The sequence below is a fragment of the Acromyrmex echinatior genome, chromosome 12 (assembly GCF_024713525.1).
Source record: "Acromyrmex echinatior isolate Ae372 chromosome 12, ASM2471352v2, whole genome shotgun sequence".
Taxonomy (NCBI): Eukaryota; Metazoa; Arthropoda; class Insecta; order Hymenoptera; family Formicidae; genus Acromyrmex; species Acromyrmex echinatior.
This window is the reverse complement of record NC_141863.1, coordinates 5,253,248-6,169,027: the sequence shown is the minus strand read 5'-3', so window position 1 is coordinate 6,169,027 and position 915,780 is coordinate 5,253,248. Positions and strand designations below refer to the sequence as shown.

Below are 915,780 nucleotides of genomic sequence, written 5' to 3'. Positions count from 1 at the left end.
GTTTGATACGATGATACTATTATTTAAGTTTAAATTACATCAGGCATATTATCGAGTAAAATGTTTAGCAACAATGTGTATTGTTAAAGTTATCTTTAGCTACATTTAGTGTTCAGATCTTTTATATTAAGAAATCATTTTTGTGCACGTTTTTTATGTTTTTCCTTTGTCGAAATTTACAGTCAATTGGAAATAATTATTACTTAATTAATATAAAAATAATAAAAGCTTAACCTACGGCTTATTGCCTAACGTAATATTTAATTCGCGATTAAAGATTCAATCGAGAGGGTTGTAATTTAATTTATTTAGAGTCGACGTTCTCTTAACATGCTATTGCAGCAAAGAATTTAGGAGTGCTACGCTGAAGACTTTTTTGATGGGAGTATTTCCATGTTCTCGATGGCGATCGCGGTGAATGATTAAATGAATTCTGTTCGTTATGATAGCTCGATTATCTTGCAGGCGGTTATTGAGATAAATCGTGTCCAAAATGGTTTATTATTGTCCGCTTATATATCTTTTTTTTCGTTTTAGGTCATAAATGTTACCACATCTGTGAAAATACTCCCCTCGTACTAACTACTCGCATTGCTAAAACTTTTGTTTCATCCGGATTTTATCACGCGTGTCTCGCGACAGTTCAATCGTTTCGATTATCGATTTAGATATTCAGATAAAATATCTAATATTTGAAAGATTTTATCGAAGAGTGGAATCGAATTATCTGTTTCGAAAAAATCTGGCGATGCGTAAACCAACTTCTCGTCTAAAATCTCATAAGATGTGACGTAAAGTAGAATAATTAACTTTAAAATTACCATATGTGATCACATAGTCAAAATAGTTTGTATTATTAATCGTCCAACGAAGGTAATGAAATACTCGTGTATTTCTTGACATGAATTGTAGAGATACAACGTGTAAAACCGGCTTTTACAAACCTCTAGATCTCTTCTTTACCAAGTGGCGCAATTGACAGAGACCGTTTTTATCCTCATTTTACATGCGTGTATTTCTGCATCTGTTATTTAACAAATGTGTATCGAACATTGTTTGCTCTAATTTCGATTAATAAGAATAACAATTTAATCAAATATAAATAAACTTTATAAATAACTTCTATTACTTTTTTTATAAATTATTTTAGAAATTATTTAACATATAATATCAAATTTGCAAATATCTGTTAGTCACATACTTCACTCATTATTTTTTATCATTAGAACATTCTATGTTTCTTTCAAATACGCGTACATATATTATGATCCAGTAGCTTATCTTATTAAAATGATAGAAATAATTAGTACTATGAAAACATTAATTAAAGAGAGTATAATGCATCGCCTGATTCTGTAGAGGAATTCTTATCCTGTTTCTTGTTATCTTATCTCGTATTATCACTATTATTATCGCTAATTTCTAAGGGCACAATCACACCATACACTCAATATAAGTTCGTTCGTTAACTCTTCTGTCTTTCCAACATCTGTCTATATTGTATAGATTTATCTAAGTTTTTTCTAAATTTTCAAGAAATACAAGCGCGTTGCAACATTCTATTCCCATTTAATGAATTTTTAATAAATCTTTGCGCTATAACAAGCTTGAAAATCTAGTAAAAACGAAAAATTATCGGGCAATATCGGGGAATATATGCCATAAAATTTATTTAATATAAAGAAATTTTAATGCGGAATTTTCACAAGTCTTTAGTTAAAAATTATGATTAGAAACAAAGTAAAGTATTTTTAATTATTCATGATATGCAGTGTATTATAAATAAAAAAAAACAATCGGTATCTGCATCTGCATTATAATTATAGGCTCTTTCACCCTGCACTAGTAGAAATGTGTATATTTATTAAAGATCTATACCTTCTCGTGGAATGTTTTACGGAATATCGCACGACGTTATGCAACAAGTTACATATATTATTATAATCATTTTATCCTATACATTCTTTACGCGAAATTTCACTACTAGATTTCTCTCGTATTTTCTAAATCATTAGAAGACGAGTATTCTGGACATTCTCAAAATTGTTCCACTTTTAGCTTATTTCTTTAGTCTTTGCCTTTATATCAGGTATACGTACATTGATTTTGAAAGTACACACGGTATAAATGCGCTTCTCTCTCTCTCTCTCTCTCTCTCTCTCTCTCTCTCTCTCTCTCTCTCTCTCTTTCTCTCAACAGATCGGCTACGCCGAATCAGAGCTTTACCAATTCATCGAGTCATGTGGATTGTTCTAAAAATTAGTTGTTTAATTATGATTAATAAAATTAAAGAATTTATGTATCAATTATTGTGATATGCAGAATGCGATATGATATTTCAATTTGATATGCATATAAATATAAAATTATTTGCCTTTTACACAATTGACATTTATCATCGTGGCTTGATCATTTTAAACTAAAATACATTCTGAAATTTTTTCTGATAATCCCAGAACAGTTATTTTTTTAATTGAGATGCTTATTCCAAGAAATATTAGACAAGAAATAAAAAGATAAGTTCACTGGGCAGAGATTTTAAATATTTTGATTATTTGACAATAGTGTTAGATTCAGTTATTCTTTTTATTTCTTGCATATATTTCTATCGAACATTTCTATCGAATGCTTTCAATGCAGCATTGAAAATATATTACATTAATCGGCGCATGTATATTTGCTGGACGAGACACTTTGACGCCAATCTTTTCCGTTGCATCGAATTTGATAACTTGATAACGTGCATTTACGATTTCTCCGTGAAGAAATATATCATTCATATTAAATTCTTACTAACATACGTGTTAAAAATTCTTGTTATTTCTTTTTCATTGTAAAACACTCTTCCATTGATCTCGCGTGCATTGTAATTAAAATGACTAATGGAAGAGATTAAAAAATGTCAATAAAATTCTCCGGCTATTTTATAAATATATTAAAAAAATTAAAATATACCTCCGAAAATTTCCTAAAATCTTTTAAATAGATATGCTACAGGTTAATTGTCGCTAATCATTCACGAGTATCTAACAGTTCACTGTGAGCTGTCCCAAATTAAGACTCTAATTGTATAAGATACTCTTTCTCAGACTTAAATTTCCACTAATATCTCGTACATTTCCTCGTTCACTGTCCCGATCATGGCAGTTTAGCTAGCTTACGTGTGTCCGAATCCGACAATCGGAATATCTTACCTACTCGCTTATCCTAATCGTGATCTTCGAATCACAAAGGACAGCGAAATCTGTCTATTCGCATCTGTCTATTTATGGAGCTCACACGATTTCAAAAAATTAATCTTTGAAATTCAATTATTATTACCATCAGTATTTTAATATAGACGTTATTAATTATAGCTATTGTTGATTGTAACTGTAAAAAAAAATAATATGCTCAATGTGAGTATACGTCTTTAATAATATTAATCGTGTGCGAACCCTTTGCTTTTTGCATTTTCTCTCTCTCTCTCTCTCTCTCTCTCTCTCTCTCTCTCTCTCTTTCCTCTCCTCTCCGTATTTTTCCTTTCGCACGTATACTATCACCATTCGCTCATTTTCTCTAGTTTATATCATTTAAATCAACTCCGCATAATCCAGGCACACTTTTCTACTTTTCATCTTCAAACAAATTACGTTTTCGTGAATCCATTTCAGCTCAGTTACTACAGAAGTATTATCAAGCTTTATTAAAAAATTTTACATCTGAGATTAATTTGTCATTTACTTGCTAACGTTATTTATAAACATCATTTTGTTGGTTTTATTTTATTATCCGATAAATTAATTTTTAAATTGTATAATAATGAACTAATTATGAATGGTAATAGCACTTGGTCTGAGCTGAAGAGGACAAACATGTCGAAAAAATAAGTATTGTAATCTAAGAAATGATGGTAACAAAGAACGTTGACCAATCGCACTCTTCTGATTTATAGTCTGTCGGCTCGATTCATAAATGTCTCAATCGTGGCGGCATTGATATGCATACCGATCAAATATTATGTCACGCGAGATTCGCAAAAGCTATACGAAGGTTACTTGACGATTCAGTAAAAATGAAGATATTTTCGATATTTCGCTGTGCACATAAAATCGGCGACGTGTTCTGAATATGTTCGTCAAAGTATGAAATAGTACTGGCGAGTTACCTAATTTCTTCCTTGCAAAGATCGTACGCAGATCGTTATTACTGGTCACAGAGAGAGATCGATATAGTATAATCAAACTCGAATGGAGAAATGATAAACATGCAATAGATATAATAAATTTGTACCTTATTTTGCAAAGTAAAGCTTTTTGAGATATTCTACAAATAATTTTTAATTGGAGTATACAATTATCATATTACTTTAATTACTCAGTTTTTAATAATTATAACTAAAAATAGTTTTTTGCTTCAACGTGAAAGTTCAAGATCTTATTATCATTTGTCGATCAAAGTTTCATTCAATTTATGTATATTCGAGCGTGATAAACGTAAGTTATCAACCGATAATTTCGTCGTTCACTGTGACGTGAGTTATGCGCTAAAGTCGCGAAACTAAAATTCTCATATGTTAATGATAAATTCTCTTATTTCTCTTTTTACCTCTTCACTTCGTTCTCATCATTATAACTTCTACATATGTATATGCTTTTCCTTTTTCGCATTCGTAATCTATGGAAACGGCACAAAGCTGAACGGCTAATGGTAGATACAAGTATATTACAAGTACACGTTCGCGAAGTATCCGCCCGCTTTGTGCTCCCGCTTCGCCGACTGAGAAGCGGAGGAGGAAAGTGATTGTCCCCGTAGAAAGCTACACGAGGTACTAGTATATAGTCGCTGAAGAAAGAATCTCTTGATTTATGATATCCAAAGAAATTGCAAGCACCAGTTTCGAAGTGCTTTTTAGCACAATCTTTTATTAGAGCGAATAAAATAAAGGTCGAAAAAAAGTTGTCCGAACTCATTTGTAGATTTATTCATTGAAATGTATGGTATACCTATTTGCTCTTTAATTAAAAAGTTTCTTTTTATTATTTGAGAGAACGCAAGAAGTTATATATATATATATATGTAACATGCATATCCAATATAAAGCTAATTAGTAGATTTGGCTGCAAAGTTGGCTGGAAAAATCCAGTGGATAGAAAAATCATGGTAAATTCCGGATTTTACTAATATCGGACTTTATCCAATGGAATAAATTAACAAAAATCATAAAAATGATTAATATGTAATTTTAAAGTAATATTTATGTACTTTATGCAAAAAGATATTTTTAATATGTAAAATACATTTTTAAAACAAGAAAACTTTGAAGATAATATAAATGTTATTAAATTTAATAATTTTTAGTTTCAGAGAAATATAAAATTTGTATCAATATAGATCTGATTCGCCCATCTAGTTTTATCATTCAATATGTTGTGACAAAAAACTAGTTCCATTTGTTACGCCGATTCTTAATCTATTACGGATTTTATTTTTAATAAAGCTTAAATTGGAAAACATTCTCTCAATTGGCGTTAAACTAGAATAGTGATACTAAAATACTGAATTAGAATACCGATAACAAAATTTTCCATTTATTTTTTGCTTTTAGTAAAAAAAAAGGCCAGTTTTTGCCTGTTTTTTCCGGAAAATATCGGTTTTACTAGCATGGATTTTATAAAAAAAAAATGTGAAATTTTGCCAATCCTGTTTGGCTGTGAATTGTCAGATAAAAAAAACAGACGATGAAAGCAAATTTTATTCATGAACAAGTTTTTTCTTAAGGATGAAATAAATTGCAATTTCTTATTATAGCTTTGTCGGCCAATATTCATGCACTAATATGCATTTCAAGCACGCTTTTGCGTCAGATACACGCGTGCGTGTACATAATGATTTCACGGTAATGATTTTCCATGTAATAATTTTGGGAAAAATCCTTTTTTTCGACGTTTCTCTTTTTGAATCGCGCTTGTACGTATTTCAATTTAGAAGAAAATTACAATGTTTTGTATAATCGCTACAAAGTTCATGCAAATATTATAAATTGTAGATGCTGTAATTTAATAGAATTTTTCTTTAAAAAATCCTATAAATCTGTTCGTATATTCGCCATCATAGTCGGCTTGGCAGTTTAATACTCGATGTATGTTTTGTTATACTTTTTTTATGTTTATTGATACATTTATAGAGATGTGCTATGAATACTGTGAATACGATATATGTCAAGGATGACCAACCCATTAATGGCACGCGAAGATATTTTTAGTAGGTGCTCGCTTAAAAAAGCACATGCTGTTAGAAAAAATTTAAAGAATCAAAAATATCAGTAAAATAGCAACCATACTCCATTAAAATCTATTTTTGATATTTGCACTCTCTGATTGCATTCGTTTCATTCGTTTTCAAAACTAACTATTTACTTCAAAATGAATATAAAACAGAACGCAGGAGAAGAGATAAACGGAAAAAAATCTTTTTGCTTGCAATACTAAAGAAGAACGTATAAGTAAGATTACGGTCTTTTTTTGTTTAACTTTAGAGAGATTTATTTTTAAAATCTTACATTTCTCTTTTTCTTGAATAAAATTTATGATTCATTATTTCATTGTATATTCTTTGTCTCAAAATATAATACTATTTCAGTATTCAAGATTAATTCTGTAGCAGAATGACATATCAAAGATTTTGAATCCACAAAATAGCACACTAGACAAAAAGATTAGCCACCTCTGATATATATTGCCTCTGATAATTTATATTGATAACTAATGAATCACGCGATGCAATTATCAATTGCAATAAAATACAAGTTACCGAGTTCGTAAAGACTTCCGCGAAAATCGTTACCGTGAACGGCGGATGCGATCCGTACGACTAAAACGGCGTTCTTCTCTCTCTACTGCTTCACAGAATACACACCGAGAAACACCTTGACTTACGTGACTAGGCTATGTAACGAAAACTCATTGCGCACACGTGCACCACGAGATCGAAGCTCTCGTCTTTCCTCCCTTTTACTATGTGCGTGTATTTATTACTCCCATTCTATTCACACTCGCACACGCTCACACATACGCACGCGTTACGTACGCACACTCACACTGTTTGTAATTAATTTTTTGTCCAATAATCTCTCGGACCGCGTGTTCGCGCCTCGCATTACGTCGACGATATCCCGTTTCTCCCTCCCCCTTGCAAACAATTTGTATACTTATATCCACCCGAGCGAATTTCGAAAAATCAGCATTCGTTCGATCATCTGTTCGAAAAATCTGTTTACTTCATTAATAGCTTGATTAGCGATGCAAACAAATCCGCGAATGTCGACTCGGAATATCGATCCTGCTCTTTCTCTCTCTCTCTCTCTCTCTCTCTCTCTCTCTCTCTCTTGCCTATCTTATTTATTTTCATTCGTATTTTTTTTTATCTACGTGTAATGCCTAACCAACCTTCATCGTTCAACAATATTCCGCGTCTATTTTATGACGATGAAATTTCTTCTGGGAAAACATATAGACTTTCGTAAAACGAGATAAAAAGGATTTACACAATTGTTCTTCGTGTCGAAATTGAATTTTTCCGTTCCTCTCGACCGTATCGGTCGTACTTCCGGTGCGGTTCCATGGTACTTAAGGGAGGTCAGAAGGTGGTTGGGAATTGCGTCTGCGTTACTTGTGGCTCGATGTTCGCCGATAACACGCGACCGATATCAGCAGAAGACGATTCGACGTCTGGCGTCGCCCCGTCCCCCAGGGGCGGTGAGGGCACCACCGCTCCGATTCACCCTGCGGGCTCTGGTCCAGGCCTGCCTCTGTCGACACAAAAGCGAATCGATTATGCATGTTGTTTGATTTATAGCCGCTTTCGCCGATATCATTAATAGTTAATATTGATTTAATTTATTCTGAAGTTTTTTGTGCAATTGAAACTACAAAGGCGCAAAGAATTAAACGGTTAAATGCAATTAATAGTGAAATGGAAATTTAATGTATCATACTGTGATACATCAAGTTTCTTCGTAATATTTATTCTATTTTATTCTATTGAAATTGTAGCAGGATTGTGTTATATTTACACTGAGCGCGTATAGAAACTTAAAATCCAATTTAGAGATACACACGTGATAGCAGACTACAATGTATTTTATAAACCATCCATAGCAGACTACAATGTATTTTATAATTCAATATTATCCATTTTTCAAAGGAAATATTGAAACTGATAATGTTTAAACGTGTATTTGAATATATTTATTTTGCACGGATTTTTTCATAAAGATTGATAAAAATTAAACACGCATAAAATGAGAATTATTTTCTTATATAAATACGAGTTATTTTATCCCCTCAGAACTTTAACTTTCTATAGAAGTTACTTATAATTCTGCGTGCGCGTTAAAACTTATATATTTAATTAATGTACAGAAGCAAGTCGCGGTAACTTTATGCTTTCAAAGGTAATTTATAATATACACAATATTTTACGCTCTGACACATACTTTCTGAACAATCTCTAAAATTCTGTAACCTTTATATCATAATTTGCCTGTTGAAACTTGTTTAAGTTTTAATAAAATTTAGTTCTTGCAAGTATCGCATATACGATGAAATTTCACTATTAAGTACCGCGCTCAGCGCTTTTCATAATACAAAAGCTATCATTGTGCCATAACAATAATACGTAATTATTCGAAATAACTGTGAAAAGCGTAATCATGTAATCACGTTGAATAATTAGCAGTCGATATATCGAAGTTACAGCGAGGCGTCTGTGAATATGATTTTTTTTTAACATTGACATTCAGCGGCCTGATTGCCTCGTAATTGCGCTTTGAAAAGCGACAAGTCTTTGATATACGAGTATAACAGAACGTCCACCCCGAGGCGGACCATGTAATTGCAACAATGGTAATGGTCATACTCTTTGTAATTGAAAATTTCATAGTTCTACCGAGCACAAGTTACGCTTATATTTCAAAGAGAATGAAGCGAACGACAGAATCATGGCGTGATTGTCGGATGCACCACAATTTTTAACTCACCTACACAAACCACTCGTCTTTCTGGCTGGAGGAGATGTCGCTGAAAAATAAAATGAAAGATATATATCAATTAATTGCATGTAAATATTATAGATGCGAACAAGGATTAAATAACGCTTTTTCGTTATGTAATTTATTTATTTGTAATATCTATCTTTATCTTATGACTATCTTATCAAGCTATCTTATCAAGAAATATCGAGATTTTTATTAAAATATTGCAATACAGAGTTATATTTATAGTCGTTGTGTATTGATACATTTTATAATAACTGAACACATAATAATTGTTTTGTTAGAAGTTTTGTTAAGAGAATTTTTTTAGTTTTAAGGATGTATTACATGTATTTTTTGACAATATGAAAAAATTATAGATTCTTTTTCTATATTAAAAAGTAATATACAAAGTTTTGCAACGATTTAGAATAATTGGATAAATTTAAATAAAAAAATTGTTTCAATAAGAATAAATATGTTCTTCAAAAATATTTAAGATAAAATATATTTAAAATAAAAAAAATGTTTTATTTAAATTATAAAATTGTTTTGATAAATATTGTATTGTATAAATATTGATTTTATTTTGTGTGTGTGTGTGTGTGTGTGAGAATTGCTGCTATATATTATTTATTTTTATACGAAAAATATCGATTTCAAATTCAAGCGCTTTTTGTAGAGACTTGATACATTTTTAAGTCAAAGTAATCGAATATAATTTTCTTTAAATTTTTTCTCGATAATTGCAAAATGAAAGAATATTATGTGTACATCATTTTATACAAGCATCCGTCTTATGCAAACATTCATTTCAAATACAATGAATTTTTTTATTACACTGTATAAAGTAAAAATATTTTACTGATACGAGTAATATTAATTATATTAAATTCGATATTATTATTCATCGATTAATTCATTTATAGTGTATTTATAATTCGCAAATCTCTACGTCTTATATTGATCACTCTTTCGTCTCTCACACGATCTTTTCGAGATTTGAATTTATGACAAAAGAATAAGACAGGCTTTCGAGAATCCGATCAATAACGATGGTGTATAATGCGATTGAAAGAAGATCAACCCTTTTTCGATTGGCTGATGTATTGTTTTTGCAACAAAAAGTACGCACCTTTTCCAATTTTTCTCGATTCTAATCTAAAAGTTATAAAAACGGTCTACGATCCTGATCGAGTTTCTCGAGGCGTTTGCCATTTTTACTGGCATTTAACATAAAACTCCAACGATGATTTTTTTCACTGCTGTATAAAAAAAAGTTATGTTCTATCTTCACACGATAATACGATAGAATCATTTTGTTGCAATTTAATTGCAAGTCTTCGTTGGATATTTTGCAAAAAAAAAAAATGTTTGACAATATATACTTGGAAAACTTTGTTTTAATATATAATGCATAAGAATTTTCATTTTCTTCAGTAAAAGAGTATTTTAAACATTAATAGAAATTCAACTATAATGTCTTTTTGAAGTTTTTAAATTTTTAATAATTTTATAATTTTTTTCTTCCTTTTGATAACGTGATACTTGTGATTCTTTTCTTTACAATGGAGATAGAAAAGTGAAAGAGAATACTGCAGTTATTTCACACAAATGTCCGAGGAGTCCGAGTACTACAGAGTTAAAAAAATTATAAAAGGAAATGTAACAACGCATTTTCTGTTTGAAAACACAATACAGAATATCTGGAAAAGTGAAAAATGTCTCACCTGTCGGAACCATGGCTCCTCACTTTGCCTGGCAGTAGAGGCGGACCCGGGCCGCGCTGTGCCCGAGCCTGAGGCCCGCAGGGCGCAGCCAGTTTCCCGGCCGTGGCAGGGTCGTGGCCCCCGTTATTCCCATCCCCGAGCCGTAGTTCCCCAGGGGCCCCAGAGTACCGGTTGTGCCCTTCAGCGTGGTCATGCCCATTGGTAGACCGACGCTTGCTCCGTTCGATCCGTACATCTGTTGCACTAAAATGCCGTAAGACACATCAGTCCCGCCACACCACCTGCATCCCTCTTGACGATAAAGTCAATCGTCGAATTTGCAAAATCTTTTTTATATACTTCGTAGAATTAAAGGAAAAATTTTATAATTATTATGCAAAATAACTCTATGTAACTCTATCTAATTTCCTGCTTCCATAGATTTTTTAAAAAATAGAATCATGAAAAATTTTCTAAAGGAATTGAATCTTAATTATAAATTTATAGAAATTATAATATTATTTGAACTTATATGTCATTGCGAAGTATTAATTTTCTATATATCGTCATGTAGGATAAGATGATAAAATTTTATATAACACGGTACAATTCTGAACGAAATAAGATTCGAATCCAATTTTCGAGACTCAACTTTAATTTTTTTATTTGGCGACATCCTTTAGTATCCTTTACACAATGAGATGTGGATTATCAAATTTGAACTTCAAAATTGAATTGAAATCTTATTTCCTTCGGAGAGAATTGCATCATGTTCGAAATTGTATCATCTTATTTTAAGTATCTTTTTATTAATTAATATTATTATTGCTTTACTGTTCTTCGTTTCTATTTAAGTACACATGTCAGAAAATATTATCTTCATTGAAAATAATATATAAAATAATATTATTTTCAATGAAGATAAAGAGCTATTTCGAGTACAATAACAAACAAGCACCCAAATATTACCTCTTATATCATAGAAAGGAATTTGAAATTCGTTTCTACGAGAGCAACATATAACAGTTAGAGAACAAGATTAAAAATTCTCTCAAGTTTTGAAATTTACATCCATTGATATATTCAATCTATTTCTCGAAAGTGACAGCGATACGCATTGCGCTTTTCCGCATGCGATTACGCGGTGAATTTTCTGCGCGCTCTTTCAGCCGTCATTTATCTCGACGAAACGGAACACAGTTTGCTTGCTTTATGGGCGAGCGGAATTCGGGTCAAACGGATTTCATAAGTTTCGGTCGAGGAAATGCGGTTAACGTTCCTGGCGATTTTTCGGCCCGTGAGACGTGGTGTCGCGAAAGCGTGAAATCTACGCGCGGAACGTGACAGGGATAAGGTGACCGGCGATCTTTGATAGACTCTCCGGCGAAGTTGCACATATTTACGATAACTATGCAAAAGTTTGGGCGATTTCGGGTGCCCGTACATCATGGCGTGGTTCTGACATCTCGCACGATTATACTGGAGTGAAAGCCGACGACGTGAATAGCGTAAAGTCCGTCCTTCTTGCCACACAAGATTTGTCACAATTGCAACTCGCGGTGACAATTTACTCCGACAATTCGTTGCGTATATAACTTTTTAAATTGTTAGATACATGTCAAGATTTTTTAAAATATTCTCGTTTGAAATCATATTTATCAATATTGAGAAATTTTCTCTCTTTAAATAATAAACAATAAAATATATATATTTCAAATTTAATAATTCTAACGTGGCTTTATAAATATAAATAATAAAAAAAAAGGAATAAATATTCACACGCAGAATCTATGTAGCGAAAGTCATTTATTTAAACTTATTTTGTTAACAAAATAAAAAAATCATAGGTGTTTCGATCAAAATTTGGCCATCTTCAGTATGTATAATTCAATTTAACGTCAATTAAAAAATTCGATATCAATATAAACACAAAATAACATAAAAACGCTTAGAGATTGTTAAATTCGTAATTGTCAATATAAAAATAAGTCATAAATTTTAACGTCTAATTTAAAATTTGATAATTACAAATAAATAAATTAAATCAAAGATAAGTTAAAATTTAACAATCTTTCAGCGTTTTTATGTTGTTTTGCATTTGTCTTGACATCGAATTTTATAATTGACCTCGAATTAAATTTTTACATACTAAAGATGATCAAATCTCTCTTTGACGGCGGAACCGTCTATGATCTTTTTATTTTGTTAACGTCATAAATTTAAATAAATGATTTTCGCTACGTAGATCTTGCGTGTGGCTATTTACTCCTTCTTTTCATTGTTTAAAAATATATTTCAAATCATTTTCGAAAATTTTGAAATCTCTTTTATGAATTAAAAACATACGCGGGTCCAGAAGAAATTAATAGAATTAACTGATGTATCGAAAAAGTATCTATGTCACAGAGAAATGCAAGTAATAAATGCTATCAAAAATGTGAAAATGTTTCAGACGTCCACCTCGCTGAATGGCGAAGAAGTGTGCAGCTTTGTGACATTCCTGCGCTTTTACTGGCTTACGCGATTTTTCAGTGCAAATAAGCGTTGCAGCGTTAAATATATGCTCGGGACGTGAGGGATAAACCCGTGCACGACTTTAGAAACTCGAGGCAACTGCGTATTAGCTTCATAAAAGTTCCGACTTTCGTGCTTTCGTATATATTACGTCTACGTGTAAACGGCAAGCATCACATTGTTAATTTAAAGAGAATCGTTGAGTATATTTTAATCAAGTATTATTATTCTCTACGATATAATCGCGTTTAGTTATTCGCTATTTTACAGTGTGATGTGAAAGCAACTTTCCGTTCATACGAGTGATTTAAATCAATGGCTCTTAACACATCTTGTTGAAAAACGATCGCTTGCACAATAAAACGATTAATTGCTCTCTCTATATTGTATTACAAATTTGATATTACACCATTCGATTCGTATGACAAAATACAGTAATAGCGTTATGTTACATTATGCAGAAGGATACATCGTAGCATGCGTTTCTCATATTTTTGTGAAAATGTTGTACCGCTTATGATATATTACTCTATTATACGTTTTCGCTGCATAGCTTGAATTTTAAACGACTGTAATGACGATCAATACGACGAGATATAAAGAGGAGGATTTATTACACCATACCGTATTTAAAGAGATGTATTTTTTATTTTCGCCATTTTACGTTTACGTAACTTTAAGTTAATATTGCGAACAGAACAACAAAAAAGAATTTAACTGTAAGCAAAAAAGAATGATTTAACTGTAAGTCGTATTATTGCATTAAAAGCAATACCCTCTCAATTATTTTGCGTAAAAAAGTGCTGATTTATAGTCACTGTCAAAATTGATATTTTATCTATCGAATAACTGCGCGAGTATGCATTTTCGCGTGATCTCTCTTAATTCAAAATGTCTCTCACAGGAGAATGGTGTGCATTCCACGGTGAAATTTCCATCTCGTTCATAAAGGGAGAGAGCCATTTTTTGATCTTCTCAACGACGTCGGCGTTTTCCGCAAATTCGCTGTTCGCGAACGACATTTTTCAGGGCATCGAAAAAAAGGGCCGACATAGCCTTAAAGAATGCCATCCGGTCGAAAATTTACGATCAACGCCGAAACTGTAGAAGGGCCGCGAAAATGGCTTCGAGAAAAGCAGAAAAAGATTTTTATCGTCAGCAGATTTATGTTCTTGTTGTTCAAACATTATTCTACGATATTGTATTCTTAAACAGATATTTATGATATTCTAAAGTAAATGTATCACGATTTTAGTAAAATATAAAAAAAATTAAACAAATAAATGAAACATTAAAAACTATATACTTACATATTTTAAAGTTTATGATTAGTGTTCTTGATAAAATTAGAATTGGTTGAACACTTGTTCTCCTATCGATGCGGTACGTCGAATAAATAATATAATTTAGTCCTTCAAGAGTTGTAGACAAGAAAGAAAATTTCTACATGAAATAATTTTAACGATATAATCATTTTGAATGTAGCAACAATTATTATATTTACATTACTAAGTTGTATTCGCACTAGCAATATTGTATTATTAAAGTTTAATGAACGGTAATTTTAGTTTTCCGGGTAGCATCCTATTCTCTAAAGTAACCATCCTAAAGCAACCATCATCGTATATATACAGAGGCAATCACGTGATGCAAGTTATGTGGCAGTCGGAATACAACAGTGCCAAAAGTGGGCTCTCCAAGCTGACGGACGAATGCAGTTTGGAATATGCATGAGGCTGTAGTCGTTGAATGATCACGCTTTCTGGGATCTGATCTCCTTGCAATCTCCATATGCTTCATAAAAGGCTTTTAGCAAAATCGCCAACAAAACTGATGACATCTATATAAAATGAGGCTCGAAAGAATCCATCAGATTTTTTTATATTTATTACTGATAGATTCTTTGATTGTCAATCTGATGAGCGATGTGATTCTACTTATTGACACAGTGTATATGATTTCGATTTTACTTTTTATATCGTTATTGTATAAGTTAATATTTTTGATAATCATTTAGCTATTCATTATATAGCTAATTTGGCATTTGGATAAAGAAGAACGAGCTAAATTGTCGGGAATCACCTTGGAATTTGCGTACTTATGTAATTTCGATTTATATTTTATATTGATAAGAATCCGAATTAAAGGGTCGAAACGTTTATTTTATTCGTTTTGTTACACGAAAATAAAGAGTTTTCTGTGCATCCGAATAACTGATGTAGGTTCTGATGGGCTTTTTTATATTTTTAACTGATGATGACATCTAGTAATAACAGCAAGCAATGGTTCATATCTCAAAATCGACGAAAATGTTACGTTTATTTCGGAATAACCAGTATTGATTTCTTGGCAATTGAGGTCGCGTATATAATGGCAATAACGCTCATAACTTCGTATTTGAAAATAATTTTCACAATAGGGACAGGAAAGAAATAGTAACAGTTATTTTAACTCTACAATTGACACATTTTTCAATATATATATACTACATATGTGAAAAAATATCACATTTGAAAAGAAAAAAATATCAATTATAGTAACGATCTATTTCAAGCAGCAACGCATGACAATAAGAGAAGAATGAAAAGAGAAAGAGAAGGTCTATTTTAATGTACTTAATTATTATTTATTGATCGTGTATAATAATAGATCATTATGTATGACCGCAATATGACGATAATTAACTATTTGAAAGTAATAAAAATTGCACAATATTTACTTATGCCTTGACTGATATACTTTTAGATATCAAAGGAGCAATAATATATTATACACACAGAGAAATACGGAAGTAATAATTACTCTATGCAAGTAATAATTACTTATTCCAAGTAATTCAAAAGTTCATATATCCGCAAATCTATTATAAGTTCATCAGAAGCATTAAATTTAGTTAAAATATATTCTGAATCCTAGTAAGTTTAATACTTCAATCGAGTTTATTAAAACAAATTCGATTTGCTTATTATGAGAAGTTCGTTTCTTCAATCAATTTTACAATATTCTTCAAAAGAAAATGAATTCTTGTTTTGAGTACATAATAATGAGTTTTTCTAAAATTTTGTAATAAGTATATTTTAAGATTTTTATCAAGAAAATATTCTTTATTAAAGATAAAAGAGAATTAAAAAAGAGAAAATAAATTGAGTAATCACTTTCTCTAGTAGATTGATATTTTTTTGTGTGCCGACAAACTATATTCCCGAATCCCGATGCTTTGAGAATAACATTGTGTGTTATTGTTAATTTCTATAACAAAATGTAAATCAATCTATTTCTATAATTAGTTTCCAAATAAACGTCCATATTAACGTGTGTATTTAGTAAATAATAAACTAAATTCGAGTCAAGTTTAATACGTTTTCTTGAATAGATTGTTTAATTCCAATGTTTAATTAAATTAGACATATTGAATAGGAACAATGACATGATGAAATGATTAAAAATAATTCAAATTGGCTATAATTTGTCTTTATAAATTTAATAGTGTAGTTTATTTAGTTTTGTCGTTTTGATACACTTAATAAAAGAAAATATATTTATTTGACATGGCAATTTCTATACGATTTACAAAATTATTATTGAGATGTGACGTAATTGATATAAATTGTTGGGACGATTTCGAGCGATTTTGCATGGATATTATATTGAATCACGTCTTTGTAATACGTTATCGACGTATTATATATCCAATTCCATTGCACTGGAATTAATAGAGAACTGAATTTCGTGTTGGATTTCATATGGAAAATTGAATATTCCATGTGCTTGAGTAGTATTATAAATTTTTCGACGCAGTTTCGTAATTATCTTAAATATTTCCCGATTATTGAAAAATCATTACTTGATTTTGAATAAAAAAACATAGAATAAAATAATTTTGATGACTTCAAGTACGGGTAGCACGTATCATTGGCGTTTTGGGATTGCGCGAACTTATCCCATAATTTCGAAATATTCAATGCTAATCGCGTGAATCAGCAGTTATTTAGAAACTACCAGTCACGTACATACAGGCATGGTCGATAATACCAAGAGGAAATTATCCAAGTTTCCAAAATACTGACGTATAGTATCGTGAATCGTGACTGTCGTAAATCTTACGAAAGAAATTTGCTTGCTTACGAAAACAATCCCAGGATAAAGTAAGCAGCCTAGGAGGCAGAGGAGAACTAAGGTAACGCATAGTTAATGCGAATTCCGCGCGGTAAAGTTTTATTAAATTATATTCCACTCGGCGAATTCAAATTATCTCGAATACTGCGCCTGCGAGGGCATGCGTATATATATCATCTAGCCGAGAGAGACATGTTTGTGTGCGCATATGCCGGGGTAAATCATGGAAAGTGGACTACGCAGAATTTTCCTCCCACATTTTTATTTCGCGTGCAACGTCGAGTATCGCTGGACGTACAATATCGTGATATACCTCCATATAAACGTGGATCGAGGAACAAAATTCGTTACAAGTAAAGCTATTAACCCCGTAAAAAAGCTTCTGAGAAACAAATTTTTTTCGAAAAATTATACGACGTTTTTAGAGATTGATAAATTTTTAAACATACATCTTAAATCTTTATATTTTTTATTGATTAGAAAATTGTATAACTTGATGAGAAACTGTTTAAGTTAAGTTAATTAGTTTGCCTTTTATTTCCATTGCATCGCATGTGTGATAACAGAGTACTATTTGCTTGTTGCACGATTTATTCTTTATGAATTACTTATACATTCGGAGTATTTTTGGAAAAGCCAGATTTATTTTTCGCTCCTTTTCCTTTCTATTTTCTTTCTATTTCTTCAGTCCTATTTTCTCGAAGATTTCTATTCCCGAGATTGGCATTCTTGCGCACTTCACGTGAGAGACTAGTGCGAATCAGCCCTTTCCATCAACCCTTCCCTCAACGGTCCATTGCGATGGCGAGAATGCGGAATTGCGGCCGGTAAGGATGTGCATTTCCCCGCTTAAGTTTAAATTGTATATTCGAGGAAATGCTTCGCCCAACTATTCGAGCAACTTTTAATACGACTGCCGCAAAGTATGATAATCAGTCGAGTTTTCCGTTTGTAAATGGAAATATAGAGGCAGGACAGACAATTCCTCGTTTGATATTAACTTTTTTTTCAAAAGATATGCTTTGTGGATTCGATAAGAATAGAAATTACAGTTGCGAGCGACAAAAATACTTTCTGTAATAGTCTAACATTAAGAAGATGCTTATAAATGCGCTGCATTTATAATTTTATTATAAGAGAGATTTTTATTATAAGAGAGATTTTTATTATAAGATATCAGAGACTCTGGAGCTAATTTGGTTGGAGCTATTCTATTTCTAAAGAGTTTAAATTTCTTAAAAGTTTAATTATTTAAAGCAATATTAATATAACAATTTGTATCTATCTTCAAAATGCTTAATGACAGCGATTTGTCGCCTGTTACCAGTCACGTCGATCTTGCATTCGAAAGAAACTAGTCCGAAGTTGATTTAAGAGTCTTAATTGGGCGGACGCGAGACGACGATCTCGCAAATTAGTGTCGAGTGCAACCTGTTGCTGGGACAGGACAGGATTTGTCGTTCGGTTTTAAGCTATGACAATTGAGTTTACTCCGAAGAGAGAGATCACTCACCGTCTCGCGCTTTTTACTCCAATCATTCTTGCCGTCACGTAGCTGGTAACGAGGATCTCGTTAGTTGCTAACGAATTGTTTGGATACAATCGCGCGAAACCCCCAGGAACGTGCTTCTCGCATTCATTAACATTCGAATCAGGCCGCTTGGATTCCAAATGCTTTGATACCGCGGATTAAGTTGATTGAATCGCATTATATGTGCGGCTCTCTGAAAATGAGATTAACGGATGGTCGCGTGGATAGAGAGAGAATAAGAGAGAGAGAGAGAGAGAGAGAGATTGCAATAATATTAGGTATTTCATAACTTAGAATGAACAGTTACAAGAATAGATTTTTATAAAAAACTTAAACACTGTCTCGGATTATTCGATCTGTTATTAAAATCGTAAAAAATTTATTAGCACCGTAGAAAATTGAAGAAAAAAATTTTTTATCACGAGGAGATATTATAAATCCTATAAAATTACAAATTATGATATTTAATTTCGCTTGATATATAATCAATGATATAGAATATGGATATATGATCTCTTACTCCGTGGAGAATAAAAGTTTAAATGCGCAAATGGTATACATAAAATACATAATTATTAGTAATTTTTTAAATGAGATATAAAACGAGATAAATTAATAAAAAGGATAATAAACATTAAAATAATATATAAAATTAAATTTGCCAAATTTTATTTGGTTCCTATTTTTAAATACAAGTCTATTCGTATCTTACTTTTACCGATAAGTATATACGTTTAGAACATGTAATAATAATTACATGTTCTATTACAATTTACATTATATATAGAATCTCTTATATATAGAAATTAATGCGCACATTTATCGATAAAAGTGAAGTAAATCAATATACATTTTGAATATATATTTGTATGCTTATTATAATAAATCTATTTTGTTGTAACATAACATGTGGTTGTATAACGAGTATATACGGTTAAGCGAAAATTTGTACTTACAAAGAACATCTGTCACAGTTAAGCAAAATATAGAATATTATAATCGCAGAACATTTAATCAAATTTTCATTTATATTTAATATCAATATTGAATATTTTATTTGATGTTAATTGATAATAAAATATCTAAAAGTAATTATTTGGAACATTTTCAGATTTAAATAAGATAGATGAATTTGCAATTTCTAAAATTTCATTTATTTTATTTTTATCAAAGTATTAATAATACCGACATTAATTTTGGCATCATCAGGATTATTATAAGTATCAAATAAATATATTTTACATTATAATTAACACGTACTTCGACTTAACTAATAATGGTAAATAATTGTATGTATATTATTATCACAATAATTATAAAATTTTTAATATAACAAAAATATTTTTGCAACAGCTCAGTTAAATTGAAAATAATCGGCTATTTGTGCGATGTTATTTTCGAAAAATGTTTATGTCATATACTGGTAATAACTCTTATTCTCTTGAGGTCAATTCTTGAGAACCTAATAGCATTAATTCATAAGACTTCCGGATTTTCAATAAGAGCTACTATTTCCTTGATATCGAGCATTTCAGTATATTTTCTCGATAATGGAGATAAATAAAAAGATAAAATGATAAATGGTGCTCACAGAAAATTTTTTTACAATATATATACAATATATATACAATATATATTCTCAGCCAATTCCTATTTTATTTTAACTCTATTATGTGACGTATATAGTACGATATGTCACATATATTAATATATATTTTTTAACATAAAAATCAGCTACATATTTGTTATACGTACGAAGAATACTTGTAGAATAATAAATAGCGTGAGACGAGATTGATGCTTAACAATATCGTCATCGTGACAATGTATCAAAAGAGAAACAATTAAAACAAATGAATAACTTGATAGATAGACAAGTAAAAGATGGACAGATAGATGGACAGATCCGGTTAAAAACTTCATTCGAACGTTGTACAATACATTGGATCGATAAGAAACTGTATGAGCACATCTCGATCATATTCTCTCAATTTCTCTGATTTTACCAAATATCAATTAACTGATCTCAACATTGCAGTTGTCTGACTTTGACATAATTATTGCTAAATCTTCTCTCAGCATTACATTCACGAGCTCGTAATCTGTACGAGTCAGCTTCTGTACTTGAAATGTTTCACGAAACTCCAGTTCAATACTAGTCATTTTATTCAATTGAAACAATCAACCCGATTGATAAAATCAGTTAATATCCATGTGTCTTTGTTTTATTACTTTTAATTATTGCATTTTCTTTTTTTCTGTTATGTTTGATGCAGATGTTATATTTTTGCTGAATAGCAAAATAATTTTTTTAGAAATTTTATACCTCTGCTTTTATAATATTCCATAAACTTTAATGAACATCAGTACTGGACGTCAAGTACTGATATATAACAAAAGTTTTCATAATAGTATTTTTCGGAATACGCACAATTTTTTCATATTATGCCAGTATTACTATACGGAAAGAACGATTTTGCTAAAGTATCTAAAAATTTAGCTAGATACACATTTGAAAATAAATTTATTGGATTATCAAAATAATTACGCAGGAATCTTAAGCATGATGAATAATACTATAAAAAAATTCTTGCAATTAATTTGAGCATCCTACATAATTCATGGTTAAAATAAAATTATTTTCTCAGATCTGTATCTTATTAAATTTTTATTAGATAGGTACTCTTCAGCAAAATCTTTGCGTGTATTATTATACATATATACGACGTTATTTTATAAGAACTTCTACACAAATTTGTTTATGATTATCTCGAGTAATAACTTGTAAATATTATTTATATATAGTATTAGTATATAAATATGAATTATAAATTTGTTGATTGTAAAGTGAGTTCTATACATTTAGATATCATACACATTTAAAAATAACATTTGTAAATCATCACTTGAGGCGATTATAAATAAATTTGTGTAAAAATTTTTATAACATAATATTTTATATATGTATAATAGTAATAATACCTATACTTTTTATGCCCTTGAAATATATCAAAATAACTTTGGTCTTATTTACATTTTGCATTCATAGTAATAATGTGTAACAATTCATTATGAACTATAATATATAACAACAAATACTTTTATTTGTTCCAGCAACTAAATAAATTTCTACGTAGGATCTTACAAAGCTTAATTAATTGTATTACACTATCTTTAAAAAAAAAAACTATTTACATATAGATTACATAATACTTTTTTAAAGTTCTAAGATATGGTGCGTCAATTAATTTACGCACTATATATGTCTTTCTTTCAAAGACTCATGTATCTTTGAATGTATTTCTATTTAGAGTTTATTATGACTGAATAACTTACAATATGTCCTCCTATGATAAAATACTTGGCACCGTCGAGATATTTCGAATTTCCTGACACGCGAGGAGGAGTTAACAGAAAGAATCTTTTTCGTTTTTGCGGTAAGATATCCATATTTTCACGTTTCATCAAAATATAGTCTTCGTAATGTAATCTTTCTCTATCTAGAGAAAAAAATGTTCAAGTGAGTTACTGTCGCAATCACTGATAAAGATTCTGCTGATAAAAATCCTCCACCGTGAACATTCCTTCCGCGTATGGACTATGCGCCTTCGTCTTCACCAGATGAAAACCCCGATACTTCCTATTGACATCCTCACCCATCAGCACCGCGGGAAATTTGGGCGGACAGAGACCCAGAAGATAAGCTACAAAACCGGGACAGGGCCAGCCCCAAAAACCGACTTTCGAGTTGATCGATTCGCAAAAGTACTCTGTCGCCCTGTGGTGGTTGCATCCGAAGGGATTTCCATGTTCCCAGCAACCAGGTTGATTGACACCACCATTCATGTAAAAGTCAATATGACCGCTCGGTTCGATTTTGCCCTGAATGAAGGCATTCGTGTGTAACACGTCGACGAATTCGGCATCGCTCGAGTCAAGCTTCTCGTCCTTATTGACGGTAATGAAAAGCGGCATTGCCGGATCGAGACCGGTGATTCTCGTAAGTTTGTACGGTCGTAGTACGTTGGCCGCGAAAGCTGGAACATGGGCGCCTAAACTGAAGCCGATCACGTGAATGTCCTTGGCACCGTAGTCTCTCAGACGGTCAACCAGCTGTGCCAGACAGTCGCCCACGTGAGGCACGTTGTGGACAGCTATGGGGTAACAAGGTCCTATCGCCAAACGGTGCCAATCGATCGCTATGACATTGTAACTGGCCCTCTTTAAGTACTCGTTCTTAACATCCACCAAGTAACTTAGCTGCATATCCGAATTGTAACCATGAACGATAATCTTCGTAGGCAACGCCGCTATGAAATTGGTATCGGCAAGATTTGAGCTGGTGTCGTTCACAAGTAATTGTTGTCCCTCTTCTGGATTGTGTTTTGTAAAGAGAAAGAACGTCACTTCTTCGTCGGGACAGGTCTGATTAATATTAACTAGACAGGGTCCCACGAAGAAATCTTTACCGATCTGATCATCTACGGTATTGCTCACGACGAAGGTCTGTGTATTCGCGGCCGCGAACTTGCAGACTAACAGAAGAATTGTGCAAATCTTCCAGGTTGGTGAACAACCAGCCTGGTTGATGGTTGTCATCTTAGATCCGTCGAAAGCTCCACCTTGACCGTGATATCGTGCGAAGGTACGTCTGCGAATGATTCCAAGCGACTGTCTAGCGGGAACTGGTTGTTGCAACGACTGGTCGATCGATACGGGCGAAACTCCGTGATAAAAGAGCGGCACGTACTGGACGAGCCTCGACGAGCTTGGAATCCCTAAAGAGCACCGCCACACGCGGCGACGTTTTAACAAGAATGTTCGGTCAGTTGTGAATCGATGCGCGCACGAGGTGAGTCACGAAAAGTTAATGCTGTTATCTTTAGTGATATGATTCAAACATTGAAAATCTTTCCGAAAAATTATAGTTCTACTTTCGATAAGAATTCTTCAGAAGATAAAGCAATGAAAAATTCAGATCGTTTCGATAAAAATTACAAAGAAAATTTGACCTTTGAATTTTTGTTCTGATAAAAAAAATTCTAGTCTTTATTGACTCAAAAGATTATGAATATTTCACGTACACTTAGCTTTTTGATTTCAATAATATAATAGAGTAAAAGGTAACGCATCCCCGTTTTTTATGTAATTTTTATTGTTTCAATTATATTTATGTAATCCAAATTTTATATAATATACATCTGATTAAAATAGCAAATCAAATCATTTAATTGAAAAGACATATATTACGAACTAAATGTGATAGTAAAGCTCTTTCTCTATATTCCTACAAAATGTTGTTTTTTCAGATTTATTTGGACTTTCCATAAAGTCTAAATAGCTTGAATTTATAAAAAATTCTGATTGTATTGAGATATTATCAGATTCAGAAGTTTCTTTTCATGAACACGGCTAACAATATTCTCCAAACAATATTCTTACGTTGATCCTGTCGTCGTAAATATTTGTCATCTTTTCTCTACTTCGCGAATAGAGACTTTTTAAAATCATTTTAAAATGATAAACACAAAGGTAAAATATTTTTAACAAAAAATACCGCTTTACAATGTATTTTTGTTAAAAACCTGAAGCCCACATCACTCGCTTTTGAGGAAACCCTATACTATACAGAAACCTTAACAGTTTACATTTAATTATATTCTAGTGAAAATACAGTTAATCAAGCATTCTTATTTATTTAAAATAGAATAAAACTTTAACAATTAATTTAAGATATAAACTTGCTATACTTAAATTTTAAATCACACACACGTCAACCTTCATACTGAAAATCATGTGGAAAAATTTGAATATATCTCCTTTAATATACCGTAATAAATAAACATCAATTGTCAATAAAAAGGTCGCACCAATGACGCCAATTGTTTCACAACTTTGATCTAAAACCGGAATCAGACTATGCATTGAAGATTGAGATTGAAGATTGAAAGATTGAAATATGATCAATCAAAATAATAGGAGTTAAAATTCCTTTGTTCTCATTGGTTTCAATCTTCAATCTTCAATCTCAATTTTCAATGCGTAGTCTGATTCCGGCCTAAGAATAGATTAAAAATCTTTTGGAAGATATCAATTATAACAAAAATTTTAAGTGGAGTTCACATTACTTTTTTCTCTATATAATGATAAATTGATATGGGACGACGCACATTAAGATATACTAACTTTATGATAAAATATCAAAAGATATTAGGAATTATTGTTTATATAAGAAAAGAAATTTTGATATTTATATAATAATGTTTGACATCGCGAGAAAAGATTATTTATGACGAATACACCGATCAATCTATAAAATTGAATTATTATTTTCTTATAAAAATTACGGTATTCTTTTTACCGCTCACCACTTTATACGCAAAACAATACAACTCCGCGTAGGTCGAACCGATGACGAACTAGAGCACATTGCACAATGTTTCACTGTGCACTTGTACGTTATACAAGCATTCAATAGTCGTGATACATTTCACGGAAGAGATTGGTTGATTAAATGTTTGATACTGTTCGTTTGTTACAATAGTATGATAAAAATTCCAACGGTGATATCATCAATAGAGTGATAGTGCAAACGTGACTGACGAACAAACAATTCGAGAATGATTACGACAATGGCGATGGATCGATAAAAACTTAGGTGCACGATTGGCAGATTAGAATACAGGAGATGCAATGGCACGTGAATTGTAATGGTACTCACCTCTTGTAGGACAAATTGGGTATTTCCGAGGTACGCGTGTTTCCTTAATCGCTACTTGTCGAAATTGCGCGCGTCAATATATCGGCAGCGAAATTTGCTTGTGCTAAATAAAAATTTTCTCACCATAGTAGATACTTAAAATTCTAACTTGTATGTATTAGTAGAGAGAGAATTCAAAGTAATAAAAACGGCGATAACTTTAACGATTAAGCGATCAAATTCACTGTAGTTTTACCTGCATAAAACTTTCTTTCATTTCTTTGTTTTATAACCAACGTTTCTAATCTTTACTTCATAAACTTAACGTAACTTTGAAGCAGCCAATCCGATTTTGGGAAAAGTGATTTGAAAGAAAAATATTTTATAGATTTTTATGCTAATTGAAAATGATATATTTTATTCTTATGATATTTTAACGATGAGAAAAAAGTTTTGAGCTTTTTATTACTGCTGGACAAAGCAATTAGAAGTTGATATCTTACAGTACGGATACGATAACATGTATCTGCATCGCGTGACTAACATCAATGACATTGAAAGCTGCTTTGAATAATGCGCTAACTTCCTGTTACAGCTCGAGTCTCATTTGCAATAATTATTCGAGATTGTACTACTAAATATCATCGAAACTCGAAATAAGTATCATCGATCGTTTCAACACGAGTTCTTTATATAGGATCCGCGCATTTCGGAAGAGCTCGTGAAAGTGTTCGTTTGTTACTTCCGTTTCGATAAAACGCGCGAGAAGGTGAAATTTCGTTCGAATTGGCACGCAGCCTACAAACATATCAATAAACTTTCGCGACCGGCGAGATGACCTATGAATATTAATTGTGACCAAAAACACTTTTACATTCGTTGCTGTTACGTTCGTTATGATTGACTAAAAACTGTCCCAGTTATGTGTGCTTTTTAATGTCTAAATTATCAATATTATTCTCATAAGGAACCTGTCATAACTATTCAGAATCGACTTGATTCTCTTTGAAATAAATGTTGTTAAACACAAAAATTTAAGACATTTTTTTATATGTACTTTCTTATATCGGCCTAATCTGAAATTTAAGGGGTAAAACAACCCTTTTCAGGTAGAAATCAAATTTAACCCTTAATACACATCTTTGGATCATTCGTGTCTTGCGCATTTCTTTTCGTTGATTTATATACTACAATATTATATACAACAATTAAATTGGAATTAAAGTTTTTTAGAATAAAAGATAAGTTCATGGCGTGTTTAATTTGATAGACTTTCAGGATTTAGATATTCTGCTTAAATATAAAATTTTACTTTTCGATAATTTTTTTAAGTCAAGATCCGGAACGAACTTGTTTATATAATATACAAATTGAAAGAGAAAAGGAAAGAGATGGACGAATGCTCTCATTCGTTTCACCTACGTAATCCCCCTATGCCCAACCTCTCGTAAAAATTCTCCAAATGTAGATTGGTAGTCTCATTTCATACTGGAAAGTGCATCTGTATATGGATGGAAGTATGCATTTTATGTCTTGAAAATATAAATGTCCCAATGATAAGAGATATTCTATATTTGAATTTGCACTAGTTAGAAGGAATTATTAATTATATGATTAATTATCAAATATTTCGTATATCGAATATAATCGTATAGCATTTGCATATAAAAAAAAAATAAAGCACGAATAATAAATTTTGAAATAATTATAATTATAGATTATTACGTTAAAAAATTTATATAAAAGCAATTAATAATTAAAATTATCACATTGTACGATTGCATTATAAAATACTAATAAATAATAATAATGCAACGTAAAAATTGAATAAAACATTGCAATTTGGTTAAAATAAGAATTTTAATTTTGTCAGCAATATTTATTTTTGTATACTGGCTCGTTTTAATTTCCATCCTGCATTGCTTAATTACGGTTAAAATTGCAATTACCGTAGATCCTCCGTTAATCGTGTTACATATGAATTTTCAAAGAAAATCGATACCGAGTACAGGCTACCCCCAATTTGTGGTATGCAGCCTATCAGGCAATCATACTGCAATCTCCATTTTAAAAGTGGAATCCGTGTTACATGGACGAACGATAAAATCAATAGCATAAGCGGAAATACCTAAATTAGCTTATATGGCTTATACATATATTAGCGATCGAATTTGGTCCGTTTCAAAGTACACATACTCGAAATAGATGTTATCATATTGCATATAGCTGTATTAATTGCACGAGTGCATTAATTCATCAGTGAATGAATTAATTTCACTATAGTTTGTAAGCAAGTACAAATATCATTTTGCACATGCGAATCATTGTATTTCGACGTATTATTTTATTAATCTGCAGTTAAAAACTTAATGATACTTCGTGATATTTTTGTGATTGCTCATTCTCTTCGCGTTTTATCGTTCCGAATTTTAAGTATCATTTATTAATTATCGCGTAATTCAGTTACGAATGTCAATGTTCAGTTCTGTTACAGTTATTTGTTATTTATTAAAACATACATAAACGAGTCGCAGAACAGCGAACGAGGAAGCGTATTTTTCTATTTTCGCAGTCGGTCGGAACACCATCGACGAAGTTGTCGAGTCTTTTTTGGACCAAAGCCAAAGCCCCAATGATGTATCTTTTGCTTCCATTTATTCTATATTTTCCTCTGTATTCCCGAGATAGTAGAATATCGTAACAAGAGTGCACACGCAAAACTTTTAGTTAAGGTATGAGATATCGACATTTATTCTGTAAGAGACAGACACGATATATTGGAACATCTGTAAATAGATATTCTCTCCTTTTGCTGTTATACTTTCTCCAATTTTCAGAATACAATATATTATTTCTTATTATTTTACGACAGCAAGTTATTTTAAACTTTCTTGACGATACCTTACTGTTTTCTTGATGCGTTTGACAAATGCGAAATAAATTTCTCATTGATATAATTTTGTTTTAAGAATTTTTTTTTGTTATAAGAATTATTCAGACCATAAATAATGATTATAGTAAAAAATTTGTGTTATTTCCAAAGAAAATTTGCGAAATATCAAGTAAAATTTAAAGGTTGAATATTTCTCGTTTACTCGCAAATTTTATCTGAATGTGTACAATTTTCTCTATAAAAGGCGTACACCCGTAGAGATGTTATGAAAAATATTTCACGAATTTCAGTACATTTACTAGTATTTATGGTACATTTATTTTGAACATTTACTCCAAATTGTAATACAATACTCACTATATTGTTTCAATTTATTATTATTTTTACCGAACTTAGATGTGTCGATCTCAAATGTATTTTTAATTCGTGTTGCATCTGGATTGATTGCAATGTAGAATCGTATTATAATACGATTTTGAACACCTTCGATATGCACAGGATGTGTCGCGAGTTTTAATCGGACCGTGATAAATTTTGATTTCGAGTTAAATTCACGTCTATGTTGAAAATTTCCATCTAGCTATTACGACTTACGAAATTATTCGATTTTTATTCTCGAATGATTTTGGACGGAAACGTGATTGGGAGTGGCTCGAGTAAATATCGAATGAAATTCAACGAGAAGGCAGTAGGTGAGACGAAATTGCTGCATCGATGTACAAATATCTGCATGGGCGGTGCAGGTGCAACGCGCATGATATTGTACTGACTGACGCTAAATGCGTATTTCACAGAGTGAGAGTATTTATCAGAAATCTCGTAAAAATTTATCGTGAAGAGAACATCGTTTGCCGCTTTTAGGATGGACTTCATATTTGATAAGGAAATAATTGGTATAATTATGCTATCCATTATCAATATCTAGAACATTAACAATATCTAGAACATTATATAAAATGAACAGTAAAAAGATAATAGAAAAATATTTTATAAGTATTACTTCGGTAATATCATGAACATTAAAAATCATTGATTTTTTTCTATTTTATGTGTTTTATAATTTTAATTTCAATGAAAACAGTATTGAGTTACGAGAGAAAATTCCGATTGATAATATATTTCAAAGGAATTGAAAAAGGTAGCGTGGAAAGAGAGAGCTCGATCGAAGATTAAAAGATGTCTTAATTTCTGTGTCGCGAATAATTCAAACGTAACTGAAAGTGAGAGAGAGAGAGAGAGAAAGCAGAAATTAGAGAATGTTTACAGTACTTTTTTAATGCGGCAAACATTGAAATACATAACTATGAATTTGCAGTTTTTTCATTAGACTTATCGTACTTCCGGTTTTGTTGCGACGTTAGCGTTTGCCATATTCGAAACACGCTGTTACAAAAAATCTCTCTCTGTTACGCGCGTCGCTAATAAATCTTGGAATACGCAAGCGATGGTCGTGTTATCAGGCCGACGCGCTCCATTAAATCGGGATGACGACGTAGCAGCAGTCTTCTTTGCTTACATAGTTTCGCTTTCATCTGTGTGAAGGTAGCACTCTATTTTTAGAATTTCGATATAATTAATAGAATTTTAACCCTTTTCCAAAAATTTCAGAATTTTTATACAACTCGAAAAGAGTTCTGACAATTAAATACACAAAATGATTTGAAAATATTATTACTTATTAGTTTTCGTTAGAAAAATTATTTATATAGTCTTGTATATACATATAATCTTATATAAATTTATTATGTATAGTCTATATATAATTAATTTATATAAGACTATAGATATATTGTAATTCTACATACAGTTAATTGTATATAATCTTATATAAAAATTATTAATATTTTTTGTTATAAATCATGACTGGAATCATACTTTTTTCAATAGAATTCTTAAAGTTGTAAAAAATTTGTAAGGAAATTTGAAACTCTGAAAACATTTTTTAATTATTCGTATAACGTGAAGTATTTCTATTTCTGATACGATAATTATCAGGGAAATCTTTTAATTTTATTTTATTATCAACTAAAACTAAAATCAAATTATCGATTCGCAAAAAGGCAAGTAAAAGTACTGATCAAATAAATTTTATTATGCATGTAAAAGACAAATTATTTATACACAGAGAAAATTTTTTCTTAGAGTTTACCATGAAAATACGATAGTTCTGGGGCAACATTGTATTTTGAAGAATTTTATATAAATTTCTCTTATTCATTAATAAAACTACAATAAAATATAAAATAAATTTGATTAATTTTACTGAAATGCATGATAAAAATCTTTAAAATATTGTATTGTACTACAACTACGAATATTATATTTTCAGAGTAAATTTTAAAAGATAATTCTCTCTGTGTACAAAAAATATAGATCGAGCAATTAAACGCGAACAAATGCGAGTGAATTTGCTTCGATGCGAATAACGCCGCCACTCATTGTCAGTGAAACAAGCTGTTCATTCGCGTTCAGGTACTTGTTCTGGATTTTATTTAACACACGTTATGGTACCATCGTCGATAGTCTGCGCGTCAATAATCCGCCGAAAATGTATCACTTAAGGTACCGGTTCGTACTACCTGTGTGCAAAACTACACTTGTGGAGATAGACGTTGTTCCATTAATCAGCCGAAAACGCGTATTTCTCCAGAAATTAATTATCTGTCGTGCTCGTCTACCGTTTGTTTCGGATAATCGAATTTCCAACGCGACGCAGTTAGAGAGAGGCAGAGATGTATAGACTCTCGACTCGTATATTAAACTAATTTAAACGCGAGAGCGAGTTCCACTCTCGTTCTCATTCTCTCCCTTCCATTTTCTCTCTCTCTCTCTCTCTCTCTCTCTCTCTCTCTCTTCATCCTGTTTCTCGATTCTCGCAGTTAGTAATAGCAATAAACAAACGGGACGAACAAGCCGCGAGGCACGCGCTATTTGCTATCGATTACCGTGGGGCCAAAAAATAACAGCGATACACCGAATGGAATTGCGGCAAACATCGCGATACCGCGCGCTGGAAATGCTAGCCGATTGAAATCGCAGAAAGCCAAACGATATTATAAAACGAGCGCGAGTGGACCAAACGGCGGTATGGCGTTCGATCGCTTAATGAAAACACCAATGCTCGTTTTGTTCAGGTTTTTCCTTTTTTTTTTTACATCTGCCTCTATACTCTCTAATTTCGTTGCGCCGTCGCAGCCGCCGATATGCAATAGCAGTTACGCGTAAATAAATAACGGACGCCGTTGTAAGCGATGGAATATATCGCAATGGTCTATCGATCATCTCACTGCTTAATTATAGTAGCGAGTGGGATTCAATCGCGTCGATGGTTCCTGATTAATTCAGCGCTGACCGCAGATATTTAGGCCGGCTTTGTTCTGTATCGAAAGGTCGCAAGATCACGTAACAATGCCATGAATTCGTGTCATGAGATGTTTGTCCTCATTACATGTCTTAGTTATATTATATACTTAAAGACATGCTGCTTGTGTGAAGATGAAGATGGAACAGTCTTTACACTGAAAGAGTTTTATGTAAAAAAATCTAAAACATCAAGCGAGGCTAGAAAGACAAGATGTCGATAATAATGATGCGATTCGCTGCACGATTAATTTATATTGTGAAAACAATGTTATTTAAATATATAAATCGCAAACAGAGAACACAAATCTGATTATATTTTATGTAGCATAAAGATTATTATTCTCCGCATTTGTATAATCTTGTGAATAATCGTTAGTATTTAGTACTAATTCCGTAATAAATTTTCGTGAGAAAGAAAAATTTGAAGATTATATAGTAAAAGTAAAAGATTTTCAAAGAGAAGCCGCATATATTTTAACAAACTATAATACGATGTGTATATATAGTTATTTGGAGACTGGTCGAAAATAAAGACAATTATTTTAAGTCAAGAAACTATTATTTGATATAACAAGAATTTAACGTAATTAAATTACGTAGATAATGTAGTCGAGAAACATTTTGAATAATCGCGAGTATTATTTAACTTTCTGTCCGCAAATGAATTTAATGGTCAACCGCGAATATTTGATTGACAGATGCGGATTCAAATGCATCTGTCAAATCTAATTAAATTAATTAATTAGAATCGTTGTCATGGAATGAGATGACGTGCAGAAGTACGAGGTAAACCGCTACGCAATCAAATGAAAAGTAAACACTACATACGGGGTGTTCGAATGAGATCAGCATAATCGAGTATCAGCACGCAACACAAAATGACAGTGCATGATAATGGAACATTTCGTAAATTGTAATTATATCGTCATAATTCCAAATTCGGCATAATCCTTCGTTATTATATGTAATTCGTTGTTGATCCGCAATAATGCTGATAGATAATGTATATTAATTAACATACAATACACAAGAATTTAGATACAACACACATTATATGTGTTGTTTATAGTTAATTATACAATAATAAAATTATTATAATATATCAAATAAAAACAAATCTTATTTTTGGCCAAAATCTATCTTGATCTTAATAATATTTATAGAGAGTATATTGTAGATTTGCAAACATAATTTTCAGTTCTATATAAACGCGCACCGATTCGATTTGAAATGCAATTATAAATTGAAACTGGAAGTGTGGAACATTGCAAATTACATTGACTTTTAGTTTAATAATGGTTAATAAGTATCTTCAAGAATTGATTATAAAAAAATATTACTTCAACCAGAATTTGAATTTTGAAGTTTCTCAATTATTCGGAACAAGCGTTTCACCAATTTGATTTTCGGAGTAAAGATATTTGTTATAATAATTAATAATTAATTTAAGAACGTCTCATTTTTTAATAAGACGTGTATAAATAATTATTAGTAGCAATTAAATCGATATCAATAAAGAATCAAATAAAAGAAACATCAAGATCAGCTTTAACTGAAAATAGAATTCTTTCTCTTACTTGATTTATTCTTGTCGATCTAATTTTCACTTATAATCGATAGAATAAATATTTTTAAAACATTTATTTGCAAAGTAAAAGGCATTTATTAAATATAAAAAACACTGCCTATTTATACAACAAACAATATACTTTTTACAATAAAATATTCAAAGTTTGGTATATATAATTCTTGGTTGAAACGAAGAATTAGTAAAACGCCCTAGATTTTGTGCTAAATATAATACTATTACACTCTCGATTACCAATGAAATGCCATTGATAAGTTGTTAATTCATGAAAAATGATATCGACTTCTGATAAAATGATGTTTTAAAAGGTTTGTTTAGAAGAACATGCTGACACACAGATACGTAATGTTTTATATCGAACTGGTCAGAAATAACGTACTGACGTTTATGACCTCTTTTCTACATAATATAATGATGGTGAGACATAATGGTGTTCTGATGTACATGTGTGATAGTGTAAATAAATGAATATTTTATGCCCGTAATCGCGAACGCGTGCGTCCTTTGATCATTGGCTCGACCCGTGCAGGGTGCAACTTTGTAGCAAATCGGCTAAATGCGCTTGCTAACATTCTCAGAGGAAAATTAATTAATTTTATAATTATTAATGTAGTCTGCGTTATATGGAAACAGAATTACCATAAATACATATTTGATGTAAAGAAAAAGAATGTAATAGAGATTGAAAAATATGATTTAAACATAATTTATAGAATGATTTATGAACGTTTCAATTTTGTTTTTTGCAGTTGTTTTAACTTTCCATTTTTTAAATAATTAATTTTTCGTGATAAAAAGGAAGTTGCTTCTTCTTAAGTATATTATGTATATTTAAAAATATCCACAAATAAGTCATTTTCTTAATGAAATTAGCCTTCTCATGCAATTGACGATTATGTTTCCCAAGAATTAATATCATGTGGGTATATCTAAATTAAAATATTCTGAATTAAAATATTCTAGAAAACTTAGGGCTTTGCAGTTAATAAAAGCAATTAACATTGATCATTCAACTTACAAAAATTATTTTTACATATTTACGTGCGTATCACTATAGAATATATCGCTGTTTAGAGTAACGACATTACACAACCAGAGAATAAAAAAATTCTTTTCTCGTATTTTGAAGTAACATTACGCAAAGTAAAATCACACACAAAGAAAACGAGTAGCTAACAGTAGGAAGCAACCGACGAGTGGTTGCAGCGACAGCGACAACGAAGCGAATCGATCGTGTACGTGTAAGGGTGGTTTTTTGTGACTCACATGGGAAGCTGACTGGGGGATGAGACTGAGCATTGTGCGCGTTATGGGGATGCCTCGGGGTAGGAACACGCTGCCTGCAAAAGCAGAGAACCGCCGCCGTTACCAAGCCGCCCATGCTGAGTATCAGAAAAACAAGGGCGATGGCGAACCAAGTAGTCTGCATGCCTAGGATCGTCGACGCCTCGGAATCTGTAATTACAATGAAAAAATGGAATTAATCAGAAAAGTTAAACTTTTAAACGATAGATGCGTTTTAAATCGATCAAAATATAATAAAAATAACATACATGAAAGAGAAAAAACGCAGGATGGTAATTCTGTAAAGTTTAAATTAATTAATTTATAGATTAAACCTATGATTATAAAAAATGCAGAAAAAGTATTTAAACGAGTGAGAGACTTTCATGATAAAAGTTATATAACATAATATATAATCATCCCATAATTTTAATTAACTTTATAAAACGGGATATCTGCACAGTTTTAATTTTTATTAATTCTTATTAAAACAGAGATTCTTTGTTTATAATAAACAGCGTCTTACACTTTAAAGACGATAAAGAAAAGAGTAAAAGACAATAGAGCCAACTTCTTATTAAAGCTCAAAACACTTGATAATTAAGCGCGTTCATCAAAGTATCTAACCTGACGCGTGCACTTTCGTCGGAATCAGGAAATCGATATAACAATATGTACTTCATGTTTTACCTTTGTAGGGCACGATATCCATAAATAACGCGAATAATAAAATCTTTATGGACAATGTTAATTTTGGAATAAATTAATAATCGTTGCGATAATGATAAAGTAAATGGTATATGGTTGCTTTATTATTTATAAAGCACAAAGTGCGGTGCATAAAATGATAGAGAAAACTGCATAAAATAATATATAAATAATAAATTCCGAAAATTTCTGAAAATTTTTAAAATTGTTACAGAATTATGGTAAAGTTATTCTATTATGTCACTCGTATTTAAAAATTATTTGAAATCAAGGTACATGATATTGCTCGTTATATAATTATTACGAATTGTACGAATGGTTGCTAATTGCAGTCGAAAATTGTGACAGGAATATGGCGAATTAACAAAATATTAGTAGATACACTAAATTCCAGCAAGCGCGAGTATTATGTGACAAGTTTGTAATTTACTCCGTCGCTATTGCGAGTTACTCTTGGATATGTAATGAATACATGGTAATTAACCTCTTCAGATGTTGACGCATGCGTGCTGTCAACCATTAACGTAAATGTTATGTAAATTTGGTTCTCGCGCATTTGCAACCATTTCTCTTCCACAATTTTAATGTACATATAAAAATAAGGGAAATCTTTACATTTTGCCATTATGAACGCGTTTGATAAATCATTGGATGTATAAGTTCAATTATCCACAAAATGAGAAAAAAATGAAAACTCTGAGTTTTTATTTATCCAGAAGAATTAAATCTGACTCTCTATAAATGACGTGAAATTTATTTTATTTATTTAATAAATAAAATTATTATTACCGACACACAACACGTACATCCGCACACTATGTTTTATAAAACCATTTCTGCAAATGTGATTTACGAATTGTACGAATTTATCTCATTTTATCTCGAATTAAAATTATGTACGACTAACTTTTGGTTGTATAAAATATTTGTGAAACGTTTTAACGTTTTCGTTATTTAAAACTACCGCATGACTAACCATACTAAATCATATGAGATTATATCTTTATGATCTAAATCGCTTTACTCGTTAAATATAGCGTGTCTCAAAAGATATGTACACATACTTCCTTGATATATGATATGACTTGATGACGAACATATTGATTTCATGTTAACTATGTACGTTATTATCATTTATAGTGCTAATTATTATTTTATTTTAGTATTTGAAGCAATAATGAAACGTCGCGAACGATGTCTAACGATGAATTTTTTAGCAAAATAGGAAGATTGTAAAATATAAATTATCTTTTTAATATTTTGATAATATCTGTGAGATTAATTTTTAAGACTTGAATACAACCTTCTGTGTACTTAAAATTGCTAAGGATTATGTTGAAAAAATAAATTTGTAGTAATTAGAACTTACTGGCACAAAGGGTGGAAGTGGCCTCATCAGATTCGTCGCCGCAGTGATTTACGCCATCACAAAGAAGATCCGTCTCGATGCAAAATTCATTCTGAGTGCATCGAAAATCTTTGCAGGTGTGCTCTAAAAAAATGATAGAATATTTATTAATGTACGGAAAAAAATATTTTCATAACTTAATTTTTTTAAATAAACATTCGTGTTGTTTTCGCGTGAATTTATTCTGTCATATTCTGTTTTGGAAAAATATTACATTCTGTTTGCATCTCTTATCCAAGTTTATCTAATAAATATGCATGACAGTTTAATTGCTGTTACACATTGAAAGCTATTTACAGTGATAACAAGATATAATATATTTTCTTTATCCATTGTATACGGAAAATGATCTCATCGAAAGGTTGTGCACCTCTCGAGGCAAGTTCTCTTCTATGCATGACGGAACTTCAATGACAGGCTATTTTGAGAATGTGCAACCTTTTCACGTATAATGTTTCACGTAATTTTTCATAAGGCAGATATTTGTGATGTTATACACGTGATTATTTTAAAAAAAATAAGTTTTTTACAACAGCAAATTTCAAAGGATGGAAATAATTTTATGAGTAATTGTAAGAGAAACTATACTATATGTACTATATGTACAATGATATAATTGAATTATTTATGAGGAAAATTAATTTTTTTATACTGAAAATTTTAAGAATGGAAAATAAATTTTATATATATATAAAACGCATTTATATGAAAAATTAAAAAAGTGAAAGAAGTAAAAGATTTTATTTTTAATAATTTACATTTTTTTTTGTAATCTTTGAAAAAAAGCTTGACTAACATTTCCAATGTTAGAGATCAATTGGACAAAAATTGATTCCTGATTTTCTTCTCAAAGTACATTTGATTTTATTCTATCTTTATTTTATTCAAGAGAAAAAGCACATTAGCTAAAAGGAGGATAATTTAAAATTTAAACTGCACTTGATATATATTTAAATGGAACGAAACAAATCCAGATTGCTTCGAGTCGTAAGTACGTTATTGATAGTTTAATGAACAAAATGTCCGTGCAATGGCGGTTACAAAGAACAAATTTAATGAGATGTCTGATGAGATTGCCAGCTGATACGATTAATTAGCTGGCATGCAATTTGAATATCGGTCATTTGCCGAGTTACAGTCCATCGTGCTATTTAATATGAAATTACTAGCAATCGTAATTTGACTATCACTTTGCGGGGAAATTAGCCTCGATCCCGTGTGAATATAAAAGCAACTATTGATATAATTATAACGATGAATTCAAAGATATATTTGATATGAAGAAAAATTCGCATGCATGCGATTTAATTACGAGAATCCCTCAAAATTTAAATTGAGACATTGAGCTAATGACTTCGATAAATTTACTCTTTTGTTAATGAAATTTTGTGTTTCTATAAACATTATAGTATGCATGCATGTTGCAAATTAAATTGTTTTATATCAGATTTTAATTCAGAAAGGATCAATATACTTATTAATATTTACTTCCTCAGCTGATTATATAATAAAATATTATTTCTTCTAAACTGCGATTTGTGCCTCATAAATTTAGCCTTTCATTATATTAATTATACAATTTCTGTATATTACAAAATTAGTAGCACATGTATTTTGCTTTAATCTTGCGATAATATAGAATTAATAATTAAATTTGAAACTGTTTCATGCTTTACAATAACGGTATTTCAAATATTTGGTATTTACGCTTTAAAGCGATTTTCGATCGAGCGAAAAGAGCATTTCTGACATCGAGAGCATTCTTGGACGTCGAACCGTCGTAATTCTTGAAGGATCTGGTCTAATTACGGACCAACTCGTGGAATGTGAGTAATAACGAGTGATAAGTTTCACCGATCGTGAAAAAGCTCACGTTGGGCGGCAAAGACAGCGATTTTCCGCGTTCTCTCTCCCGCTGGCAATTATAACTCTTCGAGGATTTCTGAAATCGTAGAGAAGGTAATAAAAGAATCGACGACGGTTCGAAAGGATAGGGCGTACGACAAAAAGGCACACAGACGGTCATATGTAATTTTATGTAATTTAACAGTTGAGATTCCTTCCCTTCTATCCGAACTTTCATGATTTGCTGCCATTTGTGAAGTTTTTATTAACGTTCTGGCAAAAAGGTGATCCGAGAATAATAACGTTTAACAGCGGGAACTATTATATATCACGCTGAATTACATATAGAATTTTCATATGACATTCGAAAGTGAAATAATCCCGTTCTTTACGGATTTATCGAGAATATCATTTAATATTAATGATAATTGTTGTAAATGCATAATAACTACTATGTGACAATCACTTTCGGACGTAACGTCAACGTGAGAGAGAAAGTGAGAGGAAGGTGACACAAGAACAACTGTATGTATGGATATCCGCGACAGAGTCAATGTTTAACCTCTCGGATTGGCCAATCATTTAACGTTGGACGGTAGACACCGTATACATGCTCAAATATGCTCAATATGCCGACGAAATTAACAGTCGTGGCTAAGCAAACGGATGCGCAGTCACGCTGCACTGCTGATGTGCAGTAATACCAAGTGTTATGCACATTGACACGTGCGTGTATTCACATTTGCACAAGCTTATAGGCTCGATAGATTCGTATATGTACTGAGAATGGAAATGCACGTGGTACCTGTAAAGTTTGCTCGCTTCCATTCTCACAAAGAACAGAGGGATAGTAGACTTTTTATGCGTGCATTTTTAAATGCATTCTCGAAACAGTTTGACATAATTAGTAATCTCTTACGTAAGTAGTTACAATATATTTAATTATTAATGTACATTCTGAAATTTAAAGTTCAGAATATACACTGTTAAATTTATAATGTCAAATTATACACAATTTGAGTTATTTTTTATCATTTTTACAGCTCACTGCTCCTATTTAATATATCATTAATTTAACTACGACAATGGAATTAAATAATTAACGCAAAAGAATGTATTAAATTTCTAAAAGAATGTACTAAATTTAATTTAATTTATTCGCTAAATTTAATTTATTATTTACTAAATGCATACGTTCTTTACTTTGAAACTAATCGCAGAAATAGACTGATTTATATTTTACATATGAAAGTTAAAAATAACAAAATATTATTTAACTTATGTTGGATTATTATTGCTTCTTTGATATCTAATAATGTAATCAAGAAAGAGATATCTAAATACAATTAATGTATGAATTTTTTTCTATAAATTTTTCTATATTTTTTATTATTTCTGAACTTATTTGTTTGAAAATCATTCTGAATTAAAAATTTATAACAAAGTTTAAAAATTTATAACAAAGTTTAAAAATTTATAAAATATGTGTATTTTATAACTACATCTGCATTTAAATATCTAGTATGCTGATGGAAGAAGAGCGTGAGTTTGACGTTTAAAAATAAAAATATTAAATTAATTATGTTATTAAATAAAGAGATAAAATATCGAAGAGATAATTTCCATCGGGCTGTTAAAACTAAAGCGGAATTTACCTCTCGCCTGCAGGGAGGACTTCATTAAATTCTGTCGTGAAATATAACACTTGCATGCGAAAGCACGTGGAGGTGCCATGTCAACTTATATCGAAAAAGATTTCTATAATCTTTTGAGAGACATGCAATTCCGCAATCTGTGACGTATTTTGCGACTTTGTTACACTATAATAAAAGATACAGTATAACTTTTAATCGAATACGACACTTCAGACGTTTTATAAATATTATAGTTTTACAGAGAATTCTATTTTAATTTAAAGTACAGTGTTTCAGTTCTTAAATTAAAAGTAGACGTTTAAATATTATTGTAGATTGAAATTCTCGTAGTTATATTTTTGTGAAAAAATAAAAGATATTCCAGATTTATAATATAAATGATAAATTTAAGTGATATCCTATTATCCAACATTAAATTTAATTTTCTTTCTCCGGGTGATTATGTCTCATAATTTTTTACGAGTCTGGCTGTGCATTACGAACGTTTTCGTGTTTTGCCAGTGCCATTAGTAAGGGTGACGCTATGGACGGGTCCGTTTACGCATACTGAAACATGCAGGCCGATCTTTTTTGCACTTTACTCGCAAACTTGTCGTCAAGCTTGAAACAGAATGTTGCATTACCCGACATTGACGACACGACCGAGTTAAAAATGCGGAACTAATGGACTATAATTACGTTTTTCTCAATTGAAAAATAAACTAATTACATTTAAGTTACCAAAAATTTAACAAATATAAAATATTAAATGTTTTTTTAACGCACTAAGCTTGGCCTTGAAATTCATTTGTATTGTTCTATATGTAAAGCTATAACACTATCACTACAGTTGTCACTTCTTTGATTTTCAGTCGGAAAGTCTGGCTTTGGAATGAAGCTCTCTGGTGGAAAAATTTTTGGTAGGAGGGTCACAAGTGTTGCCATTTTTCCAGCAACTACGGCACCTTTCAGTACATATTCGACATGTGCGATGTTTTTCACTGGGTAGGTTTTGTTAGATATTTTCCCTTGTAAAAATTTTCGTAATGGAACAGCGGGGCTGTTGTCAGATGTTTCAAACCAGGGAGTTAGCTAACCCCGATTCGCATTTTGAAATATTTTGGTTTTAAACCTGAAGTTGATCTCAAGGGAATTTTTGTTTTAAACCTGGGTTCTCTCAGGGGAAGCAAAAACCAAAATGAAGGCGAAAATCCAAAATCAATACAATATTAATCGCATTCTTTGACACAAATAATTATTTTAATAGTATTTTGGATATTCAGGTAAATTGACTTCAAAATAACCTTCAAGACGAGCGTATTAAAGACTATTTTGAAAGATGATTACTGATGAAAGCTTCCAACTGTTGAAACATTCTGAGTAGTCCATTAAGGTTGGAAGGAAAACTATGTTGAAAGTTTTCATTAATAAAATTTATGTATCTTCATTTCTTGATTTTTCCTGAATTTAGTCTCCGAACTTTTTAGAGAGATCGTGCGTACTACCAGCCGTCCAATTCACTTATTTAAATTTTCAGAGAAAACGTAATATTTGATTTATAAGTTAATTTTTTATTTCAACACAAATGAATTTGTATTGAAAAATATTCCAGATTCCAGATCAATTTAGATTGTGTGAGAAATGAGAGAAGGAGACAGCTTTGATTTTTTATGTTGCGTCTACCGATTTGCTTCATATTTATTGTTATTGTTAATCTTATCCGCGTGACAATCTGTTCGTAAGACCAGAGATCGCGTGAGGAGGATTGCATGTTACTGTTAAGCCGTAAGCGACACACGCTTATGTTGATAACGCCGGTGATGACGTTAATGATGATAATGACGATAATCCCAAGATCCTGTTACTACAATGGTGATGCTTTCCATTGAGATCAACGAGCCCGATGTTACATACACTATATATTTGTCTTTTACCCCAAATAACAAAAATGTTTGCAAATTTTCCAAAGGAAATGTTTAGATACGTTATAACTTTTATCATACACGGAAATGACAGTTTTGTTCAAGTATCTAAAAATTTAACTTGATACAAATCTAAAAAATAATTTGTTGGGCCATTAATAAAATAATTATATAGGTCATGCTGGTAGAATTTCAAAGAAAAAAATTTTATAATATCATCGTGCTTGAGATTCCTATGTAATTATTTTGATGGATATTTGCACGTTTGTATCTATTAGCTAAATCTTTAGACACTTTAGCGAAATTGTTCTTTCATATGTGTAGTTGGTTGATTAAAAATTCACTAGAAAGTAGTGTGTTCCATCGCACAATAGTAGAGGTACATCTATACACCATTGTGATACGATGACATTATCTTTCAATCATTGCCCCATTTACATTTGATTAATGCATGATGCTTTAAAAACTATTATAGCATTTTGTAAGCCCGATGACTTTGCGACACCACATTTTATCCGTATACATAATGTATTAACTGCTTTAACACGGAAATTTTTTATTGGCAAAAAAATTGTTTAATAAATCACTTTCCACTATAATCAACAAGAAAATAAATTGTTAGAAATTTAAAAATTCAAATAACGGGCGGACGCAATAAAAATCAAGCGTCCATGTGGAAATTCAGTATCGCCTGCAGCAATAACAACAGATTACCTAATAATACGCTTCAATAAACAAATTATATATACATTCAATTAATTTTATACATTGTTTGTAATACATTTAACACATTATATCACGCTTTTTATCTGTTAAGTCTGTTTGTATTTTATCGCTTATTTTTTTTTCAACTGAAGATTTTTGTGCTTTATCGAAAGTAAGTTGGAGACGAGATTATGAAATATACTGACAATGGACGAAAGCATGTTCGCGTTCGAATGCATGCCTATTAATTTCGCAACGACGTGTAATCGCGCGTTCCATGGACGTAAAATCTATTCCGACGGTGGGTGCCGACCGGGAGTCGGCGGTTTCGGATTACAAATACGCCTCGTCTCGTACCTCGCCGTTCTACACAACGAGCTTCGCTGAGGTGGTTCGCATTACGGAAGCATCATGCAAATGCATAAACACATTATTTGCTTGTACCGCTAGGGCGAAATTCTGGCTTGCGAAGTTACGTGGGGCAAAGGACGAGGAACAATAAGGCAGAAATCTGCTGTATAGAGCAGAAAGGAGATCATAATAGTGACGTAATATTGGCAGGAAGAAGCTTAGATAATTAAAATACTTAAATTAAACTCCTTCAATCAAAGGGAGATTCTCTAAAATATTTAACAATTAATATATTATTTATTGATTTAAAAAATGTTTATTAATTAACATATATTTATTAAATGTCTATATTAAAATTGTCGTTTTTCGCAAATAGTTCGCACATTTATATTACATAATATTAAATCATTTTTATTTAAGTGAAAGTTACAATAATAAAATCTGCTTTAGATACAAATATTTTATTATCTGCATTGTCTTAAAGATTAATTAACGGAAAGTCAATCATATTCAATAATGGCTTCAATGGCTGTAGTAATTTGTACTTTCGAAACTAAGTTACGTTCCTGAATCACTAACAAGAAACCACGACAAAGAAGGAGGCAAGAGGGTGGCACAGAACGTGAACGTGTGCAGGGCGTGTGTGGGAACCATCCGTATGGAAATCGGCTTCCTCTCACCCTTCACATCCTAATTCCTCGTTCAATCTCGTGCACGATCACCTCAAGCAACGTGCGCATGCTCACGTGAGCGTGAACATAAGGGATGAGCACCCTTGGTGCACGCGCGGTTGCACCACATATACGTGCCCGCGGTGTTTATTTTGCCCTCGTATGTGTTTCCTCCTCAAAGTCCCTAATTTTCTTCCTTCACTCTATTACCACCGTAAGAAGCGTGCTATCGTAAACTTAGCGTTGTCAAACGGTCTCCTCCTTTTACGAGAATTCACGATCCGTTAAAACGCATCGTGAATTCTCAATCGAATGATCCCGGGACATCCCTCGTAATAGCATTACAAGACGCGAACCTGAACAAGGTTGGATGGGATCGAACCTCTTAAGGTTCGAGAAACTCGCGTGAAGAGCATTAAAGGCATGAGTGTGCTAATGAATTTCCTTTTCGCACTGGTTGCCTCGAAATTGCTCGTTGCGTCGCCTATTACAGGCCGCTTCGTTAAAGTTCGCCACTATTATCAATTTCAAGACAGTAATTAAATTTCAACAAAATTGATGCATCAAAATCTAAAATTTTTACTTGGCAACGATTTCACAATTCTGCTTTTATATGAAATAAAAACTGACGAGAAAGTCAACTTGTATTCTATAAAATTTTGTAATGATTTTTGTTTTTTTTTTTTTATTCTATTCGATTCTATCTTTTCATTACCTTTTTACAACGATTTAAATTTAATTTGATTCAGTATTTGGTTTTATGCAGTTCTTGCGTAAATTCTCTCTTGTCAGGTGGTATCTGTATGTCGTTATGTTTGGTAAATCTTACTATAAAACAATCGAATTTAAGAGAGAGAGAGAGAGAGGCAGCTCTTGCAAGGTAAAATGCTTCTTCAAATCGACTCATTTCTCGCTCGTTACCTCGAGGATGACGCTTAAAACTGTCACTTGCGAACCAAGGGTGTCGTTGCGAGGCAACGTAAATATTACAAGAATCGCCCTCGTGGAAACCCTTGGAGAAACAATGCGGAATGGCTCTCAGAAGGGTAGGCAAAAGTCAATATCACAGTTTGGTGCAGTCGTAAAAGGGAGAAAGAAAGAGAATTGCTGTTTCAAGTGAATCGCGTACTTTTCTCTACGAAAGCCATAGCTTTAGCCGGGGCCCCGCATAAACCTACGAGCTAGTTTCATTCATAAAATGCATCGCGTGTCTGTAACGTTACATGTGATAGGGCGCTCCCGGTGGAACGAATTGCGAGGTGCAACAACCGTGAACCGGCAGTCCGGGGGTTAATGTCCGCGGATGATTGAACGTGTCTGACATCTTGCGCTTCCACGCTTGCGTCTAAAATAAAGGGCGTGTCAAACGCAGGCCTTATCACTCCAAGAGCATTTGCATTTAACCAGCATTGGGCATCTACGCATAAATAATAATCTAGAATAAATCTACAGCGGTGAAGGATCGAGTCTCGATGTATGACTGTCGATGTGGATTTATATTTACCTTTATCGTTATAGAAAATATTTAAAATATTAAATAAACACGTGATTTATTTGATTATATTTACTTCTTTGAAATTATATGAATAACAGGTGTACATTAATACTTTAATAATTATTTATTTGTACTATTAAAAGAAACTAATTTAATTGCATATATTTATTCATATTTTAATAATTAAATACTTTAAAATTAAAAATTCTTTCTGATCATTCTTTCTATTCTTTCTTTCGCTGTTAATTTATTAAAGCCTAATTTTTTCAATAATATAAATCTTTTTCGTGAACATGATTTTAAGTGGTGATAGTTTCTTCCGAAAAAAAAAACCATAAATCTTTAAACTAGATTCTGTTTAAACTTTTAGCATCTTTTCGAAAATTTACAATCAAAGTAGAAGATAGTAAATTAATAGTAAGGAGCACTTTCATTAATTATAGGATAGTTCCAAATAGAAGGGTTAAGCTACGAGATCTAGTGGTATAATGATTGCCTTTGTATCATCGATCCATTCTAGCCGTAATGGAAATGTCTACAAGCTGCAGCTCCGTGTACATTTTATGTCAATGTCGGGCATGGACCTAGATTGACTTTAATGTGCGGATTAAAGCGGGCGAACCGAAATCCTGCAAATAATCCTACCAGGACACAGTCAATTAAATCGAAGTGAGGACCGGTAAAGCTAAGGATCTTCAGAATCCTTGGAATCGCTCTTCCAAGTTTGACGTTACGCGCTCGACTAGCGCAGTAGCGTGATTTCACGTTCTCTTGTTCGCATTCTGATATTTATTGTTGGAACAAAGAGAAATTACTTTTTTTTCTATCGGATTGATTCGTTCTATACGAATCCTGAGCACACAAACTTTTTCAAACCCGTCGAATCGAGAGCCTTTGCTTCACCGGCAAAAATAAACGCGAATGGTTTTCTGAAGAGATTACATGGATTTTAAAGGTATTAACGGTTTCAGGCGCAATTTATACAGACCGCACGTCCAATTTAGTCGATACATTTTCACATTCAAATAAAATCCTTGGCGTATAGTACGTATATATTATATTTTTTCCTATCATCGAATTCAATTCTAGAAACAACAATACGCATTGCTATGTATTGTCACATCATGATTAACTTAAATTTTTTCATACCAAAAAATATGCTATAAATAGTTCTTTTTTTATAAAATCACAAATAGTAATAATTTTATATAGTTTATATTTTGCGCTGAAGTAATAATTTGATATCTCAAATAATGAAAATAATAAGATTACAAAATTAGAGAGAATAATTAGAATATCGTATCGCGTAAAATTTAAATTTAAATGCCTTTGTTTCAAAATAATAGTTTCTATTTGTTTTCCCGTCCTACTTTCCTTTCTTTATGAATTTGCTAGTTTTATTTTAATCTATCCTACATGCACGTACATTTATAAAAAAGTTGGATAGAATAAACTAAAGCTTTTATTCCAAATAATTTTTATTAAAATTATTAAAAACTATAAAGAAAAACAATAAGGCAACAGTATCACTATTTAATTCCGATAAAAATATCTATATTTATATTTTATATTGAAAAAACAAATAAAACGAGAAATTCATTGATTCAAAAATATAATTAAAAAAATGATTTAAAAAAATATAATTATCGTATTTTATTTGACTATGAATTTAAAATGCAAATTCTATAGTGTACGTTTAATAATCGTTTATGTTCTAATGCTTTATTCTATTAACATAAACGACGATATAAACGTATTATCTTTGATATCAGTGCACTTGTAAACCGCGAGCGCGGAATGGTGGAGTGTATCGTTGATTAAATTTCATCGGTGGTTTGCCCTACATCGTCCATTTCGACGAAGTTTCGCCGAATGACAAAACTTTTCGTACACATACACTAAACGCGACATATTACTGCGCATTCATCTCTTGTACCGTGTTGGGGAAACCAGTAAACGCTAGGGTCTCATCCGTTATTACACGAAGCTAGTTACTGCGCAATTTGCTAAAATCAAGTCTGGGAAATCATCGTCTCATTTGCAAACGGGTACATACCATAAATAATACGCTTTCCGATTGAGATGAGAAATATGATTGCGATTGGCTCTCTCCAAATTTTAGTAATATTCAACTTTGAGAAAAGATAATTATTATAATTAAATATTTTCAGAGAAATATATAATTATGACTCTAATAATAAAACTTATAATTAAAAACAAGAAAAATATATACATAAAAATTATAATAATATTTTTATTTAATTATTTGAAAACTTTTTTGCTGTAATATTTTGATTCGCGAATTTTGCGACACTCTGTATATATTTATACATATTTTTATTATAATCTTTACAACATTGATTATAATAATATTTATCAATTAAAAATAATATTTATATAAATTTAAAAAATGAAATGTTTAAAGATGTTAATGAATAAAGCGAAAGGAGATGTGAAGATTTTTGTTTCGTAATGGCTAATTTTAAAAATAATTTTTCTTTTACTTTAAAACGAAATTTCCGCATGTTCCTTTTACAACTCTCTTGAGAAAAATGCTTAGACGTCTTGTCGAAAGTGCGTGCTTACAAAAGCTCTTCGAAATTGATATTTGTTCGAGCTCGTCACGTTTACCAGCTACTACAAAAAATTAATTGAAATACTGAACTTAAAGATATACTGACACTACACAAATGTATAATTTACATTTATTCTTATTTTATTAATAAAAATTATTAAATATAAAAACATATTTTTAAAAATATATCTCTTTCATGATTTGTAAGCATACGGCGAATGCAATTTTTACGTGATGTTTGCATAAAAAGAATAACTAATGTGTAAATAAAAAATATGAGTTCAGTTTTATTGATGAAGCTTTTATTCAAATATAACTCAGCTGTACGTGCTTCTGAATATCCGTCAAATTCTGTGCCGAAGGCAAAACGTAGAAGCTGAGGATATCGACACGTCCATTCCGTGAAACGAGAAGATTGCCGGGTAAAGTGAAACTGCCAGTGATTGTAGGGAATTATCGTACGAGAGCGTGCGTGAATAAAATTGTAGAAAATAAGGCACCATTGGCACAAAAGGGTCAGATAGATAATAATGTCTTTATTCTAGCCTCGATTGTCTGTCGATACATTGATAAGAAAATACTTCAATCTCAAAAATATGTTCCTCTTTTATAAAACTACTCTGTTATTACTACATCAAACAGATTTATTACTACATCAAACAAATACATTTTTAATTTTATATTAGTTTTTATTGTATAAACTCAATAATATATTGTCAATTCTCTAAACTTAAATTTAAAAATATGAATAGTAATAAAAATAAAGGAAATGTATAAATATAATTGATAATCAATTGAATAATATAAAAAAAGCCAAAAACGAGCAAAACAAAAAATTAAATAAAATTTAATATGTCCAATACATTTTTTATAATTAACGAAACTAATTTTGACTTTATAAAGTTTTTTTTAATCGTATATATATAAATATATATATTTTACAATAATTTTTTACAATAATTAAACTCATATTAAATTTATTAGGTGTTGGAATTAATTCGTAGCGTTTTTAATGAAAGAATGTTATTTATTTCACATGAGCATTAAAAAATACATTAATGAAAGTACTTCCCATCACTTGTAAAACGCTACGAATTAATTCCAACACCTAATAATTAACTATGTTCTAAGAATTTAAAAATTAAAATGTCACAAGGTAAAAATAAAAAAAATCATAATAGTCGTAAAAGAATTGGCCAGAAGGAAACACTAAATTTGCTGATAATCCAACTTCTACCGTCGCGTTCATATATGTCAGCCTTTTCTTCATTTCAATTAATATAATATTATTGATAATTTTTTCAATTTATTGATTCTTATTTATATTATTTAATGACAATTTATGACGATCAATATTTATATTCTGAACAAAACAATTTTCATTTTATTATTATGATATCAAGAAGAATTAAATGGGAGATGAATCGATTTTAGACTACCGTGTTGTCTCCGTGTTGTCTTCCGACGATAATTTTCGACTTCCGGTCGCGGCACGTACAGTCGGGCGGAAGAGATTGATACGACAACGCGTTCTTCATCCGTGGTTCGAATCACATGCAGGGACTCATCCGATCGCGACGGACAAAAACGACGTGGGAGGCGCGTGATATTGAAAGGAGAAGAACGAATGCTTTCGGGGGGTGTCTATGCATCGAAATCGATATGCGAATGCTACCCGATGTCGGCAAAAGTCGGGGAAGATTGAAAGTGCGTCCGCGCACACTATGGCGGTAAGAATTGAATTCGTCGAGCAAAAAAAAAAGAAAGAAGGACGGCGGAAAGCGAGAGCAGCATAAGATCCCCGACGGGAATGAGAGACCGGGGTGAAGAGGTAAGAGAGGCACGCGGACGAGAAGAAAATGGAGGCACTCGGAGGAAGTCGTGCGCGATGGTGCATGAATCATCCTTCCGATCGAGATCACGAAGAAAAAGAGACCTCCTCTCCTTCTGACTGCTGTAATGCCGCGCGCCAGAGATGAAGTTATTAATTCGCGTGCTATTGCACTCTTCGCCCCCCCCGTCTTTCATCCCCGCGTTGCACAGAATATGTGAACGATAAAACAAAAATTTATTGAATTTCCCGATATCGCGAGATCCCAAGAATAAAAGGTGCATTCACATGCAAGCAGCGGAAGCAGCAACTAATCAGCGAGGCGATAAATGCAGTAGCGTAAAAAATATTTTTTTGCACCTTAAAAAGTCGGGCACTTTTTCGACTCTCTAGATGCGAAATTTGTTTTGCCACCCTTTCCGGTATGTAACTTGGGTGTAACAGTTAACATCGCGTCATTTCGCCATATATATTATATCAAGAAAGTGACATGCTGTTCGCACCGACAGACACATGTAGCTGCCGCCCTGAATCCCCTGTGATGAAAGTTAAGGGAGAAATCGCTGAGGACGCGACGGCTAACTATTCGAGCTGAGGTTGAGAGACTTGGCGACAAGGTACTTAAGTGTCTCGCCGGATTACACGCTCGGTACTGACAGCAATGCCTCGCACGCGCGAAGACGCGTCCCGAAGTGTTCGAGAGCAAGATATTCTCACGTGCGATTTCAGACGTTTTGCCATTTCTCGCGTTGTACCTACGTACATGTTATTTCAGCGTCGCATTTAAGTATTTGCGATCGTCGATGCATCGCTGATGGATGTTTATCGTGCAGATACATGTCTCTTTTTAAGAGACACAAGTCGTTTTCTTGCTTTGCTTCTAAATATTTTACCTTCACCGGTGTCTCGATTTCCGATATTTATTTAACGACAATTTTATAAGAATTCTGCTTGGCGAAGCGCAATTCTTACGTCGCAATTTATATAAGCTTTCCGTAGAAACGACTAGTATAAACATTTAATAATACGTTTTTATTGTACGCAGTTGTGTGTATTCGCAATCGATTACAGATAGAACCCCCGAAGGTGTCAATTTGATAATTTCCTATTCTTGCACTGCATTGAGAATGGTTGAATTGAAAATAAACCAGGAGATTCACATCATGTCAGAATTCTGGTTATTTCAACTACAATAGAATTATAATAGATTCAACCAGAGAATTCTAATTAATGTAACCAGCAGGGATCGATAAAATAACTCATACGACCTATTTAAAATAAAAATGATATAAATAGATTTCAGAAACTTATTTAAAATATAAAATAAGAAATATGTATTTTAAATAAAAATTTCAGTTTTATGACGAAACAGTTTCTTATGATTTCGTTTATTTGAATGTACATTAAATACTTTCACATATTTAACTATATTATACGTATATAAATATAATATAAAAAATAAAGAAAATAAAGATAACTTACACATACACAACAGAAACGAGAAGTAGTTGGTTTGAATTTAGAGGTCAGAAATAAACTAAGAACTAAGAACGGCAAAGTACAAAACAAAACACTTGTGTAGATACTCTAAGTCCGCTAATTCGGATATTCTAATTCTGCTAATTTGCGAATCTTCGCGAAAATAGAAAGTTAGAGGCATCGCTCATCGCCACTTATACGACACTGGTTCTTTTTATTTCAATAAAGAAAACAAGTTAAATCGAAATTAATCAGCAGTAAAAACTTATTTAAAATATTAATTTAGAATTAAATAATTCCCTTTTTTTAATACTTAAAAACAAATTATATCATAAGAAGTTATTTAAGTAATAAATATTGAATAACTATTTTATTTTATTTTAAATACATTTTTAACGTTAAATAAAATGTTATTTTAAATGCGTTCGATTCCTGATAAACAAACTACTTTTTCAGTATGTTTTCGGTAAAGGTTTCGATTTAAAAAGGTTCGATAAAAAGTTATTTTGCTATTATTTGTATGTGTTAGAAGTATTATATTCACATGTTTTCAATATTCTGTATTGTATATCTAACATAACAAGGGAAAAAAAATTGAAATAATCTATCAAAACCGAAAATGGACCATCAGCAGTTCTAGTATTAAAACAATTAATCTTTAAAAACGTCAACATTTCGCTCTGTCCTATATTTCGAGAATTGGACGTGAAAATATGCGCGCGAGATGTCAAATAATCTAAAATCCGCTGGATAAACGCGATAATTAATAGTTCTTTTACCGAGTGAACAATAATTCATCGCGCTAAACAGGAGGCGGACGGGCAGGATTCGGAAGGACGGAATGTGAGGAAACACGACGGACATGAAAATCTGTCGCCCAGACAATGCCCGTGAGGACTTCCTCGATTGCGGTTGACACTTTTCGACCGCATTGAACGGAATCCGTGGTGGGTGCCGGTCCGCGCGCGATCGTCCGCGTTCCAATTTATCAGCGCGCGTGATAACCCTTGCAGGGATTCCGCCGCTCGATCGGAAGAAATTCTCGGGCCGACGCGTGAGCCAATTAATTACTCGGTGATCATGAAATTCCGGGTGTTGTGAGATCCGAGTCATCGGTAACTGTAATTGACTTGTCAGCTATTTTGATTGCATCCCTTTATTCGTTTATCAAACGTGTTTGTCGATCTGCACTTTCTTCCGTTTCTCAAAGTGAGACGATCATTCGATTAGGAAATTCTCTACAGTATTTTGAAGATGTTCGTTTGCATCTGTAATATTAAATTGCTCGTCAATTTAGTATTTGTAGTATTACTCCTGCTTTTAATAAATAAATTGATTTAAAACTGTGTCTCTATATCAATAAACAATTGGTGTGCAGTTTGCTTGAACTGGAATTTGTAAAATTTACACAAAAATAGTAGGTATCAAGATCTGTTTTGATCAAATATGGTTTTCATCGCTTATTTGTGTTAAACAATTATTGTTTTACACAGAATTACTCCAAAAAAATTTTTTTTATATTTTTAAGAATTTAATATTTTTAAACACTAATCCAGCCCGACCGTTTAAACTCGACCTTTATTTCCTATTTGTTGTGTATTACATATTACAATTTTAAAAGATACCTTGTTTAACATTCTTAATATTTTTCTTGAGAGTATAATTATTAATGTGAGAGATAATTTTACAAAAAAAAAATGGAGATAAAGGAGATACACTATGCGTTTGAACGATATAAATCTGCAAGAGTAAAAGGACTATATGTAACGTCACGTCGAAATGTCACGTTTTTTGTAACGAAGCGAGGAAACAGATCGCGTATAAAATGTATTTCCTGTCAATCTGTGTCGTACATTGCGAGTCTTTTCTCTCACGGTAAGCGACAGGATTCGTAACTATGTATCTTCGTTTCATTCACGACACATGTAAGCTGCCAGCCTTCCTGTGGTCGTCCATCAATTAATCACGCAAGGTAATTAGCGTCACACAAAAAGGAAAGAGCACATCGCGACCATGCGATAATTATCGTAACTAGCTTCGAACGTTTGCATTTGCCAGATCGCTTCGAATAGGAATACGAGAGGGATGCAGTGGTGCATTAAAAGGGATGAACTGACGTGAAGAGACAACCGAGGGATGAACGCACGTCGGCGGGGAAAGAGGACGTAAACGTAGTCGCTCTCGCGGTTCACATTCTGTATAATTACGGCAAATTAGTGCGACGTTACTGTGATGTCACTGAACCGTGACTTACGCTCGATAACGAGCGCGTGTTTAGTTATGCGATATTCCTGCGACAACGGCTGCTAGATCGTTGATTTTGATGTGTCCGCTAGCGATTTTAATTCAATCTAATCACGAAGTACGAACGTATTGGAGAGAATAATAGCATTCGATATTCTTACTCGACTATTAGAGAATAATGGATTTCATTTTGCGATACAATTGAAGGTTACCGCAACAATAAGCATATGTTGTAAAAACGTTTGTAAAAACACAGAAAATAAATACTAAAATTAAAGAGGTGGGAAAAATATATATGTTTATTTGCACATGCTGCAAAAATTCTGTCATGTTTTGGCATATGTTCGAAAAATTTATTACGCAGATCGTGAATAAAGAATATGAGAGGAATAAAACATTTTTCTACATAAAATGGTTACATTGCTCAGTGGAAAAAAAAATATGAATCACTGTGTAAACATAACAGTAGATTAGACCAATCTTTGGGACAAATAGAAGACTCTGTTCATCCATTTTTATCTATAAGAGCTCTGGGTTTATCTGTAGAATAGCACAAATCTTTTATATAAGCCAAATATATATATATCGTACCTATTTCTCTGAAGCATTTTATATAACCAGATTTACAATAAGAACAAAAAAGATGTCTCGCCTCAAGAGATAATTTGTTCAGCATAACTACTTTCCCAAAGCATTGACTGTAATAAATAACTCATGTTGTAAAATTACGAAACTGCTCGCGTTGCGAATATTGCGAAAGTTTCATTTGTGAACGGTAAAGTTAACAAACAATCTTTTCGGGATAGATACATGTTTCTTAATCAGCGGTACCGATGAAATAGAAGCCGAAGAACAACAGCGTATACGCGACCGAGATTTCGCATTCTGTGTTTAGTTCTAAACTAACTTATATTAACTCTCTCGGATTATCTTTGAAGTGCCCCTTATAACCGCCGGAAGATTACAACTTGAGGAAATTGTTCGGCAGACGAGAGCTAAAGTTCGACACCTGTCGAGTCCCGAGACTGGATAGCTACTTTGCTGAGACTCTCAAGTCATCTTGGATGTGGATCTCAAGTGTGAAATGTCAAAGTGTCGTAGTACTTAAGATTAACGCTTCCTCTATATTACTGCCATTAGTATTGTTTTATGACGTTAAAATATTGTGAGACATCTTCATTTTTCTTGAAAAAATCGATTAAAAAAATATGCAGCTCTTATCTAATATATATCTTATTCAATTAAAATAATGATAATTGAATAGTAGTAATTGAATAAGCTGTTCTGTACAAATTATTATATAAAAATATAAAAATTTATAGAGAATACGCGAGACTAAACATTTATTATATTAAAATAGCTAATGAAGAAGAACAAATAAAAGTCAAGCGCAATAATAGCGCATTATTAATATATCAAATATAAATACTATATACGACAAAAGTTACGCTGATAAAATAATACAGAAATAAAATACATTGCAGTGTAAAAAACAAAGTTGAAAGCGTAGCACTTGTTAAAATATTTTTTAAAACGTGTGGAAAACAGTAATGTCCACACGTATTTTGCTTGCATTTATTTGAACGTGACGTTTCATTATGATATTTTATTTCATTATATTGGATTATGAGATATTATAGAATAATCAAGTATAATAAATAGAATAAACTTGTGATAGTTGCACATATCATTGTGTGTACAACACGCAACACATTATCAGTATATTAAACTCGTATTTTAGCGATGCAGCGTTTCATAATTAAGAGTGCGCAAAATGGCGTCGAGCGTCTATGCATTTTATCAGGTTTCCGGCATGAAGATATGAAGATATAAAAATATAGCGGCTGCATTTGTCCCCGGTGCTCGTTTCTCAGGGACCTTATTACATGGAAATATTACGCCGGGCTCACGAACAGGGACGAGATAACGATTCGCGAGGAGCGATGTGGTACACTTTTTCTTCGGTATTAGACAGCCAAGGTGGGAGCACTTCATTTCAATATTCCTCGTATTATTAACGGTCTTTTGTCGACTTCGGGAAGTCCTCTCGACAAAATCGTCGACGAAGCGACGAGAGCAGCATTTATCGTCGTCACGATTCGCATCTTGTGTATCCGTAACGAAAAATTGTCGCGAACGAGTGAACAGGATCATTCTTCATTAATATCCGATGTCATGTGACTCGTGACGTTATGTTACTTACATGTCACGCTGATATATGAAATACGAACTTGCATGGAGTAAAAGTGAATGAATTGAAATTCGCGGATTAACGCACCGTCGCGCTTTTGTTGTCGTCACGAAAAATCTTGCAGCTACGATCGGTCAATCGTGAATCGAATAGTCGAATTAAAATTTCGAAACCAACGTCGACAGCGCTGTGCGTCAATAACGACGTCACTTATACCGTGTCACTACCTATTTCAATTACAAATTTTATTCAATATTTATCCGCAAACTTTTCACTATGATGCGAATCCACATTGTTAAATGTAAAACGGTCTCCGGACGCGTGTTTCGCTGAACTCGCGTAAAACTTGGAAAATGGCTCGTTAAATTGCGTCAATTATGCGCATTGTTTGCCTTGCGTGAGTTTTACGAAACTGACTCTGTGTGATAAAGATGTACTTTTTGAAATTATGATAAACGCTCAATTAAATCAAACTATCGAGTTTGAGAAAATCAAGATACGTTATTGATAAATTTTGTACTATTTTTGAAGAATTTGTATTATTTTTATACGAGAAAACTTCGCATGCAGCCTTAATGTAAAATAATCTTTTTTTATCATTTTTTGAATGCACTAAAAGTTTTTTAAATTGACTGTTTTAATATTACATATTTATAGCGTAACAATATATAATTTAATCCCTTCTATTGAAAGTCAATGGATCAATTGGAACTATTATTGGAACTATTATTCTTAAACTCCAAAACACAATAGGTGCAGTAAACTTTAGGTCTTAAGAAATTGACAAATCATAGTCGATTATTCGACTATGATTGCTCAATTTCTTGCTTACTACATCTATTGTGTTTTGGGATTAATGCTTGAAGTAAATACTCTGTGCTTTGCTGAAGTTCGCTTTTAGATACGTCAGTTAAGCGGTTTCATAGATGACTGATTTAATTGTGATATTTATTGATCGAAACTGTATCGCATGAATAGAGTATTCCAATGTTAATTGAGGTTCATTGCATAGTTGAACGGCTGTATTCTGAAATCATGCACTAAATGTGAACGCTGGAGAAACTACGATCTCGGAGATAAAAAAGAATTGACACGGCGCTTTAAAGAAATTGGATTTGAAAGGCAAATTTAATAACTCGAGAGCTAATGAATAAAAGCGATTGAATGATAAACTTGGAGTCGAGTCGGTCAGGACGACCGCGAAGAATTTGAAAGAATTAAAGAACCAGTGAAGCATAAAAACGATTGGCGGAAGAAAAGAATGGGAATTGTACATTTTCATTTTCGGAGCAATATACTCGGAAATATATTTTTCCAATATACCAGGATGCTTCATTGAGTAAATCTCAAAATGATTAGTCTAACAAGAAGTACAACAATGTATAGCGTAAATATAAGAATTATTTTGTCTAGACAGTACAGAGAGAGATTTTCGCGTACTACGAAATATCTTTACTGCAAAAATCTGTTTGCAAACTTATGGATTGATATTTATGACATATCAGTCTCTGCAAAAAGTGACTGAAATTGATAATTTATACTTTCTGTATAGATCTGAATGTTATACATATACATAAAACATTTTAATATTTATATGTATTTAACAATACATTGTTATAGTTTAAATTAAATTAAATTTTTTTTTCGTTTTATATTATTTTTCGAAAATTTTCGTGTCTATTTCTTAATAATTTTTGATCCACATTCTAAATCACTTTGCACTACCTACTTTCTTAAATTTTTCAAAACATTTACTTACTTGAATTTGTATTACCTTCAAATATAATCTAGATAAATCTGTAATTTTTGAATAATTTTTTTATTGATGATAAAAATTTACATTCTTCGCACGCAATGTATATCACGTAACTTAGAGCATTGATTTCAGAGAAATGCATGATATGTATGAAATAATACGTTCTCTTATATTATAATACATACATTGAGAAATTGCAATTTGTTTCGAGCTTTAGCATTCAGGACATGCATTTCTGCATGTCAGCGAGTCGATTGGCCCGCGAATAAGTTGGAAACGGTTCGCATCGACAAATACTCACTCGGATCCTTGACGGCTGTGATGACGAGGCGGAAGCCATTCGAGCTGGTGCCCCAGCCGTCGGTGACGTATTTCAACGTCACGAAGTTTGTACGCGTGTAAATCGCACCCACGGTCTGCTTCGTGTTTCTGCAGGATAGGTCTGCCTGGAAACAAAAGAAAATTGCGTTCGTTGAGTACATGCCACTTGAAGGAGGGAGGCAAAGGGATGGGAAGGGTGCCTTTTTTGCAGACGCTCGTGCTAACGATGCAAATGTCGCGAGCGTGATATCGAACGAACATGGGGCGGACGACGTGCGCTTGATTTACGCGCGGATAGTTTTATATTGCAATGGACTAAAAGTCCCAATCGATTCTGTTCATGGAACGTCACGTGAAATGTGATTTATGTTGCTGCACATCTGCGAGATTTGCGAGAGAAAAGTAAATTTGACATGAAAACTTTGCGTACTTGAAACCTTAAGGATGTTATATTGATATTTATTTTAATCCTCGATTTGTAGAAAGTGCACTTTTCATTTCTTCCTTTACATACGTCTCTTTGTCTGTTCCCTTCCGATGAATTCTTTTATTACTACATCTAACATTTTTATTCGCTGTGCGAATATTACTGAGAAAAGAGAAAACATTTTTAAATTTCTTGTACGGTTTTAAAAGCGTGTAAGAAAAATGAGGAATGTAGATCCATATTGCTCGTGATATTACGCGTATTACCAAGAATAATAAAAATGTTCTCTTTTACATGTCATTAACTGTTCCCTCGCACTTTATGAATCAGCCGGCAATGATAAAGGGACCGTAATTTCACCGTGGCGAAAGTCAGAATGGCAGCTTATAAAGGACCACGTAAACGTCAAATAATGTTGTTTTCCGAGATGGCGGGTACTTTTAATAAAGCGGCTATCCGCACATGGTGCGCGTATCTATCTCTTTTTTTTTTTTTTAGGAGTTTATGTCGGGGCATTTGTAAGCCAGCTTAAAGCGCAGCTTGACGCAAAACAAAAATAACATATCCCCGCAGTAGATAATCCTGAAATACGAGCCGTAGATATCAATTCAAGCAGCAGCAACGAAACTGTGGTCGGCGAGCAAGAAATTTATTCGTAGATTTGCAACGCGGTATCTCGCCTGTTTGCCTCGAGACACGAGCAACGTAACACTTGTTGCACCCCCACGACAGTTGCGAAAGAAACCGGAAACAAACGGCTGTATGAAAATAAAAAAAAAAAGATGTAGGCGATAGCATGTATCGATTATTTTGTGCAGCGCTCTTTTTTAAGCTTTTAATGGCTTAAAAGTATTGTTGTATTGACTTCGCTTATACATGACGCACGAAAATGTCGCCGAAGTGGCTTTCGACAAAATTGACTTTATTACATTTATCGATCATAACACAAACAATTTTTGTAAAGTAAGTCTGCATTGCTAAAGCGACTAAAATCTTTTTGATCACATTGATGAAATATTTATCAAAAATCAAGTGTACGCGAGAAAATAACCGAATCGCAGCGATAACTAAATGCAAACGTTGTGTTGCTTTTTCGAGAAAGCAATTTGCGAGAATTATATTTTTCAATGTTTGTGTGATATTTAGAAATCAAATCTGCGCGGCGAGTAAGTTTTATTTGTTAACAAGCATTGCGATCGCGTAAAACATATAATTTATCGCGCAGTCCTTATCTGGTATCGCGAAAATTGTAATTTCGTGCAGTGGAAAATTCAGAGAGAAAGAGAAAGAAGGAGTTTCACGATGATAACAGTTTAAATTACATTCCGCACATGCGCTTCCGCATAAACAACTTTTATTGAGATTTTAACTTTGTTGTACTGTGCACAAACGTTAGTCATACACCTGCATTTCTAGCTCGGACTGCATTCGAAATGCATTCCTTTCTCCCTTTTTTGTCTTTTGATCAGTGGCTTTGTTATCGCAAAATATTATTGAATCTATCCGCAGGCTGTTTAATAACTGTCTTCTTCTCGTTCCAATTAGCGTGAACAAGAGATTGAATTTTACCAGAGATAATCCGCATTTAATTATCTCTTCTCGCTTCGATCATTAGCTTCTATCTTTCTACCCTTTTTCTCCTTTTCTCTCTCTTTCTCGTTGTCTCTCTTTCCCATCTCCCATATTGCAAAAACGCCAACGCCAATCTCTGCGTATCAGATGAACGGAAATAATTAGCACGCTGAGTGAAACTCCCGAGTGCTCGTATTAAGAACGCAAGCAGAATATGTGCAAAAATTTAAAAATACCAACTTTTCATCCTCATTTAATTTCACCTGTGATTTTTATTAAAATTAATTCTTATTAATTGTATTAGTATTGGAATGTATAATAATCTTTGTAAAATCTATAAGAGAGTAATAATGTAATTTTTATTATCGTACTTTGTTATATTATAGAAAATTATAATTCCCATTGAAATTAATTTTCTGTCGACATATAATAATTGCAATTTATCATTATTTCAGGACTGTACGATGAAACCGATTAGACAAGAATAGTTGTATTGGTATGAATTGCTACATAATTATAAATACACTAAAAATCATCATGTATTCTCAAAATAGCTAGATCGCAAAATTAAATCTCATGCAGTTTTTAAAAATATATTTGCTGCTAAAATATATTATATAGCAATATCAATATTTGTTAGCTTTCTGTTTTTAGAATTTTTAAGATACACAACACTTCTTTTTTTCAAATTAAAATAATCTTTTTTAAGTCTGAAACTTATTCTTAGTTCTTTAATTGCGAATTTTTTAAATTCTAATTTTATAATTCAATGTAATATGATATTATTATATTGAATAAATATATATATTATTGTATTATATATTCAATAATATTGATTGTGACAACATAATTGTCTCACATATATTAGCGCAATGTGTATTCACGCAAACAAATGGAATACTATGCAATTTTAAAACGCAAATGTATAAATATTGCCGGCTCATAAACCTTTTTTACAATTTAAATCGCAAACTGTAACAATGCATTTTTCGTGAGATATACAAAGTAATTTAGGATAAGCTGATCGTTAAATATTATTCGTCGTTTAAGCCACGAAGAGCAACATGCTTGCGCAATGTATTAGAAGATAACACAAAATGAGGAAAAAGGAATAAAATAACGTTCTCAAAAAAGAAAAAGGTAAATGCTCGAGAAACTGGGTCGCTGAGAATAAAGTTACGGAATAAAGTCCTCAGTTATATAAGAACGCAAACTTTGCTGGTCGCTAATAATTGTAGAAGGAATTGATAAAGCCAAGAAAAAACTGCGCAACCTACATAAATTTCGTATCGTTGCCAATCGCGAATGTGAGTTATTTCTCTTGTATTTTGCATTTGAAAATACTTATATATATTATAGTACATCAAAATATTCTGCATGAGCAGTTATTCGCGCACATTCGACTAATGTATACGAAATTCATTTCACTCAAATTGTTATTGTCATTAGTCGCACGTTGCAATTATTCAGACAATCTATTAAATCCTATCAATCAAACCGTTTATTTTTATTAAAATAACGTAACTACAATTTTGCACATTTGAATGATATGCTAATGCATTGTATATTACATCGATTGTAAATGAACGAATTTTCGATCAACAAAAATAACTTATTGAGTAAATTGCTTAATTATCCATAATATTATTTCGCAATATATTGATTATTACGTATCGCGAAAAACTCTACAGTCCAGAGTTGTTTTTCCGATCAAGATTTTCAGATCGAGCTGAACATTCTCAAAAGAAGGAATCTTGTTGTTTGCACACAGAAAAAAAAACTATTCTTAGATCAACCATAATATAACTCATATATAAGCAAAAATATTGTAAATATTAAAGATGCTTGCTTTAAAGATATTAGTCTCAATTTGATTAAATTTATTTTGATGCAAGTATTACTTTGCACTCAATTCAAGACTTGCTCAATCAAAAATCTTACATCAATACAAATTCAGTCAAGTCAAGACTAAAATTTTAAAACAATATAGAACAGTCTTTTTTTTCTGCATGTATGACAAAGACATAAGAGATTACGTGAATGTCGTTATAAACACGGAATTTGCAGTTTGCTATGTTGTTCCACATTCGATATTCATTGCGACATGACATCGATGATTGGCGATAAATTTTATCAGCGAGAATTTTTCACGCTAGCTCGTAAACAATTACGATAATCAAACATTACAGTTGAATTTAATTGCCAATATCTCGCCGTTGGATGGAGGTCAGTCTAATTTGCGATCGCATTATTATCGGCAATACAGTAGGCGTACGGTGATTCACTCTCGGACTGATCTATAGGGTCTATTTGCGAGCGGCAAATTGTGTACTCTGTCTGGTATTAGGATTGCGTCCGTACGGCGGTTTAATAACGTGCTCGCCGATCGACCGCATGTCAACTGGACGAGCACTTGTCAATTCCGACGACGAGAGTCATCGATCATGCACGAAACGTAGGGTTAAGTAATCTGCATCGTCAAGCAGACAGCCAAGCTGTAGACGTAATGCCGGCGGCAGGAAGGGTTGTTCTTGTAGTTGCACAGGGTGCTGGTTCACCCTTTGATATGCCGCTGACGTACGCTTAGAGAAAATGAACTGACATGTATATAGATTTGAAGAGCTAAGTGCCTAAATCTGGATATCTCCAGGTTTGTTCGCGTTGCTTACACTCCTTGCACTCGATATCACGATATCTTCACTTTCTCTCTTTTCAATATAGGAGAATTGTTTATTTCACCTTAAGTGCAAAAAATTTTGAGAAATTTTAAATAACGCGAATAGGCATAATCTTGATATTAATTCTGGAATTCTAAATGTCGCGGTTTTAATTAAAGAGCATTTTTTAAAATAAATCTACGTCCTTTCATTCACACTGTAAGAAATAATAATTTCTGTTGGAAGTTTTTATCCAACAAAAATGTGCTATAAATTTAATTATATTGCAAAATTACAATAACATTTTGTGGTAAAGTATATGCAAATCTCTAATACGCATCAGTTTTGTAAATTCACAACTATCTATTATAAATTTACAAATATTGTGAAATCACAGTAAACTGTTACATGGTTTGTACATTTACTGAACATTTTTATTGTAAGGATATTATTGTAAATTCACAAAAAACCGTTTCTAGTAGTGTTTGAATAAGACGTTAGAAATTTTACATTGAGCATTTATAATTAAATAAATATTGATTCACGAAGATATTCTCTATTCTTTCCTACAAATTTCCATAATGAAATTACGATTATTATTAGGGATCTAGAAGGTAAAAATGTGAAAAACCGAAGAAAGGATGTCTTTTTGTGTGACTCACATCCGTATAAAAGTCAGGAATTTGAAATAGATTGGGCATAGAGGGAGCAGAGGAGAGATCCGAGGACAAGTTCAGAGATCGTGCGAGATTAGATACATCTTCGGGGAAAACGTCGACTGAATGGCAATGTCACGATGCAAACGCGAATGGAGGCCACCTCTGTAAGAGGACCACCTAATCTACATTTACATGACTTTCGACGTATCACGTGAGAATGGAACGAATCTCCCAACGAAGCCTCGAAGGTGCAATTTCTCTTTTGTCGGCGAGAAAGCCAACGAAAGAAGGCCTCGAGCGAGCTTACGACAATGCCGTCCTAAGTCGATTCCGAAGAGGTTCGAAAGGAGCGCCGAGTGGCGACCGAAAAGCCATTGTCGTGCGTGCAAACAACGAAATCCTTCCTTCGAGGATATGCAGCTCAGTCTGAAAGCTCGACCAGGAAGATACTCCCGAAATGTGAAATCGTTCGCCGCTGTCGTTTATATAAAAAAAAAATACGAAGCTCTATATTAAGTAATAACGTAATAAACAGAAAATATTTAGGAAAAAGTTTATCGCACATCGAATAATTTAAGGAAAAAAAAATTCTGTATGCAGTGAAAAAAATTTATAATTATTTATGCTTCAATTTTTTCGAATTCAATAATATAGATAAGAAAAAGAATCTCATTTTCGGTAAGTGAGAGAATTTTCAAGGAGATGTGTATAAACAATTATAAGTAGAAATTAAACACATATTAGAATACATATTAGAATAAATTAAATAAAAGAAAAAAGTTTCTATTTTCGGTAGAAGCGGATTTTTGTTTTCGCGAATACGTTTGTCAATTCTATTAAATGCGCGTCTATTTATCGAATTTGAAACGCAAACTGAAGCTGAAATATATTAATATCTCAATTACATTAATTTAGTAATAAAACTAATAAGTTCCTTAATATCATCTCGAATCTGCTTTAAATGAAAATAGGATTCTTTCTTTTACTTGATTTATTCTTATTAATTTAATTCTAATCTACTTTTAATTGTCAATAACGTGCTGAAAAACTTTTTTTTTTCTAAACAACAAGCACCTCGTAATTTTACGTTAATGAGAATAAGTGTGAATAATAGTTAGATATAAATTAGATATTTCTACATATAGTTCGCGAAATCATGCAAAAGCTCGAATGTACGTGAGATGATAGGCAATACACATTACATCGATAGCTGGAAGAGGTGCTCGTATTTTCGTATTATATTTTCCATAAAATTTGTCTCGACTACGTATATATTCCCGACGTAAAATTGCACTCCCGTCGTTATAAATTGCATACAACGCGTGTAAGGCTTTTATATCTCGGATGCGGTTGCCGAATGTACGCATTTTATGACATATAGAAAACTCGTGTAAAGTCCTTTCCGACAGAAATACCATCGCGTTATTTACTTCCTTTAATATGAAGAAAATTTTTATTAAAAAAAAAAGAACGTCTTAGCAAAAATGTACAAAACATTTAATAAAATATTATTTAAATGCAATACCACAATTTTGCAGTATTTGCGGAAAACCAATTAACATATTTGAGAATTGAAAGAAATTACATTTTATCTGTTTCAATAAATCATTTTTCGCTTCTAATCTAATTCGGTAATAAAAATTCATTATGCCTTTTCATTTGCAAATAGAAACAAATTTAACTTAAGATTTTTTATAAAAATATTTTATATTTTACACAATTTTATTTTTATCATGTGTTTTAATTCTGTCGAAAAATATTATTTCCAGTCGAATTTCTTTTATGTAAACTCGAAAACTAACAAGGCTACGTTTCATCGATCCGTGAAACGCAATAAAAATAGCCTCATATTTTTCTCGTGGTTTTATCGTGATTTTTAAAAATGCAGAAACGACGGTAAACAAGACGATCACTCGTATTTCTTTTGTAGTTTCATGATATATGTGAAATCCTTTCAAATCTTGTTCTGTATTTGAATCTTAAATCTCTTTTCAATTTGTTGAAGCACTTTGTACAACAGAAGTCGATAGAAAAAGGAATTATCTTCAAGGAATTATCATTGCAGGAATACAAGGAATATTACAATATTTTTATTAATATTAAATATATTCAAGATAACTTAAAAATATCAATTAAAGAAATCACGTGTGCATCGAGTTATTAAATTGAACGCAAAACGTGGACGCAACTTCGAATCTCTCACAGGTAAAAGTTATTACCGACTCGAAGCTTTTCTTCGTGGGATCACAAATTCCGTCTCTTACCACGACTGTTCGGCGAACTTCGAAAGCGATGAGAGATCCAGATGGCTGGTAGTTTCGCAAACTTCGCTGACCAATTTCTCGCGACCGAGAAGGGCGAGAAGCGACGCAGAAACAGGTTCGGGACATTACGCAATACTATGGTGATGATGCTTTTATAATTAATGATCCCGGAATATTCCGTAAGCCGGAATTATCGCAACGATGCACCGAGTTGATATCGATCTTCGAAGTCTAGAGAACCGTGAAATACTTCTCTTCGCCGAGTCATAATTAATAGATAGTAATCAAATATTATAGTCCACCGCACGGAGGATTGCCCTTCCGCTAAATTATTATGGCGGATGACGCAAACGCGTTATGATTTACAGCTGGACGAGCGTGCTTTATAGATAGCACGATTATGGATAAAATTTCGCACGATCATTATTTAATATTCTTTGTATGCGCGATTTATCGATCGTGTATTTACACCACGCTACCATCTTCGGTCGTTTTGCCTGCGTCGACTATAATTCCTTCGCGTAATGTATTCATAGGATAGAGAACTCATTTAGGATTTTAATAATTGATATACCTATTATTTATTTCAATGAGAATTTTGTTTCAATTTTATATTACTATAAATATTGCCCAAGGTATTTTCACGGATGAGCTCGGGTTATGAATAACACATACGTTGAAAAATCTTTTATATGCAAATGTTGCATTGCATATTATTCGCTAATCGAATATTAATTTCCCTCTTCTATTATTCTATTATTAATCAATTTTAGTCAAATAAAGTTTTTAAATTTATTTTCACATTATTTTATAAGATTCTTTACAGAATTTCAGTCAACTTGACTAGTCGATGCAACAAAGAGAATCCTTCATTGAAATTATAATTAAATTAAGCAAGAAATAAATTAAGCAAGATATTTTTCTTAAATGTCGGAACTTGAGACGTTAAAAAATTTTACATGGAAATTAAGATTTTGTGACATTTGAAAATTTGGATGTCACGAAAATTTCAATTTTTCATATATATTTTATAAGAAATGCAAATTTTATTTGTGCTAAAAGTAAAAAAAATGACCGAAAAATTCACACGCATAAGAAAACAGTCGAAAATGTGTGTTCCATAACTTATTTTTACGTTGCTCTTTCGTACGTGAAAAAGATCAGACGAGGCCACGCCGAAACGTAAAAGTAATTTGTCGGATGAAAGCGCCAAAGTACCAAGCAGGGAACGGGACCTGGAACTTTTATTTCAACTTTTAATCCGTCAAAGCGTTCATCAGGGAAAATTTGCGCGAGGAAAAAAATTAATCTGATAAAATAGCTCGCGAGTGGACACGGTGGACGGCGCGAGGGAGATAGTGCAGCTTAATAACGGAATGAAATACTGCCACTTAAAAGGCCGCCGGGCGAAAATAAATACGGGGAGATAGAACGTACGGGTAATGCGTTTATTATTCCCGGAATGGCGTTTCGCAAAGTTTCCATTACAGTGTAGCATTGTGACGAGACGAGAAACGATGTCGTAATGCGACTACAGTCCTCCCCTCGATCGTCGCGAGTGCAATTTTCTTTAGCACGACAATAAGGAGAGACGTTTTTTAGCGTGATAATTAACCGAAGGGGCTCGTAAATTACGACAAAACAGGCACTCGATAAAAATGTGTAAAGAAGGTCGCGCTCTCATTAAAGCGATGCAAATCGTCATTTGCGAATTTATTAGATCGACGTGGAACGTTGAGGCAAGAAAAATGTTTACAATCACAATATTGCCGCAACCTCCTCAAGTTCTTAGCTATATACGCCGGGCTGCACGAAAAAGTTTGGCTACAACGGCAAGCAAAACAGTTATTAAAGTTACGTTATAATCACTTTGCTAAGCTCTTCGTCTGTTAACTTTGTAGATTTTATGAGCGCTCCCGACTATGTCTGTCGTAAATTTTCAAGTAAAAAGTCTTGCAGTATAAACTTTGAATTTTTACACTTAATCTCTGCAAGACAGCTTTTTTAGTACAATGTGGATAAATTTATATATATATATTAATATACGCAAGAGGCAAAATAATATGAAACACCTGAAAAATACATTATTTATTTTACCATTTGTTTTATTAATAAGAGGTTGATATTCATTATTTGCTTTTAATACACGTTCTATCTTTATTGAAATATAAAATCATCTATAATATATGTGTATTATGTATATATGTATGTATATCGTGTATTGATAATACATTAAATGATGAAAATTTCAATTATAATCATCATCGTGCAATCATGAATTCAGCCTTTACTCAACTGCGATTGTTCATTGCGTATCAATTCATTAACCACGAAACACCGCTCTCCACTTATCGCTATTAACATCAGCCATAAATATGCCTGTTGTGACATAAGTAGCCTTCGAGATCTTAATCAAATGAATCGGGAATTACGGTAGAGTAAATTAATAACACAGCAACACCAACATCGTCTCATGCCGTGCCCGATTGGCCCAACAAGCTTAACAGCCCGCCATTCATCTCGCGAGATCGATCGCAAACCCTTGCACGAACCCGAAGCTTATCGGAGAGCAGCGGGATGTCGGAGTCCCCGTTGCCAGAGATCCCTCACATTGGGCTCCACACAACGCACACAATACAGGTAACCGGAAGCGGGATAGATGAACGCGCGAGTCCGCGCCAGCTACGCTTTCTGGCTTTCTCGCAGACCGTGCCATGCCCTGGAAAGCTTTCGAAAGAGGCTTTCCTGGTTTATCATAATTGCATCTCGCGGCATCCAAGCCCGCGCTTTCCTAACGAGCACGCAGACAGCGTAGCTCGTGAAATTAGTATCCGGGTTAGTTTATGCTAGACACCGTCAACGTCATGAATTATGGATGCATCGGCCAGCCTGCGTTTTGCTGTGTGCATGTTTTTTCGCGCTTTTTCGTGCGAAAGCGCGTCGTCGCTTTCCAGATTTTTTTCACTCGACGTTGCATTTACGGACGCGGAAATAAGAAGTTATTTCAAGCGCGAAAGGCATTAGCGTGGTATAATATCTATGATCACAGGCGATAAAAAGTAGGAATATCTTTATTGAGAAAAAAAGTATATTCTTAATCTACATCGCTTTCAATTAACAAATGCATATATTTGTAATTATACTTATAATCATAATATGTCGCGTAATTACGCGACATTTCAGATAATTACAAGATATTCCATTTAACTTTAATGATATGGCGTCTTTCGTTAAATCAACATAGAAATTGGGGCAAGATTGCGCTTCTTTGAGTCTTATTCACTGTCAATTCTTATGTTTAAAACTGTTTTAGTACAATTTTAATTTTACAATCTTAAAATGTTATAAGCCAATCGTAAAACCGTACCATTTTAAGATATTACTTGAAATGGTCTTGAAATAAGAATGAACTGTGAATACCGGCCTTTGTCTGACCTATACGTATGTTTGCTTCCCTAGCTGTCTCTTTATTACGCTACGCTGCGCCAAACAGTCTGTTTTCCTTCATTATCGGTGCTAAAAATCTGCACCAGCAGCGTCATAGAATTCGAAACTCCGGAAACTCATTCCTTATGCAGTCACTAATTAAATTTCGGCCATCGGGTTAATCTCAGATCGTGTACTTTGAAACACATTTGCATTTTCATTTTTTTCAATAACCTCGCACGCGATTAATTTCATTCGGAAAAGTCTGATAGAAACGAATAGAATAGACAAATGTAAGTTAAATCGTATGAATATAATTATCTTTTTTCTGCCATGTTCTTTTGAGAATTATTCTAAGATATTTGGACCACAGAGAGATTCTAAGAAATTAAAATAAAGAAATTTGGAAAAGAATGATTTTATTAAAGTATCTAAAAATTTAAATAGACGGATTTGAAAATAATTTTATTGGACTAACAAAATAATTATGTAAGACGCTCAAATTGGTTGCTGAAATATTCAAAATTTTTTTGCAGTAAGTATTACTCATTATATTTGAGTTTTTCTTACATAATTATTTCGATGATTGAATAAAATTATTTTCAGATTTATATCTACCTAAATTTTTAGGTAATTTTTTTTTTCTACGCATGTTTGACTCAAACAGCGAATTTATATAAAAAAATCCAGCCAATAGTTTCCGATCGTGTGCAAACTTTTATCGATTGTTAGACTGTAGGTTTCGCAGATTCTTCATAAATTAAATTGAACAACAATATTGTGACAAGCCATACGATATATATAGCAATCAGTTAACTATAGTTCCACTACGTGGAACTGCATCTCGTACAGAAATTTAGCACGACAATGGCGGGATTAGTTCCAGCAGATCGTAGGACTTCCATTGTTCAGATTCAGTCGAACCCATCTCCGTCAGTACATTCCGGATTGTCCTGACAGTCAGACGATCCATCAGCTAATCAGTTCGCTTGGTGTGTTTCTTGGAGTGTACCGTTTTACATGCGGGTCGGTGTCTATGCGGGTGAGGTCACCTTTATTCGTAAGTGCTAGTTTGTCATTACGTTAACTTTTCAGAAAGTTATCTAATGAGAAATTCATTTGGATAATTAATCTTATTTAATATTAATTTCTCTCAAGTATTCCAAGATTATACTCGCATACTATATACAATATCAGGCATTAAAAACAAGAAGAGAATAAGATTGAATTTTCTGTAAACGTTTACAAATTAATGATTGCTTCTGCAGCAGTGAAACATTCGACGTAAAGAACTCTTTTGTGATTTTCATTATTAAACTTTCTTGTAATTAAGTTTGAAATATTTCTGTTAGGATAAGTTCGTTACGAAAATTAATTAAAGAGTTTTATTATATTCATTTATATACATTTGAAATTTGATTCTTTTCAATTTACTCAGTTCTAACTTTATTAGTATCGATATTGATTTTAAGTTTTAAATAATTGGCATCAATCAAATTTTTATTGAGAAAGTTTGCATTGAAGAGAACATAAAAATACCGACTTTTTTAAAGACATTCTATTATTAGTTTGTTCGATATAGGCGACGTGACGTAAAGCTTGACTGTACAGAAAATAAAAATACTTTTTGAAATTGATTCCCGAAAAGACGTACGTCTCCCTAATATTCTTAATAAAATTGTTTACATAAATTTAATTTATAATTTGGGCCTCAAGCCGAGAAACAGAATTTAGGCAGACGCTGCAAAAGTTAGGCGAGCATTTTCATATCTCTGCGTAATGCGGAATGTGTCACGAAAATATGGAGATTTATATACATAGCATAAAGTACACGTATTTCTCGAGAATTTGTCCTGAATGTGATTGCTGTGGATCTAATTTTTCTCTCGTGGAACATGATTTTCTTATAAATGATAAGAAAAGTTTGATATTTTCTGTAGAAAAACTGCAGAACAAAGTCTTATATATTATATATAAGCAAATTATTTTTATTAAAAATTAATGTATTTATTAGCAACAATAAAAATGTTTAATATAAAATTTAGTAAAATTAAAATATTGAAATGTAAGTTAATGATACATTCGTGTTTGAAATAAAAAAAATAATCAAAGGCCTTACGGCGTTTGGGAAACTTTGCATTTCATGAATTTACTTCTCAAGGGAGGTTTTAAATCGAGTTTAAATTTTATGTCTTCTAATTGTACGTTCTGCAGAGATTCTTCTTCCTTAATTATATCACGGAATTGTTCCAGCGCGCTCGTTAGTACATCGAAGTTCTCAGCGACAGAGTTGTCTGTCGCCGTGACTTTCGCTATCGAGCAGCTTGACGGTACAACTTCCGGAAACGACGCTTCTTTCATACCCTCATATTTCATTGGCGCTCTCCAGACCAACATCGTCGCCTACTTCCGGTAACTACGGCCGACCGTACCGGGCCATATTTTAAGCAAAACTTAATATAGTCGATTTATTGTCATCTCGAAAGATCGTTTATGCGAATTTGCAGCTCGTGCTCAGCGTACGATTTGCATTCTATCTCTGGACCAATAAAAATCACGTTCGCGTTGAATTATGAAGCAGAGATAGATATTTATGTGAATTAGAATTTTTAGTCTTCTGATAGGATGGAGCACACAAATCGTAAAATTAATTTTAAAATATTATTCATTTATTTACATATTTGATAATAAGTATAATGCAATTAATATTACAATAGAGAATGAAGATCAATTAAAATTGAAAACCATTTATTATTGATTTTTACTTATGTTACTGACTATTTCTCAGCTAATTTTCATCTCGATTCAATTAACTCCTCATTTTTTCTTAGTTTTAGAAGAATAGAAAAGGTTGAAGAGTAAATTAAATTAAGATTATAGTTAATCTACATTGATAGAAACGGGCATAAATGAAGTTTAAAACGTCTCGTTTATTTTTATGGCTTTTATAAGTGAATAAAATAAGTTAAATTAGTCATCCAATTTGGCTCGTTTTTATAGATTGATTTTATTTTATTTCTTAAGTAAGCAATTGTAGTTCATGTTGCAAAATAAGCGTGCCTTATTTGTCGAAATACATTTTGAAAATTTTGATAACGAATTTAAGTAACAGAATTTCGCACATGATATTTTATTTTACAACGCATTGTTATATTTCTCGGAAGCTTTTGTTTGAAATGTCCCGTTTATTTTGATGGCTTTTATAAGTGAATAAAATATATTTTATTAGTCATATTTAATTTATCTCGTTTATAGATTGACTTTATTTTATTTCTTAAGTAAGCAATTGTAGTTTATGTTGCAATATGCAAAACAGGCGTGCATTATTTCAATTTGTCGAAATACATTTGTCGAAATACATTTTGAAAATTTCGATAAAGAATTTAAGTAACAGAATCTTGATTGTACGTGATATTTCAACGCATTGTTATATTTCTCGGAAGCTTTTGTTTAAATGGTGTTGACTCACGCGCTCGACAATTATGGTTCCTACACACAGAATGTGGCAACGCGGCGAAAGTTGTCTTGCTCGGAAATAATAGATATATAATTTCCAACAAAAGTTGGATTAAGTTCAACGGCGGAAGTAGTATTATATCATTTTTAGAAGTTTTGTAAGGTGAAGGCGACTTAATTAAGAACATAAAATTATTGGCTAGTGTGATTTCCACCGCGCGGCAAATGTTGTCGCGTTCTGTGTGCAGGAACCATTACGTTCTCGCCATAACAATACAAGGTCAACGCGTCTCGAGCCATTTCCGTAACAGCGCTCGAATGGGCATGACGTAGTACGTCGATCACTCTGTGTTTGTGCTACGATTTCGCTGCGTTATTTCTCAAAACGCAATCGTTCCTTTCGAACAATTAATGAAGCCCTAGACAAAATGTAAGGTAACGGCGACAAGAACAGCGATAGGAATAGCATAGAAATAAGCGGTATATAATTCGTCGCCTCCCATTGCACAATGCCGTGAAAGAAATAAAAATGCCAACCAATCTGATTTCGTATATAGATCGTAATATTCTTCCATTTGTTTCAAGATTATAGCACATATAAACAGAATGAAAAATCTGATTGGTAGGTTATAAGACGATAGACACAAAATTGGAAATTTATCGCTATTGCCTTATTCTATGTTCCTGTGCATTTCCGTATTTTATTTCTTTTTTTATCATGTTCCTATCGTTAACATTAATCGCTATTTCTATCACTATCGCTGTTGCCTCGCATTGTGTTTAGAGCCTATTCTGTGCGATTAATAATGTGAGATAAAATGTGCTGTTCACTAAAATAGATACTAAAATTTATCTACTCGAAGTACGAGCTGGAAAACAAAGACAGAATAACTTAAAATATAATAAATTTAAGATTTACTAATTATCATTTCACATATTTGCAAGCGACGATTATTTTCCGCATAATGCTCATATTCGAATATCGTGATTTGAGATTTGCATCAATTAGAATGTAATTCGGTTATATTGTTTCCAGATTGAGAACATGAAACAAAGTACAAATCATCGAACAGTGAGAATCGCTTAAGCAATGAGAAATACATCGACCGATGCGAATCGGCTTCAAGTCGAGTGGCATCACGAACCATCGAATATGGTCGTGATTAATCGCGTAGGGTAAATTCAGTATCCACTCGTAGACGATTATAACCCTCTGCAATTTATGGTTTATCTGTTCCATTAATTTACGAGACGTTGCGGATATCAAACGAGTTCTAATTTCGCGATTGTATTAAGCCTGATCATAAGACACAGAACGCGAGTCACAAGCTTGTTGCATTACTGGATCTGCAATAGATTTTTAAATCTTAAGCTATAAGAAATGGACGAATCATAATTAATTATTCTTCTCGTATTTGACCGTGGTTGGTCAATTTCTTATAGCTTAAGGCTTAAAACAATTATTGTAGATCCAGATTTAGTCGATCCGATGCGTCAATTTTAACCCTCACCGTAAACGGGCGTCATTTGTGTGTGTGTGTGTGTGTGTGTGTGTGTGTGTGTGTGTGTGTAATATAATATAATTACGAATAATACAAATAAGGAAAGGAAACAAATTGATAAGTAGAAATTTTTATTATTTTAAATGTACATACATAACTATTGTACTATGGCATGAGTCGCCATAGTTTTACTATTATAAACTTTTTTCGGCAATTTGACTTTGGAATTATTCGAACTCGAAAATTAATGAAACGCATCATTATTTTACATTTGATGTTGTGGCAATTTTTCAATGTATCGCATTTAATGCACTGCACTTTTTCTTTTCTTCAAACAATTGATTAAATCATATTTTTCTCTCTGAAAATTTGTTTTCAGATATGAAAAACATTGCCTGATAACAATTTCCATCTTATAAAAATATTCAAATACTTCGTTGTTAAGAAAAAAAAGTGTATCATGTCTAAAATGTATTGCTTTACATGACAGATATAACGAAATCGACAACTATCGATAGAATCGATTTATCGATTTATCGCCGCCATTTTGAGCAGATGGCCAGTCTCTAGTGAAGGTCTCTAAGAAAACTGCGCAGAGACGACGCGGAAACAAAAGTAGGCGTGGTTTGATCAAACTGAACACATTATGTAATCCTTCCACTATGATCGGAAGTGTCGCAATGTGTAAAGTATCGCGCGATTATAGTTAATCTGTTATCGCGAGTGTTGTGTGAGTGTGGATCCTGACAACCTGCGAGAAGGAGGAGGCCTAGGAGCAATGGCGGAGCAATGGCGGGGTGAGTAAATTATTTTTCATTAATAATTGTTGAGTTTAGCCTCCTCACTTCCAATGTTGATAGAATTAGGCTCATTCAATGCATTTTTGCACAAAATGAACGAGTTTGGCAATGAAAAGTATCGCTCTGCTCAGCGGATCAAAGTATTAATTGTTAAAATTGACTATTCAGATTAGAAAATTTTTCATAGCGATGACATAAAGAGACACGTACGTGTGATTAAAATAAATATTTTCTGTTCCAAAATTACAAATTCTCTGCTTTAAAAGCAAATTCTCTACTTTAAAGATATAAATTATATTTAAAAAAAATAATTTAATTTGTGTTTTTAAAGCAGAAAATTTGTATTTTTAAAGAGAATTTATGGTTTTAAAGCAGAGATTTTGTTTTTAAAATAGAGAATTTGTATAACCCTCTATATGTCTCATCGTTGTGACAGATTTCCTTACCTGAACATCCGTAACTTTAATAATTAATATCTCGGTTCGCAAGGCAGAGCGATAATTTATTTTGCCAGATTCGTTCATTTCGTGCAAAAACGCGTCAAATGAACCTAATTTTATCAACATCGAAGGTGAGGAGATTAGACTGAACAATTGCCATAATTAATTATTTATGGAATCATAACTTTTTGATAATTGTATTATTACTTTATTAATATTTAACCTTTATGTAGATAAGTGTTCAGAGCACCCTAAATAAATTTAATTTTTATAGTTACATTTTTAATATATTTTTTAACAATATATATAAAGTTAAATTTACATTATTTATGTTTTTTATAAGACAGAGAAGTGTAAAAATAATTAATTTTAAGACTTCTGGACAATTCTTTTTATTTTTCTTTCTCAGAACAAGGTTTTTAAGATAACTATGCGAAGAGTGCTGTATACCTACCTATTTAAAGGTTAAATAGTCTCATTTGAAACGAAATACGAATAAGAAATTAAAGCACTTTTTGATATATTTGTTATTTCAAAAATAAAAATGTCTGGTTGAAAATGGACGAAACAGAAGATTTTGAATATATCATTCAGAATTCTGAGTATCTTAACTAGAATCAGTGGATTTAACCACATTTCAACTAGAATTCCAATTAATTCAACCAGACATTTTTTTTAGTAGACACTTTTAAATACTTTTGTGGCTAAGTACATTTTAGATATTTTTGTATTTTTTATCCTACAAATCTCTCTCTACGTTATAACTCCGCTATGCATTGCATCTGTGAGTGACAAATAATATTTTATTTTAATTGAAATCATAAATCTATGAGAAATGTAGATATCAGATATATATAAAATATAGAGATGTAGGTATCAGTATGTTAAAAACATATATATAAATCAATCTCATAGATCCATTTCCAGAGAGATGGGCTAAAATAGATTATTTATAATATTTAACTCTGGACTATGCATATTTTTCATAACATCTGTGCAAAGTTATTAACAATAAAATAGAGATCAGTAAATATATTATTTAACACACTATCTTATTATGCGAAATTGTACTTATTATTTTAATTACGGAATGCATAAATTGCTTGTAATATATAGGCAAATATATATAAACCCAAATATAAAAATAGAATAAACGTGATAGAAAGTAAAGATGATAATAGAAAGCTTTTTATAAAAAAGACGTAAAGCTAGTAAAGATACTATCTTCTCTTATATTTTTTGACAATCATTCTATGCAAAAGACAAAAAAGTAAGCTATGTACAATTAAAAATCTTTTGAATATAAACTTTCATGTTTTTCTCATAGAATATAGATAACGGAAATTTAATAATTTAATAAGATATTTATTGAATTTATATACAACAAAAAATAATTTCTTATAAATATAAAGAATAAAGAAAAATTTTTTTAAATATTCAATTAGTTAATTAAACACGGTATTTATTCCTCTTTTCCATTTTGAAATATTTTTTTAAATATAAAACTAAGTCTGCTTTTAATCCCTCTATATTTCAGAATTAATATTATAAACTAACATAATATCAAAGATATTTTTTATATGCATATATCACACATGCGAATGAAAAGAGGATATTTTACAGTCTCATAGAGACTGCATATCTTGATTAATTTAATAAATGTGTTAATGATTATGAATCCTACTTTTTTTAAGGTCAATATTTTTATTTTAACTTTTTATATTCTTTATTTATGTTTATTAATAATTTAAACTTATATAAAATGAAATGAGAACCAATAAATGATTTGTCGCGGAAAAAAATAATTTTTTACGTATATTATTTCTACATCGATAAATATTAATTGATCAAATTTTCAACATTAATTAATTTTTAGGTCATTAAAATATCGTATTATATCACTGTGGGAAATTCTGTGTGTCAGTATTTCATAGAATGCGCGAATACGAATATATTTGAATACGAATATATTTCTATATATGTATAATAACAACACTTAAGATTTATTACAACTAAAAGTTGTATTTTTATGTTTATATTGAATTGCATAACAATATTTATTACATTGTCAAAAATTCTATAATAATTAATAACAACAACAAAATTAATAACTAATATGGCATTTATTGTTTATATGATAAATATTGATATAACTCACACGGCATTTTGCACAAAAGACTATCGATTTTCGATTCAATTTGTTGCGAAATGTCCAATTAGTAATGATTACATTAGTTTATAAAATAATGTTTTTTTTTTAATTACTTGAATCTGCAGGCAAAATATTTCTTATAGATTTTTGAATACTAAAAACGATACCATAAAGTCAAATTTCATATTAGATTTTTATAACAATTTAAGTTACAAGTGTAACATATCAAGAATTTTTTTGCAATATTCAACTTTTTAATTAAAAAAAGTTTAACCAAATCATTTTGAAATTTGTCTCGAAATTCTGATTAGAAGTCGCGAATTTATTGTTCATTTCCTATAAAATGCATTTTTAATTTCAATACGTTATTATTTAATAACATTATTGTGTAGGATTTAAATAGAGTTTTTCTAAGGTATCCAATTTTCCATCTATGACGATGAAGTTATATTTATAATTTTTAGTTTGTAGCTATCGATATACATACACAATCATGCAATTACTTATTTTGTCTAAAAGTCTAAAATATTTTTTTAATGCGTTTTTCAAATATTCGAGATATTCGGTGTTTAAAATGGAGCACTGTATGTATATATGTACATATTTAGTACAATCTATCATAGTTTCTCTTTGTTTCCTATATAACATGATCACAAGGTAATAAAATTAAAAAAATGTATTTTATAGAGGCTGAACGTTCATAACTTTTCAGATAACGTCTTTTTGTAAAAAAAATGTCAAATATTTTAAGGAAGCAATTTTTTTGCAACATTAATTATTGCAGAAACCTGATATTAGAGAAGTTTGCAGCATCGTATTTTCAGCATTTAAAAATCTGTAAGAAACATCTAGTCTAGTAATTTCTTGCTCGATATTTAAAAAACATTTCATGTATAATTTTTATTATGCAGAAATATTTTTTTTACTTTATTTAGCTTTTCGGTTTCTTCACTTTTCCTAGCACTTGGATTTTGCATCGACAGTCTATAATTTACAAGTTAACAAGTCAAGTTAGTAACTATGAAGTTTGCATATGTAATTCGTATTCATTAGTAATTCGTATTCAATTGACTCAAACGAAGGCTAAAGGCCACGAGTTCAGAATATTAAAACTAATTCGTTTCTTCGTATTCACAAATTGTAAAACGGGGATTTTCCAATTGCGAATGCGATAAAACGTGAACTAACACGAAACATACATAGGCAAGTCCGTAATGCCGGCAATAATTTGCAAAGTGTCAACGGTAAAATCACTTAGGAGTTTAAATGAGAAACAGGTAACGTTTGGCGAAGCGTGTAAACGACTTTGTTGCCAGTTTGCGCGTTACTAAGCAGGCGATGTCCAGAACAGGAATTGGTTTGCCCAACATGTAGATTATTATAGCATCAGTGCGCACTGTAAGCGGAAGCATCCATATTAGCGGTAATCGTAATATTACGATCACGAAAATCATCGGTTGAATAATTCCAACCAACGTAACGGTGCATTAGTATCGAAAGAGATAGCGCAATATCACGCTATAACGAAGTAGCAGTATCTTTGCAGACGAGAATTTGTTATAAATAAATATGTAATTACAAATTTACATCAATCAAATATATAATTATTAGGTAGATTATATTATATTAATAGTATATTAGTATTAATATATATTATAATCAAATGTGTACTTATTCTATTACACAATATCATTTAGTAATAACAGTTAATTTTCATAAAAACAGTTATTAATTTCGATAAATATGTTGTTTAATGAAACTGATAACCTTAAGAACATCAATATAAAAGAGATTAAAGATAAGACTTTTTTTGCAGACGCGCAAAATACTTGTTACGTTATAGTTTATTAGATAAAATTGAATGATCAACAAATAATTCAAAACAAAAAAATTAAAAACTTTTATTTATTAATGATAAAGTTTATTTAAAAAATATTTATCATCTGATTTTATTTCATGTTTTGTTTTAGCTCTTTAATATTATTTATATTTATCATAATTTTTTATTGTATTTATTAAAATTTGCATGGAATAGCTAAAGATTAAAATCCAAATTTTTTAAATATGTAGTACATAAAAACATATTTTTATTATTGAATATTTTTATCGCATAAATTTATACGCAATAAGTAGAAGAACGCAAATTAGATTAGAATATACATATGTAAAAAGATTTTTATATTTACGCACTAATTTACTATGAAATCTTAAGTCGAATAATAGAAGTAATTACATTATCACAGATTGTGAAATGTTTAAGATTAATGGTCGCATACATCAAACGGTAAACGTTGACAAGTAGGCACAGGAGGCACCTCGCAAACGCATCTAACGCATATAGAATTATAATCTGAATCTTGATTCAATTCGTCGCCAAGTCGCATAACCATATTGCCAAAATGACAAACATCTTCGTCTGAAAAGAACAAGTCTCGATGAAATATCTGTTTTATGAGATAAAATTAATTCTAAAATATTAAACTCTTGAATGTTGTTATCGTATAAATTTGTAGCTAGCGGTAATATAATTTTCAATTCTCCTAATTTTTATTTTTTTTTACATTTCAATTTTAAAATGTAAAAAAATTCAAGATATATTATATATAAATAAATAAAATTGTTTTTTATTGACGAACATCAAACGCGGGTGTTAGTGATGTGTTAACTGACATGCCTATAACATAATTTCCTATGCTGGATAACGATGACCAAATTAATTATCATTTTATAGGATTGCGACAGAAATTGATTTGCGCGTTGCTTCTCGTGTGCAACATTTCTCGCAATTAACTCTCATTTCATGCTATTCATAGCACAGTTGTAATTAGCATCGCTTGAATCAAATGCGTAACGATATATCGTTTATGTTTCAATTCAATAAGCGAATTAAATATAAATCTTTGCGTTTTTCATTGAATCAATAATTAATAAAATTAATAAAAGATTAAGAGTAAAAAATCTTTAAGAGTATTAATTATTTTTGATTGTTGAAAGAATCATCATATCTCTATACAATAACTCATAACAATATTCAATATGAGACATACCATTTGGACTTGAGTGAGTCTTCGGATTCTCCTCGGTGTGAATAACAGTGTCGTTATCGTTTTCTAAAAAGCCATAATCATTAGTAAATAAATATGTTAATTGCAATGCCGTTATCGTTACCGTTTTCTTAAAAACCACCATAATTACTTAGATAACGCCTATATAGACATGATGTGCAAAATTGTAACTTGTAAACTTACGACATCTCGAAAATGCGTTGCAACTAGTAAGCGGCGATTGATTTGAGTAATAAACCGGAGCGCATTTATTAATAATGTCATATGAGTGACTGAACTCGGGATGACAATATGGACGCTTAGGCTTTACACAGAAAGGTTCAACATTTTCTCCTAAAATCATAATTTTTTATCGATGACGCAAACTTATGGTTATACTATATAGGTTTAAACTTGAAGTTTCTATTGTGGAATTGTTACTGCATACATTATTGAAATATAGATAAATGCAAATTTAGTTTAATTATTGTTATGACAAATACGTACATTTTATGATATAGGTACAACTGTTTAATTATTTAATTTAGTAGCTATTTGTTGATAAATAAACTAGTAAATTATTCATTAATATATTGCATCAATATAAGTTTACATAATACATTTATTTTATTGAAAATTGTTTATATTTGACATATTTATTATAAAGATTTCGTGCATTGCATGAAAAAATAAATTCCATGTATATTGAAAAATATTGAAAAATATTGAAAAATAACTCATTTTTTATATTGTGTCTTATCTTATGCTATAAATTAGTAATAGATGTATTTTATATATTATATGTTATGTCAACGTATTTGTCATTGAACAATTGAAATGACGAGCCTGAGATTATCTTTACCTTTGTAGCCCGGTTGGCATGTACAAATTAAATCCGGATCACTTTCGATACTGAAGAATTCTCCTTCCTTATATTCCTTTTCATTTACCTTACACGTAGCTCTAGCTTCGGGATTTTCAGCTAAAAGATGTAAATGACTTCATTTAAATATTATGCGTATTTTACGAGATAGAAATATCCTTTGACACGTGGATTGTTTTTGTGAGTCAAAGTAAAAACTTAATTATATACTAAAGCAACGTTATCATGACTATTTGACTTTCTAAAAAAAATCTATTAAACATATTAGCTAAAAAGCATATTCGAATGTAAAATCACGATTATTTAAAATTATCATAAGTTTTTAATCATAATTATTTTAATTGACAACACATAATGCAAATTTTATCCAATATTTAAATATATATATTACATGTAAAAATCGGAGTTCGCGGTTTATATAATAGTGTAGAATTTATGTCATATTGTAGAAAATGTCTAACTTTTAATTGGATTACATATGCTTACGACAAACTTCATCTCCGGGACAACACTTTAATGGGTAATTCGTTATGTAGCAACCTGGTTTTGGTTCTCCATGGAAACAGTCAACTATCGCGCAACTAAATGTGGCGCTATATTGTAACAAATTACGTAATTTTAATAAATGACACTTATTGATTTAGACATTAAATTGATTTAAACGGAGCCATTACAAAATTATTGATGTTGAGGTATTTACTTACATTCCTCCAGGTCCAATGATGCAGGTGCAACCAATGTCACAAGGATTCTTATCTTCATCTCTAAGTTCCTCTCCGATTTTGTACTGTTTACCATTGACGTAACACTTGTTAGGGTCTTTCTCTTTCAGATGATCACAGTTGTATTTTGTCGCGCAACAGTCACCTTCTTTTTCATACACTGGGCTACAACCGAGACCCTTGTAATACGCCAATGGACCCGGACACTTTGTTTTATCACATTTCTCTTTACAAAAAGATAAGACGAGAAGAATTTAGTACGATATATTATTGACCATGATAAACATGGATGTAAAACCATTGTTTTAAATGCTCACAATTAGAGTTCTGTCGTTATTCGCGTAACAGAATTTTAAGTGAGACAAGGAACAAATAGAATTATTCATGAAATCAAAGTTCGTATAATTACCGAAATTTGAAAAGCTTTTGAAAAAATATGTTATAAATACATTATCTCTTAAACTTTATTAAAATTAGTAAAAATAAAATTTTAATTAATGGGTAATAAAATGATTATTATATTAAGTACAATCAATTAATGAAATCACATTGTTATGTTAAAACATGTACTGTTAAATAATATTTTTTTGTTATTATAATAAATGTGTGTATCTTATAAACGCAATACAATCGTGAAGAACTTGCCGGTTACTTAATCTGAATTAAAACTTCACATTCACAACAGTTCTGACACTTGCGTGCTCTTCGCAATTTTGCCACGAAATCATTAACTCGTTGCATTTCGGAGGCACATTAAAATTTAAATCGAAAATAATTATTACCTCACGGTAGGATTAGGCAGATAAAATTAATATTCAAATAATTCTTTTTTTATCGTAATTTATTGTACGTATTTGCATCGTTTTTCTCCATTGTTTGCGACTCACCTTGATCAACCGCGACTGCGACAGCAACGAACGCCAGATAGGCGCATATCAAATTGAGTGAACGAGAACCACGACGTGTCATGTTCGAGCAACTCATGAAAACTTACGCGACTCGCGTCCGCGCTGCGTCATTTATACCTCGACCAGTCGCCAATCCACAGTCTGGAAGGGACTGAAAGTGGACACGCAAGAAAGACGGTGGATATATGAATGACGCAGACGCAGGGACACGATACAGGAAAAGGGGAAATACCTACGTACATTATGGATGAATGAATCAAAACATAGGCGAGAAAGAGAGAGAGAGAGAGAATATCTAGAAGGAAGAATATATAGAGGAATATATAGAGAAAATGCAAGTTAGAGGAGAATGAAAATGTGTATGAAAGAGAGTCATAAGCTCGCGTAAAGAAAAATCTGATAAACAATATAAGAAGGGAGGAAATACAAAGAACAGGACAAGAGGAAACGCAAACTGGAGAGCATAATTTGTTTTATCAGTCATCGCGCGTTGCGTGCTCATTTAAATTACGTAACTATTATTGTGTTGAAACAAATTATGCCTCTCGCCTTGAATCATTGCCTTGAATTTCTGTTAGAATGTCCCGCAATTTATTAAATTTTTCCAAAATTATTGATGTTTTTTTATTGACAGATATTTATCTACACACTTGGAGTAATCTCGTATGTTTGCAATGATACGAATAAAAAACAGAAGATATAACTTAGAATTTGTAATACCGTCATATAACTTCTTTCATTCAAAAAACATTTTTATTTTATGTGTAATATCTTTTATTAAAAAAAACGTTTTATATTATGTTGGATGATGGATATTAATAATTAATAAGTAATACATTTCTATTCTTGCAAATATAAATTTTTATTGTAATTTAATATTTTTAAAATATTCAAATAAGATAACAAGATTTTGCATCGTATAATGTACTAACTTCAATATTCTACAATTCATAACATTTCAGAAGGGAATAGAAATTTGCATTCATGTTTTTGCAGTGACACACGTTTGCAACTTAGTACGGGTAATATATTTCGCATATGCAATCAATACATTTGAGGGAAGTATCAAAAAATGGCGTCAGTTTCTCACCAACCCGTATCATCAAATTATCAAATAGACACATGTCTGAAAAAAGGAATATCAAATTATTATTTTAACAGAGTAGTTTTAACAGAGTAAATGTAGGTAACTTGGAACAAGTGTAAGTGACTTGGGGCAGCAAGTTTTATTTGTTAAATTCAATCATGGAATCCATCCATGAGTTCCTAAGGCCCAGTTCCACAACTCACGGTTAATTTTTAACTGAGGTTCAACTTATTCATTGTCTCTTTCCAATTCTAGAACCGGAAAGAAATGAGAAACAAGTTGAACCTCGGTTAAGAGTTAATCGTAAGTTTTTTTTACCATATAACCTTTAAAATAATAATTCATTGTGATAATTATTTAGAATACAGCCCCTCCTCTTACTTAAAATTTTAATGGGTCTTCCCATAAAAAGCAATCCTGTTTTGTAGATAGTATGGCAGGACATACAAAACTACGATTGCATTCACGCAGCACTATATGGAACAATTGTACTGTTTCAAACAAAAGAATTTAATGATGCTCGTATTATTTATGAATTATCTATAATCCATAAACATTTGATATTTTTATGAGGTATCTAATAGTTCATATTCATCGAAATGCATTTTATGATTTACAGATTTTGCGAAATGATTGTTTATGAATGAGAAATTTAAGTAATCTTCAAAGTAAATAAGTGACGTGTAACTAAGTATACAATAACTAGAAATCCGTCAAGTAACTATTAGAAAAAAAATCACGTTAAACATTTTACATTGACGTCAACAACTTCTTTATAATATGTGAATTATGTTCACATGTCTGTTCACACATGTTATGTTCACACATATTACCATGACAGAATAATCCCGAACTGTCGACGCGTATGAGAAAACGTGATGTAATTTGAATAATGTGACGCCGTACATGAATCTTTCATAATATCAAAAGAACATGCACACCCATACATACTGAACGACTGTATTAAATATTCATGATTGTTTCTCACAGAAAAAAGGAAGATCCTTCGGGTAAAATCATATATTAAGTTAAATTTATAAGATATTTGTTTTGTAAATGTCATTAATTGACATTTATATCTTGTGTCGTATGTAATTATATAAAAAATACATTTTTAAAATTATAGTGATTTAAACGTTTAGCTAATTTGTAAATATTTAACATTTTATAATTTTCGAAAAATTCTGTTTTTCTGTTTATCTCCTTTGCCATTTCCGGCTGGCTTTCATTCTCTTCTTTCGCGACTATTATTTATTTTTCTGAAAAGCAGAATGATGTTAAATATCTTGCATAATTCATATATATACATATTAGAACATCAGAAAACGAGTATTTATTCGTTTACGGTGCTTACAATATGTATAGATATTAATACTTTTACGTATAAAATAATAAAATGAATGAATCTATATAAAGAAAATACTTGGTTGTAGTTGGTTTTATAAAATTACGTAAAATGTAAAAAAAATTGTAAATTGCAAAATGTAAATTTTTTTCTAATTGCAAATTAAACTTTTTTTATAACACATATGTGAATTAAATAACAAAATTAAAATCATATCATGGATGGACCCAGGAATACTTCAGGATAATCTTCACACAAAAAAAAATCAAGAAGTTTAAACGAGTGGTAATAACAAGTATAAAAAATTTTTAACGAATGAAATTAATTTCATCAATCACATAAATTATGAAGTTTTAAGTCACGTCAATCACGTAAATTATAAAGTTTTAAGTAATCAATGTAATATTCTAATTTAATAATTTTAAATAGAATTGTTAGATTCCAAACACTGTTAAATGATTCAAACAACAAAAATGAGATATTGATTTTCCACAAATTACCGTAATCAACTGCGACAACGACGACGTTGAACGCCACGTAGCTTGAACAGAAATACTTTCTCACATAATTGAACACACGCAAATACGTTATAGACTTTGTAGTGTTTGTATTATATTTCTTAGATTATTATGACAATCGATAGAACGGCACGCGAGGGCAAGGAGGAACATATGTAAGAAGTATAAAAATAAATATAATATAGGAATTAATATAAATAGAAAAAGTAATACAGAAGACGTTATATATTAGGTGTTGGAATTAATTCGTAGCGTTTTTAATGAAAGAATGTTATTTATTTCACATGAGCATTAAAAAATACATTAATGAAAGTACTTCCCATCACTTGTAAAACGCTACGAATTAATTCCAACACCTAATACAATTTATATAAATATTTATATAAATATTTGTATTAATACTCTTTTGACCAATAATGAAAATTGAAAAGATATTTCTCAATCTTCAAAATTTGTACTTTTTAAATCTTTCTTTATTTATTCTTTTTTCTTATATTATAATAGATAGTTCAGGTTATATTAGGACGTTCAAAGGTTCGCGCCATTTTCGACGCTATGAGTTAGGGATTCGCCGAGGGCATTAGATATTTTTGCGATTTAGCGAGACGTTTTAGATTGGTGCGCGTGTTGTTTGACACTCTCTCTTTTTCGGCGCGAGAAATGTACTACGAACTATCTCACGGAAAATATATCGTTTATCCAAGTATCAGAGTATGTGGCTCTTTCATATATAACACTTTATATGTGCAATTATATTGAATAGGTAGTCGTAACAAAATTCTTGCATTAGTCATGGTATGATGCATCATTCATGAAAAATTAATTAACTTCGATGCTTCTATTAATAACATTAATGTTTTATAGGCATTTTGTAAGCAAAATGAAACTTGTTCAGAGTAATTCATTTAAGAGTGATGCCTATCGTTTTTCCCTTCCGGAAAAAGATACACACTTTATTTAAATGAAATGAGAAATGTTATGTATATTATAAACTACTTTTTCTGTATATATATTTAAAAATTTATTTTTATTTTAAAAATAATTTTATATACAGAATAGGCCATTTTAATCAATATACGAATATCTCGAAAAGGCGAAATTTTTTCAAAAAATGTTTTAAACAAAAGTTTTATGGTTTTAAGAAGGAAAAATGATGATGATCTTGATTTATCTTAACAAGAAAGCTTTAAGATTAGGTCCATAAAATTTTTTCAATGGAACCCTTTTAATGGAAATTTTTTTTAATGGATTTGCGTAATGCAAACGCTGGCACTGTAACTTTCATAACTCGAAATGTACCTAATGAAAAAATATTGTACTTTATTATAGTTTTGGAAAGCTCTTGAAATAAACTACAATTCACAATAAAAAAATAGAGGGTTCCATTAAAAAAATTTTATAATTATTTTTAAAAATTTTATGTAAAACGGACTTGATTTTAAGGACTTCTTATCAAGGTGAACCAAGGCCACCGACTTTTTTCCTCCCTTGAAATCATAAAACTTTTGTCTGAAACATTTTTTGAAAAAATTTCTCTTTTTCATATTCATGTGTATTGATTAAAATGACTTATTCTGTATAACTACAATACTATTATTATATTAGAATCAGTTTTAAATTTCAGTTATCATTATAAGTTAAAAAACATTATTTGTTTTCTATGTTAATAGAAAACGCGCAAATTTTTTCGCGGACTTGCAATATAAATTAATATTTTGTAAAAGTTTATCAATTGATTAGTTTTTTAAAGAAATTAGTAGATATATATTATATATATATATATATAATATATATATATATATATATATATATATATATATATATATGATGCATTTACATCTTTACGTGGGATGATTACATACGATAATAATTACATACAAGATATAACTGTAGGAGATAGTTATTATTATGGTTAACCGCACAATTGATATTATCTTCATGCGTAAAACGCATATACATCGGTCATGTGGAATAATCTTCGTATGAGACATACATTCGGATGAGCTATACTTAATGATAATATATCGCGATTACTAGGAACAGTTATGCGATCTTGAATTGTTGCAAATTGAAGATTATTTCTCGGTAAAGCAATATACATTCTTATTATATAAGGAATATATTTACCTATATTTCAATGATATGAAGATTCTGAAGATACAACTTAAATTTGTAATGTCGCCGTACAGTTTCTTTTGATAAATAGATATTTTATTATATTAATTGGGCAATGTATATTAATAATTAATAAATAATATGTCTATCCTTGCAAATATAAATTTTTATTATAATTTTATTAAATTTTTACACAAATCTTTAAGTTTTATAACAAGACTTTGCATTTTACAGCAAAAATAATAATCTAATACATTATAAAATTTTTCATAACGCTTAGAAATAAAAAATCTTACTCTCTTACCAGAACTACAAGTATTTTTTAATATACATATACACAAGTTAGTACAGGTGGTACTTCGCAAATGCAATCGATTTTGTCAATTGAAGATGATTGTAATCTGTCTCCAATGTGCAATAGCAAATTACCAAATATGCACATATCTGAAAAAAGGAATATCAAATGAATCATAATATATTTTCTTAAAATATGATAAATATTAATAGTACGTCAATTATTTTATATAACACACTTTTCTGCATTCAGTAAATTGGATGCGCAATGAAGTGAGTTGTATTTTGTAATTAGTTATCATTTTATAGGATCATAATATTAACGTGCTACAGAAATTGATTTTGCGCAGTACTCATTATCCATATGCAATGTTTGTCGCAATTACCTCCTATTTGACGCGATTCATAATACGGTTGTGTAATTAGTATCGCTTGACCATTCAAATACGTGTCAATACCTCATTTTATATATCTTACATATTCATATGATTACCGAATGGTAATTTGTCGTGAAGTAATAAATTTTTTTCTTAATATTGCGATCCATAAAATTAAAGAAAATATTAATAAAGAACGAATTTAAACAAATAAACATGAAAAAAATTAATTTCTTTAGCTTTGCTAAAGTACGCTAGCATTCATTTTATTTTTCATACAACATAGATAATGCCAATTTTCCAAGTTATTAACGTACTTTAGAATTTGAATTAAATAATGATTCGAATGATTGTTTGTAGAAATAAATATAATATAAATTGATAAAGAAAATATTGCTTACGTTTTAAAAGAAAAATTAAAATGTATGGATAACAAATTGTTCATATCATTTCAATGCCATGCGAATGTTATGTATATACTCTAAATTTCTTAACAAATATAAATGAAATAATTTTTTTTATCAAACCGACATAATATTCCACGAATGCATATAAGATATTACAAAATAAATTTACATTTAAAAATAAATATAAAACTTACTACTCCAATCGTCATCCATTATAAAAGGTAATTGTTTAGGAATGACAATGTCGTTAGAAACTTCTGAAAAATTCAACAAAAGTTATGGGAACACGGCGATGAAATGTATATTGCATTCAAATTACAAACTTACGACATAACATCTTCACATGACACGTGTCCTTTTCTGTGTAATTACTAAAAACTGGAGCACAATTTCGATGAAAATAATCTTTGTGACTGAATGCAGGGTGACACGGAGAATGGTTAGGCTTGATACAGTAAGGTGGAACATTTTTACCTAAAATTAGAAAATTCCCAGTTCTAATAGGTATTACGTATATTGATACTTTGGAAATTATATAAATTAACTGTTCGGTGTCACTTTCTATCATTTTGTTACTTGTTTATCACATGGTATTGTATGAAAACATCATATAAAAATAAATATATAACAAAACATATATATTTTTTCAATCGAAACGTCAAATACTAAGGAACAGTAACAAGCAAATATATGTATCTTTATTAATTAAAAAGTTTCAGCATATAAAGTGAAACAAATCTCTATAGAGATAATGGCCGAAAGGTTAAAAGCAATGTAAATTTATTTTATGATAACAATTAACTTATTATTACCTTTGTACCCTGGTTGGCAGATACAAATCAAATCGGGTTCTTCATCCACTTTGAAATATTCACCATCACGATATATATGACCATTTACATTACAAACAGGTATATCTTCCGGTCTTTCAGCTAAAACATTTAAGAAGCATTACTTATACTTTACGATTATACTTTCTATTATAGTTTTATTTAATTATACGTGTGTATGTATTGATATGATGACTAACCGGTTAACTAACTTAAATAATCAAATTTTTATATTATATTTTATAATAATAAAATATAATTGTGTTGTAAGTTAATTTTATATATATATATATATATATATATATATATTAGGTGTTGGAATTAATTCGTAGCGTTTTACAAGTGATGGGAAGTACTTTCATTAATGTATTTTTTAATGCTCATGTGAAATAAATAACATTCTTTCATTAAAAACGCTACGAATTAATTCCAACACCTAATATATATATATATAAAATATATTAGGTGTTGGAATTAATTCGTAGCGTTTTTAATGAAAGAATGTTATTTATTTCACATGAGTATTAAAAAATACATTAATGAAAGTACTTCCCATCACTTGTAAAACGCTACGAATTAATTCCAACACCTAATATTTTCTTGAATTTTAATGAAAATAATTTTTACATAATAATTAACTATTAAGTATTATGAATATACAGAGTATATAATATAGTATATAAGTATATATATGTATGTTTTTCAATTAAGAATGTACTTACGACAAATTTCTATCGGATTTTGACAACATATTGTTGGGTCTTGCCGTAAATAGCAACCTTTTTTTATTTTTATCTTGATACATTGAAAATAGTTTGTGCACTGAAATGCAGCACTATGTGCAAAAAATTGCAGTTTAATAAAAAAATTTTAATGATCTTTACATTTTCTATAAATTAGCTGTAATTGATTAAACATTTCATATTTGTACGTAAGATTAAATACATTTTTTAAATCAAATACGTTTTTTTATAAACTTTGCATTGTAAAATGATTGTTTACAGAAAAATTTCGATACAAAGTAAATAAATGACGTGTAACTGTTCGATAATCAGAAGTCTATCAAGTAGCTATTACAAATAAAAATAAATCGCTTCAAATATGAAATGCATAATATGATAATATGTAATTTAAATTAAATAACATCATCTCGTCTGAAATATGAAATGGATAGTAATATTTTTTTGAAAAATTATTATTAATAAGTAATTGATATAAAGAAAATATTCAGCTATTTTTACAAAAATATATAAAATTGCATATTGCAGAATGTTCTCTAAATATAAAATTTAGTTTTTTTATGGCATATATAACAATAAGTTTAAAATCGTGATATATGTGCATGTGTGTATGTTATTATTTTCTTTAGCTATTTTATCTTTATATAATTTATTCATAATATATGGTCTAACAATAAATCTCATAAATCTTGCTCGATAGGTTTTATATATATATATATATATATATATATATACACACACACACACACACACACACACACACACACACACACACACACACACACACACACACACTATTAATTATTAAAAATAATGCAGCTGCTTTACGGGGTGAAATAATTTAATTTATTTATTTAGATGTCATACTTACATTTGATTCTGGTTAGATGAGTTTGTGCAAATGCATGAGGTATCGCAAACGTTTGAATCTTTAGGGTAAAGTAATTGTTTAGGTTTATATGCACGACCGTTGATGTAACACTTTTCCTTAGATCTTAGTTTGATATGGCTACAGTTATACTTTTTCGGGCAATTGTTCTCGTCGTCGTATATTGGCGTGCACCTGAGATTCTTGTAATATGTCAATGGACCCGAGCATTTAGATGTATCTTTACGGAAAAGAAAATATTTAAAAAGTTGTTAACAATTTTATAAACGAGTGAAATTAATTCAAATCACATAGATTTTCTATTTTTTCTAATACTAATTATATTATCAGTTTATCGACGTAATATTTGACTAATCTTATATGGAAGTATTATGTTCTAAAAATAGTTAAAACATAATGACTCAAGCGATAGAAAATGAGATATTGATTTTTCTTTACGATTTACCTTGGTCATCTGCGACAACGGTGGCGAACGCCACGTAGATGCACAATTGAACACAAATACGTGTGATTCCCATGATCGAACACGCGTAAATACGTTATAAACTGCGCATTACATTACTTATACTGTTGCGACTACTAGTTCGAAAAAGGATGGAGGGTGTGAAGGGACATACATGAGAAGTTTAAAAATAAATATAAGAAAGGAGTCTAAATAGAAAACATAGTATAAAAGGATGTAAATGTTGTATACAATCCACATAAATATTTAATATTATTAGTATTATCATATATGTTTTGAAAACAAAGAATAGTGCAAAATCTTTGTTTTTAAAATCTGTAATTTTAAAACTTCAATAACCGTAAATGCGTGTTAAATATTTAATTGCAATAAAATTCTCATATTACTGTAATATAATGCATCATTTATAAAGAATTAATTAACTTCGGTGTCTTAATTAGTTGATGATTTTATAGGCAAACCAAATCCCATTTAATGTTATTCATCTAAGACTAAAACTTACATACTGGAAATTGTTTGCTCTCCTAAACAAGAATATTGTTTAAATTAAAAGGCGATTTTTATATACGTTAATAATGATGTATAGTTTTCGTGCATATATTCATTATTTTAAAAATTAAAAATTCAATTTTATATTTACACATATTGGAATTAACTTTCAAATTTCAGTTGCAGTTGGAACGCTTATTTTTTTACGTTAATAAAAAACGCGCGAATTTTTCCGCGAATTTGCAATAACAAGTCAATATTTTAAATTTAATCGTATAATTATAATAGATTATTCTTTTGCATATCCTTGATTGTGAATCTCCTCTGCAAATGTCGTTGTCGTTATTAATTAATTCATGATGAAGAATCAACAAATCGATATTGGTTAAACAATTTATATGTGTATGTACAAAAAAGTTGTCATGTATGATACATTTAGATCTAATTATAGTTGCAATAATATACTACAAGAGAGATAACTACAAGAGATAGGTGGCAAGGCTAACCACAAAATTATCTTCATGTATAAAACGCATGTACGTTGGTACGAAATAATCTTTCTACGAGGTACGGATGAGCTATATTTAATGAAAACTATTTCTCGGCAAAACATTGTATATTTTTATCACACGGAAAATATTCACCAGGATTCTTGCAAAAGTTTTTGCAAATTTTATTGTACCTCTATATAATTGTGCATCATTTGCATTAATTTATTGATTTCATTATGCTTTATTGATTTTATTTATTGTGCTTATATATATATATATTCATTTATTTCAATTATTTAAAGTATTAAAACTAACATTGAATCGTAAATCTAACATAATTATTTCCAAAATAAGTCATTGTGTTTAATAATATTTTTTTATTTGATAAATGTAGCATTCTTTTTTTGCATATAAAATAAATTGAAAACTTCATCTTGATATATACGATAGAAAAACACATTTTTTTTATTTCATTTTTAACAAAGTTGTCTGCAGACATTCTGAAAGTGTAAATGATTTCGCGCAATTCGTAGATAATTACATTAATCATTCAGAAAAAAATCTTAGAAAATAAATAATCTTTAGCAACGGTTTAAAATAAAGATTATATATGCCATTACATAAGTTAAATAATTAAGAAAATAATAGTAACGCTTTCGTCGAAAAATATACATATACTTTAGATGAATCATGTATTATCTGGACCGAATATCATAATATCTTTAATGTATTATCATTTTGTCGGAAAGCACTTACTGAGACAAGAATTAATGGCGCAAACGTGATCTCGCATACGCTAAGATAATAATTAATCGCGAAGAAACGTGCGAAATCGAATGAACGTGTCAAATGAATTATAGGTAAAATAATTTTACGATAAAATGTTGCTAGTCCCCTCTCAGATATTTCATCTCAGCAAAATATTTATTGTGATGCAGCACAATAGCATTTAAATAAGTCTTGAGTACAAATTAGGAAAGGCAAGACGGACGGACGAAGTTTCCTGAGATTTTGAGGGAATGATCCACGGAGGATCACGGTATTAATTCTCCATTCGAAGTGACACTCGAGACGTAACGCCGTTAAACGCGTTACTGTGTCAGTCGTATGGTATCACGTAAATCACTGGCGAGAGTACTCCCAGAACCAGCTCATAACTGCGAATTTACTACACGCTGCCCGCCAGTACGTTACTCGTACCTCGGGCTGAATGTTCGCCATTACACTCGGTTACAGCGGGTTGGCCGATGTAAGCCGAATAAGTTCACCCGCTTGGGAAACTGATTTATCGCGTTCGAAGGATTGGGTCATTAGTCTTATCCCCGTAACTAATGACTCAATCTCGGTCAGCCCCCTCGACTGCGGATTTATCGACCTACAGATCGTACGATTGAACTGAATATTTCCATGGCGGCAGTCGACTCGAGCGAATATAAATCCGTGTGAGGAGCTCGAATCAGCAAGAATCTTATCGCGAATGCGTAGTTCTCTCATTTCGAATAGCTCGTTGATGTAGTAAAAATTAGTCCGTATAAATATCGGATTAATTACTATAATTCTTCTAATTATGAAATGAGAGATATAACTGTCGAATCTCATTTTTTAAATTATAATTTTTTTAATTATAACTTTTAAATGATAACTTAAATTATGTTTTCAATAGGTGCCATTAATTAATTAAGTACACAGAAAGAATTATGTTAAAATATCTAAAATTTTATTGAATACAGAAAATAATTTTATTGGACCATCAAAATAATTTTATTCATACTGATTGTTAGAATGTTAAAATTTTTTGCAACTTTGTCCATTATTTTTTAGTTGACATCATACCTAAGTGTTTCGATGGTTTAATAAAATTATTTTCAGATCTGTAGATCTGTGTTTTATCCGTGTAAGACCAATAAAGCAACAATCATTTTCCGGTAGGAATTAGATAAAATTTAGATGAAATAAATTTAATCAAAATATATTTATATGTCAGCTAATTTACAGTATTTAATTAATTAATTTAATTTATGCTAGTTAAAAAAATAATGGAGTTGATACGTCTTGAAATAAAAAATTATTAAATTAAAATCAATTGTTTACGTTCGCTATCTCAGGCAAGATAAGATAATTTTTATGTATTTTCGCTGATATTTTTAATATTTCATACACAAAGTTAATGTTTAAGCGAACTTTGAACGAAATTTAATATCACACGATGCATCACGTATACTTGCGCACTGAAAAGATAAAGCGAGAGGACTTAATATTCTTCATTACTTTAGTTTACTTTGCGAACGTAAAACAGCTGTAATTCAGTCTTTATTAACACGACATGGCTCCTGAGTTTGTATTAGGTGTTGGAATTAATTCGTAGCGTTTTACAAGTGATGGGAAGTACTTTCATTAATGTATTTTTTAATGCTCATGTGAAATAAATAACATTCTTTCATTAAAAAACGCTACGAATTAATTCCAACACCTAATACATTTATTAGTAATTCGATACATCTTGTTCTCGGTGTCGGCGAGATAATTAATTACCAGTTAAAGAATGACATAATTTTCATCTAATAATGCTATATTCCAAGAAAAGATAAATGATAATTAACGAAACATTAATTAGAACTTTGCGCGTACGAGAGACGTCTGATAAATTATATACACATTCAGTATACTTAGTTACAATAAAATAAGATCCTAGTATAAATAAAATCCTGTAATATATTTGATTAAATCCATATCAATTTTTAATAGATAAAATAAAATAAAATAGATATTTAAATTGTATATAAATAAGTGTATGTTTCTTTCTTAAATCAATTATATCATAAATATTATAGAAAAAGAAAAAGTATAATCTGTTGAAAATTAAGAAATATGTCGTAAAGTTTGAAAGATAAGAAATCAAAGATAGAGAATAGAGTAGAAAGATTTACTGATATTTGATGTCAAAAGTAATATCACATTTAACATAAGTGGAGAGGAAGCAAAACAGATATACTAGCAAATGTACGCTGTTCCGATAAAAAGATAAAAATAAAGCAAAAGCGGAAGCGAACTGAAATATGCACGAGATGATGAAACTTGAAAATGTCTGTCGGCATCTCGAAGCTTTCAATGTTGAGAATTTCACGAATGGTACGCTCTCATTTTCGCGTGAATACTTTCAAATCATCATCTATTGAAGTTTCTATCAGTTGTAAGTGCTTGTAACGATTTATTGCACATGCAGAAAAAGAAGTGCGCGCATTTAAACTTGTTTCAACTATTCAGAGGAGAGTTCGTAATGTTTCTCACTTGGAGCGTTCGTAAATAAATGCAAAAGGAACTGCATTAAATTGTAAATTAAACAATTTAATTATGATATAATTAACAATTTAATTATGATATAATTAATATTACAATTAAATACATTAAATATATTCTGTTGTGATTTATAAAAAATAAATAAATAAATGAAACTTGTATAATGCAGATGTAAATAATATGTTCGAATTATAAAGTAGAAATCGAAATTTTTTATTTCCAACATTTACTGATGTGGAAAAAATTCGATAACGATTATATGACAGATAAAACATGAATGAAGACGAAATTATTTATCGGTTCAGTCACGTAGAATTTTCACAGATTACATGATTTGGCTAAACCATATAATCCTGTAGCGATAAGCACGAGAGATAAAGCCAACATCGCTTTTATTAAACTAACCAGTTGGAATCATATATCGTACGTGAGTTTCATTTTTGTTTCATAGTATCTGTCGTTGCGTATTCATGTATAATATAAATATCTACAAAACAGAGAGAAACAAGAAATTATGTTATTTTTCTTTGACATATATATATAAAACATCTATTATCGCAAATCTAGACGGAAATTCGGAGTATACCGTCCCATGTTATCCCGCGCTTTTCGAAAAGCCATGATACTTTAGAATATTGTACGCCATAACTGGTCGTGGTTACGGCCAGAACGAGGGTAACTAACATAAATTCGGTCAACTTAACGCTGCAACACTTTACGGTAACTCTCTTAGTTAGTACCGCGTTCCCCCTCCTCAGCCTTTCTCTTCCCTGGCACCTCGAGGCTGCACAGCTTCCGGAAACTTGCGAAATTCTATGGTAAGCATTGCACAAATTCTCGGGGACGATATCATGCTGTAAAGAAGTTCAAATCGACGTTATCATTACTTGCTCACAGACCTAATCGCGAACATGTGAGAGTTGGAATGATAGGGAAACAATCCTTCAACTGTCGTTCGCCGAATGGAAAAGCTTTATTCCTGTTCCAATGAATCTTTGCTCGTTTTATCTCACAGTCTGCTTTTACGTAATCACGTCGGATTGCAATTTGTAATTCAACACAGTTGGATATTTATTATGTAGATAGATAATGAGACGTGTTTTACATAACGTATCAAAATACAGTAAAGAATGAGTAATTATATTATATATAAACGTTTTATTATAATTACAAGCTCATGACTACAAGAGTTAATTGACAATTAATATAATTTGCATATTTTAAGAGTAATAAAATTTACATATTTTAAAAGTATTATTATAGTTTTTCCAAAGAATGCATATTTGATGTTACTAAAATTGTAGGTTTGATGCATTATCTTTTAAAAAATAAGTCCATTAAAATCTGTAATTTTAATATTATGTAAACATTTAAAATTCTGTAAAATCTATGTTTTATAATACGCTCGTAGATCTCTGCTTGAGCGAATGAAATCTTTAAATAAAAACTATACATTTTTCAATTTATCAACTTTAATTTTAATTATTAATTATTAATATTATTAATAGTTAATAAATGGTTAATAACGTTAAATTTAGCAACTTAAAAAACGTACAATTTTGATTTAAAGATTTGACTCGTCCAAGCAGAATCAAGCACAAGCGTGTAAAAATAAGTAGATTTTTCAGCTACAATGTTTGCGCCTGACAACTAAATGGAAAATAGCATGTATGCTGTTGAAGACACTCTAAAAGTTAGCATGGAGCCGACGTGACTACAAGCTTAAGCCTTTGTCTGGGCCAACAGCCGTCAGGTTAGACCGAAAAGAAGAGCAGTGGCTTACCGGCGTTGCCGACGAAAGCAAACGCGAAAACTAAAAGCTCCGCAAAATCCGCGTGCACGAAGTAGAACAAATTTGCCTTCGGCTTCGAATGAAGTAAAACGATTTTTTCCGCCGGAAACACACGCGTATGGTGCAACGTTGATGCTATGTCGCGATTATGTTCGTAAAAAATACAATGATATATTTTCGAGAATTGGTGGGAAAAATTTATACTGATACTCATCGTTTAACAATTATCTTTAAACGATAACGCGAAAGCGCATTCAACACTGTTGCATACTTACGTAAGAAGTAAAACGCGGTTATACTACTGTAATATAATGTGCTGATCATTCAGAATTCTTTGCACAGGTAATTATTACTTTAATAAAAGTTGCGCATATCAAAGTTGTATCAGCAATTTACCTGAAGTAACCTGATTCTTGTTTTTCCATTTCGCTCAACGAGAGAGCAACACAGATATTACGATTGCATTATGAAAAATTTAGTAGCTCAGTTATTTCCATCTCAGATATTTTCATCTCCCTGCGTATCTATATATACAATTCTTTCTTCAAAAAATTCGTAGAGTATTATTATCATAAGAAAATAGCATCGTTATTAGGCTAACATAATGTTTTTAAACAAGCTACATTTCTTCTCGATATTACAAAATTTATTGCATAGTTTATTCATTGTTTAGCCATTTCCTATTTATTTTAGAAGATATTCATTATTGTGATATCATGTAATTGGCTGATATCAATAACGGGGGATTTCTGTTTTATTAAGTTAACATTCAACCTCGTAGGTGCCTATGGATTAATTGAAAGCTGTATATGGAGAGGAGAGAGAAACATTCCGTAATACCCCGCATATCTAGTGGGAGGTATTTAGTGGCGCGTCGATGCTGAAACATAGAAGATGCTGCGGATCATCTCCCACCTCCATTATCAATATCTCGAGATATTTGCAAGAGCTGTGTACTAAGGGGTCTGCGGCGGCAGAGGCTTTGGCGGATTTACGGGACCGCCTTTCGAAGTTCATCCGTTAATGACCAGGCCTTACTCTGTCAGTCGGCAGGGGTGTAACTTCGCTCGCGAATAGATATATTCCAAACCCTACTATTCGGCTGGCTCAATTAATGACATCGTTGAAGCGATATTGTCACAACTTCCGGTTCCACGAAACCTCTCTCGCGACCACGCCCCGCTATCATCATCGACCGACGTCTCAACAAGTTTGACGAAAGGTGAAACGACGATAACTGAAGCCGTCTATTTTCGGAAAGCTATTATAGTAATGAATAATCTTATTGAAGACAAGCATTCATAATATTTTTTATTTATAACAACATGATCTTCCGCTTTCAGCATCTCTACACTGAGAAAAAAATTTTAGTATTTGTGACTACTGACTATTATAATAATGGTTATTATTACTACGATGTCAGTAGAGTAAGAATAACATGTACAATTTTATCAACAAATATATATATATATATATATATATATATATATATACCTAAAGTAATTATAAATTATAATTATTATTATCATCGTAAAAATATGATTTTGATTATTATAATTTATCGATAATTTATAGTCATTTTTGGAACAATCATATAAAATATTATTAACCCACAAAATAAAAATATAGTTAAATTTTATAGTAATTGGATCAGTCATTTATGAAAATAATATTTATAATTTATAATCACTTTCCAGTGCCAACTACTATATATATTTCTTGATAGATCAATATAATTGATATTATTAACATTATAGCAGTAATAACTGTAATAACATGTAATTATAATCACAAATATAAAAAAAACAAATTATTTTTCTCTCAGTAAAATAGATATACATATTCCTAAAGAAGAAGATTTTGTCCACCGTTAATGATCTGTACAATTTATTTATTACTTTAATTGCAAAATAAGTTACGAAACAATTTGTTTTGCAATTACGCATGTTTTGCGAAATTTTCTCTAACAGTATCCCAATATTTGATTTTTCTTCCAATTATATAAACTCTCTCGTCTTGATTCTTATCGAAGATAAAGCGAAAATTTTACAATAAGTACGCTTGTCGATAATGAATTAATTACGTTATTTGAATTAGCAATTAAAAAACAGATTTTTCCGCCAACTCCGCAGCTACCACATCTCTTTTTTCGCGAACGAAGTTAGCTTCGCGGGCCAAGTTAATTACAAGTTACGAAATTAGAACTTTACCGCCTGTTCCCGGGTCCCAGGACGCAAATTAATCCAGCAGGATGGGAATACAAGAAAAAGAATATAAGCGGATCCTGTTAAAAATGTCGTCCTTTTAATAATGGTTGCATTTGGAACAACGCAAAATTTGAAAATTAAAACTCCAGATACTTTCTCATACAACAAGGGTTTTTACTTCTTTTTTTATATTCGTTTCACATATATGCACTGTTCTACTCATAGGATAAATATAGAATGCAAAGATTGAATATTCAAAGCATTAGGAATTAATTGGTAGATTTTTCCCAATTGAAACTGCCGTAATATCTTTTTTACGCGAAAAATTTCCATCTCGCTGTCAGGATTAAAGGAAGTATTACCATATATCCACACAAGAATAGAATTTTGAAATTAAAAGTAAGTTTTTCTATGTGGTGCAAAAAGTAGAAAAAGTAGAAAATAATAAACTTAGCTGGGTACTCTTTTGAAGTTCACTCTTCATTCACACTTATTCGTATTCAACTTGCTACATTTATGACTTCCGCTAAAAGTTTCAGTCTAAAGGATGAATAATGCATTTCGTATTCTCTGAACGGCAATACATACTGTATTTTATTTTCCAAAACAATACTTTGCTGAAGAAACAAGTACATCGGGATAAAGATGCGCTTTGCAAAGAGATACATCAAAGAGCAAAAGAGATCTTTCTCATGAAAAGACGGATATCATATTTGAAAAAGAATTGAGAGAAAGAGAGAGAGAGAGAGAGAGAGAGAGAGAGAGAGAGAGAGCGCAAAAATAAAAAGGTATGCTTAATGGCCCATTAGGAAAGCCATAAAAAAGATTAAAGTTAAAGTGCCATTATGCAAAATTGTATTGCTCTCTGACTTTCTGTTCTCCATCACACGTGTATCTGTGCGCATCTCGCGCGCATCAGCGACATGCACATGCAAATGTAACGTAGCAAACTTTGCGTTTGCGTATCGTTGGTAATATGCGGCGAAAAGTACCTGAAGGTAATTTAAATTAGGAAGATATTCCGCTGACTATAACACAGCTGCCGTGTCGTTTGTTTTTCGTAAATTATGCCCCTAAATTATTCCAGAGATCGTACTTCTCTGCGCTTCGAAAACCGTGAATATCGCGGTAGCAAATATACACACAGGGTGACTAAATAAGATGCAACTAATATTTAAGTAACGTACAATGCATTTCTTATCGATAACGTGGTTTCTCACGCGCGAGAGGATATTTCTTGAAATTATATATGAAGAATGACATTTAATACAGCAAAATATTTTTATTTCTAAATAATACTTGATAATGTTGTCATTTAACAATAACGTATATTAATTTAAAACATTAATTTTCCACAGTGGCTATATTCATATAATAAATAAATGATGTTTGAATCAATCAAGAGTAAAAAAATGTAAACACTTTCGAATCAATTTCACCAGCATCTCAAAATAATATTTTTATTACTGAGAAAAATTTTTTATTAAAAATAAACTAGTAGATTCTGATCGTGTCAAACAGAATTCTGGTCATCACGATTGGATGGACATCTGATTATCTCACCCGGAATTCTGATTGACATAATTAAAATCTACTTGATTTGTTCATTTTCAACCAGCAATTTTTTTCAATAAGAGCTGTACAAAAAGAGCTGTGTCATAAATAGTCATGTAAATTTTTGTTATGTTTAAATAATTTTTACACACAGATCGAATTGTATATGATTTTAGCCACCCTATATTGCAGCTGGGCTGCAAACGAGGGCGTTGTTTACGGCCAATGTGGAAGCGTAATTGAGTGCGCTTAATAAATAAACAAGCTCGTGCTCGAATACGCATCCACGGGATGCATAGGGAGGTGAGCTGTAAAAAATGAATTCATTTTTCAGGGAATGTTGGCCGGCTCGGGAAATGTACTGTCGCGACATTCCACTCGAATCGCGAAAGTACGCGTGAAAAAGCTGCAATAATCGGCATTGCATTTAATTGTTTTTTTTTTCTAATCGGCACAGAAAGAAATTATTATTTGCGATAGACACGGAATTAGAGACAGAACGAAGCATCATATTATATTTTTCTAAGTATTTTATAATCTAAAAAGGAACAATAGAAAGTTTAATGAAGAACCGTGAAGGTACAACTCGGTACGATTGCAAAAAAATCAAAGGAGGAAACTTGGGACAATGGAGGAACTGAATCCGTTCGCGTCCCTCCCTCAAGAAACGAATCTTGATTAATAGCGCAAGTTTGCGTCACCATGTCCCGCGTCGGCCATGTTCGGAATGCATAATGGGTGGAATACATTAAAATTCAACCTCGCGGGCGAACCCAAGAGAAGGATCTTTCTCTCTCTTCCTCTGTCTCTCTCTCTCTCTTCCTCTCTCTTTCTCTTCCTCTCTCTTTCTCTTCCTCCCTCCCTCCTTCTCTCTCTCTCTCTCTCTCTCTCTCTCTCTTCTTTTCTCTTCGTAACAGCGTCATTCTAAATGTGGAAAACATCGTTCTTCTCGCAATTAGTGCGGCGTCTTTGATCGATGATGGCAATTAGGTCGGTCCACGTCGAATGCACACGAGAAGTGCATCGGCTGCACACACCGATCATTAGGGAAACCCAAGAAAAATCTTCATGGTAAACCGTAAACGGTACGCGAATACAAACATCAGTCACGATCTTTTGTTAATGGCCGATTTTTTAAATAAAGCCATTTGCTGCCAGATCTTTTTTCAGTCACTGAAATATTCAGTATCTTCGTCCTTATACTATCACATTAATTGAAAATGAAGGATAATTCTTAAATTCTCTATCTTCCTTCATATCCTATCCAATAGAAAAAAACTACAGTAGAATTCATCTTGCATTGAATGTAATTTTGAATTATATAATACATATATCTATTCTTAACCTTTTCTTAAGCAATAATAATATAATTAAATAATGTAAATATTTTACACTAATATAGATAACAAGATATTAGTGTATGAAATATAAATATTAATCGATTAAAAATGTAATGTCGATTACAAAGGAAATATTCATTTTGTTTGAAGTATTAATTATTCATATCTTTGATATCTTTAATAATAATAAAAATTATGATTCTGACAGCTTTATATTCTCAGTACCTAGAAACCACTTTATTCTTTTAAAACACGATAAAACCTTTTCTGCATATTCAGTCGATTTAGTTTACTGCAAGGAAGGAATTTTTTACAAACGTAAAAAGTGGTCTCGCGTGTAGTTAACCATCACTCTTTATATTTTCATATATGTTTCGTCGAGAATGAGTATATTACGTAAAACACAAGCGCCTCGCCAGTGGAAAAGTGTCTAAAAATAATTACTATCTAAAAATATCATAATACATACATACGCGCTTGAAAATAGCAAATAGCAATGGAAATAAAAGTTAATATTAACTCTGAATGATATAGTTTTTTATTTATGAATTTTTGTTTTCGCTTTGATGACGAGACAAATTCGTATGACACCGTGTATTAGCACGTTTAATACCGTCTGCAATTTCTAGTTGAAACACGAGCTACGCAGCAATTTTAGCACAAATTGCCGCGTTTTAATGGTTCCCAGTTGATCCTTTAAACACTTTCGTGCTATATAGCATTAAGTAGCTTAATAATTAACTCTTGTATAGAACTTGCTTTGCAGGCAAATTCATCGTGAATTAATTGAAAAATAATATCCTTGTGTACTTGCATCGTTTGTCTGTGTCGTTCGAATATTTAATGTATCCATTATGAAACAATTCGCTCATTAACGTATTAAATCCATTAGGCAAAGCAGCTGCGTAATAGAATTAATCTTTAACTAATAGAATTAATCTTTATTTTTATTAACATTTGGCACACTTTGCAATAATTTTATTTATCTGAGACAATATTTTTTACAATAAATTCGTAGAATTTTAAATTAACATAAGATTATTAATAATTTTGTAAAGATGCTTATTAGTAAATTACTTTTGAATTTAATAAGTGATATTACTGGTTCTGCTTATAACACAGTTCAAGATCGAAAAAGATTTTGACGTGCATGATTTGTAAAATCAGATATGTATATAGATTCACAGAAATGTTTGAGCACCAAGATTCGCTTTGACCAAATATAGGATTTCTCTTATTTAATTAGTTTTATTTATTTTATTTTTCTAGGAACTGTAAGTATTGACTAACTAAGAGAATAATAAAAAGATTTTAATCAGTACTAACAGTTCGCTTACGTCAATTTGCGTTGAGAAACCTCAAGGTGAGTAATCTAAAAACCGGATCGACAGGACGATTGTCACGGCCGCGCATTAATGATTTTCGTCTATTTTACATAAGAATATACTTTGTACGATATCGCGAATATCATCTCGACCTCGCCTTGACCTGATTTCTGCATCTCGAGGCGATCTCATGTCAACCAGTTACTCGTTCGTTTACTCTAGTTACTCAAATTAACTTTTCGCACTTTGTTAAGTGAAACTACATCGTTCAAATCCAGCCCCGCGACCAGAAATATTTATTCGCGCATTAACGGGCTATACCCGATGGGAGAAGTTGCGCAAATTGCGATATCGGCGCGTTTTGCACCCCTCGAATAATCAGCAATGTATATCTCTGCGATAATCATAATATAATAATGTAAATTAAATCTCTCCATGTAATATTACGTGGCAATAGAATTTCAAAATCGGATAATCTTCGCGCGTTCAATTTTCGATATCGCCGGTGAAGGGAAAATGTATGTACAAGTCAGTTTTTCGATCTTCATCGCTGCGAATGAATATGTATGGAGACTATTTTTGTACGGTGACACCGAAATCTCGATTCACCGAAACTATATAAATCCCAATCCCTTTTGAATTTCATCTCCTTTCTCTCCATTAATTTTTTCTGAATTTATTCCTTTTGTATGTGTCCGTTATCCTCTCGATCGAAATCATTAAGGGAACGTGAGATGGGCCTCTTATCGAAACGGCCTCCGCGATAATTCGCCACGAAGGCCGTAGAACCGAGCACTCTGTGCTCTCGATAATACCCTTCGGCACACACACACGTGGTGGATTTCATAGTGGCGACTTACCTTGTAACTGCCGACCGCGTGCGCACCATCGTAGATGTAGAGATGGTCGTTGCAGTCTAACTGCAGCTGATCGAATCGGAGCATAAACCGCTGGAGGATGCTGTGAGTCTGGAAAGTAATGGCGCAATCGAGATCCCTCTCATTTTGTGAGGTAAGAACGGCGCCGTCTATCTTCCTGTAGAGATCCCGCAGGAAGTATTTCTTGCAGATGTCGCTCATCTGGTCTGTAAGAAAACGGAAACAGATGGAAGAGAGTTAATCGATCTAATTTATTCGCAATACTAGAAAAAATTCGATACATTATATACATAAATATCTTTACGATCAATGTTCTCCACATTATTGTCATACATCAAATCATGTAAACGTGAACACGAAATATAATGTATTGTAGAAAGTTCAGCATAAATTTTTAATATATGCAAGACTTTTTAGGGCCTGCATGGAAAGAACGGTTATAGTATCTAAAAATTTGGCTAGATACAGATCTGAAAATAATTCTGTTGAAATGTCAAAATAATTGAGTTAGACATTTAAGCACGATTAGCAATATTCATGCAAAATATTGACACTCGTTTTATGTCATTCTACATAATTGTATTGATGATCTAACAGAATTATTTTTAGATCTATATTTAATTAAATTTATAGATCCTTCAGCAAAAATGATTTTTCCATGTATACAGATTGTTAAATTAATAATGTCAAATTATACTCAATTTGAGTTATTTTTAATCATTTCTATAGGTCACTGCTCCTACTCGATATGTTATTAATTTATCTAAAATAATGAAATTATAAATAATCTAACTCAAGAAATGTATTAACTTAATTTATTTTATTATTTACCGTTTATTTGCGTACATTTAGCTGTTTACTTTGCGATTTAATCACAAAAATGGATCGATTTACATTTTGACATCTATAAAAGTTAAAGATAACGAAATTATTTACCTCAAAGATTTAGGTTCCCTATTATTCTCTTGATTATAGTATTATCTAACAGTATACATGATTTCCGAAATATTGTATATCATAATCGTAATTTTTTGTAGAAATAGAAATAGTTTTGCATTTATTATTATTTCTGTTTCTATTAAGTAAGTTTGAACTGCTTGAAAATAAAATGTAGAAAAATAATAACATTAAATTAACACAATTTGGTGTTTTCAAAAATTAAAAAAAACAATATGAAAGTTAACGTTTTGGTGGGCTGCAATTTCGCGCTTTAATCTCGATGGAATGAAACAAACATGCAATCGCACTTTTGCTCCATTACGCTCGCTTTAAAAACCGCGCTTACGAAGATGAAAATCATGTTTTTCTAGGTCAGTGCTCAAAAATTCCACTTTTGCATGCGGATGACACGCCTCGTACAAATAGCTCACAATGCTAGCGCGATTTCAGCTGGCAGAGTTGCGGATTTGCATTTAAAACGAATGATAACGAATGCACGACAGTCGGCAGTCAACGCAGTCGCGAAATAAGTTACAGACGCACTTTGTCCCAGGCTAAGACGATATTGCGATCGCTGCAGTTTCCCGACATTATGCCGTAACATATTTCGGGACAGGCAACAGAGGTTGCAGGTTCTGGAACTTTGCGCTCGCGTCTTCGTCTCGCAGTCTTCCGCTTTCCCCTTGTTTCCCCAACCCATTACCATCCCTTTGCAGCTGGGCTCTGTGCAACATTGAAATTACTTACTCCCAAGACCCGCGGTCCCGTGACGCATGCGTTTACTCGCACCCGGCTAAAATGCAGCTTGCAAAACGGTCGTTGCGTCAGCCCGCCGCATTTTCGGTCGTGTAGAGAGAATGTGAATGTGCGGCAAATAAACAACCGCGGGAAATTCAGCATTGCAACGCGCGTGATCAATTGCAATACATAATAATAATTTACCAGCCATCCCATCGGCAAGATGCGACTACGAGATAAACGAAAAGCGATGAATGCTATCGAGCACCGTGTTAATATGGCCGCGATTGTGTTATTAATAATTAATCATAGGTGTACGTAAGGAAGGCAGGAAATTCTCTAAATTTTGACAAGAAGAAACAATTAAATTATAAAAATCATTTTACGACAAAAAATTTAATGCTAATTGGCCAATGCGCGGATCACATTTTTATTCGTACACGAAAAGAACAGTTTTACTAAAGTATCTAAAAATGTAACTAATATTAATAATGCTAACTGTTGACTAGATACAGATATAAAAATAATTTTGTTTGCACCATTAAAATAATTATGTAGATCGCGTAAACTGAATGCTAGAATGTTAAAATTTTTTGCAGTATTATCATCAATGTTTAAGCGTTTGCATAATTATTTCATTGAATAGTCCAACAAAATTATTTTCAGATCTATAGGTTAGCTTTTTAGATACTTCAGCAAAACCTTTCTTTCTAAAAAAGATCGCTAAAAATCCTCCAAGACAACTGAGACTTTAACATAGATAATACTTTAGTAAAATTAAATACATGGTTTTGCGGTTTCATGAATAAATCAAATATAACTAAATAAGTCCGTAAGAACCTCCGCGATTGTTAAAGCGCAAATAACATATTTATAAGGTGATAAGATAAAATTTGCAAACAATTGGAATGTATTTATATCAATATTTATATCAATGAAGTTAACTTTGCAAACGTTTCAACTCTGGATTTGAGTCTTCTTTAATACAGAAGTGAAGAGGACTCAAATCCAAAGTTGTAAAGTCGATAAATACATTCGTATCGAATTATATTTTATAAAAATATTATTTATGCACTAATAATCGCAGAGGCTCTTCTAGGTGGTTTACTTATATTTCATATAAATTTTTGCTGTCTCTCAAAATTCTGAATACTCCTACGAATGCTATTATTCGGTCATTACGAGTTCAGTTATTAGGAATTGTGAACATATACATATAAATTGCTTTAGACTATTTGAAAAATTTATCTTAAGAGTATGTGTTAACGCATCTCTCGAGATTTCGCCAAGTTGAGTCCTCATTTTTTACGACACATTTGCGACGGCGTAATATTGTATATTATACATAACATGGCTTATACTATATAAATGTATTGTATAAATGTGTTTTACTGAGCTGCTACTTGGTGTAATAACAACTCCGTCAAGCAGTTAAGTTTTATGGCTATTGGTATGAAATTTTACGAGTCTTCCTCACGCCTTCGCGCCGCCACCCGTTTGTCGAACACGTACATTGCGTTGCACATCTGAGCAAGGCGGGTGAACAGGAAAAACGTGACTCGATGTTAAGTAATGTATTATGGCACGCGCAGGTGGCATTCCGAATCGACGATATAGAGGCCACCGTCGATATGCCTCTTGAGCCTGTATCCCCGATCACACATGAATCGAGAACCGATGTGCAATACTTCTTCCGTATCGACAAACATCGCTATTTTTGTAACTACGCGATGAATTGAAGATTCGTCCGATAATTGCAACATGCATATTCCATTCTGCTGAGTCGAGCATTTCGAGGGGGCACAAAAGCGCCATTACCTTAATATTGGAGTAAGCTGAAACTTTCTGTCGTCTAGATATATTTGAACGTTTGAAACTCGGAAGATTCACAAAAGGCCTTTTGTGCAATAGAGCAAAACTGACGTCTTAAAGAGACAAAATTCGATATCCGGGGGAGGGGGCTTAGAGATCAGAAAAACAAGTACGAAAGACACAAATCTTCGTCGAGTTCAGGATCAGTTTTAGAGAACATAAATTTTGTAGGAACAGTGAGAATATCCGAGGAAGAACTATTTTCTCAGACAACCATGATTTAGCGAATTTAGTGAATAAGTAACTTTATATTGTAGCAAGAAGTTCCAACTCTCAAACTTCTCTTATACGAAAGATGATTCACTATAGACGAAATATCTATAAATTGTTCCTTGAAGATTTTCGACAAGATTTCAATGTCTCTAAAGATGAAAATAACATAGATGGAATTTTCTTAAGCTTATTAGAATTAGCATTTTATGAAAAGAGAGAGAATTAAATATAAATATTATATTCAGGACAATTAATAGATTATATTCTTTGAGATTTTTCTTATCTTTTTAATATTTTCTTAAAATTTTTAATTTCAAAGTATATATCCTTGAGATATACGTTCAATCGGATTTGTATTGAAACATTCTATTCTCGGTGGATCCATGGAAAACACTCATATTAGAACGCTTGACCAACGCTCGGTCAGCTCTAAAGCGATTACGTTCCTCAATAGGAAGCGTCTATTCAGATGGGCAACGATCAAGAACGCGCGTCCTGCTGCACTTAATCATTTACAGTTTCTCGTCGAAGAACCGATTCACCGACTCGTGTAGCCGTTTAAATGCTCGAGAGCTTAATGCACATTCTGATCAGTAAACGGAGCGAGTCGAATTATTCGACCGATTGGTAACCGATTGATTCGCACTGTCGAGATAATGGCTCGATTCGATCTCAATGCAGCCACGATTAACTTTAGTCTATTATGCTCGATGAGGTAAGAATTTTGCCAAATTGTCTACATTTAGATATTAGACTACAATTCTAGAATGCGGTCTCAACTCCGCAATTCGCGATGTTTTATATAAGAAATTTTATATTATTAGCTGATTATTAGCGTCAAAGAATTAAGGATGATTATGTTAATTAACAATTTTCTATATTGTATTTAAGAGTAGGTAATACACAAAAAGCTCGGCGAGAATTTAGAATCTGAATGAAAAAATCGTTTATTCAATAAAAAGTAGATATATTTTTTTTTAATCTAATTCCGTAATTTGCAATATTTTATATGCGCTGATTTATTGGTGTCAAAGAATTAAAGATTATACGGTTTTTTTTAACAAAATATAGGTATGAAAAATTACTCATTTTCTTTACTATATTTGAAAGTATGATAAAAAGTGGATTCAGAATCTAGATCAAAAATCATTTATAATTTCAATAAAAAGTAACTATATTTTAAAAATCTAATTAAGATAAAATAAAAAATTTTTTTACAGTATAAAATTATATTATGAAATATTAAATATTGATCGTATTTTGGATCGTATATTGATCGTTTATAATTGGAACAGTATAATATTTATTTTGATATGGAAATTATAAATTTCCAATTCTAATCATTTTTTACAGAGAATATACACGTGTAATACATCCATAATTAGTCATTTCAATTGAATTGTTTTACATTTTGAATTTCTTAGGATCATAAAATCGCGATTTTCTTGGTGACGACAACTTCGTTCTATTATTATTTTTCAGGTATATTGAATATTGGATTTGAATGTCAGAGTCTGCGAAATAATACTGTCTCGCTGCACTGTTTTATTTATTATTCATCAAGCGGTGAACATAGAATATGCGTTTAATTGCCAATTTTTACTACTATAGAATACTTGATTATTGCTATACACATATCGCAAGAGAAAAGTTACATTTAGAGATATAATAAATTAACCGTAATTATCCGATATTGTATTTCAATTCAAGAACAATCAGTTTTGATTACTCCAGTGAGTAATTCGATAAAGCGTGTCACGATGTCCCACGAATAATTCCGAGGTTGTATCTTCGTATCTTCTACCTTATATTACGATTCCATTTAAAATGAAAATTTGCTTTATCATAGAAATTTCCGAAATGAATGCTCATATTAAATTTTAAATTATCCTTTTCATCAAAATAAAATTTTTAGATGTATAATTTGTAATTTTCATTGAAAATAAATAATTATTTTGAGCCTTCAAAAATCCAAAAATGAACAGTGCATTAATTTTGCACTTCAGAATTCATGTGTATCTTTTAGATAACATATCGTTCTCAAAAGTGATACAACTCAAAAAACGTGATTTTCTAATTATTATCATAAGTTAAAATAAACATTCATCAAAAATAAACTAATTTAACATTATTAAAAAACTAAAAATCGTCAAAATTTAAAAAAAGTTCTTTAAAAAAAAATCATCAAAATCAATAAACTTAAAAATAATGATTTCTTAAGGATTGTAAAATGAAAATAATAAAAAATGACATTTAATGACATTAAGAATATATTCTTTTTACCAATATTTTGAAAAATAGTCTTCCTCTTTTCTCTCTCCATGAAACTTAATTTTTTGAGTTGTGTTACTTTTGAAGTAAGGAAGCGAATTATGTCCTGTGTATTGGATGTTATGGAATTTTGATCGAATTTTAACGATTTGTATTAGACGGAACAATTTGTGCAAGGCATTCCGCGCTCAGAAAAGCATGAGGAGATCTGTTCGACTCGGTTGAGCTTCACCGCGATCGAGATTTCTTCGCCGATTCGTTCCGGCTGGACGAGCCACGGGAACGAAGGGACGAAAATAAAAAGCTCGTAACGAGGTCGCTCTACGCGGGGATAAGAGAAGACGCGGCATCGTCACCGCCCCGAACAAGAAACTCGATTGAAAAGTTTCCGCTCGTTTCGCAACGAAAGATAGTTTTCCGCACGGCGCGCCCTTCGCAGCTGCCGATGGACTGTTCGCATCCGAAGCGAGAACATTTTCGGAGCGAGTCTCTCGCAAAGATTCTCGTGAAGATAAAGGTGTGCCATTTCCGCCGGCGGTCACACGACGCTGGTGTAAATAAGGTAGTGGCAAAGTGACGATACGTCGTCGAAATGCCACGTGCGTGTTACATCTCGCAATCATCAAACGGAACAGTCTTCTTTCCGCTAGTTTAACCTAAAGTAACTGTCCCCATTAGTGTTTTTTAAACTTGCTCGTTACTGAATTAGTTATTAAAAATTGTAGCTTCAATTGTGTCTGCTTGAAATTAATATCGATTTTTCAATTATTCCTTTTTCTTATAATCTTTTTTCAATCTGAAAAATGTTAATGTTTTATAATGTTTTTAATAAAAATAAAGAGAATGTTTTTGTCCCTATTAGTGTGTCCCTTTAAGGGGCGATGGATTTATTAATGTATTCCCAATTTATGTGTCTCCACATTTTAACGTATAATTACTAAAACAGATAATAGATGTGAATTAATCGTTTAAATTAATGTTATAATAAATTATTATTTTAATTATACTTACAATTTTAATACATTTATAACACAACGTTCTTAGCTTCAATAGGACATGCTAATGAGAACAAACTTAAAATCTTGCGATATTATTGGATCTATAAATTTCTTTAAATTGATGTCTCTTTTAGAAAATATTACTTTAATAGTTGAAAAGTACATTACTATTTTTAATATTGTATACATTAATAATTTAAATTTACAAAAATATCTTTTCTCTTATTTATTTATGCTAGTTTTTAAATGGCTTATTTAAATAGAAAAACACTAATAAGGACAGTTACTTTACCTGTATCATATACACTTATTACTATCACGTCCGCTTCACAAATAGCTCGCTAGGATAATTCAGAATTAACTCTCGACTATAACATTTGAATCCAATGCGAAAATTTAGGAAATTACGGTTGTATATATGAAATATCAATAGTATTCAATTCATAATGTCAAATTATATGTCCAATTGGAATTGTTTTTAATCATTTCTATGTAGGTCATCATTGCTTCCTACTCAACATATCGTAATAATTATGTTGTATAATTATAGCATTAATAATAATGTCGTACAGAATTAATTTAACTAAAACAATGATGTTAAATAATTTAATTCAAGAAAATGTATTAAATTTCATTTAAATTTAGTTCATGACTTACTAAGTGCATACGTTAATATGAATATTATTTAGTTTGAAACTACAGAAAGGGATTAATTTACATTTTGACACACATAAAAGTTAAAAATAACGAAATGTTATTTAACCAAAGGGATTTGGTTACCATTGCTGCTTTGATGTCTAACAGTGTACAATCTGTACGATCGCTACGAGGTTCTAAACTGTAAGTAAAAAAACTGCAAGTAAAAACTTTGAATCTTCTCCTCTATCAACGGTAAAGTGGAGGTTCATTTGCATTTTGTACTTTAAATAGGACACTTTAGAACTTAGATGTAGCTTTTTCATAGCTACAGTTGGAGGTTAAAGTTGTCTCTGTAAAAAGTGACCGGAATTAGAAATTTATACTTTCCGTATAGAAAAGAACGTTATATGCATTTGAAATAGTTCAATAATTAGATCATTATATTTAATACAGTTTTATAGTTTAAATAAAAAATTTCTTATTTTATTGGTTTTTTTTAAACGTGTCCACTTTATATTGAATTTTTGATCTATTTTAAATTGTCGCTAGATTTTTTATATTATTTTTAAAAATACAAATAGAAAAATCTGTAACTTTTTTCATAATTTTGTTAAAGAATATATGTAATACATCTTTAACCCTTAGATTCATGTAAATAAACGAGATAAATTAAAAGATAGGAACAGGATAATAAAACAAAATTAATTATACGCTATTTATAATTACTTCTTTGACGATTTGAGGAAACTTTCGAGACAGATCGTTTATTGAAACATCCAAGAATCAGCCTGCATAATAAATATAATTACTATTTGCTCTCTCTGTTCTCTGAAAAGGAATAAGAAGTGCACACGCAGAAATTCAATTTCGACTTGAAATTGACAAAGAAAGGAAGTTCCGTTATCTATGTGCACCCTTGAAACTTAATTCGTTGAGATGAGTTTAATCTCCGATGTTAAATATCTTCGCTATTACATCCCCTTCAAATATTTGTTAAGAAAAGGTCGGCTCAAAAGATCGAAGAACCTGTCATTAAAAAGATATTGACATTGAGATTGAATCACAAGTGGACATTTATATCAAATTAAAAAACTGTTTTAAAAATAATTAATAACGCGCAAAAAAAATTAATCGACAAGTAGCAGAAATTTTTCAGAACAGAACAAAATTGAAACTAGCAATCAACTTTTCTCGATATTAAACGATATCGTAATTTTTGTTCAACTTCGCAGTTAAAGTTACCCCCCACAATCTAACTTTGTCCTGCGGTAGTTTGATGTACAGTAAAAACTTTAATATAGAATGTTCCTGTTCCTAATAATTTTTTCTTGTATAATCGTTCGTTATTGGATTTATACATCGCTTCAACTCGTTAAATTTGTCGTGCACGCGAAATTAATCTTGCGTGGCTAGTTTGCTCGCGTAAACTTCAGAATTTTTTTTTTTTTTTTTTTTTAATACCGCCGTATTTCCCGATAAACGCCAATAAATGCTCATCATAGAATCGACAAAGTGGTCATTTGGAAGCGCGTCTGTTTGCGTTGCAAATATCGATCCGCAATTTTCGATCTGTTGTCCGATGGATCGCGCCGTGTAATGTCACCACGAAGTTTCAAATTTCACGTGAAGTCGCGTGCGAAACGAGCCAGGACGCGGGACGAGAAGAGTGAGCGGATTTCGCGAGCGACAGGGAAGTGAAACGAGAGGTGTGGGAGAGGAAGAGAAAGCGAGTAAAAGAGAATGAGATGGAGAGAGATAGAGAATGAGAGAGAGAGAGGGGTGAGAAGGGAGAAGCAGAGAGAGACAGAGAGAGAGAGAGAGAGAGAGAGAGAGAGAGAGAGAGAGACGAATGACGTCAAGAGAGAAGGAGACCCTTTGGTCACGATGGTGCGCGTCGGCCCTACGACCCTCTGGCAACCACCCCTTCTCGTATGCCACCATCCAACGCGACCCTCCCTCTTGTACCCAGTGTGCACCCTCCACCCCTTCAGCCCGGTTTCCTTTCTCTCTCGCCTCCTCTCTCTTTCTGTCTTTCTCTCTCTCCCTTCTGGCACGATGTAAGCCCGCTCCGTCGATCAATATTACTCTCTTCGAGCGCACCACGGCTCGTCTGAGCGCCAACCGAGCGCTATCATATTAAGTTCCAAGCACTTTGCTCCGAGCACTTGGAGAAGCTCCGGCGCATCGCAAAAGTTTTCTCGCACGAATACGCGCGCGATATTATCTGTATCTTTCCCCCGTGATGGAGGTCGCGTCGCCATTTTTACAGTCGTGCCCGGCCTCCATTTATTTTCTTCTTCGTGCGAAGCAAATGCAAATTTTTACTTATGCTCGATAAATTTCACGTCACCGGCTGCTGTGTCTCTCGTCGTTAGAAATTGCCGTAATCTTTCCTTTCTTGACACTCTTGATAAAAATTAACGTGAGCTTTCCTCTCGAATGGGAACGATGTCAATTTACGCGAAATCTGAGAAAAATGAACGATTGATATATATATTAGACGTGGATCTTAATTTTTTAGCCTTATATCAGAAAGTAAAAAATTATTTTTAAATGACTTTTGACTGACGGGAATCTAGAAATTTTATATTCAACTTTTTCCATTATTACTTACGTGTAATATCGAATTTTAATCAGTAAATTTTTTTGTGTGAATTTCGTTATGACAGCTCAAAGCCCCATCTTTTAAATAACAAAGAATAATTTTGTACAAAGATTTTATTTTGCGTAAGATTTTATCTCGTTTTCGCATTTATATTTTTAATAGAAATCTTGTTGGGGAAACACGATAGTAAAAAATTATGCATTAATTGAAGAATACTGTCATTGAAATTATTTCACCGAACGAGTAATTTACAGCCCGCATGTATTACAGCGTAAAGTTACTCCCTTTTTTTTCTAGAATAAATCTAAACTTATCTTATGATAAGTGTTTTCTTTCGCATTGACACGAAAAAAGCATTACGTTCCATAGGCGTTTCATCGCAAAAGCTCGCTAGCACTCCGCTAAGTTTTCTTTGCAATTTTATCCACCGAGATATAAGAGGTTATTCGGAAACAATGCTATCGACACATATATAAATAACGCAGACACTCTTAAAAGTTTATCTACGGACCGCGACTGTTCTCTGTCCTTGCCGCGCCTTTTCCATAGAGATGACTGATCCACAATCATTTGAGCTTCACGGACCCAAACTCAACACACTGCAGACATTTACATGTATACATAACATATAACATAATTTAAATTAATAAGAAAAAGAATAAAAGGTAGATTGTTTTTTATAAGTTTAACTAAAAGCGTAAATTTATTTTTATCTTTATTTTAAAAAATTCAAAATTTAAGGACATAAACATTTTAAAACCGTTAACCTGATTTATCATACGAATTGGAGAAAATTCAGTAGTATATATATATATATATATATAGTTTCTTTTTCTTTTCCTTCGTTTGAACTTTTACAGAAAATTATTATAAAGGGGATTATAAAAATATTATAAAAACGTGAAAGTCATTATAAAATAAAAAATAGTGTTATATATTGAGGCAAGAAATACGCTAAAATTGAATTATAACAAATCTTACTCAAAGAAAAGCCATAAATTTGAAAAATAAACCCCCGTCTTCTCTGAAGATTAGTGCTATGATTTCATAAATCATTTCATTAAATGGTACCATAACTGAACAATAATATATTCTATTAATATTTTAAGAGATACTTTAATGAGCTGCAATTGCTTTGACTCTGTGTTTTAAAGATTAAATGTTTTCTATTATTAACATGTATCATCGAAAATAATAATTATAATTATAATAACAGAATAAGAAAATAGAATTTCGAATATGGTGCAATTTGGAACGAAGTAACATTTGAATCCTATTTTCTAAGTTTAGGATTGATTTTTTTCTATGTGGTACGTTTCAGCATTCTCTACATATAATGAGAAAATTACCAAACCTCAAAAATTGGATTCAAATTTTATTCTTTTCAGAATTGTATCACCATGTCCTAAATTGTATCACGTTATCATATATTTTTTGTCTACAAAATATACCTCAATTAAAATCTATAGAAAGGTACTGTCATTTCAAATTTTGCCATAATGAGAGATTCTTCCGCCGGTATGGATTCTGCAATGTTCGCGATTAGTCCATATCAAAATAATTAGGCATTCCATATTTTACAAATATTTCAGTATTTATGACATGTCCGTAAATACGTGCGTACATATCTCGATTTCCGCATTGGTTCGATCAAATATTTTGTGGACTATGAAATGCTAAAATCTCGACGCCGGAATTCGCATCTAATGAAATCGCGGGGCGAATGAGAGAGATTCGAACATGCGACCGTAAAAATTCTTCGTCGCGGCGGTTGCTCCAAAATTATATGCCAGACCACTAAAAAGGCAAATGATATTCGTGTTTTGAGTACGCGAAACCGGGGTCGCGACCAGGTCGTAAAAATTCGCTACACGGCGACTCACCGTTGCGTAGAAATGGCACTTAATCCGCGTCGCCGCGCCCGGAGTATCGACGTTTCGGAAAGAGCTCTCGACCCCAGACTTTTCGCAAAGTACAAACTTATGAACAGGAAATGGCGACGTTTAATTCAAGCTGCATCTCCATTTCTCACGAATCCTGCTTGAGTGGTAAAAATTGAAGTCATACTTTCTATTTTTGATTTCTATCATCTTTCTTATTAAAACAAAGCCTTAAATTCTTCTGTAAGGCATTTGTTATATTATATTTATTATAATTATTACACTAATATAAAATTCAAATTATAACATCTAGCTTTAAGTGACTCAATAATAGATTAATACGTCATTATTTTATCTAATGCGTTCCATTAAATATTCTATGGTATTACGCATATATATGTTAATATAATAGCTTGTTAATCTCAAATTGAATTTAGTTATTAAATTAACAGAGAAAGATTGTTCATGTATCTACGCGAATTATCACATTTCATAACACGCTTATTGTATTTTATATCCTCTATTATTAGTTATAATATACAATTAATTAACGTAAAAACTCTAGGAGTTTGTCAAATCCTTCAAAGTTCATTTGGATATGAAATGAAATTTAAGATATAAGTATACTGAATAATTTTGCATCATGCAGTTTGATTGACGTAAAGAGAATTATCCATACTAGAGTTGCCACAAATTCCTCATCTTAGATTTTCTGACTTCCAATAACATTTTGAAACTTTATGCATTTTCGTATTGATTTGGAAACCATTAAACATTTGGTTGACAAAACAATTTAATAGTAATGTAAATTACTGTTAATGTTACTGACACCACTTGCATTTAACCATTAAACTGCACGGAAAAAAAGGATAGGAGCTGTGGTAGCTAAAATGTGTCTTTAAAATTGGGACTGCTGTTGCTGCTCAAGCTAAATTTATTAGCTATTTGCACTTATGTACGTACTGTAGCAACAAATTTTTGCTGCTAGAGACATTTAGCTGAATGCTACTTTATCTTTTACTGTAGAACTTTTAGGTGCACCGAAAAAATGAATATCCCACTTACGTGTAATATGTTTTCCTCTGAAATAAGCGCCAAAACGATCCTCTTAATTTAAGAGAAAAATCATCTAAATTTTTATCATCCTGTATATTCTTAATATAATGTACAGGATGTCCTATTTTAAACGGTGATCTCAAATATCTCTTGAACAATACACTTTAGAGAAAAATGTTTCAGACAAAAGTTGTATGATTTTAAGGAGAACATCGTCAAAAACCGCGTGAAGCGATGATCGCCTTCGCAAATCAATAATATATCATTAATTTAAGAGGAAATATTCTTATATCTATTCAGAGGAAATATTAAATACATTTTTCAAGAATACAATTTTTCGGTGTCTTTTTAACTGCCTGTACTAATGTATGCTTTTAATTTCAACTAATAAAGTTTCATGCCACAGTGACTGTTTTTTATCTGTAATAGTCAGAGCTTAGTAATGACACTAAGGCGGTAGATCTTACAGCTAAATTTGATTCAGCTGTTAAAATTTAGCTGTTATTGCCAAGTCATTTTTTTGACATGTAGTATTCTAAAACTGTGTAGGTGTGATATACTCGTATCAAATTTCCATAAAACCAAGAATTTATATTTTCTAGAAAACTCCGCAAAATTCTCCGATGTTTCCCCGACCGTTTTTTCCTTGACCGTTTTCAACTTCCCTGACATTTCCCTGATTTCCTGAGTTTTGTGGCAATCCTGCATACGCGGACAAATATATGGTGGACGTTCGTGCTAGCTGGTGTATTCGTCGTGATAGGATCGATTCTCGCCACGGTGTCGTAAACTTTACCAATCCCAAGTAGAAACCGAGGTGCGCCCAGCGCAAGTAACGCAAGACACATATGTCCCTAATGCATTAAGACAACTTTTCCTTCTTTGCAGCGAATACGAGTGCAGCCCACTTTCCGCACGAAGTCGCGGATGAGGTTTCGGGCGTGAAGACGGTGAGAATGTTACAGACATAAGCCGTAAAGAGTAAATTTTACAGAAGAACGAAAGGAGAGAAAAAGATGATATTTTATACGGCCAATTCACCGTTTCCAAAAGGGATTCCGCGAAATCCTTTCTTCCTTTCAGAAACGGGAAATAATACTCGGTTGTACCTGTCTACCCGATTACGGAAGAAACAACTTTGTAAAAAATTGATTTAACGAAACTTTTCTATTTGAATAATTTATTCGCAAGTTATTTGCTCATTGAGTGAAACAAGTATAAAGAAAGCTCCTCTCGATAGAAAATGTGAAAACTCGATTTTATTATAACTTATGCGAATTAAATTCGATATTGCTCTTAGTGTTCTAAATATAGGTAGATAAACGGCGATGGAATTCGAGGATTCGAAAGAGAGACATGATTTATGTGGTGCACACCGATAACGTTAGGCAATCTGATGCGATGTGTCGTACGACGTGCGTAAATCGTGTTTTTTAGCATACGTTGATGCTGAAAAGCGAGCGAATCAGCGGCAGAAATATCTCTTGACCCGTCGTCTCTCTCTTTCCCTCTCGTAAAACCGCGACGCGCCACGCCGATAATCCGTGACACGAATTCTCGTTTCGATTTTATAGCACGAGACGATTTTATTGTGCGACGCACGTTATCCGCGGTTATCGAGAGCAATGATAAATTTTCAGATACCATCTCGAATTCTTGCCTCGATATCGAGAAGCGAATGACACCGATGGATGGGGATGTACCATGCGATGTCCCGCAGGGGATATCCTGCTTTTGTGTCGCGGCCATTTTAAAGGAGCTGATGAAAGCGGCTTATGGTCTATAATATTCTCAAATCGGCTTAAATTCACAAGATACTATGGTATCTGTAACTTTAATCTTACAAGATAAAAATAGAAAGTTTAGATCGCAAGAGTAATCCGTAATCGCATTTTCCGGCATTTTGGGATAATGTCGACAAGTGCATGAGGCTAGTTAAATTAAAGTGTGTGACTGTAGACTTAACTTAAACATTTTAAATATTTTCTGCGGATAGTTTATACATATATATATATATATATACAGGGTGTCCGGAAATTCGCGAATCAAAATATCATAGCAAGAAAGTTCTCGAAAAAATAAGTTAAAAGTGGTTGCCATTTTTCATTCCGAGCAATAATTTTTGAAATATAGGAGGCCAATTATATTTTTTCAAAACAGGTCAATTATAGATTAGATGGAAATCCATCCATGAATCACGCATTAACGCAATAATGTTAGAAGTCGCGCATTTTACGCGCTCAATGACATTAGACAAATAATCGTTTGTGTAACGTCAGTATAATAAAAAACACTGCGTGTTGCGTAATATTATAATATACTTGTTCCGCATTAATTGTATTGTATAATATTTGCAATATCACACTCGTATATCTAAAGACAGTTATAAACCACATGGCTAATGATACGCCAACTTTATGCACATTCGCTAAATATGCATGATAATTATGCACATCATATGCGTGTGTATGTGTATAATGTTTGCTACACACAATGTTGACATATATTAGCCCACGTCATCTGAAGCCACCTTACTGATAACCTTATATTTTTCTGTTTGTCATATTTATCTTATTATTTAATATGATGTGACGTTCGTAATTGTATCATTTTATTATAAATTGTTTGTAATTAATTAATTTCTACTATTTTAATACATTTAAGCGAAAGTAATTAATGTCACGCACAATTAGTAAAGAAACTTTAAGGTAACTAAGAGATGCGCAAGTTGGTAATAGATGCTTGGAACATTCCCTAAAATAATTTCATTCTATAGTCATTTTTTACTGATAATATACATTAATATATCAATAACATATTAAATATAGTCAAAGTTACATTAATTATCCTTATGAGATAAAAAAATGTAAAAATAATGAATCTTGTGGGCAATACTTTTTATTTTTCTTTTTCAACACAAAGTTTTAAAGATAACTATACCTGTTGTGGCCACCCTCACTTACCCACTTAAAGATAAAATGAATCAGAACTGTGTGTTATAACTTTTATTTAAATTTTAAACTTAAACTTAAATTTAAACTTTCATTTAAATTTTATACTCCAGTATAAAATTAATTCGATACATTCGATCAAAGATCCCCACAATTACAGTCGCGTACGGTATCCGAGATCAACGTCAGATCAACGAACATCTGTGAAGATTAAAGAAGACGCGCTTTATCGTACAATTATAAAAGCATTCGAGCCACATCGCGCTCGAGTATCCCATCCCTCGTCCAACATTACGATCCTCCTTGAAGTTATATCGATAAGAGACACGAGACGCGTACTCACAGTTGTCATTCTTGCCATCGACGCAGCCAGCACGCTGGCACAGCACGAGCGCCAAGAGCAGGAGGGCTCGAGTGCCCCCCGCTAGGCACATCCCTGCGGCGGCCTTATCGTTATCGGCACGCGCACATCGTCCACACCACCCCCGCGCGAAAGGCACAGATAGGGTCGTCGTCTTTTTCCCCTCTTTGCACGCACGCACGCACGTACCACCCGGTGTGACGAACCACCACGACGAAGCAACCGCACCCCGCGACGTGTCCCGCGCGACTGAGCGCCTCCGCTCGGTGCGATTTTACGCGCGAACCACCCCCACACACATCGTTCCCCGTCGTCGACGTAATCGTCGTAGTCGTCGTTGTCGACGTTGAAGCGAAGAAGAGAAACAGAGGGTGAGAGAGGGAGAGGGGAAGAGAGAAAGAAGGAGAAGCGGGGACGGAGTTCGCGCGTGCGCCCTATGAACCTCGAGAAGGGTGTGGATGTCGACGGGGGTTGAAAGGACGTACTACGCCGACACTCACGCTCATTGTTGAGGCGAGTTAATGAGGACGAGCGTAACCGGCTTTTCGACCGGATTACGCTACGTCGTAACGCGGACGCGCGAAAACGTACCGCGGAACACGCTGCCCGGAAAATGCGGACGGAAGTGATGATGACGATTGGCTTGGGGATACAAGAGAGAATCCCAAATGAGATTGTTTGATTCGACATTGTTCACCCAGAGAAACGTGATATAATCAGATATGCAATTGCAGATTAAGGTATTAAGCTTGCGTATCTCTCTTTTTTTTTGTTGGACATTTTTATCGGAGACATTATTAAGCTACTTTAAATGCTCCGTGATATAATTACATAATTATTAATGTCTACTTTGGTGGAGAAATATATTTTTAATCTTTATATGTATTGACAAATTCTGATAAGTTAAATATTATAATAATATTGAAAATAATATCAAAATTAAAAATCTCGTGTTTAAATTTTGTAGCTATTTTATGTAACATTTCCAAATATAAGAATTTTATTGTACGGAGAATTGATAATTAATTGATCGAAACAAAAGCAAGTGAAAATATATTATATAAATATATAAACATAAATATATTTATGTGCACACATCTAAATCAAACTGACAGAATTGGAAAAGTTATTTAAAAATGTAAAGTTTCGTTGAAATATTCTATTAGTCATATCTGAAAAAAAAAAATCTGAAATGAGAGGATTAATTTCAGAGGATTAACATCGTTTGTACGATGCATTCGCGAGCGTTGCAAAAGATGAAAGCATACGGTTTTATGAATTTAGTGTAGTTACTAGTTACATAAATTATAATCTCATTCCGAGACGTGAATTCATGAGTTCACGTAGGAAAACGGATACCTACGAGTGTCAGCGAGTAACTTCAACTTAAACTTCGACGCGTGTTATCCCGACGTTCTAAATATCGTCGCGCAACCATAACCGAGCGCAATGTGCTCCTCCGGTGGAACCAGATGCTGCATACGGAAGTTACAATGCCGGTTACACGTTCCCGCGCTGCGGTCGCGAAAGCTGCGAAATCGCGACGAACTTCCTCGTCGCATTCAATTTCGAGGAAATTTAGAATTCGTCGTGGACCCTCGGGTGGGTCGGATGGCAGAAAAGTGGAAGAATTGCAAATCTTGACCGCGTAACTCGCGAGTCTCACCGCTCGGCACGCGGAGAAGTTTGCGTAGATTTGGAAGCGAATGCGGATTGTTGGCGCATACGAAGTTATAATACCTCGGCGTCGAACCGTGAAGTTGACTAAAGAAGGGAACCGTCAAAGTGCCAGGTGCACTTTCGCAGCGTTCTCGTCGATATCTACGGGAAAAATCTTGACTGCGCGTTATAAATATAAGAAAATTGAAATAGCCGATATTACATTGTGGATAGTATAATAGAATGTGGGACATGTGTAAGAAAAATCGATTATCGAAGAAAGAAAATATGTGAATTTTTTTTTTATATACACGGAAAGAACGATTTTGCTGAAAGATTTAAAATTTTTTGGATACACACACATGTGAAAATAATTTTGTTGTACCATCAAAATAATTTGGTTAGAAACTAAAAAATGTTGAGCAACGCTAGAAAAAAATTTTGATATTCTAACAAGTGTCCAGATCAGTTTCCAATAAAATTTTTTTGATGGTCTAACAGAATTATTTTCAGATGTTCAGCAAACTTTTAAATTTTTCGTCAAAATCATTCTTTTGTATATTTTTGTGTGCATTTTGTTTCGTGGATTGTAATACTTAAAAAGTTCTATAGATAAAAATATTGTTCACAGAAGCTAAATTTTTATCAAAACGACTGCTGTTCCAGAGATATGAAGTATAATTTAGTTATTGTCACACTTATTATTAATTACGAAAAATATATATTATGGATTTATTTAATACTTTTTGAAAACATGATAAAATTTATGTGTATTTACTGTACATATAATAATTAATCAAAAGATTACATTCACTGTAAGAAATTTCTGTTGTAAACTTCCAAAAGTGTTGGAAGTTTTTTATTCAACAAAATGTGCTGTGAATTTAAATAGTTATATTGTGAAATTACAATAATATTTTGTGGTAAAGTATATGCAAATCTCTAATACGCATACGTGGCACGTTAATTTTGTAAATTTACAACAAATTTCTATTGTAAAGTTACAAATATTGTAAAATTACAGCAAAACGTTACATTTGTTTGTAAATTTACTGCACATTTTTATTGTAAGGGTATTGTCAATTCATAAACATTTCTAACAGTGTATAGAGATAATTAAACTTACATAAGTAACAACTTATAGTCGATGAAAAAAATAATTTAAATATCTTTCAGTTAACCATCAAGCGACGAGCGATTAAAACCCTTTCCTTTTGGGCGGAAAAAATTAGATCACCCTCCGTCGGTAGACGGAGTAACGGGCAAGGTGACGAGATTAAGAAGTCGTCTGCGGAAAACTAAGGAGGTGCGAAAAGTCGTCGTAATAAATCTCATTTTATAAGAATGAGTTATTGTCTAGCGACCAGTCGATTCTCACCATTCCGAAAGTGCTCTCGGAAAAAAACTCCGCGAAAAATATTCCGCGATGATTGTTGCTATGAAGTTCGATCGTGTAATTTTCCTTCGGAATTGGTAGGGTGAATTTTTCACACAAATTTTTGGAGTTTGCGATCAGATATAGAGAGCAATGAGAAAATCCCATTCGCGCGCTCGCACAAATGGGATTTAATCTAATGTGAAAAGTGTGGAAGTTCATAGATAATTCCATGATCGATTTCCTCTCGGTGAGGTACTATTTTTATAAAAGACTTCAGAATAATATAGAAACCATTTCAAGTGATGAAAATGTTAATATTTTATATCATTATTGACAATCGCTGAAGAAAAAGTGGTGCTATTTTATCATACATAGTTTTGACATACATATATATTTTTTCATGTAGTTGACATAAAACTAGAAAGCTTTGGTTATATTTTTAAAATGTTTATCCTGTATAAAGTTGATAAAAAAGTTCACGTTGAATAATTTATTTAGCTCTTAATTACATTGTGGAACAAAATTTAATCTTTTTTGCGACACGAATATGAATAGTCATTTCTATTTAAAATGCATTTTAAAGTTAAAACTCGATTCTTTCATGTGGCATTAATGAAATTAGGTAAAAAATTTAATTGCCGCTACTGTAACGTCTTGCAAACTCTCAAAATCGTCATTTTTTGATTTTTCGATATTTTTTATAAAAATTGACAGCCAACTTTTGCCAACGGATTTGTGTTCAGCGTGTAAAAGTATTGTACATCGGAAATAACTTCACTCTTGTATTGAAAAACTGTGTTTCACAGTGTTATTGACAGATTTATATTAAAAGACATTGGAAGAATTTATAGTTTCTCTCACGTAAATTATATTTATTGCATATCAAAATTTACAATGTTTTATAAAGCTTTCAATGCGTATTTATTGCTTTAACATAATTTTCAATTACGAGATAATTGTTTGATACATTAAAGGAATCATTATGTAAAGATGATTAGCAAACGGAATAGCATTATTGTGACAATCTCGATGATTACACCATCGCATAAATCAACGAATGATGAAGGCACATTCCAGTCAATAAAATCCCGCCAACTATTACAATGCCACAACTTCCAGTTCCGCAGGTCGTCATACCGCAGCGTCATACGAGCGAGAAAAATCGATAACATACGACGTGTCCATCATATATCCATCGCGATGTCGTGAAGCGATGACACGACGGTATATCGTAGGTAGTCAAAGGGTTAAATCGATACTACGATTTCAGACTACATCGGGAAACCCTCAACAGCCAAAATAATAAAATACATAAAATATTGCCCGTTTAATCTAACATTTTATAAATATGGGATTTGTAGCAATAGTTACATTAGTAATATTTTTTCCAATATAGATTTAATTATTATATATTAACACAAAATTAACTATTTTTTCTAATAATATCATTTATATATTTTTTAATAATTTTTTAATAATATACAAATTTTCTTAACAATAAAGATTTTGTTGTTTATTGATAATGTAAATTTTAAGAAGCATTGTAATAATTAATTGATATCACGACTGCGGAAATTGTCTTGACACTTCTACAAAATTTTATATTTCTTCGTCATTCATTCCACATCATTTTGTTTCTCTCACTCTGCGTTCATTTCATACCGCTATACATATCAGCGACCGTAAAAATCTCTTTTACATAATCCGCAAACGTTTTATTACGCTTTTGAAGCGCCACTTATTAACAGGTCTTTTCTCTCTTTTATCATATTTCTCAATCTAGTTTTCATCGCGCGACGGCTTTTCGCGTACGTTGAAAAAAAGCTTACAGCGTTACGTATTTTAATAGCAACGCTTTAAATTAGTATCTCAGTATTAAAGCGAACTCTCTCTCTATCGCCTCGGGTAGTTTTGCAACGAGGCATTAAATCGGACGTTGCAACGCGAAATTTCGTTTTGCTGAATTATACGGTGGATGTGCACTCGGAAGAATGCAGCCACGCGACGCTCGCACTCTCTGTTCGAATTAGCTCCAATTTATTGATTAATTAATCTCAGTCTCAATTAACTGGACACAGAAGCAATAGCGAATAACGTACGATTTTCTCATATCTTCTTTTGGTAACCAGATTGCGACGTAAATTATGACCTGGTGAAATGGCAAAGCGGCGAGATCAGGATTGTAATCAGAAAAAATGTTCATCCTGAAATACTTTTTTGATAAATTTATCTCGAGATTTAGGCTATCCTAAGAAATACTGCCTTGAAGACAAAATAATGCTCGAAAGCTGTACTTTCGTCACGAAGAAAAATTATTAAATATTTACAAAATTTATACAATTCTTATCTTATTATTATTAACCTGAATAATTAGCTAAATAATTTAATTAATAAACAATAGCAAGTAAAAGCTCGACTGAGAAATTTAGTACAAATAAGCGAAGGATATTTGGCCATATTTGTTTAAAGCTTTATTTTGATGCTTAATAATATTTTTATGTGATTTTATAATTTTTAGTTTAGCTTGAACAATTAATTGCGTGCTAATTATTTGTCTTGAAACACAGTTTTAAATTAAAGCTGGAGAACGTAATATCATAAATCAATTTAACAAGCAGTTTATAGCATTATTGATGGTAAAAAATCAATAAATAATCAAATAATCGACGCAATTCGCTTGAACTGGGAAATTGTAAACATTCATATTAATATATTGTAAAAATATTATTAGACACCAAATCAGCTTTGACCGAATATATTGTTTTCTTCGCTTATTTGAATTAAATTAATATTTGAAATTAATTAATTTTGTGAATTAAATTAAATTATTTATTATTAATATTATTATAATCGTGATTATCTATAATAATTTTTTAAGTTGTTGAATCAATTTTACATTTAATCGCACAGTTTTGGTTCTGCCACAATTTATATAATTGACTATGAACATAGAGAAAAGCTGCATACCAAGCCCACCTTCTGCGCGACCGGAACGAAAATTAATTAAAATGGAAATCGCAAGAAGAAAGCTGCGGCGACGTGGATAACACATATCCGACACGTATGATCTCGGGATCTTCGTCTCTTCTAAAGACTGCACGGACGCGTTTCTAATGGCACACCATTTAAACAATTGCGCGTTCGCGAAATAGCCGGACATTTACTTCGTGCTTCTTTACGTTTCCTCTTCTTCTTTTACTCCTTCCTTGTTCTTCTTTAGATCTCTCAGGAACGGTTAAACTTATCGTGTACCAGGGGTGGGAAAAATCGCGACATTAGAGCGATTTACTAAAGATTGCTCTTCTCTCGTAGTTCGTGGAAATGGAGGAAATTTTGTCGTTTTTATTTCAGTTTAGAAAAAAAATCGAAGATAATAATGAAATTTTAAATGATTAATTACAAACAGTAATGATTAGAAGTATTTTTTTTCCGAATCGAAATACCATATAACAATGTATTTTATGCACTATTATTTAAATATGAAATATCGTGAAAAATGTAGAATTTAACCGTAGATATATCTATATGAGTCGAAATTTTATGAGATAAAACTCAAACTGAAAGTTTTAAAGACATTAGTTCCTTATGTATTAACTAAACCCACGTGAGTTTCTCCGTTTAGCACCAAAATAAGCATTATTCAAATCGCGCAATTATAAACCGTCTGTGCCTGCTTCCGTTAAATCTGCGAACGGGTGCACCGACGGTAGTAGAAACCACGATAATTTCGCGCTATACCGCTAAGGTATTCCATATCTTTGAATAAATTTCGCGGATGTAATCCGCGTAAACGTAGACGACCGGTTTTAAGTGCTCCGGGCGGGCTCGTAGCCCGCGGAAATCGTTACGCGGTATTGTTAACGCGATGCATTCACACGCAGATCGTGAAACAAATTTGCACCCCAACGAGATTTGCCTCGATGCAATCGTTATCGATGCAACTGCATCGCATCGTAGAACGCCGTCAGACTGTTTTCCAAAATCGATTATGCGTTACATAGTTATAATGAGTTCCGGGAGACAGAATTTTGAACACGTTTAGAATAGAACTAAAGACAGATAGCATTATCTGACAAAAATGGAAGATGCTTAATTTTTAAAATGTGATCAATTTTATAGGACATCATAATCCTGTCCTGGTTAAACGCATGGAACATTTTGATGTTAAAATAATTTATAGAAACTTAATTGCGAGACACTCGACTGTTTTAATGTCCAGAAAAGAATATTGGAAAGGTGCTGAAAGTTCTTAAAAAGTTCGTGGCGTTTGAGAACCTCACAAGGAACAGGAATATTGAAATTTGAATAAGTACACAAGTATTCGTGCTTAATTTTCAAAGTGTTCCTAAAATGCTACGAACTTTTTAATAACTTTATCGCAGGAGATCAAAATCTACGAAAAACACTATTTTTACTTACAAAATCTACAAGAATTATTCCTTTTTACTTACATCTTTTTGGGCAAAAATCGGCCTTTTTTTGACATCTCTATTTAATGTTAAAATCGTATAATAAAGAATATAGGACTCTGAATTTTAAGAAACAATACAAAGATTATAAAGGGCATATGAAGGTCAATATTAACAACTCTGAAAAAGTCAAGACATAGAATACATTATATTTTTACATTTATTTTAGTTATTACATTTATTTTATCTTATTTAATATTGTCGCTCTAAAGTGTGAAAAGAACGATTTGTTAAAATATCTAAAAATTTAGATAATAAAATAGATATTAAAATAATTACGTAGGAATCTCAAATATGATGAGTAATGTTGCAAAAAGATTTGCCATTCTAACAAAACCAACATTCTACATAATTATTTTGATGGTCCAATTACTTTCAAAATCAATCTGTATCTAACTAAATTTTTAGGCTTAACAAAATCATTTTTTCTATCTGCTTTTCGTAAGAAATCGTATAAATTATACGTGCTTCAGACAGTTGGACTAAAACGTCGATGACGTAGATTGATTTCACAGAGAATTTTTCTAATTTTATTTTGATACGTCGCGTCGACCGTCACCCGACAAAAAGGCAAACTCTTGACACTTCGTTTGCCAATTCTCGCGGAAAATAGCGCAGGGCACACACGTCGCGCGACGTTTTTCTCGCCCTTTTCAGCATGCGCGGGGGTTACCGCAGAATTGGATCACGCGTTCGTTTTTTTACTTTTTATTTCTGTATCCGCGACGCGGCTTTCGCGATGCTAGGCACGCGTCACCGCTGAAAATCTCGTTTCGGAATCGATTAGAGTCCGCTGTGGAGGGACCCGCCTACAGTTTTTGCTGCACTGCTCCTAAAAATGTCAGCGAAAATTAATCGTCCGTAAGGCAGTGGCAATAATCGTAAGCATCGTCGTTACTTTCCGAACTCTCGACCGTTATTGGCCCTTCGTCGTCCTGATCTTGCTGTGAGACCGTGGAAAAAGTCGATGAAACGTCGGGTGGTAACCTATGGTGTTAATCAAGCCTCTAAAAGTCTAAAGTTGCTCTCCGTGAACGTGTTGAAGCAGCGTGAAATCGAGGATCGATCGAGTTGACAAATATGAGCGTCGCAACGGAATGTCAAGGAAAATATAATTTCGTAATTGACTGAGAGATGCAGATGCATTATCCGATAAGTCTTTAAGTTCATCGATTACTTTATAGAATTAACTTTCACTCAAACTTCACGCGACTGCTATCGTTCCGACCCACTTTTAAGTTTAAATTGGTTTCTAACTTTATACGTGCAAGATATCGTATATTTACGTCAAACTTTAATCTCTTTATTAAAAACTGCACTATGTTATAATAAGACAGTATTTAAAAATAAATGTATTTTGGTAAGAATAAAAATTCGACCGATTTATATGAAATAACACATTACAAAAATATATGAGGACTCAAATACGGTCAAAGAGAGATATTGGGATAATAATAATTATACATATAAATTCTTAAGGGATTTAAGTTACCCATTTGAAAAATAGGAAAGTTCTAGATTCGACTCCTGAGTGAGATAATATTCTTCGCAATTCTTTACAGGATTTTAAGTGTGCTATATAATAGCGTCAAATCGACGATCAAAAATTAATTTGTGAAAATTATTATTTTAGTTAAATGATTGCTTTGTAAGGCCAACAGTATGCAGCACACAGTTTGAGATAAATGTATTATATACATATATAAATTCCTAAATATTATATATAATAATTCCAACATCTAGTTTTGATTGCATTTGGCGGTTCTTCATGTATCTCCATATAAACTTGAGTATAAACTACTCAAAGTGGACTCAAGAAATGTCTTCGCTGTAAGGTCCTAAGGTCAATAACGCATGGACGTGATCTTATCACATCGAGAATTTTTTCGTCTAGGCGGAATTTCATTTAATTAAAAGGATTCTTCATGCCCGCGTAATTCGGATAATACCGGCAAACATTCTGCCGATGGACGGCAGTAATCGAGGCTCGTCGTAATGCGAGCCTTAATCCCGGGGATAATCTCACGGACGGACTATACGTTCTATCTTCGAGATAACTGTCGCTTAATTCTGGTGAGTCCCGACGGAAAGATTAAAAACTTTCTCTTGGGCGAGTAGAGGAATCTCGCGTCGTCTGCATTTCGTCAGACGCGATTAACCGAGAGGAAGCAAATAGTCGAAAACGCTCAATCGAGAAAAGATGAGTCGTTGAACCGCGAATTGATCGAATAACGTGAACAAGATAGAATATCGTCGGTAGCTAAGAAAAAGTTAAAAATGATCCTTCCTTTGAAGGAAGAAAAATTATTCGCTGTGCTTGCTTATTTATTAAAACGAATTTATAGAGTATTCAAACCGCACGTGATAAGATAGTATTTGAGCAAATTTTAATTCGAAATTCTGTAGAGATAAATCCGTGATGAGAACATTTTACAAGAATTTTAATTTTCTGATAAAACAAATATGTTGAAACATGCTTCAAATTATATTTTAAAACTTTTTTAATTATATCGAAATTTACAGATTTATATTTATATTACAGAAAAATATTTTAAATCATATATATCATTTTTAGAAATTAATTTTTAATATTAGGTGTTGGAATTAATTCGTAGCGTTTTTTAATGAAAGAATGTTATTTATTTCACATGAGCATTAAAAAATACATTAATGAAAGTACTTCCCATCACTTGTAAAACGCTACGAATTAATTCCAACACCTAATAACACAGGTTTTAATTAATTAATTAACTTTGGCGGTAGGTTTTTGACAGTAAAAGAAAATTATAAGTTTGAAATTTATTGTAAAAAATTATATTATACGTGATATTATTAATATATTATAAATATATGCAGAATTATATATATTAATTCTATTGCTCTTAGATTACAATAAAAATAACAGTTACATTTTATTTCATTTGCTTACAAATTTATATTACTTCCTACATCGTAAAAGCTGTCTTTAATCATATCTGTCTGTATACCCACTTTAATCCTTGTTCTCATCGTATCGATCCGCTGAAGTCGCTGGAAAAGAATTTGCGCTGGAATTTATTAAAAAAAAAAAAAAAAAAATAACTAGGTCTCGCATGAACTCCGACATTTGGTCGGTAAAATATGAAAATCTGGAGCACGCTTTTTTATGCGAAATATCGATTTGACGAATACGGGATGCGGATTGGACGTAATTATTCGTGTTGCAATCTGCAGCACGGGTTTACTTTGAGAACGGAAATCGTTCATTTTGTTTTTACTGTCGATACCGAGAAAAAAAGCTAAATGAGACCGGAACGAGAGCATCTTTCGAACGCGATGGCTATTTAAATCTTCGCGAACAGCGAATTAATTAAACTTTATTGAAAATGTATTCGCGACCTTGAGGGCATAAAGTTGCTTCCTCTTTCCTCACCTTTCCTGACTTGCGACCCTTAACAAAGTGCAGTGAAAGAATGTCTCAGAATCAGAGTGCAAACAACAAATTAACCGGCTGACTCGAAGTTGTAACGAGTTTCAAGAACATCGTCGCCATTTGTTCTGGATACCTTACGGTGACTATACTCAGCTCACAATCAGTTCAACTTTCCTCGTCCTACTCTCGCTCCTGCTGCCTTTCTTGCTTCAGAGTAATGTAGAGAATAATTAAACGACCTGCAGACAAGTGCATTAACTAGCGACTGGATAGTCTGCGACACGAGGAAAAAAAGATTCCTTCCCCCCCCCCCCGTAAATATAGTCGACATAATCCCTGAATAAAAATCCTCAACGCGCGAGTAAGTAAACGTTTTACGAAGCAAATTTATTTTTGTGCTATAAAAAAGACTATTGTATTAGCAAGTGCGAGTAAAGCATGAGTGTATGAATCGGAAGCTATTAATTAATTATTGTTACTCCAGATTGCGCCAAGTTTCTCTATAATTGTCACAATAATCTATTCATCGAGATCAATTCAAAGTTTAAAAAAAAAATTATTAGGTGTTGGAATTAATTCGTAGCGTTTTACAAGTGATGGGAAGTACTTTCATTAATGTATTTTTTAATGCTCATGTGAAATAAATAACATTCTTTCATTAAAAATGCTACGAATTAATTCCAACACCTAATAAATATTTGAGATGATAGTTGGAAAATTAGTATCATATTTAATACAGTTAATACGCACAATTTGTGAGCAAATTGTAAAAGCACATATTTCTTCAGTAAAGTCAATATTATAATATGTTAAATTAAAATATTATTCATTTATCTTAGAATGTCTTTTAAAATACACATTATTTTTATGTTATTTATTCAGTTACTCATAAATTATTTTAAGAAATATTAAATATCAATCCAACATAAAATATTTAAATGCCACAATCACATTATGTTAAATTGACACTCGAAAATATGTTAAAAACACAAAAATTTTAATAAGATCCAGTAACTCAAATACAAAATATTTTTTATCGTATAAATTTACTTATATTTTACATTGCATTAGATACTTCGTGAAATGACGATGAGTCGATGCAGCGATATCAAGAGATACAGAAGTTCAGAGTACAGTTTACAGGATTCGCTTACCGATAAATATCGCTTCGTACTCTCGATGCGAGATAATAAATTGCGGACATGCTTGACTTGCGGTGCAAAACCCTCAATTAATACTCAGGTTCGGCATAACCGCGATCGTTAACAGCAATTTCATTCACGTAACGGCAATTTCGTAGTGAAATTCGTGCGCGGCGTAGCGAGAATAGCCTTCCCTATTTTCTTCGCGCGGTCGAAGCTGCGAAATAGCCTCACCTATCAAACGAAACAGCCATAAATCTTGCAAAATCGAGCGCATACCACGGTAATGCAAACACGATCGATCACGAGTACGACATGAAAAGTCGCGTAATGTCTCCCCCGACGGAGTGCCCTTTTTTTGTTTCATCGTCAAATCGACGGCTTTCAGGATACCTGAATTTTATATGGATTCTCTCCGCGACACGGTCGAGTTCTCATTTCGCCAATGGCGCAGCAAAGTGCAGCAAAATTAGACCTCTCTACCACCGAATTTATATATCGTGAATTCATATTTATAATATTTTTCAGATTAACAGATCATACATTTTAAATAGATACGCGATTAAATTTTATACTCACGAATTATCCAAATTTTTTTAAATAAATTGGAAAGTATATTCACATTTTTTTTTCTTTTTATCTTCGATATTTCTCCAAGAGAAAAATTCATGATACTTCTTCGCCCATCCCGTATAGTCCGTCGCTACGCCTCTGTCTCTCATCGAATCTGCTCGCGCTTTGGCGAGAAAATATTCGACAATGATATATCGCGTTAAAACAGACTATGAGGAGGCGACGAAAATGGAAGCGGAGCAGAGGTGGAAAGAGGAAGCCGACGAAATTCGTATTAGTACTTGTCAAAGGCAAGCAGCGAGGTAGAAACGCGAGAGATCAGGAAGCATTTCTCCAGTTATGTCAAGCGGACGATTCGCATTTTCTTTCGCGTTTTTCTTCCGCGACTTCTCGAGAGTTTTTCCATCCTTTCCGTCTCTCCCTCGTCTCTCTTGCTTCCTCCCCTTCGCGGTCCACCTGTGCATAAAGAGATGAAAGACGTGTATAAGCTAAGAGAAATGTTTCTGCGCAGATGCACCGACCGCTTTTTCCGCGTAACTGCCGTTACACGGTCGTTCTCATCGTCCTCAAGTTGGAGTCGCGAAAGACGCCTTTTTGCGCCTCTCAGGTTCTTCGTATAACGCCCGAAGTATACGTATGTATACGTTATCTCGATGTGCAAGATGAGTGGTAGATGCAGAGAATGACGAAGCTGATTGTCGCAAATATTTCTCTTAGCCAATATTGATAATGCGATTAAGGTACTTAAAAATAAAAATATATGACGCATATTGGTCTTTTCTCATTTCCTTACAACTTGCGATATTATATTAATACATTTTTCGAGATTAATTTGAAATAGAAAACGAAGTATTTGAAAAAATGTAATTTTACACTGCTTTAGATTTATTGTGGAATGGTAAATCGATTAACAAGAAGTTTCTGTTTGAGAAATTCTATTGCAGATCCATAATTGCGGTTGTTATAATTTTCCATTAACCATAATTGCTTTCTTCTCGATAATATCGATTGATATACCTACATGGAAAGAACGAATTTTGCTGAAGTATCCAAAAATTTAGTCAAATAATTTCGTTGGATTATTAAAATAATTATTATAATAATTAAAATAATTACGTAGAACGCTCGAGCTGGTTGTTAAAATATCAAAATTGTTTGCAGCATTGCTCATCATGCTTGAATTTCCTATATAATTATTTTGATGGTCCAACAAAATTTTATTATTTTCAGATCCGCGTCTAGCTGAATTTTTAGATATTTTAGTAAAATTGTTCTGAAATATACGAAGAGCCGCCAAATACTGTCAAAGCTTGATATTAGGATAATAATAATTATATATATAAATTTCTCTAAATACATTTATCTCATTGTCAATCAAACTGTATGCCACATACTATTAACCTTACAACACAATCATTTAACTGAAATAATAATCTTCGCAAATTAATTTTTGATCGTTAATTTTGATGCTACTAGCACACTTAAAATCTTTTAAAGAATGTATTGCGAAAAATGATTCTTTTCGTATACGCATTTGTTCAATGCGAAGCAATTCACGCAGCAAATCCACGACGTTATCGTTAGTCAGAATAATTTTAGCAGAGATTTTCGCGCAAGATTTTCGAGGTGCCGAGAAGTTGACGTTTTCTTAAGGGATGCGAAAGTTTATCGGCGCGAAAGGATTGATTTAGAGTTAATGGCAGGTGACTGGCAGAATGGAAAGTGGGGTGTACGTTGTAGGTGGAAGAGAATCTTCAGCTCCTCCGATACTCCATCAGCTTTCTGTTCCAGTATCTTAGGAAGGAATCCAATTACCCATTTATTTTCGGGGATATCATCGAACTAAAAGGAGAAGTGGCTGCGCGAGAGAACCTATTCTCTCGGAAGAACGCGCTGCGACGAAACTGCAGGATATCCTGTCGTGATCCTGTCCAGACAGTTAGAAGAAATAAACTGTAGTTTCTTGTTTCTTCGCGAAGCACTCGATCTAATTGTCTTCGCCACATTAAATCCCTTCGCGCGATCCACGGGTCATAATGTAGAACACTGTCATTGTGCGCATTGCAATTATGTGGCGGACGTTTCAATTGTGTCGCACATAATATATATTTTTGCGCGATGCTGTAAATATCACCCGTAAAACATTAGTCTGAGTTGAATTGAATGGCCGAGCTTTTATTAGCTTCATTATTTATGTTACATTTTATTCTGTACAGTCATATCACTTGCCGATTTCTCTGATTTATGTTCAATGAACTTTTAAGAATTTTTGTAACTTCAAGCTTATTAGTTTTCTATGATTCTTAACAGTCGATTCGACATCAATAAATGAAATTAATATTTTGTGCTGCCTTAGAAATAAAATTAATTATTGTTTCTCAGCAGTTTCTTAAACAGAAAAAGATGTGCATAGAATAATTTTTTACTAGCTTGAAGAAGCGATTTATATATATATATATACATTATACAGATTTAAAAAAAGTATTCATGACAACGAAATATCTTAATCTCAAGATTTTTTTGTGATTATCTCGATTAATTTAGTCTTTGATTCAAACTATGACGGTTAAATAATTTGTCGGTCTTGAAACACAATCCTAAACCGGAATAGTATTACAATTAATTGACAATTAAATTGACAAGCAATTTAATATTATTGATGCAAATACGCATCTTAGAAAGCTGTTAATAATCGGCGCACAATTTGCTTAAACTGAAAATTATAGATATCAATTTACAAGAAATATTATTAGGCACACGAATCATCTTGATGGAATATGATTTTTCACACTCATGTGTGTTTAATTAAATCATAAAACATATGAAATTCAAGAAGACTATCTATTATTGCTTCTTCTTTTTTTATTTTCCTCTGACATTTATAATAATATTTGATTACTTTATCAACGAGAAAAGGGAGGAAGGACGTTATTTAATATTAATTAACTTTATTAAAATACATATATTTGTATTCTGTTTCTCGTTACATTTCATTACAATGATGTAGTAATTGCTCTTGTTGCCCGCGTGTAGCATCCCTCTTATTATTTTAACGTTATTAAAATGAACCGGTAGAAATGTTTAATTATGAATTTGAGGTAAATACGTACATGATATACGTAATACTGCAACTCGTGTGTGTGTGCGTATACGCGTATGGTAAAAGCAACCGCATTATTAGATAGAACAGAAGGCCAACGAAACGTATATAATGAATACAGATAACGGACAAATGCCAACTCTGTGAGAAATGCGGTTCTCTCACTTATTATTGCCCTATTTATATAGAGTTTCGCTGACTATTAATAGATAGAATTCCCATATACACACTTTACGAGATATCTGGAAAGCATGTAGCCATTTATGTACGACTACTAGTGGTTGCTAAGACGACGCCTTTTCCGGCAAAACTTTGGGAAACTCTCCCGCCTTGCAATTCCAGTCAGCTCACGTTCTTCAATAGCTTCAACAGCAATAACTTTTTCGCGGATACCGCAAAACGACGAGGCAGTCGTAGATCGATGACTCCTCGCTTCTCCGAAATCGGTTCTTCGAAATTCTCTCTCGTCCTGATTGCAATTAAATTTTCATTATTCATGATTCGATTACACGTTATGCGTTTCGTAAACACAGAATTGACAGAAGTCGAATTTCAATTTTGCGTTTTAAATCTATCACAATAAGTGATGTGAATATCTGAATTTTTATGAATTCGCAATTTTCGCAAATTTCAATCGTTACAGCTGAAATAGGTCAAAATGGTAAGCCGAAGATTAAATTTGTTATTTAAAAAGATTTAATTAGTTGAAATCAATGCTTAATAGAATGAAGAGATTTTTAATTTTTTTAGTATTATATTATTTTATTTTCATCGTTTGCTATTTTTGTTCATTATTATAATTCGATTTAAATATAGGATTTCTCGAAATAATTCTCTTTAATAACGGAATTCTTTTTAATAACGTGAACGAATCATGTTTCGAGTAAATATAGTAAGAATGTAAAGGAAATAAAAATATTTTTGACCCAAAAAAGAGCAACTTACTCCATTGAATTATTTGAGCTTCACGTGCGGTCTGAGTAAACAACTTTAACGATATTATGGTTTCAGGTTTGGGTTAACGAACTATCGAGCAAGGAGCTCATCGGTCCTTCATAGAACTTGTAACATCCGCATCGGGGAGGTTTCCCTTAATCTTTCGCTCTTAATCCCGATTAACGAGAACGCAATCTTTTACCGGACCGGGATATACGATAAAGAAGTTCTAAAGATAACTATAATTCTTTCTTTTTATTATCTTTTAATAATTACTTTTAATAATTCAGTCTGGAATTTGTTGGATAAATCAAAATTGCCGACTGGTAATTAGATATTAAAAAGTCATCTCATTCTAGTTTCCACATTTTAATCCTTTATGTCAATAATACAATATTTTAAATAATACAAAAATTGTTAGTTTATATATTTATTTCTTATAAATAAAATATCAGACACATCAATAGTACCACAAATTGAAATCATTATGTAACTTGAATTTTTATTGATTTTTAAACGTTCGAACTTATTATTTTCTTGTGACAAAATATCGTTACATTATGCTACTAACTCTTATTATTCCTTCACGAGCGTTCTTTTTTATTGTACTTGCAAAATTATCCTATGAACCGCGCTACGTGAACAAACAGAGCGAAATCCGCATCAGATTTTTCAATTCGATTCGCACGAGCAAGTAAAACGCGCCCCGTTTCTACAACCATATTTTTCCAATTACAGCCGGTTGCATAAAGCACATATTGTTTGTTATGCGTTTGCGTCGCGCATTGTACGTATATACGTATGCACGTTGCGATAACCGTGTAACGATGCGATCGCAAGCTGCCGATAACTCAGACTCCCTATGTAATCGCGCCACTTTCAATCGATACACACACACACACACACACACACACACACACACACACACACACACACACACACACACACACACACACACACACACACACACACATATTGGATCCTGCCGTTATCCTGCCATTTTAATCCCAAACTTGCCAGCGCATAATATATGTCTTTATCTTTTATTATCTGGATCTGAAACTTTACTATTGTTACCAAAAATTTCAAAAATTATTAATTCCTATATAAAAATATATTACGTCGTACGTTGTAAGGAAGAAAGAGATATCGATTTTTTTTTACTATTTCTTATATTTTTTTATATTATTATAGTATACCTAGAAAAATTAAATTAAATGGAAACTAAAGAACCTATTGAAAAATTTTTATTGCTATTCCGAATTCGAATATAATTTTATATTTTTCCTGATGACGTAATTTTACATATCCATTTCCTCCATTTAAAATCTCGAAAATTTCGAAAAGGATCGTATGAATGCACGGTAGATTTATTATCACATCGAGGAATTTTATTCTCTTTCGCAAATAAAGCTTTTAACATTAAAAATCGCATGGTCGTTGAATATTTTCGCCATAATACTGTCTGAATTTACGGCTCACACTGCGTTTTTTTTTTTTTCAAATCAAATACATAAAATATCGCCAATTCAGTTTACGAAGAGTTAAAGCAAAAGAAACGTGCAATTCAATCAAAATTCTTTATTAGGGATAATTAAAGATTAATGATATAATTTGTTAAGATAATTTGAAAATATTGATTTGGAAGAAAATTTTAAAATGTTTCTAATTTAAATTGATAAGTTCAATCCTGAAGAGAAGCAAACATATGTGAACAAACAAACTTTTTACTTTTTTGCTTTAAACACACTTTTTACTTATTTTATCTTTTACACATGTTAACATCTTTTTTGCTTATTTATGAAAAACGATCGCTAAATAATAATGAACAAAGATTATAAGAACAAAGATTAATAATAAGAGAAGATATCTTCAACTACACTTGCACATATGTAGATAATATGCTAATGCAGCTACCGAGCCAAGTTACTATCCGCCGTGTTAATTTTAGTTTCCCTAAGTCGCATATTCCACGTATTCTACCAATTACTCACGGCATTCATTACAATCTGCGACCTTTCTTCTCATCTCGTCTCGTTTTCTGTCTCGTACTATTATCCTTTTCCATCTTGATATTACTGCGTTAATTAACTAACGCAATCTAATTTAAATTTTCTTTTACTAAATTACTTCACGTAATTATATTTAATGTTAAAATATATTTAGTATGAGACAGGAAGTGTTATATAATTTATCAACCAAGATTAATGATCGATAAATGACTTGCAACCCTTAACTTCTTACAATATAATATACTATATTTTGTAAATATTAATCTTATGCGGAGTTCGGAAGCGCATAATACGGACATTTTTAAATTATTGTTTCTTAAACTTGTTTTTTCAATTTATTTATAAATTAAATGCGCAAAAGCAATGAATGTCAGGAAATACAATAGAATAATGTAATAATAATTTGTTATAACGAAATAAATGTGAAATAATAAATGTGTGTCTGAAAAGTTATAAATTTAGACTTAATTAATGAAAAATGTGATTCAAAGTTACATTATTATTGATGATATTTATTTTTTATGAGAGGAAAATTGTAGCTTTGTACTTTTATCATGTCGTATAATATTTAAATTAATATTTCATTATATTTTTATTAAAATATAATTTATACAGAGATGGAAAGGTTAAAACACAGTAATTAGAGCAAAATGCATATTTTTTTACGTCACCCGCGCAAAGCCAGTTCATCACGGTATTACACGCCGTATTTACAGGCCGCGATGTATACCGGTTGCCGGATACACAAGCTCGTTTCTATCGCGGGATTAAAGTACCCTTCGCGTTGGCCTTAAAACCAACGAGAGTAAGGGACCAATTTGTTACAACCCTCCGGCAGGATGTGTACCACCCTCGACGACGGCACATCACCGGTTATAATTCAATCAAGTACCATATAAATCCAGTAGATCGAACGGATAGAACCCGCATCAAAATTGCAATTGCCAGGCAAAGTTGGGTTATTGAGTGCGCACGTGTGCCCGATAATATAATTGAAAAATTCGAAGAGGGTGCAAGATTTCTGGGATCAGTAAAAGAGATTATTGTAATCTCTATACACACGTAAATAGATTAATTACAATATTTAATAATGCAATTTTTTGTTTATATTTAATTGATTATAGTTGTTTTATTTTTTTCATAATAAATAAGTTATTACTTCTTGCTACAAATGTCGGTGATGAGAAGAATTGTATGAATTTTCAAAATACACTCACTTGATTGGACTGTTACGAGTGTATCAGATTCGCTTTTAAATCGATCTTCGACTTTTATCTTCTCTTACGATTCTCTCTCTCTCTCTCTCTCTCTCTCTCTCTCTCTCTCTCTCTCTCTCTCTCTCTCTCTCTCTCTTTCTCTAGAATAGATATTTGCAATTTAACTTTCTGTGTTGCAAACCCCCGGAATATTCTCTCGATACACACAATCCTCGACCATTCAGTGCGGCCAGATTTCTGACGAAATGATTCGCCTTACCTGGCGAAACCAATTACCACGTAACCCAATTAAACTCTCGGTGTATATAGAAGAATGTAATCGATACTTTTTTGTGCGATACAGAAACTGCAATAAAGAGAAACTGTTTATCATGATTTTCGAATTAACTTTTTAAGAGCTACGTGGAGACATAAAATCGCGTTAGTACGATTCGCTTTCTTTGTATCTTTCTCTGTATCTTCTTTACACAGTTTTACTGTACTTAAAAATGTAATTAGTCACAGATCTGAAATTAATTTTGGACCATCAAAATAATTATGATATGTAGGACGCTCAAATTGATTACTGGAATATCAGGACTTTTTGCTGCATTGCTCTCAACATTTTTTAGATTCCAACATAATTATTTTGATGATTAAACAAAATTATTTTTACAAGCAGTGTAAGCAGTGTACAAAGTTTTATTGCGAAGGCAATAAAAATATCTAATTTCCTAATCTATAAAATGAATTGTATTAAATAAAAATTTGAATCTTACTTTGCTGAATTTTTAATTTATTTTGAGAATTTTTGTAATATTTTTCTCTTATTGTTTAAAATTATTTTCAGATCTTTAACGAACAAAATTTTAGATCTTTATGTATAGATATGAATACATCGAGAAAAACTTCATTTTCAGCGATAAGCATTAATTTTATTGTTTTACAATGTTTATACATCACGCATGCAACTAATGAAGAATTCCGCCACGCGATAAAATATTGTACTGATTTCTATCAATAGAAATGCAGTGTTTGTTTGAAAATAATTCGATTAATCGCTTATTGGCATGCTACGTCGATGCGTGAAATGTATTTTCACGTCGAGCGATAAATTTCACTTTGACATTTTTTTGTATTTCGCGCGAACCAATTTTTTTTATCGATACGAACATAAAGAACGTTTAACTCTCGAAATAATGACGGCGAATTTGTAATTATTTTGGAGGAAACGTAATCTCAAGCGTAACCTACGTACGATATCTTCCGCCATTTCGGCAAGCGTGACGTTTTAATTAAAATCACGACACGTATTACCCCTCGGAACGTTTAATTGCGTTTGTGATTAAATCTGGACGCCAAAACACTTCGTGAGAATGATAATTTTTAATTATAGCCGCCGACATGTCCGTGACACGACGGTCGCAAATAGAATGCATTTTTAACATGTAAAATTAAAGCTAGAATATTGAGATAATTCAGGAATTATTATTTAGAGCGTTATAAATTATGAATAATTTTGTTGCATTTTAATTGGAATTATTTGGAAAGAGTATAACGCGTAAAGTTTCGCATATCGCTTTAAGCATTGAAATATTGGAAGATCCGAACAGTTGGATTTATCTACACACTAATTTCGCGCTGTATAAATTCGAACGAACACGGTCGCTTCTCATATTTTCTGCCCAGCTATCTCCATATTTCAGTGAAGTGCACTTAACGTCAAGTGTAGTCGCAGATTCGACAGAACGAAAGTGATGCATCGGCTGGTGACATATTTTCGATTGCATTGTAGATATCGCGCCTTTATTGCACACATCGTATGATGTATATTTAAACATTGATCAGATAAATTATCAACATAACATTTTCGATTTAATTTTTTATTTAACGTCTTAGTATAAAAAATATTTCAAATATTTTATTATTTTAGAATTTAAAAGAAGAGAAATTCTAAATTTTTAGGAAAAAAAACATATTTTAAATATTCACGAATAGAATCTAAGTATTATATTATATGAATTCTATTTAATTAATGAAATCTTAATTTATGTCTCTTTATGACTTTTAATAAGCATTAATATTTAATGTAAAATAATGATTCGTTATGTGTAAATGTCATATTCATTTAATAATACACTGCCAATCAAGTGCCAATATAATTTAATCGTAAATTACGTTTATTGCGGCATTTATATATATATATATATATATATATATATATATATATAATAGTGCAATATTTCATATTAATTTTATGAGTCGCGATCATAAATTCTAAATCTCAAGGTAATTTAGATAATGATCAATATATTCTCGTTACGCGTCTTGGAAAAGTAACAGAACACGGTGTATCCTTTCTGGAAGATAAGAGATAACGCAGAGGTAGGGTAAGGTAGTAAAATATCGCTACTTACGAAACTGTACAGAGAATCGAAAACGCTTCTACCGGGCAGAAACCAATAAGACAGAAAGCTTTCCAGACACCTTCATTGGTTACGACGGCGGAACCTATCGGTCCTCGGAGAGCCGCCGAAAAATGCGAAAGGACGAAATTTCCTCAACATCTCTGGCAGACGACGCATTCGATTAACCCCCCGCAAACTCGAGTGCGCCATCATTAAATATATGTTAATCCAGCCGCTTCTTCCTTTCTTGAATTCAACAACTGAAATAGAGTCGTATATGTTTTCTGTAGAATTCTGACGGAATTATGATGGAATTTTCCTCATTAGGAGATTTCCTTGCAAGAGAGATATCAGATAATTAGATGAATAATGAATAATATTTTGGGGATCTGCAGATATCACGAATGATTAACGATACATTTTCACTTTACAATTCTAGAATTTATGCTTACTAAAGTATATTAATATTTTATTATAAATTTACAAAAAGACGGGATAATGTGTATTTCATAATAATATTTGTAGCACAATTATATTATATTATCTTTTTAAGCAGTAAAGAAATCAACATGTCGGATTAAACATTTTTCTGTATGCCATACAAATAGTTTTTATATCATAAATAAAAATATGACATATTATTTCTATATTCCAAATTATTTTGCTTAAAAGCGGTATTACCTTAAAATTATCCAGAATAAAACAACATTTAAATAATTTTATCTTTTATTTAGATAAATTTAAGATCGTTATCTGATTTTCGTCTAGATAATTTTTATTATCTAAGTGGAACGTTGATCTTGTCGTTATACAATTTCAGAATTCATTCACTACGTCAATTGTCAGTCATGCGGTTGTGTAATTGTTAAGCCAGCGTATCCCATGTGCAATCTACCTGCGATTTTACAAAGGGTTACAGGGGTTTACAAAGTGGTCGCAAGGGACTTTTAATTTAACCGTTCTGCGAATATAAACTACAAACATCCCTGTGTACAATATGCGCGCTTATCCGCAAGAAGCGTAATATTCTTTATTAATTCTCCGGAACTCGGTATCTGCGTCCTTTTAGGATGGGCGCAACGGCGCGATTATCGCGGAAATTCCGCACTTGCTGTACGCGAGATGATGCGCTCTTTTACGTGCGTAAAAGTGCGAAAATCACGAAACGGGGACTACACCGCGGATCGGGATCTGACTCGTGGGATATGAATGCGCGATGGAATGAATGCGCGCACGTGGACGCGAATGGCAAGGAAAATTAAAAGTAGGGAATTATCGTGCATATATTCGCTTGTCGGCGGTTTTAAGAGATACGTGCAATTTTCGACGCTTAAATCCACGTGACGCCCGGCGTCGGTTGCCGCCGGTTGCCGCCGGTCGCCGCGTGACGCGACCAGCCCACAGAAGTCGACGCTGCATACTTCGCCGGCCACTTTTGGTGAAAATTCAGCATATTTTTGCATAACACCGTCCCTATTCCCATCTCCTTTTATCCCGTCAGCGCGGCTGCGACGCGGCTTTATTATACGATAAAACCGCGCCAGTTGCCACCGCCCATCGTTGGAACTCAACGCGAAAACGATGCGCGCTTTCGCTCTTTCATCCGCTCCTCTCGACCGGCGCCTCGTCGTTCCTGTCGCTTTTTGCAGTAATTAAAAACAGACGCGCGCCCTGAAAACATCGTGGAGAGGAAGGGACGATAAAAACTGTCGTTGGTCAGTTTTTGTAAATGGTATCTGCGCCGCGCCGCGATGCACGCCAATTGAGAGACATCAAAGTCGAAATAGAAATAAATCGATTTATCATCGTTAGTGTGTCCAATTTAATTACTGATATTTTTTTACCCAAGCGCGTACATGGAAAGAACAGTTTTGCGCGCTGAAGTTTTTAAAAATTTAGCTAAATACCTACAGATCTGAAAAAATAGTTTGTCGGAATTATCAAAATAATTATGTAGGACGCTTAAACGGGTTACTACTGGAAGAAATGTTTTGTTCATGTCTACGTTAAAATTTTGCTGTAACAATTCAAATTTGGTTGAAATATACCAAACGAAAATTTTTCATTAAAATGTACCTCAAGCAAAACTGTAATTTTAAGTAAACTGTAATTGCGAAATTAAATTGTTTAATTGATGTTAACAAATTTTCTTGTTATTTACAAAGGAAAGAAATTATTTTTATTTATTATTTTTATTTATTATGGCTATTGTTAAAAATGCTTCAACACTAAAGAGTTTTGCTGAAGACACTAAATTTTTTTTTGGTGTAGAATGTTAAAATATTTTGTAGCATTGCTCATCATGCTCGAGTTTTCTCATCGAGTTTTCACACCGAAAAAAAATCTGATATAATATAATTGCCAAATGTTGAGTGAAATAATTTCAATCAAATATTTGGTTTAATACAATCAAAAATAATTTTATTTTTTTAAATATTTAAATAAATTTACTGAGTATAATAACTATTTTAAATAGTAAGTTAATTACTAAATATATAATAATATGATCAACCGTTTGTTGATAAATATTTATAGAAAAGTAAAATTATTTTTGGTTACGTTAATCGAATATTTGATTGGAATTATTTCATTCAACATTTGATAGCTATTATCAGACTTTTATCAATGTATATAATTATTTTGACGATTTAAAAAATTATTTTCAGATTTGTTTCGATCTATTTAAAATTTTATATAAATAATTTTATATTTTAGATACTTCAGTAGAATCGCTCTTTTTCTGAATGAAATATTGAAAAGATACGGGAAATGTTTTATTTTAAAATATCGTCTTATGCGAAATTTCAAATCCATGTCTTAATGATCGCTAGTTAAGTCGAAACTAAGCAGGCGGGGAACGAGATCTCGCAGTCGAGAGGACTTATTACATCGGGATCTCTGGACGTACGAAATGTCGATTCCGAGAGTCGAGCTTTTCGCAGAGTTCCGATTAGGGCGCCGTTTACATCGGGTTCCTACAAAGCGCTTGCGATTCGAACCCGATTCGACAATCCTGGATACTAAGCGGTAGTATAGAACCGAAAGGGATTTAACCGCGGATTTGCTCGGAATTTCTACGAGACCTGCCGTTCTGGTAACTAGCAAATCGGTTACACATACACGCGCGTACACGCTCGAGCGCACAAGATGATCTTGACCAAAATTCGCTAGAACCATTAGATTTTACGATCGTATCACCTGCATATATAAAAAATCGGTTTCACGCTTGTCGGAAAATTTTAAAAATCAATCGATTTATTTATAAAAGTACTTTTATTTAATGTATCTATTTTTGATATCTAAATTTTCACAATTCTTTAAAATCAAATTAAAGACAATATAAATATAATGATATAATAAGGAAATGTGAGCCGACACTAGTTATTCGTATGTAACAATATATGTATTAAAATTTTTTCAAATTAAAGAGTTTATTTGCGTTTCATAAAAAAAGTCTTTATTAAAATATATAAACTCAAGTTAAGCCCGAAACGTGTCCAATATTTTTGCGTGTAATAATTATTTTTTAAATTAAATTTTGACTCTTTAATTTTATTAAGGTTTTATTAAATAATAAGGAAAGAAATGAAAAGAAATCTTCTCAAAGATTTTTTCTCATTTTTTTCCTTGATATCAAAATTTAATAAAAAAAATAATTATATATATGAAACACAAAGTATTTCGAGCTTAACTTGAATGGCTTCAAATATTTTTACAAAAAATTCATATCACAAATAATAAAATATAAAATAAATATCTCCAATTGTTATTGTCAGTCGCCATTCAATAAAGCGGCAATGGATACGAAAATATAGCGACGCCAAACGAATAACGGGAACGTAAATTATCTCGCTTTACGGAAACGTGCTCCTCGTGAAAACGAACGGACGGAAAAAGCGTTGAAAAAAATCGGAAAAGACAGGATGAATCTGCGTCCCGACGAGGAAAGCGCTGGGGAATTAATTTGTAATCCGTCTACGATTATCTTGCCGTTGCAGCATCTCCGCTCCTCGACGGAAATCACTTTGGTGGAGATTTCGCGCAACGGAGAAAAGCAGTACGCTATTTGCGTCTCGCGGAATTTCGCGTTAACGCAGCACGAACATAACGGAACGCTTTGCTGCGCGGAGATCGATTGAGAAGAACGGCGAGAAGACGTGGATAACTCTGCTGTCAGGGAATAATTTGCGGTTGTGGAATTTGCATTGATATGCAACACAAGGCGAGCAGACTTCTTGAGCAAGCATACCGTCGTACCGCGGAAAAGCTGCTGTTGTTAGAATATAACGCCGTAAAGAAGCCGTCGTCGTACAGCGTATCTTGGGGGGTACTCGCGTGAAGAAAATCTATTTCACGCGTATCTTTCACGTCGCTCCTTTAACGTGAATCTAATCGAAAAACCTGGCACGAGGTAACGATCGCGAAATATTCTCGGCCACGTTGAACTCACCCGGTTTCACACGTTTAGAAATATACACAGCGGATAACGGTTATGAAAAGACGCGACCTCAAATCCTCTCGGGAATGAAATTTCCGCCCTGATGCGTCGTTTTTAGGGCGCTCTGTGTCTACGGATGTAAGTATAACAGAGAAATAGCGCAGCGCGAGCTGACGGCGTCGCCTCCGGGCGTCATACTTCCATTTTCGCGACTACATCGAATTAGCTCGCTCCAATAACGCGAACGTAAGGAAAATACAGTGCGTACTCGTGTGTGTGTATGTGTGTGTATGTGTGTATAGATAAATGTGTGCGCATGTGCATGCAATATGCACGTATTGCACGTACATTCGCGCACAACCTCAACGTTCTCGTGACTTATCGTAGCACGTCACGTGTTATCCGATATCAGAGGAGTTACGAGGATTATCAACGCCAGTTCCCACCGTGCGGCTGTATTTTGCGGTAACGCGATCATTCCGTTTTTTATCTCGGCGTTTCTTAAGACTTAATCCCTTCGATAGGAGCTTAACGCTATTTTATTGCGAAACGTGAGAGAGATTTAGAGAAACGCGGAAAAGAATATGTCTGAAAAACGCATGTAGAAACTTTTTTTAATTTAGATACATTGACAGAATGATTTTGGAAGCATCTAAAAGTTTAGTTAGATAGAGACTTGAAAATAATTTTATTGTATTAAAATAGTTACGTAGAAATTTCCATGCATGGAGCAAAAAGGAGCAAAAAGTTTCGATATTTTAGCAACTAGTTTGAGTATTCTAGATAATTATTTTGATGACTTAATAGAAATAAACAATAAAAATCTTACTGGACCGTACATTTGAAAATTCAACAAGAAATAGTGGACATAACACAAAACAACAGTCAAAGTTAGATTTTTAATATGTTTAATATTTTAATCTTAATTATTATATATACTATATATATAAATATGTATCATCATCATCATTTCTCTCACAATCAGTCCTATTGCTCGTGGCCAAGCGTGATAACTTCTCTTATATGCATTGTGGTCCACACGTTGATTGTACATAGTCATATGGGACCTACTGTTTGATGTCGATTTCGAACGACTATTTTTGTTAGAAAAGTTCTCTTGGCAAAGATACTCTCGGTGGTTTGCCATTGCCTGCCGAGAGGAGCTACGAGCGTTCGACAAATTTTTAATTTTTCGATTCTGCCTGGGATCAAACCCGGGATCTCTTGGCATAGCAGTCTCGTGCGCTGCTGTTATGCCACGCTCGCACTCGTATACATTCATATATATTATACTATATTTATAGTCATTCGAACTACGCACCGCAGTTAAATTACTGTAGTAATATCACGAATTAAATTGACAAACGATTTTAATTTGATGCTCATTCGGGCATCCTATTAGAAAGATATTAATATGCTGAAAAACTGTAAATAAATTTATTGCGAAAAATATTAACTTCCTCGCTCGGAAGTTGAACTCGGATTTCTTTATTCTGTACCAGCATCTTAAGGCTTTAAATTACCGAAGTCTTAGTAATATTCTTTACAATAAAGTGTATGTACAAAAACGTCTTTTTTTCAGACGATAATATAAACAAGAAATAACTAACAGAACAAACAACTAACAGAAATATCTAAAAATTTAGTTAGATATAAATCTAAAAATAATTTTATTGAACCATTAAAATAATTTTGCTTTATGCTTGAGAGTCCTACAAAATTATTTTGATGCTTCAAATAAAATTATTTTCAGATTTGTGTTTAGCTAAAATTTGAAATTTTTAGGACACGATTTTTTAGATAGTTCTCGCTTTTTTTCCACGCACATCGCGTTTGCTCCCGAAAGTCGCGCGAAAAAGTCACATGAAATTATATCTCATACAACCAAGAAACTCCATCATTTTGCAGCAAATCTGAAACTTGTTTTTTTTTTTGTAGAAATCAAGATTTCATAGCGAAATACAGTCTATATGAAATTTCGAGTTCGTAGAATTTTCAAAGTTTAAGTGAAGAAGATTAGGAGAATTCTAATTGCAAGTTCAACATTTGACTTTGTCAAACACCGAGGTATTAACTTTTGCGGCTTAAAAAGCACCGTTTTATAAATTATGCAGTGAGACATCTGAACTTCTTAAACAGTGGAAATCTCAATTGAAAGACCAAAAATTGAAAGGGACTTTCTTACATTTTCATTTCAAGCGCACCGACGAGCAAAACCGAGATGGAGAGAGGAAGAGATACCGAAAATCTAGAACGAAGCTACAACTACCAGCAAACACCGTTTGAAGCTAAAACTTGTGTAGTACTAACGCGAACAAAAGCCGCATCCCGAACTCGGGAGGATGGAGAATCTCGACGCTGACAGAATCTTGAGGGAACAATCTTCAATGCTTAACGGGGAGGAACAGTCGGAAGATTGCGGAAAAAGGAAATGCTCGACGCCGCGATAGCACCTTAGTGCGTATTTTCACGCGAATTGACGTACAGCAGTGGAGGAAAAGAAATCACGCTTTACGTATTTTCGGCGTGAACGCGGCTTTATCGGAAATATACGATAGTGTACGAAAACGAGAACGAACTTGACCGTTCGCACGAGTCCTGATGTCCAATATGTCTGAAGATTCGCACCTGCTGGCGAAGCGAATATATAGGTCACCGCGTGTCGGTGACATTTCCTTCCGCAAGTCGGAAGCAGTCTTGGCGAGACACAGACGATGGCATATACGCGTATACGTGAAGGAGATGTCCCAGATTTCTCGCTCGATTTTTCCTCGAGGCAGGATTTTCCGTAATAAACCTGTCGTCAGTGTATCAAAATTATCGGAGTCACGAGCGACTGAAATTTTATGGACGCGTTTCGGAGATAAAGTTTTCAGCGACGCGCGAGTACAGTTCTCTGTTTAATGCCACAATTAAAGGGCTTGCTGCAACAGTAAACTCCACAATAACGGGAAACGTTATTAGTGCTTCCATTTATCATTCTATCTTTATTGTTTCTAAAACATGGATGGAATGACATTAATAGTGTTAATAACGTCTCCCCAAACGCACTCTTTGTGTAACTTATCTTACACACTTAAATGCAATTATCACACTTGATAATTGCACTTGGTTTTGAACTTTGTTTTGAAAATGGCAGTAAATAAGAATGACAGAATCCTCCATTTATAATTACTCTATTTATATATTATAGTTACCCCTACCTCTATTTGTATTACATTTGTCATAAAGATTGAATCCACTTATATTTAAGATTCGTATTTTCTATCATTCAGAAATCAGCCAATGCAGAGAAATTTTATTATTTTTATATTCGTATGTTTTCTTTTTCTACATTCTTTACTCACGATCTGTAACTTATAATAAACTTTTTGAACAGGTACCAATAGAGCGAGTTTTGGTAGCGATGTGCAAACAAGTTTATTTTTCTCATAATTTTCCAATTTCAGCACATTTGAGCAAGAAAGTACCTATTTGTTCACTTTGTGAACAATTACGAATTTACAAAGAAAAAAAAGAAACAAATGAAAGCTCTTCCTTTTACGTAGAGAAATATCCTCTCTTGAGTTCATATTCCGATTCCCATAGCACCATTATTCCGGGCATTAAATTTCCCGAATGAATCTTCTGTCAGAATGCAATGAATATACCAGGAACATGTAATAAATCTGCGTGTATCGGAGCCAACGGTCGTTGTAGCGTCCCTGCTGCAGCCTCGTCGGCAGAATAAAACAAAGCGAGAGCGATCGGCGCCGGCATTGTCGGAGACGCATCGCGGGCGCAGCCGCCGATTTCGTGCTGCGTTTCAGTTTTAGTTTCTGAATCGATGACAAATGGAAAAGTGCACGAACGCGCGTACGTAAACGCGGACTCTTAAATCGCAGCCTGTACTCGCGGCAACATTAATCGATACAGTTCGATGCGAACTGCAGTTCACGCACGACACGGTGAACGTCGTAAATATTCACAACAATTGTCCAATAGGAAGAGAAAAAGAAATCACTATAAATTCGATTTTTAAAGTCCTCAACTTGCCGATGGTCGCATTACCGCCATTCGTCATCAATCGCGTTATCATTTTGGGTTGCCACAAAACTGGAAATTAGAAAATTATTAGGAAAATTGAAAACAGTTAGGGAAAAGTCAAAGAAATGCGCAAAATTAAAGAAAAATTAAAACTTTTGAAAAGTTCAACATACATCACCTACGCAGTTTTGAAATATTCTTAACAATTAAATGCAAGTAATAGTAATTTACAACAAATTATAATTGTCAACAAAATATAATATTTAACGATTTCCAAATCAGGACGAAAATATAAAAAAATTTCCGTTCCGAAAACTACAATATAGAACCATAAATAACTATATTCTTCAAATAACTACATCTTTAATTTAAAAGTTATGATAATAATGTAACCACAAGTATCGCGATTACATCCCTGTCGACACGCAAAGAGGAGTCAGACGAAAGAAAATGGCAAAATCGCGCGGTATACAATACCGTGAAATTATGTGATGTCCTCTTAACAAAACACTGTTGATTTACCGTTAATGAGAGTTACTGAACTTTTGGAAAATAAAAAAATCTTAATAGGAAAAATAAATTTTTACTTTTATTTTCATGTAGTAATCTGAAATAATTACAAAGATTCTGGTATTTCCTTTAAGTTATGAAAATCATGTTAGGAACTAAAGGAATCGTCTTTTCATTTCTGGAAAATATCGCCCTTCGCGTGAGAAATTTTTTCCCTCTCAGACCGGAAAAGAGGAAATCGAAGTCGCTTTCCGTCTCACGAAAAACAACGCTCTGCCATCCGAACTTAATAGGAGTATGGTGTTCATTTTCCTCAATTCTGTGGAATCCCAGGAAGATCTCGCTCCCGGTAATTGCACAATAAATATATTAGAAGAGACGTTATCAAATTTCGTTACATTCTCCGGAATGTCACCGTTTCGCCTCGCACGAGCTCTTTAAGATTATGAGTACTTTAATAACCACTGCGATTATTTTTTGAACATCCATGGCAAATATAATGGTTCAAAACAATCATTTATAAATACACCAATCAAATATATCAACTTACTATATTTTTTATAGCTAAGAAAAAATAAGGTTACATTCACAGATAAATTATATTTATAAAATAAAAGCTATTTCTATCATTTAACACAGCTAAATGATAGAAGAAAAAGTTATGTCTATAATAATCTTACTTGAGTACTTGCGTACTTGAGATAATTGCCGAGATAGTTATTACAAAGTTATAATAAAAGTAACAAAATTTTATTTAATTGATATTCTGTAGAAAAAATTCTAGATTTACAAAGAAATATTACGAGGAAATGTATGGCAATTACGAGGAAGTGTAATATGGAGTTATAAAAATTTTCAGTACATATCAATATAACTCTTCTGTCATCTGCAGCGTCGCGGGACTAATTAGTTTTTCGGTGTCCGCTTCGCATGTTGCTCGTGCTTTACTTCATGATTTCGACCTGCTAATATTTTTTTCTTTCATTTTTTGATTCTTTCACTTTTCTTATATTATATTTCATTTTTTATTATTTTTTATTTTCTTATATATTTTCTTATATATTAATAATTTTTCTCTCTTTATACTTTCGTAATCATCACTGCTTTTACTTATTTTTTTTCTATTCTTTGTATCTATTACTCCTTTTCTTCTTTATATTTATTATTGCTTTTTTAATCTCGTTTCCTTTATATATTCTTAAAGGATTCACTCTAGAATATTAATAACGCTTTATCGACCGATCTATTTATAATGAAAACGCATGTCGCGCGCAACATCGAGTGATAATTTGCACATATAAAGAATTCGAGAATACGTCGCGGGCTATCATTACTTCTTTTTTTTTTCACCCGGTGTCTGGAATCGATCGCATTCTTGTAAATAATGTTTTACGCGCGTGTTGCCAAAAAACAAAGAGAACGACCAACAAGGAAGTTGGTACACGTAAAGTATCATATGTTCATCATTCACGTACACGCGTGCACACGCGGAAATGGCGTGGTGAACGGAGCTCTAGGGAGCTGAGATTTTCCGAAGAGATTTCCCCGGATCGCATTTTCCAGGCGGGCAGCTCGCTCGGATAGCAGCCTCGTGTTTCGCCGGGATTTTATCGTGGAGAAATCCGCCTTCAAGAGGAGCAGACTGCAACTTGCAACTGCAAGTCGAACTCGTTCCCCGGATGGTATACGCGTGCATGTGTACGTGTGCATGCGTGTATACGCAAGTGCCACGAGACACTTCACTGTTATTTTTATTTATTTTTTTTTTCTTTTATCCGGTTGAAGAGAGAAAACCGAATTCGCGTTGGAGTACCATCTCATCGCGACGATTCACGAAAAGAAATCCCATACAGCCGAGAAATCGAAATCCGCAATAACGCGATACTTTCGCGTCGAAAGCATCGCGTTGAAATGGTGGTCAAAGGAGAGTAAAAGAAGGAAACTGATACGAAATTCTTCTACCACGGATTTTCCACGGTCTGTCGTTATGGAGAAAATTGCGGAACGAAGCATGAATAGATGCAATCAATCGGAATCGGATATGTAACATTCTGATGTGCGACTTTTGTAAATGAACTTTAATGTGTTAATCAATACAATGTAAGTGCTAATAAAAAAATCTAGGTTTTAGGGTGTGCATGTGTGTTTATCGATTTCATTATACATATGTATTAAATAAACATTTTGATCTACAATTTCTAGTCATTTTTAATAATTTAACTATCCATCTGAATTAAAATCGTATACTATCATTATATTATCATTATGTAACGTTGTGATTATCAAGTGATGATGTTTACGTGTACGATTTTAATTAAGATAAATAGTTAGATTACTGAAGATGCCAACATTATAAGTCGAAACGATTATTTTTTAATGCAATTTCGTCTTTAATGCATATGTAATAAAATTAATAATAAAAACACATAAACACCTTGTATAGGTTCTTATTAGCATTTACATATTGATTTATATTCTTTAGAATTTTGCATATTATATAGAATTTAATTTTTTATGTATACTAATTTATAATAATAATAATATTAATAATAATATTAATCTAATAATAAATAAGCCTTTGAGAATCATAAAACAAAAAATGGAGGGAAAACTTGTATGAGTTAACGTAGTTAACAGTGCGTGAATTATTTAATCAATTATTGTCTGTATTCAATAATTACATACGAAGTTGCATACCGAAGGATTTTTATCACAATTCTCTTCAATGCTCATTGATAATGTAAGATCGAATTCAAGTTTAAATTGTATCTTCCATTCATTCCAAATATCAGTCAAGTGTTTAAAATAATTAAGGTCATCATGATAAAGTACAATCTTATAAAATCCATAAAATGTTTAAATTCTTAGACAATAACTGTAAAATTATATAAAAAACTATTAGTAAATTAAGTTAAAATTAATTAATTAATTGACTATACAGGCTTTCTTTCTTATCTTCTACTTTAATATTAATTATTATCATTATTCTCTCCTGATATTCTTTTATAAATTAAGTCTCATGTTATGAATAAACGGAATCAGCATCACGAAATCGTGCAGGGTACTTTTTTGTAACTTCGGGTGAATTTTTTGTTTTGCAATTATCAGAATGAAGGAAATTGTAAGAATGTAACGAGCATTCACGCGCGCGGGCCATTTCAGTAATCGCGTTGGCACTTTTAGACTGCGCACTGAAAAAGCTTTAAAGTATTCATATATTGCATGGAGCTTCGACGCAATTACGATTAAGGCAATTATCGTATATGCTGAAAATATCGTTATCGTTGCGCATCGGGAATGCATTTCGTGAATTCGCAAATATCTCTTTAAGGTTACTATTATTTGGCGCAATTTAGTTATGGTATCGCGCATCGAGCAACGATTGCCATCCTCTTGAACGCTATTTTGTTCCGCTGTGATGCTGGTACCTCTTAATTGTGTTAATATCGATTTTGCATGAAGTACATAGTTATGGTACAGTGTAAAAATATTTAAATATTCACTTGCCATATTTTTTTACCTGTCAATAATATTGTATATAGTTGTTGACAAATATTGATTAAATAATTTTCTGTAGTATCTCTGATGATTTGGCAACTTTCGTAACTATTTTCGTATGCTTGATTCCTTATGTAAATTGAGGGAGAGGGGATTTTCATTTAGAAGCTGAAAAAATATGATATTTTTAGGAATCTTTAAAAAAGAAAACTTTTCAAACGTTTTGGACTTTTTTTACGCATAAAAAATATATATGTTTTATGAATATCTCTGAATGTGTATGCATATCTGACTCGTTTTTCTGCCACTATTAAGGTTCAACTAATGACAGTTCGCGATGATTTGTGCAGAGCTTCCATTTCTGTCCTATGAATCTGAAATAAAAAAATCAAAGTTTATTTTACTCATTGAACGTTGTTTTTGATACTGAACCATTAAAACGCCTCAAGTGAATATGAAAATAACAAAATGGCAGCTTGTCAAAGTAAAAGTATCGATGTTCATTCAGTTTTACTTTGACAGGCCATTTTGTTGTTTTCGCACTTTGAGATATTTTAGTAGTTTTATATCAAAAATAACGTTCGCCGAGTAAAACGATTTTGATTTTTTTATTTTAGAGCTATAAAACGGAAATGAGAGCTGCCATAAATCGCCACGGATCATCATTGGTTGAACTATGATAGAAGAGAGCCCAATATGGACGCCAAAATTCAGAGATATTCATGAAACACATATATCTTTTATATGTAAAAAGTTCAAAACGTTTAAATAAAATTTTCTTTAAAAAAATTCTTAAAAATATGTATTTTTTCCAGCTTCTAAACAAAAATTTCTTCCTTAAAAATAAACTTTCAAGCTGTTTTTCCATATAAAATCTACCAATGCAAAGCGATATACCATATCATATCCATCTAACGCGATGCAAACGGTAGTAAAGCTAGAAAATTGTGAGTTTCCATAAAAACGTCACGTTGGAACGCGAAAGAACGACGATAACGTCAAGGATATGAAAGAGGAGCAGACTCGGATGTTTCTGTAATTTCATGGAATCGCGAAAAGTACGTTTGCGTTATCATAAACTCGGTGTTTAAATTTAACGAGAAGGAGAGAATATCGGAGCCAACTATTTTCACACTTTCTTCCTGCGCGACGTTGTAAAATTATAAATTTCAGTCAGACGTGACAGTCGTAAAAAAGATTAAGATGTGAATTAAGGCTCGAAAGTATAGGAGAGAAAAGGGAAAAAGTTAAAATCCTGCAGCAAAAAGTAATTTAAGCGGGACTTTGATCTAGATGTAAAACCTCATATTCTCATCCGATATAATAAATAAATGCCGTCGGGGAAGGGAATTTTCTTCCCGATATTTTTATTTTCCACTCTTTTGCGGCATTTCTTTACGCAAAGCGTAAAGATTCAATTATCAGCGCCGTCACATCCCGCGAGGAGAATGGATAAGGCGAAGTATGTATCGGCAAACGTGCGAGAGCCTCGTGTCGCTTTAATCCCACTTTGAATAGGAGAAGAGCCGTAGATATCTCTACAAAATATTTTCACGACCGACGTGCCAACATCGCGAACGCGTGGAAAAAGGCGACGGGAAAGCTTCTCCGTGGTATTCATCAGCGTCTCGGCGTACCCGGCGCTGCGCCGAGTGGATGATGGAGCGATAATGACATTCGATCGGGCGGGGCGACCGGAATATTTGCACGAGCCCGCCGGCGTTTCCACCGCCTTCTCGTCGTCGCCGAAGCGACGCGACGCGATGCTGCACAATCGTGCCTTCGCATAACTTCGACACGATCGGTCCCGCATGCACCCGCATGCGCATTCAGCCCCGCAATACGATTTATCGCCGTCCAATGAATTAACACATCGAATTGTAAGCCTATCCGAATTCCTAGCTGCAATTGAAGTCCTGGCAAAATTTTAGTAAGTAATTCTACACTGAAAAAAAATTTGCTAAATTTGAATAAATGTTTCTTTGAATAGCTATATAGTTCCAAGCAAATGTTTATTTAGAGTAAAGAAATATTTGTTCAATGAAAGAAAATATATGATATTTAAATCAAATTAATGATTCTTGTATCAGATAAATATATGTTTATTTAGTAAATATTTACTTGGAACTATTAAAAAAAAATATTTACTGAAATTTAGTTTTTTTTTCTGTGTACAAAAGAAATTTTTATAATCGTAATTCTTTAGTATGATGTAAATACTTTTGTATGAGTTGAAATAGACAATAGATTCGATTTGCTCCAAATAGCGACTTCAATCGTCACTTTACAAATAATTAATTGCAGCGTCTTTAGAAGTGTACGTTTCCACGGAATTCTATCAACTAATTTGCTTAAAAGGTACTTTATTTGTACTTTATTTAGACGATCTTCCACTTGGTCGAACACTACACAGAAAATAAGACTCTTAAATCAACCTAATATGTTCATATATAAGCAGAAATATTGCGAAAATATTTTACTTCAAAGATTTTAAAAATTCTTGAATTGAGTGCAAAGTAATACTTGTATCAACACAAATTCAATCAAATCAAGATTGAAATCTTTGAAGCAAGATTATAATATTTTTGCTTATATATGAGCATATTATGGTTGGTTTAAGAATTGATTTTTTTTCTATATATATTCACTATCTTGCTTCTTTCCGTATATGAATATATTTTCAGGACTTAGTTATCGACAACTTTATAAAGCATTATAAAGCTGTAGTCTCTACAATGAAATTGTGGTTTATGAGAATTTTTTTTTTTGCTTCCGAAACAGCTGAACATAAAGAAAGTTTTTATATGAGATCTAATATACATATTCATATATCAAAACTTTTTTGAAATATGACATATTTTTATTGTGATGAATAGAAAATGTATCACGTAAAAGTTTTTAACGATTTAAATAAAATTATTATGCAAACTTTTGCAAAATGCAAATTATTATAAACTTTTTCTAAGAATTATCAAATATGTCATGCAATTACTGTGAAAGTAATGAATATCTTATTCAAAGAACAATCTCACGTATAATTATTGAATTTTTTATATCGGATAATTATTAAAATATTTAAATTAGATCATTTCTTATATAACTTGAAGTGGAATAAAATATATGTTACTTTTCTTTATCACTAAATAAAATAAATAGAAAAGGAATATAAACCCTTTCTCTAATAACACTACAAAAGATAGTATAAAGATCAGTGGATAACAAGTTTTCGAGGGTACAACCATTTACGAGCGCACCCCAGTTTCTGAGTATTGGGGTCGGGGTTAGAGAAACTATGTTCTCTCTCGTACTCTCTAGGATTTCACAGCCAGAAATTGGAAATGACGCAAGGTCATGGTTGAAGTAGAGATGAGCGGCATAACACTTGAGGAAATATACATCCTCAAACATATCTACCAAATATATCTACCAACATATCTGTTTCTCCTCCTTTGCGTTCCTTTACTATTTGTAAATCGAAGTAAATATTTCCTTTTTATTAAATAATTTGATGTCACGTATCATTAATTATTCCTAATTATTCATTGCATTTTTAATGTTATTACTGTGTTATGAAAGCAGTTAAATCGCTGTGTTACATAATTTATCGTTAGTAAATAATATATCTCACGGTGAAAAATAATTTCATAAAAATGAAAAATCTGACAATTTTTCATTACTTTCTACGGAGTTATTAAAGTCGACACTTTGGCTGCGTCCAGATGCACCCAGATGTCGTTTTATCTTTGTTGTTAAAAATAAAAGAACATCTTGGTGTACCCAGATGATGATTCTGAACGCAGCCTTTCAAATGATATTTGCCTAACACAGATCTAACTTAAATTTAAAAAATTCTAATCTAAGAATTCATGAAACATAATTTATGTCTACTCCTACCAATGTAGATTAACTTGATTCTTACTTTAATTTACTCCTTTTTAATTCTTAGAACTAGAAAAAGATAAAAATAAGTTAAACGAAGATTAAAATTAATCTACATTGGTACACTAAAAAAAAGGTATTACATTTTTAAATATTTGTTTGAATAGTTCTAACAAAGTAAATATTTATACTAAATACAAACATATATTTATTTGACACAAAAATCATTAATTTGTGATTTAACTATTTTTTTTATTGAACAAATATTTACTGTAAGTGAATTACTTACTTACTATTCAACTATTACTAGTATTATTAAAAAAAATAATATATTAGGTGTTGGAATTAATTCGTAGCGTTTTTAATGAAAGAATGTTATTTATTTCACATGAGCATTAAAAAATACATTAATGAAAGTACTTCCCATCACTTGTAAAACGCTACGAATTAATTCCAACACCTAATATATTAAGATTTAGTAAATTTTTTCGATATAAAAATAGGCATTGTGTACTTATTAAATTTTAAGAATTCGACTTAAAGTCTGTAAGACTTAAAGATACGTAAGATAATGTTACAATTTCTCGACGCCTGTAAAAATACCTATGATATAGAAATATATTCTTTATAATAATTGATTTAAACTTTATCAATCTTTAAGCTTGGATATATAAATCTCATTAATTATCTAACTACTACAAAAATTATTATGCCATTGGTCAGGATCACATTTCTACAATATAATCCCAAGTATACGATCCTTGGCAATGAATGCATTTCGTGCATTCATTCCGCGTTGTTGACGGAACGGCTGAAATTAGTCAAACGCCGGATATCATTGTGTGGTAGCCATCTTCCGCGTACCTGCAGGATACCAAGGGCCGTTGTTAGAGACCTTAATTAAGGAGCCTCGAGCACCAATCCTCCCCACGTAACTCCTCTACTAAAGCCGTCTGATCCTGCGGAGACGAGATTGTCGGGCCTGCCACGGTCAAGAGTGGCTCCCTTGACACCGACGAGCGGAAACGAGACACGTACAATGTACATCGTTACACAATGTGTACATCCTATAGTGCCGCGGTATTGGAAACGTCGGTTCGGACAAAAAGCACCTTTCACGAGGGCTCCCTGTCATGTTGTTAATTGCACGTTTGGAAAGATACGCGTTGAATCTAACGTTATTTATAAATCATCTAATTATTCGCGACCTGCAACTCAAATGAAATCTATTTTTGTTCATCTGGCATTAAATTTAATTTAATATGTTGCGTAAAATTTAAAAGTATAACAATAGCAAGCAAAAAAAAGAAACAAACAAATATATATATATATATAATAAAATTTTTCCGAAGTTTACGTTTTTTTTTTTGTGGAAAATTAATCTTGATTTGCGAGTTTTTACATAATAAAAAAAATATATATAAAAAAATCAGAAATTAAAAACCCAACAAATTTCCATCATGATGGATACTGTTTCATATACAATCAGAAAAATTTTAATACAATGGTGATTTAAATAAATAAAAATTCAGAGTTATAACTGAAAGGAACCACTTTATTTTTTAATCCCACAAAACTCGAGGCTTATCGTATATGCGACCCACCCAGTTGTGACCTAATCAGCTGGATGCTGTAAATGTTAGTATCGCACTGGGTCGTCCAGGACTCCTTTTCGAAATTTCCGTGGAACTTCAAGGTCGAGTGTTGTCCACGCGAAAAGAATTCCTGAGTGCGTCGTCAGATAGAAACATCCTAACTATTGTAGAGGAAAATGTGGTATCTCGAGAAGCTGAGGTGTTTACAGAGTCAAGACGTTATATCTAGCCACGAAAAGTTTTTATTATCGTCATCGTCATATATGAGTGATACGTATTTTTATAAACGCAATAACACGGGTCAATACCGAAAACATGAATTGATTATCTTCTTTTTCTGTAATTAATGGCTTCTACCTCCCTATTACATATTTTTGAAGATCAATACTGTCAGACCACATCAGAATTTATAGTATACAAAAGTCTGAATCTTTCTCAAATTAGTTGATGCAAAAATAGTTGTTGTCTCTTCGTTCGTAGGTGCTTTTCATCTATGATATTTCCAAATAGACGTGCATCCAGGTGAATAAAAGGATCCTTGTAAACTTCAATATCTAATGTCTTTTTGTAATACAATGCGCAGTGGATGCTTTCCATTTGATGACACAAGTCATTTTATCTTTGTTACTCTGAATGTTAAGAAAGATGAAATGATGTTCGTGACTTGAGTCATTAAATAGAAAGCACCCATTCTAAGTCGGCCACACTTATACATAAAAAATATCAATCAGAAATGATCTATCCCGATCGATCCCTCAAGACTTGCCAGCTGATTACCAGCTCTTTACCTTGTCGGATCATAATAAGCGCGCTCTGCCATTGCGATGCCGAATGCACGAAGAGGAAGGTCCACGCGCGCATGAAACGCCATTCATACGAGCGAACATTGCGTCATAACCGGCTCAGCTGAATACACGATGCGACGCGGGAATAGCGCATGATTCTCCATAGTTTGTAGCATGGAGTGATACAATAGTCGAGCTCCCCTCCACGAAGATACTCATCCGTCAACAGTCTGCAAGCATTACGAGGTCGGAAAGTGCCTCTCTCATGAATTAATCTTTGTAAGTTAGTGATAAAATATCGTTTGTTTCTTTAAACATCTTCATTTGAAATTTTATTGTAGAGTATTTAATGTATATATAAATTATTTTCTTTTATAATATTACTTTTAATTATATACTCTTTAAAACTATCTCATGTTCAGTTTTCAAAATTCAAATAGGTACTGTAATTCTAGTATAAAGTTCTAGTATAAAGTAGTGTAAGTTTTATCTTTTATCGTTGAAAGAAAAGATTGGCTGAATATGGCAAGGCATTTTTTTAATTGGTTGCAACAGCCAATTAAAAATGCTATGTTATATTTTACCATCTAATTTGCTGCAACAACCAAGCTTTTCTTTCAATGCAGAGTTGACACTTCTTCGAACAGGTAATTGACAAATGTATCGTTCTTTTCACAAAAAACATATTAATCTTTGCGTTGATTTCATTTCACTATCGCAAGAATTTTTTACTTGTCACTTTTGTTGACACGCTGTTACGCTGAACATTATGGCATTTTACTTAGTAATTTTCGTGTGCAATAAACTTGAATTTAGGTCGTTTTGAAGTAATCATTTCCGGTACATTGACGCAAAGCAGATGGCGAATGTAGCTGCATAAATCATGTAATCTACGTTCGCATGTAACGAGGTCATAAAGCCACCTTGTATTATATGCCGATATGTACACCGAAAGAAAAGATTGGCTGAATATGGCGTAGCATTTTAAATTGTTTACAGCAGCGAATTTTTGATTGCGTTAGCCTATTGAAATTCTGTACTGACATTGCAGATAGGCTAACGCAACTAAAAATTGGCTGTTATAGCCAATTAAAAATGCTGTGCCGTATTTTACCATCTAATTTGCTGCAGCAACAAAGCTTTTCTTTCAGTGTATTGTCATACTATTGTCAGTTTTGCATGACGTATCCCAGAGCTCAGATTTTTATAAAGACGTATCATATGTATATCCGTACGTGCGATAGCTGACGTCTCGTGTGAACTGTAGCGATTATCTTTAGATAATACATTTCCGGTTCACATTAAGCCATCTTTAGTTCTCTCGAGAAAATCTATTAAAACACAACCTCTGGTTAAATTACCGGAAAAATTCATCATCTTAATTGTATTAGGTGTTGGAATTAATTCGTAGCGTTTTACAAGTGATGGGAAGTACTTTCATTAATGTATTTTTTAATGCTCATGTGAAATAAATAACATTCTTTCATTAAAAACGCTACGAATTAATTCCAACACCTAATATATTGGAAATTACAATAATATTATTACAATAATATATGAAGAAAATTAACTGTTTTTGAAGTGATGCACTGTATTTCTATAAAATTAGATATTCGTAATATTAACTTCTCAGATCCATTATAACATTATATCGTTGACTGTTAGTTTCCAATGTACAGTGCAAAGTTTTTTATATCGCTGATATATCGCGGCATAACGATAAAGAGTTCCCAAATGTGAAAATTTTAGAGAAGGTAAAAAGAAGCGAAAAAATTCAGAAATAATTAAAAAATAAATAAAGAGTAAAATACAAAATATTAAAAAAATTATAAACATTACCTAAATTATATTACTCTTATTTTAATCAAAGAGATATCGACATTACAATAAAATCATGCTGAAGTGAATAAATTCTGTGTCTTATTGTAGTATGATCATTTTTAGAATTAAATAGAATTTTTGCTTATTTCTGAAAACCTATATCGAAGCGTGTGCACTTAATGATGTACCTCGACAAATTTGTTATTTTAATGTGTCACGAATTGAAAAAAAAATTGAAAAATACTGACATAATGCAGTTATAAAAATCACATTTAATTTCTCTGACGATGATTAAATAAAATATAACATGACATTTCTCTCCTAATCCCATGAAATTACGGGGAAAAAATGTGCCTCTGGGTTTCAATATCCAAAATACGGAAGAAAATTATTTCAACGCCAACGAAAAAGGAAGATATGAAAGAAGAAAGCGGAGACGGTGAAGCGATTTAGAAGATATGGACGAGTAAGATGTTAAGCGTGGAACAATGAGCTACTGATATCGCCTCTATTACAATCAACCGCATTATTGTTCCAGCCGGTCGAGTCGAACTGAGAAAAGGCGGTGGAAATTAACGAAGAGACATGGCACCGTCGGGGGAATTAGCAAACACACAGATCAACGTCATCGTTATTGCCGCCGTTATCTTCTTTGTCGTCGTCATCGTCTTACGACGGACGCGAACAAAACGTCGGAAGTTAGAATTCGCGACTTATTGTTAGTCCTAGAACTTGTGAGAAATCGAGACGGACGACTGTTCGAGTTGACTGAGAGACATGACTGTCGCTTGTTCCTAAGACAAAGATTTCCGAAATCTTCCAGGTAGGAAGATCCTCACAAGTCTCGACTTAGAACACTGTGTTCCCAGATCGCTTAACGTACAACCAACTATTCGCAACTGCCGTCAGTGGTTTGCGGTTCGGGCAAATTCTGCAGTTATTAATATTCAAGTTTCAGGACACATGAAGACGAAAGCGAAACCGAATACTTAGAGAAAAGTGTGTGGTATTTGTGATCAGGATTAGGAAAACTATTTTGTAACATTAATTGTAATTATACAGTTACTGTTTTCTTCTCTCAAAAAATAACTAATTACCATTACAATTAAGTAATTGATTTTGAAAGTAACACGGTGTAGTAGTGGAAAAAGAATGGATTGTTTTACTTTTCAATTACTTTTCTATTTCAATTAATTTTCTATAATTATTTACATTGCTATTGTAAACACAAATCTTGCATTTCTAAATTATTTTACTTTATATTAACATTCGGTTAATCGCTAATTATTTATAATAAATTAATATATACACTCGGTATCAAAATAATGAGATCATTATTAAGATACTAAATATTCAAGATACTAAAATATGATTTCTAGCTTAATTCATAATAAAAATTTTAACATGATGATTATCAAGAATAAAAATAGGTATTCCAATCACAAGACACAATCACTAAACACTTAATTTTGGTCAGCCCATATGTTAACTAATAATTAATATAAATTATTAGGTGTTGGAATTAATTCGTAGCGTTTTACAAGAGATGGGAAGTGATGGGAAGTACTTTCATTAATGTATTTTTTAATGCTCATGTGAAATAAATAACATTCTTTCATTTAAAAAACGCTACGAATTAATTCCAACACCTAATAGAAAAATAATTATTAAATTAATTATTAGTTACAAAAAAATTGCAACAAAGTTAAGTTACAGTGTAGATGGAAAAAAAGAATGAAATTAAGTTACAATTCTCCAAAAAATAACTCGTAACTTTATTACAAGCAATGAATTATTTCTCAATTTTGTTTGTGACTATAACTGTGTGATAAATAATTAATGATAAATGGTTTTATCAATTATGGTTCATTTTATAATTATTATTATTATAATGTTAATAATAATAATATAAAATAGTTATATAAAATAGTTATATTTGTTCTGTATACAAAAAATATATACATGGTTTGTGTGAAAAGTTCCGAAACTGATTTTTTTCCTGAATGTACAAGTAATGCCATTTTTTTCAACAATTATGACACCTTTTAGTAGCAACATTTGTCGATTTTTCCATGGTACTGCAAGCAATATGTTTCGAGAACTGACTATATAGGTCTCGTTAAACTTTTTTCTCGTAAAAATTTTAATGGAACAGCGGGCTATTATTAAATTTTGTTTCAAAATTCAATCCTGAGAGTTGGTCAACCACAGATTTACATTTTAAAATTTTGTTTCAAAATGTGCATTAATATCAGAGAACAAGGGTTATGTTGAAAGTTTTAATAAATTCATTAACAAAATTTATGTGGCGTTTCTTAATTTTTTTTGAATTTAATCTTGGAACTTCTTTGAAACAGACCGTGTAATTGGCACCAAAAACTTAGTCGTAATTATTATTACTAACATTATTACAGTAATAACTGTAAAAATATAACTCTTAACCATAATTACTTTATCATGTAATTATGGTCATAAATACAAAATTTTTCTCTAGGGAATAAGGATTTATTTAAAAAAAGTTAATGAAAAGGAAGTCAGGAAGGTTTATTAAAAACGTCACTTTAATCCATTCTTTTCTGTATCCATTAATTAATAGTTTAATTATGCAGCTTCATATCTAGCGTATAATTTTTTTTGCATTTACTGCATTCTCGCTTATAAATCGCTCTTTCATAGAACACGTCTCAATCATCGATAATTAAATTCGCCGTTAGAGAGTTTCGATTTTTTACTGGCTGCTTGAAGTTTTTTTTTTTTTAAAACTAAGATATATATATATATATATATATATATTAAAGCAAAAAGGACCAAATCCCACGGTCTGAGACAGGACACGGTCGGGGATATGCTTTGAGTCCATACAAGTGCCGTGTAAAGCCGGGCCGCGGCTCCTCTGCTAAGTGCACCTTCACAGCAATTACCATCCATTAAGCAGATAATTCGATCCTGTAAGGCCGAAGAGCAGGGAGGTGGTTCTTAAAGATCGTGACTCCCGCACGGCCCAACCAATCATATCAACTCAGTAATTACCGTTAAGGTCGGAAAAAGCAGGACGCACTTTTGCGGTTATAAAATCACGATAAAATTTCAAGAACTCGGAAAGCCACGACCGTTTTTAACTGAACGCAGTTTTCGTCGAACACGTCTATTCGTGTGTTAAGGAAAGAACTGAGAGCTAAACATATGTATGTCAAAATGGAATAAATAATGGCACATTTTCATTGGAACTCAGGTCAATTAGGATAGAAGTTAAAATCACATAATTGGAATAAATAATAAATACTAATACGCTTACTGAATGATTAATCTAGTTTAAGAAATGCCGCAAGGAGCTTCTCATTAAGATTTATAACGTGTAACAAGAAATTATTAAGTTCTGACTATATAAAAGACGTCGTTGAAGAGAAATAATTGATCACGGTTAATGGGATCTTATAACTAAGATTCATCAAATAATACAATAAGTATCGCGAATATAGTTCTCTTATATCTATTATAACTCTCTGTGAAACAATAAAACACACACACATAATTAATCCTTGAATATCATATTCGAAACTAAATTTATACAACATAATTTTGTAATTGAAACAACAAAATTTTGAGGTAATTCACAAATCAATCAAATTATAGTTGTTTATAGCAAATATTTCTCTCAGTGTATTACGTACAATAACAGAATAGATGTATTTCTTAAATTAACGGGTGCTATAGAAGTTCGTTATACCATCTCGTGATTGAAGCTATCGTATTGATTCGTTTAATCAACTTTTATACTCCCACCGACACCGTTGAGGTTCCATTTTGTCTTAAGCGGGTTTACGAGCGTGAAACAAACCTGGTAACTACAGCGAGAAATCCAATATAACGTGGAAGACGGAACAATACTGGGCGTGTACATGTGTGAGTTCGTGCTACGTGTGTAGGTGCGGTTATAAACTTTTCCGCCAGGGGAAGAGATAGTTGTATCAGTCGCCGGAGTAATTCCTGTCCCGCCGCTGTTGACTGCGAGACGGTAATTCCGCATGATAAGTAAAATCCCATCGTGGAATTTTCACGGCCATTCGCATCCCCGATTTCCATTCGCCCCCGATGTATCGATCGGCATCGAGGCGGATTTCCGACGTCGATATACCGCTGCAAACGCGATAAATCGTTTCACGATCCCGGCGCGAATTTAGCAAGTCACGAATGTAGTCGATCTGAGGCTATAAATGCTAGTTGAAAAAATTCGCAGTGCAAATCCGCGAGACTTCAATTTAATACCGAGGCAATTAAAGAATATCTCATTTGTAGAGATCACCTATTGAAGGTTTTGTGTGTGTGTGTGTGTGTGAGTGAGTGTGTGTGTATGTGTATGATTATTTCCCTCCACAGAAAAAAGAGAGACAAAATATTTTGTACGATACAATGGATGTATATAGAGGATGGTTTTGGTGAAGCTTGAAAAATTTAGTTACGTATTGATTTGAAAATAATTTTGTTGGACCATCAAAAAATATAATTATGTAGAGTTCAAATTGATTGCTAAAATATCAAAACTTTTTATAGTATATTTGAGATTCCTACTGTTTCAGGGTTGCCACAAAACTAAAAATCAGAAAAAATCGGAAAATTGATAACGATCAAAGAAATCAGGGAAAAATCAAGGAATTCTGCAAAATTTTCCGAAAAATTAAAATTCTTGGATTTAAAGAAGTTTAATATACACTTTAAATTTCTTGCAGTGAAATTCCGAGAGAGTGAAAATACAACCACCTTGAAAAAAAGTAAAAATATTTCATTTCTTGAAAAAGAGCGACAATTTTGACTTTTTTTTAGAATGAATTTTTATTTCGAAGGAATGAATTTAAGTCTTATTCCAAAAAAAAGTGAGATTTTATTTCTTTAAAGTGAAAATTTATTCTAAAAGAAGTCAAAATTGTCACTCTTTTTCAAGAGGTAAAGGGTAGTTATATTTTCATTTTCTTGGAGTGAGATTTTACTACAAGAAATTTAGAGTGTACGTACATCACACTTACGCTTTGAAATGCCATCAACTTAACAATTAAAAATGCAAACAGTGTCAGCAATATTAATAGCAATGTATGTACATTGCTATGTTAAATTCATTTCTCAACAAAATTTTTAAACATTGAAATCAGGGAAAAATCATGAAATTTTGTCTGGAAATCAGGGAAAAATTATAGAATTTTAGGATCAGGAATTTATGACAATCTGTATTTTGATGGTCCATCATGGTAATTATTTTCGGATCTGTATCTAACTATATTTTTAGATATTTCAGCAAAATCGTTTTTTCCGTATAGCAGGGATAGGTTTGCAGAAGGGCTAAAACGGACGATCGTAAAAAACGGTGAATCGTTCGTGCGAGTGGAGGCGCGTTTAGCAGCGCTTTCGACGGCGAACCAACGCGGGAGCGTTGGTTGTAAAATACAGTTTTAATTCGCGCCGCTCCCAGCTTTAATATGCACCAGTGCACGTCGCGAACTCCATGCGTTCTCCAGGACGCGGATGCGACGCGGCGCAGCGCGGCGATGGAGGTCGCGGCGGGACCAGACGAGTTAGTTAAATTACAGAAATAAATCACGGGAGCATTGTCGCTCCCGGCGCCATTTTACGATTTGACGGGAAATACTGCCGCGCGCGCGGATGCATTGGATGCGTTTTAGTACAATTAACATGGCGAAGATTGCGTTTACGTATAGTTATTAGTTTGTGCGTATATTTGGCAGTCTTCATGGCGAATTAAGGTAAAGACGAGAAAGACTCGCAACGGAAGTATATAAAAAAAAAAACTGTGACGAAAACTGTGGCAATATAAAGTTATTTAAATATAAAGTAAGTGGATGTAATCATGAAATAATTTGTAATATAATTATTGATATTTGGTTTTGGGAAACAGGAGGGGTTGTCTTGAAAAAAAAAAATTGATGTTTATATTTCTAAGCAAATATCGTCAAAACAATAAAAAATATAAAAAACATAAAAATTTCGATTAAAAGTTTTATTGTTTTATGGTTTCGAAATCACTTTATAACGGCATGATTAGATTGTTTCGGCAATATTCGTTTAGAAACATAAACACCAATATTTTTCAAGAGAGGATGTTTCCACCCCTATCAGCAACTACAAAAAATTGTTTTATATATTTACTCCATAGATTTACCTACTTTATATTTATGCAAAGTTTCAGATTTTTTAAATTTTACATCTATCGAATTTGCTTGTCAGAAAAATTTAAAAGACAAAATCTGGAGATATTTAAAAAGTGATATGTATTTTACACATAGAAAAACAGTTCTTGTTAAGAAAAGTGATTTTTTCTCTATTTTTTTCCTTTTAACTAACTTATCTTTAACGAAGAATATTGTCTTGATAATAATTTTAAAATATACTTATTACAAATTTTAGAGAAACTCATCATTATCTATGTAACTCAAAATAATTTATTCTCTTTTGAAGAATATTATGATATTGAAGAAGCGACTTTACATAATGAGCAAATCAAATTTGTTTTAATCTAATAATCTTTATTGAAGTATTAAACCCCCTCATTAGATTTCAGAATATTTTAAATAAATTTGATATTTGAGATAAACTTACGATCGATTTGTGGATACATGAATTTTTAAAATATTTAAAAAAATAACTATTATTTACGACAGTATGTGTTCTTTTGTCTAATATTTCTTCATTGCGTGATTCAGAATTACTTTCATTCAGAATTACTTTTACCTGAAAATTACCATTTGATTTTACGAGCTTCTGGACGATTTCCGCGCATAGGAGCGTGAACAGAGCATTTTGCACCTTTTGCGTATTCACTGATTGATTTAAAATGTACATAGGACGACACTAATCACGCTATTTGCCGATGGTTTTCCGACGCACGTGTTCACGTTTTCGTGCTTAAACGGGGAGTACGCGTACGTGTACGAGGCCGCGGTCGATCGCCACTGGAGATCGTCGCGTTTGCCAACAGTTTGCTTGCTACGTGCATGCCGATTGCGTCCGTGTAAACGTGTAACACGCTCGATTAATCCACTCGGTGCCGCGCGCGCTGTTAACAACGTTGCAGTTACTGTGGTCTGCCTTCGATTCGTCGGTACCGGAGTGACTTGTATCCAATTTGGTCAAACGGCAAAAAGCGAATTATCGCTCTAAATTTTTCTGAGATTTGCAATCAGTGATGACCAACGTTTTTCCTCTAACGTTTTAACTGCACGAAAAGAACGGTTTTACTGAAATATCTAAAATTTTTTCTAGCTTGAAATTGTAACGCAATTCAATGCATTATAAAATTGTAGTAAAGTCAAAGAAACGAGCAATGAGTTAGGTTAATTGAAGCTACATAGTTTATTAAAATGTCAAAGTCTTCTTCAGTCAAATTACAATAGAAAATAAATTAATAGTATGGAAATAAATTGAATACATGAAATTCTTAATCATTAAAACTCTTTGGGAAGAGTATTAAATATTAATCAATATTAAAATACGAATGGAGATAAAAATCGATCGTGATCTAAAACTTTAGCTAGATATAAAAATTAAAAAATAATTTTTTAAGTTTTTGTTGATATTGATTTTGAACTTTATTTATTTCTCTTGATTTATATTTACTGTAAGTAAATATACATGTTTACTTGGTACTATTCAACAAATATTTATTAAAATTTAATAATTTTTTTCCAATGTGTGTGGATGATTAAAATCTATTAGTCTGCTTATTTATTTTCACATGAGAAGCAGACGTTCCATTATTAAAAAATATTCCGGCCATATTTTTAATTAGCTTCATTTTCCCCGTTTCATTTATTATTGTTAATTCTTCTGCCTTTGTAAGGCGATCTGTTTAAATCTGTTTAAATCTGTTTAAACGGAGCTTACTAACAATTCGAAATCATCCCTTTGAATGTTTAGATTTTGCATTTCGCCCCAGATAAACATCGAGACTGTTCGATCGAGTCAAGAGATCGCGTGTTTCGAAAAACAACCCTATTCGAGGAGAGATCGATTCGCTGACTCGACGAGACTCTACTCTGTCCTCGCCGTATCGCGGCGATTCAATTTTAGATTGCGTCCTTACGACAGGAATAAAACTGACCGGAAGTCACTATTCATGGCGTGTAGTCCGTAACATGTAGATCGTCTTTACGTGAGAAAATAATGAAGACAAATGTACCGCGAGAGTGCTAAAAGATAGATACGTGAAACAGTACCACAGTAATAAAGTTGTCTACATTCGTCGACTGTGTGTCTCTCTTAACGTTGTTATTTCTCGTTTGATATATGTATATATAGGCGGAATTAAGCAAGAGTGATGCAGATCTCGACATCATTTTACGGCGAGCTTTGCGTATCATTAATTTGTGACCAGGTAATTCGCAGTAACATGTCTCTCTCTTATTTCAACAGTGACACAAAGTCAAAAATTAAATCTCCTAAAAAAGAAAAATAATTTTTTTTAATTTGACAAGAAAATTATTAACTAATCAAATAATATCGGCAAGTATAAAATATATTCTTAACGTAAATTAAATATCATTTTCGTTATTTTTATTTCACAACTCTTAAAAATTCACTCTTTTAAATTGTAACAATTTTAATGATTTTATCTAAAAATCCTCTTTTTATAAGTTGTGACGATTTTTATAACTTTTTATGAAATTAATTCATTTTCGATTATTAATAAGTTAATATTTATTTAACTCATTCATGATTATAACTCGGAAACCATTAAAAAAAGAATTTGGTAATAACTATCAAATATTTAATCAAATACTGTCAATTAAATGTTTGGTTAATACAACCAAAAATAATTAAATTAACTTTACTAAATATTTAGCATGTATTACCAAACGGTAACCATTTAGGGTACATTTTTTCTTTTAATTGTATCAGTTTTAAAGTAAAGGAACGATATATTATAGGTACATATAAGTTACTGTATTTAATAAATTTGAAACAAAGTTTATTGCCGCGTAAATAATAAAGAATAGTTAGATTCACAAGATTAACTACTACATCATTACGATAACGTGCGAATTATTACGTGCTCTTTCGATTCGCACGAGCGATTACGCAAATAGCGCTCTCTTTCTGGATATTTTATAGCGACTTCGTGTGCAATTAATTCTACTTGGGTTTCCAAGTTGAATAAATCTCGGAGAATGAGATCTTCATTACGTAAATTAATAAAATAACGCTGTCGCACTTGGCAAACGGAGTACGGATTATGCGGTCGGCGCGAAATTGCGGGTAATATAAACTCAAGAGTATTGAAGTAACGTTCACGCAATGGGATACGAATGAAATAACACCGGTGCCCGCGCGTATCTTCGGCGGTGTCAGCTTGTACCGAACCCGGGTCAGCAGGCACATTGTGCAGAAAACTTCCATCTTTCGGTTTTCAATTTACTCGGAGTGTTGTGGAAATGCATTCCGCGGATCGAGAGAAGAAGAGTGCAGTTGTGCGTCTTCCATTAAAGAGAAAAATATAACATTCGGCCTGCCTATTTATATAAGAAGGATACATTCCGACGGTTAACTTCGATATTATTCCGTACTCTGAGGAAGAGAAATACGACTCGTGCGGATCCATCGATTTTTCATTAAATAGACAATAATTAATAAAAATGAAAGCAGATAGCAGCTCGAGGAATTTTTCCAATCGATCATTTTGCAAGAGAGAGAGAGAGAGAGAGATGCAGCTTCACACATATTTCATTTGCGTGAAAAATACCGTTTCGTTAGACTATTCCTCATAACTTGTAAAGCAATAAATAAATAACATATAGAAATTTATTTAATATAATTATTTTATAGTGAATTTTTATTTATCGTGGATGACTAAAATATTTCTCTCTCATTTCCCGAAAGAAAACAGCATTTTATTGCGTTACATTTGAAAATTTTGTAAAACGATGCATTGAGTAAGGAGAAATTAATTCAAGCTGCCTGCTGTTTCCAGAATTTTTGCCTGTATTCATATTTATGCGCATATTTAGAATGCCGGCCCTTCTCGCATGCAGTTCTCATATAAAGAAATGTATCGCGCGTTCCATTTTTAAAACCGACCGGCATGACGGAACCAATGTGCCAATGCGTCGCCTGTATATTCGGCATTCTAAAAAGAGCTCGTGTTCTAAATTCTGGGGATCGCTGAACTGACGAAGGGACGAACTATCGTGCATCCGGCACATTTTATCTGCGAGCAAACAACTGCGGATCGTCATTCTTTTTATCTTCGTCGCTGAAAGCAGCTGTAGCTAAAATCGCATCACGTGATTGCGTTTTAATACCCGATTGTCGAGCGCGGAAATATCAATGGATGGAACCATGGAAAAAAGTATGTATCGAAAAATGCTGCGTGGGTACGATTCAGACATAAAAGAGTTATAATACTTGCGGAAATAATATTAGGTGTTGGAATTAATTCGTAGCGTTTTACAAGTGATGGGAAGTACTTTCATTAATGTATTTTTTAATGCTCATGTGAAATAAATAACATTCTTTCATTAAAAAACGCTACGAATTAATTCCAACACCTAATAAAAACCTCTAATTTCTTTTAATGTTTTTTAAAAGAATTTTTCCTCTAAAGACTTATTAGTTATTAATCAAACTTTTCATTCCGTTTTGAAAACGAATTGAACTTATAATAGAAGTCGAAATTTAAAAACACGATGAAAACACGTCAGGAAACAATCCGTTCAATATAAATGAGACGTCTCATTGATAAAATTCTATCGATGTCAGTAAATAACACCATCGTTTGATTCGATCCGAGATGACGGAAGAAAAGTGAAAGACGTCAAGAACAGAGACCACACCATTTTCAAGTTTGAAGAAGCTTCTTCAGACCACTTGCACGTTGCGGGCCTTTCTTCCAGTAGTTCTGAAACAATTTAAGTACCGTCTCGGGTCCGTCCGAGTTTCTTGACTGTCGAACCTGAGTGCAAATAGACATCTCGAAAAGTTCGTGAATACCTTCTCTTGACTTATAAGCGATCTCGAGAGGTGAAATTCCGAAAAATAAGATTTTACTTTGCGCGTCTCGATATTTAATAAGTTCCACTGCGGATTAATATACTTCAGAGCAGCGAACATAAAGGCCATAGTTATATTATACTTTAAAAAGCGGCCAACTAAACCGTAAATCTGAACGAAATGGAAGTCCCGAGCGTCCGTCTATCGTCAATGATGTAATTACTGTTGAGTTCTTGATTCGATATCAGATTTAGGAATACGTTAGCAGCGCAGTTGCCTGGAGAAATGTCTTAGCGAATAGTCATTGATAATTACGCGCCATCTTCGCTTCGCCGGGAAATCGATATCGAAGCAAATTGGTAGAATAATTAAGTGCGCGATAGAACGAGAGAGGTCGATTCTGAGAATGCTACGAATTAATATCTCTTTCTCGGTTTCATATCAGTTCTATCGATCCATCAGGGATTTGGAATCAAGCAGGATTGGACCTCATTCAGAATCACAATATGACTTTACAGAGACGCGCGAGACGCTGTTTACATCCAAAATAGAGTGCGCCCTTTCTCTCTCTTCTCTTTCTCTGTCTCTTCTAGAACGTTATAATTTCGAGTGAGAGTCATTATTACTCGATTCAGTTTCACAGAATATCGAATGTCGTAATATCTAGGACAATGACAAAGCAAGAGATACATTAATGGAAATCGTTTATTGCTCAGATTATTCTTTCTTAAATTATCTTCAAATAAACTCTCTCTCTTTCTCTCTTTTTTTTTAAAAGGTTCAGTTTAACATCGAATTGTTACCTTTTTTTCTTTTCTAATTAGTCAATTTGTTGCAACTAAATAATAATAATATAACTAAAAAAACGTTATTTTTTAATTGCTTGCGAAAAAGAACTGGAATACAAAAGAAAAACATTATTTTAAAAATGTATACTTTTATTCCTCTATTATCAGTTATTATATCAAGATTGTGCACACACATTTCAAGATTAATATTAAAATTTTTATGATTCAAACAATTCAAATCTACATAGAAAGAATGGTTTTGTTGATCTGAAAATTTAACTAGATACAGATTTGAAAATAATTTTGTTTGGAGCATCAAAATAATTAGGACACTTAAACAAGCTGCTAGAATATTAAATACTTTTGCAACATTGCTATCAACGCTTAGAGCGTTCTACACAATTATCTTGATGTGGATCCAATAAAATTATTTTCCGAACTCAGGATTGCCTGAAAATTAAGGAATTGTCAGGAAAATTGAAAACGGTCAGAAATATAAAAAAAAAATCAAGGAATTTTACAAAATTTTCTGGAAAATTAAAATTCTTAAAGTTTAATATGTATATCATTACCTACGCAGTTTTAAAATACTATACGGAGAGAATTTTTAGAGTTTACCTCGAAAATATGATAGTCATGGGACAATATTATGTTTCAAAGAATTTTAATGTAAATCTTTCTCATTTATTAATAAAACTACAATAAAAAATAATATACATAAAAAAATAATATAAAAAATAATATAATATAAAATAAGTTTAATTAATTTTACTGAAATGTATGGTAAAAATCTTTAAAATATTGTATTGTACCACAACTACTATATTTTCAAGATAAATTTTAAAAGAAAATTCTCTCCATGTATCAACTTAATAATTAAATGCAACTGTCAGCAAGAGTAATTTATATTGCTATGTTAAATTGATTTCTCAACAAAATATTTAACAATTCTCACATCAAGATAAAAATACAAAACAATTCAAAACATTATTGAAATCAAGGAAAATCATGAAATTTTGGAAATTAGGGAAAAGTTATGCAATTTTAGGATGAGAAATTTGTGGCAATTCTGAATCTATATCTAGCTAAATTTTTAGATACTTTAGCAAAATTGTTCTTTCCATGCATTTTCTGAAAAGTTTCATTTTTTGAATTATATCGTGATAGAAAACAAAGGACATTACGATTAGTGATAACTGCAATATCAAAATAGTATTAATTTAAAACGATAGGTGGATTATATCCACTTTGGGGTTTGATTAATATAGCCATGTAGTTGCAATTTAATTACAATATGTTCCATGAATCTCGATAATGACTGGAACGAGATTGTTCGATGCGGCTGTCGAAGAAGGAACATTCCGACCGTTACTTTGTTTTTAATGCTTACACAAAAGGGGCTGGTCAACGGTATCCGCCCCTTCGTGATGCAAGTCTTTTTCTTCGAATCCTTTAAATCCATCTCGTCGAATGATTCCATTTGCGTAGCGATAACTTCGGACGGTACCATGAATTCTGAGCACACGGCATCATTCGTCTGGATTCGTTTGCATAATTATGGCTCGAGTACGCTCGATCGTCGACTCGAAGCTTTGCAATATTAACGCAAGTACATGATGCGAACTGTATTATTAATTAATCAACACAAGTCTCTTTCAAGCTCTTGAGAGCTTTAAACGTAATTCAGAAAATAGTAAATTACTTTTTATAATCACGTTCTCTTTATTTTTATAGATTAGTTGGTGAATATAAATAGAAAACTTTTGACATAGATAAGAATAAAAATATAATGAGAGCAATAAAAAGGTGAGGTTCTTTTACTTTAAAGGTGATTATTAAAAAAATATAATTTTTGAGTTATTACCATGTATGAGTAAAATAAAGATTACCCTGGATCATCAAAAGTAAACTAACTTAACTTCACAGTTTGTTCACCAAATAACACTTGTGTCGTTCTTAAGAGATCGTAATAACTTTTACAGGAGTGATATTGTACATTTTGAGTGGTATCGTTTTTGTAAATAAAAAGAAAAGTCTTCTACAGAAAAGATTTTAGATATTTAGAGTTAAGATTGTTTTGATGAAGTTTGAAGAAGAAATTATTTTATTTTAAATTTAGTCATTTGACTGATCAAAATAAATATAAACTGTTGATGATATTTCGAGTTATGTCACTTTTAATGAATTATCCGGATTTGTTATAATTTGAAGGATATTAAAATTGTCATAATTTAAAAGAGAACTTTTGAGGATTGTAAAAATAAAAATGACATTTGATTATATTTTTAAGAATACCTATGTTCTTTTTACGGATATTATTCGATCTGTCAGTAATTTTCTGTTGAGTTGAAAAATAATTTTTCTCCCCTATTGAAAAACTTAAACGTTTAAGTTGTGTCACTTTTAAAATAAAGGAACCATTCTAACATAACATTTATACAATCAAAAATATAGAAAGAAAATAGATATCATCGTTATAATAGCAACTATGACAGTTATCGAATGCCAGTAAATATTCCATAATATTACTTTAGCTCAATATTCCAAGCCAAGCTAATTTTAATTAAGAAATTGACACGCGTATATATATTTGATTATTCTTTCCTAATCAACGATATCTGGCATGACATAATTTGAAATATAGTTTAATATAGATCTATCGATATTTAATATAGACAATTTATCGATAATTCATAACTATGCCGGATGAATATACAGAACGGAATTTCCCATGGGAAAGAATTACCGTAATATACGGGACAATATCGCTCTCGCAAGAGCCAATATCCGCTATGATCCTGGCGAAACCATTTTCTCGCTAGCGCAACGGGCCCTAGCAAATCTTATTTGCTGGGAGCTCGAGAAGGAGAATGAATAAATGGTAGGCAACGGCAGTAGCAGCAGTGCAGTGCAGCGGCGCGTCGACACCGAGGTGCGTGCGATCGATGCCACCCTGTAGACGACAGTGAAACATCGAGGGGAAGGAGCTCCTAACGACCGAGTTCCGCTGTTTTACTAATTATCCAAGACTCACCCAGTCTTATTGCTCGAGCACGGAGCCCATCCCCTGTCTATCCTCTCTCCCACCCTTTATCCGTTTCCTCTTTCTCTCTTATCCTTCTTTGTCGCGAAGCCCTGCAAGAGCCTGTCGTCCCAACGTTATCCTACCTCGAACCAGACCGTCGTGTCGCAGCTCTTCCTCGTCCACTTCCCTCACCCGCATCATTGTATCGCGCCCCGTCACGAGAAGCGATCATTAGTCAAGGACCTCTCGCGAACATCCACCCCATTCTCAGGACATTATTGATCAGTGCGCCGAACAGGTGTGACTCGCGTCGCCCAATCGAGCGTCGCGTCGCCGGGCGTCCGATCTGCCTCGACGAAGAACGAGACCGGTGATTAACGAACCTCGCAAGTCTGGAACGACTGACGCTTTAATTTTAACATGTTGTGTTTCTTATCGTTCTCCGCGCGGCAAATTTAATTGTGTTAAGTGGAAGAGGCGTGTTCGTATAGTGTTGCGAATCCTAGTAATTTTTTCTTATGGAAAACACAGCGCTTTCGTGACGAGTCGCAGGATTGTAAGAAAACCGAACGAGTCTCATTCTACAATTGCGTGACCGTAAGTGATTGTAGTTGTAAGAATTGACCAATCGTAGTAAAGTATGAGGAGAACATTCAACTGTGATAGGTCAATTCTTACAACTGCAATCACTTGTGTAGAGTAGGCTTAATAAGTCCGTATTACATTAGGCACTGAAAACTGAGGATTGCGAATCAGAGATTAGAATTCGATCAGTCAGATTATTTTAATTTTAATCCGTTTCGTTCTGCTTGGCTGAATTATCTTTAATTTGCAATCTTTAATCTTCATCGTGATGTACAATTGGAAAATTTGTGTTAATTAACACAAATGAATATGTTGTAAAGTAACATAAATATCATGTAAAAAAAATGAACACAAGAAAGTAATACTGAAATAATTTGTAAGCAATGTGGAAGTATGTTTTATCGGTAAAATTAACATTTATGATATGTTGATTTAATACATTACGTATTTAATTCATTTATCTTAGAATTTACGTTTTAAAACACATTATTTTCACGTACTGCACATAAATCGTGTTATTTTGATACTAAAAAGTGTTAAATTTAACACCAAATAGTTAATCCTAGTAAATCATTGTTATTTTTGGTCATACCAGAGTCTGTGAAACCCTACAACTCTGTCACGCTATATCTCTGGACGGAATACGTACTTTTTAGCTCAAAAACGTGTGAAATTTATATTTCGAAGTCAGACAAAGACAGATAAATATGAATCAAATAAATAATATTTTATTTTCAATTAATTACAATGCTTCAAAGAAATGTAAAACAGCAATGTAAAAAATCTCAAGGATCCATTGGATGAGTGGTTTGCTAGATTTAAACATGTTAACATAAATTCAAGACAAAATTTCAACAAGGATCTGAGTAGACCGTTTCCAATATAAATACAAAATGTTTTTTACTGTGTAATACAACACATGTTTAAGCAGTTCGAGCAGTTGAATAAAACGTAAAACGCGCGAGGAGAATGAAACTGAAGATAAGAATAAATTCCTCAAATTCATTGCGTTTTCCATAAACCACGTGTCATAGTGATTCAACAGTCAACTGGTTATTTGCAGATTACACGCGTCGAAGACGATATTTCTGTGTAGCACAAATCGCTGAGGCGAAACCAACGGAAATTATTCACAAGCCCGGTCGCGCCGGAAATTCAACCGGGGACATGTCGAGGCAAGGGTCGGACGGAATTTTCGAGTATCGTTCTTCCCCCCCGTTCTCTCCGTCTGAGGGACACCCTCCTCGTCCTTTTTGTTTCTCCCATCGCGAGTTTCTCCCCGGTTCTCGGGCCGCCGCGAGTTTCGCCGGCGGCGGGTCGCAAACTTTATCGGGGTCCAATGATGCATCGTGTCCGGAAATGGCGAGGGTAGTTCCCGGCCGGAAGTGCGGTACATACGTGTGTGGGTGCACATGTACATGCCGAGCTGTAGATGCGACCGACGGGATTCCGCGTATCTCTTGTGCGCAACACCAACCCCGTCGCGCATAAATAGTCCGGCCACGACATTAGGGATCACCCCCGAAACTATTTTATATCGCGTGTTATCTCTGCGAAACTGAAACCGCTTTTATTTCGACAGAATTTCAGCAATTTATCTGTCTATGACATTTTCAGCTTATCTAGAAGTTTCATTGAACGATACAATTAAATTTCTTCTTCGAAGAGGTAATAAGATAGATCGAAGCGAATCAGATCAATTTTTGTTTTAAAAAATTAATAAGAAAGAAATATTGTTATTACATTATATTATAAATTTTCTTAATTTTTACAATATCTTATAGTAATTAATTAAGAATGTACAGATTTTAAACGGATATATTATATATATCATTTGTTTAAATTTGACGTTTATATGCCCTTCTATTTTTTTGATATTATTATTAATTAATAAGAGTCCTTTATTTTAATTTTATTTTTTAATTTTTACAACTTTGGCTTCAATTCTATACAATAAATAATACATAAACAAAAAATAATACATAAACATGAAATTTTTTTATTACATAACGCAAAAATTAAGATAAGGGAATTATCTGATTCATGGAATTGAAGCAGATTATCAGTTTACTATTAGACTAATTTAGCAAACTGTATATTGTAAAAATCATTATGATTTGCATAAGTTTCAACATATCTTTTCATTACAAAGTTACAAAATTTGTGATTTTTTTTTTATCGTGATTTTATATGAGAGACCAAATTTTTTTCATGCATGGCACTCACGATCTCTGCGTTTGTATCAACTGAGACTGGATTACATGCAATACAGAATTGTTGTTTATTATTTCTGGCGCAGAGGAGGCGCGCGGAAATAACTAGCACGAAAACAGCTCGTTCGAAATAAAAAAAAAAAATAAAATTGTCAACTAACTGTTTCAAAATTTATATTGATCCAATTCGCCTCGGTCTATATATTTAAAAAACTATTCTTCCTCCAATATTAAATTGTATATGTTATATTGAATATATATTTAAAACATTGAGGTCTCTGGAACTGCTATTCGAGAATTGCTATTTTTTTAATTCACCTTTTATAAAATTATGCACGTCTTATTGTAATCAATGCTATCTGTGCATTATCATTTCATCACTTTACATAGAATTATTTTCTCTCAATTTTGATCAAACTTTGCGCGTATTGATTTTGTTTAAAAGATGCACTAAAATTGCCTTCGAATTCTGTCGAATTTATTGGATTGGCAGCTGCCGATTTACCCAATATTCACATGTTAAGTAAACATGCCACGAATACCGTTCGCGTAAACTGCGTGCGTTCAACTGGCCAGTTACACATTTTATTTTATCAGGCGATTCTCGATTTAATTATTCGGGATGAATGTAACAATTATAACCGAAAAAGAGAAGAGAAAGAGAGAGAGAGAGAGAGAGAGAGAGAACGATAGAAAAAGATATCATAATACGTGTTATAACAGAATGTGCAATCTTATTATCAATAGCTTTATAATTTAATCAAATCCTGTCGGTTCTACTCCTGCGGATAAAATTGTGACATACCGAATTATGGAATCGACATGTTTCAATAATGAGAAAATTAGTGAGAGTTATGGGTAATGATGATTTCTCTGACATTTTCCATCTCGTAAATCAACCTGAAATCTGTCAGAAAAACCGTTATTAAATGAAGAACGATTTGTACAGGTTGAGAGGCAACTGTAAAATTTCGATTCGTCGAATTCTCTTACGCGTCTCGCTCAGACGAGTTAAACTCTTGATACCCGATTAAATTCTCCGCCATCTCTCTCTCTCTCTCTCTCTGTTAGGTATTTCTACCGATAAATTGCCAACGTTGATATCTCTCAACGATGTGTGCTCGGGTACGTCGTTGATTTTTCCGTAAATGATCCTCCTCTCGTCTCGAAGGGCATCTTGGATAGGGTGAGAAGAAAAGAGCCGGAAGACGGTGTCGAGGATTGCGGGGCGAGGCCGATGCATCGCGTGAGCCGCGTAAAACGTATACGGGCGATCGTCTCCCTCCGCGCGGGATTTAATGGCGTAGCCCCCGTAAACGTGTTCCGGAAACGTAGCCACTCACTCGTGGAAACGAGCCGCCCCGGCTAGGGAGAAAAGTAAGGCACCGTCCGCCTGTCTGACTTTCTTCCCCTAATCGATCGTGCCTTCGACGATCTCTCGAGCTAATTGAAAACCGGGAGTGCACGGAAACCGGGATTGTTGCAATGAAACGGCCCGTTCAATTTGCTCGATCATTGCCGTCGCCACCGCCATTGTCGTGCAATCCTTCTTGAATCACCCTGCAGTAGTTGAGTATGTTTCGTATTACAGAAATTAAATACTCTCGAAATACACTATCATTTGCGATAAATATAGGTCGATGTGTCTGAAGAATCCATTTTTGTTATATCCACAATTAGGTACTCATTGCTTGCTGACTTTTTATAAACGCTAAAAAAATTCTTCGACGTTATCACAGACTTCTGTATATACTATACTAGATGATTAAATCGCTAAATTTAAGGACATGCCACCTTAAATTATTTAGCATAGAATAGAAATCATATTTAAGGTGTAAAATTTCAATGTAAAAAGCACACAACACGTCATAGACATTTTTCAATATATTGTTTTAATCAACAATAGCTGCATTCTAATTTACATCAATTAGGCTATGGCTACTTTGTCTTGATCAGTTAAAATGACTAAGTTCAGAATAAAATAATTTCCCCTTCAAATTTCGATCGCCAAAACTTAACTCTAAATATTCTCTATAAAAAATATTATTCTTTATATTTACAAAAATGATCCGACATAACTCAAAATGTATCACTCTTATAGAAGTATTATGATTTCTTTGAAAACCTTGAAAGAACAACATAAGTGCCACTTGGCGGACGGCCTTAATTTACTTTTGATGATAGAGTAATAATCTTTATCTAACTCATTCATGATAATTCCAAAATTACATTCTCTTCAAGCTCAGACGAATGAAGCTTTAAATATCAAAGAATGTCAATTCAACTTCGAGGAAGAATACAACTGATTCGTTTCAAAGACTCCATACTTTCTGCGCGATTAATTATTCAGACTGCGTAATTTCAAGACCGTACTAAGTCGACATTTGGGAATGATATTATTTACTGCGAGGGCAACTGCGAGCGACCCCGTCGCGATACCGCAGACCCGCTAGAATTTATGGTCGCGACAGGGTGAACGCGCGAGTTCACGACGTGCCGCGATGGTGGTGTCGCCGGGTATATTAGTCGCCCGGGTGTATCTGCTAGACCGCGATAGCGTATCACCGGACGGCGGAGAGACTGCGTTTCCGCCGCAACGCCTGCCGACGACGATGTCTCACCGTCTCGAACACGTGCCGCCACGACGCCTCTCTCAATGACGCACTCACCCCCTCCCCCCCCCCGTGTCCCCCTGATGGTTATGCATTTACATGCACGGCGTCTAGGCGGTTATCACCCTGCTTAACGTCCTGGAAATAACGACGCGCGTGTGCATCTCGGCCGTATAGTTTCTTAAGCGACGATGCGACGCGACGGAACGATCGTTCTCGTTATAATAATTACACGAAAATCATTTTCAGTCGAAAGTCTTAAGTCCCTTCTAATTGCGTAAGCGTAGCTGTGTATTCTGTGTGTAGCTGAAGTTTTAGTCTTACTTTGAATTTTTTTCAATTAAATCTTATAAATCTGTTTTGAACAAAATAGGGCTTTAAATAGGGCTTCTTTTAATATTACTTAATCTACAGCTTCTATTTAGAAAACTTCTTTTGAACTTAAAAATAGGAAATTTTCCGATAATTGCCATTTATAGGCTCAACGTAGGAGCTCATTTTTTTTATAGATTGGAACCTATTATAAATCTCTAGAGTCTACATATATTCTAATTATAAGTCTTTAGAGTCTACATATTAAGGTTAGAGTCCTAAAATTAAGGTTCAAAGTAGGAGCAAAATTTCGACTCGAGTAAGTGATTGTAAGACCAATCACAGTCGAATATTCTTTTCATATTCGACTTGTTATTAGTTCTTATAATTGTAATTACTTACAATTACGTAATTATGGGCTTTATGCTTATACGAAAATAATGGATGACGTGTGAATACGAAATTAAAGCTCATGAATTATTTATTTCTTTGACTCATGTGGGTCTTTTTAATGTAATTATTCGCTTTGAGGTGTTTCCAGACATCTCAAAATTATTTCAATTTTTATTGTTCTTTTAATAATTCAATTAAATAAAGATTGTTTATAATATTCTTTACATTTTTTAGATAAAAAGATAAATGCAAAATGTTTTTAATTGTAATAACATATATAAAAATATACTAGAGTAAAAATTTAGGGTCTTCAACAGAATTGTTTAGTGGAAACATTTTTAACAGCATAAATATTTTGTTTATAAAACAATATACTTTTTAGCTTTTTAAATAACAAAAATATTTGTTTATATTAACTAAATATTTTATATTTTAACCATTGTTATTTAAACATTGTTTCACTACATTTTATGTTTATAAAATAAAACAGTGTTACACTAAAAAAAATGTTTTGTGTTATGAACTAAACTTTTGCTATAAGAAAATATTTATCAAAATGTTCTAAACAAAAGTGTTTGATTATACCAACTGAATTGTTTAGTTGATATAAACAAATATTTTTGTTATCTAAAGCTGAAAAGTGTAATTGAGCAGAAGCAACTATATATAAATACAATTTTATTATATAAAAATATTTTGTTGCTGTTAAAAATGCCAATTTTGTTGAAAGTGACTAAGTTTTTTTTTTCCTAGTGTAATTATCCTCAAATTACATTTAACAAATTTATGAGTATCCTGAACATCCTGGAGTATCCTGAACATCCCACACGAACAATAACGAAAGATTAAACATCAATGCAATTTAATATTTAATTCTTTTCGCGATATCGTACATCCACTTATATCACTCTAGTTTTCAAGAAGAGCTTCTTCTTTATGAAGAATTGTTGATATTGCATTATTGCACGCGACGTTCACGGCCGCTGTCCGATGAGCCGTCAATCGAGACGATGGCTCAGCACGGAAATTGCCAGGAATCACATCGATATCTAGCCGAGGGAATCGCTGGTGAACTTTCTAATCACTTTTCTTCGTCCGCCTTCCGGTTCATCTCCACGCCAATATTATCTGAAATTGCTTCGGGACGGCGAATTCTCCTGAGGCGATTTTATTGTTGCCAAGACAAGCGTTTAATGCGCGCACGATTGCGCTGCAGATGATTGAATCGTTGAGAATGTTTCGTTTTATCGCGACAAGAAATGGTAATAGTCGAGGCATCCTGCCCGATTGAGATTCTTCGATTTTTAATATGGGATTTGTTCTTATTACGAAAATAAAGGTCTAGAAGAACAAATCTTTGGATGGAAATTTCTATAACAGCCAAAAAAATTTTATAAAATAATTGAACTATGCAATTCAAAATTTTTATTGACGTTGTAAATATGTAAATTGTTTTTAAAAGATTAAAAGTTTTATGTAAAATACACGGAAAGAGAGAACGGAAATTTTGTTGAAGAATCTAAATATTTAAATAAGCATAGATCTAAGAACAATTTTGTTGGACCATCAAAATAATTATGTTGAAACTATGAGGAAACAGTGAGGAAACTCAAGCATGCTACAAATAGTTTTAACATTCTAACAACTAACTTTAAAGTCCTATATAATTATTTTGGCATAATCTAACAAAATTATCCTCAGATTTGTATTTAGAATAAATTTTTAGATACTTTGGCAAAATTGTTCTTTTTATGTAGTTGTGCTCATTTTTCAGTTTTTCTATGTTCGCATTACATTTTTTATTATTAACAAAAATATCTATGAAAACTAACTTAATAATTTATTCCTAGGACTTTTTATTAAGTTCTATTAAAACTCACTAAGATGCGGTTTTATTATTATAATAATTCGAAATGTCTTATAAGAGCTACAAATGCGATCTGATAATCGCCTGTTTCTCAAAATTTCTACATGGTTGACTGTATCCATATAGAGGTGCATGCGGCTTCTCCGGAATTCCGTCTGACCTCTGCAGCACATCTCTACAGTGCATAATGTTATTATTACTAAGCTACCTACAGCGAAATTGGACCATAATGCCAACTGTACTAACGTCGCTCTCATTTGCTTTGTGGTTCTTGTTAACTCGAAAGCCAGTGCCGCGAGTCGTTTTGGATATTTCTCTTGATAGAAAAGCCCTTCGGGTAATCAGAAATCCAGTCTACAAAGTCCCACGGCGAATCTCAAAGAAGCTAAATGTTTCGGACTATTTGCTTTGACTTTGAGTTCTTCTACAGATGACTTCCACGCAAATGGAATAGGAAATATTAATATCGGCCTGCATTGTACACTTTACTAAGTTAACACGAAAGGAATCCGAATCAGTTCACATCAATAAGACGCAAATTATTGAATTATCACAAGTAATTTTGCAAAGCTTTAAATGGAGAGAGAGAAATATTAATCTTTCGTAATTAAAATTAATTCGATTATATAATATTACTTTATAATGTTAAATTTATTATATATAATATCAATTTTATATTATTATAAAGTAACGTTACACAGTAAAAAACATTTTGTATTTGTGTTAGACACTCAAATTCTTATTGTAATTTTTGTATCGAATTTTATATCTGAGTGTTAATTAATAATGTGATTGTGTTATTTGAATATTTTGTGTTAAATTAACATTCAACGTTTCTTAGTATTAAATAACACAATTTATAAATGAACAAATAATATAAACATAATTTTTCGTAAAAGATTAAATTCTAAGATAAATGAATAAAATGTGTTAATTTAATTTATCATAAAAATGTTAAATTTATTGAAACATATTATTTTAATATAGCTATTATAAATGTTGATAAAAAAATGATAGCTTCCAACTTGTGTCATTGTTATTTTTTACGTAATTTCTAACTATTCACCTTGTGTTAAATAGACACAAAAATTTGAGTGGACTGTTTGGGACATGTGAAAGGTGTTAAATTTAACACAAATTTTTCAATTATGTATATAATTAAATTAATTGTAATAAAATGTATATATATATGTATTCGTAATACAATTAAATTAATTGTATTACGAATACATATATATATATACATTTTATTGATAAAAAATAATATAGAGATATATATTTACAAAAGAAAGACAAATCTTTTGGAACTATTCTGCAGAAAAGTGCATTCTATTCTGAAGAATTCTTCGCGAAGTCGAATATCGCACATCTGGTACAGCATTCTTCAGAAATACAATATATCTCAAAGAACCTATTCGAAATTGTAAACATCCTCGAGCAACAAATTTCATCTGATCGTGATTCGCCAAATGCCAACAAAATATTTAAGATTTTGGAAAAAATGGACAGTAAATCCCTCGTATCCCTTCGCGCGGGAAGATATATGAAATAAATCAAGAAACATCGAGTAATCTCGAGATCCGCGGACGGTCAAAGGAGCAGAAATCGAGAACGATAGAAGAGAAGCTGGTCCCTGTGAGAAGCTGGGGAAGTTATCCGTCGGAAGTCTGGATACATGTAGAATGCGCGGGTAACAGCCAGTTCTATCGCGAGAAATATCATAACGCGAACACGTATCGGCCATGCATTATGCACACGCTGCACTGGGATTCTGCACGGTGGGAAATGAGTGCGGGAGATGGACTCCCGCGAGAAGGAAATCCTGTCGCGCTGATCTACAGTCGGTGCCACACGCACACGTGATCCTTGAAAAAGGACACACGTAAATCAAGTAGCGGATTTAAGATTTTACCAGATGACGCGGGTATATAAACTACGCATGCAACGTTCGTTCGCATAAAATTTTTGATAAAATTAAATATTCAACGAAGGAATATGTAGAATATCTGCAAAGATCGATACTAAACTTATACAGTTTTAATGAGATTATGTGTTGAGTAGATGAAGAAAGTTCATATAAACTCATATCCGCATGAAAAAAAATAGTTTTGGTTGACCATTAAAATAATTAGGTATATTGGAAACTCAGACTGATTGATAGAATATCAAAATTGTTTGTACATAAATATGAAAGAGAACGCCAATAATCGGTTAAAGTTAAATGTTATGAATACATTATATACAATATTTTTAATTTAAATTTAATTATCTTAGATATGACTGCGTCAAATAATTATTTTGATGATTCAACGGAATTATTTTCAGATCTGCAGCCAGCGAAATTCTATTGTAAATCTTCTTATAAAATCGTTCTTTTCAAAAATATTTTATTAAAAAGTGACGATTGCTGAACTCTTTTGAATATTCTTACTAGAAATAGTAAATGTATTCTGTTCGTAAATTTTTGATTATTTGATACTTATAATTTCTTAATAAAGCATTTTCGATATAAATTTATGAACTTTTTTCATCCATTCTATCTTATATCGTATATACATTCAATTCCAACACCTTTCGCAGACACCTTATAAATGTTGAAGCAATGGTAAAGTAAATTTTTTGAAATGAGATAAAAATAATAGCTTAAACACACATTCGGTTGTCTTCCTCTATTTCGTTTGTGTATTGCTTTGCATTTTCCCTGTATTAAATGTTGCGAGTTAAACATCGCTGAAGTAGACTAGTCGGTAAGGTTGATACTTCATAATTCCTCGACGAAGGACGAGCACTGATTCAGCCACGGCTTATGGTTGGATGCGCGTCCTCAAAATCAAAGCTCTTCGTACATCATGCTGAAAATTCCTCTTTACGAATAATATTTCCTGGACAACTGACGTCGCATCCTGCCAGGATTCGCGAGATTTGCGCGTGGCGGATTACGCTGTTGCAACGGCATGGCGTTTCGCGACATAATCTTCGAGGATGCACCGAGGTGAGATTAGAGAATGGACTGAAAATAAGTTGTAAAATACGTAGAGCGGATGTAATTATTGTAGTACCTCTTGAAAATTAACGAAAATATTTGTTTAACTTACGGAACAAATTTAAATCCTACCTCAAACAGAACGGCGTATAATCATCCTTTTTTATCGTTCTTATATGTAACTCTCTGAAACTTAACTCGTGCAGAAATATCTACTTAAAACTCGATAAATTATCGCACTGAATATTTCACTTAATGAAATCTCAATTATAATTCTTAACAATTACATAAAATACAGACAACAATTGTGTATATAATCGCTGAATAATAATCGAGTATGATTGTTGGGATCAGCACTCAGTAAATTAAGTTGGAACTCTCGCTACGGCAGTTTCCTCTGTTGAGTGCAGCTGTTGTTACGCTTTCTCGAAGTTGGTCGAGCGGCGAACATAAATGGTCGAGCGACGAACATTTTATGTTCGCCGCTCGTATGATTAATACATGAAGTGACCTGTCCGAAACACGCCACCGCGCTGCAGACGGAGAGGAGCTGCATGTTTCCACGACACACTCGCCGAAGAGGCGGGATCGAGCAGGATGGACTGGTTCGCGAGGGTGTTGAAGGACCAACGGGGGTAGCTTGTGCATAATCGCGCGTACGACAGGCGACGCGACGTAACGTAATTCCGTCTCGAGAGATTCGGCAACCGGAGACGTTATGCTCATGTCAGTTGCACACTGCGCTGGTGAATGGCTAATGAAGGAACCCTGATTAATTATCAAACTCAACCGGTTGACGCGGCGTGACGAATCTTTTGGTTTCCTGGTATCGTAAAATAGAAACCGGCTAAGCACACGTGAGAAAATAATTTATAGTTTCGGAACATTAAATGAATGGTTCTCGTGTATGAGAAATCACGTTGGGAAACGTGGAATGTTGCATGTGAATTACGCTTACGTTCGTCTGCAGATTAATTGACTTTTTCATTGAATTAAAACTAAAGAGAGTTTGAATCTAGGTTTGAATTCCGGCTGAGGTGATACTTTTCGTAATAAATTCTTTAGTGTTTTATAGAATTCATTAACATCAGTCATATTAAATTGCCTAGCAAATTTAATTTGCGATATTACATAATCAGCTTCAGTCCAGGACTGACAAATGTTTTAATATTGATAAATATTGACAACAAAAATTTTTTAAGTCTTACTTTGAACCTCATTAAATATATAATAATTAAATATATAAATCTGTTTTGATACTTGTGTGTGTACAATCAAATAGGGCTATCTTTTAATATTACTTAATCTATAGCTTCTATTTAGAAAACTTCTTTTGAACCTATAAATAGAAAATCTTGCAATAATTGCCATTTACAGGCTGAACGTAGGAGTTCAATTCATTAGATTAGAACCTATTATAAATCTCTAGAGTCTACATACATTATCTTTAGAGTCTGCGTACGTCCTAAAACTAAAGTTCAAAGTAACAGAAAAATTTCGACTCGGGCAGTCTACTTAAACTTGGAAATTGTAAGTCACACACAAAAATATTAAGTACCAATATCTTAACTGAATATATATATAATACTATATACTTCTCAACTGTTAAAAGTTTGCATAAAATATCGTAAACATCCGATACGAGACTTCACCGCGTTCTCCATTCTAGGAAAAACTTTCGATACCTTAGTAACACATCTTTTTTCTTGTTTTTTTTTTTCACAGGCAATCTTGCAGTCATCAATGAAAGCTCGAGTGCTAGGTGAACACGCATCGTCGATGAGCGGGCAACGTATCGGCGATCACGCGGTGGCTTCGGGATTCCAGGTAAGCACGATTTCCGCCGACCAGTCATGCAAGTAATACCGCTCGTATCGGTCAGGTTAGCGTAAAAGGGCACCACTCGTACCAGGAAAAGAGTCTCGAGGAATGTTTACGAGCACGAACAGAGCGGTTTTACGAGCTCATATGATGCGCGCGTGCGGATTACGAAGCTACGGGGTCGACCGGGCGTATACCTGACGCAGAAAGATAATATTCTTGAGACCGAGCTGTTTCCCTGAAGGGTTGAAAAAGATCTCAGGAAGTCTTCAGAACGTTCCGTGATCCTGCAGTTCATTGACGGAAACAATTGTTTCTGGATAACATATCAGGCATTGAAATAATATGCGCGTCTCTGAAATTATAGACTTAAATAAAATAAAAAGGAATAAATTGGATCTATTTCGGATTATGAAATTTTAATCATCCGTCTGCAATCAGTCGTTTTTCCACAAACGAAATTTTACTCTTAAATTTCATTTTCATTTTTGCTTAAATTTCAATGTTTAGTAAATAATAGTTTTAACATTTGAGTTAAAATTATTTTAGAGTAACATAATAGAAATGTTGAAAAATAATTCTGATTTTTTTCTACGTTTTTCTTGAATGCTTAGAACAATAAAAAATTTAGATCAAATAAAAAAAGACCCGAATTTACAAGTATAATAAAAATTGTGTTGTAGGGAGACTGATATATCAATGCGCGATTAAAAACTAATAATTAAAAATTTACATTAATTAAGAGCATTAATATTAAAAAAATAATATATTCTTTCTTTTGAAATGTTGTCATTTAAAGTGAAGGTTTTTATTCAGTCTATAAAACTCATATTATCAATCAATGTTACATATCTCCTTGTAATAAAAGACATTGTCGGCATCGGCAGAATATATACAGGTCATTCGATCGCTCTCGTTCTCCAGTTGGGAAACAATTTGCCGATAATATCGAGGGTGAGATTACGACGAGTCGAAAGTATGATAGGCATCAGCAAAAAAATATTGGGTACACTTCGTGTTTATCGAGGTTTACGTTCACTCTCGCTACTAACGATAATGTCCTACTTTTATAACAACTCGTAATGCTTTGTATTGAATCCTCTAACCACTGAATTGCGCTCCCAACCACACTGCAGCACCGCGAAACATCCTCGTTACCAACGATATTACGGACATCATTATTCATTATTCATTATCCATCGTGTTATTTTGCCTGATCGGCGCGCTATTATTTAACGGTATAACCGAAAGATATTTCGAGCGGCAAATTATTGATTTGTACGACTGGTTGTCACGTCGTTCTGTTATTCATTGCACTGGGAAAAATTCACATCTCTTACCATTTTTATTCGCTTTGTCAAAAAAAAAAAAATATTGCTTTTCGGGATTACTGTAACAAGTAAAAGTTATATTTATTTTCTATGTTTACATTCAGGAAGAAGACGTAGTGGCGACGAGTGATATATGTTTATAGGTACACTGAGAAAAAAAATTTGTTCAACGAAACACATTTAATTGTTTTGCAAATTTGGTTAATTCAATAAATTTTATTTAATTAAAACAAATTGTTCAATGTTAAGCGGACTACGATTAAATTCAATTAAAATTTGTTGAATTAACCGAATCTGCAAACAATTAAATGTGTTTAGTTACTTGTACAAATTTTTTTCTCAGTGTCAACTGTAGTTTCATATATCATTCCTTTACTACAATTCTCTAAAAGTGAATCAACGTATTATTACTGACTTCAGTTTAGACACTTATAACTGATGTAATTATTAGTGAATATTTACTATTTTTTATTAATAATATACTGGTTAATAATATACTTTTAGAGATTACGATTTTCTACAATAAAATATAATTTATTCAACTATTTAATTCTATATAATTTAAAACATTAATTCTATATAATATAAAACTTGTATATTATCACACACCTACACAATTACAACCAATATGTTTTTCTCTGAGTGTACAATAGTCTTTTTTTGAAAAGAGAATATAGCTACCTACTGTATGCTTTGAGACTAACACCCAAGTCTAACAAAAACCGAAATCTGACATGTATTCCGCATTAGAGTTTTAGAACGATCGACAACAATGAAAGATTTTATCAGAAATATTTTGAAATTGAAGAAAGATTTGAAATGTGACATAGCAGAATTTCTTATTAATAATCATCGTAATGAAACAAAGTGACACTTTTGTAAAGAGAGTGTGAAGAAAAGACCGATGGAGAGAGGAAAAGGGTTCACGCAGATCAAATGATGTGCCGCTCTGGCTACTACACAGACTGATATTAAATCCTCGATGAAAAGGGACTTGCGCGAGTCAGTCGTGCAAGTCCTTAGACATTCTCTTTTCTTCCTCCTATCATCCCGACTAGCTATATGTGGAGAGGGCGAGCTCCATGATTGCCTGCCGCTGAAAGGGATCATGACGATTTTTTGTTTAATTTTCCGCTCGACGTCGGAGGTCGAGAAAGGAGGCGCGAAGTCGAATACCCATCTTCTGCGAGAGAGAGAAAAAAAGAGGGAACGATGGAGAGGGAGAAAAAGGTGATCGAAGAATCGATACGCGTCGCACGTGACTGGGATCCGGGATGCAATGACGGGGGTGGTGTGTTTGGCAATTCTGATGATGTCCGGAGAGATTCCTGTTTCGAGATGTCGACAGCGAATAGTTTCGCGCTGCAATTAGGCTAGCGCGTGTTTCTCCGTTTCTCATCGCTGAATTCGTACTTACGTAAGTTAGCTTGTAAGTAAGGGTAGCTGTTTATGCAACACCGTTCACAGCAAATGCTTCGATTGCTGGTAATCGATGCGAAGTGTCTCGCACGAAGAATCAACCGAGAAGTCAGGACGAATGAAACAAAACGGTGGCGGTATTCTTATAACGTTATGCAAAAAAGCCGCAATTCTTTTCGTCTCTTCTCTCTGGCCTTTTTGAGTAAGAAAAGAAAGAAGAAGAAACAAGACGAGTCGCCGCGGCGAGGTTGAACGTGCAACGGATGTTAAAATTCGTAGGGTGAAGAGTCGCATCGAGGGAGGAAAGAGGTGGCCAGGAAAGTTGCGAGTATCCAATCATAAGAGGATATTGTGGGATCATAACTCCGCTTGCCGCTGGTCCGTCGAAGTCCTGAAGGACTCTCTTCCTCTTGTTACTTCATTGCCACCCTCTCGGGCGTAGTCTGCAGTTAGCGCTGACTCGGCGAGCAGCGATAGCAATTGTTTCGCGACCTCTTGTCATTTTCCCTAGACTACTCTTTTTAACTCAATGTAAAAAGAACCCGTTTCTTTTTGGTTACGTTTCTTAATTATACTTTTGATTTTTTGAATTGTTCCTTTAGTTATATTCTTTAGTTATCTCCCAATTTTAGTTTTATTCTTTAGTTGTACTTTACATCTGTACTTTGTTCCTTTTTTTTTCTTTAGAATTTAAAATTTTTTACAAAGCATTTCTAGAATTTTTCGTCTACGGTATTCATAATTCATTTTGATTAATTTAGAGATAATTAAATGAAAGATAAATGAAGAGATAATTAAATAAACAAAATAACATCTTTATAGAACGAGAATACTTTCTTTTTTTGTACTAAAAATTATACAGGTTCAAGAGATTTTGACAACTCTCGCGTGACAAATTTTAATTAAACTAAAACAGACTAGCAGTCGTCTGACAAATTTTGCACGCATTTCTCCTAAAGGGTGAAATATAAAATATTATAATGCAAAGAGTGGTATTTTGACACGACTCATTCGTGATAGCAATCGCGCTTGCCGAGGCAAATTATAAATTATATCGCGCACACGTATTTCGGGCACAGACGCAAAGATAACCAACTTGTCGGACGATAAACAACGAAAAAAGAATTTTCGCGAGTTAACGCGCTAATGCAGCCACGCTGTCCGCGCCGTTTGCGCTCCGCTTGCGGGACGCGCGGTCGTATAAAATAAATTAACGGATCAACGAGACGAAAGGAGAGAAGCTCGCAGCTGCGTTATGAAAGTGCGGCCGTTCGTCGGTGCGGTTGGGCGACGAAACACGCGGTTCCCTCGAATAATAAGGGATGAAATATGCACCTCGAGTTACCCCGAGCCGAGATGATACAACGCCTAGGACCAAGTCTGCGCGGTTTCTTGAGAAGGGATTTCCTGTCTTCCTAAGTCTTCCCCGTTTCCAATTAATTTTTGTTTCCGTAACGACAAAGAAGTTAAAAAAAAAAATTAAATTAAGTAAATTAAGAACTGCGAGAATTTATCTCAATTTAAGATTGACTTACTAAACTAAATTTTACTTTTGTAAAATTTCGTCAATTTTAAATCTTATCAGAAGAATATCTGCTTAAGATCTTTGTGTTTTGAATTGACAGTATAAGTGAATTTAATCGGACGCGATGTTTTAATGCTCAATTCGTCATAATTTGAAAATAATAGTTTATGCAATTTATAAAATGTTAACTGTCAAAGTCGCAATCTCGAAACGCGGAAACTTGTCTTGCGTTTGCCTGGGGTGAGAAAGCGGCCGTAATTAAAATTTGTCTGGGGAAAGTACCCTCGACTCTCGCAACCGAGCGTAGGGAAAACATGAGTCCAAGAGAGAGAGAGAGAGAGAGAGAGAGAGAGAGAGAGAGAGAGAGAGAGAGATGAAGGAAACATCTGAAAATGGCAGCAACTTCCACGGGATTTCCTGCGGCACTCTCGTCAGATATCCATCCAACAATCATCTCGTGTATCTTAATGCAGCATATCTTACGCTTGCAAGTGCCTTGATCTCGTTAAACTGTCGCAAGTGTTGCAACTTTTCGAAGCTGAACCACCGTTGTTGAAACGGCGAAGGAAATTCGCAAAAATTTGGTGAGGCACAACATGAGGATGATTTATTTATACGAAATAAATTGGACAAGAAGCTGCTAATAAATAACGAAGACAGATTTCTGCTATGAAAGCTATTGAATCTATTGAAATCGACAAGCATGTAACAAATATCTTTTAATAATGGATAAAACTAATCAGTTAGCACTTAGTGATAGTTCATATGATTGGATTCAACGAAGAACTAAAGGCATATTAAAGACCAGTCATATTAAAGAATCACCAAAATGCTAACAGATTAGTTTTCTCTGCTGAACGCAGTTATTATCTGTTTTTATACAGCAATATGTGCGTATTTAAAAATGACTTTATTCGTTAAGATAGTCGTAATGATATTCCGATATTTGAAATTGAAAATCCCAGAGATGAAAATCCATAAATTTAAGAATATGAGAATTGAATTTATTCAAGAAAAGATTGAGTATTTCAAAATTACAAAATCTTAGATATTTGTAAATTATATGATATAATAATTTCAGCACGAAATTATTATTTATGATATCCAAGAGCAATCGTAATTATCTCTTCATGTGAAATTTTGCTCCTTCCAGTAATGTAAATCTTTAAGCTTTAGTATAAATTTTTATATTTCCGGATTACATAAAAATCTGAAAAAAATTGTGCATACTTATAAAAACTTGAATAACAAGTTATCACAAACTATCACAGAAGTCAAATTGCATTTTCATAAATTTTATCTATATGAAAAGAATAATTTAGCCGAAGTATAAAAATTTAATTAGATACAAATCTGAAAATAACTTGGACTTAAAATAATTACGTAGAACACTCAAGCTGATTGCTAAAACATAATAAAAACTTTTTAGCATGACAGCTTGCTCATACTTGAATTTTTTACATATTGTAATTATTTTGATGCTTTAATAAAATTATTTTCAGATCTGTAGCTACCTGAATTTTTAGAAATTTTAGCAAAATAATTCTTCTCATAATTAATTAAGTACAGTGAAAGAAAAGATTGGTTGAATATGGTATAACATTTTTAATTGGTTGCAGCAACCAATTTTTGATTGTGTTAGCCTATCGAAATGCTATACTGACATTGCGGATAAGCTAACGCATCCAAAAATTGGCTGCTGCAGCTAATTAAAAATGTTACGCCATATTTTACCATCTAATTCGCTACAGCAGCCAATCTTTTCTTTCAGTATAGACCAACAAAATTATTTTTAGATCTGTATCTACTTGAATTTGTAGAAACTTCAAAAATCTTTCTAGCCATGTATTAGAATTCACCATCAAAATATCGACTGTATCTTTAAAGTCTAACTTGATCAGCGAAAGGTTAATTAAGAGACATGCATCTGCCACACTTCCTCGATATCGATTCATAATAGTTCATGAGACAGCAGGAATACCATGGGATTTGAAAGTGATGAGAAAACCGCACACGGAAAGAATGATTTTGCTGAAGGCGTAAAAGTTCAGCTAGATCTGAAAATAATTTGTTGAACTATTTACATATAGATACATAATTACGTAGAAATCTCAAACATGATGAGCAATGCTGTAAAAGATTTTGACATTCCAGTTTTAAGTTTCCTACATATTTATTTTAATGTGTATGTGTGTGTGTGTGTTTTTGATCTAACAAAATTATATTCAGCTCTATATTTAACTAAACCTTTAGATCCTTCAGGAAAACCGTTCTTTCCGCGCATCGATCTCGCACGTTTCGTAATGTATGCGGATGTACGCGCGATAAGAAGCTCCGCAAGATTTCCTCGGTTTCATCATCCAAGCCGGAGAGACTTTATTTCCTGGCGGGAGCACACGGAGGGTGCGAAATGTGCACGCTCACATCCTCGGGGACGTTACGTATCCACGGGTTAGCCGAAGTTGCGCCAATAAATCTCGCCTCGCCGGGATATTACTTAACGCACCGACGTTTCGACGCGCGATAAATCCCACCGTCGAATCGACGATGCACTTCGCATCCGTCGAATCGAATCTGCGGGCCGAGCGTGTCGATGCGAATCGTCCGTCGTATCGATCATCCCGAGCGAAACAACTGTCTGTTGCTCTTCACGCCTCGTCGCATTTTCGGGTATTTTTCCCGTTTCTTTAGCGGACGTTCGAAACGAGTTTACTGAACGTGAATTCAGATGCCGGAACAAATCTTGTCTGCGTTTGGCAATCAGAGTCTGACTGGAAAGGGTACCTTTAAATCTTTTTGATTATGGATATATGTATAGTACACACGTCCCAAGTACTTATGATTCAAGGATCTTAAAAGTACGTACTCTCATTACATGTTACTTATATTTATCTTACTTTATTTCAAGATATACATTCGCTGCGTATCTCTCGCATAGTGAAACATCGTAAATCGTCATTACGCAGCGCGCTTTAACGAGAAAGAAAGGCTTCCGCTTCAGAGCTTTTATCATAAAAGTGTTCGCGAAAGTTTTCGTCGTGTAATTTAACGCAATAATTCATCTGCACGCGGTCGAATTATTAAAATTGCGAATGCGCCAAGGATACGAATTCGCATGAGATACTTTTTTCCGGTAAGACATACGAGATAGTTAACTTATTACTTTACAGGGCGAAAAGTCATAGTGTCTATAGTGTCATATTTTGAAGCAACAAATATAATGAAGTAACGAATTATATTCTCTATAATTTTTGGAGTGAAATTTAATCTTATAAAGTAAAATCTTGCTCTTAAAAATTGACAATTGAATCACTTTTTTCGACATTGGCTCAATTATCACTGTTTTTTTCACTTTTAGAAAGATTCCACTTCAAAGATTTTAAATAATAATAAATTCAAAGAGAGAGAAAAGCTATAAGATTTTTAATAAACTTCAGTTCTCTAAAGATTAAGAATAAATCTCTTTAATCAATATTAAAAATCTTTATTTTAGACCGCATATGTGAAAACACAATCAATACTAGAAATTAAAATGATCGAAGCTATAATGATCGAAGCTGGATCTTTATTGCTTAAATAATTCAATCTTGAATTACTATGTATATCATATATGTACTTGCATATATATTATAGTCTTTCGAACTGCATGCCGAATTATTTTTCCGAACTATAAGCGCAATTAAACTACTCTAGTAATCGTGAATTAAATTGACAAGCAATTTTTAATAATTTGATGCTACAATTAGGCATCATATTATAAAGATGTTAATATAATGAAAAACTGTTCGAAATATATATATATATATATATATAATTTAAGATTGTGTGTGGTGGGTAAATTATTTAAACAATAAAGATCAAGTTTCGTCCGTTATAAGCATTTTAATTTTTAGTATTGATTGAAGTCTCTTTACATTTTTTAGAGTGAAATCTCACTCCAAAAGAGTGAAAATTCTCATCGCTCTTGAATTTTCACACTTTTCGGATGAGATTTCATTCTTTTGAAGTGAGATTTCACTTTTTTCAAGTGAGATTCAAAGAGAGAGGGAAAGCTAACGTGCGCACGCGACGCCATTGTGTCCTTAGGAGGGACACATACGTCGATTGACCCCGACTCTCCCACAGGTGCAATATACCATATACCGATCGCCGTACCACGCCACCGCCATCACCACCACCACCCATTTCTGCCGATATATTCTCCCACAATAATCGACCGTAAGCCGCCCCAAAATCCCACAGCCCACGGCGCGCTCCAAATAAAGACAAACAAACCGCGCCAACCTACCCTAATTCCGTCGGATGCCGCTGTGGAAAGTCGGCCATCGGGCGGGAAGGGTGGAATTTTCGCCCGCTGGAACGCTCTGTATTTCGGATTATCCGGACGTGGATAGAACCTCAAAGCCGCGCTAGAGTTCGCACAACGGATTATGCAATTTAGATAACGTTCGTAACAGTCAAAACGCTACGAGATGAAAAGGTAATATATGGAGCGCGAAATTGACGATAAAATAAAAATACGGATGGCGATCGTAAAACTATTATAGTGGAACAATGAAAACTAAATCAAATCTCTTTGAAAAAAAACAGGATAAAAATTTATGTACATATACCTATATCATATTGATATGTAATATTTTTTTATTGTGATTTATCTTGAATTGTTAGGGGGGGGGGGAGAGGGAATTATTAATTCAACATTTTATTAATATTAATATATTTTTTTAAATATACGTATATGTACATCTTAAGGTATACTGTAAGAAATTTCTGTTGTAACTTCCAAAAGTGTTGGAAGTTTTTATCCAAAGTGTGCTATAAATAGTTATATTGCGAAATTATAATAACAATTTTGTGATAAAGTATATGCAAATTTCTAATACGCATGCACGTCAATATAAATTCACAACAAATTTCTATTGTAAATTTACAAATATTATGAATTTACACAGCAAAACGTTATATGTTGTCTTGTAAATTTACTGCACATTTTTATAAGGATATTTTTATAAGAATATTGTAAATTCACAAACATTTCTAACAGTGTACCTTAATTAAATTTAGAGCTTCAAAATTATCTCTCAACCGACTACTCCGACGACGACGATGTAGCTCAAAGCCTTATACTGTCGCCAGTGACACGACGTTATTCTTTCATCCCCGCGTTCTCGATGATCACGCTCATTAGCCAGTGGGATCTAATTTCCCTTCCTACCGGAAATGCCAGACCGACCGAGACTTTTACTTCGTCGGAACAGTGGAAACTTGATCCGCCTGAATACCGGCGAGCTCATGGGCCTTAATTTTGTCATTGCGGTAGATAATCAAAGCTCATAAGATATCAGTTGAATAAAATGCAAGAGGTTTATGATAGCGGATATAACATTGGCTTTTTTACAGTAAGACGTTGTATTTCTTAGAAAATCTTTAAAGTACTCTTCATCGGCATATTTCTTTGATTACTTCAACGTTCAAATCTTTTACATTAAATCAGTTTAACATTTTGAAGTGTTAACAAAATTTTTGCGTAAGGTAAACGATGCAGATTAACTTTAAGATCCGATTAAGATAAACTTTAATCTCGGTTCAATTTATTCGTTATCTTTTTCCAATTCTAAGAATCCCTAATTTCTAATTCTTGGAATTACAATAAGATAAGCAATAAGTTAAATCTAGATTAAAGTTTATCTTACATTGGCGGAGCCAAGTTTAAATCGATTATAGTTCGAAGGTAACATCCCTCAAAGATGACACATTGCTTTCGATGACGTGGCTTTCTCTAATATAGAAGGCCTCGATATCAATTCGAGCGTTATTGATCGTAGTGATCAACCGCAAAATTCCCCGTTGCTTAATCGGCGTAGGTTTGTGTTCGGAGTTTCTAATTGGCCCTCTCGTAGAGGGACGGCGAATACACTTAAGGTAAAACACGGTAAAATATTCAATCGATTCGTCGTTGCGCGCAACACCGCCGCGAGGTAGCCAGGATGAAACGATGCTCGAGTAACGATCGCTCATCGTCAACTCCGGGGACACGTCCGACGATTTATGAGTCGTAAAAGTTGCGCGGAATTAATGTAGTCGTTTAACGATCCGATGAAGTGCGAAAGCATCTACCTTCGAGCTTCATGTCGTAGTGTATTATCAGGACTGTCAAAACTTTCACGAATTCGTACGATATACATTTGTTGTCTTGATTACAATTTTTTTAAGAATATCACGCAAAAGTGACGATTTTATTCGGATATTAAATTTTGCACATTTGATATATATAATACTTAAAAAAATATCGATGTGGATTTAATTCTCTATATGGTGTCTATGTAATCTTCATCATGTTCGATCTTGATAATCATAAAACTCATGGTGTGTTAAATCCACGTTATGTTGGTGTAAATGTCAACATCAACACAGTGAGAATTATATTCTCGCATGATGCTAAATCCGCCGATATTTTTTAGAGCGAAATAGCTTTGACGGAAAAAGTTGTTTATAATGAAAAAAATTGTTTGTCAAAGATGAATTACGAGATTATCGTTGAAACAACCCAATCCGAAGAGATTAGATAGTAATGATAGATCGACGTGGTGAATGATAGATTGGCGCAGATAATTTATTTGTACGCGTATTCGAAGATGTATCGATCTTAATCCCTACCTCTTCGGCAAACTTAGTTTGTACCGCCGTTTGTACGTATACCAAAAAAAATTCGTTTCGGACTGATGGTAAAATATAACAGCAATTTACCGGGCAACAAATTACTTGGGCTTACGATTCCAACATGTCGCCTGGGTCCTCTCGTGTCTCGACCTCACTTTCATTATTTCAGCTGGGAGGCTAAAAGCTGGGAGGCGAAAATAAGACGTGTTCATCCATCTTAATTCACGCGCCGCAACGTTTCCGCTACATTTGCAATATCCGTTCTCTCGGCGTTTCAGCCATGCCCGACTTTCACGTAATTGGAAAACCGGGAGCGTCAGTTTTAGACCGCGGAAAGAAATGGTAACTCCGCGACAGTCCTCGTAAGAGCCATCCAATTTTAACTAGATTCCAACTAACGTCGCGCACCATCCACGTCTGATTCCTTATTAATGTACGCGCACGTGTCGCGAAACGCTTGGGAGACACACGCGCGCGGCGAGAGCGAACGCGATAAAAGTTCCATTTCCCGCGCATTAATTCCGGCAAGGAAGCCTTTATGACGGCCCAGCCGGAGTTCAAAATTCAATGGAACTTTTCAGACAATGGCGGCCGCCGACTTGTTCGAGGGTAGTTCGGTGATGCGGAAGCAAAGCGGATGAAAAAGAGGAGGAATCACGAGGAAGAGGCAAGGCGACGATGGTGTCGCAGGATCCTAAGGCAGTGGTTCTTAAGACGATCCTAAAATATCGTCTGACTAAACACAATTTTTGTGCAACAATTATTTTTTTTTTTTACAGATTTGAAAATTTTTTTCCAAAATTAATACGTGTCTGTGAGGTGGAGATTTTTTTATCGAAAATGGAAAAATTTATGAAATTGAGATCTTTATCATGTCTTAATCCAACATGTTGTCAACATCGTGACAGTATTTGCTTGGTATAATAGCTTTGCAATCTGTACTTGTGAAATTGTAGTCAATAAACTAGTAGTTTACATGAACAAACAACATCGAGTTCTTAGAATTAGACTTGATTGCTACGAAATTGTGATACGAAAATTTATATGTACGATATCGATGTAGTAGTATGGATGTATTATTAACATGTAAATCGATATAACAGACTTCGGATCTCTTTAATTCTTTCGACGACTATAAGCCTTTTGCATTCACGCAAATATATTGAACTTCTCCTAACAAATATATGTACATAGAATTTATTTTCACATTCGTTACACGGTGTACTTTATGTAAAAGAAGTTTTTCATTTTTTAGATCGACAATCAATAGCTTCTAAAAATTTAGCGCATAATTCGGCACTCTTTTAAGATATGCACGAAGCCACTCTTGATTAAGAACCACTGACTTAAGAAGTCAAGAAAAAGAGGCGGGGATGAGGCTGAGTAAGTGCCGTGTGGCTAAAGTCTACCGGTGGTTTTTGTACCTCCTCGTCTTGGCGCCCTGAAGATTATTCATTCGACCTCTTAATTCATTTATCTCTCGATACTCTGTGTCCTCACGTTCGACCACCACCGGTGGCTTCTTCGAATATTCCGTGGATGGTGACGGCGGTGGCTTTTAATTCTATAAAACGGACGATAAATTGGAACCCTCCTGAGAGGGCGAATTATTATTCCAACAAGACGAGTTATTTCGTCGGAGGAAAGGGGCGAGCAATTATATTTCGGTCTGCTCTCGATATCGCAGTCGAATAAAAGAATACCGTGCAGCAAAGATGCGGTTCGGGATTCAATATTTTTATATATTCGGCTTTCTAAAGATTAGAACTTTCTTTCGCGGTTTTATCGGAGAAATGAGGACTTCGATATTTTCACGTATATTTTCGTTGCGTTAGCTATTTATAATTCCAGGTTTTGCATGTTTCCTCGCGTGTGCGAGAAGAGAAATGAAACGTTCATGTTCAATTTAAATCAGAGATATAGATATAATTATACTTTTATAAATTTTAAGATTACATTAAAATATATTTATGTTTTAATTATTAGATTTTAAATTATTATACGTTCGAACCTTTTTTCTTTAATTATCCATAACTCGAAAACTAAAGTATGTATATGCTTTTATAAATAGTAAGGTATATTAAAATATATATTTATGTTTTAATTATTAGATTTTAAATTATTATAAATTCGAACTTTTTTTCCTTTAATTATCCATAACCCGAAAACTGAGATATATAGGATATATGTTCATGTGACATTTTTTTTACTTCTTTAATAGATTCACTCTTTGAAGTGACACTTATGAATGACTATATTTTTAAATAAATTCAATACTTAATATTATATAGTATCTTGACATCTTTCTTTATTTTATAAATTCTCTTCGAAGAAACGCTGGGATTTAGAGCTTGATGCTATTTATAAAAATTGTAACTCGAGAAAGATTTTAAACAGCACCGTCTATAAATATTCTTATTCGTTCTTATTCCTGTTTGAACTTTCTCATATTGAACTTCGCGATATTTCCCAAGACAGTTTTTATTTACCAGCAAAATCGTGGTCGAAACTACGAAGAAACCAGACTTGAGGAGATTTAGGTTGCTGCAAAATCTATCGGTCCTCTACAAGATACACACGTGTCTCGATGTCTCGGTTAGGATTGGAAGTCGTGCCGGTAAAAGGTCGCAACCTAGCGGATCGCTCGAGAGAGAGAAGTAGGACAAAAAGCTGCGGACGAAACTACCTCCGAGCATCCAATATGTCTGTCCTGGGCTTCGATTTTCCTCCCAGTATCTGGGCCACGAAGGTTATTACACCGTGTTCTTCTATAACCGACCTGTGTCCTCCGGAGAGAATGTCATTATTACTGCCGGTCATCTTTCAGCAGCTCGATCAGCCTGTCGCCATTCTGCTTACACTGGATAATGGAGTTTTTATCATGGAAATAGAAAGGATCACCTTTTTTTTACGCGCATATTTCAAATCGACTTCAGATTTATTCTTCCTTCTCTTTTTGACATTTGATTTTGTTAATCGATGCCACATCTAGGAACTGCATGTTATATTACTAATAATAATAATAATAATAATAATAATAATATTAATATTAATAATCTCTTTACTCGGCGCAATAGTTGATTGCAGATGGAGGATTAATATTAAATATTAATCTTCCGTTTCCAATGTGAATCTTTTTTGGCACAAACATAATGTTATTTTCAAATTTCTTTGAAATAAAGGAGTTCTCCCTAAAATATTGTATATCTGGTAATGTAATAGAGGAGTGGAAAAGTAACCGTGAATTTTTTCACATTTTTTTGAAAGCTTAAAACAGCAAAAACTTGGATTAGGCGAAAAAGATCCAAAATGCAGATGGAGGTTTAATAAATCAGTATATAAAAAAATAGTAACTTATATATTACAAGGTATTAATGTACGCAATAAGTGAGACTGGAACTTAAGCAGCTGATGTAATATTTTATTTTACCTGATTATTAGTACATAAATATATATTTGACACACACACATACACACACAAAATCATATCATAATAATTGTAATGCAGACAAAACCCTATCTAAATATTATAAATGATCGTATAATGAGGAAAATATAATTATAACAGGCGTATTTGTAATATTAGTCAAATTATAATACAACAAACAAAATCCTATCAGATTTAAACATAAACACATATAAAATATTACTGACAAATACTACACAGCAAAAACTATTATTTATAAACCAAAGAGATATATCGTCAAATAATCAAAATATAAAAATAATATAAGAAAGCTCAAATAATTTGTAAAATTAATAATAATATAGGGCTACGAGCCAAACAAGGTCTTAATGCTGTGTTAATAAAAAAACAAAAGTTTATTATAACAAACGTTTCGACCCTAATTTGAGAATGACCTAATTAGGCTCGAAACATTTGTTACTTTTTAAATAACAACTCGTAGCCCTATACTTATTATTAATTTTACAAAATATTGTGTAAAAGATATAAATTAAGACATCAATTAATTTTCCCCCTGGAAATTTCATCGTGCATTCAATTCTCTCAGTAAACGTCTCTGTCGCGATTAACACGAGCGTTATTAATTAAGAAACATCGCGGCTAGAATGGGAAACGCGGAGCTAACTCCGGCCACGGACACGAAAATCACGGCAAACGGCAAAGCGAAAAATAAACGCAGGATAAATTCCCGCGCAACGGAAGCGGCGACGGGGGAAAAAAAAAGGGGGATAGAAAAATATATGTATACGCGTTCTCTCGTACAGTTTGGCCCGGATTTGCGTATCGATTTGCGAGTTGTGCCGATACGCCCGCGTACATATCCTGCTACAACTCCACACATACACGAGTACACGTGTACACGTTACGCGGTTGTACGCGGAACGAGTACCGGAAAAGTAGCAGCGTCGTTTTGTTCCCATCGTGCGCGATTAGCCGATGTTCAGAGCACCGTTGTCTGCAAACTGCGTTTATTGGGTTTATCGGATCGGTAAGCCTCCCTGTTTGTTCGTCAGTCGAAACTCAAGAATAATGTTGCCTATCTGACCGATCGGTTTTCATTATGTTATGTTCGCAATTGCTCCTTTTTCTTTTCCTCCCTTCCCCCCCCCCCTCTCTCTTTCTCTCTTTGCTTTTTCTTATATTTCTTTTTAGAATATGTGTATGCAGAATAATATGATGATTGTTATTTTATTTCTGGGAGTATAAATTTGTAATATCAGTTTGAAATTATTAAATTGATTAGCAAAAAGATGTGGTATACTTTTTTTATTAGACTATATAATATACTTATTAAGTGATTATGTATGATAGCTACTGAAGCTAATAAAGATTTTTCTCTCTCTCTCTCTCTCTCTTTCTTCCTTCTTTTTCTTTCGTTTTTTTTATCTTCTTCCCGCTTCGATATCGATTTACACTTTCTGCACCCTCGTTTACAACGACACGGGATTTGCGCGTCTTCATCTTCGAATTCGAGATGAGCGCGGACGAAGTGCGGAATTCGCAAAACTTTTGAATTGCCACGCATAATTATAAATTGAAATGACACGTGTCATTGTATTCCACGAAATTTTCCACGATATTTCCGACGTAATTGCATTCGTTCTCACGAAGCGATTAATCGGGTCGAAAATTCCCACGAGCGTCCGCGTTAATTTCGCGTTAAAACGTCACGATCATAAGAGAAACTTGGCGGTGCAATCATTTGAATATCTTAATTATGCAAATCTCCGTGGTTTGCGAAAGGGAATACGGAGGGGAGACAAACGGGAGAACGTTAGTTCATATCAGTAGGTCGCAAGCTAATCCTATTTTATTCCGAGTCACTTCAGCCGGTTCGAGCATGAAGCGCCAATATTTCCCCATGTCTGCGAGAACGGAGGAAAACGCTATGGCCTCGAAAATTGAAGCGACGGTCGCAGGATTACAGCTGCAACCAGTGGCGGATCTGGTAAAGTCTGACGGTCACGAACGCACAACGAAAATATTATTTTTGCTCAACGAATCTCCCCCGTTAATCGTCTTCATATGTTACTGGCTACTCATTTTTAAAAAATACGCTATTATATTCAGCTGCCGAAATTTATACACTTTAATTCTAAAAATATCTTTCTTTATAAATGACATCACTATTCACACGTTTTTACAAAATGCATCTTCTTCTTATTTATTCCCTAATTATTTTTTATGATAAAAGACTTTCCTCTAATTATTCATTATTTAAAAAAAAAAAAGAAAAAAAGCGTAAAAAAGATTTGGCGAAATATGCATAATTTGTTACTGGTTGTCGCATTTCTTATTTATTACTTTCCTCTAATTATTCGTCATTAAAAAAAAATAAAAGCATAAAAAAAGATTTGACAAAATATATATAATATTTTATTGCTGATTATCTTATTCTTACTTTCCTCTAATTATTCGTCATTAATAAAAAAAAAAAGAAAAAAGGCATAAAAAAAAAGATTTGATAAAATATGTATTTTGTTGCTGGCTGTTGTATTGCTAGAACAATGGCATTTATTCTAGAACATAGCACACCCAACTTTTATCTCCACAGTTATAGAACGCCTATATGTACCATTGAAGAGGTGACATAAGGAGCTGGACTGTGGGTGAAGAAAGAATAGAGATATACTGTTATAATCTTTTACTACTTACACACTGCTCGTTTCGACCGCGCTGGGTTTCGAACCACAGACTTCGCGCGTCGGTAACTTCATCAAGATCAGTAAGACTGGTGTTTAGTGCGTGCGACCAACTTGAGCATCAAAAAGATGTCTCTTAATTCTTGTCATCTGTCTAGTGTTCTTTTTAACTCGTAAATTTTTAATTACGCATTAACTTTCTTTTTACAAAACTTTTATAAAATCAATCATTTATTGATTTCTGATAGCTTTTAAATTTTAATATAAAATATTTTTTTATAAAGGGGAGAATTAAAATATTAAGCTGAAAAATTATAAATTATAAATTAAATTACAATATTAAATTTAATTGTATAATTAAAATTATATTTATTTAAAGACTACATTTAAAGAGGAAAAATAAAGAGAAAAAAAGACCGGTTTGTTGTAAACAGTTTATAATTCAAAAATCATTAACTCTCAAGTATTATAAAAATATTATTAGCAATCTTACACAGTTATAAGAAAATTTGTGTTTACAATTTTACGTGTCAAATTTTTGTGTTAATTTAGCATAACTTAAATACGTTAGAAAGTCACATAAATATTGTAACAAAAAATGTGAAAACTTTTAAAACAAATTTGGGTTATTCATAAATTGTATATTTATAAATTGAAATATTATTTTAACATTAAGATCAAATTAACACAAAGTATTCAATAACATTACTTCATTATCATTCGGTGGATAAAACAACATAAATAAATAGAATCAGTTTTAACGCAAGTGCAAAATATTTTTTACGTATTTAGCATATTTTTATATGTAGTATAAGTAATCCAGATAGCACAAAAAGAATTCAGTCAGTCGTATGTCATCAATTCCGTATTCATTTTCAGATGCAAATAGAATTCTTTTCAAAATTGTTCAGAAAAAGAATTCTTTTTGTATTTGAAAAAATACAAAAATTCTAAATTGATGACATAACAATTGAATTCCTTTTACAATTACTTCAATACGCGACTAGAACTTCCATTTTTTTCTGAAAAATACCAAACTGATGACTCGATATCACAAATTTTTATGCTATTTCATATTTCTTTGAATTATGATGGATCGTAATAAAAATAGAAGTCGATAGCTTGCCTGCGAGAATGTGAACGGAATAAAGAAATATCTTACATGCACATATCTCCACCCGGAAGCCATCATCGACGCAACTGCGTATTCGTGTGTGTAGATACATACTGCATCTTCTGACGATGTCGGCAATGGCGTATCCTTCGCGGAACCGTCGGGAGCAACTCTCAAGGGGGTATCAGTGAAAAGACGTATCGAATTTATCACCCCGACGAGACGCGGGGGAGGTTGGTACACGCAGCCATTTTGCAGGAGTGAATTTTCCTATACACGGCCCGCGTCTCTTCGCCCGACAATGGAAAATGGCATTACTGTTATTCGATTTGTTTCTTCGCACACACCTTGATAACTCCCCGGACCGGAAACGCCGCGAGATATTTCTTGAGCACGAGTGTCATGAATACAGACGACGACGACGACGACGATCGAGACGCGTGCCTCGAATCGGCTGATGTCTCGTTTATTATTCGTTCACCGCGCGCCAAAAGCGCGTCGAGGAACGTAGACGTGAGAGTTCTTCGTCGTTTATTGCGAATATAAAAACGTTTGTAAAAACGGAGAGGCGACGTGAGAGAGTGCCGAAAGTCGTTTAAAATTTTCCGAACATGATCCTCATATTTGTAAATTAACTCTTCGGAGCAGACAATATTGGATCTACTCAATTATAAATTTCTTTGTAAAAATATTAAACATCTTCTTCATGTTATAATACATTTTTTTTTTAATATATAATTTAACTTAAATAAATTTGGATTATTCTTATTAAAACATATTTAGTATTTATTATTTTTTGTAGTTATTTTAATTTCTTAAAATTAATCAACGTGAGAGAGAGAAAGTGAGAGAGAGAGAGAGAGAGAGAGAGAGAGAGAGAGAGAGAGAGAGAGAGAATTAATTAACAACCTCTTAGGAAGGATTTCTAATAACGAGACCAAAAATATTTTGACTTAATTGCAACTTAAAATTAACAATAAGTAATTATATACATTATATTGAATTATCATGATTATATACAGGGTGCGTCACCAAAATCCGGACAAATCGAACAATTTCTTTAAATAAAATGTTTTTAATGAAAAATTAAATATTATAAAAAATCCTTTTACTGGCACTTGGGGAACAATTATTCAAAGTATCCTCTATTAACTTGAATGACGGCTTCTATTCTCGGTTTTCGCACACATGCTGTAATATAGCGCTGTCCGAATACTATGTCGACGAATACTATCTCAATAGCGGACCTTAATGACGTCACATTGGGATGCCGAGATTTGTTTGTGACCCTTCAACTACGCTCCATACGTAGTAGTTCAGGGGATTTAAATCTGGGCTATTGGGAGACCAGGGAGTCGAGGCAAGCAACTCGGCTTATCCTGGCAGCCTCAGAGAGCATCTATCATATTTTTAATGTGTACAATTTGTATCGAAAGTCCTCTTCGGCAATTCGATGCCTTGTTTGATGATTGTTGGCTTGCTTACACCAACAATCGATGCTAATTTTCGCAACGATTGCCCTGGATCATCCGAAATCAGCACTTGAACCCTTTCAACGGGGACTACGGGGATCCTCGCGGTGTATTTTTTCGAGTGACTCTTCCTCGCTGACATTGGAACCTTCAATGGACTATTCTAAAGCCATATATTTTGCCACAACGTCATAAAACGATTGATCTCGGGTATCCAAAGAACCGAATTATTTCCGTTGCTGAACGCCCAGCGCGAAGGCCTTCGATGATCGCGAATCTTCGATTATACTCTGCACTTGGTTTCAACATCACAGCAATTTTGAGAATATTACTGTTTACTAGAAGTATCAGGCTTTCTCGGACGTCAACAACAACCTCTGGCGGAGGCTCAATACAGCGGAAAATTGAAATTTGTTCAGATTTAATGACGCACTCTGTATATTGACCTATTTTATGATAGATCACAGAATAAAAGCATATAGATCTGGAAATCTTTTCTATAAATGCGTAAATTAAATACAGCGTCAGTAACAGTCTTATTAATTTTTTACACAGAAAGAGCAATTTTTCTGAAAAATCTAAAAGTATGGATACAAATTTAAAAATAATTTTGCTGGATCAAAATAATTAGGTAAAACAACGAAATTAGTTGCTAGGATATTAAAACATTTTGCAGCATTTTGCTTATCATGCTTAAGACTCCTACAAAATTATTTTCAGATCTGTATCTAGTTAAACTTTTAAATTTTTCAAAATTGCTCTTTCCGTATAAAATTAAATTTACTATAGACGCGGTTTAATTGGCATTGACAATTTTATAAAGATACTTCAAATTTTTTAAATTTCTATTCATCGTTTCTATTCATCGATTTAACGATTCATCACACTTTCAAACGTTGGGACCAGAGGATGTCCGTTTGTGGCATCGCCTTTAAATGGGGAGGAGAAAAAAGGAAAAGGGCAAATGTTCGAACGATTACCAGGGACTCCTGTAATGGAGATCCTCATGCTCATAAAATTAAGTCTTTAATTAGTATTAGTCAATAATACGAGACGCGCAACATTTTACAAAATCTTATTAGAAACCTTGTTATTAATAACGCTCTGCTCGTTACAGTTAGCCGCAACTATAAATTCAAGTTCACCTTCCTTGTCCATTAATTAAAAGGAAGAAACTTGCTGGGTGAGTGAAGTAGGAAAACAAATGAGAAAGGTTAGTCGATAGTTGATGGCCTTCGACCGGCCGAAAGTCCTGAGCATTCTGAGCCTTCAGGAACCTGCGAATTGAATGGAACGCCACGATAAATCTCGCGGCGATCGGCCGAAAAGTGAACCGCAAACGTTACAGTTTTAAGTTCACTGTGATCGCTTAGCTTTCAAGACTCTTGTCGAGAGAAATGCTGAATCGGATCTATATGGAAGACTGGTAAGGCTTATCAGAGAAGATGGAAAACGTCTGATTGATTTTTATGACACACTAGGGGTGGCCCTCGAGGGTAGGCCCTCGTCAAGAATGACAAACATATAGACAGAAACCATATTTCTCTCGCCGAAATGAATAATTTAAAATTCAGAATATATGTTGAATGTTTATTACATGCCGGAAAATTTGTGTTAAATTTAATACAAGATGAATATGTTAGAAAAAAACACAAATATTATTTAACAAGAAAATAAAAAATAAATAAATAAAAGAATAAATAAAAAAAAAGTAATACTGACATTTGTACACAAATCGTGGAAACATATTTTTTCAGTAAAATTAATATTTATATGTTAAATTAACACTTACATTTATTTATTTATTCATTTACGTTAGAAATTACATTTTAAAACATTTTTATGTTATTTATTGTTCACTTATAAATTGTATTACTTTGACATTAAGAAATGTTGAATATCAATTTAACATCTACTACTATTTAAATATTATAGCATAATTACATTATGATAAATTAACACTCAAATATGTTAAAAAATTTAGCACAAAATGTTAATAAGGATTTGAACGGATGATCATTTTTCATACAAATACGAAATATATTTTTTACTGTGTATCATTTCGACTTAAAGGAATCAAATTATCATATCTTATTTTTATCATATCTTTGTTTTAATCAATTTCATTAAAGTTTTCATATATTAAGATTTTATTATCGTTCCAAATTTAGACTTCAAAAATAAATCAAAATATTGAATTATTTATCATATTTTTGTTTTATATCCTCAATCATTAAATTTTAAAGGTTCTTTTAAATAAAGTCATATTATTATTATACTCTAAAGCTGTCTTTCAATATTTAAATTAAATTAACCTAAATATAACATTTTTGAGAGATAGATAACTCGCACAAACCAAATTCTCCACAAATGGTATGCTTTCTCACAGAGTTCCTGCCACACTCTAATTCGCAGAGGTTTAATCTAGCCAAAGTAGGCATGAAAGCCGTAGTCCCATTGTCTCTTCAGGTGCGCGAGTCCATTATTTATCAAGTAATGTACTCTCGCGAGGACGAGGCTGACGAATAGGTGGGCGGATAGGTAGGTAAATCTCTCGCAAAACGAGGTGCATCAGAGAACGCCGTTCGCCTGATGAATGTTTCAGGAATGTAGTTCGAGGCACCCGGGTTTAAGTAAACTGCCGCTTACCCCTCGGGATAGATGACCCGTCCGTGTATCGGGGCTATTAGACAGAAAACCAATCGCCGACTAGATTATCTTGTCGGAAAAACGCGAAATAGACTTGCGTCCAGCGACATTGAAAAGCCATTTCTGCCGTCGATCAGCCCGTCATTTGTTCGCTCTCCCTTTCTTCTTGTCGATATCCGAGAAGCGGTTGTTTAATCTACCCGCGACTCACCCGTCCGTTGAGACTCTTGAGAAATGTATGAGAATTACATCATCGAACCAGTATAGAGTCTCCAGCAAGAAATACGATCCTCACGATCTTATAATAGTATCGGGACGATAAAGTCGGATCTCTTGTGAAACGCTGAAGTGATCCCTTCTCGGTCTGGCTTTTAAGAAAATTTCATTTTTTTCCACCCGGTTCTATTTCATTGCTTCATTTTATCGTTCGCTGATAATCTAAATCTCTCTTCTATCAATTTACCGTAACACGCGCTCCGTGAGAGAATTTAAAATGGATAATATACAGCACTCTTTATCTGTGAAGAAATAGAAGAGATCTTTCCGGAAAGAAGTACTCTAATTTGAAATTTTTCAGACTTGGAAATAGGGTGACAAAAAAATTTTCATGCAAAATTTACGTGTTTATCAAATCATAATCCAGATCTTTGCCAACAGATAAAAATTTTTTAGTGTAGTCTTTTTGATATTTAATGATTTATGTAACCAACACTCCATTTATAATACCCTATATATATGCATTGTATGATTTCAATAAATCAGTGTCGCATTTAATAAATTGTCTATCTCTGTTATCTCTACTTCTATCAATGTAGATTAATCTCGGTTTAATTTACTCTCTATCCTTTTCTAATTTTGAGAAAAAGATAAAAAGTAAGTTGAACTAAGATTAATCTACATTGGTAGATACGACCATTAATATTCTCACGGCAATAAAATTATAATAATGGTTACATTACGATATTGATTCACCATCCTCGCAAATAGTAGGAGCACTTTGAATTAAATCATCCCAGTTAGTAACTCTCTATTCCTTTCCAGATTACAGACCTATCTGTGGCATAGGCGAGTAGACAACATTTAGTCAACCGGAGTTACCGCTAACGAACGTTAGTGCAATCAGCTCTTAGAAAGGACTCTTAATTAACTACGACTGTGACACTACTAGCGCGGCTTAACTCCCTTAAGTTCGCTGGACTTAGATATATCGACTTCTACGATCCATGAATTTCTAGTGACAGGCCTTTGTTATATAATTATATGGATAGAGTACTTCGCTGGAATGCCTTAATTAAAACAATTTGCAAAAGGAAAGCGTTATCGCGCCAGTTTCTTGCAGAAATCTGCGTTATTTTTATAAAAAGACCTTTTGCGAAATGTATGCATAGATACATTTGATAACTTTGAATCTAGCTTTTATAATTTCAAGAATACTCTCTCTCTCTCTCTCTCTCTCTCTCTCTCTCTCTCTCTCTCTCTCTCTCTCTCTCTCTCTCTCTCTCCTACATCGCCGCTCTCTTACTTTAAAAGCGATATCCATAAAATTAAGTTTCTAAAAAAGGGAACCTGTTTTTTTCACTTGATAAAAATTATTAAATAATAGTAAATTAAAATCGACCTAGAAATGTTTAACGAAGAAGGCCATTTGGTCTCAAAATTTATCTCTGTATATTTTACAAGTTTCAATAAACTATTAAACACCCTAATTATTTGTCGGTCTTGAAACATAGTTCTGAAATTGGAGTACGTAATATAAATTAATGCTGCTCATTAGCACCAATATTAAATTGGCAATTTAATTTGTGATATTATGTAGGTACTCCAGAGTTTCAGTCTGGGACTGTATTTTAAAACAAGCCAAAGGCGCAGTTTGCTTGAACTGAAATTGTAAAAATTCACACAAAAATATTATTAATCGTCGAAATCATCTTTGACCGAATATACTTTTTTTACTTATTTATGTAGGATAATTATTGATAAATCAAATATAATATTGGCAAAAAGAATATATTTTTAACATGATGAAATGTCATTTTTATCATTTTTATTTTACAAAACCTTAATAAAATATGTTTTACAATCTTTAAAAAATCCTTTTTGAGTTGTGACAATTTTGACGATGTTTCATGAAGTTAAGTTAGTTCACTTTTAATGAGATTCAATAAGTAATATTTAATTAACTTATAAATAGTAATAATTCGTCATATATCATGTTTTCTAAATAATTGTATTACTTTTGAAGTAAGGAAGCGATATGTTTATTAAATATGAATATTTTAATTAAAATGCCATTATTTCTCTTTTAATCTCGCAAAACGTTTGACTGTCGTTCAGATTTCTCGCACTTGTAGGTAGTCATGAAATAAGACGGAAGTCAGTCCCGGCAGGGCTCCTCAGTGTCGGAATAGAACGACTTACCTGTCGCGAACGTGTCTCTTCAGGAGGACGTGAGGTACAACGCGTGAATGGTAGGCACGCGCGTGGAGAAAAGCGACAAGGACGACCCGCCCCGGTCGAATGGAGGCGCTCGTACTGCTCGTAGACGAGAGGAGAACTCCTTTGAAGTCGATCGAGCACAGTGAACGCGGGAGACCTGCTCGCTCTCGAGAAACGCGTATCGTGAGAGTCGATGTTCGGGCGGGGCTCGAAACGTCAAAGGCCAAAAGGGAATGTAAAAAGTCTTTAATCAACGGCTCGTTTTTTCGCTGCTCGTCGATTCGTCGAAACTTTACCGTCATTCCATCTCAAATCCCGCATCGCGTTCTCGCTCTTCCAGTTTCAATATCAGTAGCACGAATTTTTGTATTTTAAATGTCCTCGTGGAACAAAGAGAAAGGAGAGGGATAAAAGTGTGAAAGACAGTTATGCGGTCTGAATGATATAAAATCACTTCTGACAAGAGGACGAGTAGAAGTGGAAACGCGCTTTTTAACTTTTCATCGACAATGTGAAATTTTCACACTTTGTCCGCAACCTGGGTCTTTGAACCTCAACGTAGATTTTTATATTGTTCCGAATTGTAGAAAAATTCGAAAAAATTTTTACATTTATAAAAATTTCAACAACAAATTTTTACTATCATAAAAACTTGTTTACTTATTTTTTTCTATCAGAATTTATAAGAAAAAATCAATTGTGATAGTAACGTACAAAATTGTTTTTATCTTAAAAATGGTTGAGTTTCCGGCCAATGGTTACTTTTTTACTCAATATGATATGTACTATTTGTATAAATGCTGAATGGTTTTTTTTTGCATTCTGTATAGTTCGAAATAATACGAACCTGAGTACAACGTTGCTATCCATCATCGAGTCGTTGATTGCATATTTATATCATTTATATATCAGAAAAAGTCAGTTAGTTAAAAAAAGTCAACTTAGAACATTGTAATATTTAACTTTTTTCCTATCTCTGAAATCTATCATCTTGTCAAGTGATTAATTGATGTAATGACTTAAAAATTTTTACATTGTTAATTTTTTAAAAAACTAAGGTCTAATGCTAGAATTGGAAAGAAATAATGAATAAGTTGAACTCGGTTAAGAGTTAACCATGAATTGTGAAACTGAACCTAAAAGATTGCAATTCTTAATCTAAAGGACTACCTTTTGCAACAAACTGCACTTCAAAGGACGTTTTCACTATCAATTCTCCCTTTAAAAAAATGAAAAATCAATAGAAGCACGCATCGAAAACTAAAAACTTTTATCTTTATAAGAATACTCAAAATCCTTAAACGTTTGCTCTTTAAATTTACTTCTTCCTTTTCTGTTATATTTTAAGCTTTAACATGGCAATTGTATCCCGCGAAATTTTTCCGTGAAACACGTACAGAAAATTTGGCTAACGTATGACGTAGCATTTATTTCAAGCGAGTGGTTCATTCTACATAAACTGTCGTTCCTAGATTTTTAGGAGCACCATAAGCCATAAGCCCTTTGCGACTGGGCGACGTGCCAGCGTAAGGTTGACCAAGAAAAGTTTGAAGCAGCGGACCAACATTGAAAATTTTAGAGGAAATGTAATCTACAGAGCCAACAGTAACCGAATGTAAAGAATAACGAGTGTGGACTAGGGAACTGAACATACAAAAGAACACAAGGGAGGGGGGAGGGGGAGGAAAGAAAAAGATATCTCGCGGATTTGGAGAAGCCATGAACGTATCTTTCCTGTTGGCTCCCGCAGTGTTCGCGGGGGTCAAGATAAATCAAGAATAATCTCACCATTAATATGTCACGCTCGAAATAACACGTCGCGTGTCTATGTACGCCTCGTACGTAGGATGTTGGCTGAGCTTTAATATCGGGAAAAGTCGCGAGAGGAAAATCTCTTCTCAGACAGGTGTGTGTTCTGTCCTGGTGAGAGTGCTCGCTCGCTCCTACCGAACGTTGAGGAAACGTTAAATATGACCGGGAGAGGATCTGTTTACACTGCCCTCGTGCGCTCGGTGAGCGAGGTGAGACAACATTTACCTTAGCCGACGAGACGAGGGCCGTCTTCTCAGCTATAGGGCCGTGGGACTACATCGTCCCTCGACTTCTTTGAGGCGGCGCGGCTGCAGGATGATGGATGCAGTCTCAATTTCCCATTCCGCACCCGCCATCCTCGACCCTCTCAACCATTCGCTCGCCATTGGGGAAGAAAACATCCGACGTGCCGTTCCGATCGTGAATCTCGATCCGAAGGCTTTCGATTAACGGCCAGCAAAAGGCGGTGAATCAAACGAAACAAACATGCCGTCAGAATCGGTCGCCAGGATTTTCCGCATTTTTCCGAGACGGTGGAATTGTCCCGGCGGGCGGCCGGCACAGTCGATCGAGAAACGTCGAATGGGACGCGCGAATGGAGGCGATATGTCACACCCTTGAGATCTCGGCACGAGTCTCGTATTTCTCGCATTGCGAAGGTACTAAAGATCAATCTCGAAAGTTATAAAATCGAAAAAGCGATATGTATGAACGTTTACTGCTTTATCAATTGTCGAAAGTATCAGTCATATACCCTGCCGGAAATTAAAATTGCAACATGAAAAAGTAGATATTTGATTAGGACGAAACTTTATGTTATTATTCATGGGAATTATATAAACAATTAAATGATAAGTTTCAGAAATTCACATTTATTTTAACCTTTAATCCACAGGGGTATGTGATATTGCCTGCATTAAAATTTAAAAGCTTCACTCCCTCTACTTTGTGAACAATGGAACGAGCTTGGAATGCAATACCACAGGATGATATTAGACTTCTGTTCGACACAATGCTCGCAAGAATTAGGGCTTGTATTCAAGCACGCGGTGAATGTCCGAAAGATTTATTGCACAGTTTGTTGAAAAATATTAAATTTTGTAACAATATTTTATAATCTAGTATCGGATCCATACCTGCGATACTAGATTATAAAATATTGTCATAAAATTCAATATTTTTCAACAAACTGTGCAATAAATCTTTTGAAACCGTAACTCTTACCTAAATATCTTTTCGGTACATCAAAATTTTTTTCAATACTTTTTCTATTGTTTGTTACTTTTTGTATTAATAATACATACATTTGCTTATATTCCTTGTAATATTTGCGTTTCAATGAAAAAAAAACAATGTTTTTACAATATGTTTATTTTTATGAAAGCCATAAAGGCATAAACAATCGAATTGGGTTAAGTATGTCATACATTAGTGTGTTCCCGTAGCGTTTTAATCATTTGTTCACATCCTGACCCTATAGATTTTAATTCCAAAATGATATTTGCTTCCTGATGTTGCATTTCAATTTTCCGATATATATTTTCCCAAATTATAATGCACATTTAGTTCAAGTTTAAATTGCAAACCTCTTAAAAAAATTAATAATAAAATAAGATAAAAATTATACATATATCAAACAATTTAATTTAACGTAGTCTCACAATGCGAGAAAGAATTTTCTACTTTTTTTTCTCAAACAGAAAACCTGTTTCTCTTATTGTGTAAAAAAAGGGACAAATATGATTTCATGAGATTCTCATGCTCCGCACACTATACAGTAGCTACGCTTCTACCTGAAACTAATTAATTAACTGCGAAAGCTGCGGGCTATGCATACCCTTTAGCAAAAACCTGCACTTCCTGCGCGTGAAGAGGACAAAGGCCGCGGCGGTTTGACCGAGAAACCGCCAGCCGCAGAATTTATTCTCTGCCAAAGTGCACGAAAAGCACATTCCCAGCGAACCAACGAAGGTGTGCGTAATGTAACGGTGCACAATTAGCATTAGGGCCTCCGTCCCTCTGACGGTGCATTTTCAATCGGTAACGAGACAAAAGTTGCGGTACTCTTCAAAGGACCGTCTTTGCGGTGCGAAAACATTTTAATGGCAAAATTTGCATACATAGGGATCACACGAGAGAAAAACGCATCTGGTTGTCGTCCCCGCGATAGTTTAAGCGCCAGTAATTGAAACCACTGAAGAGACAAACACATTCTGTAATACGTCCTTAGTGCAGAAACATTGTCATTAAGTCTTATTTTTTTACGGAAAAATTTGTATTAATTTTTTTTAATAATAAATATTCTATTTTTTCTATCGAAAATTTAATGACTTAAATAAAAGAACTTGATTTGATTTCATTAAAGCTCTTACGAGAGAAGCAATATTTAATTTAAAAAAAAACGAGAAACACAATTTCTATCTTAATGAAGATTTAATGTACATTTAGTTATAGCAATACGTGCAAGAAATTAATTTGGAATTCGAAATTTTCATTAAGCAAATTTTTTTAATTAAATTTTTAACCATCCTGAAATCCAACTGTCTTATTCAAGATTGCAACGAAATATTTAATTTGACTGCTGCGACGATGAAAACGCGCGGATTCTGCACAAAGGAGCGCTGCGAATTTCGGCACGCGTAACATTAACATTTGAGACGAAGCCGACACTCGAATTTAAAATACACTGCACGGTCGTCGTCGGTGTCTGACACGTGTACAGTGCATTTCACGTTTTCGCGTAGACAAACGATGGCAGGTGAATTCCGCGGGTACCCTTTGCACGTCAGAAAAATTCCAAAGCGCACGGCTACGCCGTGGAAAATAAATCGTGCTGACGGGAGCAACATAATGAAAGTGCAAGCGCGCGTCGAATATCAATGTTCGGTCGCGAAATGAGTCTATCATCGACGGTGTCGTTGACTTCGTAAATCCACCGTGTATGGTGTATGCAGAAGGAAAGGAATTCCCAATTGACATTCGATTTTCCTAGAGATTCTACAATAGAATCTATAGCCACGAATAATTTTATTAAAATTCTACGAAAGAGAAAAGTATACATACTGTCTCACTCTAACTATCTCATTCTATAATAAACTAAAATTATAAATTAAAGTGAAATAGTATATATACAGGAAAGTACATATATCTTTCTGTCGTAGAATTTTGACACTCGTAGCCAGATTGTTATAGTTTCTAGAGTTCCCTTCGCGACTAATTTTTCCTCATTCGTGCGATCGTAGTTCGGAAACATAATTCTGTAAGGGTATTTTCTGATCAATATAGATTAACTTTAATCTTAGTTCAATTTATTCTTCATCTTTTTCTAATTCTTAGAGCTAGAAAAAGATGAAGAGTTGAATTGAGTTAAAGTTAATCTATTGACAGAAATAAATATTATTAAATAAATATCATTTTATCTTTCTTGGCATTCAATGATCAAGTAACAAAAACAGAACGATATTTGTGTCGACTTGTGTCACTAAATGAAAAATATTTTAATTGTATGCTAAAAAAAATATCTAAAAATTTAGCTGGATACATATCTGAAAATAATTTCATTTAGACTTAATCTGATTGCTAGAACATTAATAAAACTTTTTACAGTATTATCAACAACGCTTAAGCATTCTACATAATTTTGATAATTAACTTTCAACTAACACACATAAAATTATTTTACTTAAATTAATCGAAATTTTTCTATTCAAGCTATTCAATTTTATATTAAAGATAGAATTTTTATTTAAGAACATAGATATTTTTATAGAAAAAAATAAACCCTTTGATAATAACGGTGTAGATCTGTATGTAGTTAAATTTTAAGACATTTCAGCAAAACTGTTCTTTCTGTGTACGCACTGAGATAAAGAATCTATTTCCGTATATTTACCTAACACGGCGTATCTATAAATAAAGCTGCCTACGTGCATTTACATCGCCGTGTGTTAAAATCCAACAAGTGTTCGTGCTCGACGATCATTTAAAATTCCCGTTACCATTGCATCTCTGAAGCGAGACTCGCAGAAACGGCAATTTTCCGTTTTAACGTTGAGTACGACTAGAAGAGAGTTACATCGTTCCTCTGATACCGCGGCGGGATTAAAATCGCGTCAAAAATTCATGAAGTTCGATCACGGGGAACACCTCAGCCTCCGATGCTCCGACAACTCCTTGCTGATGTTACAGCTTTCTCGGGCGGAAGAACACGCGACTGACTTTCATGCCTCGGTTTCTTACTCGTCGAAGCTTCGATTTGATCTTGGCACGAGAGCAGAAGGAGGAGGAGGAGGAGGAGGGGGAGGAGGAGGAGATAGAGAAGGAGAAACAAAAGAAGAAGACAAAAAGGAAAGCTCCTCGTGGATGTTCGCAAAAATCGTGTTGAAAGAGAGACGAAGAGGGGAAGATATCCTTATACATTAAACTATGCTCGACCCAACCTTCTCTCGCCTTTTCTCCTTCTCCTTTATATGCAACTCTCGTAGCTGGCGCATTGTGAGCTTCGGCTCGGTTATTTCTCCCTGGGGAGCAATATACCCACCTCGAAAGAAAATATACTTAGACGCTTTGTAATATTTCTTTCATCCCTCACCACCCTCTCTCACCCCCGCAGAGATGCAGAGATCGGCGTATCTTTCGAGACGCGAAGTGGCTTTTTGATTCGTAAGGCATTACACGCAACACGATCGTACCGTTACCACGCTGGTCGGGGAGACAACAAAACTGACGAGAAAAGCGAAGTGAACGACGGTGCTTGCTGCAAGGAAGAAAGCGAGTTTTGCTCTTGCGAAACTTCGAACTTTGTAGTTTTCTTCACGTATGGGTGCCGTTCGTCTCGAGAAGTAAACAAGAACTACAAGAAGCATACAAAACAAAAATGAAAAATTTTCTTCTCTTTACTCTCCGCCGGCAATGTGGGATCTTTTCAAAGATACCACCGATATTTTGATTGTGAATTCTGGTAAATACATTTAAATCTAAAAAAATAAGTCAAATGCAATTTGACTTCTAAACTCGTTAATGCTTTGACAAATGTAACAGAATTTTTTCAGATTTTTTATATAATCTAGAACGAAATAAAAAAATTTGCTTTGTTTCTCAAAAATTCCTTATTGCTAACGGAAGAATTAAAATTCCATGTTGCTAATGAAGGATTAAGCTTTTTTTACGTAAATCTCATAACGTATTTCGATTTCAACTTTCAACATGATTTTTTTCTAAGCGACTTCGTTATCTGTATAAAATTTCTATCAAGAATTTCTCACAAGTTTCTCATATAATATTTAATTGAACGTCTCTTTTTATTCATATCTTACAAGTAAAAGCGAAAAAATGAATATTTATAGCTATATCGAAAAATCGCTTATTATAAGAAGCAAAATTCCGGTCTCATCTCTGTAAACCTCGCATCGTTTCACTTGCCACTTTATTCTTCCTTATGAGGCAATGGAATCCTGAATCGCCTCTTCTTATTCTATCGAAGATGCCGGTCCGATGTCAACCAGAAATATACCTTACTTTTCTCATCTTTTCTTTATGAATTTCTTTCTCCGGCGCGTGATCCAATATGAAAAGAGTTTGTTCGTTGTCTCTGAGTATTGTAGTCGGTTTACGTGCATTATTTTATTCAATTTCATGATATTGTAGTGTTTATCTTTTTCATTCTCGCCAACGATGGCGATAAAGTCGGTCTCTCTCTCTCTCTCTCTCTCTCTCTCTCTCTCTCTCTCTCTCTCTCTCTCTCTCTCTCTCTCTCTCTCTCTCTCTCTCTCTCTCTCTCTCTCTCTCTCTCTCTCTCTCTCTCTCCTTCTCTCCCCTCTCCTTCCCCCTCCCTATGTTTCTTTTTTACGCTACATTTTTTTTTAATTTAGTTAAGTTATGAACAGCAAATTATTTGTGCTCAGCTGTTTATTCATTCATATAACAATTAGTAATACGGTATTTAGAAAACATTCGTTGAAGAACGTTTGATTACAACACCATATTGTATTTTGTATTTTATTGTTCTGATTATATATAACTAATATAATATTTCACACTGTACACTCTCTATTTTTTTACTGAAAATAACATAGTCCAATTACCGAGTTGATAGAAATTAATTATATTAATAAATCGTGTGGAGATTGTGGAAAATTATTCAGCAGATTAACTCTGTAAATTATTCATTCGTTCATTTGATAAGACATTTATTTTGTGTAATATGTCATATAATAAATACAATAATATACTAAAATATACTAAAAACTGAGTACAGTAAAAAATGCAGACCAGTATTTTATTAAAAATTAAAAAAAGGACTACATTAAATTGTATATTCTCTATAAATTATAAAAATATGAAAATTGAATTTAAAAAATGCACCAAGTGTGGCATTTAAATGTTGTAAATGTTCTCGCAGCTCTCTTGAACATTATAAGCGATGTCCTAATATCATTTTTATGGCGAAAATTAGGCGCCGAAGTTTAATAAAATTTGATGATAGGGATCGACGTGGCGAAAGAAACGCGGTAGCGATTTACCAGGAAATTCCAATTTAAAGTAACTTTGTTCCTTATACGTGAAATCGATGTTTATCCCTTATCGACACTTTGAAAGGTCCCGGATAGACTGCAAACATCCTAAGTCAGCAGAGACGAGCAGAGGATGGATAGCGGTGGCATGAACAAAAGCTTGAGGCGAGAACGAGGACGAGGCGAAGGACTTCGCGAAGGAGCGAGGATAATGGACGAACTAGCGAACTGCAACAAAATTCCAATTTGAAGAAAGTTTACTCTTCGCGCATGTGGGGGTGGAGGGACAGAAGAAGGGGAGAGGGAGCCTCTCTCGGTCGTTGCACTATTGTAAAGTGGCGCGAGGGTATAATGCACGAGTCCGTGTTATGGAAGGACCGGTTACGAGAGACCAACGTTGCAATTTGGAAACAACAATGAGAAACGAGCGGGAACGAAAAAGGGAAACTGAGGAAAAAAGGAGGGAAAAGAAGGGAGGAAGAAGATATATTGTCGCGATGTGATAAAAGCCGGGACATGACATTTTCTGCTCCTCGAGACAAATCGTATAGAACTCGCGAGACTTTTATTCGGCGGAAGGATTTACTCGGAGAGTGTCCTGAAAGTACGCAATGCAAGTTTTCCGCGAGCTTTCGCGCGGAAGTAATCACTTGGACGTTAATTGATTTCCTTATTGCTGATAAGAAGTACTCATTTTTATTAGAGGAAATACTTCACACTTGAATCATTAGGCAAATTGGTTTCTGCGTTTAGGATTATAGAATTTTTTAAAAATGAAGATTTAGTATTTAAATTAGTTGATGATCAATGCTGTAAAATGCTATTAACCATCTAACAATAAAGTTGGAGTAAAATGTAGCCGTATGATTTCGTCAATCGCATCTTTTATTTTACTGTAATTATTTAAAGTTAATAAACTTTTGTCCGTTTACGTTCGTATCGATATTAAAATTTTATTTTAATATTACTTAGACATATTTAACGTTTAATGCTTTTCCATATAAATTTTAATTTTTTAATTCTACTTTTTCGATGAATGAAGAAATAATTCTGCTTTGACACGGATCTTGTAATGACTCGTAACGAAGAATTCATTTTAATATTACTCCTGTATTAATTTTATAATAATTATCCCACTTTTGATGTGGTTTTAGAATCGATTTTTATATCATGGTCGCGAATCCTCCCGGTGTTTTACTCATTGTAATTCTTTTGTATTTTATTATGTTTTTAATCTTTTAATTTATTCTTAAATCTTTGCAATAATTTAGTGTCTGAAGATGATTAAATAAAATCGAAACATCCCAATATACTTTACTGAAAAAAAACTAGTTTTAATTTTAACTTTTTAAATATTTTAATAAACTAGTTTTTCAATTTGCACCTAATTATTTACTTTTATTATTTTGCATTTCAATCATGAGCTTGAAAATTGACATTATTGTTAATAAACTTTATTGTATTTCTTTTGCCGGATCCGAAAATTGTATACAGCTTTTTTTGCCTTATATGTAGTTTTTTCATCCATAAATAAACAGAGTAAGAAGTTTCATGTTATTATTTATCTTTTACTCATTTTGCACATTGATCAAATAAAAAATTAACGAAACAGCGTCAAATTTAAATCCATCTTCTTGAATACGTTCTGAAAACACTTTATTGTTATAGAAAATTAATTCCTAGCATCGCGATCATGATCTTCACATACCTATCTACGTCTTGATGTCATCCTAATATCGTGACGCGAAAATGGGGCCCTTATAAACAACGTCGTTCGAAGGAACGACCGAAATTCCGATAACGCGCAACTTGAACAACTTCAACTTCAACTTTGGTGACGTCCGGATCGATGCTCGCTCGTTATCGACACTTTAAAACGCCCGGCGAGATATAGCCAGGTGCCGATCAATCTACGACGCCAAAAGGAGGAAAGGGGATAAAACATGTACGCTGTGAGGAAAAGGGGGCTTCAAGAAAGGGAAGGGATGGAGATGGGATGGTCCCAGTAGAATGGACTCCGCTGGTGAACGAGGGTAATGGACGAAACGACGAACTGTGACGAAATTCCCAGGCAGTTTAATGAAGCGTAGAGGAACCAGAAGAGAAGGGAAGGGGTGGGGACGTTCAAAACCCCGGGATGATATCTTGGGCCGATCAGATGTCCGAGTACGATTGATTCGATGCCGATTGGCCGTTTCGAAGTTATCGATACCGAAAGCCTCGTAATTGAGCCACCGTTACCCTGCAAGGAGGATAAAATGGGCAGAGGGACGACAGGTGAGAGACTGTGCCGCCGGTAATCGGCACTCCCGTGCACCCCCTTTCCACGAATTCCGGATAATTCTCGCGCGTCGTTCCAACATGACGCTCTAAAGCCGTCGGCGCGAAGTTACGAGCTTGCGGCTTTTACTCTTTCTCTCTCTCTCTCTCTCTCTCTCTCTCTCTCTCTCTCTCTCTCCCCCCCCCTCCTTCTCCCTCTCTTCCCCTCTGTTTGCCTCTGACAAGATTTGTCGAACGGAGAAAACTCCCTTTCAGAGTTGCAGTTGCCTCTCAACCCTTTAACCGTCGATACGGAAGTAGGTCCCAAGAGAAGTTGATCTGTGTAACCATCTTGTTACTAATTTGAATCGACTTGCCATCAATCGTATATACAAAGATTTGTGACAAATTTTAAACAATAAAAAGTTTTTATATTTTTGTATCAATTTTCATTCTTCGAATAACAAAAAACAATTTTGCACAGTCTTTATCTCGTTTTTACTTTTACTTTTTTTTGCTAGAATCTTGTTAATAGTGGCGAAAAGATGAAAAATTACACATTGTTGGAAGGGCTAAACACAAAGTTAAAAAGGTGTTAAAAGTATATACATCGTTAAAAGATTTGTGTTAAATTTAACAAATTTTACGTGTGAAAATGAGCCACTCAAATTTATATGTTAATAAAAATATATGTTAATTTAATACAAAATGAATATGTTAAAAGATAACACAAATATCATTTAAGAAGATAAACACAAAAAAGACAATACTAACATAGTTTGTAAACAAATGTGTGCATATTTTTTTAATAAAATTATTATTTGATATGTTAAATTAACATATATTTTATTCATTTATTTTAGAATTTATTTTAAAACATATTATTTTCTGTTATTTGTTCACTTATAAATTGTATTATATTAACACTAAAAAATGTTGAATATCAATCAATTTAATATGAAGTACTCAAACAACGTTTATGTTAAATAAACATTCGAATACATTAAAAAACTCAACACAACATGTTAACAAGGATTTAAGTGGACCATTCCAGTGCAAATATAAAAATAATTAAAATTCTTCTTGTAATAATAAAACGATGATTATTATCACAAAAATAATTTTTTACATCACATCTGCAATAAAATATCACTACGCGTCACATTGTAACGACTTGATTACCAAGTAATCGCTTAGTCAACCAATCGCACGTGCACATCCTGCAGGGAATTAAATGGAATCCTGCTTGCCAAGGAGGTATCCTCGTAGCGGTTGATGCTGCGCGCGGATTGTCCCGGGGGATAAGTGAATGGGAAAAGAGCGAGTCTCCATTCCGGCAGCGAAGTTTCTTGCCGAAGGAGTTTAGCAAGAAATCAAGCCAGCCAGACAGTGACAAGGGAAAGAGTTCACGGGAAGGAGGGAAGGGAGACGTGGGATAGGAACGAGGTTGGAAGGGGTGGGCGTAAGAAACACAGAGGATACGATGCTGCAGCTTCGGTGCTGACGAAAGAGAAATCGTCTGCACTCGAGGAACCGACGTGCGGAACTTTATCACCGGAAACGATCTCCGAAATTCCGATCGACAGACGCATAGAACGAACAGAACGGAAAACTTGCGTTTATGATGAATAATTGATCGACACAACAATGAGACAATAGAGCATAAGCTTCCGAATTATAATTATTTTAAAATAATTATATTGTAGTTAATTACGCTGATTTTATTGTCGCTAATTTGCAGTGAATCGATTTAACTGAATGAGAATTGTAATTTTGTTTAGTTTAATTAATTCGATCTGATTGTTAGCGATTAACAATTACGATTACTTTTGCTTCGAAGCAACGAGTGTGTTGCCTTAATTAATTAATTTATTAATTAACTAGATTTGTGTGTACAAGGAAAATTAATTAAGGATTTTATATATACTAGTTTATAAAAAGAAAGGAGCTGTTGCAAAAGAGGAAGAAGTTTAAAAAGATTTATTATTATGATACTGCATGTAATTCGTTTTTATGACTTAAGAATATTAAAAATTGAGATTTGACTCTTATGAGTATAGAGAACACACATCCTTTCACGATCGATCAAGCTCATTCTCCGATAACCAATTGATTTATTACTTAAATAGTAACACGTGAATATTGACAGTTCAGAGTGCTGTCAATAACGACTGCTTTCACAATTAATTGAGCAATGCCAATGTTAATCGAGTGAAATATATGCGGCTCAGTGATTAAACTAGTCCACAAATTGAGTGTTCGTGATTATAGACACCGTAATTGCGCGCTAATTTGATGTTATTATAAATTACTTTGGATATTTTTTATAAAATATTGCCACTCTCCGATCTACACGACGATTATAAAACTGCATACTTTGTAACAATAAGAAAAATGCAAAGAGAGAAACGTGGGAACGAAAGTGAGAGAAGATTTCCCTCTATTAACTACACTGAGAAAAGTTTTATTTATGACTGTAATTGTATGTAAAACAATATAATTTTACAATCATTTTAAGTGACAATCATATATTCTTTTTATAAAAATATGAATATAATCATTACTAATCATTACTAATCATTATGCAGTAACAATTATAAAATTGAAATTCCTACACGAAGAGAATTTTTTTTTAGAGCTTACTCTGAAAATATGATAGTTGTGGGACATTGTATTTCAAAAAATTTTAATGTAAATCTCTCTTATTCGTTAATAAAACTACAATAAAATATAAAATAAGTTTAATTAATTTTACTGAAGTGCATTGTAAAAATCTTCAAAATATTGTGTTGTAAATTTTAAAAGAAAATTTTCTCCATGTATCATAATCAGTTTACCATGCAATTATAATAATAAATAAATACTTTTCTCTCAGGATGGCATTTAACACATTATATAATTCGCTTTTAGGACATATTTTTTATTTATTCTGAGATGAAAGAACGAGAAAAGGTAGAGAGGAAGGGAAGGATGGAAAGAGTAAGAGATAACAGAAAGTTGCTGCCAATATCCTAAGTATCTTATCGGCGAATGGAAAATGAATTCACTGGCGTTTCACGGAGCGACAACGTACGGGCCCTGCCGTCATAAATCCAGCACTTCCGGCCCGCAGCGGGAAGTAATATCGAAGTTTGTGTCGCGCGACCAGCGCACGAGCCACGTCTTTCTCTTTTCCCGCGGTGCAGCTTCGATCCGCCGCTCGTAAACTTGCCGTCAGTCCCATCCGCGTCACTCTTTGATACACGATATATCGGCGCGAGAATGGCATCCAAGCGCCACGAATTTATTTATGTAGACGATCCGACGGAACTCGGATACGAGCACGTCGCATTTCACGTCACGGCACATAAACGGCACGAGAGTACGTTGAGTATGTTCAGTGAAGAAAAAAAAAATCTACCGAGTGCAATTACGAGGTAACGACAAGCGTAAACCAGATTTAGCCGCGAATGCAAAATTACGCAGCGAAATTTAAAAGGAAGCTTATACACATTGGGCTACGGAGATTAACTACTTGATAATTAAGTGAAGAAAAAAAATTGCGTAACTTTTGATGCCACATCGCCATTCATTATTGCAAATTCGTGTAAAAAGAAGTATGTAATTATACAAATAATATGTGTGAAAATTATACAATTCGTGATGGAAATACATGTATAAAATTGTGTTTTTACAAAAATTAGTACTTTTACTTTTAAATGTTTAAATATATCTTATATTTAAACATTTCGAACCATTTGCAAGCTATTATAGTATCTATTGTATCATATATTTTAAGTCTATTACTTTATTAATATGTAGTCCAGTCATAGAACTTTGCAATAAAATAAAATAAAATATTATATGAAAAATTACACAATAACAATAGTATATTTTATAGTTTTCATGTAAAGTAAATAAAAAATGTTTGTATTATATAATATTATGGTAATATATCACACATTTGCATTTTTATGTTCGTTCATATCAATAACATTCTAATTTAAAAAAAAACTGTTATTTAGCGATTTAATGCGTAAATATTTCTATAAATTCATTTTTGCGAATTGTTTAGTTACTATAAAGAAGAATACTTTTATTTGTAATTGTGACTTTATTTTACGTGTACATAAATTATACACCTTTAATAACGGTTTCAAAATTACCCATCATAATTGATGTGATTTTTATATATAATTTTTATACAGTGTAATCAACACGCTAAAGTTCTTAAGTTGTTACAGCTATCTATTCACCTCGACAGCTTTAAAATTCAGTTTAAACGTTCAAGGGCAGCCTTCTAAACGCGCTTCAATTTCCGGACTTAAGCTCTGAGTTTGGCTGGAGAACACAAGATCAACGACGATCCGCCCCTAAGTCGCCGTAGGCGAGAAACGCGAAGGCAAATATCGCGCGTTAATTAAAGGTACGTGACGGATATAACGGTTGTGTGTGTGTGTATGTATGTGTATGCGTGTATACATTCGTATGTATGCGCGATATCGTTTAAGATATAAAATTATCATCGCGCGGTAAACGCGACACTCGGTCCGCTCGAGGTAATAAATGTTCCTACGCTAAGCTCAGCAAGTAATTACAGTGTACTTCCTGCTTCGCAGTGATATACCTATGCTAATACAGTGCGGCAGCAATTAAAGAGCCATTCCAGCGAGAGCATCTATTAAAATTGTACGAGATACTTGGGTCTTAAGTAAATTATATCAGACGTCTCGAAGGACGCATACCGTTTATAGCTTAATATTATCAATCTATTAATAATTAAACTTGAAGCCCAGTATAGTCGCGGTTTATTAATTAGCGAGATAACTTACAATTAGATTACATATACATGCTCTAAATTATTTTGAGAAACAGTAATATTATTGACAACGTGTTCTTCTCTGTAAAGAAAAGTAGAATGTTTTATCGTAGAAGAGACGCTTTGATTTTTGCATTATTTACAGAAAATTTATATCAAATTTCTATCCTATTTATAATTAAATTTTTGCTATGAAGAGTCTATATTCGTGCGACTTAAATTTTAAACGACTGTGTTGTCTGAAACGTAGTACGACACGTATCGCGTCGACAGCGATTCGTCTAATTTTATCCAACTCGCTAGATTTGTTTTCAAGCTTGAGAGATGGTAAAAAGTCATTGCACGTACCTGCCACTTGAGAGAACATAGTTTCAGAAGCATGGATGCAAGGCACGGAACAGGGGGGGTCCTTGAAAGCCTGCTGCAAATATAGAGCAAGTGTACTTTGGTCCGAGAGAAAGATCGGGGACAGTTCCTCGAGTATGCGGTTCTATATAACGATGAAGACCTGTATACAGGACAAAATCGATGTCATACGACAGGGACACACTGGATCGAATTCCGCGATAACTAACTGGGACGGAAAGAAATATATCCCAGGCAGAAATTCGTTAATACCGCTCCATTAATATCGCTTTTATTCGATCAAAAAATAAAAAGCGCTCTCTTAAGCACGAGAGAAATTTAAAAAGGTTGAGCGATATTTTTTGCAACAACTTCTTTACAATGTTTTAAAGTTCACTCAATAGCAGTATTATTAAATTGCTTGTCAGTTTAATTTGTGATATTATACACTCCTGTTTCAATTTAGGAGTTTGTTTCAAGGCTGACAAATAATAGCGTGAAGTTTTCTTGAAGTGAAAATTATAAAATTCAAAAATTATTATTAAGCATCAAGATTCGTTTTGATTAAATATGGCCTTCTTCGAAAATTTATTGAACATTTCTCGGTTGATTTTTATTTATTGTTTAAGGAATGTATCAAGTGTAGACTTTGAAAAAGTAGAATTGGAAATTTATACTTTCCATATAAAAATAAATGTTATACACGTATAAAATAGGTCAATGTTTATATTTAACACAATTTTATAGTTTAAGTGAAAATTTTTCCCTTTCATCTTAAGAATTTTTTAAAAACATGTCTATTTCTTATTAATAATTTTCATCCAGATTCTAAATCATTGTTAAACTTTTTGTATTATTTTAAGATGTAAATATAATATTAAAAATTAGTAATTTTTCATAATTTTGCATCTTATTAAAAAATACGTATAATACATTCTTAAAGATCGAGATGCACCACAAAAAATTAAATGCTGTTCATCTTACTTATTTAAAATTTTAGTCTCATTTTTAATATATAATATATAAAAATGTTATAAATATAATATAAAAATACATGTGAAAATAATCGAGTCATAAAAATGACGAAAGAAGGAAAACAAATTTCTGTACTGCTTTAAATATTCTTTGTATATGAAATACAATTTCAAATAATCCTTGAAATACGATATGATGTAATAAATATGCATATTCTTAAATTATAATATGCACAAAATATTTCGAAACAGTAGAGGGAAAGCTATTCCCTTGGAACTGTCCATAATAAAAAATAAAATCGATACGGCCGCGATGGATGGTACGGATGGAAAATTTTCCTACGGAAGAGCAACACACGCGTTGAAATATTGTTATATATATTTCACAATATATTCCTGGAATATATGGATTTTTAGATGCGGGAGCAATATTTCCTAAAAAAAAAAAATATATATATATATATATGTACAAAGCTCGCGAATATGAAGTTGTGCATCTGCATCACATATTGTGTCAAACAACGAAACAGAATCACCATCATAAACGAAAATATCGTTAGTTGGTCCCGTTTTGCGAAAATACGATCCGACGGTTCTCTCCACGCTTTATTAATTCGGCCTTCTGTCCTGATGGGAGAATTGCGGCTTTTCATTTTTCGACATTCGTCGAGACGAAAAACGTTATATTAACAAAAAAAAAAAACGAAAATTGAACTCGCATTTTTGTCACGTCCATCCGGAACATGTCGTTCGGGCATAGATGACTTTTATAAGCGGCGCAATCAGACGCTAATGATCACCGCGTTCGCATTCGGATTATCTGAATCCACAGATCAATCGATTGGTCGATCTATTCGCGGCTACCGTCGAAACGCGGCACGCCGTCCGAGCTAATTCGTCTGTCACGTAATTAGCTTCGTTTATCGGCCGGTGCCGCGTTCGTTCCCGACCCGTGTTACCAGGCGTGGGTGTAATCCCGACCTGGCTGCCACCGGTGCAAACAATTAACGTTGTTCCCGGTAACTTCGGCGTGATTACCGCAATTTTCGCATGCCGATACTTCGCCAAACCGGCCCGCGGCGACGTCACGATAATTTCATCGCGGAAATGCGCGCCGAAGCGCGACGGAAGTTTCGCCACTATGGTGGATCCACGGAAGAAGCCATGAAGACCGTAAGATAGATGCCTCGATAGATATCTCGAAAGATATTATATTTAATATTATTTAAAATAAAATGTTATATATATTTTTTTAATATTTCTGAAATGTTTAATCTCAATTTTGATATTTGAAAAATATTTTTTAATTTATGAAACTCTTATAAATATGAAAAAATATAGATTTTATTATATTCTTCTTTTGTTAATATAATTTTAAGTAATAGTTTAATATTTTATATCAAATTTTAAGATTCACAAACTTAAAAATAAAAATATAATCTGTTCAAGGTTAATAAGAGTCAAAGGTTCCAACGATTAAATTATAATTTATATTATTAAATTAATTATTTTTCATAACCTTCTTTATTATATTATTGACTCTTATTAGCTTTGAACGGATTGTTTATTTTTATTTTTAATATTCTATTTTTTCGTATTTGATTTTAAAAAAAAATTGGCTTGCCAATGGCCTTGACAAATATCTAAATCCGCCAATGAGTTTCGCTCGACATTACAATGACAAGGACGATCGTGCAGCTTATTATCGTATTATAATTCTCGCCGGGGTCACTCCGTGTTCCAATTTGTCGAAGCTAAACGTGCATTAATGTCCGCCATAAAGCTGAGCGAGGCCGGAACGAGCTGAAGAAATTTAACGAAGGGGAAATGTTACAAAGATGAAAAAAAATCTAGGAGATACGAAAGGCAGTAAAAGTGAGAAAGACGCCGATATTTCGAACGGCCTACATCGCCAAACTCTAACGAGTAATGCCGGGGATAATGGAAGGAGTCTTTTATTACGTTTTTTTATTACTTCGTCCACGGGCGGACAAGGATGGTTATTTTCGCGGGGGATTTCGCGTAACGGAAATATATTGTGCGGACTATGAAACGTGTAAGGTGAAGCGGAGAGAAAGGAGAAGTTTATTATGTCTCGGAAAGGGAAGGAAGACAGGTATCCCTTGCGACTGGAAGCGGAAATTAACAAAAACTTCACCTTCTCTGGGAAAAATATAGGAGGACAAGGGTCGACAAGAACATCCAAGGGCCGATTGGCTAATCCGATTGGGTAAAAACAGACAGAAGTTACGTGGACGATATGTCCCGTGTATAATAAAGTATGATACACTGTGAATTGAACACAAATACACGCGCAATGAAGTCTTGCACAATTGGCAATGAATAAAAATAATTAAAAATGTAAAAGCGTGTCCATTCCGAGAGGAATATCATAAACTTTCAATGCTAAGCTCAGTATCACTGTTCCTTGAATTTCTTGTGCACAATGAAACTCGACATAAGTAAATTAGCGAAATACTAATTTGACTTGTGCGTGGTGAAACTTCAGAGCTTTAATTTCTTGAACTACTGTGCAAAATCGCGACGTACGTAATAAAATCTTCATGTGAAATGAATGTAATGTGGAGATAGAAATGAAGGTTTTCTCTCCAAATTCTTGCATGAATGGTTAATTAAAGTATCTAAAAATTTAGCTAGATATTCGTGAAAATAATTTTATTAAAACGTCAAAATACATAATTGAGGTGTGCGACTACAAAATGTATTACAATTTGTTAAAATTGTAAAAATGCATTTTATTGTACACTAAAAAAATTTACTGAATTTTTATAAATATTTGTTTAAATATTAACTAAACATTTACTTACAATAAATAAATATTTACTTAACAAAAAAGTGACTTAGATCAAATTAATGGTTCTTGTGTCAAATAAATATACGTTTGCATTAGTAAATATTTAGTTATAAATATTAGTAAATATTTGTATTAGTAAATATTTACTATCCAACAAATATTTATTCAAATTTAACATTTTTTTTCAGTGTATAAATTGGGTTGTAAATGCTGTGTTCTATCATATTAATATTTGACGTGGAAATACACGAGTGGAAAAAAATAGACAGTGTAATTCAAAACGTTGTAAGTCCATTATTGCAATTGGAGTTTTTATTTGGACTAAAAATTGATATTTCGACAATTTAAACTCGACTTTTTTTATAGTAAAATTACTTAAAAATTTTTGTAGAAACTTGCTTGTTCATATCTTTACGATAATTTTTTCAAGTGATAGTTTAAAAAAACAATATTATTAAAAAAAATAAGTTCTCCCTTTCTCTTAAAAATTCGAAAAATGATCACATTCTGCTTCGGCACGCTTTCATGTAAAACACTTAAGTTGATTGCTATAAAATTTTTTGCAACATTATTCGTTATGCTTGAATGTTCTGTATAATTATTTTGATAGTTTAATAAAATTATTTTTAAATCTGTATTTATAGTTAAATTAGATACTTTAGGAAAATCATTCTTTTCATGCGAGAATTAAAATTTTTTTTAAAGTTTGATATTTTTTTAAAGGTTCTGAATAGATAATCGAGGCTTAACGTTGGTTAACGGCAAAAATGGCAAAAATTCGTGTGCCGTGTTAATGAGCGTGTCTAACGGAGGTTAACGGCGTGCTGTTCTCTTTAACCGGATCTGCGAGCCGAGCCTTTGCATTCACGAAGTTGAGATAACGAGGCAATTTCATCAAAAAGATAGGATTCTACGTGCGCCGTCGATTATACCGCTTCGATTAAAGTTGGGGTTAATTTAACTTTTTTCCTGGGACCTCCCGGATCAAGTATTTCTAAGTTTCTCATTCAGGCTTTGGTAGATAAACGCACGTTTAATCATTATGTTTTATTCTCCGAGCACTTAACAGGCGAGATCTCCGATAGATTTAAGTAAAAGGAAAAGCATTGTAATAAGCTGCTTATGGAGCAAAATCGATTATTAATGGATTATTAAAAGACTCGTATATTTCTGTTGTATTGTAAATAATGCTGCAACTTTTCTTATTTACGCAACACGATTACTTACGTATAATGCAAAGCGCTATGAAATAAAAAGTGATAATAAAGTTATTTTATCTTTCTTATAAAAAATTGAAAATTTTTTTACCCCACACTCTTTAATTCTTTGAAGTAAAATTTCACTTTAAAGAACATAAATTGAGCCAATCTTGAAATAGAATGAGTGATTCAGTTTTCATTTTTTAAGAGTGAGATTCATTCTAAAAGTTGTACAGAGTACAATTTTCATAAGAGAGTACAAGTTCCTTAAATATTATTTATAAAGTCCTGTGCACATTGGAAGAAATATTAGAAATAAGAATAAATATTAAATATTAAAGAAATAAAAATATTAAAAGCAGACATTAAATGTAATTACGATATATGTATATATAAGACATATTATATCTTATATCTCTGTTTCTAATTTTTTTATTTCTCTAATACTTAATATTTAATCTTATTTCTAATATTTCTTTTATTGTGCACTGGACTTTCTAATAAATGAATTTATAAAATATATTATTAATATTCGGAATATGTAAAATAAAAATAAACAGCTTAAATCGCACATAGAAATAATGAGCCATGCGTGATTTACTCTTTCGATTAATAATCGAAAGATAATTATCTCTATAATATAATTTGTTACAATTTTTTTTTATTCTGAATTGACATAATTTTTTTGTTCTAGATTTAATTATGTGTTCCGTAGAAAAGACACTCAATTTTTCAGTGTACTAGTAGACTCTCTAATCAACAATATATCTCGCAAAGTACCTGCCACGGAAAAACGATCGTTTCCTTGCAAGAAATAGGATTGCAGCCTCCCAGGTGTAATTTCCCTCGCGTTCCTACGGCTTTCTTACACGCCGTTCCACCGACATTTGTATCGAACAACGATTTCGATCGTGGAAACGAGATGGTCGATTGGGATCGACGAGACCGGTGCTGTCGCGTTCATTCTTTTCCGTCGAGCGCGCGCGAGAGGCGGATAACAGCAGGGGGGTTTACTACGCAACGTAGTAAACATACTACACGCGTACTACGCGCGTACTACCGTTACTAGTCGCGAACTGAATGAAAGACGCCCACCAAAAACTTCGAGGCCCCACAACTAGTGGGAAGTGCATGCAAGAGCATGAAATTCACTCTTCCGAAAATGTGTTCTTATAAGACACGTGCGTGCATATATAAAGTTTACCTTTATATAAAGATTTCAAGAGAAGATTTCAAGTTCATGTTTGTTTCTATCAGCATAAATTAATTTTAATCTCGATTTAACTTATTTTTTATCTTCCAGCTCTACAAGAATTAGAAAGAGATAAATAAATTATTATAAAAGAAAAGTAAATTTAAAAAACAGTAAGAGTAAATTAAAAAAAGATAAAGAGCAAATTAAATGAAAATTAAAATTAACCTGCATTGTTAGAAATGTCTCGTGCAGTTTAATTTTAATTTTAGTTCATCCAACTCTTCATCTTTTTCTAGTTTCATAAATTAAAAATTGTACACAATTCTAAATTGTACTGTAAATTATAAATTGTATTAATAAATTCAACAGAAAAGGAGTAAAGATTAAACATTGGAAACTTTTATTCACAAGTATGTGAAATAATATTCGAAAATTCTTAACTCCGACCGATCTATCATTTCAATTAACAAACATTAGCACGATTAATATGTAATTTTCAAATATGTATTAATTACATATTATACATTCAAGCATTATATTACTCGCATACGTTATACAATTTGCAAGAACAGATTAACTATTTATCCAACCTATGTATTCTACACAAATTTCTCGCATGGTGAACTTTTAAGAGCAATGTATTCTAAACCATTCATAAATAGAGTAAGTCAAACGCATTTGAACGTTTCAGCGTGTCCTACATGCGAGAAATCGATAAACTACTTAAAGTGCCGAAAATCTCGTTCGCACGTGACAAGTCCGACGTGTTTCGCGGAGTCCTCTACGTGCAACTACGTAGCTTTTAACGTAATCGACACGCCAATCCGCACGCGGATGACGTTTAAAGCGTCCTGGACCGCCACGTGACAGCCGCGCGAATAAAAACGTCGTCGCACGTTGAGGGCTCCGCGGACGTCGCGGACGTCGCGTTCCACTACTGGGGCAAGAAGTATATCTATCCTCTTTGTCCTCTACTCACATTTCTTGCTCTTCTCGCCGGCGACGGTGGCCGTCAGCAGAGCGAGAACGACGACGAGCAGCAGGGCGGCGAACGTCCCTCGGCGACGCGGCGCCGCGAACCGGTGGCTCGCGGCCGTGCCCCAGGACATCGCCGACATGTCCGGCGCGTCTCAGCGCGCCTCCTCACCAGCCGACACGAGGGCGACGACCGGCTGCTGCTTCCCGCTCCGCGTACTCACCGCCGCACCCGCGCCGCGATGCATAACCCGCGTGAATCAATCGCCGCGACGCGAGACAGGAGACTCTATGACGCGCGTTCACCTCGCGCGCGCGTCGTCGTCTTTCGGGGATGACGTAGCCGAAAGCCGGAGAACCGGTGAACTGGAGTATCAGATCGGAAACCCACCGGATTCGCGGACCAGGTCGGTCGAACGACACAGCTACCGCCGACGACGCACGTCCCGCGGTAGCACGTACGTAATTGGCATTCGGTCGACGCTCGACGTAGTCCAGCACTCGACACGCGCCGCGACTCCAGCACTCGGGGGGGCTGAAACGATGACTACGACGACGGTGTCGACGACGACGACGACGACGACGATGACGACGACGGCGACGACCGCCGACCGTTGCTCACGGTGTTCGCGCACTACCGTCGCGCCGTTATCGATCCGCCGTCGTCACCGACGAACGAACGAACGAACGAACGAACGAACGAACGAACAACCCCCGCACCGATACCCACCGTTACGACTTACCCCCGTACGGCCATCTTGCCACGCGTGCGCCGCAACCTGTTCGAATTTCGGTATTTCGAGCGCGCGTATGTGCCATGCACCACGACGATGATGTGAAACGTGAATTTTTTCGCATAGGAATAACGGAAATACAACCCCAGAATGGGGCTCGACGGGACGGTTTGTTCCTTGAGCATTTCCTGGAAAGAGAAAAATATAAGTAGAAGACGAGCTAGAGCCTCGGGACGATCCTGTTAAAATTTTCAACATCGCAGACTGACGTCTGCGGGTTATGTGACATCTCGGCTGTCGTATCCTTCGCTCGACGAGAACGTGACTTTCACGGGAATGATTTACTTAGAAACAAGCCTGGGGGAGATCCTGAATGTTTTCCACATCTTGCGTCTTTGCGGTTTTGACCTCCACTACTTCACTTTTCATCCCCGTCGATAGAAATCTTATTCTCTTTATTTATGCGAAGACATATGAGATAAATTAATGACTCGAGTTTACCTTTTTCATTTGTCTCTGTTATATCGCACTTTTACCTTTGATTATAGTCATAGATTGATCACTACGTTTGATCTCCGGATCTCTCGGATCTGCGTGTACAACTCGATCGAACTCTTTGAAAAATTCTTATTTCCGTGATGGAAAGGAGAACGTCAAAAAAGAATCGATTTTTACTCAAAAAAAGAAATAGAGTTAGTTTTTGTAGATTTTGACTTCCCAGATAAAATTATTAAAAAATTTGACGTTTAGGGAATATCTCGTAGATTAAGCAAGAACATTGAAATTTGAATAAATACATTACATTTGAATTTTCAAAATCTACAAAAGCAATATTTCTTTTACCTTTCTGAACAAAAATCTTTTTTTTAACATCCTTCAAATTTCAGTGTTCTTGCTCAATTTTTTAGTATTTTGTATTCAGAAGGTCAAAATTTATTTAAAAAAATAGTATTTCTTTCATTACACCTTTGATAAAAAAATCAATTCTTTTTTAATTCTCTTTTATTCATAACAAGTAAGAATGGAGAGATCGAAACGTCATAACGTCGCAATGTTGGCATAACGATAAAAAAGTGAAATCTGTTTTGATAGAAAACGCATAAGGAATGTCTCGTTTCCGTTGGCGTCGTGACTTCCGTCGAAATGAATTTACACGAGTGCGACAGATAATTGCGTACGTAGAATAAGACAATTTATTCAAGATTTCCCGTTTTAGTCGAGAACAAAACTATTTCCTCAATATAATTCTGGATCGAGTACAAATTTGCTAATTTAATATTCCTTCTCAATTTGATGTTATAAAAAAACTTTTCCAGAATAGCACGTTAATCGTGTAACTTGCATTTAATTAAACATAAGACAAGGATGAGCATGAAAGGAGATACTCATATATAAAAGATAAAGCTTCAACAATTATGATATTTATATATGTTATAATTATAATATAATTTAATTTAATTTATACTCTGTTTCATATTTTTGTTTTTTCCGTCGCAATCTGAGTCTTTTTTGTTCAGATTGGTTTTTTTTACTGTTCTAAGCTTTCAAAAAATTTTTCAACATTTGCAGGGTTATTTTTCAACATCTCTGTTATATTCAACATGAAGAGAAATAAAAACCATGCAATAAGATCAGTTGTAAAGAATGGACCTACTAACAAATTATATGATAAATATCTGGCTTTGCTGATCTACGCCTGAAAACTTTAGAATTAAGCTTTCTACATATCACAACATTTTTATTATATATTATTTATATAGAATATTTTTATATCTGATATTATTATAACAAACATATATATATATATATATATATATATATATATATATATATATATATATCAGATAACAAGCCACGTTACACAATCACATTGAAATGACCGCTATCGAGTGACTGGATTATCAAGAGAAGTATAATTCGCGAGAGCGATCCTAGACATTGTATCGTGCAGTGGATGATGTTATTATCCAACTACATCGTCGAACTCGAGTCCTTCGCCATTGTAATTCAATGACACTCGATCCTTCCTCTCCCCTTCTCTCGTTTCAATCGCGAAATTCACAGTTTCTCGCATGACGATACACAGCCGATCTAATTCACCTTATCGCAAAAAGTTGACGCGATCTTCCTATTCGATAAAGCGAGATTAGCGTAATCGGGATCACAAGGTAAATGCACACAAAGCGATTCTAGTCTTCTAAACGTGGAAAATCAACAGACCTCGAATTCGAATAGCGCCAAACTAATTTGAAATACGCCACTGCGTGAACCTGTAATTAATGTTCGAGCAAATATTTGATTATACTTATCCCATGGTATAATGAGAATCGTAAAATATGAATTTGGTTTTCAAAAAACAGTCACAAATTTAGTCATTTCAATTTTACCTCATCAGAAAAAAAAGATACTTTGCAAACACACAGGCTTTATAAATGAATTTCGATCCGTATATATTCTTTCGGCTTTGTTTTACGCGATTCGAGCAAATTTTAAAGATTAACACGAGATAGATAGCGTTACCGCTCGTACATTTTATAAATAGAAATTTTCGTTTGAACGTGTGAATCACTTTTTTATGATTTAAAAATATAATATAAAAAAAACATTAATAAGGATTTCCAATAATTCAACAAACTAATAACAATTTAAGAGACGTTGAGAGTCAGCGCGGTAAACAATATGTAATAAAAAACTTTAAAAATTAGATGACACTGTTAAATTTATAATGTCAAATTATAATCAAGTCGATTTATTTTTCATCATTTCTATAATAGATTGTCACTTAATATATCATTAATTTATCTAAGATAATAAAGTTAAATAAATTACTGAAGAAAATATATTAAATTTGATTCAAACTTAATTTATTATTTACTAATTTGCACACATTAATGTGGATGTTATTTACTCTAAAACTAACAGAAATGAATCGATTCATATTTTGACACACATGGAAGCCAAAAATAACAAAATGTTATTTAAGCCAAAAGATTGGATTAATAACATTACTGCTTTCATATCTAACACTGTATTTTAGATAAAACATCAAAATGCAGTGTTATAATGTAACCAACTTTCATGACAAAATAATACGTGTATATATTCTGTTATAATATGATACTATTATTACTATATTTAATTTAAAAGTATTTATATGCTTTTACATTTAACTTTGCTAATTTCGTGTATAGCAGTAAAATGTTATCTAATTCAAGGAATTGGATTATCATTACTTCTTTAATATTTAATAATATATACAAAGCTGCAAGGATTAACTAACCAAACGTTTTGAATTTGGATCATCTTCAGTAAGCAAATTGACAGATTAAAAATTCGGAAAAACTACAATAAATCTGCATCTTTCCTTACTATAATTTTTGTACATCGTGTAGTACACGGATAAGGAAAAACTAATTTAGAAAACCATCGTCCCTAACTCTTAGTGTTATTTTTCTGGGGAAAACTAAACGTTTTGGCTTGAATTTGGATCATCCTTAATAGACAAATTGACAGATTAAAAATTCGGAAAAACTGCAATAAATCTGCATCTTTTCTTACTGTAATTTTTGTACATCGTGTTGCCCGTGGTCTATGGATAAGGAAAAACTAATTTAAAAAACCATCATCCCCAACTTTTACTGTCATTTTTCCGGGGAATTGTTCGGGCCGCGTCACAATGCAGGCCTAGTAATCGCGCTCAACCGCGGAGGCATGCACGTGCGTCCGTTATACCTGATAGCGAGCGCAACGACGTACGCCGCTGCGATAACGTTATCAACGATGCACGATCATTTTTCTCCCTCGATCAAGGTCTGTCCACGTCATCTTGATTAATATTCGTGCCAAAAAACGTCTCGAAAAACCGCCCCTTTTGACACCTGTCCATCCTCGGAGCTAGTTGAACTTTGATTATAAAAATCTCTGGGAAAAAATGAAAATCAGCATGTAGTCTCGAATACTTTACACATACGTGCTTACGGATCAGTACCCCTTTAATCGTACCCCTAGACCACAGGCTGACTGATCGGAAAACAGTTTATTTCTCAGGACAATCTACGGCTCGCGATATTTGCAGGTACGCCGCGGCCGCCGCGCTACGTCACGTTGTGTTATCAGAGAGCTTCTCTTTCAAGAAAATGCGACGTGCATATTTTTCTATCGATATAATCGTGTAATTTTTCTAGGTATCTGATTTGTCACACTCGTAGATACAATAAAATAAAAGTGTTAACACTAGAAGTACAGTTAGTGTATTGAAAAAAATTTCTGGTTCAAATTGAATGAATCAACAGATTCGTATCAATCAGAATTTTGGTCATCACGATTGGACTTGTTCATCTTAATTAGAATTATACTATACGCTACTATAGACTACTGTTAATGCTACTATAGAATACTGTTTTAAAGTAAATAATTATGTTTTTCGAAACTTTATCTTCATTGATCAAATACTTTCAATCAGATTTATGTCTGGAGATTGAAAAGGTCAATCCATCGATCGACTTCATTTTCACATTTCTAAAAATTTCATAAAAAGCTCGTGGAAAGCATATCAACAAGCTATAATCAATAATAATGATGATTATGGTCATAATATACTGAAAAAAATTACTAAATCTTAACACATGTTTCTTTAAATATTAGGTGTTGGAATTAATTCGTAGCGTTTTTTAATGAAAGAATGTTATTTATTTCACATGAGCATTAAAAAATACATTAATGAAAGTACTTCCCATCACTTGTAAAACGCTACGAATTAATTCCAACACCTAATAGTATTAAGTAAACATTTATTTACAGTAAATTTGTTTGAATAGTTTTGACCATGATAAGTAAATATTCTAAGTAAATATTTACTAAACATTAGTAAATATTTACTTAAAATACTTACTTAGAACCATTCAAACAAATATTTATTAAAATTTATTAAAATTTAGTATTTTTTTTATATAAGTAAACGCATGTTAATGAATGTAATATACTTTTCAAATATTTTTTTAATATATTCATTTGCTTTCAAAGAACTGCTGACGACGTGTCTTGTGTCACTAACTTTAAATATTTCTTACTCACTAAAAGGATTGAACGAATAAATTATTACAAAAATAAAAAAGTAACGAAGAACCAAATATATTTTACAAAAGATGTAATTATTTAAAGAACTAAAAAAATTGTTTTTTAAAAAGACTTCTCTTTTACATAAGAAATTAATTTAGAAATAGAAACAATCAATAACGATTACTCGATTCTTCTAATGTTAATTAGAAGAGAAGTTACTTGAAATAGAATTTGGCTTTCTCCACTTAAGAATTTTTCAACTTGTTTATCTTTTGCTTGATAAGTAACAGTAAAATGTTCCGCTCAACAATTATGTAACCATATTATCGTGAATATCAAAAAGACGTATTAATATACGAAAGAGATATTTGACTGTCAAAAGGTTACCGATCGATGGATAATAGCAGGAAAAAAATGGTATCATTTCCTTTCGAGAACGAAAGGGAAAATCGGTGAGTGAACGTTTATGAATATTTTACACCTACTGACTGAATTAATATCCAGGGCGAATTATATAATAATCGAATATTTACATTCTACGTGTTCACTGCCTGAGGTTAATTAATTAATCAGTTTGAGCAAAGCAATTAATCAGCGTGATAACGGTATGTACACCCTGATGTTTGGCTGCGAGTAATGTTTGAGGTTTGCTCGCGTTTCGAGGGAAAATTGCATTTGTGACAGCTAATCCGGATAATTCAACGTTTAAGAGAGATGTTTACTCTCTCGAATATCTTCTAGAGAATTTAAACAGATATAGACTCGATATAGACTTTTATTGATAAAAGTATATATTCCTTAACACTTTATAATCAGTGATATTAATAAAAAATTATCAATAATCGATAATTATATTTCTGCGATACATATATGTATATATGTGTAAGTCTTGATCATAAATATTTATAAAATATCTTCAAATTTTTTATCAATAAAAGTCAAGGGAAAACTAACAATTAAAATTGTTATAAAGATGAATATTATTTTTTAGTAAAACTTTTTTAAAATTATTTTTTGTTACATATAAAACAATTTACGATTTTTAAGAGTGCTTTATATTTATGATCAAAACAGTATAAATATTACAAGTGTAACTCAATTTTATGACAAATTTTACAATTAGATAGAATTTTAATCAACGACAAGCGAAATATCCACCTTTAAGTTTTCACCAAAAATAATTTTTGACACAAGGAAATAACGAGTTTGAGTAAAAAGCAACTATTTTGTCGTTCTAAACTCAACTAAGAATTTCATATTTTTATATGATTGAGAGCTTTCAAAACCTCGATGGAAGAAATTTCTGAAGATTTCTCTTTCGAAAAAACTTTTCTGTGACATCTTTAGAGAATCTTTAAAACCTGATTTCTCCCTGATGTCTGCAAAGAGACTTCTTCTTTTTCTTTTTACTGAAACTTTCGAGGAGTTTGTCCGTCACTATTGGATTCTCTCCTGCGATTCTCTCCCGCGAATTATTTCGCCGCGCAATTTTGATCGCGCTATTTGCATGCACGCGAGCGCTTTACGAGTTTCTGCTTCTGTCTGTTTAGCAACATCGTGACGATGCGCGATTGTATGTATACATGTACACATACAAACGAATCAATAGTCAATATTTAGCGTGGCTGAAATTATCACAGTAATACACGGGTCAGCGAGTTATCACAAATACAGAACGGCCCGTGGACACGTCATTCCCTGTCAGTCGGCGAGAATCATCGCGATCGCACGCATGTACACGCTTATCATTCTACTCGCCCAATGACACTGAAAATATTAATAAATAATGATACCGGATCAATAAAAGTGCGGCGTGATATTTCGGAGCACGGTATACAAGCGAAAACAAGTCAGGCTGGAATAGTATCGATGCTCATGAGAGAAGAAGAGATTTTGAGAGAAATGAAGTAAATTATACCAATTGAAGTCTACAACGTACGTATGAATTAACTAAGAGTGTGTTATTATGTGGTGGTGTTACCTTTAGTCAAAGTGCGAGAGAAAGTAGCGGTCATAGAAAAGACAAGTCGCTGATACGTTACAAGAATATGACAGAGTTTTTTGGTTAGGAACGATTGTAAGATCTTGTTCGTTTAAAATTTTAATAGGTATAGGGATTCCCCAAATATGCCTTGCGACTCATTTATTTTCAAATCTGTTCTTTCTAGTTAAATTTTTAATACTTCAGCAAAATCTTTCTGGTGTTCTTTCTGTGTAGCTCGTCAAAGGAAGACGAATTGCTAAACTAAATTCGTTTAATCCAAACTCAATCGAGTTTCTTTACTTCACTCGAAACGTAAACTCTTTTCGCGTAATTCATTGAAAATACGTCACTCTATTCACCGCGTCCGAAAAGAGTCATTTTACGGAACATTACACTGCTTTTTAAAGTGCGTGGCGCAACGTTTTTCCTACGAGCTTGAAGAGGTGAAAATTTTCGCGGGAAGTCATCCGAATTGTGATTTTTTATGTATGATTAATGTGATTTTTGCAATGTGAAATTATTTACCACAATGGTGGATTCGCCACAAAGTCGATACAAAAAGAGGGAGACTTGCGAACAATATATGATCGAAGTTTAAAAAAAGAAAAGAAAGAAGTGCGAAAATCGCAACAAAGTTCGTTGATGCAGCTGTTACTGCCAAGCCATCATCGATTTATTCTGTGCCAATCTATGGCCGATATTCATAATCGGTTCTTACTTTAAGATCATCTTAAGTAATATCTTAAAATACTAATGCGGCCCTCTGATTAGTTCATCGACATCTTAAGACTGTACTTAAGATGGTCTTGAATATAAGAATCGACTATGAATACTGGCCTGTGATTGGTTTATCTTAAGACTCTACTTAAGAGATGGATGTAAATATAAGACAATCTTAGATGTTCCAGTAATTGAGGAGCAGACTTTCAAAATGCGTTTTGTCCAAAATATTTTTAAAAAACGAGAAAGAAAGAAACTATGCACACAAGAAACTACGCACACTTTACAGAAAATAAAAATATGCCAATCAGTAGGATGTGAAATATTAAATAAAATTTCTTAACGATTGTTAAAACTGTTAAACAAATGCATTTTGTTTGTTTCTAGTTAAAAAACTACAATGCACTTTGAAATGTCAATGTTTTTTCGGCATATAAATTAAAATGAAAAAATATTTCATCTCAAAGTAGCTTATAATATAAGTCACTCAATACTGAACACTACGCCTTTTCTAACTAAAAAAATAAAATTTTGAACAAAACGTATTTTGAAAGTTTGCTCCTCAATTATGAAAATAAGTAAAAAATCGAAATATAATGAATTTATCCCATATTTTGTATAATTATGTAATTATATAAAATATGGAAGAAATTCATTTTTTAACTTACTTTCATAATTACCGGCATAAATACGCGACTTACAATATTCTGGAGTGAGTCATTAAGGAGTGGAGGTGTCTCAATTCTTAAACATATGTGTTAAACATATCTGTTTTCTGTTTCTGTACTAAACTACACTAGAACTCTCAATAAATATCAAACATACACCTATCTCACTTTAAGTTCCAAAAGTGTACACTAGTTCAGCCACAGAAAACAAACGTAAAAACACTCCGATGCAAAGATTGTACCGTTTCTTTATCAGGGATTCATTGGCTAATATTATTTCACTACCATAAGTAGAAAAGAATCAGAAGGACCAGTATTTGCTTACCTTCCTTTTCTTCAAGCCGCAGTTTTCTACAGTTTAATATAGGGAAGGCCCGCTGCAGTGTAGTATAGAGCTTCCTGGTACCGGCAAAGGTGCGACACGCAAAGCGGGAAATGACGGATTATTAAATTAGAGTTACTATGACGACCGATGGTCAAGGAATGGCTGACCGCTGACAGTCGACGTCCGACGTGCTGACGCATTAAGCGGTCAATCGGCGCAGCGGTTCCGGTCGCGATCGCGAAACGAAATGTGATGCGTGATGGTCATCGAGGTTCATTAAACACGATCTTATCCCGGGCGATCTGATCACCCTGCGCCGATTGGATTACGTACATATTACGTGCTGGAATGCTAGATAAAAAATCTTCAGGACACAGCTCGATGCGCAAACCGGCTTCATTCGTCAGTCGATTAGTCAGTCGCGAACGTCAGTGCCAGTGTGGCTTGTTAAAAAACGTAATTACGAAGATATCGGGTTCTACACTTGCAAATAATTTCGTGCACGAAAAGAACGATTTTGCTGAGATAAAAGTTTAGATACAAAGAAAATAATTTTGTTTGGAATTAATTTAAAATAATTATATAAGAGCTATATATTTAATAATTATATAGCTCAAATTAATTGCTAGAATATTCAAACTTTTTACGGAATTGTCATCAATGCTTAAGTGTTTTATATAATCATTTTGATAATTCAACAAAATTATTTTTAGATCTACATTTAACTAAATTTTTTAACATATCAGCAAATCCGTTCTTTCTGTGAGAGATAGAATTTATAAATAAATATCACTATCGGCGGAGTTAGTGAGGATATGTTGCGTTATTGAGCGTTTTTTTCTTGTAATGAGATTACTTTGCGTATTTACTATATTTATCTTTAAATGAAAGAAATTAATTTTATTTTCTTCCTTTTTAATTAGACGCTGTATGTAAAAGTCAATGATATCGAATACCTTCGCGAATAATGGAACATTGAAAAAAGTTTTAGTGTTAATTAATGTGAAATAAAATAATTTAAATAAAATTTAAATTAAATAATTGATAAATTATGTAACAGTTAATTTAACAAATGAATGTATCGACAAATCATTTTTAATCGCATAATATTAATTTAATATTTAAATATTTTTTCTTAGTTAAAATAAGAAACGTTTAAAAAAAAATTAAAAGAAGAGAAAATTTGAAATTGTACGACTAATTAAATTTATCGGTTGCCATTGGATTTTATAGACCTATGAACGCAAGGTACGCGTGAGATTTCGAACGAATGAAAATTTTATCGTTTGTTCAACGTACATATTCACTAAGTGCATATTTAAGTGACATTACTAGATAAACGAAGATAGATGAGTGCTGTATGACTTTCCAGTTGTAAAGGCGCTTATAGAGTCACTCGCTTTTCACGATTCATAAAAGATTAATGTTTGACGTATTAACACATCGCAAATTTTATGCTCGTACCGTTTGTACATTTTGAGTTGCTGTCTTTGGTAAATCCCATTTGACCAAAATTATTAAGAAAGCTGAGCAAAACTCGGATAAAATTAATGATAAAGGAAGAACGAAACTGTATTATCTTCATCTGCAATTTTCTCATTACAGATGTTTCTCAAATGATTACGAATAGCTGTACGAAAACTATAATGTTAAAATTTATATTTTTCATCGTTAAATCATTATTTATCTTTTTTTATATATACACAGAAAGAACCTTTTGCTGAAGTATCTAAAATTTTAGTTAAAAAATTTAGCTGATCTGAAAATAATTTGTTGGGCCATCAAAATTATGGAGACGCTCAAACTGTTTGTTAAAATGTTAAAACTTTTTACAGCATTATTCATTATGTTTGAGAAATCCTACATAAAGTCAGCAAAATTATTTTCAGATTTTTATCTATCTTAATTTTTATAGAGATACTTTTTTTATATAAGAGACTTTATCAAAAACATTTTTTCTGTGTAGAATTAAGATCTCGTATATAAGTTCTGATACAAGATATATTCTTCATCAATATATTATATCTCTCAATAACATTACTTATTTGTTGCGTTGCGTAATATGGCGAGGTATTTTTAGTTATCTTTAGTTTTTCGAAGAACTCGTCAGACTGCGGATTTATCGTCGAAACTCGTTGTTGACAAATCGAAATCGTGTAGAATTTATTATCGGCAAGTCGGGATTGCGTGCTTCGGGATTCGTCGATGCGCGAATTTCGAGACACGCGCTTCAGGTGCTCCTGTTTGCGAGAATTACCGCGAAACTCGATTTCTTCCACATGTCAATCCGTCTTACTTGCAGACGGAATTTTCACGGTAAAATCTGCACGCGTTCCACGTCGATTGAAAAACGTCAGGAATTGCTGGGCGATGTTTTATCTGGACGGAAGAGACGGCACCGCCGCCAAGTACGACTCGTCGTCACCCAACGGCGAGGAGAATTTCGGCTGGTGGTTGAACGATCGGGAGATTGTATTGTCTAAATCGCATCATGTCGGAGGTCATCGATCGCTCGGATCGTCCATGTCGATTCTTTCTTGCATGGACTCGGATGATTCGGATAGCTGCAGCTTCGCGCGAGATGTGTCGCTGCAAGAACAGGAAAGCGAAATCAGTGAGAACATCGAACTAATCTCGTTCACTCAGAATGATCTCGATATTGATCTGATCGAGAGGGATGCTAGGGAAACGGTGAGTGTGAGATTATATTGATTAATATACACACGAAAACAACAATTTTGCTGAAGAATCGAAAATTTTGTTGAGGGGACATATATCTGAAAATGATATTGTTGGATGATCAAAATAATAATTGTATTGGAATCTAAAAAATGATAAGCAATGCTGCAAAAAATTTTGATATTTTAACAATCGATTTGAATTTTTAAAATTATTTTGATAGTCTAACAAAATTTCAAATCTTTCAGCAAAATCATTCTTTTCAAGTACAAGAATGTTCTGAGACTTAAGTTTTCAAATTGCAGTCTTTTAAGAAATTCTTTTGATGAATTTAAAATCAGTTTTGATTTAGGAAATTTACGAGAAGTTACACACGCAATCTATTTAATAATTTTAATTTAAAAACTTTAATTGCCATGTATATAACTGAAACACACTTATATAAATCCAAGGCGTCCTTATAATTATCAATTAAAATACATACACATTTTCTACTTACTGCATTTGTATTAGGTGTTGGAATTAATTCGTAGCGTTTTACAAGTGATGGGAAGTACTTTCATTAATGTATTTTTTAATGCTCATGTGAAATAAATAACATTCTTTCATTAAAAACGCTACGAATTAATTCCAACACCTAATACAAGAACCGAGAATACTTTGCATTAATTGTATATAGTACATTGTGAATTCTGCAAAAAATTCTAAATCTTTTTTATTTGAAAAGTATATTTTACTGGAAATGTTTATTAAGTTTATTTAATTTAACGTATTTTGTAGCTGCAGCAAATTATATTATAAATAATATTAATTATATTTAATATGAAAAAAGACAGGCGACAATAAATAAAATAATGAATATAGTATTAAATAAATAATAAATATATTGAATAAATATGTTTATTTACATTGATATACGCGACGCTGGAACGATATTTATTATTTTGACGTGTGTATTTTTATGAACACTATAGCCAAATATCTGTAAATTTTGAAAAACATTAATTATTTTTAATAATTTTATATAGTTTAATATCACATAACCAATTTTTATTTATTTGTTGAATTAGGTATAAAATAATATAATATGGCGTTAAGAGACCGATTATAAAAATTTGTGCAACAGTCAAAGTATTAATATCTGCAATTTGTATGGGCAATTGAACTTTAAATGATCCTAATATTATAATTGTACGAGGATAAGCTTTCTACTTTTTCTCGTTGTGCAGATTTTGTTTCGTATATAATCTCGTGAAACAATGTAATTTCATAAATATTTGAATTTAATAAATAAAATTGAATTTAATAAATAAAATTTGAATTTAATAAAATTTAACTTTATAAGAAGCAACAAGCGCGAGAACGTTTTTAAAGTAATTGCTTAGGTTGGTTGAAATGTTACTTGTGCGAGGACATACCGCTGACGCTATTCGCGTACTTACAAAATTGATCTATCAATGTTGTTAAATTAATAAACGCCGAATGTAGCGTACTCTTTAATTTTGCACTCGTCGAGTTTCTCGTTCATGTTTCCTTTCGACGGAAATTTAGTTTATTTACAGCGCGCTCACAATCTCCGTACGCGAACATGGTTGCATTTTACGTGCGGTACATTTCTAGAACTTCTACCTAACGAAACGTGGATTTTTATCTCCATTTGCGCATTTTTTCTCCTTGTTCTGCTTCTCCTCTTTGCCCGCCGACGTATTATACGAATTGTATCCAATCCGATTATCAAGCCGCAAGAGACTGCTCAGTTAATTAGATAACTGAGCAAATAAATGTAAAGAAGCCGATCCGCACGTGATCGATATCACTTGCACACGCAAGAATACATGTCTCTTATATAAGCACTCGTCATTTAATCGCAATTGTTTTACTGCACATTAATTTATAAGTTTATATTAATTTTTGTAATTCTTAGTACAGACTTATATCGTTATCTTTATTGACACAGCTAAAAAAGTGGATACAACTCAAAAAAAATGTAACCTTTGAGTAATTATTATAAGTAAGTTATGTAAAGATTACTCTATCAAAAGCAAACTAAATTTACTTGCACAGTCCGTTCGTCAAATAATACTTGTGTCATTCTTAAATTATTTTCAAAGGTCTTCTACAGAGAACATTTAGAATTAAGATGGTTTTGATTGAAGTTTAAAAAAAAAATTTTAGTTTGAATTTAGTCATTATATATATAGCTAATCAAATATAAATCTGTTGATTAATTAAATTAATTTGTCTTTATTTCTTTTAATGAAGAATGTATGTATTTAAATCAAACATATTTGATTGAAATACATACATTCTCTAATGAAAAAAATAAAGACAAATTAAATTAATTTAGTCAAATGATAAATTTTTTTTCTCAGTGTAGAACTTAATCTTTCACGATTTCGCCAAATATTAAAAACATACGTATTTTAAGTTCCTTTCACTTTTAAGTTCTAAATATACCTATATTAAAGTTCAATTATACAACAGAGTTTATGTATATAAGTCTATGCTCTTTAATAACTCGAGTTTTTTTTCAATTTTTCATTTGCATTTATCGGACTCGAAAATTGCTCGATATGACGTTACGAAGACTTAACAACATAATTCGTCGATCCCATCGAGACCTGAATGATAGACATGCGATTAATAAATAATTCCTATCGACATGCAGAGCAGCCCACTCGCGATTGCAATCAACAGCGAGTGCAACGTCAAGAAAGAATGCATCACTCCCATTTGCTACACCCCGGAGAGATTGATCAGATCTCAGGAATACCGGATACTCACACCATCCCCTCGCTGCTTTACCTTCTCCCAGGCGAGATTCACGGCAGAGAACGAGAGCAGAGAATGGAAGTCCCGCCGTTGCCGAAAACAGTTGAGCCTCATCGATTCCAAGCAAATCGGTACGCAATCTAAGGTCTTCCTCTCCGTTGTCTCCATCCTTCCCTTTTCGTTCGATCCGAAGTCCGAGGAAGGAAACGCCGCTTCCCTCGAACCGGCTCCGAGCAAAGCCACCTCATGGAACTCGTCGGCCACGGCGGCACCTGACCTAATAAAGTTTCGCGGTTTACCAATGCGCGGAATCGAGTTGCTTGACGTATCAGATTTACTTCATTTCCTTCGTCCCTGGGATCGTGGCTGGGTGCTACCACCATAAAGATGCCGAGTGGCGTGAGACTGCGAAACTGCCACGAGCATTGTTGCGGGCACACCAACAGGCGAAGTTCGATCCGGGTTCGATTGAATCTGTGTCGGAGAGGCTAAAGAAAGTTAATGAAAGCAGCTCTGAACTTTGAACGATCATCCCCAACTCGAGCTCAATCGGCATTCTCTCCATTAAATGCGTGACTGTTGTAAAATTATACGGATATAAATTCTCGATACCTATAATCACGATGAAATAACGCTATTATTTTATCCGTGTTTTAATTGAGTAACTTAAGAGCTTATCAACAATTTTTTATAATTAACTCGCCATCAATTTTATTAAGATTCCATAAGAAAAGAAGAGATCATACACTCATAATGCTTTATCTAATTAATAAGCATCTCTCATATAGAATTTTTTTAAATTAAAAACTGATTTTCTAATTCTTGTCTACTCCTTTTTTATGTTAATATACTATTCGTCAAAATTATTCCTTAAAACGAGAAAAGAACATAATATTCTTGGCAATAACTTAAAAATTGTGCCTAGAAACGCGTAAATTTTAATCAGCTTCCTTGTGCTGTTTTTTTTTAATAGCCTGACGAGACTTCTAAAAACTTACAAAAATCTATTTTTTTATTTCCTTTTCAAAATTGTCTGATCAGAACTTGAAAAATACGAGAGAGAGATTAGTAGATTACATACAAAATCACGAACGCAGGTACAACGCAGCTGAAAACACTTCTGAACTTACCAAGCACGAATGTGAGGACATGCGCGATTTCCTCGCCCATTTCCGAACGCCGACAATGGGCCACCGATGATTTTAACGCATCGATGAAATCGAACAATGATTCGACCGACGTAGACTGCGGTGTGCGAAGTATGAAGACCGGTGACAGCAGCAGATCGAGCTACGACAGACTGAACTCCACCTGGGACGACTGCAAGGGTTCGGCCACCAGGCCGCCCTCCCTGGAGGACACTTCCGGTATACACAGTTACGATTGGAGCTTGGAGACCCAGAGCGACGTGCAAAACACGCCGATATGCCTCTGCGACGAGCTGGCGATTGCGTCGAAAGAGCACACCGCGAATTTCGCAAATGTACGTTCTTTCGCGTTCCTTACAGGAATCCAGTTTCATCGTGACCGATTTAACATGGAAAATTACTTATTTTGAGCATAGAAAGCACTCGATAACTGTGAAATTTAGTAACAGGAAATTTAGCGCTAGACAGCAGTGCTTTTAATACTCAAAATAAATAATTAATCACTTCCAGTATTAAATTTCTGTAAGGGATAACGAAAGAGATCCTACGTAAAGATAATTATTTAATCAAACTGTGCGATTTATCTATAGACTGAAATATAGAATGAATTATTTTATAGGATCGAGGTACCGCTATCAATGAAGTGGTATCTATCCTCGAAGGTCTTCGGAGTGATCCCAGGAAAGCAACTGTTCTTTTGGAGGAGGAGGATCGATTTTGCAGTAGCACGTCCTCTCACGACCAATTAACCAGACTGGCTCTGACCATCGAGACAGACGTGGAAGCGCCGGCGGTTCCTGACGATCCGAATAATTGGATACGCCATCTCCGCGATAGAATAGAACGGTTGCAACTCGCCAATAAAGAGATCCACGGGGACATACGCGGTTTACGTACAAAGTTTCAGGTAGATGTCTCACCTTAAATAGTTATATATTATCAAATTCTCAAGGAAATTAATTACAAGAATATTACTGCGAAAAAATACAAAAACTGTACAGATAGTTTACAGGAATTCTGTCTCAGAATTCATGACTCAAAATATAAACAAGAAAGTTCTCGAAAAATTAAGTAAAAAAGTTATTTGTAAATTTTTATTTTAAACAGTACTTTTTGAGATAATTAGAGTTTAAATATGACATATAGCCAATTATGGATTATGTTTAGACGATCACTTGAATGATTAAGACTGAAGTGCGCACTGAAATGAGAACTTTTTTTATAATATTTAAAATCGCAAATTCTGGGTCATCCGATATATCATATTGATTGTCTTTATTATTTAGCATTAACTATATTTACATTAAATGATTGACAAACTGTTCAATTAATGCGAAATAAAATTTTCGTCAATAAACATTTTTAGAGGATATATGTTACAACTTCTCAATTTTCGATATTAAACATTGTAATTAAATAACGGATTGAAATCTGTTAAAACGTATTCAACGTATGAAAGGAAAAGACTCATTTGCATCTTAACATGTCATTTCCGTTAAAACTGTTACTATATAATATTCATGCATCTTACAAATTTTACAGTGCGACGAAAAGAAGGCGATCAATTTGTCAAGTGATACAACGAGATTATTAGAAGACGTTCACGACTTGAGATATTTCGATGACCTGGTGAAGCTCTTAGAAGGGGAACTTGAGACAATCTCCAGAAGAAATTGGCCATTTATTCTGGGACACAGCAAGCCTCATGAAGAGATGAATCTAATCATTTGATTATGATCTCAAAGATCGTCGTGGATCTTAAAGTTCATGATTATGATCTCAAAGATAGTTGCGAATGATCGGCGTGCAGGATAAAAGGATTTTCTTTAGGAAGAGGATGTCTCCTGAGTTCGATGTTCATAAAGGAAAAGTACCTCTTCTCTCTTGGCTCAATGACTTAATATTTTCAGAAATTACTAATTCGGAATTATTAAAACGATACGGAGTATGAGATACTTTTTGAAGATTACCACATCGCGTGAGTAATCTCCAAAAATAATCGCAATTATATAGTTAGCACAAAAAATTGGACTATAAATTTTGCGATAAATATGGACTATAAATTTTTGGACTTAAAAGTTTTAAATCTTAAAGTGATCGAAATGATCTCATTTTTTTTATAAGAAAATCGACTATAATATTTTATCGAAATGAATCTCATACAAATTATTATTAAGACAAAACTTGCAGCTTGTGATATGTTCCGAATGGATCTTATTTCTTATATTTGCTTTTATAAAATTTTCAATAAACGAAATCTTTTTTTAAAAAACACTTAAAAAATGCGTTCACATATCAATGTCCAGTGAAATAGAAAATAGATGTATATATTTATTATTACTAAACGATTTATTATCTACAGGTCGTACACATTTGAATCCGTATACATAGCACCAAGTAAAAAAATTCCTACAACACATCGTTGCTACTCGTCGTACTATTTTATCGCTATCTCGCCGCGTTTTAGCGGCATTTTTAATGCCATTTTTAGTACCCGTCCATAATTACCACATCGCGTTAAATATCCGTACTTTTATAAGCAAAGTCTATACTTAGTGATGTCTATTTAGTATTCCGTTAATACTGTCAGCCTTGGTTTCGATTTTTTCTACGTCTAGTCACGAAATTAGGTAACGTCCGTGCGCTGCATGTGCCTGACGTGCTGTCGAGAGGAATCGTGGTAAGCGATCCCCGCGCGCAACATTTCCCCGTGTCGGAACACATCGTGGGATGTAGAGAAGGACGGCAAAGTTGGCAACGACGGCAACAGGCAGCTCAGCATACTGGGACCGCCATCCGAGGAGTAGATTCCGTTAGTCGGAGGCACCATTGATGTGCTGCACGTAGCTGGGGTGGCTCCCGGCAACGTATGTCCATTTTGATCGCCGGAACCCAATAGGCTCGAACTTGTACTTATCAGGTTCCCTATGAATACCGAAAAAAATCTGTTTTGTTGATGTTGAGATAATGTGATCTCGAGACTACGTATCACTCATTTACTACAACGATATAATTAAAAAAAAATTTTCCAGAAAATAAGTTTAAATATTTTTTTATGTGAATCATTAAAATTTTATAATATTAATTTTGAAGTACTTTTGATATAATAACTGATTGCAACAAAAATGAGCACATTATTTATAAATAATAAGCATATATGAAATTATTAAAATTTTTAATTAATTATAAAATTAAGCTCTTGTGTTCTAATGAAAAAGGATGATAAAAGGCAGAGAATTCCAAACTGTTGTAGAATGTTCATCGATATTATTACGTTAATATTGATTTTTAAAAAAGACGAATATTTTACGAATAATAATTTGTAATTAATTAATTAGTATCCCGAGAGTAAAAAATCACGATTGCATGCCATCGATTCCTAACAATGAAAATTCATTCCGTAAAAATTAAGTCGAAACAAAAGTTAGCATTTCATTTGTATGTCTCTACATGCTTTTAGAACAAATTTGGCAATTATATTATTCGAGAATGCAAAGTTTCAATTTTAAGTATGTTTTTTGAATTGCGATACGATGATTTTTAATGAAGTCATAAATAATCAAAGATAAAATGCTCCTTTTATTTAATCCGCGATAATTCTGTAACAAGAAATTTAAAAAATATTAATTATTTAAAAAAAAAACATTTTATAGGGAAAACTTTAAGCTTTTAGTTAGAAAATCGAAAATTTTCAATTTTTGGAAGATATGTGACAGACTCACAAAGTGAAAAAAAAATTTCTCATTTTTTCCAACTCGTAGTTTTCTATAGCAAGTATTCTGTAAGAATTAGTAAACTCACAGAAAATCAATAGTATTCGACCTTTCGAAAGTAGATATTTTAAGCTTTACAATCATTTTTTTTAATTTAAACTTCATTAATTTTTAACAAAATTACAGCTGTTTGAATTTTGAAATTCGTAGTGTTACGAATTTTTGTTCCAACTGAATAAAGGTAAACAATATCACGTTTTTAAATAAACATGAAACACTTAACATTACAAGGATTAATCGCGATGGTATAATAAATCCCACCGCGAATCCGGGCGCAATCGCGTTCTCGCAAAACATTGATAATTATCAGTGCTTATGATCGCGCAGTACAGAATTTATACTCACATAAAGAGGGACTTGTTGTAATTCACATGAATATGTTCGCGGTGTAACCGCTTTAGTGAAAACGATAATGTATTCGGTGCATCCGTTAATCCTCCAACAATATCGCGCGAACATCGTATAATGCACGTGAAGCGTAACATTAAAATTTTAATGCCATTGTATAACATTTCTCCAATGGCTTACAACCAATGAGTTCATTAGCAGTAATTATTCTTCAAGCACTTCATACGGAGAGGAAATTCTTATTTAGATAATTCTATTCATTCTCTCTCTCTCTCTCTCTCTCTCTCTCTCTCTCTCTCTCTTTCTCTCTCTCTCTCTCTCTCTTTCTCTCTCTCTCTCTCTCTCTCTCTCCCTCCCCTCCCCCCTTCTCTCTCTTTCTTACTCAGGAAATATTTTTTTCTCTATAATTGCATTCGAGTTCAGAAATTTACTCGAATTAAATGACATGCTTATATGTATGTATATAACAAGCGTTTATAAGCGTTCAAAAATAAAATACTTTTAGTAAGTGAAAATTGATCGGGAAATATTCAACACAAATAAGCGGAGAAGGATATATTCAATCAAAGCAGATGGTGCTTAATATTTTTACTTGATTTTCAAATCAAAACAAACTGTGCGCCAATTAATTTCTTTAAAAAGCTTTAGTTTACAGTTGAGGACTGTTTTTAAAATCGACTCGATGCACACTTTGTTTGAACTAAAAATTATAAGATTCATGCAAAAATATTATACTAGTTCACAAATTTTGTATAACTTTTAGTACAAGGAAACAAGTTTTTAAAAACATACTTTAGAACACTGAGTTTGAATTTGTCGCTAGAAAAATTTCAGCACATCAAATTTATAAGAAATAGCATATTAATTTTTAAGATAGCGTGTCTTTTTTTTCTTTTTTTTTTTAATGTAATATTTCTTTCCGAATAATTTGAGTGCGACAAATGATATACAAGGCGAATATTTCCACCAGGATTTGGTGTGTAATAACTGAGAAACATTAGAAGTATTGAAACAAAAATATATTAAGCAATTACTGTTGAATTTTAAACATTATACGTGAAACAAAAAACCATTTAAAAAAATTAATAATTTCAATAAAATTACATATTGAAAAAAATGCCTTTTGGAATGGAAAAATTCGATGACAAACTCAAAATCTTGTAAACTAGTGTTATTAGGCATCAACATTCGGTTTAAACAAATATAGTTTTCTTCGTTTATTTGTGATTATTTATTTTTGAAATCGGCTAACTTGCAAGTAACTTGCAGTTCACCTGGAAGACTGACGCTAGAGGCGGAACTGACGGACGAGGTAAGGGGTGTCACCATGGAAAAATCCGAGGTCTCAGAGGATCTCGTGGCGAGGTGCGAGTCCAGCCTGGCAGTGGGACGAACGCACGCCAAGGATGACAAGCCGAAATCGCTGGCTCTGTCCGCCGCCGCGACCGCCGCTGCCGCTGCCGCACGTCGATGCCTCGCGTGTATCCCAGACTTGTTACTGTTGCCCAGACCGAAGTGCAGAAGCTCCAAGTGTCTTCTGAGATTTCTCGATTGACGCAGAATCGCGCCACACAGCGGACACGACACCGGCTGATCGGACAGACTACGTGCTTTCGACAATCCGTCCCCTAGAATGAATTCGAAACTAGACAGACTTGAAACTTATCTGATAGGAACATCTCATATTAGACATATCTCTAGCATATGCATATAATTCAGTATAATATGACACAAAAATAGATGAAATAATCGAAGGACTTGTTGCAACAGATTAATTCAAATTTTTTAAAAATGGAGTAAATCAGTCAATTAATTCTAAAATTAAAGTGATGAAAAAGTATATTGTGGAGCTAATCTACATTACTCCGTTTTTATAAAATGGATTAGATCAGATTGTTCATTGTTACAGTAAACTCTTCAACTCAGATAGCTCATAAATAACGTCAAAATCGTGTTTTGTGGAAAATAACACAACACACAATCACGTATTTTTTATTTGCGCTTTATTGAAAAAGAAAAATTGGATAGTACATTGTTATATCCGTTATTTTATTTCTTTCTCAATTAAAGTATTAGTGGTTTTGTGTATGTTCTATTGTCAACAGTCCACATACGCAGCAGAACTTGCCATTACAAAATAGGAATGTGCGCCGATTAATTTTCACTTTGTGGCTGTTGCAAGATTTCATTAGAAAATGGTATTCGTAAACGTAGCCCGTATCTGGAGACACGGCAGTATCTCAGCGCTAAACAAGCGCAGCACTCTTAGAAACGTACTATTATTAGACCATTCTATGGTAAGAGGAGGAATTAAAGGGGCAGTAAAAACGAACTGCAGTGGACGAAGTTTAATTGCACTATCGCACGAAACCCCAATTATCATGTAAGCCCCAATGGTAAAAGAATAATGATAATTTTCATGATAGATTTTTTTCATTCATCATGCTTAAATCTTTAATCTTGTAATCCTACAATACTATCTTATATACTAAGGTGGAAGATTCTCGTATAAAACTAAACGCGCAAATATACTCCGAATTTTTGACCTAGTTAAATAACGTGTACGTCAATAATTACAAATAACCGTTCGTTTTTGTTAATATATATGTAACTATACAATGCAAAATATCTTATCTCTCCTCTGTCTTTACTGTCGCACCCACTCATCACGATCTTGAGTGACGCATCACTGTAACACAACTGACAACCGAACGAAATCCGCAAAAAAATTAACTATAAAACGAACAACACGTTCATCTCTCAATACCCTCGGTGAGTCCGTTCTCTGTACATTTATCTGGCGATCGTCGGCGACGGGATGCTCCTCGGCGACGATATTGCGCTTTCAGGCTCGTGCGACGTTGGTGAAGGTAAGGTGGGATTGCAGACTATCTGTTCGCAGTCGTTACTACCGTCAGTCCCATACGTCATCGACGATTGATCGTTGTAACCTTCAATCTCAGGCTTAATCTCCACTGTTGTCGCATCGGAATTCTGCGTCGTCGTTATCGCATTCGTCGCCGAGTTAAACCGAAATTTACACGAAGACAATAGATGCCTACGGAGATTCCTCGCCTGACGTAAGGTTGCGCCGCAAAGTGGACAAACGCCCGGGCAGTCGGAGGCACCACGCGCCTTACTGGCCGATGCTGCCGTAGCCGCCAAGCCGGATAATGCCATACCAGGAAAGCCCATGTTGAGGGAACCGTGGAACTGCGGTATGTGCAATTGCAATGGCATCATCGTATGCAAGTGCGATTCTTCGTCCGCAACATGATCGTGATGCGCCGCCTGATGATTGTCCGCGACAGATGATTCTTGAAGTCGCGGTGAATGACTGCCACCCTGATGGTTGTTCGCGTAGTTTCCGACCAGGCAGTTACCCGCTGTTAACAGACACAAACACAATGTTACCATACAGGGCTGAACTGACGTTGTTTTGGGTTAGTTTGAATTTGTTTCCCCTCTCACGCTCTCTCTCTCTCCCTTTCGCTCTCGCTCTCTCGCTCTCGCTCTCACGGTTCAGACGAATCGGAGGACGACCAATCAGAGATGCAGTTCAACCCGATCGATGGTTGTGCTTGTGTCCGTTTTAATTGAAACGAAAAAAAGGCCTACGTAGATGTACGAAATCTCCCGCAGGTGATATAATTTTTAGTATAATTTTTAGACGGCTGCTATGCTAAACGTAATACACCGGACACAAAACACAAGTGAAATTGTCATTTCATTATATTATTTCTGTTTTGCATGCTTAATTAGAAGCTTGTAGTTATCGGAATTAATTAAAAAATTGTAGTAAGCATAAAAATCTTTAAGTAACAAAATAAAGAAAATCCATCTGACAAATCACATTACATAAAAAATAAATAAGTGTCTTCGTCATTAGTACTTTACTACAAAACATATCAAAACAATTATATACAAAATCTGTTACATAGCTAATCTTGTTTCTCATTTAAAAAATAAATTATTTAGTTTAGCTTCTCCTTTAGTTTAGGAGAAATAAAATCTTTATAAAATTCTTTACATTACCTGCATCATCAGTTTGATCCATTGCTTCGTCATCCTTGTTTTCGTAAGGCATTGTTCTGTTGTTGTCGTCCAAAGGCCTGCTTTCGCTGTCAGCAGTATTTCTAGTACACTGCCACTTTCCAGAGGATGACGATGACTTCCTCCTCTTTTTTCTTCGTTTCAATGGGTGCGAGTTGACTGTTGTCCTCGACACTCCATCGTTTGTCACTGTTGGTATCGCAGACTCAGGAACTTTTTCTCCACTCTAAATATAATATCATGTGTTGCATTTAAATTAATCACTCTATTTTAATCATTTAAATATAATTAAAACGAGATGCTTCAGAAATATACCTCCGTTAGTATATTAGTTGACGACGTCAATCCGTGAATGCTCAGACAATGGGCAGCCTGAAGCAAGGAAGGCAATTGTGCCGGCTCGACGCTCACTTCTCCTCGATATACGAATTCCAGCAAAGACTCTAAGTCATCTGCTCCGATTCCTGCTAGCATAACCACTGGATGTTGGCATGGTGTGCTCTATAAACAATGCACTTTGTTGTAAGTTTCTACAAATTTTCATATTACACGCTAAAGTAATACTTAATAATAAATTCAATCGCTCACACTACAAAGAATAAATATATATTAAAAGCTGTATATAAAATAAATGCATAATATAATCAACTTTGACAATAAAATAATACATACATATTCTATTGGTTAAATGTGACAATATCATTATTAAATAATTAATCGTTTAAAATATTTATATAGCTTTACGTTTAACTTTGCTAATTTCACAACTTTTAGTATGCACTTAAAGAGTAAAAATTGAGCCACACTTTTTCAAGATTGGCTCAATTTTCACTATTTAGAGTGAGATTCCACTTCAAAGAATTGAGAGAGTGTACTTAAGACAGTCTTAAATGTAAGAATTTTATCTTGTAGTTAAGACAGTCTTAAATAAGAATTGACTATAAGTACCAGTCTTAAAAGTCTTAGTCGAAAAGAAGACACAACCTTTAACAAATCCAACAGGAACGGGCTAGCTGCACAAAGAACAATTTTGTGTGCAGGAAAGCTGCGTCCGCCGGCAGCTAAAGTAACATCCACCAAATCACCATCTCCCCTCAACAGCTGCACTGCAGAGGCCAGAGAAGAACTGAACTCTCCCCAGGACAGACTGTAGAGTTGGCCACTGCTACCCATTTTGTCTCTAAAAGCTTAACTGCAAGATAATAAGACGCATAAATCCACTCCATTTCTCATCAAGCAAATCTACAAAGTCAGATTCTTATAAAAATAAATTAATTCAACGGCTGTAAATTAATTCAACAAAAAAACATGCAGAACCATCTTGAACAGAAAAATATGTTTACTGATGGTGCTTCCCAACAAGAGACACATTTTTGACTGCAGTAGGTTTGAACTAACCTGAATTAATAATGTTACATGCTCTACATACAATATTATTAGTTCAATTCAGATCAATTCAAACCCTACAATCGAAAATACTAACAGATGACACAGTAGGTGTTTTCTTATAACTATACTAGATCTTTTTTTTTTCGTTTTCGCCAAGACTGCAATTTGAAATGCTGTAAGCTTCTGTCCTTATTCCATTCCATTCTGTCCTTATCGCTTATTACATGTGGAAAAAAAATAGAATGAAGCTTACAGTGTGTGAACATTCAAACTAAACACAGCCCAAAGTTCAAATATCAAACATATATCTAATTCACTCTAAGTTCCAAAAAGTATATCGAATCATAACGACTGCTCTCCTTTTAGGAGATACAGTCGACACAAGTGTTGTTTTATTTTTCTTATTTATTTAAAAATGTCAAACACGAAAATGACGTTTGTGTCAAATCATGCTCTGAATATGAAATATCAGGTCATTACAAAAAAAAGAAATAAATCATTACGTCATTATTGTTTACATTACATCAATGTTAAGATGAAATGATTCACAGTACTAAGTCTGTTTTCTGTGGCTGAACTAGTATAGTTTTGGAACTTGTGAAATAAAGAAAAGTTGATATTTGGAGAAAGCAAGAAAGAAAATTCTAGTACAGGAATAAAAAAAAAACAGACCTACAGTGTCAGCTGTGTTTCTTACTGGAAAACATCTTGGATTGTTAGGATTATTCTATGGACTATTCTATAACAAAGTTAAGACAGTTGACGACAGGTACATAGTAGATGAAAAAATCGTGGATGGCAAAGTCCTACCATGAAAAAACAACCCAGGAAACCGGCTTTATCTCAGAGATCAGACGTAAGGAACGCGTGCAGCGAACAATCCTGACGCTGACTAACGGTAACGACGCGCACGATCTTTCTCTTTTGCTCTCTTTCTCTCTCTCTCTCTCTCTCTCTCTCTCTCTCTCTCTCTCTCTCTCTCTCTCTCTCTTTCTCTCTCTCTCCCCTTTCTCTCCTTTCTTTCTCTTTCTCCCGTTTCCTAATTAGTGCCCCCACCCGATTAAGCGTCGCGGCGTCGTACCGTAAGTTAACCTAACAAAAATAGAATTTCACTACCTGCGTGACGACGGAGACCTCCTCTCACGACGTCGTCGGCGACAAGGATGGGGAGTCGACGTGGCGAGTCGCACCTGTTTATTTCCCGGAGCCGGGTGATCGCGCGCCACCGCAACCAGGTCTGGAGAAAGTCGTGTCCGCGCGGTGGTCACCTGGGCATGAAGTCACGACACGAACCCTCGCGCGTTGTCAGACGACGCGGACGTCCTCAGAACACGCGTGTCGCACGCATCGGAAACTGTGTGATACACGGCACACCTCTGACGATGATCGGTCGTCGACGTCGTGGTCCGTTGGCGAGTTTCAGCGCGGCACGCGGTACTCTCTCGCAAGCGAAATTCAAACCCTATCGTAGGGACGATCACATACGCGACATGCGTGTGTACATTTATGTGGTGCACAGTGCATAATGCGATACGTCACGCGTCACGACGCGTTGCGCGATGCAGCTCATGCAGCGTCGCGGTGCCGCCGTCATGCGGCCAACGAGCGAAGTGCGAGTGCGGCCGGAAGTCTGTAAAAGAGCGCGAATCAGAATTCAAATTTAATTTAAAGTTTAAATAAATAATTAATTTAACAGTAAATAGGCTCACGCGATATAAATGATAAGTACAAAAATAATGTAAGCTTTTTGGAGTCAATTCAAGATCTTATTGATGTATCGATGTTAATATATTTGAGCGATGTTTTAATAAATTTTGTATTAAGACTAATTATACATGTGATATATATTAACATTGCTCAATTAGATCTCGAGTTGGCTGCAAAAGGCTTATGTTATTTTTTTATTTTTAATTCACCGAGAGGGACGATTTCGAACTTAACTTATCAAATAATATTTTAAGCGGCATCTACATTGGGGCTTTTTATTTGGTAACGCGAGGGTTGTTCTATCTTTGTTACTTTCTGAATACCAAGAAAGATAGAATGATATTTGTATCGATTTGCGTTTAACTGGCGATTCACTAAATGGAAAGTATCCAACAAGATTTTAAAGCATAAAAAATTAACCAATTAATTACTTATCCAGCAAAAAAAAATGGATTTAAATGGATTGGAAATTTTCAATCCATCCGAATCCGTATTTTAAATCGATAAAAATGAATTGGATTCCATATAAAAAATTTTATAACACGTTAACTGTATAAACATATTAATATGAAATATAAAATATTAATATGAAATAATATGAAATATAAAATGAAACATAAAATTGATTAATTTATTAATTAAAAATAAGTCATTTATATATGTAACATTTATTGTACATATTTAGTTCTTTTTATGTTTCTTTTAACTATTAAATGAAGTAAAATTCATGATATATTTTTGCAGCACAATTTTTTTTTAACTCAGTTGAATTAAAATAAAAAATTTCTCACTCATAATTCTGAAGTTTTCATCATGCATTTTTAAATGAAACAATGGATTTTTTACTCATAATTTTGAATTGAATAGCATTCATGATCCATTTTAAAAGAAAAACTTTTTTTATTCATTTGGATTAAAAAAACTGTATATCCTATTCAAAATTTGAAATTTAACAGTATTCACGATGCACATATTTTTTTATATATAAAATACTATAATATTATTTTTAGATTTTAGAAAAGCATAGAAATATAATACTCCATGTCATTCTTATAAATGAATAAAAATGTATCGAAGATTGAAAAGAGAGGAATAGACATTTGTTTCATACAATTCTTATAAATGAATAAAAATATATTCAAGATTGGAAAGGATTCATTTTAACATTCATGAATCCGTATTTCTGAAAATCTGAGTACATTTTAATCTCGTTTGCTGAACGGTACATCCATTCTCAGACTCTTTCTTGATCACACTCTCTTGTGTTCTGTTCCTCGAATCCTCGGAGGGAAAGGACGAAAAAAATATAAATATGTAAAATACATGACTCGTGAAAGCGATCGCTGACGGCTGAAGTTGAAACAACGTAATCGCGCCATCGCGCTGTTTGCTCGCTGATGGCTCAGGTGGCTGGTGCGCGTGGCAATTGTGCGAGTGCGCATGCGCTACCACGTACCACCGTTGTGACTCGCGATTGACAACACTTCGCCAACGGGACTGACTGACGCTCAGTATTGTACCTTGGCCTCCGATTTCGCTGTCCTCCAGCCAACTTCAGTGCCTTCCGAACAGCGTATCTCGTATCGTCTCTCTCACTCTTCCATTCTCTCATTCTCCCTTGCCTTTTTTTCCTCTGTTTCGTTCGGTGCGTACGTACACGTTGCGTGTGAACGTATGTGTGTGTTTTGTCGTTGACGCGTTTACGTTTTCATCGCGATGTCGTCCGGTAGCTGGGAACTGGTCAGCAGGAAGAAGGACAGAGGCAACGATAAATCGAACAAGCTCACGAAGGCTGAGAAGAAGAAATTTATTGAGAACGCGCCGAAAGTCGAAGACTTCTGTGAGTCGTTTCTGTTATAATCTACTCACCTTCCACCTCAGAGGCCTCGTACCTTCTGCTCCAATTCTCCGTGACTTTGATGATTTGCTGTTGACAAGCAATCGACTATCAGCTGAGAGAATGCGATGAACGATGCGAGCCGGGTGTATCTGATCTGCTTCAATCGCGCGTGAAATGTATAAAGAAAGGGTCGCAATATGATACTATCGTGTGTACTTTCTGCGACACTCATTCTGCGGTTACTCCTTTTTGTCACAGAATTTTTGATAGAGAAATACACGTCATGGTTAAGTCTTTTGGATTTGTTTTGCATGATAATTCCAAAAGATAATTCATTTGAAACTTAACTTAGAACTGTCTTGTTCTTTAAGATATTCATTTTGCAATTATTCCTTTTTGCCATAGAAATATTTGACTTGATAATTTATCTCAAATTTAATTTGGAGCTTTGCACTTTGCAATACTCATTCTGTTGCACCTTTTTATTGTAAAATTATATAGAAATATTTGTGATATGATAAATAATCGTTTTGTGTGTTATAAAATACTCCAAAGGATAATATTTATTTCAAACTTAGAGGTTATTATTTTGCGAACAAGTTTCTTCTTAGTCTTTCTTTTTACTCAATATTTTACTCTTATCAAGGAAATTGTATATCTAACTTAATATAAATATAATAAATATAATTTTAATATAAATATAATAAATATAATTTTAGTGCCTTTGAGTCAAGTGAAGACACTGTACGATAACCTAGATGGAAACAAAGAGAATAAGAAGCCTGCCAAAGCGCAAGGAAAAGAACACAAGACAAAGGAGAATGAGGAGAAAAAAAAGCAACATCAAAAACAACAGCATGTTGAAAAGAAAAAATCTGAGCCAAAGGAGAAACCTCCAAAAACTGTTAAGGATGCATTGAATGCGGTAAAACTGTTTTTAACTTAGAAAATTTGGAATCATATTTGCTATTAATTTTTTTATTGCATATATTTTTATACACATCATATTCATTTAGAAAAAATATAAACTAATTTCATTCTATTTCAAATTGCTTGAATTATATGTTAGTAATTAATTCCTTATAATGCACACAGATTGATCCACAAGAACTTGATGAACTTCTGGCCACTGCACAAGTCAGATTTCCCGATGCTCCCCTGCTCTGGTTGAAGGAACTCAATGCCTTCCTCAACATTAAGATACCCATCAACAAGGAAGATGCGATTTTCTCAGGAAAACCCAAGGATTACCCGTTAAGTTTAGTACCTAAGACGATCTCTTCCATATTAGAACGAGCAGTGGAGATGACGGGCCAGCAAACCATACAAATTTTTTATGAGAACACTCTCACGACAATGGCCACTGACATGGTCAAGGGAATTCCCGTTATCGGACATAAGATATTTTTGCAGTTGCTAGCGCACTTAAATCCCGAAATGACCGCCGCCAATATTCTCAAACTGATTAACATAAGGAATTCCTACGAAAACAGAAAGAATATTGGCTTGTCTCTGTTATGGGCCTGGTCGCAGGCCGGTAAGAAGAATTTTGCGGTCGGCTTGAAAATTTGGCATGAAGTAATGTCGCCAATGTTGGAGACGAAGAGCTACGCTAGTTACGTTGTACAAATTCTCAACGATCTCGTCTTCGGACACGACAACGTCCATGATCTTAGTCTGGATCTATACCTGAGTATCATCATGGATACCTATTCTCAAAGATTTCAAAACATTCAACCCGCGAATCTGGGAAAAGACCTTAGCGCGAGTATCGACAGATTGAGAGTAAGTAATGCAAGCACAAATTTGAAGCTTATATCGTGCATTTTAGTTAACTTTAGGCATATATTTATTTTTTATACATTATTATTATTATTATTATTATTATTATTATCACACAGAGATTTATGAGATTCCATTAGTCTTTTCATTATAATATTTTTAAAATTGATTAATTTTTTTTTAATCGTAAATGAATTAAAAAATACATTTATTAATTTAAAAATAATCCAAAATCATAATAAATACTTAAAAACATGATTTCTCTATTTACTAATAATAAAATTTTTGAAGAATTTCACTGAGTCTCAAAAACCCTAGAATATACCAAATCTACAAACTCGCGAGCTAATATATCTAAGGTTTTATAAAAATGTAATGCATGTACGATTTGGCGATGCGATTTGATGTCGGCAGTGAGATCAATATGGTAAAATTTTTTGCAGTCAATATTGTTTAGAAACAAGGATATATGTTACACGAAATTGTTTGAAATGTTAATGGGAAAAGTATCGCAGAAGTTAGATTTGAACTATAGGAATGAGTTGATTAAGGTTCTTGCGGATTGTCTCGTCACGGAACCTGTTTGTTTCACTATTTGGAATTCCATTTATACCAAGAATTTATACCAATCCAGTCTTCTTCTGTCATATATTGGTGAGCATTTCGCGCTTTTCTCACATCTTTCAGTATGTTGTACATTTACGCAAAATATTCGAGAAAAAAATGCAAAAATTCGCTTTCTTACAGAAACAAATTTACCTAGTTTACAAACCAAATTCAAAGCTAAGCATTTCAAAGAAACCCTCGGAATTATTCAAAACAATAATGAAAAATGGAAAAAAGCCAAAGACGAAAACCTGGCGCTTACATGCAAGAAAACATCTCAGGTGAGTTCTCTCTCTCTCTCTCTCTCTCTCTCTCTTGTACAATATATTTTTATAATTTTTTCAGAATGCATAAGTAAAGTAATTTAAGAAACTAAAATTCGTTTCAAAATATATTATAAATTTATAATATATTTTATCTAATATATATTATAATATATATTATATAATATATATTATATCTAAACTATTAAAGGATATGATCGCATAAAAAAAATATTAGGTGTTGGAATTAATTCGTAGCGTTTTACAAGTGATGGGAAGTACTTTCATTAATGTATTTTTTAATGCTCATGTGAAATAAATAACATTCTTTCATTAAAAAACGCTACGAATTAATTCCAACACCTAATAAATTAAAATAAAAGCTTTTTGAAATGTACATAATAGATATTCCGATTAAAAATAACAATGAAAGAAATAGAAGAACTCGAGGGAATAAGCGCTATTCAAGAATGCGCTAGTTAAAAAAAAAATATACAAGTTAAATTTATTGAAGAACGGTAGAACAATAATCGTCTATTCTTCAAAAAGTATCCTCATACGATCGATTTGATTTCATTATCTGTATAGATATTGCTATCCTTTAATATCCTTTAACTCATCGTGATTCTCATTGAGATTCTTGAGCAAATAAAAATTAGAAAAACTGATTAAAAAAATAGCAAAAAAAAATTAACAATACTGATAGTATGATTTCTATCAGATAGATTTGTCGAAGTCAAATTACATTAGAGTGAGAAAAATATTAGGATAGTATTTAAGAAAATAGTTTGATCTTCAATGAACGTTATTATAATCACATAGAGATAACAGCTCAAAATAATTAAAAGAGACTACAGTCAATTATAAAAACCAAAATTATAAAAGAATAAAATTTGTATACTCTGTATCATTAATATGCACTACCGGAACGTTAATGTTGACGTCGACCAAACTAAACAGCGATTAATTTTATTAAAGTTAATTACCGATCATACGAGAGACTTTGGAATCATACAGCGAATTCGGGAGAATAATTTTTACTTAGTACAGTACCTTAACTGGGCAAAAAAAAAAGAATAAATCTTCAACCTTTCATCTGCGAGTTTATTCCCCAGGCTGTTCTGGCTATTGTTAATTCAAATTGATAGTGTCATTTCGACAACTGTATGACGGATTACTTAATACACATGATGATTTTCCTTTACACATGAGTCATGTCAATTTTCATCACTTTTACTATAAAAATTATTAAATGATTCTTATACCTTAATATCTTTAGAAAATTTTGTCAAAGTTGTACTTATATTTAAAAAAATAAAAGAATAAATATAATAATAAATAGAATAATAACAACCATTATTCGCACAGATATTCGTAATATTTAAAAAACAGAATGAGCGATCGTGTGTAAAGGTTAATAATGCACATTTATTTAAAATTGTAATTTTATAGAAAATGTATCACCTGATAATATATCGATATATTATCATTTGATAACATATCGCATTGAAAGTGTTTTCAATATAATCTGTTTATAATATTTATATAATATCCTTATCTCTCTCGCAGAAAATAAAAACATCTGATGCAATAGACTATAGTGTACTATAGTCTATTTGCATCATGCATCTGACATATTTTTTTTTGCATTAATCATGTTGTGCATAGAGAGAAATTTATTTTTCCATCTCTTTCGCCTGAAGTACAAAGTCAATTATTATTTTATTAAAAGAATGAATTCTGTATTTTCTTTTACTACTATATAAAATGAGAATCATGAAGCCATGAAAATGTAAAAGTCACATATATCGAGAGATCACAGACCTAAACGGTAAACAGAAATGACAGGCAAAAATTACTGCTTAATTACTAGATTTAACTAATCCGGATCTAATTGCGTGGTGAAATTCGAAACGCGGCAGTCTTCTCTAACAATGCGATTCTGCCTCTAACAATGGTCGCATGTGCAACCAAGTAACAAACATAACTTGCATGTATTGCATTTAATGTGATGTATTATGTGATCCATGACATTCGAAGCAATACCTTGGTGAGCTCGCAGAAAATTTATCCGCTTCAACGCGAACAGACAGTCACGGACAATTAAACTTAGAAAGCATTTCTCTCGGCGAATTCTTAGATCGTTGGATTGCGAATCTCAAACTTCTTATTACAACTTTCAATTCGCCGGCAATGTTTTAGCAATTATGTGCTATAAACACAGAGATAGATATGTATGAACATTCTCTATTAAATAAATCCATAGATCTATTGTTTTTAGCTAAACTTCCTATACATCTTCATCAGGTTCATCTTTTTCTCTCCAACGTGAAAAATAACGTGGAAAATTGAATCATGCAAGAAGTTCAATTAGAAAAACAGGTCTAATGCTTTTAGATCGAACTCCCTTTCACTTTTACACGCATCCACAAACACATGTGCGTAAAGAATAATGAATATAGTCTGTTGGAAAGGAGAAAAGCCCAACTCCCGATCAATAATAGGTATAGTAATTCTTTAGTCTTTTGCTCTAAGCAATTTAAAATTTTACAGCTAAAATCTCTCTAACACATTTAAAGTTTAATGATTACGGTTTAAGACAGAGCTGGAGACATGCTTTTTGCCGGAACAAAATTATAGTTTTAAAACAATTATACGCAATCTGCGGTCCACCTGTGAATTTTTGCGCCCTCATTCAGCCGAAAAAATTTTTTATTTTAGGTAAATGAAATAACCATTATGCGACTTAAAAGATTACGTAATGTTTATTTACTTGTTTCTAAAAATGGCTCTCTGAATGATCTTTAAAAAAAGTAACATAATATTTAGAGTTTAGTGCAAAAAGCTAAAGATTATTATCATAAACATACCCAGAATAGTGAGAGAAGAAATGTATCTTGATACAAAATGTATATATTAAAACATTTATATTTAATATAAATATTTATTAAAATATATAAATATTTATATTAAAGCTAATCTTTTAGAACTTCAGCGAACTTTCTTACAAATAATATATAACTGTGTTTTTGAATTGAACTATTTTTTAACTATTTTGCCATAATTTTATATTAAGATCGTCTTAAGTGTTAATAAAGAATGTCTTAAGGTGCTAATAAATATAAGAACCGACTATGAATTAAAAACCGATCTAGAAATTTAAAAAAAGATAAAGATCGTATTTATAATCAGACTTCATATTTAAAATTCCTTGAATTTATTTTTAAATGCTCAGTAGCCAATAAAATAATTCGTGGCGCTGAAGATAAAATTTAAGGAAACCTTACACATATTTTACATATTAATTAGCAGGACTGGCATGTATTTGAAATTATTTAAAACACACTATTTGCAATTCAAACGTATTTTGTATTTTTTGTTTTAGCGGATCACATAAAAGTATTATGTATTTTGTATTTAAAATCGAAAGTTGATGAAAACTTTTTGTATCTTGTAATTCAAATATATAATAAGATTATGAATGTTAGTATTTGAAATACAAAATACAAAATACTTTCATAATCTTTTGTTATTAATACTGAAGTATAAAATACAAAATACTTTTATGTTCCCATGAAATACAAAATACAAAATATAATTGTCTTGACAATACTGTTTTTCAAATAAAATTTCAAATACATGCCAGCCCTGTTAATTAGCAATAAACCAGAAATCAGAAGCTCTCTAGAAATTGACCAATCATAATCGATTATTCTTTTTACATTTGACTGTGCTTGATTAATTTTTAGAGCTTCTGATTTCTAATTTATTACTAATGGCTTATAGAATGGCCATTAAATATAAGACCTGACTATGAATGCGGGCAAAAGAGTCAGTTCAACCGAGATTGAAGTTAATCTGCCTCAGTACAAATAGATAAGAGAATTATATTATCAATCTCATCTCTTCATACGTATGAGATTAAACGTGGATTGAGTTTAATTAAACAGAATTCGGGTAAGATTTTTTATCAATGGAACTCGATAAGAATAAGCGTTGACAGTTATCTGGTGCCTCTTTTCGCCTCGTGTAACAATGCCGTTGTAGATTAGTCTCGCAATTGCGCGCGTCGTCTCCAGTCATCTCCAGTTAGTGCGCGACGTTCTACGCAGCGCGCAGTCGTTCTTGGATCTGGTGACGCGCATGTACGTGTATCGATAACAGAGCTGTAAATTCTATAACGTTGACACCTATCGTAGATTTGAATTTTTTTTTCCTCAGCCCTCGCGTGTCTTCTTGTTTACCTTCTCGTATCTCGTCCATGTGAGACGCGTCGCTTCGTTCAGCGCCTCTGTGAAGAGGAACGACTTCGACCTTGGATCCTGGAAGAGAGGCGGTAAACTGTCAATTCTAGTTAACTGACATCAAAAATGATAATGCACGATGATATCTCCTTCCGTGCTACTTTTCCAGTGGAAAATTAACTGCGTCGATGAGAGATATGATCTAAGTTACATCTACTTTTGTTTTCGTGCAACAAATCTGAGTGTCGATTATTGTAGGTCTGTTTCTTGTGTCTGAACTAGTATATACTTTTGAAAAGTGAGACATGTTTGACATTCAACGAAAACGAGAAAGAGAGTTCTAATACGGAAATAGAAAAAAAACGGATTTTGTGTATCTTGAAACGAAGTGAAAATTCGAAAAGTGAGAAAAGTCGGTAGGTGCCGACTAATGAAACTATAAATACTCTAAAGAATTTGTTTACTTTTGTAATTTTCATCTCATCTCGAGGTACACAAAATCGACCCTCCAGGGTCTCGAAAAATATCCTGTACGAAAATACTGGGGAAATCTATAATACACGTGACGTATACTGTAGTATTTCGTATGTATGCGATATTTTTCGAGAATAATAACGGCCCTAGATTTTGTCTGAGATTTCTTTCGCAAGGCAGATAAAAGAGAGAGGAAAAAAACGAGGAGAGGTGCTCCCATACAGAAGCGATCTTGAGGAGAGATTCGCGTCAACGAAATCGGACAATCGTCGCGGATTTCTCGTCGTCATTGGTACACCGTGAAGCCGGTGAATAGCCGAGGTTTCAGCCTCTCGATCGAGAAACACTACGCAGCAAAGCGGCGTCTGAGGTTAAGTTGAAGGTACCTTTTCACTCTGACGCTCGTAGCTTATTTTTGGGTACGAATTTACGGTTCATTCGGCATTTACGAGCATTGCTCGCGTTCGGTGGAATGTTTATCTTGCAACTGTTGGAAGTTTTCTTCGCGATTGAATTATACTTTTAGACCTAAAAGAATAGTCCTATCTCAGCGAATAAAATTTTTAACAAATATAAACAGAACTGGAAAGATTATTTTAAAAGTTACAAGTTAACATTATTTTAGCTTACAAGTGACTTTTTAGGTTATCTTATATGTGTTTGTTATGGAAATCGAGTACAAAAGTAATGCAAAATTGGAGCAACTGATAAAATATGATATAAAACTGTACCCAATTTCTATAATAAAAAGTAATTTATAATAAGTAACTTGTAAAGTAGCTTTCCAAACTCTGAAAATAAACATTTGATAAACGTCAAAACCAGTCACTGATCAAAACGACGCTTGACATTCGTCAGTTCTAACCACGTGGCCTTTTTTAACGCTATAGGCTGTGGCACTCCCCCCCAAAAAAACAAGCAGTAAAACGTAAACAGTCACAATAAAGACCATAAGGTAACGCAAATTATTATCTTAAGTGATAAATCTCAAAATGTTAATTAGCCTATTAAGATTTTTGTGTGCTGGAGCTTTCAAAATGAGTGTCCAACGTCGGCATGAAAGCGCTTTGAGGTAGCCAAGCAGCGTTTTCGGGAACGTACCTATGCGACTTATTGATCGTCGCCTGGTTGCCCCCCTCGCGACGCGAGTGACGACATTCAACATTGACGCCGCTCGCACGGCACGCGCGACTCTTTGCCCGATTTTCTTCTTTTTTTTCGCCCCTCTCGGAGCACAGAATACGCACGGATCTAAACTCGAGTAAACACGTCTTCCCGACTTTCCGCAGGTAAGAGGTGAAAATTTCCACCGGCGGTCCTGTCGTGTGTGTGTGTGTGTGTGTGTGTGTGTGTGTGTGTGTGTGTGTGTGTGTGTGTGTGTGTGTGTGTGTTTATATGATTCGTCAACGAAGGTGATCTCGCGCGAGAAATCGAGTCGCGAGAAAATATTCTCCGGCGCCTCCAGCGATGACGAGGTGGTTTGCCTTCGTGACGTTTGTGTAGCAATCGGAAATCGCAGATATATATCGCCGTTAATTGTTCTCTTTCTCTCTCTTTCTCTCGAACGTGATCTCAAAGATAAGGTGTGTGCGAGATACTCCCGATTTATCATCTACGCATTAACGCGGACATGTTTCGGAATCGTGATCGATTCGTTGTTGTGTGACAGAAGTCTTTATTGATGTCATGTTAGAATTCGCGTGACAGAAAGAAGCTACGTGAAATGTAGTTCGATTGACACGCGAGATTTACGTGACGCTTGAATGATTGTTTTTTTTTTCAAAGTCTGGGAAAAGCGATGAAATAAAAAAATCATTGCTGAGAAAGTGTGCCTTAATATCGTTTGTGTTCTTTCAGGCACTACTGAAGAAAATGACCTCTTCCAGCCGTGGTTTTCCATGGAGATCTGCTAGTCTCCTTTTATTGCTTTTGATCGGTGCTATCGTAGCATACGACACACAGAAACATGGCTCATTTAAAGGTAAGTACTTCCTGGGAACAACAATAGGTATTAATCTTATAAAAGGTTTGCTTCTCATCTCATATCTTCTTGTCATTCTAATTATTTTAAGTTTTCTTAAATTCTTTCAAATTTATATATTATATTTTAATCTTTAATCATTTGGATATTTTTTTTTTAATATTGGAGCACCAAATAATTAATTATTACAATATTTGTATACAATTTATTTAATGCACAATTACAAATATCTTCTAAAAATGTTATATAAGAACCACTTGATTTTATACACTTATAAATTGGCTATTTAAAAAAAATAGCAACTGTTAAGATTCTTTAATGTGATTGGTTTATGTATTTATCAATTATCAAAAGAACAATAATAATCCATCCCTTGAGTTGAATATTTTGTTATTTTTCATTTTCATGTACATCATAATGTAAATCCCTTACTGTGATTGAATTGCTTAGTTTCAAAATAGAACTGTAGTTCATGTTAATGTATGCACTCAATAAATAATAAATAATTCGAGTCAAAATTAATACATTTTCTTGAGTCAAGTTATTAAACTCTATTGTTTTAATTAAAATAATGACATATTAAGTAAAAGCAGTAGCAACTTATAGAAATGATTAAAAATAACTCAAATCAGATATAATTTGACATTCTAATAAATTTAACAGTGTGAGAAGCTAAGGGCAAGACTAATTATATTTAAAAATTTTACAACAGTTGCAAAGTTGCTGTTGATTATAGCCAGAGATGAAAATTAATTCAAAACATGAATCTATTCTGTATATTAAAAGTTAATTACTATCCAAATATTTCATCATAATGCAATGAATTCAATCATTTATTACTACACTGGATTAGTATACATTAAAGGTGCTGTATTATAAAACATCTAAATGTAGTGACATAATATAACTCAACTTTGAAAATGAAATATATTAGATGTTGGAATTAATTCGTAGCGTTTTTAATGAAAGAATGTTATTTATTTCACATGAGCATTAAAAAATACATTAATGAAAGTACTTCCCATCACTTGTAAAACGCTACGAATTAATTCCAACACCTAATATATACTGTTAAAGTGACAATATCATTATTATTCATTTAAAATATTTCTCTGCTTCTACATTTAACTCTGTCAATTTCATATAGCTTTATTATCAATTTTAATTAGCATCTTTTTAATATACACATTCTAGTGTAGGGCAAGTGGCAAAATTTGCTATAAGATTTGTTGTTCAGGGAATTATTATCTTACCATGATGTCTTCTGTTCAATGGCATAACTCGTAAACTGATATAATGGTTCACCAACAACATATTCATTGCTGTCATAAACATCATTATTAGCCCATTAATATCTTCACCTCTTTAATTTTTCTCCTAACCAAATTGATGATATAAATTGAGTTTTTTTTTTTACTTTATTGTACATTGGCATTTTATGTATTGTAGCATCCCAAGTTGGAAAGTTCTTGAAAACTAGCGGAATATTAAAACATGTAGAAAAGGCATGGACTACTCTAAAGTTCTATTGGTCTGCAGGACACAAAGCAGTTAAGGATAGTTCACCGGAATATTACAAAGCCGTTGTAGACTTGTGTGCACCATACATTAAATTAGCTGGCGATAGCTGTCTTATAGTAAGAAATCTTTCAATTAAATTATATAACAATGTCGCGGCATATGTTGAAAGGAACGTACCTATAATTATTGACACAGTAAGTATAATGAAGATCTTAAAAATATTTTCATATAGAAAATAACCTTTCGCATAGAATACACCTCTTAACAATTTTTATTTCTTTTATACAGATCGAACATTACGCTCCAGGGATCTTGGAACAAATTAAATCCCGAAGTCTTCAGGGACTGGAGTTTGTGAAAGTTTCCTTCATTCTGATTGGAGAGAAAGTTATTGAACATTCCAGCGCGTCGATACAGTGGCTGGAGAAGAATGTCTTTGTGTAAGTGTGCTCATACATTATGCAGACTGTAATCGGATATCTTGACCTTCCTACCTTCTTTTTTTTTCAGAGGCAAGCTTAGCCCAGATAATCTCCGCAATTACGCTATTTGGGCTTTCGACACAACGCAATCGTACGCCGCTCAAACGTACGATTGGGTGTACGAGAAAGTGCAAACTCTCTCCAAAGTGCCATGAATAAAATCCAATGGTTTACTGTATGAATAATTATTGCGTTGACGGCGAAATTTCCGCCTCTTCACGCAACTCTCCGCATTTATTATTTATGACATGGAAGCGTTACATATATATTTTCCGAAGATCACGAATGCGTCAGCCATTTTACCTGTGATATCTCGAATAGAAAATCTATATCTTGCTTTGGTTGGTCCTGACGAAGAAAATTTCGCGATCTTCTAATAAACCGGAACAATTGCGGGCGTTTTTTATTAAGACAAATATTTTTCTGTCATTTTCTTTAAAATTATTATAACTAATAATATATATGTATATCCGAACATTAGATCTTTGTACGCAAATCGTTCGAAAGTGCGATCTTTAGTATTTTGTATTTTCATTTATAATTTTGAGGATTTTGATTGAATATATACATTCGATTACATTGAATGATCGAATAAAAATTTTTTCGTTCAACAGCTCTTCTTGTAGATGTAGTAAAGGAGGAACTCTGCTACAAATAAAAAAAATTTTAAGGAAAAAATTGTGCCGGAAAAATGGGAATAATAACAGCAACAACGGTGATATTTTTAGGAATAGCAGAATAGTATATATATTAATAAATATCGTAATATAATATAATAATAATAATGAAATGATGGTAATAATAGCGATGAAATGCAATAGATGAATATGAGATATGATAATATAATTTTAACAAGAATATATTAAAGTTTTACATGGGAAGAGAGATCTGTGTGTGGATAGTGACAGTCACTTCCATAAAGCCACGTATGTAAAAATGAGTTGTCTTATTTCCCCCCTTCAATAAAGTTTCAGCAGCGTGCCTTTTCTTTTAAATTTCTTCACTCTGTTCTGTGTGCACGTTCACAGCTTTTATCCCTGATTACTTCCATGAAAATGCGTATTCCGTCAACGCACTTTAAATTCGCTTGTATTTTTGTAGCATCGAGTATTCGCATACTATAATTCATACGGGAAGAAAAGCTTCATTGTATTCTTGTAGATTTGATTGCATAGGTATTCCTCTTCCTCATCTCTGATTCGCGCTAGAACTTCCAATATTTGACTGCAATTAATTAAGATCATATCATTTAATCCTCTATTCGACCTATGCAATTATATTCCTTCAGAGTTGACAGTGAATTCATTAAATTCACTCAAAATCTATTAAAATATATTTAATTTTCATTTTTTATCATTTTGTTCCTTGAAAGTGCCTTTTAATATGAGGCCTGTTCTTTTTAGCTGAACTTTTTGCATGGTTCATCTTTTCTCTTTTCCTCTCCAACGTGGAAAAAAAGGAAGAAAGATGAACCGTGTAAGAACTTTAGTTAGAATAGACTTATAAATTAAATGAATTTTACAAACCCAGTGTGAGTATTAAAAATTTTGGTGTCAGCTCCGAAGGATTAAAAATATTGCAAAAATTAATGTTTAATTTTAAACAAATATCGTATGTAATTCTCATTTTACGATCTGCAGGAAGAAAAGTATACTAACACTATCGTGCAAGGTTCGTTCCGTCCTTTAACCATCTGATCTGCTTGCCACTTTTCTTTCTTTACAGATGGAAAGTGCGTGATAACATCGTTCGCGGATGCATGCGTCGGCCTGATCTCGCACCATGGACAATCAGTCTCTATCATGAGCCTGTCCGAGGGAATGGTAGTGATCGCGAAAAGATTTTCCTCTGTTTTCAACGAGCTGAAACACGAAACAAAATAAGATTATTGGATTGTCCTCCTTTTCTCTTTTAACTCTTGCGAGAATCACATATTCATAATGAATTCAGTCACTTCTATTACACTAAATTAGTGCATACTAAAAGCTGCTATACATGAAATTAGCAAAGTTAAATGTAAAAACTATACAAAATATAAATATTTTTAATGCCCGTTTCAATGTAAATTAACTTTAACCTCTCGGTTCAATTTACTCTTCATCTTTGCCTAATTTTTAGAACTGAAAAAAGATGAAGTTGAAGCGAGATTAAAATTAATTAATGAAAATAGATATGAATGTCTATAACAATGATATTGTCACGTTATTTAACAAAATATACAAGTATCATTTAAAATTAATTATGCTACTACATTTGGATACTTTATATAAAGCAGCATATAATGTGTGCTAATCAGTGTAGTGACCAAACATCATCAATCTTACCATCCATTGACGCCGATGTATAAGCCTAATTGCAATATGGAATTTGCATCCTCCGGGTTACCGTCGAAGGAGTGCACAACACCTGGCGTCAATTCGTTTTTATGTTTTCTTAGAATTCGCACAAAATCGTCACTAGCGTTACGGCAGTGCAGAAACATTGGTAGCTTTAACGTGGAGCACAATGACAATTGTAGCTCAAAGTACTTCTTTTGAGTCTCCTTGGGGCAGAAATTCAGCCTATCATAGTCCAAGCCCATCTCACCGATAGCGACGATTTTGTCCTTGTTATTCAGCGCCAGGTCCGATAATGATTTGAGGTATTCTTCTGGATTGCCACTTTCCTCGAATTCATTGCAACGGGTCGGATGACAACCAACCGTCGAATACAGTCTGTCTGCAATTTGTTGATTGATGACGATCAGTCATTCGTTCTCAAAAATAAACTTAACTCGTAATTTAAACATATGGGTTCTATAACCCTGGGACATTTTCCTAATTTTTAAATAGTGTTATAAGTACACATTTATACCAAGTTCAAGTATTGCATTTTTTTTATATAATTGAAAAATTTTCATTTCGAAAATTAATAACAAGAACTTATGTTTCTTTAGCATCACAAAAACAATGTATATTCCTGCATGAGATTAATCATGAATTATGATCGTTTGCAGTATACTGAATAGCATAGTAAAAGCTGTTTTATATAAAGCATCTAGATGCAGTGACATAATATAATCACCTTTGTTAGTTAACTATATTAACTTAATTTCATGTATAATAATTTTAGTATGCATTAATTTAGTGAGTAAGTGAAAAATTAAAATTTGAAGAAATTTGAAAGAGATCTACAATTAAAATAGATTAATTTGAGAACACGGAAAGATTTACATCAATACAATTTCTCACATATTTAAATATACTTGCCATCAGTTCTCGCTATTTCAAGAGCTTTCTTGCTTTCTTCTACATTGCCAGCTGTAATGATGATTTTCGAGAGATTATTCTTCCAACTTCGCTCTAGAACTTTATCCAAATCTGGTTGATGCTTCTGAGATCCATGATAGACTCCTTGGTACATGGAATCCGTTAAATTGGCTCCGATATCTATGACAATTGGAGTACAATGGAAAACGCTGGATTCTCTTAATACAAAATTGTTCAAGCAAATGTATAAGGTGTTCTGAATATACGTTTTCCAACAAGAGATACCGTGTAGTACAGTGAATCATTAAATCCTTGTTATTTGCTAATTAAATATTAATATCAAGGATATAGTCGATATAGTCGATATAGTCGAATTGTTACCCTATTAGTGAATTCAGTCACTTTTGGATTACGTTAGATCAATGCGTATTAAAAGCTGCTTTACATGAAATTAGCAAAGTTAAATGTAAAAGTATATAAATATTTTAAAGAATTGACTATCTACTAATAATATTGTCACATTAATTAACAAAATATATATGTATCATTTAATTGCCAAAGTTGATTATATTGTATCACTGCATTGAGATATTTTATATGAAGCAATTTTTAATATGCACTGATCCAGTATAGTGTGAGTGATTGAATTCATAGGTCATAAAAATGTTTTATGTTAAATGTTTACAGACTTTACTTTATATATCAACAAAGCATTATTGATACACTTAGAATTGCATATGATGCTGAAATATATCTAATGTGTCTCTCAAGGCATTTGAGAATTCCACGAAAGAATCCGGAAGCGTTTCCCGGAAAGGATACAACCGGGAGGATACAAAAATCTGTCAAGTATCAACAAAGGGAAGGGATTTTGTTAAGTTAAAGAAATCAGTCCCGCCTCTCACTATAACCTTTGTATCGCGGGACAAATGGCAGAAACATGTTGAGTAAGAACGAAGGACAGTCGGGTTTACCTATAAATTTCCGCAAATTGGACATTCTAGCTGCAAGCATGGAAACGTTCCCAGGCGGAGATTGTTTGTCCGGACGTCCGGTCGAGGGTAGACAGAGAGGTTAGCTGAGGTTAGCAGGTGTCCACCGTTTCAACCGGCTGGATCGACACATGGATGGAGTCCAATGAAGGACTGACGTTACGCTTTCATGCGCAGTAGTGATCGTCCCGACGCTATCCTTGCTTCCACGCGTCATCGATCAGCCTATATAGCAACTGATAGCAACTACCGACCTAACTACTGAATCCTGATCTTTGATATGTTCAAAAATAAAAATACAGACACGTACGCAATTAAAAAAATTAGACGGGGTTTTGAAGTCCAATTGAAAATTCTATAGCTGCATGAAATTTTCATCTCTGCAGTATAATTCTCTTTTTCGTAATGTAATATTGTAATTACATAATTATAATAATATATAGTTATATATATTTGTAATATATGCAAGATTTGTAATTCTGAGCTCCATTGGTTTGATATATATTCATTTTTGTATTGCCTTTCTTTTTCTATCTCCAATAAGAAAAAAAAGACACCAAGTAAATATTGTCAAGCTTCTCAATGTTCAAATCTTAAACAGCGTTAATATTGTGTCACTTTGGTGAAAATTTTTTCAGAATTTTTATATGAATTTGAACATTTTCAGAAATACTGACAAAGGTTACATTTTTTTTAGAATTTTTTATTACATATGAATTTGGAAATATTCTTTTTTAGAATTTTATGTAAAAAAATTTTAGAAGTTTCAAAACATTTGTTAATTATTTTTCAACATTTTAGAAATTTTTTATACAAATTGAAATATTTTTCAAGAATGTAAAAATCTACATCTTTTCTTCATATTATATAAATTCTGAAATACTCTGAAATTTATTCTATAATTTTTGAAAAAAATTGTTGTGTACTTTTTCAAATTTTATAAAATTATTTTATAAATTATAAAAATGAGAAATTTTAGAATACTTCAGAGAATTCACATACATGAAGAATTTTGGAAGATTTTTTCTGCATAGACTTTCTTCGCACTTCTGAAAAATGTTACAATTTGTATAAAAAAAGTCTAAGAAAATTTCTAAAATGGTTAAAAAATTTCATGCTTAGAAAGTTTAAAAAATCCAAAAATTTACATTAAAATTCTGAACAATTACATAAAAAATTCAGAGAACAATTTTCAACAAGTTACTTATATACATATAAACTGTAATTCCAAAATAATTATATAATTAAATAAAAATCTCAATTAAATATGTTGCAGGCTGCCAGAAATTTTTTCAAACTTTTAAAAATCCAAATTGCTAGACTTCATATGAGCCTTATTATCTTTCTTATTAATGAGAAATATTGTTACACACACAGATATATAATAATAAGTGTTGCCTACTTTTTACAAGTTTTTTTTATTTAGATACGCTTTTTGATGATATAACAGACAGGATACAACGAAACATTTCGTTTTTATGTTTCCCTTTCTATATATATATATATATATATATATATATATATATATATATATGTGTATATATATATTTGTTGATTTATAAATCTTAATGAATTAATATAAATCTTAATCTACGTAAATAAGAGTTTCCTCTTGACTCGATGCGCTTGTGAATGTATGGAATTTTTCCTCAATCATACTCGCGAATGGAATATTAACAGATGCGAGGCGTTACTGTATTGCAAATGCACCATCGTTGCTCTCGAAGTTCTAGAGTTCGTTCGTGAAACACGATTACCGGAGCGATTTAATGATCGTGTTAATCTTCTCAATACAGTCCTCCTTTTTCCTGGAGATCGTCGTCTCCATGTCGATGAATTGCTGCCGACTGATCTTGCCCGGGATCAGTTTCTCCAAGTACAATGCCTGCAATTGGCCGTAGATCTCCTTCAGATAACGATCGCACTTTTGTAACTCCTGGATGCGATCATACACATCGGTGGACTCTCCCTTTATCTTCTGCGCGATCTCGTTGAGTGCGTTGTTCGCCGCCTTATATTCCTGATTGATACCCTTTATCGCAGACTGGAAACTGTTGGTGTCCTTAGACACTTTCAGGTACGATAACTGCTCTTCCAGATTATAGTAAGTTGCGATCCTGCGGTCCTGAGCAGCGAGAACTTTCTCGCACTGACCAGCAATCCTCAACTTGCTCTCCGACACTTCATCCTTATCGATGGAGAAGTCACATCTCACATATACTATGACTGCCAGGAACATCAGCCACAGCGCCAGCACGATCATCAGCGGTTCCTGCAGCATCAGTAGACGCGGGAACGTATACTTGAGCCTGAAACTCTGAATATGATTCTCTACCAGATTATTTTTAGTCACAGATATCACTGGACGGCCAGTAACATCCAGATACGTATAATGCAGGGAATCTGGCAGGCGGGTTACAGGATAAGGCAGCTCCAGCTTTATGTTCCTTGCACCCTCTGGCAGAATGATCTTCAGGACCATCTCATCCACCACCATGTCGTCAAAGATGTGATCCAGCAGTCTCATCTCCAAGGCGAACTCGTCCCCAGAATGGAAGAGGTACTCGTAGCTGGGTACATTGTACCCAATTGTGTAACGAGTCTTCCAGCCACCGAACAATGGAAATCTCGGTCGTAGATTCAGCTCCACTGAATCCTTCTTGATGCGGGTGTGCGACGTAGAGATGTTACCGATTTCGTCTCTGTAATAAATGTCGGAAGCGGCCGCTGGCAGAATAGTATCGAAACTTTGGATACTCGCCTGTCCAGATTTGGATTCCCGAGCATACTCGTAACGTGAGAAGGAGCCTTTCAGCAACGCTCCGGTATGTAAGAGATCAATATGCTCCTCGACAGCTATGTTACCCCAGTGAGAGATCTCGAGGACCCTCTCAAGCCTCGTTACTGTGAGGAACTTATTGTTGTTCTCGAAGTGTACAGTCATCTCCTCATAAGAGAATGGTGGCTGAGACTCATATGGACCATAAGCCAACATCGAGCCAGTCTGGGAGACAGGCTTGATCTTGGTGTAGCTCTCGAGATTGCGAGTGGGCAGTGCCACGTAGGTGGTCTGCTTGGTGACAAGATAGGGCAAGCAGGCATATACATTGCCCGTGTACCTGACGAGTTGCTTCTCCTGTTGTGTGATCTGCTTGGGATGCGGCACCAGCTCGTGCGTGAATACCGTCTCCAGTTCAATGGTGAGAGAGCGCCGAGCCGCCAGGTGGTTGCCAAGATCAACGGAGTAGAAGACTCGATCGCGATGCGTCGGTACCTTGGTCTCCTTCACCTTCAACTCCAGTTTATCGGGCTCTACACGTGCCGCTACGTAACTGATGAATCTGCTCTGAGCATCGTCCAAGCAGAAGAGGAAATTCCGGACGCGATCTTCCTTGCTTTGCTTGTTTTCCATCACCACTCGAGTGGTGATTTTGGTTAGCTGGGACTGCAAGTCGATGTGTCGCTCGACGCTCCTGATGGTCAAGTTCGGGTCCACGATTCCGTCCAAGTTGGCCGCGGTGCAACCGCTGTACGCTTCCAGGTAGAATACGAGAGCGCAGATTAGCGCACCCGCGTGAACGCGAGACATTGTCGATGAGACTCCGAATCGTTAGGAATTTTTATAATTCTGTCTCCTGATGGAACGGACTAACGAAGCGGCACGATAAACGTCCTTTTCCTTGTACGTTGCGCACTCGCCGGTACGCGGCGACACGGTTAGCACATAACAAAATACGTGGCGTTCGTCTATGGCGCCGGCTAGTTGCGCGCATGTCAATATGTAACGATGCGGCCAGCAACGCATCATTGCGAGAACATACGTTCACGTTTACAAATGGAATGTCCGGTTTGAATTGAATCATTTGATTGGTCTATATTTTAGGATCTAACGGAATATGCTAATCAAATGCAAGAACTCACTAAGCGCTCAGTGAGTTCTTGCATTTGATCAGCATATTCCGTTAGATCCATTAGATATAAATATTTGGCTCATACATTATTAAATTTATGATTTTTTATTACATAAATGTTCCATAAATAAATATGCATACTTGTAAAGCTATAATATCCTATATATTGAAGAAAAGTTACAATTTTTTCTCTATTGATTATCTCTGTTGATAATCAAATTTTGACGATAACACAATTTCACAAGCACTGTAAGCGGTAAAGTGAACACAGCTTCAAAGTGCGTTCAGAGATAATATTGGGTCATCTAAAAAGTATCCGCGGTTTTTTGTCACTAGATGTGTGTTGATGCTCATATATCTAGTGACAAAGTACCGCGGATACTTTTTAGATGATCCAATATTTTATATGGTAAAAAAAACTGCACAACATCACATAATGATATCGACAGTGTCGTTATGAAATTAGAGAATAGCTGATTATAGAACTGCTGATTGCTTACCCATTGTTAAACAAGGATAAGATGATACAGGGGGGTACCCAGGTGAAGTTTCCGAACGCAGCCATAGTGGGTAATGAACATCCGTGAATCCGAAGGACGAAAAAGTATCGTCACACACTATCGAGGAAGAAAAGACAAAGCAGTAGAAAAAGACGAAAAGAAACACTGGTAGAGTTGAGGTACGTTCCGTTAAATTACTAAGTACTTATAGGGATGCATTCCGTATTAACGTCCGAATGACAATTTTTCATCGGAACTTCGATGAAAAACGTCTCGCATGCGCAGAACGATATAGTGTAATAAAGCGCGACGGTCAAATATATGTAGAGTTGTGTTGCAGGTTATGTTTATATTCTGTCAATTTTATGTTTGAATACAAACAAAGAATATTCTATGTTAGAAGTTTTATATCTGAGTTTATTACTTACTTCTATATCATGTATGTGTAAAAACACCCAAGAATCGTTTTATTTCGCGAGACAACCTCGTTGTGTGACGTCACACTTAGACCTGACAGAGAAAATCTATAATTATTACACGTAACATATATACAAATTTTCAATATTTACAGAATAACTTCAATATTTACTTAATATGGAGAGTAATTCGCCACCGTTGCACTTTCGGCGCATCTGTCGATTCTGCTTATCGGATTCGGAACCTCTGAACTCCATCTACGAGCGCAACCAGTCAGTCCAGTTACCACTCCAGTTGCAGATCATGTCCTGCGTTGCTATCGAGGTGAGACTTGAGAGGTGAGTGGCTCTGCCGCTAACAAAGACATAGACTGATATTTATAGTCAATTTTTATATAAGATTCTTATAATTATTCTTGTAAGAATATCAAATATATTTGAAATTGTTTTAGGTATAGTCTTAAGATGTCATAAGTCAATCAGAGGCCAGTATTTATAATTGGATCTTATATTTATGACTGTCTTAAGTTGTTACTCATGTAGCATATATGTTCAAAAGAGGATATAAAACGTCTTATAGATGTCTCAGAGAGCATCTTTATAACATGATGTTTGAAAGACATTTTGATGATGTCTTTAGAATGTCTTGTATCTGTATTTTGGATATACTATTCTCTAGACAGATATATGTCTCAGCATTATTGCGTTTTTCATTGATAGAACTAGTGCGCACTCTATATTTTTATTAAATATATCTTTATTTTTTTTGCTCGGATATGTAAATACAAATGAATAGATGAGTCAAACACTTACATACATCTTTATGTTGATTTATATACAATGGCTTTAAAGTGCACTGAGTACACACTAGTACTGTCAAAAACACTTGATATCTTGAGACATTATTTAAAATTAGAACTGACTATGAATACTAGTCAAAGGCTGTATTAGCATCTTATAACATTACTTAAGACAATCTTAAAATAAGAATGAACTATGAATACCATCTACAGAGCATGGACTGTGCAATTTATATTTACATTTGATCTATAAAAATGTGAGATAGAATGTAAAGACGGTCAGTTTCTATTTTTTTCTATTCAATAGTATAATATTATTAAAAAGAAAGAAAGATTGGCTGTTTTCATACTTCTTTTTATTTTTGTTGATTACATTAGATATATTATTTAGATAAAGATGGCGCAATCCGTGTTCTATGTCTTTGAATGATACTCTTAACAAGTAATCAATGACTGCGTTCAGCAGAGAAAACTAATCAGTTAGTACTTAATAATTTTTTAATATGATTGGTTCTTGTCTTTAGTTCTTCGTTGGATTCAAGTATAGGAACTAATCATATTAAAGAATCACTAAGCGCTAACTGATTAGTTTTTTCTCTGCTGAATGCAGCCAATGATAACCACCGGAGGTACTTCGCCGTATGCTCCTCGTGGGTAAGGACCACAACACAAACTTTTTGCACAATGCTGCATAACCCATAAGACATTAGAAAAACAACCAATCCTTCATTTCATATTCTAGTTGATTCTCTTATGCTTTAAGTATGCATTATGTAAAATCTATACAAAGCAGCCTTAATAAGCTTATTACAATAAATCATTATCTAAGTTTTAAGTCTTAAGTCATAAGAAATTGATCAATCATAGTCGAATGTAAGAAAAATAATCGATTATGATGGATCAATTTCTTATAACTTAAGCTTTAAAGTTTAGGTAATGACTTATTGTAAAAAGCTTCTAATGATCGTTAATATAAGCAGTGATATTGCTGGCTGATCATGATGACGTCGCGATACCACCGAAAGAGGATGTTTAATTTGCATTCTCGCCTAATTTCTTTTTCTTCGGAATTTTTCATCCTAGAACTTTTGAGTATGATGATGGTTTATTTTAATAGATAAACGGTTAAATAAGAGAAAGTTTATTTTATTCTTTCTTATATATATATATATATATATATATATATATATACATATATATATATATATATATATATATATATATATATATATATACATTAGTCGTTGGAGATGTCTAAGTAGAACAGAATTTCCTGTATTATTAAAATGAATGATAAAATTGAATTTTGAAAAATTAAATAAATCTAAAAAACAGCTATCTGAAATAAAAGATCTTTTAGAAGGAGTCTTTTAGAATAAAGAATGTATGGTCACTGTAATTATAGATTTTTTAAATATTTTCGTATACAATATTTTTCAAGAATGTACGTCCAACACTGAGAAGAGACTTTTCTAGATCGTCAATAGGTAAGCTCGTTCGTAATGAACCATTTTGTTTCTTAATAGGTCTATACCGAGGACGAGATGCCACAGGTGATCTGTAACACGTGCCGCTGGAATCTGGATTACTTTTATAAATTCAAGTTGCAATGCAAGAAGGCCGACGAGGCATTAAGAGATTGCCTTCTGTCTGGAAAATTACCGAAACCTTTCCCGCCCATTCGTATCAATCCGTTGACGGAGATCGGCAACAAGAGGCCAGTCGAATATAGATCACAGAATGAGGTTTCGAAAAAGCAACGCATCTTTGATGATAGCAAAAATACAAGAGAGAGACGTGAGACCAGAAGAAGGGAGAAAGAGAGGGAAAGAGAATCACAAAGTGAAAATCAGAATATCAGCGAGCAGCATCTTTACGAGGAAACAGAGAACGAGCAGAACGGAGACAGTGAGAGTAATCAAGAAACAAGCAACATTAATGAAAACAAAGAACACGAGCCAGCAGAGGTCAAAGTACACGCATGCGATCAATGTGAACGTACATTCGCATTACATCAGGCTCTGCTGCTGCATGTTCAGCGCATTCATGTTCGCGCTCGCAATTACAAGTGCAACGAGTGCGAGAAAAACTTTTTCAATAAACACGATCTGGTCAAGCACTTGAGTATTCATTCGCAGGAGAAGCCGTATTCGTGCTCGATTTGCGAGAAGCAATTCTCGCGGCTGACTTCGCTGCAACGTCACAAGAAGATACACAAAGATGAGACGCACTACACCTGTTCCCATTGCGACGATGAATTTTTCACTACAGAGGAACTCGAAGAGCACAAGAATTCGGCACACAAGAAAGAGAAGCCGTTCCAGTGTAACATTTGCAAGAAGCGCTTCCTATACAAACAGGGTCTGCAACGGCACGAGACATTACATAATAATAAGGATGAAAAATTCGTATGTGATTACTGTAAGGAGACCTTCCGTACTTGCACAAAGCTGGCCCGACATCTGATTACCCATTCTGGTCCTCGACCATATATGTGCAAATTGTGTCCTCGTACATTTCTGCTATCGCATCATTTGACTAGACACATGCGTATGTCTCATTCAAAAGAGAAGCGCCGTGTATACAAGAACGGCAAGAAGAGCTTAAAAGTAAATCAGTTGACGCACGCGAAACGTACATACATGTGCTTCACCTGCGATGTCTGTCAAGAATCTTGTCGTAATCGCGCTGATTATGTCATCCACATCAAGCAGCATATCGAAGCGGGCGAGAAAATGGACCCGGACAGTTTACAGTCCAATATTAAGAAAAATCTTAAACTAAAGTTTAATAAGACGAAAGAAAAAGAAAAAGATCAGCATTCTAATAGGAATGATGATCACGAGTCGTCAGAGTACGTTGTGAAAAAGTTACCAAAGTCGTTAATGCCTTCAGAGAGTGAGAAGAAAGAAGAGCAGGCTAGAAAAAATAAGAAAGAAAATTCCGAGAAACAAGAAAAGGAAGAACCTAATGTGATGTACGTACGTAGCAAAAATGGTAGCATGGTCAAAATTACGACATTCCCACCCATCGAGCGTATACACGATATTCAAGAGCAGAAAGCAATATTTGAGAGTACGAAGCAAACTACTTCAATCGATTCTCCTTCTCAGAGCAGCTCGAAAGGCCTCACGTCATCGCAAACCGAAAAGATTCCCAAAAGCGGCTATGTGGACGACATCGAGTTACAAGCGCAAAAGATCATCACCTCAGTATCCAAAAACCAGAAGACCCTGTTGAAGCACCAACAGAACGGCCAAGATCAATCTAATGAATCGCTAACATCTGTGACGAGAGTCCAGAGCTCTTCTCAAGAAAGTAACAAGGGCAATGATAAATCAGAGACCTTAGCATTCACTCCGAACACCATCAAAGTTAAAAGGATTAAAAGAATTGTGGTGAGGAAATCGGCAGGAAGAAGTAACGAAGAAACATCAGCTAGTACATCTGGTGTCAAGGATGGAGATTCTTTTTTGAGCGGTATTCCTGGCTCGCGTATCAAGCGAGTGATTGTCAGTAGAATTATCCGAAAGAATGACGTTGTTCATGAAGTTATCATGAATCCAGATGGAACTACGATAGATACCGCAGAACTGACAAAACTATCGACTGGCAATGTAGTGAAGCGAATAGTAAGGAAGCTACCGCTAGACAAGAATCAGAATATGGTACAAGCGCTATTGCAATCCACGAAACAACGTCAAAAAATAGAAGATACAGCGAACGAAAAGTTCGAAGTGATGACTTCAGCGTCATCCAGCAACGATACACCAGAGAGCTCGGATGCTTTGGAAAAGAAGCAATTGATCACCCTGGGTCAGGATCAGAAAATAATTTATGTAGAAGCTGAAGCAATTGGAGACGTAGCGGAAATAGTAGATATTGAAAATTAAGGAGTCGCAAGCGAAGAAATATAACAGAATGGTGATTGACGAAATATTATCGAGCGACATGATGAGTCTGAAGATGAACAGCAGCTATCATTCAAGAGAGTATTTGTGAAACGGAAACAATATATATGATGAGGAGCGGGAATACAACGATGACACAGAAGTGACAAAAAAAAATTTGACTCCAGTAGAAAAGAAAGAGACGGAACAAATTGCCATGAAAAAAAGAGGAAGAAATGTTGGAAAATGTTCAGAAAAAAATCCAAAGTACGACGATGAGCAGCAGTAATATCGCATTAAGTGATATATCTACTCCGAAAAAATATCCAATGATCTCGAACAACAAATTATACAAACAAGTGTTACGTGATTATTATTATTACGTCATTATTATTATAAACCTAGCGATACATCAAAGGTGAAGGAGATGAGTCCAGAATAAATAAAATATATAAAATAAAAAACAGAATATATAAAATTTTCGAGACTATCGACAACGTAATGAAGATACAAGCTTAACTTATACCGATACTTGGTAGTACTACGCGTACTAAATCACTTGATACTCTCAATATAAACGCTGGGGAGTTACTTCAATGGCTCTGGTCTGGTACTTCCGAATCGCGCTGGTACGCGTATCAAATGGTATCAAAAAATCTCAATGCGCTGTAAATACTTGTGGCTTGTATGTTAATCTTGCCACTTTAAATGAGGACGTATCAAATATTTAGTTCATTTAATTTGAGATACGCATACTAATCGATTTAACAATATAAAAAGGGTCACAGAAGTCGATTCTGAACAATCTCACGCAAATTCCAGTATCGCGGCGTCATCATACACGAAATAAAAGACTGACTCGGCGGTGGAGGTTGATGTCGCTTAGGAGATCAAGTTAGATCCTGAGATGGAGAAGCCTTCGCAGATTATCGTCGTACAAGAGGAGAGTCAATCTGACTCCAACACTATCACTTAGACAATCAGGATCTCTCCGAGATTACTTCGATCTTTGAGGCATCAGACGACGTATTGGAGATGCAGAAATTGACAGGCAGCAATCTGAACGAATCCGTCATACAGTTGTCGAAATGACACTATCAATTTGAATTAACAATAGCCAGAACAGCCTGGGGAATAAACTCGCAGATGAAAGGTTGAAGATTTATTCTTTTTTTTTTTTGCCCAGTTAAGGTACTGTACTAAGTAAAAATTATTCTCCCGAATTCGCTGTATGATTCCAAAGTCTCTCGTATGATCGGTAATTAACTTTAATAAAATTAATCGCTGTTTAGTTTGGTCGACGTCAACATTAACGTTCCGGTAGTGCATATTAATGATACAGAGTATACAAATTTTATTCTTTTATAATTTTGGTTTTTATAATTGACTGTAGTCTCTTTTAATTATTTTGAGCTGTTATCTCTATGTGATTATAATAACGTTCATTGAAGATCAAACTATTTTCTTAAATACTATCCTAATATTTTTCTCACTCTAATGTAATTTGACTTCGACAAATCTATCTGATAGAAATCATACTATCAGTATTGTTAATTTTTTTTTGCTATTTTTTTAATCAGTTTTTCTAATTTTTATTTGCTCAAGAATCTCAATGAGAATCACGATGAGTTAAAGGATATTAAAGGATAGCAATATCTATACAGATAATGAAATCAAATCGATCGTATGAGGATACTTTTTGAAGAATAGACGATTATTGTTCTACCGTTCTTCAATAAATTTAACTTGTATATTTTTTTTTTAACTAGCGCATTCTTGAATAGCGCTTATTCCCTCGAGTTCTTCTATTTCTTTCATTGTTATTTTTAATCGGAATATCTATTATGTACATTTCAAAAAGCTTTTATTTTAATTTACTTTTATAGCTATATAATTATTTTTATTATTTTTCTATGAGTATAACTCGGAAAGTTGTAACATTCCAAATAAATATTTTGGTACATTTGCAATGAGAGGATAATTGTAAACATATGGTTCAGATAGTTTTAGGAGTCATAATTAAAGGAATAAGGAAAGAGAATAAGGCCGTTCATAGTCTGTTCTTATTTTAAGATTGTCTTAAGTAATATCTTATTATCCTTTGATTGATTTGTGACTTCTTAAGACTGTACTTGAATATAAGATCTGACTATGAATACCGACCTAAAAATTTCAATTTATGAAAAATCATGTATTGAATAGTTTTTGATAGGTTGAAATTCTTATTTTTTGTTTCCTGTTCTCTATTCCTTTGATTGTGCGCATTGGTTCTGACTTGTGAACACTGTGTCACAATTGTGAGAAATATGTACATATTGTATCTCCTAGCGGTTTCCTTTATTTGCGCACATTCGCTTCCGTTAATTAAATAAAGAAAAAAAAAGTCATTCTTTGATCACGCAGTGATCATTGGATTTGTCAGCTTTCTAATGTTAAGGACGTAATCAGGACCAGTTGCATCAATTGATTATTACATTCGTAGAATTTTTCCCTTTGATCAATTAAATTTATTAAATATATTTTTAAATATGATCAACTGTATACAATTTATTTAATTCATAATTATATATTGATATCTGAAAATGTTAGAATAATTAGACTTTTTTAGATTCTAGTTTTGCTGTTGTTTTCAAAAGATCTGGGCCGATGTGCCCATAATATAATGGTCTTAAGCCCATAATGGTCTTAAACAAATTGACCAATCACAATCAAAATTGTGATCTTACGTTTTGAAACGCTCGAGTGTGATTGTTTACAGTATTATGATTACTACTAAAGCCTGTTCTACAATCCAATTAAATCCAATTTCATAATAATAACTCGTAGTTAACTTTTAACCGAGATTAAACTTAAAATAAGTTAAACTTGTTAATCATTTTCAACAACAACATCGAGAACATGAGATAATGAAGTATAGATATACATATGTTCACAGTAAGCATATATATATATATATATATATATACATATGTTTAGAATTATTTTGTTAAATTAGTAAAATGATAACACACAGGTTATCCGATGTTCTATAAAATATTTGGAATTATATAATTATATGAAATACAAAAGTGTATCAACATAGAAAAAGTACCGTTATATTTATTACCATCTCCATTCTAGTTTCTTTCAAACAATAAATATTCAAACAGGTAATTTAAAAGAAAGAAGAAAAGTTAGAATGATTAATACATAATTATCTAATAATTATGCATACAGTAGATATATATAATTATTATATAATATTTTATTCGTAGCGAGAAGATGATATTTAGAATATAAAAAACTTCGATATTTGATTAAATAATTTCAAGTTTTAATTTTATTTTTAATAGATAGAAAAAAATCATATATTTACAATCATATATTACTTAGTCAAAATCAATTCCCAACAAACGAGAATAGATTGAAATGAATTGAAATGGATTTAGATTTTCAGAAATATTGATTCACGAATGTTAAAATGAATGCTTTTCAATCCTGAATAGCTATTCTTCGAAAGAATGGAACGATTGTGATTGGTAGTTTTATAACTAAGGATGTCATTAAACCCGATTAAGGGTTTAAATATAATGGTAAGGGTGTAAATGTAATGGTTTCTGCATACTGGACGCGGAACGCTTGCCGCGCGGCAAAATGTGATGCGATAGCCAATAAGCTTACAGCTCCTAATGTGTTCATTGGTCCGCATCTCATTTTGCCGCGCGGCAAGCGTTTCCAATGTGCAGGGGCTATAAGTTGGATATTTCGTATCAAATACGATTAGTCAATTCTTACAACTACGTTTACGCAATTGTAGATCGGGTTGAAGACTTAAGGGTGCTGTCCCATGACAGTCAGAATTCTGGAAAACAGAAATTTGAAAAAATAATAAAGTGAGGATCAATCAATCAGAATTATTGGGATGCATTAGGGGCTCCGCACAATAAAAGGAACAGGGAACAGAGAACAGAAAATAAAAATTTCAACCTATCAGAAATCATGTATTGTTGGAATACACAGTTTCTGATAGGTTGAAATTCTTATTCCCTATTCTCTGTTCCTTTTATTATTCAGAGTCCCTTACTGTTTATACTACACATATAAGTTAAATACAAAATTATCGAAATTGAATTTCTATACGTATAAAAAGAAATTTATTATTAATAAATAATTGTTCGATAAGTATTCATTAATATGTAAGTATTCATTTTTAAATATAACCATTTATATCATTTGGAAAAAAATTGTTTGTCAATCCGAAATTTTTGTGGATGTAAAAAATGCAAAATTTCAACTAAACAGAACAAGGGGCTAAATTCTATATCTTTAAACAAGATAAAAATTACAAAAATGAGCAAATTTACTAAGTGTTGATTAATAAAATTATTCAATATTCTAGTAAAGTATTCGCTCACTTTTGTAATTTTCATCTCGTTTCAAGATACAGAATCGATTCTCGGACTTAAAAAATCTTGTTTGCGTTGCTTGAAATACTCCCAAATTTTTACATTTAAAAGGAGATAAATATACATTCGGACGTTGAAGAGAGCGAAAGCGAGGATGCCAAGTGCAAAAAGTACAAATAACGCAAACAGATCTAAATATATATTATATGGATGTCGGAACAAAAGAAAGCGAAGATGCCGAATGTAAAAACTACAAGCAATACGAACAGACCTATTAACGCGAAATTTTTGCGTTCCCGCCTTTATACCCTACAATAGTCGCCCGATACTCCCGATAGTCGCTCGCGGTGAGCAATCTTTCCTTTTTCATGTTCGAAGGTCTCCGCGAGCTGTCCGCTCGAAAGTGTGTGGTCCGAGGTTTGCGGTGCTGAGTATTTTCATCCACTCCGTTGTGAATCTGTTAACGTAATAGACGTCGCACTGGTAGTCCTCTCTGCATCCGAGTGATTTGTAACTAAGCAGGTAAGCAGACGAACAATAGAGATGGCCATTTTGCTGAATTTTACGCATGAAACCAACCATGGCACGCGGTGCACACGGTTGCGCCGCCGCCGGAGCAAAGCGGCCTGAAGCGATTCTCCTTCATGGCAAATCATACAATGCTGCCACGAATTGGGCACGTGTTTTATTCAATTGCCATCGTCCTCGTCGCATCGCACGATCAACCCGCGCCGCGGACGTGCATCGTAATCTCCCGTTGGAAAATCCGAAACGAGTCGCTTCGCTGGGAGGCGAATGATTTCCGTGGCGGTAATTCCGATAATTTCGGCAGAATGCGCGGTGGCGATGGTAGCCGCGTCTCCGCCGTCGTCGACGACTCACGACGGAAGCGGGGCGGCAACGCGGTCGCCATCGCCATCGGGGGGCGATCTCTCCTCCGTGCATGGCACAAAAAAAGCTCATCGCGCGCGGCGTCGCTCTTCGGATGCCATCTTCGCGCCGCGCTGCGCCGTGCCGCGCGGCGTACGCGCGTATATACGTACATACATACGTACATCTATACGTACGTGCGCCGTTACGTTAGTACATAACGTATTCGCACGCGCACACACACACATCGGCGTCGTCAAGTGGGGGTGAGCACGGAAAGAGAGAGCGCGCGCGAGCCGACCGAGCCAGCCACGTTGTATGTACGGCGCGCCGCGGAGATCGGAGGTGTAATCGTAATCGTCGAGCGAGAGAAAGCACGGTAAAAGACCACGAGCTATACCAATTATCGTTTCCCTTCGTCGTCCCGCGACGGCGGGGACGCGGACATCGCGTACGACATACGCGAAACGTCCGGCGACGCCAGCGTCGCTGACCTCGTGCACGCGCTCTCGGGCCACTCGCCCGCCATTGCGAGAGTGCGAGGAGTGCGCGGATGACCCGCGCGAAGCACGTGTACGCGCCCATCGCGTTTCCGCCGCGATTCGACGAGTTGGGAAAACTTGTGGGCGGGAAAAATGCCATTTTATTTAACGCGCCACGTTCAGCGGGGGCCTGCCGGCCGCCGCCACCGCCGCTTCGATCGCTCCGATCCGGCCGGCGCCATGCGGCGCGCGGGGTCGTCTCGTTCCCCGTCCGTCCTCTGCGCTCTGATTCGTTACGGCCGGCCGGCCGCTTCCTGCCTGCGCGAGACTCGTCGTCGCGTTACTCGCGTTATGCCCGCGCTGACCCCGCGCCTCGTAATCTCTTCTTGGCGAATAAAGTGCGTGTTCATTTCGAGTGTCTCACAGCTTCCCCCTGCTCGCCCCGCAACGCGCGCGTTGAGCGTTCCCCGCCGCGCCGCGTCAGGAGACATCTGTGTGCGTCGTGTGCGACGCGAGCGTGCCTCGCACGAGACGCGCGGTCGGACACGACAGATTCGCCCGTCGTATAGCCACGGCAACCGGTTGAGTAGGATACTCGGGAGATCCTTTGTTTCTCTGAACGAAACCGATAATAATTGCGCTTTCTCCGCTGGCCATATTCAGAGTGCGCTGACTAGATATTCCTCCCCTCCCTCCTTCCCTTCTTGATAAACGCCAGCTAGAGAGTCTTTGCGGAGCGACGTGAACGTGTATTCCTCGCGATTTATTTCTAAGGTTGTAATGTAATTTTATTGAATATGTAATATGTAGCATATGTTGCGACGTAAAAAATGGGTACATGATATAAGGAATCAATATTATATATATATATTGTGTACCTATGCAGTGCAGAAGCTTGCAGCAACATTGTAATGTTGCTACAATATTGCTGGAACATTGCGATGATGATGCAATATTACTGTAGCGTTGCAATGTTGCTGCAATATTGCTGGAATAATTTATGTTCCATGGCCCAGTTTCGCAACTCATGGTTAATTCTTAATCGAGGTTCAAGGTTCGAGGTTCACCTCGATTAAGGGTTAACCATAAGTTGTAAAACCGGGTCTATATGTTTTAAAGGTAAAGTTATATAATAATTATCTTAATTATCTATAGATATGTATATATTTATATGTGTACAATTGCAGGACTTAAAAAATGAGTTCGAGCGCGTGTTATAAATGTAACCGTATGGGCCACTTTGCAAGAGAGTGCCCACAAGGTGGTGGTGGAGGCAGAGGAGATCGTGGCCGGGATAGAGACGGTGGTTTTGGACGTGGACGAGAGAAGTGCTTCAAATGCAACCAATTTGGACATTTTGCGCGCGAGTGCAAGGAGGATCAGGATCTTTGCTACCGCTGCAACGGTGTCGGTCATATTGCGAAAGACTGTCAGCAGGTTAGTACAGTCCTGCGAAATCGGAATTGAACATGGAGCACCCGAACGTGCCGAACTTGTGGAACAGATTGGACACAGGTATTGCTGTTGACAGGGACCGGAGTTGAGTTGTTACAATTGTAACAAGACTGGTCACATGGCCCGCAGCTGCCCGGAGGGTGGCAATGATTCTGGCCGTTTCGCGATGCAAAGCTGCTATAACTGCAACAAGACGGGCCACATCGCTCGTAACTGCACCGAGGCCGGTGGCAAGACTTGCTACATTTGCGGCAAGACTGGTCACATAAGCCGCGAATGCGACCAGGATGACAGGAAGTAGGAGATAACCGGAATCCGTGCCGCTCGCTTAATAATGATAAGCAGTTTACCGTCGCGCACGCCGTTCCCGGGGATAGATAGATAGATAGAGATGTGCGGACTTATATCGTGAAGCATACAATTCGTATCAGCGAGGACGTATCGTCGCCGCCGTCATCGTCATCGACATGATCACGATTGTAACCACATCGTGATTACTATGAGTCGATTTCGTTGTCGTCGTCGCCATTGTCGTCGTCGTTGTCATAATCGGATTTCTATCTCTCCATGCTCCTAACTCCCAGAAGTCAGTCTACCCCCCAGCCCTCCTCGCCCTTATTCCTAATCTCCTTCCCCTCTCTGCCCACCGTTGTTCTCTTCGCAAGGATATTTTTTTTTTCTTAAACGATGTCTTTAAGTTTTTATTGCTGTTAAACACCGACACTTGTACACGTACCATTTGCTACTACGTGTGAATGAGAGCAGGGTTCATTCTACAAGTAACACGTCTAACGTTTACATTTACACGTATATGATACACACACACACACACACACATACACACACACACACAAAAACTGACACGCATACACACTCATATGCCATGCATACATACACAATCAACTATGTAATAATATTATAAACATTCTATTGAATTAGAGTAGAGACATGAATCCTCTGTCCCCTGACTTTCAAACTGTCTCGTATGCGCATTGTTTTCTGATGCAAGATGTATGGATTCTCGGGAAGCACACACGTAGCCTTGCCGAGATTTGGCGCGTATTTGGCGGTTTTGCGTGATGTATTGATGTAACGCGCGAGGCTACCTCCACGCGCGCCCTCGACGGCTCTCGCATTTGTATAAATAAAGCAAATTTTATGATACGATACCTCGGTTATAAACATGAAAATAACGAAAAGTAAACGGGCCACCCGTTGACAGAGAGGAACGTCTTCGTCATTGACACGAATTCACGAACGAGTCACAAGGTACGGGCTCACGTCGCACCACTTTTCGCATCCACGCATCTTGTATTCTCCGGTCCTCCCTCTCGAACTCTCTAGCCGACACTCATAAATCGACAAATGAAGGAACGAAAGAAAGAATTGAAGAAAAGGATTCGGAAGCGAACGCGAGAACATGGGAAAAAGAGTATGCGAGAACACATGCCGGCACCCTGAATGCATAAAAATAAGATTTAGTAACGTTAATTTTAAATGTGTAAGGATGTAATGAGGATTTCACCGAGCTATTACTATGCGATCAAAGTCTCATTACAGATGCTTCAAAGCATTTCATTTATCAATCAGAGGAAAAAAATTTTACTAACTGACTAATAAAAATATACTTTGAAGCATTTGTAGTATGTGATCGTACTCTATGTCACTTTTTGTGCGTTCTTTTGTTTCTTTTTCTATTTTCTTTTTATATACCGGACTCGTCTAGTTTGTATAGGTACGGACAAAAACGAAGTATAGTTGTAGGATTGTCACAGTGTTTACAGGTTTATATGCAATTAAACTCATACCCTCTGACTTCGACGAAGAGTGCGTTTCACTTGATTCTCGCAATGTTCGTGATCATCCTTGGCAGTTTATCGCATGTTTTACAAGGACTTAATGGTTGCGAGCGTTGTGAGAGTCAAATAGAACACGCTCAAAGTAGGGCGAAAGAGAGAGAGAGAAAACGTGTGCGCTTTCTACAGTTTTCTGAACGTAAAAAGAAGGAAGGATATGTTATGATTGATACCAAGTAAGATACGTCCGAAATGATTGCTACATCGATATGTATGTATATATACATATAAACACGGTGGTCTGTACAAGTTGACACATTTTGTACGTACAATCATAATTGTTAATGACAAGACTATAGATTCATATTGTTCATACTCTTGACTGTTGATAGGCGATAAAAAGAAAGCCCACAGAGGAAGAAGTTGTACCAACCTTACTATATCCTTACATGTTGCTGAAAATACTTCGTTACTAGGTATATGTATATATATATCCGCATATGTGTATACATATATTTATGCATATGCAGGAGCTGTATTTTGTACTGTAAAAAGCTAGCTTATACTCTGGTCGTTGCTGGTGACTAATTCCGATAATGCGATCCTTTGTATTTTTGCGATCGTTTGTATTTCCACGAGAAAAATTATATTTTTCATGTATAGAGTATAATCACAAAGTGATGACCGATACTGTCTTTTTTTTCCTAACTCATAAGTTGTAGGGACAAAATTTTTGTAAATGATGCGATCAAAGAAAAGGAAGTCATACTCAAAGGAAAAAAAAAAGAAGCTATTATTCCCCGTTACACGCGCAGGGGACGACCACTTAACGCTCGACGCGAGTACAAAGTGAGATTTTTTTCTTATAAAACGAATATCAAAGGAAGGATAAACATGCATGCACGCGTACCTAATACGGCGAAATTATATTAGCGAGAGCAGTAACTCGTCCGATCGCGCGGTATTTCATGAAGTAAAATGCAAGCCGAGTTATACTATAATTAGGATAAGAGATTAGAATCCCGACTACTTTTTTGAAATACCCGGACCACGTTTATGCTAAGTAGCTGCAGTGCAACTATATCAATTCGATCATCCGAATGGGAGGGGGAAGGGGTAGTCTTTGTTCAAGCCCAAAAGGCGGATCGTCGCGTGGACGTCGCTGACGCGGCCTGCTGACGTGGATAATTCCACGCACGACGTCCACGCTACTCATACGCTTCGCGCGGCTTCCGTGGTTCTACCAGCAGCGACAATTGTGTATTAACGTTCAGAAGCCAGGCGTGCCTGACTATCTCGGTGGAAGAAAAGGCCCGGGGCCGGTCGTCTCCTTGGACAATGGCGTACCCGGGGGTGTTTCTTATAGTAACCCAGGTGTCCTGCAGCAATTTTATACACTTAACACATTGTGCGGGACTTAAAAAAAAATGCCGGATCTCATTGCGTAGTTTCAGTGTGCTAGTGCTCACGTCAACGACGAGACTTGGAGAGGATCAAACAAATTGTACTTCGCTATATTGGACCTTCGCGGACCTCTGATGCTATCAATACATGGACACACGTCGGACCAAGTATTCCGGACGACGCGAAGTGTCTAGACGGACGTCTGAAGACATGCGGGTTTAATCTTTGATTAGTTTTAACGGACTTTACGACAGATTGGACGAATTTGAGAGATCTTTTGCTTCTCGCTGATAATCAGAATGAAGTGAAGGATGGGTCAATTCACAATTTGAAGTTGGATGTCTGTATACTGGATGCTGATCTTTCTCAGACGTCATTTTTATACTGTCTGGCTAGGTATGACTTAGCTACACATCACACGTAAGAGCAAATAATCTGGATAGACACAGCCGATTCCCTCCGCGGCACGGTCTCTGTGGTTCGTTGATAGCACCAGAGGTTCAGACGAGCATACGAATAATTATTATAAAGAATAAAAAATCGAGTGCGATTAGGGCACCTGCGCTTTTGTCTCTGCTACAAGACTTACGTACGAATATTGTAAAGAATACGACTGTTACAGTGTATGAATCTAATTCGACCGGCGGCGCACGCCGGGTCCACGGCTCGTCTTATATATTAAACTAATCTATTAATACTTAAAAAAAAGAAGAAGAAGAAACGAGAGAGAGTGAGAGAGAGAAAGAAAGAAGGAAGAAGACAAGGAGGATGAAGAGGAAGAAGAGAAAAAAGAATATGAAGTATTCGAAGTTATGTTTTTAAACAGAATTTTTGAAATAGAATGTGTACGGAGAGGCAAAGGAATGATCTCTTTTTCTGTGTTTGTCCCCTAAACGCTTTATGTTCCTTCCTCTCTTTAAAGATCCTTCCTCTTAAAGAATTGATTCTACTGCGACAACAGATCACATCTTCACGACGTCAAGCTTTGAGTATCTGTTACAGGCTCATTTCTCTATCAAAATAGAAACTTTAATCTCTGTTTAATTTATCTACTTTTTATCTCAGAATCCCATATAGTACACTTTATCCAAGAGACGCCTTGGGAAATCCTTAGAAAATCCTTTGAAGGTCTGCTGTATGCGATTAGAACACTGAGAAAAAAATTCTGATTAAACAAACAAAAAAGCTTAACAGGAGTGGTATTTTGATAAGATTTCAGGTTATCAGATAACCAGAAATTCTAATTAAAAAAAGTAAATTAAACCGAGATTAAAATTAATCTACATTAGTAAAAATAAACAATAGTAGAATCTTCTAAAGATTCTTTGTAATATACATTGGGTGATATGACCGAGAATGAAATTGATTTAAAGTTCAGCTACCCTTAAACATTCCCTCCCTTTATAGAAATTTAATACTGGAAGATAGTAATTGATTATTTATTTTGAGTTTTAAGAGCACTGTTGTTTAATGCACAAAACAAGTAATTAATTATCTTCTTAAATTGCATTTCTATAAGGCTAGATTCATTTGGCATTCGGAAATGAAAACGACGTTGGAATCGCGAAATGAGTATAACGTTTTTCTCCCAGTTTCTCTTTCCAAACATCTCGTTCAATTAATACACGCTTTGTGGTTTCAGGGATAATAAATTGTATATTGAATACGCACAGATTGCTGTTCGAGAAGAATTACATAATCATGCCAACGTACGCTGTGGCTTGAATTCACGCAATCTGCAGCAATCTACGTGTTATCATTAAATGGACTCGCCACAGATTGATTCATTAATTAATTAACAGTCGTCCAACATATTTGCCTTGGAATTTCTGGAAGAGAAAGCTTACAAAAAATTAATGCGTTACACAAGAATTGCTCTGCGATTCTAGATTGTTAATCAGCAATGATTCTCAATGCTGCAAATTAAATTGTAAATTTTTATAATTTCCGAAAGCGAAATTCTACGGTACATTCTTCTCACATGGAAGTTGTGAGATTTTTACTGCATGTTGGACAGGTAAATCGCTGTAACTCTCTTGTCAAGACTAAACTTCACTGATTTACCGCGTTAGTTTCTTGCATTTCTCCGCGATGCTGTCGTCTGTCATACATTCCTTAACTACGCATTATATATTTTTATCCATGCGATTATCACCGATTAACTCGGTCACTTATGAATGCTCATGAATAAGTGGACCGTAACTTGTTCTTATCAAAACTAAACTTTAACATTAATTTATCACGTTAGTCGCTTGCATTTCTCCACGGTGCTGTCGCCTGCCATACATTCCCTAACTACGCATTACATGTTTTTATCTACGCAGTTGTTATCGACGATTGACTTGGCTGCTTATAAATACTTATGAATGAGCTGATACAGGAGGGAAACGAGTGAATGGATGATCGAGCGAGCTCTATGGTACGCCTAGAAAAAAAAACAAACAACTGCGTAAATAACATCCACGTGTCCTCAGGTAGGCGGCGAGAACAGCCTCTTATCGATGCGGGGTGAAGAGAACGAGAGAGAGATTGGATGGTCTCTCTATCATTGATATGGACGAGCGGAACATCGAAACGAGTTAAAAGCATAGAACTTATTGGAACGGGAATAACCTATCCAAGCAATGAATGGAAGGTGTGAGCAACATCTGAGAGATAGAAGATGTATTCCGTATATATTTCTATCCTGTTCAGTAACTTCTTCTTTCTGCGCATGTGCCCAAAGAGGACAGAAATATCTTTCTGTCCTCTAGATCTCGCTCACAGCTCGACATCCGTATTCTCCTTCCACCACTATAAGTTCTATGGTTAAAAGGCAGAATCGCGGAACACGCGCATCCGGTTGTCGCGTGATCTCGCCCGTCCACCCACCCACACCTCGCACCCCGAATCTACCCGAATCATCATCGCCGTCGATCGCCGTCGTCGCGACGCGCCGTCGCCGCATCTGTCAAAATCGGCTCGAAGTGTCACTCGCGGTGACGATCGGTGATGATGTTATGGTGGCTCTCGCATCGCAGGTAGAATGTGAAAAACCGGAGGACAGGTGGGAGTCGTAGGAGAGTCTGGAGAGTCCAGATTGTCCAGAAGAATCGTGCACGTCATCGAAGACAGAAGGACACGACACGAGGCGTTGGGAAAGGACAAAAAAAATACGTGGATTAACCGAAGGATGCGTTCACGCACGGACGGTGCAACCACGGCGACCGGCGTCCATTCGTCTCATTCGCGATAACAACGAGGTGCTGGAGGTGGTGTAGGGGAGCGACGGAGAAGAGGGAGGAGTAGGGAGAAGCGGGAGTAACACGAGGAGTAGCAACACCGGAGGGGAGATCAGAAGAGTCTTCGTTGTCGTCGTCGTCGTAGTCGTCCTCGTCGTCGTCCTCGTCATCATCAACCTCGTCATCGCGCAGGCAGCAATGGCCGCCGTCGACGGGATCGAGGAGCTGAGGACCGAGATCGAGCGTCTGTCGCGTGAGCTCGACTTGGCCTCCACCGAGAAGATACAGTCGGCTCAGTACGGACTCGCACTACTCGAGGAGAAGTCGGCCCTGCAGCAGCGATGCAACGACCTCGAGGCGCTCTACGAAAATACGAAGCATGAGCTGGAGATCACGCAGGAGGTTAGTGCATGTCTGGAACCTTGAGTTTGTTTTTTTTTTTATTTTTGTCATCCTGGACCGCATTGGAACTCTCCTCGTCTCCCTTTTGCCAAATGTTAAACGTATCCCTGGTGAAAAAATTCTTGTATTATCTCAATAAATAATATTTTGAAGAATTTGTTGTACTGTAAATTCATGAAAATTTCTGAAAAGAAATACTTTGAATTTTTTTATTTTTTATAAATTTTCGTCTAAAATTGCAAAATAATTAAAAATCTTAGAATTTACATGTGTAATCTGACAAATATTTTTGGGTTGTAACAACAAAAACAGACAAAATATATTTTACTTTTCAAAATAATCCTCCTTGATGTTAGATTTTATATTATATTATTATTTAGACTTATTATTTACATAACTCTTTTGTTAATTGTGGCTGATAAAGACTATGATTAAAGTTGAAATTATTCCACTTACAACATATAATTATTACTAATTTTTATATTATGTTAATACCTCATACATGCTCGGCTTGGCTTATTATTATTAAGTTGTATTTGTTGGATGATTATAATTATTATTATTGTTATTATTGGATATTTACATCATGTGTTTTCCATGACATCAATATATTTCGCATATCTCGATACACGTGGTGTATTTTCTGTTCCTACTAGACTGTTCTAGAACTCTCTTTCTCGCTTTAGACAAATATTAAACGTATATCTATCTTACTTTAAGTTCAAAAAGTGTACACGCTAGTTCAGCCACAAAAAACAGACCTAAAGTCTCAAAACATTTTAAAGTTCATAGTTGGAATGCTATTCAGAGTATTTATTACGTTCCTGTGAATATCCTTGAAAACGTTTTAAGTTTTGAAAATAACAAAACCTATTCTACAATATGCTCTTTGTTTCTTGTTTCTTGCTTCTTCTCCCTTTGTAACCATTTTATCGACAATTGTATTTCTTGCCATGTGTTTCCTATTCTTTCAAAGTTCATTAACTTTTATCTCGAACGACAAAAAACCAGATAAGAAGCAAAAGGACAAGATATAAAAAAATAGCAAAAAAACAAGAAACAGAAAACAAAAAGCACATTGTAGAATAACCATAAAATCTAAAAAAACCAGGTTCACAGTTTTTGATAAAGATATAAATTGTTAAGATTAGCCATCCATTTTATTTGTTAAATCTATTTTCCTCGAATTTCATGTTGTTCCTAAAAAAACATCATGAAAGGTAAACATTTTCAAGACGTCGCAAACATTTAAAGAAATGTTACGAACAGCATTAACAGCATAACGTATGGACTTTAAAAAAAGTTTTGAGGCTTTGTATCAAAGATATAAAATATATTGATGTCATATCATGAAAGATACTTTGAAAGATAAAATGCAATTTTGTTATCTGAGATCCTTATCTGTTCCTTTATTGCAATCACACATATGAAAAATTCTAGGAAGGATATAGACTGTCTCAGCACTTCTGAAAAATGTTTTAATTCTTATATTATAAAAATCTGAGAAATTTTTTAAAAAGTTGCAAAATTATAAGAAACTTTAAAAAATTATATAAAGAATTTAAAAAAGTTTTACCAGGAATATTTATTTTACTTTAAGCACAAACAGTATACACTAGTTCAACTATAAAAAATATATCTCTTTTGGGACCGACTCTGTCACTCGACACGCCCGTGAGAGAAAGAAAATTTATTCTGCTCTTGCGACAGTTTGCTTGGCAGTAGCGATTAATGTGTAACGAATACAAATGAGACGTGGGCGAACTTTTATTACTGTATAGTAAACATTTTACATGGAGCGTATGAAATGAGTATGTGGAAAGAAATAGTGTTCCTTTTTCTTGGAATAGAATAGGTAGGAGGAGATAGAGTCAACCATATTAATTTGACTACAGGAGGAATGTGGAGTAACTCATTCAGTGTATCTGCTATTGGTATTACCCAATCAATATACGGATATCTATATTTAGTTATTTAATCCGGAATGCCATTTTTGAAAAGAATACTTATAAGATGCTAATTGGATCTATTTTTTTAATTTTTTTATTTAGAATTTAGTATATTCGCTGAACAGTCTTGAATAATCGGTCTTATTATTCTTATCACTTGCGTCACGTAAACACATTTCTTGTATAACGATGTATATTTACTCTTGACTTAAGTGCCTATTTTTTCGTTATTTTAGGCGTTAGCAAAGTTTCAAACAACTACAAAAATAACAGCAAAAAGCGGCATCGAACAAGAAGAGAGTCTTCTTAATGAGAGCGCCGCTCGGGAAACGTCTTTGCAATCGCAGATCATCGAATTAGAAAACGAAACAAAACAGGTTTGTATCAAGTCGGCAATTATCGACTTTTGCAAAATAGAAATGCATTTTAATTCAGTATCGTAATTCAGCAAACAAATTGTCGCCAAGTTGACATCAAACTTATTCAGAGTTGGTGATAAATTTGATACCATTCTGTCAGCTATAAGTTTTGATTTTGTTAGCACACCTTACATACATAATCAGACAGGAAATTGGCAGCAAAAACTGAGCAAAGTTTTGATCAGTTTTTGCCGTCAATTTACTGTCAAATTATTAGGAAGCTTTGCACGGTTTTGTCGACAGTTTGTTCTCATATTATGTCAGCAGATTTTCTTACATATCTGTCAGCAATTTGTTAACAATATTGAATATAACAGAATTTGCATCAAATTTAGTACCTTTTTGTCGACAGAATTTTTAGCAAGCATTTGACAAAATCAGTTTTCGACAGACTTTGCTGAGCGGGAATTTGTTTTCAGTTACGGCATGAATTGGAACGGGTGGAGGCAGAGCGTGATCACGCGCTGCAGGAGCGCGAGGAGGTCGGGAAAGATCATCAGCAGGCGGAGACGGAGCGTAAGTCGTTGCGAACGGAATTGCGGGAGTGTAGATTCCGCGAGACTCGTCTGCTTCAGGACTACTCCGAGCTGGAGGACGAGAATATCTCATTGCAGAAGCAAGTGTCCGGTTTGCGGTCAAGTCAGGTGGAGTTTGAAGGTGCCAAACACGAGATTCGACGACTCACGGAGGAGGTCGAACTGCTGAACAGTCAGGTAGAAGAGTTGACGAATCTGAAGAAAATAGCAGAGAAGCAGATGGAGGAGGCGTTGGAGTCTCTGCAGGCCGAACGTGAAGCCAAATATGCTTTGAAAAAGGAACTGGATCAGAGGATCAACAGCGAGTCGATCTATAATCTTAGCAATTTGGCGCTTTCCATTCGAGGCATCACGGAGGATCAAACGATATGCAGCGACGGTGAGGATGACTCGCCTGCGCTGCGTAGAATCGAGGCGGACTTAAAGACTCAAGAACCAGGCACATCTGCAACCGATAAACAGGTTGATTTGTTCTCTGAAATTCATTTGAACGAATTGAAGAAACTGGAGAAGCAGCTAGAGCTCGCGGAGACCGAAAAAGCCCATCTGACGCAAAATCTGCGCGAGTCACAGTACGCGGTCGAAAAAAGTCAAGCGGAATTGCAATCGTTCGTTGCGCGAATAGTGCAGCTAGCAGCGCATGTGCAATCGTTACATCATCTTCACTCGAAATTGCCGGAAAAACAGAGTGAAGAGACGACGTTAGATAAACTCAATCAGGTACATTTATATGTATATGTCGCCGCAGAAAAATGACGCAAGTAAAAAATTAACGAATTTTTGAATAATGAAAAGAAATCAATCCTAAAAAACTAATATATTTTTGTGGAAAAAATGACAATACATTGCTTATATGAAAAAGTTCTATAATTTTTTGGGTGAAATTTAAGAATGTAGTGTTTGAACTGTGAAAACTCATGATATATTTTTCAAGAATACATTATAATTGAAAGTATATATGAAAAGAAAGTGAAGTTATGCATATTCTATACATATATCACTATTCTAATTAAAACATTATTTCAGAAAGAATTAAAAAAATATTCTACTAAAAAGTTGCTAATTTTTAAACTTGTCACTTTTCTCAAAGCGATAATATTGTTTTTCAAAAATAAAATAATTTTATGACATGAAGAAAACAAATAAAAACTACATTCAGATATTTTGCTATAAAACATTATGCTAATGACACTACTGTTTTAACAGGCCGTTGTGCAATATCATCAATGGAGCACAATGTCCGCTCGCGAGATTAATCAGTTGCAGAAAGATCTGTCCGAATTGGAGAACGGATTAACTGTGTCAGATTCCACACAGCAGCTAAGAACGGAGCTAACGAATTTGAGGAACAAGGTACACATTTATCTATATCTTATTACGTTTCATGAAATGTATTTCTAACAGCGTTATCGCGAAACTTGCAACAAAGGGTGAAGGTATTAGTTAAAAACTATACTGTTGTAAGATATAAAAAGATATGAAAGAAAAAAGAACAGAGTTTGCTAGTGGCAAGAGTATAAGTGTGTGCAATAAAACTGGCGCAATTATCGCGTAAGAATGATAGACTTTGAACAGAAATTGTGGCGTTTCAGATACCCGAGTCAGAGAAGAGCCTTCGAGAAAAGGTTGGGTTACGTGTGGTCCCTTTGACGTATTTACCAGATATTTTAATAACAATTTGTCTTGTTGGCTCCTCTAATGATCCGTACAATGATACTCGCTTCTCAGTGTCCTAACAGCCCATATATCGCTTCCTATCTATGATATTTTTCATATATTTAACCGTACATGTTTTCGAAGCTAAACTACTGACGAATATTTATTCCATTAAATGTAAATCCACGTGTGAGAATAATCTTATTCCTCTGAACGCTATAAATAAATTCATTTATGTTTTCACACATGGATTCTCGCATCAGCGCATTTGAACGAATGTTACTATCGAGTGCTCGAAAGAGACAACGTACGGATCGTAATACGCTATGCAACATGGCTTTTGAGATAGAATGCGCTTAGAAACGAAAAATCAGAATCGATCACTTTCCTTCTAAATCTAAATTTCGTGCGCATCTAACGTAGCATGTCGGTCGGAACACGCGAGCCTGTTTTGCACGAATGCTCGAAGAAAGAAATCATCTATCTGTACATTTTTCGCAAAATCTCCGTACTGCACTCGCAAAATTGCGAACTGTGGACCCTAAACTACTGTCCGATTACTTAATAAATTCTATTCTCAAACTCATCTCACGAACGAATTTCTGATAAACACATAGTACCAGACAAACGTACCTAACGCATTTATTGCGACCTGGTAAGGCGCGTTCGCGTATTCAATACTTACCCCTTCGTTTCAGCTCCTGGACACGGAACAGAGAAGTATGCAACTCGAATCAGACGTGTCCACTTTGTCGAAACTCACCGCGGAAGCAGGCGGTTTTCTTGATTCTGCTCAGAACGACCTGCAGAATCTCTCCGACGAGCTCGCGCAGCTCTATCATCACGTATGCACCGTTAACGGCGAGACACCCTCGAGAGTAGTGCTGGACCATGAAAAGTCGGAGATACCCGAAAAGGAAGAGGAGAATGGCAAGATGGATTGGTGCAGGACTCTATTCAAGACCGATATCAAGATTAAGGATTTGGAGAGCCTCAGCAAGGCGAAGGAAATTGCGAAACATATAGAGACCGCGATGGACCAAATAAAACATCTCAGAAACGCCGTAGAACACACGATCGAATTATCCAAAGTCAAAGGAATGCAATCCAATATTTGCAACGTTTGCGAAGGTAAGTACATCTTGTACTTGATGAAAAGCTTGTTTTTATTTTTTAAGTGAATAAATAGAGTAACCGCCTAGGTATAGTTTTCTTTAAAACCTTGCTCTAAAAAAAAATACTGCCCACATGCTCAGATATCTTAAAGTTCATTATTTTTATTTTAGTAAGAAATATAACTATATAAAAAAATTAAAATTTGTTCGGTGTGTTCTGGGCATCTCACCTACAAACAATTTCTACGTATCTTTCTGTGTACTTTTTACGTATCTTTAAACCATCTATTTAATGGTTAATATGGACGTAATTGAATTTTGTCAAGTAATTTATAATTTTAACTCAATCTTTTCAGCGTCTGTCAATGAGAACAAAGCAGACGTAACAGATCTTCAAGAGCAAGTTATCAGATTAAAGGCCTTGTTATCCGCTAAACGAGAACAGATTGCCACGTTAAGAACAGTGCTTAAATCAAACAAAAATACAGCAGAAGTAGCGTTAACGAATCTGAAGAGCAAATACGAGAACGAGAAGAGCATTGTTAACGAGACGATGCTTAAGCTGAGGAATGAGCTTAGAATGTTGAAAGAAAACGCCGCGACATTTTCGAGTGAGTATTTAATTTCTGTATCTCTTTTTATCTTTTCTACGCGACTAGGCGTCTTAATAATTTAATAGAAAAAAAGAGATAATAGTAAAAAGAGATATAAGTAATTATAAATATATCAGTAATTTTCTTGCCCTATGAATCTTCACTAAAACCAATTTACTATCTATTTGTAAAATATTTTTACAAAACCTATCATTTATTAGTGAAATTTAATAATATAACTTTTTTTATTTTGTCCCACTAACACATGTTTACTAACATCAATTAAATTGGTTATCAGTCTTAATGAATTCGTTGCTGTTAATACTATGGGGTATCGCGATGGATTTTTCAAACTCTTTTATTCTCTGCCATAATTATTGTATTACATAAAAATTACCAAGCATATAACATTTAATTATCTGCATATAACATTTCCCTCCTAAATGTGACTAGTCATTAAGTCTATCTTTTTTAGATGAAGTTCTTGCATGGTTCATTTTTCTTCTTTTTCTTTCACAAGAAATTCAGCTAAAAAAAATAGACTTATTATCACGCTTCACATTATTTCAGAATTACTTGAAGCAGTAAGCCTTCTACAACAAGCCAGAGCCTGGTTTTTGGTTGACACATTTTTAATTTGTGCCATATTTTTCTGCCATTTTATATACATTATATGTAAGGATGCTACCTTCCATTTCATTAAGGAACCTGATTCATCCTTCATCTTCGACAGGGAATTCTGATATGCTTCCAATTCCAATAACCCTTCATTTCATTTGCTTATCTCTACGTCGTGTAAACCCTGCTAACCATGCGCTGTCCAGGTCTGCGTGCAATGTTCGCTGCACGCTGCGAAGAGTACGTGACGCAAGTGGATGAACTTCAGCGGCAGCTTACCGTAGCGGAAGACGATCGAAAGACGCTGAACCAACTTCTGCGCCTAGCAGTACAGCAGAAGCTCGGTCTCACCATGAAGTTGGAGGAGCTCGAGGTCGATCGGGAGTTGCGCAACACCAGGAGACATGCCGCCGGCGCGAACGGACGCGGTAGACCTCGACTGTCACAACAGACGAACCGTCCCCACTTAGGCAGAGATTTCTTCTAGAAAATGATGAAGATGTGGAGTAAAATATTCTGAGAGAAGCGAGAATTTTGAGAACCTTTTCAAATTTTTCTACTGCTCGTTGCCAGGCCCGTTTTGCGGGTCTGGAAGACTCTAGTGAGTATACTAATTGTCTTCTTCGTCTAGAGAGAACGTCCGCAGTCTCGTTATCCGTAATAATCGTTTCGTCGCATTGAAAAATATACGACGCGTATTTTTACAAAGGGATGAACGGGCACACGTGAGTGCTTGAGAAAATGAAACAAGAGGAAAAAAAGAGAGAGAAAGGAAACGATGACGCCGTCCTCACTGATACGGGGGAGAATCGCGCTCGGTGAACGGGGGAGTAAGGGCTGCGTTTTGAAGGGCTTCGAAATGTTCAGTTTTACACCCCATGGATTTTGCTCCATATCATAGAGTCTCTTCAGGAAGCTCTGCCTTGTGTTACCACTATTGTTAGTAGAGGAATTTAGGAATTATAAAGGAGGATGTAGAGATACATACTTTCGTTGACGGCGCCCCGCTGTTCGCGGAGTTGCCACGTGCGTGTTTAATGCGAATTGTACGTTCCGCGATGACGCGCGTAAGCGCGTGTCAAAACTGTTAAATGCATTAAATCAGCGCAAGCGTTCTATTGATATATTCTCGTTTTTATTGTATGGAGAGAACACTACGTTTCAGACGTTTCGATTTGTCGAACTCTATTATCGCTTTAGCACGCTTATTTATTAACGCTTTATGTAATCTAAATGATTCAAAGGATTTCGTTGATGATCCGTAATGTAGCATAATAATCGTCTCCGGAACGTTTCATCGGACAAAAAGCATAAAAGGGGATGCACGGCGTAAGAAACGTTTGTAAGTAGATAGCGAAAAACGCAGGAATTTTACATCGCATACCACATAGAGACAATATTAAATATCGCGCGTGACCGGTAGCATTTATAATCAAAGTAGCGAGATGGAATGTCGTAGATGCAAGTAGATTTGAAAATTTTAAAGGATAGCAGAATAAAATACACGATATAGGGACCCATCTTCCAAATAGTATCACCTCAGGTCACACCCGGCACCCGGCTGCATCAACAGTCTACTCATATGCTCATTTGTTTTATTTTACCGATTTCTTTCCGCCTGTGCAAAACGTTTTACGACGTTTTATCCTTGTCGCAGGAATATTTTAGTATGCTAGAAACGGGACGATCCATGCTCTGCGTTTCGAAGAGAAAATAATATTACAGAGAAACATACATAAGACTAATAATAATTTTGATAGCACAAAATATTCTATGAATACTTATTCTTATAAAATATAAATGTTCTTAACATTAATTAATTTCAGAATATTCGAACATGTTTTATTTAAATAAAGATTGTTTGTGCAATCATTTTACATACGTAATATTAAAAAATATTATCACAAATTTTTTTACATTTGTTAATCGAAGTATAATGGATTAGCGTGGCATATTTTTTTTATACATACATATTTTTTAAAGATTACATATTGCCAATCTTGTCGATTTTGTCCTCAACTTTGTATATTCCGACATTTTAATGCTCTTTAAACTTGCTTTAAACTTTAAATATCATAAGGTATTATATATATATATATATATATATATATATAATATATATAATACAAAATAAATGTAACTTGTGAGTTTTGCGTAAGACACAAGCAGCAAGCATTTCTCATACACATATTTATATTATGTTTGTAGAAGATATTTAATTTTTTTAAGTGTCTGAAAAAACATTTTTTTACAATTTACAAAAAACATTTTTTTACAATTACATTTTTTTTAGTTCATAGCTTTACTTCATACAATATTGCTCAAATATGGCAAATTCTTAACGCGATTAGATATAAATATAAACCACTTTATTATTTAAATCAAAGCACATTGATTCTTATCAAAAGAAGCTTTTTTATCTTATGTTAATATTACTTGAATATTAAACTTACGTTTGCATGAAGAACAATGGCCATAATCTACAAACAAGCAGAGCAAAGCAAACTAGCTGTCCACGTGTTCAAAATGTCAATGGCTTTTCTAATGATCATTCAAAGTTAAACCCACCTCTTGTGTAAATCGCTCGAGTAAAAGTCTGAATTACGTTGAAGCCACGATTAAAAATTTTAGCTTGTAGGCTTATTTTATAACTTTTAACGACAGTTCAGTATCGTTGCATAGCTTTTTCACTATATAAAATGCGCAATATCTTTTGCTAGTAATAAAATCATCGTTAAAAAGTTACAGAGTAGGATTCGAGTATTATTTTATTCTTGTTGTTTGTTAAACAAGGATAAAATGATACCTGGGTGCATTCAATTGAAATTTTTGAACATAGCTTTACTTTGGAGGAGAGTTGAAGGAAACTTAAACGACTTTGGGTGCGTTCGCTTTTTACGCTCACATGCATCATTTCATTCTTGTTGTTTATCAAATATTAAACAAAAGATACTTACAAGTGCTATGAGCTCAAAAGCAAATGCCTATGAGGAATACCCAGTTGGAAAATCTGAACTCACTCTAGAATGTACAAATATTTTTAATAAATATTTATAGAACATTTATAGAATGTTTGTGCTATCTGAAGTATGCTATCTATTTCGATGTCGCAAGAAAGAATTTTATAAATTTTAGACTTATCAAATTATAATTTTGGACAGCATATTTTTTTCTCTTCGAGCTGCGAAGTAGATTGTTTCAGGTCCAAGTATCCAAGTAATGCTTTTTTTTCTCATCAAAGATCGATATATGTTATCTCGTTGTTAACTCTGGAATTCACGCGGTAACATGTTCTTTCGTTCGCGATTTTGTTATAGGAACGGCATAAACATGGGCTCTAGATCATTTACGTTGACTTCTTGGCAGCTTGTTGAACCTACACCTATTGTTCATTAGAAGTTAACTATTATATTGAGTTACTGTACTAAATGCAGTTACTCGATGTACAAGTTTCGTCATTTGTTAAGTTATGTTTATTTATATTTTTATGTATATGTTTTCTATTGTGAAAAAGACTCTTCGCAAGGCAATTAACACTTGACGCATAATCATCGCTGATCTCGTTCGACGGGGTTACGAAATAATTGTTTCAACAAAGGGGCACGCGACGAGAGCTCTAATTACAATTTTATTGATTACCGCTACTTGTACTTTCGTAGGAGTGTAATTATCGTGGTGAATATACTCAGCGCAACTCGCAGGATGCTCTTTTATCTCGATATGTTCTAGATACGTCGTGTATCACACACACATATATCTTTCTAGTGATATATATGTATAACTTAGAAAAATTGCAAAGCGAATCATTCCAATCAAGACAACCGATTATGTAATTCAATGATGGAGTTTCGATGAAATATCGATCATGTTAGTATTTTATAAATAATTGTTGTCATTGTACATCATATTGTGATGTACACACAATTTAAACAATGTAATGGAGCGTCCTGCAAGATAAATTTTACATGTATACACCATAAATAACGTCATGGATTTGTCAGTCAATCAAATTTGTTATGGCGGCTACTACTATTGTCTTTATTATCATTGCTATTATCGATATTATTGCTGCAATTGTGTATTTATTATTGTAACTATTGTCTGTCGGCTTCGTCGCGATAGGACAAATTACCTAAAGAGAATTTATCGATCGTTTATCGACTATCAATCGATTGATCAGTTGTCGCTATTATATTATATCTATATCTTGTAATTATCGCGTCACCTGTGTCTACGACGCGTGTCGTGAATGAAGACACTATTTCCCGTTTTATACAATTCAACGTCGATCATATTTTATTTCGGAATAAAGCCATTTTTCTCAGATTTTTATTTTATTCGTGATTTATTTCCTTATTTTATGTATCTTCTTTTGTACTATTAGTTTATTATTATTAGTTAGTAGAACGATATTAATTACTTACACTTTATTAAGAGATTACTCGCGCACTAACTTGTAACTTGTAGCTTATTGTAATAACTCGATTAACGGTTCTTACCTCTTTCTAGATTTTAAAGTTAACGTCGAGATAAGAGGAGAAGAAACTCGTTTTATCACTTTAATCTACATTGGTGCAATCGTCTCTGGACAGTTAATTTTATCTGTTAATTCTAATTCCTAAGTATTAATCTGCGAGAGTAAAAGTGAAGTGGGAATATTCGTATTTAGACGCTAGACACAGGTCGGGCTAATTTGTGTCCACAAACCGAGCCAGTCTCAGACCACCGTCCCTTCCCTTTTCGCCTCGCACCACCGTCGGGAACGAGCCAGGCAAAAAGAAAGATCTTTCCGTTTCTCGAGAAAGCTGTCCTCACTATTTTTCACGAGAAATTTCGTCCTCGACTCTACCTAGCCGTCCGCGCTGCTCCACGCGACTGGAGCGTCAAAGAGATCTGAATTAATCTGTATTGTAACTACAAAAATAATTGTTATTCGGGAACTGTGCATAATTATCAATGTTTAATAGCTACGTTACAATTAAACGAAACTCCAATATTTATCTTTTACAGTATCTTATCTCTACTGATAAGATAATTGGTGCGGTTTCTGTGCGGCTGTATTCCAAAATTCACTGCCAGTTCTGAAAATCTAAATGAACGCAAACTATAGATTTTTTTAGAAGTGGTAGTAAATTTTGTAACACAATCTGTATTATAATTGCATCTTCTTTTCTGCTTCTTGTTAATTGTCTGAAAAGATGTCTGAAAAGATAATGAAGCACAATTTCCGAAATATTTAAAAATAATGAATTAAATAGTCCAGTCGTGGAAGCGCACACCTTCGACAACTTTTGCCAAAAACAATTCTGTCCTTTCGAGGGATCGACACGGTCTTTCTGTACATTTACGTCCTTCACAAAGTTCCTTCACGTCGTAAAAGATTGCGTACCGACGTCGTGAATTTCTATTTGCGTTATTTTATTGCATTATAATTATTCTGAAAAAAAAATCTTTAAAAAAAGAAATCCTTCCTCAGATAACTCACTCGTCGGGTTTTTATAATTATCGATCGGCATTTCGTTTTAATAATCCATATTAATGATTTTTCCTGCCCATATCTTTTAATCTCCTTTAAACTCTGTAAATCATATTTCCTGAAAAGGATCCTAAAGAGTACGCAACCGAGTTATTCATCAAGTTCGTATTTAAGATTATTAAGCTGAAGAGAAAAAAGAAAAGAAGAAAAATAGAGCAAATTTTAGACAAATCCAGTGAAGTAACCTAGACAGAAGACCAAGAAGAAGGTACATCGTGAACAATAATATCAGGATCTGTCCGTCAAGGATTGGTAAATGGATGGCGGACAGATTTGCTCAAGGCTTCCACAAAAGCTCTTATTGCGTCCCGTCCGGTGAGCTTCCCGACGGTGGTGGGTTTAGATCACGATATGTGAGACTAGAAGTATAAGAGAGAGAGAGAGAGAGAGAGAGAGAGAGAGAGAAGAATGGGACTCAAGTAATGAGTCCGATTAGCTGTAACGGCGTAGACTAAGAAATTAACCGACTGTGTATAATGTGTGCTGGAATTATTATCTCTAGGAGAATTCCATAGAGAACTCTCGATGTAACGACGGGCGAGTAAAACGTTCCGACAGACATCGAGATGCTGCGCTGAAATTGGGTCCATGTTGCATTTACGCGAAATATTTTTGCACTTTGTCAATCAGAGAGTTGGAGAAATTATTTTTTAGCAATAATTATACTGCACGACATTATCAGAAGGTACATATTTCGTATTTTTTTACTGTAACCAGCCATTTCTAAAATACGTCATTGTTAATATAGGACATTTTTATATGGCACTAAAAATAAAAGATTGTATCGATTTTTTTAATGCCTTATGACTATACGATATTAACTAATCGGTATTCGCGGATCCATTCGTGGACTTGAATATTTTCTTCGGCTACGTTATGAAAAATTGTTTAGAATAAATATTCTTTGCATGATTTTAAGTTACATAATCTTATTTCTCGAATTTTGAAATTTTTAATGTAAAAAATTAATTATGTTAACTTTAAAGATACATTAAAACTAAGATACTAAATTAAGGGTCAATTTTAAAATTAAATAAACAAGAAAAAGGATTATAAACAAGAATAAGGATTATAAACTCAAGCAAGATAGTTGAAGTTTAATATTATAGAACAATAATATAGATACATTAATGATAAAGAAATATTAATTTAAAATACATTGAGCCCGCGAAAATAAGAAAAGTAAATTCGAAGCAAATATCGATTAGGATTAAATATTAATTGCTATTAGAGAATATTCGTATAGCTTAATTAATTTGATATTCCACGAAAAATAAGTTAATTGTGATTACTAATGTCAATTGCATTTACATAGATTTATGTATTAATTCTTTGACTTAATATGTAAATTTTTTAATATATTAACCAGCGAATATAAATAATATTATTTAATTATTTACGCTCTGTTCTCGATTGTAAAAGAAAAAGAAAGATCTTTGTAGTAAAATTTGGAGCATGGACCCAAAATATTGTACATATTGTAAATGCACTCTTTACGACATTAATAATATATTGTCTAAAAAACGTACCAACATCGCGCAGATTAACACGGACGATTTATACATACACACAAATATTATACGAACGTCAACGATCATAATTATATTTTCTCCGTAGCTACAATAGACTGTTTAACGTAGAAATGATCCCGGAACCAGCTGACATTTATAGCAATCTCATGATTTTTTTTCTCCTGCGTTTATTGAGGATTAATCGGTACGGAGATGCCAGTCATTTTAAATCAGCTCAGAAGTAGCTGTTAAGTAGATGTTCAGTGATTATTATTTACAAGAATATATATAAAAAACAGAGGAAAGACAAAAGAAAGAGAGAGAAGACAAGATGCGTATTCAAGCCACACCTGGAGTTGACTTCATCAACAATGGTACATTATACGTAGTAAAAGATACTTTTTGTAACATAAAATGAAATATAATCATTTGTAACAGCAGACTGCAAATTAATTTTCTAATCTTCTTTATCCTTTTCTTTTTCATTTTTTGTCTCTTCCTCTTCTTTTCCTCTCTCTTTTTCTTCTTTTCTTTTGTCTCCTCTTGTTATTATTTAAATATTTACACAATGATATATTTTTTTAAGATAATATCGAGTTATTGATAGTAAGAAAAAAATTCAATTTCCAAATGTTTATAAAATGTATTCAATGTATTAATTTTTTTTTATTAATGTTCATTCAATCGATTTATATTACGTTATTATCTTAATTATTTTATTTATATTACATATATTATTATTATATAAAATATAAATGGACTAATATATGAAACATTAATTGTTACAATTTATTTCGTAGAAATAAGAAATTCGTTAAATAAAAAATAACATCGATTTGAATGTATCAACTTCCCTCGATCATGCCGTTATGAAATGAAATAAATTCTATTTTTTAATGATATGTAATATAATTACATTTTTTCTGCACTTCTCGCTATCATTTTTTCAATAATGCATTACTCCTGGAGGAGTGCCGATTCAGAGAGATCATCCCCAAAATATATTAAATTATAGACACTGGAATTATCGGCACTGGAATGTTGTTTCTGGCAGTGCTCCGCATTATTTGCGACATGTATTTGAATGTAGGGATTACGTGAAGAATCAAAAGTTACTTTTCACTTTTTAGCAAATTGATCCAAAAATATCCTATGGAATATTATATAGAAGATTTTCATATCCATGTTTCTTCAATCATAATTTAATGTTTGTTCCTGCATCATCATGTATTGCAATTAAGATATAGTAGAATTCTACCATGTTTCGTACTCATTCCACGAACAGCTTCCGACTGAATCCACTCCACTCGCCCTTGATTCTCTTTGCTATTCTATGTATGTGTATGCTATGATATTGGTATGTATAATATAGCGCTCGCAAGTGTAACTTAGTTCCATTATCAATGGATGTGATGTCTATCACTTTGTAATTAAGCGATTAATTAAATTAAGTGATTATTTAAATTAATTGTCGAAATTATATATTGTGCCTATGTTAAGATTTATGATATTTTTATTAAAATTTTAGCAATTTTAGCATAACTTTAATTCTTCGCCTTTAAATAGAATTTATCAAATTTGGACATCAAATTAATAATGCAAATAATCCTTCAGTTCTCGGAAGTATTTGTTTTCATGATTCCTATATAAGAATAGAATATAGATGAGTATTTTGGATCCTCTATAGACGTAGAGGATCGGTAGGATAGTCTGATATTAATAAAAAGAAGTATTTCTTGTCCCTAATCTGGTAAATTAGAACAGGTCAACATTTTGATTTAATCATCAAAATCTTTATTCAATAGTTTCAATACAGGCTCAGATACAAAAATAATAATAAAACTGTGTTTCAATATAATAGGTCTCGCAGAGGTTAAACTCCGCAGGCTAGAATTAGAGGCAATAACAAAAAAAAGTCTGAAAAAACAGACTTCTCTTAAAAAACAGACTTGGAGTATTCATATGGCTACCATGAATACGTCCATTGTCAAAAAAAAAAACAAAAATGTAAATAAACTAAATTAATCAATAAAATAACTTATTATAACTTAAGGTATATTGACTTAAAATAATTAATTTATACAAATAGTAAATACTAACTTAATAAAACCATAACAGTTATTGCTCGTGTTGCGATATTCATGAAATACTGAATGTCTAGTTCATATCTATACTATTTCAGTATTACGCGAATATCGGAACAAAGCTAATTGAAAATAATACTTTTCTAGTCCATAGAATTAAGAGTAAATACTCTACTTACCAGACTTACTATGTTGAAAGTTGAAAGCAGTTTGAGATCTGTTATCAGGAGCCATTGGACAGGAAGCGCTCAATAGATATTATTCTTATTCAACCAGTAACATTGACTACTTTTTTGCGTTCAGCATACGCAACAGTTTTGCTGTTCAAAAATTTTTATGACTGTCTAGTCTAAAAATCGACTCGAAATGCACTCAACATCTCGCAACACGTTTATTTAACGGTCGCCATCATGATGGAAGAAGAAAGATGAGTCACTACCATTATTCACCATGGTGAAGGAAATCATGGAGAAACTGGAGGACCACCATGATGGAAGAGATACCACAGTTGGTACCATCAGCTCGATTATTATCATAGTCGGTATTTGCGCAGATAAATTGATGAGTGATTGCAGATAAATTCGTGGAATTACTGAAAGATAAAAAGCTTTAAAGTCTTCGCGACATCCGCGAGAGATCAATTTCTCACTTGGTCGTCGTTCGCGGAAGAACGTGACAGCTTTTATTCGTGTATATATGTATATAATATTGCAGTGTACTCCTATGCGTTAAGCGTTTTCCTTTCGCTCTCGTTCTCCACTACACGTAAAAGACCGCGACTTGCAGTGCCGTGCCCTCGACAATTTTTGCGCGATATGCGAATTTGTCTGAATATGTAATATTGGTAATTATACAGTTTAGCAGAATCATCTCAAAAATCAATAAAATTAGACTTATTTGATGTGTTTTTGAATGAAATGAAAGAATCTAACATCAGAAATAAACATCGCTCTGCCCCACGAACCGAGATATTAAGCGTTATAGTTGGAGACTTTAGAGGTTAAGATACTTGTCCTCCCGTGTATTTGATACATCCGCTATGTATTTTATATTACGCAAATTCACTGCTTTAAGCACACAATTTTTTTCCATTAGCAGAGAATTTGTTTTTAAAGCAATGAATTTGTATAAAGCAGAACGTATAAGTAATGCTATATCGAATCAGAATGAGAGGTATTTAATCTCTAAAATCTCTAACTTTAAAACTTAATAACTCTATTCACAAGGCCGACCGTCGCATTTTTTTTGCCAGATTCTTTCATTTTGAGTGAAAACGCGTCGAATGAATATATTTTTATTAAAATTTTAGATAGAGAGGCTATTCTAAATAATTTTATCCAAGGCGTTATATACTTCGTAGAAGAAAGATTGAAGACGTAACTTTACTATCCAGTGAAGCAACATATTTTCATACTTCAACTCATATTGTATTTGTTTACATAATTCTATAATGATTTTTCTAATTAGAGGACCGAATGAATAAGTTTCCAACAGAGAGAGATTGTTAATTATTGTTAATTCTCATTTGTAATACATTTTTATGTTACTATCTGTGTAAATTGCATCATGACGCTTGTCGAATACGTACAAGCTCTGTCTGATAATCCTTACTTCGGTGCTGGCTTTGGTTTATTTGGCCTTGGAGCTGGAGCTGCCTTGTTGAGGAAAGGCGTTCAGGTTGGAGCTGTATTATTTAGGTACAATTATAAACACTTGCTTTAGTTATAAACACAGCAAACTTTTCATAATATTTATTGTATTTGTTATGTACAGTTTGTTTATTTAATTTAATATGTTACTTTTTTATTAGACGACATTATATGATCACTCTGGAAGTTCCATGCCGCGATAAGAGTTATCAGTGGCTTCTACAATGGATCACGTACAAAGGCGCACGAAAGACACAACACCTCTCTGTGGAAACCAGCTTCGAACAGAGGGAGACTGGTCATGTAAAAACCAAATACGACTTTATTCCTAGCATAGGAACTCACTTTTTCAGGTCAGGATATGACCAAATTTTTCAAATGCTGATACTTTCTGCTAAAAAATAAAATTTAGTGACACAAGTCGACATAAACATCATTCTATTTTTCTTGATATTCAAATGCATTGAATAACGAAGATATTATAATAGTTTCATCAAATGAAAAGCACTCTACATTAATTTATTTTAAATTAATTTATTTCAAACTAAAGCTATTTCTCCGACTTGACTATCTTCAATATCTTTCCTAATTTCTACAGATATAAAGGCAACTGGATAAAGGTAGAAAGAACTAGGGAGCAACAGACTTTAGACTTACATATGGGCATACCATGGGAAACTGTGCAGTTGACGGCGTTTGGCAAAGACAGGAGCATATACTTTAATATTCTCGAAGAAGGTTGAGTTGTTAAAATATTTACAGACACATTACGTAACATCAGAAAATCAGAGGCAATTCTTAATTCGTATAGCCAGACAAATGGCTTTGAAAGAACACGAAGGAAAGACTATAATGTATGTTGCCATGGGGAGTGAATGGCGACAATTTGGACATGCCAGAAAGAGAAGACCGCTGGAATCGGTGGTCCTAGATACCGGTGTCTCCGAGAAGATATTAAACGATTGTCGAGAATTCATCAATAATCCGTCGTGGTACAGTGAAAGAGGTATCAAATTTAATAGCATGTTCAGTTCAGCCATTTGCATTACAGTAGATTAGATAGTGCACACTAAAAGCAACTAGATGAAATTAATGAAGTTAATGTAAAAGTATATAAAAATATTTTAAATATCCAATAATGGTATTGTTTTGTTATTTAATGCTAGAAGTAAGAGCGGTTATTATCGACCATTTCTATTTTTTAGTTTAATAATATTCTTGTGTAAAAGATAGGATTCTAAAGTTTTTAATTTTTAATTAATTATGTCTTTTATACTAACAAAATAATTTTTCATTATTTTCTTTGTTTTCATAATAATTTATTCGCTTGTTCTTTTTAGTGAATAAGAAACGGTAATTCTAGTGTTAATATATATATATATATATATATATATATATATATATATATAATATATATAATATATAATTTCAAAATTAATTATGCAACTGCATTTAGATATTTTATGTAAAGTAGTCTTTATGCATATTGATTTCGTGTTCTACTTTCTGCTCTTAAACACAAAACGTCCATAGCAGATCGAAAAAACGATGCTGCATGCATATATTTTTCCAAAAATTAAGAACTACAATCTTTCTAGGGATACCATATCGCCGGGGCTACTTGTTACATGGACCTCCGGGATGTGGCAAGTCCTCGTATATTACCGCGTTGGCCGGGGAATTGGAACGCGGCATTTGTGTTTTAAATTTATCTGAAAGAGGTCTGACGGATGATAGACTGAATCACTTATTAGCAGTAGCACCACAACAAACGATCATCCTGCTGGAGGATATCGATGCCGCTTTTACCAGTAGAGAAGATTCTAAAGAAGGTAGAGACAACTTTTATGAAGTACAAAACAAGATATTAGAACAATAAATAAATTAGTCATATTTTGCTTTCAACTTCAGTTAAGGCAGCGTACGACGGTCTCAATAGAGTAACGTTCAGTGGTCTATTAAACTGTTTGGATGGTGTGGCTTCTACAGAAGCTAGAATATTATTTATGACGACTAATTATTTGGATAGATTAGACCCTGCGCTCGTTAGACCAGGCAGAGTCGATGTAAAAGAATATATCGGTACGTATAGAAAAATAACAGACTAGAGATATAATTAACTAACTTAAATAATTATTTCGATGGTATCTTTCAGGATGGTGCAGTACAAATCAGGTTGAGCAAATGTTTTTAAGATTTTACAAGGAACCGGACAAGGATTCTGGTGTACTTGCAAAGGAATTTGCGAACAGCGTTATGTCCTTCAAGAAAGACGTCAGTCCGGCACAGATTCAGGGATACTTCATGTTCCACAAAAGTAACCCCAACGCGGTCGTAAATAACATTTCACAAATCTGGGAACTCACGTGATAAAAAGTAAAATTATAGTTATAATTCGAAATAAAGCTACATGTGATCATGCAGTTGATTAGATTAATGTTCTCTTTCTGCACAGAAAAGTACATTTATATTATTCTCAAAGAAAAAAAATCAGTTTACAGTATGGATAATGAGTCTAGTAATTATTTTTATTTTCCTTTATAAAACAAATACAAAACGGGATGGAGATCTCAATGGAAGTAGCTGAAAATATTTCTATTAATCGTGTAATATGTACAATACGTGATGATATTATCGTTGACGTAATGTCATGTATTGTAAAATACAACGGGTCACATTCTCACTCGATATGAGTACGTAATACTCTATTATTTAATATCAATACATGAAGGAAGATGAACATTTGAAATACCAACGAAATTTATCTACATATCTCACACATTTTTCGTGTAACTAGTGCACTACTTTGCATTTGTACCACCGGTAATTGTATGCGGACGAATATCAATGCTGCTTTGTTTCAAAAAAATTATATAACAAATACAATCTTTAATTGGATGCTGCATTAAAAGAAAAAATTGTGTATATGAAACGATATAAAACTTATGATAATGTAATGGTATCATAAAAAATTCATTAAAAAATTTGTGTACGAATATCATAGAGAAAAGGAGTTTGCACATTGGATGTATTTTGACAGCCTGCTTAAAATTGATTTGCTACACTTTTCTAATTGAAACGTGCCAATTTGTACTATAGTTTTAAAGTAGATTCATATATATTAATTAAATATAGAATATATACTATGTAAAATCATTTATATATAACTCTCACAAAAAAAGGATCGAATAGGAGTTATATATCGAAAATAGATCTATCACTGGATTCGTTCAGAAGTTTCTTGAATTTTCTATTTTACATAACTATTATTAAGTAGTTTGTATGCCAAATCAGCCGATATTTGTGTAAATTCATTTGATATTCAGATCATGTTTTCTTTCAGCTGTTAAAGATATTTACAACATAAATGTTAAAACCCTTCAATTGAAGTTTGATCGCATTGTATAAAAATCAATTTTTAATATACAATAATTTAATTATGACTGCACATTATTTAAAGAGACGATATTTAGCAAAATAAACGTGATGTACGTCTTTGCTCTACTTGCTCTATACGATTCTATATGTACATATTATAGTCTTCATGTTGATTTAAATTGGTCTAAATGCTGTATGGTATTATAAAAGTTTCTCTTTAAAGTCAATAATTTTTTCTTAGATATAACAATAAAATTATCGAGTTTTCTTCTTGCACATGCATAGACGTATCTTCTAATATTGCAATTTATGTATAAATTAAATCGCGTACATAAAAGTCGTAATGTTAAAATATTTATCTTAATCGTATTAACAAAATCTCTGCATCACTGATTCTCAAATGTTTTCAATTGTCAGAATCCTTTTCATAAAAACATAATTTTACGATGCTCTAATAAATGACGGAGTTTGTTCAAATACAATTAAACTTTTCAATTTTCAATTTTTTTTCCTACATATGCGGTTCAGATTGTCATACTGATGTGTCTAAAAACTCCAAATATACGGCTCGTAATTTAGAGGGTCTGTTTGCTCCATGTGACTGGCGTGACTACTGCCGCCGACCATGCACGATGGATAGGCGACACCGGAATTGCTCGGGCCCGACACAGGTGGAACTATCGGTGCCATTCTGCAGTCCGGTCTCTGTTGCATTATTGGACCCATCGACATCAGTTGTGGTGCTGATGGTGGCGGAGGTGGTTGCGGTTGCGGCAGTGCGGGAGGTGGTGCGGCAATATTATGCACCGGTTGCATTATGTTAGGACCCGAAACATAATTTCCCACTAAAAAGTGATTTAAAGAAATTATTATAGTTTTTTTTCTCATATGTGTATATTATTAGAAAATATTATTATTATTACTCAACACTTACTGTTTCCAGGATTATGGAACGGTAATGGAGGTTGTTCCTGTATTATGTTTGCCGGAGGTGAATTTGCTTTTGGTGGTGGCGGCGGCTCGTTACTCTTCTTTTTCCGCATGATACGTTTTTGACTGTTATTCATTATCTGATTACGTTTCTTATCACTACTCTTCTTCTTTTTTTCTCCCGGCATTTTCGGTTTGTTAGGACGATTACCACTTGGCTGCCACAAATGGACTGTGTGAACTGCATTGCCTTCGCTAAAAAAAAAATACATAACATTTTGTTTTTATGTTACAAAAAATGTTTCGCAATTAGAATACGTTTTAATTATAGAAATATATTTCTCAACAAATTCAATCTCTTTTTAGAAGTTCCTAAAGAACATTTCAAAAGAAAAATTATACAGATAATTTGTCTAACCCTTGCTTTTTGCCCAACTTCCAGCTGTGTATCCCAGCTTTGTGAAGCCTCTCTCTAATTGTATCCACGCTGCATTTAAGACCTAGTGCAGGTGCTACATATTTAGCGGCGGTGAGAGGATGCTGAGTAGCCATCGCGACGATGGCCTCGTCTTGTTCCTTAGTAGTAATTCTACGTCGACCCTTTCGTTCCTTCGTTTGTACATTGCCTTCCTTATGCCAACGTTCTAACCATCTTTTAACAGTACGTTCCTGATTAATTCAAAATCACGTCCATGTAAATCTTTTGTGTTAACTTTCTTGAGTTTGTAATACAACTTTCATAACTATTCACATATAATCTAGAGATTTACAATAGATGAGATGTACAATATATGAATTATGTCTAGGTTAATTTAAAATCTAGTAAGAGCAATATATTTTCGACATACCGATCTATCGATCGCCAGCGCAATGGACAAGGTGGACAGTCCAGCCTCGGACATTCCGATCATACGATTCCTGATTTCAACGCTAGTCTCTAACGTTCCCTTCGCTTTGCCGCCTTTCTTCGTTTTCTTCTGCCGTTCCGATTTCTGGCCTTTGTGTGACGATTTCTTATTCTGTTGACATTCGCAGGATGACTCGCTATTAGAACGACTGATTCTTAAAACGAATGAATCGCCAGAACTGCACGTGTCCGATCCTACGTTCTCGTTCGTCTGCTCGGGACTAGGACGTCTGCCGGACTGCAAGTGCTGATGTTGTTGTTGAATCTGATGCTCCACGGTCAGTCGCTGCTGATCGAGACTGTGATGATGAGACTGAGTATTCTGCTGATGCGATTGCTCCTGCAGTCGCGTCTGTACTTGTGCCTGCACGTGCTGCTGAGCCTGTTGCGCGTGATGTTGCTGCTGTTCCTGCTGTGTGTGCAGCTCTTGCAGTTGCGTCGGCGGCGGTGGATGCTCGTGAGGCAAGGGATTTGGTTGTCCCTGTAGGTAATATACAAGCATTATATTATACATGCATATTGTCTTAAAAATAATTCTCTCTTAGTAATAAAAAATGAACCTGTGGATAATGATGACTTCCTTGTACCAAATCCAACGGCCAATTTTGTACCATGTTCAATCCTGGATGTTGATAGATGGGCTGCGGTTGTTGCACTAGACTTAACGCGTTGCCAAACTCTGTCTGACTTGTGGATACAGAGGGTTGCATTTCGGTGACTTGAGGAGCGGAAGGCAGTGGAGGAAGATTTTGCTGAGGAAACACGAATTCTTGTTGTTGTTGTTGTTGTTGTTGTTGCTGCTGCTGCTGCTGCTGCTGCTGTTGTTGTTGTTGCTGTTGTTGCTCAGTGTTTTGATTCTGCTTTAGACTTTCCGTTGGTGCACCATCGTCCACGTACACCTCTCGAGATCTTACTTTTTTCGATGGATTCTTCTTTTTAACCGTAACATTCCTCTCAGACTTGTTCGAGTCTTTGGGAGTTTTCTTTTTACCTAATTGGGTGCCGGTCGGTCGCCATACCGCCTGTTGAATCGCTGCGCCGTCTGCATCACTAGAAAATTAATCCCATAATCAGAGAACAGATACTAAAATTATTATTTAGAACTATTCTTATAAACAGAATGCTTGCTTTTTCATATTTAAAATCTGAGAGATTCTACTTAAACAATTTCGAATTGAAATAAGGTCTGTACGCTTGTTATAATCTTTATACCAAGTATAAACTGAAGGACAAAAGTAGAAACCCATTGAACTTGATGTCTTTAATGTATTTCTAAACGTATTATTATTACATGTTTTAAGATTGCAAGACAATGACTGTTCTTTTCAATTGAAACCTTTGTAAACATTTTTTTTCTCCAACATGGAAAAAAAAGGAAAAAGATGAACCTTGCAAAAAGATTAATTAAAAAGAATAGAGACCTAATATTTAAAAAAATCTAAACTAGAATGTACTTAAAAATATTAACCCCAATGGAATCCTTTGCATGTATTTGCGCGAGGGGCTCCAATTGTGGATTCCAGCTTTGTGCAGCCTTTCTCTCACGGTATCCACAGAACAGGTGAGACCTAACGCAGGAAGCACTGCCTTCGCCGCCGTTATGGGCGTTTGAGTGGCTAAACGAATTATTGCTTCGTCTTGTTCTACAGTAGTGGCTCTCTTGCGTCCGCAACGCTCCCGTGTCTCTACCGTGCCTTCCTTGTCGAATCTATTCAGCCATCTCTTCACTGTACGTTGCTGAAAACAATTAAGATGTTAACAAGTGTATTCTTATTAGGCAGTGTCGTGAACATTCAACAAAGCCACAATACATTAAGATTCCAAATTAAGGAATACTGTCCACTTCTATCAATGTCAAATAAGTTTTTATTTAAATAAGATTTAATTTATCGCTCTCTATCTTCTTCTAGTGAACAGTAAAATTGGATCACTTCGTAGAATGACTAATACCAATTTCTACCAATGTAGATTAACTTAAATCTCGGTTCAACTTACTTTTTGTCTTTTTCTAATCTTTAGAATTAAAAAAATACGAAGAGTAAGTTGAACTGAGATTAAAGTTAATCTACGTTGGTGGAAATGGATATAATTGATGCAGATTAACTTTAATTTCGGTTCAACTTATTCTTAAAAAAACAAAAAATAAGCCAAACTGAGATTATTTTTATATATTTTCTTTCAGTTCTAAAAATAAAAAAACCATATCTTTTTCTAATTCTTAGAAAACTAGAAGAAGATAAGTTAAACCTAGTTTAAAGCTAATTTACATTAATAGAATTAAACCAATTATATATGTAGATTAATTTTAATTTTAATCTCAGTTTAATTTACTTTATCTTCTAAAAATTAGAAAGATCGTATCTTTTGAAATACTTATAACTAGAAGAAGATAAATTGAGCTGAAATTAAAACTAATCTACATTGATAGAAATGAACCAATATAGATTAACTTTAATCTTGGTTCAATTTACTTTTCATCATTTTTTAATTCATAGAACAAGAAAAACATTATCAAATCGAGATTAAAACTGATCTATTAATACAATTTCTATCTATGATATAATGTTTATCTATAATTTCATAGAAATAAACATAAGATTTATTTACCGAGCAATTGACCGCGGCGGCGATCTCTCGCAGGCCGAGACCGGCCTCGTACATTCCCACCATCCGATTCCTCAATTCGGGAGTCGTCTCGTGGACGCCTCTCGTCTTGCCCATCTTCCTCGTCTTCGGAAACGACGGGGATTTAAATCGCACGCGACGTGTGACGTACGCGAAAGGACGCGAATCACGTGACGAGAGGCGACCACCGATCGTCGCCTTCAAATCTCTTTCTCTCCTTCTTTCTCTCTCAAAGTTCGGCTTCGCGATCACTCGCGGGCATCCTGAAAGGATCCGGTTATCGCGGAATCGATTAACTCAACGGCGAGTGTCGTCGTCGTTCCCGGATCATCGACATCGTCGAGCATCGTCGGACAGCGTCTCGACGTCCGGATCCTCGTGTCGTTTTCTTTCACCCGCAGATGCGGGCACGTTGCTCCCACATCGGTCACCACCGTTTGCCAAACGTCGCGCCGGATTCTCTTCGGCCTCTTTGGCTCTTTCTCGCCGAAACGTGCGACTCTCCTTTTCTCACCGCTCCGCTCCTCACCACTCCGTTCCGCTCCGCGCCGCAGCCAGACGAAGGGATATACCCAGCGGGAGGGACACGCGTCCGCGGTCAATACAACTGCCGCCGAGTACAGTCCGTCGAAATTCTTTTGTCCCTCGGCCAACGTCGCGACGTCCGAGACGCGCGCGAAATGAGCGACGTGGCCGCGTCGCCGAGACGCAGATCGCGCGTAATCCAGATTCCTGATCGTCCCCGTGGCTCGCCGAACTTTCGGTTCTTCAGGTTCCTGGAGAGTCTCATCGATGATTGTCGCGCGTCGTCAATCGGAGTCCTGCGGACTGTACCGCGCCATCGTCGGTACAGTCCGCGGCGATCAACGCGAGCGACAGGTGTGCCGTTCGAAATTGCATTTCGAGCTCCCTGATGTTTCGACCTGGCGAAATTCGACAGGGCGATTGGCGCACGATATGTACCTAGTATCCCTCGTTTTATAAATAAATTAACCACGTGGCAAATTCGCGACGCGAGTCGCACGGCAATACTTGTCCTGGCCGCGGTCAATACTTGACCCGCGGACTGTACGCGGGAAAAGTACAGTCGGTGGGAATGGTTGGGATACCGAATCGAAGTAAATCGCGTCGTGTCTCATCGATTTATTCCAACATGATGCGATTTAATTTGATAAATGTTTAATGCAATCTAAACATTCGCATAATATGCCCTTCGGTTTGATCTTGTTTTTATACGACCGATCCGTTGATTGCATTATACGGAGTACGGTAATGTATGAGAGATATGCCTTTTGCGACATTTACGTCGCGTGGTCAATAATTTCACGGGCGACTGTACCGGAGAGAAGTGAGGTTATTCAGAACCCGCGTTCGGATACGCTCGCGCACCTCCGCTGGAATTGTATTGACCCAGAAAACGCACGTGTCAGCCGTGTTTTCACAGGGAGTGCGTTTTTTTTTTATTTTTACAACGCTAGCGAGCATTATTTATCCTTGTTTTTAACATTTGATAAACAATAAAAGGAGAACGAATAAGAGAGAACAATGGCTGCGCATGTAAGACGATGACTGCGCGCCACGTGAAAAGATTCATCATCATCTGCATTTCCTGGCTCCGAGCATTTTTAGGGGTCAGATCGTCAGATACAAGCTGCGGTCGATTTGGACGCTCACGCGCTTTAAGCGCTTGTAATCATTCCTTTATCGTTCATTAGACGTAAAATAAGCATAGAAGTACTGAAAAGCGCTGAAAGCGTCCAAATCCACCGTAATCACAATAAAATGAAAGGAATAAACAGATTCAACTTATTAGAAATCAGATACATCAGAATACATGGTTTCTGGTTAAGTTAAAATTTATCAGATAGCATACATCATACACAGAATACTTATGATATATATTTATTACTATTCATGTTTTGAAATGTTATATAAATATTTTAGACATATTTTATATAAAGTTTATTATTTGAAATATTATTAAAATATAGACTAAATATTTTATATAATATTTATGATGAATATATGTAAATATTTATAGTAACTATTTTTTATTAAAAATATACTTATTAAATTATACTTTCATAATATTTACTACAACATTTATAATTATTTCGTAATATTTAAAATAAATGTTTATGATCTGTGAAATCTACGATCACAAAAATATTTATAAAATATTTTTAATAAGTCTTATAAATATTTATAAATATTTTGTTAACATTTTATAAATATTACATTTTATAAATTGTATACTGTTGTCTGGGATAGAGAGTTCAAAAAGAATCCAGTCGTATATTATCAGTTCTGAGTTTATTTTCGGATGCAAAAGTATTGTTTTCTGAAAAGTTCTAAAAAGAATTCTTTTTGCATCTGAACTCAAATTTGATGACATACTTACGACTGAATTCTTTTTGAACTATCTATGCTATCTGTTATTTCTATTGTTTGAGCCTTTATTTTCAGCGCCCGAAATTATACGTCCAAGACAAGCTATTATCGGCATCTAACTTCGAATCAGAATTCCATTTAATTTTTGTATTTATATTATAATAAAGTAAAATGTATTTTATGTATTACATTAAAGTGATGTATCTTACGAGCATATTATTTTAATTCTCTTTTTGTAAAACCTAATTTTCATAATTTCCTCCAAGATACGCAATATGTATACCTGCAGATGCAACATATGTACTCGTAGAGAGTACAATATGATGAGATGAAATAAGACTTCGACCAAATTCCGATTAAACTGATTCGAGTAGAACCATATAAAGCGAAATTTCTAATTATATAATTGCTTTTTTTTATCTAATTTTCTTAATTTTTTTAATTTTTCATTTGTTGAACAAAAAAATTAATAATTCTGTTTGCGTTAATAAAAAATAATGTGTGTATGTGTATATATATATACCTATACAAGTACAATTAAGTTAATCACTGATTAAGTTAACTATGGAGTTTAGTCGAATTATCTTTAATTATTTATTGTTGGAAACAATAAAATAGAACGTAAAATTCATTTCTATACGATTCTATGCCGCATCGTTTTATCTGCATGAAGTAGAAATGGGTTACATCGGTCAGACAGCATTGAAATAAATGTATAAATATATGTAGTAAAAAATATAATTTTTTTCTTTTAATTTTTTAAATTTACTTTTTTTTTGCAGAAAGAATTTTTCAAAGTTGTTATTTTTATGTTAATAAAAAGATGTTATAAAATAAACAAATTGATTGAAAGGATTACCAATTCTCAATTAAATTCAATTTAATATAGAAAGAAATTAATTACTGACTTGAATACCAAAAGCACTGAACAACTTTGTGGGTGTGTGTGTGTGTATGTACTTTTGTGTTCAAAATAAATATGTAATCAATCCATTACCTTCCATATTAAATTTCTTAAAGAAAAAATTAAGACAATTAATATTCGTTGCGAGAAAATTTCTCTCTTTGCTTTTTCCATAAACTCTATGAATCTTGACAGATTAATTTGCCTCTTCTATAATTTCAATTTAAAATTTTTGTTTAATCTCTTCATAATATTGTGATATTAAAAATAACTTTTTTTTTATCTTCACACACAAAACACAGATAGAACTTGTAACTAGGACAAAAATGATGATAAGTCTCGACAGGATAATTTGGTACAGCATAAAATTGCGTACGCGAAGATGAAGATTGAGGAACAGAGAGGAACACAGGAATCGTATTCGTGTCGACGTCGCATAGGATAGAGATATTACGTAGGGTCGGATCGTAAACTGGTAACATCCGCCAATCAAATCCGTCTATGTGTGTGACCTGGCCTAGAATCGAAAGCTCTTCTATACTGAGGAGACGGTAATTTATCTTTGCATGATGAAAAGAGTGCACTATATCGCGTCAGTATGACGTGGGACGTTTTGATCGCACTGTCGATTGAGTGCATCAATAAAAAGATAGAACTCCAATCGAAAAAAATCGCTAACAGTAGCACCTGTGCTCTTAAATGCAGCATGGACACAATTAGAGAGAGGCTTCATAAGGGGATGCACAACTGGAAATTGAGCAAAAAATCAAGGACTAGATATTTATAATTTCCCTTTTTAAATATTCTTTAGAAATTCCTAAAAATTTTTTTAAAAAGAGAAACTACAAGTTTGTTAAAAAATTTATTGCTATAATTAAAATATTTTCTGTAATTGTAAAAAATTTAATTTTTGTAAAATAAAAAAGGTATAATTAACGAAACGTTGAAAGGATTAAATATTCGAAAATATCCATCAGTCAGATTAAATTGACATTATTTTATCCCAGTTAAAAGGTAAATAAAAAATATTCACTTTTTTTATTTATTTAAAAAAATATTCACTATTTTTTTATTTTTATTCCTTCTCATACTCGAAATATCTTGGAATTCATATTAAATATAGTAGTGTTACGTGAGATTAATCCTACATTACTCGATGTGATTTTCTTTAACGTAATTATTCGCATGGGGTGTTTGTGAGATCCCAACATTATATATCTCTTTTTATTGTTCTTTTGAATAATTTACAATTAAATAAAAACTGATAATATATTCTATATATATCCTTTAGATAAAAATATATTTAAAAAACTATTTTTAATTTGTACTAAGTATAATAATATGTATATAAACAGCAAATTAGCAAATTTTCTTATACAAATTTAATATTGAAAGTAATTACTTTCTGATCCTTTTAGAGTAAATGACACTTTGAAGAATGAAATCTCACTTAAAAAAAATATTCTCTTTTCCAAGACTAGCTCAATTTTCATTTCTTTAATTAAAGTGATATTTTACTCCAAAGAATTTAGAGAGTAATTCATTTTGAGTATTAAAAGTATTGTTGTTCAGCTTTGTTTTTAATACTTAAAATAAATAATTAATCACTATCTTTCAGTATTAAATTGGCCAATATTGGATTTTTGTAAGGACTTATAAGTATCTCATTAGATGCTTTAGATGATGAAGGATTAATAAACAATCGAATCCGAAAAATACTGATGACAGGAGCGTCTATCGAACACGTTTCGCGTGAAAACAGCGCAAGGGCGGCGCGCAAGAACGAGAGAACAAGAAAACAAGAGAGAGAAGGATAATAGCTTGTGCGACCTGCTCTCGAATCAGTTTCCAGGACGCGCGGCAGGGCTTGCAGCTTCCACCTCTGTCACTCTCTCGGCTTCTGGACCCCGTGCCTCATCTCTCATCCCGACCCCCGTTCGGCTACCCGTGTCGCCACTCAGCCTCTTGACTCTGACGTTCAGTCGCACCCTCGCCTCGCGGACGGCGCGCACTCCGTAACGTCTTCACACATCGACACGCGCCGAAAACGGGATTGCCGCGGGTAAAGATACGCTCGCACCACCGACGGCAATTAGCGAGGAGGAAGGTTCCGTAAAAGTGATAAGGAATACAATTGAGAAACACCAAGGATGAGGCTTCTCGCGGTCGCCCTGGGTTTCCTTCTTCAGGCATGGATCGTGTCCTGCGGGGTACGTGGCAAAACGGTGCTTAGGCGAATCTGGAGAGCTTGAAAGAAAATTATATCTCTTCGAGAATAAAATTAAAAGTATATCAGAAAGTTCAATAGAATTTTATTCTTTTGTAAATAATTTTTATCTAAAATCACAAAGAGGTCTGATTATATGTTTCGGAACTTCAACGAAACTTGGTAAAAACTGGGTAGAAACTTGGCAATCGGGGGTGGTTTTTCTCGATCGCTCTCAATTTTGGCGGTCAAGGATTAATTACGCGTTCTATAACTTGTACAACACTTCCTTTTGGACTCGATATTTTAAATTGCTATTTGCATAATTTTTTTTTTATTTAGTGTCAAAATAGCAGAGAAAATTTTCTATGTAAGGAAATGTTTTAAATCAAAAGAGAATAATATCTTTTCTCCTTTTGTTTTTTTAGTACAGCGTTATGATGTTTACGGAAATGAAAAATTAATATTAAAACAATCATAATAGAGTAATCCGATATTAGAAAAATAATAACAAAGAAGAATATATAATTATACACAGACAATTCTCTTCGCTAATGTTAGTTTTTATCATCGTAGATTAATCTCTTTAATCTCGATTTGACTTATTATTTATTTTTTACGGAAACAAAAAATTAATATTGACATAATTACAAAAATCAGATATTGGAAAATAATAATGAAGAAAAATAATTATAAATGTAGACAATATTTCTCCGTTAATTCCCATTTCTATCAACGTAGATTAACTTTAATCTCGGTTTAACTACTAACCTACTGTTTACTTTTCTAGTTCTAAATAAAAGTTAGAAGAAGATAAAGTAAATTAAACTGAGATGAAAATTAATCTACGTTGGTAAAAATGGATATAATAGTTGCTGTGTGTAAAAAAAAAAATATATTATAGTCCACCAACACAGCTGTCGCAAGAGCGTTCGTCTCTCATTACCTATCTCTCAACTACTATCTATTAGTTTCAATGACACCGATCTATTTTGCAGACAAGACCCAGCTTCGTTTCCGATCAGATGATCGCAACCGCAGCCAGTGTCGTGAACGCTTGCCAAACGCAAACGGGAGTTGCCACAGGTATATTATTCAACGAGAGAGTTCATTCACCTCAACGTGAATGAAATTATCGATCGCACTTTTAATTATCGCGACGGCGCATAAAGTTATACAGCTGATACTCGCAAAACTGACTATCCTGTTTCGAATTAAATCGAAAACTATTTCACGGAGATTCGGGAGTTCAGGACTGATTTTTTTTTCAATACTATCGATTTCGGGCAGTCGGGGATGAATTACGTGAGCGTGTTTTTCTTTCGACTCGATATTTTAAATTTATTTGATTTTTTTCTAGCGTTAAAAATGCAGAGAAAAAATTAAATTAAAACATTCTTTAACGTCTCACATGTTAAAAGAATGATGAATTTGCACTTTATTAATTAATGCGTTCAAAGTATATTTATTTCGCGTTTCAAGAAAGTAATTACAATGTAAAAATTATTTGTAAAATATATATTAATAGATATATTGAATATACATTAATATATACGGAATACGTCCTTTTTTTTAGCCGACATAGAAGCGGTAAGAAACGGTCAATGGCCGGAAACACGTCAATTGAAGGTAAGTATACGAGGCACGTGAATTACCATTTACATCTAGCAAAAAAGAAATATTATCCTATAAAGAAAAAACGATTTTGTCGAAATATTTAAAAATTCAGCTAGCTATACATCCAAAAATAATTTTGTTGAGACTTCAAAATAATTATGCAGGAAATTCAAGCATAAGCAATACTGCAAATATTTTGATATTTCAGCAATTCCAGCAAAGTTTGAGCGAATAATTATATAATTATTTCGATAGTTTAAAAAAATTATTTTCAGATCTATTTCTAGTTAAATTTTTAGATACTTCCATAAAGCTGTTCTTTCCGTGCAGCATCGCATAGTCGATGAAACAAAGATATATGTAAACTCGTAGAAATTAAAAACTGTCCGATCTGATTTCTCGTAGTGCTACATGTATTGTCTCTGGGAACAATTCGGACTGGTCGACGACAAGAGAGAACTAAGTCTGAACGGGATGCTGACGTTTTTCCAGAGAATACCCGCCTATAGAGCCGAGGTTGAGAAAGCGATCAGCGAATGCAAGGGGATCGGTAACTATTTGGGTATCTACTGTCCTTTTCTTTTTCGTTCGTCCCGTCGATCGATTGCGTGTGCTCGAAACTTCTGAAATCGCGCTGAAATTAAGTAATCCTGTTAAAATTATTACTAAAGTTTTATATTATTTAATAGCAACTTGCTTCGAAATTAAGAGGATCTGAAGCTGATATAAGAGTCTCTTACAGAAATCCAATTTAATACTAGAAGTTATATTAAGAGAAATATTTGATATAAATAACCATTTATTTTATTGATATATCATTTACGAAAATATTTCAACCAAATTTTGATTAGAAAAACAAAATTTTTTAATTGAAATAAGAAAGTTTTTTTAAGTCACATACGAACGAAATAAATAGTTACTATATCAAACGTTTCTCTCATTGTAGTTATTTTAAGTATTAAAAATACTGTTGTTTGATGCTCTCTCTGAACAATTTTAATATTCAAAATAATTATAATCTTTACCTTCTGATATTAAATTTTTATTGGGGTGGAACTGATAAAGTAACAGAATGTCTTTAATGCTCATTTCGATCGCAATTATAAAAAAAGAAAAATTGCGAATCAAAAGACTCCTTTAAATATATCTTCTCTTGAATTAATTTACATTTATGAATGGGAAGAATTATTAAAATGAAACCTCTTCAATATCGAAAGCTTCAAATTTTTCTTTCAACATTAATTATCTTTTTTTTAATTCTCCGATATGTTTTGATTGTTTCATTTTATTTTCGATTACACACGATCCTTCGTGTTCCGTTACGTAAAGCAATAAATAACTATAAATTACTTCTCTGTTTGCAGCGAAGGGCGATAATTGTGAATACGCGTACGCGTTCAATAAATGCTACGCGGAGCTATCTCCTAGGGTAAGTGATTTCGTATTGTTTAGTCGCAATGGATTATTCTCATCTCACGCGTGATCGCAATGTACATTTCAGACTTACTATCTATTCTAATGAGCGGGGCGAGGATAACAGCGTAAGAAGACCAAGAACAAAATGCTCAAAATACAATTTCGTGTCGAGATGTTTTTACGTTTAAAACCACTTTCCACTTTATCATGTAACCGCTATACATACCGTATTGCGTAAACCGTATACGAATGTGTCGATGAAATAAAGAATTCAGCGGTCTAATCGATAATCTTCGATCATCTTGCTACCTCCCTTAAAAAGGAATTATTTCTCCCAACAAAAATTTAATACTGGCCAATTTAACATCCAGAAATTATTTATTTGAACATTAAAAGCATTCAACAATAGTGCTTTTACTAGTCAAAATAAATAATTAAGCATTACCAGAGAGAGAAAGAGAGAGAATATTAAATTTCTGTAAGGGTTGTTCTTCGCTGTACATCGCATACAAACGTGTCTCACTTTTTGAAGTGCAAATAACTCTTGTAGGAATTATGATGTCAGAGATTCTTTTTTTTTCCAGGAAGACCTACGATTTATATAAAGTGTCTTTATCGGATTGATTGACAGACTTGATAAATTGATGGCGCTCTCGTTTGACAAGACCGAGTTTGATATCGCAGATTGCGGCAGTGAAACGCTCCAATTGCCGGTTGAGGTCATACTTGATGATCGAACGCAACGGAAGGAGAGGTTTACAACTATGACACACTTGAAACGTTCATTCGCAAACGAGTCCTTTGTAACGATGAGAACAGAAATAGCGGATCGTGTGCGTGTGGCAAGTGGAAGAGCATTACGATATAACGCAACGCAACTCTCCCGATGAATACGAGAAAGACATAAAAATCGTAACTATTATATCTAGGTCATGATTATAATATTACATTCTCTAGAAAATGTGAGTGTGGATTTAACTCCTTTAGATATGATTTTGTTCAAACCATGAACAAATTTTTTTTTAATTTAATTCATGCGTGCTTCATACTAAACAATTTTTTTTTAATTTTGACTATTTTTCCAGCATATACAATTATTATATACATCAGATCTCAAATCCTAGCACACAATATTTATAAAATATTTACAAAATATTTATAAATATTTATAAGGTTTATTTTAAATATTTTGTAAATATTTTTGAGATCTTAGATTGCATAGATCATAAACATTTATTATAAACATTATGAAATATTTATCGTAAATGCTAGGGAAATACTTAACAAGACATTATAATTCAAATAAAAAATACTAAATAGAAATATTTATTTGTATTTATCATAAATATTATCTTAAATATTTAGTCTACTTTTTAATAATATTTCGAATAAAGCTTTATATAAAATATTTATATAAAATATTTATATAACATTTAAAAAAATGAATAATAATAAATATGCTGTCCAAGATGATGTCGATAGAATTAAATAATACATTGCTGATGCCTCGCTCATTGATTGCATATCTCCCTTTTTATTTTGTACTGCCGCTGTTTTCATTTTTATTTATTGCGCATCAATAAATTATTATTATTATTAGTATTATTATAAATATTAACATGGTGTGGATTTAATATCATGAGTTTTAAACTAGTGTTAAATCCACATTACATTGATGTTTACATCAATCAACACGGTGAAAATTATATGTATTTAAATACTGCATAGTGTTAAGTCCACACCCATATTTTTAGAGTGTAGATCTAGATTAGACATACATTTAAAAAAAAAACTGAGAAATTTTACGGACAATTTAATAACCCTTGTTTGATAGTAACAAATCTTGCGGTAGAAGACGATTTGACTGCAAGATTGGTTGCATATAATTTCACAAAGCGAAGTTACACAACGCGTAGACTTACTGCGAGTTATAATTAAAAGGCTAAAACATTTAATTTGTCAGGCAGTATACAAATATCATAGTGTTTGACGTCGGACATCAACTGTAGTGAATGAAATTACAGGCCGCGAAACCAGGAAGAAATTATCGTACGATTGTTACTTAGGAAACAGATTGGATGCATTGTATGATTCTTAAATTACTATTACACGTTTTGTTTATCGTCATGCTTTTCGCTTACAGCCGCACACTTATACAAAGTTACAAATTGCACATTTTTTCCCGGAATTCTAAAATAATTTTGAACCCTCTCAAGCTTGTAACCTTTTAGAATTTTTTCGTCTGCGAGAAATAGTTTCTACGTGCGAGATACTAATTATTTTACATATCGTACAGTATATAGAAATTCACAATCAGATCTGTGAGAAAAAAACGTTTCGAAATACTTTCGGAAAATATTTTCGAAAACACACATACGATTATGATTGACAAAATTTGCGCTCTGAATCTGATATCTTAGTTAATCCTGATTATTTTGATGCGATATATTCACGTAATTTGCTCATAGCTAATTTTTATCTTTGATAGTTAATTATTATCTCCCACTTCGTCGCCAGGATCTGCATAAATTCTCGATGATTCAGCGCTGTCGCGCATTTAGTAATCCTAGATGAATGAATAAACATTTTTCGATTAAATCCGTATCAATTGTGTTAAATACGAGAAATGGCAAAAAAAAGCTTAGTTCTCATCTGTGCCTCTATAATTCTCACGCAACTCGTTATCGTGAGTTGTAACGAAGAAGTGAGTACGAATATGAGTTTAAATACCTACGAGAGAGATCTTTATGATCGCCAATATAATAACTTTATATAGGATATAGATTGGACTACTGTTCACGATGAGTTAAGGAAAATGGCTGGAGGTTTACGAAAAAAATGTATCGGTGAAACCGGTGCGACAAAGGGTATGTTCTCAGAATATCAGCATTTAATTAATGGTCTTGATATTTATCACTAACAAAAGAAGAGCCAACTAGTATACACATTTCGCCAACTTATTTAAATATATTTATCCCCCAGTAATTCATGAGCAAGTGGAACGAAGTGATATTTAAGTATTCGCGAAAAATTTTCATCAAAATCCGGAAAAAAAATGTTTCATAATGATAATTATATATAAAATTTGCATATTTTATATACAATTATATATAATTATATATAAAATATATGTCCATATAGATAATATTTTTTCCCAGAAATTCTTTATTACGAATTGATATCCATATTATAGTTGCAGGCGTTAAAAATGTGTTAAAATAATGTTATAATTATAAAACAATCATTTTTTTACTTTCGATTTCTCGCAAATTTTTTGAAGAATTAAAGTGAGGAATAAGTACTAAAACATATTTGAAATTAGAAGAAATGTGTTTTAAATTTCCTCTTATAAAAGAAATAATCAAATTGTTTGATACTTGCCAAAAATGATTTGCACTACTTTGTTTTCTTATATCTATCATTATGTATTAAATCATCTAATAATTTTAACGATTTTATTTATAGAGATGCTAGATGGGGCAGAATTAGGCGAATTTCCGACTAAAGACAAAACATTGGGGTGTTATTTCAAATGTGTAATGGAAAAAGGGGGAGCGGTAAAAGAAAATTTTTTTTGGTAAAAACAGATGTATAATACAATTATTAAAATTGGATCACTAAAGCTTGAACTTCTTTTGATTAGATGAAGAAAGATGGCAAAATAAACTACAAGATCTTATCTAAGTTGATGCCGCCGGCATACAAACATATTGGAATGGAAATGATCGACCAGTGTCGTAATATAGGCAAGTATTAATTTGTTGAGATAAATTACGTCATCTAATTAGAAAAATATAAAAAAAAAATGCAACTATTGTTCGAAACGACTATTCTATTATTAACAAATCTATATTATAAATAATAATTTTTACACATGAAACGTAATTAATGAAAATTATGTTTCACAATGCGTTTTATGTGATTGTTTACAACTTTTTCAGAGGGTACTGACAAATGCGTCATAGCCATAAACTTTAACAAATGCATGTACAACGCAAATCCTGTGGTACGTATATAATGATTAATATATCTCAGATACAATGCTCCTAATGCATCATGTTATACATGTCTTATTGTATTTTTTTCCAGGCGTACTTCGTTATCTAAATATAGAGTAGGTAGATGTGTAAATTTGAGCTTGGCGCACTATAGGCGCACAAAATAAAATACTTTAAACATTCATTCTCTACTTTTTAAATTAAATCCTCTACTTCTCGTTTTTAATTTGTAGAATAAAGTAAAACGTATCTTTGAAAGAGTAAAAATTGCATAATTATTTGCAAGTAAGAACATTTTTATATATAAAAATTCCATGAATATAACAACAGCAATTTTTGTATGTACATCTTACTTTATATAATTTAACAATTATATCACGATTTATTGATCATATAGGATGCATCGTAGCTTACGTCTGCATGTCTCTTACATTAAACTATTACAATGATAAAGTTTCTCGATATACATACAAACAATTCATGCACGTTATATACATTTCCGATCAAACACAATTCTCTCGTTAATATTGTTCATACATATAAATATTAACAAATCTAAATACACGCTAAGTATATCGAGACAGTCTCTTTGTTTTTGACACATACGACTGTCGTGATAAATATTGCGTATAAATTACAGACAATTAGATGTATAAAACAATGAACGATGTAAGATCTTTACATCTTCGATAATCTCTTGAAATCATTACAAACGAGTCTTACTAAGTATAAATGATGATAGTGCTAACGATGACAATATGGTCTATGCTTTCCGTGGCTTCGTCTTTCTCTTGTTAATATTCATTATTTGCTCGACTATGATATCATCCGCTCTGGGATCGATGGGAATGGCCTGGACAGGCGTTCTGGAGCTCGGCACTGGCTTGGAACGTCTCTCCAGTAGCACGTTTAACCAGATCCACAATTTTTCACGATTAACGAACGCCAATGCAACTATCATGATAAATGGCAACGCGATCACCGATGTTTGATTCATCTCACCCTGATCGACTTTTCGTTCCGCGTTGAACGCCAACTTAACATATTTGAATGACGAATTCGCCTCGAAGTAGACCGGAATAGTGCGGTACTTGTGCACGGCCTGAGACAGCGATGACTCCAATTGGACGAAGTATTTCCTGCCATCAGCTTGTAACGGTGGAAAATGCACCAGGAAACCGGCGTTATAAGTGCCGGTATTCTTGCTGGTGGATTGCTGTATATCCAACTTGGAGATGTGCACCGGAGAGTCGGGAGCGTCTTCTCGGCACAATTTCACCTTGATCGTACGATAGTGTTCCGGTTGAGCGGATGTGACATGCACTGAGACATCCGTGCGCGAAATCGGATGAAAGGCAATCAGTCTCAAATCGTGGATATCCTGCACTGGCTGCACCAGCTGAGAACTAGGGCTCGTGCGCTGTATATGAGCGTTGCTCTCTACGTTTGGCTTTAGACGGAAGGCGTAGGTGCACTATAAAATTAATAAATTATTATAAATGAAAATTAGATCGATAAGATGTAAAATCATTTTGTATTGTTGCACAAATTACATCATTAATATAAATATTCACCGTAGGCTGGAGACCGCGGATCCTGAAGTTACCATTTTCTTCAGTCGTGGCCTCTTCTTGGAGACTGGAACAATTTCCTTGGCCTTGAACTTCGACCAGCAAGCCGACTTCTGGTTCCCCATTCAAAGATGTGATGGAACCGTAAGCGCTATAGGCAACTCTATTACCGAATAGATTTACATTGACGGTCGCCCCTTCCACGACGTTAATCATCTTTGATGGCGGATCAAAGCGATATTCCTTCATCATAGGTCGTAGATAATATTCACCCGGTGACAACGAATTAAATATAAATTTTCCATCTTCACCAGTTATGCTGTTCTTGCGGTAATTTTGACCACCAGACAAAGAAAGGAGTACACCCTGAAAAATAATACAATATTATATTTCTTTTATTTTCTGTTAATGTTTTACTGATAAAGTTACCTGTAATGAAGAACCATCAGCGTGATCAGAAACTTGCACAATAATCTCGGCTAATTTGTGCGCCAAGAACACTCCTCTAGCATCAGGCCCTGTGATTACAAAGCCCTCTTTCTCAGCTGTAATACTATAAGCAAACATTTATCAATTTTATAATAATTAATTGTTATAATAATAATAAATTATTGCCAATATACCTATATTCAATTTTTCCATCCAAAGGTCCAACGCTGTAAATCCCGTCTTTTTGTGTAACTAAAGTATGAATTGGAGACTCGTCATTTTTCCCAGTTATTCGTATAGTTACACCTTCCAACGGTGGAGAAATCTGTCCGGCTATAATCTAAATAATATTCTCGTTTGAGCTGTGAATTCTATATATTTAATATAGTAATAGTTATCTACCTTTCCCAAATCACCGGCAAAACTTGCAATGTCATTATGACAATCATTTACGCCGAAAACTTTCAGAGACGGTGGATTGAAGAGCAGAATGTCTGATAACGGAGTGATAGTATACATATTATCTGTTTTCGCCTTAAACTCAAATTCATACTTGTATACGCCATCTTTTTTTACATATTTCAGTGGACCAATCCTATCCAAAAATATATTAATAAACAAAGATGTATATATACATTTTATATATCTCAAAAGAAATTAATAAAAATATTATTCGAATACAAATGTAAAAAAAATATATGCAAAATTTTTCTTAAAACGTACAATGCAACTTACGTGACACTGTCATTTGCGTCTTCAATTTTTACTTTAAGATCGTTTTGCATGCTTAAACTTATAATACTGCCTTTATGAGTGTGTTCAGTGGAATGCAGTAAGATCGGGGATAAATTGCTCGTATCCCAAGTGTAGGAAGAATTTTCATATATATGACAACCTTTCGGAATAAAAGTGTATGTTCCAGATTTAGGTACACAATGCCTCATGCTTCCTTTATTTAGAGGTAGAGTTATTAGTTTCGTGTTATTAGGTTCGAAATATTCCACGATTGTATCGTGAGACGATATGAAGGTGATGGAGAAGCCGGTTTGCTTGAACGGTGGTACTTCGGCACGTTCTGACGTTATCGATATTCTATAACTGGGATTTTCCCAGCAAAACACATCGTTATCGATGAAAATCTCGTAATGGCCAGGTAGAACGTCCGTAAACTGATACTGGCCATCTAAATAATGGAAAACGACTTCACAGACAGAGGAGATAGTATCGTATCGAATTAAACAGACATTACTGCAATAACAAATAAGTACGAAGTATTTTACATTGGTTGCTTGAAATCAAATTAATTTTCAAACTTTTTACAAATACAAGATTTAGAAAATCGGAGAATCCTTTTTATTTTAGACCATATTTGTTATTGCAGTTCAAATTATACTAAACCATCAAAAACATTTTATAATAACGTTGAGTAGTGTTTATGTCAGCACACCTTTAGCTTGTACTGTCTTTATCGTGACTCCATCGAGTATTTTCAAAGTAACTGAAGCCTGGCTGCAATCTGTCCCTGGCAAACAATGCACTGTTCCCGTTAACGTGGCTTTTAATTGTAAGAAGTTGACATTAGTGATTGGTTGAGACGTCACATCAATTGTTTGTTGCAGTGGATAGAATCTAGAAATATATAATAAAGTTTTTATAATTTATAATTACACTATACATATATATAATTTTATAAAACTACATCTACTCTGATTTATTTTTACATTCATTACTTACTGTAAACCTTTAGTTTTCTCTTCCGTGCTCACAATTACACTCAATTGATATTTATCCGGTGCAAGATATACAGAATACTCTCCTGTTTTCTCATTGGTGTCAAGCTCCTTATAGAACGTAGCGGCTGTATTCTGAATGGATATTCGGCGAAAATGCAATGTTCCCTTGGCTGACAAAGTTACTTTTCCTGAAACTTTGTATGCCGAAGGTACCAGCACAGGAAGTTCAGGCGAAGTGGGAGATATTTTGACTGTCCTCTCGCTGAATTGTACATTTTCTGGAATAAATAGTTGTACAAATTTCAAAAAAGTTAGTGAACGATTTAATTTAAAAGAAATCTTGTAAAATTTCTCATACCAGATTCCGCTTTAAGTGTATATTGGCCGGCTTTCATGTTATCTAGTACATATTTTCCATTCTTATCTGTGACTGCAACTTCTTTATGTGACAAGAATATCTTTGCTCCTTGCAACGGATTTCCATTCGTGGCGCTACGTACTAAACCGCCGACCGTAAAGCCGGTTACTTTAAAGTCTGGAGTAAGAACTACGCTGTTGTGACTAACTTTGAAAGACAATTCCGGTGGCTGAACGTCGAATTTTGTCTGGGCACCGGCATAGTGAGGTATAAGCTTATAATCGCCAGGCGATAGACTGGGGAATATAAATCTACCGGTATTGTCCGAAGTCACGTGGCAAAGTGGTTTCTTGGATTCAAAGTTTTTATTCACAGGAGTGGTCTCACACTTCTTGGCGATACCATTCTGTAAGATATACAAAATTATTCATTCTATGAAAATTTTTGTTAAAGAATACTTTAGAATTTTGAAAAATATTAATAATACTTTGATTGCCATGGATTTTTCTAATAGGTCGTCTGGTGCCACACTACTATATAATACTACTTCAGTATAATATAACTTCATATGACTTAAATTTTTTCATATTAAAATATTTTTATAAAATAAAAGTCTTCAGTAAAGTTGATAGACTTCTCTAGAAAATTTACAATATATATTATATAAAATCAATGCAAAATATTTTTGGTTCATGATGGTAATGGATTCAATAAAAGCAAATATATTGCAATAAAAAAATAATAAAATTCAATAATAAAATTGAAATACAGCGACGCCCTCACGTAAATGTGTAACTGGATACGCATGACAATCAAAGTATTAAAGTATGGTAATACGAAAATAATAAAATAAACCTTACACCGAAAAGAATGAAGGATACACCAGCCACTGGCTCATTTTCACTAGTAACTTTGCCACTAACATCATATCCTGATACTACCAAACTCCCGTCTGCGAGTTCTGTGTTTCCTTCTTGTACAGTTACTTCAATTTTATTTTCTTTTATTAGCCATCTAAAAAAGACAATTAATATCGATTTTTGTCATTTTGTATCTTTTGTATCATAAAATAAATTCATCAGATATCAGACTGTATACTTACTTGGAATGATGCACAATGAGAATGTATTTTCCAGGCTGAATGGGAGTAAAGTAAAATATGCCACCCTCTGCTGTTAACATCGATTTAATAGGATTTTGTTTATTGCTGTCTGTGTATAAAGAGATAGTAATTCCTTTAGGACCGGAGTCAGTACCTAAACTAATCACCTGAAAATAATTCATATTAATTAAATAACGCACATTGAAAACATACATTAAAAATTCTATTGTTAAAAATTATTAGAATTGAATCATAATGATCTTCAAATAAATATTTTCATGTATAATACTCATAACAAGAGAAAATTTATTACTCACACGACCTGTAATACCAAATCCTTTGAACGTAAAATTAATATCTTTTCCCTGACTGCAGTCATCCGTAACACCATCTACGTTTAATATTACCTCTGTAGGTTCAAAACTCCAACCTCTGGGAGGTTCTACCTGATATATTAAATATTAATTTTACAACATTTTATAAACTTTTTAACAATGCTAATTAGCAGAAGTTAATAATTTTACAAATTTTATAAATTAATAAAATATGACAATTTTATTCCTTTCAAAACAAGAGAAAAGATTTCTTTTAAAGGAAAAATACTTACATTTATATTATGCGTAATAAACAAATTTTTTTAAATATAAATAAATAAATTTTATAAATCTTTTTCAGTATTTTATTACGTTATAATATACTGTAAATAAAATACAATATTTTATGAATTTGTTGACGAGATGCTAATTAATAGAAGCTACTAATTTTACAAATGTTGTATATAATATATTAATAAACAATCTTATTATTCAATCTTAATAAACAGTCCCATTCAAAACAAGTAAATAAATTTACACTTTTATATTAACACATAATAAACAAATTTCATAAAATTTCTTGTCGAGTGTCATTTATTATTTAATTACTGGCAATGATGGTGCATCTTTTCAGCTCACCTTTAAAACATATTCGCCTTTATCATACAGAGGTAGAAAATAGTAACCAGTGTTAGGCGCGCCTTCGGTTTGATCCTTTAGACTACCAGTCTTCGTGTACCTGATAAATTTATCTCATAAAATTCTGACATTCAGTTAGTATTTATTAGGATGTAGCTGATGTAGCAATCAGATAACCTTTCATCCAGTTAAATACTTACAGTTTCACGTGCACCTTCCTGAAATCGATGTCGGTATGACTTTTCAGGAAACCGCCGCATCCCAGGATATCTTGGGTGATAGAGCCGGCGATGAGACTCGCCAGGCAAGCAAAGAAAACAAGACATCGTTCAGTCAAATCCATATCACTCGTCACCGTTCGGTCCGCCGTCTGCTAAGTTGTGCTAAAGCTGCCATTAAGCTGCATTTTCATGCAGACGCTCGATGCTTATTTCCAGCGTCATATGATTTCCAGGTCACGTGATCAAAATTGATGCTTGGTATTCAATTGATCAATTTTGATCACGTGACCTGTTTGATGCTGAAAATAAGTGTCGAGCGTCTACATGAAAAAGCAGTCTTAACCGAGGTTCAACTTATTCATGTCTCTTTCCAATTCTTGAATTAGAAAGAAATAAGAAACAAGTTGAAGAATTTCAACTTATCAAAAATCAGTGCATTGTGAAATACACAGTATGATAGATTGAAACTCTTATTTTCTGTTCCCTGTTCCTTTTATTGTGCGAAGCCCCTAAATTGTGTTGTAACAAGACTTATTACAAGCGCCGACAGATTGATTGTTCGTCTTTGTCTATCTAACGCACCGAAATTTGTGGATATAACGAAGAATACAAAAAATCATGGACATTACCGATCAGATCATGGACATTGGCTATGTAGTTTAATGTTCACATTTTGTGGACATAGAGGCGCTTCAAAATAAAGTAACAGCTAAATCGGGTATGGCTGCTCTCTGGCTTCTCTCTGGTTATACTGTGTTTTTACTAGAGATTACATGAACAATCAATGTTGAATGAGTACTTAGAATTAAGTTTAAACTTAATACGAAAGATTAGGAAATTTGTACGTATGTGTGAATGCGATATTGATGTAGTAATATATAAAGATGTGTTGCATTTTATCGGTAAAACAGCGATCTCATCGGAGTACGGACTTCACTCTACTGTCAGTAGATCGGAGCATTCGGAGTTTCGGAGCATAATGGAATAAATCCATCATGGCGCCGCCGGTGAAATCACGGTGCGCGTGCGCGTGCAAATTCCTCCGGTAAATATCGGCTTTTCAGAAATTCAGTCATTCAGTCTGGAGTTTCTGTCCGTATCGACCTGCTGTTCAATTTCTAGAGGCGAGAATCGTTAAGTAAAGAAGTCTCGAGTTTCGGACCGGCTCGTCTCCCGATTCTGTGCGAGTGGAACGGAGTGTGTGGATACGTATTTATTTCCGAAAGGTAATGTTGAATTTCTTTTCTGATTATTCAATACAGGTTCGCTGTAATTTTAATATCATTTTAAAATGCATTTCAATTAAGGAGACAATAATGATTACTGGGAATTTCATTTAAAACTGATCGGTTTGTTTACCTGTAGCTGTCTGCTGTGAATCCGCTAATCGAATATTCGCAAGTGATAAGTTCGCCATTTGCAAATACAATAACGCGCAATATCGCATAAGAATTTTTTTGTAAACTTGTACGAGCTGACAGTTATTTAATCTCACCAAAGAAGTGTCTCGTAAGTAAGGGGATCAACTTGAAGGTTCATTCTTTAATAAACCTGTTTTATAGACCGGTTCTTTTTACTGTAAGGCCGTTACTTTTGACAATTTCAAAGATTTGAAGCTTTGCAAGAATTTTTGAATTTTTAACTAACAACAAGATAAATATCCCAGTGACTAAACATATTGTATTAAAAAATTATTTTAAAAAGCGTTTAAGATTAGTAATCAATATCATATAAATAAATAAAATTTTGTGTAAATATCCAGACACATATCTATTAGTAATCATATAAACAAATAAAATTTTGTGTAAATATCCAGACATAGATATCTCAAACGCTTTTTAAAATAATTTTTTAATACAATTAAATTATAATATTGTAAGAGAAGAACTATTATGTTACAGTTATGTTGTTAGACAAGAAATTATATTAATAGTTATGTTACTGTCAGATAGTGCTTACTAAGTTATATTGCATATGAAAATGTATAATAATGTACACTATAGAATATTCATATGCAATATTTTTTAAGAATTAGAATCTTAGAAGCCCTTAATACAAACATTTGCTTTTTGCATATGCGTTTAGCTGCTATTAATTGATGGACTATTTTCTACAGAAAGGATACTGATATTTCACAGTTGAAAATGGTGAAAGTAGCGCTATGGATTACATGCAGACTCGACAACATCGAAGAACTAAAGCCGTCAGGACCCGAGTTCAGATGGTGCCTCAAGTTCATTTGTTGTAACTGCAGCAATAAATCAGAGAAGTGGAACTATGTCTCCCTAGACGAGTCGGTGCCATTGCAACGGGGGGGCAGCGGGGTGTCCAATTTTGTATTCAAATGCAAATTCTGCCAACGAGAAAACTCTGTGACGATAATCGAGGATTCAATTAAGTCCTTCACTGAGAATGACCAGGGAAAGTTTAAGAGTATCGTTGTATTTGACTGCCGAGGTGTGGAACCAGATAACTTCTCTGCGGGGGAAGGATGGATAGCCAAGGCTGTGAATGGTGGCAAGGAATTCACCGATGTGGATTTGAGTGAGGGCGAATGGGAGGATTATTGCGACAAGATTATGGAACCTGTTGGAATATACGAGTTTCAGCATATGTTCCAGAGGGTCAAGTGAAATCGTGTTTGGAAGATATATCTACCTGCTGCGCATTTTAATCATCAAAATTTTATAACAGATAACGGATTTTCCTGCTAGTTAATGAAAAAGCGACACGTGTCTGTTACGTGTAAATATGTAAAGATATGCATTACAATCTTTCATGCCTCTTTCACTTCTTGTGCACAGATTGTTAATATATAAAATGATATAAAACTATACAGGATTGTTAGATTTCTCATCAAAAGGATAATTTAACTCAGATTCCATTCATCATATAATAGTTAATAATAATTTTGTTAGACCTCATAAAAAAATATCTTACTTAGACTTAAAGTTTAAGAGAATATTGTTACACACACGTACGTACGACAAATGTCATGAATATGTTTGTGTAAAGAAGCACAACTTGCTATATGATAAGAATTATTGCTTTGTAATAAACGTATAGTCATTTTGTAATTTGGAATATCTCTTCTTTGTATAGAAATGTACGTCCTTTGGAGATGGAGTAATATTTTCGCACGCACAGAAATGTTTTCGAGATCCTCTCTCGTCAAGGCAAAGAGTAAAAGCAATACCAATCCAACGACATAATATAATTTATTCATAATCATATAAAAAACCATTTTATTTCATAAATGGCTTAGTACACAAGAGATGTCGTTTGCAACAATAATTCCACTTTGCCTCCTAGCACATTCGGAGTTGCCGATCCATACCCTGCGTGAATAATCGAGTGACTAGTGTCGTTTTGCGGCAAGGGCGATGCTCGGAAAAGCCATGCGGCTTACCGATTCGCGAATCGATCCGGACAACTTGCCTCTCCTCCGTCACCGTGACGCAAACTGCATTCTTGGAATGTCGATGCGATCGCATAAAAATCATCGAACTTATGACAACGACGCACTAATCTCGCCTTACGATTATAAAAAATTAAAATATTCCTTGATTAAAAAATTATGTTATATACAGTGTCTTCATTTTTTTTCACGTATAAAACTCTCGAACAACTTTCCACTTAACGATACTCGGCGTATCGCGCAAAGACTTTCGCTTACGATCGGAGTAACTCTCGCAGTTCTGTCTCCACAATAAGCTACGAAAAAATCACGATGAATCACGATCAAAAAGAAATCATAGAGACAATATTTATGACAATAAATCAACAAATTCGAAAGAAACGAAGAGAGGAAGAAACAAATGTGTAACTTCGTTTACTTGACGATTGCCTAATGCACTAATGCTACGCTATATTTGTCTAATGCTTCCGTTTACTATGCTTCCTAATATCTAACACAAATAAATATATCGCGTGCGCATTACAATCCACCGTTCCCGGAGAATCTTTAACGTATTGAATCACATGTAAGTAACCGCTAAAAATTTTTAATTTAACAATCGATAACGCTATCAGTCTATTCTCACAAAAATATCACTATGACCGAACATACCGTGTCGACGATACAACCAGAGTCTAAAATTGTGAAATCGACTGAAAAATTCAATAAATAAAATAAATAACACAAACTTTCAAAATCTTCAAAATAAATATACTCTTTAAAAAATAAAGATATTAACTACGTGTCTTTTTAAATCGCTTAAAAATGTAACTTAGAAAATCATATAAATTTGTTACTGGAATGAAATACACTTGACTCTGGCTCACATGGAAGATTTGTAATTCGCTTGACGTAACTCGAACAATTATCCTACTAGCAAATTGAGGTTTCTAAAAACGTTTTAACCATGATCCTCTAATATTACGAATATGCATCGCTGTGCGCTTTTTGATCGGTTAAACGGTTCTAGTCTACTATCTAGCTAAGCTATCGTCTTTGGTATACTAATCTGGGGGATGCTTACTTTATCCAGAGAAACAGAGGTGAATGTTCATGGGGAAAGATCTCGTTTCCGGGGATACGAATATCGCATGGAAATAGGAACATTACGAGTAATATGTAAGCTAGCTGATTATGGCGTTCCAATTATGTCTCACGGCGAGGAATGATTATCAGCAGTCCTCTGTGTGAAAAATAAGTGGCGCTTGCAGATAAAGAATCGGACGCGAACGCGAGAAGCAAAATTATAGCTTTCTTCTTGGAAATGGAAAGCTCTATTTTGCAACTGCCTCTTGCATCGCGTCCAATTCACTTTGCAGTGGAAAAGGTGCACATGCCATAAACATCATATTCTGCAACAGATCAAGTTGGAGGAATCGAGACTATTGGGGAAGGAAAAAGTCGTGATTTATATCTTCATCTGGTGTTAACTTTTTCTCTCTATTATAATCTGGATTATTATATCCCTTTTTCCACGTACAGCCTGTCTCTATTTGCTTAGTTTATGTAACTGTTTGGGCCTCATTTTTTTATTTTCGCGAAGTGCTTATAAAAATTAATTATATCCATAAAAGTGATTAGATATATATCTTGCTTAAGGAGCTTATATGTAAGAGGTTTTATTTGTCTCGGTGAGGCTCAAACGGTCAATAAAAATATTTTTTTTACCATCTCTCAGTCATCAAAGATCATCGGTCATCAAAAATTTTTCAAATATGAACTGGCAACGATTCTTTTTCCTAATAAGATGAAGTATCTTGCTCGAAATAATAAGAGGTATCATCATGATTCTCTTTTTTAGTTTTTTTTTTTTGAGATTTTCTGTAGCCGCCGTACTGGCGTCACGAAAAGTGGGAATATTCGTAGAACATTCGAATATTCACATCGAGAATACTTGGAATTCGTACGAAGCTAATGATTACTGATCATTTTTTAAATCAAAATTGTTCTGTTTTACTTCAATATCTTTAAGAAATTTTACGGTATCGTATATAGTAGCATTGATAGCGTGATTACAACTGTGTCAATCAATATTATCCTTCCCCAATCCATCTCGATCAATACTGGGCCATATTCCTTGGGCACACATCATTTAATGTCTTTCTAATGTCTAAATCGATTATATACGTTTAGAATCGCCTATCTGCTAGTGTATTCGGCTAAATTCGTGATTTTCTAAATCCGTTGGATATATGCTAAATATCTATGCTTTTTGATACTGTTATACTTATTCGCATGACTTACTTTTGACATTTTTTTCTAGGACTTTTCGCTATGTTTCCTTCTAAAGCATCTCAAAGATAGACACCCGTGAATAGGCCCGTTAGATGTTGAATAGTCTAATTGTAAACACAGTCCTAGAACGCTAACGGGGACTCTGTCAAGGGCCTAGTACATTTCAACCTAGTGCGTATTATCTCTTTCTCCTTGTTTTCTATTGCAAATTCCGTATATAACATACTAATGATCGATAATATTATACTTTGCACTATGTATATTTGAAAAAATGTTAAATATAGTAATATTTAATATAGTAATAGTGATTAATAATATTAATTATTCTATTATAATTATTTGATAATGATATATCGATTATTAATAATTCCACGTTAGCGTTTTAGGATTAATCTATTGTAATTCGACAATCTGCAAGAATTTCTCGTCTGCCGTCATTTCAGAAAGAAATTTCAGAGCGAGCATCGCGATGATAGATCGAACGATGAGATATGAGATTCTAGCTAATAAAAAAGCTAATCTATAGTAATAAATGAAAGTTGGCCTACTCGCGCGAAATTGTAAACTAAAAACGATGGAAAAAAAGGTTCGTGAGAAATGTTAATTATTGCGCGAAACGAACAATAGAGCGGAACAATGCCCAGCGAGGATACGCGACACACTCAATTTCAACTCTCTCTCCCTTTCTCTCCCACTCTCGCTTTCTTTCTCTCATATCACGCAGATGGACAGAAAAATAGAGATTTGACGTGCGTGTTCGCACTCAGCCGACCCTGATATCGTCGAGCCCGAGGAGGATCGCGTCATTGTAATTCGGTATTCGGTGCGCATGGAATAAACGCTGCGCTTAATCAATACTTCTCGCAGCGCGCGGCGGCTCGACCAATCGCGGATTCGCCGAGAACAGGACTGGTAACTTCGATCTTGTCCGTCCGACGAGCCTGTTCCCCTCGCGAAGAACAGAGCGATGTCGTAGACGCCGTTAATCGTGATCGTGCGGCACAATAGACCGGAAACGAGTCAGCCGGTCGGATTCAAGGCAGCTCGTCGGTCAACAGGCTTGTCGGTTCCAAGCAAGTTTGCTTCAGAGTGGCCGACTGATCTTCAAGGCTACGCTTCAAGCCCTCGATTGTCTGCATCAGCATCTGTCGTCGTAGCTGGGATAGCTGGTGCTGAAAGAACTGCGAATCCTGAATGTTGTTCGCGTTTGCCTCAGCGGCTAATCGCTCCTGCCGCAATTGCGCTACCTTCTCCTTCAGAGATCTCCTCGAGTCATCTGTGTATACAAAATAATATTAATAGATGAATAGCGAATGCAAGATTCAATTAAATCAGTGCAATCAAGACGCTCTATTAAAATTAAAATGAAACAGTCAACGCGATTTTAAAATTAAATTAAAAAAAATTTATATACGCAGAATATTAAATATTAAATATTTTACTAAATCATATAATTAATCATTAAGAGATGCAAATTATATGTATTAAAATATATCTTATATTTGTGTCATTAAGTTTGATACAGCTGGTATTGTCAAAGAAAGAAATTATTTGCGTTTTATTGTATAAAAAAGGTAGATATAAAAGAAACACACCAGTATCATCAGTTGCTGTATCACCGTCAGAATTTCTTAGCATAACATGTTCGCCCAATGTCTTTTGTATTCTGCCATATGTCGCGCTTCCGGCATATACTTTTCTTTTCACTGGCTCGCTTTGCGGGCAGTAGGAAGAACCTTCCTTGATGGGACCCATATCGATTGATCTAAAGATGTTTTTCTGTTATAAATGTTCAATGACTGCACATTCAGTATCGACATTAGATTGGTATTATTATAATATTATAATTATCATTAATATCGAATGTAAACTTCCTGTACATTAATTTTAAGTCGGTTCTCCTGATAAATATTATAATACTACAAATATAAATAATTAATAATATACATAACAAAGACAAAAGTTACTTTCTTAAATCAATTTCTGAAAGCATAACAAAACATTTTTAATGTAAAGAGATTAATATTTCTAATTTTGCATTAAATTGCGATCTAGAAATTATGCAAGATTTTTTTCTTAAGTAGTTAATTAAGTAGTTATCACAACCTGAACGTCATCAATGGAGCCCTCCGTCTCACGTCGCACTTTTCCTCAGAATCAGACGAACTGGACGTCACTCCTTCCTCCTTTGTCGTTTCTCTTGCGGAGCGAAATTCCTTTCTATCTCCGCCGAGAGAGCCTTGCATCATCTCGTTCCGGTGTATCTTCTCCCCAAGAGAATTGTTCGCATTCATGGTTTCCGGTTTCATCCCGCCGTTACAATTCAAAGCGATCCGAGATGATCTGTTGCCATCCTTGTTTTCTGGCTCACCGTTACGCGCCCGATACATCTGTTGGTTGATCAAACTCCTGCTGGGCGAACTCTGGGGTGTCGTTCTGCGCGTCATCGCCGGCGAGTCCGGGCACTTGGACAGCTCGTGCTGCCGAAAAACAGGCGGAGGCTCTTTCAGCGCGAAATTGACTGGCGAATTCCTTTCCATAAATCGATGAATTGGAGAACACGGCTGAGCGAACTGCCGTTTGGGACTGGTATGTTCTAGATCACGAATACTACCGCTCTGTAATTCCGGCTGGGAATTACGGCTCTTGGACAGCGCCAGTTCAATATTCAGCTCCGTGTTCTTGATGAGTTCGACGCGTTTGTTCGCCAGACCGTTGTGCAGTTTACGCGACGGCGATGGCACACACGGCGAAGGACTCTGGTACTTCTGCATGCTCACCAGAATATTCTCCGCCTCCAGGATAAGCTCGCGATATTTGCGATCGGCCTCCTTGTCTGCCTCAATCAGCGCAATCTCCGACGCGAATGTGGTCATGTACGTGTTGCCGGTTACGTGGCGTCGCACTATGTTGCCGTTCACGTAACTTACCTTGAAGAGAAACAAAGTAATAGTATAATTTAAGTTTTTACTATGAATATAATTAATATCATCTCAAGAACTGAAAATAAAAAGAAGAATAAAAAAATGCTAATGAAATAATCGGTTTTTAGTTGAAACAAAGATTGTGTGAATAATGTCACTCATTTAATTTGCTATAATAACGACACGATTTAAAAACTGTTTTCCAGAAAACAAGTTTAAATATTTTGAATCATAAAAATTTTGTAATATCAATTTTGAAATATGTGATTTTAATGTAATAATTGATTATAAAGGAATAAAAGTTTGTATTTTTAAAATAAATATTTTCTTTATTCTTTATAAGTAACTAATAAGTAAAAATTTTTTTATAAGTAACTAAAGAATGACAATTCTAACAATTGTTTTAGTTACTTGTGACATCGAATAGATTAGAATCTCACCGAGTTTGATCGTCTTTTCACGATCTCGTTCTCCATCACGGCGGGTCTGATGACCGACGGATTGCCATTCAGTCTCATCGGGGAGAGATTTTTATTCACGTCGTGCTTTCTGCGTCGCAAGCACATCGGCGTGCCACCCACGCTCCTGCTGCCCTGATTAAATCCTGAATTCTTCAGGAGCATCCTTTCAACCAGCACGCCGTTCAAGTTCGCCGTCTCGTCATCACATTGGTCTAGATGGGGCTTACGACGTTGCGATATCCTCTTCTTGCGTTTCTCACTTTGCTTATCATCCATCTTTCTATGTCGCACACTCTGTCTCTTCGTGCTGGTTCTCGTATTTACGTTTCTAACAATGTAACAAAAATAAATGTAATTTAATAATGTAATTTAAACTCGTTTGGCATGTTATAAACAACGTAAAATGCTAAACTAATAACGTTTTCGACTACAATGTTTTATCGAACTTGATTGAACGAAGGAATAATGATTTAATGTAATCGTGGGACAGAATCCTCTCGAAATCATTATAAAATTCATATAAAATTTTTATGTATAATCCAATAATTACATATGCAACCACGAGAAATCATTGTATAATATTAAATAAAATCGTATATTTTACCAAATAACTTCATATGTGGTGAAAAAAAATTATTTGTAATCAGATAAAATCATATAAAATCAATGGGACAATATTTTAGCTAATACAATATTTTAGCTAGTTACTCCTTCGTGGTTGAATTAATGACATTGTATGTTCTATTAATTTTAGAGCATATAACGTCAACCAATAATAGAGTATATGACATCATTAATCCCAAGTAGATTCATTGTAGTTGATAAGCTCTTGATAATTTAAGCTGAATTTCTTGGAGCTCACCTCTGAGAGATCTCGTCCTTAGTTCTACGCTTGAGGAAGGACTCACGGAGCCTGCTACCGCGCCGGCTTAGTTCGCTGGTAAAAGTGAAGTAAGTGCAGTGACCGGTATTGGGGAAGTGGCCGGCGCCACATTCAAGACTGTCCAGATCGAGGAATGAACCGTTATCAATGTAATCAAGTTCGTCGTTCTCAAATGGATCGTTCTCATCGCCACCATCCTGACCGGTGTCGATGTCTGATAGCGAGTCGATGTAATCCTCGCAGTCAGTCGGGTCACTGTCCGACAGGATGTCCGTCTCTTTTTCGTACACGTAGCTCTCGTCGAACTTGCCCATCATCTCGTTCAGCGTGATATCGTCCTCTGACGAGCGCACGCTGCGCGTCACCGAGGACGCCGACGAGCTGCTGCTGCTGCTGGCTCGTCGTTGCAAGGCCAAAGAGATCTTCGGTCGGAGATCCATGCCCGATGTGATTCTCCAGTTTTGATTAATCCTACGCAAGACGTATCATAAAAATTTTTGAAATATATATTTACAAAGTTTACATATGAATATTAAGCCAAGATTCACTTTGACAAATAATAAGATCATTTCTCTTAACTGATTTTTTTTTCTCATTTGATTTATTCTTACTGATCCAAATTTCATTTATAATAAAACAATCGTGGTTTCAATGAACTATCATGGATATAAAAATAATGATTAAAAATTAATCTAAAATACGTCAAATTACAAATATGAGTAAAAAAGAGTCATTCCAAAAAAAAAGATGTATATATAAAAATTTAAATAAATGATATGAACAAAAATGAAATTTTATTTGGACTTTTTCTATTCACTCTTAATTTAGTTTTTAAATTTTATCTTTTTTAATTCTTAATTTAGCTTTTTTCTTTAAAAGCAATTGTGTAAAGCTATCTAGGAATTAAGTTTGTGTATAAGGTGTGTATTGTGTTGCCAGTAAATTTCTTTTAATTAAAATTTCATTTTACTGGAATTTAATAACGTAAATATATACAATCAACATAAAGTGTATTTTGCAAACCAAAGCACATACAACGAACTACGCAATTCGCAGACCAACGATAATCAAATTGCAAAAGAAATTACACCGTCGGTCCACGGTATCACGTGTAATCAGCTTGTAACTGGGAATTAAAAATTAAATCTGGCGTAAAGGGGAAAAGCCCGTTTCCATAATTGCGGGTTGGCGGCCAATAAAGCACAATTTCGCGGATCTTTTCTACTTCATGGAACTTTTCTAACCATTAGCTTCTCCTTTAAGTGTACCGCCCTTGTTCCGGTCAATTCCAGACCAAAGACTGGAAAAAAGAGAACCGATGGATTTGGAGAAAAGAAAAACTCTTCGAAAAAGGATACGCCGTCCGCCAGCAACTTACGCAATTAGAAGTTTTTCCTATGAGAAATTGGATAAGTTCCGAAAGAGTAACGATACAGCTACAGAAATATATCGAAAACTTTTACTTTAATTTTCTCGCGTTTCGCTTCTACATTTTATTTCTCCGCAGTCCATTTTTAATTTTAATCTGTTTGCCTTCAGTCAAATAATCTTCTAATCCAATTCATGTAATTATCATTGTAATCAACTAATTTTAATCATTAGATTCTTTAAATAATTTAAGTTAAATCTTTTTTAATCAGATAATGTATAATAACTTATTAATTTTCTGGAAAAAATAAAGATTGGAGCATAAGTCGAGAAGAAAGTGATAGAAGTACAAACGAAATTTCTAGGAGGCGAAAATTGAGACAACGTAACGTAAAAGAAGCGTCCATTCTTTTTACGTTTCATTGTCTCAATTTTGTCTCCTAGAAACTTTATTTATACTTCTGTCACTCTCTTTAACTTACGCTCCAATCTTTATTTTTGTTAAGAAATCGATAAGTTATACATTTGATTGAAAGACATTAAACTGAAATTATAAAAAAAAAAATGTAATCATTAAAATTAAATTATTACAATAACAATTAGATGTCAAACCTTAAAAAGCATTACTTACGGGCTTCGGCCTGCACTGAGACTTTCCTGACGATGCTCCCTCCTGCCATGAGGCTCCCTGCCGTTCAGATTGACATCGCTGGCACTGCCGGAGGATTCCGTGAGCTTCAGGCCAGAACTGCTGCTACTTTCATCCAAGGCGAGCCGCGATTTCAGGCCGTTCGTGCTAGATCCGGAGGAGTTCGCTGACAGCCATGGGTTCGTCCGGATGCGGGAGCGTTCGCGAGGCGACTGCACCGGAGGTGAGACCAGCGGTGGTGGTATCGACGACGGTACTGGCAAATTGTTTCTCGTTGAATCGGCGGAATAAGACTCCGTTCTGCGATGAGAGTTCTCTTGCTGCCTCTGCTGATGCTGTCTTTGACTGTGATTCGTCGATGTCTCTGCACTCTGTCGATTTAGAATAGAAATATGTAGACAATAAAAGGAGAGACGGCTTTTATATTTCATTAGTTTCGATCACGGTTGATTTATCTTTTCCTCTTTGGGTACGATGATTAATGCGTTGCGGTGTAAAATGGAATAGAAGATAGGTCAAACTATGTTTAAAATTAGCTAACGTCAACGAAATTGGCGAACCGTCGTTTCTTTTTAATGAGATAGTGCATGTTTTAGCGAACGTCAGGAGAATGAAAATAGTGATTCTTGTAAAAGAAACATATGTGCGGCATTTTTACCGGTGAGCAAATTATTTCATCGGCATAAAATGTCTACAGTAAAATTTTTTCTATTAAACTGCGTTATATAAATAAATAAATAAATTATATAAATTAATTTTTCAAAATAGCAATAAAGAAGAAGTTCTCCAAAGATATACTATTTATTTATTAGAGTCAAGAATAATTAATGTTAATTAATTATTCTTGACTCTAATAAATAAATAAATAGTATATCTTTGGAGAACTTCTTCCTTATTGCTATTTTGAAAAATTAATTTATATAATTTATTTATTTATGATGTCAATTAACTGTATATTGAAGAAACAACTAGATCAATTAGTTCCTATATATTAGTGTAAATAATTAATTTATTTTTATAATAATTAATTATTTTTAAAATAAAAGAGAAGTTAGGTATTTTTTTCACTATTACAAAGAAATATGTAATTATAAATATCTTCTCTTAATTGAAGAAGGAATGGCTTAGTTGCGGCAATGATTATTCTCAGTGATATATACTTTCATTTTTCTATAAAAATGTTTTTAGATTATGTTATAATTATTTACATTAATTTATTTAAATAAAATCATGGTTGATCATGACCTGAGTTATTTAATTAATTAATTTGTACAATACACAATTAATTTCTCTAGACTGTGTAATATAAGATGCCAAATTAAATAAATAATGAATATTAACCTAATAATATAAATCATTTGTATGTATTATTTGTAAAAAATTTGATATCAACAACTGTAGCGTCAAGTTAAATTCTATTATCAAAATAAATAATAAAACCCAAGTGATAATATCTTTATTATTTATTTAATCCAAATGGTATTATCTTTAATTTTTATATAATGAAACATAAGTATACGTATATCTTATTGAAGAATCTTCCTATCCCAAACTTATAAATGGTTTAAATTCCTCTTAAATGAAATTATTATATCACAATTCATTCAAAGACATTTTCCTTTCCTTCAAAATAATATACAAAGATATTATAAGATAAGATATATATTTCGGGGACGTCTTCCTTATTGCTCCGTTAAAAAATACACATAAAAATTAATCGTTCATCCCTCAAAATTGGCTTTTCATACTCGTCATTTTATCCCCTTCCTTATATATATTTCCTTCTTTATCGTCAACCCAAATCGCAAACTCGATCGTTCCTCTCCATTGTGCAGAAACGAAGTCGCGCGACACGCAATCGATCACAGTCCTTGAAGAGGAAGGATTCATTTTTCACTCCACCCATTAACGCTCGATATCCTGGCACACATTTCGCGACAATAATACATCTCTCTCTCTCGAGTCGCGCAAGTGAATCTCGAGGAAGAGCAAAGTTAACGTTTCCGGACTTTTTCACCTTCGCGCTTCGAGAGGAGCACGAAAACGTGACTAATAAATATTTTTTTCCCCGCGACAAATAGTGGTACGTGCGTCGAGGATAAAAGGAATGAGTCATCGCACCACAGCTTCTCAGGTAAGCTCAGCATTCGCGAGATCCACCGAGAGAGGGATTCGCAAGCCTTCTTTTCCTCTTGGCTCTTTTTCTCTCGTACTTCCCCGTAATACACGCCACGACGATAAATGCTACTTCCAGAATGTATACTTCCTGCTTGGCGAAAGAGACCGGGTGTCGTTGAACTCGCGGCCTCAAAGACCCTGCGGCGAACAAGAATCCACAAGACGTCGCGCCCGGGGGTGCATTTCAGCGAAACGACAGCAATCTCGTGCGGCGGTCTCGAAGCACATTTACTTTCGGCCTATAAACTATTTGAGGGCTGAATGGAGTGTGACGCGTTTGATGGAAGAGCCGCGTCGCGCTTTCCTTTTGTGAATATATCATATCGAGGTATATCGAAACTTCACAATAACGAAACTCCTGACGTTTCTCAAACCAGATCTGAACTGAAATTTTGTTTAAGAAGATTCTCACGCAATTATGAAAAAGTTTTTGATTTTTAATGATTCTGTAAGTCTTGAAAATTTTGCATTGTCGCTAAAATTAATATATGAGAAAAATAGATTGGATGATTCAGCAAAGCTATAACTTGCTGTGCGAATTAAACGTCTATGACTATGAAGATTTGATAGTTCAACGAAGAAATTATGTCTGTAAGCAATTATTAATATGCTAATCTAATAATTTCAGTTAATTCTTTGCTGAACAACAACAAAGTTAATACCAAGTATAGACAAGTTTTCTAATAACAAGTTTCTTATTACAGCAATAAAAGTATACATCTCAGCTAGCATGTTAGTTAAAAATTTTTTTATTTATACATATATTGGATTGACTTTCATAAAAAAATTATCTTCGCTGTAATAATAAATTTGCTGTGTTAATAAATTTTATTACAACGAATATGATAATCGACGATTACCGATAATCACTAATTTTATTCAGTTAAAACTTTGCTGTTTTAGTATAGAAAATTGATTGTTACAGCTGTAGATTTGCTGAATCAACCTGAAGTTTTAAATTGTTTTAATAAATATTTTTTCCTTGATACAATAAAATGCTGAAATATACACGAAGTTTGATTTAAAATAACATAAAAATTTATAAAATAATTTAAAAACACTCTTTAAAGCTTTTAACTATTTATCACGATTAATTTTTAAAATTGAAATAACGACGTCAGAAGCGAGAAAATACATATTAAAATTCTTGCAAAAAAATATATTGAAATAGAAATATTTTTTAATGAAACAATTGCATGTAATAGAATACACTTGTAAAATACATCGAAAACTCTTCTTTTATTTCATATAATAAAATAAAATTATATTTATCTCAATTTGTGACAGTTCTCACATAGTTTGTTTCGTTTTCTGGTTATGCATAATTTCAATTTCAAATATAGGTTATTTATTGAGTACTGAAACACAAAGAGAGAATTTTTGTATAAGTTATAAATATATTCTATCGATTGCAAGTGTTATTTTACTAAAAAATGTTCACATTTTAATATAGTTGTGCAAGAATTTTCTTTAGGTATTTTTCTCGTTTCATCGCAATTTAAGAGGGCTGCAGTGAGTAGACAAGAGTCTTAACATTCTTCACAAATAAAAGCAAAAAATATTGAGAATAATCGTATATAACAGAAACTAAACCATCTCTTCTTCGAATTAAAAGAAGATATTTAAAATTGATATTATAATTATTATAATTATGATATGTTTATCTTTATATAATAACAAATATATAACTCTGATCTAATTTTTTAAAAAATTATATGAGAAAATTGAAAAGAAAAGTATTATAGCTGAATTTACACCGAGAGAGTTTCCTTGTAAATGCATTTCTTTAGGAGCGAATGCATCTTTTGATAGTTTCGAAAGGACGCTAAGTGTTATCTCCTGTCTCAAGTTTCAGAAGTTATAGACAATGCACTTACCTTGTGCGGCGTGCTCGTTCGAATCTCCGGCTGACCGTTGTCTCTGGTCATGTTCGTCGTGCTCGCAGTTGACTGTCCCCTATCCTCGACTCTTCCATTTCCTGATAGAATACTACTACTGGCCGGAGGCAGGTGATCTCCTGCGTTACCTGGCGGCCTTTTCACCCTGGTCTTGTTGTTATTGTTATTGTTATTGTTAGCGGTGGTGGCGGCACCGCTATTGCCGCTACTCTGAAAGTAGTGAGTGCCGGTCCTGATATTGATGTAATATTCGGGCGGAAAACTGGTGCCGGGCGAGGTGCCGTCAGTTGAATAGCCGGTCGAGTACGCACTCTCCGGCGAGGAGAGACTCACACTTCCGGCGGTACCGCCGGAAGTACCGGACGAGGTGGTCACTGTCGCGCCGTAGTTACCCCCGTGCAACCGGATACCGTCCACGTTCTTCGTCGGCGAATCCACTGGATGTACCTGGGGAAAAGATCAAAAGGTCCTTTAAATCGTACTTGCGCGCGCGTCCGCGAATTTCATCTTAATTTTTTTTATTTATTTCTGTGCAGTTAATTTTCTTTCAATAAACGATATTTCCATTCAATATAAATTGATAATAATAATAATAATAATTATATCAATGCTTATTTAAGATTATCACACAGAAAGAACAATTTTGCTTAAGTATGTAAAAATTTTAGCTAGATATAGATTTGAAAAACAATTTTATTAAATTACAAAAATAATTATGTATAAAATTTTTAAATATGATAAATAATATCGTAAGTTTTGATATTCTAACAACTAAATTAAACGTCTTAATTAATTTGATAGTCCAATAAAATTATTTTCAGATCGGTATCTAGCTAAATTTTTTAGATACTTCAGCAAAATCGTTCTTTGTAGAACAAGTTTTGCAGATCTTTTAATGATAATGTGTTGATCACACTTTAAATTAAACCATAAATAATGTACTGAATCAATTTATTGAATAATTAATAGATATATATGTGAATGATGATATTTGCGACACAGATCAAATTATTTTCATTAAAAAATAATCAAGGATGTACACAGAAATATTGAATGTAAAAAATACAAATGTAATAAATATTTACATAAAAAATTAATGTGTTTCAAAATAATGAAAGAGGCACTTACTTTAAAAAAATTATTACAAAGTATCTTTTAGATTCAGATTCTTCGGAACAGCTTTCAAAAGTCAATAGTATTAATGATCTTCAAAAATTCACTATATGATAATTTTATATGATAATCCAAAAGACACACAATAAAAAGGAAGAATGTATAACCGTGAAAATTCATAAATTCAATACTGTCTGTATTAATGTACGGTTCAATAAGACAGTGGTCCGATGACTGCACAAAATCTGAGAATACTGCGGCGATCTGCAATGGATGGCGTGAAAGAACGCAGGACTAGTCGCCTGCCGGGGTGTGTCGAGAAAAGAATACTGAACCCTTTTTCTATCCGCCTTAACGATAAGCGTCGACGTGCCCTGGCAACTCCTTCCACGGAAAACGCCGACCTAAGGGTCTGTTAGTCGGAGGAACGAACGGGGGTAACGAGCAAACGCTGGCAAGCAGTAGGAAAATAGGGGAAGCACTTCGCAAACTAGTTTGCCGATAATGACGATGAATCCGACGAGCATGCACCTTTCGAGATACTTCGGGACTGAGTAGTCGTGAACGCGAGTGAAAGCAATTAATGTTAGACCCATATAAAATTTCGCAACGCAACGACTGTCGAAACGATAAAGAGAATTCCAAACTTTTGAAAATTGCACTGAGAAGTTAATTTTATTTCTACTGAGTGTTATAGATATATCACGATAAGAATGTTAACCTAATCTTAAAATATTGTGTTTTATTTTCAAACTGCATAAGACTGTAATAAGATTAAGTACGTCAAGAATTTCTTATCTCGTTATCAGAAATTCTTTTTGAAAGGGCATTCTTTCTTTCGGAGAAAAATTTGTAATACCAAGCTTCTTTTACACAGAAGGAGAGAATTATATTGTAACAATATTGTATATAAGGGTTGTTTAAAAGTGTAATTTAAATCAAATTACGAAATAAGAGATACGGGAGGATCATGAAACATCAAAGATTTACTTGGGATTGTTTCGCAAAGTGACCGAGAAATTACGATGAGGTTGCTCACCTGATGCAAAGCGGGCGATCTGTTAGCGCTGTGGCTCCTGGGGGAGTTGCAGGTCGAGTCGAATCCTTTGTCGCCCTTCTTCCGGTCCTTCTTCTTTTTCGATCGCACGATGTGTGCCTCCATCCACGTGCGCAATTTCGTCCCGAACATGTTGCACACGAGTGTCGGCTAACGGAGTGGTGCCTCGTCGAAAATGCCCAAGTGGATAGAGGATAATCCTTCCCACGATTATCGTCCGCCGGAACCGGCTGCGATCGCGTTATTTGCGCAAACGTCCACTGCTTGAGCGTTCCATTTCACAGTGAAACAGGATCTCTGTAACGAGAAGAGATTCGCTCGTTTAATCTTGCTACGAATCAAGAATGATGGCGATTGAGAGATGATCGAAAGTGTTGCTTCTATGCTAGAGAAGTTTGCTAGGATCGATTATCTTATCAAGTTTATCTGCGTCGTGTGAAAAGTTCTAATGTCTCATGAATGTAATTTACAAATTATGTATAAGATGATTATCAACAACAAGTATTATTAATGTGTACTTTAATTATATGAAATTATATCCTATAATATAATTTTTGCTTTAGCATAAACATTCACTTCTAATACCGAAATAATTAATCAACGTGTATTCCGGAAAAACATAAAGATATATGGATGAGATGTATGAAATTCACAAAAATTATTATTATCAGGATAAAATACCGCTCGAAATATCAATATTCATTTATTTTGTATTATACATAAAAGAATGATTTTGCTGAAGTATCCAAAAATTGGAAGTTAGAAGTGGATTTAAAAATAATTATATAGGACACATAAACTAATAGCTAGAATGTCAATCTTTTGCTGCTCTAATTTCCTACCTAATTATTTTAATGATTCAAAAATTTTATTTTTAAATCTGTATCCAGCTAAATTTTGAAATATTTTAGCTAAATCGTTTTTTTCCATCTGTTATTGCAATCTAATTCCATTTGAAGTCAAAGCCATATATATTTCGCGGAACGTGATGTAATTATAGTCATAGCATAATTATAATTGATCTACCGATTAGACTTAATCATTGGACAGACGATCGCGATCGCGAGTGTCAAGTTTCGTCCAGTTCTCTTGATCGTATTACCTCGTAGATCATTGTGCGCCGCTTGTCGTGAGCACGATTATTACAGCATCATGTTACATCGCTATTTACACGTGCTCCTCGTACGACTCGTTCCGGGATCGTCAATAGTCTGCGTCACGGCCACGTACGAAAGCTCGTATTAACATACTAAGTGATCCATCGTCGCTTTTACGCTATTTCTCTTATCTCTAAACGTAGACGAACGACGGGCTATCAACCTGAGCTCGCCGTTCCCTGATCTCGCGAGACAATAAATCTGTAACGGAAGATATATGCACGCCACCGTGTAAACTCCCATGTCGCAAAGCGTGGATTTATGTGATCGCTAGCGAAGAAAAAAAATATTATGATCGATCTCGTTTCAATGCCGACTTTTACACCTATCTGCAGGAGATATACGAAATTTATCGCTTCGAGATTTGATAACAGATTCAAAATAAACTTCTCTTTAAGTTTTGTTATTCAAATAAAATGCAAAATTCAATCTTTGATCCTTTGAGTCTTGGAGACTTCGGTGAGATAAATTTTCTATCCGCGTTCGTTGAGTTTCAAATCAAGTGAGACACTTGATTCTCTTCGACCATTCTCATTACGGCCGGGGGTGGTAATCAGCGGGCTAAACTTAATTAGGAATCGACCACCGGGGGGTTGAGCAATTTAACGGACCGAATAATTAATGCGCCACGTGTTCGGGAAGACTGCACTGATTTAAACCGTTTCCAAGATCGCATGAAAAATAAATACTACAAAATTTATTTCGTCATACAATTTTACGGACCATATTCTGTAATTCTTAACAATCGTATTATCGAATAATTGCAGAAAAGAAAAAGTTGTCCACTAACAACTTTTCCTTTTTTATACAAACTTTCGATATTAATATCGTTAAAGATTATAGAATTCTATAAACGATAATGATTTCAACAACAAAATAATAACAAAATTATTGTAAACTCAATAACATTTCCCTAGCTATTATCCCTAGCTATTATTGAGTTTAAAATAATTTTATCGATATTTTTTTGTTACAAAATAAGAAGTTTTTTTACTAACAACAATCATTAATAATCAATAAGGATTAAATGAGTCTTAAACGTCGAAGAAAGCGGAGTCTGAAAATTTCAATATTAGAGAGAAATTTCTCCTGTCATACATCCAGAAAAAAGGTTGCTTCGATTTAAAGAAATTTCTTTGATTTAAATATTATTTTTTAAAATCAAATAAAATTTATTCAATTTAAAAAAATTTTGTTGAAATCATAATTTGAATATCATTTCTTGGATTTGAACATAATTCCTTTAAATCAAATAAATTTTATTTGAAATTTTATTTTATTTGATAGCAAAGAAAACTTCTTTAAATCGAAGCAACCTTTTCTCTAGGTGTAGAATTTAAATTTTAGAAGTGAAATTAAATCTTATTCTCACCTATACGTGTGCTACAAGAGCAAGGCGTTGTTTTTCGAGGTTCCTATACTTTTAAAGAATCTTTTGAAGTCTTCTACATTTATAATATTCAATTACGTTGAGTAAGTCGCCGTTTCTGTTTGCCTCGTCGATTTATGCCATCGACGAGGAGATACAAATTTGCATAAATGCGATCAGAAGCCGCAAATTTCGGAAACTGGCGGTAGAGTGATCTCTTTATGGAAATAAACGGATAGGTGCTGTCGCACCAACTTTCAAGAAGTACCAAAGAGGTTTTAGTCCAGCCAACCGAGTTTTAATCAGGACTTTCCGTCATCGTCTCGAAACTTTTTAGGTGTAAGAAAATGACGTTGAACGCATCGTTTTTTAAACAGTTAGATCGCCAACTTGAATTTGTCATGCACGTTGGAAGTTTTTCGGATGTAATAATCTCATTACATACAGAATCAGCAGAGTTAATTAAGCTCCGTGCGGCTGACAGAATTTTGTGAGGCATTAAATGCAGGCTGGCGAAGCGTAATACAATCACAAATCTCCGCTTTTGCTCTTCCGGCTTAAAAGGGCTTACAATAATTTATAAATTCCTCTTTCGCTTATATTTCCACTTTTACGATCTCGCTCACTTATATTGTTAATATTTTAGTACCACTTTCACGCCAGTTAGTTCGTCCCTGTTCTTCTTTCTCCTTCGTTTTACTTTCCTACTATCTGATCAATTCTACTATTTGATTTTACGTTCTGCTATAAAATTTACAAGCCTCTTCTTGCTTTTACTCCATATGCATACTCCATATTTGTTCCAATCGCCTACGGAAGAAACGTGATGCGAAAGAATTCCCTCTTCTTTTCCCTTATCGGTATCCTTATCGGTTTTCCTATTTCTACAAGTTATTGCGCCTTCCATCTTCTCCTAAAATCCACAAATCGACTTCGTTATTCCTTGCGCATTTTTTATTCATTCCCATCATCCACAGAACAGAGATATGATTCCTTCTTCAGCTGGGAACCATCTCACGTATGCCTTCTCCCGTATATACCGCATGCTATGTGCAAAAGCTGCACGCTATGTGCGAGTTGTAGATGGATATATGTAAACTTCGTAATGCATATTTACTCACGAAGCCAGACTCCTCGATCTTGGCGCGGCGCTTATCAATCTTCAGACTAGAAAGGGCTTTTCGCGAAATAAATATTTCGTCGACCGCGCCCGCGTCATCGTCGTCGACGCGATTGAATCGTCCTGCGCATCTCTTTCTCCTGCCTCCGACTCGAAGGTTTCGTCCTACGTGAGCAGAAACCGGAAGACGAAGACGACGATGATGACGACGCCGACGGTGTCCTCGAATCGAACGCGACGAATTTCTCACGGGAGAATGACATCGTGACTGGAGAATGGATGAATCGAGCTTCGCTCAAAAAACCACAATTAAAAAACTGAACAGAAAAAGACTGAAAGGATTGATGTCCTGTAAGATGAAGATTTCTATAGATCGATTCGAAGAAAGTACGTGGCTCTGACCTGGATGGCGTAAAGAAGAAAGTCAAGTCTCTTTAAAAAAATGTTAATTACCTTGAATTAGAAAAATCATTTCCAAAGGCGATTAAATATTCAAACAATTGTAACTAAAAAAATTAGAATAAAGATAAGAATTTCTTTGAACGTCGTACGGAAAGAATAGTTTTGTTAAAAACTGAACTAGATTATGAGATAAAATAACTCTATTTTATAATTTAAATTGAATTATATTTATGATATTATAATTACGATATTATAGGATATAATTTAATATTCGAAGCAAACTGTCGAGCAAAAATCAACTGGTTAAGAATGATATATAATATCGAACTTTCAGATTTGTTAGAGGATTTACTTCTTGCTTAAGGGAAATTTCTTGATTAAAAGCGCTTCTAAGATGGCATATCGAGCGACATGGAATATCTTTCCCTCTGCTTGCTGCGAACTGCCTTGAACGAGTGCTCGTCAGATCTCTTAATCGCATCTGGCATCGCGACGCTCGTTAAGACGTCGCTTGCTCGCCTGCCGTTCGTGATGATCCGATTGCGTATGCTAACGCGCAAGTTATAACGCAGTTAAATTCGCCATCCCAATCCTTCGTCCTTGCCCTCGCCCTTGTCTTCGTCGTCGTCATCACCAAGTCCCGGGATTTCATTTCCATAATGTTTCGGCGAAATTTAAGGACATCTAGAAGGATAACCAACCCCCGGAACCCGGAGAGAAATCCTCGTTAGTCTCGGACCGCAGTCCCCATACTTCATCCCTCTTCTTCCCTGCGCCGTCATATCGACTTTGTGTGAACAAAGCGGTTCACTTTGAACCACTTGCATGTTCAATTCATGAAGTTTATATAGTTCGACAATTAGAGAATGGATCGAACTCTCTCTCTCTCTCTCTCTCTCTCTCTCTCTCTCTCTCTTTCTATTTTTTTCTCTTTCTTTCTTAGCGACCATTCAATGGAGATACTAATTAACCCATTAAATTTTCGTTTTTCTGAGACTGATGACTCTATATAGTCGAATAAGTTCGATGGAAGCGAAAAAAATCGGCTCTTCATAAAAATTAAGTATTTAAGAAATTTATTTTAGAAAATAATGCATTTAGTGTATAATTTTTAGCATTTTTTCATTTTATAATATATAGAAAGAAAACGATTTTGGTAAAGTATTTAAAAATTTAGTTAAATAAAGATCTGAAAATAATTTTATTGAATTTTTTGATGCATTGTTCTCTCATCATGCTTGAGTTTTCTAGATAATTATTTTTAAAAGCAAAAATTTTGACATTCTGTAGGATGTTCAAGCAATGATGGTCTAATAAAATTATTTTCAAATTTATATTTAGCTAAATTTTTAGATATTTCAATAAAATTAATATAATATCTACACTGTATGTCTGATATATATATTTCACTATCCTATTTTTTCTCATTTTACCGTAAATTCCTCTTTTTATCTATTAACGTCAGACCACTAAATGCACATTTATTTTATATTCGCAATAAGACAATTGATGCAAATTGTTCAATTTAACACATTATTAATTTATATGTATTTTCCGCTTTATATAAAACTGATATTCATAATGTCAATCATCAAGACAGCTAAAACTAATTCGATATATTCTCTATTTCAAAGGTGAAAGTGTTCCGGTGGCTCAAAGGATTAAACCAATATATGATACATCGCTACACTCCAGTGAAAACGTCGAGATGGAGTTAGAGAAGGCCGGAGAGGAGGTAATTTTCAGGGTTAACAAGGGTTCCTTTGGCCAGGATGTGCAGCAGTATCGCAGTATCGATGAATGGTCAGAGACAAGAGCTCGTTAGTCTCGTTACAGTTCCGGCAAACGGGGAAGGAACGGGGTTTCGAGTGAGTGCATCCCCTGTATACCCTGTATAATGCCAGCCCCTATAATTTATCGTGGTCAAGCCGGTGTGTAATAACGATGATATCGGGGTAACTTTTGACTTGATTAAAGCGAGGCTTATTGCCTGGCCGGGGAGACATGCTGGTCCTCGTGAAAATTTTGCTTTTTTCGCGGTCGAAGGTTCGCCAAGTCAGCGCAAAATTCGCGCGAAATTACTGTGTGGGTCACCATACAAGTGTAATCCGCTTATCTGAATCGTATAGCATACCTGATGTACTCCTGAAATAATACTTAACCCATTAAGTATTAGGGCAGAATGGTCTTCGCAGCTGTTACTTAAGGTATAATCTGCCTTAAGAGGTCTTAAAATAAGGAGTTTATTGGGTACATACATAAACGTACTTACATGTATCCAGATATCGAGAAGTAGCTTCCTTTAGTATGGAGAAATAATTTAGAAGCTAAGGGGCGTCGAAATGAACGCGGAACGTTACTAACATTGCCGTTCGCGATGCGTAAATCGAAATGCTGGGAATACACGGAATATTAAGGAAACTTTCGGCGTAACATATCGGCCATTAATCATCGTACCCCGTTGCAGGGTGGTCGCCTAGTATTTCCCCTCGGTGAAATGGAAATTGCCTTAATGCGTGTACGGTATTCCCCAGTATACACGGATAGAATTTCAGAGTACTTGTATGGAACTTAGTGATTTTCCATATCACAAAATGTAGCTGCATTCGAAATTTCAAGAGAGAAATATATCTTCGTATAGGGGTTCGAAAGGAAATAGTATATCCCTGTACTTTATTGCTAAACCGAAAAAACTTCTTACATAAATTAAATTTGATACATTTCACGTATCCTAAATTAAATTTCCGTGTTAATTTAAAACAAGATAAATATATTAGGAAATAACATAAATATTATATAAAAAATTAAAACAAAAACGTAATATTGACGCAATTTATAAACAATCATATTTCTTCATTAAAATTAATATGTTAAATTAATACATTTTATTTAATAATATATTAAATTAATATGTTAAATTAATACCTTTTATTTTAATTTAGCTAAGCTAAGCAAAATTTACGTTTTTAAAAAATATTATGTTTAACACAAAAATATTCATTTAGTATAATTAGATTATAAGTTAACACTCAGATATATTAGCAATTCAACAAAAAATTTTAACAAGAACTTGAGAAACTTCGTTTCAAAAATACAAAAATACAAAATGTCTTTTTACTGTATATAGATTAAATCTAATTAAATAATTAATATATAGTAACATTCTTGAATTTTTAAAACAAATAAATACGTTATTATAACGTAAAATTTCTGCTCAAATTTTTATACAAAAAAATTAAGCACCAATTAATTACGCTATAATCGCCTCTGTTTCTTTTTTTGGAACACATGGTGCGCACTTACATAATTTAACTTTTATTTTCACGGTGGGTGCCACCTGCAGATTCTTGCTTCTTTCTTCTCTTATACCTTTTTTAATCTAAGGAATGTCCAGAGCGTCTTGAATATGGATCTCTCGGTTTAATTTAGAAAATGTGTGTAATAACTAGTTACTTACTCTCTTAAGGAATTAATCAAATGTATTAAAAATATTATAAAACTTAATATAACAAACAGGAGAGAAAACATAAAATAAATTTTTATAATTTTCTTTCTTTCTTTCTTATATAAAAATATTCAAATAAAAAATACATATTTTAAAATAAAATAAGTTATGCATTTTTTGCACAAGATCTTATTATTATTTCTCAAATTGAACGATTCCTTAAATCATTATATTTAATATTAAAAATACCTTACGTGTCTATGTTATCTTTAATTAATTATTCTAATTAAAAAGTACATATATAAGAACAATATAGATATGTTATTAGAACACTGTGTCTTTTTATGGTAAATTTATGATATTTCCGTAATGTAAATTTCCGTAATCTTTGCGAGTGTTACCTGTCTGAGGGAGATTTTTCCATGCTTTAATCTTTTTTTTCTTTAATTTCCCATATGCTCAGGGAATTCCAACACTGGTTCATAACAAACGACGCGTTAATTATTGAGAGTAGCGGTCCGAGGACGGGATTCGCGATTCGACGAAAATTCACGACCCTTTACTTAACAGCTCTTAGAATGAACGTGTAAGTGACAGTAACATCGCGTGCACGTTGAACACAATTAATTCACGACACGTGACATCGGTCATGTGCGTATAATTAGCAGTGCCTGTTTCACGGCTGTAATAATCAACGTTTGCGTGTAGAGACGTCGTCGTAAAATTTGTATCGACTGATTTGTACCTTTCGACAGTCCTCCTTTGGTCCAAGGCTCGCCTTTGTTAAGGCGGATCAACGTCTCGTCGCGTCGATTAATATGCATGAGACACGTACAGGGTGTCTCGATATTCCTCATCTTAACTTTAACGATGAATTCTCGAACTTTAATCTGAAGCTCATTTTGTTTTGCTTAGAATATTGAAGTATCGAGCTTCATAATTAAAAAAATCAGGTTAATAAAATCAGGAAAATTGAAAAACAATATTTAAAAAAATTATACAAAATGTACATGAGAACAACAATTTTGTTGAAGTATCTAAAAATTTAGTTAAATACAGATCTGAAAATAATTTTATTGGACTATCAAAATAATAATATAGAGAATGTTTAAGCTCGTTTTGCTAGAATAAAAAAGTTGCTCTTCATGACTAACTTTCCTACATAATTATTTTTATAATCCAATAAAATTATTTTTAAATCTGTATCTATTTCTAGATACTTCAGCAAAATCGTTCTTTCTCTGTAGAAGGACAAAGTTATGATAAAAAGGTAAAGCTAGATAAGAAAAACCTTAAAAATATATGATTTTTGTATCTAACTCTTACCTAACTCTTATCAATTATATTTAAATATGTTTATGTTGTGATAAATTTCGATTTGCAGGCACTGCACATTGTACATTAAAGTAATCGTACAAATTAATGTAAAAATGCATGTTTAATATGAATATGTATTAAATTGTGACTCTTGTATCTTCAATACACTTTATTGTGTGCTGTTTTGTCAAATATGTATGAAAAGCTTTATTTTATTCAAAATATTTATTATATTTCACTTTTACACTGAAATTAGATCAATATACAACAATTTAATGTGTACCATATCAGTGCCTCCAATCGAATTCATTTGCTATCAATAGATTACTTGCATGGAAAAGATTTGAGCAATCTAATTTCAGTTTGTCTTGAACTTCACCCGAATTTTTATCGATCGAAGTCTCATTATAAGATAAATCGTGCATAAACATTTCTGAATTTATTTCTGCATGTGTGTGCTAGAGTGAGGCAATTTTTCACCTGAATTGCTTTCGTAATAAAGAGGAAATAACTAAAGCGTCGTATGATCTACGACTTGTACGCTAATCGCGTATATGCAAATGTCACCCTTATCAGGTACACACGTACACGCCTAGTACATGTGTACGGCTTAGTGTAACATCGTTTCGGCGGTATTACAAGCAACTCGAGATTTCTCGTTGGATCTTGATCAACGATTTTGTGCGTATTACATAGCCGCGCGCACGCGATCAAGTCCGCACGAGCGTATGAAAATTTCACTTTCAACCGTGCTGATACGAATATATTAATATTGTATTATGCCGGCGTATTAGGTGTTTGCTGTGATTTTTACAAACGTTTTTTTTATCTTCCAATTCCGTAAATAAGACAGCGGCGATAAAAATCTAGGAAATGTGATCCTATCAATAAATTGGACTTTTTAAATCTTGGGTATTTTATTAAATCTTTCTCGAAAAAATTACTTAGATTTAAACATTCTTCGAGAAATAATTGGAAATTTATAATATGAAACTGAGAAATTGGATTTCCAATTCTCAAAACATAAGTTTGACTTTAAATCTGTTGGAAAATTTTAAAATTTAGGAACATTCAAGTCTTAAAGTCTATCTTAAAGTCTATCTTTAACTCTTAAAAAATAGAAAAATAGAAAATCTTGTAAAGCCGTAAGTATCCTGAATTTATTGCATTTTTTGAAAAAGGCGATAGTAAAAGTCAAAGGAATATACAAGATATTAAAACTGTTTTAAAGATAAGTATTATTTTTTAATTTATTTTCTGTTAGAAATTCTGTTAGAAATTTATGTTATAATATATATATATATATTAGGTGTTGGAATTAATTCGTAGCGTTTTTTAATGAAAGAATGTTATTTATTTCACATGAGCATTAAAAAATACATTAATGAAAGTACTTCCCATCACTTGTAAAACGCTACGAATTAATTCCAACACCTAATATATGTATATATATATATATATATATATATATAGATCTAAAAATAATTTTATTAGACTGTCAAAATAATTATATAGAAAATTCGAGCATGATGAGCAATGCTGCAAAAAGAAATTTGATATTCTAGCAATCAGTTCGAGTATCCTACACAATTATTTCGATGGTCCAGCAAAATTTTTCTATATCTAGCTACACTTCAGTCATACTTCAGTAAAATCCTTCTTTTCGTGTACCGTCGTCTAAGATTGAGTCGCGATCTCCGGAGAGAAGTATCACCAGAAAAATATCGGCTCCGATTCTACAGCCATGTCGCATTTCCGTTTCTTCCTCCTGCGAGACCTTCCTGGCGGCGAGAAGTCAGTCGACTCTTCCTGCGGGACGCACGTGCGACGGATTAAAAGCGGACGGAAATTATGGCGGTGGCAGCGCCGCTGGGATTCCCTCCCCGGACATCCCACGGGACCCCATGTCGCCGGAAATAAAGGTGCCAAGCTACTGGCTAAAGGGAGTGGTTAAATTCACTGACACTGCAGTGTGGCGGGATAGACCTCGACCCCTCGATGTGCTGGAGTTCCGCACGAACCCGACGACCAACACCCTTCTTTCGATCTAAGGGGGAAACAAAGCGATGATAACGTTTGCCTGCTGTAAAAGTGTTTTCCGTGATCATAGGAGAAGGTGCAGACTAAAGATTCTCTAATAAGAATCTGGACACGCGTCACAGTTGCATTTACAGAGTATAGTAGTTTTAACAAAAATCTGTGAGAGAGCCTTCATACCTGCGAGAGGACATTGTGACATTATTTTTTTCTCTTTTTCTTGTTTATTTCTTTCTCTCTCTCTTTTTCTATCTCTTAGGAATTGTTAAAATGGTGGCCCAATCAAAAGAGGCTTTCTCATATCCAGATTCTTATTAGAGGATCTCTAATATAAACTAAATGTGCACCACTGAAAGATTGAAGATATGAAGATGCAAGTTTGAAAGATCAAATCTAAAGATATCGATTTTACAAATTGAAAACGTAAAATATCTATATGAAAAGGATCAATTTTATTCAAGTATCTAAAAATTTAGCTAAATACAGATTTGAAAATAATTTTGTTGGATCACCAAAATAATGAAGTAGGATGCTCAAATTGATTGCTAGAATGTTAAAACTTTTTTCAGCATTGCTTGAGATCTAACTAATTTTTAGACACTTCATTAAAATTCTCTTCTCTCTTTGTCTGTCTTTTTTCGTGTACGATTTTTAAAATTCAATATTTATATTTTCTGAAAGTTCAAAACTCTAGAAATGAAAACTGCTTCAAATTTCATCTAATGTACGAACGATCGTAACTAATGTGCAAATAAATTTGAAAAAGGCTCTGAAATATCCGGTTTTCACATTTTTTAAATCCTAGAGATCCTATCCGAAGCTCAGAGTTTCGCTGATCTCGAGTTTGCGAAACTCGAAATTCCGAGGGTGCATAAGTAGGAATGAAACAGCACAGTCGGGCGAATTTACGGAATATTCATGTCAATTCAGAATCTGTCTTCGCAGTTGTTTCATCTCGCACGCGAGCGAGGGGCGCAGTTGCACAACTCGTGGAGTGTATGCATGCATAATGATCAAATAACTTTTTCTCTCTGTGTGACGGATCGCTCTTGCAGGCAACAACGGAGCGCGTTGTACTCAAGGCACGCGTACTTAATTACTTAATTAAGTAACGCGAGAACATGACTGTGGAATAGCTTGCAGTGCAGCACTATCGATCCGCCATATACTAAAAATAAACGTCTATAAAAGGAGATTTACGTAATGATAAAGAGATAATTCATGTCTTTTCTTTAAACTCGAGAAACGCTGCTTTTGTCAGCAGAAACTCGCCAAACTTTGAGAGAGTTGAAAGAAGTTGGAAATAATGGTGCTGACTATACGTTTGCGATGTGATTTAAAGTTCCTCTCGGCCGAAACACATTCTTCCATTCTGGTTATACCAGTGTTCACGAGGAATCACCCTTTAACCCAAGGGAGCTATGCTGCCGATTCAACAGACATTCCTTGTGAGAGGAGGGGCTTTTTGAGAAGGGTGGATTACCTCCGAACGGTATTTTATGATATAACAACGATTGCGGATGCCAACTGATCCTTGTTCTCGATTAAAGCAGAGATGAATGTACAAAATATATTAGTTAAACAATAAAATTGATAACCCTCAAAAAATTGATCTAACCCAAGTCACCTGGAATATTTTTATTCTCCAGCAATGAGAAAATATGAATTGTAAAACAGATATTGATTTTCTTTCCTTTTTAATTTGACTGTTACTTAAAATTTATTTTTGCTTTTTAAGAAATACTATCATAACAAAGTTATTTAATCTGCTTCCGCTCAATGTTTATGTGGTTTCTACTCACTTTTTTCAGAAAATCGTAAAATAACCATATCCATAATATGTTCTTAAATGTCAATAAAAATCAGAAAACAATCAATAGTGCACAATATGTTATTAATAATAATGATTTTAAATAGGATGTAAAAAACACCCATTTACGTAAAAAAATAAGAAAATTACTCCTAAGTTAAATATAATTATTAAATATTACTTATTTATTTAATAATTTGAGCAACAGTTTTTATAAGACAAAAAAATAAACATAGATATAAAATATAATATAAAATATGTGTATTCAATTAAAATAAATATATATTATTAATAAAAAATGTATTTATAATATTAATTTAAAACAGAAAATAAAAAAAGTATCTTTAATAAAAATTCTTTTTCGCCCTTGTAAATATTTCATTTTTAAATTTTTTCTAAAAAAAATTTAAAAGAATATTATATTATCCCATGAAGAATTACCGCCTACAAAATAAATCATTAGAACGCCGGTAATTTCCTGGGTGCGCGCTCGGGATACCGAGTGTCCTCACTTTTGACACTTCATCGTGACGAGAAGATCCCTTCGTTTCCCGGGGGATGATTCCCCGACGATGACGACACGTCAGGCTCTCGCGGGTGCGGCACTGCGAAAAATTCGCTCCCAGGATAGCACGGGGCGTGACTCACGCTCGGCGACGAATACGCTTTAATTAGAAACCCCGTTTAATTTTTGTCAGCTCGAATGACGAGGAGTGAAGTGGCCCCAATTTAGATTCCACATTGCTCCGTCATAAAATCTGTGATTAAATACGTGGGGATCGACGCCCTGATGATATAGACACGAGGGAGAAGCTGGAAAAATTGGAAACAAATGGCCGGTGGTAATTAGCAAAAATGAATATATTATGTATTTTTTTTTTTTTCTTCGATGACGTATCTGCGTGTTGGAAGCAATGCGACGCTATTAACTTCTCTACGTTAAATACGAGTGAGTGACGCATATGTTTATCTTGGAGAGACGACGCGTTTCGCTGGAAAGCCGTTTTAAAATAGGGATTACGATTCCCATTCTGCGGATTCGACATCGCGGATGTATTCCTTTCATTTCCGAAGAATAATCGAAAATACACTGATCGAGGAATACCAGGGGCATGTAAAACGGAGATTAAATCGACTGAGAATGGGACGATGGAATGAGAGAAATTACAAAGTTTGTTAGTTAACTTGGATACCGACGTTAATCTCAAAGATTGCCAATACAATTTCGTGAGCGTTGCTGTTTACGTTGCAGCAGGTCCGTGCTGCTAACTGCAAGCGAAACAAACTTGTTAATTAAAAACAACATTATCTAAAGAGTAATAAAGCACGCCTCGCTCATCGGGGAAACTCGCTCCGCGAGTTCCCTTTGTCAGAGTAGCCTGAATACAGAGGAGTGAATCCGAAGGCGCTTCTCAAATTAATTGCAACTGCGAGTCCTTCGGTCGCAAAGTTACTAATGATGCTCGTTAAAAAGCATTCAAGTTCAAAGTGAGGCAAGTCCGTATAGCGAGTTCGGCACTTCGACGAGTCCGAAAACTTCGACCGAAGTTTCGGGAAAGTGCTCGCGGGAGTTTCCGTGAGAAGTGAGTTACCTCCCGTACTTATGAGCTAGAAGAGTTAACAACGGCGGCAACGAAGGGAAGAGAATTAGTTGGCGTGAATTTGCAAGACACAGGAGTTACGAGTCGCGTAATTTTGTTACCGTGAGCGGAGGAGAGAAATGACAGACACCTTTTTCAACGAGTATTACAATTGTTCGTTCATCGTGTCGGGCGAAGTGCGAGATTCTCTCCTGACGAGCGTCGATAACGCTCCTTTCTTTCCTGTGAACTTTCCTTCAACGCGACACGTTACTTTCTCTTAACGCGAGATTTAACTCGACATTTTTGCGTTGATGTAAAGAATACCCTTACAACTTTGTCCCTGTCTTCACTTGAGTCCTTTAAAATAATTTTCGATTAGTATTCGATCGCAGAGAATACTCTTATAAAACTTCGTTTTTTTTTCAGTTTAACCCTTTCAGATAACTCTCAATTAATACAATTTTTAATTATTATATTTTTATGTTAACTTGAAAAGTATATTTCTATTCTATCTTTATTTTAGCATAAGCTGAAGTAAATTTCTATTTTAGTCTATATATGTATATATATATATATATATTTTTTTTTTTTAGTAATCTCATTTCTATGTCGACGCAGGAAGAATTCCGTTCTTTACTTTATTTTAGTCTCTGAAAGTAATTTTCAATAAATATTCGAGACAATTTTTATTCGATCTTATTTCTATGTCGATGCAAAGAAAATAGTCTTATAATTTCGTCCCTTTCTTCACGATCGCCTCAACTTTTTAAAGTAATTTTCATTGTATCTTCCTTTTAACATAAATCTCATCTGGCAATAAGTATGTATCAATCAGAATCAATCTATAAAATCCCTCGCAAAGCGCTCGCTATGTAAAGAAATTTTGGTTACGATAAGAGCATCGGAAGGATACAATTATGTAATAATGGGGGATGAACGATGACGCGGTCGAGAAAGACCTATATATTCCAAATTCGTCTGATGATTCCTCGGCTGGGTGCGATGAAAAACGGCAGGGTAGAAAATGTGCGTGCCTGTAATATTAGGGATGCGGCTTGTAATATACCGAGACAACCTAAATCCTACTGGATCTATAGTTGAGGATTAAACTACGGGAGAAATATATATGGGACACGCGTGGGTCCCAAAATGTGTGGGCGATGAAATAATTATCTATCAGTTACGCGATCATTAGTGTACACAAAGGTCCAATAGCGTTGCCGCAGTGGTCGAGCAAATAACGCTCGTTAAGAGTGAATGGATAGCAGCTTTGCGTTACCGCACGGTTTTGTCAAAGCGATACTTCCGAATTCGATTGTTCACTTTATAAATATATCGACTACGGTCGAATGCTCGAATACAGTAATAAAAATCGAAAAAACAATTTTGCTGAAATATCTAAATATTTAGCTGGATGGATCAGAAAATAATTTTGTAGGACTATCAAAATAATTATGGACGACATATAACTCCTCCATTAAGCTGGTTACCAGAATTAAAATTTTTTGTAACATTATTCATACTTAAGTTTTCTATAAAAACATTTTGATAATCGAAATTATTTTCAGACTTTTGTCTAGTTAAATTTGTAAATATTTCAGCAAAATCTTTCTTTCTGTGTATTACATCAATGTGGAAAATAATTTTAAATAATTTCACGAAAAAAAAAAACTAAAAATTAACTAAATAAAATCTGAAAATAATTTGGTTGAACTATCAAAATATATAGATCGCTGGTTTTATTAGAAATTAAATTTTAATAAAAGTTTAAGCGTTCAACATATTTTGATAGTCCAACAAAAATATTTTCAGATCTGTATCAGGCTAAATTTTTAGATACTTCAGCAAAATCGTTATTTCCATGCATCACAGTTGCGATTAATTATTCAAAAGCAATTCGTTTCGATGTAATTCAATCTCATCCGCTGCTATTGGCGTTATACTAAAACCATGATTAAAGAGCACTTATTCGCGCGAGGGAATATATTCTAATATGCAAGAACTATAAATTTTAATTTAAACGACATCGATCGCTGTAGTAATTCTAATATAAGCTGTAGTTTTCGCGCTATCCGTTCGCGGGATCTCGTCTATTTTTTATCGTTCGGTCTATAATTTATCACGAACGGACGACAGAGTGGAATGTAAAACGCATACTCGATCGGAAGCGAATCCCAGAGTCAGGATAAGTCCCTGAAGGACCTCGGTACCACAAAATTTACATTTCCATCATCTCGAAATTCTGCGCTTTTATTATTCCGTCATCACGATATGTCCCCACGGTATCCGATAGCGGAATCCGCGTCGTATACGCTTCCAGCGAGATGTAACTCGAAAACAAAGAGTGTCATATGACTACCGTATCGCGGAATAATATTTGCGCTTCTTTCACCGGGACGCGACATTTTTCCCCGTCGCACGAAAACATGGAATTCGTGCAAAAATTGCTTGCCGACCGTCGCGCGTCAGAGAGATTTTCCGGCAATAACGTCCCTAAATATATAAGCTGCAAATATTTTTGCGATTTATGAAACTTTTATTCCACGAACTATTACTTAAAATAAAAATTTACAAATAACTTTTTATTTAATTTTTTAAAAACTTTCTTATTGTGATATTTTGATTTGCGAATTTCGGGACACTGTATATTTCTACGTACTTATAATTTGCTATATCTAATAAATCAGTTGTTATGTGCGTATCGCTATTAAACAATGAAAAATAGAATATATTTATATATTATCTCAAATTCATATTTTTTTTAAGTAGTAAATGATAAATTCTTTGTATATTAATAGAAGGGATATTATAATCTAAAAATTTATGCCTAAATGGAATTTAAATATAAAACGATGCGACAATAATTACAGGAATGTTACAAAATACATCCAGATAAAAGAATTCAAGAGAAAATTGAAATAAAATAAAATAGTAATATTATTAAGAAAATAAATTTAATAATATAGGCGACAATGATGTAAAGTTTTGCATTGAAAAGAAAAAAAAGATAACTCATGGAAAAATTAAAACAAAAAAAAATATTATTATTAAGAAAAAAATAATTTTAGACACACAACAGTGCTATAAAATTTTGTATTGAAGAGAAGAAGAGCAATTGCAAATAAGAACTCCGAAGGAATGTTTCAAGCGACTGTAAACGTTTGGGGAGACATTTCAACTCGCATCGGCAGCCGTTTGAAATGGTCTCACGTAATTTTGTCTGCCAATTTCAACTTTCATCGTTCTCGTAGTTGCTTATATTCTTCACTTTATGTCACAGTATCGTATCTGCCTTCGACGAACAACTTCCGCGCTCTCATACTCTCGCGACGAGTATAACTCTCGCACACGCGAGGCGCACGAGAGGCGCATGTTGAATTTCTCACGAGGCCCGAGGCCGGGAAATTCGGTCGAAGCCTCTCGGTAGACTTTCACGAGATGCGTGGTTGAAAGCCAGTGGAATGATCTGCATAAAGGGTCGAAGAGGGATGCGCGGAAGAAAGAGTCAGTGAGAGAGAAGGGCGGATCCCCAGGGTATGCATTTTCCTTCGTTTTACGGCCTCTCAGCAAGAACAAGGTCCAAACGCGATCCTGAGAATCACATCTTCGCAGTTTGTACCGCGTGTGTGAATATTTCACGACAGAAAGCCCGATCCCTTACTAAGGGAGAGAATGGAACTATAAAAACAAAGTCTTATACTTATATTCAACATTAAATACGGTTTGACTTTTAGTTCGAGACAACGCTGTATTTTCACGTTAAATACGTGTTTGAAATAGAACGACGTTGTGCTTAACATTACATACAACATGTGATTAAGAATTTAAATCGTTGCATAAGTAACGCGAATCACAGTGGATGGGATGCGTTCACGTAAGGAAGCTAAAGCTCGAGCTTCAAACGCGACCGAACTGCGGAAGAAGGTTATTGCAGATGCGTCCTGACGATGATGTAGTAAGTCCTCCCCCTCACACCCAGTGTCTGAAACTAAGACTTAAAGGTAAACGATAAAAAGTAATGATGGGGAGGATTGCCGAAGTGTTATTCAGTATGGAAACGGACCGGCATGCAATGCAAAGTAATACCCCCGCAATTCCCGCGGTGCCTTGAAAAATTCATAGAACCCACCCTTTCGCGTGGCATGCCACAATTGCAACACAGAGGCGAAAGATATTGCGCGAAAAAGGAGAAATGCAAAGGTGGAATTATTGTGTCGAATAATAGAATAATAACCAGGTTCTCTCTCGTGAGTATACCGAAAGCGCCTTAAATGCCGACGAACACGATTCAGCCTGACAATAAATAATAATAAAAAAAAAATAGCATGCAGCCGCCGTGGAAGGAGAGAAAACTTTTCATCGCGCCTTCATAAATGGCGCTTCGTTAAAACGAAAGGAGGGTGCGAATTCTTTTTCGCATGCCCATCCCTTTGCGCCATTTTCAGGGCAACCCCACGCATTTATCACCCGTTGCCAGGATATCGCATTGCCGTTGGTGCTGGCGAAACTTATGACGATGCAAATTGTATCAATACATAAAATACATAGAAACAATCGGTTAATTTTAGGAAATGTAAACTACATTATTTAGAGTGTTTTATTATCATAATTATACTTTTAGTTTCTATACGGAAAAAATAATTATAGATTAAATTAACAAGATGTTTGGTTAAGGAAATTTTAGGGAAAGTAAACAGAATAGAAGTAAACAGTTGCTGGTTATTATACTTATTCAAATATTTTGGTACGCAACCAGAACATTTTGCTATGAATTAGAATATAATTAATGTGTATGTGTAAGTAATAATATTCAAATAACTATGTGCGTGTGGTTATTATACAAGAGAAAAAGAGCAGAAATGGATTAATATGATATGTAGATATGATTAAGGATGTATTACACGTATTTTGAACGACACGTCATGACGAACAGATATGATTTTATATTCAAAGAAATAACATGTATTTAATATATATTATAACTTTATAATTCATCTTAAAATTGAATCAATGTTTCTGAGCTTCGTTTTTCGTTTTACATTGAGTGTATTGATTGCAACATCTTTGCCAATTTGCAAGTGACTTGCTCTCAATGGAAGATTTTTTATTCCTTTGTTGAACATAATTCCAAAGAGTTTCGGCCGAAACGTTCGACGAAATAATTGAAGATAACTATTAACGTCTGAGTATTATCTGCATTCTTCGCTCTTACATAGCGTTTGATTCTCATTAGCCTTGTCTGAATTTTATTTTATTGATTACACGTATTTTTTAACAAAATAAAAAAATTACGAAAAAACTACACTACTATTTTTTGTAAAGTAATATAAAAGGCGATTTATAAGCTGAATCAAAAATTATTTTAATAATACATGTTTTTTAAGAAGACAATATTAGAAATTTTTTATTTAAAATATAAAAATAATTGTTTAAATATAAATATTGATTTAATTAAACTGTTTTATATGTATTATATAATATTCGTTTTTATGTGGAAAGTATAATTTTCCAATTCTAATAATTTTTTTGCAGAGAGAGAGAGAGAGAGAAAGAGAGAAAGAGAGAGAGAGAAACTATAAATCTAAGATATCTTTAAAGAAGTAATAACAGAATTTCTGGTTATCATAATTAAATAATCTGAATTTGAATTAAGTTTTATTGTACTAGAATTTTTCTAAAATTCATGCAATCAATTTTGTCTGATTATTTTAAAAATTATATAGATCGTTCATATATTTCACTGATCTGGTTATTATATACATATTTCACACAATAATTAACCAATTTTTCCAGTATAATTTTTAAGTTTCAGCAATAAAATTATAATAATAAAAAAAAGTTCCCCTATGGATATATTCTTAAATATAAATATTGGTATAAATATTCGCAGAAAGAAGGAACAATTATTTTTCTAATATTAAAAATCAGAGTCGACGATAATAAACTTAAAAAGATTAAAATAGAAATTTCCAAGCAAAGCGTTTAACATGAAGAGATAAAAGATTAATACATATAAAAGTGTATACGATCGATAAAACTATCTGTCTGTTCCACCGGAACAGCGTGCTTTTCTTGACGCTTTCAGAGGAAAAAAAGAGACTGTATATCAGTAGTTGGAAACTGGGACATCCGGTGTTATCCCGCGGCTTGAAGATAGAAACACGAGTGTCTCGCATTTGAACATACGACACTTTTGTGGACTCGGCTAAAAGCACTGGTGACACTCTTAATAATCTGTGGCGAGTCAGACTTTATGATGTTTTAAATTTAATGTTAATGTTCGCGTACAGAGTAAAGTTTACATCAAAAATCCTTTTACGACGGTCTCGTCGCTTCGCGTGTAATTGCACTCTCCGCGTATTATTATTTAATTATTCGCGATTGCGCGTCGCAATGAACGTTAACATTGTAAAATTAGCGGATACTCGCGAGCTTTTAGCGGATCCGCAAATGGCTATGGGAGCTTTCAACTCGATACACTCGCGCAGATTTTTCCAATGCGCTTTGCGTTTTTCGCGCGTCATTAAATTCGAATCGAGCGACCACTTTTCCCGCTGCAGGAGAGTAAAGTGCCGGCAAATGAAGGACGGTACATTACCGCCTCTTACGAGCAGCTGAAAGAAGAACGGTGGCGGTGCGGTGTAATGGAACAATGATAAAAGGAAATATACTCGTCATGATTGCAATGCCGAGTCTGCTGTTGGTTGCATTTAATGTACGCGTTTAACACGATTTATCTCGTTTCCTTTACGCGTCGGAACGCGTTTCCAAGGTCTTTCCATATGAGAGGAAAGATTAGTTCGCATTGAGTTCGCTGCCAATATTGGCATTATCGTTTTCTGGAATTATTTATAGAATGATCGATGCGTCCTATTTAACCCCGGATAGTATAGTAACATATCTAACACGAGGCCTTTTTACTACACAAGGATTTTATCGGATTTTATTATTGTCAATTATATATCGTAAAGCGCACGTTAATTTTGGATTGGGATATATCTGGAAAAGGCTGGAATAAGAATACCGAAAATAAGTACGAGGGAAGTAGAATTTTAATTTTAGCTCGACTATATTTTTCCAAATATACATCTGAAATTCTTACTCAGACAGCATGCATGTTTTTAGAATGAGATTCTCCAAGAATTTAAAGAATATGTATTATATGTCCCAAAAGACGTCTTTATATCTTTATGACATCTTTTGGGACATATTTTCTAAATTTTTTGGAGTAGAATCTCAAAAGAGTAAAAATTGAGTCAGTGTTGAAAAAGTAGTACAATTTTTAATCGTCAAGAGAAAGATTTCACTCTTCAGAATGACAATCCGCTCTAAAATTTTAGAGAGTGCATGTTTAAAAAATATATAAAAGACATCATAAAGAAGTTTTCTAGATTTCTAGTGCGTGTTGTCTGCACAAAGAAAAATATAAAGTAATACGTTAAAAACATGCTAACGTTCTCCAACAAAATTATTTTTAGATGTATATTTAAGTTTTCAAATACTTTAATCAAATTCTTCTTTCCATATGGAATTTTTACAAAAATAGTTTCTCATAACATTAACAATACCGATGTTCCTTATTCATTCAAAGGATATAATAATTGTTAAAAAGTAAAAAAAATTTCAAAGTTCCATTTCTTATATGAAAAAAATAAATTAATTTAAAAAATAAAACAAGTTAATATACAATAACAACCGCTCGTACTTTCAAGATTACTATGACACGTTTATATATTTTTATCATTGATAGAAAAAAACTTTTAATCCCAAAAATAAATCACAGCATCAACTGCAATAAGGATGAAATCACATTTTTCTTCTTTCAGTTAAAAAAGCCCTGAAATATTTCGCATCTACGGTTCTTTGAAATGAAAATTTTGCTTATGGTATTTAGATTTAATTAATGAGACCTGGGCAATCCGCGGGAATTCGAGACGCGTAGCCGCGTCTTTCACAAACGCTTTCATTATACTCTCTTCTTCTGCGTATTTAATTGAATTCGCGAGCGAGAGGGCTAGCGGGAAAAGCACGTAAATTCATGAGGCATTCTCTCGTGGGGCTCTCCTTTTGAGACCGTCAGCTGTATCACCCATGAAAATGAATTTCCCGGCCGTAGAAGCGAGAGAAAACCGTGTTTTCCGAATTTTTTCCCCACTACTCTGTTTACCAGTATCGATGGAGCCGTAAATCGCCCGCTATCGCGGAATTGCGAGCCAATGTCGGAAACGCGAGTGAACAACGCGGAAATCGAGCCGCCATCGAGCCGGCGCGATCGTCCGCAAAGTTTTAAGCTCTTTTCGGAGTGGCCAAAGCTGCTCAAAAATTAATTTGCATTGCGTCCATCCGATAATCCTCCCGTACGTATCCCTTTTGCGTTTCTCTTAATCCTCCCTGCTCGATCAGTCATACTGTTCTTTTTTTTAATTGTTTTTCTTCCTACGTTTCTCTCCTCCCTCTTCAACCCCCTTCGTCTCTTGAGCCGAATCATTCCACCGTCGTGGGCAAAGAGCCAATCGTTTGCGGTGCAATTTCATGCGGATCGACGCAGAGCCGGGTGGGCTACCTGCACGTCGACGAAAAAAAAAAAGAAAAATCGTCTGGCAGAGGAGGAATAGCGAAAGGAAAAGAATTACACAGAGAAGGAGAAACCCTGACGACGGGAAAGTGATTGCGACTTTTTGGAGATAGTGACATATATCTGGAAAGAAGACAGATAGAGAGAAAGAGTCCATTGGTTTCTGGAAATGCTAAGAACCTCCTGGCTGTATCGGCTGATGGATTATTCCAGCCAGATGGATCTTGCAAACGTCGCAATATCTTGGTTTCTTTGGCTTCCCCATTCGTGAAAGTAGAATAATTTACTCGCCCAATGGAAATGGGAATATTGCTCGCGATAATTGAATGATAATAAATGCATGAAATGTCAGTGTAAAGAAGACGTATGTTAATCTAACAAAGAAATATGAGCGAATAAAAATTGCGATAAAATCTCATAAAAATGTTATCTACCCTATTGATCTTTTTCTGTCATCGTATAAGTCGTTCTCGAGAAATAAATCTCGAGATAAGACAATCTCGACTTTATTGTTAGTCTTATACAAAATTCACAAACGATCCACAAGTTCATATCTGGAAGAAAGTCGAAGACAGGGAAACTTAAAACGCCATACACGTACATACGCGGGAACCTTTCATAGAGAAATATTTTAATCATACTTTCTTGGGGTGAAATCTCATCCTCATAAAAAGTGAAAATTGAGTCAGTCTTAAAAAAAGTGGCTTAATTTTCAATCGTTAAAAATGAGATTTCATTCTAATTGTACGAATATTATTTTAACTTTAAGCAAAAAAGAGGCTTAAAACTTTCTCTCTCTTTCTCTCTCTCTCTCTCTCTCTCTCTCTCTCTCTCTCTCTCTCTCTCTCGGCTTAAAAAAAAGAGTTTTAAGCCTCGCTTAAAGTTAAAGTAACGTTGGTGCAATCAGACCTAAAAGTTTTAGAGAGTAGAAACGGACGAAACGACGTAGGAACTGGATGTAAACGACGTTAATGAGAGTGTTAATTCTTTTCGACATGCCACCGATATAGCCACAGGACGATGTGAACAAGATAATATGTATCATATTCCTTGTACTTCCTTTTGTAAGAACGAGGGGAGAAACAAAAATGAACGATAAAATATAAAATTTGAAGACAATAGCCGAGCCGGTACGAGGTGCACCTTTTCTAAAGGGCGCCGCTTTCAGTAATTTCATTCAAGCCTGTCCAGGATATGGGAGCTAGGACCCTCGTATATTGAAATTGTATCATCCATTCATTCACGCCTCGCTACAATTCCGCGCCACAATAATGCAGACGAAATTCTTTGTCTTTTTTTCCAGTGCCAGCTCAAAAAGAATGGACATCGCAGACATTGCCATCCGTTGCATCGTGCTTTCGCGAAGGAATTTTAATTCGCCATCCGCCACTTTTAGTTTCACATTTTTATCTTTATCTGTCTAGCCACGAGATACAAAAATGCCACACATTTGCAATTTCATTGGCATTACGCATGGAAAAATATTCCAAACATTGATAAAAACATTGATAAAATTGGATAAAACATTTTAGAATACTTTTTCAGAATACATAAACCTAATGTGAAAAATTTATTGTGCAATAAAGACATGGAATCATCTGAAAAATTATATTATGTAAAAAGAAACTATATTATACAAAATAAAAATTATTAAATTTATTATTTTTTACACATATAATATTTTATCAAATTAAACCGCCAATTAACTCATCATTATTTTTTAACAAATATTTTGTATCTTTAAAATATTATTTCGCGCTAAACTTAAAAACTTTAAGTTATCATCATTTAAAACCAATGATATCTTTGCAATTTTCAACGAAAATGATTGATATTAACGGCGCCGTATTGACGAATTGCTCGTAAGGGACATTAATTCGCGTAAGTGCGGATTCGAGTTCTGTTGAATCTTGGATTATCCAGCCAACGTGAAATGGTCCGAGAATAAATTCAAGATAATCCCGCTGTATCTCGTCATTAATTTTCGTCTCGAATATGCGGTTTGACGGAAATCGAGTCTGATATTATACGAAATCGAAATAAAGAAAGTATGTAATTAAGCTGTAATTGATATTGCAAGACCAAAATGGATGACTTAATCTCACAGAACAAATCCAATTGTAGCAATATTTCTTTATATTAGACTAAATATAATATAAAAAAACCCAAATATTTGTAATATACCTTTTAATATATTCCATAAAATAATTTCTAAATTTATCTTTAAGGCCAATATTCATAGTCAATTTTTATATTTAAGAACTATCTTTCTAAAAGTCTTAAGTATGATCGTAGAGCCATATTAGTATCTTAAGATTTTATTTAAGATGGTCTTAAAATAAAAATCGTCTATAATACTAGTCTTAGTCTTTGCCATACAGTTTCTTATAATTTCTTGTTTCAATAGAATCCATAATCTTTATATATATATGTATATCTAGCACGTTTTTAAAATATCTAGTATATCTGAATTCATCTCTATGCCTTCCTGTTACAATTTCTTATAGTTCCTTATTCAATAACGTAATTCCTTATCTCAAATATAGATTTAAATTTTATTTTTAAAAAATATCTATAAATTTTACTAATAATAATAATGTATAAATTAAAATTGCGTTACACTGTGACGTAATACAAAGGGGTGGCGAATCGATCTCGGGACAGGCGGTAACGGAATTTACATCTCGCCGATATCACGCTTATGGCCAATTTAACCAGTCGTAACCATTCGCGCCAGGTGTTCGCTGGCAGTCAATAAATATAATCCACCCACTCGCCCACTTTCCGCCCGATAGATCCACGAGTTCCTTCGAGTCGGAATAAAATCAAGCGCCATAGTATTCGACCGCCGAAACGACTCGTCGTGATCGCGCGGAAACTTCCCTTCGTATTTTCCGTTGTGAGAAAAAAAACTTCTCTCGGTTGTATAACGGGGGGTTGTAATTTCATTAGAGGCCGTCGGCCTGGCTGGTAGCGCCCCGACGACAAGGTAAAATTCGAATTTCCATACCGAATGGTGGTTACGCGCGGTAAAACCTTTAGTGGCTAAATTGTCTCTCTCTCTCTCTCTCTCTCTCTCTCTCTCTCTCTCTCTTCTCTTTTTCTTTCTGTTTCTATCTCTGTGCTTTCGGCGCACGAGCAAACATACCGCGATACACAGCGATCAATCAATTCGTACAGGTGAATCAAAAGTTGAAAGGATTGTCAGAGCCGAGGTTGTCAGCGAAATATATTTTTTTCTATTTTGTATCAAACGTAAAAGAGATGCTCGCTAGAAAATGAATATTATAGATATGACGTTAATATTACAAATAAAAGTTTAACATTTTTCTGAATTTACAGACAAGATGAGAAACTTTTTTTATACAACTAAATAAAAAAATTGATAATTACTCCCAACATTTGAGTTTTTTTTTTATAGATAATTAGAGTCAATGACTTCATTCGGACTTCCTTAAATTCTGCGTAATAAATAATTCTAAAGGAATTTTATTCGGCTATTAAGATTGCATCGTTAGAATTAATATCGACGAATGGATTTCAACTTCAGCAAACTGTCAAAACTTTGCGTCAGTCACGGTGGACAATAGAGAGAGACTCGGGACTTCGATGAGTTTTCCGAAGTCAGGACACCCCCACCGCGTTCGACGGGAGCGATCAAGGGGTGCCGAGAGGAAGGGACCGCAGGGGGTTGGAAACATATGCGGCCAAGTAGCCAAAAGGGTTCGATTGAGCACCTCTGTCAGTGGCGGGGCAATGGTGGTCGTCATGGCAACTCTCGGAGCTCTCGCCCCCAGCCAACCCCCGGATCTACAGGGTGTCCAGATCGATGCAAGGAGACGTAACAATCGTCGCATCGGTCCGAGAATCGGTTCGAGGGTGATTTGATGGAGAGAGGATCCGCGTCGCACCAGGTCGCCTTGTCGTCGTTCACGTCGGACATTTCTCTCTATCTCTTGTGCGAGAGAGATGTCCACATCCTTTTTACTTTTATCACAGGATTGCGAGCACTCATTGCGGAAGAGTGTCCGTCGAGTGCCTCGTGCTTTATGACAAAACGGAAGGACGCATAGTCGTCGCGAGACAGAAAACGGCGATAACATCTGTCCAATAACAATAGGAGAGACTTGAAAGCTTTCAAAAAATGTCTGGTTGCGTCAATTGGAATTCTGGTTGAAAATGAACAAATCAAAATTTTTTGATTCAATCTATTACAACTCCATTTGAGATAATTAGAATTCTGAATGATATGATCAGAATTTTCTTATTCATTTTCGAGCAGAAATTTCTCGATGTGATATTAAAAACTTGACTTTCGTGACTAAACTTAAAAAAATATTAATTTATGCATAGTCATGTAGTTTCGTCCTATTATTTCTGTTAGAATTATTAATAACTTAAATTTTATATTTAATAATTTAATTTTTATTTTATTAAAATATTATTGCACAACTAGTGGCTTTTTCCTCCGAATATCTGATATTTCGTGTAAGACTAACGTCATTAAGGAGATGTTATTCCTTTAAGACCACAAACTAAATGATTTTTTTCTCTTTCACCTTCTCATTCCCTTGCCCATCGTTCGATTTCCTCTTAACGTGCAAATTTCATCTGTCAATTGCCTTTTTTCTTTTCCTATATTCGGGCGATGTATCGCGAATGCTGTCAAGCAAAAGCATCCGCTGAGTTTATCGAACGACCGGTCCGGTGCAGACGAACGGATGATGGCGTTTATCTTTCCGAAAGGGTGCACTCCCTTAAGGTTGTCCCGCGGATGACGCCAAATGTACACTCGCGTGAAACGCGATTTATTTCCCGGCAAATATTGTAGAAAGGGTTGTATGTCTCGTAACGCGAATTCCTGGGCGACATGAATCTTTATTCAAGAATCGAATAGACCGCTCTTCGACGATCACTTTTAGGGTGGCTGATTTGAAAGAGACGGCCATGTTGAAGGGGTGCTGTAATCTAGTAACCGGCAGTGAAAGGGCTCTTCTTAGATAGACGACTAGGACGTGAAAATTAGACGACGGATTTTTCGATCGTCCGGAATTGCCGAGAGGAAAGTATATATTTATTCGGTAAATTCGAGAGATTCGTTGGAAGCGAGTTTTTCTTATATAAAAAGTAGGAAGTTAAAACTTTTTCTAAAAAAGATAAAATTTTAAATTATCGTTCGAGAATTGGAAGAGTAAATTTTCAGTAAAATTTTAGTCAAATAAATGAACATTAAATTAAGAAATATTTATTCGTTACAATGCAATATTTTTTCGAAATTATATCACTAATAGTATCACTAAAGTTAATAATTTAATTTTCAATAAAAGTATTAATTATTTATTTTTCTTTTACAAATTTCAATAAGATATCCAAGAAATATAAAAAAAAAATTAAGATCAAGAATTATTCAGTCATTTTTACATTCAACTGCGATAAATTTATATTAAGTATATTATGACGCAACGTATGTTCGGATAAATTTTCCACAGACAAAAAGTAAATCGACATCAGACTTAAACAGTAGCAAGAACGAACGTCTACGGAAGATCGATGCCGCGACAGAGCATTGGGGCTGATTAATGAGTGCTTGGAGAGAAGCTAACGATCCAAAGAGGATAAAGAGGGCTTCCTGTAGCAGATGCGATTTTCGCGTAATACAATGTTCATGAATAGCTCGGCAAAGTATCGCGAAAAAACAAATTTTTAGTGTATAATAAACACCGAAATCATGTAACTTAAAAAATAATTTTTTTTTACTGAAATATATTTAAAAGAAAAATTGATACTAATAATACTTAATTTCGATTTGATAATATTTCATTTTGTAATAAAAGAAATATCAAGATTTTATCATTAGTAAGTATATATTATTGTATAAGGTATAAAATTTCTGTTACTTCTTACAATATGTCTATAAATTATATTATGTATTATTATATATTATATAAATTATGTATATTTTTTCGATATTAATTTGTTGACTTATTATTTTTTTATTATTAATTTGCCTTTTTTCGCTTTTATTTTCTTATTTGCTTTAGCTTTTCAAAAAATGTTTCGACTTTTCAAAGTTCGAAATACGTAAATCGAGCTATTTCTAGAATATTAATTATAAGAGTAGAAAAATAATATAGATGTAAAAATATCAGCGCGGAATATTTAATTTCTCGTCGAGTAAATATTTAATCCAACCTCGTTTCATTGTTGAACATTCTCCGCGGCATTGAAATTTCTCGAATCGCGATGGAATATCGATGTCGGTCTACGCGTTATCACGCTTACGAAATGCAGTATTTATTACAGAAATTCACTAGTGGATTTTCAGGCAATTATTTATCGGCATTACAAAGGGAAACTGGAAAAAGTTGGGCCGCGTGATTAAACTACCAGCCAGTATGACAAATCGCTCGATAAATCGCTTCATGTATTCGAACTTGTAATTATCGACGCTCGAAAAAAAGCAGACAGGAAAAAGTCGACACGTGCCGACGACGAATCAAAGAGTCGCGATTAAAATTGTTAATCCACGACAATCGCGCGAGTGCACCGCAGCTGCGTCGAACTCTGTATTTTTATCGGTCCTGCAACCTCCAGACCGATCGGCTTTGCCTTTTGGCAAATGCCCGATTATATCGACACTATCACACAAACTTTATATATATATAAAATGTCAATATTGTCAGTACATTTTAAAAATATAGATGTGGATTTAACATCACACGATGTTATTACATAATTCTCATCGCGGTTAGTGTTAATATGAATACCAGTATAATATGAATTTAAAACATCTCGTATTTATGTCATCGAGGGACAGCGTTGTTTCTCCTTTCCTAAATTTTGACAAGGAGAAACAATTAATTTTGAAAATAATTTTTGATTAATAAAAAATAAACGCTCATTACTCAATTTGTGGCTCACAAATTATTTGTGAGAAAATTCGAAGATCGTCAAAGACTGATTTTAATATAAATATGTTAATAAGTTTTGAATGTGAAGATAAAATGTTTGTCTACTTTCGTGATTAGAGTCCTGGATATGTCCATGGTATTAACAATATTATTGATCAGTTTAAGGTCTGTAAAAAGAGCGCATTAATAATTCTGTCGGACAGTTGCACAACGTAGGTATGTAAAACTGAGCTGAAACATTGTAAATCAATAATACTAATCGTATAAAGTTGTAAAAATATTGATACTGTCAGTATTATTGATTCAATATTATTAATCACACGGAAAGAACAGTTTTGCTAAAGTATTTAAAAATTTAACTAATAAGTGTCTTGAATTGCAATTAAAACAATACCGTCATTTTCTTCTGATACTAATCTTATATACACGAGAGAAATAATTTTGCTGAAGTATTAAAAGCTAGATACAAATCTGAAAATAATTAGTATACGACGCTCAAACTGATTGCTAGAATGTTAAATTTTTTACATTTAAAATTTATCAAGTTTGAAATTCCTAATTATTTTATAGTCCAAAATTATTTTCGGCTCTGTATCCAGCTAAATTTTTAGATACACTTCAGCAAAATCATTCTTTTCATTAGAGATATCAAGAAACGCCAGTGCTTTGTTTTAATTAAAAGCACAATTCGAAGCATTTATTAAAAAGCAATCCTTTCGCAGAGTATCGATCCACGAAGGTCAATATCCTGTTAGTTTCGACGAGCTGTCCGTCGTATATATGCAACGCTTACAACGCTTACGAAAACCGAGAGAAATTTATGCACGCGATTCTCAGGAAGGATTCATTAAAGATTCATTGACGGAGAAGTTACTGTCATAACCAATGCGACTTCTCAAGGAGCAAGCACGTGCGACAGTCGGGTGCATCGGGTGCATCGGGTGCAGCATGCCGGTTTACGAGTTAGACGCGAGTTAGTACGCGAAGAGAATCACTAACGGAACGGCGTCGTAGCTTTTTTAGAAGTGACGCTGGTTTGTCGCTTACAGTCGCCAAGTTCTCGTCATCGTCTCTTCTTCTTCGCCTTTTTTATTTTTCAGTTCTCTTTTCCTTTTCGAGCCCGAATTAGAAGCCACGACGTGAACCTGAATGCGACAATCGCGTTGGTCTCCCCGAATATTATCGGAGGGGGAAAAAAAAAAAATAGGAATCTATTTCGAACCGTCCCGTAACTGAATTGAGAATGATAAAGTAATCGAATCAGTCAATTTAACGAGATTAAATTACTACTTTTCTAATCTCCGTTACTCGCTGTAACAAGGAAGAGCTAATTACAAGATGATATTACAAGGCGACGACAGGTGGGAGCGCGGAAGTAATTAATAAACTTCTAACGAGGTTGGACATAGCCGATGATAAACACAACGATGCAGAATGCCCGATAAAAATTGCTGCAACGTTGCACGCGAGAAGAGCGCAGCCAGGCACGGGTTGAGCATGCAGAGGCGGATGCAGAAGATATTCTCTAGTCAGAGACCGCAGCCAGCTGGGATTTAAAAAATAATACAGAAAATAAACTGTCATGATTGTCGCACAGTTTACATGACACGCTCTTCTCTCGCCAGATGCGACCTTAGCCTCGCCAATCTCGGGGAAAAGAAGAAGAGACTTTTTGCGAGACACATTGAATACGATGAATTTAATTTGGATTCTCTTCTCCTCACGTATCTACATCCGCAGCATGCAGACGTGCAAGTACGAGATTGCACACTTCGTCGCTTGTGCGCTTTTAACGGCTCGCTTCTCGTATAATATAAGAGCGATAAGACAAACGTTTCGAGATTACACCGTTTCGGTAAGCTGCTCGTTTCTTGCGAGAAACATTTAACACCTTAACGTATCGTAATGCGGCGTGTAAGAATTATGTGCCTCGGGAACTTTTAAGAGAAAAGTTTTTAGTGTAACTGTATTTGCATGGTAAAGTAATTATGGTTAAGAGCTCCATTTTTATAGTTATTATAACATTAGTATAATAATATATAATTATAACTTTAATATAAAAAGTTATAATATAATTAATTTGTAGTATAATTGTATTTATTGTGTATATATTAAGAAGATTATACGTTTCATTTTATGATATAGTATAATTTTATAGTTCGATTTTTTGGAAAATCATACACGGAAAAAAATGTTTGATTGAATTAACTGGAATTCTGATAGAAAATGAATTTTTCCAGAATTTTTGTTAAAGCTAGATTTTTTTATTAAATCTACTAAATGTTAGTTATTTCAACTAGAATTTTAATAGATTTAACCAAAAATCTTGTAACTATTAGGTGTTGGAATTAATTCGTAGCGTTTTACAAGTGATGGGAAGTACTTTCATTAATGTATTTTTTAATGCTCATGTGAAATAAATAACATTCTTTCATTAAAAACGCTACGAATTAATTCCAACACCTAATAGAATTCTGGATCGTTCCTTTTCTACCAGAATTCTAGTTACATAATTCAAAGTTTTTTTCGGTGCATGTTCTATTGATACAGGCCTAATTATACTTACAATACTAATATTATAGTAATAATAACTAATAATAATAGTAATATAAAAATAGAGCTCCCTTAACCACAATATTTTATCATTATATTCACAAATATCAAAAACTTTCCTCCCAGTGTATACGCATAAAATTTAGAGATATTGTTTTCCAGATAATAACTTCAAATACATATCTTCTCTACGTATCGTTGCGTCGCAATTGCTGCATGATTCGAATCGATAATCAATGTACAAAGTTAAAGCTAGAATATGAATTTCACTCTCAAATTAAAGTTGATCTCTTAATCCATTTGTTCGTCTCTCTTTCTCTATGTCTCTTTTTGCTTTATCGATTACAAAATGTTGATATATTCCGCTACGAATTAATGTGACGCTGCTGGAAAATTGAAATCAAATTACATGAAACATGTGCGAGCGCTTTGCGCAATGTCATATGTAACATAATCCCAGCAAAGACACGCGCGGTTCGCTCTGGCAGACAGCCAGAATTATGCAATTTCACAACTATACAGTACGCGGTTACTCCAATTAATGAGGTCGCAACGATTCTGTTTTAATTGCCTAAAGCTAGGCAACAGCATACGGATTTCTGCGGTTTTCATATTTACTGTACATTTCTGCAATATAAAACGGTTAAATTCATCAAAATTTAATCTTATGAAATTAAATTGTTATATAATTTCAATTACAAGTTCGTTAAATTTGTACTCCGTTTCCAAAAAATCCTTATATTTAAAATTATTTTCGATCAATTTTTCTACATATATTATACCATATTGATTCATATATTTCTGATGAAATATCGTGTTGTCCACTAAGTTGTTCGACAAATACACTTGGGATCGCGACATAATTATGTTCGATCCGCGTACTTGGCTACGGGGATCACGTTACCGTATTTTGGGGTGTTAGCTTTGGCATTACTTCTGTCAATATTAGTGCGTATCCCCTTTTGACGCGTCACGAGAGAGATTATATCTCGATGCGTAAGAAGCAAAGATTATTCGCAATATGAGATAGCTGAAAATACTTGAATCTTCTCAATAATCAACAACGATCACATTCTATAAAATCAATTTCAAAATTACATTGTATATTTTCTCTCTCTCTTTACTGTTCCTGTGTTTGTAATAACTTTTTTATAAAAATTACTAGACTTAATTAATAACACCGTTGAAATTTTCTCCAAAGTACCATAGTACATACTCCGAAGATTTTCTCACGCAAAACGCAAAATGTTGCTAGTAGAATTTGCGTAGCACGTCAGGATTTTGAGTAAATTAAAGTAAGGTGAGCAAAAGATAATATTTTTGACCATTTTTATTTATAAAACAAAAACTTTGTTCTAAATAAAGTCTATGATTTGTCTATGAAAATGCTTTCAAATGAGTACATCAAGAATTTTAATGGATTAGAGTGAAATAGATAAAAAAACTACCGCAATTTACTAAAAATTTTAATATACAAATTCTGAAAATGACATCGTGTTCAGTGAAAAAATCTTTGGAAAACATAGTATCGTACTTTGGAAAGAAAAAAGTATTTTTTTGTTGAACAGTGTAATATAACATATTTAAAGAAAAGTAAAATTATTTCTTATTATATTAATCGAACATTTAGTTGAAATTATTTTACAAGATTTAGTAGCTATCACTAAATTTTTGTTTAATAGAATATGTCGACATACCTTGAAAATAGAATAGACAACGTTACATTCTAACTATGAAAGAATGAATATCGAACGGATATCTTCTGTCTAGATGTCTCGTTTACTGTTTCCCTTCAAGATATGAAACTTCTCTATTTCTTCCGTTGTTCGACGTATTGATTTATACGAACGACAAGATAGAAGAGGACTTTAAGTGTCTGTAATATTTTCACACGTGGAAAAGATTATTGGACTCGACTCAAGAGGTTCGGATTGTAATCCTGCGAGCGAACAAATCTGTCAGGCGTCGTTCCAAAGAAGGAAGCGTTGAGAAAATGGGATTAAGAATTCTTCTTTGTGTTGCTTAACAAACTTCGTCAAGTCGCGTACGACGCCTCGACGTTAGCACAAAGTTACCTTGGAGTAGATTTACTCTCACAACGACGAGATCCCCCAGGGCGATTTGAAACGTCCCTTCAAGGGATTTCTCTTTCTTCTTTGCGATCACTTAAAAGCATTCCGTTCATTAACGATATTCCGCGAATTTTTGGAAAGCGAGGTATATACGCAATACAAAGATAATGCACACAGTGTTCGTACATCGCGAAATTTAATTTTGTTTATTGCATTTGTTCGTCGCGTAAAAGTATACTTACACGGAAAGAATTTGTTAAAGTATTTAAAAAAGATACATACTTACAGATTTAAAAATAATTTTGTTGAATCAAAATAATTATGTAGAAAATTCAAGCTTGATAAATAATGCTGCAAAAATTTTGATATTTCACACTAAAAAGAAACTTTAGTAATAGCTAATAAATCGTGAATAAAATAATTTCAACTAAATGTTCGGATTAATATAATAAAAAATAATTTTACTCTTCCATAAATATATGTTATAATATAATATATAAATATTACTAAAAGCGTAATAATATAACCAGTCACGATCGGTAATAATTATTAAAGATTCGTCAAAAGGTAAAATTTGATTTTTTATTATAACAAAACATTTAATTAAAATTATTTTACTTAACATCTGATAGCTATTACCGAATTATTTTTCAGTGGAACAATTAACTTGAACTTCTACAAAATTTTGATAGTTGAACAAAATTATTTTCAAATCTGTATGTAGCTAAATTTTTAGATACTTCAACAAAACCATTCTTTCCATGTACAACACGAAGTACTCCGGAAAGAGCTCTGACGATTAAATGTAAAAAATGGGGCTCGAAAGATATGAGGTGTGAGAGACGCGAAGTTCCGTGCGGCGAGTTTGTAAGAATATTTCATACCGTTGCATCACGGGAATAAATGAATCTCACTTTGCTACTTTCTCCCCTCACGTGGTAGATAACTTCGTCCGACTCGCATCCCCTACCGAAAGCTGTTGTTGCTCTTGCTTTCTATATGGACCTGCTGCGAGTAGATTGCAGTAATCAACGCGAAGCCGGCTACATAATTCGTACTAACTCGACTATTTAGAGGAACATTGTAATGGGATTAAACGCGAGTGTTTCAGCCACAACCCTTTCGTATCTGCGAACGAACACTCACTGTTTACTGGAAACCCAAATCGATAACATAAGATAGGACGAAGATTCGACGAATAAATCTTTTCAAGAATATTAATATTCCTGTTCCGTTCACTCTCGCAGATATACATAATGTATTGTATACACGTGACGTAGATGCAATTCGACGCAGCTGAGACAAAAATAATACATAAATTTTCTATGATTTAAAGATATGCTAAAAAAGCCGAATACAAATTTTACTTTTCGCAAATCTGGTTTTAATACAAGCTCTATGTCATTAGATCTAATTTTCTATAAATTCATAAAAAGCATTTCTGTTATTTTAAATGATTAAAATTATCATATATATTGTATTCTCGTTTTTAAATATCATTCGCATGTTTCTCCGTATGATTATAGCAAGTAACATTATTCAGATAATCTATTTCCTAATTTTTCTTTGAGTGAAATTCTACTCGGAAAAAGGAATTGGAGTAAATTTTTAGTCATTTTTTAAGATTAAGATTTCACATTTAAAAAATTAGAGAATATTTTAAATATCTCGGAAAATCAACGTTGCTGAGAATTGAAAAACGGTCTACCTTCGCAATTTCTATGGCGCATAATGGTGGAAAAATTATTGCGGAAAGAGGTACCCTTCGACCGTCGACCCTTATTACCGAGTTTCTTTGTAGTGCACGAGACGAACGACGAGAGGAGCCCTTGCGAAGGGCTTATTGTCGTAAGGACTCACGAATAATTTCGTCGGATCCTGATGATCGAGAATTTTAAGAAGACACAATAATCTTCATTGACTCTGCTCTTTCCAATGCGATGAATTTGAAAGGATCGGCGCTCTTTCGCTATAGAAACGAGCACCACTCGAGAGCAAACTCGAAAAAGCGAATAATCTTTGTCGAGTTCGTCGGAGTGGCCTCGAGCTCGTTAGATCGGCCTAATGTATACGTCACACATGCCTAATTCATCGGCTTGACAAGAATATAACGCGTAAGCTCAGCGAATCTTTAGAGAGACCTTGTCAGACATTCACCATTGTCACTCAATAGATATTTATTGATTTATTACTTAGTCTCAATTTTCGTTCTGTTTATTAATAAGAACGAGTTTTGTAGACGCTAGATGGTACAAACCAGAGAGATAAAAGGCACAAATAAGTATCTCTTATACTTTTCACATTATATACGAATATCTTAAAATCAGAATTTTTTCGAGATTCTAATATTATAAAAAAATCAAGATTTGTTTATAATATTAGAATCGATTGATAAAGTTTTGTTATGTTTCTGAAACTTAATTCTTTATTAAAAATTGGTTAAAACAATGAAGACCCTTTTTAATTAAAAATGTCTGAAAATAATGTCATGTTTATAGATGTACTTTTTATATTCATTTACCTTTTACACATAAAAAGATTCATCGAGCAGGTATAAATCATGATTTAAATTAATATATTTTTTAAATGAACAAAATTAGAAATTCATCTACATTGTATTTGAAAATAAAACGTAGATACAAAAAGTTTGGCAACGATTTAAAATGTGATAAAAATTATTTCAAAATAGATAGATATGTTTTAAAAAAATAATTGAGATAAAAACGAGATCATTTAAACTAAAATTGTATTGTTAAATATAAATATTAATCTCTTATACGAAAAGTATACAAATTTCCAATTCCAGTAACTTTTTGCAGAGACTATACGTCTAATATATCCTTAACTCGTGTCATGGAGACTAGGTCATAATGACTCGAAAGCTTTTAAACATCTATTTCTTATATACTCGCTTTACGTTACAATAAATAAAAGTGCTTTATATATTACACTAAGGCCCAGTTGCACCAACGTTACTTTGACTTTAAGCAAAACTTAAAACTCTCTCTGTCTCATTTTAAAGCGAAAAAAAGACAGAAACAGAAAGAGTTTTAAGCCTCACTTAAAATCAAAATAACGTTGATGCAATCGGGCTTTAGTAGTTTATTTTATTATCTATATTAAAATAAATTATCTATCATTCCATAAAACTATTAATTTCTTAAAATCATCCGTGCAACATTATAGCATTTCAATGACACCGGATTAAAAAGCAAACATGACGATCCGTCTGATGGTAGGAATCGATGTGTGCGTCCTCGTCCACAGGTTGTCGATTTAATTCGACGACGAACGCGTAAATACGCGTTGCGTTGCGTACGAATGGTATGCGAATGGAATGATCGATATTACACGTGTTCGTCAAACGAATGTGCAACAGACAGCAACTGGGTGTTGCGAGAGGAACGTGGCTTATTTTCGTCCGTTTAAATCCGGTCGAACGCCTCCGCACGATGGCCAGTTAGCGACTTTCCGACTGCACATAATCGTGCATCATATGCAATCGATCTCCTCTCGCTCTCCACCCCCACGTTGGTCTCACCCGTCTGGATAAATCGAGACGTCCACCCCGATTGGAGGGGCTCTTCGTCCAAACAAATACTCGACATTTGACTCTTTGTAACGAGAACCTCTCGTCTTTGTTGGCTTCTTCGAATCACTATATCCCGTCGTTGAATAAAAATTGTTTGGACAAAGGATCTTTGCGGAGAGATGTCGAACTGTATTATCAAGATGTGTAACAGGATACTACTTGTTCGAATATTTTCTATCTTATATGAAGAGAAAGAATGATTTTGGAAATAAGATAACAATTTTTTCAATATTTAATTAAAATTAATTATCTCATTTATTTAGAATATAAAATTTTGATTGCATTTTCAAAAAATTTTTTAATTAATTAAATAGTTATGAAGTTACAGAATGATTAATTTCGATTTTTTTTATTTTTCAGTTACAATTACCTGTATATAGTGATCCTATCTAAAAATGGAGTTACATTCAAATATTTTTCGAAAAGAACAATTCTTGAAGTATCTAAAAATTTAGCTAGACATAGATCTGAAAATAATTTTATTGGACTATTAAAATAATTATATACGTTCATAATGCTGCAAAAATTTTTCACATTCTAACAACTATCTTGAGTATTATATAACATAATTATTTTGTAATAGCTCAATAAAATTATTTTCAAATCTGTATCTAATAAAAATTTTAGATATTTTAGCAAAACTGTTCTTTTCGTATATAAGTAAAAGTAATATATAATAATTTTCAGAAAAAAGCAAAAGAAAGTTTATAAATGCACAGATATAAATTGGATAGAAAGAAAAAAAGAAAAAGGAAATAGAGTTTTCAAGCATTTCTTATACATCAAGGATTTACTGCAACTTGGCACGAATATCTGGACAGAAAATCTGTCGTAATGTTTTCATCAAATTTTTTACGCAATTTAAGTTTCTAAGACGCTTCAATAAATAGAACTTTATACAATTTCTCTATTCGTCTTGATTATATAAAAAAATTTTATATACAAAAATTTTGAACAAACTTCATGGAGTTTCTAAGACTGTGATAAAGTTAATTCAAGCAATCTACTTCTCTTTCAATCGAATAAATTTTTCTCGTGGCAACGAGAAATACCTATAACGAGAAAAGCGAGAAATCATTCATCTTAATCCGACGAGCGTCGATCGACAATCTATTACCATGTTTATCGCACCGGTCTATTGTTGTTCATTTAAGACAGCATTTATATTCTACCGTCGGAACCAAGTTGCTTCGATATTGCAGAGTGACTTCTTCACTTTATTATCCGCCATACGAGAACGTCGATGGCACGCCATTTAACATCTGACGCCTACAGGAGACGAAGTAAGATATTTGTTCGCGTTCGAGCGACGTCGGTTTCGGTAATAACGCTCGTAGGGGAGTTCCGAAAAGAGGGTACGCCGATAAAGGGACGTCGATAAGGATTTCCCTGGGAGAATGCACCCTCTCCGTCGTGAAGGCATCCGGCCGCGAGGAAATTTGAAATACCACGTCAAGAGGGTCCCCACGAATCTGATATAATCGGCTGAAAAATGCATTTTCAAATATAATCGGATCGAAAAAAGAATTCTTTTTTCAATCCCTTAAAATAAAGACGTTTTTTTATTTTCTTTGTTTTTTTTTTTTAGAAAAATGATTAATTTTTATACAAGACCTCCATACATTTTGACGTATTCTTTTTCGCTTTAAATTTAATGACAGAGATATAAGATACTATAAAAATTAATATTCTTATAATATTCATTAACAATCCATTTCTCTTTTAATTTAAAAGAACTTTTAATTTAAAAGAAATCTGAGAACAAATTGTGTACATTATAGTTTTTTATACTATAATGATGATAAAACAGAAAGTTCCATCCGAAACAGATTGGGGTCGAATGTTTCTGAAGTCAATTCTTTGTAAGGTCACTCCATGAAATATCGCGTTGATGAAATTTTGGGGGATAGTAAATTTCGCGGAATTGAATTCGTTGCGATGAGAAAAGTTGAACGAAATCCCAACTTTTGAAACGAAGAGACTTTCTCTTGCTCTCCGTAATCGTGTTTGACGATGCATAGTTCCCTATCTGAGAGCGAGGGAAGAAGTAAATGATTTAGGGAGCATCGTTCCTGACTTCCGAAGTTCATTACACGACGGAATGGAGCATAGAACATGCGATTGCTGGATTGTTCTGCGTGAACTGATCGCGACAATGTCATTAGGATTCCTATCGATCATTCGAAGCCACAGACAAAACTGGGAAACGAATTCACTTCTTGCTTTGCAACCAAATGCGAGCAATTGTTTCGAAGAAGAAATAAAACTCCTTTTTTTCAATTGCATCACGTAGGGATAAATGACAATAATTATAAATATTGCTATTTTGGAAATATTTTCTGAATATTTCCAATAAGATATAAGAATTATTTATTTAATATATTATATTATTTGACATATTTTTTGTTATAAGTTTCTTCTTATACACTATTTTAAAGAAACTTTATTATATTATTAATATTAAAAATCATATATTTTATATTCTTAGAAAAAGAAATTATAATAATTCTAAAAAATGGTACACTCTAAATTTTTTGCACTGAAATCTCACTCCAAGAAAGTGATATATAATCCTTCACTTCTTAAAAAAGAGTGACAATTTTCATTCTTTTTAGAATAAATTTTTACTTCAAAGAAGTGAAATCTTACTTTTTTTGGAATGAGAGTTCAGTGCAAAATAAATTCTTTTTCAAGAAGTAAAATATTTCCACTTATTTTCTCTCTCCCTCTCTCCCTCTCTCTCTCTCTCTCTCTCTTTCTTTTTCTCAAGGATGGTTGTATTTTCATTATCTTGGAATGAGATTTCACTGCAAGAAATTTAGTGTATTATCAAGATTATAATTAGTTTTGTCGTGAAATAAATTATATAAAATTTATTTATTTACACAGTATATTATTTCTATTATTAATAATTAATATATGAATTTTCTGAAAATAATCCGGAAGACTCACTAAAATATGTCAAATAATAAAATATGTTAAATGATATAAATAAATAATAATTCTTATCTCTCAAGAAATGTTCAAAAGATATTTTCAATTATTAATGAACATTTAGAAGAAACGTACCTATATAATAAAAATCTCATAAGAGTACATTGAATAATAATTCTTATCTTATTTAATATGCAGAGAAAGTTTTCAATTATTAATAAACATTCAAAGAAGGAAAGAAAGAGTGAAGTACGAGAAAACGTCTTTCGCAGAATCTTACGGTGCAAATATAGGCGATCATAGTTGATATTGGCTATTGGCCAGTGAGAATGATCGAGCGACGGTTGTTCGGAGAATCGAATAAATCAATTCCTTTGATTCCCAGCTGGCAATATCACGCAAGTGCATAATGTGAGTCGGACTGGCTGATCGAATAGTTTATCCAAGTGCGAATGGACTTTCATTTAACCAACGAAATTCCTATTGAGAGATTGGAATTCGCAGTATTTTTTGTAGGAGCTCGATTTGATCATTGAACTGCCTGAAGTCAATCCCAAATGTTTCGGGAACGTGTACTTTGATTTACGCATCGATATACCTCGTGAGAAAATTACATAAATTTCCTTTTACGCACCTTATTGTTCGCGATTGAATAAAGCCGCCGAACGATAGAAAGCGAATTACTCGGCGACAAAAACTTTTGGCGCATTTAGCAAGCAGTCGGTATTATCCTGCAGACGCACATCGATTATCGTCGGTTATTATCTTCGGAGCGCGTTAAGAACCATTAATAAGAATTAAGGACGACGGGCGGGCGATTAAGGATAAGCACGATCGACTTCGAAGGGATGAACGCCATGGTACTCGGCTCGTTTTGTTTCGGTGCTTCTCGGTTTTGCCGGCAGCAACAGCAACGGCAACAGCAACAACGACGGCACCGGTAGCACGCTCGTGAATTTAAATGAAACATTAATCAGGATACGTCAAGGGAAATAGCAAGAGGCGTCCCCTCCTCCCATCGTCCCTGTCGAAATTTGTAGCGTCACCCTCTCTTTCGGGGACTAATTTAAATCAGCCACCCCGCTGCACCCGGCATTGTTGGCGCAAAAACAATGGGACAATCCGCTTTTCGCTCGCCCAACACTCTCGTCGACAGTCTGATTGTTACTGCAAATACTGCCGGGGCCCGCACGACAAATTGATAAGCGGCCCCGTACAATAGCGAGTCTTGTGTAGCTTTGCGATGGAATTCTTTCGCAAACGCTAAATAAGAGCAATTGTCAAAATGAATGCGTCGCGTTCGTCAATGCAGATTCATTTGTGCCACACAACGAGTTTGAAAAGAAGTGTTTAGAGAACTTTTAGAAAATTGATGATATTTTACGTCAATGCATAGAAAGAAAGAACGATTTTGTTGAAGTATCTAAAAATTTAGCTACGTACAAATCTGAAAATAATTTTGTTGGATTATCAAAATAATTATGTACACCGAGAGAAAAATTTTTTATGTTTAACTATGTGTGTATCTATAATAATTATATATTACCATATAATTATAATTGCTACTGCTAGAATGTTATACATATATAGTTCTATCAACAAACATAATTGGTAACGTGAATATAATTGTAATTATTATTATAAAAATAATTATTTATTATAATTTATCTGTAATTCATAATCATTTTTTAGACTAGCTATATATATTTTATATAATTATTAAAATTACTATAAATTATAATCAAACTATAAAATTGTAACTATTTTTATAGTAATAATTAATAATAATTAATAATAATTTGTAGTCATTTTTGCTAAATATCAATTTTATTAAAAGAACTATATATATATATATATATAAAATTATTATTGCTAACATTATAACAGTAATAACCATAGTTATGGTAGTAAATAATTATAATCGTCATAAATACCAAAAACTTTTCTATCAGTGTAATACGCTCAAATTGAGTACTATAGAATAGTTGCGTTCAATGGAAAAAGCAGCTTTGCACAACTGTCATAAGATTTTTTAATGTGATTTTTTATGTGATTGGTTTATATACATATTATAATAAATTTAGATTTAATGAAAAACTAAAGGCAAGATCAATCATATTAAAGAATTTTGTAACAGTTGCAAAGCTGCTTTTTCTATTAAGCACAGTTAATGTTAAAATTTTTTGCAGCATCCCTCATCATGCTTGAATTTTCTGCATAATTATTTTTATTGTCCAACAAAATTATTTTTATATATCTACTTAAATTTTAAAATACTTAATTTTTTTCCCTGTGTGGCAATATTTATATATTTTTAAAATAGAGGTAATTTTTCATTGCTACGCGACTTGTTTGAATAAACGAATAAACGCCATTTTCAGTCTCATTTGTTGGTAGTTGAAACTTGTGTTGTAAACGCAAATAAAACCGGGTTTCGCGGTTGACGCGGAATAAATTGCAGTCGAACGATACGTCATTTAGGAGAGCGCAGTTGCAGCGGAACACGTTGCAACGAGACTCTAATGACGATACAGCTAGGGTGGGCATGAGATATGATGTGAGGAGAAAGTGTTTTACGATGAAATCCGATGCTTGATAATAATCGCGTTTGACCGGCATATTCGATGCACTTTCCAGCTGTGCAATATCATAACAAAGCCTTACATTAGCATTACCGTGCCGCGGACTCCCGTCTTCCATTGGTATCAATTTATCCGAGCTAGCAGTTATTGATTGCGCTAATTGGTAATCTTTTGATGCATTCATTCTCAATTATAGAGTCAAACGAGATGCGGTAGCTTTGCATAAAAAGATTACTTCAATATGATATCAATATCTTCCAATCTAATGAGTCTGAAATATTTTTCATACATTATATGTACTGGTTTTTTATTTACGCATCATGTGATTAACATACAATAATAAATCGAGAGAGAAAGAGAGAGGGCTCAAATATAGAAACAAATATGAGAAATAAATAAATAATATGTAAATTAGTATTGCGTAAATATTCAACATTTTATTCAAAATTCATATTTATATAAACTTTATATTGGATGTAATTTAATGGAAATAAAAAATGTAGCAATTGCTGATTCGCGCGCGATACAATTAATAATGTTTTAAACAACTGTGGAAAATATCTCGATTCGTCTTTCATAATCTTGTCACTATGTCTTTGCGTATATATGTATCGCTTTCAGAAGATTGATCTTTCATGTTAATTATAATATCGATCGCGTTAATGGCCGAACCGGCGAATCGCATAATCGGACATAATTGCGTAATGACCGAGGACTTATTACGATTCATTACGGTCTACCGCTGTCAGAGGCTTGAGTCCTCGTAAATTATAAGTCTGTAACGTTCGACAGAACCGATTCTCATGTGCGACACGTTCTCGTCGGGCCATTTAAGCTGCATAATAAGTAGTCCACGAAATGATCCTTTCTATATAAGGCGACGGACTTTAAAGCATCTCAATCAATCGTTCGACATATAAGAAAAAAGCAGTTTCCATATTTGACATTAACATAAAAAAAAACATATCTAGATTGTATAAAAATATCCTCCTAATTTATTTCGATATTGGATCGTAAATGTATTTAATCTTTAGAGAGCAGGGATTTATTTTCAAAATTTCACAACGTTAACAAAATATGTACTATTTCTGCGTCATTATAATGGCTTTTCCGTCTTATATAAAAGTTAAGATATTAATTTATTTCACGTTTGTTAACAATATTCAATAAAATCATTTCCATAACGCTAGCTTACAACTCTATACATATATGTATGATAATCGATTTATAATATTTGTATTCTATTGGCAACAAATAAAAAGGCTATTGTTATCTGCTGCATTTTATTACAATTCACTACACTCTCATCCTTTTATCTTGTTTATGCTTCTTGCAATTTTTTTTCAGTCTCTTACGTGCCGGGTTTTTTTCTGTCCCTTTTTGTGATTTCATCGATGTAGCATCTCGAGAACAGACGCGGTTTCATTACAGAAATATCGCAGGGAGCATTTTCTGTGCCTCTAGAAAAATGCTCTGGAAAAAAGCATCATCGATGTACATAAAAGAAGAGAAAAAAGAGAAAAAAAAGATCGAGACATATCGCAATTGCACTGCTGACGTTGTGCCGCAGATATTTTCTTATCGCGGAAAACCGAGAATGCCATGCGGATGAGAAATAAAATCGCTACGAAGATAAAATGACAGAAACGTGAGTGACTATACGCGATTGCGAGGGAACACAGAAGAAATTCGGATATATGAAAAATGCGGAAACACGAGACATGGTCACCGGCTCTTGTAAGTTTCTCTCTCGGTCTAACTAAAAAATCTAAGTAAAAACTTCTCGCCAATGTATTATGTTTTCAAGCGCGACATTTCTCGTCGAGCGTGATTTTCTGACCGACAGAAAGTTCGGCGTGAGTATTCGCTCGGGAATAGACGTGGAAAATGGGAGAAGTTTATATCTTCGCGGCGAATTTTTAATTCGACTCGATGGGAATAGAAGATGAACTTCGAAAGTTATTATTACGTAAGTTTGAAATTTTAATTTTACTGGGCCAGAGATAGCAATGAAAATTAAAAATTCTATTTGCATTTACGTGAATGATATGTGAAAAGAACGATTTTATCGAAGTATTTAAAATTTTAGATACACTATTAAATCCATATATCCCATTATACCACAATTTGAGTTATTTTTAATCATTTTTATATAGTGATATTTTTATATTATTTGCCATTAGTTTTACTAAAAATATCGTTAATTTAAGTAAAACAATGGAATTGAATAATTTACTTCAAGAAAATATAAATATATTAAATTTGACTCAAATTTATAGTTTATTATTTAAAAGGAGATACGTTAATATGGACGTTGTGTTTACTTTGAAATAAATCATAGAAATAGAATGATTTACATTTTGACACGCAGAAATTAACAAAATGTTATTTTTAATCAACTTAAGGGATTAGATTATCATTGCTCCTTTAGTATCTAATAGTGACAAATCTAAAAATAATTTGTTTGACCATAAAGATAATTATGTAGGACTCAAATTGGATGATAGAATATCCTAGAACTTTTTGCAGCATTGCTCATCGTGAAATTTTGAAATTTTTACAAAATTATTTTGATGGCCCAATCAAATTATTTTCAAAATCATTTAATTAAATTTTTAGATACTTCAGCAAAACTGTTCTTTTCGTGTTCCATTTAACTATACTACTATATATACGTTTCAAACTATGGTTTTCATAAAACTTAACTTTTAAAAATTCTTACTTTATTATTTGCTTATAATACAAAAGCATTGAAGTCTTTCTCTTGAAAAAGGAATCTATGTTAAACCGATAAAAAAGATTCATGCATGAAACATCTTATGTGCACAATAAAATTTTCCTTGAAATAGAAATTACGTCGCTTTTTCAAGTTGCAAGAAAAAGAAACGTTTTACGAGAGGGATGAAGATTCTGCATGCGAATGGAGGCACAGATGACGACACGCGTGTCCGACTGCCGCATTAGAGATACGCCAAGGGGTGGCTTTCGTACGAGTAAATCGCGACAGCTCAGCACTATGAAGAAGCGAGGAGAGGAAGGAAACGAGAAAAGACAGAGAGACAGAGGAAGCCCAAAGGGACGAAGGAGGTCTTGAGATCCGACATGCTTCGCACTAGTACTTGTGTCTCCTCGTCTTGTAGGAATTTCAGAGGACTTTCGTTGACTCCTTGTTTTCCTTCTTTTTGATCCTCTCTCGAAGCTGCCTTCATTTTTCTCGCAGTATTCAATACAGTTGGCGGGATGCTGGTTGAATTTAAGAACCGACCATCAAGAATTGAGACGCAACCATTTTTTTCTATGCCAAGAAAATAATAAATGTATCTAGTAACGCGTTTAGGGAACTTTTTAATATCTTTATTTTTATATTCTCAAACTGCTCGAAACTGCTAATTAATATTAGATCACAAATAAGTATGCTTCTTACAAAGAAAAATAACAACAATTTCCTTGAATTACAAAAAACTAGTAATTTTGTTAAAAAATAATTAGATAGTCTGGAACTCATTTCGCGCGACATTTACGTTTATAAATTGGTCTCTGCCTTTCTCAGAGTTTCGTTCCTCACCCCTCATCCCTTGTCAACCCTTGTCGCACATATCCTTCCTACGAAATGTTCCCACGAATTATCCACCACCCTTGAAAATGCCCTTTTCCATCCTTTTGCAAAAGCACTTTACTCTCACGGCAATTGTCTGGGAAGTTCAGTCAGTATCACATAATAATACAACGCGGATCTGTCTCGTCGGTGAAACGATCTAGATAAGGAACGAAGCGCCAGTAACGGACGCGAAAGATTTGTTTTTATCTTGCACTCCGGGAAAACGTCGAGTAAGATTGCTGTTCGAGGGAGAAAAACTGCACTGTTCCGTGCTGGATAATCGCAAAGATCACGAAGGGATGTGTATTACTCCTGGGAGACGGCAACCTTACTAGAACTATGTGAGAAGGGTCAGGTGCCGTCTTAGTTTTTACGAAGGGGCGGAAGTTAGTCGCTTTAAAGAAATGAACTTTAAAAGAAAATACTACTTCGAGATAAATTTTTGCACTACTAGTTTAGTATGAGTTTACTCTGAGTATCGAAAAGTTTGTTGTTTCCGAGATAGACGCTCTGGATTGTACTTTTCTCCTTGAATCACATTGAGAAAAAAATCTTCGTGTTTGTGGCTATAATTATATAGTAAAATAATTAAAAACTCCATTATAGTTATTATTACTATATGCTATAATTAATAATAATAATTATATTTATAGTTTTCTAAAAAATACTCTTAGGCATTGAAAATTATAATTGAATTGTGGTAATTACAATCATTTTTCCTCTTACAAATTTTCACACACAGTATTGAATATTTATTTATTAATATAATCATAAAAATTCCCCGTAAACGTTCATTTATTTAATGAAAAAATTAATTTCTTAAATTATTCCTTATGTGTGCTTGTTATTTAACGCAAAAAGAAGTAAAAAAGCTAACAAGTCTCAAACCATTCTACGAAAATATTATCAATATTGCGTTTAATGGCACGAAAAAATTATGAACATCAATAATATCGCAACAATTAATAAAAACATCTCTGATAAAACAATTACAAATAGACCAGAAACTTTCACATCAAGTTTCATCTGATGACTTTTCCTTGTCGGGAGTTTCCAAGAGCAGACAATCACGTGCTCTTTATGGTCACTAAACGAATCGTAGCCCCTTCCGCAAAAGGGGCGGAAAACCTCCTTCCACCATCCTCAAGAGAAGTCTCGCGAACGCAGTCTCCGATCTCCCAGGATAACCTTCCACCCACTCGATCCTAAGTCAAAGCTCTCGACTGCACCCACGGGATATATTCTTCTTTCCCTGCTCAGACGATTTCCTTCGCGAGATTAAATCCTAAAAGCTTTTAATTAGATACGTAAAGGAAAAGAAAACGTTCATAAGAAAGGAAAAGAAATAATGTAAATTTTTATTGACGATAAGCAGACGTGTCCTTGCAAGAACCAATGCGCCATAAAACATTTTATTATGCAACCTGGAGTTGTGCGAGATTTAATTTATTCGAGTTGAGGTATTCTCTTCGAGTAGTCGAGAATTTTTCTCGCAGGAAATATCGACGTGGTAAAAGAAAAAAAACGATAATAATAGTCACAATTGTTATCGTCATTGAACCGGGCATATTCAGACGCTGACAATACCTTTAAAAGGGTGCGAATGAGGATGCGCACTCGGCCCTTCCTTGCAGCCGCACTGCACCGGCACTGCACTGCAGTGCGGTGCTGTAACTTACACGTACTTCGCTCTTAAAAGAAGAGGAAGTCAAAGTTAGAATCGTGTCGATTAAACCGCCGTGCTTCGCAGCCATCCCTTTTCTCGTGCGAACAAAGAACATTTCCAGATCTCATTTCTCTCTTTTTTCGCTAGAATCGTGAACCAAGGAAAACTTCGATCATCAGGTTGAAAATGCGACATCAGGATATTTCGGATCATTAAGCTCGAAAATTACGACACTCCGCCCGTGGGCGTTGTCAAATTATGACGCTTCGAAGTTTGGGAAGCTCCGCGACCGTATATACACGTTCGCCAATCGTGGGAACGAACCTTCGTTAAGGTTCACCACACCACTGCTCAAGTCAGGGTCACTTAATCGCGTTAACTGCAATTTGGGACATATTCTTAGTCCCCTTATTAATTTACGTTCCAAAAATAATATATTAAATAAAATAATGCAATATATATATTAAGATATAATCTCTTTATACATATTAATAAATGTTTAAGTTTTACGTTTAAAAAGTACCTTCCTGATAAATTTTTGTAAATAATAAAAACACTAGAAGCGCAGGCGTATCTTTAAAAATCTTTAAATTGTATAGCTAACAACTAGAATAATCACAGAATAAATTGCATTCTGATGTCAAATAAAGTTACTTGAATTACACGTCATATTTTATGTAATTCTAAAATGTGTGTGAATTTTATTTTTTCCTCTTTTATAATTTTTTTGCTAATACAAATAAATTAAACAGCTAAGAGATTAAACAATTTTTGAAATTTTTCCTCTCATGTATACGTAAAAACTTTACTTACACAAACTTATAAAAACTTCACATTGTAAATCCAAGAATAAATGTAATAAGTTCCTACATATATGTGTGTAATTTAGTTTTCCGTGTACAAATAATATTATACAAAAATAAATTTATATATTTAACATGTAATATAGTATTGTTCTTATACAGAGAAAACTAAATCACCTACATATGTAAAAGCACTTATTACACGCAAGGAGTGCACTTAGTCATTCGTTTTCCTTTCTAACTCTCTAGAAAATTAAATAGTTATTACATAATGTAATTTTAATATCAACGCGATAAAATTTATCAATAAAATATCTAAATACTAGATATCAAAGTAGCAATCTTATTACGTGTACAAATTCCCTTGAACCGTGAACATGACGAAGAAGCGACTCCAGCTTTCTAGCGGGTTATCTGATCACCGGAAGCGCGCGACGTAATGGGAACGTTAAGGTATACCGCTACGTGCGTTTCCGCCGAGTATTCGTCGCAATTTAATGTCTACAGTCGCGGAAAATCGCAAGACGCGTACAGCCTCTTCATTTCTAGCGCCTACGGATTCATTCATTGCACCGCCCGGCTTATTATTCTCTCGTCGAGCTTTTTTCCGCGCGAGGTCACGAGCCACGTAATAGCCGCAAGGAGGAGCGCCTCTTTTAGAAATTGCCAGGAGAAATTCATGGAGAAATTGCGAGGAGACTTATGCCAGAGCTCAATGTACCGACCTGTAGGGATCTTTGAATCCTATCGACGAAAGGAATCTTTTAGCTCAAATTACGGTCGATCACACCGTACGAGCGAGATATTTTTGCGGAGAAAGTAGACAAATAGTTCCTGATTAGCGACTATAATGGCATGCTGGTGTACCATGTGATAACGACGAGCAATATAGCGAGCGAACTCTGACGGAAAATATTTTATTATAATAAGAGCATTAATGATAATAAGAAAATATTTTTATACTTGAAAGTTTAATCTATATGCTAATATTTTTATAATTAGAATAATAATATTCTCTAATCCAGCAAACAAAGCATCATGTTTACGTTAAAAATGTCAAGTTTTCATTCTAATTATAAATTAATATATGAATTAAATTGATTCTCAAATACAATAAATTGATTGTAAAGTATAACAATTTGCTATTGTTATCATTAATATGAATTGTATTATTATCCGTCAAATAATCTGCCCCCTATTGTTAGTTATTATTACGTGTTATATCGGCGTTATAGTCGCTAACCCAGCAAACAAGCTAACGTTATTTGTCGTCATTTTGACGTTAAAGATTACATCAATGACGTCATTATTCTAACTCAACAAACAAGCTGACGTTACATGTCATTATTTTAACGTAAAATACATCAATGATGACGAGTTACGTCAGCTCGTTTGTTGAATTAGAATAATGCTTATTATTTAAATTATAAAATATCATTAGCATATAGATTAAATTGATTGAAATATAACAATTTCCTATTATTGTCATTTATATGAAAATATTATTTCTTAAATAATCCGCTGTTTATTGGTTGAACATGCTTATTATTTATTCGTTGAACAGGCTTAGATTATAAAAGAAAAGTAAGTTGCATTCCATTATTAAATAAAAATTAGAATAGTGTATACTAGAAAAACGAAATAAACCGATAATACTTTTATTTAATCTACTGAGATATTCTTAAATTCTCATTAAAAAGTCATAATCAATATAGTATAATACGTATGCATTATGCAAAGTGCGAGAGAGAATTTTACTTTTCAAAATGGCAGTTAGCCTTGCAGTCAATACGGGATTGACATAGAAGATTGAATTTGTTACTCCACAAATGTCATATTGACTTTTTACTTAAGTTGAGAAAATAGAGTATTAATTTTCTTTCTATCGTAGTTCTTATCGTACGAGTTTTCCATTTATAGACTTTCTCTTTTATAGTTTCTCATAGATAAAGAAAAAATTCGATTATTAATATGTGCTATTTTATGTCTTTGCCATAACTTCTTATATTGAAACATTTATAAACCTATATATTATAGAAAAATAATACGATAAAATATTAATTACTTGAGTTCAAGTATTTTATATATCCGCAAATATATCATAAGTTCATCACAAGCATCAAAATATATTTTTAATAAGTTTAATACTTCGATCAAGATTATTAAATTAAAATAATTTCAATTTGCTTATTATATGTACAAAGTCGTTATTTTGATTTTTATTATTTAATTCTTCAACAGAAAAATTCTCCCCTTTGTGTACATGATAATATAAAATTTTTTTCAAAATTTGTAATAAGTTTATTTTAGGACTATTATCAAGAAAATACTCTTTGTTAAAGATAACGATTGCTTAAAAATAAATCGTTATTTAAAAGAAAAAAGAATAAATTTAGTAATCACTTTCTTAGCCGTAGACTAACATTTTTCTGTGTGCATTAATTTTAACATTAATTTTAATATTTATTTTCATCATAGAAAACATCCTAGTTGTTAAAAATCTTAAAAAATATTCTACATAATTTTGTAAATTTTTTCCTGTTATTTCATGCATGTACGATTCGAAACGAGATGTCAAGGTGATAACGCTGTCGAAGCGACAAATATCAGAAAAAAGAATCTTGATATATATAAAGAAGAGATGATCAAGTGTGACATATTTGAAAGCTTAGATTTAAATCCTCCGAAGTCTCCAATTTCCGTCTTATCTTTCGCGTGTACCATTCGAAGCATCCAACGTTTCGAATGTATCCGAAAAGAAAAAGATCACGGTTTTCAAACTATGCGACCTAATAAAAATCCGATTCGAATCCTTCGACACTCCAAATATTTGAACGATTCCAATCTCCACACGCTCCGGATTACAAGCTGCTCGCCGAACATCACGCGGATACGTCGCCGAATTCAATCACGTCGTATTTGTCGAATACCCGCGATCCCAAGCCTATCTAATCTTGCAAATTCTCCAGATCGCGAAACCTCGCTACCTCGGAGAAAACCTCTCACCGAGGAAAGACGCATCTCGCGACGCATCACGCACACCCTGCCTACTCCTCCGAGTTTCAACCCTTTTCGCACAAAATCATACCTTTTTCTCCATCGAACGTCATCCCCCATCGGTTTCGACGTGTGCTGTGCAGCTACCACCTGGCAGATTCACAATTTTCTCAACTGTTCACAGAAATGTAATTACGTACTCGCATTTGATGTACTCACGCACTATCTCTGATCGTGCGATCACGCTCGTGACACGAGCGGGTGAGCTGAAAAAAAAAAACGGAGCAAGCTACCTCCGAACACGATGGTAGCTCGACAGAGACTGAGCACTACTGCCGGCTACCGAGAGAGGATAGTGGGAGGTCGGCAGGGCCGTAGGGAAAGGGTGCCTCGGCTCGATGTACGTGCGATGCGCCCCGAAGGGATATCGATATCAAGGGAATGTCCTCTCTGCGAATTACCGGATTTTTGCAGAACACATGGGAGAGGTTAAATGCCGCTATCGCCGCTCTCGGCAGTCACGTGCACCGAATAGGGTAGAACTCCACAGGAAGTCCGCATCGTTTACGTTTTCCCGTATATAAATGGCGTTTAGGAAATTTCCGGCGTAAAGATAGAATAGAAAATATTTATTTCTTTTATTAAGGATATTGATTTAATCGATAAATTGTGAGTAAAGGAAAACGCACATATTAAAAAGATATTTAACGATTACGAATTATGTAAAAAATAGAAGGTACGCAAAATTGAAACATAAATACAACAGAGAATAATTATAAAGATTGCACTTTTTTTCAAACTCACATATTTACGTCATTTTCGAAAGTATGATAATTTTTCTCTGTTGAAGTCGAATTAAGTTTTATGCAACTGATATTTTCCTCTTGTTAATCGGCACATCCCGTCTCTAAAATACCGTTGAAGTAATTTAAGGGACGCCTCAAAATTTCGAATTATTAAATCGACAATGCATGCAGCCACATTAAACAGTTTTTCATACGCTACCCGAAATCTGTACCCCGTTGTTTACGTTCTTTTTATCGTTCCTCGATTGCAACGATACATGCAACAAATCCTGCATCGCCCACGCAATTTCACGCGGTCACGTCATCGTCGTTTGTCCGTCCGTTCGTTCGGACGACGTGTGCGTGTAATCGCCGTCGGGTCCAAAAAGGAAAAAAAGCCGCATCATAAAATCCGCACGCCCTTGTTCCTGCGCGCGATGTCACTCACTCGGTCGAAGGGATCATCCGGGGGACTCTCCCTTCGTATCGCCCTTCTTTGGAGGGTGGCGTTTCTGCACTCCCTCCCCGCCATGCATCCGATTAGCATACGGCCGGTCGGCTTGCGTTGGCGATGTCTTGATGAAGCAGAAAATCGAGGCTCCAAGTGATGGTCCATGTACAGAATAAGCTCGCTTATGTGGCTTACAAAACACTGCGCAAAAGAGCAATAAAATGATAGCGCGAGAGATTTCGTATTTATAAACACTGCTCGCAAGGATCACTCAAACGACTGCGTTTTGAATTATAACTATTTTAAATCCACATTTATAATTATATATTCCCGTTGTTATTTATTATTACACTTATTAGATCCTATTGTTGTTATTTCGAAACCCTGTTATTCTTGTCATTATATAGAATTCTGCAACATTTTCAGATTATAAAATATTTATTAATTATAAAATATTTATTAAATATTTATAAATTATTGTCCGATTATTAATTCTCTAAAAGGTTATTGAATTTCTTTTATCTTTGATTTTAGATTATTGAATTATCAGATCCAAATACATACAAAAGAGCAAATGACGATAGCCTGAGAGATTTTGTATTTATAAATCTCGACTCCGGTCGTTTATTAGAATTATTTAAACGATCGTTGCATTTCAGATTATAGTTATGTTAAATTCACATTTATATTTATACACGTCTATTATTATTGCATTTCATTATTAGATGCTATTTTTGTAACTTTAGAATCCTGTTATTCTCATTATTGCAAGACACTTTCAGGTCGTAAAGTAATTATTAAGATTAATGAAATCGTCCAATTATAAACATTTATTATTTATTACATTTATCAAATCTATTTTTGTCATTTTTGAAATCTTGCTCTTATTATTTTAAAATTTCGTAATGTTTTCAGGTCATAAAATAATTATTATTGTTATTGAAATCGCTTCCAAATATTAATTCCTTGGAGATTCATTAGTTCTCATTTCCTCGATTTTAGATTATTGATCTAATTATAATATACAATCAGACCTAAGCGTGCACTTCCATAATGTGAGCTACATTATGATTAAAACGTAGTACCGCAGTTCCGTAATTCCTGTGTGTCTAGCTCATTAATTAGATTCATTGTTATGCTACGATAATTTGCGTATTCATACGGATTATTCGACCGTTCAACATATATATTGACATATAATTAGACATTTTTGGAGCAATACAAGAAGAAAAAGAATTTATTTTTCGTTCTAATGTTAGAAACATGATGTGGAGACGAATTATAATAGAATTCTAGTTGAGAATTATAAAATTAAATAGTAATAAAATTCTAGAACGCTATTTAATTTTAATTATATTGAAATTCTATAGTTGAGTAGCCACAATTCTGATTGATATAATCAGAATCTTTTGGTTTATCCATTTGTCTCAGCGTGTTGATAGGCATGATTTATGAGTTGCAACATATAACAATTCCAATTTTCCACTACATCTACATAATTAAATGTTTGACCGCGTGGTAACAGATCAATAAGACAATAATTGACAGTTTAACATGGCAAGAGAAATCACGTTTTTTGATATGGATATCTTTAACCCCGCCTAACGTCTGTCTAACCGATCGTCCTGTAGAAAATAAAGATAAAGCGCATCTACTTCGGTCAGCTCGTGAGCCAGTTACGCCATTCCTGAAATTGATCGTGATTGATCGACCATTAATTTTTTTATCTAATAACGAAGAGTGGCGCAACCGATAATAGATGCGGGCTAGTTAAAGTGCGAGGCGCTTTTCGAAGTTTCGCTAAAGCGATTATGCTCTCATCGGAAATTCGACGTAATGTTATCGAGTTTCGTTAAAATTCACTTATACGGAAAAAAAATGATTTAACCTTCATTCGCGTCTATATCTAAATTTGCTTCGCCTGAAAAATGCATTTTGCCTCAGTGTAACTTACTATTTAAAATTGAGAATCAAATCAAAGTTTTAATGGCATCTATTATTAATACAAAACTCGATAAGTGACGTTATTTGATGTGAATCATTTATATTTAATTATCTAAACATTGGTTAATCTTTCAGGCTCTTAATAAAAATGTAGAACGGTAGATAATTATTTTCTGTGTGTATAATAAATACGAAATGATTTCGACACAAAAGACATTTCATTATTTAAACGGAACTACGTCGATCGAACTCTTATTACTCTACTTTGTGCCTATCAATGCGTGCGTAACGGTGAATTTGTAACAATGGCGTTACGTGAGTTGGCTATCCTTAATATCCGAGCTGTTCAAATTTATTTCACCGCACGCGCTATTATTCAGCTTGCTTTCTCTGACGGCCTGCACTTGTCCGTATAAAATCCTACTTTTCAGCATAAAAAAAGAATTCCACCGCCATCAAACGGCTTTTACGAGAGCCGTAAAGTTACGGGGTGTAACGCCGGAGGGTTGCGTACGTATATAAGTACGTAGCTAGTTCGCGTGCATGTATCTGAAAAGGTTCAGCTAGTTGAAATAAAAAGGAAATCCAATAACGCAAACTAACGAAAGCTCACACTTACGATATGTATTTCGAGAACGATTTCTCGTTTTATGCGAGGAAATAAACGTCCAAAAAATGCTTGTAGTCGCCACGGAAATTCTATACTCCTAGAACTCAGGCCTTTTACCGTGAGACGATACTTTTATGGAAAAACGTGTATCATATATCTCTTTTTACCTGATGGAGAAATAGCTACGGTATTTCTAGAGTTAAACGTGACGCAGTCGAGGATCAACGTCCATAAATCAAACCGACCGCGGATTCGAGGCCTGCCGGCAACATGCGAGTTTGGCTGGGCAAACGAGAATGTATCCGTAGATGTCGTAAAATTGATATTTATCCTGGCTGGTATCCAGCACGGAAGCTGCGCCAGCTTTTCCGCGGATAATGCGCCGCGCGGCATGATTATATCGTTCCGGAAACTGCGGACGCCGTCTCCGGTTTTTCCGCTATCCTTTTTTTTTTCGTCTCTTTTCAACCGCGGATTAGAAGGAGGTATATATGCACGTGAGAGCAAATTGATATTCGCTCATCGAAAGTCAGAAATATCTTGAACGGCAAGACACTCGCGATCGATCAATTACTTTTGCCGCTTGACATATGGAGTATAATGTCGCATAGAAAATAAGCGCGGTAAAAAGATAAAATACACGGAAAACCTTTAATCTATATATTGAGCCGTGTTTTTTATACTTTACTTACTAATATACACACTATATAAATTTCCTCGTGGTTGTAATTAATATACAGTAAAGAACATTTTGTATTTGTATTAAAAATGGATTCTGTTAAAATTTTCGTGTTAAATTTTTAATATATCCGAGAGTTCATTTAATTCTAATTAATATTTGTGGGTTTCATTTAACTCTAATTGATATTTGTGCGTGATTCATTTACCTTCAATTAATATTGTGGATGAATCCGGACATTTTTTTCAATTACGTTGTAAAAAATTGTTTTTAATTAATAAATAATTTTCATAACCTTATATAATTTTAACTTACATAATTTTATTACTTGGTTTCTGATTTTCAGAATGAAAAATGCTAAGAATAAAATATGTTAGATCATGCTGAACAAATAAAACATGTTAATTTAACATATTATAAATGTTAATTTTACTGAAGAAATATTCCATTTCCACAATTTATTTAAAAATTGCGTCAGATTACATTTTTGTGTAATTTTTTTACATAATTTTGCACATATTTATATTATTTCTAACATATTTATTTCACATCAAATTAATAAAAATTTTAATAAACTGTTTGACATACATGAAATGTTTTTAATACAAATTTTTCAACTGTGTTATATTAATTTTAGCTGCTATATTAATTTTAATCAACATAACAACTTGGAAAGCCTGACTAATATTTTAAAGATTATTTTAAAGATTTTGCAGTTAAAAATACTTTAATTATATAGACAATACACACACATATTGTACAAAATATTTCAAAAACAGTTTAAGAAGAGCTAAAAAATCTGGATCATCGCGGAAACGTTCAATTAGACGTCGCACAAATATTTTTTCTTGTTTCCAGCGATACGACATTCTATTGCCATTATCGTTATTAAAAAATGCAGAATATTATCGCGATTTGTATCAGTGACTTTTCCTGTGGAGTCACGTTCGCTGTCGGCTATATCCCGGGATTATCGAATGTCATCGGGAGTCGATACCGCCGCGCAAGCTTTACTTCCATAAAGTGCACAGGGTAATCCCGACATGTTGTCGGACGCTATCGGTCGACTCCACGATTTCTCCTGCGATAACGGAATAATCTGACCTAGGCGGATTTTCCCCGGAGCAGAAAATTCCTGGAGAACGTTGGACACGCGACGCATTGCATCGTGTTCTTGAGAGATGTCGATAACCACGAGCGAACGATTTCACCCAAGTCGACAGCGTAGCGTGAACAGCCTGAGCAAACCTAATTCCCGATTTGTGGACGGTCCGTCGATCTCTGTCCGTAAAATTTCATGTTACGATGCAAATTCATTCGCGATGGAAAATCGCGTTATGATGTGTGACAGCGTGACACATGTATTAAATATTAAATGAAAATTCGATTAACGCTAATTACAATGCTCGTGCACGTATCATTTTACACTAAAAAATAAATATTTAAATTAATTAAATACATACTTTTAAATTACAATTAATATTAATTAAAAAAGTATGTAGTAAAAAATGAATCTGGAAACAAATTAATATTTTTTTTATATTCTTCTTTAAAGCAATAATTATGTCAATGTAAATGATAGTTATATAGTTAGTTGATAATTATAATTGTAATTATGTAACTATTAATAATTATTATAATAACAATAATTTAAATTATTAAACAGTGCGAAATTGCAATGTTGCATTACTTTAGAACAATATTGATAAAACAAAGAGCGCATGTCTCGCGAATGATATATCGACAACGCTTTCTCGCAAATTATCCGTGAACAGATTCGAACTCCGTGTTACTGTGAAAGATGCAGAAACCGGAAATAGCTGCTATCACTTAAAGCACTACGTCGACAGGCACACCCACGACGCACGATTCCGTGGCGAAACAAAAAAAAGGAAAAAGGACGATTGTTGTCAGGATTCTCTGCGCGAAGAAATTTTAATGACGTCGTAATTCAGCGGATTCTGTAATGCCATCCGAAATTCTCGGTTTCATATAGCCGGTTCTTAGAAAAAAATTATACACTGCAAAAAGTTTTGGAATTCTTCGAATTTTGAAGAAGACGTCATTTCTCGATTTTTAATGAGTTTTTACTAAAAACATTTTTTTTTCAATGTAAAGAATGTAATTAGAATACAGTATTTTTAATACATATTTTTTATAACCAGGTATTATTAATTTTATCTTATAAGTCAAAATTATTTTTATAAATATATCTTTAAGAGAAGTGTTTATGTGTTAAATTTTCTGATGAATTAATTTTTAAACGTTATTTTATTTTCATATAGTCTACTGATATGTGCAACAGTTACAGAATATTTCAAACGGAACACTAAACTTGGGACGACAAGCAGCTTTTTAAATATTTTATCGAGAAACTATCGGTAGAGCGATCAAATATTAAGATCAACTTCCGATATTTAGGACGAGGAGCAACGTGTAGCCGTAACTAGATCAGGATTTTCGCGGAAAAAGAAAAATCAGAATGATAACACAAACACCTATTTTTTTTTCTTGTTTACAGTATATAATACATTATTGTTTCTTTAAAAAATATGGAAATACAAATAAATTATCTAACTGTATATATATCATACACACAAATATGTATGATGTAGTTTTTATTTTTATTTTCTTTTTTATTCTTAAAGTAAGTTTTGTGTTTGGATTAAATTCATATATATTATTATATATTTCAAATTTATTATAATCAGTGCTGATATTATATTCAGATTTTGTGTGCTCGTTACTGACTTTATTTGAACGTTTATTCTATATTACGTTTGATTCTTGCTTATTACTGAAACAATGGATCCGTTCTTTATCAATGAACTCTCTGAACTGGTGCACACTGGTGCAATCAGTTAAAGTGAAACAAACTACGTATATTTGTTCCACTTCAACTTACTGCATTGTGTGCACCAGTTCAGAGAGTTCTCTGATGAAGAATAGACCTCTTACGTATATTCGCGACAGTTTTTCTTAGGGATAAACTATTGACACCTCACGTCGCATCAGTGCACAATTCACGACTTCGTTTTGCCCTTCAGTTGTTTGAACGTTATCTTCTCTATATTGATATATGTACATCGCTCAACCAACCTTTGTAAATGTATTCTCGAAAATATATAAATCGTAAAAGCACATCTCTACTCTTTAAATTCTTCGAAATGGAATCTCACTTTAAAGAGTGAAAATTGAATCAGTATTGGAAAAGAGTGATTCAATATTAAAGAGTGAGATTTCAGAGTGAGATTCACTTGAAAAATTTCAGAGAATAGTTTATCTCAATTCCAAACGAAAAGATTTTGCTAAAATATTTAAAAATTTAACTAGATACAGATCCGAAAATAATTTTGTTGGAATAATTACGCAAGAAGTTTCAAACACGATGAGTAATACTGCAAACCGTTTTGACATTCTAGAATATAGAGTATATCGATTGAATTCGGACTTCGCTAATCTCAAATGACTGCAAATCAATTATCCCTACAGAAATATACATCACTTACGTATAAACTAATTAATTAAATATTATCAAAAAAATATTTTTGCAATGTAAAAATTTAGATTTTCCGACATCGCGTCATTTAATCGTATTAATTAATATAAGAACGTAATTAATTATTTGCTCTTTCAAGTATTCGTAAAATACTTGTCAGCAGTCCGCTACATTTTCGCTTCAGCAGGACAAGTTTAAAAAAAAAAAGGAGACGTATCGCTAGGAGGGGCACACGTCGGACGCACTTTGACGATCCGTCAACGAGAGGAAAATGCAACACCGGTGTAATAATCGCCATCGTCGCTCTCAATATAGAGAGAGTCTCGTCGCAATGGCGCGACAATGGCGACAGCGAATTTCACGGTCAATCGGGCCGCTTTCCTTCCACATCTCACCGGCGGTCTCTCCTCTCGATTTCGGGCGTACGTGTGAACGCGTACGACGTGCGCTGCCTGGGACAATGTATGATTCATTTCACGGCTCGTTAGCGAAAACCGCCGCGTTCGTCTGGTCACACTTCGCTGAGCGTACCGGAAGGGAGAGCGCAAAAGAATGCCATCCTCTCGGAGAGCTTTCCGAGTCTCCTACGAACGTACTTGTGTCGTCGCAAAGCCAACTATACCCTGGAGTGCGTCCTGTAAGAACGATTTACACACCCTACTATCTGGCTCGAGGTTTCGGCCGAGTAACCTGACTCGGTGGACTCGAATGTGTCGAGACATGCTCGACCACTCATTCGAGTACTCAAGTGTGTACATATGCACGTCCGAAAGTCGTCTCAACTGTCGCTAGTGTATGTAAACTGGGCATTACAAGACGCCAAACACGCACTTTCTTCTTTTTCCGCAACCCTAGAAATCTCTGTGCAGCGCCTTTGGAATTTTCTATTTCGCTGGAAGCGTGATTGTCGTGTCACGCAAAGTATCAAGGTATATATTCTTAAATCTATGTCGCGTACAAAAATATATGTAATATACGTAATGTATACTGTAGTATTTTCTTACGTGATATCTTTCGAAAATAAAACTCCATAGATGCTTTTTCTCATTCATCTGCACAATAATTCCTTTTAATTATATATATATATGTAGTGCTTTGGTATTAAGGATATTTTGAAGGAATATTGAGTCAATATTTGGACAATATTGTGTCAATAAATATTATGCTAAGGTTGTATTAAGGAGGTTGTAAGGGCATAAAATACAATTAATATTTACTTCAAACAAACTATATACATGTGAAAGTTGTATTCATAACATTCCGTTTTTATTGAGCAGCACATTTTTATAGATTATTTATTTTATTTGATATTAGTTTTATTATTACAAAAATTTTAGTAAGTAATAACAAAAAAATCTAAATTTTTTTATATAAATATTTTAAGTACTAAAAATAACTTATGTAAAATTTCATTGAGATTCACCAATTAATTTATAACAAATAAATATTTTGTTTATTTACTGAACAATTAATGTCTGCATCCCAATGTAATTTTAAATAAGTGTTTTTGAATTCATAAAGTATTTATATTAAAAAATTGAGATTTTTATTTTCATGTATTTCCATTAGAGTACAAGAAAAAAAAAATATTACTTTTTATTGAAATAACTTTGATCCAGAACTCTCTAATTTTTTGTATTACTTTTAAATGAAATTTAGAATAATCTATAATTTTTTCAAATAATTCTTAACATATTGCATTTGCCTTAAAACCTCCTTGAATTAAATTAGAGTGGACCGTTTGGGATCATATGTTAAAAATTTAAAACAAATTTTCTAATTGTGTAAGAGAATCGAATAAATAAATTAAAATATAGATTTGTCTATTTTGAACTTTTATCGATCACTATATACATATAAAATTGAATGACCCTATCATTATTACACTACGATATTTCCTAACAGTCGATGTAAACGTAATAACATCACGTTATTTTATTCAAGCGGTAAAGTATCAACCATTTGTTAAAATAGCTCGGTAACCGAAGATTAACGAACTTTCTGAAGTTGAAGTGCACATCGATCAATCGCGGTGAAGTTCTGCAAACAGGCGTGGCGGCAGCAATTACCGGCTTCGTTTACTCGCGACTCGTTGAAGTGCGCGCCTCCCCGAGTGTGGGGTGCTCTGTTGAACGACAACGTCAAATGCGTCGGCAACGCGAGGGTGCGATGCGTCTTTGGGTGCGCCCGCATATTTATTCCGTCGAGATCTTTTGCGGCATGCCGCCCCTCGTTCGTGCACGACAACCCTCGAATGCAACTCCGACTGTTCGCTTTTTTTTTCCCTCTGTTTCGCTCTTTTTCGTTTTTATTTTTTTTAAACCAACAGGCTAGTCATGCATGTGTCCCCTTTTGTAGTAAATGCTCGCACGCGGGAGTTTAGTGAAGGGTTGCCGGTGGAAGGTGCAAGGCACGTTTAAATGAGCACCGGCAATTTGCTATGAAACTCGCACGGTGCATCGGACACGGCGGCCTTATGTATTTTCGCGCGCAAATTCACGGCACGTCGATCGCGATTATTTAATTAATCGGCCTCGGCGGGCATGACTACTTTCGATATGACAAACGTCGCGTAACATAAATTGTATATTGTGATATCATCGCACTATCATTAAATTGTTCCGTATTATATTTTATATATTGATTGATATAACGCTGAATTAAATCAGAAATACAGGAAAATATAAAATAGTAAGACTTGTCAATTATGTTGATTTTGCATTCAGTTGCCTAAATAAAAAAACCTTTATATTTCATTAAATGTAACTATATAGATATAAGCTATTTAAATCTTCAATGACCTAATTAAGTTTCCTGCAATAAATCTCATATTTAACCATGAATATCTTATTAATCATAGCCGATACTAAAGATTCCTTTTGAGCATAGAAAGTCCTAAAATATACTTAATTTTGATTGCAATAAAACTTTTCCAACATGTCACATATGTGATAAAATATGTAAAAAGTAATTCTTTTTTGTAACTTTAAATGCAAATTTCTCAAAATTGTGATATGATGGAACAATTTAGAAGTATTCGATTTGTATTCAATGGGAAATGACCAGTTTGGTCTTTTTTGTCGAAAAATGTAATAACAGTAATTGGACGTTTGTTAAATAAATTCAATAAATTCATTTTTACTGCATGAAATACAAATTTTAAAATATAACTTTAATTTTTAATAATAAAAAAACAATTAAGATTCCCTATAATTCAAATAACTAAAAAAAGAAAATTAGGGCTATAATGAGGATCGGCACTGTAATTAGTGTGTGCTCATTTGTAATATATTCACTTTCTTTCAAAGAATTGCTGACGATGCTTTTGTACCACCGACATTTCGACAGATCAAAATTCTTTTCACGGTTGTGCTTTACGGTTTCGATCATCAGGTGTCGCGATAACGAAATTTACGCTCTCGTTATGCGACGCGAGAATCATCAAGGATATAAATCTCGTTTGATTAACGGCAAGCGCTTAAGGATTGACGCTGACGAGCCATCTAAGGGCTACAACATTCGGAAGGCCGCAGATATGAGAAGCGACGAAATGACACGCCATTCATCGGAATCCGCGGATTTACGGCGCGCCTTTTATGTCAAACGAGCCGCAAATCCTCCTGATAGAACAACTATAATATATAAAACATGAAGCATATGCTATCCTCCCTGTACATGAAAAATTCCCGTGTCATAAAGAAAGTAATTTCGTGTAATGGAATTGAATGTTGCATACTTTTATAGGATAAAAATTTTTTTTATTAACGGAAAAAAAAGAACGAACTGAATTGAGAGAGAGAGAGAGAGAGAGACAGAGAGAGAGAGAGAGAGTTGGAAAAAACAGATTAGTTCGTTTTTATAAAATATAATTATTAAAATTATAAACTGACTGAAAAGTTTTTAATTTATATTCATTCAATGTTTATAAATAATTCGAGAGAAAAGTAAAAAAAAGCCAAGAAAAAAAATATTTTTATTATTATTAGTTTTATTAATTGATTCTTCGCGGTATTATTTATATTGTAATCCAAGATAAAAATATTCGATAATCACTGAGTATTCTTTTTAGATAATTTTGTTGTTAATACAATTTTAAAATGGATTAAAGCGGAAAAATTGGAGTTACTTGATTTATTTACTTCCTTTATCTTCATTTTTCACGGGGCAAAATTTATTATTTTATCATTAGACGAGGATCCCGATGGTGCTATCAGTCACTGCTACCTTCTTTCTGCTATCATTGCAGCGACAAGGATAGAAATGTTGAAATGTTTCTGACGACAATTCGCGCGATACATTCAGCGTGTTCCTCAGAATCTCTTGTTGCGGAACGACTCGTTTTACCTCAGAAAGAGACAGTGTTACTTGCCGCCAAAAGAAAAAGCAATTGTCACTCTATATCCTTCCTGTCCTTCCACACATCGTCCTTTGTCATATTCTCGACTGGTCAAACCGGACATGTTAGAGAATGAACGAAATCGTTTTCTCGCCGTTCGAGGCAGTCATACCGATCGTTCTCAGCGAAATTTAGTTCGAAAAACTGCTTTTAGGATCGGTGCCCGAATTTAATTCTTGTCACAAACGTAAATGGATCTCTGTGATTTATTTCATCTAAATAAAGGCCGCAAAAAGAAGCAGAAGAAAGAGAGAAAAAATGTGTACCAATACAAAAAGAACAATTTTACTGAAATAGATAAAAATTTAGCTAAATACAGATCTGAAAATAATTTCGTTAGGCCATCAGAATAATTATAAGAATAATTATCAGAATAATAATTATTATTAAGGAATTACTTGACTGTAACGATTTATTTCTATCTTTTTATTACGCTGAGAGAGGCTAGAAAATAGCCGAAATGTACGTATTTAATTATATGACGAAACTGATTTTTATTATATGACTAATGCACGCGTCTTATAAATGTAGATTAATTTTAATCGGTTCAACTTACTCTATCTTTTTCTAATTCTTAGAACTAGAAAGAAACAAAGTTAATTAAACCGAGATTAAAATTAAACTATATTAGTCGAAGGACATAAACGTTAAATATAAGTTTTTAAACAGTTAAATATAGTCTTTTGTATTGATACGTAGCGCACTAATTACAGCGCCGATTCCTAGATTTCCTGATTTTTAATTATATAGAACATTCAAACATAATGAGTGATAGTCTTGAAAGTCATAACATAATTATTTTGATCTAACAAAATTTCCAGATTTGTATCCAGCTAAATTTTTAAATACTTTAGCAAAATCATTTTTTCCCTGAAGATTTCCCGTAGAATGTTATATTATATTAAATGCAACATAGAAATAATATTAAGCTAAATGAAATATTTATTTCAAGATATATATTTACGTAATAAAATAATTACTGCATCGCAATAAAATAATTATATTATCTGCATCACACAAATTTCAGCAGGATTTTAAATGTCATCGATGCACATGTCATGAGCTTATGTCTCGATCTCCTATTATTGTCACGTATTATAACGTTTCTACATTTGGAAGCTTTATCGAATGATATATCCAATTCCATTTATCTCTCCTTATCAAATCTCTAATCTAGAATTGCTGCGGGAAAGGCGAAAATACAGTTGCGCGAAATTATATCTATCGACTCGTAAAAGAATCGATTTCACTTGGTAAGACAAAGAAACATCTACCGCTAACGACGACATCCACCACCATATTATTGCGCAATGCAAGACATAAAATTGTTTGAACAACAGTGTTTGCGATCCTACTTCCTCGAGCTCGGTTCGTTTGCTTTCCTGATTTCACTGCGAAACAGCTGCGTTCCAAATGTATACTGTACTTCTTGATTCACGTGTGTATAGATATATTTTGTTTGACAAACAAAACTTCGAAAGTGGAGCTCGTGATGACAAATATTTTTCTCGATACGCGTGTAACATATTAAACATCATTTATTTCATTTGCTAATTGAACTTTTTATATTGACAAGTTTTGTCGACATAATTTTGAAATTTATGTCTCTCTGCAGTTAAATTTATTAATGTTCGTTTTTACCAATAGTTTAATTTTAATTTCGGTTCATTTAATTCTTCATCTCTTTCTGATGTGAAAAACTAGAAAAAAATAAAGAATCAATTAATCCGAGATTAAAATTAAACTATACATTAGTAGAAATTAATAAGTCTATAAAAAATAAATAAGAAGCGAAAACTTGCAATATGTAATGGTAATTATTATTTGCGTTCATAATTAATACAACTAATAATTTAATTTAATCATAAATCTGTTTTAACGAAGAGATCAAATATAGAAAATAAAATAATAAAATATAATACAAAAAATGCACATACGAAAAGTATAAAAATTATTTTAACTAAATAATGGATACGAATTTTTGTAGCACTTTTTCTATGTGATATCAGGTTTTTTTTACAAATTCTTGTATTGCTAAGATTAAAAAAAAAAGAAACCGCCCAACGTGGGGCTCGAACCCACGACCCTGAGATTAAGAGTCTCATGCTCTACCGACTGAGCTAGCCGGGCTGCTGCAGGAACGTACAATTTTCATCTAGATAAATTCAACATCTGATCGAAATACATGAATACAATGACTTTGCGCTGAGATACCTAAAAATTTAACTAAATACAATTTCAAAATAATTATGTAGAATTTGAGCAATGCTATAAGAAGTTTTGAGTATTCTACATAATTATTTTAATAATTCAGCAAAATTATTTCCGGATCTGAATTTCGCTAAATATTTAGATCTTTTAGTGAAACTTTTCGTATGTAATCAAGAAAATTGAAACAATTTGTAATATATGCGTATCTGTAGAAATTACATAATTTCTACAAATTTAACTAATCCCATTATTCGCTTAGAGATTTCATTATCAAATATTCAATCCTAATTAGGTACCGACCTTAATTTTCAAACAGAACATGTATTCACATATTATACCATTAGTACAAACAAAATATTAATTAATCCAATTATATGTAATGAGAATGAGAGCACAATTATTCGCGTACAAAATAATTTTCGTGATATTCATTCTTAATTACTTAAATACATCTGTTGCTTGATAATTAAATATTTAATTAAAAGACCGTAAAATAGTATAAAACTGCGAAGAATAAAATATTTGGATAAAAATAGTCTTATCGCATATAATACATTTTCCTTTATCGCGTGATATAAATACAACACGCGCATAAAAAGAGAGTCTAATAAGACCGTAAATGCGGACCATAAGCGAAACGCCAGACACTTTCCCTAATAATTAATGCCACAAGTATCGCAGAATTACTGATTATAACAGCCCATATATATGTGCCCATATAGATGTTCCCAGACAAAAATGTCTGACTATAATTTTTAGCTTTATTCTCCATGCTATAAATTCTATTTAATATCTCTAATATTTGTCAACGTCCTTAATTATTAATTATCATGTCTCACTAAGATGCAAATTAAATATTTGTTAATTATCATGTTTCATTAATTAAGATGCAATTTAAATATTTGTTACTATTAAATATGTAACATAAGAAAGAAAGAGAGAGAAGGAATTAAATTATCAGTAATTTTGCAATAATATTACAAATTAAATAATAGACAAATATCTATAATTTTTTAATTGTTTTCTTCTCCACGCTATAAATTTGATTTAATATCTCTAATATTTGTTAACGTCCTACATTATCACTAACTAAGATGCAAATTAAATATTTGTTAATATTAAATATGTAACGTGAGAGAGAGAGAGAGAGAGAGAGAGAGAGAGAGAGAGAGAGAAACAGAAGATTCAAATTATCAATAATTTTACAGTAATATTGCAAATTAAATAACTGTTGCTAGTCTATATTTTTCTGAAAATTATTTATTAAAGCTCTTCGAAAATATTAAGTAATAAATATAATATTAAATATAAATTTAATGTATTGTATTTTTTAAATATATAAAAATTTGATCACTTCTTTATTTAAAAAACTGCCAAATTTTTTAAGAGAAGATAAATAAGGCGAGGATTATTGATAGGACAAATCCTGTTGAAGCGCCTACGCATTTCTCAAGACAACCCCTATATACTCCGACAATTGTACAATCGAATACGTAAATCGCGTCTAACGTGCAAATTGCTATCTGGTCCCTTTTAAGCACTTCAGCCGCATTTAAATCCTCGCCGGTGCTTTTCTATCGCAAGATACGTGAGTTTACATTAAGCCGGCAAGGATGCGGCAGTGGTAAATCTACGGAACGACAGTAAGCATTGCCATGTGGCGTATTGTGTTGTAGAATAATCGATCCGCGCGCGCAACGCCATAACTCCCCCGCCGTCTTTTTGGCGCGTCTCGTCTTTTAGAACCCCCCCTCCTTTCATCGTATCTCATGGAGCTTTCTAGCCTAGAGTTACCGCGCCGCTGTAGGGTAAACACCTATTCGTACAACCACGCCATGCTGTAAACCTCTCTAAGCCATAGAGACGTCCTCGCATTATCGATTGTTGCAGAGTGCTTAGTGCCTTGCGTTAGTTACGTGAATTCGGGCTCGGTTTGTTGAAATCGAGACGCATGCGTGAAGTGAAGTCTCTCTCTTGTAACAAAATTAATGTTAACTGCGTTTATTTCTTCGCAAGGTATCCATAGCCATTTATACACATAAAAACATTACAAACTTATTGTATGCAAGTAATAATTATTTGTTTCAAATATTTCATATATCCGCAAATGTCATAAATTCATTACAATAACATAAAATTTATTCAAAATATATTCTGAAATAAATTTAATACTTCAATCATTATTATTAAATTAAAATAAATTCGATTTGATTATTATATAAAATTGCTTTTTCGATCAATTTTACAATATTCTTCAAAAGAAAATAAAGAAAATTCTTGTTTTGAGAACATAATAATGAGTTTTTATAAAATTTGTTACAAGTATATTTTAAGTATATTTTATTATCAAGAAAATATTCTTTGTTAAAGATAATTATTATTTAAAAGGAAAAATTGAATAATCACTTGTCTTAGCAATAAAATGGTATTTTTCTGTGTACATAATCTGTTCTTGCTTTAAGAATATCTTAAGACTTTACTTAAGACAATCTTAAATATAAGTATTGACTATGAATACCGGTATATATAAATTTTAATTCTAACGATAAACAATCTCTTCAATGATCCGGGACTTTTTTATTTTAAAAAATTTTAAAACAATCGTTATTCATTATAATTTTTGTAAAGAAAAATTTAAATCAAGTAAAAGGAAAAATTGCAAAAATACGAATTCTCCCCGACGGGGAATCGAACCCCGGTCTCCCGCGTGACAGGCGGGGATACTAACCACTATACTATCGAGGACTTCTTGAGACAAAGTTTCTTAGCAAACGGCAAAACAGATGTACCATAATAGCGTTGAAATTGTAATGTATAAAATGTTTATAACAAATAAAAATTTAATTTTAATGATAAATTCTTTAATATAATTTCGAGAACGGATTTTTTATTGAAAAAAATATTAGGAACAAATCGTCATTCATTATAATTTTTATAGTAATAAAAGAAAAAAAATTGCAAAAATAAGAAATTCTCCCCGACGGGGAATCGAACCCCGGTCTCCCGCGTGACAGGCGGGGATACTAACCACTATACTATCGAGGACTTCTTGAGATGGAGCTTCCTAATAAACATCAAACGGATGTACCATAATATCGTTAAAATCATAATGTATAGTGTTTTTTTAATAAATTAAAAATCGTAAGTATAAATTAAATATTTGTCATTCGTTATAGTAAATTATGTAATTAAAAATACGTATATACTAAGAGAACTAAATTAACATTAAAAAAACTGTTACAATATAATTTTATTTTTAATCAATTTTAATTTCAATTTTAAAATCATTTATGTTAGTATTTAAAATATAATAAAATAAAAAAAAATATATATATATATATATTTATAAAATTAATAAAAAAATTAAAGTTAATTTTTTTACAGGTATTTTATTGCATTCTAATTTTTTATTCTAATGCATCGATGTAACAAATATCTATATCGTATATAATCAGAATATCGCAATTTATTATTATACTATTTAATTTTAATATAAAAAGACACATTTAAATTATATTGTTGTATATATTAATTGTGATTTGATTAATATATTTTTAATGTCAAGATAAAAAAATCGATTAATTTTATGAAAAATAAAAAAAAACACCTGAAACGCTGTAAAAAAAAAGTTCGACGAGGATGGGATTCGAACCCACGCGTGCAGAGCACATTGGATTAGCAGTCCAACGCCTTAACCACTCGGCCACCTCGTCTTCACAACCATTTTTGTTCTAATATACAGATCATAAGCATCTCAAATTTACTCATTATTTTATTATTTTTTAAATTTAACAATGATGCCGATTTTTTTAGAAAATTATTTTCCAATCCTCCAATATCACATTTTTATTATATAAAAAAGAACAGCTCTTTCTAAAAATGAATATTATTTATTATATTAAAATATATTCAAATGTATAAACAATTATAATTTCATTATTCTAAATAATTTATAAAAATAAAATTATTTACAAGATCTCTTTGATCATATTGCAAAGTAGAAAAGCAGCAAATAATAAACTTATCAAATTAAATTTAAAAAATTCAGTATTCGTCTTTATCGTCTGTTATCAATTTTTCTCGTAATTATTTAATTTATTATTATAATACATCATGCTGGACAAAGTTAAACGTTAAAATCGATACAAGTCGACAACCTTAATAATACTTAATAACGACGTATATTTCATCATCATGTGCATGGATTACTGTGTTTAAAGTCTGATTGGAAAAGAAACGATAAATAAAGCTATAGCTCTTTCTCGACGCGCGTGTCGATAAATTGAAAAGAACGAATGTGTGTAATGTAACCCCTAGTAATAAGTCCTTTAATCGTGATTGCCATGGCCACTGAAACTTTTATTACGAAAGTTTCAACCAATTTGATAACCAAGAAAGTATCTCGGTCTCGATTATAATACTTATATGCGTGCTGAAATAAAATTACCACCTCCGTAGCGATAAATTCGCAATTACGTTGGAGCCTAAATATAATCTGGCAGGGTCTTTATTAATCACGATCTTACAAAAAATTTATAAAGTCAGAATTACTTTTTAATGAGGTACATTGCGTAATAATAAGCGAGAAAAGTTTCTCTTGTTAAACTTTCTTGTTAATGCTTTCGTTTATATTGTCGAGACAAACTTATCACTTTAAAATATTCAGAAAATGCAAAACTTTATTTTCTTCCTTGCGCAGTCCTGTGCAAGCAAAACGTTTTATTAAACTTTGTTAAAAAAAGAATATTTAAAAAAAGAATATAAAAAGAGTATTATAAAGAATGTAAAATTTCTCTTCACGTTTTCGAATTTTCTAATTCATCACGGAAAAAACAACTACGACTAAAATACCGGTAGTGGCAACCGTAACTTTTTTTTGTGATCTATTCATATAGATATGATTAATTGTAAGTAAAAATTAAGAAATAATAGAGAAAAAATTTTTAGAAATATCATTAGAATTCTGGCTATCTCAATTAGAATTATAACAATCAATCAAAAAATTCTGAATTGTCCATTTCCCCAATCAAAATTCCAATTAATATAATCAGATTCTTTTTTAGTGCTAATATTAAGTTATGTAATCATAATGATTATTAGTTGAAATTCGACAAGAAATCCATGATGGAAGACACAAACGCACACGTGCATGAAAATGAAAGCAAAGAAGAGATTACCGTTTCCAGTCAATTAATATCGATATAATCATCTTGTCTGTGAACTGACAAGGATACGCGATTTAGTGTCGTAATCGTATCAATGTCGATGCGCCGGATTGAATTACGATTAGTTCGAGTTGATAAACCAATTATATCGTTCATCGTCGCTGCTCACGACACGGACGAATTTGATCGGAAATGATGTACAAATCTCAAATTCATATGTCTACATTTTTATACACTTTTTGCGCGTAAAATTATAAATATTCGAACTTTTAAGCGGATGTTATATGTATATATAAATGTGGACATTTTTACACACCGATAAGATCAAAAGATATATCTTGATGAATCAGAAGGTCGATTATAAATAGCTTGAGCGAAATGAGATTATTCTTCATCGTTATATTGAAAGAAAAATTTTTAATATTTGTATGACTGTCATTAAATAAAATATTATAGTTAAAAACTTTATTTTTATAATTATTACTGCTATAATATTAGTAACAATAATTATATTATCTATATATAAAAAAAAATATATTTGTTCCCAAAAACAAAAAAAATTATAATATCTTTTTCAAGGACCCATATTTTCTTTTTGTTATATAAAACTAAATATAATCACTATTACAGTAGTAATATTTATAAAAATAGACAAGTTCTTCTTAATATCAATTATAGTAACAAATAACAAAAATATTTTTTCCAGTGTAGATTCTCTTGCATCTTGTCGGAGAAACTTGAAGCAAATTAAATTGCGTTTGATAATTAATATTTGATGCAATATTTAAAATTGCATAATGTGGCGGATATAAGAAAGCAGTACGAAAAAATAAATATTACAGATTGAAAACGAGATAGTACAACATAAAATTAAAGAAACTAAGAAACAATGCGCATTACTTGGCCTTGTTTGTGCTTGTAGAATTCGACTCGAAATTCCGTGGTGATCGCAGGTATTCGTCGGTAGAATTCCGCGGCATCGACATGGCGTCGTCACGATTAATCGAAGCCGCGAAACGACAGATGGGACAGAAATTATCCATGGGGACACCCGGCCCAATGCGAGCAGGTGCGTTTCTCTAATTCTACGTCATGGCGTGCACGCGATATCATGAATAATGCAGCTGTGCATTATCGCGACGCGCGAGAAGGTGCGAGAGCGGTGAAGTGCCACTTAACAAAGACCAATGATCAATGCAAACGCGTCTAAATAATTACATATGCGTGACAAGTGCAGGGTCGGGCCTACCGTGAAATGAGTGAAACGGCAATTTCCCGAAAGCTTTCTCAGTAAACGCTTATCTTAAATCCTCAAACATTCTTACTATACCAAAAACCGTGGGAGGGGCAATACTTTCTTTCGTTTGATAAGATAAAATGTTCTTTCTACATAATTTACAATTTTTAAGATAACTTTTTTTAAAATCAATTTTTAAGACACACACATACACACACTTCAATTGATAAAGATCTACTGTATATATGGAAAGTTTTTCTAAAGTATCTAAATTTAGCTACACGGAAAAAATTTATCAAATCTTAATATTCTTTGAATAATAAACATAAATTTACAGTAAATAAATATTTACTCAATACTAATTAAATCAAATTAATGATTTTTGTGTCAAATATATGTTTACGTTTAGTAAATATTTGTTTAGAAATATTTACACACACAAATATTTATTAAAATTTAGTATTTTTCTTTTTAGTGCAGATGGATCTGAAAATAATTTTATTAAACCATCAAAATAATTATTTAGAACACTCATTGAACGTCAATGCTGCAAAAAGTTTTAATATTCCTGCAATCAATTAAATGTCTCACATAATTGTTTTGATGTTCCAAATAAAATTGTTTTTAATTCTGCATCTAGCTTTTTAGATTTTTTAGCAAAATAGTTTTTTCTGTAAAATTAACGATAAAGAATATACGTTTTGATTTTGAAATAAAATGCAACTGTTCGCGAAAAGATAAAATATATTAATAAGAATATTTGCGCCTCTTTAATAAAAGACTGGATTCTGACATAATATAGGATAGGAAGTTAAATTGAGCATATTACAATTAACCTGCCTATCGATTCGAATTAGTAAGCTCTTATTTCAAGAGGAATTGCTTAAAATGGCAGCTGCTCCTTCATTGCAGCAGTCGAGCGACGAGTCGCTCCTTAATGAATATCTGCACTCAAGAATGTTATGCGCCTGATAAATCTGAGTTTCGAAGAGGCGAAGCTGGCTCATTTTAAATTGCTCCTTGTAGGGAATTTATCGACATCATTTAAACTGCTTATGTTCGAATCAACGTGTTAATCGTGTCTGCTCAATCGATTTCGAATGTAATCCCTAAAAGTAGGAAGTATTTTATGAATTAAAAATACCAAAAATAATAAGTGATTAATAAAACTTGATATTTTTCTCGGTAATATTTATGATATTTGATCATATTTCTAAAAGTATAGTCTTTTTGCCGATATTGATATTTGATTAGTCAATAATTCTCTATTAAATCGAAAAATAGTTTTGCCCTTTTCTGAAAAATTTAATATTTCAGTTATGTCACTTTTAAAGTAAGGGAACAATCACTTTTATATTAGGCATCATCTATAATAGTCACACAGTCAATAAAAATAGCTTCACAGATTGACTGTCGAAACAAGCTTGTGATCTGCGATACAGCTTGTGTGATTATTGTAGATGAGGCCTTACACTTAATTTTTGCCGTCCAAGAAAAATTTCAAAGAAACCTAAGGTTTTCCCTAGTTTTTTTTTAATTTTCCTATGTGATATTTTTCAAAAATAAATAAGGCTCCAATCGAGCATCGATACAATTCCATAGAAAGTGATTCGATGGAGTGATTTTTAAACTTGAAAAGTAGCAGAAATAAAACATTATTCTGTATGTGTGTATATATATATATAAATTGTGTTATTGTATTGCTGAAGAGGACTTCAAAGTGAGTCGAAACGTACAAAGATTATTTGAATTCATGCATGGAGAGAATTTTCTTTTAAAATTTACTCTAAAAATATGGTAGTTATAATAAAATACAATATTTTAAAGTACAATATTTTATATTTTCACTACGCACTTCAGTAAAATTGATCAAACTTATTTTATATTTTATTAATAAATGAGAGAGAGAGAGAGATTTAAATTCTTCGAAATATTATACATTATACAATATTATCCAACGACTGTCATATTTTCAGGGTAAATTCTAAGAAAAAATTCTCTCCGTGTGGAATAAAGTTTTAAAATTAAACTTTGCGTACTAATTACCACGCTGACTCTCATTCGCCCAGGGTTTTAAATTCTTTTCTGGTTTTGCACATATATAAAGTATATTAATGTTGCGCAGCTGATTCTCTTTGTAGAATAGCGAATATCGAGACGTATCCTCGCGCATTGTAAAAGCATGATTTATGTAGCAACACGTGCCACATCTCGCACGCACCCGATTCTTCCTTCGGCCTGTCTCGTCGCCTTAACTCGATGGTATCGCGATAATTGCTCGGTGCTCGAGTAAACAGATTCGCGTTAGCTCCTTATAAGGCACGGGACTTTATATTCACGGGGCTACATGTATATAAATACGCGTAAGCATACGTCGCACGATATCTGCATTCAATCAAACCCCTCGGTGCGATTGGTCAATCGCTGGGAAACCAACCGGGTCAGAGACACGTCGGACGTGTCTCGTTTCGAAATTGCGTAATTGAAATCGCGAAGAGATGCCTGATAAAATTTCACGGGCGCTATACATTCCCTCATCGAAGGGACGTCGCGTCGTGCTCGAAACTCGTACATTGTTCGCACCATCGATCCTCACACATTCGCAACACGTCAGACTCCCTCGCTTATCTTGTCATAATAAACATGGTTAATGGCTATGCACATCACTTTACGACACGGTTCAATTGATGCGATGAATATAGACGCTGAGCGTCTTTTAATTGCAAGATCGTTGGTAAATTATACACTTAACACTCCAATTAAAGGTTCATTAAATTTTGAGAGAAAAATCCATCTTTGAATTGTTATAACTTTGTGAAAAAAATTGAATAACAATTTGAGCTGCGAAAAAAATTTTTGCAATTCTATAGAAAAATTGCAAGGTTTAAATTCTCTCTTAAATTTTCCTTTAAAAAAATTGTTTTATATATATATATATATATATATATATATGTAAGTGTATATTTGAGAAAATTCACTAGGTTCATTTTTTTTATCACAATGATATTAATTAACTATTATTATTAAATTATAATTAATATTATTTATAATCCTGCTAAAATACATTTCTGTAATCGAATATAAAAAAGCTAATAAGACAGAATTTCGGAATTTCAAAGATAAAAAATTATGGATACATGTAATATTAGTAATTAATATAATTATGATATTATATTGAAGAGATCGTATTTTTCTTATCATTCTTAAACTACATTAGCCAATGATATCGTTGCAATAAATTGCAGGGTGTATTTCATATATATTGCGATATATCTGCCACAATTTCGGTCAACGATTTCCCTATATACGCAAACGTTTCAACTCACGTACGTTGTACTTTCCCGATAATAATATATATAGTCCAACTATTTCACATTGGAAATCGCAAACTGTCCGTGCTATCGAATCCATTTGTGTCAACGACGGGAGAATTATTTCCATGTATGTACGGTGAATACGCGTCCAGAAATTCAACCATTCCCACGGAGATGTAAATTCTATAGTTCGTAAAGAGCGATTGCGATCGAATGACTCAGAATTTATTTCGAAATGCCAGCGTTAAAACGATATATGCACGAATGTCTCGTCGAGGATTCGATTTCATCGTTCTTTCTTGTAAGAAATCTATCCTTATCACTTTTTTCTAAGAAATTTCTGTACAGATTTGAACGAAGAACACACGAAACGTAAGATCTCCGGTTTCATGCAAATAATTCTAAATAATTTATAAAATTATTATTATTATATAGCTCATTTTTAAATCAACGTCACGCAGATTTTACCTTCGGAGAAATTTAATTCGAAGACTGATTACGCGCACGCGACAACAATGATTTCAAATGTTGCAAAGAAAAAAAATAATTTTACACGTCGTTCATTTGCAATGGCTCGACTCAGAAAACAAAGTTTTCCAGAAAATGAATTTGAATGTTTTTAATCGTCAAAATTTTGGAATATTAATCTTAAAATGCAATTTTGGCATAACAACTAATTGTAAATTATAAAATGATAAAAGAATATTCTTTTAAAGAGTACTCTTTCTTTTCTTTCTTTATATTTCACTTTTTTCTGCAATGAACTAAAAAAATATAATTTCTGAGTTATGTCATAAATGAGCAACAGATACACTAAAAAAATATACTAAATTTTAATAAATATTATTCGAATATATAATACTAAGTAAATTTACTAAATGTAAACATATATTTATTTAGTGCAGAAAATTAATTTGATTTACTATCATTTTTTATCGAGCAAACCTTTATTTATTAGTAAGTAAATTCAATTGGTAATATTGATAAAAATATATATTAAGATTTAGTATATTTTCTTTCAGTATATTGATTTCATAATAACGATATTAAATTAAAGATTAACATCAAGCACAATCTGCTTCACAACGCCTATATGTTTTATATGACACATAAAATGACGCAATTTCCAATAACGAAAATAGCTCCCCCTAAACCTGAGTTGCATTCTTAACCATAGATACAATGCGGACTTTTCCGCAGTTTAGCAATTCCTAGGCGGATCTAATTGAGGATTTGTGTAGGATGTTGCGATGGCGGCTGCCTCCTCTTCGAGTCTGCCTACTCCGTTATCACCGTGGGGCGAACAATACGCGATTACTTCTCTGTTCGTATTACCATACGATCGTTAATGTTAATGAACGCCGCTATTACGCTGACGCTAATTGCGCACTATCGTGACCGTGTTTGGGACGCATGCGGGGGTAAATCAACGCGAATGAGACTTACGAGACATTAGTGCCTCGCAGTGCAGCTGAAACTCGCGTTTTATTTCGCTTAATTAACAAACATGCATGCTAAAATCGATCTACGACGATCATTTCTAAGGTTTACTATCAAGAGTCAAGTATTATAAATCTGTATCCCTGGGCGAAAGATATATTTTCGCAATCGTCAGGCTGTCTATAAATCCAATATTTAATATTTAAATAATTTCAAACTGTAATTATTATCGTTCGCCTCGCGATAAACTATCTGTAGTTATTATAAATTACACGTTAGAAATGACACTTTGAAACTAATAGCGGTGAAAGTAGAGCGTCCAACGATGCATCCTATCAGTTTTGAGATATGAAGTCGTATATAATGAAATTCGATTAACGTTTCAAATGTAACGATCTTTGTGAAAATAAAAAATTATAGAATTCTAATGTCTGGCCACCTGCGTTTGCAACAAGTACAAGAGATGGGCGTGTATCTCGATAAGAGATACTTTCACTTCTAGGTCGAGGCAACAAGGAGCATGTAAGTACCCGCGAATTGGCGAATGTACTATCGAGGACATCGAAGTTTCGCACGTCGTAAGATCGTTGGCGCCAACGTCGACCGGTGTCTCTGCTGAATAAGGTCAACCATGATATTATGACTTGATTAATGCCTCGGCCAATATCGAGGAATGCGAGACTAGATCGGTCTGTGGTCAGTGTATCTGCTACGAATATCGTTTATCAGCCTCGGGATATTTTAAAATTTTTAATCAATTATTTGATTGACAGGCGAGAAATATATATAAATAAATCCGAAGATTTATTATTATTAATTCCTCCGATCAAGAAGTCGTTAAACTTCTAAAGATTCACAATTAGAAATATGCTTTATATTTAAAAAAGCAAATATATAAAGAAAAAAAGGAAGATTTATTTCTTTGGATATAAAGCACATTTCTAATTGTGAATCTTTAGAAGTTTGATAATTTCTTGATGGAATTTCTAGAAGGAATTGATAGAAACTACACGAAAAATTTAATTTTAATTTAAAAGAAAATATCGAGGAAAATATATTATTATTTGACCCAAATTTAATTTATCGAGATTCTAATTTTAATTATTTTAGTGCATACATTAATATGGACGTTTACTTTACAACTCACAGAAATGGATCAATTTACATTTTGACGTGGAAGTTGAAAAAAATAACAAAATATTATTGAACTCAAAGAATTAGATTACTATTGCTCCTTTAATGTTTAATAGTGTAGCTAAATTTTTAAATACTTCAGCAAACTGTTCTATGCAGGAATAGATTCAGAATTTTAAATGTGTGAATACTTAATTAGTTAGGAAAAAATATCTACATTTATGCTTTTTATGTTTTAATATATAAAAATGCGTGTTTTAAAATATAAAAATGTGTGCATAAAACCTTTTTAACATTTCTTCAAAAAGTGCTGTCAATTGTGATATACTTGTATATATCTAAAATGTTACATTTACGATCCAATGTTACAAAATACGTCCGCGTAACGTCGTAAATTACATGGTTTGTACATGTAAGTAACGTCACATAAATTACATCGTTAAACGTGTAACACGACAGAAAACTCGAATACACAACAAAGTGATTAACAGAGAGAGACAGAGAAACAGGATTAAATACGCCAAGTGCGAGAATGGCGAAACTCGCGTGACAAAGTAAGCACCGTAACTGTGGACGTTGGTTTTCGCTACAACGCCTAAAAGCAGATTAAGTCCTCGAGAGTGCACTTACATAAGTTCTCACTTGCATTCGGAGCGAATGAGAGTCAGTCGCGCGAACGCGCAGCGGGACGTTTTGCGAAACGGTGAGGAAAGTAACAGAATTTCGGGTTACGCGTTACGCGTGTTCCGTAAATTAAAGTTCACGACTGGTGGCTTAATCTTGATCGATTGGGACACGCAGAGCTCTCGAAGGTGTGTACGCGTTAAGGGGTTAAGTACGAAATATCAAGTCGATAAATATAAAAAGAGCAGGAGAGATTCGCGCGCGAGAGGAAGAGCTGCGTCGCTCTCATCTCTTCTCTCTCGTTCTTCTTGTCTCTCTTTTTTTTTCCCCCCACGGGTTATCCTGCAATACCTTATACCTTTTCGTAATCGCGTATGTATGCCGTGCTAAAAATACTCGAGGTGAGAATGATGGGACGAGCTTCGATATGACGGCTTAACCCTTAATTTGCGGCGTGAACTCGCTCGGAACGTGTTACACGTACGAATGGGTTTGCGAGAATAGGAACTCGGCAAATATAAAAAGATAAATTGAGAAGTACGCAAAAAGCACATTGTGAGCGGATAAAAGCGAATGTAACTGCCACGTCATAAATTAGATGAATAATACAGGGTGCAAGAGTGAGCCGAGTTCTGAATTTATAAGCTCTAAGTATGAATTTCATACTTAAGAAATGAATATCGTTTTAAATACAAAATCCTGTATAAAGCAAGCTTTATGAATTATGAACTGCATTCGCTTCCGCTTTGTATTACATATAATGAGAGATATTAAGAATAAATAAGATAAATAGCGATCTTTCTTGAAGTCGACATTTTCAAAGATGATCCGCCTTTCTGGACTTTTTAAGAAATCTCTCATTAAAGAGTTAAGGTTTTATTATCCAAACAGTTTTGATGTATATATAACGAGCGTAGTTCTCGAAATTGTAATTATTTAAGCAAATTTATGACGTTGTGTATAACATGTCGATGGAAAAATGCGTATCTAGAGCGCTAAGCTAAAAATAAAGTTTTATCGTAAAATCTGGAATCCTGAATTGCGCGTCAAAATTTAATAACATAGCGATTTGTTTCGTGTAACAATGCTCACCCACGCGTTTCTCTGATTATCTACATGAGTAAATATGGGTTGCAAATATCGATTTTTCGCGCAGTTGACAGCTATACGCTATTTCGGTGCTCTTCCGTTTTTCCCCAATGCAAATGCTTAGCGAAAAATGCCATGCAGTTCATATCGTTACGGTATTTTAACACCGCTTGAATGTCGATGTTCCGATTCGGTGAATTATCGACGTATGGAAAGAATTATTTTTCTGAAGCACTTAAAAAATTAGATAAATACAGATCTGAAAATAATTTTGTTGAGCCATCAAAGTAATTTTATAAGCACCCAGAAATTTGATGTCATTTTGATATTAAAATGACGTTTTTAATAACATTTTGATATCAAAATAATGATAAATAACGTCAGATTGTTTTCTGGGTTCTTACATAATTACTTTGATGGCCCATTAACATTATTTTCAAATCTGTATCTGTCTAATTCTTTAATGAGCAATAATTGACTTCTAATAATAATTGACTTCTAGCAACCAGCTTAACTTGAACAGTACATTTTATTCGAGAGACATTTTATTCGTTCCTCAGAACGTCGTTAGGACGTAGATATCTTTAAGATGTCTCTGGAGATCTATACTACTGTATAGGGAACATCATTAGTTTGATAAATCCAACAAAATTACTTTCAGATCTGTATCTAGCTAAAGGCTACAGATCTCGTATTAATTATATGAAAAATTGGATCCTTGTGAAATGAGTTAATTTTTATATACATATAATATAGCTTATAATGTGGTGAACAAAAATGTCAGACATAAGGTTTAATAATATGATATTTTTTTAGCTAAAGTTCAAAGGCATAAAACTTATGCTTATATCAATTCATTATACTAATTTTATTTTGAGTATAAAAAATTATTTTTTCCAAAAGTTGTGAGGAGTCAACTTTACACGAGTCTCATAACGCCTCCTTTGATACAAAAATTATTAAACCATTATTAAGCCTATGACTTTTTTTGTTATCACATAAGCATTGGGTAGATGTAAAACTATTAGGTGTTGGAATTAATTCGTAGCGTTTTTAATGAAAGAATGTTATTTATTTCACATGAGCATTAAAAAATACATTAATGAAAGTACTTCCCATCACTTGTAAAACGCTACGAATTAATTCCAACACCTAATACATATGTAAAAATTAACTCATTTCACCGGAACCAAATTTTCCATAATTAATGCGGAGTCCTTTTTATAAGATATTTCAAGAAAACGGTTCTCTTTTCATGTAGGTCATAAAATCGCGAGGTATAAACGCGGGTATAAACGCGCGCTAACGCGTTTTAATAATACTGAGAAAGCGTCGTTCGACAAAAATATGCAAACCTTAGTCTTATGTTGAGAATACACAAAATCCATCGGCTAATTGCGACAATCTCGTCGCGAAATTCAGACGACGAGCTTCGTAAAAATGCACCGTTGAAAGAGTCTTAATCACGCACGATCAATAGCGTATGTACGTAACGCGTATTATTGCCGTCGTAAAATCATTCAAATAACTGCAGTTGCCAAATATACACCAAGGTTTTTTTCAAAAATTTTTCAAGCGAGAGTTTAACAACGACGAGACTTTCAACCAACAAATCCTTATAGAATTCGCAATTTTAATTCTAATAAAAGTTACGTAAATTATATACTAAGACAAAATTCATCGAGATAGAAAATGAAGGGCAATTTCTATCTCTAAACAATCTCTCAAGTAGTTACTTATCTTGTTTAGTATGTCTTACGTAATTGACTAACGCAAAATGCAACGTAATTCGTGCAGTAAAAAATAAGTTTCTAACTGCTACAACTGGTTCTCGAATTTTTAGATTTCTTTAGAACGAGAAATGCTGGTTGCTCTGCTCACACTTGACAAATGCCGATCAGCGAAATCGTCCGATAACACACACGCGTGCTGGTGTCGCTTATCATTAGCGGAGTGCAGTGAACCACGATGTACATGACCGGCTGCTTTAAATAATGACCGTGTAATGCACGGTCATATGAAGAATACGCGGGATAAGAAATCCAATCTTCTTATCGTGAGATCACAGAAATTCTCGTTTAAGCAACAACGTAGCGCAGCGACGGACGCGGCTTGATTAAGTTCTGCAGAACATTGATTACGAATCACGCGTATAAATTCGTATTGCGCGTAAATATCTTCTCGCGAGGATATTTAATATATTTATTAAACATTGCATGCGCGATAATCTTCAGTATGGTACGTTCGAAGACATTTGAGACGCTAAGCTTTCTATTAAGACTTCGGCCAGCATTCATAATCGGTTCTTATTTTACTTAAGATTATCTTAAGTAATATCTTAAGATGCTAATATAGCTCTCTAATTGATTCATGACATCTTAAGATTGTATTTATAGACGATCCTAAATATAAGATTGCACTATGAATACCTTTGTTTCGTTTAATTTGATATCGCATATATAGATTGTTATTTCATCTAGATATTTCTAATAATAATGATGATATTTTGTGTAATTATTCCTAGTGATGATAATAATAATAATAATAATAATAATAATAATAATAATAATAATAATAATAATAATATTTCATTCAAGTCTATATTCATGTTTAGCAATATTTTCCTACAAAGAATTTATTATTTCCTTCTCCTAATTTTGTATAGAATCGTTTTCATTGAATAAATTTGTCTCGTTATACATATAGACTTATGCTATTTTTTTTAATTGCACGAATTATTAATGCATAAATTCGTATATTTCCTTACATTGTAGAAATATTTAATATAATTATCTTGAACTTAGTATCTTGATTTAATGTGTGTGTATCTTGAACTCTTTTGAACAAATTGAAGATTATCACATATTATATATATAATATATATGTATATTAAATATAAAATATGTGATAATCTTCAATATGTTCAAAAGAGTTCAAGATACATTAAATTTTCTAGATACTTTGCGAATTTAACTTACATCATTTAATTTGATATCAGATTTTCATTAGTTATCTAAGTATCTTTAATCATGTAAATTACGATAAGAACAACATTGTATAATATTGCATAATTGCTTTTTTTTACCACGATTTATTATAATAATAATAATGTATTTTAAATAATGATATTTCCAGAAAAAGAATTTTTCATTCCTTTTTTTCGATTTTGTATGAAATATTTTTCGTTGTACGTACTAACATAAATCTATAATGCAAATTATTGCAAAAGTTTTCAATAATTATTCGTTTATACAATGACAAAAATTTGTAGTACTTGTGATCATAATTATGTTACCATAATTAGGATTATTACTGCTATATACCTATATTATAAAAATATTATAATCAATAATTATAATTATAAATATATTACAACTATTAATAATTATTAATTATTATTGTAGTTAATATTAATAACTATATGTGTATATTTGTGTCAACAAATATATACATATACTTGGCAACTAGAGAGCTATAATTACAGTTACTATTATCATACAAATTATCGCTACAATTTGACTATAATTTATAGTCTTTTTTTAGACTAATCCATTTAATTATTTTTGTTGCCAACTGTATATATCTACCTATGTGTTGATAGAACTGTAAATTAATTATTAATAACCTCAGCAGTAATAATCACAATATGGTGACATATAATTATAGTCATAAATACCAAACATTTTTACGAATATAGACTGGAAATAAATTCAGAGCGGAAATAAATTCAAATTCAAAAATACAATATATATTTTCATACCATAAATGCCACTTTCTCGTTCTTTCCTGCGAGAAACCTCCCGGTATCTCCTGGCTGCTTCTTTACTCCAGACAGACATCCGCGTGCACACGCGACTGATTGCGATCGTACACACCACGTAATCTGTCACGGCAGTCTCGCTCGTTATTTCGTATGGCACTCCCGTACGCACTGCGTAATCTCGACTCAAAGCAAACGACGCGAGACGCTCGTCTGGAAACTCGTCTCATTCCGCTCCGGAATTACAAATGAAAATCGTCGCGCGACTCACTTCACGTCTTATCCACGCCTGTGGATAATTCGAAATGTGATATCTCTGAAATAGCGATCGCGAGACAACGAGCCTAAAAGCCCTGTCTATTATTCTATAACACTGAACTCTTAAACTAGAAACACATAGAAAAACGTAAAGCTTAAGTATCACTCGATTTGGCACTTCCGACACTCGTGTAAGATTCGTAGGCAGAACAAAGAAGGTAATCAACGTGGTCTAGTTTCCACCGAATTAATTCACGCCTACTGCGACGAAGAATCGAACTTTAAATCGATGGAAATGCGTTTGATTGCATTCATTTCATTCCCACTTCGATTTACAAAGTTTCTCTTAGGTTGGAATCAGACTACGCATTGAAGATTGAGATTGAAGACTGAAAGATTGAAATTTGATCAATCAAAACGATAAGAAAACTAAAATTCCTTTGTCCTCATAGGTCAAATTTCAATCTTCAATCTCAATCTTCAATGCGTAGTCTGATTCCAACCTTACTTTCAACCACTTCCAATGGGAATAGTTCACTGCACCGAACTCCGAAATAAAACCGAATTGAAAACTCCGGTAGAAACTAGATCAATTGATGATGCGAGAATGATGACTGCGTGGTTCAGTGATTCTTTAGAAAGGATCTAGATCCTGGTTCGAATCCCCGGCAGTGTCCTACTACTTTTCGTATTGTCGAAGGAATTGGTCGCGAACGAAATTCGCCGTTAAAAGACGCAGCTCCTCCGACTCCTCGTGACTCAACCGCGAAACGATGCGAACTGAAGTTGCCCGCGCGACGTTTATCACGTGACACCCGTGAGTCCCCCGTCGCCAGTCACGTGCATTGACGGATTCAGATTTGCTAAAGGGGGGCCATTAGCTCGCAGCATGCGAAATTTTTTTTAAGATCAAATATGAAAAGATAAAATATTAAATTATTATTTAAATTATAATATATTTAAAAAAGTATTATTTAAATATATAATTCGTAATATGTGTTTCATTTAATACTAAATTAACATAAAAGAAGACTAATGTAATAGAATTGATGTTTTTCATTTAAACATTTCTAAAATTAAAACATATTTTTAGAATATCAAAATTGTGATTAAAAATTTCAAAAAAATTAAAAATATATACCTATAACATTTTGCTATAAATATTTGTAAGAAAGGAGACTCTACCAAAGTAAAATTAATTATTTTAATTAAAAGTATTACTTAACTATTAATTTAAAGTATTATATTTTACATAATTAAATTATAATTTGCAGAAAAATGACATATTTTTAATTTAAGTTATTGGTGTTGGTGTGTGAGACCGGCTTATTACACTTATTTCACTTCGGACTTTATGTGTTTTAAAATGCACAATGCACGTGAATTTCAGAACAATCAACACACGCAGTATACTGTATCATTTACTGTATCATTTACTGAATAATCAAGTGAACAATGTAATACAAGATAGCGATTCCACTTGGCGGTAATGCGAGACGATCGTGTTTCCGTCACTTTCCCGCAACGAACTTGAGAATTGAGCCACGTGACATCTTTTTGTTAAGAGAATTAAATCGAGTTCGCGAGGCAAAATGATTACAAGTTGATTATGTGTTAATATCGTACGACAAGAGATGGCCGATGACTGACTACTGCCACGATTATTGAACGGCGTATCATCGACATTCTTATCCCACACACACACATCCCACCAACGTTAAACTTCGTCGCGCTTTGGGTTTCTAAGAATTGTGTGAAAACAATCGGCTCAACGACTTGCCTATAGTCGTGACGTCGTAACGCTTCTCGAATGTTTACTTTTTTTCTCGATCAATTTCTTTGTTCTTGGAGTAACATTATAGATTATTTCATAATTTTACCGAACTATATATCATGTGTCGCATTATGACATGCAACAATTCGTTAGAATTATTATTATTACATTAATAATTTGTTATACAACATAACGTGATTTTTAATTGGTGTAATTGTTAATATAATTTAAATAAATGTATGTATAAATGTATATATAAAAAAATATATATATGTATATATTAGGTGTTGGAATTAATTCGTAGCGTTTTTAATGAAAGAATGTTATTTATTTCACATGAGCATTAAAAAATACATTAATGAAAGTACTTCCCATCACTTGTAAAACGCTACGAATTAATTCCAACACCTAATATAATATTATATTATTATAAATAATACAGCTTTAACTCGTGTCACAAAGTTAAGTACAAAATATCCTTACAAATTATTATAAATATGCTATATTTCACAAAAAATAGATCAAAAAATAGTTTTTGTAGAAAAGTAATGTTTATTTTTACAACAGATTTAATACCTAGTTAGTTCTCTTTTAGTTTTTATTACCGTTTTTCCCAAAAATTACAATAAATTGAGAGTGCATTATATTTATTCTAGCACAAAATAAATTAAAAATCATTTTACTGAGAAATAATATTGTTCTTTATAATAAATTTAATATTTTGTTAATCCTCCCTTCTATTACCGCTTTTCTCAAAAATTACAATAAAATGAGAGTGCTTTATATTTATTCTCTATCTATAAAATAAATTAAAAACCACTTTACAGAGAAGTAATATCGTTCGTTTTAAGAAATTTAATATTAATTTTGTTAGACCTCTTTTAGCTTCCATTACCGCTTTTTCCAAGAAAATGCAATAAATGCAATATATCATTGGGAGTGCTTTATACTTATGGATAAAGCTGTATACATATATTATTATACATATATTATTATTATATATACATAAGTAACAATATATTATGCGAAATAAATAACTCAAACGTTCATAAAATATATGAAACTGCGATCAATATAGCAATTCTTATATTAATAAATTGTATTATTTTACGACATAAATTCTCCAACTTGATTATTTAATAAATATGCAATGCATCGTCGGTATTTCTGAACTTACCTATACATTTTATATATGTTTTGCATAACACATATAACGGCACAAACATGCTAAGTGCATCGACCCTGACTGCAGTTTACTTGAATGCTTGCAAGACTAACAATACAGTATTCGACGCGATATTTGCAGTCGATTGAAAAATCGCGTTGTTCGTTCTTGAAAAATGTATTTCACGACGTGTCACGACGGACGAATGTACTGCTTTCGACACTTGCGAGACTCGAATCTTACTGACAAGTCGCGAAGCGCTTTCCTCTTTCTCTCCCTCTTTTCTCCTCAAGCCGTTTCACTCATTGCATTTGCGTGCTACTCGCCTTTCCATTATTCTTCGTACTGTTGGAATAGAAAAGAGTTCTTTTCTCGGAAATATCATTTTTCAGAGTTTACCTTTTGAATTTGCCTCTGAATGTATCTTGTATGAATACTTTGTATCTCCTCCAATATATCAATATCGTAATTTAATAAAAATCAATATATTTCGTAAAGAGATAAAATTCATTTAATTTATTTTATAATATCTGATTCTTAGAGATTTCTATAAATTATTAATAATAAATCATAAAATCTTTACTTTTAATAATAATTTTTTATATAAATTCTTTAAAACTTTAAGATTAAATCTCATTCTCTAAATTCTTTTGAAATGAGATTCCACTCCAAAAGAATTTAGAAATTATAAAAGTATGAAAATTTACACACATTATGTTTACTTACAAAATTTTTAAAAACATTTTAGAAAAGAAACATAATACGAGACAATATTTTTTAATTAAGAAATTTCAATTCTATAAGTTATTATTCTAATAAATCGTAAAATTTTTACGATTGATAATAAACCTATATAAATAAAGATCTAAAAATTAAATTATGTTTATTCATTAAATTTTTAGAAACGTTTTTTTGAAGAGACATATAACGCACATTTCCTTATTAAAAATAGTATTCGATATGGAAATAAATATTAATATTATTACTGATTGAAATATTTAACAAGACTATTCGTAAAATTACGTAAGCAGTAAGTCGAGTAACTAAAAGCGACTGATTTAATGGCAGGCTCATGCGGTTTTATGACACAATATCATTTATACATTTTTTTCATCGCAATAATAATATATTATCGCCAGCTAATGAAACTTTTCGTTTTTCCCCTACAAGCTAACACCGACTGCGCATTTTAATGTTATCATTAGAAGTTAATACATTTCGATAACGAAAATTTATACACTCCACTGATGGAGTTTCGTAATTCCATCAGCAACCTTTTGACTCCAGATCGCATTAGTATGATTCAACTTAAAATAATACTCAAATATTTCTTCTTCTCTTCGGAAAATATCGCAAAAATATATCAAAATATTATTATATATATATATATATATATATATATATATATATATATATACATGACATATATTATAAATTTCCTTACAATATTTTTATATATGATACTTTTGAGAATAAGAAAAAGAATGTAAAGATTAGATTCTAGAATGTTAACTCCATAATATCAAATTATATACCCAGTGTGAATTATTTTTATTGCTTCTATTTAGTATATCATTAATTTGATTAAAACAATGGAGTTTTCTTGAGTAAACAATTTAAATAAAAAAATATATTAAATTTGACTGAAATTAGTTTGTTATTTATTAAATGCTTTATTGGATTGTTTATTTAACAAAACTAACACAGAAATAGATTATTTTAAATTTTGGACACATATTAAAATCATAAAATGTTAGTTAATACAAAAGATTAAATTAACATTGATTTTTTATATTTCACAACAAAAAAAAAGATTTGAAATAAATATTACATATCACTTATTTATCCACAATTTCAAATATTTTATATTTCGTGTATTATATATTTTCCATCACATCTCAAAATAGTTTGAAAAATAAATCTCATCCGATTAAGAGATTATTATATGTAATTTCCCTTAATTAATTATTTTAATTTTCTTAAGTTTTAAAATCGCGTCATTCATCGCGTTTCTCATATAAGAGAAAATAATATTCAAATAATGTAAAATATAATTAACACGATGCATTATATATGAAGCAGTGAAAGTGATAATACTGTAAGTCACTTTTTTTAAACCTAACTTGAGATTATTATAGTGCAGTCTACTGAAGCAAATATATTGAAAAAAACCTTTTATTTCTGGAAATCATAAAGTGAAATCATGGCTCTCTCTCCCTCTTCTCTCTCTTTTTCTCTTTCTCTTTCACCGCTCCATATTTTTTTCTTCCTTTAAGATTTAAAAAGCTATTTCATCCATTTATCCGTTAATTCGAAAACTTCGAAAACTGTAGTAATCCAATTTTATACACACCGTTTTATTCACAACTTTCTTAAAAATTTAACCAAATTATACGGTTTTCCACGGAAATTCACGTTGCCAGCAACAAGACAATTCCATCGGTGTTCTTCCCATGCTGTTACACGCTACTTTAATCCAACTAACTTCGATAAGATGACCACGCCACAAGAACGTTGGTAAACCGGTAAAGCCCAACACTCTCACGCGACAGTTACAGTATCTTTCTCCTTCTTTCTCATCCAGCATCCTGCGGATCTACTTTGTTTTTGCGTATATATAGTCCCGTCGTCGTCGTTTAAATGTGCCAGCTAAAGAAACAGGTTTGTTCTCCGTAAAACCGGGAGCCACTATCAGTCGATGGAACGCATTGATAAACTGTCACCGTGTGAATGGTTCGTGAATTGAAATCGTCGCGACATCGACCCGATTATTCGTAGAGCAAATATATACACGTGCACCGCTATTTTATGGAATGTCTCTTGTGCAATATTGTGGCGACAGGTTACGACGTTTGCACCGGCAATTGAGGCTACATAGCGGGAAAGGTTGGAATACTCGAAAGCACACCTATGCGATGATAGTCGTTAAAAGCGAAGTTAAGAGTTACTTTCGTCGCGGTGATCGTACATTGAAAAAAAATTATACTAAATTTTAATAAAGCATTTGTTTGAATGGTGCCAATTAAATATTTACTAAATACAAAAATATATTTATTTAATACAAGAACCATCAATTAGATTTAATTATCACTTCTTTTTATTAAATAAATATTTATTTACCGTAAAAATTTACTGTAAATGTTTATTTGACATTACTCAGATAGATATTTATTAAAATTTAATATATTTTTTGTCAGTGTGCATAGTTGGATATAACAAAAACTAAAAAAACAACCCAATTCCTTGAGTTAAATAACATTTTGTTATTTTTAACTTCCATATATGTTAAAATTTAAATCAATCCATTTCTGTGATTAATTGCTTAATTTCAAACGACGTCCATATTAACGTATATATATATTATATATATGTATTTAGTACAAATAAACTAAATCTGAGTCAAATTTAATACACTTTTTTAAGTTAAATTTTTTAATTTCACTGTTTTAGTTAAAATAACAACATATTGAATATAATTAAGTATGATGACAGTTTATAGAAACGATTGAAAATAAATTTAATTGTATAGAATTTAACATTATATCTAATTTAAGTTATTCAGGCCCAGTCTCACCAATATAATTAACATTAATCTCGGTTTAACTTATTACTTATCTTTTCCTAATCCTTAGAACTACAAAAAAGATAAAATTAAGTTGAATCGAGATGAAAATTAATCTATAATAAATGAGGTAAAAATGGACATTAGATGTTTTTTGAAAGAAGAAGACAACGCGTTAAATCTAACAATAAAACTACTTACAATCCAAAGTGATCTCTTGATAAGTCTGGCATAATCATGGAATGATTTTGGTGAAGTATCTAAAAATTTAGTTACATACAAATCTGAAAATACTTTTGTTAGACCATAAATAATTACGTCGAAATTAATTAAACGTAAAAATTCTCAAGTATACTGAACAATGTTGCCAAAAGTTTGATATTCTAGCAACCAATTTAAACGTCCAAGATAATTATTTGGACAACAAAATTATCCAACAAAATTATTTTCAGATCTGTATCTAGCTAAATTTTTAAATATTTCAGTAACTCTATTCTGTTTATGTATAGTAATACTAATGATGCAACTCTGTACTGATTTACGGATTGTTCATTTTGTATCGCGTACGTGATAATTATGAGAATGAGTGTAACTCGTAATTACGAGACAAGGCACGGGCGAATCATGTAATAACGTGGTGAAAACCATTTTCGGTGCTACGACCGGTGCGAATAACCGAGTGCAATTACCAAGTGCATGAGAGGTTGCATTATTACCCCTTGACCCATCGCGATCTTTTGGCCCCGCCAAGCTCGGTTATTGACCGATCTGGATCATACTCATTATTACGCTTCAACGGCCTGTCGTGAAAATTACTACCCATTGCGATTGCATATAATACGCGTGATATTATATACAATATATTTGAAATATTAAAGATCCCTCTAAAACTATACAGTGAGTACAAAAAGTATTCGTGCAGAGAAAATATTTTTTAAAAAAACTTTTTATTTTTAAAAATTAAATATTATCCAGCGAGAAATGAGTTATCAAATTGATGTCGAATTGATATCGATACGATGATTTCAACATCAATTTGACGTCAATTCGATGTTTAATTGATAATCATTTCTTGCTGGGTAATTAACAATTTATTCATAAAGTATAAAATAAACTGTATGTTTCTTAAAATTATACCAAAAAATATATACCAAAAAAGATGTGTATTAATTAGAAAATCATCTGAAAAATAAGCGAAAATTAAAAATTCCATTGTTTGAATGCTCAAAAAGTGTTCGTACGGTCGAGAAATTTAGTTAATAAAATTAGAAATACATGCGAAGTTCATTTGTATATGTTAGAACAGAATATATTCATTGTATAAAATTGCTAATTAATATTTATTTTCCACAAATAAGACATTTTTTAAAATAAAAAATTCTTTGTACGAATACTTTTTGCTCTCACTATATACAGGGTTGGCCATATTCGACGGAAAGATGTTTTTTTTTTCAATCATGGGAAAGAGATGTTAGATCGAGTAACGACGTTTCCCATGATTGAAAAAAAAACATCTTTCCGTCGAATATGGCCAACCCTGTATATTTCTAACCAGGATTGGAAAAAAGTTACTTTATAAAAGCAATCTGTTAGTGTTCTTTTTTCTAAAAAGTAACTTTTATTAAAAAACTAACGATATTACAATTTCCGATATTACAATTTACTTTCTTACTAAATTTTGATTACCAACATGATGAAAAAAAAAACTCGTTTATGCATGTTTTAGACGTACGAAGTAACGATAAAAATAACAATTATATTCATTATCGTTACTCAAAAAAATATAACTGCGTATCATTAACGTTACAGATAAGGAAATGTATGTGAAAAAAGGAATTGTAATGGTAACGATGTCATTAAATCGCCAAAAAATCCGTAATATTAAGTATAATGTTCGAAGAACGCTAATTTTTAATAAATCAATACGTTTTAATAATGTTAAACAAAATATTCTATTTTGTATGGATCTATCTCACTCCTTAAAATTTATATCAGTATATTGATTAATAAGAGACGTACGACTTTAAATTCATTACTAGACCTTCATTATATGCCAGAAGTTCCAAGAAACACGGAGATGATTTCCTCGACGAAGACCGTAACCGATATTTCTCCCTTATTGTACTTTGTAATTATCGTCCTTTGTACGAAGTCCGTTAGCTTAAAGTCGCGCGGAAGCATTTTCTCTTCTTTATTTCTCGCGTGCTTGCGGCCGACGATGCGGCAGGCGATATATTTTACGCGCGTCGGACATTAATCAGAGAGCCACGACCGCATTTTTGTGCGCGGTTGGGTCCCGCGATTTTCAGAAGGAAACTCCTTCCTCCCGAGAACGTGTCCTGCACGAGCGTGTGTGAAGAAGAAATCCCAAAGAAACTTCGGGACGGACGTATCTTGCGAGAGCGCGGCATTAATCAACGAGGTTCAACATTGTCTCGTTTTTTACAACGAAGTGCTCTCTCGAGCGACCGACGGTTTTGCGTGTCCACCGGCGTGTCCATAAAGGGAAAAGAGAGGAAACGGTGGCATGTTACGATCCTTTTGCGAAATTCGGCAGGGGAGGGGATTATCTTTTACACGAGGATAAATTAATGATACCGCGCTAACTCGAGTTTTTCTTATCCGATGAGAGACGAGGGAAATATATGCCACGTTCTCGCGAAAGTTGAGTTATGAGAAAATATAATTGCCCCAATATAATCGCTGAGAGGACAAATTATTATTTGCATGGGATCGCTTTTATGGACAATTCAATAGTCTGATCATTTTCGGAGATCAAATTGCGAAAGTGACAAAATTTTACTCCATAAAGATTTGTCAAATTATTAATATTGTTCATGTGTTTCATTAACAATTATTTAAAAAAGTTATTATCTATTAAAATTTAATTACGACAATTAATGTTGAATATTGGTTTAATGCCTTTTTTTCTTCTTAAGGAGCTGATCATCTTATTGTAAAAAAAATAGAAAACTTGAAAACTGAAAATCGTTCGAAATGAAAAATTAGATTAACAATTTCGTCTCACGCTTCGTTAATAGGCATCTCCAATTCGGTTATAATTATGTAATATATAACAATGGAAAACTCACAAATAGAATACCGTCAATGGCAGATTACAACAGAAAAAGTCTCGACAACTCAGTGGCTTGAGAAATGACGTCGTTCGTCGTGGCGTCGCTCTTTATTTACGGTATTCTCGAATTGCAATAAAACGCCTCTTTGTAGCGCATCCAGCTCGCCACCGCGGCGACAAAGAGAAAAAGGATTGCGTATCAGTCTACGTTTCTCGGCGGGCAGCAACGACGCTGGCGACGACAACGACAACGACGACACGATGGTTCCTTCGGAGAGATGCAGTCCTACCGCTTTTTTCCCGTTACCACTGTTGAGACGCGTTCCCGCTTTGTCTGCTCGAATGGAAATTAGATCCGCTTCTCATTTCTCCTCATTCTCTCGTGCCATCCGATGTGAGCGTGCAAGATACATCCGGGGATTGATGAAAGAATGAGGACTTTTATCTCCGACGACATAAGCAGATTCCGTTTGAAATCTTCATTTCAGTCGGAATTATGCTTCGCGGTAGTCTCGTGCCTTTGTTAGACGATGCTTCCGAAATTATTTCGATTCGCGCTTTATTTCGATTTCCCGAATAATGCAGTTCAGTAATAACTTAGGTTTACCAATTTAGAACTTATTATCGCGAATAAGAAGAGTATTACTAAATAATGAATCCAAAACATGCTTGCATTATAACCTAACCTAATCTAATCTAACAGAATCTAACCTAACCAAACATAACCTAACCTAACCTAACCTAATCGAACCTAACCGAACCTAATCGAACCTAACCGAACCTAACCGAACCTAACCTAAACTAACCTAACCGAACCTAACCTAACCTAACCTAACCTAACCTAACCTAACCTAACCTAACCGAACCTAACCTAACCTAACCTAACCGAACCTAACCGAACCTAACCTAACCTAACCTAACCTAACCTAACCTAACCTAACCGAACCTAACCTAACCTAACCTAACCTAACCTAACCTAACCTAACCTAACCGAACCTAACCTAACCTAACCTAACCTAACCTAACCTTGGGTTAGAGTTAGGTTAGGTTAGGTTAGGTTAGGTTAGGTTAGATTCGGTTAGATTCGGTTAGGTTAGGTTGTAATGCAAGCATGTTTTGCATGTATTATTGCGTAATCGTAATGCAAATAAATTACGAAAGGAAATAACTAAAATAAATAGTTAAAATAAATAGCTAGTATTCTAAAAATTAATTAGAGAAACATTTTTTAATACAAAAATGAACTCGAATGAGATTTACTGTTTCGCCAGTTTTCCCGCACTTTTTTCACCTTTATTTATTTTTTAATTTGAATTTTATTATTTGTTATTAGAAATGCTCACATCGCCAAACCCAATAACCTATTCATTGTAATGAATTATACATATTTACACGAAAATGTCACAGCCTCAATAATTTTTAAATTATAAGCAAACAAAATTGGGCAACGGTTGTCATCACGGTTGTCGTCACAGCTGATTATAAGTATAAATAACTCATATGTTACGTGTTATTTATACTTATAATATGATTAATTAAGTATTCAATTTCGATATATCTTATCGTTTTAAATTATATAAACACAACATGTCAACAATACAGATGGATAAGTTATGAAAGATTGGAATAAGATTGATGTGTTATAATAAATACTATTAAGAATCATCACTACATTAAATTAATGAATTATATCACGTATGGTTCTATGTCTTTTTCATTTTTATTTTTTTTTTTTTGCGAAATTTGTAATTGATAAAATAATTGAATATTTTTTGTATTTTATACTATATAGTTTATATATTATATTGTATTTTATATATTTACAACTTACAATGTTTAATCCTAAATAAATATAGAAAAAAAAGCTTTTATTAAAAAAAATATTCAATAGAGGGAAAACAAAAAACATAAATATAATAATAGAACGAGAGATGAGAGAGATAGAGAGAGAGAGAGATAAAGAGAAAGATTTTTCCCGACTTTATAATAATAATATATTATTTTATTTCGTATAAATATAACATTATAGATAAGTCTTGATTTACATCCACCGTGAGATATAAATACCATAAAGAAAATAAAATTAAATAAAATCTTTATATTCGACACTTTTAATTTTATTTTGTACAATTTTATTTTCTTCGCCTTTTTTTTTATTTTGCATCAATATTTATTTGAGCATTAAATTTGAAAATTTAATTATTCAAAAATTAAAATTGTTACAACATTTTATACTTTATATATTAGGTGTTGGAATTAATTCGTAGCGTTTTACAAGTGATGGGAAGTACTTTCATTAATGTATTTTTTAATGCTCATGTGAAATAAATAACATTCTTTCATTAAAAACGCTACGAATTAATTCCAACACCTAATAGTAGTCTCAATTGCTGAAAATCTTATATGCAATTTGTACTTATGTGTTTCTATTAAATAATAACACATCACAATAAATGAATACATTGATCGTTAATACATCGTGAGAATAAGTTTTATTCTGTTATATGTATAATTAATTGATTGACACTCATACAATTCAGGGTTAAACATTTGTACCAATCTTTCAGGCCCATTCCAAAGCAATGGATTTGTGAGATGCTATATGTTACTTATATTTACTAACAATATATATTTCACAGATCCAGTATCTCACATAGTAATCAAAAAAGAATTCATCACTCACCGATCCAATGCGCAGCAACAGAGTAATGACGTAATTACATTGGATCTGTAACACACGATATAAAAATCAAATTATATACATATCAAGATAACTAATATTTCGTAGAATAAATTTATTGCTCGCAATAAATTCGATCGATTGTTCAATTCTATTCTATAAATATATTTATTTTTATGCGAAGATTTTTCTTTCTTTCTTTTTTAAGTATAAAGTTTTATTTAAATTTTATAATTGGAACTCTTTTCAGAAGCAAATTACATTTAACACGATGCAAAATTTAAAGTACGAGGTACGAGATATAATCGAATAACAATGTAATCCGAGGAATTACAGTCGTTATCGAATATCGATATAAAATAATAAATTATATTATATAACTTTCTTTTTGCATCCTGAATGGAACGAGATTGCATGAAAAGAATCAAAGCAAAAGTTCTATGCATTTAATAGAAAAAATTTCCAAATTTAATATTATTTCTATAGATTTACTATAAAATAGGATTAATATATAGGAATATCATGTTTATTATTAATAAAGAAATATTTTACTCTTAAATGAAAAATTCTTAAATCTAGAATAAAATAATCTTGGATATCGATTTCGTGCCAACATCGTGCGTTGTAAAGATTTATTCTAAATGTATGTGAAAATATGTAAACTTAAATTTATGTGTTACTCTCGTTAAGATAATAAGTCAACTTAATTCTTTAATTCTTTAATTGTTTAATTCGAAAAAAAAGAAAAAGAATTATTGATCTAATTTTAATATTGTTTTACTCTCTTTTACACTGCATAAGATTAAGTATTGAGAATATTGTCTCTCTCGTTATCAAAAATTTTTTCTAATAGGACAACATTTCATAATTCCGAAGACATAATTTTGTTTTTTTACTTTTAAAAATCTGTTCTACAATATGCTTTTTATTTCTTGTTTCTTGCCTTTTTGTTATTTTTTACATCTTTTTGCTTCTTATTTTTTATCGCCCAAGATAAAAGTTAACGAACTTCGAAAGAAACAAGAAATACGTAGCAAAAAATACAATTGTTGATAAAACAGTTGTAAAGAACAAAAAAGCAAAAAGTAAAAAACAAGAAACAGAAAACAAAGAGCACATTGTAAAATAGGCTTAAATTATCTTATCAAATCATCCGAATTCAGAGGGAAGAATAAAGATTAATTTATAATAAGTAAGAAATAATGCATAAATAAATAAATTATTCACCACATGGTTATATTCCATTATCGCCCGATGCCTCCTCCTCCTCTCAGATTTCTTCGTTGCACACACACACACACACACACACACACACACACACACACACACACACACACACACACACACACACACACACACACACACACACACACACACACACACACACACACACACACACACACACACACACAGAATATATTCGTAATTAATAGTAGACTACTTAATAGTAGAAATACTATTAATTACGATCACATACGTATTGATCACTCAGAACACGATAATCACACGACACTTTGCATAGCACTCTCGGCATTAATCATATGCAAGATTCAATCTCGCGAATCGTATAAAATATTATTGACAAACATCGATAAGCATAGACAGACGTAATAGATACAGCGAATTCGTTGCTATTGAAGCATCGATTGAATACACTCAGTGCGCATGGATGCACATTAAAGCCGTTGTGCATAGTTTGAAGTAAAAATACGTGTTTAATATAAATATTAAAAATGGATTAAATCATAAAATCCTCAATACATTTTATTGTGCTGTTAAATAAAATCTTTATTTTATAATTCGAAATATTTGCATTTTTAAGCAAATTAAATCAGGGTACAGCGGCTTTAATATGCATTAGTGAATTCCAATCGAATTTACTAATAGATTAAGCATTCGTTAACCTTAGTACCTGTGCTTTTGTTAAAAAAAGATCTTCAACTCGATATTCTCTTGGAAAAATTTACTTTAGAGAACTTAAAAAAAAATACTTAAAATTTACTGTAGAGAAAACCTAAGAAATAAATTTGAACACTAAACTTTTCTTCAAAGTAACTTTTAAACTTACTTAAGATCATCTGAAAGAAACTAACGTGCCGATTATATTAAAGCATCCTTGAAAAACTTTAAAAATTTTATGTTTTTTGGCTTAACCATTAACACACTTTAAATTCACTCAAAGTTTTTAAAGTAAACTCTTAATTATTTTTAAAAATTTTAACTTCGTTAAAAGTTTTTAAATTTTCTCACGTGCTCTCTCTCCCTCTCTCTCTTTATATAATTCTAGCTATCTCACTCTTTCTAAACGAATAATGACAATTTCATAGGAATGCGCAGTCTATTCTTATTACGTCTGTGGTGATAAACGATCGATACAATGACAGCTTGCCATTATCACAATCAGTTGCAACGTGAAAGAGCCCAGTAAATCGCTGTCTCTTCGACATGCTAACAACACTCAATTATAAATCGTTTATCGTGAAAGTAACTCGTCGCGCAAGCCTATGAATGCTACAACTAAGAAATTGATTGTATCTCGATAAGTGATAATGAAGTGAAATACGGAACGGTCGCATGGCTTGTCATGCCGGATTGAGTTCGGCGAACGAATGATAAGACAATGGAGTGACGTCAAGCACATAAGCAGTGAAGCCGCGCGCGGTAACCAAACAAAACAAATTCCGAGGCCAAGTGTCTACTGGCCGTTAACGTTTCGGAAAACGTTTTACCAAATCAAAACAAATTTCAAGGCCAAGTGTCTACCGGTTGTTAAGGTTTTGGAAAATATTTCGTGCTTCAGTATTCATAAATATTCCCTATTCTTTTTCTTTTCATTTTTCAATATTAACTATGATAATTGAATATCATGTACATTTCGCGCATTTTACGAAGTTATGTATTCGATAATTTGCGTACCATTTCTAATTCTCAAAGTAATTATTTCGCGAATTACACTTAAACAAAGTTTCATTTTTTCTTAAATTTAAATTTTTATTAAGTGAAGATTTTAACATTTTAATTAAATGATCCAGGCGAAAGAAATAAAAATATAAATTTTTATTAAATGAGGATTTTAACATTTTAATTAAATGATCCAGGCGAAAGAAATAAAAATATAATTGCAGAGGGTTAAATACGTAAAAATTGAAAAAATTCAATTTCCGATTTCTATTATGATAAAAACTCGTTAAAGATTTTACTAGTGTGCAAAAGTTTTTTCAAACTTTTATATAATCCAGAATAATAAAAAAATATCTTCTGTGGATCTCAATATTCTCAATGCATCATTCCGCGAATTATGAAAATTTTCATATTGCCAGTGGAGGATTAATAATTCAACGAAAAATTCGAAGCGCGAGATACAATCGAATCAAAATATAATCAGAGAAATTATATAATCGTTGATATTCATATTATTCCTTTTACGTCTCGAATGGAGCAAAATTTTATAATCATTTAAAATATATCGAAGGAAATGTTTTATAATATTTCATAATTTCATTCTTCTTGACGATATGATAACTCAACAATGTTGCGGGTACTACGATAACTATATTTGTGTTGGAATTAATTTGTAGTATTACAATATACAAGCGATATAATATCGATATGATTTTATTTTGAAAAAGCGTTGGAATATTTCGCCGTAATGTTGACAATGTTATTTTTTTAAATTAACTTAATTAATGCATATTTTAATTAATATAAATTAAATAAATCTTATAGACTCTGCGTCAATAATTGTGTTATAAATTTTAATATCAATTCAAGATTTTAAATTAAATGTTATAACTCTTGTTCATTTCCGACTTTGAGAATATTGAAATATACATAATTTAATGACGTTCTACATCAAATAAAATCATCATATATATATATATATTATTGATTATTATATTTTGTTTGGCTGTGCTTCGCATACGTTGTGCAAATTACGACATAATTAAAATTGTGTTTTCACGAGTGTTGTATGTATTGTGTGTCACGAAAAAGTCTGAGAGGAGACCTGAGAGACATCAAGCGACGGCAGAGCAATTGTAGTTGCAATTGCTCTGCAATGCATTTTATTATTTTCATTATTTATTATTTTCTGAATTAATTGACATTCTCTTTTCTATTTGCCTTTTTAAAATTAAGAAAAAAAAATTTGTATTTAAATCTTTTATAAAAGTTTATGTTTATGAAGGAAACCTCTCTCTAAAAAATAATGTAGTTAGAATTTTATTAGGTGTTGGAATTAATTCGTAGCGTTTTTAATGAAAGAATGTTATTTATTTCACATGAGCATTAAAAAATACATTAATGAAAGTACTTCCCATCACTTGTAAAACGCTACGAATTAATTCCAACACCTAATATTTTATAAGTTATTGATAAAAATAAAGAATTCTTAATGTATGCAATTTATTATTTTCTGAAATATTAATATAATTATTATGGAAGCTGCTGTAATGTGAATTTTATATCTGTTATAGATTTCTCTTGCTCAACGTAGTTACTACATAATTAACTCTGCTGCGGTGCATCGTATTGGGTGAATACTTTTTTTATTTCAATTTGCATGAAATAATGGATTTGTGAATGCAGATAAATATAACAATTCGCGCGCAGATATATTGTCTTGAAATGAATAGACTGATAAGAACAAATGTTTAACTGAACTGGATATACAACTGTCTGTCGATCTATTCAGGAATGCATACAACTCACAGAATAAAGTTAGTAATTATTATTCAAATCATTCTTACTTACTAGCACATTTTAATGGCATATTAAATAATGAAATATTAATTACGAAGTACACATAAAGTGTATTCAAAATCTATAAAAAATTAAAATTCCTAGATAAAAAAGAAAAAACTATCCCAAAATATATTTTAAGCAGAGTTTAATCAGTCTATACTTTAGAGTTATACATTGTAAAATGTAAGAATGCAGTGCTCATAGATTTTTTTCAACAAGCATATAAAAAATCGAAAATAATTCATCCGCGTAATGTACTTTAAATAATTTATTTAACAAAAAATGTTTTAATAATTATCAAATATTTTTATAAGCCGTCAATTTTGTTCTAATTTTTCTAATAGTCTATGCATTTATTCTGATATTTATTCTGATAATTTATATTATTTATTATTATATCTTATATTATTTAAAATAATTATTTGAAGCATAATTATAATTGTATTAAAAATCTTATTCAGAAATTGAAGCGGAAAGAAATCCTTTTCCTGCACAAATGTTACAATATGCTTTTACTTTTCTACATTTTATTTTGGAATAGAGAGATACTGAAGATTATTTTTGTTGATGTATATTTTTTGCGATTATTTTTTGATAACATTTTTTATTTCAATCTATTTGCGTCGATCTATTTCGACTATCTACATGACAATAATGCAATTACATTCGCATCATTGAACAAACTGCATGTCGACTGCACTGCTTTACCGTAAGACGAATTTACGAAATTTATTTCGCTAAAAGAGGAATGGATAGATATTGAACGTGGAGCTTCGGGTCATAGAGGATGAACTCTTTTATGGAACGCGCTGGTCGGATACACGGCGGTAGAAAAAGAGAATAGGAAGTGATTGCATTTCACTTTATGATCAAAGTGAATCTTTGTGATCTCCCATACTCGTTTTCGTACTTTGTTGGTGCGATCAGACCGAAAAGTGAAACGTGTTCGCGATTAATTGTAGTTGACGGAGCTGACGTTTTCGCGGAGAACAATTTAAAAGACGAGTTCTTAAAATGTCGAGTCTCATTAAAAAGGATTAATTTCTATTTTAACATGGAAGTTAAAAATAAAACATGTTATTCTCTATAAAGGGATTGGGTTACCATTACTCTTTTAGTATTAAACGTCTTAAAAATTTAATTATTTTTACTAGTTTTATTTTAAGATACCTTAATTGATTCAGAATTAATAATACAAAGAGCCTCGAACCACTTAAGATTACAAAAAAAGATAGAGCGAAGAATAAAAAGAGGGTAAAATGGAGAAAATATATAATCTTCTTTTGTTAAGGAAAAAGAGAAAGCGATTCGTTGGCGCAGACTGGACTTTCGATTAAGCCATTCAGTCGGTGTAATATACCGTGTTAATATAGTACATCTCGTCTAGACGGCAAGGGCCGTTCTAGCCGGTTGAAAAGTTACCTCGTCATGTTGCGAATTCCTGCGGGAAGGACTAGGAAGGAACGGAGATGAATGAGTTCGGAAGGTATATAATCCCTGCAACTCTCTCGGTGGTCTCTTACCTGAAAATGAAAAAAGGATGGTCGTAATTGGGATGATAAACGGAGAAGGATGCCGGATTTTGTAAAAATTGAAGTTTAAAACTAGACTCTTATTTCACTATTTAATTAGTTGAAAAAGATTAACTTTAGAACGCTATCGCGCGTAAATTTGACGTGGAAATGAACGAGGTTATTGAACGCTAAGCTATGTCTTTAATGGTCAGTATTGTAATAGAGAGCGTGATAAGCAATTTACATTTTTATATTATATTTTATCGACAAGTACATATCAGATTTACTGTTACTAGTATTTATACTAGTAGTGTGAATATACTATTAACCATGAATAGTAGTAGTGAAATTAACAGTATTAACAGATAGTTTTATTTTTCGATTCAAATATTTTCTCTACTTGTAGCTACACAAAAAAAAAGGAAAATAAAATAATTATGTAGAGAACTTAAGTTTGATAAGCAATGCTGCAAAAAGTTTTGACATGGTAATTTTAATAATCCAAGCAAAATTCTAATTATTTTCAAATTTGTGTTTAGTTAAATTTTTAGGTACTTTAGAAAACCATTCTTTCTGTATAAATATTTTATCATTAAAAGTGTGAAATGTATAAAAATCTTATGTTAATTAACTAGAAATGGTCTATTTTCTAGGTTGTAAATTTTACGTTTTCAACAACAAGAACAACATATTATTCAATACAATAGTGTTCTAATGTCAAGCATAATTTTCTTCGTAAGAGATATTTCTACTTTGAGAAACTCTGCATTATCCGTTAATTCTACAAATGCTAGATCTATGTGTCGAACATTTAGAGCGCGCGTTCGCTCCGACGACGCACTGTCGTCCCTTAATAACCTGGTTTAATTAAACTCATAGCGGGCGTCGCTTCGATGTTCAATAACCGGTAGTGTTGCGGTGCAACCACCTCAGAAACTAGTGCAAACTCACTCAGGAACGACGTTATCAGAACGGCTCGCGCGAGCGGGACGGAACGGGACGTCGCACAATACATTGTATTCAGCGGACCCGCGTGCGGTGTCAGTGGCATCACGATGTTATATAGCTTATAACAGTCACGGTACATCGAGGTATATTGTACGATTCTAGTCAGTACAGAGGCTGCGCCTGTAATGGTTGACAACAATTCCGTGATGAAGCCTATGAGCGCACGTCGTTCCGTCGTGCTACTGTTGCGCTGAAATATATCTTTTCGGCTCTCCGACAAGTTGGAAAGTTTCTAGTACAATTATCGAGATGTACAGCATCTAAGTAAAAACACTTGGCGGCAGATTGAACGATCACCACTAACGTGGTCTACTTCACTTCCCAGGAAGAACTCGAGGGAATTTATTTTTAAAGTTGGGAAGATTAACTTTTCTTTCTCCCGAGTTCTTCTTCTCGGGAATTTCAGAAGAATACTCCTCTCTCTTTCGTTATCGATTGCTTCTCCACATTCGACATCGGTTCGAAGTAGAAACATCATTCGTGCGTACGAATGATGTTTCTAAAACATCTTCAAAAAAATATCTTCAAAAAGCTCTTTAATGCACTGAGAAATAAATGCTATTGATTCAATTAAAGTTTATATTACAGGCTATCATTATACATAAGTAATTAATTCATGTAAATTTTTATTGACATAATGTAGGCCTTAGTTATTGAAATAATAATTTATGCCTTTATGTCAATAAAAATATATGAATCATTTATGTTAGTGACAACCCGTAATACAGATTTTAATTCATGAATCAATAGCATTTTTTTCTTAATGTATGATAAATTAGTTGATAAATAATTAGGAGCATTCTATGTAAAATTTAATGAATCTTTTTATCCTAGTTCATAAATCGAAATCAAATTAATATTGATTTTTCACAATCGCTGCTTCGTTCGCAGCGATTGCAGAAGATCGTTTTATCAATGTTGCATTGATAAAATGTCGATTCTCTTTAGAAGCTCAATAGAATTTGATATAGATTTATAAATATTGACTTGCAATCTTATTTTCCTAACAATGGATTTTATTTTCCAGAATTAGGTTGTTAATCTAATATCCTCCAACCCTTCAGCCTGGAAGGATTCATACATATATCCACTCGATATATGGGAACCTGATAGTTTAACGCCGAATCAGAACGGCGAACTGCGAAAAATCGCGTATGCGAGGCGCAAATGGAATCGAACCCGGATCTACAGATCGTGAGTCAATCGCATTGAGCGGTGAGCCATTCGGCGCCCCAGAATTTTGCTGAAGTATCAATATGAAGTAAAACTTTAGATACAAATCTGATAATATTTTATTGGACCACTTAAAATAATTTTATAGATTGCTCAAGCTAGTTGCTAGAATATCAAAATTTTTTGTGACATTATTCATCATGCTTGAGTTTCTTAATTATTTTGATCGTCCAACAAAATTATTTTCAGAGATTTATTTCTAGCTAAAATTTTAAATACTTCATTAAAATCGTTCTTCCTGTGTAGATCTAAAATCAATTTTGTTAGATCATTAAAATAATTATGAATGGTCAAGCTGATTGCTAGAATGTCTTTTGGCAGCGTTTGCTCTTTATGCTTGTTTCCTATATAATTATTTTATAATTATTTTTAAAGTAAAAATACTTGGTTTTTGCCGTACTTTGTATTTCACTTCCTCGCTGAGAAGGATTAAAATCTAGAATCGAAAAAATTATTTTCAATTATCTGCATTTATCTAAAAATTTAGGTACAAAGTACGACAAAAACTAAGTACTTTAGCAAAAATCGTTTTTTCCGTGTGTCGTTTATCAAAATGTTTTTTTGTAAAAAAAAAGGCGAAATTCCGTGCGGAACGGAATGCAAACATAAATTTTTTTGGGGATCAACGATTAATCAACCACTCGGTATATCAGAATAGTAAAAGTGATGAATGTTGGATTGGAGCACCCTCGATAGCCTCACCACGAGAAGGCTTTTGATATAGACGCCGTGATACACGGGGACAATGCATGCGTGCATGCGTATACGCAGCCAGCGATCAGGGAGCGCATATGCGCCTTGCATTTCGACGCAGCGTAGACTCGATGCGACAACAAAATTAGCGCTTCCATATCGCCCATCCGCAGCAATATCCATCGACCATTATTCGCCGGTCAGACGATAGTTCGACATAATAACTGTCCATTAGCTTGCCAACGTCGGTACGTAACGCGATTCGATGAAGTATCGCCGTTAATCGAGTTGTGAAATTTACATAAATTGAATCGACGACGATGTATCGGCTTGTTACAAAATCTCTGTGAGCTCAGGGAGAGATTTTTAGAGAAAGAATTGTAAAATTAGATAAATGAATTCTTCGTAACAATCAAATATATTTTTCAATAATAAACACCTTATTTTTCTTAAATTTCTAAAATTTGATATCTAAAGTATATCCCCTTAATAATCTCTATAACATATTTTGGTGTACTATTTTATTAATTTCTAATAAAAATTATTTATTAGAAAATTTTATAAGGATATTTTTTTAAATGCTGAAATTTTAGAAATTAAAAAGAATGAAGAATTTATAATAGGTATATCGATAAATATATTTTATCATTATGGATATTTTAGCACTTGCCACAACGATGATTAAGTTTTACAGGATAACGTTATTTTATATTAACTAAATTTATTTTATAATTTTAACTAAATTTAGTTAATGTATATAAAACAACGCTATTCTATCAGACTTAATCATCGTTGTGAAAAATGATAAAACATCCGTGACAATAAAATATATTTTTTGGTATTTCTCCTAAGCTCCTCCATTCTTCTAAAAGTTCTAAAATTATTATTTAAAAAATATCCTCTTCATAATTTGTACTACACATTTGTTTGTATCGTTTCTCACTAAAATTTTTAAAAAATTGTAATATATATGTACAATTTTAATATATATATATATATATATATATATATATATATATATATATAATATATATATATATATAATAACGCTATCTCCTATTAAACTTAATCATCGTTGTGACAGTTAGTTTCTTTTTTTAAAAGTATGATTGATATGCTCTGTCCCAGCACTCGTGACCATTAAATGATCGATGTCCACCCATCAACAGCCCGAACAGAATAACTCTGTTTTTCTATTACACTTGTAACGCATAGGGTGGAGTAATCGTGTCTACACGCCCTCGTATTTTACCCACATGAATTCTCTTTCGAGCATAGCGAAAAAATATATCACAAAGAACAGTGTACCATTAATTTTTAAAACGTATAACGTTATTCACCAATATTATTTTAAAAGAAACATGATCAGTTTAATAAATTTCTTATCGAAATATAAAAAGTCTAGCCATAATAATTTTGTTATATATTATATGTTTATCATTTCATAAAAGACAGAATATTTCAATATTAAATAAAAAATATAATTTTTATGAAAGCACGTTGAAAATAATTCGTATATTGAGATTTTAAAAACGTTAATTTCAGTTTTAATTATTCAAAAATCCATGCACAAAAGCATTTAAATTAGCAAGTAGAGATTTGCGAGAGAAATATGGTCTTTTCAGCGCTATTAGCGGTTTTACAATCCTCGAGAAATGTCATAATGATGCAGGTGTGATACTTCTATTCATGTTCCGTACCTCATTAGTCTGTTTCAGAAAACTCGTCGAAACAGCTAGAATTCATGAAAAGGGAAGACCAGTGTGTCTCGCACAACGTGTACAAAGCTGATCTCTGACTTAAATAGGTTAACGTGTTCCCTGAATATTACATAATGTATTATTTATTCATAAATTTAATAAATATATCTTTATATGTGCTAACGTAAAAATCACTTATTAAATTATATTTTATAATTACGACTCATAACACATATACTCGAGACTGAATTCACACATGAGCAAGTTGAAATTGTGACTGCCACAAATACCTTAAAGAAATTTATAATGATATTAAATAATTCATAATAATATAAAATTATTGTAATTATAATAATTTATAATAATAAAATAATTCCGTTTAATAATATAATAATACAATGATTTGAAATATATAATATTCAATAATTCTGTGTAATAACATAACAATTTATAATAATACAATAATTCCAATAATATAAAAATTAAAATAGTATTAAATATAATTCTGCAATAAGATTGGTTGTTCTCGTTATTGTTGGAAACGAAAATCTCAAACTTATACTCGATTTGAGATTAAAATACTTTATATTTACTATTATTTAAGTGCGGAAGAAAGTTCGTTAAATAGTTTAGAGTATACAAATCAATTTAGATATATCATTGTATACTCACGCGCGACCATTTGGAAAAATAAAGAGTAAACGAACATGATATATATCGACATTGATAAATTTGATCAATTTCGCATCCTCCCAGATTGCTTTCCCTCGATTAGGGCATCGTATCCTTTCACATTGTATTCTTTTAGTCTGATCACTGCGTGTGTTGAGCTAGATCAGTGTCAATATAGCATGAGATGCTTTGACACCCGTCTTTTAATCACGAAGAGTAAAAAATGCGGCAATACGCGAACCGAGAAATCAATTATCACGGCAGAATATAATTAGGTTTCTATCTGTGACGTAGATAAGTGAGCCACGCGGTGCTAATAACACTAATTGTACCGGCGGCTGGTGCTTCATTAATTAAAAAGCTTACCCAGTCGACAACCAAGGTAGAGGATATTTTAAGTATCATTCTCGCGATATGAAAATATGTATATCGAGCGATGTTATTCACTTTTATAAACATGCCTGTGTATTCGTTTTGCGGAAATTTAGATGAGTATGGTGAATTATAAAACTTTCCTTTGATTATCTTAACATGATATTAAATGCAAATACTTGCATCTATTGAGAAACAATTCCTTTCCCTTAGCATGTGAGCATTATCTCTAATCCTTCATTACTCGTGTGGAGTTCATTCCAGTCTTATAAATTCGCTAAATATATAAATGTTATTTATACACATTATATTTAGCTCAAATTGTGTCATACTAAAAAAAATTGCATTTAATTTTATCTAAAGAATGTATGGAATATTATTAATTTTTATTAATTGTAAATCATTAAAGAGAACAATAAAAATTAAGATGTAATAACGTCAGAAACACTCCAATAACACGCTAATAATTACATAAAAATAAAAAAAAATAACGAGTAATATAAAATTAAAAAACTCTCTTGCGATATTTTCAGTCAATTTTTCAAATTGACGAAAAAATTTCACTGTACGACTAGAGATTCAAATTGAAAACTTCTGACTTCCTTCTAATACGAATTAAAAGGAATTGGAAATGGGATATCATAATGTGGGGTGGAAAGAAAAAAGATCGCGCAAAGATCGTGCGAAGGTTACTGAAAAAATACCATCGTTTATTTTCTATTAAAATTATAATTCTTACGTCCTATTAGCGAATTAAACAGCAAACGGGCTCTCGTCAGCCGAAGAACGCATCGTCGCCGGAGCCCTCGGGCGTGCAGTTCTGTAGCAACGACGCCGGATTCGCCATGTCGCTGACGACGTCGCCATTACCGGCGCGCGGGGGTTTCACATCTTGGCCCTGTGAGGAAGCGTCGTAGATTCCACGACCTGCGGTCTGCTGCTGCTGTTGATTTTGCGAGTTGATTTCGTTGTAGACCAACTCCTGGATCTTGAGACGAACAAACATCTGCCTATCGAGCGGCAGGCTTCTCAGGGGATTTCGTACGCTCATGAGAAAGTGGTAGGTGTCGTCCTCATCCTCCGGACCGATCGCCAGCCTCTTCTGCAATGATTCATATCGCTTTCGATCCACTTCCACGCCGTAATCATTTTCGATCGCGTCCATTAGCGCTCGTTTCCGACTGATTATCTTGTTCATCTTTGGCGGCGGCATCACCTGATGCAGGCCGTCATCGTTGGATAGCAATGACTGGCAAGAGTCACCGTCCAAGTCATCGAACTGAGTCTCCTCGTGGCCCTCAAGAATGTCGATCTGCGGTTCGATCTGCGTGCCATCCGGCGAAGAACGCATCCCGACCGCACTAACGCAGTTTTGTGACAGAGCGCAGCCGATCACCCTTGAGTTCATTTGGTCCCGCAGGAAGAATAGGCTCTTGAACCAGACCCATTTGGAGTCGTGCTCGGTGCCGCCGATACCGTCGCATTTACCCCGGTAGGTCTTTTTCAGCTCGTTTCGAAAGTTGTCGCGTAGATGTTTCCATTTGGACTTGGCGACATCCGCTGGAACAGAGCGATGATCACGTCTTTACGTGATTCAGAAAGAGCGATCGATAATGAACGTATGATGACTTTAAGCAGAACAACAGGTCACGATAATGTCAAACTGACTGAAAAAAAGTGTTTAATAATCATTTTGGAGCCATTTTGATGTCATCATGACTTTTTGTTCCGCTCGGATATTACCTACTCCAAAAACTCGAAAACTGTATCCTTAATATTCCTTTTCTGCCAAAATTTAGCTGCCACTCGTTAAACTCTTTAATTTAGTGACGAAATGTTAGAAAATCAAATATACGCAAAAATGATAAGAGTCCAGAAAAAGGTTTATTCAATTCAAAGAAATGTTACTTTAAGGAAAAAATTTCTTTGATTTTAACGTCATTTCTTTGATTTGAATATAATTTTGTAAAATCAAATAAATTATTTTATTTTAATTTCAAATCAAAGAAATTTTTTTTAACCGTATAACAAAGAAACCTTTCTCTGTATACATAAAAAAATATAAATTAAAATCGCTACGTTTCGTGTCATAATTCTAATCAGAATAATACGTATTTGTGGCAAAGGATCTATCGAATTCGATTTATTCATTTTCATCATTTCGGCATATCTAAGCAATTTTAATTTAACTACTCTCGCGTGCTTCGTCAAACAAGTATCTGCATTCTTGTCCAGAGTATTGTTCTACAATCGGCATTACTTTCGATTGTCGTGACAGACGTGTTTGCATTCCGCGCGCACGTGCTACCGCGAGCAATCGCGTTGTACGTACACATGTACGTACATACATCTTCGGGAAAAAAAAGGGAAAAAAAGGCGATTCATGCCAGAGTCCGTCGTGCGGTATCGACGTGCAACCTGGCGGAGATCCGCGTGAACTAGCAGTCTATCTCTCTGGCCGGCCTCTCCTTTCGCGAGCTATCGACCTTCCAGAGACGAGCGTGGTTCCAATGAGCGGTCCGCGTTCGCGTTTGATTTGGTGGCCGCCCGGGTCCGCTCCGCAATCGCGGCGACCCGTTCGATCCTTCACCTCTCCTTCTCTTTCTCTATTTCCTTCTCCATCTCATCACGCCTTCGTCTTTTGATTCATATTACGCATAACGAGATATCTCGAACGACCTCAGGGTCGCGAAGCTCAACAATCATATGAACATCGTACAAACCAATCGACGTACCCAGCGAATCCCACCCACCCATCGAGCGGTCAACCAATCTCGCGGACCAGCAACCAACGACTGCACACGTGCGTGGCAACACGTACACGCAGAATACTATATATATTACAGAGAAATACAGGGACGAGAAATACATTGAGCGGGGGTGAAGAGGAAGAGCATCATCCGTCGATCCAGGCATATCCGAGGCCGGGGAGGATCCTTATACTCACTCGACACCTCGCATGCCCTCGCGATCTCCCGCCACATCTTCAGTATGACATCGCGGTTGTGGTAGTTGACATTCTTCTGGTCCCAGATCGCGGGCCTCGCGTGCACCTCGTTGATTAGCCGCTGCAGGTCCATCGTCATCGCGCTTCTACGTCCGCCGGCGTTGCATCGCCGTGGCGAGCGTTTGCCGGCGCGTCGATTGAGAAGCGTGACGCCGGCGGTGGTGCCGACGGAGGAGGCGGCCGCACGCGTGCCGCTTCCTCCGACGCGTAGCTGCTGTTGAGCCTCCCCACCGGCCGCGATGTGTTGCTCGCCGTGGAGGCGGCTCCTCAGTTTATCGACCCGCGCCGCCGCTGGGTCTGTTCCAGCGGTGGATGCGTTCGCGGCAGCGGCGGCGTCAGCGTTAGGCTCGAGGACGACGACAGCGTCGGCGGTGGTGGCGACGTCGGTCGCGGTGTTGTCTTCGGCTACGGCGACGCTACTTGAAGTGGTAACACCACGGGATGTGACCACGACGGCGACGGCAGGGACGTCGTCGTTGCTTATAACAAGTCGCTGACGCCTCCTCTTCTTCTTCTTGCGTCTCGCGACGCGGCAGGTGGCGGCGGCGGTCGAGGAGGTAGTGGAGGTGGTGGTAGTAGCTACGGAGGCAGCGGTGGCAGTGACAGCGGCAGCGGCAGCGGCAGCGGCGATGCTCGCGGCGGAGCCGAGCCGAGCGGACGAGCGTAAACGGGACGAATCCAGGGCTATATCCTCGTCGGCTCGTGCGCGCGTGTCGTCCATGCACGCGCGCGGGCCAGTAGGAAAGGACGCGGCGTACACACGCGGCAAGATATACGTAGACGGTGATTAACGAAGATAACAAACAATAATGACGACGATTACGATTGATGGTTGATTGACGCTGACGACGCGCGCCAAGGATAACAACGGACTTTCTCTCTCTCTCTCTCTCACTCTCTCGGTTCTCCGCGTCTGCTCCGGACGGCCAGGCAGAAGAGAGTACGAGCAAAGAGGAAAACGGAGCGGAGTACTGAAGTAGTAAAGCGGAGAGAAACGCGCACGCACGCACACACACGCTCCGGCGGTGTGGTGCTACTCGCGCGCGTCGCGGCCACCGCGGGGCCTTCGGCTCCGCTCGACCCCGGTGCTCGGTCCCGCTCGGCACCGCTCGGCGCGGCTCGACCCAACTCGATTCGACTCACAATCAGCGCGTCTCCGCGCGGCTCCGCGCGGCGCGGACAACGCGTTGCATCGCCTCGCCTCGCCTCGCCTCGCCTCGCCTTGCCTGTCTCTCGCGCGCGCGCACGCGAGAGAGAGAACGCGCGTGGTAAGGGGCAGGCGGAGGGAAGCGGGTTGACGCCGAGCGAGTAAACCACCACTGGCGCGGGCGCTCGAAAGAGCGAGCAGGGGCGGAGGTACACGCGAGCCTCGAGCGGATAACCAATGGATCGACGATGATATTAGGACACTAATTGGAATATTCGTCGAATCGAATGCAATTCGATAAAAACTACTCTCATGGCTGAAACTACTCTCGTCAATAGATAGCATTGGTTACGTTCAGCGGAGAAACTAATCAATTAGCGTTTAGTGATTCTTTAGTATGATTGGTTTCTACACTTAGATCCAGCAAAGGGCTAAAGGCAGAAACTAATCGTGTTAAAGAATTACTAAACTCTAACTAATTAATTTTCTCTGATAAACGCAATCATTGATTGTACTGAAACAATCATGTCGGTAGTCAGGAATCGATAATTCATCAACTCCTTGTGGCATAGCTGTTTTCTCTAATAGCTTCCTGTTGAACATAAACATAAGCAATAACGTTACATCAATATAATTTCCTGCTCAACAATGGATCTGTTATACATAATATATGTGTTATATTACATTTGTATTAAATGGGAAATTATAATATTGATATAATTACTGTTATTGTTAGTTTGGGTTTGGCTGATACAGATCGGGGTATTTATAGTCCATTCTTATTTTATAATCAAATAATGTCTTAAGATGTTAATACGATTCTGTGACTGGTATTTAGTTCTTATTTTAAGACTATTTTATGTAAAGATACTAATCTCAAGATACTAATGTGATTCTCTTGCCAGTATTCATAATCAGGCCTTATATTTAAAGTTTTCTTAAGTTTATCTTTAGATATTCAATAGCCAATAAGAGAATCTGAAGATAAATTTAAGAAAGATTAATGCCCAGTTCAGCCAATGGAATGCAGATTTCAGATAGGACCAATTAGAACTGGTAACTCTATTGGTTGAATTTTAGGATTTTAGGATTAAGACCTAAGCATAAACCAAGCATTAAATATAAGGATTGGCTATGAATATGGGCATCTGATTAGTTTATAACATCTTAATCCTTAGTTCATATGATAAGGTCATTCATTCACAATAAGGTCCTGGTATTTCTTTTCTTTGAAATAGGAACACTTGATTAAATAATGCCTAGATAACATTAAATCACAAATGCAGGCATAAGACGTCTTAGGTCCGCATTTTGGGCATAATATTGTCTGGGTGATCTCTATTTTTTTTCTTTTTTTTTTAATACACGACCTTACAAATATATAAGAATCATTTAATAATTTTTATACTTCTAAATGTGATGAAAATTAACTCATGAATGATCCATCATATATATTAAGGATTAAGATTGTACTATTTAAGATTATGTACTTACGAAGGTCTTATTAATATAAAAATTGACGATAAATATCGGCTTTAATCTTACAGCCTCTAGAATTTAATAGAAAGGAATTACTTTCTCAGAATATCAATATGTGCATGTGTGTATGTGAGAGACAATAAATCTCTTTATTTTTTAAGAAAATAACTTTTTTTCTCTTGTTTCATTGAAACTTTCGCATTTTGAATTACTATTTTACACTCGTAACAGCATGAAACAGCATTGAAACAAACTAGATGGCAATTTCGCGTGGCAGCTTGTTATCGATTATCTTTTAAACACAGATTTAACCCTCCAGAGTTAACGATGAGTCTGTTAGACTCACTCGATTACAAATCTCTGTCAAAAATGTGAAACAATTTTCTTTATGTTACATCTGCAAATTATTTTTATTAAAATATACTTATAATCAATCGATACCAATTAAAAATAATTTAACATCAACGTTATAATTTCGCACTCCATAACGTAACTGTTATATAATACCATATGTGTTATCATAGTTAATTGTTGAGTGCGAAATTATACATTGACTTATGTTATTTTTAGTTTGTGTCGATTGAAAAGTATTTTTTTATATGTCATTCTGATTCCTTGAAATTAATTATATAGTGTTTTTTAATTAACACAAATTAAATGGTTTTATAGATTCAGAGTTAGTACTGTATTATAAATTTTGACGTCAATTTTGAGAGGTTAATAGCGTTTCAATCGAGCAATATCTCTTCAATTCTGTTTTTTTTTCCCCAAATCAAATAAGCTTTCCGAACGAGCGAAGCCTTCATTTACGCCGAAAATGAATGCGCCTTGGCGTTTAAGTAATGTATGGCCGCTACTGAATGGGCGTGCAGCTGCAGTCGCGTCACCCGCTGCGAAACGGCGCATCCGCTCTGCTCGTCGGCTTTATCGCGGCTCCGCGCGTAGCCGCGCGTAACCGCGTCGCGTCGCGTCGCGTCGCATCGCGTTGCAACGAAACGTACGCGCGCATCGTCAGCTCGTTAAGCTTGTCCGCTCGGTCCTGCTCGACCCGGCTCGGCATCACTCGGTCGGCCTCGGCCTCGACATGGGTCGTGGCGAGCCGCGCGATGACCAGCATCAAGCCCACAATTCGGCTGCTGGGAATCTCTCGGTTGTGATTTCAGTACCGAGGAGGAAAATCGATACAGAGATGCCACAACGAAGGAAACAATATTGTTAAATGATTTAGGCTACTCCTTAACAGGAACTAAAGTTGAAATTCGTATAATTATAGATATTCTTAATAATCAATAGAATTAAAGGATTATATGATCTAAGCTTTAGGTAAGCTTTAGTTTTTTAATGCACTTAGTGTTTATTATGTGAGCAGGATTAGATGAGCTAAGCTGTGTTTTAATACACTTACTGTTTATTATTCACTAGCATTAACGTTTATAGGAAGGGAAAGCCATTATAGTGGCATTGAAATAATTACATTTTGAGGTAAACATATAATAAAATAATAAATGATAACAAACTCTTGTTCAAGGAAATTAAGCTATAAGAATTGTAAAAACCGCTGCTCTTTAAAGGTTAAATCCCAGTTTTTTTAAATTGAAAGTTTTGCTCATAATAACTTTTAAGCTTATTGATTGAATTTTAATTCATTAAGCCTTTGTTTCTACATTAATCCATCGTACTTACGTATTTTTTATCGAATTACTAGTTTATCTTTTTGCTTCTTAAACATTTTATATAATCATAATTTATTCATCTAATTATCGTACTTGTAGTATACTGTTCATCGAGTTCACTTGATATTCTTGTACTAAACAAAGCAATAATCTGATGTCTAATATACGTGCATATTTACATTCAGTAAATTGTGTTACTTCCACATGTTTATCGTTGATAATTAGTTATTCAGGTTAACCATCCAATCAGCCACGCCTATTGTAATATGCTTTGGATATTGTATTTTATCATGCACTATACAAGTTGCTTTCAATTTAACTGTAAACCTGTACAGCGTTCAATAAAGCTATTATTATTATTATTATTATTAATTAAATTAATTTAATTAATTTAATTCTTAATAATGTTTTGTAGATACATGTTGAAGTACGATGATATTTTATTTAATAATCAAATTATCGTTATGAAATATTGTAGATTAATATCTCGACTATATGACTAGCTTGATTAGATATATCGGATACTCTGATCAAAAACTATCACGTCCCATTGGAACATCAAATGAACATCATGCGACATTGCACGCTCTGCAACATTGCATCTGTGCAAATACGATTAATTTTGTTTATTAATAGGCACGTACGACCGACTTCGCGAAGTGGCGACGGCACTCCTTTAGCAACCTTGCCCCATACGATCCCGCTTCATGATTCGCGTTTCTATTAATAGTCGCCTCGTGAAGTATTCAAGGATCTGCCGAAGTAAAGGACTTTGCAAAATCACGCGAGAGTTGTTGCAAAATGAGAAATAACTTTATATCTGAGAAAGACCGTGTTATCAAATTAAAGAAGGATCGTGAGTTCGTGAAATCAAATGTAAATTTAAGTAAAGTCAAGGATAACCACGATCTAGAAAAAAAAGTTTATATATGCAAGAAATATAAGAGAAATATGAAGTTATCGTATTTATTTGGAGACACAAATATATATATATATATAAGAAATAAATGAAAAATGAACAAACTATTTTGAACTTCCATGTATATTAAAAATGTTAAATAAATGCAAATAAATTTTTTTGGGATTAAATTTTTTAATTTCAGAATACGTCCATATTAAATATTTAGTGAATAATAAAATTAAATTTGATTCCAATTCAATACATTTTCTAAGTTAAATTATTTAATTCTTTTGTCTTAATGTTAATAGTTAAATTAATGACATATTGAGTAAAGCAATAAATCAAATTGAATATAATTGATAGTATGAATTTAATAATGTATCTATTTGTATGCGGTATACATGCAAGAAATGCAAGGAAAATGTAAAGTTATCGTGCTTATTTGAACACGTAAGAAATATAATTATAGAAGAATGTAAATGTAGCATGTAGATTTATTTTTATTTAGAAGCCATTTTCGCAAGAGAGAGATTTCCCAATGTTCAATCAGACGTAGGAAATCAATTTTATTCACATCCACATCGATTGATTCGAAGAAAATTAATTTTCGAACGCGAGATTTTCAATTCGAAGAAAATTATTATAATTTCCTCCGAAATCAGCGATTTCACATAGAGCCTATCGCATTGCGTACAATTTGACCGCTTATCTTCATCGTAAATCCCTACGGTCGCGTCTGAACTTTTATTTCCGTTTCGTCATATTTCCCACATTTCTCCATATATACTCGTCGTCGCGTCGCGTTGCTAATCAGCGTCCAAGTTGAAGTAATATGTCGGCGTGTCTCATATCAGTTTCCGCCTGGTCGGCAAATACAAAGAGACAAAGGAAGAAAATCCTCGTTAGTTACATCTGCCCTTGTCCCCCACCACGAAACGTTTCGGATTAATAATACCGCGTGAGTGCAGAAGTTGAAAGTGTGCTCTAGCAAGATGAAGTTACCACCCATTTCCTGAAAACCATTATTGTCAAGCAGGCTTGAAAATCTTAAATTAAAAGAGACGATAAATAATATCATAATAAATTATATCTTAACACTTAAAATACTGAGTGATCATTATTGACCATTCTTATTTTTTATATTATAATATATTATATTAGGTGTTGGAATTAATTCGTAGCGTTTTACAAGTGATGGGAAGTACTTTCATTAATGTATTTTTTAATGCTCATGTGAAATAAATAACATTCTTTCATTAAAAAACGCTACGAATTAATTCCAACACCTAATATTATATTTCTTATGTAAAAAATAGGATTCTGAAATTTTTCAATATATATCCTTCATATTGATAAAATATTTGGTTTCTTTTTTATGGTAATTTATTGTATTTGCTTGATCTTTTTAGTAAATAAGAAATGTTGATACTTCTAATGTAATATTATATATATATATATATATATATTATATATTATACATATGTATTTATTTTAACATACAAAATGTCTTCAAAGCCAAATTAATGTATCCACTCGTATATTTTTTCTAAAGCTTATAATTATTTCTAAAAAGTGACAATAAAAAATTGACAAAATTTATTATCTGAAAAGACTGCTATTTTGCAAATTTTATAATTTTGTCATTAATAATGAATGCTAATTTAATTGCAAATTCTCGAAAAATTAACGATTTTAACCTTGAGACAATTGAGAAATTGGCTTTAATTTCGACAGCTTTCGGTAAATCCGTCGACAAATGCGTCAAGAGAGAGTCAGCTTCGTCAAGATGCATCAAGGATGTCTGCGCGACGCGGTAGTGGTAATGCAGTTTATAATCCTTCGGCATGCAGGTATCATAATCAATAATAATAGGGAGGGATGTTGCATTCTAGGTGCACGTAGATAGACAATAGCGGCTTTCTCTTGATTCTCTATACTGAGTATCTGATCCAGTATGTGAAGCACAGATAGGTATGCCTCGATATTATCGTGGATAATGGAAGCACGCGATTCTGTCGTGAATCGCACAATTCGTCCTCTCGACAGTTGAGATATTGCGGACTGTCTCGAGTCGAGCTAAATAGAACTTTTAAGAATAGCGAGTCTCAACTCACGTTTACATGTCATGCAAGTTCATATAAAATGCGATAAGTTTTACATACATTAAGAAAAAAAAATGTTCATTCAACTAAATCAATTAATTTAATTTTGTTTTTATTTTTTTGTTGTGAAAAATGTACGTATTTAAATTAAATATAATGTATTTGACTTAAATACGAAAAAATAAAAACAACTAAATAAATTTAATCAAATAAACAATTTTTTCTCAGTGTAATAATAATTGGATAAAATTGGATAAAAATATTACAAAATTTTTATGCAAAAAATTTCGTGCAACGTAATTAAAAATTAAATTCGGATAAAATGGTTTTACGCAAGATAAAAATACTTTCTCCGCTCACTAAACGAACATCATATAAATGTGCATTTATGCATCATAAATGCTGTTTTAATAATGTAGACGTATAATGATTATGCACGTTACAAATGTTAATTAAATTATATGAGTAAAGACCGTTTTGTATCTAATACATACACCTGATGATAGGCAACCATCACTGCATATGTGTATTAACGCATAATGTTTATTAGGGGAAAGACAATGTTATTAAGCTCAGCCCCTATTCAATTAATTCTCTTTATTAATTAATGATAAAAATAAAGCGAAAACGCCAAGTGTAATCTATAAAATTAACATTTTGAATATATAATAAAATAACATTTTAAATGTAATAAAACTTGAGCGGAAATTGAGAGCGGTCAATTTTTTCGATTAATATTATATTTCTCTTGTCAAAGATAGGATTTTAAAATTCTTTTCAACAATTACGTTCTTTATATTGTATTAAAATGAAATATTTGATTTTTCATTGCTTTATTTTTATAGCAATTTATTCATTTGATCCTTTTAATGAATACGAAGCGTTAGTATTTTTCTTTGTGTTATACCAACAAATTAACTTCTGTTAGAAGGTTCTGGTTTGGGGCAGGGATAAATTAATAGGAATGTTTGGATGAGCGTAAAACAGAGTGGTGAAAATGAAGTACATATATAATATTAGTATTAGCACCTGGAATCGGTCGGCGTTATCGATCGGCGGTTTCGTGCTTGCGATATCCGCAATGTTGTATGTATAAACAAGATTACCACGCGCACCTCTCGTGATATCCCCGGAGACCACCCCCCCTGTGGATTTTCATAGAGCTATCTCTATGCAGATTGCGCTATCGCCGTTCGCGACCAAAACAACGGCGTCAAGACGCGACGTGCTGGAGAGAAATCCGACTAAGTTTAATAAGATTAAGCGGCAGGAGTACTCGCAAAGTTACAGCTTAACAGTGTTGTAAGTAATGCATATTGATCGTTGCTTTAGATAGTTTGACTATTCACCGTTTGCCCATCAAAACTACCGTAGTTTGTCGTCGCTTATGAGCAGAGCATACATCAAATAATTTTCGCATCATTTTGTAAAATTTGACGCGCGTTTGTTAATGATATATTAATTGTTCGTAGAGATATTTCTTCAGATAATTTATCTATTGATAATAAAAATAATTAATATTGTTTTTATAGAATAAAAATAATTTACTTGCAAAGATATTTTACATTACCAAGTTAGTTGATTAACAAGGACATACTTCAATTTTCAAATTCAATTTTAAGAATTAAAGATTGTATGTATTTTTTAACAAAAAGGAAAACCTATGAAAAAAATTACAGATTTTTATCTAATTATATTTAAAAGTAATAAAAAATAGTTTTGGTTTATTTAAAACTTGGCTTATTTTAATAAAAAGTAGACAAGAAATAATAATAATTTTAAGAAATAATTGAAAATTTTCATTTAAAATATAAAATTATTATATACTGTTAAGTATAAATATTGAATTTATTGAATTATTTTATATGTATATAGCATTTATTTTTATGCAGAAATAAATTTCCAATTCTAGTTACTTTTGCAGCGACAACATAGATCTGATACATCCTTAAACTGTGGAAAATAAAATGGACTATAAAATGCTTGGAGATCAGTGATAAATGTGCTTGATGTTGATATTATAAGCGTTTAATGATTTAATCAGCTTATATTTTTAGGGTATAAAATCATGAATATACCATCATAGAATAACAAGAATTAATTATTAAATTTCGATTTCACAATGTCGAGCCATTTATCTATTATTGCCGTACGCTTTGACTGTGGAGTATTTGTGTTCCACTTATCAAGTTGTATGCCGAAATTCGATTTGGTACGATTCTCAATAACTTTTAATAGGGGATTTTGGAAAACCTTTGTGATTATTTTAGTCAAAGCGTTCACAAGAGGATCCAGAAGATTACCTCTAAATTGTAGGTCGAATTTCCTGCGAAAGAAAAAAGTAAAGACGAAAGTAAAAAAAAAATTATTACGCGAATTAAATTCGCAAAAACTTATGATATACTTATGTTTGTAAATTGTTCACAAATTAAATTAAACTTGTAAGATAAATTTGCAATTTAAATCAAGAGATTAATCAATATTTCGTAGCCATCTAATAAAAGAAGATGCTTGCGAGTAGATGTTGAAATTGAAAGTATCAGTGACATATCTTGATAAACTTCAATTGAAATTTTTACAGGGCGATTATTATCATTTCTCGTGACAACATATTAAACAGATGGAAAACAATATAATAGATAATAATAATATCCGATATCTGCACTTATCAAATGTAGATATCGGACAATGATTATTTACTACATCGTTTTATTACTGCATCTGTTTAATGTGCCGTTACGAAAACAACTCAGTCCTATCATCAATCAATAGAATATAATTTATGACATTCCAAATTGATAAATATTTAATAAATATTTGCGCTCGATTTGCTCGCATAAAATCCCTACTTGTAGTATTTTATATACGATGAGTAAATAATACACCGAAAGAAAAAATGATTGCAATTATCATTAATTTAACTATAATTTATAATAATTTATAATACTAACTATATATTTTTTAATGGAATTACAAATATAATTAATATTATTAATATTTTAGCAACAACTGAGGCGTGCCAAAATAAAACATAATAAGTGTAAATAACGTAATAATTTTTTAATTTTTCAAAAGAAAGGAAAAATTTATTTTCTTGAATGAACTACAATCGAACTTACAAAAAATTACTGTAGTAACTAAAAATATGAGCCATAAATCAGTTTTTACAAAAATTTTTAATTAAGTACCAACTTTTTAAAAATTGTGTTCAAAGTTGTTAAAATTTCAAAATGTAAATTCAAGTAAAAATGTAAATCAAAATGTTGTAGAATAAAAATATCAATTGTACCTACAACGTTTTGAATTGCACTATTATTTTTCTTCATTTATAGAAACATTAAACATTTAATTTTAACATTTAACTTTGATGGCACACCTCAACTATAAAAATGGATCAACCAGAATTATTTTATCATACAATTATAATATAATTTTAATATGAAACATTTTTCTCTCAGTGTACAAAAGGAAACAAGAAATACTTACCAGACGTTAGAGAACTTTATGGAATCGAGAAGTAAGTAGTATGTATTTAGATCGATCGTCGCCACGACATTGACATCAAGATCGTATAAACGACCATATACATCACCTTTTCTCTTATATAGTAAATGCTTCAGATTATAATTATAATTAAACTGAAAATTATAGAATGAGATATAAAAAGTTATATAATGAGATATAAGTCTTTTATAAATTGTAGCTTTTTGATATTAATCATGTTATTAATATTAGCATCATGTCCGTCTTGTTCTTACGTTCATAACGTCAAATCCCAAATTCATATCTATCGTTAAACGTAAGTCCTTATATATTGCAGTTACATGTTGAGTGCGCTTTACTAGCGATAAATTTTGTATCCACCCATTCTTGAGATCGAGATTTCCCTTGAGTTTCCCAGTCTAAAAGTATTATTTTCAAATAATCGGAATGAAATGTATCAGTGGATCTTATTATTGGATCTTAGAAAAATGAACTTCAATTTATCACTTTTTTAGAAAATTTAACAAAAATCTTTGTAGGAACAAAGATTTAATTATTAGTTTCATTCTTACATACCAAATGTGGGAAAATATGTGTAGAAATATTGGGGAGTTGCATAGGATCCATTCCATTCTTCAAGATGAATTGACGTATGGAAGGCAATAGAGCATCAACTACTTTATTAAGATTCGCTCTTATTTCTACATTTTGATTTTCAGAACTGCATAATATAAAAATATACGTTTGTTGAACGCTTCAATTAATTCATTTAAATGAAATCACAGTATGTAATAAATTTTCGAAGCACGTATATATATATATATATATATATTAATTACAAATTTTGTATATATATATACATACATATATAAAATAAATATATAGAACGTTATATATAAAATGTATATAAAAACTTTAAATTTTATTTCTTGAAAAATTGAAGAAGTATATCTGGCGCGTACGATTTTTTAGTTATCGTAAAGTTAACTGCAAATTGCAATAATTCTTTACTCGCATGGGATGTCCAGTCTTAGAAATTCGCTAAATGTATAAAAACTATTAGGTGTTGGAATTAATTCGTAGCGTTTTTTAATGAAAGAATGTTATTTATTTCACATGAGCATTAAAAAATACATTAATGAAAGTACTTCCCATCACTTGTAAAACGCTACGAATTAATTCCAACACCTAATATTTATGCACATTACATTTAGCGCAAATTGTTTTACAATTAAATAAATATTTTGTATTTATCTCTTTATCTACAGGATATATCAATCTTCATTTATTATAAATCTTCAAAGAGAACAATGAAAATTGAGATATAATGTTGATGTGTCAAAAATATTTCACGCGATCTCATAATTACCTTAAAAATTTGTGCAAGTAATGTAAGATTAAAGTAAACATAAGAAAAAAAAAGTTTTATTCTCTGTAAAATGCAATACGAAGATTTAATTACAGAACGAATAAATAACAAAAGTAAGATCATGAAAAATTAAGAGCATACGAACTTACTCAGTGTTCTGTTCAACTGTAAGAGGTGTACTATGCACCATACACACTACGATTACGAGGAGGAAAGTCAATTGTATTTGCCTACCCATGACGGCGGTAATAATTCAACTACCGAAGATACGGTTTTCTCTATATTTATTCATTTTCTGACATCTGATTACGTCTTATCGACTTGATAATTCTAAGCAGTTAGATATCACGAAATCATTTAACGACAATCTAAAGATCTTTCCGATATAACAGCATTATATTCAAAAAAGTGATCTTGCAGTTATAGCGAAAATTATCTAAATACGAAAAATAGCTAAAATAGATAAATTTCCAGTAAGTGTTGAATATGTATTGCATCTAATCATATAGATGATAGAGATAGAATTTAGATTTGTGCTATAAATTCTATACGTATGATATATAATTTTTTATCAGATACAAAAAACAGCTATAATTCTAATTGAAGTAGCAAAATATTTTTTAGGAATAATGATTGCAGCGTCAAAATTGTAATACATGTAATTAAAGAATTTTTTACAAAACTAAACTAGTCTAAGAAGTTAAAGAAGAGTACAACTTTTACATTTTTGCGACCGTTCAGAGAGCGTTTTATTTTTATATTTTTATACCTTTTTTTATGAAAACCGAAAATTATCAATAAGAAAATATAGAAATAAATCTCTAAACATTCACGAAAAAAGTTATACTTTCTTTCAAGAATCTCTTTCCATTTTCAAATTGTTTATTGCATCTATAAATACGGAAATTTTTTTCCGGATATATAAATATAAAAACAAACTTTTAAGTTTTTATTTGAAAAAACCTTCATTAAAAAAAGATTCTCATTATATTGATGGAACAGATTCATATAGATTTAGTGTGAACGATATCTGATCAATTCCAGGAAAAGATAATTCCAGGACATTCTGAGTAAAAATCTTTGGTTTTTCCAAGTCAATTAATTTTCATCAGTTAATTAATTTATATTGATTCGCGCAAATATTATATGTTTTTTTGTATTCAAATTAGAATTCTATATGACAAATTAATTAAAACGCAAACAAATTTGAAACAATATTATTTAATGTTTTATAAATAATAAATGAACATTTAACACAAACGATAATTTTTCTGCTATATTCTATAATTGCAGATATTAAATCCAAGTTTTCAATTAGTGATTTGTCTTAATGCATCTTTAAGAGAAGGTTTATATCTAAATACAACTTTTCTTTTTATTAATATATCATAAACATCACTTTATAAAAGTGAAAGTTCGTTACCGACATAATTTTTGCGCATATACGGGAAATATTTCTTATTTCTTTCCTTTTTCATAATCCAATTTTTTTTTTATAAAAGAATGACAAAAATTCCAGGTCAGTCCTGAAATAGATGTTTTTCAAGATACATTAAATCTCAGGATAATGCCAGGATTTAAGGACATTCAAGGATCCTTGAGACTACTCTCATAAATGTACAAACATTAGAATAATTTAATGTATTTATGAACGTACAATATAAATTATACAACATATCATATTAAGAAATTAATATTTGTAAATATTGATTTATTATTTCATTACGTGTTTCCAATTTTTCGAAAAATTTGCCTATGTTTTCGAGGTATGCTTGAATTGCTTTCGCTCCTTCCTTCTGAATAATATTCACAAGGGTGTTCTTAAAGAAAGGAATTATGATTTTTACGATTAATGTTTTTATATGCTCCACTTCTCCTTTCTTATTTTTGATTGTGACTTTAATGCTACTGCAATAATATAAAGCATAATTGAATTAAGCTTAAAATAAAATTTCTTCATAATATAACGCATAATTGAGTAATTAAGCTTAGAATAAAATTTCTTCATAAATAAACATAAATATATCATGAGAAAGACATAGATTCTACATAATATAATAATTTGCGATTAATGCTCAATACCTTGGAAGTTGTAAGTCGAATTCGTTGAGAGATAAAGATTTATTCGATGTGTTGAATGTGACGTAAAATTTAGTGCGTACGTTTTCTGTTGAAGCTAAAATGAGGCCCTCAGAATTGAAAAAAAAAATTTTTACAGCGAAATCGTATAATACCTAAATATAAAAACAATTATTTTTACAAAACAGAATATTATAATAATGTGTTGTATATGTATACAACTAAAATGCTTATATAATGTAATTTTATTTAGTAAGCTTCTTATTTTAAAGAAACGAGGAAATGAAAAAATTTGTTACCTCTAATTCTTTAAATTCGAAACCAATATTCAGTTTTAATAATTTATTTTCGTAATGCATAGTAGCGTTGCCATAACGCTTCAAGTTGGACAAATGTTTCAATATTCCAGAATGCAAAGACAAGTCAGCTTTGTATGGTTCGATATACTTCGTTTGTAGAAGATTCTTGCATAAAATTAAAATCAGTATATTACTTATTAGTCTTAATAAAACCGTGACGTATAATTTCGTTATCGTAATCGAGTTAATGTTTTATCAGAAACCCTCAAATCTAACGCGAAATCATGGCGATGTGAGTAGTTGGACGAAACGTAATAAGATTTCGTTGCTTATCATCGCATTATCTCTATACATACTTAAAAATAATGAGATGTAATACGAAACCAATGTATACGTTTTCTCGACAATATTTAATAAACATTTAAATTATTTAATCGCTCGCCTGAAGTGGCGCGATTAAGTAATTAATTTGTTTTTAAATATGACATTACTTTTCAGACGAGTAAAACCTTTATTCAATTATAAATGAATTAATATACTTCTATCAAATAATCAAATATATATATTCAAAATATATATAAAGATGCTTGCAAACATTAAAATTATCTACCTTTCGGAGGTGACGACAAAATTTTTAACGCGGTTACTCACATTGAGTTTGTAAGACCTATTTATTTTATCTACGTTAAAAGGCATTAATTTCAAGGAAATAGACTGACGTAACAGAATGACAATAAAAATAATCTAAATTTATAGATTAGCATTAAAAAAATTGAATTCTTTAACATTTTTGATAAAGAGATTTATAAATAAGCGAGTCCCAACTAAACCTATTGTCAACTCTGGAGGATTAATATACAAATGTTAATAGCGATAAAGAAACTTTACAAACAGTAGATTATTCCAGCAATATTGCAAAAACAATAAATATTACAAATATTGTTGTAAGCTTTTGTGCAATATGGATTTACAAGAGTACACAGAATATTATAAAATGTGATTTAATCTTCTAAAAAATACTTCACTCTCCTTTAATCTTCAATTCTCGCGAAAAGCCTTCGAAATATATTCTCTTTATTTGAGACAGAGAGAGGAACTTATTCAATTTCATGGTAGTACCGTAAGATAAATGACTTAATTCGCGCCCGACGTGATACGGGAAGAGCACTTGCGCTGAACGGCGGCATTGAACTTGAGCTCGAGCTTGCCTTCTACCTCGATCTACCAAGTGAAACCTTGATTTCACTCTCTCGTTCAAGTTTAAAGGTATTGCGCGTCAACCTTCGAAGCGTCAAAAATGAGATCGGTGAAAACGAGGCGAGGATTGACCTCGGATTGACTTCTATCATGATTCACCTCGGTCCAAGGTCAATGCTCGAAAGTGTCATCCCGGGATTCACTCTCGCTCTCGTCCAAGGCCCAACTCTTCGGTTTCGCTTTCTCCCGATTTTCGAGGCGCCGAGGTTAAGCAGTGCGCTCGCTTTCGTATCGCGGCCCGCTGACCTCAAATCCCAGCTCTGACCCCGAAACCCAGCTTTCTCCCGATTTTCGAGGCAACCTCTCGCAATTGTGAGGGAACGTGCACGAATTTATTGTAATAACGGACTCTTATGTAACTGGTTTCTCGATGGCATTACTCGATTCACTAAATTCAAGCTTACAGTTCATTGAACATTTGTTTTGTGAAGATCTGTTGTAATGTATTATGAATATTTATTGTTTAATTAAACATAATTAATAATAAATAATTAAATAATCTCGCAGATTTAACTATTCCTTTTATAAATTGAGTAAGAACGTTACGTACCATCCATAATTTTTTCGTAATTGGCGGGAGCTTGAGAGGGTCCAGGCCATGATTGATTATATATTGCGAAATTTGAGGAATAGAATGATCTATTAGAGCATTTATATTAGCATCTGCAAATCTTTCAGTAATATTCCTATAATTATTGAAAATTTATTTCGACTTAAGGTAGATTCTATTTTTAAATAATATTAAAAAGAAGTTAAATTAAAAGAAGTTAAATGAAATAGGCTTTACATAATAAAATAAAAAAATTTACAAGCGAAGTATAAATAATATAACGTACGTTAGAAGATGTTTTTGAGATTTAAAATTGATTTTTTAAATTGACAATCGAAAAATTAAAGATAAAGTTAAAATAACAAACATTGAAAAGTTAAGATAAATTAAATAATAATTTTTAATATGAGTAAAATATTATTACACACTTACAAAGTTTCTAGCTTGGCCGAAACCAAAGGAATAAGTATAAGAATGTAAACGAGCTTCATGGCCATTGTAACGAGACTATCTCAAATTCCTATAGAAATTTCGCTTTATAAATTTCTTAAATAAATGTGATTGAATATCAAGCCCCACTCTTTCTATTAATCTTGTTGATGATCATCAATCAAAGGAATTATATACTTAGATTACGTTTTTATCGCACACCAGCCATCAAGTTAATGAAGTATAAAGAATAAGAGGAAAAACCAACAATATTATCAGAAATACTTAAAGTATAAAATAAAAATATAAATCATGTTAAGAAATAAATAAAAGGAGCATGCAGGATTTATGCAGCGCAATACCATAAATATAAATATCATAAATATAAATATAAATACTATTTAAAAAATCTTTCGTTATCGAATTAATGATCAAACTATTAAATGTCTAATACTGTCGAATCTTGGAATCAAATTGTCCCATTTGCTATATATAAGAATTATAATAATTTTTGTTATTATGTCGGGGAATCACAATTTTATAAAAAATAATGTACTTACATAAAGTCAAACAAGTTGAATCATGAGTAATATATTATATTATAAATTATTATTAAATTGTCCGATTTACTATTTAAAACAAATATAATATGAGAAAATTGATTAATATTAATATTTTTTTAAAAATTAATTTACATAATAAAAATGTATGTAATTATGTAATAAACTTACATAACAAAAGGAACGAGACTTCTTACAAAAATGCTGATGGTTTGAACAACGGACACATAATAAGTTACAAAACAAATTGTACATAGTACTAAAAAACAAAACATCAAAAAAGGAGCATTATAACCTTTTAAATAACTTAGCATATAATAGGAAAACAATCTGACGATAACGTGTCATTTTATAAATTTAAATCTCATATCTATTTCTTTATATAAATCATCTCTGATAACAATCTTTTATTTAACATTTTTTTCTTCATCTATAATATTTTTAATTCAGTTTCCGTTGTTACATTTAAAATTGAATTTGATCGCTGTGTACACAATTTCCAGACAAGTTCAATTTAATATAATTTAATATAAATTTCTTGTATTATATGTTTGAAATTAAATTTGGGATTAATTTAACATACTTGCGTTTATTTACAACGATCGTTACAAGAATGTGCGCAAGAAAATTTATGTAAAATTCGGTAATGAAAGATTATTAATATATAACATTGCGTTACATAAATCCTGCAGATGGTGTATGCTCCTTTTATTTATTGCTTGTATTTGTTAACCACTTTTTATGTATTTATTTATAAATTATGTTGCAATACAAAACGCAACTTTCCTGCATTTTATCGATATATGAAATAGCAACACGTAGATCGTCTGATCTGAATATTATCTAATCTGAATATCACGTAAACATGGACTGTTAGTCGTTAAAACAAAATAGCGGAATTGAAAAATAATGTATTACTTGTAACTTGTAACGCTATTATCGTTAATTTACTCATTTTTGGTAACGATCATTATTTACTTTTGTATATAATGGTAACATTGTTACATTTTTACTCTAATAATAGTAAAAAATTTACTTTTATTGTTACTTTAATTTCCAATTATCTTTATTCAGTGGAACGTATTACTTTTCATTGGAAATATTTAATTTTTAAATAGAAATTTAAGTATTGAAAAGTGTTTTGTACTTTATTCTTAAGCAGTATTTTAATAATCAAAATCAATACTAAAAATCTATAATAATGTGAATTATAAATTTTCAGTATTGACAATAAATATTGAAATACATTCTAATGACATTAATTTAGCATCTTAAGCCATCTTAAGACATTGTTTAAGATAGTCTTGAAATAAGAACAAACTATAAGAATACCGGCCATTATTTCTAATTAACGAGATAAAGTCGATCTCTACTCAGAGATTTTTCAACGTTCGTTATCGACGCAGAATCGACTTCGTTACGTGGCGCTCTCTATATTGTAAAACTCAATTAATATAACATTGCAAAATTTAATTAAATTAATATTTCATGAATTCTGTTTTTTTAACATCATTCGATTGCGACGAGAAATTGGAACACAAGTTGCATCATAATTTCACGAATACTAATTTAAAAATAAATCAGAAACTTTTTATTTAAATTTTATTACTTTTTGATTTTATTAAAATTATAATTTACATTGCAAAATGTTATAGAAATGAAAAGTAATAAATATAAACAAATTAATGATAATGAAATTATATTATGTATGAATGACTATACATAATATAATTTAAACAATAAGATGATAGAATAGAAATTAAATAATCTTTTAACTTATAGGAATATAATTAATTTCACAATACGATTAAAAACGTTTTGTTTAATTTTTATTAACGGTTAATTTTTATCAAAATATAAAAACTTTAAGTGTGACATTATTAAATATTTTTACAGAGTTAGAAGATTATTTAATTTCTTACTTTTTCACTTTACTATTGAAATTATTATATGGATATTTATTTGCATGATAATTTTTTCTTTATATTATCCATTCATCATATTTATTATTTCTAATTCCTAGATTATTTTGCAATAAAAACTGTACAGGTGTCGTATATGTTTACCAGAGTAAGCAGAATGTAAATTAATTTCTTGCTAAATGACTCGTTTCTTAGTACTGGAAGCAACAAGCGATGTAATGAATAGTAATTTTGTTATCGTTTATGTCTTAGATATTATTTAAAATTTGTTGAAAACACTTTTTATCTCTTTCTACATATCTATCATTTTTATCCACTTTTAAATTCCTGGCACGGATATTGTGACGCACCGGGAAGTAAGTCACGAGTAAAAAAACAAGCTTGTTTGTCGGCCCTGGTGAATTCGTCCTCGACGGATCGTTTACGATGGACAATCGCAGTTCGAGGAAAAGTGGGTGTATATCGTGACGTATATTTTTACTACTTCACTTTAATTATGAAATCTGATGCGTAAGAGCGCATGCACACCACGATTACACATCGACATAACTAAATAAACAACTATAAAGCCCCGTCTAGATAAGTCGTGGCACAAAACTATTTGCACTCGTATTCGTAACAGCCAATCAGAAGCGTCAATGATACTAATGACAGCTTTTAATTCGTTATCGCGAATGCGTTTTGCATGTTACGACTTATCTGTTGTATATTTACTACATATAATAGAGCGGCACTTCTCGATTCGATTACATTATCACTTCGCTCTACACTGTCATATTTCTATAACAGAAAGATATTCTTATACAATGTACTTAGAAGTCTGTTTAATCATCATCATATTCATTAATAAAACTCTAAGTACTAATATTAAATTTTAATTAAATGATATTTTCTTGCATCATAATAAGATAATAATACTTCATATTAAATTAAAATTTTAATAAAAATTATTAACTTCGTCTAAAATTAATATGTTAAAAAGCAACAGCTATCAAATGCTGAAAAATAATTTCAATCAAATATTTGGTTAATATAATAAAATATAATTTTTCTAAATATTTAATAAATATTACTAAACATAATATAATAATATAACAAATAGTTTAATAATAATTGTTAAATTTTTTTAGAAAAATAAAAAATATTTTTGATTATATATTACTGAACATTTGATTGAAATTATTTCACTCCATACTTTTCAGTGTAGATATTATCAAATAAAAAAAATTCCTTTAAATTAACGAACACTTCAAATATTTCATAATAACAAGTCTAAATTTCTTTTTTCCTCTTTAGACAGAAAGAGAAATAGTTCAACGCAATGGCGTACGTACTTCCTAAAGGATAATTGTTCGAGCAGCGCCAGAGGAATTCGTTTGGATAATCGAGTGCTTTATTGTACGAATCGCGGGTTACCGTAACAGATAGGAAAGAAGCAGAAGAGTATATTGCTTTCTCCTTCTGTGTAGTTGAATGATCGAGGTCGTTTGAAGAGAAACCCGCGGGCGGCGCGTTCTTATTACTCCATTTTCGCCTTTGCAGGAACTCCTACTGCCTGCCGTTTTTATCTGCACATAAAAGCTGCGAATACGTGGTGGCTAGTAATTGCACTCGCCACGTCAAGAGTCGGTGACCTCGCAATGGCCGTGACGTAAGGCAGACCATCTGCTATCGCGGAAAGGGATATCGCGAGAAAGTTTAGAGACTGCACCGCCAACGCATTCTCGAGGGGAAGCTGCACAGATGAGAGATTCGGGATAGAAGATTGACAAACGTGATAGCAGGATTTGTCGTTGACGTGTATAAGGGCGTATTATAGAAAATTATATAGTGAAAGAAATGTTTTGGGGAATATATTTATTTTGTTGATATGTGATTAACAAAAACTTTCTTACTTTTTTATTTAAAAATTGTTGTCCTAATCAAAATTTAGTCTAAATAAATTTTGATTAGAACAGCACGATTTTTAAATGAAAAAGTAAGAAAATTTATTTTAGTTATATCAACAAAATAAATGGTTATCAAACATTTCTCTTAGTATATTTAGCAGAAAATCAAAAATTTAGAAAAATATAAAAGATTTAATAATCTTGAAATCAGAAACGCGAAAAAATTAAGCGCCAAATGTATACGGAAAAATCAATTTCGTGAACGCATTCAAAAATTTAGCCAAATATTAGAAAATCTTGTTGTATCATCAAAATAATTATATAGGATACTCAAGCTTGAGTAATGCTGTAAAAATTTTGACATTCTGACAAATCAGCTTAATCGTCCTACACAATTATTTTGATGATACTGCAGCAAAATTGTCTTTCCGTGTATATTTCTCATTGTGTATGATATCTCACATCAAGTATATTATAAGATAAAAATATTTAACATGAACGATGAGATCCTATTGTATTTTTATCCAATTGTAATTCTGAGAATGACACTTTAATATTTTATACGATGATCAATGATCAAGTTGAATGCCTCTCTATGTATTATATATATATTAGTCAATATGTCATGCGATAGTAAAATCTTAATTAGCTCGATAACCAACAATTCCATCATCAACTGTTTTTAATATGACATGTGTTTAAACGCTATCTGTTTCACTTATAATTATCGTTCAATGAATTAATGTCGGTTACACATTTTTATACAATAAATTTGTAAAAAGAAGAAACATTTTTAGATATACCTTGTTTTTCGAACCGGTTTGAAAGCTATTGAGTGTGAACAAATGTGTATGTAAGACAGTGTTGCTTTTTTCTTTATTACGTGGTTTGTATTACGCAGCAGAAATTATAACGAGTCAACAATCCTCGTATGGTTTTCTTGTTATGAACCGACGAGCAGGATATACGTAGCTCTCGTCGTATTGACTACACAATAACAGATAACACGCGATTGGTTTGTTCAACTTTGTGCGTTATATGGATAAAAATGTAATAGCAATTCTTGAGTCTCTACATTCGTCCCTGAATTGATAAACAAAGCGAAGTACTGTCTCGATTTGTTGTGACTATAACAGTAAATTAATAGATATGTAAATAGATAATTTTTCATATGACATTTTGCAATTTTCTTTTCAATATTTTATAGAGCCGTTTACTCGTGTTTGTAACGAACTAGAATCAATATTTGTCTCTAGAGTCACGAATATTTATTCCGATAAATGAAAACAGCGCCAAGAGCGTTTAGCGTTTGTGAAATAATTGAAACAAAACAATATTGAAACAACAACATTACATGTTATGCTAGCTTCTGAATTACTAAAAATAGTAATTATATAAACATATGACCTTGTATAAAACACGTAATTAAGGATGTTTTGGTTATACAATTAGCTAAAAATATTAATCAAACAATCAGCCAAAAAAAAGTTAATATCACTCAATATAAAAAAATTTTGATAATATTAACCCGTGAATACGTCCTAAAATTAATTTTAATTAAAAAAAATAAAACAACAAAAAATTTGACTCATGATGCAGCAAAATGATCATATTTTGTTGCTGCACACAGTTTTAATAGGCCAATAATTTTTAAAGGAATAAGTAGAAATAAATTTTTGAATAAATATTTATTATTAGTATATAAAATTTGATTTAATTTTTAATATTACTTCTTCATCAAATTTGCAAATATGTATTACAAACGTGATTTTGTAATATCATATTACATATTTTACATAAAAATCAAGACAAACAAAAAAATTAAATAACTTTTAAATCAATGAGAGAATTTTATTCAAATTTTACACAAATAATTTGAAAGTAATAATAGAACAATCTGAAATTTTTATATATTTAGTAATGTTTCGAAATTTGACACACATATATATCCTTAAATAAATATATTTTTTAACGATTATCGTAAAAAGAACTTTCACCTCGTTATATTATATAATATACATGCAATGTGACATTACTGCAAAAATGCGGCGAACAGGTCTTATATCATATATTGTTTCGTAATAATTAAAATTTTTTCTCCTTTTTTCTATTTCAAGTTGGATACTAAACAGTTTATATGCGTTTTTGAAATTCACCAGTCGAAAACAGTATTTCGCAAGTTAACAATCTTGTCATCTATATTACAACATCAAAGTAATGGACCGATATGCGCGAAAATGAGTCAATCTTTAAATACGACTTGATATGAATAAGAAGAAAACAAAAAGAATTTAATTAGCTATGTTTTCATGATTTGAAAATTTGGTTGAAACATTAATCATATTTAGCATTACTAAAAATAATTTTAATTAAACGATTAATCAAGACATTATGAAATATTTTTTCATCCATATGTCATTAATTGTGTTATCACGGTGTTTGCGCTGATTGTAAATTTAAATCTTTAAATTCTTCGATACGTATTAAAATTCAAACTTTTAAATTTAGATTAAATCATTAATGAGATAATTAATAATAAATGTGTTTTTAAAAATGTATTTTAAAAGATAGATGTTATTTGAATAAAAATTTCTTTCAAAATATTTTATATATATTTTAAAAAAGAATTGTCATCAGAAAAACTATTTCAAAATATTTTATGTTTTTAAAACATAATTATTATTTTATTACATTCTATATTTTTGAGAGAAAAAATATTCAAGAAATAAATGACAAAACACAAGTTATCATGTCGTGTCATTAACGATAATAGTTTTAACAAAAAAAGTCTATGTCATAGTAAACATTTCCCCATTTAAGACCTATTCGGACGTCATCACGTGGTTTTAAAAAATTACGCTGATTTGTTAGATGGGGGAGCATAAGTATAGCTCCGAGGTCGAGTCTTTGTTGTCGCACAATAATTAACTAATCGCTGATGGCGTGAGTCTCACAAAAATTGTTTTTTTTCGACATGTGGTCAATCGCAAGATATCGCTCATTGATCTAGGTCAACGATCTTCACGCATTTTGCTTTCTTTGGACTCCTACATTGAGGCAAAAGAGGCTCGCTCGTCTGACACGTTAACGACCAATCGGCAAGCTCCTCCTCATACGAAACACATCGCGTGGTCTCACCAGTCACCATGTTGCACGTACGTTAGAAAGTGCGTACACACGCATGTTTCTTGTATAGAGTGACACGATTGTCCATGAATACATACAACTTTATGTAACCCTGGATAGATAATCTGTAGTGTAAAACGAATATGGCATTGATTATCACACAGTAAAAAATATTTTATACTTAAAATCAATCTTTGTTAAAATTTGTGTGTATTGAATTTTTAACCATTAAATTAACCTATATTAATTTAATGCAATTATGTAATTTATAAGTAAATAGACAAATAATAGAAACAATGTAATTTAAAAAAATAAATTTTAAGATAATTGAATTGAACGTGTTAATTTAATAATAATTATAAATATTAATTTTACTGAAGAAATATGTTTCCAAATTATGTTAAAGTATTTACATTTTTGTATTCATTTTACATAATGTTTGTGTTTAACATATTCATTTGCTCTAAATACAAAATGGATTGTTTGAAAGTGTTAAATTTAATTACAAATTGTCCCTGTGTAGAAAAGCACGGAGGTTATTTAAAATTCTATTGACTGAAAGATAAAGAAAGTAAAAAAAAAAAATTTTTAATAATTTTCAAATATTTCTTACTTAGTATTAATGATAAAAATAAGAAAAATTGACTGCATGTTAATATAATAATTATTTACATTATATATTTAAGAAAAAATAAATTATTGCGCCTTATATATATATATATATATATATATATATATACATATATATATATATATATATATATATATATATATATATATATATATAGATAAGATCTGTTTCTTTTGTTTCAAAATAGCGACGTTTTAAATTACTTGGAAAAAATATGTATATATATGTATATATATATATATATATATATACATATAATTACTCGGAAAAAATATGTATGTGTACAAAAGAAACAGATCTTATCTATAAATCGTTTCGATTGTTTGCTATCTTTTAACGGCTAGTTTAAATCCTTTCTGCACACCCCGTACATAGCAGGCGTATATTCCTAGATAGTTTTCGTCATGACGATAAACTTCGGACCGCGGTCGCCTGTAGTTTCAGTTTGTTTCAGTTGATCGTACAAGTCGGACGTGTTTACGCACCACTCGCGCTCCTTCGCACGCAACGTCAGTCACACGTACACGCACACATTTGCACACGTATGTAGACCGATATCACAACTGGTTCGTGACGATATAAACTTCGGAGTCGCTTTTCCAATCAAATGCAATCGCTCGAACACATTAGACGCATTTAAAAAAAAGCTCTTGCAAATTGCAAGAGTGTTCGCAATTCAAGTCTCTTCGCGCCACGTGCTGACTGAGGAACGTTCATTTGTGTCATTGTTAGATACCTTTTTGTTTTTCTCGAGGTGAGTAACGTAACATTTTCATCATCTTGCGAAAGATTATTGATTTGGTATGGATATAGCAGTGTCTGCTATTTGCGATATTCCAATTGCTTTTCTAATAAAGTTTAGAAGGCATCTCTCAGAATTAATCCTCCTTTGATAAAGTATCCCTTACAGAAATTCAATTTAATACTGGCTAATTTAATATTGGAAATTACTTTTTAAGTATTAAAAGCACTTAAGAATGTTTTTAATACTTAAAGTAAGTGATTAATCATTACCTTCTACTATCTATTAAATTTTTATAAAGGGCGTTGGATGCGACCTTTGCTTCGTCTGTTTTATATAATAATGCATCGTTTAATAAAGAAAGAAGTTTTATGGGTAAAACAAAGTAATTTGGATAGGTTAATAAAAATTTTTAAATTGTTTAAAAAATTGAAATTGCATAATTTATTCAATTGCATCAAGTGTATGTTTTGTATATTTGATTGAATATTATTCAAATCCAAATTATCTTGATTTATTCTATATATGTATATTATTTACTTCTTTTCACCCATTTTATTACACTGATTAAATGGAAAATTAATAAAACAGCATCGGATCGGATCCAACTTGACTTTTTTGATTTTTTTAAAAATTCACTTTAGGAGGACAACGAAAAAAAATCCAAGTTTATAGTGCTTGAAATAATTTTACTCTTTTCTAGTTTTTCGAAAGAAATAATGTAATAATTAAATTCTAATTAATTTTAATTTGTGCAAATGAGGTAAATTGTATAATAATAACAAGTTATTGTTTTATTCATTTTATATTTTATTAGGTGTTGGAATTAATTCGTAGCGTTTTTAATGAAAGAATGTTATTTATTTCACATGAGCATTAAAAAATACATTAATGAAAGTACTTCCCATCACTTGTAAAACGCTACGAATTAATTCCAACACCTAATATAATATCGAACATTATTGATAAAAAATTTATAAAATTTATTCGCGTCATAATAATACTTCAGGATATAACTATTTACATAGTCATATCATTTGAATAACGATCCACATATATCTACATATTTAATGCCAATTATTATTGGAGACAAAGATCATTTATTGGCCGTTTTCGAACCGGGAATCGTTGCAGGCGAATGTTAATCAATTAAAGACAAAGTGACTTTTTAAGTACGAGAAATTCTTCAAATACATTCATCCACTCCTGAATTCTACAAACGTAAAATCATTTGCATCATATTTTTGCAGCTGTATCCACTTTAGACTTTTTAAAAAATATTTCTCTTTATGTGATCATGAAATATAATCCGATTAAAATCAATATTTATAATTACGAAAAAACTTGTCTGTCAAGTGTAATGGATAAAATTAAACACTGTCAAAAATTTCCGAAGTCTTAAAAGAGAGATTTGTTAGAAAGAGTTCACAAAGTTATGTGTATATCATACAGCTTGTCCATAACCACTGTACGCAATTCATCGTGTCAATCAATGAGCTTTGAGCTCGCGGAAGCTAGTTGTTCTCATTTCGATGGCACTCAAAGTATGCACTCGAAACTCATTAACGCCAATGAAAAGCACATGAGTCAGTATAAGAGAAAACATGTTTATACTTTGCTGCGTAATCATTGATGTTGACTATCCTGTTGATTATTTTCTTCATAATAGATTACGACGTAAATGTAGAATTGTACGCAATAGAAATGTGTTTACGAATTTTTTTTGTATCAAGATGTTACAATAATTGTTATATATTCAACAATAAACACGAAGAAGATATTTTTTAACAATTTTGAATACCTCAGAATTGAATCATCGAGTATTCAAATACTTGAAAATTTTAATTTCTTTTGTTTATTACATTCTGTAGCAGAAAATTTACATTTGACTTGTTAAATCAATAAAAATTCATTATATTATTAAATATTTCATTAAAATTTCAATAAATAAATAAATAGTATATTTCCTGGCTGTAATTCTTTGACGTTACACGAATTTCATTTGATATATTGATCGTAATGTAGTAATCAGATTCATAGTACGCTGGGAAAAATGAATATGTAGATGAAAAACCTAGAAAATTTTCTTGCATGCTCTCATTGCATAATGCCTTCATTGCACATATAGTGGCTTCGAGGTAACTATCTTCATGTTTCCTGCGCTTTGATCTTATTTCGGTGAAGAGCGCTGAATCAGCAAAACTCAAGGCTATCACGAGTGACATGCTAAACATTCTAAGAAGTCTGGGTCACGAAAATATTTATTTTTTATGTAATCGAGACAAGTAAAAAATCGGTATTTACGAAAGTACAAAGTTTGTTTTTCTTCGTAAAAAGACAGTATGGAGAACTGTTCGAAGTGAATTGATATTGCTTTTGCGGACGCATTTAATATGTGTAATTTGATTAACTGGTCGCTTAATTTTGCGAACAAAGAATTCAAAATTTTAATTTTTTAAATAAAGGAAAAATAAAACGAAGAAGAAAAAGATAAGAGAGGCTAAATATTCGACAATGCTAGAGTCTTGAAATTCATCCTCTGTTATTGGACATTAAGGTTGCGATTCAAGCTCATTACTGCTGTTGGAATCATTTCATCCTTGTTCATTAAATGTTAAACAAGGACAAATGATGTTCACGAGCGTTGGGATGTAAATCGGACCACAGCTTCAAAGTGTGTATGTACAATATACACTATCATCGTTTAAAATAGTCGTTACAAATTTCGAAATACTTTATACTAAATTTTGAGAAATATTTAGTGTCCAATTTAAAGGTAAATATTCGCTAATGTCTTGAAATTCACTCTAATTATTAAATACTAAGTAAATTCAGTATTCAAGTATTTCGAAATTTATAACATTTAGACAATGACTAGCACAATAAATATACACTACTCTGTGATCTTTATCCCTAAAACCTTTTTAAAATTTATTTATTTTATATTAATCGTCCAAAAAAGCCGTTTAAATTCGATATTTTACTAAATTTTGAAACACTTAGTATCTAATAGTTAAAAATGAATTTTAAGATTTTGATATTTAACCTATTTTACTTTTTTCTTTTATTTTCTCCGTATTTTTATTTCAAGATTTAAAATTTTGTATTCTTTGTTTGCGAAATTGATAATTTTGGGATGTTCTTACTGTAAAGACACTCAAAAATAAATGCCACATCACAATTGTGTGTTCAGTGCCAGGTCCATGGTCAAAGAAATTCACCTGGACGAAGGCCAGTCGCCATCCCTGCCTCATTCGGATATTCTACTTTTGAAAAGGTCGGTGATGTCGGTCACACGCGAATCCATTTTAATCTCAAAACAGCGGATCACGAGACTATTTTCTTTCGCTTCCGCGTTGGTGTACCGCGGGAGCATCAACAACACAAGCTCTTGACTATTAGCGAGAAATAGTTTCAAAGTGTGTAAATGTGAAATTAACTGTAGAGTTAGATGAAGTGTATAATTTGAAATCACGTGAAACTGAATAAGATTCATAGACGAGAAATATATTGATTTACTATTTGCAAAAATATCCATTTTCGCGTGACTTTGACATTATGTTATTAAAACAAGATAAGAATGAGAGAGAAAAACTCCTCATACCTTTAATTCAAGAAATGAAGCAACTGCTTATTATATTTAATTATATTTAATTACCGAGTATTATTAAAACATATTATTAACACGTGATTAGCATCAACTGATTTTCGCAATATTAAGAAAACTTAGAAAGCTACATTATCGCTATAATTTCACAGACAAATCGGAAGCTAATTTCGCGCACTCGCTACGCACGCAATTTATTATCATTTTTGAAATTTTCGCAAAAACCAGTTCACGAAAGCAACAATTTAATCGTTTTTACGCTTATTGCGAATAGTGCAATTTTTAGCAGTGAGCTAGACAGAGAAGTGTAGCTAACCGCTCGCGGTTATTTCACAATTAAATAACTTTTGCCGCTAATAGCCTCTCTGTCTTTCCCACGCGCGAGGTGATCGTGCGTGGATTGCAAATGCTATGTCGAGTAAAATTACATAACGTGCATGCCACGAACAAATTAAGAAAATTGATGAATTATCCAAAAAATCGAATGTGGTCGTTGTTTGGAAAATTAGCCTGTCGAAAACCCGCTCTGTCTGCCGACGATAATTTCCCCGAGTGTGACGTATGTACACGCGATATAAATGATGATTAATCGCGAGAGATACTGACGGCACAGTTAATCACCGGTGCATGCTTGTCGAGTGATTGCACGGGGCAACGGTCGATGGAATTAATTTCGCGATCTCGACAGAGGTATCTTAATTAAAACCATGTTTTGCAACGCTGCGATTGTGATCTACATGTTTTGCAAATAATAACAGAGCTGTAAATTTTATGATCGGGAATTTCTAATAGCAGTTTACTTTTCCGTAAGAATGTTTTGAATTTTAGGATAAAAGTCTGTAGATTGTTTAATGTAATTATTATTATTTCTTAAGTAAGATTTCTTAGGTTATTTGCATTAATAAAACAAAGATATAAACTTGAATTCGATATTTGTTATGTTGATTTGAGATTATACAAACGGGACTTTGAACAAACGATGATTCACAGTACATCATAGATAAAAAATATTTTTATCTACCTCGTATTTATCAGAAAAATTAGGAAGTCATTTGTCCATAAAAATAATTTCCGCAAAAAGTTTTGTTTGTTAATTTTTACTTGAATTCTAAAATAACGAATTTATCAAAATTATTGTTATAAATTTATGTATTTTAATTTATAGATAAACGTTACTTGTAATAATGTTTATGATAAAACAACAGTTAGAGTTGTTTGAAAATATCTCATTTAAGTGACGATGATTTAAAAATGATTGTCACAACGATGACTCACATTAGTACATCGAAGATAAAAAGCACTTATTTTTTTATTACGTGTTTGGCAGAAAAATTACAATGTCATTCTTCCATAAAAATCTCTTTTGTCAAAAAGTCTGCTTCTTGGTTTTTTTTAAATTTTAAAACAATGAATTTATAAAACTTGTTTTTATAAATTTATTCTATTTAGTTCATTTTAGTTTATAAATAATACTATTTCCATTGTGTCAGCATTATAGTAAATAATATTTATGATAAAACAAGAACCAGAGTCATTTGAAAACAGCTCAATAATAGTGATTATTTAAGAATAATTTGTCACATTCAAGACTTCAAGGTTTCGCGTTTTGGATGTCTCGCTAGAGTTTTGGCTGTTTGCCGATAGAAGGTTTCGGAAAATCATTGCAATAATCATTTGCAATTTAAATAGACAGAAGAGGTTATATAATAAAATTGTCGAGAAACAGTTCAATGCTCTCTCTACAAGTAAAAGAAAATATCAGAGGATGCGAGCCGTATCAGCTGATACTGCGAAATAAAAGTTTGCGTGCTTCTGACAATTCGTTTGACGAGAATAATCTCTTTACCATTTAGTAGTAGACATGACAACGTATTCTGTTAGGCGATCGTCCAAATATCTAAATTTGCGTTTCGTTTCGTTTCGAGAAGAATTACATTTTTTCAATTGTACATTTAATGTGTAATTACTCGCGTAGGCATAACAAACTACATAGCACAAGTTAGTATTACCATTGTTATTTTATTATCTTACTTCGTTATCTTACGAACAATGGCGAATTTCAACATGTCAAGCCTAAGATATGATGTATTGTATATTTTCAAATTCTTTATAAACAATAACATAAATTGCATGAAATTTATATATATATATATATATATATATATATAAATTTAGCTAAATACTAAAAATAATTTTTATAGACTGTCAAAATTGTTATGTAGAAAACTCAAGCATAATTAGTAGAGATAAAAAAGTGTTGCTATTTTAATAATCAGCTTTAAGCGTTCTACATACAATAATTATTTTGATAATGTAATGAAATTATTTTTAGATATATCTAGCTAAATTTTTAGATACTTCAGCAAAATAGTGTAGATATTTTTGAGCATACATAGTGAACATTTTGCAAGTATCTTTTCTATCTAAATAGCGAATCTATCACCCTCCCGAGTGATTCGCAAAATATCAATTTGGTTCGTTTTAAGAGCGATCGATATTAAGCATTTGTTATTTGTGCGGCTATTAATAGGGGCTCAAAAGCCCCTGCCTTCATCGACAATAGAACGCAGACGTTAACGAGATTTACATCTGTCATGTCAAAGCACGAGTGGACAAGTAGACAGACATCACGTCGAAAGGTTCCAAATATATATATATATTACATCTCATAATTTAGCGAAAATATTTCGCTTTTTGAAACTAGTCCAGCTGTCAAATTGATTTCATTATCTCTCTTTCTCTCGCAGAGAGAGCATGCTGCTCGTCTCTGATTGCACAATATTGAATAATCTTCTTAGAAATGCACATTTATGGAGATGTCAGCTCTCATTATCACTGACGATATAAAAATTTGATAAAGGTTGAGAATACCCCGGTCATCTCAAATTTTAGTAAAAATAAACTCAATCGATGCCTACATCACTTTTCCCAACAGTTCATTTGAGCACAAAAATTATGGTCTACAACTCGATTGTCTACATGGATTATTGTTTACAATTCGATTGTCTCAATAATTGACCCAATATAGACAAACTAATGTATAGCCAATATTGACCATATATATATTGACCATATATATATTGACTGCATTCAACATAGAAAGCAACTTTGCAACTGTTAAAATTTTTTAATATGATTGGCTTATACATTTAGATCCAGAGAGGAACTAAGAGCAAGATCAATCATATTAAAGAATTTTACAACAGTTGTAAATTGCTTTTTCTGCTGAATGCAGTCATTAGGGACTCTAATATTGGCGCAATATTGAAAAATCAATGTACAGCCAATATTTGGCGCAATTTTGAAAAATTAATCAAAAATCAAAAATTGGATCCTCAATATTTAGCCATATTGGGTATACATTGCTCAGTAAACGAAAATAAATTGAAATTGATAGAAATGAATTCATTTCACCATTTCCGAATTCGCACTTTCGATTTTTCGTCTATTTAAATCCATGAATACATCTAAATTCAATATGATAAATAGCTCTTTTGCATTTTAATTCACTTTAATAAAAAAATAATGTAATACGGATACATGTGTGAATATATCCAATATAATATATGTAGGCAAATATGAAATTCCGTTTCTAAAATTGTTATTCGTGCGCAAAAGTCCATGTAGGCAATCGAACTGTAATTTTTATTCGCAACGTCGGTAAAAGTGATGTAAACAAATGATACTGTAGGCAATCGATTTGTAGGCAAAAGGAGCATCTCCTATATAAATAAATAATTTAAATTTAATCTAATTTAATCCAATTTAAATTTAAATGTAATTCGAAATTACGCAACATGATGATTATTTGATCTCAGTATGTTTAAATGTATATTACTAGTCACAGAAATTTAATATTGGACGGAGTAGTGATTAATTATTTATTTTAAGTAATAAAAGCACTGTTTAGTGCTTTTACATGGAAGAAATTATTTTGCTGAAGTATTACAAAATTTTAAGTAGATATACATAGATATGCAAATAATTTTATTAATTATTAAAATTATTATGTAGCAGATTGCGCCCAAGCATGATGAATAATATATCAAATTTTAATAATAATTTCTAATAATTTTTAATACCTAGTTTGAGTGTCTTACATAATTATTTTGATGGTTCAACAAAATTATTTTCGTATCTATTTTTAAATTTTTAAATATTTTAGCAAAACTGTTTTTTTCATAATACTCAAAATAAATAATTTTTAGTATTAAATTATCCAACATTAAATTGGATTTTTGAAAAGGAGCTAGTTTACTATTTTCCACAGCTTAGATTTCAATATCTTTAAAAATAACTTTAAATTAAAATAAGATGTAGTGCAAAATCCTTGAGGAGTGAATAACAAGCACTCGTTTACGTATGCAAATATCAAATGTTCTTGTTCCAGATAAACATAATTTGAATTTTATACAGACTTAGGCAAACTGAAAATCGCAAAGAGAGCGTAAATTTTCGTAAAGAGTGCGACGCATATCGTAAAATAATTTGCAGGCTGTGTGCGAGCGCAAGTCGGTTCTGTCGTTACGTTTTACTCGCGTGTAAACCTTCTCTTTTACGCAAGCTCCAGGAAAGTGATCGACCTTTTTGCAATATTCATTCCTGCTTCTAATAAAGACTTTTCGCGCTCGACTCCGACAATCGAATTAAGAATCGCCACCGGAGATTAACCAATTTTCTTCCTCATCACGTTTTCCTTCATTGTTTGTTATACGAAAATTTTATCTGTTAATTTTAATGAATAAAATAATGAACTTTACTGAAGCGTCGGATCTGAATGAGATTTTATCAATCTACAAAATGCTATTTATTGCGAACATGTATAATAATTACGTAACTACATGAGTAAGTCAAACCGTAAGTCAAATCAGCTGGTAAAAATCGTGAAAAAAATAGTCAAGTATAAGTGGGATGACTCAGATTAAATGAAATGCGAAAAAACAAACCGCTGTGCTACGTAAAAATTAATCAATCGATTATTAGTTTATCAGCAAAACACGTAAAAAATAATAATCATTACGCAGCAAAATATGTAAGCAATAAATTCATATGTTAATAGTTACTCGAATATTAAGATCTTTCTTTTTATTTATGACTCACCATACGACGATCTGTAAACATCTGGACCGGCTGCATTATCTGTGTCGTGAGAGGCCTTAACAATTGTCCCCAACAATTGTCCATACACACACACACCTGCACGAATTCACACACGATCGCGAAAGCTGCACAAAAAAGAATAAACAGTGTCGTCATTAAACCTTGACAATGTTAGTTACTATACATGTAACTTGGGGGACAAAGTATAACATTCATGATTTTTACATTGCGCGCACATCGCTGCCTACGCGTTAACAATCCTGGCGGCCAGGTGAATACAAAATGCTTGCGTTTACTCATATTTTTTAAGGATGCAATTATTTCTAAATAATAATTGAAAAATCTAATTTCAATATTAATTTTTTAACTCTTATTCTCTTTTTTCTCTTTCCTTCTCTTGAAATCGATGTCTTTAATAAATGACAGACAAAATTAATATTTTTCGTATAAAAAAATTGTACGTTAAAGTTTTTGGACATAAGAATGTGTAATCTGAATACGAATTAATTCAAATTAGCTGTGTTTAACATTTCGCTATTATGAATCTTTCAATATTTTTTCTGTGACGCGAATGGAATAATGTCGAATTTATGTCAATTATGGCATCTAATGGCAATCTAATTATTTCATACAATTAGTTTAATAATTTTTTGTTATTATTCATTATTCAATATTTTTTTATGACAAAGATAGAATATACACTGTTAGAAATGTTCTTAAATTTTATTAACTTTTAAGTAGAACAGTGTCTTCAATATAGAATGGAATAACGCCTTCAAAACAGAATTTAGAAAAGTAGTCCATGAAATGAGAACGCAAATACTTCTCTCAAAATAATCTAGATGAGCATTGCAGACGTTCGTTCCTGTATTCCTGATCGTAATACAGATTTGCGCTATTTTTAATTATACGGAGACAGACGCGAAGTGACTACTGCGACGCGTTCGCTTTGTGTTTCCTTCAAGTAAGCCGCCATGCAGTCTGCTATGTCATTCATATCGGCTCGCGAAAAGAAAATGTGGCATTCTCGCATTTACAGTGACAGAAAGAAGCTGTTGTGGAAAGAAATCATGCGATATCCATGTGCTGCCTCATGTATTTTCTAAATATATAATTCGACTTACGTAACTTCGAAATTAAAGTCCAACAATTAGCGTTTCACATAACGATCTAAGACTGATAAAATTACACACTACGTTATCTTTGATCAGATAAAGATGACAGACATCGCGTAATGAAAAAAATCATGTTCGTCAGTGCTATGAATAACTCAATATGGCTAGTACTATAAAAAACTCAATAAATACCAATTTTTATCTGAAAGTTTTTTAACCGAATATTTTAATTTTATGCGCATTTAACCCATTTTTTGCATTCATCCAAAAGATAATTGTAAATAATCAAAATGTAAATTAAATATAAAAAAACCTTTTTTTTGTACGAAGTGAAAGAAATTTAGCTAATAAGAACAAGCCTTGATCATGTTTTCCAAAATAATTTCGTCGGCAGCCTCAATTAACCAGTTCTATTTTTCAATTATTTAATGCAGCGAAGCTCTAAAATTTTGATCGAACGATATAAAATATGTATTAGTACTTTTTTTTTTAAATCTTTCATACGATTTTGCCTTCTCTCTTCTTGATTGAAGAGATTAATTAACATCAATCATGTTTAATTCAAAACTTTGTGTCCATAATACTACACAAAAAAATTGATTTGACTGAAATATTTAAAAATCCAACTATAGATACGGATTTGAAAGTATTATAATTTTGTTAGATCATCAAGATAATTATGTAAGATATTCAAACTACAGATTTCTAGAAATCAAAACTTTTTGCAGCATATATTTCTGCTAATTACAATACTTTGACGACCCAACAAAATTATTTTCAAATAAGAATCTAGCTAAATTTTAAGATATACTTCAAATAATTCTTTCCTTGTAGAAATCGTTTCGAGATCTCGGAACAATTTCTAGCATCATGGACACAAAGCTTAATATCGAAGATAATATTTGATTGTTTTAAAAAGGCTTTCGCATGTTCTTAATAACTTATTCGAACGAGAGCGACTCGTTAAGCATAAGACTAAAATATCTCACGATTACATCGATCGTCGCTACTTCCGCTCGATTATTTCTTGACTTCTGTCCGATGAGATTGCCCTCGTCGGGCACGACCGAAATAACTTATGATCTTACCTAATGGCCATTAATGGCGCAAGCTGCCGGTTCGAGCGTCAAGTTTTTTGAATCTCACCGCTGTTATCGGATTTTGCTGAATACGTACGTCATCGGTCTTCGTCATTTCGCCCAATATTTCTACGCGAAAACAAACTATTAACGAGATTTTCGCAGCCGCGGGGCAAACGTTCGGTCGAATCATCCGATCCGGTGAAACAAATGACAGTAATGGCACAGTATCGCGAAAGTCGTTGACGATTGGCTCGTTTAAATTGATCGAGTGTGAAATTCGCTGATTTCTTATATGACCGAAGTTGCCGCTTTAAGTCGCCGCGCGGCAACTTCGCGTCGTTCGAGCCCTATAATAAGCAGTAAGGCAGCGTCTACAATAAAGCAGTAAGGGCGCGTTCACACCTTGATGGAAAAGTAGAAAGCGAAAAAGCAGTGGCCAGTCAGAACTCGCGCTGGTAGTAAGTATGGTAGTACAAAAAGTCAAAATTGTTAACTATCGGTTAGAGTTCTGATTGGCTGCTTTTCCGATTTCCGTTTTTCCATCAAGGTGTGGATGCGCCTTAAATCCTAAGAAATCAATCAATCACAATTAATGCGAAGAGAATTATGGTTAGTTAACTTAATTCTTATGGCTTAAGGCTTACCTATTACTTTATTGTAGACACTGCGTAACAGACATTTAATGCTGAAACATATGTAACGACTAATTACTTATTTTGAATTGTTCAGTGTTTTTAATAGTCAAAGGAAATAATTAATCATTACTTTTCAGTATTAATTCTCTGGAGCTGGTAACAAAATCTGTTTTTGACGTTGGATCTATAAGATCCATTTAATTTATGTTATTTATATTAGTTAAAAGCACTAATTAATTTCAAGAAACCAAAATAACATAATTCATATAAAAAACGTATAAAAAAGAATTAATACTATTGTTGATATACTATTGTTGTATTCATAATGTTTTTAACTCTAGACTGTTCGAAGTGACATTTTAAGATGCTACAGTTTTGTGATTGGCATTTTAAAATTGTATTTAAGATAGTCTTAAGAACTGACTGTGAATGCCGTCTTGGTATTCATAAGTCAGTATTCATAGTTGGAGCTTATATTTGAGACCATCTCAAATACAGTTTTAAGATGTCATGAGTCAATCAGAAGACTGTATTAGCATTTCAAAACTTACTTAAGACGGTCTTAAAATAAGAATGAATTATGAATACTAACTTCAGTCAATTTTATATTTAAGACTATTTTAAGTACAGTCAAAGAACTGTATTAGCATCTTAAGATATCGATTAAGACGACCTTAAAATAAGAACTATAAATAAGAATGATCTAAAATTACAAACGTAACATAAAGAAAATTGTATTATTTGACAATTTTGAAAAGAGATTTATAATTGAATGATTCCAATAATAAATGTCAGATTAAGAAAGTTAAATTGGCCGGTATTAAATTGGATTTCTGTAAGGGAATGTGATAGATGACTTTTTTCCGAGACCGTGGCTAATTTCTTACAAGATTAAAATCCAAATCTACAAAATCTCGTTACGCGAATTCAGCCGCTTTTGTTCCGAGCAATTTTTTTTATGCAAGATCAAGAATCGATCGCCGACAGGCGGAGATAATCTCGTGGTAGCGTGAAGCAATGAAAAACACACTTCGATTCGACATACTCGAGGTATGTCGAGGAAATCGCCTCGTCAATGGCGGACACCAAGCCGCTCGTCGTAGTCGAGACGAGAAACAATCGATGCCGTGCACACGCACACGGACAAGCGCACAGGTGGGCATAATGTCACGTTTCTTTGTTCCAGGCGATCCTCGCGTCACTCGCGTGCCGTGCGTGCACTGGGCGCGTTTGAAACGCGCGCTAACGTCGCCGGCGATCACGTGGTACGTTCACCGTATCGACCGCCAGCGCTGACCGCCGCTCTGATTGGTCCGGCTGGTCACGTGACTGCGCGCAACGTCAGTTCGGACTAACGTCTGCTCGCGGTGTCACTGGTGTCAGGTCTACACTTGTCAACGCACGTTCGACGGAGGAACAAAGGATTTCAGCGGAAAGATAGACTATCCTCCGCTCTTCGGACCGTCTAGTTCGTTGGTGTCGCATCCATCCGTCTTTTCTCGTCTCGCTCGTCGAGAGTTTGCCGAAAGGATTGTCTTTGCTTGTACTTGCGTCGCATCGCGATATCCTGGACGCGCTCGATCAGGATTCGCGCACAACGTCACGGTATCGAGGCGTTTGTGATACGGCGAGACAGGTGTTCTTGACAGTTCGCCGTCGCCGTGACGGCATCGTCGGCGACCCGCGAAACGCGAGTTCAGTGACGGTGTCATCGAGTACATAGGGATCGGACGAGGAATCGTCGACGAGTTGTCACGACTCTGGGTAGATTCGCCGAGCGATAATAATTTCGCGTCTCCTCTTCGCATCTCTAGTTCTTTCTCTCTCGCACGCGGGAGACCTTCGGGCTGAAGACTGTCGCGAATACCTACGTTTCTCTTTCACCGCACCGCGAATTTCTAACAACACTTTGGCTAAATTCGTGTCTCTCCCTTTCTCGTTCCACCCCTCATCCATCGTCGGTCGTATTCCGCGGCCTGTGCTGCGCGAGCTTAGGACATGTACAGCATGAACTATATCGCCAAGATCATCAGCAATTTCCGCCTCTTTTACAACGAGATCAACGCCGCGACGCTCACCGGCGCGATCGATGTCATCGTCATCGAGCAACCGGACGGCTCCTTCACGTGCTCGCCCTTCCATGTCCGCTTCGGCAAACTCGGCGTACTCCGTTCCAGAGCGAAAGTGGTAAGTTCTCGCATTTGCGCCTATTATCGACAATTTATCTCTGCGCAAATAGTGTGATAATAAACGATCAGAGGCTGACCTTCGTTGCATCGTTTGAAAAGAATTATTTAATCAATTAGTTATATTGTATCAATTTTTGGGATAATTATTAAATTATTTGATTATAATGCTTATTGCAATATTATTTCTTATAATGGAATATTTTTTAAATATAATTTGCTGCATGTAACAATTTGTTGTTAAAAAATAATTTTTTTGTTTTTATTAAAATATTTGTATTACTTGTGTTTTTAAAACTGGGTTTTTTAAAAGAAAATCTTACATTCGTTTTTGAAAAATATTTTTATTTTTATTTTATTAAAATAAGAAATAGATATATTAAAAAAATTATGTTTTTTATATATAATATTTTATGTGTATTATTTTACGCCGTTTAAAAAGAATTATTGTATCAATCGTTTAGGTAATTATTAAAATATTTTAATAATTGATTTTAATAGTTATTATAATATTATTTTTTATAATTAAATATTTTTTAAATATTTTATAATTAAATATTTTTTAAATGTAATTTACTGTATGTAATAATCTGTTATTAAAAAATAATTTTTTATTTTTATTAAAATATTTTTATTACTTATATTTTTTAATATACTGCTTTTTTAAAGAAAATCTTACGTATTTTATTCTTGAAAAAAATGTTTTTATTTTTGTTACATTAAAATAAGAAATGAATATTGTTATTAAAAAAGTTAGATTATTTATAAAGATGTATGATTTGAAGGATTTGTAGCCTGCGTATTATACTAGAAATGTTTTTACAGGTGGACATTGAGATAAATGGAGAACCCAGGGAAATTCATATGAAACTTGGAGATTCTGGCGAAGCATTCTTTGTTGAAGAAGTTAGCTCAAATGGATCTCCGACAGACACCGAAATCCCACCCCATTTGGCCTGTTCGCCCATACCCGACAATTGTTTTCCACCGCCGAAATTTAATCTGTTGTCAGATTTGCCTCAGGAGCAGAGAGAGAAGATTCTCATAGACTCAGTTCTTTCCATAGAGCGAGAGAAATGGGAGCAGATGTCCGCCTTGCCGCCTGATCAACGGGAGAAGTTTCTGATTGAACAATTCTCAGATCTTCCCGCGGAACATCGTGAGAAATGGCTTCAGATTGCTTCATTGACTGTAGAAGAGCGAGACGAGATGTTCAAGGAAAGCTTCGGCACCATATCTCCAGAGCAGAAGCAGCAGATGATCAGGGAACAGTATTCCGCTTTGAAGACGGAGGACAAAGAGAGATTGTTTAAGGAGAATTTTCCAGAGCTTTCGATCGAGCAGAGACAAAATTTTGAGAAAGCTTTATTGAGTGACTGGAAGGAGAAAGAGGAAAAATGGGAGGAGAAACATGATAAGAATGATGACGAAGAAATATTTGATATGGATGCTATCAGTGATGAGCAGCCGAAATCAATGATTTCTTGCCCGAAATCTTTCGTGGCTGTTACTTCGTCCGAGAGAATTCGTAAGATAAGCGTGGTGAAAAATGATTTTAGACCGATTACGAATGACTCTCAAAGCATTAATAAGGAAAAATCTAGTGATGAATCAAACTCTTCTTCAGGCAAGAAGAATTTGAAGGAAGAAAATGTTGATGAAAATAAGAGTAACAATTCGACTAAGAGGAAACGTAAGAGGAAGAGTATTATGAAGAAGAAAGGCTCGCAGAGGAAAACAAGCAATGGCAATACCAGTCAGACGGAATTGAGTGAGACTGATGCAGTTTTTACCGAGGAGTCAATTAGCGAAACGGTAAGTGATATTATTTCAATGAGCATTGTATTTCTTACTGTTATATTTTAGCACACTTATTGATTGAAGATATTTAAGGGCCCTCCTCCAATGGCAGAGGAGGAAATTAATACCATTCCGGAATCAGTGACATCCTCCCAGGACGTTGAGAAACGACCTGAAACCGATTTCCATTTCTTTAGTGACTCAGAAGTTACTAAGTATATAATTTTTAATTTATTTACTTATTAATTATTAATATATTAATATATATATTATATATGTATATTATATTAATATATGTATATTAGATGTATTTATTAATGTACTGTAATATGTTCAAAAGAAATAAGGACTCTAGACCATGTTCGCCTGTTCAATCGGATACAGAATTTGAAGTACGTAAAATTACGCAAGAGGGTAGCGAGAGAGAAGATGACAAGGGTCATCAGCAGAGTTGGAGATGGGGTGAATTGCCCAGTCCACCTCCGGAGCCGGCGCACATGTCGCATAGGAATTCGTTGAATTCTTTGGCAACTGCTAGTCAGCCAAATAGTTAGTATATGATTTCATGATTTCTATTTACAGTCACATGTCGAACTCTATATATATATATATATATATATATATATATATATATATATATATATATATTGTTCATGATTAACTCTTATTGTACGGTTCTAAATGGAAAACTACTACTATTATCGATCGTTCATGTTTCGAGAAACTAATATGCCTGAGGCTGATACATAAAATTATAACAAGTCAGTGTTGTAAAATTCTCAATCTTTTTTTTCCACGAAAAGAAACTAACTTGAATGCTTCATCACTAACTGTTCGCTAACCATTCGCTTTTTTAATGGCACAGAAGATGCACAACGATCTATGCTCAGTGGCATGTTCTCCTTTATGAAGAAGACTTCTCGCGTAAGACACAATCCGGAATCGGAAGGAATTTATCTTAGCGATCTTAATGCCGACGAACTGGACCCCGAAGTCGCGGCTTTGTACTTTCCCTCCTCACATCGAGGCCCAACGATGATTAAAGGTATATGGTAAACTAGCTTTTGCTTTTGCTTAAATGCATGGTGCATCGAAACTAACATTTCAATAAATAGTAAATGCATCTCTTCTGATTTTCGTATCATAGTCATTAAATAAAACGCATTTTTTAATTTTTTTAAATTCTCATTTTTTAGAAATAAATATTTCTTGAAATATTTAATATAAATATTTTCAATAATTTATAAGACTGTCTTTTTGCTGTTTGAGAAAGAGAATAAAAGAATTGATTTTTAACTTTTTAGTATAATAAGTAAAGATAAATAACTAATAAAGTTGTATGCTGAAGTTCAATTTTCATTGTTTTACTTATTTAAATTTGATTGTGTTTTATTTTGTGATATTGTTCTTCTACATTTTACGTAAGAAAATATAATGTTTGTTTTATTATGCAGATGGAAAAACGGTAGATGAAGAAGATACAGAATCAGGTAACGGACCGAGTTTACCTCAGAGCCCCAATAGTGTTGAGGGAGCTATCGGTGGACCAAAGTCTTTGGATAGCGACTTCGAGGAACCAAAGCATTCTATATTCGATAATAGCATAGAAATAAGTTTATCTCTCTGCGGTGGTTTGGACAATGAAAATGGACCGTCTAAGGAAGCTTTTAACGAAAACTTACTGCACTTTGAGGATGTTTGTACCGATCCAAAGCTATACGAAAATCCGAATTTAGTCGTGAAAATCAACGGGAAATTTTACAATTGGACTACAGCTTGTCGGATAGTATTGACCTATGTTGTTTTCCAAAGACATTTACCGCAAAGCGTAATCGAAAATCTGTACATGTCGTTGCCGGTGCATGAAGATAAGAAGCGACAGAGCAGCGATAAGTCCGAGAGTCGTAGTGGATACAGTTCATGGTTCTCTTGGAGGCGTTCCACGCAACCTTCTAAAAAACCGCAGGATAGTCAAAGTAAGATTTCTCAAACTTTTGATTTTAATAAAAACTTCTTATTTTACAAATAGTTATACTTATTTTGATAAAATATGACTTCTCTTTATTTATTGCAGATGACGAAATTGCTGTGCAAACACCTGATCAATCTGTAGAAGTTAAGACTGTGACAAACGATGAATTACCTTCGACTGACAGGTAAATCAAAGCTCTCGAACTTCTTTTTTTATATTTGATTTTTTACATTCTTTAATTCTGTTACATATTTTCCAGGGAAATAAAGACTGAACAAAACACAGATTCATCAAGCTCAACGGAAATAATGGAAATAATATCTTGTACAAGATTGCCAACCGCATCGAATGAAACTACACTTACAGAAACTGAGAAAACGCATGAGGGAGAAGGCGAAGGATACAGCGGTGGTGAGGATTCTGACAGTAACCACAACGAACCAGCGGGTGTTAAGATACCTGTGGAAAGAAGACCGTATTACGAGTCCACAGAAAAGTATCGTAAAACTCTGCGACTGTCGTCCGAACAAATAGTAAGTATTTTTCACAATTGCAAAGTATGAAAAATGATTGTGTTTTAATTTCTTTAGGCAAGTCTTGATCTAAAGGACGGCGCTAACGAAGTAGTCTTCAGCGTAACCACCGCTTACCAAGGTACGAAACGTTGCAAATGCCATATCTACAAGTGGAAGTGGGACGATAAAATCGTTATTTCTGATATCGATGGCACCATTACGAAATCCGATGTGCTGGGTCACATCCTACCAATAGTAGGCAAGGACTGGGCTCAATCCGGAGTCGCTCAACTATTTACGAAGATAAAAAATAACGGCTACAAACTATTATACCTCTCAGCGAGAGCAATCGGCCAGGCTGGTGGAACTCGAGAATATCTGAGGAACTTGAGACAAGGGGATCTGACGCTGCCAGAAGGCCCGTTACTCTTGAATCCTACGAGTTTGATTCTGGCATTTCATCGCGAGGTGATAGAGAAGAAGCCGGAAGAATTCAAGATATCCTGTCTGAAAGATATTCAGGCGTTATTCCCTGAAGGATCTGAGCCATTTTACGCTGGATATGGAAATCGCATAAATGTATGAATAATAAATTCTATCAATTAATTCATTTGAAATGAGTGATAAACTTTTTTGTAAAAAATGTATTAGTAAATGTACTATATATAAAATATTTTATAGGACGTGTGGGCGTATCGAGCAGTAGGCATTCCTATAATGCGGATCTTTACCATAAACCATCGAGGAGAATTGAAGCACGAATTAACACAGACATTCCAATCTTCGTAAGTATTATGTTATATTATTGTGTCGTTTATTAAACTAATATTTCTTTTCTATGGAGGAATATATAATAACAGAATAAAGATATTATATGTCTATTTGATTGTTGTACATGATAATAACTTAATCATTATTTTATCTTTTTACACTTTTAACGTCTTCTTGTGTTTTACAGCATTTCTTTTTATTAATTATGCGATTCTTTAAATGCTATATTTTGTATTAAGCCTATGGCACGCGATACATTTTTTCTTGCTGGATTGCTTATGTTTTAGTAAATTATTAGAACTGCATTACATAGAAACGTAGAATTTCTAATAATTTCTAGTAATTTATTAAAACGCAAACAATTCAACAGAAAAAAATGTCGTGTGCCGTAAGTTTTAGTCTCGAGTAATGTAAGTATACTAATCTTAAAGCAGTCGTATTATTTCCAGATGGGATATGTAACTAATAGTAGCAGCTAATTACAATTTGTATGGCTATAATAGCATTTAATATTATTGCCTGTCTTAATTAATTTTTGTGTTTAATACTTACTAATTTTTATGTTTAATACTTACAGCTTTTATGTTCAAAATTATTTCTTTTAAATATACTAATGGTAAAATTGTTAATAAATGGGATGCCGCCTTTCCTACTAAACTGTGAAAGGATTTGAGCGTCAAAAATGAAGTTATTGGTTGAAAAAAAAGAATAGAAATACAAATTTTCAGAGAGTGTTGATAGGTCGGATATTTCTGTGATTACAGTTATGCGCGTCAGTGCAATATCGTCAATGACGTGTTCCCGCCACAACCTATGCCAAACATCTACTGATAGCACAACCATAAATTTTAATAAATTATTGATATTAAATTAATTATATTGAAATTAATTAGATTGAAGTATTATATATTAATATGCCAATGACATATCCGGCATTAATGCATTGTTGAATTATGTTTGGGATATTGCCATACATAATTGCATTATATTTGAATAATTGACGTAATACAGCATATAATATGTTTTAATTTTGTTTATTTTATATATGCTGTGAGAACACTGAGAACACACGATATAACAAACAATCAGGGAAATTCGTTTCCAATTATAAATATTTAAATTGCATATGTTAAATGTAATCACAATTTGCTTATATTTTGGAACATATTTGGTTGTGCGCGACAACTTCTATCTTCTTATGATTTATAGGGTAAGCACTTGTTTTGTACACATTTGCTTTTTTATCATCGCTTGATATGCTTTTATTTCTAGCCATCCTAACATCGTCATTGGGAATATTTTGGTACATTTTCCACTTATTTCGGGCAATAATGAGGAAGGGATAGTATTAATATAATTTGTCACTCATAACTGTTTTCAGACATTGTCGTGAATGTATAAGTGAAGGAAATATTCATCGCGCCTGTCAAATTCATTTTATTTTTTTATTTGCTTATCGCTCATAATTTTTCAACCAAGCACTTCACGATCGCTCTTGCATAAACTGATTCTGCCATTCAAACATGATATTAATGATTCTTATAAAATAATTATGACTTGTAAACTGTATATAAATACGCTCTCATTATTTATATCAATTTTTTTTACATAATATTTTTTTTAATTGATCATAATTTGTAACATGACGATTTTCTTGTCCGTGTGGTTTTTCTACTCAATTTATTATATGCTTATTATATGTTTCTCATCAATCTAATCTGGATTTCTTGTGTTGTATGAACTTTATATTCTAATCCAACTTACTTAATGTGTATACATATACACACATATTGCTACAAATTTATTTCATACATTAATAGAATATGTTAAAAAGATTGAGATTGATAAAATTCATTTATATTTCTTTATTTCACGTATGAATTCATTTGTAAACGAGTTATATTATAGATGGCAATTAAACATTCATTTTTCAGCCATACTGATGGCACAAGGATACGAGCTTGTTTTGATGCGTGCTTTGCAATTTTTGTTTATTCTCTGATTACAGATATTCGAACATGAGCTTTATCGTTGACCAAGTATTTCCAGCACGGCGAGAAGACGCAACCGATGAATTTAGTAATTTTGCGTACTGGCGAGATCCGATACCTGAAGTACCGAAACTCGAGGAGCTTTATACTCAAGCTCTAATTACCTAAGAAACTATCTTTGTTCTATAACCGTCATTTGCTTGAACTATGAACGATGATTATCATATTTAACTAACTTTTATACTGTGTGCGTTGATCGTAGTGACTTTGACTGGTGTGATTGTCTAATGTAATACATCAGGAAAAGTTAATGTGAGTATTTAACGCTTTTTTTCATATTGGATTTGTTTAAATATTAAATAATTTGTGGAAAGATCCAGAAGAGAGATCGCTATATATGTATAAACATATATATAATATATACATATATATATATATATATATATATATATACATATAATACATATTATAAAATTCTAATATTTAATTTTTATATATACATGTACACGTTTGTATCATTTATATATAAAAATAAGTTAATGAGACCAAGTTTTATTACATATATATGATATTCTCCTCGAACAATAAATTTCATCGAGATACACGCCAAAACATTCCAGCTTCGTTATACTAAAATAACAAAAGTTCTTTGCGTTAAATAATACCAGACATATTCTACAATCTCAATCGAATTTAATCACACTAGCCAATGTACACAACGTGCCTAGAAACTAGACACTATAGCTGCATGCTTTATGGTGTAATGAACTGCGAGTTATATTGTATCACGCACTTCAGGAGTCTGCAATCTGTTCTAAATGACATTTTTTTGTTAGAGTGGGCGTAGAATATACTCTTTGGGAATTGTTAATTAAGAGTTTCTTAATCTTTGTCACCTAGCGCGAATCGTTTATGTATTTGTGGCTCCTGCTAGAGAACCTCGCTTGTTGCTGCACACGTACAAGTTTTATACGAGTATATAATTGTCCACGTATGTCGTCAATTTTCTACATTGAAATGCGTTGGGATTTCTCTTAGTCTCTAATCGATAGTAAGATATTCTTTTAGGACGTAAGAGTAGGCGCATTAGCAGACGGATAATTAAGTGTTTACCGCTTACGTTCCCTATTTTAAATAGTTATAATTTCAGAGAGCTATAATTTATTTTTGTATAAGATCTCGATTAAGTTAGCGTGCTGTGAAATTGCCATATCCTCAAAATGATATTATCATTTACATTGTGATATTCTGATCAAAGTAGGGATTATGAAGTATATAACGTGTATAAACGTGGATTTCTTTTGAAAATTTACGTTAAAGTAGTATATATAAAGTACGAATCTATTCTATATTCCGTAATTTGTACATAATCTAATTTTTATTTAATTATTCTCTTCTCAATCATGGTTGTTCTTTAATCAAATACATTCTATCAACTTTTGTTCTTTCATATGTTACCTAAAATATTTTTAACGTATAGATTAAGTTATCATTGTTTTAGTTTGGTTAACATCACGTAAAAATAATGTTGACGGATTCACTACTTGTCCTTCTTGAGTCATATAATTGAAATAACAAAAGTACAACTGTATCCAACCAAAGAGGATAGAGTTATATTCACAATAGATTATATCTGTTATTACGCGATAATGTATTCATTATAGGACAGTGAGACAGGAAAATTGCAGAACAAAGCACGAATAATTAAAAAAATATTTTGATTTAGACAAATATAATGGCACAGAATGACAGAGGAATTTATGACAAAAAATAATACTGTATATATTTTGTATTGTTGATTTAGAACAGTTGTTTTTGAACAGACTTTAAATTAACTTATATGATGTAATATGTAATGTTACATTGTAAATTTATAACTATTTAATATTATTTTGTAGTATTTATCTATTTTGTTAAAAGCATTATTCTTGGTACAAATATATTTAGACAAAGTTTGTTTATAATTTTTTTATTACTTTTTATAATTTGTTTATATGTTGTCATGGTATAATTATTCTTCGTAATAATAAAAAGAATTTTTCATTTTCTAATAAGTAAAAATTTTTTCTAATAACTAGGATTGAATAAACTGGAAATAATTATAATTATAAGACACATCTTTCTATTGAATAATCTAATTTTTACAAATGGGGATAATGTATAAAAATTATTACGGAATAATATTAAAAATTTATGTTGCACAAGATGACATATGTCTATTAAGTTTTATGTGTTAGTAATAGTATTACACATTACCTGTAAGATGATCTCATCGTAATGCAACCTGTTTTTAGTTTACTTAATTCTTATCTTTTAGCAGTATTAGCATCTCTCAACTTCTATATATATAATAAATGTATAACCTGTATCCTTTGGAATCATAAATAATAAAAATGATGAAAATGATTACTTTGTGAAAATATCAATGCTACTGGTAATTTCGTCACACTATAAATGTAACTATGTTATAAGAATTCTATTAATCATATAACGATGTATTTTATGATTTAAAAATTGGAATATTTTTATTTATGTTAAATTATATTTTTTTTATTATCATTTTTTATACTGTTGCCATAAAAGTGTTTTATACGTAGAGCATAATATTATGATTATTTGTAGAATCTTCTCTTTAATGATGTTTTATTAGGCCAACAAGTTTTATTCTGAAATATTTAATATTTCATAAATTTCGTATAAATATTTATAACGTTCGTAATTTATATATATATATAATTTATGTTCCACAAATGTTCGCTGTACATTCAGAATTCTTCAAACACAAATATTTAAGTGTTCACTTTAACAATTATGTATTACCTCATGTGTTAATTTTTGCACATTTTTTCTTCTATTTCTAGTACTTTCATTATCTGAATGCTCTAAAATTTCTAAAGATTCGATAGAAGATGTACTGTGCCTCCTATCAGATTCAAAATCAGAAACTATTTTGGGTATTATATTATTATCGGCTTTTTTTGAAGATTCAATTATATACCAATGATATATGCCCTAAAAATATTGTTTGAAATGATAAATGAAATTATGTACAAAAAATTGCGACATAGCATGTGATAAAAATTTAGACAACTTACATATACATTAAATTTTACTCACCCATAATATACCAATCATCCAAAATAGAGTTAAAGCAAGTATTTGCATATTTTATTTAATATAAATTTTGTTTATATATATTTGTTTATTTATATTTCCTAAAATTATTTTATTTAAAACACTAAAAATTTTGACATGTTTAAATTACCAATTATTCCGTACTCATTTGTTACATTTTAAGCATTTAAATACAATTTCATGACATAAAATTTGCTGTTGGCGTTTTAAATAAAGTAATTACAAATAAGGAAATATATTTATGTATAAAGTCATATATACATTTTTTTCTTAAACTACAATACATATAAATTTCATGTATCATCATTGTCCTCCATATCCATTTTTTCTTCATCGTTCTCTCTCGCGTCATCTGGTATTGTAAGTTTCTTAAAACCATGTTTTTTCGTGTATACCCCCAAAAGTAGTAGCTTAAAAACTGCTAGCGGTTTACCTAGTAATTTCTACAAAACATATAAGGATTTAGTTTCAACATCTCAATGCAAAATATTAAAATATATATATATATATATATATATATATATATATATATATATATATGTACATAAATATGTACCAGAATTTGTGCTTGCTCCGGTGTCAGTACTTCATTTTTTTTACAAACCGTAAATGGTTTAATCAAAGTAATAACTCCCTTTTTCAATGATGTAGGCATACCCAACTGTCTCAACTGTGGTTCCATGCTATGTTGGAACTGTGGTAGAGGTCCTTCAGGTAATTCCACTGTTTCAGGTGTTACAAATCCAGAACGGGCATATTCCATTTCTTCATAGTTTTCTGCCCATTCTATTACCTAAACAAATAGATATATAAAATACATTTTCAATAATATATAACATAAATTATATTATTAGGTGTTGGAATTAATTCGTAGCGTTTTTTAATGAAAGAATGTTATTTATTTCACATGAGCATTAAAAAATACATTAATGAAAGTACTTTTAAAACTTATAAATACTTTGTAAAACGCTACGAATTAATTCCAACACCTAATATAAAATTAATCTTAAAATTTCTATAAATATGATATTTTGTTTATCAAACATAAATACAATAAATATAAATATATATAAATACAAATATAAATAAATATTATATATAAATGACATTCTTATCAAATATTTATTTCAAATATAGTTTAATGTTATTGTCTAAGTCTTTATATATGATATACCTGTTTTCTTGGTCTATTAGTAAATAACAGACCACACTGGCCTCTCATCGAATGATTCTTCATTGCATTAGCTAATTTATGTATACCTTCTGCAACTTCAGTTTCCTTTGATTTTCCCAGACCCAGCGCAATTATTCTAAGCTTTCCAAAGAAAAGTTTACTGTCTTTCCATTCAGAACGTAAATCAAGAAGTTTAGTATTGCGTGTATTTTGAATAGAGATTAGAAATATGCAACTGTATTCTTCCACACATTTCTTAACATCTTCCATGATCCTCTGTTTTAAGACTAAACCTTTTCTATCGGTTTTAGTGAGAGAAACTGTGAAATAAAAATATTTTAAACAGTGTCATATATTTATTTTACACATATATTCTTTCTCATTATGACAAAAGTACAAAAAATAATATTGTTTAAAATTATTATTTAATTTATTACAATAAAATTATGTGATAAAATATTAAATCATGAAATGAAATTGTAACTTTTTTTGGAGGTTAGTTACAACAAGCTAACTGTTTCTAAAAATATTTTTTACAAAAATACGGAAAAATGGACGAAAAATATTTAGGAAATTACTTTTTTTGTCCCTCTTCGATTTCGGCATCTTTGAAACTAAATTCTTTCACAGATTAAAAAATATAATAAAATTGTTGTTTAAAATTTACGCCTGATAGCCATGTGTTGCCATATGCTCACATGTGATAATTTTGTGATTGGACGTGAGTTTAGACATTATAGACTGTTACAGAGAGGGCGCTACACGTAGCGAATTGGAATAAATTGGAATAAATAGAAGAGAAAACTTTTTACATATCTAAAATTTTGTTATTTATTTAGATACCAATAAAATTGTCTCTAATCTAGATTTTTATAAAAAGAATTATTTTTAATTTCCCTTATTTGGATATTTATGTTTTTTTATTAATTTTCAAACAAACATATAATATTATTAGGTGTTGGAATTAATTCGTAGCGTTTTACAAGTGATGGGAAGTACTTTCATTAATGTATTTTTTAATGCTCATGTGAAATAAATAACATTCTTTCATTAAAAAACGCTACGAATTAATTCCAACACCTAATAACTATATTATTACGCATACAATTTTAAAGTCATCTTTAAATCCACTAAAACATTTTTAAACAAAAAGACTAGAATTTCCTCCAAAAAAACCAAACCAGAATTTCTGAAGAAAAGGTGATAGATTTGAAAGAGATAAATACGTCCGATTAAATATCTCAACTTTGTTATTTTATATATAAATATTTGAGTTCCGTGATCTAAAATTAATGTTAGATAGTAAGATTTATAAATATAAGTACGAGTATTATAAGATTAAATTTACTTCGATTACGAGTACATTAATCTACTATTTCATTTAATTTTAGTTGTAAGCCTTAAAGATGTTAGAATAAAATGATTGTCGTTATAGTAAACAATTTTTCCTTTTCTATAAATGGATAATATGTATGTTATTATAACAACAAAATAACAAAATTGTCATAAAAATTCAATAATTATATCTTTCTAATTATTGAATTTCTAGAACAATTTTTTTGTTATAAAATAAGAAAAATTCTTTATTAACGATAATCATTCGATATCATTATAACATTATATTTCGAGTACATTTCATTGGTGAGATATTGATTAAGTATTGTTATGATTGTAGATATATTGAGCCAATATTACTATAATAAATTGTGCTACAAGATTACGAATTAATAGTTGTATAGTTTGATATAGGTATACAACGTTATATTTTTAAACATATGTATTATATTTATTTCATGGTACATATTTGTATAATATGTATTCAAAATTTCTATTGGATCCATTAAATTATAAATCCTTTTTAAAAAATATTAAACAATTCAATTTTCTTTATGTTATAAAGCAACTTGGATTATTTTTATTAAAGATATTTAAATGTTAATATTTTCTAAATTATTTAATGGAATCTTTCACTCTAAAGAGTTAAAAGTCTTGAAGAATAAGATTTCACTATCCAGAGTGATTTACTCTAAAAACTTTAGGTCTGATTGCATCAACATTACTTTAACTTTAAACGAGGCATGAAACATTTTTTTTTAAAGCTGAGAGAGAAAAAGAGAGACAGAGAGAAAGAGAGAAAGAGAGAGATAGAGAGAGAGAGAGAGAGAGAAAGAGAGAGAATTTCAAGCTTCGCTTAAAGCTAAAATAACATTGGTGCAATCGAACCTCAAAAAAAACTCGTTTCTTTTTACAAGAACATTCTCGTACATAAATATTTGAATCCCGTTGATCTAAAATTAATATTAAATACTAAGTAGATTTATAAATATAAGATTACGATATAAGATTACTGTAAGATTAAATTTACTTCGATTACGAGCACATTAATATACCATTTCATCTAATTTAGAAGGAGCAAACGAGCGATTCAAATCGGCGCGCCGCATCGCGCCGGAAGTAGGCGCGCGAGCGCCGGGCAAGATGGCGGTTTCCGCTAGTCGCGCCAGTGCATTCAGCGAGAACGTAGTGAACGGTAGCTGTTGAACACGTCGAGAGCCCGATTTCCCAGGCCACTTACAGCACTCCGAAGGTGAGTCCGCTTTATCTGGTAGTCGTTCACCTTCACCGTTATATGTGATGTCGGGATCGCAACCATCTTTGGCCGCGTCCACGACGGATTGCGCGACGTGCGCCGCAACGCGGCTCGTGTGGACCCCGTAGCCATGCCGCCCGACGTCGTCGGGCGGTCCGTTGCTCGGGGATCTCGCCGGCGACGATGTGTCGGGGATCGCCGTGTGTCTCGCACCTCTGTAAAGATATCGACGAGATTGAGTCGGATCTCGCGGGATTATATCTAACGGGGTGATCATTTCGTGCGAGATACGAGCGACGGATTTGTCCTCTCTCTCTCTCTCTCTCTCTATATATATATATATATATACATATCTATATATCTATCTATCTCTTTCTCTCTTTCGGCTACGTCGCCGCGATCGACGGCCTGAAGGCGGCCGCACCGATGACGCACGAGACGCCGTGCGAGGAAAAGAGAAAGAGAGTGCGAGGAGTGCCAGTCGTCTCGTTTCTCGCAGCCGCCATGTTGCTTTCGCGGCCGGCGACAAAATTCTTTGCACGTTGCCGGGCCATCTCGAGGAAATGATGCGTCGTGGGGATGTATTTGCGTTGTTACGACTAATTATCAGATAAGGGATGATAAGAGACGATTAGAAGTGATGATTAACGAGGGGAAGGGAGGGAGGCGGCGGAGCTCGCTCGCCCGATCATCGATCGCTTTTTTTTCCTCCTTTGTCTCCATCTCTTTCTCCTCGTCTGCCTTCTCGCTTTCTCTTTCCTTTTCTTTCTTTCCCGAAATTCGTTTAACCCTTACAAAACCGTCGTCCGTAAGGAGTTATTATTTGCGATGTCGTAATCGTCTTTTGGCGTCGTTTAAAAATGTCTTCGGCAGTTTCACACGCAGGTGGGCGGTGCGTTAATTACGCGTCGCGAGAGGAGAGGAGAGTTTCATATCTTTATCGACGAGTCAGGAGATTAATAACGTGAATAATTGCAGCTGAGGACACCTCGCGCAATGACGGAGATCGATTGTGTATTTTAAACGAGATGAAAATTGTAAAAGTGAGCAAATTCTCTCGATGTTGACCAATGAAGTTGGTGAATATTTCAGTAAACTCGCTCACTTTTGTAATTTTCACTTTGTTTCAAAGGGATCGATTGTGTATCTTGGTACGAGATGAAAATTACGAAAGTGAGCAAATTTACTAGATGTTATCAATGAAATTATAAATATTCCAATAAATTCGTTCACTTTTGTAATTTTCATGCATCTCATTTCAAAGAAGTCGATTGTGTATCTTTGAAACGAGATGAAAATTACAAAATTGAGCAAATTTACTAGACGATGATCAATTAAATTAGAACTGTTTCAGTAAATTCGCTCACTTTTGTAGTTTTCACCTCGATTCGGCATATACATTTTGATCCCAACATCACTGATCACTGGGAGGTCAATTATGTATCTTGAAACGAGATGAATATTACAAAAGTAAGCGAATTCATTATATAAAGGAATAATTCATCTCTATAAAGGAATAACTGTTTCGCTAAAATATTAAAAAATTTAGTTAAATACGAATCTGAAAATAATTTTGTCGAACTATAGAAATACTTCTGTAAAACGCTTAAATATTGATGACAATGCTGCAAAAAGTTGCAACATCTTAACAATCAGTTTAACTCCCAATAATTATTTTGATACTCCAAACGCAATTTTCAGATTTATACTTAACTAAATTTATAGGTACTTCAGCAAAACCGATCTTTTTGTATAGATACAATGAAAAGCTCATACAATAGAAGCAAGGAATAAAGCCTTATACACAATTGAAAAGCAGCCATAGGAACAGGGTAGAAATCCTATAACAAAGTCTAGCCACGAGCAATTTTATCAAAACAAGAGTGAAAAAGAAGGGTATTGTACATACTGTCTCTTTTTATATATGTTATCTCATTCTAACTTAGCTATCTCACTTATTCTAACTTATTGAAGTTAACAAAAATGACGGACCAATTAAAAGTTTGTCATCTCGTGGCCAGATTCTATTATGGGATCTTTAGAGAAACAGAGAATATCAAATTTCAACCTCTCAGAAATTGTTTATCTCAGAATATATAGTTTTTAGATACATTGAAATGTGTTAAGATGTCTACAATGAGATTGTAAGATGTAAAACTTAAGCTCTAAGGTCTAAGCCGTAAAAAATTGTCGATTCAGCCAATCATGGTTGACTATTCATTTTACATTTGATTATGATTGATCAATTTCTTATGTGGCTTTTATTGTGCAGCCGCTTTACCTGTGCTTTTTCTAGGGCTTAATTTTCACTTCGTTTCAAGATACACAATCAACTTCCTGGCCACAATTTAGATGATGAAGGAGATAAGAGGAGATTTCACTGTGGTAGCGTGTCGTTTTTGAACAATTATCCACCTGCACTTTATGTACGCTTCTCGCGCACAAACTGATAAATGTACGAAGCTGAGGTGATCCACGAAACAGGTGATCTACATGTGTCACGAACGTGTACATCTGTTCTCACGTTACTTACTAGTATGGCCGGAGGAAAACGCATCATTGTTCTATGTTAATTGTTAAAACATTTGAATCTATTTCTAAATTCACAAGAGCTTGAGAGAGAGAGAGAGAGAGAGAGAGAGAGAGAGAGAGAGAGAGAAAGAGAAAGAGAGAAGATAAGATAAAATAAGATAAGATGTCTTAATTCCTATTACTAAATGACTGATTATACGAAGGAAAATGATCTCGTTTCTCGAAGACGATACATCGCTACTCGTTAATTAAATCCTTTCTATAATAGCGAATATTCAGGATTTCTATTTGGAAAAACTTGGGAAACAATCTAGAATTTTCATAAAACTTTTATCTTTGAAAATCAGGGATTTTCATGGAATTTTTTGATATAAAAAAATTTTTGAAATTTTATTTTTAAATTTAAATTCTGTCTCTTTTTGAAAGCATTGTTTTTTTTTCATAATTTTTCTTTAATACAAAATACAGACAATCGCATTAGCAATAAAGCATACATATATATTTTTGTGTGTCGCGAATTTTTATAAGAAACTCAGTAATAGTAGAAAAAAATACACAGTATGAAAGAGTAGCTCATTGATTTTTTTTTTATTGTGTCTAATTGTAAAGCAGGACAGATAGAATTTTGTGTTTCCTTCTAATTTACAATATACAATATTTGTTTGCGTTACTTCCAGTTTTGAAATTGCGTTACAGTTCTCTAAAACTAGATACTTTAATCTAGAATTTTAAATAAAACTGGAAAATCCGGGTTTTTAGAAAATATTTTTACAAGATTTCAGTAAACATTCTGAAATTATTTAACTAGGAATAAGTATCTCATTTACAAAAATGAAAGATATTACGTAATTATATGATTTCCACGTTCTCGTATTAACGGTTGAACATTTGACATTTGATAATCAATGTTCTGCTGTATATCGGTTTATTGCGATCCAGCTGCACCGCGAATGGCATAGTTGTTTTTCCATGGCATTAATATAACAAACCTAGAGATATTAATAAGTTCACTACGAACGTGTGTGCGTGTGTGTGTGTGTGTGTGTGTGCGTGCGTGCGTGCGTGTGTGTGTGTGTGTGTGTGTGTGTGTGTGTGTGTGTGTGTGTGTGTGTGTGTGTGTGTGTGTGTGTGTGTGTGTGTGTGTGTGTGTGTGTGCGTGTGTGTGTGTGTGTGTGTGTGCGTGTGGAATATAAAGTGACCCTTCGAAATAACTTATATTAGGTCTGTTCTTTTTAGTTGAACTGAATTGCAAAATTCACTTTTTTTTTCTTCACGTTTTAGAAAAAAGAAGAGAAAAGATAAAGAAGATGTAAGAAGTTTAGTTAAAAAGAACAAAGTCTTTAATATGATACACTTTGACCCAAACGAATTTTCTCTTCCCTCTCGAGGCTTCGCTAATTCAAGATTTAGGTGTGTAATGATATTATCAGATTATCTGTCTACAATGTTCCCGCCCACCTTGCCTCTAGGTCATCGAACAGCCGGCGAGGTCTACTCTTTTCGCCAAGGCCGATACCCTCCATCTCACCCTCCTCCCTTCACCATCTCGTCATCTCCGTGGATCTGCGTATTTGCGTAACAAGCGAAGGTCTCTTCTACATTCTGGAGGCCGTCGCATTCCTCATTCTTTGCGACAACTCTCGCGATTACTCGCGGCTGTCGCCATTCATCCGGCCTTTCTGATCGTTCACAATCTACCTGAATTTAAGCGTGAGAAAGAGAAAAAAGAAGTATCTCTGAAAGTATTCAATAATTTAAGGGAACATTTTTATCAAAACTCGTAATGTCATCATTATTAGTATTTTTTTTTTAAATTTATGAATAGTCATCTGGGATATTTTTACACCTCAAAAAATGCGAAAAAATGTGATTTGTAAAATATTATTTTGCATGTTGTTTAATATGCACATATTTATCTTTTTTAATAATTATTCTTGACGAAACTTTAAATATATAATTCTATTATATATCGAAGACTTGTAATAAAATAGCATTTATATTTTAAATTAAAATTTTTTATTTTAGGAAATACTATCATAATAAGTTATTGAATGTTCTTCAACTTATTTGTTTAATTTCTACTTACCTGTTTATTACGTATGTATCAAAAAATTGTGATTAGATCCATATCTATAATGTTCTAGAAATACTAAATAAATCTAATAAATCGGAAAACAATAGCATATAATATGTCAATATAATAGTAATTATTTTAATTGGGGTTAAAAATATCCTAGATCAGATTTACATAAAAAAAATTAGGTGACTATTTCCGAGTTAATTAAAAATGATTACAAGAATTAGAGGATTTTAAATTAAATATAAAAATACTAAGAAATTACAAAAAGAAATGGCGAGTAATAATATTCATTTAGAAGATTCGATGTCAAAATGATCTAAGAAGAATACGATTTAAAAATTTTGAATATTTCAGTATTTTTTACTGCAATACATTACAAGATGACATATTGTGGTCGATACTATTTTTTGTTTTTTAACGCGATGATCAAGAGAGATATACCGTATTTAATGTAAGTATAATCATGGTAAGGATAAAAAAATGATGCGCTCGATTAGATCAGAGTAATGCGCTACTTTGTGAATCTAAGAACTATGGACTATTATCGGTTTCGCGGAAAGCAAGATGCGGGTTAATTGTGCTTGATATATCGATTTACGGTGTAATCTGGTCGAAGCAATATGACCAGCTAGGATATACAGGTGAGTCTCGTTTATCAGCGCATTCCTAAGAACATGATATAGTCTCGTAATGAAAAAGATTTCCAAGAATTTAGAAATAAATTCTTAAAACCATAAACTATGAAGGAATATTCATGATTTTAAAATCTTTGACGTTTATAAATTCGGATCATCTACAATAGATGTTTTAAGCCATAAGAAATTGACCATTGCAGTCGAATGCGAGGAGAATAATTGATTGATTCGTCCATTCCTTATGGCTTAAGGCTTAAAAATCTATTGTAGATCCCCGGGCTTAAGAAACATTTTGATGAGAACTTCAGACAATTCTCAGAAATTGTTTCGAGCAATTATATAAAATAATAATATTGCAAATTGCCATATAATATGATTAATTTAACGCTAATTTAATATTAATATGTTTAAATAATTGAGTTGCCCTCGTTGCATTTACACATTATTAACCGACACAAAATCAATGTCCAGATGGTATATTGATCGCATATGTCCCTATATATGTACATATGATTGTTTATTATACTCCAATACTGCGACACACACGCACATATACACACAAATGCTTTCACGTATCCTGGGAGAGTTTACAGCAATTACTCTGCTGCATACTGCGTCGTAATCGGAGTATTAATTTAATCACGATTCTCGACATTGTGGCACCGTGTGAGGGAAGCTTCGTTTACCTGTTTTAATTGATAACCAACTGGATTTGCCCAGTAATGCATTGAGCGAAGTCGGCGTTCGATACTTTTAAATTTAATTTAAACTATCGGAATTCGTGTCGAGTGTGCAATATATCGTATGATGTATCACTGAAAAAAAGTCTGATAATAGGTAACATTACCAGGTAAGAATTGCCAAACAAGGATTGTTAGTCTGCAAAATTAAATCATTCGGAATTATAAATGTAATTACAAACAGCTGATACATTTAATCGGCTCCATGTTGTTCGTAATATTGACGAGCAAACAAATAAATTAATAATTCGTTGCACTAGTATAATATATACAGAAAGATGTATGATTTTTGGGAACATATTCTGTTCACCGGGAAAAACACCGGGTTGACGCAGACGTATTATATAAAATTCAAGTAAATGCTTGGACTGAATCGAATTATACATGTATATAAAAAGAGTCGAGAATTATTAATCAACAATTTGATTAATAATTAATTACTAAATATTTTGGAAAGTAAAATTATTTTTGGTTACATGGTTAATCGAATATTTGATTGGCATTATTTTACTCAACATTTGGTAGTTCGATTCTTTTTAGTGTACATCATTCGATTTCATCCAGGTATTTGCTTGAATTTTATATAACACATCCGCGTCAACCAGTTTTTCATCCCGGATGAACAGAATATGTTACTAAAAATCGTGTATCTTTCCGTATATATAAGTAACCTGTTTGACGTATTATTTATTTGCTCGCTCGATATTGCGAACAACATGGAGCCGATTAAATGTGTCAGTAGCTTACGCTGTTTGTTATTACATTTGCAATTCCGAATGATTTAATTTTGCAAACAAACAATTCTTGTTTGGCTTTAATTTTCACTCGGATATTAGGACATAACTTTTAACGGCTTCTTTAACCTTTAAGTGGAATGATGGCTTTTTTAAAGCCTTCTTCTGTAAAAGAAAAATGAAAAGTATATTTCCCAGAATTCTTTTATATGTATAAAAAGAACGGCTTATGTATAAATCAATTCACAGAAGTCCTTTTTTTTAAATGTTAATTGTTTTTACATTTCTTTATCTTTATAATAAAAAGGGAATAATTAATATAAATCACTATAACATATTAATAAAAAATATAACTATAAAGATATAATTTTTTTTGGGGTTATTTGAGTACTCCATTTACTAAATTGCGAATTTTTAGGCCACTTACTTAAAAGTTATTGGGAAACTTTGTACTTACACGTATTATATACAGATGATTTATAATTATTCGACTTGTGCATCGTTAGCTGCTAATGATGAGAAGTCGCAAACCGATGCCAGAATTAACTACAAGGATGTTTCGTATAATGTATCTAATTTTATCGAAAGCAGGAGCAAAATCTCTGACGCTTTATTGATTTGCGCTTGGTGAATAGAACCGCAAGTACGTAATTTCCCTTAAGATATTATTTTCGTCTTGTTAATTAATTCGCTGGAAAAAAAAGTCTGATAACAATAATCTGATAATAATAATTAAACCTAGATGATATTACAAAATCTTTAAAAAAAAAATTTAATCAAAAATTTAATCAAATGTTTGATTAATATAATCAAAGCCACCTAAACGTTAATGTTTTTAATTATTACATGAAAACAATGATTTTACTGAATTATCTAAAAATTCAGCTAGATACAGATCGGAAAATAATTTTATTTGATTATCAAAACAATCGTGGGAATCTCAAACATAATGAGCAATACTGCAAAAAGTTTTGACATTCTAGCAACCAGCTTGAGCATCCTACATAAATATTTTAATGAATCAACAAAATTATTTTCAGATCTATATTTAGTTAAATTTTTAAATACTTTCGAAAAATCATGTTTCCTCCATCTCTTTTGATTATTATAGTACGGTTGATTATTATTATTATATAATATATGGTAATATTTATTAAATATTGCACCAATACGCTAAACAAAATACTGATAGCTATTACCAGACTTTTTATTAAAATCTATTATAAATTTACTACAAAGATTACAAATGTTCTTATTTCAAAACCGTTCATAATTAAATTGTTATTGAAATATTAACAACTAATTTTAACAACTGTACGTTATGTTTGGCGTTATAATAATTACGGATTCATTTCCAAAGTGAATTTATTTTCGCGAGAGATTTTTTCTTTTATTCCTGGAACGCAGGAAATTACGGATATGAAGTATTTACACGTAGCATCTCGTGGGGAAATTTCTTCGCAGAAATCAATCGACTTCGATTGCGAATGAGAAGAAGCAGCTGGATTTTTCTTTTAATTCTATTCGCAGAAAACGTTCGATCGCTGGCAATGCGTTAATGGATTTGAAAATCGCGTTTGTGCGCGGTCGGTCGTAATGATTATTCCATCTGCGAGTGGAATTCGACTTGACGCGAGCTCATTTCCTGGCTGGAAAGCAACGTCCGTGTTGATCGAAATCGCGCCCGGCCAGTCCATTGAAGAAAGTCGCATTCATTTGGGCGTAACGTCGCCCACATATATTCGTTCAGCCTAAAACGTAGCGTATGACTCAGCTCGTGACAACAAACTCATATCTCGACATCCGGTTTGTAACACGGAAAGAACAATTTCGCTAAATTATTTTTTAAATTAATTAAATATAGATTTGTGAAAATAATTTTATTGCGCCATCAAAATAATTGTGTAGAACGCTTAAACGTTCTTGACAATGCTGCAAAGTTTTAACAGTTTAACAATCAGTTTAATCGTTTTATAATTATTTTGATAGTTCAAAATTATTTTCAGATTTATTTCTAGATGGATTTTTTTTAGATTAAAACAAGTCTATACATATATAGAAATGTCGGTTTTGTGTTCTAAAAATTTGAGTAGATAACACATCTGAATATAATTTTGTTAAGTCATAAAATAATTGTGTAGGACGATTAAGTTGATTGTTAAAATGTCACAACTTTTTCCAACGTTGTTCACGCTTGAAATTCCTACGTAATTATTTTGATCCAACAAAATTATTTTCAGATCTGTATTTAGCTAAATTTTTTATCGATTTAGCAAAACCATTTTCTTTTTATATACGGTCGTTAAAATGAGCTTTCCAAATTCGCGCTTCAATGATATTGCGGAACTTTCGTGAATGTTTCGCACTGATGAATGCTTTAACTAAACAATGTATTTAAAAATTAAAAGATATCCGCTATATCGCCACTTAAGCTTCTTATCACACAGACGTATATCATGGACAGACAAGTTGATTGAAGGTCGATAAATTGCATTCTACCGAATCATTATATGCCAATATTGTCACGATTGGTAGAAAGAATTTCATGTTCGCTTGTGGCGATCGCGATGTAATTAGCGTCTAGCAACTACGTTTCATTGCATGAACGTATGTCGCGTCACTCTTGCGCGGGAGTGGCGTTAATTATCGCACGTCAATTAGTCCCGCATTTCGTACGAGCTCTGTCATTAACGTGTGCGTCTCTTCCTGCCGTCGAGACTCTGAACTGTTTCGGGCACGACGTACGCTTTCAAGTACATCGCGCCGCTTTAGGAAACGCGTTTAAATTAATGCGTAGATTGCACAACGTAGAGAACACTCGACCCGAGCACCTTGGGAAAATTTAACTACGTTGAATCTATGCAACGTCTTTTAAAATTTTACATAGCGATACAGTTATTTTTTTTTGCAACACTCTAATTATATATTTATATAAAGATAACTGCACCGAACTTAGCGATTATTTTTCGCAAAATTTTTGAGTGATTAATTATTTATTATACGTATAATAATAAACGTGATAAAATAAAAAGATTTACAAAATTGATCAACAATTTAAATTTTGACATCGGAATTATTTGAATATCTTTTCTGAAAATTAATTAAAATCTTTTTTCGTAGAATGCACATTGTGCACAAAAGTTCGAATTGCAAATCCGAGTTTTAGTGAAATGCACATGTCACAATATTACGACAGAGAAATTAAAAATTGGATTTCTGGGAGCCGTTTGATACGTCAAAGCGCTATGAGAGATTTCATGTGCAAAAGCATTACGAGACGTTTGACATATAAGAGGCTTTAAAATTACATCATCAAACATACCTACTGTAATTGTAAAAAGGACTCTCGTGAAACGTACATACGTACTTACGTGTATACCTCTTCGATATATTGCGTACATGAATTTGCTTGATTAACCAATCTTCAGTACACGATGTTTTTCCGGTCCTTTATTGAACATGCTGTCGTTTGAGTCCCATGTTAATTTCTCTTTGACAAGTATATAAAAATTGTTAAATAATTGTACATATACTGAAAAACAAATTTACTAAATCTTTATACATATTTCTTTGAATAGCATTAAGTATACATGTACCTCTATTAAATAAAAATAAAAATAATAATTAAAAAAATGAAACCTAAAAAAATGATAGTTAAATCAAATTGATAATAGTTATAAAAGCAAACAAAATAAGTATGATAGTTAAAACAAATTAATTGTATCAAATATGTAGATATTTACTTAGAATCATTCAAATATTTATTGAAATTTGATATTTTTCAGTGTATATACTTTAACATCTTTAGAAACTATTTATAAAGTTGTGTATTTAAAAAAAAGGAAATAATAGATACTATTTAGCCACGTGTTTCTAGTATTTCAAAGAAAAGAAAGTTTGCAGGATACAAATAACCCAATCATGTGTACTGTTAAATTCATAATGTCAAATTATATCTAACTTTTAATCATTTCTGTAGGTCACTACTGCTTCTATTCAGTACGTCGTTAATTTAACTAAAACAATGAAATTAAACAATTTAACTTGAGAAATTGTATTAAATTTGATTTAAATTTAATTCGTTATTTACTAAGTGCACATATTAACATGAATGTTGTTTTGAAATTAACCACAGAAATGATTTAATTTACATTTTGGTACACGTGGATGTTAAAAACAACAAAATGTTTAACTGAAGAGATTGGATTGCCATTACTCATGCTTTGATATCTAATAGTGTAAAGGTTAAGTCGCGACATTATTGCTACATTATTGCCATTCAGAACAAAGAATGATATCGCGGTATTGCATGACTAATTAATTAATATTCCGTGATCTATTTTACCGAAAAAATTTGTTGGGTAATTTATACCCATTAGCGAATTTACAAGGATATGATAACATGATTGCATAATAACATGGGTAATAATTAAGTAGAGGCATTAATCGATACGTAACTGATTGCGTAATATATCTACAGAAGAGCATTCTATTAAATTGACATTTTGCGGACCATCGAGCTATCGATTTTCTGTTGGTACTAGATTAAAATGGGTAGATCCCAAATAGGCCAATCGTAACTGCCTCTTTGAGAGCACTTTATGATCGCTCGAAAAGGGATTTTATTATGCTGTAATGTATGAAAGTGAAGCGAATTAAATGAATTGCTAACGTAGGAATTTTAAACGAAAGTGAATATAGAATTTGCAAATATGGAAATTTGAAATTAATTATTCTAACTTTTTATAAAATATTTACATGTGCGCGTATGTGTGTGTGTGTGTGTGTATATGTAATAGAGATAATTGTTGCTAAATTAATTATTAATATAATTATTATTTTAATTATATATTATAATTATTATTTTAATTATATAATATAATTATTATTATTATTGAAATGCGTTAAATGTGCAGTCTGGAAATATGGATTCGATAAAATTTAAAATTTATGGGATCTGTAATACGGTTTCGAGAAATAAGGACTTTTTGGAAGGATCTATAAATTAGTCTATCTATAGATTTGAAATTTTCAAATTTCTTTAAATTGTCAGCTTTTTTAATCAGTTCTTTTTACTGTTCTAGATTTTCAAAAAAAAATCTGAAAAAATTAGATTATTTTTTCTAATGTCTCTCTTTATTATATTTTCAAATTATTTTACAACTCAAAATGTTAAAAAAGACCCAGATTGCAGACAGAAAGTTAAAAATGTGAAATCTTAGGATGTAGAAATCTTATTCTGTAAAAATCAAAAGATTTCGAATCTTCAAAATAATTATACAAGTGTAATTCTCTATGAATAGTTTATGCAGATAGATCTGTAGCTTCCGTTCAATTTTCTTTCAATGGCGGGTGATCTTCTTTCTCTCAGCTAACACATACAAAAAGCGCGCAAACAGACGGTCTCACGAGCCACCCCCTAACTGGATGATTACACAATCGCCTCATACATCTCCCCGGGGAGTTGCACTGCAAAAGTGGCTGCGAGAATAGTCTCTTAACTTCCTTTTAAGACTCGCTTTTAGCGCACCGGTGAGCGCTCAACATTCGTCCTAAGTGAGTTTACCGTGGTAATTAGTCAGTGCTTTGTTGATGCTTTCTTGTTGACATTCATGCTGCATTTCTGAAGGGATAAGGAAGAAGAAGGAAATGATCTTACTCTTCTTCTCCTGAGAAATATTTAATATTCATTGATTAAATAACATGGCATCCATTTCACGCTAACTGATTAACTGATACGAAAGAAAAAAGAAAAAAGAAAAAAGAAATATCTTTTAACATAAAATTTTCTTCATTTTTCAAAACTTTTATATAATATACAAATTTTTGTGTTAGTTTAATACAAGATAAATATATTTATCTTGTATTAAACTAACAAAAAAATTTGATTAAAATGCGTTAAATTTAATATACTCGTACATTTTCTAACATCCGTATATTTTTCTAAAATGTGGAAAACCGGAGAGATCTCGCGATTGTTAAACCATAAAATTATATTCATAATCGTTTAAGCATCAGTTCTACAATTAACTACTGCTTTCTGCACAATTGATAATTTTAATTCTCTCGAGTTTTCTCCAGAGGATCCGCGCTCGCCATGTCAAGGTTACATCGTGGATCGCACGACTTGCCACATCATGATTCATTATCTCCCGTTAATTAGTACTCCCGAGAGAACGGATTAGGATCGTGTACTTAGGGGATAACAAACCGGTCGCGGTGTAAATTAGAGGGCGCAGTATAATTTGACTGCGCTGCATAGCGATTTATGTTTCAGTTCGTGTAATCCGAAGATCGATATCCACTGCACGATAAATTTTGCTACGGCAATCGATCTCATTGACGTCGATTCTCGGAAACCCGAGACTTTGGTTTAAATAACGTTTTAATTCTTAGATATAATATATTTTTGACATTTTTATATTTATGAAAATTTAAGGAATTAAAAAATCTTAATTTACTCTAATTGTTTGGAAGAAAATTATGAATTCCATTTTTTTTTTTGACAAAAATCCCCTCATAAATTTAATATCTTTAGAAAGATTTCTATCTCATTTCTTAAAATATTTGTTTTAACTAGTTCGGTTATGTTTCCTTCATTGTCGTATATCATACACACACACACACACACACACACACACACACACAAAATATGATGGTTTATTTTTAATATCATACTCTTGACATTTTCTATTATATTTCAAAATAAAATAAAAAGTCATACACAGAAAAATGTCATTCTCTTGCTAAGGAAAGTGATTATTCTATTTACTTTTTTTCATTTAAGTAAAAGATTATATTTAACAAAGACTATTTCCTTGATAATAAACTTAAAATATATTTATTATAAATTTTAGAACAAATTATTATGCACTTAAAACAACAATTTATTTTCTTCTGAAGAATATTATAAAATTGATCGAAGAAACAATTTTATATAATAAGCAAGTCGAATTTGTTCTAATTTAATAATAACCTCAGTTGAAGTATTAAACTTATTAGGATTTTTTTTTTCAAAACATTGAAAAAATTTGTTGCTTGTGATGAACTTATGATAGACTTGTGGAATATATGTTGAAATAATTAAAGTAATTATTATTTGAATACAGTACGTATTTTTCTGTGTGTGTGCGCGCAATTCCACATGGGAACGAACGTTATTCGCGCGCGAATGACGTGTCCGTGACGGCTGAACGGCGTGCGTGACTCACGTTGAGAAAATACACGGAAACGCGTACGGAAATAAAATCGCCGAAGAGCGAATTGTCACGAGAGTGTGCTGCGCCGGTACCCTCCATAATCCATAATTAGCTCCGGACGAGCAGCATGATTGTGACAGAAAAGCCACGAGTATCTTCTCCTTTATCGTCAAAAATAATCAACGTCACAATTGCAATTTTCCTTATTGTTAGAGAATCCCGCGCGAATCTGTCGTCAGATGTGCCAATAATTTAGTCCCGGATAATCGAACTTACGAATTCGCGACGGCACTTTGGCAACACTTTGGAAAAAAGAACTATAAATCTTTCTCCTTTCTTTTCCTGTTTCTACGAGACACCACACATCGAAAATCACACATCGCGTACGGTGAGGATGCGTTTAAAGTCGTGAGTGTAAGAGTGCACGAGGCTTGACATCAGCCGCTATTCCAAGCCGGGTGACGCACTACTATATCTTTCGCTGGGTCCAACGTGCGTCGTGTCCACGTCGGCTGGCGCGGTATGCCGGTGTGCGTGCACGTGCGTAACGTAAAACTCTCGCGTGCAGTCTCTTTTTCCGGTCGGCTCCCTCACCGAGGGACGCGCCGCCTAAGTTCCCGACGATCGCTCGTATAGTCCGCTCGATATCGCACCCATCTCACGTAGCACGCGATATTTCGCGGGATATTACGCTTTGATCCCCACGATCTCAATTTTCTTCGAACGTTGAGGGATATACAATATTAAGTAAGGAATAACTTTCAGAGATTCAGAGTAACTATATGAAAACGTTTGCAAATTGATTGTTGAAACCTCGTATTTATTCAAGGAAAGAATGAAAGAATTTTGTTGAAGTATTTAAAAATTTAGATACTGATCTGAAGATAATAATTTTTTAATATAATAATTTTGTTGGACAATCAGAATAATTATGACAATACTGCAAAAAGTTTTAACATTCTAGCAAGCAGTTTAACCTTTAAAAAGGTAGGCGAGGTATTTAGAGTATCCCAAACAAATTTTATTTTTGTAGTTATATTTTTTTAAAAATTCTAAAGTGTTAGAAATACATTATATATATGGTAGTTGGAAAATTTGTATTAAATGTAACATATTTCATATTTTACGTGTCTCAGTTCGCTTAAATTTTGTGTTAAATTAATATAGAATAAATATGTTTGAAAGTAATACAAATATTATATATTACGTAAAAAAATTACTACAAAAAAGGTAATATTGACACAATTTGTAAGCAAACTGTGGAAGCATATTTTTTCAGCGAAATTTAAATTTATGTTAAATCAGTTAAATTACATGTATTTTATTCATTTATCTTAAAATATTTTAAAACACATTATTCTTATATTACTTATTTACTACTTCTTATTTATTTATAAATTGTTACTTTGATACTAAGAAATGTTGAATATTAATTCAACATAAAATATTTAAATAATATAATGACATTTATGTTAAATCAACACTCAAATATGTGAAAAATTCAACACATTTTAACAAGTACTTGAGTGAAATGTAAATACAAAATGCTTTTTACTGTGTACCTTTATAAAACAGAGGAAAATAATGAGCTTTAAAACTTCTGGGAATACTTTTTATTTTTTTTTGTAAGAAAGTTTTTAATTATATGTGAAATTGTAGTTGCCACTTACATATTTAAAGATTAAGCATCTCTATATAATTATTTTGATGGTTCAAACAAAATTTTCTAGTTAAATTTTTAGATATTTCAGCAAAATGTTCTAATTTTAACTTTTTTAATTTTTAATTAAAACATTAAAAATTCTTTTCATGTCTGAAATAATTATTCTTATTTCTTACATTATGTTACATAAAATAACGTATCAGGATATTCTTTTAAAGATTCCATAAATGCATTTCACAGATCTTTTATACGTACCTTTTATGTTTAATGAATGAACAATGTATTTGTTGAAGCACAAAAAATAATATTTCATACGAACGCCATATTTTTTCCTGTGCATTTTTTTCGCGCTTGATTTCGTTTGAATGAACTGTTTGTAAAGACAAAACGAATCGAATGAATGGCATGTTAGTGGCCTTTACGTGAGAGTTACGTTAGGTAACGAACTACTAACTCATATAAGTTAAATAAGAAAAAACGGTTCTTACGCTCGGCATTTGCATAAGCGCAACATCTTCGTTACTGTGAACATTTGCGAATGTAGGGCCTGCGAGAAAGAAATAATTAAGTAATTGGTCCAAGTAACATTATTTATAATCATTTATAATAATAAATTACAAGTTTATAATTAATTTTTTATATATATATATTTAGCAGCGATATATAAACACAGAAATTTAAGCTGCAACAGTAATAGATATCTAGATAGATTTTTTTAATGACAATATGTATTACAAACGTGTAAGACAAAACTTGGTTAATGAATTTTGTCTGGTAGAATCATTATGCAATTAAATGCTATAATTTTTTTAATAATACAGGAGTTAGGTTACTTCTCAATGGACTATCATATATAATTAACTAACAGTTCCTCTAATTATTTAATTTAGAAATAGTCATCTGATACTTTTCCGCAGGTAGAAAACTGTTAATGAAAAATGTCATTTTGAATATTATTTAATATTTTCTTTTTTAATAACTATTCTTTACGAATCTTCAAATATATCATTCCATCGAAAACCCGATAAAAAAGCGTTATATTAATTAAAATATTAATTTTTTAGGAAATTGTAATTAAATCCATATTCATAATGTTCTCAAATACTAACAAATCGGAAAACAGTCAATAATATACAATATGCTGTTAATAATAAGGATTTTAATTGGGATGTAAAATCACTCCAGATGATCGTTCACGTAAAAAAAAGTCAGGCGATTAAAGTAGTTAAATACTTAATTACTAATTATTTAAATTTGATATTATTTATTTGTATGTCTAATAGACGTTATCTTTCTGAGATTGATGAAATCTGATATTCACATATCCGTAACCATCTTTGTCAGTTGCGTTTCACGTGGTGGCGTGTGATAACGCGCGAGATAATGTCGGTGGTCCGGCGATATCGCAGCTCGCGGATATTCAGCATATTGTGCAATGGACGTCTATTGTATTTGCGGAGAGAGCGTATTGGCGTACTCTCCTTTCGCACTCGAGAAACTGTCTGTTGTCTCAGCTGTGCGTATATCTGTGTACGACCGAGAATGTGTACATCGGGAACGTTTAGCATTCAAGTGACTTCACGGGATATTGCCACTGTGCATCGATTCTGCAGTGCTTCGCAGTCGAATGGAAATAATAGAATTAGCCTTTTTTTCTCCCTAGGGTTTCGTAATGATAATAATTTAAGGGCATTAATTAATTTAAGGGAACTTTAGGATTTCGAAAAGATTACTGTAAGTTTAACATTACATGAAATACGATTTTACTGAAGGATTTTGCTACTCGACGTGACTAGTTTAATAATCTTGGACATTTCCTTGTCACGCATTAATTTGACGGAATTAATTCGCGAGGATAACTTAATAAAAATCTCAAGTTCACGTGCTGGAAACGCAATGCTTTTCATTGTCGAGTTTTTGGATTGTCAGCGAGTTAAATTATAAATTATAAAACTTGACGAAAATTTTTTTACGTAATCTTGTCTTTCCTATAATTTTATAACATTTACGACATCGCGCGTCACATTGATTTTCATAAAATAGAGATGCTGTTGACAAGGCCGAGGTAAAGTTCTTCTTCACGAGTTGTTGTTCGATAATGCTTGACGAGAAAATAGCGAGAAGGAAAAAGAGGAATTAAAAAATGCACGGGTACTAATTGCAGTTTTTATCAACTCATAGAAGGAAGGAAGGTGAACTCTTATCCTTTTTTCTCGACCTCCGTTCGCACGATGAAAGCTCTTAGGCTGAAGTGGCTGCGTACACACGTATACAATGCTGTGTATACGTTTGTACATTGCCACCTGTGGCTTGTCGTCCAGCCGAACAACGATTTCGAATAGATTTCACACTGCCAATCTGGACCAGTTTCGCGTCCCGGAACTATTGGAGAAAGTTCCGAATAGCCTTCTCAGAAAGTACAAAAGTAACGTCTCGTTGTTCGTACTTTGGAATATCCTGAATTACAATTAGAAACGTCGGTAGAAGAGCTGATGTTACGTACGTCTGTATCTCACGTGACGAATCTCGTTTTACGAATATTGTCTGCAAATCAGACAGCGCGAAATCGAAGAGCTTTTATCTATATTTCCATTCGGGAGGGAATCGGATTATCGTCTAACTTTAATGCAACAACTAATGCATCAACACGTAACTTTTCTCGTTGTTTCGTTAGAGCTTCGTGCTAGTCAGATTATGTTAAAGTAATTATAGATTAGTATTATACTTTAAATATGTAATAATATAAAAAATAGTTATTCGAAAGGATTCAATATTAAAATAATAAAATAATAGAAATAAAAACTACTGAAAATTATTGCGAGGTTAGCGTTCTCTCTGTACCTTTCATTTCTATTTCTATTTTATTATGTTTGTATAAACAAGTTTTTAATTGTTATGGTATCTTGAAATATTTTTTATCAAAAAGTTTTACGCGAAAGAATTAAAATGTTACCACTCATAAAGAACAACTCAGTGACAATATCTCGAATCTATATTCTATTCAATCAAATAAATTCAATTTGATCATGAGATTAATTGCGAAGGACAATATTTTATCGCCTTCGTTTGCGTTTTCAGAACGCATAACGTATTAAATGATCTCTATCGTTCTTTATCGATTAATTACGACGATTCATCGCAACGTTTTTGCGAAGAAAAAATTATTTACAATAACAAGTTGTACTAAACTAGTTGTACTAAACTATATGAATAAATCAATAAATAATAAAGAAGTGCAAATATCAAGCAGTACAAATGCGGTCAAGGCTGGAAAAGTACTTAATAATATTTATACTTATAAATATAAATATTAACTATTATAGTATTTAATAATATTTCATAGTGTTCAGCAGTCCTTGAATATCCTTAAATCCTGGAATTATACTGGAATTTTATGTAATTTTTTATTCTGAAAGATTCCTGGAAAATTCGTGAAATTTCAGAACTGACCTCGAATTTATCACTCTTTCATTCTAAAAAAAAGTCAGCGTGAGAAAAAAGAAATAAAAAAATTGTGTTAAAAAACATTGTTATGAACAGAATACTTGAATTTAATATCTAAAATAAACATAGTGAAAAAATCGTTTATGTTGACGGTACATTCGTATATTTGATATTATTTATAAAGCAATAAATAATATTATTTCCCATAACTTGTTAGCGTTTTAATTCATTCGTATAGAACTAATCTAACTTGAATACAAAGTGTATAATATTGTACGAATCAATGAAAATTAAATCGTGAAAAGTAATCGATGAATAAATCCTGGAAAAACCAGGATTTTTACCTGGAATATCGTTGAATTGACTAGCTAGATTTTGCTGGACACTATGTATTTATATGTATTTATATGTATTTATATGTAAATGTTAAATACACCTTTCAGTTATATAAATTGTACGTCGATTGCACGCTGTCAAACTTGAAACTCACACTCCTAAATTGAAGCTGAAATAATAATATCTCAGATTTAATTGTCAATTTAATGATGCTAGTAAATATCTTAAGATTATTTAATTCTGAAACGTAAAATCTGTTATAGTACATTCTGTAAGAATAACCAGAAAAAAACGAACGATTCGAAGAGGTCAACGAGCCTCGGATTAGTCTACGTTTTTCCATTCTCCACGGAGATCGCGATAACCGACTGGCGTGTTGGCCGCACAGTACAATTTAATGCATATGTAATTATCGATTTGCGTTGCTGCTGTTGCTGCACTGTCGAGCTGCTGATTCGTGACGGTGATTGGCCCAAGCCAATCTAACAACGTCGTCTGGCCACTGCCGGCGACGTCGTCATGTTTTCCGCGAGACGAAATTTCTCTCCCGACGTCATTTCATTGGCGGAAAGTCCGTGTTTTTGGCCGCTTTTTTTGGTATTTTTGACTAGCCATATATCGATCGATGTCGCTTTTAAATCTCCGTTTTCGCCACCGGTATGGACGGTTGTTTTTACCCTTTCAAATTTATATTCGCCGTCATATATTCCTGAGATATTCGATAAAAATCGCTTTTAGAGATTAAATCAACTTGGTTGGTTTTGAAATATCAGATTGCCGCCAATTTGCAATATTTTATTAAAAAATAAATCTCTATTACACATTAGTGTAGCTCTATTTTTTCTGCTTTTACCCTACATAATGCTACATTCTTTTCATGCATTTTGTCTAGCACTAATTTTGGTCGTATAATCTAAAGTGAGCATTGAGCTTTAGCATGAAGACGATCCTTGACTCTTAATTAATTAGCTCTAGGTAGAAGCGTAGCTACTATGTTGTGTGTGTGTGTGTGTGTGTGTGTGTGTGTGTGCGTGTGTGTGCGCGCGCGCGCGCGTGCGTGCGTGTGTGTGTGTGTGTGTGTGTGTGTGTGTGTGTGTGTGTGTGTGTGTGTGTGTGTGTGTGTGTGTGTGTGTAATATGAGAATCTTACGAAACTATATTTATATTTCTCCTTTTTCTATATATATAAGGGAAATAGATTTTCTCTGTGAAGAAAGACAAAAAACTTCTTTCTCACATTGTGAAAATATGTTAAATTGTTTGCTATATATAATTTTTATTTTATTTTAAACTTGATTTAAACTTGAAATTAACATTAACTGAATGTGCATTATAATTTGGGAAAGTACACTGCTGAAAAATAAAAAATAAAAAAATTTAATATCAAGAAGAAAATATTTTGGAATAAAAATCTAGTTGGAGAAAACGATGTGAACAAATGATTAACCCCCCCCCCCCTCCCCATGATTAAGCTCATTCTACAATTGCGCAGTTGTGAATGATTGTTGGTTGTAAGAATTGACCTATCACAGTCAAATATAAAGAGAATATTCAACTGTAATTGGTCGATTCTTACATACTACAATATAATACAGTACTTATTACGCAATTGTACGGAATAAGCTTTAAACGCTTTACTATGGAAACGATCGTGTATAGCATACGCAATCCAGTTCGATTGCTTACTTTCATAAAAATGAATATATTGAAAAAATTTGTTTTATTAAATCGTTAAGGAATAGCGTTAAACGCTAAGGAAGATTTAAACGTTAAGGAATATAATGATACTAAGCAAATGTATGTCTTTATTAACAAAAAAGTTGAGAATATTGGAAAAAGAAAGCCGATTTGTTGAAAGGTATTGGATTAATGTTAAATTTTGTCCTTTATCCCAGAAAAATTTTTTTTCTAATTTTAATTTTTTTCTATATAAATTTTGTCTCTAAATACTATTGTTACAATACGCTATCTTATCTATTTGTTTGCATTTTCTTGCTGTTCTATTTTCTTTTTAGATTTAAAGTAACGATGTAAAAGAAATTCTTCTACGTCAATATAAATTTGTACGTTGCGTGTCGGTCAGTCCCCTTGTTTGCATAGAAAAAGTCTTTATCAGTATTGTATTGTACCTAGTATTGTATCTAGTATTGTATCGACTGCGATAAATAATAAGTACGTGTTTTTCCTGATATATAAGTGCCTAGGCATTTATTATCAGCCGTCTTGATATCATAAATGGATGTTAAGATATTTTACAATATTTAGTTTTCGTTTCTTCAATTTTGTAATGAAACAGTTCCTCAAATATATATTGTATATATTTAACGGCAACATCAATTTCTAACTTGTATTAAAGGGAAGACGATGGATTTTATTTTTAAAAAACTTATCGTTGATATTTAATAATTTTAAATACATACATAGTTTATATAGTTTATATACGACGGTATTTTTTAATAAAAAGTTTATAGCGTTAATGTTTAATAAGTTTATATATAATTCTTTATTATTAAATTCTTTGTTTTTCCAATAATTTACAAGATAAATTGTTGCACGAACAAGTTTTAATCCGGATGTATTAAGTTTGTTTAGTATTACGATGGTATTATTATGATGAGAAAATATATCCTGAACATGACATTTCGAAAAAAAGTAAGAACACGTAGGTCGAAGTCGGAGAAAAATAGAACGTAAGAGGTAACGCTGTTTATTCCGAGCAGCGTGACACAAATCGAACGGCACTACGCTAAAAGCAACTCATTGTATACGGCTACGAATGAAAGAATAAAATCTCATGATTTAATCTCAATCAGTGATGACGTGTACAAGCATGAGTATATTTATGTGAATGTTGTACACTACGTGTCGCAGTCGTAAAGTAGTGTTAAAGGTAGAAAACTAGTGAATGCAAAAATTGCAGGGAGATTTTTATTTAAAGAAGTCTTATTTGTAAAAAATATTAATTAGTCATTGATCAACAATGAATATTTCTAAGTTGTTTGAAGTGGATCTCATTTTAAATCTCTAAGGAGTGAAAATTAAAAAAGAGTGGCTCAATTTTCAATCATTGAAAGTGAGATTCCACTATTCTTCAGAGTGAGATTCCACTCTTCAAAGTGAGATCTACTCTAAATGTTATAGAAAGTACTCTTTGTCTTGATATAAACGAAAGATCGTGAAAATGATCGTATTCCTGATCTTAGAAGCTAAGTTTCTCGATTACAAATCCTCTTTGTATTCAAATAATATAACAATCTTTCAATTTTTTGTATGTTATTATTATTATTATTATTATTATTAATATATTGTTATACAACTTTTTGGGTAAAATATCAAATACTTTCCTCTCAGGATGTGATCTTGTTTTTTGGAAGCGTATTCACAAGACGTATCGAATTTATTCGAAACGACGTGACTTTGAATCGTAAGCGTTATCATGTTGCATGTCACGTGAAACTGCGGAATAATTTCCCAAACGAATGGGATTCTTCGAATGGGCAAGGTCAGTGTCGTATGTTAAAGCCCGTCAGCTCTCGATTTACGTCGCACGATGGATTCGCACTGCGGCTTTACGAGAAAAGCGCATTCACGTTGCTCCGCGGCGCGGATCGGGCCGTTTGCCAATTAAAAACGTACCCGCGGCTTATCCGCGGTCGATGGATCATCGATAACAAAAAAGGGGGGAGGAGAGAGGAAAGGAATAACCACCGCCTGTTTACTATTACCACACATGTATCGATCTCGTTTCCGAGAGGCGCATTAAATCAAGGCACGTGCGGCATCGGCGAGGAGAATTCAACGTCGGTGATTCATGCGAAAATTAGCAATTGCACAGAACGCGAACCCACAGAACGACGGCTGCGAAAATTTACGATTCTGCATAATGCGATAAGGACGCTTTATCCGTGGTATGATAGATAATGCATTATAAAATCGAAGATCTTGTGCATCTTGTTTCAACGTGAACTCGAAAATGTAGGAATATCAGGAGCCGAGTATTGAAAATACTCGATGAAAAGTCAGTAGATTTAAAAATTCATATGAGAGAAATATTTGGTATGAATTACAAAAATTGTATTTTTTAACTTCAAAATTGTGTTGTTTCAGTCAAAATTTGGTTATCCTATAACATATAAATAACACAAATTTAAATTAAAACAAACAAGGAAGTTTTTGTAATTCATATATGAACAAAATAATACGTTTCTCTCAATGACAGTAAAGCGTTGTTTGGTATTCGTGACTATAATTGCATGGCAACATAATTATAATTGGGAGTCTATTTTTATTATAATTATTACTGCTATAATCCTAGTAATAATAATTATATTTAAATAATAATTGTATGAGATAGATGATGACATCGAAAACAACTATAAATTATAACCAATTATATATATATACATATTTTTTTGATACAGAATCGTAAATAAAATTATTACTAACATTATAGTAGTAATAATTATAAAAAATGACCCACAATAATTTTATCATGCAATTATCACAAATGCTATTATAATTTCTCTCATTTTTCTCTCAAACGCACTTTTCGAAACAAGGATTCGCTGAATCCATAGGTTCGTGACATTTCAAAACTTGTAGAAATGCAAAGAATTTGTAGATTCAAAGGGACTGCTTGAAACTTAAACGTAAACGTCCGCTTTCGACGAGGTAAAACGAAACAGAACTGTGAAAATATTTCGCGATCAGTGATGGCCCGGCGGAAATGAGTTCATATGCGGCTCGATGCGTCACACGCAACCACGAGCCAATATTGATCTATTTGTTACTAACCTAGTGTGTAACGCTGGTCTCCGAGTGTGGAGCATTAAAGGCTCGCCCACACCGATCGGCGTCGAGAGTTTTCATTAAATGCCAGATACACAGGCGCATTTATTAAATTACTAATTTGTGTAATAAAGACACTGTTGCGATTTTGTTCACACTAAAGACCATTACTTTCAAGAAAAATCTTTTTAAATCAACCTTGCGATATCGATGTGTTTCTTAATAATTGGAGCACTGGAAAAAAAAAAGAGTCTGATTGCATCAATTGAAATTCTGGTGGAAAATGAACAAATCAGAATTTTCTGATTGAATCTATTATATAATTCTAGAGTTGAGGTAATCAAAATTCTGATTACTGTGAGACTCTTCTGATTCGTTTATTTTTAATCAGAAATTTTTCCAGTAAGTTATTAGTAAGTGCTGCTGGTGAATACTTCATAGCTGGCGTACAAAGTTACACGATTTTCCAATATGAAATTTACATTTAACTGCTGACAATCTCGGGGGAAATATTACGGCGCTACAATAGAAAGATTACGAGTGATGGATGGAGATGAAAATTTCGCACGAATACCGCGTCAAATTTTGATTTATGCTTAAACGTTGTTATTTCTTTTCGCAGGTAAGTTCGCCAGCCCTCCACCGACGTCGTTGAAGGAGACACTGTATCGTCGCAGAAATTGGTTCGTAAAACCACCCTTTATCGATTTTCGTTAGCCAACATGCCACATACCATCGCAAGTTTCTCGCATGTTTTGCGCACACAAATACGCTACACGCTCGCGTACGCTTTTTACACAGCGAGTAGAGCTTTTCCAGGTAGGTAAGCTAGTTTTTTCCCACGTGGGTATATTCATCCTCGGAGATTTACTGTCCGATATTAATACGTCTGCATGTCTCGCGGAAACGGGCGATGTATAAACGAGTTCCTCAACTCGCTTCAGCGAGCGTTTCTGATGTACCTGGAGTATACTGCGAAATTACATCGCGTTGAACACAAGGAATATCGAATCCGCCTTACCTAATCCGGGATTTTGCGAGATCCAAGTTTCAAATAAGCGTTCAACTTCCGCGGAAGGTCTATGAATCCAAGGATCAGTGAGTTCGGTTTAATACCAGGAATTTGCGAGGGAAATCGCGTGTCTGAAGAATTAGAGGCCAATTTAAGGATCTGTCAATCATAAAATCTATAAACTTTGTCATCTATGTTTTGTTGCTCTTTTAATCCTTAATACACACGATTATATTAAATTTAATATATTTTTTTGAAAATAGGATTTCTCTTTCTTTATTTTATTTATTCTTACCAGTCTAACTTGGAATTATAATTGAGTTAAATTATTTAAACTCATTGTTTTAATTAAATTAATGATATTAAGTTGGAGGCATGGCGACCTATGATAAAATGATAAAAAATAGCTCAAATTGGATATAATTTGACATTATGAATTTAACAGTGTGGACTCGAACGACCTATCGTGTGTAAAAGACCAGAAAATCGTCGTGTGTACTGAGGGTTAACTACGTTACTTACAGTCCACTCAGTACGTCACACATCGTTATGGGCACATCGAGCCGACAGGGATTTTCATTTCCAGCTGTATGCTCGCATGTGAATTTTCACGTCGCATCGACAGATATTGGTTCGAGATACGTTCAGCAGGATGACAATCGCTCGGGTAGAAATCATCGTTAATTGTCGCTGTGCGAAATCGCGCGCATGGATAGGAATTCGCAGTCACTTCGTTTTCCCCCCCCCCCCCTTTTTTTTCCCAAAAACTGATATCATGCTTTACTGTCTCTGGTAAATTTCTATTTCACCTGTCACCAGGTATGCTTTCATTTGACCTTTACCGATAAATTTTTATTTGCTCGCACATTAAAGTCGCGCGTGCAGAAAGTTCAACGCATCTGCTTCTTTACGTTGTATGATTTTGTAAAAGTGGATCCGTTGTTGCGGAGAATTTTTCCAATCTACGTATTTAAGCTCGGTAAAATATCGGAGCAGGGTGATGAAATTAGAAATACTCGAGTACCTTAAGGTTTCAAAAGTAACGGATATCGTGTACGAATTAATAAATAGACTTATAGTTATTTGGTGTGCATCATTGTATTTTCGGATAAGATAAGATTGAAGGCCCAATTTAGAATTCCATATATTGTGTTAATAAATATTGCGTTCACAAGTTTATTTAACTTATGTTTAACGTGCATAAGTTTTCCTCGTGAGTATTCTAGAGAAAAGTCTAGTGCTTCGTATTGCTGTAATTGCTTCATAAAATAGTTACTGTTAAGAGCTTTACTTTTATAATTATTACTTCTATAATGTTAGTAATGATAATTATATTTATATACTTTGGTATATAATTCTATATACAAAAACATATACAATAATAAATTATAGTCATTTTCAATTCCAACCATATTTTTTGTATAAACGACTATAAATATAATTATTATTACTAACATTGTAGTAGTAACTATAAAAATGGAGCTCCTAATTATTTTATGCAATCACAAATATCAAACATTTTAGTTCATTTCGATTCGTCTTACTTTTATGTAATTAATGTTATAACGGCGGAGAGAAATGGGAGGATTGTGATCGAGAGTAACGGGCGACGAACGTGTTTGACGAAGGATCTCGCAAAATCGGCAGGAATTTCGGCGGCGTTCACAACGGCAAGAGATTGGTGGAAAATGGTAGACAAGGGCGGGTCGGCTGCAGGGGTTGCGCGCGCCTCTACAGATCAATATTTCATTTCAGCCTCGGCAACCTCCGACCGCCACCCATCCCCCGATATACCTCACCATCCTCTTTTCCACTCTTCGTCTTCTACCGTTTTCCTCGCGACCTCGCATAGCTGCGTCTCGTTCCAGTCATCCTTCACTCCGTGTATTTTCCCTTGTTTCCCAGCTTTCCTCCCTCGTACCATGCTTTATCTCGCTCCCTTCCTCCATCATATTCCTCATTAGCCTTCTTGCTTCAATGACTTTGTCATAGTACAACCGGATGCAAGACAGTCCATCGTTATTCCAATCAATCGTTGCAACGATGCAGGTTTTTTTAAATGGTCACTTAATTTCCTACAGTGAAAAATGATACATTTAGAACCTCAACTGTTTTATTCGAATGAAAATGAAACATTCGAAATGTATAAATTGTTTGATTCTAGTTGAAATGATCTTTCACACATAATTTTTGAGAATTTATGGTTTGTATATACTATCGAAATGACATGAACCGTGAAATGGAATTTTTTTTCTGATATAAGCACGATTACCAGAATGTGTGTGTGTTGACTAATTGTTCATAATGCATATATTCTGTGATAATATTTATATATGAAAATAGTTAAGGTTGGGAGCTCGATCTTTATAATTACAGTTCCTGCTATAATGTTAGTAATAATATTTTTATACACGGTATGATTCTAAATATCGAAAATGTATAAATTATAGTAATTTTCAGTACAACTATATATTTTCTAGGGTTCCTACAAAACTGGAAATCAGGGAAATGTGAGAGAAATTGAAAACAGTCAGAGAAATCAGGAAAAAGTCTGGAAATTTTGCAAAATTTAAAATACAATTTTTGATTTTTGAAAGATGTATGTACATTATATCTACAGTTTTGGAATATTATTAACTTAATAATTAAATGGAAGTAACGTTAGCAATATTAATAGTATTGCTATGTCAAATTGCTTTCGCAATAATATATTTGACGGTTTCTAAATCAGGATGAAAATACAAGAAGTTTCAAAATGTTGAAAGCATCAGGAAAAATCATGAAATTTTATTAGGAAATCAGGGAATTATAATGGAATTTTAGGATCAAGAATTTGTGACAACTTTGCTTTTTATACATAAAATTATAAATATAACTATATATTTCTATATAAAACTAAATATAAATTACTATCAATTATAAGAGTAAAGTATAAGATGGAGCTGCCAATCATAATTATCATTAATTTATCATACAACCATAATCACAAATACCAAGCACTTTTCTTTGCTTTGTTATATCGATCTTAAAGAAAAAGGTTTTGAAGGAAGTTATGTGGACACAGATTGTGTTTTTATCGCTTTATTGACCAAAGTACATCTTATCTCTCTGGAAACAATTGATAAACGGGGATCATAAAACACCCTTGGGACCAAGATAGACCGTCCCAAGGTTGACCATCGACGTTGATCGGTTGATCGGATCCGGTCTTTCGCTTCTCCACTACCACGACAAGCGACTTTAACCCAATTGTAATCTTACGATCGATGTTACGAGAGCGCCACGGTACTGCGCCTCGCTTTCGCTCCGCATTGTTTCAGTTATTCATTCGATGCGGTGCCTGCGCACGGACTGGACGACAAGGAGACGAGAGAGGAGGCCGGACAAAAGTGCTCTCGTTCGCACTTCTCGTATGCTCGCAACTCCGACGGTGCGCGCCCCATGCAGTCTGCGGTTTTTCAGCAAACGTATTCCAACGTTGTTTCCGTACCCTCGATAATAGCCCTTGACATATCGCAGTCGAGCACGACACGAGTTTTCCGCCACGTCATGCGTTCTCGTGTAATTAAAAATTACACTCGCGGTGCGTCAGTTTTTCCATTAGCACTGGCAAGCCTCTTTTTACTTTTTACAGGTGCAAATGTAATTGTTAGAAATGTAATATCTTTTCATCGTAATCTGTTAATAATGACAAATAAAAATTGACAAAATATATAAATTGATAAAAGCAACATTTCTTTATTATAATTTCTGTTAATAATGAAAAATAAACATCAATGATAAAATATAAATTTTAAAACAAATACATGTTAATTCAGGTAGGCTACGATTTTAATTGATTGTAAAATTAGAATCGTTTGTCCTGAAAGTATGTAGAATTTGTTTTATAATTCATATTTTATTTTTTATTATTAACAGATTATAATGAAAGAGATAATGTTATTACAATTAAGAGATTTTTATTAATGTTGATAGAGAGATTAAATATCAATATCAATTGGATCGTATTGAAAAGAATTCAATGGAAGCTCGAGCTTTTGTCTGAATAAGCAGAATTTACAAGCTTGTAAATATAGAAACTTTTTAAATGGGGCAAACGCATACATTTGAATATCGTTGTAGAAATAATTACATAAAGCTGCGAGTGTCATAAAGTTTTAATTAATAATTTTTGTACATTTCGAAACGTAAATAAATTGCAAGTTTAGAAGGTTGATACAAATGTTTAGATGGAACGCTATATATTTGCGTTTGAATAAACAAAAACTGTTGTTTTATTCGATATTGCCTACGGGTTTTCGAGAAGAAATTGATGAATGACCTTTTGGGGAGGGGGGGAGGGGGGAGTACAGATCTTTCGATACATAAATATACGCCAACGCATCGAACGGGCTTGTTTCAATAAATATGGAGGTAAAAATCACAAAGCAGAATTCTCGGGAAAAACAGTATTCTAAAATATAATTACTCCCATAAATAAAATTATAAAACATACGTTAATAGATACTAACTAAAGTATGTGAACTATAAATTATTATTTATTTCGTAAAACACATTACAATAATCAAAGAATCAACTGTTAATTAAAGTGAAAATATCGTGGTAAAGGCTGCGCTCTGAAATTAGATATGAGAAAGTGAAAGCAACGATATCTATTTAATAAACGAAAATTACGAAAATGAGATTAATGTTTTACGTAGGAAAGAGAGTATATATATATAGATATATATACGCGCGGAATATACGAGAAGTTAAAACGTGAAATATATATTAATCCTCCACTGGCACACTGGGACTTTTAAGGATATCCTAAAGTCTGTTTTATCGATTCAGTAGGATCTATACATTCACAATTTACGTATCACTAACACATCAACTACATCCTGCTACAATATTGCACGCATTCATATAAAATATTTATTTAATTGATTTTTCACATTAGCTATCTAATTCTAAAAATTCAATATTATTTGTTTATGTAATTCTTAGTTCAAAATTGTTTTATACGTACAAAGTACAGAACTTTTAGATAAAGCACGAGTTGACTCCAGAAGTCGATAAAAAATTATAATTGTTAATCAACTTTTTTTTCATTCTTAGCATAAAGTTTGACTGGTTTGGACTGTATTATCGTTTATACTTTAATTGTGGAAAAGGATTTTTAAATCTATATATACAGTTTCTATTCTATTAGGTGTTGGAATTAATTCGTAGCGTTTTACAAGTGATGGGAAGTACTTTCATTAATGTATTTTTTAATGCTCATGTGAAATAAATAACATTCTTTCATTAAAAAACGCTACGAATTAATTCCAACACCTAATAATAAAAATATGTTAATAATTTCACAAATATACAAGAATTTTTTTTAGATTTTTACACAGTTCAGAACAATAAAAAAATATATTGTAGCTTTCAACGACGCGAAACATGATCGAAAAATTTCATTGTGCCGGTGGCAGGTAAGAAATTCGCCTCCATCTAATTACGATTAAAGAATGTAACGTATACACGTAATTTGTATTGAAGTACTTGTCAAACTGCGATTATTAATTTCCAGATATAAATATTGACGTGGCGGAACGGTCCCGCGTTTTAGAGGAAGATCTAATTCATCTCACAGATGGAATTACGGTTGCTGTTTGTCGGCATGTACGAAATTTTACGGGATGCGAGATCGAATTTGTCGCTAATGCATACTGATGTTCGGATATAACAGGAATGTGCATATACGCCCACGATTCATTTACGCGGCTGTAATCGTTTATCCAGCATCGGGTCGAGTAAACGAGATACATATTCCATTTAAATTTTCACAGGAGAACGTAATGTTACTTCACGTTAATCGCGATATCATATAGGTGTCCAGGGATCGTTGTTTCAATTGAAATTGTCGATGTTAAACCTGTGTCAGATTACGCATTGGAGATTGGGAATCGCGAAATGGAGATTAGAATTCGACTAATCCAATAAATTTAATTTTAATCTTCGTTCGTTCTGATCAGTCGAATTCTAATCTTCAATTCGCAATCCGGTTCCATCAATGTAAGATAACTTTAATCTCAGTTTAATTTTCTATTTATTTTTTTCTAATTCTAATGTTCGTTTTAACCAATTTAGTTTATTTTAATCTCGATTCAATGAACACTTCACCTTTTTCTAATTCCAAGAATCAGAAAAAGGTGAAAAGTAAGTTGAACTAAGATTAAAGTTAGTCTATATTGATAGAAATTGGCATCAGAGTTAGGAAAAGATAAGAATAAATTGAACTGAGATTAAAATTAATCTTACATTGGTGATAACGCGAATATATCCTGTTGATCTGAAGACTTTTTCCTAATTTTTATATAATAATAATAATTTTATCTCTTATTCTGTGTTTCATAACCTTATTTTTTATAGTTCTGAACTTAAAAATTTCTGTAAAAAAAAGAAATAATAAAACTATACTAAGAAAAATGTTTGATTGAAAATGAACAAAGACCAGAAGATTCTGATCAATCAAAATTCTGTTTATTTCAATAATAGATTTAACTAAAAAATTTTGATTTGTTTATTTTCAACCAAAATTACAATTAATGCAGCTACTCTCTTTCCAATGTAATAACAAAGACTTTAGTGGATCCTAAAGAACGGTTCTTTTTAGTGTCAAAAACATGTGTTAACTGTTACGGATCAATTTTCAATACGTAGTCTGATACAGGCTTTACGCTCGTTCAGGGCGCAAATTCGGGCATCGCATATACCCTCCATGAGGACATGGAAAATGGTGGATCAACAGCCTCCTCGATTCTTGGATTTATCCACGCGTTAAATCTTAAATATATAGGGGACTGAATTCCTTCAATTGATACTTTCTAAAACTTTCAGAGTGAATCTCACTCTGAAGAGTGAAATCTCATTCTTAGAAATTGAAAATTGAGCTACTCTTTTTCAAGAATGGTCTTTTTAAATTTTCACTCTTTAGTCTAATATTACGTTTGTCGTACGACAAAGATTTTAAGTTCATTGGTTTGCTATAGGACAGAGAGATCCGACAACTTCTCTTTCCTGCAGCCAATCAATAGACTTAAAATGCTTTGTTGTATGACAAATGTAATATCAGCCTTAGAGTGAAATTTCATTCTAAAGAATTAGAAAGTTTACAGTTAGAAAATTTATGTTAAATTTAACATACATTTCACGTGTCTCAAATTTTTATGTTAATTGAATGTGTTAAAAAGTAACATATATTATATAAGAATTAACATAAAAATATCATATTGACACAATTTAAAAACAAACTGGAAGCATATTTCTTCTAAAATTAGTTTATAATATATTAATTAACACATTTTATTTATATATTTATCTTAGAATATACCTTTTAAAATTTATTATTTTTATATTAATTGTCGACTTATAAATTGCGTTATTATTATTATAACCAAGAAATAAAAGAGAAAAAATCAGTTTAATTAATTTAATTTTTTTGTTAACAAGAATCAATTTTAATATTTTTCACTGTGTACCAATGATGAAGATATCGTTTTCACAGTTAATAAGATTGGACTATATTACGCGTTGAAACGTGACACACGAATGAATGGGAGCGTCGAGGATTCCTTAACCAATATATTTATATACTTTTAGCTTCCTTAGAATCCTTGGATTTATAGATACTCTTCTGGTCACGCATTCTTCGCGTGTCGTAAATCGCGTTATCCACAAGCTAAATATTGTCATTCATAAATTCCTCAACTTTCCGTCGCGAATTAAATTCGAGACGTCGACACGTTGTTATCTTTCAGAAACTCTGCATTATTTTATGAAAGTAGACGTAATGAAAACGGTATAATTTCAAAATTTTCTCTTTTTTATTATTACTTTTACGGACTTTGAGAAGCTCGGTCGTTGACGGTGGCGAGGAATCCCGCCGTTTTGTGGGATCCCTTTGATTTACCGCGAAAAGGTGGTACGGTTCAACGATCGTGAAAAGAGCAAAAGGCTTTTATGGTAATCTGTGTGGAGATCTTTCATCCATTCAACGCATTTATTTTAGACCATTCCTCCGTTCTTCAAGTAGAAAATTGTCTTTGCCTGTCTCCGTTTCGAACACCCAGTATAACTTGCCACCGGTACTTTCTCAAATGAATCTATGTATATAGATCCTAATTGGGATCGCTAATTAACATGTAACATTTTTTAAAATTAGAAGTATCAGCCTAATAGGATATATATTAAGATTTATATTCTATTCTTTGTATAATTTTTTATTTTTATATCTTTTATATATATATATATATATATGTATATTTTCTTATTTTTCTATTGATGTGTAATATATATATATATATATATATATATATATATATATATATATATATATATATATATATATATATTACATATCAACAGAAAAATAAGAATTGACACATTTCAATTCACAAAGTAGTAAAATGGCAATTTCCTACGGAAATTGCAGCATATCTTTGTAACGATCGGCTGCAGTTTTCGCGGAAATTCCTCAGGAGCGGGGAAAAACTCTCGGAGAGAAAAAAGGAAAAAAAAAAGAGGTCATTTTTTCCAGTTTAATTTTCGTACGAAATTACGCGGAGTTTCCGAGCCAACATAGAGTAGAGCAGAAAAGTAGACAGAGAAAATGCGAACCAATAACTAGCTCGAGACTATGGGACACGTATGACAGAGCAGTTTAGCAGGTCAAAGAAAGAGAGAGCGAGAGAAAAGACAAGACGTAAAGATAAAGACCGATAATTTCAACAACGAAGGAAGTTAGAAGGAAAGAAGTGAATCGAATAGGCGGTTTCGAAGCGATTAAAGCAAAGCGAGACAGGAAGTGAATCGGACGATCGAAAGGACGAGATGGAAGAAAAAAAAAAGAAAAGAGAGAAGGCAGGAAAAAGACAGCAAGAAGAACCGTCGGCGTCGGTCGTGATAGCGTGGCGCGACGCGGCACGTCGGATGGTCGGATCGGGTCCCGGGACACGGCCGTGCGCCGCTCCACGCTGCCCCACCCATCCTCGCGTCGGCCATGCCGGGGCCGCGAGCCGATCAATACTTCGGCTCGGACACGAGGCGCGGCGGACGCGACCGAACGGTGCCGAACATGGCCGAGCCCTGGCACGAGGCAAGCCGAGTTCCCCACTACGGGCGGCGTTGCCGGCTCAGTCGTTGTGCGGGAGTGGTCGCCGAGGGATGTGTGGTATCGTAACCGCGAGTGTGATCGAGGAATAAAGGGCCCGGCGTTTTAGTTCTTCTCGTTCGCGTTTAGTCCACGGTCTCTCTCCCTCTCATTCGTCCATTTCTCGCGCGCGCGTGCTCCCTCTGGCTGTCCGAGGGAAAAGAAGAAGAGGAAGAAGAGAAAATAAAAGGAGAAAAAATCTCCGGAGTACAAGAAGCGTGTAGTACGCAGCCCATCGTTATCGCGGCACGTAAACGTTCCTTCGTCACCGCTCGTCCCTCTTCCGCACGCTTGTCTGAATTCGAGCGGGTGCACGGATCTACGCACAGATCGTGTATTTACTTCATTATTTATTGTACAAAGGACTTATAAGCCATAGGTAGGTGGAAAAGTCGGTTCTGCGACGCAATTTGTGATCCTTTTTCTCTCTCTCTCTCTTTCTCTCTTTTTCTCCCCCCACATGCCTGGCGCCGTCTTCGTCTAACGTGTCCCTCCTGCTCGTACGCTTCCGCGCCCTCCGTCTCGCTCGCTCCCTCTCAGGCCGCATGCTATAAACGCGCAGGTCGGTCGGGCCGCTTCTTCCACGCATTCGTCACTTCCTGCGTGACCGAATCGCCGCCGGCAACCGCCGTCGACGCTTCTAGATCGTACGTACGCTCGTGTCCGCTTATCGGCGCTCTCGTGGGAAACTCGAGACACGAGAACAAACCGAGAACCGGCTATCGATCTCTTGCGGTAACGTACTGCGTCGTAGAACACGGCTCGTACGCGTGTCTCCGCATTGACGTGTAATTAGCGTGTCCTGTTCATCGAGGTGCGAGGATCGATCTCTCTCCTCGATAACTCGCTCGGTTTAATCGGCTGGTTTCTCTCCCCCTCTTCGCGATCCTAATCGATCGGCTTCGCGACAATCGTTCGAAGGCGTCACCGTCGGAGAACGCGGCTGAGAATTTCGCTCTCGCTCCGTGAAAGTAACTGCCGTGGCGCTATTATGGCTGGCTCCCTCTTGAAAAGGCGGCCGCGGAGCCAAGCGAAGCGGCCATAACCTCTACTTGGACGGTACGACGCGGTTGATAATTGCTTTCCATTTTCACACGTCATACCGAGTCTACGGCAGGTATTCATTGGCTCTGTTTTTTATTGCTGCACTTTCTGAATTAGTGTACACAGTCCAATAAATTGAAACACATATACTGTTTGTTTCACTTCTACTTATTGCTACTGATTCAGAATGCAGCAATAAAAAAACAGACTTATAGCCTGTTCTTATATTTAAAATCGTCTTAAGCGCCGTCTACAAGGAGATTTTAAGTGCTAAACTTTAGCTTTATGCATCGTCTACAATATGCGGAGTAAGCTTGGTGTAGGGAATGAGAGTGAAAAATTGACCAATCACAATCGATTATTCTTCTCTCATTCGACTGTGATTGGTCAATTTCTTGAGACTCGGGGTTTAAAAGCGTAAGTTTTACATCCTAGAATCTCATTGTAGATGCTATTTTAAGTACAGTTTTTAAAATACAGGTCAATCACAAAATCATATTAATATCTTAAGACATTACTTAAGACTATCTTGAAATAAGAACTGACTATGAAGCCTAAGTTATGTATTTTAAACTCAGATTAATAACTGCTTGCTTACTTTGATGACAAAGTCATTGCATAACAACATAGGATAATGTTACTTTTAATAGTTAACAAGATTCAATGAAGCATACAGTCTCTTGAACTTGTGCAGATTTTAGGAAAAAACTTAGTTGAATCTCACTTGCCAGAATGAAGAGAAGTGCATTCAACTGAGTTATGACGTCACAAATTAGAATTATTTGAATTGATGTAAATGGAAAGCAACTGATGGGTACTTTCCAGCAACGAACATAGATGATACAGTGTAACACAGTGAATCATATTCTTATCGTGATCTTTTGCCATTGTTAAACAAAGATGAAATGATCGCTTGCCTCTTGCTGGAAAGCACCAAATGTCTGCCGCCTCTTCTCACGAGAACCGGACGCGACGTCTCTGCGACCTTCGTCGCGACGTCGTTTGCGTTGCTCATCCACCATCTCCCACGAAAGCTACTTTGCATGGCTAAATATGTCTTTGTGCGGAGGACGACCGACGCCAGTTCTTCACGAGGGTCTCTATGAGGTATCCCTATTGTCTCCGAGAGTGACCTTATAGTCCAAAACTTGAAAGTACAGGCAATAGAAACAGAAAATGATGGATTTCGATCTCTCAGAAACCGTGTATTATGATTCCGTACTCGGGCTCTTTAGTTCTTATTATAATTGATGAATTTTCTTTAATTCGTTGCATTGTTGCGCAGGTTTTTCCATGTATTTTTCCATATTTGCGCAACAATAATATAACCGACACTGTTAAGAATTACAAAATCGGAATATATTATTCTTGACGATAGTGTCTCGATATCGTTTTATTGTATGTATTGCGTATGTATTATATATAATAAAAAAGCTGCGCAATGACTTTAATATTATATAACGATAACGAATTGTCGTTGCGAGTTACAGAATACAAGCACTGGTATACGCGGTTTCTGATAGGTTGAAATCTCTTATTCTCTCTCTCTCTCTCTCTCTCTCCCTCCCTCCCTCCCTCCTATTGCCTGTGCTTTTCATTGTGTTTCAAGCTTAATGCACAATTGAAAAGCACAAGCAATAAGAACAGGGAATAACAGACCTATCTATAACCTTAAACACAATGAAAAGGACAGGCAATAGGAATGCGAGAGAACAGGGAATAATAGATTTCAACACGGAAAAAAACACAGCTGAAAACTTCACTGATTCAGCAAATCTACAGTCGTAATATACAGACAGTTAATTTTCTATGTTAAAATAGCAAAGTTGACAGCTAAATAACATTAACGATTTGTTAAATCATCAAATCTTCTTAGTTCAATGTTGAATTCGCGTAATAATAAATTATAGGTTTGCTGTAGCATCCAATTAATTTTTTTTCCGTGAACCAATTAGAAATCGTGTATACTAAAATAGCTCGGTTTTTGAAAGGTTGAAATTTGTTATCTATTACCCTATTTTTATTGCCTGTACAATTTCAATTGTGCTTTAGGTTTTCCAAAAGTAACGAAAGTTTCAGAGATTATTATCATACGTGACGAATCTTCTTTTGTTTTTGATTATCTTATAATGTCTATTTCTGTCAGATAGAATAACTTGAATCTCAGTTTAATTTGTTTCTTATCTTCTAGTTTTAAAATTGGTAGACTTTAAAACTAGAAGATAAAAATGATGAAAAACATTTTTAGTCGGTTCTTATTCAAGATTATCTTAAGATATCAATCACGTCTTAAGATATCAACGGCTTTGTGATTGATTTACATCTTAAGACTGCATTTAAGATGATTTTTAGATATGAGAGTTGAACTTGGCCTAAAAGTTAAAAACAAATAAAGAATACATTGATCGATATTATTTAATCTACATTGGTAGAGATATACGTTAGCGATTTTTAAATAAAATTCCGCCTAAATTCACTTTGAGAATTTGAAGAGAAACGAGATCTTAAGCCCATATTAGACCATGAATTAGAATTGAATTTTGATTGAAATTTGACTAATCGAACTAAAGTTCATTAAATTTCATTTACTGATCAAACTAAAGTTCATTAAACTTGATTTAAATTCCAATCCGATCCCAATTTTAAGCTGCACGGAAAAAACGCTCTTACTGTAAAAAATTAAAAATTTTATTGGATATTTTGAAAACAATTTTTGTCGGATTATATTAAAATTTTTTTCTGGAAACTCTTAAATTGATTGCTAAAATATCAACATTTTTTTGCAGTATTGCATTTTTTAGTTTCTAACATGATTATTTTAATGATTCAATAAAATTATGTTTAATTTATATTCAGCGAAATTTTAGTTGCTTCAGATTGCAAAATCATTTTTTCGTGTCTGATATCTATTTTATTAGCTTCCGATTCTGAATCTGGACTTTCAAATATTTTCTCAAATTTTATACTGTTAAGTACTGAATTTCCAAGAAACTCTCATCTTTCGAATTTTACTGAAATTTCCTTCAATGATAGAGCATTTCTTATCTCGTGCGATTTTTAGACTGGATCGCAATTAATCTGTTTTTTTAGTCTTCTTCTTTCTTTCGGATAGATTTTATATCGATCTAACTATTGATCGATCAGCATACAATTGTTTTCTCCTCCCTCCCCCTCCCCTTTTTTTATTGAGAACGCTCAGATCTTGCATCGATCGATCGATGGCCTTGAGATCTTGTTAAATGTGAAGCCTGTGTTCTTATTTCCTAGATTTATTTATAACGGTGGTTCAATGGTATTTTATGCTTTTATTTCACGTGACTATATTTATGGCGATAAGTACTGACGGTCAATATTGACGAGAAATTGCGAGGTCATTTTTAGAACGAGGATAAAGTTTGAATTTTAATGCCCCCCCCCCCCCTCCCTCCCCCGAGATTGATTCACGGTGTTCCGAGTACATTTGCGCATCCGATCGAATTTTTATTTTGATACGACATGATTGATATCGATCGTAGTCGATATTTTAGAACGCATTCAGAGAAAAAGGCATTATAGCAGCAATTATAAAAGTGATAATAAAAATTTTGTGAATTTATCTATGAATTTTATGTATTGTACACAAATGAATGAACTATTTTATGGTTGCAATAACTTATAGAATTCAATTGGGTGCATTAGGGAGCATATTAAAACTGTTGAACACAAATTGATGTAGAGGATTAAACCGTGAAATTTTCAGTACATTTTATTATGTTTTAAGTAAAATATAGATATTTAATATTTTGAAATATTTGCATTTTTTTTTCACTTTTACACTCGGATTGAATCAATATGCAGCAGTTCGCAGTAGTGTGTCCAATCAAATTTGTTAAATATAGAATTAAATAAATTTTATTATATAACATAGTTAATAGAATCAACTATTTTATAATTGCAATAAAGTAAGAGAGAGATATAAATTAGCCAACACTTGATGCGTACAATAAATTTATTCAAAATTTAGTAAAAAATTACGGAGAAAAAGAAATGTAAACTTCTTTCAACTATTGTTTTAGGTCTCGGTATAAATTAAACGTAGAAATGCATAAAGTATATTTAACAAAGTAAACCGCTGTCCATTAGAATGTGTTTTTTGAATCGCAATGCAATCATTAAACAGGATTGCTACAAAGTTGGAAATTGGAGAAATATCAGAGAAATTGAAAATGATCAGAGAAAAAGACATGAAATTTTACAAAATTTTCTGAAATTTTTAAAGCCAGTTCTTGGCTTCAAAAAAATTCAACATGCGTAGGTATGTACATTACTCGTATCCCACGTAGTTTTGAAATAATTAACTTAACTAATAAATACAAGTAATATTAATTTACATTGCTATGTTAAATTTGACTGTTTCTAAAAAATAAAAAATTTCAAAACATTACTAAAAGCATGGGATAAAATCATGAAATTTTGTTCGGAAATCAAGGAAAAATTGCTAAATATTAGGATGAGGAATTTCTGACAGCTCTGTTAAATCTGATTAAATAAGTGCAAGTGTAAACCCACAACATGGAGATTAATTTGAAAAAAACATTGTGACTATAAAGGTGTTGTTATCTAATCTATAAAATAGTTTATTCAATTACGTATACATTAATTCTGCACATGATAAAACTTGTTATCTTTATAGATGTCATCACTATGTTTTTCTCTGAGAAAAAAGTTCAAATTGAGGGAAAAATGGTTTTTCGTTAACGTCCAATTTTTCAAATCCTCCGTCACGATTTTGCTACGAATTAAATGAACTTTACAGCATATGCGATCGGAATAGTACCTCGTCGTAACATCACGAACGTGCGGATATAGATATTAATTTTATCAGTTGCCTCGTTTATCTGTACCCATATCACGTCATGTTTTACTTTACTGATAGCGCCATCCCCCACCGCCTCTCGCGTATTTGTGTTAAAGCGGTAGTTTGTGTAGAAATCACGATGCCGTTCTAGTCTTGCTGCATTTCTGCGTTTTCTACTTTATCAAAAGAATTGCGACAAGCCGATAATCCATGGCGATCGATCGATAATCTGCTTATATAAACGCTGAGATTAATAATTTCGAGAGAAAATTTTCCATACAATGAAAATTTTTGAGTCTTGCATTTAATCTAAATATTATATTTTTTATTTATAACACGAATACATTATGCATGCGCTCATGAACTATTCCCTTGGATAATAATACTTTTCTAGTTATTTTAATTACATTCAGGATAAAATCCTGTGCCGTCTGCCAATCTTTCTTTGGACAGGAGGATGCTCCGGATTCCAATTTTAATTTAGCAGATTTAGTGACTATCGGTGAGATGAATTAACACACACAGAAAAATGCATACTATACGTAAATAATAATTATTTGTTTCAAATATTTCAAAAGTTTATGTATCCGCAAATCTATCAAATTCATTACAATTTATTCAGCATCAAATTTATTCAAAACATATTCTGAATTCTAGTAAATTTAATACTTCAATTAAGAGTATTAAATTAACATAAATTCAATTTGTTTATATTAATCTGCTTCTTCGATCAATTTTATTATTGAAAAAAAATAAATTCTTATTTCGAATACTTCTTTGAGTAATGAGTTTGTCTGAGTTTTTTAAATAAATACATTCTAAGATTATCATTAAGAAAATGTTCTTTGTTAAAGATAACCGTTACTTAAAAGAAAAAAAAAGTAAATTGAGTAATCACTTTTCTTAGCAATAGAATGCTATTTTTCTCTGCACAATCAACACAGTTACATACACAGTCCTTACATTTTTAAACGCGATATTATTTTAACAGAAGATTAATGAAAAGGAATTTATTATCTAAAAAATGCAGATTTTTTAAATAAAATAATATTTCTTCGAATAATTTTATGTTTGAGAAACATCGGTCTCTCTTCGCTTCTCTCCATTACATTTACATTTATTTGAATATCTCATTATATTTCTATTAATAATTGCATTGGCACGTGAGAGAAGACTTGGTTCACGTCGCAGCCGCCTGATATTAATGAAACGCAGCACGATCGCGTGAGTATGGCAATGATGGTTACTCGGAATCGCAGCCTCGTTTGCCAGGTTTGCATGCATTCATAAAAGCTTGCAAAAGCGTCGATTACCCACGCGTGACGCCAGCCGCATTCTTCCCGTGCCGAGGTGGAATGGAAAAAGTGCATTTACTTTCAGGACCTAACGGTGTGCCGACCTAACGTTTCGCCACAGGGATGACGGAGTAGGGAAACACACTGCGTCACGCTGCGACAATAATTTCTAAGAACTTGAAAGAACTTGAAACATTTATCAAAATTTCCAATTTTTCAGAACTAACAATCAGATAGTTCTAAACAAAAGAAATGTCCAGGTATACAGGGTTGGCCATATTCGACGGAAAGATATTTTTTTTTCAATCATGGGAAACGTCGTTACTCGATCTAACATCTCTGTCAAAAGTTACAGTGGTTGCCAGATCTTTCCGTCGAATATGGCCAACCCTGTACTGCTTTTCATAGAATACTTTCTCAGCTTACAAAAAGAATTTTTTGTGTATGTATCAAAAAATTAAAGTATCCAAAAATTTAGATAAAATAATTTTGTTGGACCATTAAAATAATTATGTAGGAAACTCAAGCACGATGAGCAATGCTGTAAAAAATTTGGACAGTTTAGTAAAATTTTTTTCTGCTGTACGTAGGAAGATCTCAGTTTTGCTGCTATCTAAATATTTAGATACAGATCTAAAGATAATTTTATTGAACTATTAAAATAATTGTGTAGAACGCTCAAATTGATTGTTAGACTGTCAAAATTTTTGTGGCATTGCTTGTCATGCTTGAGATTCCTACGTAACTATTTCGATGGTCCATCAAAATTATTTTCAGATTTATACAACTAACATTTTTATAAGATACTTCAGCAAACTCGTTCTTTTTCGTGTGTTCTTTCTAGGTTAATCACTAATTGATAGTTTTGAGTGACTTTAAAAATTACTATAAAATCATCAGTGATTAACCACAGTTAGAAAAATAATTTTTACATTATTATCTGGTAAATTGAAGTTAATAATTCTAAACCACAAATAACTAGAAAATGAAAAAACCTTCCCGACTGAACTTTTTCAAATTAATATTATGTCATGGTACGTTTTACATTTGTTTGATCAAATTTAATAATAGCTGTATTGCGACATTTAAAAAACACATTCAAACAGACAGTGGTTGATTTTGTCAGATACACTTTATTATAGTTTCCACGTTTGATTTGTATCAAAAAAGATCAAAAAACAATGAAACGTTTGCAAAGTCTGGTTTGTTAGGCTTTATTTTAGCGAACCTCTTACGGAAATCCGTACTCCTACACTTTACAACACGCCGGTACTTTCGGTAAGGATCAGAATTGCATGTAGCATTCAGAACGATCTGAAGGGGAGGAAAGGGAGGAAGGGGGTAAATTGTGGTGGGAATTGGAACGAGTTTACGCGCGCGCGAAACGCGTTCCGCTCCGCGTCACGAGAGTTCTTCGTGCCGGAAATATTTCGGTAGCGACGCGGGACGTCTCGACGTCGTCGTCGTCGTCATCCTCGTTGCCGTTAAAACCTGCTGAAACCAGGTGATTGCGTGTGATTAAATATAGGACACCGAAAATGTCTACCCGCTCGCCCAATATTTCTGTCCGTGTTTCTTTGTGTCAGCCGAGCGTTTCCGGAACCTTCGGTCGATATTTACCACCGTTGATTCGCCTCAGTATCGAATCCAATTATTTTCTGGTTGAGAACCATCGGGCAATATCGTATGAAATGAATTCCGCAATCAAGGACGTCGAACGCCGGTATCGCGCGATCGTTTACCTCGCGAGAAACCGCGAGTCTCGCATATCGCGTACGCATCTTTACGTGTAACATGTTCCTCGCGTTCTCACGGGTAATTCGCACTTCTTTTACCTCGATTTCGCGTGTACAAAATTACCTACCAACTGTTCATTTTTTCCTTAATAAATTACTATTCTTTTAATTTAATTAATGGAAACCCTTGATCGTTTAATGATAAAATTAGACTATTTCCTCCTCGGCTATCGTAGATAGAAATGAAATTAATATCATAGTTGTTTATTATTTTTCACATAATCTTCTTGCATTAAGTTGATGGAAATTTGTTGATGAAACCTTTATTGTTTGGTAATAAGTTAGACTTTATTTTCTTGAAATACTGTAAATAGAAACGAAATTGATATCATCATTATTTTTTACGTAATCTATTGTTTACATTTAATTGGAAATTTACCTTGATCTTTTAGTGATAAATTTATTTCTTTAGGTTTATTGCAGATAGAAAATTAATATTATAAGAGTTATTATATTTTATTAATAAACTGTTATTTTTTGCCTTTAATTAATGAAAAATTTATCTTGATCATATAATGAATTAGACTTTTTTCTTTGGGATCGCAGGATATAGATAGAAACGAAATTGATGTCATCGATCAGTTATTTATGTAATTGAATAAACGATGGTGATCAATCAACAAAATTGGAAAAAGAAGGTTTGAACTGGACTGTCCAAACAAGCTTCATAAAGTGTGATTAATTATTTTGTATTACGAAAATATTGAATTAATTATTTGGCAATTATTGGAGTGATTATTTCTTTTGCGAGACATCGAACATTGGGTGCGTCCAACAGAATGCTACAGTTTTGTAACCGAGTTTTATAATTGTCTGCTGAACGATTCTAAACACACTCAGTGTCTTAACGTGTTTACTCAGCGGTCGCCATGATTTCCAACGAACTAAAAGTACAGCTGAGTCTCAAGCAAAACATGTTGACCAAAATGGTTGCTCCCAATATATCACTCTTTAAAGCACAAATATAGGGTGGGCCATCTATTGGTACGTTTTTGAATTTCGTCGTATGGCAACACCGAACGAGCTACAGACCCGAAATTTTGACAGTTTATTAGTCATACCGTCCGCGGCACGAAACAACATGTTTTATCTTGAAGAGCGTTTTGAAATTTTAAAAACTTATTTTCAAAGTCAGTGCTGTGTCGCCGAAACTGTACGAATTTTGAAAAGAAATATGGAGCACCGAAGGAGCTATACGCAAATTGGTGAGGAAAGTTCGTGAGAAAGGGATGTTAGTGGATGACAGAAGTGGTCCCAGAGCTCGGACAGTGCGCACACCCGAGAATATTGAGGCTGTGGCCCAAAGTGTGAGACAATTCCAGCTTTGAAAAACAATAGTCCAAAATGTCATTAATAATTGGGGTGACCGAATGGCATACTGTAAGGCCAGTAGAGGGAGCCACATGAACGAAATCGTTTTTCATTCTTGACGCGGATACTTTTAGCTTCACAACAAAAAAAAAATTAATAAAAAATATCAATGTATGCTCATTTGATCGCATTTTTAAAAACGTACCAATAGATGGCCCACCCTGTATATGACGATTTAATTTACAATGTAATAGATACTTTTGATACACACGAAAAATGACTGTTGTCGATCACTATCAACTATCACTATGCACTGAGAAAAATGTCTGGTTGGATTAAGTGAAATTCTAATTGGACGAATCAGAATTTTCTGATTCAATCTATTAAAATTCTAGTTGAGATAATCGGAATTCTAATATATGATTCAAAATGTTCCGATTTGATCATTTTCAACCAGATTTTTCAGTGGCAGATTAAAAATATATAAATAATAAATATTAGGTGTTGGAATTAATTCGTAGCGTTTTTTAATGAAAAAATGTTATTTATTTCACATGAGCATTAAAAAATACATTAATGAAAGTACTTCCCATCACTTGTAAAACGCTACGAATTAATTCCAACACCTAATAAAATATATTTTATGTGTAAATATTTTCTACATAAAAGTAAACATTTTCTATGTAAAGATAGATTCTTCTATACTCACACATGCGATAGCTAATACTATAAGAGCATCCAGTAGAACACTCAATATGTTGTAACTCATCAATAAACCATTGCGCAATAGTTATTCTGCTTCGTACATCTATTTGGAAATTCGAGTCTCCGCAGAATGTCGTTCCCCCATTTCTCGGGAGAATGATGAATGCCACGAACCGGAAGCGTATTATTAATGAAACCGGATCTGGGACCTTTCTGTCATTCGTGACCCGGAATTCTCTTTCATCTCCCTCACCGTACTTTTGCTCTATAAAAGAATCATGAATCTTGTCACCGTTTAAATATGGAACATGGGTAAACGCTGGTGCGATTCTTCGTTCGACATTAATCCGAATTTATTGCACCATCGTAAATTTATTACGATAAAGAGAAAATCCGCGGGGATGGGAAGGATTTATAGATCACCGGATGTCGAAATGGCATGATTTCCGGAATTGAAAATTTTCAAATGTAAGAAGTTTTGAACGTTGACATCAATTTATAGATCCAAAAATTTTTGAAACATATTGAAAACCAAAAAAATGTGAAAAATCTATGAAACATAAACGTAAGATTAAATTAATATATAGACTAAACGATTTATAGTGTGTAATTTGTGAAATCTATTGTAGAATTCATCGCAAGATACAAACTTCGTGACATTTAATGTTTGTGAAATGCAGTACTAATTTATCAGAGATTTGGGAAGCTTCCTGGTACAAATAAATGCATGAAGCCAAGTATTTCAAGAATGTAATTTTACAAAGCTGTAGAATCTATGAATCGTACACAATTGACAAAACTATTATAGAAATCAGAGAAACACCAGAAAAATTGGAAACAGTCAGGGAAATCAAGAAAAAAATCAGAGAATTTTTATTTTAATGTTTTTGGAAATTTTTTTTTAAATTAAAAATCTTGGCTTTAAAGAAATTTGATATGCATACATCACACTAGTTTTGGAATGCTATCAACTTAATAATTAAATGGAAGCGGTGTCAGAAATATTAATAGTGATTTACATTGCTTGCTTTCTCTCTCTCTCTCTCTCTCTCTCTATATATATATTAGGTGTTGGAATTAATTCGTAGCGTTTTACAAGTGATGGGAAGTACTTTCATTAATGTATTTTTTAATGCTCATGTGAAATAAATAACATTCTTTCATTTAAAAACGCTACGAATTAATTCCCACACCTAATATATATATATATATAATAAATTCTCAATAAAATATTTGACGGTTTCCAAATTAAGATAAAGGTATAAAAAATTTTCAAAATATTATTAAAAGCATCAGAGAAAGCCATAAAATTTTGTTTGAAAAGAAAGATTATGAATTAGAGGAACAATTGTGACAATTCTGATAATTTGTAAATTCAATGTATGTTCAAAACATATTTCTGTAACATCGATGACTTATCTAGGGAATTCTTGAAACGTATAAAACTATGTTTTTACGATGATCAGTGATGCATTTGCACAATTGCGATGTAATGTTACATTCCAATCGCGAAAATCATCGTAGAACAATTTCGTTGTATTTTTTTCTACGTTAAACTCGTGCAATGCTTTATTACGAGGCAAAAATTGTACGCACGGTAGCGATCGACGCATATTAACGTCGCGTATTTTTTTTTTCCATACGACAGGTGACACGGCTGGCATCACTTCCGGCATTCTTCGACTCTTCCATCCTTGACTACAATTATCCGGTTCACTGAGGAAGAAATGCTCTTAGTCACATGCGATTAGGTGCAATTGCACTTTGACTCGTTACTCATCGCATTATTTTAACACCAAACAACTCGTCGTTTCCCCGTATATCGCTCTTTCGTTAGGTAAACATCCGTTCATGCACATTTTGCATTCTTGCGGATATTCAGCATCATTAAACTTCGCAGAACTTCACGCCAATTTTCTCGCTATTTTAAGGGGATCCTAAAGTCGTCTGTTTTACCGACTAGACGTAATAATTTTAGTATAACAATTACTTTTTTCCAATTATTCTTTCACAAATTCGATAATCTTTTTCCAGATTCACTTTAAGATCCCCTTAAGAAGGAATTCTTCAACAAATTTAAGAAGAAACACGAAGCACACATGTAATTTTGAGTATCATATATTTAAATAATTATATATGTAGAAATATATTTACAAAATGGATTTTTTTTCTAACAATAAATAAGAATTAGAAAGGTTAAATAAATATTGAGAAGAATGAATGACGATATCGGATATTGTGAAGCTCCGGAAACCATTGCAAGTTTTTGTAAATAATTCTTTGATATTTACAAGAAGAGTCCAGAGAGAGGAAACCATCTATGTTTTTCAAGTTAAGTGGCCCTTAGAACTCTCGTGGGTTTTTCGATGGCATCGACCATCTTTAAAGCAATGAGTCATCGTACCACGCGATATCCGCTCGTTCTACTTCGGATTATTTGCGCATATTATACAGAATTTTTTCCAAACCTCGTTTCTTTTCAACGACAGTTACCTTACAATTCATGGAATCTGTTAATTATGTTAAATTATAGCTAACCAGTAATTTATTTTTATATCATATACATTAAAATTATAATCTCTGATTACCATTAATTTCTCAAACTTTATAAAACACGGATATTGATTTTCCTATTTTTATTTAGCCTACTGAAATTTTTTAAATAGATTTTTATAGTGTTCCTTTATGATGTATTAGATTAAAAATTTAGATGAATAGCATGTCGTTAAAAGTGAATTTTTATTACACGCATTCTGTATGCGGGAACTTTTAAAACGCACCGTGATCACGTAACGTATTCAATTTACAAACTATTTTTACGGAAAAATCTCTTCTCATGCTCTACGATGTATTTTTAATTACTTATCCTATGAATGCATTGCGAAGATTTCTCTCGGGAAACCTCCCGATTTGTCCTTTATGTTTTAGTCTCGTTCGCAATGTCGCTTTGCTTTTACTTGAAAAGTAATTTAGCGGAAAAGTGATTTTTAATTTTCGAGAGAAATTATTTCTGCCTCGCATTATTTTTATCTTTACTAAGAATTGTGTTTGCTTGATTGAAGGAGCTTAGCGAATATATATGCAATTCCTTTACAATCATATCTTTAGGTAGAGAAGATTATTCAATTTTTGAAAGAACATTGGCTAATTAATTAATTATTAAACAATGTGTATAAACTTCATTGTATATATATATATATATATATATATATATATATATATAAAGCATTTAATTTGAAATAGAAATTTATTTACGTTTATAAAAATCTGTCTTATTATGATTAAGAAATTAGATTACACGAAGAAAGGATCCCATTAATTATATAGAAAATTAAAAAAATGAGTTAGTTTCACATGTAATAGCTTATAATGTGAACAAAAGATGTCACAAACACAAAATTCAATAATAAATAATTTTTCAGCTTGGTGTATCAAAGGTATAAAATTTGTTCAGAGCACCGTTAATGTAACGTAGCAGCAAAACTCCATTATTGAGCCTTGTCTAAGACATCTATTCATTTTCTATAAAATTTGCGCGGAGTCCTTTGTTGTGTAACAGCAGTTTGTGTAAGGTCCATCGTTAACGTTGCTGTGAAAATTATATTCTCTCCTTTTCTTATACACATGGAAGATGCGTCACATGTTGCTTGATATAGTTCATGAATGCGTCTAGGCTCGCTTCCCAGTCCGAGATGTAATTCGTTCTTTCAATTCTACGACATGAATCACCGTTTCCTCTCTCCCGTACTACGACGATAACATTTCACTACACGGACGTATTACGACATCCCGTTGATCTTACAAACATATACTTGAATAAACTGAGTATCTAGAAACTTAACTGTTTCAGAACGTATGAAAGTCTTCACTTTTATCTGGAACGATCTATTCTTTATTCATCTAGATTTGAAAATTTAATTTTCAAATAGATAGATGGGTTGCTCAAAACATTTCAAACAAATTTATTTTTATAGTTATTGGGTCATCTAAAAAGTATCCGCGGTTTTTAGATGACCCAATATATTTTTTAATACATTATGTATAGAGTTAAACTTCATTGTTTAATATACATATACCTTTATGAGATAAAAAAAAAACTCGAAGAAAGGCTAAAGGTGAATCATTTAAAACGTTTATCATTTAAAACGTGAATTTCAGTGACGGGTGTAATTTATGTTTTTCTCGATAATGGCTTATTATTGACTCAAGTTCTGCTCTTGCGATTCCATGGCAACAGAATCATCCACTCGGTGTGCATCGAACATATTCGCTTGTGCATTTGTTCTTTTTATCAGGAGACTGGCGATTCTCTTATCAGCACGGATTCATAATACTCACGTAAACCATCGATGAGATATTAGCCCTCTGACCGAATTGCCGAGTCGTTGATGATTTATCGTATCCGAGCAGTAAATACCAGCCGAACTAAAAAGAAAAAAGAAGAACAAAGGGAAAATGATAATTGCCATGCACTTCGAATCTGCCATAAACGATTGAGGGTTGCTAGAGATTAAGATTTAAAATGGTCGTGTAATAGAGAACGTGACAGCCTTGAATTTTGTTTCTACAATAAGGCTATGTTGAATTTATTATTAATTGTTCTCGAGGAAAAAATGCACTAAGAAAATGATAAAGATAAGACTGGGCAATCATTGCGCAAGCTGTGTATCTCATATAGTCACGCTTGTCATTCCGATAGATATCCGGTGATAGTCTGTCGGGTAGATTAAAACGACTGATTAGAGATAAGACTTGGCGTGAATTAGATGTAATTCTGAGCGTTATTCACGATTGAATAAAAAAGAAATTAATTGTACATGATATTAATGCTTCTAAAAAAAAAATATTAATTTCAGTGGACATATACACACAAATAAAGTTCCAGCGTTACGATATTGATATTATACTTTATGATTCGAAAGAGAAAAAACGAAAGGAGTGAAAGCTGTTGAAACAAATAATATTAAATTTTAATAAATATTTGTTTGAATAGTTTACTTAGCAAACATTTGCTAAATGTACAGATATTTATTTGATATAAAATCCATTAATTTTATTTAAGTATCACTTTTTATTAAGTAAAGATTTATTTACCATAAGTTTACTTAGTATTATATTAAAAAAAATTTTATTCAAATTTAATAAATTGTTTTCATATAAAGTAGAGCTTATCATCTTATTTAAATAAGGACAAAATTATTATATAAAAAAATTTGTTAAATAAGAAAATTATAATTTATAAACTTTATTATTATAATAATTTGAAAAAAACTGTTTTAAAAGTAAAACTGAGGTTAGTGATTAAAATCGTGATTAGTGCGATCCTATCGTTATTTCATAACTTGTGAAATATCGCTTTACATTGAATCCTCATTAGTGAATAATGCCATTTGATATCGATATTCAAAGCTACAAGTCTTACATAATGCGCTTTTGCCAGATAATAGCCTGCGCGTGCATTGATCGGCCATGCCCAAAGCCTACGTGATACTCTATTTCATGGTAAATCTCGCTTTCATGTGGGAAATAGATGCTTTTGCATGGGTTTTCATAGAATGTGGTATCCGCGGTAAACGCGTGTGGGTGTTGTATTCTGTTATGACATAGTCTTCTTATTGCAACGTTTATCAAGTCACGTATGTCATATCGATTCCTCAGATTAAATACTCATTTAATTCAATTGAAGAAAACACTTTGATTAGTGACTTCGATAGATGCAGCCTTTTCCTTTTTTTTTCCTTTTTTACGACCTTTTTCTTTCTCAATATTAAGCGTACAGAATTAATTACAATTAATGTAATTATTATATAGCTATGCTATAATTGTAGACTTATAATTATATAGTAACAATAGGAAATAAATGCTCAAGTAAGAAAGAAAACGGTAGATAACGTTTCATATTTCTTGATGGAAGATAAATTTTAATAAAAAATTTTTCTCTTTGTATCTCTTTGCCTTGAAAGTTGAGATCGGTTTTTTTTTCTTTTTACTGTAAAAACATTTTATCTGAATGTTTTCCGTCAGACAAGATGAAGCTAGTCAGTTCGAAAATGCATTCCAAGAATGTTCCCTTTTTTTTCAAGGAGGAAACAACATGAAGTCTCTGGAAAACATAAACAAATTTGATTTACAAATGATAATTGATGATGTCTTAACTAAAATTTTCAAAGCGAGAAAAAAGTAAGTCATCGTTCCGATATTTTCCGGTATCGGACTGCACTGCTGCTTCACGAAGCGTCTGGAGAATAAAGGAACCGAGTTGCATGCACGTGACTCAGAAAGGGAAAAGGTCGTTTTGTCTCCGGAACAGACGTGCGTCGATCCGAGGTGAATGAGGCCAGCCAGGTTTCTTGAGTGGATACGCAACATCTTGTCGTCGTTGTCGATATCTAGCTTCTAAACGTGTCTTTGTGCGAGACCTATTCTTCTCGACCTCTCCGGGAACTCGCGATAAAAGGAACTAGGCGACACTGAAACGTACGCGAGAGCGTTTTGTGCATCGCGTGTTGCATCCCTCCCGCTGTTCTATCTCAACGTATTTCTCCATTCGACAACTTCTCTGACCTGCTCGATACCGACAAGTTTTTTTTTTTATCTCCGTTATCCCTCGCACTGAACGTGATAATTCCCGCTGAAGTCGTTTGCGAAGTGTCCAAAGTGTGGAATATTGCTTTGCATCACGCGAAGTATGGTTTAATATTTTATATTTAAAATGTAAACGATGCGACATTCTCGGTCGAGAAGCGTTCAATCTCGAAATACAATGTAGTAAACTTTAACAGCTCTGCCAGAAAACTCGAAATTAGGGAAATTAGAGAATTGTCAGGGAAATTGAAAACGATCAAGGAAGTCAGGGAAAAGTCGGGGAATTTTGCAAAATTTTATAGAAAATTAAAATTTTTAGCTTTAAAGAAGTTCAATATTCGTACATCATAGTCACGCAGTTTTAGAATACTATTAATTTAACAAATAAATGCAAGTACAATAGTGTCAACAGCATTAATAGTAATTTATATGTTAAATAGATCTTTGAATAGAATATATTAAAATTTTTAAATTAGGATAAAAATACAACAAAATTTCAAAATAGTCAGAGAAAAATATTAAATTTTGTCTGGAAATCTGGAAGAAATTATGGAATTTTGGATGAGGAATTTGACAACTGTGAGCAGTAAGATATGTCAATCACATATGAGGAAAATAATCGACTATGACTGATTGATTTTTTATGATTTAAAGCTTAGGTACATCTATTGTGTGTCTATTTTACTTGGAGATGTGATCATAGAAATGATCACAGAATCTCTGTCTTTTGTATTTATATTCTTTTGTATTCAACCTCTTGGGCTTTAACCCTTGAATTTGTTAGTTTCTAAAAGGACGTGAGTTGTATTCTTGAAGATGTAAAATTTCGAAATTGGAACTTTATTTTTAAAACCCATTATATATCTCTTTTAGAAATACACTGGAAAAGGAGTCTGCATTATTTGGGATTTTGGTTGAAAATGGACGAATTGGAATTTTCTGATTGAATCCATTATAATTCTAGCTAAAGATAATTAGAATTCTGAGTGATATAATTAGAATTCTTTTGGTTCGTCTCATCCATTTTCAATTAGAAATTTTTTTTAGTGTATACTTATACGTTTACAAACGTCTTTTAAAACAACACTATAATTTTGGATCTTGGAGCCTTCAACGCAATTTTAGGAATTTACAATCTTTGTCTTTTTCTTATTCTACAGTTGCTTTTTCTTAACTAATTACCTTTCAATTTTTTATAAACAACAATGTTTGATATTGAGATCACCCTGGCTTACTAAAATCGCGGAAGAATTCTCGCCAACAGAGAATTCTAGACTTGGAGTTCCACTGACGTGTCACGTTCTTTTTTTATTCTAGCCGACACAATGTCCGTGGATAAGGAGGAATTAGTGCAACGTGCGAAGCTTGCTGAGCAGGCGGAAAGGTACGACGACATGGCGTCCGCGATGAAGGCGGTCACCGAGACGGGAGTCGAGCTGTCGAACGAAGAGAGGAACCTACTCTCGGTGGCGTACAAGAATGTCGTAGGAGCGAGACGTAGCTCGTGGCGGGTAATCTCCTCTATCGAGCAGAAGACCGAAGGCTCCGAACGCAAACAGCAGATGGCCAAGGAATACCGGGAAAAGGTTGAGAAGGAATTACGCGAGATCTGCTACGATGTATTGGTGAGTGAACAGCCTGTCTTTTCCTGTCCTAAAACCTAAACGTACCGGTCGCCCTTTCCTTTCCGCTTCAACAAGTTTATGTCTGAAAAGACTTACGTTAGGAAAACACGTTCAACTCGGGCTTATGTTGAGTGATAAATTCATTTTATTATTGGAAATATTTATTAATAGCAATATTTATTAATAGCAATATTAATGAAGAATTAGGGGATGTTTATTATCTGGAAAACCCAGAATTTGTTGAGAACGATTTTTCACCCTTTGAGAAAAATCGAGGTTTTTAAATAGAATTTTATTAATGCTCGGAGAAATTTATAGAATTTTATTTTTAAATTTAAATTGTCTTTCTGGGAACATTGCTTCATTTTTTATTGATAATGTTGATAATCAGTAATAAGTATCTTGGAATGTTTAATATATAATTTGTATTACATGTATTCTAATTTATTACAAAGTTGCATGAAAAAATTTTCCTATCTTACCTGAGATTTAAGAAAAAAAACTACCTGGAAAAAATCCGGGAGTTCTTAGGAAATCTTTTTACGAGATTTCAGCAAACATTGACATCAATTCGTTGGTTTATTTAGTAAAGCATTTTTATTGCTGTAAAAATAAGATATATGTATTTATGTTAATGAATAGAATGTGTACATCTCTGATTATATCTGTTTTCCCAAGAAGATATAGACAGGTATACATATATTTGAAAAGAAGTAGAGCGAAGAATTTACGTTTCCGATCGGTGTATCCTGTTATATCGCACGAACGGCGTATACAGCGCAATTCGCATGTGTTTGCTCGATGGTCAGGCTCATTGTGTCGCCTGAGTATTGATCGAAGTCGCTTTAGACAAGAAAAGCGACGACACGGGCGATAAGAGATGAGGCGAGTATTGAAATATGGGAGAAAAGCGTAAATAGTTCTCTCGGGAAGTGGGGAAAAAAGGAGAGGAAAAACTGCGAATTGTGTTTGCCGAGGAGCAAACATGTTTGAACAAATGTCTTAGCGGTGACCCAGATGATAGAAGACTGACTTTTAACGCGGTTTTCTCGCGTCGATTAAAGTAATTCTTTCGACATTCATCGATGTAATTTTAAGGATTCACGAGAAACACGAAAACACAGTGAAAACTTTTGTCCCATTTTTTATGTTAAAAATGAATTAGCAGTTCTTGTATATTTTTTAATGCTTCGTCTTCTTTTTTCTTTCTTTGTGTGAAATTGTATTGTTGGAACGATGCTGATTTTTGTTGTTTTTGCTACGCGAATCGATAAGCAATCATCGAGAGTTATTTTTGAACGATACGTTGATGCCATCACACTCGCGATTAAACCGTAATAAGGTTAATTGAGTCTACTCTATGGAGTCTACTCTTGATGATGAAGCGAACCTTCAGCGGAACTGTTTGGGCGGATCTCTCGCACTTTGAGCTGCCACATAGTTTCTGCATGATTCGAGGCTACGATAAATGGCCCGTTCGACAATGCATTTCTCAAAATAAATGTGACGTTCCGATGCTCCCTTCATATATCGATTTTCATATATCGATTGTTACATCTTGGGAAAACAGATAAGATTTTATAGGCGCATTAAAAACTAGTCTCAAAAATTAATAGACTGTCTGTATCTGACGTATGACGAAACAATGAATAGCTCGAGAGAAAGAGATGTAAAATAATAAATATGAAATTTAATGTAATCTATAAAATAATAATAATGCCTGCGTTCAGCGGATTCAACAGTTGAGTGAGCGCTCGTTTATTAATGTATTCTTTTAGATCATCCAATCAGCATTTTAGATCTAGAAGAATACATCAACAGCAGCGAGCGCTTGCTCAATTGTTGAGTCTGCTGAACGCAGTCATTAATAAAATTTAATCCTAGAACTGTCGGTGATCCTATTTTGACTCTGCTAATCATTTCATGTTTTTTTCTATATTTCAAAATATTGAAAATTTGTGAATATAAAACATAATAATTCTAATGATACAAATAATATCAAAAAAATTTTTTTATTGTTAAAAGTAAACATAAGACTAAAAGATACATTGTTTAACGAATTTTTAATATAAATTTGCTTTACACGAATTTACATCGGTAATTTACATATTATCTCACCATGCTGCATTATCTCACGCAATTTGCGTTTTGTTCTTCCAAAATAACTCCCCGATTTATTGCTCCGTGTATCTTAATCGTTTAATATATATTTTTCACATATTAATTTTGCATTGAACAATTTTATTTTTACAATTTCGATCTCTGTTTCTATCTCATAATATTAAATGATCTATCAACTCTGTGATGGAGATGATTCATGAGTGAACTCGGTGAATTCATTCCTTCATCTGAGAACGTTAATTTACGTGCGAAAAATTCAGATTCCTGCTCGTACGTTGTTCGAAATTAATTTTATGGGATGGGGAGAAGATACGTACACGTGTTTTCTCACACGAATTCGCAATATCGTATGTCAGGCGGTTGGCACTATTGCAAGCTTCCTCACTGAATAGTACGAGCTCTATATTGTGACGATCGATGTGTCAGTTTTATCGCACATTCTTGTGTCACGGTTAATAATGGAGCAAATCAATTTTCAGAGAGTGAGTAAATCATGAAAATGATCGCACATAATAGTAGTCTCGCATATTTATTTACCATAAAATTAGTCGCTTAATTAATATAATATCAGATTAATATAATACGCTTAATATATATCTAATTAATATGTATAATTTCACATTTTATAATTTTATGTATAGAATTATATCTAAATATTTATCTCGTACAGATTTATTTTATAATCCTCTTTTGATAATATCATGTTAAATTAGAATTTGATTTTGATTAAATTGAATTTGCATATTTTTCAGTTTGATAAATAGCAATTGTTTTAATAGAAATATTTGAAGTGTTGAAAATTAAAGATTGATGTCTATGTTATGTATGGATAGAAAGCTAGTCACAAAGTAGTATTTATGTTAATGTGTTCTTGCGTATTTGCGATAATCAGAATCTACGTGTATTGAATCTCTGATAGTTTTGTCACGCTATTTTACTAGATATCTATCTTTTACCGTTAATGAACATTTGTTTAGATAAACATTATATTTATTTTAAATGAATATAATGCATTAGCATGAATATAATATGCTTGTTTTGACGCAATATATATCTATTCAAAATATTCGTGTTACATAAATATTTTTTATTATTGTATTTTTTAAGTGCGACAAGTATTTGTGTACGCAGGGGAGATTTTTTTTAAATCGTACTTAATTAGCAAAATTAATTAACAATTTATTAACTATGAATCAGATAGATTATGTATTTCTCAAAATTATTTTACCTAAAAACATGTTTAATAATTTCACATATATCTTTTTTAAATAAACGAAAATAAAACATATTAATTAGAGAAATTTAATTAAATTGCTTATAACTCATTCTTATATAAAATAAGATTAAAATTATAAATGATTATTAATTTGTATACATGAATATGTTGTAAATGAATTGCTACTAATTATAATAATAATTATATCGAATTACGTATTAATTAAGGTATATTGATCGAAAAATTTAGCTTTTGACATCAGGAACACACCTAATATTTTGTTTACATTAGGACAAAATATACTTGTTGCATAAAATTGCTAATGTTTATTTTTTATAAGTAAGTTTTTTTTAATAAAAATTTTCCGTGCATGAATACATTTGTATTCATTGTGGGTAGTTAATTATATCATATGTTAATTAAAATTTATATTACTATTAAAATTACACGACATATTAATTTGCAATCTTACCTTTTACGCTATTAATTTCGAGTAATGGCTTTCCATTTCTCTCTCTCGAATTTTATGATTGGCTTAGGACTTTCTATTTCAATCAGTTCGATAAAATCGAAAGAGAGGACGTTGAGATAGGCGAGTTCGGTGTCGCCTTCTATCCCTCCTTACAAACGTGTTCCAAAAGAGCAAGCCAAGTGCATTCCGCTCCTTTTTCCGCGCCGATGCAGTCGTCGCGATGTTTCCTGTTCTCCATACATAGCCGACGAGTCCCGGAAAGGTGTCGGAGAAAATTATATGCCGTTGAGTAACCGGCGTTCGCGCGTCCAAAGGGGGTCGCACTCCGAGAATTGCGATGGGCGGGAATCGATAAACAAGTAATTTCGCATAATTACGTAGAACGATGATTTCATCCTCACGTGAGTTATTCTTTATCCCGGAACGTTCTCCTACGCACATAAGATTCCAGAATACGCCCTCTTTTTATTTATTGTATACTTATATTAATAATGTCCTGACCTTTATTCCTTCATCGCGACTCAATTTTTTCCTACAGCATCTTATTTTTTTTACAATTTTATTTTACAATCACAGAAATTAAATCTCGCGATTTATACGAATATGTATCAGATGCGTCAGCATTTAAATCAATTTAATTTCTATTTGTAAAATAAAATTATGAAGAATAAGAGATATCTTATAGAAAAAGTGCGTCGAATAAAAGCTTCTGTAGCAAATAAACGAGAGCGAGTAATCGAATATGGATAAATAGAAGAATGCAGAGAGAAGATTGAGAAGTTTGTAGAGAAAAGTTGTCGTCAATTAATCTTCTTTACTTTTTAATAAGCTACTTCTTTCGTTGAAGGAATTGCACACTGAGAAAAAAATTGTTCATTTAAATAAATTAATTTATTTCGTCTATTATATATACATATATATATACATATAATTGGGAAATGGATATATTTAAAGCAAATATAATACGTTGGACTTAAATACATTCTTCATCGAAAGAAATATATATATAAAGACGAACAAAATTAACTTAATCAAATGAACAATTTTTTTTTAATGCAGGCATTAACTTGATCCAAAACACCTAACTATAGTCCCGTGTATTCGTTAGCGATTCTACGTTGTCGTTTAGTGAGACTATAACGATATACAAGGAAATGCAACTACGAAAATATGCACTACGAAGTCATTAGCATAGCAGCATGTTGCGTCGAAAGCATTGACGCGAATTTCCAGTCCTGTTAGACTTCTCTCTTGGAGTGTTAATTAATTCTAAGTAACAATACAAAATCCAACTTGTAGGAAGCAATTATAGAAAATGTTTCCAACTCTCTTTTATTAATTTATTTACAAATAACTGTTGCAATATTTTTTATGTACTCAAAGATTGCGTCGTAATTTGTAGATTGAAATTTTCTAGAATTTTCTGGCGTTAAATTAATACGAAATCATATATAAAATGTTCAATCTTTCTGTTTTGTTCATAAAAAGTGTTTACAAAAATGAACAATATAGTCTTTATTTTTCATTATTTTTAAAAATTAAACCTGAAATTAAATTTCCGTTTGAATGAATTTTGCTAGAGGAAATTTTGCTAATTGGAAAGAAGTTTTTTTGTTGCCTATTTTAATTCTTCGCGTTAAACGATGACACGGTTAAGACAATTTCCATTTCTAATTGCGAGATGATAAAGAAATTAATTCGGTAGCGGATAGGCATCCGCATAATAAAGTGTCAACGCCGAGAAACGAGGTGAATTGTACCTACAGTACTTTGCTGCCTCGAGCGTCGAAACTCGTTTGCGAGCAATAGCCGTTTCTCTTCCGCGCCCGGATCGTCTTACAGATTCTTAGTTGACAACCTTCCGCACACGCTTCCTTGCTCGGAATCTCTGGAGGATGGAGACTATTCTCCGGATTGAATTTCACATGAGTTTCTACTAACGATTTTTATTTCTATATTTTTCTGTAAAAGCGGCGAAGGCTTTTGCTTGTTTTTTTGTTTTGTTAATAAAACAATCCACGTTATTGTTGTATAATTTTCAACGTTGAAATAATACAGGATTGTCACAAAAATAGAAATAATAAAAATGTCAGGAAAATTGAAATTATGAAAATATCAAAGAAATTAGGAAAAATTCAAGGAATTTTGCAAAATTTTTTTGGGAAATAAAAAAAATGACTTTAAAGTCTTGGCTGTGTTCGTACTTTACACTTATGCAGTTGGAATACTGTCAACGATTAAATACAAGCAGCGTCAACAACATTAATAGTGATTTATATTACTATATTAAATTGTTTTTTCAACAAAATATAATGATTTCGAAATCAGGATAAAAAATTAAAAAATTCCAATATATTGTTGAAAGTTATGGAAATTAATGAAATTTTGTCTGGAATTCAAGAAAAAATTAGGAATTTTAGGATGAGGAATTATAACAACTTTGGAATTATCTTTTATTTAATTAGTCGCGAGTTATTTGTGAATGATATATAAAAAATCTCTACAATGTTAGATATATAAAAAATAGCCTTTTATCACTTTCTTTGATTAAATTTTAATTTTTAGTTATAAATCGCTGTTTTATCCTGTTGGATAATGATTTAAGAATTGTTTTTGAATCCTTTAATATTTTAATTCACCAAGTTTCAATCTGTTCCTTGGGACATTTTTTATTTATATAGAGACTCACAGCGAGATATTAAAACGTGACCTTTCGAACTTTATCGCTCGGACGCTCTCGAAACTCGTTAAACTCGGCGAATTATAATCTACTCGATGTTTTTTGCGACACGCGCCTCGGGATTACATTCGATCTCCGTTCTCGTTACGTGGGTGATATTTTCCAGTATCCGGAAATAAGCGGAAACGGAAGAGGAAGCGGGCACGCCTGTTCAGAACGTACTTCGAACCACCGGAAATGGTACATTCCGCCACGTAATAGAAGACCTTTTTTCAAAAGAATTAAATTCGCTCGAGGCTGTTTTCTTTATGGGAAGAAAAAAGTACCAGCAATCTTATTTTGATGTTTGAATAAACGCGATGACACTTAATAGAATAGCGCATTTGTTTCTCGTCGCACAATTTGCATCGTTATGAATCTCATAAATGTTTTTAAGTTCTTTATTGAAAGAAAAAAATTGTGATTTAAATATAAATTAGAAAAAGACATTCGCTTTTTTGTTTGCAACATGAATAATATGAATATTATGAATATTTGGATGTTTGAAACGAAGTAAATGTTTCTATTTGTGACATCGCTTCCTTTGGATTATTTAAATCAAGGAAGTAAATTTAGATTACATAAATCAAAAGATATTTTCTAAATATCAATACAAAATTAAAAAGACTATAAACGAACAAATAAAAAATGTTAAATTAGTATAATAAAATGTGTGTATAATATATTTAATATAATTAAACGAGCGGGATGTTTAAAATTAATAAAATCTTCTTTAGTTGCTACAAAAAATCGAATGATCAAATACATATAAAAAATAATAATAAGAAAGTTTTCGCATAAAATATAATATCGTTAAAACGCCTAACATATAACTTAAACATAATTAGATTGAAAAAAAATAGAAATGTTAATACAGTCAATATAGTCAAAATGGTATGTCCTAAATATTTTTTAATTAAAAAGTTTTTTTAATTGAAAAAAGATATTTAGATATATGTTCTAAATATGTTTTTTAATTAAAAATATTTTTTTTTTAATTAAAAAGATATTGAAAACATACATTTTGACTACATACCGACATTTCTAATTTTTTCAATCTAATTAAGTCATTTGAGTTGTATATTACTTGTTTCGCCATCATGTTTTACGCATCTTTTATTATTATTTTTATTAAAAAGGTATTTTTTTAGTTTTCCGTTAATTTTGTGCGCAAAATTGTAAAAATGGTCGCTCGAAGACGCTCCTAATTGTAACGAGTGGAGAATTACAAGGAAGGAAAGGAGTTAGATTTGAGGAGATATGGCTGAAAGATGCACGTCAAACGATGAAACTGGAGCAAGACTCCAGCTGAAACGCAATCGCCGGGCGATCGGAGTCGTGTTCCTGTTCTCGTGCTCCTATATACGTCACTGTAATCGTAAGCGTGGCACTATTGTATTGCACCTTGACGTAGCCACCGCCGATTTTGCTGCGGTTTAATAAAACTGAGTTATTTCTAACTCGATGGACATAGAGGAAAGAACGTATGAGTCGTCATCTCAAATAAATTGTCGCGAAGCACAACTGTTTTAGAAATATAAATCGGACAACGGGCGATAAATGAAAGGAGAGGGAAAAATGATACAGAAAATATATTGACAGCAAATAATGTGATTCAATAATTTCGGAAATGATATATGGAGAATACATATTTACTGTTAAATTAAATAATGTCAAATTATACCCAATTGAGTTATTTTAATCATTTCTATAGTTCCACTCAATATAACTAATTTAACACTTACGCAATTCAATCAAAAAAGTGTATTAAATTTGGTTTATTATTATTTACTAAAAGTAATATGAACGTTATTTACTTGGAAACTAACTACAGAAATGAATTGATTTATCTTTTGATACATATGAGAGTTATAAATACCAAAGTGTTATTTAATTCGTGGGATTAAGTTACTGTTGCTTCTTTGATATCTAACAGTGTAAAACGATCAATAAAACTATACGAAAAGAACAATTTTGCTGAATCTAAAAATTTAGCTAGATATGGATCTGAAAATTTTGAACTTTCAAAAAAATTATGTCGAACGTTCAAACTGATTTCTAGAATGTTAAAACTTTTTGCAATATTGCTTGAGTTTCTTACGTAATTATTTCGATGGTCTTACTTATTTTTAGATCTATATTTACATATTTCAGCGAAATATAGAATTTCAGATGGAAATCGTTGCTTTGCGAAAGAGAGATTTCAAGATATGATTCCTCATTTAATTTTCAAAGAAGCGTTTCGATAATTTACAGCGGTGACTTTGCCTTGTAAGTCGTCGGGGAAAACAGCGCTTGATTAAAATTAATAAACGCGGAGGAATAAATGAGAGAACTTCGGGAGTAATTCAAACTGGTCTGTCCCGTTGGCGAAGCTCGATACGCGAAAGAGAGACGGTGAAACTCGACGGCGATGACGTACAACGCGGCTATCTTTCTTTTTTTTCCCTCTACCTTCATTGCGACGCGGGTCGCGCGCTCACGTGATTATGCGGCGTAATTTATGACTGCGCGTTCGCGCATCGAAATGCGACGATTTGTGCGGCGACGCGCTTTTCGAGAGTCGTCTCGCACGACGATAAGATAACCGGAGCTGTTAAATTAGAATCTTGGGATCCGAGCGTGTTCATTTACCTCCCGAAGTTTCGCGACAGCGAAAACGGAATCTATTTCGGAAATTGTATTTACGATGCAATCTTTATTTACTAGAGTTGCTATGAAACTGAAAATCGGGGAAATCAGGAAAAAGTTAGAGAGTTTTGCAAAATTTTCTGGAAAATTAAAATTCTTGGCTTTAAAGAAGTTCAATATTCGTACATCACACTTACGCAGTTTTGGAATACTATTAATTTAACAACAATTAAATGCAAGTAGTGTCAGCATTAATAGTAAAATTTACATTGCTATGTTTAATTGCTTTCTCAACAAAATATTTAACGATTTTCAAATCAGGACGAAAATACAAACAATTTCGAAATATTATTGAAAGCAGCAGGAAAAGTTATGACATTTTGACAAGGAAAAGTTAAGAATTTTAGGATAAGGAATTGTGTGACAAACCTTGAATCTCTGTATACATGCGGTATTGTATTGTTTTCGCTTTTGGGTCAAAAGTTATTAAGTTATTGTGACGTAACCGTAATTGAGGAATTTTATTTATCTTCTTTCATCGACTCGATCGCTGCGGTCGATACCTCATGTTTGCGTTAAGACGCAATAAATATCCTCGCGCTATTTGCACGCGAGTTTTGCGCATGCAAAGTTGGTCAGCCAACATAGCATCTCTTACGTCATTAGTAGACATGGTTGGGATGAATGTGCGTAGCGTGAAATGACTCGTCATTGACCGGCGCATTGCGCATCAATTCCACGTTGTTGTCCACATTAATTTAATCACATGATCAAAGTTTGTAGACATGCTTTATTGCCCGATGGTAATTAATAACTGATTTATTAGTTCAAATTAATGTGTCATCACATATCATTACGTAATTCATTTCCGAAAATATTTTCAGTATTATATATATGTATGTATGTGCGTCATGTATTATTATTGTATGTATTTAATTTACATACAATATATTTTTTTATGTATATACAGTAATATACAGATAAAGTATATAATTATATCGATTATTTTGATTGTTATCACAAAACTGAAAATTAGAAAAATCAGAGAATTATCAAAGAAATTGACAGCGGTCACAATAAAAGAGAATCGTTTGATTAATAAAACAAGCAAGGTACATGAGATATAATTTCTCCATTTTCATTTAACTTTTATAAACTCTAATATTTTTAATATAAATTTTTTTATTAATATTAACAAAAAGATATTTGATAACATTTTTTATATTTACTTTTACCTCTACAATAATATTACCTTACTCTTTTTATCTATATTTATATTTATATTCTTTTTACCATATTCTTTTTATCTATATTTATATTTATATTTCATATCTATATTTATAATTATTAAAATATGTTCTATTAAATCTTCTTCCTTATGAAAAATTAATTAATCAAAAGTAAATATATAAAAAAATCCAAAAATTTTTAATCAATAATAAATAAATATATGAAAAAAATTAATAAAATAATTAAACATTCTTTAAATCTCCCTTCCCCCTTTAATATCTTCTACTGATGAAACTTTATGAAAGTACATAGTTCTCTTTGTCCGAAACTTTGTGTGTAATTAATTGTACATGAAGCACAGGAAATTAAGCATTTAAACTCATTTTTCTTTTACATTAATTTTGTTTATCTTATTTTAATCTCAGTGCTGCGTTTATTCATTTATTCATTCATTTTTTGTATTTGCTTCTTTGTAGGGACTCCTGGATAAGTTCCTGATCTCCAAGGCTAGCAATGCCGAGAGTAAAGTATTCTACCTCAAGATGAAGGGTGACTACTACAGGTATCTCGCAGAAGTCGCCACCGGTGAAACCAGAAATAGTACGTATTGATCCCTTGCGTTATCTCGTGTACTTGATCCGGAACAAATCTCTCAAAGCGAGAGGCGATTCGAAGCGAGCTCTTTCCATTTGATACATGTTGACACGAGTATCGACATTTTTATCTTTGTTACTTATGGGTACCAAGAAAAATAGAATGACGATTGTGTTGACTTGTGTAATCAAATGAAAAGTACCTATCTTTGGTGACGATGCAATCGTGACTTCTCGTTTACTACCGAATGTATCAGCGTGACTGGCGTAAAGCGCTATCCAAAATTATTTTTGCCACATTGAATGCACATAAAATTACTGAAAGTTCCTCGCAAAGTCGTCACCTCGCTTTGATCGTCTCCTCGAAGGAGTCGATGTAAGTGCATCCGATTGTGCAAGTGTACGAGATGGATCTTTCTCAAACCGACCAATTGTGGCACATTACGACGCAGCTGCATCGACAGATGTTTCGTTTTGACTTATGGGCGGATCCCTGGACTTTTGCATCGGAAGTAGAGTCAGTTGCAGTCGCGGTCGTTCACGGGTGAAAGTCGCAACCGGGTCGGTTGCAACGTTGTCGAGTGAAACTTTAGTCGCACATATTTCAGTCGTTCTGCAAAGAATACTGATTCCAAAGATAATTATTAACCATTAAACATTTTTTGTATATAATTATTTAATGCTATATAATACATACTAGATATTGAAGATTAATTAGAAGATTTGTTTCTTAAATTAATCGAATGTATTTATTGGAATTTATATTGCTCTTTATTATTTGGAACATTGTAAAGAAGTTTTATGAGAGTTAAAACGCGAATATTTTGTATAAAGTCCAGGGAATTGCAAATATTTATGTTTATTCTCTAAATTTTTTGAAATGGAATCTCATACTAAATAGTGAAAAATTGAACCAGTTAGAAAACGAGTGGCTCAATTTTTAATCTTTAAGAGTGAGATTTTCACTTTAAAACTTTTAGAAAGTAATTTAATTAGATTTAGATGAAAATAAGTAACGAATAAATTGAAGCGAATGTAAGCATGATATTCGCAGATATGATAAAAATGCTCTTAAGTGTTACTAATCAGGTGACTTTCATTCCAAGTCGCATTTACAAAGACTTTTGCTCAGTTTAAATGCAAAATCATTATTAAACATGTATGTAAAATTACATTCAAGAAAAATATTAATGTCTATCTTTTTTCTTTTTTTTCTTTTTCTTTTTCTTTTTTAGAAGAATATATAAATTGCCTAAAAGCAAACACATAAGAGCAATCGAGCTGCTTAGAACATAAATAAAATAAATCGATAAATGATATAAAAAATTAGTTCTAATAATTTCTAAGAAAATCTAATTCTAGAAAAAAGTACAAATTAATAATAATATAAAAATGTAATCCTTTCATGACGCATCTCGAAACGCGATAAATCCATGTTACGTACCTCTAGTTCTAAGTAGCTCTCAAACCGATTTGATACGATGCACTCGAAGCGTGTTAGTTTACGCAAAACAAGACAGACAGACAGACATTTGATGATCCATGTGATATCCAGCCGTGGTAGACGACAGCCAGAAGGCATACCAGGATGCCTTCGAAATCAGCAAGTCAAAGATGCAGCCTACCCACCCGATCAGGCTAGGTCTCGCCCTTAACTTTTCTGTCTTCTATTATGAGATTCTCAACTCACCAGACAAGGCCTGTCAACTGGCCAAACAGGTACACGATCAGAGGACTAATTGTTATTTTTTAGTGATTCCTTGGAGAAAGAGAGCTCGATGACGGTGATGGTGGTGATGGTACACAGTGGTGACAAAAATTATTTTACACGATTCGTTTTGTCAACTTGTTCACTTCCGTTCTACAAAGTTCGGTTAGATTAAGTTTGATTTATGATACAATACGATTATTTTTATATATAGTTTTTAAACTGCTCATAAAAAATATTTACTGATAAAAGAACAATTATCAGATTATGTAATATCAAGATGATTTCAGTAACTAAGTGCTATTTGAGTAATGGACAGCTATTGACTAATTTGCTTAGACACATTTGCTATAAATACCACGCATAAAATGCCTAATATGCAGAAAAAGGCGCTTACACACATTTAAATTTGTAATAACATCGTTAGCGTATTACTCGCTTGACTCATGCACGATGACTCAGGACGAAGATGCACGTTTCCTGCAGGGTCATGTCGTGGAAGATCGGTGACGATTTATAGACACGGCTCGTTCAAGGCCAACGGAATTCCAAATGAAACGACACGCGCCGATCTTTGTAGGACAGGCACGAGACGAATCGTTGAAATTCACTAGCGTTTCCCTCCTTTTATTCAGCTTTCGTTCGTCTTTCCTCGCGTTCCTCCCGCCACATCTCCCCGACGACAACAATTTATTATTGCGATGATCACGGCGTAAAAATGAGGTCATGAATGAGGTGTAATCTGAATAGAGGCTGATTTGCATTTGCAGCGGTAGTCGAGGATTCGCAGAAGGCGTATCAGGAGGCGTTTGACATTGCGAAGGCAAAAATGCAACCCACGCATCCGATCAGGCTCGGCCTTGCCCTCAACTTCTCCGTTTTTTATTACGAAATTATCAATTCCCCGGCTAGAGCCTGTCATTTAGCCAAGCAGGTTAGAGGGAGGATTGTGGAAGGCTTGCTCTTGGCGTTACTGCGTGTGATATTTTTCTTTATATAAAGCCTCTGTTATGTGCATTAACTTGTTTCCCGTCGAATTGAGTACGTGATAAGACTGCTGATAAGAAACACGAACGATAATTAAAGCTGTGTTCTGATTAAAGCACTCCTGCTAAAATCTCTACTTTTCTTCGTGGTTCAGGCAATAAGGAAAGAATAAGACATTATTTTATTTCTTCATTGAATTGAATAATTAAATAGATAAATAATTATTTTTACTTTTTGTATATTTAAATTGCAGGAATCAGCAGTCTTACAATGAAGTCAGCCGTAGTTCTTGCCGTGTGCATTTATTTTATTTATTCTCTAATGATCAAATTCTAATTTGATTTAATTCTAACATTAACTGTTATGTGAATGTTGTGTCGTTTAATCCCTTTTTAAATTTTTACTACATAATTAATAAAGTGAGAGATCTCACTGGTACCACACTAACCATCCCGCATCATGTTCTCTATTTATATTAATAATTATATTAATTCATAGTTTAACTTGTGTAATTATGGATGTTTACAGAATTAATATAATTGTCCCTATAGACAGAATTTATTTTTATATTTAAAAAATATACTTTTTGGAATGCTCTAATGATTGTTTTGGAAATTATTTTTATCATTAAAAAATAATGTTGAGATTTCTATAGTATATGTTAAAGTGATAATAAAGAGATTTTTTTCTATAGTATATGTTAAAGTAATAAAGAGTACAGATTAAAATAACAATAAAAAAAAGAGAGAAGAGAGAGAGGTTAAAAGAAAAGTATCTGACACATTTATTACTTTTGCAGGCGTTCGACGACGCGATCGCGGAGCTGGACACACTTAATGAAGACAGCTACAAAGATTCCACATTGATCATGCAGCTGCTGCGCGATAACCTCACTCTGTGGACCAGTGACACGCAGGGCGACGGGGACGAGCCACAGGAGGGCGGCGACAACTAACCTTCCTACGCTTAAGTCCTTTCTAAACCTAATAAGAACATCCTATTCTCTATCGTCCCCCCGTCCCCCTGAAGTGCTCACCCGTATGTCCATCTACCCGGATCCATCCATCCATATCCACCTGACCTCTCGTCCCTCGCGTACCTCGTTTCCTTCTTTCCTTCCTTCCTTCCAATCGCAGGCCTCCCTTTTCCTTAAATCTCTCCTTTTCAAAAAAAAACAGATCCTTCTCTCTTTCTCTCTCTTTTTCTCTCTTTCTCTCTCTTTATCCTGACATGACCGTACACTGCACCGTACGATGCCACCGCCATAGCTGCTATGTCCGGTTCGAAAAATTCGAACGTTAAGAGTCGAATTATTCCCTCATGCTCGATCATGCCTATTCGCGGATAATGGCAAAGGAAGGATCTTAAAGATTTTTCTTTTTTAAAGATCAAACTAAACACAAATTGGTCAATACCCGGTAGTAGTCAGGCAAGAATGTTGATGAAGCGTATGTCGGATCAAGATAACGCATGATAAAAACCATTATCAGTGAAAAAAAACGATCGAGCAGCATATGGATTACTCGGCCTCTCGCGTACGAAATTTCTTAGGCAAAAAGAAATCCGTTTATTGTCCCATTTGTATGGAGGAACAGGAAGGAGCGAATTGTGGATGAACAGAGGAAAGGACAGGAGGAGACACATTTACATCTCCCCCGCATACCCTGTCTCGTCGACGCGAAAATCGTCACGCGAGCGCAGTCAACGCGTGCGCGCGTGCACCTCATTGTCGATTACGCACATAGCAGAAAAAAAGAAAGCAAATGCTAGATCATTTAACTTTTGCGAATAGAAAACGAAAGAATGATATGCTGTTAAATAGTAAATCATACACATTGGTACGAGACATGGAATGCAGGGGACCGACCGACTCACTGTCGTTATTCCCAAAATCTACTCGCTGCTTACCATTTCAAAAGAAAAAAGAACATAAAGTCAGAATGAAAAAAATAATAATAATAAAACACAAGCCAAAAGTAACAGCACGGAGGTACGAGAAGAAGCGAAGAGAACGAGAAAATGAAAAAAGCACGCATGAATCTACTACATTATATCCAGTTGTCATTTAAATTAAATTTCACATTGTCTAGCAAGTAACGAATATTATTATACGAAGGGAAGAACGCAGGAGGAGAAAGGAGAGTAAAAACAAATACATTAAGTTATTAAGTTCCAAAACGAACATCAGTGGTCACTTGATTTTTCACACTTTATCTTTTATCTTTTTTTACTTTTTTTCTCCTCTCTCCAACATACCACCGTGATTATGCACACAGTCTGCATATATCTCTTCCCACACGGACTCTTCTTCCTTTTCCTTTCGCCACGATCTTGCGATTTTACCGAAAACCCAAAGTCGCGATTCTAAAATTAATTTCCTTGAATTTTTACCACATTTCTTCAATCTTATTTGTAATTTACACATGGAGAGACAAGATTGAATCGATCAGGGTCAGTAATGCACCATTATTCTCATTATCACAGTTGTGTTGAAATGCAAAGAGAAGGAGACGTTCCTCGCCGTCATTCTGCTCGTCATCGCGATCGTTCGCACATATTCCCTCAAGTTTTGTGTGATCGCGGAATGCGGAAGGAGGACGGAGAGCTGATTAAGAGCCGCTCAGTTCCCATTATCGAGCGCAGAGATTACACACGTGCGACACGTTATTAAAAGATTGTATATCCTGATGTCCGGACCTTCGACTTCCTCTCGCTCTTTCTATTCGACCGCTCCTCGTCTCTCTCTCTTTCTCTATTATATTATACAATTATATAATATATAATTAATATTATATTATATAATATATGCATCACAGATATACACACATATATATATATATATATATATATATATATATATATATATATTATATATATATATATATTTATATTTATATTTATATCATTTATTCTTAGCAAACTTGTAGCGCGGTCGAGAAGAATGGAGAGAGAAACAATCATAACAAGTACGAATATAGATATAGTCACGTATCATGATGCAATCATCTACTTGCATCATGGTCACATATTTACTTTTGTCTTGCGATGTTCATTTCTGAGGGTTTGCGAAAAAAAACTTACATGTTGCGAATTATGATAATTGCTTTTTGAAAACAGCGTCGTTGTAGAGTACCAAAGTCCAGCTCTCTCGAGGAAGATGAGGCTCGCGTAAACGCTTGGCCTCTTGATCAAGTACACATCGAAGAAAGTCGCAGAAAAAATTGCATACATATTTGTATATGCAATTACTGATTAGGATAAGATCGAGGCGATGTGTTGAATAATAAATTATGCGATGTATTCAAATTAAATGTATTGACAACTTATATACGGACGATGTAAGACTTCGTTCGACGTGTACCACGTGCATCACATGTTTGAAACGCAATGTAGTATTTCGATCATTGTTAACAGAAAGATATTCTACATTAAAAGAAAACTGCAAGATTCTAATGGGAGGTCAAAGACTATCCAAATTACGCTCTCCGCTCGCGTTCGCCATCCGACGCGAAGAGAAAAAAAAGAAGAGACGTGAAACGAGATGCTAAATGCATCTTCGTGCACTTCTCGTATATATATGTATAATTAAGTATATGTATATACGCGCGCGTACTGAGTCTGATATATATTCATACATACACACGTACACACAATTAATATCATGCATATATAATATCGTTATGGGAGACAGCCAGTTTCAGCATGTTAGTCGCTAATTACACGTGAATGGGTAAACGTTTTCCTGTTATCGCGTTGATATTTCTCGATGTATAATCAGTGTCTTTGTCGCAACAAGATTATGTCCATAATCGCCGGGAAAGGTTCGCCACGCTAGAACACCGTTCGGTTGTTAGGAAGGAAGAAAGAAAAAGAAAAGAAACGAGAGTGAGACGAACGTGAAGTCGAAGAGACAATGAGCAGTGACAGCATCCGAAACTTGGCGACTCTTTTTATTCCATCCTCCTCCTCCTTCCGTCGAGCAGAAGCGAGAATGAAATCTCATATTATAATTTATCGTCAGTTTTGCTTCTATCGCAATGAATGCAGAGCGTGGAAATCGAGCTTATATTCTGGCAGAAGTATCTTATGACTTGCGTTACAGATAAGTTTTTTTAACATCGAGGCAAGATAATGTGAAGATATGATATAGACGACAAGAAATTAGTTAAAACATGAAGTGAGTATTTCAATATTTACACGACTCGCCATTTATTAAAGATGAAATATGATTATGGAGACTATTATGCTTGTTTCTTGTCGTCTAAATTTTGGTCTTGCAGTTCGTTCTGCTTGAAAAGACTCGAGATCGGAGAGTCGAACGGTGAAGGCTACAGACAGATATCGTCTCCCCGACCCTATCTCTCTTCCGGAAAGTCCTCGAATGTTCAACGAGGGCTGGCTGGGTGAGACTCGGCGTGTGTATGTGCGTGCGTGTGTAATCAGAAATAGCAAGATGCGAAAACCATCATGATGCATCAGAGGTAATGTTGATCTTGCGCAGTGAGCCCTTGAATGCAACAACCTTCTCTTTTCATTCCCTCTCGCGAGTCCTCTTTCTCCTTCAAATACAATGTTCCTCCTTTCGCTCCTTTCTCTTGAATTTACTCTTCAGGGATGTTTTCTCCAATTTAACTTAATACTTATCCTAGCCGCCCATCCTCTATTCAACAAATCGAACATTAACATCTTGTGTTCTTTTCATTTTCTGAATATTATGAATTTTCCAAAATAAACGTTATGTTTTTTTAATAATTCTGGCAGTGACTTTACTCGGTTGGGAGAGACATCATCGACATCATTATCAATATTACCATCACCATCAACATTATCATCATCATTACCATCTTTATCATCATCATCATCATCATCATCATCATCATCATCATCATCATCATCATCATCATCATCAGCGGCTTTCTTGATACAATTTCTTCAATCTTCTTTGCCAGGTCTCCTCCTCCTTTTGTTAATCGATCATTTTGAATTAAAAGTACTTTTTTGAGAGCAAATAGTGCATACGTTGGGCGATCGCGAGAGGAGCAACGACGGCACGTCCCTTCATTCCACTACGAGTTTGATCATCTAAATTGACAATTTGTCCTTCATATCTTGTTCTCGCCCTTTTCTTCATGCGGAAAGCCATAGCTATCCATCCAGCCATTTATTATCCACTCACGCGAAAACCATTATCCTTCAATCCAGTTCTCCGCCTTTTCTTCCCTTTTCTCCCTTTTACCCCTTTTTCTCCTCGTCCCAAATTACGTTGTTCTATTTGTATTTATCATCAATTCATCGTAATTGTAAATTATAATTATTATAAACGTTTACACGAAATAATAAATTCTGATAAAATGTCTGAGAAAAAACCATAACCCACGGTTGTCTTGCTTTGCGACGACGATTGTCATCGTGCATGAGGAGACATTTGCACACGCTCGATGATGTTTTACGATCCCAAGACAAAAGTCCAGATTACATAACATGCGGATTTCATCGCGAATCGTTTCAACGGATTCCTGCAATGTCGCTTATCAACACTGATGTCTCATTGGATTGGAACGACTGCCTTCTTTCGAGATCCACGATTGCATTTCGAAGCGAATTATTTTTTTTTTAATATTATCTGTGAAAAAATAATCAGTAAATGCTTGAAATATTTGAATGCGTGTAATATTTTGATAATATCGTATAAAAGATGATTGCTCATCAAGTTTTGTATGTGCAAATGCTAAGCGTCGTGAGCGCGTTAATTGTTCTTATTGCATACATTTCTTAGAAACGCTTATTTTAATCTTATCTATTTTATATATCTGCAAGTTTATTTCGATTCCACAATATGATATTATATTTTATATAATTTTTATTCTGTCGCTCTTGTTTTATTTTTCAATCATGATTTAAGCTGTGTTCCAGAATTCACTGCTAGCGCTGAAAATCTACAGTTTACGTTACGTATACTATATATTTTGGAACACAATCTTAATAGACAGACGATTCTCGTTTCTTTCGCGGCAGCTCGGGCAATGACAAAAGTTGTAGTGCATCGCTACTAAAAAAAAAAAAGAGAGAAAGAGAGAAGAAGGAAATAGTGTTAGGAGAGAAATTCGAGAACAAGGATGATGTTTTGATATAGTTGAAGTCTAGCAATATCAAGAAATCGAGAGCATGCAGGAGCAGAGACTTTTTCATGTACTTAAGATGCAAAGGAATATTTATTATGATTGCTGTTATGGATATTATTGTGCTAGATGTGTATCCCTCGCTCTTTCACACACCCTTCGCCCCGCCCTACTCTGCCTTCCTTCCTCTGCCCTTCATTTTTCTTGTCGATGGTATATCTACACATGTACTTGTATACACGACTTACGCATTATGTATACATACATATATTATATAACATATGCATACACCAGAGAGGAGGATACGATAAAAAAAAAAGAAATATGACGCAAGATACATATATGTATATGTACGCGTGCCTTTTCCGACAAAAAAGGCCTACAATTAATCATGCTAAATTTTTTGCACAATTTATACGTGTAGCCGATACGAAGTACGAGATACGGTTTTTTGCTAACGAGAGTAGCGAATTACCACTTAATGCGTGAGTGATAAGACGCGAAGTGGTCTGCGCGGTGGTGTGTAAGAGTAAATTCGCGGGAAAAGAAAAAGGAAACAAGGAGAAAATTTTCAAATCAAGCGCGCGAGTGCGAGTATCGTTCTCTAGCGACTTGTTCGCTTGCAGAATCGCAGCCACTTGTCGCAAGACTAGATAGAGAGACGTGTAGAGCCAGAATCTCAACCTCGCGCGACGCTCTTCGACAACACCGCCCGTACAACACAGATCATTCCAGCAACATTGCATTCAGTAAGCAAGAGACATTTTGAAACATTTCAGTAATTTGTAGCAACGTAACTGTAATGTTACTGAAATATTCCAAAATGTTTCAGCAGCATTACTGCAATGTTATTGAAATGTTGCAACAACGTCGCTGCAAGTTTCTGTGTTGTATGGATGGGAGTCGAACGGACGACCAAGAATTGAAATTCGGAAGAAAGCTCAAATCATCTCCGAGAAAAAGAGAGAGAAAAAGAAAAAGAGAGACCTCTCGTCCAGGACGGGGTTGAGAGTCTCCGCGTTAGGTGTAGAATACCATTTTCGTGCGGTAGACGAGCTTCCGCTCGTAGACATTCCCAGGGACACCGGGGCGGCAAAATCTGAAGGAAATGCTACTTCTGCAGTCTTCGATCATATGACTTTGCGTTAACCAAATTTGAATTGAAGATTTTTATTCGAATTAGAGAAACATTTATGATTTATACGTGAAGTTGAAAATTACTAATTTTTATTCGCATGGATTTGTTTATACGAAAGCTTATACGGAAAGAACGGTAGATAGCAAAGATACTTTTTGCTGAAGTATCTAAAAAGTATCTAAAAAAGAATTTTGTTGGATACTATCAAAATAATTATGCAAGACGCTCAAGAAGATTAGAATGTGAAAACAGCTTTTTGCAGCATTACTCATCTTGAGCTTCCTACGTAATTATTTTGTTGTGTTCAACAAAATTATTTTTAAATCTAATAACTTTAGATATATCAGATCAAAATCGTTCTCTTCGTGTCTGTCTGTGTATGCCTTCATTTTATTCTATTCGATTTTTAATGTAGACAGCAGAAAATCTCATTTAAATATTGAGGCGTTTTATGTTCGTTTTTTTTTTGAATGCAGACTGATTTTAATCTCGATTTAACTCACTTTTTATCTTTTTCTAATTCTAAGAATTAGAAAAGGATGAAAGGTGAGTTAAATCGAGATCAAAGTTAATTGACAGAAATTTTACATTTTTTAATAGAAATGAATATTAAGGATTTATTAAAGATCTTTACGAGAAAAGGTAAATTTGATCGTTTCAATTTTAATATACACTTTGTGTTGCTATATTATGTCTTTATAAATTCATTCATAAAATATAAGTATCAAATTTTTTTTCTTGCATCGCATTGCCACGGCGCTTTGGTTTATTGCGTCAGATCCACGTTTGATGCAAGCCACGTTTGATTTTCGTCACCGAGAAGGAAAATCCTTTCCTGTAACGGCATTCAAATTAAGACTTTTAATTCTTTTTAAATAATTTGTCGATGTAACAATCCTTTTCTTTTCTTCGTAACATTGACTTGTATGCGGCCTTCGATTTTGTCGCCGCGCGAACCTCGCTAGAACGAAGATTTTCCTCGGTTTTGCTCTTCTACGATTGTAACCTGTTTTTAGCTGTCGTCCTGAAAAATTCTCGCCCCTCACCTACTCCCCCGCCCCTCCCTCATTCGATATAGATCAATGCCGTTTCAATCGAATATAATACACGTTAAATGGATTAACAAGACGACGCTGAGATACTTGGCGGGGTGGTGTTTGTAAATAAAAGCTGTAAAAGCGACGAAAACGGTGCAGTCATTTCACCCACATCAATCACTGCATCGAGAACGCGGATTTGTGAACCTTGTAACGAAATCCTCCCTTACTTTTGCATCGTTGATGCACACTAAAAACTACAAAATTGTTCCAATAAAATAAGCATCCTGATCGATAAAATATCCGATGCTTATGCTGTATTTTTATAGCAGAATATGTTGCTTTCTTCAAAGGTAACACAAATCAATTTTCGAGTTACTACCATGAATGAGTTGAGTATTACTTTATCCATTTCAAACAGAGTAGTTTTTTAAAGATTATTTATGAAACGAATATGACAAAAATGACATTTGATCAATATATTTGGTGAAGAATATATTCTTTTTACTAATAATGATTAATTCTTAATTTTCTATCAAGTTGAAAAATAATTTTTCTTTTTTTCTGGGAAACTTAATGTCATTTTTTAAGTGAGAGCGATACATTATTAATTTGGAATGATTTTTATAAGCTTGTGTCTTCGTATTAGTGGATTTACTATTAAAAATGGAATTATCCTGTGTCTTTTTAGTTTAGATTATTCTCTAAATTCTTTAAAGCGGACCATTCTAAAAAATGAAAATTGAGACAGTCTTGAAAAAGAATGGTTCAATTTTCAACCTTTAAGAGTGAGATTCACTCTAAAAGTTTTAGAGAGTACACACACATATCGGAATTATATTTTGACTACTAGCTGTTGCTCCAATCCACAAATTATTTCAATATCACTAATATTTCGAAGATCACTGGCTAAAATTTGTCCAAAAATTATTCATCATTGATCTTGAAAACATCGAAGCTGGATTTAACGAATCGCTTTCTCACGATGATTCATTATTCTTTCTGTATAACGAAAACTTAACTGACGTGCGATTGTGACATGCAACGTGGCAATTTGCACATTCACGAGCAATCTAGTGGATTTTGCTGCGTTTGTGTGCACTTCAGGTACAATATCGTAGATCTTTGTACTCGCTAGACTTTGCTCAGTCACGTGTGTGTAAGTATTATGAGACTGATTTCATGCATCGTACGACAAGTTTTTAAATGCAGGCTAAGATAGAGAATTTTTGTTAAAACGAGAATTTTTCTATTTTATATCAAATCAATATACTTGAAAAATTTGTAATAATGAAAATTTTTATGAGAATTTTTAAGAATTTGAACATCTTTCAGAAATATTGAGAAAATATATAGCAGAATATAATTTTTTTTAGAATTTTTCATATATATGAATTGTCAAATATTTTAAGATTTTTAAATTTCTAATTCTATAATTTCTAAAAAAAATTCTTTAACTCTTTCAGATTTTATAAAATTTCATCAAAAATTATAACATTCAAAATTTTTTAAATCTTAGAATATTTCTAAATTATTATATAAATGAAAAATTCTAAGAAAAGATGTAGACTTTCTTAATATTTCTGAAAAATGTTCCAATTTGTATAAAAATTCTGAGAAAAATTTTCCCCAAGGACAAGAAATATTCTACATCAATCTTTCTTATAGAAATCTATGAGGTTGACATGTCGACAAAGCTTTTCAAATCTGTTGATTGATTGACTGCTAGGATAGAAAAATTTCTGGAATTTCTGGAAATTCTCTATGTTGTAGTCAATCAATACGCAAAAATTTCTTGTACGACAAGCTTTAAGCTTATATTACGCATTGGAGATTGAGAATTGCGAATTGAAGATGAGGGATTGAAGAGAGAGAGAGAAAAGGATTGAAATTAAAATTGTCTAACTGGTTGAATTCTAATCTCCAATTTGCAATTCTTAATCTCTGCGTAATGTGACAAGGGCTGCAGATTGTTTCTCGTCAATGAGCGTCATACTTATCAGTTGGCAATCGTCTTTCCTACCTGTAAAGCGCGCTCGCTATTTAAGCAGATCCTTACGTTCCAGTCGTCACGTAGAAGTCGTCTCAACGAAGTGGAACGTCGACGACGATCAACCGCGACAATAAGAAACTACAAAAATATTCCTTGTGCAGATTCGGCAAAGTAATCATAAAGTTGTTTGAGAAAGTTAATAACTAATCTTAATAATAATATGAAACAAAATACGCACAATGATAGTGAAAATATAATTATTTTCGTAATTTGTACAGAGATTTGGACACAATTTTAATTGCACGTTTGACTGAACATATTTGAATTATTTAGGATTTTAAGTGTTATTTACCTCCCGACTTATGAAAATGGATAATTATCAGGATTACTATCAGGTAAGTTTATCATTTTTCTAATAAACAAAAGAAACTGAGAAATAAATGCATGTAATAGAAATTGATCAGAGTTTTATCATACGAGGTCATCTAATTTTATTTTCTCTTCTATTTTAATTAGTTTTCATAATATTCAACCAAAATCGTAATCAAAACATGATTTATACTTTTCATTTTGATATCAATATTGATTACAATAATATTTATTTTGATTGAAATTCGATTCGATGTTGATTTGATGATTTCGAAGTCGAATCGATATCAATTCGATGTCAGTTCCATTATCATTTTTCACTGGGTTATCAGTAAATATCTGTTATCGCGTTAATGATTTCGTCTTAAAGGTTATTGTTGCAAATTTCTATGAAAACATGCTCCATATTACGAGAAAAATATTTGATATTTATGACTGTTGTATCGTTTATATTATGGGTAGGAATTTTTATAATTATTACTGCTATAATGCTAATAATAATAATTGTATTTATATTTCTTATTATTGATAATTATTTTCTATTAAAACAAATAAAAAAATAGAGTAAAAAATGGGCAATTAAGAGCTTTAATAAACATATATTTCGATTGTATTTATTACATAATATACAAAACTAAATTCAATCTATATTCAAGCCGTCCTCAGCAGTCTCCAATGATAGCAATAATTGATAACAATGCAATGTTCATATTTCAAAGAAATCGAGTGCAGCAAGCAAGTCTCATAGATTACCATATCTGGAGTGTATATAATCGTCAGTTAGCTGATTAACTACGTGCATTAAGGCTCTTAATTGTTGGCTCTTTTTTTTTACTCTATTTTTTATTTGTTTTATTATTTTCTATGCTAATTACAAGAAATATAAATATAATAATAATTATCCAAACAACACAAAGTCTAAAATTGTGACATAAGACGTCTTTAAATTGTCTTTTAGACGCAAAAAATATTTTGTGACTCGATTTTAGACACTTTTTGTTGTCTAAGTATATTTCTTATAATTGGCATAGAAAATAATTATGATTCAAATAGCATGGAACATTTCAGCAGTTATAACCACGTTGCAATGTTGCTGCAATATTGTTAGGAATTTCCATATGTTACTTGAGTCATAGTTATTTTCAGTCTACAATATTATTTTTTTGTATAAATATTTCGATATATAATTATATTTAAAAAATTATATTAAAAAAATTTTTTTAATTGGCTCATAGCCCTTCTCAACGTTTTTCATTTAATTTTGTATTAGGCCAGATTATATATCAATTATATTTTTTAATATTATAATTATATTTTATGATATAGAATTATTAGGTGTTGGAATTAATTCGTAGCGTTTTACAAGTGATGGGAAGTACTTTCATTAATGTATTTTTTAATGCTCATGTGAAATAAATAACATTCTTTCATTAAAAAACGCTACGAATTAATTCCAACACCTAATAGAAACATAATTATTATTACTAACATTATATCAATAATAACTATAAAATGAACCATAATTATTTTATCATGCAATTATAGTCACAAATACCAAATACTTTTTTCTCAGTGCGTACTCAAACATTTATGTTTCATCCACTTGGCCATTCTACGATTTTCGATCAAAAAGCTTCTTAACAGATAAAACCTGAAATACAATTTTCTCTCAAGAAATGGGAGAAATCAATTTTTCGCCGCTCATTTTCGAAATATTTCGAGACGCACTCGCAAGTCTTTGTCGGCGCACTTCAGTTTGCCCCAATGTATTCGAATCTTCCGCGTCGCGCGCGATTCGTTTGAAATCATTCAAGGGCCGTGGTGGGGAAGGGGGTGGCGAAATCGTTCGAGCGCGTGGTGGGGGGTAACGCGCGGCCAGCTAAAGTCTAAAGGTCACCTTCAGTCGGGCGAACGTGGCGCGGTGGTGACGGATGTCTGTCAGAAGAGGACCAGCAACAGAGGGACATCGTCGTCATCGCGATTGTCAGTCATATTTCTCTGGTGAGTCGAATCGCTCGTCGTGATTGACGATCGCGAGCATCGATCGGTTGCTGATTTTCATGTGCGCAGCGCACACTGAAGCCCGTTGTCGTTGCGTCGTCGTCGTCACGACGCCTGACACCTGCACGCGACTGTCAATTGATCGGTCAAAGTGCGTGGCTCGTCGACTCGCTTGGAATCCAAAACCGCATCGCATTCGGGTGATATCATCACCAAACTGACAAGTTCACGGATTTTTCGGAAAATTCTAGGCAATCACTCGCTGTTTGATCTTCTTTTAGGTGAGCCAAGGTTACTTTTAGGTTAAGCTCTCATTGACTAGGCAAGCGCAATCACTCACTTACGAGAGAACGACAGCCAACGATTCACGTGACGCTTGTAAATATAGCATGTTTCGATGAATGCTAAACTGCTCGATGAACAATTATTGCGTAAGAGATATGGATTCATAGAATTATCAAACGAGTCGTTATTGTCTTCTAACGATCGATTCTCGCATTCGGTGCCTCGGCAATGTTATTCTAATAAGGCTCATTTCTACCACAATATAGATTAATTTTGATCTTTGTTTTTTTATTATTAGACTCCACATTTGCTGTATATCATATATTTATAATTATATATATCGTTTATATTTATAATTTTTATATATCAAACATATATCTTTAAATTAATAGTTTTATGTATCAAAAATTATATATTAAGTTCTATATACCAAACAAATGTAATTGACACTGAAAATGACTATAATCTATTTTCAATCTTTCATCTACAATCTGAGTTCTTCTTTGCATAAGTAAAATTTGACTCTCGAATTTAGTAATGTAAAAAGTATTTGATGATATAACAGAGATATTGAAGAGAAACCTTGAATTTTTCCGCACATTTAAAAGCTTAGAATAATAAAAAAACTTGGGCTAGAGACAATAAAAATATGATATTGCAAACGGATGATTAATACGAAGAGTGCAAACTTGTTGAGCTGTAAAAAACAATTTAATTTTCAATTTAATTTATTCTATTTTTTTTCTCATTTTTAGAGCTGGAAGAAGAAAAAAGTGAAATAAACCGAGATTAAAATTAATTTGTATTGGTAGGAGTACATAAGAAAAGAGTATATGAAAGAGTTACAAGAAATCTACTTCGCAGCATCCCTCGTACGCCAAGCATATATCTCGCAATGACACAATTACATCTTCCACGCATTATTATTTATCGCTATTGCGCGTCACAGGAGGAAACTCACGAGATCGGAGCAATGTCCTCGAGATTCGCTTTAATTCGTATTCCATCTGAGAGAAAAAATTGTTCATTTGATTGAATTAATTGTTCCTTTTTTTTTACTAAATTTAGTCTTTATTTCTTTCTTTGGAAAATGTACGTATTTAAATCAAATATAATGTAATCAAATATAATTAAATTAAATATAATATAATTATAAAGATATAATTATAATTATATATTTGATTTAAATACATACATTCAAATCAAATATTACATTTAATTTAAATATATTAGGTGTAATAAAAAGAAATCCATTATTTAATCCATTATAATGGATTTCTTTTTACTACACATAATATATTGTTTACTTAAATACATATATTCTTTATTGAAAGAAATAAAGACAAATTTAATCAAATGAACAAGTTTTTTATTTCGGTGTCATTGTATTGAATTTCACCGTTGCGATGGCGATCTTGGTCTTTTTTTAAGATAGAAAATATGAGAATTTTGTTCTCTCGAACATATAAATTAAAACGTCTCGTCACACGACAAGCCAGACGGAAAAAGCTCTCCGGCTGGCGAGCAGTGATAACTTCGTGGCTCGCGAATTGTTGATGCTACTCGTTCTCTCGATTTGAAACCCAGCCAGATTTCGTTTGCACACGTGTTATTTAATTTTAAAACGCGGTACTCGCATGTCGTAACGCGTCAGTTCCGACAGCTTCTATCCGGATTTTTCTGCGGTGGGCACTGAGGTTCTTTCAGTGTTCAGTGATGGAACTCTTAGCATTCAAGCTTAATCCTTTTATATTCTTTGTTAATTAAAATACTATACTCGTGTATATCCTTATCCTTTATGTATTATTTTACTATTATAAGAATTTAAATAACATAATCAATTTGTAAAAGCGTTTTTTTTTCTTTCGTTATATTTATATCTTTTATATATATCTTTTTATATATACATATACGGCCTTTACTGTTAAGTATAAAGCGTCCCTATAATTTGGAGTAACGTTCTGTATGTAATGAAAAAAATTATTTTATATATATAAGAATAAATTAAAAATATTTTTATTGAGAAATAAAATTTATTTTTATAACAATTTTAATGTTTTATTAATTTCCATTGATTTTGTTATCGCTTTTTTCAAGATGATGCAATAAATTGAGAATGTTTTATATTTATGGCTAAGATTATATTAATTGAGGTACACATAAATTAAAGTATATACATCAAGTATACTAAATTGAGTACAATATATATAATAAATTCAAAAAATCGATTTTTATATGATTTATTCGCAAAAATATTCCGCAGTGGACTTCATTTTTTTATTACGAATGAACTTGTAGAATAGTGATATGTACATATCTCGAATTGAAATAAGGTTAAAACTTAATGTAAAATTTATCGTGCGGAGAAAAATGTCTAAAAATCAGAAAGCCGTTCAGTGTTGTTGTACAAATGCAATTTATTCGGAAGGCTATGCGGAAAGTGATAGCGACCTGGACGACGATCCAGATATACGAGAAAGCACTGCAGAAAAACGAGATGTAGATGCAAAGAGTTTAACGGATTCTAGAATTGGATCTTCGATATCCAGAAACTCCTCAATAAAGTCTATCGCCATTGAAGTATTGAAGAAAACCGATTCTCGTAGATTGAAAGAGATCAGCACGCAAAATTTAAAGCTCTTTTTATTATTTCCAAAGGCAAGCGTGCGCCCATTAATAATCATGCAATTCCTCTTTTCCTTTTCTCACAAATTTACGCACAAATGTTAGAAAATGTTAGAATTTACGTAGAAAATGTACTTCTGGACACAGATGTTCTGGGGGCGCAACTTTGAATCGTTTCAAGCTTTACCTACTGGCTCTTCGTTCGAGATGAAGTTTAACGTGGTCGAGGAAGAATACGCCAGGAATCTGCGTTTTCCGCGGTTTATGAGACAACGAGTTATGACTGTCTCTTTATTGATCTCTTTGTACTTGTTTTCTATTTGTTGTAAAATAATGCATACTAATAATCGCTAAATATTACATCAATATTATAATTTTCATTAATATTCCTATTCATAAATATATAATATAATTGTTATAATATGCTGTAACAGTTATATTGTTCAGGAAATTATAACATTGATGTCATCTTACTGTTACTTTCTCCAGTCAATACAGACAATGTTTATAAAATATATTTTTTAATATTTAATATTAAAAGTATAAAATAAATATTAAAATATATATTTTTTTAAACATTCTTGCTGATTAGGTTACTGAGTAAAATATAGAAATTGTTACATTATCTGCACGTTCTGCGCAAAATGAGAAAAATGTAAAAAGAAACAGCTCAAGCATAGCTTCTGAGAAATATTAACGTCGAATTTTTGTATTACAGAGTTATAAGGAATACTGCGATATAGTCATGGCTGAAGACGCGCCGGCTCAGAAGTTTATCAAACCTGGGAGTCACAAGGGCAAAGGCATCGCCGTATTCACTAGTGGAGGCGACTCTCAGGGTATATCGGAATAATCGTATAAATTACATGTGCGTGTATCTTGAAGTAAAACGTGATTAACGTTTTGATATTTTGTTTTTCAGGAATGAATGCCGCTGTACGAGCAGTCGTAAGAATGGGCATTTACCTCGGGTGTAGGGTGTATTTTATCAGGGAAGGTTATCAAGGCATGGTGAATGGCGGGAAAAACATCGAGGAAGCTACATGGTCATCCGTATCTTGCATCATTCACAGGGTACACATTACAGGATTGAAAATATTGCATGATTATTTGTTCGTATATTATTAACATTTAGTATTCTTTGTTTCTTCAGGGTGGCACTGTAATCGGCTCCGCCCGATGCAAAGAATTCAGGGAGCGTCCCGGTCGTCGGAAAGCCGCTAAGAACTTAGTTAATCTGGGAATCACTAATTTGGTGGTGATCGGTGGGGACGGCTCTCTCACGGGCGCCAATCTCTTCAAGGAAGAATGGCCCACACTTCTGAAGGAGCTCGTCGAATCTGGTAAACAGAGAACGTTTAGGAAACTGTCGCTTTAGCTCGACGGTCTATCATATGTGCTCGAAAGCAAATGCATTATTTTTCATTAGGTGATATAACTGCCGAACAGAGCGAGAAATATAAGCAACTACATATTGTCGGTCTAGTAGGTTCTATTGATAACGATTTCTGCGGTACGGATATGACGATCGGTACCGACTCCGCGTTGCACCGTATCATTGAGAGTATCGATGCTATAGTCAGCACAGCTTACTCACATCAAAGAACGTTTATAATGGAAGTCATGGGTCGTCACTGCGGGTAAGTGCAGAATATATTGTTATTTTTGATATCGCGAGAATAATTTAAGGTTTACATTGGTAAACGACTTTATTATTAGTTTCCAAAGATAAGTCATCAGTGGTTGATTACAATTTAGGACACGAGATTTAGCGTGTATATATTATCGCGCCGAATCGATATTGACTCTGGAAAAGAAACATAGATAAACAAACGATTTTCGATTAGGTATCTGGCTATTGTGGGCGCTTTAGCTGCGGAGGCAGACTATGTTTTCTTCCCAGAATGTCCGCCTCCTGTCGACTGGCCTGAAAAATTATGTAAAAAGTTAGAGCAGGCACGTCTGATAGACTTTCTCAAATTTTAAAGATTGCATTGCTAATTTTTACTAACTTGACTAAACGTAAGGAATGAATTTTTATGTATATGTCAGTTTTTTGAGTTGCTAAATGTGTTCTGATTTAATATTTGATCATACAACATCCTGAATGTATATATACCTCTAAATAGTGACGTAAAGAGGAATGCAAACGAAAAATATACTTACATTTTATTGTCGCACATTAATTAATATAGAGTCAGTGTAAATATAATGATATGTCCGATGGTACTGAAGATAATTAGATAACAGAGCCTTTCAGGTACCTGACATTAGCGTCAAGTTTGTCTACCGAAGCCACCTATTGCTTTTTTCCTGAATCTCCGACAAGTGGTGACTGGGTCGAGGAGCTATGCCAAGGTCTGCGACAGGCACGTTTCTCAACCAGTCGTTACTTTAAATTATTATTATTTAATGCCCGAAATAAATAAAATTTAAAGATATGTAAGGAAATGCTTTTGTTTTTTGTATTTTTAAATGCGGTATATATCTAAGATAATCAATTGTAGCCAGGTCACATTTTGTATGCGTAAAATTTTCTCGTTTTTGAACATTCATCCCGTTAATATTTATGCGAAAATTTACCACAGATTAGTTTCTACTTACATTTTTCGATCAAACAAAATTTTATGAATTTATAATCAAACGTGATCACGATTGATTAATAACGCGTAACATTATTTTATATAATATTTTTACATATCGCATTAAAGTCGAATTTTAGTTAGGTTTACAATATACCATTACAGTTATCTGGCTCTGGTGGCAGCTATATGTTGCGAGGCTGATTATGTTTTCATCCCAGAATGGCCACCCGAGCAGGAGTGGCCCAACAAGCTGTGCAAAAAATTGTTGCAGGTTCGATAATATTTTTTTTTTAATTTTTTAAAACAAGCATATTTAATTGTCCTGATTGAATCAACCTGCAAGATGAACAACACACATTGCTTCTTGCAATTCACATTTTATTTCTTTAATTGCAATTTATCACAATTATTTTAATTGCTTATTCTGTTTGATTACTTTGAATGATAATGTATTACGATATGCTTTGAAAACACTTTTCTCTATTCGTATAGGAAAGAAATATTCACTTAAATGTGCATGCTATACTATGACATCGTATGTGTGTGTGCAACATTATTCTAACATAAAAAAAATATTAAATGCTGCTAATATAATTCAAAGGCTTATACTTTTAATGCTATTTAATATATTTTTTTTATTAATCTATGTAATCATGATTGCATCGTTATTAAGCTATTATCTTTCATTTTCTTTACTTCTCTATTTTACAGTCTGCTTTTGAATCTGTTTAAGCAAAATTTCAACTTTGATATACGGGAGATTTTTATTATTATACAATTTTTTTTTAGGAAAGACTTACCGGTCAACGGCTTAATATTATTATCGTAGCCGAAGGAGCTGTCGATAGAAATGGTGATCCGATCACTGCTGAAAAAGTGCACAAAGTCGTCGTAGAGAAATTGCAACAGGATACGAGAATCACTGTTCTGGGCCATGTACAAAGAGGTGGCAATCCTTCAGCCTTCGATAGAGTTTTGGTAAGATATCACCATTTAAGATTAATAACCGTACATATAATTTTTTAATATACAAATTGAAGCTTTTATAACAATTTACACACGGGAATCGCACGCATTCAATTTTTTTAAAATTAATTTTAAATAAATTAGCAAGTTAATTAATGTTTTCATTTTTTCTTCATTTGCAATGTTATAAAATACAATATGTGTCACTTTTGAGAGATAAATGTGCGTTACAGGGATGCCGGATGGGAGCTGAAGCTGTGATGGCTTTAATGGAGGCAACACCCGATACGGAAGCCTGTGTCGTCACATTAGACGGTAATCAAGCTGTGAGATTACCACTTATGGAATGTGTTCGTCGTACGAAAGCCGTAGCGCAGGCTATGACTGACAAAAATTGGGACCTTGCTGTTCAGCTTCGAGGAAAGTGAGTGAATAAAACATACCACAATATATGAAATATTAAGTACATTAATAAACGTATGCGTTTATATTTATCCAGGGGCTTCGCACGCAACTTAGAAACGTATAAAATGCTGACTCGTTTGAAAGCGCCACACCTGATAGATGGTGCTAACAGGGTATGATCATTTTCTATTTATATCTAATAACAAGTTTATTCTGACCCGAAAAACTCTATTCTGTAACACGATATTAATATAGCATTAATAGATAGAAGAAGTAGATAGAAATATATTGCGAGAATTTTGGGTCTCTAACATATAAAATAATGAGTAATGGATAAATTATTACATATGTTATTTGATACTGCTTCAGGAAGTTAATGGCCGCGGATTACCGAAGGTAAATGAGTTAAAACCTATAAGTATATATTCTTCTCAGATTTTGTATATAGTACCGAGCGCAATCTCCCTAACGATAGCACATTTTTCCACCCTTAGCAATACACTTTATGTGGACAAGTGAGTTAACCCCTTCGAGTAGAGAATGTGTTCGAAATATATATCACCTTATGTTAGAAATATATGTCATTTACCGTACTTCACGATTATCCTCTTGCAGGCAGATGGAACGGAAGCATTGTGCGCTATTTAATGTGCAATACATAAAATGCGATCTTTCAGCTTCCCGTGCACGTTGCATGATTGACGTATCATTTTTCATCTAGTAAATGCGATTTTATTATTTTAGGATAACTATACATTGGCAGTCATGCATATAGGATCGCCGTCCTGCGGCATGAACGCGGCAGTTCGTTCCTTCGTGAGGAATTGTATCTATCGAGGCGACAAAGTATATCATATATCGAAAAATTTTGAATACTATCCCGCGTACTTTTATTATACTCAATTCCATTGACTTGTAGGTATATGGTATCTGTGATGGAGTGCTAGGCTTAATAGCTGGTAGATTGAAATTGATGGACTGGCCGTCTGTTACCGGCTGGGTTTCAGAGGGTGGCGCAAAATTGGGAACAAAGCGTGCACCACCCACGGAAGATCAATTATCCCAAATCGCTCAGAGGCTCAAAGAATTTGGAATACAAGCATTGCTTATCATAGGTGGATTCGAGGTAATGAATTCGCCGAATCTTGCACATTGAATCCGTCCAGAGATCAATATCAATATAAAAATATATTTTTATTCCCAGGGTTATCAGACCGGTCTCACATTTTTCAAGGCGAGAGATAAGTATGAGGAGTTTAAAATTCCTATCGCCATGATTCCTGCGACTATTAGCAACAATGTGCCAGGCACCGAGTTTTCATTGGGTTGTGATACAGCTTTGAATGAAATTACAGAAGTGAGTTCTGTAATTTTGTGATGTTTGTAAATTTAACTTGGAGATTTAAAATTTAATAACATACTAATCAACTTGTTTGTTAGATCTGTGATCGTATTCGTCAATCGGCGCAAGGCACTAAACGTCGCGTGTTCATCATCGAGACAATGGGTGGTTTTTGTGGGTATCTAGCGACCGTTGCTGGTTTAGCTGGTGGTGCTGACGCGGCGTATATTTATGAGGAGAAATTTAATATCAAGGATTTGAATCAAGATGTTATCGCGATGGCGGCAAAGATGTCAGAAGGCGTCGAAAGAGGTCTTATCATCAGAAACGAAAACGCTAATGAAAATTACAATACAGAATTTACATTCAGACTTTTCAGCGAGGAAGGAAAAGGTTTATTCAGTTGTAGAAGAAATATACTCGGTATGTATTTGCTACTCTTTTAAGCGATCTGATATTTCATTTAATATACAATTAACTTTTATTATTATATCTTTCTGTTTTAGGTCACATGCAACAAGGAGGCTCACCGACGCCTTTTGACCGTAACTTAGGTACAAAAATGGGCTCTAAAGCAGTGGAATGGTTTAGTGATAAATTGAGAAAATGCACCAGCCCCGACGGCAAAACGTTCACTACGGCAGCGGACAGTGCGGTGATGCTTGGTATTGTCAGACGCCAGTATAGATATACGCCATTCACGGAACTTATCGAAGTTACTGACTTTGAGTGCGTATCTTATTGAACTTCTTAATGAATCGTTAATTTTCTATACATAACGTAATACTTTATAAAATTTATTAGACATCGCATTCCGACGTATCAATGGTGGATGAAGCTGCGTCCATTGCTGAAGGTATTGGCAAAGCATGAATCAACGTATGAAGAGGAAGGTCTTTATATAACCGTTGAAGAGATGGATGAACAGAAGGATCCGCCTCTCGTATAAACTGTGAGATTAATCTCTTAAAGAGCACCACAGTAGATAACATAATGTTGCTAATCGTGTGAATAGTAGCTGGTGCCGATTATTAAGTATCTCAGTATTGATATCTATATATATATATAAATTATATATATATAAATTATGTTATGATAATTTTATTCATGCTCGACGAGAAACGAATCTTACACATGTGTATTGAATTACTGTATCTGAAAAATTTAATTGCGTATATATTAGTAATCATTATTTATTTCTCTATGTGAATTTTAATAATGTATATAATTCGGGCAACTAGCAGATGTCATTAAGAATATAGAGGGGGGGGGGGGAATACATTCTTTTATTTTCTTTCGGATGTCTTGTTCGTATCTTGAGCGAGCTCAGGTAAGAAATGGGTACAAAAGTAGTACCTGAAGCATAAGATTATAAGTAATATCTTCATAATGTGTATACCTATCAGTGCAATTTGCTGATAAAAGCGATATCCTTTGTTGGCAATGAAACACGAAATATGATATTGTTACAGTATCTTATAGTAATGTTAAATTCGCATTGATGTATAGTATTGAAAAATTAGAATCGGTATATGCGAAATCTAGTGTAGTGAGATGTACCAAGTTCAAGCGCTAAAAAATAATGAGGCAGAAAATCATTTTTATGAAATATTGTAGAAACACATGACTAAATTGAAGACGTGCAAAACTTATATTTGATATGCTATACTCTAATCTAAAACACAATTTTGCACATATATTTAATTATCATGGATTCAGCAACAAGACAATTCACGAAACGTTTATTAGCGTCATTAGCAAATAATGATATTATTTGTGCATTTTTGATGCTTTGGACATTACGGATATTTTGTAAGCTAAAGACTAACAGCCTCAAATCTTATTTTGATATTTATTTGTTTAATTCTTTAATAAAACCAAGTTTAGCGGAACGCTTGATTATAATTTCTCAGTTGTAGCACGGATCGAGAAGTAAATCAGATTGAGAGAAATTACAAGAGTTTCACAGATTAAACATTCTGAATCGTATTTGTGGTCTACTAAGGCATAGGATTAAAAAGTAATGCGGTATTTTGCGTCGGTGAAAGTATTTATCTTTCGGTTTAGCGTTACTCGAAGCTATAAAAAGCTATTGGAGAATATACCTGTCTACCTCAAAACATAATTTTGCAACGGTGAACGAACGACTCATAGGAAAAAAAATTGACCTGAGTCGGCGCGTTAGTTGCACATAACATTAAAAAAAATTTTGCTAAAATTTAAGGCTTGTGACCACAAAAAGTATTTAGATTTAATTATTTTTCTCTTACTCTATCTATCTATCTGTCTTTCTCTCTCTATCTCTTTCTCTCTCTATACTTATATATCTAACTTTCGAGGAAGTTCAAGTATTAATCTCATAATTGTTTTCGGCGTATAATATAGTCGTGTTCCTACGAAGATTTTAGAACCAGATAATTCTGGTAAAATTATGTCTTGTGCAAACTCTTACTCGTGTTCGTGTGAGTTCATTTAAGTGTCAGAATAAAATTGCCGACTCGTGATTTAAACGCGTAAGGAATATGTATAAGGCAGAGAAATTTTTGTGCGATAGCGATATACTATAATTTTTTTCAAGTAGTTAACACACACTTAAGAATTGTGGAGCGTTTAACAATTTTCATTCGAATGCTAATTAGCATTCGCTATGCTACGTTTAAGATTGGCTTAATAAGTAGTGATTAATGCATGAAAATGAGAATGGTAAAATTTCGAAAGTACAATGTGCGCATACATTACGGTTTACTCAAATTAAAGAGTAAAATATATATGTATACATAAAAATTATTCTACAAATTGCTTGTTTTAAGTCGTTCCAAAGTATATGATGTCTACTAGTATACGAAAATAGCTCTTGTTGAAAAGCAACAGGAATAATACTGCTAATGGCACTTGTTTAACAATCACACATAGAAATCTTGTTTATTTAATATCTTACCAAGAGGCTAAATTGAAACAAAGTGCAAGGATACGGGAGATACAAAGACTCTCGTTAATTATCTGTACATAAAATCGTAATTTATAATTATAATTTGTATCAAAATGCTGATTATATTTTTCTTATGTTTCGATAAGTTTTTATTTCGAGACATAAATTGTAATGAAGAACATTAATTTTTATATAAAAGTTTTTTTACCTTTTAATATATAAATAACTTTGGAACAAAATGCTTGATTAAACATTTAAATATGTATATCGAGCTTTTATCGGTACAAATAAATTATGTTTAATATCATTTAATATTCTGAATATTCGTTTGTTCGCGAGCATTGATTGAAATATATGTATATATAATTATCGAGCGCTGTATATCACACACTACACTTCTAGTTTGTTACACAAAAATGTACAAATAGTACTTGCATAATGTCGAACTGTTAGCTGCCCGTCACTAGCGCAATAAGAATATAAAAAAATGAGATATTATTTTTAAGATTTTCATAAATATATTTTTGACTCATTGTTGATCAATGAATTTACATCCTACTCGCAGCATATATATATATATATATATATATATATATATATATATATATATATATATGTATAGTTAGAGTTACGTATTTATTTTTCTTCTGACATGAATTGAATTCTCGACGTTACTGCTTGACAGTGCAGTACATGCTAACTTGGAACATCCCGCAAATTGACTGTTGCGACAAAACGTTTAAATTTAGAAGAAACTGCTACATATTACACGATGTTGTATCTATGTCGTGAAATAAACTATATCTTCTAAATATGTTATCCAACATATCACCTAATGTTAGACATTGCAGTTATATTTATATTTAAGTATTTTACATCTTACACATTGTTCTTTCGTTATTATAGATCTATTCGTCAAAATTATTATGAAAATATATTGGCAAGACATGATGCATAACAATTAATATTTTATTTAATATAATTGATATTTATATATAAATGAAATATATATATAATTTATTTTTTTTTTAATTAAATACAAATCCATTTTCATTATGATAGACTATTAATATTTCATTACAGTTCTTATTGCTGCTATACATATTTTTTATATCAATAACATATATTCTATAAAAAAAACAACAATTGGACAAGAAATATATACGCTGTGCCTCTAATAATAATAACTTGTTAATACGTCTCTTATTTTGTTTTCTACTCTGGTTGCACTTAAGAGAATGTTAACGGGCATCAAATTTTTCTAGCCAAGCTAAAACGCCAGTGCGATCAGAGGAACACAAATAGTACTACTAGCATCTCCTTGAACGCACTCTAAATCATGGAACTTCAATCATGGTAGGAAATGTCTACTTTGGTCTACTTCCATCATGGTGAAACATAAGGTCCCTTCTCTCTGGCGTGGGATCTCACATGATCACATCATATGAATCGTAATCTTGCAGAGTTTCAATAGCTATTATTCGAGTGCACTTGTACTTACCCTTGTTTTTCCCAATGTTAAACAATACAGATCGACATTGAATCAACATGGATTTGACTGACGTTAATCATTTTTTCTACTTAGGTGTATATGTAATGGTTCACATAATTGCAATGGTAACTCGATTTTCATAAAGGTTACTTTTAGGTTTACATTTCGTTCTCTTTTCTTTTTCTTAGGTATCCTCTCCTAATGAAAGCAGCAAGTTGTGACCGCTGCAGTTTGTACTGATATACTATATATTAGAAATGTATTAGAAATCATAACGACGCCTCCTATTTATAAAATACTTATTCCAACAAAAGTGTTGTAACAATTCACATTTTTATAGAATAAGATGCTAATTCGCGCTTTTGTTCAATAAGATGTCAACTCGCGCTTTCGTGCAATAAAATGCCTATTCGTGCTTATGTACAATAAGATGCCAGCTTATGCTTACAAGCATAAGTAAGATGCTATATCCATTTAATAAGATACCAACTCAAGTATCCGTGCAATATAATGTCAATTCGTGCTTTTCGATATATTACTACTGATTTAATGAAATAATGTAGATTTGAAGCTTTTAAAATTTCTTCGTTACACTTTTTGCTATTATTATTTATACAAATTAACAAATCCAACTCCAAACAATTTACTTTTATTATTATAAATACATTATTATGAATCTAGAAATTAAACAATTTTTAGAATAATTAATAAATATAACAATTTATTAATCGACAGCTATAACAATATAGTAATGTATTTATAATAATAAAAGTAAATCATTAGGAGTTTGATTTGTTAATTTGTATGTAGTGTAATACGTTGGGTACTTGACTTGATATTTTATTAAATGGACATACAAATTAGCATTTTATCATATTGCTTGGAATCATAAACTGCCATCTTATCGTACGAAAATGCGAATTAGCATCATATTCTATAAAAACATGAATTGGCATGTTATAATATGAAGATGTGAATTGACATGTTACAATACTCTTGTTGGAATAAGCATCTAATAAATAGGAAGCGTCAATAAAATTGCCGGATACTGGATATCGGATATTCGAAAAGAATGACACCGGTATTTGATCCCGCGGTCAAATATCCGGTAGAGAAATTATCCGCTGGATATCAAATTTTCCAGATATCCGACACAATGTCTCCATTCTATTAAAGAAAAAGATAAGCAAGGGAAAAATAGCTATAATAATTTTATTCTAATGAAGATAGATTCCCAACAAACAAGAATGGATTAAAATGGATTGAAATTTTTTTCTGAATGCGTTTTTTAAATAGCGTATACTTTTTTTTAATTTAATTGGATTCAATTGGATTCAATTAGATTCAATTGGATGCATTTGGATGCAAATTGGGTCATTTTCATCTCTAATCATCGCAATTTTTGTTTAAGGCTTGTTACAAATTCACATTGCGCTTATAAGCATGTGGCTGATTTTAGAAATACTTTAAATCGTAAGCACCAAGAAATAGATTTGATATTCAGTAAAGAAATAAAGTTTCTCGTTTGTGACATTTAGGCATATTATATATTTTTATGCTCACTGAAAATGGAGAGGTAAATTAAATGTTTATATTATGTTAAAAATATTTGGCATTTATAAAAATTGATTAATGATTTTGTATTTAATATATTTTAAATATTTTTATGTTTAAAAGTTGAAATATAAGTGAAGATAAAAAGATTGTTGTTTATCTTGTAATAAATAAAATATATAAATGTAAAAAAATAGATCTTTTTAAAATTAAGATATATTATTTTTATAAACATTGAAAAAATAGTGTAGAACATTGTGTTAGAGGGCATTATTTTATATCCTCTATATTTTAGGGTAACGTAAATTAGTACAAATTATTCCAAGAAAATGATAATAATGTTAATATTGTCTATTCCTGGGAAATGTCGATTATTTGTTGAAATAATTTGTATTGTATGGGAATTATATGTTGAGAATAAACTATGTACATAAAATATCTGATTTATATACGTTTAATAGATATAAAAATATAACAACATAATATACATTATCATGTCATACTTAAATATTTCGTAAGATTATTTGCATAATATTTCACAACGTAGATGCATGATATGTCTTATATTTACATTTTTTATATTTATAAAGATCAGCTCAACCAATTGGTAGAATTGACAGACATTTTATATGTATGTTCATTGAATTGAATAATATAGCGGTTGCATTACTCAATATCTTATTAATTTTTTTACTTGCTTTTTCGCTACATTAGTTTATTTTATAACATATATCTTATATGATGAAGTAAAAATAAGTATAAGAGTAGAAATAAGCACGAAATAAATATATGTTATGCATAATATAAACAATTGAATAAAGTCTGTGATATTATCAAATAGAAATATTGGTGGAGCCAACTTAAAGATGAATACGCAGAGTGAGGTAATGTTTTTTTTAAACTAAATTAAGTTAAAGTTAATATCTTATAAAATTAATAAAATTAAATTAAAAGTTGAAGGAATAAAGAATTAACTTAATAAAAGTTAAGTTAAGGTTGAATTAACTTAAGTTTAAAAAAAAGTTAATTTTGAAAAAAAATATTTTTGAGATCAGAATGTCCTAATTTTTCTTAAAATGAGACTTTTACTTTAAATAATACTTACAAATATAAATTATTAGATAAATTTAATTTTATTCACATGTAAGTTACTTATACATATATAATAAGAGTCATACATCATAAGGCGTTTTTGTCAAAATTTTGCGAGATAGAAGAATATATGTTTGCATTATTTCTCTTTCTTTAACCTTTATCTAACTTTCTTTAACTTCTGTTCATGTATGTTTACGATTACATAGACTAAATCTGTTACAAAAAATGAAAGCTATCTTTAATGTAGCTTGGAGCATTTGGCATATTCTTTTTGATAATGTTATGTAAGTAAAGTGAGAGATAGTAAAGTGGACTGTTTAATGAAGAAACAATAATTCTTAATAGGTTACCAGCTTTATGAATTTTTATTAATTCATAAGCTCTGGGAATATTTTAGTCCGTTGTGAGTAGTCTTCGATATGTGGAATCCTCAATAAATTCCTTGTACTTCCATCTCGTGAGTAATGCATGTAAATCTTGAGTCAATTTATTTATCGGATCTTTTTGAATTTTTAATAAGTCTTTACATCAGAAAGAATCTCCTTCATTTTATACAGGGTTGGCCATATTCGACGGAAAGATGTTTTTTTCTTCAATCATGGGAAAAAAACACATTTTTTGCTGTTCATTTTAAAAATCATTTAATAGGGTTCAAGGAGATTTGTGTACATCATTTTTTGAATATGATATCTCTTAAATGACCGCCTTGAGCCTGCATGGCGAGTAGTGCCCGTTTTGCAGCGTTTTCCATCGTTTTGACCAATGTTTCGGCCGATATGGCGGCTATTTCCTGTCGGATGTTGGCCTTAAGTTCGTCTAGGGTCCTTGGCTTGTTGACATAAACCTTTGATTTCAAATAGCCCCACAAAAAGAAGTCTGGAGCCGTTAAATCTGGTGAACGCGATGGCCATTCAAAATCACCATTTTTTGACATCAAACGTCCAGGGAACAATTGTTTCAAGAAATTGATAGTGGCTCGAGCTGTGTGTGGTGGAGCGTCATCTTGTTGAAACCAGAAGTGCTCCATGCCATTATCACGAACAATTGGCATCAAAAAATCACTTACCATATCACGATAACGCTCCTGATTGACGGTAACCGTTTCGCCAGCTTCATCTTCGAAAAAGAACGGGCCAATGATCATATCGGCACAAATACCGCACCAAACAGTTACTTTCTGGGCATAAAGAGGTACCTCGTTAATGATTTGAGGATTTTCAGTACCATAGAACCGACAATTTTGTTTGTTTACGGTTCCGGTTAACGTGAAATGAGCTTCATCGCTCATGATGATTTTTTGCCAAAAATTTTCGTCAGTTTCAACCATTTCGATTACTCTTTGGGCCCATTCCAATCGACATGGCTTATCGACAGGTAACAGTTTTTGCGTCAGTTGAACTTTGTATGGGAACAAATGCAAATCATGATGCAATATGCGACGTAAAGTGGTTCGTTTTATGCCCAACTGCTCAGATCGACGTGTTTGAGATGTTGTTGGAGACCTCTGAACACTGGCCTGTACGAGTGCGATATTATCATCCGATCGCCTTGGTCGCATTTTATTTGGATGCTCGGGATTAGTAAGTGCCTCACCAGTTGAAAATCTTTCATACAAACGATACAATGTGTTCGCGGAAGGCACACTTTTCACTTTATTTATTTTTCTCCATGCACGTTGAGTTTTAACAATTGACTTGTTTTGTTGAATGTAAATTTCAACAATCTGAGAGCGTTCGCATGGCGTGTACTGCTCCATGGCAAAAATTTCCTTCGACTGACGTTTCAAACGCGCTACGTCGTTACTCGATCTAACATCTCTGTCAAAAGTTACAATGTTGTCAGATCTTTCCGTCGAATATGGCCAACCCTGTATATAGGTGTTCTTGTTACAATATATTTAAATAAAATCTGTATATATTTAAATAAATTCATTATAAATTATTATTATTATTATATTTATTGTAATTTACCTTAAAATTAATTAAAAACCGTAAAATTCTTGAATATAATTGGTCTTGCTTTTAGTTCCTTACTGGATCTAAATGTATAAACCAATCATATTCAAAAATTTTACAACAGTTGCAAAGCTGCTTCCTCTGCTGAACGCAGCCAATGCTAAGGAGGCTATAGTGGGAATTCAAGGGCTGGTGGGAATTAGCTTTTTTCTTCATATATGATTAAACGAAATCCTTTAGAACTTTAGACCGAACAAGAAGAATTAAGATTCTTCATGTACAGATGTCGCCTGAATTGCGTACTGGATCTCGTTTGAAGCTGAAGTTGTTTGGAAAAAAAGAAAGAAATTACACGTATATAGTGAATAGTATGTCATCATGAAATTTTTTTTATTATCGCATCACATTCTCTGCAGATGAAAAGAGACGAAATCTATCAAATAAGCTCAGTGTCTCATGATAAGAGACATAAAGTTAACATAAATGTCATTTTATTTTTATTATTTATTGAACATCAAGAAAGATAGAATGATGTTTGTGAATTTAAAACCTTCCACGATGCTGTATTATTATAAAAATCAGTTCGAGATCTCGAATGATAAAGGAACTCACAAATCACACGTTGGTCATGTGACCGAATTATTCAAATGCGATTTGTTAGTTCTCTCTCTGTTCGAGATCTCGGACCGATTTCTGGTATCGTGGAAATAGACTTTAAAAAGAAAGTATTCATAGTCTCTCACTCTACAACACTCTGTGTGTGTGTAAAAAATCACTCATACCATTGTACTTTTATTGTTTATTGTGTTTCAATAGTTATAAATGTATATAGCTATAAGATTATCCTCTTACTGGTTCTAAACACAAGGAAAAGGTCATTTGATCATTTAAATCATTTTTATTTCCAACCGTTAACACATATTTGGTACATTGCGATATAATATAATATACAGTATCATAGTAGTAATAAGGCATTTTAATTATCATGACAGATCTTTTAGCTACGGAAACAGAAGATAATTTATCTACATACAAATATAAGTAAGTTTATAGTTTTTCTATTCTTTCAATTTTTGTAGAAATACACGTCTACTTAACAGTTTCGGAATAATGATGCATATAGATGTTAATCATTCAGAATCGGATTTACTGTTTAACACATGACATGTCACAAAAATCGTTATAGTAATAAAATTATATATAATTTAAATGTGATTTGTAAAATAATAGGATTTTAATACGTCACAGATGAGGAAAGTAAATTATTAAATATAGAACGCACAATCTCTCTTACATCAGTTGTAATTCTTCAATGACATGTGCAGTTTTTATAAATTTGCAACATTTTAGATAAGAAACATTCAAATAATAATCTTTATCTGTTTTTTTTCCGCGAAGACAACAACTGTAAATTATTTCATTAATTAACTATTTTTTTATGACAGTATATACTTTATAACATTACAATTATTTTTGTTTAAGGCTTGCTCTAAAGTCGTGTTTTAAATATAAGAATTTCGAGGGAACCATAAATTGTTATAAGGCACCATCAGAAATAAACTTTATGTTCAGTAAAAAGCTAAAGTTTCTCATTTGCAATTTTTTGTTAGAGTGTTCTAGTACATTTATAATTTTGTTGATTACTGAAGATGGAGAGGTATATACTATATAAAATTTTATATTATGATAAAAGAATATTTGATATTTGTAAAAAATTACTAATGATTATTCAATATATTTTAAATATTTTTCTATATTTAGGAATTGAATTATAAATAAAGAATTAACAAACATTATTATTTTTATTTAGTTAATAAATAAAACATGTAAAAATGTAAATAATAGAAAATGATAAAATAAATTTTGTCTTTAAAAAATTTAGATTAGGTTATAAATAATAATATTTTTTTACATATTTTATGTTGCTACTATTATAACAAGTTACAAAAAATAGACCCTCTCTTTATGGAGAGTGATATTTCATTATCTTATTAATACTATCGATTCTGTAACTTTTTTCTGTAACGATAGTTTGGTACCGTTACGTTGTCGTTGCCAGCTTTTCATCATGTATTATAATAGGTCTATTTTCTATAGTTGAATTAGTGTACACTTTCGGAATTTAAAGTGAGAAAAGTATGAGATTGATATATAAATATTTGTCGAAAGCGAAAAAGAGAGTTCTCATGCAGTCTAGTGCAAGAAATAGACAAAATATTTGCGTAACGATAAAATAACGATACCGATTATTATCGTTAAGAATTACAGAATTGAGATACTGAGATACTACTCTGTATAGATACGGCTACCGACAGTTGTCGATATCGTTAACTAACGTTAGTCAATGTTAAAGACGAAAAAAAGGAATAAGCGCTGCTCTTTGCTTTACTTTTACATTATATTATTTTATTTTTTAACATTTCATGAATCAAATTAATCATAGTACGAAATAAGGATATAATATGTAATATATAATAAGTAAAATCTATAATAACCTTTAATTATCTTTAAAAGAAATATTATTGGAGAAGTAACTTAAAGGTGTATGAAAAATTCGGTAAATTATTTGATGTCCGTTATTGGCCTGATGTAAATGATTGGACCAACATACGCATTGTAAAAACCTCATTTCATCCCTCTAACTCTCTGGTTTTAACTGATGATGGAAAGGTAAATTTATGAATAAAATATTATACTAAATATAATAATAATTTATATTGAATTTATTTAAATATACGGATTTTATTTAAATATATTATGATTATTTAATTTAGATATATTATTTAACTCCATTCCAAATTTGGTGGAATGAACCTCATCGCAAAGTACGCAACTATATCAGGCAGATAAATATCGAAGGAAAAATCACACACATTGCTTGCGGTGAAAATTTTTATGTGGTTATTAGTAATAACGATGAAGTATATGAGTGGGGTTTGTCTGATAAATATAATTTCTATACAGCTAAAGATAAAGACAGTTTTATGACAGATCCATATAAAGTGATTCAATTCTCAGGCTCAACAGTTGGTAATATATTTGTTTTTAAAACACACATATTCATATATATTATATATGTTGTATATATTGGGTCATTTAAAAAGTATCCGCGGTTTTTTCATTCAAAAATTGAACAAAAAACCGCGGATACTTTTTAAATGACCTAATATATATATATTAGTAAAAAAGTGAAGATATATAAGTAAATCTAGAATTTATGAATATGATACTATTAAATAAACAAATTTCTCTAATTTCGATATTTTAGTTAAAGTTGTTTGTGGACATTTTCATACACTTGTCCTCACTGACAAAGGAAAAGTCTATGCCTGGGGTGCTAACTATAAGAAACAATTGAAGTCATTCCATATTGATGAAGTACTAACTCCTTTTATGGTGAATTATTTAATTGTTTTTGTTTGTAATTTTCGTGATAAAAGGAACAAATAAAATAAACTAGAAAATTTTGCAATCACAGATAAATATACCTAATGTAAAGAAAATATCAGATATCGCCATCATAGAATATGCGAGCATTGTCAAATCTAGCGAAGATCAACTCGTCTATATACGGGGTGAGCTATTTGGAAAAAAAATTGAGGAATTTGCCATCTGCGAATACACAAATATATTTGACATATGCAATTTGACGATGGCACAATCACCGATATCTATTTTTCATACATATACAGATGAAGAAAATATGATATTAAGCGATTTAGAAGCGGCATTCAATGATAATGTAAATTTCATTCTCTATGCTAATGCATTAATATACTTTAATAGATTTTCAATTAATTGGAGGCCTGCCAGGTGTCGCAAGCCGTTTGTTAAATATTTTCATACGTTAAAAGTACTTGCTTCCATCCTCCTTTTTATCCTTTTTATTCTATAGATTTTTTTATTTATTCTATAACACGTCTTTTATATGATAATAATTTTTTTCTTCTTATATTATATTTGTTACATATATTTATTTCGAACAATTCTTATTTTTTAACTCTCTTTTCTCATATTTAAAGTCCTCGAGCTGTTTTACAATAGAAGTTGGAAAGAAATCTATCTATGTTCACAAGTATATTCTGAAAATCCGTTCATCATATTTCGCAAACATGTTCCAGTTTAGTGGACTTGAAAATAAACAAAGGTAATTATTTATGAAATATGCATTTTTATTAAAAACTTGTAATGTTTGACTCATTTGGTGCACTTTAACATGTTTGGAACAGGGTTATCAAGTATGATGATTATTCGTATATTGTGTATAGAGCGTTTTTTAAATATTTATACACCGGTGTAATCGATCTATTGTCTTTGGAAAACGAATTAGGTGAGTTTTAATTAAATACATTGGTATCATCTTCTATTCATAATTAAAATGAATGTTTCGTTGCAGAGCTTTTAAAGTTATCTAACAAATATTGTATGTTTAATCTTGAGAAAGATTGTATTCGAATAATAAAAAAAAAGATAACAATATTCGACGTTTTCTATATTAAAAAAATAGCAATGCAGTATGGCATAAAGGTAACTGACGGTATCACTTTTTTCTTTTCTTTCTATTATTTCTTTTCCAAAATAAAATATTCGATCATTTTTTTTATAAGATTGATTTACTGTCCAATTAGGATTTTATTCTTAATTATGTATTCTTCTTTTATATTAAAACATAAATTAAAAATAATTCTTTAATGCTCATATAACTTTCAAACAAAATTAATAAATAATAACCCAAGTCAACAATTAAAACGAGTTATAATTAGATGTGACAATGTAAAAATTTTTATTTTTTCACAATATAATTTTTTAACGATACGTTTCGACTACACTTAGTCCTCATCAGTTGCAGAATATATTTACCCCATATAATAAAATTAAATGAACAATTTAGAGGATCATCTCAACTTCGATTTTCAATAGTCAATATAAATGCAACTATATTATATTTAGTTGATTATATTATATTTGTCATTGATTGAATAATAAAACATAGTAATGATGAGTCATAATCCAACTAATTTGTTGATTAAGTGAGAAAGGTCAGTCAGTGTGAGTAATAAAAAGTTTTTAGTGAAATTACAGACGTAGATTGATGAAATTATATGAAATGGTTGTATGTGCGTCCTTCTTGATACTATCAGTAATTAAAATATTCATGAGGCAAACGCACATAATAGATCTTAATGAGTTAGCAGCTGTCTATTGCGATTGCAAAGTAAAAAATTTAGAATCTAATACTGTTCACATGATACAAGATCTTGATTGCAAGAGAGTTTAACTGACAGCAGTCGCGTTTAAATCTCTTGCAATGACTATTGAAAATCGAAGTTGAGATGATTCTCTAAATTGTTAATTTAATTTTAATTATATGGGATAATTATATTTCTGCAACTGATGAGCTAAGTGTAGTCGAAACGTATCGTTGGAAAATTATTATTGTGAAAAAATAAAAATTTTTACATTGTCATATAATTATAGCTCGTTTTTATTGTTGACCTTATTATTTATTAATTTGTTCTTCTTTTATGTTTCTTTTATTTATTCATATTTCTGTCACATTAAAATGTTCTTCATTGAAAATTCTTTATATCATGTACGAATTAAATTGCAAGACTAAATCAAATCCCTAGTCACTACAACTGTTCTATTATTAATCTATTTAATTAGTTTCAGTTTAAATGTTAAAATTTATTAAATATAAAAAAATATAACTTTATTCTGTATAGTTAATTTAATTATTTATATATATCATATAATTTTCAGGAATTGGAAGATTATTGTTTCAATTTTATCTTAAGACACAATATAGAAGATATATACTGATACGATTTTATTTTGATTTTAAGATATCAATAATTATTTACTTTTTGGAATAAAAAAAAACATCTTTACAACATTTATTTAATATTTATGTTATTTAATATTTAATATTTATGCTAATCACTAATTTAGGAATTGGAGATCATTACTTGAACAAACGTAAATCCTGTTTTTTGTATGCTGAACACGAATCCGTTTTCTAAATTTGACTATGATCCTTTCAGAATTTTGAGAAAAATGTCAAATTCAGAAAATAATGATTTTTAAGGAGGTATTACTTTGTCGCATTGTTTTTTAAGAGATATTTAAGAATTTTTTTTTTTTTTGAAAAAGTGAGTGAATATTTTTTAAAATAATTTTTTGGGTTTTATTTATTGTAGTTTAAAAATAAAATTTTTACTTTTTTTTAATAAAAAATGTGAATAATATTTGACATTTTATAAATCCATTTTTTCTCTGCATCATTTACAGAGATCGTCGGTGACTATGACTCCGGGTCTCCCAGCGAACGAAATAAAAATAAAAGTTCATTTTAATCAGGACACTTGCGATTATCGTATGAACTAGAATAATTCATTTCGCATAATAAATAAATGACACTTGTTTTTAAAAAAAAGTTCGATTTTTACGTTTTTGTAAAAATGTTTTCTCCAAAAAATATAAAAAATTAAATTATCAAAGTAATTTCAGTTTCGATGATAAAAGAATGTGTATTTTATAAGCCCTTAAAATTTGAGCTAATATGCGAAATCAACAGCATCAGCGCATTGTGTCAATCTATCTTTATTGTTCATTAAACGTAGATATAATTTGAATTGATTCTCAATGTGACTTCTTCATCTAATTTGTAAAAATATTACAAAACACAATTTTACTAAAGAATCAAGACAAACCAAAAAATTAAGTAAAAAATTTGAAACCAGTAGGAGAATTGTGTTCAAACTTTTACACAGATATCCATACGTAATAATGAAATAATCTATAAAGTTTATATATATTTTTAGTATTATCACCGATGAGATATAATAGTATTAATTTTAAATGTAATTCTTTAAACATTTTTTCCAATTCGAATTCAACCGCGTAGCGCGGTGGTTACGTCGCGCTACAAGTCAAACGAACGTCTGCTCTACCTTTTATTCCCTGTTCTTCTTCACTTCGATGGGTCCAGCTCAGTATTTACGTAGAATACACTGAAAATACACATACATTTTTTCATGCGATTGCGACGGATGGGAAGAAGGTCCAGTGAAGTGGGTGAAGATTTGAAGAATCGGAGTACAGTAGTAGTCAGCATGACGTTTGCGGTGCCAACGGGTTAGGGGAGCGAGCGCCACATTGCTCGGCGTTGGCCCGGTTGGCCACCGCGTGTGTGGCGTGTACTTATACACGCATGACGTTTCCGTGAAACGTCGTGGTCCGGTTTCTTGCAGTGGAGCCGCTCGTCCGTCCGCCGTCTGTCTGTTGTGCCGCGTTCACCGCTCAGTGAACATACACTCCTGTCGGCCAAGATGGTGACGATGAAGGGACGCAAGAGCTCGAGCAAGAACCCACCGATCCTCAGCCACGAGTTCGTCATACAAAATCATGCGGACATCGTCTCCTGCGTGGCCATGGTCTTCGTGATTGGACTCATGGTGCAGGTCGGTGGCAGCTATCCCGACGTTTGTTTTCCAGTTCTGTTTAGAATTTACATCCGTTTCGATTTATATTCTTTTGGCAAAATGGGAGAGTCGCTTTTATGAGAATTCCCCACGAAGCTTTCGCTCTGGATTGTGTTCTGTAGAAATTTGGAGGACAGCCGAAAAGTAGGATGGCCATATGTTAGGAGTTGTTCCTGTCAAAACAAATTTGACTCGTCACACATACGTATACATTTTTATTTATTGTATTTGAGAGTATTTCTTTTTCAATCTTGAGTTTTCATTTACATTTTTATGAACACTTTAATTGTGATAAATATCTTATTAGAATAAACACGTTAATTCTTCAATATTATATTTATAAATTTAATATGCTATTATAATTGCCTTTTTTATATTGATTTTGGAAAAGAAGGAGAAAAGTATTTATTGAAATGTTAAAATTTATTTCCTCAAAATTTAATTAATCTAATTATACTGTTGAGAGTTACATTGTGGATTTTTTGAGGCTACTTTAATGTAGCCTATTAAATTAAAATTGAATTAAATTCAAAATTATTTTCTATATCAGGTTACATCGCCGTGGGCCTACATGTTTATTGCTATTCATCATAATGTGACCAATACTACCGAGGATCCGACAGCAGTGGTGAAGTATACTACAGGATGGAAAGATGCATGTGCAGTGTTTTTTTACTTCTTGATAACCATCATAATGCATGCTGTACTTCAGGAATATATATTTGATGTAAGTATATCTTTCTGATGATAAAATATTGTCTAGCTGTAAGAATATATTTAAACTCTTTCACTGATCAATTTTGTCGACAGAAAATTTCCAAACGACTTCATCTCAGCAAAGTTAAGCTTTCTAAATTTAATGCGTCCAGTCAATTAATAGTATTTTATGCATTATCTGCATTGTGGGCCATTGATATTATAATCAGGTGATACAGATTTTAATAAATAATACTAAAAAGAGATATAAGAGAAAGTATCAATAGAATAACATTTCTTTTTCTTTTAGAGAGAATATACTTTTGAACATATGGACATTGTGGGAAGAATACCCAGCGCCGATGTCCGCTTCCCTAAAATTATTTTTCATTGCCCAGCTTTCTTATTGGTTGCATTGCTATCCCGAGCTCTATTTTCAACGGACTAAAAAAGAAGACATTTTGCAACGTGTCGTCCATGCAACTGTTGGATTAATCTTTACATTCGCAGCTTATTTTTTCAAGTAATATTATAATATATAGATTTACTTTATTTTATATTTTCGCAGAATTTGTATTAAAATATATATATATATTTGTTATTCTCCTCAGCTTCCAACATCTTGCCCTAATCTTATTAACTTTCCATTATGTGGGAGATGCTTTGTTACATGCAGCCAGACTGGTTCACTTTATTAGTCAAAAAGAAAAGAGAGCTAAATGTAAGTTGCTTTCATTGAATTACTATACATAATAATTGTCATTACTATACATAATAATTAATATATTTGTCGCCGTTTATTTATTTTATAGTATCATTCCTGGTTGCCAATGCAACTTACGTGTTCGCACGTATTACGACTATCGCGCTTACGTGTGTAGTGTTTCTGTATGGTTTGAGGAAACAGGAGTTTAAACTTGACTATGTTGCCGGCAATTTTAATACTCCTGTTGTACAATTCTCGGTAGCAATTATTGTCTCGCTCTTCCAAGGCTACCTTCTATATTTCTTTATTATGAAGCAAATCAAGTATGCACGCGAGAACGCTACGCCTGTTGTCGTGAAGACGAAGCCGAAGCAGAAGCCGAAGAAACGAGAAGGTGAAAATCCGTAAAGTTCTTCATTTATTTTATTATATATTTTATTATTATTGATTTTATTTTTATTATCTACGTCAAAATTTATTTCATTGAAGTAAAATGTATGCGTATTGTATCTTTGCAGGCAAGAAATCAGCCTTGTCCGAAGACGACGATCTCCCAGAAGTTGATCAAGCAACGAAGAAGAATCTGAGAAATCGTCCTTCAGCCAAAGCAAAATAGACGCTCAATAAATTGGAGAAATCATCCCTACAAGGCTGATTGGATGTTCGATTTTATTCGTCTGTATATCACGAACATGTTAAAATGTTTGATTAAGGCTGCGGTCTACTTGCTTCTTCCAAATGCTTTAAACGCTATGCTCCAAATGCTACGCTTGGATTACCAATATATTATTGTTCCACATGCTATAGCAATCTCTTATGTAATTTCCCCGCTAAATATGTTGAAATGCTCCAGTCAACTGAATCCATCTTCCGAGGATGTGTTCAGATACTCATCTGAGTACTCCCCAAGTATCGTGTAATTCTTGTTTAATATTTAGTGGACAATAAGGCTAAAATGATATCTGAGTGGCACTCGTTTGGGAATTTGAACATAGCTCGAAACAATTGATGCGAAAGTAGGCGAAAACGATGACGTATTAATGACCAGTATATATACTAATAATAACCATAATAAGAATTAGTGGAAACGTCAAGTGATCGAAGTTGATCCAGCTACATTAATGTTTGCATACGCAGTGCTTTCAAAGTATATGCTTTGTAAGGTTTGAAGAGCCAAGACCGCAATCTAAGATGTACAAAAATGTATTCTTCTTAATGTAAAAATACGAAACTTCCATAATGTTACTGATTAAGAATCGCGACAGCAGAATAATGAAGTATTCGATACTTAATTTTGTATTTAACAGAGATGAAAAAATCGGATTTAAAATATTTTATGAAAGAGATACATCATTTTGGGCAGAGATAGGCACTGCGCCATTGGATGTGTTTTTAACTACAAATCTCAATTTTTTAAATCATTTTATCGCATTCATATAAATTGTACAACTAAATATTGCATTCATATAGAATCACAGAATATTAATTGCGCATTTTGGTACGTTGTCCTTTTATGCGCGTCGTACATTTTCTAGAGAAATTTATATAATTTATCGCTGTTTACTGTTATTTAAAATTCTATGAATTTTTTTTGCGCAATTTCTTTCGATGAATTTTTAAAGTTAGTTAGAATAAGACCATTTAATTTTCCAAATCTTCAATCTTTCCTTCTCCACTGTCTGACTGATTCAGATTGAGAAGAGATTGAACAAAAATTGAGTTCCAGAACCAGACATAAGCTTGAATCGATCTTGTTTATTATCTTGAATTGTTTTTGGAATAAAATATTCGAGTAGATTAGAGACAAACGCATTGTGCTAGCATTAAGTTACAAGACAAAAAAATATATAATAGGTATAATGTGCACGAAATAATACTCTGGACCATAAATGTGTTATAATAATCATGTCACGTAAAAATATACATATCTTATGCAATTACAATATTGTTATACTTATATAAGTTTTACTATTTTTTAATACATGTATTTATATCGAAAGTGAATCTATATGGAAAGTGTTTCGTTATTATATTGCTTTGCGAATAGTTAAATTTCTTCAAAATTGCTATTCCAAGGAAAACGAACCGTTGATAAAAGGAAAAAAGGAAATAAAGTTTTGAGAGATCATTTTTTGTAGGTGTTTTCACTGTTCTGCGAACTTTATATTGTCGAATTTATAATCTTAATTCTATGTTTAGTCGTACAATCAATTGTCAATTTTTTATTTGCATTTATGATTTATTTTTTCCAGAGATGTAATGATTGTTTAAAAATTAATTTATTGGCTATCTTGTTAAATAATAATTGTATTGAATAAGATTCATATTGTGTATTTCTTTTTATATACTTGTTAATCTTTTTTTTCGTGATTTATGCAGAAGTGATCATCACGTCTCTGACGAAACTGTAGACTAAAAAGAAGAATCTTGATTTTTTTAAATATATATTGTCACGTCTATCATAAATAAAAAATATATAAATTAGAGATATCCAATTTTATGTGTACATCTATTTTTAAAGAATAAGTAATTTCATTAATATTTTTATGCAACGATATAAAAAAAGAAAAAATACTGCATACAATTTTTTTTAATTGAACATTTAACAATTTTAATAGATATCTCAGTTCTAAAATTTTATAGTTTTTGTTTTTAATCGAGTTTGATGGACAGGAAGGAACACTATTGACTCAAAATGATGATCGGCAGATGATACTCCTGACAGTTCTGACTGCGGGCGCTGGTGTAGTCGGTCAAGCGCAGTGTAAATGGTGTTGCAGTGCAAATCAGTGCAAATCCAGCAATTTATCTAGCTGTCGTTTACGTTGACCGTCGTAGCCGTCAGAGTCAGTGGTCGCAGGAAGATGGGAAAATGTATTTGAAACGTACATCGAAGCTGCTGGATCTCACAGTGTCGCGTACTACCGCGGATGTGCATCTGCGCGATTTAACGTGCCCGATATGTCGCGGCATTCTGATCGAACCAGTGACGCTGCCGTGCACACATAACCTCTGTCTACGCTGCCTGCAGGGTACATTCGAGCACAACAGCCTGACCTGCCCACTTTGCCGGGTCCGGGTGGGTTCCTGGCTGCGCACCGCCACCAAGTCTGAGACTTTGGTGAACCACGGCCTTTGGCAGCTGATTAGGTCCAAGTTCCCGAAGGAGGTCGAGAACAAGCACAATGGCGAGGAGGGGGATCTCGGCTTGGACGCTGGTGAGTGTGTGTGTATGTATATATATATATATATATATATATATCGTGTGTGTGGTATATATATATATATATATATATATACATACACATACATGTATATATATATATGCATCACATACATGCACGTATCCGCGCGCGCACGTACATACATACGCATACACTCATGTATGTCAGCAATAAACAAATGTAACATAACCTAAGCGATTGTGTTTACTTATTTTATTGAATGACATTTCGCATGCTTCTTAAAGATGCTTTTATGGCTTATGTAATTTTGATGTAGTCGTTTCTTCATTTCACAGTATCATTGTCTTCTTCAAAGATTTTTAGTTTAACTTTTTGTGGGGTTGGTCATCCTAGGTATAGTTTTCTTAAAAACTTTGTTCTAGAAAAGGAAACTAAAAAATATGACTTAGATGCCTAGAAGTCTTAAATTTTATTATGTTTACGTTCTTCTCTCTCATAAGGGAATGATTAATGTAAATTTAACTATAACATGATATACTACTGATAAAGGAATATAACTACAAAGATTTTTTTTTGGAGTATTCCAAGCATCCCCTATCTATCAACTTAGGTATCTTTAAACCATCTATCTATTTAAAGGTTAATAGCGTTGGTAGCTGTGATTATTTCTTAGCTGTTAAATTTTCCAAATAGCAGGTGATATCAAATGATGTCTTAATATTGTCTTGACAACATCTTTAACATCAATAAAAAACGTTATTAAAACGTTATCTTGCTTAAATTATTGATATAAAATGATTGTAATTGAAGAATACATAGTATTCAATATGCAAAATAGAAGTACTTTGTGTATTGAACATGATAATTTTGTCAAGATACTAAAAGATACAGAAAAGTATTTTTCTTGTGGACAGATTATGCGGCAAATAGAATACTCAGTGCAGCTGGAGAGATACACCGGGAATACAAGGCTCAACTTCAAATGGCCCAGGAAGAGATGCGTCGTGAGAGGCAAGCTGAACAAATGGCCAGTGAAGCATTGATTCAGAAGATTCAGGCAGAGGATCAGCTGCTGTTGGCACAGTTGGCGCAGGATCAATTGCTAGCTAAGAGTCTGGCAAAGCAGCAACAGAAGGAAGCTACAAAATGTTATAACGAATGCTTGACCACATCAGTGCCGAGTTATGTTTTTAACGAGTCCAAGTTTAACTATACAGCTATACGTGTAAATAATACCGAAGCACCACGAACCGAAACTGCATGCTTAGAAGGCAGGCATATGGGTCTTCCTGAGTCTGTCAAGGACAACTCAAAAACAAGACAAATGAATGCATTGTTATCCAAGATGGGAATGTATTCCAATGTATGCGGCTCTAAGGAAATAAACGTGTCCAGCACGCATAAAAATCCGCCTACATATTGTTGCCAGAAACAATTACCCGTTTATAACGCTGTTGCGAAGAAACATCAAACAGTATCAAAGTTTACCCAACCTAGCACTTCAAATTATTCCACTGATCCCGGATGCTCCACGTCCAGGGCTTACGCGATAGAGACTAAGGAAGAGTTACGAATACCGAGCGATGTAGTGAACAACAAGAAGAAGAGTCTCGGGATAGAGGTGTGCATGACGCTGACCGACGATGACGAGAGGATAGGTAGCGCCGAAAGCTCTGGCAGTCACGATAGTATAAATCAAGAAATCCATCATTTCAAACCGATTAAGACAGCGCCAAGGACGAAATTGCAAATTTCTTCAGGTATATATTTATCAGAAAGAAAGAGAGGAGATAATATTTGATTATTTGTAAAAGAAACCTAATATTTATGTTGTATCTGTTCTCAGATGGAAAACAGATTGATCCGAAGTTGATTAGGGTGATCCCTATTTTAAAGAAAGTATCTAACGCAGAGCCAACAGCTCCATCGTTGACACACGTGAAACGTATTGGATGCTCTTGGAGCGCCTTCAGAGGTAAATTTTGAATGTTTGCATACAAATTTTCTATCTCGCTTCCATTAAACTTCAAATATATATCTGTTTCATTTTAAGTACAAGTACATAATTTAGTCAACAATTTAGTCTGTTAAAGAACAGACCTGTTATAGATATGTTATGTACGATTAATTAAATTCTTAATTAAAACTGTAATTAAAAATTTTTTTTTTTATTTAATTATAAGATGTCGTTACAGGTAAAATAAAACAGGACGTAAAGGAGAAACACGCAGTGCACAATCTGAAGGATAATACGTCGAGGACATCGATTGATCAGAAACCATCGACGTCATTCGTTCATTCCCAAACAATTTCGAATAAGTCAATGACGAAGCCTCAGACAAATGATGCTATCCGTCGACTTGATTTTATACCCGAATCGTCGTTTGATAGCAATAAAAATTATACGAAGAATGCAAATAAAATAATTAATGGTACTAAAGTGAGCAAGAAGTCAGATGATGAGGAATGGGACGCGAGGAAAACACGCAAGTCCTGGAGACCGATCATGCAAAATGGTATGGTAACGAAATCTAATCGGTATAAAAATTTGCGGAGCAGCAGGAAAGAAAGCAGACTTACTGTGAATGTGATAGACGAAGAGGAGGACGATCCAACGAGCTCCAATCCGACATTTAATAAAACAAGTTCGCAAGATGACAAGCGGGATGACGATGATAATGTAGCCGTCGAAAATATAGCCGAACGAATTAAAAGGAGAAAAGAAAACATAGACATAAAGATGTCGGAGTCAGAAATGGAATCTACTGCGTCTAAAAGAAGCAGAATAGCAACGAAGAAGAAAGCCTTACCTGAGAGGATAGACGAGAACCAAGTCACGTTCTCGACATCTCAAGATAGTACGGAGACCGACGAAAATTTCACGGGGAGGACGAAACGGCGAAAAATGAGCAAAAGGAAGTCCACGCGTAACTCAACGAGGACCTCCTCCATGGCAGGTGAATCGGACGGTGCGTGTAACAAGAATAATAGTAAGTTCAATTACGACTCGCCGCCGGAGTCTTGCGACGAAATAGAATGTGTCTCGGAAAGCGAACGTCCCATGGACAAGCTCTCGGATGAGGAATTGATCGAGGAACAGCAGCGAATCGAGCGAATGCTGTTGCAAGAGCGGGCGGATTTCGAACTGGCACGTCGTTTGCAGGCCGAGTACGACGAAATGGAGCAAATAGCCGGACGTACCCGACGCTCGAGAAGGGCCATCGAGAGTGAGAGAAGCGTCAACGTGAACGCGCGTGAAATCAACACGGCGAGGACTGTCCGTAGGACGAGCGGTGCGCGCAAGACGGTAAAACGAAATTCGGCTGTCAGTACCGCGACTAAGGGAAAACGTGGCAGGCCAAAACGCATAAAAATCACGGTTGATGCACGTGAAGACGAGACTCGCACGCGATAATCATGTCGCGGCGCGTGAGAACCCTCCACAATTGGATGTTCCTATAAGCCATACGTTTGACGAAAGAAGATTCGAAAGAAAAGCCGCAACTTTTGTATAGTGTCTTGTGTATTTTTTAACAAATCATTTGCGTCGTATCGAATATGTACCTGGATACATTGCGAGAGTATGTACGGAAACGGTTTGGATCTTCAGATTATTGTAACATCGTTTTCGGTGTTCACACGATGGAACGTGCCGTTTTTGTTCCTAATACATCGATTGTGTGCGTTTTTTAAAATAATGATGAGAAACGCGGCTTGTGCTCACGTACAGCGTGCCCTGAAACGCCCGGCCTAAATTTTAACAAATCTTGACAGGCAGATTTTTTTCAGTGAGAAGAATTTTTTAAGATTAAGGTTGGAGTTTCTTCGGGACACCTCGTATCTATATTTTTATTAGTCTTTGAAAGAGTAAAATATCGCATTAATCAAAACGAAGAGTGACAATATTTGAGCGAGACGTTGTTACATTTTTGGAGACTAAAGGTATCAAGTGCACGTTCTGATGGCGAGAGATGTGCTAGATGGAAACTGTAGTTTTGTACAGTGATTACACTTATTTTTTAAGAGAGCTTGTCCATTTAAATAGATTTAAGTGGCTACTCATTACAGCAATCCTACAATATTAGGTATACGCAAGTTAATTAGCTTTTTTGAAAGTTCGATTATGTGCTGACAGCTGGTCTTTGGTTCCTTCGCTTTCAGCAGAGCGCTAAATCATGTAGTGATAATCATCGCGTGGCGTGTCGCTTGTTATGCGATTTCTAGCAGAAACTTTCGACAGAGAATTGCTTTATTGCGAAATATGTATATTTATATTTCTATATGCCGTTCCCGTGAAAATTAGTCAAAATCAAAAGAGGATTAATCGAGCTTATACTTCTTTTTATGCATGAAAATAGAAAGAGACAAAAGTATCATTTAAAACTCAATTAAAACTAACGTTCACGGGAAGGATCATCTTAATATGTAAAGTTTATTATGTCACATTTATACACCGGTACTATCGGTAAGACAAATTATAATGAATAATCGTGTATATTGCGTTGAAAGAAAGATTACTGAGCCGATATTCAAGAGCGTCTTATTATTTAATAAGAGTGTCTTAAGTCTTAAGATGTTACAAGCCAAGCATGAGGCATATTAGCACCTTAAGACGATATTACTTAAGATGATCTTAAAATAAAAACAAATTGGGAATATACCGGTCTATATTCTCTAAAACTTTTAGAGTGAATTTCACTCTGAAGAGAAATCTCACTCTTAAAGAATTTGAGCCACGCTTTTTCAAGCTCAATTTTCACTCTTTAGAGTGAGATTTCATTTCAAAGAATTTAGAGAATATGTTTGATAAGATCCACTTGATTATCGGTAATCGTCTATCAGCCTCGACGGCCTTGATTATCATACTGCAATCGAATTAATTGTTATAAATTAAACGTTATATTAAGAGAAGATTTATACACTTTGCGTGATCATGTGGCGGACTTAACTCGATGGGCGTAGAAGCTAATTGTCAAGAAACATACTTTGTGAGCTATAGTTTTTTCGCAGTTTACAGCTCCATTTTTGGTAAGCTCGAATTCTCTCTCGCCTTTATAGACACTGATACACATTCATATTTTGCACGTATTTCTTTAAACAAATTTTTTATGGGAATAAGTTCGCGTCCACGTCTTTCGCACTCCTATCACTTGTGATACAGTATTTTATTCAAAATTCGTCCTTAGGTCTTTATTATATAGTGGTTATTACTATAGTATTTTATGTAAAAAGCTGTCGCAGATGCGCTCACATTTTATAATAATTAATAATGAGTACTTCCAATGGATGAATCATAAAACCTGTTCTCTCTAATTAAACTTCTTGTCGATTTGTCGTTTCTCTTTTCTTTTCGTATTGGAGAGAAAAATAGAAAAGATGAATGTGCAAGAAGTTTAGCTAGAAAGAGAAACAGATCTATAATTTAATGCATTCTGGGGGCTAGCGCAATTTTTTTCTCGTCAATATTTATATTTAGGGATAATATTGACTTTATTAAAAAAAAACTCTCTGTTGAAATAATCTGTTCACTACATCATGTTGTAAGCGACAAAATCATTATTCTTACGGTAAATTAAAACGAAAATACTCTTGGTGCAACGCAGCTATTATCCCCTCCCTTAGTGTCGCGACAGAAGAGAAAGATTCTTTGCCAAACGTTTTAAATCCAGAAGGTTTTTTTTTAATGTCCATATTAAGTAGAAGGTATTCATATAGAAGCATGGAAAGGATAAATGAAAAAGGGGAGACATTCGGATACCTATGTCGGAAACAATTTTAATGAGCTGGGTATTTTTTCTGCTAGAGCATCTAGAAAAAAATAAAAGAGTCGATCTTTCATTCCGAGCTATTCTATGACAAATCTGAAATTTTTTAAATTCAAAGAGGCTTCCGAAAGTTTCCTCGTTAGTGCGGGATAAACGGGAGCTAACAAAAGGTACGAAACGATTGTGGTGAAAAGAAGGATGTTTTTATTATTCCTGCTACTAACCTTCCATACTTTTTTCTATTCTGATTTTATTTAAACGCAACGTATATATTTGCCATTAAAATAATGCACGAAATGTTTGTTGTCTTCTGCATGCCGCAGGAATAGTCTTTCAACTGTCTTGTTTTCTCTTTATGTGAATTTTAAATATGAGAATATATATACGGCACTCGTGTATCGTGAATACGTTTGATAAATAATTTGTGTAATAAGTAATCGCGAGGAGATAAAATAAAATCGGTTAATATCGTTAGAGAATCGCACGACTACATTATATGAAATAATCTAACAACAATATATAGTGTAAAAAAAGCGCATGGAATTTATGAAATAAATCATAGAGAATGTATAGAAAAGATATTTAGTTATAGAGCGACAGAATAATGTCAACTATTACGTATTGATAACAAATAAGTAGGGCATCGAGAAAGAGAAAAAGAGATTAAAGCGAGCGTAATCTATAATTCCGAATAAACAAACGGAAACACTCATTATGAATTTTTAGGGAGAGTCATTTTTATATTATGTCATATGGTTTTGCGCAATAGAAGATGTAGCAAGAGTAACGGAAGCCTTCGAGAAATAATGGGCCGTTTTTCTCTTGATACGTTTTATATGTGAAAACGAATAAATGACTGTAACTATTCTAAGAGTATCCATCGTTTATTTGCAGTGAAAAGATCCTCTGCCTTTATACGAAAAGCATTTTAATAAGTACACAATTATCAAAATTTATTATAAAGTAAAAACGGTTAGTTCTTTCTGCTAAATTTTTCTTTCCTAAATAATTAAAAAAAATTATAATCAGAAAAGTGCAAAAAAAAACAGATGTAAATACAATTTTCTTTTTTAATCATTTTTTACATTTTAATTTTCTTTTTTAATGTAATCTAATAATATTAATCCAAACAATAATAATCTAACAATATAATCTTCGCGAAAATAAGACGATGACTTTGTGATATATCTACATTTTAATTTATAATTTAATTATAATTTCACTTTTTAGATGTGGCAAAATATCATTATGCATTTCCCGATAATTTAATTTAGTCAAAGATTGCGGAGGTGAATATCCTTTCCTATGTAATGCGATAATAGCGAGTTATAATGATTACGTCGTCACAATGAGCAAAGATTCTTCGTCTATTTGTGATAAGAACACAAGATAAGAATGACGAGAGACTAAAAGTTATGCAAGGAATTTAATTAAGGAATGCGGCACTGTATATTATATTTTCAGAGTACAGTACTTTGTTTCTTTTGATAATATTTCTCATTAGAACTGATAAGAACAGAAAATACATTATTTGATAAAAAAATAATAGAGAATAAAATTTTGCAGTATCACAAATTGCAGGATTCTAAAAAATAAATTATATCTGTAGTATTTTTGTACGAAAAATATTAAATTATGTGTAATATTGAAATATATTAATAATATAATTAATGTAATTAATCAATATGCATCATTTACAATTTATTATTTTTTTTCTAATATAAAATAGAAACCACAATTTTTAAAAACAAACAGATTCAATAATAGAAATTTTATAATTTAAGATCATATATCATACTTTACAATTTACATTTTTAATATTTTCTGACTTGAGATTTTATCATTTATTACTAGTAATCTTTTAAGAACGAGAGTTACATTCTTATAACTAATTTGTAAAATGTGACATATGATCATTTTACATTGAAAAACAGCTATATGATTTTTTTTCATTAATTCCTTTATTTTTGAGGACTTCGATGATTGACTATCATATACAATATTTATCTAAAAGATTAAATAAAAAATAAAGTGTGTGTACGTATGCATGAATGAGGAAAGTAAAGCAGCTATATGATTGATTCATAAATGCAAATGATAATTGTTTTCTTATCTGCGATTATAATTCTTCATAACTCGCACGGAGTGTTCAGGATATCTCAGTCTTATAAATTCACTAAATATACACACATACTCACTATTAAACATCAAAGGCGCAATGATAATCCAATTCCTTGAGTTAAGTAACATTTTGTTTATCTTTAGCTTTTATGTGTGTCAAAATGCTAAATTAATTATCTATTTCTGTAGTTAGTTTCAAAGTAAATAACGTCCATATTAACGTATGCACTTAGTAAATAATAAACTAAATTTGAGTCAAATTTAATACATTTTCTTGAGTTAAACTGTTTAACTCCATTATTTTAGTTAAATTAACATGTAGACTAAGAGCAGAGACGATCTATAAAAATGATTAAAAATAACTCAGATTGGTCTATAATATGATATTATGAATGTAACAGTATATAAATGTCACGTACGTTATTATATTTAATGCAAATTATTTCACAATTGAAAAAAAGTTGCATTAAGATTTATCTAAAATATAAAATATTATCAATCTTTATTTAATTATAAATTATCAAAGAGAACAATGAAAAATATTAGAGTGTTAAAAAATTCTGAGCGAGTAATTACATTAAAAAAAAAAAACCAACGAGTAATGTAAAGTTAAAAAAAAATGAAGAGAAATTCACGAAGCAGTACTGCTGAAAGGAAACGGTAATGCAGGTAAATGCGGCTTGCGCGTAATTGCTGACGAGCAACAATTGCGACAGTTTGCACTAACACTCGTTGCGTCATCGTCGTGAAAATAGCGAGCCGATATTCTTGCGCGCTGCGAACATTTTCCAACCACCCTGTTTTCTCCACGAATTTAGTCTCGCCCTGTTACTTTTGCTCCGAGGTTATGCGGAATCGTGGTGAAATAATACTGCACAATCCTATTGTTGCCCGCAAGTCGATTATGACTCTCTTGAATGGACCTGGTGATTACCGCATGAATTACATCGTGAGACTCACTGTCCCATCAGACCCTTACAAAGTGACCACCTTTCGTTTTGCAAACTTGTTCACTGAGGTGATTTTCATAATCGTTTATTAAAAAACACGACATCTTTCTCCCTTGTGTATGTAATGATCGCTTTATTAAGAAAAAACAACATGATTTTCTCGGATTACAGATTTGTACCAACACTATTTGCCACATATCTTTTTTCTCATGTAAGTCAATCTGTTTATAGTAATTAACGCGATTTAATTAAATCGTAATTCGGAGGAATGCATAATATGTCGCTATTATGTTACGCCTGTAATTAATTAAAAGGCTCTCAACTGAATTTTCACATGCGATCAAGCGATAAATTCTGTCTATTGTCCCGAATCGATGGGCCCTCTCTGTGACAAATAGTTATACATATGTTTCATTTAACACATGAAGCTTATTTTAATCGGGCAAACACAAGTTCGTTACGCAAGCCGAGTTTTGCAGATCAATAGTAACCTCGTCCTCCACAGTTCGACGCTTTAAATCGATATCAAATGGTTATGCAAAATATAAGATGTATACATATAAACAGATCAAAAAAACAATTTATCGACTAAATGCGTAACATATTGAAAAGACTTCCAAGCAGAATATGTCACGATAACATCAAATGACGTTAAAATGAATCATGATTGAAAAGTGATTTTTAATATAATCACTCTGTGGAGCCATTTGATGTCATCATAATTTTTAATTTCATTTTAAATTCTATTTCACTTTACAAAAGTAAAATTGTTAAATAATTCACATTAACCGATTTCTGAAATATATACATAAATTATCTTATTTACATTAAAAATACTTTATTAAAAAATTGTTAGAAAAAGTTGTCTAAAAATAATTATTGAAAAATACCATAAGGACTAATTTTCTCCGATAATCTAGATTCGATTCTCCTTAGAAACTTTTCAATTCAACGTTATGAACTCCTGTTAAAATTTTAAATAAGTCACAGAACTTTTTTATTAACGCTCGTTCGACCTGCAGTTCTTCAAATAACTTAGTCACTCCCTAAAACTAAATATATAAAAGGTATGTACTAACGAGGTTTCTTACAAAAGCAATAAAAACAATAGAATAAAAAATTATATGAGTAATTATAATGCTTCTAAATCCTTAAGAGATTCATTTAAAAACTCAGAGGAAAGAATTTGTAAATGTTTTTTATAGAAATTTAGTAGTGGAAAATAATTTATTAAATACTTATTTCGAATATTAAAATTACTACTGTTTGTTTTTAATCCCTCTCTCCCTTCCCCCCCGTCTCTCTCTCTCTCATTACTAATCTCAATAATTTTAAATATAGGCTATATGATTTTTTGATAGAAAAAGTCTCATAATTAATTATACATAACACTTGCTTAGATTTTTTGTATTTATTTTTGTATTATTTTTCTTGCATATTTTTTACTATCATGCATATATATTTTTTTTTTAATTTGTTCGTAATATTTTATTTTACAGCTTTATATACATTTATTGTAATGTTAAATATTTTAGCGCTTGAAAGGACTTATCCACGAGTTAAATAAAGATATCTATTTATCTTTCTCTCTCTCTCTCTCTCTCTCTCTCTCTCTCTCTGTCGGTGAGATTTTGAGTAGCTTGCGAAAAGAAATCTTCCGGATTCTCTCAGAAAGAACTCGGAGATCTCGCGAGGTGTTAGAAACAAACGACCTCGGGGCAGATCGACGTAGAAAAGCGAGAGCGAGAGGTGCACTCACGACAGCGACGGCCACGGCGGCTGCAACGTGACCGCTGTACCACGTGATCCGCGCGGCCAATTGGATCTGCCATGGATCGGCGGTCACGTTGCACTCGGCGTGGCTCAATCATCCCCGCACTCCTGCACGCTTCCCCCTCGCCCATCGTCCCTCTACGACTATCGCGTTCGCATATGCGATCGGTTGTTAGCGCGGTGCGGTGCGGTTTTTCGGTCGTGCACTTTTGCTCGTCCGTTCGCGCGATTATGTGAAATAAAAGGAAGAAGAAAACAAGAAAGAGAAGATTTTGGTGAACGCGCGCGACGATCGAGTAAGTGCGAGAGAGCCTTTCGCGCGAATTGACGTTGCGCAGAATTTGTGATCCGCGAATGAACAGTGAATTATCGTTATCGCACGGCATCTGATTGTTTCTGGAATTGGAAGGTTTTGCGTCGACGAATGTTCGTGTCAAGTGACGGGACGATTAGCGCGCTCGGCGCTAAGAACGATGCATCGAGCGCGTCATCGATCCGCGAGTGCCGTGAGTGTATCTGTTTTCTGCAGTGGCTTAACTAGTGTATAATTTTAAAACTTAAAATCAGACAGATATGTACGTTTGATATTTGACGAAAAAGAATTATAATGGATTCTGGTTAATTTTTTAACTAGAATGAAAAACAGATCTAGTAAGTTCGATGATTTAATTCGATAATTTAATCGTGCGTTATAAAATCGAGAATTAACGAGAGTCTTCTGTGATAATCAGTGGCTCGTGAATGAATCCGCTGAATTCGCGACGAAAAGGAATCAAAAGGAGAAGTCTGCAAGGAGAAATGTGAGTGTCGCCGATATTGCGATCGACATGCGTTGCGACGAACTGTCGTCGATTTGAGTTCCGTGATCGATTTCGCTCTACCAGCTGAATCTGGGAACCGTCGCGTCGCATCGTTGATCATAGGGCTTCGCGGCCTTGCTTCGCCGGCGGGAAACTCGCAATTGTGACTGCACGACGATGAGCGTTTTGAAGCGAGCTTGTCTCGCGGACCGCGAACTCTCTTCGTAACTCGACGTGCCCGCGGATTTCTGCGGTGGATTGACACAGCGGGTTGCAGGGCCTCGGCTTTTTTAACTTGGCGCGCTTTCACCGGTCGCTTCAACGAAAGTAAGAGAGAAAGCGCAGTTGCGTTATATAGATTTGCGATTAGTTTAAATAGCGAATCGAGGCATTTCGATTTCACTTAGGTGTATTGTAGTTAATATGTAGGTGTGCATATATGTATATATATTTTATACACCGAGAAAAAAAATTTATTCAACGAATTAAACATGTTTGATTGTTTGTAGATTTAGTTAATTCAACAAATTTTATTTAATTGAATTTAACTGCAGTATACTTAACAAACTTCAATATTAAATAGATTAAGGTTAAATTCAATTAAATAAAATTTATTGAATTAATCAAATCTGCAAACAACTAAATGTATTCAGTTTATAGTTGAACAAATTTTTTTTCTCTGTGTACGATATAATAAAATTACTTATTGCTAAAGTAACAGAGTAATTTTATTATATAATACTCAAATAAAAAATCATAACAAATAAAGATCTAATACAAGTACCTGATATATTCTAATATTTCATTAACTTAGATTAATATAAACTGAAAAAAAGACTGACAAAAATTATTTTAAAATTATACATATTGACCGGAAACTTTTGGAACTTACTTTATATATATATATATAATATATACATACACACTCTAGGAAAAAATTTGAAAACACAAAAAAATGACATTTTTACTCATTCAAATGTCCATAAAAATATATTGAAAAAGTTATTTTAATTTTAAGAAGTATTTTTTGGATCTAATAATTGTTATTATATCTGAACAATTATTGTTTAAAAAATTTCAATGTTATGAATATGAGAATATTTGAATAAATAATTCCAAAAATATCAATTTTTTAAAAATATTTTCACTTTTAGGTTGGAATGTACATATATATTACTTATAAATATTTAATTATTTAATTATATATTAAATCATATAATTATATAAATCAAATTAATATACAACAAATTAATATATAATCCATTACGTGTATATATATATATATATATATATATATGTATAATTTAAAGTTCCTCTATATAGATCAATCATTAGACATTGCGTTGAAAAAAAGTACTATATAAATTTAATTGGGAAATTAAATTAATAATTAATATTAATGTTTTCAAATTGGTTCAGTACTCTAAAAAATTTAATCTAAAAATTAAATTTTAGATTCAAATAAAATCAAAGCAAATCTTTTTGCAAATTTTTATTGCAACACTGACAAAATTAATTTCACTCGCTGTGATTAAAAGAAATCCGATCTGAGATATATTGAATAACTAGTTAATCTTGTGAATGTGTTGACAAGATGATTGGTGAATAATGTATACAACATAATCTATTATCGTCGCAAGAATTAATAATCCTTGTTACTTAATATCGTAAAGAGACGTAGTATTAAGAATTTATAGAAGAGATTCATTATTGATGACAGAATTATCAATTTCATTAATGCTATAAGAACTCGAGGGTTTCCATCATTCGGATGCGTTGAATCGATTCAAAATGGGTCATGCCCAGAAACAGATGTTTAATCGTCCCCATGGGTTTAACTTATTGACTCATCTACTCGACGAGTGGATACTTTCGGGCGGGATAGATGTTCCCAACTTCAGTCGCGACCCTTATCAATTAACGCTTGTAAGGAGGACTTGCCGAAATGTTACTCGTGTCACGTTAAACGGAAAACGGACGCTGTGTTTAGTCACTGTCGTGTCGTTGGAAGTAAACACGCTGCTCGATCAAAGTACCCAATGTGGTTAATCGTGTAATTTTTCCTTTAACGCGAAGACATCAAAAATGAAAATTTTTATGTATTATCTGAATTTTTGGAATAAAATCTCATTCTAAAGAGTAAAAATTGAATCAGTCTTGAAAAAGTTATTTTCAATCTTTAAAAATAAGATTTCACTCTTCAGAGTAAAATTCATTCTAAAAGTTTTAAAGAGTATGTATATATGTATATATATATATACACACAAAATATTCATTTTTCACGTTTCCACCCCAGGGAAAAAGTTACACGATTGATCTCCACAGAAGTACGACCGAGCTTCTTTCAGAAACGTTCATCAATACGCAGATAACGTGACACGTGATATCTATCGCTTTTTCACTGAAATACGCCATTTACATGTGTACAATGTACGTGTGAAAATTGATCTCGAGATATAATACATTGGCGCTGATGTGGAAAATGAAAATATACTGCTGAAATCAGCGGGGAAGCGGAACGAGTGGGGGAGAGTTAAAATAAATAGGGGTTTAAATGAAATGTAAAATTTGCTGAATTAACGGTAAACATTATTTATCGCTCGATGGTACGAGCTACAGGTGGTTAATTAAAATTTATATGCAATAAGTAAAATGTCACTTGTCTTGATGGTATATTAATCGTTATCAGAGTACTCTTCCATCGAGAGTATCCCGAAACAACAAAATAAGCTGTGTAGTAGTGTAAATTGCATTCGATTTATATTTAGTTTCATATACATATGTTTGCATGTTTGTATGATATTAATTGTTATAATTAAACATTATCGACAATAATCTTATACAATCAATGCTTGTTATTCTTCTAGAATTTGATCTCTCTAGAAACAAGACGAGTAAATATTGAATAAATCAGTAGCACATATGTGACTCCTGTTCTTGAAGGATTATTATAGGAAGGAGGAGAAGGATTATTATCTTGATGGATTATAATTCAAACAATGTATAACGTTCAAAGTACAAAACGTACATTGAAAAAAATACTAAATTTTAATAAATATTATTCTAAATAATTCTAATTGTAAGTAAATATTTATTAAATGTGTAAACATATATTTATTTTATAAAACCATTAATTTTGTTTTTTTATTATTTTTTTAATTGGTACATATTTATTTTGTGTAAGATAATATTTATTTAATATTATTAAAAAAATATTGTATTAAGTAAAATATGTATTAAGTTTTAGTAAATTTTTTTCAATATAATAAACATATATAAACTAAAAAATAAACATCTAACATTCGATATATTTCTTAAACTATTTAATAAATGTTTATAAAACGTTTGTAATGTCTATTAATTGTAATGTCTATTCTTTTTTTTTTACTAATTTAAAATACTGTTTTTATATAAGACATTTCAATGATTTAATAAACATGTATTTAGCATTAATAACCTCTATTTAATATTTTTATGTGGCATAAAAATATTTTGGTTAAATATTTTTTAAATCATCTGCATGAGAACTGATACAATTTCGAGTAATTGTAAGATATTTACTAAAAATATAAATTGTGAAGTGTATCGGAATTTTAAATTACAGCTTCCATTATTATCAGAGAGAGATTTGTTTCTAAATTTGTTTATTTTTAAAAGTCGTGATTTTTATTTTATATCAGAAAAAATAATAAACTATAAATAACAATCATTGTAATATATCGAATGGATTGGGACTTTATTCGAATGATCGAACGTAAAATTTATTGAAAGTGCTGAAATATCTATATAACTCCAAAACGGTCTTTTGGAGCAGATATAAAAATAACTTCTACACATATTAAATCCTTTAAGCGGATTTAAACATATATCTTTTATTTTGGTACTTAATATCTATTTTTTTAGAGTATTAATATTTATACATAGATATCATAAAAATAAAATCAAATTGATTTTCTAATAGAAATAGAAAAGTTATTGATTTTCATTACGTCATGTTTTTATTTACAATCATAGAACAGAATATTTTTAGAATGTCTTAGGAATTCTCCAGAAATCTCTGGAGGAGAGCCAGAGTTCCATCCAGTTATATCGAAATTCTCAGGACGAGCTGCTATCTATGCAGAAATAAAATTAATGCACTCGTGACAGCGGCTAACTGAGCTCGTATTTCATCGATCGCTTCGAATTTCAGGAATCCTCTGCTGCTGTGTAAAAACGCGAGTGTATGCGCCGTTCCAACGACATTATCACGAATGTCGAAAGAACGTGAAAGCTATTTTGCTTACATTACAATTCAAGACGAGAAAAGAACGATTATATTAGTGTGACACGTGACGTCATCCGGCTTTTCTTTGATTATATAGATCATACATATATCATACGTTTAAATGCTGATTCTCATATGCGATGCGCGTGATTAATTCTCCGTTCGCAATGTGAAATTTTCACTTTCCATTCGCAGTCTGAACTCTCGAATGTTACTGCAGATTTTTATATTATTGAACTGTAAAAATCTGAAAAAATTTATACATACTTATGAAAGTTTCAACAACGAGTTTTTATATCATAGAAATCAGATTGTATTTTATTTCTTTACGAATTTAAACTGCCTGATTTGAAGTGTAAAAAAATTGGATTGCTTTCTTTACATTTTTTCAAATAATATAAGAATATTTTCTGAAAATTTTGATTTTTTGAGAACTCTCGAAGTTATAATGGTAGACAATCCAGTTTCGAGTAAGAACGTTTAACTACGAAATGGACAAGTTAATTCAATCATAAGCCTTTTTATGATTCAGAAATTGCAATTTAAAAATTTAGTTAGATAAATAATTAAAAATAACTTTGAATTATCAAGATAATTATGTAGGATGCTCAAGTTAATTGCTGGAATATCAAAATTTTTTACAGTATTGCTTATCATGCTTAAGTTTTCTACATAATTATTATTTTTAATCCAACAAAATTATTTTTAGACCCGTATCTAGCTAAATTTTTAAATATTTCAACAAAATTACTCATTTTATGTAATACTTTAATGATCTTTTTTTAAAGCTGCGCCATTTATCATTAAAGCACGTCTTTACGCGATAATCGCCAAGAATTTTCAGGGAAAAAATCCCTCTCTCATTCAATTTAACGTCTTTTTATTATACTTGAGAATGATGCTCTTTTTCAAAAATGCTCTTATTCAAATATGTATATTGAAGTTTATTTTAGCGAAACGTATTCAAATATTTAAGGTACAATGTCCTTTTCGTCGTGAATCTCTCGAGAGATTAAAGTTAATTCTATGATGTGAAACAAGTCCGCTTCCTTGCTGTTCCGATCTGCTGTTGTGTGTGTCGGAATTAAAGTTTCTTTTCTGTTGTGGTTTCTTTCATAAGAAGAGTTTCCACAGGAAAAACTGCTGCAACGCCACCGTGAACCCGACGTGGTCGCAAACGTCTGTGGACATGATCAAGACAGCGGATGATCGTGTTCGCCGAGTTACGACGTATCGTATCGGCTTTAGTGCCTCGTATGTGTCCTCTCTTTCTCTCTGAGAAGTTTCTTCGAAAGAAGTTATCGAAGGCGGGATGTAATTCCATCAAAAAACGATAAATTTCGATTATATTGCCGCCTTCATGCGGCAGCGGTGAAACGCGGCGTGGCGATGATGTAATATTGGAACTTTAAATGGAGTTAAGACGAACGAATCGGCGATGTCGATGTCGATGTCTTTGTGACGACGATATAATAGCATAATTTTCTGTAATAATTTAACGTACCGAGATAGAAAATAATTAGCAATGGAGTTTACAAGATGTGAGACGCGGATGATTATCGAGCAAATCTGCTTGTTTTGATTATCATATTTTTTAAGATTTGTTCAAGATAGAATGAGATAGATTGTGCATAAAATAAAATAAAATATTCACGCATATTCTATCTCAAGCCTGAAAGATATGGCGGATCAAACATATGGTATTCCATCTGTCACTTGAGGATCTCTAATTTTTTTTTCATGCGCGTGATCATCCTGTAATATTTATAATTAATATAGATGACAGAATGAAATTACATTATGGTAACCAATTTCTTAAGAAGAGAAAAAGAAAATTTAAAAAAATTCAATATTTATTTAAATAAATATTAGGTGTTGGAATTAATTCGTAGCGTTTTTTAATGAAAGAATGTTATTTATTTCACATGAGCATTAAAAAATACATTAATGAAAGTACTTCCCATCACTTGTAAAACGCTACGAATTAATTCCAACACCTAATAATTTTTTGTAATTGTTAATGAAACACACGAAAAATATTAGTATATTAAATAACTAATATAATAATACTTAATGTATAATATAACATCACATAAAAAATTACATCAAATTACGCGATCATATTATTTTTTAAAATTATACTTTTCCACACTAAATGTATTAGGTGTTGGAATTAATTCGTAGCGTTTTTAATGAAAGAATGTTATTTATTTCACATGAGCATTAAAAAATACATTAATGAAAGTACTTCCCATCACTTGTAAAACGCTACGAATTAATTCCAACACCTAATATATTATGAATATAATATCTGGGTTTTTAAATAAAAAATCACGATAGTGTTGAAAATTTATTTCACACTTATTATTTTTACTTATCATTTTACATTTATTATTTTCTTAAAAAAGGATTAATTCATAATCATGTCCTTATAATTTGGGACAAAATTTGGGACGCGATTTAAATAAATTTGCCTATCAGAATTCATAATCAAAATATCGATAGTGCTTTTAAAGACTCCATGTTGCCGACAGAGTATTAAAATAAACTTAGTATTCATTCTCTTATATTAATTATGTTTTGATTCTTAAAATTAATTAATGTCTTTTAGTCAATTAAATGAGTCAATATAAATTAAATGGGTCTCACAAATTCAGCGTCAGTAATTGATGTTACAGATTTTGACGATGGCTCTGGAGGATTAAAGACTAACTTTCACCCTCCGTAAATGCTAAAAAAATCCCTCTTGAAGACATTATCGATTAACGCATTAAACACCCCCTGCTTCAGCAACCCTCTTGCTTGCCGCATATACATATGTTCGCGTCGTGGGAGGGACGAATGAATTCCGCAATAAATTACTGTAAAACGCACGTTGATCTCCCTCGCCCCCTCTCGGTTCATGAATAACGCGCCGAAAGATAGTCCCCGTCTGAGAGCTAATCTCGCGGTGGTTTCGCTGCCGTTGCTGGAAAATGACACACATGGAACTCGCAACGATGCAGCGCAGCAGCGTAACCAACATTCAGGTCATTCTCGTCCCTCCTTCCCCCGCGACTTCTCCTTTCCGTCCTGGTCTACAGAGAAACTTCAAAGGATCGATCTTGATTACCTTGCTCTGCTGACGGCGTTCACCCCAGAATAATAAATTGCTCTATCTGCACCTCTACTGTTATTAATAATAATTGACAATTAATTATGAAAGAAGAATGCGTTGATTATCGAAAGTTATTAAAAAGAATTAAAAAGAATTTTCTTAAAGATGATGAGACGCATGAATATATATATATATATAAATTGTATGTAGATTTTAATTTTTGATGTCTCTATTAAAAGTGTCTCTATTCTTCGGAGATGAAAGAGATCGTTAGCTACGCCATTGGTGTAGCAGATATAAACGTGTCTGTGGGATAAAATTAATGCATCCATGTCGCTTTGGCCCTTTCAGTTGCCGGGGAAATCAACTGTATATCGCGAAGACAATCGCCCCGTCGAGATTTCGTTAATTCTCCTCGATATCGCGAGATACGAGTAAGTTCTCCCACAAAGCTGCGAGCTGTGATTTTTCTGGAGATCGCAAGTGATGGAAGTAATTGAATTTATTTTAAAAAAGAATGGTCCTCATTTGTGTAATAATGAAATGGTTTTATCAAAAAAAAGGAGACAGAGAGGAGTTTACATAAAAGTTACAGCTATATATAACATTTTATATCTCTGTAGGGAGCAAATACGATAGATAGAAATCTGAATCGCCAAGAAAATTGCGTATCTAATCTTCCAAATTGACGACAATTTCATAAATTTATTTTTATTCCCTGTTCTCGAATATAAGAGAGAATTTTTCGAAAGGCATTTTTTATATATTCAAAAAACAAAAAATCTTAATTCCGAAGTAATGTACACGTGCTCGCTTACAATGGATACGCTAATTTCACCTTACAATGGAGTTCACGACATCGCATGAATCATTATGTGGCGACAAAACCGTAGTTCCGCGTCGAGTGTTTCACAGCAAAATTCTGCACCGAGAATAGAATGTCAAGGAACTGTTTTGAAGGATGAGTTATCTGAGATCGAAATTGTAGCTCAGAGATTTTGATTGTAATTGTCTATAAGCTGTACTATATGGACCAACAAATTCTTAGAACTAGAAAAAGATGAAGAGTTAGTTAAATCGAAATTAAAATAATAGCAGTGAGCATAAATAAGCTTCATTATTATTACCAAATCTTCTTTTTTGTCTGGACAATCTTCAAAGGGTTAATAGTCATTCTCGTCCCCGCGAATGGCGAAACGCCAAATTGAAGTGGGCCAACCGAGGCGTGGTCTCTTCGAAGTAACATCCTGTAGAAGTAGATCCGGCGACATCCGGAGAAAATCGAATTTTCCACACGACGTGACCCTCCGAGGACCGAAACGGAAATTCTCCCTTGTAGTCTCAAGGTTACTTTGCGAAGGTCGACTTATTTTCTGACTTAGTGATGAATCGAAAAGCAAGATAGATGGGTCCTTAACACGCATTTTGAACGGCAAGATACATTTGTAAGAGCCATGGGAATCGACCCGCACCATTTCTGTCGTGGAGGCTTTCTTTGAAATATTGAGTATAATAGCAAAGATATTCAAGATGTGCGCTTTTCGATGTATTGATCCATCACAATCGAGAGAGGGAGGCGTATTTTGACCGAATTTTTGGATTTCACGTTTCCTTGAAACATTTCTAAAAGTTAAAAAGGTATTTTCTAAAAGTTATCCATTTAAAGCTAATCAGGGAAGGAAGAGGATCACGTGTCTTTTGCGTATTAAATTTTAGGAATGTAATTATCCGACAAAATTTTATTATATCATTATTAATTTTAAAAAATGTTTTCAATTCGAAAAGTTATTAAATTTTAAAAAATTCTAAGAAACTATTCCAAAGTGATAAAAAAAAAATGAATGAAGTATTTAATTCGAATAAATTCGTGAAGGAACTTGTTTGTGAGCAATTTCTAAAACTCTTTGCATTATTAATCCTTTATTATTCTTGTGGGTATTCAGGACACCCCAATCTATAAATTTGCTAAATATATGAATATTGTTTATATATGTATATTATTATATTTAGCGTAAATTGTTTTACAATTAAAAAAAATTTTTGCATTTATCTTTATCTAAAAGATGTATAGAACATCACGAATATTTATTTAATTGCAAATCATCAAAGAGAATAATAAAAAGATCTAATGTTGGAGTGTCAGAAACTTCACGTGAATAATTACGTTAAAAAAATCCGTACGAATAATCTGAATAGAATTAATAAACGCCTCATTAATTTATTGTAATATTATAATAGATTTATTGTAATTGCACTCAAGTAGGACAGTAATGGAAACACTTTTATGCGCTGAATCAACTAATTAAGGTCTATATTCTTCGAAGAGTGTACTAGGAAAAGATGACGGGAAGTAGTAAGAACGAGATGGGCCAGGCAGTTACTTCGGGAGTTCGAGGTGATGGCGGGAAGCATACGGTTCACTGGTTTCGCAAGGGACTTCGATTGCACGACAATCCCTCATTGAAAGAAGGTCTCGCGGGGGCGTCCACTTTCCGGTGTGTCTTTGTGCTGGACCCCTGGTTCGCCGGAAGTACCAACGTTGGCATCAATAAATGGAGGTGAGCGCCCGTGATAGCCCACGAGATCGCGGAAGCGGGATCGATACAAGTCGACTCTAAAAGCGGAATAATGCAATGAAACGCGTTGGCACCTCAAACATGCCGTTCCTGCGTAAATATTATTGTCAGCAAAATAAATAAAAATCTTTTTTTTTTAATAAATCTATTTTATTTTATTATTTTATTTTTTTCTCTTATTTTTCTCGCTTTTCTAAATTTTGTTGCAATTAAATATCGACGGAAAAATAAAATAAATAAAAATCTTTCTTTACATATCTTTATTTTATTTTACTTTTATATTATTTTATTTTATTTCCTCTATTTCTTGTTTTTTTAAATCTTTACTATTTTTAAATCTTGTGTGAATAAATGACAGGAAAATAATTAGAATTCTTGGATAATTATCGAGAAACCACTAATGATCAAGCTTTCCTTATCGCATCTTAGGTTTGAATGATATTGCAATGATAGTAGAGAGTTACGATTATTCAATTCATTGATAATAATGAGTCAATATTGTTTCACAAATGACACTAGTAGATTTTCGTTGCATCGCATAATCTCGATGCATTTACTGCAACGGACATTCGAGGCGCAACTTCGTCGTCGATCATTTGTCATGTTGATTAAGCGTTATGTAACCGTTTCCTAAGCGATCGCTTAGATGTTGTCGATAATCCTACTGAATCACAGTTGACAAGGAAGACATTAGTGGCGACATCGACCAAGAATCAACGGCAAACGGCGTGCATGTTCGTTATATGTTGCTCTTAATGATGAATTATTTTTTAATTATTAAAAAAGCTAAATGCTTAAATTTAACTGCAATGGAGATATTTAATAAATAATAAAATATTTAATAAATATTGTTTTCCATATTTTGTAATTTTTATGTACGACAATTCTTTTATTATGTTATTATTGTGAAGAAGTCAATTAAAATGTAATGCTGTAATTTTCAATTTGTTATTACAAATCATAATCATATTATAATACATATTTTTAAAGTAATAATTTTTATGTGAGTGAAGGCGTTTCAGAAATTTCAGTTTTCTCCATTTTTAAAAATGGATTTACATAATTTTTTATATATATGATATCTATAGTTATTTTGCATTTAAAAATAATAAAGTAGAGTTATCATAAAATTAATTTACGAAAAATTAATTTACGAGGCATTTTTACTTTATTTTGGGATTTAACGAAATATAAAATATGTATAAACTATTCGGTTCTATCTACCTTAACACTTTTCTACACTGACTAATGAGATGAATTAATTAATCCAAAAAAAATTCGTTGTTACTTTTCAAAAAAACATGTAATTACAATTGTCAAAAAATTAAGTTAATTTAATTCAATAAAATTATTATTATTATTATTATTATTATTATTATTATTATTATTATTATCATCTATTATTAATGGTTTTCAAAATATTTTATATTTTATGTCAACATATGTCAAAATCGAATATAAAATATCTCGTAAATTATTGATTTTTTTAATAATTAGTTTAATACATTTACATACAGAATAATTAGAAAAATCATATTAGATAAAAAAATTATATAATTCTATTTTAAAAAATGGAGATATCTTCAAGCTTTTTAAAGCGCATCCACCCACAGAAAAATTATTACTAGCATATTATGATCCTCTTTTGACATTAAAATTACTTCCACAATTAAAATATTTTCATGCTTTTAAAAATAATTAAAATACTTTAAGTGGACAAAGTTATTGCTCTCCTGTCCTGTATATTTATTTTTACATTATCTAAAAACATTATTAAGTAATTGTGCGACATCTAATCGATTTTGCTTTACGTGCAATCCGACAGGTTTCTACTGCAATGTTTAGAGGACCTAGACTGTTCCCTGAGGAAACTAAATTCCCGGCTGTTTGTGATCCGGGGACAGCCGGCCGATGCGCTCCCCAAGCTCTTCAAAGAATGGGGCACAACAGATCTGACTTTCGAGGAGGATCCGGAGCCATTTGGCCGCGTGCGAGATCATAATATCTCGGCTCTTTGTAAAGAGCTCGGTATCTCGGTGGTCCAGAGAGTCTCGCACACTCTTTATAGACTAGACGAGTGAGTTAGAAAAATTGCTCAATACTTCCACATTGATTGAAATTTTTCATATTGATTTGAGACAAAATGTGAATAATCTCATTTAACAATATAAATTTAACACTATTAAAGCCAAAATTTTTTATTTTTTATCATATTTTGTTTATTATTTTTATCAAATTTATAACGGTGCTTTTCTGAGATATACACGTTTTCTGAATGATTTTTATTATATTTTTCCCTTTATTTTTAAATAGTAAAAATATATACATTATATTTGTCGAGAGTTTTAATGATAGTAGATGTCAAATTAAATTTAAAAAATTTACCTTTATTTAGAATTAACCTTTAGTTTCTGTCTAACTGTAATTGAAATCTAACTTTGTAATTATAATATAATCTTAAAATTTAACGAGATATTTATGGGAAAAAAAAGAAGAAATATATATATCCTTGGAAAGCTTATACGTGTTAATTAACTACACTTCGAGTACATATCCGAGTGTTTAGAATAGAATTCTAGCAGGATCTGCTAGGATTAAATATTACGTCGCAACTTTCGCCATTGTTCGCAAGCTATTTCGTGACTCCACCATTCTCGTTGTCACGCGTTTCAGGATTATAGAGAGAAATAGTGGGAAACCACCGTTGACCTATCATCAATTTCAAAACGTCGTCGCCGGCATGGACCCACCAGAACCGCCGGCACCGACAGTGACTGCCGCCTGCATTGGCAGCGCCTACACACCCCTAAAGGACGATCATGACGATCATTATGGAGTGCCCACCCTCGAAGAACTTGGTAAGAAAAAAATTTTTCACAACAAAAAAGGTTTAATGTTTTAGAATTAAGTCTTTGTTACCTCGTTAAACAACAAATCAAAGTAATCATTCATTATTAATTAAGAATTCCTAAATATATGCAAGCAGTTTTATTGAAGTATCTAAAAGTTTAACTATATACAGATCTATATAAAAATAATTTTCTTGAACCATTAAAATAATTATGAAGATCGTTTAAGCGTTGATAATAAGGTTGCAAAAAGTTTTGACATCCCATATAAGGTCGCTTGCAATTACAAAACTAATACTTGGCCAACTGTTGTAATGACTGTCAACTGACGGCCAAAGTTCTGTCAATACTGGGCTTATATAGGATTCTAACGAACAAGTATATACAATAACGCGTGAATTATTGTATATACGTATATTCAATATTCATAATAATTAATACAAAAATTATTAATACTAATACAAAAGTATTATTAATAATAATAAAATAATTAAAAATTCATGTCATTCATTCATCAACCGCGTTGTTTTGTACAGACTTTCTTTTTATCTTTTATTTTTTTTCATAAACTTCGACTTAAAGAAAAATCGATCCGACTTAATTAAAAACCAATTATTAAAATTGAGGTCAAACATTCAGCATAAACTAGAACACTCGACCGGGGTGTTATTTCGTGATATATCAGGTAATAACGAGATATGCATTTCGAATAGAATATCCCAAGTTGGACAACTGCAGATTAATTGTAAGCGCAAGTCTGTTGCGTTTGCCATGGAGAATTCATTCGCGGCAGATTAGTCGATGCAATATTAATTCGCCATCCGTAAGGCGAGCAATCGGGTATTATAACATAATTCATCCATCGATGGCGCGTTGCAATCCGTAGTTTTCAAACTGTATTATGCACTCCGCATCACTCATCGCAACTACGAAGAGATCCGATCGATTATTAATTACCTTAGCTGATTGTTCTTATTATTAAGTGTCAGGCGTCTTAAAGTGTTCTCGGCACGGCGCAATAGCCCATTATCTCATTGATGTATAGTTCTTTGAGTATCATAGTTTGTATCCCTCACTTTCAAATGTCGCACATTATTCCGCCGTTTTTTCTCATTGTTATCAAATGTCAGAACGATTCCCGAAGGCTTTCAGCTTTTTTCTCCTGCAATTCTCTGTAATGCCAAAAGGATGAAGAAGCAAGACATTCGCCGAATAACATTGTGCTGTACGGAATGTCTACGACTCTTTAATTTTAGTGACAGATTCCTTGGTCGATATTCCAAGTCGAGTTTTTCTTAATAAAACTGTCGAGGCGCCATTCGAGCGCTAAACAATCGAAAACATGTTACTTTTTATACAATAAGTGTCGAGTAGCAATATATTTTATTGCACATAATTAAATTTTTAATACATTAAGCTCGAGGATTATTCATTGAGATGCTTAATATTATAAAATAAATTAATTGCAGTCAGTAATAACTCGAAATTTTACCAAATATAAAGAGAACCATAAAATAAAATTTTTTTGAATGGAATATTAAAGCTGGGATTTTACGGCGCCGAATTAACTCTAGAATGCTATCGATGTTAAATGATACAATATTATTATTGATACGTTATGTTCAAGCAGAAAATTTTAAATTAATAATATAATATTTTCATATATTTCATTCTTTTAATTACAAAACACTTATAATTTAGATTTTTATAAACATAAATAATTTAATTAATTTAATTCCTTCAAACTCTGTGTATATCAAATTTGTAGATATTACCCATTGATTAGTTTCACTGATATCATCTGAAACCAGATATATGTAATAATGTGTATGTTGGAAAAATAGTCAAAATTTTGAAAAAAAAATTAATTTTTTACTATAAATTACTTATTAAAATGTCCTTGAATTGAGTTAAAAAAATTTGTTTAAAACATAGTTCCATTAAAATCAGAAGGGGTCTGAAAGGGTTAAAAGGAAAGAAAAAAATAAGCGCGCTATTAAATTTAATCCTGCTGAAGGTATAGCTTAACAAATTAGAATTTTCTGGTTTTATAATTCTAGTCGAGATAACCAGAATTTTGATTGATATGATCAGAAACTTCTGGTTCGGTCATTTTCAATCAGAAATTTCGCTGCACGAATCTACGGAAATGAGAATAAAGATAATAAAATACCGAGTAGAGGAACAGATAATAAAATCCCGAGTCTTGTTGCTAACTTACCGAAAAATTATTCGACGGGAATATGACTTTTTCTGTACAAGCTCCCCGGTTTTTTTTTTAATAATTATAGGCTTCGATACGGAAAGTCTGCTGCCACCGGTGTGGGTCGGCGGTGAAAGCGAGGCCCTGGCTCGGCTTGAACGTCACCTCGAGAGGAAGGCATGGGTAGCGAGCTTCGGCAGACCGAAGATGACACCGCAATCCTTATTGCCGAGTCAGACTGGACTCTCACCTTATCTGCGATTCGGCTGTCTCAGTACGCGGTTGTTTTATTATCAACTCACCGATCTATATAAGAAGGTACGAAATGTTCTTCCACGAGAAGATGTTCTTCCACAATTCCGCACGTAAATTGTTCATGAAAATGACGATGCGAGATGTATCTATCGCGCACAAAATTTATCGCGGGAAACTTCTCGCAAGTTTCTATCCTGCTTTTCTTCTCCTTTTCGCTCGGAAACTTTGCGGTAATAATTAAATGAAACTTCGGGGACGCGTTAATTGCGCCGTGAGATTTTTATTTCTGCGAAAAATCGCGAAAGCTGTTCCGTACAAGTTCGTGATTATGAGAGTATAATGTTCCCATTGTTTCTTAGCGAGCATAACATACAGTAATGAGTAAAAAATATATAGGAGATATCTAAACGTTTTTTTAAATATTTTCTCTATATTTTTTTATTTTTAAAAAGTAAACATGAATTGGCAATTTATTAAGAAAGAATAAAATATTGTACTCTCTAAAACTTTATAAGATTCACTCTAAAGAGTGAAATCTCACTCTTAAAAATTGAAAATTGAGCTACTCTTTTTTATGATTGGCTTAATTTTCATTCTTTAGAGTGAGATTCCAAAGAATTTAGAGTATATTTTTAAAAATTATTTTATCTAAAAAGATGTGTAATAATTAAAATCTATTATATTATATATTAGTAATTAAAAATGAAAAATTGCATTATTTGGACACATAAAAAGTATTCATACAGTCGAATTTACTTCTAATTATAAGAATATAAACACGATTATTTGCGCGAAGCTCTTGTTTATTTAGGATAAACACAAAATACATTTAATGTTAATAAATTATTAATTAATGTTTATTTTATATCCAAATAATATTTTTTATAAAAATCTTCTCTATATATATATATTTTTTTTACATTACTGTATAATCAACGAAATTTTTCTGTTGTTGCTTTTTTTTTCTTAAAACAACGATGTTACCTTCATCAAGCGACATTTCGTCTTTTGATAATTTTAGAAGCGAATAATTAGCTCAATTTAACTATAATACTGTTCAATACTATTATAATACTGTTTATGATTTTTTTACTAATATTGTTTCAGATAAAGAAAGCGGTGCCGCCGCTATCGTTGCACGGGCAACTTCTCTGGCGCGAATTCTTTTACTGTGCAGCGACGAAGAATCCAAATTTCGACAAAATGCAGGGCAATCCGATTTGCGTGCAGATACCATGGGACAAGAACGTGGAAGCACTCGCAAAGTGGGCGAATGTGAGTGATATCTTGTACACAGACAGAGGCCAATTTGCTTTGCTGTTTTGTTCGTACAGTGCGATCAAATAAAAAACTCTAACAATAAAAAAAATACAATATTACAATTAAAAATACAATATTATAAAAAAAATACAATATTATTTTCAATTCTATGAATTAATGAGAGTAAATATATATAAATACACACACACACACACACACACACACACACACACACACACACACACACACACACACGCGCACACGAAGAACATTTGAGTAATTGAGCCCATTGATAAAAATCAATCTTCACTTGAAATTTTTTTTTGATGAGAGCGACAAAATTTATACAATATAATTTTTATCATTGAAGCTATCAATAAATAATATAATTTTTTTCGATTACGAAAAATTCAATTTTTTATTAACAAAACATATAATAAGACATAAGAAATAGATACAATTTCTGTTTACTAAAATAGAATGCACTAGACTAGTTTTGCAACTGAAAAATTTATTATATGACTGATTAATATAACCGCATTTGCAACACTATCCTGGCGAAAATGAGAATCTAAGTCCAATGTAAGGAGAGAATAACAGAAACGTAAACGAAATTTCGAAAGGAAGCAAAGATTGAAACAATGAAACGTAAAATAGACGTTTAACACTTCTTTTATTTTTACGTTTCCTTGTTTCAATTTTTGCCTCCTAGAAGCTTCGTTTACGCTTCTATTATTCTCATCTTACATTCGACTTACGCTCTGACTTTTATTTTTATCAGGGGTTTGGAAACTTCATTTATTTTGCACTTTTTTCCCTACAACGATAGGACATTTATTTCTTATGTACTTAGATCCACTTTTTTCCCTTAATTTTAGGAATTTATAATTATTTTTGCACATTTTTAAAATATTCAATTCGTAACTAAGGAGTTCTGCTTTTACAAAAGTACTGAACTTTTCTGCTTCAGGGTCAGACGGGATTTCCATGGATTGATGCAATCATGACGCAGTTACGGGAAGAGGGTTGGATTCATCACCTGGCCAGACATGCGGTAGCTTGTTTCTTGACCAGGGGCGACCTTTGGATCTCATGGGAGGAAGGAATGAAGGTAAAATGTCACGGCACGCCTGGCATTTCAATCGACACACGTTGAATTATTCTCTGTCTGTTTCTTCTTATTCGTTTGTTATCATTAATATACAGACTTCGTAGAAATATTTCTTGTTTCGAGATCTTTTCCTCGGAAATACGTGCAGCGCATCTAATGTAACATATTTCTCCAGTTAAAAAAATAAATAAGTAAACTATTCGTTCTACAGAATAACTCTATTAACAATAATTCAGAACTTATTTTATTCGTCGAAGTAAAAAACAAAATTAATGAGTCTATTTAATTATGTGTAAAAAGTGTTAAGCAACCTAAAGATACTCTCTAAGTTTTTTGGAGTAAACATCCACTCTAAAGAATTAAAGAAAATTGAGCCAGTTTTGAAAATGATTTCACTCTTCAGAATAACAATTCATTCTAACAAAAATTAGAGAATAGATCGATGCTAATATTAATAAATTCGGAATTATATTCGTTGATTTATTAGTTATTTTAACTATTTCACGTTGAATCTAATGTCTTCCTTTGAGGTGTTCGACGAACTTCTCTTGGACGCCGATTGGTCCGTCAATGCCGGCATGTGGATGTGGTTGTCGTGTAGTTCGTTTTTCCAACAATTTTTCCACTGCTATTGCCCCGTACGATTCGGCAGGAAAGCGGATCCGAACGGCGACTATATCAGGTAATCGATTAAAAAAGTTATACAATTTTTTTTTAAATATGCAAGACCGCAATATGATGCGCGAAAAATTCCGAAAAAAATGTTGACTGGCGCGTTTATCAATGTTTTTTCCATCCGAAATAACATTTACGTTAACGATCGCGTGCCCGATGGTATCGGTATAATGATTAACGCTCACGCGATGGCCAGATTAATGGAAATTTTAATCTTGATTGATCTTAATTTGTAACGTATCAGGCGTTAATCTGAGCGAGGCGAAATTCAGCCGCAAGATAGATGGAACATTAAACAGCTTAGCTCCATTAAAGCTTAATCGTGCAAAAGATTATCGTGACGAAATGATAGTGACACAATGTTCATCAGAAAACTAATTCATATTTCACTGAGATCCAATCGACCACATAATTAGTGGATCCTATAATTATTGTTATAGAATATATAATTATAGTAGTTCTAATTATACGAAAAATTAGAGTTATTAGGTCCCGGTTAATATAATAAGTTAGTTTTTACTAATGACATATATTATGTATAAACCAAACATTCCTGTTTTTCAACAGTGAGGGATGAAGCCAGAAATTGATAGTTTAAATAGTCGTTAAGCATCTGTGCTATCTCACTCTATCTGATACCTGCAACTATCGAGAATTGACAAAGAGCATTCCTCTCTTTCTCGTGATAGAAAGAAATGTAACGGATGCACGAATCCTATAATGCGTCATCTACAATACAGAGTAAGAAGTGAGAGTAAGAAATTGACCGATCATAGTCGATTATTCTTCTCACATTCGACTGTGATTGGTCAATTTCTTACTCTTACTTCTTACTCCATATATTGTAGACGACGCATTAAACCGCCATCTTGCAGCTTCAAGCTATGGACCAATTTATTGGTTTATGTATATATGTCGTTGGTCTTTACATATAATGTAGCTTGTAATATAATAAACAAAAGATGTCATAGACACAAGGCTCAATGGATGATTTTTAAGCTGTGATGTGTCAAAGGTGCTTTATGAGGACAAATTTTATGTCTTTGATACACCAGGGTTAAAAAATTATCCATTATTGAGCCTTGTATCTATGACATCTTTTGTTGTCACATAATAAGCACATGTACGTAAAAACTAAATTATTTCACTGGGATCCAATTTTCCATATAATTAATGCACGATTTTTTAGCTAAATTGACAGATCTGAAAATAATTTTGTTAAACCACCAAAATATGTAGTTATGTAGGACGCTGGTTACTAAACTGTCAAAACTTTTTGTAACATTTCAAACACATTGCTCATTCCTTGTTTATTCTCATTATGCTCGAGTTCCTACATAATTATTTTGATAGTTTAACAAAATTACATACTTTCTCTCTCTCTCTCTCTCTCTCTCTCTCTCTCTCTCTCTCTCTCTCTCTCTCTCTCTCTCTCTCTCTAGTTAAATTTTCCAATACTTCAACAAAATCGTTCTTTCCCTGTATATGTAGAGTTTATATCGCTCATATATAAGTAAAAAACAAAGTTTTTCAAACTAAGTTTAAATGATTTGAATTGAATTATTACAATTTTAATTTTGAAATGCAATTTTTATTATAGTAATAACTAATTATAGAGAAATAAAAAATATGTATTTTAAAAATATATTTTTCTTTTATGTTTCCATTTTTTATGAGCAGTTAAAAAAATCGCAATTTTTTTTAGTTATGTCATTGTAGCAAATGAATATAAGGGATTATTTCAAGATAAAATCATTTTGTTCCCACGAGCAGACGCTATCTGCCGGTGTTGAAGAACTTCCCGACCAGGTACATTCACGAGCCCTGGAACGCGCCGCTTAGTATACAGCACGCTGCCAAGTGCATCATCGGCAAGGAGTACTCGTTGCCGATGGTGAACCATAACAAGAGCTCACGCATCAACATCGAACGGATGAAACAGGTGTACCAGCAGTTGAATAAGTATCGCGATAACGGTGAGTAAAAATTGTCCGCCCGCGATCAATTTTGTGATACGGTCGAAATTGTTTGTTCTCTCGATAGTATACCGTCGTCGAAAGTTTGGTTCCTTCGAAGTAGTTTTAAATTCCAACCGATTCGAACGCGAATCTTTTTTAACGAGTTTCAAGTCGAATTTTTGAACGGATTGCATTTTAATTGGTTTCTTTTTGTTAGGAACCTCATTTAAAGGAGAGAATATTGGTAAGTAATTTCGATTGATAATTAATAATTCGATCAATTAATTGCATTGTAATATACAGTCTTGGCAATAAATATAAAACATCCTTAATTTATTGCTTTTATTTCTATTAAAAAAAACCGATAATAAAAGCAAAGGACAACAAATATTAAAATTTTTGTAAAAATAAACATTATTTTCAATAAAATTGTTTTTAATTTATTTTTTGTTAGATATAAATAGTCAACTTGTGGGGTATTTTATACTTATTTTTGTTAAGGCAGTATAAGATGTTATAGTAAAACGATATTAATAATGCTTTGCGCAAGGCTTGTTGAACGCATTGTTGGCACCACCAACGAAAGACGGCGACGAGGAGAAAAGGAAACAGGACTCGCCGAATCGGGAGAACGAACAGAAAATGGAGACCATCAGCAGTCCCACGCAGCAGCAATAGCAGCAACAACAGCAGCAGCAACAGTAGCGACAGTCGGTATAGCGATCTGACTAATCTGTGACAATGCTGACATTATCCTTTTATGGATTTTAAAAGTGACTTGAAAATTCCATATGAATTCTACATCTCTAATTGTTTTAATCTCTTAATCGACCGCGAGAAGACCCGTTAATCATGATTGACATAATCGGTGCCTTTTCTTACTTCAACTTTTTGCCAATATTATCGGAAATTGGCTGTCACATTTCATAAATTTCATAAATCGTGTCTAATATACATTAATATTAGATATATTTAACATTTTTATAATCTTCATACTTTTCGCACATTGGCGGATCCATAAATTTGAATAGAGGCCTTTGATGCGCAGCAAGCGAAATTTTTTTTTTTAATTAAATATAAAAAAAACAGAACATTAAATTATCACATGGATTATTACATTGAAAAAATATTTAAATGTATAATTTATAAAACGTTTTTTTATTTAAAATTATATTAATATAAAAGAAGAATAATATAATAGAATCTGTTTTAAAAATATGTTTTTAATATTAGGAGTTTCTTAAATTAAAAAATATTTTTAGAATATCAAAATTGTGATTAAATTGTGAGAAATATTAAATAATTTTGTCGCATATTAAAAAAAAAAAGACTCCGAGGAGAAGTGACCGTGGCGCCCATAGTTTCCCCCATAGATCCGCCAGTGTTTTCGACTTGAGATGACGATTGTAAAAAGAGGTTAATTGTAAAATCGATATCGGATATTCCGCGAGAAACTGCACTATTTTTTTAACATTTGTAGAAAGGGTAATAAAATGTTTTTAGCAGCGGCAGACTTAGCGAGTGTGTTTACACCAGCGAACCTAATGTCCGCCTAAGATAGATTATTGCAACCTGTATTTTGTCACACAACTAATATATGCAATTTTAACAATGCTTGCCGCAACGTATTGATTAACAACCGTACTAGATTTTTTTATAGCTGTAAATTATGATTGTAAATAACGAATAAAACGTATGTTGTGAAAGACATTATCCATCATATGCGTAGATAAATCATATCGAGATGTCATTTACCTCTCTCATGACATCCCTTTCTCCGGATCTCGGAAACCTCTCGCTGCCGTTCCCCCGAGTGTCGCATATCCTCCGATATGCAACTTTAGATAACAAAATAATAGCTCTCGGATAAATGACGGAAAACGTAACGGAGACGCATCGCGAACGTATAATCGCAGTGGAATGAACTTCGGTCGACTTGACAAAATGAACATTTAATGGTCTATCTGTCACACTTTGCATTTTTAATGGCACCTCAATCCGGAGATCCTCGATGCAGCTCGACGGGTGCCGCCTTTCTGCTACAAAAAGTCGATAACACGTTTTGCTCACGGCTATTGTATATCACTATTGCCCACGCGCTTAAACGCTATAGACTGAAGCTCGAAATGCTCTCGCTCGTGTCATCTTCGAGACTCTCGCCTAATTGAAGACGATTCTCCCGTCCACTCGACGGTGCGCTCTTCCGTTTACAAACACGGGCACGGTACAACGCATCGCGCGTTCCAACTCGCGGCTCTCGTTATCATATAAAAGAGAGAGGGGGAAAAAAAAAACGAAAAGGAAAAAAATTTACAATAATAATAAAGTACACGGGATACCGTGCACGCATACGCAATATGCATCGCAATTACGTATATATGTGTTTGCCGGTGTGCGAGTATATGCCATCTCGTTGACTCCCGGCGGACAGAACTCATGCCACACAGTCGGTTTTTCTTTATTTTTTCATGTCAACAAATGATATATTTTTAGTGCCTATAGTACTTATGGTTTTACAGTACATTTCTCATTAGATTTAAACAATTACAAATGAACATTCTCAACACTCAAAAACGAACTACTGTTTCTCACGCACGTTATCTCTCTCTCTCTCTCTCTCTTTGCGCACTCACGCTTTCATTTCTCTCCCATTTTCTCTTTCATTCTCTCGGCTCTCTTCCTTTCTCTCGTGCACTCTTTCTCGCGTTAACTTATTTTGTTTCACGTGTGTGCCTTACAAACGCTTATATATTTTGTTGTATGTACTCCTTGCGATAAAAGATCAAAGTTTTTTTTTCTCCTTTGCGAGCTTTCGTGGTCGCAGTAATAAATCTCCATACGTCACTCTAATAATAATCGGGACAATATATAATTATAATCGTTAATAATAATTAATTGTGTTATTATTCGTCATGCGGTAGTAACGTCATCGTCACGGCGTTCGCGCGTCGCGCACCAAAAATTATTTTATCTATACACATTACGACGCCGTCCCTTTTTTTTTATTTCTTGCTTATGTAAATATCTCTATGTATACGTTACGACGCCGGCTGCGGTTTTCATCTTTTCTTTTTTACGTTTATTTACTTGTCGCTAATTTTACACTCTATATCGCCGCGAACACCGAAAAAATACCAGCGCGTACAATGCACCACGAATTTCGGACACCTGCTCCCTCTCTTTCTCTCTCTCTTTCTCTCTTCTATGAAGGAAAAGGATAATATTTGTCTCGCCTCGGAAATTCGATTCGTAATTCTCGGGCGTCGACTACGACGTGTGCGCAAATAACTTCTGTGCGGGGGATTGAGGCCGCGGGATCTAGGAATCCGAGAATAAAGTCTTGTGTCCACGATGCTAAAAATCGGTTCGAGATGGAGAAAGAATTGAACAATCGCATTGGTGACCAAAAATTAACAAATCATGATTTTCCAGCATTATGAACACAAGGCTTTAGAAACGTATCGAAAGCATCCATGTCCATCGTCCATTAGCAACAATTCATTTAAATGCTTGGACTTTAAATATCGTAATACGAAGGTCCGACTCAGACAACACGCAATGTTTAGAAAACGTGTTTATGATGTCTTTTAAATATCTTAGCCTTGCATGTACCAAAAGACGTTTTTCAGACATGCATATTATCTGAGAGGTATCTCACAGGTCGAAAATTTTCAAGACTTAGGCATATATATATATATTCAAGAACCTCGGGGAGAATCCCAGAGTCGGATCGCAATTAATTTCTATCGTACCTCGAGGCTACAGAATCAAAGGATTTAAGGATCCAGAGATCGGAGCGCTCAAGTATTCGGAAATTTCACCGCTCGAAAACGCAAGACCCTTACAGAAATTTAATACTGGAGGGTAGTGATTAATTACTTATTTTGAAAATTAAAAGCAATGCTGTTGACTGTTTTTAATAATTGAAATAAGTAATTTTCAATATGAAATTAAATTTCAGCAAGGGGAATTAACGATTCCCGGGATTCAAGAATCCGAAGATACGAGAGTTCAATGCGGTGTGTCCAGAGGATCCGCGAATATCACTCAAGGATCGATGGCGATCGGGTATTGGAATTCAATTTATAAGAGATAGGCATGCGTTATCTCCTCCCATTTTCTTTTTCCACTTTTTTTTAACGCGATATTGGACAAACGTACGCACATCTGCGCTCTCTAATTAATTCCTCGTTATTACAACAAACTACGCGCGAAGCTCGGGGCGTCGACGATCGCGCACCGGGAGAAATCGATTTGTTCATCGCGGTATCATGGCAAGAGTATCGTGCAGACCGACTGCGACGGAGCCTCCCATTTAGAATGCACATTTAGGACGAAATCCTCGTTTGGACCGGCGCGGCCGTCGTTTGCGGTTCTGCATAACTCTTTATGTACTCATCCTCTCTCGCGCACCCTCTCTTTTCTCTCGAGACTAGTAATTAGTGATAATAACTATATCTCGGCTAATCGACTATTAATTTCCATAGTTTTATCGCCAACTATCGCGCTATTACATTTTTTTTTTTCATATCATTTTTTTTTCAGACTCTTCAATTTACGTGAACGCTTTCTGAGAAACGTCGCGCCAATCCGAAGAGCCAAGGAAAAATCTGTTTCTTCCCATACATCATAAAAGCTTGCAGCAATATTACTGCAATGCTGCAATGTTACTGCAATGTTATTAATGAAAGAAGGAAGTCTATTTTGCATATCACTCTCTTACTTCAAAAGTGGTACAAAAATCTAAAAAGTATATTTCTTCGTAATTATTACCATAAATAAGTTAAGTAAACGTTACTCTATCAATCATCAAAAATAAATTTACTTCATAAAAAATCGTCAAAAATTATAAGAGTTTTAATTAAAAGAGTTTTTAAGAATTGTGAAAATGACATTTCATCATATTAAGAATACATTTCTTTTACATTATTTGATTAATTAATAATTTCGTGTAAAATGAAAAATAGTTTTCCCTCTTTTCTACGAAATTTAATTTTTTAGATAATTATAAATCGAAATTAGACTAAGAGAATAAATCAATTCATAGAAATAATTCTATTAATTGTCACTTTTCAATTAATAGAAATAATTCTAATCATTTTTTAAATTGTCAATTTTCAAATAAGGACACTTTGACAAAAATAGAATTTCTTTTTTTATCTGCGATATTGCTGAAACGTTGCAATGTTGTTACAGTATTGCTGGAATAATTTACGTTGTATGGATTTTTCTACACACACACACATACACACCACGCACAAACATACATACATCTCGCTCAGAAATGTGTCACGATCGCCGATGATCGCCGGCTCGACCAACAATATTTTACGCAATCAGGACGCATGTTAAAAAGGACGACGACGACGATCACTACAAATTCTTCATCCTCAATTCATGATTAGAGATGCTTTCGCGCCACTCTCGCATGAAACTATCGAGTATTTTGCTTTCTCTTGCCTGCATGTATCGTGGATTCGTCGTGAGAGACAATTCACAAAAATTACGATCGCGAGCGATCGATTTGCGGACGTGGCGACATTGAATCGAGGAAAGAGAAGAAGGGCATAGAATGTGTGCGAAAGGTCCAACTCGTTCCTTTTCTCGAGGATTCTCTTCGAAAATCTTGGTAGATTTTTACAACAAAATCTAGAGAGCCACGAAGCGTTCTGTAAAATTGAATCTAAACATAAAATTTACAGAAGAAATACGGAAAAAATTGACTCATATTATCCATCATTTCAATATTAAATGCAATACGATAGAGATATTTTTTCTAGAAAGATACTCTTCTAGAAAAGCTTTTTAAAGATAATACCACGTGGTGTAATATTCTCCACTTAATACAGAAACGATCGATAATAATTGTTCATTTCGCTGTGTCATGCGTTTCGTTAGTTTCGCCAATCACGTTTTTTACGGAACACAGAGAACTGCGCTTTTAATATTCGATAGTTCGATGGGAACAATTGTGAAATTCCGCAGCGACTAGATATTTTGCGAGATATTTTGCGCAGGATAAACGCTCATCGATTTTCCAAGTCAACGTTTGCAACAGTCAAGTACTCCACGCGGTAATTAATTATCCAATCCGCAAGAACATTACATTGTTAATAAATCAATATTGACTCAATAAAAAGAATCCCATCGCGATCTGATGATCAGTGATACATTCTGAATTTTATTTTTAATTCGTATAAACCTTAAAACCTAAAAAAATTTTTATCAAGGATTTTGAAGTCCATTTTCTCTTCTCTCTTTCTCTCTATAATTGCGTAAGCGTAGTTATAAGTAATCTATAGCATTTGAAAGAATTGACTAATTACAGTCGAATATTCTTCTCATATTCGATCGTGATAGTCGTTTACAACTACGCTTAGACAATTATAGAATATACGAGCTCTACATCCCTATCTCTCGAAATTTCGCTCTTCAATAAAGCGACTCGCGTTACTTTAAAAATAAACGACGGGGCTTTTCTTCGCGATATTATCGTTTCGCGATAACACGGATACCATTAATCATTTTAGACGTTTCTGAAGCGATCGACCTCTTTGTTGATCGAGTATCATTCAACGAAGATATCGCCGATTCTAACAAATCAGGTTACAGCGACTTGGGTTTCAGAGTGGCCGATGTCGCCGGTATCGGTATTCCGCTAGTCGTTATGAAATTGTGAAAGAAAATTCCTGGCTCATGAAATCGCGGCGATAATCTTGCTGTACGGCGAGTGTAGTTATACGAAGAATTGGCTCGTTATAGGCCAGGGAAGCACCGATCGTCCGAGCTCTATAGCGTCACGTATACGCCTCATTTACCCGCCGTCGACGTGACTTCCGGTGAGATTCAATGGCCGTGGCAAAGTGTCACGACGGCCCGTTTCCGCAACGGCCTTATCGCTCTTTGCGGAAAATCGTCGTGTTATATACCAAGCCGAGAGCACAATTCGACGATGTGTAGAACGACGATGTATAAAACCCATTCTACAATTGTGTGAGCGTAGCTGTGATTGTAGTTGTAAAAATTGGCTAACCATACAATCGAATATTTTTCTCATATTCGATCGTGATTGATTCTTACTACACTATTAAATATCAAAGAAACAATGGAAACCCAATCCCTTCCTAAGCAGAAATATAAGTCATATAATGTCAAAATGACGTTAAAACGAATCATATATAATTAAGAAATGATTTTTAATAATCATTTTGGAGTCATTTTGATGTCATGATTTGTTCTGCTTGGAATGGATTAAATAAGATTTTGTTATTTTTAACTTCCATCTGTGTCAAAATGTAAATCAATCCATTTCTATGGTTAGTTTCAAAGTAAACATCGTCCATATTAATGTGCACTTAGTAAATGTTAAACTAAATTTGAGTCAAATTGAATACATTGTCTTGAGTTAAATTGTTTAACCCTATAGTTTTAATCAAATTAACGACATATTGGATAGAAGTAATGGTGACCTAAAGATATGATTAAAAATAATCTAAATTGGGTATAATTTGACATTTTCCTGAGTTAAATTGATTAATGTCCGTTTCTATTAATGAAGACTAATTTTAATCTTAGTTTTTCTAACTTTTTATCTTTTTCTAGTTTTAAGAATTAGAAAAAGATAAAGAATAAATTAAATCGAGATTAAAGTTAATTTATATTGAGAAAAACAGACGTAACTCCATTATTTTAGTCAAATTAACAATATGTTGAATAGAAGCAGTGCCGACGTATAGAAATTATTCAAAATAACTGAAATTAAGTGTAATTTGACATCATAAATTTAACAGTGTGTTTATCATATAAATAATAATTTCTAGTGTTAAATGATTTGCCTTTTAGAATTAATATGTGTCAATCACCTTTTCGTTTCCGATTTTGAACGGAAAAAATATTTTATTAACTATAACTTTTAATTTTTAATTTTGGAGGAAGAAATTAACAAGAAGTTTTAACCGAAATTATCCTGAATTATTATCCTGAATAAGCCTACCTAATATTATCCAATTAGAATCTTTAATCTTTATTTCTCATCTGTTCTTAATTCAAATCAGTTAGGTTTTCCGTTCTCGAAATATGTTGCCCGCGGCGTCGGACGTCGTTTAAATTTCTTCGTTTAAAGAGTCACGAAGAAGGGGATCACGAGCACCGGGGATTAATCCCGCGTGTATTATACTCATGGGTTAAACATCGACGACGTCAAAGAAGCGTGTCAACGGTGTTCTAACTTTTCAAAGGCCGACGGGCTTGATCTTGCCAAACGGAGTGCGAAGTGCCTTTTATCTTCGTCAATATTATCTCAATGCAATCCGGTCAAAGATGTTCTTTCTTTAAAATCCGACCTTCTGAGAACCGTATTTACACGAGGTATGTGGAAAGCGGCGCGATTTAATTCCGCCTTCTAATTCGCTGTAAAATTCTCTTGGGATGCACTTTTTCGATAATCTGACGAATTAATAGGCAAATAAGAAAAAAAATAAGTCGAACCGTGCAGCATATTCCGAGCATTCGTTTGGGAGTTTTCATTATGCATGTATCGTCCAATTCGAGAGTCCCATCAAATTTCTATGTCTCTTTCTTGCTTTTAGTCTTTCTGTGTAATATGTATATTGCATTGAAAAGCGATCGCAAAGAGCAATAAAAGAAAAAGTAATAAATGAAAAAAAGGTAGCGCAATTTTCTTATTTTTGAAATCATTTGAGGATTTAGATATCACCGACTTTCGATTGTGTTAATTCTATCAGAATTGTCACAAATTTCTCATTCTGAAATTCCATAATTTTTCTCTGATTTTCAGACAAAATTTTATTAATTTTAAATTTCCCTTGATTTTCAATAATATTTTGAAATATTTTGTATTTCCTGATTTGGAAAATATTTTGTCAAATATTTTGTTCAAAGAGCAAACATAGTAACGCAAATTACTATTAACGTTGCTGACACTTGCTTGCATTTATAATAATTGTTAGGTTAGTAAATATTCCAAAACTGCCTAGGTGTGATATACGCATATTAAACTTCTTTAATTTCTAGAATTTCAATTTTACAGAAAATTTTGTAAAATCCTATAATTTTTCTCCGATTTTCTCGACCGTTTTTAATTTCCCTGATGTTATCCTGATTTCCAAAGATTTGGGTCAATCCTGCCTACGCAATGAATTTCCAATTTGACAAAGAATGATTAAGAGTGATGATTAATTAATTAATATTAATAAACATAAGGTAACTTTTTCGCTTTTGCCTTCATCAACAGAACTCAGAGGTCTAAAATAGTATCCAAGTTTCTTCTTGACAACTGGACTAATGGAGAGGAGAAACGTTTAGAGGGATGGCCGAATCTCGGGAATTTTCTCACTCTCCACCGCACCATTGCCACGACCACAAATCTCACCTAGTTTCGATCGATTCAAAATTCTCCGAACTCTGTGGTAACGCGAGATTATGCTATTCATAGTAACTTGTTCTATCAGCTCTAAGCTTCAAAGAACCCACCCATCTTTAGGTCTATTATTGTTAGAAGATCAATTAATTTTAATGACTTAAAAAATTCTTGCAATTTTATACATTATCAACAAAGGCGATTCTTCTCTTCTTCATGAGACATATTATATTTCGCGAATTATTATGTAGAATCACTGCACTAGTCAATAAACAAATAAAAAATTTATGATATATTATGAATTATAGTGCATATATAAAAAAGAAGGATTAACAAACCTCAATATTTATGGTTGTTTATTTATTCATTAAAAATGTTATATGTTATCTTTAAAAAATAGGAAAAAATAAGTTTTAATAAAAAAAGTAAAAGAACAGAAAAAGTAATAAATGATTGGTCAGCTTAGATTAATCAATACGTACTAGTGTAAGTACCGGTGTATATACAAATTTGTTTTTTAAAAGAAAAAGAATTTATATATTTAATAAATGTACATATTTAGTTAATTAAATTCTATTAAATATTAGAGAGAGAGAGAGAGAGAGAGAGAGAGAGAGAGAGAGAGAGAGAGTAAATTTCTGTTATAGCTACATTCATTAAAATAAAATACATATTTTTCTTTTTACTTAATATAATTACTTAATATAATTATTTTCAGATAAAAATAATATTTTAATAAAATCCATTTAAAAATTAGATGTAAAAAATATCAATTGCAATTTATTATTTTTTGAAGTCTTATTACTTTAATACTTTTATTAAACAGTCATATTTTCTGATGTTTATTCAGTGACTAGTGCAGTGATCCTAACAATTCGAGGGCTATTTGGTATAAAATGTTAACCAAACTCTATCTCCTTGGATTAAACTCACTATTACTTTCATTATATAATAAATCCAGTCGCAGTCTTATCGATGCATCAGCGAGTACTTAAGCGCCAGTGAAGTCGAACCGCGAAAACGCAACGTGGCCGATATTATCGATTTCGCAAACCGTAGCAAGTTCCGAGCCCGCTTCGAGACGATGGATTAATCCGTATAGGGCGGATATAGGAAGAGAAACGAGAAACGATGGGTCTCTTGGAGTGCTTTAATACAACTGTGAGAGAGCGTAACTTCCCCACCGACGTCGCTATTCATTCAGACAATCACTGAACATCCAACGTCTTCACTTCCACGGGCAAATCACGTTCATATGGCAAGCCGAGGCGGCTCGTTCATTGCATTATTACTCGTGCTTTAACACGGCTCATCGGATAAATTAAACAGCCGCGATATGAGGAGAGAAATTACGTCCTCGCCGTCTCTCACTCGAGACGGCGTCGACGCCAATTGTGCTCAGAAATCATCTTCCGACATAACGAATAACGAGTTCCGATGTTTCTAAAGGTGAATTATCCCTCGGATTATTTAATTTGTAATTTTTATAACTGTGTGTCTTTCTAATCTTTCAAACTTTTAGAAAATTATCATTCTGAAAAGTGAAATCTCATTCTTCAGAGTGAGATTACATTCCAAAAAATTTAGACAGTAGAGAAAAACCCTCTATTGTAAGATAGGCGCCTAATATAAGATAGCAACATTTCTGTTAAACTAATAAATGCTGTACATTGGTTCCACCATGAATTTATTGGTCTTGGATTGAAAATTCCTTTTTAGTATTTAGTAGGAAATTCACTATTAAATCATGACTGTAGTCATTGTAAAAAAAGATTTTAGAATTTACATGTCTTCAAGTTTCATTGAGATGAGACTTTAAACCTTATTTATTATTTAATAAATAAATATTTGTCATAGTGATAGAGTAAAGTCGTACTAATAGAAAAATATGAGATACGTTGAATTGTTTAATTACAGAAATTAGATTTGACCGTAAAGCGTGAAAATCATAATATAAGATATTCAGGGTATTTCTAATATGAAATAACCCATGTTCCTATATCATAATGAAAATTGTTTGTTGTGCTAAAGTAAAAATGTTATTATACAATAATGAAAAGGACAACCGGAATAAACGTCGAATGTACATTTCCGTGATGCTTGATTCCAACTATCTGAAGACGAGTTCTGAGTATAATTTATCATGCTTATTTTTTGCACACTGGCTGTTTGTATTTTAGAAACATTAAATACAATTTTTTAATTACAATACTCATATACTTCGTGTTTTGCTATCGATTTCTCGACGCATCTCATATTAGGAGTACAATTTTTTTGACTTAGCGATTTGCTCATTTTTTACATTTCTTTAATTAAAAAAAAAAATGGAATTAGAATTAAATTTTATATAACGTCATCTTAAAGCTTATCAAATTCCCTTCAAAATGAACAGCATTTACCCAAAATGAACTCGGTATCTCATAATAGGGGCTTTTCCTCTATATTTCTCAATTAACGAAATATATCCTTCTAGAACGAGATTCGCTATAATTATTATATTTTACAATAGTCTGCAATGAAAGTCTTTCATGTGAACGTGAATCGCGTAATGTCTACAATTTAATATCTTCAAATTTAAACTTGCTTTACCTCGGAAACTCTTTCTTTTCGTTTTTCCTCCCGAGGCAAATTATTCTATGCCATTTTCCTTGCGCTACGAAACTCGTTTCTGCCCCAAAAGTCGCAACTTTTTCCCTTTCTGATTCCGTGATTATTTGCATAATTTGATTCTTTTTACTGTTAAGTCCTGGCGTGAAAAGTGACACGGTACCGACGCAATCTCTCGTTGGCTGGTCTTTTTATCGAAATGAAATCGCGTCCTCAGTTTTCGAGATGCATCACGCATGCACGTTAAATTCGCGTGTGTATCACACATGTCCCTAATGAGTATTACAAATAAACCGTACGCGAGACTGTCATATAATTCAATTAATTAGCAATCAGCAAGGAATATAAACAGTTTCGCGATTGCGACTACTTATAACGAGATTCCTGATAATTTTTTCGGCGTTAATCAGTTGCAACCGTCCCTCGAGTATTAACTCTCCGGAGCTGACGCCAAAATTTGTAACACAGTTACCAACGCTGGGTCTGTAAGAGTCATTTAATTTATGTTAATTAAAAGCCATTAATTTCAATGACCAAGTGGCATAACTAGTATAAAAAGGAATAAATACTAAGTATATTTTAATAAGAATAATTCAAATTTGCAAATGTAATGTAAAATTGAATTGATATTTTTGACAAAGAGATTTATAATTGAATAGGTCCAACAGACTCATCGTCAGCTTTAAAGGATTAAAATTAGAACGTATAGGGGATAAATAATTTTATACGATTATGATGGAGTGACATCGAGAGTTGCAAACGTTTTCTTACAGTTGTCTGCGGAATCATCGAAATTTCAATTCATATGCATTATCTATCCTGCATTTGCGACAAGCCGTTTTGCATTGAAAGAAATTGTAAGAAAATATTAATTTTCATTAATACAGTTGCAAAATTAATTAACAGTTTAAATTAGTGATTTTTAAACGCACTATGAAATTCATTGTAATTCATAGACAGCAATATTAATGAACGGGAAATATATAGGGAATATATATATAATAAGTTGCAACTAATTTTCTAATTAATTTAACGACTAAGCATCAAGATGGAAACATATAATCGCATTTTTGCACGCTATATAATTTCCCGTAAAGCTACGTCGTCGCGTCAACAAGTTTGAAGCGTTAAATTTAACCCCCTATTTTAAGAGCCGACCACCCTCGGTCGGAGTGTCGAAGTGAATTTCCAACAGTGGAGTTCCGTCCGCGCTCGCGCTCTATTAAATGAGACCTCAACCGTGTTTTGTAATCGAATATACTCCATTCTCGTTGCAGTAGTCCGACCAACTACGTTACTGACTGTGCACACAATACAGTCATTTGCAAATTCGCAGTACAAACCCAAAATCGTACTCGGCGCGGTTTCGTTGGTACTCGATGCAAACACAAATGGCTTCCGTAATGTATTACGGTATCTCCGATGGAGATCCGATTTTTGCGGTTCCGAACATTTTGCCCGCAATCGTGCCAGATATTTAACAAATATAATTAATTAAGGATGTATTAGACGTATTTTTTCACAAAATGGAAAATTATAAAAAAAGTTATACATTTTCCTATTTGAAAGTAATATAAAAAGTTTAATGGCGATTTAGAACTTGGATCGGAAATTATTTCAATAAGAAGTAGACATGTTTTTAAAAATAATAAGATAAAATGAAAAAATTTGCATTTAAATTAAAATAAATAAAATTGTATCATTAAATATATAAATACTGACCTTATTGATCTGTTTCGTAATATGTAATATTTATTTTTATACAGAAAATATAAATTTCCAATTCCAGTCACTTTTTGCAAACTATACACCTGACTATACATCTGATACATCCTTATGTAAATTAAGTTAAAATTATGACTAGTACAAAATCGAAATATACGTAAATATCAGCGGATGTTAGTATTTTTGAATTGAAACAAACTTTGACATAGGCTGCGCTAATGACTGTATATTAATAATTAACAAGATTAAAAGAAAAATTACAAATCTATTTGTGAAAGACTACACGTGTCGTCGTTTCTCCGAACGGCTTCGATGCCCTTTCGATTTACATCCCCGACTTTTTGCGAAAATCTCGTCTTTTGATTTTTATATTCGCACACTCCTTCTTTCCCTATCTCGCTTTTCTCCCTTTCGCACACTTTCTTTCTCTTCCGCTCGTCAATTCACTGTCATACCCGGTTTTTGCGACAAGCATATGTAATATATACACACTACATTAAACTACGCTTTAAGAGGCCTACTTAAATAATGGGCACACAACACGAGGGGTTAAGGTATAATATATATATAATACACATTATATATATATTTACGCGCTGAGATACAACGGCTAATTAGTTGCAGTGCATCAATATCTTTGTCCGCCTGCTTCTTCACTAATTGTAAACATCGTTCCTTTTTTTCTTCCTTCTTTTCTTCTTCTTCCTTCTCGACACCGTCTTCTTTTTTTTATTTCGTTTTGTTTAACAACAACAGACTTACTTAACTCTAATTATGTTTCTGGTTTGTTACTTTCTAAGGCCTTGTTACTAAATATGCTGTCGCTAAGGCAGTGGCTCTTTTTTCTTCTCTCTCTCTCTCTCTCTCTCTCTCTCTCTCTCTTTCTTTCACTCACTCTCACATTCTTTCTACATTCTTCCTTTTACTCACAGAGACACGTGCATGCATAGTCCGAACGAGAAATCGACGATTAACTTCCGGTGTTTGAGATTTGATTCGCGCGCGAACGCAATTCCTTTTTATTATGTATCCGTAAATCGAATACGATACACTTCTATTCGGAGAATCGACGATTCGTAAAGAAAGTATCGAAGTGCTTTTCTCCTTGTTCTCTACCCCATAAAATCCAATTGACACAAATCGAATCATATTCACTTTGTTCATATATGACTATCGATGTTCACGTTGAGGTCACATTAATAAATTGCGAGTCGATTTCATGGATTCGCGATACGAAGAGATAAGACAACGACTAATTAGTCGCTGAACCGGAAGATCAATGCTCGTTTCATGATTATTAATTCAGCTGAATTATTAACATTTCTGTCTGATTGATAAAATCAGGATAAATGGAGATCCGTGTGATTAATGAAGTAGATCGTGAACGCGAGGCGATAAGAAGTTGGGCGTAAAAACCGCGTGTTGGATTAAAGATTTTTGACAATGATGTAATAAGTTTGACAGGAAACTTATTAAACCTAGATTAACGAGTTTATATGTTTCTTTTGATATATTGATTAATTATTCAATGTAAATTTTTACCTTGAAATTACAGTAATAACCACAGAATTTAAATTCATTATTAGATACGTCTGTGACTTTAATTAATAAATAATATCCAAATCAGATATTTAATTGTAATGGCCTTTTTCTATAGTAAATCTTTTTACGCTAATCAATGTATCCATTGCTTTCACAGGGAATAAAATACCTTTTTTTTACAGTAAAAACACATATTTATGCTAAAACCGATCCTAATTAAAATTTTTGACATATATGAATATCGATTTAATATAATGTAATTGTTATTTAAATATTTTATGTTAAATTGATATTCAACATTTCTTAATATTAAAATAGTACAATTTATAAGTGAACAATTAACATAAAAATAAATATTTTAAAACATGAATTCTGAGACAAATGAATAAAATGTATCTATTTAATAATAAATGTTAATTAATATTATATAATAATCAATGTTAAATAATATTAATTTAATAATCGTGTTAATAATTTAATATTATAAATGTTAATTTCACCGAAAAAAATATGTTTTCACAATTTGCTTGCGAACTGTGTCAGTGTTTTATTTTTATGTTAACATATTATTTGTATTACTTCCTAATATATTTATTTTATAATTTAAATTCTATTTAATTTAATTAATACACAGATTTAGGTGGCTCGATTGAGATACATGGAATATGTTAAATGTAACTATAAATTATCTAACTGTGTATATTCTGATTCGCGTAATTACATGTCGGAATACGGCAAGAATATCGCGCTCTCTTGTATTGCGAGGATGATTGTATTACGACATCTAATAGCGATAATAAGACCTGCGCGCCACCACACCTTTCACAATAATGAAGAGTATTATGAAATCTGCGGACAGGGCTGTTATTATTCCGCAACGAGTATTTACCGAGTGCTCTTTCCCTCATCGCGTTTCCGGCCTGGTTAAAACGAGAAATTCGTTCGTCATTCGAGTTCGCCCGACTGAGCGAAAATTCAAATTCTGTACCTCCGAGCTGTAGCATTAAGACTATTTTCGGCCAGGAAACGTGAATCATTTCGTTGAACTTCAAAGCAAATATTCAAAGCAAAGGGCTGCATTATTCAAGAAATATAAGCGAAATATAATACAAGTTGGGTTATTTAGAATAATACAAGTAAAAGTTACTTAAACAAAGTCGTAAGACTTTTAAGGGTAATGTCAGCTTACTACATTCGTTGCCTATTTTTTCGGAATAGAAAGTTGTAAAAGAGATGATGATCATATAATATGGAATTCTGTTGACCGACAAGAGTAAAAAATTTTATTTTGTGAGTTGGTCGGGAATATTGCTCGGAGATACAGAGCTTCGACAAAGTGAATAATAACGCATCATCATAATTTTTCCTGGGCCGGTTCGACGAACAGTTACGTATATTATTAATCAGACTATGGACCTCTTGAAGATGACAGCGAAGCTTCGTTGAATTTGCATTATCGTTATCCTAGATATACGGAAGCTCGCGCCGTGAAACTTCGCTCGACATGAAATTGCTCTCAGAATTGAAATTGGAGCTTCTTAATATAAATATTTCATTCCAACTCAAATCTATCATTTATATATACATATATATATATATATAAGAGCTTGTATAATATAAAATATTATTCCAAATAGAACTTTAAATAAAACTGGCAACCACAATGATTGGCTCATCTCACGTTTTATAACTGCAATATAATATCCAATAATCAAAAACTACCAAATTCAAATACTTCATACACTTGTTCGCTTAAATTTTTATGATTGTTTCAATAATAATAACCATTCTTAAAATTATTCTTTGGTATCTAAAAATTATTAAAAATAAGTGAAAAATATTTTCTTAGTTATTATAATATTAATTGCGAAAAAATTATATTGTATTTTATTATTTAATAGGGGATTTTGTTCGAACAACAATTGACAACAATATCGTATTTGTCAGTGATTCGAAGGAACTTGTCGACCTAGCCCGGAATATTCAGAACACATCTGAGAAAATTTTCGGGAAAAGCACGAGGAGGAAGGGGAGGGGGGGGAAGGGAACGAGCAGTACATATCGTCGTCGACGGCAGCTACGAAAAGCCGCGGTGCGTGAAATTGAATTTTAGGTCGCCCGATTCACTCTCGCGCACATTCGCGGCTTCCCGGTGTTAACCCCTTCCCCCTAACCCTATTCCCGACCTTGCTCTCATCCGGTACATCCCCGCCCGCGAAGGGGAAGAGGTCGATGAAAAGCAGAATACGAGCGTTTAATCTAAAATTACAGAGGCCTTTGAAGCACCGGGACATTTTGATGCAGTCTTCTACTTTTTCGCGCGTCAAAGTAATCTCGTTTCCCTCGAAATTCCGCGAGATGACCGCTACCGCGATTCTTCCTCCTTCATTCCCCACAGTTCCTCCTTCCTCGCCTTTCATTCCGGGATCCATCGCAACTAGGTCGGCCGCGGTAATATCGCGAATAACGAAGTTTACGGAAGCAAAGACGATATCATTAGCTGAAGAAAACGGGCGACGCGGTAAGTGGAAATAAGTTTTGAGTTCGAAATTATTTAAATTGATGTTGCAAAAAATCTGATTAGTCATTAATGGTTCGAGTGAACCAGATAAATCTTATTAGTTAGTGCCTGTCTGTCGAGTAATTTAACGATGCGATCCGTGCCAAGATGTGCGATATATCAATCATAATTATCTCGTAACGGGTAAGAATTCGTACCACTCGTAAGGTGGTATTCTTAGGACGATATTCATAGTTGGATCTTATATTTAGGACCGTCCTAAGTATAGTCTTAAGATGTCATAAACCAGAGAGCCATATTAGTATTATAAGACATTACTTAAGACGGTCTTAAAGTAAGAAGGGACTATGAATACCGGCTTTTAGTCCATCCTTATTTCATGACCGTCTTAAGTAATGTCTTAAGATACTAATACAACCGTTCGATTGGTTCATGACATAGGCTTAATCTTATGTTTTATTCAATGGGCTTCATCTGATGACGTTCATGGATGAAGCCCATTGAATGAAACATCAGGTTTAATCACAAGTTAACTAGATAATGAAAAGTTGAGCCTAAGACTGTACATAAAACAGTCTCAAATATAAGAATCAATTGAATATTGGCTGTAGCTATTCTGTACTCTCGTGATTGCTTCAGATTCAAAGTATAGATTCGACACTTAACTGGCAACACGAGAATCCATTACAATCTTGCAATTGCAACTACTGTCAAAAGAATCCGGAAAGAATGTCGTGAGTACTACACAAGGGTCTCCATGAGTGCTCTTAGACTAACAGAAAAGAGCTCCTTCTATCTCTCTTTCTCGCAATATATCAATAAAAAAAGTTTATTAGAAAAAAGACGAGCGAAAAAAAGAGAAGTAGAAGAAGCTGGTAGGATAGTCGCAGGGTCATCCGCGTCAGCAGTTAAGAGTTAAATCAAATCAAATCTATTGATTCCAGCGAGAGACTGACCAATTTTCAGAAATGAAAACCCTCTCTCTCCCGTTTTCTCCCATTTCATCTATCTCCCTTTCTCTCTCGCACCTCTCCCCTTTGCCGCCTCGTTAGAAATCAGCCTCGTGGGGACCTCCAAAAATGCAGGACGCAAAGACGTGGACGTCGGCGTCGTCGAGGACGACGTCGGCGACGCTGGCCTGTTTTATGCGGACGCCGCACTGTGTTGAGTGATTTGTGTGTGTGAGTTTGTGTGTGTGTGTGTGTGTATGTGTGTGTGTGTGCGCGCGCGTGTGTGGTGTGTGTGTGAGATCAATACGTACTCTAGTTCTCTCTCTTTCTCTCTCGCTCTTGCCTCTTCTGTTCACCCCCCCCCCTCTCTCTCTCTCTCTCGACGCTACGACCGAAACCCGACCGGTCCCTCGATCCTGGTTCCTCCAACCCACCTTCCACCACTCTTTCACCCTTACCGAGCCCGCTCCTCGCCACCGCTGCTCTCCGCACCCTTTCGCTACCCTTAAGCCGTCACTGCCTTCTCCTTCGCTTCGTCTCTCGACTACCTTACACCCCTTTTCACTCTCTCGTCGCTCAGCTCGCGGTGAGTTCTTCCTTCCCTTCCATGTAACCATCCCTCCCCTCCAGCCAGGATTTATTACCGTTATTATTTTAACGCCCAGTGAATGATTTGCGAGAGGGTGGACTCGCTCGCTCGCTCGCTCGCTCTCTTTTTCGCTTCGCACGTGACGTGTAAAACGCACACCCATCCGCCCCCGCGAATGAGCGTAAGAGCGAGGGAGACAGACTGCCGTGCATAGGGTGAGTAATCTGAAACTCCGGTAACTCGACTGGTGTTAGAGATGTTTTTAGAGCTCGCGCGCGAACCTGTCGGGGATTGTGATGGCGAAAAAATGGTAGATCCGATGGCTGAAATGAGGGGTTGAGGAACCTTGAGATCGGTTTCCAAGAGATATCAGAAGCGTTTAACTTTCGGCACCGGAAGATGTATCTTCCTTCGCGCCTCCGTCTCCGATTTCCTCGCACCGGGCTTTTCTAAAAGGAGGATCGTCTCGTACAATTTCTCCATTACTCTCCATTACCACGTTCATATCGTAGTTTCTTCTATTTGTCGTTATATGTTTCTACTCACTGTATTTTACTCGCTTTTAGCGTCAATCAATAGATTTTTTTAAGCTCTTTTCAACGTCCAAATATATTAGTAGATCTACTCGCGTTGCTTGAAATAGCCAAAAATATTTGCACTTAAAAATAAGATAAATATATATATATATATGAGTATTGAAGAAAGAGAAAGTAAAGATGCAGAATGCAAAAAGTGCAAGCAACGCAAATAGATCTTATGTCACAAAAATATTATTACAACAACGTGCAACAATTAATTATATTGATTAATCAATTTTCTTACTTTTCTCCCCGTCATTCTATATATCTGATATTTGGCAACAATTCCTTTATTAACCGTGCCTGCCTTTATTTGTACACTTCCTCTTACACTTCTTCCATACGACTGCATTATTTCGGTCTATCGATCCGACAATTCATTAAAGTTCCACGTCGGTCGATCAAATCTGCGGTTTTAGTGTCGCGCCGTTTGAATTCACTTGGAACGAAAGCGCGATCATCCGACCAGAGAAATTTTATGTTCGAACATGGAACAAAGATCGACTCTATTTACGAAAGCTCGGCGATTTTATGAGATTCGACGACATTCGATGACAAAAATGTGACGATGTTGTTTATCGAAAAATTCAATAACTTTCGTATTAACTTTCGAGTGCGTTCGCACTCGAATCGGAGAATAATAACAGATTGTGCTTTTATATTCGACAATTATCGATACCTTAAAATGAAATGAACAAAGAGAGCGTCTTTGTGCGCGAAATGAGAAACAAATTCTTCTGAGTAAAAATAACACAATGCTGTTTTTTGCAATCGGCATGATTTAAAGTGCAGTAACACGAGACATCTTGACATTTTAATCAGGAGAAAATCGACTCGGAAATATTGCCCGTTGCCGCCTATTAACAAATGTCTCGTATATATGAAGGTTCGTGTATTTCCTCGCCCGTCTGATACATATCTCATGTCGCCGTGCCCCGTTTTATGACTTGGGTAATAAAATGTCGAGGCAATTATTTACTGAGAAATTGCTGCGATATAACGCGTAACGATGTCTTAATGAGAGCGACGCTTTTTAGAACCGCAGACGGCTGTGCACGTGAAACTATGATTATTTGTTCGATACGTATCAGAGTATCGCGCTCGAAATAGATTTTTCACGCCGGATCTCTGGAAAGTGGTTCACGAGAGAGTGAAAATCTGTGAGCATTTTAAACTGCAGGAGGAAAAGAGCGGAATAGTGATTTTTCTACCATGAAATTTTCTCTTCCACTTGGAGTATAGAAAAGCAAATAGAAAGTAGTAATAAGAGCAATAAGTAACAATGTAAAAAGGATTTTTGAGAGAGAGAGAGAGAGAGAGAGAGAGAGAGAGAGAGAGAGAGAGAGAGAGAGAGAGAGAGCAAAAGAAAGAAATAATCCTTCGTATTTGGAGAAAAATTCAATAAAGTAAATAAAAATTGCTAAAATAAAATTAATGAAAAATCTCACAAGGACGTTTAAAGAGTGTTACATAAATAAAGGAGAGATTAATTGCACGTATGAAATTAAGACGACGAGAGATAAAATGGAAAAAACTAGCCGAGAACTTGAGAGAGGGAAAAAATGAAATGTATCAAAATTCCTTAATTTCCTTTTTTTAAGAGCATCATGTGCGAATTGCGGGGACGATTCTCCGTGATTGTCGCTATCATCGTCACCGGTCACCGGAATGAGGCAGCTGGAGAAAATGAAACGGAAAGAGGGAAAGGTGTTAATTTTCGGAAGCAACTTCAAAATAGGAGCCGAGGAAACTTCAACGTCGCACTCACGACAAATCCTTCGCGATTCCAAGCGCTTTAAAGAAGTTTGTGAATATCCTCTTCACCCGTTTCAACGCGATGTTGTATTTTTATTACGTGTACCAACTCGGACAGATCTAAGTATAGCACGGTTTCAGCGGATTATATATAAAAGGAATCAGAGAGAGAGAGAGAGAGAGAGAGAGAGAGAGAGAGAGAGAGAGAGAGAGAGAGAGAGAGAGAAAGAGAGAGAGACACCTCTCTAAATAAAATAGAAAAATAAACTGCTAATGCTCTCTGCCGCAAGAAAGATGTGACAAATATCTTTCGTCAATATTTATGGCGCAATACAATATTTACACGCTCGTATTAATTTCGCTGCCTGAATTCTTACACGAAAAAAAAAAAAAAAAAACAATTTTGCTGAAGTATTTAAAAATTTAACTAGATACAGATCTGACAATAATTTTATTGATCTATCAAAATAATTATATAGGATCCTCAATTAAATTGATTGCCAAAATTTTTTGCAGCATTGCTCATCGTGCTTGAGACGTAATTATTATGATGATCTAACAAAATAAATTTCAGTTTGTTTCTAACGAAATTTTTAGGTACTTCAGCAAAATCATTTTTTTTTTCTTATATTGATATACAGCGTGTTCTTTGCCGCTTCTCGTTATATTTTATTTCTCCAAAACGTTTTTGATTAAAGATAGTTTAAACTGGCGCTTGGTCTTCCTTACATAAAAAGCCATCTGCGAGTTGGAGTTATCCGCGGACTACTCCCATAAGAAGTTACATTCGTATCGTCATAAAACCGTGTCGTAAAGACTCGAACCGGCTCTCGTCGGAGACAATATAGATGGGAAGACATCCGCGCGCGCGCGCACACACAAGATGTTCCGGCGTTTTTACCTCGAAGAGCATGGCAGCGGACAATCGGATATAATAGCTGGATGTGATTAAAATTTCAATAGTCGAGTTACGAATCGCGTGCATTAGGATGTATCCGATGGGAGAGGCTCGTGAGAGAACAATGGGAGGGTATTAATTTCGCTTCTCTCGTGGCGCTCGCGAAAAGCAGAATGCAAATTATTCGAGTGTACCGTGAAAACTCGGAGGTTTGTTGAGTACAGTTGTTACCACCGCACTATTTCGCGTAGAAAGAAAAACTTATTGGATAAAGTTGACCTAGAATCGCGCTAAAAATCCACGTCCAATTTGTAATTGCGCTGCACTCAGAGAAAAACATAGCGGTGGCAATTATAAAGATGATAACTAAACGAGTTTTACATGTAAAATTAATATATATGTGTGTGTGTGTGTGTGTGTGTGTGTGTGTGTGTGTGTGTGTGTGTGTGTGTATTGAAGCTATTGAATAACTATTTTATATTTGTAATATCTATAAAATAGTTTATTCAACTATATATATATGTACATTAATATGTACTCTCTAAATTCATTAAAGTGAAATCTCACTCTAAAGAGTGTAAAAATTGAGTTAGTTGTGAAAAAGAATAGATCAATTTTCAATCTTTAGAAGTGTGATTTTGACAATTTATTCTAAAAGCTTCAGAGTATATACAACTTGTATAAGTATGATTTTTGATCGCTACCGTAATGTATTCTTCTTTGAGGCCCAGATTTTCTGATTAATATTGATCATGATTTTGAACTAATCTCACTTGACTTAATGATAATGTAAAAATTCTGTCTTTATGATTTTGTAGTGTTAACTTTCAAAGTTTACTCATTATGAAACTGTCAGTTTAGTGATTAATCATAGCTAAAAAAAAAACAATTTTTACATTAGAATCACAGATTAACAATAAGTCCAATCACAAGTTGACTAGAAAATAAATCTAAGTGTGCAAGTCCTCAGGAGTAGTAAAAGTAATATATGATAGTAGTATTTTAATAGTACTTAGATACCTAAGTACTATTAAAGTGTCTAATAAGTATTCGACTGTTTGTATCGCAAATCTATTGTCGTTTAATGAAACGGCTTGTCGCTCGATACAATGCGAATTCAACTCTGTAAAAAGTGCCTGCAATACGTGTGTATGATTAGTAAAAATGACTAAATCAAATAAATGTACAAATTCATTTTTGTATGCAAAAGAGAGAGAAGAGAGAATATAGTATATTATTTTTGTACAAAAAACCAATCACACACTGCGGTCACTTTTCACACACATAAATTTGCAGCGTGTTCTTTTTGATTTTATTTCACATCACCCGGTTGTACTTTATGACCGCGGATGATCAGCATTCCAAAGATAATCCGCATCCCACGGATCAGATATTTTTCTCAGTGGGACACGAGGCACATCGCGACATATTTAATAAACGACTGTATCATGCGGCAGCTGGAGCTTGCTGGAGCTTGCTGGAGCTTGCTGGAGCTGCCAAATTAAGACTCGCGCGGAATTACAATTTACGCGAGCTCCTTCGAAGTACGGGAACACGGACGTCTGGCGTGTCGCGAGACGAGACTTTAATCTGCATTGTGTATAGAAGTAGCCGAGGCGCGTTCCTCGCGTCGCATAACGCAGAGTACTGCGAAACGAGTTTCTCACACTTCTTCTCTCATCCGTTCTTATTCTTCTTCTTCTTCCTGGATTTTCTCCAGCCGCAAATCTCTTACCGCACGCGCAACTTTTCACATTACATTATTACTTCCGCTCACATATATTTTTGTCTTTTTTTTTTATTATTATTATTTTTTTTTATTTTAAACTGGTCCAAAAAACATTGCTTATCATTTCTTAAAAGTGAACTCGGCGGGAGATGAACGATCCGTGAATCGTTCTTTCTCGCATCGACGGGGAGGAAATCGACCGGAAGTTAATCGATGAGAAAATGATGATAAGAAGGGATCTTAACTTCACCGGGGGCTGTCGCAAACGAGGACGAAAATCAGCAGTGTTAAAGCGTTAATTGTTCGTCGAACGCGTCACTCGCGATGGCACCAAAATTATCTCGAGAGATATCGATATCTGTGAGAGGAGTTATGACGAGAGCGTAGTCAAAGGAAATTTATTTTTATATAAAATTCTGTCTCGCTTCTCGTACAATCACGTCTTTCATTATACAAGTTCGTGTCCCGCGTAATTTTTTTGTTCACAAATAAGTCTCACGTTATACTTTCGAGCAGAATGAATTTCGCAAACTTACTTTATAACAGCGAGAGTGCGTTCCTTCTTCAAAAAGACTTTATCGATAGATCGACTTTTCGCTCTAAGTAAGTAAGTTTTACAACTTAAAAGTAGATATCGACCGTTCCGAATCCATTCCGAAACTCAAAAACGCATGCTTTCTTACATGTAGATTAAAAATAATTCGAAGAATTTGGATTGTTGCAATTAAAAAAAAATTGGCGATTGATAGTGTTTAACATATTGATAGTGTAACGAGGTAAATAATCGTGTTACACGCAGGCGAGCCAGCAAGCAAATTTCCGCAACGGGAAGACTGATGATTAATTTGGCGCCATCCGCAAGCTCGACGCGCGAGTAAATAATTAATAAACTAATTAGCATCGATCCGCTTATGCACAATCTTCTCCTGACCTCGCATATCGCGTCGTCGATCGAAGGCTGCGGATTTGCTTCTCGTCTCTCCTCGATCTCTACAACCCTTTTTACTCTTACATAATACTCTTCCTTTACGTAATACTCTCCTTCACGCACACCTTCCCTCCTCTCATCCTTCTCCCTCATGTTCTCGTTAAATTGCGTGCTTACGAGAGCTTTTAAGACTCATGTATTCCTACGCGGCATCATTCTATATACACATATATATGTGTGTGTGCGTGCATGTGTATGTCGCGTGCGTGCGTGTAAAATATATTGTATAAGAGAGAGTACAGATTGCCACACCTCAAGTTCCAAAATTGCATATTTTAAGACGTATTAAAGATAAGAAAGACGACGAAGGAGAATGATTTCGGTTTCCAGAACACTATCAGGCTTCTTCTTCAAGATAGATACCTTTTGTGCATTATAGTACATTTTTTTTTCTCTGTTTTGAACATCTTTGAACGTCAGACACGTGTGCAGGCTTTAAATTATATTCACTCAGAGAGCCTCCGGCGGTCAAAAACTGTTAAGACTTTCGGAGATATACGCGACGTCGGAATTCGAGATAAGGCACCCTGTATACGTGCCGGTATGTTATACACATATATACAACAATGCAGTAGACTTTGACTGGAGACCTCTTTTTAGATGCTGTGCACGTTGTTCCACATCGTCCCGTGCTTTTTCGCATCTGCTTTCCAATCGCTCTCGAAGCAACGACGGTTGCTAAGTCATCTCTTTAGTTCCTCATTTGCTCCTGTCGGTGCTGTAGCTGCTAATTACCGTTAATCAAAAACCGCGTTGAAGCACCATTCGTACCGTAATCATAGCTCAAGGCGACGAACAATATCGAAATAGAGGTGAAGGACAATTCAGTCATTTGATTTAGATAACAATTCAATTTTCTCCAACTCTTTAAAGTATATATATATATTAGGGTATTTCAAAATTCGCAACTCAAGATATTACAGCAAGAAAGTTTTCAAAAAATTTAAGTAAAAAATTTGTAAATTTTTATTTTAAACAATGGTATTTGAGATATAAGAATTTAAATATGGTCAATTATAGACTATGTTTAGATTTGTAAATATTAGCTGTGAGTCACTTAGCTGAAGTTCGCGTTCACCAGCATTCACTGAACTATTATATGGATAATCACATAAATGTAATTTAAATATATTTAAACCTTTATTATCTAAAAATTTCGGTTAAAATAAAAATTTACAAATCATTTTTAGAAATTATCTTGTAGTATTCTGAAATTTTAGTGTGTATGTGTATGTGTGTGTGTGTGTGTGTGTGTATATATAAAAATTAAATTGTAAGAAAAATTGTTAAAAAAGCGACCTTAATTTCAAGTCTCAAACATTCAATTATATTATTTTAACACTAGAAGTACCAATGTTTCTTAGTCAAAAGAACCAAGTGAATAAATTACTGTAAAAATAATGCGATAAAAATCATATTATATGATATTTCATCAATATCAAAAAACATAATTATTGAAAAATCGAAGAATTTAGATAGAATCCTATCGTTTTTTATACGACAAATATAATATTAATTTAAAAAAAAGAAACAATCAATAATAATCACTCGATATTTCTAGTATTAAGTAATCATTTCTTGAAATTATAGACGAAAAAGGAATTTATCGATAGAAATTATGGACTGCTCGATGCGCAACGGTGCTCAAGGGTATCCAAAGAGGAGGCAGAAAACAGGGAGGAAACCTAATGCAAATGTAGTCGGCCATGGCGGGCCAGTCCGTGTCGAATTATCTATAATACCATTATATCCACTGTAATACCGTTAAGCCACGGTTACGAACGGCTGGTGCAACGCGGTTTTGCAGCGCGACGAGAACTGTCACCGTGACCGGGACTAGGAGCCGGAATTCCCGGCCACACAAGCCACGACCGCAGGACCGCCACGTCCTACTCTCCTCTGCTTCTAGATATCCTCAAATGGACCTGTCGATTGAGAGTGAGGGATAAGGACGAACGAATGGAAACGGAAAAAGAAAGGACGTGTCGGTGTGTGTGTGTGTGTGCGTGTGTGTATAAAATAACGCGCGATCGACGTTCTCTTTACCGATGGAATTTAGAAAAATATAGGCGAGATGGTAGAAAATAAAGTAAAAGAGAAAGATGGAAAATACCGGAGAGAAAAGCAAGAGAAGAGCGGAGGGAACGAATCCCATATCGGTAAATTGACGTGAGATCGACATGTTTCTCTAACATCTATCGTCTGCAAAGAGGATCGGCGGCAAAGATAGATTGAAGAAAAAAGTCCAACCTGTTCGGCTACGATAGCGTTAAATTCTAGCTACCAGGCGCTCGATCTTCTTGACCTCTTGAAACTTGTCCACTTAACCCTTGACTACTGTAGCGCATTTGCCAAGAATTTCAGAACAAATCGGACATCGCGGCAATTGCGAGACGCAATTTATCGACTTCGATGTCAGGAATTCTCCTGGTAACATCTGTAAAATCGGACCGAGTTAAATGCACGAATCCCAAGGGACTTCCTGGTCGATTATCTCGTTCGTCGAGTCTCTTACATTCCGGCAACACATATATATATGTGTGTGTGTGTATGTATGTATGCACTGTAATATTTCTTTTTTTATCTTTTTTCCACCCTTCGTTCTTAACTTTTGATACATACACGCACGCGCGTTATCCTTCGGCAAACAACATCTCTTTCCTAATTTATACACATACATGTACATGCACAGCCAAGTGTATCTATCATGTCGAGCGTGTATATACGTATTTACATGCAATCACGCGCGAAAGAAAATCGAAAGTAGGGGAAAACTCTCGATCACCCCGTGATCGATAACTTCCCTCCGTCTTTCTTTATCTCTCTATCCATCTTTTCCCCGAGACTTCTTATTCCTGTTCCTCTATTTCGTTCATATATGTGTAGTACCTATTTTTCTCATGTATTTATATTATTTATACATTTTCTTCCTTTGCGATGGGGATGTGCTCTGCGAATGGAGATCTCCCTTTATTTTCTTATCTTATAAATGTAAATTAGTAACAATCACATATTGGACAATGTTTAACAATACATTTAACACACGCGTGAAGCCGGACGCTTTTCTTCTCTGCTGTGTGACGTGCAACGGGCACACCCTATTCTCCTGCACGATTTCTTGCAATTACGATGATGACGACGACCCTCTTTTTTCCCTTTCTCACCTTTTCGTCTCTTTTTCTCCATCTCTCGTTTCTGCTCGTCTCTTTCTCTTTCTCCCTCTCTCTCTCTCTGTCTTTCTCTGTATTCCTACAATGATGACTCTATACTCTTCCGCCGCGCCTTTGTGTTTTTTGTTATTTACATTTCCGTGCTTTTTCCTCCCATTTTCCTACCCAGTTCTTATCGCACAGCCCTTAGACATTGTAATCGATTGGGCAAAATGTATTTATTAACGGAGGAATTTTTGCGGTAACATTTCCATCACGATTAATCCTCCGGATGGAAACAGTCTTTCGTATTTTTAATTTCATAACGCGCGTCTCTTTGAACAATTGGTTCTTTCTTATTCTTATTACTGGAGCAATTAATTAACAATGGATATACAGTTGAATTATGGTGCTTCAATTAACGTCGCAACATTCTTTCGAATTTTACTTACGTGCAGCACGCATTTATTTTCCAATTATATCCGCAATGCATATTCTCGTACAACGAGCGAGATCATAATTTTTTCAGAGTAGACGCCAGCGAGAAGCGTTTTAGCGTTCTCGTTAGATTGAGTAAATAACAAAATGGTCGATCAGGATGGTCGATCGTAACTCACCCCGAAACAATTTCTCCTACGCCCGGCATTTTCTCCGCGCTCGTATGATGCACTTATGTCCACATGAATATAGATGCGTACGTAAAATATAGACACTAACATGCCGTAGTTCCCGAGCACAATTCATTACTTGATATTTTTGAGATAATAGAAAGATTTAAAACGGTATTTCACTAAAAATTTAAATAAATTTCTATTCATCCCAAACTTGATAATGATAAACGAATAAACTTGTTGTATAATAAAATTGTTATATAATAGATGAATATAATTTTTTATATTCTATAAAAGCTACATATATTTATTTATTTTATGAAATCAAATTCTTTATAAAAAAAATATATATAAAAATTTTAATAACGTTCCTAAAAAAATGTTACATTCTGCATGGAAATTTTCTTTATACAGGAAAATTTCAAAATTTGAAGACAAAAATAACTTCAAGAAGTGAAAAATAGATTTTCAATGGTGAACTAGAAAGAGAATTGATAAGTTTTGAGAATATTGATTTCACTTCTTGATTTTTGGTTCGATTCGTTTATCTGTCGCTGTAGATTTGTCGAATTAAAATAAGATTCACGTATGCGGACTGCGCGAACGAATTTTTTGGATTCTCGCGATAGACGTTTCTCGAAACGTGACGTAAGATTATAATCGGATTCAGCGACGATTAATCAAAGTACGAGTCTGATTCAGCACAAAGGCGCGGCTTGGCTTTTCTATTCTCTTTCGTTCTCTCTTCGTCCTCCGCGTGGATCGAAGTTGATTGCAAAATTATGCTCTTCGGAGCTTCGTCCCTTCTGTGTAATTAGGCCGTATTTGCCTGTCGAACAATTTACTCGTATTAATTATTAATTATTAATGAGACTGTGAAACATCCGATGATTCATTTCGAACTCTCTTGAGTCCGATTAAATGTTGCATTCAAAAATCATTCAATTTAAGAGATATTAAACAATAATATCGTAATAACAAGCTTTTCGATTTTACTCTCTTTGAATAAAACTTCAAAAAGCTGACATAATTACAGTAACATAAAATGATATAAACATATTCAGTTATATTAATGTATTTATATTAATATAACTGAATATGTGATATTTTTTTTATTATAAAAGTGATTAAAAAAATATGATATTTAATAATTACCATAAATGAGTTAAATAAATATTAGCCTATCAATCAAAAGTAACCAATTTAACTTGATTAAAAATTATCAAGAAAAGATGATTTTAAAAAATACAATTTAAAAAGAACAATTTTTTAAGAATTACAAAACGATATTAACGAAAATGACATTCGGTTTATGTTAAGAAATACAATATGTTCTTTTCGCCAATGATATTTGACCAATAATTAATAATTTTCTGTCAAGTTGAAAAATAGCTTTTCCCCTTTTCTGAAAAACTTAATTTTTGAATTGTGTCACTTTTGAATGGAGCGATATCTCTTTCTAAATCTGAATTAAACTGAAAATTCAAGCGGGACGTGCTTCTCCATACGTGTGAATTAAACTAAGATAAACGATCGAGATCGAAAAGCTTGTCGTAATTATTTCCATGGAATTTGCAATCGAGGGCGAGGTAGGATACGCGATGAGAAATCTACGCAGAGAGAGAAAAAGAGAGAATGGATCGAGTCGAAGAGTTACCTTCCTCTCGTTGAACCAGAAAGAGCTTTCGGTGTCGTTATTTCTCGAGTCGAATCACCTGTTATATCTCCAATTGGAACAGGTGTGACGTGCAAGACGTTTCCCGCAGCGTGTCTAGTATAAAATCATCGACGTCAACGTGAACGAGTTGCGTATATAGTCTATTTTTATTCATGTGCGGACGTATGTGACGTGACTGTGTGCGTGTGCGATCCTAAGATCGAGGAAGGGACGATCCGTAAAATCGAACCATCCATGATGGTTTTCTTCCATGATGGCAGATATATACAGATATATTTCCAGGGAATGGAAAGTTACTTTTTATTAAAAGTAACAAGTTACAGTTATTAGTTATAGTTATCAATTTTTAAAAGTAACTCGTTACAGTTACCGTTACTTGAGAAAGTAACTTTTCGTTACGTTTCCGTTACTTCTTTAAAATAGACAACTACCAATCACAGCAGAGGGACTTTCTAGTCTCAAGCGCTATGAGTGGCTAGTGTCCAATTGTGTGCAAAGTAACGAAAAATTCATAAAAGTAACTGTAAAATTCGTTACCGTTACCAAAAAAATGTAACTTCGTTACAGTTACCAAAGAAAAACAGTAACGCAGTTACCAGTAAAGTTACCAAAAAAGCATCTTGTAACTGTAACTTCGTTACAAGTAACGAGTTACTTTCATTCCCTGTATATTTCTCGGGAGGTCCTTTCGGTAGGTCTTTCTTTCTGTTTTTTTTTCCATCACTCTGTCCGGCCCTGCGTAGCCTTGCTTTCAACAACGAGAAACAACAATTAACGATTTCTTTAGGCGATGGACAGATTTGTGCGTATCATGTGATCTCCCACACCTCCTCGTCTCTTCATTCCTCTTCGTCTTCATCTCCTGCCACACGATCGAGAACTTTCCCTCTCTTGTCGCGCTTTTTATTTTACATGATCGAAGACACTTTCCTTTTATTCCGCGCTTTATTTTACGTGATCGAGGACGTTCTCTTTCCTTGTCCTACGTTTTATTTTACGTCGAAGACGTAACGGTGGTTGCATGTGTACGTGTGTATCCATGCCGTTGAATACTGTCTGCTGGTCTGCTGTTGTCTGCTGGTCTCCTACTTTTTTTCCCCTCTTTTCGGGAAGGAGTTACACCGAGTCTCTCGTTACACAAACGGAACGACCCTCGAAAAATCGACTTTCCTTTGATTACTACACCCTATCACATTCTTTCGTTACTGCCCTGCACTCCGTCGTTCACGTTCTCTTTTTATCGATTCGTTTGCCGTATCCCTTCGATGTTTCTCCCTTTCCTAACTCACCGTTCAAGTGGCTTTAACTTCGTACACTTTTGTTTCCTAAACTACTTCTTCGTATCTTCAATTCGATGGAGACAATCTTACTTTCGTAAGATTTTGTTTTCATCTACTTTTCCATAAATCAGCTAAACTTTAACCGTTCTGATTTTCTTCGTGTTCATTTAGAATTCCCGCTGACGTAATTAATTCTTACCGTCTCCATCTTGAAATCGACTCGCAATTTTTCTATCCTTCACGATAAATGAAGCAATCCTACATCTAAATATTCTAGATACTATAATACGTTTCTTGATGCTACATCTTGAAATATCCCAAGAGCGAACGCACGAGTTTTCAAAAGAAATCGTCGAGCGAAATAAAGGATAAAAAGGTAGTCGATAAAGCGCGAGCGAAAAGAACGAAGTGAAAAATAGAATGTAACAGGTAAAGGGAGTAAGCACGATCAATTCGAATCTAAAATGTAATAAATCTGTCGCGAACTCCGAAGGAAAAAAGAAAATCGATGACACTTGAAATCACAGCAAGCCTAAAAGGAAGTCGAAGTCCCTGACACTTCCTCGCGTGAAATGAATGTTGATCACCAATGTGATCTCGCGCGACCAATCTCCACGCCGTCCACCACCGACACCGCCTTTCGCATGGTCGATCTCGATAATCGAACGCATCGTATCACATCGCGTCGCGTCGCATCGCGGCGATGCATCAGAGGATCGAAATGCGGAACGCAGGACGGAAGCAGAGATTTTCTCGGAATTTCGCATGTTTTCGCTTTCCCGACGTGGCGAATGGAAAAAAAAAGTTGACACTAAAATTTTCGCTTCTCCACCCTTCGACCCTCTCCTCACCTTCTCGATTCCCGATTTCGAATCGGTCTCGAATCGCCAAACCATTCCTCCCTCCATCACGTGATTCTCGTCCGACATTTCTTCGCGTCATTCGTCATTTCCTCGTTCTCGTTTCTATGTTTATCTCAGCCTGTCATGCTATTCCTCTCTCTCTCTCTCTCTCTCTCTCTCTCTCCCTCTCTCTCTCTCTCTCTCTCTCTCTCTCTCTCTCTCTCTCTCTCCCTCTCTCTCTCTCTCTCTCCCCCCCCCTCTCTATCTTTTCATTTACCCTATCTATTTATCTGTCAATCTCGTTCTCTCTTACTCTTGTACAAATACATATACACATACATATACGTGCTCACATGTACACGTACATACACTCTCTCACTTCGACTCACTTTTCATTACAGGTTTATATTTTAATATTTACGATTATTATTTGCGGTAATGTCTAAACGAACACATATTATATCTCGATAACGTCATTCTTATTTATCATCCCGTACCACACATTTTAACACCCGCCCCCCTTCACCCTCCAACAGATCCACATCAGCTGTATAAGAATATACCAATCCTCCTCTCGCATTCAAAATATCACCCTCTCTCTCTCTCTCTCTCTCTCTCTCTCTTTCTCTCTCTGGCCGAAGAAACTACCTATCTACGGTTTTTCTTTCTTTAATGTTGCTTCATTAAAGTTTAACGACTTATACCCTAATGTGTATGTGTTCTTTTGTGTGCCTATACATCTCCTTTTGTTGGATTCTGCATCTATTCTCTTTTTCTTTCTTCTTTTATCATTCTTTCTCATACATTCATACACATTCATACGCTCACTCTTTCTCTTTCTTTCTTCTTTCATTTCTTCACTCTCTCACTCGCATCGTGTGTAACGTAATTTAATATATAATAATAATTGTGTCGTTATCATTCTATCGTGTATTTTAACATTACTCTTCAATCGTTTCTCTTTATATATATAATATATTTATATATTTATATATTTATATCGTTTACTTCATTATTTAATCTTTATTATTATTTCTCATCATTATCATTATTGTTAACTATATTATTATTTATTATTTATTATTTTATTTTGTTTTATTCTTTATTATTGTATTATTATCATTAGCTCTAGACATTACGTTTCCCCCGTTCTCAGTTATTCTTGTTGTTTTTGTTGTTGATGAAGTTATGGTTCTCCCTTTCCTTCCTCTTTTGCTCTAGTCAGCGGAACCGAAGTCGTCGACGAGACCGGCCCGCCGTTCCTCTATCTGATTCTTGGATCCTTTCGCACTCTGCTACTTCCTCACTATTCTCCTCGCAGTGCTGGTGTTCTTTCTACCCGTGTAATATCCCGGGGACATTCCCTGTGTGATCCTTCGTATACTTCCTCGTATTTCGTCTAACGTTTTCACAACGTCGATTTGTCCTCGATCGAGTTTCGCTTCGATCGAGTCTGGGTGCTTCTCGAGTAATTCTAGCACCGTGAAGACAAGCTCTCGCGGATATCCCGCGATAGAAGAAAACCCGTACGATCCTGCGTATTCAGGAAAGCGAAGTTGACCACCCTATGGCGGGTCCTTCCTGGAGATCGATTTGGCCGAACTTGCGATGTCTACCCTGAGAACCCTGGAGAGATCTCTTCTTCTCCTGCGATGTTGATGTGCTGCCTTGTAAATCACTGTACGTTTTCTCCGAGGGACGAGCTTCGTGTACTGCCCGCCTGTCGAGCCGTACTTTCGCCACCGACGCCACAGCCACCACCAATCGCGGCATCGACACTTTGCCGCAAACTTGAGGAATAGCTCGAGGATAGCGATCGACACGTCGCGCAAGACGGACCGCTGGGACGCGACGCCGAAACGACGAAGGAATTTCCAACGGAAGTGCCGGCTGCTGGATCTCCTCCAGGACCTCCACCACCACCATCCGCGACAACGGCACTTCATCACCGCCCGTCCGGGCATCCCGAGGACGAACAGGAGGCAACATATGGCGGCAAATCGATAGATCCCGGTCGAGCGTGGATCAAAGGAAACGCGAACATCGTTGAAGACCCTCCGCAGGACGAACGTGCCCGAAAAAAGCAGGCCGGAACCGATTAGCCGAAGGAATCCGAAGGGACACTCCAGGACACGGGTATTGTACTGCAGCGCGTTCGCAGGGAGAGTGATCAGAATTGAACAAAGCCAGAAAAATTGAAGGACAATCGATGGGTTCGATCGACCGAGCGAAGATGCGCTCGATATCGAGCCGATGCGGCCGCTACCGCAGAATGCCGTGTCCTTTTGGCCGACGGTGGTCGAAGATGCCGTGGTATTGGACGAGGAAGGAGTGGTGCTGGTGTCCAGATCGTCGGTGGATGTTTCCGGTTGACCCGGCTGCGAGCCCGGATCTACGGTCAGAACAATGTCGACCTTTGGCAACATTTTTTACAATACTGCTTATCATGCTTTAACGTTTAACGTAATTTATGCAGATAGTTCAGCAAAATTATCTTCGGTATCTAGCTAAATTTTTAGGTACTTCAATAAAACTGTTGCAAGTAATTGCATATAAATAACATCAGCTTGCTATAATACTTGGATAATGATTTAATAAACACACAATTCTTTATAGTCGAATTTTTTTGTCTACTCTGTATGTATTTATCCAAAGAGAAATAATCCTCACAAATCTCTCAGGAATCATATTCGCAAACTTAAAAATCCACATGATTTGCGTATTTACAAATAAATACTGTAGTGTAAAAACATTTATAGATGAAAAATGTAAAAATAAAGATTTTTTACCTTTATGAATTTTTTATCCAAATTCTTACAATTTGTCAATTGTTTTAATCGATTGTTGGAATTTTCATCGCGTTTACCTGTAGAACCAGATTGAAGGTTCACTGGGGGCTCGCACTGGGGTGCCGTCGCAGGATCCTGAAACTTGCCATGTTTCCACGGCTCCTCGCATTTGGTGCAGATACCCTCTTTGGTATCCTCGGAGCATACGTGGAAGCAGCACTCATCGTCACTGATGCTGTGCAATGCCCTTGCGGCCTGCTCGCCGGTCTCAGGGATGTTCGGGTCTGAAATCATTGCATTTTCCAACGACCTCGTATGGATGCATGTGACGGTCGTTCTCTTCCCACCCAGAGGAATTTGTCAGGAAAAAGAAGTGGCGGGAGGCACAAATAAAATTCAACAAATCATAGTAATTATTTCTCGATAGTTTCTTTCGGAGGAGAGGAAGGAAAAATGCTTGCGTATTGTGAAATGTTACAGAATAGTATATCAGATTAAAAACATCATAAACGAATTTCAATTCCGTAAACAATTTAGTAAGCAATGATCTCTGCGCGTGCACACATCTATTATTTTCAACGCGATTTTGTCGCACAGAGAAGTCTAGATCTAGTTGATTAAAAGCGGATTAGTTGGCATATAGCCTGACAACTCGCCAGATTTTCTATAAAGGCCAATTATCAATTAATCCAAGATCGATCTTTCCAAGGACAATTCTCGTTTGCAACTAATTGGCAATCGACTTTTACGAAGAATTGCGAATCAACGACGGACGTTGCCAACTTACCTACCATATCCGTCAATTAGAGTTTCTTCTCTCTACACGACAAACATCGCAAATAACAGGATAAATGTCTGATAAATTAAATTTGTTTTCTAATTTATTTTATTCCATGTTTCTCTCCACATATTTTTCATAGATTCCATACCTACGTTTCATCGCATTTAATTCTACTTTTCTTTAATCAAGCGCTAGTTGCCCATATTAATTGTCATCTTAAAATTTCATCTTCGTATATTCTATTATAAATCTGTCGCGTTGCGAAGATTTATATAAACAAAGAAAAGGAAAAAAGGGAAAAGGAAAAAGATATTTTTACCAATCGTAACAAAAATGCGACAACAAAAAGTGAAGGGTTGGATTGCAGCATTCGGATTGGAATTACATCGCGCAATCTTGGGGTATTGGTAGGCGCGGATGCAAAGGGATGTAAAAAAATGTCCGATAAAGCGTCCAATCTTCCAATAACCGCGCGGCACGCGTCCCATTTAACGCAGTTTATACTCAAACGCGGTGGTGCACCTCCGCCGTTTACGACCTTCGCATCGACGTATGAAAAAAAAAAGAATAACGAGGAGATATTCAACGATTCAGAACATGCTCGTGTGTGTTTGGTTATATTAACCCTTTGCGCTCTGTACGGCAATATAAACCGAAAGTGGAGCACCTCATATAAAATTATACGGTTAATTTTTACGGAGAAAAATGCGAAGTATTAGGAAGTTTTTGCAATACCGTTTATTCAGATATGGTGAACGCTAAGATCAGGTTATCTTCTTAACAACTAATTAAGAAAAGGATAACGTGACTTTTTAACGTTCATCATATCTGGATTCACGTTATTGGAAAAACTCCCTATTCATGGAAAAAATTCTGTTGAAAAATCTTAGCTAGATATAGACTTGAAAATAATTTTGTAGGATTATTAAAATAATTATGTAGAAAGAGAGAGAGAGAGAGAAAGGAAATATTCAAGTATGATGAATAATGCTGCAGAAAGTTTTGATATTCTAGAGTAACTAGTTTGAGCGTCTTACATAATTATTTTGACAGTTCAATAAAATTATTTTCAAATCTATATTTAATTAAAATCTTTAAATGCTTCAACCAAATTGTTCTTTCCATATAATTTTAAAACATTTATCTCTTCACAGAAAGAATGGTTACTGAAGTATCTAAAAAATTGGTTAGATACAGATCTGAGAGAGAGAGAGAAAATAATTTTATTCGATCTTCAAAATAATTATATAGAACGTTTAAGCGTTGATGACAATGTTGCAAAAAGTTTTAATTCTAGCCACCAGTTTTAACGTGCTACATAATTATTTCATTATTTTATGGTCCAAAATTATTTTTAGATCTGTATCTAATTAAATTTTTAAATACTTCAGCGAAACGATTCTTTTCATTATTATTTCATCATTATTTTAATAACTGTTATGTCGTTATTAATCGAGTTAATAAATCTCTTAATAAATACATTTCAAATTTGTCTCTTTCGTCTTGCGATTTTGAATACAATCGTATCGAAATATCCATAGCACCGTAGCGTAAAGAGTCAAGATTACCGGGTCAACGGGACTGACGGTGAAGCGTGTCATGCTGGCAGAATGATAAAATGTCAGATAGTGAGAGACCGGTATCGTGCTATCGGGGACAACACAGTGTGAAAAAAAAATCCGTTCGGAAAATGCAGATACGCGTCAGTTCAACGAATAAAAATTGAAAGAACTCATATGAAAAATTTGTTATAAAAATTACGAGGCGAGCCTGAAATATCATTGATCGTATTACGAGCGTGACGCGTGGTGCAATAAGGTAATAATAATTTACATGAGTACGAAACGTCTCCACCCCCGGCATAAAACGTCCGCATTGTTTCGTGGAGCTTATGCAGGGCGTTCCACCACAGCGACCATTTATGCGTATCTTCATGCAAATTTCTGTGCTGCGGACTTAACGCTACGAACGCCAGATGAACGCCAAATGAACGTTCATCATCGTCGTGAACAAGAGGAAGGACTGATAGTGGCATGATGGATACTGGTTGCCTGTGTCTCGTACCATTCTTCGCAAACTTACGAAGCAAACAGGGTGCCAACTGAACATTTGTACCCTTTTTCGAAATGACTCATTAAACAAACAAACAAAAAAATGAATAAATCGAATGAATATTTCGACTAATTTTGACATTTTTTTGATGATTATCTTATTTTATGTGATTATTGTATAAGTATCTTGTTTTTCTCTTCTCTCTTTTTTTTACCTCTGCAAAGAAAAGTGGGTTCGCCGGCGTATTGTGTAGGGTATGCGGGGGCACGATCGCCCGGAAGGAAGTAGGGGCAACGTTGCTCCACGGTCTGGCAAAAGGATCGGCAGGGCCTCAATCTGGGGCCGGTCCAGCTGCCCTCCAAGGTATTCACGTTTTTCGGACTCCTGTGAGCAAAGTAAGGCACCAGGGAGCTGCACACCCATTTCCTATACGCCTCCTGCAATTAGAATTATCATGCACCGTTAGAGTTAATCTTTTTCTACAGTATACAATTTAATTATATACAGAGATACGAGAGAGATAATGTATATCTGATCTAACAATGAAATAAAATTAAATTAAACGGCTTAAGATTTAAAGCTTAAACAACGGCTTATTGTAGAAGGTTTATGAAACTTTGTCTAATTACTTCTGTATAATAAAATTAAAGGGACGTTGGAAGTCAATGCGATAAACAATACGCATTTCTGGTAATAGAAACTCTTTGATAATTAGACGTACACAATTAAAGTCGCAAAAGTTTACATCTCTATGTAATAATAATATAAATTGTTCATAAAAATTGTATATTAGCTTAATTATTATTTTATGTGCAAAAAATGCAGAAACTTGGAGAAAAAGTTCAGTAAAAAAATTTTGTATTTTTCAGTTGAGGCTTTTAATACGAGCTATTATACAATTAACCTTCTCAAGCTATTCAAGATGCAATTAATGCAAGTGAAAGATATATTATGTATATTACAAAGGAATATTATAAAATAAGGAAGCGGAAAATGGATAAACTAACAACTTAAAGAACATTAAGCATTAATTCTCCGAAGCTCTCAATTAATGTATTTTCTTATTAACATGAAGCTTTCCTGCATTTCCTGTCAGAAACATAATTTTTTTGAAAATGCATTTATATGTTGGAACATGTAAATAATTATTAATACAATAATTTCTTTCGGGTATTAATTGTATTTGCTTTAAAATGGATCTATTTGATTTAGTTAGTAAATCTCTGTTATTATTCTTGTAAGACAAAAATATTTTATCTATTTTACAGTCTACATTGTAAAAAATTGCAATTATAGTGGATAATTTTGGGATCCCTTATTAAAGGTGTATGTTTATACACGTAAAGAGAGTCACAACAGACAAAATCTTCTTTATAGTAATTAAATAATCTGCAAAAGTAAATTTACAAAAAAAATTTAAAGTTAAGTTTAAAAAATATTTACGTATTATATTTTCAAACAAATTACGTACAATTTCTCTTAATTTACATTATTAATATGTATAAATATAAAAATGCAAATATAATACATGTGATATAGCATAATTTTACATATTTTTACTGTAAATTATGTAATTTTTATACATATTGTTTATATCATTTTACACAATTTTTTTTATAAGTGTATATTTTATTCGTTTTATACTTTACAAGATTTAAAAAACATTGTGAAAAAATGAATCGCAATGCGATGCCTATAAGTTTTATTGCTACATCATCGATCTAGCAAATTTACATTCACATAATAGACGGTGAAATAAAAAGTGAGCTATATAGAAAATCGAATATGCTTGAAATTCGAATAAAAGCTCGAGAGATGATTCCAATGTTTGAAGTCCCCAAGGAGATCACAGGATAGGTCAGATCCGTTTATAAAACGAAACTTGACGGCGAAAGGGCACCGCGAAAGAAGAAGAAAAAGGCATAGCATCGATGTCGATGTCGATGTCGATCTAGACGTCCGTCAAAATTAGCTACTTCCCGCGGGACAGACTGGTTTTATATGATCATGCCACGTTTTTCGAGAACTATTTGTCAAATATCAAGGATCTTTGAGGTCAGCTGACGAAAAGTCGGAATAGGCAATAAGGCGTGTCGGTGTTTGACCCACATAGCCACCTTCAAATATGAACACCACGATGAAGCGCACATCCTTCCGAGAGCATGCTATAATTACATACCGACTGTGCGGGTCTTTTATCCACCACTAGGTTGTCCCTGGAATCCTTACGTCGCTACAAACACGGCTAAAGTCAGAGTAAATGTACTGAAACGTCCCTCGAAATTTGAGAATGTGAAAAGAAGTGAAGTATTAGCTCTAATCACAAGAATTGATAAATTCCTCGCCCTAAAATCCCATAGTTTTTCTCTAATTTCCAGACAAAATTTCATGACTTTCCTTAATGCTTTCAATATTTCGAAATTTTTTGTATTTTCATCTTGACTTGGAAACTGTCAAATATTTTGTTGAGAGAACAATTTAACATAGCAATATAAATTAACATTATTGACACTGTTTGCATTAAATTGTTAAGTTGAATAATATTCTAAAACTACATGATCGCATATCAAATTTCTTTAAAAGGCAAGAATTTTTATTTTTCAAAAATTTTGCAAAATTCTCTGATTTCTCTGATTTCTACTTTTATGATAACCCATAAGTGTCTAATTCTGTCGCAAGGGAAAGACGGAATTAATAACAGATACATTCTTGCCTTCGGATGAAGGATGACAAAAGTAGTCCCGACGAAAAAATTTCTTTGCATAATACGCGCTGCCTTTCAAAGTTATCCAACTCTGAACTTCTTCTTTTAAACCAACCCTGAGGGAAACATATACAGGTGACATGCTTCTAATGGATCTATCTTGCATACTAGGAAAAGAAAATTTGATCCGCGACGAAATTTGTCGTCTCTCCTCGGCACGAATTTAACTCGCGAGCCTGACATTTATCGAAACCTTTTGATTTTCAATCAACTGTAAGCAATTAATCACCGGATGAATCCTTTGCCGAGCGAGAACGAATCAAATAGCGCATTTCAATTGGCGCAATTAATTTCTCGCCACAGGGAGCCTGAATGTAAATAATAATTAAGAGGTACATGACTCGTTTTCGAAACACCCGATAGACTCCACCTTTTGGCGTGGTCCTTGAACAGAGTTTATTAAATTCGCAATGTAATTTCGCGATCACGACTGGAAAAAGGGGAGTAGATCAAAAGCGACAAGGGTTGAAGCGTCGCCACTTTCCGCTGGGAAAACGTTGCGCACTGGGAATTCCGAAGATAAAAGAGTAGCAGTATTGTAGCAAAAGTATAAGCAAAGCTATAGGACAGGGGGTCGGATTTGTAAATAGGCTAACCGAAGTACAGCTTTCGAGTTTCGTATCCCGAGGGGTCTTGCATCCTCTTAAAAGCGAGCTATAAATAATGCAGATATCTCCAACTTTTTAAATATTTCGCTTCGCTGCTGGATTATGCGCAATTTACTGCATCGCATAATAAATATTATTTGAGATACATTTAAAAGTGACGACATTCAAGCTAATCAAAGCTTAGAGACTCAAGTCCCAAGGGTCCCTACACCATCTCTTAAAAGCTAAGTATAAATAATTCAGATGTCTCCAACTCTTTCATTTCGTTGCTGGATTATATGGAGATTACTTCGTTGGAAATCCATTGAAAGATATTTCTCTTAAAATATATTTAAGGAGTGACAGTATTTAGAGGTCTGCGCTTCCAAAAGTTGCGAGCTTTAAAATCAAATGTTAAAAGCTCAGCTGAGCTGTGCTCTTTTTCTTTAATTCATTAACAAATATTCCTGTTTGTATTCCGAGAAAAATGTCGATCCAATTATGCAATGGCATCATTCGCGCTTGTATTTGACCGAGAAAAATCAATTCAACACGAAAGCCTCAGGCAATCGATATAACAAAGAATATCGATTACCCTCGAGAGATATTCAACGAGATATGGATATTGACCTTATCGAGTATCACACGTATGTACGATGCATCATCGAAATACGCAATTTCTTTGAGTGGAGCACACTGAACGAGTAACGAATTCCTGACGCGCTGTACTATTGGAACGAAAATATTCTATAACGAGCAATATGCAAGAAATACTGCATCTCACGCGATCTTATAGTTGTTGAACGTCCTTTTTAATGTTTTGTCAAAGTTAAATTATAAGCAATACAATTAAACAAAAAAGACCATAAATGTACAATTTTCAGTTCAAGCAAATTGTAAAATTGCTTGAAAATGTACAATTCACACAAAAATATTAGAAATATCTAATACAAGTTAAATAACATAAATTAATCAAACTAGTCAAACGCCGATACTCTTCAGAGAAGCCAAATAAGACTCGAGAAGAAATATTTTTCGTGATATAACGAAAATTCATTTCCGACCTTTCTGTCGAGTCGCTCCAATTCGCCATAATGGCGATGTCGACGAGGAGTGGCAAGGGGAAAGGCTTGGTAGGAAAGCATGAGAAATAACCGGGACAACAAATGCAGAAATGCAAACGACGACACAGAGGAGGTGAGGGGAGAAAATGGCGACAATATTATTCGATGATTACTGAAATTATAATGAAAATTTCAGTTCACGGAAATGCATTAATACTCTCTAAAATCGCCTATACGAAAATGTACAATAAAAAAAGTATTTTACACTTGTGTTAAAATCTCGTCAAAATTTTTGAATTTTTAACATATCTGAATATTAATTTAACATAACTTGATTGTGTTATTTACATGTTTTAAATTGATATTTAAGATTTTTTAAACATTGTTGAAATAACACAATTTGCGAATAAATGAATGAAATAACATAAAAATGATAGTAGTTTTTAAGATGTAATTCTAGAATAAATAAGTAAAAAATAAATACACGTATTAATTTCACATATTATAAATGTTAATTTTGCTGAAGAAATATATTTTCACAATTTATTCCCAAATTGTGTCAAAGCGTTACATACTTATGTTAATTTTGTTTTCTATACAATTTTGTATTAATATTTTACATATTCATTTTGTGTTAAATTAAAGATTTGGATAATTGTTTAGGACACATAAAATGTGTTAAATTCATCACAAATTTTCCAATTATGTAGTTTAAAAATTAAAAAGTAATCATTAATGATCAGTAAATCGCTCAGAAATTCTTTTATATTTTAGTAGATCGTATATTTTAATAGATTTTTCAGTAGATCGCTTCTTTTATATTTTATAATACAATAATATTTTTCTATAAATTGTCAGTCAGTTTAAAAATAAATTTAAATATAAATTACAATAATTTTTTACACATAAAACATAGAATAATTTTTCTTTTTTCAAATGACAATAAAATATATTTATTTAATTTTCACTCAATTAAGATTAGTTCTCGCATGACACAAACTGAGACTGCGGTTGCATTAGCATACGTCTCTGCTTTAACGCGACCGTTAGTTTGTCGTACGCTTTACCTTCAACGCTACAGTCCTCTCGAGCAGTGCACGAGGACATAGGCAGGATGGCCCCGCCACGTAGGAGAAGATAGGTACTTACACCTGAAGTACCCTCCAAGTCAGCTGACCCAATTCTATCTTCTACCCGACGATCTGCATTGGTACGAACCAGACAGATGCGGTACCTATCATCCCTTTCTTCTCGTTTCAGTCCTCTGCAACCCTACTTCGTGCCAATCTCTAACCTGTTCACATTACTTCAATTCGTCCCTTTCTCATCCTCCGTTTCTTTCGAATATTATCTAATAATCATTAACGAGATTCTATCGTTGAATTTTTGCAAATTTATTTCCTTTTTATCTCATTTTTTTTTAATTTTAAGCTTCAAGCTTGAATCGTGATCTTTTTGAAGTTCTGTATGACACGAATAAAGTTCTCGAATCGGAGCTTTTTCGAAGTTCTGATATGAAAACTGGAGATTCGTGGAAAACGGAGCGTTTACTGTATACTTTACACAGTACGTTTGATTCGCTTGAGGATTACAAAGATGGAACTTCGTTTCGCAAACAGCCACTCTGAAATATGTATTAAACAAAGGCATACTTAAAGTAGAATTGAAAAGAAGAAAAGCAACAAGCGAATGCGGAATATTGCTATATTATGCAACATGACAAATGCGATTGTATTAGCTGCATATATGTTTTATATGTATATATAATAAACTATAATAAAATATGCTCGTTATTGCGTCACATTATATATTACAATTTTCGATAATTTTTAAAAAAATCACTCTTGTTTTAGAAATATATACATATTTCTATTAAATAAATAAGCATACCTGCTCAAAATACAGGAGATTCAGGTTTGAATCTCAGTTGAGATAATATTTTTTGCAATTATTTACAGGTTTTAAGATGCTTATCAGTCTCAGATTATTAAGATTTTTTCAAGATTAATAATCTATAAGTATCATTATTATTAAATTGTTTGTCAATTTAATTTGTGACATTACTACTCTAATTCTGTTAGGATTTCGTTTCAAGATTGAAAATTAAATTTGACGCGCAATTTGCAGGACTGAATATAGTAAGTATATAAATTTATACCGAATTATTTAAGCATTAAAAATCCAGTTTGATCATTTAAGACTTTCATTTCCTATTTATTGTGTATTCACATTACAGTCTCAGAAGATATTTTGATAAATAATTTTCAAAAATTTCTCAATTTCTATACTCCGGTTTTCCAGCAAGAGACAGATGGCACAATGTGACAGAGTAAATCATTATATCCTTTTTGTTTGCCAATGTTAAACAATAAAAATAAAGTGATCACTGTGTTACACTGTATCTCTTGCTAGAAAGCTGCAGGAGATCAGTTGTGCGTCATTGCTAAATTCGTGCGCGGATGAAATGCAAATGTATTGAATGCCGAAATTCGTGATTCTGAGAGTCGCAAAGTAAAAAGAGTACAAGAATTAGGATAAAAAAAATTCCCCGCATCCTGCCAAAGGTACAATGGATAACGAAATGACAACGCAATCGGCGCGGGAAAATTCCAGCGCCGCGGTCAAAGAAAGGCAGAACGAGTGTTCCCACTATCCATCTGCCCTCGATCACCCGCGCAATCTGGACCAATCGTTATCATGTAATCTGACGGCGTTCCGTGTAGTCTTGCCTAATCGATAACGAACCGCTGTTCCAGCGAGATTAAAAATTAAAATTTTCGTTATTTGAAAGGCCTTAATTGTGCTTCAGTACGACAAAAATTTTTTCATATATAATCATATATAATCATATATCACCAAGTAAAATTATATAAAAATGTACATAATTATGTACATTATAATTATAATTATAATTGTATATCATTTTATATAACGTTTCTTTTATATATATATAGTTATACATAAATTATTTATTGTGTATTTATATATTATACATAACAATTCTGGTTTTTATGTTTATACATAATCTGTGTTATAGTTTATATATAAATTTACATAATCATATGTGAGTATCTATCTAAATAGCTTTTTATATAAAACAAATAGGAAGTTCCAAATTTAAATCTTGGCTGAGGTAATATTTTCGCTATAAATTATTTGCAGATTTTAAGATTCTCATTAACGTCTAATTATTAAATCTAAGTAATTAATTCTTACAAAAATGCTTATTAGTACCAAAATGATTATTAAATTTGTTTGTTAATAAAATGATATTACTACTTTAATTCTGCTCATGATGGCGTTTCAAGACCGAAAAAATTTCAGCGCGCAACATGCAGAATCAGATATGTTTAAAATTCACATAGAAATATTTAAGTACTAGATTCTGCTCTGACCGAATTTTCGTATTTAATCAGATTTATTCTCATTGGTCTAAATTCGTATCATACTGTTCACAATTAAATATACTTGTATATCCAATTATACATAAATGAAAAAATTTTTTAGCGGGACGCTAAAAAAATATTTTAAACAATGGAAAACCACATATGGGGATGTTTCTATTGCAATCTTGATGTTTTTTTTAGGAAAAAGCTACGTGATCGCGGTTATACCAGAGCATAACTTCGACTCGCTACAAATTGACATATTCTGCACGCAACAAAAATGTGGCTCTCTCTCTCTCTCTCTCTCTCTCTCTCTCTCTCTCTTTTTCCCCCTTTCTCCCTCTCCATTTTACTGTCGCTTTTATGCGCATACAAATGGAGTCTAAATGAAGTATTAATTCGGCGTTGCTATATCATGACGTGGTTATTGCGCGACGAACACGCGCGAAGTACCACTTCGCTATAAAGTTGTCCACGATGTGAAACGAACGCAAAAGGAAATGTCTCTCGCGCGAGGGCAACACGCGCCCGCGTGTGCAAGCCGGAAAATGGCGAGATGGCTCTTGTTAGCCCTTAGAAGCTGCCGCCTCTTCAGCACCTTCTCTCGAGAAACCCCGAGCGGGCACGTTCCTCCGCACCCCTTTTTTGTCCTCTTTACCTCTGTCCTATCTTGCACTTTAAAAAGTGGAGGTCATAAGTCATACTCGAGAAAAATTACACGAGCTAAAAATATATATTCCATATTTTACTCTTTCGCTCTAAATCAATAAATAATGATTGATGTTAGTCCCAGTGAAATTCATTAGTCACAGTGAAGTTCAACTAAAAAATTGATGAAACATAGAATCCTTAACCTGTGTTAAAATTCAATGTATACGGTATTGGAACGCAAATATCGGTATTTTAATTATATAACGCTCAAACTCCCTTTCTTTTCTAGTTAAACTTCACTGATTTAGATTTAGGAAATAAACTTATCATATGAGTTTTTTAAAACACCGTGTATGTGACAAAAGCGGAGTTTTCCTAAGTGAATTGTTTTGCGGCTATAAGAACTGCAACTTGATCGCGATGTTTTCAAAGAGCGTTTTTTCACCCGTTCTCTGGAAATCATCGTCGTTTATGCCGCGATGGACACCCTCCCGTACATTGTGCACGAGTACAACGAGAACTCGTGAAGGGATTAAACGAGATATTGAGCAGGGGCTCGCAGGCGTGAAAAAGGAAAAGTCACAGTGCAAACATCGTAGAGGAAAAAACCTCCCTTAACTATGCGAGGAAGGAAGTAACCCATCTGCAAGATAGGGATAAAACAGGATGACGTCGGGATATCGTAAATAAGAAAGCGGTAGTTGCCTGTCGAAGGGGACATGTCGTTCTCGTCGTCGTTGTCGTCGTTGTCGTCGTCGTCGTCGTCGTCGTCCTCGTCGTCGTCGTCCTATCGGATCGGGACACCGACAGCAGGGGTGTGATGCGGCACGAGGGGGTGGCCGGATAGGAGAGGGATGGTCGCGCGGCGGCAAAAGCAATGCCCTCAGTCAGGGTGACCTAGTTACCTGGCCCATATCTGCGTTCTCCCTCTCCTCCCTGCTACTCACCAACCCAAAATCCACGCGCTTGCTCGCCATCATCCTCCTCAATTCATCCCCCCATCGTCGTCGGTGTCCCGAAAGGCATTCGCTCTCTTTTTTCCTTTTCCTCCTCTCTCTTTCTCTCTCTTTGTCTTTTTGTCTTTCGCTGCAATTCCCCTTGAAATCTCTCAGTCGCAGAGTACAGCCGGGAAGGCGATTATCAATGCGTTCACGTGCTTTCTATCCTCTCACAACCGTCACTCCGCAACTCAACCATCCCCGTCACAACCCTTGTTTTCCTTCGTTTCCCTTTTTTTTTCCACACCGGAGACAGCTTTGCCGCTCGCAGAAAGTTGGACTCATTACGCAGTGATTTACGGACGAGATAATGGGACTGGGGGACGTTGCCGACACGAGAAATTTGCTTGTGTCGGCCGCGACCATCGCGCGGAATCCATGCGAGCACGGGCAGTCGGTCGATCGGTCACCGGAAACGGAAAGCTCGTTCCGCTTCTGTACTGTACTTTATCCTATACTCGACGAGCGCGAATTTTATTTCGAGTTTTATTTTATTTTCATTTTCACAAGGACACAGGATTGTCACAAATTCTTAAAATTCCATAACTCTTCCCTGATTTCCAAACACACGGTATTTCCCGACATTCAACAATATTTGGAAATTTTTTGTATTCTTGTCCTGATTTGAAAACCATCAAATATTTTGTTGGAAGAGCAATTTAACGTAGCAATGTAAATTATTATTAATGTTGCTAACGCTGCTTGTATTTTTAATTATTAAGTTGGTAATATTCCAAAATTGTGTAAGCTTCTCTGTCCTTTCTCTGATCATTTTCAATTTCTCTGACAACTCTCTGATTTCTCTGATTTTGTGGCAACCCTGATATTGTTCTGCAAATTCTGAAAAATTTAAGTCGATTATTATTTTTAATTCAATAGATAAGATCGACTTAAAAACTGTTTTTTGCAAGCGGTAATAAATGGCTTCATATGTGTATAATACAGTAATTTAATTTTCTGTTTGTAAAAATAATACACTCTATACAACAAACAAAAATATATTTACATATTTAAAGTGTATATGTAGTGGTAGGTATTTTTACACAGAAAACTAAATAACACACACACACACATACACACACACACGGAGGCACTTATTATACACTTGGATTTAGAGTGTTCTCGCGCACAAAGTGAAGATAAAGTGTTCATAATTAACATGCTAGTTCATTCATTTCCGCGGCACAGATTTAATATTCGTTTAAATTAAATTTTCTGTACATTTTAGTGAGGGTTTCATGAACATATAAGACTACGTTAAAAGACAAATTAATTAATTCATTAGCAACAAATTAATTTATTTAGCTAAAAATTTGTTGACATTTGACTTCTCTAATATTTATGCAAGTAAAGTAGAGTAATTGAATAATATGATCTCTGAGAACAGACTACTTTTATTCCTTTTTAAAACTGTAGACATTTAACAAGACTTAAATAATTCCTTCGAAGGCTTTAAAACAGCTAATAAACAATCACGCGAACTTCTTTTCTTACAAAAAGTACATCCTGTAATAACGGCTTTAACGAAGCGCACGTTTGCAATGGGAAAAAGATAAAAGATAGGGGAAAAAGAGGAGAAAAAAAGAAAGAGAGATCGCACAATTAATCCGGGAACTCGATCCGCAACGGAGAAAAAAGACCATCCAAATACTGGCGGTATAATTGGATTAAATTCCACACCTCCGCCTCGAGTCACTCATTTGGCGGCTACCGGCGACGTTGCTTTCTGCCTATTCTTTCTCTTTCCATTTTTTTAATTTTTAATTATCATCGCGGCCTCTTTTCAAGACATTAAATGCACGGCGTGCCTAGAAGCCTCCTCCCACACATCATAATTACTAACAAGGATATTGACGCGGCTCAACCGTATCACAGTAATTTTGTATGTGTATACGTATCCACACACTAATAATCCATGCCAATACTCTTATCGTGAGCCGAGTCACTCGACAATCGATATTTGTTATCGTACGCACAATACTGATCGGTGCGGCGGTCCGTAAATTATATTCGATCAACAGCGCATTTGACTCTATCGAATCACAAGCGAAACTGACCAACAAATAAACATACGCAATCCAGTTATTTATCGTCCGTAATCTTGTACACACGAGTAAATTGAACTTATACAGGGTGACAAAAAAGTTTGTGTTTATAAACTTTTGTGTGTTTATCAAATCATTACGCAGGTAACAATTTGATGTTATATTTGTCGCCACTTTTGGTGCTTTCTAGCGAGAGAGACACAGTGTAACATAATGATCCTTTCACCTTTGTTTAACATTGGCAAACAACAAGGATGTAATGATTCATTGTATTACACTATGTCATTTGTATCTCTTGCTGTGAAAAGCACCCTATCAAAAGGACATTAAAGTCATTAAAATGGCGACAAATAACATCAGCTTGCTGAAGTATGGCTAAATTCGAATTTGTATTTTATAGCAGATAAAACAGATCTGAATTTTAAAAGGATTATAAATTTCATAAATTCGAGATTCAAAATATATCAAGTATTCAAACCGTGATCGGTTTGGATACACTTTTTTATTATTTAGGTATCGCTTGAAATGTCCAGATCGGCTCTACTCAGAATTGGTGACGGTAATAACGGTGGAAGCTACTCACTTAAATTCGTAAAGGAATTTATTATTCAAGTTAAGGTCGAGAGTTCCCTCGAGAGCAGTGGATTGTTATATGTCCGAGTCCTCTCTCATCAACGTCGGATTTTCTCCACATAAATCCACAACAAGATGAATTTCGTGCGAGCATCGAAATTCTAATATCGCTGCCTCCGCTTGCCAATTAATCGCGCTCTAGATAATGAATGTATTTCAACCGGCAAATATTTTCCGCCGGTGATCACGGAGGCGCGTATCGGCCGCAGAGTTATTATATAATAGGAAGACATTTTATCCCGTAAATCCGGTATTACTTCCGGCGCTCTGTATGTGCGTCCCGCTTCCACGTGTGCCACCGCCCCTGAAATCCGGATGCACGAACATGTTGCAATAACTCGCTCATAGCGAACCCGAGAAGGGGAAAAATGCGAAAAGCGAAAGGATTTAGAATTCAATATCGAGTGATTTTTATGCTCGCGCCACTCTCAATCTGGCTGTTATCGAAACTCGAAGCACTGTCCGGAAATCCGATGTCGAGAGATATTGCAACTAGTAAATGACTTAAAAGATATAATTGACTTGGCGCATTTGTCTCTCGATTATTTCGTTCTATAAAGTATTATATGCTCCAGTTCATTATTATTAAATAATAATGAAAAAACGAATTGTACTCTGATTAGCCGTTAAACTTTTCGCTTATTTTAACCTTCTAACGGTATGGCAATTTTCAAAACGTATTTTTAAAACGTATAGGAAGATGGAATCTGATCTGATGCTCTGTTTTTGTTCATTTTTTTATCTATTTTATATATAAAATGGATAAAAGAAGCAAATAAAACTTTTTCTCCATTTATAAATAAAAAAATAAGTTAAACATTATAAAATAATATTAGAAAAATATTGCACAGTTCAGTATGATGACTGAACTCAGCTATTAAAAAATTAATAGTAAAAAACAAAAAAGTTAACAGTGATAAAAAATTGACTTATTGCTCTCAAAATAATAAACATTTTCGAAGTACATTTTTAAGTATTTTGTCTATTCTGTAAAACAGATATTACAGAATAGACAAAGTGCTTACTATATTTTATTTTGAGATTAAAGCAATTTTGTTACAACCACTGTTTTTTTACTGTTAACTTTTCTTTCGATAGCTGAGTTTAGTTATCACGCAAGAAAAAATGTTTTCTTCTACGAATTAAAATTTTGCTATCCATACTAAACTGCGTAATATTTTTCTTATCATAGTATTTTATCTACTCTGTAAAATAGACGAAGTCATGGGATCACACACATATGACACTTATCATTAAGAGTTAATAATCAAAATAATGAAAGTAAAATAATATTTATTATCTTTTCTTATCATTTAATTCTGAGATGTCTTTTGGAAAACACAGAAAATTTCTTCTTAAGTGCAGTTCATAACAAAAGAGGAGATTTAAGGGAAAAAGCTCCTGGCATTTCGTGAAGAAACGCGAATCGTACACCGACATGTGTAACTGCAACTCACTTGCAACTCGATAGAGTTATCTGGTCATTGGAAAGACAATTGCCCGGAAGACAGCCGCTGGCAAGTGTCACTTTTGTATGCACACAAAGCGAAGTGGGCGCGCGAGACAGAGTCTGGAAAAAAGGGCAGCTTTACGCTTTGCCACCTTTTAGCGAATGTGCATCAGGAATTTTACATGTTTGCCGAACGAACGACTTAAATTTCACGACACGTTCCGATAACAGAGGCTCTTCAAATCGCATCTTTCAATCAATCAATTTGTGAATCTCTATTTTATCCAAATACCACGATTTTCGAACGAATGCCTTCCAATTATATATAGCTTTTAAGTATAAAACGTTCTCAATTTTTTGCATTTCTTAGTTAAAGACGATAATAAAGCAAAAAAACTAATAAAATATTAAAATTGTTATAAAAATAAACAATATTTTTTAATAAGACTTTTTAAATGTATTTTTGTTATAAAGTGTCTTTTTTGTGCGACAATTGTGGGGGTGGCTATAAATTATACTTATGGATGCTCCCTCGCTACTTTCTAATTCAACTTAAACATCAATTTAAAAAATTGAGTTTTGATTCAACAAAGTTTAATTATCATTGAACTATTTACGGACACGTGTCTGCAGACACGTGATAAAAAGGGTTATCAATTAAGAAGATCGTCAATTTCTTCAGCAAGCGAATATGTTTTCCACCAATGAGATCTCGCAATAAGTCAAATAACAATGGACAGAAACTTTTTTTATTCCACGGGCGTGATAATTTTCTTCCTTATTCCGCGATGTTAAAAACGACGAGTCATCAGGAGACAGCTTTAATGAAAAATTATGTGCCGGAAATAAATCGTGAGGGTCCACGGAATATGCAAATTTTCAGTTTATTATCACGAAAATAGAAGCTTATTTTTTTATGCAAATGCAGGTAATGCATCGTGAGTAGAACTGACCGTCATTACTTTATACAATAATTTATATCACAATTATCATGTATGATTAATAATAAGAATAATTAGAAGTAATAACTATACATTTGTTTTTTTTGTAAGTAATAAAAAAATATGAAATGTAATAGGTATATCAAGTGGAATTTAATTTCTCAAAAATTTATAATAATCAATTCAGAGTTGCCATATTTAATGGGATTCAAAAATCTATTTAATAAAAATTATTAAGCTATATTAATGATATTATTAATACGAATTGACGACAAAAGCTATAAATTATCGTTGATTATCGCACTCGCTTGTCCGTACAACACTAATTTCTATTTTATTTCGCATTAATATTATGTACAGGTTCTGTGTGGGAACGCGACGCGGCCTTTCTCGGCCGACGGCGTCGAAATCCCCGGCGTCGTTTCCGGCAAAGCCGTATAATTACATTATCTGTATTTTCGACCGTATAATAGGCTTCAGCAGGGAATTCCGGTTTTCGCGTCCCGACAAGGTATTACATCGATTATTGGATATTGCGAACCAACTCTCGGCGACCGAACGCCAAGCTCATTTTGATTGCACCACACCGAATTTAGAACTAAACCCTTTATAGTTCGCCGCCTTTTACATTTGTGACTGCATCTAATAATACATTCGCCAACGATCCTATTGCGAATCTAGTTGAATTTTTACGAGATAATCTCACGCTCGATGCATTTCGCGAATGTTGCATATTTGCAACTCAATTTGAGGTAAATTCGATACCTGTGTCAAATCAATTGCACTTAAAAACTGAAGATTGAAAATGTATGTAGTATTAAAAATAATATTTTTTATCTTGTCAAAAAGGCGATGTGTCAATATAGAGAGAATATACATAGATGATTCTTTACTTATAAAATATTTTAGAGTAAAATCAATAAAAAAGAAAATTATTTTTTCAATGACAAGACAATGTCATCCCCTAGAGAGTTAAATAAAAGTTGTTTCCGAACATATGAACATCAGGCTTTTATTCTACATCGAATATCTTTAATGGACTGTCTACAATAAATTATTAGTAAGAAATCGTTAATAATAAGAAATAATTAATAATAGATCAGAAGTAAGAAAAATTGTAACAATCGATAGTTTATCATAAGGCTATAATAATCAGTGATTGCGTGGAGATGATCAATTTTATTTCTTACGATTTAAAACTTGGATTATGTTATAACTGACCAATAATGTTATATCAATAATGACAATAATATATCACATAATGTTATTTGTCCTAAAAATTACCATCCTTCCAATTGGCTGAAATATTGTGACGTAACGAATAATTAATATGATTTATTCTGAACGTAAATTTGTTAAAATTTATGACTTATTATTTCGGACTTATCATTAATGCAATGTAAGTGATGGCTAATAGCTTATTGTAAAAAACCATGAAGGAAAAGAAAGAAATATGCCGTCCGATAAGAAATTACGTATAAAAAAATTTTTATTTGTCGAAAAAAAGAAGAGAATGTGAATTAAAAATTTACTGGGACGAAACAGGATGTAGACAAGCTGACTCCGTCAAAAGGAATGATAAACGTCCGCGTCGCGAACAACGCAAAGTGAATAATTCCCGACAGATTCAAAGCGAGCGGTGCGAATCGTGACGGCGACAAAATGTACGAATTGAAAATGCAAATACGCTGACGCTAGGCAAAGGGAAAGAGGATGTTACAGCGGCTAACACCAATGTACTGCCGTCATCTCCGACAGGCGAGTATCCACAGGGTCGTTGGATCATCGGCGTCAGGATGTATGGGATATGCCGACATGTATGGACGGATAAATGACGTGCGATGAATGATGGAGCGATCGTTTTGAGAAATTCTTGTTAAACTGGATTAAGGCGAGAAATATATACTTGCCTTTTATTTCACGCCCTCACGATTAGAATATCATACTGTCGAGTTTAAGAGGAGTCTCTCTCTTTCGGTCTTTCTCTTTTTATTCATGCATTACTCATTTCATCGTTTCTATACATTATTGTACGTTCTTATTATATTATTATCTTTATATAGTTATTACTCTCGTTGCTTTGCATATTATAATTCTATTCATTTGTACGTTTTTGCTTATCCTCGAATGGTAATAAATATTTTATCTGTCTATTTATCCGTTTCTTTAGTATTCAATTTTTTGTGTTGCAATTTGCAATTTTATTAAATATAGATAATTTTTGTATTACGTTATGTTTAAGTTTTTCAGTATCGATTCTTTTTTATTATTTTTCTATTTTTATTTTTAACTTTGTTAACTTTCATTATTTTTATTTTATAAATTTAATTTTTAATATTTTACACTTTGTTCGCTAATTATGTATTGTTTTCAGCGCTTGAGAGGATGTAATTTCAGAGCGCTTAATAAATAACAATATCTACCTTTTCTAATATTTTTTTCATAAAATAAAAATTATTTTTATATATCGCGTACTACATGTATCTACATTGGAAAACATTTTTCTTAATTTTAGTAAACACGTTTGCTAAAATTACAAAATTTATTTAAGTTAAATGAATAATAATTAAACAATTAATAAATACAGTAAAAAACGGGCAATTAAGAGCCTTAATACGCGGTAATTGCAATTATCATATAAACATATATTTCAATTGTATCTCTTATATAACTATAAAAACTGCTTTTATAGTTATGTAAGAGATACAATTAAATACATTTATATAATAATCGCACCAATTACCGCATATTAAGGTTCTTAATTGCCGTTTTTTATTTTATTTATTAATTATTTAATATCTCAAGAACCCAACTTTAATTATTTGTTTTTTAAATAATGATTAAATTATAAAATTTTATCTCTTTATATATGTTACAGTAAACCAGTTATGATAAACCAAAGTATTAAAATTAGAAAATCACTTCTTGTTGATAAATTTAACAAAAAGATATTAAGGAAAATATTAGGAAAATTTATTTTTTAAATATATCTTTTCTTAATGTATACCTTTTAATTTTTCATTCAAACATGGATCGTTAATAATAAATCTATACATGTAAAGATGTTGAATGCGTTTCGATGAGACGCAGAGTGTAGACAGAGAGTCTATGGGAACACAAAAAGCTGTCTCAATACGGAATGTCTCCGATGCTGAATCGTCGACGTGTTCAACGACCGCAGAGGAAATTCCTCGCGTTTTCCAACGGAATCGCGCGCACGTGCGGAACGCAACAGTTTGCGTGAAACCTCGGGAAAATGTACGAGTGGATCGAATTTCGAGCTGATTAGATATCGCCCACTCCTCCTCCCCTAAAACTGAAATTATCGACATTTCCGTCGAGAGATTAACTACTATGAAATACATTTGTCCCACATAATTCACTCTTTCTCTTCCCCTCTCTCTTTAGGTGCTTTAAAAGTACATTCTATAATTGTCGACTTAGTTCGAATTATAACGCTGCATGAACTTGTTATTGCTTATAATCTTTATTATAATTATTTTTTGTGCTTATTATGCCTTTCAAGTATTATTATTTCGTGTATTTATGTATCATTTTTGCATTTTGTTACTTCTAGATGCGTGTCTTTATGTATTTTTATTATGTTTTCAATTTTTATTATTTTTTTATCTTTCTTTTACTGTGAATTTTGGTTTCTATTCTTTCGTAATTTTAAATTATCAATTATTTTGTTCAACGCTTGAAAAAATGTTTATCTAGAGCACTCATTGCAATAAATAGCGATTTTCTCGCCCTCCCCCTCTCTCTTTCTCTCTATCATTGAAGCTAGCGACTATTAGATGCATCAGTATTATGTCAAATGAATCGATACATCTCCGCTATAAAAGCCACAAGCGCGTGTGTACCGAGCTTGTGTCACGTTCAATAAACGCGAACCGCGAACGAATTTCTATTGGATCGAAGCTCAGTGATATTGCTTATCGATAGTTTGAAATACAATCTAGGAATTAATAAGTTAAAATTATGACGTGCGTTAACGAGCTATTAACCGCTTCGCTGTACTTTGAAAGCTAAGAAATTAAAATTTTTAGCCATAAATTTTACTTTTTTGTCACACATCTTTGCGTTCGTTTTTTTTTCTTATGCATCGAGTTTGCAGTCAGCGTCTTATATTATATAACGTGTAAATAACGTAACGCATTATCATTGAAGACGTAGAATTGCGCGTAGATGATATCATTGCGCGGTGGTAAATTAATTAAATTGTATAATTAAATAATTATACGCTCTCCTATAACGACATGCCTTTTTAAGAGCGCATCGTATTACGCAGGTTCGTTATACCTGTTCGTTATACCAAATCGTATACCTGTTAATATGCAATCAAGTTGCAGGGAGCTACGATAAACTGCGGCAGATATGCAGATATTGGGACACAAGCGACAAAAAAAAAAAGAACTATCGAATTTAACTCAGCGACACCGCGGACGCGGTAAAGCGAGGCGAGAGTAATTAATTTAAATCAAATGAAACGTTTACACATGTATGTTGTATGCGGCGGAAGGGTTCTCGGTGGATAGTAGTCGAGTTAAATTAAATCAAAATGATATTGTAGTATATCACAGTATTAACAAAAGATCCATAATTATCGAAATTAAGCATTGAGGTGGCGGTAATTATTGTTCTGTTATGTGTCCACGAAGTACCACGCTAATTGCCGTGTTTAGCGTAACTGCGAATCTACCGTAGCTACCGTTCTGTTAGTCATGCAAATATTGACAAACATCGCATACGTTATGTCCTTTATATTCCGTATGGTGCACGGAATGTCCACAAAGGAAAATTTAAAATAATGTAAAATTGGCGAATGGTAACTTATTTCTATATGTTTTTATAATTAATGAATTTAATGCTCTATCAAATCGGATTTTGAAAGCACAGTCGATATTTTGATTGTGAATTTTAGTAGATACATAATAAAAGATTAATATCTGGTCAAAGCGGATCTTGGTGTTTAATAATATTTTTGGGTGAATTTTTATAATTTCTAATTCAAGCAAAAATTACGCGCCGAATGTTTTATCGGTCTTAAACACAAATCTATTTTCTTTTCCCCGATCGATTTTAACTTATTTTGGTAAATAAATTTAAATTTGTAAAAAAATATAAAATCCGACTTTTGCGATAGTAAAAACTTATTGTTAAAATCACAGGTATGCAAGAATTTTCTCAGAATTTTATACAGTTCGCGCGTGCAAAATAATATAAAAATCTACACTGAAATTCAAAGAAACCAGGACGGAAGGTGCAAAATTCCACATGGCCGACGAAGGATTAATAAAAACATCACTACGTGTAAAAAATTTCTCATTATGTTTTAGATCAAAAATAAATTCTGTTACTTCTTATATACGAACATGTAAATTTAATGAGCACAGTTAATTATTATATATATACAATAGAAAATATTTTGTATTTGTGTTAAAATCAATCTTTGTTAAAGCTTTTAAAATATTCCAGTGTTAATTTGACAAGATGTGTATTATTTAAACATTTTGTGTTAAATCAATATTTAATACAATTGAATTAATATTTAACATTTCTTTTTGTTAAAATAACACAATTTATAAGTAAGCAAATAATTAATATAAAAATAATGTGTTTTAAATAAACAAAATATGTTAATTTAACATATTTTATAAATTGTGTCAGTGTTACATTTTTTGTGTTAATTCTTTATACATATTCATATTATCTTCCTAATATTACTTCACGTACATTTTGTATCAAATTAACACAAAAATTTAAGTGGCCCATGAAATGTGTTTGAGAATTTGTGTTAAATTGTACACAAATTCTTTAATTATGTATAACATATTAAAAAAAAAAAAAGAGAATTATATATTCTTCTACCCTCTTCTATTCTGTATTTAATCCTTTATCAGTAAAAAGTTATCGCTTAATCAATACAGTCTTCATAATGCGGAGCATCGTAAAAAATGCACGCAAGGACCGACGACCAGCTGCAGAGCACTATTTATACGCAGTGATTCGAGACGAGATCGATGCTCTGTGACGTCCGCGATGCTCGAACGTCGAAAGTTCAAAAGCCGATACCTCAAAGGGTTCCAAATATAAACGGTCTTTCGTTGTCATGGAGAACACGATGTTCCCGAAAAAAAATGTTATAGCAAAGACGATCTTACAGTTTCTGCACGTAAGAAAGAGCGGAACTATCTGAGACGGAGAGTAGATAAGTTCGTTACATGTACCTATCGGTAAAACTTAAGGAGATTCCTGGTAACCAGTTTGACCTCATTTGGTAACCAGTGATCGCTGCATTATAAGCAAGCGTATCCAGTCTTGTAAATGCGCGCTCTCTCCGTCTCTCTCGCTCGTTCGTTCCCTTGCTGAAACCGTCGTTGCTATGCCGAAATTGAACTGTAACGAATTTCGTCATCGGTGAACAGGATCGATGTTCGACCATGATATACCTTCCATCTACCCATCTACCAATCCATCCATCCATCCATCCATCTATCCAACCATCCATCCATCCATCCATCCATCCATCTATCCATCCATCCATTTGATGAAGCTATACGCTTCCAGAGTGGCAGTACTTTCCAGACGAATTCTTCGCCACTGCCAGAAAACTCGCTCGCTCTTTATATACGTAAATCAGGAGACGGTACTATTATCGTTCGTACTCGCGAGGGTGAAGAGAAATTTCGCGGAAGAATAAGTTATCTCTCGAGATGATAAACTCGGCGACTCGTTCTTCAATGAGCAGTATTTCATGTATACATAATTACGCGAAGACTGGGAATACGAAAATTTTTTTCACAAGTGCTGTGTAAAGAGATTTTTAATAATAAATTTTTTTTTAGTGATGATAAATAATAATAAATAAAAATGAGAGAAAATTTCAATTTGAGTTAGCATGATAGACAAATGTGCTTTGCTGCATAAATCGTTTTTATTTTATATAAATTTTATACGATACAAAACATTTTGTATTTGTGTTAAAACGATCTACTCAAGTATTTGTCAAAAGTTGAATTTTTAACGTATCTAAGTGTTGATTTAACACAATGTAATTGTGTTCTATAAATATGTTAAATTGATATTCAACATCTTTTAGTGTTGAAATGACACAATTTATATATAAATAAATATAAAAATAATATCTTTTACAAAATGTAAATTCTAAGATACATAAAATGTGTTAATTTAACATATCTACTATAAATCTTAAATTTATTGAAATATATTAATTTAACATATCATAAATGTTAATTTTAATAACAAAATATTGCTTAAATTGTGATTGTTTTTTTGTGCTAATTTTTTTCATAATATTGATGTTATTTCCTAACATATTCATTTAGTATTAAATTGACACAAAAATTTAAGTGGATTATTTGGGACAGGTGTGTTCAATTTAACAAATTTTCAAACAAATTTTCAAACTGTATAGAGCTTTTGAATGATTTAAGCTAGCAAGATAGAAAATGAAAAATTAAAGCGCAGACACTAAATTATAAATTAATAAAACATGCACGTATAATAACGATTTATATATAGATGTGTTTAAAAAGTACAGTAGAGTGATGCTAAACAATTCATGAATTGATAACGAAAAAATCAGAATATTCACTACATTGATAGCGTCATTACAGTGACAAAAATAAATCGTGCAAATAAGACATATATTTTTATGTTGTAATTTTGTTTCATGAAATTTTTCATATTTCGAGCTCAATAAAACGCAGTTATAAATGATAGAATTGTATTGCCAGCATAAAGTTGAGATAATTTGGAGAATTTCGCAAAGGATATGCAAAAAGCGAGAAGAAGTCGCGAGAGGAAGCAATGGAATAAAATGTCTGTCAACGTTGATTGCTAGGACATAACGTGAAAGCCAAGACATTTTTCGCTCTCTCTTTCGAAATGCCGCCTTGACAAGTATTCTCTTATATTAAATTCGTATCTGTCCTTCCTAATTATATAAAATTTTTCAAGAACATTTTTGCGGTCGACTGTTACCACATTAATATCGATGAAGCTCAATTAGCTGGTAAAAAAAGATACAAGGGTAAGCGCACTTATACTAATTAGCTCGAGCGAACAAAAACCAATGTCGCCTTTAAATAAAGTCAGATTAGGTGCGCTGACAAGAAAAATTTCTGGTTAAAAACGGACGAACCAGAAGACTCCGATCGTATCGATCAGAATTCTGATTTTCTCAACTAGAATTATAGCAGGTTCAACTAAAAAATTCTAATTTATTCATTTTCGATCAGAAATTCAAGAATGTAACTAAACTCTTTTTCCAGGGTGGATTTTCTTTTTTTCCGGCGAGCGTTTTCGTAATTAAAATCGAAAAAAAAAACAATAGAATTATAAATACCGAAATGGATTATCGATTGTAAAATAAATTGCACAGACAGACAAGATTCGTCTGACTGAAGATAAATGTAAAGAAACGCGTGTTCTCGTACGACTGCTCGCGAGAGAGTTAAGTGCTATCATCGTTGAGTACGTATACCTCTCGTATCTCGAAACGACTGTCTCGTGGAGCTGTTGCTTGCAGCTCTTCCGAAGAACACCCATGGGGCTTATACTCGCGGAAACTCGAAGGTGAAACGTCCGCTCGAATCGCTATCATCCAACATGACGGGATCTCCTCAAAGGAAAAAGATAAGATCAGTACTGAACCAAAAATGGAACAATAGTGAATCAAAAAGGGCCTTGTCCTGGAGACCAACAATTGGGCCAAAGATCGAACATATTAATCGTCCCTTGAAAACTATAGATTGTATAAAAATTCGAATTTGGCTATAAATATATAAATTAGCTGATGAAATATATTCAATATCATTCATTTAGCAGTACAATTCGCGAAATATTTTATTTAATATCAAAGATTAACATTTAAATATTATATATGTTATTTTATCGTGCGTGAAAATTTATGGATTAGAATGAAGAGAAAAGCTTTGCCGTATCTGAAAAATAAAAAAATTCACAATAAAATTCTAAAACTGGTAAAAAGAATTCCCAGAACTTCGTTACTCCAAAGCGCTTATTTTTAATAACGCGGCAGTGGATAAAGCGCGCTTTTCGTGCAATCACGCGCAGATAAAAAAAAAGAAACGACATGAGGCGCTAAGGACGGAAGGAGCTTTTTGAAATGGCTGGTGGTTGTACCGCCGTCATTGTGACTCAGGGTGACTTACACGAACGGGGATGGCATTACTTGTTCGTTGTCCGTGGCGACAAGGAGGGTAGCCTCTCTCCCGGAGAATCGATAATCGAAAGAAGAAACGTGTGTACGCGACGCATCAACGTGATACCGCCACGTGAGTCATCGTCGAATTTAAGGGCGCGTCCGTTCCCTCAAAGCGCGCATAATTGACGATGCAACGCGATGCGACGATGCGCCTATATATCCAGCAGCATGCGCATAACGAAGAGGAGTCCTTTGAGCCTCGTGAGCGGCACGTTTCGCTCCGCACGTAATTAACTCTTTACAACGGAGAAATTACCGAGCGACATCGCGGGGAGAGCGACTTCGTGCGACGCACAACGTGACCGGCGTACATTAAAGATTCCATTGCCTAGCCCGTTAACACTGAAAGTTAACCGTTCGACGTTGATGTCTACAATTGTTCTCAATAAAAAAGAAACATTCTGTGTCATCATATTGAAAAGAAAGACTACTTAATAATAATTAGTAATTTTAATTAGTAATTTTAATTAGTAATTTAAATTCGAATCAATCAGATACACTGCACTGAAAAAAAAAATATAATCAATTTTAATAAATATTTGGTTGAATATAACTATAAATATTTATTAAATATAAAGATATATTTATTTGATAGACGAGAAATGTTAATTTGATTTAATAATCTTTTTTTTTTATTAAACAAATATTTATTTATGTAAGTAAATGTTTAGTTAGCAGTATTACACTATATTTACCAAAATTGACTATATTTTTTTTTCAGTGTGTAAAAAATAAAATTTTAAAGACGTTTAGTGGACTTTCTGAGACGTAAAAAAACGTTAAAATTAACATTTTTGCATGCTTAGAAAATCCACTATAATTATGTTAAAATTAACATTTTATTTTTTACAGTGTATGTGTCAATTTTTTTATAAAATCAGAACTCACGATCTTCGAAATACAGTATATATAATCACTTTCATCTCTTGTTGATTTCATATAACAATAATGACTGATTAAATCTTGTAAATGAACGTGTGGGTTCATGTGTGCTATTAAAACGATACTCATCGCGACTAGACTTACAGATTACGTTTAATGATATTGTTTAACCATAAACGTGATACATTATTTCGTACAGAGAATATGTTAACATATCAAATTCTCTCCGAAGCACCATTACTTTGAATATTTTTTTGCACTGAATACAATATCGTTGACAGAATTTGCGTAGCACGTCAGGATTTTGAGTAAATTGGGATGAAATGGTCATTTCGACCATTTTCAACATTTTTTTTGCGGTAAAATAAAAACCTGTTTCCAAATAAAGTTAGCGGTATTTAAAAATACATTTCAATAGTTTTCAAATGTATTTTAGTACTTCGATCATTATTTTCATCAAGTTTAAATTTGAACTTTTACATAAAATTACTCTAGCTTTATTTTATATATATATAAAATTCATTTTTCAACTTAGAAAAAAAACCTTTATTATAAAATAGTCGTAACACATAAATTAATAGTATTAATTTTCTTTATGATACGCGGAAAGAAGAATTACGATAAAAAGTACCACCTGTCTTATAAATCAATCGTCTGAAAGAATAAAAAAAAACAACCATTCTTAATAAATAATAACTTGCTTCGATTAGTAATACATATATCAAAAATGCCTCTTTCTAATGTCAGATTAACTTTAATCTTAGTTCAATTTACTCTTTATCTTTTTCTAATTATAAAAATTAGAAAAAACATAAACAATAAGTTAAACCGAGATTAAAGTTAATCTTACATTGGTGAAATTAAGTTTTATAGTGTTATTGTACTACATTTTGACTTTCCTAACTATCTTGTTACAGAAATCTCTTAAATGAGTGCAAAAACTGAATTCTGAAACAATAGCGGTTATACTTTAAATTATAAGTAAATTTATTATTAATTAATATTGAAAAAGTATAATATATATATATATATATTTAAAATTTTATTTCAAATGATTAATTATATGGTGAAATATGTAATAGTTTAGAATGAATAAAGAAGATAATATTAGTTTTTAAAATAAAAAAATTATTTAATAAATTAGGATTAGATACTCTATTATTATAATTAAAATCATTAAATACTCCAAAAATATACATCCGAGTAAAAAACTTTCAGGGACCAAGGAAAAAATCTGCTTTTTACTAAGTTTTTTTATTCAAAGTTTCCAGTTTTTTTCGGTCATTTTCATCTCTAGTTTAGATAGATTACTTCCCTCATTTACGATTTGCCGCGCTTAATTCCTCCGAGGGAAAAAGTAAACGTGCGAAAATCGAGTTACCGTCGAAATTCGATTTCCGAGCTGCGGAACGTTTTGACACATCCGTCATTCGGACAAGGCTCGAGGGGCTTTCCTTCCCATCGGGAATCATTTATAGTTCAACCCCAATGTGTAAATCGTTCCACGTGTGTAACATGGACGGGAGGGCACGTGTACTGGCTCTGGTCACCCATTGTGAGTCCGTGTGTAAACACAACGGAAGAGGGAGGTCGATCGGGAGAGAATTTGTGAGAGCTTCGGCAGGGAGAGAAGAGAAAGTGCCACGTGCGCGCGTATATGTCCGAACTTGTGTGCCTGTGTATGTTCCGAAACGTTCAACTTTATCGTCGATATGTCGGCCCAAATGAGTGTATAGCAGCATTTGGGCACGGTGATCAACGAGACACCGATTCTTGGCCTACCGCCAAAATCGGGATATTAAGTTAGCACTAGCGATTCACTCCAACTCGACGCGAATTCGCCCCATTACTACTGTCTGGAATTTGATCGTCCTTTCGCGAACGTGAGCCGCAAATTGAACCTTCACTTTACATCCCGAGAGGCATTAACCCTAGTACTACCGAGGGATCCAAGCACTTAGTGTCTACTGATATCACATCCGTATCCAATTTCACTATCTTATTATGGAAATAGAAAAAACTTTGACGCAAGGCAATAAAAACCGTGAAATAATAACTTTGTAATAATCTACCAATGTCTCTTTTATTATATATATATATATATATATATATATATATATATATATATAGAATGATCCAGAAGTATTTTAAAAAATTTTAAGGAGTGTTTCCTCATATTAATTAAAGACGAAAACTGAATGTAACCATACATCCGAAATGACTTAATTTCAAAAATGCAAGATGTCAAAGTTGAAATTTCGTTTTTTCCAAAAATTTCTAGTTTTTATTTATTATATAATTTAATTATTATTCTAAGAGATTTTAAAAGGAGAAAAGGGAATATTCGTTTCTTTCAAAAATTTTGAAAACCACTCAGGTTATTTTGGTGAAACTTTCAACAAAGAATAAAATTTTTGGAAATTTTTTTTCACAATTTTCCTTCAAAATCTTTTAGAATAAGAACCACTCTGCAGAATAATAAGAATTAGAAAGAGAGAATAGCTGGTATTTTCGTCAATAAATATGAATAATGTATGTAGCAATATCGATTTGCTGGTACTTAAGAAAGAATAATTTCGATATAATTAATTCAAAAATTGCCGAGTGTATATTTCTAAAACTAGCTATTCGTTTATATTCATCAAGCCTACAAAATGTGTAATATCTACGCAATAAGATACTTAAGATACTTAAGATGAATTTATAACGATTATTAGCGGAACCGTCGTTGTAAAATTGCAGCGGTATATTGTGCATGAGAGATTAAAACGGTCGGAGCAAAGTATCGGACGTAAGAGGCTATCAATCAGGGCACGATGGACAATATATAGAGGAAGTGATAGACGAACGAGGGATCCTTTTCGACCTCAGTGTGTCTCCTTCCGTCCGCTGGAAACGCATCAGTGTCAGCTTCAAGAAAGACCATCCTTTCGTGTCGGACGACGTATCGATAGACCGTCGACCGCGATGTATCGCAATTTTACACCGTAATTTTGCCTTACCACACAAACTTTCTTTCTCTCTTTTAGATAAATTACTTTGTATTATATTCCACAAAGTGTCCTAGATACTTCGAAGTCGCTTTCATCCATCTCTGAGGATTCTCCGGAAAACTTCAAGATTTTTTTCTCAGCAAAGATCAAACGTTATATTTTCTCGCATTTTTTTTTAATATATTCGATTTATATGTATATTTAACTAAATCTGAATCAAAATGCTGTATTAATCCTCCGGAGTTGACGTCAAGATTTGTAATACAAATTACTTGAATCTGTAAGACCCATTTAATTTAGATTAATTAAAAATTAATTTGTATTAATTAATTTCAAGAAATCAAAATGACATACTTAACTCGTATAAAACATTAATATTAAATATGTCTGATAAGAATAATCCAAATTTGCAAATGTAACATAAAGAAAATTACATTATCTGTCATTTTTAACAAAGATATTTATGATTAATAAGGAAAAGCCACTGGTAAATTTATAATTGTACTGTTAAATAATAATTTAACAGTACAATTATAAATTCAGTCAATAATAATTTAAACATTTAAGTTGTATTAAATATTTTGTTATTTTTAATTTCTATGTGTGTCAAAAGTAAATCAATCCGTTTCCGTAATTAATTTAAAAATAAACAATATATGCATTTAGTAAATAATAAACTAAATTTCAATCAAATTAAATACATTTTCTTGAATTAAATTGTTAAATTGCATTATTTTAGTTAAATTAACGACATATTGATCAGGAACAGTGGCGACCTATAATAACTCAAATTGAATATAATTTGACATTATGAATTTAACAGTGTGGATTCAATAGACCTACCATCAATTCCGGAGAGTTAAAATTAATATAAAAAATTAAATTTTTACTGAGCAAAAGAATCCAAAAAATTCTTTGCATTACACTTCTCGTTTCATTTTATATTAATATCATTTTATTGACAGTGTTTCATTGCCAATTAATCTGTAGTATACCACTAAAAACATCTTTGATTTTATTGCGGATAGATTGCGACAACTCGTCCCAATCTTCGAAGTGGGTAGAATCGATTCTACAAGTAGGTTGTTTGTACTATTCCTGCGGGACAACCGCTGTGTCCGAATATATCCCCGTGGAATTTCACGTAGAGAAGTAGAAGTTATTTCTTGGCCAAATTTTTCGAGACACATCTTTGTCCCTCAGGGATAAATGTTCCTAATTTTCCAATTAAGAAAAATAATCCTATTTTCTTTCAAAACGGATTTTATATTAATATAATAATACTATTAGGTGTTGGAATTAATTCGTAGCGTTTTACAAGTGATGGGAAGTACTTTCATTAATGTATTTTTTAATGCTCATGTGAAATAAATAACATTCTTTCATTAAAAACGCTACGAATTAATTCCAACACCTAATAATATATTAATTTATGCAAATAGATTTTGTAGTTTTATAAACTGCACAATTTATAAAATTGAAAAAAAATGTATTTGCAAAAATTTGCATATTAGTATTATTAAGAAGTAAGATCCTCGCTTTGTCTGAAAACAGGATTATTTTTTCTAATTAATTTATATACATTCTAGTTGGTCCAATTTCGAATTATAATTATTCTTAATTTTTATTATACGGGACACGTTCGTTGTATAAGTTTTATACAATAATCCTCAAGGCAACCCTTCCTCCTATATGTTCGCTCCAAAGTGCCTTAGAAACCTGCAAACAACAAGTAAGTTCGCTGTGTCACGAACGCTGCTAGTCTCGTAAGACGTCGAGCTATACTACTGTCTTGACCACTTGCAGTAGAGAAAGAAGAGACAAGCGCGAGCACCGATATTGTTTTGTTCCTCGATTCATGCCGTATACTGCGAAACTTGTGAGATTAATATTCTCCAAAGATGTAATATTAATTATTTAATAAAAAAAAATTAAATCATAAATTTTAATTCTATATAGAGTGTTAAAAACATCATTCAGCATTTATATAGTAAATAGTAGAGGATTTATAATTTGCTGCTTGATTATTTTCGTATTTATTATTCTTAGAACGTGACGATCATTTATACACTTATAATTTTTAATTTTCATAATTTACTATTTAATTATATAACGTTTATATAATACTCTTATATGTTTGTTTTCAATCTACAATACTTTTCTCAATGTATCTTATTCCGTTGTAATAATTTATTTTAATATTCTATGTAACTTTTTATGAATATTTGTATAAAGATTTCATATAGTAAATATTATTACCATCTTTTTTTGTTAATAAAGACTATTACATTAATAAATTAATCGACATCCTAAATTGGTTGTTGTTGATCTTATTTTTACATATTGTTTTATAATATTTTAGAACATGATTTTTTTTTATGATAGAATATTAGAAAGCGTATTTAGCATTATGCTCAAAATTATATAGATTAATTTAAATTTTTACATATTTTCAATATTAATTTCGTTCATCAATTAATTACATTAATCACTTTTTTTTATATACTTGTTTGTTTCAAAACAAATGTTCCGAATTTCTCGCTGTTTTTTCTGCAAATAATGCACACTTACACGGGACATTGCAACAGTAATGCAATCACATTCACAGACAAGTACACCCTTAATTTCCGCAACGATTCGCCGCTACGTTTCTCGCCGCAGTCATTTCCATGAACAGCGTCTTTTGTTCTCCCATTGCAAAGTGCGCGATAACGCTTATCGAACAACACAGGTGTTTCTGAACGAGCGAAGAAGTATAAAGCTCTTTCGAATCAAATCGAGCTTACGACTTGTTTTCGACTTAACGCATGTCAATCACGATTTTAATTCGCAATTTATTTTTTTTTTATCAAACTTCGTAAAGTTTATCAATTTATCATATCAATCCATTTAAAATTTTCTATTGATTTTTTGAAAAAAAAACGAAAACTATCTCGCAATTTGTATGCAATATGTTTTTCAGATAAAATTATTTTAACAGATAAATAGTTAATACATATTAATGCTAAGAGAAAAGAGTTTGGTATTTATGACTATTATATACATAATTTGGTAATGGTAAAATAATTATTTTCATGATTTACATGATAAAATAATGATTTCCATTTTTATAGTTATTACTGCTATAACATTAGAGGAGAAAGGAGGTAGTTATGGAATAGGTGGAGCGTTATGAAATACCACAATATCTTGTATAATCTACATTCTAAATGCGATCGTCAATTACTTCTTCACAATTTGCTTAGACGTTATAACACTGACCACTGGCTATTAGTGTTTACTGCGTTGTCATAAAAGCTGCATTTCAGTTTTACAAGTTAGGTTATATAAGACAGACACACACACATACACACACAAGTTTTTACAGGTGTGTACTCTTTATGTAATTTTGAAAAGTATGTTAGTATTAATTTTGAAAAATGTTATAGTCGTTTTTAAGACCAATTATATCTTTTTTATATAACTACATACATATAATTATTATTACACTTTTCTCTCAATATGACTTAAATTGCTATTGAAAAGCTTAATTATGCCACTAAATTCTCACAGAGCTTTTGAGAGTCAATTTTAAGAGCTAGTCATAGCAAAAGAAGTATGGAAATACCACTACGCACGTTGAAGCTTCTATAGAGATGCAAATCTTTCGACAAGTTTTCCACAGTGTCCCTGATGACTTTCCAATGGCTTCCAACCACTGTCGTCGTTTTCTCACGGCTGCAGCACTTAGGTGAACCATGATTTCCCTTTATGACAAACTTGTTCAACTCGCAGAAACTTACGGAGCTTCAGACATATTCAATTATTTCGGAACTTGCACATATCCGCGCGTTCCCTGTGACACTTCAGTATTATTCAGTCAACGATAATTCACATACCAGTACGATATGTACTAAAATGCTCAATTATAATCTTAATAATAGATTTTTCAATTAATTTTACATTTAGTAGAATTGTTATCTCAAGTGTAAAATGTTATTATTTGCATACAGAATCTTTATTTCTTTCAACATTATAAGTCAAGAAGGGGATTTGGTTCACATTTCTTTTTATCTTATCTTTATACATATATCCATCCAAGCTGGTTATTTTTTAAATCTAATCTCTATGTATCAATCTCGATGTGCATACAATATTTTCTCGTTATTCCTATTTTATCTATATTTCCAATATTCCTTTTGCTTATCTCTCCCCTATCTCTTTTTAGTTTAGACTTTCTTTCCTTAAAAATCTTAATTCTTTTTCCTTTATTTTTAACTTTCAACTTCTAATTTTTATTTATACCTCACAACAAAATTCCTATTTGTTATCTCAATGCAAAGTGTAAAATTTTATTGTATTTCCTTAATTCTTTTCTATATCTTTATGTGTTTAAGACACTAAAATAATTAATCTCCTATCTATACTATTTACAATTTCCTCTTTTTTACTTTCTTTAATTTATCATTGCTATTTCTAGGGAGGAAGAGAGTACACGCTTTAGATAAATCGTCTATCTAAACTATCTAACATCATTTCATATTATTATGCGTATCGGAAAATCGGATGTAACGGATGGCGTTAGACAATGGATGTTTGATTGATATTGCGACCGTGACTTCGCGCCAAGTTCGATGATTTCGAAACCTGATGTCATATTCGTTGTTCGTCGCATCGTATTCCGACCACGTTCTGCCGTCGTATTCGCCTTCTTTTTTGTCGTTTTGTTAAACACTCTTTTCTTTCGTCCCTTTTGCCGTTCACCCCATTTTTTTCTCTTTCTCTCCCTTTTCCTCTCACTTTATTTCTCTCAACCCCTGGGAAAGTGTCCCTTACGAGCAAAAAGACAACTTAATGATGATGACACTGTAGTAATTACTTCTATTCATAAGAACAAACTGTTGTTCGTGAACAGCATGACGTGCTATTGTATATTTAAATCTGACGAAGTTAACGACAAAACAAATTACGTTTTATTTTTATATTAATATTCCTCTCGATTACGTTTTATTTTTATATTAATATTATGTTCGTTATGATATGATTCTACTGCTAAGAAAAATTACTATTTACAGTTTATTTTCTTTCCTTTTAAATAAACGGTTATACTTAACAAAAATATTTTTTTATAATAATCTTAAAAATATACTTATTATAAATTTTAAGAGAGAAAGAGAGAGAGAAAAGAAGAAGAGAGAAGAAAAAGAAAGAGGGGGAAAGAAACTCATTATTATGCATTCAAAACAAGAACTAATTGTTTTTTAAAGAATATTATAAAATTCTGTCAAAGAAGCGACTTTATACAATATAATAAGCAAATCAAATTTGTTTTAATTTAATAATTTTTATTGCAGTATTAAATTTACTAAGATTCAAAATACATTTTAAAGAAAGATGAATTTTCACTTTGTGATGAATTGTAATAGATAATAAATTTGATATTTGTGATGAACTTATTATAAATTTTCGAATATATAAACTTTTGAAATACTTAATTAAAACAGGTAAATAATATTTGTGAATACAGTACGTATTTTTGTATGTGTGTGTGCAAATATAATTAAATAATAATATAATATCTTGCGTATTCGGGAGAGATGCAGCAAGTCGATGATCAGGATTACAAAAGAAAAGTTTTGGCGACCGAAGATATGAAAAGAAACGCGGCTTTTATATATATATATATATATATATATATATATATAATATTTTTAAAAGTTTTTCTCCCTTTATTTTATTTCGTATTGATCGAAGGAATTTTCTGCTGCACGCCCGCAGATGGAACTCGCGTACCAACGCTGCTTACGCTTACATTGTAATACAGCGAGCAGGAGATACATTGCTACTACACATAGAAATTGCGGCGGACAACAAACGTTTCTCCTTTCCCACCGGATTTTTATCTCGTAGGCCGAATTAAGCTAAGTAACGATGACATCCTTTGGAAAAAGAGCGCGTTGTCGGTATGATTAAATTAGCACGTTCGCAACGACGCTCTCGGAACTATGATACTTCAAGCTGTCGGAATAATTTGCTGATAGAATAATTTGAGAATCTGTTATTTAACAGTGAAATGAACTTTCCGCGAGATTATTGAATTTCGCGCATTTTTGTACGGAATGTTGCAAATATCGTACATAATAATATTTGTTGCTTCAAGAATGAATCTAATACAAATATAAATGCCTATGTGAGTAGCCGCGATTATTAATACATAAATTATATATTCATAAAGCAATTAAATGCAATTCGCTAAAATTCAAAAGACAGACTTGATTGGTCCAATCGTGTCATCATGTTAAAAACGGAATTGAACCAATCTGCCTGTTTCTTAATTATACCTAATCGCTATATATAATTTGTGCATAACAATTGCAGTGGCTCACACAGGCATTTTCATTTGTATTGGATTTAATGCCAAATTTATCAACTTTTTCTATAATTAAGATCGAGACCGCAGGAATCTTTTACTTATTATATAAAAGAGTATATCGTTTATAAATCAAATATGATTTACAAGAAAGATTTCTGTGATATATCTGTCAAAGATATTTATATTATATTACGTTATTTTATTTCTAGAAAATAGATTATTTCTTTAGAGAGATAAGAATATTTTTCTCTTAAAAGGAAATAATATAAATTGTTTTTAAATAAAATTAAGGACATATTACTATTAAATGGATAAATTAACTTTTCCATTTATATAACATTGTATTTATATCATATATAATATTATTTATGTTTGTTCAATAAAGCGTATGTAATTTATAAGAGAAATTGTCTATTTTTCTTGCAGAAAAATCCACTTAGAAAATTCCGACCTCATACGACTCCACAATGGCCAACGAACTCATCTATTTTTATTGTAACAACAAAATCATACTTTCTTCCCGTCTCTAAAGCATAATAGTAAAAATCTCTTGACGCGGATTGCCTACCGCGTAAAAAAAAAAAGAGGGAAAGAAAAAAAGGGAATTGATGCATCCCTGGCACCGCGCCAGGAGGGGTCGCGCGATTATCACAAAGAGAAAAGAGAAAAATGGCGAGAGGGAGAGAGGACAAGCAAAAGAAGAAATGTCATGACAATCCTTCGCAGTACAAGAGACGCTTATAAAACCACGGTTTTCACAGCTCACGTTTTTTTTTGCCGCGAGGTTAACAGCGGGGAAAAGTGACAAACGGCCAATATGCCGACGGCTGCAATTGCTTTCCATAAAGCCACCAACAATCGCACTCCCGACGAATGGAACTCTTTGAGTGCACTTACACGAAATGATCCTTCAATTTCACGCGTATCCATTGCAACGAGTATATCCATTCACATTAAAGATGATGTTACTTCGTTAAGGAAATCCCAGTAACATCGTTAAGGCAGTATATACAAGAAATAATAAATAAAAAGGTTTGTATAAATAGATAAAAAAAGCTGATTAGAAAAATTACTCTAAGCATAAAACATAGGACGCTAATGAAGGGTGCAAAAAAATTTCACGCCGCAACCTCTCATAATTATCATACACACTACACAAGCATCTCTGTCTGCCTTTTCTTTTCGCCCTTTTCTTCCTCGTGTCGAACCGCCATTCTCGCTTCATTTTTGTACGGGCCCTCAAGCCATCAAAGGCCAACATTCCACGTTCTCTCACTTTCTTTCGAGACACGAGGGAGGAGAGACAGCATCGCGTTAGTTCTCCCTTCTACTAGATTCCAGGAAAAATCGCGGTCCCTCGAAAGAGTAGACAGAAAAAGATAATTATTTGAACAACAGATATTTGAAATTTAAAAAACGCCGATTTTTAAAAGCTAAATAAGCAACAGCTCATACTATTATTAACACAGATAATACTTTATTAGCATAATTGACACTGTTTTGTATATATTAGTTGTAATTGTACATATTTTATGTTTTAATTATTGAGGCAACGTCCCATTATAATATCGATTAAAGAATAGTTGGAGATAAACGTTGTTTCTAATAATTTATGTTTTAGAATCTGTACAATTACAACAAAATACAACAAAAGTAGTATTTTATTCTTTTTGTCCTTTCCTTCCTCTGCCACCCTCGCCTCATTTTTGTATGAGCCCTCAAGCCATCGGAGACCAACTTTCTACACTCTCTCACTTTCCTTCGAGAGGGGAGAAACAGCATCGCGTTAGTTTTCTCTTCTGCTAGATTTCAAGAGAGCTAGATTGTGGTCTCTCCCGAGAGTAGAAAGAAAGAGAGAAAAAGAGAAAATAGAAGAAGAAGACCGGAATACGGTCGGGATGGACGAGGGAGAGCCTATGGAGGACAGAGCGAGAAATAGGGAGAGTAGGAGAAAAGCTGCTCCGGAGAGAGGACTAGTTCCGCGCGAATGGAATACGGATCAATATCAGCAACTGAGAAGAGCTCCTGCCTGTTCGGTCCAACTCCTTCAACCTTCGGAGATCTCGTCCTGTCTCGCGCTTCTGACGAGAGCGCGCGAGAAAAAATTCTTCCTATTTCCTAACACTGGGAGATTTAACAGAGACGACAACCGGAAGGAAGCGAAGCGGAAGCACGTTATTCCCCGACACAGCTCGTCGTTGTGTCTTTCTGTAGCTAACGATGAAAAGAGATCCCAATTGCTTTTAAATCCTAGAGTGTAGATGCCATTATAATTTTATTTTCGCAAAATCCTAATCCGATTTATTTTTTATTTGTAACTTTTTTATTAATTTATGGTTTCTTTAAATCATTAAAATTTTTATATATTAATCTTTAAGTATTTAAAGTGTTAATAATTTAAAAATTATGAGAAAACATGTCGTTCAATAGAATTATCCTAAAACAAAAACACCTTTAAACTCGAACAGAAAAAAACTTCATTATAGAAGTTGTCTAGAGGATTCCGTTCTGCATAGTAAAAAGTAATGATTAAACAATTTGCGAGCCTGATACGAACGTGCGTAAAAATGCACAAAAGCGCTCATTAGAAAATTCATCGTTCCAACAGCGTGAAGACAAAGTGCCGGCAGAGAAAAAAATTATTGCTGGTTTCATCTGGCACTTGTTTCCCTCGTTTCCCTCGTTTCCCTCGTTTCCGTGTAAAATACAACTTTTTCCACTTGTCTTAAGTCGTTTCGAGTACCCTCCCCAACCCATTTGAGATTCGAGGTTCGTTGCAGCTGTATGCAAGCTCGACGGCAGTTACAATCGTCTGAACGTCGACATTGAGTCACCACAAGTTTTAGAGCTCCATTTTCCTTTTTTTGTTTCTTCTAATTACCCTTAATAACGGAATTGTGTTTTTATTATATGATGAAACTTTTTCAGCCTCCTTATTAGAATATTACGCATAATCACGTGGATTATGAACGTGATTTGAATAATTAAATAGGATGATTTTGATTATCAGAATAAGGATATCGTGGTGTCATTTCATTATGCGCAATGAATATTCAATTCATTCATAAACGATTAGCGTTATTAATTTTCGTCAATGGTCTAATAGGTTCTTTGTCTACTTCTTTTAATTTTAACAACATTGCCAGAATTTTAAGCATACACTGAGAAAAAATAAATAAATATTTACTTACTAAAAAGAAATGATTGTTAAATCAATCAATGTTGTTTGTACGAAATAAATATATCTTTGTATTTATTATATTTAATATTTTATTGTACTTAATATTTAGCTGACACTAATTAAGTAAATGATTTAAAATTTAAATTAATATGATTAAAATTTAATGTTTTTTTTCATGTACATTAAGTGAATGTGTTACATATACACAGTAAAAAGCATTTTGTATTAAAATTGGTCCTTATTAAAAACTCTGTGCTGAATTTTTGACATATCCGAATGTTAATTTAATATAATGTTATGATGTAATTTAAATATATTTGTGTTAAATTGATATTCAACATATCTTAGGTATGATTAATATTCAATTTATCTTAAATTAATATTTAATATTTAATAGTATCTGATTTTAATATATTTTGTTAAAATATTTAAATAAAGTAATAGAACAAAAATAATATGAAATTAACATATACAACTCTTAAAACAACTTCTAAGCTAAATAAATAAAATGTATTAATTTAACATATTATAAATGTTATTTTTATTGAGAAAATAAGCTTTCACAATTTACTTACTGTGTTAATATTACATTGTTAATCTTTTATATAATATTTGTGTTACTTTCTAACACATTCATCTTGTGTTAAATTAACATAAAAATTTGAGAAATATGTTAAATTTAACAAATTTTCCAACTGTGTATGTATCCAATTAGTCATTAAATTATAGTCCTTTTTAAAAACAATAAACGATATAAATTAAATGATTATCTTCCGAATGATTCAGAATCCATCGTTTAATTTTAACTTTCTTCGGATAATTGATGTAAAATATTAGTAAATATTAAAATAAGATATCATTAATGATAATACAATTTTTTTATAAGAAAATTATTGTCTCTTGTGTATATAAAAATAAAATAGAGCATTATATTTTGGACTGGTTCGCTGGATTAAACAAAGTCAGTGATTATTGAAAAATCTAGTGAAAGTTGCGTATAACTGTCTTTATAATCGATGCAAAGATATTGCAGTTATTGCAGTCATGATGGAAGAGGAGGAGTTCACAATGCTTGTATGTATGTATGTATGTATGTGTATATATATATATATATATATATATATATATATAAACAAACACACAACGACACGTAATCTAAATGCGTATCTATCTGAAATTGAGTCGCAACATAATGTTTGTACCTGCGATGTTTACATCGATCTCATGTGAGATACATTAGTTGCTCGAAGTGTACTTAGGCACGTAAATAGCCGGTCGGAATGAGGTTTAAATGAGGGCGGATAGATAATTATCGTTTTAATTATAACTCGTATCAGCCGCTTCTCTTTTTGCTTGCTCAAATGTGCAATTTATTACGAGTACGCGATTCCTAACGCGTCAGCGATATTACTCAACATTATCAACATTATATATTCTGATACAATTTGAAAAGTATCCGTATAAACGGATGCAGAAATAATAAATCGCTACGATTTGGCAGAAACTCAGTGATAAATTCTCAAGTTACCCCAATTCTCTTAGCCTTGGATTCTTTGCCAAAATAAAAATTATCGAACCATAAATGATTGTTATTATCATCGACATGCAGAGTACGTGAATAGCAATTTCGTTCCAAATGTGGTATGTAATATAAAATTTTAGTTTTATTTTAAAAATTTTATTTTTTTTTGAATTAATAATTAAGCGTAGACATTATTAAAAGAATCTACAATAATCGCGACAAAATTGATTGTGCGTCATCAATATATTTTATATTTTTTTAAAAACGCAATGTTTTATTTCAATTATTCGAAATTGTGTTAAAGAGTTTTTTTATCATTCTGCCTAGCTTTCCATTGACATCCCTAGATAAAAAGAACTACTGTGTGTTATACTCTACCATGTAATCCGCGCTCAAAACAAAGCAAACGTATGCACTTTGATCGTGCGATAAACGGTCTCGATAATATAATCGATGGCTTAAAGCCAACGCAGGAGGCACATCGACACACAAGGATGAAGTATTCATGGTATCTCGACGCTTCATGCGTTTCCCCAGGTAGCTATCCGCGTTAACCGCACGCTTACACACTGAAACATACCCGCGTGCAAACATGTAAGCATATTCAATGACAATTAGTGCAGTCATACCAGTGACATGAATAATAGAGCGCATCTCGAAAGAATGTCTCTTTCGAGATGAGCTTCAAATCGATGAAAAAATATTTTCTTTTCTTCCGAGATGTTAAAAAATTGTAATCGAAATGAAAATAAGGAAAATATTTTTATCGTCATGATCGGATAAAAAAAATAAAACAAAGGAATAATTGAAAACTATATATCATCTCGCAAATTTGATTCCGAGTCTTTTTTCATAGTTTGTAGTATTTTTTCATTGTCTGTTATAATATTAGTATGATGAATCAACACGCTTGTTACAACATTATATATAATATGGTGAACACATTAATTTTTCAGCTACTTTTAACAAATGATGTTATTGATATATGACGCACAATTAATTTCCATGTAATAATTTTGTAGAAATTTGTATCACAGAACAAATATAAATTACTTATTTTTAACTACATAATGCCTTGTTTAACACCATCATTGTCCATCGTATTGTCCAATTTCCATTAATTTTCACATTACAAAATAAACTTTTAGTTCTTTATTAGTTCTTTATTATAAAAAAAAAAAAGATTCAATAACCAGATAATATTCTATTTTCAATATTTGTTAATATATTAATTCAATAAAATATTTCTAACACTTCACATTAAGACGTTAGTTTAACGATGATATAATTTTTTTCACAATTAACAATAATGGCCAAGTTGGACGGTCATGTAAACTGATACAATTGTCAACTAATATAATTAAAAAGAATGCTTGAATAATTTCTCTACTAACGTGACAGAAATTCGAAGATTAAAGCCTGCAACAAGTAATTACCATTTGCGTACAGTATATTTTTTCTGTGTGTTACATGATAATTTTCCAGTCTTTTACTACACATAATGAGTTATTTCTGTTCTGAGTTAATTCATTAATCAAAATTTGATTTTATCAATAAACACGCTTTTACATAACACATTTTTATTTCTAAAATTTTTACAATATCTATATGTAATATGAACTATATGCTAATATTGTTAACTTTTAGTGCTTGATTATTTATATTCTGCACATTTTTTTTCTTCAAAAAACTAGGATTAAATAATTAGTTATAATATTTACATGCAATTTTTTTTAATACACAACTTTACAAAGATATTAAAGTACATGTAAGAATCACCTAATAATTTTTGGATATTTGTTAAAGTAAAATTAACTCGGAACACGAATAACCCATCATGTGTAAAAGACTAGAAAATTATCGTGTACACAGAAAAAATATACTATACGCAAATGATAATTACTTGTTGCAAGCAAGGTTGGATAGGTTGGGTAATGTTTTTTTAAACTAAATTAAATTAAGGTTTATAAAATTAATTATTTAAGTTAAAAGTTAAATAAACTTAACTCAGTTAAAGTTACACTAAGATTGAATTAACTCGAATTAAATAAAAAGTTAATTTTTAAAAACATTTTATTAAATTAGAATATCCTAATTTTTCTTAAAATCAGATTAGATACTTTGAATAACAAAACAATTACAATCAAGATCATCAGATAAATTTAATATTTAATTTGTAAATTGTATGAAATAACAAAAATATTTCTTATACAATAAAAAACTAATTTTTAGTATTTTTATATAAGTGTTTTCATATTTTGATATTTATTATATTATGAAATAAAAATAAAATGTAATTTTTTTAAATGTAAGTAATTTTGTAAGTACCTATTCCTTTGCGCTAGCCATACTTGCACGTTCTTTGAAAATTATATGTAAGTAAAAAGTTCTTATTCTTTCTTTGTCACTCATTAGAGTAAAACAAAAATAGCATGACGCAATAGCACTAATAGTTTCCTAAATGTAGATTCAACCCATCTTCATCTCATTACTCGCAGCACTTGCCACACAATCATTGAGGATCTCTAATATTTAAAATTTTACAGAAAATAATATTAGCATTTAAAAAAATAAAAGAACGTTAACTTAAACAAAAGTCAATAAATTAAAGTTTAAGAGTAAATTAAGTAAAAAATTAATTCATTTAAAATCAATTAAATTAAGATAGTTATTATTAAACGTTTAAAAAATAATAACGAGAAAGGCTACGGGCCTAATATTTGAAAATTTAATTACATGTAATAATAGTACATACAATAATAAAAATAATAGAAACAGATATATGTTTCGACTCCAATCAGGTCATTATCAATGTTTATTGAAAATTTTAATTTAACTTTTTAATTTTTGCTTAACTTTTAACTTATTAACTATATATGTATAATTACCCAATCTTAGTTTCAAGTATTGCAAAAGTTCATACATCCACAAATTTATTCTAAGTTCCTCACAAACGTTAAATTTATTCAAAATATATTCTGAATCCTATAGTAAGTATAATACTTCAACAGATTATTAAATTAAAATAAAGTCAATTTGCTTATTATACGAAGTATATAAGTCGCTTTTTCGATCAATTTTATGATATTCTTCTCAAAACAGAATTAATTCTTGTTTAAAGTACATATTAATAAGTTTTTCTAAAATTTGTAATAAATATATTTGGAGATTATTATCAAGAAAATATTCTTTGTTAAAGATAACCATTACTTAATAGAAAGAAAGTAAACTGAGTAATCACTTTTCTTAGCAATAAAATGATATTTTTCTATGTATAAGAGTTAATAAGCGCCTTCTAAATATGGACCTGCATGTTTCGCTTCTAAATATGAAACTGCAGCCGACAACGCCAAATAAAACAAGAAACGTGTAAATCTCAGGCGGTACAATATTAACATTTCGGAAAAAGAACGAAAATCTATCGTCTCCCCTCCTGTGAACAAATTGAAGAGCGTAAGAAATTTGAGATACTTCCGCGCTCCAGTTATCACCCAGTAGTTATCAGATTCATCGTCGGAAATCAGAAACTTTTCGAGGCACCTTTTGCACGCAATAGTGCCGTTAAATCGCGGACTCCAGTCCCGTACCATCATCGCCGTTCAGCTACAACCCTCTGCTTCCTGTATCTCCCCTGACATATGCGACACCCCCGCGTAGATCTGTAATCATAACAGCTCTGCGTGTGTGTCTATAACGGTCCTATATTGGCGTCGAGTAGCGACCGAGCGAGGGCAATCTCGCTATTGATTGCACCTTGAATCCTACCCGACCGATCCCCCACGTCGCCTCACCACCCACCGTCCCAACCTATTTCACCCCGCCGTCACTCCACCCCGGCCACCCCAATTCCATCGTCCTGGTCCCTTTCAATCCGCCAGCATCCCGCCACTGCCACCCCCTCATCCCATCCATCCAACAGCCTTTCCTCTCCCGCCACAGTGTCCTTCGCTCCTCTTCTCACGACCCCTCTCGAAATAACAACGCCTATTTTTGGTGAGATATCACAACGGTCTGGATTTGCTCGTGCTTATTGCGATCCTCTTTCTCTCTCTCTCTCTCTCTCTCTCTCTCTCTCTCTCTCTCTCTCTCTCTTTCTCTCTCTCTCTCTTCAACATCAATCTTGTTAATTAATTTGTTTCTATTGGGATGCATCTCAGGCGATTCCGGTATCAGAGTTGCGGCTACGTCGCGATGCTTGAGTGTTCCGAACTCCCGCATGTTCACGCGAACTTTCGTTCGGACATTGATACATACGAAGTTGGAACTTTGGCCTAGATAAGAGAGATAGAACGAACGTAGTGCAGATATAAATCATCAATCAAAACAGTTAATAGTTATAAGTTTGTAATCATATTATTACATAAATAATGACATTGTTATTATAGTTACTCTAGGAGCAATTTATTGGCGAAACATTGGTTAAACGTTGGAGATATATTAGACCAATATTATGCTAACATTTGGTCAATATCGTGCCAATAATTGTGTTATTAAGTCAGTTAAGTAACATTTTATTCTATACGATAAAATTTATAAATGATATTTCTCAATTGTTATAAACTTGTAATTATATTATTCGTTACATGAATTGATAAATTACATCGTATTATAATCACATTATAATCACTTTAGTTATAGCAATTTATTGGCGAAAATGAAGATACATTGGACTAAGCTAACATTTGGTCAATATTGTGTCAATAATTGTGCTATTAGATTAATTAATAGGATAAACAATTTGTTCCATACAATAAAATTTATAAATAATATTCTCGTTTGTTCCCCCACACGAGTTAAATCAATACATTGTTGTCAACACTTTATTTATGTATGTACTTAATAAATTAGTAATAATTTATGAAATTATAGTATGTTATCGTATTTAAAAAGATATAAGTTTTTAGTATTTATAGGTTTGGTCAACAATATTTCATTTTCTACAAAGGAATATGTGCACCATATCTTAAACTAAAGAAATGTCCAAAATCCGCTGGTGGATTGTTACCGAACTGCTTTAAGCTCGAGGAGTCATTAGAGACGTTTCCGAGAGTCCTTGGAACTTGTCACACGAGTTGAAGAAAAGGGCTGTTCTTGTGAGCGAACACTCTTTCTCATGGTAAAAACTGCTTCCTTTCACGTATGATAAATATACCCGTCATGAAAAGCTGTACAGCGCTTTACACGAAGTCTGTCCGCGATAACGCTCGCGTACGTCGCCCGTGATGTGATACCGACACAAAACGATAATCAGCCGGACACGTGATATAATCTCTTTGGCGAGAGACCAGCGGATTTATATCGCGGAAAGACATATAATCTAACCACACACTGTCCCTCTGTACACAATCGAAGAGGACGATTTTGTTAAAAAGATGAAGGAGAATTTGAAATATAATTTATTGAGGATTTACTCTCTCTCTCTCTCTCTCTCTCTCTCTCTCTCTAATTTGATATAACATAACAGTTATTAAAACAATAAAGAAACATGAAAAAAATAAAAAATTTCGCTAAAGTATTTAAAAATTTAGCTAGATCTGAAAATAATTAATTTAGATCATCAAAACAATTAAATAATTAGTAGGATGCTAAAACTGGTTGCTAAAATTAAAACTGCAACATTGTCATCAACATTTAAGCGTTCTACATAATTATTTTAATGATCTAATAAAATTATTTTCAGATCAATATCTAATTAAATTTTTAAATAGATTTTCAGTCAAACCATTATTTCCATAAAGAGATAAATATATGACAATTCAATATCACATAAAAGAACAGTTTTACTGAATCTACAAATTTAATTAGATGTAGACTGAAAATAATTTTGTTGGATTATCAAAAGAATTATAATATGTAGGACGCTAAAGCTAGTTATTTTCAGATCTGTAAGTATCTCGTAAAATTTTTAGATATTCAGCAAAATCATTCTTACCGTGAAAAAATAAATATAATTGACAATTCATAATTATGTAGGACGTTGAAGCTATAGTTACTTAAATGTCAAAACTTTTTGCTCATCATGTTTAAATTTTTTACATAATTATTTTGATCCAACAAAATTATCTTCGAATCTATATCTTAAATATTCAGCAGTTAAATATTCAGCAGAACCATTTTTTCCGTGAAGAGATAAATATATGACAATGTATAAATATTACAAGGAAAGAACAGTTTTACTGAAATATTTAAAAATTTGACTAGATATAGTTCTGAAAATAAGTTTGTTGGATCATCAAAATAATTACGTAAGAAATTCAAGTATGATGAGCAACGCTACAAACAGTTTTGACATTTTAGCAATCAGTTTGAACGTCTTACATATTCATTCTAATGGCCCAGCAAAATTATATTTAGATCTGTATTACCTACTAAAATTTTTGGAAAGATATTTTAGTCAAACTGTCCTTTTCGTGTAATCAACAGAGACATTGAAGCTAGATAGCAGCAATAATAATTTTCGGAAATCATTTTCGATTCACTGAATATAAATTGTACGAATTGTTACAACGCGTTTATATAATTCGGGCATTTATACGATTCTATGTGGAATTTGATGATAGTTATAGTTGATTGTCCCGATTTATCCGCCCGACTACGCTTAACATTACGTCAAATTAAACGAAATCATGTAATTTTATCATGGATACGACGTGGAGGTTTGATGAGTTCTACCGATTCGTTTCCTCCAAGGCGCTAGAAACGAAGTTATTCTCTCCTTGTCTTCCAAGGATACTCTTATTCTCCCCTTCATTGAAGATATAGGGATTTAAGGGAAACGCCTTAATGTCTTGCTTACCTTCGAGTCGATAAGGATAAACGATCCCCCTTATCCACAACATTGGCATTGAGGAGATAAAACCGAAAGTCGTACGGCTCGATAGAGTATCCGGAATTTCGTTCAATTCCATTACTGATCCGTAATCGAATTTGCTCTATATCTCGATACTGAGAGCCTAACTTGATTTTCATTATGAGACTCCAGCGGAAACACGGTAATTTACAGAATTGATCCATTAATGGGATACTGTACAAATCTTCCGCGCTCGTGTACCTCACGAAAACCTTTTCTCCCTATCTTCTCTCTTTCGTATTCGCAAGATATTTCAATTGTACGCGATCTGTTTTGCCAATTTTTCGATACTTAATATTAAATAACTCAATAAAATCCGTAGATTAAGATTCTGCCCGCACATCGCTCGAAATTAATTAATAATAATATTTTATTGTTTATTGGCAATTGTTTGAAGCAAATATCCTGATTTTTTTTGTAATTTAGCTTTTTTGTGTTTTTTTTGTAATTTAGTTTTTTTTTATTTAATATATACAATTGAATCATTCGTATCCTAAGTATTTTTTGGTTTGAAATACCAAAGGCACTTGATTAAATAATGATCTCTATTTTTTTATGCATACTTTTACAAATTTCTGAAGATATTAAAATAATTATTTAATAATTTTTATATCCTTACAAAAGTGGTGAAAATTAATCACTGAAAATTAAGTGGATAAAATAAATTTTATCATAACTAAAAGTTAATATTTAAAGATTACATTGGCATTTTGTGAAAAAAAAAAATTAAAAATTGATCAATAAATTTTGCTATGCAAAATATATTTGTCAGATTAGGAGCATATGTACATCGATATGGAAAGTAATGCCATGCTTATTAGGTCATAAGTGTAATAATGATCACCTTCTATTTTATTGGAATGACAAAACATCCATCAATTTAATGTCTGTTTAGCTGCCCCCCCCCCACTTAACCAAATCTTAATGAATAAATAATATAACAATGCACTATTTAAGGACTCTCAAAATCTACAAAAAAATTTTTACGCTCATATCGTTTAGCTAAAAAAAATTTTGTGAGAGGGCTGATTGGTTATCAATCAGCTTCCCACGTTAATAACAACTGATTTAGAAAATCAAATACACAGGATACAAGTACACTTTCCAAATCGATTAACACGTAAGGGGGCTGACTGACAGCCTACTCAGCCTCCCCAAAAAAAATTTTTTCACAGTTAGACAGACATCAATTTAAGAAAATCCATCAATTTAAAAAAAGTAAAGATAAGAGAGTCCCTATTCCGCTTCAAAAAAATATTTGGGGGAGATCTTTTTGGGAAATGGAGGGAGGGACTTCGGAAGAAAGCTCGGAAATTACAAAAGCCGGTATAATCGATGGCTTGCTTCTCTGCGAAACGTACATACCATTACATCAAAGGTGGACAATTTGTTTTCCGTTTACATTTTTTATCATTACTTGATCATATTTTGTCGATGACATGTTTTATGATGCACACTTTATTACACTCGATATCGTAGACTGTCATTGCGAAGGAAAAGCTGTTTAAATCGTCATCGATTTAATAGCTAATTGTGACCAAAAGTACATTTTAGGAAAGCATTGTGTTATGTTATGGAATATTGCTGCGGAATATGTTTGAATAAATATTCATAAAAATATCTAAACAACTTTTCCAATCGTGAAATTATAAAAAATAAGATTGTATATGTATATATAAATTGAAAATTAAGATTAAAAAATATATATTTTGTATATTTGTTTATTTATTTATTTATTTATATTTCTTTTTATTTTTATTTAATTTATGTAATTTCAAATGTTATTTTATTTACATATTGTTCCTCGTTTCTTTTATTTTCTTTTAAAGATTTCATTATTTGTCGACATCATATCTTTGTATTTTCTCGGCAAATAACGCATAAATCTTCGCACAAGCCGTGACAAATTGATCCATTCATCAAATAGCGGCGTTCCGCGATTTTCAAGTAAATTTATCGACAAAAGCATATTAATACGTTCGCGATGTACGCGCGATGTTTTCACAAGGGAATCCCCTCCTCTATTCTCATTGCAACTTTTCGCAGCGACTATTGTCGGGCTGGATTAATCAAACTTCGTCCCTATTAACTTTACCCTCGACTCAACCCTGATTTATGAGCGTCGATGCGCGGAGATGTGCCAAGGGTGACATGAAACACGATGGAGCTGTGAACTGAAACGGAATTTATGAAAGATTCGTATTCAGAGAAAGAGAAAAGGACTATCGCTATAAGCATCGCTAACAAGACTTACGACTTTTCGCAGCCGACATAGATTGCCAGCTATTCTGATTTTTCATATTCACGTAATATTCACAAGAAATACTGTCATCAATAATAATTTTCCAATAAAGAATATACAGGATGAAAGAACCGTCGCGTTAGTGTAAAGAATTGATATTACTCTCAAAATGTAATAAATTATATCTCGAAATATCAAATTGGAAAATCGATCGCTTCCAAGACGTGGTTTGTCTTCATTGATAGTATTAGAATAATGTCAGTGTGCCAGTTGTCTTGATCGATAATAATATCATAATCAATGACATTAAACATTATACATCTAAAAATTGGGAAATTGGTTATATCAGATTTTTATCTTATTCTAACAATTTTTCATAATCCTGATAGTCAGACTAGAGGAACATTTTATCTTTTTCACAGCAAAGTTAATTTTCCCATTCATTCTTAACTATACATAAGTTATAAAAGAATTTCCAACTTGAAATTAAATCGACGCCATTAAATTTAAGGGATGAATGAAGCTATCTGAACTCTATACGAAACGTATGCACGGAAAGAATAATTTTACTGAAATATTAAAAAATTTAGCTCAATATAAATCTGAAAGTAATCTTATTAAATTATCATAATTATTTTAATTTAATAATTTTATTAAGTAAATAATTATGTATAAAATTCAAATATATTAAATATTTAATCTACATAAGGTTTCTAATAACCCGTTTAAAACGTCCAACAAAATTGTTTTTAAATTTGTATCTACACTGAAAAAAGAGTTGGTAACAACTACCGAATGTTTAGTGAAATAATGCCAATTAAATTTGTTTGATTAATTTAACCAAAAATTATTCTACTTTCATAAATATTTAGTAAGTATACTAAATGGTAATCGTTTAATAATATTTATACTAAATATTTAAGAAAGTAAAATAATTTTTATTTATTTCAACCGAATGTTTAATTGGCATTACTTCACTCGGGATTTTCACTAAACATTTAGTAGCTATTACCAAACTCTTTTTTCAATGTAGCTAAATTTTTAAATACTTCAGCAAAACCGTTCTGTGTGCCAGTATCAAGCGAGTCGGCGTTCCGATATTTCGGGATCAAAGTAATCACAGGCAGCATCATCACGACTTTTATCACCGTGTTACACGCGCCTGTGACACGCTCGCGTTCCGCGCAATTTGCGCCGACGAAACGCACTGACGAAACGCCAGATCAACGAACAATTTGCAACCGGCCGTGTTGTCGCGCTTCCGTAACAGCGAGGAAGTTGACAAATGGCGCACTAATTACGCATTAATATCTCAAACGAGCGGCTGTCGTTCCGTTTCGCTGAAAGACCATTTCCTAAATGCACGATGTAAATTGCAGCTCTTTATAACCTTCACAAGACATGCTTTTGTTTGACTTCTCGGGATCTAAGTAATTCCATAGATGAAATTACAAGACATGAGATTCAAGGAATGTTTATCTGTTAGAGAAAGAAATGAGAGACGTACAAAAATCAATAAGAATGTAAAATAATTAAAGTACAGTAACATTTATTTGATAGTTCCATAAATTTAAAGATCCGAGCAAAAAAATTTATACTATTTATAGGTTTACAAATCATCAAAGGATTCCGCATTAACTGTATGAAAAATTGGGTTCCGGTGATATGAATATTAATTTTCATATAATGCAGTTTATAATTTGGTGAATAGAAAGTGTTATATGAAGAGTAGAATTCCAAAATACATTTTGTCCAAAATTTTATTTTTTTAGTTATAAATGGTAGTGTTCAGTATTGAAAGACTCGTACTATAAGCTACTCTGAGATATTCAAAGCATTTTTTCATTATTAATTTATATGATGAAAGAACATAGACATTTCCAAGTGCATTATATTTTTTAACTAGAGACAAACAAAATGTATTTGTTTAACATTTTTAGTAATTGTCTAGCAAATTTGTTTAATATTTCACATCGTACTGATTAGCATATTGTTATTTTCTGTAAAGTGCGTAACTTACTTACGGAGTTTTTTTCTTTCTCGTTTTCTGAAAATTACAAATTTTGGACAAAACGTATTTTAAAAATCTACTCCTCATATAGAAGATATTATACACAATATTATACATACATCAATAAGTTAGTTTTGCAGCTTTTGTTAAGCTATGGAATAAAAAAGATGTTTTATGATACAAGTTTTACATCTTCGATACATCATAGCTTAAAAACTATTCATTATTGATTCTTGTATCTATAATATCTATAATGTCTTTCGTTCACCACATTATAATCTACATATAAATGTGCAAACCAACTCACTGGCACCCAATTTGCCACATAATTATTGGGATCCTTTGAGGATCTGCGAACCCTTAGCTATATCTATTAAATCGCCCACAAATTATCGGCTTTTTTGTCGAGCAAATGTCTCTATTTACGGTTGTACTTCGTAAAGGCGAGAATCGCCTTTTTCGAAACGCATGTCTGCGTCGATAAACGTTTCACATCACTGCTTGGCCCATAAAACGGCGACATAAAAAGGAAGATATTAAACGATGATACCTCCAGATGTCCCTCTATCGTACAGTTGATACTACGTAGTCAACCGTTTTTATCACTCTAGATGTGTACGACTGGAAGGTCCACACGCCAGATTCTTCCTTCCGGACACGTAGTACATATGAAAGAGGTAGGAATGCGAACGCGAGGAAGAAATGACTTCATACGAGGAACCCTTTATAAAAAAGTACTCTCGATTTGAAACGACATAGGGCGCCGCATTGAAGGTGAATAATTGATTGCATAATATCCCACGGGGAAATTTAGAGCAGCGAGAAGACGGGGAAAGCTCATCGGACGAAGTGCAACGAGATCTGCCACGAGGATAAGCCGCATCGAACGATCCATGAATGAATTATATACGATAACGAAATAGTCTCGAAGGATATTAATAAGTGATAACGCGCCGGGCAGATTAAGCACCTTAATAAATAACTGGGGAGTGCGCTTTCGCGTCGAACATTTAATCTTCCCGGGATAGAGACCGACGTATTAATCTAATTACTTATTTAAATGAATTTGCATTTTTCAAAGGAAGATGTACTCACCCTCGAAGAGAAATGCCGGATGATTAATATCATCCGGTGATATTTCAACGCATAAATTTTTATTTCTACTTTCTACACTTTTATCTTGAAGGTGCGCAAAACCACGATTTTCTTAACTCTTAGGTGCTGCGCTATAAGTTTTTTGACAATTCGTACTTGACTTCCACATCTCAGGAAAACTCAGATCCAGAGTCAAAACATTTGCAGTCCTAACGTGACAAATTTCTGGATCCATCGATATCTCCGATGATCTCGATATCTCCAGTTTTCGCGTTCACGTCTTTCTGCGCGTCTCGCGGAGGCAAGATTTGTATTTACGATTCTGGTGAACGGCACGTGCTACGAAATGCTGGGTACAAGTTGGTCCCAGGAGAATATCAAGTGTATCGAAGTAATAACAAGATACACACTCGGGTCACATCCGTGGCCGCGGCTCGTTGCCAAATATCCGAAGTGTTCATCCCCCTCTATGTTTGCCCGAAGAGGGCTAGTCCGATGGGATGAGAAATGGACGTCCGCCGGCACACAAGCGTGCATATATACTCACATGTACGTGGATACGTGCCACACGTGAACACGCGAACGCGAGGATGAGGAGTGGCTCGCCGTCTGCGAGCGACAGGCCACAATTGCATATATGCATCGGCAATGCAACCACATGCAATCGTGCACTAACTCGTGGAGTTAACAGTGGCAGACGTTTTGAAGACTACCACTACACGACTACCACGACGACACGATGAAGACGATATCGCCCGTGTGACTTTTTCGCAGATTCACTTTACGTGTGCAGTCGCGACACGTGTAATCCCCTCCCCAAGTGGTGAAATTCACCCGGATTTGCGATGGAGAGAATTTACGGAGCAGCTTGTTATATATATGTTCGTGCGTGACCTGTCGTCCTCGATCTTTCCGTTCGTGGTAGTGTTACCAGAACCGAAGATGGATACTTTTCTGTATGTGATTCGTTACGAATGATATACAACGGGATAATGTTATATGCCCGATAATGGCACTGTCTACTTCGTAAGACAAATATGCTGTCCATTTTACGTATGGAATATACGAGGTATATATAAGGAATTTTATGTATAATAAAAAAATGGTATTCTAATAAATATTATACGGAAAGAATCATTTTTCTGAAACATTTGAAATTTTACTGCATACGCGAAAAGAACGATTTTACTGAAATATCTAAAAATTTAAAAACAGATCTGAAAAGGACTATCGAAATAATTAGGTATGGAGGACGTTCAAGTTGTTGCTAAAATGTCAACATTTTTTGCAGCATTGCTGTTTTGCTTGAATTTTCTACGTATTTAATTATTTTTTTTTACATATATATGTATATAACTATTTTAATGATTCAACAAAATTATTTTCAAATCTATAAGCTAAATTTTTTAATTTTCAGCAAGTGTTTTTATTGTACATCTATACAGCACAAATTATTCCAATACTGCAGCAATGTTACTATAATATTATTGAAATTTGGCTGCAATATTACTGGAATGTTCTATGCTACATGTATGGGTAGATATAGATCTGTAAATAATTTTATTGTGCAAAATAATTACATAGGATGCTCAAATACTGCAAGAGGTCTTGCATTTTAACAACCTGCTTGAGCGTCCTACATAATTATGTTGACGATTTAAATAATAATGTTCAGATTTGTATCTAAATAAATTTTTTTATACTTTGATAAAACCGTTCTTTCTGTATAGCTACATTGTAATTGAACGCTTATTAATATTTAGGTATTAAAATCTTTTCGCAATATAATTATTATATTATTATTCGAAGTTTCCATCAAATTATTAGCCACTAATAATTTATTATCCATAAAGAGACGTGTGTCGCGACTCGAATAACAATACCGCGATTGAAACCGGTTATCCGCGATTGAAACACCTGACATTGAATTGTTATACAAGATTATATGTGAGAGCGTCAATACATTTGCGTATAACACACACAAATGTGCCTGACAACTATCATTTCACCCGGTGCACATATATACGAAAGAGAAGTGGTCGGTGTCTGCACACGACAAGCTGCAACTCCATACGCATCATTTCGATGGTAATTCGACGGTGTGCAAAATGATGACAATATCAATTTCTGTGACACGTTCGAATGAATAATACCCTGCCCGTTAGAGACATAACGCGCATTTCCCGCATTTTTCATCGAAAGTACCCTCGTCATCGCTGCTGAAAACGTCGGCAGTTTCCGCCATGAGAAAGAGAGACACGTGAAATCCAGGATCGTAGAATGCGAGGAAGCGTAAAAATGCGCGGTCTGGGAATCCGAAAATCCATGCAGGGCGCGCAGAAAATTGTGCAGATCCTTTACTAAATAAATTTATAAATTCATAAAGTACTGTATTTCATCCAATGCCGTTAGTTTACTAAAACAACAGACTTAAACAATTTAGCTCAAGAAAATTTATTAAATTTAACTTTAATTTATTATTTATTGAATGCATACTACACTTATATTAATATAAGGACATCATTTACTTTAAAACTGAGCAATTAAAAAATGGTTGATTTACATTTTGATACATACAAGTTAAAAATATCAAAATTTGATATCTAATAATTTACATTAAAAATTGATAAAATTATTAAATGTTTACATAAAAAATTATAATTATAATTATATTAAAATTATAATTATAATTATAAATTATTAACAAATAAAGTTATAAATGTGTTTTTCATTTCTTTTTAAAATAAAATAAAACAAACAAATTGTCTGTTTTAAATAGATTTTAAAATTAAAATTTTAAAGATTTTAAACCTCTAGGCAGATGGTAGGTGGAATAAAGCATATTACAATATTTTCCACGCAAAGCAAGGGCCATCCAGTACTAAATATAAGTTAGATTAGGTTATATTTTTTGGAAGGGACCGCCCCCCTACGGGATGCATGTACTGCCTCCATGCATATATTTTACAATGCAAAGCGAGGTTTATTCCACCTCGAAAGAATTCACTAATATTCACTAGAATTCGATTTACTTCACTTAAGTGAAATAAATCTAGAGATAATTTTAATCGTCGCTCGTTTATTCGTTAAAAAGTTCTTAACAAAAAAGTTTGAAAAATGATATTTCATTTCTATATAAAACAGAAATTTTCTGCTTTAAAATATATTTTACGACTTTTCACGTGAAGCGAGGACCACCCAAACCTATGTTGACCTAACCAACTTATATTTTAGTATTGAGTCCTCGCTTCGTGTGGAAAGTCGTAAAATATATTTTAAAGCAGAAAATTTCTGTTTCATATAATAGAAAAGAAACATCATTTTTCAAACTTTTTAACGAATTAACGAGTGATGGTTAAAATTTGTTGGAGATCATTCAAGATATGTTGGAGATCATTCAGGGACACACGTATGTCAAGGTTATTGAAATCGGTGAGATCACCTATTTTCTGAAGTTTTACCAAAATTTTAACGGCTAATAAAGTGCTTGAAATGCCATTAAACGAGCTCTACAAATAACGAAGCTACGTCATCGTCGCAATAATGTCAGAGTTTTGCGCGTCATAATTAATCATTAACAAATCCGAACGATCCATATTTGAGCCGCGCGAAGAAAACGCCCACAAAGGGAAAGAGAAGACGAGATGGAGGAGGAATTTTTTGCAGTTACACGTCGAACAATAAATCGTTAAGTGACCCGCCGCTCACACGACGTGAGTGCTGCATACACGAGTGACGAGAGAGACGTGGCGACCGTCTGCATGCGACAGGGCTGAAGCTGCAACTGCTCGACGACGGTCGTCATATCCGGTGCACGTGCATCGCCATCGACCGTTGCAGTGCGAGGGACGCACGGTGATAATTATTATGCTGTGATAATAGCGATGATAATAATTAGCGCATCGCGATTTGCGCATCGACCGCTTCGTACTTTCGATAAGGGGCTGTCACGCTTTTCTTCCTTCTGTTTTTCACTCTTTGTCTCTATGATGCTCATTCACGCAAATGTACCGTAAATGACTGTGGAACGAAAAACGAATGAACAAATATAATGAAAAATAGATCGAGTACTGTTTGCGATAAATATAAATGAAACGACGTCCAAAAAAACGACGGTCGCAGTCGTCAAATTTGTCAACTCGACGTAAAAATGCGTTGTCGTGACTGAGAATATAGTAATGATAATACATAGCTATTATTTTGAGAATAATAAAACGGATTATTCTTTTTATTCTCATACAAAAAAAATTTATGATTAAATGTTACTAAATATAAGTCTACCAAAGATTGTTTAAATCTATTTACGTTTCAATGTTTAAAGAATAAAATTGTGAGCTATTCTAAAAATATAAAATAAATAAAGTTTTTTCACGTGAAATTGTTAAACATCAATATTTTCAATAATATCTATGATCGCCAGCTGTTCGAGATAAATGATACTGTTTGCCGCGTTACAATATGAATATATCGTATACTTCATGCACAGTTTTTACATTCTCATATCAATGTTACTTTTTGATCTAAAAATGTATCAGTTATATCACTTCATATTCGAATTTTATTTTGTTAAATTAAATTTACGTTAAATTAGTACATAAATTGACGATATTCACGCATCTTCTTCTCGATTATTCAATCAATGACGAGATTTGTACCTAAAGTCTAAAATCATAGAAGTTGTCCCACAGCCAAAATTAAGGAAGTTTCTTGGCAGGGCAACAGAATTCGGAAGTCCGCGGAATTAGAAATATTTTTCCAGAGCGGGAACGGACCGACGAAATCCAGAGAAAGAAGAGAGAAGGACGCTTTACCGCGGTTTATCCTGCCGTGAATCGATTTCCGTACGCAAATGGCGCGGCGGCAATTTCCGCGTGAGAGAAGTTCTGTCGGCGCGCAAAACTTTCGCTCATGGATTTATCCCGCTGAAATGGCGATTTGTGCTGCAGAAAGCGACCTCGCGACCAAGAGGTCGCGAATTTGCCACGGAACATTGCAGTTGTGATCGAATTCATCGTATGAAACGCTTATTCTTCTTTTTTTTTTCATTTTTGTTCAAAACTATTTCCAAAACAAATCCCATTTGTCTCAAAATAGCCTCAAAAACGGAATTAAAAAACATAATATTTTTTAAATAATTTGTTGTATATTTCAAACAAGAATTCATATAAGAATTTTATTGTTTTAAAGAAATTTTTAATATTTTATTTTTAAAAATATTGTAAAAATTGTAAATATTTAATAACTGTAAATATTGTGAAAATTGTTATTTAAAAAAAAATTCATGTTTTATTAATAAAAATACATGAATCTACTATTAAAATAATAAAAATATTTAAAGATTTCTAAAATCTAAATAATGAATAGCAATATTCAAATATCAATATCTGGCTTCAATATCAATGATTATACACTGTAAATTCATAATAAAACATATCCAATTTTTTATTTCATTTCTATCATCACTGCTCAATATATCATAATTTAACTAAATCACTAAAGTTAAATCAAAAAATGTGTTAAATTTGACATTGACTTAAATGTAAATTTAGTTTATTATTTACTAAATGCATGCATTAATGTGAACCACAGAAATTAATTAATTTACACGACAGTTAAAAATAATAAAGTGTTATTTAACACAAAGAATTGAGTTACTATTACTCTTTAGAGTCTATAGAGTGTACAGTGACTGGCTTTGCTAAAACATCAAAGATCAGACGTGGCACGCATTCGATGCACTGCGAATTCCATAAAAATCATATCAGCGGACGACCTGATATCTTTTCGCCTAGAAATCCGATCACGTGTTCAATCATATCGGCGAAGGAAAATCGACAGAAACGACAGCGCCGTAAATGATGATGCGGTAGCGAAATCCCGACACCGCAGTCTCGTACGTGGCGTTAAAGTAAAATCCTGGGCCGTAAACCTCCATTTGACTGCACGTAGGATGCACCGTGAGACCGTGAAAGTTTTGCCGATAAAACCGGATAACTGCGACTGATAAAGACGCCCGACGCATTGAAAATTAACCGATTCATGTAGCCCAATGTGATTTCTCTAATTCGCGTAATGGAAATTAAAAATAATTACGAGGTATAATTGACAGATAGAGGTTTTTAAAGTCGTTTTTTATACACCAGGAAAAAAATGTAGTGTCTTCATCAGTAAAACTGTGTTTAGTTGAGGCATTTTTAACAATAACCAAATAATTATATATATAACAAAACATTTTGCTTCTACAAAATATATTTTTCTGACTTGAAAACACAATAAAAAATATTTATCTGTATCAACTAAACAGTTTAGTTCGCATAGTTGTAATTTTATAATCGGATATTGGCTGTTTAAAATTTTGTATGTTATTGATACATGTAAAATAACAAATGTTATTTTGATTCTTTTTAATGATTCTATTAATTATAGTTTTATTATTTTATTATATTTAGTTAAATTTTTTCTTGTTACAGCAAATTTTTGACTCACAGAACAAAATGTTTTTCTTAATGTAGTAACGCAAGCGAATTTATAGTGCGTGTGATGAGAATTAAATTAAAAATTTATTATCCTAATACACGAACAGAGAATTACTAAAATTTCTAAAAAATGTGTATTTTAAGTAAGTACCTATATAATAAGATAATATCTTTGCGAGTGAGTAATGTGCCGCGAATAATTTTTCAGAAGGCTTGGCAAAAGTTAACTGCGAGTTAAAAGCTAACGCGATAATTTAGCGTGACGCATAAGCGTTTCGCGCAACCGGTTTGCGGATTCAATTATTTTGCACTCTGGTCCATTACTAGACCCTCTCGAGATTAGGGAAGACCGAGTGCGGTTTTAGAGAATAAAAGAGCTTGTAAATCCGCGTTTCCCACTCAACTACGCCGTTGTCGTCGCAGTCATCCTCGTCGTTTTATACCTACAATCTGGATTTTAATTCGTCGTGCGGTTAACCGGAATTTAGTTTGCTGTGCTACATTGACTTAGTGTGACTTAGAGGCTGCTCGCAAGCTTAACGTCACCTTCATGATTCTCTGAACGTGAATGTTATGTTTATATCATTAATCCCAGATCATCAACGCCCAACAGAACAGAATCTGGCTATTACCCCTGTTAATCGAAATATTTCTCACACGTTTGCTTGTCTTGAGAGATTATGAAATAAACTTACATTTTATATCTTACATAACAGATATTATCTATAAAAAAAGTATATCCTTTAATTTAAAACTATTATAGATAAAAAGTATTATGGATATATTATGATCAATCTAATCTAATGTACATTTGTACATTAGATTAGATTGACATATAAAATATCTCTGAACAATTTTATATCATAAATAAGATTTGCTTTCCAATAAAAATTGAAGCTCCTTATTTTACGTACGTACATACATCTACTTGTTATATTTTAGTTAGGTCGGTTTTTAATATCTCGTATGAGCTCGTCGTTCTTATTAAATATAGCAACAGGATTAATGATTATAGTAAAGAGATAAAAAAATTTCGATGGATACGAATTATCTCGTCTATTTCGGATCCGTAGAGGTAGTGAGAAACTTTAAGGGAAGAGGAAGCTCATAAACAGGCGGATTAAAGCGATGTTAGTCGTGACGAGAATCTCACGTAATTCTCCCGAGATTGAAGGGATCCCGGGTTCCCTTTCAGGCATGCGCTCTGTTCCGAAAGGACATCGCATACTCTGCGAATGAAGGCACATGCCATAGTTTAACCGAAGTCCCTGTGTGATATCCCGCTTGCTCGTCCGTTTCTAACTAGATCGGACAATCAAGCGAGAACCTCACGTGACGAACAATCATTCGTGTACCCGTCGTTGATTAGGCAATAGATTGACGAACCTCTCTATACTTTGATCTTTAAACTCGATATACATTGCAATTAGCTTAGTTTATTTAGATGTGTTTATTTAGATGATGTAAGAAAACTAGATGAACAATTTTAAGAGTACAACCAATCAGGGTATAACCAATCAGAAATTGGCACCAAATTTTATAAATCAATGTAAAGTCCTATTAGAAATTTGTCATTAATCAGAAATTTGCCCTAAATTATATTCAGCTCTCTTTATGCGCAATGTTAAACCTGGTCTTCTTACATCATAGATGTGTTTATAATTTTTTTTGCTCAAACAATTAAATGATCAATATGTGAGTGTTCTTTTTGAAATAAAATTGCGCAAAAGAAAAGATAAACATTTAATTGATTTTAAATGTAATTGTTTCTTTTTTTAATGACTACTTATTTGATCTCTATGATAATGTTTTGTTTGTATAATTCAATGGTCATATGATTGTTTATCTTTAAAATAAGATTAGTAAATAAGATAAAAAAAGATTAAAAACAATTTTAAATACGATTGCTTTTCTTTTAATAACTTGTCTAATTACAATAATATTACTGTGAAATTAAATTCTAACTCAACTCGTGAATCTATAATTCTTGATCTACATAAATAATATGATAAATAAAATGATAAATAAAAACTAATCAAATATATATGTAACCAAGAAGGCATAACAGTGTCTTAAATAAATTATTACGTTTGTTAAACAAACTTTTCTGATGAATTATTTTGGTGAAGCCCGAAAGAGGATAAACTTTATCGTGTATCTTAAACTTAGCCGATCATGCTAAAATTCATTTCTACTTACGCGGCGTGAAGCTATAATGTCTGAATTATGTCTGTGCATCCTCATGGCCAGGTTAATTAAATCGATACGTCTCCATAAAAGTTACAACAACCAACGAACTTAATGAAATTAATTGAGTGATTGCGGCCAAGGCCCGTAATTATATTATGCAGGATTGGTTAATAAATATATCATATTGTGGTTAAAGAGCGAAACAAATTAAATAATAGATTTAATTGAACAAATTGATTCTATGGCCTAATCTATTATTCATCATAATATCGGAAACATTACAGTAATGAGAATTTCCGAATCGCGTACACAGAAAATAAAATTTCAGCACTACAGCTAATCATGATTTGCTGGAAGTGTATTTGCTGTAATAGCAAAATAACTTACTACTGTCGGTTTCTTAGAAAAATGAACTTGTCTGTTATGAGCATATTACTAAAAATTTGCTGTCTTAAATAACTAACACAGCAAAAGTTATAAAATCACACTTGAATTAACGCTTCACTAAAGTTCATCTGCAAAAAATACGTGGCACTGCTATGAGATACACGCAATGAAATTAAACTTTTCATATTTGAATATTATACGAGTATATACGATAGAATAAAAGATGCGGCATTAAAAGATTTCATCCACATTCTAATAAAAAATTTCTAGAAGGTAAATTCCCAAAATAGAGCTCCGTGATTAAAATAAATGAGATATCTATTTTGACAGTATATTTTTTGGTTTTATGTAAAAAGTAATTTGGAGATGATATTCCTGGAAATTTATGCTAAAGTATGTTAATATAATGGCATAAAGTATATTAATAATAGCACATAAAATATTATGAGAAATACCAACTTGTGTCTATCACAGTAACATTATCTAATTATTGTATCGCGTTTTACGACCATTACAAAAAGTGTCAGAATAACTAAATTTTTGTGATCTCATCTATACAGCTAATTAAAATTAGCAACATTGTTAAAGTTTTAAGCATCCATATATTACAATTCAAATTTAGCCACTATACACAGATTTTTGCTGTTGCAATTAATCTTTTTTTTTGCAGGAAGAGAAGCTGCCTTGAAAAAATAAAATACTTTGCAAAATATGCGTCGCTTTTCGTAATTATGTATTCGTAATTATTACATATTTGCAGTTCGGATATTTAGATTTTCATAACAACTTTCTATCAATTGCATTTCGAGTTTCTTGGGATTCATCACTTTCCGTTATGTATATATATTTATAATTCAGTCTCATCATCAAGATAAGTTTGTAAAATGGAAAAAAAATGATTATTTATTATTAGGTTCATTATACATATGTATATATTATAACGCTATAGTACTAATTACGTACAATTTATACTAGTTAAATATAAAATCTTATCGATTACTGAGATAAGGATATAATTATGCATCTATTTAAAAACAAAATCGTAAGATAGCAGCGGCTTACATTAATGTTACTTTATAAGTAGGTTTTAGATTACTTATTATCATTATAATATGTGAGACAAAAATTGTTATATGATTTTATAAGAATAGTAAATTTATTTATTTATTTTAAAAATCTAGCTTAAAAATAAACAATAGAATTTAATAAACTATCTCTGATTATATAAAATAGAATTGAAATTAATTATTAAAAAATGATGAGAAAACGGAATGTTTTTATCATCATTTTTATCATTGTTGTTTATTAATAATAAGAAACAACGACAATATATGTTCCTGATTTATCGTGAATACTTAAAGTTTTTTCTACAATTTATTATATAATATTGTTGCTTATAAAGAAATTATGAAATAATTAAATTGTTTTAAATTACTTCATTATACATGTATTTACTTATGAAACAACATACATATATTTTATGAATTAACAATAATAAATGATTAAGGTTATTATCATATATAACTCAACTAAATATTCTAGGATCATTTTTAGGACATAATGACTAATAGACATTGTGTTTTCAAAACGGTATATGCTACATAGTAATTCATTACGTATTATTATTATTGTTAGGCCCAAAGCTACTGCTACTACGAAAGGTATAAATGAAATGATAAAAAAAGTTATTATCAATAACGCCGTACATATTTTTCGATATTTTAGGATCACTTTCAGGATAATTTTCAATAGACATTCACTGAACGACGACCTTCGAAATTGATACTGTATAGGACGTATTAACTTATTACCAATTATTACGCCCAAAAGCGATCCCAGTAAGTAAGTGTGCATCTGTAAAAATAATTATTCAATTCTAAATTGTTTACTCGTAATAAACTTTTTAGAAATTTGTATTAAAATTAGGAGTTCTATATTATAATATATTTTATATAACGTTCGAGTTATATGCACAAACATGAAATTTCTTTAATAATAAAATTTATTTATTTTGAATACAAGATTTATATAAAGTGAAAGGTTATTACAAAAGATCTATATCAAAAGTTATCACAAAAAGTATTAAATAAAAGAAAATTTTGTTACTAATTTATCATAGAACGTTAATTTCACATGGCACGTCAATTCCAACATATGATTATTTCCACTATTTTAAATATCACTGATCAGTTAAACAATATTTCACGACCACGTGCTATGAAATGTCGTCCAAAGCAAAAGAAACTTTATTAATTCAATATTTTTAAAAACATAATTTTACATATAATACAATTACATAATATGACACCTTTTGTTTGTACTCACTTTTGATGTTATTCTTTGCTTATTTCTCACGATTTTATTTAAAAATACTGGTTTATGCTCAAGTATACTGTCTACTTCGTGCTATCTCTTACGAATGTCAAAGACTGCGATTCATTCGCACTCTGGCGAATGGCGCTCGTAACACTGAAATCATTTCATCCTTGTTGTTTATTAAATTTTAAACGAAGATAACAAATAATGTTCGCGATCATTATGAGAGCGACAAGTACAGAACACACAAGAAAAAAATATTTAATTTCTATTCAGCAGATACATATGATACTGCTTCATTTAATAAAATTGCTCACTAAGCAGCTAAGTAGAAATTTAATATGGTTGGATGTAAAAATAAGAATTAATCACGTTTAATTAAAGGCGACAGCAATACTGAATGCGCACAATATCGTCAAATTTTAAATATCGAAGCATTAGCATTTCAAGTAAATAACACGAAATGTTCAGTTACACATACAGGGTTGGCCATATTCGACGGAAAGATGTTTTTTTTTTCAATTATAGGAAACGTCGTTACTCGATCTAACATCTCTGTCAAAAGTTACAGTGGTTGCCAGATCTTTCCGTCGAATATGGCCAACCCTGTATTCTTCTGTTATTCTTTTAAAGTTATACAACAATTTTAAAATGTCTGCATATAATTTCTATATTTTATACAATATTTTCGGGTATAATAATTATATAATCAATAATATATAATTTTATATTTTACTTTATAATTTTTATCATATTTCAATTTTATCAAGCCCATTGTCTTTATTTTTTTATATTATTTTTATCTCTTTCTATTTTTAATCGGCATAATTCTTTTGAAATAATAATGATATAGTTTATGCCTGTGTTAGATCACTATTTTACGATTCAATCGGAAATTATTGAATATTTATATAATGCTCATGGTTATAAGACTATCGAGAGAACATTTTGCGTGTTACTTGGTTATCAAACTGCAGGCAGGTGCAACAATCGATTACCGATAAGACGATTACAACGCGTCTGTTCTACTATTTGCGTGACAGTTACAAGAGAAGCTACAATGTTAACGGTATCTATGAAAGATACATTTGTCTCAGCGACGGGTATCATACATAGCATTGATCGATAAATCGAAAGATAAATGCAATTATTTACAGTAAGATGATCTCAATTAAGAACATTACGACCAAACTTGTCTATTGATCAACATGTAAGGTCTACGAGCATTATAATCATGATATCAATTATATTTTATGATACATAATTACTTACTTTACTTACGTTAGTTATGTTCTTATGTGTATACCTAAGTAATTATACTTGTATGACATAATTACGTACAATTAGTTATCTTCTTATAATGAATACAACATGATAATAATTATATCATAATAATTTAACAATTTACACTTAATAATATCAGTAGAAATGAAACTATAGAATACTTTTAACTCACAATTTGATTATAATATATCATACTTTCTTAATTATTACGTAAAATTAATATAAAGTAGTTATAAAAATCTGAATGTGTAATGAACTGTAATGAACGACACTGTAATGAAAATACAAGGTAGTATATCTACAAAATGTTTTATTCTGCTAACATTGTACGCCTTCTAAATGTAATTTGAATCATAGTTAAATTTAGTTGAAGATATTTCAAATTCCTGTATACTTATCTCTCTTCTGAGAAATTAAGTTATATCAACTAATGAACTGTTGATATCACGAGTAACATGATCGGGCAGCATCGTAAACTTTCGCATAAATTTCAACAAGAGATGGTAACGCAGTAATGCAATTGAAAGATAGTAGTTGCGTTCAGTAGAAGCGCATCAGGTTGCATTTTCAACTGTTTCGAAAATTTTGTTACACGTTTCTAAAATTATAATAAACGTGTGCTATGAGTAAAATTATTTTTAAAAAATCGCTAGCGAACGTTTAACAGAAAATCTTTTAACAATTGCAAAGTTGCTTTATTTGCTAAACACAACAAATATTAAAGATTTAATATTAAATATTTAAATACCCAGAAATGTGTATATAAGATATGGGATACACAGAAATGTATATATAAGATATGGAATATACAGAAATATGTGTGTTACACAAAAATGTGGCAAGCAATAGAGAAACCTAACCTTTTATAAAAGATGCATTTGTAGAATAATATATAAAATAACTATAAAAAAGTTTACAGCCAAGAAAATAAATCTATGTTAGAATATATTAATATGTAATTTGTAAAAATGTATTAATATGTAATTATAAGGAATAGCAAATGGATCGCTAAACGAACTTGTAATTCAAACAATCAACAAGCGTATATACTATTCTAGAAAACGGTTTTCATCCGAAAGAAAGAATGAGAAAGAATAATTCTCGACGACATATGTCGGAAACTAGGATTTTCACGATAATTATGACACTCACGATGAAACTGGAACGATAAGCCGCTAGGGAATGCGTTTCGCGAGAAAATTATGTGAACATAGCTATAATCCCAAGGTTGTAATGAAGTAGTTTGCAGTGAGTAAAACTCTTCTAGTGCGACCTTTTGAAATGGAACAATCCTGCACTGCACGTTCGCCGTTTAACCTTCAAGAGCTCACACCAAAATCTCTACTACAGTTACTGATTCTGGGTCTGTAAGACCCATTTAATTTATGTTAATTTATTTCAAAGAACAATAAAACGATAATATAATTCGTACAAAAAAAAAATAAATATCAAGTATAAAAAACATGAAAGCTATATAGACATCTATTAGAATCGTTGTAGAACAAAAAAATAACTCGAGAATATTCATTTATTATCATATATAATTGAGACTGAAACATTTCTCGTTATTTATATTGTTTAGAATGCTTATATTTCAATATTTGAAATTTGTTGAATATTAGTATTTGCATCTAGTAGCGCAATCACAAATCAAACATGATTTTTACTTTTAGGTTCAATCAATGATTGTGTTCAGCAGAAAAAGCAGCTTTGCAATTGTAAAATTCTTGATATGATTGGATTATACATATAGATTCAGTGAGAAACTAAGAACAAGATCAATCATGTTAAAGAATTTTATAACTGTCGCAAAATTGTCTTTTCTGCTGAACGCATCATATTAAAATTGCTATTTCACTTAGTGACTTCTTGGTATTTGATGCACTTAATATATATGTATATATCGAGTAGCTCAAGATTAAACTTCTTCCAGCTTCTTCTTTCCAGCCATGTTCATAATATATGTAGATAGACAAAGCACACGTCAATAAAAAATTTGCTGACCAATGCATGCGAGAAGAAGGAAACACATTGCATTTTTTATTCTCTCTCTAATAGAAGAAAGTGGGGGATGTGTCTGCCATAAGCGTAGATAGACTTGCACATGTCTCACGGCACATACTCAGTCTATCTGTACTATGTTTATAGATATCTCCTCCACTTGGCTTATAATGCTCAGCGTTATTTGTTATCCTTATTTAACATTTGATAAATAGCAAGAATAAAATAACTCCAGCGTTGCAAACACTAGTGGAGCGCCAGCACACCTTTGATATCCATAACGGACAGTACGAAGTAGACAGTGTACTTGAATATAAACGGTTTAATTTTCAAACAAATCAAAATAAGCAACGAATAGAAACAGTAATTGTAAAAGTGAGTAAACAAGTTGTCATATTAACAGTATACATTTGTAAAACTGTTTTAAAAAATATCAAGTTAAATAAGTTTCTTTTGTTTTGATGGACGATATTTTATGGCTCGCGAGTATCGTGAAATATCATTTGATTGAGCAATAATAAATATTTAATTAATTACAATGGCGGAAATAATTCTATGTTGAAATTGGTACGTCGTCGTGCTAAATTAATATTTTGTGACAAATTAATGACAAAATCTTATATTTAATATTTTTTGTAATAACGTTCAGCTAATTTATAGATACTGTGTCCTTGCAAAATAATTTTATATCAAGGAAATTTCATGTCTGTGCGCATAATTTGTACGTTACATAAAATATATTAGAAATTCCTATTTTAATATGAATTTATAAAAAAAGCCTGCGTATAAACAACTTAAAATGTTATTCGATGAATAACATTGCAGATGACCTCTATCCTGATGGGATTTATTGTAGGCTTAATAATGGGTATTTCGTTAACATTCGGATATTTGATCCAATACATGCCTGCACAGGACGTCCTACAGAGTTATATTCAATGGATAATATTACAAATATTATTCTTTTCTCTGGGGATATTCATTGTAGGATTAACCATCTCTATCAGTATGGAAATCGGTGATTCATCATAAAGTTCATCATACAGTCTTTAAGTTCTTCTGTATTGTGTTTTGTAATGAACTAATTATAAAGAAATAATCAGATTATTTTTAATTATTTCATTATACCATATTTAACATAATAATCTCATTCCCCACCTTACACAACTTCTTTTATAATTAATTTCAATTTTATTTTAAACAGAGATAGTTTATTATGTCCTATTGCTCATTTTTAAGTAGAATTAATTTAAATTAATTATAATAAATTAAATTTATTATAATTTAAAATAAATAAATAAATAAATAAATCTACTAATCTTATAGTATCATATATCTATACTATCGCCACACATTATAATCAATAAATTTACAAATGAAAAGAAATGAGAAGTTTTAAAATTATGAATAACAGAATTAGAATTTCGCGCGGTCAGACATGGTTAGATGATCAGTGTAAAGGTGCTTTCTCAAATTTCATGCCTTCGATAATAACATTTTCAATTGTGAAAATTATCATGTTTTTAAAATTTATCTTCTGATTTGAAATGCTCTATTACGAAAAATTATCATAAAGCTATAATAAACTTCATAAAAAGTATTAGCTAATTAAAAATTGAATTTAAAAGAGACATCAATATCAATTTATCGACTAATATCAATTTCATATAATTCAGAGAAATAATATTTGAGAAATATGGTAATAAATTACGTATCTAACATAATAGGACGTTAATTTCCATACTATTCTAAACTGCATGTATTACATGTAAAACTATTTGATTGTACGTTTAATCTCTCTTAAAATCCCGCTATCAATTTTCACCGTTCACTTGTACGCGTTTCTAATCAATTATACATGAAAATCCTTATCATTTGTCGTATTTAACAATACGTCAACGAAGAAAAAATTTTATCTCTTTGCACGATTGATATACAACAAAGAAAAAAAATTCAATAATATATAAAAAAATTCGATAAATACATTTCCAATTCGATAACACACGAATCACTATAATCGTTGAATTAATTGATTATTAAGTCGAATCAAAACATATCATGCAAAAATCACGAAAGACTGCAATTTTGCAAAACAAAAAACTACTGGAAAATCCCTGCATAAGGCTTTTTCAATTGAAATCATTGTGCATCGTTCCAGAAATGTGAAGAGCGATCCTACAATGTGCAAGTAGCTTCATTTATATAGCCAATTTACGTATTTCACGTAGACAATATCGTGCACGACCCGTAAACGATGCAGTACACTTACGTGTGAGAAAGTTAGAGATTAATCGCGCTCGCGAAAATAGTTATCGAATCCGTTGTCGAACGCGTTAAAAGATATATTGTTAAATTAGAAGAGAAAGAAATAGAGGGGAGGGAAGAAAGAGAGAGAGAGAGAGAGAGAGAGAGAGAGAGAGAGAGAGAGAGAGAGACTGATAGATAAAAGATATTTATTTGTATTCTGCAATTCTAGAAAAAACTTAGGGACAAGCCAAAATTTGTGACACAGTGGGTTTGTAAGATCCATTTAATTTATGTTAATTAATTTCAAAAAACAGTGAAATGATAATATAATTCGTATAAAAAAGAATAAATACTAATATTATATAAGTATAAAGAATATGAAAGCTATGTAGACATCTATTATTAGAATTATTGTAGAGCCAAAACAATAACTCGAGAATATCGATTTATTACCATATGTAATTGAGACTGAAACATTTGTTGTTATTTACATTATTTAGAATGCTTATGTTTAAATATTTAAAATTTGTCAATATTAGTGTTTGCATCTAGTAGTGCAATCGCCAGTCAAACGTGATTTTTACTTTTAGGTCCAATCAATGATTGTGTTCAGCAGAAAAAGCAGCTTTGCAATTGTAAAATTCTTGATATGATTGGTTTATACATGTAGATCCAGTGAGAAACTAAGAGCAAGTTCAATCGTATTAAAAAATTTTACAACAGTTGCAAAGCTGTTTTTTCTGCTGAATGCAGCCATTCACATTATAAATTGCTATTTATATAATGTGATTGCCTAGTGACTTCTTGGTACTTGATGCACTTAGTATATATGGAATAGCTTGAGATTAAGTATTTTTTCTTTGACTGTGTTCGTAGATATATATAAATAGACTAAAATTCTAGATATCAAAGTAGGGCATAGATTCTTCATTTTGAACCTACTATCTCAATAATACTAAGCGCTTATTGAATTACACATTAAATCGAAATGGCGGTCGAAATAACTATTATAATAGAAAAGCTGTCGGCATTTCGGCTCAGATCAAAGGAATGCGCTACTTTAGTATTTATAGTATTCTAGAGCTTTAAAATAGACCGAGCATACCGTATTTCAACAAAGAATTTGCTGTGCGTGCGAGAAGGAGGGCACGTTGAATTTTTTGTTCTTTCTCTAATAGAAGAAAGTAGGGGACGTATCCATAGATATTTAAACAAATATGCTACTTTTTTCTATTTACTATTCTACATTAGAAAGATAATGAAAATTTTAATATGTTCCTTCTTTCTTGCATGTCTCGTGTCGCATGCTCAGTCTATCTATACTATGTCTATAGATGTTCTCCACTTGGCTCATAATGCTAAGTGTTATTTGTTATCTTTGTGTAACACTTAATAAATAACAAGGATGAAATGATTCCAACGTTGCGAACATCAGTATAGCGCGAACAACGTTCGACATCCGTAACGGACAGTACGAAGTAGACAGTGTGCTTGAGCATAAATAAATATTTTCAAACAAATCGTGAGAAATAAGCAAAGAATAAAAACGATAAAAAAAAGTGAGTAAACAAAAGTTGTCATATTAACAATACTTACACATTTGTAAAATTGTGTTTTTAAAAAATATCAAGTTAAATAAGTTTCTTTTGTTGTGGATGATATTTTCTGACTCGCGAATTATCGTGAAATATCATTTGTTTGATCAATAAATAATTAATTAAAATAGTGAAAATAATTATATGTTGTGAAATTGGCACGTCGTACTAAATTAATATTTTATAACAAATTAATAATAAAATTTTTTTACATTTTTTATCGTTTGTGATAGCGTTAGGCTATTTTATAGATCTTCTGTTCTTGCAAAATAAATAATTTTATTTCAAAGAAATTTTGTATCCGTGCACATAATTTGTACATTACATAAAATATATTAAAAATTCCGATTTTAATATGAATTTCTAAAAAAAAGCTTATGTATAAACAATTTAAAATTCCATGAATAATACATTTTTGCAGATGATTTCTTTACTGTTGACGTTATTTTTGGGCCTAATTAATAGATGTTTCGTTAATATTCGAATATTTCATACAATATAGGCCTCCAGAGGACGTCCAGACTTATGTTCAAAAGATAATATCAGGAATTTTCTAATAATATATTTAATATTATATTTATGGCTAATATTATATTTATGGAATCCTTTATTATGGGATTGTTACATTCACAATGTTTCACAACTATTAATTCATATCAACATCAGAAAAAAAAACGATAACGACTATTGATTTATCGTGAATTTGAAGTTTATCTGTAATGTATTATATAACAGATCGTTAATTACAAAAATAATTAGATTGTTTTAAATTACTTCATCACACCATATTTAATAATCCCGTTTTCCTATAACTTCTTTTATAATTAATTTCAATTTTATTTTAAACAGAAAGTATTACATTTTACTCATTTTTAAGCAGGATTAATTTAAATTAAATTTATTTTAATTTAAAATAAATAAATCTACTATTCTTACAGAATCATGTATCTATTCTATTGCCACATATTATAACGATAAGTTTTCACAAATGAGAAGAGTTTTGAAAATTATGAATAACAGAGCTAGAATTATGCACGCTCAGGAATAACCAGATGATCAGATGATAAAGGTACTCTCAAATTTCATGCCTTTGATAATAATAAAATTCAACATCTTCATTTGAAAATTATCATGTCTTTAAAATATTTATCTCCAGTTTTGGAATGCTCTACGAAAAATTATCATAAAGCTTAAAATTATAATAAAATTAATAAACTCCTAAAGTAAAATATTAACTACTTAAAAATTTAATTTAAGAGAGACATCTAATATCAATTTATTGACTAATATCAATTTCAAATTTCAATACGATTCAGAGAAACAATATTTGAGAAATATGATAATAAAATACATCTAACATAAAAAGATGTTAATTTCCATGCTATTCTAAGCTGCATACTTAGTTGTACGATACATGATACGTGTAACATTATTCGATTGTACGTAATGTTTAATCTCTCCTAAAAGCCCGTTCTCAATTTTCACTGTTCCTTTGTTCGCGTTTCTAATCAATTATATGTGGAAATTCTTATTATTTGCCGTCGTCAATGAAGAGAAAGTTTTATCCCTTTTCACAATCGATACAGAACAAAGAAAAAAAATTCGATAATACATTTCTAATTCGATAACACGTATCACCATAACGCATGTTGTTGAATTAATTGATTATTAAGTCAAATCAAAACGAAAAACTGCAATTTTGTAAAAGCAATAAAATCTATTGGAAAATCTTTACGTATGAGGTTTTTTCGATTGAAATCATCGTGCATCGTTCCAGAAATGTGAAGAGCAATCCTACAATGTGCAAGTAGCTTCGTTCATATAACCAATTTACGCATCTCAATCGACGTATCTCATGTCGACAACGTCGTATTCACGTTGCCTCGTAAACGATACGATACGCTCACGCGCGAGAGAACTAGAGATTAATCGCACTCGCATTTTGCGAAAATAGTCATCGAATCCGTTGCCAAACGCAATAAAAGATACTGTTGTTCAATTAGAAATGAAAGAAATAGAGGGAGAGAAAGAGAGAGAGAGAGAGAGAGAGAGAGAGAGAGAGAGAGAAAGAAAAGGAGACTGATAGACAGAAGGTTATTTATATTCTGTAATTCTAGGAAAAATTTAGGTGCAAAAATCTGTAACACAGTGGGTTTGTATAAGACCCATTTAATTTATATTAATTAATTTAAAAAATGACATAATTCGTATAACAAAGAATAAATACTAACAACAAATATTTTAATAAAGATAATGTAAGAATCGATAACGTAAGTAAAGAAAACTAAATTGTTTGACATTTTCTCCAAAAAGATTTATAATTACTGAATTTGAACAAAAAATACACATAGCAATAAATATGTGGTTATAAAGAACTACTATCAAAAAAGGCCTTAAGTCCTCCGAGAACAGATAAGTAAATAGAGGAAAAAACAAAGGAAAAATATACAATTAACAGAAATTGTACAAATAATAAAAATAATAAATCAAAAATAATATTACAAATAATATTACAAATAAAATCTGAAGATAGAAGCTATGCACAAATTATACAAAAATAAAGAAAAAAAAAGGGGGAAGGCAGAAAAAAGAGAGATACACCAAGTGAATCGTGCGACCGTGGAGAGAGAACGATTTTGATGAAGCCGATGATCCGAAAATTTAGCCAGATATAGATATGAAAATAATTTTGTTAGACCATCAAAATTTTTAGGTAGAACACTCAAACTGATTGCTAAAATTTTTTCATATGTCCAGCTAAATTTTTTTGATACTTCAGCAAAATCATTTTCTCCGTGCATATAATAATTATATTAATTTAGTTAATCTAGTAATTAATCTAGATTAATTAATTACAAAACAGTAAAACTGCACATAATAGATATTCCATATCGTATATATATATATATATTTCATATATTATATTTCTCTAATAATATCACTCTAATTATTGATTTAATAATCTTAGTACAACTCTAATTTAGAATTTCCTAACCGCGTGATTTATTTTGTTACTCGAAGCTCTTTCGAGGGCAAAATTTAATATTTGCTAGTCGAAACGCGGGAAGAGAAGCTGTAATAAACTTAGGAATAACTCGGCGAGAATACATTAAAATCGATTCACATTATCATTCCATTTAGAATTTGATTGCGAGATCGTCTTATCCTCGCATATGTTTTTATTTTTAGGTGCCACTTGCACGCGGATTTAGTTGCCGCCCAACTACCGGAGAATAGTCTATGAATGTCTGTGATCCATTATATATAATCGTTCGACCACTCGGATGCGACGAGTTATTTTAAAAAGGCACATAGATGTATATATAGGGCTGAACGGATTCGCTGTTTGACCTTTGCCATCCGCGTGCAAAAACCTTTGTCATTCGCGCGTGCGGCTTCGATTAATTTTTAGCTGCTCTTTAACTAATAAGCTACCCGCAAAATTATCTGGATCGCGGAACTACCTTCAGTACTCACTAGAATGTTCATCCGAAAATTTTTCAAAAGTATCGCAACGTGTTAGATTGATATCAATAATTTATCTACATAAAAAAGTTTTGCTTTTTTTTCGTAGATAAAAAGTATCTGAAAATTTAGCTACATACAGATTAAAAAATTATTTTGATGGAGCATTCAAATAATTATGTAGGACGCTTAAATTGATTATTAGAATTTCTAAACATTTTATGATATTGTTTAAATTTCCTACATAATTATTAGGTGTTGGAATTAATTCGTAGCGTTTTACAAGTGATGGGAAGTACTTTCATTAATGTATTTTTTAATGCTCATGTGAAATAAATAACATTCTTTCATTAAAAACGCTACGAATTAATTCCAACACCTAATATTTAGAGAGTCCAGCAAAATTATTTTCAAATATCTACCTAAATTTAGAGAGACTTCAACAAAATCATTTTTTCTGTACATCAAAGTAAGTATATCAAGAAAAATATTCTGCTTGAACGAGAAATACAAACAAAATGAATTCCAATCATCGAAATTCTGATTATCATAATTGAATTACTGATGATCTCGATTAGAAGGTTTAATAAATTTAACCATAGATGTCTGATTTATACCTCTCTGGTTGAATCTGCCAAAATTTTAATTTATGCATTAAACTTTTTTTCCAGTGTTAATGTTTTTCAGTCAAAATTCCAATCTAAAATTTCTACAAGATAAAAATTATTTGTAAAACGCAGCTCGCAAGTTTTTTGCTGGACGGTAAGCATGATTTGAAAATATTGGCATAAGTTAAGAAATAACTAGAGATTCAATCCCCGATTAGACCTGTGCTCCGTAATTGAATTTCGCCGATAAAATCATTCACCGCGATACCCTTTTACAACGCAACTTTATTGCGTGCTGAACAATAAAAGTACTTAAATCAGTTCGTTGAAATTTCACAGCGGGAGGTAAAAATTGAACAGTTATATGCATTTAGAGTACGTTCTTGAAAGAAACTTCGGCTACTTAATACGCGCATAAACTTATCTCGAATGAACTTCGTCTGTAACGTCGCGAAAGCACTGTGCTTATTTATCCGCGCAGAAGCTTCTTTAAATAAAAATTACATTTCATGTAGAAATCGGTTGCAGAGTATCTTTGCAGACTAATTCTTCGACTCTCATAGAAAGAACAATTTCAGATCTGTAGCTAATAAAAAAAAAAACAAATTTTATTAGAGACGGACCTGAAAATAATTTTGTTGGACCATCAAAGTAATTATGCTGGAAACTAAGAAATGTTGAGCAATGCTGCAAAAAAATTTGATATTCTAGCAACCAGTTTGAGTTTCCAATAAAATTATTTTGATAGTTCAACAATATTATTTTTCTGCAGCCAGCAAAGTTTTAGATCTTCCAACAAAATCGTCGTTTTTCCCGTAAGTTTTTATAATAAATTTGTTTTGAATCTCTATAGCTTAAATCTATTATGTATAGAGAGAATAATTTGTTTGACGATTCAAGTTGATAAAATATCTCTCCATTAATCGATATTAAAATATATACTTTCGTTAAAATATCGTGGTAAAACGTACGTTGGAGTAACCAACTGTTTACTGACAACAGTGATCTATACACATACAGCACTGTAGGATTATATTGGACTTCTGCTGGTCACCCCGTCGATTCAATAAGTGATAAATATGACTACCACTAGGCACGTAACCCACACGTAATATCCTCTCCGCGACGCCAATACCGGTTTATATGAGTTTATATCATAATTTTCTCATCTTTTTAAGATGGCGGCGCGGGTAGAATCAGGTCCATAATAGGATTTTTGCTCGAGGGAAGGATACTACTACGGATCTCTCTATATATCGCAAATGGCTCCTACAAAACGAGAATGAGGATAAAAAGGGGATGACAGGGGAGAAGGACGAGAGCGGATGAGAGATGAGCTTTATTAATGTCACCGTGTGAACGCTTTGCCGAATGTAATATACGAAAGTACAGTCGTCTGTAAACAATTTTGTCATTTTTGCACGTGCATATCACTGAACGCGACGCGACTAATGAACGAACACGTTAACAATATTAATCCCGACATGAAAACCTTACCATTTGTGTTTTATGAAAAAAAGGTATGTGACTAGGAAAATCAAAGTGACATGAAATAATATAATTTGTACATGCATACATATATAATATTTCACAAAAAATATTGTTTCTTACTCTTCCTATTATGTTAAGTATCTTTTTTAAAAAGTTGACATATGTAATATAATCTGTTTCCACTTCACTTTTCAATTAATTTTAAACTTTTAGTGAACCTCGAATCATATAATAGATAACAAAAGTAAACGAAAACAACTTTGTTTCATTTTTACAAATACATTTCTAGGTAAAATAATAAGTACATGGCGATTTAATAGAAATACATCATGTATAATTATGTACATGTAATCAATTGGTTCATAATCCTACTTTTATTTTATTTATTTATAGGTAATATTCCTTCCTTTATAAATATCTTATACACATATATTTTTGCATCAATATATCACAAATTGTCTTATAAAATAAGACTCAAATATATTATATTCAGGGTTGAGAAGTGATTCATTATTTGTAGCGAGTTGCAATTAGAGTTACTTTTTTCAATAACTGTAACTTATCTTAAAGTTTAGTTACATTTTTAGGTATAATTAATAACTAATAATTTAATAATTACTTTCAGTTACTTTATATCAAGTTTCATTCCTTAATATATGACCAAAATAAAGTACTCAATGAATTGGTGATTATTTTTTGTAATAATAATTACAAAACAATAATTATGATAATTTATAACGGTAACTAGTTACTGTTTGAGAGAAAAAAATTGCAGTAACTAATTACTTTTACAAAGTAACTTTCCCAATCCTGATTACATTATTTGATATAAAACAACTTAAACTCACCAAACGATGCGTAGCAGCGGAGTTGTAAATTGCGTTGAACCTGTAAAATATAGATATATCCAAATTATACTACAACGTTAGAGAATAAGATCATAGAAAAAGCTATTGCATGTATTGAATTTTTATCTACCTTTGAAAATCATTAAATAATTTTCAAAAAGACATTCAATAAAATTATTAAATAATTTTCAAAAAAGATGTTTAATAAAACATTCTCTCTCTCTCTCTCTCTCTCTCTCTCTCTCTTTGTTACATACTTTAAAAAAGTAATTAAGAAAATCATCATATAAATTAAAAAAAAATTAATAAAATTGTAATATTTTAGAAAGAGATCTCCTTTAGAAATATAATTTGTTACAAACTTTTTTCTTTTATCGTTATTATTTAATTTATCTTAAATAAATCAATGGTAGATCATAGTGTTAATTGCAATTACACGGGGATAAACATTCAATACCACAAATATAATATAATAAACAACATAATATTATGTGTATATAAATACATGTACATATAATAAATTTTACTCACCCTGTGGTTGCTCCGCCGTTGCCCGATGCCTCTCCTCAGGCCTCGTCCTCCTCTCAGGTTAGGTCAGTTTGCATTTGCACACTCATTCGCGGTTAATTACGATCGTGTTCAATTTACGTACACGATTATCGAGCAATATGATGATTGCGCGACTCTTCCACGGCACTCCCGACAATAATTCTGTTAATCACGCGCGACACCCACTTCATATATTGTAATTACGATGGAAATAGAACACAGGAAAGAAGAACAGTCGCATAAAAAAAAGCGAATCGTTCGACGCCCGTGACGTCACGAACCAACAGAATGACGAGCCCCGAACGGAGGCGTTTTAATGCATAACCGATACAAAAATGTTAAATTTACATTACATTGTCGACAATATACTATCGATAACGTATTGTCGATAGTGTGACGTAAATTTTAATGCTCATTACGAATACACTTACTAATTAAACGCAACGCGTCGCGCTGGACTCGCGAATCGATCCGCTTTCGTGACTACAACGTCCCAAGTGTCACGAAATATTCGAACATTGCCAACTTCACACCGACGCCGCGCGATGTACAACGCGAGTCAAGTTGGCAGTCAATCATGAAGCGTCCTGGCGAAAATAAAGGGTACGTTCGATTTCATGCATGATGCGCACGATGTATTATTTTATTCTTACTGTTCATATTAGTCGAATATTAGAGAAGAAATGAATACATTATACGCATTCATATAAAACGAAATATATTCAAAGATTGGAAAATAAGCGCACTTTATGCGCAGCGGAATAAATATTAGCAGTAATTAATAAATATTAATTACAGAAATAAAAAAAATGAGGAATAAAGATTAATCGTACCACAATGAATACGAATAAAATCTGATATATAATAGATCTTATTTGTATCCATTGCGATTAATTTCTATTCTAATTTTTTTATTTCTGTAATATTTAATATTTATTCTTGTTATTAATATTTTCTCCATTGTGCGCAAAACTTAAGTCGAATATAAGGAGAGAGTAATAGAAGCGTAAACGAAGTTTCTATTCTTACGAAAATTCAATTTAATACTGAAAATTACTTATTTTTGAGTCTTAAAAGCGATGCTTTTATCACTCAAAATAATTAATCACTGCTTTCCAGTATTAACTTTCTATGGATAGATGGTAAAAATTAAAACAATGAAATATAAGAGGTTTAATTGTTGTCTCGACTTTTCACTTCTTTTTACATTTGACTTATGTTTCGATTTTTATTTTCACCAGGAGCGGATAAATCGTCAATAAATTTATACTCGAGATACTAAAGAGATTTCGAAATCGAGACACGCCTGTAATGTAGATAATTTGAACGTATAAATTCTGCAAGATAACATCCGATAAACCAGTCGACACTTAAATCATACAATTCGCGTACAAACATATGTGCTAAATATCGTCACATAATACTGGATTCACCCTGCACACATCTCGATGTACGACGATACCCAATAAAAAAATTCAGTTTATATTAATTTAGCGACAGTTTTGTCTCAAGAAACACATTCTCCTATTGGATATCGGACGTCGTCAGTAGATATACACGGTGTGAATTCAGCATAAGTTACACGAGTCAACATTCACGTACTTCAAGTATCAAACTAGAGATTGAGATTGAGATTAGATTGAAATTTGACCAATCAAAGCAAAGTTTGCTAAACTTGATATTGGTTTTCCTTCTTTTGATTGGTTAAATTCCAATCCAATCTCAATTTCTGATATGGGCTTTTCATTTCGCGTCCGCGATACGAAGAAAACTCCCGAATTGACGAACAATGCTATTGCAGATGCGCTCGAGTTCAAAGATTCTACGAGAAACAGTCATAAACAATTCGTGACGAGACGTTATCAGTCTTCTACAATAAGCCATTAGTCATAAATCAGAAGTCAGAAGCTACAAATTGACCAATCACAGTCATCAATTTTTAGCTTCTAATTTATGACTAATGGCTTATTATAGAAGGCCCATTAAAAACTCGCTACTCAATTAAAATCTCTGGAATATGACAAAAATTGTTTATTTTCTTCTCATAGAAGTCTAAACATTTTTTCAGAATTTTTTATCAACTTTTTAGTACCGCATTTTCTTATTGGTAACTATTTTTACCAACATGAGAAAATACTATTACAGTATTAAAAAATTCTCAAAAAATTCTCAGAACTTTATGAGAAGAAAATAAACAATTTTTGTCTCTTGCAGTTTTTCTGTAAAGTTAATAGTATCTGAGAAAAAAATTATTGAAGATCAATATTCAACAATTTTTAATAATTAATATCTTGTTAGTTATTACAAAAATTGCAAAATGATAGAGGACTTTTCGACTTTAGTCCTCTACCTGCCTCACGAGCGTTGTCTGTTCCGAACACCCTGTATTAGCATCGTAGGATATTACTTTACTATTATATCTAGAGTAAAATTTTCCTCGAAAAAAACATTTTGGAATGTAGCTTAAGACGATCTTAAAATAAAAAACGAGCTAAAATCCGGATCTACAATAGGTGCATTTTAAGCATTGGTTTCATGAAAAGGGCTTTCATCTTATTCTGATTCCGTTTTTCGATTCTATTTTTCGTGTCCATGGGACGATACTTCAGATTGATTTATTTATATAACAAATTAAATGCTAAATTAAAATAATTCGAACTGCATTCCATTATACACATAACTCGTATAATGTATCATTTTATTCTTATTTAACACTCTACAATAAGAATAAAATGACCCTTCATGCGCATTATGCATGCAACGAAACGCAGCCTCTGATTGGTACGGAAATTCCGATCATGAGGAAACACCCTAAAGTCGGAATCAGACTATGCATTGAAGATTGAGATCGAAAATTAAAGATTGAAATTTCACCAATAAGGAGAAAGAAATTTTGGCTCCTTTCATTCTGATTCATCAAATTTCAATCTTTCAATCTTCAATTTCATTCTTCAATTCTAGCCTAAGACTTATTACATCTACTATACTTCAGGACTAATGAATACCGGCCTATATGCAATCTCGACACGTTCGCGCAAATGGCAGGAATCACTCACTGTTAGTCACGTAGGTAAGCAATAAAACGGTTAGTAGAGAAATGCATCTTTCTGATATTCACGCAATACTTATCGTATCACATTTCGCGTTATAACATTACGTACAATAGCACACGGCGAATTGCTACGCGTCAGTTTGAGTGTCGGGACAGGAATGCGCAGGAATGATAGCGCGGTGACCTTTTCGCGGTTACCTTCGTAAACAGGTATGGCGGTTGACGCGGCGCGCGACGCACCATACAAACAACATCGCTAGTCAACTGTTTCGCCGCACCCCTCCGCCCCGCCATTGTTATTCGCGTAATATACGACGCTTGAAAATAACGTTACGCCGAATATTTTTCGCTTTAGATTTCGATGAATTATCATCGCAAGATACTGTGCACTTTCCGTTTTGATGGACCCGTCAACATCATGGAGACAACGAATGCCGACTTGGAGCAACCCGAGCAAACTCTCGTCGGATTTCAAGTAAGTACTTCCGATACTTTCAAAATCTTATTCGAGATCGAGCGCGTTAATTAATGTCTGAGACGATATTTATGAAGTGAAAGATACGAGGCGCGACAATAATCTCTTCGAGATTACTTGGAAATGTATAATATTATGTGTTGCAATTAAAGAAATGAGATGGTTGAGTGATAAATTTTATACATATAATATACCTATACATACTGTTTTCGATTATTTATGTATATATATATATATATATATATATATTTATCGTGCCTTCAAAGTTCAGTTCACTATCAAAGTTTGATTGGAAGAAGCGGAATTAACTATGCTTATACGTTAAATTTATTTAAAAAAAAAGAGCGTGATTTTGTTGATAATATATGCAATATGATATACGGAGTGTCCAATAATTGTACGATGCTTTAATAATGCATTCTAGAAATTATTACTAAATCCTAAACTAAGATTTTGAAAATTAAGAAAATTAAGTCACTGCAAAAGATTAATTTTATTTTTTTATACATTAAAATCACAATTTTATTTTTTTATTTATTCAAAATGTATAAAATATTAGAGAGGAAAAAAAGAAAAAGTAATAATAATAAATTAATCTCTGCAGATTTCTTTTTGATAAAATAAATTTTAATTTTTAAAAAAAGATTAAGATTATAATATTTTCTGTATATAATAGTTAAATAAAAAATATTTAAATAAAAAAAATACATTCCTAAAAATACTTACCTAAAAAGAACAACTTATTTTATGTGTATTTATAAACTTAGTTATTTGTCTTATCGTATCAATTAAAGTTGCGCAGTACTTACACATAAAGAATCATTTTCAATTTCTAAAACCTAAGTGGTAAAAATTTATATCATTACGAAAATCTATTGCAAATTATAAATCGATACTCATATAATAGAAATAATTACGAGTTTAATTTTATAAATTCTATGCGAAATTATCTTTAATTATATATTTATAATTCGGAAATCATTATTTCCTAATGATCATTAAGATTTTCAGAAAAGTGTAATATAATTGAAATTTTATTTCACATTACGATTTAGGATTTTTTATTTTCATTTCTGGACGTGCTATAAAAATATTGACAAAAGACATACAAAGCTTTAAAGAATATAAATCATAGAATTAAAAATATCAATCAGAGCTAACAATTAATTCATGTGTAAAAAAGTGCTTACATGTGTATTCAAATTTATTATTGAATATTATTTAAGACGTTTCAACTTCATGCTTTTGAGTCATCTTCAATAATTATACAGTATTGTAGCTGAAATTGTTACAAAAAATATTATTAACATTAATTACATATTCTGTATAAAATATAGATAATTTTGTATATGATATATTTAACATATACGCTAAAGGATAATGCATAGCGTTATTCAGAAACGGATTCTATGTTTTCATATAGAATAATTGTGTCCATTTTCTATATCAATTTCTATATCAATTTTACGGCAACGACATGACAAAATATAATTCCCGCATAGTCGTAACAGATGTTCTATTCACGTCAAGAATAAAACAATCATCCGAGATGAGATTCTCCTCGTTAGTCGGGCTGTGTTTTGCAGAGATGTCAGTAGGTAAATTTGGACAAATTTACTCGAGGAGCGTCGTTCGTAGGAAATAAGATCTTCTAGGAGAAGGGAAAACGAGACAAGAGATGGGAGTAAGGAGAAGCTCCAACGATAAATTAAATCCACTTTTAAGAGCACCGCTTTTCCGCTGGAAACGCTCATTAGCGTTGATTGTGAGGCAGCTCGTTCACGTTCTGCGGACGCATTCTACACACGTCGCTATGTAGTTTGCCAATAGCGATGTGGTCTCGTCTCGAAACCGACGAAATCAATCCGCGTCTCGATCTCACGTAACAAACGAACTGAATTAAACGAACGAGGATCGTATTTACCACAACCGAACGCTTCAGATATATTTTTCGTATAGTACCTAACGAAATGATATCGCGCGAGGTAAAGAGATAAAATTGGAGCGGATAAATTGTATAATGCACGAATATATATATTATATATATATATATATATATATATATATATATATATATAAATCGCGGAAATCAATGGGGCAAAACAACGCAATTAATTTTTCCAATGTACAATTATTGGCGGTATCCGTTACTATTTCTTTTGCGAACGTGTCGGACGTGTTTTTATCTAATTTTATCCTAATTATACCCTTATTGTATCAACTGACGATAGGACGAATATTAATTAACGCAATCGAGAGACACCGAACGCGAATCAATAAATGTGTAATTGGGCCGTTTCTTATAGCAATCGGGCACGGAAAAAAATATGGATTTGAGTCTATGATGAAATTAACGACTAGGAGGATGATGTTGATCATGAATCGCGGAGCTTGCAGGCTGAAACAGTTTTTTTTCTTAAGCTGTGTTTCACTTGGCGTTCGCAACGCTCGCGAACATTATTTTGTCCTTGTTTAACATTTGATAAATAACAAGAATGAAATGATACTCGCGAACGAACGTCAAATGGAATGGTACTCTGAAAGAAAAGATTGATTGCCGCAACAATTTAGATAGTAAAATCTGGCATAGCATTTTTATATGGCTGTAGCAACTAGTTTTTGGTTGTAGCAGCAAATTTTTAGTTATGTTAGTCTATCTGCAATGTCAGTATACAATTTCGATAGGCTATTGCAACTAAAAATTTGCTGCTACAAAAACTGATTACTGCAACCATGTAAGAATGTTATGTCATATTTTATTATCTAAATTATTATAGCAACCAATCTTTTTTTTTCAGTGTATCCTTAGTTAAATGACTCTCAATCCCTCGAGATCCTTTGGTTAGTAACAATAGTTGAATTAATTTCTAAACGCCTGTTTGGTGTGGCACATATTCAGAATTTTTTTTTTTAGATTGATACTTCTATAATTTTGAAAATTAATTAACCTATTTAGCACATAGAACGAACGGTTTTGTTGGAGTATCTAAAAATTTAGCTAGATACAGATCTGAAAATAATTTTATTGGACTATCAAAATAATTGTATAGGATACTCAAATTGGAAATTGAAATATCAAAACTTGTTGCAGTATTGCTTATTATTATTAAGATTCTACGTAATTATTTTGATAGACCAACAAAAATTATTTTCAGATCTGTGTCTGTGGACGATATTCATATAGTTCGTTCTTATTTCAAGACTGTCTTAAGTAATGCTTAAGACGTTAATACAGCCTTCTGATTCGTGACTTCTTAAGACTGCACTTAGATGATCTTGAATAGAAGATCTGACTATGAATATTTGTTTATAACTGAAAGAGAGATAATTTTCACTTTTTTGTGACCATTCGGGGATCGTTTTATTACTACGTTGTCTTATTTATTTTTTACATGAAAATCGAAAATTATTATAATAACAATACTACACTGAAGGAAAAATTGGTGTGAAATAAATTTAATAAAATCATTACTTACATCGTTACAAAATTGTGCTTCAATTATTTTGTTGATCCAAATTAAGTTTCAAATAATTGAAGAATAATAATTTGTAACGATTTTGATTTCGTAATGATTTGAATAAAGATTTTATTCTTTATTTCAAGTATTAATTTTTTTCTTAGGTGTAGCATCATTATTATGATAATTTTTGGTTTCCTTGAAGAAGGATAAGAAAATGTAGAAACAAAACTAAACGATTGCTAAAAAAGTTGTAGCCTCCTATTAAATCCACACTCGGTGACTCTTCTGATGCAACTTCGTGTAAACCATGCACATAATGCACTCTCGTGTTATTGCCTCATTGTGGAATTGTCGCGTGAACTCTGCAGCTCTCGTATAGACAATGATAACGGGAACAACGCGAGAATCGAAGAAAGACGGACATACTGTCGGTTGGAAATAGTTTCGATGGTTGTTGAATGAACCGGACCACGAGTTACTAAACGAGCAATTTATGCGCGGGTGTTATCGGTCAAACGAGAGAGAAACACTTGTTCGTTAACTCATTCGACGACGGAGACGATGATGAGGACGACAACGACAACGACAAAATACTTCACTTTCTAAGGCAAACCGCCCACGATTTACCATTCACCATCTAGAAATTAGTCCTGTCTGTCGTAGATACCGGGATGTCTATCGACAGACTCGAATAATTCGTCTCGCTACAATTGGACGCCACGGAATGACATTTATAGCCACTAGCTATATATCTATAAATCTAAGGATAGAGAAAATCTCGGATCTTCTCTTTTGGACCCTCTTAAATCCGCGCGTGTTTGAGAATATGGGTTGCCCTCCAAATATAGCAGTTGTAAGTATTCATGTCACGGTTGTAAGTTAACCGCGTGACTGCTTGTGACTTTGCGCATTTCCAGATTTATATGTCTAAAGAGACGAGGAAGATCTGGTACGTTTAGAGACGCTCGCGGCGAGAAATCTCTCGGAGAGACGAGCAGAGAGCCTGAGGAATCTCTCCGCGGGATTTCTAATCTCAACTGAATGCCTTATATCAAATTATAATATGTAATGCCTCGCATAATTTACGCGTTCGCTTGAACGGTGAATGGCGTAAAGCACTGCAAAGCCGTCTACTGTATCTCTCTCTTTCTCTCTGCGAAGAGATCTCATGGAGAAATACTGCGAGTAAATTTACTATGCCCTACATTAGACACGAACATAATATGAACTCCCGGAAACACACCGCGAGAATTTCCAATAATTTCGTTCACGCCGAATGTTGCGAGTCGCGCGAAACTCCTTTGCGTTCTAATCAATGAACGGATTGACGCCTCTTAATCGTTTAATTATTCACAAGTAACTGCATACGAGAGGTGTATTACGAAAATGGCACTAACGATATCGATTGTAAATTTCGGCAAAATATGAATATAACTGATGCAATAGTAACAAGATTTTTCGAAACTACACATTGAGAGAGAAGTGTTTGGTATTCAGGATTAATTGTATGGTACAATAATAATAATTAGGAGTTCCATTTTTGTAATTATTATAATTTTTATAATTGCTATAATATTAGTAATGACATTTATATTTATATATCATAAATTAAATCGACGAGCAATTTAATATTACAAATGTTAATAAGTATCTTTAAAACAAAAGAATTTATTGTGAAAAAAGTCTCAACTGGGATTCAAAGAATTTGAGTGATATTTTTTTGCAATAAATTATGTAGATATTTTTAGATGCTTATTAGCATTTGTAATATTAAATTGCTTGTCATTTTAATTTTATGATATTACGTATTCTAATTTCAGTCTAGAATTGTGTTTCAAAACTGACAGATAATAATTAGTGCGCAGTTTTCGTGGAACTAGAAAATTCACAGAAAAATATTATTATTACATCAAGATCCGCCTTTTCATTTATTTGTGTTGAATATTTCTCGGTCCATTAAGTTTTCACTTAATATATTTAAGTATGTAGTTCTTACAAAAAAAATGCATAATTGGCACCGAAAATGACTATGAATTATAATTATATTACGTATTTTTTTTGGTATATAAAATTGTATTATTATTATTAACATTATAATAATAACTGTAAATATAGAGCTGCTAACCATAATTTTTACCATGTAATTATAGTCACAAATACCAAACATGTGTCTTTCAATAGGTTTAAAATATATAACTTGTACATCTATATAATAATAACTACAAAGCTGTATTCTGGGCAGAAATTCAAAGCATTGTTCATACAAGTTATAATGGGACATAGGATATTTTACGTATAACGGAAATAAAGGTTATCATAAGTTTATTAAATTACTAATGATAGATAAAAGTAATTAATATCTCAATTCCTGTCCAAAATACATATCATATATTTTTTTCTGTCAACTTTTTACAAAATACAACAGACTTGAACTTCAAACTTTCAAGCATGAAAAACGTTGCAAATTATTCATGACAAAATTTATGACTTTCCACAGAACGCAATAATTTTCTTTAAAACATTATCATGTGTAATAAATATAATAAATGTGTGTACAAATAATATATTTAATATTCACATATTTTCAAATTTACAAAATTAATGTTTATGAAATATGAAATATGAAATATGAAAATACAGAGAATATTTTCTATTTGAATTTGTGCAAGGAATCCTAAAACTGTCAAACATTTAAATTCAGTAATATTGCGCGTTTCGTTTTAATGCCTTTATACATAGCTATCAATGCCAATTTAAATTGACAAAGCAATTTATGTGAAATTTCAAAATTTCTCTCTCTTTTTCTCTCTTATTTTTATGTTTATTTCTATTATTGTTTATTGTATCTATGGCTACGATTACTATGGCTACGATCAATTTTGCTATTCGCTCTTTTATGTAGAAATGCATATACGCTTTAGAGGATATTTCAGAGCGTCTAATAAATAACGATTCTGATCTCTCACACACACACACACACACACACACACACACACACACACACACACACACACGAGCGCGCGCGCGCACACATATACACACACACACACACACACACACACACACACACACACACACACATCATGAATATGTAGAAATTGGCCTTTTACCTTGCAATGGGTGCAGTTGTGGATGACGGAGTACGGCTGGGCGCAATCGTAGCGCGCCAGTACCTCCTCGAACTCGCAATGCAGCCTCGCGGCCAGGGCATCAACGAGCAACAGCTTGTCCAAGGCATCATCGCACTTCTTGCCGCCGTTTAGCACGTCCTCAAGCGGACCGCCCTTGCCCGGCGCCAGGGCGTTGAACACCGCGTGCTCGCAGCAGTGCCGTAGACGCAGCCGAAGCAGCAGATCACTTGGATTATTCTTCTTCATTTGACAGATGATCTTCTTGTGCGATTCCTCGAGATATAAAAGGCACTGTTCCTTCTCCTCCTTCTTTTCATCGGTGCTATATTTATCGCCATGTTGACTGCCGCTCTCGCCTCCGTCCTCGACCCCCCTATTTATCTTCATATTATAGGTCTTCATTATCTCGGAAGCGTTTTTGCACAGCTTCGGGCAGTACTTGGGCACCTCCGGTGGAGGTGCTCCGCAGCTACCCTGAAGATCGGTCGGCGCTGGTCCCGCCAGATCGCAGGCCGACAACCAGGGATTCATTTGGTTCACCTCCCAAGTGTATTCGTTGTAGGGGTGCCGCTGTTCGTCGGGCTTCTCTTGATCCGACTGTTGCTGTTGCTGCTGCTGTTGCTGTTGCTGATGATGACGATGACGCTCGCTATCGGTATTGTAATCGCTACCCTGAACGTATTGTTGCGAATGCTTGTATTGGTGCTCGATGACCGTCGACGACGAGAACAACATGTCCGGCGGCGTAGTGTTACCCCGTTGTGCGGGATTCTTGGTGTGCGCGAGGGTCGGGTTCTGCGCGAAAGTCGAAGCGAGGTGACCTAAGGGACTGCTCGAGCACAATAGAGGCCACGCCAGAAGATATAACACGAACAGCAGCAACCTGTAGTAGCTCCTGCGTATATGCGGCTTGTCTCCTCTTCCTCTTCCTTCTCTTCCTCCTCCTTCGCCTCTTCCTTTTCTCCTAGTAATTGGCTTTTGGAACCAGGCAGTGTTATCGCTACATCTCCTCTCACTATACCATTCTCCTTTTCTTCGTCCTTGTCCATCGAACACCTCGTCCACTGTCAGGTACTCGCGTCCGTAGCCATCGACACGTTCGCGATCCCTCTTCCAATTAAACGAAGAAGATTGCGATGCCCACTGATCACTCTTAGATACACCACTACTCGTATTCCCCTCGGTGTGGATGTAGTTCTCGCGAGACTCGTTTTCATGTTTGTATTCATCGCGCGGATTATCCGAGACACTAACATGCGCGCTGTCATTGCTTCCATCTTCCTCGTATTCGTCGTGGTCCTTCTTGGACCCATCACTGTGGATTCTCTTTCGCTCGCAATGTCCCTCGTTGTCATCGTCGTCGTCACCGTCGTTTTCTCCATCGTCATCATCGTCTCTGTCATCGCTATAGGCAGTGTAAGCATGCACGTCGACGAAAGAAACGGCCGAGGTAGCCACATTGGGCTCTTCCTCGGAGATCGCTCCGTTCCCTCGTCTTCTTCTTGACCTTCTTCTTGCTGTTCGCGGTGTCCGTCGTCGCGGCGACGGACAATCAGCGCCAAGTATGCGCGTCCGCGCGCGCAACGCGTCGCTCTCATTATCGTCCTCGTGATCCTCGTGGCGATCACATGTGCGCGCGCGCACCACGCCGTGCGAAGCGGAATCGCGAGAGATGCGAAAGGCAGTGGCAGTTCCGGCTTTCTCATCGGGTCCGTGCCCGGTTTGGAAGTGTCGGGCTTCGTGATGGTATTGCGCGGCGGTGGATATGCCAACGTCGTCGATGACGCGATCGCGAATCGACCTGGAGAACGATTTCGACGACGTATACGAATGACAACCGGACCGTACGCACTCCACGAACGAGGTCGACGACAACGACGACGACGACGATAACCAGAGCTTCTGCTTCTTCTCCTTTTTCTGCACCCATTTCTTCTCTTTTCTCCATTTTTTCGACGTAGGTGGTCCCGTGAGTCCGAACGAGTCGAGCAGCATGGGCGCGACGGGATAATCGGGGACGCTAACGTCCCCGACGTCCTGCCGTCGTCGTCGCGCACCTCCTCGTCGACGTTCCTTGACGTGCACGTTCGTAACTGTACGATGCGATGTGCTTCGCCTTCCTCCACCAGAACTGATTGATCTTTCCGCTGCCTCCTTTTCCTCGATATCGTGCACGTCGACTGATGACGAAATAGATGACTCGCGATGGACTCGTGGCGTAGATGATCCGTATCGCAGCCGGGCTGCTGCAGGAGGCCCCGCATCGCTGCCACCAAATCTGAGGCCCGCCTCTCGGCACGCGCTCTGCTCTCCGACACTCGACTCTTCGTGACTCTGCTCCCCGAACGCCGTTCGCGACGCGACCCACGACGTTGCTTCTGCAGCTGCTACCGTTATTTCCGGTACGTCTGCTGAGACACGACGCGCTGAGGAACGCTGCGCAACGTGATCGCTCAGGCGATTTCGTTTCCAAGTGTTCCTTCGGAGATATATCGGAGATATTCTTCCACCACTTGATAACTCGTACCAGATTTTCTTCACTTTCCCTTTCCGTGCAGCGATACACGTCAATGCCTTCCTGGACGGGTGATCTCCGCTCTCCTTTCGTTTCCGTTTCTTTTTTCGTACACGTCCCTGATCGTCTCCGCGATAATAAGCAAACTCGCGCCACGATAATCCACGTCGTCGTCCACTTCGTCGCTCTGTCGGCGAGCGACCATTTACCGGGGTTATATCCCCGCTGTTCGATGATGTCAGCCCCGCTCGTGCGTATCCCGGACCAGTCGCCCAGGTGCCTGCCTGAGCGGCCCAGGTTGGCGGGGCCCTTAGAAGTTCCCCTGGACCAACGTACCACGGCCGACCGAGACGGCAGCGACTGCGACAGTCGCGGCTGCTGCGGTGGTTGCGGCGACGACGACAATACCGGCGAGGAGTTCTCTCGACGGCGACAGCAACAACGGCAACGCAACGCGTTCGTAATAATCCACCACCTCCGCTTCCGTTTCTTCCTCTTGCCACGCCACCTGCACCTCTTGCACTTTGTGTCTCTCGTCGACCTGGCGATGCCTTCTCTCCCTGATGCTGCTGCTGCTGCTGCTGCTGCTGCTGCTGCTGCTGCTGCTGCTGCTGCTGCTGTTGTTGCTGTCCTCGCTGTGCCAGGTGTTGTGCGCCACTTCCGAGTGAGCGCGACGACGCCGGCAGCGACGGCAGCTCTCGACGCGCGCGACGACGTTGCGTGTATCGAGGACCTGATGCGAAAGCACCTGAACAACACCCGCTTCGTCGTCGTCGTAGTCCCCCTGCCGAGGCTCGCGAGCTCCCAGTTCCCTAGCGGGGCACCGAGGTTCATGCTGCATCCTGAACGCCCGGCTACGTACCCTCCTCCTCCTCCCTCTCTTTCTCTTCCTCTTTCTCCTCCTTCTTCTCCTTACAACCTCTGCTGCTGCCTGTCGTCGCCGATGATCACGGCCGGTGGTGGCACGACAATACGCACCACCACGACGATAACGGCGACGACGAGGACGACGACGACGACAACGACGACAACGACGACGACGACGACGACGACGACGACGACGACGACGACGACGACGACGACGACGACGACGACGACGACGACGGCGACGACAGCGGTGGCGATGACGCAGACAACAGCGGCAATCTGTTCAGAAATCGCTGCATCCGAAACCTCATGGACGTATCCTGAGGTCACTGAGGTCGGTAACCGATTAACCAACTCGATCCAAACGTCACTAATGAAGATACGAAGAAGGCGCACTCACTCGAATTGCATTGGGATTGCGATGATAGAAGATGAACACACAATGACTCAAACTCGACACAGCGACATTGATGTCACAGTTATTCTTCGGCGGTAGTTCCTGGGCGAGAGAGGGAGAAAGAGTGAAAGTTATGGTATTTCACCACTCGAACCACACCATCGCCACCGCCACCCTTGCATTCGCCTATCACTCAGAGGACGGGACCAAATTAACTACTCCGTGCAGAGAATTTATACGTAAACCGAACCATGCACTTTCTCACTGTCTCTCTCTTTTTCTTACGATTATGTTTCCGACGGAGGACGACAAAGGCGACGACAGGATATCACGGTGACGACGATCAGGATATTACGGCGACGACGATGGGTATGGGCAGACACCAGCGAGTATCTCACGGTCGCGGCGAAGAAGGAACGTTATACAAAGGGGCATTGTTAGGATTAAGACATCATCGTGATAACGGGGACTGCCGCGACGCTGGAGGTACGCGCTGGAGGCCGCTCCGTGCTGGCGGTGGTGCTCGGGACCCTGCTGCTGCTGCTGCTGCTGCTGCTGCTGCTGCTGCTGCTGCTGCTTCGGCTTCTGCTGCTGCTGCTGGCACCACCGTCGTCGCATCGGCGCATTGTCACCCCCGTGTGTGCAGCCTTGTCGTGGCGCTCCTTCGCGCCCGACGATTCCACTCTTGGATCTCGGCGATGGACGGCGGCCACCGAAGAATAACGCTCCGTTCGGACGGATCCTCTTCGCAACCCGGCAATAATAACGATAACGACGACAATAACTGGAATTAATGACATTTACTCGTCGCGTGACGGAAAAAATTCTTCTCGTTCACAGTGAACATTGCGGGGATCTATCTTACACGCTGCTCATGACATTGATTTCATTCTCCCGATAGATTCTTCTTGGAATACTTAATTCATTAGCAGACTAATACTCTTTTCATTTCTCGTATCTTTTTAAGGCGCTTACAATACCAACGCACACGTGCGACGATCTAGCGCATGCACAGGAAAGGGAGAGGCGATGTTTCCGCATATATGAACGCGCAAGTACATTCCTCTTCGTCAGCGCGATTGTCGATAGGATTACTAATCGATATTGGTAATTGGTATATTCGTTATCTGCCTTTCTTTCTTTTTCAAAGATGCAACGCTATTGTCTCGCGCACGGCCCCCAGTTCTCCGTTAATTATTTATTATCCTGCAAAAGATCTGCGCCTCGATGATCATCATCTATGATCGCGAATATCGGATACGTCGATCACGAGCGGATGTTACGCGAGAGGGGGAATGAGGGTGAGAGAAAAGACAGGGTAGGGGGTGTTATTCGCGCGACATGTATGACAGTTTCGAAAGGGTACGACGAATCCACTCTGTTCGCGCCCCCCCGAACGGGGGAGGGTTAGACCCGCGTCGGGTGCGTCGGGTTGCGCGGTGGATCCGACGTATCCGGATGTTACACCAAGGTGATAATAGGTGTGCTCTTCCCTTATATTTCTTGTCTTATAATCTCGACTCTAAAGGATGGTGAAGGCGACGGAGACGGCGAAGGCGGCGGTGACGGTATAACGACGGCGACGGCGATGACGGTCGTACGTCGGAACAAGTCGACGTAGGAAAGGACGACAGGGAGCACAGTGGGCGAGTGCACCAGGCTAATAGTAGGACACACACACACACAACGTGTACACACCACTCTTTTGCTTGCTCGTTCGCTCGCTTACTCGCTCGCGGTCGAGCGCGCGCGCGCGTGCCGACACGACGTTACGAAGAAGAAGAGGAAAGAAGAAATACCGCGGAAGCGCGATCCGCGCCGACACCAGGCACTGCGCGCTAGCTCGTTATCGGCTAGCTCCTGTACTACACGGACGTACCCGAGGATCTCTCTTGGAGAGACTCGTCGCAAAACTTCGGGGGAGAGCGCCCTCTCTCTCTCGCGGATCTCTCGTGTCCCTCCGTGTCGCGCTGCCAATCGCGCGCGCGCGCACCATGCACCCCTTCGTCATCTACCCCTATCGCTCCCTTCTCCTTTCTTTCGCCAACCCCCGACAACCCTCTCAGTATCCACTCTTCGCACCCTCCACTCTACCTCCTGTTCTCTCATCCACGTCTCTATCCTACGTCAACTATCTTTCTCCCTCTCGCGCGATGCGCGCTCATTCTCCTTTCTCTCCCTCCGAAACCTTACCAACCCCTTCTATCGAGAATGTCCACCCACTACTCTCTCTTTCTCTCTCTCTCTCTCTCTTCCTATCTACCCTCGTCCCCGCGGGAAGAGATTTGTAGGGCGGATTCTTTCTCCTCGCGGAAGTCGCGCCATCTGCGTCCTTGTTCTTGCCCCGTGGCAACGCGATTCCCTTCTCTCGACGGGGGCACCGACGACATTAATGGGATACATTCGTCGCCGACGAACGTCCGATCTCTCGTTTTCGTGATAGTCGTAATACGCAACATTCAATGTATATAGATTTTTGTATCCCTCACTTCATGTACGTTTTGTGTCCACGTCAATGACGGCAACGTGATGGGCGTCATCGAGCGCAAGCCGCCATCTTCGTTCTCGCGCCGCTCCCCGTCCGGGAACGGCGGCTTCGAGCGTTTCCATCCCCCCCTCTCCCCGTGCGATCCTTCCCCTTTGCGTCTCATACCCTCATCAACCCTTCGTCCATACAGCCGCGATCTTTCTCGTTCATCCCCTTCCGTTCGTCTCCTCCCCATCTTCCTTCATCCCCTTTCTCTCTTCCTCCTCCTATGATTTCTGTTTCTCTCGTACCATTAACCATTCCTCTCCTTTCCTCTCTCTCCATGTTACAGTCACCCCTCTGTTTCCTCCTCCAACCACTGCCTACCCCCGGCGCATACGGCGCTGCACACACGGTTGCTTTCCGACTCTTCTACCCCCTCGCTTCCTCTGATCCCCAAGTCTCATCCCAGCGGAGAGCTCTCCGTCAGCCTCCGTTCTTTCTTCTTCGTAACTTCCCCGCCATCTCTTCTCCTTCTCATCCTTCTTCTTCTCGTCGCTGCTACCCCACCGATTCGCTCTCCTCCCGGTCCTCCCCCGCGTCCTCCCAGTGCCGACGAACGGGACGTTTGCCGAAAAAAAAGAGAAGAGAAAAGCCGGTCCAAGTACGATCCTCGACTCTCTTGCGCGCGTGGCGCAGTATGGATTTGTGCTCGTTCCGAGATTCGAGCGACCATCCGAACGACCCGAATATATCGGCGGTGGTGGCGGCGGCGGTGGCCACGGCCGCACGCCGCGGCGCGCGTTATATACATACGCTTCGACTTCGATCGGCGTCGAGGTCGAGAGGCCGAGTCGAACCTGAGAGGGTGAGAAAGAAAGGGAGGAAGAAAGAGAAAAAGGGAGAAAGAAAGAGAGCAAGAGAGAGTCCATGAGAGATCGGACCGCGCACGATCTGGGCTGACTTCGCATTCGTCTGGTCTCAGCTTTCGATTACGAGGAGCGATGGATGTACCACCATTCTTCGCGGTGCTCTCGAACAGTAGAGACTATCCTCTTATTCTAGGAAACGCTCGAAGAGAATGTTCTTACGGATCTATAAGCGCACGATAACGTTTATCGGTGAAAGAACATCACCGATATTAAGTTGAAGTTCATTCGGTCCATAAAGAAATTCGCAATGTTTGATCGTTATAGAATCGTAGAGAAAAAGTGCAGAGGGAAAGAAAAGAAAGAGAAATTGAGCGAGTTTAAGATAAAGAGGTATATATAGCTGAAGAATAAGAATAATTAATTTTTCATATATTATTTAGATGTATACTTTTTATAATACAGATAGCTATGTGGAAAAGAAATATTATAATAATAATATTAAAATGAAAAAGAAAATATTCTCAAAATAGCAGAAGTATTCTCTTTGCTATTATTAATAGTATTATGGAAATTTTATTTATAAATCGCTTTGTAAGCTTCTAACAATTTTTTCAGGCTTATAACTTTTTTGTTACTTCACGCGTAAAATGATGTGTGTGATGAGTCTTTTGTCATATCGATGCAATTTTTTTCACTAATATGTAATATGTGTATTAGCTAATTTTTTTTTCTTTGTCCCTTTTTTAGGTATATTTTTACGTATGTTAAGAAATGCGAAAGAATAAGAAAGATTAAGAAATAAGAAAGAATTTTTTTTCTATTAATATTATTATATAAATTATATTATACCCCGCACATTTGCGACTGTGATTTCTTAAAGTACTTAATTGAAACTAATTTCAAAACTTGTGAGATGTATATACGGGGGGGGGGGAGAAGTTTAATAAATGAATCTTAAAAAATAGATTGTAATCATTAACTGAAATATGTTTAGATAAAATTTGTCTTGAGACATAGTTTCTAATTCTCGTAGTTCAATAATCGGTTCTTAAAAGATATACGTGTTCGTATTATATTTGAATCATTATCGATAAAATATTAAACTGGAAGTAATTTCACATTACTTAAATGAAATCTGAATCTATAACATATATAACAAAAGCACAATTTTTACTTATATAAAATAGCTGACTTGTTATTTAATAGATTTTTATATAATATGCTCTCTATAAAGAAATATATAACATTATTTCTTTGTTATTTTTATCTTTTAATATCATAATGCTGCACAATTTTTGCATGACGAATCTTTTTGTATTGTATATTGATCCATATGCAATACAAAAGATGTGCAGAGAAACTCGTTTTTTTTAAATTAATCTTTTTCGATATGGACGTAATATGTCATATGTATGGTTATTCGAGAAACAAAGTTTACTTTCGTTTCCGAAAAAGAATTTACGGAAACTAATTTAATTATTTCTTTTTAATTTTTTATACTTTGAGAGCATTGAATTCGTACGATTTTAATAAATTGAGAAACGAAAACAAGATGAAATCGCGAAATTTTTTAATTAAAATTATAAGATTTTATTGATTAAAATTACTCAATTTTACTTTTTTAGGTAAACATATTAGAGAAAGCAATAATAGTAATAATAATAATAATAAATTAATTTAGAGAAATATTTTTTATCAAAATGTATAAATTTTATTTTTCATTCTTTATAAATTCAATTTAATACTGAAAGATAGTGATTAATTATTTATTTTGTGTATTTATTAAAAACACTGAACAATAATGCTTTTAAAATCTACTCAAAATACGTAATTAATTACTTCCAATATTAAATTTTTGTAAAAAGTTATAAAATAAAATTTAATAATTCTTTTTCAAAATAAAATCTTTAACCTCTTCATCTATTTCAAATTTTATTAAAAAAAAAATAATTATAAATAATTTCCGTGCAAAATTTATTATTACACATTTTATACATGTATCGATCAAATTGCGTATCCGTTGAATTGTAATACAAGTTACATTTCCATTTAAAAATACTCTCAATTGAATAAAATTATCGTCTTTTAGATAACGCGCCACAAAATCTGCTAAGAGCAAAGTGTGCGATAACGTAGTTTATTCACCGAAGAAATATAAGAAATATTCGACATATTTCCGTTATGATAATTTCTGTACGGCACGTTATATTACGTATTACATTTGTATTATTGGCGGCGAGACAGTTGGCATGCGGTAATTAATATTTGTTTTTGAATGCATCTCTCGCGCTCTGTTTACAAAAAGATTGCCGCGCTATCATTGCCATTCATTGTAGTTCCAATACTCGAGTCGGGCGGATCGTTCCATGTGAAGTGTTATGACATGACACCGCAAAACGTGTCACGATAAGTATTATGATGATACCACTGACCATATCAGGTATCAGAAAGCGATACATCGTTCTCTATCAACTCGGATTATCGACTCGGATCAAATCGGATTATCCGTTCACGCGATTGATTGACTCTTACTAGGTATTTGCGCGACTCACAAATGTGTCGAAGCACTGATTGTTCAGTACGAAATGGGTGTCTTCCACAGTTATCTACAGTTATTTTAAATTCTTCTCAGATTCAACGTCTTCTTCACTACTTTTCTTAGTTTAACCGAGTCATTGGTGCTTAATTGTGTTTTTTAAAGAGTTTTTGGACTAAAAAATATGAAAAAATTTTGCACACAAAAAAATATCATTCTATTGCTAAGAAATACGATTACGCAATTTATTTTCTTCCTTTTAAGTAACGATTATCTTTAATAAAAAATATTTTCTCGATAAAATTTAAATATACTTATTACAAATTTAAAAAAAACTCATTATTATTTATTCAAAACAAAATTTATTTTTTTTTTTTAAAGAATATTATAAAATTGATGGAAGAAGCGACTTTATATAATAAATTGAATTTGTTTTAATTTAATAATCTTAATTGAAATATTAAACTTACTAAGATTCAGAACATATTTTAAATAAATTTGATGCTTGTGATGAACTTATGATAGATTTCTGGATATACTGTAAACTTGAAATAACTTGAAGTAACTTTTTAAATACTTGAAATTATTACTTGCGTACAGTAAATATTTCAAGAAAACGATTTTATAACGATATAATCCGAAACGTTTTTCACTTTTTTGATACATGTCCAAATTTAACATACAATAATTCAAAATCGAAAATTCTGGTCTTTAAATCCCAGATTTTTTCGGATCACGAAGGATTAAACATAAAGTACCTTCAATTTAATGTACTTTCTCGGAAAAAGCCAAATAATAAGAACCAAAAAAAAAAACTAACAAAATATTAAAATTATTATAAGAATAAATATTTTTCAATAAAACTGTTTTTTCATTTATCTTCTTCAGATAAAATATTATATAAAAAACGTAAAATGTTTACGCGTAAAAATTTGTGGGGATATTTTATATCTATGACCAAGTTGTATAAAGATCGGAGCGAAGAAATCGAAATACGTAATAGATTAACGTTTCGTCGTGATTTACCTAACGATCGATGATTATTTCTTGAAGGATAATTAAACTTGAATGCATTCGGTAGTACTTTGAATTTTTCGTTAATTCGGAAATAATTTGACCATCATTTTTGCATCAAGAGTGCAGAGCAATACGTGAATCGATAGATTGCGCGATTTACATAACAGAATGTACGGATTAAGTGACTTAATTAACGAAATGCAGTCATGAGCGTATACAAGATTTTTTTATAGCGGGGAAGGGGGGAAGTTTTATTAATTCTGTTATTATATAAAAACAATTTTTTACGTTATTTAATGAATTGTTTTTTTCGATATTTGAAACTTAGAATATTTTCTTTTCGTTCCTGAAATTTAAATGGGAAAAATATTAAATTTATAAATCATAACTTCATTTTTTTCCTGAAAGAATACAGGCAAAATATAATTATTAAAAATGAAATATATATATAGTTGTAAATAGTGTATCTATTTACTGTGTTCTGTAGATTCTGTGTAAAAATCTTACGAAAATTTTTCTTATATATCGGATACTGTCAAAGCTCTAACGAAAGTTTCAGAATACGAAATTACTCACATAATCGTAACGGAAAGAAAAAAAAAATATTTTACATGATAACAAAAAATTTACTCAGGGTAAAAAATAAAGGTGTATTTTTTTATAATTAAAAATGCAAAATTGAATAAAAAATTTTGAGGAATTGAATTCGAAACTCTCTTCCTTTAGATACGCCCATGAATGCAAATGATGTGTCAACTGTTTAATTGTATCGCGGAATTTATTTTACGCGCTCGAATTATATCGCGAGCATGTCTTGATAAATGTATCTTTACGGACAGTTCGCTCGGTTTAATTAGTTACTGATAATGAATTGACTTGTGTTGTATCCGCACGAAATCGATATAAATATTGTCGATATCTGAATTTCTTTTCGAATCGTCAAATTTATGTAATGAAAGAACGCTATAATACATCGATCTTTCTTGACGATTTCATGAATGTCTAATAAATATCGCGAGAGATTATTATATTATTATGACAATTAATTTAATCTCAACCGTGTTTCGTGAATATGTACTGAAGGAATTCGAGACTTGAGAAGCATCAGTTTAAACAGTTTTAATGGTAGCCTCATAGTGATGAGTTTCTTTCTCCATTAATTAAAGATTGGGGTAATTAATTTATAAATATCATGATTACATATCACATTTCATAGATCTCTTAAAACGTGGATGGACTATGATAAATTATTATAAATGTTTAATAACTCTAGAATATATGTGTAATTACCCATCGATTCGTTGTATACACAAAAAAGCACACACATAAAATTTACAAAATAGAGCTAGTAATTAATTATCGAGACATTATTGATCGATCGAATCACTGGTATACCTTAATGTCGCTAATTGATTAGTAATTACAAGTGACACAAACCGAAATATATCATATTTTTTTTATAGGAAATAACTAAATAAAAAGAAAAATATTTTATATTTTTAATAATCTTTATACTTAAAAAAAAAGCGATATTTAACCCTTTTACATAATTTTTCATCTTTTCAGTTGCGTTTCACAGATACTCGCTAAAATATGTAAATACAAAAACGAAATAAAGCGAGAAATAAAGTCTATGCAAAACTGTTCTTTATTATTTGAAGAATGGAAATTTGAAGCGTCATAACGAAATTTACACAAAAATATAAAAATTATTACTGATTTTAATTTCAAATTAATACCCGGATTTATTAATAAAAGAGTTTTAAATTTAGTAAAAGTAATGTCTTTCTTTAGGCCAAATACTTTAAGTAGAGAGAAAATTTTCAAAAAATAAAATTAATAGGATATAATATAATAATTTAATTAATTTTAATATCAATGCATTGTAATTGATTAAACTTTTTAGTTAGTTATTTATGAGTACTACTCATATATAAATATTTAAAATATCAATGAATTATACAATATAATGACAGAATAAAGCGGAAAACGTGTGATAAATATTTGTTGAAAAATATTAAAAATGTCACGACTAAATTATTTGCAACTTACTTATTTTGTAATATACGTTAATATTATGATAGCCAGATCGACGCATAGCTTTGATGGTTTGACGGGCGGCGCTTTTAATATTTACTGTTAGTGCGCAGCCATTCGTTCGCCAAAGCTTGTGCAAGCAGTGCGTATCGCTCCGGGTATCCGTCATATTTCTTTTCGGAACATAATTGCGACAAGCGCAAAATAATAAACATTGTATTTACAATTGTTCACAGTACGATTACTAGGTCACACGATTGTTGTTAGCTATTCATAAATGGATCGAGATGACAATCGTGTTTCACGAAACAAATATTTTATATATGGTTTATTCATTTTGAATCGAAACGCGACAAACAATAGGATTTATTATTTGCGAGAATTATAAACAATTATTATGTTTAGTTAGTATAAAATTTCTCTCTCGCTTGAGTATAATTCTCGATTACACTTTAAACGCTATCACGAGTTATAATGCTCTATAAAAAGAGCAACGAAATAACAATGGCATATAGGAGTCAGGCATGGTAATTGTTTCGCAAATAAAATTTTTTTATATCAAAAAATAAAATACATTTAATTAAAGTCATCAATTATAAATTGATTACATTTTTAGCTTTTGATTTAAGTCCTTCTCAGATCATAAGCAATTATATACTTCTTAGGGTGCAGTCCACTTGACGTTATAAATGCTTCGAAACTTTTGATTGACCAATCGGAAGAAAGAATTAAGACCGTAGCCTTAGTAGAATAGGCCGTGAAAAATCATAACAAGTTACTATCAATTTTGGTTCAATTTTGGTCAAAGCATTACTCACAAGTGGTTGATCGATTGTTTGGTAAGAACTTCATGATATGCATTGAAAATTCAAAAAGAATCATATAAATTTCGATATGTCAGTAATTTACGTCAAATAGTTGTAAATTACAATATATAAAATAGTCAATGTTTAAAAATGAATAAATATATATTATGAAGTCTGAGAAAATAAATTAAACTTGAATATTTCGCGTAAAAAAATTTTTAATTAAAAAAGAAAAAGTATAACACAAAACGAACACTGATTATCAGTTACACTTCTCCTTTAATAAAAACTTCTTTGACGCGACTTAAGTTTAATTTATTTTCTTACACTTTATAATTTATATTTATTTATTTTTAAACATTGCAACAACCTGACGGAAATTACAATCTGACTGAAATGACTACGTTCGAGATTTGTGCGATCCTTTTTAGATTTTCAATGCACGGCATGAGATTCTTTTAAACTTTTTTTGGCACACGGAAAGAACAATTTCACAGAAGTTTTAAAAATTTAGCTAAATACAGATATGAAAATAATTGTGTTGTATTATAAAATAAATGAGAATTCTGCGTAAATATTAAAATATTTACGTAGAATTCTCAAGTTTAGAATGTCACAACTTTTTGCAGCATTAGTCATCATGCTTGAATATTTTACATAATCATTTTGGTCCAACAAAATTATTCTGAAAATTGCATCTAGCTATAGATATTTCGGCAAAACATTCTTTTCGTGCATGCAAATAAAGGACCGACAATTGAAATCAGGAGTGGGGAGGGTCTTTATAGGTTGACCTATTTTTACTAAAGATTTTTTTTTAAACTTCAAATTGAGACTGTATATTGTATTTTTTTGTTGATGAAAATTTCAGTTTATTTACTTAATTTATTTTTCTAATAACAACTCTGTATCTGGTAAAATATCTGATGGAAATAATCTTCATAGTATTTATTTTTTGTTTATAGATTTTAAATATTTTTATCCTGAGAAGTCTATTAAAGTCCTGATTTATAATTGTTAAATTTTACGTAAAATATTATGATTGTATAAGTAATCAAATTGTATTTCATATTTTATTAAATTTTGATATAAAGTAAATCATATGAAAAATTATAAACAATGAAGAAGTAAGAAATAAAGCAGAAGCTTTTTTTAAAGGAGAAAAGAAGACTGCCGATTATGATCGGCGAGGATAGAGGATGATCTTCGTTGACCCATTTTTATCAGACGGAATTTTAGCTAAAATTGAAAGTGTAATTCAATTTAATTATAAAAATCTAGGCCGAGTTTGGTTAAAGTACATTTAGTTGCAACTGATATCCGGTAAAAGCGGAGCAGTCTATATAAAAAGGTAAAAAATTCTGCAAGAACAGCTGTTTCATCCAGCTATTTGAATTTAACAGACCAGCTGAAAGAAAGAAAGAAGAGGAGAATGAAAGAAGGAATGAAATGTTACAGCTAATAATATTCAAATGAAATTCTGAGGATGTTTACAGTATCGTATTCTATTTTCTTTAATCTTTATTAATTCCTGTAATAGTAATGTAATCATTTTTCAGATATATACAATTTTTAATCAATTAACGTTAATTTATTGATTGATTCAGTGGAAAAATTCTCGTGAAAGTTTTGAAAATATTAAAAATTCCATTCGTTTATATATAATATTTTGCTAAATTAAATATATTAAATATATTAATATTAAATGTAAATGACTTTATGCAATTTTTTAAGATATTAGAGAAAATATTCAGAGGATTATTTAAATTCATGATGAACAAGATGTTGCAATAATTGGCTTGCGGTGGATCTGCAATATAATTAATGAATGTGATTTTAATGAAATCATGTTTTATGATCAAGAACGAGTAATCTCAAAGAGTGTTAACTGCTCTGTTAACTATTAGATTAAAGTTTTAATTACAGTAGCACAAAAACGTACTATAAAAACGCCATTAAACGGTAAATGAACTAAAGGCTTTACGGCAACTTTTTCATTCTTGGAATCCTCCGCAGAGAGCGGCTTTGCCGGATAAAAATAAATGCTAAATCGATAGCAAATATGCATCGAAGAAAATCTTTTATATACTAAACTGTCTACCAAATCAGCATTGAATATATTTCGAATAATATTTATTAATGAACATCGTCATGAATAATTAAATAATCAAGTGAATATATTTTCCTCCAACACTACATCTTTAAAAATTATAATATTATTATTATCATATTTATAAATTTTCGAGAAATACAAAACACGTTTATGATAACTTATCTAAATCATAAATTATTCATAACAAGATCGCGAAGAAACTCTTAAATCCCAGTTGAAATTATCGGTGAATAACTTTGTTCGTCTCCGAGTGTGTTTTGGCGTTAACGCACTTAAAACTTTGAATTATTTGGCGGAAAGGTGTTGCTATCCCCAGGGACTCTATATGACAAAATCAACGTATTTTTCACCTTGAGATAGAAGGTCAACAAAGTTGAAAAGGAAAACAATTCGAATTTGTGTAAAATTTGTGTTACTATAAGGATGTAAAAAAAAAGTCTGAGCATCCGCCAATGTCGGACGCTTATTTTCCCATGCATATGCACGCGTGTATCCGTAATATCTATAGGTACACGTGGTGCACCCCATCGATAGTCACGTTGCGTGTGCGAGCCGTACTCTCCCTTAGTCTCAAGGTGGAAACAGGGGTTGCGCATGGCTGTGAGTGAAGAGAAATTTTCGCGAATCGATAATATGCGACCAGCTGTAGCAACGGGTTAGTCACGTGGATGGCTTGTCCGTCACATCGTTGTTTGGTCCATCCGCAAAGTAATCCCCAAAGCTACCCCCTAGCGCCACGTTTCCTCGCAACGCTTTTCGGCACTCACGGCTGGAATTCTTTACATAATTTATGTAATTCATATGTTATCCTGAAAAACCAGTTCTTCTTGAAATATATGTTTCTTTCAATATATCAATCATGATTCCAAAATCTATGAGTTTATGTTTTTTGATAAGGATAGATCAATAAATCATGATTTTGATTGCACATCGTAACTATGTATTTATACATAACAGTTATGTTCAAAAACATAATTGTTATGACTGAGACATAAGATATTTTAAAAACGTCTAAAAGATATCTTAAAGATAATTTTATAAAAGGCGTCTTAAAATTGTTTAAAAAACATTTTTGGAAGATCTTACGTCCCAATTTTAGACTTTGTGTTGTCTGAGGTAAATTGTAGGGAGAAAAGAAAAAACGGAGGACATTGGCCTTACAGAAATTTAATATTGGAAGATGGTGATTAATTATTTATTTGGAGTATTAATATTGTTTAATGTTTTAACTCAAAATAGTTTTAATATTAAATTGGATTTCTGTAAGGGTGGAGGTGTTAAGATGAACTACGGGATAAATAGCCCTTACCGTATAAGAAGGGATTACTAGTGACCGAGCGATTCCTGTTCGTGCAAGTTCTTTCTTTGAGTCTTTCGGTAATTATAAATTATACATTTTATTATTTTCCAAAATGAAGTGCCAATATTTATTTTAGAAAGTTGAAAGTATGTTGGCGAATTTTTAGAGATTTTTTTAATCATTCTAAATAAGTAAAAAAAACAGACGGATTCTAGTGCCCCCCGTTTGTACATGGCATTGTCAAATTGTAGCTGGTATGGTAAAGGATAGTTGGAGAGTCATTGGGATTGCTGTGATAGCGAATGTAGAGAGGACGACTCTCTCCGCCGGTCGGGAATGATGAGTGGAGTGGTCTAGAATAGATAGAATTGGTAAAACAGCACTTGCCTCTTGCCGTTGCGTGTGTACATATCTCGAGGCAAAATACAAAGCGAAGACGCAAACTTTGAACGGTATTGTGTCATCACGTGCAACCACTCGTCATTCTCACAGCTGCAAAGTGTTAGCTCACTATTAGATCGTTTTTTTTTATATATAGCCGGTGATACCGTCATCCTCCAGTTCCTCCGAGGTCGGTGCACCATTGTGCCCGATTGATTTGCCATTTGCAAGCGCCTACGATTTTCATGACGATAAGTTCGATTTTAGATAGGAAATAATAATCCTGAAATTCGATCAATTGTTGCAACTTCTTCTTCAATGATTTCTTCGTTTAAATTTCGAAAATTTTTATTTTCAATTCATATTGTTTGATTTTTAGGAAAATTATCTGTATTTAGAGTATGGTTTATAGATGTTGTTAAATTTTTATATTTATTCGTAATTTCTTGAGGCTTTATTTATTGAGGCAATTTCGATTTCAAAGATTGACTCGATAAATTTTCTCTAATTTGATTGTTGTTTTTGTAGATATTGTAATACATTGATTCAAATCAATCATCTATCTTTTAATTTATAGCTCTCGATTTATAAATTTTTCTTTAACTTAGCTCCATACATTCTGTCATTTGACATCGCATCTTATCGACTATCAGCAAGTATAGTTGCAAATATCTTCTGTATCTTAAGACTAAGATAAGTTACATCGTACAAAAAAATATAAATACATTTTTATTATATTACATGTACATAATATTAAACAATAATAGTAAATACTTTTTTATTCCGATTTGATGATTATTTAAAAAAATTGAAAATATCTTTCAGGCATATTCTTTGTACATAATAATATCTTCCTGTTGTTATTTATAATTTTTTTACATTTTGCCACATTTTCTTCATTCATAGTCGAGCTGTATATTTAAACGACATTATTTCTATTAATCCTGAAATTAAATTGCGTGTGTAACTATGTTATAATGAGCAACAGAATATTGTTTCTGATTTGATAAGTTCTCGCAATAATGTTTCATTTGCGTGTACAATTACAATCTTGAAATAAAAGAATAAAACTACTCATATATGTTACCGTTATATGATGTCTTCTATATTTGATTTAAATTGAATATGACTGTTCCTTATTATAGACATAATTTCAACCACATAATTTCAATTGTTTATGTCGACGAAAAATGAAATAAATACATTATTTGACAGTAGCGAAATTTACATGTAATTCTTGACAGGTCTTATTATATACAGCCCACTTCATATATATAAGTACTAGTCTACTTTTTATATAAAACAGTATAGTTAGTTCACATAATATACTCTGGATAACAATATATTTTTCATAAAATTTAACGCGGTTAAAGATTCAATTTCATCAACTTAATATCTAAAGTTGACAGTTCACAGTATCCTATGTCCTGCATTGAAAGGAGTCTGCGCATTTTTGGTCTCTTAACTATATAGTATTAGAAGGTAATATTTATATATACAAACCCGATGTCGGCAACAAAGCTATGTTCGTTTTATAATATCATCAGCACTGATCATTTATCATTAAATCATCATTAAACTTAGCAAACTTATTTAAGCATATATGTATATATAATATATTACATCAATTTAAATTTTGACAACTAAATAAGTAATATGCAATTTCGATTAAATTTAATCAAATTCGAAAATTAAATTAGGCCACATAAAATTTCTAAGCTAATACACAAAATAATCTTTTGTTAAATAGAATTAGAAAATTTATAGTCTTATCTAAATATGTATTCAACTGATAGTTTCAATTAAGGATAGATGTCAAGAAATCAAACAATAATGCATAATTCTTGGAAATAAAAGAAAAACAGATCGAATAATTATACATTAATATATACATTTCATTATACATGAGTTTTTTTGTTTCGTACGTGAATCAAATTTAAAATATCTCTCAAAAGATGTTTTCAATCATATAAAATACTAAAAATTATTAATTTCTTTGCACAATACGTCACATGTGATATCGCAAAAGAAAGAAAACGATAGTATTATTACGTAATTCACTAAATATATGTTAGACAAATTAGTGCGAAAGAATGCCATAAGCAAAGTCGAAATATTATTCAAAAAAAAATATAATAATTTTTATATATGTATTAAAAATACTATCTAATTTCAGATTATTTATATATATATATATTCATCTTCATCGTATATCGCTTTATGCCATGAGCATAGTATTAACGTATTCTTTGCGAAAAAAAGAAAATTTTCGCAAGATACAAATAACTCATAATGTATAATGATAGTCACAGCTGTGTCAGGCCATTACGTAATAACATCGTTTTTGTTGGAATTACTGGCCGTCACCGACGCATTATCTGAGGTCTCTACATAATAGTCAGAATTCGACATCACAGAATTTACCATGATTCCGCGTCGTGCCGGTGCGATTTGAATGGGTGTTGAAAATGATTGAGCGTCCGCGTATAAACTCACCGTATGAGGATTAGTACTACTAGTCGAACGTTCCAACTCCTGTGATTCGCCTATAAATTGAACAAAATACATTGTAAACAAACGTTTTTCATAGCAATATATTATATGCAAGATAGTAATTAGTCTTACCGTTTATACTATGAGTATCAGATACCAGAAAAACGGTGACATTAGATGGTTCACCGGCACTAGTACTAACACCATCCTCGGTAGTAACGTAAGACTGCTCAGAATCGGAACTATTATCACTAGAATTACTACTGTCGTGTCTAGCTTGTGATCTTCTAGCTCTGTTAAAAGGATTTTCCCGTTGCCGTGTGAACGTTCCTCCTTGTGTACCTAAAAAAACATTTCTCTGAGTTTTGCAGCAAATCCGTATTATTTATTGATCGTAAAAGAAAATAATCTCGTACCTTGGTGGCCGTCACGAATAAGAGGTGCTGTATCATCGTCCGAGTCACTCTCATCGGTCACAACTTGCTCGTCAGCTGCAAAAACCTTCCTTTTGCAAACAGGACAAACCCTTCGATTTTTTGTCAACCAAGGGTCAATGCATTTTGAATGATAAGCTGAAATTAATGAACAAATAAATAGTAGTAGTTTAATATTTAAGATATCTTAGATCAAGAAGAAAATTCTAGTTGAAAGAATAAAATATCGTTGTAATGGAAACGTCGAGTAATTTGTTAGAGAAACGTACCATGTGCACATGGTAAAACTCGTAATTTCTCTCCTTCTACATAATCGTCCAAACAAATGGCACACGTCTCGTACGGATCACCCTTTGTATACTTGTGTATAGGAATCTTTTTTAAACTAGAATTAGGCAACCTGTGCCTCCGTTGTCGCCTTCTATCTTTTATGCATCTAACAATCTATAATACATATGGTATTAAAGTCGATAAAATATTATACACACGTGGTATTTTATCATTATATTTACGACTTACCATAAAAATAACTATAATTAAAAAACATATTCCAACAACAATAGCGAAAGGCAAGAGCAAATGGGTGTTAATATTGAATGGCAGATCATCATTAATTACTACAAAATAACCCTGATTGTATAAATAATTATCTTTGATAACAAGTCCTGTAATTTCACCAACAAACACAGATGGTATCAAAATTCCTACAGGATCTTTTGCTGACATCGGTTCTGAAATAAGATAATCATCTCTTTGCTATGTATTCATTGAAACGTTTTAGACAACGTTTTAGTGCTTCTATGTGTCATTAATATATGACTAGTTTACCTAGTTCATTGCTGTTTACATTGTGAATAATAGCAGCATCATATCCAGCTTCTTGTGCCATTCGAATTTTAATTTCAAAGCTACAGTTATAACGTCGTATTAACGCTATCCAATTACCAGTGGTATTATTGTTTGGCGGAGCCTGTATCTTATGGCATGCAGTAGGAGGATCGGCATAAACCACCATGCCCTAGTAAAATTGTATAACAAAATTGAAGAGATACAAAATATATATTGTTCATTTGTTACAATAATGACATAACTATGACTTTTTAGTTGCTTATAAAAAAAAACAGATAAAGAAAAGGTAAAGAAAAAAAAATACTTTAAATATACATTTTATTCTCCTTTCTATAATTATTACATCAATTATTCCAAAATTAAAATTTTAATGATTTCGAACATCAGCTTTATTTTTTTTTATTGCTACACTAGACTGCACTAGAACTTTCTTTTCCTTTTTTGCTAAATATCAAATCTATTTCACTTTAAATACAGAAAGTGCATACTAGAAAGTGTTATACTTCAACTTACACAAAACAGATTTATTCAAATTTATTTTCTGAAAAATTTCGTTTTTTTTATCTAAGTCATTATAGTAAATAAGCGATATATATATATATATAAAATTTATTATATAGGTGTCCGGTGATATATGGTTAATTAATCCGAGGATAATTTCAGAACATTCTAGATACAAATTTTTATTTTTCTAGGTCAATTAATTTTCATTACTTAATTAATTTTCATTGATTCGCGCAATATTATTATATGTTTTGTATTCAAGTTAAGATTATATATGACGAATGAATTAAATTTGAACACAAGTAAATTTGAAACAATATTATTTACTAATTTATAAATAATCTCAAATAAACATTCAGTAACGATAATTTTTTTACTATATTCTATTTTATAATTGCAGATATTAAATTCAAGTTTTCTATTAGTAACTCGCTGTATTGAATCTTTAAGGGAGAACTTGCACTTAAACACAATTTCTTTTCATTAACGTATCCAAGCATCACCTTATTAAAATTATTAATTTATTGGCACTTCATTAAATACTTAGATTTCATAATCTCAAAGTTATTTGCAGCTTTTTCATTTGCAATCATCCCATCATAAATATCATAAAGAATGATAAAAATGCCAGATCAGTCCTGAAATTCCAGGAGCTTTCTAGGATTCAAGAAATTAAAAAAACTGAACACCCTAAAAAATTACATATATATAATTTATTATAAAACAAATTCAACAACATACCTTGATGCCTTCCGGAGATATTATGCCTCCAAACTTGGCAGGCATATCGCGAAACTCTTCTTCGATCTGTCTTCCAATTGTAGAAAATACTAGAATATCCGCACTGCTGTATGCAGCGAAGAAAATCAGGAAGATAAGCCATAACAAGACTTGGTGGTTTAAACAGCACTGGCGCATTTTGAAATCGGTCTAAACATCCACCTTTTCGTCAAGTTTAGTATTTCCCCTCGTTCAAATGGTTCATTCTACGATTGTTAGGTTTACTTTTCTGATATTAAAGAGTGACATCCAATGCAAATAGAAATACATCTTAAAAAGTGCAGCCAGGCTGCTCTGAAAAAAATAAATATTATTACATTCCTTCTTGTTAATTCCAAAATTACATTCTGTTGCTCAAATATATTCACGAAGTAGATCTCTAATAACTCTTAGATATTGATCCTACAATAGACACACGCGATATTCGTATTCTAAACGAAGTGATTCACAATACACGCCCTATCTACGCCTAATCTAAACAAAGTAAACAAACATGATGTGCGCGGCCAGTAGAGAATACTAAACGATTCTATAAATCGCGCTAAACACATAATAATCTTCCAAGAAATTGCTCCAAAATCTCCGAGACCAACTTGTTATCCACGATTTGTAAGTGGATTTCCGCGCAGCTGCCTCTGTGGTCCATGCGACGGAGGGGAAGAGGAAGAAAGATCTTCGACCTCGTTGACAAGGAGCACAGAGGAAACACCTGACGTCAACGGAAACGGTCGTTTACTCCGCGAGACGAATTTGAGTTTCGTGTTGACGATTCTTGCTCGGAGACGAGGGAAATTGACGATATGTATGAATCATATGCAAATGAAACGCGTGCAAAAACAGGTCAATGGGCTCGCTCGGTTTTGGAGCTGATCGTAGATAACCGATCGACGACGACGTGGGGCAGCGTTATATATTCGGTGCGGGAAGGACGTGGATGATACGTACTTCGAAATCAATCGAATCTCTCATCCGCACGCGACTATTAGTCACTTGACGTCGTGAACGTTCCTTGATCGACCATTGACAAGAACAGTTCCTCGGGGAAAAGGGGGGGGAGAGATCCTCTTCTCTCCACTGTCTTCCTTTTCCTCTTTTCTCGAATATTCTTATATGTCCAGGAAACGTTTTTAGAATTCTTCCTGAATCGTCCCTGACGCACCGCTCGCGTGACCGGGAGACGGAAGGGACGGGCACGTCACGAACGTCGCTTTCGAGGTTAGTTGCGTCTCATTCTTCGATCAGTCTTCCCGTGAACGTCGGACGGCGGGAGGGACGGCGACGACGCGAGCGAACAACGGCGGGGCGGACGATCAACAACGGCGGCGTCGATCGATCGGATCGGTGTCGCTCGCCATGCAAAGGAATTGGCTAATTATAATCAACTACAATGAGACAAGTTGTCAGTCAGTCGGACTCGCACTAGTCGCACACAGTGCGACTCGCACTAGTGCGTGTGATCCGTAGCCAATCGCGTGCGTAGGCGAGAGACAGCCTCGACACGCAATTCTTTTAATTTGTTCTTTGTAGCTGATCTTCTGGACGTTTTGCTTTTTTGTTTTCTCAAAAAAGAGAAATATGTAATATTTAATAACATTTTTTATATAATGGAATATCTAATTATAATGTTATAATTGTTATTCTGATAATTATATAATATTATGTGTAATAGATAATTATATAATATTATGGAAATTATATTATTATAGGATCTCTAATCATTATATTATATATTATTATAATATCTTATTATTTATTTATTTTAGCTGATTATATAATCTGATCTTATTACATAATTTTTATTGGATTGAACAATGCGGTATTAACTCATTTTATTAACTTAAATGATATTTCCAATTGTTTGCAATTTGTTTATATTTGATTTATTTTTGAAACCACAAAATTATTTTTTATTAATTTTAATGTATTGATTAACGTTTTAGTGAAACAGAAGATGAAATGGATAAAGAAATAAACTGAGTGTTTAGTTTGCTTTTAATCAGCGATTAGCACTTATTCAAGAAATTCCTGTACGATTTAAAAACTATAGGAAAAATATTTCTAGTTTCAATAGCAAATTACACATTTATTTTATCTTCCGTTTCATTAAAACAATAATCGCTACTGCATTGTGTTCAATCAAATAAAAATTAATTGACATAATTGAAATAAAACGCCAAAGAAAAGAAAATGGTGAACCAACTTTAATCAAAACATATTTTATTTTTGTGTGTACAAATTCAAAGATTTACGTAAATTCTTGGCAGAAAATAATGAACGATCATCAAATGATATAAACCTGATAATTGTTCGATTCGTATTTCATGCCATGACAAAGAAAGTGCGTTAGCACAAGGATCAATAAACTAACGAAGTTTGAGATCCTTCACAGATCCTTGGGATACTACAATTGTTTGGGATACTACAATTGTTGTCTTAAGATGTTGTTTCAGGCCCACCAAAATATAGAACCACCTTTTGAGAACATGTATGTGAAATCAGTGTGATGTATCTTTTTTTTTCTCGAAAGTACAAGTGTGACAATGTAGTTTTGCTGCAACTACGCTGATATGTACCTTTTATAAAGATACGTATCAACAGTGCCAAATGTCGCACTATATATTTTGTACTGTTTCACTTATAGAAAATAACAAACAAACAACGAACGGCGTATTTATTTTATACGAGCAGAAATGTACCGTACAATCGTTATTATTACATGTGCATCACTGTCGTTTTCTTTTACGATGCATTACATACAGAACATTATATACATTATAATATTTATAAAACCTTCGTTCGATTGTAATTTATGCAAATTCGTTGCAAGTTCATTACAAAATACGATGTGCAGGACACACGACTGGAAAAGTTTTGTCTAAAACAACACATTCGATTTGTAGTCGCAGATATATAAAAAGAAAGATGTATAAAAAGAAAGTAACAACAATCCGCGATACAATTTACAACGACACATTCGTTTCGGAAAAAGCTGAAGAAAAGCTGAGATTAAAATCGAAATAATATTTAACGAAAGTTAGTCGACTCCATAGCAAAATGTCGTTTTTGTAAAAAATGTGTTATAAAAAATCACAATCAGAAAAACAATCAGAAAGACGAATATAAGTTGACGTGTATTCTGCTAAAACATTCATGTAAAATTGTCAGTCAAGATGGCGAGAATCCTGTTAATTCAAGGCACCGTCAAACAACATTCGATATCTGCCAATTTCCTTGTGTATTTAATGTAGAATCTAAGCTTCATTAACTATTTACAATTATCGTAATTTTATCCCCATAAGAATTCAAATCCGTTTTGTCTATGCGAAAATCCATTGTCGCGAGCCACTGTACTTTCATTAGTAGTCTTTCTTTCTACTCGATCAACTTGCAAATCTCAATGTATTTAATACAGAATATAACTCCTTTTACAATTTGCAATTATTTACAGTTATTATAATTTTATCCCCCAGGAAAACTCGAACTCGTTAAATTTGTCCACGTGAGAACCTATCGTCAAGCAACTGCGCTTTCATCAGAATAGTCTTCTTTTGTGCTTGATCAAATCGATTGACTTGTAAATCGATATCTCTATCAAATGGTCTTCTTGTTGACATTCCAGTTCGTCTTGCTTCCTTTTCCTCTTTCTAAAAAATAAAATATATATAGTATACTTCAGCGAATGTATGAAAATAATTAATTTGATAATTTGAAGATTATAACTTTAAAAAATGAATTAAGTTACCTTTTTTTTCTTGGCAATTTTGTTTTGGTGCATTTCTAGTAACGATTTCTCATGTTTTCTGCTTTTATCCACTTCCTTATGATATTCATTTACATGTTTTTTCTCTGATTCTCTGAATCTTTTTGCTTCCTAAAAAGTATGCCATGAGCATAACATTAGTACAGTAGAATTACATTTATATGAGTTCGTACTGTTGTTTATACACACTATAGCTCTTATTATCCGTAATTCGGATAATAGGAGTTCGACATGATCGACTTTAATTTTCTGAATGTCGACTCTTATAATTAACTAATAAGTACCGATAAAATGAGCTTTTATTATCCGAATTATTTGGTTATCGGAATTTTCTTATTCCTCAACGGACAAACGGATAAACGGAGTTCTACTGTACATATATTAAAATTCTAAAACTTTCATGATAACATAAATAGAATACCTTGTAATTGAAAATAGAGATGTAAAATATTTCTTATATTTACCAAGTCCATCTGCTTCCGAGCTTTTTGTGCTGGTGTATCAGTCCAACATGATCTATCCGACATATCTGGACCATCTCGAAGCTTGAATTTGCGCGGGCCTAATCCAAGATTAGGAGCTTGAGCGGATGGTAACTCAGTCATCCATTCCTCACGTTTATTTCCGATATCCATCTGAAATATAAATACCTTTCTCGTTGACAAAACTAATAATCCCCAATAATAATTTATTCGAATACTGGATAGTTGTCTTATACTAAATATCCAGCTTTTCTCTATTATTCTGTATACAAAAAATTTTATAATAATATAAACGAGAGCAAGAATAAAAACTTAAATCTTTCCCAGGATAATTAGACAATAAAAAAATGAAAATATCTAAAAAAGAGGACATCTAAAAAAGAGAAACATTTTCTTTACCTCTTCCGAATATTTTTCATTCCTAATTCTTTGTGCTCTTAGATCTAATTGCTCGTGAACGCGGCTAGTTCTTAGAGCTGGATGATCCACAGGTAGAGGACCTATCGCAGAATCGTCATCGGAATTCGAAGACGCGATCAAACCTTCTTCACGCGATTTCAAAACATCAGGTAGCACAGGGCCGATAATTCTATCCAGCGAATCTTTCTTTCGTTGACGTTGTAACAAATGTGGTGGCAGTGCTGGTCCGAAAACAGCATCCGCTGCATCTTCTCGCTCTATGCTTTGATGATCATTTAACTGAGGTAGCAAACGAGGTCCAATAAAATTCATATTTTTTCCATCGACCTCATCGTTAATTTTATCTTCGAGATTATTTACCTCGGAATCAAGTTTATTACCGTCGGACGCATTAGATGCGAATCCTGGTGGTAAAAGCGGACCGTACGTGGATCTGGCTTGACCCATATTCTTTTCGTAATCGTGTTCGTCCGAAGAAGCATTAGAGCGCAAATATCTCTCTTTCGAGTTGGAACATTCGACATTACTATCATAAATAATTCTTTCCTCTTCACGATACTCAGACTTTTCTCTCTCAGAATCCATACAAGCCTCTCTCGTTACCAAGAGTGTCGTGTGCGATGTGGAGTTGAGTAAGGAATCTGAAACGGCACTAGGATTATTATTACTGGAACTAGATGCCGGATCATAACTCCTTCTTTTTACCTTTAATTCCTCCCGCAGTTTTCTCGTGCTGGCTTCGTCGTCGTTCTTTCGCTTTGCATAACTTTCTGACCGGATTTCGGAATCGTGTTCTTCTCTTTTCAGCTTGATCTTACGCGAGTGAGGAGACGACGTTCGGCTCTCGGAATCCCGACTGTCGGACATGTTCTCATCGGTCTCCGATAGAACGTCGAATTGCGACAGATCCAAATCCTTGCAATCTTGAGCCTCTATCGATGAATCCTTCTTAGTATTCTCGCTCGAGCGAGTCTCACTGTGACTGCGTTCTCGCTCGGTGTTCTTAGGCGAGGAACAATCCCTTGAATTCTGTGACCTGTTCTCCTTAGATAGCTTCCTGGAAGAGTCGTGCCTCCCGTGATCTTCTCGAGACCGATGATCGTCATTTGAGGACTTGATTCTACTGGACTGATGAGATCTATCTCGACTCCTGTCGCGAGAACGATGCTTGTGCCTTTCGTGATATCGACTTCGATGCTTATCGCTCGACGCTCGCTCGTCGTGATGGTTTCTCTCGTACGAATGTTCCCGCGATCGTTGCATCCGGTGGACGCTTCGATCCCTGTCCGATTGCCGTTTCGAATCACGCGATCTCTCCCTCGCATCACCTCCGTTGGAATTTCTGGAGCCTCTATCGTTCGTGGCGAATCCAGATCTGTTTTCCCTGTGGTCTTTGTGCAAATTTTTACTATCCTCCTTCAAGTTTCTCAATTCATGCTTCGAATGCTTTGTGAAGTGTCTGAGGTCCTTGTCATCCATTTTACTCTCGTGTTTGGATCGTTCCTTCCTGTCCCGATAGTTCTCGCCATGGGATGATTTATGTCTCTTAGGCGTCTTTGTTCGGTCCGTAGTATCCACAGTCGCGGCCGAATCCTTGCGCGTAGCTTCGAAACGAAATCGCCGTCCGTCATCGCTATCTTGACTCTCTGAATCGGAATCCATCGCTGTCATAGTCTAATTACATGCTGAAAGCACGATAAAACTATTATAAGTTGAGTCTTTATTGATAAATGTGTATATAAATTATAATGTAACTTATGTGTGTAATATACATATATATTGAGTATTCCATTTTAATTTAAATCTAGACAAATATCTCTTGAAAAGAATATATAAGATACGAAAAAATGTTTATTTAAAAAATTACTCTACATATTTTACTCTTTTATATATATATATATACACATTTTAAATAACTGTTTTCTTTATATCAATTGATTCATTTCGTTATTCTATTCATAAAAATGTTAAAGTATGATTACAAAAAAATTAATGATTTACAAGATGTTTAATATTTCATGTAAATATGTACTAGAATAAGGTATAAAATAACTCGTAAACTATTTATTTTTTATTTCTCTTAATACTTTTATATGCAGAATGATTAGGAATCATATTAGGTAAAAAAATTATATAATTCCATTTTTAAAATTGAAGGTGATCTTCATATATTTTTGGCGTCTCCACTTAGAAAAAAAACGTGACCTCCACGAAATCGTTTCATTTTCATCTAAAACATTTTTTCGTATCTTACGTATTTTTCAAGATACTTACAGTTAAAATGATGTATAATATTCTGTATATGTGTATAATATACGACTATATGCAAGTTATTTTGGATTGTCGCGATAATATATAATATGCAATTTTGACAAAGTTTAAATTTATTTCAATGGAACAATTATTTTGAAGAAAAAAAAAGCTGTCGTTTTACGAGCGTATACCACAAATTGAAGGTATCAAATAATACCTATAAATAAAATATTACATTGTTGAGTGTAACTTCATTTTATTTGTGATACAGGCTTCGTATAAGAATTTACAAATGTAAAACATGTAATAATGTATGTATATATATGTATATATATATATATATATATATATATATATATATATATATATACATATATATCTACATATATATTAAGATTGGATTAGCTTTATCTAAAAGAATAGTGGTAACTACTCGACGCGTTTCTCAGCGTTCTTAGGCTTTGTCTTCTTTACAACAGTTTCAACAATTTTATTGATTTTATTCGGATCAGGCTTGGGTAACGGATTGGACTGTAACATCTTAATTATCTTGGAGCCGCTGTACTTAACGGATTTTACAAGACCCGCGGTTACGATTCCCTTTAGACTTTGCGTTACGCTAGACCTCCAAACGATCTCTTTCAAACATTGATCCAACAAATCGTAACACTCAGGATCGTGTGCGATCGCACGCAAGCAATCTTCCGTGTCTTTCGATCTTGGCCCATGTGACCACATCCTGACTAGTTTAATCTGGGGCGTTTTGGGTAAATGATTCAAATGGTGAATTTTAGTCGTCGGGCTGGTGTCTTGATTACACATGATAGCCATGTCATTTGACTTTGGAATATCTACGTAATTGTCAAAATGTTTCAAGATCGGTTCGTACAACTGCTTGAAATGATGCAATTGTGGCAATACAATGTTGCTGATCTTATCTTTATTTTCACCGAAAATCATTCGAAAATCGCCGTGATAGGATAAACTGGTGATCCTTTTGAAAAAGTCAATCTCCGTAAAATGTTCAGGCAGCAACAACAGAGCTGCATGCACAGACGAATGTAAATTCTGCACCAGTGCGGTACGCAGTTGAGAATTCTCGTCCGGTTCCATCAATACCTTAACCGGTTTATGCAATCTCCCAGCTAAGTACAGATCGTTCCAGTCTAATAAATCTTCCACCAACGAAACCTCGGATATCACGCCATACTTAATAAGCTGATCTTGGTTTGTTCTCACCAACGTGTTGTAAAATATTTTAGCGCCCGATCCTTCTTGGACATTAGTGATCACTTTAGGACTGAGATATCTTAATAGTTGAGCGTAGTGCTTGGGATTTTTCGCCAAATTCTCTGTGTGCCATTTGTTAGCATTGCGTACAACGAATATGAGATCCAACATGTTATTGTCATCGTTGTTGATTTGTTTGAACGCACCTGATCCATAAGCAAAACAAAATTTCATATTCTTGGGAAACTCCTCAAGTAAATACTTCAGTTGAGGCATTTTGACAATTTTATCCATCATTCTGGATTATTATCCAAAGCTCCAATACAACAGGTGCTTTCCAGAGTGCGCGTAAACAATACCTATAATTTCAGCCTCTTAAATTGTCCTGTCTAATTTTAACGAAGAAGCTCGCTAAAGGATACGCTCTACGATCATGACGCAGCCAACATTGCAGTTCGCACCAAGAAGGTTGATGTTTCACGCCGTGACGATCATCGAGATTCGAGGATGAAACGCCGAAGGTGACAGACAATTATCGAGTCGTAATGTCTCTCGTCCTAGGTGCCAATAATACGTGCCTGAGAAATTGCCAGATCGATCAACCGCGCGCTTTCCCAACACATTCGTCCATCTAACCTAGAAACGCAACTCGTAAATAGTTCGCTTTCGAGTCTACTTACTCATTGAAGGAGTGGGACTGTTCCTTTTCCGGAAAGAGACTAACCGAGATGGTTCCAAAAGGATCACCAAGGAGAGAACCAGCTCAGATCGTTTTCAATCCAACCAGATCTTTTCGCGATATTAAACGAATATGTATACCCGCGTGAATATCAGATTTACATTCACATATGTATGCTATGAAAGGATCGTAACTTACACCCTCGTATTCGTGGCGACGACTTGTCGCGGCTTCCCGTCACGATCGGATGTGACGCGAGAACTTCACTTGCCAAAACGCAAATAGAAAGAACTCGCCATTATACATAAACTCGAAAGTTCCGTGACGAAGCGAATCGGTCCCCTTTGCCCTTTAAACGTGACACGCCGCGACCTGAGAACTCGGTAACAACACAGCAAAACGTAGCTAACGTAGGTCGCTACACGAAGCCATGAAGTTTGTTCGCGTTTTTTGTTTGTACGCAATTTAGTAGAATTTAGTAGAATTTCTACCAAAAAAAGATTTTTTTCTTTTTATCGGAAGATCTTTTGGGGATGCAAAAAGTTTAAAAGAATTTCCGAGTGACTTTTGAAAAAGAAAATGCAAAAAAGCTCAAATTAGCTAAAATGTATTGAGAAAATCGTATGTAAGAGATAACTTTCGAACAGACTTTGGTACTAAGTGTGCTCTCGATATACAATATTTCCAATAACCAATGAGAACGTGATATCATATATCGTATGTTTCTGAGGTTATTTGTATTGTATTTGGAGTCAAGGTGCCTTTTCATGCCGATGTTCGACGTTTATTTTCGACGTCAAAATAAGTCACGTGAAAGAAATTGACGAATATCAAGTGTCAATTTTGATCATGTGATCTGTTTTGACGCTAAAAATGAGTGTCAGCATAAAAAGGCATCTTAAGAATATATAATATGCTTTTGAAATGCTTGCATGAGATGGTCGATATATCTCGAGATATCGATCTCTCGACGCGACGCGATTTCTCTTTCTCGATGAGAAAGGATCGACACGATGGCCGCAGATGGCCGTCCGCATTGGATCGCTTCGGCCCTGATTTGATCGTTGTACGATAGATATCTCAGTGATTTCAGAGGATTCACGTTGATTAGTTTCAATTAGTTCCCACGAAATTATCGTCCGTTCCTCTTTGTCTCTCTTTCTTTTTGTCTGGAATCTCCGCACTGGTTTTCACGAATCAAGCAAAGTCAGCGAAGACGTAAACGACCGGGAAACGCCATGGAGGTCGACGTGCCTGAAGAAAATACAAACGAACAAACGGCGATGGAAATCGATGAGGACACCTTCGATAGGACACCGAGGATGTCCGGAAGTGTCAAAGTCATGGCTTCTTCGGGCACCATCGGCTCCGTATCCATCAGCTTGCATCCGTTAGTGATCATGAATGTCAGTGAGCACTGGACCAGGCTCAGGGCTCAGGAGGGCAGTGACCAGTTGGGTAAGGTTTCCCCTTCAATAATTAATAGCAAGCCCAGTGGTAGATGCAAATATTAGCATACATTGCTAATTAAGGCTCCTATTCTATAACTTTCAACGATAATATCAATGTTGTTATATCAGGTGCCTTCCAGCAAGAAACAGAGAGTAAGACAGTGTAAGAAACAGTGACAGAGTGTGAGATAGTGAATTATTATGTCCTTGTTGTTTGCCAAAGTTAAACAAAGATGAAACGATCACTGAATTACATTAAGTCTCTTGCTGGAAAGTATCAAATAGTCATAGTACAGCTTTTTTTATCTTTCATGAATAAAATTATATTACAATGTAATAATATTATTATTAGTGTTAAGAGTTGGTGCCTAATTATATGCTAAAAATTTTGACATTATATAGATATTAATTATATATGATAATATATATTTATATTCATACCTTACTTTTATAGATAAATGTATATCTAGCATAAAATTATCATTGTACTAAGAAGGGTTATGAGCCAAACAAACAAATTTTAATGTACATAATATGATACAGTTGACATTAAATAAAACATAAAAGTAAAAACAAAGATAAAAATATGTTTACATAGAACTAACGTTTCGATCCCAATCAGATCATTTTCAAAATTATAAAATTAATATAAATATAAAACAGTTGACTAAATTAGGCTAACAAAAGAATACTTATAGAGATACAATGATAAAAAAATGATTAATAGTTTTCACTTTTATATTTTATTTAATACCAACTGTGTCATATTACGTACATTAAAATTTGTTTGTTTGGCTCATAACTCTTCTTAGCACAATTTCTTTTATTTTGAATTATTTGAGCCATATTTTATTACATATATCTAGCATATTGTTTTTATATTATATATACTATAGAATCTCAGAAATAAATAAACATATTTATTGATGAAAGTGAGATAAATACCACCAATACAAACCAATATAAATTCTGAATTGATTTTGAGATATTAATATGTTAAAATATTTCCAGAAGTCATAGTCATAAATTTAATAAATTTTATTAATAATTCTATGAATTAGAACTGTTTCTAATGTCAAAATACTTTCAGTGTATGGTGCTCTGATTGGTAAGCAGAAGGGTCGTAACATAGAAATTATGAACTCCTTCGAGCTGCTGTTTACTTGTATTGGCGATGATGTCATAATCGATAGGGAATACTATACCACAAAGGAAGAGCAATTTAAACAAGTTTTTAGTGAAATGGACTTTTTGGGCTGGTATACAACCGGTGACATGCCTACCGAGAAAGACATTCGAGTGCACAAACAACTTTGCGAAATTAATGAAAGTCCTGTGTTATTGAAACTAGATCCAAGACCAAAAAACACAGAGGTGAGATATATAAATGAGTGTATTTATTTTTATTGAAATATGTTTCTGTGAGAAAGTATCTTTCTTTCTTTCTTTTTTTTATCAGTTTTTAAATACATGTAAGTATTTAAGAATGATTGTTGCAGCACTTATCTGTCTCTATGTATGAATCGGTGATCGATTTAGTTAACGGTGAGGCTACCATGTTATTTGTTCCGTTAACTTACACATTAGCTACAGAGGAAGCTGAGAGAATTGGAGTCGATCACGTACAAAGGATGTGTAACAACGATCAAGGCGAATGCTCAGTAGGTGAGTAATACAACAATGCAATTAAGATAACTTTTATACTGCGATAAACTGTCAGAATCAACAGTAAATAATTCAAATATTTAACTTCAGTGGCTGAACACTTAACGGCGCAACACAGTGCCATCAAAATGTTGCATGCGAGGGTGAAACTCGTTCTAAGATATGTGCAAGCGGTACAGAATGGAGAATTAAAAGGAAACCATGAGGTTCTTCGAGCGGCATGTTCTTTGAGTCATCGACTGCCTGTTCTGAACAATCCGAAATTTAAGGCTGACTTTTACAACGTTAGTATATGCTTATATACATTAATAATGTTGCATTTAAAAGAATATACAAAGAATAAAAATACAGTTTTATTAATTAGTTGTTTTAATCTAATCTATTTTTTATGTTAACAGCAATGCAATGATTTTGGCTTGATGACGTATCTCGGTATTATAACTAAAGGCTGTAATAATATAAATCAATTTGTAAACAAATTTAATATCCTGTACGATAGACAAGGCGTGGGACGACGTCTACGAAGTCTTTTCTTCTGATATGTAAATAGACTCTATTGTTTTTATACATGTCTTTTTTTACTTCTTAGATAACTAAGTATCGAACTCAGGATTAAAGTTTAAACAGCCAACTTAATCGAGGGATAGTACTTCTAGAGGTACGTTGTATCGAATATAAATAAAGTAAAGAAGTTACATAGCAGTTTTTTTGAAATAAAATGTAATAGCAAATGATAGAGAGTAAGAATCACCCGAAACATACATTATATCGTTAATATCATTCAGAAGTAATATTTATTAAATGCTGTCTTGTATAAATGATATGTTTTAACATATTTCAATTAACAATAACGTGTGATATTAATAAAAACTGTGATGCGTCAAGAGATTTTTTTACTTTACGTTAACATCGATTTAATATTTAGTCAAATTATATTATAAAAAAATGAAATAAAATTTATATTGCAAATTAGGTATATATATTGAAATATACTCAATAATAAATCTCTAATAGATGCAAAATTACATCTTGTGATACAAAGAAATATGCCTAGTTTAGGCTCCGAGTGAACAGTCATAAATAGTATATTAATTGATAGGAGGCTCTTAGGAGGCTCGATAGGAGACACTCACCGAATATGAAATAAAAAATTTTAATTGCCAAATTGAACTCTGATTAGCGTACAGACCTTATTCCTTTTTAGTGTTACTTCTTCCTTATCGGAGCTCTCTAAAACTAGAAAAACATTATTAATGCTCTTAGTGGTACATAGATGTTTCCGTCAAAGTATAGAGCATCCCAAATATCATGACTGTTATCATATACAACCGTATGACATCCATTTTTACAAGACCAATAGTCTGGCTTGAGCTCTATCATGTTCTGCTATACGTACAGTAACGTATGATTCATGTATCTGGATTGTATCTTTGATGAGGATAATGTATTCTAATTACTGCCGTAATTAGCAAAATTTGTCACCTCAAACATTACGATATCTGTATAAAATATTGCCCGATAATAACCACATGCTAAATCATCCTTTATCAGTACTGAAACCCCTTCTAATTTATATGCAATAGACAAATACAGCAATTTATGGTTTAGGTTTTATTCTTGGATTGATTAAAATAACATATTTGATTTGTACAGTCGATCCAACATAAGTTGTGCAGTCTTCTCTGAATGCTCAGCGTCTGATATGATAGAAAATATAGTGAATAGCAGCGACATTTTGATCATCAAATGGGGAATTTGATATATCACATATGGATATATCATACTAATGAAGATTACCGCCGCGAAGAAATACCCTGAACGCAAAGAAAACAGATAAGACCAGTGATATATAGTACAATACACATTTATAATAGCGAACTTTGGACAGCTTTAGCATTCAAGGGGGTTATTTACAAGGTTGTGCATATAGAACTTTTTGATTTTTTTTTGATGCCATATAATTCTAGCCATGTTTCAATACTGTTCACCCGAGTCTCAATTTCCATGAGAAAAACTGGGCATAGTTCTTTATTAATACATACTTTATATATAAATTTTATATATATATATATATATATATATATATATATATATATATATGTTTTTTAAACACTCCTATCATTGCTTAGAATGAGAAGTACAGCGAGAATATATACAAATCATAGGATACTTTCACACGTTTTGCTTTAATAATGGAAGACCTCATTTTAATTGATTTACATACTACCAAGCATACCTTTTCTTTTGTAGGCCATATATTACCTACTCTTTATATCCCAATTTATGATTCCATAGTAGTGACTTGTATATACACACAAGTTTTACCTTCATAAAAAAATTGCCTATATATTATAATCTTTTATTATAAAATACTAAAAGTTTCTCTTTCTAAAAATTTCTATTCGCATATTACGCATATATATCTCCGACTTAAAATATAGAACGACTTAAAAATATTATTGTACAAAATATAGTATATTGTGCCTCATTAGTTATTGCATGTAACTGCGTTATCAGTTACTCATTCTGTACGAAGTAAAACCAGAATTGACCTTTCGTACATGACTAGACCGTTATGATTATAGATAGACCCTGTAATAAAAGTCTGGCCAAAGTGAATCAGTCTTTTGATTGATCATCTCTTATGATCCATTCAACATATGTATAGCTCATACATTTTCGCAAAGTGAGAGAAAATGAGAAAAAGAAAGAAAAAAGATAGCTATCTATCTCCTATTTTTTATCCGCTTTGGCCAAACTCTTATTTATAGGATTTCTAATTGCAGAGAGTTTGTCATGCTCTGTTACAATGACGTGACATTAATGACAACTGAACTTCCGAGATATCACGCTATTTTTTCTCCATTACCTTGCGGAAATGTGACACAGATGATCCCTATAATATAACTTGATTCGACAGCATGATACACTACATACATAGATTATAGAAAATATCGCAGCGACTATTTTTTCCTATTTGATATATTGCCTTGTACAACAAATTGTGCGAATTTGCCTGATATCATTTTGATATGCTAGACGAGAGTAGTAATTCGAACAAAAAAGAAAAGTAAAACTGAATCAATCTCTCTTTCGCCAAAATGAAACTCGTTACATAACATGTTTCATCTAAGACTACGAATTAGAGTTAATTATCGATCTTATCTAACTACAGTCAAGTACCCGTTCGTTTCTTTTCCTTTTGTATGTTCCTTTCTCGGAAGAGATATATATGTAATATATTATTAGTTTTTCAGTAGGCTGTCTTCGATCATGGTAGCTAATACGTCCACCAGAACGGACAGCATCGAATCGGGCTAAGGACTCGATTTATCCATCCCGATGATCTCCTCGAAAAGACTATTCTTTCCTTCCATCCGTTCCTCGATCGCGTGCATGGCATACCTTAGCGTCGCGGCGGCAAGATCACCCACCGACCAACGTCTGTCTATCAGAACTCTGCTGACAGTGTCTAACTGAAATTGAAATTTTAGCTAGAACGATGAATAGTTATGGCGAATTCACTTGCATTATACTAGATTAATATACAATAAAAAGCTGCTATACATGAAATTAATAAAGTTAAATATAAAAAAAAGCATATAAATATTTTAAACGGTTAAATATAATAATATTGTCACGTTATTTAATAGAATATTATTTCATTGTTAAAATTAATTATAATACGCCGCTATAGTTAGGTGCTGGATTATATAATCTAGTATAGTGTGAGTGACTGAGTTATCATTAGCAGGGTATTTACTATCTGGAAAAATCTTAAATTTTTAGAGAATTTTTCTTTTTTATCCTTGATATCCAGAAATTTATATGGAATTTTATTAGAATTCGGAGAAATGGAATTTTATTTTTTAAATTTATAAATTGTTTCTAAAAACATTTCTTTCATCATTTTTTCTCGATAACAGAATATTGATAATCAATTAGCAATAAACATGTTATAACAATACACGTTTATGTATATTCACGTATATTCTCATGTGTCTCACTAGTTTATAAAAAAAAGTGACAATAGAAAATCATACTTACAGAATAGAATAGTAGATACTTAAAATGCTTATTATTATCTAGATATAATATATATATATATATATATATATAATATATCGCAGTACTCTTTCCTATATACTATAGATTTGTGGAGTGCTTGTCTTCTACTAATTTTCAAATATAGTTTATTTAGTAATTAGTAGAAAAAATTTAAGTTGTTTGCATTCTAATTTATTTCAAAGTTAGATTGACAAATTCTCTAATCTCTATTACCTGAAATTTCGAACAAAAACACCTGAAAAATCGGGGAATTCTCACAGAATTTTTTTACAAAATTAATCAGTAAATACCCTAATTAGACAATAAATAGAATAATATCATTTCCTTTACCTTGGATAGACTGGGATTGCCAGAGGTGTAATAGATTAATCTTGGTGTTCCTGCCAGAGAGGAAGCGAGCCATTGAATAACGAGTTTCAGTTGCGGATCACCTTTCAATCTAGTTCCGCATCCCCAGTTGCCGGTAGCCACGGGCAATAAACCTCCTCCTTGGGGACTACTTTCGTGTGGCAACTATGCACATGATAAAACAATCTATTATAAATTATTTTATCGCCGTGCACATCAGCATTTTCTTGATATAATATATATAATTAGTAAAGATTTTTTAAATTCTTGGGAACGTAATTATCGGATGTCATTAAGATTTCTAGAGATACACGTAACATACAAAGTTAAATGGTTATTATCGTTTTAGTGAAGAATTATTTTAACGATAAAGAAAAGAATATATATATGGACAATATTTTCGCTCTTGGTGGTTAATAACAAATAAAACAAAAGAATGAGAAATATGTGAGTGAAGAACTGTAAGTCGGAGATAGATTGAGAGACAGATGTATTAGTTCTCTAAGGATTTTGAACACGAGGAAGATCTCAATCCGCGCGTCATGCATCAAGTCGAAAGAGAAAAAGAATTTAAAAAATAGAAGAAATGAAGACATGTCGGACAGTCTTATCCCGACGAGTTATATCTTGGCCGAAGCCACAGAAAATGTTCTTTATCCAAGCGATTTTAAATAACGGATTGAACACAGTTGCTGTCTCATGCATTGCGATTATACACGCGATCAAATCATCAGAATCACCTGCGAGACACCGGGCGTGCTCGCTTCGCGGGTTTCACGCTCGTTCGCCGTCTGTCCCGACTCGGACAAGGGCGGTGTAGACAGGCGTACGATCGTATGATCATCGACCAACGTTTGGAACACTTCCGACGTGACCGTGACAGCCCAAAGTTTCCTACGTTGGACGTCCTTCGCCTCTCTTACCATCTCGCACGAGGCGTCCTCGTAGCAATCTTCGGACTCAGACACCTGTATAGCATTTCGATTGCCTATAGTCCAAACTCGAAACTTTTTTTTTACCGATTATTCTACATTAGATTAGCTTCGCTCGACCAAATCGATTCGGAGACTGTCTCTCATTCCATCTTAACGAAGATATATTTCAAAGATATATCTGTATGTTTTTATAATACAAGTGTGTCTGTTTAACAAATTAAGGATTTGTTAAAAACTTGTCAAGTTTGTTTTAATTCCCAAAAGAAAGCAGTTTCAACTTAATATAATGAAGACTGAAGCAATGAAGTAATAACTCAATCAACTCAATCAACTAAAAGTAATATTATGTCAATGGCTGCGTTCAGTAGATTCAACAATTGAGTGAACGCTTGCTGCTATTGATGTATTCTAAAATTCTGATTGGATAATCTAAAAGAATACATCGATAATAGCGAGCGCTCACTCAACTGTTGAGTCCGTTGAATGTGCTCAATGTTATAATTTCGCACTCAATAATAAATATAACACATAATGTTACATAACAGTTATATTGTTGAGTACGAAATCGTAACATTGATATTATATGATTTTTAATTGTCTGTGAAATTTTTTTATCTTAAGTGCTTTATTTCAGAAATCAAAGAAGTCGCGATCGTGTTCGTGATTATTTATACAAAGTGAATTTTATCGCGAGGAACTAAAAAGAACCTTTCTATTCTATTAAAGTTTTGATCCAGAGTTCTACTTTCTATTAATTCAGATATCTCTTTCGCAAAGAACATGTAACATGTTTAATCGAATTTGTTTCTTACTGATTGCTGTCTCCGATTTTTCTGTCGAGCGAGCTCCAGGCTGAGGCTCCTCACAGCTAAAGCCAGTTTATGCTGCTGATTTACGTCGGCGTCGATGAACGGCTGCGGCTCGCCCTCCTGGACCGGCACGCCTGCAAACGATTCGCTCAGAGCACGTTTCAGAAGTGAACCGGCGAATCGTACAACCGCTCGATCTCTCGCGTCTAATTCCCGATTTTCGTCCGTCACTATCGGATCCTCCAGCCATTTTGACAATTGCTCGTAAACCTCCTCCAGCTCAGAACAGAAATCTACGAGCGTGAAAGTTTAGATTTTTCAATTGGTTCATCCTCGCCAGGAACAAATGTGCTTAAATGATTTTTATCAAATTATACTCGCCAGAATTGTACTCGGTGCTGAAACTATATTTGCTGCTCGCACTCGTGTCCTTCCTTTGAAACATAGGCCCCTGACTCTGCCGGAATCGGCCAAGCCATTTTTGCTCTGCTTCCAGAGACTCCTTCAGGAACTCTTCGTCCACTGTCTCATCCCGCAAAACAAAACCCCTCGAACCTCCTCTTCTCAATCTACAAAGTTGAGTTCGGTAAAAGTCAATCTAAATGATATATAAAAAATATTGAAAACAATGGTTTTATGTATCTAAAAACTTTGCTAGATATAGATTTGAAAATGAATTTTATTTGAAGCATCAAAATAAACTGTTGCAACGGATTAAGTAGTACAACGACAAATCTATAACCTGTATTGGAAGAACATTAAAAATGCAAAACAACTGATATTATATGTAATTTCCTCATATTTTGCCTCAATAGAGCTAAGATTGTTGAATATCTATTATCGGAAACAGAATTTGAAAAACCGTTTTGAAAAAATTTTGCAGATGGACTCTAATAACTACAAAATAATTGCTAGAATAAAATGAAATCTTTTGCAGCATTACCATCAATATTTAAAACTCTACATAATTATTTTGATGATCCAACAAATTTACTTGCAAATCTGTATCTAGCTAAATTTTTAGATCCTTCAGAAAAACCATTCTTTTTATGTAAATAACATAATTAAAAATATTATCTTTTATCGTTTAATTGCTTTTATCGTTGAACTGTTCAAGCTTTTAGTACATATTAATATTTTTTCATGAGTAATTTAGCGCCAATATTTTTTATGAATTTCGACTCACTTGATGTCTTGATCGCCGACGTGGCTACCGCTGACGCTTATACCAACGGCATAACTGCTCTCGCTGGAAGAAGTGTTCGAGGAAGTCACCCCCGTTGCCGTACTTTCTCGCTTGAGAGCGTCTTTCAGTCGCTGCGCGAAGGTTCCTCTTCTCTCGGGGGTATCTAATTGCGCGCTGTAGCGTTTGGTCACCTTTTGCTCTTCTTCCTCTGAAAATCGTTCAATTAATAGAAACACACATTTTTATTTTCTTTTTATATTTAAATCATCCCATGGTTATTTTATCGTACCAGGTTCCTCGTCGATGGTCTCCTTAGCACTGTGGAAACTATCCGTACTCTGACTGTTGCAACTACTATAAACCGACATCTGGCCGAGTTGTCGCGTCACCGGCAATACCTCGCCACTAGATCCAAGCACGATGAATCTGTTCTTTCGGTTCGTGTAACTTGCGTCCTTGCACACCTTGTGAGGACTAGGCGGTCTCATTGATTTACCGTTAGGCCTGCTACGCATTTCCGTTGCGTTCTCCAATCTGTGTCGCTCGTCGCGGAGAACCTGCTTATCTATCCGTAGAAGAAAATAGGTAGATCGTAGACATCGAAAGACTGGTTTTAGCGAATTATGTACGGAAAATTATACGCGGTCTCCCACCTGTCTTGGAATTATTGCTCGTTGCGAAAACTTTGTCCTCGCCTTCCATTTCCGGCGGCGTGCTGCTGAAGCTCTCGCCGATCGGCGATAATCTGCGGGAGCCCAGACCGATTTCCGCTTCCAGTTCACTCTTGATCGGATCCGTGGGACTGCTAGGCACGTGTCTCTGACGAAATCCCAGCAGCGACTTGTTCATCTCCCTCAAGATGTTGTCCTCCTCGTACTGCGTCAACGGCAATCGCGAGTAGTCCTCGGGATCTATGCAGCAGACCGTTACCTGCGCTCGGAAAACTGTACGATTGTTTGCCTTCCCATCGCAGATAGCGTGAAAATCCGCGCGAATCCGAGATCCCGCACTTCACTCACCACGTTCGGCTTCGAGATACTCTCGAATATCGCCTTATGCCGCGGATCGTTTATCCTCGACATATGCCTGACACCCTCGATTATTAGTACTTCGTTGTCTTCTAAGGCCTCGACGGATATTATCGCAGCGAGTATTTCCGGATGTGTCGCTATCTGTAAAAAAAATCAAATTTGCAATCTCGATTTGATACACACATTAATTTTAACAATATATGTCAATATATTGAAGAATGAATTTGGAGTTTAAGCAAAGAAAATAATTCCAAGACAGGTGAGAACCTGGAGACGATCTGTAATTTATTCAAATTAATTTTTTGATCTTTATATCTAAATATAAGCTCTTTTTTAAGAATTAATTGAAAGAGACACTTAGCAAATTTTCTCTAATTTATTACAAGCCGTAAAATAAAGCCTAAACAATTTATGTTAATTTTTTTTTGAGTTCTAGATTCATCAAAGTACTGACATATATAATTAAGAAGATTCTTGACGCTTAAGAGTTATAATTATGATAATAATTTTTTTTAATTAATTACATGTACAGTCTCCTGCGTGACATCGCCATCCAGCACACCGCCACCAATTTTAGCATTCACGAAGCAAACTTGTAGTACTTTTGATTCCGCCTCAACCCGTTCCAATCGTCCCTCGTGACGTATCGTCAATGGACACAAAGGTACGTTACTTTCCAACCAATCTTCAATTGTCAGCCATTGCTTAGACGTCATTACCTACGAAATTATTAAGTTTTATATTTAAAAAAAAAATGAGTAAAAAGAAAATGAGAGGAAGACAATTTCAGAATATGAAATAAGAAAGAAAATATATCAATTGAATGCATTGCATACCTGTCTAGAAATTATTAGACGGCCATCGAGTGCATGCTCCGTCTCGAGATAATTATAATAATGAAAAATACTTTTGAGTTTGGCTTTCTGTGCATTTCTGGAAAACGATAAAATTTAGAAACTCTCGCTTTTTCTCTTAAACTCAAAGTAACAGATTTCTTTGACGATTTGGCACGCTCGGGAATCACTCACTTGTGGAGGTGTCTGAAGAAATTTGTGAAGTTGAAATCGCGTAATGTAGGATGAGTCTTCGTTGTTCTCTTCGGATACGTTGAGAAGAATGCATTCGCGATCAAGGAGGAGACGAAGGCGTAACTGTATTCGACGCTGTCACCTACATAAGATGAATTCATTTTTGTATTATCGAATTCTACTTCAAGTAAGAAAATATTTTATAATTTCTCATAATATTTTTAAAAGGTTTTGATATTTGAAATTTATGAATATTTCTGAAAAATATTTGTAATTTCTTCAGATTTTGTGTATTCTTCGGAAATTATAGACTAAAAAATCATAGAATTTCAGAATTCACATATATGTATAAAAGAATTCTAGAAAAGCTGTAGACTATCTCAGTATTTTTGAAAAATTCCAAAATAAAGAAAAACTGAAAAAGTTTCTAAAAGGTTATAAAATTATACAGAAATTCTGAAAAATTTTAAGATTAAATCTCATAAAAATTCTAAAAAATCAGGAAAAATTCTAAGAAAAATTTTCATCAGGATAGATATATTTATCATGCAAGTGCCGATGTGAGATCGTTAAAAATAGTTGAATAGTAAGGTACTGTTTTACATGACTACAATACTTTGAAGAAATGTCGAATCTCGCGGTACCTTGCTGCTGGAGGCTAAAGTGTAAGCCTTGAGGGGGTTTTGTAGATTTTAAGGCCTTCGCCTGTTCCACTATTCGCGGTATTGTCTTCGTGAACACTTGCTCTCGTTCCGCGAGATCGAGATCATTGTCTAGGAAGGTTCCCAACATGGAGAATAGGTCGGCGTCTTGCACGTCTTCCTCGGGATCGAGGCTTATGCTGAACGAAACAAATGCATTTTAATGCGTAAAAGCAGTTATGAACTTCGTTATTATTTATTATATATGATACTATTATAATTGATTGTTTATTAATTCACTTTTCCATTTCTTAGATATCGCTTCTTTATTTCAAAAGTGATATACAAAAAATTATATTAGGTGTTGGAATTAATTCGTAGCGTTTTACAAGAGATGGGAAGTACTTTCATTAATGTATTTTTTAATGCTCATGTGAAATAAATAACATTCTTTCATTAAAAAACGCTACGAATTAATTCCAACCTAATAAGTTTCCTAAAAAAACGAAAAAACTACTTTTCAACATATTGGAAGATTATTGACTAATCAAATAATATCAGCAAAAGGAATACACTGAGTGCAAAAAATATTCGTACAAAGAAAATATTTTTTTTTATTTTTTTTTTTAAAAAGTAAATATTATCCAGTGAGAAATGAGTCATCGAATTGATGTTCAAATCAAATCAATTGATGTTCGAATTAATATCGATACGATGATTTCAACACCAATTTGACGTCGATTCGACGTTTAATTGACGATCATTTCTTGCTGTGTAATTAACAATTTATTTACAAAAAATAAAATAGACTGTATGTTTCTTAAAATTATATATAACAAAAAGATGTGTATTAATTACAGAAAATATGTCGTCTGAAAAATAAGCGAAAAATTAAAAATTGTATTGTTTGAATGCTCAAAAAATATTCGTACAGTCAAGATATTTAGCTTCTAAAATCAAAAATATATGCGAAGCTCATTTGTTAATGTAAGAATAGAATGTATTATTGTATAAATGTATAAGAATAGAATGTATTTATTGTATAAAATAATAACTAATGCTTATTTTCTACAAATAAGACTTTTTTATAGAAAATTTCCTTGCACGAATATTTTTTATTCTCACTGTATATTTTTAATAAGATATTTTTGTTTATTTTTTTATTTCATAATTCTTAAAAAATCACTATTTTTAGTTGTGACGATTTTAATTCACTTTTGATATTTGATTTGAGTAATGTTTATTTCACTCATTCGTAGTAATAATTTAAAAGTCACATTTTTTTAGTTATGTCACTTTTAAAGTAAGGAAGCGATACAAGAATGGTTTTAAATATCCAAATATATTGATACAGATTTGAAAATAATTGTGTTGAACTATCAAAATAATTATATAAGATACTCAAAATTGATTGCTAGAATGTTAAAATTTTTTGCATCATTACTCATCATTTTGAGATTTCCACGTAATTATTTTGACGGTCCAATAAAATTATTTTCAGATCTGTAGTTAGTTAAATTTTTAGATATTTCAGCCAAATCGTTCTTTCCATGTAACATTACTCTGAAATAGAATTTCATTTAGAAAAGCAAATATTAAATATTTATATAAATATATAGTAAAACATGATATACGTTAATAGGCGATGAGAACGAAGAGTAAGTAATGCGAGTCGTACTTGCACATGTCATGCAATCGTTGCATCGCGTCTACTAGGTCCTCTGAGTTTTTAGCCGAGGCGGCCTTGTCCAATTGCTTTACAACAGCTGGCCACCAAGGCAGATCACACGGTAACATTACTAGAGCCATTGTGGATCTGTGAGGCACACAGAAATAATCGGAATGTATAATTTAAGCGGAGTAACCATCGCCTTACTTGCCAGATGGGTTATGGTCCTCGTCAAAAAGACGCGTTGAACGAATTTTTCGGAAGTTAGTACAATGTGCAATTTTTCATGCATCCAGCGAGACGTATACTTTGGAAATGCGCTGATCGATTTGGATTTACTGTCGTGGCGTGATATGTCAAAGTTATGCGTGATGGACGCGCCGAAGTAGCGCGATCGTGGAATAAAACTAGCCGGAAGAAAGTTATAATCGGTCCCCTCCCTACTCGTAAATCTTCTGTTCCATAATCGTCTGAGGCATTTACATGCGAATTACAGATTTATTTAATATAATCAATTTTTATAATATATTATATAATCAATTTTTTTTATTACATGATTCAAATCGAAATCAATCAAAGCTTAATGAATATTCATGTCAATAACTGTTATCCTTAAATCTTTATTATACTTTAAAAATTCCTGTCTTTAACGTACATAATAAGTTAAACGAGACCATTATATGAATAAATCATTTAAATAAAGAAAGTATAAATCGAGATAAATATAATCGAGATTAGATTTTAGTATCTATAATAACACTTATACGTAAATATTTTATATACTCCGATGAACATAAATATAACACGTTGTACATGACAGTTATATCGAGTGTGAAATTATAAAATTGGTGTTATGTTACTGTTACTTTGTGTTTACTGGGACATTTTCCAATTATGTAAAATTGCGCACCAATTACTGTCGGACTTGAAACGCAATCATAAACTAAAGCGGAAATAATAATACCATAAATTAAATTAATCGTCAATTTAACCCATAACATATATGATATTTTAGTCTTTTACTACACACGATGAGTCATTCGTATCTTGAGTCAATTTTCATTTCTTACAAATAATTTCTTGCAAAAATTATTAAGTGATTGTCATATATACTTTAACATCTTTAGAAGATATTTATGAAGTGATGTATTAAAAAATAAAGAAAAAGATACAAATCAGTATTTAGCCAAATATCTAAATTAAAAAAAAAAGAAATGCATAGGATATGAATAATCCATGTATATTAAAGATTAGTAATGATTAGATAGACATGACAAGATTTATAAGTCTATTCTGTAACTTTTAACGACAGTATCATTATACTGTCGTTGCGCAGTTTTTTCATGTAAAATACCTGCGCAACGACATTTCTAGCGACTAAAATTGTCGTTAAAAAGTTACAGAATAGGCTTATTAGTCTCCACTGTAATTGGCTCTTCGTGTTTTGATCATAGCGTTTAGATCGCACAATCAGATCACAGATGCTAAAGCCTTAAACGTTAAGTACGTTAAAAATTTTAAACCCCGATTTTTGATTTCGCAAACGTGATGTTTAATTAACTGCTAAAGATCTCGACGTCAAAATAATAATTCTTTAAGATTTAGATTAAATTCTGATTTAATTCTTTTAGAATTTCCAAGTACTCAAATTTTCGATCATATAACCAGATCACAGATGTTAAAGTCTTACAAATTTTGAATACGTCTATACATTTTTTAAAATATTGATTCCACGATATTTTAAACGTCTAGCAGATTGGACACGAAAGAATCCAATATTACGTCGATTATTTTTCAATTTTATCCCACGCGTTTAGGGTCGTCATTCGTATTCCCTCTCGAGAGGAAAACGCCTGGTCACGCACGCAGGCGCAGGCCGGAGGGTTGGCTGGTTAGTAACCTCGTCCCACGAGGCGAATATAATTAGTCTCTCTTTCACCGGGGAGGGAATTCACCGGTCGTCGACGGGACAGCGACGACGAGCGTGCAACTGGCCGCCACGGACCTCCAGCGCTGAGCTCCGTTTACATAATCACCTCCTTTGTCTCTCTCCCTCGCGACTTACGTCGGATCAGCTGACGCGTATAAACGACGGGTCTCACGTCTTGCGCTCCGTCAACGTCGCGACGACGTTGATCATCGACGGCGATGATCCCGGCGTCCTGATCGCGAAACGCCGGCACATAGTCGAGCGGGAGAGGGTGACACACGACGACACTCTCGCGTTTCACTACCCCACCGGCTGCGACCAGGACCAACCCCACGAATCCAGTAACGGGGTATCCCTCGTTGTCCCAAGTCTCTCTCTCTCTCTTTCTCTCTCTCTCTCTCTCTCTCTCTCGCGATTTACATGGAGCCCAAGACTTTGCAGGGTCGATCTGTTGGAGACCAAAGTATTCACGATTCGGCTTCGCTCCTCGATTCACAACCGATCGAGGCACCTCCGGACTCTCTCTCTCTTCGAGAGATGAGGGTTTTTTTTTTCTTAGAGGAGGAAATCCGGAATATCCGGAATATACGAACGCGTTGCACCCTCCCGCCGGCTCGATTGATCGTCGTCGCGGCCGCAGCGGAGCCAAGCGGAGCGGAGCTGAAAGGCGCCGCGCGAGTAGCGAACCGTTACTACTGCGATCTGGATTACTACCCGTTACTACTGCCGTCCCATCGCTCGCTGTCCGTAACCACTTCCTCGTCCCCCGCGCGATTCCCAACGCTCTCTCGCCTCGTCTTTGTCGCTACTTTAACCGTCGCGAGCGGCGGTTAGCGTTGCACCCGCTATTTATAGAAAACGGCGCCGGCGCCCTGCCAAACTCTATATAGATGCGATATCGTGTAGTAAGTCAAAAATTGACCAAATTACCCTGGTCAGACCAGGACAAAAGTCTGCGCGGCAATCACGTGTTTTTTAAACAAAGTTGGGTGGTAACTAGTTAATAAGTTAAAAGTTAAAAAGTTAATAATTATTAACTTAATTTAGTTACTTTTAATTCATTAACCTGTTTTTAATTCATTAACCTTTTTCTTTTTAAGTTAAAGTTCTTGTATCTCTTTATAAAAGTCAATATTTATTTTCTATAAAATGTTAAACATTAGAGAATTAAGTTAGATTTAGGAAAAACTCAATGATTGTGGGCGCGACGTTCGTAATGCCCAAAGATGAACGTGGGTTAGATCTGCATTTAGGAAATCTATTCGTCATATTATCCTTATTTTACATCTAATAAGTAATAACGAAAGAATAAAAACTTTTTATATATAATTTTTTAAGAATGTGCAGGTTTGATCAGCACAAAAGGAGAACAAAATCATTTAAATTACATTTAAATTACATTTTATTTTTTTATAATACAAATATCAAAATATGAAAATACCTGTAAGAAACACTAAAAATCAGTTTTTTATTATACAAGAAATATTTTTGTTGTTTCATATAATTTAAAAATAATATATTTAATTTATTTGATATGATTTATATTCAAATTGTTTTGTCATTCAGAATAATAATTTGATTTTAAGAAAAATTAGAATATTCTGATTTAATAAAAATAATATTTTTCAAAATTAAATTTTATTTAATTTGAATTAATTCAACGTAACTTTAACTGTATTAGTTTTTGGTTTACTTAACTTTAACTGAACTGAATTAATTTTATAAGCCATTAATTTTAACTTAATTTAATTTAAGAAAAAAAATGTTAACTTATTCAAATTTGTTTTTAAAGTTTCGACCATATGATTGTATTGAATTTTATTTGACTGTTTATTAAAATTTCTAAATCCTTTCCCGGATGAACTGAAATTTTTTTCAAAACTTAAGATTATACATAATTTTTTTAGAAATAGAATATAAAATTATTATATTGGTATTTTCACATATCCTGACGGTTAATTTAATAATCTGAATTAGAGATTTGAATAATTTTTCATGAATATTCTTGAACATTGTATCGCATTTTTAGCAATATTGACAGGATTCAGTTTCTTTATTTCTTTCTCTCTTTAGTAGATTAATTTTTTCGAGATACCTTCGTCTAACAAATTTTTGCAGTCACAAATTTTTGAGTCTGAAAATTTTTTTTTTGAAAATACTGTTTTTGAAATTATTATTATTATTATTTATTATATTTTGAAAAGATCATTATAGGACTCGTATATTTTAGTTATGGATTAAAAATAAGTTATAGCTTTTAGATTTACGGGATAAGTAATTCTCTCAGAAGAGATATTATCAAAATCAAAACTATGTATATACTTTTGCCTGCTTCAAAGTTATTTGCAAAATTCTATAGCATGTCCGTAAGCTGCGTATTTCATTCAAGAGTTCTAAACTACCCAAGTACTACAACTATCGATGTAGAAGACTACTACTGTACCGATAGTAGGTTGCAGTAACGAATATATTCGAGCAAGAAAAGATGTGATGTCTTGCTATATCTTTTTGTATTTTAATCTCAGAGTAAGACAATACGATGCGAAAAAAATCGCCGTTTAAACTGACGAATGATCGTCGTTTTTTTCTCAGCAATGATCAATCTGCAACAGAGATACGTCTGACACGTTGATTTGGCAAGAAGAACTAGTAATCCGATACGAAGCTAACAGTGGCAAACTATTGGCAGTTCGCCATTAGCAACCTTGTACCAGATTTACTCAACGTTTACTCATAACTATTAATATGTTGCATGCTTGTACACAATCTATCTTCCATATGCCTGGTCGATTCACTGATAACATATAGTTGAATATATATTACGTTTTATGTTATACGAACTGAACTCTCAAAAGCCATAATTAATTATATTTATTTTTATTTTTTAATTTTGATATCCAAGTTTATGATTACTTTACAATCCTGGAGAACACAAAACTAACAGTAACATTACATCAATATTATAATTTCCCGTTCAACAACATAAATATAATACAACACATGTTGTACATAACAGTTACATTATTGAGTAGAAAATTGTCACATTGATGAATCTGACTGTTAATAGTTTGTCTTTTGTAGAAACTTTATTAATTTTCTTTATTCCGTTTTTTGTGGAGCTAGTTGAATTCGATTTCTGAAAGGTTCATGTCATGTATCAAAAAGTAACACACAGTTATAGTTATTTAAAAACGTCATTATTTGTCAGTTATTTCTCAATTAATTTGTTATACTCTTTGCACTGTTATTTTAAATACAGGAATCTCATACATTTCTAACGTTAATAAATTATTTTTTTATTATACTAAGCATTATTATATGCTACATTTTTTATAATAAATTAATGTATCCAATATATACATTTGGAATCAAAATTATGGAATATTAAAACATATAGCATATACATGCTAAAAAGATTTTATTTAATATAGACATTTACAGAGTATAATGATTATTAGACGTAAAGATTTGTATATTTTAATCATAAAAAATAATCACTAATTGTTCATTAAATACTTTATTCAGTCCATATGTCGATGAATAAGTGTGGTATAAAAATAATTATAGAAGTATTAAATTATCAGTATTATTAAGTTATCAGTTACAAAAAATATAATTAAATTAAATCACGTTAACTGAAAAAAGTAACTTTAACGGTAATTTTTTTTTATAAGTAACAAGATTAATAAATTATTTCCCTCTCTGTTATACATATTCTACATACAATATAATAATTTATATTATAATGCAATAATATAATATATGTAATATGTAATATTTTCGAAACTTCCACGGATATATTTTCTTCAAAGAATTTAAATTACGCACTTTGCGGGTCATTTCTGTGTTATCATGATACTTCTTTATAAAAATATCAATATATATAATATATAACACAATACACACAGCGTAGTACACACATTAAGCGAATAAATATTACAGTAATGTAGTACAGTGTTCACATTAGATACAATCGCGTCATAGTCTCCAGTAATTGTGGCAATTACGATATCGCAACATATATATCGTAATTTCCTACGAATCGTCGTTTTGTAATATTTAATGCCATACATTGTGTTCCGCCACTGTGTGCACGGCACAAAGGCGAATAAATTAGAGCGTTTCGAAATGCGCTGCGGGAGTGGGCTGAGCTTTTGGATCGGCGCGCTTATACACGTGGAGATATCAATGCCTGATCGAGAGAGATCTCGCTTAATTCGCTTAATTGGAATTGAAATCTCCATCGCTACGTCATCATGTGAGACCCACTCGGGGGCACCGCATGTTTTTCTTTCTCTATAGTATTTTACATATTACATCGTGTATTTTTGCTGTGTTGCTTGCCTTCCGAATATCGGAGGTGGACAGGGACGTGAAGGAAAGTGACGCAGGAAAGGAAAGTCTGAAGTCGTCAAATTTCTTTGCTTTTAACCATAAACGAGGAAAGGAATATTGAAAGAACATTCATTGATGAAATCATAAAAATACATTAATTTAATTATAAATCAGCGCGTTTTGCTCGCGCTCAAGATAGAAATCTGTTTAAACGTTATCGCTCATCAATCTTCATTTAATTATGGGTAAATAAGCGTTACAGATCGACAAGATGTTATTATGATTGTGCTAAGGAGACTCTCCTCCTATTAGAAAATTATTCAAGAAGAACAAGACAAAATAATATCAAAATAACATTAATGTCAATTTCCTAGCTCGAATTTGCAATACAAAGATAATAAATTGATAGAAACGCAATTAATTAAGAAGGCCAAAGATCAAAACTAGTCAAGAAGGGATTAAAATTAATTATCCATTGATACAAAATGCAAAATTAATTTCTCGTTGACATTTTAATAAACTAGTTTTAATTTTTGATCTAATTAACTGCATTTATTTGAGCTTTTCTATCAATTTCAAAATAATGTCATATTGAATCATGATAAAAAAATGACATAAATTCGATCAATATAACGTTAAATTATTTTATTTATATTATTTTGACTTTCTTGTTTTCCTTAGATATACTGACGTCACAAACGCACCGGATAGGGTATGAAATGCACAAGCTAAACACCGATGTTTATTAAAACGTCATCCACCGTTCAGGTGCGAAGAAATTCGCCTGTTCATATGCAGCACAAGCGATTACGGTTCCGACAGGTGCCACCACCTTGCGGAACCGTTGTTGGCTTCTGCTGCCTAGAACTCAGGAAAGTATCGCAAGAACTTGTTGGATCTAAATTATGTGGGTACAATGTAAGAAAAATATATATACGTGCAAAAGAAATGTGCAAGTCACTTGTTTATTTTAATTTAAATAGATCGATATTCATTTTCACGTCATCTTTCACGGATAAAATAGAAGCGCTTATAAAATTCTATAAAATAAAATTTTATAGAACTATAATAGCTTGGAGCTTTCATGAAGTTTTAAAAAAACCTCGAACCTTTTCTTATCAATCGCAAGAGAATCGCCGATTGTGCGACTGTTAAGTTGCCATCATCGACTTCGGCGAGTCTTTCGTGATTTAAAATTTTAATCGAGCAACAAATTGTAAAAAATATCCAATTTTCATCTTTCGTCTAGGAACGTTTAACAACACGATGTCGGCGCCTTGTTATTCGTGGCTACGGTCCTGCATCCATTACAATCGCGCGGACTCCACGATCCTACAACGGACGATTGTATCGGGGAGCTGCTGGAGAACGAAAGAGGAAGGGATTTCCATGTCGGTTCAGTGAGCTCACGCACGTCGAACACTCATCAACGCACGGCGCCGCGGCGGTACGTCCAAAAATGGCGTTCCTCGCATAACATAGTTCACCGTCGTCGTCGAAATCCGTTGCCGACGTTCGCCAACGTCGTCACGAGCCGATCGACCTGGTGGAATCGCGAGGCGCCAGTTCGAGGAAGAGCCAACGTAAATATACCAGTTCGCATACCGTGCGTTCCTACGTCCTGCGTGCTCGCGGTTACGTGGGCGGATAGATGCGTGTATGTGTGTGCGTGTGTTTCCGTTGAGATACACGACGAGGTATCCTCCGGATGAGCGCGACATAGTGCAGTTCTACGTCGCTTCGACAGAGCGAACAACTGGAGTGGCGAACACAGGGGGACTCCGTTTATCAGAATACCTCTGACAAAGTGCTTGAACGATAAGCTTGTCCGCAGTAAACGTTGAATGAAGAATTTGTAGACGCTATCGATCAGCAACACTAATGTCCGCTTTTACAGCAATATAGATTAACTTTAATCTCGGTGATTAACTGTAATTAATTTTAATCATATGTCTGAGATATTTAAATACATGTAGATTATTCCAACGTTCAACTTTGATTGCAAAATGGCATTTCTTTTACTTATAAGGGAAGGCTCAGAAGTGGTCCTCATTGATTTTAGTGAAACTTGGGAGGATTATAGAGTAAATATAATCCTCTGAATAAAATCGTATCCCTATTTGGATGTAAAAGGTTAATCGAAATATTTGAAATGAAATATTTCGATATTGAATTTAATAGTGGCAATTTATTACAGTTTATACTCGAATTCATGATGTTTAAAAAATTTATGTTTTGTTTTTAAATTGAAATTAAATTTTTATTAAAACTTTCACGAAAATTTGTAAAGATAGTGCGTAATCAAAATAATTAATTTTTTTATGTTAACAATTATTCATAAAATTTTATTATTATATAATAGAAATAAATTAATTGCAAGCAAGGTTAAATTCGAGTCTATAGAAGCTATTATCATATTCGCTAAACTACAAATACCCGAGTATAAACGTTCTAATAAATTCTAATGAACCGCCGCTAATAAATTTAATATTGAAATATTTTAGAAACAATTAACTGTTTACATCCAAATAGGGTTATTATATTCAGGGAAACACTTTATAATCCTGCTAAGTTTTACTGAAATCAGTGAGAATTACTTCTAAGTCTTCTTTTATTAGTTGCTTTAATTTACTATTTATCTTTTTTAATTTTTAAAATTAGAAAAAGATAAACAGTAAGATAAACTGAAATTAAACTGAAGTTAATTGATAGAAATGTGGACATAAGTTGTGCGTTTAATCTTGATTACTCAGAAGAACTGTCAAAAGCAAAACAGGCAATAACGAGGGACTTTCTATCTCGAGAATTTTCGAAATCAATAATTTAAAATGCAAAGTTTTGAATGGAATTAATACTACTAAAGAAGTTTTTCACAAACTCCAATTTATGGAATCACAGAGTTTTGAAAACAAACTTGAATGTATCTTAAAACTATGATTTGACATATCAAAGATAATACATGAACTTCAAAACTTACGAAGCAGATATTCCCAAAATGCTTGCGGAATTTGTGTCAAAAAACTTAAAATCGAAGGTCAATTTCAATTCCAGGAATCTATAAAATTATTCTTCAAAATAATTAAGATTAAGAATCTTGTACAAGAAAAATTTTAAAAGGTCGATGTGTAGAGAAAAAAATAACTTTTTGCAATCATAATTTTAGAATTCTAAAAATATTTCTGAACAATTTTTAACAATCAAATGGAACTAAAATCTACCTACGAAAATCTGATCAGACATACTTGAAATGATACTTAAAATGTCGAAAATAAAAAAAAATGAAATACGTAAAGGAATCATTCCGTACAAGCTTCACATCGCGTGCGAAAATCCATATTTGCATATCATTCTCCAATAAGGCAAGATTCTGATAAATGGAGTTCCACTGTTACTTTACACAGTCTCTTCGATTTCATATCGTTGATTACGCAATCGTCGTTCAACATGCGAATCGTCTGATAATAATCTTCCTTCGAGCTGATGAATGAATCAATCGATCGATTGAACTACGTTAATTTTTTAGCATTCTCTCGGGCGATATGAATGATGGACAGGATACGTGCGTGCGTGAATGTGTGGTGAATAAAATTTAAGATCGCGGTGAAAGTCGCCGGTGTATCGTTTAGTGAATTTGATTCACAAGTGTCGTTCACGTGCGGATGCGCGAGAGCGATCCTTGTTTGATTTCGCCTGACACGTTCTGATAAACGTCGAGATCTTTCCCACTCCGCGCGATATCATACAAATGTGCGTGCATTTAAAAAAATAACAATAATTCTTTTAAATTCTCTTGGTGTTCTCTATTACGTCTCAATTACGCTTCCCTTCTCAATCATGGTTATCGAGTCACGCGATCTTAGGTCGAACAATTCGCCGGCTATTACGCAATACATGCAAAAACATCGAAGGAAGTTAATTAACACTCGTACTCTTAGTAGCTTATTTGCGCCGTCAATTGCCCTGTGAAATCGGAAAGAGCTAACGTTAATCGCTCGCACGTCGAGGTCTTGCGCTGCTCACCGTAAATTTTTACGCACTTACGCAAGCGTCACTGGTCAGACGAGCCTTTGAGATAACAATGATGTCATGCGGCGATGAAACAGCTCGCCGCTGGTGCACGGATTACGCATAAACAGATATCACAGAATATCACATGCGCGGCACATATTTACATACAAATTACGTACATAGAAATTTTTATGTTTGCAATAGAGATTATTAACAATTTTACGTTTTCAATAGCAAAATTCTTACGACGTTTTAGCCTTCAAATGCTATTAATATTAAGTGATACAGTATTGCTGATATGTAAATTTTACGTATAAGGAAATAGGCTATTTTTAATACATTTATTTACAATATTTTGAATTAAAAAAATTATTTACAATTTAGATTTTTGCAAATTCAGTTCTTTGAGGGACATTCCTGAGGATGTCCTTAGAACATAGACATTCTTTGGACATTTTTAGGATGGTTTCCCTTGGAAAATTGTGTTGTGGAAATAGCTTAATTTAAAAGCAAAGAAAGAATAAATAATTCATTTTATTATAAAATATATTGTTCAATGTCTTCTTATATAATGTAAACTTAAAATAGACAAAATAATATACTGATATATATATATGAACAAAATACTGATATATATGAAAGAATGGTTTTGCATTATTTAAAAATTTTGATTTTTTAGATTTGAAAATAATTTTGTTGAACTATTAAAATAATTATGTAAGACGCTTAAACTGAATGTTAGAATGTCAAGACTTTTTGCAGTATTATTATAAAATTATTATAAAATTTGAGTATCCTACATAATTATTTTGATGTAATAAAATTATTTTCAAATCTCTATCTAGCTAAATTTTAAGATACTTTAGAAAAAAAAACTGTTCTTTCCGTGTGACAAAATTTTTAGAAACTTGTCTCCGTTTGTCCTAGTTTTCAACATGACAGATTGGACCTTCTAATGACCATTGAAGGCACAGCCTAGCGCTCAATGACCTCGCTCACTTATACGTACAATTTACGATAGCATTCTAAGATTGACGCAGCTGACTGTTGAAACACTGTCTGATTCAAACAACTCCGGAAACGTGGATTATTCTCTCAGAAACGAAATCCGGTTCCCCGATAGCATCTAGACGCGAATCATGTTACGATTCTTGCATGCAGTAAAAGTAAACTGCTGCAACCTAAATTTTAATGTTAATAAAAACTTTTTACTATTATTTGATACATGAGCATCGAAGCGCCAAGTGAGCGCCGTTCCGTCATAATTAACGGGTTTCCCGATAATGCCTTGGCGCTTCACCAATTTTTTTCAGCATCTCCAGCGCAAGTGGGCTATCACACAACTCCGAAATACAATGCTAAATGAGTTTTTTTTATCATTTATTTAATCCAGCTCTCGGACACCTCGCGTGCTGTTTCGTCGCAATTGAATTTTTCAACGCTTTCTTACGCCGTTTCTCCGCACTCAGATCAAACATAGATCTGCCATAATGGCAACTATGAAGATTATAAGAACTATAAAGATATGACAATTATCAAGTTTTATATACAAGTAGAATTATACAAGACGGGAAAGTTATTAGTTTTTGAAGTCACTCAATAGCGCTGAAACAGCATCATATTTTGAGGGAAAGACTACAATAAAAAATAAAGAATTATAACAAATCTTACTCAGGAAAAGTTGTAAGATTTTAAAAATAGACCCTCATCTTTTAATAATTAATACATATAATTGAACAAATTATATATTTCACAATTGCAAAGTACTTTACTCAATATATACATTGATTTTACATATAAATTTGTATAGTTGTCACCTTTATAGTTGCTGTCATTATGTCTTTTTTTCTGAGTGTGTTCGACGTGATTTCAGTGACTTGTCACCGAATTATGCTCTCTGCCAGTGTAGATTAATTCTAATTTACTTACTTTTTATCTTTATTTCTTTTTCTAAGAATAAAAAAAAGGATAAGCCGAGATTAAAGTTAATCTACATTGGTAGAACTAGACGGTGAATGAAATTAAAAAGGAGAGAAAACCGCAGAGCGGATCCAAGAACAGACACGCGGAAATAGATTATAGTACAGGTACTTATCTATTATATATTCTCGACGAACGCCGGTTTCGCAGGTGTACGCAAACACCAGCACTTTCACCGCGCGAAATTCTCCTCTGGATCTTCTTCACCGCGCCGCACAATGCACGATCGTTGCCGTTTTTTCGCGAGTTACATCGAGTTCCTCGTAGTGGGACGACCTTAAAGGTCGCATTCGCAGGCTGCAAAACTTCTTGCGAAACACACTCGAGCGTTTTGCACGAGCAATTAAACATTTCGTAATTTTTTGCTCGTTACTTCGGTAAGTATCACGATTTGTTCGCGCGACGCGCGCTTAATCGAAACGATTAATTACAATTTGTAGCAATAAAAACGCGAGGTGTATTCACAAACATTTTACGCCATCATAAATGCATTTTCTCTCTGTACGACTTTATTTTGCTTCAATTGAAGATTAAAGCATTAAGGTATTTAATGTTAAAGAATTTCAAAATTGCAGATGAAGAATTTGCCACCAAGATTGAACCAGTTTGATAAATAAAGTATAAATAGATATTATTTAATGAATACAAAAGTATTCATACAAAGAAGATATCTTTAAAAAAATATTATTCTTAGAAAATAGACATTGATTAGCAATTTATTAAAGAATAAAATAAATAGTATTTTTTTCCAAATTATTTTATCTAAAGATTATAATAATTAAAATATATTATCTTAATAAAATAAACAAAAATGAAGAATTACTATTATTTCAGGGCACAAAAAGTATTCGTGACAGTCGAAATTTAGCTTTTAAGATTGTGAACACGGTTATATTCGCTTTTACTCATATTAGGACAGAACGTATTCAATATTAATTCATTACTAATTAACGTTTATTTTACAAATAAGGCTTTTTTCAATAAAAATCATCCCTGTACGAATACTTTTGGCGTTCACTGTAAATAATTGTAAGAACGTCTCCACAAATAACTTTCTTGAACGGTCTGATTAAGTCTTTAATCGAAGAGGAAAGCGAAGCAAGATGTACAATTATCAAATTTTACTCGATCTACAAGATATATAAAATCGTTCACGTGACAGGAACCCGAGAATGCAATCGACCGAGCAGTTGCGGCCAGAGCAGCTGGTGGGCCTGGTGGCCCGTTCGGCCGAGGGTACAGCTGCCAAGGGGATGCCGATCAAGGGCCACGAGGACCTCTGGGTGGAGATCCAGGCCAACACCTTTCGAAACTGGGTGAACGAGCACCTGAAACACGCCGGTGACGTGGGCGGCGACCCCGTGCTGGACCTCGCCGAGGATTTCCGAGACGGCACGCGTCTCTGTGCTCTGGTCGAGGTGCTGACGAAACGCCGCCTGCCGCGATGGAATCCGCGACCAGCGAATCAGCATCACCATCTGGAGAACGTATCCACGGCGTTGCAGGCCATCGAGGCTGACGGCGTAAAACTCGTCAATATCGGTAAGCAAGTCACACGCAATTGATTCCTGTCGGAAATAGAATCATTGGAATACAAAGTGAATGCGATTGTGTCGACAAAGTTGAATAATTCTATCATCAGCGACAGAATTTTAAACATTACACACTCAGTGTAAAAGTAGGGAACGCTTTCAACGAGCTGCGATTAAAGTAAGATTAACGAATATAAATATATGGAGTGTATAGATTTTTAATAGGTTTTAAATAATAGTTATTAGGTCATTTAAAAAGTATCCGCGGTTTTTTGTTCAATTTTTGAATGATTGTCCAATATAAATAATGTTATATATATACGTGGAAAGAACAGTTTTGCTGAAATACCTAAAAGTGACTAAATATAGATCTGAAAATAATTTTATCATCAAGCCATCAAAATAATTGCATAAAAATCTCAAGCATGATGAGCAATGTTGCGAACAATTTTGAGCAAGATTTTTTAGCAACCAGTTTGCTTGTCTTACGTAATTATTTCGATGGTCCAATAAAATTATTTTTAAATCTGTATCTGGTTAAAGTATTAAATACTTCAGTAAAACCGTTTTTCCATATCTAATCAAATTTATTGCATGTTATAATTTACATTAAACCTTAATTAATCCGATTCAGTTGGATTGATAAAGAATGTCGAATTTTTTTGTCTTCTGACATTCATATTTCGTTACAGTGCAGCGGAGTTCGCGACATATTCAAGATTGTGAAGAAATTGCTTCCGTTGCGCCGTTCGAACCTTCATATTTTTACGGATCGTAATATAGGCAAAATACCGTGTTTTGTACAAATTGACGAGAATTGCAAGGGTACAGCGAGGCGAAGGCCGTCTGTTCGTCCACGGTCGCGCGAAACCGTCAAGGCGTTGCACGCGCTCAACGTCCAATTACGCTCCATAATTGGAACGACGTTATGACTTGCGTATCTACAATATATATCCTGAAATATCCAGATTGTAATTCGCACTGAAACGAGTAGGAATCGATTTGAGGCTTCTGTCGTCCCGATCATTTTATTTTTAATTATTTTATATATAGACATAAATGCTCACAAAAAAAAAAATTATGGCGATCATACTTTGAGTGATTTCCATTTGGTGATACATATCGACATGTTGTTTTATCTTTGTTACTCATTGAATGTCAAGAAAGATAGAATGATGTTTGTGTCGACTTATATCATTACATGAAAAGCCTAAGTCGCTCGTTTACTCGATGATAATTTATCTTGCGGAAGAGAGAAAAAACTTAGATAAAACTGATTGCATTTTTTTCGCTAAAGCAGGTTTTAGAAAAGAAAAAGAGAGAGTTATATATATTTTTTCCATTAAATCATGTTAGTCAGAAATGATGTCTCACGCAACTGATATTTCAATGACTGTTCTTTGATCTAAATATAATTACATTCGTTTCGTTTTTTTTTATTTATTTGATCTTTGTTCAATAATATTAATACACTGTATTTTGCAATTTGTTCGCGAACGGAAAGTATATTTTTTTATTAATCATATTAATCAAGACTATCAAGAGTAACATGTTTACGATGACATTTATACAACGATACACAAAAAGAACAATTTTGCTGAAGTATCTAAAGATGTAGCTCGATACAGATCTGAAATAATTTTGTTGGACCATCAAAATATTATAATTATGTAAAAAGTTCAAGCATAATGAGTAATGTTGCAAAATTTTATTCTAGCAATTAGTTTGAATCTACATAATTATTTTTACAGTTCAAAAAAATGTTTTGCATCCAACTAAATTTTTCCCATTCCTAGGTAATTATTTTGATGATTCAACTAAATTATTTTCAAATCAATATCTATAATAAGCTACATTTTTACATTTTACATTTTACAAAACTATTCTTTTAGTGTATGAATAATACTTATTCGATTGTGTGCTCTTCTCCTTCTTCCCATATTCTTTATATAGCCTCTATATTATTTGTTTAAATTTTTATAATCTCGATGCACTGCAACTTGTTTGCCAACAGGAGATATATAATAAGCCACGTGGGTGAAACACCCGTTTTCATTAACACACACTCTCTCTCTCTCTCCCCCTCTCCCCCCCTCTCTCTCGTCATGGCGTGCTGAAGTGCGGGAAAAAGGCGCACGCGTGAAACGCGTTATTAATAATAATATGCAATCAAAGTATTAGGGAGCCGCCGCGACGCATTCCACAGATAATGAGCAATCACTGGAAATGTGCATCTTCCTCTTCTCGCGGGAGAGGAAAGAAATACCTAGGAATATTTATCATACCTTAATCCGTACGCGCTGTTCACGTACGATTTTTTTCCATGCGTAACACTTTCGAAAAAATATCTTAAAATATCGTTCGTTTCTGATTGCGCACGTACGAACAAATTACCGTGAAGCGATTCGCATAAGCGATTGAACATAATCTCACCGCGATACCTTCGCAGTTTCATTCGACTTCCCTGAATTCTCTTTTCTGAAATTTTTTATTCTCGCGATTAATCTCGCTTTTTCAATTTTCTTTCTCGGATTGCTCGTATCAAGATACGCTTTGGAATGTAAAATAATCCCAAGCAGAATACAAAGTTATTATAACATCGAAATCGTTTCAAAATGATTATTAAAAGTCATTTTTCAATCAAGATTCAAAATGATGTTATCACATGGAAAGAACAAATTTGCTGAACTAAAAATTTTACTACATAGATACAGATCTGAAAATAATTTTGTTGGACCATCAAAATAATTATATAGGGAAACTCAAGCATGAGCGATGCAAAAAGTTTGAACCTTCCAGCAATCAATTTGATCGGTTTCTGTATAATTATCTTGATAGCCGAACAAAATTATTTTTAGAGTTGTATCTAACCAATTTTAAAATACTTTAGCAAAATCATTCTTTTTGCAATATGCGTGACTCGTTCTGTTGGGATTTAATAGATACTTGACGATCGAAGTCATTACGGATTAATTACGTTTTTATTTTTGACAATAAAATTACGCGATTTCCAACGTCGAAAGATTGTAGAACGCGAAAACGCAAGGATGATTTTCCTACTCGGAAGTATCGGCAGCGATCCGGGCCATTACCTGCCACACGCCACAGCGAGTAATGCGTTTTCCTCGGTCTACAGTGTAACAATAAAAAAAGCGTGCAATGCCGGTATGCCTATGAGTCAGCACACGACGATGGAAAACGTAATGGGAATCATTTCGAATATGCGGATCATCGTTGAGCAAGCTGTCTGTCTTTCAGCGACGCCCGGAGGTCTGCATTTCTGCAGCGGTGCTTTTAATCTCGCGCATGACGCCGCGAAACACGACACCGTCACGTCGCAATCGAAGACGCTTCGTCGTTAATCCTCGATGATTCTCCGCAGACGGGATCTACTTTTTTTATCCAAAAAAATTTTTAATACCGACGAAGGTGTGCCCGGATGATTTTTCATTAAATTTTAACCTTTCGCCCCAGGTTGGACTTCAAAAGCACAGTCGATATTTTGATTGTGAATTCTAATAAATTTAAATTTGTAAAAAATATAAAGTAAAATACAATTCGACTTTTGTGATAGTAAAAACTTGAATTATTACAGCTTTTATAAGTATGCAGAATTTTCTTTCTATTATAAGGAATATTGTAAAAATCTGTACTGAAGTTTAAGGACTCAGATTGTTGACGATCAAAATTCGACATGGCAGACAGAAGGTCGTATAGCAAGTTCATTCCAATAATATTGCAGCAAAATTGCAACATTTCTATAATATTGCAGTAACGTTACAAATGTTCCAGCAATGTTGCTTTTATGCTATGAATTAATATTGTTTCGAAGATTCGCGCCGAAATTCGAAAACTTGTACGTTGCCGCGATCTGCAGCGTGTTGTTTCCAGATGATGCACCGGTTTCTGATTTCGCGTCACACCTTGCAAATCGTAGCTTTCGAGGTCGTTGCCTTTCCTGCGTCGCGTCGCCGGTGCCTACGAGGCCGCGAAAAACCATAGCATCGTCATCATCGTCGTTATCATGTGCATTACATGACAACTATTATCGTATGATTCAGTTCACGATGGTACAAGAAATAATCGATATCGTCTCGTGAGACCGAGATAAGAGCATGTTTATCTCGCAGCTAGAAAGATGGACATCGAATCGAAATGACACACAACGAATATGAGCATCTGATTGTTTGTTCTATCGTGTATATCTAGAAAAATATTCTTATTAAACAAAAAGACCCAACAAGAATGACATTTTGATGAGATCAAATAGAATTGTCGATTCTCATAATTAAAAGTCCTGTTTGATTTTATCAAAATGCTATTCTTGTTGGACTTTGGTTGATGAAAATGAACTTGAATTTTCTACATAATTGTTTTGGTGGTCTAACAAAATTATTTCAGATTTGTATATGCCTATTTAAATTTAGACACTTTAGTAAAATTATTTTTTCATTTTAGAATCACAAAAAAATTAAGAATTTCTAATTTTATAGGTCTATGAAATTAAAAATCCCTAAGGAAATTTTCTTAAGATTCCATGGAACCCAAAAATCCATGGAAAATCCTTCTTTAAGATTATCTATTAAAATACGTGTAGATCCCACGTGGATATGTTTAATATGAACATTAATCAACGTAAATTATAATTGCAGAGAGAATTATTATAAATCCTCAAACTTATTTACCAAAGTCACCGTAAATCTTTCTTCTGCAATTACAACGAATGATGCCGCGTGAACATGCACGCGTGAACATACCTTCTCCTTTTTTCTAATCGTTCCTTTCTTTCTCTCTTATGTGGTACCCCAAATTAAATCGCTTCTTCGTGCCTGCTGGCCAGATCGTTCTTTCCAGATAGAAGCGAAGAAATTCAGGCCGACAATAAATCAAATTGATTTTCTACTACTTGACGGTTTTACCGCTCCGGCATTGTGCACACAGCGTAAGTCCCGCTAAAGCTGCTTTCCTTCGGGCTTCCAGGTAACGTGGACATCGTGAACGGCAACCTGAAGCTGATCCTGGGCCTGATATGGTCGCTGATCGTGCGGTATCAAATCGGCAAGTCCAAGTTTCCACCGAGGAAACTCATGCTAGCATGGCTCAAGGTCAGTATGCGATATAATTGCGACCGAGTGCGACCTCGACTCGCATCGTGCCGTAAACCAAATGCAGAAGCTATATTACTTTACCTCGAGCTCGATCCTTTCCGACGGGTCTACATATATCGCGTTACGCGAGAACGTGTTTCCGTTACGAAAGAATTTTCACAGACACTGTTTGCATACGCTCCCATATTTGCGTGTAACATTAATATTATTTATTTATATATATATATATATATATATATTATACGTACGCATTATGATTTATACGCGTACAATTAACCCTTGGAAACCTCGCGTATCGCGGTCGTCGTATTTAATTGCTTGCTAATAAGCGTGAATGGATAATCTTTAAACAGCAGCGTTTTAATTTCTAAGACCGACTCTATTTTCAGGCTGTCTTGCCGGAATGTAGAGTCAATAATTTCACGACCGACTGGAACTCCGGCGTGTATCTGAGCGCACTTTTGGATTATTGCAAGCCTGGCCTGTTCTCTCATTGGCGCCAGCTCGATCCGAATAACAGGTAAAATAAATAAATGGTTTAAAAGTGAACTGAAATGTAAGCTTTTTTATTACATCTCTCTCTTTTTAATGATTTTGTGAGATGTTTAACTTCATTAATATATTAGCGCTTTGGTATCTTCGTATTATTTACCATTGTTCTCTTTTGATACACTGAGATAAAACAATGATTGTATAATTTGACTCTAATTAAAATAACTATAACTGATAATTTAAAATGAATAAAATAAAATCGTCACTGATGTTCCATTAAAAAAAAATTTAAACTGTGTACACAGTTGACAGTTAACCTTCATTACTTGCGATTCAAAATATTCCAATCTTATAAATTCGCTAAATGCTATTTATACACATTGTTATATTTAGCACAAATTGTGTTTCACAAATAAATATACTTTTTAATTGTTCAACAATTAAAAAGTGTTCACATTTATATTTATTTAAATAATGTATAAAAAATATTATCAATCTATATTTAATTATAAATCATCAAAGAGAACAATGAAAATTAAGATATAACGTTTGACTGTCAGAAACACCCCACTTAAGTAATTACATTAAAAAGAACTATATGAGTAATGTAGAGTTAAGAAGTTATTTAATGTTGAAGACTAAAAATGTGAAGAATTAAATAAATTCTTAGAATATTTAATGCTAAATTTTTATTAAAAAGAAATTATTGTAGTTAAATTATCGTGATTAAAGGAATTGATCACTTTACAATACTTAACTTATTTATCAAATATTGCAATTGTTTATTTAATTTAATAAATTAATAATTTATGAAGGTGAAATTATGGTTATCATAAAAGGTTGTCGTATAAGGTCATGGTACTGCCAATTTTATACTGTGTACTGTTATTTTAATATTAATTTTTACTTTTGCAGTGTTTACAATTGTCGCAAGGCCATGGAGATATCAAAACGTGAGTTCGACATCCCCATGGTGTTAGAGCCGGACTATCTGGCGTCACCTTACCTGGATGAACTCTCAGGGATGACCTACTTATCGTACTTTATGAAGGAAGGCTCGCCAGGTTTCCACGCAACACTACGATGGGTCAATTCGCAATTATCGCACACCTCAATACGGAACTTCACGGTGGGTGGAGATGAGGCGTCCCGGTAACAGTACCTCGGTATAATACCTCACAATGATATTCAATTATACTTCTTTCACAGACGGATTGGAACGACGGTCGAGCACTGTGCGGAATCGTCAGAAATCTGGGCGGTCCAGCGTCACCCTTTGAGAAACTCGACAACGACCCCTCCGCGTGGGAGCATAATTTGCAAATGGGTAAGACCATCAGAAATTGATTTTCAATATTTTACTCATAAATACTATATAAATGTTTTCTAAATTTATTGCATGCTTTCAGAAGAATTTCAGAAGAAATGGTATATTCTGATATAAACTTTACATTATTTGTATATCGGTAGTATACATCTTGACATATAAATTGTATCTAAATGTACACAGTTGACAATTAAAGTATCTCCTGCTAAAAACTAAAGAGATTTTTTAAAATTAAATACATTCTAAGAATATTTAATTTCAAATTTTTATTAGGAAAAAACTAAAATTGTTCTAATATTTGTGATTAAAAGAATATATAATTATTTTAGAATAGCTTGTGTATCAAATTGATACCATACGGCATTGTTTCTTTAATTTAATAAATGAATAATTTGTGAAGGTAGAATTGTGTAAAAATATAAGAAATACGTTAAATATAAATTATGATAATATAAATTGTCCGATACACCTTTTATATTTACATGTATTATTTATATATATATATATTACACTAATAAATTCTTAATAAAAAATTCTTAATAAAATTCTTTGATAAACTTACTAATCAAACGTGTTCTCTGTAAGGTATCGACGGTGGCAAGAAGTTGGGCGTAGAGCCGATCTTGAAAGCAAAGGACATGGCTGATCAGAATGTAGAGCATTTAGGCGTGATGGCATACGCAGCGTACTTTCAGTGGGTGAAGCCTCGCCCTCAAGCGAGTCAACAGATTGCCGTACACGTCGATAGCACATCCGCCCGAGTGCAACAGCCGGTTGGTTAAGTCATTGTTTGTTAATTACACCGAAACTAGTTAGCGTTGACGAATTTTCACCGCCGCAATTCCTTTCCACAGTCCTTATCCAAGAAATCCCTGCTTGTTCATCCAACAAAATACTCTCGGAATCTTATATCTCGAAACTTCAGTTACTTCGACGACAAACAAATTGTATGCAATTTGGTTGCAGGCACATTTCAAGCTGGAGATGCTCACCAAAGATGTAAACGCGCGGGAAGTGCGCGGCGAAATCATAAGTCCCAGCGGACGCATGGAATGCAGGCTTACGTGGAACGGAGTTCACGGCAAAGGCACTTTCGTACCTACAGAAGTGGGCATGCACAAGGTCTGTTAAAGGAACAGCGCAATTATAAAATATCGTAAAAAAAAAACAAAAGAGTTCTAACTTGATTATAAGATTTTAACAGATATTTGATTTTCGTATCCTCGAATTTTTCATCTTCATGTTTTAAAGAAAGCTTAGGAGATTGCAAACAAAATGCAAAAATTAAATGATTAAAAATAAGAAAAAAATGAAGAAAAACTCTGAAAGATTCTCGAAAATTTAAAAAAGAATAAAAAGTAGAAATGAGAGCTAATGAGAGTGTAGGTGTAGTAATTGGAGCGTTCATTAAGTTGAGTAAAAATGGTCTTCATGCACAATACTTGGTTATAAACATAAATTAATAATAAGTACTATAAATGAAGACCATTTTTAATCAAGTTAATTAACGCTCCAATTACACTCTCATTAACTCTTCTTTTTATGTTTTATTTTTTTTTAATAATTAGTTATTACTTAAATAATTTTCTTTTAAATATATGTGGGAAATATTAAATACCATCTTCTATATTTTTAAATTCATCTCTTATTTTTCAGCTGATGGTATACAACGATGGCGAGCTAGTGAACGGATGTCCCTATTATTTTAGGGTTTTGCCGCCGCTAACAAAAATCAAATCCCCGGGCATGGATCCTTGCGCTATAGGATCTATCGTCGAGGTTCTAGTCAACAGTTATGGTATGTGTTTCCGGCAATATGAAAGGATTCACTTTCAGTGAAGAATCAGAATATTGGAATTCTGTATCAGGAACTAGTCATGACGGTATCGACGTGACCGCGTGGTCTCCGACCGGAAGATCGCTACCGTGCCCCGTTAAAGAAAAGGATGGTGTGCACACGGCGACCTTTCAACCCGACGAGACGGGAGAATGGAGTATCGCGATAACGCACAAGGGAAATCACATACAAGGAGGTCCTTTTACTTGTTTCGTGTTCGATCCTAATGGAATCAAGGTAAAATGACGTATTAACATTATTTGTAAATAGAGATGAGTTTTTTATCCTCTTCCAATTTATATATCTGGCACGCAGTTTATATAACCAACTAATTAATAATTTATAGGTAGAACCAGTTTTATCATGTTGATATTATTTATGAAGTTATACTTTTTTTTTATTTATAGTTATACTTTCTAATATTTTGCGATTAGAATTCGTAAAGTAAAATTAACCATGCGTAAAAATTTCACATAAAAATTTTGTAATTTCATGTGAAAATTCTTTTCAATATGTCTTAAACGCAGCAAATAAATATTTATATATTATGTATATATATATATATATATATATATATATATATATATATATATATAAAATCATAATTTATATTTTTCTTTTGAAACACATTTGTAATTAATTTCTATTTTTATTACAATCAGCAAAATAATTTGGAAATAATTTAATAAGCGCGTACACGAAAAGAACGATTTTGTTGAAATAAAATTTATAAAAATTGAATCGGGTATACATCTAAAAATAATTTTGCTAAGTTATCAAAATAATTATATAGAAAATTATATAGAAAATTATATAGATAATTATATAAAAAACATTTAAGTATAATGATAATATTGCAAAAATTTTTAATATTTTGATGACCAATTTTAATATTCTATATATGGTATGATTATTTTTTAGAGCCTAGTAAAATTATTTTCAAATGTGTCTGGTCAAATTTTTAAATACTTGAACAAAACTGTTTTCTTTCCATGTACAAAATTATCTAATCACAGCTCTTGGACACGGACGGCGCTATGCCCGGACAATCTTTTTCATTTATCGTCGACGCCCGGGGGACCGGCGGACTCGGCGACGTTATTATCGACATTGTCCACGATAAGCAATCGGTACCCTACAGAATAGAAGATTTCGGTCACATGCAGTATCGAGTGTCCTTCGTGCCTAATAACGATGGCAAATATCGAGTGTATGTCTACTTTAATGGCTCGGACGTGCGTGGTTCACCGTTTTCCATACGTGTGGGAACGCAGAAAGGCTCCCGCAGGTCGAAGGAGTCCACGTCCAGCCTGGAACGGTCCAAGGTGTCGTCTTTAGAGCGACGAATGAACGGACTGAACGTGTCCGCGACGGAACAGAGCAGTCCAACTCAGAAGATGTATACCTCGACAGCGTACAAGTCCATCAGTCCGACGCAACGCGGTTATTCGCCCATCCATCAAACCAGCCCTACGTATAAAATGTCTAGCAACTATGTCACCGAGAACTCAGCGACCTATCACAGCACCAACTCGCTGAACCGCACTCGCTCGCCGAATCATATCAACCACAGCCCTGTGCAGAGGAATATGAATAGCCCGTCGATGCTTAAAGAGACGAAGGAGATTTACAGCAGCAACACGTACAACCATCGCTCGAGATCGCCGAATCTGCAGAGTCCCAGCTTCATCAAAGAATCTAAGGATATTTATTCATCCAGTATGCTCAATAGATCGCGATCGCCAAATTTGAGCCCAACTGCTCACATCATTAAAGAATCCAGGGACATCTACAATTCGGGATCCCTGAAGAGATCGCGCTCACCGACCCGCAGTCCAATGTCATATAGCGCCACGCAGAGTCCTGTAAACCGCAGCTTCAGCCCACGAACCAGCGACAAAGATGTGTCCTTCAACAGGCGAGGATCTACGGACAATGGCATCATCGATACTAGCAGCAACGTGCGGGTATCCTCGATGGTGGGTGGCACTTCAAGGCGCGATTCCTGGGATGCGATCGCTAAGACGAAGTCGCTGCTGTCATATGGCAGTCTCGAATCCCTCGCGAATCTGACGAACAACTCGCCAACCGCGGAAAACCGCGATAGCAGTCCGAACGATAATTTCCTGAACAACAACTATAAGAACACGCAAAACTACACCGCCAAGAATGTGTCGTCGCATTCAGCGACGACGAGCTACTCGGCTGTGCAGAAGTCGTCCAGTCCTGATTACGGTGTGAGTCCAAGGTACGACAGTCCAACGACCGCTCGCACGCATGGCATTCTGAAGAATAAGAACAACAATTACTACGGCAAGATCGCGGATACAACGGATGGTACCACGACTCATGACAGGTATCTGAACAACGGCGGTGCTGTCTACGTGTCATCTGGCAAGAGCAGTACGATCGTCGCGACCGGAAGCGCACTGGAAACATTGCCGGTGCACCGGCCGACCACTTTCAGCGTCACCGGCGTGGATCCCAATAAGGTGTCCGTCACCGTTACCGGTAAATCCCGTTGCGACTTTCAACGTTAACGCTGCGTGTCGCGAATACACAATAAAATATGCCTTCATGCCTCTCGTAGGTCCCAATGGCAAGACCGTACTGATACAGAAATCGAAGTTGCGCGGCTTGACATACACCATCACCGCTGAAGAGGTCGGCGAACATGTTATCCAAATTCTGGTGAACGGTCAGCATATCAAGGGATCACCCTTCAGGTTCGTTCAACAACGAAGAAAATAATTTTATCTCGAAATTTAGTTAGGCATAATTTTTTTTTAATAATAATCAAATTATTTTGTACATTTATTATATGGTCGAGAAAAAAATTTAATTTTTATTTGAAACCTGAAGAGACTTATGAAATTAAACTCGGAAAATTATAAATTCAAGGATGTCTCTATTAAATGCTTGTCAGGATTAAAAAATAGGAATGTAGCTAAATTATTCACAAAATGAATTATTTATATAAATTTGTTTATTTGAAGTCTAATGAACTTATGAAATTAAACTTAGAGAATTATAAGAATCGGAAATATTTCTATTTAAAAAAATCTTATCAGGATTAAAATTTTTCTATTAAGAATTTATAATAACAAAAAATTTTTAAATAAGAATTTAGTTAAATTATTCTTAAACGATTTGTTTATATTAGATCGCAGGCATATAATGCCCGAGCTATTCAAGTTGGGAAGATCCCGAACGGAGTGGTGAACCAGCCGGTAGAATTTGAAAGTACGTATCTGAAATTGTGAAATCGTGAAACCGCACAAGTGCGTCTCCGATAATAAAAGATGATTTTGTTTGTCAGTTGATGGATCGAGAGCCGGCTCGGGAAACTTGGAAATCCTCGTAAACGGGGGACACGTCACGAGTTTTGTGAGAGCGCTAGGTAGTCAATGTTTCTTGGCATCGTTTGTGCCGCATGAAGCGGTTGCACATCTGGTCGAAATGACGTTCAATGGGGAAGTCATCCCCGGTAAGTTACCTTATCATCATGTCTCGAAGCCTCTTAACAACGTTTTTAATGAAATTCACAAACGTTTATCTCTGAAATTTTTAATTAAAAATTGACATTTTCGAGATTTATCAAATATCCATAACAATTTTGTTCAAATCCAATAACTATATAATAATTATTGGATCTACAGAATTACTATTAAAAACACACGTTTTAAATTTTAATCTATAAATGATTACACTGCAATCGAAAAATTTGGTACATTTTTTAAAAATTGATATTTTTGGAATTTCCATTAAGTGTCATAATAGTGTTTTTAATAATAATCTCTTTAGATCCAATAACAGTTATTAAAAGTGAAAAATTATTGTTAATAATGGAACCTCCAATGGATGGATATCCCAATACCTGGAGTATAATATATGATTTTGAAATATCAAATGTGAAAATGTTGAAATCTTTTTAACAGTTAAAGGTCGAACATTTATTTCGTTTCATTTGCGTAATGTTCTATGCTATTTTGTATCCGATACTTCGTACGCTATCTTTGCCGCAAATATCTTAATTTTCACGATGCAGTTTTTAGCGCACCTTTCTTTTGTCAAATTCCGATATAGCGGAATTCTCGGCGCTTCTCCACTAGAATAAATTCTTACTGCGTACGCACGAATGAACGCACTTACGCGCGTGTGCATGCGTGTGCACCACTGCACCTGCACGTGCACGATCACATGTATCTCCTGGAATGCACGATAGTCTTTGCCGTCGCCATTAAGAAAGCTGGAATGCATACCCAACGTTGAAATGTTTTAAAAGTATGCGTCGCGCGAACGATGATTTGAATCTCGGAGCGATTCATCGAAAGTTGATGTACGCAAATTAGAATTAATAATAACATAATGATATCCTCAGTCGAATTAAATCAATATTACCAAGATGATTTATTTGATGACAATTTTTATGAGACGAAAATATTTTGGTATTTAATATTACATGATTTACTAGACTTTTTAAACTTTTTAAATGCTATACTTTTTTTTATATTGCATATTTTATATAACATACTATTATTAATATTTTTAATAGTAGTAACATTCAATTATAAAGAACATACAAAAATTGTAATTTTTAACTGTCTTTTTAATTATGATAATTTTTCTTATTTGATACATTCGATGATATTAAAAAATATTTCTTAGTGAAAGTAATTCATTTATTTTTCACAGCCTTTCATATACAATAATATTTTTATTTGTCAATATTTTATTATCCTGTATTTTATATTAAAAAAATCAAGTATTAATGGTATAATTCTACAATTGAAAATAATCTTGTTAATTCTATAACAGTATTAATGATACAAATAACATTTTATTAAAACAAGAGCATAATTTATTTGTTTCATTAATACTGTTTTTAAATTAACAAAATTATTTTCGATTAAAAGAATGTTATTAATAAAACATCATTTTTTTCCATGTAGTATTATCATACAATATTACTTGACTTGTAATCTTATTTATTCGATACATTGAACCGTGAATTTTTCATATTCATAAAAGAAACGGAATGTGCAGTGTTAAGTTTAAGTGTTAGCTTAAGGAAGTGTTACGTGTATTCGCTAAATAGCACATTGGCATAAATCCACCTTGAGTTCCGTCATGCTTCGCCACATCAACTATAAGTAATACTTCTTTTCTCTCACGCCCGCGAGCGCAATTCACAATGTAGTTACTCGCGGCGCTTTTATCATGGAAATTATTCACTGTCTACTGTAGATCGTTGTTTTCGTTATGACCTTTAGCATTATCAGCCCTGGTAAAACTATCCCCGACTCGATTTCCAATGGCTATCGTTCGAATGGAGAAAATGTTGTAAGAGCGACTTCCGGTATTTCCCTCCCGCGTGTTTCCGGCTTCACGCTCCGTGCAAACTTTTAAAGACGGTTTCTGTAATCTGCAAACGATGGTTTGCAAAATTTCTGCGTTATCTTGCCCAATGTGCGCGCACTGAAGCAACATTACGGCCCATGCAGAACGCAGTTTCTTCTCTTGGTAACCGAGAAATTTCCTCGCACAGCCATTCTCAATAATCGGGGACTTCAATCCCGGAAATTAGAATCTAAAACTACTGTATAGGCTCTAAAATTGTCAAGATTTAAATTGAATAACTTTAAACCCTTTTCATTTTCAAAAATTAGTGTTTTAAACTGCAGTCTCGACGTTTTGGTATTAGAATTTTCGTCTTGAAATGGTCTCAGAAATCTGCTATTAACAGGTGTCACGCAAAATCTGAGATACCTTACATAAAGTACAGCGATAGCATATTCTTTTAGCATTTGATATTAAAATAGTGTAGAGTTTGCGGTTTATTTGATCAATCTAGTGACTTTATCAGTACCAAGTTAAAGAATCAAATCGAAGTGTTATCTTCTTTTCTTTCCCAATTTCATTCTCTGTCAGGGGGTCTTCTTTTCTCTCGTGAAGTTTCTCGAACGTAATTATTCTGCCTCTTCCATGATAAGTGTCGCCGAGCATTCCTCGGCACTTATCGTCAAGGAGACGTGCGGAGGGATCGAGTTCATCCGCGTCCCAGGCATGCAAGGCAAGCGTGTCTCTAAGTCAGCGGGTCATCGGGCAGGTCGTTGACTTACGATTTCACGCATTCACGTGACGTCCCACTGACCCATATCCGACGTCATCGGTTCTCCTTGGCTTCCTGAATCTTTTTTTTTCCACCGCTATCTCGCCGTCATAATGCGCGAGGCCACGATCAGTGCGGAATGACGAGTTCGTCGTTCGTCTCGCCGTTTAAGTAACGCTACCGCATGCCTTTGTAGTAAAAGTCTCACAGAAACCTATCCAGCGATCGTAAAAACGTAAAGAAACATTTCGCTGCGACATAAAGATAAATTAAATGTGAATATCTGGGAAATGTTCTAATTGTTTCATTATTAGGAAGTTGGTCTACCATTTGTCTTTTATGCATATTATATTCTTGTTAAAATAAACATACAACATTATTAGATATCAAAAGAAGCGATAGCAGCTCGATCCCTTAAGTTAAATAACATTTTAATATTTTTAATAATAATAAACTAAATAATAAACTAAATTTGGTCTCAAATTTTATACATTTTCTTGAGTTAAATTGTTTAATTCATTGTTTTAATTAAATTATTGAGTATATCAGTAGAAACAATGGTGACTTACTTAGGAATAGTTAAAAATAACTCAAATTGGATATAATTTGGTATTACAAATTTAACAGTGAATGCCTTGAATAGTCATCAGTACATTAATATTTAATAATTTTATCATTCTTTTAATAGTACATATATCTTTCAATTGCTTAAGAAATATTAGAAGAAGAAATCTGCTTTTCACTCTGCTCTTTAAAGCTATTCAAAATTCGATGATATTTGAATTAGGCGATTGCAAAAAAAATATTAAAGTTTTGCAAAACAGAGAGTAATTTTGAAAAATAGAGTGAGAAGCAAATTCTTCTTCCAATATCACTTTTATAAACAAGGAAATATATTCTGCTAAAAGAACAGAACTCCATTATAGTGATTATTCAAACATTGTATGACTCTATTCCGACAAAGATAAATCTATATTAAAGGCAAATAGTGAGCCGACCTCATATAAGTAAAACAAATATGCTTTGTATTTCACAGGTGTTCATATTATTGTCCTCCTGTTTATTCGATTTTTCATCTGATAGAGGTATTATCTGATATTCAAATTGTTTAGATATATGCTCATAAATGTTTAAATTAATAAGTTGTTGAAATATTTTGGGTCCTCGATTCAACACATTACATTTTTAATTGTTATTACATTTGATATATTCAAAATTCAAAATTGAAAGCAATGGAAAGAGGAAACGCTCCGAAAGTGAAATTGTTGCCCATAGACAGACCCGAGGCTGTAGCTTCGCTGCGCCACTGCACGTGTATGAATAATATTATTTAGATGCCATATATAGTGCACTCCGATATGATTACGTATTCACGCAAACGCACCCGGTAGCTATTATTATCTACCCTTTTCCATATATCGCATCACGACAGAAAAATAACATAAACATTTTTCCAGTGCATTTTATCATAATTAAGTTTAACATTAGTTTTAATTGATTTTGTAATTTTTCCATTACTACAATATTCAAATCACGTATATTTTGATATAAATTATTTCTCGTTATTTCAACAAGCTTTTATGTATAACGAAAGAACTTTGAGTGATTGAAATTAAATTAAGTTTTGAAGCAGGAAATAAAAATTAATTCAAGATAATTTAAAAGATAAAGAACAGAAAGTTTATATTTTCTATTATACGATTGACGAAAGCTGAAAAAAAATTTAGTAATAGCTAAATGTATTTGTATTGTTTAGCGTAATATTTACTAAATATTACCAAACACAGCAACAGTTTGATAATAATTAGAAAATAAGATATTTCGAAAATTAAAATGATCAAAACCAATTAATGTTAATTAGTTGATTTGGAAAATTTTACTTTTTCAAACTTTACCTTATTTTTCTAATTATAACTTCTAATAATAATTAACTTTATTTTAATTGATTTTACTTTTCTAAATATTATCTCACTTTTTTAATTATAAACGGTTAATTACTGTTATTATATTAATTTCAATAAAACATTTGGTTTCAATGTAACCAAAACCAACTAATGTTATTAGTTGTATACAAATTAATCGAACATTTTACTGAAATTATTTCACCACATTTTAACTATCATCAAGGCTTGATTATTATTACAAGACTTTTTTCACTGTGTGATCATATATAGAGATCACTACAAAGTATCGAATATCGGATATTGTTGCGTAATCGGACCCCGCATGCTAGTGCATTCCTCCGATCGATATTTCGCTTGCATCCGCTATGGAAATCGCGCCTGGAATATGAGCGCATAACGAATACCGCATACGATCGTAGGTGTGGCTACGAAGTACCAACTGTGTCGGCGTGCGGACGTATTTGGTTACGAATGAGAATACGCACAAACGCATTGCCTACGTGAACGCGAACACAATACACCACGTGGTCGTACCTTGCGACACCGCCTTGGAGATTCCCATATTAACTCTTCGAATTCTAATTCTGCAAAACTAAGATCCCCAGATAGAACATAAATTTATAATCAAATTGATAAATCTACGAGCCAGATGTTTATTATTAAATTTTAAACAAAGGACAATTTAAACAACAAACGACTTTTAACAGGTCATTATCAATGTTTTAATGATCTGGTTAAAGGTCCAGTGTTTAAATTGTACTTTGTTTAACAATAAACATCTAGCTAGGTTTGTAGCTCTTAATTCATTTAATCTTTGTTTATTTGAGCCTTGTCTGGGCTTACCTTTTTTTTTACAAAATTATAAGATCAAAACGACATCAAATAAAAATTGTTTCAGAAAAAAATCATAATGATTGAAAAAAATCATGATGATTTGATGATTTTGTGATGAATTCTTGACAATAATTTTTAAATTTTTTTTTAATAAAAAACAATTATTAAAAAAATCATCATTGCACAAGAATTCATCATAAAACCATTGACAAAAATATATCGAATGATATCATCCAGGTACATTCTTCAGTTCTACTTGTTAAGCTACATTAACTCGCGATATCTCGCGATTATTTTCGCGCACGACGGATGTACGAAATTTAAAGAAATCTGATAGAACTGAAGGGAAAACGAAATGCAAAGAGAAAACGGTAATTTTTGCGAGGGAAATTAGATAATATAGAGGTAAATTGCAGCAACGGAATTACTCATCGGGAAAACCGCCTTGAAGTCGTTATTTCTACGCGCTGCGCCGCGTTTGCGTTCCACACGGGACTCCTTTATTCGGTTCTGCTTCCTTTCGCGTAATCATACAGCGGAATGAACACACGCAGACCGTTATCATTGATCGGCGGAAGAAATGCACATGCAGCTCTTATCCGTTCGTGACACTCCACGGAGGTGTGCGACTACTTTGCCTACCGACGACACGTGAAATGCGTTCTCTTTGCTTGGCGCAACGAAGTTATCGCCTGATCTCCCGGTCTTGCATAACTCTTTCCCGGCGTTAACTTTTTTTCCAAAACCATCGTCAGAAATGATTATCTCTGCCGAGCACATTACGGAGTCACGCGATATCAGATCAACCGCAAGTGGAACATACGAGATCTCGATTAATTAAAGATTATTCGTTTTTCCTGAACGAGAGAAAAATCATCTTCGATCTTTAAAGCCAGATAACTTTAAAATATACAATATATCTAATAAAATATATATATGTATATGTGGAAAGAACGATTTTGATGAAGTATCTGAAAATTTAGCTAATCTGAAAATAATTTCGTTGGATCATCAAAATTATTATGTAAGAAATTCAAGCATAATAAGCAAACATGCTGCGAAAAAATGTTGATATTGTTAGCAATCAGCATTGAGCGTCCTACATAATTATTTTGATTGTCCAAGCAAAATTGTTTTCAAATCTATATTTAGTTCAATTTTTATTCACTTTTGACAGTGTCAAAAGTTTTCATTTAATTATATAATTCGTGTTGCTTATGAATAAAAAAACCTTTACAAATAAATATTTATAATAAACAAGTATATATTTTAATAAAATATCGAATTCTTAAATTATAATAAGAATTAATCAACTTATAATCCGGATTTTATTGACTTATGTATAATATAAGATAAGAGCTAAAAAACAGATTAACAAAAATGATCGTTAATTAAAATTATATGTTAATCGGAAATTGTTGACAACCACTGTATATGTAGGATAAAAGTTAGGATTTCCAGGCGAATTCAGGCAAAGTCTTCTTTATGCAATCCAAATTCGTTCCAGTTTCTATCATAATTCGGAGCGAATTCTTTCGAGTTTCGAGATACGCATTTAAATTACTCAATTGACCGTCTTATGCAACTGCTGTCGTGAAAAGTACGATCGTAATTTTTCGCTGCATATAATCGCAATAAAAGCATCACTATGGGCATCGATGCACACAATAGAATCGATAGCAACGTGATACTAATTTAATAAAAGCAACGCGATCAAATGCAGTGCACACAAAGCTGCTATTTAACCTTGATACTTCGAAGATCTCAACATCCAGAGGAAAAATTGCGGAGTTGTAGCTGCAGAAACTCGAACAATGATCATTACGATGCACGATGCGTGCTTGACACGACTCCGTTAATCTTACAACTGTTAATTAAAGAGTCAATTAGTTCGAGAAAGACAATTAAGCCGCACGCGTTAACTTTTCTTCCCGTTTTTAAAAAATAATCACGACTCCTTCTACGTATAATAAAAGAATAATTGCAAATATCTTTCCGCGTTTTAATGCGAAAGGCGTAGCGCGTTTTCGGTATGCAAAACGCAGATGAGCAAAGCGCGATAAATAAACCATGAACACAACGCATTGCCGTCAGCTGTATATGAAACACAAATTTATTTTATTGGCGCAAAGTAAACTGGTCGATAAACTCGGACAGGTGTAATTTTTCAATGGCTCGTGCCACGCTCCATAGACTTTAATCTTAGCCCAAGCACCTCGATAATGAGCTACAGCTTTAGCATATAATCCCTCGTCTGTAATTAACCGACCGATGCCCGCGCAAATGAGAGCGCAGTTGACTCGCTCGAGTGATCGCGAGGACTTATTTTCCGCAAAGAGAATTTTTCCGTCGTCTCCGGTCAAGGATCTCGATGCTCGAGGATCCAGAAGAAATCCAAGGAGATTCCAATAAAAGTATATACCTCGATCTCCGAGGTAGATCCAAAAACAAGTCCGAATAAAACAAAATCGATTTCTTGAAACATACAATTCTATTTGCGCGAGGAATGTAACTCGTTCTCGGTGAAACTTCACGAGTGTGAAAGAAACCTCGCCACGCGAGGTATTGCCGGATGACATCTTCGTGTATTAATGTAAAAAATCGGCGAAAGGGCAGAAGACGACAGCCCCGTGATTTTCACGTCGCCGCCGGTGATTTCAACGGTCGGCAGCTGCCGCAAATGCATAACCGCATGCATGCAGTGTCATCGCATTCGCCGGCGCGATCGTTTTTACAACGATAACGGCGATCGATTGATTACGTGACGATTATCGATTGACTCGAGACTGCTGATGTCTCATTGTATGCTCGGATATACGAATATATACACGGGACACTCAGAGGAAACATCTTGTTTACGAAATACGCGAAATATGCGAAATATTCTCGCGTTCCTCTCTGCATAATGAGAGATTTTCATTCAAGGATAAGACAATGTGTTTGCTGAAAAATCAATGTATTTTTGCAAAACTCTAGACTCTAAAAAAAATTATAAATATTATAAATATTTAATTATTCAAATGACACTGAAAGAAAAGCACCTGGTACATTAAAAAAAGTATTTTTAATAAATATTTGTTTGAGTTCTAATAAAATATTTATCTAAATGTAAAAACATATATTTATTTGATATAAAAACCATTGATTTGATTTAATTATCATTTTTTATTGAGTAAATATTTATTTATTTACTGTAAGTAAATTGTTAGTATACTATACTATTCAAAGAAATATGTACTAAGGTTTAATAAATTTCTTTTTCGGTGTATTTGTGACTATAATTACACGGTAAAATAATTATAGTTAGAACTTTCGTTTTTATAGCTATTAGATACTATAAAAATGGAATACAGTTATATAATTATAACAGTAATAACTATAAAAATAGAACTCTTAATCATAATCATTTTATCAAGCTAGTTATAAATATCAAACAAACTTTTTCTTAGTACACTGGTTTAAATCGGTTATTAAAATTTTCGTGTACTTGCGAAACGTTGGATTCTCGATTTTTTCTTCTCGAAGCATTTAATTACCGTTGCTGGTTGAGGCACCGTGTGTATTTATCGCTACATACAAACAGAGCTATAACACGATTAGAATCATCGGAGAACTGCACTTGTAGTCGCTCATCTGTGACACGGCTGTTAAGGGCTATCTGTATAACACATGATATATTCTTGTTCGTAGCGAAGGATTTAATTTTCGAGGAATACGTGTATCTTATTTTCCGTGATTAACGTAACCAAACTCATTATAAATCTCGTAATCAAGTCTCTCGCATCATTCCTTATTAAACGCGATTATTTCGAGAAACGCTATTTAAATTCTTTCTTCTTGTTCGAATCTGTTTTCAATTAATCTGTTTGAGTGTAGGGTACTAATTGATTCTAATTTTTTTTTTTTTTTGAGACGGCAAAATGAGCTAATCGTAAATGAGATAATTAATATTCGCGCACGTAATTTATGCGGGAATCTTAATTGGTCTATTCGTCTATTAAAGTTTTCAAAAGTTGAAATCGCGACCTTGAAACTTTCGATAGAACATCAGACTGAGAAATTTTCGAGCAATTTCGGAGCTATGAGTCACTTGTTGAACAACGCACCCGTTATGTTGGGGAATGCAGCGATTCATCGTGCACGGTCGCTTCGACGTAACTTCTTCTATCGCCAAGAACAGTGACGCGTGATACGTCTTGACGATTCAGCTAAATAAAAATAAAAATAAAGGACACCGGTACGTGAATGGCGTAATCGGAATCCCGAGCAACGTAGCGCGACGTGGAAAGCAGGTCGACTTTAACCTGATATCTAATCACTGAAGGAACGGTTTTACTGAAGTTTAAAATTTCATTATAGATACTGATTTGAAAATAATTCTGTTGGATAATTTAATCATCAACATTATATAGCATACTCTAACTGGTTGCCATGGAATGCCAAAGCTTTTTACCTGCAGCATTGCTCATCAAGTAATTATTTTGAGTAATTAGTATAGCTTAACAAAATTATTTTCAAATCTATATCTAGCTAAATATTTAAATATTTTAACAAAATGTTCCTTTCCGTATAATAAAACGTCGTTTGAAGCGCGGAATTTTTGCACGACAAAATCCTTGACAAAAACAGTACGTAGCACATCTATTAATTTCCGCGTCGTATCGCGACGATTGGATTTATTGTTCTTGCAATTCTTGTCCATGATAACTTCATTGGCTGTTCCACGAACAGAATAACAGCATCTTCGGGAAAATTTCATTCGCGAAATTTTCACGATATAATCGGAGTAAATGGATAAATTACATTAATGAAATGCTTATCAATTTAATATCAATTAATTAATTCCTTTCTTGCGATTCAACGATCGCGACCAGTTGCAACGAGATTCGCAAAAAAAAAAAAAAACAGCCTCTAATAGCTCTCGATGCGGTGCAATTACATGACGCTTCGAAAAGTAGATCGTGATCCTTATGGCCTACACGTATCACTTATTAACACGTGGCATTGCGTAAGAGTTGCGTGAGAAATCACATTGTCACTGGTATCGAAGAATTCATATATAATTATAACTCGCTTGTTTTGATCACGCACATCATCCTATCCACTCAGAAAAAAACAGATTTGTTTTTTATTACTGTACGGAACTAGAATTTTTCTTCTCGCTTTCATCAAATTTTAAACATATACTATTTCACTTTAAGTACAAAAAGTGTGCAAGTTTGGCTACAAAAAAGATCTATATTGACACCTATATATTAGGTGTTGGAATTAATTCGTAGCGTTTTACAAGTGATGGGAAGTACTTTCATTAATGTATTTTTTAATGCTCATGTGAAATAAATAACATTCTTTCATTAAAAAACGCTACGAATTAATTCCAACACCTATATATATTCAGGAAAACTTAAAAGTAAAAGTACACAAGTTTTATATGTAGAATTAATGTACAAGCATGTACCTATAAGTTGTAAGTAGCTGAATAAATTATTTTATAATTATTGCAACAATAAAACAGTTTATTCAATTATTTACATTAATTCTACATATGAAACTTATTTCATATATTATAATTATCATCTTCGTAGTTGCTGCCATTGTCTTTCTCTGAGATTGTTCTCGCAAATCGTGTCAGGCTATAGTATTCAATGTACTTACATTTACATAATTAAATCCGACAAATATAGCGCAAATATAATCAGCCGTTATTTGTCGTTATGCCCTAGTTCGCCACAAAGCGGTCACTATAGATAAACCCGATTCATCAATAAAAAGTCGGAAACGGCTTTCGTGCTGCGAGCGCATATAAAATTTACATTCCTGCGTATTTGATCTATAATACTCCTTTAGCCTCATATAATTCTATCAATAAATTAGATTTTATTATATAACGTTAGGCGTATCAACAAATACTGGATCTTAAATTATTAAACGTTTCAATAGGGATAGTTCAACAGGGATTCTTTTATTTTCTGAATTTGACACGTCGAGTGAAAGTAATGAAGTCGTTCTGAAAAAAAATGTGCCTTCAAAGTTCCTCAGATAAAATCTCAATGGAATTCTTAATCGAATTAGAGCTGCTTTCTTTTCAAGACATAATCGATACAAACGTCGTTCTATATATTCCTTCTTCAATGAATAAAGATAGAACGACACTTTGACTATGGCTCCTAAAAAGAAGGCAGCCAAATTTCTATAAAATTAATGAGAATATGTATACGACTTTATTTACCTTGTTGCTATGATTGAATCATCTCCGAGTATCTATAATTGAACTGGTTCAATTAAGGCAAAAATTTGATTAGTCATTATTTTAAGTTTTGTTCTCAAAATTGTGACCTTAATTACATATTATAGAAGTCTCTGTGCAAAAAATTTATTTTATGTATATTTTCGAAATAATATTATTTTATATTAGAAATATTAAAAATTTTTTAAATTTTTTAAATATATGCACTGATTATAATATTAACTTAAATCAATATTAACTTATTAAAGAAGTTTACATACAAAGATATTATTTTATGTTCGAAATTGTTTTAAAAATAGAGACAGACAATTGTTCAAAAAAATTAATTTTTATTTGATAATAAATAAATATAATCTTATTCATAAAATGTTGTTTTTAAATCAATTTTCTATTAACTACGATGCTTTTTAATTAAACCTTTGGTCCAATCAAAGCAGTAACGATCCCATCAAGATGCCAATGGTTCAATTAAATCACGTTTAATATTTTTGTAGATTATTTGATTATTGTTGATTTTCATCATATCAACTTTTTATAAAAGTAAGTCTTATAAAAGGCTGTTTAACAGCCTTTTTATATTTTTTTATTCTCATTATTTCAAAAAGATTAATGTCCAAAAAAAGAGGTGCTAATCTCGGCAACCTTATCCTAATTATTTTGTTAGTCCAATAAAATATTTTTATAGATCTATATATATATTAGGTGTTGGAATTAATTCGTAGCGTTTTACAAGTGATGGGAAGTACTTTCATTAATGTATTTTTTAATGCTCATGTGAAATAAATAACATTCTTTCATTAAAAACGCTACGAATTAATTCCAACACCTAATATATTCTTTAAATTTTTTAATATTTCAACAAAATCACTCTTCCTCCATGTATCGCTTAAACCTGCAGCATGCACTGAAAATCAATGCGGCTTTTGAAAGTGGCGAAGGCGGAGGCGGGGCAGTGATCATCATTTTCAAGAACCGCGAGAGACGTTTTCTATTTATGTCCAGCTCGTGAAGGTATCGAAATACGAAGATCGGTATCCTGCGAGATCGTAGCGGGCAGCTAGCCGGTCGGGCGAGTGAAAAACGGATGGGAGAGCAGTCTCGAATGTACCACACCATCTCGGGGCCCCGCGGCTAAGACACCCTTCTCTCTCTCCCTAGCCACCAGTTACGATTGCAAATCGACTATAATGATGGAAACGAACGCGTACGTGAACTTTCGAATGCATGTTCAATTTCATGTTTTCTAAAAAGCGTGCGTTATTAGCGTGGAAATAAGTAACGGATGATTGCACCCAGAGAAAGTGAAGATAATTCGATCGATCGATCGATCGATCGTTGACCTTCCGAGACACGAATTTGAAGCGCGATCAAAAATTTCACTTGACAAAAATCATTTAGGACGAAAATCGAACAGACGAGTTTGAAACATAAATAGATTCTTTTTGCGTCACTTGAAAACCTGCATGATTAATTTTTCATAATAATTATTGTACATTCTGAACAATCTCAGATGTATCTAAAATGATCTTATCTTAGAGATTGTAAAGAGTTATAAATACTTCGATATTTATTTTCAAATAGTAAGGCAGTCCTTAGTAAACATGAATTAAAAGTAATATAGTCAATTAATTATTATTAAGTAACACATAATCAAGTTTTAATTTCACACTCAACGATATAATATATGTAGTTACATTGTTGAGTGAAATTATAACATTGTTATGTTTTAATTAGTTTATAATAAAAATTATAAAATTCGGAAAGAATCCACGTTGTTATCTTAAGAAATTTTCAAATATCTTAGAAATTTTTATAAAGTTTTAAACCGGTATTCATAGTTGGTTTCTTGTATTTAAGATTGTCTTATATACAGTCTTAAAATGTCGTAAATCACATAGTCATAGCATCTTAATACATTACTGAAAACAATCTTAAATACAAGAACTATAATTATAAATATCAAGCTTAAATTTCTTCCGCATTAATTTTTAAACGGCGGTCTCGAGAATGCTTTCCAAAGATGCGGTTGTTGAAACTCCTACAGATTTATATCTTGACAAGAGTGAAGTAAATGGGAAATTATATCTTCGTCATAAATGTCATAATCCGACGACAAGTCAAGTATAACCGACTCCGATCTCCAAATAGAACATAAAAATCATAATAACATCATATTTCATCATAATCTTATTTATCACCTCATAAGTGACCTTATAAGTTTATTTCTAATGATGAATGACGTCATGATGACGTCCTACGATATTATGGCTTAAGATGAGATCAAGTCTCATTACAAATACTATGAAGTTAAATTTTTTGATTGATCAATCAGAAGAAAGAATTTTTACAAATTGATTAAGAATGTTTCAAAGCATTTGTAGCACGTTAATCATACCCTTAATTGCGATCAGTCATTCACAATCAATTTTTTTTAAAGATCGTCTTAAGTAATATCTTAAGATGTTATTGTGATTGATTTATGATATCTGAAAACTTAGAGATCCAATAACAAAGCCATAATTAGCAATTTTGTTAAAATTAGATTGATAAAGAAGGGTATATAGGAAGGGGTGAGAATTATAGTGATATACGTATACATAATATCATTTTTTTACATTTTTTATAATTTTAATTTTTATATGAATGGTTTTCTACATTTTATTAGGTGTTGGAATTAATTCGTAGCGTTTTACAAAGTATTTATAAGTTTTAAAAGTACTTTCATTAATGTATTTTTTAATGCTCATGTGAAATAAATAACATTCTTTCATTAAAAAACGCTACGAATTAATTCCAATACCTAATATATTTTTACATTTTTGTCAAAGTCATAATTAAGTTATTTACATCACTATAGTTTTCACCCCGTCATCTTCTAACTTATCTTACTCATTCTCACTGAAATTAATTAAAAAAACGACGGACCAATCAAAAGTTCATCTCGTGGCCAAACTCTCATACAGAGTTTCTAGTCTCAAATATAAGAACAAAATACAAAAATTGGCCTCTGAGAATGGCTGCGTTCAATAGAGAAAATTAATCAGTAGCGCCTAGTGATTCTTTAATATGATAATTGCCTTTTAATATGATTTTTGCCTTTAGTTCTTTGCTGGATCTAAATGTAAAAACTAATCATATTAAAAAAAATCACTAAGCACTAACCGATTAATTTTCTCTGTTTAACGCAGCCACTGTGAGTGCCTCCCAACAATCCAAGCAGAACAACAAATCACGATAACGTTAAAATAACATTAAAATGAATCGCGAATGATTGAAAGATGACTTTCAATGATTATTTTGGAATCCTTTTGACATCATTTTCATATCATGATTTGTTCTTGAGAAGCGACTCAGTACATCATTTCATCCTTGTTTATTTTATATTGGAGCAAAAAATAAACGAACAACAAAAAATATAATGATATACTGTGAACTTTTAATCAAATTAATAGTTACCGATAAAATGTAACTAAATTAAATTAAAAAGTTAAGAGTCTAAAATGTAACTAAGTTAAATTAAAATTAATTAACTCTTTAACTTTTTAACTTAACTTTTATCTTTTTAACTTAGCATTACCCAACTCTGCAGTTAAGTATTGACTGCGGTCTAGTAATGACTGCGGATATTTATGCACTGCGTCACACCGTGTCATGTGTGTCTACTGTCTCTTGTTGAAAGATACCCCGTTTTACCTCCTGCACATCACATACGGCCCTGGGCCCGGGCCCCGAGCGGCGGTGGTCCGCGGCGCGAGCACACACGCTCGTCCCGTCGCCCGTCGTTCGGCTCGGTCGAGTCCGTCGAGTCCGCCGCGCTGCGTCGGATCGCGTGATCCACGTTCGCTCTCCGACGTACCTACTCCGGTACTTCGACGTTCTTTTCGTTTCATTTCGTTTCGTTTCATTTCGTGGCCGCCGTGAGTGTTTTCCTCGAGTGTCGTTCTCGCTTGTTTGGGTCCAATCGTTCGGCCCCGAAGAAGAGAGAGAGAGAGAGAGAGAGAGAAAGAGAGAGATGGAGAGAGATCTCTTCGCGTGTGTGTGATGCGGGAAGCCGCGACGTCGCGATCGTCGTCTCGCACTGCGTGGCCTCGAGACAGAGGGACACTCATCTCGTCGTCCCACGGCGAGAGCTCTCTTCTTCGCGTCGAAGGAAGCGTTGTCCACGCCAGCAAAACATCGCCGTCGTCGTCGTCATCGTCGGCGTTCCTCCTTCAGTCGTATGCCCGATCACGAGATCAACCCGGATCCGCCCGTCCATTCTCCTCTTCCTTCCCCTTTCTCTCCTTTTTCATCTAGGTTCTTCCAGCGTCTTTCCAGGTTTTCTCCCGTGCCGCGTATCGCCAAGGTAAATTGGCGAATTCCATCATCCGTGCGCTTTCGCTCCAGCGAAAAATTCCTGCGGACAATGAAGAAACGTCACGATCCGGGGCCCCGTTTTTCCGCGTCTCCCCGAGACGCGCACGAGAGAGTTGCAGCTCCCCCCGAACTTCGAAGTCGTACCGGTTCTCGTTCTCGCGATCCCCGCGTTCCCCGCTGCCGTGTACTCGTCTCGCATCTTTATATTCTTTATCCGCGAGCGAGCTGATTATTTACACGCGCGATCGGATTTTTTTTCCATCCCCGCAAATTGCAATGCTTGAATGTGTTAATTCGTGTAGATTTATGTCTCCTTATTAAGAAAGCATTCATACTTATCTCGTTTGAAGTGTAAACATTTTTGGGGGGTTTCAAGCAACATGAATAGACTTACGATTTATGTTCATTTCCACCGATGTATGTAGATTAACTTTAGCTGGATTTTTCTGACAGCACCGTCGATCGGCGCGTAACAGGAAGGAAACCTGGGAAAACATCTGGCCGTCGCGAGTCACGTTATACTTCCGGGGGATCTGGAATTCGATTCGTGGCGGCCGACCGGCGGCCTATATCGGAGTACTGTTATTATAATCGGCGAATCCGCGTAACGGTTCGCCGCGACAGGGCGAGAGAACTGTTGTTTACGCGCGAAAATTAGCGTGGGAAGTGACGCCCGTGATGTACTTAAAAATTGTACCCAATTCTTCTTTAACCCGCTGAATTGTTGACGCGAGATGACTGTTCGTGTTGCTTGCACTTTTTTTACATTTAAAATCTTCGCTTTCTTTCTCTTCAGCGCCTGAATATATACAGAATGTCCCAAAATTTATCACTCGAAATACTACAGCAAGAAAGTTTTCGAAAAATTAAGTGAAAAAAATTATCTTTTTTTTTTTATTTCAAGCAGTAGTTTCTGAGATATGTCAGAATGAGAATACAGAGTTTTGCATAACGTATGAAGTGTACAAGAAAATGAATCAATCAAAGTCTTTCATTTTCTTCTTTTCCATGGAAAAGATTTTGATTAATTGACTTTTTTATGCAAAGATCTGTGCTCCGACTTTAAGGACTTAAATATGATCAGTTACTATGTTTTAAATGGTTATCTGTGAGTAAATTAGTAAACGCGCTGAAGTGCGCATTTATCAGTGCTCATTAAATTACCGCACTCGTGAATATGTGATCATTTAGGATCTTTCCAGCTAGGAAAAAACCCATGCAGCAATATATAAAATTTGCAGTAATATCGCTACAAAATCTCTGCATTATTGCTGCAACATGCTGTAGGAGAATTAAATGCAGTATTAGACACAGGAGCTGTGTACAGCTGTTTAAACAATGCTGCCAAATTTTGACTGAAATTTTGTATTTCTTCTAAATAAGTTGGTAGTCATTATTTGACACCCAAGTCTCAATTTAGCTTCTTGTCTGTGTACATTTGTGTCGTGTTGTGTCGTTTGAAAGCATCGACTGTGTTGAATATTGTATCTTGCTGGAAAGCTCCCATTATCAGTGATTATATTTAAACTCTTGTTATTTAAAAGTTATTGTTTAAAATGAAAATTTACAGATAATTTTTTTACTTAATTTTTCGAGAACTATCTTGTGTGGTATTTTGAGTCGCGAAATTTGGGACACTGTATATTTATTTCGTTTTAAGTGCAAAATATTTTGGAATTTTTGAAGACGTCAATTTTTTTACTAACTTTAATGTCGGTTTAACTCGGTCTTCATCTTTCTCTTTAAGTTTTAAAAATTGGAATAATATAAAGAATAAGGTAATTAAGGTTAATCTACTTTGGTGGAAATAGTCATTAATTGACAGACCGACGCTCGTCTCACGGAGAAATATTCCGAAATCCTTGCCTCCAGAAACCTGTTCTTTGCAAGCTGGAATGGAACCTTTCGCACCGTTTATTCTTCTTCTTTTTCCTCTCCAGCATCTAATTACGTTATTTATCTTATTTTAAGTGCAGAAAATATTATACGGTGCGGCGACAAAGTGCAAACTTTAAGTTTGTTATTTATAGCTAAACTGTTTATTTTCCCTCTTTTTTTCTTCAATATTTAATTATATAGTTACCTCACTTCATGTGCGAGAAGCAAACCTGGCGACAGCTGCAAAGAACGTTATGTAATATTCCGGGATAATTATTTGGCGGGAAATTTAAATTTATTGTGACATTTTTCATTCTATGAGCCGATTGTTTCCACTTTCGAATAAACTATGTAGTCATTTAATCTAATGAACAAAAGAGAACGAGAGAATGGATAAGCTGAAATTTATCTAAAAGTGAAACAATCCAATCTGTAACTTCTAAAGAAAACTTATGAAATCTGAAATTTAAATTTGTAAAATTTATTCTTCATAAATCTTTATAAATTTAAGTATTCTTCAGAAATCTTCATAAAGGATTCCGCATACTTATGAAGAAATCAGTTTTGTCAAATTAATTAAATTTTTAATGTGGTTGTTTTTCAAAATGATGATCAAAAGTCTCAATGGACATGGCCTCAGAAAAGTTCAATTTTTATGGTTGCGAAGTTCTAAGTTGCTTGAAATTATATTTTACAGAAATCATATTTTCTTTCTACGTAAGAAACTATTTTTTTCTACTAATTTTTTTCATACTTTTTTTAGATCTTCCCTGCAACCTTCCAGTCTTTTTTTCGAACCTTCTTAGATCCTAATCTTCTAACAAAGCAAAATCTAAAAGAGATAGCCTAATCTAAAAGAAATAGACTGAGTTTCTCAATAGTCTTTATTATTGTATCCAGATCATTAATTAGTAATCGTTGATATAAAAAATTAGTAATTTGACAAAAATATAATAATTTCGATAATTTCTTGAAAAGTGTATGAGGTTCTTTAAAATGACAAACACAAATGCTCAAAAATATGATATTTTGAGAATTTTTTTATGCAAGATCATACAAATAAAAATTGATTAAAGTTTATTTCTATCAATGTAGATTAACTTTAATTTCAATTTAATTTAATTTTTATTTTTTTTCTAAGTAATCTTTAGAATTTTTTAAAAGAAAATAAAAAGTAAGTTAAATTAACATTAAAAATTATTTTCATTGGTAGAAATAAACATAAGAAAAGTTATAATTATTTATCGGTTGATCTATAGTAAAATTACTATGTGCAGTAATTACTTTCTTAGTAATTACTTTCTTTTGAATATTAATAAGATAGACGTTTGTGGAATGTCTTTTATATCAAACTGTTGTACTGATCCTGTACTAATTGTTAATTGTCAGGATCACCTTGGCGAGTCGGCATCATGCCTGCACCGAAGATGTCAGTTATCGGTGATTCCATCAGGTTGGTTCCTGCTGGTAGTCCCGCCCTCTTCGAATTGTCTGCATTAGGTTTTAGCAGCAACGAGATTGATGTTCAGATTATAAGTGAGTCTACTTATTAATTAATGAATCAGTCTGTTAATTATTTCGAAACAACAATACGCAAGGGTGTGTCTGACATATCGGATAAATTACAGCACCTTCGAAGAGGCACATTCCTGCGAGAATTGACGAGGAGCCCGGACGATCCGGCGAGTTCCGCGTCGAGTTCACGCCGACCGAAGTGGGCAGCCACCTCGTGGAAGTCAGCATCGCGGGACAGAAGCTACCGGCAGGACCCCTCGTCGCCAAGGTGTACAACAGCAGTTTAATTCAAGTTACTGACGTACCTAGCGCCGTAGTTGGACATGCCTGTCAATTTAGAGGTAAGATATCAGTTATACTTTCCTTGGCGACAATTTTTTCTTAGAATTTTTCATATAATTTTTCAGAATTTTTATATAAATTTTAGAATTTTTTAGAATTCTTGTATGATTTTAGAAAATTTTTCAGATTTTTTTATACAAATTGGAACATTTTCTAGAAATTCTAAGAAAATCTACATTTTTTTTTCTAGAATTTTTATATGCGTAAATTTTTATTTATATGTACGTTTCTATTTTACAAAATCTGAAAGAAGAAATTTAAAGTATTTTTCAAAAATTTTCATAAATTTAAAATATGATACACACAAATTTTTTTAAAAGTATTATGAGATATTCTAAGAATTTTTTTTTATTAGGATTACATTTATAAATGTATTTTAAATTTGTAATATGTACACAGTGGATGCCAGCGCTGCTGGAGAAGGTCAATTAGAGATTTCCATAAATGAGGGAGAGGTGCCCAATCATGTCCAAGTAGTAGGCGGTGGCCGTTGCCTCGTGTCCTTCACTCCCGAGGTCGCCAAGCCACATTATATCGACATTAAGTTCAATGGAGAAGCAGTACGTGGATGTCCCTTCGTCTGTAACGTGTCAGATACGAGTAGAGTCACATTAAGTTTGAATCATTTAGAACTGATTCCGGTCGAGCAGCCTGCTAGCTTCCACATGGGAGTCGACGGAAGCGGCAGCGCAGAACTAGCGGTTTATGTAAGGGGTAAGTTACGCATCAAGTATTTATTACTGTGAATACAATGGGAATTTAAAAAATATAATTTCTTTAATTATCTTTAATATTCCCTTAATGTAATATATTTTAAGATTGTTAAGAAGACTTCAATAACATATTTATACATTTATAATAATGCCATGTAATCAGATAATTATATCTAGTAACTTGCTGAATAATTATGGATTTTCTAAACAATTATCCTTATAGGACCGAACAGTGAATTGCCAGTTAAAGTCACTGGTAATGTAAGCAGCGGTTTCACCGCGGAATTTATACCGAAGGAAGTGGGAGTACATTCAATTAGCGTGGAATACAATGGCTATCCCGTGAATGGTACGCCGTTTTTGGCTAAAGCATTCAACGCAGATAAAGTGCTAATCGGATCTGTAGCTAGAGGTAGTGTCGGACAACCAACTCACTTTACAGGTATGTAGTAGCGTTAAGAATTAAATAAGTGTTTAATTCTCAAGATACAATAAATATTTTTAATACTTGAGTTTGATTGACATAATACATTTTGTCGACAGTCGATGCAAGTCAAGCTGGTGAAGGAAATCTGGAGATCACGATATCGGCTCGTGGTCAAAACATACCGACGCAAGTAACACCTCAAGGAAATGCACGGTTTTCTGTCAGCTTCGTACCGTTCGAGGCATGTGAGCACGTTATCAACATTGCCTTTAACAAGAAAACCGTGCCTGGCTGTCCCATAGTGACAAGGGTGGGCGGCGACAGTCATGTAACTGTAAGTGGGCAGGCATTAAGCAGCGCTGGATTGGGACGGCAAAGCTATCTGACCGTCAGTAACGTTGCCGGTAGCTTGGAAGATTTAGAAGTTAACGTTGAAGGTAATTATTGCTGCATGAAATTCGTTCCATAATGCGCACGAGTCACAAATTAATTTTCTTTTTTAGCACGTATATTTGCTTTATTTGAGAGATTGTAAATTATATTTTTTAAGTATTTTGTAAATAAGGTTTTCCTGAAATGTTCATCATCGATGCTTTCTCACAAAATTTTATATTTCTGTTAAGAAACATTATACACTTGTGACACATGTAAATGCACAAAACCTACACACAAATGCACACACATATATATATATATATATGTATATGTCACCACAAAAGTGCACAAAAGCATCCATGTATTAATTTACCTTGTATTTAATACCAGAGGGATTTCCTGTTTTGTTTTTAATATCACGAATGTCGACGTAATTGTCGTGAAGACTTGTACAGAATTGTTCATCAGTCTCGTTAATCTCTAGCTTGAGAGCAATTCTCTCTCTCTGTTGCAGGTCGGCCAGCTTTCAGACTACGACATTACTAGACTTGTCAGAAAAACTAATCTCCTTTTATCTTAATTTATGGATTAATGCACACGGTGGTGGGTGTTCCTAACTCAATGTTCGCAAAAGTCTTGCACAAGGGTAGTTTAATTACCGCACTTTCCTCTACTTACACATTTTTTCTCTTGTACTTGTTGGTTACCACTTGAGAATATTATGATTAATTTGCTTAATTTGGGTTTTATTATTTTAATTCTATTGATTGTGGGAGAGCTATAAAACTTTTGTTTAATCCTTCGTAATCACCCACTTCTCTTGTGTGCTTGCAAGGTGTATTTGACTTGTGTCAAAGCCATGTTTATGGTGCTATATATTTACTTTAAGTTATGCATATATAATTGTTAAACATTGCAATGCAAAGATACATATTTCTATAAATTGAGATTTTAATACGTAATGCCTTAACAAGTGCCAATATTTCTTCATATATAACTAGCATACGTTTACATGATCGCGTTCAATCTCACAAATGAACGGAGAGCTATTATAAAATATTTTTTTCTACCTGATAACACTTAGTACATAATTTGTTTTTAACGTGTCTTCGCTCTACCGGTTGCTCTGCTCAGCCAAGCATGTTGGAAACGTATTAGAGGATGATTTTACATTAGTTTCCCCAAGCGCGTTTGATCCAAGCTGAAGCGAACTAAAAATATAACGTATATATAAAGACGAGATATACGGCTTTCTCCTATTAGTCATAGTAACAATTTATTTAGCCATTTCTCATGTAATCATCCGCTTTCTTTAACGTTGCTTATTTGCGAGTTTACGTCATACATAACAATAGCGAGAGCGATCGGACTTGCGCGAATCTCTTCGCTGGCCGCTCCAGTGACCCTGCGATCCACCCCAAGTAGAGTCCATGGCTGAACTCTAAATGATAATAAACGACTAACCCGCCGGACTTGATAGGACCCAATGGACAGGCCGTACCTGCTCAGGTCACTGACAACAAAGATACGACATGCAGCGTGGCGTTCACACCGAGAGTTGTCGGCGAGCACCGAATATCAGTGAGCTATCGGAACATCCCAGTGGTCGGCAGTCCATTCAGCTGTAAGGTGTATGATGTCACTGCGATAAAAGTAAAGGATGCGAAACGTGGTGTCATCGGAATGCCCGTAACTTTCTTAGGTGCATTTTTATTATACAATTGTATCTACGAATTGAGCTGTTCACACACTGAAAAAACACTTTTGTTAAAGTGTCTAAAAATTTAGCTGGATATTGATCTAAAAATAATTTTGTTGGATTATCAAAATAATACATAAAGTGCTTGAACGTTGATATAATGCTGCAAAAAATTCTAATATTTTCAGCGTTCTATTCATAATCATTTTGATAGTTCAAACAAAATTATTTCCAAATTATCTAGCTAAATTTTTAGCAAAACCGTTGTTTCCATGAATTTGTTAGTATAAAGCTTTTTTTAAATTCTAGTCGAGACTAGTCAAGCGGGACCAGGTAATCTGGAAGTAACTGTAAACGGCGGACGTGTACAAACTTCGGCACAGGCGCAAGGTCCTCACACGTATGCGATCTCATTCACACCCCGAGAACCGATCGTGCATACCGTGGACTTGCGTTTTAACGGGGAGGACGTGCCTGGCAGTCCTTTCAATTGTCAGGTATCTTATTTCTCGTTCTACATCATGAACTTGTGATAAAAACTGAACATGAAAGTGTTTCATTATTTAAAATTAAAATTATCTTAGTAATTCTATACGTTATATAATATAAGAGCATCCAGGTTTTATTTAACGGCTATATTGAACAAAATACAGGTCAGCGATACGGCGAAAGTATTGGTAACCGAGGTACTCGAGAAAGTATCTGTGAATCGTGTCGCGACCTTTACAATAGAGGCCGACGCATCTCTCGGCACACCTATCGTCGAGGTGCTCTCTCCCACTAGGGAGAGCTTATCTGTACACATAAAGCAGAACAGTCATGGCACGTACACTGCTGGATTTACCCCGAAAGATGTTGGTGCGTATATGGAAATTAAGTGAAATTGTATTGTAAAATTATATGCATTGTATATTTAAATAAATTAATTAAAAAGACAAATAAATTAGGGCAATTAGGAATCGGTGCTGTAACAGATCTTAGTGTCTTGAAATGTACACACATACATTAATATAATACATTAATATGAAATACATTTTAAGACATTAAGGTCTATTAGTTATTTAAGTGCACCAATTACAGTGCCGATTTTTAATTGCCCTAATTTATTTGTCTTTTTAATTAATTTTAATACAAGGAATCTAACTTCGACTTATTTATATTTTAAAAATTAATTATTATTCGCAATATAGGTGATCACAGCGTCGAAGTGAAGCTCAATGGATCGCACGTGGAAGGCAGCCCGTTTCTCGTCAAAGCTTACAACGCTGATAAAGTCAAGGTGACGGATATAAATAGCGGAGTCGTCGGGAAACCAATATTCTTCAGCAGTAAGATCATTTTCTTTAATTTTCTTAGTAATGCAACGATTTAATGTTATGTTAAATGTGTAACAATTTCATTCTAGTCAACGCCAGCCAAGCCGGAGCTGGAAATCTGGAGATCATAGTTGCAGTGAACGGCAAGAATGTTCCGAATTACGTACAAAGTGAAGGCAACGCAAAGTTCAGGGTTAATTTTAAGCCACAAGAAGCCGCTGTACATAGTCTCAGTGTTCGTTTCAATGGAGAACCAGTTCCAGGTAAAAATAATTTATGTTTTATACGCTTTTCGTTTCTAAAGGTCATTTTGTACAATACTTTCATTAAGAAAGTTACAGCATGAATAAATAAGTGTAAATGAGCATAAATAAGTAAACAAATAAAAACTTTTTCACTATTTTCTACAAAACGAAACAAAAACGAGCAAATCTCTAAATTCCTTTTGCTATCGATCTTCTACACTCCCAAGTTTTAAATTAAGATTTAAAACATTTTGCATAGTTTTATTGGTCATATCTTCAGTTTTTTTAATGTCAATATCTCCCTAGGTTCACCGTTTAGCTGCAAGGTAGTAGGTGTGGGTCAAGCGACAATTTCCGGCCATAATCTGAAGATGAGTGCTGTGAAACGACTGATGTCCTTTACCGTGGATCCCCAGACTTCATCCACGAACTGTGACGTTATCGCGACGCCACCGTCAGGTATTGCTCTGCCTATCACCATCGAGCCCATTGACAGCAAATACAACGTGAGCTTTGTACCCACGGAAATAGGTAGACACAACATCAGCGTTCTAGTGGATGGCGAATCGATAAAAGGCTCTCCGTTTGCTTGCAATATTTATGATGTAACTAAAGTAAGTTCCGAATTGCGTGAAATGTGTTAAATGTTTCCAATGTTAAACTCAACGCTATCGTAATTATTATAGGTACACGTGTCCGGTCTCACGGAAGCATTGCTAGGCCAGGCAACTACGTTTACTGTCGACGCCGCAGAAGCCGGCGAGGGAACGCTGGAACTGGTGGTGAGCACGGAAAATAACACCGTTAAAGCTGAGGTGGTAGCTTGCGCTCGTGGTCTCTATGACGTCACGTTCGTGCCACAAACAATGAGTGCACATTATGTTAATATAAGTTTCAACGACGACAATGTGCCAGGTTTGCGAATGGTTTTATTGATAAACATTTACAAAAACTGATTTGAAAAATTAAAGAGATTTATTATACTATTTTCTTTATGTTAGGAAGTCCATTTAAATGTCCTGTCGTTAGCGGCATGTTACACGGTCCGTCGATGATTCGAGTTAGTAACACGGCTTATATAGATCTGGACATGTCCGATTTGAACGGTCCTGTATCCGCCGAAGTAACCGGTAAATTATTTGCCTAAATTGCGATTATTATATCCTTTTCAAATTTAATTATTTATGACACTTTCCTTATTTTATTCAGGTCCGGATGGAATAATCATTCCGAGCACGTTGACCAAATTATCCTCCAGCTTATATCGCGTGGAAGTTCGAACGCGACATGTTGGAACGTATAGCATAATATTCAATGATGGACACAAGATGGTCAGTTCACAAACACTCCAAGCTTTTGATCCCGGCAAGGTTTCCATCAAGGAAATAGCGGACGCGGTTTGTCATCGACCAGGAACTATTTTAGGTAATTATTTAGTCTTATATATTTTAGCCTTAGTAATAAATATTGACTTAATAAGATATAAATTCTTTCTGAAATAAAAATACAAACAGCATTTTATTCTTTCTTATATAGTTATCGCATCGAAAGAAGCTGGTCCTGGTAAATTATCTGTTAATGTTCGCGCTGGTGGCGCAGATGTTGACAGTCTGGTGAGAGAAAGAGAAAACGGTGTCTATGAAATTATATTCCATCCTACACGAGCCGCGCCTCACAGAATTCACATAAAATACAACGAAGTTCATATTCCTGGTATTGCATCTTTATCTTTTTTCTCAATGGAATTATTTTTATTATATTAAGTACATTATAGAAACTTTAATTATAAATTATCAAAGATTGTATTATGTATTTTATAAATATTTTATTTTATCATAATTTAGATATTAATTTATTTTAATCAATAAGAATCTTATTAGATTGTACATGCAATAATATTTGATGTATGTTAATTTAGCTTAATAATACATTAATTTACAGGGAGTCCGCTGGACGTGACGGTGCGTGGTCCTACGGGAGGACGGGAAGTAACGGCGACAGGATTAGGCCTGTATCAGTCATGCGTCGGAAAAGTAACATCGTTTACGATCGAGACTCTTGGACGTCCTGGCAAGGAGTTCGATGTAGTCATCAGCGGTCCTCAGGGTAACGCCGTACCTGTACGTTGCTATCAGCATCGCGATGGCAATCTACTCGCCGAATTCACAACGAATAGTGTCGGTAATTAAAGAAAACTGTAACATATGTGGAATGTTTTGTGTTGAAAGAAAATGAAATTGAAATACCATTTATCTCAGGCACATATAAAATCGACGTGCTACATGGCGCGAAGCCGGTGCTGGGCTCGCCATTCTTCTGTCAAGCCTTCGATGCTGCTAAGGTGAAGCTTCAGGAATTGGGTCCAATGACGATTTCCGTTCACGATCACATTGCATTCAAACGTGAGTGATAGTTACAATACGTGTATTGCATACATTTTCTATATGCATTATCAATACAATAGTAAGAAAAATTAAACCAGAAAGGTGCGTTTACACCTATAAAATATAATAAAATATATATAAAAAAGATTGGTATAAATTTATTAGGTGTTGGAATTAATTCGTAGCGTTTTACAAGTGATGGGAAGTACTTTCATTAATGTATTTTTTAATGCTCATGTGAAATAAATAACATTCTTTCATTAAAAAACGCTACGAATTAATTCCAACACCTAATAATATAAACAGTATGTATATTATATGTAAATGTAATCTTGAAATATACGGCACACAACACACACAACCTTAGATTAAATATATACAAACGGACATAAAACACATTTTCAGTAATTATAACAAATTATTATAGCAGCTTGCGAATTAAAAGTATTGCTAATGTTTTTTTTTTATTTATTAGCAAACTTAATGTAAAAGTAAACAAATGTCAAAAATCATGCGTTAAAAATGGATTATCGTAAAAAAGACATAATAAATTTTGTTATGAATTTTATTCAGTTAACATTATTATTTAACAAGATATAGTTAATATAAATTTTAAATAATGTATTCGTTATATATTTGTTATATATTTTGTCTTTCTAAAAATATTTTTCACGCATGATTACACATAATTTGATTTTTATTTATGCAAACAAGATCATTTTCACTCGAAAGAAAGTATCGACGATATCGACACACCTCAAGCGATACGATCGGAAAGTTGAAGTTTTATCGATTAAGAGAAAAGAGCGAAAAGAGTCACGTTAAATACCAAGTAATCGTCTATAGATTAATCGAACGTAAACATGTCAACAGGCATAATATCGCGCTTATTCGAGGCGTAAGTGTATCTCTTGCGTCCGACGCGCTTATGTAAATATGCTGCATACGCATAGGCGGGAGAAAGTAGCGAGCGTTTTCTAGTGCAGCATAACTATGCAGCTACGTTTCAAGGCCACATCTGGGATATAATCGCAGCGGATAGCTCAGGCATACGTAAACTACTTTCAAATAGTCTTGCGTTATACGCATAATGAACAGTCACGATACACATCTTGCGCGGCGCGGTACCGATTGATGTGCGCTACCGCTCAACAATAACATCAGGAAGAATCGCGGATTATAGTTTACGTAATTCGTTGGATGATTACAGTGATGAAAGCCGACGCCGGCACTGCTGATCTGGACGTAACAGCGACGAGCCCATCGGGACAAGAGATCCCGTTACAAGTCACTCCACTCAACGACGGTGCCGAGATGATCGAGTTCTCGCCCAGCGTTCCCGGCACCTACATGATCAACGTTACTTATGGTAATTATGTTTAAGTGTGTAAGAAACTATAAACCTATGAAGGTGACGGTGGATTTATTAGGCCCATTCGATTGTATTTTTTTATATTACATTGCGAATTTAAATTATTATTATTAGAATAAACTTAGGCTGGTATTCATAATTGTATTCCTATATTTAGGATTATCTTAAGTATAGAAATATCCCATCTTAAAGATATCCTGCTTTAAAAATTTTATACATTAATTATAGATCCATATTAGACATTATTTAAAAGATCTTAAAATAAGAATGAACTATTAATACTAGTTTTTACTTTTAGAATTTATTCTTTTTTATATGGATTATGGTATTGACATTTTGATTACTTAAAATTAATGTACTTTTAGTTAACATAAATTAAATGAGTCTTACAGACTCAGTATTAGTGACTTTTGACATCAGCTTCGGAAGGTTAATTTTAAGAAAGGAGTCTCTTGCATTCTTTGTATTTCATTATATTTATAATTGTTACCGATAGGCGGATGTTCTGTGCCTGGTACTCCAGTAGTATGCACTGTCGACGCGGTCGGGCAGGCTCGCGCGAAAGGCGAAGGATTGCTGAGCGGTCATGTGGGTAAACCGGCACATTTTATCGTCACTGGCACGAGAAGTCCGCCAGCAGTTCAGGTATTTGCGTACAACTAAATAAAAAAGTCGCTTTGTCAAGTATTGCGTTAAGTTATGCGTAGGATGTATTCTTTTTTAATTAAACTGTATGGGTTGCAGGTGGATGGACCGGACAGTGTTTCTAAAGCCACCATTGAAGCTGGAGCCAATCCTGGTACGTGGAACGTGTCTTACGTACCGAACGAAATCGGAGTGTTCGACGTGAGGGTCGTCTCTGCCGGGCAACAGCTGCCGGGATCTCCGTGGCATCCGAAGATCATCGATACGCGGAATCTTCGCGTTATTGGTGAATACTTCAAATGTCATTTAATCCTTAAATACTTCACTATAGGAATAACACATTGATGTATGGCATACCCAACTCAGTTTGATTACTTATAACTTTCATAAAAATAAATATTGTAAAAAATGTTTTTCAATTGAAACACCAGACATTAAAGAATATAACGAAACCGAACAAATGTGTGCATCTTTATTAATAAGAAAGTTATGAGTAATACAAAAAACATTAGAAAAAAAGCTGAACATGCCACATCAAAAAAGTGTTTAAGGATTAATAAACAGTGGGTAGTATTTCTATTGAACTTACAATATATGCAATGATTATAGGTGGTTGGTCCGCTGTATGCGATGAGATTGGTCGCTTGAGATTGCATCCGTCGAACAAAATCAGCTTTGACACCGCGGAGGCCGGACCTGGCGAGATCAGCGGAACCGTCGGCGATCATCTTCTCAACTTTGAAATGACGTCTAGCAACAGGTTGAAGCTCGTTCCACCTCAAATGAGCAGTGGCGAACATCATCTAGAGATACTATTCAATGGCACACCATTTCCCGGCGCACCAAAACTCGCACTCGTACAGGATTTGGAGGTTTTCATCAATGATTTCGAGTTTAATCCTAATTAGCATTCGCGAATTCAGTAAACGTACATTTTTTTTTTCAATTAAGTTGTAAAAAATTATTTATAACAATTATTTTTCATAATCTTACATAATTTAAAGTTACATGATCTTATTCCTCGAATTTTGCCTCTACAATGAAAAAAAAATTTAATGTTAATTTTAAGCAAAGATACGTTAATGTATACACAAAAGTGGATCTGCGAATACCATTCTGTTAAATATCGAAGGAGTAATGATAATTCAATCTCTTTGAATTAAAAAATAACATTTTATTATTTTTAACTTCCATGTGTGTCCATATTAACGTATTCATTTTAGTAAATAATAAACTAAATTTCAGTCAAATTTAATAATACATTTTTTAAATTAAATTGTTTAATTCCATTGTTTTAGTTAAATTAACGACATATTATGTAGGAGTAGTGGCAACTAATAGAAATGAGTGAAAATAACTCAAACAGGATGATTTGGCATTATCTAATTTAACTGTTGAATTGCAATTAAAGAAATTTCGGAGTTAATACCAATTCGGATTAAATGTGCTTTCAACTAAACATTTTACAATCATTGTAAATTTTTCTTAGCCACCAGTGCAGGATACGAGTCGAGTGTTATTGAAAGGACGGGGATTAACGTCGGCCAAGTGCGGCGAGGAAGTCAGTTTTACCATAGACGGTTCTCAAGCCGGTAACGGAACCCCAAAAGTACAATTATTTTCACCCACTAGTGAACTTAATGTCATGTTACAACATCTAGGTAAGAAGAAAAAAAGACAAATGAAGCTGGCAAATAGAAATGAAAGAGACGATTTTAAATATTCTTTGTATAAAACAGGCGATAGTGTCTATCGTGCAAGCTATATACCGCTAACGCCGGATCCACTCTTAATGACTGTATCATGGAATGGAAGGCAATTGAAGGGCTGTCCATTGCAAATTAATGTTACGAGTGCTGCCGACGCGTCTAGAGTTATCTGTTCCGGAGACGGATTGAAACATGGTATCGTTGGACAAGAAATCAGAAGTTTCATCGATACCAGAAGAGCAGGACCAGGTAAAGACTCGTTTCATGCTTGTAATAAGTAATTATTATTTTCGATATCTTTTTATTTAACCGAGAACTTGTTTTACAGGTGAATTAACAGCACACTGCGTTGGGCCGCATAAAGTAGCGTATTGCGAGCTATACGATCATGGCGACGCTACCTTCACGTTAAATGTGAAACCTCAAGAGGCGGGGCGGCATGCACTAACGATCAAATATGCTGGAGAACACGTTCCCGGTTCTCCATTCACGTTACGCGTCTCCGGAGCCCCAGACGCTTCAAAGGTACTCGATACTTAAACACATTGCAATTTTTACTGCAAGTAATAAAAATCCTAAATATACCAATAAGTACAGCCTTAGTCAAAAATATAAAGTATCCTTAAGAAAATATTTCAAATTAAAATCTAGCGTTGTAAGCATTAAGATTGATATGTTTAAAGAACAAGATAAATTTTGCGATTAATGAAACTATTAAGGCACTGAGATATATATATTAATCAAAATTAAATTTAATTAAATTAACACGCTCGAATTATTAGGTTCGCGTCTACGGGCCGGGTATTGAACATGGCGTGTTGGCGACTTTCCAATCGCGATTTATCTGCGACACGCGAGGCGCCGGTGCCGGTCAACTTACAGTAAGAGTACGCGGACCTAAGGGAGCGTTCAGGGTGGAGATGCAGCGAGAGACTCAAAAGGATCGAATCATTCTCTGTCGATACGATCCGACAGAACCCGGGGACTACAGAGTGGAGGTTCGTTGGGCTGGTGTCTTGGTGCCAGGTTCTCCGTTTCCCGTTAAAATTGTTGACACACAAGACGAATTACTAATGCTCACACAGGTAAAGGTTACATATAATTATCCTGTATGAACATGTATATTCAAAAATTAAAGAGAGAATTGCAATTAATTGTATACAACAATTTAAACAAAATATGTAATTAAATGTTTATTATGAATCATCATATATACATATATTCATGAATTAGTAAATTATTTATATTATTTAATAGATATTAAGTATACAAGTGGCATTTAAATTGGTGTAATATATAGGTATATGGAATTTCAGGGCGGAGATAATTATTCGACAGGCCATCATACTATCACATCGTGGCGTGGCTCGCAAGCTATATTGTAGAAACGCCACGACTAACATTGTTATTATATTTTGTATGGACTAATATATTCGATAATATATAATAATAATTGTAACTTATGTGCAAACGATTCCAATAAACTCAACATTCCGATTAAATATGCATATATTTATTTTCAGTTTTTCGGACTATACATTTGTATGTGAAAAAAATTATATACAGTTTCTAAATTTTTAAAAATATCAATCTATTCTAAGTTATTTAAATAATTGTACTCAGAAGCCTTACCGACTTTTTTTCTTTTCCAGTTTACTAAGATCCCTGAAGATTTCCTTCTTCATCTGCTTTTGCTTCCTTAATTTTTTGGCTTCCTCCTCCTTGATTTGCGCCTGGTATGCCGTTATCCTCTTCGTCATAGCCTCTTTCGATTGTTTCTGCTTTTTCGCGTAATTCGTTCTGATCATCTTTATTATACGAGCGATATTTTGTTCTTGTGGCTCGCGTACCACGGCAACTCGACCTTGCTTGAACTTGGGCTTGCGTAAGTGCGGCACGGACTCAAGTTTGGGTTTGTCTCTGTATGGGAGCTCCTTCTGCAACTTACGCGGAATGAACAGCGGTTTGAATACCTTAACATCTCGTTCGATCGGTGTATATATCGAGTTCATATTAGCTTCGGCGTGGATATTCTTTTCTCGCTTTAGTTGGCCCGTAGTCTTCATACCGTGCCACCGACTCTTCTCCGCAGGCGGTAGAAGCAACGACATTACCGGATTGTAGAAGCGTGGCACGTCGACCTTATACCAAGTCCTACAAAACACTATATCGCTTAACATTATCTTGTCTTCGAATGTGGCGCGGAAGCAACCCTCTGGCTTGGAGATTGCCTTCTTGATCTGACCGCGAATACCCGAAACTGTCTTGATTCGGGCACCCTCAAACTTGGCGACCTCGAGGGCGCTGTTGAACATGTCCTTAATAAACGCTGTCTTCCGGTGGATCTTCATCGGTACGCCGATGAGCTTGAGCTTCTTCATTACTTCCGTGCTCTTGTCCAACTCCACGATCGAACCAGTCGCTACGATGCGGAAACCTGGTTCTTTACTTGCGACGTCCTGCACCGCCAGAACTCCGGTACCCTGCGGCGTAATCGGGCCCCAAAGATGACTCATGCATGCCACATGCTCTGGTGTATACTTCAACATTCGGTGACGTAAATTGTCCTCCAGTTTGGAATAAATCGGCAGCGACTGGAATCTACGCCAGCCTATGGAGAATATAAGTGGATCGCGACTCTTCAAGATCCTTGAGTACCATCGGTGCTTCTTGATCCGCGTTTGTACGTAGCCAATATTCTCCTCACCATGCAACAAACCGCCAATGATGATCGGATACGTCGGATCGAGATGCGTAATTAGCTCGCACGGCATCGCCTCGATTTCTACGCGAACATACATGCCGGGGCGATAGCCCTCCAACTGGACCCTAATGTCATCGTTTAACCCTTCAAACTCCGACTTGTTGATGCCAGCTTGTCTCTCTACCTCATCCTTCAATTCGTCATAGTACATTTTTTTTTCCGTATTGTCGTATTCCGCGTTAAATTGCTCCTTCAGCTTCTTTTTCTTTTCCAAGAGCTTCTTCTTCTCCTCCACCTCGTCCGCCGGCAACTCTTCGGGATGCTCTGCTTTATGCTTCTCTCCGGTCTCCAGATCCTCAAAGTCGCCGTATAGATCTTCGTCGTCCAGCTTTAAAAGCTCCTCGGCGTCCTCTGATTCCTTCCACTTGCCCGTGACGAAACGGTTGATTAACAATGCTTTGTTTTCCTCCTTCAGCCAATCGCGCGGACTCTCCATCGAAAAAAATACCGACTCCTCCTGATTTTGCAATTCTCGCTGCTGTATTTTCTGCCTCTGCTGCTCTTGAATCACGCGGAATATTCCGCCGATATCCTGATCGAGTTTCTCGTCTTCCTTATCCTCTTCAATCATATTACTTTTGTCGAATACTCCATAAACAATCTTCATCAAGTTTTTGTTGCTTTGCTGGCGATTTATGAAAGCTTCTCTCGCCTTCTCTGTTAAATTCCTTTTCCACTTCAATTCATCCGGGACGTCTTCGCTCTCATCTATCTTGATATCTTCTTTCTTTTCTTCTTCGTTTTCTTCTTCAGACACAATGTCTTCGAAATCGCTTAATCGATCTGCATCGTCCATTTCTAATCCCGCACGCGAGTCCTCATCGCTGAGCTCATCAAAGCTTTCGTCGTCAACGTCCTGCTTCACGTTTTTCTTTGTTGCCTCCAAAAGACTCAATGCTGCCGAGATCTTATTTTTTATTAATTTATCTGATTCCTTACTTAGAGAATGATACACTCCTGCATTTTCTTGAGGAGCCTCCATCTTCTTATCATTCGTTAACTCAGATTCGTCGAGATTTACATCGTTTTCAATAGTTGAATTAACCAAGTCTTTTTTCTTTTTCTTTTGTATGTTGCCTTCGTCAGTGCCTTTTCTTTTAACACCTTTTTCAGTTTTTTCTAAAGTCTCTACGTCGCTCCATTCATCATCATCATCATCATCATCATCATTCTCGTCCATGTTGTAGTCATTATCACCATTACTGTCATCTTCATTATTTTCGTCATCTTCACTGTCTTCGTCTTCATGTTTCATCAGACTATCGTCATTATCTTTATTCGAAATATTTTTTACGTCCGCTTCGTCTTTAAATATCACTTTTCGTCGAACTCTTCCATTCTCTGTCACCAATTCACCCGTATAAGGAGCCATACTTTCGTTCACATCTTGTGATTTTATAGGCGCGGCATCGCTGAATAATTTCAACTCGCTGTGCTGCAGTTTTTGATCCAGCGTCTCTTGTGTATCCATTAGAGCGCCAGCCAAACCTGTGTCTTCTTCTTTATACGAATGACTGCCGCCCAGTTCCACGTAAACGGCATCCTTGTCGTAAACTATGCCACCGACTCCAGAAAACGGCGCGTAAATCAGCCGTTCCTTCTCCACCAAGGCTCGTTTCTTAATGTGCTCTGGAAGTGGACATGGATCCGGCAGAAAGTTCACATCCTTGATCTTCATATCTCCACAGCCGGGTATATGAATGGATGTATCCTTATTCAAAGGTATTCCTCTAACATATCTGGAAAAAAATTCAGTTATTTATTCAGTCAGTTATTAAAATGTATAATTAAGATTTCGACAAATAAAATTTCAATCAACTTTAAAATACAAGATGTAGGCAAAATAATATGAATGCCTAGGAAAAAACTATATACTTTACTTTATTAATAAAAAATTTGCCTATTATTTGCTCTTAATACACATTCTGTTCTTATTGAAATAGTTATCAATAAAATGTATTTTCTTTTAGTAGAATATCTTTTGATTAATTATATATTAATAATATTGGAGAAGAAAATTTTCTTTTCACACAATTTTGCAAAATTGCCCTTTATTCTTCAAAACTTCAACATCTTTTCTGGTCAATATAATCGCCTGACTTACATATTATTTGTAGTTTTGAAGAGTTAGATTGAGATTAGAGAAATAGATTTCTTCTTCTAATATCTTTTAAGCAATCAGAAGATGTTCTGTTAAAGGAGAATGATATAATATTGGATTATAGTAAATGCTACTACATTAATCAAGCATAAATCTGCATTAAACACAAATGGTAAGCAAACTTCTTATTAATAAAACAAATAAATAATATATTTCTCAGATGTTCACATTATCTCCCTTACAGATTTCAAGTACAATCAATTTAAAAATATGACTTAAAATGAAAAACACAATTATTTCGCACATACCCGTACAAACAGATATTTCTGTCAACTTTTGGATTCTTCCTGATCAGCTCTGGCGACGTCAAGTCTTCCAGTCTATCAGCGAGTAAATAAGGATGGGTAGTACGCCAAGTCAAGGGTCTGAACCTCATAACTGATATAAATCGCGCTAGATTCTTTATTTCCGTATGGAGGTATTCCTCGTGCAGTAATCCAGAGAGGTAAAACAATTTTGCGCCGGCAAACACCTCCGCCCAGAAGCGATGCTTCAACGTCTTTTTCGTTTTCCTCATTTGCCTTGCATTTTTTATGAGATCCAGGTGAGTAAGAACCCCCATAATCCTGGGCATACCATGTACCTGACATATATTCAGAAATTCAAAGATTTCCATCTCGAACCCAAAGGAGGCATCCACCAGCAGCAGTACCAGATCCGCCACCTTGGCAATGTCGATCATGCAGTTCACGTCATTGTTGCATTCTATGAAGGTGATCCTTTGTTTCTTGCCTGACACAACAGTGACTGGACCAAGTATATTGGTCAACGGTTGTTTGACGTAGCTCTTGATCAAGCATTGTATGACCAATGACTTTCCCACCTTCGGTGGACCAACTACAGCTACTAAGACCGGTGGTGGCTCCAAAGGCGTTCTGTCAACAAGAGGTATGTGTTGCTTCTTGGTTTCGATATCCTGCTTCCGTCTAAATCTCCTTTCTGCTCTGATCGCGGAATTGAAAGTGAACGCTTTTGGATTTTTCTGCTTGTCTGACAGTTCCTGAACATGCTCCTTCTTGGTTTTCTTCTTCTCTGCCTTGCGGCCCGCATTGCGGTCTCTATGACTCTTGTGCTTCACTGTATCATCCATCGCAGACGACATACTGGCACCTTCTTCTCTTTTACACTCTCTTGTATCTATTGGTATTAATTAAAAGTTAGTATTACTGTAATAATGAAACATATATACTGTACGTCAACAAATTTCTAACCTAAAATCATTGACACATGTCTAAGATTTTTGTAATAAAATTACTTCTATTGATAAATATTTCGAAACGTTTTGTAATATATAGCTAAACTTTTAGAATTAGCAGAGAATATAAATTTCTTTTGCAAAAAAAAGAAATCAGTTAATGATCAGTACATACCCACACGTGTTTACATCAGTTTACATATCCTCTGTTCGATTTTAGGTTATATCACAAATGGATTCAGCAGCGTGAAATCTCTAGTGTCTCTAGTGTCTTTAGAATCTAACTAGACTAGTGTAAGCATCAAGCACTGCTGTCTAGTTTATCTATAACAAAATGCCGCCGTGCACTAGCGCCCGCTGAAAAAATGAATATCAACTGCCATAGTAACATCCACTTTTACGTACTGTTGGTATACAAGTTGAGGTACGAGTCCATTTCTTTTCAGGTATCGTTTATTTTAAAATTACATTTAAATTTTTATGTATTGTTTACATTTGGTGCACATTAAAAGTTTACATGAATCTTCTTCATCTGGGCAATACAAGCAATGTAAAATATTATGTAATTTATTACAAATTAGACACAGAAATTTTCAATAATTGTTAATATATCTGATTTCAGTAACTTGATAATTAAAAATATATATAAGCAAGATAAAAGCTTTAGTGCAGTCCAGTGCGACGACAAAGAATTATATAGGCTTCAATGATAGATTATTTACACGTTGTATAAGATAATTTACATAATATATAGTTGAAACTAACATCTTTTAAATATCACAAAAGTTAAAACAATTTTGCAAAATTTCATTTTTCATTTTTGCTCAATATTGCAATAAATAAGTTATTCTAATTCTAAACATATACATAATAATTACATTTGTGTAGATTATTAAAATAAACCCCTTGAATCTTTAATTTCTGATAAATACGAGGGACGTCTTTCTTGGAATTCTTGGAGCAATATAAATGGAATTTTTGTAACATTCTGTTTAATAAATAATAATACGCACTTTGATTTTGAATTAATAATAGTAACTAAAAGTTAAATTTTATTATAAGAATGCATTCTAATATTCATTGTCCATATTGAAAATCTATATAATTCACGTTACATATATTCCATGAAGTATATAGTCCTTATATCTATTAATTTAAACTAAATAGAAAAAAAATTTAGAAAATTTAAACTAAGAAGAAAATTAATTCTTTTGACATAAAGAAAAAAAATTAAGAGTATCTACTTTTGCTTTTGTAACTGATTAGACGTGTTCTAATATTTACTTATCTGTTTTGTATTGCAGATGAAGACATATTACTTGATATTTTTGTTTATCAAGTCCTTTATTTTATCAATATCGAGTCTATGAATTTCACTGCATTTATTTTTCATTAAAATATGATAACGTACCGATTTTGATAGCGAAAATCAACAATACAGAGGTTGAATATAATGAAGATTATTTAAAATTTTAAGAATTTTTCAAGACTTTCAAAACTCGCAGTTCTGAGAATTCTAGATTTTTAAAATTCTAGATAGTTAAACTGTAAAAGTTAAAAATTTTGAAAAAAATTAATTACAGATGATGTTTTGCAGATATGAAGACAAAGATTGTTAATTATAAAGATATATATATATATTTTTAATTCTCATTATTTCTCTATTATCTAAAATTTTAAAGCTTAAATTAAATTTCATTCATCAATAATTATACTAATTGGAATTGAAATTTTTTTCTGTTAATTTTTCTTCTTTGTAAAATTTCAATTCTAACAATAAGTACAAATTTTTCCAATACAATTCTTTCCGCAATTAACTTATACATAAATTATTGAATTTTTCTTTTATTAGCCTTCGACTCTTTTAAACTATGTATATAATTATTTTCTACAAAGTATATAATTTAAAAAAAAAATATCTTCTCAATTTAAACGCTTCGCACGTGTGAACGCCTGAAGATCGATTGTTGTTATTTTTCGTCGTGCGACCCACGCGATAGTAAGCCTCGCGTGTTCTAAACCATAACAGACAACGGAGAACTCCGCGTAATGCAATGCCAGAGGTATCGTGTCGCTTTAACCGGTCAGGAAATTGCCACGACGAAGGTAACGAGACCACGCGGACCCTTTAGGGCCGAACAATGCAGCGCGGCGATTGGAAAGTCATCGATCATGTATCCTAATTCGCGCGTTGCTGCGTGATATTGTAAAATTTCCGACGATGATCGATCGACCTGGAACTCCCGGGAGAACCCGAGATCGCCGGTTGATTACCGCAACGCGGTGGCGCACTTGGCATTGTCGAACGATATTACATCGCGATATCGAGAAAAAAAAGAGATAAAAATTCCGCAAATAGAATATATAGTTTTTCGATAAAGCGACTGGATTTTTGGAAAATTGCGATGAAACGTTGATTTTTTTTCCATCGGCGTGCGACTTATACTAATAAAAAATACAAATAATTAATATAAATTATAAATATCAATAGTAATTTCCCTTTCAAAACCTTTGTATATTGGCCGTAATGTAAATGATAAATTAACTTCAGTTGGTCGCACTTTAATATGATAATAAACGATAATAAATAATATGACGTAAATTGCTCTTTATATGTATAATAATATAAATAAATTAAGAAAATAAAATTAGTTAATTAACAATATTAAATTAATAAAAATTAATGCAAATGATAATAAATTAATCCAATCGATCGTAGATACTTTAACGATAATAATAATAAACAATGTTGAATTTTCCTATAATAACCCAGACAACACAAAGTATCCAAAAGAGAGACTTAAGACATCTTCAAGACATCTTATATCTCAATGTGTTGTCTAGGAAAAATACATAAATAAAATAGAATCACTTAATTAATAAAATTAATTAATAATAAAGGAATAGAATAATGATAGATATCGTGTGCCATGAAGCTTTGTCTTTACATTCGTTTCGGCCTAAAATTCGAAGTGCGATCACTTGCGAATCTCTCATACGTATACGCATTATTCGCCGAGGTTTTATTGTAATGTGTTGAAAAAAAAAATCAGAGAAGTTCTCCGCTTAATGAACCGCTCGTGTCCGGTTCGCGCATTGCAGTTTCGGTCTGTCAAACCGGACTGACAGCTGTCGCCTTTTAAAGCCGCAGTCGAAAAAATTGTTTTAATATACGAGCGTAATATCGAATCGTGCACTTGTCTAGCAATTGAACCGCCTTGGACCGCGGCGAATCGCCATGACGATTGGGGACGACTTTCAAATAGGGATGTAATTTTAGGGTGTGCGCATTTAAATTCAATCACACGCCGCTCGAGAGTATTGCGTTATTTTCCCCAAAATGCAGTTTTTTTTTTCTAAAACGGAAAAAGCGAGCGGTTTTTTTTTATTACGATGAGAACTTAGGAAAATGATAGCAAATGCACCGTAAAGTCGCTTTGAAAAAAGTAATTTATGTACAGTACTTCGTCCTGGTAATATATTGAATGATTACTCACACGTTAGGTACTCCGATACGTATTTCAAAAATTCAACAGCAAATTCAACTCGTGTAAAACAAGAACTTTTGCCAAGAGCATTAATTTATTTTCGTTGATTACTGTAAAGATCAAACACAGAGAACACAAAATTATCATGAGATCAGGATGATCATCAAGTCATTTTAGGAAAAATTATAATAATATTATTTTATACAATGATTTGTGATGAATTCTTGATATAACATTAATATTTAAGTAATTTTTTAGTTAAAAAAGTTTAGTTAAAAAAGTTAGAAAATGATAATAAAGTCCAATATAACGTCAAGTATAAATCATTTTAGGAAAAATCATAATGATGGCATTCGATATATTTTATAATTTAAAAAATCATTAAAAATTATTATCATGTTAAGAATTCATCATAAAATTATCGCCAAAAGTGTATCAAGTGACATTACGATTTTTCTAAAATGATATCTACTTGTAATGTATTCATCTTATTATGATTTATGTTTTCTGGAAACGTTAGGTTTTCTGGGACGTTAAGGGGGATATCTTGATTTAGCGAAATCTCATCGTAAAATCAATAGCGGGATAATCGAAATCGATTAATTTAATGTTAAGTGCGAATGTGACTTGCTGGTGGCAAATCGATCTTTCAAAAGGCGCAAAGGACACAGATGGTACTGGCTCGTGATTCGACAAAATCAGGAGAATCCCGCCACCCTATGTGCTCTTAATTGGGATACAAAGATGTCCAGCTCGTGTTGTACAATCTTATTATACGCGTGTCAATTCAACTAAATGAAATTAATCGATATAAAGATTTTAACGATAAAAATTTAATCAGTTAATCAATTAATATTGAGGAAAAATTCTTTTTAAAATATCTATTTCTATCTTTTGAATACACAAGAAAAAATGTAATTTTCTTTGGCTTATAAATTAAATTCATAATAAATGAATTACATAACAGAGTGGAACGTCTACGACAAGAAATAAATCAAAATTTATAATACTAACGGAATAAGTTTATATAAAGTTTATATATATTTACGTAAATAATACACATCTCGTAACAAATAATGTAACGAGTACACTAAAAAAAAAAAAATAAATATTTTAATAAATATTTATTTAAATAGTACTAAACATTTACTTACAGTAAATTTTACTTATTGAAAAAAACTTCAAAAATCAAATTAATAATTTTATACCAAATAAATATATGTTTAAATTTAATAAATATTTAGTTAGTATTATGCGAGTTAGTATTATTAAAATACATTTTTTTAATGTAACAAGCTGCAATGAAAAAACAAGCTTGATGAAAAAACGTTATTAAAGTATCCATTAATTACATACAGAATTAATTCAAGTTTATGAAATAATAGACATACGCATGACGTAATTTCCACGATAATCCCCATTCGGGGATTTTCTCAATTT

The 915,780-nt window shown here is 33.3% G+C and overlaps 38 protein-coding genes, 7 long non-coding RNA genes and 4 other non-coding genes across 104 annotated transcripts; 20 read left to right on the top strand and 29 right to left on the bottom strand.

Moving 5' to 3' along the window:
• Positions 1 to 18,494: 18,494 nt before the first annotated feature.
• LOC105149537 (lost and found) lies at positions 18,495 to 241,051 on the bottom strand. 2 transcript variants are annotated; one of them, XM_087412014.1, is made up of 6 exons: positions 239,751 to 241,051; positions 105,180 to 105,403; positions 57,828 to 57,972; positions 36,789 to 36,911; positions 34,694 to 34,882; positions 18,495 to 23,661 (listed from the first exon to the last, which is right to left on the bottom strand). In XM_087412014.1, exons 1-6 carry the CDS (start codon positions 239,887 to 239,889, stop codon positions 22,421 to 22,423), a joined length of 2,061 nt encoding a protein of 686 aa, XP_087268140.1. In that variant the 5' UTR covers positions 239,890 to 241,051; the 3' UTR covers positions 18,495 to 22,420. The 2 variants fall into 2 exon arrangements, with proteins under 2 accessions (XP_087268140.1, XP_087268141.1); XM_087412015.1 differs by lacking the exon at positions 239,751 to 241,051 and adding an exon at positions 121,703 to 127,507.
• On the top strand, positions 74,473 to 257,704 carry LOC105149533 (hypothetical protein). 2 transcript variants are annotated; one of them, XM_087412019.1, is made up of 6 exons: positions 74,473 to 74,607; positions 192,053 to 192,154; positions 254,583 to 254,817; positions 255,784 to 256,169; positions 256,454 to 256,741; positions 257,377 to 257,704. In XM_087412019.1, exons 2-6 carry the CDS (start codon positions 192,071 to 192,073, stop codon positions 257,563 to 257,565), a joined length of 1,182 nt encoding a protein of 393 aa, XP_087268145.1. In that variant the 5' UTR covers positions 74,473 to 74,607; positions 192,053 to 192,070; the 3' UTR covers positions 257,566 to 257,704. The 2 variants fall into 2 exon arrangements, with proteins under 2 accessions (XP_087268145.1, XP_011060317.2); XM_011062015.2 differs by lacking the exons at positions 74,473 to 74,607; positions 192,053 to 192,154 and adding an exon at positions 251,606 to 251,926.
• On the bottom strand, positions 78,756 to 82,897 carry LOC105149535 (uncharacterized). The gene is made up of 7 exons (XM_011062020.2): positions 82,739 to 82,897; positions 81,834 to 82,077; positions 81,616 to 81,722; positions 81,109 to 81,228; positions 80,451 to 80,600; positions 80,250 to 80,312; positions 78,756 to 79,618 (listed from the first exon to the last, which is right to left on the bottom strand). Exons 1-7 carry the CDS (start codon positions 82,833 to 82,835, stop codon positions 79,464 to 79,466), a joined length of 936 nt encoding a protein of 311 aa, XP_011060322.1. The 5' UTR covers positions 82,836 to 82,897; the 3' UTR covers positions 78,756 to 79,463.
• LOC105149534 (uncharacterized) lies at positions 87,969 to 97,322 on the bottom strand. 2 transcript variants are annotated; one of them, XM_011062019.2, is made up of 7 exons: positions 91,807 to 97,317; positions 91,344 to 91,581; positions 90,455 to 90,567; positions 89,715 to 89,834; positions 89,230 to 89,376; positions 89,097 to 89,159; positions 87,969 to 88,268 (listed from the first exon to the last, which is right to left on the bottom strand). In XM_011062019.2, exons 1-7 carry the CDS (start codon positions 91,877 to 91,879, stop codon positions 88,147 to 88,149), a joined length of 876 nt encoding a protein of 291 aa, XP_011060321.1. In that variant the 5' UTR covers positions 91,880 to 97,317; the 3' UTR covers positions 87,969 to 88,146. The 2 variants fall into 2 exon arrangements, with proteins under 2 accessions (XP_011060321.1, XP_087268153.1); XM_087412027.1 differs by lacking the exon at positions 89,097 to 89,159 and having other exon boundaries at positions 91,807 to 97,322.
• Positions 257,705 to 258,164: 460 nt separating the features above from the next.
• On the bottom strand, positions 258,165 to 267,557 carry LOC105149538 (uncharacterized). Of its 3 annotated transcripts, none has more exons than XM_087412024.1 (6): positions 266,208 to 267,557; positions 264,993 to 265,200; positions 264,324 to 264,509; positions 263,991 to 264,234; positions 261,230 to 261,583; positions 258,165 to 258,759 (listed from the first exon to the last, which is right to left on the bottom strand). In XM_087412024.1, the coding sequence occupies exons 2-6, from the start codon at positions 265,179 to 265,181 to the stop codon at positions 258,461 to 258,463; spliced, it is 1,272 nt and encodes a 423-aa protein (XP_087268150.1). In that variant the 5' UTR covers positions 265,182 to 265,200; positions 266,208 to 267,557; the 3' UTR covers positions 258,165 to 258,460. The 3 variants fall into 3 exon arrangements, with proteins under 3 accessions (XP_087268150.1, XP_011060326.1, XP_011060327.1); XM_011062024.2 differs by having other exon boundaries at positions 266,514 to 267,529; XM_011062025.2 differs by lacking the exons at positions 258,165 to 258,759; positions 261,230 to 261,583 and adding an exon at positions 262,028 to 263,341 and having other exon boundaries at positions 266,514 to 267,053.
• A 981-nt stretch (positions 267,558 to 268,538) lies between these two features.
• Positions 268,539 to 281,292, top strand: Tmem214 (Transmembrane protein 214). Of its 2 annotated transcripts, none has more exons than XM_011062028.2 (9): positions 268,539 to 268,944; positions 269,664 to 269,869; positions 270,040 to 270,729; positions 271,170 to 271,380; positions 271,474 to 271,613; positions 278,171 to 278,294; positions 279,834 to 280,009; positions 280,104 to 280,255; positions 280,326 to 281,292. In XM_011062028.2, exons 1-9 carry the CDS (start codon positions 268,821 to 268,823, stop codon positions 280,450 to 280,452), a joined length of 1,950 nt encoding a protein of 649 aa, XP_011060330.2. In that variant the 5' UTR covers positions 268,539 to 268,820; the 3' UTR covers positions 280,453 to 281,292. The 2 variants fall into 2 exon arrangements, with proteins under 2 accessions (XP_011060330.2, XP_011060329.2); XM_011062027.2 differs by having other exon boundaries at positions 279,744 to 280,009.
• LOC105149539 (deoxyribonuclease TATDN1) lies at positions 281,019 to 289,089 on the bottom strand. The gene is made up of 6 exons (XM_087412026.1): positions 288,949 to 289,089; positions 284,520 to 284,773; positions 283,542 to 283,725; positions 282,622 to 283,011; positions 281,956 to 282,159; positions 281,019 to 281,521 (listed from the first exon to the last, which is right to left on the bottom strand). Exons 2-6 carry the CDS (start codon positions 284,557 to 284,559, stop codon positions 281,416 to 281,418), a joined length of 924 nt encoding a protein of 307 aa, XP_087268152.1. The 5' UTR covers positions 284,560 to 284,773; positions 288,949 to 289,089; the 3' UTR covers positions 281,019 to 281,415.
• Positions 285,937 to 288,292, bottom strand: LOC105149541 (ribophorin I). Its single transcript, XM_011062029.2, has one exon. It carries the CDS (start codon positions 288,124 to 288,126, stop codon positions 286,291 to 286,293), a length of 1,836 nt encoding a protein of 611 aa, XP_011060331.2. The 5' UTR covers positions 288,127 to 288,292; the 3' UTR covers positions 285,937 to 286,290.
• On the top strand, positions 288,987 to 297,141 carry LOC105149542 (uncharacterized). Of its 4 annotated transcripts, none has more exons than XM_087412005.1 (4): positions 289,241 to 289,387; positions 289,520 to 289,689; positions 290,689 to 290,818; positions 291,691 to 297,141. In XM_087412005.1, the coding sequence occupies exon 4, from the start codon at positions 291,709 to 291,711 to the stop codon at positions 294,055 to 294,057; it is 2,349 nt and encodes a 782-aa protein (XP_087268131.1). In that variant the 5' UTR covers positions 289,241 to 289,387; positions 289,520 to 289,689; positions 290,689 to 290,818; positions 291,691 to 291,708; the 3' UTR covers positions 294,058 to 297,141. The 4 variants fall into 4 exon arrangements, with proteins under 4 accessions (XP_011060333.2, XP_087268131.1, XP_011060335.2 ...); XM_011062033.2 differs by having other exon boundaries at positions 289,520 to 289,703; XM_011062031.2 differs by lacking the exons at positions 289,241 to 289,387; positions 290,689 to 290,818 and adding an exon at positions 288,987 to 289,127.
• Positions 297,142 to 298,806: 1,665 nt separating this feature from the next.
• CNBP (CCHC-type zinc finger nucleic acid binding protein) lies at positions 298,807 to 305,310 on the top strand. Of its 4 annotated transcripts, none has more exons than XM_011062034.2 (3): positions 298,807 to 298,961; positions 300,979 to 301,228; positions 301,323 to 305,310. In XM_011062034.2, the coding sequence occupies exons 2-3, from the start codon at positions 300,989 to 300,991 to the stop codon at positions 301,545 to 301,547; spliced, it is 465 nt and encodes a 154-aa protein (XP_011060336.1). In that variant the 5' UTR covers positions 298,807 to 298,961; positions 300,979 to 300,988; the 3' UTR covers positions 301,548 to 305,310. The 4 variants fall into 4 exon arrangements, with proteins under 4 accessions (XP_011060336.1, XP_011060337.1, XP_011060338.1 ...); XM_011062035.2 differs by lacking the exon at positions 298,807 to 298,961 and adding an exon at positions 299,555 to 299,688; XM_011062036.2 differs by lacking the exon at positions 298,807 to 298,961 and adding an exon at positions 300,106 to 300,565.
• Positions 305,243 to 306,661, bottom strand: LOC105149547 (uncharacterized). The gene is made up of 2 exons (XR_846608.2): positions 306,118 to 306,661; positions 305,243 to 305,597 (listed from the first exon to the last, which is right to left on the bottom strand). It is a non-coding gene; the product is annotated as an uncharacterized LOC105149547 (long non-coding RNA).
• Positions 306,662 to 306,902: 241 nt separating this feature from the next.
• Positions 306,903 to 322,442, top strand: BicD (Microtubule-associated protein Bicaudal D). 3 transcript variants are annotated; one of them, XM_011062038.2, is made up of 8 exons: positions 306,903 to 308,069; positions 310,255 to 310,395; positions 310,857 to 311,693; positions 312,180 to 312,326; positions 312,566 to 312,598; positions 313,328 to 313,760; positions 314,101 to 314,355; positions 315,162 to 322,442. In XM_011062038.2, exons 1-8 carry the CDS (start codon positions 307,866 to 307,868, stop codon positions 315,440 to 315,442), a joined length of 2,331 nt encoding a protein of 776 aa, XP_011060340.1. In that variant the 5' UTR covers positions 306,903 to 307,865; the 3' UTR covers positions 315,443 to 322,442. The 3 variants fall into 3 exon arrangements, with proteins under 3 accessions (XP_011060340.1, XP_011060342.1, XP_011060341.1); XM_011062040.2 differs by lacking the exon at positions 315,162 to 322,442 and adding an exon at positions 314,636 to 314,745; XM_011062039.2 differs by lacking the exon at positions 312,566 to 312,598.
• Positions 322,443 to 323,773: 1,331 nt separating this feature from the next.
• LOC147907773 (uncharacterized) lies at positions 323,774 to 324,859 on the bottom strand. Its single transcript, XR_015546985.1, has 2 exons — positions 324,736 to 324,859; positions 323,774 to 324,678 (listed from the first exon to the last, which is right to left on the bottom strand). It is a non-coding gene; the product is annotated as an uncharacterized LOC147907773 (long non-coding RNA).
• Positions 324,440 to 328,158, top strand: Bcs1 (mitochondrial chaperone BCS1). Of its 3 annotated transcripts, none has more exons than XM_011062043.2 (8): positions 324,440 to 324,593; positions 325,396 to 325,783; positions 325,897 to 326,088; positions 326,334 to 326,473; positions 326,547 to 326,741; positions 327,334 to 327,567; positions 327,647 to 327,817; positions 327,891 to 328,158. In XM_011062043.2, the coding sequence occupies exons 2-8, from the start codon at positions 325,653 to 325,655 to the stop codon at positions 328,103 to 328,105; spliced, it is 1,278 nt and encodes a 425-aa protein (XP_011060345.1). In that variant the 5' UTR covers positions 324,440 to 324,593; positions 325,396 to 325,652; the 3' UTR covers positions 328,106 to 328,158. The 3 variants fall into 3 exon arrangements, with proteins under 3 accessions (XP_011060345.1, XP_087268149.1, XP_011060344.1); XM_087412023.1 differs by lacking the exon at positions 324,440 to 324,593 and adding an exon at positions 324,675 to 324,921; XM_011062042.2 differs by lacking the exon at positions 324,440 to 324,593 and adding an exon at positions 324,675 to 324,930.
• An 84-nt stretch (positions 328,159 to 328,242) lies between these two features.
• On the bottom strand, positions 328,243 to 334,957 carry LOC105149551 (uncharacterized). Its single transcript, XM_011062046.2, has 7 exons — positions 333,558 to 334,957; positions 332,419 to 332,687; positions 331,511 to 332,000; positions 330,892 to 331,431; positions 330,462 to 330,712; positions 330,048 to 330,298; positions 328,243 to 329,958 (listed from the first exon to the last, which is right to left on the bottom strand). The coding sequence occupies exons 1-7, from the start codon at positions 333,669 to 333,671 to the stop codon at positions 329,660 to 329,662; spliced, it is 2,214 nt and encodes a 737-aa protein (XP_011060348.1). The 5' UTR covers positions 333,672 to 334,957; the 3' UTR covers positions 328,243 to 329,659.
• A 3,783-nt stretch (positions 334,958 to 338,740) lies between these two features.
• Obp10 (odorant binding protein 10) lies at positions 338,741 to 342,399 on the top strand. The gene is made up of 6 exons (XM_011062044.2): positions 338,741 to 339,080; positions 340,075 to 340,162; positions 340,653 to 340,705; positions 341,099 to 341,255; positions 342,058 to 342,122; positions 342,195 to 342,399. Exons 1-6 carry the CDS (start codon positions 339,021 to 339,023, stop codon positions 342,210 to 342,212), a joined length of 441 nt encoding a protein of 146 aa, XP_011060346.1. The 5' UTR covers positions 338,741 to 339,020; the 3' UTR covers positions 342,213 to 342,399.
• Positions 342,400 to 344,638: 2,239 nt separating this feature from the next.
• Obp11 (odorant binding protein 11) lies at positions 344,639 to 346,291 on the top strand. The gene is made up of 6 exons (XM_011062047.2): positions 344,639 to 344,813; positions 344,886 to 344,976; positions 345,575 to 345,666; positions 345,753 to 345,855; positions 346,051 to 346,115; positions 346,199 to 346,291. Exons 1-6 carry the CDS (start codon positions 344,736 to 344,738, stop codon positions 346,214 to 346,216), a joined length of 447 nt encoding a protein of 148 aa, XP_011060349.1. The 5' UTR covers positions 344,639 to 344,735; the 3' UTR covers positions 346,217 to 346,291.
• Positions 346,292 to 346,358: 67 nt separating this feature from the next.
• Positions 346,359 to 352,732, bottom strand: LOC105149555 (BOS complex subunit NOMO3). 2 transcript variants are annotated; one of them, XM_087411988.1, is made up of 14 exons: positions 352,454 to 352,732; positions 352,254 to 352,353; positions 351,618 to 351,746; positions 351,301 to 351,467; positions 351,059 to 351,212; positions 350,199 to 350,604; positions 349,842 to 350,118; positions 349,555 to 349,736; positions 348,843 to 349,308; positions 348,510 to 348,702; positions 348,302 to 348,447; positions 348,108 to 348,231; positions 347,682 to 348,044; positions 346,359 to 347,581 (listed from the first exon to the last, which is right to left on the bottom strand). In XM_087411988.1, the coding sequence occupies exons 1-14, from the start codon at positions 352,594 to 352,596 to the stop codon at positions 346,871 to 346,873; spliced, it is 3,561 nt and encodes a 1,186-aa protein (XP_087268114.1). In that variant the 5' UTR covers positions 352,597 to 352,732; the 3' UTR covers positions 346,359 to 346,870. The 2 variants fall into 2 exon arrangements, with proteins under 2 accessions (XP_087268114.1, XP_011060356.2); XM_011062054.2 differs by having other exon boundaries at positions 348,843 to 349,290.
• A 324-nt stretch (positions 352,733 to 353,056) lies between these two features.
• Positions 353,057 to 355,551, top strand: LOC105149554 (CXXC motif containing zinc binding protein). 7 transcript variants are annotated; one of them, XM_087412032.1, is made up of 4 exons: positions 353,220 to 353,519; positions 353,597 to 353,700; positions 353,840 to 353,983; positions 354,591 to 355,551. In XM_087412032.1, the coding sequence occupies exon 4, from the start codon at positions 354,619 to 354,621 to the stop codon at positions 355,105 to 355,107; it is 489 nt and encodes a 162-aa protein (XP_087268158.1). In that variant the 5' UTR covers positions 353,220 to 353,519; positions 353,597 to 353,700; positions 353,840 to 353,983; positions 354,591 to 354,618; the 3' UTR covers positions 355,108 to 355,551. The 7 variants fall into 7 exon arrangements, with proteins under 7 accessions (XP_087268155.1, XP_087268156.1, XP_011060355.1 ...); XM_087412029.1 differs by lacking the exon at positions 353,840 to 353,983 and adding an exon at positions 353,057 to 353,192 and having other exon boundaries at positions 353,386 to 353,700; XM_087412030.1 differs by lacking the exon at positions 353,840 to 353,983 and having other exon boundaries at positions 353,212 to 353,315; positions 353,386 to 353,700.
• Positions 355,552 to 355,673: 122 nt separating this feature from the next.
• On the bottom strand, positions 355,674 to 521,363 carry LOC105149556 (hypothetical protein). Of its 9 annotated transcripts, XM_087411997.1 has the most exons (11): positions 519,564 to 521,363; positions 517,361 to 517,485; positions 468,077 to 468,121; positions 370,680 to 370,994; positions 368,507 to 368,974; positions 364,434 to 364,822; positions 362,414 to 362,905; positions 361,531 to 361,879; positions 360,273 to 361,096; positions 359,762 to 359,931; positions 355,674 to 359,442 (listed from the first exon to the last, which is right to left on the bottom strand). In XM_087411997.1, the coding sequence occupies exons 4-11, from the start codon at positions 370,827 to 370,829 to the stop codon at positions 359,201 to 359,203; spliced, it is 3,084 nt and encodes a 1,027-aa protein (XP_087268123.1). In that variant the 5' UTR covers positions 370,830 to 370,994; positions 468,077 to 468,121; positions 517,361 to 517,485; positions 519,564 to 521,363; the 3' UTR covers positions 355,674 to 359,200. The 9 variants fall into 9 exon arrangements, with proteins under 9 accessions (XP_087268123.1, XP_087268122.1, XP_087268125.1 ...); XM_087411996.1 differs by having other exon boundaries at positions 517,361 to 521,363; XM_087411999.1 differs by lacking the exons at positions 517,361 to 517,485; positions 519,564 to 521,363 and adding an exon at positions 474,239 to 474,339.
• TRNAK-CUU (transfer RNA lysine (anticodon CUU)) lies at positions 437,642 to 437,714 on the bottom strand. Its single transcript has one exon. It is a non-coding gene; the product is annotated as a tRNA-Lys (tRNA).
• Positions 440,469 to 440,540, bottom strand: TRNAD-GUC (transfer RNA aspartic acid (anticodon GUC)). Its single transcript has one exon. It is a non-coding gene; the product is annotated as a tRNA-Asp (tRNA).
• On the bottom strand, positions 440,769 to 440,840 carry TRNAD-GUC (transfer RNA aspartic acid (anticodon GUC)). Its single transcript has one exon. It is a non-coding gene; the product is annotated as a tRNA-Asp (tRNA).
• TRNAS-GCU (transfer RNA serine (anticodon GCU)) lies at positions 441,427 to 441,508 on the bottom strand. The gene has a single exon. It is a non-coding gene; the product is annotated as a tRNA-Ser (tRNA).
• LOC105149557 (uncharacterized) lies at positions 480,698 to 484,073 on the bottom strand. The gene is made up of 2 exons (XM_011062058.2): positions 482,956 to 484,073; positions 480,698 to 481,568 (listed from the first exon to the last, which is right to left on the bottom strand). Exons 1-2 carry the CDS (start codon positions 483,734 to 483,736, stop codon positions 480,784 to 480,786), a joined length of 1,566 nt encoding a protein of 521 aa, XP_011060360.2. The 5' UTR covers positions 483,737 to 484,073; the 3' UTR covers positions 480,698 to 480,783.
• On the bottom strand, positions 492,330 to 495,452 carry LOC105149558 (uncharacterized). The gene is made up of 5 exons (XM_011062059.2): positions 495,319 to 495,452; positions 494,377 to 494,521; positions 494,076 to 494,219; positions 493,804 to 493,955; positions 492,330 to 492,643 (listed from the first exon to the last, which is right to left on the bottom strand). The coding sequence occupies exons 1-5, from the start codon at positions 495,405 to 495,407 to the stop codon at positions 492,415 to 492,417; spliced, it is 759 nt and encodes a 252-aa protein (XP_011060361.1). The 5' UTR covers positions 495,408 to 495,452; the 3' UTR covers positions 492,330 to 492,414.
• Positions 496,796 to 502,705, bottom strand: LOC105149624 (uncharacterized). Of its 5 annotated transcripts, none has more exons than XM_087411890.1 (7): positions 500,515 to 500,587; positions 500,344 to 500,412; positions 499,787 to 499,980; positions 499,355 to 499,490; positions 497,548 to 497,712; positions 497,252 to 497,403; positions 496,796 to 497,074 (listed from the first exon to the last, which is right to left on the bottom strand). In XM_087411890.1, the coding sequence occupies exons 3-7, from the start codon at positions 499,849 to 499,851 to the stop codon at positions 496,852 to 496,854; spliced, it is 741 nt and encodes a 246-aa protein (XP_087268016.1). In that variant the 5' UTR covers positions 499,852 to 499,980; positions 500,344 to 500,412; positions 500,515 to 500,587; the 3' UTR covers positions 496,796 to 496,851. The 5 variants fall into 5 exon arrangements, with proteins under 5 accessions (XP_087268016.1, XP_087268013.1, XP_087268015.1 ...); XM_087411887.1 differs by having other exon boundaries at positions 496,796 to 497,077; positions 500,515 to 500,584; XM_087411889.1 differs by lacking the exons at positions 500,344 to 500,412; positions 500,515 to 500,587 and adding an exon at positions 502,616 to 502,705 and having other exon boundaries at positions 496,796 to 497,077; positions 499,787 to 499,874.
• Positions 502,967 to 505,701, top strand: LOC147907768 (uncharacterized). Its single transcript, XR_015546938.1, has 2 exons — positions 502,967 to 503,663; positions 503,808 to 505,701. It is a non-coding gene; the product is annotated as an uncharacterized LOC147907768 (long non-coding RNA).
• Lpin (phosphatidate phosphatase LPIN) lies at positions 508,335 to 531,833 on the top strand. 5 transcript variants are annotated; one of them, XR_015546981.1, is made up of 13 exons: positions 508,335 to 508,665; positions 521,379 to 522,379; positions 523,204 to 524,193; positions 524,263 to 524,393; positions 524,519 to 524,727; positions 525,044 to 525,223; positions 525,633 to 526,154; positions 526,253 to 526,334; positions 526,410 to 526,683; positions 526,741 to 527,244; positions 527,347 to 527,450; positions 528,201 to 528,646; positions 529,445 to 529,555. XR_015546981.1 is itself a non-coding variant. In XM_087411990.1 (12 exons), the coding sequence occupies exons 2-12, from the start codon at positions 522,191 to 522,193 to the stop codon at positions 529,593 to 529,595; spliced, it is 3,336 nt and encodes a 1,111-aa protein (XP_087268116.1). In that variant the 5' UTR covers positions 508,335 to 508,453; positions 521,379 to 522,190; the 3' UTR covers positions 529,596 to 531,833. The 5 variants fall into 5 exon arrangements, 4 of the variants coding, with proteins under 4 accessions (XP_087268116.1, XP_087268117.1, XP_087268115.1 ...); XM_087411990.1 differs by lacking the exon at positions 528,201 to 528,646 and having other exon boundaries at positions 508,335 to 508,453; positions 529,445 to 531,833; XM_087411991.1 differs by lacking the exon at positions 528,201 to 528,646 and having other exon boundaries at positions 524,272 to 524,393; positions 529,445 to 531,833.
• LOC147907767 (uncharacterized) lies at positions 531,519 to 532,634 on the bottom strand. Its single transcript, XR_015546983.1, has 3 exons — positions 532,545 to 532,634; positions 532,248 to 532,439; positions 531,519 to 532,093 (listed from the first exon to the last, which is right to left on the bottom strand). It is a non-coding gene; the product is annotated as an uncharacterized LOC147907767 (long non-coding RNA).
• RpLP0-like (ribosomal protein LP0-like) lies at positions 532,569 to 534,468 on the bottom strand. The gene is made up of 4 exons (XM_087412028.1): positions 534,315 to 534,468; positions 533,737 to 534,056; positions 533,119 to 533,355; positions 532,569 to 533,005 (listed from the first exon to the last, which is right to left on the bottom strand). Exons 1-4 carry the CDS (start codon positions 534,340 to 534,342, stop codon positions 532,856 to 532,858), a joined length of 735 nt encoding a protein of 244 aa, XP_087268154.1. The 5' UTR covers positions 534,343 to 534,468; the 3' UTR covers positions 532,569 to 532,855.
• Positions 534,469 to 536,173: 1,705 nt separating this feature from the next.
• Positions 536,174 to 608,916, top strand: 14-3-3zeta (tyrosine 3-monooxygenase/tryptophan 5-monooxygenase activation protein zeta). Of its 3 annotated transcripts, none has more exons than XM_011062064.2 (5): positions 536,174 to 536,323; positions 589,560 to 589,867; positions 600,733 to 600,856; positions 603,328 to 603,491; positions 604,344 to 608,916. In XM_011062064.2, the coding sequence occupies exons 2-5, from the start codon at positions 589,568 to 589,570 to the stop codon at positions 604,497 to 604,499; spliced, it is 744 nt and encodes a 247-aa protein (XP_011060366.2). In that variant the 5' UTR covers positions 536,174 to 536,323; positions 589,560 to 589,567; the 3' UTR covers positions 604,500 to 608,916. The 3 variants fall into 3 exon arrangements, with proteins under 3 accessions (XP_011060366.2, XP_011060364.2, XP_011060365.2); XM_011062062.2 differs by lacking the exon at positions 603,328 to 603,491 and adding an exon at positions 602,405 to 602,568 and having other exon boundaries at positions 536,175 to 536,323; XM_011062063.2 differs by lacking the exons at positions 536,174 to 536,323; positions 603,328 to 603,491 and adding exons at positions 570,636 to 571,048; positions 602,405 to 602,568.
• A 4,510-nt stretch (positions 608,917 to 613,426) lies between these two features.
• Positions 613,427 to 630,820, top strand: Pfk (ATP-dependent 6-phosphofructokinase). Of its 9 annotated transcripts, none has more exons than XM_087412008.1 (18): positions 613,428 to 614,226; positions 619,830 to 619,950; positions 620,034 to 620,185; positions 620,265 to 620,454; positions 620,541 to 620,751; positions 621,859 to 621,967; positions 622,486 to 622,674; positions 622,896 to 623,086; positions 623,162 to 623,240; positions 623,437 to 623,463; positions 623,562 to 623,582; positions 623,812 to 623,913; positions 623,987 to 624,193; positions 624,272 to 624,424; positions 624,508 to 624,832; positions 624,916 to 625,138; positions 625,214 to 625,361; positions 628,604 to 630,820. In XM_087412008.1, the coding sequence occupies exons 1-17, from the start codon at positions 614,194 to 614,196 to the stop codon at positions 625,356 to 625,358; spliced, it is 2,478 nt and encodes an 825-aa protein (XP_087268134.1). In that variant the 5' UTR covers positions 613,428 to 614,193; the 3' UTR covers positions 625,359 to 625,361; positions 628,604 to 630,820. The 9 variants fall into 9 exon arrangements, with proteins under 9 accessions (XP_087268133.1, XP_087268134.1, XP_087268132.1 ...); XM_011062068.2 differs by lacking the exons at positions 613,428 to 614,226; positions 628,604 to 630,820 and adding exons at positions 616,073 to 616,201; positions 616,271 to 616,482 and having other exon boundaries at positions 625,214 to 628,299; XM_087412007.1 differs by lacking the exons at positions 621,859 to 621,967; positions 628,604 to 630,820 and adding an exon at positions 620,959 to 621,067 and having other exon boundaries at positions 613,427 to 614,226; positions 625,214 to 628,299.
• A 1,820-nt stretch (positions 630,821 to 632,640) lies between these two features.
• LOC105149628 (RCC1 and BTB domain-containing protein 1) lies at positions 632,641 to 639,330 on the top strand. Its single transcript, XM_087412018.1, has 13 exons — positions 632,641 to 632,853; positions 632,953 to 633,059; positions 634,427 to 634,475; positions 634,917 to 635,091; positions 635,949 to 636,104; positions 636,209 to 636,317; positions 636,399 to 636,464; positions 636,703 to 636,830; positions 636,913 to 637,176; positions 637,457 to 637,581; positions 637,664 to 637,764; positions 637,831 to 637,961; positions 639,198 to 639,330. The coding sequence occupies exons 1-13, from the start codon at positions 632,750 to 632,752 to the stop codon at positions 639,255 to 639,257; spliced, it is 1,575 nt and encodes a 524-aa protein (XP_087268144.1). The 5' UTR covers positions 632,641 to 632,749; the 3' UTR covers positions 639,258 to 639,330.
• A 1,278-nt stretch (positions 639,331 to 640,608) lies between these two features.
• Positions 640,609 to 644,640, top strand: TRAM (translocating chain-associated membrane protein 1). The gene is made up of 7 exons (XM_011062072.2): positions 640,609 to 640,897; positions 641,469 to 641,645; positions 641,729 to 641,844; positions 641,925 to 642,137; positions 642,226 to 642,335; positions 642,427 to 642,714; positions 642,839 to 644,640. The coding sequence occupies exons 1-7, from the start codon at positions 640,766 to 640,768 to the stop codon at positions 642,934 to 642,936; spliced, it is 1,134 nt and encodes a 377-aa protein (XP_011060374.1). The 5' UTR covers positions 640,609 to 640,765; the 3' UTR covers positions 642,937 to 644,640.
• Positions 644,641 to 645,138: 498 nt separating this feature from the next.
• On the top strand, positions 645,139 to 652,141 carry LOC105149564 (E3 ubiquitin-protein ligase). The gene is made up of 4 exons (XM_011062073.2): positions 645,139 to 645,538; positions 646,420 to 647,265; positions 647,352 to 647,480; positions 647,701 to 652,141. The coding sequence occupies exons 1-4, from the start codon at positions 645,193 to 645,195 to the stop codon at positions 648,918 to 648,920; spliced, it is 2,541 nt and encodes an 846-aa protein (XP_011060375.1). The 5' UTR covers positions 645,139 to 645,192; the 3' UTR covers positions 648,921 to 652,141.
• Positions 652,142 to 652,274: 133 nt separating this feature from the next.
• On the top strand, positions 652,275 to 656,716 carry LOC147907766 (uncharacterized). The gene is made up of 3 exons (XR_015546984.1): positions 652,275 to 654,409; positions 654,513 to 654,552; positions 656,524 to 656,716. It is a non-coding gene; the product is annotated as an uncharacterized LOC147907766 (long non-coding RNA).
• Positions 654,404 to 678,885, top strand: phr6-4 ((6-4)-photolyase). The gene is made up of 11 exons (XM_087412017.1): positions 654,404 to 657,241; positions 666,603 to 666,836; positions 668,680 to 668,931; positions 669,528 to 669,712; positions 671,995 to 672,224; positions 673,269 to 673,436; positions 674,392 to 674,532; positions 675,063 to 675,214; positions 676,981 to 677,183; positions 677,383 to 677,409; positions 677,716 to 678,885. The coding sequence occupies exons 2-11, from the start codon at positions 666,619 to 666,621 to the stop codon at positions 677,841 to 677,843; spliced, it is 1,704 nt and encodes a 567-aa protein (XP_087268143.1). The 5' UTR covers positions 654,404 to 657,241; positions 666,603 to 666,618; the 3' UTR covers positions 677,844 to 678,885.
• Positions 678,886 to 679,098: 213 nt separating this feature from the next.
• Mid1 (calcium-permeable channel component Mid1) lies at positions 679,099 to 804,082 on the bottom strand. The gene is made up of 4 exons (XM_011062074.2): positions 802,067 to 804,082; positions 715,823 to 716,045; positions 712,853 to 713,059; positions 679,099 to 712,378 (listed from the first exon to the last, which is right to left on the bottom strand). The coding sequence occupies exons 1-4, from the start codon at positions 804,080 to 804,082 to the stop codon at positions 711,552 to 711,554; spliced, it is 3,273 nt and encodes a 1,090-aa protein (XP_011060376.1). The 3' UTR covers positions 679,099 to 711,551.
• On the bottom strand, positions 754,827 to 777,981 carry LOC147907765 (uncharacterized). Its single transcript, XR_015546986.1, has 2 exons — positions 777,890 to 777,981; positions 754,827 to 777,418 (listed from the first exon to the last, which is right to left on the bottom strand). It is a non-coding gene; the product is annotated as an uncharacterized LOC147907765 (long non-coding RNA).
• On the bottom strand, positions 804,017 to 805,491 carry LOC147907764 (uncharacterized). Its single transcript, XM_087412022.1, has one exon. It carries the CDS (start codon positions 805,434 to 805,436, stop codon positions 804,108 to 804,110), a length of 1,329 nt encoding a protein of 442 aa, XP_087268148.1. The 5' UTR covers positions 805,437 to 805,491; the 3' UTR covers positions 804,017 to 804,107.
• A 14,620-nt stretch (positions 805,492 to 820,111) lies between these two features.
• On the bottom strand, positions 820,112 to 825,882 carry LOC105149567 (E3 ubiquitin-protein ligase RNF13). 2 transcript variants are annotated; one of them, XM_011062075.2, is made up of 8 exons: positions 825,401 to 825,882; positions 824,417 to 824,749; positions 823,151 to 823,340; positions 822,842 to 823,053; positions 822,592 to 822,766; positions 822,305 to 822,460; positions 822,021 to 822,230; positions 820,112 to 821,941 (listed from the first exon to the last, which is right to left on the bottom strand). In XM_011062075.2, exons 2-8 carry the CDS (start codon positions 824,591 to 824,593, stop codon positions 821,721 to 821,723), a joined length of 1,341 nt encoding a protein of 446 aa, XP_011060377.1. In that variant the 5' UTR covers positions 824,594 to 824,749; positions 825,401 to 825,882; the 3' UTR covers positions 820,112 to 821,720. The 2 variants fall into 2 exon arrangements, with proteins under 2 accessions (XP_011060377.1, XP_087268147.1); XM_087412021.1 differs by lacking the exon at positions 825,401 to 825,882 and adding an exon at positions 825,049 to 825,343.
• A 773-nt stretch (positions 825,883 to 826,655) lies between these two features.
• Positions 826,656 to 830,788, bottom strand: LOC105149568 (uncharacterized). The gene is made up of 4 exons (XM_011062077.2): positions 829,097 to 830,788; positions 828,680 to 828,850; positions 828,198 to 828,326; positions 826,656 to 828,099 (listed from the first exon to the last, which is right to left on the bottom strand). The coding sequence occupies exons 1-4, from the start codon at positions 830,786 to 830,788 to the stop codon at positions 827,941 to 827,943; spliced, it is 2,151 nt and encodes a 716-aa protein (XP_011060379.1). The 3' UTR covers positions 826,656 to 827,940.
• LOC105149630 (phosphatidate cytidylyltransferase, mitochondrial) lies at positions 830,596 to 833,063 on the bottom strand. 2 transcript variants are annotated; one of them, XM_011062183.2, is made up of 2 exons: positions 831,804 to 833,063; positions 830,596 to 830,802 (listed from the first exon to the last, which is right to left on the bottom strand). In XM_011062183.2, the coding sequence occupies exons 1-2, from the start codon at positions 832,895 to 832,897 to the stop codon at positions 830,796 to 830,798; spliced, it is 1,101 nt and encodes a 366-aa protein (XP_011060485.2). In that variant the 5' UTR covers positions 832,898 to 833,063; the 3' UTR covers positions 830,596 to 830,795. The 2 variants fall into 2 exon arrangements, with proteins under 2 accessions (XP_011060485.2, XP_087268151.1); XM_087412025.1 differs by lacking the exon at positions 830,596 to 830,802 and adding an exon at positions 831,181 to 831,695 and having other exon boundaries at positions 831,762 to 833,063.
• Positions 833,064 to 834,268: 1,205 nt separating this feature from the next.
• CSN6 (COP9 signalosome subunit 6) lies at positions 834,269 to 837,097 on the top strand. The gene is made up of 5 exons (XM_011062080.2): positions 834,269 to 834,737; positions 835,821 to 836,104; positions 836,230 to 836,395; positions 836,486 to 836,679; positions 836,794 to 837,097. The coding sequence occupies exons 1-5, from the start codon at positions 834,518 to 834,520 to the stop codon at positions 836,932 to 836,934; spliced, it is 1,005 nt and encodes a 334-aa protein (XP_011060382.1). The 5' UTR covers positions 834,269 to 834,517; the 3' UTR covers positions 836,935 to 837,097.
• Positions 837,098 to 837,991: 894 nt separating this feature from the next.
• On the bottom strand, positions 837,992 to 850,934 carry LOC105149570 (Poly(ADP-ribose) glycohydrolase). Of its 5 annotated transcripts, none has more exons than XM_011062082.2 (15): positions 850,147 to 850,934; positions 848,120 to 848,257; positions 846,445 to 846,641; positions 845,801 to 845,942; positions 845,609 to 845,705; positions 845,297 to 845,491; positions 844,761 to 844,913; positions 844,395 to 844,671; positions 844,031 to 844,306; positions 843,742 to 843,949; positions 842,937 to 843,124; positions 842,559 to 842,848; positions 841,552 to 841,779; positions 840,794 to 840,976; positions 837,992 to 839,871 (listed from the first exon to the last, which is right to left on the bottom strand). In XM_011062082.2, the coding sequence occupies exons 2-15, from the start codon at positions 848,248 to 848,250 to the stop codon at positions 839,713 to 839,715; spliced, it is 2,724 nt and encodes a 907-aa protein (XP_011060384.2). In that variant the 5' UTR covers positions 848,251 to 848,257; positions 850,147 to 850,934; the 3' UTR covers positions 837,992 to 839,712. The 5 variants fall into 5 exon arrangements, with proteins under 5 accessions (XP_011060384.2, XP_011060385.2, XP_087268127.1 ...); XM_011062083.2 differs by having other exon boundaries at positions 850,176 to 850,934; XM_087412001.1 differs by having other exon boundaries at positions 848,076 to 850,933.
• Positions 850,935 to 855,737: 4,803 nt separating this feature from the next.
• jbug (filamin-type immunoglobulin domains fbug) lies at positions 855,738 to 906,234 on the top strand. Its single transcript, XM_011062086.2, has 40 exons — positions 855,738 to 855,958; positions 861,526 to 861,905; positions 866,876 to 867,000; positions 867,393 to 867,523; positions 868,411 to 868,624; positions 868,705 to 868,822; positions 869,408 to 869,595; positions 869,789 to 869,944; positions 870,479 to 870,620; positions 870,691 to 870,896; positions 871,676 to 873,170; positions 873,250 to 873,385; positions 873,823 to 873,902; positions 873,979 to 874,146; positions 893,380 to 893,526; positions 893,619 to 893,846; positions 894,247 to 894,561; positions 894,784 to 895,002; positions 895,104 to 895,424; positions 896,843 to 897,064; positions 897,371 to 897,558; positions 897,715 to 897,919; positions 898,252 to 898,389; positions 898,467 to 898,640; positions 898,929 to 899,236; positions 899,309 to 899,537; positions 899,624 to 899,752; positions 899,832 to 900,047; positions 900,159 to 900,335; positions 900,564 to 900,803; positions 900,881 to 901,024; positions 902,217 to 902,375; positions 902,875 to 903,023; positions 903,123 to 903,309; positions 903,633 to 903,895; positions 904,513 to 904,684; positions 904,763 to 904,981; positions 905,061 to 905,257; positions 905,515 to 905,817; positions 906,049 to 906,234. The coding sequence occupies exons 2-40, from the start codon at positions 861,536 to 861,538 to the stop codon at positions 906,115 to 906,117; spliced, it is 8,847 nt and encodes a 2,948-aa protein (XP_011060388.2). The 5' UTR covers positions 855,738 to 855,958; positions 861,526 to 861,535; the 3' UTR covers positions 906,118 to 906,234.
• On the bottom strand, positions 882,753 to 890,656 carry LOC105149571 (uncharacterized). The gene is made up of 3 exons (XR_846610.2): positions 890,507 to 890,656; positions 884,894 to 890,152; positions 882,753 to 884,757 (listed from the first exon to the last, which is right to left on the bottom strand). It is a non-coding gene; the product is annotated as an uncharacterized LOC105149571 (long non-coding RNA).
• On the bottom strand, positions 906,224 to 911,134 carry LOC105149574 (ribosome biogenesis protein BMS1 homolog). Its single transcript, XM_011062087.2, has 3 exons — positions 911,028 to 911,134; positions 909,906 to 910,794; positions 906,224 to 909,235 (listed from the first exon to the last, which is right to left on the bottom strand). Exons 2-3 carry the CDS (start codon positions 910,757 to 910,759, stop codon positions 906,361 to 906,363), a joined length of 3,729 nt encoding a protein of 1,242 aa, XP_011060389.2. The 5' UTR covers positions 910,760 to 910,794; positions 911,028 to 911,134; the 3' UTR covers positions 906,224 to 906,360.
• Between the last annotated feature and the right edge of the window lie 4,646 nt (positions 911,135 to 915,780).

Excerpts from the sequence above, each read along its gene's own strand:
- LOC105149535 (XM_011062020.2), bottom strand. The coding sequence starts at position 82,835 with ATGAGTTGCTCGAACATGACACGTCGTGGTTCTCGTTCACTCAATTTG. Across the intron at positions 81,723-81,833 it reads ATCATTGGACCTGGAGGAAT|CGCCACATTTAGTTGCGCGA; the intron begins GTAAGTAAATAC and ends GTTACAATATAG. Across the intron at positions 79,619-80,249 it reads GACTCACTCAAGTCCAAATG|ACGAAGATGTTTGTCATTTT; the intron begins GTATGTCTCATA and ends TGTTCTTTTCAG.
- LOC105149542 (XM_011062031.2), top strand. The coding sequence starts at position 289,543 with ATGGAGAGTAATTCGCCACCGTTGCACTTTCGGCGCATCTGTCGATTC. Across the intron at positions 289,690-291,690 it reads TGTCCTGCGTTGCTATCGAG|GTCTATACCGAGGACGAGAT; the intron begins GTGAGACTTGAG and ends GTTTCTTAATAG.
- LOC105149558 (XM_011062059.2), bottom strand. The coding sequence starts at position 495,407 with ATGGGTAGGCAAATACAATTGACTTTCCTCCTCGTAATCGTAGTGTGT. Across the intron at positions 493,956-494,075 it reads TGGGATTTGACGTTATGAAC|TTTAATTATAATTATAATCT; the intron begins GTAAGAACAAGA and ends TATAATTTTCAG. Across the intron at positions 492,644-493,803 it reads ATAAAGTTCTCTAACGTCTG|GAAATTCGACCTACAATTTA; the intron begins GTAAGTATTTCT and ends TTTCTTTCGCAG.
- Bcs1 (XM_011062043.2), top strand. The coding sequence starts at position 325,653 with ATGACGCTTGTCGAATACGTACAAGCTCTGTCTGATAATCCTTACTTC. Across the intron at positions 325,784-325,896 it reads GTTGGAGCTGTATTATTTAG|ACGACATTATATGATCACTC; the intron begins GTACAATTATAA and ends CTTTTTTATTAG. Across the intron at positions 326,089-326,333 it reads ATAGGAACTCACTTTTTCAG|ATATAAAGGCAACTGGATAA; the intron begins GTCAGGATATGA and ends TAATTTCTACAG.
- LOC105149568 (XM_011062077.2), bottom strand. The coding sequence starts at position 830,788 with ATGACAGCGATGGATTCCGATTCAGAGAGTCAAGATAGCGATGACGGA. Across the intron at positions 828,327-828,679 it reads CTCGGAAGCAGATGGACTTG|GAAGCAAAAAGATTCAGAGA; the intron begins GTAAATATAAGA and ends CATACTTTTTAG. Across the intron at positions 828,100-828,197 it reads AAATTGCCAAGAAAAAAAAG|AAAGAGGAAAAGGAAGCAAG; the intron begins GTAACTTAATTC and ends TTTATTTTTTAG.
- 14-3-3zeta (XM_011062064.2), top strand. The coding sequence starts at position 589,568 with ATGTCCGTGGATAAGGAGGAATTAGTGCAACGTGCGAAGCTTGCTGAG. Across the intron at positions 589,868-600,732 it reads AGATCTGCTACGATGTATTG|GGACTCCTGGATAAGTTCCT; the intron begins GTGAGTGAACAG and ends GCTTCTTTGTAG. Across the intron at positions 603,492-604,343 it reads CCTGTCATTTAGCCAAGCAG|GCGTTCGACGACGCGATCGC; the intron begins GTTAGAGGGAGG and ends TTACTTTTGCAG.
- Tmem214 (XM_011062027.2), top strand. The coding sequence starts at position 268,821 with ATGTCGTCCGGTAGCTGGGAACTGGTCAGCAGGAAGAAGGACAGAGGC. Across the intron at positions 270,730-271,169 it reads CGAGTATCGACAGATTGAGA|TCAATATTGTTTAGAAACAA; the intron begins GTAAGTAATGCA and ends AATTTTTTGCAG. Across the intron at positions 278,295-279,743 it reads GAAACATGGCTCATTTAAAG|CATCCCAAGTTGGAAAGTTC; the intron begins GTAAGTACTTCC and ends TATGTATTGTAG.
- jbug (XM_011062086.2), top strand. The coding sequence starts at position 861,536 with ATGCAATCGACCGAGCAGTTGCGGCCAGAGCAGCTGGTGGGCCTGGTG. Across the intron at positions 894,562-894,783 it reads ACTAGCGGTTTATGTAAGGG|GACCGAACAGTGAATTGCCA; the intron begins GTAAGTTACGCA and ends TTATCCTTATAG. Across the intron at positions 905,818-906,048 it reads AATTACTAATGCTCACACAG|GGCGGAGATAATTATTCGAC; the intron begins GTAAAGGTTACA and ends ATGGAATTTCAG.
- CSN6 (XM_011062080.2), top strand. The coding sequence starts at position 834,518 with ATGGAGGTCGACGTGCCTGAAGAAAATACAAACGAACAAACGGCGATG. Across the intron at positions 836,396-836,485 it reads TCAAGGCGAATGCTCAGTAG|TGGCTGAACACTTAACGGCG; the intron begins GTGAGTAATACA and ends ATTTAACTTCAG. Across the intron at positions 836,680-836,793 it reads TTAAGGCTGACTTTTACAAC|CAATGCAATGATTTTGGCTT; the intron begins GTTAGTATATGC and ends TTATGTTAACAG.
- LOC105149537 (XM_087412014.1), bottom strand. The coding sequence starts at position 239,889 with ATGTCGGCGATGTCCTGGGGCACGGCCGCGAGCCACCGGTTCGCGGCG. Across the intron at positions 105,404-239,750 it reads CGGCGAGAAGAGCAAGAAAT|ACCAGATGAGCGACATCTGC; the intron begins GTGAGTAGAGGA and ends GTTTTCTTACAG. Across the intron at positions 23,662-34,693 it reads TCCCCCAGTCAGCTTCCCAT|GGATTCCAAGCTCGTCGAGG; the intron begins GTGAGTCACAAA and ends GGTGCTCTTTAG.
- Lpin (XM_087411990.1), top strand. The coding sequence starts at position 522,191 with ATGTACAGCATGAACTATATCGCCAAGATCATCAGCAATTTCCGCCTC. Across the intron at positions 524,194-524,262 it reads AGGAGTCAATTAGCGAAACG|ATATTTAAGGGCCCTCCTCC; the intron begins GTAAGTGATATT and ends TATTGATTGAAG. Across the intron at positions 527,451-529,444 it reads ACACAGACATTCCAATCTTC|ATATTCGAACATGAGCTTTA; the intron begins GTAAGTATTATG and ends CTCTGATTACAG.
- LOC105149567 (XM_011062075.2), bottom strand. The coding sequence starts at position 824,593 with ATGCGCCAGTGCTGTTTAAACCACCAAGTCTTGTTATGGCTTATCTTC. Across the intron at positions 822,767-822,841 it reads TAATTATAGTTATTTTTATG|ATTGTTAGATGCATAAAAGA; the intron begins GTAAGTCGTAAA and ends TATGTATTATAG. Across the intron at positions 822,461-822,591 it reads AGTTTTACCATGTGCACATG|CTTATCATTCAAAATGCATT; the intron begins GTACGTTTCTCT and ends CATTAATTTCAG.
- LOC105149557 (XM_011062058.2), bottom strand. The coding sequence starts at position 483,736 with ATGGACGACACGCGCGCACGAGCCGACGAGGATATAGCCCTGGATTCG. Across the intron at positions 481,569-482,955 it reads GAGGGCATGCGAGGTGTCGA|CGGATGTCGCCAAGTCCAAA; the intron begins GTGAGTATAAGG and ends GCTCTGTTCCAG.
- TRAM (XM_011062072.2), top strand. The coding sequence starts at position 640,766 with ATGGTGACGATGAAGGGACGCAAGAGCTCGAGCAAGAACCCACCGATC. Across the intron at positions 642,138-642,225 it reads TTCGCAGCTTATTTTTTCAA|CTTCCAACATCTTGCCCTAA; the intron begins GTAATATTATAA and ends TATTCTCCTCAG. Across the intron at positions 642,336-642,426 it reads AAAAGAAAAGAGAGCTAAAT|TATCATTCCTGGTTGCCAAT; the intron begins GTAAGTTGCTTT and ends TTTATTTTATAG.
- Obp10 (XM_011062044.2), top strand. The coding sequence starts at position 339,021 with ATGAGGCTTCTCGCGGTCGCCCTGGGTTTCCTTCTTCAGGCATGGATC. Across the intron at positions 339,081-340,074 it reads CATGGATCGTGTCCTGCGGG|ACAAGACCCAGCTTCGTTTC; the intron begins GTACGTGGCAAA and ends TCTATTTTGCAG. Across the intron at positions 340,163-340,652 it reads GCAAACGGGAGTTGCCACAG|CCGACATAGAAGCGGTAAGA; the intron begins GTATATTATTCA and ends CCTTTTTTTTAG.
- LOC105149534 (XM_011062019.2), bottom strand. The coding sequence starts at position 91,879 with ATGGGAATCACACGTATTTGTGTTCAATTGTGCATCTACGTGGCGTTC. Across the intron at positions 91,582-91,806 it reads CGTTGTCGCAGATGACCAAG|ATACATCTAAATGCTCGGGT; the intron begins GTAAATCGTAAA and ends TTTTCCGTAAAG. Across the intron at positions 89,835-90,454 it reads AAATCCGATAGAAATTTGTC|CTGAAAGACCGGAAGATATA; the intron begins GTAAGTACATTC and ends TAAATGTTTTAG.
- LOC105149564 (XM_011062073.2), top strand. The coding sequence starts at position 645,193 with ATGTATTTGAAACGTACATCGAAGCTGCTGGATCTCACAGTGTCGCGT. Across the intron at positions 645,539-646,419 it reads GGATCTCGGCTTGGACGCTG|ATTATGCGGCAAATAGAATA; the intron begins GTGAGTGTGTGT and ends TCTTGTGGACAG. Across the intron at positions 647,481-647,700 it reads CTCTTGGAGCGCCTTCAGAG|GTAAAATAAAACAGGACGTA; the intron begins GTAAATTTTGAA and ends ATGTCGTTACAG.
- LOC147907764 (XM_087412022.1), bottom strand. The coding sequence starts at position 805,436 with ATGAACCTCGGTGCCCCGCTAGGGAACTGGGAGCTCGCGAGCCTCGGC.
- LOC105149554 (XM_087412029.1), top strand. The coding sequence starts at position 354,619 with ATGGTGAAAGTAGCGCTATGGATTACATGCAGACTCGACAACATCGAA.
- RpLP0-like (XM_087412028.1), bottom strand. The coding sequence starts at position 534,342 with ATGCCGAAATCGAAGAGGGACAAAAAAA. Across the intron at positions 534,057-534,314 it reads ATCGAAGAGGGACAAAAAAA|TTTCTCTCACTAAAACCGAT; the intron begins GTAATTTCCTAA and ends TTTATTTCACAG. Across the intron at positions 533,006-533,118 it reads CGGAGCAAGCACAAATTCTG|AAATTACTAGGTAAACCGCT; the intron begins GTACATATTTAT and ends TATGTTTTGTAG.
- LOC105149541 (XM_011062029.2), bottom strand. The coding sequence starts at position 288,126 with ATGTCTCGCGTTCACGCGGGTGCGCTAATCTGCGCTCTCGTATTCTAC.
- LOC105149570 (XM_011062082.2), bottom strand. The coding sequence starts at position 848,250 with ATGGCTCTAGTAATGTTACCGTGTGATCTGCCTTGGTGGCCAGCTGTT. Across the intron at positions 846,642-848,119 it reads CGATTGCATGACATGTGCAA|CATAAGCCTCGATCCCGAGG; the intron begins GTACGACTCGCA and ends TGTTTCGTTCAG. Across the intron at positions 845,492-845,608 it reads GTCTAATAATTTCTAGACAG|GTAATGACGTCTAAGCAATG; the intron begins GTATGCAATGCA and ends ATAATTTCGTAG.
- BicD (XM_011062038.2), top strand. The coding sequence starts at position 307,866 with ATGGCCGCCGTCGACGGGATCGAGGAGCTGAGGACCGAGATCGAGCGT. Across the intron at positions 308,070-310,254 it reads AGCTGGAGATCACGCAGGAG|GCGTTAGCAAAGTTTCAAAC; the intron begins GTTAGTGCATGT and ends TCGTTATTTTAG. Across the intron at positions 312,327-312,565 it reads TAACGAATTTGAGGAACAAG|ATACCCGAGTCAGAGAAGAG; the intron begins GTACACATTTAT and ends GTGGCGTTTCAG.
- Obp11 (XM_011062047.2), top strand. The coding sequence starts at position 344,736 with ATGGCAAAAAAAAGCTTAGTTCTCATCTGTGCCTCTATAATTCTCACG. Across the intron at positions 344,977-345,574 it reads TGAAACCGGTGCGACAAAGG|AGATGCTAGATGGGGCAGAA; the intron begins GTATGTTCTCAG and ends TTTTATTTATAG. Across the intron at positions 345,667-345,752 it reads TAATGGAAAAAGGGGGAGCG|ATGAAGAAAGATGGCAAAAT; the intron begins GTAAAAGAAAAT and ends TCTTTTGATTAG.
- CNBP (XM_011062034.2), top strand. The coding sequence starts at position 300,989 with ATGAGTTCGAGCGCGTGTTATAAATGTAACCGTATGGGCCACTTTGCA. Across the intron at positions 301,229-301,322 it reads TTGCGAAAGACTGTCAGCAG|GGACCGGAGTTGAGTTGTTA; the intron begins GTTAGTACAGTC and ends TGCTGTTGACAG.
- LOC105149556 (XM_087411996.1), bottom strand. The coding sequence starts at position 370,829 with ATGTTCGGGACGAAATTGCGCACGTGGATGGAGGCACACATCGTGCGA. Across the intron at positions 359,932-360,272 it reads GCTCCATTGATGACGTTCAG|ATCAATCGATATGGGTCCCA; the intron begins GTTGTGATAACT and ends AAACATCTTTAG. Across the intron at positions 359,443-359,761 it reads TACAGCAACTGATGATACTG|ATGACTCGAGGAGATCTCTG; the intron begins GTGTGTTTCTTT and ends TTGTATACACAG.
- phr6-4 (XM_087412017.1), top strand. The coding sequence starts at position 666,619 with ATGACGGGAAGTAGTAAGAACGAGATGGGCCAGGCAGTTACTTCGGGA. Across the intron at positions 669,713-671,994 it reads GCCCACCCTCGAAGAACTTG|GCTTCGATACGGAAAGTCTG; the intron begins GTAAGAAAAAAA and ends TAATAATTATAG. Across the intron at positions 672,225-673,268 it reads TCACCGATCTATATAAGAAG|ATAAAGAAAGCGGTGCCGCC; the intron begins GTACGAAATGTT and ends ATATTGTTTCAG.
- LOC105149555 (XM_087411988.1), bottom strand. The coding sequence starts at position 352,596 with ATGGATTTGACTGAACGATGTCTTGTTTTCTTTGCTTGCCTGGCGAGT. Across the intron at positions 348,232-348,301 it reads GATGGAAAAATTGAATATAG|TATTACAGCTGAGAAAGAGG; the intron begins GTATATTGGCAA and ends GTTTGCTTATAG. Across the intron at positions 348,045-348,107 it reads CTGATGGTTCTTCATTACAG|GGTGTACTCCTTTCTTTGTC; the intron begins GTAACTTTATCA and ends ATTATTTTTCAG.
- LOC105149624 (XM_087411889.1), bottom strand. The coding sequence starts at position 499,851 with ATGGCCATGAAGCTCGTTTACATTCTTATACTTATTCCTTTGGTTTCG. Across the intron at positions 497,404-497,547 it reads TCGAATTTAAAGAATTAGAG|GTATTATACGATTTCGCTGT; the intron begins GTAACAAATTTT and ends TTTTATATTTAG. Across the intron at positions 497,078-497,251 it reads TTCGACTTACAACTTCCAAG|TAGCATTAAAGTCACAATCA; the intron begins GTATTGAGCATT and ends ATATTATTGCAG.
- LOC105149630 (XM_011062183.2), bottom strand. The coding sequence starts at position 832,897 with ATGATGGATAAAATTGTCAAAATGCCTCAACTGAAGTATTTACTTGAG.
- Pfk (XM_087412008.1), top strand. The coding sequence starts at position 614,194 with ATGAAAATGGATAATTATCAGGATTACTATCAG. Across the intron at positions 614,227-619,829 it reads ATTATCAGGATTACTATCAG|AGTTATAAGGAATACTGCGA; the intron begins GTAAGTTTATCA and ends TTTGTATTACAG. Across the intron at positions 623,464-623,561 it reads ATGGCCGCGGATTACCGAAG|CAATACACTTTATGTGGACA; the intron begins GTAAATGAGTTA and ends TTCCACCCTTAG.
- LOC105149538 (XM_087412024.1), bottom strand. The coding sequence starts at position 265,181 with ATGGGTAGCAGTGGCCAACTCTACAGTCTGTCCTGGGGAGAGTTCAGT. Across the intron at positions 261,584-263,990 it reads GGATCAAACTGATGATGCAG|GGGACGGATTGTCGAAAGCA; the intron begins GTAATGTAAAGA and ends AATTCATTCTAG. Across the intron at positions 258,760-261,229 it reads CTCTAGCGTCAGTCTTCCAG|GGAACCTGATAAGTACAAGT; the intron begins GTGAACTGCAAG and ends CGGTATTCATAG.
- LOC105149533 (XM_011062015.2), top strand. The coding sequence starts at position 251,606 with ATGTTTTATCTGGACGGAAGAGACGGCACCGCCGCCAAGTACGACTCG. Across the intron at positions 256,170-256,453 it reads ACACCGCGAATTTCGCAAAT|GATCGAGGTACCGCTATCAA; the intron begins GTACGTTCTTTC and ends ATTATTTTATAG. Across the intron at positions 256,742-257,376 it reads GTTTACGTACAAAGTTTCAG|TGCGACGAAAAGAAGGCGAT; the intron begins GTAGATGTCTCA and ends CAAATTTTACAG.
- LOC105149551 (XM_011062046.2), bottom strand. The coding sequence starts at position 333,671 with ATGGGCAAGACGAGAGGCGTCCACGAGACGACTCCCGAATTGAGGAAT. Across the intron at positions 330,713-330,891 it reads CGCTGGCGATCGATAGATCG|GAACGTACTGTTAAAAGATG; the intron begins GTATGTCGAAAA and ends TGAATTAATCAG. Across the intron at positions 330,299-330,461 it reads AAGTTGGGCAAAAAGCAAGG|CGAAGGCAATGCAGTTCACA; the intron begins GTTAGACAAATT and ends TTTTTTTTTTAG.
- LOC105149628 (XM_087412018.1), top strand. The coding sequence starts at position 632,750 with ATGAGCTTCATCGCTCATGATGATTTTTTGCCAAAAATTTTCGTCAGT. Across the intron at positions 634,476-634,916 it reads TTATCTACATACAAATATAA|GCTTGCTCTAAAGTCGTGTT; the intron begins GTAAGTTTATAG and ends TTTTTGTTTAAG. Across the intron at positions 636,318-636,398 it reads AATCACACACATTGCTTGCG|CTAAAGATAAAGACAGTTTT; the intron begins GTGAAAATTTTT and ends ATTTCTATACAG.
- Mid1 (XM_011062074.2), bottom strand. The coding sequence starts at position 804,082 with ATGCTGCTCGACTCGTTCGGACTCACGGGACCACCTACGTCGAAAAAA. Across the intron at positions 713,060-715,822 it reads ACCCACTTTTCTTTGCAGAG|ACCCGAACATCCCTGAGACC; the intron begins GTAAAAAAAAGA and ends CAATGATTTCAG. Across the intron at positions 712,379-712,852 it reads CCTTCAATCTGGTTCTACAG|ATCCGGGCTCGCAGCCGGGT; the intron begins GTAAACGCGATG and ends TTCTGACCGTAG.
- LOC105149539 (XM_087412026.1), bottom strand. The coding sequence starts at position 284,559 with ATGCTTGCAGCTAGAATGTCCAATTTGCGGAAATTTATAG. Across the intron at positions 283,726-284,519 it reads CAATTTGCGGAAATTTATAG|ATATCGGAGCCAATTTAACG; the intron begins GTAAACCCGACT and ends CAATTGTCATAG. Across the intron at positions 283,012-283,541 it reads ATAGCGAGAACTGATGGCAA|ACTGTATTCGACGGTTGGTT; the intron begins GTATATTTAAAT and ends AATTGCAGACAG.
- LOC105149574 (XM_011062087.2), bottom strand. The coding sequence starts at position 910,759 with ATGTCGTCTGCGATGGATGATACAGTGAAGCACAAGAGTCATAGAGAC. Across the intron at positions 909,236-909,905 it reads AGAAATATCTGTTTGTACGG|ATATGTTAGAGGAATACCTT; the intron begins GTATGTGCGAAA and ends ATTTTTTTCCAG.